General features: G+C 46.1%; 6 protein-coding genes, 1 long non-coding RNA gene and 1 other non-coding gene across 9 annotated transcripts; 3 read left to right on the top strand and 5 right to left on the bottom strand.

Moving 5' to 3' along the window:
* The first annotated feature begins 2,711 nt into the window (after positions 1-2,711).
* On the top strand, positions 2,712-20,339 carry CLRN3 (clarin 3). The gene is made up of 3 exons (XM_043926987.1): positions 2,712-3,094; positions 11,983-12,162; positions 18,503-20,339. Exons 1-3 carry the CDS (start codon positions 2,866-2,868, stop codon positions 18,781-18,783), a joined length of 690 nt encoding a protein of 229 aa, XP_043782922.1. The 5' UTR covers positions 2,712-2,865; the 3' UTR covers positions 18,784-20,339.
* Positions 20,340-26,793: 6,454 nt separating this feature from the next.
* Positions 26,794-35,628, bottom strand: LOC122708835. The gene is made up of 3 exons (XR_006345330.1): positions 35,574-35,628; positions 34,476-34,479; positions 26,794-26,869 (listed from the first exon to the last, which is right to left on the bottom strand). It is a non-coding gene; the product is annotated as an uncharacterized LOC122708835 (long non-coding RNA).
* Positions 35,629-92,860: 57,232 nt separating this feature from the next.
* On the top strand, positions 92,861-92,933 carry TRNAW-CCA. Its single transcript has one exon. It is a non-coding gene; the product is annotated as a tRNA-Trp (tRNA).
* Positions 92,934-111,208: 18,275 nt separating this feature from the next.
* On the bottom strand, positions 111,209-112,838 carry FOXI2 (forkhead box I2). Its single transcript, XM_043927080.1, has 2 exons — positions 112,343-112,838; positions 111,209-111,651 (listed from the first exon to the last, which is right to left on the bottom strand). Exons 1-2 carry the CDS (start codon positions 112,836-112,838, stop codon positions 111,209-111,211), a joined length of 939 nt encoding a protein of 312 aa, XP_043783015.1.
* Positions 112,839-257,442: 144,604 nt separating this feature from the next.
* NPS (neuropeptide S) lies at positions 257,443-274,672 on the bottom strand. Its single transcript, XM_043924775.1, has 4 exons — positions 274,665-274,672; positions 272,197-272,372; positions 261,178-261,290; positions 257,443-258,179 (listed from the first exon to the last, which is right to left on the bottom strand). Exons 1-4 carry the CDS (start codon positions 274,670-274,672, stop codon positions 258,000-258,002), a joined length of 477 nt encoding a protein of 158 aa, XP_043780710.1. The 3' UTR covers positions 257,443-257,999.
* Positions 274,673-351,201: 76,529 nt separating this feature from the next.
* DOCK1 (dedicator of cytokinesis 1) lies at positions 351,202-897,807 on the bottom strand. Of its 2 annotated transcripts, none has more exons than XM_043926662.1 (52): positions 897,651-897,807; positions 840,869-840,952; positions 833,749-833,789; positions 830,405-830,460; positions 827,813-827,909; positions 824,412-824,560; positions 820,825-820,960; positions 819,815-819,972; positions 818,354-818,435; positions 817,793-817,928; positions 814,008-814,080; positions 810,825-810,967; positions 806,993-807,118; positions 802,167-802,291; positions 800,916-801,014; positions 799,890-799,962; positions 794,964-795,067; positions 793,651-793,834; positions 786,902-786,999; positions 780,351-780,440; positions 779,917-780,017; positions 775,325-775,459; positions 767,102-767,210; positions 716,146-716,216; positions 713,304-713,410; positions 689,881-690,008; positions 686,706-686,801; positions 562,114-562,215; positions 548,982-549,076; positions 469,192-469,270; positions 461,698-461,798; positions 449,933-449,991; positions 439,315-439,463; positions 430,330-430,415; positions 429,987-430,143; positions 422,481-422,521; positions 421,096-421,186; positions 416,747-416,866; positions 398,880-398,969; positions 397,778-397,882; positions 391,185-391,326; positions 391,003-391,081; positions 389,386-389,470; positions 386,200-386,286; positions 383,198-383,374; positions 382,178-382,261; positions 376,257-376,394; positions 368,791-368,936; positions 364,651-364,849; positions 360,571-360,724; positions 357,765-357,922; positions 351,202-352,379 (listed from the first exon to the last, which is right to left on the bottom strand). In XM_043926662.1, exons 1-52 carry the CDS (start codon positions 897,694-897,696, stop codon positions 352,284-352,286), a joined length of 5,667 nt encoding a protein of 1,888 aa, XP_043782597.1. In that variant the 5' UTR covers positions 897,697-897,807; the 3' UTR covers positions 351,202-352,283. The 2 variants fall into 2 exon arrangements, with proteins under 2 accessions (XP_043782597.1, XP_043782598.1); XM_043926663.1 differs by having other exon boundaries at positions 810,825-810,904.
* LOC122709360 (translation initiation factor IF-2-like) lies at positions 601,432-616,855 on the bottom strand. Its single transcript, XM_043926665.1, has 2 exons — positions 616,536-616,855; positions 601,432-603,055 (listed from the first exon to the last, which is right to left on the bottom strand). The coding sequence occupies exons 1-2, from the start codon at positions 616,853-616,855 to the stop codon at positions 602,956-602,958; spliced, it is 420 nt and encodes a 139-aa protein (XP_043782600.1). The 3' UTR covers positions 601,432-602,955.
* Positions 616,781-677,546, top strand: INSYN2A (inhibitory synaptic factor 2A). Its single transcript, XM_043926664.1, has 4 exons — positions 616,781-616,905; positions 638,780-639,977; positions 660,961-661,032; positions 677,019-677,546. Exons 2-4 carry the CDS (start codon positions 638,785-638,787, stop codon positions 677,200-677,202), a joined length of 1,449 nt encoding a protein of 482 aa, XP_043782599.1. The 5' UTR covers positions 616,781-616,905; positions 638,780-638,784; the 3' UTR covers positions 677,203-677,546.
* Positions 897,808-1,039,680: the final 141,873 nt, after the last annotated feature.

The raw sequence follows: 1,039,680 nt of genomic DNA, 5'->3' as shown, positions 1-1,039,680 counted from the left end.
TAAAAACTAAATTCATGAATATTCTAGAACAAAACAGGGGGGAAATACCTTTGCGATCTTGGGTTAGGCAAAGCCCGCATTGCAGGCGGATTCTTTCCCAGCTGAGCCACAAGGGAAGCCCAAACATTTAAAGCACAATCCACAAAATGAAAACAATTGGCGCTTAGTGTGTGTGTGTGTGTGTGTGTGCTCACTCACCGAGTCATGTTCAACTTTTTGCAACCCCATGGTCTGTAACTCACCCGCTCCTCTGTCCTACTGGTACTTAGACTTCATCCAAATTAGAAAATGTTTCTCTTTGAAAGATACTGTAAAGAAAATAAAAATGCAAGCCGGAGATTGGAAGAAAATGTTTGCAAAACATAAACCTGGTAAAGGACTTATATGCAGAATATACATATAAAAAGCTCTTAAAACTGAACAAAAAAGAGTCAAACCAATTTAAGAAAAGAGCAAAAGATTCAAATAGATCATTCTCCAAAGAAAGGATATAGGTAAAAAATAAGCTCATAAAAAGATGTCCAACACCATTAATATTTGTGAAACCATCAAAACCATAGTGAGATGCTACTAAGCACTCGTTACAATGCCGTTTTTAAAAAACACTGGTAATAGCAAATGTTGGTGAGGACCTGAAGCAACTGGAAATACCACACATTGCTTGTGGGAATGCATATGGGTACAGACATTTAGGAAAACACTTCTGAAGTTTTTTCAGCAGTTACTGGATGTTACATTTACTGGATGTCTGAGTTGGGAAGATCCTCTGGAGAAGGAAATGGCAACCCACTCCAGTACTCTTGCCTGGAAAATCCCATGGATAGAGGAGCCTGGTAGGCTATAGTCCATGGGGTCACAAAGAGTCGGACACGACTGAGCAACTTCACTTTCACTGTATGTCCCAGCAATTTTTCTCCTGTATGTTTAAGTAAAAGAAAAGAAAGCGTAGCAAAGAAAGACTAGTACTTAAATGTTCAGAACAACTTTATTCAAAATAGCCAGTTCAGTTCAGTTCAGTAGCTCAGTCAGGTCCGACTCTTTGTGACCCCATGGACTGCAGCACACCAGGCCTCCCTGTCCATCACCAACTCCCGGAGTTTACTCAAAGTCATGTCCATTGAGTTGGTGATGACATCCAACCATCTCATCCTCTGTCATCCCCTTTTCTTCTTGCCTTCAATCTTTCCCAGCATTAGGGTCTTTTCAAATGAGTCAGTTCTTCATATCAGGTGGCCAAAGTATTGGAGTTTTCAGTCAATAACTTGAATCTACCCAAATATCCATGAACTGCTGAACAGATAAACAAATTTAGAGGTAGTCGGGTGAACCTCAAACTGGGAAAGGAAGACTACATACTGTAAGGAACAATTTCTATGAAATTCTAGAAATGGCAAAACTGTAGAGCCAGAAAATCATAGAATTGCAACATAATGCAATATTCCCTATAAAAATTGCCACAATTTATGAACTTAATAGCCAGCATTTTCTAATCCTGTAGGAAAGAGCACTCTCTTCCATTGCTGGCGGGCTTAACAGTGAGAGGCCAGTTTGGCTTTGGTATTGAAATGTCCGTTTGAACCAGCAACTCTTAATCTGTTCTCAAGCAAGTTTATATGAGCAAAAAAACTAATAATACTCAAAATGGCCAGAAGAGAACATTATTAAATGAGTGATGGCCTGGTTATTCTACTGAGAAAAATAGACATTATTAACTTATTCCACAAACAAGTTAGGTGCTATCCAAGAAAAGTACAGGATGAAAATGTACATATACAATATGGCTTTAACTTTAGAGCCCGAGAAAAAGAGTTAGTCATTCAGTTGTGTCCGACTCTTTGTGACCTCATGGACTGTAGCCTGCCAGGCTCTTCTGTCCATGGGGATTCTCCAGGCAAGAATACTTGAGTGGGTTGCCATTCCCTGCTCCAGGGGATCTTCCGGCCCAGGGACTGAACCTGGGCCTCCTGTATTGCAGGCAGATTCTTTAGTCCCTGAGTCACCAGGGAAATTCAATGTAAAGAGTATAATAAAAAGAAGTGTACCTTATATGCTGTGAGCATCTACTTACTAACTCAGGAAATGATCTTCTTGACAAATGGAGAACTTCCTCTAAAGACCAGAAATGGCCATTTACAAACTATTCTCCACCCAACAGAGAGAAGGGAGTCGCAAAGACAAGGCAGGATTGTTCAGGATCACTTCCATCAGAGAACTAAAGAGAGAGATGAAACCTCTCAAGTTACAATTTAAATAACGGACGAGTGTGATCCAGTTTGAAAGAGGAAATTTGAAAGGTGCACTTCTTTATCAAAGTTTAAAAATAAGGTGTCAGCTTTCCTCTTTCCAATCCCTAGGAGCTGTAGTAAGAGCTTCCTCTCCTTAGGATTTCCTTTGGAAACTTTGTTAGGGTCACATCATTAACCCTCGACTGGTGGGACTCTGTGTTGTTGGCTGCTAGAATCAGAAACATTTGAGGGGTACAGGGCATATTATTTAGGAATTCTAGTTCTGTCCTGATGTGGTAGGCTGATTTTGTTTTCAAGGCACTTGAAGAAAAAGAGTTATAAGTGAGTTGCGTGATTGGTGATGTCTCTGGAAGACTGTTTATCCCTTGTTCCTCCCAGCTGGTGGTAACCATAGCAACCTCTTACTCCAGACCAAAGTTCAGCACCGTAAATCTTTATGACCCTAGTCGCAGTCCAATGTTCATCAGGGTTACCCTTCCTCCTGAAGAGTGAGGTTTTATATTTCACAAGGAAAGTGTGAGACTCCATTTCTAAACACCGGGCTCCAAATGAGAAGGCTCAAAAATAGTATAAAAAGATCTTTGCGTTTTTACCCTAGGGCCCTTCTTGCCCTGAGAAAATGCCGACAGCAAAGAAAACACTGACGTTCTTATTCAGCTTCGTCACCAGCCTGGGGGCTTTCATCGTCCTCTGCTCTGTTCTGGCAACTCAACAATGGATCCGCAGTACCATCGCCATCAGCGACTCTTCTTCGAATGGTAGTGTGATCATCACCTACGGACTCCTTCGTGGGAAGAGTATTCAAGAACTGAGTCACGGACTTGCAGAATCGGACAAAACTTTTGAAGGTAATTACAGCTTATTTGAATGCGCACAGTGAGGCTGAATTAACTGGGTTAGAGTCACTTCGTCCTGTATTTGGGTCAAATAGCCCTTCAGAAATAATTTCCTGGTAAATTTTAGTTGGGCTGTAGATATGATCGCCTATTTTTAATTTTGAAAATTCATCGAATCACTATTTCAGCTTCCTCAGGTCTGGTTGGGTCTATTAGCAGAACAGTCTAAATCCTTCTAGTAGAGTTGGGTTTAAACAGTGTGTGTGTGTTAGTTGCTCAGTCATCTCTGACTCTTTGCGACCCCATGGATCTTAGCCCACCAGGTTCCTCTGTCTTCGGGGATTTCCCAGACAAGAATACTGGAGTGGGTTGCCACTCCCTTCTCCAGAACAATCTTCACGACCCAGGGATTGAACCTGAGTCTCCTGCATTGCAGGCAAATTCTTTACCATCTGAGCCACTAGGGAAGCCTTAAACAGCACCAGAGTTTATTGACAAGAAAAAATGAATTAGAAAATATGGGCAATTTCTTATCCCTGTATCTCAGGTTCATTTCTTTCACTGATTTGAATGTTCATTCTTACTTCCAAACTATCTCATTGCTGTTGGAATTGATATTAAATTTCCATCACTTATATTAATTGAATATTTTACAGAAATTCCTATTTTTTTCTGATTTCGTATACACTACTACTATACTCTCAATGTGCAGAAAACAAAAATTCATTGAGAATAAGCAGAATTTAGCTACTTACTTGGCATTCGAAGTTTAAATACATACCATTGCTTTCTAAATTTAAAAACAAAATTTATAAACTATTTAGCACCTTAAATAGATTTTGTTCTGAACGATGTTTCATGTAGCTTACTATATAGGCTTTATCAGGTATTATGCAGTCCTCACCTCTTTTCTTATAAACATACATCATTTTTTTAAAAAAATAGTGTTTCCAATAAGTTTACCAATAAGATGGTAGATTTATAAGACAGGAAAAGCTCTCAGCTATATTACAGAAGTCTAATTCTGTTCAAGTGCTGACTTGCCTTTTTTTTTTTTTTTAGTATTTATTTTTATTCATTTGTTTATTTGCAGCACCAGATCTTAGTTGTGGGACTAAGTTGTGAGACTCCCACTTAGTTGGGAGACCTTTTATTTACAGCATGTGGCTCTTTAGTTGCTGCATGTGGGATCCAGTTTCCTGACCAGGGACCCAACTTGGGCCTCCTGCATTGGGACCTTGGAGTCTTAGCCCCTAGACCACCAGGGAAGCCCTAAACTTACAGCATTTTCTATCTTATGCAAATGTAATGTTTAGTCCTCACGCCATGCATAAAGTTGGGAGTTTGAGCCTTTGACCTTAACTCCAAGTTCTAGCTCTAATTTGTGACTTTATTAATGAAATGATTTCCTTAATTCTAGAGCAGCATAATTATATTTCCAAATTATGAATCTGCCTTTTATACCTTAGCAAAAGTAAAGTCTCTGTCAGTATTTTAGTGGCATTACGCGTCTTCTCTTGTACTGACCTCAGCTCCCCAGGAAAATGAGGAGAATTCACTTCATGGCAACAAAAGACGAAGACTTTCAGAGATTCAGTCCCACTTTCAGTTCTGTGAATACCATTTGCAAAACCAAAACTTCCTCTAGCTCCTGAATTTCCAGATACATGTTCAATTTTTAAAATATGAGACAACAGTCTGGAAATTTTTAAATTTTCATACAGTGTCTGTTTACAACCAGTTAGTTCCCATTGGAGGTAAATGGCTTCAATGAGCTCCCTGGCTCCCTGCCTCCTGGGGAGCTCAGAGGAGATCTGGGTGGGCCAGCCCGTCTCTAGAGCCCTGTGGGGGTGACGTGAATACGGTGACTGTCGGAGGGTGGGGGCAGCCGTGGGCAAGGATAACCCTGAAGGCGGCGGGGCCCGGTGGGCGCTGCAGGGCAGTGTGTGCCCACAAAGGAGACAGAGTATTTGCATTTGCCTTGCCTGGCTCTCTTCTTTTATTCTTGGTCCCCAGAGACCCACATTCCAGCTTCAGGTCCATGCCCCCAGCCACACAGATGTTTAGGCGGCACTCCACCTCCCAGACACTGAGGTGCTGCTCAGTTTCAGGGGGTAACAATCTGCTGGGGACCCCTGGGAACCCAGGGGGCCTTCAGTGCTGGTAGCTTTAGCAGTCTTTGAAGTGGGAACACTTGCCAACTTTCCTTGCAGAGAGGGGGAAAGCCACGTAGCCACAAGGTAGACGGTGCCTTGGCTGGTGTAGGTCCCCAGGGAGCAGAATGACAAGCCTGCAGTGAGATGGCTTCCTCAGGACCACACAGGCTCATTTCCGATCAGAAACCAGCCATTGGCAGCACAGCAAAGTCGCTGATATGAATGCCACTTTTTTGCTCTGCAGTGATGGATTGCCTTTTCAAATAAGAAGTTAACAAGGTCAGTTTCTTAGCCAGGAAGAGGTCAGACTGAAACCTCCAAAGCGTGATAAATATTGCTAAAACCCTGTTCTGTTCCAGCCTAGGATTGATCACATGGTGCCAATCTGGGGCTGTTGATTTCTGAAATGAAAAAGCAGCATGAAGTGACGGTGGCTGAGCTCAACGTGCAAAAATAATCCAGCCAACTGCGTGTCACTTGGGGAAAATAATCAGTCCAACCTGGGGAGGAACCTCTCCATGGCCTAACTAGACTGTTTGGGCAGCTCAGGTTCTCCAGGAGCTCCACCAGCCTTGTCCAGTGGATCCCAGCTTGTCCAACACCCAGATGGAAAGGGCTGTGTGTCACGAGTGAGCATGTTGCTTGGCTACGCCAAAAGTTCTAGTTATTTAATTTCAGTTCAAAAAAAATCCTCCCTGGGCAGCTATTACATAAGTGAAGGGCTTGGATCCTGAGTGGAATTGCACAGAGTCCCTGTGTGGACTCACCACTTAGTCTTTCTAGAAAAAGACACCCCCACTGGTTAAATCCAGCAGCCTGCCCTACCTGTAGGGCTAAGGTGTGTGCAGGTTGCTATGAGAACACGGGGGCGTTTCACCCCAAACGTGCCTCCCTTCCTCCAAGTCTCTTTCCTTTTTGTCCCCAGGGAACTCAGAGTTGTACTATTGGCTCACATTTAAAATGATGAGAGAGGTGAATCTGCTGCAGAAAAATCAAGTAACTACAAGAACAAAGAGAGGAGGTTTATTTCTCCAGAATGTACAAAAAGCCCCTTCTTACCTCTCCTACCCGCCCAGTCCTACCCCACAGACATCCCGTACTTTCCCTCAGGTAGGAGTGGCTTATTATTTGCCACTAGAGACGCGGCCCCGCTGGGAGGTGGAGCATAAAGGGGCAGAAGAGGCTCTCCCCTGCTCTTCTTGCTGAGATGTGTGTGCATGCGTGCTCAGCCGCTCAGTCGTGTGAGACTCTTTGTGACCCCCATGGACTGTAGCCCACCAGGCTCCTCTGTCCATGGACTTTCCCAGGGAAGATAACCGGAGCTCTCCTCTTCAGCCCACCAAAGTGGGTTGCCATTTCCTCCTCCAAGGGATCTTCCTGACCCAGGGATCGAACCTTTGTCTCTTGCCTTGGCAGGTGGATTCTAAACCACTGCGCTGAGCCTCCTTGGAAGCCACCCCCGCACCTCTCCAGACTGAGATGACCCTGGTCAATTTCCCAAGGTCGAGGCTAGCAGCTGGGACGTCCAGGGGGAGCTCCCAGGCCACACTCTGGTGTCTGTGGAGTCAACGAGCCCTTCCAGGGGTACACTGGGGTCCAGAGATCCAGGAGTTCCGTTGGGTCAGGCCCCCTGGTGTCCAGATGCTTGAGGCTGCTCCTCCCCACATAAAAGCCAGCAGCTCTGCCTCAATTTCCTGAGACTTCTTGTAAAGCAGACTAGAAGGGCCAGGTGGCCCCTGGGGCTTCAATATAAATCTTTAGGCCCAGGAAGCCCAGACGTTCGGATGACCGTTCACATCTGCACTGCCCACCACCCATTTTGGCCTTGTTGCCAGAGCTGCCAGAATCCGGACAATTGGTTCCAATTGTGAGATGGCTTTCTCGATTCTGACGCTCGGCCCCTCAAAGCAAGAAAAAATGAACTGAATGTATTTGCTAATTTTGTAGGCAGAGAGCAGCTGTCAGATGCTGTGGAGGTTGATTGTGATTTCATTCTTGCTCAACTTTCACTGAATTTCTAGCTTTCACTGTCTGAGTTCTGAGTGGGCTTGGGGGGAAGGTTGGGAGGCTGGAGGGTGTAGGAGATACGGCCGTCATACCTGTGGGGCAGGGATCTCAGAAGGCTGAAATACAATTTTGAAATGTGGCAGTTAAACTTAAGCCAAATTGTCACATTAATTCATAGAAAAGTATGAGTCACATTGACTCCCCTTTGATGTCCGTGTGTGCTCAGTTTGCTCGGTCATGTCTGACCCTTGTGGCCCCATGGACTGCAGCCCACCAGGCTTCCCTGTCCGTGGTATTCTCCAGGCAAGAATAGTGGAGTGGGTTGCCATTTCCTACTCCCGGGGATGTTCCCAACCCAGGGATCGAACCCAGGACTCCTGCGTCTGCTGTATTGGCAAGTGGATTCTTTACCACTGAGTTTCCTGGGAAGTCCCCTAGTGAATCTTACCAACGGTCAAAAAGAAAGCCACACCAGATTGTTCCTTTCTAATTTGCTCTAAAATGTGGAATGTTCACCATTCACAAATGACCCTCCACTTACAGATTTAATAAGAAAGTTTCCAGACTTCAGGCACTTGGACACATGACATTTTTCCCATGCTGAAATTTTTATTTTCTAGCTGTGCTCCGTTGCTCGGTCGTATCTGACTCATTGCAACCCCATAGACTGTTGCCCGCCAGGCGGCTCTGTCCATGGAATTTTCCAGGCAAGAATACTGGAGTGGGTTGCCAGTTCCTCCTCCAAGGGACCCAGGGATTGAATCTGCATCTTTTGTGTCTCCTGTATTGACAGACGGGTTCTTTACCACTAGTGCCATCTGGGAAGTCCTATTTTCTAGTTAAGTATCCAAATTATGTCTCATTGGCTAAGGACAGAGTTCCCTTAGTCCCCAGAAAACTTCTGATCTGGTGCTGGAGCTTCCTCCTTGATGCTCAGGCAGAGCCAGGGGGTCATGGAACGCAGGAGAAGTAGTTCTTCCTGGGGGGTGGCCAAGTTTGGAAGGATCCACAGCATTTGACCTTGCATCTTGAAGCAAGTGTGTCCTGCTTCTTGTTTTTTCTACTCTGGTGTCATCTTCCACAAGTCACTAAATAGTTGTGTGCGGCCTCACAGCCTGGCAAAGCACCTCACTCATCTCCAGGGTGAGACAGACCAAGAAGCCAGAGTCCCGGGCTTGAGGGCCGGACCTTGGAACAGTCTCAGTGCAGATGGTCCCTCCCCCAGAAGGGCAGGGCTCCCCACCTGGGCAACAATGGGTGACGAAGAGGAGCATGTTCTCAGTTAAGCCAAGGCCTATCAGAGTTCTTACCGAGCGCATCACCAAGAAGACCTAGCCAGAGTGCAAAAACAAGTGAGCTGTGTGGAGAACTTAGCCCTGCCCGTGGGTCATTAGCAGAAATGGTGACAGGGCCAGACAGCACCAGGGAGGAGTGGACTGGCCGTGTGTGCACTGGACTTTGCCCCCAGGGCCCGCTCCCTGGGCAGTGAGCTCATGGCCTGCGTGTTGCTGAGCTGGTATTTCCCTCTCCCTTCCTCCCTGGTCTCCTGTGGGGTTGGCAGGGCTGTGGCTGCGCTCACCGGAGCCCACACCCGTGTCTCCTTCCTCCTGGCCGTTTCCTTTCCTGCCTCTGTCCTCTTCTGCTCGGCTCCCGCGCGCCTGGCATTGCGTCCCCGGTCGGTCCAGCTGGGGACGCTTCCAGCTCAGGCCGGGCCACGTGACCTGGCCATCAAGATGAACTCTCTCATGCACGAGGGTCTTTACGACCATATCCCCACTGCCGGGATGTCTGAGGGCAGACTTGCTGGCTCGCATGTCTTTCATGTCTACCCTCTGTCCGTTGATGACAAATTTACTTCCTTCACAGACTACTGCTGATTTAAAACAAAAATGTCTGAGCGACTAACACGTAGGTGTTAGAGATAGACAGAGGATGACGCAGGGAGGGTCACATCTTATCAGGAGAGCTGAGCCCGTCTGGCCATCATGAATGGGAAGGACAGTCAGACTAGAGTGTGTGTGGATTCAGGGCCAGGATGGCAGGAGCTTTGGAATCACATCTTATGACTAACTCACTGGGTTTACATCCTCTTTTCAAATATTGGGAAAAGCTCCAGGCAGGAGAGGATGGAGTGGATTCTGCACTGGTCCCAAAGGAGCATTAGAACCCAGGGTTAATATCATAGAAATGCAGGATGAAGAACCTTTCAATGGCTACGATACCACAGGGATGAAAAGGGCCACCGTGAAGACGGGGGGCTCCTTGTTCCCAGGACACGGTCTGGAATGACACTCTGCAGCTCCTGCCTGCAGAACATCCGGGGGTCCCCTCTGGCTTCTAGGGCCATGGTTCCTTAAAACTCACCACCCACAGCAGAACAAGAAAGCTTCTGTGGCTGTTTTGGTTTCTGTTCTTTTAAGCTGCTCTGGGTGAAGATGTGAGAAACTCCGGCTGTCTCCTAGGGGCCCTGAGAAACAGGGATATAAAGAAGGAAGCTTGAACTCGTTCTCTCCCGCCCCCACCATGGTTCCTCAGCTCAGTTCAGTCACTCAGCCGTGTCTGACCCTTTGGGACCCCATGGATTGCAGGCTTCCCTGTCCATCACCGACTCCCAGAGTTTGTTCAAACTCAAGTCCATTGAGTCAGTGATGCCGTCCAACCGTCTTATCCTCTGTTCTCCCCTTCTCCTCCTGCCTTCAATCTTTCCCAGAATCAGGGGCTTTTCCAGTGAGTCAGTTCTTCACATCAGGTGGCCAAAGTATTGGAATTTCAGCTTCAACATCAGTCCTTCCAATGAACACTCAGGACTGATCTCCTTTAGGATGGACTGGTTGGATCTCCTTGCAGTCCAAGGGACTCTCAAGAGTCTTCTCCAATACCACCGTTCAAAAGCATCAATTCTTCAGTGCTCAGCTTTCTTTATGGTCCAGCTCTTGCATCCATACATGACTACTGGAAAAACCATAGCCTTGACTAGATGGACCTTTGTTGGCAAAGTAGTGTCTCTGCTTTTTAATATGCTGTCTAGGTTGCTCATAGTTTTTCTTCCAAGGAGCAAGCGTCTTTTAATTTCATGGCTGCAGTCACCATCTGCAGTGATTTTGGAGCCCCCCAAAATAAAGTCTCTCACTGTTTCCATTGTTTCCCCCATCTATTTGCAATGAAGTGATGGGACCGGATGCCATGATCTTAGTTTTTTGAACGTTGGATTTTAAGCCAGCTTTTTGACGCTCCTCTTTCACTTTCATCAAGAGGCTCTTTAGTTCCTCTTTGCTTTCTGCCATAAGGGTGGTGTCATTTGCATATCTGAGGTTATTGATACTTCTCCTGGCAATCCTGACTCCAGCTTGTGCTTCATCTTGCTTGACATTTCCCATGATATACTCAACATATAAGTTAAATAAGCAGGGTGACAATATGCAGCCTAGATGTACTCCTTTCCCAATTTGGAACCAGTCTGTTGTTCCATGTCCAGTTCTAACTTGCTTCTTACCTGCATTCAGATTTATCGGGAGGCAGGTAAGGTGATCTGGTATTCCCTTTTCTTTAAGAATTTTCCACAATTTATTGGATCCACACAGTCAACAGCTTTAGCATAATCAATGATGCGTAAGTAGATGTTTTCTGGAGTTCTCTTGCTTTTTCAATGATCCAGTGGATGTTGGCAATTTGATTTCCAGTTCCTCTGCCTTTTCTAAATCCAGCTTGAACATCTGGAAGTTCTTGGTTCACTTAGTATTGAAGGATTTTGAGCATTACTTTGCTAGCATGTGAGATGATGATAGTTCTTCTGTGTATTCTTGCCACCTCGTCTTAATATCTTCTGCTTCTGTTAGGTCCATACCATTTCTGTCTTTTATTCTGCTCATCTTTGCCTGAAATGTTCTGTTGGCATCTCCAATTTTCTTGAAGAGATCTCTAGTCTTTCCCATTCTGTTGTTTCCCTCTATTTCTTTGCATTCATCGCTGAGGAAGGCTTTCTTATCTCACCTTGCTATTCTTTGGAACTCTGCCTTCAGATGGGTATATTTTTCCTTTTCTCCTTTGCCTTTCACTTCTCCTCTTTTCTCAGCTATTTGTAAGGCCTCCTCCAACTACCATTTTGCCTTTTCCATTTCTTTTTCTTGGGGATGGCTGATCACTGAGGAAGGCTTTCTTATCTCTGCTAGCATGGTTCCTATACCTTGCCATTCCAGTGATGTTGTTAGTGTATTACTGAGGACTCTGAAATCTTATTCCCAGTTTAGTTTTTCCTTCTTTCACGGAATGTCCTGGTAAACACTTTACTGAAGGTAGTGGCAGTCTCCTAAGGGGCTCAATGCACAGACAGCTCTTGGAGATGTTCTATAAACGTGTGGCTGGACTTCCAGGTAAGAGTGGGGCCAAGGCGCCTCTGGGGTCTGACCATCTTGTATTGTAAACAGCAGAGGGAGCCGGGAAAGCAGACACCAGGGGAGGCTGGCTGGTGGTCAGAGACAGGAGGGTGACGAAAGCAGGAACTGATGGCAGAGGGCGCAGGACATCCGTGTTTCATTTTACATGTGTGCAGATCCATGTCTGGCGCTCCCCTTCACTCCAGAAATATGGAACTGTTATGGAAAGGCTGAGGGTGTCTAGCCCCAGCGTCTAAGCAGGCGGAATGGGAAGGAGCCCTGGGTGCGGGAGGGTGGATCAGCCCCCGGGTCCAGAGCTGGTCTTTGTGTCCAGGCACCACATACTTACCAGCCCTTGTTTCAGTTTTAGGGACATTGAACAATTCTTCCTCGAAGACTCTGCACTCAGTGGTCCTTGTGTTCCTGGCCCTTGGCTTGTTCAGTTCGCTGCTGAGCGCCGGGTTCACCTTCTACAACAGCGTCAGCAACCCCTACCAGACGTTCCTGGGGCCGATGGGGGTATACACCTGGAGCGGCCTCAGCGGTCAGTATCGGCCCGTCCCGGCCTCTGTCCCCCTGGTTCCCTCACACGAGGACACTCACGGTCACGGTCGGACCCTGGGCATTAAGAGTGTGCTGAGTTGAGTGTGGGGGGCTGAGGTTTATTTTTGCAAGCCTACGGCATGTATTCAGCATCTTCAGATGTGTTTCAGGTGCCCTGGGGAAGGGCAGACTGTGGGTAAGGAGGGTGTGTTAGGTGTTAAAAATGTGTGATATACCCAGCCTTCGTCTTAGAGTATCTAGGGTAAGGCGTTAACCAGAAACACTCGCATCAACAAAGCGTTCAATGGGCTCCTGCTGAGTGCTTGACTGCAAAGTAGGCTCCATGTGACGTGGAGAAGCACACACGTGCACACACACACACGTGCACATTTATTTAGTCCCCTTCTTGCCCCCATAGAACAGCAGTCGACTTGGCCTAACATCCAAACATGATGGTGCAGAGAGCCTCCAAGAATGTCGTTGTGGCACATTTGGGCCGACGCCCTTGCTGTGGGCGACCTGTGAACCCGGGCATCGGCTGGGTGGCGCTGTGAGGTAGTGTTGTCTGTTTGGGGGAAAGGTGTTGGGGTGGGGAGTGGGAAGTGGGGTCCAGTTGGGGTCACAGTGTTTTGGACTCTCTGAGGGTCTCACGGGTTCTGGGGCCACTGTGTCTGCCCAGGGGCTTGGTCCAGTGGGAGCCTTGTTGCCCCTGCCTGACAGTGGGGTTTCTCCTGCTCCGTCCCTCTCTCCACCATGAGAACCTGATCTCGAGAGTGATCAGAAATGGCCCATCCTACTAGGGCTGCCAGCCTGGACGAGGCACAAGCTGGAGTCAGGATTGCCAGGAAGAGTATCAATAACCTCAGATGTGCAGATGACACCACCCTTATGGCAGAGAGTGAAGAGGAACTAAAGAGCCTCTTGATGAAAGTGAAAGAGGAGCGTCAAAAAGCTGGCTTAAAGCTCAATGTTCAAAAAACAAAGATCATGGCATCTGGTCCCATTACTTCATGACAAATAGATGGGGAAACAATGGAAACAGTGAGAGACTTTATTTTGGGGGTCTCCAAAATTACTGCAGATGGTGACTGCAGCCATGAAATTAAAAGACGCTTGCTCCTTGGAAGAAAAGCTATGAGCAACCTAGACAGCATATTAAAAAGCAGAGACATTACTTTGCCAACAAAGATCCATCTAGTCAAGGCTATGGTTTTTCCAGTAGTCATGTATGGATGCAAGAGTTGGACCATAAAGAAAGCTGAGCACCAAAGAATTGATGCTTTTGAACAGTGGTGTTGGAGAAGACTCTTGAGAGTCCCTTGGACTGCAAGGAGATCCAACCAGTCCACCCTAAAGGAAATCAGTCCTGAATATTCATTGAAAGGCTGACGCTGAAGCTGAAATCCCAATACTTTGGCCACCTGATGTGAAAAACTGACTCATTGGAAAAGCCCCTGATTCTGGGAAACATTGAAGGCAGGAGGAGAAGGGAATGACAGAGGATGAGATGGTTGGATGGCATCACCAACTCAATGGACATGGATTTGAGCAAACTCTGGGAGTTGGTGATGGACAGGGAGGCCTGGTGTGTAGCAGTCCATGGGGTCACAGAGTCAGACATGACTGAGCGACTGAACTGAACTGAACTGGACTAATGGGATGGCCCTGGCAGTGGCTGTGTGTGTGTGGCAGGTGGTGTATTTAAACACAGACCAGGGGCTTTCAGGGACAAGATAGGTGCTCTGGATATTGGGGTATCAGGAAGCCTCATATGACAGGCTCTGGGCAGCTTCCTGTCCTTCTGTGAGGCCATCGTGACACTGGCCAGTGTAGGCGGCTGGAGGCGCCGCTGTGCTGTGGATCCCAGCAGTGCTGTGCTGAGACCGTGAACCCCTGGCTCTCTGGGGAGGGAAGCCCTGAGCACAGGCCGGGCTGGTGTGAGTGCACACGCACTTCCTCTGTGGCCTTTTTCAAGCTCATGTTTGAGGAGCCAGCCCCATTCTGGCATGGATACAAGGAAGAGCCTCTCAACACTCTGACCAAACAAGCTGGGATTCCTAAACATCGTGCAGGACAACAGGTGGAAATCCGGGCTGCGCCAGGCAAGCTCGCACACCTGCCTCTCAGCTCCGAGAGTCCGGGATCAGGCTGCTGTAGCCACATCCGCACATGACCAGCCCTTTCCTTTGTTTCTGCGCATTTGTGATCAAAACAAGCAGATGCCCAAACCTAAAGGGCATTAGCTGCCGGCCAGGAAGGAGCGTTTGTGCTTCCCATCTCACGGCAGACCTGGAGGAGTTGGTTCCAAACTCAGAGACCCTCACGTGGACACCAGAGTTCTGCGCCCCAAGCTGTTTCTCTGACCATAGTTCACCTCTGTCAACCAAACCGAAGCAAGACTCGTTGGCACTCATTGCCAGGGTGGAAAAAATAGATTCTTTTAATTTTTGCTCATGCGATGAAGACGCTAAGGGAAGTGGTGGCTTCAGGTACAACTGGATCCAGGATCTCAGCCTGAGCCGTCAGATCTCTGTTTCCTCCAGTGTTCCCTCCATCAGTGAGTAGCTAGGCTGGTCCTCTTAAAGACAAGACATCTGCCAGCTCTTTCTGGCCCATCACAGATGCAGCAACCCCAAGAGAAAAGATGACTTTCCCCCCTCCAAAACCTGATTTTTGCTGAAGTTGGCCTCCTCCATTTCTGGAGCAGTCTCCATAGCTGGCAGGGTTGAATTCACTGACCGGCCCACCTTGGCTGAGGATACTGACCCCCTGGAGCTGGAGCTGAGGGGGAGGATCTCAGAGGAACACTGATCAGAGGAATGGGTCAGGTGTGGGGCCAGCCAGACAAAATCTACCCGCGTTGCTCCGTCTACACCCACAGGGTCCAGAACCCATCCCCTGGTCTCTGCAGGAGAAAGCCCTTGGCTTCAGCGTCTTCCTCCACAGTTGAGTATGAGCTGGCTTTGTCCAGGGCAGAGGCCTAATGCATGTTTGTGGAGGCAGACACGAGAAACAAGGCCAGCCGCCTCCCTACCTCCCAGCCCCCACCTGGTTCTGGCAACAAAGAATTGCTTGGCGGGCAGCAAGCTCCCACCACATTCCTTCGCAGGCTCGGGGGGCAAGTTCTGACACAGAGAGTGGCTGTGAGGTGGGCTGAAGCACAGTTGGAGACTTTGATGTGGAAGGCAGAGGTGAGCAGCCTCCAGCTCTCAAAGGGAGGACTTGGGGCCCTTTTGGTTAAAGAACTTGCTGAAAACTCGGGTCCCCCGAGGCTCAGTCTGCAGCAGGCTTTGTGCACAAATACACCATCTCCGTCCGGGTCCCTACCTTGGGTCACTCTGGCACCAGCGGCCAGGGTCAGGCTGCCCTCAGGCACCCTGGAGGCTGAGGGAAGGGCCGCACATGCCTCTCCAGGCTGGGCTTGGACACAGGCTCCTTGGCTACAGGAAGAAGGGGTGTGGTTTGCTGGCTTGTCTCTGAAGCAACAGAAGGAGATGCTGCTTTGAGGGCAAAAACGTGAAGCGCAGCCTCCCCTCCCGGGCCCCTGTGCCCTCTGAGCCCAGCCTGACCTGGTGACCCTGACCCCAGGGGAAAGAACTGTAGTCTGAGAGGTGCTGGAGATGACAGCAGAGCCAGAGAGAGCGCTGCAGACAGTCTGCTCCGACACACTCGGTCCTCAGCCTGGGAACCCGAGAGCAGAGGAATTTGCGTGCAGAAGCATTTCCTGTGCTTCTTCCTCACACCTTCATCTCGTGTCCGTCAGCTGATCTGCAGGCTGGAGCCCTTGGTCTGGAGCAAGTTCATAGCAGTACTGTTGAACTTTACGCAAAACTTTGTTTAGGTCCTTGTTCAGTTGTTCAAGCTCTAAAACCATTGTTGCGTATCTCCGTTGAAATTCAGTGCCAATGGGCATGGAATATGATTTCACTTGAATAAGGAATTCTACTGGAAAACCACCTAACGTTTCAGTGTCAGAGCCAAGAATTTTAAGGGCTTCCCTGTTGGCTCAGATGGTAAAGCGTCTGCCTGCAATGAGGGAGACCTGTGTTCTATCCCTGGGTCGGGAAGATCCCCTGGAGAAGGAACTGACAACCCACTCTAGTACTCTTGCCTGGAAAATTCCATGGACAGAGGAGCCTGGTAGGCTACAATCCATGGGGTTGCAAAGAGTCGGACATGACTGAGAGACTTCACTTTCACTTTCAAGATGACTGTCCTAATACGGGATCGTTATCTGTAATCAGCAGGTCGCAAGCCCACGGGGACAGGGCCGGGGGTGGAAGGCCAGCGCCCTGAGCCCTCGGGGGCTCCTCCATTGGCCACGGGGCTCCCTCTAGGCCCCGTAAACCTTCTGTCCCAGAAACCACAGAAGCAGGCAGTGAGCAGCGTCCCCTTCCGCTGGGGGCTCAGCTCAGCGTCCATGTCCGTCAGTGGGCGCCCCTCGCGGTTCAAGTCAAAGTCGTGAGCGTCCACTTCAGAGAACAGCGTGTAGCCCACTTCTGGGTTTTGCTCCCTTCTGACTAAAGCTTTTAGAAGAAACTTCCCAAGAGCAGAAGGAGGGATAATTACAGGGTGTGAGAGGCATAGCTCAGAGGGGAGGGGCTTTGTGCACGCCCACTCCTGTTATTATTAAGAAATAAAAGCATTAGGTTGAAGATGAAAGACTGTCATCAGGGGAATGAAAACTCCTCACCCAGAAGGCCTCTAATTAGGGCCTCTGGAGGGCCGTTCCCTGGGTGTGGGTTATAACCAGGGCGTGTTGGGTGCAAATGTCCTCCTAGTGTTGGGTAAACGTCAGCAGAGGAAGAGTCAGAGAGTGTGTGTCTGTCTGGACCTCCGTCCTGGGGACTCCTGGACGGCCGCCCGGCACGGTCAAGCCTGACTCCACTGGACGGCTCCTCAAATGCAGCACAGCCGCCTTCTGACCCTCCTTCCTCTGCCCTTTGAACGATCTATTGAGACATGACTCACATACTGTACAGTCCACCCATTTAAGAGTGCCGGTCAGCAGTTTCTGGTGTATTCACAGACCTGTGCAACCATCAGCACAGTTGATTTGAGGATATTCTCCTGACCGCGAAAGGAAACCCCTCCCCCAGTGCCCCCCACAGCCCGAAGCAGCCTCGAAGCTCCTTGGGGTTTGTAGCTCACCCCCTTCGGAAGGTGAGGATCGAGGTTCAGAGCAGTTGAACGCATCTCCCAAGACCTGTGGCTGGAGACCTTGACCGTGCTGTCTCTGACTCCAGAACCACGTTCTAAGCCAAGGGGGCTTCCCAAAGCCAAGACTGAGGAGGGTTCTCTAGTGGAGGACATTGTGAAGAATAAAGGATGAGTTTAGTAAGGAGCGCCTTCTTGGTTGCACGCTGCCCCGCGTTGTGGGTGGAATGAGACCCCCGTTGCCAGGCTGGTGTTCAGAGCTCCCCAGGCGGGCCCGACCTCGGTATCCAGGGCTCAGGACCCTCTGGACGCCTCCCCATCAGCTGGACGTGCTTCTCCCAGACCCGGATGCTCTGCTGTCCCTGTCCGTCACGATGGATGGATGTTCCGGCTGCCTCTCCTCCTCGTCCTGCCTCTTCCCACCACCCTGGTCCTCTCTAGACAGTTGTCCTGTGGACCCCCGTATTCAGTCACTTGTCCCATTGCTCATGCAGCGCACAGGCTCCGTTCATCGCTCTGGGAAGCGGGCAGAGTTCAACTCATTCTGAAAGGGCTTGAGCTGAATGTTTGCTCCTGGTCACAGCCGCCCTGCATTATCGTTAGCATCTGGGGTCTAGAGTCTAGCGTGCGTCTGTCATTTCTTTTACCTTCTCCCTAATGCCAAGAAGAGAGTAAACCCCAGGGTAGAAGTTCAGTGAATGTCCATAAGAGTACATGGTTGATAAAGGAAAAAAAGTGACCTTAAAATGTACATTAGCATATATATATGGAATCTAGGAAAACGGTACAGATGAAACTATTTCCAAGGCAGAAATAGAGACGCAGATGTAGGCAACAGACATGTGGATGCAGCGGGGGAAGGGGAGGGTGGGAGGAATTGGGAGATTAGGATGGACGTACACATACCACCGTGTGTAAGCAGATAGCTGGTGGGAGCCTGCTCTATAGCACAGGGAGTCGGCTCAAGGCCCTGTGGTGACCTAGAGGGGTGGAGTTGGGGTGGGCGGGCGGGAGGTCCAAGAGGGAAGGGACATATGTATGCATGGGGCCGATTCACTTCATTGTACAGCAGAAAGTAATGCAACGTTGTAAAGCAACTACCCTCCAATAAAAAAAATATTAAAAATAAAAATATTCATTAAAATATACCACCACATTATTTACGAACTCTTTCTTCCCTTCAGCATCTTTCACATTCATAACCATGGTGCTCTTTGTGGGGAACACGCAGTCCAATCATCTCTCCGAAGAGCTGGCCCAGAGGCTGTACCCGCTCTATCCAGCATCCACTCAGCAAGGGACGTCCCACGCTTACGGATACTCCTTCTGGCTCACGCTGCTGGTCATCCTCCTAAACGCGGTCACCGCGGTCATCGTCATCTTCTACCAGAAGGCCAGATACCGGCGGAAGCAGGAGCGGAGGAAGCCCATGGAGTCTGCGCCAAGGGATGGGATTTTATTCTGAAGTCCGTGTCCTCGTTTCGGGGCTGGGTCTCCTCTGTTGTACGCCGGCTCTCAGAGCAGTAACTGGATGGTGCAGCTGAGTCAATCAGCAGGTAAAAGTGTGGCCCTGTCCGACCGAAACTCGGTGACAGTTTTCACATCTCATAACACTACATTCTTCATAAATGATGCACCCTTGACAGAGGATGCTTCCCGTGAGGGTGGGGAAGGTGAAGAAAAAGCTCTGCGGTCCGTGTCATGTTCAAAGCAGCGAACATGATTGTGAGCCTGTCGCCCTTCTGACCCGGCCTCACTCTCTTAAGTAATAAAGGCTTGTGTTACACGCCTCCCCTTTGAGTTGCTCAAAGCACTTTGCTACCTGTGACCTCATTCCCCACAGGAGGGACCACGCATTTTGATTTCACTCTGTGAATGGAGACTTGCAGACACAGAAGGATCCAGAAATTGTTTTTCCTAGACCGGGTGTTAGAAGGGAAAGGAGAGACTTAGGGGTGTGTGACCTGGACTTCTGGACCCTCCGCCTCTGATATAACTTAAACCCAGTGGTGGGTAGGGAGGCTGACACTTAGTTTTGAGTTTCCAAGGTGGATTTTTGGCAGGGAGAAAGATGAGGAAGGAAGAAGATCAAGGAAAAATGAAAATTATAGCCCCTCTAGCCTCATGCTAAGAAGGTTAAATATATTTTTGCTTTAAAAAGATTGTTGTTAGTTCAGTCAAAATAGAAATGTCATACTGTGGCGAGTTCTAAAAACCCCATCAACCGACACTCTGCCTGATTGCTGTGGTGTCCCCGACACGGGTGAGCGAGCATCACCCATCAGCAGACTCCTGGCGGCCGGAGGCTCAGTAAGACGTGGGGTCCCGCTCTGAGGCTGGCAGGTATATCCTGGGTCAGAGCCGGGGCAGGGGCACAGAGCAGTGACGGACTGCTTCCCAAGCACAGGTGGGTGGAACTAGTTCACGGCTCACGAGAGGACAGTGGGTGACCTGGAATATTTAAAAAAAAAAACACCAGATGGATCTGGCCTACTTTGCCTGTAGGATATTCTCTCGGAAAATCACTTTGAGAATATTTTAGGCTTGAATATCCTACAAGTTAGCCGGGGTCAAATATTGTCAGGATTCTGAGATAATCACCTTTCACATTGAGATAGAACCAGAGCCTAAGGGAACAGAATCCTCATGGTGTAATTTACAAAGCAGCAGCTCTTTGGACAGAAGGATACATCCTTTAGGAAAGTAGCAGAGAGGAACAGTCTGTCCTAGCAATAACATTTTTTTCCTTTGAGAAGCACTGCGTACCTGCAATGTGGTGGACACCATGCTCAGCCCGGTTCCCACCCCCAGGGAGATCACTGTTGAACAGTCAAGACAGATATTCAAAAAGCAGCCACGAATTCCCTGTGAAATGTGTACTTAGTCACAAACTTGTGCTCACTCTTTGAAAAGTCAGTACTCTGTAACCTCCCACCCCCAAGTCCCACAAAGCCAAAATTATTCTAATAAATTAATGTATTGTGAAACTGAATGTATTAAAAATATGATTAACCACGGTGAGAATGTTCTCAATTCTTTGAGGCTAAAAGCATCTATGTTCTTTGGAGGCTTGAACTTTATATCAGATTTTAATAATGGGGACGAGTAACAAAGAAGGAAGCTAAGGGTAATAATTGCGTCTCACTTCATGTATAACATTCGTGCAAAGGACATGGCAAGAGGTGAAGCCTGCGTTTACTTATCTCAGCGTTTGAGCAGAGCTTGGTGTCTTTAGAGGACAAACTATCTCACTCCTGAGATCATACATGGATTTGAGGAAACGTTTAAGACATAGGAAAATCAGGTAAGTGGAACTACAACTCACAGTTGGGGCGATGAAGAGATAGGCTCCCTTGTCACATCTGAAGGTAGAAGGTAAAGAAGCCGCGTGTGTATTCAGTGAAAACCTTCTGAAGGAACAAAATGGCCGGCTGACTCTTCACAGACACAGCCACTCTTGAAAGGCCGGTCCTGGCCTCTTCCGCGGTCTCCTGTCCGTGGGGTGGTGAGGGCTGAGTGACTTTTCTCAGGGAGAGAAGTGCCTCTGAGCAGCGCTCTGCTGCTCTTTCGTTGCTGTTGTTCAGATGCTAACTTGTGTCCGACTCTCTTGCGACCCCAGGGACTGCACCCCACCAGGCTCCTCTGCTTATGGAATTTCCCAGGCAAGAATACTGGAGTGGGTTGCCATTTCCTTCTCCATCTTCCCAACCCAGAGATCAAACCCTTGTCTCCTGCATTGCATGTGGACTCTTTATCCCCGAGCCACCAGGAAAGCCTTGCTGTTTTAAACCTACTTAACAAACGTGCATTCTCTTACTTCTGCTTTAATGCAACCAGCGGAAACATTATTTGGCAGGAGCCTAAACTGTTCTATGAAACTTGAATGTTTCAGGGATTGTCCTAGGACCTCCAGTCAACCCATGTGGTCCTGTTATGATGAACTAGGTTACCACGTAGAATACTATGCTCTTCAATTTTGCAAGAACATAGAGGCTATGATAATAACGCTAGAGAAAGTTACTAAAGTCAAAGGGATGGGGTTTCTGTAATGAGCTGATGCTTGCAAAGCATGCTGGGAGAAAGGAGTAACCTCCAAGTAATCCAGGTTAGCTTGACCATCAGCATTACAATTTCGTTGGATCATCTCACCAAAGCCTGTGGATTGGACTGGGCGGGGGGAGTTGTCTCCTTGGGTCTGACACTTCTCTGGGTCTGAACGACCATCCTGCCGCCAGCCCCAGATGCTGTATTGGCGCCCCTGTGTGTGGCTCATAGCCGCACAGGGAGACATCGGCAGCCTCCTGCTTTCTGGTTGGCCTCTTGGAAGCCCTGGAAACTGGCTATTCTGCAAAGTGTAGGCAGACACCTACCAATTTCCAGAACAGGCTCTCCTTCTTCCTGCCCTCATCCACCCTGAGTCCATCTTCTTCATCCCTGAAACCAGCCTCTGAGTACAGACCTGAAGCCAGGTTCTTAGCGGTCTAATCTGATGGCTTTCTACAGCCTGGACCAGGATGCAGGCCCAGCGTAGTGGGAGAGGCTGTCTAGAGTCAGTTCGGAATCGGAAGCTCCAGCTTGGAGAGGAGCCAGGCTCCTTGGTCCCCGAGCCCCTCCAGGCTCTCCCAACCACGGCACCCGGGTCCCCCACCCCCAGAGGGCATTGCATGCATAGGTCCCCCAGCCAAGGGTGCAGAGGGCCAGTGCCTCCCGAGCAGCTGGGGCTGTGGTCTGCTGTCTGGTTCTCAACCTCTGTCTTCACCCCAAGCCCCTCTTCCCCCAGGACACGGGGACACAGTTGGAGACTCCATTTGTAGACTGCTCTGACATCTCATCTTTCCTTTTCTCCTTTGCCTTTTGCGTCTCTTCTTTTCATAGCAATTTGTAAGGCCTCCTCAGACAGCCATTTTGCCTTTTTGTGTTTCTTTTTCTTGGGGATAGTCTTGATCCCTGCCTCTTATACAGTGTCACGAACCTCCGTCCAGAGTTCATCAGGCACTCTGTCTATAAGATCTAGTCCCTTAAACCTATTTCTCACTTCGAGTGTATAATCATAAGGGATTTCATTTAGGTCATGCCTGAATGGTCTAGTGGTTTCCCCTACTTTCTTCAATTTAAGTCTGAATTTGGCAATAAGGAGTTCATGATTTGAGCCACAGTTAGCTCCTGGTCTTGTTTTTGCTGACTGTATAGAGCTTCTTCATCTTTGGCTGCAAAGAATATAATCAATCTGATTTTGGTATTGACCATCTGGTGATGTCCATGTGTAGAGTCTTCTCTTGTGTTGTTGGAAGAGGGTGTTTGCTATGACCAGTGCGTTCTCTTGGCAGAACTCTATTAGACAGGGAGGCCTGGTGTGCTGCAGTCCATGGGGTCGCAAAGGGTCGGACACGAGTGAGCGACTGAACTGAACTGATATCTCATAGCTAGCCACGAGAAGCCAGCAAAGCCATCCACTTCTCTGAGCTTCTGTTTTCTCATGATGGAAAAATAATAAGTAATTAATAACAGAAATGACAACCAGTGTGGGATTGAGCAGGGGAAGTCTGCAGTCAGGGTACCTTGACTGGGGAAGTTAATCTCAGCAGGCCTCATTCTAGTTATCTGTGAAATGGGATCGCAGTAGGAGCAGCTTTGCTCTTAGAGATGTGAGAGTGAACTGCGATGAGGGATGTAAAGAGGTCCTGATAACTGAGAGCCAGGCCCCTCCCCACGGAACCGGGAGCTAGCAGAGAGTGGTGGCAATTGCAAAAGCTAGAGCCTGTTGCCCCTTTAGCAACCACGTTAATAATTCTTTCGTTCTGTCAACGAGCAACAAACAACTTAAACCCAGGGAGGTTAGTGAACTTGCCCAGGCATCCGAAGCCGGCAAGTGGCAAAGAGACAAGAAACAGGTCTCCAGGGCCTTGTTCTTTTTTTTTTCTTAACCAATATTTGATTCTGTTCCACAGACGTGTGTCTGCATCTGAGTGAGGGTAGAGGCTGAGGGTGGGGGTGGGGTGGAGTGCAGGGACCAAGGAAGGGGTCCCCGCCCCTGAGCCCTGCCCAACAGGACCCATGGCCTTCCTGGCATTGCCCGTGGGGCTCAGCCCCTCATTTCCACATCTGTGTGCCTCACAGGGGACCTGGATCTGGTTCATTCAGAACAAAAAGGAGCAGCTTGCTCAGGGGAAACAGACCCAACTTGCTTCAAGTACATCCTCTGCCTGACGGGAGAGGGTGGGGTCTCCCTGACACGACCCTCCCAGGCACGCCCAAGTGAAGCAGCAGCCGGTGACCTCAGGACTTCGTGCTTTCTTAAAATAGAAAGCGAGGCCGACTTAGTCATGCTGACCTGGGTCACTGGATTATTAAAGCTGAACCCAAGGAGGAACCGAGACCTGGGAAGTCTGTGGAGCATTCAACGCCCTGAACACAATTTTGCACGGAAGGAAGGTCAGAACAGCCCAGGCTGCTCCCTGCCTTTCCTGCTCTGGGGGCTCACGCCACCCACAGACTGATCATCCTTAGAGCATCACTTAGAATTCCAGACCATGTCCTAGTTACCAAAAAAGACAAATGAATTTGTCCTTGTGACAGGCTTCAGACTACAGAAGTTTCATTTTCAAAGTGCTTAAATGTTTAGCAGAGACATTACTTTGCTGGTGAAGGTCTGTCTAGTCACAGCTATGTTTTTTCCAGGAGTCACGTACGGATGTGAGCGTTGGACCATAAAGAAGGCTAAGTAAGTGTCAGCGGCTCAGTCATGTCCGACTCACTGCAATCCCATGGACTATAGCCCACCAGGCTCCTCCATCCATGGGATTCTCCAGGCAAGCATACTGGAGTGGCTTGCCATTCCCTTCTCCAGGAGGTCTTCCCAACCCAAGGATTGAACCCAGGTCTCCCACATTGCAGGCAGATTCTTTACCATCTGATCTACGGGGAGGAATCAGAAGGTTAAGCACCAAAGAATCGATGCTTTCCAATTGTGGTGCTGGAGAAGACTCTTGAGAGTCCCTTGGACTGCAAGGAGATCCAATTAGTCCATCCTAAAGGAAATCAACCCTGAATATTCATTGGAAGGACTGATGCTGAAGCTGAGGCTCCAATACTTTGGCCACCTGATGGGAAGAGCTGACTTCATTAGAAAAAGACCCTGATGCTGGGGAAGACTGAGGGCAGGAGGAGAAGGGGACGACAGAGGATGAGATGGTTGGATGGCATCACTGACTCAATGGACATGAGTTTGAGCAGAGATAATGAAGGACAGGGAAGCCTGGCATGCTGCAGTCCATGAGGCTGCAAAGAGTCAGACACGACTGAGCAACTGAACAACAACAAAAATAAAGATGCAGCTGGAAATACGTTGTCTTTTCTGACTACTCACTGAAAGGAACTTTAAAAACAGATACCTCTCCTGCCTCCACCTCCCACTTCTCACTACTCTGCTCACCAATTTTTCACCTTGACCCTTTCCTCTGCCCCTCTGGCTGGCCTGAAGCAGGACACTTCCCCCAAGCAGTCAGCTTGGGAATCTCTCTTCTGGAAGGGAGGGTTCTGCTTTTCTAATTCAGCGCACGAATGGCGGGGCTTCCAGAAAAGTGTGGCCCCACAGACATCTCCGTCTGTCGGTGTGTGCTTCCCCTAAACACCCTACAGGAGAGAGTTCAGTGAATCCTGCTGAAACCAGATACCTCAGGTTGGGACTCTAACCCACGTGGCTGGGACTCGAACCCAGCAAAAAGCCATGGTCTTCTGAGATCACAGGCCTGGTTTCAGGATCGAATGAAGCTCAGGTTCTTGATGTCTCATTGCAGAAAGAATTCAGTGAGAGACAGAGTGATTGGTAAGAGGTGGATTTATTCAGAGAGAAACACACTCCACAGACAGAGTGTGGGCCATCGCAGAGGGTGAGTGAGGCCTCGAAATGTGGCGTGGCTAGCTTTTAAGAGCTGGGTAATTTCATAGGCTAATGAGTAGGAGGATTATTTCAACTATTTTGGAGGCGTGGAGATTTCCAGGAATTGGGGCATGGCCCACTTTTTGGAAACCCAGGAAAATTGGGTACCGGTTTAGAATTAACCCATTTCACAGATGAGGACCGAGGCTTACGTTGGTGAAACGCTGTGTCCGCCTTCCCACAGCAAGGGGGAGATTGAGCAGAGAGAGGTTCCAGCGCAGACCGTCCACCGTGTCTCAGGTGAGACAGGCAGCCTGGGGGCCGATCCCCTAAAGGTGGCCCCTTGTGTGTTATCAAAGCTCTGCACAAAGTCCCAAGTGCGCGTCCAAGAACTGGGCCCTGGCCACCATCAGGTGTCCTCCTGGTGTGTGACCCTTAGGGTCAGCTGAGTGGGCTGGATTCTTGACATGCTTAATCATCTTCCTGTAACTTAAAAAGCTGACTGTTTTCACCAGTGTTATCTCTATGATCTTTATCTTAAGACAGACAAGCTTCTCGATGGCTCCATCACCTCGCTAAGCAGGGGTTACGTGATCTGTTGCTGGCAGGTGGTGACGTGCAGAAAGCACATGCTTGTGTGTTGAGACTTGGGTCTTAGTGAGGCCTCGGTTACTGAGTGCTTGGTCAATTCAGGGGCTTCCCAGGTGGCACAGTGGCAAAGAACCCACTTGCCAATGCAGAAGACAGAAGAGACGCAGGTTTGATCCCTGGGTGAGGAAGATCCCTTGAAAAGGGAAATGGTAATCCACTCCAGTGTTCTTGCCAGGGAGGATCCCATGGACAGAGAAGCCTGGTGGGCTACAGTTCATAGGGTTGTAAAGAGTCAGACGCAACTGAGCATGCACACATTTAGTCTATTGAAGACAGGAGACAGGAGCTGGGAACTAGCTGGATGGACATGGAGTTCGACCTGATGAGGCTTTCAAGCAGAAACTCTTTGGCAGCATCTTGAAGGGGAACCTGAACTAACTGGGAATGTTCCCATGAGAAAGACCTGGCCTTCACCCCGAATTCTGGACCTTAGAGAAGATCTAATCTAATCTGCTGGTCACATAGGAAGGCAGGGAAGCTAGGAATTCGAGAGATTCTCATCTCTGTTTCCTCATTTGAAAAGAAATAAAAGGGTAGAAGGAAATTTAAGATCCTTAAAGTTGTTTTTTGTCCCCTCTTAATTTTTTTAAGTTTATTGTTTAAAGAAACATTTGCATAAACAAACAGAAAATGTCAACATGTCAAGGTTCTAAGTACAGGAGGCGTGATAAGTGTTTCTGAGAGAACATTTCTATCAGTGTTTTTTGTAAATTTTGCTGCTATTATATTCCATGAGGATACGATCAGCCTTTTCTGCGGGGGTCTTACTTTGCTGTACGGTGTTGTTGAAACGTTCCCTTCAGCTTTGCCTAACAAAAGTCAAATAATGCCATCTGCAGCAATATGGATGGACCTAGAGATTAGCATACTAAATCAGATGGAGAAAGACAAATATCACATGATATCACTCACATCACTTACTAAAATATGACACAAATCAACACATCCACTGGAGAAGGAAATGGCACCCCACTCCAGTATCCTTGCCTGGAAAATCTCATGGACAGAGGAGCCTGGTGGGCTGCAGTCCATAGGGTCGCAAAGAGACGGGCACGGCTGAGCGACTCACACTGACTTACACTTAACCTATCCACGAGACAGAAACAGACCCACAGACATAGAGAACAGACTTGTGTTTGCCAAGGGGGAGGAGAGCAGGGGAGAGATGGATGGGAGTTTGAGGTTAGCTGATGCAAAGTAGTATAGACAGGATGGATATACTACAAGGTCCAACAGTAGAGCATAGGGAACTGTATTCAATATCCTGTGATAAACCATGATGGAAAAGAATATTTAAAATATATATCACTTGCAGCAAAAGTGATACATAGTGTATGGCAGAAATTAACACATTATAAATCAACTACACATCAATAATACAAATTAAAAAAATGAAAAGCACGCCCAAGAACCTCGAAAAAGGTACAATGAGTGAATGATGATGACAATCATTAATACTTAACAGAATATGAAAAGTTATTCTTTTAAAAAAAATGAGGATTCTTTGAAATAGATTCCTAATTTCCAGAGTCCTCCATTTTTTATTGACAAATAAGTGCCCAGGAGCTGGTGGTGTACTGTTGAGGCGACTCCAAGGTCATGTGTCTGGGAGCTCCGGCTTTTTACTGAGCGTCCCGACCCACGCGTGTCTCATGCCCTGCTCTGAATGCAACGCCTTTGGAAGGTTTTTTTGGCTATAATATGACCCAAGTCAGTTAACTGGTAAACCGCCACTCCCAACACTGCCCAATGAATGTAAACATCTAGCTTAATACCTTTATGAAAATTTGGCCATCCTGGGCACCTTCAATTAAATAAAATCTTGTAGAGAATTTTGATCTATCTACCAGATAGATGATGCATCACTTTTTCAGAGGATAGTAGAGATCAGTGGCAATCAAGACGCTCATGGCTGAAGAGCAAACCTTCTGGGCCCAGGAGGACTGCTTTGAAGGTGTCCACACTGCTTGAGAACCAGAGAGCTTTTCTTCATGTGGGCTGATGCTATCGATAGCATATTAGAAATGAAAACTGCTAAGTGTTCATCTTTTATTTATTGAAAAAGAAATCCATTACATGTTAATATAAGCAACATGTTTTAAAGAAAAATAGCTATTTCTAAAAACAAAAAATAATTTAGAGAGAAGAGTGGTATTCTTTTGTGTTTTTGTGGATCTCAGCAACGTCTGACTTAACAGAAAATGGCTAGATCCTTCTGTCTGCTCTGTCTACCATCTGTCAACAGTTGTCATGGCTGAAGAAAATTTAGCCTTGCATGGAGAGTGGGGTGTTTTATGGGCCTTTATGGGTCTTTGCTTTAAGGTCAGTTGCAATGTGGAATCTAAAACCACATGAGTGAATTTTCCCTTCTTTATTACGTTAACACATTGCATTCTTTGCACTGGTCTCTTGTGTACTGTGCCTGGATCATTTAACCATGCATGCTTTTCTAACATCAAATATTGGTGACTTAAAAAATACTGGTTCACTGACTTATACAGATCTTCCAAATGTTGACATGTTCATTCTAAATACTGAAAACTCACATTTGTTAATTTTACCATCTATCTCATCAGAAAGGCCTTTAAAGATTGGGAAGCTGGTAAGCTCAGGATGGCAGATACAAGTTTTTCAGAATTCTAATCTTTGCTTGAAAGCTCAGATTTTATCATTGGCAACAAATACTGTCATTTGTTTTCCGTGAAGTGACAGACGCACTTTATTCATTTTTGAGAAAATGTTGCCAAATACTCCACACTGAATAACCATAGTTCGTCAGTCATTCTTTCGAATTGAATGGAGTTGCATGAAAAAGGCAATAAGTTTAGTTCACAATTCAACCGAGTTCACAAGTGCTTTTCCTGGAGATAATCACCGTGCTTTGATATGTAGCAAACACACTGTATGCAGATTTCCATTTTAATCAAAGGTGTCCCTAACTAGAACTGACCCCTCCCAACCCCCCACTGTCTGGTGGTTTGATGAGTTTGTTTTGATTTGTGCCAAAGTGAAAGTGTTAGTCACTCAGTCATGTCCAGCTTCTTTCTACCCTGTGGACCCCGCCAGGCTCCTCTGTCCATGGAATTTTCCAGGCAGGAATACTGAAGTGGGTGGACATTCCCTTCTCCAGGGGATCTTCCTGACCCAGGGATCAAACCCTGGTCTTCCGCATTGCAGGCAGATTCTTTACCATCTGAGCCACGAGGGAAGCCCCTGATTTGTGACAAGGTGCAAGCAATTTTACCCACCAGTGCAAGTATCAACCTAGTTCAAAAGGCAGACAACATCTTCCTTTGTTGTTGTTCAGGCCCTCAGTCATATCTGACTCTTTGCAACCACATGGACTGCAGCACTCCAGGCTTCCCTGTCCTTTACCATCTCCTGGAGCTTGCTCAAACCCATGTCCATTGAGTCGGTGATGCCATCCAACCATCTCATCCTCTGTCACCCCCTTCTCCTCCCACCTTCAATCTTTCCTGGCATCAGGGTCTTTCCTAATGAGTCAGTTCTTTACATCAGGTGGCCAAAGTATTGGGGCTTCAGCTTCAGCATCAGTCCTTCCAATGAATATTCTAGGTTGATTTCCTTTAGGATGGACTGGTTTGATCTCCTTGCAGTCCAAGGGATTCTCAAGAGTCTTCTCCAAAACCACAGTTCAAAAGCATTAGTTCTTTGGTGCTCAGCTTTCTTCAGAGTCCAGCTCTCATATCCATACATGACTACTGGAAAAACCATAGCTTTGACTAGACCTTTGTCTGCAAAGTAATGTCTCTGTAACATCTTACTACTGTGATGAAAATAGTTTTGACCAAAACACAGAACTCTATGGGAACAATATTTGAAAAGGAAGGTTAGACAGTTTCCAAGATGTAAGTGAGAGTCTATGTCTTTAAAAAGCCTCAGAAATGGATGGCCGTGTGTTTCTGTTTCTCCAGAAACTGACAATTCTGGGGGTTGGAGACATGTAAAATGTAACTGTATCCACATCATGGGATGTAATGAAGCCACCGAAAGTGATGATTGAGAAGAAAAAATGTACAAATAATGTTGTGTGGAAAAGGCAGGTGTTCTCCTATCGACTCCAGATGGGGGGAAGCACTGGGTTTTATTTTTTCTTACATTCTCCTGTGGTTCCTACAGCCGGCATGCATTACTTTCATATTTGGAAATGATGACCAACATTCTTTCATTCTTTTTAAAAAGGAAGAGGACTTCTCAGGTGGTCCAGTGGTTTAGAATCCACCTGCCAATGTAGGGGACACGGGTTTGACCCTGGTCCGGGAAAATTCCGCCTGCCACCGGGCAGCTAAGTCTGTGCCCCACGACTACTGAGCCCGTGTTCTAGAACCTGTGAGCCACAACCTCTGAAGCCTGAGGGCCTGAAGCCCACGCTCTGAAACAAGGGAAACCGCTGCAATGAGAGGCTTGCTTGCTGCGGCTAGAGAAACATGTGGACAGCAACAAAGATCCAGCGTGGCCAAAAAGAAATAAAAAAATTTAATGTTAAAAAAATGAAATAAATAAATAAAATAAAAAAGGCAGAGAACAGGAAATGAGGAAAATCAGTCCACTGATCACAGGGTTTCTAGGTCTAAGTGCCATAACAAGAATCATAGAAAAAAGGTAAAATTTGAGTTGTGCAGCTTGTTGAGTCTGAGGCCCGTGGCAAAGCTGAAAGGGCAAAAGATGAGGTTCAACCACACCGTGGAGGGGATTCACCAGGATGAGAGATGGTCCAGCCTGGTCATTGTCAGCTAGATGCCGGCAGTGGCCGCTTTGGATGTTTATCAGTAGTATTTGTATCTGTAAACAGTCTCCTATGTTTCTCTGCTACAATCCCCAGTGGTAAGAGGTATCTCCCAGGATGACCTTGAAAGCTTCCCACATTCTTTTGGTAAAGTTCTGTTCGGGCCTAAATGTTTACGTCTCTCCAAGTTCTTATGTCGAATCCTTAAACCCACTTGGAGGTGGTCTTTGAGGCAGAGCAGACTCAATGGATATAAATTTGAGCAAACTCCAGGAGACAGTGGAGGACAGAGGAGCCTGGAGTGCTGCGGTCCATAGGAACGCAAAGAGTCGGACAGGACTTAGCTACTGAACAACAACAGACAGTAGCAAATGTTGGCAAAGATGCAGAGCAAGTGGAATGGTCCTCCACTGCTTGTGTGAAAGCAAATAGTACATCACTATGGAGAACAAAGTTGCTTTTTAAAAATACTGTCACACACATGTGATTCAGCAATCCCATCCTGCGTACTTATCTGAGGGATTTAGATGTGGTCCTGAGGCCGGGCCCTCCTGATGGATCCGGATCCTTATGGCAAACGAAGAGGACCCAGCTCTGTCTGTCCCTCTGTGAGCATGCGCTGAGGAAAGGCCAGGATGTCAGCAAGCTGCTGTCTGGAAACCAGAAAGTGAGTCCCCACCAGGAGCTGAGTCCACAGGGACCTTGACCTTGGACTTTCCAGCCTCTGGAACTGGGAGAATTCCGTATCTGCTGTTTGAGCCCCCAGAAGATGGTACTTTGTTAGCAGCCTAAGCTGATGAACATGGGCTCTTTGGACTCATTCATTAGTGGAATGCATGGCGAACTTGAGCAGACTGGAGACGCAGAGGTAGCTGTGTTTTCTGATAAGCCCCGGGGAATCGGGGCTTATTAAACAAAATGCGTAACTATGCAATGGAATAGTATTCATCCATAGAAAGGATGGAAGTACTGACATTTGTTGCAACATGAACAGGGCTTGAAGGCATGATGTTCAGGAAAAACAGAAAGAAGACCAGTGTCACTTAGAGCTGGGAGTGGGGACAGGAGGATCCAGGAGTGATCCATCAAGGGAACAAGGTTTCTTTATGAGATTGTGAAAGTTTTCTAAAACTGTGGTGATAGTTTCACCTCTGTGTGAATATACTAAAAACCATTGAACTGTACATTTTCAGTGGGTGAATTGTATGGTATGTGAATTGTATCTCCATAAAGTATCTCTTCCAACAACACAAGAGAAGAGTCTACACATGGACATCACCAGATGGTCAATACCAAAATCAGATTGATTATATTCTTTGCAGCCAAAGACAGAGAAGCTCTATATAGTCAGCAAAAACAAGACCAGGAGCTGACTGTGGCTCAGGTCATGAACTCAGATCATGAACTTACTGCCAAATTCAGACTTCAATTGAAGAAAGTAGGGAAAACCACCAGATCATTCAGGTATTACCTAAATCAAATCCCTTACGACTATACAGTGGAAGTGACAGATAGATGCAAGGGTTTAGGTCTGATAGACAGAGAGCCTGAAGAACTATAGACAGGTTCGTGACATTGTACAGGAGTCAGGGATCAAGATCATCCCCAAGCAAAAGAAAAGCAAAAAGGCAAAATGGTTGTCTGAGGAGGCCTTACATATAGCTAAGAAGAGAAGTGAAAGGCAAAGGAGAAAAGAAAAGATACAGCCATTTGAATGCAGAGTTCCAAAGAATAGCAAGGAGAGATAGGAAAGCCGTCCTCAGTGATCAATGCAAATAGAGGAAAACAATAGAATGGGAAAGACCAGAGATCTTTTCAAGAAAATTAGAGATACCAAGGGAATATTTCATGCAAAGATGGGCACAATAAAGAACAGAAATGGCATGGACCTAACAGAAGCAGAAGATATTAAGACAAGAGGTGGCAAGAATACACAGAAGAACTGTACATAAAAGATCTTCACGACCCAGATAACCACGATGGTGTGATCACTCACCTAGAGCCAGACATCCTGGAGTGTGAAGTCAAGTGGGCCTTAGAAAGCATCACTACAAACAAAGCAAGTGGAGGTGATGGAATTCCAGCTAAGCTATATCAAATCCTTAAAAATGATGCTGTGAAAGTGCTGCACTCAATATGTCAGCAAATTTGGAAAACTCAGCAGTAGCCACAGGACTGGAAAAGGTCTGTTTTCATTCCAATCCCAAAGAAAGACAATGCCAAAGAAAGTTCAAACTACTGCACAGTTGCACCATCTCACATGCTAGTAAAGTAATGCTCAAATTCTCCAAGCCAGGCTTCAACAGTACATGAACTGTGAACTTCCAGATGTTCAAGCTGGAATTAGAAAAGGTAGAGGAACCAGAGATCAAATTGCCAACATCTGTTGGATCATTGAAAATGCAAGAGAGTTACAGAAAAACATCTACTTCTGCTTTATTGACTATGCCAAAGCCTTTGACCATGTGGATCACAACAAACTATGGAAAATTCTTAAAAAGATGGGAACACCAGACCACCTGACCTACCTCCTGAGAAAGCTGTGTGCAGGTTAAGAAGCAACATTTAGAACTGGACATGGAACAACATGGATCCAAATAGGGAAAGAAGTATGTCAAGGCTGTATATTGTCACCCTGCTTATTTAACTTATACACAGAGTACATCATGGAAATGCTGGGCTAGATGAAGCACAAGCTGGTATCAAGATTGCTGGGAGAAATATCAATAACCTCAGATATGCAGATGATACCACCCATACGGCAGAAAGTGAAGAAGAACTAAAGAGCCTCTTGATGAAAGTGAAAGAGGAGAGTGAAGTTGTCTTAAAAACTCAGCATTCAGAAAACTAAGATCATGGCATCTGGTCCCATCACTTCATGGCAGATAGATGGGGAAACAGTGGAAGCAGTGGCTGACTTTATTTTCTTGGGCTCCAAAATCACAGCAGATGGTGACTGCAGCCATGAAATTAAAAGATGCTTGCTCCTTGGAAGAAAAGCTATGACCAACCTAGACAGCATGTTAAAAAGCAGAGGCATTTTTTGCCAACAAAGGTCAGTCTAGTCAAAGCTATGGTTTTTCCAGTAGTCATGTATGGATGTGAGAGTTGAATTATAAAGAAAGCTGAGCACCAAAGAATTGATGCTTTTGAACTGTGGTGTTGGAGACGACTCTTGAGAGTCCCCTGGACTGCAAGGAGATCCAACCAGTCCATCCTAAAGGAATCAGTCCTGAATATTCATTGGAAGGACTGATGCTGAAGCTGAAACTCCAATACTTTGGCCATCTGATGCAAAGAACAGACTCATTGGAAAAGACCCTAATGCTGAGAAAGATTGAAGGCAGGAGGAGAAGGGGATGGCAGAGGATGAGATGGTTGGATGGCATCACCGACTCAATGGACTTGAGTCTGAGTAAGCTCTGGGAGTTGGTGACGGACAGGGAGGCCTGGCGTGCTGTAGTCCATAGGGTTGCAGAGAGTCGGACACGACTGAGCAACTGAACTGACCTGAACTGAAAGTTATTTTAAAAGTCTCTTACATTCTCTTTTAGTATTTTTACATAAAATAAACAAACAATTGCTAAAAATGTGGGTAGAAGCCTCCTTTCTACCAAATTTCTGGATCTGTTCCCTTTCCTTCTTCACCAAGGCAGCCACGGCCACGGATTCTGTCCTCCTGTCTATGGTTTAGGTCATTGTTCCGTAGCTTCAAAGCATCTTTTATTTCCACCACAAGAGTTTTGGGAGACAGAATCATCATTTGCTCATCTCCATTTGACAGATGAGCCAACTGAGGTCTGAAAGGTCACAACTGAGCTGCCCAAGCTCAAAACTCCAAGCCAACTCCCACAAGACACTATTGTGCCAACTGTGTTACCAACCTGTTTTTTGTTCCCTATTTTTCCAAGCCTCTTTGGCAAAATCGCACAAGTGATCCCATTAATCTGTTTCCATGAGAAGAACGTTATGCATAACATTAGCAGTGAATATGTTACACACAGAAATCTCAAAACATCTCCGGTATTTTTCAGGAAACATTTTTACAGTCTTAAGGTGATTTTACAAATCCTTCTCTAAAAGGTGAAAATTGCTATTCTGAACAGCTCGAGCAGACGATCCTGGTTTCTTAAGGAGAACTCGATTAATTCACACCTGCCGGACCTGCAAATGTCAGAAATCTCCCAACAAGCTTTGAACATTTTACAGCTTTTGTCTGCAAAGGGTGAGAAACAAGAGGAACTGAGAGGTTTTGCATTTCACATATTTCATCACAGAGGAAATGGACCTGCTATGAGCCATGAAATATGTGCTCAGAGAGGGATGAATAAAACTTGCAAACTCTGCTAGAATCCCAATTTGGGCAGCCCCTGACCACTTCCACCCCAGCACCCCTCTGTGACTCGCCCTAAATCCAGCCACTGTGCCTCGGACAAGCCACTGTGGCCGCTGACTTTGGTGGGGTCCCCAGGATCTGTAAGGCATCCTGGGTAGACACAGAGATAGACAAGACTTGGCCCTTGCCTTCAGCGCAGTGTTACGCGTTAACTGAGGTTGATTTGCTTCTTTTTAAACTGTGGCCCATGATAGTGAGAAAGAATGTTTTTTAAGAGGCCTTTTATATCCAGGAATAGAGACGCACACATTGGCTGGGGTCTCAGTGCAGGTGTCTGGCAGATGAGCCAGAGGCTCCGGAACCCCAGCTCCACGTGGACAATCCAGGTGCCTGTGACCTCATATGACCTTATATGGAAACAGCATCCTTGCAGATGGAATTAGTGAAGTTGAGGTCTCCCTGGATTCTGGTGGGCCCTTAATCCAGCTTCCTTGGTAGCTCAGTGGGTAAAGAGTCCGCCTGCAGTGTGGCAGAGCCGTGTTCAATCCCTGGCTTGGGAAGATCCCATGGAGAAGGAAATGGCAACCCACTCCAGTATTCTTGCCTGGAGAATCCCATGGACAGAGGAGCCTGGCGGGCTACCGTCCATGGGGTCACAAAGAGGCGGACACAACTGAGCGACTAACACTTTCACTTTCACACTTAATCCAGCACGGTGACCGTTTAAGACCCGGGGAATTTGGACAGAGAGGCGCCCACAGGGGAGACGAGACGCGGGGAGGAGAAGCCGCGCGGGACTGAAGAGATGCAGCCGCGGCCGGGGGTGGGGAGCGGGGCGGGTTGGGGGAAGCCTGGGACCAGCGGGAGCTGGAAGAGGCAGGAAGGTCGCCGGGTCTCGGAGGGAACGTGGCCCTTCCGTCACCTGGATTGTGCATTCCTGGCGTCCAGGACTGTGAGCACCGCAGCCCCGGCAAAGCAGCACTCATCCGTCTGAAATCCCGAGGACCCTCCCCCGGGACCGTGGTCCTCACCTTGCTGAGCGTGGCGACCCGGACTGGGTTTTTTCCCTGCTCCCCGCTGTCCTAGGTGGTCACCCCCCACTCCTGAGCCCTGGACCCTAACCCGCCTCCCTGCCCTCGATGACTGGGGGTCCTAGCCTGGCCTCCTCCATCCCAGGACCCCCGCAGGAGCCATGGAGCCACGCTTGTGGGTTTCAGGAGCACAGACCTTGCCGTCCCTCCCCGAGAGGCTGTGACAGCGACAAGGACACAGAGCCGAATCGGCCGAGCCCCCTGACTCGTCAAGGGTCTCAATCGGGGGTCCAGACAAGTAGCCCCAGGGCTGGAGACGCCGGCCTGCTATTTCCAGGAGCCCGGGGGGCCCAGGCCCTGCAGGACCGTCTCAGGTTTCCAGTCCTCTGCAGCCTTCTCTCTCCGGCTCTGGAGCTTCCGGCCTCCCTGCCCCTCCCGGAGGTGTGGCTCTCTCCTGAGAGGGGCGCGCATCTGGTAGGAGGCCCCCCATCCTGGACCTGGGTCCTTGCGCCCCCTAGTGGTGCATCTGCGGCTGTGCTGAGAGCTCCGGCCGGGCGGGGGGTCCCGGTGACCCAGGGTCACTCCCGAGGGGACACTCGTCACCTGTGCAGCCGCCAGTGACCGCGATCGCAGGGGCAGGCACAGCCACGGCACTTCAACCAGAGCACCAGGCCCTGGGTCCCACGGTGCCTCCTGAGAGTGACGATCCCCAGCCCTCAAGAGCCCCCAGCCGTCCCCGGCCGACTTGGCGGACCCGAGCTAAGCTGTAGACAGCTTTGCAGAGGAGCCAGAGGGCCCTTTCCAGACTCGGGGCCGCAGGCCTTTTGCTCTCTGCCCATCGGGAGGCAAGGAGAAGGGCTGAGGGCTCAGAAGCTCTAACAGACGTGCAGCGGAGTGAATTGATGCCCATTTAATCTAATTATACATCCGATAGGCTTTTTTTTTTTTTTTTAACATTTTCCAGCTTTCATATTTAATGATTTTTTTTCAGAAGTATCAGTCCAAGAGGAACTGAAGAAAAGAAACCAGACCTGTCCTTAACCGTGGAGCGTCTGCACTGGTCTACATCCTGGCCCAGAAGCAAGTAGCTCCTGGCCGGGGGCTGGTGGTGTGGCTGGGGGAGGTTGGTGTCACCAGGCTGTATGCCCAGGTCACGATGCTGAGCACCTACTTCAGGACCAGATGCCCTGGGAGACATGGAGGCAAACAGGAAAAGCCCAGAGCTGCCCACGTGGCTGCTGGGGGAGCCGGGGGGCCCCCTGACCGGCTGTGGGGGTCTCTAAGAGAATGTCTGTGCCCTGAGGGGGCTGGATCACCCGGGAGGGCAGGCTAGGGGCGGGAGTCAGCAGGTTCACCAAAGGCCTGAGTGAATGAATGAATGAACGGGTGTTGGAGTGGGACAGAGGGTGACGGGAGGGACTCCCCGGGGTCAGAGCTGAGCCCACTCCTCATCACCCCTCACTCCTGACCCTTGCCACACCCAGCTGAGCGACACACGGGGGGCTCCAGGCAAGGAGGGGGCGCCAAGGAGCTTGGCTCTGCCCTCACTGGGTCAGGGCCTCATTTCTCAGCCTTGCCTCTCTCTGCCTGCGCGCCCCAACCCTGCACCCAGGAGCTCCCCCCTCAAGTTTTCCTTCCTTGGAAGCTGAAGCTCTAAACCAGGGGTCATGGGTCATATCCAGCCAGGCCCCTGCTTTTGCAGGCATTTTCCTGGAGCGCAGCGGAGCCAGTGGAGGCCCCGCATGGTAAAGGCTCCTGGTGACAACCCACAGACCCGCAAAGCCCTTGTCTTCACGTGAAAGGCGCTCAGTCGTGTCCGACTCTTTGTAACCCCATAGACTGTACAGTCCATGGAATTCTCCAGGCAAGAATAATGGAGGGGGCAGCCTTTCCCTTCTCCAGGGGATCTTCCCAACGCAGGAATCGAGCCCAGGTCTCCAGCACTGCAGGCGGATTCTGTACCAGCTGAGCCACGGGGGAAGCCCGAGAATACTGCAGTGGGTAGCCTTTCCCTTCTCCAGGGGATCGTCCCGACCCAGGAATCGAACCGGGGTCTCCTGCACTGCAGGCGGATTCTTAACTGAGCTATCAGAGAAGCCCAGTTAAGGAAAAGCCCTTAACTATTATCATTTGCATATTTACTCAGTCTCCCGCGCTAGATGCACTTTTCCCGGTCGGAGCAGCACTGTCTCCTAGCGGGCAATCTGGAAACTGTGTTTCTGGTGAGTCAACGGAAATACTCTTTCTAATATATTTAACTTATTTTCCTTTCCGTTCTGGTACCTCCGCTGTCTACTAGAGTCAAGGAAATATGTTTTTCTTTTTGAAATTCGGAGCATGAGTAGGGGAGAGTCTCTATGGGTTCGCGGGGGAGGCCTTAGAGACATTTCACAACAGCGGGACCACCGCACCCGCACAGCCCCCGGCATCCGCATCCCGCTGCCCTTCCGAGGCGCAGCCACGAGAGGGCGGTACAAGCCCGCGAGAGCGCGGCCGGAGCCTGGCCCGCGGCCCCGCTGCTGAGCACGCGCCCAGGTCCGGCAGGCGGTCCTGAGTTCTCAGCGGAAGTCGCTGAAAGGTCTGGTCCGAACCGGTGGAGGGACCGTTCTAGTATGTGAGACACACGCTGGCGCAGATGCCCACCTGGATGCTCCCGCCCCCAGTGACTCGAGATGGCTTGTCCTCAGAGAGTCCGTTGGACTGCAAGGAGATCCAACCAGTCCATCCTCAAGGAAATCAGTCGTGAATGTTCACTGGAAGGACTGATGCTGAAGCTGAAACTCTGATACTTTGGCCACCTGATGCGAAGAGCTGACTCATTGGAAAAGACCCTGATGCTGGGAAAGATTGAAGGCGGGAGGAGAAGGGGATGACATGAGATGTCTGAATGGCATCACCGACTCAATGGACATGAGTTTGAGTGAATTCCGGGAGTTGGTGATGGACAGGGAGGCCTGGTGTGCTGCAGTCCATGGGGTCCCAAAGAGTCGGACACGACTGAGCGACTGAACTGAACTGCCCTGTTCTCAGAGATACTCCTCCCAGCAGGGTTCTGCGTGGTCCTCCCCAGCAGAGTCACATTCATGCTCTCACGCTCCCACAGGTCAGGCAGCAAAGGCACACGCCCCTTCAGCTAAGTGGAGTCTTTCTCCGGTGTATTTGATGTAAGGGTCTTGTGTGCGTGTGTGTGTGACACCCACACCCTGAAACATACATTGGTAAATGTTAGCTGGGGCTTGTTTTGTTTTTCAAGTTGGATTTCTTATTCATTTTCCAGCCGTCTTTGCCAGTAACCCAGGGCTGGGGGGTGGTGCCTGATAAAAGCAGTGGATAACTAACAATAGAAAGTTCCACAGGAAATGAGGAAGGACCGCAAACCCCCAGCATCATGGTCCTGATCTTCCCCTCAGTCTGAGGGCCGGTGAGCTGCTGGATCTCCTTCCTCGGACCACGGCTCCTGGGATGGGCGATGGGAGGGCTGGGGGCTGTGTGGTCCTTCTCTCCACCTCCCCAGCCTGGGAACACGGACGGGGCCGTGGATGAGGTCACGGGGTGATGCAGCCAGGGGACACGTGGACCTCTGCACCCCAAGGCTGATGGCCCCCAGGCTGGTGGCCGCCCCTGAACAGCTGGACTAACATCCCTCCTCCCTGATGTGGAAGGTCACCTGCCAGACAGCGGCCCAGGGATGCCTCCATCGCCTTTAATGGGTGTCTCCGTGTGGCTGATTTTTGCTGAAATCCTTTTGAAATTTCATGCCTGTTACATCCGTGTAGATTGGGAGTCTCGGAAACCCCCCATCTCCCCCGGTCTCAAGCGCTGACCTCATCACCCCACAGGGGGCCTCCTCAGCCCCACCTCTCATGACCACGAGAACCTAAACCTCTTCCTTCTTCCACGCTGTGTTGCTCCAGGCCGTGAGAGTATGCCACTTCCTCTGAGAAACCCTCCAGGACCTCCTTTGCGTTGTGCACCCTGCGTTTTATTTGCATCTCCCGGGGGCCCACTATGACAGACTGGGGGGGGGTGTCTTTCTTGCGTGGAGTAAGCTGATTGGATTAAGCAAGCAGCAATGAAATAATTGGCTTCTCCTGAAACTGTCACTTCTGAACAGAGATGCGTTCCTCACAGTGAGCGGGAATTTTGGTCCCTAACAAGAGAGTGTTGTTAGAGGCACCGTGAACAAGGTCTGCAGCTCTATCAGGATTTAGCGGCGATGCTGTGGGCTCTGTTTGGGCGGTTTTGTCCCCTTCCCACTGACCAGCCTGCCTTGGGGTCCCCCCTCTGCATCCAGAGGAGCAGCTCCCTGGGCACCCCACTTCCTCGGGCCGCCCAGCCCTTTCCTCATGGTGGGTGCTGTCCTCTTCCACCTGGGGTCTGTCTTTTCCCAGCAGAAGAGACAGGAGAGTGACCAGGGGGTCCTTCCACTGTGGCCTGCCCTGCTGGACACCGCTTCCTCCTCTCCCGGGATGCTCTCAGACATCCCCACCGAGGCAGGGCCTCGTCACCTCCCGTTCCTCCAGGAAAGCTCTCAGCTCGGAGTGGAGACTTTGGAAAGCTCTGCAGAAGGCCAGAGAAGTCTTTGCACCCCAGACAGATGCCCCCCGTCTCTCTGACCTGCCTCCTCCTTCCTGAACCCCTACCTCCCCATCTGCAGCTCCACACAGCACCTGTGAGCATCCTCCGGGCCCTGTGTTCAAGGCAGGCCTCTCAGGGAGCCTCACGCCTGCCCTTGTCTCCCCAGCCCTCTTGCAGGGCCCCTGCCGCGGGCCCAGCCTTCCCCTGCCTGCCCACTGCCCTGCCCTGGCCCGTGGGCCTAGGTGGCCTCATCACCCCACGCGGGGCTCTCCCAGCCCCTCCTCCTGTGACCTCAGCCCCTGCTTCCTCCGGGGCATCTGGGCTCCCCCCAGTACTGCATCCCAGCCAGGACCCCATACCCCCATCTCTCTGCGCCCCACTCTGGCTGCAGCCCTCAGGGTGCTTCTGGGGTTGGGAGGCGATGTCTGATCCCAGCTTGCCTTTCACTTGGGCTGGTGGGACCTGCCCAGAGCTCTGCCCACCTCCCCCAAAGCTCAGACCTTCACCCCTACACCCAGCCCAGCCGAGGTGCATCCTCTGCCCGACCAAGCCCCCTGGCGCCTGCAGACAGAAGGTGAGAGGGGCCGCCCCAGAGCAGCGGTTGGGGTTGACAGGCCCCACTGGGAATTTACCTGAAAACCGCGTGCTCTGACCACTTGATGGCATACGCATGCTCAGATCTGAGTGTTCACTTCATCCATCTCAGAGAGTGACCTTTATGAGAACCTCTTTCTTCTCTGCCTGCGAGATGGACGCTGGCCACCGCTGGCCCCTGACCGTCTGTCCTCCCGTGAAGAGCAGTCGCCACCAGCAAAGCCCCAGGAGTCCCCGATGCAGAAAGCAAACCACCACGACCTGCGCCCCTGGGCCCCTGACCACCTCCCTGCCTCCATGCAGGCCTCCTTTCTTTCTGACAGAGGCTTCCACCAGCCAGGGCGCTGCTTGGAGAGACCAGCTCTCCAGTGTGGAAATTGAGCTGTAAAAGTTAATTGTTTTATTGGGCTTTAAAGAGCAGCAGCAGAACAACCACCCACAGAAGTGCTTGGGAGTTGTTTTCTCATTTATTTTTGGAATGAGTTTTCACTTGGTATTGATTGTCACGGGCTCTGGGGGGGCGGGGAGGGGGGGGGGGAAACTGCGCCTTGGCCCCTCTGGAGGGCTCAAGGAGTAGAAGGGCAATGTGGCTCCTGGTTTATAATTAATTCCTTTCTTTTTTAAGGAAAGTAATCAGGAGGGCTCTCATGAAGTTGAGTGTTTTCCCCTAGTGAAATAGTCTCGGAGGCATCACCCCGGGCTTTCTGGAACGGAGCAGAGCAACTCCTGGAGGCCAGCGGAGCAGAACAGCAGCTGGGGGGGACAGTGATCGGGAGCTCTGTGTTCCTGTGAGTCTTGCTAATCCTTCCTGGAGTGGAAATCTGCTTGCTTTTGGAGCAAAGGACTTCCTTCCCGGACCGCGGTGGGGTGACCACGCTGGCCCCCTCCCACCCTCTCTCCCCTCTTTGATGGGATTAGGCGGCTGGGGAGATTCATTTCAGCTAATAGGCTCTGACTGACGGCCTCTGGCGGGGTCAGCTCGGAAACATCCCCCGGCCCCAGGGAGAAACTCACATTTCCTCTTCTTGAAAAATTACTCCTAGCAGGCTCCATTTAAATTCTTTCTCAATAGAAATTTCCCATAAATTTACAGCTCTTAGAGAGTCTCATTTTCTCCAACGGAACCCAAGGAAGGAAAATAGATTCTTCTTTTTGGGGGGAGGTGTCTTTCCTTTCAGGTGTTAAATGTCCATGTGTGATTTATTTGAATGAACACGGGTGGGTTAATTCTATAAGCACGGACCCCAGAGAGGCCCACATTGCTGTAAACGCAGCAGAACTGTTTTGAGACACAGGCCGTGGGATGGCGTTGACGGGCTCAGAGGACGTGTCCACATCGCCTCCGCCAGCTGTCAGCCCAGAGGCTACTGAGCAGGTCCTGGGAAGGGTGAGGACCCAGCGACCCTCAGGGGCTGCGGCTGGCTCTTCCCTGTGCTGGTCAGTCTTCCACAGCCCGTCTTTCTCACCTGCCAGGCCTCTGAGCAGGGGCCACCCCCGAACCCCTCCCTTCACCCCTGACTCACTCTCTGCCTGGTACCCCCTGCATCCCATCGCCAGCACTTTATCTTCCGCTTGGTCTGATTTTCCATCTCCACCTTCCAGCTCTAAAACCCGAGTTCCTAAAGGGCAGGCTCAGGGCTGGCTGTGCCAGAAATGGCCCCGGACCACAGTCGAGCCCCAGACGGTGGCTGATGGGTGAGCGGAGGACGAGGAAGACCTGGGTGGGGGGCATCTGGTTAAGGCAGCCCTTTCTGGCTCTCGGGGGAGCCCTTTGGAGTCCAGACATTAGAGCCCCACCTGAGCGCTGTAGTTGCTTGGGGAGGGCTGGAAGGGGGCTTCGGAGCCCACCTCCTGGCCCTGAGGACTGAGGGGAGAAGGGCGGACCCCTTTTCCTCCAGGTCCGCATCGTGGGACGGGGCAGGGAGCCCAAGGGGAGCAGAGAAGCCTGAGCACGTTCCCTGATGGGAAGCATAAGAGGGAGGCAGCGGCCAGGGCGATTGGATGGAAGAGGCCACGCTTCTCGGATGCAGACGCAGCGGCCAGGCTGGGGACGGGGTCTCCCGAGGAGCGTCCAGCAGGGATGGGGCATCGTCTCCTGGGAACCGCTCCCCGTGGATTCCCAGGGCGCCGGGCACCTCTGGGCGCTTTGTTACACAACAGTGTCGTCGTTCAGGTGCCTGTCGCCCCCAGCCCCCGCCCCACCTGCAAGCTTGTGAGACAGGGATGCATCTTGTTGGTCTCGGCATCCCGTGTCCAGCAGAGCGGGTCCCATGCAGGAGGACCCCCTCGACCAGTGACGAATCAGGACGGATTTGAGAGTGGGCCCCACGGTGCCAGGGTAGGCACCTGTGTGTCCCCGTGCACCCGGCCTCTGCTGGGTGGGGCGACGGGTGAGGACGAAGCTGGAAAAGGGCCAAAGGCAGGGGTCGAGCATCCTTTCAAAACTGCTGAGCCGCCCCGGGGTCACTCGCCGAGTTCTGTCTTCTCAGGATCTGCCCTGCGAGGCCGCTGGCCGCCCCGGCCCACCGCTGGCTCCAGGTGACAGGCAGCCCATCCTACACGATTTGCCTGGGACAGGACACCCCGGTTTTCTTCTTCCAGATAGATTCTAAATGAAAACTATTCGAGAAAAGAAAGACAGGCAGAGTACCTCTTGTGGAGTGAAATGCAATCCTACAACTGCCAAGGGATTGCTGTCCAAACACCCGGCACTTCGGGGGTTTGAGGAGAGTACGTGGAAATGTAAGAAGATGAATCTACACAGCAAGTCGCTGAAAACCACAGAGAGGAGATGCTCTGCAAAGGAACACAGGTGTTAGGTTATGTGAAACAAAGCCGGGGAGCTGTGGTTTCCCAAGCCAGAGCTTCTGGAAACCCATCTTATTATGGGCATTATGTAACTTCATAGATGTAATATGAATGTGAACATAATTTCATAGATGTAAAGCTGTGTGTTCTATATGTGTGTATATATATAATAAAGATAGGCTATAAAATTTGTTATTTTGTATATACGTAAAGGCAGGAGGAGAAGGGGACGACAGAGGAGGAGACGATTGGATGGCATCACTGACTCAATGGACATGAGTTTGAGCAAGCTCTGGGAGTTGGTGATGGACAGGGAGGCCTGGTGTGCTGCAGTCCGCAAAAAGTCAGACATGATTGAGTAACTGAACTGAATACATGTAAATATAAGCAAATATATAACACACATATACACTACACCAGTGTGCCTGCTAAGTCACTTCAGTCGTGCCTGACTCTTTATGACTCTCTGGACTGTAGCCCGCCAGGCTCCTCTGTCCATGGGATTCTCCAGGCAAGGATGCTGGAGTGGGTTGCCATGCCCTCCTCCAGGGGATCTTCCTTTCTGACAAGGAGGCCCTTGTGGCTCCTGGGGGTGGAGGAGGGTGTAGGAGGTGGGCCTTCCCTTCGGGAAGGGTGGCTGAAGGAGGAGCAGGTCCCGGCTGGTGGGGCAGAGTTCACTGTTGGAGATGCTGAATTCAGGTGCAGGGGAGACATGGGAGGGAGGCAGGCCATCCAGGAGGCAGATAGACGGTCGTGCCAGCCGGCAGCCCGAGGATGATTGGCAGATGCTTCTGGAGTCGTCATTCTGGGGACGGTGGCGGAGGAAGACACACAGTAACACGTTCCTCAGCCAGAACACGAGGCTGAGAGCTGAGCCCGGCCGGTGTGAGGTCCCCGCTGCAGAGCACAGGCCCCAGGAGGCAGTCCCCCTGACACTGCATCCCTGAATGGGGGGCGGAGAGTGGGAGGCCCCCTGCCGCCCCCCCGGACCCTCCTCCCAGCGCTGGGAGCTGCTCTCAGTCCAGCAGACTGTGCCCGAGGAAGAGGGGAACCTGCAGAGGCTCTGATCAGTTTCAGAGCCGTGGGCCGCTGAAGAAGGGGCGGCTGACAGCCCACCCTAGAGATCTCTCCCTGTTTACCTGGAAGCAGAAACCTGCTAACCTCTTCCCCCCCGTCCTTTCATTAAGCAGAAGGTGAAGGGGATGAAAAGGTCCCCAGAGAGGGGAGAAGTGTGGGGCTTTGTCCTTTTCTGAGGGAGATGGGGGCCTGGAACAGTCCCTCCCATCCAAGGATTCCTTTCCCTCTTCTGCCCACATAGTTCCACGCCGAGCAGGTTGTAAACAAACTGAGCACATGGACTGGCGAATAATAAATGAAATGCTGAGTCAGGCTTCTGTAGGAAAACTTGCTTTTGAACTGTGATGTTGGAGAATACTCTTGAGAGTCCCTTGAACTGCAAGGAGATCCAACCAGTCCATGCTCAAGGAGATCAGTCCTGAATATTCATTGGAAGGACTGATACTGAAGCTGAAACTCCAATCCTTTGGCCACCTGATGCAAAGAGCTGACTCACTGGAAAAGACCCTGATGCTGGGAAAGATTGAAGACAGGAGGAGAAGGGGACGACAGTATGAGATGGTTGGATGGCATCACTGCCTCGATGGACGTGAGTTTGAGCAAGCTCCGGGAGTTGGTGAAGGACAGGGAGGCGTGCTGCAGTCCATGGGGTAGCAAAGAGTCGGACACGACTGAGTGACTGAACTGACCTGAGCTGAGTGGGGTTTCTGTGGGAAAACTGATGAACTTGGAGATGCTACCACTGGGGGCGCTGAGGGGAGGGGAAGCCGATTGCCCCAGATGTTGCTGGCAAAATGTCTTGCAGGGTGTTCTCTGGGTAAGAGGGCTCCCTCTGCTCTGGCAGGGTCTCCCCAGGTTGACCTCTCACCTCTACCACACGGGATGGCACTGGGACCCCAGTTCCACTCTTTGTCTACAGGGAAGAGAAAGCATCTTGTGCAGACTTTGCAGGAGGGTCTCTGCTGGACTTCTGCATTTTCTCATTTACCTCTCATTGTTATTGATTGCATTTCTTCTTTGGCTAAAATTCTGTAGACGAGAGGCAGGAGGAGGGCGTGGGGCTGGGGTCTTTTATGGGAAGGCCCCAGAGAGTCCTACTCAGGTCCAGCTGGACCATCCCTCATCACCCTTTTCCTTGTTTGTTTGACATTTATGGATGCATTGGCTGTGTTGGGTCTTCCTTGCTGCACAGGCTTTTCTCTAGTTTCGGTGGCTGGGGGCTCCTCTCTAGCTGCGGTGTGCGAGCCTCTCATTGCAGTGGCTTCTCTGGTCGTGGAGCACCGGCTCTAGGGCTCACAGGCTTCCGTGTTTCTGGCATACGGGCTCAATAGTTGCTCTCCCAGGCTCCAGAGCACAGGCTCAGTAGCTGTGCCCTGTGGGCTAAGTTGCTCCGTGGCATGCGGGATCTTCCTGGACTGGGGATTGAACCCATGTCTCCTGCATCAGCAGGTAGATTCTTTACCACTGAGCCACCACGGAAGCTCATCTTGTGTTGTCTGGTCTGGACAGATGGGCTGTGAGGTCCTTCAGGGGGAAGGCTCACACCGATCGCGCAGCACATGAACCTTCGTTCACCATTTGTTTTCACACCCTTTGCTGAGTGCCGTCTCCTGGGTAACACGGTGCTAGGAAGGACGCAAAGACCAGAGACAGGACTCTGTCCTGCAACCCTGCCGGCATCTCACGTCTCCCTTAAACCTCTGCACACTCACCTGCTTTCCGGGTTTACCGAGGAAACAGCTGTAGGATAAACCCTTCCCTCAGAAGCTCTCTTTCAAAACTAGGCATACACACACACACACACACACATTCTCTCTCTCTGTGTCGCACACACACACATTTTGTTTTGCAAGTCACTTCAGGGTACCCTAGAAAACCTCAATCATAAAGTCTGCACTTATGTGATGGGAGATTTCCAAATACCACCTTTATTTTAATCTTGGGATATGGGTCTATGGGTTTTCTCTTTCTTTCAAAGCACATATTCATAAAACAGAACAAGAAAACATCTCTTTCAGAGACAGAAGCATCACTTGAGGGAACACCTGAAGTCAGGTTCCCGCTTCCAGAGGCATCACGCTGCACTAGGAGCTGACCCTGGGGACAACCCTGAGCGTGTACGGGGTCCTCAAGGGGAACCACAGTCACCACAGCCCTGCTTCCTAAGCTGGCTTCCCCAGATCAGGCCAGTTCAGTTCAGTTCAGTCACTCAGTCATGTCTGACTCTGTGACCCCGTGGACTGCAGCTCGCCAGGCCTCCCTGTCCATCACCAACACCCTGAGCTTGGTCAAACTCATGTCCATCGAGTCTGTGATGCCATCCAACCATCTCATCCTCTGTTGTCCCCTTCTCCTCCCACCTTCAATCTTTCCCAACATCAGGGTATTTTCTAATGAGTCAGCTCTTTGCATCAGGTGGCCAAAGGATTGGAGTTTCAGCTTCAGCATCAGTCCTTCCAATGGATATTCAGGGCTTTTCAGGATATTCTCCTTGAGGATGGACTGGCTGGATCTCCTTGCAGTCCAAGGGCTCTCAAGAGTCTTCTCCAACACTACAGTTCAAAAGCATCAATTCTTCGGTGCTCAGCTTTCTTTGTGGTCCAACTCTCACATCCATACATGCCTACTGGATCAGGTCACCCAGCAGCAGGTGACCCGCTTTCGGAACAGTGACACCTGCTGAGGACCTTGGTGGAGGAGGAGGCCGTGATGGGGGTCCAGGCCTGTGACTGGCTTGAGTCTGGCCTCGCTCTGTTGCTCATCAGCCCTGGAACCTTGACACGTCGGCTCTGTGGCTCCTGCCTGTGTCTCCCTGGATCTGAAGGGTCAGTCTCCTGCAGTTCAGAGACAACTGACTCCAGGATGCAGAGCCTGGGGGCCCGTCCTGTATCCTCACTGCCCTGTGCTTTGGGATTCACCTGGCCCCCTGGTGAAAGCCACTTCAGGGTTCCGTAAATCACGTTGACGGGGCACCTGCCAAGCCCATCTCATTCATCTTTATTCATCTTTCACCAGCTCGGGAAGAGGGCTCAGCCAGTGGGGCCTCCAGCCCACCCTGCCCTCGTAGGAGGGGATTTTAGAAGCCCTCAAAACAAACAGAATGAACCTTCTGATGGCAATTTCTCATGGAATTTCTGAGCTTGCCTTCTCTTTCTGAGCAGAAGCATATCTACCTGAATACATTTACCGGGTGTTGACGGAATGAGATGAACAATCTCCCTCTTGCCCTAGTAACTCCTTGCCGCTTCTTGCTTTAATCTTTAGGAAAGGAATGGCTGTTTCTATTACAAATTAAGTGACTGAGAAATTTTAAAAGCACTGTAATTTACTTTTAAGAATACACACACACACACACACACACACACACACACATATACCCCATGAGGAAGGGATGGGAAGCACACAGTGAAAATTCCATTCTCTCCAGAGTAAAGGTTTTGCTCAGATATTGTTTTAATAAGCTTGTTTAGTAAAATGCAGGGACAGCCTTCTCCTACCAGAACAATTAGGGTTTTCAGCTTCATATAAGTGCATGCATGCTTAGTCACTCTGTCGTGTCTGATTCTTTGCGACCCCATGGACTGTAGCCCACCAGGCTCCTCTGTACGTGGGATTTTCCAGGCAAGAATACTGGAGAGGGTGGCCGTTTCCTCCTCCAGGGGATCTTCCCCACCCAGGGATTAAACCCAGGTCTCCTGCACTGTAGGCGGGTTCTTTACCATCTGAGCCACCAGGGAAGCCCTTTCAGCATTATGGAAGGTCTATTTTTGGCCACACTTGGTCTTTTCTGCAGACAGCAGGCTTTCTCTAGTTTTGGCCCACTGACTTACTTGCCCTGTGGCATGTGGGATCTTAGTTTCCCGACCAGGGAGCGAACCCACGTCTCCTACATTGGAAGGGGGATTCTTCATCTCTGGACCACCAGGGAAGTCCCAGCACTATGAAATCGATACAAATACCTGAGAGCTAAGGACCTGTGGGATGAGTGATGATTTGAAACTGAAGCAGAAGCCAGCATCTGCCGGGAAGGAGGCAGCCTGGGAAGTAGGTGTTGGGAGTGGTCCAGAGGGAGCTCCAGGAGGTGATGGTCTCCTGCAGACCCCCTGTAACTGGACTGAGTGGTTCTTTTTCTACTGAATATCAACTTTCGGCAAGTCCAGTGGATTACTTGAGTCCTTGTTCAGTCGCTCAGTCGTGTCTGACTCTTTGCGAGCCCATGGACTACAGCACACCAGGCTTCCCTGTCCCTCACCATCTCCCAGAGTTTGCCCAAGTTCATGTCCACTGAATCATGTCAGTTGCATCCTTGAGTCCCATATTTCCCTAAACTGAGGTCTAGGCTGCAGCTCTGGGACTGGAGTCTGCGTCTACCCTGGAGCTGAAATCCTTCTTCTTTCCCCCGATCCCACTTGGCCCAGTCTTGGCTGCTTCACCTCTTGCCATCACAGAAGGTACCAGAAGAAGCATTTCCACAGAGCTCGCTTTGCCGTGCCTGTTCTCCAAGAAGAGTATCTAGTGAACGGGCACGTTTCTTCCCTAAAGAAACTATATCAGGCAAGTGTCCAAGGATCTATCTGTTGTATGTTTTCAGTAGTAAAAATTCATCAGGATTTCTTAAACTGGTGTTCTGAGAATTTGGAAAGCTTGCTAGCACACACACACACACACACAAAAAGAAGAAGAAAAGAAAAATGAGAATGTTTGCAGTTTCCTTTTTGTTGTGTGTCTTTAAACAGAAAACCAGTTGAAACCAACCCAGCTAAGTTCAAGCGTCCCATCCTCAGTACAGTCAGTCCCCGACATACAAACATTCAAGCTGGGAACTTTCAAAGATGAGAGTGAGCATTCCGTCAGCGTCAGGTGTGAGTGAGGCGGCAGCTGGCCCTCCGCCTCCTGCTGCTGAGGACACTTCAGCTGCACCATCTCCCACCTCCTCTCCCTCCTCCAGTCGCTGAGTCTTCCTGCCTGTTCCCTCGATGCCAGCCTCTGCGTGCCAGCTCTTGCACTGCATTACTGTACTTTTCAAGGTACTCTACTGTAAGATTGAAAATGTTTTCTGTATTCTTTGTGCTTGTTTTTATGCATCATTTGTGTGAAAAGTATGACAAACCTATTACAGTTTGACATTACTATATAGCCAATTGTGTTAGTTGGGTACCTAGGCTAACTTTGTTGAACTTATGAACAAACTGGACTTACAAACACGCTCCAGGGATGAAATGTGTTTGTATATGGGGGACTGGCAGTGATTCACACCCCCAACCAGCAGAAATGAAGGAGAATTGAATTTCTCCTCCAAACTCTTTCAAACTGAATGAAGAGTTTCGAGGATTTTTAAAGCATGAGTGTCACCACCGTGAGAAAGCTGGACACTCCCTCCATCTGGCTTTTCCTCAGGCTTTCAGAGGAGGATGAGGAAGCAAAGTCCCTGAGTGAAGCAGGCAGAGTGTTTTCCTCTGCATGAAATGTGCTCGGTGGCCTTCATTTGTCCTGAAAGCGAGGCGACCCTGTTGAGAATCTCCATGGCAGTGGAATGTAATTGCAGTGAAAAATGAGTCTAAATTAGTGAAAAGACAAATGCTGCCATCTGTCAAGTGACATTTCAATTGTCCTTACATCATCATCCATCTTTTAAAGTTTGAGCCTTTCAACCCGAAGAAGCTTTTGAACACCAGAGAGAAGATGTATTCTCAATTTGTATTCCCGCTCTGCATGTGAGGGGGCGAGGAATTACACCCTCACACGGATTACACCATCCTGAGAAGTTTTCTACCTTCCTTAGGGACTGGCAATTTTTAAGGGCTCTGAATGTGTCTCTGTGACCACTCTCAGCATTGCCAAAGGGACTGGACTTAGGGTTTCCACTAGGAGAAAGAGACTGTGTGTTCTCAAGGAGTGTGTTTGGTGTACGTGTGTGTGTATGTGTGCATGTGTGTCTTTGTGCACCTACAGAATCTTACAGAATGGTTGAGAAAGAGGGCTGACTTTATCAAAAGCAGACATCTACATAGACTGATGTAGCACATGTATGTATGACTGGTCGAGCCTTGGCGTGGTCCCTTCAGGGAAACTGACCAAAAATCCCAAGGTCTTTTTAGCAGCAACTTGCAGGCTGTTTCATCATTTAGAGCAGGGATTCTCACCCCCAGCACGGCTGACATGTTGGGCCTGGTGATTCCCTGTCTCAAGGACTGTCTGCCACATCATAGGATGTCCAGCAGCACCCCTGACCGCTATTCACTGGGTGCTGGTGGCATCCTTCCCCACCCTAAGCTGTGACAAGCGAAGATGTGTCTAGACATGACTGCATGTCCCTGGGGACATAATTGCCTGAGTGAGGTCCACCAGTGTACAGACGTGTGTGTTGGGGGGAGTGTGTGTGTTTCTGGTGATGGGACGTTAAAAGGCTCCACGTATCCCAGAGAGCCCCCCACTGGACTGTCTGTGTACAAGCCATCTGACACGTCTCTAAGGGACAGTGATCTCTTTCGTCCTGTTTACCTTACCGGCAGGTGGCTGGCCGGCGTCTTTGGAAAGATCAATCAGATGCCTCTCTGAGAAGCTGCCCTGACTCTGCCTTCGGGCTCTGCCTTCTGCCCCGCTAAGCCCCTCTCCCCCACCCCCACCTGGTCCTCAGGATTCTTTGGGACGATGGTGACAGGGAGTGTTGATTTCAGAAGATGCATGAGCTTAGACTCCGGAGTGCCTGGCGGTTCCCAGGACCCGCGTCTCTGCCCTCAGCCCTGCCCTCACCCGCCTGGCCAGTCTCCATGGCCCCTGACACCATTCTCCTGATCAGTGAGGGACAGCTTGCCCCAGGACATGGCTCCTTCTTCACATTCTTGGAGGCCTGTGGACCGTCCTACGTCCCCAGGGATGTGACAGCCTGGCCTTTGTGCTGCCACGTTCTGCCCTCCCCTGGCCCCGGGAACCACCTATGCGCTGGCTCCTGGTGGTGACGCTGTTGATTACAAAGCTGTAAAAAGTTAGCATCAAACAGACCATCCTGGAAGATGGGGGAAACTGAGTTGGGGATTTACTCAGGGCCACACGGCTAGCGTGGACAGAGCTCCCACTCAAGATGCCTGTTCCGAGTCTCTCTCGATGTCCCTTTGGGACGCATCGCCACTCTGAGGACCAGACCCCAGGGATTTGGAGAGGAAGGACCCACCAGTCCTGGCCTTGAGGATAGAACTTCACGGTGTACAAATGGGGATGGGGTGAGGGGAGGTGATGAGGGACAAAGATCTATCTCCAAAGACTTTTCTCAGTGACCTGCCCGCCAGCCAGCCACAGATCGCAGACCACCTGCTCTGCCAAGCATCATGCATGCATGCATGCTAATTCTCTTCAGTTGTGTTTGACTCTTTGCTACCCCACAGACTGTAGCCCACCAGGCTCCCCTGTCCATGGGCTTCTCCAGGCAAGAATGCTGGAGTAGATTGCTGTGCCCTTCTGCCGGAGATCTTCCCCACCCAGGGACTGAACCTGCATCTCTAATGTCTCCTGCATTGGTAGGCGGGTTTCTTTACCCCTAGCGCCACCTTGGAAGCCTGCCAAGTATTGTGCTAGGACTCAAAGATGTAAAAGAGACGGCTCCTTCTCTCCATGGGCGCAAGGTCAAGTGGACCATCAGCGCTGCTGTGGTCAGATGTGGGGCCCCCTGCAGAAGTGGGCAGGCAGCTGGCACCTGGCTCCAGTCCCTGAAAGGTGACTCAGGGTCATGATCCCTGAGAGGTCAGCCCCCTGTCCCTGCCAGGATGGGCTTGGCAGAGTTCTGAGCCTGGTGGGCAGAGATGCGGTCCATTCTGCACCCCCGGGGGAGTCTCCTTCAGAAGACCTTGGGTATTGCTGAAGAATCTAAGTGGTTGTTTAGAGAAAGAATTTAACGACCACCTTTGTGTAAAGGGGGCTTCCCTCATAGCTCAGTTGGTAAAGAATCCACCTGCAATGCAGGAGACCCCAGTTCGATCCCTGGGTAGGGAAGATCCTCTGGAGAAGGGCTTGGCTACCCACTCCTGTATTCTTGGGCTTCCCCTGTGGCTCGGCTGGTAAAGAATCCGTCTGCAATGTGGGAGACCTTGGTAAGATCCCTGGGTTTGGAAGATCCTCTGGAGAAGGGAAAGGCTACCCAGGATACTCCAGTATACTCCAGAATACTCCAGAATTCTGGCCTGGAGAATTCCATGGACGGTACAGTCCATGGGATCGCAAAGAGTCAGACACAACTAAATGACTTTCACTTTCACTTTTCACTTCTTTTGTTTAAAGACAAATATCATATGATATCACCTATATGTAGAATATTTTAAAATGATACAAATGAACTTATTTGCAAAGCAGAAATAGACTCGCAGATGTAGAAAATAAACATATAGTTACCAAAGGGGAAAAGGGAAGAGGGATAAATTAGAAGTTTGGGATTAACATATATACATCATTATATATAAAACAGATAACCAATGAGGACCCACAGTATAGCACAGGGAACTATACTCAATGTTCTGTAAGAACCTATAATGGAATGGAATCTAAAAAAGGATAGATGTATATAAATGGATAACTGAATCACTTTGCTGTATTCCTGAAACTAACACAACTTTGTAAATCAACTAAATTTCAGTAAATTTCTTTCTTTCTTTTTTTTTTTTAGAAAAGAAAGAATTGCTTGGCTGAGGACCAGAGGGAGTGGGCTTGAGGACAGAGGCTACGAATCTTCTTAAGCAGTTGCATGAAGATGTTTTTCCTTGCCTCTGCTCCCTGGGGACCAATGTCTGGCTCTTGTCTGTGCCTCGTTCAGGGGACAGAGGATGCTGGAAAGCTGACAACACGAGAAGCTCAACTGGGGAGGCATTTGCCCCTGGAGGCCTCAGCCAGCCCAGGGTCCAGGCAGCAGAGTTACCCCACCAAGCAAATAAAAATATAGGAAAACCAAATTAAACTTGAATTTTGGATAAATAACAAATGGGACATATTTATACTAAAATTATTCGTTGATTCTCAAAAATTCAAACTTAACCTGGCATCCTGCATTTACCTGGCACTCCCACCAGGTGCAGGAGAAGGAAATGGCAGCCACTCCAGTGTTCCTGCCTGGAGAATCCCAGGGACGGGGGAGCCTGGGGCGCTCTCCGTCTGTGGGGCCGCTCGGAGTCGGACACGACTGAAGAGACTTAGCATGCATGCATTGGAGAAGGAAATGGCAACCCACTCCAGTGTTCTTGCCTAGAGACTCCCAGGGACGGGGGAGCCTGGTGGGCAGCCATCTATGGGGTCGCACAGAGTCGGACACGACTGAAGAGACTTAGCAGCAGCAGCAGCCCACCAGGTGCACTGGGTCAGCTGACTCCCGGGAACTCCCCACCCCCAGGTCTCACCCCAGGGGCACCCAAGAGGTGGGCGCCCGTCTCAGCCCCACGCTGACTGCCATCGAGTGACCTGGAGTGATTCATTTACATCTCATCTTCCCCTTTTGGACAAGATAAGCTTACCCAAGCCATCTCCAAATTACCAGTTCACAACTTCATCTCCCTTTGCTTTTTAAGTGTACCATCCATTACACTGGGTGAGCCCGGTGGCTCAGTTGATAAAGAATTTATCTGCAACGCAGGAGATGTAAGAGATGCAGGTTCAACCCTTGAGTCAAGAAGATCCCCTGGAGAAGGGAATGGCAACCGCTGCAGTATTCATGCCTGGAGAATCCCATGGACAGAGGAGCCTAGCGGGGTATACAGTCCATAGGGTCAGAGAGTCAGTCACGGCTGAAGCCACTGAGCATGCATGCACCCATTGCATTAAAGCCTATACAAGCTGGTTAAAAAAAAAACACCTTCCATGAAGCTGCCTGGTTTATAGATCCAATGCCATTATTTTCCAAACCGTATTCTTCAGGACAGCTTAGTTTAGACAAAAATGAAATGTTTTCTCTACCCAAAAGTACATTAAGCTTGGCCAAAAGGAAACTGAAAATATTCTACAACTCTCTTTTCGAAGAAAAGCTACCTGTCAACATGAAGTAAGGCATGCAAATTGCCAAGCCCAGTATTCAATGAAGTTGAAAATACATTTTAAAATGAAATTTGAGTAATCTCTAGCAAGTCCTTAATTTATGCAACTTACATGGGCTCAGTCAGAAGACATTCTAAGAGAGAAACAGCATGTGATTAATGTGCATCCAGGTCTTCCCAAATGCATGCTCCAGAGTGGGTGTGGGCAGTGGTACACCCCGAGGGCCTGCAGGTCTCTGCTGGAGGTGGGGGAGTAGGATTCTAGCCCCTAAGGATGTGGATGCAAAGTTGGCCCATGTGGCACCTTGAGATACAAGCTGTTTCAACCAGCACATGTAATAGACGCCCCCCCCCCCCCAGCACCTCTCCCCTGCCACCACACACACACACCAATCTCCATTAGGACCTTGGTAATTCCAGCCGAGTTACCTAAGGGAATGTCATGTTAGTTTCCAGGGAGGCATCCCCTTAAAGAATGTTCAAAGTAATGTTCTAGGCTAATTTTGATAAAACTCTCTCTTTCAAAGATATTTATTCATTAATTTGGCTGTGCCAGGTCTTGCTTGTAGCATGCAGAATCTTTATTTGCAGCACTCGAAATCTTAGTTGTCATATGTGGGATCTAGTTCCCTGACCAGGGATCAAACCTGGGTCCCCTGCAGTGAGAGTGGTGAGTCTTAGCCACTGGATCACCGGGGAAGTCCTGATGGTCTCTTTAAACTTAGCAGTCAATTATTGACCTCCAACTCAGCACCTCAAAACTTCAAAAAATTAGTTTTTACCTCATATTCTCTATTACTATCTCATATTGTCTCATGTTGTTTCTGTGGGTCACGAATTTGGCCATTGCTTGCTGGATGATTCTATCTTGGGGTCTCTTTTGAGGTTGCAGTCAGGATTTCAGGAGGCTGTGCAAGGATTCACAGGGATTTCAGGGACTGACAGTGGGCTGAAGTCAGCTATCTGCAGGCTGGACTTGGGCTCGAAGAACCATGTCCAAAATTATGCCTTCATGTAGCCACTGACAGGAAGCCTCAGCTCCTGGCCACGTGGAACTCCCCAAAAGACTGCTTGAGCATCCTTACAACATGGCGGCTGCCCATCCCCATCGCAAAGGAACCAACAGAAAACAACGGACGTGCTAGCCCAGGGCCCATGCCACCTTCTCTGTATCATTCCCATTCTAGTATATGCCCCACTCTACACCTGAAGCCCTGGTGGCTCAGATGGTAAAGAATCCACCTGCAATGCAGGAAACCTGGGTTCTATCCCTGGGTAGGGAAGATCCCCTGGAGAAGGAAATGGCAACCCTCCCCAGTATTCTGGCCTGGAGAATTCCATGGGCAGAGGAGCCTGGTGGGCTACAGTCCATGGGATTGCAAAGAGTCAGACAGGACCGAGCAACTCATACTGGACTACTGGACACCTGAAATGAATACAACATTGTTAATCAACTACACTCCAATATAAAATAAATTGTATAACTTGGTCATACCCTCCATGGTCTATTCATTGGCACTGAATGGCAAAACCCAGCCCATGCCCACAGGGAAAGGAATTGGGCTCCACTTGTTGAAGAGAACAGTGTTGGCAAATGTGTGTAAATAGTTTAGAACCACCGCAAGGATGACAAATTCTAAAGCTACTTGCCTAAACCTCAGACAGGTGGGGTTTCAGGCTTTAGCTGGATGGAAGGCAAGGGTTGGACCTGGGCTCCTGGATCCTCAGTTCCCAGGCTCTGCCTCTGCTTGGCAACCGAGAGGTTGCCTCTCAGGGTCCCTTGGGGGTCATCCCTGGAAGTCCTGGGCGGGGGGAGTCTCCCCTGTGGCCTGGGAATCTTAGTGTGAACAAATCTCCCCCAGGGCACTCCCCTTGGTGCCCACAGGGCCGAAGGCAGTGGTGGGGAAGGACTTATGGGGAAGGACAGGCCACATGGGCTCAGGGGCTCCCCTCCCTTCTAGAATCTGAACAGACCGTGCTGAGTGAGGGCTCCGAGAGCCCCTGATGAGTCTGGGAAAGGACATTTTGAGACCAGCGAGGGCTTGAGAGAAAGGAAAAGGAAGCGAGAAATGACAACACACAGGCTGGGCCCAAGGGACCCGTTTCTGGAGACGCTGTCGTGGGCAGGGACAGATGGAGCCAGGCTCAGCTCCCAGGTCTCAGCGAGTCTGTCTCCCGGGGACAGGAGGTCGTCTGGCCGATCTACTATTCAAGACTAGGGCTCGCTCTGGAAGCCCCAGAGCCTCTTCTGGGCCATGGAGCCTGGGCCTCAGTGGTACCTGGGGTTGTAGGTTGTACTGAGCGATTCTGGGATGGCCCATGAGAGTATGCAGGGTCCTTGCACCCTCTGGCTGCAGAGTCCTTGTCACCCACAGCAGCTTGCTGACAGAGGAGGGTGCCTGCCGGGCTGAGTGGCTGGTGGGGACAGGGCCCAGGTGGGCAAAGAATCCCTGCTTTGTCCGGACAGATGCTCAGCTCTGCTGGGAGCACAGAATAAAGACCCTTGACCTCTAAAAAGCAGGGGAGGGTCAAGTGCTGGGGCCTCACAGCTTGGAGTCCCAACGTGGCCCCCATGAGGTCCGGCCTCCTTTGGGGTCTTCTGTGCCCCTTTTGGGCCTGAACACGATGACCCTTTCTCCCCAGCCGACTCCTTCAGACGGACGGAAAACCCTGCATGGACACGCAGCCTGCACTCACCCCTTTAAGCAACGTAAAGGCCTGTGAAAGATGTCAAGCAATGAGTCCCGGGGGGTTAACTTTTTCCACTTAAGCATACAGATTGACACTCTCTTATTATACAACCATTTGTGGACAATGCAAGCCAGGGGCTTAGGCAACAGAGTCGAGCCTGTTAGCCTCAAGCAGTCGGAAAAACCCAGAGTTACTACTCTTTTTAAATGAAATGGGGATCAGGGTGAGGAAAAGACTAATTTGAGCTAAATTGGCAAATGCTTATAATTTACAAAATTATGCAAAAGTCAAAGGCTTCACTTTCCTTTCCATCAAGGCATATTCTGTGGGAAAAGTCAAATCGCCTAACACCTCTGCATTTGTGCTGTTAGGTGCTGGGACTAATTTGAGGGAATTATTTTGTAGAACTCTGAGCAGTTCACCCCAGGAAGCCTGTGAAAACTCTCAGGGGCTGCTCTGGGGTGCTGCAAATGCAATGAACTTCTATCAGCAATGATTCCCCTTCATTTCCTGGGGGCTGTTACCCTGGCAACCCTCCCGTGGTACCTCACTGCTCCTCCCTAGGTGTTCTAGAATGAAGAGCTTCTCTTCAGAGCTGGGACAGCGCTCAGGTGCCGGATGCTCTGCAGGAAATTGCTCTACTTTCCTGAGAGTAAAATCCCACTCTTACACTGTCCTAAACTGAGAAAGACAAAACTTAATTTCGTGGTCAGAGGACCCTAATGAAGCCAGCGATGAGCACTACGGGATTGTTGTTCCCTGTTTGTCACCAACCCCCCGCCCCCCCAATCCATTTCCAGCCTGTCTGACCTGCTCTGTGCCCAGGACACCCACCTCCCCTCTGTGGGAACAGAGACTGTCTGCCCGCCTCGAGTCCCAACGCTGCCCTGGAGGTGGCGAGTCCCTCGGCAACTCTGTTCCTTTGAAATGGGCCCTGTACACACAAGGGTGTATCGAAGGGCCCCTCATGTCACAAACATACACACACATCAGTGTACTGTGGGACAAGAGATCAGCTCTGTCACTTGAGAAGGGGATTGTAACACCCACCCAAAGTGGGCCTCTCTGTCATAGCAATTATCTGGGGCTAAAGGCAACAGAGAAAAGGCAGATGCGGGAAAAAGCTCTTTACTTCCTTAACTGCCTGAAAATAGAGCTTAAATTTCTCTGCTGCAAAGAGAATTGCCATTTATAAAGATTTCTCCCACCAGGAAGAGAGCAACTCCTGGAGACAAAGTCCATCACCTGAGAAAACGTATGTCTGCTCAAGAGGACCCGTATTTAACGCACATGTCCTCCCCTCCCAACCCAGAGGCCCGATTCCGTTTTCTATTTTTTTTTAAATATAGTTTGGACCATTAGTGCTACATTATTTACCTACTCCTGTATTTCTGGCTGTGCTGGGTCTTCGTAGCTGTGCGGGCCCTTCTCTAGCCGCAGTGAGCGGGCTTCTCCTTGCAGTGGCTTCTCTTATTGCAGAGCACGGGCTCTAGATGCACCGGCTTCAGTAGTTGCAGCAGTGGGCTCACTAGTTGTGGTTCTCAGACTCTAGAGCACAACCCAATAGTTGTGGCTCACAGGCTTAGCTGCTCCACGGTATGCGGGATCTTCCCGGACCAGGGATCGAACCCGCGTCTCCTGCATTGTCAGCTGGATTCATGACCACTGAACCACCAGGGAAACCTCTGACTACTTTTTCTCTGTTTAGTCCAAGATGGTATATAAGCCTCAGTCTCCCGGCTACCTCCAAGAGCCACATTTTTTCATTGTAATCTCCCTTAAAACTGGGTTCTTTTTCTTGTCTGGGTTTCGGGGCTGTACCACCTCCAAGAAAAGTCAGAGGAGAGTCAGGTTAATTCCTCATCAAATCCTTCCTCTCAAGGGCAGCTAGGTGGAGACTCTCGCATGTTGGAGCATCAGTTCTAGGTGGTGCCCAGGAATCACTTCCTGACTTCTCCTCTCCGATGTTCGGTTCTGGTGGGCCTCACATGGCAGCCACTGACACATTTATCACTAGGAGCCAGGACCTCAGCTTAGCCAAAGCCGCACCATTCTTTGGCACCATTTTAAGGTCATATTTGTTGTTTTCTGCATCTGGCCACAATGGGACATTTGGATAAAACACGTAACAAATTTGACTTTGCAACCACTTTAGGCACACAATGGAATGTCAAAGAAATGCTGTTAAAACACTTAGGTTCGATTTAGATGAGATAAGAGACACACTGGAGGATTAGGGGATAAGAACAGTAGATTCTCAAAGAATCTGGTCTGTTGTGAAAAATCAGGTTAATTTTGAATTTGTGATGCCCACAGTTATTTGTTATAAACTGTTGCTCGCTGTTACTCATATTAATAAAATCAAGCCACCCCCCAAAGTCAAGTAGATTGTAATTTGGTTATTTTCACTTTTTAAAATGTTAAAAAAATGATTTAAAGTGTTTAAACAATTTTTAGGAAAAAAAGTAAATAGAAAGAAACTACTTGTGAAGTATCAACTAAAGTGATATTTCACAAAGCATATCAGAAAATTAGAACAAAAATGAAAAATTTTGTATGACTATGAAGGAGAAGTTTCTATAAAATACTCCTGAAATTAGCATCTGTAAATAGGACGGTTACATCAAATAAAAACAGAATTGAACATGTGTACTATACCATACTACTATTTCAGTTTTCTTTCTAGAACTCCAGCACTGAAAAATTTGAAGGAGGAAGGACAAACTTACACTGAGTACATCTATATGTTGTTTTAAGAGAAATGAAATTGCTTAATAAGTAAGAATAATTTGCATGATAGTCTTAACATATTGTGAGTTTTTTTCAGTAAGGGTAATTTATCATGGGAGATCCCATTATAATGTATTAGTATGGTATGTAAAATTTGTGGTTTCTTTGTGAATTTAATCATTGCTTAAAATTTTATTTCCAGTTCCAATTGCTACTGCCTCAGCAAGGCAAACACCCCCCAAATTGAGCTTAAGAAAATACATAACTAAGAACTACATTAACTCTAGAAATGTTGTCTAACTTGGCATTATTGCCTCTGCTGCTGCTGCTAAGTCGCTTCAGTCGTGTCCGACTGTGCAGCCCCATAGATGACAGCCCACCAGGCTCCCCCATCCCTGGAATTCTCCAGGCAAGAACACTGGAGTGGGTTGCCATTTCCTTCTCCAATGCATGAAAGTGAAAAGTGAAAGTGAAGTCGCTCAGTTGTGTCTGACTCTTCATGACCCCATGGACCGCAGCCTACCAGGCTCCTCCATCCATGGGATTTTTCCAGGCAAGAGTCCTGGAGTGGGGTGCCATTGCCTTCATTGCCTATATATATATATATATATATAAGTGCAACTTTTCTTTTGTAAAATTTTCTTTGTAAAACTCTTGAATATTAAACATAATTTGTGATTTTCCTAAAACAGAGCCAAGGGAAATAGATCTTGTGGGTTAAGTATATAAAAATGTATGGATTACATAGGCATTTTGCTGTTCATCTGTATATTGCTAGCCTATCAGAATCCTCAGAAAGGCATAATAGTAATTAAATTTAGTTAAATTTGTTGGTATTTTGTTGGCTTTATCGCTTTATCTGTACTTTTCTGTTTTGTCATCATTTGGATCCATTTATCATGGTAGGAGGATAAAACAAGCTTCACTTAGCAATTTGTTAGCTGGACACATCACATGAAGATGTTTAGATCTGCGGCACTCGGGCCTGCATCTCTGTGCTTGCTGGGGTCTCAGGACTCCCTTTTCTACCCCCGGGCTCTCTGTGACCCAGTTCCATCCTCTCCCAGTCTCTTCAGGCCCAGAAGATTCTGCCTGCCTCTTGTTACTAGTTGCTGGGGCCTCGGCCTCCTTGGGGGTCCCTGAAGCCAGACCACACCTCCACAAGGGCCCTTTCCTCCAGCAATTTTCAGATCATCTTCTTAACGCCCTGCCAGTCTCTCTCCAGAACCCTGACTGATACCCCTGGTGTGTTAGAACATTTAACAACACACCCCATTGTCACGCATCTTGCGTCCTTCCAAAACGCTGCGTTTTCTTCACAACGCTGATCTCCTCTTGACGTTACAGGATGTCCTGGCGGATGCTGGTTGCTTGTCTCCGCCCTGGGCTGGGAGCTCCCCAAGGGCAGGGCTCTGCCTGGTCCTCTGCCGGAGACCCAGAGCCGGAAACAGTGCCTGTCACATACGTGCTCGATAAAGATTTACCAAGTGACTTCGATGGAAGAAGAGAGCATATAAGGAAAGTCTCTAAGAACATCCAAAATTCTAAACAACGCCTAAAATTCTCCAAGAACTGGCCCAGGGTATGATTTTATATATGTCAGGGAAATGTGAGTGAAAGTGGGAAATGTCTCCAAAGGACCTAGACATCTACCAACCCTGGAGTGTCTGACCACAGCCATCTCAACAGCAGAATATGGAAATAAACATTTCCCACTTTCACTCACATTTCCCTGACTTATATATAAAATCATACCCTGGGCCGGTTCTGGCTTATGGCAGGCATTCAATCTGCACAGTTTTCCAAGCGTTCTTGTCTTAGTTAAAAAACAGGAAGGGGGACTTCCCTGATGGTGCATGGTGAAGACTCCACCTTCCAATGTAGGGGGTACGGGTTCCATCACTGGCTATGACCAACATGCTTGTTGGCCAAAAAAACAGAAGCAATATTGTAACAAATTTTATAAAGACTGAAAACAGTTCACACTAAAAAAATTCTTAAAAGAAAGAAATGGGAGGGATTTCTTAAGGTCGGTCCACACCTCGATTACTTTCGTAGGTCATCTACTTTAAAAGTGGGGTACCGGATGCTAAAATCAACGAGGCTAACATCAGCTGAGTGGAGAATTATAATCTTAAATGGAAACAAAGAGCATGTGGGTCAGAAGTGCTACATGTGTCCATTTAAATAGGACTTTTATTAAAACAAGAGTTGCCTGATGTTCGCCTCACCTAGATCTTTTTTTTTTCTTTCTCCCGTAACGAGCTGCCAAGGACTGTGATGTGTAATCACACAGCAATTATTCAGAGCCTGTGACCTGATGAACAGTGTTTATGCGTTGCAGAGATTCCTGCAAGGAGTGGATGGGATTGTGCCAGGGCTGGGCGGCCTGATGAGGCCCACCCTGATCCCTGCCACTCACAGGAGAGTGGGTCAACAGCTCCAACTAGGGAAATTGCTACTTGGCAGCGCAGGGTGACAAGCAGGCGCGGCAGGACTGTTGGAGTGGCATGGGAAATAAACGGGTGTCATGGCGAGGTGTCAGGAGGTAATTAGTAGCCCCTCGGCTGTCTGTAAACAAACATTGCTGATGCGTGCCGTGAAGAGCTGGAGCTATTTTGGTGATCAATTTTGCACTCCCAGGAAGCGGAATTTAATTACTTGTCTGATCTCCAGAGCCCTTCGTCAAGCCTGTACTAACGGCAGGAAACAGACCCCCCCCGACCCCCGACAGAGGTGGCAGCTCTTTGGGTATTTATTGTGTCGTTTTTCCCCTCTTTTACAACAGATCGTCTGTCTCCACCAGTTCTTATTTAAGAATAAATAAGATTTTTAAGTTTTCATTTCTAAAGTCAATCAAGAAAAAAAAAAAAAAGTCAATCAAGAAGGCTCAAAGCATCATGGAAAGGCAGCAGGAGATAAATATAACAGTTACACAAACTTTCACTGACCGTCTCCTATGAACTGCATTCCTGGCTCTCTGTAGGGGCTGTGAAGACAAAGCAGAGAAGGTCCAGTGTCCAGGCTCCAGGAGCTTATAGTGAAACGGGAGAGCTGGCCACATTAAACACGAAATGTGAGACAGTTTAGAACAGAGTTCCATTTCCTATCTCGTGTGTTTTCGCCCCAACTAACTCCAATACTTTGGCCACCTGATGCGAAGAGCTGACTCATTGGAAAAGACCCTGATGCTGGGAAAAATTGAAGGTGGGAGGAGAAGGGGATGACAGAGGATGAGATGGTTGGATGGCATCACCAACTCAATAGACGTGAGTTTGAGTAAACTCTGGGAGTTGGTGATGGACAGGGAGGCCTGGCGTGCTGCAGTCCATGGGGTTGCAGAGAGTCAGATACGACTGAACGACTGATCTGAACTGAAGCTTGTTTATTAATTTTTAATTTTATTTATTTATTTTTTGGCTGTGCTGGGTCTTCGTCGCTGTGCAGGATTTTCTCTCGTGGCGGGTGGGGGCTACTCTTATGTGGAGTGTGGGCTTCTCCTTCCGGTGGCTTCTCTCGTTGCGAGAGGGCGAGAGGGCTTCAGGAGTTGCATCACGAGGGCTCAGTAGTTGCAGCCGGGCTCTAGAGCACCAGCTCAGTAGTTGAGGCTCACCAGCTTAGTTGCTCTGCAGCATGTGGGGTCTTCCTAGATCAGGGATGGAACCCGTGTCACTTGAATTGGCGCACGGATTCCTTACCACTGAGCCACAGGGGAATCCCAGCACAATTTTTTTTTTTCTTTTTAATCTCTGCTTCTGTCTGGGCCTCTGCTGCACCATCTTGGGTCGAAGGGTGAAAAATAACTAGGCTGCACATCACCTTCCAGTTAAGAACTCTTCTCAGGCTAACTTGGCCTGGGTTATCTTTGAGTTTTCTAGAGTGAACGACTCTAAAGGTTCAGACCAGCTACCGGCTTCTCTTCTCTGGAGTCAGCTGTGGCCTTTCATCCCATCATTCAGTACAAACAGAGCACCCGAGACAGTGGGAGACAGATTCTCCCAGAAGACTGTGGGCCAGAGAAGGCAACGACAGGCCTCCTGAGGACTGGGATACCTGAAACAGGAAGCCTGGGAATGCAGATCTGACGAGAAGAGTCACCGGGTACAGATTTGCCAGTGTCCGGGGGACGTGGGCTTAAAGGTGAACTTGCTCTCATTTTCAAATCATTCTCTCCAACCTTCGATAAGTTTTACCAGGAGAGAGATGATTTTTTCAGCCATACGGGTTCAACCTTTCTAGTTTAATATCTGTCTGAAAACTAGGGAGCATTAAATCTCTCAGTTAATGACCCTGGTCCCTCCTTTTATCTAAGCAATTAAATATCTGCTAATAGTGTACATCTCCCAAAACTAAGAGGACTTCACCTGTAAATGTATTTTCAGTCAAGCAGCTGCCACAACTTTTTGCCAGCCGCTATTCAAATTGTGCTTTTAATGATCCACAGTGACAATTTTCCTCTTTCTTCTTTGCCCACTTTCTCTGTCGGTCAAAATGAGGCAATAAGACAACCCCAGACAAGACGTGTGATTCAGAAAGCAAAGAGCAGAGCTGTGCAGACTCCAAAGATCCCGAAGCCATGCGAAGTCCGTGGACAGTCCACAGGGTTTTCTTTTTAAAAGATACCTGTGGGCATCTTCCCGTATCTTGGTCTCTGCAGTCGGAGGTGGAAGAGAACTGATCCTAAGATTCCACGGGCTCTTGGCTGATGAATGCCTGAGATATTCTGACATCTCACTGATCAAGGGAGTGAGACGTGTGTCTAAGAATGCAGGTTTTCTGTAATGCATGTGACCTTTTTATCAACTGGCCACTCTATGAAGCTGGAACACATGGGAAGGTGTGTTTGAAAGATTATATTTCTGGGACTTCCCTGATAGTCCAGTGGTTAAGACTCACTTCCAATGCAGGGGGCTCAGGTTCAATCCCTGGTCAGAGAACTAAGACCCCCACATGCCATGCACCCTCCAAAATGATTATATTATTTAAAGCAAAACAACCCCAACTTTCTCCCTGCCCACCACCCTCAGAGATTTGGTGACAAGGGACTTCAAGATGTTGGCACAATTTTTAGAACAGAAGGGCTACCTGCCTGAACTACAGGCCAAGCCTCCAAAATGCAGTAATAGAGCACATTTCTTCAGAACCTTATTTGAAAACAGGTTTAACACTGGTAAGTAGAGAGTGGTTAAGATGAGCTTACAGAAGCTCTGTGCCCTAGGGGAGAGGGAAGGCTGGCTTCACCCTTGAGAGGCACACACAGCAGGGGGCAGCATGAAAGAAACACAGCGGCAATGAAACCAAAAGGTCAGTGATTCAGGCTTTGTCAGCCCGGCCTTCCACAGAAGGAATGAGTTCCGGGTTGGCACCAGGGGCCTGCCTGCCTTCATCTTCTTACAAACTCAGGTTCAGTGCTCAATACTTGAAAGTCAATACTCAAAGAACAAGTGTCAATAGGAAAGGAAAGTTTGCTTTGTTCTGGAGGCCAGTAACCTGGGGAGAAGACAGACTCGTGTCCAAAAGCCAACTCCCAACAGCTGGTCAGGGAGTAGGAGCTTCTCATGGAGAATTTCAGGGATGCACAGGCTGAAGGGGGCTACGTACATGAAAGCACAGTCAGCTCCAAAAATCATCTTGAGATTGGTCCTGGTCGGCATCATCTGGATTGTCTTAAGTACAATCAGTCTTCAGCTCCAGGGTGGGATTGTACCTATTTCCTTAAAACCACTTCTCGGAATCGTGCCAAATGGAGTAGCTTATGCTGTAGCTAGTCTGGTCATCAAGTAGCTAACTTCTTCCACTTGGTGGGGGTTTCAGTATCTGCAAAACAGCTCAAAGGTTATGGCTCAGAATATCGTCTACAGCCCCCGAGGAGGAACTCAAGGTACTTGACTTTATTTAATGACTAAACCACGGGGTCACGAAGAGTCAGATGCAACTCAGCGACTGAGCACAAGCAAGGATCTGTTGTATTTTGTCTTGCTTGACTGTTTTCATTTGCTTCTGCATTTTATCACTTCTCTGATTAAACCTGTTCTTTGGCTAAAGTTTTTCTACAGACGAAAGGCAGGTGGAGGACCCTGGTGGCGGGTGGGGGCGGGTCTGTCCTGAGAAGGCCCCACAGGGTCCAGCTCTGCTGCTTTCTCCCTCTCTCCCTCATTCCTTCCTTCCATCCACCCTTCCCTTTTTCTCCCTCTCTCCCTCATTCCTTCCCTCCTCTTCTTCCGTCAGTTCACGTTGTCTTTCCCTTCCTTCCTTTTCCTTCCTGGTCTTGGTGAATCCCAAACATCTTCCAGCAGAGGTCACACTTTCCTTTGAAATGAAGCAAGGCATTTTCACTTTGAGAATAACTTAGCTGCTTACTCTGGGCTGGAAATTTCCACAGTACTTGGAGAGATTCCACAGTGACCCGAGGCCATTGGAGAGGCAGGGGGCATTATCTCAGAAATACAAGATCAGCTGCACATCACACATCATGATCAAGATGATAACACCCATGCTGACCATGTCCAGATGCCCAGCACTGGCCTTTCATGAGACCTTTGTGTTTATCCCCTCTTGATGTGTTGGCTGAGATAGTGACGGGGAACTCTGGACATTAGCCTTCCCTTCAGGGGTGTAAGTATCACTGGGGCTTCCTTATCAAACCTACCTTGTCCACAGATGGGCGGGGTCCCATGAATTCCTTAGGGCGACTGCTGTGGGGTCTCAGCAGAGTCCTATGGAAGGGTCTGACCTTAGCAATAGCTGTCCAGGTGCTTCCGGTTTGGTGAGTTGTGAATTCATCATTCATGAGTTTAGAGAGGGCTTCATGGGGGGAGGTGAGAAGAGAGCACAGCTTTAGGAGATGTGTCAAAACTAGACGGGCAGAGGGAAAGAAGTAAGACATGACTGGGGAAAAGTCTGAGCAATTTACTTGGGAAGTCACATGGGGCATGTTTCTGGGTGACAAGCCCATTTGCCTTCTAACCCTAAATGTTAAGAGCTAAGACTTACTGAGCACTTCCTAAATCCACTCCTCTGAGCTAAGTACCTTTTGTTCATTAGCTTGATTGGGTTCTACAGTTAGGAAAACCGAGGTTAAGTAGCCTGCCTGAGATTGTGCAGCTTCTAAGCAGCAGAGTCTACAGTCAGACCCAGCAACCTAATTGAAGAGACTGAGCTTTTAACCTTCATTCTAGTCTGCCTTCTTATCACAGCTCAGCTCATAACACGATCACTCAGCATTGCTTGGACTGGGGAACTGACATTTAATACATTTAAAATATGACCATCTTTTGTCAGGGTCAGCTTCCCAGTACTACCCAACTCCCTTCAACTTCTTTACACTCAATTTACAAACAATTCACACACACATGCACACACCCACCTACCAACTTTAATACTTTAAAATAAGCTGTATATAAGTTTCCTAGAGTTTGGCCCTCGAGTACTTGACTGATGTAAATTTGACGTCACATATCTACAAAAAGACCCTGATGCTGGGAAAGATGGAAGGCAGGAGGAGAAGGGGATAACAGAGGATGAGATGGTTGGATGGCATCACCGACTCAATGGACATGAGTTTGAGCAAGCTCCGGGAGATGGTGAAGGACAGGGAAACCTGGCGTGCTATAGTCCATGGAGTTGCAAAGAGCTGGACATGACTTAGTGACTGAACAGCAACAACAAATCTACAAACTGAAGATCCCAGGGCCCCAAAGAGAGATAAGGGCTGGTGATGCCCTGGTGCTTCTTCCTCTAAGCTTCCTCGTTCCTTGCAAACTATACTAGTTCTCGCCAGGGATTTATGACCTCCTTGCACTGCTGGTACATGGATTACAAAGTAGAAATAGTCTTCAGTGGCTGATTTTGGGGGACAGGAGGAGTTTAACGGTGTCACACAGGAGGTGCCATGAACTTCCTCAACAGAGGCCCTGTTTTTCACCCGGACCCCATACAAATTTCTAAGGGATTTCACCATCTCTCTCCCATCAGCACCGCCCACGGAACCCTGCCCATGGCAGGAGATCTGGGACAAGGTCTGCGCAGCTGGAGTGATCATGGAGAAGAGACTAAGTCTGTCCCAGGAAGTGGTGAATAAAGCATGGTTTCAAGGCTGCTCCCAGCAAGGTGTGAAAATGTTAGTTGCTCAGTCGTGTCCGACTCTTTACGTCCTCATGGACTATAGCCCACCAGGCTTCTCCATTGAGGGAATTCTCCAGGCAACAATACTGGACTGGATAGTCATTCCCTTCTACAGGGTATCTTCCCAACCCAGGGATCAAACCTGGGTCTCCAGCATGGCAGGCAGATTCTTTACTGTTTGAGCCTCCAGGTACCCAAAGGCTAAGACTCACAGATGGAACCCACAGAAGAAAACCCAGCCAGAGCTGTGCCTGCAGGCCCTGACAAGGGTTATCACCAGTCCTCCGGAGAGAAGAAACTAAGATCCCACCTCAGGGCCTGCTACGCGTACCCTTCACACAACCTCGCATAAAGATACGCAGAAGAAACACACAGAATTGTCATTAAGAACCGCCTAGACCCCAGTCATTGGCTGCCAATGTTTCTGGCTCATCTTGGTGTCTTTAAATAAGAACCCCTTGAAACAGTTTTATATTTTTACCTAAGGGGTCTCCGTGTAACCATAAAAGTATAGATTCTGGAGTGCTGAGTGGGCAAACTAGAAAGAAACAAACAAAGCACCCAAATACCCCTGTCTCCTGTCCTGAGTTTATCCTAATTGCGGCCATGTGGTCTGACTCCAGGCAGGCTTCATGCACACAATCGAACAGGTATTTCTTTCTTTTTTTTTTTTTAAATTATTTATTTATTTTTGGTTGTGCTGGGTCTTCTTTGCTGTGGGCAGGCTTCCTCTCGCTGCGGTGGGCAGGGCCTACTCTGTAGCCGGGACGCGAGTGCATCTCACTGCTACGGCTCCTCTTGTTGCCGAGCACAGGCTCTAGAGCCTGGCTCAGGAGCTGAGCGTGGGCTAGTTGCCCCTGGGCACATGGAATCTTCCCAGACCAGGAATGGAGCCAGTGTCCCCTGCACAGGCAGTGTGTTCTTATCCACTGGACCACCAGGGAAGTCCTTGAATGCGTGTTTCTAACCTAGGTTTCTTATGCCTTGCACACATTTGATGGTTTCAATTCACTGTCTAGCTTAGGGGAAGGAGCACAAATGGGGAAAGTTCTCGTACGGGGTGAGCAGGTAGGCATGCTGGAAAATCAGGATGCTAACCCATCAAGATCAGAGTTCAGATCAAGATCATACGGCCATCATTCTCACCCACAATGGACACTCCATGTGAATGAATAAAAATTACACTTTAATTCCATCTCTGAGGATCCTAGTGTTAGCATATAACCTACACTACAGAGCCTGTGTACACAGATCCTATATATATGCGTTCTCTACTTTATACAGAAACCCAGAGAAAGTCTGGAATGCTGAGCAGAAGAAAAGGCTGGACCATCGAATAGTCTGAATATAGAGATTCTGAAGGAGCGTCCCAGGTGGTGCTAGTGATAAAGAACTCACATGCCAATATAGGAGACATTAGAGACATGGGTTCGATCCCTGGGTCAGGAAGATCACTCCAGGATTCCTGCCTGGAGAATCCCATGGACATGAGAAGGCTACAGTCCACAGACACCCTGAAGTGACTGAGCACATATGCAGAGACTCTAAAGCATCTCCTTGCGTGGAGAGCATCCGGTAAACTGTGTCAGATCCAAAGCACTCAAACACTTTGGAATTATTCCTTAAAATCTCTGTGACACAGAGCTTTCTTCTACAACAACCCAGGATACAGGTCCACTCGGAGGAGACGGAGGAAGCTAAGTCTTCTGTGTCATCAACTTGGGGACACCGGGTCACTTTTCAGAGAAGAGTTGCTTGCCCTGGAGTCCTGACCAAATCTGTGAATTTTCAGTGAAAACTCAAGGAAGCCTCAAACTATTTAGTTAGTTCGTGGGGACTGCCTTTTGACTTGACGGTTTGTCATCTCCTCCAATTTATCCCATTTTGCGGTGATTAACACCTCCAATATTTTTGGTTAAGTGATGATTTGTTGATTTCCTGTCCTCCCCTTCAGTCTCAGGAATGTTGACACGCGGTTAATTTCAGCTTCTGTTAAATCACCATCGCCCTTAGGGCTCAGATCCCATTGTCCCGGGGCCCTGCTAAGACATTTGAGAGCCAAGGTCTGGGGCAGGGGAGGTGAAACTGGAGAAGCCTGGGGTTTAAACTTACATTATCTGTCACACTGCTAGCAGGAGGTCATGGCTGCACCATTGTGAGATTTTTGGTCTCCACAGCGGGGTGCTTATCACAAGAAAATGTTAAAGGAATTATGCTGTGGGCTTCCAGAGTTACTACATGGATCTTGGGAGAACCAAGAACCGGACTTTTATCTCCTTCCTTGGCCTTCTCTCATCTGTGCAAACCTGAGGTTAAAGTGCAGACGGGTGGAACTCACCCCACGAAGAGTGGAAGCCCCAGGAAGCAGAGATCCGGCTGTTCTCTGAAGGGCTTGAGTCAGTGTTACCCATCGACTCAGAAACTGATCGCAGCAGCAAAGGATTCCCTTTTCAGTTACTTATAATAGTCCAATCACGCACTAGCTTACTCTACACCTTTTTATTCCTCCCTTGTACAGACTCTCCCAGATTTTCCAGGCTCTTTAGGAAATAATTGCCATTCACTCCCTAAGTTAACAACTCCTGAAGCTTTTACCCAGTACCAGGTATCATTGGGAGAAGTCAATGGCACCCCAATCCAGTACTCTTGCCTGGAGAATCCCAGGGACAGAGGAGTCTGGTGGGCTGCAGTCCATGGGGTCTCGAAGAGTCGACCATGACTGAGTGACTTCACTTTCGCTTTTCACTTTCATGCATTGGAGAAGGAAATGGCAACCCACTCCAGTGTTCTTGCCTGGAGAATCCCAGGGATGCGGGAGCCTGGTGGGCTGCGGTCTATGGGGTCGCACAGAGTCGGACACGACTGAAGTGACTTAGCAGCAGCAGCAGGAGCCGCAGGTATCATTGAAGTAAAAAGTATGCTTTTTGTCATCATTTGCCCCTGAGATAATAGAGGTTTTTTTCCAAAACAAAGGAGCATTCTTTCATTCAACAAGTTCTTATTATGCGCCGGAAGCTCAGCTTGGTCAGACAAGCCCTTCCCGCCATCCTTCCTATATGATATTAGTTAAGCAAACTGACATGATATGTGAGCAAAACCCAGTGTGGTGGGAAGTGTTGTGGAGACAGTGAAGCAGAGAAGGGGGCAGGAGAGCCAGGGGCCTCACTGAGAAGGCAGCATGTAGGTTTCATTGCCAGGTGCTCCATCAACAGGTCAAGGCTTCTCATGGTGGAGTCTGGGCCGCTCGAAGTTTGGATTGGACTAAACGTGCCTAAAAGCAGTAAAAGGCCATGACTGGAAGTGACCCTGCTCTGCAGCCCTGTCCACTCCACTTGCAGAGACACCAGCCCCTGAGATGTTAACTGACCAACCGTGTCCCCACTCAGCCACGGGCCCTGCGCACTGTGCCTCTCGTATGGACCCTTAGGTCTGATTCCCTTTCCTCTCCCTGAGAATCGGAAGTCCACTTGCCCTACCCCTCCATGGTTTTCTAGGTTGCTTATGGAGCAACCTCTAATCTTTGTCAGGAACCAAAAGGCAAGCAACACCCCGAAACCATGTCCCTTGTCTTGGACTCAGAATTGGCTGCAGTCCCCCATCGGGGTTCATCAGGTCATCTTCTCCCTGGAATGGAATTCCAGGGGCCGCTAGGCAACCCACTTTACCTTTTAGAACAGGTATAGTGCATGCTCCCGTGTGCACCTGTAACATAAACTCCTACCTGCATTGATCTCCAAGCAGGAGGTGAATTACACACGGAAGACCACGCACACTCTGCTGTCGTTACACACCTGCATGTGTCTTTGGCTGACGTGTGTTATGATGCTACAAGTGCTGGCTTTTCTCTCCATGGTTTTATAATGTCTGTCAAACATCCGTGCCTTCTTTCTACCTGCTTCGGAAAGAGCAGGTGCAGAATTTGACATGTGTGAGTGATTGGGGTTCTTCTGCTGTCCGCATGGGCTACAGGGTGGTAGGTCTGCAGCGTTCTATCAGGCAAGTCTGTGCAGCGCAGGGGCTGTCATAGCTTTGAGCAAAGTGAGAGTGAGGCTTCTGCTCAACCACCCAGACAAGTCAGGGGACAAAAGAAGACACTCATGCTTTGGATGACCTGTCTCCTGAGAACTCTGTATTCAGGTGAAGAAGCAACAGTTCGAACTGGACATGGAACAACAGACTGGTTCCAAATAGGAAAGGAATATATCAAGGCTGTATATTGTCACCCTGCTTATTTAACTTACATGCAGAGTACATCATGTGAAGTGCTGGGCAGGATGAAGCACAAGCTGGAATCAAGATTGCCGGGAGAAATGTCAATAACCTCAGATATGCAGATGACGCCACACTTACGACAGAAAGTGAAGAAGAACTGAAGAGCCTCTTGATGAAAGTGAAAGAGGAGAGTGAAAAAGTTGGCTTAAAACTCAACATTCAGAAAGCTAAGATCATGGCATCTGGTCCCATCACTTCAGGTCAAATAGATGGGGAAGCAATAGAAACAATGACAGACTTTATTTTGGGGGGGCTCCAAAATCACTGCAGATGGTGACTGCGGCCATGAAATTAAAAGATGCTTGCTCCTTGGAAGAAAAGTTATGACCAACCTAGACAGCATGTTAAAAAGCAGAGACATTACTTTGCCAACAAAGGTCTGTCTAGTCAAAGCTATGGTTTTTCCAGTAGTCATGTATGGATGTGAGAGTTGGACTGTAAGGAAAGCTGAGCATTGAAGAATTGATGCTTTTGAGCTGGGGTGTTGGAGAAGACTCTCGAGAGTCCCTTGGACAGCAAGGAGATCCAACCAGTCCATCCTAAAGGAAATCAGTCCTGAATGTTCATCAGAAGGACTGATGTTGAAGCTGAAACTCCAATACTTTGGCCATCTGATGCAAAGAGCTGACTCATTTGAAAAGGCCCCAATGCTGGGAAAGATTGAAGGCAGGAGGAGAAGGGGACAACAGAGGATGAGATGGTTGGATGGCATCGCCGACTCAATGGTCATGAGTTTGAGTAAACTCCAGGAGTTGGTGATGGACAGGGAGGCCTGGCGTGCTGCAGTCCATGGGGTCACAAAGAGTCAGACACGACTGAGTGACTGAACTGAACTGAGCTGATACCTTGGATGAAAAGCTCGTAAGATGCTAGTATTACTGGGATATTAAAGTTAACATATCATCCTGATCCAGTCATCCTTTAATTCCCCGAGTGGGAGGAAAGCAGTCCTGTGAATAAATAGTCCAGCTTGGTAAGTGTTATAAATTTGATAGGATACCAAATCCCATAGGGTTACAGAGAAGAGAAACACAAGCCCTGCTTGGGTTGGAGTCAGGGAAAGCTTTTTACAGGAGGTGAAATTCAAGCTGGGTCTTGACGGATGGGAATTCATTATTGGAGGAAAGAAAAGGCATTGGGGTAAGCAGGCACACCAAGCATGAACGCATGGAATTCTTCAAGAATAGACATGGGTCCAGGAACCAGGAGTCGTTCCGGGTGTTTGGAGTCTGAAGTGTGGACGGGACAGTGCAGTGAGCGCCAAGCCCACAAGCCAACAGGACCCTGGGGAAAGGGTCTGTGTGTCCCCCTGTTCTTTGCTGGGTGGATCGTTACCTGTACAAATCCCCATCTTCAAAGGTGAAGACTCGCAATCACATGCCCTTCAGAATCATGAACCTACACTTCTCACCGGGCTCCTAGGGATGTCCAGAAGTGCCCACTGCTTCCGAGGGTCGTCATCTTTCATGGGTCCACGGCAGAGCAGCAGATTTTCAGCTGTTCTGGTATTGGTGAGCTTTAGCTCTTTTCCAAAGACTGTCTTTGCACACCAGCTCTTCCTGGCACCACCGGGTGGCCTGAGCTCTCTCAGTGGCTGCGATCACTATCACCCTGATAATGAGACGGGGCTCCATCATGGAGCCAGGCCCCGTTCCACAAAGGCTGCTCAGCTCAGCCCTGGGGTCTCCACGCCACTGTCGGATGCGGCACGGGCAGACAGCTCACTGGGAGCTGGCAGCTTCGCCAGCCCTGAGGCAGGCCCGCGCCACTGCAGTGATTTCACACGAGAGCGAAGGGCAGCTCTGGGTGGTTTCCATCTTTCTCTGTGAAGCGATAGAGCTCTTTGAATGTATCTCGGGTCAGGAGCAGAGGGTGGGCGAAGCTGCAGCAGATGTGACAGACGGACCTCCACGTGGAATCCTACACGCGGAATCCTCCACGTGCTCCTGATGGCTGCCTGGACTGAAGACGGGGACGGACGGAGGCATATTTTCTTTCTCCCTCTGCCTCTGTGTTCCTCCTTCCCAACCACACCTTTCGTGTGAGGAGACAATCAATTAGACCACAGCCAAAAAGCACCCACGTGCTAATCCCTTCTTAAGGAAACCAAAGGCACATTCAGAATCCCTTAGAGTAAACCTCAGTGCAAGGAACAAACCTCATTTAAAAAAAAAAAAGCCTATTCACATTCTTCCTAGAGTATAGGTTTCATGGCTGTAATTAAAAAACAAGGATCTTATTAAAAACTTAGATTCCATTAAAAAGCACACACAGGATGAACAATCCCACACACACAGGCTCAAAAATAGAGGGCCGTGGATGATGGAGGTTGCATTTAAAAGTACAGATGGAGAGAACCAAATGGTTGTCGTGGTAGAAGTGCCCCCAATCTGTCAATCAACTCTAGGAGATTTACTGAGGGCAGAAGAGGGCATTATTGCTTAGGATGAAAATAAACAGAGAAGACAGTAGCCCTACCCAGTAGGAGAAAAGGCTTTTTTTGAGCAATATTTGCAATAAGTCCAAACAACAGATGTGGTCCAAATAATGGAGTGCACCGTGGAGTGATGCAGTGGACAGCACCCGGAGTGGGGCTCTGACTGTGAACCTGTCCCCCAGACAAGTCGGTTCTGGAGACCCAGCATTCTGCGGTTGCCCGGAGACTGGCAGAGACTGGGAGGCAGAAAAGACTCAGAGGCTGAGCAATAAGATTCCCAGACCCTGCTTAGGAGTTTGCAGAGGGAAAGGGGAGCCTGGTCAAGGGGGAGGTGGGGCACGTGGCCAGTGCTGGGCAGAAGTCATCACAGAGAGAGGCAGGAAGTCTTCCCAGGAGCCTCAGATAAACCCTCCTCAGTCCCCCGTGGAGGCCCAGGCCTCTGACTGGGCTGTTGGCTTTGCACATCTTCCCATCTGCTGGCATCCAGAGTCAATGGATTCCCAGCACCCTCCTCTCTCAGCGGAACCACAGAGCAGCCACAATTATGATCCCGTCTCATCTACTATTTCTCTCCCTCCCCCACCCCAGTCCACTTCCAGGTTTATTCCCCCAAATCTTTAGGAAGGAAAGCTGTGGGAGTTTCGAGAATGAAAAAAAACAAAACAAAACAAAAAAACCCCCCAAACCAAACCCTCTTTTGGGCTTTTTCACTAGCCCAGTGGTCTGAGCACCGCCTTTGGAAGCAGAGGTCCTAATGATGCCCACTGGAGGTGACCTTGGGCTTTGTCCACTGTATTGACAGTCAACAAGGAAGGAGATGCCCAGCTGTTTAGAATGTCAGCGAAGGCAGGTGTGGTGGTGTTATTCTCACCAGCATAAAAATAATATTTACTGTAAATCCTTCGAGTTGCTTCCTATCTGCCAAACACAATCGAAAAGGGAATTAGCTTCTCTGTTCGATCACAGGTAAGTGACTGGGTGGTCAATTCGTTTTCATCCAGGAGCTCTGGGCCTTGGGGTGGAAGGAGAAAAACTACAGAGCTTCAGCATCAACTCCAACATCACTGAAGGAAAGCTCTGGTGTTGGACAGCCTAATATTTTAGTCCCCAGAGAAACACTCTGATGAAGAAATTAAGCCAGACTGATTTGCCTCACATCAGAGTTCTGAACACAGATTTAGGAATGCTCTTTTGTTTTTTCACTAGAAATGAGACAACATATTGGTGTTTACCAGGCTGTAGGCTGTGTCGGAAGCTCAGTGCTGTTACTATGGCAACCAGATGCGCTCACACATCTCTGCAATACAGCCTTGGCTTTGCTCGGGCCGTTCCCCAAAGTGTCCGGAGGGTTATTTCCAAGTGGTTATTTTGACCTGACATTGCACTTACAAAATCCACCACAGAACTCATGCAGGGTATTCATCTTAGATTCAGAAAAGCTCAGAAATTTTGCCAAAGGAAAAAAAAAGCGATGGTCACTCAAAAGTCCATGTAAAGTCTAGCTTAGTAGTTGGGCCAAGGTAAAAGGCCAGCACATTCTCTACTGAAGAGGCATGAATTTGGTCCAAGAAAAAACAAACGAACCATTTGTCATACATCGTAGATGAAGTCAATCTTAAGAAAAAGCCAAGACCCAACACAAGCTCCCAAAGCCTCTGCCTGAGCTTGCAGAAACAGGAGCAGCTAGAAGGAAGAAGAGAGAGGTTTTAGGAAAATAGATACACAGATGTGATCTTGAGAGACTGTTCAGCTCTGCATAAGAGGCTGTGGTCTTTAGCATGATATGGGCTACACTTGCTATAGGTTCTGCTGCTGCTGCTGCTGCTAAGTCGCTTCAGTCGTGTCCGACTCTGTGCGACCCCATAGACGGCAGCCCACCAGGCTCCGCCATCCCTGGGATTCTCCAGGCAAGAACACTGGAGTGGGTTGCCATTTCCTTCTCCAATGCGTGAAAGTGAAAAGTGAAAGGGAAGTCGCTCAGTCGTGTCCGACTCTTAGCGACCCCATGGACCGCAGCCCACCAGGCTCCTCCGTCCATGGGATTTTCCAGGCAAGAGTCCTGGAGTGGGGTGCCATCGCCTTCTCCTCTATAGGTTCTACCAAGTATTAATTCTGTGACTTTGAGAAGGTTGCTTGACCCTTCTGAGCCTCAGTTTCCTTATTGGAAAAGTGTGGTTTATAATTTCCACCTCTGCGGGCTTTGGGGAGAAGCCGGCACCGTACCACAAGCAGTGTGTCATGGAGTCTCACATGCAGGAAGTGCTCAGTGACCCCCTGGCTTTCTCATCCACTGTCTGCTGGGTTGTCAGGCGAGGCAGACATGCAGATAAACATGTTTCAATTCCTGCCGTCAAGGAGCTGAACATTTAACTGGGGTGGGAGGAGGGGGATAGGTATTCATCGAATGGTCACGCACCGTGACCAGTCTGAGAGCGGAGGAACAGAGTGGCTAATCATATCAGAGGAATTGGGAAAGGCCCCGGAAGAAGTGGCCCCGAACCCCGCCTTGCAAGAAGCTCCGGAATTTACCGATAGAGATGTAGCTGAAAGGGGATTTTTGGCCAGTATGGCACTGGTGCAGAAAGCGGGACTTCCTGGTGCATGGAGGAGGCTCCAGTGCCCAGATGAGGTCGCCACACTGGGCGGTCGGTCACCCAATGCCTTTCAGCACCAGGGTTTCTTGGACAGTTCCCTGATCCCTGTGTGTGTTTGGGGGTGGCGGGGGTGCTGAGGGACCATGGTCCACCTTGTCAAAAAATAATCAACATGCACTAACCACCAACAGGAAGAAAAACTTCTCTTCGGACCTGACAAGGACTCAGCCAATGAAAAGTCCAGGTTCGTTGTTCACTCCTGACTTCCCTGTCCCCTCTATAAAAGTATCTCCTTTCTTTGCTGTTCAGTGACTTGCCCGTGGCTCACCATGGTTGCAGACCCTGAATTGCAGTTCTCTGCTGACCCTGAATAAACCCATCTTTGCTGAAGACTATGTGGCAGTCTATTCACTTCAGGTCAACACACCCAAGGTCACACAGTAAATTCTGAAGTAGAGTGGATTTGAACCCAGAAGGTACTGGCCCCAGTACCTATTCTTTTTCTACCATGAGGGTATCACACCATCATAATGCATAAAAAGTCTTGAGGATAATTTTGTTAAAACCCTATTTTACTAAGAGCACTCACAGAGTGTCAAGTGGTTTGGTGGAAACTCAGAGTAAAAGCAGCAATGATATTTCCTGAAAGTGTGAGGTTATGAGGTTTTCTTTCTGTTCTTTGCAAGTTAAAACTTGACTGGATGCCATTTGATTAATGACATAAAATCTCACTTATGAATTAAATTCCAGAAAAGAGCAGTCTTGAGGAAGAGGGGAAGTCAGCCAAGGTGATGAAGAGGGTGTAGGGAGGTTGATGTGAGAATTGCATAATATCAGAGGTGAAAACCACCCCCTCCCCGAATGAATGACCCTTCTGGCACCTCATTTTTCAGAAGGCCTGGTTGGAGGGGTGGTGGCTTGGTGGAAGCTCCTTGCAGGGCTCCTTTGTCCTTGGCATCAACTTGGCAATGTCACCTCAAGCAATTCACCCTGAGAAGCCATTGCATCAGAAACTGATTATTTTGATGTGGACCATTTTTCAAGTCTTTACTGAATTTGTTACAACGTTGCTTCTTCTTTTTCTTTTTTTAATGCTTTGGGTTTTCTTGACCTGGAGGCATGTGGAATCTTAGCTCCCCATCCAGGGATTGAACCCGCACTCCCTACATTGGAAGCTGCAGTCTTAACCACGGGCTCACCAGGGAAGTCCCATGAAAGTGATTATTTTGAAGCGCTGGTTAAAATGCACTTTGGCAGGAATGGAATGCTGCAAGACGGTGAGTTTAAGAGCAGGACCATGAGTTTAATTGATTGCAAGAGGTGGTTTTTTCTTGAAATGACAAGCTGGCACATGTCAGGCAGGCAGGATCTGAGAGCTGGAAGTCTTGCTCCCTGCGAGTGGGAAGAACATTCATTAAGGTGACCGATCCCCTCTGGTCTTGGGGCACTTCCTGTCCTGATTGATAAGGAAGTATTTAAGGCCCCAACAGCCCCCTTGAAAAGGCTCTCAGCCAGGACTAAAGCAGCATCCCTCTCCCAATGCCCTGCGCTCTGGCTGCCCTGCCCCATCACTGCGCAAGTCCAGGCTGCCTGCTCGCCCTTCCCCAAGCCAGAGCAGGCACCAAAGTTGGCCCCGGGTCTGCCAGGACAGGGGTCACCATCACCCCCCTGCTGTTTCTGTACCCGGAGGGTGGAGGTGTGCTGGGCTGGGCTCCGCCCGTGGACCAGGTGGAGCGATGCCTGGGGTAGAAGCCCTCTGCCTGAAGTGCCTCTCCCCACGGCACCATCTACCTGGCAGGAGGGAGCCGCAGAGTTTTGCTTTTCACGTTTAGTTTCCTGTTGAGTTCATAAACGTTTCTCTGTTTCTGGGGAAACTGCCAATTCCTCTAGTGGGGAAAAAAAAAAAAAAACCCTTTCAGCAATTTCAAGTGTGATTTGGCCTTTGGACAAAATCCCTAAGAAGAAAAATTTCCCAAGGCTGCTTTTTTTTCTTCTGATGAACAGCACCAGTTTCTGGGCAAAATGAACTTTGGGGAAAACAAAAAGAAACAAAAATAACAATAGAAATTCCCTAACTGTTGCTTTAGACTAAATGAATGCTTGTCCCAATCCTCCAGCTTTCCAAAGATCACATTTGAGGTATCACTGAAGAACACCGGGCGATTCCCTGGCAGGCACGCAGCCTTTGGCCTGGAGGGATGCTCGTAGGAGGGTCTGGTCTGCTGCCAGCTTGCAGGCAAGGAGGCTCTGACCCTGAGCCCTCCTTCCATTGCAGGGAGGACGGCGGCTGTGTAGCATCCTTGGACACAATTTCCATGGGAAGTCCTGCTCTGCTCCAGGGAGATGAGGTTTCCTGGTCCCTGAAGGGACCCCACCACTTCCCTACTGCTTCATCTCTTCCCAGTTCTCTTTTTAAAGAAGACCCATCTGGTGCCATAATTCAGAAATGTTTCTTAATCATGGATAATTTATTTTATCCACCAGGTGACATCCTTCACAGGTGAAGGGAATGTGCAGATAACATTACCCTGGCCTCTCAGTTTTATAAATAAGACCCGAGAAGTCAACTTTCGATTCCAGTCATGGATGGCAGACCTAGAACTAGACCACGGTCTCCTGACCCCCATCCAGAGCTTGCTTGGCTGAGACAGTCTCCATATTATATTTTAAATGGTGACCAGGTTGGGTTCTGGATTGAGGGGGTGGGAGAGTGGAGGAATAACATGGTTTTGACCAAGTGGAGTGACTGACAAAACGGTGGGAAGTTCAGACCAACTGGTCCTCTAGTCTTCTCTCCCAGACCAAGAGGCCGGTATCGCCAGCTTCAGGCAGGCGTGAAGGGGAAGGCACAAAAGGATGGGCTTAGCTTATGTTGAAGAGTGGCTTAGCTGACTTTCTTCACGTCTTTGATTCTCAAGATCACTAAAATGACCAAAGCCTAGTGCTGGGCAGGATTTGTGAATTTTGAGTCGCAAAATGAACCTGTGTCCTCAAGGAAGTGGGTGCAATATCATTGCTTCTGCCATCTTTATCCTATCTGGACACAAGTTGTTGTTCGTGTCCAATTTTCCTCATGTTCTAACATTCTCTAACACAAGGATGGAGATTGCGAATGTTCGTCCAACCTCCTGTCACCTTTTCATACTGTTGACTTGATGTGAAATTTTAAGGAAGAGCAAGTGTCTGATACTAAGGACTGAAATGTTCTTTGAAATGCTCTCACAAACAAGGATGCCCAATATCTTTGACTTCCAGAGAGACTGGAGAACTGTTTTCATGAAAGAATCTCCTTAACCCCTGGTGCCTAAAGATGTCTGGGCCTGAGGAAAAAAGCCAATAAAGGTATTTGCAAAATGAAAGCTGGAACCCTTCAAAGACAAGTCTGCTCCAGCCTTGGCACGCGTTCCTGTGGGCATTGGGTTTCAGTTGAAAAGTATCAGTAAATAATATTTGCTTTGTAGTTAAATAGTGGGTTAGGAGGATAAGGAGCAACAACTAGTTTGCTCTGGTTGTATGCAAATTGCTAGCTAAGGCACAAGCCAAGGACTCTAAGTGGTTAAACCCATACGGCACTGCTGGGCTGAGCCACCCCAGATGGTGTGTGAGCAAGTGTGTGTGTGTGTGTGTGTGTGTGTGTATGTGAGTGTGTAGTTGGAGTGGGGGGATGGTGGTGGTTTAGTCATTAAGTCATGTCTGACTCTTGTGACCCCATAGACTGTAGCCTGCCAGGCTCCTCTGTCCATGGGATTCTCCAGGCAAAAATACTGGAGTGGGTTGCCATTTCCTTCTCCAGGGGATCTTCCCGACCCACGAACTGAACCCAGGCCTCTTGCATTGCAGGCAGATTCTTTACTGAGTGAGCTATGAGGGAAGCCAGAATTCAGAAGGTATTGTCTCCAGGCAGATGAGTAGAACCTTCCTCCCCGGCCCACCGCTGTTTTGCGTCTCTTCTTTCTTCCTTCCCTCCTCAATGTATCCAGCCTATGAAGTATCTCTCCAACCCAGGCATAAAATGATGCTTTCAATGTCTTCTCTTTGCCAACACAAGTTGGGCTCCAAGCCCGAGTGACATGACAGCAGGACTGGCATGCCGCTGCTTATCCCTGAATCTCTAGACTCCACGCGCAGAGCTGCACAGGCTAGACACTCGACAAACACTTGAGGCAGGGTTGGGAGAACCGGCAACCCCATCGTCATTTTCTTGATGGCTCAATGCAGGTGCGAACTGACAATTTTCCTTCTGTCCAGCCTGACAGACTGAGTGAGGCAGAGCTTGGGTGTGCCTTCATCACCTGCTCCCAGCCCCACATGCCACTTCCCAGGCTACAAGAACTTTTTTTCACTTCTCATACATTTATTTTGAATTTTGACTAATTTTCCTTGGAAAGTCATGTTGAGGATGAGCTGAGAGTTTGCACACTCTGGCAGACGAAATAGAACTCTTGTTTTGCTTTGATGTAAAAATCATCTGCAAGAGGCCAGTCAGGCCTGGTAAGGTAGTGTTTCCACAAAATCATCCAGGCTTCAGACATCTTCCACCTTCCTTCTTTGCCATTCTCGGGGATCCTGCTCATTCTTGTGCTCTCAAAATGGCTTCTAGGGCTCCAGCCATCATGACTGTATTCCAGGCAGGGCAAAGAGGCAGCACACAACCTGAAAATGCCCCTCCACCTCCAATTTTAAGATTTTTCCAGACCTTCACCAAACGTGTTATCATATTTCATTTATCAGAACTTAGTCACAGGGCTAGCTACCGTATTTCCACAGGATAATGAGAAATGCAGATTTTTTTTTTTTTTTTTTAAAAACCAGGTATGTCTCCACCTTCCCCAATAGCAATGAGATCTTGTAGATAAAACAGAGGAGATTAGCTATTAGGAATGATTATCTCTATTTTCAACTGAAGCACTTAATTGTTGAACTTTGAGGATGAAGTCCTATCTCCCATCTACCTAAAATATATTTAACCCACTAAATTAAAACACACATGACAATAAAACTTTGGGGATTTTTGTCATGACTCAGTTATATATGCAGTTTAAAAGCAATTGGGTGACATTGCTGGGTATTTTTAAAAAAAGATATTGGCTTAGAAAACAAAGTTAGAATTGCAAAAGTTTTAACAATGCATTGTGCTTCATGTCTAAAATTTATTACATTTCACATGACTCCTTTAGAAATGTTTTAAAGAATGTTACTAGTTAAAGGGTCATTAACATGTTAAATTTAGAATTTCATCCCAAAGGTGGAATGACATGATGATGAGATTTCTCGTAACTATTTGAAGAAGGCGGGCTCTTTATGTCTGTGTGTTGACAGCTCCATTTTTATTTTAAGAGCTACACTTACTGAAGTTCATCCATATACAGCATTTTAAAAGCCCTGGGATACCCTCTCCCTTTAGCCATCAGCTATTATTTAGACTTAGAATGTACAAAATAGCACAAGGCTCTAGAATGCAGCATTGTAAAGAGTTCTCACGTGCTTTTCTCTGCTGTGTATCGCTGTCCTCAGGGTAACCAAAGGACAAACCAAAATCCTGCCAAGAGTTATCTACAGGAACTTCCTGGTGCTCCAGTGGCTAAGACCCCATGCTCCCAATGAGAGGGGCCATGGCCAGGGAACTAGATCCTGCACGCCACAGCTAAAGATCCCGAGTGCTACAGTGAAGACCCAGTGCAGCCAAATAAGAAAATAAAAGAGATAGCTACAAAGCCACTAGATAAATTAAAAATGAAATATAAAAATGTCTGATGAACACATATACATATGCAGACAGGGGAACAAAGAAGAGATGAAAAATAAACTGACAACAAATAGCAGAACGGCAATCTTAAATCAAATGTCAATAATTAAATTAAAGGCAAATGGACTGAACGCCTGACCAAATGACAGGATAAATTCAAGAACTAACTATATAATGTTATAAGATATTTACTGTGAATACAAAAACAAATAGACTGAAATAGATGATAAAGACATACTATGAAATTTGAAACAGAAGTGTCTACATTAGCATCATACAAATACACTTAAATGTACTGGCCACCTGGCGCGAAAAACTGACTCATTTGAAAAGACCCTGTAAACCCATGGCAGATTCAAGTCAATGTATGGCAAAACAAATACAATGTTGTAATGTAAAATAAATACATTAATTAAAGAAACAAACAAACTACAACAACAAAAAAATAAAATGAAAAGACCCTGATGCAGGGAAAGATTGAAGGCAGGAGGAGAAGGGGACGACAGAGGATGAGATGGCTGGATGGCATCACCAACTCAATGGACATGAGTTTGGATAAACTCCGGGAGATGGTGATGAACAGGGAGGTCTGGTGTGCTGCAGTCCATGGGGTCGCAGAGCCGGACAGAACTGAGCGACTGAACTGAACTGAACTGAACTGAACTCTTAAATGAACCTGTTTGCAGGGCAGCAATGGAGACACAGACATAGGGAACAGACGTGTGGACACAGTGGGGGAAGGAGAGGGAAGGATGAATCGAAACAGTAACATTGAAACATATACATCCCCAAACAGATCACCAGTGGGAATTTGCTGTATGGTGCAGGGAGCTCAAACCCAGTCCTCTGTGACAACATAGAGGGGTGGGATGGGGTGGGAGGTGGAGGGAAGTTCAAGAGGAAGGGGACATATGTATACCTATGGCTGATTCACGTTGATGTATGGCAGGAACTAACACAATATTGTAAAGCAATTATCCTCCGATTAAAATTTTTAAAAAATTATTTTAAAAAAGACAAGGAATATTACTACAAAGGAGAACCCTTTTTATATCAAGGCAGTATAAATTTACTGTTTTTGCAATGCAGAACTCTTCTTGTGAAATCAAATTCATCCTTTTCCTTATTGATTGTGGATTTTGAGTTTTCCCCATTTAACCTGTATCAACTTATATAGAGAAATTCATTTTGATTTTCATCCAGTATTTAAAATTTTTTATTTTTAAAATGTTTACATCTCTGATCCGTTTTTATAGGGATTTAAACTGTAGAATTGTCACTAGAAATTCTTGCCTCAAAATAAACAAAAGGTCTTGATTCAGTGCAACTGAATTAAGCTGACATTTGTTAGTTAAGAACGATTGTATTTTTACTTGCATTTTCCTGTGCATTTAATTGATGAATAACCAGCACTTTATTGGATACGAAAGCAAAGTTCTCCAAATACAGTCCCTTTTCACAATCAAAGGATGGGAAATTTTACAAGCTTGAACTAGCTCAGGTTCCTTACTGCTTTCTGTTAGCTTACTTTAAAGTCAGCTGGAAGTTGCTCAGGTGTGGTTTGGGAAGGGTCATTTCTAGAAAAGACTGGGCTGTGACTTTGGTTTCCCAGCGTGATCACAGTCCTTGAGTCCCTCTTTGGAATAAGTCACCTTCAGCGTCTCCCATAACTGTCTAGCGGGTGATGCGTGGCTCCATGCTAAGCCCAGCCCTAAAGCATGAAGACGGGTCAGGTTATTCAGTAGCAATGAGCCAGGCAGACACCCGTGGAGGAACAGATGAGGCTCTCCTGATTCCAAGGGGTTTCCATGTCTGGCTTTTCACAGCTATAATTTCTTAAAGGCATTAGTGAAGTCTTGGCTAAGTTTCTCATTTTACAGAGGACTCAGAAAGTACATAATTCTGTCTTTTTAGAAAACTGCTTTCAGGATTAGACTACACATATACCTGTACACACAGACAGTTTATCTTCTATCTCATCTGTCTCTTAGATCAAGATTTACTGCTCTGTTGTTTGGTTTTTTTTTTCCCATATATTTTTATTAGTTGGAGGCTAATTACTTTACAATATTGTAGTGGTTTTTGCCATACATTGGCATGAATCAGCCATGGATTTACATGTGTTCCCCATCCCGATCCCCCCCCCCCACCTCCCTCTCCATCCCATCCCTCTGGGTCTTCCTGTTGTTTGTTTTGAAAGTCAAGTTGATTTGGATATCTATAATTGTTATCAAATAGCATGAGTAAATAGTATATGCAATTTATGTATAAATTATATATGATATTTTATATGTGTGTGTGTGTGTGTGTGTGTGTGTATGTATGTATATATATATGGCTTCTCTGTTGGCTCATTTGGTAAAGAATCCACCTGCAATGCAGAAGACCCAGGTTCAATCCCTGGGTCAGGAAGATCCGCTGGAGAAGGAAATGACAACCTACTCCAGTATTCTTGCCCAGGAAACCCTATGGACAGAGGAGGCTGGTGGGCTACAATCCACGAGGTTGCAAAAACTCAAATATGACTTAGCGACTAAACCACCACCACCACCATATATATGTATATGTACATATATTGAGTTAGCTAAAAAGTTTGTTTAGGTTTTTCATTATATCTCTATATATGTATATACGTAGATGTGTGTGTGTGTATGTGTGTTATTTACTGAGTCGTGTCTGACTCTTGCAACCCCATGCACTGTAGTCCATCAGCCTCCTGTGTTCAAAGGATTTCCCCGGCAAGAATGCTAGAGTAGGCTGCCATCTCTTTCTCCAGGGGATCTTCCCAATCCAGGGGTCAAACCTGGGTCTCCTACCTTGCAGGCGAATCCTTTACCTTGAGAGCCACCAGGGACGCCCGTGTGTGTGTGTGCGCGCGCCCGTATATGCACATACTAAGTCACTTCAGTCGTGTCCGACTCTTTGCAACCCCATGGACTGTAGCCCACCAGGCTCCTCTGTCCATGGGATTCTCCAGGCAAGAATAGTGGAGTGGGTTACCATGCCCTCCCCCAGGGAATCTTTCTGATCCAGGGGTAGAAACCGAGTCTCTTATGTCTCCTGCTATGGCAGGCAACTTCTTCACCACTAGCGTCATCAGGGAAGCCCGTGTCTGTGTGTGTGTGTGTGTGTGTGTGTGTGTGCGTGCCTATATTTGGCGGTGCAGGATGTTTAATTGCAGTGTGTGGGATCTAGTTCCCTGACCAGGAGTCGAACTTGGGCCGCTTGCACTGGGAGCTCCGAGTCTTAGCCACTGGGCCACCAGGGAAGACTCCAGTCTCCTCCAATAGTGCCCCTATGCTGGGCACTACCACACTGATCTTTCACGTCCGGGGAACATGCTGGCTACTTTCTTGCTTCCAAGTCTTCACACTGTCCTGATGTCAGGAATTCTGTTGCATTCTTGTTCAGCATTTTATTTATACAAAAGTATAAGTCACCATGAAACACAGGCAAAAGGCTTGGAAAACAACCTCAAGGACCTAACAAACCTTCTCTTTGTGAGTGGGCTGTGCTGAAATTGTCTTACTCTGCGAGAGAAAATAGACAAGGACACAGAATATTTATTACTCGGTGGGCTAAACGCAGAAAGCTGTTTATCTGACTAATCAGGATGAAGCTGTGGACTTAAGGAAGAATCAGCTTGACTGTCCTTTGTTCTCTGTCATTAATTAGAGATTCTCTTCTGTGTTCCTTGACATTCAATGTACGGAAGGAATGACTCCCTGAAATGTCAAACTATTTTACTACAGAGCCTGTTTTAATTTCTTAGGAATATAACCTTTCAATGAAAGGCTTATGTGAACTCTGAAGTTGGTAAAATATGTTTTAGAAAAGTAGTATGAAATCATTAAAAGGTTGATTCCAGGGTAACAGAATATACAGCAGTACTTCATAAAAGATGTCTGTGATTATTGGATTACATTGGAAGAAAACACACTCAACTTTTAGTTTTTCTTCTTTTGTTCCTCTAAAAATGGAGCCATACCCTGGGAATTTACTGGAGAGGAAAAAAATACACCCACGTCCAGCTACTTGTTTTTAAAAGGCTTCCGGAAGTTTCTGATGCAAAGATACCAGAAAGATGTCTTTCTTCCATCCCCTAAATCCTGTGTTGGAGACAATTTTCTGATGCTTCCAACTGTCACTCCCAGAAGATGCAGCTCTGTCTATGCCTGTTTGCTCACGGGTCCTAAAGAGCACTTCTCCAAGACAGCACAGCCCGTGTGTACACAACTATGAATGCTCAGACCGCAAGAAAATGTTTACAGTTGTTGTTCAGTTGCTAAGTTGTGTCTGACTCTTTGTGACCCCATGGACTGCAGCATGCCAGGCTCCTCTCTCTTTCACTGTCTCCTGGAGTTTGCTCAAACTCATGTCCATTGAATTGGTGATGCCTTTCAACCATCTCACTCTCTGTTGCCCTCTTCTACTCCTGCCCTCAATCTTTCCCAGCATCAGGGTCTTTTCCAATGTGTTAGCTCTCTGCATCAGGTAACCAAAGTGCTGGAGCTTCAGCTTCAGCATCAGTCCTTCCAGTGAACATTCAGGGTTGATTTCCTTTATGATTGATTGGTTTGATCTCCTTGCTGCCCAAGGGACTTTCAAGAGTCTTCTCCAACACCACAGGTCAAAAGCATCAGTTCTTCGGCACTCAGACTTCTTTATAGTCCAGGTCTCACATCTGTACATGACTACTGGAAAAATGATAGCTTTGGCTATATGGACATTTGTCAACAAAGTGATGTCTCTACTTTTTAATATACTGTCTAGGTTCATCGTAGCTTTTCTTCCAAGGAGCAAGCATCTTTTAATTTCATGGCTGCAGGCACCATTCACAAGCATTTCAACAAGGACAAGGAAATGTTTACTGAGCACTTACTATGGGCCAGGCTGAATTCCGACCAGAGCTCCTGGCTTTGCAAGTCACACAGAGTCTCCATCAGATGTTCTTCTTTGTTCTTTCTTTCTTTGACTTTGTTTCCGACCCTCTAGAAACTTAAATTGTGCAGTAGTTTGAGCATTCTTTGGCATTGCCTTTCTTAGGGATTGGAATGAAAACTGACCTTTTCCAGTCCTGTGGCCACTGCTGAGTTTTCCAAATTTGCTGCCATATTGAGGGCAGCACTTTCATAGCATCGTCTTTCAGGATTTGAAATGGTTCAACTAGAATTCCCTCACCTCCACTAGCTTTGTTTGTAGTGATGCTTTCTAAGGCCCACTTGACTTCACATTCCAGGATGTCTGGCTCTAGGTGAGTGATCACACCATCATGATTATCTGGGTCATGAAGATCTTTTTTGTACAGTTCTTCTGTGTATTCTTGCCACCTCTTCTTAATATCTTCTGCTTCTGTTAGGTCCATACCATTTCTGTTCTTTATCGAACCCATCTTTGCAGGAAATGTTCCCTTGGTATCTCTAATTTTCTTGAAGAGATCTCTAGTCTTTCCCATTCTGTTGTTTTCCTCTATGTCTTTGTATTGATCGCTGAGGAAGGCTTTCTTATCTCTCCCGGCTATTCTTTGGAACTCTGCATTCAAATGGGAATATCTTTCCTTTTCTCCTTTGCTTTTCGCTTCTCTTCATTTCACAGCTATTTGTAAGGCCTTTTCAGACAACAATTTTGCCTCTTTGTATTTCTTTTCCATGGGGATGGTCTTGATCCCTGCCTTCTGTACAATGTCATGAACCTCTGTCCATAAACTCCATCACAATAAACTGTGGAAAATTCTGAAAGAGATGGGAATACCAGACCACCTGACCTGCCTCTTGAGAAACCTGCAGGAAGCAACAGTTAGAACTGGACATGGAACAACAGACTGGTTCCAAATAGAAAAAGGAGTATATCAAGGCTATATATTGTCACCCTGCTTATTTAACTTATATGCAGAGTACATCATGAGAAACGCTGGGCTGGATGAAGCACAAGCTGGAATCAAGATTGCTGGGAGAAATATCAATAACCTCAGATATTCAGATGACACCACCCTCATGGCAGAAAGTGAAGAGGATCTAAAAAGCCTCCTGATGAAAATGAAAGAGGAGAGTGAAAAAGTTGGCTTAAAGCTCAACATTCAGAAAACTAAGATCATGGCATCTGGTCCCATCACTTCAAGGGAAATAGATGGGGAGACAGTGGAAACAGGGTCAGACTTTATTTTTGGGGGCTCCAAAATCACTGCAGATGGTGTTGCAGCCATGAAATTAAAAGACGCTTACTCCTTGGAAGGAAAGTTATGACCAACCTAGACAGCATATTAAAAAGCAGAGACATTACTTTGCCAACAAAGGTCCGTCTAGTCAAGGCTATGGTTTTTCCAGGAGTCATGTATGGATGTGAGAGTTGGATTATAAAGAAAGCTGAGTGCCAAAGAATTGATGTTTTTGAACTGTGGTGTTGGAGAAGACTCTTGAGGGTCCCTTGGACTGCAAGGAGATCCAACCAGTCCATCCTAAAGGAGATCAGCCCTGGGTGTTCTTTGGAAGGACTGATGCTGAAGCTGAAAATCCAATACTTTGGCCACCTCATGAGAAGAGCTGACTCATTGGAGAAGACCCTGATGCTGGGAGGAACTGGGGGCAGGAGGAGAAGGGGACGACAGAGGATGAGATGGCTGAATGGCATCACCAACTCGATGGACATGGGTTTGAGTAAACTCTGGGAGTTGGTGATGGACAGGGAGGCCTGGTGTGCTGTGATTCATGGGGTCGAAAAGAGTAGGACACGACTGAGCGACTGAACTGAACTGAACTGAAGAAACTTAAAAGCCATTCCTAGCTCTGGGCTATACAAAAACAGGAAGTGGACTGCATTTGGCTCCTGGTGATATTTCAAGCTGTTTCGGTAATGATAAATCTAAACACAGGCCCACCTTCCAAAGGTGATGGACAGTGATGGGTCATCTATGAGAGGAAGTAAGGGGTTATGAAAACAAAGACCCAAAGACCAAACCCAGGGAGGCTTCCTAGAGGAGGGACACTGCCTGTAGCAGGTGAATCGGGGATGTGAGGATGACTGCAGTGGGCACCCTGGCGGGGGGGACCTGGGGCTGAAAAAGCTGTGTGTACAAAGTCAGTGAGGCAGGAGAGAAAAAGAGTAAGGCCCTGGATGGCTGCACGCGGTAGACTGGGAGTGTCGTCGTGGCCTGAGGAAAGATAGCCTTTCAATATGGATTTAAAAGAAAGAATGAGTGACTGCAAAGTGGGGAGCCAGCAGGCCAGGAGTCATCAGCCCGGGGCTGCAGAGGTGGGCAGGCAGAGGGGGCCGCAGGGCCAGACGGCGTCCACGGGAGGCAGTGGGGGGAGCAGGGGCGAGACGATGGGGTGTGGACTGACCTTGAGGCCTGCCAGCCCCTCTTAGGTTAATAAGATGCCAGAGAGAATGACAGGAGTGTGAGCCTAAGCCCTCTCCTTGTAGGAGAATTGGTTGGAGAAGGGCAGATGGGTTTTGAGATCAGCCTGGGATCTTTCCCACAGCCCTTTGGACCTTCCAGAGATGAATCAAGCCCCCACACTTCCCCAGTTGCTTAGTGATGGGAAGCGAGATTCTGCTAACAGACAAAAACTTGCCCAAATTTTTGTCCTGTGTATACTGAGTGTGCCCCAAACCTGGGCCTTGGGGATCTTGAAGAGTAACTAGCCTACTTTTTCTACACAGAATTGACAGTCCGGTTAGGGTGACAGGTAGGCAACGTAGCCACAACACAAAGAATAAAATGAGGTTAATCATTAGTTTTAGGAAGAAGTGCTGTGGGAGGAGATGGGATGATCATCGGATGGGAAGACAGCTTCCCAAAGGCTGGTGCCCGATGCTGAAAGAACTATTACTGCCTCTTCTAATGGAACGTGAATCCAGACAAAGGTCACAGCTTTCTGGACACCCCGGATATTTAGTGACGTCTGTTTTGATCTGAATCACATGTTGGGAAGAGGAGTGACCAGTGGGACAGTTGTCTTTGTTGTTTAGTCGCTAAGCCATATCTGACTCTTGGCGACCTCATGGACTGTAGTCCACCAGGCTCCTCTGTCCATGAGAGTTTCCAGGCAAGGATACTGGAGTGGGTTGCCATTTGCTTCTTCATTGGTGGGGCAGAGGGCCTACCTAAATGCCGCTGGTATCTTAGCCACCTTGATGAACTTGGCTACCTGTCCATCAGTTCGTGCCTAAAAAGTAAAACAATGATGCGAATGAATCTTCCCTTTCTTGTGTTATTTCAAGCCAAGAGCAGTCCCTGTCCTGAGTTCTGGAAGGAGTTGCTAACAATCTCAGGCCAGAAAGATGGGAGCTGCTTGATGATAATGACTCACATCCCTTATTGAGTGTCAGTAATGATTCAGGGGAGAACAATGACAAATTTTCTTTCTCTCAAAAAAGGAACTTTGTGAAAACTGGTTTTTGATGAATCTTGAAAGATACTAAGAGGTCATTAAGGCTCTTTTCCCAGTTTTAAAACTTTTAAAGAATCAGGTAGATTTACAACAGATAAAAACCTGTAGAATTCTAGATCTGATTTTTTTTCTTTGGTTATGTATTTGTTGATGAAATGTACAGAAATATGCATGTGATTTAGCCAGACCTCTGATCATGCTTCTTCCTAATATATTTTCTCCATAATTATGAGATCTTCAGTATGATGTTGAACTGGGGCAGAGAAATACAAACGGGATGCCCTTTCACAGTCTACACTGACTAGAGGACCATCTGTCACCCTCCTGGGAAAACAAAGACGCCAAATAGAGACCCATTTTATGGGCCGTGGGGACAACCAGATGAAGAGGGGCCGTCTTGTAATTTCACATAGTTTCTGTAGGTGGAGGACTTGGGTTCTTAGAGAGGAACCTCAGTTCCATCCTTAGGATGAATTACTCCTATTTATAAACTCAGAGAAAGTGAAAGCATGGGCTTCCCTGGTGGCTCAGATGATAAAGAATCTGCCTGCAGTGCAGGAGACCTGGGTTTGATCCCTGGGTCAGGAAGATCCCCTGGAGAAAGAAATGGCTACCCACTCCAGTATTCTTGCCTGGAGAATTCCATGGACAGAGGAACCTGGTGGGCTATAGTCCATGGTGTTGCAAAGAATCAGACATGACTGAGCAACTAACACTTTCACTTTCTTTTCATAAACTTCGGTGAGGTTGAAACAACGAGCCTGTGACCAACAGAGCCTTTAGCTAGCAAGAGAAATGAAATACAGACATTCTTTTTTAAGAACTTTTTCTTCTGTATTGGAGTAGGGCTTCCCTGGTGGCTCAGAGGTTAAAGCGTCTGCCTCCAATGCAGGAGACCTGGGTTCGATCCCTGGGTCAGGAAGATCCCCTGGAGACGGGAATGGTAACCCACTCCAGTATTCTTGCCTAGAGAATCCCATGGACGGAGGAGCCTGGTAGGCTACAGTCCACGGGGTCGCAAAGAGTCAGACACGACTGAGCGACTTCACTTTCACTTATGGTCTATTAACTGACTCATTGGAAAAGATCCTGATGCTGGGAAAGATTGAAGGCAGGAGGAGAAGGGGACGACAGAGGATGAGACGGTTGGATGGTATTACCAAGTCAATGGACATGAGTTTGAGTAAGCTTCAGTAGTTGGTGATGGACAGGGAGGCCTGGTGTGCTGCAGTCCATGGGGTCGCAAAGAGTTGGACATGACTGAGGGACTGAACTGAACTGAACTGAGAATCTATTAACAAGGCTGTGATAATTCCAGGTGGAGAGCAGAGGGCCTCTGCCCTACATATTCATATATCCCTTCTCCCCCAAACTCCCCTCCCATCCAGGCTGCCACATGACGTTGAGCAGACTTCCCTGTGCTCTACAGTTGGTCCTTGTTGGTGACCCATTTAAATAGAGCAGCATGTACATGTCCACCCCCGACTCTCTAACCATTCCTCCCCCCTCATTTCTCCCCTGGTAATCCTAAGTTCGTGAAAGAGAGACATTCTGACACAAGCTTTTTGGAGGCTTGTCTGATGGAGGAAAGTTGGGTTAGAGGAAAGAGAGAAGCAAACGTCAACCTCCCACTCCAACTCATGTCCTGTCACCAGCATGTGACATTGTCACCAGACGGGGCATCTGGGTGTCTGCACCACTGTTGAGAAGAGCAAGAAGCCTGGTTTGCAGCCAGTATAGCCAAATCGAGCTACCTTAAGTATTTCATATAAAATTCATTTTAAAGAGGTTTTCCTAGTTATATTTTCCTAGTTTATTTCCAATGCTTATCAACTGATCTGTAAGTCTGAGTGGAAAATATTATTCAGAGAAATGACATCAGGAGAAATAGTCTTAAATGCTATTTTATTGTGTTTTATCCCTTCTGACTTCAAGAGAATAATAAAACTTGATCATGTTTGTAATCCATGCAAATTTTTCACAGCAAACTTATAGAAGCTGTAAGTTCACTATCGTGATTATTGTCAGTTAAGTATCTGAAGTCAATAGGGGGGATTTAGGCAAGAATTTTGCCTATCAGATATCACCTTCAGAAGCTGTGTTCCACCATCAGCTCTGAATTACTTCTGCTGATATTCAATGCTTAAGCTTGACTAAATCTGGGTCATGGTAATGCCCTCTATGGCCCAAGTGGTAAGATGTCTCACTTGCAAAAAAGAGACAGAGCAAGATTTACCCCGTGTCTGGCTGCTGGCTCATCATTCATAAAGAATCTGAGTGTAAGTGTCGGGACAGAGTAAACACACCCGTGAAAATTGCCTAGACTCGTTGAAATTGGAGTAAAATAAAAATATGAATAATAGCGGTTGGAGACCCTCTTCACCTGAAACATTATCATGTTGCTGGGAACAGTCTTCCTCAGTGGAAGCACCTACTTCTGGGCCTGGAATGAACAGATGCTCAATATTGGGGAAAGTCAGAAAAAGAAGAGAAGATTCAATGATGATTAAGTGAAAACAGTTGAACTAAGTTTCTCTAAAAAAAGAAAAAAAAAATTCTAGCTCCATTAAGCCCTTTCCATGGGAAGGTCTCCTGAGAGGTTAATCTGGATTCATCTGCCAGCATCTGTGCCCTTGGACTTGATTTCTGGTTCTTTTCCACATCAGTTCTGTGACCAGAGCTATCTCATGTTTTACTGCCTCAATCCCATATGCAACTGATGGAACCTCAGGAATATGGGTCACACGTTCACCCCCACATTCCTCGCACATCTAGCTGCTGTTTCAAGACTCTCAAGCCATAGCTCACCTAGTTGCTGCCACCGGGGTGCCTACTCCTCAGCTCGCGTGGTGAATCTCCTCTTAATCTTCTAGAGCTCATGATGTGAAGTGAAAGTCGCTGTCGTGTCCGGCTCTTTGCCACCCCATGGCCTATACAGTCCACGGAATTCTCTAGGCTGGAATACTGGGGTGGGTAGCCTTTTCCTTCTCCACGGCATCTTCCCAACCCAGGCATTGAACCCAGGACCGAGGTTGCCCACATTGCAGGTGGATTCTTTACCAGCTGAGCCACCAGGGAAACCCAGGAATACTAGAATGGGTAGCCTATCCCTTCTCCAGCGGATCTTCCTGACCCAGGAATCAAACCAGGGTCTCCTGCATTGCAGGCAGATTCTTTACCAGCTGAGCTATCAGGGGAGGGCTCACCATGAGGCTCCCTCAGAATGAGGTCTTTGCTGGGCCAGACGTTTCCCTGGGGATGACAGTACCCTTTCCCGGTTACATTGACCCTCCTGATTTAGTTACTCCCTTTCTGATGCTCCTTCAGGCTGTTTGCGTAGAGTCCCAAATACATATATACATCAAACACTCAGTCAAGGATGTCTTAGTTTCTTAAATTTATTTATTTTTAATTGAAGGATAATTGCTTTATGGCACCGTGTTGGTTTCCACCAAACATGGGCGTGAATCAGCCTTAGGTTTACCCACGTCCCTCCCTCCTGAACCCCCCTCCCGCTTTCCCCCCATCCCACCTTCCCCTCTCCCGCCTTCCCCCCTCCCCCCTCCCCCCATCCCGCCTCCTCCCATCCCACCCCTCTAGGTCGCTACGGAGCCCCAGCATGAGCTCCCGGAGTCATCCAGCAAATTCCCATCGGCTCTCCAGTCTATATACGGTCATGTGTGTTTCCATGTTACTCGCTCCGTACATCCCAGCCTCTCCTTCCTCCTCCCCCGCCAGCCGCGTCCGTGAGACTGTTCTCTACGTCTGAAGCACTCAGCCAAGGTTTGCCGAGAAAATGATTACATAGATTTGCTCATCATTTTATCCAAGTCCCTCCAATATAGTATCAGTTCAGTCCCCAAGTAACTAATCTGCCTGGTATTTCCCCCTTCTCAACCATTTAAAATCTAGCTTGACTCCAGCTTAATTAACCAGAAGCTGCTGTCGATTGTTTTATGAGGCGAGTCTGCCTAGATTTTAAAACACATTAGTGGAGAGTTTGTTTATCTCTTCTCTTCCTCAGTGAGCACACAGCATTCCTTCCTGTTGGGTCTTCTACATTACGTCCCATGATGTCCCCAAGAAATAAAAACATGCCAAATGAGACAAACAAATGTTTAAAGATGCATGGGATCCTGCTTATTTTTCCCAAGTTGTGATATTGGTTAATGCAAAGTTTCACTGTTTTCTCAGGGTCTTTCTCTGAGGCCGTGATAATAAGTGTTGAGTGGGAGAAGGCAGACCTAGAAATCAGCCAGGTGACCTTCAGGCCAGGAAGAAGATGAAGTCAGTGGGAAGTGCAGATCCTTCCATTTTATAATAGCAAACGTGGTTTCTGTGCAATAAAATCCCATTTTCAATGAAAAATTTCAATTTTCACGTTAGGGCTTAGTGTGAGAGCTAATGTTTTTTGCTTGCGGTTTTCAGCCAGCTTCTCAGATAGCAAGAGGTAAATGGCAGATGCATGTTCTAAAAAAAAAAAAAAGTCACTTTTTTTGTATCGGAAGAGAAAAAATAGGACAAATCATGCCTTAGGGTGTGCTGCGGTCTGAATGTCTGTGTCTCCCCCATTATTCATATGCTGAAATCCTAACGTCCAAAGCAATGGTCGGACAGGTGGGGCCTTTGGGAGGGGCTTAGGTCATTGAGGGTAGAAACCTCGGTGAATGGGGTCAGTGCTCTTAGAAGAGACCCCACAGGGCTCCCTTGCCCACCCCCATGTGGGAGGTTAGAGAGAAGAGACAGCCATCTATCAGGAAAGAGGCCCTCCCCAGATACCAAATCTGCTGGCACCCTGGACTGCAGGCTTCCAGAACGGTGAGAAAGACATTTCCGTTGTCTACAAGTCACCTTGGGTGTGGTATTTTGTGATAGCAGCTGAAAGGGACTGAGACAGGGTGTCAGGTGTCACAGAAAGTGTGCGTGGGGGGCAGGGGTGGGGAGACACGGACAGGGAGCTGATGCATTCCGTCTGGGGGCTGAAGGAAGATCTTTGAGGATTATTCAGGATGCAGTGGAAGATGATGAAAGAGCACAGACATCAGCAGAGGGGCTGGCCCTGGTGGGAGTGGTGGGAGGAGGATGGGAACCCAAGCAATGCAGAGTCAGACGGCAAAGGACCTTGTGGCCAGGTCCAAACGATAAGGAATTTGGACTTTATCTGGTATTTTAAGTATGGCGGTCAAAAGACTGGAGGCCACTGAAGTCAGCACGCCATTGGAACACCCTAGTCAGAGATGGAAGAAACCTAAGCCAACCTTGGGGCGGTCAGGATGGAGAGAAAGCCTGCGAGTTAAGAGTTCTCTAAGAATTAGGCTTGTTCCCATGGCTGATTCATGCTGATGTTTGGTAGAAACCAATGCACTATTGTAAAGTAATTATCCTTCAGTTAAAAATAAATAAATACAATCCAGCTGGAAAGAAAATTGTTATGCCCGATGTCCGAATCCCCGAGCGGGAAGAGAGAAGGCCTCCAAGACAATGCAACTCGCAGGAAGGGAAGTTTATTACTGACTTGAGCCAGGACTCTCCGCCCGCAACCAACGCAGTGGTGCGGGTCAGAGAGCCCCGAGCCCAAGCTGTTACACAAATTTATAGGGTGAGAAGCGGATTGGTTACACGTTTGCAAAGCAATTTCATTGGTCAATACTTTCCCGCGCACGGGACTTTCCTGGGGGTTTCCGCCCCGTTCCTAATTTCCTAATGGGCAAACATCGGTGAAAGCTAATTGGTCCTAATTGGCAAACAGTGGTCATTGTTAAGCGAAAGCTACCTGATAGTAGGAAGGCCTACTCCTAATCTAAGTTGCGTTACTTCTGCTCGCCTCAAAAAATAAGAAGCAGAAAGAAAAGAGTGGATACATATATGTATAACTGATTCACTTTCCTGTACATCTGAAACTAACACAATATTGCAAATCAACTATACACCAATAAAAAATGTTTAAAGTTAAAAAAAAGAAATAATTAGGTTTGTTGACTAAATAGAGGGACGACGAGGAGGGAGTGGTCCAGAGTGTCGGTGGACCGTGGTGAACACGAGGCTAGCAGTCAGCTTGATGGAGGGCGCACCCAGGTCCAGATGGCAACGCGGAATTTGAAAGGCTGATGTGACATCTCCTAGTAGCTGGAGACGCAGGTCAGAAGGAAAAGGACAGCCTTTCCCAGGGACTGTTGTTTCTTGTGTTCACCACCTCACAGCCAGGCACACCATGGGCATCTGATAAACTCTGAAAAAGATAGGACGAGGGCTTCCAATGTCAGCTCTGTATGTAAAGAGCTTATAAATTGTCCCTCCCCTTCTCACCACAAGAAACAGTTGAACCCACTGAAGACCAATGACCTTTCTTCGAGCCCACAGAGAGCTGAGGTCACGGAGCAAACCGCCACCCCAGGATTTAGAGAGAAAGGCAAACCTAGCGTCCCAGCCAAGGTCTGCTTACCTGGAGTAGAAGCCCCTGGAGCAATGAACTGTTAGACACCCATAACAGGGGATTCGACAAAGTGCTCAAGGCTGAATGCAGATGAGAATGAGTGAAAAGCCTTCAGGAGGTCATAGTCACAGGGCTTCTCTAGACTTTCCAGGAACCCCTCCACGTTATCATGACAAGGAGCCAAGACAGCCCCTTGAAAGTCAAAAGGAAAAGGACAACTGCTGAGAAACACACCCAGCGTCCTCCCTGATGAGCGCCTACTTCCCAGGAGGGATGAGCTTCACCGGAGCCTTGCCTCCATTGTGTGTGTTTGTTAGTCCCTCAGTTGTGTCCGACTCATGGACCGTAGCCCACCAGGCTTCTCTGTCCATGAAATTCTCCAGGCAAGAACACTGGAGGGGTGGCCATTTCCCTTCTCCAGGGGACCTTTGTGACCCAGGCATCAGACTCTGCATTGCAGGCAGATTCTTTACCCCGTGAACCACCAGGGGGCCCATGGTGGAAAAGCATCTCCCTGCCTCTAGCGCCCTCTGGTATTCGTGCCTAAGAAAAGTGGGGTGGGTTAGTACGCCTCGTCTGTGAAGTTCACAGCGCAAGGACACAGACACACTCAGAGACTAAGACGGAAACACAAAGTAACAGATAACGGATTAGAGCCTAAACAACTGCAAGATGCAGGTTTCTGAGGAAGAGGACTTCTAAAAACCCGAGGGCAACAGGGGAGACAAAAGCAGAGAAATCTGAAGCTTCAGGCACCTCCAGCAAATATCACATGCAGCCCAGCCTCTAGCCATATTTAACCATACAACCTCACCATGAAGGCCAATTTATCCAATCTATCACGTTCGGCTTTTGGCAAAAATCGACCAGGCCTGCTAAAAGGCAAGAAAAAGTACAGTCCCTGGAGACAAAGCAACATCAGAACAAGTCTCCAATATGACATAGACGTTGGAATTATCAGATAGGTGGTTTAAAATAATTATAATTAATATCATTATGTGAAATAATTTAATGAAAAATATAGACAACATACAAAAACACATGGGTTATGGAAGCAAAGAGATGGAACCTAAGAAAAAATTCAAAGGAAATGCTGGAAATTAAAGAAATGAAGAATGTCTTTGATTGGCTCGTCAGTAGACTGGCCAAGGAAAGACTCTGTCATCCTCTGAAAAATGTTGGCAAATTTTTTCTGCAAAAGGCAGATGGTAGACATTTTAAGCTTAGTGGACCAAGGGGCAAAATCAAGGATATTTTGTGATACTTACACAGCAAGAGAGAAAAGAGATTTCCACAAAATTTTGTTGATGTCATTCGACTTCTAGTACCTAATTACAATAGAACAAAACTGAGGATGAAAGCTAACAGTCTTAAATAAGTTGATTTTTTTCTGGACATTTCCTGGGCACATTTCTGCAGTCGCTGCTCTCAAACCTGATTTAATGAACTCATCATGAGTAAAAGCAGCTTTTCTTGCCCAGAAACTTGCTTCAGTCGCAGCTTCATTTTCATTTTTTGAATTTTTGTGAGGAAATTCTGCTGTGGTGAGATGGGATACATTTTCTAATTTTTCTGACCATCACCCTGAATGAGGAAATGCTTAGTCTGGCAATGCTGATGTAGAGTGCGTCCTTCCACACATGTCTGGAGTCATTGCCTGATAAACATGGTCCCTGGCCATAGCAACATAATCCACCCTCTCTTGTGTCTTAAAATTGCAACCCATGAAGTCCACTTTTTACTTCTTTTCCTTTCTTGATATGGGCTTCCCTGATGGCTCGAGGATAAAGAATCCACCTGCAGTGCAGGGGCAATAGGAGACACGGGTTCGATTCCTTGCTTGGGAAGATGCCCTGGAGTAGGAAATGGCAAGCCATTCCAGTATTCTCGCCCGGGAAATCTCATGGTCTGAGGAGCCTAAGGGTTGTAGTCCATGGAGTCCCAAGAGTCGGACCTGACTGAGTACACTTGCAGCTGTTTTGATATAATGGGTATGCACCAGTATTGGGCTCCCCTGAGAGCTCCGTTGGTAAAGAATCTGCATGCAATGCAGGAGACCCTTGTTCTAGTCCTGGGCTTTGGAAGATCCCCCGGAGAAGGGATAGGCTACCTACTCCAGTATTCTTAGGCTTCCCTGGCTGCTCAGCTGGTAGAGAATCCACCTGCAATGTGGGAGACTGGGTTTGATCCCTGGGTTGGGAAGATGCCCTGGAGAGGGGAACAGCTTCCCATTCCACTGTTCTGGCCTGGAGAATTCCATGGATTGTATAGTCCATGGGTTGCAAAGAGTCAGACATGACTGAGCGAATTTCACTTTAACTGGTAGTAAAAAAAAAAAGTCTTGGAACATCAACATACATGATCCTTAAGATGCAGGCTACAGCTATTGATTCTGTATCTGCCGCTGCGATCTGCAGGGTGTGGCCAGGAGAGCCACCGGGGTCTCAGGAGCAGTTCTGGTCTCTGAAGCATCACCAGTGCAGCCGTAGACGGCGCATAACCGAATGGGCAGGGTGTGTTCAGTAAATCTGTATTTATTGGTGCCAAAAAATTTAATTTCATGTCACTTTCACATGTCATGAAATATTTTTCTCTTATGTTCTTTTTAAGTCATTAAACAATGTAAAAGAACTCTTAGTTCATGGGTCATACAGAAACAGGTGGTAGGCCAGATACAATCATTTGGAATTCCTGGCTATAATTTTCTGCTCTTTCTTTCCCATTTGAAACTTATAGATCGTATTTCTACTCATTCAATGACATCCCTTAATTTTAAAATTATGCTACTAAATTCTATTTTATAATAAAGAACAGTCGTGTTTCTAGTTTTTTAATCATACCTAGAGAATTATGCCCTTTTATACAATGAAGTCCAAAGACAGTGATGTGTCCTTCTTGCGTCTGAGCTTTCTTGGAAATGGGACTCAATGGATCAACATCTCTGAAACTGAATTTGAGGACAGAGAAGGTGGCTTTTCTCTGCCGCTCCATCCCCTGCTCTTTGTTACAAGAAAGGCAGTGTGGATGGTGGGAAAACCAGGGAGTTTGGTAGTCCAGGTAGTTTAGCTTTAAATCTTGGTCTGGAGCACTCTGCCTCCCTTGGGTGATTCACTTGACTTCTCTAAGCCTCGCTTTCGCATCTGTAAAGCTGAGTTAGTACCATCTTCCTTGTCCATTGGCGTTTAGTAGAAGTCATGTCTTTAAGGCCCTTGCTGGCTGTGGGCACTCAGTCCCAGCGCACCATCCCTCATGACCCAGGCCTGCCTGGTGCATCTTAGAGGATTTCGTTTCCATGGCAGGGGTCTGCGTTCCTACATGCAAAACCCCAGCTCTGCAGTTTTGCTTTCTCTCGAAGCTGTCACCTATTTTGCAGCATGTATGAATGAAGCCTCTAAACTGAACATCTTGACTTAACAACATCCCCAGCACCCGGTCTGGATTTATCAGAACCCTTTCCAGTGGATGGTGCACAGGGCAGGCGTCTCAGCACCAGCTCTTGTCATTCTACACCCAGTTATGCTAAAAGTCTTTTCTTTTTTAAAGTGTAGATGCCCAAAGGGAGCCATGGGGTTGCTGTGTGAAAGAGCTCAGGTGAAATCTGAGCCAGAGGAGGGTCCCTCCTAAGAGGTCAGAGGAATTCAAAAACATCCATCTTACTAGATACTGGAAAATGTGTGACTTTTTCCTGTTATAAATCTCATTTTAATTTTGTGCCTGCAATGAATGCATAAATATGATATGTGTACTAACAGACTGACACATTCAAGCCCTGAAAATGAAGAAACATTCCTGCCAGGAATGACAAAAAATTCTTGCTAATGAAGAAATATTATTACTATAGATTCTTATACGTCTTACATTTCTTACATATCGTTCACATATTGTATATCCTAGCCAGGACACTGTAGAAAAAATTAAAGCAATCGAATGAAAAAAAAGGTTAAGGACAATGTATTTCTTAAGAATAACATTACAAATGATTCTTTAAAAGTTTTCTTCTTTCCTTCCCTTATAATTTCTTTCTTACATTGCATTGTTTAAGTAACGTGCCAAACTGTCTTTAATTTCACCCAATTAAAATGCATGATGAAAAATATACAATGTGATTTATTCTTCTTGACAAAAATTTAAAAGCAGTAAGTCAAACAAAAGAAAGTAAGTAAAACAGGAAGGCCATTCTGTTGCACTCAGGATTCCAAAAAGAGCAGAAAGAATTAAGCTCCAGCTTTTCAAGAATCCTGAAACAGAAACCACTCATTAAAGTATTAATTCTGTTGCCTTGAGAAGTCTAGCTCCCTTAAACCGACCTGCCCTTAGGCTGCAAGGACTGACGAGTTCCCAGCTCAGCAGAGCGCGGTCCAGTCAAAGGGTGTCCTTTGGCTCAGGTGGAGAAGTTAATGTTCGCCTTAGGCAGAGGCAAACCACCCATGCGTGCAGAGGTGAGGGCTGCCTGCAGGTGATGAATTGCTGGGACTGATCGGGCCCTGGGAGCCAGGCAGACACCTGAACACTTCTAGAAGATGCAGTCGAAATTATGAGTCATACACACACTCAGATATGGTATGGACCTAACAGAAGCAGAAGATATTAAGAAGAGATGGCAAGAATACACAGAACAAAAAAGATCTTCATGATCCAGATAATCACAGGGGTGTGATCACTCACCTAGAGCCAGACATCCTGGAATGCGAAGTCAAGTGGGCTTTACGAAGCATTACTACAAACAAAGCTAGTGGAGGTGATGGAATTCCAGCTGAGCTATTTCAAATCTGTAAAGATGATGCTGTGAAAGTGCTGTACTCAATATGCCAGCAAATTTGGAAAGCTCAGCAGTGGCCACAGGACTGGAAAAGGTCAGTTTTCATTCCAATCCCAAAGAAAGGCAATGCCAAAGAATGTTCAAACTACCACACAATTGCACTCCTCTCACACGCTAGCAAAGTAATGTTCAAAATTCTCCAAGTATGTGAACCGTGAACTTCCAGATGCTCCAGCTGGATTTAGAAAAGGCAGAGGAACCAGAGATCAAATTGCCAACATCCACTGGATCATCGAAAAAGCAAGAGAGTTCCAGAAAAACATCTATTTCTGCTTCATTGACTATGCCAAAGCCTTTGTCTGTGTGGATCACAACAAACTGTGGAAAATTCTGAAAGAGATGGGAATAACAGATCACCTAATCTGCCTCTTGAGAAATCTGTGTGTAGGTCAGTATGCAACAGTTAGAACTGGACATGGAACAACAGACTGGTTCCAAATAGGGAAAGGAGTACGTCAAGGCTGTATATTGTCACCCTGCTACTTTAACTTATATGCAGAGTACATCATGAGAAACGCTGGGATGGATGAAGCACAAGCTGGAATCAAGATTGCCGGGAGAAATTGATTGATGTTATTGATATAATTATTGATATAACCTCAGATATGCAGATGACACCACCCTTATGGCAGAAAGTGAAGAAGAACTAAAGAGCCTCTTGATGAAAGTGAAAGAGGAGAGTGAAAAAGTTGGCTTAAAGCTCAACATTCAGAAACCTAAGATCATGGCATCTGGTCCCATCACTTCATGGCGCATAGATGGGGAAATAGTGGAAACAGTGACAAACTTCATTTTTGGGGGCTCCAAAATCACTGCAGATGGTGACTGCAGCCATGAAATTAAAAGATGCTTGCTCCTTGGAAGAAAAGTTATGACCAACCTAGACAGCACATTATAAAGCAGAGACATTACTTTGCCAACAAAGGTCTGTCTGGTCAAAGCTATGGTTTTTCTAATAATCATGTGTGAATGTGAGAGTTGGGCTATAAAGAAAGCTTAGCACCGAAGAACTGATGCTTTTAAACTGTGGTGTTGGAGAAGACTCTTGTGAGTCCCTTGGACTGCAAGGAGATCCAACCAGTCCATCCTAAAGGAGATCAGTCCTGAATATTCATTGGAAGGACTGATACTGAAGCTGAAATTCCAATACTTTGGGCACCTGATGTGAAGAACTGACTCATTGGAAAAGACCCTGATGCTGGGAAAGATTGAAGGCAGGAGGAGAAGCAGATGACAGAGGATGATTTGGTTGGATGGCATCACTGACTCAGTGGATATGAGTCTGAGTAAACTCCAGGAGTTGGTGATGGACAGGGAGGTCTGGTGTGCTGCAGTCCATGAGGTCGCAAAGAGTCAGACACGACTGAACTGAACTGAACACACACTCTTTGCCTCTCTCCATCTTTAAGTCTCATTAAGCCCAGGCCCTGTGTGAGGAACACAGAGCATGAACCCACTTGTGTCTTTAAATTCTTCCTGCCTTCTTGGAATCCGAGCCTTATTCTGATAATGGGATTAAGGTCTGGGGAGAGCAGAGGTAATAGGAAAAGGTAGCCTGGAAAAGGCCTTGGCATCTTGGAGGTGTCAGCCTGGATTCTCTGGGACATTGTTTGTATTATTACGATTGCGCTCATGTTCAAAGGGAGAAATCAATCAGCCCTCACTGGCCTCGGCATCTCCCTTCACATCTCTGACTCTTCCTACCTGCAGCTCCTTACCCCTTGGTGCCCAGGCTCTGCACAACAGTTGTCTCCAGGGCTGTGTCTCCTCCTGTGTTGTATCTGCAGGATCCAGGGTCTGGCTCTCTGTAAGGAGCAATCAGGCCTGTTATAGGACAGTGGAGGGCCCACGAAGGAGGGAGTGTGTATGAAAAGCTTAGGGTCCAACTCTGCTGACTCACATACTTATTCACTCATTCAACTCTACCCCACAGGTGTTTGATTAAATAGAGCACGTGACTCCTGCCCACATCGACCCAGGAGAGGACCTAGGGAAGAACAGGGTCTTCTGGAGGTGTGATAACAGTCCATCCAGGGGCCGCAGGTGAAGAGCAGAGAGACACTTAACTTCGATGCCAGGGAAGGATCCTGAAAAGAGAGATATCTCTCAGACCTGAAGGACAGAATGAGGGGGAGGGAGTGAGGCAGGTGATAGATAGATTCTTGCTATCACAACTCAGTGTAGCTGTGTGGTCCCTGGAAAACAACCACTTAATCTTCCTGAGCCTCAGTTTCTGCATCAATGAAATGGGGATAATAATACTTGCCTCCCTGTGAAGTCGTGAGGGCTTAATGAGATGATGTCCAATAAGCAGGTAACAGAGTCCTTGTCACCTTGATGTTCAGCGTTGGATGGATACGCAGGTGATTCTTGGGAGCAGAGAAAGCCTCCAAGACTCATCAATTCAATTAGCTCCATATTAAAGAACAGATATAATGAAAATCTAATTTAATATTCTATTCATTTACCCTCCGCAAACTGATTGAGATCATTCACATTCTTCGTGTTCAGTCCCTGATGAGCTTACCAGAGAGAGCAGTCAGCTTATGGCAGGTGCCAGGAAATTAGCCTTGAGGAAAGTTCTTTAGCAAATTTTACATTAGATTAAAAGAGAGAGAGTTGTCCAAGCTTCAACGAAAGGATGTAGGGATGCACCAAAAGAATCCATACCCAGGGGCCTTGGGGAATAACCAGCTCCAGTCACATGAGTGGCCGTCCCCTGTGACCCTCAGCTGACAGATCTTCTTCTAAGAGTACAGGATTTATGTTAAAGTTTCTGAATAACCCTGTGGAGAAGGGAGCAGACCACACTGGCTCCAGCCCAGGGCAGTGCTCAACTCCTAGCCTAAGTCACAACTAAGTTATGAACCCGAGAAGGCAAGCAAGCACTTCCAAGCTTTCAGGGTATAGGAAACACAGCAATGTGGTAATTCGGTATTTACAAATGAGATGGCTTATGGACTCGATCATAAAGTCGTTGTTTTGGAGCCAAATAGCTGCAGTCCAGCCTGTAACTGCTCCCTGATCTCTCCCTCTCCCACTGGAAGGAGGCCTTGGGAAGGGTATTCACTGCAGGGCTGAATGCAAAGCCAGACGCATAGCAGACACTCAGAAGATTTACTGAACACATCAGATTTTACTAGGATGTGTGGCCAGGCCCCTGATGCATTCTGTGATCATTGCATGTGTTCCTCTCCACCTGAAATCAAACCCTGAGTGCAAATGAGATATTCTCACAGTCCTGTTTGAAAATACTGTGCCTTTGAGTATCATGGGTTGATGCTGTCAAGGCTTTTTTCTTGAGGATCCTGGCCAAGGCCTGGCTCTATGATGTGTGGTGTGTGTGCGTGTGCATGTGTGTGTGTGTGTGTGTGTGTGTGTGCACGTGCACATGTGGGCAGGCTCAGCTATGTACATATGAAAGTGTATTTCTGAGTATGAACCATAATAAGGTTGCATCTATCAAGAGAACTTTTTAGTTCTCATTAGATAAGTTTCTAGAGATCATTTAACCTTTTTCCCCACTTTGTTCATTTTTTAATTTTTGCAATATTGTGTTGGTTTCTGCCATACAACAACATGAATCGTATCCCCTCTGTCTTGAGCCTGCCTCCCTTGCCCTCATCCCATGCCTCTCCGTCATCACAGAGCACCAGACTGGGCTCCCTGTGTTATAGAGCAACTTCTCACCAGCTGCCCGCTTTACCCATGATAGTGTATCAATGTTGATGCTACTTTCTCCATTCATCTCATCCTCTCCTTCCCCTACGGTGCCCACAAGTCCACTCTCTGCATCTGCCTCTCTGTTCCTTTCCTGCAAATAGGTGCATCACTACCATTTTTCTTGATTCCATATATATGCATTAATACACTATATGTGTTTTTCTCTTTCTGACTTCACTCAGTATAGGGCTTTCTGGGTAGCTTCAGCGGTAAAGAATCTGCCTGCAGTGTGGGAGACCTGGGTTTGATCCCATGGTCAGGAAGATCCCCTGCAGAAGGGAATGGCAAAGCACTACAGTTTTCTTGCCTGGAGAATCCCATGGAAGAGGAGCCTGGCGGGCTACAGTCCATGGAGTTGCAAAGAGTCAGACACGACTGAGTGACTAACACTTTAACTTTTCTTTTACTTTGTATAACAGGCTCTGGGTTCATACACCTCACTAGAACTGACTCAAATCCAATCTTCTTGTGGCTGAGTGATATTCCATTGCATACATGGACTGCATCTTCTTTATGCACTCATCTGTCTGTGGACATCTGGGTTGCCTCCATATTCTGGCCATTGTAAATAGTGTTGCAATGAACATTGTGGGTGCACGTGTCTTTTTCAATTATGGTTTTCTCAGGGTATATGGGAGAAGGAAACGGCAACCCACGCCAGTGTTCTCGCCTGGAGAATCCCAGGGACGGAGGAGCCTGGTGGGCTGCCGTCTATGGGGTCGCATGGGCTCGGACATGACTGAAGTAACTTAGCGGCAGCAGGGTATATGACCAGTAGTGGGGTTGCTGGGTCATGTGGGAGATTTATTCCTAGCTTTTTTAAAGGAATCTCCATATTGTTCTCCATAATAGCTGTATAAGTTTACATTCTCACACCAGTCAGAATGGCCGTCATCAAAAAATCTTCACTTAATCCTTTGACTCAGCTTTTCTATCGACAGAATCACAAGGAACTTCAGACTCTTGTTTCAGTGAAGAGTTACAGTAATTACTATAAGGTTATTTCATTGAATAAAGCAAAGTCACTTGATTACACTGGATGTACTTAGGAAATTAAAGATTAGAATTTGAAGATGAATATGGCAAGGCAGCATCACTAAAGTGCAAAATTGTTTTCATCGTAGATGGACACACTCAATATTTAATCCATATGGGAATCCCTATCTTGAAATCCAGTGCCCACTTCTGAAAATTCTAATTACTAAGTTTTAAAAAATACTTTTAACACATATTTGAGTCTTCATCACAAATGGTTCTTTTCTGCCTGAGGACTTCTTGCCACCCCATTGATAATTTCTATAGGAGGTAATATCACAATTTACTTTATTACTATGCTGTTTGGTTTTAAACCACCTGAAGATTTCCACTACAGTTTGGCAAAATGAAAAGAATTCCTAACAACCCAGTATCTCGCCCCTCTGAAGTTGGAAACATGCCATTTCTTTATTTGAAACTATTCAGTGCCACAGAAATGCTGATTCAGATGAAGAACTGAGTGTCTCAATGACGCTTGTCATGTGCCAATACCATCATACCAAGGCACTCTTTTTGTAAAGGTTTGCAGCTAGTTTTAAAGCAACTTGAAAATTTCCTCAAGAGAAAAGCCATAGCTTACAGCTCCTACCTGTGATATGCAAAAGCACAGTATTTTGCTACTTCAAAGACCAAAGAGACAAACAGGCATAGATGGGGTTTGGGTACCACCACGGGGCTCCCAGGCCCAGGGAGAGGATTCTCCTGGCACAGTCCCTCTATCTGCCCAACAGCAGCTGGTTCTTCAGCTGTCCACATGCAGTTTGCTTGGGAACTAAGGTTAAATTCACCAGACCTGGCCCAAAGAAGATACTTAGTTATAAACTGGTGACAAGCTGCTTTGCTTTTCTTACTTATTGTGATTTCAGCAATTTCCTTCTGAGAAAATCTGTCTTTGGGATCATGTGAAATGGTTCCAAAGTTGACTGCCCCAGGGCCCAGGAACTGCATTTTTGTCTCCCGGCACCCCTCCCCCCACGCTGACCCCCTTCATTGTGAAAATACATCCAGACAAATAAACTGTCACAGAAATGAGATGGTTTCTGATTCCCAAATATCTTGCACTGCTAGAATTAAACTATGTACTTCTCAGGAAGAGTCATCTATATGGTTATACCATTACCAATTAATGGTATAAAGCAGGAATGGAAGAACCATTTTTCAATATCAAAAATTGACCTTTAGTCAAACAAACTAAAAGTTGAAAGATCTTTGTGAAGCCCTTTTCCCTCCACTTTAACCAAAATACCATTGTTGGAAGAACAAAAATGGCAGCTTCATACCAGTTTCTAACAGCCATGCGGCTTTCATGTGTGATGTTTATATATACATTATCAGCCAATTTTCTGAAAGCCCCATTAATTGTAAACGTGTGCATTGTACTTTCCCAGTGTTGTCAAGCTTATTTTTAAAAATTCCTTTACTCCAAGTTTCCTGCAAATACAGAATCTAGACTGAAAATGCTGAAAACCGTGGTGAATCCTTCAAATGTACAGAACAGCAGGTACATTCAAGTTACAGTCTGTTGGTGTTTATTTTTAGCATTTTTGTTAATTAAATAGGCCTGAGAGAAAGAAAATTCTTTCCTTTTGTAATGCGAGGGTTTTCTTTTTCTTTGCTGGTTTTCTTAAATTGTATTACCTTGGGGGGAGCGCTTAGGGTTGATTGTCAGTTTGGCAACAAAGTAAGACAACAGAGCTAGGACCCAGCTCGCCCTCCCCAGCCTGGCGGCAGAGAGGAGATGCGAAGCAAGCCACTGAGCTTCCAGAGAGGCTCAAAGGAACACCGCCCGGGGCTCCAAACTCACCCCAACACCTGGCTTATTCTATTCACACCCAAGGCCTTCCCTTCCTCTCCCCCAACCCCCGCCTTACACACACACACACACACACACACACACACACATCAAGATCACAGCTGGCTCAGCCTTAAGAAATCGACAAACCGCGGGCCTCCCTTCCAGCGGCAGCGGCTGCGCTGGGCTGCGCGGTCAGTTTTGGCGTTCACCGGGGAAAACTGTTGCAGCTCCCTGGAGGCAGCGGCTCCGCTCGGTCTCGCCAAATCCTCTGCCCTCCCCCAAGTTCACGGGGTCCTCTCCTGCTCGGCCTCCTCGGGAAGACACCTCTCCTGCGCCCCCAGAGCACAGAGGGTGGGTGTGCCCCGCCAAGAGCCCTCTGCTCCAGGACAAACCAAATGCGCCACTTCCCCCCCGCCCCTCGACCCCGACCCGGGCGACAGAATCTCGGGGAGCTACCGAGGCCAACATGTCTCCTCCCAAAGGCTGCTGGCTCCAGAGATGACCGTCTGAGCAAATACAAATGGGGGGAGCGGCTTACACTTGCACCGAAGGCTCAGGGATGGGGGAGCTGGGGCCCAAACTGCGGGGTGAGGGGTGGGCGCAGAGAGGAAAACAGGAGTGACTTCTCAGGGTGTGAACGTGGCTGGGGAGGCGGGGATGGGGAGGCGGGGAGGGGGCAAGCCTAAACCTAGCCTGAGACTCCAGGGCGCTAGGCATTGGCCCCGCTGGCACCCCCCTCGAGGATCTGATGACCTGGTCCTCAGACCGGGGAGGGAGGTGGGCGCTGAGTGTTAGGGAAGGAGGCGGTGTTCGCAGGACCGCCGGCTGCTCTCCTCCCCCAGCGCAGCTTCAGCCATCAGGAAGTCCCTCTTACTCCCTTCAGCTCCAGACACCCCTCGCTTGCTGACCACACAGGCCTCTAAGGGTGAGGGGGCCCACCCTGTCCCCCGGGGTGCTCCTGAACCACTCGGGCTTCCCTGGAGCACCAAGGAAAGGGCCTGGGCGCCGGGTGGGCCAGGCTGGAAAGGTGGGAAAAAATCCCACCCAGAGCGGTCCGGGGGTCCACAGTAGCACCTATCTAAGACACCAAAGTATCTTTGGGATTGGGTCAGGCTCCCCTCGGAAAATCTGGGGCGAGCACCAGCCTGTCGCCCCTTTCAGATGGAACCTTCTGGGAGCGTGGGTTCCAGGGCCAGGCCAACTGGAAGGACAGGGAAGGCGCCCACTCGCCCCACCTGGATGGTCGCTGGGTGAGGAGTGCACGGCGGGCTGGGTTCCCTGCAGCGGGACCCTGGGCCCTGCACCCCCAGCCCTGCCTTGACCCCTGCGGGGGGAGCTCGCGGTGCCTTGAGCTCAGCGCCTGTGGACACTCGGGACAGTCCCAGGCTTCCCATCAAACTTCGGTCCCCTCCCGGCTGTAGATGAAGTGACCGACGCGGAAGCCGGTGGCTGGCGTCTGCTGGCCAGCGGCGAAGCCGGGCGCCGGGCCGGGGACCTGGGGGCTGTGAGTGGCGATCGTCGTGGGTCTCCCGAAGGAAAAGTCTCCCGCCAGGCCCCCGGGAAAGGGACTGAAGCCGCCAGCCAGGGCACCCACGGCCGAGGCCAAACTGGAGAAGCAGGCCGCGGCCTCGGGCGCGGGCGGGGACGCCGAGGCCCGCAGGTCAGGGGAGGCGGCGCCCAGGGGCTCCAGCTCCGGCGTCTTGGCTCCAGCCAGGCTCTGGGGACCCGACGGTGCGACCGCGCTCGCCTCCCCCCTCCGCTTCCTCTTCCTTCGGAAGTTCCCGTTGTCAAACATCTTCTCGCAGTTTGGATCCAGGGTCCAGTAATTGCCTTTACCTGCGGAAGAAGAAAGGGCCCGGCTCAGAAAAAACGGGGTCTGGCCGAGGTGATGGGTGAGAAGGTGAGAAATGGAGGTCAACTTCTGAGGGATTCCCACTGGCCCCTCCATGAACCCTCACCCCCACCCCAAACCTTGAGGGGACGCTGTGTACCGGGCCGGGCGTCCACAGGGAAGGACGACGCCGGGGAAATACAGAGCCTCGCCGCGGGCAAGGCCAGAGAGAAGGCCTGCGAAGTGAAGAACGGAACCCGCCCTCCTCCGGCCATCGCTTCGCCAGTGGGGCGAAGGATACTTCGCCTGGTCTCTCTGCAGCCTCCCAAAGCGGCATCACCTTTGTCTTAACCTTCGGCGGAGGCGGGGAGCCGCCGTCTTCCCCACTTTAAGCAGAGGACACGCGCCCCCGAGAGAACCAATTCCCAAGGTCGCCCTGGCAGGCTAGCTCCCGGGCTTCTTCCTTCTCGAGAGCGGGCCAAGAATTAGAGACTCACTTGTCCTGGACATGAATTCAGGGCTGCGGGGGTCGGCCGGTTTCCTGCAGCCGGTGGGCGCCCCAATCGGTGTCTCCTCCCCACCCTCCTCCCGCCTCGGCTCCCCCAGCTGGGAAGCCTAGACGGTCCCGGGCCGCCGGGTCCCTCGAGTGCCCGCAGCCCGGAGTCCTGGACTCGCGAGGGGGCGCGCCTCTGTTACCTGGGTCGTCCTCGTCGCGGGGCACCTTCTTGAAGCAGTCGTTGAGGGACAGGTTGTGGCGGATGGAGTTCTGCCAGCCCGCCTTGCTGCGCTTGTAGAAGGGGAAGTTGCCGGCCACGTACTGGTAGATCTGGCTGAGCGTCAGCTTGCGCCGCGGCGCGCTCTGGATGGCCATGGCGATGAGCGCCGAGTACGAGTAGGGCGGCCGCACCAGCCTCAGCAGCTCCTGCTGGCCCGGCAGGCTCAGCCACGCCAGGTCGGCGCCTGCCAGGCCGCCGGGGGCCGCGAGGAGAGGGCCGGGGGCCCCGTAGGGGGCCGCGGGCACGGGGCCCGGCGCGTAGGGCGCGGAGCTGAGAGCGGGCGCGTTCAGCCACAGGCGCGGGCCGGCGCCCGCTGCGCCCAGATCTCCGCACGCGAAGCCGGAGGGGCGCGCGGCCGCCCGGGCCTGGCCGTGCGGGGCCGCAGAGGGCCCCGAGCCGTCGCCGTATTCAGCCATGTCCTGCCGCTCCCGGGCCGGGGCGATGGCTCGGCGCCCAAGCTCACGGGCGCGCCGGCCAGTGCGGCCCCCCGCAGCAGCTCCCGGTGTGGCGGCCGGACCTCGCCCTCCGCCCTTTAAATGCCGTCGGGGGCCCGAGCCCCAGGTGAGTGTCGGCGCGCTGAGCCCCCGCCCGCGACAGCTTTGGAGGAGTGCTGTCTGCATCCCCGCCCCGGGGTCAGCTTTCCGCCCCGCCCAGGTCCAGATGCGCTCGGGCCGAATCGCTCCGGTGATTCCCAGACCCTGCGTCTCCTGCGCCGCCGGACTTCCGCACCCCGGGCCCCGGGCGATGCCAGCCCCGTCAGGCCTTTAGGGCCCCGCGGCCCTGGCTGTCCGCACCCTCCAGCAGCCACCGCGCGTCCTCCTTCAGGCCCCAAGGGTGCAGCGTGCGATTCTCTTCCAACGCGGTGCCCCCTTGCTCGCCCGCCAGAGACTCCCTTCCGGCGTCTTGGGGACACCCGCAAGGAGCTAAGGCCCGCCGTGCGAGGCACAGAGTCGAGTCATCGAGGCGGCGCGGCGGCGGAGGACGTGGCTGGAAGCGGACCGTGGCGCTGGAGTCGTCTGATGTCCCCGCGCGATCTGCTCCGAGGTGGACCAGACCCCCGTAAAGGGTGGAGATGCTGGAAGCTCACTCGCTTATCCAGGGAGCCCGAGATGCGGCCCGGCTAGTCTGCGCGGTGGCCTTCGGCACAGGGTGCCCTGTGGATCGCAAAATACTCCGGTGGGTTTCCCAGGATGCAGGGAAGACAGGGACGTCCGGGTGGTGGACCCTGATGCACGGAGCGGGGAAGACCAGGAGCCCCTGGACCCAAGTGCCCTCGCTCGAAGGAGCGATAATCCAGGTTCAGAGATAATTGAGGGGGGGGGGGCGACCTTCAGCGTCCGCGGTGTTAGTACGTGTTGGAGAAATCGGTCTCCCCTGGGACTCCCCCAATGTCTCCAAACTTTCCGACATGAGGAGGGAGCAGGAGGCAGCCCGCGTTTGGGGCTAAAGATTAGCCGGAGTGAAAAGACTGGAGCTCTGGGGGAAAGGGGGCCACGTTGGAGTCCCTTGTTTCTCTCCCCGTGTGGTCTTAGGCCGCTCAGGTTGTAATTTAGAATTTCATGTCAAACAACCAGTTTGTGGAACTGTTTCATAAGTAGTAGAGGGGAGGGTCCCTCCATTGGCACATGGGACTCTTCTCTAGGAAGTAACAGCCCCTGGGGAAGTGGTTGGCGAACTCCACTCATTTCTGGAGGATTGTCTGCTCTTGGAGAGAGTAGAGACCAGAAATCCAGGTCTTTCGGCCAAAGACAGGAAAGCAACAGACCCAACGATTTCATTGAAGTCAGCTTCTCATCCCTCCCTGCGCCCCCTTCTGGAAGATTTCTAATTGATGTCAAAGGCTTAGGAGATGGAAGACCCCAATGCCTTTCAGAGCACCACCCCCATCACCGCAGGGATGGTTTAGGAGGGAGGAGGACAGTAGTACTTTATTTGGGAAGCATGCCCCTGATTTTTCTTGTTTCTGTCAAGAAAGCAGCCAGAACCATCTGTCTGCCAGTTAAGAGATCTTCAGAATGTCCTCACAATTTTAAACACCCACTGTCTCTGTAGACATGACAAGTTTTCTGGTCACTGCCTACCTAGGAGTCCTAAACAGAACTGGTTCTCTCCCTCGCATCTTTAGCCTATCCCCCTTTCCTTTATTCTCAAAGGTGGCCCCATCCCTCCTCTGTCAGATTTTCGGGTGCACCTGTTTTCCTTCCTCTGGTCCCCATGGAGAGGTGTCCCTGCTTGGTCATGTCCAACTCGCTCCTTGCTTCTCTTCAAAAGTTTGTCTCTGTCGGCTGTTGATGTCCCTTCTGTCTGGAGGACACTCCAGTGCCGCCCAGTCGGGCGTCCACCAACAGGACTCCACTGAAACTGCTCAGACACAATCTCCAGTGGCCTCTGTCCGCCCCCGCCCCCTCCACCCCCGAGTCCAACGATAGCTCTTACTCATTTTGCTCAACTCTCAGCAGCTCCTGACACTTTCCAGAATCAACACCCTCTTCCCACTGGCTTCTAAACTCTGTCCTCTTGTTTACCTCCTCTTCTCCAGCTCTTTCTCAGGCTCAGAGCTCTATTCCAGGCCCTTCCCTCACTCTTTTTGCTTTAATTACTGGCCCTTAACTCATGGTTTCTCAGCCTCGTCACTATTGGCATATTGGGCTGGATAATTCTGTGCCATCCTGTGCACTGTAGGATGTTTAGAAGCATCTCTGACCTCAGCCCACTAGATGTTGGCAATACGCCTCTGCTGTGACAACCGAAGATGTCTTAGAACACTGTCAACCATTGTTCATGGGGCCAAGTCACTGCTGATTGAAGATGTCTGCATTAACTCATGATTCTGTCATCTTTATCATCCATTTGGATGTCTTCCTCTCCAATACCTTGTGTCCCATGCTAATTTATTATCTTCTACATGAGAGCAGCCTCCAGCAGATGAGAGCTCCTCTAGTCCCCACAGCTGTTGAGGAAGTAGGAACTTCGGTCCTACAGCCACAAGGAACTGAATTCTGTCAATAGCAGGAATGACCTCGGAGGAGGACTGAGATCCAAATGCAACAACCAACACTTTATTTTAGCCTGAGCAGAGAACCCGCCATGTTTTGCTTGCTGTTTAACCTAAAGAATGTGAGATAGTGAATGGGTATTGTTTTAAGCTGTTAAGTTTGTGGTAATTTGTCACAGAGCAAAAAATAAAATAAGAAATTTTTAAAAGCCCTTAAAAATACAACTGCAAAACCAAGAGGGGCCATGCCGTCCCAGTTCAGTGCCTGACCTTTGTGGTCAGAAGGAGGTTCTCACTTCTCGTGGGGTCTGTGCCTCCCCTGAGAGAAGCCCTGCCCTGTGCCCTGACTTCTCACCGTCTCCTGTGTAGAACTCCACACAGCCATTGATGTTCAAGGCTGATTAGTGGGGTCTACGTAACTTTTTTAAACATTCAAGATTGGAGAGAACTCAAGGGTTTTTCTGTCATTGAATAGATCATTTGCAACATCAACAAAAGCCGTCCTTGACTTCTGCAATTCTGTCTACAAAATAATGTCCCAAGTTCTGAAATTAGCTATGGATTTCCTGTTCCTCCCTCTAGAAGGGGTCGGGTCAGGGGTCACTGTGGCCATAAGCCTAGACCCAGGTCAACCGGACTTTGGCTTGAGCCTTGCCTCCATCAATGGAACTTAAGTCAATGATTCCACCTCTGAGTTCCATTTTTTCTACTGCCTGTGAAGTGCTTTGAGGTGTTAGGTTTCTCATATGAACATACATATCCTATTTCCTTGCCACCCCCGGTAGTTCATAACCAGAATTTACCTCAAACTCTTATCACTTAGAGAAAAACTGAAGCAACATTCAGACTGTGCAGACTTCCAACCTTTTTTCAGCTGACAAATGAAGGTGAGAGCTTTAGCTGCAGATAGACGTGGATTCAAATCCTGGCTCTGGTCCCAAACGCCTGAAGGGGTAGGCTGCTTGACCTTTCCAAGTCTTAAGTTTTCCATCTGCAGAGTGGGGTTAGTGCTGCCCAGTTAATAGGTTATCATAAAGACTAAGTGAACCATGCATGCCAAACACGTACACATACGCATTAAGTGCTTGCAGTATAGGATCTCCTGGTATTTCCTCTCTGTCATTCAATCATTCACTGGTTTGGAGATCTGATCCTGAGTTTATGGTTTGTCTCCCTACATGTTAAATACACTTTCATACCCAAACGTGTTATCCACGTTCTTAACATGAAACTGAAGAAAGGTTTTTTTATAATATGTTTTCTCCAATTTTCCCCGAATAACTTTTTAGGTTTTTTCTTTTCAGATCAGAATCCAGTGTGCTCACAAGAGCAGACTTGTACTTGTCAGGTCCCTTTAGTTTCTTTTATTCTAGAACAGCCCCTTGGGCGGTAACTGCAGCCATGAAATTAAATGACACTTGCTTCTTGGAAGCAAAGTTAGGACCAAACTAGGCAGCATGTTAAAAAGCAGAGACATTACCTTGTCAACAAAGGTCTATTGAGTCAAAGCTATGGTTTTTCCAGTGGTCATGTACAGATGTGAGATTTGGACCACAAAGAAGGCTGAGTACTGAAGAATTGGTGCTTTGAACTGTGGTGCTGGGGAAGACTCTTGAGACTCCCTTGGACTGCAGGGAGATCAAACCAGTCCATCCTCAAGGAAATTAACCCCGAGTATTCATTGGAAGGACTGATGCTTAAGCTGAAGCGCCAATACTTTGGCCACCTGATGTGAAGAGCCCCTGATTCTGGGAAAGACTGAGGGCATGAGGAGAAGGGGACAACAGAGGATGGGATAGTTGGATGGCATCATTGACACAATGGACATGAGTTTGAGCAAACTCCAGGAGATGGTGGAGGACAGGGAAGCCTGTTGTGCTGCAGTCCATGGGATCACAAAGAATCGGACCCGACTGAGCAACTGAACAACAATAAGAACAGCCCCTACCTCGCTCTGCTCTCAAATTGTTTATTTTTAAATGCCTTCAGGTGTTGACTCTTTGAAAAGATCCGTCTCACCATCTGGATATGTCTGTTTTCTCCTGCTAATGTTTAACTTATTACCATATTCCCTCCATTTCCTTTATATAGAAGTTAGATCTCAAAATTGGTGCAGATTCAGGTTACATGGATTTTCCACGTCTCATCAGGAAGCACACGATGCCAGGTTGGTCCTGTCTCACTGACTTTGAGTTTCTGTGCACGTTCAGTTGCTCAGTCGTGTCCGATTCTTTGCAGCCCCATGCACTGTAGCCCACCAGGCTCCTCTGTCCATGGAATTTTCCAGGCAAGAATTCTGGAGAGTGTTTCCATTTCCTACTCCAGGGGATCTTCTGGACCCAGGGATCCAATCTGTGTCTCCCGAGTCTCCTGCATTGGCAGATGGATTCTTTACCATGGAGCCAACTCTGAGTTCGATCACTGGGCTAAAGGAGTGACTCTGGGAAGGCAGTTGGGAGCTAACCCGTGGGGTGGTGTTTGGAGATGATAAACGTTCCCTGGTTGCCCAGTGGTTAGGGCTCTGCTTTCACTGCTGGAGCCTGAGTTCAGTCCCTGGAGGGAGAACTGAGGTCCTACAAACCACGCAGCACGCCTCCCCCACACCAAAACAACAGCAACAAAAACCTAACTCCTTGTGCAAAGCTATCCTTCCCAGGTGAGAACTGCTATTGATTTTATTTTCCATTAGTGGTTGCTAGCTAAATCAACTCTGTTGGAAGTTGCAAAATATACATTTTCTCATTCTGTTTCCTTTACATTCATTGTATCATTTTTTCTGTAAAACAGACATTTCTGTCATCAACTCAGTTTATCTGGTTTCCCTGAACTGTATATTAAAAAGACCAGAAAATTGCATGATTTTTTCTGTTTATTGATCTATTTTAAAACTAAGGTGTTGCTGAAACAGCCATCTTAATTGGAAACAGTGTTTTCATTTTGCTTCTTTGGATTTCCCTGTGAGTATCATTATGGACTTGTAAATGTGTGTATACCTAATATTTTAATAAATTATCATTACTTTTGTGATATTTATATTGTCCAGAAGTGAGGCTTTGGAAGCCCCTTGGAGCCAGCCACTGTATCCTTTTGACATGGCCCCAGCAGGCTTTGAACTTTTTTTGCTGTTTGATATAAGCAGATCTGGGATGATTTTGTACTTTCCTGACCCAGATCTGTAATCAGCTATTTCTCCAGTGGGCCCTGGTTCCTTTTTAGAAGGAATAGTATTAAGAAACTAAAATACATGGCATAGGATATTTTGGTGGAGCAGGGATAACATTGCTCATAGAGATTTCAATGGACAAATCTAGGAAATGCATTTTAAAAAATCATGGTTGATATACTTCTTATGAAGGTTTAACCCTTACAAGATTTTTTCTTTTTAAAAACTTTTACTCTATACCTATATTTTCTTTCTCTTACACTGGAGATCTGATTCCTAGTAACTTTAGCACAATTAATTCTTGCTTGATCTCACAGCCTACCTCTGTGGTTTCTGATAACCATATGTGTATCATTATTAGTAGAGAAACGATTGAATGATTTCTTTGCAGCTCTTTTTATCCTTAAAATACATCCCACTAAGGAAGTATAGTGAAAGGAACATTTTATAAAGTCCCTTGAACATTTTCTTTTCTCTGTGATGTCTGTTGCTGTTTTGGCAGATTGTTGAATTCATTGTAATTTATGCCATGTATGTTTAAAGCCTGGAATTTGCTAAGAAGTTGGGAAGCACCTTGGTCATTGAACTACACAATGATTGTTTTCTTTCCTGTATGTATTTAGTAAATAGACGTGGTAGAATTCATAAGGGGATTTCTTGAAAGTTAAAAGTTATGGGAACACACTGTCAGTGGGAATGTAAACTGGTGCAGCCACTATGGAGAACAGTATGGAGGTTATGGAGGTTCCTTAAGAAACTAAACATAGAGCTTCCATGTGACTGCAATCCCACTCCTGACCATGTATCTGGAGAAAACCATGGTCTGAAAGGATACATGCACCCCAGTTTTCACTGAAGCACTGTTTACAATAGCCAAGATATGGGAGCAACCTGAATGTCCATTGTCAGAGGAATGGACAAAGATGATGTGGTACATACTTACAATGGAATATTACTCAGTCATGAAAAAGAATGAAATAATGCCACTTGCAGTAACATGGATGGATCTAGAGATTGTCATACTGAGTGAAGTAAGTCAGACAAAGGAGAAATAGCGTATGACATCCCTTATATGTGAAATCTAAAAAGAAATGACACAAATGAACTTATTTACAAGACAGGAAGAGATTCACAGACTTAGAAAACAAATTTACAGTTGCTGGTGGGAAAGAGATAGTTAGGGAGTTTGGGATGGTCATGTACACAATGCTATATTTAAAACTGATAACCAACAAAGACCTATTGTTTAGCACATGGAACTCTACTTGATGTTATGTACTGGATGGGAGGGGCATTGGGGTAGAATGGATAAATGTATATGTACGGCCGAGTCCCTTGCCTGTTCACCTGAAACTATCACAACATTGTTAGCTGACTATGTTGTTGTTTAGTCACTAAGTTATGTCCGACTCTTTGCAACCCCATAATTGGCTATACCTCAATATCAAATTAAAAGGTCAAAAGAAAAAAAAGTAATGGCAACCTCTGGGATCATGTAAGGATGTTCTAATTTTCAAAGTAGTATTTATTATCTTGTATCTCTGCAGAGAGGCAGATACCATCAGACTGAGTGGGACCATGCTAACAGTGGTTGATTTTGATGTCAAGGAACTGTTAGGTGGATTCAGGTTTGAGCCCTGGTCCTGTCAATTATTAGCTATTTGATTCTGGATGAGTTAACTTGGGCCTTTATTTTCTTCATCAGTAACAGAGTAATAGTAACCATCTCCCAGGTCCTTCTATCCCCACTGGGGCAGAATGATATCATGCATATAAAGCACTGTGCACGTGTCCTGGCATAAAATACATGTCAGTGAGTGTTACTAGGGTATCAAATAACAGTGCTTTTTCTCTCTTTACTAGTCTGTTTTTTTTTTAAATTTTTTAAAATAATGAATATTCCCTTCCTTCATTGTAGCAAAGAAACAGAAAACTCCAATATGCTTGGTGGGACAATGATTTTATTCTCTTTAGAATCACGTAATGACTTTGTTTATTCATCTTTCCTCTTCCCTCTGTAATTATGTGACTGTACTGCCATCTAGTGAAAAGTTCTAGAGTCTATTTCCTCAAGTAGCCCCATTTCATAGAGAAAAATCCCATGTTTATGTTGCAGAATGGCTTCAGGTCCATTGCTTCCTTGTTACAAAGGTAGTGAAATGAACAAGAGAAAATAATGTTAATAAGGTTCAGAATGCACGGTCATCACTAAAGATGTTTTCAAATGAAAAAAGTAAGGATATAACCTACCCTTCTCAAGGTTTTTTAAACATATTTGTTATGTTTGTATTAATTTTAATGTCAATTTTCATGATCATTCTCTTGAATATTTTTAACATAATAGATACACAGGACTTCTTAACAGGTGAAGACATTTTATTGACGAGGGAGACCTATTTAAGTACCATGAATATTCCTTTGATTTTTTAAAAAAAATGAGTAATATGCTTGGAATGAGTGTAACGTCACACCGACTGTGAAGCTAAGCCCATCCGGTGTGGTGGTGACAGCAGGAGCGCCCGGGAGCCAGAGAAGCAGAGTTCCCGTCTGGGTTGCGCCTCTCCCATCCCGAGTGACCTTTGGTGGGCAGAGTCCCCATCTGAGCTTCTTCTGTAAATGCAGGTTGGGAGAGAGGGTCTCTCATTTTCCATCTGTTGCATCCTTTAATCCTTGGCTACTGGTTTGTGAAAGTGTGGCCCACTCTTCACGGCTACGACCAATGTGTGAACATCTAAGTCATACTTTCCCTATGAAATATGGGTGGCCACACACACAGAATAAATGGATCAGGTTGGAGACTAAGATGCTCCCGACTAACGGATGGGGCATTTCTGCTCCTTCTTTGCTTCCTGCCCAGCTGTAACTCTGAGCTGCCATCTTGTAATGACTCAAGGTCAGAAAATCATTTTCTTTTCAATGTCTCATCTAGTTTATTTCTTCAACTTAATTGATGTCCCCTGATCCCTGCCCACTCTGGTTCAGGACTGAAGTGTTAATGGTAGTCTCTCAGTTGTGTCCAACTCTTTGTGACCCCATAGCCTGCCAGGCTCCTCGGTCCATGGGATTCTCAGGCAAGAATACTGGAGTGGGTTGCCATGCCCTTCTCCAGCGGATCTTCCTGACCTGGGGATTGAACCCTGGTCTCCCCAATTGCAGGCAGATTCTATACTGTCCGAGCTGAATCAGGCCAGCAAATGCAGAAGAACAAAGGGGCTGGGCTACCGGCTTCTTCTCCCCAAGATGCAGATGGAGATGATGTGAAATGTTGAAAGGAATAGTGCCGTTTGTCCATCACCAGTACTTGGTCTGTTTAGGGGCCACAAAGGGAAGGTCCAGCTGTCATTTCTGGAGATTACTGCCTCTTGAAGAAGAGAGGTCTTCCAGTCCTGGCTGATGCTCAGACTGCTTTTGACTGTTCTCCCGTCCTAACCCGGAGTGTAAACCAAGGATGCTTGTGCCAGGAATCAGAAGGATACAAGAGCTCACAGCTTGCTGAAGCAGCAGGGAAATCAGCATTTAAGAGCACGGGCTCTGAAGCTAGGAAGTCCTGGCTTTGACTCTGGGTCCCTGCTCTGTGCCTTTGCTTAACATCCTAAACCTCTCTGAGTCTCATTATACTCGTGTGTAACAGGCATGTCTCGATACTGCCTGCTTCACTGGGTCACGGGAGGACAAATCAGGTACTGCAAGCACCTGGATAGTGCTTAACACACCGTGATTAAAGTCACTAAAATACATATATATATTATTAAATCTAACATGTTAATACAGATAATGCCGTAATTACATCTTTATATTTCATCACGTTTTGTTATATGTTGTACAATATATACCTATTGTATGAATACACTATTAATATATTAATTATTTTATGCTGTATCAATTTGGACTTCCCACGTGGCTCAGTGGGAAAGAATCTACTTGCTGAGCAGATGACACAGGTTCGATCTCTGGGTCAGGAAGATTCCCCTGGAGGAGGAAACGGCAACCCACTCCAGTATTCTTGCCTGGGAAATACCATGGACAGAGGAGGCTGGTGGGATACAGTCTATAGGGTCGTGAATGAATTGGACATGATGAGGCAACTGAGCACATTATATACATTATTATACACTATGTTATTAAGTGATATATGAAATTAGATTAAAATGTTGAATTAAATATTTATGATAATATATAGCATAATACTAAGTTGTGAAAATTTATTGATGATTTATTTATTGAGTTGGTTTCCTGGGATTCCTGGCTGAAGGAGATGATGTTCCTATTTCCACGTAATGATTCCTTGTAGCTTGGTCCTAAGCATCTGCCATTTCCATATGCATGTCAATCAGATCAGTCTGATTCTTCATTCCTTTGTTGCCCTTTCCAAAACTGCAGCATTTCTCAGGGGTTGCACCCCTGGAGTTTGCTTGCCAGTATTTTTAAAACCTTTGGATTTCTGCACTTTTGTCAATTTTGCCTGTAGACTCTAGAGATTCTCTCTGGAATGGACTGGTTTTCTCAGCTCATACCCTCTGACTTCCTGGACTTCATTTGAAGGTCCCCTGTGCCCACATCAGCTCAAGCAGATTATCTGCAAGGATCTGGAATTGAATAAAAACGCTGAGTCCAGAGGGTTTCCAACCAGAACCCTTTCCTGTGCCAGGCACTGCTTTCTCTCTAGTCAATGGCCGAGCATTGCTCTATGTTCATCAGATTCTCCCAGGGGCCGGTGGGAAAGAAGTCATTTTCTTTGGCATTTTAGGAAGTCCCCTGGGTCTGTGGTTACCATTAGCTGCTTCTCACAGAATGGCAACTCTGCAGACATCTGTCCAGCGAGGTTGCACATCTGTACAGAATTGCATTTTAAAAAAAGGAAAGCGGTCTAATTACAAGACGATAATTAGCTGTGTGTCTCTCCAGGAGCAGTGTAGAGGGCGGGGCATGGTTTGAGGTTGGCCCATTTACCCTGAGGCATCACTGGATGGGAGGGACCCCCCTACCCTACATTGGTTATGAGGAACCGGGCTGGTGGTCCAGCCCCCTGTCACACCCAGCCTGGCCTTTTCTGTTTTACTGACACTTCTCTTACTTTAAAGATGCTCCCGAGGGACAGATAGCCTGGTCAGGGAGGAGGATGGGCTGCCCCCAATGCCCAGTTAGGCCACCAACCTTCCCAGTGCCATTGGGCACATCCCTTCAACTTTCCCCAGCCTCGGTTTCTCTATCTGTGAAACATGCCCTATTTCAGAGGGGTTTTGCAAAGGACAAAAAAAGCATTTGTAAAAGCACTTGTAATATGCTGTCCAAGACTGTATATTTTTCCCCTACCAGAGAAAGAAATCGGTGTTCCTTGCTAAGTCGTGTCTAACTCTTTGTGACCCCATGAACTGTAACCCGCCAGACTTCTATTCATGGAATTCTCCAGGCAGGAATACTGCAGTGGATTGCCATTCCCTTCTGCAAGGGATCTTCCCAACCCAGGGATTGAACCTGGGTCTCCTGCATTGCAGGCAAATTCTTTACTCCTGAGCGACCAGGGAAGCCCTGAAAAGTAAATATGCACACCTTTTAGAAATAAATCATAGTCAATGAAACTTTTACAAAACCAGTAGCATTTTAAAGGTCTACACTTCTTACCACTTATTTGTAAAAGAAGAAAATTTAAAACTAACTTCAGTGTGATGGGTCTCATTTCTCCTTAGAAATCAATGTGGTTGCAGTGATCAGGGGTGGCTACTTTTAAAAACTAACGAATATTTGCTATTTAGAATTGTTCGTAGTACTCATTTATACTTCTTCCCCTTTAGGTTTTTCTGTCTGTTCTTTCCTTCTTCCAGGAGACAAGCCTTCAGAAGCAGCTTTCCCATTGAAGCAGTGTTTCAGTTGTTATTGTTCAATTACTAAGTCGTATCTGACTCTTTGCAACCCCATGGACTGTAGCACGCCAGGCTTCCCTGTCCTTCACCATCTCTCAGAGTTTGCTCAAACTCATGTCCATTGAGTCAGTGATGCCATCCAACCATCTCATCCTCTGTCGTCCCCTTCTCCTCCTGCCCTCAATCTTTCCCAGCATCAGGGTCTTTCTAATGAGTCAGCTGTTTACATCAGATGGCCAAAGTACTGGAGTTCAGCTTCAGTATCAGTCCTTCCAATGAATCTTCAGGGTTGATTCAGTGTTTCAGGGAGCTTCTGCAAATGGGAGGTTGAACAGGCAGAGGAAGGTAAGAGCTGCTATATTTCGAATGGTGCCTCCAGCCAAGACAGGGGGCTGGGGCGGCTGCGAGCTCTACAGGAGCAGCTGTGGCCATGGCAGGTGGGCTGAGTCCTTTCCATGGAGTCAGGGGCCAGTGGAACATGACTCTTGGAACCCCACTCAAGAGAGCAGAGGCACTGAACCGTGGGCTCCGATGAGCACTGCCTCCAGCAGGAGGGCAACAGCTTTCTGCAGCTCCGGATATATTGTAGCACCACCTTAGTGCAATTAGCTTGTTATCAAATTCTCTGTTAATCCTCTCTGTTCGTAATACCTGGAGAAGTGTCTGTCTCCTAATTAAACACTGATACTGAAAGTTCAGTTCAGTTCAGTCACTCGGTCGTGTCCGACTCTTTGCGATCCCATGGACTGCAGCATGCCAGGCCTCCCTGTCCATCACCAACTCCAGGAGTTTACTCAGACTCACGTCCATTGAGTCAGTGATGCCATCCAACCATCTCATCCTCTGTCGTCCCCTTCTCCTCCTGTCCTCAATCTTTCCCAGCATCAGGGTCTTTTCCAGAGTCGGCTCTTTGTGTGAAGTGGCCAAAGTATTGCAGTTTCAGCTTCAAAATTGGCCCTTCCAATGAACACCCAGGACTGATCTCCTTTAGGATGGACTGGTTGGCTCTCCTTGCAGTCCAAGGGACTCTTGGGAGTCTTCTCCGGCACCACAGTTCAATTTGGTGCTGACTGTTTGATTGTTTTGCTATTGCTGTGTTACTTTTAATGGTATGATTCTGAATCAGGGTGTGTGTGTGTGTGCACGCACACGTGCATGCTCACTCAGTCGTGTCTGACTCTTTGTGACTGCAGCGACTGCAGTCCACCAGGCTCCCCTGTCCATGGATTCTCCAGGCAAGAATACTGGAGAGGGTTGCCATGTCCTCCTTCAGGGGATCTTCCCAACCCAGGGATCGAACCTGAGTCTCCTGTGTCTCCTGCATTAGCAGGCATATTCTGAATCAGTGCTATCAGCAAAAGTGATAATTCTTCTCATCTGTGTGTCCTTTGGAACACACCAAACAACCTTACAGATGAAACCAGGGGTGGTTCAGTCAAGCCCCTGAACTGTCAACCTCCTGCTTCAGGTCTGGTTCACCTTCTGCGGCTGAGGTGTGGTACCCAGAGGCTGATGTGCTCATGTGCGTTCACAGTCCTCGAGAAAGCAGTCCCAGGGGGAGCAGGTGACTTCACTTTAAACTTCACAGTCTCCCCCACCCTTGATTCACAATACCCTTGGGATGGTTTCTTTTTCCTCAAGGCTTGCCCGTGGTCATCACTAACAGGGTAGCAGCTGCATGGAATGTGCAAGGCTGTTCCAGTCTCTGTGATTATTTTCTCCTTATCCATACATCCTCGTTCTCGTTAATTACCACAAGGCCATGTGTTAATTCTCAGTCACCAAGAATGTACTCAATACCTACTACAGGCCGAGGTCTGCCAGGTTCTGGAAGGCATGGCACTGTCGAGAAGCTTGCAAACCTGTGAGGAAGATCTGAGGCAAGCGTCTAACTGCAATGCAGGGCCACAAAGGACTGGAAGGTGCAAGGGTGTCGTATTAACTCACTCTGGGGACACGGTGTTGGCAGGGTCAGGAGGGCAAGAGCAAGGAAGCGGGGAGAGAGAGAGCGCAAATACCAAGACAGAAAACCTAGGACACAAATTTGGGGTGAATGAGGACAGCTCAGCTTGTTATGGTAAGATGTATATGCACTGATGTTCTACTTTTGTCTCTAACCCAGGAATTTTATAAGGTCCTCAAGTTGAGCTGGAGGTGGACATGCCTAAGAAGATATCAAGACTTCTTCTCTGATTCAATTTGTGAGTTGTTTTTTTCTTTTTTTGGTAAAGGTTATTGCTATCTGTACAGAAAAGTCCACAAATCAAGTGTACTGGTTGACAGACTTTCAGAGTGGATTCCTCGGCACCCAGAATGTTACAGCATGATGGAGAATTCCAGAAGGACCCCCTGCTCCCAGTCAAGGCCGCCCCGCTTGGGGAGTAACCAAGACTTCTAATTTTGATAAGTTGTACCTGGTTCTGAACTTTACATAAGTGTTAGCATCAGCATGTGCTGTTTTGTCTAGTTCCTTCACTCAACAATAATTTTTATTGGTGAAACTCAGCTATATTGTTGCAAGGACTTATAGGTCAATCATTCTTCCTTTTTTTTCTGTAGTATATTCCACTGTGTGACCATACCAAAATTCATTTACCCATCCCCCCTCTTGGTAGATAGTCACATTGTTTCCAGTATTTTGGCTATTAGATATAGTGCTCCCATGAACACCTTAGACAAATCTCTGGGTGAAAATGTGTATGAATTTCTAGAGTAAAATTACAGACTCAAGAGGTATGTATATGTTCAGATTTATTATCTATTGACAGTTTTCCAAAGTGGTTGTGAAAATTTATATACCAGCCCCATCTGAAATTTCTAATTGCCCTGGTCCTCACCAACCCTTGATACGTCCAACTTTTCATTGTATTGACTCAATACCCTTGGGTGGATGGAAGATGTAGGATGGGGGGAGATGTCTTTAAGATTCATAATGGTTAGATTCCATAAATGAAGTATCTTGCCCTGAATCCCAGTAATTTAGACTGGCATTGGACTTTCTCTGGATCATGTCACTGAATTTTCAAACCTCTGACATTTTCTTCCCTGATCGCTCATATTTCTAAAGTGAGAGCTTCTTATAGCCTGATGTAGCTAAATACCGTAACACAGACCCCCAAATCCAGGTTATGGAGGAATACTTTTTTTTCCACACACGTGCTTTTATGTGAAGAAGAAGTTTAGCAAAAGTGAAATGTAAGACATGAAAATCTAGTCAGAAATGTCTTCAGACCATTTTTCATTTCTGCTGCCATTTTGACAGAGAAAGACCATGAATTCTTTTCGTATCTGTCTACCTGTGGAGGAGTAACATGGTGGTGATAAATGGCATCACTTTCTGGCTTGGGATTCAATTCAGTTCAGTTCAGTTCAGTCGCTCAGTCGTGTCCGACTCTTTGTGACCCCATGAACTTCAGCACGCCAGGCTTCCCTGTCCATCACCAACTCCAGGAGTTTACTCAAACTCATGTTCATCGAGTTGGTGATGCCATCCAACCATCTCATCCTCAGTCGTCCCCTTCTCCTCCTGCCTTCAATCTTTCCCAGCATCAGGGTCTTTTCCAATGAGTCAGCTCTTTACATCAGGTGGCCAAAGTATAGGAGTTTCAGCTTCAGCATCACCCCATGAAATGAATATTCAGGACTGATTTCCTTTAGGATGGACTGGTTGGATCTCCTTGCAGTCTAAGGGTCTCTCAAGAGTCTTCTCCAACGCCACAGTTCAAAGGCATCAATTCTTCAGCACCCAGCTTTCTTTATAATCCAACTCTCACATCCATACATGACTACTGGAAAAACCATAACTTTGACTAGACTGACCTTTGTTGGCAAAGTAATGTTTCTGCTTTTTAATATGCTGTCTAGGTTGGTCATAACTTTTCTTCCAGGGAGCAAGTGTCTTTTAATTTCGTGGCTGCAGTCACCATCTGCTGTGATTTTGGAGCCCAAAAATCTGTCACTGTTTCTATTGTTTCCTCATCTATTTGCCATGAAGTGATGGGACCGGATGCCATGATCTTAGTTTTCTGAATGTTGAGTTTTAAGCCAATGGTTTCACTCTTGTCTTTCACTTTCATCAAGAGGCTCTTTAGTTCTTCTTTACTTTCTTCCATAAGGGTGATATCATCTGTGTATCTGAGGTTATTGATATTTCTCCCGGCAATCTTGATTCCAGCTTGTACTTCATCCAGCCCAGCATTTCACATGATGTACTCTGCATATAAGTTACATAAGTAGGGTGACAATATACAGCCTTGACGTACTCCTTTCCCGATTTGGAACCAGTCTGTTTTGAATCCTCCTCCACCATGACTTGTAACTAATCTTTACCTAACCTAAACTTTAACTTCCTTATGAGTTAAATTGGGAATAAGTCAGCAGCGACCACCCATGGCATTTTATTTAAACATCAAACATGGTAACTCACATAAGAGCATTTAGCATTTAGGACCAGTTTCAGTAACTGGCCCTCAGTAAGCGTTCAATATTTGTTAGTTTGTGTTCAAACTCACCTTTTGGTGGGTTCCTGGATATCTTGGTATCTATTTTTTAAACTACTATAATAAACTTAAATATATTAATTTTAATCCTGCAATAATTTTGCTTTTATTTGTTATTAAAGTAATATGTGCATAATGCTGAAGATTTAAAGTGAAACTTGAAAATCTCCTCCCCCTCCAATTTTTTTTTTAAAAGAAAAAAGAAAACATTAAAAATAAAAAGATAAAAAAGAAGAATACAAACAAAATCTCCTTACCTATCACCAATCTTATTCCCAGAGGCAATCACTTTTTAAAATTAAATGTGTCTTTTATTTTTTAAAGAAGTTTTTATCTTATATTAGAGTATAATTGATTAACAATGTTGTGTTAGTTTCAGCTGTACAACAGAGTGGTTCAGTTATACACACACATGTATCTATTCTTTTTCAGATTCTTTTCCTGGTGAGGTTGTTACAGGATATTGAGCAGAGTTCCCTGTGCTACACAGTAGGTCCTTGTTGGTTAGAGCTAAACACTTTTCCTTCTTTCTGTGTTAGATATTCTGAAGTTTCCTCTCTAAACTACGTGCTTGTATCAGTTTCCTTTTTTAAATTTTTTTATCAAAGTAATATCATATTATAACAAAAACTTATCTCCTTTCCCACTCACATACTACATTCTGCTTCACAGAAATAATAGCTTTTAAGCACTCTTACCTGATTTTTAAAAATTGACCTCCACATTTCAAATAATATGCAGATATTGTTACTGCCCAATTCATCAATTTTCTGCGTCACCCATTGGCTTTAAGAGAGATGAAATTTTGGTTCACGTATACCTAATCCTCCAACTCATTGCCCCAGTGTGGTCTCTTCATTTTGATTTAAATCATTTTCAGTGTTTTAGCTAATATTACTCACTCTGACCAAACAGAATGGTGTGATTATATTTTATTTAATGTACATTTTTATTTTTCCAAGTTAACACTTGCCTCAGTTTTTAAAATTACATTGTTTTTCTTGAACAGCTGACTGAGTTTTCTAAACCTTCAACACTTCCTCCAAGGCTTATCGGTACAATTCTTTACATAGTCTAGCTCGTGAGATAGTAAATTACCTAGCTTGTAGTCTTTCTGGAATCCTTTTAATTAATTTCTCTAAACCAGGCTGTCTGCTATCTTCATGGGAAATTTTCTGTCATTATCCTGGGAATTTTTTTTCCCTCTTTCCTTTTTGAATCTCCTGCTTTCTGTATCTCATATCTTTCTCTTTCTTGGATTATTCATTTCTTTTAATGTAGAACACTTCTTCTTACTACTTCTCAAAAATGGTGGTTGGAAAGTACTTGTTTTTCAGAACTTGACCCTTTGAAATTTCTACCTTCACTTTGATTAGTAGTCTATTGGGGTATAGATTTATATGTTGGAAATTATTTTTGCATAGAATTTTGAAGATATTTTCCCGTTATAATGCAGCTTCCAAAACTGCTGAGTTTCTTGATCCTTGGGCTGTGGTGTACTTTTCCCCTTCAAAATATACAAGCTCTTCATTCTGTTCTTGGGATTCTGAAGATGCATGATTATGGGCTTCTATTTCTCTGACTACCTTTCTATCCAGTGGCTCATGTCCTTTGATTACGACAGTAATCATATTTACATTGCTTTTAGATCATTTTACTCCATTCTTCTCTCCTCACTCTTTCTTTAATGCCTGCTGGTCAGATGTTGGACATCCTAGATTGCACCGCTATTTTCTTGTCTTTTCTGTCCTATTCTCCCTTTTCTTATTATTATTCTATTTCTTGGGAGATTTCCTTGACTTTATGTTTCAATTCTTCTATTAATTTAAAAAATTTTTCATGGATATATCTTTAATAACATTTTTAACCAGAGTATTTTTTGGCTGTTCCTTTTTGCAGCTTCTTGTTCTTGTTTCATGGATGCAAAATTCTCTCTTACCTCTTTTAGAATATTAGCTATAACTGTTTCAAAACTATCTTCTTCATCCTGCGTTGCCTCTGCTTCCTTCAAATTCATTTAAACTTTTTAATGTATTATTCATCTCCATCTTTATCTTTCATATTGGAACCTGTCATTAAAGCTTTAGTTATCCTTGGCTGACCAATCATATTTGGGAGTAAGGTAATAAAATTGTTGGTCGGTAGTTGCATGTGTGTATATCTGTCTGTGTGTATGTGTATTCAGAAATCAGGGCATCTTTTGATTTGAACTCTGGATGTCAACTCAGAAAAAAATATGTTATGGAGCTGGGGAGGGAAGAGGACTTATGTCTCACTGTTCATTTTGTGGACTCCTACTTAATCTTCCCCATGTGAGTATGACATTTTTCTCCCATCTTTCTGTGTGTCTGATGCCCTCTGGTTTAGTGTTTTTTCTTTTTTCTTTTACATCCCACTTATTTAATTGTCTTTAAAAGAAAATACTAGCGTTATTTCTTCTATGAGTAAAGGTGCTCACAAGCATTGGATGGAATACTTGGTCTCTCATATGGGTTTTTAAACAAACCATCCCTCTGTCTTTAGCTGCTTAGCCATCCCTGCCTTTCTCTGTTGTAAGTAGTTTCTGTTAACATGCATTAGCTCATTCCCAACATGTTGAATCTAAAGTTTTCCAAGGACTAATACTTGGGGACCATATTCTCAGCATTTCCTGCATCCCAATCCCTGCCTTAATCAGCCACCCTTCTATCCTTGCTTATCTAAATTTCAAAACCTGTGAGAAGCTACAGAATTCCTAAAGCAATGGTTGAAACCAGAGCTTCTGACCTCTTCCCTTTAAAACAGCTAGTCTAGGCATTAGATCGAAACCTCTCTGAGTCAAGACTCAGAGCTTATTTTACCATATTAAGTAACAGGTGAATAATTATGTGTGGGAACCAAAAGTATATTGGCTGAGTGTCTGGGATCTTCAGTTAGGGCCAAGTGTAGTTTCCCAGACGCTTGAGTGTTGCGGAGGAGGAAATGAATGGGAAGACAATCCCCCTTGTGCTTTAGGGAAGGACTCTCCATCTGATTCTCGGCAGGGCACTGCAGGGGTGCAGGTAGAGAACAGCCTCTGGTTCTAAGGAAGCGGCAGACACTGCCTCCAAGCACTAAACAGACCCATTGGATACCTCTGGGGGTCATTACAGCATTTCCCTGATGAGCAGCCTCCTGCCTCCCCCAGCAAAGAGCCAGCCCCAGGTAACTGAATCCTCAGGACACCTTCCCTGATGACACAGAAAACCTGAGAACAGGAGGCTTGAACAAGGACACAGTTTAATCGTTCACGGTGAGCACTGGTCTTGGCTGGTGAGCCGACACCCCAGATGGCAGGACTCCGCCTGTCAGCAGCTAATCACTCAGAGGGCAAAAGAGCCAGGACTTCCCATCAAGTCAAAGCAGGATGGATGAACATGCTTTCAGGAAGTTAACCTCGGGCCTAGAATCTGCATTGAAGGAATCATCGTTTTATTTTCCAAGTCCCTTCCTTTAAGTGCAGAGGTGATCAGGTTACTAATTACAAAGGATAGTTCCAGTTCGGAATGAACAGCCCAAACCACCTTTGAACCTTTGAGGTATTAGCTTCCTATAAAGTGCTGGAGTGTAATTTTGCCAGAAGCTACAGCAGATTGAATCTCCAGGAAGGCTCTCCAGCTCTGTAACAAGCACTGACGATGCTTTGGTTGATAACAGAGGTGTTTCTAAAAGAGAAGGTCATGGGCTCAGTCTTTGCCTAAGCAAGGTGGATATGCATTGTTTGGCCCCTAACAAAGCTGCTGCTTTCAGAAAAAAAAATCAACAGCTACATCATGCATCCTGTATAGTAACTGATGAAACAGCTGTCAAAAATCAGACTGGATCCTTCTGGTTCTGATTTTATCGGAGGCATAACTGGAAAGCACATAGGCTGTCGGGTTTTGGGCAGCGTCCCTGAAGCCCTGGGTGGTGACCCCACCTTTCCTGTCCCCCACTGCCTTGTAGAAGACGTGGCAGAACAAAGTGACTTTTTAGAAAGCTCTTTATTTATTCACCAAGTGTTATTTCTGTACATTGCATTTCAAAGAAGGGTTTGTACATATTGTATAACTCCTTTAAATACCGAATTATTTTTTGTAAACAGAGAAAGAGATTTTAAAAAGTGTGTCTTATAGTAATTTTCCTGGTGAGTAAATGGATGTGAAATTACTGTGAAGGATGATGTTGTCAGAATGCATTTTATGGGTTTAAAGGCAAGTGTTAAAATATGTTTTTTACAGATGAGTCATATCCGTAATGTAAGAGATTGTTGCTATTTTTTTCTTAGACTGAAGTCATTGGAGGGGGAATTGTGTTGGTAGAAATTTACTCTTCCCTTAAACTATGTTTTAAAATGTGTCCTATAGACCTGTGAAGAGCAGACTCTTTGGAAAAGACCCTGATGCTGGGAAAGATTGAGGTCAGGAGGAGAAGGGGCAACAGAAGACGAGATGGTTGGATGGCATCATCAACTCAATGGACATGAGTTTGAGCAAGATCCAGGAGATGGTAAAAGACAGGGAAGCCTAGCTTGTTGCAGTTCATGGAGTTGCAAAGAGTCAAACAGAACTTAGTGACTGAACAATATCACCACCTTATAAAGTGGAGTGGTTTTTCATTGTTGTTTGATTAAAGTGCTGTTAACGATTCTTTCTGAAAACATATTTTTTTAAGAAATAAAATGTCCCAAATCGTTGATATACACTTTCATCTCTTCATTGAAGTTTCAGGAAAAAAAAAAATAGGAAGCAGAGACATCTATTTGAGAGTGTACATTCAAAATGAATAGGCAAGCCTAATTTTAGGCCTATCCACCTTGACAGCTCCTTTTTAATCATTTGGTTTTGAACAGATATGCAAATAGAGGAGTCAGAAGTAAAGAATTCACAGTTTAGAAGTCACATCAGGGCTGAAATCACTTGAGAGGTGCATAGATTTGTAATTCATTCATTACACTCTGATTCCAGAAATCTATGGTTCTATTAAAAATGGAAACCAGAAACCATGTATAATGGTCAAATCCATATGAATGACGTGCTTATTTGTAAATGTCAAATGTGAGGAGCCACAGGCGTGCTCTCCACAGAAAAGCCTAGCCTTGCCTGTGAGTGGAGTGTCCACCCACCCCTTGGCACTGGGAAAATGAAGACTTAAATAAATGAAACCTTTAGCATCCTCCTACACAAGTCTTCAGGGGATAAGATGGCCTTTTTAAAAACACCATAACAGAGTTTTTTAAACTTGAACTTCTCCCAGTCCTCTTATTCCCAAGTCAGAATCGGTCATGTACTTTATACCAGCTGAGTATGCTATGGTTTGACCTTGATACAAATGGAGGATGTAAGAATCAAAAAGGTTTATCTTCTAGGGATCGAATGAACCTCGGGATTCTATAGTTGTGTATAACATGAAAGTAGGAAGCACTTAGCCAGGTGAGCTCTGTGTTTTATCTTCTCGATGGAGCAGGACGCTGCGTGGCTGGCTGTTGTCCAGAGGCACTTTCATTAAATCACGGGTTCTCTGAGCCCTCGATGCTCAAGATATGGTGCCACGCAAGCCATTCATCTTCCAGGCTAGTAAACCACCGTATGATCAATTCCTCTGCAAAGGATGGTCATAAACATTTTTCAGAGGTAACTGCAGAATTCCCATTTCATGAAACATCATGAAGTGATGCATTATGATCAATGTTTAATCAAAGACAAGGATTAAAATATACAGCCCAGGCATGTCATGGCTGAGGAGGTGCCTCTGAAATGCAGGTGCTAAGCAGACACGAAGCAGGTCCAGCCGAGTTGACAATGGGCCTGGCCATCTCCATCATGTGGCTTCTGTGAAATGACTTCAGGCTTCATTTGGCACGTCCTCCTCCTCACTCCTCCCACCCCACTCTGCCCAGCTGGCCCTTGTCCTGTGAAAACTTCACACTCGCACTAACTCATATCCCTGCTGGAATTCTCTGGCCATCAGGTTTGAACTCGCCGGCAGGAGGACTGAGCCACCCACATAGAAACAGGACAGAAAGGATGCTGGATGCTTCAGAGACAGTGGTCCGAGAGGGTGCTCTGGGCTGGGCGCAAGCTCCAGGGCTAAGAGTGGAATTTCTTTCTCTCTCTCTCTCAAGTCTCTCCCAACTCTTTGTGACCCCATGGACTATAGGCCGCCGGCTCCTCTGTCCATAGAGTTCCCCTGGCAAGAATACTGGGAGCAGAGAGCCATTCCCTTCTCCAGGGAAGCTTCCCAACCCAGAGATGAAACCTGGGTCTCTGGCACGGCAGGCTGATTCTTTACGATCTGAGCCGCCAGGAAGAAGCCCAATTCTTTCTCTGTGACCTTTGAAAATAGGAGAGGTGGAGGAGTGGATGTTCTAGAAGCCTTTTCAAGCTCTAGGGTGTTGATGTCTCATTGCTATTCAGCTTCATCACAGAGAACGCTGGACAGAATGTGCATACTTCATTATTCACGTGGCCCCGCTCAGTGGCACTCACACCGCCCTGTTGGGTGCCAGTCTTTCTTGATGCTTTATGAATAACCCTATAATATGGGGGAAGGGCATCCCAGGTGGCTCAGAGGTGAAGAAGCCACCTGCAGTGCAGAAGACTCAGGTTCTATCCCTGGGTCGGGAAGATCCCCTGGAGGAGGGCGCAGCAACAGACTCCAGAATTCTTGCCTGGAGAATCCCATGGACAGAGGAGCCTGGTGGCCTACAGTCCACAGGGTGGCAAAGAGCAGGACACGACTGAGCAACTAAACAGTAACAACAAATGGGGAAAGAAGAAAACACTAATAGTGCACAGTAAAGCCCTGTGATTTCAGAGGGAATTCGGGGAGGAGGGAGACTTGCCTTAACAGACAGGACTTGAACATACACAGGAGCTGGTGAATGTCGCCAAGTTCAGAATTCCGAGCTCCTATGGGGTGAACGGCCCTCTCTGGTCCCACGTTCCAAAATCAGCCAGTGGAAGTGATCGTCTTTGATGCGATCATTTCTGGCAGCCAGGATACCCTTAACTCACCTCTCACTGTCAGCTAACACTCGTTTTCTCTTTTTCTTTTCCTGTTCTTTCTTCTTCCCTCCAAGTGATACACACGTGGAGCTGCCCTTGGGATGGGCATTTCCTTTGTGCAGCATTCCCTTTATGACATGCAATCCAAAGGCTTCAGCTAGCATTTCCTCCATGGATAATTCTCAGCATCTTTAGCAGCATATTTTATGTGGGTGAGTAGGTTGTTATTGCTGCCTGGCACCCTTCAGGGGCATTGATTTCCTTTTTGTGGACTTTCACAGACACCTGTCTAAATTACCATTTACAGGTGACTTGTGACCTATTGTATAAGAAAATGACGCAAACATTTTTCTGTATTTCAACGTTTATGAGTCAGTAATTAGGCTTCCATTCTTGACATAAGCTTTTTTTTTTTTTAAGTAAAGAAAATCTATACCTAGGTATCATCTTGTTTTGTTCCATCACTAAATCATGCCCAACTCTGCGATCCCATGAACTTCAGCATGCCAGGCTTCCCTGTCCTTCAACGTCTGCTGGAGCTTAATCAAACTCATGTCCATTGAGCTGATGGTGCCATCAAGTCTCTACTATTGTTAAATATTTTCTGTTTTTGAGTTGTATTCTGTTAGCAACAGCAGGCTGATAAAATTATGGTAAATGGTATTTTAAGAAGTTAGATAATATACCTTTCAGTGAAAACATAAAGTGCCAAGTACCATTTTAAAAAGCAGTAGTAGGTCAAACTAAAAGTATATGCATAAACACATGTCTTTATAAACACATATATATGTATATAAAAACAGACATATGCATAGACACACATTTGCATATGCTTAAATGTATGTGCGACACATAGTTTTAAAAAATTCTGTCTATTGCTTGGCATTTTGGTTCCTTAATTTCACAGAGTCTCAGTTGCTTATCTCCTTTGCAGGAGTGGATTGGTTTCTTAATATTTTCCTATGGGTTTATTGCACTTTATTTGCTGCTATTGAAACCCTGCCTCATTTTCTCTTGGGGCTGGGTTGGAATGTCAATGAAACATATTAAACAGCAAGAGGAAAAATGACTCGCAACCTTCTCAGTTTTCAATATGTACTTTTATTTATTTTGTTTGATCTCCAATTCCTTTTAACTTTTGTATTTTCACTCATCCTACCAAGAAGTAGATTTCATTGAAAAGTAAAATTTCTGTGGATGTTTAAAACTAATTGAGCTGGGTGTTTCCCACCCTCTCAGTTATCCTCTGTAGCAGGAATGCTTTTATATCTGAATAAATAAATGTCAGCAAACAAACATCTTGTGTTGGAATGAAATAAAGTCTCCCAAATACATATAAAACTCAGTATTGTTGTTAAGTTTGCAATCTTTAAAAGATATTTTTCACTCTATGATTCTAATATTCAGCATACTGTAGTTTGGTTTATAGGCTTGTAGGTCATCTGCGTATTCATTTACTCAGTGAATGAGTTTATTATTATCATTTCAAATTATTTTTGATTGAACTTTGGTGAGGATCACTTGTTACAACTGAATAGATCTAATTTTTATAGTATATGAATTTACCTTCGGCACAGTTTTAAAAATGGACTTGGTACATGTGATTGATGCTATTTCTGTGCCTAGTCGCTCAGTTGGGTCCTGCTCTTTGCGACCCTGTGGACTGTAGCCCACCAGGCTCCTCTGTCCCTGGCATTTCCCAGGCAAGAACACTGGAGTGGGTTGCCGTTTCCTCCTCCAGGGGATCTTCGCTGTTGCCATGTGAACACTGTCAGCAGGAAGCTGGCACGTGCTGCAGCCAGATCACCTTAGTGGCCATAATTAGTAAATAGGTGGAGAAAAATGTTCACAGAAGTGGACTATTAGAGCAGAATACATTTAAAGCAACTGCTCCTTAAGACAAGTCCTAATAGATGTTAATGTGTTAAGTGAAGTCCCGTTATTGAATCTAGTTCTGCCCTGAAAAAAGACGGACAATACAGTGGAACAGAGCAACAGATGAACAAGAGAAACAAACTCAAAAGGTAATTTATAATATAATATACGTAAACACTTCAACTAAATAGGGGAAGAAAAGATGACTTATTCAAAAGTATAACCAAACTATAGACTGGCCTATAGAAAGACAGTGAGAGAGAGATTTCTATTTACTTCTTATATTATAATCAGTCCCAAATAGGTTAGAGAGTAAAGCATAAATACAATAAAATGAAATAAAGCCATAAATGACAAAAACTCTCCACACACGAATTTTTACATAACCTCGCAGTGTGGGAACCCTTCTTAAGCAAGGCATGGAACTCAAAGACATAAAAGAATATTGAAAAGTTCCATCACTTTCAAAATTAAAATTTCAGTGTGATAAGATACGGCAAGTAATGTCAAAAGGCAAATGACAAACTGGGAAGAGATATTTGTGACACACACGGCAAATTTAGGGCCAATTTACTTAATTTACAAAAAGCTCATAAAATAAATGCAAGAAAGATAACCCAATAGAAAATGAAACAAAGGTAGTAAACATAAAGTTCATGGCAAAGAAAGTCTCTGACTAATTAATCTAAGAAAGTCTTATGCATAATTAAATAAATATGACATAGCATTTAAAAATCTGGGGACTTCCCTGGTGGTCTGGTGGTTTCCAGTGGTTAAGAATCTGCCTGCCACAGTGGAGGACACGGGTTTGATTCCACATGCTGTGTAGTAAATAAGTCTCTGCAGCGACGCCCAGGAGCCTAAAGCCCACGTTCTGCAAGGAGAAACCACCGCCGTGAGAAGCCCACACACAACAACCAGAGTAGCCCCCACCCTCTGCAACTAGAGAGAGCCTGCACGCAGTGAGGAAGACCCACCGCAGCCAAAAAGAAACGCCTCATTAAAAAACCTACCTGATGGTTAAAAATCTGACAGTAGTCAGTGCTTATTTAAGTGTGAAACCTGAAATCCCAGTTACTATTGCCCAGAATATCTATTATGACAGCAATTTTTAGAGGGTTTTGTTCCAATATTTTACAATTTAAGGAACCATGAACTAAGATTTCTGCTTACACTAATGATGGAGTAGCTTACTTTAGGGGCTTGCCTGGTGGCTCAGGTGGTTAAGAATCTGCCTGCAATGCAGACGTGGTTTCGATCCCTGGGTCGGGAAGATCCCCTGCAGGAGGAAAGGGCAACCCACTCCAGTATTCTTGCCTGGGAAATCCCATGGATGGAGGAGCCTGGCGGGTTACAGTCCGTGGTGTTGCCAAGAGTCAGATACGGCTGGGCTTCCAACACTACTCCTACTGCTAGCTTACTTTATAGACTAATCCACATAAAAGAATCATCAGATATTTTAAAAATAATTATTCAAGTGTACTAGAAAGTGACCCCAAAATGTATGAATGCTGAATGTTTACAGGAAGGGGATGCATCGGGTGATATTTGCATGTCTGGAGCCTTTCTCTTGAAGGTGCTCACCAGTCTTTACTGGGTAAGGTAACTAGGAATAAAACAGAAACCTTTTACCGCACTGTGAGCAAATGAGACCCGAAGCAAGGGAAGAAAGCCCTTCTTCTGCCAGCACATCAGGGCTTGGGGGGCAGAGTTTGGGAGGGGACTTAGACTTCACTTGATCCCTTGGCTGGGCAAAATCATCCCCTGTACAAACTGCCCAACTGTACACACACCCCTGGAAGAAGCCATAATACCCTGGAAGGTGGGTGTGACTCTAGCCGAGGGCTCCAGTTTTGACCTTGGACAGCTGTGATCTTTGTGTCCAACCGCAGCCCCCCTAACTCCATATCACTTGGTAGATATGAGATTTAGAGCAAAATATTTAAAGGCTCCTTAACAAGAGAAGAGAAAGTCTAAATATGACTTTTGCTCATTTATCATTTCTGAGTTTCCCATTGTTTTTCTCTTCAAATGAAAATGTCTGGAGGCATTTAGGCCTTAATGTTCTTTTTCAAAAAGTAGCAACATTATTGAGATATTATTCACATGGAGTTCACTCATTTAAACAACTCGATTGTTTACTAAAAAGGCAGTTCTGCGACCATTGCCACAATTTTAGAACAGTTTTATCATTCCAAAAAAGAAAACCCCTACTGTTTTAAGAAAACCCAACTGCACGCCCTGACCTAGATACATATTCCGGACACAGTAGAAATGAAATCGTAAGATATGTGAGCTTTTGTGACTGGCTTCTTACACTTAGCATATTATTTTCAAGGTTCACCCATCCTGTAGCATGAGTCACTATTTTATTCCTTTTTATTGCCAGACAATATTTCATTGTTGGACTTCCCTGGGGGCTCAATGGTAAAGAATCTGCCTGCCAAGCAGAAGACACAGGTTTGATCCCTGCATCTGGAAGATCTCCTGAAACAAAAAAAGGCATCCCCTCCGGTATTCTTGCCAGGGAAATCCCAAGGACAGAGGAGCCTGGCAGGCTATGGTCCGCGGGGACGCGAAAGAGGTGGACATGACTTAGAGACCAAACAACAGTAGCTTATCGTATGAATAGACTGCATTGACATCCGTTGGTCATTTGCTGAATCTCAAGTTTGTTGCCATCTTCCAGCTCTTCTGAACATTGTTGCTATCAACATTCATGGACAAGTTTTTGCATGAACATATGTTTTCATTGCTATTTATACTTCAGATAAAACCACAAACCCGTGTTTTTATTGTTTAGTCTGCCAAGTCATGTCTGACTCTTTTGAGACCCCATGGACTATAGCCCACCAAACTCCTCTGTCCATGAGATTCTCCAGGCAAGAATACTGACGTGGGTAGCCGTTCCCTTCTTCAGGGGATCTTCCTGACCCAGGGATGGAACCTGAGTGTCCTGCGTTGGCAGGCAGATTCTTTACCACGGAGTCACCGGCAAAGCCCAAAGTCACAAACCCATGTCCTGTTCTAAAGGCCCCACCTGGTTATCTTCAGACATTCTTGCTCCTTTCCTAAGCCCCAGACATATTGACAACTTCCAGCTGCTTGAGGAAATCCCAGCAGGTTCTCTGCCTGGAAGTTTATCTGCCTAGAATGATCCTCCTGCGGGATTTTCCTGCCCAGACCTACTCTTTCTTCAGGTTTCACGTTCAGAGTCACTCCTCAGAGTAGCCTTCCCTGATCCCCTTCAGAAACCAGTCCCCTTGGAATCCTCATAGTACTGGTGCTTTTTTCTGGATAATCTTTATTGCAATCTGTAACTCGGTTTTTATCTATGTGATTTTTATTTGTAATGTTAGTCTTCTGAAGGGCTAAGTTCTCCTATAGGACAGGGGTCAAGTATACTCTGATTGTCATTGTTTCCCAAGGACTGAGTGTAAGGCCTGACGTGTGGCTAGAGGGTTGGTAAGTACTGAGAGAATGAGGGAACAAATGAGTGAATGATGCATGGGTGGAGGGATGAATGTATGAGACAAAGGGAGAGCTCTTAGAAAAATCCGAAGCCCGGACATCTAGGTCTTGAGAATGGACCAAGACTCAATGTCACAAAAGGGCAGTCTGAGCGCAGACAGAAGTGGGTCTCTTGGCATCACTCCCCCTGTGGATTCCAAACATTCATCCCCATTCGCTTCATCCTCTTAGCAATTTAGTGGTTTCTGGTGCTTGATGCCAACCAAGTTAATGCAAATCACATCACAGCCTTGATGTGTCCTTTCCGAGAGCACTAGCAATCAGTTTCCTTCCTGATTACCTCTACCACCATGAATAATTATTAATGTTATTATTAGACTTAAAGTGTGACTAACAAACAGCCCTCTCAAAAGGCCTCTTACATTATATATTAAGATCCTCAAGATGTTATTGACATTAGGTCCGTAAGACTGGGAGCTCTCCCTGGACTTTCTTTAAAGGAAGGAGAAGAAAATGGGCTCTTTAAAGGAGGTTTCTAAGACCTTGCTCCTCCAAGGTTAGTTAGTGATAGATTCTGAAATTCTGCTCCCTGCATGCAGAGCACCAACTCAAGGACTTTGCGTGTGATTCCTCACTGAAGTTGCACACTACCCCCAAAAGAAGCGGGTGATATCATTATGGCCATCTTGTGGCTGAAGCAACAAGCCAAGTGGTGTGAGATAACTTGTTCCAGGACACCCAGGGAACCAGTGGCTGAGCTGGCGGGATCAAACATAGGCCAAGACCCACTCTCCCAAGAGCAATCTTACTTGTTGGACTTAAGAGAGAATTCTACTCCTTGACACTATGAAAAATTCCAGCCATGATCCTAAAAAGGTTCAGCAAAGTCATATCCACGGTCTTTCCTTAATCACCGTTCACAGTGTGGGTTATTGAAGAAGAGTCTGGACTACCCTATTTCCCTCATAGGCACCCCTGTGTTCCCCATGAGATTCACACACAAGACCCTTTTCGCCCAAGAGGGTAAACAATCATTGTATCTTTACTATTCTTTACAAGGCTTCCCTGGTGGCTCAGTGGTAAAGAATCTGCCTGCCAATGCAGGAGACGCAAGGGATATGGGTTCGATCCCTGGGTCCAGAAGATGCCCTGGAGTAGGAAATGGCAACCTTTCCAGTATTCTTGCCTGGGAAATCCCATGGACAGAGGAGCCTGGCGGGCTACAGTCATGGGGTCGCAAAAGTGTTGGACATGACTTAGCCACTAAACACAAACAAAAACAAATTCTTCACAAAGTGGTTAAAATAAAAATTTAATATCATATTAAAAATACAATCCTTCTAGATTTATGTAGTTTTATTATCTACTCCTACAAGAAACCATGAAACTTCACACAAAATAGGTCTTTGCTTAAAAGGGAAGAAATGTGAGGATTTCCCTGCTGGTCCAGTGTTATGACTTCACCTTGCAAGGCAAGGAGTGCAAGGTCAATTCCTGGTTGGGGAGCTTGGATCTCACATGTCTCATGGCCAAAAAACCAAAACATGAAACAGAAGCAGTGAGTAACAAATTCAATAAAGGCTTTAAAAGTGGTCGGCATTAAAAAAAAAAAAAAACTTCATAGAAAAATGAGAGAAATGGGAAAATTGGGTGTATTAAAGATAAGATTTCTTAATTTAGAGAAGCACAACTACTGTTGATGGGAAGATTAGTGAAATACTCAGGAGACTAATTTCAGTAGCAGGGAAGGTGGATTAATTCTTTCCAGATTGTGAGGACGTTAGGGAAATAGCCAGAGTGAAGGGACCTCCGGGCTTGAGGTGACATTAGAGATAATCTCTCTCAATATGTTCATTTCACTGATGAAGATCCAAGTGGGATCACTCCCCGCCTGCACGCCTGACTGTCTCTCTAACACAGGGCTCGTTTGCTGAGAGCGGACTCTAATCTCCGCCACGTGACAATGGTGTTAAATTGGCAAAACAGGAGAGAATTCTCGAGTTCAGTGTGAGTTGGCTCCTGCCTTGTGTTCAACTCGACTTTCTCTTAAAGCCAAAGGACCCTGGGTTAGTTATTCTTTTATGATGTGACTCAAATGTCAAGCTAGATTTTTGTACTGTCTTTTTTTTTTTCCTCTCCAGAAGCAACCATGCATCCCTTAGCCTGACGATCCAGCGATTTGTTGAAGGAAAATATATAACAGAGAAGCTCAAGCAAGCAGATCTGAAGAGGCACAAGAGAAATAAATCATTTTTAGCCCAAATGTTACGGATAACTTTGGTAGATAAAATTTATACTGCAAGCATTTTTATTTGCAAGAGAGTCACAAAATAGTTTATACATTTTTTTCAAGAAAAGATAACTTGAGGAAAGAAAAAATTTGATCTAATATATTCCATGAGTTGAAGTCAATATTTAGAAACTTTTAATTTTCTGTACTTGATAGCAGTTGCCTCACCCACTCTTATTTAGAGTGATTCCTGGATATAGGAAACAAATTGTTTCCATTCTGTTGTTTCTTTTTTACTGTATATTGTGATCATCACTCTACATTACAACACTTAGTATACAGAAATTCAAAAGCTCAATTTCCAACCTTCTCATTAGACTTTGTGTCTGTGTGTGTTGAAAATAAGAATGTTCTCATTCCAAACCACATTTAGTTGAAAGCATTTTGGCTTCATTTTTAATTCCTAGTCAGAACCATGTGTTACAGAGTCATTTAAAACAGGCTTGAGCTGGGTGATGACCAAGTAAATTCATTCCATAAAAAGGAAATCTATTCTGTGTGTGTTTGGGAATTATCCCTTTTAGCTCATATTTACCACATGCAGCAAAGCTGGCAGCAAGCCGCAGGCTGTGCTGTACCCTTGGGGATTTGGGGAAGGGAGAGAAGTCAAGGACATCTTGCCAGAAAAACATTTCTACATGAGGCAAAACACATATGTGATGTTCCATGGAAACTTCCTTCCCCCTCGCAGCCCCCCTAAAAGCACTGCAAGACAGGTGATTCGACCTTCTTTCTTTATTTCTCGTTACTCATTTATTTTACTTTTGGCTGTGCTGGGTCTTCGTTGCTTTGTGTGGGCTTGCTCAGTTGCAGCAAGCCAAGCGATGGCTACTTTTCTCGTTCCAGTGGCTTCTCCTGGGACAGAACACAGACTCTGGGGTCCTCAGGCTTCAGCAGTTGCAGCCATGGGCTCAGCAGTTGTGGTGCACGAGTGTAGTTGCTCTGTGTTCTTATGAGATCTTCCCGGACCAGGGACTAAACCCACGTCTCCTGCATTGGCAGGCAGATTCTTATCTACTGAGCCACGAGGGAAGTCCCGACATCATCTTTCTGCCTCTCCCCAATGACTTGAATGAGAGCCAGGGCCCTGGGTTCCATGTCAGAGCTCTGGGTGGACTGACTGCCTTAGTGAAGGATGGGAGTTGCTGGAATTCATACGAAAGGGCTTTCAGACTCCATTTCTCCAGGTCAAGCTGCCTCTGACCTGAGCACAGAAAATGAATTTCGAGGAAGAGAAGAAAGCTCAGTTTTCAGGTCCATCAGATCCCTGGCCTCTTCATAAGACCCACTGGCCCTGCAGGAGAGCTTCTTGGTAGGTTGAGGAATCTTTTCGTGCCTATGGCAGCCTCCTCTCCAGTGGGTGGTGAGGGGTTTCAAGAAGGTTCCTGGTTCAAGGCGGGTTCCTGGTTGTCTACGTGAGCAGTGTCTGCCACTGACAATTCAGGTCTCCTTTCAAGTAATTAAAAGATTTCAACTAATGCTGAACACAGGAGAAAGGGGAGGAAATCCAGTGTTAATGCTCTTGAATTTTAGCAGAGTAGATGGGCAAGCATGGGGGAACTGTGAAGTGGGTGATCCCTAGAGTGCTGGAATCAGGAAGGGTTTCAGAAAGTGATGGTGCTAGTGGTAAAGAACCTGCCTGCCAATGCAAGAGACACAAGAGACATGGGTTCAAACTCTGGGTGGGGAAGATGCCCTGGAGGACGGCATGGCAACCCATTCCAGTATTCTTGCCTGGAGAATCCCGTGGACAGAGAAGCCTGGTGGGTTACATACAGTCCATAGGATTGCAAAGAGTGGGACACGACTGAAGTGAAACATTCTCATTCATTCTTTGGAAAATAAGTATCTGGAACATCTACTCCATTTCATGGATGAGAAAATTGAGACTCTGTATGGGAAAGAACTTCGAGGTTAGGAAGGAAGTTTGCCCTTTTGATCATATACTTTGTTCAGCACTGAATATAAAGACTGGACCTTTTCACAAGATGTGGGGACTAGATGCAGCAAGAAATTCTGGAGACATAGGAATAGAGAGGTTGCAAACTCCAAGGCTTAATGGGATCTGGCACATAAAGTAACGGAATGGCTATAAGGTCAGTGTTAATCTCAGCGTTGGGGCAGGTGACAGGGAATGGTGGGGTTTCCTATCCAAAGAGGACAGCTCCTATCCAGATCCAGCTGTCATTGTCTCTTAGGAGAGAGAACCAGGGTACCACTTCTTTCTCCTTTCCACAAGAAGCCAGGAGATGAAATGTTCGTGCGGAATTCTCAATTTTAAAATGTCAATAATCAATCTGGTTGTGAACTCTGGCTTAGTTGAACACAGCACATCTGCGGGGACTTCCCTGGTGGTATAGTGGCTTAGATTCTGCGCTCCCAATGCAGGGGACTCAGGCTTGATCCCTGGCCAGGGATCTAGATCCCACATGCTGCAATGAAAGATCCTGCATGCCATAACTGAGACCCAGTGCTGAGTTCTGCTGAGTCGCTTCAGTTGTGTCCAACTCTTTGCGACCCCATGCACTCTGTCCTCAGGATTCTCCCGACAAGAATCCTGGAGTGAATTGCCTCGCCCTCCTCTAGGGGATCTTCCTGACTCAGGGATTGGACCCAGGTCTCTTATGTCTCCTGCGTTGACAGGTGGGCTCTCTACTGCCAGCACTACTGGAAAGCCCAAGACCCAGTGCAGTCAAATAACTAAATATCAAAAAGAAGAAAACAAAACAAAATACCCGCAGGAGACGTTTAGCTAGTGACCTATAGTTTGAGGCTTCTGGTTTAGAGGGTAAAGAGACCTTGCAGTCCAGAAGCCCTGTCTCCTAGGGGCCTGCCAGCCTATGGACCAAGGACCTTTACAGACACAGAGATCTTTGCGTTCTTGGTTCATGGGCAGCTGTGAGTTGAGGCTTGAGAGATGAGGTATAGCCTCTTGGCACAAAGAACTTTGTTCAGCTGTTCCTTTTTCCAGTCCTAGCTACAGCACAGGCTTCTAAAGAAACTTCCCTATCCTTTGGCATTGCTCAGGCCAAAGGGGTTTCCATTCATTCATGCTGTTTTTAGGGGCTGGATTGGCACCCAGTGTTGGATACAGAGCACGGATGTAATTGGAGCTATTGTTTGGTTGACCAGATGTTTCTTGTAACTCTGGGGTCCTTTTAATTTTGCATTAAAATGCTTCTGCATTATGTCAAGGAAACATGTAGTATATTAACCTGCTTCCAAGGAGAGAAGAAATATTCTGCCCTTTCCCTTGAGCTCCCAAGTAAGGAAATGCTATAGGGATTTTTAAATGATAAAATGTGTTTGCTTGTTGTACAAATTTGCAATTATTTCCCTACCCTCCAGATAAAGAGAAACAAAACAATAAATGCTAAATTAATACCTGTAGCTGTTATCAATGCATGAGACTCAATTTTTTTCATTCTTGCTTCTTCTCTTAAAATTTTCTCTTTCCCTTTATGTGTTTTTCTTTGTGAGCCACTTTATTTTCTAGTAATTCCACCCTGCATGACTTGAAATGTGTTCAATAGCCTTTGCCAATGGAAAGTTTTCTTTATTTCTAACCTAAGAGCTCACTGTAATGGGTTAAACCTTTATTTATTTTTCCTATAAGAGTTGAGAATGTGATGAGAACCCTGAGATTTAACTCCACATGTGCCACTAATGAATTGCATGCCTTTAGGAAATTCCTTAGCGTCCCTGGGATCTGCTTTCTTTGTATAAAATCTGGGTGGGGATATATTGGACTGTGTGCTGCTATTAGAATATAGGCTGGTTAGTGCAACTGGGAAGGCAAGGAAGGAATTTGCTTTGCCCAGTACTATGCACTTGCTGGATTAGTGCATGGAACATATATTTTCTCATGAATAAATTGGAAAAGCAATTCAGTAGGTGCATATGCTGATTGTCGAGAAGCAGTTTTATATATGAAAGGTATAATGGTGTATCAAACATTTCATTAATATAACTCTAAAATTAAATTGCAGCCTGACTCCTCTGCCTTATTGTCCAGTTCATTTCATCATCTTTATGAGTTTCTTATGGAGCCTGCCACAAATTCCCTATATTTCTTATATTTTTTTACCAAAATAATTTCCATCATCTTTAAATGAAACTTCCAGAGGTTAAAAATTTCACTTATATTTATACAATTCAAAACCAGTTATTTTATTTTTCTGTTTACTAATAATATGTACACATGTATCAAACTTAGTATAGGTATATAATCATGATAAATGTTTTATGTTTTGATTTATTGAACCATTATTTAGCAATCAAAATACATTTTGTGCTTCTTCTTCACTTATAAATTTTAGTGTCATTAAACTAACTCATGGGCTTCCCAGGTGGCACAGTGGTAAAGATTCCACCTGCCAAGCAGGAGATGTGGGTTCAATCCACATCTGGGAGGATTCTCTAGAGAAGGAAATGGCAACCCACTCCAGTATTCTTGCCTGGGAAATCCCATGGACAGAGGCGCCTAGAGGGCTATAGTCCATGGGCTTGCAAAAGAATAGGACACAATTTAGGGACTGAACAACAACAAACTACTTCATAAGTTATTTCAATAGTGTTAACATACCATCATTCCTAAAACACTCCTATTGGTGTATGCTTAGGTGGGTATTTTCCATGTATTAACCTCTTATGCCTGACTACAAACTCTGAGATCCTGAAACCAAGTTTTGTTTACCATTTGTAATTGTCAATGTTCCATGCAAGAGACCAAAAGCAAGATATCTCAAGCAGATAGAGATTTAGTACAGGGAAGTAGTGGTTACACAACTGTGTTGGAAAGGCTAAAGGCTAACAAATGAGGAATTAGAGACTGTCACACGGACCACTCTTTTAAAGAAAACAACACCTCAAGAAGCCAAGAAGACTGCCACTGCCTCACCTCTGAAGATCCATGTCTCCACACCTGGTCTCACTACAGGACTGGCCAAGAAGCAGAATCAACAATGGCCTCCACTCACCTCCTCCTTCCTTTGACTCACGCGTACATCGAACTTCTGGGCCATAGTTTGCATCTGGGTTCCCAGCTGCCAGAGAGTCTATAAAATGTGAGTTCTCACCTCTCCAGCCTCTGCAGTGAAGCCTTTCCAGTTTCTTCCCACACTGGAAAGAAATGGGTATGGGTGTTGAAAGGCCACTTTCAAATCACGTACCACACATCACTTTCCCACTACCAAGAATGATGCTGGGCACGAGAAGGTGCTCAGTTATTCTGTTCTGAGTGATTGTATTAGTAGCTAGGTCTCCTTTTTGAAGGTGTTTGTGGCCCATCTGGCAAAAGATATGATTCCACCTACAATACAAAGCCAGTCAAATGATTTCTCAAGGAAGGAAGTAACCATTCGCTGATTAGAAAGACAGAGATGGACCTTTATAAAGGATTATTATTAATTACATGTGATACTAAAAGATACTTAAAAGTGAGCTCAAACATCATTCTTTTGCACGTGGGTATTCAGTTTTTTTTAATGGCTTCCATAGTGGCTCAGTGGTAAAGAACCTGCTTGTGATACAGAAGACTTGGGAGGAGATGCGGGTTGGATCCCTGGGTCGGGAAGATCCCCTGGAGAAGGAAATGGCAACCCCCTCCAGTATTCTTGCCTAAAAAATCCCATAGGCAGTCCATGGGGTCACAAAAGAGTCAGACATGACTTAGCAACCAAACAACAATCCGGTTTTTTCAGCATCATCTGTTGAGGATAGTATCCTTTCCCCATTGTGTAGATTTGGTTCAATAAAATTTTAAAATAAACATTGCTTGAGAAGGTGTTGTTGGTTTAAGCTCTGTTAATTTCTGTTGTTTAAGCTCCCCAGTTGTGGTCTTTGTTACGGCAGCCCCAATAAAGTAACACAAGAGGGATGTTGTGGGGAAAGTGGTTGAAAAAGGCAATTAGGGGCCACATCAAGGAATCTGGGTATTTTGTACTCCACGTCAAGTGGAGACCTGGCTGCGGGGGTCGGGATGGGAGACAGGGAGCTCAGGGACTCTCCCCCTCAGGCAGGAGGAGGGGGACCCGGCAGAGGCAGGGCTGTGGGACAGGGGCCCTTGCTGCTGACGGACTTCAAAAGTACCGCAGGGGAGGTGGCCAACCAGTGCTGAGGTTGCAACCTGGTCAGAGAAAGGGGGAAGGGCTGTCAGGGATTCCTTTTGGAAAAAACTGGTCTTGTGAAAAAAATCCATCCACATGGAAACTGCTCAGTAAGTCATAAGTTTGGGACTGGACCTGAGGGCAAAGGCAGAGATGTCTATTCCAGAGCTGGCAGCTTTGGGGTGAAGCTGAAGCGGCCACCGTGGACAGAAGCACCAAAAGCGTCATAGGGGACAGTGGGCAGAGGGAAGAGAGTGCAGTGTTTGCCTGTAAATGAGTCCCTTAGGTGAAATTCTCAGACAGCCCATGAATATTTTTATGCCTCTTAAGATGTGTTGCTAAGTTGCTCTTGAGAAGGACTGTACCAATTTATGATGTCACAAACCAGCATTGCACAAGTAGATCATTTACTATTACATTTTACAGTTTATTTGTGGTCTGTGCTTTGAGCCATCATTGACTCCCTGGGGTAGCTATTGCTTCTTTAAGATGAGCTATTCTCTGAGTTCATGACTTGATTTCCTCTGTTAGAGTTACACTGGGGTTCACTTCCTTTGTTGCTATGTTTTCCATGATCCCCGTCGCCATCAGTACCACTATCATGTTAGCAGAAAAGCCTGGGCTCACCCAGTATTCTAGGGATGGTTGCCCGGGAAGTCCTAAATCCATGGATGCAGCGGTTGTTGCTGTTTAGTTGCTATGTTGTGTCCCCATGAACTCTTTGCGATGCCATGGACTGCAGCACACCAGGCTTCCCTGTCCTTCACTGTCTCCCGGAGTTTGCTCAAACTCATGTCCATTGAGTTGGTGATGCCATCAAACCATCTCATCCTTTGTTGCCCCCTTCTGCTCCTGCCCTCAATCTTTCCCAGCATCAGTGGCTTTTCCAATGAGTCAACTCTTCACATCGGGTGGCTGAACTATTAGAACTTCAGCTTCAACATCAGTCCTTCCAATGAATATTCAGGGTTGATTTCCTTTAGGATTTGGAAATGCTGGTTTGATCTCCTTGCCGTCCAAAGGACTGTCAAGAGTCTTTTCCAGCACCACAATTTAAAGGCATCAGTTCTTTGGTGTTCAGCTTTCTTAATGGCCCAGCTCTCACATCCATACATGACTACTAGAAAAACCATAGCTTTGACTACATGGACCTTTGTCGGCAAAGTGAGGTCTCTGCTTTTAATATGCTATCATAACTTTCCCTCCAGGGAGCAAGCATCTTTTAATTTCATGACTGCAGTCACTGTCTGCAGTAATTTTGGAACCCAAGAAAATAAAATCTGACACTGTTTCCACTTTTTCTCCTTCTATTTGTCATGAAGTGATGAGACTGGATACCATGATCCTAGTTTTTTGAATGTTGAGTTTCAAGCCAGCTTTTTCACTGTCCTCTTCACTCTCGTAAAGAGGATCTTTAATTCCTCTTCTCTTTCAGCCATTAAAGTGGTATCATCTGCATATCTGAGGCTGTTGATATTTCTTCTGGCAATCTTGATTCCAGCTTGTGATTCATCTAGCCCAGCATTTTACACAATGCCAAAGAATGTTCAAACTACTGCAAAATTGTACTCATTTCACATTCTAGCAAGGTAATGCCCCAAATCCTTCAAGCTAGTGATCAGAAGTATATGCACCAAGGATTTTCAGGTGTACAAGCTGGGTTTAGAAAAGCTAGAAAAGGCAGAGGAGCCAGAGATCATATTGCCAACATTTGTGGGATCTAGACAAAGCAATGATCCAACAAAAGGGCTTGCATATGGGCTTCCTTGATGGCTCAGATGGTAAAGAATCTGCCTGCAATGCAGGAGAGCCTGAGTTCAATCACTGGGTTGGGAAGATTCCCTGGAGGAGGAAACGCCAACTCATTCCAGTATTCTTGCCTGGAGAATTCCATGGACAGAAGAGCCTGGCAGGCTACAGTTCTTGGGGTTGCAAACAGTCAGACATGACTGACTGGCTAACACTTCCACTTCCACTCTGCATAGAAGTTTAATAAGCAGGGTGAAAATATACAGCCTTGACGTGCTCCTTTCCCAGGTTTAAACCGTCCATTGTTCCACGTCTGGTTCTAACTGTTGCTTCTTGATCTGCACACAGGTTTCTCAGGAGCCAGGTAAGGCGATCTGGTATTCCCATCTCTTTAAGAATTTTCCACAATTCGTTGTGATACACAAAGCCAAAGGCTTTCATGTAGTCAATAAAGCAGAAGTAAATGTTTTTCTGGAATTCCCTTGCTTTCTCTATGATCCAGTGATGGCGATATGATCTCTGGCTCCTCTGCCTTTTCTAAACCCAGATTGTACATCTGGAAGTTCTTGGTTCACAAACTTCTGAAGCCTAGCTTCCAGGATTTGGGGCATTACCTTGCTAGCATGTGAATGAGCACAACTTTTTGGTAGTTTGAACATTCTTTGGCCACCTGATGTGAAAAACTGACTCATTGGAAAAGACCCTGAAGCTGGGAAAGATTGAAGGTGGGAGGAGAAGGGGATGACAGAGGATGAGATGGTTGTATGTCATCACCGACTCAATGGACATGAGTTTGAGTAAACTCTGTGAGTTGGTGATGAACAGGGAAGCCTGGCATGCTGCAGTCATGGGGTCACAAAGTAATCCAGTTAGCTGCATGCTTTCCACGCCCATGATGAGTGGAGTTTAGCTAATGCAGTGCACATGCGCACAGGGAGCGGGAAGAGATGATCGATGGCCCCACACACGTGGCAAATAAAACGTTTGACAAGCAATCTTCCGTTTTTAATAACATGAAACATTTTGAGGGAAGGGAAACCGGGAGAAAAATAAATCTATTTTTATAGAAGAAGCAACGAAATACCGTAGGAGAAGGCCAAGTATGTGTTCAATAAGATTATCATTTTAGGTGATTTCAATTATTCCAAACTAATTAAAAAATCTCTTAAGATATTCCACACCACAACCCCCCTGGAAAAAAGAGACATGCAGCAGAGAGCTTGGCTATCTTCTGATTCAGAAACTCCCCAGAGCAAAATTCCACATTCCTCGCCCCTGACCAAGATGGTGCCTGCAAATTAGAATTAGCCAAAGACACCAAGGTCAGATCGAGCTGCAGATTTATTACAAAGATGACAGGAGATTTAATTTAAAAACAGTATTTCTCTCCACTCCTTGGAAAGCACCTTCCATCATGTGGTGCTTGCTGGCTGGTTGCAGACGGGATGGAAGGCTTCCAGTCGCCTTCTGGGGTACCCGGGCTCTTCTCAAAGCCTTACTTCCTGCAGTAGGGCCATCTTTTGAGTAATACATCATCGGTGTGTCCTGTGCAGATTATTGCACTAATACATCATTAGACCAACAACTTGCTTTGGTGATGGATGGTATAATAGACCCTGGGAGGTGCAATCCACTCGGTGATGGAATGCCCCCTTGTTCTAATATATACTCACAATACTGCCCTTTGGGTCCCCGGTGAAGGCGAGAGGACAGACTTCAGAGTGGGTTTTGTTTAAAGAAGCACAAATGAAGCGCTTTACAGCGGAGTGTTCCTTGTAGATCATCCCAGAACGTGATTTGTATTCTGATTGTCAGGCGATAAAAGGACAAAGGCATATAAACCCAGCCTTCTGCTAGATTCTAAAAAATCTTTTCTTGGGTAAGCTCTGTTGAAAGTTTCAAAGGGAGTGACCTCTTTAGGACTTGTGTGCCTCAACTACTGGGGCAAAACTGGTTGCTCTTTAATGCTCAATGAATGTGTTACCCTTGGTGTCCTGTATGTAAGCTTTGAGTGGAGAGTTACTGCAGTCCTATTTTCTGACAGATTAGGTCCACTCTTAGGTAAGGAGGACATTCTTAAAAGTCAAGCTCTATCAATTATAAGAGGGTTTGATTTCTGCTTTCTTTAGCTATGGATTATAGGTGGGCCCACCTGAGCACAAGAAGCCGGACACCACAGTCATACACAGGTTTCACTCACACCGTCTCTGCTATTCATAATCCTTTGGGTTGTCATTCAGCCAATCAACTAATGAGATTTCCCAAATGTCTGAATGATTCTTCTATAAGAAGCTCATAATACCAGGGCCAACCTTGGGGTATCTTTTAACCTTTAGGCTTGTTCCAGTTTAAGATTATTTCAGTGAATAGGCACAGTGAAAGATATGAGTATAATATACTGACTTATATGTTTTTGATTGTTGTGGAAATGATTAAGAACAACAGTAATCTCATATTGTGTGACTTCCCTGATGGCTCAGATGGTAAAGAAACTACCTGCAATGCCAGAGACCTGGGTTTGATCCCTGGGTCGGGAAGACGTCCTGGAGAAGGGAATGGCAATCCACTCCAGTATTCCTGTCTGGAGAAATCCATAGACAGAGGGGACTGGTGAGCCATGGTCCATGAAGTTGCAAGGGGTAGGATACAACTGAGTGATGAACACTTCCTTCTTAGAGGGGCTTTATAAATGAGGATTTCTAAATGAAGGTTTCTTGGGTTTCTGTCACCCATGAGAACAGTGGTGTGGGATAATTCCAAGAGCATGCTCTTCTTATGTATAATACAGTTTCTTCAATGGGCTACTTTTTTCTGGAGAGGTGCGCACACTTTGACTTTATTTTTATTTTATTCTGTCTTGCAGAACTTTAAATTTCCTCCTCTTTCTCCATTCATTACCAGTCTCCAAAGTCTCCTCTTTGTTATTTTTTTTCCTTCAGAAACATAACTTTTCAAACTCTCTGTATGGGTCCCAGGTTCACCTTTACGTTTATTCCTGTTAGCGCTCTTGTCTACAAGGACTCTTTGGCAGTATTTTTACACTCACAGTGAAATTTCTATTTCTGAGGGTAATGTATCTCAGCTCCTTTTATTCTTTCCTGTGCAGCTTTTCAGAGTCTTTACCAGTTCTCCTAGCAAAGTTTTGTGGTAGATGTTTGAAAAGAAGTTCTGCTGGATCTTGACCTATATGGGTAAAGAATCCAGCTGCAATGCAGAAGAGACAGGAGATGTGGGTTCAATCCCATGGTTGGGAAGATCCCCTGGAGGAGGAAAATGGAAACTCATTCGAGTATTTTTGCCTGAAAAATCTCGTGGACGGAAGAGCCTGTCTGGTTAGCATCCAAAGGGTCACAAAGAGTTGGACACAGCTGAGCAACTAAGCACCCATCCACACAGGAGTCCTGTAGTGATCACAGCGTGCTTGGAGGGAGAGAGAACGGAGTTTAGTGTTCTCTGGTTTGTATAGTTTGCAGAAAACATAGGCTTTATGTCGCTTTAGTTGTTCTTGTTGATTGGTAACATTTGTGGCAGATGTGTGGGGATAATTTGTTAAGTGTTCAGTCTCCATTGCTTTGGCTACCAGGAAATTCCTTTGATGCAATTTTAATTTATTCTTTACACAAGACCATTATAGAAGGGAATAAAAGATAGCTACAGAATAAACGGAATTACTTCTCTTGAAAATTTATTTTTTGTAAAACAAATACTAAAGAGTAAGATACATTTGTTTAGTAAACCTTCATTAACATATGATATAAATTTAATTGCTAATAAAGTTGTAATATCATTTAATATTGTGTATCCTATTGAAAACCTCATGGTTTCTAGAGACAGGTATCAGCAATGGAACCAAGGAGAATTAAGTAGGATTAAACTGAACAATCCACAGGATTTAACCTTGTTGAAAACTTTTCAGTATTACATGTTCATAAGTAATTTCTTAACAGTGATTAGAAGTTTGTTTATACAGTATAATTGTGTTCCATAATGAGTCTTTCTGTTACACAGATAATAAAGACAACTGGGATGTACTTTGGAGAAAACGCTGAAGTTTATTAAAGATATAAATTATGGATTCAACAAATGCAAAATAATTAGTTTGAACCATATTGTTTACATACTCAAGTAATTATTCTCCTATTTTCTTCTAATATCCTGTTGTTATTAAAAATGTTATACCCTATTAATCTTCCTCAACTTTTTCCCAGAGGTAACATTACTATTAAACACACACACATTTCTATATATTCAGATGTTCACAGACAACCAGGCACCTCGTGAGTATAATTACTAACATTGGTAATGAGGAACAGCACCACTGAAATACAAAAGAGATAACAGACATATCTTCCTAGGCTGTAACAGACTGTTTTCTAGTTTTATCCTACAATGTGTGAATTAGGAGAATTTGAACTTGGAGAAAGATAGATGAATAGAAGTTGGAGGGATATTTCCTGTATGCATCTTTGAGCTTGGCAGGAATTCAGGTTAAAGTGGTTTCGAACAACATCTGGCAGCCCGAAGATTTCTGAGGTGTTTCTTTCATAGCCACGGAGAAATCTTGATTAAATGAATCTTCCTTGTGGATCTTCGTAATTCCTCGTGAGAGGCATGATCCAAATTAATTTAATGTCACCTGGGGAAAAAGATTAAACCTATTGGCTGAACATCCCTATCTGCGGATAACATCTATTCTCTAAGCATGAATAATCAAGTGTTGATTACAGGATCAATTAAGCTTATTTTAAATCACACCTTTTTCTGAAATCTCTACATACTTTTCAGAGTATGTAGAAAAGGTGGGGGTGATGAAAAGGAAATGATTAATTGCAAAAATGTTCTGTGATGCTTTGTATTTTTAAAAATGCATTTGTGAGCCCCCTAAAACTTAACCTAACACTAACAGATGACAGAATAGGTACTGACAACCCATGTTTGATACATGGGGAACCCACAGCCACAGTAAGCTGCAAAAATCACTTGGCTACACTAATGTAACTGGGGTTGGGGCAGAAGTTTTCTGTCTCCTCCTTCAGTAACTTCTCAGTCATATCCTTCTGCTTAAGGAAATGGTCACCCACTCCAGGATTCTTGCCTGGAAAATCCCATGGATGGAGGAGCCTGGCGGGCTACAGTCCATGGGGTCACAATGAGTCAGTCACAACTGAGCAACTTCACTTTCTTTCACTTCACTTTAACTGCTTGCAAATTGATCCAGCATTCTCTAGTTAGAGTTCATTTTGGAAGCTGGCATTAAAGTTTTACTCAACAACCAAGGCATCTTTATTGACTTAGCTCTTGAATTGTTTTTTACTTCACAGAGAAGTTTGGAGGATGGATGCAGAGAAGGACACATGGAGTGAAAGAGTGAAGACAGTTATTGATCAGTCAATTATAGACGAGCCATTTGATCCCCACACACACTCAGAATGGCATGTTAGACTGTCCTGTTTTCTGATGACTTGGATACTCCATCAAAGAAACAAAAGTCCTGGATACACCGGGCCTCTAAAACCGTGTGTGCCTAACCATTTTTCAGTTGATAGAGGGACAGCAATTTCTGATGAAGCCTTCAGCGTCTCAAGTCATTGGGTGAATTTCCTTTCAAACTATTTTCTGGGCCAAATTTCACCTCTGCTCATAAGTCTTGATCAGATCAATATGAACCCAATGCCCACACTTTCTGACACATTCATCTAAATCATTTTTTTTCTTTTCCCACTATGGAAAAATCCATCTTTAAGACAAGGGCGAAACATAATTTTTCCATGTCAAAACAGTGCACGCAGAAAGTCATATTGTTTTTCTTCCTTTTTTGTCATATGTAATAGACACATTATTTTTACCCAAGGAAGAGTCAGATTTCAATCCTGCAAAAGAAGGGTCAGTAATAAGAACCTGATGAGTTTCAAATTTCCAGTCAGACTTCTTTAAGAAAGGTCGGTGCTTAAACATCTGGTCCTGTGGTCTGAAACCCAATGTGGAAAACACAGACACACATGCAAACACATATTACTAAGGATTCTCAGCACAGAAGAGAAAATTACTCATTGCATTTTTATATGGGTTTGCACTGTAATTTGGGCTGTAAAGTCAGTATTTGAGGGAAAGTATTCAGGGAGGTAAATTCCTTTTGCACTGGAAATTAAGACCCAGTTTTCAGATTCATAGCTTACCCACAGGAATATATCTCAGATAGATATTTGACACACAATACAGCACTTGATTTATTAGAATCCACTTTGTGCATTTTGGAGGGATAGCAACTTGGTATCTGCAAAATTCACAGCCAAACATGGTAGGTCATATTGTTGCTTGCTATGTTATAATGGCAACTATAATTGCTATTGTAATTGAGTCTCCCTAAGGTGTTTTTAAACAATATTTTGATCTAAGTCTGTAAGTATAAAAAATTCTGTTTTCCTCTAGTCTAAAAGTGAGGATAATTCAGGAAGAAGTGCATCTTGCTTCTGTAGGCAGCACACTCGTCACACGGAAGATAAATATACTTGAAATGCATTAAGTTTACTTTTCTGGAATAAGATAACTTTCAATTTACACATAGGTCATAAAATAGCTTTGCCAGCATTCTAAGTAGTTAGTCAGGCTAAAACTGAATCTCTAAAAGTTTGGAATTGTGGCTGAAATTCTTCTAATCAAGAAAATTCATTTCCTGGGTGTTGGACCTTGGCATTCTGATGTATGTGATATACTGAAAATGGTTAGAAAAAAGTAAGTAGATAGAAATATATACCTTTGTGTTTCAGCAGGTTGGAGAATTTAGACATTTTATGATGACTTTTTCTACAACTTGATAAAGTGTTGCATGTGTGTGATTAATTTGGATAAATATGCTACTTTGTTATTTTAATTCTCTTCTTAAATATAAGGTCTAGATATGACTTTCCTTCACCCTCCTTTAAGTACTATTCTAAATTCTGTTGGAATATTTCTAACTTTAAAATTTTATATTTGATATAACTCGATTTATATCACAGCTCTCTAAGTTAGGAACTTCAAACTTTCATTTTTCTGAAATCATTTTTCATCTTTCCTGAATTCATCATCCAGCTGAATTTAGAGACCTGGACTCCAGGGTAAATCCATCTTCTCAAGACTGAAAGACTTGCCTTCAGGTCTCATGGGTACATTTCACACCTTCCACTTTTATTTCCCATACTCCATCCCTATACACTCATAGTTATTCTAGCAATTTGAGTTCCACTGGCTGAAAAATGCTTGATACACGAAGGCAGTGATCACCAGTTAATTTGGTTCATTCACCCAAAGAGAAGAACTTTGAGAAACAACCTATTCCCTAAAATATTTTAATATTTATATCCAACTGCTTTCATCATATGTGTGAAGTATGCAAACAGGCATCATTCCCAGAATATTGTTATTATTTACATTTAAGAATAAAATAGCCTGTCATTCTTTTTCATGGAATCTGATATCCTAGTGATTCAATAGCCATTATCACCCATTTGAGAAATACACAAGTTATTATTTAACAGTTAGAAATTATTTATAATGTATACACACATAGGCATAAATGTATACTTTTTCTGTTTGAACTTGCATTTTCATGCCACTTCTGGAGCAGAATTTTCTGAGTCTAGTATATTTTTTGATTTAATATCTTCTCTCGATCAGTCTTTGATACTTCTTTATAAAAAACAAATATGACAAATACTTAAATTTCAATCTTTAAAAAATTTATTGTGATCATAAGCCAATACTAAAAAATTTATTTCTGCTTTAGCTATAGTTAAAAAGTACTTTAGTATTAACACACAATTGATCAACATAGTACAAATTTTATAGGTAATTATTAAACATATCAAATGTATTTGGAAATACATCTTTTGGTAAAATGAAGATTTTTAGAGTTGACTTAGAATGCATAATGAATATGGCTATATATGACATTGTTGGAGAGGAAGCAGAGCCTGCCTCTATTTTAAAATAGATGTGAGTGCTGAGGGGACTTGTCGACATCAATGAACAGGTAAATGCTTCATGATAGAAACTCCCTGAAATGCTCTGAGTTATATGTCAAAAATCTTAGTGACCTAAAACTTCAGGAAATTAATTATGTCAACTGCCATCTTCTATTAATTCCTCCTCTAGTTTTGCTGAAAGCAAAGATTTGGGAAGTACATGAACCGAAAAGGGGGTTGGTACCTATTCATTAGAGTGATTCCTGTTCTCAAAATGACCTGGATATTTCCAATTATCCTTTGTGCAGGGCTGGGCTTCACACCCCAGAGCAATATACCAAGTAAGATATAGTCTTTTTTTCTTTCTGCTAAAGGGAGAAGGTGATTGTGATAGGAAAGAAAAGAAAGGAGAACTTGTATTCTCCGGGCCATTTTTAAGAAAAAATAAACATAGATGGGGAATCCTTTAAAATCATGGTTGGTTGCATGTCCTTTGGAAAGCCCAGGGACCTGTGTGCCCCACCTGAAGGCAGCTGAGCCAAGGCAACACGGTGGGGTGTTGTGGTCCATGACCTGCACTGTGTAAGCAGAAGTCCTGGATTCGGAGTAAGGAGAGACTGACGAGACAAGTCTCATCAGGTCCCCTTTGCCTCTTATTTCTCGCTCCTCATTAAAATTTAGCATGCCTGGGAGGTAGCCCAGGAATATGCATTTTAGATCAGACTCCTGAAGCTTTTGTTGCAAGAGTCACAGACCAGTCATCCTTTGAGAAATACTGAATCTTGGGAAAGCGGATGGACTATGGACCTCAGCCAAGACTATTCACTCTCCTACCTACTAGCTATGCAGATCCTGGGCCGACAGGTGAGCCTCTCTAAGCCTCAGTGGCTCTGGGCAGCTTTTGGAGGGAAGTGATCCCGTGAGGCAGTAGTAAGAGCCGGGAGAGAGAGGGAATAAAGATGCTTCGCTGGGTTGGCCACTGTGGATGGCCAGTGTTCCATGCTGCTGGGACTTTCTGAGGAGCCCTATGAAAGCTGTTTCACGACCATCCACCTGAGGCCAAACCAAAGAATCATTCTGTCCTCCTTGACTGTTAATTGTCAACACTTTCAGGGTGCATGGTGAGAGTACCTGGCAGGTTCTCAGCCATGGGGAAGGATGGAGAAGCCCAAGAGGCAAGAAGTAAGAAGTACAATTACTCAGTAATGGCTCTCCACCCAACATACTAGTATGTAAGTTGTCTGGGTAGGCGATTTGGCATTTTTTAGAGTACTTTTTAGTGTTCTCTTTTAAAAAATAGTCTCTATTCCCATCTTGACTTTCAGTTCCCTCTGACAGATTCTCATTCTACAATTTTCAACCAGAAGATCTGCTCCTTACAAACGAGAAGAGTAACTTGGCGCCTGAATGGTCCCCCACCACATCATTAGCGCCGATGGCTGGTCACTTCATCTCCTGCTTATTGCTTTGTTTTCTTTGTAACTCTCAAAGCTCTTAGTTGATCCTTCATTGGGATTCGTGTTTCCTTCAATTCTTACTGCTCCTTCTGGTCTAAGAGGTTAAGCATCACCTTCTCATTTAAACAACGCTGACTGTCCATTTAAAATTATAACCCACAGCCCCCTTCACTCCCGATCCTTCTTCTCTTCTACTTCAAAAACAGTACTTAGCACCTGATAGCATGCTGAGATTCGCTCATTATTTTTGGCTATGTTTAAGTTCCACAGGCCAGGGGACTCTTTACCTTTTGGGTTCACTAGTGTATCCCCAACAGTCAGAACACTGCTCACTGACACTTAGTAAGTGCTCAATAAACATGTATTGATTGAATGAATAAATGGCAAAGATTTCTGGCACGTTACTTAGTAGATAAAAGCAGGGTTTGACTTTCAACAAGCATGGAGGAACTTAGTATGGATTGAAGTTTAATGAATGCAGTGACTGTAATCAATGCCTGGGCCTTAGTTGAATTAATAACTTGCCTTGAGAAGAAACCTTTAGAGAGATGCACAACAAATAGTATTTTTGACTGTTTACCATCAGGAAGAGATGGAGAGCTAGCGTAGGCGGCTGGCTCCCTTCCCGGTACAAACTTGAAGGTGCTAAATAGGGAAAAGGAAACTGCGTCGCTTTGGAGGAGGAGAATAAGGTCCAGGAGGACCCCTGGGGACTCAGATGGGGGGTGGTGGCCGGTTTTCAGGGGGACATAGCAGTGAAGGAGCAGTTGGTGGCTGCACTGGGGGAGGAACAGGTCGGCAGGGGAGGTCGTGGCCCTCTCGTCTTGGCTGCGCTGCCCTGGGCTGGCCGTCGCTCTCTGCATCACCCACGTGGCACAGAACAACAGCAGCGTGGGGATGCACGCGGACCCCGACCGCGGACCAGCGGAGAGCCCCGGGGGCAGGTGTGGGAACTCTGGCTCAGCCCTCCACCTTCTGCAAGCTGGGTGATCAACGGGCAAGGAGAGCTCTCTCCAAAGAGAGTCCTCGTGGGACTTTGGTGTAGACACTGCGTACGGACCACAGGACCACAGTGAGTCGGGCTGAGATGAGGGGAACCCAGCTGCCCCTGTGTGGGGTGCTCTGTGAACTCGATGAACAGTAGCTGTCATTTTCTGAGCACTTACCCTGTACCCGCGCTGACTGCTCACCACCCAACTTAATGCCAACAGTGACTTTGCAAAATAGGGGGCACGCTCTGTTTTTTAAAGGGGAAGCCTGAGGTTTTGAATGGTTGCGGACATTGTGAATGTACCCAGCGATACTTTAAAATGGCTAAGAGGGTAAATTCTTGTTGTGTATTATTTTGCCACAATTTAAAAAAAAAATCATGCTTCAGATTAAATTAACCATTTAATTACTTTTTTTTTTTAAATGGTGATATGTGTCAGAAGAAAGGACTTGGCCCCAGGCCAATGAGAAAGACCCTGCTTTTCCTCCTGTGGGTGGGTTGCCTCTTTCCCTGTCTGACATAAGCTGCCTTGTACCATGTTTAAAAATATCCCCTCACAATTCTGGGGCTTATTATCTTTTCCAAAGGATTTACCAAAATTACCTTTCTCTCTCTTTACATATATATATATATAAAATATATATGTATAATATATATTATACATTATAATATAATAATATACACTATATTATATGTATTATATATATAAATATATATATATATTATATATATATAATATATATATGTATGTCCTGGGTGTTCATTGGAAGGACTGATGTTGAAGCTGAAACTTCAATACTTTGGCCATCTCATGCGAACAGTTGACTCATTGGAAAAGACCCTGATGCTGGGAAGGATTGGGGGCAGGAGGAGAAGGGGACGACAGAGGATGAGATGGCTGGATGGCATCACTGACCCGATGGGCATGAGTTTGAGTAAACTCCGGGAGTTGGTGATGGACAGGGAGGCCTGGCGTGCTGCGGTTCATGGGGTGGCAAAGAGTCGGACACGACTGGCAACTGAACTGAACTGAAACCCAAAATAGCTTTATAAAATTTGTAACTATGTATATAAATGTTGTTTATACTATTTATTATGCCTATTTTGAGTTTATAGTTTTAGCTTCATAATTTCATAATCTAGATATTTTTTAATTCAATTGGATAGTAGAGTTTGTCAAAGTTTAAATTTGCATTTAAACATAAATTAAGTTTTATTTAGTAAAATTTCAGATATGCTTAATTTCATATACTTGTAATCGACATACAGTGTCAGTGAGAATAACTATTTATAACAAAAGTAAGCAGTCCAGATATTCTTTAGATGCACATTTGATTAAATTGCTGGAATCAACTCCAGCATATTCATGCAGTCACATATATGGACACTCACCTCATGAGGAATAAAGCACATTCTCCAGGTCTTACAGTTTACAATAAACTGAGAGATTTAGAGCATCTCACCCAGTAGCCCAGGATGTTAACGATCCCAAGGAAACTGGTGAGATTTAGGTTTAATAGGAGCCTGCTGAAGGCTGCTTCTGCTTCTAGAATAAGAGTGACTAAGTGCTATTGTCATAATTTCTTAGGCACAGAGTCCCCAACCTCATATTTCAAATGTATTCAAAAAAGACATTCAAAAAGGAAAGGAAATAAACAAGGGGATTAAGCCTCTTTGAGTGATACTAAAATATAATCCCTCAAGCGTTTAGCACAGCAAGCAATTGATGTGTAATGAATAGAACATCCTGAATAAGAAACGGGACATCTTTTGACAAGGTGAGCATTTTGAGGCCCCAAAGAGAGGTTAGAAAACAATAGTTTCTAAAAGTGTCAAGTGCAGGCAATTCACTGGGGCCATGCTTTCTCTTACTTGGCTTTGTCCTGTAAGATTCTTAAAAATTAGAGAAAATGATGGATTTGGATTTGCTATAGGACAGCTTTCTCTCCTCTTTCCCTCTCTTCCTTTCTTTCCTCACTGTTTTATATATATTTGTAACAAACATATTCTGCATGCTTGTGTGCTAAGTCACTTCAGTCGTGTCTGACTCTTTGCAATCCTATGGACTGTAGCCGACCAGGCTCCTCTACCCGTGAGATTCTCCAGGCAAGAGTACTGTGACGGTTTCCATGCCCTCTTCCAACGGATCTTCCTGACCCAGGGATTGAACTTGCATCTCTTATGTCTCCTGCATTGGCAGGCAGTTTCTTTACCACTACCGCCACCTAGGAACCCCAAAACTTATTCTGATCACTCTGAATTAAGAAGTGAAAACACAGAAAACCGTACAAAGTCCTGTGATGCTAACTGAATAATTTAATTCCACTTGGAATATTTGTCTCACTTGATTCCGTTGTTGCCTCGATTAAGGCACACACAGAGACAATTAACTATAAATTTTCCAGATCACATAAGAGTTTATTCAACTCTTCCTACATTGTTCAGCATTTCAATTATTTTTAGTTTTTCTAAATTATAAATAATGCTAAAGTATAATGCATCCTTATGAATACATCCCTCCACCCATATTTAGAATTGCTACCTTCAAGAAGTAGAATTATTGGATCAAAGAGCATAAACTTTTTAAAAATGTAATACCTATTGCAGAATTACACTCAAAGGAATTGTATCATTTTTTGCTGTCCACATTACCTCACCCTTGCTGGCAGATTAAAATCAAGAGTTCTCCTTACTTTAGTGGAGTGAAATGAAGCCCATTCATTGAGCACACTCTAATTAATCACCTGATGGGGATAATGATGAAAGATCCACCATCTTGGTCCTTGACAGTCTCCCTGTCTAGTGGTGTAAAGGCTGCAGGTAACTCGTGTTCCCTTCATCCTTGCAAGGGCAGCCTGCCTGAGCCTCATGGACCAGGCAGAAGGCTCTGGCTCGCTGTCTCCATCAAGACTGCCCATTGCCAGAAATTTGGCTCATTTGAGGCATTTTTCCACTGTTTCCAAATCTTTGGGGAAGGAGCGGGCAAGGGTCACCAAGCCCTGCAGTCAAAGGTGGACATGGATTCTCCTGGTTGGGTTCCTTTGCGATGTTTTCACCACCATAGCTGCCTGGGCACACTGGGGCCTTACCTGGAACCCACCTGTGGCCATGCGCAGCCCTCTCCAAAGCAGTCACTCATTGTTGAGAATAACCCAGTTTGGATTCAAACTGAGAGGAGCTGGTTTCTTTTCCATGGCCCCGTTGTTCTACAGACGGATGGCTGTTTCTTTCCGGCTTCTCCTGGATCCTGTTGTCGCTGCTGTGGCTCAGTCATTAAGTCGTGTCTGACTCTTTGCGACCCCACGGACTGCAGCACGCCAGGCTTCGCTGTCCGTCACCAGCTCCTGGAGACTACTCAAACTCATGTCCATTGCGTCAGTGATGCCATCCAACCATCTCATCTTCTTCTGTCCCCTTCTCCTCCCGCCTTCAATCTTTCCCAGCATCAGGATCTTTTCCAATGAGTTGGCTGTTTGCATCAGGTGGCCAAAGTATTGGAGTTTCAGCTTCAACATCAGTCCTTCCAATGAATATTCAGCGTTGATTTCCTTTAGGATGGACTGGTTGGATCTCCTTGCAGTCCAAGGGACTCTCAAGAGTCTTTTCCAGCACAATTCAAAAACATCAGTTCTTTGGTTCTCAGCTTTCTTTTTGGTCCAACTCTCACATCCACACAGGACTACTGGAAAACCTGATCAGGATTCTACCTGATCAGAAAAGGTGAGGAGTGGGTCATGGGCTTCTCTGTGCCTTGGGTGTTGTATCTGTAAGGTGGGCATAGCAATCATGGATCATTTTACCTGACTAGTGCACTGTAAGAAATAAATGAGGTAAGATATGGACAACCTGGAGCCCCGCATTGTTTCAGCTATACTTTTCAGCACTTCCTCTACAGGTTATTTTGGAACAAATCCTAACCATATCATTTTATCTATAGAAGCATCAGTATGTATCACTAAAAGCTGAAATATCTTTGTGAAAAAGTCTTTGTAGTACCATCCTAAAGGAAATCAGTCCTGAATATTCATTGGAAGGACTGATGTTGAAGCTGAAACTCCAATACTTTGGCCAATTGATGTGAAGAGCTGACTCATTTGAAAAGACCCCGATGCTGGGAAAGATTGAAGGCAGGAGAAGGGGATGACAGAGGATGAGATGGTTGGATGGCATCACTGACGCAATGGACATGAGTTTGAGTAGTCTCCAGGAGTTCGTGATGGACAGGGAGGCCTGGCGTTGCTGCAGTCCATGGGGTTGCAAAGAGTCAGACACGACTGAGTGATTGGAGTACCATCATCAGACTTTAAAAATGAGCAATGATTCCTTCATATCAAATATTCAGAGTGTGAATTCTGCATTTTCCCATCATTGTTTTAAGGTTTTTTTTGTTTTAAGGTTCATATATGAAGCCAATACACAACAATTGATTTATCTCTTAAATCTTTTAAAATTCTGTCTCTGTCTCTCTTCATTGCTATTTATTTATTGAAGAAATATATTTTGAACATAAGGCCTTTTGACATAAATATAGATGTGCATTATGTAATATATAATATATTCTTCCATTGTGTGACTTGCCTCATTGTCTTCTTAGCAGTGCTTTCTTTTAATTGGGGGATTTTTCTTTTACCTTTTTTATGTTTATTTATTTATTTTTGGCCACATCATGCAGCATATGGGATCTTAGTTCCCCAGCCAATGATCAAACCCATACCCTCGCAATGGAAACCTGAAGTCTTAACCATTGGACCACCAGGGAAGTCCCAGCAGTGCTTTTCAAATATTAAAAATTTTGAATTTTGATAAAGACCAGTTTACAATATCTTTCTTTATGGTTCAGATTTTTGTGTCCTAAGAAATATTTTCCTAAACCAAGGCCATGATATTTCCCCTATGTTTTCTTCTAAAAGTTTCACAGTTTTAGACTTTACATTTAAGTCTATCATTTATGTAAAGTTTTCTGTATGATATAAGTAAAGGGTCAATGCTTGCTGTTTTATATGTGAAGATCCAGATGTTTCAGCACCACTTATTGAAAAGAATGTTTCCCTCCAGAACTGCCTTTGACAAACATCTGCTGATTTTGTATATGAGGGTTTATTTCTGGATCAAATTTTGTTTATGTCTATTTATCTTTCAGTATTCAATATTATTCTTATTACTGTAGCTTTATAGTAAGTCTTCCATCATGTAACATAGGTTTATTATTTTAAGAATTACTTTCATTACTCTAGCTTACTTGCAATTCTATATAAATTTTATAAATAGCTTTTCAATTTCTATCAAAAAAAAACCTACTGGAATTTTGATTGAAATTAGATTGAATCTATATACTAAGTCCTAGAGAAGTGACATCTTAATAATATAAAATCTACCAATCCTAACTGAGTATATCTCTCCTTTTATTTGGCTCTTTTTAGATTTATTTTGGCAGTGTTCTGCAGTTTTCAGTGAAGAGGTCTTGTGTGTCTATGTTAAATTTGTTCCTGAGTACGTTATGCTTTTGATGCTGTCACAGTTGGGATGATGTCTTAGTTTTCTATCTCTGGTTCTCTTTCGTGTCCTTTTGACATGCTCTCTCCCCCAGAGTGTCTGAGTCCAATCTTGCTTTCTAAACAGTGAGATGTACTTCTCTTGCCTCAGGCTTAGAATGAAAAAGTTTCTCAGATAATTCTAGTTTCCCCTTTAGTGGAGAATGAGATGTACAATCAATGTATTGAGTCAAAAGACACTTGAAATACGTCTTATATTACTTAGTTAATATACTGTTGGGTTTATCTGATCCCATTTAACTTCAGTTTTAGGTTTGCTTTTTCCTATTGATTCAATTTCAGTTTTTGAATATGTATAATACTGACTTGGTTCAAAAGTCCAAACTGTATGATATCAAAGAAATATTACATCTTCATCTCCTCCATTATTTCCCATGCAATAATCATCTATTGTATCCTGTGCATGAATTATCCTTCTGAAGGCTTTGGTTTTCACTACTGTGGGTTCTTTTTTCTCCCTTTTCTTTTACAAATTTGTCATGATATATAAACTTAATTTTTTTCCTCTCCATTATGATTTATTAAAGAATATTGAATATCATTCCTTATGCTGTATAGTAGGACCTTATTGTTTATCCACTTTATATATAATAGTTTGCACTTGCTAACCCCAAACTCACAATCCATCCCTCCCCCAACCCCCTGCATCCTGGCAACCATTCTCTATGTTGGTGAATCTGTCTCTGCTTACCATGATACATATACTGCTCTGCATCTTGTTTTTATCATTTTGTATATCCTGGGGATTACTTCATAGAGAAGAAATGATCTTTTCATTCATTCATATTGCTCCATCACATTCCTTTAGGCAGACGTTGTTGTCAGCTAGCCTCCTGCTGAGGGAAATCTGGGTTGTTCCACATCTGGAGCTATTGTAATGCCATTATTATTAACCTAGGTATGTGTTGTTCATATTTGTGAAGGTGTATTTTCTAGGCAGGTTTCCAAAAAGATTGGTGGGTCAAAGCTAAATGCATATGTAACTTTGTTAGATATTGCCTAGATTAGAGTTTCTACTATTTTGTACCCCGTTAACAATAGTTAAGAATAGCCTCCCTAACAAAAATGTTGATTCTCTTGCTTATAACTAGAATAAATTCTGAAACTACCACATTTTCCAAAGATTGTGGGATAAAACTCACAAATAAAACTTGTGATGGAATTGAGCTTCAGGAGTTGCTTGTATATTTTTGAGATTAATCCTTTGTCTGTTTCTTCATTTGCTATTATTTTCTCCCAATCTGAGGGCTGTCTTTTCACCTTGCTTAGACCAGAAAAATAAATGACCCAATCAAAAAATGGGCCAAAGAACTAAACAGACATTTCTCCAAAGAAGACATACAGATGGCTAACAAACACATGAAAAGATGCTCAACATCACTCATTATTAGAGAAATGCAAATCAAAACCACAATGAGGTACCATTACACGCCAGTCAGGATGGCTGCTATCCAAAAGTCTACAAGCAATAAATGCTGGAGAGGGTGTGGAGAAAAGGGAACCCTCTTATACTGTTGGTGGGAATGCAAACTAGTACAGCCGCTATGGAAAACAGTGTGGAGATTTCTTAAAAAACTGGAAATAGAACTGCCATATGACCCAGCAATCCCACTTCTGGGCATACACACTGAGGAAACCAGATCTGAAAGAGACACGTGCACCCCAATGTTCATCGCAGCACTGTTTATAATAGCCAGGACATGGAAGCAACCTAGATGCCCATCAGCAGATGAATGGATAAGGAAGCTGTGGTACATATACACCATGGAATATTACTCAGCCATTAAAAAGAATTCATTTGAACCAGTCCTAATGAGATGGATGAAACTGGAGCCCATTATACAGAGTGAAGTAAGCCAGAAAGATAAAGAACATTACAGCATACTAACACATATATATGGAATTTAGAAAGATGGTAACAATAACCCTATATGCAAAACAGAAAAAGAGACACAGAAATACAGAACAGACTTTTGAACTCTGTGGGAGAAGGTGAGGGTGGGATGTTTCAAAAGAACAGCATGTATACTATCTATGGTGAAACAGATCACCAGCCCAGGTGGGATGCATGAGACAAGTGCTTGGGCCTGGTGCACTGGGAAGACCCAGAGGAATCGGGTGGAGAGGGAGATGGGAGGGGGAATCGGGATGGGGAATACGTGTAAATCTATGGCTGATTCATATCAATGTATGACAAAACCCACTGAAATGTTGTGAAGTAATTAGCCTCCAACTAAAAAAAAAAAAAAAAAAACAACTTGTGATGGTAAGAATCTGTTATGGTAAGAATCCAATAAGGTAGTTAGTGTGTGTGTGTTAGTCTTTCAGTCAGGTCTGACTCTTTAGGACCCCAGGGATCAAACCAGGTCTCCTGCATTGCAGGCAGACTCCTTACCATCTGAGCCACCAGGGAAGTCCCTAATATAGTTAAGTTCTATTCAAATCATACAATCAGTGTTTGTTATTTTTAAATAACGTCTCACTGCAACCCAAAATATGTCTCATATTTCTTGGCAGTCAAAAGTATGACAAAACCCACTGCAATGTTGTGAAGTAATTAGCCTCCAACTAATAAAAATAAATGAAAAAAAAAAAGTATACTAGATTGGCCAAAAAGTTTGTTTGGGTTTTCTGAAAGATGGCATGGAAAATCCAAACAAATTTTTGGCCAACCCAGTAATATGTTAGCTCCTGAACAGATTGAATTTTGGTGGTAGAATAATTTTCTTTTTAATTAACCATGTAGGAAAAGCTTAGTTTTGATGTATATTCACATTAATGACATTATTCTGATTTTATATCTATTTTATTTATTTTCAATAGCCAGACACCAGTGTTTGATACATGAACATACAAAGACACTTACTGAAGATTGTCACATAACATTCTTCACTTTAATTTTAGTTACACATTAGTTAACTATTATGTCTAATCACGCATAATCTCAGCTCCACATTAGTGTATGAATACTAATTAAGTGATGAGACATAACTTGTTGATTTATCTTATCTTCAAAATTAATACAGTTCCTCTGCCCATTTTTTAAATCAAGTTATTTGTGTTTTGCTACTGAACTGTGTGAGTCCCTTACATGTTTTGGATATTAACCCCTAATTGGATATATAGTTTGGAAATATTTTCTTCTGTTCATAGGTTGCCTTTTCATTTTGTTGGCTGTTTTTCAGATTCGTTGTTCAGGATGCTGACTTTCCTTCTTCCTGTGGGTTCCCTGTTGCACTGATATTGGGAATAACAGGCCGGGAGATGATTTGGGAACTGCAGGCTTCTTCTGCAGTGTTAGCCAGGAGCTGGGGTTGGGGGTCTTGAAAGCCTAACAGACAATTCCGTAAGTTCGCTGTTTCTACTAAAAAACTTTGCATTATGTGAGCAGGAGGGAAGCAACCCTAAGACTTAGTGATGTACCCAATGAAGAAATAAAATTCTTGGAAGACAATTATGATTAGATATAAGCATAATTAGAGAAACATCGCCTCAGTTTTAAAAAGAAGCCTGATTATATGCAGATTGAAAATGGCCACCATGTTCCAGACAGAATTAATTAGAAAATAATTACATTTCTGAACAAGATAATTAAAAGGCAGATCCTAGAAACACCTGAGATAGATGAGGTACAGTGCTCATAAGGACAGAAAACTCAGCGGATCTCAGACATCTTTGAAAAGCCAGAGTCCAGAAAACAGAGAATCGGGGAAGAAGTGTTTCGAGGTCAGATTTTATACCCAGCCAAATTTTGATCATGTGCAAAAGTAATGCAATGATACTTCCAACTGTGCAAGGTTTGGAATCCAGTCTTTTAAATCTCATGTTGACATACACACCCCAGCTAACAGGGAAACATATTCTCATTAAATGCTCCAGGTTGGGGTACTTATTAAAGCACAGCTTGTGAGAGGTAAGCCAGTTAAACAGACAGCTAAATGTGAATACTCTTCACTAGAGTTCTAGAAAGAATGTACATATAAATAAATCTTTTTGAAACCAGAGAACCACACACCATAAAAAGTGCATACCATGAGGAATGCATGCTACATGACTGAAATGTGAAAAAATGAAGATAACAATAATTATAGCTTCAAACCAAGAATATGTGGAATTCTTCCTTTCACTTGGGGCAAGATGAAACAAGAAGAAATAAATTAATTCTTGACTTTGTAATTCAAGAAATGCAGATTTACCTGTTTCTAAGAATGCTTAAAGTTATACTCCATTACTATTAAAAAAAAAGAGAGAGAGAAACTACCCAAATATAGTTAAGCCCATGGAGAAAAACTAAACAAAGAAAATAAGCATAAAATGAAACTAGATGTAAGATAGGATGAGAGGAAATGAATTGAATATTATCCATTGTGGCAAGAAGTGAAATGCTTTAATGAAATTTATTAAACATGTTCTATGACTTGGATATTTCAAAAAACTGGTTTTCACCATTAAAATGCAGACTCCTGGGCTCTACAGGAGAGAGTTTTCTGAAGTAAGTTTACCAGAAGTGAAAACATGTAGTTGAATTAATTTCTCTGGAAGCTCTGTTTGAGAATCCTGACTTAAATATTTGTAAAAGTTTGGATTACACTTAAGAATATCCAGCTGCACATGGCTTAAAGATGTATAACCAAAAATAAGATTACAGTTGAATGTTACAATCAAAGGATGAATAAACATTGACTAGGCAAATATAAAGCTCAACATTCAAGAAACTAAGATCATGGCACCCGATCCCATCAGTTCATGGCAAATAGAAGGGGAAACAATGGAAATAGTGACAAACTTAATTTTCTTGGGCTCCAAAATCACTGCAGATGGTGACTGCAACCATGAAATTAAAAGACACTTGCTCCTTGAAAGGAAAGTTATGACTAACCTAGACAACATTTTAAAAAGCAGAGACATTACTTTGCCAACAAAGGTCCATCTAGTCAAAGCTATGATCTTTCCAGTAGTCATGTATGAGTGTGAGTTGGACCATAAAGAAGGCTGAGGGCCAAAGAATTGATGATTTTGAGCTGTGGTGTTAGAGAAGACTCTTGAGAGTCCGATGGACTGCAAGGAGATCAAACCAGTCAATCCTAAAGGAAATCAATCCTGATTATTCATTGGAAGGACTGATGCTGAAGCTGAAGCTCCAATACATTGGCTACCTGATGCAAAGGGCTGACTCGTTAGAAAAGACCCTGATGCTGGGAAAGATTGCAGGCGGAAGGAGAAGGGGACGACAGAGGATGAGATGGTTGGATGGCATCACCGACTCGATGGACGTCAGTTTGTGCAAGCTCTGAAAGATGGTGAAGGGCAGGGAAGTCTGGTGAGCCGCAGTTCACGGGGTCACAAAGAGTTGGACATGACTGAGCAACTGAATGACAAGGCAAACATAATCATAAAAAGGAATGGCCAAATTGATTTCAAACACAGCAAAATTTAATGCCAAAACCATTAAGTAGGAAATGAGTAATTTGATATTGATGAAAGATGTCATTCACAAGGAATATAATAAACAGTGGACGATGTTGAAATAAAGAAAAACAAAATATAAAGAAGTTACAAGAGCACTTAACTTTTCTCTCTTTCTTTCCCTCCCCTCTTTGTATCCTAAAACAAGAAACATTCACAAAAATTAGGAGCATATAATACACAATGTGCTGTGCTATGCTTAGTCTCTCAGTTGTGGCTGACTCTTGCAATCCCAAGGACTGCAGCCCGCCAGGCTCCTCTGTCCATGGGATTCTCCAGGCGAGAATACTAGAGTGGGTTGCCATGCCCACTTCAGGGGATCTTCCCAACCCAGGGATCAAACCCAGGTCTCCCGCATTGCAGATGGATTCTTTACCAGCTGAGCTACCAGGGAAAACCTATAATACCTAGTAAAAATGACCAAATGAACAATTCAATAAATTCTGAAAAGCAAAAATTATGGTCCAGATCATCAGACTATGCGGTTAAAAAATATGGTTTTAGCTAGCATCTCTTGAATTTCTACAGTGTAGCCACATGTTGGGCTATCTGTATTATATTTACTATTTCCATCCTCACCCTACACCTTTCAGGAAAGAGTATTATATTTACTCAATGCATTAAGAAACTGTGAATCAGAAATATCACAAAGTTTTCCCAAGGCCACTAAGAGTGAGAACTTAAAGCTGTGTTGGCCTGAACTTTTTGCCTTATCATTACAGCTCATTCATCCATGAATTCAACACATTTTTTTTCTGAGCACCTGTAAGGTGCCAGGCACAGTACTAAACGCTGGAGTCCAGTGATAAACAAAACTCACATGACCTTACCTAATGCTCTTATAGGATGTAAAACAGATATAAAAGCAGATATGCATAATTAAAATTTGTGGCACAGGCTAAGGGCACAACCAACTAGAGGCAGCATTTTTAGACCTGGAGAGCAAGGAGACCTCTGTGGAGGTGACTTCAAAAAGGAAACTTGAAGGATGAGAAGAAATCAGCCCTGTAAACAGCTGGGGAGAGAGCATTCCTCTCAGGGGAATGGTATGTGAAAGGGCTCCAGGGTGAGAGGAGCTTGCTATACGACCTAGAAGACCAGAACAGCAGGTCCCAGGGATTGAGAGGAAGGGCAGTGACAACTGAGCTTTGAGACTGGACAGGCTCTTCGTCTTGAAAGGATTAAGTTGTTAGGATTTCACTTCAAGCAATCAGCAAGGTGGGAGGATCTTCAGAAGGGTTGAAATCATCCAGTTCTGTCTCTTGCTACTCCCTGGGGAATTGATTGCAAAGGAAACAGGCAGAATGATTAGAAATCTACTAAAGTAGTCTCACTAAAGTGTAATGATTAATTAGATGGGGTTATAGGAGTAGAAATGGAGAAAGAAAAAATCAATGCATTCAAGATATGTGTTAGGGATGGAATCCACAGGAATAGGTGATGAATTGAATGTGAGGAAGGATGAAGAAAATGCTAGAATGGCTCTCAGGTTTCTGGTCTGAACAATTAGATGGATGGCAGTACCATATTTTAAGATAAGAAGATATTATTTATCATTTTCCAGTACATGCACATGTATCTGTCCAGAGAAACTAATAAATACTTGAGCTTTAAAAATATCACAGAGCAATAAAGAGAAACGAGTTGATATACCATAAATAGGCAAGGATGAATCCTAAGTGTATCTTGCTTAGTGAAAGAAGTCAGTCCGGAATGGCTACATAGTCTATGATATCAACTATGTGATAGTCAGGAAAAGGCAGAATCACTGTTTTAAAGAAATAAAATTTAGGGCTCCCTGGTGGTCCAGTGGTTAAGGTCCGTGGCCTTGATCTGGTGCAGGGAACACCGGTGAGATTCCTGGTTGGGGAAGATCCCATGTCTTGGAGCAATTAAGCTCATGTACCATGACCACTGAGACTGAGCTCCAGAGCCTGAGAGCTATGATTACAGAAGCCCATGTGCCCAGAGCTGCCGCTCCACGAGAGAGGCTGCCACGCCCTGCAGCTGTCAGTGGCCCCACTGGCCACAGCTCCAGAGGACCCTGCCTGCAGCATCAAAGACCCACCACAGCCAATAAAAGTAAATAAATCTTTGAAAAAAGTAAAATTTATTTTTCTTCAAGTAAATTTATTTTATCAGTCTAGTGTGCAATAGGTGGATTTGTTAATTAGAAGCTATTTTAATTAGTCTATCAATTTTATATGCAAATGAATTCATGAAAACACTTTGTTCTCTTGAGTAGTTTAAGCATTCCCTCTCTATCCTTATTTACATTCTTAATTTGCTTTGCAAATTCTTCATTACAAAGGTAAAATTCAAGTGGTCACAAATGAAGACTAGAAATATCTGAATTAATGAGGTTTTCTCATAACTCACTTTTAGACTGCGTTCTTCCTGGTTTCTTCAAAGAGAGGAATTTGGTTCTGATTCCAGTGTCCCCTTGGCGCCTGGCAGACCTCACTGGACTTCCTTCCAGCTCTGTCTGATGTCTTCACCAGATACGTGTCAATGGCGTCACCTGCAGAAAACATCGATTTGACTGTTTTTCCCTTAGAGATGAAATTGTACATTATGAAGAGTAAAGAAAAGCAGAAAGCAATATTTTGGAGAGCTTATCACGATTGTTTTTTGCAAATCAAGAGCTTGAAGATTAAATTGTGTTTAAATGTTTATCAACTTTCATCAGAATGTTGACTTCTCTTCAAAAGTATCCATTTGGTTTATACTCCTGGATTCCTTTCCAACATCTCCACATCATCTGCAACCCCTGACATGGTGGGGGTAGGGTTGTCTCATTGATTTAAAGCACCTCAGTTCACTTCCCCTCTGCATCCCTGCCCTGGGTCTTAAGTGTGGACCACCATGCCTGTCTTCCATCAGGGTCTCCTACAATCCCCTCTCCTCCATTGCCAAGAGATTCCCTTCCCCTGATGTTAATTCTGTCTGCAATGCTTTTTAATGTGCTCACTCATGAGGGGATCCTTGAGAGCAGAGTCTGGGCTTACTAGAAGCTATGGACTGAAAAGAAATGCATGACCTAAAAGTTGGGAGTTCTGTTTTATTTGCTGGACTTGCAGAGGACTTAAGCCCAGGATGAAGCCTCCTAGCTCCGAGAGACTGTTCCAAAGAGGCAAGGTAAGGGGCCAGGATATACAGAAGTTTTTGCAACAAAAACCAGGTAGTTGGAGCATCAAAATATTAATGTTAAAGAAAACCAGGTATCTCAAGTTAAGGAATTTAGCACTTTGGGGTGTACGGGAAGATGAGAGGGTCCAGACTTAGTGAAATCATTGCTTTGATCTGCACCTCAGCTCTCTGGGGCCAACATCCCACGCTTTCTCATCCTGAGTTTTCCCAAGAGCACCATCCGGGTGGCTGCAGGGGGCTGACTGGCAGATGACGGGCATCCTGTTTCTATCCTGAGTTCCCTCAGGACTCTGTTGGGGCATCTGTAGTGTGATGGCCTGATGGCTGAAGCATCTCTGTTTACTGATGCAACAAGCAGTTTTTTTTTAATCGACCTGGGCAGTAGTGGTGAGGGTGCTTTCGCCTTTGCAGCAACCTCAACTCACACCTTAGGTCCAAAGTCCTCATGTAAACCTGACATATCCAGCTCTCTCCCAGCCATCCTTTATGGCTAGTTGTTCCACCCAAGTGTGGTAAGCACCTGCTTTGGCTGTAAGAGGTATTCTGGGACCTCAGAGAGACAGTGAGGACAGCATACAAATCTCCTGATTTCATGGTGCTCCTGCTCTACGAGGGGGCAAAAAAAAAAAAAAAAAAAAAAAACAGGAATCAAATAATAAACAAAGTGATTTCAGAGGCAAGTGATGGAGGTCCAATTCGATCAGACTAAAGCTAAAAGAGAATTGTTTGGGTCACGTGATTGGAAAATCCAAGAGCTAAACCAGCTTTAGGCGCTAGGTCAACAATGTCATGGAGGTTTTGCCTTTTTCTGTTTGCTGTGTCCTGTCCTGCTGGGTTTATTCCCAGTGGTCTCTCTGCTCACAGGGCAGATGGCTTCTGGCCAGGCCTACCATCCCCTTCAGCCTTTTCCTCCAGGAGGGCTCTGACTGGCCTGGTTGAGTCTCATGCCCATCTCCCAGCCAATCACTGTGGCGCAAAGGGTTTTGGTTTGCCAGCTTGGGTCACGTGCTCACTCTTGGTACCAAGGAGGTGAGTCCAGGCTCTCTCAAATCAAAGGGATTAAATGGGATTACAATGAGGTGGGGAGCTTGGCTTCCCAGGGAGGTGTGCTGGCAGATACACATCTGTTCACCCCATGGTTCTTTCTTTCACAACACTCTGCATCTTAGCAATGATAATCTACTATCACGTGTCCCCTCAAAGCCTCCCAAAGAGGAAAGCAGTCAAAAGAGGAGAGGAGACAGACAGCTTGGCTGCAGCTTGCTTGATGGATGAGTTTTTATCTTTGCTTTGGGGAGAGTGATATCACAGGCTTGGAATTCATTCATTGTAAATGCCCATTCACTTGCTAGGCAGGATGGGGGCTCCAGGGTCTCTGCCCCAGGACCGTGTCACCCAATCAGAGGATGGATGCCAAGGACACATTGCAACTCAAAGACGATCCTTCTTTCAGGTTGCAGATGTGATGGACTCCCACACTAAGCCCTGTTCAAAAAGGAACAGATTGTTTATATCTTTGAAAAACAAAACTCACAGCTGCCCATGTACTGAATCGGGTCATCTCAGAGGGTTTTGCCAGGGAACGCCAGCAGGCTGGCATTCATTTCTCCGAGTTAGCCACCGAGAGGCTGTGTTTGCCTGCTCGCTGACCTCAAATTCACACGAGGCAGCTGTTCATCAAACAGCTGTCATATCACCATGCTGGGAAAAACGTCCTTGATGCATTTGCTGCCAGCCTCACCAGGTCTTAGGAGAGCAGATTAAAGCCTGCAAAGGGGGGTGGAATGCAAAGCTGTAATTTCAGCCAGGATCTTGTCACACTTACATGCAGCTGTTACATTCAGAAATACTATATATATATATATATATTTTTTTTTTTTTTTTCACCTTCTAAACAGGCTCTGTTCATTTCAACTCCTTCATTTACTGCCTTTTCCTACCACTTTGGCAGTTGGGTATAATAATGTTAACTGTTGAACTATCTGCTGTTAACAACCGTTTTTCATGGCATTCTTTGAGTGTTTTAGGCACTTTTGTAGAGAGAAATGTTTCCCTTTCTGTTGCTTTGTCAATCTTGATTTTCTTTTTAGTAGTATTTCATTTTTCCCTCCATGGTTTAAAATCCCCAGTACAAGCAGAGTCAAGCTATCTGCTGATACAAAAAGCCCTAGTTGACTTTATTTTCCTTACTCATAAGTTTAAGGCTCCTAGTTGACTTTATAACATGGCCAGCTCATTTTGTTATGATGGCATTTGAAAGAAATGAAGATAGTTCTGTCTTGAAGTGCTACTGTCTGAGATACTGAGTCCACTCTGGTGCTGTGGGGTTTTTTGTATGTGTTTGCAACTATGAATTATTTTTAAAAATTTTTTTCTTGTCATAAAAAAGGAGAAGATTTCCAGTCTCTGAACTCTGGAGTGATGGTGATGTCCCATTTACCTTCAGCAAGTTGATCCATACAATGCAATGTGTTTATTAAGCACCTGCTATGGCTTAAGCCTTTGTGTCTCATGCAAGGGGGGAGGGGATTCAGTGATGAATTGTTCACCCTCTGCCCTGGGGGAGCCTGCGCCCCAGTGAGAGGGTCAGACAGAGCAACAGCCCTTAGAAAGCAAAGCAGAACCTGGATATATTATACAATACAGAGAATATAGCCATTGTTTATGGTAAGTTTAAATAGAGTATATTCTATAAAAATATTGTATCACTGTGGTGTTGTGCACCTGAAACAAATAGAATATTATGAATCAACTATGCTTTAATATTTGTTGATTTATTTTATTTTTGGCTGTGTCAGTTCTTCACTGTAGCATGTGGGGTCTTCCCTGCAGCAGACAAGCTTAGTTGCTCCCCAGGATGTGGGACCATTGTTCCTCAACCAGGTATTAAACTTGCGTCCCCCACGTTGGAAGGCTTAACCACTGGATCACCAGGGAACCCCCAATCAAATATACTTAAATAAAAATAAAAATGGAACACAGAACACTTGGAAGGTTATTGAGTAGAGAGATGCCTACTGCCTCACAGACCACAACACTGGGGGAAGCATTCACTGGGCTTTAGAGAATGAGCGGAATAGATGTCAATGCATGAAATGGGAAGTCAGAGGCTCAGCAGCATCAAGCTGTTGGTGTTGAGTGGTCAGGAACATGCAGTTAGCAGCGGTGGTAAGAAGATGTGACTACTGGGGTCAGACTTTGGGAGAACCATGCACTAGCTCAGGAGGATGAAAAGCTTTCCAAAAGAGAGGGATTCCCCAGGCTCATCTGAACTTCAATTTTCTTTTTGGAAGAAAGTGGTCCAGAATATCCTTCCCTTGATGTCCTCATTCTCAGGAGGTGCTTATCAAAGAATCTGAGAGTGACTTTCGTGGTATTTGTAATTTATTCTCAAACTGTCCAGCCAAAAAGGTCACACACACCTACACACAGAGAGAAAGAAGCAAAACACTCATAAATGTCAAGCCTAGAAGAAGAATGCATGAATGTTCACTGTACCGTTCTTTTAACTTTTCTGAAAATGTGTAAGTTCTCACGACAAAGCTTGTGAATAGAAAAGAAGGCCCCTGTTCTACCAGGCAGGGTAGACCAGTTGGTTATATCTGGGTCTTGGAACTCAGTTCTGCCAGCAACACTCTAACGAACAGTCCTAGCTTCGCCATCCGTGAGCTACGGGGCTATGGTGAAGACACTGAAACCTCTTGAACATCAGCTTTGGCATCCGTCCAAAGGATGCAGTGACGAGACCTGCTGCCTCCAGGGCTGTGGGAAGATTAAGGCAGAGAGCTTGCAGTGTGGGGCCTGACGCATCCAGCAGCTCAGGAAATGGAGCTGACTATTGTTATTATTACAACTACTGTTACTAAGCTTTATGCTGAAATCGTCTAAGTCCTATTTCTGCTCAGCATCCATGATGAGTGTTATAGCTCAGAGCAGCATCCCAATGACTCTGCCGATGCCACATCCTCCAGTAAGTGCTGAGTTATAACACTCACAGCATCTTGCAGTGAAAAACATGTTCTGTCTGTCCAGCCTGATATATGGAAAGGGCCTCCCAAATGACACTGGTGAGCAGCTTGTGAATATTCAGATAAAAAATCTGTGTCATTTGGTTTAAATTAAAAAAAATTCAAATAAGGTGAGAAAATGGCACTACTCTTTCAACTTCATCAGCAGCCCCACTGTCCTTTTTACAATTTACTGTTTCTAAACAAATCAAACATTTCGGTGTGACGATAAATTGTCATAAGCATGACATGATGGATTTGAAGACGGCGAGAAAAATCTCAAGGCTCGTCTTTTCCCTGGGGCATTCTGGCCTCTTCCTCATCCCACTTGTTCCTATGAATGGCTTTACATTGAACCAGGAGGCATTATGCACAAAAAATGAAAGATTTAAGAGCATTTGCTCAACAAATCAAAAGTAAGCTCAAAAATTCTGCGTTAAAGCCATGTGTGTTTTTGTTTTATGTCTGCAAGTGTGCCTAAACATATGTGCACAGGCATCTGAAATACTAAGGAAAATAAAATGAGTGATTTAGTACATATATCAATACCTGTATGGCTGCAATTTCCCAGGTGGTGCTGGTGGTAAAGAACCCACCTGCCAATGCAGGAGACATAAGAGACATGGGTTCAATCCCTGGGTCAGGAAGATCCCCTGGAAGAGGGCATGGCAACCCACTCCAGTATTCTTTTCTGGAGAATCCCACGGACAGAGGAGCCTGGTGGGCTACAGTCCATAGGATTGCAAAGAGTCAGACACGACTGAAGAGACTTAGCGTGCTCGTGTGACTGCAGTGCTCCGAGAAAACGGAACTCCAGCTATGGAGGTAATAAGTACTATAACTAAGTACTATGGAGGTAACTAAGTACTATAACTAAGTACTATGGAGGTAATAAGTACTATAACTAAGTACTATGGAGGTAACTAACTACTATAACTAGCTAAGCAAAACCACTTTGGCGCAGCTCCACAGGAATTCTAGGCCACCACAACTCCTTTCCCATTATCTCTGTATTTTTAAGCAGATTTATTTTTTTAGAACATTTTTAGATTTATAGGAAAATTGGCGAGATGGGACTGACAGTTACCAGGTACCTCATACCAATTTCCCCTTTTATTGCATCTCACATTGTCACGATTTGTTTGTTACAACTCACAAACTAATATTGATGTATTTTTAACTAGTCCATGTTCTACTCAGCTATCCTTTGTTTTGTTTTGTTTTTTAATCTAATGTCTTTTTCTGTTCCAGGATTCCATTCAGCATTGCACTGAGTTATCACGTTCCCTTAGTTTCTTCTTGGCTGTGGCAGTTCCTCAGATGTCACTTGTTTTTGGCGACCTCAACATTTTTTAGGCCTGCTCATCTTGTCATTGGTCTCACTTCTCAGCCTTATTTCTAATCACTTTCTCTTGTAAGACAATAAGACTTCAACATTGCTCACATGCTTTTGATGGCCTCGCATCATCATGTCAGAGCAACCGTGACTGACTCGTAGTTATGCTCCAAAAATGTGCTCATGTTTAATAATAGGTTAGGGCATTTGCATTCAAAACTGCTCTCTGGTAATTAGATGTTTTGAGAGGTGTCGTAGACCCCCAATTTTCATTTTATTTAAAATTACAGTTTACTGTAATTATAAACATAATCTATTTACATCGGATCATTCTGGTAGCGATTATGCATTATGGGTGTAATTACAACTATCCTGTACTCACTCTCCCCTCATGCTGTAAAAATGTAAAAATTGCCAGAAAACTAGAGTTGGAGGAAATTGTAAGAGGGAAGAGCTGATGAGTGGCTTACCATCCTTCTATCTCCTTGCTTCCGGGTCATAAACTCTTAAATCAGAAAAGCCTGTGTCAAGAGTCTTTTGCTCTAAACACAGCTGTTAGGCTCTTGACAGTCCATGGGCCTGCTTCTTCCACTTACTTAAAAAGATACCCAAGAGCTCTGTATTAAGCACCTGGCATGAATAGACAAATGCCTGGCCTGTGAGACCCTGGATAGTATTCATGGCAGTTTAGACACTGCAGAAGAAAAGAGTGGTTGAAGACATAGGAACCACAACAGCCCATAATAAAATACAGAGAGAAAAAGACTGAAAACAATTTGTAGAGAATTAGTGAGCTGTAAGAAAAATTCAAGTGGCCTACTGTATGTGTAACTGAAGTCTGCAAAGATAAACAGAAGGGGGAAAGACAGAAAAAAATATTTTTAAAAAAATAGCCCAAATTTTCTAAGCCTTCAAACAAAGTAGATTCTAGGGCAAAGACTATTACCAGAGATGAAGTCATTTCATCATGGTTTATGGGTCAATTCATCTAGAATACATAACAATCCTAAACAGTTATGTATTTATTAAGAAAGTTTCTAAATATGTGAAGCAAAAGCCTAATATAATTGAAAAGAGAAATAGACAAGTTCAAAGCTGTCAGAGATTCCACTCCTCTGTTCCAGTAACTGCCAGAACAAGTAGACAAAAACTGGAGTAAGGAGATCTGAAATTCACTTTGATATTAATATAGCCAATTCAGCTTTCTTTTGATCAGTGTAATCATGTCTTTTACTGTCTTGTTACTTTTAACCTATTTCTGTCTTTTTATTTCAAGTGCATATCTCATATGCAGCATAGAGTTGAATAGAACTTCATCATAGTCTAATCAATCACATTGCCATAATCAACAATTTTAGGGCACTCCATCAAACATAGCAGAATATACATTTTTTTCAAGTGCACACAGATTGTTTACCCAAATTAACCAAATTCTGAGCTTTAAAATATATCTTAACACATTTAAAAGGATTTGATTTATGCAAAGTATATTATTTAGCCACAGTAGTATTAAATTAGAAATCTATAATAGAGAGATAGCAGGTAATTCCCAAATATTTGGAAACTAAATAATATATTTTTAAATAATCAGTGGGTTAAAGAAGAAATCAAAAGGGAAACAGAAAGTATTTTAAAACAGTAGTTTCAAGCAAAAACACAGTATTTTTTAAGTCTGTTAATATATGAAGAACAATATGCCAGATTTGCACGATGCAATTAATGTAATACTTGAGGGAAATTTATAGCACTAAAAAATCACAATTTATGAGCTCAGGCTCCCCCTTAAGAAAATTTAAAAAGTAGAGAGCCACTCAAACCCTAAGTAAGCAGAAGAAAATAGATCATAAAGATCAGAGTGGAAAACAGTGAAATGCAAAATAGGAAGTCAGATGAGAAAAATCAATGAAACCTAAAGCTGTTTATTCAAGAAAATAAAAAAGGTCAAAAAGCTTCTAGCTGGGCTGAAACAAAAAAAGAGAGCAGGCAAAAATGATCTATATCAGGACTGAAGTACACGACAACACAACAGATTTTATAGGTATTAAAAATAAAGGAAAAAAATAAAAATAAAGGAATATTATGAACAATTGTATGCCAATACATTCAATAACTTGGATAAAATGGATAAATACAGTGAAAGACATAAAACTACCAAAGTTCACTTAAAAAAGAGGTTAAATTTGTAGATTACAACATCTTCCAGGGAGAAAACTCCAAATGACATCATTAATGATTTCAGGAAGAAATAATACTAATTTTAGAAATCCCTCACTGAAGACCTTTTCCCTCACCTCCTTTCACCCAGTACCTCATGCCTGCCTTTCAATAAAAAGATTGAAAGATAACTAAACAACAGACAAAGCCAAGAAGAAGTACATGGGGAAAAAATAGACTCACCCATCAGAACCGCACATCTTACCATTTCCACGGCTCTTACCCTTGTTCCTCAGAGAAGGAAATGGCAACCCACTCGAGTAATCTTGCCTGGAAAATCCCATGGATGGAGGAGCCTCATAGGCTCCTGATAGGTCCATGGGGTTGCAAAGAGTCGGACACAACTAAGCAATTTCACTCACTACTCTGGTCCCAGCCACCATCAATTCTCTGATTTTTGGTCCTCTTCAATTCTGGTCCTAGTTCTCCTTTACAATTTAGTGTCTCCTCTCTCATCCCCTGGTCCTGGAAGTCAGGACATCCAAACATGACTTTATCTCCTGAACACTTATCCCTAACCCTGACTTTTGTGATGAGCAACAAAGGCGTGGCTCATACAACTTCCTGTTTGGGGGGAGGCGGACCTGCTGCATCCGCTCTTGAAGATTCAGCTTCCTCTCCGACCTGTACATCTTCTTCTGTCCCCCGCCCCATTCCTAGTCTTTCTGGGGAAGGTCGTTTTGGACACTTTCCCACTCTGAGCAAGTGTGATTCAGCACGAGGCACCCTGAGGGATGGTATCCCAGCTCCTGTCTGGGATAAAGCCCTGGGAGAAAGCCACCGGTGTCTGAGTCCCACTCACTTCAGAACAAAAGGACTGCCTCTCCTGTATCACTACCTCCGGGACTGCTGGGTGAGATCTTCTGCGAAGGATTTATGAAATAATTTGTTGTTTTAGTCACCAGGTCGTGTCCCACTCCTTTGCAACACCATGAACTCTAGCTGGCCAGGCTCCTCTGTCCAAGGATTTCCCAGGCGAGAATACTGGAGTGGGTTGTCATTCCCTTCTCCAGGGGATCTTCCCAACTCAAGGATTGAATCTGTGTCTCCTGCATTGGCAGGTGGATTCTTTACAGCTGAGCCCACCAGGGAAGCCCTTATGAACTAATAGAGTGGGGTTAGTAAGAAATCATGCACAATTATTTTATTTTCCATGCATCTGTCTTTTCTCCCTATGAATTTGCAGGCTCTTTCTGGGCAGGATCTCTGCATCCTCCTTGGTATGCACCGAGCGCTTTGTGCATGTAGCAAGTCCTCAGTGAGTGCTTTTCTGAACCAGTCACAGCTTCTGTGGCTCAGAGGTGATCTTTCTGCAGCCCAAGACCACTGGCATGTTATCCCTTCCCTGTCTTTAGCAGAAATATTTGTCATTGCCTGTTACAGATGGAAATCTCTGCAAACAAAACTCGCCTCTATAATTGAGTTAACATTTCATTATTGCTTTCGATGGTGTTTTATTTTACAAGCAAAGCAACATGAAGTGGCTTCTCCAATTTTTTCAAGCAAAATATGAAATGAAGAGTCTTTTTGGGCCAGTAGTTGCATCACATTTTCCTTATTTATCATTTTATAGCAGGCATATTTCTGCTAAAATGGTAGTGATCCTGTGGTCGCTTCTAAGAGCTTGAATAAAGCAGGTTTCACACAGACTTCTAGCTCTCAGTTAATCAGAATTTCAAAAGGTGTGGATATCCATGGGCACCTAAAAGGCTTTTCCTAAAATTACTGTATTTGAGGAAGGTAAATAGTACGTTTCATATTAACCTGTTAACAAAATATATGAAACTGCTCTGATTGTTCTTTTCAATCTTTCCCTTTATAACCTATGTATCTGTGGTCTTACCAGCCCAAATTTTGTCTCCTGTCCCTCAGCTTGTTGGCATCAAATTGCCCTTTAAGACCCCCTTTTAAAAAGAACAAATTAACTGTGGTGTATTAATGCTATTCATTAAAAAGCAAGAGTTTTCAAAACAATATGGGTGAATCTCAATTATATTATGCTGCAGAATAAAAGAAGCAAAGAACAAAATAAAACATATGACTTTTTAATAGGAATTTCAAAAATTGGCAAAACTAATCTGTGGTAGTAAAAGTCAGACTAGTGGTTATCTGAAAGATGATGAATTGGAAACGTTCGGTACCTTGAGTGGGGTGGTGGTCACCATGGGTGCCTACAAGTATAAAACATTAATTAGCTGCTCACTGGAAATGTGGGGATTTTTCTGCATGTAAACTATATGTCAGTAAGTTATATTGAAAAGGAATCAAGTGTAGACTTCTTTTTACTTCTGGAAAGATGAAGTAGACGTAATTTCCCCTCCTTTTCCAACTAAGTACAACTAAATACCCCTGACATTGCACATGCAAAGTAAACACGAGAGAGTCTAAAATATGGGGAGAGGAAGGCAAGCTAGTTAGGGACCTCAGGACCCAAGGAGCGACAGAGTGAAGGTTCCTTGGGGTTTCTTTTTGCCTCGTACATCCCAAGCCTGAAGCAAAAGAAGCTGCAACCTGGATCACACATTCATCACTGGTGAAAATACAAAACGGTCCGTCAGCATGGAGGACAGCCTGGCAGTTTCTTAAAAAAATAGACCTGCAAATACCTCTTGACTCAGCAAAGCACAGAGAAATGAAACCTACTATTCACACAAGGACCAGTACACAAACGTGGATAGCAGCTCCATTTACAATAACCCAAAACAGGAAGCCACCCAGGTGTCCTCCAACAACCAAGTGATTAAACAGACTGGTGCATCCACACCATGAAAGAGTACTCAGCAATAAAAAGAGAAACGACTGGCTTATGCAGCAACCTGGATGAATCTCCAGAGAATGGCAAAGGGTGGGGCTGGCAAGGGGCTGGTGAGGAAAGCCAATCTGAAAACCCTACATACTGCATGATACTATTTTCAGACTTTTCTTGAACTGAGAAAACTGTACAAATGGAGAACAGGTAAATGGTTTGCTGAAGGTTAAGAGGTTGTGAGCAGGGGAGAAGTGTGGCTATAAAGGGGCAACGTGAGGGATCCCTGTGGAGGTGGAGATGCTCTGTGTCTTGACTGTACCAGTGTCAGTGTCTGGTTGTGAAATCGTGCTTCAGCTTTAAAAGATATTTCCCTTGGGGAAAACTGTGGAAAAGGCACACAGGGTCTCTATATGTTATTTCTTACAACTGCATGTGAATCTACAATGATCTCAAAATTAAAAGCTTAATGAAAAACTTAGAACGTCATAGCACAGCATGGTTTGACTGGGGAAGGGCAGGAGGGAAATTTATGGGGTTATGATAATGCTTCTTACCTTCTGTGGACTCAAAAAATGATTCACAACCTAAAAGTTGAGAGCTGTGTTTTATTAGGTGGGAATTTTAGGCCTTCAAGCCCAAGAGGTAGCATTTCAAGTAATTCTGAGAGAACTGCTCTGAGGAGGTGAGCGGGGAGCCAGGTTGTACAGAAGTTTTGCAACAAGAAGCAGGTAGTTAGAGCATCAACAGATGCTTATTAAGTAAAGAAAACCAGATATCCTGAGTTAGGAAATTTAGTACTTTTCTATGTATGGGAAGATGCAGGAGCCTGGACTCACTGAAATCATTTCTTTGATATGCACCTCGGCTATCTGGGGCCAGCATCCTGTGTTTTCATATCCTGAGTTTCCTCAGGGCTCACCATAGGGAGTGGCTGCAGTCTGATGGCTGATAGATGGTAGGTCTTCTTTTCCTTCCTGAGTTTCCTCAGGCTCACAGGCACACCATCCATGGTGGCTGCAATTGCTGATGACTGTGACAGCCTTGTTTACTGATATGGCAGGAAAAATCCCATTTCTCACTTGATAGGGATCAGAGTGATATAGATGTATGTGCTTGTCAAAACTCAGCAAATGTGTGAGTTTTTATTGTGCATATGTGTGCATATTATTGCACAGTCATTTTACATTTTAAAAAAGAATTCAGCAAAGGTGTCTGGAGCACCAAGTCTCTGCTCTAGGAGTGCTGAGAAAGTCCCCAACCCTTCAAGGATAAACTGGCCAAAGCATATTTGGAAACAGACACCCTGACAGAAAATTCAGCTGGTGGAGAGAGAATGCGCTTGGAGCATCTCACTGGGAGGTGGGATTTGAGGACACCACCATCCACAAGTTAAGAATTTAACTCAGGACTTTCCTGGAGGTCCAGTGGTGAAGACTATGTACTTCCGATGCAAGGGGCACAGGTTAGAGCCCTAGTCAGGGGGCTAAGATCTTACATGCTGTGTAGCATGGCCAAATAAATAAATAAATAAATAAAACTTTAAAAATGCATATCTCTTTTAAAAAAATGAATTTATCCCATGCGCCAGAGACCCATTTAGGCCATGTGTACTGTGTGTGTGTGTGTGCTCAGTCATGTCCAACTCTTTGTGATCCCATGAACTGCAGTCTGCCAGGCTCCTCTGCCCATGGGATTTTCCAGGCAAGAATACTGGAGTGGGTTGTCATTTCCTTCTCCAGGGAATCTTCCTGACCCAGATCAAATCTGTGTCTACTGCATTGCAGGTGGATTCTTTAATACTAGTGCCACCTTGGAAGCCTCTCAGCCCATGGGAAGGCTATCGTAATGAATGTGTTCACAGAGTTGTGAAATTTACCAAAGTGAAATATTTTAACTCCATTTAGCTTTGACTACTGCCTGTTTCTACTGCAATTTCTCCTCATTTTGGGTGGTGTAGAATGGTCACAAGCATTTGGGGGTTGGTTCTAGGACACTGATTGAGGATGCAGTTTGTTTGGGTTTCATGGCAGACATGATTCTCAGTTGCCTTTATGTGTAAAGTTAGTTCAGACAGTTTCAATCAAGAGTTGCAGCCATACTCAGGCTTTCAGTTCAGTTCAGTTCAGTCACTCAGTTGTGTCCGACTCTTTGATACCCCATGGACTGCAGCACACCAGGCCACCCTGTCCATCACCAATCTCATCCTCTATCATCCCCTTCTCCTCCAACCTTCAATCATTCCCAGCACCAGGGTCTTTTCCAATGAGTCAGTTCTTCGTGTCAGGTGGCCAAAATATATCTGGTATACCAAAAAACAAAGTTTAGTATATGGAAGGGCTCATAAAGGCTATAGAAAGTGAAGTGACTCTTCTTTAAGTCAGGAAAGAGATTGATTAGCAATAAGTATTGGAGTTTCAGCTTCAGCTCAGTCCTTCCACTGAATATTCAGGACTGATTTCCTTTAGGATAGACTGGTTGGATCTCCTTGCAGTCCAAGGGACTCTCAAGAGTCTTCTCCAACACCACAGTTTAAAAGCATCAATTCTTCAGCACTCAGCTTCTTTATCGTCCAACTCTTACATCCATATAGGACTATTGGAAAAACCATAGCCTTGACTAGATGGACCTTTGTTGGCAAAGTAGTGTCTCTGATTTTTAATATGCTGTCTAGCTTGGTCATAGCTTTCCTTCCAAGGAGCAAACATCTTTTAGTATATGTGCTGCCGAAGCGAGCACTCAAACGTCTTTTAATTTCATGTCCACAGTCACCATCTGCAGTAATTTTGAAGCCCCCCAAGATAAAGTCTCTCACTGTTTCCATTGTTTCCCTATCTATTTGCCATGAAGTGATGGGACCAGATGCCATGATCTGAGTGTACTGAATGCTGAGCTTTAAGCCAACATTTTCACTCTCCTCTTTCATTTTCATCAAGAGGCTCTTTAGTTCTTCTTCACTTTCTGCCATAAAGGTGGTGTCATCTGCATATCTGAGGTTATTTATCTTTTGTCCGGAAATCTTGATTCCATCTATTGCTTCATCCAGCCCAGTGTCTCATGATGTACTCTGCATATAAGTTAAATAAGCAGGATGACAATATACAGCCTTGATGTACTCTTTTCCCAATTTGGAACCAGTCTGTTGCTCCTTTTCCAGTTCTAACTGTTGCTTCTTGACCTGCATGCAGATTTCTCAGGAGGCAGGCCAGGTGGTCTGGCATTCCCATCTCTTTAAGAATTTTCCAGTTTGTTGTGATCCACACAGTCAAAGGCTTTGGCATAGTCAATAAAGCAGAAGTAGATATTTTTCTGGAACTCTCTTGATTTTTTGATGATCCAACAGATGTTGGCAATTTGATCTCTGGTTCCTCTGCCTTTTCTAAATCCAGCTTGACCATCTGGAAGTTCATGGTTCATGTACTGTTGAAGCCTGGTTTGGAGAATTTTGAGCTTTACTTTGCTAGTGTGTAGGATGAGTGCAATTGTGCAGTAGTTTGAGCATTCTTTGGCATTGCCTTTTTTGGGGATTAGAATGAAAACTGACCTTTTCTAGTCCTGTGGCCACTGCTGAGTTTTCCAAATTGTCTGGCACAACCAGTGCAATTCTTTCACAGCATCATTTTTTAGGATTTGAAACAGCTCAAGTGGAATGCCATCACCTCCACTAGCTTTGTTTGTAGTGATGCTTTCTAAGGCCCACTTGACTTCACATTCCAGGATGTCTGGCTCTAGGTGAGTGATCACACCATCGTGCTTATCTGGGTTATGAAGATCTTTTTTCTTTAATTCTTCTGTGTATTCTTGCCACCTCTTCTTAATATCTTCTGCTTCTGTTAGGTCCATACCATTCTGTCCTTTATTGTGCCCATCTTTGCATGAAATCTTCCCTTGGTATCTCTAATTTTCTTGAAAAGATCTCTGGCCTTTCCCATTCTATTTGATTTCCTCTATTTCTTTGCATTGAATACTGAGGAAAGCTTTTTTATCTCTCCTTGCTATTCTTGGGGACTCTGTATTCAAATGGGTATATCTTCCCTTTTCTCCTTTGCTTTTCACTCTCTTCTTTTTGTAGCTGTTTGTAAGGCCTCCTCAGATAGCCATTTTGCCTTTTGCATTTCTTTTTCTTGGGGATGGTCTCAATCACTGCCTCCTGTACAATGGCAGAAACCTCCACCCATAGTTCTTCAGGCATTCAGTTTATCAGATCTAATCCCTTGAATCTATTGTCACTTTCACTGTATAGTTGTAAAGGGTTTGGTATGGTCATACCTGAATGGTCTAGTGGTTTTCCCTACTTTCTTCAATTTAAGTCTGAATTTGGCAATAAGGAGTTCATGATCTGAGCCACAGTCAGCTCCTGGTCTTGTTTTTGCTGACTGTATAGAGCTTCTCAGTCTTTGGGTGCAGAGAATATAATCAATCTGATTTCAGTGTTGACCATCTGGTGATGCCCATGTGTAGAGTCCTCTCTTGTGTTGTTGGAAGAGGGTGTTTGCTATGACCAGTGTGTTCTCTTGGCAAAACTCTGTTAGCCTTTGCCCTGCTTCATTTTGTACTCCAAGGCCAAATTTGCCTGTTACTCCAGGTGTTTCTTGACTTCCTACTTTTGCATTGTAGTGCCCTATAACGAAAAGGAAATATTTTGGGGGTGTTAGTTCAGAACCTGTGTGTACCAGGACCCAGGAGAATGGAGCAGTGAGCCCACAAGAGACTGACCCAGACTTTCCCACGAGTGTCCAGGAGCCTCTGGTGGAGGCATGGGTCAGCAGTGGCCTGCTGCAGGGTTTGGGGCACTGAGCGCAGCAGTGCCTACATGGGGCCTTTGGAAGGAGGCTGCCATTATCTTCATTACCTCCACCATAGTTTGGCTGCAGGTCAAATAACAGGGAGGGAACACAGACCACCCCCCTTCAACAGAAAATGGATTAAAGATTTACTGAGCATGGCCCCGTCCATCAGAACAAGACCCAATTTCCCCCTTGGTCAGTCTTTCCTGTCAGGAAGCTTCCATAAGCCGCTTATCCTTCTCCATCAGAGGGCAGACAGACTGAAAACCACAATCACAGAAAACTAACCAATCTCTGATCACATGGACCACAACTTTGTCTAACTCAATGAAACTCTGAGTCATGCCATTGTAGGGCCACCCAAGACAGATGGGTCATGGTGGAGAGTTCTGACAAGACATGGTCCACTGGAGAAGGGAATGACAAACCACTTCAGTATTCTTGCCTTGAGAACCCATGAACAGTATGAAAAGGCAAAAAGATAGGACGCTGAAAGATGAACTCCCAGGTTGGTAGGTGCCCAATATGCTACTGGAGATCAGTGGAGAAATAACTCCAGAAAGAATGATGAGACAGAGCCAAAGCAAAAACAGTACCCAGTTGTGTATGTGACTGGTGATATGAGCAAGGTCTGATGCTGTAAAGAGCAATATTGCATAGATACCTGGAATGTTAGGTCCATGAATCAAGGCAAATTGGAAGTGGTCAGACAGGAGATGGCAAGAGTGAACGTCGACATTCTAGGAATCAGCAAACTAAGAAATGGGTGAATGGAAATGGAAATGGGTGAATTTAACTCAGATGACCATTATATCTACTACTGTGGGCAAGAATCCCTTAGAAGAAATGGAATAGCCATCATAGTCAACAAAAGAGTCTGAAATGCAGTACTTAGATGCAATCTCAAAAATGACAGAATGATCTCTGTTCATTTCCAAGGCAAAGCATTCAATATCACAGTAATCCAAGTCTATGCCCTGACCAATAATGTTGAAGAAGCTGAAGTTGAACAGTTCTGTGAAGACCTACAAGACTTTCTAGAACTAACACCCAGGCTTTAGAGGTCTTGAATTCTAATGATCTTAACCCTACAGACTTCCATATGCTCCCAGTGTGTCAGGAATTACAGACAGCCTAAGATCCTAAGCCCCTTGCATGCCAACAAGTGAGCCTGCCACTGTTTCATGAGATGCTGGTGGAAGATACAAGAGCCCCAGGTTAGAGATGAGGAATACGGCACACAAGTCAGATCTTCACTTCCACGGGGAGACTTTATTATACTGGTCAGGAAACAAATTGGCCCTTTGCCACAAGGGACTCTCTCTGTTTTTCATGGTCACTTGCAAACATTCTTGGAAAGCTTGCTGTTTAGCTGCTGAGTCGTGTCTGACTCTTTGTTACCCCATGGACTGCAGCACACCAGACTCCCTTGTCCTTCACTATCTCCTGGAGTTTGCTCAAACTCACATCCGTTGAGTCAATGAAGCCATCCAACCATCTCGTCTTCTGTCGCCCCCTTCTCCTCCTACCCTCAATCTTTCCTAGCATCAGGGTCTTTTCTAATGAATCAGCTCGTCTCATCAGGTGGCCAAAGTATTGGAGCTTCAGCTTCAACATCTGTCCTTCCAATAAATATTCAGGGTTGATTTCCTTTAGGATTGACTGGTTAGATCTCCTTGCTGTCCAAGGGACTCTCAATTGTCTTCTCTAACACCACAGTTTGAAAATATCAATTCTTTGGTGCTCAGCCTTAGAAAGCTAGCCCTGAGAAAAAGCCATCAGTCACTCTACTGAGAAGATGTACAGAAATACTAGAGATCTTGAGGAATTGTTTCTCCAACAACCTAGAGGTTCACATACAGGCCTTGCACCTTGACCTCGAGGCAGAGAGTCTGCTCCCAGCCTCTCACAAGCAGTAGACAGCTTCCTATTTCCCTCCTTGAATCTCACCCACTTTTCCCATCTTATTCCTTCATCCTCCATCTAACGGGTCCTTCCCAAGCACATTTATACAAGTTCTTTTTCTAGTTCATGATTTGACATGAAATTCTGACATAAAAGGTAAAACAATAAGCCAGTACAACGTGAGTACTGACAACAAGCTGGTTAGTGAGGTGTCATCATTTCAAAGAACAGTTAAGATTAATCCCTATGGAAGAAAACTTGAAAAGCCCTGAAACTTTGCAGCTCCTATTTCAGAAACCTGATAGAGTTTTTCTAAACATGATACTCATTCTAGTTAGTTCATCACACTACCAAAAGTGAGCTTGGGAAAGCTAAAAATAATCTTTCTCAACTATCAATAACAGAAAATAAAGATTGCTCCTTCGTGACAGAATGAGGACTGGGTTACCTTCCTAGTCTTGATAAAAACATTCAGTTCACACCACAGCCACTAGCCACGGGCCTGCAGAGCACTTGAGACATGGCTGGTGTGATTGACAAGTGATGTATGCGTAAAATATGCATCAGAGTTTAAAGACTTACTAAGGGAAAAGATGTAAAGTATATCATTGGTATTTTATTAACAATATGACTAAATAGTCATTGGAAGGACTGATGCTGAAGTTCCAATACTTTGGCCAGCTGGTGTGAAAAGCAGTCTCATTCGAAAAGACCCTGATGCTGGGAAAGACTGAAGGCAGGAGGAGAAGGGGGCGACAGAGGAGGAGGTGGTTGGATGACATCACAGACTCAATGGACACCAGTTTGAGCGAGTTCTGGGAGATAGTGAAGGACCGGGAGGCCTGGTGTGCTGCAGCCCAGGGGTTGCAAAGAGCCAGACGCGACTGAGCTCCCGAAGAACAGTGTTGACGTCACAGTGTAACCAGAAGTGGGGTCCGGCTTCTTGCTGCTCAACAGACATCAAAGAGTACAGGTTGGTGGAAAGGAAAGTTTGGTTTCTTTTGGATGCCAGCCATCAGGGATGGGAGAAGAGCAGACACCTGTCCCAAGGCCGACTCCCTCACCACACCACTGACCAATCAGGCGACAGGAGCTTTTACAGACAGAAGGAGGGGCTGCCTGCGGAAGCAGCACAGTCAGCTCTGACAGTCATCTTCACATTGGCCATCGGCGGTCAGCCCAGCATCAGAGATAGAGTTAACCTTCAGTTCCAGGGTCAGTTTGTTTCCGTTTCTTTGAGGCCGGTTCTCAGAGTTGTGGCAGCTTACGTCATGGCTATAGTCCGGTCATCGTGCGGTGAACCTCTCCACCTGGTGAGCGTTTCAATATCTGTAAGACAGCTCATGGGATACGGCTCAGAACATCATCTCCAGCCTTGAGGCGGAACTAAAGCTCCTTGACTATGATTAATGACTAACCTATTATTATTTGATCTCCTTTAACTGTTTTCCTTTGTTTCTGAATTTTCTCTGATGAAACTTATTCTTTGGCTAAAGTTTTTGCACAGGCTAACAGGCAGGACGAGGACATGGGGGGTGGGTGGGGGCAAGGCAAGGGTGACAGGGTTCAGCTCCATCTCAACAACACTTGGGCTACATGGACATAAATGAAACCTAGGATTAAAATACTCCCACCTCTTCCTTTTTCCCCGTTTTACCCTTTTAAATATGACTACTACAAAATTGACACCATACATGTGACACATTGGAGATTGGCATGATATTTCTAACGGACAGCATTGTTTTACAGAAAGTGATGGCCAAATTGTTTCAGATAAAAAGATAATCAGAGTATGCAGCCAAATACACAGGTGGAGGTTTGTGTGATCTCTCTATCATACAACATTGTTTTACAGAAAGTGATGGCCAAATTGTTTCAGGTAAAAAGATAATCAGAGTATGCAGCCAAATACACAGGTGGAGGTTTGTGTGATCTTTCTATCATACAACATTGTTTTACAGAAAGTGATGGCCAAATTGTTTCAGGTAAAAAGATCATCAGACTATGCGGCCAAATACACAGGAAAAAGTATTATTTTTTTTCTGGATTTTGTAATGTTTGTGGATTTTCCTGGCTCTTAACATTTTTTAATTTGTTGTGATTTGTCATCTTACATAAACATTGAATATCTATTTATGTGTTTCTTCTGCAGTCTTCTTCTTAAAGAAGTACCCTCAAATTGCCTAAGCTTTACGTCCCACAAAACATGGATCTTCCCTGGGATTCAGGCCCCACTCTGTGAGGGGCTGGAGAACACTAACCCGTCCAAAGGTGGGCGTCCTGGAAGTCGATTCAGGGATCTTTTACTGTGTTGTTTTCCGTTTGTCTCCCACGTGGTTCAAAGAAGCTGTGGGGTGAGAGAATAGGTGAGAGAGGGGAGGTGGGGCAGACGGATGGATGGATGGAGAGGGGAGGGCAGGAAAGATGGGAACAGAGACAGGCGGACCACCACTGAGGGAAACACCGCTCTTTATTCTGCAGTCAGCCCAAGGTGCATAAAAGCTCTTCCTTTTCATCGGCACTGATGCTAAAGAACAAGAAAGAGTGAGTTAATGGAATTCAGCTTATATAAATAGAGCAAGAGCAGAGCACCTCTGGAAGGAAAGAAAAATGTTACCATAAAAAAAGGCTGAGCAAATTTGCAGGAGTAGTGATGGGGGAGGTCACCCACAGCTCACTGAGCAGTCTGCGTTTACACTGCAGAAGGACAGCCTTGGGAGTTTTCCAGGAAGTGAATTTAAGGACAGTGCAGAAAGGGAGGAATTAAAACAGAGCAAGGTTAACACTGAATCAGAGACTTCCTTAAACTTCAAGTTTGAGCCCCCTGGAGGCAGGGCTGTGCTTTAGCCCCCCAGAATAATAGGAAGTGAGAAAAGAGTAGAAATAGATGCAGAAAGGCAAGTTGGGCATCACTGGGATATTAGTCAATCCAGAGATGTAGTGTATAGCATGCCACATACTACCCACTACTCTAGTGGTGGACAGTATGTTACACATAGGGTGTGTGTGTACACAGCATAGTAGACAGTGTATGCATATAGCACAGGGCATGTATGGTACATGTATGTAGCATGTGCATGTATGGTATGGTGCACGGTATGTGTATGCACAGTCCAGTGTGCAGTGTGGGCAGGAGTGGAAGTGGGCTCAGCTTTGGAACGAGCAATCATCATCACTGTTGCTTTACCTTCTTTTTTTTAATATATTGAGCTAAAAATGGTACAGATAAACTTATTTGCAAAGCAGAAATGGAGACACAGATGTAAAGAACAAATAGGTGGACACCCAGAGGGCAAAGGGAGGGTGGAGTGAATTGGGAGATTGGAATTGACGTATATATACTACTCTACTATACTAAAATATGCTCTGCTAAAATAGGTGGCTGATGAGAACCGACCCTACAGCACAGGAGATCCCCCGTGATGCTCTGGGGACCAAGAGGGGAGGGAATTCGCAGAAGAGGGGATGTGTGTATCTGTACAGCTGACTCACTTTGCCGTATAGCAGGAAATAACACAACACTGTAAAGAAACAATACTGCAATAAAAATTAAGTTTAAAAATGTGCTCCCTGAATTTAAACACTTAACCCATTCAGGAGACTTCCGCTATGATGAAAGTGAAAGTCACTCAGTCATGTCTGACTCTGCGACCCCATGGACTATGCAGTCCATGGAATTCTCCAGGCCAGAAATCTGGCGTGAGTAGCCTTTCCCTTCTCCAGGGGGTCTTTCCAACCCAGGGATGGAACCCAGGTCTCCCGCATTGCAGGCGGATTCTTTACCCGCTGAGCCACCAGATGGCGTGTCATTAAATCCTCTCAGATCTTCTCCAGAGGCTGCCTAGTATCACTTAATTTAACTTTGGTTTCTTGAATTTTGATCTACAGAAATGTCTTCATTTTTGTTTTTCTTGTTTCTGGGGGATAACCAAAGTCCTGCTCTCACATCCCTACCTGCCCGCTCCCACTCTCGGGATTGCTGCTGCTTTTCCGTTTCGGTAAAAGGGCTTTGCTCTGCATCTTCATTTCTTCATGGTGATGCACCCTTCTCTGAGACTGTCTCTGAACCTTGAAACACCTCGAATCCCACAGATTCCCTTCTTTTCAGCTCCAACAGAAGCTGGTGAAGGAATAGAGCAGGTGAGCCTAGATAAAGAAGGCCCTGGGAAAACCTCTGTCACTCCTTCCAGCTGGAGTGGTTATGGGGTAAACCCCTTCCAGGGTGAGATTCACAGAACCCTCTCCCAGTCCAGCTTCACAATGATGTCTTTGCAAAGCCCCACTCCAGTTTTACCAGCTAAGCTTCTTAAAGAAATGATGTTGGTAGTTGAAAAATCTCCTTTCTTTGAGTTTGTTGCAACTTAGTTTGAACCTAAGGCTGGTCTCTCAAAGCAATGTTTCCACAACGAATATCATCAGCCACACAACGTAACAACCGTCGCCCTTTCGTTGCTAAGATGTGCCCCACTCTTTTGCAGCCTTGTAGACGGTCACCCACCAGGCTCCTCTGTCCATGGGATTTTCCAGGCGAGAATATTGGAGTGGGTTGCCATTTCCTTCTCCAGGGGATCTTCCCAACTCAGAGGTCGAACCCAGGACTCCTGGTTTGGCAGGCAGGTTCTTTACCACTGAGCCATCAGGGAAACCCAACTTAACAATTAACCTCCTGTCTATTTCCCGGCTCCCATTGAAATAGGACATGGTGATGGAGCTAGATTCTCACTCCTTTGTTTTTTGCATTTTCCCTTGTATAAAAAAATGTATCTGAATCACAGAATTTTATCCTTTTGTAAAGAGGGAACTCTCTCACCAACAGGTTAGGGAATTACATGCATCCTTGGGGATCACTTAAATTCACATTTAAGTGCGTTTCAAGGTTATCCAGGGAAAGCACAACAAATTGGCATTTTCAGAATCCATTTATGGTCTTGACTTACAAGGGAGACCCAGGAAACCTGTTTACAACTTGGCTTTCTGTAATTTGAACACTCTCTGATTGCTTGAATATTTTTTATCAATAGAACTATCATTTATTGAATGCCTGTTATGGGAATGGCTCCATGCTAAACAATATTTAGCATTTAAATATTACTGCAACATAATATATATGGAGAAAAGCATGATCTGAAATATGCACTCTGACGTTCACTGTAGCACTGTTTACAATAGCCAAGACATGGAAGCAACCGAAATGTCCCCAAACAGAGGAATGGATGAAAAAAAAAAGTTGTGGTATGTATCTTCAATGGAATATTAGTCATTAAAAAGAATGAAATAATGCCATTTGCAGCAACATGAATAGTCTTAGAAATCCTCATACTGAGAGAAATGTTAGAGAAAGAGGTATATGGTATGACATACCTTATATTTGGAATCTAAAATGAAATGATACAAATAAACTTACTTACAAAACAAAAAGAGACTCACTGACTTAGAGAATGAACTTATGGTTGCTAGAGGGGGAAGGATGGGGAGAAGGAATAGTTACGGGGTTTGGGATGAATACGTACACACTGCTATATTTAAAATGGATAGCCAACAAGGACCTACTGTATAGCACAGGGAACTCTGCTCAATGCTATGTGGCAGCCTGATGGGAGAGGGGTTTGGGGGAGAATGGATACATTTATATGTATGGCTAAGTCCCTTTGCTGTTTACCTGAAACTCTCAACATTGTTAATCTGCTGTACCTGAATACAAGATAAAAAGTTAAAAAAAATATTGCAGTCTGGGTACAAGAAGAGCGTTATTTAGAAAAGTTTTGTTTTTAATCCTCTTCTATTCATTTCAAAATGATCTTTCAGTCTCCAAAATGTCATTCAATCTTCCTTTTACTGATAAATCAGTCTCTTCAACTAGAGGTAAAAAGGGGTCCTTAAAAAGAAAAAAGACCCATGTAAGCATTCTAATTCTGAACTGTAATTGGAACCAAAGCTTCATTTTCTGATACTATAATTCAGCGGGATCTACAGGAATGGAGGTCAGCTTGCCTACCTTTGAGGACATGCAGATTTTTGCACTGAGTGTGGTGAGAAAGTTCCCATGGTTCCTTGAACTAAAGATTTCAGGAGTCTCCAGTCTTGCGGCTGAAAATCACACACACAGACATATACACATAACAACAATAACTCCTTTTAACTGTTGATGTATATTTATAACCAGCTGTGTGACAAATTTTCATTTAGAAAATTCACTTTCATCAGGGCAGTAGGAGAAAGGAAAACCTTTGATACCTTAAAAATTGTTAATGATGAGTAATAAACAGAAGCACAAATGAGGTTATTTTGCAAGTCCTGTATAAACAGGGCTTTATTGCCTCTGAAAGAATAATAAATGGATATTGGACTCATTTGTCACCACTGAGGAGATCTTGCAGTTGAAGCAGTTTATTAATTTTGGATTGTTTCTCCTCACACAATTCGGACTGTCACACAACGAGGGTGGGTCATTTTCGTGAACAGCAGTCCTGAGGTGGCAGCTACCATTCAGCTGGCAGCTACCATTCAGTTCAGCTCAGTCATGTCTGACTCTCTGCAACCCCATGGACTGCAGCATGCCAGGCCTCCCTGTCCATCACCAACTCCCGGAGCTTCCTCAAACTCATGTCCATTGAGTTGGTGATACCATCCAGCCATCTCATCCTCTGTTGTCCCCTTCTCCTCCTGTCTTCAATCTTTCCCAGAATCAGGGTCTTTTCAAATGAGTCAGTTCTTCACATCAGGTGGCCAAAGTGTATCTGGTATAGCAAAAACAAAATTTAGGACATGGAAGGGCTCATAAAAGGCTACAGAAAGCAAAGTGACTCTTCTTTAAGTCAGTAAAGAGATTGATTAGCAATATGTGTTTTTTTAACCTAAGAAATGAAAATATTACTCACTCAGTCGTGTCTGACTCTGTGACTCCGTGGACTGTAGCCCATCAGGCTCCTCTGTCCATGGGATTCTCCAGGCAGGAATACTGGAGTGGCTAGCCATTCCCTTCTCCAGGGGATCTTCCTAACCCAGGGATCAAACTGGGACTTCCACACTGCAGGCAGATTCTTTACCAGCTGAGCCACCAGGGAAGCCCCCTTTTTAACCTAGGTTAAAAGATAAACATTTTATTTTCCCCAAAGCTTTGTTTCCAAACAGCAGCTATTGAAAAAATGCCCTGGGTTATAAAGTACCTGACATCTTTAATCACCTGTGGCACTTCTGAGTTTAGATGAGCAGACTGGAGGGCGATGGCAGCGGGTGATACAGAAGAGTGGGACGGAGGCTTCGATGAGTCTGGACTGGAGAAGCCCTCCACGGGACGTGACGCCCAGCCTGGAGCAGCTGCATTCTCCCCAGTATTCACTCACTGATCTCATTCTCAAGAACATATAATCTCTTGTAAGTTGGTGCAGCCACTATGGAGAGCATGGAGGTTCCTTATGAAAAATAGAGCTACCGTATGGTCCAGAAATCCCACTCCTGAGCATATATCTGGAGAAAATCAGAATTCAAAAGACATCTATACCCCGATGTTCATTGCAGCACTATTGGCAATAGCTAGGACATGAAAGCAACCTAAGTGTCTATTGATAGAGGAGATGGATAAAGAAGGTGTGGTACATATGCAAGGGAATATTACTCAGCTATGAAAAGGGATGGAATTGAGTCATGTGTAGAGATGCAGATGGACCTAGATTCTGTTACACAGAGTGAAGTAAGTCAGAAAGAGAAAAAAAAATATCATATATTGATGAATACGTGTGGAATCTTTAAAAAAAACGGTTCAGATGAGCCTGTTTGTAGGGCTGGAATAGAGACGTCAACATAGAGAATGGACGTGTGAACAGAGGAGAGGAAAGGGAGGGTGGGATGAACTGAGAGATTATGATTGACGTATGTACATGACCGTGTGTCAAACGGACAGCTGATGGGAGGCTGCTGGATAGCACAGGGAGCCCAGCTCAGCGCTCTGCGATGACCCACGGGGTGGGTGACGGGGTGAGCAAGAAGGAGGTCCAGACGGGAGGGGATACATGTATACACACAGCCGATTCACTTCTTCACACGGCAGAAACTAATATAATGTTATAAAGCAATTATACTCCAATAAAGAGAGGGAACAAAAAGAGTATATAATCTCCTGAAACCCCTTAGGGGCTGTAATTCTGTAATGGGTTTTTAGAAATATATTACTTTAAAAATATACTTCATGTGTAGAACATTTCATTTCTGATCAGTGTACTAATAATGGTTTTATTCAAATTAATTTTACTATAATTGAGGATGTTATTTTATAAACACACCTGGCTTTTTTTTTTCATTAAAATGCATGCTTTCAATTAATTTTAAAAGCCAAGGCATAATTTGACAAAGATAAAAATTTAAATGGCGTCTGGTGTCACCTTTGGGTTAGAGACCAAAAATGTACTTTGAAACATGGGCTGATAGTTAAATACATGTGGTGGCTATATTCCTTGGATATGACCAGCTGTTTTGACCTTCCCACCTGGAAGGGGGAGACTGGGAAAAGGAGTCCTCCCTTCATCTTTGGCTGCAGAAATTCTGCTTCCAGCCCCAGCCTTCAACCTCATGCCCCCACCTGAAAACCTTGACAGTAGGTATTTCCAAACTCATCCTACTGACATTTTAGCTTGGATGACCTTTCATTGTGTGCAGCCATCCTGTACTTTATAGGAGGTACTATATTTTGGGGGCACCTCTGGTCTGTACCCACTAGATGCCAGGATCCCTTCCCACAACCATGTTGGGACAACCACAAAAATCTGTAGGCATTGCCAGCGCCCCATGGGGAATAGGCTCCCCGAGAACTGAGGACAATGTCTTACACCATCATCTCGTCTGCTCTCCAGGTGGCCCCCAAGCTATGGCCCATGTTCATCCCTAAGGTGAGGAGAGGAAATTTCATTTTCTAAAAGCATAAACATGTTATAATTTTGTTTGAAAAACACTTTGTTTAAAAGATTTTCCCCCAAATATGCTCAAATCTAAAAAGCAAGTATTTACTTTACACCTATTTTTGCAAAGCATTGAGTTGGTCCATTTTTCTCTATAATTTGTTTCCCAAGATCTTTTGTTGTTGTTGTTGAGTCACTAAGTTGCATTCAACTCTTTGTGACCATGACTGCAGCATGCCAGGCTTCCCTGTCCTTCACTATTTCCTGGAGTTTGCTCAAATTCATGTCCATCAAGTCAGTGATGTTATCCAACCATCCTATCTTCTGCTGTCCCCTTATCCTCCTGCCCTCAATCTTTCCCAGCATCAGGGGGCTTTCCAAGGAGTCACCTCTTTGCATCAGATGGCCAAAGTATTGGAGCTTCAACTTCAGCATCAGTCTTTTCAGTGAATATTCAGGGTTGATTTCCTTTAAGATTGACTGTCCAAGCTCTTTTCATGTTTCTTTATCAAACAAATAATTTCCAAATATAGAAACAGCCTACATGAAGAATATCTTATTTTCCCTTTAACACTTCAAATTTTCCTTTGCAAAAACTGCTCTTTTTGTAAGAAGAGAGAAGGACCTGAGGCTGCCAGTTCATTTAAACTTGTTTCTTTGTACTCACATTAACATTATAAAGATTCGATTTTGCAAAATTTGGTGAGATTTTGCTCCACAATTTTTCTGTTTAAAGTGCAGAGTTATTAATCTCAGAGAAGTGAGATGTATACAGAGATCTCATTTTATATGTTCCCTGCAGTGTCACCATGGACTGTGAATAAAGGATAAGTGCCTTGTGATGCAGACAGCATCTCCAAACAGCCCTTACACGGAATTTGCCACATGCAGAAAGAACACTAGATACATCACCTAACTAATAAGACCAAGAAAGAAATGTCATTTGCTTCTAAATAACCTACTCATTCTCCTTGCTTTCCTTTATAAAATCCTAAGAATTAAAAGGCTTTGCTAACATTTTTCTGAAAATAAGTTACAAACCTGGGAAGTCAAAATGGAATCTCTTTGTTTCACCCAGCTATTTAAAAATAAGAAAGTGTATCTTCATAATTAAATCTGCAGAGTCAGGAAACAGCCAGTTCATAGAAATGCTGCCAGTGCAAGGAAAGAAAAAAATAGCTTGAGCTTTCTCAATAAACAAATGGCCCTGAGGATGTCTTCTTTTAACTGGTTGCCTCTCCAGGTCTTTTCCACTAGCACACATCCTCTAAGACGTCTTTGTAGTCAGGTTTCTCTTTGAGTGGTTTACAGCCAACTTTGTTATGTAGAGAAAACTCTGTTTTACTTTGGGTTGGTAAATTTTTGTCCATCTACCCACCCATCTTCTCCAGTTATACATCCTTCTATTCAATTATTTACCAGACATCAGTCCAATGGCTTCTCTTGGCCTCTGTGGGATTTCTTTAGGCCAGGGGCCATAGTGGGTGCAGAGATTGAGAGATGGGCTAGATGCTCTTGTTATCACAGACTGTACAGTCTTAGTGGGGGGCGGTGTCTACATACCCTGGGCTTTTTAAGACTATCAGAGCCGTGTCTCTGATAGAAGAATTAAGTATGTATCTAGTAAACTTGGTTTACGTAGAACTGGGTAACTCAGAATCTTTTTGTGTTTGGAAGGGGCTGTCTGTATGTTACAAGAATTAGCCAGTCCCCATCCTCTTGTTCAAGTCTGCCAGCAATGCGGGAGACCTGGGATCGATCCCTGGGTTGGGAAGATCCCTGGAGAAGGGAAAAGCTACCCACTCCAGTATTCTTCCCTGGAGAATTTCACGGACAGAGGAGCCTGGCGGGCTAGAGTCCATGGGGTCTCAAAGACTCGGACACGACTGAGCGACTTTCACTCACTCACCCTCTTGTCTTAAATTTGCAGCAGTGACAGCAACAGAAAGCAATTTCTTCCCAACTTTACCTCTAACCCTTATTTACTTCTGCGCCCACTTGCCCACTTGCCAAGCCCTTTTGAACAATTGCGCAAGGTTCGCGAATCAGGTCACTTCAGGATATGGTAATAAACATTTATCAACCCCAGCACCCTTCTTGCCACAGAATTTCTCTGACATACCAATGGCTTATTCAGTGGAATAAAATTTGGCAAAGAGTTTGTTTTCAAAATTCAATTCAATTTTCTATTCTAAACGTAGCCTTCATCTTACAGAACAATCAACTGAAAGAAAACCTTTCCTTCTCAAAATGTTAGCTCACCAGAATTCAGTAAAAACCTGAAAAGTCAGGTCGACAAGAAGACAACTTATCCCATGAAATGTTCTAATATTAGGCAGCTTCTAAAGCATTTTTCCTGGATAGCTACCAATTAAAATTTCCTTGACTATTCCATGAAATTGCCCAATTAACCACATCATCACTAGCACTTGATGTTCTCATTTTGGACAGTCTGGGAAAGAAAAACTCAGCCCACTCATCATTTATGCAGATTTTCCTGATTACGAAGGTATGTTTTCATTCATTGCCCATTTACATCTCTTTATTAATTGCCTGTTAGAATTCTTTTCCTATGTTTATTTTGAATTGTTTGGCTCTTTTAATACAGCAGGGTTTGCATGTTGTTTTACTTTTTCTAGATTTAAATGAACCGAATTTAAATTTAGATTTTAAAACCTGATCTTGCAACTGAATTCCTGGTCTTCCCCCTCCCTCCAAAGCTTTACCCACACTGGTATTTGCTGACAACCGCATCCTTCCCCTTACTTATTGACAAGCACCCACTTTCAGTCACCTGTAGTATTCTTAGTCGCTTTTGTAAGTTTACCTTAATGAAAATTTTATTTTGTTGTTTGGTCACTCAGTCATGTCTGACTCTTTTGTGACCCCATGGACTGTAGCTTACCAGGGTCCTCTGTCCATGGGATTTCCCAGGCAAGAATACTGGAGTGGGTTGCCATTTCCTCCTCCAGGAGATCTTCCTGACCCAGGGATCAAACCCACATCTCCTGCATAGCAGGCGAATTCTTTACCACTCAGTCCCTGGGGAAGCCCAATGAAAATTTAATCTCATTATAAATAAAAAGCAAAAGCAGAGTTGCATTGAAGTTGCAGTGCCTCTCTGCCTCCCTCTGCACTTTAAATGCAAATATGGAAGAGTCTTTACACCTCATTAGAACACACAAATAGACATAAAAAGGACAACCAAAGGTTGGCAGTTTGAGGTCAGGAAGAAATGTGGCATTCACCAAGACTGCTCGAGAACCATCTTCCCTGTTGTGGTTTAAATTCCGTATTTGAACTCGCTGTGTCTGGAGGACCACTCACTGGTCCTTCCTCTTGTTATCGCAGAGCAACCACCCACATCCTTGTCTGAGGCTAAGCCCCCACGTGTGCACTGCAGACCTCTCTCAGCCAAGCGCCCAAGAGGATGCTCCGGCAAGATTATCCCCTCTCTGCTCATCACTGGCGCTCCCCAGTCCTGGGTCACCCCGTAAATACACACACATCAAACACACTGGACTTTCACTAAGAGAATTCACAAACAAAGCAACGCAAAGAACAGCAACAACACAACCTTTTCTAGCGGTATCAGACTTATTCTTTGGGCTCTTTAGAAGCCTGCCAGCCCTCGGAATAGTACCAAGGAGGATAAAAAGGATAAGCCACAGGCCATCTTGAAACCAACCTCAGTAGGGGAGGTTAAGATGCAGGGGAATTGCCTTGGGAACTGGGCCAAGGGGGAAACAGGCAACCAAGTTTTGGTATTTGCCATAGCTTTAGAAATGGGAGTGTTATTGTCTGCTTGTGACTCAGTGGTGAAGAACCACCTACCAATGCAGGAGACGTGGGTTCAATCCCTGGGTCGGGAAGATTCCCTGGAGGAGGGCATGGCAACCCTTTCTAGTATTCTTGCCTGGAAAACTCCATGGACAGAAAAGCCTGGTGGACTACAGTCCAAGGGGTCACAAAAGACTAGGGACATCGCAACAACAGCAACACATAAAAAGACATCTTACTAAGAAAGCATAGCTTTTCTTTTAGTCTGGATTTGCCCTGGACACCTCAACCCCAAGTAGACTAGGGTTTGAGTCTCAGCAGCTGGGAAACACGCTGACTGCCCCTCTGAGCTCCGGGTGAGGACTGTGGGATGGAAGCACAGGCTGGAGTGTGAGGAATTCCAAATATGGAAAAGGAAAGTGGATCCTAATGGTGGAATTAACTGTAAGGTCGATTCATCATTATTCGTGTCAAGGGAGTTTTAAGTCCCTCTAAAACAGATGGGTGAGCACAGACTTCTTTTTCAAGAGTCCTTCAGTTTGCTAAAGTAAGCTCATTGCTGATTGGCATGGCCCAGTAGCCCTTGGCTGCATATAAATTTGAACAGAGAGCCTCTTGGCACATTGACAGTAGTTAAAAGAGTACCTGACAGATGGCCCGATTGGTTCAAGTTAGAAATAAACGGGTTCTGGAGAAGTTCTCACTGCGCCGGAGCGTCTCACCCATCTGAACTCCAGGAGGGCGGAGCTGACTCCCAGTTGCTTAATCTGCTCCACCAGCTCTGCAGGGAACCCCGGGGGAAGGGGTACCTAGCTGCCCGCACAGGGTGAAGCAGGAACTGTCAGAACCAGCTCCTCTTGTCTGCTGGGGCTTGGTATGTGGTTGACACACAGTAGGTGCTCAATAAATGTTTAAAGCCAGACTTATCTTCTGCTGGTGACCCAGTCTCGTTAAGGTGGAGTCTTTGTCTTGCACTCTGGGAGATACTCGAATGGCTCCTGGGGACTTGGGGTCAGTGTCAGGCACAGAGGGTCCTCATCTAAGCCCCGCACATTTGTACCCCAATTCCTACTCATTTCAGTAATTTCTACCTTTGACCTAGATGCTATCCACTGGGAAATTGTGTAGCTGCTCAATTCCAGTTCCGTGGGCGAGTGTTCTAAGGTAGAAATCCCCTGGCTTGGGTCATCTAGAGCAGGAGTCTCCAACCTCTGGGATATAATGGCTGATGATCTGAGGTGGAGCTGATGTAATAAAAGAAATAAAGGGTGTAATAAGTGTAAGGCACTTGAATCATCCCCAAACCTTACCCACTCCCAACCCATCCACGAAAAAAATGTCTTCCATGAAACCTGTCCCTGCTGCCCAAAATTTTGGGGACTGCTGATCTAGAGTCTAGATTCTAGATGGGCATCGGTCTTGGACCCATTGAATATTCCATTGAGGGTAACCCCCTGAAGTCCTTCCCTATGAGCTTAGAGTGTTTCCCACTGGAGGGGGTTTAATGTGTGACTCACAGTTCACCTTCAGCTGAGGGCTGAGATTTCGGGAGCAATGTGATTATCACCAGATGAACTGGTGTTGAATTAAAAACCTGCCTTTGATTCTTGCCAATCAGTTGAAGAAGTTGTGCTCCATCAAGACTTTGTTTATAAGAAATATGACTTAGCTAAGGGTCAGGCACACAGCATTCCCTGATAGCACAGACATGCTGAAGAGTAGAAGGTTTTATGAGTCCCCGTCATTCTTCATTTGCCATTTTAAGGTATAATAATTTTTCTTATGAATTGATTCCCTTTTGTGCTTTTTTAAAAGCTGTCATTGGAAGTTTATTTGGAGGAAGTAAAAACTTGTCCTCGGTGCAAAATCTTGAACTGGAAGCCATTTTTCAAAGGAATATATCACTTCCTGGGCCAGTGTTTGATTACAGGAAATAAAATTGGCCCACACAAGTCAGTTTAACTTCCTGCCATTGTTGTGTTGGCTCAAATGTTGTTTATCAAAATGCAACTTTTGCCTGGTTCCAGCTGCAATGAATTCTCATGACAGAAAGGACTACAAATTTAGCTCTTGCTGAGTTAGTGCCATTCTTCATTTAACCTGTTAAAGCATTGTAATTTAAAAATTATATTTTAGATTGGGAACTTGAAACGTGTTGCTTTTAAAAGGGAAGTTAGAAGTCTAACCTTGAGACAAATGAAAATAAACCAGATAATGAAGACATGCGGGGCTTCCCTCATAGCTCAGTCTGTAAAGAATCTGCCTGCAGTGCAGCAGACCCAGGTTTGATCCCTGGGCTGGGAAGATCCCCTGGAGAAGGAAATGGCAACCCACTCCAGTATCCTTGCCTGGAAAATCCCAAGGACAGAGGAGCCTGGTGGGCTGCAGTTCATGGGGTCGCAAAGAGTCGGGCATGACTACTGCTGAAGAGGAGAGTTAAAATTTTACATAACTGCCTGCTCCTTCTGCCTCTGTAACTGAGCTTGCCCCTTGAAAGGTCTAGATCACGTAGGTCACGTAGTCTCAGAAAGTGGAGACTTGCAATACTAGGAACTGAAATTTATCTCACTCTTGTCCTGTTCTTTGCAATTGCCCAGCCCCTGCAAACCTGCCTAATCATGCCTGTCCAGGTCAGGCATCCCGCTCTCCATCTTGACTGCTGTTCCCGTCCGCAAGCGAAACCCCTTAGTTTAAACCAGCCTATTAACAGCTAGTGTTGCCCACTACAGTCTGTCTATAAAATTCTGCAACCCTTTTGTTCGGGGCTCAGAGCTTGGAGTGTTAACTCCTCTGGGAGTTATAAACCTGAGCATAATAAACCTGAGTTCTCCAACTCTCTGAGCATGGGGCTTGGTTTCTACAACATTTCTGGAGGCCCCAGCGAGATTCCAACCATGCTGGCCCCTTGAGCCGCTGGAGTCGGGGCTCAGCCTAGTTGGAGCGAAGGAACCCCAAGATGAACGAGGAGGCACACCACCTCCTCGTTGGTGGTGGCAGATGGTATTCCGGGTTCTCTTTTGGACCAGTGTTCCGACTCTCTGGAAGGCCGAGCCCCAACTGGACTCACTGAGGGATGGACCAACTCACCAGGAATGGCCACAGGATAAGGTAAGGCCCCGGGGCCAGTCCCCAGGCAGAACTCACCCCAACGGGTAGAAGAAGAGACTGATCACCTCATGAAGTTCCCAGGAAGGGAGCATCAGTTAAGGAAACCTGGGGACTGCAGAGAAGGGAGGCATTGAATGATTGTGAGTGTGTGATTGCTGATTGAAATTTTTCTTTTTGGAAACTGCAAAATCAATTCTTTTTACATATGCAATTAAAAACAACTAACTTGTTAAAAGGCCTGCCCAGGAAAAGCTTGAAATTAACCCTTTCCATGTCCTTGAAAGACACAGCCAGCTTTGCCTGAGACGTCAGCCTAGGACAAGTTAGAACTTCAAGTGAAGAGAAAAAAAGGGCAGGGGGGTGCTCAAAGAGATATTTTAAATCTCAAACAGAAAGCTATAAGATCTCTGTCAGTCTGTCTGTCTGGATTTATATATGTCTCAGTGTATGTCTTTTTTTTTCTGATAATATTGTTGAAGTTGTAAATGAGTTCTAATTTATTTGGCCTAAAGAAAATTAAGTGCTTATGAATCAAACAATTCTAAATACAAGAAAAATTAAACTAAATAACTTTCAGGTTCTTGTGAACTGGGAAATATTCAGTATTAAATATCTAGCATTAATGTTTGTTTGCTAATCTAATAAGAAAATAGGATGTATGTTTTTAATAAAGAAGATATAAAAAAATAAAATTGCATTTTATAAAGGGAAAAGAAAGTAGGTCTGACTTACAGGTGGCTGTTACAGAAAGTGATAAAAAGGTTTGTGGAAAGTGGGCCCTGAAAAAAAGTTTTGTGCATGGTTAGGACTGACTAAGTTTAAGATAAATTTAATTAAGTTTATTTACCTAAATGAGTGTAAAGTAAGCTGGTGCAAAAACTTAAATTCGGCCTTTCTCTCTGTTAAGAGGACACTTTCTTCAGATGTTGAACTGCTTTTAATACTAGCTTTAAGTTTCTTTACCTCTTAATTGATCTGTTTTATATTTACCTTTGAAATCTTTTATTAACTTTGGCTAAGTAAATAACTGTTATTTCACAGTAACTTATATGATCCTACCTGACTGAGTGTTATAAACACTCTTGATATTTATCAACAAAACATCCTAAATAACTTGACTTCTATCTAACTTTGGAATGCTTCAGAGGGCCCCTGAGACATCCCAAAGAGCTATTAAGCTACCTGGGTTCACTGGACATGTTAAATTACATGGGAAGTACTGTTAAAGGGGTGAAAAATCTTTCATACACTTTCACCATAGTGTATGGTTGATGTTACTAATATAGATATCCTAAAATTATGTGAAATTCATATAGATCTGATATGCCCTGATAAAATATGGTCAATTATAATTCTAGTTATCACATTAAAGTGATATGACCAGGTTTCTTTGTCAATTGCAATAAAATCAGATTTTAAACACACTTTCTACGGTTTTACTCTCATGCCTTTAGAATACTGCTGGTTCTTAAAGATTTATGGAAAAGACTTTCTAAGATTAAACAGATAAATTTTGTTATTAACAGTAAGCTGGTACCAGACAGGGATTTGGTCTTCTTTCTGTTTAGAGAACAAGGTTTTCTTAAAATTCAGCTTTTGATAGCAGATTATGAACTTACTTGCCTTTAAGTGATTTATATTTGTTTTTAAAATCTTTTCATTACTTTGGTAAAGTAAATAAACATTATGGTACATGTAGACAAAGCTCATTCTGCTTCTACAAAAAATAACCCCTCATGGTTAGACTTTTGCTATCTTAATGCCCTTAAAACATGGTGATAGTCTGCTCCTAAATCAGGAAATTAAAAATGAATAGAATAGCTGAAAATCAAAGAGCCAGGGCTACGGGAAATCCAAGACGGCTGCTTGGCTTTTCCCAGCTCCCTGCCCGACTCATTTCTGTTTGGTGGGTTAAAGCCTTACCTGGCTACAGTGTTAATGCCCTGACAATGAGTTCTCAAAAAAAGAAAAGAAAAGAAAGAAAGAAAAAACTATGTTTCACTAAATATTAAACTCTAGTTTTGTTAATTAAGGTCTGTGCTTACTAAGACTCACTTCTGAAATAGTTCCTTGTTATGTTATATTGCTAAAAGTTTTAATTAAGTTAATAAAAAGGACACTCTAATCTTGTTTCTAAAGCTTATCTCAGTAACCAGTCTTTGCATAAAGGTCAGATGCTCCATGATGTACACCAAGAGATTAACACTTGGCTATAATCATTTAACTGAGACAGATGACCTGGGGTACACTGGGCTATACCCAATGAAAGTTCTTGACTTAAATTCTTGCTTGTGACCTAATAAATGCTAGCTATATTATTTTCTATGTAGCTTGCTTCAGAAGACTATTTCTTACATTACCAAATGGTGACTGAGCCTGTGATAAAATGCTGATATGCAGTTCCATATAAGATCAATAATTGTAATAATGTAACTCTAGATATGGGAAGAAGCAACAAGAGGAAATATTTTCCTGGACCAAGAGGCAGGTATGGTCCAGAGACTTTCGCTATTTACAAGGCCTGGTCTAGCAACAACACAATGAGTGGCCTGTCAATGGAATCTTTGTTGGATCTGGAAATGGGCTTTCCCAGCACCACGGGCCACAGTGACCATGAAATGCCCCCAAAACATGGTCAAGTATAACTATGAAGGGGCCCTGCTGACTGGAAGTTGGCCTTTGCCAGCTGCCTCTACAAAGATTAAATCATGACCACTGCAAGATGCTGACCTTCAACACCCCCTTGAAAGGAGCTCAGGGTGGAGACAAAAAATAAGGCACTCTGTGCTCTGGGGAAAACCCAGGAAAAACAGGCCATCGGATAGTCAGATATTTTCAGGTAAAGATACTTATGAGTCCAAATTCTTGCATCTTCTCATACCTAGAGAAGCACTAATGTCACAAACCAGTGTCTGGACCTGGTTCTCTTAGCTAGTGCCTCAGCAGCTTTCCTACTTCTATTAATTTTTGCGCCATATATCTCCAACTTTCTGGTTAAATTTATTTCTCCAAGTAGCAGTACAAGAATATCCCCGGCCAACACCCAGACAGTGCTGGAACAAGCTGTCTTATTCTGTGAACTCTCACCTCCTTCTGTGAATGCACCCCGAGGTCCTCCCTTTGAGATCTCATATGGGAGACCACCCCCAGTGATAGGAAAGCTCAAGGGAGACCCCCAACAACTAGCTGACCTGGAGATGTCCCGACACTTCCAGGCCCAAGAAAAAGTCTTCAGCCATACTGCCCAAGAAACCTGAGCAAGGACACCCATTCCACTGGGAAACTGGGTTCATTCCCATCAGCCAGGAGATGAGGTATGGGTTAAAGATTGCAAAAAGGAGCCACTTCAGCCAGTTTGGACAGGCCCTCACACGGTCGTCCTGGCAACGCCTACTGCTGATAAAGTTATAGTCATAGATGATCCAAAGTCATCCCTTGGATCCACCATACCAGAGTCAAGAAGGCAAGGACTTCCTGTGATGAGGACACCTGGAAAGCAGCTCGGGACCCCAAAAACCTCCTCAAGGTCTGGTTCAAAAAACAACAACCCTCACCCTCGAAGGATGCTGAGCCCGGCTCTAGTCAGCCCTGAAACTGACTCGTCCACGCGCGGCAAAAGCTTGAGGATTCCTCAGCCTTGCTCCAGCCACACAGCAGCTGGCTGGTCCACACACGGTGGAAGCTCGAGGACCCGGCTATCAGAGCATCAGTGGAGTTTCATTGTCAGCCCTGGCCTCTATCCCTGATTGCTACTATTTCTGGGCTCTTCGCTATAGGACTAGCTTCAGTCACATCCCAGGACTGGGATTTGGGTCAGAAGCTGCGGTTAGCTGTCTGTTATCTCACTGTGATGGGAGCCTCATTCTTATTAGATGTCTCTTACGATCGATTCTCTCTACTAACTAAACTGCTCCACAGTATGGCTGACCCCCTTTCATGATAGGCTCAGCTGCTACGGCCAGGACAACCCGAAGATGGGGAGGAAGCCTCCGGCTGGTGTTCAGTTATGTGTTACGTGCAGGCTGTTTGCAGCCTTCGGGTGTCCCTTGCTGTGACAGATGGGGCCGCCCCCATCCAGGCCTTTTCTTTGTGGGACAGATGCTTACTTCTGTCCACCAGTCGATTAGATGGGCATCTGCGCCTTAGCCCTCCTCACTCCCCAGATGAACATTGTCTCTAACAATCAGACTCACCGTACCTCTGGCGGCTCACACGCGGTCAGAAAGAACCATCCAGTTTATACCCCTACTCGCTGGTCTGGGAATCATGGCTGGCATAGGTACGGGAATACGAGGAATTGCTTCATCAACCACCCTTTACCATACACTATCCAAAGACTTCACAGACAACATTGAGAGAGTGGCCAGACCTTTAGTGGCCTCACAGGACCAACTCGACTCCTTGGCGTGGGTGGTTTTACAGAATAGGAGAGGGCTAGGCCTGCTGACAGCCGAAAAGGGAGGGCTCTGCCTCTTCTTGAACAAAGAGTGCTGCTTTTATGTAAACCACTCAGGAATAGTCAGGGACATGGCCCAACAGCTAAGGGAACAAATCATAAAAAGGAGAGAGGAATCAGCTAATTCCTGGGGTAACCGGAACAATATCCGGAGCTGGGCTTCGTGACTTCTCCGTTTAACAGGTCCTCTCCATGATCTTTGCAGCAATATCCGGAGCTGGGCATTGTGACTTCTCCCTTTAATAGGTCTTCTCCATGATCTTTGCAGTGCTCTGGTTTGGCCCTTGTATTCTCAATGTTGTTACCCAGTTCATAACTTCTCGGATTGTATCCATAAAGTTACAAATGGTAATAGTTCAATATAACCCCCTAAATGATGGGGAGCTCTGAATGTCCCACCAAAAACATGAGATGATGCTTCCTACAACGAGTGATAGAAGCGTCAAGAGGGGGGAATGAAAAGGAAAAGTTAAAATTTTACATAACCTGCTCCTTCTGCCTCTGTAACTGAGCTTGCCCCTTGCAAACTCTAGATCACGTAGGTCACGTAGTCTCAGAAAGTGGGGACTTGCAATACTAGGATCTGGAGTTGATCTCACTCACTCTTGTCCTGCTCTTTGCAATCACCCAGCCCTTGCACACCTGCCTAATCATGCCTGTCCAGGTCAGGCATCCCCCTCCCCATCTTGACTGCTGTTCCCGTCCGCAAGCGAAACCCCTTAGTTTAAACTAGCCTATTAACAGCTAGTGCTGCCCACTACAGTCTGTCTGTAAAAACTCTGTAATCCCTTTGTTCGGGGCTCAGAGCTTGGAGTTTAACTCCTCTGGGCCCACCGGCGTAATAAACCTGAGTTCTCCAGCTCTCCGAGTGTGGTGTTTGGTTTCTCGAGTACTGGTTTCTGCAACACCACTACTAATAATGAAGACATTCGGATCCTTCCGAATGAGGACCAGAGCCATCACTGAGGACTGAGGCAGACTGCCCTTTGACTCTGAAGCTTCAGACATTGAACTTGCTGTACCAGAACGTGCTTCCAGCACAGTCAAGACGCCAGAAGCCAGCAGCATCAACCAATAAAGAAGACATGGATGTTCTTAGAAAGTTATCTGAAAGATGAATTTTGTCACTGTGGCAAAGTAAATATGCTTAAATCTTACTGTCTCCTGTTCAACAAAACTGAACAATAAATTATATCAAACCAAGATCATGATGGGATATGTGAAAACAAGACTGTAAGCTGTAAAGAAATCTGAGAATACGTTTGTAGCTAGAAAGGGGAGTCTTCTGACTAGAAATAATGAATGAAAAGTACAAGCAAATAAAACAAAATAAGAAGTTGCTTGTCTCTTCCATCAAGCTTGGTTTCAGAAATCACTTGAACAGTGAAATTTACATTTTAGGAGAAAAACTGCTGAAGCTCTGCCCTATCAGTATGATTGATTCTAGTTTGGGACCAAATACAAGCCGCCTTGCTGCAAACCATACCTTTCTCAAACCACATGAGAAGAATGCATTTTATTCTGATTAAAACTCATGTTTGCTCATATAAACGGCTAAAAGATGGAGTTTAACTCAATACTTCCCTTTGCAGTTGGCTGATCCCTTTATATCGATCTATGTTCGCAGCAGTGCTTATGATGATGATACCTATAAACATTAATTTTGCCACAAAACACCTGATGGTTAGATGTGGCGCAGAAAATTTCAATAATCGGTGACCATTTTCCTAGTAATTGCAGAACTGACTGGAGGGAAATGATGTGCATTTAGATGCACTGATCAGGCTATAAAAATGACAGCTGATGTTTTGGTTTGGGTTCCTGGGAAGCAACCTAGGAGATTAAAATAGTTTATGAAGAAGTGGTCCCAGGAGAACTGATACAGGAATAAGGAGGCTGGACCAGAAAGACAAGGATGTCAAGTGAGATGAGCATTGGATGAGTCCCCAGAAGCACAGCTTGGTTCAGTCCCTAGGGGAAACTGTGGACATAAGTATAGTCAATACTTGAAGACGCAGGGGTTAAGGGTGCCCACCCTCGGTGTAGTTGAAAATCTGAGTATAGCTTATCATTGGTCTTCCACACAAGTGGTTTCTCTATATGCCCAGTTTTGCATCCTCAGATTCAACCAACCTGCAGATCCCTTAGTCTTGTAGTATTTACTACTGAAAAATGTCTGCATGCAAGTGACCCCCCAAAGCTCAAAATCCTGATGTTCAAGGGCCAACTGTAGCTCACATCTTGAGTCATTCCTATGAGTGTAAAGAGAGCTGAAGCACTTATGCTGCTGTTTAAGGGCTGACCCTGGGGGATGTAAATTCTCAAGCACTTCCCTTCTTTTTCTGTATATAAATAAAGTAGCTGCCACCACAGCCCTCCAACAAAAAAAACAAAGACACTACCTAACAGGATAGAAAGGGAGGGCTTCCCGATGGCTTAGCAGGTAATCCATTGCAAGAATCCACTTGCAATGAAGGAGACACAGGAGTTACAGGTTCGATCCTTGGTCCAGGAAGATTCCCCTGGAAAAGGAAAGGGCAACCCACTCCAGTGTTCTTTCCTGGGAAATCCTATGGACAGGAGCCTGGTGGGCTACAGTCCCTGGGGTCACAAAGAGTCAGACATGTCTGAGCGGCTAAGAGAGAGAGGTTAGGCGTGGAACAGGTGTGCATGAAAATGCTAAAGAATCAGAGGAAATGGGCATTATTGATACATCTTCTAAGGTCCATTGCACTATCTAAATCACACATCTCCCCTCAAATAACCTCTGCTTTGATTTCTGTGTGTTTATGGCAGAGACTCTCCTAGTGGCCTGGTCAATATCCATTCCCGTTCCCCTCCCTTCCCCGCCCCCTGCTTTTCTTCATTAATGGGGCCTTGATTATGTTTCAGGCACCAGGTCTCCTGCTAAAACAGTCACATTTCTAGGCTCCCTCGCAGTTAAAAGTGGCTGAGGTGATGCTTCTTCACCCCCCTTCCTTCACTGAGGTCAGCCTGCAGGGACATTTTGTAACAGGAGAAGACAAGTGTTCTGGTGAGGAGGACCGCCACAAAGGCAGGGCAGTGTAAAGATGGAAATGTGGAATTGCCTAGAGCCTGGAGGCATCTGACCAGCCTTATTTGGTGGCCTCCTAAATTTTTATGTTGTGGGTGGAATAAATCCCAAGCTAAGCTATTGCAGATCATCATTTTCAGAGTGTTATTTGAAACTGGAAGTATTCTTAACCAAGGCAGCACTAAACACAGAGGTAAACGCAATATATTAAATAAAATAGACAGTGCTTTGTGGCTTATTTTTGGTCCAATTTTAATAAAATGGGAAGCGGCCTTGAATTTTTCTCCTGATCCATAAATATATTAGCTGATTGTGATGGTACTGGTCAGGGTTTTCCTCTTCATGGCCGAATTGTTTTTCTTCAAGGAGAAAAAAATAACAGACGTCACTTGGATAAAGGGAATGAATTCATTGTTCATCCGAATGCTAAAGAGTAGCTCATGGAGATGGTTTATTTTAGCAGATGTTCAGCACTCTTAATCAACAATTTCGAGGGAAATTGGAATACATTTATTGCAGATGACAAGATTGTTGAAGATGAGCTTGGGAATTGGATGAAGACAATTGATCATGAAGGGGATTAATCATTGGAGACTGTTGGCTCATTTACATGTGGTGAGGCACTGCATTTGCAGCAAAGTAAAGCTCATCATCAGCTGCCTTTCCACACTAAGAAACAGTTGTGATGAGCGTGTGGACTGACCACGGTGCACCCTCTGTGCACAGCCCCCAAGCCCCTCATTGTGTACCTTGCAATGGGAGAAATTGCCGGCTTTTGCCACCAGGCTCTGCGCTCCAGAGAAGTTAAGATGTGTCCCTTGTTTTATTCCTTTGGCCACACGACAAACTTGCAAACATGGAATGAATAATCACAGAGATCGGAGACCCCTTCAGTCGGCCACTTGTGCTAGCAAATTGGCCTCCAATCAAAATAAGGTGTTTTTTGAGATCTTCACTAGAGGCAGCCTAGACATTGCACAGTACAATACCCTGGGCAGCTTTGAGGGTGTCTCTCATCGGAATTGCTCTAGCACTACGGGTAGAAAACGGATTTAAAAAAAAAAAAAAAACTGACGCCATTGATATTCAGGCATTTACGCTGGCCTGGATTCTTGAGATACTGAGCTAACAAGTCAGGAGGTGAAAGGACCTGGTCATGGAACCTGATATGCAGAGACAGCTTTTTTGCAGTTCAGTCCAGTTTGGGGAAATTGGCAGAATCACTGCACTAACATTTCATCTGTTAAACAATGAAGCAAAAAGAAAATATTTTGTTCCTTTGTGATATATTTAAGCTATTATTTTTCATGGTAAAGCATGCATAAACACTGAACTGGGATACAGAATTTACTTGTAATTGAGTGGCAGCAAGAAATTCCCAATGGGAAAAAAACAACTGAAAAAAACAAAAGATGTTAAAATTTTTTTCCATCTAATTATTCTTTACAGTAGAAGGAATCACTGGTATGCCCAGGGGTTGTACAGTGAAAGGCAAAGTGGCCCCATGGATATAAAATTTTCCTGAAAGTCTAATAGTTATGAAAAACTAGCATTTTATATATTAAATTTCTTTTAATCTGTAAAAATCAGACTAACAGCACAAATATTTTGAAGAAATAAGAGTTATGTAAAGGCTTTTAAGTTTTTGTTATGCAACATTAAATTCTAGTACCAAAGGATTGGCAGTTACATGCCTTTCATCCTTTTGTTTATAAAAGAGAACAATTCAAGGGAAAAAGAATACTATTCAAAAATCATGCTGAAATAACTGGATGTCTATACCCAAAACAATAAACATTGACTTACATTACATACCAAATTACATACCAAAATTAATTCAGGTGGATGGTTCTAAATGTAAAACCTAAAATCTTAAAACCACTAGAAGAAAACATATGAGGAAACCTTTATGATCTTGAGTCAGGCAAGATTTTGGATATAAGCAAAAACAAGAGCCATAAAAGAAAAAAAAGATATTTGAACTGCTGTTTGAAATCCATCATTTAAAAAATGAGAAAACAAGCCATGGACTGGGAAAATGTATTTTCAAAACACAAAACTGATAGACTACTTGTACCCAGACTATATGAAGAACTCACAAGACTCAAAAGTATTAAGAAAAGAAACAACACCCATGGCTGAAAGCTTGGCCAAACAGGCACTTTACAAGATAGATGGATAGAAAATAAGAACATGAAAAAATGGCCAACATCATAATTCATTAGGAAAATGCCAATTAAAACTACAATAAGATCCATGGCATACCTTGCTTAACAACTTAAAAAAAAAAAAAAAAAAAACAGACAATATCCGTGCTGGCAGGGACACAGAGGAAGTGAAGCACTTACATACCACAGAGGGGAACTCAACCCTTGAAAAGCAGCTTAATAGTCTTTTATAATATTAAACAGATACTTGGTTTTAGTCCCAGGAATCCCAAACCTATCAGTCAGTTCAGTCGTTCATTCGTGTCCGACTCTTTGCGACCCCATGAATCACAGCACGCCAGGCCGCCCAAACCTGTAGATTTACCTAAAAGAAATTAAGTGCACAAAAATCTGCACGCGTATGTTCACAGGAGCTTTATAAATGTCCACCCACTGGTAAATGTACAAACAGATTGTATTCCTTTCATGTGACCGAATGCTGCTCAGTGATAAAAAGGAACAAACTGCTGATAAATACAAGGACATGGGTGATTCCCAAAAGCAATGCTAATTTTAAGATGTTAACCTCAACAGGCTACTTACTGGATTATTCCATATTTATATGACATTCTGGAAAAGGCAAAACCTTAGAAATACAAATTAGATCAGTAGCTTCCAGGGGTGAAAAGGGTTAAAGGACCAGTTATCCAACGGCTATAGGGGATTTGTGGTATGATGGGAGCATCCTGTTTCTTGAAACTACCACCAAGGTAGTTTCATTATTATAAAAGCTTGTCAAATTTATAGAGCCATACACCTAAACAGAATGACTTTTACTCAAAATAAATCCGTGGGGTGAAGGAGGAAAAAGACTTGATAACCAAGTGCAACATGTGACCTCAATTGGATCCTGAGCCAAGAAGAGAAGCACATAAACAACATTAAAAAAAGGGGGGGGGGAACAGCTATAATGACATTATTGGGACAGTTGGGGGGAAAAAATCAATGAACCGTATATTGGTTAATATTATTGTATAGCCTAAGCAGTGAATTTCTTGGACATGATAAAGTTAACATGACTGTGTAAGAGAGTTGTTTTTGTTTGTTTTTTTTTATTTTTGGAGTTGCAGGCTGCAATTTTGATGAGTGAGCAAATATCATTGTATCTGCAAGTTACTTCGCAAAGTTTTAAATTGTTCAGGAAAAAGACTGTGTGTATGTGTGTGTGTGTGTGTGTGTGTGTGTGTGTGTGTTTGGGAGGAGGGCAGGGGAGGAAAGAATATGAGCAAAATATTCACAATTGGTCAAATTAAGTGATGTTCATTATGCCATTCTTTCTATTTTGGGGAAAGGTTTGAAATTTTTTCAAATAAAGACTTGGCAAAAAAAATCTGTTAATCCCTTTTCATCCAACCAGTACCCTTGAAAAAATTTATCCTAAGAGATTAATTAAAGTTATACACAAAGATGCATGAAAAAATATACTTAACACTACAAGATTCACAAAGCTAAAATTTAAAATGTCTGAGATGTCTAACAACACATGGCCCCTGACACAAAGTGGCACTAGATACATTTTATTGAAAAAAAAATGAGTATTGCACTAAAAAATAATGGATAAATAAATTACAGCATAATAACATAATGGAATAACATGCAAACATTAACTGTGTTTTGATAAATATTTAATGAAATGGCAAATGCTTATGGTATGTTAAATGAAAAAAGAAAATCAAAATGCAAAACCTGTATATATTAAGCTATAGTCTCAAAACACTCTTAAAAAAGGAAAAAAATACATGGAGTGAAATTAAACTAAAAATTTAAAGAAGGTTGACTCTGGTGATAGGGTTTATCTTTCCTTTATAGTTCATTCTATTTCCAGTTTTCTACACTGAGTATATTCTTTTCTTTTCTTAACGTCTGAAAAAAGTGAATTTAGCAACAAATGTATCCAGAAGAATGTCTTAAAACAAGTATTGTGGGTAACGCGAGACAACAAGGATGAGATGATAGCAAGTTTGTATGAGTTCAATACATGCATGGGGAATTAGCAGATTCACAATAATCTACCCCATTATAGCAAAACTTTTGGACTTAAACTGAGTTGCTACCTTCACTGAGAAAACATTTTCAAAAGGCTTTAATACAATAATAGTTGGCTTAAAGCTCAACATTCAGAAAACTAAGATCATGGAATCTGGTCCCATCACTTCATGGCAAATGGATGGGGAAATAGTGGAAACAGTGGCTGACTTTATTTTTGGGGGCTCCAAAATCACTGCAGATGTTGACTGCAGCCATGAAGTTAAAAGACGCTTACTCCTTGGAAGGAAAGTTATGACCAACCTAGACAGCATATTAAAAAGCAGACATTTCTTTACCAACAAAGGTCCATCTAGTCAAGGATATGGTTTTTCCAGTGGTCATGTATGCATGTGAGAGTTGGACTATAAAGAAAGTGAGCGCCGAAGAATTGATGCTTTTGAACTGTGGTGTTGGAGAAGACTCTTGAGAGTCCCTTGGACTGCCAGGAGATCCAACCAGTCCATCCTAAAGGAGATCAGTCCTGGGTGTTCATTGGAAGGACTGATGCTGAAGCTGAAACTCCCAGTACTGTGGCCACCTGATGGGAAGAGCTGACTCATTTGAAAAGACCCTGATGCTGGGAAAGATTGAAGGCAGGAGGAGAAGGGGACGACAGAGGATGAGATGGTTGGATGGCATCACTGACTCAACGGACATGAGTTTGAGTAAACTCCGGGAGTTAGTGATGGACAGGGAGGCCTGGCGTGCTGCAGTCCACGAGGTCGCAAAGAGTCGGACATGACTGAGTGACTGAACAGAACTGAACTGAACAATAATAGCTCTTTCTAGTTGTGTATTACTCCTACGATGTAAAAACAGCATGAAATAAAACCTTCCATCAGATGAATCAGGAAGCAATCCACCTCTATTTTCCCAGACTTGTCTTGGGGAACCCCTTGACCCTGGCCACGCTCTGTTCTAACCTGAGTGGCAGTGCAGAGGAAGATCCTCCTTCCAATTTTTTTCCACCTCCAGACTGTTCCTGTGCCAGCTGAGTCACTTCAAAGAGGGGCAAAACTTTTTTTTTAAAGAAATATGGCTCAAAGGAGTATGTACAAATTTTCCAAGTGGAAAATATGTTAAGGTGCAGAGTTGTTTGTCAAGATCTTCCAGCCAGAGGCAGTCCTAGCACCTGAATCCTGTCCCCTCAAATCAAGTTCAGGTCACTGAGTGGAAGCCTGAGGGCCCTGGATTTCAGAAAAAGGTCCTTTTGTGCAGCCAAGGTTGTTGCATCTCCTGGAAGGGGAGGGCTGTGCATGGGCCCCAGGTAGCGTGGGGGAAGGAACTTGGCAGACCTGAAGCACAGTACGACGTGCTCAAGGTGTGAGTCCAGAAGTCACAGTCCCGGGGTGATGAAGTGGAGGCAAAAGCATCTAATTTGGGGAAACTAGTCTTCAGGAAGGACTTCCCTGGTGGCTCAGACGGTACAGCATCTGCCTACAATGTGGGAGACCTGGGTTCGATCCCTGGGTTGGGAAGATCCCCTGGAGAAGGAAGTGGCCGTCCACTCCAGTACTCTTGACTGGAAAACTCCGTGGACAGAGGAGCCTGGTAGGCTATAGTCTTCAGGAAAGTGTTGGGGGTGTGTTTGCTTTGGGGATTTGATCACTGCAGTGGAGGAGAAGCTCCAGCTGCCCAGACTCAGGACAAGCAGAGCCACGAGAGCCAAGCACATCCTTCTATGTCTTGGAGAATCTGCTGGGAGGACCAGACGCCTGTGGCAGCAAGGACCTGGGAGGCCTGTGAAAGAGCTGGAACCATTTAATAATTGATCACCATCTCTTGCTAAAACTAATACCACGAATTCCTTTAGGTCTTGGTATTATTAAAGTGTCAGGCTGCTTGGGTGTTAGAGGAAAGGTTGGCAGTACCCCAGCAAGGTTTTTTAAGCAAATTATCCTTTTAAAAAATTGCAAGACTTTTTTTTGAGATAAAATTTTTTTAATAAAACATGTTTTTTAAATTTTTTCTGGGGGGCATTATGAAAGCCTGAGAGACACTCAAATTGTTTGCTTTGCACCCTATTTTAGAATTAATTCTGCCATGAAATTCAAGTCCCATCAGTCATTTATAATACTTTGAAATGGACACTTGCCCTTAAATAATGTAATAGTGTGGCAAAAGTACTTTTCAAAACTGTGAGCTCAGTTGAGTTAAGTAGTAAGTGTAGAGAGTTCTACAAATCCATGCAGTTAATAAATGATGTTACAGCTTAATGTGGGTGCTTTGGAATCTTTGAGAGTTTTTATCTTTGTATTTTAAATTCTTAATGATTCCTCTCTCCTTCTTATTAAAGTCTTGTGGAGAAATGAATCCCTTTATTTATTCCAGGAAGTTCTTGACATTTTCCTCTTTAGTTGGAAGGAAAAGGATCCCAATGAATGCCATCTCTCTTCCTCTCTCTCTCTCTCTCTGACTTCTATCTGAGTTCAATTGAAACAACTGGAATTAGGTTTTAGTGTGGAAATTTGGTTGATATGATTGTGGTGTAAGAGTGGGGAATCTACACACTTCTCCCACCCCACCTCACTCTACTGAGTGTCCTGTGCTTTTGGATGCACGCACACACACACACACACACACACACACACACACACACTCATGGTTTGGGGAACCTTGAATCATGAGGACAGCTAAAGTCTTCAAGTGATCATTGAGGTCCATCTCTTTAAGTTTAGACATCAGAAAACAGAGGTTCAGAGAGGCCAAGTGAAGTGCTCAAGCCCCCCAGCAGGTTCTAGGAGCCCCGAGGTCATAGCCCAGTCTCCTTGTCCTTCTGTCCGGCCATGTGGTGTGGAAGGGACAGGAACTTATGAGTCTGAATATCAGCTCTCCTGCTTGCCCACTAAGTGGGCTTCTCTGAGCCCATTTCCCACCCCTAAAGTGGGGCAGGCGTCATCAACCCCACAGGCTGGGAGGTGAGAAGGGTCATGCATCGCAAAGCTTTCTAACGTGCCTCATGGAAGCAGACTCCGAGAAACGTTGGCCAATCCCTGGACCCTGTTTTCAGTCCCCCTGTGCTGATGCAGTGTTGCATGGATATGGAGGAGATGCAGCGGGCAAGGCCAGTCTCCCAGTGGGCACTTTCTGGACACAAGTCCTGACCCACACACAAAAAAAGAGACTTTGTAAAGGGATACATTTGGGGAAGACCACGCATTGTTCAGCTTTGGTTAATTCTGCATTTTCTTGAACAATCAGACCCCATCCACCAGGACCCTATTGAACTAGTGTGGTCAGGAACACCCCAGGCTTTGTGACTCCTGCTGGAGGCAGGTGAAATCAAACCAAACCTCATGAAAACAAAGCAAAAGCCATTTCTAAGGCTGAGAGCCTCCAACATGGCCAACGCTCAGTCATCCCTCCCCACTTTATGGGGACTGAAGGGCTACTGCTTCTTGCTCCCACCTACCCACCCTGGCCCCATGAATGATCCATAATTTATCCCTAGCCCTCCTTCACTGCTCACATGAACTTGGCTTCACTCCCTTCCCTGGAGCCCAGCATTTCCTACCTGCTGAGGAAGAGCTTAGAATGTGCATGGTACACGGAGCATGTTCAGGGCGTCCTTCATGAAACAGGAGCTCCCTCGAAGGCTCCCCACCCTCCTAATGGGCACGTCTTCCTAATAAAGGACGTTTCTGAACCAAGTGAGGAGCTCCTGCCCCTGGTGTCATGTGTGACCCGGATGGATGCATGCAAGTATTGAGATGGTGGCTCCAATTTTATAAAGCTTTGTCAGGCCTTGAGTTCTATTTCATACTCATCAGATGTAGCTGTTTAGGATTCTCTCCTCCCCCCCTTTTCTGTTGTTCTGTGTCTTAATACCTAAAGAAATCTTAGGTCATTTAAACATGTTCTATAGCCGAAATAACTTCTTTGGGGGTACACCATGCACCAATGCAGAGAGAAAGCTGGGTTCCATTTCAGTGGAGGAGGAAGGACCACGCCCAGGACGGAAGGCATTGGAAGCCTCCAGAGGACACTTGCTGTGCTGGTCAGGCCCCTAAACCAGGCGCCCTTCCTTTCACGGGAGTGAGGATAACTGTCCCATGAACTGGAGGACGGGCCATGGGTAATTTACAATTGAAATCAAGAAATTCAATGATTCTGGCTATAAACCATCAGTGTCCTTGAACATGTTTATACTTCTGCCCAGGGGTGGCCAGCATAGGCCTTCTCCAGATCATTTTTTCTCTTCAAAGGACTGAATAGTAACAGGCATTATGAGATGCAAGTAATTTTTATGAAAAGAAGAAAAATACTTAAAATTAGACGTTGTGCTCTCTTTTTAAATGAAGGGAAAATGACTCATTCATCTCACTTAAGAAAAAAAAAAAGTTGTCAAAATCATTTATTAACCAGCTGGTGGCAGTGTTTTCACGAAGAAAAGATAAAGTGACATTATGTACACTGCTGATCCATTTTATCCAGTGTTCAAGAGGAGCGATTTTAGGTCCTTCTTGCTAAAATGCTCAAAATGCTAACTAAACAATGGAAATCAGAGTTCTGGGTAGTTCTTGAAAAAGCTTCTACTACCAGGAAGTAACATAAGTTGTATGGGGCAAGGGTATATATACTGTTTGGCATCTTTTCCATTGCTGATCCCTTTGTTAAGGTTTATACAAACGGACAGTAGTACCGATTGACTGGGATTATACAGCCACTGACTGGTTTACCAGTTGACTACAGCTGGGTGATGACTAAGACACTCTTTTTAAAGTTGAAGTATAGTTAATTTACAATGCTACGTTAGTTTCAAGTGTACACTGAAGAGCTTCAGTTATACATACATATATATTTTCCTTTTCAGATTCTTTTCCATAATGGGTTATTACAAGATATTGAGTATTTACTTCCCCATGCTATGCAGTAGCTGAAGATGTCTTAAATATTCCTCTTTCCTGTCTTCCAACAAAAAGAAGAGTTATATCCAGCTTTTTTCTCTAAAATTATCCAATGAATCCTTTTCTCACGCGTTTCCTGCAGACAGAACCACAGAGTCGTACGTCACAGTCAAGCAGAGCACCCTGTTTTATTTCTGTAAGGCAATCAGGTGACAAGCAAGCTAGCATCCTTGCCAACATTGTAAGTTCCATTATGCCAGAAAGGACTGCCAATCAGGTCTTGGAATAAGGCTGTCCTCCTACTGAAAGGCACCAAAAATATCCACAGTCTTGACCTCTCCATCTGGGAGAAGGATTTCACTCCTTCTCCAAGGGACTGAATCCTCCCACCCTCATGTGCTACCAGCGCCATCTGCACTGTCTCCATGTGGGAACTGGATCCCAATCCCACACAGACACACTCAAAGCCGGTGTCTCCACCCAGCAGACTCGCTGACCCCTGGGCTCAGCAGGAAATGCTGAGAGGTACAGAGCAACGTGTCCTTCCGTGTTATCCCTCCTCAACTAGAATCAAATTGTCTTCCTACTCTCCCTGGGATCTGAATGGAGCTATTTTGTGTTCAGAGTTTTATTTCTAAAGGTATGTTGACGCAACTGGCATTGCATTTAGGATCATCTTTACTAACTGTTGTCAAGTTCCCTTGCCCTCCTTGGCTGCCTGTAAGATGCAAGGCCCTTCATTCGAATGGAAGATTGTGGTCACCTGCCCAGAGTTGCACAGAAAATTACAGAAGGGTGAAACTGGCAGCCTTGAAGTTGCAGTTTTCAGTCCATGAACACTAGTGTGTGTGAGTGAAGGGCACTTTGTTGATTTAAATTTGTAGGAATACAAAACCTGCTCCAAGAACAGGAGTGGCACAACCAAGAACAAATGGGCCTTGAACACATTTCTATCGAGTGGTTACTCCAATCTTCACACTGTTTAATCTCACATAAACTTGCAAAGATGACTAAGTAAGCATAATGTTTGGAACAAAAGCTGCCACAAAGAGCTTATAGCAAGGCCATCTGAGGACCAGGAGAACCCAACATTCTGCAGGATGCATGAAATGGCCATCAGAGAGGAGAAAGCTTCTAAATGCCCTTGAAAGACACCTTGGCTGATGGTCCAGGACACTCGTGTGCTCATGAGTACTGGGGCCTGGGGGACACATGGCACTGACCCAGAAATCGTGGTAATTGAGTCTGAGCTTCAGATGGTTGCCTGGGAGCTCAGGAAGGTGTGGAGAGAGCTGTAGTTTCTCCTAAGGGTCATTAGATCAAGAAAGAGTTGACTTCATTAAGTGGCTGATTCCAGCCCAGTGTTTGAAAGGGCTTTCTAACAATACAAACCACCCTTTAGACTCTACACAAGTGAGACCATTTCTGCATGAGGTAGTAGAAAGATCCGAGTGGCTGGGTTCCACTCTTTACCAGCTAGATGACCCGTTGGATGTTGTTTAACTCTTCTGACCCTGGTGGCTCATTGGTAAAGAATCCGTCTGCAAGGCAGGAGCCACAGGAGGCTCAGGTTCAAGCTCTGGGTCAGGAAGATCCCCTGGGGGAGGAAATGACAACCCACTCCCATATTATTGCCAGGAGAATCCCACAGACAGAGGATCCTGGTGGGTTACAGTCCATGGGGTCACAAAGAGTCAGATATGACTGAAGTGACTTAGCAGGCATGCATGACCCTCTGTGTTACCTGCTCATCCTGCTTTTTAGGACTGCTGTCTCTGGTAGCTCAGACAGTAAAGAAACTGCCTGCAATACAGGAGACCCAGGTTCAGTCCCAGGGTCATGAAGATCCCCTGGAGAAAGGCATGGCAACCCACTCTAGTATTCTTGCCTGGAGAATTCCATGGACAGAGGCGCCTAGTGGGCTACACTCCATGGAGCTGCAAAGAGTCAGACACGACTGAGCGACTAACACTTTCACTGTTACTGTCACACTGGCAACATAAGAATGTGTGCCATGCGTCCCAGTTTGAATTGTCAATGGCATTGCTTTGAAGTGGTCATCTTTTTTAAGGTTCTAGATGAGGCGATTCATCAGGTAATAATAGTTTCATTCGTCAAATGACAAGTATACTAGACACTGTACTGTGCTTGTTTACGTGATCTCAGAGGATCCTCTCAGGATCTTTGAAAGAATGTTGGAATCCTCATCTCATAAGCAAGGAAAGTGGGGCTTGGAGATATGACATCATTTGCCCAAATGAAGGTTGCGCGGTGCTTAGTTGCCCAGTCTTGTCTGACCCTTTGCAACCCCGTGGACTGGGGCCCGCCAGGCTCCTCTGTCCATGGGGATTCTCCAGGCAAGAACACTGGGGTGGGTTGCCATTTCCTTCTCCAGGGGATCTTCCCAACCCAGGGATGGAACCCAGGTCTCCCACACTGCAGGCGGATTCTTTACCATCTGAGCCACCAGGGAAGCCCAAACGAACAGTAATGCCAAAAGTGAAAGTGTTAGTCACTCAGTTCTGTCCGACTTAGGCTTCCCTTGTAGCTCAGTCAGTAAAGAATCTGCCTGCAGTGCAGGAGACCTGGGTTCTATCCCTGGGTTGGGAAGATCCCCTGGAGAAGGAAATGGCAACCCACTCCAGTATCCTTGCCTGCGTTTCTCATGGACATGGGGTCCTGGTGGGCTGCAGTCCGTGGGGTTGCAAAGAGTCAGGCACGACTGAGCGACTAAACTTACTTACTTGTGTCCGACTCTTTGCAACTCCATAGACTGTATCCCACCAGGCTCCTTTGTCCATGAAATTCTCCATGTAGGAATACTGGACTGGGTTGCCATTCTCTTCTCCTGGGGATCTTCCTGACCCAGGTCTCCCGCATTGCAGGCAGATTCTTTATGCCCTGAGTCACCCAGTAATGCTGAAATTTAAACCCGAATCCAGGGAACTACTTAGCTCCCCTCCCACTCATCTGTTTTCTGCCTCTCCCACACCCCTTTTAGTGGAGAAAGAGGGTTGATATCCAGTGATTCTGACAGCAAAACAGAAGGAGGGTGGTACATAGATGTGTGCACCTGATTACAAGTCTCCTTCCACTGAAGTCCAATAATGTGCAAGAGACCAGCGTCAATCTGAAGACGGCTTGCCTCTTACTATTCCACAGAGCCGGACTGCTCCTCTCTCCACACGGCAGCCAAACCTGCAAGTGTACAAGGCTTGAGAAGATCAAAGGGTTGTCTTCAAAAATCTGTTCTAAAGAGCTGTAAAATTTTCCTTTAATCTGAATTGTAAATTCTGCAAACACAGCCGTGGTCTCCCAAGTGTACCACAAATGTGTGAACAGCTGGGCAAAAGCAACACTGGTGTTAATTGACTCACCTCAGACATGTCCGTCTGAGCCCAGCCTAAATTGGGAGAACTTGCCTGTGATACTCATTTGGTTTGTTAATGAATGATTATAGTCAGTTCAAGAGAGAGCTAAACCCGACAATTAGTGTCGCAAGGAGAGGAGGGGAACGGTGCCAACGCACACATAGCACCAAGTCGTGCATCCTGAAGACTGCAGCCTGAGCTCTGGAGCCTGGCCCGCCATCAAGACCGCACATCAGTCAACCCAAGGGTCAACCCAACCTCGGTTCTCAGCAGTGAGTGAAGTCGCACAGTCGTGTCCGACCCTTAGCGACCCCAGAGACTGTAGCCTACCAGGCTCCTCCATCCATGGGATTTTCCAGGCAAGATTACTGGAGTGGGTTGCCATTTCCTTCGCCAGGAGTTCTTCCCGACCCAGGGATTGAACCCAGGTCTCCCGCATTGTAGGCAGATACTTTACCGCCTGAGCCACCAGGGAAGTCGTCTCAGTAGAGGACCCGTTTATTCAATCATGCCTAATTCCTCTGATCCAAAGACTCCTTTTTATTCCTGCCAAAGAATAAACTTGCCATTGTGGACCATGCCGGGGGGGCAAGGTGAGAGGTGGTCACAGAGAATGGGGATGGAATCTGCAGGTCTAACTGCCTTTTTGACGGACTTCTAAAATTCTTCCTTGTTTTAGCCACCCTGCTTTCACCTACTTCCAGCGGCATCCAGTGCCACTTATTACCGGGCCATCTGAGGATTGTGTATTAATAGTAGAAATCAGCTTAATTCTACAAGCTTCCCACTGCCAGTTTAGGATGAAGTTTTCAGGGTCCAGTAGGTCATTTGTCCTTTTCTGTCTTCTTTCCAACTCCCTGTTATTTCCTCTCTCATTCTCTTTAACCTCGTGGGTTTAAAAGTTACTTTGTGGGCTTCCCTGGTGGCTCAGTGGTAAAGAACCCGCCTGCCGATGCAGGAGACGTGGGTTCAATCCCTGATCCAGGAAGGTCCCTTCGGGCGGCAAAGCAGCTAAGCCTGTGCCGCACAACTACTGAGCCAGCGCTCTGAGCCGAGAGCTGCAACTACTAAGCCCGGGTAGGTAGAACTCCAAATTTTGCAACAAGAGAAGACATCACAATGAGAAGCCCTCACATGGCATCTAGAGAGCCAAAAGTAAAATAAATAAACTAAAAAGAAAAAAAAGAAACTGATTTTTTTAAATTGCTATTTTAGTGCAATTGATGGAATATGTTAGCAGACACGTGTTTCTCCTTCCGTTTTTATTATAACTGGAAGGCCAATCAACAGCTCCCTGATAAACTTATTAAAAATCAATGTCATTGGCAATCATCTTCTTATGTCTACCTCAAATACAATGTATTAATGTTTGACTCACTTTCTCTTGTCGTATTTTCCATAAAGATGAAAGACAGCTAATCAATGTCTTCTGTGTTCACGTTGTCAGGTACGCTATGAAATCACTATCAAATGTAAATGGAAGTGACTCCTCTCTTTCATTAACAATCATCTTAAGTTTTAATTTGTTCTTAAGTGTAATTTATGATCTATTGTGTTTCCTTAGGTCCTTTTTTTTTTTAACCCTGCTTATTTCTAGCTAGTCAGTTCTTAAAAATAAATCGAGATATATTTAAATAATTTATTCATTTAGTCAATAAGCATTTACTATGGTCCAGTCACTGTGTTAAGTACAGGAGTTGCAAGAGTAAATGAGAAAAATATACTCTGTCCGCAAGGACTTTACAACCTATCTTAGTGGAGCACAGGTTCTAGTGTTTACTTTCTAAACTGCTCATTGAGATTGAACACTAGAGTGACCTGTGTTCTTCGGAATGGCTGTTTCTCAAAAGTGTCTGTGGTCCCTTTGAATTCTCTTCTGAGGTTCTCTTCTGCAGCGTGATGATACCACTGATGCTTCAAAAATTTCACTGAAGAATAATTAATATAGATGCTAGGAGAGCAGAGAAGAACGTAGATGTCAGATTCCATCATTTTGCAATAGGAACATCATTGCTCTTGGGACTTCCCTGGTGGTCCAGCGGTGAACAAACTGTCATCCAAGGCAGGAGACACAGGTCTGATCCCCGATTGGGAAGCTGAGATCCACACACATCTCTACTGAGGCAACCACTGAGCCTGCATGCCAGAGCTAGAGAAGCCTGCACGCTGCAAGGAAGACCCAGCACAGCCAAAAAAAAATTTTTTTTAATGGATCATCACTGTTCTTCTTGGAATACCAGCTTTTAAATGCATATGGAAGTGCCACTGCATTAATTTTCTTTCCCAAATTCTAATGGATGGATAAAAAAGAAAGTAACATCTTATATTCTTCTGTGAGTTGTTATTGTTGTTCAGTTGGACTCTTCTGTGATACATAATTATAATTTTTAATCTTAAAAATTTTACATAATGCATTTGGATTTGCTTGCCACTAAAAGCTGTTAAAATCTTCAAGTGTTTATAATAACCATGTTTGGGACATGGTTATTATTAAAGACATAAAATAAAAAGAGCCAGATACCCAGGAGTGCGAAATCAAGTGGGCCTTAGGAAATTTGACTATGAATAAAGCTAGTGGAGGTGATGGAATTCCCACTGAGGTATTTAAAATCCTAAAAGACGATGCTGTTAAAGTGCTGCACTCAATATGTCAGCAAATTTGGAAACTCAGCAGTGGCCACAGTTTGGAAAAGGTCAGTTTTCATTCCATTCCCAAAGAAGGGCAATGCCAAAGAACACTCAAACTACCATACAATTGTCCTCATTTCACATACTAGCAAGATTATGCTCAAAATCCTTCAAGCCAGGCTTCAGCAGTAAGTGAACTGAGAATTTCCAATGTACAAGTTGGGTATTGAAGAGGTAGAGAAACCAGAGATCAAAGTGCCAACATTCATTGGATCATAGAGAAAGCAAGGGAGTTCCAGAAAAACATCTACTGCTTCACTGACTACTCTAAAGCCTTTTATTGTGTAGGTTACAATAAACTGTGGAAATTTCTTAAAAAGATGGGAGTGCCAGACCACTTTACCTGTCTCCTGAGAAATCTGTGTGCAGGTCAAGAAGCAACAGTTAGAACAAGACATGAAACAACTGACTGGTTCAAAATTGGGAAACGAATACGTCAAGGCTGTGTATTGTCACCCTGCTTATTTAACTTCGATGCAGAGCACATCATGCAAAATACCGGGCTGGAGGAATCACAGGCTGGAATAAAGATAGCTGAGAGAAATGTCAACAACCTCAGAGGTGCAGATGATACCACTCTAACGAGAGCAACTGAAGAGGAACTAAAGAGCCTCTTGATGAAGGTGAAAGAGGAGAGTGAAAAAGCTGACTTGAAACTCAACATTCAAAAAATTAAGATTGTGGCATCCCATCACATCACTTCATGGCAAATGGAGAAAAAGTGGAAGCAGTGACCAATTTTATTTTCTTGGACTCCAGAATCACTGTAGACGGTGACTGTAACCATGAAATTAAAAGTCCCTTGCTCCTTGGAAGGAAAGCTATGACACACGTAGATAGTATATTAAAAAGCAGAGACATCACTTTGCCAACAAAAGTCCATATTATCAAAGTTATGGCTATTCCAGTAGTTATGTTCTGATGTGAGATTTTAACCATAAAGTAGGCTAAATGCTGAAGAATTGATGCTTTTGAATTGTGGTGCAATAGAAGACTCTTGAGAGTCCCTTGGACTGCAGAGAGATCAAGCCAGTCAGTCCTAAAGGAAATCAACCCTGAATATTCATTGGAAGGACTGATGCTGAAGTTGAAGTGCCAATACTTTGGCCACCTGATACGAAGAACCGAGTCATTGGAAAAGATTAAAGGCAAGAGAAGAAGAGGGCAGCAGAGGATGAGGTGGCTAGACAGCATCACCAACTCAATGGACATGAGTTTGAGCAAGCTCAGGGAGATTCTGGAGGACAGAGGAGCCTGGCGTGCTGCAGTCTATGAAGTTGCAAAGGGTTGGACACGACCTAGTGACTGAACAACAACACATACTGCATAAAGCAGACAACTGCAACTGGTGTGCTTTTGTGTCAGGCTGGAAAACTGGCCTTGAACTTGTCCCTCGCAAGAAATGAACCTTGGACATCAGTGTGCTCTGCGGATATACAGGGTTGGGAAATTACCTAAGGATTTCCTAATTACCCAATGGAAGTGGCTACTCAGGCCAAATGTGCCCATAGCTCTACATGGCCAGGAATCCAGGGAAGGCTGTGTGCCCTGAGGCAAGCACTCTTGATGGCTTCCTCTTCCATGAGAAATTGGCTGCAGTGGTGTGGAGGCTGGGAAGACTTACAGTTTGCTGTCTACATGCTGGAGGCCCAGGAAAGCCAGTGGTATAATCCAACCCGAGTCTGAAAGCCTGAGAGTCAGGGGCTTGATGTCTGACAGAAGGAAAGATGGATATCCCAGCTCAAGAAGAGAGAGAGAGAATTTGCCTTTCTTTCACCCTGGGCCATAAACAGATTGAATGATACCCACCCACATTGGTGAGGAGAGAGTTTCACTCAGTCTACTGATTCAAATCCTTATCTTTTCAAGCAACACCCTCATAGATGCACCCAGAAATAAGGTTTTACCAGTTACCTGGGCATTATTGAGCCCAGTTCCATTGACACACATAATTAACCAGCACGCATCTTTTTCCAATGCTCAGGCCACTGTCCCATTCCAAACACCTGAGGGGAAGTGTGTAGATATCAAGAATGACCAACCCTGATGACCAAGTCCGATACACAGGGCAGCAAAGCACCTCGCCGCTTAATTGTTCTTCCTTACTGGTTTGCCCTGGCATTTGGATGTTTTGTGACTGTACAGGAGACCAGGTGAAATGAAAGATCAGCGCACAGCCCAGCATGTAATGCGCCTCCATGGGATTGTCTGCTGTGAATGGCTCCCTTCTGAGAATGACCCTCCACATCGGGTTTCACCCATAAACGAGATTTGTCTGTACATCTCTGTGGTTCGTGGGGCTTCCCAGGTGGCTCAGTGGTGAAGAATCCACCTGCTCTGCAGGAACCACAGGTTCGATCCTTGGGTCAAGAAGATCCCCTGGAGAAAGAAATGGCAACCCACTCCAGTATTCTTGCCTGGGAAATCCCATAGACAGAGGAGCCTGGCAGGCTACAGTCCATGAGGTCACAAGGAGTCAGACACGACTTACTGACTAAACACAACAACAATGTTTGGTTCCTACGTGAGATCCAGCCTGTTACACACCATGTTTATTCAGAAGAGTCTTCATTCCTGGCCCCAGCCAATTGATCCAGGGGAGGGAACCTCCTTCTCAGTGGTTGAAACTGTTAGATGAGCTCAAGATGGCCCCATACCTAGCTCCATGAGGGAAGCTCTTGTGTAGAATTTAAAAAGGATGAAGCCAACACAGAGGGGAATGGAAGCGAGCTATCCAGACAGAGAGGGTCTGGCTGAGACTACGCCCTGGTTCCAGTGGCTTCAGAGGGTCAGCCAGTCCTTACTCCGTATTGTTGTAACACATTTATTCTAAAACCTGTTTGAGTTGGGTCCTTGTTACCTGCCACCAAAGGAGTCTTAACCAATGCCCTCCCTCCCTCTGCAAGCATCCTTTGATTTTCCTCGGGAGTAGCCGTTATCATTTCCTGTGGTTCTTCTTCCTCCAGCACATGAAGCCAAAACATCTCGAGAGTCCAGTGTGCCTCTTCCATTGGTGTTGTTCTTTTCCCAGAGCTCACCTGGAGCAGTGATTCAAGTGAGAGTGAGGAAGGGGAGGGACTTCCTTGGCAGTCCAGTGGTTAAGACTCCATCGAACTTGCACTGCTGGGGACGCAGGTTCAATCCCTGGTCAGGGAACTAAGAACCCACAGGCCGTAGGGTGCAGCCAGAAACATAATAATAGTAAAATAAAGTAGTAAGGGTCTTAAAAAGAAGGGTAGAAAAAAGGAAAGGAGAGTCTGCTTGCATTAAAGTTGTCTTGGAATACCCAGGGCATACCTCTCTGAGCCAGCAGGATGAGGGAGGCCGACCACCATAAGAGATCTTGTTGCCCTTAGAAAGGAAGCTTCTTCCTCTGCTTATGAAAAAGTTCTTTTGTGGAACATGGAGCCAACCAAGGGAGATTCATCACATTGCTTTCTGCACTGGTTTACGTGCTCATCCAGTGTTTCAACAAGCCTCCTACTTGGTGGCAACTGCTTGAGGACTGGGTTCATCTTCTCTTTCTCCATCTCTTCCTCTTTCTTCTTCGAATCCTATCATATACAGTGGAAGAAGGTCACAGCAGATCCTAGTATATTAGTAGATAATGATGTGTCTTCCTTCACCAAGAATCTGATTGTCACGCAATAAGCCAAATGTTTTTCCTGGTCCCCAATAATATGAAAATCTTGTTATACGATTATGCCTATATCCCAAGAAACCAGAATTATTATGTTTCAGTGTTTGTATTAGTGGCTTCTCTTGCTTCAAATCCCAAAACCAATTACAGAACAACCAAAAACAAAAACCACCGCCTTCCTCAGAGGGTTGCGTCTGCATTTTCACAGGAGTTAGAATTTGGACTTTATACTCACAAAGAATTGCTGTAAGTGTCAGCAGAATTTTGCATTAACTATGGTGTAATATATACTTCTTTTTCTAGTTTTAAATATTTTCTGCAAACTAGAGTACCATCCTACAACTAAATGTGGAAAAATAATATTGTGCATTTAACTTAAGCATAGAAAATTTGTAGCCCAAAGTAATTAGAAATCCCACACAGCCATACCACTATAAGAATTCTAAAAGCTTATGAGTTTTCAAAATATGTAGTCTAACTTTTATAATTACTTTTCTTCTTTTGAGCAGCTTACTATGGAGACGAGGAGGGGGAGAAGAACAAAACAGATTTTTTAAATCTATTATTCTTGATTTTTAACCTGTTTTGTTCCATTTGTATCAGATCATACCACCATGGGGGGAAGGCTTTCTTTTCTTTCACTAAGTCATGTATCTTGGAGATTAAAAACTTTTCAGTAGCACTTTGCACCAGTATTTTCTTAGTGAAAATACCCAGATGGAGGGGTTCTCCTAATCCAAAGGGATTTTCTAAGCCATAGCAGTTTTTCTTTGAAAAATACATTTGATCATGACACAGAGGCATGAGTCAGCATATCCAGGTCAAAAGGAAGACTTTGGATTTAGCTCCAAGCAAAATGCAGAGTCCTGACGTTTCCCCTGGGCTGTGCAGTGTTAGAGCCCTGTGAGGAGCAGAATGAAAGAAAAACAGAGCCGTCACTACCGATCACCACAGAGGCCGATTTCAGGCCACTTAGAGTTAGGGCTATAAAATGGAAAACACCCACATGACCCACAAATGTGTAAGCCGAGTGTTTGTAGAACACTTGAGTCATTTGGCTTGCAATGACATGAGGCAAAACATCAGTGTAAAAATGTATGTCTCTTATGAAGATGTATGGAGAGAGGAACATGGAGACGTACCTCACCGTATGTAAAATAGATAGCCAATAGGAATCTACTGTCTGGCTCAGGAAACTCAAACAGGGGCTCTGTATCAACCGAGAAGGGAGGGATGGGAGGTTCAAAAGGGAGGGGATATGTGTACACTGATGGCTGTTTCATGTTGAGGTTGGACAGAAAACAACAAAATTCTGTAGAGCAATTATCCTTCAATAGAAAATAAGTTTAAAAATGTATGTCTCTTAGGATATTTTATTCTGACTCCTGTGTGCGAGGCTTGAGGTATGTCCATCATGGACAGACATGCAAAGCCACGAACCCCTTGATCTACCAAGTTGTGGTAGACCACAGGAAGGCAGCCAGCTAGATTTCCCGAAAGACAGACCCAACTAGCCCGATGACAAGGACCACAACATTGACGCTGACATCAGTGGTGCTGGGCTAAGATGATGCCAAAAGTCACAGCAACATTTGTTGAGTACTGACTGGGTCTCGGGCCTCATACTGAGTTTTTATATGTCTTGCCTCCATGGGAGGTTGGGATTAGCAGATGTAAGGTTTTCATGTAGAATGGATAAAAAACAAAATTTTACTGCATAGCACAGAGAACTAGACTCAACATCCTATGATAAACCAAGAGACACAGAAATACAGAACAGACTTTTGAACTCTGTGGGAGAATGTGAGGGTGGGATATTTCAAAAGAACAGCATGTATACTATCTATGGTGAAACAGATCACCAGCCCAGGTGGGATGCATGAGACAAGTGCTCGGGCCTGGTGCACTGGGAAGACCCAGAGGAATCGGGTGGAGAGGGAGGTGGGAGGGGGGATCGGGATGGGGAATACGTGTAAATCTATGGCTGATTCATATCAATGTATGACAAAACCCACTGAAATGTTGTGAAGTAATTAGCCTCCAACTAATAAAAAAAATTAAAAAAAAAATAAAGTATGTACATAGGTATAACTGAGTCACTTTGCTCTGCAGCAGAAATTAACATAATTAACAGAAATTAGCAGCAATCTAAATCAGCTATACCTCAGTAAATGCCCAAAGTGAAAGTGAAAGCCACTCAATCATGTTCAACTCGTTGTGATCCCACGGATTGTACAGTCTGTGGCATTCTCCAGGCCAGAAAACTGGAGTGGGTAGCCTTTCCCTTCTCCAGGGGATTTTCCCAACCCAGGGATGGAACCCAGGTCTCCCGCATCTCAGGCAGATTCTTTACCAGCCCAATGCCCAAGAGGCACATGAAAAGATGCTCAGCGTCACTAATTGTTAAAGAAATCCAAACCAAAACTATAGTGAGACATCACCTCAAACCAGTCAGAAAGGCCATCACAAAAAAATCTATGAACAATTAATGCTGGAGAGGGTGTGAAGAAAAGGGAACCCTCCTACATGGTTGGTGGGAACGCAAATTGGTACAGCCACTAATAGAACAGTATGGAGGTTCCTTAAAAAGCAAAAGTAGAACTACTATATGATCCAGAAATCCTACTCCTAGGCATATATCTGGAGAAAAATATAATTCCAAAAGATACACATACCCAATATACATTGTAGCACTATTCTGAATGGCCACGACATGGAAGCAACAGAAATGTCCATCAACAGAGGAATGGATAAAGAAGATGGGGTACATATACACAATGGAATATTACTCAGCCATGAAAAAGCCAAAATAATGCCAATTGCAATGACATGAGGGGACAAAGAGATTGTTATACTGAGTAAAGTAAGTCAGATAGAGAAAGACACATATCATATGTTATCACTTACATATGGAATCTAATAAAATAGTTTAAACGAACTTGTTCACAAAACAGAAATAGAGTCACAGATGTAGACAACAAATTTATGTTTATCAAGGTAGAAAATGGTGAAGGATAAATTGGGAAATTGGGATTGGCTAGTACTAGTACATTACTGAGCTTCCTTGATGGGACAGTGGTATAGAATCCGCCTGCAATGCAGGAGAGGCAGGAGGTGCAGGTTCGATCCTTGGGTCAGGAAGATCCTCTGGAGGAGGGCATGGCAACCCACTCCAGTATTCTTGCCTGGAGAATCCCATGGACAGAGGAGCCTGGTGGGCTACAGACCATAGGGTCACAAAAAATCAGACAGGACTGAAGGGACTTAGCAAGCAATATATAAAATAGATAACCAATAAGAACCTACTGTATAGCATAGGGAACTCTCCTCAATACTCTGTGATGGCCTTTACAGAAATAGAGTCTAAAAAAGAGTGGGTGGTGATTCAGTGGAAAAGAATCTGCCTGCCAATGCAGGAGACTCAGGTTCGATCGCTGGGTAGGAAAGGTTCCCTGGGGAAGGAAATGGCCACCCACTCCAGTATTCTTGCCTGGGAAATCCTATGGACAGAAGAGCCTGGTGGGCTACAGTCCACGGGGTCGCCAAAGAGTTGAACACAACTTAGCCATTAAACCAGAAAATAACTGATTAACTTGGCTGTATAGTAGAAACCAACACAACATTGTAAGTCAAGTATACTCCAATGAAATTTAATTAAAAAGAGTATATAGCTCAACAAAATAAATATTGAAAAAACCTGCAAAATAGTTGCTGTTGCCAAGGACATTTTGCCAAATAGGAAACTAAAAGCTAGAGAAAACAGCAGTGTGCCCGAGGCTGCCAGTGAGTCCATGGTGAGCTGTGACTGCCCCTAGGTCTACGACACAAGCCCAGGATGCTGTCAAAGATGAGATGGAATCCAGGGCGCCTCCATCCCAATCCCACGTAAGTTTGCTCATTGATCTGAGGCCAGGAGCCCAGGGAGATCCACCCACCTACACTCTCTTTGCAAAGTCATAGCTGTTTCTATTGGTCAATTAAAGTACTGTTGTACTTCACCTGTCATCTTGCAAATATCTGTCCCTCCTACCTAATATAACTTGCTGCCTCTGAAATGATAACCTTAAAGAGGCATGAAATACCTTAAAGAGGTATGGATAACAATTTAAACCTTCCAAAAGTTCTCTTAAAATGTTGAATGTAGCTTTTGAAATTAGTTAATTTTAGGAGATACCAATGAAAGCGTAGTAGTAACTGTAATTCTGGCCCTTTGAAAGTCCTTCTATAAATTAGAAATTTCTGGGATCCTGAACAAGAGATTCCGTGTTCTCGGTGGCAAGTTCGTGTGTGCTCTGCTTGAAATATAAAAAGTTAGTATCATCTGCAAATTCAGAAACAGACAGTGCTTATGATGAGAACTCACAGAGTTGACTACTCAAAAAATACAGATTTCTTGATACAATTGATCTTACAAAACACACTCACAGACTTAGAGAAGGAACTTGTGGTTGCGAAGGTGGGGGAAGGGACAGTTAGGGAATTCAGGATGGACGTGTACACACTGCTCTGTGTATTAGTAAAACCAACAAGAACCTACTGTACAGTACAGGGAACTCTGCTCAATGTCATGTGCCAGCCTGGATGGGAGGGGAGCTTGGAGGAGAATGGATACATGCATATGTATGGCTGGGTCCCTTTGCTATTTACCTGAAACTATCACAACATGGTTAATCAGCTATATCCCAATACAAAATAAAAAGTTTAAAACATCAAGAGGGAGGGGACATATGTATGCCTATGGCTGATTCATGTTGATGTAAGGCAGAAACCAACATAATATTTGTAAAGCAATTATCCTCCAATTAAAAAAATAAATTAAAAAAAATTACCCAGGCTAGGAGGGTTGATGGAGAAGGGTATTCAAGGAAAGAGTGAAAAGAGCCAAGAGAATTTTGTTGAATACTTAAAGGTCTATATCTTAATTGGGGTGGAGTTAACACAGATGTATGTTTGTCAGATAACGGTAGAGTTAATGAATCCAGTTTGTTATACATAAATTATACCTCAATAAGTTGATGACTAATCAAAAATAAATAAAATTTTTGAAAGGTTAAAACAAACAAAAAGTACAGATTTCTAATTAGCTATATGTCCTTGGCTTATCCCTAAGGATCTCAGTTTCATCAACTGCAAAATGGAAATTGCAATATCCTTTCTACCCATGTCAATTCAGATATTGTAAGTGAACTCTCCTCGAGAAATAAAACGATAACAGCCTGATCCAAATGGAAGACATTATTTTTTTATGGTTATACCCACAAAATAAAACAAAAAATTGTAAACGTCTCCTCCTCCTTCTCCTGCTCCTCTCTTATGTCACCGTTTTTCATGCTCTTTGGCAGGAGTTTATCACAGAAGATGCCACCACCTTTATTATTCCTCACTGCTCCCAATTTATACTAGGCAGAGGTTGAGTGCACATTTGAGATGAAGGGTAATTCAGAGCCTTCTTAGACCCACTCTCGCCCTTGGAGTTTATTAGCCTTCACTTTGCAGCCAAGGGACGGAAGTCTCCCACCTAAGAGGAGGATTTGTTGTTGTTTAGTCGCTCAGTTGTGCCTGACTCTCGTGACCCCATGTTCTGTAGCCCACCCGGCTCCTCGCTCCATGGGATTTTTCAGACAAGAACGCTGGAGTGGGTTGACATTTCCTTCTCCAGGGGATCTTCCCAACCTAGGGATCGAACCCAAGTCTCTGCGTCTCCTGCGCTGCAAGCGGACTCTACCACTGAGCCACTGAAGATGCCCAAGAAGAGAATATATTAATTTTGGTTGTTGAAAGCTTTATGTAATATTTGTAGTGAAACAGCACCCCAAGGCAGGTTCCTTGGGCAAATGAAATACTGTGGCCAAGTTATTAGAGAACATCGAAGTTATTTAGTAGAAACCAAGACCTTGGAGGGAGGGCTGACATCTGACTTCAGCAGAAACAGAGAACAATGAAGCTCTCCCTCGGGTCCAAGCTGCAGAGGTGCCCAGGGTGCGGTGGAAAGTGTGCCAGCAGCAGGAAGCTAACTAAAGCTGTTGAAGTGAAAGGGAATTTTACTGGCTTGCATCGAGAAGAGTGTTGGGTGGATATGACTTCGGACATTATAAACTCAGGCTTCTCAGGTGGCACTAGTAGTAAAGAACCCGCCTGTCAGTGCAGGAGATGTAAGGGACATGGTTTTGATTCCTGGGTCGGGAAGGTCCCCTGGAGGAGGAAATGGCAACCCAGTCCAGTATTCTTGCCTGGAGAGTCCAATGGACAGAGGAGCTTGGTGGGCTATAGTGCATGGGGTCACGAAGAGTCAGACATGACTAAAGCAACTTAGCATGCACCCACATGCTAACTTTGGGGCCTCCTCCTTTCCTCTGGGGTTTGTCCCCATGTCCCTGTATCATCCACTACCATTTTAAGTCCCCTCCTGGGACTTTCCTGGTGGTCCAGTGATTAAGACTCCATGCTTCCAATGCAGAGGGTGTGGGTGTGATCACTGTGTTGGGAACTTAAGATTCCACTTGTAGTGTCTCGTAGTGTGTCCAAAAAAAAACAATTTTTTTTTAGTTTAAAAAATTTTTTTTTTATAGTTGTATCATAATTTATTGACTCAAACTTAAATTTAGGTTGTTTCCAAGTTATAAAGTCAACTCCCAACATGGAAAAGTGGCTGCCAACAGGACCTGTTCTCACAGCCCCAGACCATGGAAGAAAGGGGATTTTCCTTCCAGGCAAGTTTAGCTAAAGTCTGGGCTTCAGGTGCTCATCCTCGCAGCCCATCCTGTGGAAGGGGACTTCGTATGCTGACTGGTCCAGGAGGAAGGCGGGCAGAGCCCCAGGGGACCACAGGTGGTAAAGAGTGTGGGTCTCCGAAGTTAAGTCTTCCCATTCGGTTCCCAGAAGAAGAGGTGGGCGAGGAAGAGCTCAACAGTTCTCTGGGTCACTACCCAAACACAGAGAAAGTATAAGAACATCATGACCAAGTCACTTCATAACATCCCCTTGCTTTCTGAAAACAAAGTCCAGATACTGGGCTTGGTGGTTAAAAATCAGGCATCTTGCGGTCCCTAATGGAGAACCCATTTCACCAGCTCTGTCCCTACTCACATGCCTAGCATCCTCAGATTTCATCACTGGAAAACCCAAGGAAGCTGCCAATGAAAAGAATTTTGCATTTTTTATTTTAATTTGCATTTAATAAAAAAATTTTATTTTTATTTTAATCTGAGCTGTAAACACAGTCCCTGCCCATACCCCCACAACAGGACAGCGTTTTAGGTTATTAAGAGAGCCTGTCTCACCCTGGTCTCACCCAGGGTTTGCATTTTTGCCAGAGTCTGGAGCTACGCTGAGGATACAGAGTAAGTACTTGACCTACATGTGGTGGTCAAGAGGGTTTCCTGAAGTGGCTCTTCCTAGAACAAAGAAACCATCTACCCCAAAGTGTTCCACCCTTCAATCTCGGGAAGGCAAAATTCTAGTATTTTTGTTTTTTTTTTTCCTGCTTCTAGTAATTGGTGGTTCATTGTACTCCCCTGCCCAATTGAGAAAATGTTACGGGGACAATGCGGGCATTGGAGCCCAGTTTTCAAGAGTTCTTTTTAGCAGAAGAGGAGCTAAGAGTGCAGCCTCGCTCTTTCGATCCTGGATGAGTAGCAACCCAAATTCAAAGTCCAGATTAGGGACTGCAGTGCAGAGTTTATGGCAAAAGAGAGGCAGGTCGCTCTGAGCTGGAGAGAACACAACGTACGCGTGTCACAGAGGAGGAAATGGAGCACAAGCAGTGCAATCGCCCGGCTGAGGTTCTGCAGCTAATTTGACAAATAGAACAAGGTTAAAAAGGCCATACACGGCCTGTTTGGGAATGTGTAGCCAACATCATACGTAGCAAGCACTCAATAAATGAAAACGGGGTTTGGAGTCAGGCACAGCGGGCTTCAGCCTTGGCTTCTCGAGGCTTTTGCTCTGTCACCTTGGGCAGTTTAATTAATCTCACTATGCCTCTTTGAGATAATACTATGGATGTTACCTTGCAGTTGTGAGGATTACAAGGTAACTTGTGCTAAGTGCTCAACAAAATATTTGCCATGGTAAGCACTCAAAATGTATGATTATTTTGTTTAAAATTCTTAAGTATTATTTGAATTTTTAAAATATTTAAATTTCAAATATTTTAAAATTATTATTTTGTTCATTTATTGTAAAGTGTTTTTTTTTTTTTTTTTTTAGTCTTTATTGAATTTTCTACAACTTTGTTTCCACTCCATGCCTTGGCCTTTTGGCCACAAGGTATGTGGGATCCCAGCTCTCTGACCAGGGGATGAGCCAGCACCTCTTGCCTTGGAAGCTGAAGTCCCAACCACTAGACCACCAGGGAAGTCCAAAATTTTGGTTTTTTTACAAGAGAAAGGAAAGAGAACAAGAGTAAATATCCCAAAGCAATCATTTTTGGAAATCAAACAAATTAGAAAATTCTGTTCACCTTCTTAAAGAGTAAAAAAGGACAAAAGATGAAAAGTGAAAGGAGAGAAAAGAAAGAGGTTAACATAGATCTGTTGGCCTGAAGATAAAGAGAGTCTCACTGCAGAAATTAAAAGTATTTTCGACGCTGCAGTTATCAGAATCGACGGAACAGAAACCAAGCTAATGACACTCAGGAGAGAAATGGACAGTTGCAGGAAAACATGGAGGCAAAGCAACAGAAGGGCAGAGACCATGGTCGCGGTGGACCCAACAGCTGAGCTCCCCAGTGCCTGGGCTGCACACGTGGGGTCCCCGGGGAGCCCCAGCCAGGGACGCTGCCCTCGGCGGCTCAGACTCCCTGGCGAGGGGCTGCAGTGTGGCTCTCGGTGCAGCCAACACCCCCACGCCCCGGTCCCAGGCCCACCCTTGGCCGTTTCTCCTCATGTCACTGCTGTCTGCATCTGCATCCAATGCCTCCAGGATCTGGGGGGGCTCCGCTCTCCCTGCTTACAGGCTTAGGTGAAGTGTCCACGCCGGGACAGGGCACCTGGTCTCCCTGGCAGCTGCCTTGGCAGGGTTGGGGGCAGGGGCTGGACATCACAGACCAGAAATGCAGCAAAGGGAGCATCCCTGGGGGAAAGCTTTGATGGGAAGGAGCAAGCAGACCAGTGGGACACAGACTCGGCAGACGAGGGCCGTGCACCCCCACCCCTTCTCCAGTGACGTGTCCTAAGGCCGGTGGTACCTGGAGCCACCGAATGCCAGGGGTGCTTTGTGATGATGGCACAACCTTGAGTTTGATATTCCTCACTCTTTGCTTCGCTTGCATTCTTCTGTCATCCCTGCTGTCCTGGGATTCCACTCCAAACAGAGGGCAGCTGTGAGGTTTTGCCCGTGTTGGGTGTTCCAGGGAATTCAGACTAAGGTAGTGATCCAAATGTGATAGACACTGGATTTTCGATATGGATATTGGGTTCCATGAATTAGAAAATAAGCAAATAGAATTAAATGATAATGAAAATTTAAAAGAAGAGAGCATTCAAGGAAATACCATGACCTAGACAGTGAATAGAGAATGATAAATACTGAGATTTCTGTATTCTGGTAAGATTACTGAACTTTAAACTTTCAAACCGAACTGTTAAAGAAACTGAAAGAGTTCTACAAATATGCAATAAGAAAAAACAGGTGACTCACAAGCAAAAAAAAAAAAAAAACAAATTAAAGACAGATTTCTCAATAACATAAGATTCCAATAGAAAATGAAGCAATTGAATGTCTACAAAATTTTGACAGAAAAAGAAATGCTAACCTCAAAATGGTATACTCAATAAGCTGTTATTTACATTAGAAGTCAGCTGAAGGACATTCTAAATATGCAAAGAGAGCTGATGTACCTTTATGTAAATACACTTGAGGATATAATCTAACTCAGCAAGAGATGATGTCCTGGATCAAAGACTTAAATAAAATCTTAAAACCTTTTATTATCTTGGAACGGAAACACTTTCTTTCCCGTGACCTAGTAGCCAGAAAAATTGAAGGAGAAAAACTAAAGATATTTGCAAGCTAATACATACAAATAAAACAAAAATATAATTACAAAATATAACAGAAATGCTTAATAGCCTGTTACATAAGTAAAAATCAATAAGAAACGACATCGAATTGAAAAATGGGCCAAGTACATAAAAGGGCAATTCATTAAAAAAAAATTCCAAATGTGTATATGTGTGTGTAGGTAGGTAGGTAGGTAGGTTGGTAGGCAGATGAAAGATAAATGTTTATCCTTACCCATAATGAAAACTGAAAAAGTACAAATTTAAACAATATGATATTGCTTTTTACCTACCATCTTCCCAAAATTGAAAAAGATAAGCAATATCCAGTGTTCCAGAAGGGATGTGACTTTTTCAGAGGCCACTTCAGCAGCAGATGTTGACATTTTAAATGTGTCTACCTGTTCATCAGTTTTACCACTTCTAGTGCTTCATCATTATAAGCAATTGGCCAAATGTACACAAGTACATATTGCAGCATTTTTCCTATCAACACAATACTGAATGATCAAAATGCCCATTAGCAGAGGATGATTTAAGTTGTGATACACTTGTGCAGTTGTATACAAGGCAGACCTTAAACACAGTGGTATATTTCAACACTGACAGAAATAGAAAGCTATCTATGCCTGTTGTGAATTGATTAAACAGATTCCAGAATCTGAGCTGTGTAACCACATTAATGGACTTCCCAGGTGGTGCTGGTGGTAGAGAATTCACCTACCAGTGCAGGGGGGACATAAGAGACAAGGGTTTGATCCCTGGGTTGGAAAGACCCCCTGGAGGACGGCATAGCAACCCACTCCAGTTTTCTTGCCTGGAGAACCCCATGGACAGAGGCGCCCTGAGGGTTACAGTTCATAGGGTCGCAAAGAGATGGACACAACTGAAGCAACTTAGCATGCTCTTATCACATTTATATAAAAATATTCATGCATGCATGTGTGTCTGTGCTCCCATCCGCATCACAGAGATGTCTGAAAATGCTGAGAGGTTACTGATGGGTGGTAAGTCCAGGGTTTTATATATATATATAATATATATATATATATATATATTGCTTTTTGGAGGGTTTTTTTGGCATTTTCTAAATGTCTGATTTTTAAATTTACAGTAAGTGAATAATAGTGTCTTTTAAAAAAAAAAGACATTGAAAAAATCTTAAGCCAATGGATATTTACTTTCAACCAATATTGTAGAGTTCCTGGGAAGATTTCCTATTAAGTAAAGCTTAACTATTAAGTATAGCTTTGCTATTAAGTCAGCCACCTCAGTCATACCTATTTATGGAGACAAACAGATGACACATTTTGGAACGAACCTGCTGTTCCTTCACAGCTTGCCGTAGCAAGAGGGTCAGTCCCCATCAGTCGACTCTGGCAGAGGCTTAAAGACAGAAGAGCAAAGCTGTAGAGTTGAAAGGGGGAGGCTTCAGGTGTGCCCCGATGGGGTCTGTTGGTCTGCAAAAGCCGGAGGGAGGCTGACTAGAACAGGAGCATCTTATCTGATTGGTCTGAGAGTATATTTGACTTTGGTTACGAGCTGGATGTGGGGGTAAAAAAAAAAAAAACAGAAATTGGCAGTCATTGACCAAGTCCTGCCCGTTCTGCACCAATTGCTGCAGAAATTGGCTTCCTGGGCTGGTTGCTGCAGAGACACGGGTCTGCACTGTCCTAGTTGGTCTGGTTCTTGCTGGTCTGTATCTTTCATCTCTCAATGGATTTCAATTAGTCTACGTTATTGACCACACTATTTCAAAAGGACATAGAAAATTTCCCTTGCAGTCAGCCCTAATAACATCTATAATAGCTCAGTGATATACTTGGGATAACATCGAATCTCTATATCTCTCATCAACAGACGATCTCTCTGTTCATTGTTCAGTCAGACCTGACCCTTTGCAACCCATGGGCTGTAGGCTCCTCTGTCCATGGGATTCTCCAGACAAGAATATTAGAGTGGGTTGCCACGCCCTTCTCCAGGGGATCTTCCTGACCCAGGGATCAAACCCATGCCTCCTGCATTATAGGCAGATTCTTTACCGTCTGAGTTACCAAGGAAGACTCAGCAAACCATAACTGCCTCCAAATCTTCCCCAACTTAATTTGTAAGTGTGAGTTATATACCCCATTTCCTATGTGACGTGAGGCTGAAATGCTTGGTGCATTCTGCAGCAGCTGGCTGCCGTTTACCACGCAGGCAGAGATGGAGCACTGTGTTAGGTGTTGAACATATATTATCTCACTTCCCTCTCACTACAGCTTTACTGTCCTGTCACTATGAGTTCCACTTGACAGATGAGGAAACTGAGGCTTGGAGAAGTCCAGGGTCGTGTGCACAGCCATGGAACTTATCAAGTGGAATGCTGTTTGAGTGCATATAGGTCTAAGTCAAAGGCTGTGCTTCTGAATCTCAATCAACAGGAGACCTCTCGGCATTGACTTGACCGTGCACAGCCTGGGTCACCAAAGTCCCGGGGAGCCTGGGCAGAGAACACCGTGCGCTGATTCTGAGCTGCGGATTTTGTTTCTTAAAGGCTATAAAAGCACCTTCATCCGTAATTCTTTGATGTACCTGGAGGGTTTCCATCATGGTGGCAGGAAGCAGGATTCTAGCTAATGTCATCCTTTGGCAGTGACCATAATTCACTGCAGTAATCACTGACCCGCTTGCCCAAGGATGTTAGAAGGCCCATCATGGACAGGAAGACAAGAGTTACACACCTCCTGCAGGCTGTCTTCGCCAGTAAAACTTTTAGCAGTTTTACTGCTGTAGAAGGAAATACTCTCTCTCTTGCTTATTTGCAGATAAGTTACTTTCCGATAGCAGGTCGGTGTTAAGTGAGAAGGCAGCTTCTTCATCATTTCTGAATTTTCTGATTGAACTGGAAACAGTCATTTTGTAACTGCTTCTTTGCTCTCTCCCATCAGAACACGTTTCATCACAGGAAACCTGTCTTGGAAATTCCAAATACATCTTCATTCCCTTTCACTGTGCCCTCTTTGCCCAACTGTCTACCCCATTTCTCCTCTACCCCAGCTGGAGCCAGCTTTTCTTCCCAGCCTGTGCCTTTCAAACACGGCTGTACACTCCAGGGAGAAGGAGGCTTTCTTAACCTAAGGGTTTCAGCTGCTGAGTTGAGGAGGCCCCTCCGTTGCTGGAGTCAGACCACCTGGGTCCCCATCTTGGCTCTAGTGCTCACGACCTATGTGACCCTGAGCAGGTTACTTAACCTCTCTGCCCCTGATGCCTTATCTGTAAAACAAGTCAGTAAGAACCCCTGCCTTAGAAGCATTTTGCTGCTTTTTCAAAGGAGTTATGGGAATTGGATGAGCTCATACATGTAAATTTTCAACCAGTGCCTGGCATATCGTAGGACTCCAATAACTGAATTTTCACTCTACATTTTAGCCTTAAAATCAATCCGTCTTCCTCGCAGACTGCCAGTCACCTTTGGTCTGCATCGTACTCCTTGTCAGAGCCCCAGCCTGGAGACAAACGGCTATCTCCCACTGCAAAGGCAGTCACCCAGAACTTCTGTATTGACTGTGGTCCCTGTTATCCTCACCTCCTGGTGTTCCCACCCTTGTGCAAACCTTCCTCTTGAGTGTAGACAGGACCTGTAACTTGCTTTTAATCACTATAATAAGGCAAAGGTGAAGGATGTCGCTTTCATGATGGTGGGACATAAGACTGTCGTGTCCATCTGCTGCAGAATTCTCCGCCTGCTGGTTTGGATGAAGCTGGCAGCAATGAATAGCTCAGTGGTAAAGAACCTGCCTGCCAATGCAGGAGATGTACATGTACTTGGATTCCATCCCTCAGTCAGGAAGATCCCCTGGAGGAGGGCATGACAACCCACTCGAATATTCTTGCCTGGAGAATCCCATGGACAGAGGAACCTGGTGGACCACCATCCTTGGGGTCACATAGAGATGGATATGACTCAAGAGATTTTGCATGCACATGCACACATGTAGCAAAGACTGATGGTAGCCTCTAGAAGCTTAGAACAATCTCTTGCCAACAGCCAGAATGAAACTGAGGCACTTGGGTCCCCAGCCACAGACAGCTGAATTCTGCCAACAAATTACATGAGTTTGGAGGTGGATCCTTCCCCTTTTGGACCTTAGGCGTGGCCGTGGCCTTAGGGACACCTGTATTGCCATCTTCTGAGGCCCTCAGTTAGAGGAAACTGTTCTGTCTGGACTCCTGACTGTCACAAGTTGGCAAGTATGTGTTGTTTGAACCACTAAGTTTCTGGTAATCTTTTCATGTGGCAACAGAAAACCAATGCACTGTTGGTTCATCAGGGTTCCCCAGAGAAACAAAAAGTACAGGATGTATATGGAGAGAGAGGGGAAGAAGAGGGAAGGGAGAGAAGTGAGAGGTTGCACGCAGCTGGCTCGTGCAGGGGAGAAGGTGAGACGTTCAGACACAGGAAAGCTGACAGTCCGGGTCCAGGCTGAGTGGTGAGTAGAGAAGACCAATGCCCCAGCTCAAAGACAGTGAGGCAGAGAGAGCCTTTCACGGTACTCGGGCCTTCAGTAGACTGGCTGACCCTCACCCACACCTGGAAGGGCCCCCTGCTTTACTCAGGCTGCAGATTCAAACGCTCATCTCACCCAGAAACTTGGACACACCTAGAAAAATGTTTAACCAAACATTGAGGCTCCCCAAGGGCCGGTCAGAGTGACACATAAAATTTGCTGTCACAAAAGTCAGACAGAGAAAGACAAATATCCTATGATATCACTTACTTGTAGAATCTAAGAAGAATGATACAAATGAACTTATTTACAGAACAGATCAAGAATGAACTAGTGGTTACCAAGGAGGAGGGTTGGGGAGAGGGACAGATTGGGAGTTTAGGACTGACAAGTCCACATTGCTATATTTGAAACAGTTAACCAACAAGGACCTACAGTATAGCACAGGAGACTCTGCTCAGTATTCAGTAATAATCTAAATGGGAAAAGAATATGAAAAGAATAGATACTCTTATACATATAAGCGAATCACTTGGCTGTAAACTTGAAACTAACAGAACACTATACATGAACCATACTCCAATGTAAAATAAAATTTCTTTTTCAAAATTAACCATCATATACACCTTCTCTGGTTTCTGATTTCCTTTTCTTCTATTCATGCCTGACACCATTTGTTGTTGTTCGATCACTACGTCATGTCCGACTCTTTGCGACCCCATGAACAGCAGCAACCCAGGGTTCCCTATCCTCCACTATCTCCCAGAGTTTGCTCAAACTGATCTCCATTGAGTCAGTGTTGCCATCCAACCACCTTATCTTCTTTGCCCCCTTCTCCTGCCCTCGATCTTTCCCAGCATCAGGGTCTTTCCCAATGAGTCAGTTCTTCGCATCAGGTGGCCAAAGTATTGGAGCTTCAGCTTCAGCATCAGTCCTTCTAGTGAATATTCAGGGTTGATTTCCTTTAGGATTGACTGGTTTAAACTCCTTGCAATCCAAGGGACACTCAAGAGCCTTCTCCAGCACCACAGTTTGGAAGCATCAGCTCTCCAAGGCTCAGACTTCTTTATGGTTCAACTGACCCCATAACTGCGGGCAGTTGGACATAAGAGACCACGGGGCACCTTCAGGCCAACCTGCCGTTTGCCAGATATTTGATCTTGATCCCACATGAGAACACCACTGGGTCTCCCTGAGCTTCAGTTTCCTTGTCTATCCATGGAGACAAGAGCAATCCAGTGTCCTCTTCCAGGGCCGTGGGGAGCACAGACGGGGCAGTGTAGAGAAAGTACTTCGAGCAAAGCCCCAAACCTGGTATGTGGGCATTTGAATATCATGGCAGAGAAGACTGTAACCACATGTTGAATCCCACTGACACCCACTTAGCAAAGATAGCTTTAGGTTTTTTGGTTTTTTTTTTTTTTACAAATTTTCTCCATCGTGGGCATTAATGTCGATGGGCAGAGGTTAGCCAAGAAGGCATCAGCCAAAGGCCCAGCCTAGACCTCAACACCACACCATGGAAGGGAGAGGTCAGAGGCACAAAGCCCAGCAGCTGGACAATGCCTGCAGGACCTGATCTGGGTCCCTCAAAGAGGTGTGCTTCCACCTGCATGACTGGGTTCATCACAGTTTGTGCAGCAGGAGAGAGGTCCTGCCAGCCTTCTCACTTTTTGTAGGGAAGCAGGAGAATGGATTTGTTAGTTGGGGAAAAATAGTCTGAGCTGAACTGTCAGTTGCTGCAGACAGTGTCTGTAGCCGTGGAATTAAAAGATGCTTGCTCCTTGGAAGGAAAGTTATGACAAACTTAGGTGTAGTTGCATGCTTAGCTGCTCAATCATGTTCAACCCTTCATGACCCCATGGACTGTATCCTGCCAGGCCTCTGTCCATAGGATTTCCCAAACAACAATACTAGAGTGGGTAGCTATTCCCTTCTCCAGGGGATCTTCCCAATCCAGGGATCAAATCTGCATTGCAGGTGGATTCTTTACCATCTGAGCCACTGGGAAAACCCATAACAAACCTAGACAACATATTAAAAAGCAGAGCCATCACTTTGCTGACAAATGTCTATATAGTCAAAGCTGTGGTTGCTCCAGTAGTCATGTCCAGATGTGAGAACTGAACCATAAGGAAGGTTGAGTGCTGAAGAATCGATGTTTTGAATTGTGATGCCGGAGAAGACTCTTGAGAGTCCCTTGGACAGCAAGGAGATCAAACCAGGCAATCCTAAAGGAAATCAGCCCTGAAAATATTTTTTGGAAGGAGTGTTGCTGAAGCTGAAGCTCCAATCCTTCAGCCACCTGATGTGAAGAGCCAACTCATTGGAAAAGACCCTGATACTGGGAAAGATTGAAGGCAGGAGGAGAAGGGGACGACAGAGGAGGAGATGGTTGGATAGGATGACCGACTCAAAGGAGATGAACTCAAGCAAACCCCAGGAGAGAGTAGAGGAGAGAGGCGTGTGGCATGCTACATGGGGTCACAGAGGGTCAGACGTGACTGAACAGCAACAAGCAACAACAAGAAAGTTGCATATCCTGGCTTGGCTGTGGGGACTGTTGAGAGGATGTTCAACTCTCAAGAAATGGAAGAAACACAGGCCTCAGAGTCACGCCAGGCAGCCCAGGGGGAGCTGTCCAGCACCGAGGTGATGGTCTGTCCTCCATAGAAGAGAATTAAAGCATTCGTCTTCCCTCAACAGGGGAACCTGCCTCTGCACTTAGCATGTGAGTCTCTATGAATATTAGCAGAGAGAAACACACCTGGAGGGGGAGATGGAGAAAAGCCCCCAGATATTTCCTTTTCCTGTTACTGTCTGAGGACCAGAAGGAGATGAGAATATTGAGTGTAGAAATGGGACTTTGATGTCAAACTGCCATATTCTGGGTCTTACTGCATGAGGGAAATGAAATTCAATTGTTTTCAGATTTTCCTTCCCTAAATTGTTGCTTCTTCTGTGACAGTTCTAAAATGAATGAGTCTGAGTGTTTGGAGTGGAAATTTTGTAGCAGACATCCTTGTTTGTTTTTTAATGCTTCTGCATTAGAAATAAATCACTGCCAGAAGAAAAATGAGAAGAGCATCTCAAAAATTCAAGTGTGTGTGTGAGTCAAAAGCTTAATTCTTGTATTTTTTTGCTTGAGTTTCTAACCAAAAATTTACACACTCATGCATCCTTCCCTCAAAATTTGGGATGTTTCCATGGGAATCTCAATAAACGTTTCACATTCCTGCATGTGAGAGAGAATGCAGTGAAATAGAATTTTACCTTTAAGGCGAGTTTTAGTTGATGGGACCCTTTCCCTGATCACTTGCTTCTCAGAATTTGGGGGTTTTACTAATCATTCTGAATGATGCCTTTCCTAATGACGGTATCTGAAGTTGTGCCCCTCCTCCTAGTAGAGAAGGAGACAGCAAAGGACAAGATGGTTGGATGGCATCACTGACTCAAAGGATGTGAGCTGGAGCGAACTCTGGGAGCTGGTGATGGACAGGGAAGCCTGGTGTGCTGTAGTCCATGGGGTCGCAAAGAGTCAGACATGACTTATGGAGTGAACAACGACAGACTATGCCTCTGCCCTCCCTCTCTCACTTCCTCGCTGTTTCTCCTTATCTCTTAACCCTCATCTTTGTGTAACATACATAACCTTTCCTCCAACTCCCTTCCCACTCCTCTAAAAGATCAATGAGAGCAAGACGTTGGTCAGTTTTCTTAGCTATTGCATTCCCACTGCCTAAAACACTCCTTGGAATATAGCATGTGTCCAATAAATATTTGTCAAGCGAGTAAATTGGCAAATGAATGGACAATCCTGTAATGTAAGTAAAATTAGTCCTATTTCACAGGTGTTGAAACTTGGGCCCGAAAGGATCCTAGAAGCTTGAGCAAGGTCATGCAGCTGGGTAGTCAGGGACGCTGAATCGGGGCATGGGGTGTGTGTGGCCTGGGGGTCTTCGGGATCCTGCCTCCCCACGCTCTGCGGTCAGCTTCTCACCAGCGCTCCCCCCTCAGGTGCCCACGGCACTCCGTGTTGCAGTAAAGGGGACCCCTTCCAGGGCCCGAGAGAGGGCGCCTGTCTAACACCCAGAAATGAATTGTCCGAGGAGACACACATGCAGACAGAGCAAGAGACTATCTAGAAAGGGCGCCTGGGTGGAGAGCAGCAGGGTGAAGGACCTGGGAAGACTGTTCCGCCACGTGGCCGCAGCCTCAGGTTTTATGGTGATGCAATTAGTGTCTGGGTTGTCTTTGTTCAATCATTCTGACTCAGGGTTCTTCCCAGTTGCAAACACATTGCTCAGCCAAGATTGATGCCAGCAAGAAGGATTCTGGGAGGTGGTAGGACACACGGCATCTCTTTTTGACCTTTTCCAAACTCTTCCGGTTGGTGGAGGCTTATTAGTTCTGTGTTTCTTACCAGGACCTCTTGTTGTAAAATAATTCACGCAAATGGTTACCATGGTGCCTGGCCAGCTTGGGGGTTTCAGTCAGTGTGATTCCCCTAACATCAGGGTTCTTTTCCCGCCCCTTCAATAAACTCTTTCTAGGTAAGAAATGACACTTAAGTGACTTGTTGTGAAGTGGATCAAGATGAAGTCAGTTACTCCTCCCTCGGGATGTTTGCATTCTGTGGGCCTTTAACACCTCGCCTGGGGCAGCTGGCTCTAAAGGTGCAATTCAGGCTTTCATCAACACCTCAGTTCAGTTCAGTTCAGTTGCTCAGGGGTGTCCGACTTTTTGTGACCCCATGGACTGGCCAGGCCTCCCTGTCCATCACCAATTCTCGGAGCTTACTCAAACTCATGTCCGTTGAGTTGGTGATGCCATCCAACCATCTCATCCTCTGTCATCCCCTTCTCCTCCTGTCTTCAATCTTTCCCATCATCAGGGTCTTTTCAAATGAGTCAGTTTTTTGCATCAAGTGGCCAAAGTATTGGAGTTTCAGTTTCAACATCAGTCCTTCCAATGAACACTCAGGACTGCTTTCCTTTAGGATGGACTGGTTGGATCTCCTTGCAGTCCAAGGGACTCTCAAGAGTCTTTTCCAACACCACAGTTCAAAAGCACCAATTCTTCAGTGCTCAGCTTTCTTCACAGTCCAACTCTCACATCCATACTTGACTACTGGAAAAACTATAGCTTTAACTAGATAGACCTTTGCAGGCAAAGTAATGTCTCTGCTTTTTAACATGCTGTCTAGGTTGGTCATAACTGTTCCTCCAAGGAGTAAGCATCTATTAATTTCATGGCTGCAGTCACCATCTGCAGTGATTTTGAAGCCCCCCAAAATAAAGTCTGCCACTGTTTCCACTGTTTCCCCATCTATTTGACATGAAGTGATGGGACCAGATGCCATGATCTTAGTTTTCTGAATGTTGAGCTTTAAGCCAACTTTTTCCCTCTCCTCTTTCACTTTGATCAGGAGGCTCTTTAGTTCTTTGCTTTCTGCCATAAGGGTGGTGTCATCTGCACATCTAAGGTTATTGATATTTCTCCCAGCAGTCTTGATTACAGTTTGTGCTTCATCCAGCCCAGCATTTCTCATGATGTGCTCTGCATATAAGTTAAATAAGCAGGGTGACAATATACAGCCTTGACATACTCCTTTCTCTATTTGGAACCACTCTGTTGTTCCATGTCCAGTTCTAACTGTTGCTTCCTGACCTGCATACAGATTCCTCAGGAGGCAGGTCAGGTGGTCTAGTATACCTATCTCTTTCAGAAATTTCCAGTTTATTGTGATCCACACACAGTCAAAGGCTTTGGCATAGTCAATAAAGCAGAAATAGATGTTTTTCTGGAACTCTCTTGCTTTTTCAATGATCCAGCGGATGTTGGCAATTTGATCTCTGGTTCCTCTACATTTTCTAAAACCAGCTTGAACATCTGGAAGTTCACGGTTCACATATTGCTGAAGCCTGGCTTGGAGAATTTTGAGCATTACTTTACTAGCATGTGAGATGAGTGCAACTGTGTGGTAGTTTGAACATTTACACTGTCTGGTGACAAAGGGAAGGTCAGAGAGTCAAAAATCTGGTCAACACACCCTTTGACCCCAGGCCACTCTGCAGGCAGCCCTAGGGAGCAGGCAGTCTTGCTCCAAACCCTGCATAAAACTGGTATCTATGACTGGATGTGGCCTGGGGCCACTCGGGTGCTGCCCTCTTGGGGTTCCAAAGATTTCCATGGAAAACCTTCTGTCATCTCTCTAATGACACTATCTAAACATGACTTGGAAGTCTTTTTTATCTTATACACTTTATTCCTAAAACCTTAGCATGAGGTACACTTTCTCCTCCGAAAGCAAGCTGTCCTGCCTGCCAGGTTTACTCTGCTACAATTTTTAGAGTGCAAATACTTTCTCACAGGCCTTTTGTCCCGCACCACCCCCCTGCCCTGAGGTTAGAATGATATTTCAGATCCAGAAATGGGAAGAGAATTTTTCCAATTATATTTTTGGTGCTTTATTATTCCAACCAATCCATATAAATGCAAATAGGGAATTAGGAGATTCCTCTGCAATAAAACCTTCTCTCATCCCTACACGATGGACATCATGATTGCCATGAGCTTACTAATGCAGTCACTGTTTTTCAGCTTTGCAGAAGGAAGTGATGTCTATTGGCCTATCTAATTAGCTTCCCCACCAACTATGCTAGGAAGATTTTTTAAAAAGCCAAAAATAAAAAACACTGCTTTCCCTGACAATCACCTGTCAGATCTTCCACCATTTCTTGGGAGCACTTTACATCTCCTCCAGGAAGCCTCCTGGGGCTGTGGAGCCTGTCTGCAGGCAGGCAGTGGATAGATTTCCTCCTGGCATTTCCAGATGCTCCAAGGAGAGTCTGGGCTTGCAGTGGAGGATAAGGACAGTGGAGGGGCCAGTAGAACTGCCAGGGCAGTTCTAAAGCTGCCTTCATAGGGGTATTGTGAACAGTAAACAGGATAGTACTTGTCAGATGTCTGGTACCTAATATGTGGGCTTCCCATGTGGCACTAGCAGGTAAAGAATCCACTTGCCAAGGCAGGAGACCCGAGAGCCAGGTTCCATCCCGGGTCGGGAAGATCTGCTAGAGTAGGAAACGGTAACCAGCTCCAGTATTCCTGCCTGGGAAATCTCATGGACAGAGGAGCCTGGAGACTACAATCCACGGGGTTGCAAACAGTCAGACATGACTGAGCACTCACGCATACAGCGTGTACTCACTAAGGGCTAGCTATTACTCTCATATGCACTTTAAATTAAAATTTAAATATATATACAAATGTATATCCCATCGAATTTATAGCTGCAAATTTTTTTCTATTCCCCATAAATATATTTTTCTTAAATCCATGTCTCTCTTTAGAAATTCGATATTTTCAAGAATAATAATAAAGCAACATCGCCCTCATAGACACAAAGGCCAGGACCTTAGGGACAGAAAGCAAAAAGACACAAAGATCTTAAGTCCTAAAATACATTAGGACTTGTTCATCTCATCTGTGTCTATACTCATAGAGTAAAATGGAAAATGTAACAGTTTTCTTGGTTAGAACGTCCTTAGTGTTTTTTACAGAATTAAACGTGCACATACGTATTTATTAAGGTTATGCATTTGAGGTAATAACTCATCAACCGATGTTGCATTATCCTTTTTTTTTTTTTAAGTAATGTCAAGAGTTTCTATGGAAGGGATGCCTGGTCTTCTCTCGAGCAGGAGGGGGTGGGGCTTTAAGAAGCACAAATTAGGAGAACTGACTCACAACAGACTCCCCCCCCACCCCCGTCCCCATAGCAACGATGGGTCATCAGTAGTTTTTGGTTGTCTTGATCTTTACCAGCGATATTTCTGTGTTTTAAGATTTAAAAAGAAGATAAATTTCCGAGGCAAAACCATGATCCATGTCTAAGTTTATTTGATGGAAAAGGGTGGCAAGAGTTAGATCCAGAGGGCTCTGCTCATATTTGTTTCCGGTATCAATCGACTGAAGAAAATACACTTGTGTCATGAGCCTTAACTTTGCTTACTCTCACAAGACTTTTTTAGAAGCTGAAATAACACATCCCCAAAGCATTGGTCTTGCTAAGCCATTTCAGAAAACCATATTGAAAAGAAAAAAAAAATCAGTATTATATTACAGGCCCAGGAAAAAAATCATACCATTGTCATCATAGTAAAAACACTCATACTTTTTGGTCAATTTAAGATCAAAGCAAATGTATCTATCCCTACTCAGGCAAGCTGCTAATTGATCACATAAATATTTTATTCTCCCACAGTGAAAGTTTGACATGGGCTTACATTTTTTAAAATTTACTCTGTACCAGTAAGGAGAGTGAAGATATTTAAGAACTGAGAGCGTACCAATACTTAACGATAAAGATATAACTGACTTTAGCACATTAGTCACACTATACAAAATTTGAGATTAATTCCCAGAGTCCTTTGCACACTTATTCACGTTTTTGCTCTTCGAAAGGAAGTTTTTTTCACCCCTGCACCGACACCATTGCGGAAGGACCTTTTCATAAGTGTCTTCTCCAAAATTGGCTTTAGAAAATCTAGTCCCTCTCTCCTGTCCATCCTGGTTGGGCAGCTGTTCAGCAGAAGGACAAAGTAATCAGATTTTCCAGACACCTGGCAATTAAGATGGGGGAGAGGGAGAGAAGACAGCTTTAGGGTTCAAAGCTTATTTCAATCGTAACAATTTTCAGAATCTTACGGTGATAAATCCAATATAGCCAATATTCAAAGAGGGTTTTGCTAAAACACTTTTTAAATACAGACTTTATCAAAATACAAAATACTGTTTGAAGCTGTCTACCCTCTTCTCTAAATTTTGTACTACTTATGTGATTGCAGCTATTCAGTATTGCATTGTATACCCTATAGTTATCTTGTTGCTATTACTTTGTAAAGAACCTTTCAAGTGGCACTAATTAGTCTTGGGAATATTTTTTTTAATTCACTGAGAAAAACAACCCACGATAACCAAACTCCAGGCTTCATTTGCAGTCACTTTCCTTCTGAGGCCTGTCCTGAGTCATTTTCCAAGTCTCTCTCTCCACAAGGATCGTCTTTGAACTTGAGAGTCAACATCTTTGTCTCTTGACTTTGGCTCAGTTCCACCAGGGGCTCAAAGGCCTGAATGATGTAAGATGGTATAGGGGGCACTTAGCTGTGAGAGAAACAAGTCTGACATCTTAGCGCTCAAGTTGGCCGTCGAGAACACGCAATTCAATCCCATACTATGTAGATGGAGAAGCTAAATAAAGACCTGAGGGGCATGATGGATAGTCTTTGTGCTATGTTCTTATTTGTATCACCTGATTTTAACCCCTCAAAAAGCTTTATGAAGTTGGTACTATTATTTCCTTGCTTATAATTTCCCTTAAATAAGGAAATTAATTACATGGCATACAGGTGAAGCAGGACTTGATTGAGGCATCAGACTCCAAGCCCATGTTTTCAACTGTGTGAGAGCTACAAGAGGAAAGGGGGCCGAATGCTTTTATTACAGATAAAGAACGTTCTGCAGTGCCAAAAGCACACATTTCCTCTCCCGGTACAGGAAAACAAGTTTGGTTTGGGGTGACTTTGAAAGTAAAGATGGGACCAGAGTGCATCTCAAGATTCTCCACCCCCCACTAGGGTGGAGGCTCCGTAAGGGGTCCAGCAATCAGAGCCCCTAGAAAAACCATTCCCACCGGTCTCTGTGGGAATGCATGGGCGTTTAGGAGTTTTAGATCTAGGAATAATGAGAGAATTTCAGAGGTATTGGTCATATTTGTCATGGGAAAACCAATCAAAAACTCTTACACTCTATGTCTCACCCTGTATTAGTAGAGAAGATCTAAGCATGATATAATGCCATCTATTTTAAATTTCCAACAACAAGGGCCTGTGAGTCATTTCAGGAAGGGGAACACTCCAGTTCTTTCCAGAAACTGTCATAATTCCACATTTATATTGCAAACATATATATATATGCATCAGTCCTAGTTACAACAGCCCCCAAACATCAGCGTGTGTGTGTGTGTGTGCGCTCAGTCTTTTGGTCGTGTCCAACTCTTCTCAACCCCATGGACTATAGCCCACCAGACTCCTCTGTCCATGAGACTTTCCAGACCAGAATACTGGAGTGGGTAGCCACTCCCTACTCCAAGGTATCTTCCTGACCCAGGGATCGAAACTGTGTCTTCTGCATTGGCAGGTAGATTCTTTACCACTGAGCCACCTGGGAAACCCAAAACATCAGTAAACAGCCCTAAAAAGATACTTTGCTGATCAATGAAGGGAGTCCTTGTCAGACAGACTCATTAACTGCATAATATTGTATATTTGGCTGCTTGATAAACTTTATGAAGTTTACAACAAATATTATAAAAGTCTCTATGTTCTTTGCATAATCACTCACCCTAAACAGTCAAATTGGCACCATTACTATGTGATGCAGTTATAATGAGAACAAAACTGTCACATGAAAAAACAGAAATGTGGAAAATTCAGTGAAGGAAGAAACATTTCATTTATGGACAAGATGATCTCATAAGAACAATAGAAGAAAGAACAGTCTTAATTTTAAAAAAATGCACAAGTGCCTTTGCTCAACAGAAATGTCATGAACAAACCTTCAGGGAAAGAATAGAAAGTAATTAGGAAGGCATTTGAGAAAATATACCAATTTGTGGATTGTTATTCATCTATTTGATCAATGTGTTGTCTTACAGAATCAATGACTAAATTAGTGTGGAATGCTCATAGGAATAAACCAGGAAAAAAGAAACTAGATTAACTAAACAAGAAATAGAAAAATGATATGCAAAGATTGGTGAGAAGACTCATAATGTAAATAGTTAGATCATTATGTTGGGACATATAGTTATTGTTCAGAATTCATGTGGCACCTCATTATCTTAAAAGTGGCTTCATAAATTACACTGATTTCAGTAATTACTGTGTGCCATGTTAAGTTTTACTGAAGCAGAGTTAAAGTATAAAAATCTATCAATGACAAAAGATATTTTAAATTGACATAACACAACTGAAATATCATGTAGAAACAGCATTAAAAATTCCAAAGAAGGAAAATGCCATTTTCTGAATGTCTTGATGAGTTCAATGAATACAGTTAGGAGTTCAACCAAAATTCTTCAATAAACATATGAATTAATATTTTATATTATGTTTCATTGAGAACTGACATATTATCTATATCCTGTATCTGAAAAAGTTACCATTTTTGTAAAATTAAGAAATTTGCTGCTTTTGAAAAGTAATCCACTGTATCTTTAATATAGTTTCGCGTGTTAAATGTTCACTTTGATTGTGAGTTGATGCTTGTGAAACAAACAATTTATCATGAGCAAAGTAACTTACATTTTATGTTGAAATTATTTTCTTATGCAAGGCCAACTCTTAAATAATTCAAAGCAAAGTTTAATATAACCTGTATTACTATTGTAAAAATCTTCCTTTTTACCTAATTTTATGGTTCCTCATATTTCTTTCATTGTAAGCTCTAATAATAAAGGAAATAACTTTTGTTACATATTTCTAGAGGTTATTTTGAATTTACATACTCTACAATTTTAGTTATTTAGTCAAGCATCAAAAATAGAGGCAAAACTCTTACCTTAGAAGATGAAATTGGATGACACCAGAATACATCCATTGTAGAAATCAACAGAAACAGAATAAGATTGAATTTTAATGAACTGCAGAGTAGGGAAAAAAATTCAGAAAAGTCTTATTCAGGCAAGCATAAATTAAAAAGCGTATACAAATTCAACATTTTTCTTTGTTGAAAAATGCAATCTCTTACCTAATCATTCTGGACTTCCTGAGACCTCTACGGATGGGTGATTTTATTCCCAGATTCTTCACTCTTACTGTTAGATCCTCCTTGGGTAATCCTTTTATACCAGAAAAGTTCAAGAGTGAAAATGTCATCATGTCCCATCATAGGTGACTAATTGATTCTGGCTGAGGCCTTTTGTTCCTCTTGCATTGGAAAAGGACAATAACATATAGGCGTTGTCATTGACCTACCAACTGCTGACTTTATTTAAAGTTTGCCATTAAAAATGTCCTTCAAAAGCCTTGTCTTCTAGACCAGAGGTCTCAAAAGGAACCAAAAGTTTGTTTAACTCAGAGTTTAAACACTTACAAAGGATGACATTATTTCCTTAATACCCAGACGTCTATTTTCAGAGAATAATGCAAAAAGAATCCTTACAGGGATGAAGAGCATCAACCCAAACAATGTGCATACATTGAGTTTTCCACAGCAGATGTCCTTTTTTAGGACTTCAGAGATTAGAGGAGAGAAATAAATGTCTCCCACCCCCTACTTGCCACTCATCCTCCAGATAAAGGGAAGGCACAATCTCTCCTCCCTTTCCATTGTTACTGTTCAGTCGCTAAGTCATGTCCAACTCTTTGCGACCCCATGGACTGCAAAACACCGGACTCCTCTGTCCTTCACTGTCTCCCAGAGTTTCTTCAAATCCAAGTCCATTTGAGCGGTGATGCTATGTAACCATCTCATCCTCTGCCACCCCTTACTCCTTTTGTCTACAATGTTTCCCAGCATCAAAGTCTCTTCCAATGAGTCAACTCTTCACATCAGGTGGCCAAAGTACTGGAGCTTCCACTTCAACATCAGTCCTTCCAATGAATATTCAGCATTGATATCCTTTAGAATTGACTGGTTTGATTCCCTCGCAGTCCAAGGGACTCTCAAGAGTCTTCTCCAGTACCGCAACTCCAGAGCATGAATTCTTCAAGAGCACCCAGTCTTCTTTATGGTCCAACTCTTACATCCATCCATGACTATTGGAAAAACCATAGTTTTGCATCTCCAAAGTCCGGGGGCCAGAGTGCCTGCCATGGCCACTTTTTTCTCTCCAGGGCATGAAATTCTCCAGGAAGCCTCTTCTGTCCTTGTATACCACCTTAATACATGGCATCCACATTAATGATGGGTGTCCACATTAATAAATGGATTCAGAAGCACTAAGGGTGAACAGATGTTACTGAGGCTCACAATGGAGGGAAACACCAAGCCAGGTGTTGCTTCCTGCTTGGGTAACCAGTACTTCTGAGACAGAGCCAATATTTTTGGAATACAAAGCAGTGGAGGAAAATCCTTGCCTTCTCAAGATCAGCATCTTTTGGAGGACAAAGCTGTCCTATATCTGGGATCTTGGCTGCCCATTGGCCAGTGCTGTATCCCTTTCTTTTGGGAACTACCCTGCAATATGATTTTCATGTGATTGTTAATCACATAGTCACACTCCACCTTCCACAAGGAAAAGTAGTCCACCTGATTCTCAAGAGAGTCTGGAAATTAGTGCCAAGTTGGGAGCTGGGGCATCTGATCCAAAATCTTTGATAGCCCTTTTGCAGACATTCTACAGAGACTTAAGACACCGAGCGACTCAACACCCATGTTTACTTTTGGTCTCTCCTTAAACCCAGCTAAAATTTTAAAAAGCAATGGAGAAAATCAATGAAACCAGAAGCCTGTGCTTTGTAAAGATTTGTTTAGCTAGATAGGCCAAAAAATAAAATAGAAAATACTTAAATTGTTAGCATCAGAGATGAAAGAAGCAGGATTGCTACTGACAGTTTAAAAAATTAGAACTATGAAGAAATTCATGGGTGCTCAGTATCTTGTAATAATTTATAATGGAAAAGAACCTGAAACTAAATAAACAGAAAGGGAGAGAAGATGACACAGATAGCATTTTGCTGAGTAGTGAGGAGAAATCGTTGAAGCAGGTCTGAGAAAGGTGTCTATTGAAATGGAGTTCGCTAACAGACCCTCAACAGACTTGAGTATTCATGGAATGTGTTACTGTCAGATGTGATGAAGGTGGTACTAACGAAGGAGGATCCACTGGAATGTTAAGAATCAGGTCAATCTCACCTCCCCACCCCAGTTCCTATGTACAGACTCCTGCTTTGGCAGAAGACCATAGATTTATCCTGAGAAGAGGGTAAATCAGAGGACCTCCTGATGGAGTGACTCAGGTACAGTGGCATTACGGAGTCCTCTCCCACCAAAAGGAAGGTTGAACAAGCATTTTGCTCAAAGCCGAGACGCATGAGTCAGTTCTCTGACACAGATCCAGGCACAGATCCATTAGCTCTTTACCCTGGAGACAAGTGAAAGGAAGACTCGTCTCTGAGGTCCACGCTATGCTGTGAGTGTCTGACGCAAGGTTTTTCTTTCAACTAGGATTCGATGGTGGGGAGAAGACAGACATCTGAGCACTGAGTGAGTGAAATGAAAGCCGCTCAGTCGTATCCGACTCTTTGTGACCCCATGGACTATACAGTCCTTGGAATTCTCCAGGCCAGAACACTGGAATGGGTAGCCTTTCCCTTCTCCAGGGGATCTTCCCAAACCAGGGATCGAACCCAGGACTATGGCCTTGCAGCCAGATTCTTTATCAGCTGAGCCACAAGGGAAGCCTGGATGCCTGAAAATGTGGGGTGGAATCCAGGTGTATCTTGGGGCAGGGATACGAGACTGGAGTCAGGGGTATCTAGAAAGCTCTGCCAGACACTGGTTCACAGGGCTTTCCTTGGGACCACCACCTCCTTTGGTAACTGTGCCTGTCGTGTGATGTCCATGACAGGCATTTCTGGCCCAATTGGAACCTGCAGAGACCCATCGTCAACACCGAAAGGGCAGGTTAGTGCTCCACTCAGCCTTGGAATTTAATAGACTTTTCATTGAAAGTTTATCCTCTTATTCGTCACGACGCAACCATCTTTGAGTCACCCAAGCCCTTTTCACATATTTCCTTATGGCATCAGTGTGAACACCAGAGGGAGAAGGGACACATTCTTTTTGACTTTTTCTTCTCATTGGTCAAACCTGAAGTCGAGACATGCATTCAGAACCATGTTTCAGAAGTTCAAGCACATCATGTATTTTGGACAGAAAAGATCAACAGGAGCCCTTTCTTTTCTAATTTCCAGAGCTTCCTTCCTGTTATGACCCCAAGAAATGTCCCCCAAGCACCACCTTGATCGCTACTGCATTTGGCTCCTTGCTGAAAGCAGGACTTGGAAATGTGTTAAAATGATTTTAAGGGAATAAGTGACAAGCGGAAAAAGGTCATCAGCTGAAATTAATTTAGGGTTTTGGTGTCTTAAAAATAATTCTACAATTGATTCCATTGTTCCTAATTATAACACATATTAAGCCCTGCATCTTTCAGCATATATGGAAAAATCAATTTCATCTTAACGGCTTCTTAATTCATACAACTGCTCTATCCTCTGAAAGTATAATTAAAATGCAGAAAGGGGCTGAGTGCATTTTCTGGTTTTATACCAGAGTAGGGGAAATAAAGGCTTAGGCAGAGCTTAGGTTAATTTATTGAAATAAATCATCTCTCTGGTGCCTGGTTGCTCCTAAAATGCTCTGTTAGAGTTTTCACTTGGGCGTTCAGAACAGGCCCAGTGTTGGAGATGGAAGTTCTATGGAAATAAAAGGCAAAGACAATCCAGAAGGTGCTGGTGGAACATAAAAAGTGCAAGCAAGTCTCCTTGCTTCAGACCATTGTTTCTTGGTGTCGGCGTTGTTGATATTTGTAGCTGATGGTTTTTGGTAGTTGGTTCCTGTGCGCTGGAGGAGGTGGGAGCAGCCTCTGTTGAGTAGAGATCAGTAGCACTCTACCCCGTCCCCCCAGCTGGGACAATGGAAAATGTCTCTGGACACTATCAAATGTCCCCAGCTAGGGGCCAAACCACCTCCACGGAGAGCCACTGTTTAAAGGTAAGTTCTCTGCTCGCTGGCTCTGCACGGTCGTGGAGTCCATGGGCGGACATACATTTCACAAGCGTGGCATCACTGTTGGCTGACGGTATGTTTTTCTTGCTTGGTGATGCATAAAATAGTGGTGTATCTTCTAATGGATAAAATCTTAGGTTCAAAGGAATAGTACTTACTTTTATAAAGGAACTATCCATGGCAGTATTTGAGGCATGTTACTTAATATTACATGTTCATTTAAATAATAACAAAAGTGAAATGAAGCAAAAGTGCTGGTCGCTCAGTTGTGCCTGATTCTTTGAGACGCCATAGATCAAGCCCGCCAGGCTCCTCTGTTCATGGAATTTTTCAGGCAAGTATATTGGAGCAGGTAGACATTCCCTTCTCCAGGGGATCTTCCTGACCTGGGAATCAAACCCGGGTCTCCTGCACTGCAGGCGGATTCCTACTGTCCGAACCACAAGGGAAGCCCAATTAATAACGAAGTATGCTCTTAATTGTTTTCACTGACATACACTCTTAGTTACACACTTCTGCACCTTGTCCTACTCTTCTTACACTTTGGTTTTGTTTTAATAATACCCTGAAGTTGTTTTTAAGAAGGCAGATGTCGTATTAGACATAGTGTCATCATATCATAAGTGGCGTTTTTATAAATAAATTCCATTAATCACTGATGTGATGTCTACGGTATACTACTGATGTACCTGGTGAACGGCAGCCAGCAGTGGCCTTTATAAGGAAGCATCGTGAGGAGAGGAAAACCTGCTATAAAGCACCTTGTTCTGCCAGAGACTGGACGCCTCCGGAAAGCATTTTCGGGAATGATCTTCACAGCAGTCAACACTTCATTTATGAATTCACCCAAGAATCAATGAAGGCCCACTCTCTTCCAGGAACTGCGTGAGTTTCTGGGGACACAGCCGTAAAGAAACCCCACAAAGTGTAAACCCCACAAAGGGGGGAAAGGACAGCTCCAAGGTCAGGGAGGGGGTGGGCGCAGCACCTGACAGAACTTGGCCTTGACTGTGAGGAAGGGCAGAGCGGCACGTGCCCCCAGGGGACAGGGAAGAAGCACGCGGTCATCTGAGGACCGGAAGGTGGCTCAGTCTGGTGACCACAAGGATTCACTTGGATGGCCCAGGGGTTCCCCATGGGGCAGGGTGTACATCCTGTACTTGAATCTGAGGCTCATAAATGCTGTCAAGCTGGGGAGGAGACCTTATTGGACCTGTGCTTTAGAAGCATGGTCCGGCTGCCAGGAGCAGGCAGCATGGTAAGACTGGGCATTGGGACAAAGAGGCCCCCACCCCAAGGGCTGTGTGGTCACGGTATAGACGGGATGGTGGGGTGTGCACCAGGGTGGCAGCCCTGGAGCTGGAGAGAAGTAGATACAACTGAGATGTTTGGGGGACAGAAATGAATGGACACCGTTAGTGACGAGATGTGTGGGGCAACGGGCTGATTCAGAGCGATCTCTTTCACCAGCTCATCATAGCCACTCAGAAATGCAGCACTTCCAAAGGCCAACAGTGCCCAAGTCCTGACCACATCCTCCCATCCTCCCCATCCCTCCTCCACCCCACTCCTTCTTCTCCAGAGTCTCTAACTGCACAAGCGTCCAGCTGCTGTTCTAGCCGCATCCTCTCCATCATTCACCCCCATCAGGGCCTCTCCTTCTCCGTCACCCAGCTCAGAGCCCACAGTCCATCATTACAATGAAGCCCCCAGCCCCAAAAGCATCCCCCTCTCACAACTGGCAAAACTCCAACCTTGAGTGAATCCACGTGACCCCATTTCTGAGCCTCACTCAGGTTATAACTGTAGCAAAACCTAAAAAACAATGGTTCCCGGTCTCATGTAAAGCTTCATGACCCTAGCTCTCCCATGAGCCCCAACCCTGCCCAACCAGCATGATGTATCTGTTAAATAGGCCCCTCCTCTCAGCATGTAAAAAGGAGATTTCATAGCTTCTCTCCTCTAATGCTCCTATGGCCCACGGTCCTCTTTTATACCACCCCCCCCCCCACAGAAACACATACACACAAATCTGTATGTGGGTGTGTGCTCAGTCATGTCTGACTCTTTGCGGCCCCATGGAGTGTACCCATGAAGCTCCTCTGTCCATGGAATTTTCCAGGCAAGAATACTAGAGTGGGTTGCCATTTCCTACTCCAGGGGGATCTTCCCAACCCAGGGATCAAACCCAAGTCTCTTGTGTCTCCTGCATTGGCAAGTAGATTCTTTACCACTAGCACCACCTGGGAAGCCCATACAGAATTTTGAGTTCATGGTTTTTTGCTGAGAAAGCAGAGGCAGAGTCAGGCTCTCTTTGATCTTTTCGCTATGAAAACCACCGACTCCCTCATGTCAGTACCCATGTCCTGACTCTTGCCTTGCTGTGATGGAGTAAAGTCCTTGCTCCTGTTGGGGGCCAACCCCCCTAATTTCTCAGGAATTTTGTGCCCATGGTCCTCTCTCCTTGCTCCCCTGCCCTCTCTCTGGCGCATAGATTACTATCACAAGCCCTAAGTCCCTTCATGCCCCGTACAGAGGCCATTTCCCAGATGATCTGAGTATCGTAAAGAGGGAAGCAGATGGGAGGAAAAGGAACAGGCTTTTCCTGACCACTGGCACTGCACCCACCCCCCACTGTGGTGCTCTGGGCCAGGGGTGGGGCGCACATCCCCAACGGAACTTCACCTGGGATCCCCAGCTTAAAGGCTCAGGGTGGAAAAACCCTCAGCCCTTCAGGGCTGCTGAGCAGAAAACCAAGGACTTGATTTGCTGAGTGAAGGCTCTTGTCTGTAGGCAGCCCTCCAGGACTCATAATTCCCGTAAATCCTATCTCTCAGGATGACCCTGCTGACTATATTCTCGCCCTTAACCTCTCTCTTCATCCTTTTCCCCCAAGGTTTAGACATCACATTCATAGATCCTACCATCTAGTTTTTACGAGCACTATAGTTATTTTCCAACTATGTACCCATTTAAACTTTACAGTCTTTTATTAGGGTTGTATTCATGGGCAAATAAATACAAGACTCTTGAAACTTTATCTACTGGAAGCTTCTGCCTCTGCCTACGAAACGATGCCGATCTCCCAGCTCAACGAATTTCATGTCATTATCTCTGAGAGGGAGAGTTGTCTAAACTTCAAGTCCCTAAACAGGATGAAGATAAATGTCAATCTGATCCTCTTGTGATTTTGTGGATTTTTCTTTTAGCATTTTGAAAATTATTTCATTGAGAATTCTAAAGCTATCAATGAATATTAAGTACATACACTATCCTGCAAAGAGGAACATTAACTTGATTATAAGTATGAAATCTACACTACATACATTTTGGGTTTGGGATCGATGACTTACGATCCATATGCCACAGCAGTTGCATAGTCATATTACGTATTTAGGCTAGCTACTTACAGTCACCTGTGAACATTTCAAAGGTGTCTAACTAATATCTTAGCCATACGATTAGGAACAGATGCTGTAATCCACTCTTGAACAAATGAGAGGTTTTGGAGCCCAATGGATGCATCTTATTTGCTTTAAATATGTGCGTCATTTCTCTTGACTGATGTTCAGTTGAGAAAGATTTGTAATACAGGTCAGATGCTGGCCAGAAGGAAAAGGTAAATACCCGAGAAGAGTGGGGAGGAAGGAAGAGAGGCAGGAAATTTCGGGCTTGGAGTTGCTTCATCCAGCTACTAATCCAGCTGGGTAGGAAAGCCAGAGGGCACGATCTCTCCCCCCCAGGACAGAAGTGCCCCCACCCCATGGGTGTGACAGGAGACTTAGCGCTTTTTCCACATCCTCGCCAACCCTGGTTATTTGTGGTCTTTCTGCTGACAGTCACTCTGGATGGTGTGAGGTGATATTTCATCAGGGCTTTGATTTGCACTTTTCTGGGGATCAGTGATCAGCATCTTTTCGTGTGACCATCAGCCATCCATATGTCTTCTTTGAAAAGAATATTGAAGTCTTCTGTCCACTTTTTTTAAAAAATACAGATTCTATTTTATTACTTTGCTTTTTCAGTTAACTTACTATAAAATGATTTGGTCTTTTCTTGAGGTGTAGTTGACACATAATATTAATTAGTTTCAGGTGTTCAATTTAGTTATTCAACATTTGTATGCGTTGTGAAATGGTCATCCCAATATGTCTGGTAACCGTATGTCACCTTTTAAAATTAACACAGTATTACTCATTACATTTCCCATGCTGTACATTATATCCTCATGATGTATTTGTTTTATAACTGGAAGTTTGTACTTCTTTCACTTACTCCACCCTTTTCCCCTCTGGCAACCACCAGACTATTTTCTGTATCTATGAGTCTGTTTCTGGTTTTTTTGCTTGTTTTTTGGATTCCACATATTAGTGAAATCATGTGGCCTTTGTCTTTCTCTGACTTATTTCACTTAGCATGATAACCTCAGGGTCCATTAATGTTGTCACAATGACAAGATTTCATTCTTCTTTTTGGCTGGTATTCCACTTTTCAATCCTATCTCTTGCCTCCTTTTTTTTCCGCTTCAAGAACGGGAATGGCTTCTTTTTGCCTCCATTTTCTGAATTGCAAGGGATTCCCAGAATGATACTGTGGTCCTTCTTAAGAAGGGCAGTCTCACTGCCCTCCCCTAGTGGAGGGTGAAAGAGAAACATGAGTGATGGCTTATACAGGTTACAGTTTTGGTTTCCCTTATTTAACATTCTCAAAATATACCCCAGCTGTACGAGGCTGGAAGACCAGGGAATACCCCTATGAGTGGGGACCTGACGTTATTTCATGTACTTGCGAAGAGACAATGATGATGGGAAAATGTACTGAAATGGGCTAAACTGGCAAAGTCCTTTACAACTGGCTTCCACTGATGAGACACCTAGTTTAGGTGGAGGAAAAAAGTATTAGGAAGTATCGGGACTCTTTGATTGGCAACAAGAAATTCTGGAATGTCCTCTTGATCAAGTTGACCTCAAAAATTTAATGATTATAAGACAGCTCCCAAGGGTCAGAGCTGATGTGGTTTAGGATTCGTGACTTTGTCTGTCTGCCTCCACGCTCTGTCCCAGAGCCTCGCCCTTCTGTTTCCACAGCCCTGTTTCTCCTATTGCCCAGTGGGATCCTGAGGGGATTTGTTGCAAATCAATCGTTGAGCCTCCATTTGCTCTTTTCCTGAGACAGGCTGGGACCTGGGACCCTTTGCTGCAAAACTTGCCCCTGGACGCACCTCTCCTTGAGCAACGAAATACAGAGAAACTGTATATGAAAAATAACGGTGTGTCTGCGCAGTTCGGGGAAATTCTGGACTGAAATATGCAAAGGCCAGAAAAACCCAATGCCATATCTGAAGAGCCAGGATCATAACACTGGGTGTTGGGAGCAAAAAAAAAGGGTACTGTGCATGCCTCCTGCGCTGGACACCAAAAGAGTGGGCAAACCACCTAAGCCAGCCCTCCAGCCTGACCCCTGGACGCACTCCTACCCTGACCGCACATAAGAAACAATCTGGGCTCACCTTAGGGAGCAAGCAAGAGCAGCTGTTGTCTGTTCTTGCTCGCTCTGCTGCAGCAGGGGCCCCAGTAAAGCCTTGCTTGAATTTCTTGTCTGGCCTGTGATCAATTTCTGTTTATTGCGGAAGACCAAGAATCCTAGTCAGCAGTCAGTCTTCCTCCAACACTTCTCCTCAAGTCTCGCACTGGACTCCGCTTTGTCAGGCCACTTTATCTCCCAGTGGCTGTCCCAGCAGCCCCCTGGAGAACTCTGGGGGTGCGAGGGGGTGCCCTCTCCCTGATGGACTCCACTGCCCCCCCTAAAGCCCCACCAATCCCTCCATTTCTTCGATGGAGAGAGCTCTGCTGGTCTACCTCAAACTCTGCCTGCTCAAGAAATTGGCAATAAAACCCACTGTGGGTAACTTTGCCAGTGAGAAGGGCAAGGCTCAAGCCTGCAGAAAGGAACCCGTTGGGATCCCACTGTTCTGCTTCTCCTGCTGTGCCCCGAAGCCAGGAGGCACCCCAGGAGCTGACTCGGCCTGCCTGGGTCCCACCACAGCCCTTCTTGCTGCATCCATCCTTGTAGGACCCCTCTTACAGTGTCAGAAGCTATCCTGGCTTCTTGATGCTGCTTCCACCTTCTCTGAATGTGTATGCTTCAATCAGAAGATTTGATAAATCAGGGAGGTTTATCAGCCCTTCCTAGGTGGCAAAGTGTAAGAACCCACCTGCCAATGCAGGAGACACAGGTTCAATCCTTGGGTTTGGACGATCTCCTGGAAGAGGAAATGGCAACCCACTCCAGTATTCTTGCCTGGGAAATCCCATGGACAGAGGAACTTGGTAGGCTACAGTCCAAGGGGCTGCAAAGGGTCGGACACAGCTGAGCACATGCACACACACACACACACACACACACACAGTCTTTTTTAATAGTTGCATATCTTTTTCTTCTTTTAAATTCAGGTTTATGGGTGAATCCTCAGCACGGAGCAAGGGTGGCCTATGATTGGGGGATTTCCAACTACAGGATTGAGGTAATCCATAAGCGAGGGGCCCAGGGGAAGCACCTCCAGGCCCACTGGGCAGCGAGAGCTGGGAGGACCTTGGAGCAGCCAACTTCAACCTCAGGTTCGAATAGCACAAATCATGTGGTTTTGAAAGATCTGTGAGGACTATTGAATTCTACTCTTCTGGGGATTATTTTACTTATTTTCCATGAATGCCCACTGAAGATTTGCCCCATTCAGCCTAAGCATCAACGCATCTACGTGGCAGGTTATTCATTTTCTTTACATTCATATATGTGCTCCTGGAGGAGGGCAAGGGATACAGGCAGGAAAGAGGACAACCTCACAGTGTTCCGAACGTGACGTCGGGCCCCCAGGCCGTACCACCTCTTCTTGGCAGCAACTAGAGTACCTGAGGGTCTGTCCCTGTTTGCCAACACAGCTGGTGATTTCACAGACTGCTCTGAGAGATTCTAAAGGAAGTCGCTGCTTGAGAAAGATGTCAGCATTACGAAAAAGACACCTGTCAAAGATGAAACCTCGTTACACTCTGGAATGAAGAGCTCCTTTGGAATCTCAGCTGAGTGTATGATAAACATGTAATTTCCCAGTGCAGTCGCAAGAATGAATTTCCAGTAACACTGTGAAAAAGCAGTTGCAGGAACGTGAAGAACATATTATCTAACTTTTAACTTAAATGGCCAACACTCCTTTTTTCTGAATCCCTGCTGTGTCAGTCCGTGCCAGGCAGGAGGCAAGCATCATTCTGTCACCAGACCTCAGTGTGACAGTCCTTGTCACCTCAGGTATCACAGGGGAGCACCCAAGGCCCTGTATAATGAGGGTGCTATGGTTGCAAGAGATACATGTGGACCCTAGCTTCATCAAACCTGGAGAGATTGTGCGAGGCTCGGAAATTAATGGAGGATTTGAACATCTATGCCTGGGCCACGACTGGGATGACCCAGCATCTCAGCAGCAGGAATACATAGATCAGCAAGGCAGGACTTAGCAATGCTGCCCTGGGGGAAAATGGCCAAAAGAGAAAGAAAGTCAGATTGGCCTGGCTGGGTGACAAGACCATACTAGGTGTGTTCAGAGAAAGCAAGAACAGCTGCATCAGTTGTTCACTCCCTAAATCATATCTGACTCATAGCCCCTATCCTCCACTGTCTCCTGGAGTTTGCTCAAATTCACTTCCATTGAGTCATTGATGCCATCCAACCATCTCATCCTCTGTCGTCCCCTTCTCCTGCTGCCCTCAATCTTTCCTAGCATCAGGGTCTTTTCAAATGAGTCAGCTCTTTGCATCAGGTGGCCAAAGTATTGGAACTTCAGCTTCAGCATCCGTCCTTCCAATGAATATTCAGAATTGATTTCCTTTAGGATTGACTGGTTTGACCTCCTTGCAGTCCAAGAGACTCTCAAGAGTCTTCTCCAGCACCACAGTTCAAAAGCATCAATTCTTTGGCCCTCAGCCTTCATGGTCCAACTCTCACTTCCGTACGTGACTACTGGAAAAACCATAACTGTGACTATACAGATATTTGTCGGCAAAATGCTGTCTCTGTTTTTCAATACACTGTCTAGGTTTGTCATGGCTCTCCTTCCAAACTCAACATTGCATCAGAACCACCCAGGGAAGGGGCGGAGCCTTCCCCAGAAGCCAAGCCAAGTGCTATTCCCACAGAAAGCCCAGGGACCCGCGGTTGCCAGCAGCACAGACTCAGAGAGAGCAAGCTCCAGCCTGAGATGCAGCAGAACACAAGACCATGAGGACTGACTTTGGGGCCGGGTGGCCCAGAAGGACCCCTGTCCTGCCAGGTCCTAGCTCTGTGACCCTTGACAAGTGGCCTCACCTCTCTGTGCCTCGGGGTCCTCATCTCTAAAATGCAGCTGATACAAACTCCAGCAACTGTCGTGTAAGCTTGTGGTGGTGGGGGGAGCTTCAGTACAAGTAGAAAGCTTAGAACAGGGCCTGGGGCCCCATGACAGGTCGCTATTATTCCCACAGTCTTGCCCAAGATGCAGGAATCGCATCATTTGTGGAGTCCAGTGCAAATGAAAATGTAGGGGTCCTTGTTCAAAAATAGTGGGAATTTCCAGACAGCAACAATAAATAGGGGCTTCCCAGGTGGCTCAGTGGTAAAGAATCTGCCTGCCAATGCAGGGGCTGCAGGAGATACAGGTTTGATAGCCAGGTGGGGAACAACCCCCAGAGAAAAAAATGGTAATCCACTCCGGTATTTTTGCCTGGAGAATTCCATGGACAGAGGAGCCTGGTGGACCCCAGTCCATGAGGTAGCAAAGAGTCGGACACAACTGAGCGCCCAGGTGTGCACACACTCACACACACACAAACGTATATATGCACACAATGGAATACTACTGACTCATAAAAAGAAAGAAGTTTTGCAATTGTACCAAATAAACGGACTGCGGTGGTACTTGCTAAGTGATAATTCAGCAGAGGACAAACCCAGTATGATATCACTTACTTGAAGAATCTAAAAATACAACTCTTGAATATAATAAAAAATGAAACAGACTCAAAAATATAGAAAACAAACTGGCGGTTACCAGTTGGGTGGGGAAGGACACTATAGAGGTGGGCAGAGGAGTCCACGGGCCTGAAAACAGACACAGCTGAAGTGACTGAGCACGCACCCAGCAGTAGATGGCTACACCAGCCCCAGGGCCCCAGGGAGCAGGGGCCCCGCGGGACTCTCTGGACCACACACATGTGAAAACAGCCCACCTGGGTCACACGATGGGCAAAGCTCTAATTTCAACCCTGGACCGTCTCCTACCAAACCTGTGCATCTTCTGATTCCCTGCATCACCTCTCTGTACAGTTTAGCCTTTTCTAAAGGATTACCTCTGGAAAATAGCTGGGTCCTCTTGGGAGCCCAGGAAACAAACATCAGAGGCAGAGCACGATGATGACCACAGCCTCTGGCTCTTTGGAAGGAAGATGAGCAGCCCAACCTTGAAAACTGTGGACAGGCTAAGATGTGGGCTTAGGGCCAAAAGCAGCCAGACCACCTCGAAATCCCTTATGCTTGTGGTTCTGTGGGGAAATCTGTGGGCAGAGTCAGGTATGACGTGATGGGAAGAATGTCAGGTGGAAGGTAGAAAGGCCAGCGGGAGTTTGGCCCCCAGCATCTCAAGGTGACACTCTTTATGAAGAAGCAACTGGCAGTAGGAAGAAGCTACCGAGACTGTAAATGTCAGTGGGAGTCCGGAGTTGACGCCTGTCTTCGTCTGCAAAAGGGTCCCCCTGAAAGAAAATGGCGATGTCACAGTCACACACTCCCAGCCAGCATGATGAGCCTTGTCTGAGTTTGAGCCCCCGGCCCGGTCTCTGCTCTTGTGTGGACCCTCGGCCAAGGCTCCCACGCATTCTTGGGGAGGAGGCATTCCATTCTCGCCCACTTTGTACCAAGTCCAAAACTTCTGCCTCACAGGCATCATTTTCTGGATGCTTGATGGTCAGGCCACAAGTAGTGATCTGGGACAACTTGTTGGAAGGCTGGGAAGAACCAGCGCTTTTCTTTCTTCTCCTAAGTCCCTAAGTTCACCATTTTCTAAGAGAAAAAAAAAAGCAGGTTGTTCCCTTCTGAGTCTCAGCGTTGACTGTCACAGGCTAAACTCCCCGGTGACCATGTGATCCCTTTCCCGCGCCATCTTCCCAGCTCCCCACCTAACTTCAGGGCTTGTTCTCGTTTCACCTGTGAATGAGGAGTCAGTCTCCTGCTGAGCAGCTCTCCTGTCTCTGTTCTCAGGTTCTGTGTCTGGGTCCCTGGGATGGACTTTCCACAGCTCCGGAAGCAGAGGGCAGAGTGTGGGGAGTGGCCTTCCCCCCGACAGTCGTTAAGCAGTGGCGGTCCCTGCTCATGGGGGAAGCCTGGCTGTCCTGTCCCTATTTGGGACGATGCTGAGACATCACTTAAGAGGCTCGCCTGAAGCAGGGCCACATGATGCTTTTCATGGGCCCCTTTCTTCAAATAGAAATATAAAACTTCCTTGGAGAGAAATATTTAAAATTAGATTTTAGGATAGCATTAGTAGAAAGACAATAGAATCCAGGCCTGATTTTGAAAGAAATTGAAACATTTTTTTGTGAGCCCTGAAAACAGTGTGGTCTCCTCTGTACCTTATGGAGAAGCCAGCGGGGCTGGAGGGACTCTCTGGGTAGGTGGCCAGTGCTCACGTCCTTCCTCCTCTACCCCTCACCTGGATTCTCCCGGGAGCTGGTCCAGCCGACCCCGTCTGCCACTGGCTTCCATGTCCAGCAGTGCATTTCCTACTCTGCTTGTCCATGTGAGGGGTCTGTCTCCCCAAATCTCAGAACCACAGCTTCTATCATAATAACTCGCCCATGTTGGACCCGTAAGGGAGGGTACGCAACAAACGCCAGCAAAATATTGTTGAATTCATCCATTCATTCCCGAACAGTCCGTATGAAAAACTGAAGTCTGTAGATACTTTTTACCCCAAAAACCATCACATGGGAAAAAAAAATACTGACTCTTAATTCCAAGTTTGAGAAAATAAGGAAGACTATTCCTTTGTATTCCCTCGCTGTTCAACCATTTAGCCTTGGACGGTGTTGACTTTCAAGAAGAGGAAAAAGTCGTTCAGAACCAGGGCTGGGAATTCAGTGGGGGATCAAATAGAGCACTATTATTAGGATAAAACATGAGGCATGGCTAGGAGTCACGAGAATGATTCTCTGGAGTTTAAAATAATGTGGCTCTGAAGAGCAGACCAGACAATTGTTTGAGCAATCCCAGACATGCTGGAAAACAAGAGTCGACTCAAAAAGTGATGATTTTGAAAGGGTGTGGCACTCTCCTGTATGCATGGGTCAGGGTTATATTAACAAGCACATTCTTACCCCATTGTAATCATATTTCATTCAATGTCTGAAATATGGCCTGGGGTGATGATCTATTAGTTCTTTAAAAATGTGATGTACTTTTCAGAGTTTAAAAACCTACAAAATAGCAGCTTATTCAAGCACATTGGTAATCACCAATAACAACCTGGGGCGTCCCTAACTCCTTATTGCTATGGTAAAGTAGAAATTGGATCACACACACACTCTTCATAATGCTTCATTATCACAGCGCTGATACTGCTAGGAGGCAGGAACTTCTGTTGATGTGGCATGCGAAGCATTTTTGATCCAGCAAAGACTAAATCTGTATTCAAGTTGGCAACAACCAAGAATTTTCACTCTTTTCTCTATATTGTAGGTCTTTGACATTCTCAAGTCTGGTTTTCACATTGGAGCGCTAATCTGTGATTTCAGATAACTGCCTTATTATTGATATTTTCTTCTTACAGTAACACTTCGCGGCTCACAGTCAGGACCACATTTCCAGAGCATCTTCATAGGGTAGGTGTGTTCGGCCTCCCTAAGCAGTGTTGCTCTCCTGACTCTGCCCACACCGGGGACTCCGCCCACGATGGGACTCCACCTACAACGAGGACCCAGAGTCCAGATGGCCTGGGACTCCCTGACCCACAGCTACAACGAACTTTCTTTCAGGAACACAGGGACAGCTTGAGACAGGAAGTGGCTTTTCAAAATATGCCGAAAAGATGGAAAGAAAAAAGACACCTTCTCCTACATTTTATTTGTCTCTTCTCCTGATGGGGATTCTCTGACAGTCATTTCATCTGACACCCGTGAACCAGGAGAAAATATTAAAGCCGGTTTGTTCTTTCAGAGGGACCCTTTGCCTGACACAGAAACCCCGCTCCCTGTCTGCCTCTGAAGCTTCTTTTTTTTTTTCTGCCTAAGGAAGAGGTGTTCTATCCCACCCCAAGGAAAAACTTGACCACTGGAGTTCTATTGCTCATTTGATGGGACAGCATGTCTCACTCCTAGATTCTCTGAATTCAGTTTCTTTCCTTTCCCTGAGGAATGCTTTGCCAACCAGAGCTTTTAGGTTTTTGCATCATGTTGCAGAGGTGGAAAGAGGTGGGGTGTGTCCACCGAGCAGGTGTGGAGAGGCATCTAAGGAGAGAGAAGCCAGGAGCCAAGGAGTACGTGAGACAGGCAAATGGAAGAAGAGGGAAGCTCCTCAGGCACTGTGTAAGCTATTCACACTAGCGAACGCACAAGTGAAGACCTGAGTCGGTTTGAAATGAATTTCTGGTGACTGAGCGGGTACTTCATCTTCTGAGATGAGGCTCTGAGTGTTACGGCTTCAACAGTGATCCATCTCCAACCCAGTCCCCCTTCCCTCCTTAAATCTTAATCAGCCTCAAGCTCTGTCTGAACTCAGGCTCTGTCTGCTGAATCTCTGTACCCACTTGATCTTGTCGTCTTCTTGGACATTGTCCTACTGGGGCTTCCCAGGGGGCTCCATGGTGAAGAATCCACCTGCTAGTTCAGGAGAGGCAGGAGACATGAGTTCGATCCCTGGGTTTGGAAGGTCCCTGGAGGAGGAAGTGGCAACCCACTCCAGTATTCTTGGCTGGGAAATCCCATGGACAGAGGGGCCTGGCAGGCTACAGTTCATGGTGTCACAAATAGTCGGACATGACTGAGCAACTGAGCATGCACACACACAAACACACACACACACTGCAAATGACCGTCATCTTCCATCTGGACGAAGAGAGCAGCCTTCTAATTGTTGTCTCTGCTGCCACTTCTAGGCCAGCAGGTACCACGGATCAAATACAACAGACCTTGCCCAGGCATCATCCACAGGCTGCTCCTGGTCAGCGGGTGGCTCTCCACCCACTCTGGAGATGAAGGGCCAATGTTCCTTCCATGCCAGGACTCCAAATTCATCTGTGTCCGATCGCTGCTCTGAAGTCTTGGTCCTGAGACAGCACCTATCATGTGCTCACTAGATCTCGATCAGATGCCTGAAAGGTGGACCAGGAAGGAGCCCAGGAGAGGAAGTGGGTTTGGATGAAGAACAGCCATCTCTGCCTTGGTGAAAACAGTGACATTCCCTGGTCGAGGAGAAGGGTTCACAAGCCAACCTCAGCTCAGTCACTACCCACCTGAAAGGCCCAGAGCACTTCACTTTGAGGGTTTAGTTTATCTGTCACATGGGAGTTTGATGAGGCAATGCCTAGGTTCTAAGAAATCATGGTCAATGTTCACTGTGCTTCAGAACCATCCAGAAATGTTGAGGCAGTGCTTTTTAAAGTGGGGCCTTTTGTCTCTGCTGTCATGAGATTCCTCTCTCTGGCTGTCCCTTAAAAAAAAAAAAAAAAATCCATGATGGAAATTGCTAAAAAGTAGCATTAATTGTGAAGTTCTTCTTTGCTCCTAAATCCTTAAGCTTTCACTTGTTGTCACTTTCCCTTATTTTTATACCCATATAACCATTCCCGGTTGGAATTTTAAACACAGGTAATTGAAAGTGTATCTTGTAGCTGGGTAATAAGTGGAGAGCTTGTCCATCTGTTGGCGGAGAAGGTAGGTACTGTTTACCTCTCCATTGAATCTGCCTTCTTCAATTTGGTTTGCAGATGGCACCATCTGTTTCCAAAATCCACTTATCTGCAGTTGAGCAAGATGGTAATAACATTCCTGGGCTGGATTCAACCGGCCCTCACTTCTGCCCAGCCGCCATCCTCCTGTCTCATCTGCAAGAAAGATTGACCATGGACAGCTGGGATCTCAGGTCAATTCGGCCAGGAAAGCACACTTTCCTCCAACAAAGGGAATGTGTCCGGCTCCCCACACAAACCTCAATCCAGGGAGGAAATAGGCTGGGAGAGCACCCTGAACTGGTGAATCCCAACACATTTCTGTTGCCCGGGAAACGACTCTCTTGGGGAGTGTGTCCTGGGATCAACACAGACACACTCTGTATATTTTCCTCTCAATGATATTCTCGTCTTGCTGACATGCAACATATTGAGAAAACCCTGACATTTGATAAAACTTGGATGGCAATCCACTAAATCTGATTAACCCTTTTTAGCATTAACTGTCACTTCCTGCCACCCACTGCGATGCTGAAAGCTTTAAGCAGGAGTACAACTCATTTCAAGTGATAATACAACATCTCGGTTACAGGGCATCTCACTTTCTAGTGTGTATGGAGAGTAGGGGGGAGGTGGCGGGAATAGGGTTTAAACCATCTGGTGTCTTAGCAAACCAGAAAAAACTTCGTAAGATAAGACAGCTGGTTACAAGTCAAGCCAAAGAAAGGTTTGGGGAGAATTAAACACATTGATTCATTTAGCTGAGTCATCTGTGAACAATGGTTAAATATGGGAAGATCATTAAGAGGAGAATTACTTCATTGAAATCTGTATGATAGTCAATTCATTCTTAAACACAATTGGTTAAGAATTTGGGATCATTACCGCTGCTAAGCAGGAGGAGAAGGGGATGACAGAAGGCGAGATAGTTCAATGGCATCACTAACTGAAAGGACAGGAGTTTGAGCAAGCTCTGGGAGAAGGTGAAGGACAGGGAAGACTGACATGCTGCAGTCCATGAGATTGCAGAGAGTTGGACATAACTGAGTGACTAACAACGGTAACAACCAGAGTCACAAATTGCCACTTTATCAACAACCTATGCTACATGCTCATTTCAAAAATATACAATAAAAAACACTATTGGGGTGCACATAAATTTTCAGTTTTGTGCACATAAATTTCAGGTATTTTCCCCCAAATTGCTGACCACCAGTCTCTCTATCCCACTGGGCTTTCCAGATGGCACTAGTGGTAAAGAACTTGCCTGCCAATGCGGGAGACATAAGAGACGTGGGTCAGGAAGATCCCCTGGATGAGGGCATGGCGATCTACTCCAGAATTCTTGCTTGGAGAATCCCATGGACAGAGAAGCTTGGTGGGCAAAGAGTTGGACATGACTGAAGCAACTTAGCACACACACGTGCATACATCCTGCCTAAAAAATTAACCTGTACACTTTAGTGCCAGAGTTAGATCATTGTCATTTGTACGTCTCCAACCTTAACAGGAGAGGCTTCAAAATTTTGGAGGCTAGAATAAAAAGAGCTCACGCAGAACTGGGAAAATCCAGCAGAAGGACATAAACAATGATGAGGTTCATTTGAATGAACAGGGAACAAGGCAGGTTCACTGCTGGCCCCGGGGCTCCCTGCTGTGAAAAGAGAAGAGAAACCAGACAAGCCTGCTCTCCGAGGGGATTGACAACATGCATAAGAAATTTTGGTTCTACTTAAGTCTGTGTTTCTTTTTTTTTTTTTTTTTAATTTTTTTATTAGTTGGAGGCTAATTACTTCACAACATTTCAGTGGGTTTTGTCATACATTGATATGAATCAGCCATAGATTTACACTTATTCCCCATCCCGATCCCCCCTCCCACCTCCCTCTTCACCCGACTCCTCTGGGTCTTCCCAGTGCACCAGGCCCGAGCACTTGTCTCATGCATCCCACCTGGGCTGGTGATCTGTTTCACCATAGATAGTATACATGCTGTTCTTTTGAAACATCCCACCCTCACATTCTCCCACAGAGTTCAAAAGTCTGTTCTGTATTTCTGTGTCTCTTTTTCTGTTTTGCATATAGGGTTATCATTACCATCTTTCTAAATTCCATATATATGTGTTAGTATGCTGTAATGTTCTTTATCTTTCTGGCTTACTTCACTCTGTATAATGGGCTCCAGTTTCATCCATCTCATTAGGACTGATTCAAATGAATTCTTTTTGACAGCTGAGTAATATTCCATGGTGTATATGTACCACAGCTTCCTTATCCATTCATCTGCTGATGGGCATCTAGGTTGCTTCCATGTCCTGGCTATTATAAACAGTGCTGCAATGAACATTGGGGTGCACGTGTCTCTTTCAGATCTGGTTTCCTCAGTGTGTATGCCCAAAAGTGGGATTGCTGGGTCATATGGCAGTTCTATTTCCAGTTTTTTAAGGAATCTCCACACTGTTTTCCATAGTGGCTGTACTAGTTTGCATTCCCACCAACAGTGTAAGAGGGTTCCCTTTTCTCCACACCCTCTCCAGCATTTATTGCTTGTAGTCTTTTGGATAGCAGCCATCCTGACTGGCGTGTAATGGTACCTCATTGTGGTTTTGATTTGCATTTCTCTAATAATGAGTGATGTTGAGCACCTTTTCATGTGTTTGTTAGCCATCTGTATGTCTTCTTTGGAGAAATGTCTGTTTAGTTCTTTGGCCCATTTTTTGATTGGGTCATTTATTTTTCTGGAATTGAGCTGCAGGAGTTGCTTGTATATTTTTGAGATTAATCCTTTGTCTGTTTCTTCATTTGCTATTATTTTCTCCCAATCTGACGGCTGTCTTTTCACCTTACTTATAGTTTCCTTTGTAGTGCAAAAGCTTTTAAGTTTCATTAGATCCCATTTGTTTAGTTTTGCTTTTATTTCCAATATTCTGGGAGGTGGGTCATAGAGGATCTTGCTGTGATTTATGTCGGAGAGTGTTTTGCCTATGTTCTCCTCTAGGAGTTTTATAGTTTCTGGTCTGACATTTAGATCTTTAATCCATTTTGAGTTTATTTTTGTGTATGGTGTTAGAAAGTGTTCTAGTTTCATTCTTTTACAAGTGGTTGACCAGTTTTCCCAGCACCACTTGTTAAAGAGGTTGTCTTTTTTCCATTGTATATCCTTGCCTCCTTTGTCAAAGATAAGGTGTCCATAGGTTCGTGGATTTATCTCTGGGCTTTCTATTCTGTTCCATTGATCTATATTTCTGTCTTTGTGCCAGTACCATACTGTCTTGATGACTGTGGCTTTGTAGTAGAGTCTGAAGTCAGGCAGGTTGATTCCTCCAGTTCCATTCTTCTTTTTCAAGATTACTTTGGCTATTCGAGGTTTTTTGTATTTCCATACAAATTGTGAAATTCTTTGGTCTAGTTCTGTGAAAAATACCGTTGGTAGCTTGATAGGGATTGCATTGAATCTATAGATTGCTTTGGGTAGAATAGCCATTTTGACAATATTGATTCTTCCAATCCATGAACACAGTATGTTTCTCCATCTGTTTGTGTCCTCTTTGATTTCTTTCATCAGTGTTTTATAGTTTTCTATGTATAGGTCTTTTGTTTCTTTAGGTAGATATACTCCTAAGTATTTTATTCTTTTTGTTGCAATGGTGAATGGTATTGTTTCCTTAATTTCTCTTTCTGTTTTTTCATTGTTAGTATATAGGAATGCAAGGGATTTCTGTGTGTTAATTTTATATCCTGCAACTTTACTATATTCATTGATTAGTTCTAGTAATTTTCTGGTAGAGTCTTTAGGGTTTTCTATGTAGAGGATCATGTCATCTGCAAACAGTGAGAGTTTCACTTCTTCTTTTCCTATCTGGATTCCTTTTACTTCTTTTTCTGCTCTGATTGCTGTGGCCAAAACTTCCAACACTATGTTGAACAGTAGTGGTGACAGTGGGCACCCTTGTCTTGTTCCTGATTTCAGGGGAAATGCTTTCAATTTTTCACCATTGAGGGTGATGCTTGCTGTGGGTTTGTCATATATGGCTTTTATAATGTTGAGGTATGTTCCTTCTATTCCTGCTTTTTGGAGAGTTTTAATCATAAATGAGTGTTGAATTTTGTCAAAGGCTTTCTCTGCATCTATTGAGATAATCATATGGTTTTTATCTTTCAATTTGTTAATGTGGTGTATTACGTTGATTGATTTGCGGATATTGAAGAATCCTTGCATTCCTGGGATAAAGCCCACTTGGTCGTGGTGTATGATTTTTTTAATATGTTGTTGGATTCTGTTTGCTAGAATTTTGTTAAGGATTTTTGCATCTATGTTCATCAGTGATATTGGCCTGTAGTTTTCTTTTTTTGTGGCATCTTTGTCTGGTTTTGGAATTAGGGTGATGGTGGCCTCATAGAATGAGTTTGGAAGTTTACCTTCTTCTGCAATTTTCTGGAAGAGTTTGAGTAAGGTAGGTGTTAGCTCTTCTCTAAATTTTTGGTAGAATTCAGCTGTGAAGCCATCTGGTCCTGGGCTTTTGTTTGCTGGAAGATTTTTGATTACACTTTCGATTTCCTTGCCTGTGATGGGTCTGTTAAGATCTTCTATTTCTTCCTGGTTCAGTTTTGGAAAGTTATACTTTTCTAAGAATTTGTCCATTTCATCCAAGTTGTCCATTTTATTGGCATAGAGCTGCTGGTAGTAGTCTCTTATGATCCTTTGTATTTCAGTGTTGTCTGTTGTGATCTCTCCATTTTCATTTCTAATTTTGTTAATTTGGTTCTTCTCTCTTTGCTTCTTAATGAGTCTTGCTAATGGTTTGTCAATTTTGTTTATTTTTTCAAAAAACCAGCTTTTAGCTTTGTTGATTTTTGCTATGGTCTCTTTAGTTTCTTTTGCATTTATTTCTGCCCTGATTTTTAAGATTTCTTTCCTTCTGCTAACCCTGGGGTTCTTCATTTCTTCCTTCTCTAATTGCTTTAGGTGTAGAGTTAGGTTATTTATTTGGCTTTTTTCTTGTTTCTTGATGTAAGCCTGTAATGCTATGAACTTTCCCCTTAGCACTGCTTTTACAGTGTCCCATAGGTTTTGGGTTGTTGTGTTTTCATTTTCATTCATTTCTATACATATTTTGATTTCTTTTTTGATTTCTTCTATGATTTGTTGGTTATTCAGAAGTGTGTTATTTAGCCTCCATGTGTTTGAATTTTTAACAATTTTTTTCCTGTAATTGAGATCTAATCTTACTGCACTGTGGTCAGAAAAGATGACTGGAATGATTTCAATTTTTTTGAATTTTCCAAGACCAGATTTATGGCCCAGGATGTGATCTATTCTGGAGAAGGTTCCGTGTGCACTTGAGAAAAAGGTGAAGTTGATTGTTTTGGGGTGAAATGTCCTATAGATATCAATTAGGTCTAGCTGGTCCATTGTGTCATTTAAAGTTTGTGTTTCCTTGTTAATTTTCTGTGTAGTTGATCTATCCATAGTTGTGAGTGGGGTATTAAAGTCTCCCACTATTATTGTGTTACTATTAATTTCCTCTTTCATACTCGTTAGTGTTTGCCGTACATATTGCGGTGCTCCTATGTTGGGTGCATATATATTTATAATTGTTATATCTTCTTCTTGGGTTGATCCTTTGATCATTATGTAGTGTCCTTCTTTGTCTCTTTTCACAGCTTTTATTTGAAAGTCTATTTTATCTGATATGAGTATTGCGACTCCTGCTTTCTTTTGGTCTCCGTTTGCATGAAATATTTTTTTCCAGCCCTTCACTTTCAGTCTGTATGTGTCTCTTGTTTTGAGGTGGGTCTCTTGTAGACAGCATATATAGGGGTCTTGTTTTTGTATCCATTCAGCCAATCTTTGTCTTTTGGTTGGGGCATTCAACCCATTTACATTTAAGGTAATTATTGATAGGTGTGGTCCCGTTGCCATTTACTTTGTTGTTTTGGGTTCACGTTTATACAACCTTTCTGCATTTCCTGTCTAGAGAAGATCCTTTAGCATTTGTTGAAGAGCTGGTTTGGTAGTGCTGAATTCTCTCAGCTTTTGCTTATCTGTAAAGCTTTTGAGTTCTCCTTCATATCTGAATGAGATCCTTGCTGGATACAGTAATCTAGGTTGTAGGTTATTCTCTTTCATTACTTTCAGGACGTCCTGCCATTCCCTTCTGGCCTGGAGGGTTTCTATTGATAGATCAGCTGTTATCCTTATGGGAATCCCTTTGTGTGTTATTTGTTGTTTTTCCCTTGCTGCTTTTAATATTTGTTCTTTGTGTTTGATCTTTGTTAGTTTGATTAATATGTGTCTTGGGGTGTTTCGCCTTGGGTTTATCCTGTTTGGAACTCTCTGGGTTTCTTGGACTTGGGTGGCTATTTCCTTCCCCATTTTAGGGAAGTTTTCAGCTATTATCTCCTCGAGTATTTTCTCATGGCCTTTCTTTTTGTCTTCTTCTTCTGGAACTCCTATGATTCGAATGTTGGGGCGTTTCACATTGTCCCAGAGGTCCCTGAGGTTGTCCTCATTTCTTTTGATCCTTTTTTCTTTTTTCCTCTCTGCTTCATTTATTTCCACCATTTTATCTTCTATCTCACTTATCCTATCTTCTGCCTCCGTTATTCTACTCTTGGTTCCCTCCAAAGTGTTTTTGATCTCATTCATTGCATTATTCATTTTTAATTGACTCTTTTTTATTTCTTCTAGGTCTTTATTAAACAATTCTTGTATCTTTTCAATCTTTGTTTCCAAGCTATTTATCTGTAACTCCATTTTGTTTTCAAGATTTTGGATCATTTTTATTATCATTATTCTAAATTCTTTTTCAGGTAGATTCCCTATCTCCTCCTCTTTTGTTTGACTTGGTGGGCATTTTTCTTGTTCCTTTACCTGTTGGGTATTTCTTTGCCTTTTCATCTTGTTTAGATTGCTGTGTCTGGAGTGGACTTTCTGTATTCTGGAGGTCTGTGGTTCCTTTTTATTGTGGAGGATTTACCCAGTGGGTGGGGTTGGACGTTTGGCTTGTCAAGGTTTCCTGGTTAGGGAAGCTTGCGTCAGTGTACTGGTGCGTGGAACTTGATTTCTTCTCTTTGGAGGGCAATGGAGTGCCCAGTAATGAGTTTTGAGTTGGGTCTATGTGTTAGGTGTGACCTTGGGTAGCCTGTATGTTGACATTCAGGGCTATGTTCCTGTGTTGCTGGAGAATTTGCGTGGTATGTCTTGCTCTAAAACTTATTGGCTCTTGGGTGGTGGTTGGTTTCAGTGTAGGTATGGAGGCTTTTGGACGGTCACTTATCACTTAAAGTTCCATGTAGTCAGGAGTTTTCTGGTGTTCTCAGGTTTTGGGCTTAAGTTTCCTGCCTCTGGATTTCAGTTTTATTCTTCCTGTAGTCTCAGGACTTCTCCAACTATACAGCTCTGATAATTAAACTTCTAGGTTAATGGCGAAAAGATTCTTCCCCGTTAGGGACACCCAGAGAGGTTCACAGAGTTACATGAACAGGAGAAAAGGGAGGAGGGAGATAGAGATGAGTAGGAGGAGAAAAAGGGGGACTCAAGAGGAGAGAGACAGATCTACGCAGCTGTCTGTTCCCAGAGTGTTCTCGTATCTCAGACACCTACAAGGATTCACAGAATTGGATGGGGAAGAGAAGGGGAAAAGAGGAAATAGAGGTGTTCTGAGGTAGAAAACAGAGAGTCAAGATTGGGAGGGAATAATCTTCGGTTTTAAGATAGGGCTTCTCTTTTTTTTTTTTTTTGTAAGGTTATAGTGTAGTGAAGATGAAAATGAAGAGTAGTAGAGGAGTACTAGAGGACTTTAAAAGAAATAAGAGAAAAAGAAAAATAGAAAATAGAAGAGAAAAAGGAAAGAAAAAAAAAAAGAAGAAAAAGGAGAAGAAAAAAAAAGAAAAAGAAAAAAAAAAATTTTTTTTCCCCTAATTAAAAAAATTGTAAAAATCTATGAAAATGAAAGTTAAGGAGTAATGGGGGAGTAATAGGGAATTTTAAAGGAAAATAAAAGAGAAAAAATAAAAAAGAAAAATATAAAAAGAAAAAAAAATTTTTTTTTTCCTTACTTAGAAAAAACAGAAAAATAAAAAAAAAAGTAAAAATATGTCTAGGAATTTCTCTGGAGCTGTTGCGGTCAGTGTGGGTTCGGCTCAGTTTCAGATAGCTCCTCGTTCCAGCTTGCACTTCTCGATATCTACAGGGCCCTTCCGGTGAAGTCGGTGTTTTCTTCAGGGATTTTAATCTGTTGCACCAGTCCCTTCTGAAGCGGTTCCCTTTGTTTATTTGGCTTCTGTTTGCCGGTCTCTTCAGAGGCTCATTTCCGCCCTGACACAGGCGGCCGGAGGCGGACTCTTATTCAGGTAGCTAGTTCCGTTGCGCTGCTGGGAGGGGCTGACGCTGCGGGGCGGGGCTGGCACTGCGGGGCGGGGCTGGCGCTGCGGGGCGGGGCTGACGCTGCGGGGAGGGGCTGGCGCTGCCGGAAGGGGCTGACGCTGCTTTCTCCGTCTGCGCTGCTCAGGCTCCCGGCTGTTCTATATGGAGCGCGCCCCGCGCTGCGCGAGGTTCCAGCCCTCGGGTGTTACACAAAAGCGCGGAAGGAAAAGCTGCGCCTGCTCTCTGTGCCTTCCCCGTCAGAGCGGTCCAGGCAGCCAGGGGCTTGGTGGGCGCGCTATCCCCAGGTGTGGCGCACTCACTCCCTTCCGCGGACCCAGTCTCAGTTTCCGCTGGCGCCAGTCGGGTGCGCGCGCCTTCCGCCCTCTGCGTCCCCAGCCCCAGTCCCCGCCCCGCGCCGGTCGGGTGCCTGCGCCCTGTGTCTCGCCGCGACCTTCCCCTCCCCCCTGCCTCCTGCCTCCGGCGGGGCTGGGCCGGTCCGCAGCCTGCGAGCTCTTCTCGGGACTTTCCCCGTCCCTTTGTTCTGCGAACGGCCGGCAGTGTGTTCCGGCCAGTCAATTTTCTCTCTCTCCTTTGGTCTCCCACAGTTCAAGTTGGCACCTCACAGAAGCTCCCCCCGATTGTCCTCAGGGCACTCAGGCCCGGACCCTAGCCCAAGCAAGGCCGCCTAAGACTCCCTTCCCGGGACGGGTCTCCGTCCTTAGCTCTTTTGTCTCACTTTTTATCTTTTATATTTTGTCCTACCTCCTTTCGAAGACAATGGTCTGCTTTTCTGGGCGCCTGATGACCTCAGCTAGCGATCAGAAGTTGTTTTGTGAAGTTTCCTCTGCATTCGGTTATTCTTTTGATGAATTTGTAGGAGAGAAAGTGGTCTCCCGGTCCTAAAGTCTGTGTTTCTATTGCCATACTCTGAGAACAATAAAACAACACATCTATAAAAGGTATACTCTGTGCCAAGCACCAGGTACTAGGGAATCAAAGAATCTTTGTCCTGGTTTCTGTTCTCAAAAGATTTGTAATCGAGCTGGAGAGAGGTACGCGGAAGGAAGATGAGTGGTCCAAAGCCCATGAAAATGCCAGCAGGAAGGGAGCTTTGTGATGTCACTTCTACCCATTGTGCCCAATCAGACAGCACTAATTGATCATGGCACTCATTTTGTCTGAAATGAGTTGTAGTTGTTGGGCTTTTTTTTTTTTTGGCGGGGGGCGGTGCTGGTGCAACTAGCATTTATAAAAAAAAAAATACACGTGTCTCCTTGGGGGGAACCATAGTAAACCAACTAGTGTCCTGCTTGCATTGCTTATTTGCTCTTCTTCTCTGGGAAAGGTAGAGAGCTGAGCATTGTTCAAACTGCATCACTTACTTGACATCAGAGAAACTGACACTCCCTCCTTACCTGTGGCCTCACCAGAGTGAATGAAAGTGAAAGTCTTAGTCGCTCAGTCAGGTCTGACTATTTGCAACCCCATGACTCGCCAGGCTCCTCTGTCCATGGAATTCTCCAGGCAAGAATACTGGCGTGGGTAGCCATGCTTTTCTCCAGCAGATCTTCCCTACCCAGGGATCAAACCTGGGTCTCCTGCATTGTAGGGTCACCATCTGAGCCACAAGGAAAGACCATCTTTGCCTTCAACTCAGTGTCCTGCTCAGGTAAAACTGCTCCCCTTTCTTTACCCACATTCTGGGCCCCGGTCTTTACAGTTAGCCTCATGATGCCGGTACGAGAACAATTAATAGACATCCTAAATCTGGCTGGCAGCGCTCATGGTGTTTTCCACACATGTTGTTTGCACTGGTCATAACACAGCAGGCTAGGACTTTTCCCAGCATGGGCCCCCACCCAGGAAGCCATCTATCAGCTGCAGCTGTCACGTACAAGGACACCCATGTGCCATCCCTGGCGTGGACCGTCTGTTGGGAGGAGGAGCTCATGCCTCTGCGGGTTTGTGTTCACTGATATTTCAGAGGTCAGTCTGCCCACCTCTTTAGAGCTGAACCAGAGGTGACGGAAAGGTTAAAGCTCTTGGGAACAAAGTAGCTGAGTGTGGAAGAGTCACCGTAACTCCTCTGGGCAAGTTCAGATTCCCTGATGTAGGGCTGGTGAGGGCTGGGATGTCGTTGCATTCCAGGTGAGAGATGAGGCCACTTGTTCTTTTTTTCCCCCAACAAAATTCATTTTATTTTTTTTAATAGAAACGTAGCTGGTTTACAGTGTTTCAGGTGTACATCAAAATGATTCAGTTACTCATACATACATAAGCTTCTTCATATTCTTTTCCCTTATAGGTTATTGCAAGATATTGAATCCCTGTGCTATGGGCAGTAGGTCCTTGTTGTTTACCTATGTTAGACACAGTAATGTGTATCCTTTGAAACCAAATTCCTGGTTTAATCCTTCCAGCCCCACCGCCACCTTCTCCCTTTGGGAACCGTAAGTTTGTTTTCTATGTCAGTGGGTCTATTTCTGTTTTGTAAATAAATGCATTTGAACCATATTTTGAGATTCCATATATAAGTGATATATGATATTTCTCTGTCTGTGTTTGATTTGGTATCATTATCTTTAGGTCCATCCATTTTTCTGCTAATGGCATCATTTTGCTCTTTTTAATGGCTGTATAATATTCCTCTGTGTGTGTGTGTGTGTGTGTGTGTGTGTGTGTGTGTGTGTATACACCACATCTTCTTTACCCATTCATCACCTGTTCTAAGTCATTTGAGAGGAGATAGGATGAGGGAGTAAGAATTGAGCCCCCATAAACAAATTCAAAGATGAGCAGAGAGTGTAGTCTTGTCTGAAAGGGGTAATGTCAATGTCTCATCAAGCATCTCAGTCCTACCACTTGTCAGGGCTAAAGTATGATCCTTGGGACAGAAATGAGAGCTGAGATGGCTCTGTTTTGACCTTGAAAAACAGATATCATAGCAGGAAGTAAGACACTCACATTTTGCATAGACCAGAGGCCAGAAACCCCCAGACTGGAAAGATAATGGGTCCCTGAGATTAGCAGATGCTTATCTTAGGAGCAGAGCTATCTTTGAGAAATATCCTGAAGAAATTCATTCATTCAACAAATATCTCCACAGGCAGACCACAGTGGCAAGCAAAATGGACCTGGATTCTATACTTGGTGGAGTTTATAGCCTACTGCAAGAGATGGCATTCTTCACTCACACCCACAAATGGTGACATGCCACTGGAAAATATTCTGATATATTTCTGTACCACTTTTCTATAGCTGCTGTAATAAATTACCACAAACGTAGTGTCTTAAAAAGCAATTCAAGTTAATTTTCTTAGAGGTCAGAAGTCCAGAATGAGTCATATGGGACTAACACCAAGATGTCAGCAGAATAAGAAAGAAGAAAACCCTGCCATTTGCCACAACATGGCTGGACCTAGAAAGCGTTAGGCTGGGTAAGATAAGTCAGAAAGAGAATGACAAATACCTTATTTCACTTATATATGAAATCTAAAAAAGCTGGACTCATAAAAGCAGAGTAGACTGGTCACTACCAGGGCTGGGGAAATGAGGGCATTGGGGAGATGGTATTTAAGGGAAAGAAATTTGCAACCAGCTGATAAATAAGTTTTGTAGATCTAACACACAGCACAGTGATTCAGACAACACTGAAAGTGAACTACAACGCTGCTAAGAGACTGGATCTTAACTGTTCCTGCCACAAAAGAGAAATGACGGTTATGAGAGGTGGTGGACGTGTTCGTTAACTCTACAGTAGCGATCATACTGCAATATGCAAAGTATTGAATCAGTGCCTTGTACACCTTGAACTAACACAGTGCTGTATGTCAATGGGGCGTGCCTGTGTGCTAAGTCACTTCAGTCTTGTCTGACTCTTTGCGACACTGTGGACCATAGCCCACCAGGCTCCACTGTCCATGGGACTCTCCAGGCGGGATTCTCCAGGCAGTTCTCCAGGAGTGGGTCGCCATGCGCTCCTCCCGGGGATCTTCCCAACCTGGGGATTGAGCCGAGTCTCATGCAGCTCCTGCACTGGCAGGCAGGTTCTTTACCAATAGCGCCACCTGGGAAGCCCCTGTATGTCAATTATAAAACGCATTTGATTTTAAAAAGGTATCAAGCAGGGCTGTGTTTCTTCTGGAAGATCCTGGAGAGGATTTCCTTCCTTTGCTTTTTCCAGTTTATAGAGGCTGCCCCAATTTCTTGGCCCGTGGTCCTTTCCTCCATTTTCAAAGCTTATCCCTCCAAATATTGTTTCTGTTGTCTCGTCTCTTTTTTCTGACTCTTACTCTCCTATCTCACTTTGTAGGGACCTTTGTGATTACATTGGACCCACTCGGACAATCCAGGAAAACCTCCCATCTCAAAGTACACACCATAGTCACCTCTGCAAAGTCCCTTTTGCACTTAGGGTAACGTCACTGGTTACAGAGATTAGGTTGCAGAGATGGTCATCTTTGGGCAGCCATTATTTACCTATAATAATAACTATCTGTTTTCCCTTTTAATTCGTTTTACTTTTTCTGTCTTCTCCATCACTCAAGCAGCAAGAAGGGCTTTCTCTATGGCAGCCCCCAACAAAAGAAAAAAAAAATAGCAGTGAGAAGATAAGAAGAAACTGAAGCATATGATGGTCTTGAAAGCTGCAGTGTTCAATTCCAAGAGCCAAGCCCTTGAGAGAGAAAAGCTGATTTGAATTCCAAAAGGCTTCGTTTGGAGAACCAAGAGCTCAGGTCTGAAGGATGAGGGTGCAATGTTAATCCATATATAATAGATGGGAAGGAGAACTCACTTGTTTCTGTCCAAAAGTGGGTAAAGTCTTGCCCAGCTGGTCACAAGAGAGAGACCAGAGATGACTGGCATGAATTTAGGGCCCTGAGAAGGTCACAGCCCTGACCCCTGCTAAGGTCAAAACCCCAGAAGATGAGATGCGCCATCAGCCGTCAGGTCCCTGTGGAGTTGCCCTCAAGTCTCTCTGATGTTCGGAGCATCCAGGGGTGGGCATCTCTCCAGGCTCTTATCCTGTGCACCCCACACTTCTGTGCACCCCACGTGAGGCAGGAGGGCACCTGAGGCATTGTTTCCCTCCAAATGGGAGTGTAAGGACCTGGAAAGGAGCTGATGGGCCCCCTGGTTTAGGAAGAGGTGGGGTCAACTGTTGACACACTAGGAAAGGATAGGAAGGATGAGCCTCAACCCAGGAGAAGTCAGCAAGGAGCAAGGCCGCCCACACCCCGTGCCAGCCCTGGTTCCCACAGACACCGGAGTGGCTCCTGCCGGATGGCATCTGGACCACCACCAGAGAGGGGGCGCAGGGGTGAAGGGAGGGGACCCCAAGTGCTTATGCTCGGACCCCGTTTTGATCATAGTTAAAGCAGAAGGCAACTGCGTTACCTTTAACAGGACTAAGGGGAAATGGGCAGGTGATTTAGGTTAGAGAGAACTCCTAAAACTTAGACCTTAAAACCAAGGGTGACTCTGGTCTCGACGGGTTGAGAGAGGGTCACTCAAGGGGAAAGGGTGAGAGGGGTCCACTCGGGGAACGATGCTGAGAGGCTGAGATGGGCAGGTTTGCATTGTTTCATCATCACCAGCTCTCTGATCCCATTTAACACTTTTTGAGGCATCAACCCTGTGTCTCGTCAGCACCGAGGGGAGAGCGATAGTAACTCTAAGTGACTGATGGAGACTTGGCCATGGACGTTCACTCGGCTCAGAGCTCTCATGGGCTCATTGCCTTAGGTCTAGGAAGTAGACTCCATCACTTGTCTGCTCTGCATATAAGGACACTGAGGCTCCGGGAAATTGTCACTTGCCCACGGTTCCACAGGGAGACATTCTCTATCTGGCCAGAGTTCGTGGCTGGAATCCACAACAAAAGAGGTCTGTGTTCACACCATTCTGAAGTGGGCAGCTGGCCAGGTCCATGCAGAAAGCCCACAGGAAGGAAGGTTTAATTCCCTCAGTCCTGGTGATGCAGAACCACATCTGGATCTCAACATCTTGCCAGCCGTTCCCTGCTTCTGACACTGATGTGCCTGCCTTGGGGTGGGGGGAAGTTCTTAAAGTTTCTGAAGAAACATTGCACAATTTTCTACAGTGCCAATATTCCTACAGGATTTAGGAGAGAGCAATGAAGTATTTAATTAGAAAACAATTGTAATATTTTCTTAATATGGTCAAGCATACAAGAAGTTTTAGTATAATCAACATATATACAAGCTGAAGGAAGAAGAGCATGTCCAAATAAAAGTTGTTGTTCAGTCCTAAATTGTGTCTGACTCTGCAACCCCATGGACTACAGCACGCCAGGCTTCCCTGCCCTTCACTATTTCCTGGAGTTTGCCCTAACTCATGTCCACTGAGACAGTGATTATTATTTGAGTCCAAATAAATATCCATCATCTAAATGCACACTTGTCAATAATTCCTTACCTGTCCAGGTAAGTTGTTGAACCATTAAAATGTGAGTTGCATACATCCTGACACTTTAATACTAAATATTTCAATTTGTAGCTCTTCAAAATGTGAACTTTGAAAATAGGGACCTTGATCACAGCTAAGAGTATGAATGGTAGGTTCCCAATCTTGTCTAATGTTCGCTCATGTTCATATTTCATCTGTGGTCTCCAAATGTGTTTTATAGCTCATCTGCTTTCTCACCAGGAGCCCATCAAGTTTCATGTACTGCATTTACTTAGTTACATTTTCAAATTCTAATAAATTCTAAGTCTGCCACTTATTTTTATCAGCAGTGGCTCTTTGAAAAGACGAGCCCAGTTGCCTCGAATCAATGTCCCATGTTCTATATTTGCTCGATTGTTTCCTTGAAGTGAAGCTTAATTTGCCCTTAATTCATAGATTGCCAGGTTTTTACAATTCATATTTTTAATGTCTATATTTTTATAATTTATATTTAATCACAACAAGAGGATGAGAATTTGCTTTGATCCAGGTAACTGTGTATTACATGCATTGTCTCATGTAATCTTAACAACTTGTGAGAAAGACATCCTGACACTTTTATTATGTCCACTTGCAATGACTTTTATTAGAGGTCAGAATTCCTTGATGCCCTTCACATCCACAAAATTTGCAATGACTTGTCTTTGAAGTGGTCAATCACTTTCACTTTACCATCTCAGCCACCTGGGAAGACATCCATATATGTGCATCAAATAGTGTGCATTTTCTGGAGGTATTACAATATTTTATGTGCTTACCTTCTCCTGAGAATACCAAAAAGGAAAGTATGCAGAAATGCTCTCATTGTTCTTTGATCACTATTTCCCTAGCAGGATGCCAAGAGGAAAAGGCCATGTGGGATTCATCAGTATTTTCACCAGCAAGAACCTGCAAGGTGTCTGCCCAGCATAGGTCTCATTGCTTGATAAAGCCAAGTTGAATACGCAAAGGTTCTTGGGAGGAATTGAGATATAAAAGAATGATTTCTCATGGACTCAAATAGCACACTCCATTTCCTCTGCCTTGTTTGGTTTTTCAAAGGAGAACTCTAGACCCCGTGTTCATTGCTTCTCCTGATAGGCGATCCCTTCAAGAGTAACTAAAGAGGCCTGCTGGCATTCAGATAACCACTTAAAGCTGGGGAGCTTATAAAAGACTCTGATTTCGGGTCTTTGCTCCTAAAGCTTCTGATTCAGCAGACCTGGGATTTTGCTCAGAAATCTCCACTTTTAAATACCTATTGGGATGATTCTGAGCAGGCCTATTGTGGGAGCCACACATTTATTATTATTCAAAGCCAGCTGCAGGGTCAGCACACTTGGAGGGATTCATTCATTGCAAGATAAAAGTTCGATCATCTCAGGCTGTAGCTGAGCAGCTGAGGCGACTCAGTCCTGGCTGCACATCTGAGTTACTTGGAGTAGCTTTTTAAAAACAGGATGCTCTGCTCTCTTTGCAAACCACGGGGGTCAGAATTCTCGTGGCAGGGTTTGGGTGTTGTTTATGTTGTAGAGCTTCCCCGGAAGATTCTAGAGCAGCCAAGACTGAGGACAATGGAATTAAACAAACTTGTTTAAATCAGTTTGGACATCAATTTGATTGCCTTGTGTTGACTTTCCAGGTCATTCTCTTCACTTTGAAGAGAAAGTGGAAGTCGCTCAGGCGTGTCTGACTCACTGTGACCCCGTGGACCTTAGCCCACCAGGCACCTCTGGCCATGGAATTCTCCAGGCAAGAACACTAGAGTGGGTAGCCATTCCCTCCCCCAGGAGATCTTCCTGACTCGGGGATCAAACCAGAGTCTCCTGCATTGCAGGCAGATTCTTTACCATCTGAGCCACCAGGGAAGCCCTTATCTTAATAACAGTCTTTACAAAGTACAGCCTGTAACATTTTGAACTAGGTAGGGCTAATTTTACCAGCTTCATTTTTTACAGACAAAGAAAGTGATGGTACGAAAGGTAAAAGAAGTGCATAAGATACCACAGCTCCAAGTGATGGAATCAGCATGAAGGCTTTCAGCCCCCTGCCCAGGGATTTTACTCCCACACCGCACAGTCTGCAAGTTATTCAAGGTTTACTGCTGAGTTTGGTCTCCCTCCAGTTAGAGGTTATTTGATAATTGCTTGTTAAAGGTCCCTGTGATTCTTTAAGGTTGACTTTGAGTGGTAGGTAAATGTCTGGGGCAGAGGGGAGAATCCAGGTGATCATGTACTCTCATAGAAGACAGTCAGCCAGTCAGCCAAGGAAGGACTGAATTTTCTGTGATGTCCATAACATACATCTGATTAAAACATGATTCAAAGAGAAAATATCTTCAAAGACAAGCAGCTAAGGAAATCAAAAGTTTGCAGGGAAAGGAATAAATCACTTAGGGAAAGAGAGAGCAAAAACAAGATAACATAATGTATATATTTAGGATCAAGTTTTCTAATTTACTGCAATCTGTAGTACTCTGAATCTGACTACATTGGGGATAATTATTTCTGTCTAAATAATTTTGCAGGCTTGCAGCATAATAACTCAAGATCACAAATAGGAATCAACTCTGCTGCTCACAACGCAGCAGTAATTACGTTCTTGAGTTGGTACAGCTCCTCACAGCTCACTGCAAAGTAATTATGTTTTTTTTTTTTTCTTGGTGCAAAGCATATTAACCTGTGGAAATTACAAACCATGAAGTGTAAAAAGAAGTCTGCTTCTAATAGGAAAATACTGAATTTGGCCCACTAAAAATTCCCACCTAACTGAATTAGCTGGTTCTGTAAGAACTCGCTGAAAGAAACCAGAGGTAAGTTCATCAGCTTCCCACTGATGGAGAGGACCTTTCAGTGGACAAGATATGGAAACAGCTACCTCCATGGAAGATCCCCTGGAGGAGGAAATGGCAACCCACTCCAGTATTCTCACCTAGGAAATCCCATGGACAGAGAAGCCTGACAGGCTACAGTCTATGACGTTGCAAAGAGTAGGATACGACTAATTGACTGAGTGTGCATATGTGTCCAATAAAGATAAAAAATGTGCATTTTCTTGTGCAGTATTTCAGATCTATCCAGGTTGATACCTATGGTCTTAGTCATTCACTTTCATGGCTGTATTCTCTATTCTATGAATATACTACAAATTGTGTATCTACTAGTGGTGGCCTCCAGGGAGTTTGCTAAGATTTGGTGCGGAATTGAGTGAAATGTGACTGAGAAGTACCCCAGTGAGTTTCTGCCTCAGCTGTGATGCTTTACTTCTTAAGCTGGATGATGATCATGCAATATTTGTTGTGTTAGTTTCCATATCCTTGGTTCATCTGACATAATTTATAATTTCTATGATGGTTAATTTTATGTGTCAGTTTGGGCTAAAGGATACCCAGGTATCTGATGAAACACTGTTCCTGGGATGTTTCTGGAAGAGATCAGCATTTAATTGGTAAACTGAGTAAAGTGGCCAGCCCTCCCCAAGGTCATGAGCATCATCCAGTCCACTGAGCACTCAAACAGAACGAAAAGGAGGGGTGGAGTCGGCGCTCGCTGCTTGGGCTGAGACATCCATCTCCTCCGGCCTCCTCTGAGCTCCTGGTTCTTGGCCTTTCAGTCTCAGACCACGGCTTACTCCACCAGCCCCTGCTTCTCAGGTCTTGGACTCTTTGGATGGAATTGTACTACCAGCTTTCCTGGTTCTTCAGCCTGCAGACGGCAGATGGCAGGACTTATTGGCCTCCATAAACACATGAGCCAATTCCTATAATAAATCTCCATTTTTTCTGAAGAACCCCAATAGTATTTCTTTTTACAAAATTAAAAATACAATTTAGGGAAGATGGCAGGGAGTATATTTTGGGAATTATCCAGAATCTCTGCATAAAAACAGCAGCTGCATTGCAAATAAAAACCCATGGACAAAATTTACAACAAAACTACGCAGTGAAATATTCCTGAAGACTCCAAAATGCAAGGTGAAGGAGCTCTATGAAGTTAGGAAAGCTATATTTGAACCAAAGTGAAAGTCACTCTCTCGTGTTCAACTCTTTGCGACCCCATGGACTGTGTAGCCTGCCAGTCTCCTCTGTCCATAGAATTCTCCAGGCCAATATTGGAATGGGTAGCTATTCCCTTCTCCAGGGGATCTTCTGGACCCAGGAATCGAACCAGGGTCTCCTGCATTACAGGCGAGTTCTTTACCAGCTGAGCTACCAAGGAAGCCCCATATTTGAGCCAAGCCTCCTTCCAAGCCTTCTTCTAAAAGCTAAGAAAAGCTGATTTTTCATTACAAAAAAAAAAAAAAAAACCTAGAATACAATCAGGATCAAATCCAATACGGACTTACATAAGAAAAAATAGATTATGGAACAGAATAACATCTTTACAGACAATGAAAACACTTTAAAAATTCGCACTAAGAAAAAAGAAGCCTATTTTAAAATGAATTGAAAGATATGAAGCAAACAGCATAAGACACAAAAGAACAATGTAAATCAGAATTAGAAAAACTCAGAATGAGACCACAGAACTCAGAAAACACTTGAAAATAATTTTTTACATGTAATTGGAAATGAGGATTAAACTAGAAGGGATGCAAACATCAATAAGCAAATAATTTCTTGGTAAAAATAGTAGGTTAAAATTAAAAAGAAATAAAATAGTGTTTAAACATTCATGATAATATGATGAATATTAAAGATAGGCAAAGAAGATACAAAATAAAGACAGTAGTACCTAAAGAAAAATCTAAAGGAAGGATGCAGAATAAATTATGTACACTCTAAGGCAAGGAAACATTCTTGAAATAAAGACAAAGATCTGAAACTACACACTGAAACGGCACACCATTTATCTGAGGATATTGCTACAGAACCAATAAGAAGATATTTTCTAGTAAAATTACTAGATTCACTTTAAGAAAAAAAATCCTTCTGATAACTAAGCAAAAATAAAATGTGATTTATAAGGAAAATAAAATTATATTATTATCAGATGATTTCTCCAGTGCTTGTTTGCCTGCCAGAAGAAAATGAAGTAGCATATTTAAGATATTTAAGGAAATAAAATGTAAGCCAGGGTTTTATATACAGCAAAACTGATATTCAACTAGAAAGAGCTCAGACAAATGGTTACCAAGATAAAACAGCTCAGAGATTGCTGTTTATGTGAGATCTTCCCAAGGATCTGACTAAGGAAAAAGCTTCAGACAACAAAATGATCAGAGTCATGTGCATAAGGACTGTCAGTGACCATAAAACATATAGTCACTTAGAGAAATATAAGAAAGATTAAATAAGAGCTAAAAGGGAAATACGTTATGTAATGGCTCTATGATCTGAAATATAGCTAGAGGATAGGAATAATGAAAAAATTAAATTTTTTTCAAAATACAGTCGGCAGTAGTATTGGAATTGTCATCATATAACTCCAGTGTGTATAAGTGGAATGAGGCCATTTTGGAGTATTCTACCTTTATCATCCCCAGTGTCCTTTATAATCAAGACTTGGTGTAAAAGAATAGAAACTTCCAGATGAAATTGTTGTTGTTGTTTAGTTGCTAAGTCATATTCAACTCTTTGCGACTGTATCCCACAAGGCTTCTCTGTCCATGGGATTTCCCAGGCAAGAATACTGGAGTGGGTTGCCATTTTCTCCTCCAGAGGATCTTACCAACTCAGGTATCAAACCCCAGTCTCTTGCATCTCCTGCATTGGCAGGTGGATTCTTTATCACTGAGCCACCAAGGAAGCATGTCATATAGTCAAGGTCAAGTTAAATTCTCTTGTAGCCTTGGAGATAATTTGGAAATAGCAGTAAGAACTCACAGATTATTATATCTTTACTTGGGGGTGAAATGCATAGATCTCCTGATTCTGTACGCTATAGCTGTGTACATGCTTTAGCACTGATCATTCCAAGAACCCAAACTGTGCTCCTGAAATATCATTTCCCAGGAAAGACAACTAGGACCTAGAGAATTTATTGATACCACTTCTGGAGCAGGAGATGTGTAAGATGAATTTGGAACATCTCGTAACAACCAGATAGCAAGGGAACTACTACAATTACCTCCACTGATCAAATATGGGGTGATTAAAGTGAGCTTCAATAAGAAAAAGAGTTGCAGTGAATTGAACTCTAACAAATGCTAAATCCTGGAACAAATGACAGGAATCGCGATATTCACCATCTTGGAAGCTGGGAAAATAGAGAAAAGAATCAAAATTTATCCCAATTTGACTATTAAACTATGCCAGTGGATGACCAAATAGCAAGTGGAGGAAATATTCCTTAGAAAATTATTCCATGAATCCATTGAAATGAAATGGTAGTCATGTTTCTATAATATAACTTCCAGTGAATTAAAGGATCAAAGTGTTGAGCACTGTGACTGCTAACATTTAAAAGAGCATAAACCAGCTCCTCTTTCCTCCTAATGAACAAACACAACTTGTGGTCTTTGCCAAAGGTGTCTAACCTGAGTCTGATTCATCTGTCAAGTTCCAGGACATGCAGAGAGCTGGGGCATATTGAAGTACACTGTGATCATGCATTCAGCAAAGTCCAATCTATGGGAAACCATAGGTCAATGATTACACAGATCTTAAGGAAAAGAAAAGGATGTTGATTACACAAAACTTCAGAAAATGTATTGTTTCAGTATATGGGCGGGACTTTCCTGGTGGTCTCCATGGTTAAGACTCCAATGCTGCCAATGCAGGAATACAGGTTCGATTTCTGGTTGGGAAACTGAGATCTCGAATACCTCGAGGTGCAAGCAATATGGTGTGCGTGCGTGCGTGTGTGTGTGTGTGTGTGTGTGTGTCTGTGTGTGTGTGTGTATGCTGCTGCTACTGCTGCTAAGTCTCTTCAGTCACGTCTGACTCTGTGCGACCCCACAGACGGCAGCCCACCAGGCTCCTCTGTCCCTGGGATTCTCCAGGCAAGAACACTGGAGTGGGTTTCCAGTTCCTTCTCCAATGCATGCATGCATGCTAAGTAGCTTCAGTCATGTCCGACTGTGCGACCCCACGGACAGCAGCCCACCAGGCTCCTCTGTCCACAGAATTCTCTAGGCAAGAGTACTGGAGTGGGTTGCCATTTCCTTCTCCATATGTGTGTGTGTGTGTGTGTGTGTGTGTGTGTATATACACACACATATATATATGTATATATATAGGCAAGATTAAACTATAATATCTAAAGATGACTTGAGTGACCAAAAAAAGACTCCCAAGTGGAGTTGTAACTCAAAGTCAGATAGTAGTTACTTTGGGGAAGAGGGAGGTCTATAATTGGAATGGGGCACTGGAGGAATTTATAAGGTGGCTGGAAAGCTTCTATTTCTCGATTAATGACTACAGGATTATTTACCTTCTAACAATTTACTAAGCTACTTCATAAATAAATAAACAGCTAGATGGTACAAAGAAGGAAAGATTACTAAATTAGGGATTAGAAGTCCAGGGATTAAAAGCATAGCCCCTCTTTTACCAGCTATTTCACTTGGGCAAGTCACTGAGCTTTGCTGAGACTTAGTTTTTCTCTTCATCAAAACGGAGTTGAACTTGCAGAGTAATGGTAAAAAAAAAAAAAAAATGCTCCTACCTTCATATTTTTGTCAAGATGGAATGAAATATGATAACGTCAGTAAATTTTTCTGAGCCTTGCTAGCACTGAAAAGATTTTGGGAAATGATCTTGGGACATGAATATGGATCCTAGAGGCAGCTTTGGTTTGGAAATAGGAGTTCTGGATTTGCCAGTCATGGCCTTAGTGACAAGGGAAAATCGTTGCTAAAATGAGGATAAAAGTCATACTTGCTTCCCTGGGTGACTGACAAAGCAAGAAGACGGGCAGGGACACCCGTTGAACTGCCCACTCACTGCCCACAGGGACACGGCTTGCCTTTAAGCCATGTTTCCAGCCACTCAGGGAGGGCCCCTTTGTCATCTTTTTGCTTGTCACTCTCCACCACGATGCTTCAGCATGCCTGCTGCTGTGTTGGACCACAGATCGACTCTGCAAATGTTCTCATTGGAACACAGACATTCTCATCCCCTACTTCCTTCTTAAAGTGGGAGAAAAATAGCCCAGAGGGCGAGTGTAGATTTAGGGCTCCCATTAACCAAGGTTCAAATATTATCTCTGTCTCACACCAGACAGATGGCCTTGGGCCTGCTCCCTGACTTCTGCAGGTGGCTCAGTTTCCTCCTGGGCCAAAAGAGAACAATATGGACTATTCCAAGGAGCTGGTGCTTGGCACAGCCACAGGCTTGGAGTAAGTGTTCAGTGACCAAAGGCAGCTCTCATTATTGCAACAAGGTCCACGTTACAAGCAGCCTCTGAAGTATTGCAAGGGAAGCTGTGTCCCTTACTTAGCATTGACCCTAACAGAGAAAGCTATTTAAGTCTCACATTTTGTGTTCAAAATTCACGTGATTTCTTAAATTATTTTTTAGAAGATTTGATTTTTTAGAGCAACTGTAGGTTGACAGCCAACTTGAGGGCACATCCAGAGATTTCTTATATACCCCCAGGTCCCCCACGTGTACAACCTCCCCCACGACCAACACTCTCCACTGAAGCAGTAGATTTGTTACAACTGATGAACCTACACTGATGTATGGTGATCACCCAGAGTCCATAGTTTACATTAGAGTTCCCTCTGGGTGTTGCTTCTGCTGTGGGTTTGAACAAACGCGTAATGACACATATACATCACTGTGGTATCATAACAAGTAGTTTCATGACCCTAAAAATCCTCTCTGCTCCACCTATTCTTCCCTCCACCCCTTCCTGCCTATTCATATGCTTTTTACATTCTCCTTCTTTGTTTTCTGGGAGAAAATACTTACATATTAAATCTAAGACAAATCGTTAACCTCCTAAGACATAAAAAGTGATTTAAAAAGGAAACATAAAAGGGTCATAAACCAGTTTTTAAAAATAAGCACAAATGCAAAAAGTTTCCAATGAAATAAAGATAAGCAGGGCTTCCCAGGTGGTGCTAGTGGTAAAGAATCCCCCATAACAAGGCAGGAGACATGAGAGATGCCTGTTTGATCCCTGGGCTGGGAAGATCCCCTGGAGCAGGAAATAGTAACCTGGTCCAGTATTGTTTCCTGGGAAATCCCATGGCCAGAGGAGGCTGGTGGGCTACAGTCTATGGGGCCGCAGATAGTGAGACATGACTGAGCATGCGTGCGTGCATGCAAAGACAAGTGATTGTTCCGTATATGAAAACACATGCAATCTCAATCATAAAAACAGAAAGGCAAATTAAAGCTAACTGAAATATTATTTATTACCTATTTTTTGAAAAAAAAATACCACCAATACAGTATACTGATGCATATATATGGAATTTAGAAAGATGGTAATGATAACCCTGTATGCGAGACAGCAAAAGAGACACAGACATATTGAACAGTCTTTTGGACTCTGTGGGAGAGGGCGAGGGCAGGATGATGTGGGAGAATGGCATTGAATCATGTAAATTATCATATGTGAAATGAATCGCCAGTCCAGGGTCAATGCATGATACAGGATGCTTGGCCTGGTGCACTGGGATGACCCAGAGGGATGGGATGGGGAGGGAGGTGGGAGGGGGGTTCAGGATGGGGAATACATGCACACCATGGCTGATTCAAGTCAATGTATGGCAAAAACCAATACAATGTTATAAAGTAAAATTAATTAATTAATTAATTAAAAAATGCAGATATGGAAGAACACACTCTGTTCATAAGACTGTGGAGAAAACACACAGTTATATGAACTCCAGAAGAATGTGGAATTATCTAGCAAAACTGCTGTTTTTGCCCTTGACCAAATTATTTTTTTAAAAAGCTGTTTTGAAGACACACCTCCACAAATACAAGAACAGTTGTGGTCAAGTTTATTAATTGTGGCCGCTTTCTGTAATTGTAGATTATTGGAACTCTCCAAATGTCATTAAAAATAAACTAGTTGAGCAAATGATGGCATGTCCATGTGATAGAATACTACGCAGTCATGGAAAAGGTAGGAAAGTCTCTATGTACTGCTTTGTGGTGTTACATGAAGAAAGGTAAAGTGCAGAACAGTATGCATAGAACAATACTTTGGGGGTAAAAAGGACAGGGAAATACAGAGAAATGTATCATTTTCTTATTTTTGACAAAAAGAAACTCCGCAGAGATAGCTAGAAATGAATGAAATGATTGTCTAGAAGAGTTAGGGGAGCAGGAACAAAGTGAGAAGAAACATTGATGAAAACGTGATTTCTCAGAGGGTCCCTTTCTTATAAAATTTTGAGTTTTGAATCCTGAAAGTCTTTTTATATATTCAAAAAGGAAAATTATATATAAAAGAACAAAACAAAAAGAAAATCAAAGCTAAAAATCAAATGGAATCTATAAAACTAAACACATATCAAGTTGGTAAAATAATTACACAGAAATGAGTTGTTCTGAGTGACGTTTGAACATAATATTCTGTGAGATCTATCACCTCAACAAATTGAACAGCAAATAAATTTAAACTTCCCTTAGTTATTTCATTGATAGAAATTATATTGGTATAGTAATTTTGATATATTTTAATGTATGTTGTAGGGTAAAGAAAATAAGTTAATATGTTATCAGGAACCAAGATATTTACTGTAAGAGAAAAGAGGAGCTAGAATTATAAAATCTAAAACATTTGTATATGTTAAATTTAAGTATAAAGTCATATATTTTTTAAAAATCCTGGCTTTGCTTACTGAAAGGGTCTATAGGCAATGAACCTACCTAGCACCAAGATCTTGGTCTCTACAAACCATTTTTCCCTGTAAGGAAATAAGGTTTCTCAAGGCAGGAAATAATGATTCCAGATAAGAAAAATAGATGGTGATTCTGGGGTAGAATTTTAAGGCGGAAAACACAGAAATACTCCAAGACTAAATGGATCTTGTCAATATGTCCTAGAAATCATCATGGAACCTCACTGGTTAAATGGGAGATGGGTGGCAATCTGAACTTCAAAAAAAAACAAAGACCAATTCATAGAATAATAAATACCCATGGCTTCCCAGGTGGCACTACTGGTAAAGAACCTGCCTGCCAGTGCAGGAGACATAAGAAACTTGGGTTCGATCCATGGGTCAGGAAAATCCCCTGGAGGAGGGCGCGGCAACCCCTCCTCCTGGAATACAGGAGATTCCAGTATTCTTGCCTGGAGAATCCCAGGGACAGAGGAGCCTGGTGGGCTACAGTCCGGAGGGTCGCAAAGAGTCGGACACGACTGAGCGACTTAGCAGGCACAAACAAGTCCATAGGGATACATTGGAGGTGGCAGGGTGGGGGGAATCACTTCCCATTATTGGAGGTGGCTTTACACCAACTTCTTACTCTGAATATTAGTAAATGAAGCAGGGGGAAAAAAGGATTAACTCTGTGTTTTTTGAGAAATTATAGTTTTAGTTCCTGTTTATACTGGCAAGCTCTTCTTTCATAAGATTAATGCTACCAAATGTATATTTGTATATTCTTGCAGAATCACCATTCTGCAGTTCTGAAAGAAATAACTGGTACAAGCAAGAAGAGTCAAATGACTCTAAAGCCATTCTGAAATGTTTGGAACAGAATATACTGCCTGGTGCTAGAATATCCCTTCACAGATTTCTGACTTCTCACAAGGGGAAAGCCTACCTTGACAAGGTGAGATCCCACGGACACCCCTCAACAACGTGGTCAGTCTGAGCATCGCTAAGAGAGACATGGGCCAGCATCACAGTCCTCCAAGTGATGTTATGACCTGAACATCACCTAGAAAACATTCTTTCCAAAATGTTTAACCTGAATATAACCAGGCCATTGAATGAACTGCCAGTTGACAACAAATTTAGGGAACATATCAAATGGTGTCACAGGAGACATTAGAGATGCAGGTTTGATCCCTGGGTCAGGAAGATCTCCTGGAGGAGGGCGTGGCAACCCATTCCAGTGTTCTTGCCTGGAGAATCCCTTGGACAGAGGCTACAGTCCTTGGGATCACAAGGAGTCAGACACGACCGAAGGGACTTAGCACATTTGTATTCACTCAGTATGCACATTTCTGTCCTGGGGCCACGGCAGAGGTCAAATCCCAGCTCATCCCCAAAGGGCATGTGTTCTGGTGGGAGGTACAGGCCTGGTCCTTAGAGCTTTCACTGGCTTTGGAGACAAAAGAGGATGAAATTCTGGTGCAATCACTTATGCTGTAGGACTGAGAAAGTAACTGGATACCTCAAGGACCATCTCCCCACTGTAAAGTGGACCTGATGAAAATGTCAGGATGACTTTTTCTGAAAGAGTCTGTGAGGAACCCGTGGGACAATGCATGAAAAGCACTTAGCAAGATGATTTGGCTCAAGGCAAAGGTCCAATACATTTAGCTTCCTTTTTCCGAGGTTCATTCTTCTTTTCATAAAAGCCTGAAAGCCACAAAGTGTTAGAGAGTGGCCCTTATCCCCTGGTGATCACAGCTGGGGGGACAAGTCTCATCACAGTTGTCAACTCCACTGACTGAGGGGAGACTCCAGGAGCCCTGGGAGGGGAAATTTTTTTTTTTTGAGAAAGACACTGGATCTTTCAAAACCGGAATTACTTAACCTGAGCCTGGTGGACCAGAAGGATTGTTTCTGAGTTTCTTCAGAGACTTTCTGATTTTCATAGGAGATTTGACACAGAAACAGGTGTCAACTTCTAGAAACTTCTGGCATCAAGGGGAAAATGCTGCTTCTTTTTTCCTCCCAGTTGTAATTCTCCCTTCCTAGGTAGCTGATTTGATAAAGATACGGTTGGGCAAATAGAATCAATAACAAGCTACATGTGTTGAGATCTCCCGTGTCTTAGCTGATATGTGACTTTGATGCAGAGCTGGTGTAGGAGCCACATGGCCCACAACTCCTGCTCCCTCTCTATCCTCCAGGGGAGCCCGCCTTGATTTGGTTGTGTGTGCAAGTGATGACAGCAATAGGGAGGTGAGTTCAGCCTTCCAAGGCCTGCCTGTGGTTCTCTCTCTGAATCATTCTGAACTGGAAACCCATGAAGGCAGGGGACCTGAGTACCAAGTACCTCCTCCTGGTACCCACCCCCCCACACACAGTTCAGTTCAGTTGCTCAGTCGTGTCCGACACTGGGACCCCATGGACTGTGGCACACCAGGCCTCCCTGTCCATCACCAATTCCCAGAGCTTACTCAAACTCATGTCCATCGAGTCGGTGATGCCATCCAACCATTTCATCCTCTGTCGTCCCCTTCTCCTCCTGCCTTCAATCTTTCCCAGCATCAGGGTCTTTCCCAATGAGTCAGTTCTCTGCATCAGATGGCCAGAGTATTGGAGTTTCAGCTTCAGCATCAGTCCTTCCAATGAATATTCAGGACTGATTTCCTTTAGGATGGACTGGTTGGATCTACACCACAGTTCAAAAGCATCAATTCTTCAGCACTCAGCTTTCTTTATAGTCCAACTTTCACATCCATACATGACCACTGGAAAACTATACATACGTGACTACTGGAAGACTACTGGGTCTGTGTGGGACTCCTCCTCCCGCCCACAGAATTAACCAAACACAGCCTACTCTATAACCAAGGTTTACAGATTTCAACTTATTCACTGTGTCAGTGATGTAAAAGCATTGCAAAGTCAGAGAATCCAAAGTTACACATTTTAAGGATACATTCAAAGGGTACAATGGTGCAAAAATTGCACATTAACATAGCATCTTCCTACCCCAGACTCCAGGGTTTATTCAATGGCTCAGTGGGTAAAGAAGCTGCCTACAATGCAGGAGAAACCGGAGACACAGGTTTGATCCCTGGGTCAAGAAGATCCCCTCGAGGAGGAAATGGCAATCCGCTCTGGTATTCTGGCCTGAGCAGTCCCATGGACAGAGGAGCCTGGCAGGCTACAGTCTACAGGGTCTCCAAGAGTCGGGCACGACTGAGCATCTAAGCATGCATAAGTAAATACCCCAGGCTCCTAGTCCTAGAAGAAGCCATTGTTCACACTCTCTTTGGTATTCCTTCAGATATTCTCTCTCTATATATATATATGTACTATATATGTAATAAATACATATTTTATATATATAAAATAAACTTACACTGAGCTTCTTTATATATTGGAAATATTTACAGTGTCTCACCCACTAGCTGTATGCTAGTTTTCGATCTTACATTGTGGAAAGACTTCTATCACTTCCTATTTCATTAAGAAAAAGGTTTTATCTTTCAAGATTGGATGTTAACTTTTTTAACATATATATTTTGCCACCTATGGAGAAAGCCATTTGATCATTGTTTTTTGTTCAATTGATGTCTTGAATTATATTGACCAAATACATATTTGCCTTATGTCAAATTAACCATGCATTCCCAGGAAAAAAAAATGTGGTAGTAGTAGATTTAGGTTTTGTGATATATTGCTAGAATCCATTGCTATTATTTTATTTTAAATTACTGCATCAATATTCATTGCCTTAGTCTTTTCTGTTGCTTCATGTCATGTTTGTCAAGTTTTATTTTCTATGTGATTCTGGTTTCAGTAAATAATTCAGATTATGTATATTTTGATGTGTTGACAAAATTTACCTCTGAAACTGACAATTCTTTTTTCATAGAAATTATGTATGTTAATGCTCTGTGGCTTTGTATTAGTTTTCTGTTACTGCTGTAACAAATAACTGCAAATGTAGCAGCTTAAAACAGCATTCATTTATTATCGCACAGTCCTGTAGGCCAAAATTCCATGCAGGCTCAGCTACGTCCCCTGCTTAGGGGTGTGCAAAGCAGAAATCAGGGCGTCTTCGGGCCTGGGCTCTTAAGTGGACACTCTAGAGGAGAATCTGCCTCCAGTGGCATTCAGGTTGTCAGAATGGTTCAGTTCCCGTGGCTGTAGGACTGATGCTCACATTTCCTTGCTGGCTGTCAGTCCAGGTCCACTCTGTTTCTAAGGCCACCGGCATCCCTTGTCATGTGACCTTCCATCTCTGCTCTAGCAGGGGAACCAGGAGTTCTGCTTACACTTGGAATCTGTCTGACTTTCTTTTCTACTACCAGCTGGACAAACTGCTCTGCTTTAAGGGCTCATGTGACAAGAAAAAAGTGCATATACATAATCTCTGTACCTTAAGATCAACTGTGCCATATCACAGAACACAGTCATGGGAGTGATATCTCACCATATTCACAGATTCCAGGGATCAGAGTGGACTATCTTTGGGAGACCATTTTAGATATTCTACTTCAATATTGTATGACTAAAGACTGATTATTAATGTTTTCCAATAAAGCATTTATTCCATCAATGGTATGGGATTCCCCATGGCTCAGATGGTAAAGAATCTGCCTGCAATGCAGGAGACCCAGGTTCAATCCTTGGGTCAGGAAGATCCCCTGGAAAAGAAATGGCAACCCACTCCAGTATTCTTGCCTGGAGAATTCCATGGACATAAAAGCCTGGAAGGCTACAGTCCCTGGGGTCGCAAAGAGTCAGACACGACTAAGCAACTAACACTTTCACTTCCACTTTCTTGCACTTTCCATCAATGGTATTTATGCATAGCATTAATGAAATATACCCTTATTCTAGGGTTTCCCCCATGGCTCAGAAATAAAGAGCCCACCTACAATGCAGGAGATGAAAGTTCAGACCTTGAGTGGGGAAGATACCCCAGAGGAGGGCAAGGCAACCCACGTTAGTATCTTTGCGTGGAGAATCCCATGGACACAGGAGTCTGGTGGGCTATAGTCCTTGGGGTTGCAAAGAGTCAGACATGACTAGAGCATCAGAGCACACATGCACACACTTTTATTATAAACATTACTTTAATTCTATTTATATCTACTCTAAACTTTCAATTTCTTTGGTGATTTTTTCTATTTATGCTTCTCTGGAGTGGGTTTGCCATGCACTCCTCTAGGGGATATTCCCAACCCAGGGATCGAACCCAGGTTTCCCTCACTGCAGGCAGCTTCTCTTAATTATTTTAGTTAGAATTTATCTACCCCACTGCAAAGAACCATCTCTTGAAGTAATATATCCAGCCTACTGGGTTTCTATGTTTTACACATTAATTTCTACTTTTATCTTTATTATTTCATTATGGTTTTGTTTGTCTTAAATATGGTTTGTTTTTATACTCATTATTTAAATGGCAATTCATTTATTTTCAGCCTTTCTTGTTTCATAACACAGGTATTTAAAGTCATGGAAAAATTTTTAATCCTTTCGCTACTCGGAAGTGTTGACATATAAAATTTCTACTTTTTTTGAATTTTAATAATTTTCAATTTTTAGGGTTTTTTTTACTTTTTAATTATTTTAGGAGTTACTGTCTTTACTTCACTTATCATCCTTGAAAGCACTTATTAAAAAATTAAGAATCTGGAACTTCTCTAAGGGTTCAGTGGCTAAGACTTCACACTCCTAATGCAGGGGACCCCGGTTTGATCCCTGGTCAGGGAACGAGATCCCACATGCTGCAACCACGTATCTGCATGTTTCAACTAAAGATCCCATGTGCTGCGACTAAGATCTGGAGCAGCCAAAAAAATTTTTTAAAAAAATATTTTAAATGAAAAATCCATGCATTTGCAATTTTTCTACCTCCTCAACACTCTCCATCTCCTGATATTTATACTTAGCTTATTCTACATTTCAAGGGTTGCAATATATGTTCTGTTCTGTAGACATAATTATCATACTTAATAAATTCAGTGCTCACCAGCAATCATTGCATCCTGATTTTCCCATTTTGCTGAATTTTGTTGTCATGGACTATTTCAAAGAAGGGCTCAAATATTCTGTATGTACTTATATTACCAAATAAGTTCTTTGAGTTTCTTTTGTTTGATATCCATACAATTTACTCTTTGTCTTTAAATTTCAGACCATCTCTCCAGTTTTTCTTCTGTACCAGCTCTTCTTGTTGTTCTTTCCAAGTTCATATTCCATTATCACAGGAGTTTTCTTCTGTCATATCTTTGAAAATGCTTTTAGTTCCATTTCGTCTTTTCTTTTTCCCAAGAACACCAGTTTTCTATACTGTGCATCTCTTTGGTCTGTATTCTATATATAACATTTTTCCCTATAATCTTTTAAATGTTCCCTTTTTTTCCATTTTATTTCTTCAGATTTCTTCTTCATATCCCTAACTAGAATTTTAGCAACATCAATCTCTTTTTTTTCACTGATTCCAATTTGGCATTTATTTCTGAACTTTTTCTGGTTTTTCTCTTCCATTTATTTCTTAACCTCCCTCAGTTGACTTGTCTCTAGCTTCTGTGTCTTATCATCTGCTTTGGGGTTTTTACAGCTCATTAATGTGTACTTATTTCAGGGTAACCATACTGTGTTCTGTTTGCTAACCCAGAGAACTGCTTGTCCATGAATATCTGCTGTCTCAGGGCATAATTCTTCAGTTGTGTAATTTGGATCTACATGTGGCTTCCGTTCAGCTGCACAAAATGAAGCAGATCAAAGGCTAATAGAGTATTGCCAAGAGAATGCACTGGTCATAGCAAACGCCCTTTTCCAATAGCACAAGAGAAGACTCTACACACTGACATCACCAGATGGTCAACACCGAAATCAGATTGATTATATTCTTTGTAGCCAAAGATGGAGAAGCTCTATACAGTCAGCAAAAATAAGACCGGGAGCTGACTGTGGCTCAGATCATGAAGTTCTTATTGCCAAATTCAGACCTAAATTGAAGTAGGGAAAACTGCTAGACCATTCAGGCATGACCTAAATCAAATCCCTTACAATTATACAGTGGAAGTGGCATTTGGCTTAGTAAGTTCTTTTCATTTTGCAGTTCTACTTCTGAGATTCATGTAGATTTTTTTTTTCTTTTTTTGGTTGCTACTCATCTTTAAATGAGTTCTTTTGAAGTCAGTCATTTGCTCAAGAATAGCATGGGAGATGGGCCGGGAGAGCAAACTGGAAGAGAACTGGAGAGCATTGTCCCACCCAGCAGGAGTTTTCCCTGGTTTACCGAGAAGCAAGTGTTTACCAGGTCCTTCTGCTGGTGACAATGTTTACATCTTTTTCTGTTGACGGAGATCCACGTCTACAGAGATGCTCACCTCCAACTGGCTTTCCTACAACATAACACTCAGACGATCATCTTGCACACACGCTGGGTCTGCATGAGTCCTGCTTCGGCTCTGCCTTAACCAGAGTTCTGCAATGTCACAACCTGCTCAGGGACACCCCACCAGAACCCAGGGTTCCAAGTGGTTTCATCACTTGGTCCTGCAGATCTTGGTTTCCTGCCTAACATCTGCAGAGCTTGTTCCCTTGCTTGGCACCCACGCTGCATCCTCCTGCTGCTAAATTAGCAGGCTCACAGGTGTGTATCCTCTGGAAGCAATGTTTGCATCCTGGCAAAAAAGAGAGACTTCTCACTGGAAACCCACTCATTTTACAATAAGCCAAGACAACACTTCCAAAAATGTTTCTTTGAAGCCCAGAATTAACAGGTGGGGCTCTGAATACAGAAACATAAAATGGCATCTGAGTCTTTGCCGATGTTTATCGTTGACGATATATTGAGTAGGAGTATTAGCATTTTATGTTCTTCCTGAGGTTTTCCACTGCTTGACTTCTGTGAGTCAAGAAAATCAGGCCATACTTCGTAATAGAAAAAAAAAAAAATCTGCCGTCTACATGTCTTCCTGGGCATTTACACCCTGATCGGACAACTCAGCTGTGATGACAATATGTCTGATTTCAACCTTCCTGGTGTTAATTGGGAAACTTTGCTGACACATAGCATAATAAAGGTGGAAGTGATGGATGCAGTAAATGATTACATGTCAGAGGCATTATCGGGAGTGCTTAATGTCTAGATCCATTTCCAGCTAATGACCAAGATGGTATTAGGAAATCAGTGAGAGCTAGACACTAGGGTCAGGCCACTCTATACTGATGAAACTGATGTAGTGTGGAAATAAAAGTAATAGCTATTGGCAAAAATTAAACTGTGTGACTCCAGCAGGCAGGAAGGAAGCTGGGGGAGCACATACAATTCAGGGGAGCTCAGATCCTGTGAACAACTTTCATCCACAGAAACAGAACAGAGAAGCGCTGGCTTCCTCGAGAGGCCATGATTTGTTTACACAAGTAGCAATACAAACACAGTTGCATGAAAGTGAAAGGCTGATAGTAGAAAAGCTTTTGCAAGAAATCGCATAAATATGGTGCAACCTGAGGAAACGGTCATCTGCACTCTGGAATAGGATTGGGCTTCTGGAGTAATAGGGAATCCGCTTTGATTAGGGACCGTGGTTGCTGCAGACTGGATTCCTGACCCTACTCCTTCACTCCTGTGAGAGGGCTATATAGTGATACAAACACAGGCATGGCCGTGTTACTTTGCAGGCCCTCCCACTGCTGGAAGAATATTCTTCCCCTGCCCATTGTTTGGGTCTTGACTATATGACTGGTTCCGGTCAATGGATGTCAGTGGATGTGACCTGAGCCCAGGACTTAACCCAGGCCTCAACTGCTGGCACTGCTGACCGCGATTCCGTCCCCAGGCACCTCCCCGGTGGCAGTGCAGGCCTTTGCCCCTCCATCTTGCTGCTTCCAGTCAGTCCTGCTCACTGCTGCCCAGGTGGAATTTCTGGAGCACCAAACCCCTGCTCTAAGTACCTGCTGGCCTTGGACCCTTAAAGCGCCAACAGACTCCAGAGCTGTTGTTTTGGCCCTGACACATCACCCCTTCTTTGCCTCCTCAGCCCCCGGCCAGTGCTGGAGAGAAAATGGAGAGAGTAAGTCCTGGTTCCAGCCTTAAATGTCACTGGGGAGAGAGCAGAGACACACCCGAGACACAGCCTCAGCTTTAAAATGTGTCGCTCTCTTCTGGTTTAAAGAGAAGTGAGATCTCAAATGTCGCATCTCTGCCCAGACTGCAGTCCTCGTCCCACCCCCGTTAGGTCCCGGGTAGGGTTCCTCTTGCCTCCCAAGTCTCCCTGACAAGCTGCTTCCGGCCTGGGTTTGGCACAGTTTCCTCCCAGGAGCGATGAGATGGCAAGCCTCCCGTCCTCTGATTCCCCTTTATGCTGCTACCAAGGTTTCCACCTGCACTTGTGGTGCAGACATGGGCTGGGTCAGGGTCTTCATCTTGGACCCCTGACCGTTGAACCAGCTGCTAAACACCATTCTGCAGGCTGTTCGCCCCCGCCCCCACCTCAGGCATCACGGAGGGATCACAGGAAGAAACCAGTGCCCGGGGCCACCAGGATTAGTGAACAGACAGACGGTCTACTGCCTGGAAACCCTGACAATGTGCTCGGGCTCAGCTGTGTGTGTGGGTGGAAGGGTGGAGAGGGGTGGAGTGTTCTGGACTCGGCTAAGTCCACTCTGGACCCCCACCCAGCCTTCGGGGTGCTACCAGCCAAGGCCTGCGAAGATGCTGGGAGCACAGCACGCCTTAAGCAGCTGTGATCACTGAGTCTGCGCAGGGAAATGGAGCGGCTCTCTGAACATACCAATCAGGAGAGGTGCTGCCGGTGGGACTCACACGCCGCTTCAATCAGACAAGATTAATTTTCAAGAGGCAAAGACCACTAGGGAAGAGAGGACACGTCCCAGGGGTGGTGGATATCAGAAGAGTAGAGATCCATTACACACACAAATCCTCACCAGTGCCAGGACTGCTTCCAGGAGCCCCAGTCTAGACTCTCAGGCCCAGAGCCGGAGAGGGGTGGATCTAAACTCTAACGGGCAGAGTCGGCTGGCTAAGGGGGAACCACACCCAGAGATGATCCAGATGTGCACCGCATGAGTAAATTCAGGCCCAGCCCCTTCCTTCCTCTCATCATTAAAAAAAATATATTAAAAATTAAATCCCCTCTGCTCTAGAGAACAGGAGATGGTGCACATCCTTCTATCGCCCAGAAGGGCACGGTGGGCTTGGGAATGTCCTTGAATCTCTGAAGTGGGCTTAAGACTCTGTCAGTGATGTGTGCATTGTATGACTGATGTGTACCACATCAGCTATCTGGGTTCTTCAGGGGAGACGCTGAGAGACTGCTACCTGTAGAGGCTCCTGCCTGGGAAATGAGCCTGGAGGACACAGCCAGGAGGTGAATATGGAGAAATGTCAGCTCATTACATAGAGCAGACACTTCTAACCTATTCAGGAGCCGAAGGGAGGCTTTTCCACAACCCGGGAGGGAAGCTCTGGCGAGGCATGAGCAGGGAATCCAATGAGGGTTCAAAGGCTGTCACAGTAGTCATCTAGGGCAATTCACCCAGAGGAGGCTGATGGGGAGTGCAGGGGGGTGGGCAGAGGGCAAAGTCATCAGGGTCCTGCCGGACAGGGAAAGTGCCTCCATGAAGAATTTGGGGGCAGTGAGCCACGGTGGGACGGGCAAGAGCCCAAAGAGGGACTGGAACGAAGCCAGAACCTTTAGGATCTTGAGAAAGCAAAGAATCTGAGATGGCTAGTCCTTAGAAGACTAGGCAGAACACATACGGACTCTTGCCACCAGGGTCCTAAAAAGGCAGTCCACACGGGACTTTTTGGGCAGTGAAACTAACCTGTGTTCAGTTAATTCACTAGAGCAACTCACAGAACTCAAGTAAACAGTTTGCTGATAGATGACCTGTTTATCACTAAAGGAAGTAACTCAGGACTTGCCAGAGAAAGGAGATGCTCAGAGTAGGGGAAGGCTGTGGAGCTATGCTGCCCTCCTGAGAGGCAACTCTCCCAGGACTTCCACGTGTTCACCAGCTTGGAGACCTGCGCTCCCGGGTGTCCGTGACGGCTTCATCATGGGGCCATGACTGATCCATGAGTCAGTATCCAGGCCCTTCCTCTTCTTGGAGACAGGAAGGGGAACGAGAGTTCCAAGCTTCTAACCATGGCTTGGTCTTTCTGGTGACCAGAATTCTGAAACCATCCATTAAGTCACTGCATTAGAACTAAGTCACTCCCACCGCCCAGGAAACCCTCCCAGGGAACCCAGGAGCTCCGCATTGGAGTTGGAGTCAAAGACCAAATATTAGAGCAAAAGAGGCTCCTAGTGCCCCGATTACTAAGGAAGGGACAAAGGCTTTAGGGACCCTTGGCAGGAGCAGGGAGTAGAGACCCACGCATGCATTTGCTATTATTTCACTGAGACAGGTGTTCAGGGAAATCCTTTGTGACAGTCCTTGACCTGTTGCTGGCTTTGAAGAGTGAGCAAGGGGCCACACACCAAGGAAAGCAGGCACCTCTAGAAACTGAGAAAGATCAAAGAAATTGATTTTCCTCTAGAGCGTCCAGGAGGAACCAGCCTTGCCCAAACCTGAAGTTCATTTCAGTGAAACTTGTATCACGCGTCTAACCTACTGGACCATTAGCTAATACATTCATGTTGCTTTAAGCCAATAAGTTTGCAGTAACTTGTTCCTTCCACCCGAGAAAACTAATCTGTAAAGAAATAACACTGACTCAACCAGTGTTGGTGCAGCACTGTCCATGCGCCACGTACTGTACTTAGGTGTTTTCCTGTTCTATCCTGGTAACAATTGTAGAAGGAGAGCACCTTGTTTACTCCACTTTAGAGGTGAAGTGACTGAGTCATAAGATTACTGCTTCAAATATAAAAGGTGTCGGGACACTAGTTAGAAGGTGGGCATGTGGAGTCCAGCTGCTTCCCAGCAAGGGTTTGCAGTTAGAAAAGGAAGGAGGTGGGAAGGCCCACAGACCACCCCAGAGGCTCTGATGCCTCTAAGCAAAGCCCCTAATGCATGGGGGAAGAAGCCAGAATGGGCCACATGTGCCCAGCATCCCTCCAGCTGGAGGTCTCGGACCCTGGACCTTGGCTCCCAAGGCTCTCTCAACACGTTTCTTCTCTGATTGTCTGACTCTCTGGAAGGCCGACTGACATTCCATCTACACCTCCTGGCTCACCGGAAGTTCACCAGTGTGCGGTGGTGATGTCAGCATGCTGGGGCTCCGGTCCTCCTCTGCCTGCCTGGGTGACCATCACCAGCGTGCGTGCAGTACCTGTCCAAGCAGCCAGCGGAGGTGCGTGAAGCCCAGGCCACACCCTTCCAGAAAGCTTTGCATCAGCTGATGCAGTGATGCACGCTGATGGGGCAACATTCTGTCCTTTTGATGAAGTTACTCCGCTGATTAAACTGCCAAAGAGAGGGAGACAGTTTGAAGTTTGTTTGTTTGTTATGACTTCTGCTCAGTCGTGTCCAACTCTTTTGCGACTCCATGGACTGTAGCCCCCCAGGCTTCTCTGTTCATGGGATTCTCCAGGCAAGAATTCTGGAATGGGTTACCATTTTCTTTCCCCAGGGGATCTTACCAACCCAGGGATCAAACCCATGTCTCCTGTGTCCCCTGCCTTGGCAGGCAGATTCTTTACCACTGAGCCACCAGGGAAGCCCTGAAATTGAATTATTTTGAACCTCTTTTTTTTTTCCTGTGAGATTCTGAAAACAGTGAAATTGGAAAAATAGAACCCTGGCAATTAAAATTTCTAATAGAGCCCACCTAGATGTCCCTTCCTTGTGAAGGCTGGACTGCTCTAGAGAATTACTGGTTACCTAAAACTAATAGCGGGAAGGCAGATTCACCTCTAGATGAGAATGAGTGACCTTTAGAGATATATCAGTGCACCGCCTTTTGTTGGATAATGGGGAAGAGGAGCCCCCGTTTTGTCTTTGCAGGATGTTAAGTTACCACCTTGGGGAAGAGGAGCCAGGAGAGGGGGCGGGGAGAGGAAGGGAGAGTGACAGGGAGTGCAGGGAGATGCTCACGAGACCCCTGGGAATAAGCTGAGCTGAGAACGGGGAAAGGGCACCATCTGACTTACCTGAGAGAACACGGCCTTGCATTTAAACGACAATCTATAGAGCCCATTGCAACAGATACTAATTATGAGTCCACTGTGCGCCAGCAAGGAAAAACAGGGGAGTCCCCCCCGAAGGAGCCCATACCTTGCTGGAGACAGAAGGTGAGCCATCTACAAGCAGAAGCGGAACATCAGTAACCCCATTGCCATAATTTCTTGTATCAAGAGGTTAAAAGGGAAAACCATATGGCCATCTGTATGGATGCCACAAAGGCCTTTACCAAGATTGCGCACCAGCTTCTGAGAAACATCCCCAGTCCCTGGGGAGTAAAAATAAATTCTCAAAAATTAAGAGCATCTATTAGAAACATCAGGCAGGCACCATCCTTAATAATCAGTCATCAGACGTTCCCATTAGACTCAGAGTGGCAAGCTGCCAGAGATGGGCACACATCTGCCTGCCCATGTGTGAGCCCCGCCTTTGCAGTGTTGCTTTTCCGCTCGTCCCGTAAGTGGCGCTGGGTCTGCCTCGATCGCTTGAATGTGAGCTGGCCTTGTGACACAGTTGAACTGTGCACACGGAAAGAGTGACGTCGTGTGAGTCCAAGCCGAGGACCCTGGAGGACTTGGGTTCCTGTCCATGCACCTGGGGAGCATGCTCTGAGAACAGCCCGGGGGGGCGTCTAGCCTCACCCGCAGGAGATGGAAGACCGTGTGGAGCCGACAAGGACGGTCCCAGCTGACAGCCAGAACCGACTGGCAGACTTGTGAGCGAGGCCGTCTTGGGCCACTCTGCCCTGGTCAAGCTGCAGACGACCACCGCGGAACGAGGAATCCGGGTGAGACCCGCGAAGGACAGACGAGCCCAGACCAGACGGCTAACCTACCAAGTGATGAACAAATGAAATGGTGGCTATTGTGTTTTTCTTTTGCAATGAATTTTTATTGTAGTAGAGTTGCTTTGCAATGTTGTGTTAGTTCCTGCCGGACAACAAAGCGAATCAGGTGTATGATACATACATATATATGTGTGTATCCCCTCTGTTTGACATGTTCTTCTCATCTAGGCGACCGCAGAGCACGGAGGGTCCCTGAGCTGTACCGTGGGGTCTCACTAGGTACCTGTTTTATGCATAGTATCCGTGGTGTGTGTACACACGCCAACCCCAGTCTCCCAGTTCATCCTGCCACCTCCCTTCACCCTTGCTGTCCAGGTGCCTGTTCCTTATGTAACAAGTGGCTGTTGCAAGCCACTCATTGCGGGGTGATTTGTTATATGTATTGGTTTGTTAGGGCTGTGGGAACTAAGTGCCCAACCTGAGTGGCTTCACCATAAAGAGCAGAAAGCATTCTCTCACTGTTCTGGAGGCCAGAAGTCTGGACTCAAGGTGCCGACAGTTCCGAGGACCAGGAGGGAAGGGTTTGTTCAGTCTGTCTCCCTGGCCTGGTGATGGCCATCCTCAGTGTCCACACGGCATTTGCCCCGTGTGACCCGTCTCCCCCTTTTTATAAGGACACTGGTCATACCGGATTAGTGTCCACCCTTATGACCTCATTCTGATTTGATTACTTCTGTAAGGACTCTGGGTTTCCCGGGTGGTGCTAGTGGTAAAGAACCCACCTGCCAATGCAGGTAACATAGAAGACACAGGTTCAATCCCTGGGTCGGGAAGATTCCCTGGAGGAGATATAGCAACCCACTCCAGTATTTTTGCCTGGAGAATCCCATGGACAGGGGAGCCTGGCGGGCTACAGTCCGCGGGGTTGCAAGAGTCAGACACGGCTTAGTGACTAGGGCACGACTTAGCAACCAAACCGTGTGTAAAATGGACAGTGAGCGGGAAGTTGTCACAGCGCAGGGAGCTCGGATCAGTGCTCTGTAATGAAGTAGAAGCGTGGAGTGGGCACGTGGAAGGGAGGCTTAAGGGGGAGGGTTAGGGTTAGGGCGTATGTATTACCTATGGCTGATTCACATTGTCGCATAGCAGAAAGTAACACAGCATTGTAAAGCAGTTATCCTCCAAAAAAAGAACAAAACACTCTCTCTTCAAATAAGGTCAGATTCTGACATGCTGGTGGCTATATAAATTGGGGTTGGGGGGCAAATAATTCAAGCCCTAACATTATGTGGCAATTTGTGACTTATGTAGTAAGGAACAAGAATATTGCTATCACTCAACTTTTGTCCTGAAAGTTTAACTAATGTAATAAGGAAAGAGAAAGAAGCCACATGTTTAAATATTGAAAGGAAAAGACAAGACTGTCGTTTCTGGAAGATTATCTTACCATCTAACTGAACACTATTGGAACTAAAAAGAGCATTTCCTAAGATTCGTATTTTAAAATATGTTTCAAAACCCTTTCCTTTATATCAGTAATAACCAGTTTGAATATATAATTTTAAAGACTATATTTATAAAGAGATGTAAATAAATGTTCAGATCAGCTTTATTAATAATAGCCCCCAAATAGAAAAAAACCCAAACATCCATCAGTAGTCAAATGTCTAAACAGCAGCGTATTCATGCAGAAATGATTATTCTATGAGGATTATCATTATCCATACTTTTGATGGTTATACATATGTGGTATACATATTTTTACATAAAAATGTATTGAAAGTATAAAACTCATCAGCTTAATATGAATGCATTCATTTTATTGTATGTAAATTATGCCTCAATGATGTAACTTTCAAAAATTCTAATTTTATTAAAGGGATAAATCTTAAAATATTAGAAGACATTAAATGCCAAAAGAAAATTTAGAAGAATATTTTTATAACCATATGATAAAAAAATTAATTATCATGACAGCAAAGAAAAAGCCACAAATTAAAATTTTATGTTATATAAAACATTTCCAATGATTTGTATATCAAAAGGCATCATCAAAAAAGCTTGAAAATGAGCCACAAGCTTGGAAAATTGCAACATGATCGGCAAACAGTGGAGCCTCATGAAAAACCCTGGTTTAGGGTGTGAAGTAAGAAAAGAAAAAACCATTGGAACTATTGGAAATTAGGAGACACAGGAATGGAGCAGATGGGGATATTGGATCCAAGTGAGTCTTCCAGGAAGGAAAACAGGAGGGGCTGGCAGATAGGTCCTGCCTGGGGTGTCCACCCCGGGTTGGGGGGAGCAGTAAGGACACCGCCTCCTGATGTGTCTAGCTTGATGCGTGGTGACCTGTCTTAGCAGCTAAGGTGATAAATCAGTAACCTACCTCCTTCCCTCTCGGTGTAAGAGTGAGGACTTGTTACGAGCCGCATCTTCTACCCCAGCCGTTCCCAAACCTTTTGGTCTCAGAAACTCTTGACATGCTAAAAAACTACTGAGGATCCCCAACAGGATATAGATTATATCTGTCCATATTTACTCTAGTGAAATTAGAACTAAGAATGCTTCCACATGCTGTGACATCCCTGGCAGTCCAAGTGGTTAAGAATTTGAGCTTCCAAGGCCGGGGACAAGGGTTCAGTCCTTTATAAGGGAACTAAGACCCCACATGCTGCTTGAGTGGTGTGGTCAAATAAAACAAAAATAATAAAATAAAAAATAAAAGGCAATTATAAAATAGAATGCTTCTAAATGTTTATTAATGCATTTTAGAAGAAGAGTAAAGCCATTATGTGTTAACATAAATCATTTTATAAAAATTAGCTATATTTTTCAAAAGAAAATATGTGATGAGAGGAGTAGCATTCTGCATATCTCTTCAATTCTGGCTTACTAGAAGACAGTTAAACTGTATCATCTGTTTCTATGTGCAATGTGTTGTGATATGTTGCTTTAGTTAAAGTATATGAAGCTAATAAGACCTCACACAGATGAGCAGTTGGAAAAGAGAGCAATGTTCTAATAGCTTCTCAGGTCACTGTGGATGTTCTTTTTGCATGCTATACCAAAACTCACCAAGTTATAGGTTCTAAATGTTTAGTTGCCACGTGGAACCCAAAACCCCATCAATCAACTGCTTCTGCTTCAGTCTATTACATGCCATTGATCCATCTTGTATTTGGAATGGATTTTTTTTTTCTCTCACAAAACTTTGTCCCATTGTGCATTGGCCATTTGGAAAAATTTTGGTTCACTGAGTTTGCAGGTCTTCTGAAGGCTGACACATTTCATTATACAATATTAAAAAGAAAAATCATGCTTGTTAAAATCAGCACCCATCCCCTAAGTAAAGTTCTGAAGCACCAGGAAGCTGTCAAGCTCCTGGTGGCTGATACAAGGGTTCCAAAATTCCAATTTTCACTTGAAAGCTCGAATTTTATCACCAGCAGAAAAATACTGTCAGTTGCTTTCCTTGAAGTGACAGGCTCTCTTCGTTTCTTTTTGAGAAAATGTCTCGTGAATACCCCAGTCTGAAGAGCCCCGGCGTGTCTGTCAGTCATTCTTTGAAGGCAAAATGGTGTGCCCAGGAAGAAGCGGCCTGTTCAGCTCTGAACAGAAACGATGGCACGAAGAAATGAAATGAAGTCTTTTCCTTGAGACAATGCTCATTCTGGGGTGGACAGCGGAAATGGTTTATACACATGGCCCAGGGTGGGAAAGAGATGTGTGCACGAGGGTCAAGATTAATAAAATTAATAGTTTTTGCTGCTTCATTAAGAGCACTTTGAAGTGAACTTGCTCAGTCGCTAAGTCGTGTCCGACTCTTTGCAACCCCATGGACCGTAGCGCACCAGGCCTCCCTGTCCAATAGTTTTTGCTGCTTCATTAAGAGCATTCTGAAGTGAACTTGTTATTGTTCAGTCGCTAAGTCGTGTCCAACTCTTGGCGACCTCCTGGACTGCAGCACGCCAGATGCCCCTGTCTTTCACTATCTCCCAGAGTCTGCTCATATTCATGTCCAATGAGTCGGTGATGCTATCCCACTATCTCTTCCTCCGCCATCCCCTTCTCTTTTGCCTTCCATCTTTCCCAACATCTTTTCCAGGGGGTCAGCTCTTTGCATGAGTTGGCCAAAGTACTGGAGCTTCAGTTTCGGCTTTTTAAATTGTTAAGGACATGAATTGGCCATGAGGGCAGTTTGCTGCCACTGCTTTGATTACTGCTAAGTCATCGGCTACTTTACTTACCATGGTTTTGCACTCTAGCTGCAAATGTCAACACAGAGAAATGGCATCTTAGTATAATTATGAAAAGAGTTTTGACTTCACAGGCTCCCTGTAAGAGTCCCAGACACCTTTAGGGTCTACATTTTAAACACATTTTACTATGACACGCCAAAGAAATAATGAGAAGCTTGTTTGCAGATGTATAGTCAAGCAATTCCACTCCTGGATTCTTATCTGGAAACAAAAAATGAAAACACTAATTCCAAAAGACACCTGCACCCCAGTGTTCATAGCAGTGTTATTTACAGTTGTCAAGGTATGGAGGCAACCGAAGTGTCTATCAGCCGATGAATAGACAGAAAAGATCGGAGATATATATATATAAGCTACTCAGCTTAAAAAAATGAAATTTGACAATTACAACAACATGGATGAACTTGGAGGATATTATGCTTGGTGAAATAAGTCAGACAGAAAAAAGACAAATACCATATGGCATCATGAATGTACGTAATCTGAAAAACAAGCTAGTGAATATAATGAAAAGAAACAGACGGACAGATGTAGAAAGCAAACTAGCAGTTACCAGAGGGTAGAGGAAAGGGAGAGGGGCAAAATAGGGTAGTAGATCAAGAAGTATCTTGTAAAACTACTATGTATAAAATAAATGTTACAGTGATATATTAAGCAACATAAGGAATATAGCCAATGTGTTATAGTAACTATAATAAATGGCCTATAACCTTCAAAAATTGTGAGCTACTATGTTGCGTGAGTGAGTGAAAGTCGCTCAGTTGTGTCCGACTCTTTGCAGCCCCATAGACTATAGAGTCCATGGAATTCTCCAGGCCAGAATACTGGAGTGGGCAGCCTTTCCCTTCTCCAGGGGATCTTCCCAACCCAGGGATCGAACCCTCGTCTCCTGCATTGCAGGTGGATTCTTTACCAGCTGAGCCACCAGGGAAGCCCAACTATGCTGCATACGTATATAAAATTGCACATCTAACAACAATATTTTTTAAAAAGATGGTCAGGGATGGTCAGGGATGTCAGTTTCAACTTTGCTTGAAACTGTGAGGAATTGAAAATAATCTGAATGCCCTTAGGTGAACAGTGTTTAACTAAATGTTGGTACATCTAAGCAATAAAAAAAAGCAAGTTGGATGCCAGGGGAATCAGACAAAAGCAGAGATCTGTACCCTGGACTTTTGTTGGGAAGGGCATCCAGGAACATCTCTAAGGACAGAGAGGAAGTGGGGTTGAGCTGATGCCATTAAGAAAAAGGCCTCAGCTCATCACACCTTTCAGTGGTACCCAAAGGGCAAGGGTAGCATGCCTCTGCACCTTCCCATCAGGCAGCTGTGGAAGTGGCTGGAACACAGATGCTCCCTCCCTCCGTGTCAGCATCTCTCAGGCTTGCTGTGAGCCAGCGGCAGAGCACGCTGTCTCTCTCTGTCTCTCTGTCTGTCTCTCTGCCTCTGGGACAAAGAGTGCCCTCTTGCTGGACTACTGAATCCACTGCAAGCTACTGAGATGAGGCAATCCTGTAACTTTTGATGTGAAAAGATGTTTTCAAGTGGAATAGAAGTTTGTAGCATAAGTCCACATTCTGTACTAAAAAGCAAGGTCTCAAGAGTTTGTTATAGAAAGGCCTTGAAGGATGAACCACAAACCGTTCATGTAATTACCTCTGGTGGTAGCATGTAAGAGGAACGTCTTTTTTAAAAACTCCTGGATTCTTCTAAAATTTTAATTACATCTATACTGTTTTTTTAGATCCAGGTGGTACTAGCGATAAAGAATACATCTGCCAAAGCTGGAGACATAGGAGATGCGGGTTCAACTCCTGGGTTGGGAAGCTCCCCTGGAGGAGGAAATGGCAACCCACTCCAGTGTTCTTGCCTGGGAAATTCCATGGACAGAGGAGACTGGAGGACTACAGTCCATGGGATCGCAAAGAGTCGGACATGATGGAAGCAACTTAGCAAAAAAAAAAAAAAATAGTACTTTTATAACCATAAAGATATTTCCAGTTGAAGCAAAAGCGTCATGAAAGAAGTGGCCCCTTAGCCACAGAAGCGGGAACACAGGTGAAACCCCGCACAGGGTCTGTCTAACCTAGATTCCTCCCAGGTAAGCAGACCTCACCTAGAGAGGCAGAGGGGCTCATCCGTACTGTGCATAAAGCAGCTGAGTGAAACCAGATCTGAAAGAGACACGTGCACCCCAATGTTCATCACAGCACTGTTTATAATAGCCAGGACATGGAAGCAACCTAGATGCCCATCAGCAGACGAATGGATAAGGAAGCTGTGGTACATATACACAATGGAATATTACTCAGCCATTAAAAAGAATTCATTTGAATCAGTTCTAATGAGATGGATGAAACTGGAGCCCATTATACAGAGTGAAGTAAGCCAGAAAGATAAAGACCAATACAGTATGCTAACGCATATATATGGAATTTAGAAAGATGTACAGAACAGAATTTTGGACTCTGTGGGAGAAGGCGAGGGTGGGATGTTTCGAGAGAACAGCATCGAAACATGTATATTATCTAGGGTGAAACAGATCACCAGCCCAGGCTGGATGCATGAGACAAGTGCTCGGGCCTGGTGCACTGGGAAGATCCAGAGGATTCGGGTGGAGAGGGAGGTGGGAGGGGGGATCGGGATGGGGAATACATGTAAATCCATGGCTGATTCATGTCAATGTATGACAAAAACCACTACAATATTGTAAAGTAATTAGCCTCCAACTAATAAAACTAAATGAAAAAAAATAATAAAGCAGCTGAGTCCCCTGGATCTAGACTCCTGCCCTCCTGAGTCCCTGTTCAGGTCCCTAAAGTGACAGAAGCAAGTTGCTGAGGGGGACATGGCAGAAGTGCCTTGTGGAGCCCCGGCGCTCTCAGAACTGCGGGAGATGGTGGGAAGGGCCTTCTGAGCAGGAGGAGGCGCCCAAGCGGAGGCTCAGTGGCAGTGAACAGGGAGAAGATCCTGAGGTTAAGAAGGGCAGCTGCTAGGCCTGCCGATGAATGAGAAGCAGGCCGTCAGGCTGGCCTGGTGGCCTGGGCAAAACTTCGGCTCCTCCAGCACTCATTGCAGGGAACTGCCCAAGCAGCAAGGCTGAGGGGCCCTGGGAAGCGTTTCTGTGGGCCAGCCTCTGATTCTGGGAAAGGATGCGTGCTCCAGGAAAAGGAATCTGGCAGCTCCACGGTGCAAAGAGACGAGAAAAGCAGAAAATACCAGCATGGAAAACTGTGCTGTGAAATTGCCATTTCCTCCTCCAGGGGAATCTTCCCAACCTAGGGGTTGAACCCGCATCTCCTGTGTCTCCTGCACTGGCCAAGTGTCTTCTTTACCTCTGCAAAGTGGACACGTTAGTTGCTTGACTTGGAGAAAAACAGAGCCCTTAGAAATGAGGGCTCTTGGAACTGTTTAAGTGACCTTGCGGTGCCCCTCCATGTCTGATCCCGGCCGTGGCGCTGAGGGCCATCACCAGAAAGCATCATCAGTCAGTGGGCGGCCTCATTCTTCCTGCTCCGGTTTCCTGAGGGTCTCCTCCATGCCGGCAGGTGTTTGTGTTCGAAATGCACTGAAGCTTCCCATTGCAAGCACGTCTAACCTGCCCACGGAGGTGATCCCAGAAATTTCAAGTCATGTTTGAGGAGACGGAAAAGCGCAGTCAGGAACTTTGAGAAGCTGCCATAATTGTGTTATTTAATCCTAGCAACACAGAGGAGTCACCTTTGTAAAATTACCTCTCCAAGAGATTCCTGCCAGGAGGTTTAGGACTTAAGTTGATGATTCAGTGAGAACAAGCACAGTGGTGTAGATGGAGAAGGGTGGGTGCCACGGCCTTGGGGGACACACATGGCCTGGCTCAGGATGAAGACAGATCAGCAGGGCACCTGGGGGGTCCGGGCCAAGCCGGGGGCCCTGGACACGGAGGCAGAGGTTCTGCTGAAGGCGTGAGTCTGCACTGCTCCAGGAGGAGGCCCAGGGCCAGCTCCCAGGCCACCTTCTGCTGGTGGTGCCAACCACAGGACGTCGCATCTTCTGTCACTGGCTGGCGAGCCCTTTCAGGTCCAGGACTCTGCATAGGACCCCACTCTGGACTGGGCCAGGCAGCAGGGACTGAGAACAACCTCCATCCTTCAGGAACTCAGAGGGACTGATCCAGAAGCCACACGTGGAGGAAGCTCCAGCCCGGGTCAGGTGCTGTATGATGGGGAAAGCAGAGAAGGACAAGGAAGGCTGGTGCTGACAACTGGCCTGCTGGAAGCCTTGGCATTTCTGCTGATGAAGGTGGTTTTAAGGGAAGGGAAGTGTTGCCATGAGGCTTTCTGAAATATGAGATGCTTTTCCTGTTTTTGAGCATGATATTGTTTGAACGCCACTCTCTAGGAGTGTGTGAGCCTACATTTAGACAGCCCCTCTGCCCTCGTTTACACTGGAGATGATCTCCCCTGAGCTTCAGAGGTGGCTAAAAGAATGTTGCCATTTACAATGTCACCCCACAGCCTAGATCAAAATCCTGCCATGACTCTGTGTTTAAACGCTTTCAAAGCCAAAGGAGTTGAGAAATACTCTTAGAAAAACATGAGGGAGCCCTGCTTTTGAAGCAGCTCTCCGAAGAGAGGGCTGGGAATTGCAGAGACTGACTCTACTAGAACCCAGGAGGTGGCCCACTAGAGTCCAGGCGAGGCCTCTTGGAGCCCAGGAGAGGCGGGACTCCATGGGTGGGCTGGCACCCCGTGAGTCTGGAGGACTTGGTTTCCCTGTCTCCAGAGAGAGAGAGAGAGAAGGCCATTTAAGGGGGACATTGGCAAATGGGGAGTCTGCAGAGGGGGCAGAGAGGATGAGGGAGTCTGATCACCATGGAGATGGGAAATGATGGGAAAAGTGAAGTCGCTCAGTTGTGTCCAACTGTTTGCAACCCCATGCACTGTAGCCCACCAGGCTCCTCCATCCATGGAATTTTCCAGGCAAGAATACTGGAGTGGGTTGCTATTTCCTTCTCCAGGGGATCTTCCCAGCCCAGGGATCAAACCCAGGTCTCCCACATTGCAGGCAGATACTTTACCATCTGAGCATAAATGATGGGGAAGCGGGGAGGTTTAACCTGGAGCGGAACCTGTGGGAGCTGGAAGCCTAGAGGTTTCCCACCAGCAGGAGTTGCCTCTCTGTCTGCACCTCCGGAGAGCAGAGGGAGGACCAGTAGTGAAAAGTCATGTGGCATCGTGTGGACTTGGGCTTGGACATCGTGAGGGGACATTTCTGGGTGGATCATGGCAGACCAAGCAGAGAATTCATTTCTCAGCAATCACAAGTGCCCCAGCTCTTCCTTATCACTTGTCCTTTCCCACATCTCCCCCTGGAGACAGTGGCGCAGCATCACCACTTGTCCTCAAGCAGGGGACACAGTGGTGACCACTGGAGACACAGGTCCTGTCCTCACGAAGCACATGGTCTAGTCTAGAGCAGGGCTCAGCAAATGACAGCCCTCAGCAGGTCAAGTTCAGCCCACTACCTGCTTTGTGAAATGTTTTGTTGACACCCAGCCATACTCGTTTATTTCAGCAAGATCTGGGATTGTTTTCAGGCTAGTAGCAGAGTTGAGTCCTTGAAGCTACAATGGAGACCGTATGGTCCACAAAGCCTACAATACTGACGTTAACGAAAAGTTTGCCAATCCCAACTCCAGATGAGTAAATGGGCTGTTACAGTTTAGTGTGTAGGCTGGAGAAGACTCTTGAGAGTCCCTTGGACAGCAAGGAGATCAAACCAGACAGTCCCAAAGGAAATCAAACCTGAATGTTCACTGGAAGGACTGATGCTGAAGCTGAAGCTCTAATACTTTGGCCACCTGATGTGAAAAGCTGACTCGTTGGAAAAGACCCTGATGCTGGGACAGGAGGAGAAGGGGGCGACAGAGGATGAGAGGGTGAGATAATATCACCGACTCAGTGGACATGAGTCTGAGCAAACTCTGGGAGACAGTGAAGGATGGAGAAGCCTGGAGCGCCGCAGTCCATGGGGTCACAGAGTCGGACACAGCTTAGTGACTAAACAACAGTGACGATAGTAAACGTACCACCTCTCAGGGATTCTGTGCGTATTAATGGAAATGATTTACGCTGAGTACTTAGCACAACTCTTGTTACACAGTGAGAACTCAATAAACCGGGACTATTGATAAGGAGGAGAAGGATATCCAGGATGCTACGGGAGCACAGCAATAGCAGCAGCAGGGGACACCAGGGAAGGCTGCCTGGAAGCAGTGATGTCTGAGATGATATTTGGACTCATCGGCATTACCAGGTGAATTCTAGTTCCCAGGCAGGGGAAGCACATGTAAGAGCCAGGAGTGGAAAGCTTTGTAACAGATATGTTTGTAACAGATCCAGCTTGGCTGAATGAGTGACAGACAGGAGACAGGATGCTGGGTGAGTCTGAGCTGGGAGAACCAAGACACATGGGATTTATCTTGAGGCTATGGGAGTCCAGTAAAGGCTTAACAGGGGTTGGTGTAGCCAGGCTTGTGTTTTAGAAAGAATTGCTCTGTCTGCAACACGGAGAATGCATTAAAGGGGCAGCACAGAAGCTGGGAGGCCCTGTGACGGGCAGTTAGGGTGTCGGGCCGGACGATGGGGGCGGCGGACACAAGCGTGCGGCAGTGGGGATGGAAGGACACAGGGTCTGGAAGAGCTTGAATGGAATGGACGTGGGGCTGAGGGAGAAGAAGGCAAGTAGGTATCCCGGTATCCCAGTGTCCCAGCCGGCAAACCTGGGCGGCGATACGACATTCTGTGAACTAGAGGGTGGGAATGCAGGTTGGTGGACAAGGGGCAAGGGGGCAAGGAAAAATACAGAGGCAGCGGACACATCGTATCAGGTCGGCAGGGAGCAGAAGGCACACCCATCTCGGTAACTCAGAGAGCATGGCGAACGCACCCGTGATGATGCTGGGGGCAGGACTGAAGGGGCAGAAGGATGTGAAGCTGCCAGAAAATGGGGTGGGAAGGTCACCACCACCTCAGGGTCGGAAGGAGAGGGGGAACCAGTCGGAGAGGGGAGTGATGCGGAAGGGGAGGCGGAGGCGGTCTCCAGCTCCCTAGGGAGGGACCTCGGGAGAAAACCCTGACGTCAGTCTCTCAGTCCCCCACAGTCTGCTGAAGAGGGTGAGGAAGCCAGCCGCCAGTTGGGCACCAAGTGGGGGGCAGTACCTCTGAAGGGCCCAGGTGGCATCCAAATGGAGGTGTACCCAGGCAGCTGAGTACGGACATGTGAAAACCGGGGGACCTGAGCTCAGGACACAGAGGCACCGTCAGTCTGGGTCTGGGGCCGGCAGACGAAGACTGCAGGGAGGGTCTCCCGAGGGGCCATCAGGGAGGTGGGAATCAGGAGGGTGTGGCTTCCTGAAGACCTGGGGAAGGGGGTGTTTCTCTAAGGGAAAGGTGTGCTGGGTGGAGGGCTGGTCAAAGGGTAGGACCCTGACTGTGTAAACACCCAGGACTTTCCAGGCAGTGCCGAAAGCCAACTGATGCTAGCCACCTTGAGAAAATTCCTGGGCCCCCTCGATACCCCACTGACTTCATGCACTAACTGAAGCTCATGACATCCCCTCCACGGTGTTAGGGTGACAAATGAGATGACGACCGTCACGTGCTGGAGAGGGACTGGCACACAGTAAGTGAAAAATATGTTAATTGCTTCTCCAGACTCTGCGTATTTCCGGAAACGTTCATCTTGCCTCTTCCATCAGCAAAGAAGACTTAAAACGTATAAAGTCAGAGGAAGTAACTTGAGCACCGCAATAGGAGAACAAGACAGATAATAACTCACCGTTCTTCTAAAATAATAACTCGCCCTTCTTCCAAGACACCCGAGTGTCTCTTTTAGAGGAACATTTTAATCTGCAGACGTTCTGACAATGGAAATCCTTAATGACTTAGAGCAATGAAAGACACATGCTCTTTCAGATAGCATTTCACCTGGTATTTAAAATAAAAACAGAATAAACCTTTTCATCAGTTTATTCAATCCTTATTTGATGTTGGTTTTAATTAGTTCAAGCTGTAGCTACCTAAATTATCAGAGAAAAAATTAAACCAAGCCTGCTTTTTTAAAAAAAATTGTTTGGCTACTAGCAAACAATCGAAGAGGTCAGGGAGAGGGCATTCTATTTTTTTTTTTTTTTTCAGCATCTCTGAACTGTTCTTGTTCGGCAGGAAATATTTTATTGTCAACAGATTTGTTACAAATTTACGAACCATTTTAACCTTTTTCTGTTGCACGGAGAACCTTCTCTGGTAAAAGGATTTGAAGAAATTGTTCAGAGCGGACTCTCCGCCAGCGGTTCTCCCACCCTCCCCGGAGGGCTCCTGGGAGGGTGACGAACTCTGTGGAACAATCAGTCGAGTCTGTCGAGGGGAGCGTAATATTTAGGACGTTTAGAAGTCATCTTCGTAATACAATAAATAGAATGAAGCACCAAGAGATTATTCATGCCTATTGACCTATGAAAGTGAAAGAAATGATGTGACCACATTAAAAAAAAAAAAAAAGAGGAGGAAATAAAATCCCCTTTATGGAAACATTTTAAAAACACTTTACATTTCATCATTGGTTAAAATGCCCCCCAAATTATTATTGGTTAATCTACTTTTCCTAAGCAAAACTCGCCTCTGATAATCAGCAGAGGGCAGAGCCATGCCCAAGATTTGCTGCTAGAAGCAGAAACATGAGTGTTCATTGAGCTGATTGCATTGTCCTCCTTAGGCAGTAATCTTTGTCAGAGAGCTCTAAAATAAGAGAAAAGGATTACAAATCACACCATCGCTTTTTTTTGCACAATGAGGTAAATGGAAACATTTTCTTTTGTGTAGAAATGTCATCATCTCACTAATGAGTTTTGAGAATGTACACGAGGATATGATCATTTAGCCAGAGCTACCCCTTCTCGCCTGCAGAACGAAGGCTCTCGAGTCATTTTCAAGCACTGATTAGACTCTGGCTGTGTGCAGTGCCCTCATTAAGCCATTCAATCTATGACAGGGTTGAGCCAACAAGCATTCGGGGCGTCAGCAGGACGGCAGCAGGCTTTCCATGTTTGGACACGTTTGCGAATTAAAACAGTCTCCTAAAGGGAATTCTGCATTTAAAAAATCCTTGAGGATGTCTCTGGTGGCCCAGTAGATAAGAATCCACTGGCCAATGCAGGGGACGAGGATTCAATCCTTGATCCAGGAAGATCCCGCTTGCTTCGGAGGAGCTAACCCTGTGCACACAGCTGCTGAGTCCATGAGACCCAACAATGGAAGCCCCGGCACCGGGAGCCTGCGCTCCGAAGCTAGAGAAAGACAGGGCAGCGATGAAGACCCAGCGCAGCCAAAAATAAACAGACTTAATTAATTAATGAAAAAGTAAAAAATCCTTGAACGTGAGCATCATAAAGAAGAAAGGGCTACAACCTAAGCTCCCTATAATAAATAAATAGAAAAGGAATTGTGCTCGTATAACATACAAGGTAGTGGTAAATATTCTTTCTTAAAAATATCTTTATATAACACCATATAGTATCTTATATTTGCCACAAGGAACAGCAGTTAATGCAACTAGGTAAGCACTGGGTAAAAGTTAGAAACAGCATCCCAAGGATCTTAAAGTTGCCAGGTACATTAGACCTTTACAGTTCAGTTCAGTAGCTCAGTTGTGTCCGACTCTTTGCGACCCCATGGACTGCAGCACGCCAGGCCTCTCTGTCCATCACGAACTCCCGGAGTTTACCCAAACTCATGTCCATTGAGTCGGTGATGCCATCCAACCATCTCATCCTCTGTCGTCCCCTTCTCCTCCTGCCTTCAATCTTTCCCAGCATCAGGGTCTTTTCTAATGAGTCAGCTCTCCTCATCAGGTGGCCAAAGTATTGGAGTTTCAGCTTCGGCATCAGTCCTTCCAATGAACACCCAGGACTGATTTCCTTTAGGATGGACTGGTTGGATCTCCTTGCAGTCCAAGGGACTCTCAAGAGTCTTCTCCAACACCACAGTTCAAAAGCATCAATTCTTCGGCACTCAGCTTTCTTTATAGTTCAACTCTCCCATCCATACCCGACTACTGGAAAAACCATAGCTTTGACTAGACGGACCTTTGCTGACCTTCACCGGCAGTAGCAATTCACCTAGTTGACTACCTGTAGGAACCAGGTAATTTGAGCAAGGCAGTGGATGTCTTTTTAACCTCCAACTGTCAGACTAGATTGAGAATAATGAAGCTTGACAAGACTCAGGTTGAAAAAGGGTTCATCACGACGGATAGGCTACAAGGTCTGAATTTTAACACAAAGGTAATACTGTGCTGTGATTGAAAAGTTAGCTAATCTGTGTGTTTTTCTATAAAACACAGCACTTCGCAGAGGAAATGTGCACCCAACCGACACTAGAGTTATTGGCTTTGGAAATACATTATTCAATAAACATTTACAGGTGTATATATTTGAATAACATGTTATTTAAAAAAAAAAAAGAATTTGCTGCTCTGTGTCACATACAATGCCTACCCCTGGGGATGCAAAGAGAAGGGAGCCCCAGCCTGTCCTCAGGAATGAAGGAAGGAAGACCTTGACTCAAACTGGCTGGGACCACTCCAGTCAAAGTGCTGTGAGGAGCCAGGGGTGGTTTGGGAAACACTCTCCTGAGCCTGAGGGTCAGGGAAAGCTTATCGAGGAGAGCATGTCTGTTTTATCTCTTAAGGAGGACTGAGGGTATGACAGAGTGGGGAGGAAAAATATTTCAGGCAGACGGAACAAAGCAATCATATGTATTTTTAACTGTACTAATATTTTCATATATGTATATGTACATATACACAACTAAATAAGCAAAATAATGTATAAATATATAGACCTTTATACACTTTAGGTAGTACACCTTATTCCAAAATATACATGGGCCAGGTACAAAAATTGTAAATATTCTAAAAAGTAAAGAATGTTTAAGTCACTTTCTCAGATCACAATACAATCAGATTACAAATGTATGATTTGAAAGAAATCTTCAAATAGTTTGGAAGTAAAACTTTTCAGTCCTGTAGTTAACATTTGAGATAAGAGAAGATCAGAATTGCAATCATAGAATATTTATTTAATAATGACAATGGGAACTTCGAAGGTAAAATCCTCAGTTATACTCTCATATGTTCTTTATTATTAAATCAAAAAATTTTAAACATGCTTATCATTCAACTAAAGAAGTGAAAGAGAAAAATAACCTGAGAAAAACATGATGAATAAATTAATCAAGAGAAAAAGAGAAAATAATGAAACTGGAATATATTTTAAAAACTCAAGGCACAGGCAGACCCAAGCACTGTTTCTATAAAAAAACAGTGAAACAGACAAGCCTCTCGAAAATCTAATCAGGAAAAATGATTGACAACAAAAACACACCATTACGGGTAAGAAAAGGATATAAGCCAATGCAATCACTTAGAAGATGAAGAATAAGCAACTCTAAAAAAGCAAGGCGTTTTAAAATTTGAATGAAACAGGTGATTGTTTTAGGGAAGTACAACTAAACCAAAATCAGTTTCAAAAGAAGGTGAAAACAAATAAGCCAAAAATAACTTTTAAATCTATAAAGAACGTATCACAACAATCAAAACCCCAAGCTCTGATGCTATTGAACACGTCTGTCCATCACATTTAACTCCGTCACCGTTTGCCGTGAATACCGGTGTCCCCTCCTACACAGCGCCCCCGTCTCTGTTTCCCTCTGCCTCTCTCTCTCCATCTCTGTCTCTCTGCTCTATGACCCTCTGCCTCCCGTTCCCCTTCTCCTTTCATAACTCTTCTCTGCAGTAGTCTCCTCTCTGCCCTATTGGTCCAGCCCCACATACTTATACAAATGAGTGACTTTGAGGATGTACATCTTCATTTCTTACTTGATAGAAATTAGTCTTCATCCTTCTTAGATTCTAACTCCCGGTTTACTTTGCGGTGAATGGATCATGGCATGGAAACAAAATAGGAAGCTATATGCAGCCACGTGTGAGTCTGAGGGATGCCCTGAGTGCTTCACTTACTATTGATTCTTATGACAAGATTTGCTTTGATTCACCCAGAGTTGCTTTCCATGTGGATTTCCAAAAACACATTTGTGGCCAAAAGTTGCTCCTCTCTAAAGCCAGTTGTTCAATAAGGAGTCACTACCCTTCAACCACTCGATCACTGCAGATGGTGACTGCAGCCATGAAATTAAAAGACGCTTACTCCTTGGAAGGAAAGTTATGACCAACTTAGACAGCATATTAAACAGCAGAGACATTACTTTGCCAACAAAGGTCCGTCTGGTCAAGGCTATGGTTTTCCCAGTGGTCATGTATGGATGTGAGAGTTGGACTGTGAAGAAAGCTGAGCGCCGAAAAATTGATGCTTTTGAACTGTGGTGTTGGAGAAGACTCTTGAGAGTCCCTTGGACTGCAAGGGACTCCAACCAGTCCATCCTAAAGGAGATCAGTCCTGGGTGTTCATTGAAGGACTGATGCTGAAGATGAAACTCCAATACTTTGGCCACCTCATGCGAAGAGTTGACTCATTGGAAAAGACCCTGATGCTGGGAGGGATTGGGGGCAGGAGGAGAAGGGGACAACAGAGGATGAGATGGCTGGATGGCATCATCAACTCAATGGGCATGAGTTTGAGTAAACTCCAGGAGTTGGTGATGGACAGGGAGGCCTGGCATGCTGTGATTCATGGGGTCACAAAGAGTCAGACACGACTGAGCTACTGAACTGAACTGAACTGAACCCTTCAACCAGGGGCTTTCCAGGTGGCATTCATGGTAAAGAATCTGCCTGCTAATGCAGGAGATGCAAGAGATGTGGGTTTGATCCCTGGGTCAGGAAGATGTTCTAGAGAAGGAAATGGCAACCCACTCCAGTATTCCTACCTGGGAAATCCCAGGGACAAAGGAGCCTGGTGGGCTCCAGTCCATAGAGTTGCAAAGAGTCATGGCTGAGTGACTTAGCTTGCATGCACGAATCCTTCAACCAAACTCGCTATGATTTGATGACTTCTCCTTGGCATGTTCAGGGGTGGGTGAGACCTGGGAGCTGGCACCGGTTGGGTATCCAGTGGCCCACAGACCCAGGATGGAGTCCCTGAAGCAGGGAGTTGCCTGGGTGATTTGCTCTGTGGAGTTTTGAGTCCAGGTTGAATTAATCCCCAGGGCAGAGACAGGCAGCAGGAAGCTCCGCCAAAGTGGTCTTCCATGTGGTCCCGTAAGTCAAGCCTGCATTTCTGCCCTGCTTGTTATTTCTATTTCCCAGGGAAGAATTCCTCCTCTCTGACATATTCCACTTTGCAGGGGGAGGGATGTTGTTCAAGCCATCCATCCATCTGCCTCCCATCCATCATTCTGGCCAAGCACCCAGTCGGGGCAGAGGTCCAGGTGCTGAGGAGCTGGAAGCTAGACCAGCCCCCAGCCCACCCTGATGGCTGGATCATGCCCTGGAGGCTAAAACCAGGCAACCTCTTGCACCCTCTCCTCTCATAACAGGGCGGTCTGCACCCTGGAGTAACGAAACCCTTTTCTCACTGATGAATATCACCCTCAGTATCGTGTTCAGCTCCTCTGGAGATGAGGTCTATGATACCGTCTGAGGACACAGCTGGCAGACTTCCTGGGAGCACTGCCTTCACGATGGGTGGACAGCACGCTTAAAAGTCAGGCAAGTCTCAGGGGCTGTGACGGAAGGAGCCGGGTTGAGATCAGAGAGCAGGGAATGCTGGGAAACTCCTTTGCCTGTTGTGTGGCCCAGCTGGGGAATCAACATCTACACAACCTGGTAATGAAGTGAGTTCTTTCTCTCTGCTGAGCCCCCAGGGACAGCTTTCCTCCGCATGATCCCAGACCACCTTCTGAGGAGCTTCCTGACTCAGGGGCCGCATCTCCTAAAAGTTTGCCATGTGACCGGACAAGACTGGGCCTGCAGGGGTACCTGCAGAAGACCTTCAGGGGGAAAGCGGGGCTCAGGACTCAGAAGCTCAGCAGCGGTGGTGTGAGTGGGCCCGGCTGGCACTGACCAGACAGCTCTCATTGTCAGAACCAGGGAGGCACCCCTGTATTCAGCCTGCTCTGGGGTCCAGCTGTCGTTCTGAAACAAGACCCCCTCCAGCAAGCAGATTCTAGGGTGGACAGAGAGAAGGAGCTAGAGGCTGGACCTGGACTTGGTTCATAAAGGTGAAAGGCTCTAGACCGTGAAGTCCAGAGTGCTTTCCTGGACTCATGGAGCTGACCGTGGATCTGTGCAAAATCTGAAATGGAAGACTCTCTGTGCAATAAATACGCCTTGGTAAGGCTCACTTTGGCTGTCATGGCCAGGCAGGGCTCCATATAGACCTATCTTAGATTCTGGAGTTCATTACTGAGGAGCTTAACATTTTATCATACAAAGGAGTTCAGCCAGATAGGCACTTGGAAGTTTTCAAAGTCGATACGCTCAGGAGAGAGTCATATATTAAAGATCATGCGTTTTTAGGGGTTTTCTTTTTTCTTGTTGTTATTGCTCCTGACCTTGGTTTCTGCTGACTTCTTTTTTCATTCTCAAAAGTTTCTTATAACTTAGTGTGGTGGTTTAACTCATGCAGCAATTATTAGTTGTGTGTTTAATGTAGACAGAGCCCAGAATGAGGGGCTAATGCCAGACCAAAAAAGCTAAGGTTATTGAAAGCCAAGTCCACTTTCTTTGGGAGTGGAGTGGGGTGAGCTAGGCAACAGGTGGCAGCTTGGACCCGGGCACCAGGCTCAGTTTGAACTGGGATTGGAAGGAAATGATGGGCGAGGCCCTAAGGACACAAGAAAGGAAGGCGTGCCAGATAAGAAGGGATATCGTGAGTCCAGGTGCGAATTAAGGATGTGAGAGCTGAACTATAAAGAGAGCTGAGCGCCGAAGAATTGATGCTTTTGAGCTGTGGTGTTGGAGAAATATCAATAACCTCATATATGCGGATGACACCACCCTTATGGCAGAAAGCGAAGAGGAACTAAAGAGCCTCTCGATGAAAGTGAAAGAGGAGAGGGAAAAACTGGCTTAAAATTCAACATTCAGAAAACTAAGATCATGACATCCAGTCCTATCACATCATGGCAAATAGATGGGGAAACAATGGAAACAGTGAGAGATTTTATTTTGGGGGGCTCCAAAATCACTGCAGATGGTGATTGCAACCATTAAATTAAAAGACGCTTACTCCTTGGAAGGAAAGTTATGACCAACCTAGATAGCATATTAAAAAGCAGAGACGTTACTTTGCCAACAAAGGTCCGTCTAGTCAAGGCTATGCTTTTTCCAGTGGTCATGTATGAATGTGAGTGTTGGACTATGAAGAAAGCTGCGTGCCAAAGAATTGATGCTTTTGAACTGTGGTGTTGGAGAAGACTCTTGAGAGTCCCTTGGACTGCAAGGAGATCCAACCAGTCCATCCTAAAGGAGATCAGTCCTGGGTGTTCATTGAAGGACTGATGCTGAAGCTGAAACTCCAATACTTTGGCCACCTGATGAGGAGAGCTGACTCATTAGAAAAGACCCTGATGCTGGGAAAGATTGAAGGCAGGAGGAGAAGGGGACGACAGAGGATGAGATGGCTGAATGGCATTACCGACTCAATGGACATGGGTTTGAGTAAGCTCCGGGAGTTGGTGATGGACAGGGAGGCCTGGCCAGTCCATGGGGTCGCAAAGAGTTGGCCACGACTGAGCGACTGAACTGAGACATGCAGACAATAGAGGGTCGTGGGGGAGGCCCTGAGTCCCGCGTCTTCCCATCCACTGGTGACCTCCCCCGCCCTCTGCCGGCGGACTGTGTGCACTGCAGTTTGCCCTGCGCAGTTCTGGTTTCTGAAGGCAGGCTGTCTCTGCCCTTCCTAAAAAAAACCCAAGGCCTTTCCCCGAGCAGGTCCAGCACACAGGTTGAGGGTGTCTGAAGTATTTCCTCTGGCTTGCTGTCCTGTCCTGGTCACTGACGCCTCCTGCCCCTGCACTGGCGTGGCTGGCCTGGGTTTTCAATATTTTACCCCTCCCATGGGGCAGGGGCTTCTTCCCTGGGACCACCTTCCTCGTTGACCCTCTGATTCACTGTCCCACAGCCTCTGCTGGAGCCCAGGTTTTTCCCAAAGTGTGGAACCTGAGAGGTGGTTTGCGTGGGGAAGTGAAACGTGCACACGGAGGAGATGATGACGCAGGACTCACCTGCCCGTTTCAGCACCGAGGATCTGTAAGCCGGTCACAGACCACACTCTGCCAAGTTGGGCCACCTGTCAGTGCAGTTCCTGGGCTGTGTCACACGCCGTGAGGACGCTGTGCCTTTTCCACACTTGGAGCTGCTGCTGAGAGGCCTCCTCCCGTGACCCTGTGTGTGGACGGCAGTGCTTGGGAGGAGGGGGAGGGAGGCTGAAACCCTCACTGGCCCCAGGAGGATGAGCACATCCTTCTCACCTCCTGCAGACAGCCGGGGTCAGGGTGGAGTGCAGGGTCCTACTCGAAGCCAGTTAGATCCGGGCCGAAGTGCTGGGTGTCTGCTCAGCTTGCTCTCCTGTGAGGTGGATATGATCCTGTCTATAAACACAGAGAGAGTGTCTGGTGCATCGAGAAAGACAAAAACAGGTGCTCCACAAATGACCTTTTGGTTGCAACAGCTATTTGTTAGCAGCAGCTTCTAAAGCACCTCGCGTGTGTTTGTGCACCAACACACGCGCCCACACGCACACGCTCAGACACTGGAGGTCACAGGAGACGGGCCCCTGCAGCATCTCCCTGGAGCTAAGCAGGGCTCCGCTGAGTCTTCAGCTGCTGCTCAAAGCACCTGCCTGGCCCCATCGCCGTCACTGACGCGGGGAGAGGAGCGGAGGTGGCCAAGCATTCCAGAAACGCTCGCCTGCTCTGTGCAAGCCTCCACCAGCCGCTCCGCAGGGCGGAGGTGTCCCGCGAGGAGCTGGGGCAAGGGGGTCCCTCTGGAGCTCAGGAACATCCACTCATTTTGCCACATGCCTTGTGCTCTTTTTTTTAAAAAAAAATATTTTGTTGAAGTATCATTGATTTACACTGTTGTGCTAATTTCTTCTGTGCAGCAGAGATTCAGTTATATATATACATTCTTTTTCATACGTTTATCAAAGGATGTCAAATATAATACTGGGGGCTCTACAGTGGGATCCGGTTTTTCATCCTTTCTATACATAATCAATTGCGTCTGCTAATCCCAAACTCCCACTCCATTCCCCACTCTGCCCCCTTCCCCCTCTGCTCCTCTGAGGCATCACGGGGAACACGTGTGTTGAGTGAAACACTATCTGGCATGTTGGCATGGAAATGGGGACCTTCCTTTGATGGGAAAGACTCGGCCACATCCTAAGTGAAAATTATGATTAATTGAGAGAACCCCCCTCAACCAGTGTGTCCCTACTCTTTCATCCATGTGCAAATACCAATGAGGTGGGGCTGGAGTTATCAAAAGAGTCCGGGAAATTCACTGATGCAAGAGTCAGTGCTTTTAGGATGTGTGGGTCTGGACTCCAACAGCCCCCAGAGAACCCCTTCGTTTACCAGCCCAGGGCCAGCTCAGGGTGACGGTGGTCCTGAAAGAGCCTGGTGCCATCCCAAACAACAGAAGACCTGCACAGCCCGCCCCCACCAAGTCCTGCAACGAGTGTTCCTCGCATCCACGTGTCTTCTTCCCCGAGAAAGAACACCCACCCACCAACCCATCCACGGCTGCATGACAACAAGTCACTTTCAGTCCCGCTGCCCCGTCGCTTGACGCTCCTCGTCCGGCAGAAAGGACAGCAGTGGAGGCAGGGCAGTGGAAAGAGGAAAACTGCTTCTTTCGTGCAACTGTGACCTGAAGAGCAGGCGGTGCTCCCAGGGAAGCGACTCAACGATGGGTGAGGAGGCACCATCGCCGCTTGGCAGCGGTGGGCACTGCGGTCATCAACAGCTCATGGACGTGACAACAGCTCACGGACGTGCCAACAGCTCACAGAAGCGCCAACAGCTCATGGACGTGCCAACAGCTCACGGACACACCAACAGCTCACGGATGCACCAACAGCTCACAGATGCGTCAATAACTCACGGACGCATCAACAGCTCATGGACGCGTCAACAGCTCATGGACACGTCAACAGCTCATGGATGCGCCAACAGCTCATGGACACACACCAACAGCTCAAAGACACATCAACAGTTCACGGACACACCAACAGCTCACGGACGCACCAACAGCTCACAGACACGGCTCACAGGCACACCAACAGCTCATGGACACGTCAACAGCTCAGGGACACATCAACAGCTCACGGACACACCTCCCCCGACAAAGGCAAGTGAGTTGTGGGAACGTGGTCTGTGCCTGGATAGCCTAACTGAGGAATTCGATCGAGGCTGGAATCCCAGCTTTTCTCCAGTGAGCTTGGGGACTTTGGCAAAGAGTCTTGACAGACACGCCACCTCCACCGCAAATGGAGTCAGTCACAGTACCCGCTCCCCTCGATGCTGATTTCCAAAGTGAGCGAGTCCAAGGTTGTGTCTGGCACTGAGTACACGTTAGGTCCCTTCATCTTCTCGGCCAGACCAGGGAGGTGGCCGGGGCGGCTTGCAGCTGCAAGTGACCCACGCCTGAGAGGAGAGCAAGCTAAACACAGCAAGAGGCAGAGAAGCACTGAAGGCGAGCGAAGAAACAAGGAAATAGAGTAGAAACCAGCTGAGAAAAATCACCAAAATAAAGCCTGGCTCTTTGAAGAGACCAAAGATTAAGATTTTTCTATGACTCAAGATGGCATTTCCTGTCCGGTCAAAAGATATTTGGAGTCAGAGATGCCAAAGGGGGAGATTTAGCCTTGCCGGAGAGAGGCAAGCCTGGGCATCATGTGGGCCTTGATTGAGACTTGCTGATCTGGGGTTTTTTGGCTCTTTCTAGGAGGCTATGAAATTAATGGCAGATTCTCCAGTGAGTGCAAATTAGGCAGAGGTGCAGGGCAGTTGATCCCCTGTTCAGTTCAGTTCAGTCACTCAGTCATGTCTGACTCTTTGCGACCCCATGAATCGCAGCACGCCAGGCCTCCCTGTCCATCACCAACTCCCAGAGTCTACTCAAACTCATGTCCATCGAGTCGGTGATGCCATCCAGCCATCTCATCCTCTGTCGTCCCTTTCTCCTCCTTCCCCCAATCCCTCCCAGCATCAGGGTCTTTTCCAGTGAGTCAACTCTTTGCATGAGATCCCCTGGGGCCCCCCCTAAGTCAGTGGGAATCCAAGTCTAAATGCCCCCACTGCACACTCACCGTCAGGTCAGGGGGACCTGAGGGCTGGGGATAAGAATAAGGCAAATTGTTGGCCACCAAAGGATCAAGATGACTGTGTCTACTGGTCTTACACAGGTCAGAATGGGGACAAGGAGGATTCACTGATGTGGTGAACATTTACAGTTCACCCAAGCTCTGGTTCTGGAGAAAACAGACGGCTTCTCTCTGCATCCAGCCTGCCCCTTCCCCAGTGGAAAGAGCGAATGGTGTCTGAAGGCACAATGCCAGGGACAAAGGCACACGCGGATACCGGGCAGCCAGCCGCTCTCCACCTGCAGCAGGAGCTGAGCGTGTGCAGAGGGTCCGTGGGGGCGGCCCCAAGTGGGCAGGAGGGATGCCCAGGAGGAGAAGGGGCAGCAGCTGGCACAAGGGAGGCAGGGGTCTTCAAAGCAGGAAGACGCCCAAGTCCTTTCTCAGAGGCATCACCCTTCTTTGCCTCACACATGCCGTAATCACAGAGCAGGAACCCGTTGGGGGCGCACAGCCCTTACGGGCTCCTCCTTGCCCACCCAGAAAGGGTCTCCAGTTGCCAGATGGCTTCTGTGGTCTTCAGGGAGGCTGACAGGACCCTGGGAACAAAGAGCAGAGAACTGGAAGGAGGAGAGGCTTCCAACAGAGGGGAGAATGACCCGTGGAAATGTGTAGACACACAAATATTTGGGGGTAGGAAGGTGTGAGCTCTCCCAGAGGATCTAGAGAGATCAGGGAAAGGGGAAAAGCATGCAGGGACTCAGGTACATTTGGGTGGAGGCTGAAGGGTGACAGGGATGGGCAGAGGGTATTTTTTTTTTGAGGGGGAGAGGATATTTTTAAGTTGCTCTGCAGGGCTTTCAAAAAACATGCCTGCTGCTCCTCCCCTTCCATTGGACTCAGTGGATTTCTGCAAGACCATTGACTTCAATTCTCATGCTTTTTTGAACCAATTTTTCTCGAAGATGGAGTCACCTAAGGTCTGGGCTACAGTGTGAAGATGGACTTGGTCCCTTCTGTCAGTGAAGGTACGCACTGGCCAGGCTGGGGAAGACCTGGCCACCTATGCCCTTAACCATCTTCTTTTTCTTTCATCATAGATATCTGTGAGAGGTAATGTGAAATGGTCACTACCAAATTATTGGCAGTATAATTTGAGTAATTAATACACACATGACTTGGTAAGGTACTGTGGCATAAACAGCCATCTTCGGGAACTGCAGCTCTGGCTCATAACAGCATCGTTGTCAGAAAACTAACTGCAGCCCCATGGGCTCCTTTGTCACACTTGTAGAGAGAAAAATAAAGTGGCCCAGTAAAGCAGCCCAATCTGTTGCTGGGTCTTAGTATTGAGTGATGCTTAACACCAGTCAGGGAGGCTTGGAGCCTTAAGAAAAATGAGACTCGCCTACTAAACCACCCATTTCTGATCTGAAGTGAGCTCTAAAATTGTCACCACTGGGACTTCCCTGGTATTCCAGTGGCTAAGACTCCACGCTTCTAATGAAGGGATCCAGGCTCGATCCCAGGTCAGGGAACAAGATCCCACATGCTGCAACTAAGATTCAGTGCAGCCAAATAAGTACATAAAAATGTCACCATACAGAGAAACCAGCTATGGGAGGCTGGACGTGTGACCAGTGCTTGTGTCTATCAGATTCAAATTACACATCCTGATGAGTGACGAATCTCATAATTGAGGATTTTGAGCCATGTGAGCTCTAAGGGTCTCTCCAGGACAAAGTTCTGGGTCTGTTTTCCACTTTTCTAAAGCAAGTGTCTTTTACAATTGTGGACCCCACATCACTACTGATGGCAAAGCAGTCAGAAGGATGACCGTGGTGAATGCATACTCCCTGGTACGGCAAGGTTTGAAAGTTCAAATTTGCCTCGCAGAGGAAGTGGGCCTCTCATTTCCTCCCTGTTGGTACATCGCTGACCCTGAAGTGCTGGGAGCTGGGCCTGGAATGACTCTCATATCGTTGAACGTTCTCTGTAATTTATTTCATGTAAACCTTCTCTTCACTCAGCAAGGGGGACTGAGGCCCCTGCTCTGCTCAGTTCAGTCACTCAGTCATGTCTGACTCTTTGTGACCCCATGGACTGCAGCACGCCAGGCCTCCCTGTCCATCACCAACTCCCAGAGCTTACTCAAACTCATGTCCATCGAGTTGGTGATGCCATCCAACCATCTCATCCTCTGTCATCTCCTTCTCCTCCTGCCTTCAATCTTTCCCAGCATCAGGGTCTTTTCCACTTTTCCAGTGAGTCAGTTCTTCATATCAGGTGGCCAAAATAATGGAGTTTCAGCTTCAACATCAGTCCTTCCAAAGAATATTCGGGATTGATTTCCTTGAGGATCAATTTGTTGGATCTCCTTGCAGTTCAAGGGACTCTCAAGAGTCTTCTCCAACACCACAATTCAAAAGCATCAATTCTTTAGTGCTCAGATTTCTTTATAGTCCAACTCTCACATCCATACGTGACTACTGGAAAAATCATAGCTTTGACAAAATGAATCTTTGTCAGGAAAGTGATGTCTCTGCTATTTAATATGCTGTCTAGGTTGGTCATAGCTTTTCTTCCAAGGAGCAAGTGTCTTTTAATTTCATAGCCGCAGACACCATCTGCAGTGATTTTGGAGTCCCCCAAAATAAAGTCGCTCACTGTTTCTGTTGTTTCCCCATCTATTTGCCATGGAGTGATGGGACTGGATGCCATGATCTTAGTTTTCTGAATGCTGAAGTTTAAGCCAGTTTTTCACTCTCCTCTTTCACTTTTATCAAGACGCTCTTTAGTTCCTCTCCACTTTCTACCGTAAAGATGGTGCCATCTGCATATCTGAGGTTATTGCTATTTCTCCTGGCAATCTTGATTCCAGCTTGTGCTTCATCCAGCTCGGCATTTTTCATGATGTACTCTGCATATAAGTTAAACAAGCATGGTGACAACATACAGCCTTGATGTACTCCTTTCCCAATTTGGAACCAGTCTGTTGTTCCATGTCTGGTTTTAATTGTTGCTTCCTGACTTGCATACAGATTTCTCAGGAGGCAGGTCAGGTGGTCTGGTATTCCCATCTCTTGAAGAATTTTCCAGTTTGTTGTGGTCCATATAGTCAAAGGCTTTGGCATGGAACTCTCTTGCATTTTTGGAACTCTCTTGCATTTCTGGAGCTCTCTTGCATTTTTGATGATCCAAGGGATGTTGGCAATTTGATCTCTGGTTCCTCTGCCTTTTCTAAATCCAGCTTGAATATCTGGAAGTTCACGTACTGTTGAAGCCTGGCTTGGAGAATTTTGAGTGTTACTTTGCTTATGTATGCAATTGTGCAGTAGTTTGAGCATTCTTTGGGATTGCCTTTCTTTGGGATTGGAATGAAAACTGACATTTTCCAGTCCTGTGGCCACTGCTGAGTTTTCCAAATTTGCTGGCATATTGAGTGCAGCACTTTCACAGCATCATCTTTTAGAATTTGAAATAGCTCAACTGGAATTCTGTCACCTCCACTAGCTTTGTTTGTAGAGATGCTTCCTAAAGTCCATTTGACTTTGCATTCCAGGATGTCTGGCTCTAAGTCAGTGATCACACCATTGTGGTTATCTGGGTCATGAAGATCTTTTTTGTATAGTTCTTCTGAGTATTCTTTCCACCTCTTCTTAACATCTTCTGCTTCTGTTAGGTCCATACAATTTCTGTCCTTTATTGTGCTCATCTTTGTGTGAAATGTTCCCTTGGTATCTCTAATTTTCTTGAAGAGATCTCTAGTTTTCCCCATTCTATTGTTTTCCTCTATTTCTTTGCATTGATCGCTAAGGAAGGCATTCCTATCTCTCTTTGCTATTCTTTGGAACTCTGCATTCAAATGGGTGTATCTTTCCTTTTCTCCTTTGCCTTTAGTTTCCCTTCTTTTCTCAGTTATTTGTAGGGTCTCCTCAGACAACCATTTTGCCTTTTTGCATTTCTTTTTCTTGGGGCAATTCCATCCTTCCATCTTTGCATTTAATTCCCAGTGGTCCTCCCTCAGGGAGGCATTACTTTCCCCAAGGGGTGATCAAGGGAGGAGAAGCTGCAGCCACAGGCCCCATCTCTGCCCACTCTGTCTCCAGGGCAATGATCGAGCCTCCTTTGGAGTTTGTCAAACCAAAGGAAGCAGGGTCTCTTTACTCCAAGGCTAAAATAATAGGAAGAACCCTCATGTCACTAATATTTCTGAAGCACTGAGAGGTGAGTCTGATGTTCCTTCTCGATGATGATAGCTTTGCCTTCCAAAGTTTACTTTTCAGGGGAAAAAACTTCAGCAAGGCATTAAAAACCCACAGACGTCGTCTGTGTTCCCTGCAGAGAAATCAAAAATATGTAGGAGCTTAAAAATAACCCTGCCTTTTCCAGGTAGCTCCTCACTCGATATTAAGTGCCCTCCTCTCCAACGCAAGTGTTCATGATGCTAAATTAACTGTTAACAAGCACTTTAAAATAGTATAATTTATGCTAATTCAGAAATATTCCCGTTCCCAAACTGATTATTTTTAACCTCCCAAATTGCTGCGCTTTTGCATCAGCAGCTGAGAAGTCAGGGCGCTGTGAGCAGGCATCTTTCTGAGTGACTTCTGAGTTCCTGGTCCTTTCCACACGGGGTTTCCAGGGATGCACACGGCTCATGCGCTGTGCCCTCTGGCTCTGCTCCGCTGTGATTCTGGGAGAAGGAAGGACGCGTGCAGCACCGACCTGTGCTGTGTCGGCCCTTAAGGTCAGGGCCACGTGGGAAAAGTCATCTGCTCCTGCCAGAGCCGGCGTCACGGGATGGAGGGCTCAGGCTGGCTTGCTGGCCCCGGCTGGGGGTGCACATTTCTCCCCACTCACGCCTCCCCCCAAAATGCATCACAGGCTCTGAATGTGAGTGGCAGGGGAGTGTGTAATTTTCTCGGTTCTGTCTCATCACAACAAAAATTTGAAGCGACGGACCAGCTTTGCAGCTCTTGGGTGGACTAGTGTTACAGCTCCATGTTACAGCTCAGTTTTATTTGGAAAATAAAGGAAAATACCTCCTCGAGGCGTGAGGGCATGGCGACCTAAAAGGCGTGAAGAGAAGAGAGAGAGAGAGACCCCCGGCCCTTTGGCTCCTCTTTTTAAACGTTTTTTCTCCTCCCCCTGGGCCTGCCCGATGTAAGTTGGGCCAGGAGTGCTGTTTGTCCTACCTGAGGTCCTCACTCCAGCCCTTGGACCTTCCTTTGTTCTATTTTTGCGGGCTTTCCCCTTCCTTGTCTTTTAGCCACGGCCATTCTGGACTCCTTTTCCCTATTCTATGCACCTAACGGTGAGGACAGCCCCAAAGTCTGTGTGAAAGGCCCTTCTGCTCTTCCCTGCCTGGTCCCCACCACGCGTCCTTCCACAAGCTGAGCTGCTTGTTGGGTGGCCTTCAAGCACGCAAGGCCCACTGCTGCTGCGGGGGCATGTTGCTTTCACTTGGGTGCAGCCATGATGAGGCTTCATCTAATGCAGTGAAGTTTAGCAGGCCCCCTAGCCATACCTTCTTCCTTTGAGAGAGAGTCCCACCTGCCCCTCTTGCCCTCCCCTCCCCCTCCTAGGGCCCCCCACCCTCTTCCCCAGCGTGGATGCCCACCTTGCTCTTGTCCCAGTCGTGGCCCAGAGGCGGAATTGTTTAGGAAAGAAGGGAAGGAAAGAAAAGAAGCTAGATTTTTCAGAGCATGCAATCTCCGAGAAAGTCCTCACAGAGGGAATCAATGCACCTGGAGTCACCCACGATGAGAAGCAAGTCCACTTGGGGAGATTTGGAGGGGACCCCACAACTGGACCACTCAGCTCCCCAGCCTCCCTCAGCCGCCTCCTCCCTGCTGGTCTTTGGGCCGTTCCCTCACACTGGGGGCTCCCCCTCGTGTCTGGGAGGTAGCAATTACTGCTCCTTCCCATTCCTGACTCTCCTGCAAGTCTGTCCAGTCTACCCATTCTCCGGGCGTCCCCCAGTGTCTGTGTGAAAGGCCTCTCTGCTCTGCCCTGTCCTGCCCGGTGCTCACCACTTGTCCTTCAACAAACAGTCCTGCTTGGCTGTGGTCTCATCCATCCCCTCACCAGACTCTGAGATCCGTGAGGACAGGACTGGGTGTCTCCTAGAGCACTGTGCGAAGTACCTGCCATGGAGCTGTAGACGTGCTCAAAATGTTTTATAAAATGGCACAGCCAGTTACAAGAAATTGTAAAGAACAGATGAAATCCAGCCCTCCCCAATACTAAAAATGTGCTGTACTCAGTCGTTCCATCCTGTCTGATTCTTTGTGACACTATGGACTATAGTCCAGCAGGCTCCTCTGTCCATGATATTCTCCAGGCAAGAATATTGGAGTGGGTTGCCACTTCCTCCTCCAGGGGATCTTCCCCACCCAGAGATTGAACCGGCATCTCCTGCATTGGCAGGCAGATTCTTTTTACCACTGAGCCACCTGGGAAGCCCTATATGGAGAACAACCGTTAAGTATGAGCAACGGCTGAACAGGTGGCCCCAGGTATACAGACCCAAAGGAGACCAGGGAGGTGAAGAAGCATTGCTATGAAGCTAGAAGGAATGAGATCACTTCCCACGGTGGGAAGGGCTCCATGACTGCTGGAGGGTGGCAGGATGAACTTTGGACTCTTCAAATCTTGCAAAGGAGTCAAGAGAAGAGAAGGGCAAGAGAGTAGGGCTGCCACCTGAGGCTGTCTCCAGGACTGGCCAGTGCCAGAGCCGGTCTTAGAGGAGAAAGCGGGGTATCCTGCCACTTGGTGAGAGGCTGCAACTCACCCGGGGCCGGGGGGAGCCCAGACCACAACAGGGTGGACTGAGGTGAAAGGCACCCTGAACCCCTGCTGGGTCACATGGGACAGTCATGGCAACAGACTCACAATAATTTTGCAGAGAAAATAGTTGCAAGTATTTAAAGTCTTGGTCATGCAAAGTAGCCTCCTATACATGAAACAGTAATGGAGGGTAAAAGACAGCCAAAGGGGAGAGGAGGAAGACAGACAGAGAGACAGGGCCAGAGACAGGGACTGGGGACAGGGAGATTAAAAACAGAGAGAGTGAAAGGAATATATCACTGCATTGAGAGGGGCAAGCTGTGCCCTGGAAACTCCTTCTAGAAGGAATGCCTCCAAAAGACACTTGAGGACAAAGAGGTCAGTTTTTCCTTGACTATTTCTGTAGCCCAACCTTGATTGAAAAGGCAAAAAAAAAAAAAAAAAATTGTGTCTGCCTAGTTTGAGAAGATCATTTTTTTTGTAAACACACTGACATATTCATATTAGGAAATTTCTGTAATATGCATAAAATGTGTCCACTTTTCCTTTCCTGTTAGATTTGCCATGCACCCAGCCCTCTGGAGCCCAGTGTGGAATTCCTGGCGACTGGGGGGATGCAGATGTGGGGGAGGGCCCTGGGTGGGGTGTGCAGTCCAGGGATTGTCCAGGGAGACTTTGTGGGGGAATTTGTGGTGCAGGGCAAGAACTAGAACCTAGGTGCTGTTCTAGAATAAAAACAACCATTTCCATAGGGCCAGGAACTGGTTCTATAAATTTCAACTATAGCTTCTGCTACGTGAAATGCAGACTTTCCAAAAACTCCCTGAGGCTGGGGGCTGGCCCCTCCTGGGTGGGTGGGTCTTTGTCATCATTTTACGGTGGTGAATAGTCAGTTTCTAACATACTCAGTGGAGGATGAATATTCATGTTGGTCAAAGAGTGAAAATTCAAGAAGAAAAATAATCCATGTTCACGTGTATCTAAAATGTCCCAGGGTGGACTGAATATTGACGACAAGTTCGAATAAACTGGGGCACCAGCTGTTGAGCCAGAGGAGGCTCCTCTGAGGCTCCTGGGTTCTGTTGCAGCCTCCTGGGAGGCCTGCTGGAAGGGACAGAGTCATGCCCTAGTGTTTAAGCTAGGACATATCCAGAGAGCATACAGGACCCCAGTGCCTTCTTTGTTTCTTACCACCTAAGCTTCAGAGAAACCTGGGAAGTCTGATGCCTCTGAGGTGGAATGGCACATCCCAGCGGATGAAGCCCTCTCTCACGTTAGACAATAAAAAGGCTAAAAGGAGAGGCTAACGAGGCTTAGCCAGGGGGTCCTGGGGTTGGGTTGAGGAAGCTCCAGCCTGAGCCAGGCTCAGCTCTGCTCTGTCTCTAAGGATGCACAGACAGAGGGTACTGGGGTGTGAGTGCTATCTGGGCTCCGGGTCAGAGACAATTAAACAGAGATGATGAAGAGCGATGTTTGAGGAAGACACACACGTGTATAAACATGGGTTACAAAGCTCTTTAAGAAGGCAGTGTCAACTACAGATTGGCACTTGCCATCTACCTCTACAAGGATTAAATCAGGTCGGTGCTGCCGCAGCTGCTGGCCTTCAACACTTCCTGAAAAGAGTTCAGGGTGGAGAAATGAGGCACTCTGTGCTCTGGGGAAAAACGGCAGAACAGCTCTTCCGAGAGTTAAGATATTTTCAGGAGCCGATTTTATGAGCCCAGTTCTTGTATCTTCTCATTTCTAGAAAAGCACTAAAATCCTTCATGGTGATCACTGCTCCTCGTGACTAGCAGAAACCTCCTGCAAAAAACACGTGCTTGATTGCACGTATTCCATTGACCTCCCCCCGCCGTCGCTTTGGAGCAGTCTCTGAAGTGCTATCTGAAGCCCTGTCTCCCGGACTATAGTTCTCACTCTGCCCCAAATAAAACTTAACTCGCAATTCCAACTCTCACGATGGGCATTTTCTTTTTTTAAGTCAGCAGCAGAATATAAGCAGTGGCTTTTATATTAGACATCAGGGGATAATAACATAGTATGTCAGACACTGAGACTTTTTAAACAACATTTTATTTTTTGTTGTCAATGATTAACTTTTGAGCCTACTAGAAGAATATCATGATTATAGTCAATAAAAAAATATAGATGATAGAATAAAATATTAGGTTATACAAAGTTAGTTGTTTTTTTTTTTTTTTTTAAATCATTGTCCAGGAACATTTTTAGGGCTTGAGCTTTGCGGGGGGTAAAAAAAAAACAAGAAAATTTAATTTGTGTTTCTTTTTTACACTTCCCTCAGTTACAAGTTAAGAGCACATATTGAGAATCATTTGTGGGTGCCTAGGACAATAAACAGAAGGACCACAAAAATTAAAACAAGTTCTAAAGACCCTCATATATACAAACTTCTGTACAGAATGAGCACAAGAAGAATTCACCCAATTAAAACCACCGCCTGTGGTCTACATATCCTTCTTTTAAGAAGAGAGAAAATGGATCTTCCTGCACTCATAGTTATTTTTCCCCCTTGATCCAGTATTTTTAATGGTGTCTCCACTCCATAAATTAGTAACTGTTCAGTAGCAGAGAAGTATCCTATTTTAAATTACACCAAGGGAAAGCAGGAACTTCCCGGAAAGGGCTGACCGTGGTTGTCTGATGGAGACGGAAGGAGCCCCCAGCCCACAGGAAGCCACACCGCCAGCTGCAGCCAGGAGCGTTCCATGAGACAGCCTGGCAGGGTCACCTGGGGTCTGGCGGGGAGCTGAGGACTTGTCCGCTGTTAGCATGCGGCTCTAACCTCTCCCTCCTGTGCTCAGCTCAGGTCAGCTGGGCTCTTTGCTAATGTGTCACCTGGCACAGGAAGTAAGAGCTTTTGGGCAAGACTTAGGCTCTTTCAAGATGGACACACTCAGACGCTGATAAACACAACCGCATGTCCTGGGCCTGTAGCCGCCTCCTTACTCCGTGATGCTAAAGCCCGCTCACCCTGTGGCTGGAGACGAAATCCTGTTAGGGAAAAGCAATTGCACTAAAGGTCAGATCACAGGCCCCATGAGGTAAATGCCAGATGTGGGAGGAGATGCGAGGGAGGGGAAGGATGCCAACTCGCCCTTCGAGGGATGCCGTGGCTTCACTGCACGATCCCCGAGTCCACTGAGGTCTGCTTGCGCGTCGTCTTGGGAGGGGGTGGTGGTGGGGTCTTGCTGGGCAGAGGAGGAGGCAGATGCTGGAAGACAGAAAACGAGGGGATGGCTTACTGCTGATGCTCTGGCAGGAGAGACGTGGTCTCCGGAGGTTCTGACCTGGTAGGGGGCTGGGGGATGGTGGCAAGGGAAGATTGACCTGCAGCCCTGCGTGGGAACATCCTCTCCCTGTGACTTGGGGCTGGCAGGTCACCACTCTTAGAACAGGGCTGCTGGTGGCCACAGGCCTTTCCAGGGCCACTGATGAAGCACTTTTCACAAAGTATACACATCAGACATCTGAACAGCCTCTGAGAAGTGTAGCCACTGCTCTTTGGGTGGTGGTTTTAATCCTGCATGCTGCATGTTCTGTTGTGTCCGACTCTTTGTGACCCCATGGACTGTAGCCTGCCAGGCTTCACTGTCCATGAGATTTCCCAGGCAAGGATACTGGAGTGGGTTGCCATTTCCTCCTCCAGGGGATCTTCCCCACCCAGGGATCGAACCTGTGTCTCTAGCATCTCCTGGAGATCTTCAGTTGTGGCATGCGAACTCTTAGTTGCAGGATGTGGGATCTAGTTGCTAAGACCATGGATAGAACCCGGGCCCCGATTTGCAGGCAGATTCTTTACCACTGAGCCACCTGGGGTGGCTCTAAAGCCATGTGCTATTGATCGAGGGGCGCCTTGAAATGGACTAGTTTCAGAACTGGGCAGTTGAAATGGTCAAGAACAAAGGAAGGGGGGCAACACAGGACCCAGGGCCACCCAGGCAGCCTGGCCACATCACAGCTGAGCCCCCCTGGGAAGAGGACCCACAGGTCCTTCCTCACGTTCCGTGAAGATGCTCAGGGACAAGCAAGTCCTTGGAGGTGCTCTCTGGGGCTGGTCGAGAGGCCTGCTGTGCTCGCAGAAATGGAAAGGCCCCACAAGAGAGGGTCTGGGCCACACTGGCTCCTGGGGCCACCATCCCCCTGACCTGTTGAAAAAACGGGTTTTCTCCCACAGTTTCTTCTGCGTCGGTAAATAACGGGGATGAGCAAGGTTGGGGGGATGTTTAAACTCTTCGTGGAGAAAGCACAGTTTATCAAGAAATGGCTGCAGCTGTGTTCCAATGCCACAGGTGATTGGCAAAGCAGACCCAGAGACACAGACGTAGAGAATAAACATATGGACCCCAAGAGGGGCAGAGGGGGTGGGATGACCTGGGAGGTTGGGAGTGACACATAGACACTCCTGCGTATAAAACAGATAACTAATAAGAAGGACAGGGAAGTCTGGCGTGCTGCAGTCCACGGGGTTGCAGAGAATCAGACACAACCAAGCGACTGAACATCAGCAATGAGAACCTGATGAGCAGCACAGGGAAACCCAACAAGGAGAGGATGTGTGTACACGTGCTGCTGACTCACTTGTGTACAATATAAACTAACACAGCGTGAGAGGCCCTGGGACTGCATGGAGATCCAGCCAGTCCATCCTAAAGGAGATCAGTCCTGGGTGTTCACTGGAAGGACTGATGCTGAAGCTGAAACTCCAATACTTTGGCCACCTGACGCGAAGAGCTGACTCATTGGAAAAGACCTTCATGCTGGGAAAGATTGAGGGCAGGAGAAGGAGACGACAGAGGATGAGATGGTTGGATGGCATCACCGACTCAATGGACATGGGGTTGAGTAAACTCTGGAAGTTTGTGATGGACAGGGAGGCCTGGCGTGCTGTGGTTCATGGGGTCACAGAGAGTCGGACACGACTGAGCGACTGAACTGAACTGAACACAACATGATAAAGTAACTATATTCCAATGAAAAAATTTTTTTTACTTTTTTTTTTTTTTTTACGGAAACAGGTGGCTGGCTGGATATAGCCCACAGTTTGCCTTTCAATCTCAAGAATGAGTTTACAACTGTAATGGTGACAGGAGACACTGAATGGACCTGCCAGGGCGTGAATGACGACGGGCAGCTCGTGCCCTCCTATCGGCAGGCATGTGGCATGCGCACGAGGTCACTTGTTGACAAGCTAGGTCAATGAATGAGTGAGTGAACAAATGAATGAATGAGTGAGCGAGCAGACGGACAAATACACAGACCAGGATAAATGGGCATGAGCTACAGGCAGAGCAAAGCAGAGGGGCCTGCAGCGCACTGTCCTCTGCGGGTGAGAGAGCACTGTTAACAGCCTCTCAGGGCAGGCGCATGTCCAGCAGCGTGAGAAAGGTCGTTTCAAGGGCAGGACAGTGACCAAGCAGCATGTAACTCAGCACCCAAGTTCCTCCTAACTCGCAGACAAATAAGTACTAAAGTGACGCAGGGCTTAACAGAGAGGAGAGAGGCAAGGTGGAAAACAGAACTGATAAAATGATTTTTAGACATCGTAACAAGAGAGGTAAAAGAATACACCTGTAGTGCTCGGTCATTAAGTCCTGTCTGACTCTTTACGACCCCATGGACTGTAGGCCACCAGGCTCCTCTGTCCAGGGGTTTCCCAGGCAAGAATACCGGAGTGGGTTGCCATCTCCTTCTCCAGGGGATCTTTCCAACCCAGACATGGTAAGAATGGTCAAAAGAGGGACTTCCCTGGTGAGCCAGTGGCTAAGACTCCTCGATCTCCACGCAAGGGGCCCAGGTTCTATCCACGATCCAGCAACCAGACCTCACAGCCTGCAACTAAGAGTTCGCATGCCACAACTAAAGAGCCTGTGTGCTGCAACTAAGAAACAGCACAGTCAAATAAATAAATGACTATTTTTTAAAAATAATTACTAAAAAAGAAAAAGAATGGTCAAAAGAAACAGTGATTTCCAGGTCTGATGAGACGGTTGCTTGTTTACGTGTGGAAGTAGACAGTATGGGCAAGTGTGAGCCATTTTTAAGGAAAGGACGATTCAAAGTGGCCACAGCTACAGAGCGGATGCCAAGCCTGAGGGTGCTCGGTGAGAGTGGCGGGAGGCTGTGGACCAGCACCCACAGAGGGCGAACGATCGCAAGCCTACAGCAGATCTCAGGGCCTGCCAGGGAGGCGCCCCTGGAACCCCGGTGATGCCACCCTGGCCCACAGGCCTGCATCCTGAAGGCGCACTCACGCTGCAGGCGAGTCAGATAGGAGACCAAGGGCGAGGGTGATTAACAGCATGGCATCCACAACGCCTTTACACACGGAGCCAAAGCTGGGGTGTGTTTGCCCTCCCACTAACAGCTCTGGTGGCTTCCCAGGTGGCGCAGTAGTAAAGAACCTGCCTGCCAATGCAGAAGACACGGGTTTGATCCCTGGGTGGGGAAGGTCCCCTGGAGAGGCCAATGGCTACCCACTCCAGTATTCTCGCCTGGGAAATCCCAGGACAGAGGAGCCTGGCAGGCTACAGTTCATGGGGTCACAAAAGGGTTGGACATGACTTAGCGGCTAAACAAAAACAACACAATGCAGAAACTGAGATCACCAAATGTTTCCCCTGAATTGATCTGTAACAAAAATGGATTTGCTCTCACTTTTAAGTTCAGAGTTTTCAGTGTAGGGAGACCCGCAGGGCATTCTTGTTTTTCCAGTAAAATACAGGTATGAAAAGCAAGGGAATCAGTTATCTCCGCTGCTAGGAAAACAACACCCCAACCAATCAACGTTCTCACTCGGCTCCCTGGGTTTCCTTTCATTCTAACCTGTGGTTAAAAACCTGCGGGAAGGGTCAGGCTTACGCGGCCTCAGTTGCTACCAACCATTCCAACTGCCTGGCCCCTTCTCCAGGGCTGGTCCCCCATCATGGAATCTCGAGGGACAGAGAGCTGATCCGAAGGTCCCTTGGAAGGACAATCCATTCCTTCAGCACCGAACACGAAGCCCCACTGCTTACTTGGTTTTCTCACACAAAAGCAATAATCAAATAAATGCAGTGTTGTGAGTTTGTGGTGAGCTCAGTCACTCAGTCCTATCTGACTCTTCGCGACACCATGGATTGGAGCCCGCCAGGTTCCTCTGTCCATGGGATTTCCCAGGCAAGAATACTGGAGTGCGTTGCCATTTCCTTCTCCAGGGGACCTTCCGAACCCAGGAATTGAACCTGAGTCTTTGCATCTCCTGCACTGGCAAGCAGATTCTTTACCACGAGGTGCCACCTGGGAAGCCCAGTCAAATAAATACGCTGTTAATAAATCCCCTCTCTCTTTCACTCCTCTCACAAGAAGAGAGAATAAACTTGCAAGAAACTCGGTGAGAAAGTTTCCATTAAAAAAAAAAAGAAGGATATAGGATTTATTTTGTTTTAGAAGGGGAAAAAGAAAGCCCACACCTGCTGTTATGTAAAGGATCTTGGCCACATATAACCACCTCGCGTCTCCGACGTCCACAGGAGCCTGCTGCTGCGTAACTTACTTTATGGAGACTGATCGACTGCAGGGGTCATCGAGGATGCTTTACCCGGCAGCCCGCGAGGCTTTCGTTTCATCAGGCTGTGAACAGAGTGGCCGGGGGACGGAAGAACCTGGACGCGGCTCTCCCGGCACCGTGGGGTCATTTCAGAGGCACACGCTGACCTCTGCATGTGGCCAGGCCAGCCAACACCAGAGCTGCCCGAGTGACCATGGCCTTGAGAAGCAGGAGAGAAGGTGGGGGACCTCAGAAGAATGTTTCTAGAGCTGCCAGCGGGTGAAAGTGGCTTTTTCAGAGTTTTAGCTGATGTTTGCATCAACAGGCAGGCCCAGGGGCCCGAGCAGGAAGCACACATCAGACCAGATGAATGACAGCTTCCATGAGGGGACCAGCCTCAGGACGGATGGTTAGGAGGGCCCGAGTTGGCTGATCATGCTGGTGACAGCCAGCACCCCGAAGCTAAACAGGGTGGGGAGAGGTTTCAGGGCCAGAGGCGGAGCTAGGAATGGGCGACCTCGAGGAGCTGGGGTGTGCTCCAGCTGGAGCCAAATCTTGAGCTCCTCTACAGTTTCTCCCGTGGTGAGCACCCATCCCCACCCACAAACGGCCAGCAGGAGAGCGAGGCTGCCTGGAAGAACAGCTGGGACCTGGGCTTCTCCAGGGCAAGGGCAGTGTCCAGGAGCACGGCGTGTCCCCCTCGTGTGGCATCAGCCAGCCTCTCACAATGACAAACGTCTTCATACAAAAAGCTACTTTTCAAAACCAAACTTTCATAAGAATTGCACCTCAAGGGCAACGACCTCCAAGGTCACAAGACTGGCCCCTGGACCCACCGGCTGGAATTCTACCCCCTCTGCAAGGTCCCCCTGGGAATGTATGTTCCCATGGTGAGGACACAGGACCCCAGACCACACACATCCGCGTTCTAACCTCCGCCACCTCTTTCCTGGAAATCAAGCCTTGGCTTGCCCGATGTAAGCACGCCAAGATCAGGACGGAAAGAAGGAAGAGCTCTTGTCTCGTGGAGGGAAAGAGAGGACGGCTCCACGTTCCCGAGTCCTGACTTACCCTCTGATGAGGAGGAGGGGGCGGGGGCGCTGGCGAGCCCGTCAAGTCCAGGTTCTCGGTCAAGGTCCCGTAGTCCGTGCTGGTGCCTTTGAGAGGCAGAGGGGGCGGAACTTCAGCCACTTCCAGCCCGGTCACGGTCATGCCGTTCAGCTCCAAACCTGGAAAAGGGGAGGATGAGAACCACACCCCCGTTCCCCCTGGGCGTGATGCACACAGCTGCTTTGTGCCCTCTCGGGAGTGGCAGGGCAGTGGGAACCCTTTACCCCCAAGAAATGCCCGTCAACGGGCAGTGAAGAGAGCAGGAGGGGGCAGAAGAGGCCGGGGCTGCGTCCCCTCCAAGGGCACATTCCAGAAGAACAAGCACCGGATGCCTGAACCCCGAGCTTAAAGGGTGGACCAGACCACTGGAGAAACAGCCATGTCCACCTGGGACCCCTCTGGTCCCTACTGGACTGCCACGCCTGGGGGCGTCTATGCAGCTCGGGGGTCACAAGGACCACCTCCGCCTGGAGTGTTCAGAGTCCTCCAGGTCGCTGCCCCAGCCTCCTGCAGGGAGCCGCACTCAGCTGAGTCCAACAACACAGCTCACAACCAGCCCACCTGCCTGTCAAAACTCACAACAGGAAAAGCCACGATCCTACGAAAGGCCGGTATTAGCAGCAGCTGCCGCTGTGACTGCTGCTTTAAATAAGCCAAAGGGAAGCAGCATTGATTTTTTTAAAGTAAACCAAAAAGGAGTCGTTTTCAAAGGGAGGAGTGATCATTAGGACAATTTATTTTCTCAGCCTTTGTTGAGACTCTAAGAAATCATTGCCTTTTATGTTAAAGAGAGAAATGGGCACTTTTGTTGTTGGGTGTCCTACCCGATGATGCATCTGACTGAAAATCATTCATTAGGAACGTGCTCCCTGGGACGAGGGGTGTCAACTGGTAAGGAGGCCTTGCGGTTGAATCGAGGCGCGAGAAGGTGGCCTCTGATGGAATGACCGCTCTCCTGACTGGCTGGCTGGTTGCTTTTACTCGGCCTTTATTTAAAATTTGCCACTTTAATCATTTTTAAGGGTACAAATTGCACTCAGGTATCTGTTTGAGCCTGTGTGTCCAGGTCTCTGGAGTGAATGTCTAGGGGCGGGCTTGCTGGAGGTTATGGTGAATCTATGTTTAATTTCAAGGGACCACCAAAGTGTCCTCCATTGCAGCGGCAATGTGCCTACTTTTAACTATTTATTAAAAAAAATCAGTAAAATATTTTGTAAGATCTCTGGTTACAGCATAAGGATGTATGAAGTGAAGCTAGGACACCCGTCCGGAGACTGTCTCCCTTCCAACACTCAGAAAGGCCTGGCTCCCTGAGGCTCAGACGAGTGGCGGCCCTGACTCCCGGCCAGACAGTCTGTCTCGGGAATGGCTGCAGCAAGAAGAAAGCAGGAGCTGGGGACAATTGTTGGCGGCCGGCACAAACCAGCGCGCAGGGCCGGGCTCTCCGCCCCGTCTCCGGCCACAGGGAGGGTGGTGGGTGCTCCTGGCTCTCTCGCCTGCTGCCATCCTCAGTCCCTGCCACCTCCTTCCTGCCAGGATGTCACCTCTCTGGCTGGCCTGACTTCAGGGGTGAAAACGCGGGCACCACTTGCATCCCTCCACGATTCACACGCACTCGGAACATCAGGGGGCTTCCCAGGTGGGCGGGCAGTAAAGAACCCGCCTGCGATGCAGGAGACACAGGGGGCTGCAGGCTCTATCTCTGGGTCGGGAAGACCCCCTGGAGGAGGAAAGGGCAACCCACTCCAGTATTCTCGCTCAGAAAATCCCACGGACAGAGGAGCCCGGTGGGGTCGCAGAGAGTCAGACATGACTGAGCGCATACTCAGAACCTTAGGCCTTCTTTGAAAAGAGGGTCTTTGCAGAAGGATCTGGAGATGAGATCATCCTGGATTTATGGGGAGCCTTGAACCCCCTCTGCAGTCTCCCATACGAAGAGGAGAAAACAGCCTGTGAAGAGAGGCAGGGGGACTGGAGAAAAGAGAATGCAAGCCAAGGCGCTCCGAGGACTGTGGGAATCCACCAGAAGGCTAGTCCCCAACCTTTGCGGCACCAGGGACCAGGTCGTGGAAGACATTTCTTTTCCATGGAGCTGGGGGTGGGGCCGGGGGTGGTTTGGGGATGATTCAAGGGCATTACACTTACTGTGCACTTTATTTCTATTATTACTGCATCAGCTCCACCTCAGATCATCAGGCATTAGATCCTGAAGGCTGAGGACCCCTGCACTAGATGCAAGCAGGACTATCGATAACTTGATTTCAGACTCCTGGCCTCCAGACTATGAGCGAATAACCTTTTGATATTTGGGGCCACCAAGTCTGTAGGAATTATGCTGAGCAGCCCTAGAAATTGGGCAGAACTGGAAGGTAAGTTCTACCCTGAGCCCCTCAGCACGGCCTAGAAGGGCTCCTTCCTTCCCATTCCTCCTACACACACACACATCCCCCCCGCCCCCGTGGGCTGCATTATCTCATGACATCAAATGGGGGACACCCCAGGTGCTCTCGAGTTGCCCCCAGCACGCAGGAGGTCCAGAGCGCCGGCCAGGTCCTGCACTGTCCACCCAGGGAGCACAGGAACCCAGGACTCAGCTGTGGCCTGACCTGCTCCAGTCCCGGGGGTACACTCCCCAAAGTTCAGGGCTCATCGACACTCTCTGCGGCTGCTGGACAGAGAAGAAGCCGGCCTGAAGTGAGAGCCTTCAGCAGAGGGGGGAGATCATAGCGCAACGTCACGAACTCGCGCGGGATGATGTCTCACTTACTGGACTGCAGGCTGAAGCTGAGCTTGGCCCTCGGCATGACCGGGGGCGGTGTGGACTGGGAGGACGGGGAGGACGGGGACACCGAGAAGCGCCGCTCGCCCCCCATGGCGTTGATCACCTGGCTCTTCGGTCTCTGGGGCCGCAGAGGGCTGATCTGCGTGGGAGGGACAGAGAGCGCGTGGTTAGGGTCCGTCCTGGGTGGCTCAGTGGGAAACAGTCACCAGCCAATGCAGGAGATGCTGGAGACGCGGGCTCGATCCCTGGGTCGGGAAGATCCCCGGGTGAAGGGCACGGCAACCCACTCCAATATTCTTGCCTGGAAAATTCCATGGACAGAGGAGCCTGGTGGGCTACAGTCCATGGGGTCAGGAAGAATTGGAGATGACTGAGCCACTGAGCCCTGAGCAGACACCTGGACTGACTTAATGCCACTTCAACAATTCCTCTGTGGAAGTCCTGACCTGCAGTACCGGCGCAGATGACCACATCTGGAAATGCGGTCTTGCTGACAGTCAAGGTCAGGTGACGCTGTTACAGCAGACCCTGATCTAGCGTGACTGTTGTCCTTAGAAAGTGGGGAGATTCGGACCCAGACAGAAGCGCATGGGACAAGGCCATGTGAAGATGAAGGCAGAGATGCGGGCAGAGGGGAATGCTGGGCGAGAGGCTGGAGCAGACTCCCCCGCACAGCCTCAGAGGAAGCCAGCCCTGCTGGCCCTTGCCCTTGGACGTCCAGCCTCCACACTGTGAGACCATCAGCTTCTGCTGAAGCCGCCCAGCTTGTGCGATGCTGTTCTAGCAGTCCTGGCAAACTAACCCAGCCCTCACCCCAGTCTCTACACAGTCGGTGGCGGGGATGTGACATCCAGGTCTCCTGAACAGGAATGTGATGCGGGCACTCGGTGTGGGGGAGTCCCGCCGGGTAGGGAGTGGACTCGATGACCTGCGCAGTGACCAGAACGCCCCAGGGGACTAATGTCTTGGTCTTTCTTGGCAGGGGTGTGAAAGTCTAGAAACTTGCTAAAGGATTTCCTTTATTCACCTTCTCTTTCTTCTCTCACGCTATGCTGTGACTGAATAGGAATTCTTTCTACTTCTCATTGCATTTGTCTTCCCCACCTCTGACTTTCAGATGCACCTGACTTTAACCAGCTAAGCCTTTTCCCGTGTCTGTAACAATGGGAATTTTAATTTCTCTACGTCTTACAACTTGGTCTCAGATTGTTAGGTCTGGGGGAACACAAGCAGTTCAAAACACTCTCAGGTAGGAGTAACGAGGACAGTTATTAACCCAGTTGACAAAGAATCATCAAGATTTCGGCCCCAGGATGGGCAGGACAGGTGGGCAGGGCTTCGGGCTTGGTGTTGGGGCTTGATTCCCCAGGCCAGCTGCAGAGCAGGTGGGTGGCAGCATGCTCCTCTGAGTGGTCTGCAAAGGCAGGGCCTCCCTGGGGGCTGGAAGGAGGTGAGGAAGGCTTAAGTCCTTTTGTCAGCAGGGCGGTTGAGGGGACGCTGGCCAACAGGCTGGCTTCTGGAACTGTCCTATGCCAACAAAGCAGATCGTGGAGACCAGGCGGCACCTCTCACCTGCAGAAAGAGCCCACTTGCTGTGTCAGGCCTGGGACAGCCCGGCTGAGCTCGGGGCTTGCCTTGGGCGCATGTGTGTGGGGACTGAAGATGGACTCAGGGTGCTCTCCCCACCCTTCCCTTCCCATCAGGTCACATCCTGACAGTTTAGGGGGCAGAGGATGGTTTACTGGTGAGATGCAAATGGCACGTGGAGGGCCGCCCCCCCCCCCCCAGCTCCAGGCCCCAAGAGGCTTAGCTAGAGGTCACGACATTGCTGACGACTCGAATTCAGGCAGGAAGCTGAACTCAGCCCCAAAGAGGAAGCAGAGAAAACCTCTGCAGAAGTGTGGGGAGGGGGCAGGTGGGTGCCAAGAACGCAGCAACCCCCGGGGCCCAGGGCACCACCCTGGGGATGGGGCTGTGGCTACCCCCCAGTCACCCTCCCTCCCTGAGACCCCCACCCCCGGCGGACCTGCCCTGTCCTGCAGCACCTGGCCCGTCAGGGGCACACGGAGGCTTGAACAGGAAACTCCAGGTGCCCAGCTGGACCCACAGACTTGCCAGCACCTGTCACCCAGAGGACAGACTGGGACCTGGGCTGGGCCAAGAACAGCCCGCCTGCCTCCGGCAAGAGGCCAGGATGCCTGGCCCCTAGCAGCTGTGGCTGTTCCGAGACGCCTCAGAGGCCGACAGCAGGGGTCAAGGTCCTATGCTCTGGCCTCGGTGGGTTCCAGTGCATTTTCTGAGGGTCCCCGGGCCCACTGGGGTTGGGGCTGGGGTGGGGGTAGCGCTTTGGGCCGAACTCAGCCTGTCTCTGCAGGAAAGCGGGACCACCGTGGGGAGGGACAGAACTTATACTGTGACGACGGCCGAAGCCGGCACATCCTTTGTCTTCTTGTCTCAGAACTTAATTTGGAACAACTCTGCCACTTGGCTCAAGTTCTCTGAGGCCCCCCACTTTACCATCTTAAAGTAGAGCCTAAGGAGAAATGTATGACAGACTCGCACAAGGTCTCCACTTAGTAAATGTTCCAAACCGCTGCTGTTAGTCTGCCCACCCAGGGAGGGCGTCTGGGCACTCGGGAGAAGGAAGCGGGCGCGGGCCTGCTCCAGCAGCGTTGCTGGCCTCCCAGCTTCCCAGAGGAGGGGACAGAGCCCACGGGGGGTGGGGGGAAGGGGCATCATGAGAAACCTCTGGACCACACCGCATGAGGTCACATCTGAGTGCTGGCCGGTGACCAGTCCCTCCCCGAGCCCCACACCCTGGGCCGCCTGCTTCTGCCATGAAACACCACAGCCCAGACGCGGTCAGAGCTCTGTCCAGAGGCCTCGCCAGAGCTTCCGCCTATAGGAAGACCATGTGTGGGCTGGGGTCTCCCTTCTCCTCTAGACGCCCAGGCAGCACGTGACTGCTGGTCTCCACGACACAGGGTTTGGATGAAACATGCCTTCTGGTGCTGAAGATAGAAGCAAGCAGTGAAGTGTGTCTTATTAAACATTGGTCCCACCTGAGCCCTTTGATAAGCAACGTTCAGTAACCGCCAGGGCGGGTCAGGGGTCAGGGGCTTCCGCCCAGGGCGGGCGCATGCTTGGGCACTGTCGAGGCAAATGGCCTCCCACTGCAAGGAGGTGGTAGCTCCAAGCCCAGCTGAACCTTTGCAGCTGACGGCCTGAGAGAGCCGCCTCTCTGCTTTGTCTCCAGTCTACTAATAGCACGTTCTGAATAAAGTTCACCCCAGAAGCTGTCCTCAGTTTGCCCCAGACTCCAAACACTGCGACACTCTGCTGGGAGCATCCGCTGGCATCCCCCCGCCCCCCGCCCCCTCGGCCCAGGCCTGGGGGGAGAGTGTGCCCCTTGGGTTTCCCTGTCGCCACACACCCTGGTCTCTGGAATGAACGAGAGTCCCTGGGATCCGTTTTTAATGTCAGCTCACCAGCGCGAGTTAAGTCCCCCCAAATCCTTGTGAAAGATGGCCAAGGGATTTAAGCATGGAACAGATGAGGCCAGGAGGATAACACGGAACCGCGTATGGCTGGCAGAACCCGTGGGAAGGGGCTTTGGGACTCTAGCTGAGCAGATTATAACACTCCCGCAGAACACTGGCTTAGCGATTTCTGGTCAGGAGCGGGTGGGGGAATGGCGTTAGCTGGCCTGGAATTACTGTTTCCTGACAACACAAGCACCCTGTTCATCTCCTGAGATGTCTGGGTGTCTGATGAGCGAGTCCCACTTTGCTGCAGAGCCCGGAATCCTGTGGGTTTCGCTGATGGCTGGCCCCCCTCCCCCGACCCCTGGGGGATGGGGGGATGGAGGGAAAGACCAGCATCCTCCAGGGAGACGTTGGTCTGCTGGAGCATCGGTTACACAAGGGCAGGGATGCGAGAGACCCTGGATTCTCAAATGACTATTCACAGCCCATTCAGTGAAATCTGATGGACAGACCCGTTGGCAAAATGTGGAGCAAAGACAGGCCCCCCGCGGCAGCTACCGAGAGCTCCCTGTGAAATTACCGTTTCTGAAAGGATGACAGCCTCAGATTGCTGCAGGGGAATGTCGGTGGGTTTAAATTCTTTATCGAATATCTCTTGATGCTTGCTGTTCCTTTTTTCCTTCTTCTTGTCCTTCTTCTCTTTGTCGGGGTCGTCCTTGTCCAGCTTGTCCTGGGACCGGGAGTGCATTTTCTTTGGCAGGAGGGGTTCCAGAGCGAACCTAAAGAAAACGTTGTGTTTTTTTTTTTTTTTCAATTGATGTCTTTCTAGGAGAAACCACTGCTTTCTGCCCTGCGGATCCATGTAAAGTCACTCACAATGAATCAGGTGCTGTCTGGGAACCACCCAACTTTACAAGGAAAGAAATAATTTTGAAAGGGAGCTCAAGGGCCACCTAAGATACTTATTATTGATTGCCATGGTGATGGTCTTGCATCTCGATAAAAACAAACTGGGGGAAAAAAACAGAACACTTATAGGACAATACGGGAAAATGTAAAGCCTGATTGGATTATGGGATGATGATATTCAGGGATTATTGTTGATTTACGGCCGGAGGATGGTATTTGAGGTCTATTTCCAAAAGGAAGTTCTCACTTTTTAGAGATTCACACTGAAATATTTATGAAAGTGAAGAGGATAAATAGGCAGGTGCTGATGCAAAGAGACATCTGTATTGGTACACAGGGAGCTTCCACTCGAAAGCCTCTGAGAAAGAAGCCAACTCCAGCTCCTAAGGATGTGGAGTCGCCCTGAGATTTTCAGCCAAGAACTGAGTTTGAGAAGGAGGATTTGGGTCTCAGCTCTGCCACCTACTGGTGAGGGTCCACAGCCTCTGAGCACCGTGGACTGGACGTCCCCATTCACAGAATGAAATGAAAATGGTATTTAAAAAGAGATGTGATCTCTTCAAAGAAGTGCGTCATACAGTCCTATAGGAGAAACAGCACATACTGTGATTTCTGATTCGAGTGTTTTTTAAAGTGTGGTCCACATCTCATATGGTTAAAGAGAAGCAAAATCTCATATGGTTAAAAAGAAGCAAAATGGTCAGCTGAGAGGGTTCAAGGAAGCTCCCTGCCTTCAAGCTGCTCAGGCAGTCCCCCAGCCCCTTGGGAGGGCAAACTCCAGCCCCCATAATGTGGGATAAGAGGCCAGGTTCCCAAGCCAGCCTATGAGAGCACCCAGTCCTCACTGCGACCTTCCAAGCCTGGCTTCCCGAAACAGCCGGAGAGTAAATCAGTTTCCTCAAGGGGAGAATGACTGTAAGAGAAGGCAACTCAGAAAGCTGGTTGCATTTCCATCCTAGATGTGGTTTCTTTCAAATTTACCTGTGAACAGGACACGCAGAACTAAGGCACTGCTCTTATCAAAGGCCATCCAGCAGCTTGGCTCCCTAACATGAGGGCAGTACCACGGGCGTCCAGGCTGAGCTGGGTCACTCAGAGAAGCACGTTTCAAATCCGGGAAGATGCTGGTCGCTGAGGGCAAGAATCACACCTCCCTCTTTTTGTTAAAAAAGGGAAAAAACTGGATGGGCAGCGGGATTTGAACTGTAATGCTATTGAATGCAGGCATTGATTATCAATAGCTGCTAACATCACTGCAAGAGAGAGAGTCAGGCACAATGTCCTTCTGAATGGAAGAACCTATGAAGTCATCCTGCCCCCAAATCAAGCCTGAATCTGCACAAGTCTCTAGATGGGACCACCAACCTGCAGGAAATAGGAGGGACAGGGAGACACAGTCAATAACACTGTCGGGGATGCAGTCAGAAAAATCTGGATTGCACCAGGAGCAACCTGGAGTTTTCAACAAATAAATTACAAGGAAGAGAAACGAAAAGAAGAGAGTGGAAGGAGGAAATCTATTGATTAAAAGAGAACTAAAGAGATACGGCAGGGCTTCCCAGGTGGTGCTGGTGGTAAAGAACCCACCTGGAAATGTAGGAGACGTGAGAGACTCGGGTTTGGTCCCTGGGTCGGGAAGATCCCCTGGAGGAGGGCACGGCAACCCACTCCAGTATTCCTGCCTAGAAAATCCCATGGACAGAGGAGCCTGATGAACTACAGTCCACAGGGTTGCAAAGAGTCAGACACAACTGAAGCGATTTAGCATGTATGCAAAGAGGTATGGCAGCCCACTCCAAAGTGGGAGTCTTATCAGTTTCAAATAAACTAAAAAGAAAAAAAAAAAAAGGCATTTATGACCCAGCTGGAAATTAAAACCAATATCTGATGATGGTATGGAATGACTGTTCATTTTTCACCTGTGCTAAAGGGAGTTTTTGTTTTCTTTTTCTAAGTTCCTACCATTTAGAAATCCACACTGAAACATTTACAGATGAAATCATATGATGCCTGAGACTTGTTTCATATATAATATGGAGGAGTGAGAGGGTGGAATACAGACTGAAAGAAGATAGGCTGGGAGGTGATCACTGTTGAAGTTGGCTCACAGGCGATGGGCACAGGGCCTCATTATGCTATTTTGTTCCCCGTGAAACTTTTTCATAATAAAAACTTGAAGATGATTGATGAAATACACCAGTGTTGACTTTGATTATGAAGGCATTTCGGGACATCTGGATATGCAATTAGCAATAAATCAACATCCATTAGGTGTTAAATATTACATCTCTTATAAACAACAATAAAAAAAATCCTTCATGATTTTATTCTAGGTTTTACAGAACTTGAGACAATTAATGTAGGGAAATAAAGGATTAATGGACATCTTTTAGCTCGGGGTGAAACCTGTGCTATGAAATCCAGACAAGTACACAAAGAACCAAAGAAGAGGCTGAGCTGTAAATGTTTCACATGATGAGAGGCAACTGCCAACAGGATGAACTTTATTCTGCACATCACCAGTGCCATCTGAGACCAAGTCTCACCTCTTCCACATTAGTTAGGTAGCTAAGGGTGATAACCCTGCAAATGAACAAAAATCTGGGCTCTAATAAAGATGCCTTCTAGTTTAAGGTTAAACAAATATGGCTCCAGGGGAGAAGACAATGATTTCCCCTCATGTAGTTACATGTGCAGGATGGAACTCTTCCATCTAAAACCTCTAGCTCACTCTTTGCTCTCACCCCTACGTTCCTGGATATATAAAACCCTTTTCATAACTAGCCTGGGGATTTACTTGGGGAGAAGTTGAATTAAGTTTCTTTAGCAATCTTGCTCTAAGTGACAAGCACACTTGATTTAAATACCTCTAAATTGAGAATTTCCATATGGATTTGCCCTTAAGTAGCAGACACTGACAAAAACTACTGTTAGGAAAAAAAAAAAAACATGGGAACAGTTTTCTCTCCTCCCTTGGGCATGCGAGCTATTGGCTGCAAAGGGCACTGGGGTTGGAGCTGTCTCTTGGGGTGCTCTGGGAGTCTGTGTCTGCGGGTCGCAGGGGCCAGGAGCCTGCGGGTTTGATAAGATGATGGATTGTAAATCAAATGGCCTTGGACAAACACACAGCTGTGCAGACTCGACAGTAAACCAATTAGAAGTTCTCGGATGTTTAAACTGCATGTGATGTTTTTTTCTTCCTGTATAATCAGAACAAGCTTTACATGTAGGCTACTCACTCAATACACAAAAACGTCAACATCGAGGCTGTCTTTGCAGAAGATGCAGTGGGAGTGCAACAAAACGTTTACTCGTCTGTTCCATTCTTGTTCCCTTCTTAGGGGCTTGTGCCATCCAGTGCTCAAGAGCAACACTGGGTCTCAAAAAAGATCCTGCCCCTGTAATGTGGGATAAGAGGAAAGTGGCCCCGCCAGCTTTCAGGGAAGTTTGACAGGCCTGCCCTGGTGTGACACCTGGGAAGTGAGCAAGGGCTGAAAAAAGCACCCTGCCAGCAAGGAAGGCAGTTTATCATTCCAGGACTTGTTGACAAGGACTGGATGCCCACTGAGATTTTATAGTTTGATGGAAGTGGAGCCCAAAGCGAGAGATTGTTCTCGAAAGTTCCTAAGACCCTACAAGTCTTAGTGGCACCATGGTTGTAAAGTCTTGGATGATCTCCGTTTCAAAGGGAGTTCTGAGTTTCAGAAATCCTCTCAACTGATGAAAGAAACCCGGGACCCTGGAGAGCTCCTCGCCACCCCCCCCCCCCCCCAGCCCTCCCCTCCCCTCCCCACTGCTGAGCCAGACTCACCCATCTGAGCCAGGCCTGGAAGGGGTGCTGTCGGACGAGAGGGAGGAGACAGAAGCCACAGACAGAGGCCGGGACGAGGAAGGCATGGTGAAGGATCGGACCATGGACCGGGGGCGGCTGCCTCTTCTGTCGTCCAGACTTGAGGGCTGGGTTGGGGTGGAGGGGAGACAAAGAGAGAGACTTGCTTGATGCCCATGCCAAAAGATATCCAGGCTGGCATGGTCAGACACCTCGGAATGAGTGGTCTTAACAGCCTGGAGTCTATACCAAAGTTATCCACACTTTCATGAACAGTTCATGTTCTTGTCCAGAGCTGAAGGTGAAAACCATGGTTATCTGGAGATTTTTTGAAATATGATTTGATACTGTGAAAAATACCAGAAAGAACTTTCTTGCTGGTTTTCTTTTCTTTTTTTTTTTAAATTTAAAATGCAGTTTTCTTTACCAAGACCACAATGCCTCACCGTGCTCCAAAGTCAGTACAATGCACTGATCGACCAGGAATTGTAATTTACAGAAAACACCTAGAATGTAACTTAAGGACTTTGCAAGATGTTTAGATGAACTGTGTATATCTCTGCATGCTAACAAACCGAGCAGATCACCAAAATACATGGAGACACAGGGATTGAACTTCTCTAGACTAAAATGAGATGCTCCTGCTGCTTAATTAAAGGCGTGTTTCCTTCCCCGCCAGTGACTGGTACAGTAGGTTAGCTGGATCCATGGCTGGAGATGCTAAAGCTCCTCCTTCTCACCAGGAAGTGGACCAGTGATGCATTCTAGAGAAAAACAGTCTCTGGATAGAGTTTTCCACCCTCTGTTTGTCATACGACTGTATATTAACAAAATAAGTGTCACTGAAATTCAGCACATGTCAACACCTAATTAGCTACAAAATGCCTGTGTACCTGCCCCTCAAGCCAGATGTTGGCACAGCTGGGACAGCAGCTGGTGCCGAAACTTTTTTTTTTAGCCCCCAGGATGTGGAAATCAGATTTCTGTAGGGCATTCCCTCACTGTGTGGCTCAACCTCCCTCAGCCCCAACCCCACGCTACCAAAGCTGGCGTTCATTCAGCCCATCTCCAATAGAAGACCTGCTTGGGACCAGGGTTGATTACAGATTATATACCACCCCTGATAAGAGGGCCTCTTTCTTAACTATGTTTTGCCCATGAAATACTATTTGATCCATACATTATCTCTTCAATAGTAAAAGGCTCAGCAGACTTGCGGTTGCCAAGGGGGACGTGGGTTCGGGGGGGGGGGGAGGGGATTGGGAGTCTGGGATTAGCAGATGCAGACTACTACACACGAAATGGATAAACTGTACAGTACAGGGAACTGTATTCAACACCCTGTGATAAATCCTAATGGAAAAGAATATGGAAAATATATATATGTGTAACTGAATCACTGTGCTGTCCAGAGGCATTCAACACGACACAGTAAATCAACTATCCTTCAATGAAATAAGCTTGTAAAAAACAGTAACAGGTTCAAAATTGCAACAGAACACTTTAAAGCAGGAGCTGGTAAACGTTTTCTGCAAAGAGGAAAATGACAAATACTTCAGACTGCGGGCCGTAAGGTCTCTGTCCCAAGCATGAAAACAGCTATACACAATACAGAAATAAATAAGTACGGCTGTGTTCCAATAAAACTTTATTTACAAAACAGACGTCAGGCTGACAGTGGCTCAACATGCAGCTGCAATCTGCCAGCACCGAGGGTCTGGTCAGCCTTAACTTTAGCACCGATGACCATGCCATTGCCCAACTCCAGGGAGACAGCCTTTGCCCTGAACTGGCTTTTACAAGGCCAATTAAAAGGAAATGGCGACTTGCAGATTTGCCTAAATTGTAAAAATGCTTCTAGAGACTCAAAGTCCACAGTATCTGATTCTCAGCCTTTAAGGTTATGTTCCATTTCTGGTGATTATAAAACACTGGCTGTAGCCCTCCTGTTGTACAAAGTGTCTTTGTCACTTAGTTGTACAATGTATCCACTTCTCCGATGGAATGATCTTCACAGCAGCCAGGGTCAAGGGAGTGGGCACACCAGAGGAGCCGGCCGTGGGCCAGGAGGCGCAGATGGCCACAGGCTGCCCTCGTCCAGCTCTTGGGAAGGCCCAAGTAGCTGCGAACGTCCTGCCCCCAACCACACAGGGCTGGCGATGACAGGCAGCCTTGCATCTGGGTCAGGATGCATGAACATGGATGGGAGGACTCGGAAGGATGAAGCAAAGGGGATGGCAGGAGGGGGCTCTGGCCGGGGAGGGCCAGAAGCCACTGGTGGTCTTGTGTCAGCAGAGCACCCACTGCGAGTGGCCCTGGGCCCTCCTCCTGGGCCATTCACCTCGCAGGCCCTTCTTGACCGGCAGAGCCTCTAGGAATCGAGCAGCCAGGACTTCTGGTTTTTCATCTGAAGCCATCAGGGCCTCCCAGTCCTTACCGCGTAGCTCCAGTGCTAGGACTTTGTGAGAGAGGGCACATCTGTGTCCCTGCAGCAGGACAGGCAACGAGCTGGGGGGCAGGGAGACCACCAGGTGGGAATGCTGGTCCTGGCACGGACTGCGTGACCTCGCATAAAACAAGGAACCGCTCGGGCACTTAGCTTCCTCCTGAGCACACAGGGGATAGTCCACCTTGAGAGGCTGGCGAGGATGCCCTGCAAAGACGCAGGTGACAGGCAGGGCAGCTGCATGAATGGCAGCCTCCAGCGCCCTTCTCGCGTTACAGACACGAAGCACAGACGCGCTCCAGCCCCTCACGGGGGCACGCCCGCTTGTCCCGGGATGCACGAGGTCACCATCCTCATCTCCAGGCTGATCCGGAAGGCCCCACCTACGCCCACCGCGGGTGCGAACTGCCCATGGTGTCCTGGGGATGGCTGGTTTCACTGAGTTTAACCATGGTGATGGGGCTTCATGGGGGTATGGTGAGACGCATGCCCGTTCCACAATCTTCTAGAAACGTCCCTTTCCAAATGCGGCACAAAGGGCAGCTGTGGGCTGGAAACCCACTGGGATGACAGGCTGGCCCCTGGGAGGGGGGTCTGGGGTGGGTTAGGAGGGAGGGCGTGGGGCCAGCTGGGAGGGGGAGAGGTGGGGTACCCTAGGACCCGCAGCCTCAGGGTCACTGCCCAGAGCCTGGCACCTTGACTGCCCTCCAAGCCTTATCAGCCACTCTTCTCTTGGTTGGAATATTCTGTTGAACTCCAGAATATAGAAGAGGGCAAGGGGAACTTCTTTCTGGAGGTGGGGGTTATCAGCTTACCCTCCCAATGAACACCCCACTTAGCGGCCTCTGAGGAACCCCAGGGTTCCACGGATCCTAGCAAGAAAACCACTGGAACAAGTCTCCCTGGCAAAGGTGGAGGGGGCCCTCTTGGCTTTTAGTTGTTTAGTAGTGTTTAGTCATTCAGATGTGTCCAGCTCTTTTTGGCCCCATGGACTATTATAGCCCGCCAGGCTCCTCTGTCCATGGAATTTTCCAGGCAAGATGATTGGAGGGGGTTGTCATTTGCTCCTCCAGGGGATCTTCCCAACCCAGGGATTGAACCCGTGTCTCCTCCACTCCCGCACTGGCAGACTCTTTCCTGCCGAGCCTCCTGGGAAGCCCCGAGGGAGGGCTGGAGGGGGAAAGTCCTGGAGGCATGGTGACGGGTGAGCCGCAGCACCGTCTGTGGACACCATGGCGAGGACTCAAGAAGGATGAACAGCGGCTCGTGGCGTCTTGTCTGCTGATGGTGGTGGAGCAGGACCAGCCCGGGGAGCAGACGGGTGGACTGCGTGGGCTCCTCTGGGCACAGGGGTGGAGGGGCCCAGAGGCAGGTGGACGGGTGGGTCTGAGCTCAGGGCCGCAACCAGGTGATGCAGAAAGCGATCGAGGATGACCGTGGAGAAAGGGCAGGGCCACCGGAGGCTCCCTGTTCTCATCAGACTTGAACGAACCAGAGAAGGAAGGACTGGAGGACAAACTCAGAACCCTCTTTCAGGAGCCTGTGCAGATACCTCTTGTATGGCCAAGGGCCAGTGAAGGCACGGGGCCAAGGCTGAACGTGACTGAGGCTCGTGGCCTCCACTCTGGGGGCCCTGGGCTCTGCATGCCTCCTCAAGCAGCAGGAGGAGCTGGGGGTCCCGTGCTTTCCTTTGGGAAGAGGCGGCTCCTCAGAGCCCAGGGCTGGCAGGATGGAGCCAAAACTGAGCGGGCTGGACTGGGGTCTGATGGAGCCGCTCATGGATTAGGAGTCAGAGGGCATCCACGTCTTCCCTTTCTACGGCTTAGGCTGGCTTAGAAAAATTGACAAAATGGTTTATGTCCTTTCTATGGGGTTTTTATTTTTAAATCCATCTTTTTTTTAAACTGGATGATAGTATATTGCTTTTTAAAGTATTCTGAGATGCTTGAAAGTTCTCAAAGTAGATAAGAAGGGAAAGCTTCATTCCAGACTGCATTTTATCACCACATTTTTCAGAGAATGACAGGGTATCAGGCTTCTTGTCTGCTCAAGGGAGGCTGGCTGTAGAACCTGCCTTTGGGGGGTCCCAGGATGAAAGGGGGACTCAGGAAGGCAGCTCCGGGGGACAAGGCACCACGGGTGGGAAATGCACCCTTACTTAATTCTGTTCCTGATGGCATTCCCAAGATGCTCTGGCTGCCCTACGAAGCAGTAGGACTTTGGTGGAGAAGATGCCGTCTCAGGGTGTGGTGCAAATGGCTTATTGCCAGCTAAGGATGGCAGACCGTCGCCCACATGACAGCCCGCCTTCCTGCCCACCCCCCGCCCCCATGCTCAAGAGCAAGACTGCACCGAAATAATGAATCACAGCAGAAGACAGGGATATGAAGGATGTTCTGATGAGCCAGACAGATTTCTGTCATTTTGAAATATACAGGAAATGATTGATCAAAGAGGAAGCGTTTCACTTAGAAAGAGAACACGGAGCTTGCAAAAGTGTTTATTTCTTAGAAAGAATTAAAAGTGGCGTCAGACTTTGAAAGAGGTGCACCGTGATGCACTCTGAGACTCTTCCAGCCACTCGATGCTGATTGTAATGAGTTGCAAGCTCCAAAGTGATCAAGCGCAGCTAGAGGACTCTGACTTGCATGAAGGGTCCTCTGCGGCGGCCGGGCAGGAGAGCACCCTGATTCCTAAGCCTATTCATCTGGAGCCGCTCCTGTGGGGCGGACAATCTCGGATTCCCGCCTGCTGGGTCTTTGGACCACAGCCTGGCAGCTGAGTGACTCTCAGCTCATGCTCTGCTCTGGCCAAGGCCACAGACACCTCATCTGATGGGCACTAGGTCCCGGCCTTGGAGGCACTGGGCCTGGGCATGGCCGGCAGGGCTTGGTGCAGTGTTGGGGGAGTGCAACCCATCTCGGGAGGAGTCCTGCTCCCGACTTGTCTCCAACCACAAGGGCAAGAGAAGAGCTTTGCCACTGACGAGCGTGAGGCCTCAGGCTAGGGGACCTTCTCAGGTTCCTCGCCTCTAAAAGAGGTGGGTTCCCCCACCTCAAAATGTCCACAGCGCCTCCTTCCTCAGGCTGCAGTTCCTACTTGCAAAACGAAAAACTCAGAAAGGTCCCAGGCTCACGGTAAGCATGGTAAGTTAGCGTTTGCTATGTGAGACAGATGTGTGGAAAAAGAAAAAGTCAGTTCAACAGAGAGCAGCAGAGAACTTTCGAGAATGGCAGACAGATGGAGCTGGGCTAAACATGAAGCCAGAATGGCATGCCTGGTTGGACACGTGGTTCTTTAGGGGGTAGAGGGCCCTGGGTCCTGAGCATTGGGGTAACCGCTTCAGCCTGCCTTCCCTTTGCAGAATAACCTGTTAGACCTGCTCGCAGACACCCCATCCATGCCAGCGGGCATGGGATTCCAGGAGACCAGAAGAGGTCTCACTCCCTCTTTTTGCCACACTGATGCTCACCTCTGAACAGTGGAGAAAGGGGACCATCTGCTCAGCCAGACACCTCCCAAGCCCACAGTCAAGGCTAGGACGCACCAAGATTCCCAGAGAGCCTGAGTAAGGATGGAAGTGATGCTCTGAACTGCACACCAAGGGAGCACTCTGAGGTGTGGTGCCTGGCCCTGCCCCCAGAGATGCTAAGACCCAGATCACGAAGACTGTCTCAAGCCCACCACAAGCCTTAAACCAGCAGGTACTCTGCATCAGTAAGGATGGAAACTCTGCTCAATGTTACGTGGCAGCCTGGATGGGAGCGGAGTTTGGGGCAGAATGGACACATGTATGTGTATGTCTGCTGTGCATCTGAAACTGGGCTTTCCTGGTGACTCAGCTGGTAAAGAACCTGCCTGCCAATGCAGGAGACGTAAGAGATGAGGGTTCGATCCCTGGGTGGGGAAGATTCCCTTGAGAAGGAAATGACAACCGGCTCTAGTATTCTTGCCTGGAAAATTTCATGGACAGAGGAGCCTGGAGGGCTACAGTCCATGGGGTTGCAAACAGTCAGATACTTGAAACTATCACAACATTGATAATCAGTCATTCTCCAACATTAAAAGAAAAAAAACACAACAAAAACCCAAAACCAAAATAGACGCATACAATATATAAAAAAATTACCAGCCACTCTTTTATGATGCTCTTGATGTTAGCCCTGGCTCAGAAACCTTACACAAACTCTTAGTAAAAGCCCAGTCTGCCCTTCACCCCAGAACAGAGTCTCCCAGCAGTCCAGGCTCTGTGAGGCCGGGTATCTTTCTGAGTCTGCCCTACGAATTGTCTTCTGCCCAAGGCATGGCTGTGTCTGCACCAGCCCCTGGCTTGCCATTCAGATTCCTGCCACCAGCCTTTGCTGAGTGAGTCCTCTCTCTGGGCAGAGTCCTGCCCACCTCCTGCAGCTTATCCTTGACCTAGATCAATGGCCACTTCCTCCTTGACCTAGATCGATGGCCACTTCCTCCTTGACCTAGATCGATGGCCACTTCCTCCTTGACCTAGATCGATGGCCACTTCCTCCAGGAGGTCAGTTTCAGGCCTCAGCGCACTGCTCCTCCCCGCAACGACTCTGACCTTGGTGTGGGCACAGGCTCCATCTCAGCTACGGGACATCACGACTGCTGTTATCCTGTGTGTGGTTTAACACTCTGCCTGTGCTGTGGGACTGGAAGTAGGGTTTCCATGAACCAGCCCGAGGCCCGCGGGTGGATGAGATTTTTCTGTGGCTCCATGACTCTAAGGGGAGATTGCGTTCACAAGCCGTGGGCAGGGTATTTGGTGATCAAGCACATTTACTCAAGCTTGCTCACCCAGACATTTCCAGTTACTGAAAGGAGGTGACTGGATTCGCTGGCAGAGGACCTAAGGAAGGGGCAGAGGTGCCTTGGCCCACTCCCTAAGTGGGCATCACGGGCAGGACTCGGGCACTCTGCTCTGGGGGGCTGTCACGGTCAGACGGCCTGATGAAGAGGCGTGCCCCCGACCCCGGCCACTCACCATGGTGCGGACACCGTACTGCTTCTCCACTTTCTCCTTTAGCTGTCTGAAACAGGCCTCCATTCTCTCGTGAAACGGCCTCAGTGCTTCTGTGACTTTGTCTCCATGAATCCTGATCCCTTCAGCCAAAAACGGAATCTGAAAAACATACCGGTTGACATTCCTTATCTCCTGCTTGATGGTCTCGAGGCAGCAATGTACACCCAGCAGAAAGTGTCAAGCCATGTGCAAAATGCATCTGTTTTGGTTTTCCAATCAAATCAGCTGATTAAATTCATCGCCAGGCATGCTACTCTCCCAGACCAAAATGTGTAAATGAAACGCATTTGTGTCTTAAATCGGACACGTCTAGTGTGGTGTGCAGTGCACGGCTGTGTCATTGCTTTGCCTGACTTGCATTTGACCATCAACCCCAGAAGAGACGGGCCTGTGCTTTCCACTTGAATTTGAGAAGAACCGCATTTTGGATTTGTTTGGCTGTAATTTGATGTACTCGCAAAGGGCCATGTCACAGTGCCAAGATTCCTCTGTTAAGAATATTGCCTCTGTAACCCACTCCAGTATTCTTGCCTGGAGAATCCCCGTGGACAGAGGAGCCTGGCGGGCTATAGTCCACGGGGTCGCAGAGAATCGGACTTGACCGCGGTGACTTAGCACGCACACACAGCCATAACTTGATCTACATGCAAAGGGCCATGTCACAGTGCAAAGATTCTTTCGCTAAGAATATTGCCTCTACAGGCAATTGAGAGCTCTATTCCAAAATGTAAAAACCGAATTAGATGTGATCTATAGTCCTGAAGGGTATTCTTATTTGGAAAGGAAAACCAAATTTATCCCTCCTTAAAACTAAAAATAATCACCTCTCTGCCAACATTGCTGTCACAAATATCCACGCCAACGCTTCACATCGGATCATGGAGACGTAGCTGACCTTTAAACGTGTCGTAGAGACATTTTTATTCCCCGGCCCCAGAGACCCTCCAGAGTCCCTGCCGTTGGGGGTGGGTGTCAGGAAGGCAGCTTCTGCGTCCCCCAAGGCTCCGACTGGGAGGTACATGCTCTCCAGTGCAATCAAGCTAAGAGGCTGCCTCTTAATAATTTATAATTAAATCAAAATACTGATTAAAAACAGATTTTCTTAATATGACAGAACACGAACGTAGATGAGCAGATTTATTAGTAAGAAGGATAATAAGTCCACAATTGAATTTCATGTGAACAAATTCAAGAAATCTTATCAGGATGAATCAACGCACAAAATGTATTTGGCTGCCATTTATAGCAAGCAGCTGGAGCCTCTTGCGGTGCGCGGGGAGAGGACGGGGTAAGTGAGCCCTCCCCCTGGGTGTGAACCCCTCAGCCTCCTCTCGGGCTGCACTGGCACAAAGTGTGTTCGGCTGACAGCCGAGTCTACACCCAAGGTAAACTCCAGGCATCCCTTCCCGGCCGTTATCACCAGGAGGACAGTGTGCAGCTAAGATTTCAAACGAGATGGGACCTTTTACTTTCCCATGCATGTTACTCTCACAGATGGCAGCCTCCAGGGACTAGCTGCAACTTATTCAGGTTCAGCAGGAGAAGACGCTCACAGAAATCTTTTTGATTCCTGGGGGTCGGCAACGGCAGGCTGGGGACAACCTGCGGTGGGACGGGGAATGTGTCCTGTCTACCCTGGACATGAATAGGGGTGCAGCAAGGATGGGGTGCGGTCTCAAGGTGACAGCCCAGCCACTGCAGACACTGAAGGCGTCCTGCTGCAGAATGGACCTTTCTCAAACGTGCAAAATGAAGCCGAGTCATTTCTGTGATTTTTTTTGTTGGTTTGCCAAAACTCTTAATCGGCCAGATGCTTGACATCAAAGAAGCTACTTGATGGACTAAAGTGAGGACCTTTTGGTTCAGGGCTTGGGACTGAATGACGGGCGATTTGGCAGGTGAAACTGACCCTTTCAACTGGTCCCCGACCTTGGTCAGTTACACCTTTCTACAAGCAGGGTGGGATGGGGCCCTTGTTCTACATCCGCTTGGGGCTGGACTGAGGCTATGAATAAAGAGATGCTCTGTGCAAACACATACGTGGTGCTTAGCACACAAATGGCAGCCATGGACTGAGGCCTGGAATGGTCTTTGGACTCCGGCATGCTGAGCATCAGCATCTCTCAGGCAGATTCCTGAACCCACAGTCCTGATCTGGTCTAGAGCGGGTCCCAGGAATCAGAGCATCTAAAGAATTTCCTAGAGCCCAGAGGGGGAGGAGGACGTCCCCAAAGCCACACGTGTCCTCAGGTGCATGCTCAGTTGTGTCCGAATCTGTGCGACCCCACAGACTAGCCCGCCAGGCTCCTCACATTTCCCAGGCAAGACTACTGCAGTGGGTAGCCCTCTCCTTCTCCAGGGGATCTTCCCCAACCAGGGATCGAACCTGTGTCTTATGTGTTGGCAGGTGGATTCTTTACCACTGAGCCACCTGGAAAGCCCAGCAAAGTCACATGTTGAGTTGTTCAAAGTGAGCACATGGCCGGCTCTCAAAATAGGGAGCTATATGTGAAATCTGCTCCTGTGTGTCTCCTACACAGATTCACGGCCTGCTGGTGGCACAGAGCATTTAGAAGCAGCGTGAAATGCTCCAGGAGCACCACCCCCGGTGACCTCAGAAAGGCCTGTCATTAGCTGGGGACGGTGAGACGGTCTAGGCTTTCCTGTCTGTGCATTTCAGAAGAGGCATATGCAGGCACCTCAGCGGGCTCATCTGAGCCTACATGGATTCATCGTCAGACCCACAGCAGGGAGGCTCAGTGAGACAGCTGTGTCTGCAGAAAGATGGAACTGTGCCTTTGAGGAAGGGGCTGGCGCTCGCGGCCGACCTGGTGTCAGCTGCAAACTTGAAGAGCCTCACGCATGCAACCGGCCCCTGACGGACCCCAACTCCTGCCTGCAAGGGGCTCAGCACCCTCTGCTCCAGCAGAGGCAACAGCAGAGCCGGGAGCTGCCTGGAACTTAATAACCAGCCTTCGCAAACGATTTTAGGCACTGAGATAAGCTGAGTGTACGTCAGGGATGGAAACTCTGCCCAGGAATCCTTGGGATTCCCAGGAGGAAAACCTCGCTTTGCCCTAATGGAGCTTCAGGGAAGAAAAACAAATCAAACAAATTAACAAAACCAGAAGAAAGCATCCCAGTAACCCCAAACTTCTCTCTGTTACTGACCATATGACTCAATTACTGATATTAAAATATGGATTTTCAAAACATCAGCAAATGAAAGCAAGATCACAGGTAATGTTTTGAATATGTATTTTTCATCACTCTTTGATTTAATGAAGTGGCAGAAAACAGATTTTTTTTTTCAACTTTCCTGTGAACTGCTTTAAAATTCATCCTTTAATATAGTTATTAGGGGTGATGACATAGTGCTGACATAAAGTTCTCTCTGGGGAACAAATTACTTTCCTCTGTAGGGCCTGAAACTCTTAAAATCCAATTTGCTGTAAAAGCTTACAGGAAAAAAAAAAAATCAATATAACTTTTTGTAGACCAAACTAGTTTTTGTGTAGCAATGGTTTTACAGCCTTCAGTAGAGTTTTGAATTTTGTACCTTTTGGTTCCCTCAACATCTAAAATGGAATCATTCAGACCCATAAACCCTCTCCATCTTTTTCTTAGTTAGAGATGGAGACTGCCTACACAAAGCTTGTATCCTGTCCAAAGAAACCATCGTGTAAAAAGTTCCCTTAAATTCAGCTCTCAAGGTGTCTTACCAGAGAAGAATTGCAAGGCCAAATTGACATCAAATGCCTAGGTCACACCCATTAGGATGGTTGTTATAAAACAAACAAAAAGAAAACCAGGACATAAACGCTGATGAGGATGTGGGGAAATTGGAACCATTGTGCCTGACAGGCGGTGGGAATGGAAAACGGTGCAGCTGCTGTGGAAAACAATATGCGGCTTCCTCAAAAATTTAAAAATAGACTCATCACCTGATCCAACAATCCCATTGCTGGGTATACACCCTAAGGAAGTGAAAGCTGGAAACAGAGCAGGTTTTTGTAAACCTGTGCTCATAAAAACACTGTTCACAACAGCAAAGATGGGAGCAACCCAAGCACCCACCAATGAATGAACAGATAAGTAACACGTGGTCTATACAGACAGTGGAATATTATTCAGCCTTAAAAAGGAACGAGATTCTGACATGTTACAATATGGGTGAACCTGGAAGACCTATGCCAAGTGGAATAAGCCAGTCACAAAAGGACAAACAATATAAGATTCTACTTACATGAAGTCCCTAGAATAATCAAAATAAGAGTTGAGGATTTGATCCCTGGTTGGGAAGATCCCCTGGAGGATGAAATGGCAACCCACTCCAGTAGTCCCGCCTGGAGAATCCCATGGACAGAGGAGCCTGGCAGGCTACAGTCCATGGGGTTGCAAAGGGTCGAACACAACTGAAGTGACTTAGCAGGAGTGCACAGAATAATCAAATGCATAGAGACAGAAAGCAGGGTGGTCGTTTCCAGGGGTGGGGAGCATGGGGAATTATTGTTTATTGGGTGCTGAGTAGTTCTGCAAGATGAGAAAGTTCTGGAGACGATGGTGGTAATGGTTGGCACAATGAAGTGAATGGATTTGATGACACTGAAATGTACACTTAGAAATGATTACGGTGGCCAATTGTATGTTATATACACTTTATCACACAATATACATACATATATTATATATGTAAAATAAGGACTTGTAACTTGGCTTGAAACCGAAACCCAGGCCCGCTCTGCCCTAACAGGTCCCGTAACCCACATGCTGATGGTGGACAAGCCAGGACAGTGCGGCTCCAGGGAGGCCAGGAGCTGGTGCCCACAGAGCGCTCATCAGGAGGAAGAGCTGGGATGCCCGGGCTGTGGTGGGATGGTGCAACCCAGGCACAGGGTAACCCTGGTCTCCAGCTCCCTCAGCTCCCTGCCCTCAGCCTGGCACACGGGGCACAGATCAGCAGTGCCCTCCTTGCCTCCCATGGGAGAAAAGGAAGCCTAAAGAGCCAGCTGATGCTGGGCAAGATTGAAGGCAGGAGGAGAAGGGGACGACAGAGGGTGAGATGGTTGGATGGCATCACTGACTCGATGGACATGAGTTTGAGTACGCTCCGGGAGTTGGTGATGGACAGGGAGGCCTGGCATGCTGAAGTCCATGGGGTCACAAAGAATCAGACATGACTGAGTGACTGAACTGAACTGAACTGAAAGGAGTCAGCTGCCTGAAGTCCAGAGCAGGTGGGCAGAGCTCCCACAGGAGCCGGGTCTGGACATTCCCACTACACTGGGCTCACAAAGACTCCAGAAGCTCAGACTCACGAGCCAGGAATGTCCCATGGAGCCCAGGACACCCTCCAGAGATTCCCAGCCTTTCCAGACCACGTCCCTTGAAGGAAGCACCAAGAGCCCTCAGGAGCACAAGGAGAAAAGCCCAAGAATATGCAGAATTACATCTGGGACACTCCCCCCAACCCTGACCACTGGCGGAGAGGACAGGAAGGTGGGCACTTAGTGGTTCCCCACACCCAGCTGCCATACCACCCGCCTGAGACAGGCTAGGGCCATGACCTCTGGGAGTCATCCCCCGACCTTGCCCCCAACATTCTGTTCTGTTGATACCAAAGATTTCCCAGTGGGCAATACACCAACCGAGGGGAGTAAACAGACCCGGCTCATTTGCAAAAGCGAACGTTCTAGGTGTTCATATTCATGACAACGGCCAGGAGTCCAGTTAATCGCAGCGGTGGCCGGTGGGTTTATCCGGTACAAACACAGTGGTGTGCACTCCGTGGCAGCTGGCAGGAGTGCTAAGGAGGCCCAAGGGGATCTGGTGCCAGGCTCAGCTTTCCCCACCCGACCCTGCAGCTGCCGAGAGATGTTTACCTGCCAAGCAATCAGGTCCTTGAGCTTCTCGATCTTTTCGTGGGCCTCGGGGTGCTCCTGTAGGTACCGCTCTGTGAAGAAGGCCTGGTGGGAACAGAGAGAGGGGCTGAGCCCACCAACATGTCCCAGCAGCAGGCAGTTTGGCACATCTGGAGTTCCCCAGGCCCAGCGAGAGAGCCGTGTGGAACGCAGACCCTCAGCCCTGCCGTAACCAGGCTCACGGCCCCCAGGTGGGGTCTTCTCTACCAAACATCTCGGGAAGGTCAATACAGCCAAAGGACTCTGTTCACTCACTGCGGAGACCCCGTCCACAGAGCCCAGCAAGGTCGCTGCTGACCCCCCAGCTCAGGTCATGGGTGGCATCCCCAGCTGCTCCCGGGTCGTGACTGTCACCAGAGCCTGCTCTGTACCTGAGGATGGCTGAGACGCAGCATCACCTCTCTGTCCCCTCACGGCCCACCTTCGGGCAGCGCCCTTCCTGCCTCGGTTTCCCCTTCATCTAGACCAGAGGGGCTAGCAAACTCTCTCTGTGAAGAGCCTCAACTCTGCTGCTGTTTTATTTGGACAGCCTCGGACACCGAGAAGCAGATGGCCACGGCCACATCACGGCTGCAAACTCCATGTACAAAATCAGGCGGACCCCTGTGTCTAGACCCCCAGCCCATGACCTTCAACTTCGGCTCCCTCTTACTGAGATATTTTTCCAGGGAGATCAGCTGGCTGTCCCCACCGCACCAGTCCCCCAGCTATTCTAAATATTCTAATGCCATTGTCTTCCACTACAGCTGTATATTTTGGTCTTTGATAACCCCAGGTCTCTGGACAGTCAGGAGGGTCACTCTCCGTCAGCACAGCCCAGTAGGGGAGCGGGGACAATGTCCAGGCCAGCCTGCCCCCGGGAGTGGGCGGGGTTTGGCCCACTTCCGCGAGCCCCGCGAGGTCTCTGGGCTTGGAGGCGGGGCTTGGAGCTAGCATGTCCCGGGGGCGGGGCTGCAGCGAGGAAGCAGGCGTGTCACGTGCCTTCTCGTAATTGGCAAAGCCCCCCATGACGGCGGGGTCCACGATGCCGTTCAGGAGCATGGAGAGCGGGTTGATGGGGAGGCTGGGGTCGTCCAGGTGCTGCTGCACCATGCTGTTGATCTTGTCGTTGGTCAGCTGCATGGTCTCGATGGCGTTCTCCAGGGGGCTGATCTCCACCTGCGGAAGGGGGAGGACGGAGATGACTCGGGCTGGCGGCCACACTGCGCCGCGCCCTGCCCAGCCCCGCCCCGCCCCGCCCCGCGCCCCCAGCTCCTCGCCAGAGGTCGGGCATCCAGACTGTGGCCCGGGCTTCCTACTTCCTGTGTACGTTTCCTTCCAGTGGATCTTCAGGGCAAGGTCTCTCCTCACCCAACAAGAGGAGCCTGGCGTGTGAGCGTCTTTATACGGTTCCACTGACCCGGTCCCCACGTGCAGAGTCCAAAGGCACAATGCAAGGCCACCTAGTCCTGGGGTGCATGTGTGTGCCCACGCTCATCTGTATACATGTGTGTGCATGCATGCATGTGCGTACACGTATGGTCATCCCAGGAAAACACAGCCCCGAGTGGTGCTTGAATACAACTGATCTGCTTCACAGATGAGGGCTTTTAGCCATGGTCTTGTCTGCTGCTTGTTTTGAGGAATTTGGGGCAATCTGTCCTGTCCCTGAGGCAGGAGGTCTGGGCGCTTTGCAAGCCCCCCTGGACCTGCTTGGTCAGAGAAGTGGGGGGGTGGGGTGGAGAGGTCCCACCATGGTCTCCACCTGAGATCACTTGCCCTCCAGGAACAAAAGATCTTCCCCGGCCCTGAGGCACCACTTCAGTTGGACCTCACAGGCCTCCCTTGCAAAACCTGCCGCCGGCCAGCAGGACCTTCAGGGCGGGAGGCAGGGCAGTCCACCTCTGCCCACACTGCCAAGGCCCTTCTTTCTCTGGGGGCCCCGCGGGGCTCCATGAAGCCCAGTCCCACCCTTCTCTCTGGCTCAGCTCTAACCGCCAGGAGAATGTGATTGGGTTTAAAACAATAACAACATCTTCACGCCTTGTCTCCCTCCAACGGACCCAAGGTTAGGCCCCGGAGCCACGTCCAGGGGTGACCTCAACACAAGATAAGGTGGTCCTTGCCCTCCCCAAGGCCAGTGTGCTGGGTCCTCCCGCCTGTGCCAGGGACCCGAGGGTGTCTTTAGTAAATGGCAAAGCAGAGCCGCCTGTTTTCTTCTTGCTCCAGCCCCTGGGGGCTGTCTTGAGAGGCAGAGGGGGAGATGGAGGTGCAGAGACGCTCAGAGAACAGACAGTTCTGCTTGCGGCCAGCTCCCAGAACGACTCCCTCAGCTGCTGGGCAGGAAGCTCCGGCTTGTCAAGGAGCCTGCCCATGACCTGATGGAGGGGCGGTGACATTCAGAGAGGAGGCCGACCCTGTGCCAGCCGGTGAGGGTGGGTGCCCCTGGCCCTGCGTGCACCCCAGACAACACGTATCCCAGGACTGGTGTCATAGCCCGACACCTGGCCCGGTCGCACCCTGGAACACACCCTCCCGTGCACATAACTCTGCCACATGGACTCTCCAGGGCAGAATTCCCTCCTGACTGACTGCTGACTCCCTGTGGCGGACTCCGCTGGCCTCAAGAAAGGTGTCCTAGATTCATCAAACCAAGAGGGTCAGCCGCTGCCCACACCGTATCCCATGCTGGTCTGGGCTGGGAGGCAGACACACGGCAAGAGGGGCCCGTGGTATTGACAGTAGGATTATTTCAGTCATGCCATCCGGGGATTATTCAGCTTCCAGCCCTCTAAGTTCACTAAAAAAAGGGCCAACACAGCCCACGGCAGAACCACATCCTGAAAATCAGGGATTGCCCCTCTCCACCTCGAGCTGTTAAGCGCCTTCCTCGCACACCCTGGCTGGCTCCCAGAATCCCCGATTACAAACAGCTCAGGGGCAGAGGCTCATTAGGAAGATAGGATTGTGCCTGTTTACGGAAAGTCCTCCTGGTCCGTCTCCCACCCACGTCCATCACCAGCTCCAAACGGTGCCAGCGAAGGCTTGCATTTTTGCCACCTGCCACGCGTCTCCCGAGCCTTCCCCAGCTCAGGGCCTGTCAGGCGGCTATGGGGGCACATAGCCCTTGGGTGGGCTTCAGAGCAGGGGGAGAGGGCGCTGGGGTTTGGGGAAGGGGAAGTGGCTGACCACAGGCACACTCAGCCAGAGGCCCAGAGCTCAGCTGGTGAGGGCGAAGGTCAAGAGTGGAAGCAAGGCTGGGAAGAGAGGGTGCAGCCAAAATGTCTTAGGATGAATCAGGAGCATCCAAGGGGCCTCATGGTAAACAGAATGGTGAGAACCACCCCTCTGGGTAAGATCCTGCCAGGTAAACACCCAAGGCATTGAGACACAGGACAAAGCATATGTATTCTAACTGGATCTTTTTATGCCGACAGTTGTCATTATGGCGCTGCTGCTATACATTCAACAAGAATCTCTGGCCCAACTCGGGTTCCTGTCATTAAAACTGTCCAATAGCAACATTTAGCTAATGAGATGAGAGTCATTCTTTCTTTAAAAAGTGTGGGTGGGGGGGTATATTCTTAAGCCATTTTTATTTGAAATGAGCAAGTACTATTAATCAAATTGTTTGTCATGTAAATGACAATAAAACCATCAGGAAGAAAGATCTTAAAACGTGTATATGAACTGGAATTTGTCTTAAACTTTTCCTTTTGTGAGCAGAAAGAACTGTCAAAACAGCACAGTGAGGGCTGTGTTTAAATATTTTCTAAGAAGAGATGAAATCTTAATTCTTTGGTATTCTTCTACATTAGAGGTGGCTGTGATTACAGCATTTCCACTGCAGTATTTGTGGGCAGGGAGAGAGATTCTGGGTTAAGCCTGACGTGGGGTCTGCAGGGTGTGTGCTGGCCAGGTGAGCAGGTGACAGGCCCGGGGAACAGGCTGGGTCAGACCGTAGCAGAGGGGTGACAGGCAGTCCTTCTGCAGGGGGTGCTTACCATGAAAACAGACTTGACCTCAAACCACCTCAGAATGCCAGGCAGTTTATACGCAGTGGTATATATGGTCCTCTCGATCCACATATTCTGCAAAGGGAACACAGACCCAAGGCAGTTAGAAGAAGGATGTTGCAGGCGGCTGACAGCTTCTGCCCTCAGGGGGATCTGCTAGGCTCTGGGAGGCAAGGTCACCAGCCATCCAGGGTACACCTCATGCTCTGCTGAAGCCAGATCATCACACACGACACCTGTTACCTGGCCAGTGGCGCCCACTTCCCCGGTATTTGGAAAAGAAAAATATAACAGATGAGTCAGGAAGAATTATCTGCATCCAACTCAGAGGGGAGGTTCCCTCTGAGTGAGCAGATTTTTGGAAAGGCTCTGATGAGTTTAACACTAGCCTTATTTAGTGTTCAAAAGAAACTTGAGGATGTAAATCCATTGAGGAAGACTGGGCTTCGTAAACGTGACCTTCCACATTCTAATAAAATCAGTCAGCATTTTAATGATTTTTTTTTTTTTTTGTATAACATATGCTTACATCAGAAAATAAAGATATGGAAATAGAAGGCAGAAAAATCACCCAGTACCCAGAGATGATGGAGAAGGAAATGGTAACCCAGTCCAGTATTCTTGCCAGGAAAATCCCATGGACAGAGGAGCCTGGAGGGTTACAGTCCACGGGATCACAGAGTCGGCTACAATGGAGCATACACACACACAAACTTGCACACACTTCCTGAAATGGCACATCTCAGATTGAGGGAGACTGTGTAAGCTGATACACATAATTTCACCTCTGTCCCGTGGCTGCCCTGAACTCCACTGCTGCAGGATGTCGAGCTGGTGGCGGCCTTTACCGGCAAAACCGGTAATAGAAAATCACTGAGTCTGTCCATAGGGGTCCAGATACACAGAGATGGCATAAAGGAATGGCAGCATTTCCAGAAAACTGGGTTGGAACTTGAAAAGCATTCTCCCCAAACCTCAGACTGCAGAGGAGGGGAAAGTGTAGGCCCCGGCGGGGGGCCCAGGGACACAGGCTCCTACTGCCCCCAGGGGCTGGCGGTCAGGCACCGGTCTGGAGACAGCAGTCTGCAGGTTCGGAGCTGCCTGCAGCCACAGCTCACTATTCTCCTCCCTAACGCCCGAAGCCAGCACCCTCCTAGGGGCCTTCAGGCTCCACACTGACTCCTTCCTCCTCCTCTTCCCTGGCCCTGGGTTCCAGAACGTCACCCCCTGGCCAGGTTTGGAGGCGCTGAGCTGCTCTGAGCCCCCGGGCTGGCCTGGCAGGGCAGTACATAGGCTTCCCCGCCTTGGGCCCCAGCCTGGCTTCCTGTGGCCACCAAACCCCAGTGCTTATCTGGAAGCCAGGAGCTTTGTCAGGCCCGTGAAGGACTAAACCCCGTGGCTTCTGAAAGCCTCATCTGCGTGTGAGAGAACCTAATGGGGCCATTACAGGATTTCAGGGCCATTTAGAAAAAGCCTGGCTCTAAGGCTTAGTGCAGCTCCAGCGTCAGGAGCCGCAGTTATTCTTAGCTCTGCCCCAACGGCTGCACGCTCGTCGGCAATTTGCCTGACCTCCTTGTGTCTCTTCCTTCACAGTATGAAAAACCTACATGGCTGTGAGATGTGAGAGGCGTGAGGGAAATTCAAGGAGGACCCGTACATTCTGCCTGGAGGATGCTACATCATGGATCGAGTTACTGCCGAGATGATCAGAGCAGAGATTTCCGTAAAGCCTGGCCCTGGCCTGGGGGAATGGGAGCGGACCTGTCCCTCTCCCCATCACAGACGATGCCACAGTGAAACCCATCACCAAACAGGAGCAGGAAGCCACAGCAACCAAGAAAGAGGGGACTAACTGGGTTTGAAACAACCAGTGTTGACACTGGGGGGGTGCCTCAGAATTTCCCAACTCTGGGCTCCTGGCTGACACACAGGAGGCTGGGCTGGGGAAGGAAAGGGCCTTTCAGGAGTTGTGGCTGGAGGCCCACAGGTGTGGCCCTGAGGATGGAAAGACCACAGGAAACGGGGAACGTGGTAGAAGCTTTGCTGACAGTGCTCTGAGCTGCCCTTTGGGTCAGCAGGAAGGCACTAGTTCAGCTTTGCCCTCCTGCATCCCCAGATACCTGCAGGCAAGGTGCTTGCCAGGGGTCCTCAAAGCTAAGGCTGCCTTGAAATGTCGGCCAATCTAGGGATCTCCAGAGGAGGTTTCTCAGGGCAGGAGGAGAGAGAAATAATAACATTTAAAACAAACAAATAATGTTTTATTTCATGCCTTTTCAAGATGGAATCCATTAAACTGGCTGTGCATATATTTGATTTGTATTTATTTATTTTTGGTTTGTTTGTTTTTTAGGCTGCATTGGGTAGCATGCAGGATCTTAGTTCCCTGATCAGGGATGGATCCCCATGTCTCCCGCATTGGGGGGGGGGTCCAGAGTTTTAACCACTGGACTTCTAGAGAGGTCCCTGTGCCTATATTTTTTTAAAAGGCTGCAAGAACCTGTATTAATATTTCCAGGTCTCTAATGCAGTGTTTTTAACAAGGCACAGACGTTCAGCAGCATGTGGAAACATTTGTGATGGACTGTCACACCTGGGAGACTGTACCCGGCATCCCGTGGGTGGAAGCTGAGGATGCTGTTAAACATCCCTCGAGGCTCAGGACGGCCCACGCCGTGAGAACTGCCCGGGCCTTTGCTCAGTTGCCTGGGGGCACCCTGCTCCGGCATGTAGCGCCAGAGTGAAGTCAGGCTGGGCACTGCTGAGTGAGCACAACCCTCCTCCAGGCTGCATGCCCGAACAGCAGAAAGCCACATAAGCACACAGCGCCTCCGTGAACTTCTTCATGACAGAGGCGCCAGCACCTGCTCCAGGACTCAGAGCCGAAAGGGAGGCTCAGGTCCACGCGGGGGGGAGGCGAGTGTGCTCTGAGCAGAGAAAGACTCTCAAAGCACTGTCACCTTCTCACAGCATCACAGGGACCTTGGTGACATCATCTGTGCAATGGTCATCATTTCACTGAATCTGGAGGGGTCGTATGTCAGGATCTCTGCACATAACGCACACGGGCATCAAACCCTGCATTGTGGGATCTCTGAGGACATGGGTTTTTTGACGGGCAGGTTTGTGAGTGGTGGCATGAGGTTGGGGGGAGGGAGGCAGTTTTTGTTGTTTTACCGCAAATTCGTTGTCTGGGTTTTTCTCTCCCTTGCGGATTGGACGAGAATATTCAAATCGCTGGACCTCATTGACTCTGTAGAAACTGTGCAGAGACAGAGAAATCATTAGCTATTTCACCGGAGAAGCAGCCGATTTGCTTTTAGCCTCGGGATCTGGTCTCCCTACATGTCATTGCATCCCTTAAACACCTCAACCTTGACCTACAGCAGCAGCTGGGCTGTTGCTCCCCACCAGCCTCACAGGAGAGACGCTGGCAGCTGGAAAAATTACCTTGGCTTCTTTGCCTCGTCTCTGTCCCTGCCAACGCTCAGGGGAAAGGAGATGCTGAGTAAGAGTGAAATGGGTGAAAACCGAGAAAAGGTGAGGCAAAGGAGAGAGGGGAGGAAAGCCTTTGTTCTTCATTCATGTGTTTGTTATTTGCAAGTTTTAATTCATGCGTCAATAATTAATGTATTAAATACTTTAACAAGTTTATTAAACTTCTAAGAATGCATCTTGATTATGTTTTAAAGGTTTTGTATATTTTAACTGCAGATCTATAAAAGGCACCTTCTGCAACCACCGAGGGTGGCAGACATGGATGGACAGTTTGCCTTTCTCCCTTGGGAGGGGGTGGATTTCACACACACCCCAGAAGCAGGCTGGGAGGCTTACTCATTTGCCTGCTCTGAAACACAGGTAGGCATTCTCATCAAAGGGAAATACAGGAGCGTGTCCACGGTTCACTATTACTTAATGCCTCTCTCTGAGAAAAAAAAAAATGTCGCAAAACTTAAAAATCTAAGCCTTATGAAAGATATCATTCCTCAATAAACCAAGTCCTGGTTTATTTCCCATGTTTGCTGAGGAATGGTTAAAGAAATGGTAGTGAATTTTGCAGAAGAACCCAACCTGCCAAACTGTAGGATGTAAAACAGCATATCCTGTGCATTATTTGGCCATCAAAGAGGTTACTTTTTTTCAGTGAACAAGGATCAAGTGGAAAAAGAAACTCTTCACATCAAAGAGATGTCTAGCGTATGTTTCTACACCACTGCTAAGTTAGGGGCAGTTCAATGCAGACACATACAACCTCACTCAGATTCAGACACCTGGCCTGTGAGTTTGAAAACCCACCTCTGAGTCCCATATTACGGAATCACCCTGCGGTAGAGGTGAAGAGTCTCTTCACCCCCGGCACCTGGTTCTCCATCAGGAGCATATGTCTGAATCCCTTTGCCTGCCTTCTGGGATCCAAACACTCAGGCCACCAGGCAGGCACACAGACTCAGGTCTCGGGCTGTGGGGCGGGGCCTGTGCCCTGGAGAAAAAGTCTAAGGGGGTCTCTCACCTGGTGGGCCAGAGGGAGACCGGAGTACCCCTCCTCCCCGACTCTCCTTGTCTCAGTCCCAGGTAAGGGACGGCTTCCCACCCTCCCAGCCACACTTGTTCACATCTTCCTTCCCCGCTTTGATGCTGAAGAAAATTAGCTTCCCCTGCTTTTCAAAGCAAACACAGCATCTGAAAAGTTCATCAAAGGCTAACATGCATCCTTCGACAGGTAAAGTTATGAAGAAGAGATCTGTGTACGCCTCTCACCACCCTCCTGTTGGGTCGGGGAAATGGGTTGATTACCTTACAATCTGCTCTGACACGGGCCGGTGAAATTTAGGAGGCAGATCAAGTTTGGGCTTTACTGTGAAGCACTGAATATCTGAAAGTCAAAGGTTAAGGTCATCAACCCCACGTACACTCAACCATCCAAACCAGCGGCTTGGCCATCACTTTCTATCCCACGTGGTTGCCTGAAAGGATACATTGGCCGGGAGAGTTTTTAATGTCTTCGCCCGGTGGGGACGTTGTCTTCATCTTCTCAGCGTTTGGAAACTGAGTCAGTAGCCGAGCTTCAAAATCCTCTCGGCGTTCATACTCTTTCCCTCGATAAATGAACACTTTCCCCTGCAAACAATGACAGGCATTAAACAACACCCCAGGGCAAGGGCCAGGAAAAGTGCACACATAAATGCTTTGGTCTTCAGAATGGGCTGGACAGTGTTTTAAGTGTCACTGAATCGAAGAACAGCTTGTAACTGCAGTGGTCTTACTAATCAAGAACTCAGGAACAGAAGACAGGCAAGTTGATACTGTTGAAGAAGCACTAAACACGACATTATTGAAGTCTGGTCACACATTTCAGCCTTAACAGCAGTGATCAATTGACAAAATCATGAAAAACCAAGTGAGTGATTAGCGTCCACATGCTAGTGGGCAGGAAACGGTCAGACAGGGTGAAGGCACTAGGGCAAATGGACAATGCTGTCCATATTTTCTTCCTCTTTTTGTTCCCAGGTTGTTTTTATTGTTGTTGTTCAGTCGTTAAGTACCGTCCAACTGTGATCCCGTGGACTGCAGCAGGCCAGGATTCCTGTCCTTCATCATCTTCTGGAGGTGGCTCAAACTCATGTCCACTGTGTTGATGACGTCATCCAACCATCTCATCCTCTGTCGTCCCCTTCTCCTCCTGCCCTCAATCTTTCCAAGCATCAGGGTCTTTTCAAATGAGTCAGCTCTTTGCATTAGGTGGCCAAAGTATTGGAATTTCAGCTTCAACATCAGTCCTTCCAATGAATATTCAGGACTGATTTCCTTTAGGATGGACTGGTTGGATCTCCTTGCAGTCCAAGGGACTCTCAATAGTCTTCTCTAGCACTACAATTTGAAAGCATCGATTCTTTGGCGCTCAACCTTCTTTATGGTCCAGCTCTCACATCCATACATGACTACTGGAAAAACCATAGTTTTGACTATATGGACCTCTGTCGGCAAGGTCATGTCTCTGCTTTCATAAGTAGTTTTCATGTTTCCAGAAAGAATTCAAGAGAGCATGAAGTTAAGGTGGGGCCCTGGAGCCTGGGTATGACTTTCCAAGTTGACTCCTACAGGTCACCGCCAGGAGATGAGCAGAACCCAAGGGGCAGGGGTCCAGACAAAGCGGAGAGACCCAAGGCTCCTGGGCCCTCTCCTGGTGCTAAGAGGCTGTCATATGAGCAGCTCTGAGTAGTTTCCCGGTTCGAGGGCTCAAATGGCACCCAAGACCCTCCTGTGGCATCCCAAACGATAATGAATAAGGAGCAGAACCCTCTCCAGTCTGCTGACCGGAACCCGCCGTGCGGGGCTTGTCTCAGTCTGACCCAGCAGCGGACCCTCCATAAACTGTGGATGCGCTTCCTCCCCGAGGTCTCTCAGCGAAGCTAGCCGGTCCCGGGCCCGGCGGCAGCCAGCCCAGCACTGCAACTGCGCCCGGCCTTGCTCTAGGGCTCTCCGCTGTTGTGAACAGTAAGGGGGTCATGGGTCAGGGTCACCCAGCTGGTCAGCAAGGTTCCTGCCTCCGCCCGGAGAGCCCGCAGCTGGGCCGAATCTACTTCCTGTGTCACGACCTCAGGAAATAAATGCCCCTGACTTAATAAGAGCCAAAAAAAAAAAAAAAAATAATAGTCCAGTGGGTGGTGGCTGGACTCCCCTCACTGAATGTTTGGAGTTGTCTTGTGGACAATATTCCATCAACGAAAGACAGAGCAGAGTATAGAGTTCTCCTCCCAAAGACTGAGTTTTGTCCCTCTCGAAGGCCACATCTGTGACCTCCATAAATTCTGAAGAGTCCTCCGAGGGGTTGTTTTGGGTGATGACCTTGTGGGGGTGATCGGGTAACCCTCCTCTCCTCTCAGGCTGCCTCATGAGACCCGCCTGGAGACACGGTCACTCTGTAAGTATGTCGGTAAGGAAAGTTCTGGTTTCAAGAAAAAACACGTCTCCATACCTTCATGGATTCAACATGGGTATTCTGAGCAGTAACTGAGTCACCAAAAAAGGTGTCGACGGGTAGCGTGATGCTACAGCTTCAGGAGGTTCCTGAGTCTCCCCCTCCCCACCCATCTTGCCCCGTCTGAGGGCGGTCTCAACATCGCGAGCCGCGGCAAGGCAGGGACCACGAGCAGAAGCCACAGGGCCCGAGGAACCAGAGGCTGTGGGCTCTGGGTTCTCCTCCCTGGTCCTGGTTGTTGCTTCCATCAGGGACTCTGGGCAAGAGGCTCCAGGCCGGCTGGTCATCAGTTAGGGGCAGCCTTGTTATCAGCCCTGACCCTGCATGGACGCCAGTGTGGAGGAGGGGAGGAGGGACGGGGCGGGGAGGGGAGGGAGGGGGAGGGGCAGGAGAGGAGGAAGGGGGATGAGGGGGAAGAGAAGACAGACAGACCAACAGTTGGATCCTGCAGATTCAGCTCAAAGTCAAAATAAAATCTGAATAATAAATTTTCAAAAAAAAAAAATAGAGCTTCTATGAGGCTCCATGTCTCCCTGCCCTAGTCCAAAGTTATTCTGAGTCCTTTTAAATCACAAAAGAGGGAACAATTTAAAAATTGAATGCTTTTTTCCCCACTTTGTGCTTAGGTATGTCTTAACATGCCCATTACAAGAGAAAAATGTTCTCTTTTCTCTAAAAAAATAATTTCAAGCAGAAACCAAAGTAATACGTAGTCTTAATTAGAAATATAAATACACAGCATGGGCATCTTTTAAGGCTATAAAAAGGCAAACATTTCAGAAATTCAGGATGATTTAATGTATAACAGGCTACTACAAAACTAGCATGCATTTATTAGGCTTTACACTCGAAGGGAGACATAATAATAAAAGTGTATATAAAGGCTTTAATAGAAAAACACTAGTGAGTTATAGATGGAAACACTAATAACATTTTCTAGAAACATCAATTACTTTGCATTCTGAAGTGGTCCCTTCAAGCCTGAAAACAGGAGGGCAGTATACATATAGTCAAAGATATTTATTCCTTGTTAGAACCATAAATATTAATATAAATGCAAAAACTTCCACATGTGATCAGTTCTGAAAGAAACACAAAGGGGAGGGCCAGCGAGTCCGTCCTCAGAGGCTGTGCCCCCAGCGCCACCTGAAGCGGACAAATACCCTGCCCCCTTTCTGGGAATTGCCAATGTCACTGTCAGGTCAACTCCTGACAGGTAGCCTGTGAAGTATAATAAATACATTGCTATAGCCCCACAAAACCAGCCAGGTGTAGCGGGAAAGTCAGTTCAATATTAATCAAGCCCTCTAAGCTAGTTATTCCTGCCTTGCATTGTCCTTTCGACAGGCAGGTGACCCAGCGTGGTCCCTGGAGCGTGCGTCTCGCGTGCCCTCCCGGGAAATTCCTGGCATCAGCTGGCTCGGGGACCGAGAGCTGCTCAGCCCACAGGGTCGCCAGGTCAGGACGCCAGGACAGAGCGTGGTGTCCTTAAATCCTAGCAGTGTCCGCAGAGGGTGACACCCTCCACACCCAGCAGCGCTCAGCTCAGCGTGAGGCGGGGCTTGTCTCTCCCTCTTGATCTTTCTTAGACACGCACACGGAGGCGTTTGTACAGATTCACACGCCTGAGTTAAAGCCTAATTAATTAAATTAATTAATTAAAGATTGGCTTTTAACTTAATGTCAAAATCTTCCTTAATTCAGGGTTATAACCAAACATCCTTTATTCATTCTTTGGAAGGGAGGACTTTCTCCAGAATCTGAGTTTCTGATCAACCACTCTCTTAGGTGTCCATGGCCAGAGCTGCATGACCCAGACTGCAGGGTCAAGGAGAGACTGACCAGCAGCGACAGGGATGGGCCAGATGCCCCAGGCACCCAGCCAGGCCCCTGTGTGTGTGGGTCAACCGACAGGTCACCTCCTGGGGCAGGCCAGCCCTGCAAGGGTCACCTGTTGACATCTCTATAAAGAATGACAGGTCTTCAGCAAGTAAGTCCCTTTTGCTGGTGCCAGTGTGAAGGGATGTCTTATACCCTCAGGGACTCATGGGGGTTTGGAAATACTGGGGCCAAAGAAACATACCTCTGAGGCTGGGAGAGTCTCCCAGCTGGATCTACTGGCCCCAGACACCTGGGAGATCTACCTGCCTGAGACAGGTGTGCCCTAGACACAGTGCCTGCTTCCCTAAAACCAGAAGGATCATGCATGGGCTCCCAGGAGAACAGAAAACCATGTTCCATTAAAAAAAAAAAGATCGTAAGAAATGACAGGCAGACATGGTCAATGGCATCCAAGAAAGAGTTTTTGAGAAACTCTAAACAATTTTTGGGCTCCAAAATCACTGCAAATGGTGACTGCAGCCATGAAATTAAAAGACGCTTACTTCTTGGAAGGAAAGTTATGACCAACCTAGATAGCATGTTAAAAAGCAGAGACATTCCTTTGCCAACAAAGGTCCATCTAGTCAAGGCTATGGTTTTTCCAGTGGTCATGTATGGATGTGAGAGTTGGACTATAAAGAAAGCTGAGTGCAGAAGAATTGATGCTTTTGAACTGTGGTGTTGGAGAAGACTCTTGAGAGTCCCTTGAACTGCAAGGAGATCCAACCCATCCATCCTAAAGGAGATCAGTCCTGGGTGTTCATTGGAAGGACTGATGCTGAAGCTCAAGCTCCAATACTTTGGCCACCTCATGCGAAGAGTTGACTCTTTGGAAAAGACCCTGATGCTGGGAGGGATTGGGGGCAGGAGGAGAAGGGGACGATAGAGGATGAGATGGCTGGATGGCATCTCCAACTTGATGGACATGAGTTTGAGTAAACTCCGGGAGTTGGTGATGGACAGGGAGGCCTGGCGTGCTGCGATTCATGGGGTCGCAAAGAGTGGGACATGACTGAGGGACTGAACTGAATTGAAACAGTTCTACTGGGCTCTTTTTTCTTCCTTTTTTTCTATTTGAAACACTGTTTCCATCCCTAGGTTGCAAAGATCCCCTGGAGAAGGAAATGGCAACCCTCTCCAGTATTCTTGCCTGGGAAATCCCATGGACAGAGGGGCCTGGGGGCAGCGGGGGGTGGGGGGGTGGTCTACCATCCATGGGGTCACAGAGAGTCATACACAGCTCAGTGACTAAACCAGCACCACCAAACAATCATATTAGTAGGCTAGGCAGCGTTTATTTAAAAGACTTCTGGCCTAAAGATTATTGGGTGATTTGACTGATGATCACACTATTTCTTCAATCGTGACAGAGAACATGCTTGTTTCAGGGATGGAGTGTGATTCCGAGTTCCCAGCACTGGAAATTCATTGCCAGTTTCTTGTATAATTTAAAATAAACATGCTCGGAAATTCCCTGGCGATCCAAGGGCTAGGGCTCTGTACTCTCACTGCCAAGGACCCAGGTTTGATTCCTGGTTGAGGATCCAAGATCCCACAAGCCACACAACCGAAAGAAGAAACAAAAACACGCACATGTTCATAGCAGCATTACTCATATTAGCCCAGACAACGTCCGCCAAGGATGAACAGATGAACAAACTGTGGTGCATTGCCATGAGGGGATATTACTCTTCCAGAAGAAGGAATGAAGCTCTGATACACACTAGCATGTGGATCAGCCTTGAAGACATTATGCTAAGGGAAGTGAGCCAAACACAAAAGCACACATTTTATACGATTCCACTTGAATGGGGTCCGTAGAGTCAAGTAAATTCTGAGGCAGAAAGTAAGCTCTGGGCGGGGAGGAGAGATGGCAAAATTATTATTTACTGGGATCGGAGTTCTAATTTCGGAATATGAAAATAATCTGGAGATGGGTGGTGGGAACAGCTGCACAACAGGGTAAATATACTTAACGCCACTGAACTGCAGACTGAAAGATAGTGACGATGGTAACTTCTACGTTATGCATGGCTGTTCTTGAGCTGCTCAGTCATGTCTGACTCTTTGTGACCCCATGGACTATAGCTCACCAGGTTCCTCTGTCCATGGGATTCTCCAAGCAAGAATACTGGAGTGGGTTGTCATTTCCTTCTCCAGGGGATCTTCCTAACCCAGGGACTGAATCCGCATCTCCTGCATTGGCAGGTAGATTTCTTGACCACTGAGCCACCAGGGAAGCCCTATGTTATGCATTTCTTACTATAATTTTTAAAATACACATAAATCTCTGAAGAAGAGTTCTCTTTAGGAAAAGAGGGATGGAATGCTTATATGCAATCAAAAAAAAAAAAAACCATTATCAGCCCCTTCCTAGCAACCTGAGCCAAGCACAGAGGTAAGAAAATAATATAGAGAGTCACTTAGCTGGTGGCTCAGTTGGTAAAATATCTGCCTGCAGTGCAGGAGACCCGGGTTCGATCCTTGGGTCAGGAAGATCCTCTGGAGGAGGAAATGACAAACCACTCAGGTATCCTTGCCTGGAAAATCCCATAGACAGAGGAGCCTGGTGAGCTGCAGTCCATGGGTTGCAAAGAGTCGGACACAACTGAGCGATTTGAGACGGAAACCAAATCCTTCCTCGGAAAGAGGAGACACTGGCTGCCCAGGGAGCAGCGGTGACCCAATCCAAACAGAACCCAGAGTTACCCGAAGGAAGGTGGGGAATCCTTGTCCGTAGTAACCGACGGCAAAATAGTCAGGCTTCGGACGTATCACCTTGACGATGTTTTCATAAAACTGAGCCTGTTTTTTCTGAAAAGAAGAGAAGAAACACATTTCAGGTTTGAATGGAGTATCTGAGCATCCGTGGGTCTGGATTCTTACAGCTTTGGCAATTCCAGGGGGTGGGAGGGGTAGAAGGTGGGGGAACGCTGATGCAGGCGTGGAATTTAATCTCACCGCAAAGCTTTTGACAGTACTTTTCATTCATTGCCCGGCATTCAGCAGGCGAATCTGACCAGAAAGCCAAATTCAGCAACCGGCTGTGATTTACCGGTGTTTTCATCACCAAAGAGGTGCCAGAGAGACGGCTTTTATTCTGATTCAATGTCTGGTCTTCAGTATTTTTAAAACATGGTATCGGTCAGATAATGGGATACATTAAAAAAAGGATTTAAAAGAGCAGAACTCTGTTCCACATTCATGATACACATTACAACATCATTAAGTCGATCTTCTGAATACAAAAATGATTCAGCAGAGAAAGCGGTAATTAGAAAGTGATAGCTTTATGAAAGGACAAAGGGTTGGGCCACCCTCCATCAGTCCTTCATGGAGATGGGCTCAGAGCTGAAACCACGGGAGCCTCCTGGAGACCTCCGAGCATCCAGACCACTGGACAGTGGGGCTCAGCGGTTGCTGACATGCACGTCCTTCAGAGGCATCTTCGAGTTTGATTACGAAAGCTCAGTGGGGAATGCTGCTGAGCCAGAATCAACCAGCAAAGAAATCAAAACTGTCCCCCTGGACAAAATGAAGGAGAATCCCAATGTTAAAAGGAAAAGAGGGACTTCCTTGGTGGTCCAGTGTTAGGACATGCCCATGCTTCCACTGCCGAGGGCACGAGTTCCAACCCTGGTCGGTGAACTAAGATCTCACATGTCGCTCAGGGAGGCCAAAGAAATGAATATAAAATAAATGGCTGTTGCATTAAAAAAAAAAAAAAAAAAAAAGGAAGGAAAAATTCCAGAAGAACAAGTTGAGATTGCTTACTTTTTTTTTTTTCAAAGAGAAGGAAAGGAAGACCTACCAGCAGTTCGCTGAGCTGTTCATAATCAAACATTTCGTTCTCATACTGTTCTGCCAGCTCCTTGCCCAGGGCGATGGCCTCCTCCCACATCTGCGAGGGAAGAGAGAGAAACAAGGGCAAGAGAAACGCAAACCTGAATCAGGAGCTCAGAGAGGGAAACAGCAACACCGCCATTCACGATGAAACAAGCTGGAAACACGCCTGCTTCACCTGAAGACGCTGGAAAAATACAGATCTTTTCTACAGGCTCATGGCCTTTGGCTTGGGCCACGGTTGACCAGACTGGTCAGCCACTGGCTCATCGATCACGCTGGCTGCTGTCCCCGGTCAGAGCAGCCAGCCGGCCAGTCCTGCCCCTCCGCAGGCCGGCCTCTGAAGCCCATCTGTCAGGGCAGCCGTGCAGCCCAGCAGGGAAACCACAGGGCAAAGTTGACAGCAGCGTTTCTGCAGAAACCAAGGACCAGATTTTGGTACTTTCCCAAATCATCCCACTTAAAAGAGCTATGTGTCTGTGGTCAGAAAGACAAGGATCTATTTCAACTCTGATTTAAGGCTTGCAAGAAGATCACGGCATCCGGTCCCATCACTTCATGGCAAATAGATGGGGAAACAATGGAAACAGTGAGAGAAGTTATTTTTTTGGGCTCCAAAATCACTGCAGATGGTGACTGCAGCCATGAAATTAAAAGACGCTTGCTCCTTGGAAGAAAAGCTATGGCAAACTTAGACAGCATATTAAAAAGCAGAGACATTACTTTGCCAACAAAGGTCCATCTAGTCAAAGCTATGGTTTTTCTGGTAGTCAGGTATGGATGTGAGAGTTGGACTATAAAGAAAACTGAGCGCAGAAGAATTGATGTTTTTGAACTGTGGTGTTGGAAAAGACTCTTGAGAGTCCCTTGGATTGCAAGGAGATCCAACCAGTCCATCCTAAAGGAAATCAGTCTTGAATATTCATTGGAAGGACTGATGTTGAAGCTGAAACTCTAATACTTTGGCCACCTGATGAGAAGAACTGACCCATTTGAAAAGACCCTGATGCTGGGAAAGATTGAAGGTGGGAGGAGAAGGGGACGACAGAGGATGAGATGGTTGGATGGCATCACCGACTTGATGGACATGAGTTTGAGTAAACTCCAGGAATTGGTGATAGACAGGGTAGCCTGGCGTGCTGCAGTCCATGGGGTTACAAAGAGTTGGACAAGACTGAGTGAGTGAACTGAACCAGGAGGATGTAAAACCTGCCATCATTTTGAAAGGGAGAATTTTGAATGGTAATAGTTTAAAAGTGGGTTTCCTAATCAGGTAACATTTATTAAAATGCTGATAAACTTTTGACACATGTAGACTAATTTATTGACACATGTGGTAGGCCTGAATTTCCCTTATTTGGGAAGGAAATAAAATACAGTGGTCTACCTGAGATCATGGAAAATTCGGAGGGACTGTCTCCTCTTGGAAGCCTTCCTGGATGCTACCCACCCTCCTCTGTACTATCACAAGAACCCAGGATTCCCCTCTTTCAAACCTTTGAGTATTAAAAGTGACAACTACGGACTTGGAATTAGCAAAGTGTCAGACCACCTCACATATTGGGTCCCCAGACATGAACTGCCCACTTCACTGGAAGTATCCCCATAAGTTAGTAGCACCAATCATGAGGGCAAGTGACTTCCAGCTTACTCTTTGCCCAGCAAGATGCCACCTGCATCGTCTCATTACAGTGTCACGTCAGGTGGGTGTTATTATTATACCTGTCTTGCAGATAAGGAAGCTGGGGGTCAGACAGGCAAGCTACCTGCCCAAGGGCAGACAGTGGGGTAGACTCATTGTTTTCCAAAGTTCCTGCTCTCGATGACCATCTTAGTTGGAGAGGCTGTAACAAAATCCCACAAAACAGACACTTCCCTCTCACAGTTCTGAAGGCTAGGAAGTCCAAGCTCAAGGTGCAGGCAGATTCGGGTCTTGGTGAGGGTTCTCCCGACTCGCAGACAGTTGCCTTCTCACTCTATGCTTGTATGGCCTTAAGCAAGATCTCCTTCCTCTCCTCAAAAGGGTACTAATCCCATCTTGGGGGTCCCACCCTCATTATGACCCAATCTAAACATAATGAACCCCCCAAAGCTCCACCTCCAAACACCATCACATGGGTATACCATCACATGGGTGGGGGGGGAGGGTCAAGGTTGTTCAATATATGACTTTTGCAGGAATGCAAGCATTCAGCCCATAACAATGACCTTCCGCCGGCCCTTCCAGCTGCCCTCCACCCCCTCCTCCTGGAATAGGTTTTCAAGGATGCTAAGCTAGTTCCTAACTCCAGGCTCTCACTTGGAACACGGGGAGCCGGTCTCACACCTGGCACACCCTTGGCACTGACTCCTCACCTGCCTGCCAGTCTTTGCCTTTTCTTAGCAGAACCACCCGGTTGAGGGCCTTACTTATTACTGAATCACCCAGTAGACTTAAAATACTCTTTACACAGCTGCTGCTTAAAGACACCATCTGCTATTTTTGATGAGAAAAAAGCTATTCCGAAATTGTATTTAATACTTTGAAAGACATCATAAAGATAAGCTCAGAGGAGAGAGAGACTTCAGAGATAGGGCCACCAGCTAGGAGAGAGAGGAAGTGGCTGAGATGCTTTTTGGAGGACCACCCGCTTCTCTTCCCAGGAACCCCCTCCTGGCTCCTCCATCCTGCTGAAGCGCTCACCCTCCAAATGTCTGCACCCTCTGAATGTCTCCAGCTGCTGCTCCAGCGAGCTCAGGTCCTTTGCCAGAGTCCCAGCCTCCATCTCTCCGAAGAGGGAGCTTCTCCACTTTTTATGTTTCTTTTAAGCTCCAGTGACCAATTCCTCCCTCAGTACATTTCCATTTCAAAGAAATCATTACCTCTAGTTGTAGTTCTTACTCACTGGCGTTTTCTGCAAGCGAACACACCACTCTCTTAGCTGCCTACAATCTTAGGGCTTCTAATTCACTGCTTAATCTGTTTCTAGACAGAGGAGCTGCTTTAGATACCTAGCAAAAGTAATTGTTTCCTTAAAGAGACACAAGTGGAAAAAGACAACGTTGCTCAGTCGTGTCCAGCTCTTTGCGACCCCATGGACTGTAGCCCGCCAGGCTCCTCTGTCCGTGGAATTTTCCAGGCAAGAGTACTGGAGTGGGTTGCCATTCCCTTCTCCAGGGGATCTTCCCAACCCAGGGATCAAACCCATGTTTCCTGCATTGCAGATGGAATTCTTTCCCATCTGAGCCACGCAGCACAGACACAAGTCTTGAGTAAATAGTTTATCCAACTCACTCAGGGGTTACATGGCTGTGCTCTTGGTCAGATTTTCTATAAGCACACATGCCTCTTCCCACCCCTGCATGTTTTAAAGTCTCCTGCATTAAGGAGATATGCTTCTACTTTTTCTTGGCTAGGGTTCTACGGAGCGTGGGTCACTCATATTTCCCATGTGAATACTTTGGAAAATATTTCCGTGCCAGAGAGAAAACAGATTCCATATAACAGAGATTTAGATTATCTTGGTAGAAGAGTCACTTTAACCTGTGTGATTGAACATCCTGCCCTGGCCCTGTTCTTAGTTGTGCCATAGGCCGAAGAGGGTCACCACGGCCGCAAATGAAAAAAGCACCCTATCAATGCTCAGCTTCGTGTTCTGATTTGAAGTCCGGAATCCATTTCATAGCATCCTCGGTCTTGCAACGTGGAGCACACCCTCCCCACTCCCCGTTTTCATCAGATGATCTTCGGCTACATTCTCTTGAGACAATCACCTTTTATTTGGGAACCTCTGCAAGTTTCATGAACAGAAAATCCTTTTTCCCTCTGATGAAACTTCTTCATTAGAAGCAGCCACAGAGAGTGTATCAGCAATTGCTTTCTTAGACAAAACTGTGAGGTTGATGAGTGACCAGCTGGGCAGGAGGCAAAACTGATCTCACTGGGTCAGGGAATAAGGCGAGAGGGCAGCCTGGACAACAGCCCCTCAAGAAAAATACAGCCCGGCCACAACCCACCAGGATACTGATGGGGAGCTCGGAGTGGAATCACTAACCAGCTGTAAGCCAATCACCAGTCAAGATGTTTCGTGGGATGCTTGAATTTCAGTCACTCCAAAACTTTTCTGGTTTTCTGGGTGGTTGTTGGGAAACGAGTCATGTTCTATCACCTTCTAAATTTCCAGGGTCCTGCACAGGTCTCTGACATGTAAATGGATGTAGATTCAATGCTGTGGAAGATTCCAGAGAACTGGTTTAGGGCCATCAGCAGCGAGGGGGCCGGGGTGGCCCAGAAGTAGCCTTCCGTCCCGGCAAGCGAGGGCTTCACTGCACGAGTGATGAGAGTGAGCATCTCTTCCCAGTCCCCCGAAGATGAGGGGCTGGAGTCCTTGGGAAAGATGTGTCTCCATGGCGACTCCGAGGGGTGTGGTCCAGCTGGGAGAGGATCCAGCAAGTCCTCTCCTCTACAGAATGGACACTCCGTGTGGGCACCTCCTGTCTCTCTCAGCCTCTCCTTCTCTCCCTGAGCCAAGCCCCACCCTGGGTCTTCCTGCTGTTCTACCTTGGTTTCCCCTGACCTGAGCAAAGGCTGGACCCTTTCTGAAGATATTTCTGAGGTCCAGCATCACCACTCCCACCCCTGCAATGAGCCTTCTCACTGTGGTCTGCTCCAAAGCTGCCTGGTTTCACCTAATGATGCCACCCTCTCTGAGAGCACACACATCACTGCACCAGCCGCTTGAGAAAGGTGGTTGGATGGGCTGCCTGCCCTCCAGAAGGACAGGAAACACAGCGGGATCTGGGACTTGGGCCAGACTTAAGAAGCCTTGATGGGAGGCTTCTCACACTGACTTGAAGATGAATCCTGCCTTCTGGGGCTGTCAGATGCTCAGGAATTATTGCCCCTCGAAAGCATGCTCCTCTTTACCCCACAGCAATTCTTTATTAGTCTAAATGGAAAATGATCTGCTCAGTTTTAATGCCCCTGGGAGGAAAATAGGAAACAAATAATTTTTTTTTAAAAAACAGAGATTTTTTGCCTTTTTCTTTAATAAATGACCTTTGCAGTTCTGCAAGCCCTTAGAAAGCCTAACCCAGGCATTGAAAGAGACAGCTGCTTTTCGCTTGATGGTTTGACCAGAAGGAGAATGGACCCCCTCTGCCACTCACCCCTCACTCTGCAGTAATTACTGGGCACCTGCGATGGGGGTGGGTTCAGAGGGCATAAGGAGGGGTACACACCGTTCTTGGAGGAGGATTTGAGGAAGGAAAGAAACAGGCAGTAGCTGGAGAGGGGAGTTAGAATGAGAGATAACTTTTTTAAAAGATGGGAGAAATAATAGCATGGTTGTAGGCGAGGATGTGGGCTTCCCAGGTGGTGCTAGTGGTAAAGAACCTGCCTGCCAATGCAGGAGACTTGGGTTCAATCTCTGGGTCAGGAAGATCCCCTGGAGGAGGGCATGGCAAACCACTCTAGTATTCTTGCCTGGAGAATCTCATGGACGGGGACTCTGGTGGACTACAGTCCATGGGGTTGCAAAGAGTCAGACACAACTGAAGCATCTTAGCAGGCCAGTATGTATTAGCCAGTAGAGAGGAAAATAGTGTGGCCAGTGGGAAGAAGAGAGATGGGCCAGAGTGATGTTCTGGATGGGCCTGGGGCCTGGGGGTGGGAGCAACCTTGGACGGGAGCACGGACAGCTGTCCTTGAACCAGAGGGACCGATACAGACCCACGGCCGAGACTGCGACTGGCCGAGTGGAGGCCAGAGATGTCCCACACAGCCTGGGGACTGCCAGCTAGAAAGTCAATGACTTTGACCAAGAATTCCCACATGAAGGAGAGAAGCCGAAACACTCAAGAGCTGCCGGAGCCGCCTGGAAGGGAGTCAGACGTGGCTGGGCTGACTGGAAGCCACTCCCTGTCGGCCCTGCAGCCACGGGAGGCTCGTGCTCCGGCCTCTGGGCCGTGCTGGGTCCTGGCTCCTCCAGGCATGCACACGTCTGACACTGCCCCCATATGAGACTGTGCAATCAGCTGACTTCAAGCCTCTGGAGCTGTCCCCTGCCTCTCCTAGTCCCCACTGCCCCCACATCCCGGGCCTGGACCCCTGCCCCAGCCCCCCACCCACAGGGCTTCTGCCACCGTGAGCCCAAATCACTCCCTGAAAGGGGGACAGTAAAGGCAACCTCGCTTACGTTCATAAAATCTCACTGGCTCCGTGGGTCAGTAGCCTCAGTCATGTCTGACTCTCTGTGACCCCATGGACTGTAGCCCGCCAGGCTCCTCTGTCCGTGGGATTCTCCAGGCAAGAAAACTGGAGTGGGTTGCCATGCCCTCCTCCAGTGGATCTTCCCAGCCCAGGGATCAAACCCGTGTCTTTCACATCTCCTGCATTGGCGGGCAGGTTCTTTACCTCTGGCGCCACCTGGGAAGCCCCATTTGTGACTATGGAGAAAGTCAAATCTAGGAGATATGCAAGGCCATGGACAGACTCGCTCCCAAGTTCTCTGCATCTGTGTCTCCCAGGACCCCCTCCTCACCACCTTGATAGATAGACTGTCTTCAGAAGCCCTGGCCTTGATCAATAGGGTTCCCACTTTTTGGAATCCCTGCCCCTCCCCCACTCTTCAGGATCCCAGGCCCTCCCCGCTATCATCCTGCAAGCTTCCTCTCTTTCTTCAAGACCTAATTTGTGATGCACACTAAGTAGCTCCAGATGTGTCCAACAGAGCTCGCCAGGCTCCTCTGTCCATGGGATTCTCCAGGCAAGAATACTGGAGTGGGTTGTGATACCCTCCTCCAGGAGGTCTTCCCAACCCAGGGATCACTCCTGTGTCTCCTGTGACTCCTGTACTGCAGGTGGATCATTTACCACTGGGCCACCAGGGAAGCCCAAGACACAGTTTACAAGTCAGCTTCTGATGAAGTCTGCCCTTTCTCAGGAGGGGGAATCGTTCCCGTACCTGTTAGGCTGGTAGACTCTGAACCCACCAGTGAGACACTCAGAGGGCGGGTTTTGCTATTTGTCTGCTCATCCATTAGCCCTGGTGCTAGACTTCTCAGCTCAAGGCAGGCCTTTGGCCTCCCCCATCCCCTGTAATTCATGCAGACAGGAGACTGGGTTGTGGAAACACATGTGAGGGGTCTTGCAGTGTGGGGAGATGGGGGGAGCAGGGTTGATACCAACTCCAAACCTCGATTTTATCTGCTCTGACCACAAACGGTTCTTTTCTGGGATCCCAGTCATAATTAACACACGATCTCTATGCTCACTCCAGCCAAATTCTTGCTAATTGAACAGATTCTGGCAAGTATCAGGATTTTCAAAAATTCTGGAAATGCTGAGACTATACCAAGAAAGAGGGTGATGGGATGCTCGTACCTGTATCTCCTCTGACTGACAACTGTGCTTTTAAAAAGGAAACTCAGGGGATGAGAAAATGTCAGCCCCAATACTCAGAAAAGCAATCCAGCCATTTCACTAAAAGTGGAAACTTGCTCCCAAACCCCTATTTTTAGTTCACGGGATGATGTAGGACGCCTCCTTGTTTTTTTGACTTGGGCACAAGGCAAAGTGCAAACTTCGTCAAGGCGAGGTTATTTTAAGGGAAGAGAAGACAGAACTCCAGTCGAAAATAGTCCCAGAGCTTCAGACACCACGTGGGCCGTGAGCCATGGGCCCCCTTTGCCAGTGCCAGGCTGGTTCCTGGTTTCTGAGGCGGTGAACATCAGGTTCACCGCCTCCCTCACTCCGACTCCCTTTCCCTGAGAGCAGGGCTTCTATTTTCAATGCGCCCTCCATAGAGAAGCCTGGTAATTTTCAGTGAAGCACTCGGGTTAAGAGCTTTATTGAAAATTACTAGGCCTCAACCAAACACAATGAGACAGACAGCTCGGAGCATCTTCGGAACAGAGCGCTCACTGCCATGATAAGACCTGACGGCGGGCTTTCCGGAGGTGCTCCAGCGGGTGGTAAAACGAGAACAGAAAAGGAGTGAGGGCTAATTATTAGCCAGGGAAGGAATAAGAATGAAACGGAAAACAGATGGAAATGACATTTTTTTTTTTTTTTTTTTTTGAGAGAAAGAAAAAGATGAAAAGACCAAGAGCTGGGCCGAAAGACATTCAAAACTTCTAAACGGTGGAAAAGCAAAAATAAAAGAGTGATTTTTGTGCAGAAGAAATACAGAAAGATAACAGGGCCTAATTCAAAAGCTGGAGTGTCCAGTATAATGGAGCAGAAAATCCATTCAGCAGTTGCCGCTTTCTGAGCACAGAGGTGGAGAGACTTTGAATATAATCCGACCCCAGTCCCATGCTGGTGCCCTGGGCTGTCCCCGCAGACGCTGGTGTCCAAGGTCTGAGAGACGCGAAGAACACGGGCTCCTTTAAGGGCCTGTGAGCACAGTTTCCAGGACACAAATCTGCACTGGATTCTGTAAGAACATACTTCCCCCAGGAAGCTGCACACATTTAAAACACTGAAAATGAGCTCTAGGATGAGTAAGGTTCCCACCTATTAAGGATAGAGTGAAGGTTTCCTTAACCACCTAAGGGGACAGCCTGTATCAGTGGAGCTATACCTGAGTCACAGCTTTGCCAGGTTCAGATACCATTTATTTTATAATCGGGCGGTCTCCAGCCATCGCTGGTCTTCAAGTTCAACGGTAGTATGAAGGCCTCTTACCTCGATTGTTTTTGTGCAGTTGCTAAGGCATGTCTAATTCTTTGCAACCCCATGGACTGTACCCCGCCAGGCTCCTCTGTCCATGGGATTTTCCAGGCAGGAATGCTGGAGTGGGTTGCCATTTCCTCCTCCAGGGGATCTTCCTGACCCAGGGATCGAACCTACGTCTCCTGAATTGGCAGGTGGATTCTTTAACCACTGAGCTGAATATATGGTTTTAAACCAGAATTGCAATTTTTTCCCCTAATATAAAACAGGTGTAAAATCAAACCAAAGAAAATTCTTGTGATTTCAATACAATTCAGGATAGAATTCAAATGTGGGTCTTGAATCAGAGTCTATTTCTTTTAGATTTATTTCAGTTTTTCAAATATTCATTTGGGGTAAGGAATATACCCCAACAGGCACATAACAATGACGCCACCAAATAAATGACCTAATCAAAAAATGGGCCAAAGAACTAAACAGACATTTCTCCAAAGAAGACATACAGATGGCTAACAAACACATGAAAAGATGCTCAACATCACTCATTATCAGAGAAATGCAAGTCAAAACCACAATGAGGTACCATTACACGCCAGTCAGGATGGCTGCTATCCAAAAGTCTACAAGCAATAAATGCTGGAGAGGGTGTGGAGAAAAGGGAACCCTCTTACACTGTTGGTGGGAATGCAAACTAGTACAGCCGCTATGGAGAACAGTGTGGAGATTCCTTAAAAAACTGGAAATAGAACTGCCATATGACCCAGCAATCCCACTTCTGGGCATACACACTGAGGAAACCAGATCTGAAAGAGACACGTGCATCCCAATGTTCATTGCAGCACTGTTTATAATAGCCAGGACATGGAAGCAACCTAGATGCCCATCAGCAGATGAATGGATAAGGAAGCTATGGTACATATACACCATGGAATATTACTCAGCCGTTAAAAAGAATTCATGTGAATCAGTTCTAATGAGATGGATGAAACTGGAGCCCATTATACAGAGTGAAGTAATCCAGAAAGATGAAGACCAATACAGTATACTAACACATATATATGGAATTTAGGAAGATGGTAATGATAACCCTATATGCAAAACAGAAAAAGAGAGACAGATGTACAGAACAGACTTTTGGACTCTGTGGGAGAAGGCGAGGGTGGGATGTTTCAAGAGAACAGCATTGAAACAAGTATACTATCAAGGGTGAAACAGATCACAGCCCAGGTTGGATGCATGAGACAAGTGCTCGGGCCTGGTGCACTGGGAAGACCCAGAGGGATCGGGTGGAGAGGGAGGTGGAAGGGGGGATTGGGATGGGGAATACATGTAAATCCATGGCTGATTCATGTCAATGTATGACAAAAACCACTACAATATTGTAAAGTAATTAGCCTCCAACTAATAAAAATAAATGAAAAAAAAAAAAGAAAAAGATTGAAGAAAATGCTGGAGTTTTGATAATAAAAGGACAATCTAGCTTGCAGCTTTAAAATGATTAAACAATGAACACATTAAAATGTAAAAAAAAAACAAAAAACAAAAAACAATGACGCCGCCAGTGAGGACCCCAAATGGAGGGGCAGGCAAGCATCAATTTCCCAAGTGTGTGGATGAATGCACTAGCAGAAACTGTCTTCAACAGTAGCAAAGTCTGGCTCAGAGCAGCACCATCCAACGGAACATCGGCCAAGACACGCATGCAACTTTACATTTTCTAGTAGCCACATTTTAAAAAGCAGCCTTCATTTTGGTAATATCCCCTGTATCTGGAATATTGTCATTTCAACACGTAATCAAAAACACAAAATTCGTGAGATATTTGACAGGCTGCCATAACAAAGTACTCAGGTGGTGTGTATGGTAAAGAACCCGCCTACCAATACAGGAGATATAAGAGATGTGGATTCGATCCCTGGGTCGGAAAGATCCCTTGCAGGAGGGGATGGCAACCCACTCCAGTATTCTTGCCTGGAAAATTCCATGGACGGAGCCTGGTAGGTTACAGTCTATAGGTTTGCGACAAAGAGTAGGACACGACTTACCACACACTCATACACACACACACATCAAAGATCGGGTGCCTTAAACACATTTATTTCCTTACTATTCTGGAGCCTAGAAACCGAAATCAAGTTGTCAGAAGGATGGTTTCCTCTGAGGCCTCTCTCCTCGGCTTGTAAGGCAAATCCTCAGCTGTGTCCTCAGAGTCCTTGCGTGGTGTGTCTCTGTCCAGATTCCTTCTTCTAGAAGGAGACTGGCCACCTGGATCAGAACCCATCTCCAACACAGTCATATTCGGAGGTAGTAAGGGCTGGGCTCCCACACATGAATTTCCAGGGGACACAGTTCAGCTCCTAACAGCATCCTTTTCTCAAGCTGAGCCTTAGAATCCAGGGCATGTCGTACACTGACCATACTTCTCATCGGACGAGCCATATTTCAAGTGCTGATGGTGGCTTGGGGCCCGTGACTCTCATAGCTGACACCTCAGATCAGAGTTCCCCATCGTAAGAGAGCTGGCTCCCTAGGGCACCCCTGCCATGAGGGTCCCTTCCTTCCAGTTTCTCTGGGTTGAATCACTTGCCACCCATCACCCATTTTGAGATATTCCCCCCCCACCCAAGAATCGGCAGATAAAATGGATAAGGAAGATGTGGTATATAAACTCAATGGAATTGTGCTCAGCCATAAAAAAGAATGAAATAATGCCCTCTGCAGCAACATGGATGGTCCCAGAGATGATCATACTAAGTAAAGTCAGATAAAGACAAATGTCATATGATATCACTTATATGTGGAATCTGAAATATGTTACAAATGAACTTCTTTACACAACAGAAACAGACTCACAGACATGGAAAACAAACTTATGTTTACCAAAGGGGACAGAGGGCGTTGAGAAGAGGTAAATTAGGAGTTTGGGATTGACATACACACACTATTATATATCATATAGATAACCAACAAAGACCTACTATATAGCACAGGAAGCTCTACGAAGTATTTTGCAATAGCCTAAAATGTAGATGGTTGGAAGGCATCACCGACTCAATGGACATGGGTTTGGGTGAACTCCTGGAGTTGGTGATGGACAGGGAGGCCTGGCGTGCTGCGGTTCATGGGGTCGCAAAGAGGCAGACACAACTGAGCGACTGAACTGAACTGAAAATGTAAAAGAATCTAAAAAAGAATGTGTGTGTGTGTGTGTGTGACTGAATCGCTTTGCTATACAACTGAAACTAATTCAACATTGCAAATTATCTGTATTTCAACAAAAATCTTAAACAAAAAAAAACAAAAGAATTTCAGTTTGGATGTGCAGAGCAGAAACGTGGCATTCAGTCCTTCCCGATGTTAAGTTCTTCATCTGTAGCAATGACCTCAGCCACTGTCTTATTCCAGAAAAGTCACGAAGGATGTTATTTCTCAAATCACCACATATACCCACACCTGGCAGGTATAATAAGACCATATCTTGCTCTTATTTCTTAAATGAATGTGTCTGGCACGAAATGCTGAACTTTATCTTCTGCTGTGACCTTCCGTTGCCCAGACTTCTCGCCTGCCAGGATTTCAGGCATCGTGGCCACCCATTCTCTGGTGCTCCTTCTTCTGCACCACCTGGCCGGGACATGTCCATCCCAATCCCTTCCTAACCCAAGAAAGAAATTCCATTACAGAGGAACTGGGATCAAGGCCCAGTGCCAAGTTCTGGAGATTGCTCTGTTTTTACATGTCCAGTGGCGTGAAGCAGGCAACTGAGGGATTAGAGTGAATGCTGCCTTTTCTAGAACATACACATACTTAGGTAATTTCCATGTGCCTGAGAGCCCTTGGTTAGAAGCCCAGCTTATCTGCCTGACTAAATGTCCTGGTAGTCCACCCGCTCTACCTGCTACAGGTAGGTGCTGCGAGATGGCCCCCCCTCTGGGCACTCCCCCACCCACCGAGGCTCACGGTGGCTGCCTGATCCGCTTTAGTCAATGGCATGAGTACTAGGGCTTCCCTGCTGGCCCAGGGGCTAAGACTCTGTGCTCCCAAGGCAGGGGGCCCAGCTTGGATCTCTGTTCAGGGGACGAGATCCCTCCCGGTGCAACTATGTTCATAAGCTGCAACTGGAGATCCCACGTGCTGCACCTAAGACCCGGCACAGCCAAATAAAAACACACACACACCCACACAAGAGCACAGTGCACGGGTCTTTTCTGAGCTACGCGTGCAGGGGCCAGGCAGGGCCTCATTGCTCCTTTGAGGCTGCGCTCACCTGGGTCCCCAGAAGCGAGGACAGACAGGAAGCAGAAGTGAACCACCTGGCTTGTGTAGCATCACTGAGACATCAAGAGGTTGAGACCCCAGCTGATTCCAGCCCATCCCAACTGGGATGGATGATTACTACTTCCTCCTGTTCTTTTGTTCCCAGGAAACTGAATGCTTGTTGATGCTAAAATGACTTTATTTTTTTGCTTCGGAGCTCATCACCCAGGTACTTCAAATTTTGTTTGATGAAATCTTCTCCCTCACCTGCACTCACCCTCATATCAGCTTCACATGGATGAGTAAACTGTTTTTTTTTTTTTTTTAAATACTCTCCTGGAGAAGTTATGAGTATTCAAACACGACTTTTCAATTTTTTTGCCAACACAACCCTAACAGCTGCTGTGAAGACAATTCTCCTAAACTTTGATGAACAAGTTGAATCAAGTTAATCTTCCTGACTCCAGGTAAGCCAAATACTCACTTTACCAGAACCATCCTTCTGTCTCCTCCAACACACAGGAGCGTGTAAGGACATTCCTTCAGCCCTCTTTTGGCAGAGAATGCTTTATCACTTGAACTGGCTTTTTCCAAAACCAGGATTTCTCAACCTGGGCACTACGGACATTCTGGGCTGGATGATCCTGCACCCGGGGAGCTGCCTGCCTTCCAGGGTGTTGAGCAGTGTCCCTGACCTTGACCCACGTGATGTCAGTCTCATCCACTCCCCCAGGTGTGTCAACCTGGAAGGTCTCCTGAGGGTCGAGGTCCAGAGCCACTGCTCTCAACTGAACGTGTTCAATTTCTCCCTCCACATGAAGCTGGGCTGTGCTGTGCTCAGCCGCTCAGCCGTGTCAAAGTTTTTCTGACCCACGGATTGTAGCCCACCCTTTCCCTTTTGATAGCCCACAAGTCTGCTTCTATGGTTGTGGGTCTATTATATTATTCTATTGATATTGTTATTAACAATAATGTTAAGCGTCATATTCAGCTGGAAGTACAGTGGTACCTTCCTTCCTGAGTTGCCATGGAGACTCATAACGCCCGGGCAGCATCCAGCACACTGCTTGGCACGGGGTAACTGCTTTGCTGGGCTGGGCTGGGCTGAGTCCATCAGTTGTGTCCGACTCTTTGCAGCCCTATGGACTGTAGCCCACCAGGCTCCTCTGTCCATGGGGATTGTCCAGGCAAGAATAATGGAGCGGGTTGCCATGCTCTCCTCCAGAGGATCTTTCTGACCCAGGAATTCAACCAGGGTCTCCTGCATTGCAGGCAGATTCTTTACCAGCTGAGCTACCAGGGAAGCCCCCATAAAAGGTGACGTTGGCTTAAAAAAAAAAAGCAAACTCACTTGGTTCCTCAATGTATTATTTACTGAAGGCCAACTGTCTTACTGTCCATGACCATCCCGCATCTGCCAGAAATGATCCTTAAATGCTGAGTATTCACTCATTTGTTCGTTCATTCATTCTCTCATTGATTTCTTTGTCCATCTAACAAATGCCCCCTGCATTATGTGCCCAGCTTGGTCTCAGAGTTAGATCAATGCGCAGGATTAATATGTGTGGTCTCTGTCTTCATAGTGCTCACAGTCTATTGGGAGGCTTGCTAAAGAAATACGTGTGCAAATTATTGATGTTCAGCTGCTAGCTCCTGTCAAGACTCTTTATGACCCCACGGACTGTAGCATGCCAGGCTTCCCTGTAATTCATTGTCTCCCGTAGTTTGCTCAGACTTGTATCCACTAAGTCAGTGATGCCATCCAACCATCTCATCCTCTGTCACCCCCTTCTCCCACCTTCAATCTTTCCTAGCATCAGAGTCTTTTCCAATGAGTTGCCTCTTCACATCAGGTGGCCAAAGTATCGGAGCTTCAGTTTCAGCCACAGTCTTTCTAATGAATATTCAGGGTTGATTTCCCTTAGGATGGACTGGTACCCAACCTATTATTGCAAACTGTGGTGAATGCTGCACAGGAAAAGAAGGGGGCATTATGGGCGTTGGAGCAGAGGTGACAATAAGCCTAGCAGCAGAGGCCTGCTGGGCAGAGGCAGGAAAGGCCGCAGCGGACGAGGCCTCAGAAGCGGTGGTGTGGGCAGAAGATGAAGAGTGGGGGAAGGAGATGTGATCGGAGATGTCAGTGCTCTCAGAGGATGTGAGAGCCCCGAGTGAGCGTCAGCAAAGTCGCACAGCCAGGCTTTCTGGGCCTCTCCAGGGTCTCACCTCCTGTTCTGCCCATTCCATAGCACCTGATCACCCCTCTCTAGGACACTGTAAGCCAGAAAGCCACTGGGGAAATGAACGGGTCAACTTTTTTTAGCAGTTTGTTGAAAAACCAAATTCCTCTGGTTAAGCTAATACAATTTTAATAATTGGCTTTAACTGTGAAACCATCTCATTTCTACAAAGACATATATTCTGCTCCTCTATGGGACCAAGTATAATTCACCGACCATTTCCAAGTGGCCTCTGGTCAATCCCCATGCTATTCTGAATATTTTGATTTCCATCCCATATCAAAGACAGAGGGGAACAAGTAAAACACATGTGATTGTTTTAAAAGGGTTTGGTTTATGTTATGGGTTTTGGTTTTTATTTGGTTTATGTTAGGGTTTGGTTATGACAGCCACAGAAAGAGCAGCCGTCATCCTTCCCTGATACAGGTGCTGCCGGGGGGTAGAACTGTGTCCCCTCAAAGGACATGCTGAGTCTCACCCACTGGGATCTGTGAACCTGACCTTACATGGAAACAGGGCCTCTGGATGTAATCAAATTAAGATGCAGTCATACTGGATCGCTTGGGTCTTAGATCCAAACCAATGTTCTTAGAAGAACACAGAGACACACACAGGGAAAACCCTCCCTGTGAATGAGGAGCCAGCAATTGAGTGATACATGCACAAACCAAGGACTGCCAGCATCACCAGAAACCAAGGGCTAGGCAGGAGCAGAGTCACCCTCACACACCTCACCAGAGCCTCCAGAACAGCGAGAGAACAGAGTCCTGACGTTTAAAGGTGCCCAGAGGGCAAGGCTATGTTACTGCAGTCCTAAGAAATGAATACAAGTGCCTTCATGGGATTCCCTGTTCACTTGTCTCAAAGCGTTTAAAAAAAAAAAAGCAGGCATCTAGGGTGAGTTAAAGGGGTTTCCCCGGTGGCTCAGCTGGTAAAGAATCTGCCCGCAGTGCAGGAGACCTGGGTTGGGAAGATCCTCTGGAGAAGGAAACGGCAACCCATCTGTATTGTTGCCTGGGAAATTCCACGGATGGAGGAGCCTGGTGGGCTACAGTCCATGGGGCCACAGAGTCGGACACGACTGAGCCACTAAGATGAGTTAAGAGTCCTGATGAAGGTCCAGAATGAACTTAGAAGTCAGTATGGGGAAGGTTTTATACCCTGAGGAAACCAAAATTGAAAAAAGACACATGTACCCCATTGTTCACTGCAGCACTATTTACAACAGCTAGAACATGGACGCAACCTGGGTGTCCATTGACAGATGAATGGATAAAGAAGCTGTGGTACATATACACAATGGAAAATGACTCGGCCACAAAAAGGAACACACTTGAGTCAGTTCTGATGAGGTGGATGAACCTAGAAGCTATTATACAGAGTGAAGTGAGTCAGAAAGAGGAAGATAAAAATCGTATTCTAATGCACATATATGGAATCTAGAAAAATGGTACTGAAGTTATTTACAGGCAGCAGTGGAGAAACAGACATGGAGAATAGACTTATGGACACGGGGAGAACATGGGGAGAGGGGAAGAGAGGGTGAGATGTATGAGAGAGTAATGTGGAAACTGACATTACCATATGTAAAATAGATAGCCAAGGGGAATCTGCTGTCTGGCTCAGGAAACTCAGTCAGGGGCTCTGTATCAATCGAGAGGGGTGGGATGGGGCGGGAGATGGGAGGGAGGTTCTAAAGGGAGGGGATGTATGTATACCTATGGCTGATTCATGTTGAGGTCTGACAGAAAATGACAAAATTCTGTAAAGCAATTATCATTCAATAAAAATTAAAAAAAAAAACCAACTTCTGAACTGAAGGAACCTCCCACTCCCAGCCTTTTTTTTCCCCCTTAAAGTGTCTGCTAATTAATTAATTAATTTCTTGGCTGCAGCACATGGGATCTTAGTTCCCCAACCAGGACTTGAACCTACAGTCCCTGCACTGAAAGTGCCAGGAAGACCTAAGGAGACCCCCACCTTTTTAAAATAGTTACTAGTCATCTGAATCACATGAACTACCGTGATGAGCTCTATTGCTGGCTGATTAAAATGATGGCAGGTTTCCTTTTAGTAGAGGTCAACAGTTAAATAATTTTGTTTGAGCTGATTAACGGAGAAGCCATCAACAAGAGCAGCGTTGGTCTTGCCATGGGGTTAATGTTTCAGTGATGACAGAAAAACTCAACCTGTCAAAGGAATGCATCAGCTCTAACACAGCCAGCGCGCGTGTGCTCACACGCACGGTGCTCACAGCCAGTCGTGTCCGACTCTTTGTGACCCTGTGTATCATTAGCCCACCAGGCTCCCCTGTCCATGGGATTCTCCAGGCAAGAATGCAGAAGTGAGTTGCCACGTGCCCTGGGTTCTTTACCCAGTAGCGCCACCTGGGAAGCCCAAATTTCCCCAAATCAGCCTCCTCTGCAAGGACTATAAAAATCCTTATGCGCAGTCGTGACTTTCAGCAGAGCATCTACAAAAGGGTGATTAATTTTTTTTTTTTGGTAGGATTTCTACTTAGAAGCACCAGCTGGAAGGCCATGCATAAAGCCTTCAGATATACAATCTGCAACAAATTTCTGGTTCCACAAACACCATGTGTGAAAAAAAATGTGTTTACAACATGGCAGGAAGGTGCACACAAAGAAAGAAAACAACAGAAAAACTGCATTTTTTTTTTTTTACCTTGCCTTTGTCGAAGTAGTGGATGATCTCCTGGTAGAGCCGCTCCTTCAGCTGCCCCTGGGTGGTCGCCTGGTACCCATCCCGCTGGGTGAGGTGGGCCGCGCACACGTCCTCCGACCACTGAGGCAAAAGCAAACGTGAGTGGTGGCTGGGGTGGGGGGCCCGGCCCCTGTGACCTTTCCCTCCCCTGGGCTCAGAAAGCACAGGAAGCCCTGAATTCAGGGCAGCGTTCCAGCCGTGATTCTGGGGACCGCTGGAGCTGCTGTCACCAGGCTTTCAGGCCTGGAGTTGCGGACAGAACCCCTGTGCAGAGGCTTCAAGATGAGAAAACCCACGAGGAAGGCAAAGCTGGTCGAGATTCACACAGAAGAGAGACCCAGCAGGTTCTGGAACGGTCAGCTTGCCGATGAAACCTGGGAACCTTCCAGGTGAATGAGGCACCGGGTGATTTGCGGCTGCCTCCAGTGGGGCTTCCCCAGGCGATGGCCCGGCGCCTGTGCTGCCGAGTGTTCCAATCAACAGCAGGAGGCACGTGGATCCCACACGAATCAGGGCTCAGCTGGTGTTCGTAGATGTGACAGAGGACTTACTGTACCAAGGAGGGATGCACAGAGGTCTCAGTAAGGAGGGGAGACACCCCAGGTGAAGGCGAGATCATTTAACACTTAAACTCCTGAACTTATGCTCAACAAATCCATGGCACTGAATGTAAAGTTCAATAAACTTCAGTGTTTGGTGGGGACCTACTATGTGCAAGGCATGGGCTTGCCGGGTGGCTCAGCAGTAAAAACCCTCCTGCCAATGCAGGGGACACAAGTTTGATCCCTGGGTTGGAAAGATCCCCTGGAGGAGGAAATGGCAACCCTCTCCAGTATTCTTGCCTGGAACATCCCATGGACAGAGGAACCTGGTGGGATACAGTCCACGGGGTGGCAAAGAGTCAGACATGACTGAGCAACTAAACAACAATAATGTGCCAGGCACTACGTCAAGGATGAGTGTGATTACAGACCACAGCAGTGAAACACAATGGAAGTGCAAGTGCAAGTGCTGGTAGCTCAGTCATGTCCAACTCTGTGCGACCCCACGGACTGTAGCCCGCCAGGCTCCTCTGGCCACAGGATTCTCCAGGCCAGAACACTGGGGTGGGTTGCCTTTCCCTTCTCCAGGGGACCTTCCCGACCCGGGGATTGGACCTGTGTCTCCTGTGTCTCCTGCACTGCAGGCAGATTCTTCACCATCTGAGCCGCCAGGAGTACGTCTGCAGAAACCCTGTCATGGTCATCGTGGGCTTCCCTGATGGCTCAGCTGGTAAAGAACCCGCCTGCAATGCAGGAGACCCCAGTTTGATCCCTGGGTTGGGAAGATGCCCTGAAGAAGGGAAAGGCTACCCACTCCAGTATTCGGGCCTAGAGAATTCCAGGGACTGTGTAGTCCACGGGGCCACAAAGAGTCGGACACGACTGAGCGACTTTCACTTTCTAAGGGCAGGAGGCAGGACAAGAGGTCTGAGGAGGCTCCCTGGGGTAGAGAATTGGGGTGGGCTTGCTCATCGGTTCGACTCTGGAGGTGATGTCTGACCCAATCTTATGAGAAGACGGGGGGGTATTCTGCCAAGAAAGCAGCAGCTTGCAGGCTGCCTGGAGCGCAGTTGTGGGGCACCAGATCCAGGGTTGGTAAGGCCACATATGGAGCAATGGGACCAGCCATGGGGCCACCTTTCAGGGGGCACAACAAATGGACAGGAAGCACTGGGGCAGGGGGAAAGGCCCAAGGGACAGGCCTGCAAAAACGGTGAGGAGAGGCCTGGGGAACACGCAGGGCTCCCTAAGAGGCTGGCTTTCACAGCACACACTCCCCCCACCTTCCGGAAGCCAGAGGGGCTCTGGGCACCCCAGGAGCGCCCCAGGCTGGACCCCAGGGGTCCATGGGACAGGATGCATGGCACAGGGCCAGAAGGGCTCCCCAGGTCCCAGGTGTCAAGTAAGAATGAGAAAGCTTTAGACTACCACAAAGTTTTCCACCTTCAAACGAGACGTGTGTAGCCCAACCACAACCTGGAGTTACAAACTCGACTGATTGTGGCATTTTTACCACGTGGCCGGATTTCGACTTCTGAGGGGTAGAAGAAGTGCACAAGATTCTGAACTGTAACTACAATAAGATAACTAAGAAAGTTCAGAGGTCATATAACTTCCTTGGAGTTTAAAATCACCTAAAAAATTTTAAACACCAAAAGGAGTTATGGTTTATACCTTCCACTTAAACATTAAGATGAAATAACTTCATTGCTAAAGGCTAAAGGCTGATGTTTTTATTGCCTTTTTTTTTTTTTTTTAAATAGCCTTAACCAAAATAGAAGATCCTATTTGAGGATTTTTACTTCACGAACAAGACCATATCAGTCATGGTGAAGAATTTTCATAAAGACACAAGTAACGTTCTTTAGAGTGCTGATTAACCAGCATGAATTCACATTTACTGCAATATCAAAACATATTTAGGAAAAATTGCAAAATGTAATGATGTAAAAGATATGGAGAACGATTATGTGTATTTAACTGGAAAATTCAAAACCCCAGTGAAAAAGATAATGGAAATGGGCCGACTGATTTGGTTTGTGAAACATCCTTGTACCATTTGTGAAAAGCCCGACTATGCTCAATAAATGCAATTATTAAATAAATGATACTTTACACACACATATACAGCCACATACCACAGAAAAGTTTATGTACGATGAGAGACAGCAAGCGTGGCCCAGCAGCTTGTCAACCCCGTTTTAATTTCCCTGGTGTAAAAGAAATATTTCTGTAGTTTCAAAATGGCCTTGTTACTAAAATTTGGGTTTCTAACAAATGAAAGCCGTTAGAATTCGAAGTGGGACAGCTGGTGTGCAGTGACCCAGCTGGAATTCCTAGCTTCAGAAATGACGTTCCTTGGCAGAGTTTTATGTGGTGCAAAACCAAAGGGCTACCACGGACGACTAGAGAGGAGGTTCAGATTGAACTGAGTCTTTACTGTGCTTGGTTTGGAATGGACTCTCATTTTCAGGCAGCGGTAAATCTCCACACTCCAGCTCTTTTTTTATAGTGTCACGCAAGCTACTGGAGAGTTCAGGGCTGGGCCAGGGGCTGGGAGATTCTGGCTGGAGGTTCGCTGACTGACGTGGCCTCTGCCTTAGTCCTCTCATCGTTCAACAGACACTGCACATCTTTAGCATAATCTCACGCGGTTTTCTTTCATTCAGGCTTCTCTGGCGGCTCAGACGCTAAGAGGGGGAACTGGCTTGAGTTTAGACACAGGATTTCTTGAATAAGTAGTCTTTACATAGAGACACAACTTAATTCTAATTCTCATAGCTGTTCCTCTTTATCTAGTTCATAATTTTTCAATTTCTCATGAGGATATAATGGAAAAGATGATCTAGTGACTTGCTAAAGTTTTAAAATATAAAACTAGAAGTTGTAAAGAAATTTCCTCATTTATCCAACTACTCACCTGGAGAGCCTTCCACCCACACACCCATCCATCCACCCACTCGTCCAATCATCATTCATCCACACATCCATCCATCTCTCCATCCACAAAGCCATCCATTCATCCACCCACACATCCCTCCATCCACCCACACACCCATCCATCCACCCATACTTCCATCTTTCCATCCATCAATACAAACATCCACCCAGCTGTTTACTGTGAGTTCACTCTGTAAGACTAACTGGGCTGAAACTGGACATGGGAAAGAACATGAATATATTATGGCAACACACACACACCCCCCAAAGTCAACAGCCATCTACATAACCAAATGATCACTGAGAACTGAAAGCTGTCAACCCAGACTCAATCTCAGGAGCAACACCCCAAGCACTGATGGACCAACAGGAGATCTCCATGGACGCCCTCAGAACACAGGGGGAGAGAAGTCAAGATCTGGTCCCTACACCGTTCTCTAAGATTACGAGCAGTGGGCTCATCCTCTTAGCTGTTCTAACACAGAAATTCCTTCTTACTGATGTTGCTTTCCAGCATTACTGGGTCCGTTGATAGGAATAAAGAAACAGAGGGTCCCTAACTCACTGCAAGCTGACAAACTAATGATGGATGTTTAAGATGCTCGGTGATAACTTGTTCTGACATCTTGTTAAATTTGCATTCAGTGGAGTCAAATCTATAATCAAAGTACTTCCTAACTCTCTTTGTTAATGTCGCTGCATTGAGTCAATATCCATAAAATCTTAAGTTACAGGTTTACTAAAAATTTGTCATGGGAAAATCAAATATTAAATGATCTTATAATTTATAACAACAGGATCGTAAAAGGATACGGTAAATTTTACTACCTTCAGAAGCTTTGCATGGAGGAGCAGGGTATAGGCGGCTTCAGTATAGTTATCACATTCCTTGTGCAGGTCGCAGAGCTTGTACAAATACCTGAGATGATAAAACACAGGCATATTCTAAAAGCGTCACAAGATAATCTGTGTTGAGAACTGCAACAGCAAAATTCTACCTTCAACAGTAAATCATCTCTATACTTTTGTTTTTACAAAGTTCACAATACATAATGCCTTGGATGCTTCTGGTACACAAAGCATTAAGAAAAATCAACCAGAGTAGAAAACAATAGATACATTTTAAAAAATTTAAGTATTCTCTTTTCAAGACAAAACTGAAGATGGCCCAAGAAGGCACAATCGTGTTTCAAGCTTTCTCATTCTTTCTCATCTTTTCCAGACTTTTCTCCATATATTTGAAATGAGCTGACACAATGTTTCATTGTGATTTTTCACATGTCTTTTGAATCCGAATACACACACACAAAATCCATAAAAATACAAATCCATAAGAATAAAGAGCTCCAGTGATCACAGTGAATGTGATCAAAATAATTCTTCAGCCATAAAAAAAAATGGAGGCTTTTTAATACAAAGTAACCTACATTTGGATAAAAGAAACTGATTGCTTTCCCCAAAGTTTATTATATTCACACGTACTGCTTTTAAAGGAGAAAGTTAAAAAGTTTTAGAAATCAAAAGTTAGAAAATCATGACTTTGTTTATTCTTTATACAGATAAATAGACTAGAGACTTCAAAAAAAAAAAAAAAAAGAGAGAAAGAAAACCATGCTGAATGTAACTAATCCATCATTAAGCACTAATGCCATGTGGATCATGTAATTATTCTGGTCTTCTAAGTGGTAATCTTGCTAAAATTGACACGGCCACTAAAAGAGACCGATATGAAGAGGGTATCAATCATAGTCCAACATCCTAGAGAAAAAGGCAAGTGAAGCAGAAAAATCCAGCAGAAAATACAAAGCTTGAAAATTTGGTATCCAGGTAAGAAAAGACTGAAAAGGCATAATATTGTCTTATTTCTGATGAAGTTAAAACAAGACTTCTCATTTGATCATATGGCTTTCTGTGAAACACTAAAATCTGTAGTGGTGCCTTTTGCTATAAGGGTCAGTCAAGATGATCACAAAACCCTTTGCAATAATTCTTCTGAGCTGACTAAGTATGACCCCCTCCACCCCCAGATCTCCACATCTGCCTGGATACACTGCCCTAGGCTTGACAATACTTTCAGGATCTCCACCAAATTAAAACTCCAATTTCCTACAAGATAAACCCCTATGATTATAAAATACTTTTTAGCATTGATCTGACAGACAGAAGTTATCATCAACAGGTCAAGGGTGTAGAGAAGACTGATGCTCACGTACCGTATATACATTTCTTCCCTTTCAATCTCTTTGTAGAAATTCTGAAAGAAATCAAACCACAACACTATCTTAAGAAACCAGTTCTATAAAAGGTATCACATGCACATTAAAAATTCACAATTCTCCAACTTGTGTTAAAGACAAACAGACCCAACTCTTTGGATCTGAACCATAAATTCACATAAAATGCAGAAACCACTTACTTTGCTCTTCATGTTTTTTTTGGGTGGGGGGAAGAAATTCTAATGAATAAGTTTTCTGTACTCTAAATACTGCAGGATGTATATGTTAATTTCAAATTCCTAATTTATCTTCTCCCACCATGTTTCTCCCTTTGGTAACCTTAGGTTTGTTTTCTAAGTCTGTGAATCTATTTCTGGTTTAGAAATAAGTTCATTTCTATCATTTTTTTTCCCCTGATTCCAAATATAAATGGTATTATATGATATTTATCTTTCTCAATCTGATTTATTTCATTTAGTATAATCTCTAGGTCCATCCATGTTGTTGCAAATGGCAAAATTTCATTTTTTATGACTGAGTAACAGTCCATTGTGTATCTATACCACATCTAAATAGATAACAAACGAGGACCTACTGTATAGCATAGGGAACTATACTCAACATCTTGTAATAACTTACAATGGAAAAGAATCTATGCTATACACCTGAAGTGAACACAACATTGTACATCAACTATATTTCAATAAAATAAAAAGAAAAAAATGCCTGGCAAAACATTTTTAAAAATTAAAAAATAAGAGCCATGATGGCGTAAATCTACTTCTGTCATTTGAAAGTCACCCATTTTCAGTTAAAACAAAGCATTACCCAAAGACGTGATATCTTAACCATTCATAACCACTACAATTTCATTAGAGGTGGGAGAAAATTCATTTGGGAATAAGCATCATTAACATGATTTAAAGCACGCTGGGTCTAGCCTCACTCACCAAGAACCTTAAGAAGGCAACATGGTGTTGTAACTTGACTGGACACAATAGCCACGGGTCACATGTACTCGAAGAGAAAATCAACTTGCACTTGCCACACACTCGGAGGGCTCAGTAGTCACATGGAGCCAGCCACTGTGTGGAATTGTGCGTGCACATAAGAGCATCTCCATCATCAGGAAATTTCTACTGGAAAGTGCTGGTCTAGACAGACCTTCCAAAACACAGCATGAAAACCGGTCACTGCTCAATAAAACACCTTGTGAAAGCACTGACAGAGGAAGGCTAGTCAGCCGATTATCAACAACGGGCTAACCCTACATGTGTGCTCAGTCACGTCCAGTTCTTTACCACCCTGTGGACGCTAGCCCGCCAGGCTCCTCTGTCCAGGGTATTTTCCAGGCAAGAATACTGGAGTGGGTCGCCGTGCGCTCCTCCAGGGGATTGTCCCCACCCAGGGATTGAACCCGCGTCTCCTGAGATTCCTGCATTGCAGGCGGATTCTTCACCCATTGAGCCACCAAGAAAGCCCTAATTCTACACATTGTAGACTATTTTCAGATGAGCATAAATATTGCTAATACAGTTACATTTCTTTATGAGAAATCTCTACACTTTAAAATCTTTATTGTACATGAGGCACCGAAAGGTATAGAATAGTCACCTAACAAGGTCTAAGGTATGGAGACATCACTGCCACTTTCAGTGTGAAATCCGGCACCTGCACACGAAGTGAGAACTCTAGAATGGGGGCCTGAGATAACTAGTGAATATCACTATCATGAACGCATGCAATTATCCAAGAAGATGAAATAGCCTGTTTTATTTCATTAGCCAAAAAAAGACATTGCTTCCACTATCGATCTGTCTGAAAAGAAATGCTAAATACACGCAGAGAGGAAGAGGGGGTGCGTTTAGAGAGACGCACCAAGATTTCCACGTTTTGCAGCCTTTCAGCTGTGAGTGTCCCCTGGTTTCGGGTAATGAGGATATTTTTGGCTGGCAACTCGGAGCCACGTAACAGAGGCAAGCTACATCAAAGGCGAAGGATGAGCTGTTCACTCCCAGCTCTAGCTCGCCAGTGTTTACAAGCTACAATTTCACACCGCTCTCTTTGGCCCTCCTATTTTTAATCCTTTCCGAAGCTTTTGATCATTCTCCTCTACAATTTCACAACAGGGATATCATGCGACTCTCATTCCTCTCCGAGATATGGAAATGTCTTTATTTCCTGCCTGTGCTGAGTTCTGTTCCCTGCCTAGGACTTCAAAACCTCCCTAGAACCAAAGGATGCTCATCTCAAATCCCAATTTCTATGTAAAACTTTCGAGTTCCTTGTATAAAAGTTCACACTGCTTAGCGGGAGCCCCACTTCTGGGCGCCCCCACCCCCGTGGTCCTCTCTCTATCCCAGCGCGGCCAGCTGTGTTTCTCCAAGCAACCGCATTGAGACCAGGCCCCCAACTCCAAAAGCGCGATGCATTCATCTTTCAGAGCACATGCATTTCACTGCGTTTCAGTTTTGTACTCTTTCATAACTAAGACACATCCTATTGATAAGATTTTTAGAATTCTCGTTGCAACCACCTTAATTAACCTTATAAAGGGGCCACAAAGTACCTGACTTATGTTTGTAAATTAACAATGATTCTACTGCTCTCAGGCACAGATATGACAATTGCGTAGACGAGCCAGGGGACATACAACAAAATCATCTACCAGTAACTGAAAATTGTGTGATTATAAGGGGACAGTGAAATTCTACTTCATTGCAAATCTGCATTTTGTCCAGTGGGAACTGTGATCCACTGTGTATACAGACTTGCTTGCAGAGGTCTGTCTACTTATACTGAGCTCGGTCACTTAGTCATGTCCGACTCTTCTCAACCCCATGGACTGTAGCCCACCAGGATCTTCTGTCCACGGGATTTTTCCAGGCAACAATACTGGAGTGAGTTGCCACTTCCTTCTCCAGGGAATCTTCCCAATCCAGAGATCGAACCTATATTTCTTGCATCTCCTGCATTGGCAGGTGGATGTTTTACCACGAGCACCACCCGGGAAGCCCCAAGAAACAGACTCAGACTTAGAGAATGAACCTACGGTTGCCAGTGGGGAGGGGCAGGGGGAATGGATAGTAGGGAGTTTGGGATAAACATGTACACATTGCTATATTTAAAAGGGATCACCAGCATGGCCCTACTGTAGAACACAGGGACCCTGCCCAATGTCATGCGGCAGCCTGGATGGGAGGAGCCTGGGGGAGAATGGATACGTGGATATGTACGGCTGAGTCCCCTTGCCGTCCACCGAAACCATCACAGCATTGTCAATCAGTTATCCTCCAACACAAAATAAAATGCTTAATTATAAAAAATTAAAGGACTTAGGCTACTGGCCAGGATAACAGCCTCTGTCTCTTATCTTTATTTTTTTTTAAGTGATAGGAAGAATATGATGTTAATGAGCCCAAACAACTTAGCATGTTCCACCAACTCCATAAAAAAAAGGATAATACCACTGGTTCTAAAGGAGATTTGGCAGTGGGCTTACATTTCTTTATTGATGAATATATTTTATGTTCTTTGGTTTTAACCTTAGGATTTCAAGGGAATTTCTGCTTAGTAATCAGTTGAGTACATTTTATATCTTTCTAAACATATGTTTATACCTCCATATTCATCTAAAGATAGAAAGACTCTTGAGAGCCCCTTGGACTGCAAGGAAATCAAACCATTCAATGCTAAAGGAAATCAGTCCTGAATAGTCATTGGAAGGACTGATGTTGAAGTTGAAGCTCTAATACTCTGGCCACCTGATGCGAAGAACTGAGTCATTGGAAAAGACCCTGATGCTGGGAAAAGACTGAAGGCAGGAGGAGAAGGGGACAACAGAGGATGAGATAACTGGATGGCATTACTGACCCAAAGGACATGAGTTTGAGTAAGCTCCGGGAGTTGGTGATGGACAGAGAAGCCTGACGTGCTGCAGTCCATGGACTCACAAAGAGTCAGACATGCCTAAGTGACTGAACTGAACTGAAGTGAGAAAGACATATTCGTTTCTATGAAACTCTATTTGTTTCATAAGTACCAAGATAAAGGTAAAAATGGACCAGGAGGTTAAAAATATATTTATAAGATTAAATGTAATCTTAGCAGTGAATATTATGAGACAGAACATCTACCTGTAAGAATCTAGTTACGTTTCTCTGAAATCCAGAGATCTATTATATTTTTCAAATGAAAGAATCATGATAGGTTGGAATCCATCCTCCCCAGGAAATGGTTAAGAACAGAACACTTGACTCTTCATGGGATGATTCAGGATGTTTCAAGCTGAAGGAAGTGAACGATGTCAGATAGTCTCAGGATGAGAGAGGAACACAGGGTATAACGTCAGGAACTATGAGCTCAGGTGTCCTCACAAATGCTTACTGTTCTGACCCTGATTCTGATTCTGGTAAAAGGCCCTGTTCAGAGTTCATCACCATATTTCCACTAGGTTTTGCATCCTGGTGCACTCAAAAAGATTGTGCTTGAAACAAAGATTAATAGTAGTCAATCATCAAAGCTGGAAACCTCATCAACATAGTAATAATTCTTCCTTCAGGACACAAATGGGCCTCTCAGATCCCCTTAAAGAGCAGAGGGAGCACTAGAAAAGGATGTCCATGGTAGGGAAGGATTTTGAAAAGGTTTCTGCTTCTCTTGTGCAGAAAAATACTGATTTCTATTTTGTGTTAACCACATTGGCATCATCAAAGTAAATTCTTTTGGACTGAGGAAAGAAGGCAGGAAGATAAGAACTGGGCTCATTTTTGAACAAATGATCGAGGCCTTAATTGGCGCAGAGCTCACTGCCACCCCAGTGCACAGTCAGGCTACATATGCGCCAAGAGGCAAACAGCCAGTGGGCCAGATCTCAGGGACGGGAGCCGGTACTGCCAACAGTGGTCCAAGACTCTTACGAAGCACATGCAAATGTGGTTAGATGTTTCAAGCTCACTCATCTTTCCTCGACCATGTCCAGGCTATTGATGAGACCAAAGGCATTCTTCATGCTGCAAGTGTTCTGAACTTCTAGCATTTTTCTCTGATTCTTTCTGAGAGCTCCCATCTTTCTGCTTATGTTACCTGTTCTTCCACTGTTGCTATTGTTCCCTCAGTCATGTTCTACTCTTGGTGACCCCATGGACTGCAGCACGCCAGACTTCCCTGTCCTTCACCATCTCCCGGAGTTTACTCAAACTCATGTCCATTGAGTCGGTGATGCCATCCAACCATCTCGTCCTCTGTCCACTCGGCCATCCTGACACGCTGGTCTTCCATAATGTCTACTTTTTCTATTAGTGCCCTTAACATGTTAATCATGGCATGCTAATTCCCAGTCTGATAATCCTAAAATCTTATGTCCAAGTCCAGATCTGATGTTGTGATTCTTCAAACTGTGTCTTTTGCCTCTAAGACACCTTGTAATTTTATGTTGAAAGTGCTAGTTAAAAGGAGTCAGGTAGTGGCTACAGCGGCAGTTTCTGCTCCAGGGAACTGCGATTCTCTGTATCCTCCTGTCTCTCCAATTTGGGGAGCAGGCGTTTTCCCAGGGGATCTAAGATGACGACTCTAAGAAGAGTTGCTGATTTTCAGTTTGCTAGCTTTTCTTCTTGTAGTGAGGATGGGAGTAACCACTTCCAAGCTCCCTTACGTACTGGACCAGAAACCTTAAGTCCCCCATGTTTAGATTTTCAAGGAAAAGAAAACTTGCTCTCGAAATGTGTATCACTGGCCAAAACAGGTTGGACATCCGCAGAACGCAGGGCTGAGACTGCACAAGCTTTCAGCGGCCAGCTCCTGGTGGCAAAGTTCAGATTCAGTGTTGACACTCAAGTAGAAGGAAGGTAAAAAGTATTCCCTTTTGCTTAACTTTTTAATCCAAACCCCTCTGGTGATTTTCAAGAATGAATGATGTGTCCTGCTCCTCTTGGCACAAAAGTCCATTCCCATGAGCTCAGAGGGCCCACAAGTCCATACAAACTGGGGAAGTCAGGGCAGGGCTTCCACCTGCTGTCCAACGATCAGGTGGTGATGAGGACAATCCAGGGAAGTAAAGAGAAGAAATGCTTTCCTGGCATTCCTGCATCGGGACAGGCAGGGGACATTGATGAAAAGGCTACCAGGGCCAGCAGTCTGTCTGGCTCCTTAAGGGAGCAACAGAGAAGGAAGATGCAGAGAGAGGCAGAGAACTCTGGAGCCAGACGTGGGGTCACGTGGCTCCTTAGGGCCATGAGGTTTGCCAACCACTCCCGGCAACTGAGCTTGCCGTAAAGCTTCCTAAAAGCTCCTCGCCCTGCAGCCTTGCCTGAGGCACCACGACTGCGTCAGGAATGGGGTGTCCTCAGAAGCCGGCCAAGTCCAGTGACCGCAGCTGTGCCAGAGGCCGATGGGTGCGGGTGGCCAAGCTCACCCGGGCCTTCCTGTGGCCACGCATGGGCTTCTGGTGGCTGTGCCGCAGATCGCCACCATCTTGGTGGCTTGACACAATAGCTGTGTTCTCTCACCATTTTGGAGGCTCCAGAGTGAAATCCCCATGTCAGCAGGGCCACGGAGCCTCCAGGAAGAGAGCTGCCCCTTTCAGCTGTGCTGGCTCCGGGCGCTCCTTGGCTGTGGCAGCATCCTTGGCATCACTGCTCCCGCTTCACCCGGTCTTCTCCTCAGGGCCGCTGTCATTTCCTTTTCTCTCCCTTAAAGAATACCTGGCACTGGACTCACCCCATCTGGGTAACCCAGGTCGGTCTCATCTCGAGACCTTGAGTCACAGCTGCTAGGAGCCTTTTTTCCATAGGGTCGTGTTCACGTTTCTGAGGATCGGGACCTGGGCATCTCTTCCGGGGGCCACCATTCCCCCCAACACAGTTTACAAGGCTCCTAGTAACGAACACACTCAGGGGGACTTCCCTGGTGGTCCAGGGGCTCAGAATCCACCTTGCAATGCAGGGGACACAGGTTGGATGCCTGGTCTGGGAACTAAGATCCCACACACCGCTGGGGCAACTGAACCCACGGGCCATAATGACTGAAGACCTCCCGTCCTGGAGCCCATGCTCCGCAACAACAGAGGCCCTCACACTGGAACCAGAGCAAGTCCACGCCCAGCGATGAAGAGCCCGTGCACTGAGGCAAAGACCCAGCACAGCCATCAATAAGTATTTAAAACAAAACACACCCAAACTCCCCACTTAGGATCTGTAATCACTGAGGGCGCTCCCTGGTTACAAGACAAGACGGATCTTCTTATCTTCTGAACCAGGGGAAGAATAGCTGTGCAGATATCCAGAGCAAAGACGGTTGCACAGACACGCTTATTGTGCAGACATGCTGAAACAGCAGATCTGCAAACAGTCCTGCCTTCCTCGTTCCCTGCAACAGATGAGGAAACACGCGGAGGAAGCCACACACGGCCCTGCAAAGCTCTGGGGCCAGCTGTCCCGAAGCGCTGAAATTCTTGGTTCGTCTCCCAGCTTCCTGGACAGGTGGGACATTTAAGCTCTCACTCACCAGCACGTTGACGGTGCAGCTCATGCGGTTTTCTTTGTTCTCATCGTGCATGATGGTTCTATAGTCCAGAAGTCTCTCCATCAGGCGCACGACAAGCTTTACGAAAGTCTCTCCCGTTTTGGCGAGGTATTTGTGTTTCCTGCAGTGCTCCAAGAGGCTGAAAAATAATTACACACACCTTGTTAATCACACTCAGAAAAAGAAACTGGACTGAGGTGCAGTTTAAAATATTTTCCATCATTAACACTTTTTAATTATTTCTGGGCTACAAAGTTCATTGTTGTCTAATTACAGTCTCTCTGTCTCCATTCTGACATAAATCCCACTGTTAATCAACACTTACATTTTATCAAATAACACTTTGTACTGCTCATCGCCTCTGCCTCCTTCCACTTCATGATCCAGCTTGGTGATGATCTCATTTTCAAACTATAATTAAACAGAAGAAGCGTAAATAATCAGTATGGTGGCTATTTCATTTCATGACTTGAGTGTCAATAATACATAAATCGCCCACAGATCGTCATTGGAGAGTTGCCCTGTACCTTTGAAGCTTGATTTCATCTAAGAGGTGCCCTTCTCGAACCCCTGGGGGTTACTGATGGGCCCCTGTCACAGGGGGAATCTGTCATTTCCCTCCCTGGTTGATGAAGCCTCAATGCATCTTCTGAGCCCAGGAGCAAGCACCAGAGAGAGAAAGACAAGGCAATCGTAAGGGGAAAAAAATCAAGGAGCAACATAGAAAAAAGTCCCAAACTTCATCTTTATGAACAAGTAACAACTAAAATAGCTCCTCGGTTCCTGGAAAAGAACAGACGCTGTGTCACTTGGCAGCAGAGTTCTCTGCAATCTGAAAACAGGCAAAGGGCCACTTCCCTGCCATGCCTTAACGGACCTCAGTGATATAGCTCATCCTGGATGACAAACGGTAAAAACAAGAGGGGCAATGCCTTTACGTCAGACCAGCAGACACCTCGAGAAGGTCCCTCCCAGGCCTTTCCTTGAATCCTGCAAAGCTTCTGATTGGATTTCCAGCGTATTACGGTGGGACAGGACCCTCAGGATTGACGGTTTGTCTGTCTCATGCTTTCAGAACAACTCTACATCCTGGGGAGGTGCGAATCTCCAAAATGTTTTCACAGAGGTCACGGACTCCATGGCTGATCAGACTGGAAATAACTCCTGTAATAATGATGGATGTGCGCGCCCGCCCCCCACATCCTCGTGGCCCCATCCCCATCCCTGGCACAATTCAGAGCCACCTGAATATGGGGATTCCGGCCAGGTAATAGTCCCTGCAGTTACTCACGGATGTGGGACAGGTAGGAATGAGGGGCTGCGAGAGCTTTAGTTCCTGAGAAATGAGGTACCCACACTGAACCCAAAGAAGATGAGCAAAGGGGGAACTTCAGGAAATGAGGGCTGAATTCAGGGTTCACACAGTGAGCAGACACGGCATGTATGTGAGGGTCTCTGGGATCCTCCTTTTAAAAAACTATATTGAAGTAGAGCTGATTTTCAACGTTGTGCAAATTTCTGCTGACAGCAAGGGGACTTAGTTATACATGTACATATTCCTTTTCACCTTCTCTTCCACTATGGTTTATTTTAGAAGACTGAACACAGTTCCCCATGCTTGTTGTGTATCCATTCTATATATACTAGTTTGCATCTGCTAACCCCAGACTCCCATCCATCTCTCCCCATTCCCCTTCCGCCTGGCAACCACAAGCCTGTTCTCTTGGTTTGTGAGTCTATTTCTGTTTTGTAGGTAAGTTCATCCATGTCATATTTTAGATTCCACATATCAGTGATGTGCTATGACATTATCTCTCTTTCTGACTTACTCCACTTAGTAGGATCATCTCTAGCGGGATCCCCTTAAAATATATGCTCAGACATTGCTTTCCCAGGCAACTAGTCCCCCGCTGTTATTGGGATTCCATAAGAATTTAAGCTGCATGAGAGGAAGAATTTTCTTCTCTGTTGGTCTCTGCTGTATTCCCAGCCCCTAGGATAGCCCCTGGCATGGGTGATCTAATGGGGTGAATATGCTATGTACACAGAAATTACTGCATAGAGTTGGTGTTAAACTGGAGCTGGGGCGGACTTAATAGGGCCCCCAAGCAGCGGGCCAGTAGGTTACCAAGATACAACCTTGGCCACACAAGCCAAGCAGTGAACGCTCTCACTGCAGTGCTTGTAACTGGTCCATCCGACACTGTCTACTGCACTGCGGACCTGGGGCCCCACTGCTGCCGTGAAACCCGCAGTGACATCCCTGTGAAGCAGAAGGCAAGGGGGCTGAGAGACCCAAGGAGCAGCCTCAAAGCACGACCTTGATCGGGACATGCTGCCTGAAGTCACAGTTTTATCACGCTATGGATGAAACAAAGGCTTAAAACAGGACTGGGGAGAAGTATTGATTCGTGCTTGACATCAAGGACTTAGCAACATCACAAAAACTGGGACTTCAGTAAATCCCTGCAATTCTCTTCTTGATCTGCTCCATTGTCTCCTCCCCCCAGTAAACACCCTCTTTGATTCTGTTGGGCTTAAGAAGTTCAGGGATTTTAGAAACAGAGGAAAAAAAGATGGTTCTTTCTACTGAAGAAGAAAGAATGAGTTGCATTTTTTTCTGGTTCACCTGAGGTCTCAGGAGAATGACTTTTACTATATAATAAGAACTGTTGGATACTAACTCACTATTACTCTTCTCTTTGCAGAAAAAAACTCTGCAAAAGTTGGTTCTGTCTGGAGACTAGCACAAGAGAAATGGCTTGCTACTGGACCAAAAGTTGGCATTTCAAGGCAGCCCCATCTTCCATGATGGCACCATGATGGGGATGCCAGCAATTAAGTGGTGAGTGCTGATTTTTCAGAAGAAACCATTGCGAGGTAAAATAAGACTAAATTTAATTGAAACACACAATTCAATTTCACACATGTTTAAGGAGCATACAACAAAGAAGGCTTAGAGAGTGAAGAAAAACACACCTCATCCTAACACAGGCAGACACACATCGGCACTTCAAATTGCTCATCGCTAGTTAATCAGAAGGTATTTGAATTTAGAGTCTGCTTTCTGGAAATGGCATGTTTTCTCTGCTTCTCCACAAACCTCACTACCACAAAACAAGGGCAATAAAGGAGGCTCCAGCTCCCTAAGCAGGCTGCCTATCAAATTTTGACTGATGAATTTAATGTTTTCTAAAAAGAGTGGATGAATGATAAGTAAATCAGAAGAACACAGCTGATCCTAATTTCACTAACCTCAAGTCTAAACTCTGTAATTTGCACAAGCGCTTGGCAACCCTATCCCGTTTATCAGCGAGATTCAATTCCACAGATCTGCAGCTTAGCCTCAAATGCCAGGGCCTTCATCAATTTTCACCAAATATACTAGCATCAGTTCGCTCCTGTGCTCTGAACTGTTATCACAATCAGGATGAAATGATCCTGTCCAAATAAACTGGAGAAAGTACGTTTGCTGAAAGAGCAGGGTTGGTTTTCTAAAAATCATGTTTATTATCTTACTTGTAAAGACATGCTGTCTGGTAATTTGAAACAGGATTCTCTATGCTTGGGATAAAATTAGCAAGGGTTTACTGTGTTGCTCAGAAGGTAACAGAGGCTCACTCATGTGATAAGCAAAATCATTATATTATCCCCTCTTTTCTGAAACACTAATATCGCTACAGAAATATCCACAGGGTGTCTGACTTAAAATATTGAACAGAGCATCTCTAAGCACCCGATACCAGCGGCCCTACGAGAAAATGAAACCTAAGAGGCCACGTATAAACACAGGGCTTTTCAGAAGGTTGCTGTCAAGCTGAACACAGTGGAGGCTGAACGGAGCTATGCTCGCAGGAGTAATGTATGACATTAACATCATCTTCGACTCAATTAACTTAGGAAGAACCATTGCTTTCACCTCTCAATGCAACATGAACCATGAGTTATCGGCTCTAACTTAAGAGATCGTGGAATGAAAGGTCTCAGTACAGGATAATCTAAAAGCCGTTTCTCCTTGGTTTGGAATGCATCATTACTGTGGGGGGTTAGACTTAACATTCTTGCTATACTGCATTTATAAATGCATAAAACCAGGCTTGCATTCTCCAGGTATCCGGGGACATGTTTAGAGAAGAGATCTGGGGTTATGTCAGAGCAAGGCAGGACCAGGATGGAAGGTTGGAACCGGTAACTCACCACATGGGTCAACAGCCGAGAGAAAGCTGAACGCTAGGACTGCGGGAAGCGAAGCACATTAGCAAAAGTTTCTTTGACCCTTCAAGAAAACTTGAGCGCAGGCAAGCTGCTTCTTACTGCACGCTGCCTTACTGTGCTTCGCAGAGACTGCACTTTTACTGACTGAAGGTCTGCGCCTTGAGCATGTCTCTCCACGCCATTGATTGAATAGCATTTGCTCAGTTCTCTGTGTCACATTTTGGTAATTCTAGCAATATTCCAAACTCTCTACCAGCCTTTAAGAATCACTGAAGGCTCAGATGATGGTTAGCATTTTTTAGCAATAAAATATCTTTTTCCTTTTTAGCAATAAAGTATTTTTAATCAAGGTATGAACATTGCTTTTTTAGATAAGATGCCATTGCACATTTAAGAGACTGCCGTATAGTGCAAACACAACTTTTATACGAACTGTGAAACCAAAAAACTCACGCGATTCACTTTGTTGAGATTTCCCTTCATCATGGTGGTCTGGAACCAAACCCACAGTATCTCCTGGGCCTGCCTGTCTGGCTACACTTTGTCCTAATTTGTATATTTTTTTTTTCTAATTTGCATTTTTTAGAAAAAAGCATCTCACAAGACGCTGGAGGTCTGACCAAGGTTTTAGACCAACCCCTGGTATTAGAGAGCTCCAGAAATTAGATTCTCTTTCATTCTGTGCCCCCAGATGGAACTGTCTAAGCCAACAGCATTGCAGAAGCACGCCCTTCTCTTTAGCATGACTAGAAGGCTGGGGTAGGGTGGGTGGAAGTCAGTTAACTGTCTGTGTGGATCACATGGCCAAGAGGAAGGCACAGGCTTAGCAGGGAGCATCCTGGTCTCCCACACCCTTGGGGCTCCGTGCTCCCAGGTTGACACCTGAAGAGTAACTGACGCCCCCCGAATCTATCACTCAGCCGTTAATCCTTGTGCTCAGACGCACCACGACTTTGAGGTATATTGCATCCCCCGCCTAACCACTCTGTAAACTTAATTACACACTTAATTAGTCTCTGGCACTCCACAGCCCACGTCCTATCGATAAAGTCCCCACATCCCTCTAGGTCTAACAAGCAGGCAGCTCAGTGACCTGGAAGCTTCTGTGAAACACCCAGGAGCCTATAGTCAAGCCCCAGACCTGCAGCAGCCTGGCAGGGGACTGTCTGCTGCGTGGCGACACCTGGCGACCCTCGGACAGGTGCAGCTGAGCCCCTCTGCTCCACAGCACAGACCGGGGACTGCCTGGGCTGTCTTCACTGACAGTGGACTCCAGGAGCAAGCCTGCACAGAAGTCCTGTGGGTTAAAGGGGGTTATGAGAGTCTAGGCAGATCTTTGGGCTTCCTTGGTGGTGCTAGTGGTAAAGAACCCGCCTGCCAATGCAGGAGATGTAAGAGATGTGGGTTCAATCCCTGGGTCGGGAAGATCCCCTGGAGCCGGAAATAGTAACCCACCCCAGTATTCTTGCCTGGAGAATCCAATGGACAGAAAAGCCTGGTGGGCTATGGTCCAGGGGTCACAAAGAGTCAGACAGGACTAAAGCGACTTCGCGTGCACACACTCCGGCACCTCTTTGCTGGAAAAGCTTTTATAATAGTAACAGGATCCAGTGTCATCAGAACTCTCAGAGTTCAGGGTGTTAGTTTCCATGACCTCTTGGACCACTTTTGAGCCTGGGGTTCAGTGAAATGAAAGCCTAATTTGGGGGCCATATTTCCTCTCTAAGCATCCAAAACAACAGAATCAAGCATTATTTTTTAAATGAAAGCAAGAATAAAGCAATCAACAAAATCCCAATGAACTGAAGAATAAACAAAAAATCACCACCGAACATATTCACATTCATATTACAGTGCAAACTACATTGGCTTTGCCACCAAGAGGCAGAAGCTGCCAACACCCACTGGGCTTATTCAATTATTTGCTTAAGGTAACCAGCCTGGGCAGCAGGAAGAGATTATTCAAACAGGAATTCACAAACATTTAGGACACAAAGATTACTCATGTTATAATTTTTTACAACTAAATAGGAATTTCTGGAAGTCTTGGGGCATTTTGCTGACCCTCAGGAAGAGGACAGAAAATGGCTCTGTGACCGAAAACACTATATTGTTGTGGAGTCTTTTCCACCCCATTTTTATTAATGGTCTAGAGCCCACATGGCCATTTGCTGCAATTCTTAGCTGTTAGTTCTGTATTTTCCAAAGATAGAAGGCATGGAATTCTTCAAAAAACAGGTGCCAAGGGAGAATTTAAAAGGTATGCTTTACTTCTGAATCAAAATCTAGTGAGGCTGAGGCTCAGAATGTACTCATTTGGGGGGCAGGGTCTGGTGGCTCAGACAGTAAAGAATCCATCTTCAATGTGACAGATTTGGGTTCAATTCCTGGGTTGGGAAGATCCCCTGGAGAAAGAAATGGCAACCCACTCCTGAATTGTTGCCTGGAAAATCCCATGGACAGAGGAGCCTGGTGGGCCACAGTCCATGGGGTCACAAAGAGTTGGACACGACTGAGCAACTAACTCTTTCCCTTTCACACTTTCTCGGTGAGACTGGGGAGAGGTTAGTCAAGGCTCATCTTGTCGTTACAAGGCTCAGCTGAGCTATATGATGTGTGCATGCTCAGTCGTTCAGTTATATCCCACTCTTTGCAACCCCACAGACTGTAGCTCACCAGGCTCCTCTGTCCATGGGATTTTCCAGGCAAGAATATTGGAGTGGGTTGCCATTTCTTTCTCCAGGGAATCTTCCTGACCCAGGGGTTGAACCTGTGTCTCTTACATCTCCGGCATTAGCAGGCGGGTTCTTTACCACTAGCGTCACCTGGGAAGTCAGTTGCCATGCCCTCCTCCAGGGGATCTTCCTGACCCAGGGATCAAACCCATGTCTCCCACGTCTCCTGCACTGCTGACAGATTCTTTACCCCTGAGCCGTCGGGAAAGCCTGCCTGCTGACATGAAGCAGATTACTTTCTGGGTGGGAAGGATTTCTAGAACGCAAGCCCACTTGGTACACACGTGAGCCTCCTAGTTCAGATACTCCTGTCTCATCCAAGCTCTTCCATGACAGATCAGATCACATGGACCTGGTAGGACCTGCCCAGAGCCAAAGGTATCAAGGTCAGGAATTGCCTTCAGCCATCGTAAGAGGGTCCCAGGCTACCAGGAGGCTACCATAACTCCAGGCCACCCTATCCCACCTCCATGTCATCCTATCCTACCTCCCTGCCAGACCCCCCGGTGCACACACCTTGGGGAGACAGGACGAGCAACACCCAGGACACAGAAAAGGGGACGCTTATTTTGAAAGAAGATTCCTGCTCCTTCTTGCAGAAATGGAGACAAGGAAGAAGCAGACTCTTGGGGAATTGTATGTATTAGAACATTCTAATGAAATGCCCTCCACTACCGCTGGAGACCCTAGGAGCAACAGCCCTGGGGAGCTTTTAAAAAAAGCCAATGTGTAAGACATGGTTTTGAAATTCCAATGGCGGCGTGAGGCAGTTTAAACTTGAGTGAAATGGTGGGTAGTTCTTCTGAACCCATCAGGTCACTTCTCCACTGTAACTGTTAAGAGTGTGAAAAACTGCTCACGGCACATAGTTCATAGCAGGGTCTGAACAGCCCCACTCTGAAAGCTACAGCAACCTCTCAAAAAAGAGGCTCCGTCACATGTTCCAAACACTGAAGTTTTGTAAAAATGAAAAACCTTCATGCCTTCCCCTCCCTCCGTTTGGTCTGCACACCTGCTGTGAACACAGAGCGAATCTAAGCCTTGTGGACGTGACTAACGAGGTTAGGTAATTGAATTGGTGGCAGATTAAACAGCAGTCAGCCAGCCCCGTCCTAGAAGCCCCCTGGATGGGGGGGAAGTGCAGGTCGGCTGTGCCTGCCGTTCCGTGCGCGTGTCAGCCACACATATTCCCCAACGCCGCCGACAAGGCAGAGCGGGCACGCCCTGTGCTTCAGGAGGGGGCCCCTGGAGGACGAGGGCTGAACCGAGAACAGAAACGAGTCTGAAAAGATACGGCGAGCGGACAGACAAACGCTGTGGCCCAGGAGAGCCTGGAATGGGGGCGGGGGGAGCAGATGGACCCTGGGGCTGAGACAGAGGAAGGACCACAAGTCATCGCAACCCACCAGCGAGGCCAGGACAGCAAGCCAAGGCCGGGCCGGCGGAACGGGACCCGTGACCCGGAGGACAAGGAGCCTGGCAGGAACGAGGGCCCTGGGCAAGCAGGAGATTTGGGAAGGATGGCACGCCCTGCGGCATCCACATGCCTTCCCAACAGGGAGGCTAAGATAGGTCAGTAGAAAATCTGAGCTGTCCCAACGGAAAAGGAAATTGATCATTTCCCAATTCATAAGACCAGATTACTTTAGCAAAGAGATTTTTTTTCACTAGTTTTTTTTTTTTTGGCCCTGATTTTACTTTCAGGGTGTCTTTTCACCTGTCTATGAAGGTACAAACATAAGATAATATAAATGAACAAACGGCCAAGGATCCTCAACCGAAAATTCATGGCTGTGGGTATGCAGGCTCTTAGTTCCCTGACAGGGATCGAACCTGCACCCGCTGCAGTGGAGGCATGAAGTCTTAACCACTGGACCACCAGGAAAGTCTCTACATATACCTTAAGGAATTTCATCTGTCTCATTGCACAGGTAAGAACACCAAGGCGCACACTTAGAAGAAGAAAGGCAAAGACTTTAGACTTAAAAATAAGGTAACTCAGCAAGAAGCAGCCAGTCAGAAAATAACAGTAAGGTCTGATCAAACCCTCTACTACACCTATGAAGGAGGGTGAAAGAGTTTTACCCAGTTTTAATGTGTAAGTAAATCCAGATAAAAGTAACTGAAAGCTAAAAACAAAGAACAAAGCTCCATAAAGCTGAGAGCAGTCCTCCTTAAGAATGATAGGCTTCCTCCACAAGGAAAGCCTAGGACTCTTCTCTCTTAAGATGCAGAAGTGTTTTCCATATTCAGCACGTGTAACTGCAGAACTATCTATGAGTCCTTTCAAGAGGACACGCCACAGCACCTTGAGAAAGTGGCTTGTCTCCAAGCCACTTACTGCACACCCACATCCTTACCATCTGGAAGCTTCGGGTGGAGTGGAATTCACACTGCATCATGTCGAAGAAGATGGGGATGGTGGCCTTGCGAAGCTCTGTCTCTGGAATCAGCGTCATTTCTAATATAGGACCGACCATCTCTGGAATGAACTTGATCTTGTGTTGACCTTGAATAAAGAAATGCATTATTCAACAATTTTTTTAAAAAGGGATTCTGAAATGGGCTTCAATGGACAAAATAAAACTACACAGGTCACTATGATTTGAAGGCTAGGATCTGGAGAATATATATCCATTTCTCATCCACAGGCAACAATTTTGAATGTGTTCAGCCTGTAGTATAAGTGGACAGTACTGCGAATTTAAGTAAAGCTATTAAAAAAATCCATCTAGTACAGGGCCTGCAGTCATGGTTTGTCTATTACAGACAATAAACGCCATTTCACAAATAGACAATTACATCACACACATAAGAAGCGTGAGCAGAAAAAAAAAAAAAAAGAAGAAGCGTGAGCCACCAGTGGGTACCCAGATTTGGAAAGAGCAGGGCTGGGAGATGGGACACTGGGCATCTCACTTTGCAGATAATGAACAAGAGTTGATAAAGTGAAGGCAGGTAGGATAGATGGTCTCTTGGGCCCTCTCTATCTGTAACATCATTTGAAAAACAGTTTACTATTTGGAACCTCTGTAAATAATGTTGAGTGATTTCTGTAACCTTCCCAATGACTGCAATCAAAGAAAACAATGCCAGACCTCAGAATATGAAGCTGTGAAAACAGAAAGGACTCTTTTTTTTTTTTTTTTTTTGACTAACGATGTGATTGGAAAATGCTTGTTTATTTATTTTTAATATTTATTTATTTATTTGGGTCTTAGTTGAGGCCGGTGGGGTCTTCATCATGTCATGAGGGACCTTTCGTTGCAGCTGCTCAGCCGGGCTCAGTAGCTGAGCATGCAGGCTTAACTGCCCCATGGCATGTGGGATCTTAGCTTCCTGACCAGGGATCAAACTTGTGACCCCTGCATTGGAAGGCGGATTCTTAACCACTGGACTGTGAAGGAAGTCCCCGAAAATGCTTAGTTAAATAACTACTTTATCTTATATCTCACCTGTCTTGTCCAGATATAATTTTTTTAAGCATCAGATTATAATATTCATTATGATTCACAGGGCAATAGTATTTGCTTAAAAACCACTTTAGAAAGACCTTCTCAAATACTATTGCCCCACGACTAATAAGGAATATTATAGTATTAGCTGACATTTACTAAGTATGACTACAAGACAAGCCTCATGGAAAGAGCCTCACTGATTCTCAACATCATTTTGTGAGATGGTGACCACATCTCTTGCAATTTTAAAAATTGAACTTTAAAAAAAAATGTAATAGACTTTATATTTTATAGCAAAACTGAGCAGAAGGTACAAAGATTTCTCCTACACTCCCACCTCGTTAGCACCACCCTCTCCCGGAGTGGGGGCCATTCTAAACTCTGTTTTACAGAGGAAGAGACTGCGGACTTCCCAAAACCAGCAGGCTGCCCACTGGAAACAGTGGGGCAGGATGGGAGCCCGGGTCTGGGATTCTGAAGCCTCGGCCTGTCCCCCATTCCCTGCCTGCTTGTCACGGGATGGCTCCAGGGGAGTGGCACTCGCCGACCCTCCGGAATAGAAAGGACGCTGGCTGTCCACAGCGCCCCCTTATCTGTCTGTTCTTACAATCACCCAGGGGCAGGCAGCTCCCTAGCGACCCAGTGGTTACAACGGCTTGCACTGCTGAGGTCTTGGGTTCAATCCCTGGTCCGGGAACTAAGACTTGGCTGCACAGCCAAACAAAACAGACACGCAGACACAGATGCAGGGGACGGGGGCCTGTCATTTTCTCTAGCGTTACAGGAGTAACACGCTTCTAAAATGTGCCCCTCAGGAAGTAGAAACTGGCTTCTTTCAGGGTCCAAACATGTTTACTTTTCTTTTCTATTTCAATTATGTGTTTGGTAATGTTGGTTTCATACCTTTCGAGGCCTCTGCTTTCGACTGCTAACTCAAAAATCTCAGTCTTCTTTTTTTTTTTCATTTTTTTTGCTGCCATTTTGCACCCCCCTCCCCCACCGGGCAGTGGCTCCCAAACCTTGCTGGACCTAAACTCCTGAGGGCTGAGAGTGATGAGGGTGAGCTTCCAGAGAACCTGAAGTGATAAGAGGCCAGCAGAGGGAAAAAGCTGGGAGACCCCCTCTCTCCCCACCCATGCCTGGAAAAAAGATGTTGGAAACCTCATTTCCAAAAAAAGGGGGTGTTGGTTTTATGTGAGATGACATGACATAATTAAATCTAGAGGCAGGGCCTATCCAGAAAGTGGTCTTTTAAAATTCCTGCCTTCTTATCTTTAATTTCAGAATTTCTGATTTATTTTTATTTCACTCCATTATAATTTATATCATTTCTTTCCAACATATAATAGAAGAATGCATAAGAGTTAAATGTTTGAATGAATTATTTGCAACATTCTGTTATTAAGACTTGTAATTTACCCAGAGTTAATCAATATTACTAATATTTTTACATAATCTGGAAATAGAATGGATACAATAAATAATTTAGCTTTCCTTAGAACTCAGCAAATAGAGATTTCAGACAAGAGAACCATTAAATGAATTTGGTTATTATAAATGAAGACCCTTAACAAAATATATAATCCTCATAAGTGGCCTAAATGAAATGTATTCTGAGATTTGTACCAAGTGGACATATACACAAAATGTGACGTTCAACAAGGAATCTGAATATTACTAAAATCTTACTTTAAAAAATCTTATTAACCTTTACTGAATAAATAATACTTTGACTAAAGTTCTAATGTAATGTGATTTTCATCACTTCCCCCAAAGCTTATTGTTTCTGAAAGGCATGTAACTGAGGCAAAGCATTCTCTCAGAAATGCTATTATATTCTGTCTCTCAGGTGTCACTTCTCTTGTATTATGTCTAAAGAAATGCCAGAGCCAGTGTTTCAGAAAACAGATGCTGGTGACAGAGAGGTGTTCATCAAGCACAACTGCAGTATCACAGAGGACTCTGTCACCAAGAGTCTTTGCTGTTCCAGGCTGGGAGGAGAGTATAGGATAGTAACAAGTGGCTGTGAACACAGGGATTGGAAAGGTAAGGTCCAAAAACAACGGTGCCTCCAATTTCACTGTAATTGTTACAGTGATAATCTCTGATTATTACTCCTCCCATTAACGCAGGACACACTGGCTGGGCTCCAGTGATCAGCCTCAGCCACAGTGAGGTCCCCAGACTTTAGCCTTGGAGAACCAGTGGTCCTCAAGATGAGAGAGGGCTGGATGCAATTCTCCAGTATTCATCTTTTTTTTTTTTTTTTCTTGTTCTGGCATTTGCATTATGGATTTCCCCTGGAGCATCTCTTGTTCAAATTTAATGATGAAATCAGGCTTGGAATCAATGGGGATCAAGGTGACTCTTGAACTGTAGACTTTGAGAAAAAGTCTGTTTGTATCCTTTTGAGACAAAGGAAGAAAATGGTAATGATTGGATCACAATGGGACTCTTTCACCTCTGGTCACCTCTGCCAAACTCCTGGTTTGTCATTTGTTGTTCGATCACTAAGTCACGTCTGATTCTTTGCGACCCCCATTGTCTGTAGCCCTCCAGGCTCTTCTGTCCTTCACTATCTTCCAGAGTTTGCTCAAATTTGGGTCCAAAATTCCTGGTTGCTGCTACTGCTAAGTCACTTCAGTCGTGTCCGACTCTGTGCGACCCCATCCCTGGGATTCTCCAGGCAAGAACACTGGAGTGGGTTGCCATTTCCTTCTCCAACGTGAAAAGTGAAAGTGAAGTCGCTTATTCATGTCCGATTCTTTGCGACCGCATGGACTGCAGCCTACCAGGTTCCTATGTCCATGGGATTTTCCAGGCAAGAGTACTGGAGTGGGGTGCCATTGCCTTCTCTGAAAATTCCTGGTTACCACTCCCCAATTCTTAAAACCCCACCGGGAGTCTTTCTTCTCATGACAAAACATGGAGCTTATTCTTTGGGAAATAGACTGCTCTGTCTCTCAGGGAGCGGCTGGCTCCTGCCTTCTGAGCAACCTCCCCCCGGGGTGTCTGGAAGATCTCTTGATGATCCCGAGTGTTCAGAAATCTGGGACGTTAAACGTTAAACATCGTCTAATCCTGGGAAAATCTTCGTATACACAAGGGTAGACAAGAGCCAAAATTTCCATCACCCCGTCAAATAGATTCGGCCCCACTGTATATGGGTTTTAATGGGAAACACACAATTTTTCCAAGTCTCCAAAAACACCCCTGAAGGGAATCTCTGCATGACAAATACCCCTGACCAGCCTGGCAGATAAAGATCTCGCTGCAGGCACATTTGTCCTGGCCAGATCTGAGGCGTGCGGCTCCGGGGTGCTGTATGTAATAAACAAAATGTAAATCGAGGTGAGAAAGGCGAAAGGGAGATGGGGGCTCCGTGGGCTGCTGCAGAGCGCGCTTTGATAAATAACTGAAGAGCTGGGTAAATAAGCACATTTCTCCTCCTTTTTTTGGGAGAGAGTCTGCCTTTGATTTCTCCTTTTGCACTCAAAATATGACAGGTATGGGAGGAAAAAAAAGGACCAGGACATGCTGCTCAGCCCCATGGGGCAGCGCTGTGTCTGTACTTGCATGAAATTCAGGAACAGAGACCCTAGATCCTTGCTCTGACGCTTGCTCTGTACGGAGGCGGGTTCTGAGTCGTGCACACGGCATACAAGACTCAAGGAAAAAGTCTTCTCAGGGTGTATTTGGCTCTGGGTGATAGGTAAGTAAGTGTAAGTGGATGAATATATCTGACTTGTATTTTTTTAAATTTTCTCCGTGGAGCTGGCTAGATTAGAATGCCAACGTGATCTAGTGGTCCCAAATGTGAACCATTTGGCAAAAAAAAAAAAAATTCTATAAAAAAACTGTGTACAAAATAGGTTGTGTACATCTTGGGAAACTGAAACATGCTGTTGTAAATATCCAGAGCAGGGGCCTCAGCAGTGATACTTGACAGGCAGGCTCCAACAAGTGAGACTCACAACAGCAAAGAAAGAGCCAGGTGGCCGGAGGTGACCCCACAGAGTGACCTCATGGTGTGACTCCCAGAGCTGGCCTTAGCCATTTTGAGGGGCTGCTTGGGCCCGACTTTGTGAGCAGCCAATATGTTTATTATTCTTTTAATTTTCAAAAATAATTATTATTTTATAAACAAGGAACCCAATCACGTGGGTTGATGATTCTTTCTTTCTGTTACCATATTCCTGCTCTTCATGGATCACGGTCACAGTTTAGGTTTACACTTGACCTCCTGGCCGCTTCTTTTGCAGAGTCAAAGGTGCTGCTGCTGCTGCTAAGTCGCTTCAGTCGTGCCCGACTCTGTGTGACCCCATAGACGGCAGCCCACCAGGCTCCCCCATCCCTGGGATTCTCCAGGCAAGAACACTGGAGTGGGTTGCCATTTCCTTCTCCAATGCATGAAAGTGAAAAGTGAAAGTGAAGTTGCTCAGTCGTGCCTGACTCTTCGAGACCCCATGGACTGCAGCCCACCAGGCTCCTCCATCCATGGGATTTTCCAGGCAAGAGTACTGGAGTGGGTGCCATTGCCTTCTCTAGGTCCCAGGTGAAAAGCTGCCAAACACAGCTCTGATGTGTGAGTTACCGTATGCCAATCAGCAATGGACAGGGAGGAAATGGACACATTCTCTCTTAACAGCATCCTTTACATTGCAAACCAAAAGTCTCCGTCACTCACTCGACTCGGCCTACTTGGAGCAAAACGACAGGTGATGTTAAGAGAGCCCACCATGCTGACTGGTGGAGCCTTCATAAAGACCTGGAGATGGCTTCACAGAGAAGCTCAGACTTCCCGGGGCCATCTCATCTTGCTTCACTGAAATCGCACAGAGCACATGAGCAGTCAGTTTCAAACAGGGATTCCAGAGATGACCTCCAAAACACTTTGAATTTAAAAAAAAAAAAAAAGAAAGACAACCCCAGTGTCAGGAGTGCCCATCGGCCTGCTCAGCGGGGGCTCGAGCTGGCTCTTGGAGGCTCCCTCTGTGCCAGGAAGAGGTCCTTCAGTTGAAGGCCAGAGAGGAGGAGACAGTCCTGGGTGAGCTGAGCTGAGACAGCAACTACTAATCAAACAAGAAGGAAGCATTTCAGCGTGTTAATAACCTGTCTGAGCATCTACCAGGATGGCCGTCTCTTCTTATACTAAATGAAAAAAAGACTTCCAAGGCGTTTTGGAAGGAAGCATTTGAAAACACACCTGGAACTGTCCTTTTAGGCAAAACAGACTAGCTCCCAGTTTGGACTTTAGAATTGACACTGGATAATTCAGAAGAAGGTGCTGCCATTCTCTCAGGAAGGGCCAGGGTGAAAGGTGAGTTCAGAGAGGGCCCTGGTGCAAGAAGCATGTTGGGTGCCTGCTGTTGGCCCAGCCACAGATGGTGAAGCCCATAGCATACTTGGACCCTGGCATCTGGAAAAGCCCCCGGCTCCCACTTGTCCAGCCAGGAACAACTCCCTCCATCTCTGCCTGCCCTCCCCTCCCCTCCCTCAAATGGGGCTATCCATGGAACTTTCCTGGCAGGAGGCCCGACGTCTCTGACCTGCCAGGAAGCATGACAGATGCACCCGTCAGAGCCGGATCAATTAAAATGAATCACGAGAAGTCCTCCTCCCTATTCTAGGAGCCTGAGTTTTTCCCTACTGAGATCATCATCATATATATATATATAACAAAAATTATTGAACTTCAGGCTTGGAAGGCTCTTGGAAGCTTCCATCCAACCTCTTTATCTTACAGCCAAGGAAGCTAAGTGAGGAAAGCCCTGTAAGTCCCGTGACAGAGGCCACGCAGCCAGGCAGGGTCAAGGCAGGAGGGGGGCTGGGGAGGGACTCACTCGGTCTCTTCCCTGGGAACCCAGGGCACCTGCGTTCTCCCCAGGGATGGCAAGAAGACGGAGGACAGGGTGGAGCCTGGAGGGCTCTGTGTTGGGGATGTAGCCAAGATCTTTCACACCGAGAGCCAGTACTTTGATTCTGGACAGTTAAGCTGCTTACGGGGCCCCCTAGCAACTCCAGGACTCACACCCATACATGCACCATACTGGCTAACATTTTAATAGAGAATTTCTTTGTTATATTAATTCTCTTATTAATAAAATTGCTTTCATTGTGCTAATATCTTATCATTTTACTTCTCTTTTTTATTGTAGAGTACACAAGATGAGATCTACCTTCTTCAATTTTTACACATACAACACAGCATCGTTAATGGTACATTAATATTTACAACAGCGGATCTCCAGAATGCATGCATCATGCAAAACTGACACATTTCAGCTTCTGATCAGCACCTCCATGGCTCCCCCGGCTTACCCCCACCCCTGGCAACCACCCCTCTGCTCTCTGTTCTAAGGAGTTTGACTCCTTTAGAGACCTCATGTAAGAAGACTCATGGGGTGTTTGCCCATCTATGACTGGCTTATTTCACATCTAACAATGGTCTTCGGGGTCTTCCTTTTGCATATGACAGGATTTCTCTCTCTTTTAAGACTGAATAGTATCTCAATGTGCATACACACACACCACACTCCCTTCACCCGGTCGTCCATCAGTGGACATACAGGTTTCCCCCATACCTGACTATTGTGAACAGGGTTGCAGTGAACATGGGAATGCATATTTTATCCAGATTCCGATTCCAGTTCATCAGGATAAGGAACCTGGAGTAAGGCTGCTGGATCATGGGACAGTTCTATTTTTAATTTATTGAGGAATCTCCATGCTGTTTTCCATAGCGGATGCACCATTTTACAATCCCACCAGCTGTGTACAATAGTCTCAATTTCTCTACCTCCTTGCAAACCTGTGTTTATCTTTTTTTTTTTAATAACAGCCATCCAACTGGTGTAAGGCGATGACTCACTGTGGTTTTGATTTGCATTTCCTCGATGACTCTTGATGTCAAGCGTCTTTTCATTTACCTATTGGCCATCTGTCTGTCTTCTTGGGAGAAATGTCTATGTAAGTCATTGGATCATTTTTTAATTGGTTTATTTGCATTTGTTTCTATTTTTGCTATAGAATTGTAGGAGTTTCTGAAATATTGTTGATATCAATCCCGTATCAGACCTGGGGTTGGGAAATTTATTCTCCCACTTCATAGGCTATCTTTTCATTCTATTTTTCCCTTCCTCTGTTGTGTAAATGCTTTTTAGTTTGATGTAGTCTACTTGACTTTTTGGTGTCGTTTCCAAGAAATCATTGCCAAGGTCAATGTTAAAAAGTTCTTCTCCTATGGTTTCCTTTAGGAGTTTTGTGGTTTCAGGCCTTATATTTAAGTCTTTAGCATATTATGAGTTGATTTTGGTGTATTTTATTCCTAAATATTTTATTTTTATGCTATTATAAATGCAATTATTTTCTTAATTTCTTTCACAGATAGTATGTATAGAAATGCAACTTTTTTTTTCTATGTTGTATTCTGCAACTTTCCTGAATTTATTAGTTCTAATACTTTTTGGTGGAGTATTTAGGGTTTTCTACATATACGATCATATCAACTGCAAACAGATAATTTTACTTCTTCCTTTCTGATCTGGGTCCTTCTTACTGCTTTTTCTTACCTAACTGGGCTGGCCAGGACTTCCAGTATTAGATTGAATAGAAGGGGTGAGAGTAAGCATCTTGTCTTATTTCCAACCTTAGAGAAAAGTTTTCAGTTCCTCATCATTGAGTATGATATTAGTTGACAATATATGACCTTTATTATGTTTAAGTTACATTCCTTCTATACCAAGTTTGTTGAGTTTTTAGCACAAAAGAGTTTTGAATTTTGTCAAATGCTTTTTCTGCATCTATTGAGATAATCTTACTTATTATCCTTCATTCAATCAATGTAGTGTATCACCTTAACTAATTTGCATGTGTTGAATCATTTTTGCATCCCAGAGATAAACCCCACTTGATCCTGGGGTATGACTCTTTCAGTGTGCTGTTGAATTTGGTTTGCTAGCATTTGGTTTAGGATTTTTGCATCTGTTTTCATCAGAGATGGTGACCTATAGTTTTCTTTCTTTGTAGTGTCTTTGACTCTGGCATCAGGGTAATGCTCATGTCATGAAATGAGTTTGGAAGTATTCTCTCCTCTTCAATGTTTGGGAAAAGTTTGATAAGAATTGGCATTCATTCTTTTTAAAATGTTGGGTAGTATTCACCAGTGAAGGTATCTGGTCCTGGACTTCTCTTTGTTGTAAGATGATTCTCTTTATTCATTATTGGTCTGTTCAGACTTTCTATTTTTCTATAATTCAGTCTTGGTAGGTTGTATGTTTCTAGGAATTTATCCATTTCCTCTAGATTATTCAGTTTGTTGGCATATAATTGTTCATAGTGTCTCATATGCTCACTTTTATTTCTGTGGCATCAGTTTTAATGTTTTCTTTTTCACTTATGATTTTATTTATTTGTGTCTCCTTTCTTTTTTTTCTTAGTAATCCAGCTAAAGGTTTATCAAGTTTATCTGTTCAAAAGTCCAACTCTTAATTTTAATGAATTTTCCTGTCCTCTATTTTGTTTATTTCTGCCCTAATCCTTATTATTTCCTTCCTTCTGCAGACTCTAAGTTTTTGTTTATTTGTTTTCTAAGGTCCTTGAAGTGTAAACGCTCAGTTGTTTAGTGGAGATCTTTCTTGCCAGCACTATAGATCATGGACCTAACTGACATAGACAGAACATTTCATCTAGCAGATGCAGCAGAATACACATTTCTCTCAAGTGCCCAAGGAGCCCCTGAGGATATATCACGTCAGGTCACAAAACCACTAACAAATTTAAGAATATTGAAATCATACCAAGCATCTTTTCCTACCACAATAAAGCTAGAAATCAGTAACAGAAGGAAAACTGGACAGCTCACAAACACATGGAAGTTTAAAACCACACTCCTGAACAACCAATGGGTCAAAGAAGAAATCAAAGAGGAAATCAAAAATTATCTTGAGACAAATGAAAAATGAAAACACAGCATACCAACACTTGGCGAGGCAGCAAAAGCAACACTTAGAGGGAATTTATAGTGATAAAGCCTATGTTCATTTCTCATCTTAAACACACATAGCCCTGATTGCTTGGGCTGCACAGGTACTCATCCTACCACCACCTAAAGACAGAGCCCAGTTTTGAGCTGGGAAATAAACCCCTTTGAAGGTAGATTGTGTGAAACTGAATACAGTAGGTGATGGCATGCATGCCAGTAGGATGAGCCACATGGTTTGATTCATGGAAAACGGAGGAAACGGAAGTGACACCCAGGAGCGAGCATTCCAAGGCAGACCTGTGCTCGCCTGACATGAGAGAAGGCGCACTACTGACTTTTCTGTTTCCTCCACAATCAGATTTGCTTCCCCTTACTGCGGTCTCCCATCTCTTATTCCCTGAAAGCACTAGCTGCAAAAGGTAGCCAGCAGTTGTTTGGATTTTTAAGATATCACAAAGCTGACAGACGGGGCCAGCGTCACTGCCCACCACTGACTCACGATGTTCACTTGCGATGCCCTGAAATCCCGTTACTCACCGAGGTTGTACCACATGTCCCTGATCTCGAAGCCAATCTGTCTCCGCATATCTCCGTACCTGAAAACCAGTGACAGAAAAAGCACTGAGTCACTCCATGGAGCATTTGAACGTCAGACTTGGATTATTTTTATTTAGTTTTAGTTTTGGCGGCACCATGTGGCATGAAGGATCTTAGGTCCCTGATCAGGTTTTTGAACCTGCAACCCCTGCCCTGGAAGCATAGAGTCCTAACCTATTGGACCACCAGGAAGTCCAGACTTGGATTATTTTTACGTGCAACGAAAGTCCCCCATCCCTGAGGCCGATAAAGAGGGTGTTGAAGCATCAACTTCTTCTGCCCCTGAAAGGAACTGCAGGAGGAGGAATTCAGCCGAAAACCTCGCTTTCCCATCACCACGGATTACATAAGGTCCTCTCCTCTCTGGAAACATGGGGGAGACGGTGCAGAGAAATTACTCTCCTTTCTTCAATCTCTCAAGGCAGGAGAAAGAGAACCTGGTCCCTGGGCCTGAAGGGGAGTTTGCTTTGCATGCATATCATTAGCATCTAGGCACCAGACACCAGATGACATTGCACAGCCCGGCACACAATAAACAGGTTATTTTAAATTAACCTCACATGTTAACTTAAGCCCTGGAGTCTTAGGCAATCAGACCCGGGAAGGCCTCTTCCGTGGAGCTCCCAGTTCCCATCCTTCTTCATCATTTTCAATGTAAGGAAGGACTTAACACCAAGAGATGTCAACAAACATTCCTCCCCGCCTCCGCCTGTTTTTGTTTACCCTGGGAAAATAAATGCTAATTTTCTTCCCAGTGGGTCAGCAGAGGGGGTGTGTGTTTCATGAGTAAACAGAATTTGATGCTTCAGAAGATAAACCTTTATTAGTTTGTGAGCAATTTAACGTTTCCCTTTATTGCCTAAGGAAAAGGCTGATTATATTAAAAATAATAATTTGCAAAATTATCCCACAGTGTTGCAGCGTCGCAGCTGTGGATCGGCGCCTGCCCCGTGCATCCCTGTGTCAGCTGACGTGGGAAGAAAAGCTCTGATAACGGATGACAGAGTTGTGACTCCAGAGGCAGAGATCGGGCTGGTACCTCAACAGCCCCAGCTGATGCCACCTCTTTCATCAGAGTCCCGTGTGCCCCAAGCACCTGTCTGCCACTTCCAGCAGGAAAGGACTATAGACCCTGTGATCATCACAACCAAGAAACATGAACACAGTCGGCAGCTTGCCTTGGAGAAGTCAACCCTGGGAACATCCCAGTCGGACAGGTTCCAGGAGGCTGCACACATGGAGAAACCGATCAGAGAGGGCAGAGTTACCACCCTTCCTCCGAGGACAAGCCGGTCCTCCGAGGTGAATGCAGCACTGCCCAGCGACTGGGGCAGGTAAATTTGGTGAGAGAGAGCGGTTCTCTGCCTGGGTCTGCACCCACCACCAAGATACAGTGAGCAGGGACCCGGCCACCCTTCGGTATCTAGTTGGCACCCCAAAATACCGCAGGAGCACACGATCTGAGCACCAGTAAAGTGTGCTTCCTTTTGAGGCTCAGAGAGCTGTCTTTCATCCCCATTTTGCTCCCCTAGGAATGACAGAGGGGTCCCAGCAGCCCAGGCCAGGTGAGGAGGCGGTTGGCTGCGTGATGACTGGGAAGGCCATCCTCCCAGCATTTGCCAGGAGAGGAGGATCGGGGAGGGAAAATCGAGCTCCATCCAGTGCAGATGCTTCCTCCCCAGGCCGAGGGGATGCTCGCTGTCCAGGGGGATGAGCTGCCTCTCGGCAGAGCGCATGTCTGGGGTAGCGGGGAGCACAGCATCGCAGGGAGGACCCCAAGAATGCCAGCACTCCAGCCCCTGCCTCCAGGTGTTCAGACTGCAGCACAGCGAAGTGGGAAGCCAGAGGCCCAGAGGAGGCGACAGCCAGTCCCGGGGCGGGCGCTGTCAGTTACTAACACAGGCTCTGAAGACCCTTGCAACTGCCAAGCCATTCCTTCCCAGTCTGGAACTGTAGCTCTTGGAAAACACGAGTGGTGAAAGCCAGGCTGATCTCCATCAGTGTCCGAGCCTCCCTGGCCCTGACCGAACTCCCTCTCTCAGGTCGTACACTGATTCAAATTAAACCCCGAGGTTCAGAAAGGTAACCCAGCTGTAGCGATGTCACCATTTCGGTCTGGATCACCAGGAGGGACCCGATGGATGTCTCTAGCCCTCATCCAGTGATGGAGTTGATGCAGGGACCACCGGAGAGGGGAGCCGGCCCCGGCCCCTGCTTCTCCACACAGCATCCCTGCTCCCAGTGCTGGCTGAGTGCTGGCGGGGGTGGGGGGGTGGGCTCAAGGATGCTTGCGTTACACTGATCAGTTCCGCTTCACCATCTTCTCTGTGGAAAGGAGGCGTCTTCACAAGTATTTGAGAACAGGGAGGATGAGCAGAGATCTGAGCATATATCCCTCATGGGAGTTAGGCCTCCTGGATAAGGATGCTAAAAATGCCGTTTTAATAGTCAAGTAAGACACAGGAGTGCGAGGCTGGTACAGGAGGCGTAAAGAGCTCGAAGGTGAAGGACAGGACCGCATCTCCCTGGCAGCAAGATTGATCTTTTCTCCAACTTTAATAAAGCAGGAGGCTTTGACGAATCCATACACATCTCAGCCTAATCCACAAATGGAGTCACAGCTGTTACCAGAACTTAGGAGGGATTCCTGAACCACTCGGATATCGTCTCCCAAGGAGGAGAGACAGCTACAATGTAGGGGACCTGGGATCCAGAGCTGGCGGCCTTCGGGTTCATAAGAGTCCATCCTGAAGACTGATAGTTGAGGGAACAGAGCTAGTCCTCGGGGCGGGGGAGCAAGATGACTTGGCCAAGGTCACAGGGCAAGAGGAGAAGAGACTGCAGGTCTGCAGACTCCCACAGATCCCTGTCCCTGCCCCCAGCCCACACCTTGAGGACCAGAGAGGCAGGCATCCACCAGTCACAGCACCGCACCGTCCCATCCCTCAAGGAGCGTGTGTTTCGTCTAATTCTTGCGGTAAGCCCACCAGGTGAGGAGAGAGAGGTCCCCACAGCCACCTTCCCACTGAGGAAGCAGAGATTCCGGCTGGTGAAATGACACGCCCGTCTCTGCAGAGCTGGGGTCAGCAGGCACTCCGACCACACCCAGACGCCCTGTGCCCACCCACATGGTGCATCAGCACCTCGAAAAGGCCAGTCCGAGGGGCCCCCCAGGAGGCATCCTTTAGATGTGAGCCTGGGTAGATCTCAGATCCCACGTCCAGGCCTATAGCTCTGACCCAAAATAGCATGACTCTGGTCTCCATGGCCTCGTCTCAGTACCTGCTATCCTGAATCTTCACCCAAAGAAGCAGAAACAGCATGTCCACCAGAGACAGTCCAAGCTGAGAGGTCAGCAAACCGAGCCCCAGTCTGAGCACACTGGGAAAGTCACCTGACCACTCTGACCTGCGGTCTCTTCATCTACGATATCGGGGTATTGATGGCACGACGCATGTCTCCCAGGCTTTGGGGAGAATGAGATGTTGCCCTTGTTTGTCTGAGCAAACAATGAAGTCAGGCTGGTCCTTCCTTTAGAAGCTTAGACTGGGCCTCCTCACAGCATCCTCCCCATGGTTTCCAAGGTCATTGACATTAATGTGTTCAGCAAGCATCACTCATTGCTTCATGATTTACTGAATATGTCCTGGAGGCCAGCACAGAGCTAATAGGGGAACAGTACTATAATGTGGAGAAGAGACACAATCCACAGATGTGTGGGACCTAGTAGCATGGTAGCAGAGATGGACATTAAACAGTCGCCCAAGACATGCACGTATGTGTATGTAGTTTTTCTCGAAGGGCCATGATCATGGTTTGTTAGGAAAAAGAGGAGTGGGTCCAGGTTGGCTGTGGGGGAAGCTCGCTCTGAGAGTAACGTCAACTCCAAGATTTGAGAAAGGAAAGCTGTAATTCAGACAGAGGTGGGACGCGACCAGCAGGTGCAAAGGCCCTGTGGCGGGTGGCGGGGGGCAGGTGGGTATATGGACCACAGAAGGCAGGGAGGCTGGAGGACAGGGAGCTTGCCTTACTCCTTCCCCTTAAGAGGAGGGCTGTGCTGTGAGCCAAGGCTTCAGAGGCAGATCGATACATTTCAAAAATTTTCTTGAAATTAGAAATATACTAAGCAGCACACACATAAATATATGTGCACAAAAGTTTCATGAAATAACGCTTAACTTTACTACTCTAATGCTTTCTTATACTCTATTTCAGTGGGGGAAAAAAAAAAGAAAAGAAAGAGGTATGTTGGTCTTGGCTGGTGTGGGTTGAATTGTGTCCTCCATAAAAATCTGTTAAGACCCTAACCTCTGCTGTCCGTGAATGAGAGTGTGTCTGGAAGAGCGTCTTTGCAGAAGTAATCCTGTTAGCATGAGGTCATGCAGGACAGGGCAGGCCTTAAATCCAATGACTGGCACCCTTATCAGGAAAAGGAGACCTTTAAGGCCACAGACACAGGAAGGAAGGCCGTGTGAAGACGAAGGCACAGCCGAGGGGCACGAAGGATGCGGTTAGGAGCCCCAACCACGGCGAAGGACGGGGCCACCCCCAGAAGGGAGGAGAGAGGCAGGGACGAAGCGCTCGCTCCCTTTGAGCTTCCAGGAGGAACCAACTCTGTTGATGCCTTGATTTCAACCTCTGGTCTCTGCAACTGGAAGACAACACATTGCTGTTGCTTCAAGCCGCTTAGTTTGTGTTCATGGTTACATTATGGCAGATGGCTCTAAAAAAATTAATACAACAGCCCGTTAAGTTGCTAGCCTGGTCCAACAAAAGGGCTGAGATGCACAAGGGCTGATACTGAAAAATGCTGTCTTAAGGGGAGACAACAGAATCATCAAGACTTGAGGAGCTCCATCACTGAATGGCTGGATGGAGGAGTCTGACAACAGCGCAGAGAGGCTAAGATGGGAGAAGGAAAACCTATGACGGGGTTCTGGGAGCTCAGACAGGAGCTGGCCGGCAGCCAGAGTCAGGAGCGGGTGGAGGATGGGGAGATACGGGAGGCATGGAGGGAGCTTGGGGGAGATGATGGGTGGGTTAAGACATTTTTGTTTTTATGGGAAAGACTGGTAACTTCTGGGGAGGTAGGAGGAGGAGGGACCCCAGACTGATGGGAATAAGCCTTACTAGACACAGGGTCAGATGTGTCCTCCACTGCATAAAGTTTTATCATGGTCAATAAAATCCCACATCACTAGAAGAAGATATGGTATATATTTACAATGGAATATTACTCTGCCGTAAAAATAATGGAACGATGCCATTTGCAGCAGTTTGGATGGATCTAGAGATGGTCATACTAAGTGAGGGAAGTCGGGCAGAGGAAGACAAGTATCATAGGATATTGCTTACATGTGGAATCTAAAATGTAATACAAATGAAATTATTTACAAAATAGGAAGAGACACAGAAAATAAACTTGGGGCTACCAAAGGGGAAAAGGACAGGGTAGGGGCATAAATGAGGAGTATGGGGTTAACAGATGCATAGTGCTTTGTATAAAATAGATAAACAACACTGATTCACTATACAGTACAGCAAAATATATTCAATATCTTACAATAACCTATAATGGAAAGAAAAATCTGAAAAAAAAAATTAGCTGAGCCACTTTGCTATATCAGTTCAGTTCAGTCGCTCAGTCATGTCTGACTCTTTGAGAACCCATGGACCACAGCACACCAGGCCTTCCTGTCCATCACCAACTCCCAGAGCTTGCTCAAACTCATGTTCATTGAGTTGGTGATGCCATCCAACCATCTCATCCTCTGTCGTCCCCTTTTCCTCCTACCTTCAGTCTTTCCCAGCATGAGGGTCTTTTCCAATGAGTTAGTTCTTCGCATGAGGTGGCCAAAGTATTGGAGTTTCAGCTTCAGAATCAATCCTTCCAATGAATATTCAGGACTGATTTTCTTTAAGATGGACTGGTTGGATCTCCTTGCAGTCCAAGGGACTCTCAAGAGTCTTCTCCAACACCACAGTTCAAAAGCATCAATTCTTCGGTGCTCAGCTTTCTTTATAGTCCAACTCTCTCATCCATACATGACCAGTGGAAAAACCATAGCTTTGACTAGATGGACCTTTGTTGGCAAAGTAATGTCTCTGCTTTTTAATATGCTGTCTAGGTTTGCCATAGCTTTTCTTCCAAGGAGCAAGCATCTTTTAATTTCATAGCTGCAGGCACCATCTGCAGTGATTTGGGAGCCCCCAAAAATAAAATCTCTCACTTTTTCCATTGTTTCCCCATCTATTTGCCATGAAATGATCAGATGTTATAATCTTACTTCTCTGAATGTTGAACTTTAAACCAACTTTTTCACTCTCCTCTTTCACTTTCATCAAGAGGCTCTTTAGTTCTTCTTTGCTTTCTGCTATAAGGTTAGTGTCATCTGCATAACTGAGGTTATTGATATTTCTCCCAAGAATCTTGATTCCAGCTTGTGATTCATCCAGCTTGGCATTTCACATGATGTACTTTGCATATAAGTTAAATAAGCAGGGTGACAATATACATGCTTGGTGTATTCTTTTCCCGATTTGGAACCAGTCTGTTGTCCCATGTCCAGTTCTAACTGTTGCTTCCTGACCTGCATACAGATTTCTCAGGAGGCAGGTCAGGGGATCTTGTATTCCCATCTCTTTTAAGAATTTTCCAGTTTGTTGTGATCCACACAGTCAAAGGCTTTGGTGTAGTCAATGAAGCAGAAATAGATGTTTTTTGGAACTCTCTTGCTTTTTCAATGATTCAACAGATGTTGGCAATTTGATCTCTAGTTCCCCTGCCTTTTCTAAATCCAGCTTGAACATCTGGAAGTTCATGGTTCATGTACTGTTGAAGCCTGGCTTGGAGAATTTTGCACATTATTTTGCTAGCATCAGAGATGAGTGTAATTGTGCCATAGTTTGAACAATCTGTGGCATTGCCCTTCTTTGGGACTGTAATGAAAACAGACCTTTCCATTCCTGTGGCCACTGCTGAGTTTTCCAAATTTGCTGGCATATTGAGTGCAGCACTTTCACAGCATCATCTTTTAGGATTTGAAATAGCTCAGCTGGAATTCCATCACCTCCACTAGGTTTGTTCATAGTGATGCTGCCTGAGGCCCATTTGACTTCACATTCCAGGATGTCTGGCTCTAGGTGAGTGATTACACCATCATGGTTATCTGGGTCATGAAGATCTTTTTTGTATAGTTCTTCTGTGTATTCTTGCCACCTCTTCTTAATCTCTTCTGCTTCTGTTAAGTCCAAACCATATCTGTCCTTTGTTTTGCCCATTTTTGCATGAAATGTTCCCTTGGTATCTCTAATTTTCTTGAAGAGATCTCTAGTCTTTCCCATTCTATTGTTCTCCTCTATTTCTTTGCATTGATCACTGAGGAGGCTTTCTTATCTCTCCTGCCTATTCTTTGAAACTCTGCATTCAAATGGGTGTATCTTTCCTTTTCTCCTTTGCCTTTAGTTTCTCTTCTTTTCTCAGCTATTTGTAAGGCCTCTCAAACAAACATTTTGCCTTTTTGCATTTCTTTTTCTTGGGGATGGTCTTGATCACTGCCTCTTGTACAATGTCATGAACCTCTGTCCATAGTTCTTCAGGCACTCGGTCTATCCAATCTAATCCCTTGAATCTATTTGTCACTTCTACTGTATAATCATAAGGAATTTGATTTAGGTCATACCTGAATGGTCTAGTGGTTTTCCCTACTGTCTTCAATTTAAGTCTTAATTTGGAAATAAGGAGTTCATGATCTGGGCCACAGTCAGCTCCCAGTCTTGTTTTTGCTGACTGTATAGAGCTTCTCCATCTTTCACTTAGAACATTCATCTTCTCCTGTGAGAACTCCAAAATTACAACTCGCTGCTGAATAAGGGTCTACAGCAGAATGTTGGATTCCACCAAGAAAAGATATCCCACATCCAAGGGCAAAGGAGAAGTCCCAGCAAGCCTTTGCAATACGCCAGAAACTATTGTAAATCAACTATACCTCAAATAAAAGGAATGTAGTATCACTAATGTACACAAGCCAAAAGCAGTTCACGTAACAAAAGGACCTTGGCACAGGTTACAGCTTGTTGAGTCTATCTCCTCTGGTTCCCTTCTAATTCTTATTATATAGTGAATTTATTTGCAATAATTTGAGCCTCTTGGGGGAAAAAAATAGCACAAACACAAATTAAACATCATATTTTCTTTTATAATTTGGAACACTCTACCACAGGTTCCGGAGAAGGCAATGGCACCCCACTCCAGTATTCTTGCCTGGAAAATCCCATGGATGGAGGAGCCTGGTGGGCTGCAGTCCATGAGGTCGCTATGAGTCGGACACGACTGAGCGACTTCACTTTCACTTTTCACTTTCATGCATTGGAGAAGGAAATGGCAGCCCACTCCAGTGTTCTTGCCTGGAGAATCCCAGGGACTGGGGAGCCTGGTGGGCTACTGTCTATGGGGTCGCACAGAGTCGGACACAACTGAAGTGACTTAGCAGCAGCAGCCACCACAGCTTCTGATTAGGTCATATGCAAAGCAAGGCTTGACACCGTGTAATTCTTCCTTTTGGTTTCCCGAAAAAGTAATGTGTACAGCAGTGTGTATAACCTTAACTCCTCACTAATGTTTTAGAACCCAGTGTTTGGAAAGATGATGATTTTTTTTTTTTTAATATGGTATTTGGTCCAGTAGTGAAACCTGTCCTCTAAGAACAGGCAGATGTCTGAGGATAGACTTCTACAGTTAAAACAAAACGAACCAAAAAAGAATGAGAAACACTCTGGGACCAAGTGAGGAAGAGGGTAACGGGAATAACACACATTAGTCAGATGAGTTCACATGCACCAACCTGGGGTTGCCCATCAAGCATTACCCTCTCAGTGGACAGTTTTAAATGAGCATTTTATGCTTAGATCTGCTGGAGGCCCATTCATGAACCCCTTCCTCTCTCAGAAAGAAGGCTGGTTCTGAACACAGAAGCCTATTTGCAGTCACAGCACCCCATGGTCCACACCAGGATACATGATGTCTCACAGACTAAAATGTCCACACTGGCTGCTAATTCTAAGCCGGCTCTTTCACATTGGACTCAAAATATCCTGACCCCCTGAATGTATAAAGTGCATAGGAGGATGGAGGTGGGGGAATTAATGATGGTCAGGTTTAGCATTCTGTCGACTTCTCTGTCCTTTGTTAGGAGTCACTAGCGCCAAGGATGTCTGAAGGTGAGTCAGTTAAATGTTCTTATTATGGACTTTGATTCCTAAGGGTTATTTATTTCGTGGTTCATTGCCAAATCTTGTACTCAGTTTGGGTTGGACATAATCAGCGCTCTGCATGGTATGGCCCGTTCTTTTACGTTACTCCCGTGCGCTTCGGGGAACGCCTCTGGAATAAATAACCTAATTATCTCCCTAACCTAGGTCATCAGGAGGACACGCAGCTTAACAGGAGGGAACGGACGGGCAGATCTTCTGATCCTGGCATTTTCCGTTGTTCTGGGCCACAGTGCTGTCGATCAGGAAGATGAGAGAAGCTGAGGGGCCTGCAGAGAGGAAGAGCAGCCGGGGGCATGTGGGTTCCACAGTGAAGCCCTTGGCTGGATTCATAAACCTGGCAGCAGCAGACGGGCTGATGGGGAGACAGTCAGAGGCGATGAAACGGGTGGACACAACTCCACTTTCAGACCCCCTGGCCTGCTCTTCTAGAGAAAAGTGGCCACCTGCATTACAATGTCCGCTGTGCTGGGCATCAGCACCCAGTCACTCGCCCAGACCACGGGGGTTAATCCCTGTGACACTTGGTCCCCCGTGCCCTGCTCCAAGTCCCAAGTGCTCCAGGCCCGGACACTCCCTCCTGCTGCAACAACGCAGAGCATCTCTGCTTGGAGAGGGGGCCACACCCCTGAGGACCCCATGGCCCCTGTTGGGACTGGCCCCTGTTCGCTGGCACGATGCTTTCTGGTGAACAACTCAGCCACCTTCACCACTGAGGCTGAGCACCACCACAGGCCAACTCCAGGTTCTACTTCAATCACGCATTTAAAAAAAAAAACAAAAAACCTTTTTATCTTCTATTGGAGCATAGTCACTTACCAATGTGGAAGCTCTCCTAATATTTCTTAGGCAGGTTTTGCTGTTTAGAAATTAAAATCGTGCATGGATGGTAAAGTGTAAGGTGCAGCAAGAGGCAGGGAAAATGCAACACACACAGATGAACCTGCCTCGCATCTAGCCTTGTAGGCCAAGAGCGCTCATCACAGACGCTGGAAATGTGGTCTCCTCGGGGGCCCACCACGGCTACACACCGTGCTGGCAGCCCCGGAAGGGGACCCCTCAGGCTGCACCCGAGCTGAGACACTGCTGCAAAGACACCTTTGGAATGCTGGGGCCTTTTTCCCTCGGGGGATCCACGAGACTATGTCAAAGGGGAAATCCGGCATTTCTCCTCTGATGGTTGTGAGACAGAGAATTCTAAAAGCCTGATCAGAGGCCCTGCCGGCTCAGGGAGGGCAGACAGCAGCTGGCTGTGTTTAATTTTCCATGGCTCTGAAGCTCAGAAGGTACAGCATGATGGGGAAGCAAACGTCTCCTTCGGCGGCCAAAGCCCACTTCCTGGCGTTGCTTTAGCTTGAACGTTAAGGCTCTTGCAGGAGCAAGGAAGGGGTCCAGGAAGAGAGGGGCTGCACCCTGAGCTGGAGAATGCTCAGAATCAAACTATTTTATTCTGCAAAATGTGAAGGAGACGTCAGCTCTTTTCAGGCAGATTTCCGGTTTAAACATAGGTTTTATCCACAGGCATCTCTAAGGGAAGGCTGTGCGGGGAGCTTGGTAAAGACTGGGCCCCACTGTTGCCTGGAGCTCTGTGGATTCCAACCTCACCTCCAAGAGGGAGACACACGCTCCCAGGCACAGAAGGATCACGAAATGATGAACAGGGATGGCTGACTCAGCACCGTGATGTGCTGTTGAAACACTGATGTACCGATGAACAGATCCCCCATGAGGGTTCACTGTCTTCCCTCTGAGCACCCATAGAACTGAGAAGATGGTGAAACTGAGGCAGAAAGAAGATAAAGGTCCTCAGAGTGCCCAAGGGTTGCAAAGAACCCCACGCAAGGGTTCTTTTTCTGACCCTGGACCAGGAGATATTCAGGACACAGTGCTGAAAGAGCCAGGTAGGAATCTTGTCTTTCCTGGGGCTCCTGAGAGGCTCTTAGGATAATAAAAGGGCGAGTTAAGCCCTTCAGATATCCTGCTTGGAAGAGGCCCAGGGTCATCTCTGGCAAAGAAGGAACCCCAGACCACTCAGCACTGCATGATGGGCTATCCCACAATGCTGACGTGCAATAGCTTCCATCAGAAGCTTCCTGGTTTGAAGCAACATTGGAGAATCGAGCCACACAGCAAACCACACGTGGCGTGGCATCCTCACAGCACACAGCAAAAGCAGTTACGTCCCCAAACTCCCATCCTGTGTGGCCCTAACAGTCTTGAACAGCAGGGACCGGCAACCCACCAGAAGGAATCCGGCAATTTTCAATCCGGACTCCAGGGTTAGAAAAGCCAACCCAATTCATGATCTGAAACCACCCTCTCATTACACCATGACTACATCTCAGTTGGTACCAAGTTGGCTTAGAGGCCATGAGAAGACAATGCAAATAGACTTGCAGGCTCCTGCCCATGAATCCAGGGCTGCGTGGACTTACTTGTTAAGGATTTTCGCTCTCTTAGCACTTGAAAAATTCTCCAGCTGCAGGGACTCTTGAGTGAGGAATGCGACGGCCAGGTGAAAATAGTTGTTCCATAGCTGAAAACCAAAAAGGGGAGATGCTAAGGTGTCGAACTGACTCATACAGGATCTCAAAAACGCTCCGAGACATTTAGTGTTTGCCCAGCGCAAGCCTGTGAGATGTTTACAAGCTGTGTCCTCCATGGGCACACGGCTGACCAGCCACCCACATTGTGGTTCAGGGCTGACTGTGGACTCAAGTCCCACCAGCTCGGCCACTTACTGAGGCAAAGAGCCCAATCTCTCTGTGCCTTGGTTTCCACAGATAAAGCGGGAACGGCAACAGTCCCTATCTGACAGGGCTGCTGGAGGATCAAAGGAGTAAAGATACCTAGGGCGCCCCTAGCGGTCCTGAACCGGTGGTGATGATCATGTAACACGTGTTAGCTCTTATTAACATATTACCGACCGGGGGACTTTTGCAGAAACTAATGCCTGTGGCTATAATACATCTCAGGTCAATCACGTATTAATATTGTATTATGGAGCCCCTTACCTAACAGTATGTAGGTTTCCATAATTTATCATTTTCATGATACTGAAAATATAAATAAACACTAGACGATTGAGAACAATGTAAAAAGACCCAGTAGTTCATATTTCAAGGACAGTTGTTGTTCAGTCGCTAATTTACAAACAGAGGTGAAAGTCAAATTGTTAGTCACTCAGTCGTGTCCGATTCTTTGAAACCCCATGGACTGTAGCCCGCTAGGCTCCTCTGTCCATGGGATTCTCCAGGCAAGAATACTGGAGTGGGTTGCCATTTCCTTCTCCAGGGGAATCTTCCCGACCCAGGAATCAAACCTGGGTCTCCTGCATTGTAGGCAGACTCTTTACCATCTAAGCCACCAGGGAATCATAAACAAAGGCAATAATTATTGCATCAAATGAGATGATTACAAAGAGTTACATAAAAATAAGGTGTTAACAATAGCTGACATCTTCAGTTACCAGAGAAATAAGTGGAAAGTTTTAAGCATGGATGCAGCTAAAGGCTTCATGTATCTGCTACTCTTCAGAAGTGGCATTTCTTCAGGACTAGAGCATCTCACTTGGTTGCCAGGGAACCAGGTAAGTGCTGGTCCCCTTAGCTCACAGGTGAGGTTCAGAGACTTGCCCCAAAACACAAACACAGAACAGAAAAAGGTGAAGCAGAACAAGGGTCTCCAGTGGCCCACCCCAGACCTCACAAGCCACAGTCTTTCCTGCCTACCAAGGAACTTTCTCTTTTATTTAGGCCCTTTTATTGGGTTGCCAAAAGGTTTAGTGAAGTTTTTCCATAAGGTGTCATGGAAGAAACCTGAACAAACTTTTTGGCCAATGCAATACAATAAACAAGGTGGCTCAAATCAGTAAAGTACAAGCTTCATCTTTTGTTTTCAGAACGAACACCTGCCCTGACGCCCACCCATCCCCTTTCAATGCCCTTCTCTCACAGCTCTAGCAGGGGTCTCTGGCCATGTTGGGGTCAGGGTCACCATAAGAGCAGGGCCCAGAACGTATTTTAATGCATACCTGCTGCTCATAGAAACAGCATCAACAGAAATACGAATGCGTCTTTTTAAATGCCAGCTTCACTAACTCTCTCTTCCTTCCCTTCATTCACATGTGGCCAGGAAGACAGCTGAGCTACAGGTAACCTAAAACCCCTCCCTAGGAGATGTTCAGGGGAACAGTGTAGTTGAACACCCTGAAGAAGGAGGTTCCCTTGTGGACCGCGTGCCTGGAGACTCAGCATGTCCACCGGTAAAGCCAGACTGGAACCCACAGGAGACTTTTGTACCCTGAGGAACTAACAGGCTGACTGCTGTTCACCTCAAAAACTCCCCTGGCCACTGAAGAGCTGGAGCAGGACTGGGGGCCCCCAGGAGCTGGGAGCATCTGGCCTGGGGGAGGTGGGGTGAGGACCTCTGTGATGTCTCTCTCCCAGGGTGCAGCCTGCGTCTATGCACGGGGAACGTGAGGCGGCCCAAGTGTGGGGCGGTCCGCACAGCCAGGCCCGTGCTCTGCAGATGCGTGGGGGATAGGACGGCCTGGAAAGAGTGAGGAGCTGCTCCAGCCTGGAGCAGACTACAGTCACACGGAAACTTAACACGGGGGGAGGGCGGGTATGTAGGATGAGCAGGGGGCTTTCAGGCCAATGGAACCGGATGCACCTTATTATACATGTGTCCAAACCCACAGGAATGGACACCACATCTCCAGGGAACCCCAATGCAAAGTAAGCACTCAGGGACTATGATGGGTAAGTGTGGGTCCAGCAGTTGCATCAAATGTACCATCTGGTGGGGGATGTTGAGGGTGCTGGAGGCAGGGCGTCTCAGGGAAATCTCTGTACCTTCCCCTTAACTTTGCTGTGAACTTAAAACTACCCATTAATAAAATACAAAAATTTTAAAAATCACATAAAACCACAAACATTAAAAAAAACCTGTAAGGCTTTCCCTGGCAGTCCAGTGGTTAAGAATCTGGGCTTCCACTGCAGGGGGCATGGGTTTGATCCCTGGTGGGGGAAGTAAGATTTCACATGTCATGCAGTGCAGCCAAAAAAACAAAACAACAAAAAACCAACCAAACAAACTAACAAACAAAGAACGCCTGTGAGCTATGCATGATTTGAGCTGTGACAACTAACAGCATTCACGATGCTGACCTGAGAAGCAACAAGTTCCGTGACTGGGTCAACAGGACTTGAACGTGGTCTGGGGGCTGGTGATCACCGATAATGGTGTGAGCGTCTTGAGTGTGGTGGTCTTACTCTAGTTACGTAGGGGAAGGCCCCTGTTTGCATGAAATATACACTACAGACTGGGGGAGGTGACAGGGCGTCAAGCTGGCAGCTCACTAGGAGAATGTTGAGAATAAGAACTCTTGGCGCTGTAATTGCTGGAAATGAGAAGCAGCCTGGGGAGGGGCAGAGGGACACAGAGGGCGGAGCAGCAGCCCAGAGGGAGGGGTAGTTTAAAGGAGAAGGAAGTGTCTGGGAGCACCAGGGCCTCAAAACATGGAAACGCGCCTTGTGGGAGGAGCACACGCGGAAGCCAGTCTGGGCCATGCAGCACCCAGGCCTCCCCCGGGTGTGGGAGGATGAGAACCTCCTAGAGTGGAACAATCAAACCGCGCCTTTCAAGGGATAAGGGCCAAAAGAGCTCATCGCAGCCAAGGCGTTGGGCATGAGGGGAGCGTCCAGGGGACCAAATGCATGAAAACAGCACACAGGGGCAGCAGTAACCTGTAAGACAGACTCTCGGCAGCCACCCCTGAGATAGATACACAGCCATCTTTGTGCTTGGCTCAGCACTTGATGGGCAAGGCCTACAAAGATACAAGGAGGAAACCTAACGAAGGACACGAGAAAAGGCATAAATATTCCTGTGTGGGATGGGAAAAAATAAATACTGCCAAGTATTCTCCCAAATGCTGTTACAGTTCTACTGCAATCTTTTACAAACTCAACAGTACCCAATTAAAATGTAAACATCAAGTTTAAAAAGCTTAACAAGGTGATTTGGAATTTCACTTGGAAGAGGAAATGCACAAAAAGTCAAAATAATTCTACAATAACATCCTAACCAGGAAGACCTGGCTCTACTAGCTGGGTATAAAACCCATAGTTAATAACACAAAAAACAGAACGGATACACACATGCATCTGTAATTGTGGGTTTTCTTGGTGGCATTTCAAATCACTGGGCAAGAATAATTTATTCCTAAAATCATGTAGGGAAAAGTAAACTTAAACTCTAGCCTCCAGCAGATGTAGATAAACAACAAGGACAGGGAACTCTATTCAATGTCTTGTAATAACATATAATGGAAAAGTGTGAAAAGGAATATATATATATAGATATATGAATATATAAACCTATATAGAGATATATAAAATTGAATCACTTTGCTGCATACCTGAAGCTAATGCAATGTTGTAAAATAATTATACTTTTATTTTTAAAAAATGATTAAGGAAAAGAAATCACAGATAGATTCAATGTTAGAAAGTTGTTTTTTTTTTTAAAGCAGAAATACAAAGCATTATCAGATACCAACTACAAACAAAACAGTTAAATTATAATCAAAGAAGGATTTGCCAAGCAAAAAATAAAACCCCAAAAGCCATTTAAAAGAACTGACAAATTTGGCTACAGAAAAATTAAATATTTCTATATGATAAACCTAAACCCATGACTAGACTACATCAAGAATTTCAACTTACAAAAAATATGACATATAGCACAATAGAAAAATGAGCAGAGAAAATGGACAGTTCATACTAGAAATCCTCACAGCCAGTGAGTACTCTCAACCCAACTAGCAATCAGAGAAATATCAACAAAAATAAGAATCAACAATTTTAAAGAAATTGGTATTGGAGAAGATTAGGACAATGATGCCTTGCAGAGAAGGCTGGTGAGACTACAAATTGCTAGAGCATTTTATGACAGTAACTGATCAGTGTCCATCAAACTTAATACATCTTACCATCCAGTCTGGCAATTATGCTTCCAGCAGCCAGCAGCGCTGCCCTGAGATGCCTGTGTCACTGTTCACGGAAGCATTGCCTGCATGGGGGAACTGGAAACAGCCTGCAGGTCATCCGTGCAGGAAGGCCTGCACCGATGTCGACGCATTTACACTGTGGAATATGACAGAACTGAAAACCACAGAGGGCATGACCCCATTCATGCTTAAAGCCAAAAGAATGCAGGTCTTGGTCCAGATATAGCTGACTCTCGGGTGTGAACTACTCGAGTCCACTCACAGGTAGACATTCTTCAGTAGCAAAGACCACAGTACTGCACAGTCTGCTGTTGGCTGAATTATACTCAGATAACCACCTTCCTCCACCCTCCTGCACTGTTCAAGGGTCACCTGTATATGCTTAAAGAAGCCTCACAGATAACACACAACAATTACTCTAAAAGTTAACCAGCAACTGGAAGGAAATCCAAAAAGAGGGGATATATGTATACATATGGCTTCCTTGGTGGCTCAGACTGTAAGGAACTGGCCTGCAATGTAAGAGACCTGGGTTTGATCCCTGGGTCAGTAAGACCCCCTGGTGAAGGGAATAGCTACTCATTCCAGTATTCTTGCCTGGAGAATCCCATGGACAGATGAGTCTGGCAGGCTACAGTCCCATGGGGTCACAAAACGCTGGACACAACTGAGTGACACTTTCACTTTCTTTTCACATGTATTTATAGAGCTAACATTCACTGGAAGGGCTGATGCTGATGTTGTAGCTCCAGCACTTTAGCCAACTGATGCAAAGAGATGACTTATTGAAAAAGACCCTGATGCTGAGAAAGACTGAAAACAGGAGGAGAAGGAGACAGCAGAGGATGAGATGGCTGGATGGCAGCACCGACACAACGGACATGAGTTTGAGCGAGCTTATTCAGGAGACGGTGATGGACAGGGGAGCCTGGCATGCTGCAGCCCATGGGGTCATAAAGAGCTGGACATGACTTAGCGGCTGAACAACAACAGCATACAGCTGGGCTTCCCAGGTGGCGCTAGTAGAAAAGAACCCCCCTGCCAAAGCAGGAGACATAAGAGACATGGGTTCGATCCCTGGGTTAGGAAGATCCCTGGAGGAGGGCATGGCAACCACTCCAGTATTCTTGCCTGGAGAACCCCACGAAAAGAGGAACCTGGTGGGCTACAGTCCATGGGGCCATAAAGTGTTGGACACGACTGAGGTGCCGGCACATAGCACATGGCCGAGTCACTTCACTGAGCAGCAGAAACGTACATGACATTGCAAAGCAACTGTGCCCACGTCTAAAAAGATACTCTTTGGTATACACTAAGCAATGAATAGATATTTGTTGACATCAAAAAAAAAAAGTTTCCCAGCAGAGGGAGAAGAAGGTGAAAAAATGGGAAGGTGGCTTTCCTACTTTATTCAATATGCTGATTTACATTGCGCAAATATTTCACAAGAATGTATCTGTGTATCCGGACGTGGTAACAAACCTTAAGCAGAGAAAATAAAAAAAAATTTTAAACTGAAAATCAGTAACGTTTCCAGATACATAGTACCTGATGTATTACTCCATACTTATATTCCATAATGCTGATAAAATATTTTTAATTTAATAAAATGATACAAATGAATTTACTGATGAAACAGAGGCAGACTCAAGCTTTTGAGAACGAGCTTATGGTTGCTGAGCAGAGGATGGGGGGGAGGGAGAGTTTGGGATGAGTAGGTACACACTGCTGTATTTAACATGGATAACCAACAAGGACCTACTATACAGCACAGGGAATCCTACTCAATGTCACGTGGCAGCTGGGACGGAAGGGGGCTTTGGGAGAGGATGGAACATTAATCTGTGAAGCTGAGTCCCTTTGCTATTCACCTGAAACCATCGCAGTATTGTTTGTTAACTGGCTATACCCCAGTACAAAATAAAAAGTTAAAAAAAACTAAAATAAAAAATGATATAAGAAATAAGGGCATAGGCAGCTAAGAACTTAATCTAATAACCAAGTATCACATTTAGCTCCAAGTTTTCAGAAGACGATGCGAACGGGAAAGCAGATGGGTGTCTAATTCTTGTTATCTGTTAGTTTTTGTTATCTGTTAACCCAGGTTTGAGTAGGACCACCCTCTGGGTGTACCTAAAGTGGTTCAGTTTCTTTCTCTGTGAACAGTCCTACCCAGGAAGCTAAAAACCTGTTTGTACCTGGATGCTTTGATTTGCAAACTTTAGTAAATGAAACTAAATAATAACAAAACCATGATTAGCAGAAATATATCTGAAGTTCAGTGGGAATGAGAGTCCCAAATAGCAGATGCATAGTAAGAAATCATGCCAGGCAAAAATCAATCGATCATTTAAACCATACACACACACAGACACACGCAATCCACAAGCACTGGAGAAGTAGGGCCTGGATGGGAGGGTCAGCTGACCACAGCCAAGGGCTGTTGAGGGGCTGGGACCTTTTGCCTGGTAAAGGCCACTTCAGGCAGCACAGAGCCGGCAGGGAATATATCAGGGGAAAATCGAGCTGTACGCGCAAGCTGGACTCAGCGATGCAGACCCACGGTGCCTCCCGGGCTGATTCTCATCACATTAGGATGGCCTGAGACAATCTTGGCAGCCACGCCGACTGAGACACGGCCGCCTCCCTGCTCAGAGAGTCCCTACTTGTCACTCTGATTCAAGACTTTCTCTCTCAAACAGCTCCATCTCCTTCCTCGCTAAATTGAGCAAATACCCCAAAGGCATCATTTTCAATCCTCGGGTTCCAATAGCACGTATTGTAAGTTCCATTTCCACACCTTAAATGGGAAACCGATTAAGTTCAAGGATTAGAAATATAAGATACGGGCTCAGGCCAGCAATTTGTTTTAACAGGATTTCCCAACAAAGGTCGCGTCTACCCCTTCTCTCACCTGCAGCTCAAAGTTGGCTTGATCCAGAAATTTTTTGTTCAGCATATCCGCATACTGATTAATCGCTCGCAGGAAGACTCTGAAAGATCAAGAGAAAATTACATAATTACACACTTCTGCTCTGGCACCTTTGGAGGTTTGGCATTTCAATTAGCTACAATCTGAGACTGTCTGGCAAGTGAACTCTAAGTCCTGTGAAAAGCTGAGAAGTTTTGCCAATGCAAAGCCCAGAGAATTATATGCAGATGTTCTCCAAATTAATCAAGGAAACTAGCACACGCAGAAGAGAAGAAACAGACCCGAAATAGCAGAGTCTGAAAGTAACATCTGAAAAGTATCACTAAAAAACCCTATTTTTTTTTTTTAAAAAGAAGAGGTGCAAATTAAATCTTCTTCTCCAGTCACAGTGTATTAGTGTTATATTATAAAATTGGCCTTTGATTAGCTGGCTTTTTAAAGTTAAGCATCCAAAAGTGCTGTTACACACACTCTGGCTTGGATTCATTTGGTATGTAGACCGGAAAAAAATGCAGAACAATCTGAAAAAGGTGAGAATCACGTTTCATTTGTGAAAAAAAACCCGAGGACTTAAGCCTGGGACATAGCGTCTCACGTTGCTCTGAGAGGCTGCTCAGAAGATGTAAAGTGGGAGCTAGGATGCACAGTAGTTGTGCAACAAAGATCGGGCAGTCAGAGCTGCAGAAGATTACTGTTAATTAAAGGAAACCTGATTATCCCAAGTTAGGGAATTTATTGGGTTTTCTATAGATAGGAAGATGTGAGTCTGGGATCAAGGAAATCGTTCCTTTGATCTGCACCTCAGCTCTCTGGGGCCCGCATGATGACTTGATGGGCGCAGCATTTCCTTCATTCACTGATGCGGCAGCAACCTATCTTTTTTATCAATAGCTGAAAAATCATGGAAGCTCGGAAGTATGGTTGACCTCAGTATCATGTGTCCACCAAACGCTAATTTTAGTCACTGTTTACTTGTTTAAATTAAAAAAAAAAGCTTTAGTAGATATGAGAGTCATTTGACAAGAGTTTCAGCAGGAATTTGAATTCATCCATTCACCGATGCGGTACCATTGTGAGCACGCAGAACAAAATATCACATCCTTCCATACCCTGACTTTTACTTTTCTGTGATGAAATATGCAACTCAAGGATGTCCTAAGTGACTCCAGTGCTCAGCCTTTTGCAAGCTTGTTCATTCAGTAGATTTGTCTCATTGCTCTGGAGAGTGTTTACCACAAAGCTTAGTCCAGATCCTTCTTTTTAAATGACTCTTCTCTCTCTGCACAAAGGCAGGATACAAGAGCAGCTAGCATCAGGTCACAGATAATAAACTTCATTATCCTTCTTCTATTTAGACAGCAGGAAGCAGCCACAGAGTGTAAGGGAAATCTAGGTTACTTACTAGGAACTGATGCTGACAATAGGATCTCTTTAGCTATGCATGCCTGGAGAAGGTCCCCAGCCTGGACAGTCCCAGAGCCACTAAAGGACAGTTAGCCCGGGAGGACAGGGAGAAGACAGGTCCACCCGGGGCTTTAAGGAGGTCTCCATCACCACCTCCCACAGCCACGCCCTGCCCAACACTCGCTGTTATGCAGGTTTCTCTGGCACAAGCTCCAAGAAAGAGGATGTGCAGACATCATTTCATTAAGAGACCTATCGGTGGGATTCACGACCAAACGAGTGTGACAAAGGGCCTGTACTGGAGCTTGCTATCTTCGTGGCTGAAGAAAAACGTAGCCGGAGTTACTTGAATCCTCTCCTGAGGATGTTAAGACAAAACCAAGAAAGTTGGATCTGGTGTTTTAAGTGCCTACTCACAGAGGGGCATGGAGATGCTGGCTTGTCCGGGACCAGGAGCATGGCCTAGTCCATCAGCCACAGGGTGGCCGGATTTTGCCATTACAGGATGTCCAGGTAAACTGGAAAAATAGCTCTCCTGGATGAATGCTGTAATTTACTGGGGCAGGGGTGGGGGGCAAGCTGAATACAGGGTATTGAAGGATCCTGATAAACTAATCGAGGAGCAGGACAAAATCACTAGATTCAGGATTGGAAAAAAAAAAAAGTGAAACTGTTAGTTGCTCAGTCATGTCTGACTCTTTGCGACCACATGGACTACATTATATTAGCCTGCCAGTCTCCTCTATCTGTGGAATCCTCCAGGCAAGAACACTGGGGTGGGTTGCCATTCCCTTCTCCAGGGGATCCTCCCCACCCAGGGATGGAACCCCGGCCTCTCGCATTGCAGGCAGACTTTGCCGTCGGAGCCATGAAGGAAGCCTCGTATACACAGGTCACCTAGCGACCCTAACCAGCCCCCAGTCTTGGGCTGAGGTTGCCCGTGTCGTGTTCAGCTCTCAGAGGTACAAGTTGCCTGGTTCAACCGAAGACACTCTCCCTGGCCCAGGTGACCCCTGGCAATTGGGTTCAGATAGCATCTGTGGGTGTGCCCTGCACTGACCCCAGCAACCTGAGGACTGCCCCCCACCCCAGTGTCAGCGGAGTACAACGACATCCTGTCACGGGGGGAGGGGGGTCACACAATACAAAAACACTAGGCTTATGGCTTTGAACATTTTTTTTTTCTGCTCAACTTTTCCTTCAGCTTCAGAACTTGGCTGTTCACTGGAGTATCCCAGGGCCTTTACAAGGTTTTAGGAAGTCCCTCTCTCCAGCCCTCCATGACAATAACAAGTTCACTTAGACATGCATTATTATTACAGGGCTAATTATTGTGCCTCAAGATAGCACCCAAAGAGTTGCAATATGCTACTTCTAATTAAGCCCTGGAACAATTTCAGCTAGTTAAATAAAGATATTGCTCAAAATGACTGGGGAAGAAAAAAAAAAAAGATGCCACACTGAAATAATACGAAGACTGAACAAAAACTTTTTAATGAACTGACAGCTGAAAAAGAGCGGTGCTGAGAGAGATTCTATAATTTAGATTCTCTATAAATTTTTCAAAAAGCCAGGACAAAGAAACAAATAACACGGAATATCAGGGCAAAACTAAAGGGATGATCAAACAAAAGCATCATCAAGGCTGTCAACAAAGGTGAGCCACCCAGGCTACAGGTATCAAAGCCCACATCACCTTTACAGAAGCATCATTATATCCTATGCTTAATACTTGATGGGATTAAAATCTTAGACGCCCAAGTCCACTTGAAGATAAGTCAACTAACCAGGCAAAAAGAAACATACACAGAGGCTAACTTTTAGGTAAGAATATTTCCTATCTTCTGTAATTCATGAGTTATTTCTAATACATATCAAGCTAAGGGAGATAAATACGAAAATCACATTAGAAGCTTCTGCAGAACAATCTGCTTTCAGTCAATGATTATGAAAGATACTGCAGCTAAGCCAAGCAATCGGACAGCAGGACGCCTACCAGCCTGGAGTGAAGGGCTTCAGCCTGGCTCAAGGGAACTGACAAGCAAGTCCTGTCTGTCGGGAGGGGGGTCATGAGACGGGAAGGGGTCGCAAGTGGGCTCCGCTCTGCGTCCCTGGTGACCCCGTCCACACTGGGCGCCGCTGGCATTGCATTCAAGGACAGAAAAGCCCTCCAGTCTGTTCCCGAATGGACCCGTTTATTCACCACTGGCTGCAATGCCTAATTGACATCTGGCACATCACAGATGTTCACTAGGTATTAGCCACAGGAAAAGAAGGAAATGATGAGTATGGGTGGGCGGATGGACGGATGGGTGGATGGATGGACGGATGATGAATAGATAAGCTGGCTGACCCACATCAGAGTGAAACTGTTTACTTCAGACTGGGACGCAAACATAGCCAGAACCCACGGGCTTCCAACTGAGATCACAGACCTGGTTTCAGGACCTAACGAAGCTCAGGTCCCTGATGTCTCATCACAGAAAGAATTCAGTGAGAGACAGAGTGATAGGTAAGAAGTGGATTTGTTCAGAGAGAAACACACTCCACAGACAAGAGTGTGGGCCATCGTAGAGGGGAGTGTGGTGGCCTTGAAACGTGGCATGGTTAGTTTTTATGGGTTGGGTAATTTCATAGGCTAATAAGTGGGAGGATTATTCCAACTATTTTGGGGAAGGGGTGGAAAATGTCAGGAATCGGGCCACCGCCCAGTTTTTGGATTTTTGACAGTGCCTTAGAATTGTCAAGGCGCCCCTGGGTATGTCACTCAGCTTGCTGATTGAGGAACAAGGTCCGGTTGAAGTTTAACTTGTCTGCCATCTTGGACCAATTTGATTCTAATCAATTTATGCTATGTCCTTGGGCTATGTCATTTTTTAAAAAATTGTGTGTTGCCCGCTTCCCTCCTATTTCAAGAAGGCTCAGGGAGGCCAAAATATCTGGTAGCTCCTGGCTCTCCCTGCATTCTGAGATTTTGCTCTGTGGGTTCAGCTCTTAAGAGTTTCTTGAAAACCAAAATTTGCAGTAGACATTGGCATTTAACGTCTGGATATTGTTCCCTCACGCGCCTCTCCACTTCTGGAGTGAGCTCCTGGGCGGAGGGAACCTTGCCTTGTAAAAGGTAAACATCAGGATGCCCCAAAGCATCTGAGAGGACCGCCGGCCTCTGTGTGTATTCAGATGCATTCTGGTCTAAGGATGCATTCATTTATGACTGCACTAAGAGACGTCTCAGAGTCAGCGATGAGTCCAGGAACTCCTAGCAGGCAAACAACACACACGCACACACAGCCTGCTCTCGGGGGAGAGAGAAGCTGCCTTGTGGCAACCTGTTTTTGTTTTTTCACTCTGTCGTGCCCAACTCTTTGCGACCCTATGGACCATAGCCCACCAGGCTCCTCTGTCCATGGGATTTCTAGGCAAGAAGGGGGAATGGATGGCTGTTTCCTTTTCCTGGGGATCTTGCCGACCCAGGGATCGAAACTGCATCTCCTGGATTGGCAGGTGGATTCTTTACCACTGAGCCACAGGGAAGCCCAGGAAGGGAACACCGAGCCCTGAATCACAACAAGCATAACGTGGGGTCATCTGGGTTGGTGTTGACGCCCCCCATCCATCAACACTGTACACGAGCATCAGGACCCAGTGAACGGAGGTCATGTCTGCTCTTTATAACATTCCGAGCCTTCAGGAACAGGAGAGTGAGATGCTTGCAGGAGACAGAGAACATGGCGAGGGGAAGGCAGGGAGCAGGGCAGACACGTGTTGCTGCTCCCCTGACAGAAAAGAGAGGTCGGGGTGGGGGAATGTGAACCAAGCAAGTCCTGTCTCATGCCAAGCCACGAGCGTGAAGTAATTTCTAAAAAATGAAGTTAATGGCGTGAGAACTAAATGCTTTCATGGATACTGTCCCACAGGATCAAAATGATTAAGAAAAAGGGCAAGCCCATCTTTCACAGAGCTCTTTCCAATCATTTTTAACCCACAAAAGGTTTTATTTAAAATCTAAAAAATTTAAAGGTAAAAAACCAAACACAAGAAATAAATAATGTAGGGAGAGCCAGGGGCAAATCTTACAAAGATTCAGAAGCCCTAAGTTCTAGGTGTACAGTCTCTAGACAGTCAAATTATTCAAGGCAATGACTGCAAATTGTCTTGTTAATGGCCCCAAGGAAAGAACTTTCTCTCACTCTGCTTGGTAAGTGACTCCTGTCCCCAGAAAGTCAGAGTCACAACCTTCAGCAGCCTCCCCACAATGTTACTCATTTTAAACAATCTAGAAACCCTGAGAGACGGAGACCGTTCATTCCCAAAGCTCGTACAACTAAAAACAAACAAAGAAACAAAAAATCCCAGGAAGTTTTCCTTAATTTCTTTTTCTTCTACCTGGATATTTAACTACAGTGAGTATTCATTTGCTGGATACAAAGTGCTGTGCCGTAATTCCTAGTGGTGTCAAATAGGAGACTGATTGTCGTCTACACACACACACACCCAATTACAGTTTTAATCTAATTCTATTAACTATCATATACCTATCTATCCACCCATCCATCCATCCACCTATCTATCTATATATCCATCTATCTACCTAGCTCTCTCTCTTTTACATCCATGTAAACATTTGGTTACCAGGCCTTCAAGAGTTGCTCAGGTTTTTGAGATTCTCCTATTTTCAACCAACACATAAAAGTACTAAACTATGTGCCTTTAAGTTTCCTTGAACTTTGAATCTAAGTGTTTGGGTTGGTTTGTTGTTTTTCTAACTTTGAGATTAAAGGGAAGGACGAGGTATGCCACATAATTCAAAATCATTTGAGCACTGTGACCTCTGCTGACACTCTACAAAACATTAAGTAGCATTTGCTAAAAAGAGGAGGCACGTGTTGGGGAGAAGGCTGGGTGAGGCGGGGAGAGGCTCTGAGAAGGAGGCAGCTGCTGAGGTCCAAGCCTCCCAACCACAGGCGTTTCCCAGAGGATGCCCCACTGGCCCTGCCTCTCCCCCACGTCCCCTCTGTATCCCGGCACAAAAGGGTCCTGATGCCTCCTGAGCTCCATGGGAGACCACCCCCCAAAACTACCTATCGGAAAGCGGTGTGTCCTGGGCCATCACAGTAGCACAGTCCTAAACAACTGTGTGTGTTAACTGAGAAGAAGGGAACTCAGAAAGCAGAACATAATCAGACAGCAATTGAACTACTGGAAGCTCCTGGCACAGTTACAGCCCCTGAAATGACTTTATTATGACAGGGCTGCAGGCATTTCTGTTTCTGTTACCCAGTGTTTGCTGCCAGTAAGACAGGAAGAAGAGGGACCTCATTACTGCCGAGGGAGACGCATCTATGGCGAGATGCCCCAAGCATCCCGGGCACAAGGCGAAGCCCCATGTCTCAAAGGCTGAAGCCGCGGGGCTTCTCTTGTTCCTCCTCTGAACAGACTGTAAGTTATATAATGAGATTGTACAGTTAAATCCGAGGGCACTTAAATACCTCTGGCACCCACCCAACAGTCGCTCTGGGGGGAAAAAACTGCATCTTTTAACAAAATGTTTTGCCCAGAGTGGTTGGGAAAAAAGGCAACAAATGTAAAGTGACAGAGTCTATCCCTGCAGAACACTGAGTCAAGGAATCATAGCTGGAAAACTGCCTAAACGTGGTTTCCGCATCGCGCAGGAATGCTGGGAAGGAAAGGTGACTTAGGGTGAAGTGAGGGAAGACATACAGAGACTGTGTCTTCAGTCCCACGGTTCGGGTGCCTGCCCCCAGACGAGTCTCCTGGCACCTCCCACAAGCAGCTGGGTGTCAGGTCAGTGTCTAAACAGCATCAGTTGCTACCTCTGGTGGGATCTTGGGTGAAGAATGAAGACCATGTGAGCACGGAGAACTGACTTCTAAGAAAGACCCTGGTGTGTCCTGACGGGGAGCGATGCGCAGAAAGTGAAGGCTTAGGTGAGACGCGCCTGCAGTCTTTGTGGCTTGGGAAACAGTGGAGAGACTGGTGTCATGAGAACTTTCTGGGAAGGAGGCTGGAAGTGCCAATGGGGGCCGTGAGAGGTTGTAGACACTAGGGCACAGAGTTTGCACCTTGGGCAGTGGGCAATGGGGCTCCTGAAGACTTTACAGCGGGGACCGGGCCAGAAAAGCAGAAGGGTTAACCACCCTTGAGTGCATGAGATTTGCTTTGTTTCTTTTCCTAATCAATAAGCCTACAGTATCCATTAGACTCTTAACTAAAATGCAAATCGCTCTCCACCTTTCTGCTTGGCCCGCCCTGGGAGATGTGGGCTCAGTCTATGAGGCCCCGGCATCATAGTATCCCCAGGGAGCTATGGTCTCATCCCTGCTGGGGGAGGGGGGGTGTCCTGGAGCAGAGATCAGTGGGCCCAGGTCTGCTTGTCCGACATGCTCAATGCACTGGTGCTCTGGATGTGTGTTCTTTAAGTCCCCACCAAAACTGTGCCTGTTGCCCATGAACCACAGCAGGCTGAGGGCCAGACGTCCTAAAAGTGGCCGCACCCACCACAGCCCTCCGCTTCCTCTCCCACTGGACCACCCCCCTCACTTTCTGCTGCTTGAGCATCTTCTGAACACCTTGCATGTTCCAAACAGTGTTGCTACTTCACAGACATCACAGTGTTTGATGCCACAAGTCTTGTGAGGTATGAATTACCTGATATTTTATAAACCAGGAAATAAAAGCTCAGAGAGGCAGAAAGCATGCTCCCAGTAGGCTTAGAACAAGGTCACAATCGGTCACAATCATGTAATGCCTTCCTTAGGAAGGTTAATCACCACTGTCAGCATGATACAAGTACAACCCTGCAACTAACTGTGTTGCTTTTACACTGCATGAAGGAAAATTTCCAGCAGAAACAAAAGTAGACAGCAAAGGACTTCTCTGATGGTCCACTGGCTAAGAATCTAAATCCCTAATGCAGGTGGCCCAGGTTTGCTCCCCAGTCAGAGAACTAGATCCCATGTGCTGAAACTAAGAGTTTTGCATGCCTCGACTAAATATCCCACGTGCTGAAACTAAAAAAGATACCTACTGCACGCTGCAATGAAGATCAAAGATCCCGTGTGCTGCAATCAGACAACTGTGAAAATCGCTCAGTTGCGTCCAACTCTGCGATCCCATGGACTCTACAGTCCATGGAATTCTCCAGGCCAGAATACTGGAGTGGGTAGCCTTTCCCTTCTCCAACTAAGACAAATACGTAAACAAATAAATATTTTTTTTAAAAGTAGACAGCAAGAGACCCATGTACTCTTCACTCAGGTTCATCGATTATTACCGTCTGTGCATGGTTGATTCATTTCTCCCCAACTTCGTACCCCCTCCCACATTATTATTACTGTTGTTGTTATTTTTAGACAGATTTTATTTCTAAGGGCAGCTTTAGGTTCACAGCAAAACTGAATGAAATCTACAGGGAGTTCCCCACTCCACTGGCTCCCCCAGGACCACATTATAATTGTTGGACTTACAGTAATTCATCATCGTCACCCAAAGTGCAGAGCACGTTCTATGGCTCTGGACAAACACGCAGAGGCACGTGGCCCCCACGACAGAACCACACTGAACAGGGTCACTGCCCTGAAGTTCCTCCATGCTTGGCCAGCTCACCCCCTCCTCCTGCTGAGCCCCTGGGAGCCCCTGATCTTTCCCGCTCCATCCTGGCTTTTCCAGGATGGCATACCGTTGACTCCTAGAGGATGTAACCTTTTCATATTGGCCCCTATTATTCCTAGAATGTTTTCTAAGTTAATTTTCCCCAGGTTTAAAACCCTTAACATTTAAGGCACTTTACAGCAAGGGCTTGAAACACATTCTCTTGTCAAACTCTTTTTCTAACTCGTTTGAGCAACATAAGCGCCTGCCTGAGAGGGTTCAGGGGTCATCACGGCCTCAGAGCTCACCCTGCTCCAAAGCGCCCACTAACGCTCAGGAAGCACCTCCTTCCTGATGGTCTGGATGCTTGGGGTGGGTCGCTCTGGGGAAGAGGGGATATTAACACAGGTCTCACGGGCTTTTTTATAAATATATATATGTACATATATATTTATTTTCTACATTTAAAAACTGTTAACCTCTGATGTTTATTTATTTGGGCTTCCCCTGATGACTCAGTTGTAAAGAATCGACCTGCTAATGCAGGTAATGTGCATTCAATCCCTGAGTCGGGAAGATCCCCTGGAGAAGGGAATGGCAACCCACTCCAGTATTCTTGCCTGCAGAATCCCATGAACAGAGGAGCCTGGTGGGCTACAGTCCATGGGGTTGCAAAGAGTCGGTATGACTTAGGGACTAAACAACAACAGTAATTTATTTTTTATTTATTTATTTTTGGCCATACCGTGAGGCATGTGGGATCTTCATCCACCAGTCGGGGGTTGAACCCTCGCCCCCTGCGTTGGAAGGCCAGAGTCTTAACCACTGGACTGCCAGGAAAATCCTTCACAAGGCGTTTCTGAGGGCTCCATGTCTGTGATGCGGCAGCTGTCTCGTGAATGGCATCGAGTACTGTTCTGACTAACATACACACACACGTCTCTCCATGGACAGGGTGACCAGGACAGGCAGCCTCTTCAGCTACTTCTCACCAAGCTCACCTGGTTCTCCCCACACTGTCTACAACCATCTCTCCATCCCTCACAGCACAGTCCCCAAACCACAACCCCTGGCTTAATTTTGTACAGTTTTTGATTTCTTATCTTAATAAAGGCTTCTGAAAAAAACTTGTGGTGAAGATCACGTAACACAGAATTTACTGCCTCACCCATTCCTAAGTGTACGTGTAGTTCAGGGGCACTAGATACATTCACAGGGTTGTATGACCATCACGGCCATCTACCAGCAGAACTCTTCATGAAACGGGGACTGTCCCTGTCAGACAGCAACTCCACTCCCTCCAGCGCCCGGCCACTGGCAGCCACCCTTCTGCTCTGCCTCTATGAACAGGATTGCTCCAGGGACCTCATACAAGTGGAATCATACAGTGTTGGTCATTTCGCGTCTGGCTTAACTTCACTCAGCATCACATCCTCAGGTCCATCCACGTTGCAGCATGTGTCGGAATGTCCTTCCTATTAGAGGCTGGACAATATTCACTTGTATGGATAATGACGCATTGTATTTATTGTATTTATCCATCATCCATGGATGGACGCGTGGGTTGCTTCCCCCTTTGGGCCACCTGGAATAGTGATGCTATAAACACAGTTGAACAAATATCCTTTCAAGTCCCTGCTTTCAGTTCTTTGGGTCTATACCCAGAAATTCCATTTGTCATGCCAATTGTCATGTGGCAATTCTATTTTTAACTTTTTGAGCAACTGCCAAACTGTTTTCCACCGCAGTTGTACCATCTTACATGCCAGCCAACAGCGCAAGGTTCCAATTTCTATACATCTTTGCCAACACTTGAGGGCTTTTTTGTTGTTGTTTGTTTGTTTGCTTGTTTTGGATAGCAGCCAGTCTAATGGGTGTGAGGTGGTATAAATAAAGCTTTATTAGGACACAGCCACATCTATTCATCGAGAAATTGTCCATGGCTGTCTTCCCATGACAAACCCAGGTCTCTCACATTGCAGGCAGATTCTTTACCATCTGAGCCACCAGGGCAGCCCAATATACATTTTACCTCAGTTTAAAAAAAAAAAAAAAAAACACTGGGAGAAGGAAAGAGAACAGGAAACTGCAGCATCAGGAATCATGACTTCTCCGTCCACAACCCCAACATCCATATGACTCAGGGCCATGATTTAAAACCAAAACCAACCAGCACAAATAAACAAAGGGATGAACAAAAACACTTGGGAATAAAAACTCCTGATCTTTACTGCAGGTGGGAAGAACCAGGTGGGGCATTTAGAAAAAGCATGAATATAAAGAAATAGAAAAGACCACAATGATCTGATGATGACCACAATCATCCGTCAGAGCCGTTTAAGACCTAGCAAGTCCTTTCTCACTTAACCTGACATGTGAAGTGGTCACTTAACAGGATAACCACTCAGATCCACTGAGAGTCCCTCGAAGCTTTGCTACCTATGGCAGTTGGCCAAGTATCTTTTATAAAACCCAGTATGACTGAATCCATGTAGGAAGCCCAGGAAAACAGGAGGCGGTCAGAGGCTGTGAGCCAACTGCAGGGTTCAGGGCAAAAATTCTCAAGAGAAACTAAGATAGTTACCCAAACAGGGTGATTCTGTCCAGCTATTTCATGCTCAGAATGCACTAGCTATGCCTAGAATTTATTCTGATTCATTTTTAAGATTTGCTAATGGACACTGTCGTCATTTAGCAAAGGAGTGTAATTTGTTTTAGGCTCATTTGCCAAAGGCTGAAAACTGGGACGAGGTTTTCTGTCCATTCAAGGGGCTGGGTGCTCACACGGGTGCCCAGAAGCGCCATCTGGCAGCTGGCAATCTTTCTGTGTTTCCACATCCTCACTGCTGTCCAGCTCCTTCTACTCACGGCTTGTCTAGTTTCCCTCTCACTGGGCGGGGGGCCTCTGTACGTGGGGTACCCCTGGGAGTGCTCTGTGCTGAGTCGCGTCCCATCACTCAGGCTGTGCAACCTTGGGCAAGTGAATGAACATCTCTGAAACTGTTTTCTTCATGGAGGTCTGTGGATGCGGGACTTGGAGGGCTCAGTGTTTGCAGATGGCCCAGGTCCTACTGGGTGCGTGCAGGCTCCGTTGCACAGCCATGTCCGACTCTTCGCAGCCCCATGAACTGTAACCTGCCGGACTCCTCTGTCCAGGGGATCTTCCAGGCAGGTATACTGGAGTGCTTGCCATTTCCTTCTCCGGGGATCTTTCCAACCCATGGGTTGAACCCCAGTCTCCTGCGCTGGCAGGCGGATTCCTCACCGCCGCACCGCCTGGGAAGCCTCTGGGTCATACTACCTGCTCCATAGTTGGCAGGTGTTATCCAGAGTGTGATAAAGATACAGAAGATGGGGCTTCCCTGCTGGTCCAGTGATTTAAGAAGCTGCCTGCCAATGCAGGAGACATGGGTCCTATCCCTGGTCTGGGAACTGAGTTCACACAGGCTGCGGAATAACTAAGCCCTTGTACCACAACTACTGAAGCCTGCCCGCCTCGAGACTTCACTCCACACCAAGAGAGGCCATCGCAACGAGAAGCCCGTGTATGGCAAGTAGAGTGTGGCCCCTGCTCGTCGCAACTAGAGAATGCCCACGTGCAGTGACGGAGAACCAGCGCAGCCAAAATTAATTAGTGAATATAAACAGACACGAAAGGTGATGGCCTCTGCCCTCTTCTCTGCTATTTATTTTCAAGGAGATTCTGAAGGATCTCCTTAGCATGCATTGAGCAAAGGAGAGTTCAGAAGACCAGTGTTCATGAAAGCTCAGCTGGTGCTGAAGCTCTGAGAAAAGCAGAATTCCTGTAATTTCACTCTTTGATTTTACTGGGGCTCAGAATCCCCACCACCCAAACGCTGAGTGGAGGGAAATTTCTAACTTCCCAAGATGGGAATAGTGGCCTGGTGAGGTTTACCCTCCGGTTTTGAGGCTAACAGTGCCACAGGGCGGTGCACCAGCCCAGGGCCGCAGCTCACCATTGCTCCCATCCAGGCGGGCATCACATGAAGGTCACGTGCCCTGGGGAGGGCTGCCCTCTTCGAAGGTTATGTGCTGGTGTGGAACAAATTACCGTGGACGCAGTGGCTTCAACAGCCATTATCTCACAGTGCCAGGGGTCAGAACTCCCTGTGGGCTAAGTCGGGTCTTCTGTTTGAGGTCTCAGCAGGTCTTGGTCCAGGAGTTGGCCAAGGTGGGTTTTGATATGGAGGTTTTGGACTTCCAGGCTCATCCGGGCAGAAGCCAATTCTTGGCAGTTGTAGGTCTGAGGTCCCCCTTTCCTGCTGCCAGTCGGGGTCCCCTCTCTGATCTTATGGGCCACCCGCATTCATTCTCATCAAATCCATCATCAAGTCCTTCTGATGCTTCACACCCTCCCTTCCTTCTGCCATGCTGCTGCTGCTAAGGCGCTTCAGTCATGTCCAACTCTATGCGACTCCATAGACGGCAGCCCACCAGGCTCCCCGGTCCCTGGGATTCTCCAGGCAAGAACACTAGAGTGGGTTGCCATTTCCTTCTCCAATCCTTCTGCCATGAGCCAGAGAAAATCCTCTCCTTTTACCGGGCTCTGGGGATGATATAAGGCCTGCCTGGATAATCTCCCAATTTTAAGATCAATTAATTATTATATTTGCAAAAAAGCCCTCCCTTTCCAGGTGATACAACACAATCACGCAACGATTATGTATCAGTTCATATGCCCATCCACACTCCAGCAGAGGAGCTTCTCCAAGGACCCTCACTGATAACCACAAACCTCTGCCCCAAACTAATTTTTCTGGATCCCACTTCCACTTTTATTCTTCTGTAAGCCCCAGAGAGACAGAAAGAGAGGGGTAGGGGGAGGAAGTCATCTTAAAACTCTTTCCTTTGTTGGCACTCCTGCTGTTCTGAGTATTTGTGACAAGAAGAAAGACTCAGCTTAGTGAAGACCCAGCTTAGGGCAGTTGGAAGCTTGAAAGTGCGAAAACCAACCTGAACCAGATCTTGCAAGAATGAAGTGGCTTTTTCAGGATTCCCTTCTCTGCAATCCACCGAGTGACATTTTCTATTAACAGGCGCGACCTTATTCTAGGCCCAGGATGTCGGCTGATTCCAAGCTCATTTGTTCACTGGATTCAGTGTAGCAGCCCAGAACACAAGAGTTCAAGAACTGAATGATGATTTTCCTCCCCAAACAGTCCATAAAATCACCTAAACAGCCGTTCATATGAACATAATTCCTCTGGTTTATCCTAAAGAGGTGAGGCTTTCTCTCAGGTGGAAATAGCATGGCCCTGCGCATCAAGTATGGGACTGGAATTTCCCACACCCGTGTCACAACTCTAAGCAAGGAAATATGAAATCGCTCAATATCCAATCTCAGAGGTCAGCAAGCTACAGCTCAGGGGCCAAGTCCACCCCTCTGCCTGTGTATGTAAATAAAGTTATACTGGCTGAGAGCCAGGCCCATTCAATTACAAGTTGCAAACAAGGAAGACAGCGCTCACAAAGCTGAAAATATGGCCTGTTATGTAAACAAATGATATTCAAGGAGAAAAGATATAATTACCTTCTCTGATCTCTAACAACAGTTTCCACTCCATTCCCTCTGTAAACTAATTAATCCTTCCCTACTTTCTAGTTGAAATCTATTTACCTTTTACTGTGAAGACCATTTGATCTTGTTTATTCTTTCCTGGACAGAACAGTGAGCACCTCCACACCCTCAACTACAGTCATCAAGCAACCTGAGCATCCTTCTCATCAAAACCCTTGACACGAGATGGAAAGACTGAGAGTCAAGCCTCAGTTGGTGCTGGGAGGTAGGTGAGCACAGGGCTTAGAGCAGAGACTCCAGGGATAAATGGTCTGAGATGAAATACAGACTGTGCAAACCTTGAGCTGATTCATTGTCCATGAAATGGATACAAGAGAACATCAACCTGCTACATGGTAAGGTGAAAAGATCTAAAACGTGGACAGCGCCTAGAACGGAGTGAGGAGGTCTGAAAGTTACTCTCAAGTACTTCAACAGAGAGCTCTAGTTGAAGGGATGTAGTCCAAGTGCTACTGTAGACAGTTGGTTACTAACCTTTAATCAGAAAACCCATTCCAGAAGACAGCACAGGCTAAGCCTCACCTTGATCCAAAGCAGAAATTCTAGCATAACGTACGTGCAGTAGCTCAGTCGTGTCTGACTCTTTGCAGCCCCATGGACTGTAGCCCTCCAGGCTCCTCTGTCCATAGAATTCTCCAGGCAAGAGTACTGGAGTGGGTTGCCATTTCCTCCTCCAGGGGATCTTCCCCACCCAGGGATCAAACCCGTGTATTCTGTGTCTCCTGCATCTCCGGCACTGGCAGGCTGATTCTTCACCACTGAGCCACTTGGGAAGCCCCATGAGCATAATAATTATTCATAATAGTTTTCTTTTGTGAACTGTGTGCTGGCTTAATGAATAGTGAACAGAAATGGCTGGTCCTGGCGGAACTCAAGGCTATGCAAGGTAAGTGGATGAGCTACAATCCTGTAGGGACTCTGCCCTCTCCTGTGTGAATACGGTGCCTGGTTCTGAGACATGAGACCCAAACCTCGAGCTTCTGCTCTGGTCTCAGGTCACTGGTTTGGAGGACTCTGGCTCCTGATGGTGACGATAAGCTTGTATGAATCTTGCCTCCAGATGATTCTCTCAACCCCGGAAATGACAGACAAGTGGAGCTTCCTGCGGTCTCAGAGCAGACTGTGTGCACTGGCTGTTGCAGAAAGTGTTTCTTAATGAACATCTGTGTGCAGAAGACTTGGACCTGACACTTTCTCTCACTATAACCTGGTAGTGAAGTGGTGAGTAACTACCTTTAATCCAATTTTAATGATGAAAAATTGATGGTATCTATTAAAAAAAAAAAAAAGAACCTAGAACTTGCGTTTGGTCAGTTCCCAGTTGTAGAGCTCTCTCCCATTCTTACAGAATGCTTGCTTGTAAGGCATGACTATCTGCTTGGGCTCCCCTGGTGGTCCAGACAGTAGAGAATCTGCCTGCAATACAGGAGACCCAGGTTCTATCCCTGGGTCAGGAAGATCCCCTGGAGAAGGGAATGTCAACCCACTCCAGTATTCCTGCCTGGAGAATCCCATGGACAGAGGAGCCTGGTGGGCTACAGTCCATGGGGTCGCACAGAGTCGGACACGGCTGAGCGACTAAAGCTTGCTTGCTCCCTTACAGAGTCCGGGACTGGACTTCAGCTTCCATGTCTGCAAAACGGGCTTAGAGAGGATGCTGACGGAGAGATGACACATGGGGTCCCCAGTCCTGCCCTGGAAGCTCAGTGTGGGCCACGCAGAGCTGTCTTCTCCGGCCGCCCCCTAGGAAATCAACTTTCTAGTCGCTTCTGAATCCTAATATTGACACACTATGGTAACAAATGCCCAATTACTGCCATGCCTGAGATGACAAAGAGTGACAGCGAAGGCTGCTTCCTGTCTCCCAGGAGATGCGCCGAGTGCTAGGTTGTCAACTGAATCTGGATGGGTTACTTCTGCTCAGCCCACCTCTGTCATTTCAGGTCCAGGGTTGAAGGCATCAGAAGCAGACTCCTCTTCCCACACCATGCTCTGAGTCAGCACCTACAACACACTTCTTCCCGAGGGCCTGGGGAACGTCTCTGTTGACCGGCTGTCTCCTGACCCAGGGACAGCACACAGAGAAGCTGGGGAGAGCTGAAGGACCCGGGCACCTCCTCAACAACCTACAACCAGCATCAGGGACTTGCCTGGGGACGCAGTGGCTAAGACTCCGCACTCCTAATGCAGGGGTCCCAGGTTCGATCCCTGGTTAGTGAACTAGATCCCACGTGCCCCAGCTAAAGATCTTGTGTGCCAGAGATAAGACCCAGTGCAGCCAAATAAATAAATAAAAACAAATGAATATATATACTTTTTAAAATAAAGAAGAAACAGCACCCTCCCTGCAGCAGTTCTTTTAACCTCTGCTGTGGCCCCTCACCCTGGGGTAATGGCACAATACTCAGAGGCACAGGGGATTATTCCATGTTGACATGACACCAAGGAGCAGTGAGACAAACACCAGACATCAGCGAAGACGCCAACGCACCGTCGGAGAAAAGCGGGAGCGTGCTCACCCCCTGCAGGGACAGGAGCGCTGACGCTGACAAGCGACTCTCACAAGCACCCGCTGGGCAGGGCTCACCTGTACACTCAGGTGCTCTCTGCAGGGCACAGGTGGGAACCAGGAGATCAGCCCTCGCCCAGGTCCCCGGAGAGTAGGTGCGGAGGTGCCCAGCCTTACCATGGAGGTGCCCTCTATAGAGAACTTGTCATTGACTTTTAGAAGATACACGAGGGAAACGATAGTTTCTATAGCCTGCCTTCCTTTTCTACAACTGGCTAAAAGGAAATCCATGCACTTGGCTCAAGCCCCAGAAGCATCCGTGGGTGAGGCAGCCCTGATGGAAGGGGCCGTCCTGAGAGGCTGGGGAAGGAGGGCGTGAAGCAAGAAGGCACACTGGGGTAGAGCCTTCAGAACAACATCAAACCCACCTAGAGGAGCGGGTGGGGAAGGTCACGTCTCCAGCTTTCCTGGGAAACATTAGTTTACACGCTGCATCGTGAGGCAGCCGTGCAGCGTGGTACTGGGTGCAGCTGGGGGCACCACGCTTGGTGGGGGCTGGGGTAAACTGGAGGGAGCCACAGAACTCCAGGTTACGGAGAAGCAGGTGCAGAATTCATCATTCTCCACCTTACAGGAGAGCGCGGACAAGACGAGGAGGAAGGACGGGGAGAGGAGGTGGGACGCTGCACCCATGGGGGTGACTGAATGCACCCTCTATACGTGCACGTATTGGGCTGGATTATTCTTAAGATTCCTGGGGCTATGATGGGAGTGATGACATGTGGGCATCTAGAATGTGATGCGATGACACTCGGGCACCCATGTGAAGGACCCAAGGGGAAGCCCTCATTCAGGGTCCCATCTCCGCCCAGCCTTCTGCTCCCCATCCAGCCTTCTGCATCCCACCCCAGGGGATGGGCAGGATACTCTAAAAGGCAGACGAGGGAGGAAGGGAACCAGGAAAGGTCCTCAGAGAAGGGGGCGGAGCCTTTTGAAGAGGTCAGAGTAGGAGGGAGGAGAAACACTGTCTCTCTCCTCCAGGCTGAGCCATCTTGCCTGCTGTGTGAAGCAGCATCGCAAATTCACGACTGTAACACATCTAATTGCTTTTTTTACGTTGAGATTAAAAAACGTCTTTACAAAACTGCCATTTAGAACAAAATCTACGAACATCAAATTAAAACAGGAGGAGGGGGCAGCCGTCCTGCTTGGTGCTGACTTACTCTCAAACACAAGCAGACCTCACTTTCCATACCAGACAGGTATTTTATTCCAGAGAGTGGCAAACGCTTTCTATAAAAGGCCAGATAGTAAATAAGTTAGGCTTTGCTGGCCATCTGGTCTCTGTTGTAACTGGTTGTTGACTCTACTGTTGGGGCAGAAAACAAATGATTCAGACAGGTATTCTATTCCAGAGAGTGGCAAACGTTTTCTATAAAAGGCCAGATAGTAAATAAGTTAGGCTTTGCCGGCCATCTGGCCTCTGTTGTAACTGGTTGACTCTACTGTTGGGGCAAAAACCAGATGATTGTTTGTGACTACGTGCTGATAAAACTTGCTTTATGAACACCGGGACACTTGGGATTCATGTAATATTTGTGTGTCATGAAATGTTATTTTGACTTTTTGTTTTCAACCCTTTAAAAATGTAAAATCTGGGGCTTCCGTGGTGGTCCAGTGGGTAAGAATCCACCATGCAATGCAGGCAATACAGGTTTGATCCCTGGTCAGGGAACTAAGATCCTGTATGCCGAGGGACAACTAAAGCCACAAGCCACAACTAAGATCCAAGGCAGCCAAATAAATAACAACATAAAGCCTAAAAATATACACTAACATACATTAAATAGATAGCTAATGGAAGTCGCTGTGTAACACAGGAAGCTCAACCCAGTGCTGTGACAATCTAGAGGGGCGGATGGGGGGGTAGGGGGATGTTCAGCCGGGAGGGACATACGCATACTTGGGGCCTGATTCCCATAGCTGTATGGAAGAAGCCAACACAATACTGTAAAACAACTATCCTCCACTTAAAAATACATTTAAAGAAGAAAAGAAAATTATAAAGTGCTTAGAATCTTGCCCACTTCAGTTCCAGACCAGTGCAGACTACCTACCAGAGAAATGTTAGCTAACAAAAAAAAAAAAAACCCAGTATTTTATAGCTTGTAGGTCATCAGTTCAGTTAAGTTGAGTTACTCAGCTGTGTCCGACTCTTTGCAACCCCATGGACTGCAGCACGCCAGGCCTCCCTGTCCATCACCAACTCCCGGAATTTACTCAAACTTATGTCCATTGAGTCGGTGGTGCCATCCAACCACCTCAATCTCTGTCGTCCCCTTCTCCTCCTGCCTTCAATCCTTCCCTTTCTTTGTAGGCCATAAAAACAAACAAAATTGACCCCTGCCCCCCAAAAGGTGGCGAGCAGATCTCGCTGGTGGGTTGCGATTCGCCACCTTCTGGTTTCAACACTTAGGTCTGTCCCCCCTTCTCCGAGCACCACCATGGGACGGGCCTGTGATGATCAGGGAGGGGTGATGGATGGAGCTGGGGTGTGGGAGGAGCAGGTGGTTTCTAAGGCGACCAGGCCTGTGCCCAGCTTAAGGGCGGGGTGCCCAGAGGGCGCCTCTAAGGGGCTGGGGTCTTGGCTTCCGGCTCGGGGTCGCTGCTGTCACTCAGGTCACAGGTGGGATCTATCTTTGAAACCAGATCTGAGTCCACGAGCAGATCCTTGGGGATGGATGGAGAACATGAAGAGGAGATTTCAGAATAAGGAGGAGAGGGGAGGGCGTGTGGAGGCCAAGCAGAGAGTCTAAGGGAAATGCAGCCTTTCTGGGCAGAGGATGATGAACCCAGGAGGGCAGGGAGGAGGAGAGGAGGGGTGGGGAGAGGCGGGGTCGGCCACTGGGGGCTGGGCGGACTCTTCTTGCTGCCCCAGCTGTGCTGACTGCTCCATAAATATTTCTGCAGCAGACCGAAGCCCAGAGGAACGGCGAGGCCAAACTTTAAACAGGGGTCTGCCGCCGGTCACCACGGCTGCTCCAGCTCCTCCAGCGCCCTCCCCACGTCCAGGCTTCGGGCCCATCGCCCTCCCCTGGCCTGCTGCTCAGCCCATCTGCCCTGAGCCCACTTCTCAGCTTGCTCTCCAGGGGCCAGCCCTGTTGCCTGGCCCCGACCTCAATCTGGACTTCCATCGGGTCCACGGTGTTGGATTTGATGCTATCAGCCCTGACGTGCTCCCAGCCATACGGCCACACGCATGGGAGGGAGCCCTGGGCGTCCTGTTCTTACCCAGCCGCTCGCTGGCCGCACTGGCCCCTGAGTGTCCACAGCCACAGTCTGCCTAGCCAGCCTTCTGGAAAGGCTAGAAATAGATTAAAAGTAGAAAAAAAAAAAAAAAAAAGACTCCACATCTGTCTCTGCTTTCCCTGCCAGATTCCTCCTGTTTGTGTTTTTTTTCCAAATGACCCCTTTATCTCTTCCAGGCTCTCACGCTAACCATCTCTGTCTATGCTAAAGAGGGAGGGGGGCGAGGCAGAGCTTGAGAGTCTGCAAGGTTAAGCCCCGGAATCTTGTCCTCCGCAGACAGCCGCCGGGACGGAGAGAGCGAAAGGAGTCGTGAGCACAGACTAGGTGCGGAAGTGCTCCGGGCCCTACCTCAGTAAGAGGCCCCCCCGAGTAAGAGGCCAACAGGCAGAGTCCACTGCCTGTGAAATAAAGAGGATCAGGGCTCCATCACACAGGCTGATTTAAGGTTAAGGAGAATCGGGGCATCCCTGGCAGTTCAGCGGTTAAGACTTCACTTTCCAATGCAGGCCGTGCAGGTTCAAGGCGGGTTCAATTCCTGGTAGGGCAGCTAAGATCCCACACACCTTGGGGCCAAAGTACCCAAACATAAAACAGAAAATGATATTGTAACAAATACAATAAAGACTTTAAAAATGGTCCACATCAAAAGAAAATCTTAAAAAAAGAAGAGATGCAAGATGAGTGGATAAGGGCAAGCATCTTGTTTTTGTTTTTGTTTTTTTTACATTAAATTGCTTTTAAATTGAAATCTAGTTGATTTACAACGTTGAGTTAGGGCCAGCATCCGCCTTCCCCTTTACCTAGGCGCCCATGAGGCTGCCATGTAGGAAGCAAGCTGTGGAGTGAAGACCGAATTCTGCCTGCTTCCAAGCCCACGCTCCTCAGACACGTTTCATAAAACAACACAGTTCAGACACACGTGGTTATGCCGCGCTCTGCGTCCAAAAGGCCCGGCAGGTCATGTGAGGGCCACCTTCTCACATGACCACGATGGGCTGGAGGAGGTAGAATTCAGGATTTTCTTGTTCTGAGTCTGTGTATGTGTGTGTGTGCACTCAGTCGTGTCAGACTCTTTGGGATCTCAAGAACTGTAGCCCACCAGGTTCCTCTGTCTGTGGGGTTTTCCAGGCAAGAATACTGGAGCAGGTTGCCTTTTCCTCCTCCAGGGGATCTTCCTCACCCAGGGAATGAACTCGCGTCTCTTGTGTCTCCTGCATTGGCAGGCAGTTCTTTACCACTGAGCCACCTCGGGTGCCTCGACATGTGTTGTCTGGTCAACTGCCCTCACCCACACCACAGCTCCATTTTCTGTGTCTCTCCACTTTTCACCACCTGAAGGCCATGGCCATGGCAGGCATTGACTTGGATGTTATCGGGAGGCCACTGGGTAATCACAGGCTAATGATCACCCACCTTCCTAATGTTAAGTGACTTATTACTCATAAACACATGCGGAAAGGGCCCCGGGAAGCCCCCGCCGGCTGAACACATGCAAGTTAAGCTTCTTAATTGAAAATATAATCTGTATTGCAGAGATTAAAATATATTGGATTCATTTTGGCTCAATTCTTCCCCATTGTCCCACATACATTTTCTTTATGCTACACAATCAAATTAGTTCCCCTGCTACGGAAATTATTTCCACACAATAAATCAATTTTACGGTGAAGCTACGTCTGAATGTCCTATTTAAAGGGAAGGCAAATCAGGGCTGGAAACAATTTTCTTACTGATGCGATCAGTGTTTGCACCATGTGATTTTGGTGATCTCTGCTGGTTTTATCTCTTTTTGAATTCTTAGCTTTCTTGTCTTCCCCTTCGTTGTCCTTGGGAAGGTTCGGTTCGGTGTGGTAGGAGGAAGCAGGTAGGAGCAAGTGGAGAGGGAAAACCTTGGTATTCTGGCTCTGATCCACAGATGGCCCATTCCAACCCTCCCTAGAAGTTTTCCCAGACCCCCTTCCAGGAGTAACACAGCCCTCTAGGTGCTCCCTAGTCCCTCATCATATACATTTATTTTTTTCACAGCACTTACTAGTCGCTGATGTTATATAATCTAGTTGTATGTTTGTTGGATTAACGGCTGAGCCCTTATCAAAGAGAAGGCAAACCCCACGAAGGCAGGGGCTTGATTCATTCTACTAGGTGTTAGATCCCTCATGTCTACAGCAAAGCCTGGCACAAACCTAGACCAACAGTCATGATCTTACAAAATGAGGCCGACATCGAGGCTGCCACATCGAGGCCAACGTGCAGTGAGCTTCGTTCCTGCTGGAAGGGGGTGAGGGAGGGCAAGTGCTTATCAAAGGTGTCCTTGTGGCCCTACCACGTAGTGGGATGTGTGAACTTGTAGGATGAGCCTAGGCCCCATGGACCTTTCAGCACCTCCCATGTGCAGGGCCTTTGCACATGCTGTTCCCATCTCCTAGAGGGTGCCTCTTCCTGCCTGGACACACCTGGTCAATTCTTTCCAGTTACTCAGCTCCCAGCCTTCCCAGGCCCACTGAACCTTCACTCATAACCTGCTCTTACAGAACCATGAGCTTCTCCATTAGGGTGCTCAGGTCCTATTTATCATTAGATGCTCACTTCTTTGGTGGTCCAAGCTATGCCCAGCATGTTCCTATGGACTCTCAGCTCCCTGACAGCAGGCTCCGCTCCTGCCTTTGCTCACATTTACCCCAGCATCAAGCACTCTACACAACCCTAGTAGGCACTCAATAAACACTTGAATGGAGAAAGAATGAACCAAGGCTGCCACAAAAATGATCCCCAAGCTCATTTTTCATTTCAAATTCAAATGAGGCTGAATTTGCTAGATTGCAAATTTAGCAAATTGCAAATCAGGACCCATTTGATTCCCCGTGTACATCTCTACGTTAGGATGGGAAAAGAGAAGGTTACTAACTCCTGGGCACAGACTGTACCCCTGATAGGCTGTGAGCTGCACAACAGACCCCCTACCTGCCTTTAGAATAGGGGCTGATCATGACCCAAAGGCCCCCAACTTCCTGGTCTTTCACTCTGCTCAGGGAGAGCCTACAGGTGCTAGAGCGGCAGCACGTCGCCCTGGTGGGGACCACAGCGTGTCTCACAGCACAACAGCTGCCAGGGCCTCAAACACCCCGAGGTGTCCAAGCAAGAGCTCAGGTGACCGCCAGCAACACACGGCGTAAGAAGGGCACAAGCATCAGTGGCACGCACAGAATACAGGCGTGTCCAGAAGTTTGAAAGACTGAATGTTGTGAGATGTTCACTATCTCAACTACCCGAACCCCATGAGATGGCTCTAGGACTTGTCACTGTCTTGAACTGCCAAGCCAGGATGCTGCAGCCCAAGCTAAGCTTTCAGAAAACGACCTTCTCAGTGCTGCCTGTGTGTGTGCTAAGTCATTTCAGTCATGGCCAACTCTTTGCGACCCTATGGACTACAGCCCACCAGGTTCTCCTGGCTAAGAGATTCTTCAGGCAAGAATACTGGAGGGGGTTGCCATGTCCTCCTCCAGGGGATCTCCCCAACCCAGGGATTGAACCCGTGTCTCTCACATCTCCTGCACTGGCCGGCGGGTTCCTCACCAGCAGCACCTGCCGGGAAGCCCCTTCTCAGTGTTACCACTGAATAAACCGGAACTAGAATCCAGAGTGCCTAACTCCGGACGTCAGACATGGTGCGTGTTCTCACCAGCTGACTGTCACTTTTGTGATTATAAATGGATTTAGGTGATCAGAGCTGCAGTGGTCTGCATGAGCAGCAAGACGCTTGGACTCTGGGTGAGATGTTTGAGAATGACCTGTAAGAACAGGGCAGGCAGAAGAAGGTAGAACAATCTGTACTATTTCAACAAAGCAACGGATTCCACATTATATATCAAGTTTGAGGAAAACAACAACAGCAACCCTGTTTTAATGCTGTTTTGTAAAAGCTGTAGTGGATTCAGCCTTTCTCTAGGCCTAATCAAACTCTGATGCACAGGATGAGCTGAAAGAGCAGGGCAACTCGGGATCCTGGAATCGGAACAGAGCGCGTGTCATTGCACCCGGGCCCACAGGCTTATACAAAAATACACCCTTAACGAGGTCACAGAGTTAAGATGGAAATGGCTGAAATGCATAGTGTGGGCCCAGAAAAACTGTCAGCAAAGTCTAAAAACAGCTTTACTAAAGGTCTGTCAAATTGGGGGCAATAATTCAGGAAAATGATACAAGCGTGTATTCAGATGCAGCAGCTCATCTGAGCACAAGGCGGCTTGAGGACCAGGTTTGGGGGTGAAACGTTTGATCATCTAGGGGGAGTTGCTTTATTCCATGCTGACATTTTTCATGGCCTTAGGATTCGGCGGGCCGGGGGGTTCTGTTCTCTGTGGGGGTGGCTATTTCCAAGTTCATCGACACAGATGCCTGCACATGCCTTGGGGGTGGGGTGGGGTCGGGAAGTGGGGCTGCCCCAGAGCTGGCAGCTGCCTGGGGAAGGAGGGGGATCCCTGTCTTGAGCCCTAGTCTGTGGCTGCCCCACCCTTGGGGTCTGCTTTTTCTGCAGGAAAATGCTGTTTTTCACAGACTCACCCTCAGTTGTTGTCTTGTCAACACTGTCCTTTTGGGTTAAAGTCATACGTCTTTGCTAAAATAACCCATGGTCTGAAAAAACACACCCAAGAAATCACAAAAATAACAGTCCCAACACAGCACTTTAAAATGCAAAAAAGAGAGAAGAAGCAGTGCTTTTTGTTTTTAATGCTCTGCTCAAAATGAATCCAGATAAAAGCAAAACAGAATATGCATGGCTTTTTATACTATCTTCTAAACATGACTTCTGACTTCCAAAAAAAATTAATATTCCCTTCTATTTTTTCGCCAACGCTGAGGAATTTTAGTAGTGAATAAATAAAGAGTCCGTCCAGCTCTTTCCCCTGAAATTCTAAATAAAATAAGTATTCAAATGCTTGTTGGCTGAGAGGATGCATAAAACCTTGAAATTCAGCTGATGTGACTTCAGGGGCTGCTCTTATAAGGTATAAAGAAAATAGGGAAAACAGGGTTCAGTATTCACTTGGTAGGCTTGCCATTACAAAGTAAAACATCACAGCCTGGGCGGCTTACAACAGAAATGTACTTCCACACAATTCTGGAGGCTGGGAATCCAAGGTCACAGTGGCGGCAGGGCTGGTTTCTGGCGAGGCCTCTGTCCTTGGCTTGCAGACGGCCGCCTTCTCCCTGTATCCACAGAAGGTCCTCACTCTGTGTGTGTCTGTGTTCTGATCCCCTCTTCTTACAAGGACACTAGTCATATTGGATTAGTGAAGTGAAGTCACTTAGTTGAGTCCAACTCTTTGTGATCCCATGGACTGGTAGCCTACCAGGCTCCTCCGTTCACGGGATTTTCCAGGCAAGAGTTTGGGTTGCCATTTCCTTCTTCCTTAATGATCTCATTTTAACCTTAATTCTCTCTTTAAAGGCCGTGTCTCCAATACAGTCACATCCTGAGATTCTTGAGTGAGGACTTCAACACGTGAATTCTGGCAGAGACACAATTCAGCCCCAAAAAAGGTTCACTCCTGTGGGATCTTTGTATATCTTTTTAACAGTCCACAGAACGTGGTTGCTATGATGCCCGTACGGGTTTGGTGGTGCTCTTCCCCCTTGCCAACACTCGATGCCACCAAACTCCAGTCCCGGATCCTGGGGGAGGCGGACAGGTCTGCATGTGCCTGCTGGACAGCGCCCTTGGCATAAGGAAGGAAGCGCTGCCTGGTCCAGCTCCAAGACCAGGGAGGCACCACGGGCTCAGCACCAGCTCCTGGGTTCTCTGCGTTCCTGGCACTTCCCGGGAGCTAGTCACTACCTCATCACTGCCACCAGGGTATTCGCCCGTCCCTCTGCCCGTCTGCTTGAAACCAGAGCCTAACTTCTTCATCTCCAAATCCCCAACAGAGAGTGGAGACCCAACACACCTTCTGAACACCAAGCGCTACATCGTGTGGGCTTCTGCAAGCGTACATGCAGCACCTGTGCTGGTTCTCGGCGGGGCAAGCCAGGTCAGGGCCCCCGTCAGCGAGCATCCAGGTGAGACAGACAAGGCTCCTTCCCCCACAGCCATGTTCTAGAAGAATCTGGGGAGACTCAGACCCCAGCTTCCCTCGGAGGCACTTCCTGAGCCCTTGGGGCCCTTCCCAATTTGCTCACATCATGATTCTTAGTTTTCAACAGAAACCTAACACCAGAGACAAGAAGCCTGTGGCTTTGCCTATCTATGTACATAGATTCAAAATCACTCAGAGAAGCAGCAGGTCTGGTGCCAGAGAGCATGCAGAATAACTTACAGCATAAAGGAACCCACTCATGATGGAAACTGCTAGACTTGTGTCGGACTGTCCCCAACTCCAGTGTGATGCTCATCTCAGAAACCAGCAGGTGCAGCTTTCCATGGTTCATCCAGAATACACCCCAGGAGAATCATCGTTCATTTCCAGGTGACCTTGGCCATTCTTATTCCTTTTCCCTTCCCTCAGTTTAAAGTTGAAAATAAAAAATGATCTCCCAAATCATACTTAAACACACACAAACACACAGTGCCAACCGACTCTAAACACCACCCCCTCCCAAGAAAAGCATTTCTATGTCCTGCCCTTCCTTGTTTTCAAGATGCACTAAAAATAGACATCATTGCAATAACCCAGGTCCCTGGAGGAATTTCATGTCATGAGCAGGCTCATCAGCCAAAGTGTAAAAACAGGTGCAAGCGAGATGCTCCAAGTCAAGAGGAATATTTCCAGTTTCAATATTCCTGGGCATGAAAAGTCATTTTCTCTGAAGGGGTGCAAAGCTCTAAAAAAGACCACATAAAATCTGTTCCACACACAACCTCTTAAGAGAACAAATCAATTCCGTACATCAGAGAGTGGCTATACAAAAACACCACACACAGAGACCCAGCTCAAATGCAAACATGCACACGCTCAGAGCCGAGCCAGGCGGGAGGCCCTGTGAGAGGGGAGTCTTTGTGATCGCAGAGTGGGGCTCTGGTTCTAGATCAAGTCCCTCTCCCCTTGGGCAAATCCATCCCAAGAAAATGCACTTGGCAATACAGCTCCAAAGGGAGGTTCCAAGCAAACCCACAACAGTATCAGAAAATTAGAGATGAACTCATGGACTTGAGGAGGAAATATTCCCTCCGACAAAGTCTCTGATAATGTATGGGGATTTTGGAAACATCATTGACTATTTTGTTGACTTCAAAAAACTCAAATTTGAGCTGTCAGTAGACTACTGCCTTTCTAGTCCCCTTTGAAGTCTCCAAGTCCACTTGTTAGAGGACTTTGGAGAGCGTGGCTGCCAGCAGGTTACAGAGAAAGGGGAAAGGGCAAGAGGCCTGGGGTCACCCTCCCTGCCAGCAGCCTGACAAGCACCTTGTCTCCTCATTGAGAACTCCTGTCCATAGAATGAGGATAGATAGAGGAGTTGTGTGAGAATCAGAAGCAGAAACCACTGTATTTCAGTGAAAATGAAGCAAAACACACCTCATATTCATTAGGATGGGAATTATCAGGAAGGAAGGAAGGGGGAGAGAGAGAAAAATAAAGAAAGGGAGAAAGAAAGAAAGGAAAGAAGAAAGAAAAAGAATCGTTGCTGAGGATTTGAAGAAATTAGTCTTTGTCTACCATAGTGGGAATATAAAATGGGATACCTACTGCTGAAAATCACATGGAAGTTCCTCAAAAAAAAAAAAACAAAAAACTAAATACAAAATTATTCTCTGACCCAGCAATCCTGCTTCTGGGTATATACATAAAAGAACTAAAGATAAGAATATGGATTCCTCGAGTCCATGAGTTCATTTCTAATTTTCCGATACTGCTGCGGGTTTGTTTGGAACCTCCCTTTGGTGCTGTATTGCCAAGTGCGTTTTCTTGGGTTCTTTAGTTCTTTATTTTTATATACATAAAAGAGCTGAAGACACTTATGCACTCATATTCATAGTAGCATTATCCACAAGAGCCAAAATTGGAAACAACCCAAGACAATCAACAGATGAGCAGATAAGCAAAATGCATCCATACAATGGGATATTTCTCAATCTCAAAAAGGAAGCAAATTCTCACCTGCTTTAACATGAGTGATCCTTGAGGACACTGTGCTCAGTGAAACAAGCCAATCACAAAAGGACAAACCCTGTATCATTTTATTCATATGAGGTATCAAGAGAAGTCAAACTCATAGAAAGCAGGAAGGTGGGTGTCAGGGGCTAGGGGGGGAAGAAAATGTAGAGTTAGTGTTTAAGGGGTGCAGAATTTTAGTTTTGCAAGATAAAAAAAATTTCTCACACAGTCTTATGAATATACTTGATACTAGTGAATTCTGTATTGTAAATAGTTTAAGATGGTAAATTTCATATTATGGATATTTTGCCACAATTAAATCTTTTAAAGTTTTAATTGAGGAAAAAAAAAAAAACAAAAGCAACACCATCGCCATCAGCATGCCTATGACACAGAAAGTGCCCCAAACATGGTTCTGTTACTATCAGCCCTTTGGGTTCTGGACCAAAGAATCCATTACCGCTGATCAGCACTGGCTACTCTTTCGAGTGAACAAACCACAAGTTAATTGTTCTCTTTTCATATTGCAAGATGAGGAAAACCTTATCTCTCTGGGGGCCAGGAGCACTGGGCAAAGATTAAAGAAGATTCCTGGATGATCGCTGGCTGCAGAACTGGAGGCCAGCTCGGATACCCAGAGAGAACGTCAGGGGCCAGTATCAAGACCACGGCTCACAGACTGATCACAACAAGCTCCGGGTTCCTGAGGAAGGGAGCAAGGCTGACTCGGGCCTGAGAAAAGATGGAAAGAAAACAAGAACTGAAGGAGTTTAAGCAAATTCTGGACCCCTCACCTGAAAGGGAGGGACACCTGCCTTCTCTTCTCTGGGGTTGAAGCGAGAAGGGAATGAGCCTCAGAGAAGAGACAGGGGGAAACCTTTCCTCCAGGGAGGAACAGGGGAACAGGGAGGAGGGGGGGAACATCAGCTTGAGTAGGGGCTCATTCCCTGTCAGCCGTGGACAGAACACTCTCCCTAAAGAAGGAGTTGTTGCTGGTTTGCCTGCAATCAACAAGGATGATGAGAACCTTGCTCCTCAAGGTGTATGCCTCCTGGAAAAGCTGCCTCAGAAGTACCTGAGAACTACTAGAAAATGCAGAGCTCCAGGCTCCTTCCCAGATCTTCTGGATTTGAAGGTGTATTTTGATAACCTCTCCAGGAGATCTGTTCACAAAAAAGCTTGGGAAGGACTGGGGTAAAAAGGCCCCCTGGTCCACTCTTCCTCAGCATATCCAAATATATGTGCGTGAAAAAAGTAAAATCCACTGGAGTAATATGAGGTCCAAACTCAACTGGAACTTAAGAACAACACAACTTAAGGACCTCCCTGACGGTCCAGTAGTCCAGTAGTTAGGACTCAGCTCCTCCACTGCAGGAGACACGGGCTCGATCCCCCGTCAGGAAACTAAGATCCTAGGAGCTACACAGCCAGAAAAGAAAAAGAACAACACGTGTCTGCCTGCATCACACTCATTTCAGATTAATTTTCTGCCATCAGCTTTGGTTGGCCTTTTTCTTTTCTTCTTATCATCATCTAATAAGACAAAACGGGAGATAAATCAGCGTCCTAGTTTGGGGCATTAAGAGATTGTAGTAACGTGTTCTAGCAGCCCACTGGAGTTTATTTCCTTCTATTTCATGACAGCCGAGGCATTAAATAGTCTTACATCATCGGGCTGTCCCTTGCCTTCTCTGTGACCACTGCTGTGGCTTTGAAAATCCAATATGAGACATCATTCTTTATGGCAACCTCCATAGCTGCAAGCAAAGCAATTTTAGAGAACACTTTTCCGAGAACAGTTTCTACATACTCGGCTTCTGTTACAAATTACTCCCTGGTTTTGACAACACTTATAAAATATGGAGTTTAAGTAATACAAATGAGTTGTCAAATTTCCACGATGTAAACAGTCAGAAAAGTTGTTTCCTATCAACAAATCCATAATAAGCAGCCATAAAGCTCAACGATTGGACTTCCCTGGCGGTCCAGTGGTTAAGACTCCACGCTTCCAATGCAGGGGCTATGGGTTTGTTCCTTGGTCTAGGAACTAAGATCCCACATGTCTCAAAGCACGGCCAAAGGAAAAAAAAATTATTTAAAAATTATACATTTAAAAAAGACTCAACTACTTATTTGCTACCCAGTCATTCCCACTACCTGGGCAGTGGGACAGACTTTGGTTGGCTGGAGAGACCTTGAGTGGTTGGGAGAGACCTTGAGACCATTTCCTTCATTTCCCAGAGTAAATTCCCAGGGGCGGTGTTGTCTGGACTACAACATACCCCATCCACAGGAAATCCCAGGTCCTAGCTCTCAGAGTTAATTATCATCAGAACTCTAATAAAAAAAAATGCAGAACACAGAATTCCCTTGACCTTGAACATAAGATGTGCGGGGAATTTTTTAACGTGAGTCATCTCATTGATTCCAAAACATTAACCTTGAAAATGAAGAAGGTCCTCCATAGAGGAACCCCAGTAAGTCTTGGAAACAGTTAAGGAAACAGAGAAACATGCTTGCAGCTGTGTCATTTCCTAGTTATATGGTGTAGATAATCCCAAACAGAGATCAGAGAGCGGGCCCCCTGACTCGGGTCCCCTCTACCATGAACGAAGAGCAGGATGTGGGGTCGTGTCAGAGAGGCAGCTGGCCAGACGCCCAGGATGCAGACCATGTCCCAGCCAGGCGCTCTTGAGATCAGCAAAAGAAAGGGTGAGCTCAGGTGCAGCTATTGCGCCAGGGATGGCCTCGTGGCAAATCAAGTGGTTCCTGAATTTCCCCAAATCATGAAACAAGCAGGATGGGATTCAGAAACACAGTCTGAGACTCACTCTGTGAAACAGAGCAAGCCCACCCACCACCAAGCAGACAGAACAATGCCAGCCAGGTCCCTACCGACCTTCTCCTGCTTCCAAATGCAGCCTTAAATACAGCCAGTCCACCAGGGGTCCGTCCTATTACCAAGCCAGACGGGGGGCTACCTGCCCAGCCTGTCCACACAGAGTCTCTAGGGAAAGCCCAGACAAGGAGCTCCCAGGAGAAGGCTGGACCTACAAGGCAAGGCAAAGAAGAGACCTGGACGGGGGCTGTCCCAGAGAGGGCAGCCTTGTCTGACACTCAGAGGGAGGTCGGGGAAGCAGGGGGTTAAATACAAGGCCCAGGAAGCAGGCCAGGAGCTCTGCGGCAGAAGGCGTCCAAACAGCACCCGGTTCAGAGCAGAGCTGCCCTAGGGGAGAAGCCAGGGCCGCAGAGGTAGCTGGCTGCCATGCTGCTGAAGGTTCACCATCCCCCCACCCCCCACCCAGGATCAGGCAAGGATGCAGAGGGCAGACTGGGAACTGTTCACCAGGACAGACAGTGCCTCAGACGGGGGGATTTCTTTTGAGGATCTGGTGTCTAGTTCAGAGACCATTGGGATCGAAATCATTACAGGGGAGATGAGGGTGGGTGGGAAGGAGTCATAGTTCCCAGAGAAAGTGCAGACCCTGAAAAGGTAAAGTGTCAGAACATGATGGCGTTGCATTGTCTTTCCATGCCGTGTGGTGCAAAGAACCTCTCTGCCCAAGTGTGGAGAAGAAGAAAGGATTCTCAGCGGTCTCTCATAAAGTGACAAAGCTGTCAATCAAAGCGCTGAAAGGCCAGAAAAATAAGAAGTGCCTTCAACCTCATGTGGATGGTTCCAGCGAGCTGTTTCCACCTCTTTCCACCCACTTTATATTTGTTATCAAATTAACATTAAAAACTAAAATGAAAACACTTTCTTACAAATGAATCTTACTTTTATCCTAAAATGGATCCCAAATTATTGTCAGTATATTGCATCTTTTCAATTATGGCTAACTTAATGGTTACACTTTGCATATAACACATGTAAATATTTTTCTTAATTCTTATCCAGAGAGACATTACTGTAAAACTCTTTTTAGGAAATCAAGATGTTCTGACTCTCAAACTTCAATTTTAATGTCCCCCACGGCTTTACTTTTGGTTTAATTTTATAATAGCTAAAAACCTAACACACAGAGATAAATTTAAAAGCCCCCCAAACAGTGATCCAAGCTTCTCATAATATAGTCATTATAAACAAAACGTATTTCCCTGATAAATTCCTAAGACCATAAAATGCCAAAGTCTGAAAAGTAGGCCCAGTGCCGAACTCAGGACAAACTTCTAGGTGATAGAGAATACATTCTCACTCGTGACAACACAAATAGATTTTCAGTACTCCACCTCCTGAAAAATTCGAAGCTCTCCTATGATACCTCGATTTTGGCTTCTTCATGTGATTACGAACCAGGTTTTAAGATGACTGCTCACATTCACTGCTCTTGATTATGCGGGCCCGAGGCACTGCAGCAGTACATAACACCAAGAATTCATTGTGATCAAAAAAATAAACATAGAGACTTGTCCCTAAGAAGAGCAGAGTTTCTAACAATCCACGTTTGAGGTTTTCAAAATTCAATCCAACTCAAAATCAAGAATACATCTAAAATATACTGGAGCTAACCACATAAAACATTCAATCTCGGATTACCTTATTTAGGTACAAAGATCCTACAATCCTGGGTTCAAGCCATCTAGTCAACCCAGTAAAGTCCAGGGGCCTGGACTATGAAACAAGCATGTGAAAAGAACCTGGCCCTGAAAAACACTACCTCTGAAACCTACCAAAGGAAGCAAATCAATAAACTCCTACCTCAGTATAGACATGGCACAGTCAATGGACATCTCGATTCTATAACCTAAATGCACTCAATCTGGATTCTTTTCTGAATGCAAATAGATGGCCAACCTAACATAAGATTCTGTTCTAGAGGATACATTTTTTTTTTTTTTTTGGTAGAGGGTGCATTTTTGAGGCTGGAGAGCATGTTCAGCTACTTTTTGCCTCAGATCCCTGAGGGCACATCAGGGTTTTTGCATGGGGTTACCAGATTACCATCCTCTGTCCTAAACTGCATGCCCGTAGGGTGGGGCCAGGTCACGCACATCATGGCTATTCCCCTGGAGACCTAGCCCAGGGCTAGGCATGTTTAGGCACTCTTGTACCTGAAAAATCTCCTGAAATCATTTTCAGGGAAACCAAGCTCTCCAGGTCACCCACACCATCTGCAGAGCCTTGGGAAAGCATGTGGACCAGCGTCCAGGGCATGAAGACCACTGCAGCCACAGGCTTCTCTCTAGACTCCTGGGCTCTTCTGGCCATTTCTCAGGGCACACAACACCAAGGTCAGCTGGGCAATTAAATAAGATATGAAGCAACAAATTATGAATGCCCAAAAGGAAGAACTGTCTTTTGAAAACTAAATTGAATGCTTTCGTGGTGGTGGTGGTTTAGTTGTTAAGTCCTGTCCGACTCCTGTGACCTCAGGGACTGCAGCCTGCCAGGCTCCTTTGTCCATAGGATTCTCCAGGCAAGAATACTGGAGTGGATTGCCATTTCCTTCTCCAAATTGAATGCTTTAGAAATACTATAAAGGTAAATAGCACAGAAAATTCTGCAAAACTAGGCACAGGTGAGACAACTGGAAAAACTAGAAAATGTGAAACTCGCCTAACTCCACTTTAAAGAAATCTGAGACAGAACGGATGGACTTTACATTACAAAAGTGGATCAGAGGACCCTCATTCACTGACTCTACATTTTGTTGTTGTTCAGTCACTTAGTCATGTCCGACTCTTTGCAACCCCATGGACTGTAGCCTGCCAGGCTCCCCTGTCCTTCACCTTTTCTCCAAGTTTGCTCAAGTTCATGTCCATTGAGTTGGTGATGCCATCTAACCATCTCATTCTCTGCCGCCCCTTCTCCTTTTGCTCTACATAAAAGAGGGTAAATTTCTGTGTTTTATGTAAAAACAAAATAATTAAGAAGTGTGATGATCAAAAGAAGAGCTTCCACTTTTTCAACTAATCACCTCACTTCTGGTTTAACCACACTGCAGAAGACACCTTCTACTCTGGAAGGCCTTAACATTTAACTGGAAGTCACAAGTGCATAAAAGAAACTTCAGGAAAAGAGCTGACATTTTCCTCTGTGGTATGACTTCTGAAAAGGCAAAAATACACTTGAATTTTGCTCATCATAAAAGAGAAAATTGTTTTCTGAAGCACATGAAGGTCCCCAAAGATAATCTCACATCCCAGAGAGCAGAATAACAAGCTGCTACTGTACTTTGTGGTTGTTTGGTCACTAAGTCGTGTCTGACTCTTTGCGACTCCGTGGACTGTAGCCCTCCAGGCTCCTCTGTCCATGGGATTTCCCAGGCAAGGATGCTGGAGTGTGTTGCCATTTCCTTCTCCAGGGGATCTTCCTGACCCAGTGATTGAACCTAAATCTCCTGCATTGGCACACAGATTCTTTACCAATGAGCCAGGGAAGCCCTCTTAGGGTACTACCTCGTAGAATAGCATTTTTTTAAATCATTTGATAACACTTTTAACTCAGGTCCCTCTGTGCCCCTTGAGCCACGTGGAACTCCACATCCCGAGGGGCAAGAACACTCTTGTGTCCTTCGCACTGCTTCGCACATGCAGTTCCTTCACTCCCAGGCCCCTTCCACTCTCAAATACTACTATCCTGTTCAAACTCTTGTAAGTACAACCCCCAAATAGCTTCTCCCCTGAACTCCCCCAGAGCCAGGCTGGCCCGGCTCAGTCCTTCCACCTGATAAACCTACACTGTTTTGTACGTGCTCCATCCATGCACATCTCATGCGCCGTGATTGCATAACACTCTCTCATCCTCCACTAAAACAAACAAAGAAACAGTAAATAAATCCCAGTACCTAACCCAGAAGAAGTCAGTAACTGTTGGGTAATAAGACAAAGTGAAGTGTTGACAAAGACACTCTCTTTGACAAAACTTGAGTTAGGCTCCTCTAAGCCCTCTTCTTGATCAGGTTTTGACTTTAGTCCCTGTTGTTGCAGCCTTAAACAACCCGGTTGTAGCAAGTCAGGTCAGACAGAATCCCTCCTCCTCAATATCTAATCAAAGCCTTCATCCCTCACTTTCCATGTGCAATCAGCCCTCTATATCCACAAGTTCCTCATCCATGGATTCAAACAAGTGTGGATCAAAACATTATTTTATATAAGGTACATGAGTATCCTTGGGTTTTAGTATCCACAGGGGATCCTGGATCCAATTACCTGTCTATATCAAGGGACAGGAGCAAGTCGCTGGGCTGCCTTAAGCAAGAATCCTGGTAAGTTGCTCTAGAGAGATTTTTACCATAATCTTGCATCAGAATAATGCAAGACCGCATACTTCCCTGATGACCAGGCAAAAACTGTTACAGCTTGGCTGGTAAGCTCTAATTCATCCACCGTATACACCAGGCATTGCAACTTCAAATGTCCATTTATTTTGGTCTTTACAAAATTTTCTTAATAGGAAAAATTTCAGTTCCCTGGAAGACTGTAAAAGGCACCTGGAACAGTTCTTTGTTCAAAATGATAAAAAGTTTTGGGAAGAAATTATGAAGAATTGAAGTTGCCTGAAAAATGGCAAAAGGTATTGGAACAGACCAATGAATCTGCTGCTCAATAAAATTCTTGGTGAGGAAAAAAAAGAATTCCCCAACCCTTTTATTCTCTTAGTAATCCTCCATCCACTCACCCTCCCAACCTGCTCCTTTGCTTCAATCTCCACCTGTTCTTTTTGTGTTTGGAGTGGAGCCTGATCATTGTCTCCTACTACAATTCTCTCCTACTACTAGACACCTACCACACCTCTGAACGGAGGCTTCCTCACCATTTTAACAAGTGTCATAATGATTATCTTAACAGTGCAAAGTATTTTTGTATTTTATTGCAAACTTAAACACAATATTTCATTGAGCAACTTTATAATAAAAAAAATTAATATCACACTAATATTTAAAGAAATTCCCCGATGGCTCAGCAGTAAAGTATTCACTTGCAGGAGACATCAGCTCGATCCCTGGGTTGGGCAGATCTGCTGAAGAAGGAAACAGCAGCCCACTCCAGTATTCTTGCCTGGGAAATCCCATGGACAGAGGAGCCTGGTGGGCCACAGTCTACGGGGTAGCAAAAGACAACTTAGAGACTAAACAATAACATTTAAAGAAAAAGGCAGCTTTTCTAGTGACCTCACACCTGCATTTTCATTGCATGCAGAGCTGATATCCCACCTGGAAGCTGGCATGATGAGACTTATTTGCAAATGTTTCTTTTCCGTCTGTTTGAAAACCCACACCCCCGGGACTCCCCTGGTGGTCTAGGTTAAGAAAACCCACACCCCTACCTCCTTCAGGTAGGAACTATACTGAAGTATAAGACAGACACTTACGGATTATCCAATTAAGCACCAAGACTTCAATGGAGCAGTAAAGTTAAAAAGCCAGTCTGGATTGTGGCCCTGGGCACTCCACTTCTCAAACCACAACGGCCTAGACTTTTGGCATGGCAGCAGGTAAGAATGGATGCTGGGAGAGGTATCCCTGTCATCCTCAAAATGCCTCTAACTATGGAAACAGCTGCAGCTTTGATTCAGAGACAGGCAGAGAATTTTTTTTTTTTAAAGCCCCAGGATTCCCTGGGAGAGGAGCGCCAGCCCCACGGGAACTGCCCCCTGGCTCCCGCCTCCAGCTCAGAGCCCACCGTGTCCATCCAGTGATGCCTGAACACAGGGGTCCCCTCAGCACCTCCCTCACCCACCTGCCTGCCTGCCTGCCTCCCTCACAGGTGCGTGTGGAGGGCTGGCACTTGGGGTTTCAGGTGGGCCAAGGTGGGCTTGAACTCCTCCAGGGCAGACTGAGGCTGAGAAACAGGCTGTGGAAAGAGCTGGGCCAGCAAGGGACCTGGACGAGCATGTGAGATTCTCAGCACAGGCAGAAGGGTCCCTGGGTTCCGAGACCCGCCGTACTACCCATGGGGCCACCAGAAGGAAACAGGTCCCTGAGACCATCCTCAAAGAAAAACTCAGAGGCCTGGGGGAAACACGCTTGCAGCGTGCCTTCATGGACCCTTAAGTAGCTGACTTGATAGAATGTTGCCCACAGCATTCAATTTTTTTTTTCAAATACTGAAACCTGGATGTTACGTGTTCACAGGGGAGCACACAGTGTTGAGAAATTATTAGCCCACACAATGAAAGGGAAGCTGTTTGGCAAACACTCATCATTCCTCCTACCCATCCCTCGACAAAAAGGAAAAAAAAAAAAAGCCCTTAGTACAGTATTCATTAAAGTTAGTTTGACAAACTCATGTTCGCTAAATCAACCAAATATTTGGGTCATTTTGTTAGGGTCAATACACATGCTAGATGTTTTAAAAAGGAAGCAAAATCTACTTTTCAAAGCCCTTGTTGAATCACATTGGTGTAAAATGGGCTCAGAGAAACTCAACCATTAACCTGCAGATCTAGATAAAACCTTCACTTCAACCCCTGCATCCAAGTGCTTTGCAAGCTGGGCCCGGCGCGCACAGAAATGGATGTCAGCCTCTCAACTGGAAAAAGCTTCCAAAACACTCCTCTGTGTTGATCCTGGCTTCTTTTATAAAGACTCAATCACACAGATGCGCGTTGACATCTTTCTGCAAAGACAGAAACCTCAGCTGCTCTTCCCAAGGGAGGTGTGATTCTAACCTCTCAGCTCCAGTGTTTGAAGGAGGCTAGAAGGTTAGGAAAAGCTGGGGTCCGTTCTGGGGACTGTAAGGAGGGGTGCTCCTGGCTCTCACATCAGCCTGGCCACACGGCAGACCTGAAGTGTCTGCCGTCAGCTTCAAAACGGCCAGGAAGAAGCTCCGATAGAACAAGCTCTGCTGCTGCTACTGCCAAGTCTCTGCAGCCATGTCCGACTCTGTGCGACTCCATAGACGGCAGCCCACTGGGTTCCTCTGTCCCTAGGAGTCTCCATGCAAGAACACTGGAGTGGGTTGCCATTTCCTTCTCCAAGAACAACCTCTACCACAAACAAAAAGCAAAGAATGTCAGGTGGTGTGGGGGGAGCACGGGGCGGGTGGGGGGGGTGGAGCTGGAGAGGAAGAAGGAAAAGGGCTGGCACAACCATCCCGCGTGACCAGGGTATAGTCCAGAGGTTCCCCCCAAGTGAAAAACCAGAAAGAACGCAAAGGCAGATATACGAGGAGTCCCAGAGCCCACGTAAGAAAAAGAAAATACACTGGACCATAATCCCCGACAACAGCACGACTGTGAACTCCATGACCTAACGTGGAGGGGCAGCCCTCTTCTTTTTTCCCCAAAGTATCACCCCCAAGATACTCATTAATTACAGAGGGAAACCTTACAACTTTACAGCGGAGAAACCCAACAGGCACAGCCTTGACCAAGTGACCAAGGTTAACCATCACCAGTAATAAGACTTGTGGACATCGTGCAGGCCCTGATAAGACACCATGAGGATTCAGCGTCACTTCTGCACTGTTCTTGACAAAGATTTACAACCTCAAACTAATCCTGAGAAAATCCCAGGCTAACCCAAAAGAAAAGACAGGACTGACCGCTACTCGTCAACAGAAGGCCACAAAAAAACAAGGAAGGTGGAGAAATTGCCACAGATTCAGTTCACTTCAGTTGCTCAGTTGTGTCCAACTCTTTTCGACCCCATGGACTGCAGCACGCCAGGCCTGCCTGTCCCATCACCAACTCCCAGAGCTTGCTCAAATTCACATCCATCGAGTGGGTGATGCCATCCAACCATCTCATTCTCTGCCGTCCCCTTCTCCTCCTGCCTTTAGTCTTTCCCAGCATCAGGGTCTTTTCCAATCAGGGTACAGATTAGAGAAGACTAAGAAATGGACTCTTAAACACTGGACCACCTGCTTCTGTTTTGTGACCTGACACAATTTTCCTGGAGGGCAGTCCCAGATGGACGTGGTCTACCTATTTGCGTAAGACCCTCCTATGGTTCCTGGGTCCTTCATTCTAGAATATAATGACCTTTGCTACTATGGCTGTCTCTATCTATACCCAGCCTCTCGGGGGCTCTTTTCCTGTTTGGCTTTTTCTGAAGAGCTCAGGAAAGAATCAGAATCATCAGGAAAGTCCCAGGAAGGAGGGATGGGTGGTGGGGAGGAGGGCAGAGGGGAGCAGATGTAGGAGGGAGGTCTTCCAGTTCAATGTCTCCCTCCACATCGTGATCTCTACCTGGCAACTCCCAGGAGCCCAGGTGGGCACGCCCACTCCTTGACTGCTGCCCACTCACATCTGCCACTGGGCACTGTTGCCAGCTCAAGCCCGACGCTGCCACCAACCTGTGGAATGTATCCGAGAGAAAAGTCCAGAACTTGCTGAATCCATTGAGCCCAGTGGTTACCTTCCCTTCTGAGGTCCTGCTGGCCTGCCTGCTTCATCACCTCCTCCTAGCACACACTTAAAGTGCCTGCATGGGGTGGGGTGGGAGGCTGGCTTTGCAGAACCAAAGTCAGCTCGCAAAGGCAAGGATGCTCCAAGGAAAGACATGAATACTGGGAGGAGTAACACTGCACAGATACTTTTCTATTTTAAAACCACATCACCGGAAAGGCAGGGGACATGGGATGGGGTGCAAGGCTTGCTCTCACCAGTGGAGACTAGTATGTGATACAAGGACTTAGTTGAACTGAGCAAGTCCTATCCACCCTCAACCACAGCACGCTGACCTTCCAAAGTGGCCCCAGTGGAACTAGGTCACATTAAAACTCAACCAGAACGGCTAAGGTGATGGCCTAGGTGTCCTAGGACTGTGGTAACAAACGACCACAAAGGGCTGGCCTAAAAGAGCAGAATTATTATCTCTCACACCCCTGGAGGCCAGAAATCCAAGGACAGGGTGTCAGAAGGCCAAGCTCCCTAAGAAGCCAGCCTGGGAGACTCTACTCCATGCCTGTGTCTTAATGTGTGGTGACCCTGGCCTTCCCTGGAGACACCACTCCAATCACTGTCTTCACTGTCACATACTCCCCCTGTGAGCTGGCGTCTGAGCCTGTTTTCACATCTCATAAGGATACCAGTCACAGGATGAGGGCCCACCCTAATCCAGTGTGACATTTGAACTCGATCACATCTTCAAAGATGCTATTTCCAAATATTCACGGACCCACCCTACTTCAGGAAGACGTTTTAACTCGATCGCATCTTCAAATATACTATTTCCAAATGATGCTACATTCACAGGTCCCAAGGGAGAGGAAGTCAAGGGACCATGCCAGGGACACAATTCATCCCAACAGGTGCCGAGGCAGGCTGCATACCGCCTCCCCCAAGCTCCTCTGCATCATGTGATGCTTTGTGAATGAAACTTTACGAGTGAAACAATCACCAGACTTCTGTCACCCTCGGGTCCATTTTCTTGTCTCTCATGAGTAGGACTTTGCATTCCTTCCCCAGGCCAAAAAAGGCAGGAAATTGCTGACAAATGTGCCCAAAGGATTTCCAAAATGATGCTCTGCTCGCTGCTGGCCCTGGATCTTGCGATATCAACTCAGAGACGTCCGTGAGGTGTTTCTCTTGAAATCAACCAATAGCGGTTTTATGCGTCTTCATCAGATTGAATGGAACCCGGCTCTGAGCAGATCATCAGCTTCTGTGCTCCCTGGGGCAGGAGGCGATCTCGCTTGCGAGACAGTTGATGGCCCAGTTGGGGAGAGAGGAACGCTGAGGGGAAATGCTTTCCGATTGACAATGGTCAAAGCAATTGCTTGGCTCCCTCAAGGAGAGCTGAAGGATATGCCAGTAAATTTAAAAAGAAAGGAAAACTCCCGATTAACTCAACCATGAGAGATAATTTAATGAAGAGATTTCATTTCAGTTAATGAATGATTTACTGAAAATGTAAGCAAATTCACCCTCAGCTACAATTATCACTAGATAATTTCAAAAGAGGGAATGCACTCTCTAATTAGTCACGGTCCTAAACTAACCTTAAACAAAGGGATTTCATCTCTGAAACACTTGATTAGCTGACCTGTGATTTTTGATACTAATTATCATGGAGGTATTATTTGTATGGCTATTAGGTTTTCAGGTCACAGAACGTGGTGTCATTACGTATACATAAGCAAAGGCTAAAATGATGGTGTTCATAACTAGGCATAAATGTGATCTGAATAACAGTTTTTAAATTCACACTGATTCACACTTAATGGACTATTTCCCTTACAGATAGGTTATCAGACAGGGTGGGAATAATTACTTTTCCAATATGAGGTTTGGTGAGATAATTAAGTAGTGTTTGTCTCCCCTCAAGATAAAATAAACAAAACCTTGAAATGAATAATCTTCAGATCAGGAAGCAGAGAAGCCATCTCAACAGGTCACGATGGTGGAATTGGAATCTTGCTGCAAAAGGATGCTCAGAACTGTCATCAGTTTCTCCTAAAAATGCTTTCTGCCTTTCCTGTCTCATGGAACTGACTTTCATTGCAAGGGTTTCTTAAGCTAATGGTAGAAGACTTTGGTTTTTCAGTATTCCAAGATGCTAAAATCTTACTCCAGAGAGTTACTAACATTTATTACTATAAAAGTGATAGGAGAGGCACTTCCTTTCTCTGAGAAACATCATTCTGTTGTTTAATTTGAAGAACTCGATGAGAACACACCCCATCTGAAGCTTCCTTCTTCAGCATCAGTTACAGAGGCTGATCCTTCTCTTTTCTTTCCTTGCCTGCTCAATGCCCCTCCCTCTCTCATCTGCCCCTTTCATGAGGATGGTCCTCAAGACAGTGTGCCCCACATCTAACCACTCCCCTGTCCCCAATCAGGGCTCATTATTCTCGTGACCTATTGCCTCTCTATCTTCCACCAGGATAACCTACTACTTGCTTCTCGACTCCAGGGCTATACTTGAATGATCTTACTGGTCAGAGCATCCTACCTGTAGGCATCTCAAACTATGTGATCATGCTTGCATGCTCAGGCCCTTCAGTCATGTCTGACTCTTTGCGACCGCATGGATGATAGCCCTCCAGGCTCCTCTTTCCATGGATTCTCCAGGCAAGAATACTGGAGTGGGTTGCCATGCCCTCCTCCAGGAGATCTTCCCGACCTAGGGATCAAACCCACATCTCTTATGTCTCCTGCATTGGCAGGCAGCACCACCTGGGAAGCACTTCCCAGACCCGACTTACAACGACTTTCTTCCCCAACAAGCCAACATCTAGAATGACAGCGCCCCGCCTTGCCGTACACCTGATCCTTCCTCATAAGGACGTCACCCAAAGGCCACCACTGCCAGCTTCGCTCTCTTCACCCTCATCACCCGGTCCTGAAATTGGCTGTGCTCAGGCCAGCCTTTTCTGGGAACCAAGGTCTGCAGAAAGTCAGCAGTGAGGAGATGAGCAGAGAACACGCTATGCAGCGGCCACGTTCCAGCCGCGGTGAGCGTGGGCTAAGATCAAGGTCACGCAGGGGCAGGGAAGACTCCACCTCCCCTTGGCGGGGCCAGGAGGCGACTTGCAAGGTGACGGCAGGTTTCTGGTGTGCTTACTTGGCGTATGGGCAAGGGGAGAAAAGCAAACTCAACTGCTGGATAATCCTGGGTTGCCAATTACACCACAACTAGCCAAATTTTTGGCACTGACATGGGATGGACAGGGGGCCTTGCTGGGGTCCCGAGAGGAACACGGGACTTCCCAGGAGAGGCAGCTGCCGCCCGCACCGCATAGGCAAGGGGCTGGCTCCAGGCCCCTCACCCTCTTCTTCTGCCTTCTCTCATGAGGAACTGTGACATTTCGGTGTTTTGTAAGAATCTTCATGAAAACCAATTGGATCCTCTGCTTCATTAATGGAATCAGGTGACACCCGGCATGTGATCAGGCAGGTGTAGGGAGGATGAGATGGCTAGATAGCATCACCGACTCAATGGACATAAGTTTGAGCAAACTCTAGGAGACAGTGAAGGATAGGGAAGCCTGGAGTGCGGCAGTCCATGGAGTCGTCAAGAGTCGGACATGACTCAGCGACCGAACAAGAGAGGAAATCCCACACCGATTAAGCACAAAGGCAGACTTTTTGAGTGAGAAGGGACCTCAAAAATCATACATCAACAATAACACTCATTCATTTCATAGATAAGGAAGAGAAATCCCAGAGATGTTAAGAAACTTGCCCTAAACTACACAGCATGCTCTAAGAAAGCCTGAGTCTGTCTACCCAAGATAGAACCTTCCTGTATTTAACTTTACGTAAAAGCACAATTGTAAGTGTCCCATGGGGAGATTTAAATACCACAATCTGACTTTAAGTTTTTCACGTTGTCAAGACCTTAATTACACCTCTACAACTGCTTTTAAGAATGAAGACAATGTAATATATTCTGTTACCCAAATGGGTGATCTAGAAGTGAGGCAGGAATCCAGAGCCTTCATCAGCAGCTCTGGGCCACATTTGTTAAAGGGGCTCCTCTCTGGCCACAAAGCCTTCCCATCATGGTTCTGTCATCATGATTTAAAAATAAGAAAATTCACATTAAATGAAGGCCTGCATTTCATTAAATGGTACAAACACAGCTCTTTAAAGAAAAGGTTCAGCTTCTACATAAAATCTGTGCAAATCCAAGTCTAACTGCGAGAGGCCTTAACATAAGCAGGCAAGGTCCACCCGAAGGAACATGAGAATGGGGGCAGGAGAGGTGACATAATTTGAGTTTGGGGGACAGGGAAGGCACCCAAAGCTGCCGTGGAGGCCGAGGGTAGGTGAGCAAGCACTGCACACCCATCACGTGGTTCCCGTAGCTTCCCTGAGAAGCCGAGAGGCTCCATGAACAGGCATGCACGGGGTAGACCAGATGGTCGGAAAACATCTATCACCACACCAGACACAGAGTCTAGTGATTCACCAGGTTTTTCAAAACTGAAGAGAGACCCCTCACTTTTGCTGCTTTCTTTTCATCTTGTGTTGCTATTCCACAAGTATCTACTGGGTGCCACCTACATGCTAGGTCCTGTGCTGTATCTAAGGGTGATCTGGTCAGAAGTCACTGAATAGGTTCACAGGGGCTGACCGTGTGGCTCCCTGGGCAGACAAGTGCCCCCATCCCCACCACGCCACAACCCCACACCCACCCCTCTCAGACTCACCCAGCAGGTAGAGAGAAGGGTCTGACCTGCCCATGAGGGGAACAGGGACAGGAGGGAGGGAGAGGCATGTGCCTTGGTCAAGGACATGTGTCACGTCCACCTCGGCTGCAAAGCCAGTGCTCTGTCCCCTGAGAACAGACCACGAAGGCAGTCTGGGCGGGATGCATCCAAGGAGGATGCCAGTGACCCGGTCCTGGCCCTGCAGGGCCCAGACAAGGGGGCAGCGTTCCTCCAGGACCTGAGCCTCAGGGATGGGAGAGACACAGCTGCCTGAAGGCTGCCACGGAGGGCTTGCTCCGCAGAGCCGGGCCTTTGCTTCTCTTCCACCTAGATCGCTGTCCCCTTGGAGACAATATGAAATGCCAGCCAACAGGGTGCCACATCCCCAGGAAGACCATTCCACCAAGTCTAGGTTTCTTCTGAAGATCCAGAACAGGGGGAGCCCCACGTCTGTGAAGCTTCCAGACCCCAGTACCGTCCGGCAGGACCACACGGAAGGCACCCTAGTGGGATGTCAGGACATCCCCGCTTCTAACACCCTGCCACCTCCTCTCTGCATCCTGCCGAGTTCCTGGCTGTCAGGTCGGGCAGGGCACTGCTGGGCAACTGGGTGTTTTTTAACCTTCAGAGCCTTTCGCGTTACAAATTGAACCTGTCAAGTTGGGACTTTCCCGGCCCTGTTTCTAATGTCCCTAACAACTGCGGGGCAGCAAACGGATGGCCAGGAGACAGGGCATGAAATCCGTCTGCCAATACCAGCTCTCAGGGGGTCGAGAGCCACTTCGCATCATCGTCAGGTTTCCTTGGCCAGAGCAACGCGTAAAGCGCATGGTTGCCATTGAGCCGTGAGAACCGCTTTTATTTCTTCCTAAAGGAATGCGGTCGACGGCCTGACAGCGGGCAGGCTGCAGCTTTCAGCAGTCAACAGGAAGGAAAAAGCATCCGAAGAACTTATTTACAAAACAGACACAGACACACAGACATAAAAAGCAAACCTGGTTACCAAAAGGGGGAGGCGGGGAACACATTTGGAGTTTGGGATTAATAGATACCCATCAGTATGCTGTATATAAGACAGACCTACTGGATAGACCAGGGAACTATATTCAATATCTAGTAATAACCTCTAGTGGAAAAGAACCTGAAAAAGAATACATATGCAAATATATATCCTAAAGGAAACCAACCCTGAATATTCATTGGAAGGACTGATGCTAAAGCTCCAATACTCTGGCCACCTAATGGGAAGAGCCGACTCACCCGAAAAGACCCTGATGCTGGGAAAGATTGAAGGTGGGAGGAGAAGGGGACGACAGAGGATGAGATGGTTGGATGGCATCACCGACTCAATGGACATGCGTTTGAGTGAACTCCGGGAGTTGGTGATGGACAGGGGAACCTGGTGTGCTGTAGTCCATGGGGTCGCAAAGAGTCAGACACAATTTAGTGACTGAACAACAACAAATATATGTAAAACCAACCAAATCATTTTGCTGAACACATGAAATGAACCCAACATTGTAAACCAACTATACTTCAATTAAAGGAAAAAAAAAAAGGTATTCAAAGATGCATGCAATGATGCATGTGAAAATAAGGACTTCACAGGCAGGAACACCACCCCTGGGATTTGTCAGTTACCAAGGTCCTTTTCTCCACAGTGTTGGGAATGGGACGGTGCCCATTGGTCCCTGGCCTTGGTTCAGTATTATTCGAGGCAAGTGACCCGGAGGCCCTGGGACAAACATCGGGGGCCCATCTCTCCTATAAAGACACACACAGGCCCGGAAGCACTGTTTCACACTTCGGAATCTATGAGGCAGAGTAAGGGAACTCTGCAGCCGGCAGTCCGTGGACATCAACCCCAGTGGGTGTCCCAACCCGTGGAGAGTGGCCAAGTCCCTCTGTGTCCAGGGAGAACCCGCAGCTTCCTTCCCCGGGGCTGGCACGCAGTGTTGACAGAACCCACAGGGTCTGGAAAGATCCCACCTTGGACAGACGTGGAGGTGCCAGCAAACATTTACAAAAGGTTTAAAATGAGAAGGAAAAAAAAAAATCAGAGAGCCCAGGAACGGTCTTACTGGGAATGCACATGACGAGAACTGTGAGAGTCAGTGTCCGCTGGAGAGGCGGTCAGAGGCCACCGGCGGCTCAGCTCCGCCCAGCGCAGGAAACTGACCCACAGGCACTTGGACACGCAGACCCTCCAGGGACTGGCGGCCGCTCCATCCTGGTCAAGACACAGAGCCTCGCCCCAGAGCGGCACCGGGCCCAGGGCCTGCCGCAGCCAAGGGTTGGTGAGAACACCACACAGGAACGGAGGCGGCCCGGGGAGGGGGGTGCCCAGAGAAATCCTGTCTTCACCGCCCCTTGACCCCCAGCCCTCTTGTTTAACACCATGAACATATGCTGTTGATTACAAGCCTCAGAAGATAGCGCACAGAGGAACAGACAGGATCTCGAGGTGCAAGCCAAGTGGCGAGGAATGCAGGCTGGAAATCATGTGTTAAAACTGGACGTGGAACAACAGACTGGCTCCAAATCAGGAAAGGAGTACGTCAAGGTTTTATATTGTCACCCTACTTATTTAACTCGTATGCAGAGCACATCATGCAAAATGCTGGGCTGGATGAAGCACAAGCTGGAATCAAGATTGCTGGGAGAAATATCAATAACCTCAGATATGCACATGACACCACCCTTATGGTAGAAAGTGAAGAACTAAAGAGCCTCTTGATGAAAGTGAAAGAGGAGTGAAAAAGTTGGCTTAAAACTCAACATTCAGAAAACTAAGATCATGGCATCTGGTCCTATTACTTCATGGCAAACAGATGGGGAAACAATGGAAACAGTGACAGACTTTATTTTGGGGGCCTCCAAAATCACTGTAGATGGTGACTATAGCTATGAAATTAAAAGATGCTTGCTTCTTGGAAGAAGCGCTATGACCATATATACTAGACAGCTTATTCAAAAGCAGAGACATTACTTTACCACTAAAGTTCCATCTAGTCAAAGCTATGATTTTTCCAGTAGTCATGTATGGATGTAAGAGTTGGACTATAAAGAAAGCTGAGCACTGAAGAATTGATGCTTTTGAACTGTGGTGTTAGAGAAGACTCTTGAAAGTCGCTTGGACTGCAAGGAGATCCAACCAGTCAATCTTGAAGGAAATCAGTCCTGAATATTCACTGGAAGGACTGATGCTGAAGCTGAAACTCCAATACTTTGGCCACCTGATGCGAAGAGCTGACTCATTGGAAAAGACCCTGATCCTGGAAAAGACTAAAGGCAGGAGGAGAAGAGGACGACAGAGGATGAAATGGTTGGATGGCATAACTGACTCGATGGACGTAAGTTTGGACAAGCTTTGGGAGTTGGTGATGGACATGGAAACCTGGCATACTACAGTCTCTGGGGTCCCAAGGAGTCGGACATGACTGAGTGATGGAACTGAACTGAACTGATATATTTTATATGGTGGTATTTTATATGGTGGTATTTTAAAAACTCTTATTTTAAGAGGGACAACTAAAATATTTATGTATGAACTGATATAATGCCTGGAATTTGCTCCAAATAATGGTGAGAGAGAAAAAGTTCAGGTGATACCTAGAACCAGCTTAGCGATGGTTTGTAACAGTTAATGCTGAATGGTGGTTATAACAGAGACACTATACTTCTCTAATTTTCCATATATGTATAAGAAGCTTCCATAATAAAAAGTTAAAAAAGCAAAATACATCGGCACTGAAATACCACTGAAGAAAAAGACACATCACCTTCAGACAAATAACAAGACTCTGTAGAATAAATAAAAGCCTAAGGATAGTGGAATAATTGTCTTCAAGACAGTATTTTTTTCAAACAGAAAAAAGTCACTACCAGCCTAAATTTCTTTTCCTAAAATATGTTTCAAAAATGAAATAAAAACAAAGACATTACATGGTAAAGAGAGAATTCAAAATCAGCAGACCCAGGTATTCCTCAAGCAGGAAAAAAAAGAAAGGATCCCAGATGGAAAGTAAGGGATACATGAAGGTCATGATTTAATCATCATTGAAGGAAAGAAGGTGGAGGCCTGCATCAGAGGCGACCAGGAGGGAAGGCAGGGAGAGGAAAGGCAGAGAGGAGGGCTGGCAGCTGGCATGCTGGGGGCCGAGTCAGTCAGAAAGCCCACCAGGGCACTGGGGCCTCCTGCTCGGACCACAGGAGAACATCTGCTCTGGCTTCCGCAGGATGCTGTGGGAGGGAGGCGCTGCCCCCAGGCTCACCGGAGCCCGAGTCTAGCACACCAGCTCACTGAATAATCCGCTTAGACAGCTCTGCCAAGTCCAGAGTGAGGTCTTTCAGGTAATTGCTTGCTCTAAAGCTGCATTGGCACCGAGAGCATATTGTCAGGCACTGAGGCAGGGATGCGAAGAGTGTTCTCCAGTCTGAAGTGCATCCTCAGATCCCCCAAGGCACCGCCACCCCGCCCAGCAGCAGCTGACGGGGATCCCCGTGAGCAGAGGACAGCGTGACCTTGGAGGTCCGACCGCACCTGCACTCCTGGTTGCCTGGGCTGGTCCCCTGCAACCGGGACAGACGGCGCCTGGAGTCCACAGCGTGGAGTCCGTCTCTGACCTCCAAGCTGGAGGCTGAGCTGTGAGGCTACCCCCCACCCACTGCCCACGCCAGGAAAGGGGGGGATGTGTGCCCATGAAAGAGAGCAGGGCCCGCTGGTCCCTCCCCCCATGACCTCTGCCTGCCTTTTGTCTCTGGAAAACTTTAGTCAAAGAACAAGCTTCATCAGAGAAGTCAAAGAGTAAGTTTAAGCAGAAACAAAGGAAAACAGTCAAAGGAGACCAAATAATAATAATAGAGCCATTAAGCATAGTCAAGGACCTTCAGTTCCTCCTCAAGCCTGCATATAATATTCTGAGCTGTATCCTGTGAGCTGTCCTACAGATTCTGAAACCCTCACCAGGTGGAGAGGTTCACCACACGATGACCCGACTGCGGCCATGACGTAAGCTGCCACAACTCTGAGAACTGGCCTCAAAGAAATGGAAACAAACCGACCCTGGAACTGAAGGTTAACTGTATCTCTGATGCTGGGCGGACCGCCGATGGCCAATGTGAAGATGACTGTCAGAGCTGACTGTGCTGCTTCTGCATGTAGCCCCTCCCTCAGTCTGTAAAAGTTCTTACTCCTTGCTTGTCAGGGAGGGGTTACGCCTTTGGACAGCTGTCTGCCCCCGCCCCCCCACCAACAGCTGCCAGCATCTGAAATAAAGCAAACTTTCCTTTCCACCAACCGAGACTGTTTATTGGCTTTTGGGTGGTGAGCAGCCAGACCCTACCTTTCAGTAACACATACACCAGAAGGTCCCTATTACATCAAGGTCAGCAAGGTCATTTGTGGGCCATGAGCCACTTCACCTTTATCTTCCAATATCTTCCATAATAAACATGGATTTCCTTCATGAAATTAAGAAACAAATATATTATGCATAAAATTCAGCACCATAAAATGTGCCTGCTTCACACTCAGATCTAATGCAAGTCCAATCAGAACTTGAAAAAAATTATTTTGGATAGATTTAACAGAGCAATTTGAAATTTCACTTGGTAGAATAATAAATTAGAATATTAAAGAAGAATCAGAGGAAGAGTAATAAGAGGGAACTAGTTGATATAACATACCACAAAGCAGTAGCAATTGAAACAATGTAGTCCTGACTCAAGAATAAAAGACTATGTCATAGAAGCAACAGATTGCCTAGAAATGACCAATAATATTACCTATAACATTTTTAAAGACTCACTTTTAAATTATATAGGATTATTTAATAAATGATGTAATAACCAGCTGCAATTTAAAAATCGATTCAGAAACTTTCAGCTCAAAAAGTCAAATTCAGACAAAACTAAAATCTTAAGTATAAAATAGTAAAATAAAAATAAGACCTAGGATTTCCCTGATGGTGCCGTGGATAAGAATCCACCCGCCAATGCAGGGGACACAGGTTCAACCCCTGGTCTGGGAAGATTCCATGTGCTGGGCAGCAACTAAGTCCATGCGTCACAACTCCTGAAGCCTGAGAGCCTGGAGCCTGGGCTCCACAGCAAGAAAAGCTTGACAGTGAGAAGCCCACTCTCTGCAACAAAGAGCAAGTGCCACTCGCCGCAACTAGAGAAAGCCCTCGTGCAGAAACAAGACCCAGGGCAATCAAAAGCAAGTAAGTCAATAAAGCCTAGAACTGAATACCAAATTTGAAAATAGAGGATGCCATAAAGAAAAAGATGCAGAGACTTGACAAGCTAAAAATTTGGATATAAAATAACAAAAGCAAATTTTTAAAAAAATAGTCAAATGAGGTAGCAAAAAACAACACAGGAAAACCAGCTGTAGAAATATCAAGTAGGTTGATACAATAACCATCCAAAAACACTAATAAAATTCTTAACGAAAAACATTAAACCCCAATAAATAACTAGGCAAAGGATATGAGCAGTTTGCAGAACAGAAACTGCAGTTAGAAAATGAATGCAAACTATTTTCTCTTGCAAATTACTGAAAGAGTGGAAATGTAAACAAAACATGGCCACTTTTTGCCAATTAAGAAAACTTTTTTTTTTCTTTAAAGATAATACTAAACGCTGGCAAGCGTGTAATAAAATTGGTAAAAACCCTTTTGGAAAGTAATTCAACAATATGTATCAAATTCCAGTAATCCCATTTCTGGGAATGTGTCCTAGGAAGTAATCCAAAATACAGAAGCCATATGCATGAAGACACTCATCACAATGTTATCTATAACAGAAAAACCTCAAGTGCAACCTAAGTACAAGAAACGAGAGAACCTCCTGGCAAGACACCAGGTAGATTAACTCAGCCAATGAGAACGCTGTGATGGCAACTCTGCAGTGACATGGAACACTGTCTGTGATAGACCAGTAAGTAAATGTGCAGTACACAGATGATGCTTATGCCAGGGATGGGCTTCCCAGGTGGCACCAGTGCCAAAGAACCCTCCCACCAACGCAGGAGACATAAGAGATGCAGGTTTGATCCCTGGGTCGGGAAGATGCCCTGGAGGAGGGCATGGCAACCCACTCCAGTGTTCTCACCTGGGGAGTCCCCATGGACAGAGGAGCCTGATGGGCTCCAGTCCACGAAGTCACAAAGAGTTGGACATGATTGACGTGACTTCGCACGCACGCATAAGAAAGCAAAATATACATGTAAAATGATCTGCCTGAAACCAATGAGAGAGGAGAATTATATGTACTTTTCTTTTCACTCCTCTCAGGCTAGATATAGGATGGCTTCATTCCTTGAATAATTACTGAATATAACATATTGAAAGCAAACACTGCAATTCTCCTGTGCCCTGGGAGGTTGGGAGCAGGCAGCATGCCTTCTGGAGACTTCTATAACCTCCACGGTGAGAAATCAGGTCAGGACCACAGAACGGGGCTCGGCCCCTGCTCTGGGCTTTGCTCGGACCTCACTGGCTTGCTTGGCTGCAAGTCTATTCTTTCCATCCACACCCTGACCTGCTCTTTCCAATAGTGACTGCCCGTGGCAGACAAGGAACCCAGCAGCTCCATCCAAGAGCAGAGCCGTGAAAGCACAGCTGGGGAAGGAAAACCAGTGATTGATTATTCAGTGCAGCCGAGCAAAACCCCAGTGCAGGGCTCCGTGAGCAGAACTTGCAACTGGCATTCAGGCCATTTTGCAGAGCTTGGCCAAGGGCATCCTAGCCCAGCACAGCCGCAGCAAGGCTCCAGTCTTAGCCAGACACGACCCACAGGAGCACTGAGCTTCCAGCACGTTTTCAACTCACAGGACATGTGGCCCTTGGGTGGAGAACTTTTCATATTTATCTGTTCTCACCTGGTAGGAGGAAAAAGGGTGGGGAAGTAGTTGGTAAACCCGAGTTACCCGGGCCCCCTCTGGCAGACACCCAGCATCACTCTGCAGAACCTTTTTTTTTTTTTTCCTTTTTCTTCTTTTAAAGTCTGCCACTAAAAAATGACAAATGATTGTCACCCGAACAGAGCCTGCTCTCAGGACACCGGGCGATGTTGGAACAAGTTGAGAGGAGAATATGTAGCTAAGAGAATCTCGTTGCTGCTGAAGAAGCAAAGAAAGGAATGATGAAGAGAGGGGAGAGACAGTGAGGCACGGGGAAGCCTGGCGTGCTGCGGTTTATGGGGTTGCAGAGAGTGGGATACTACTCAGAGGTGGGACAGCAACAAGATGCCAGAGATGGGAGTGGGGGGATGGAGAGCTGCCTGGAGACGTGGGGGGTGTGCTGTTGCTTCCCTCGGGTGACCTCCCCAGGCCTACACGGTTTGTTATTTTTCCCTCCTGGTTATGCTGCCCTCTGAGATCCCAAAACTCCCCACAGACCCGCCGGTGAGAGGGTTTCCTGGTGTTGGGAAACTTCTCCTCCTTCACGACTCCCTTTCCGGGATGGGTCTCCATCCCTAACTCTTTTGTCTCTCTTCTTGTCTTTTACATTTTGTCCTACCTCCTTTCCAAGAGAATGTACTGCCTTTCTGGGTGCCTGGCGTCCTCCGCCAGCGTTCAGAAGTTGTTTTGTGGAGGTTGCTCAGCATTCAAATGATCTTTTGATGAATCTGTGGGGGAGAAAGTGGTCTCCCTGTCCTATTGCTCCGCGATCGTAGGACCGCCCCCTGTTTTTGTTTTTAAATCAATCTCTGCAGAATTCTGACCACTGTTCCTGGGCAGGTCACTAGCTGGTGGTGACTGAAGTCTCAAAGTTTCTGAGCCCAGGTCCACCAGAACCCAGCTGACGCGTGCTTCCTTGCCCAGCCCCAGGAGGGGACGGCGGCCTGCACGTCTCAGGTTCACGGAGCCCACCGGCCACGTCCAGGGGCCACAGAGCTCTGGGCCAGTCACATCCGCCGGTGCCTTTGTCCTTCCTGTCCTCCAGAAAAAGGAAAAAAAAAAAACAACTCAGCAGGGGAAAGAGGCCCCGAGGTCATCTGTACTAAACTCGAAGGCCCAGAAGCTTGGAACCTTTCAGAAGATCTCTGTCTCTGTGCCTGGCATCCTGAGGAACACGATGTCATCACTGAAAGATGAAGCAACAGCAGACTTTGCAGGCATGTGGGGTTTTGCCATGCAAAGGAATCCGGATCGCAGCTAATAAAGATGTTTCTCCGGATTGCAAACCCCAAACATCTCCACTTATTCTCCCAACAGGATCTTAGAATCAAGTAGGCTTTGAAAACCATCTACACACTTAAAATGGGTGAATTTTATCAAATAGGCATTATACCACAATGATGCTGATTGAATTAAAAAGTCACTGAAAGAGGGACTGATCTAACTACTCTAAGACAACGGCACGGCTGGACAGCGGCAATTGACTATTTCCTCCTCGCATGAGGCCTAAGTTTTTGATTCCTCAAAGAAACCTGTAAACCTCCCCTGCCCCCTAAAATAAAATAAAAAGAAGGTTTAAAAAAAAACATGAATCATGCTTATTTATACACATAACACTTCAGGTACTCCAACCAACTCCCAAGATAACATTGTCTTTGCTGAGTAAAAATCTTGTAACAGCCAAAACAAATGAGTCTTTCCTGACATTTTGGGAGGCTGGGGTGAATGTCATGATTTATAAAGAGTTCATAGGTGCAGAAAAGGGTTAAGCTGATTAAGAAGTTAGCTGACTGGAGACTAACTCAGCTGAGCCAAAGAGTCACCCAGCAGGAGACTCAGAGGAAGGGAAAACATCTCTACTGAGGATGCAACTGGCAAGTAATTTGCATGAAAGGAACATTTTTGCTCAGTGCCCCCATAAACCTTGTACCAGAGCCTCCTAGAATAGAATAGGTGTATAAATACATAGACATATCTCCAAGGGGCAGGAAGGAAAAAAAAAAAGAAAGAAAAGCGAACATTCATGTTACCCCTACTATGTGCGGCAGGATTTGTGAGCACCTACTGGGGATCAGGCTCTGTTCTAGACCTTCGCACATTGGGACCAACAAGACAAGCCTTGCCTGTTTCACTAGGCGCAGTGATAGCCTTCTCCTGCCGCAGTCAGAAGTGTCTCTGTTCTCTGCAGGAGCTGGGAATGTGTGTTCGGTGGGGTGGCAAGGAAGGACGAGGGTGCAGAGGACATTCAGGGTGCTAGTCAGCTGACCTCAGGACCCGAGCTTGTCATCCAGGACTCCTGCAATGCGGCCTGAGCACACGTCTCCAAGGCCCTGTCCTGCTGAACTCTGCAGGCCCCTCTGCTCAGCCACGCCGGGTCACCCACAGATCCCCTGACCCAGGCCCTGCAGGGCTGCGTTCCCTCAAGTCACAGGACTCTTCCCCCGCTTCCCGGCGGAATCCTGCTCTCCCCGTATAGCCCATTTCCCGGGTCCCTCTGCTTGGCGTTCTTCCTTGGCCCCTGTGAGAGGAGCCTGCATGGACCCCACAGTACACAGCAGGCACCTCCATCCTGAGACCATTTCTTCCCCATCCCAACGGTTTGGTCTTGGTACTTTCCTCATCCACCCTAGACTTCCCAGACAGAAGGAGGGAAGCGTGGGCAAGGGTGAGGGCCAGCTGAGCTGGGAGCTGCCACATCTTCCCCAGTCTCTTCCCGGACGTGGCGCACCGCCTCTGGCCAGGGGGCAGTCAGGGTCCTCATCCCTGTCGCTCTAGCATCAGGGGTGGGGCCAGGGCCCCTTGAGGGTTAAGGCAGCTCTGCTCACCTGAATCAACTTGGTCCATTTGGTTGTCAAAGCATCCTGTTCAAACAGGTACCCGATTCTCGAGATGAGGCCGTGTGAGTACAGGGCTGGCCCCGGGAGCCTTCTGCAGGCCTCTGACTCCCTCAGGCCCCCTGAGTCTCCTCCCCAGCAATGCCAGGGGGGCCCAGAGTTCAGGAGGAACCCCGCCCCGCCTGGGCACCTGTCAGGGACGTCACACACCCGTGTAGCACCTGCCACCTGTCCCCAGGGACAGCACTGATCCCCAGCGTGTAAAGAGGCACATGCTCCCTAAGCCCTTCTGGAATAATCCGTCCTTTTAGTGGCTCCCGCAGGGCCCAGCGCTGTCCACAGCAAACTCTCCTGGCAACGGCGGTCTTTGTGTTGCTACCCAGGGGCTCACGCACCCTAAATTCTGTGCCGTTCTCTCAAACAAGCCACAACACTCCCTGAGACCACGACAGCTTCTTGTGCCATGGCTCAACAAGCTAATCCCCCGTTCTTGGTAACTTTCTACCAATAATGGCTTTGGCAACGCCTCTCAGGAAAGCTGCAGCTCTATGAGTCTGCTCCTTGAAGGACATTAAACAAATCCACTTTTCAATTTAAAAATGAGACTGTATCTGTGCGGCAAAGCCCAGGGGGCCTCCACACTGGAAACACAGACAGAGTCTCCAGCACAAACCAAACAAGGAAGCCAGGGAAGTTATTTAAAACAAACACGCCCTTGACGGAAATACATTAAAGTAAGGCCTTACTGCAAATTCCAACGGAGTGACTGGCTAAACTAAACAGTAACAGTGCTTCACCAATCCAAGAAATAAAATAAAAATAAAATAAAACCCAAGGACCATGGGGCTGACCTGACCTTCATTTCCTCTGGACTGTTTTATAAACGGAAAAGCTGAAAATATTACTGAATTTTCCCAGCGTGGAGTGAAATAAATGTAAGGGAGGGGAAAAAGACAAATGTCTTCCATTTCAAACCAATACAGATTATCAATGGCCATGTTAAGCCTCTCAGTAGATGCTGAAAAACCAGGACACTTTGCATTAGTACTGTAAGCTGCTAGCTCGCTTACCTGCACATAAATTTGCCTCTGCAGTCACTGATCTATACCCTGAATTCTCTGATGTCGAAGTGCCTGGCAAGAGGCTAAGTTTCTGCAAGAATGGTGAACAAATCAACAAATCGCCAACTTTGTCCCCAGGAGTTGTCAAGCGCCTTAAAGCTGTCTGACTGCAAGGTGATGGGAAAGGGTGGCAATGATGCTGTGTGAAGTGTCTGGTATTTTTCTCTGTGTTTTTAGGGGGAAAAAAGATCCTCTTAAAAAAAAAAATCAGAGCTTCACTGCCAGAGCAAAACATTTTACTCAAAGCACAAAAGTTTCTTGCTTTTATAAAAATACAACATAAAAAATAGATGTTTTAAACCACAAACATATTTCTTTCAACAAATGAACGTGCTCTCAGAGCATGACGTCTGACTCAACATTCAGGTCATGTTCCCGCAACTCCACCGATAAGGACAGACTATGGAAAAGCCCCTGCCGTGATGAATGAGAGAGGATGGAGTGAAATGCACAACTTTGCGTGTGATGGTCCTTCCGGGGCGGCCCTGCTCTCAAGTGTAAGCATGTGAGCCGCTGTCCTAACACAGCTGCAGCCTGGAGAAAGGGCATCAGGCTGAGAGGACCGTCCTTCTTTCTGTGCTGGCTTCCAAAGCGCATTGCAAAAATGCTCTGCGGTGAGCACCGGCATATTTCTTGACTTGAATTCCAGCCACAGTTCTGTCCCCAACAAAGATCTTCTCCTTGACCAGACTCAGGCTCCTCTGAACTCTCTTCTCGACTAAGCCCTGACCTGTGGGCTTCCACATGCATCCCAGCATTTCCCAGTTTTAGCAAGAACTGCCCCCCACCAGCCCCCTGCCAATAGCTGACCACCCTGGTCTGCCTTCAACAAGAAGCCTGTGCGGTCAATTTAGGCAGGATCTCCCCTTTGTTGTTGATTAGTTGCTCAGTCATGTCCAGCTCTTTTGCAATGCTATGGACTGTACCCCGCCAGGCTCTTCTGTCCATGGGGTTTCCCAGGCAAGGATACTAGAGCGGGTAGCCATTCGCTTCTCCAGGGGCTCGTTCTGACCCCAGAGATTGAACTCATGTCTCCTGCAGTGGCAGGCGGTTCTTTACCACTGAGCCACCAGGGAAGTCCAGAATCTCCCCTTACATCTGATGTTTCTTTTCAGTGATTTTACATCCACCGATTCCACTTTACACCTCTGCTAAAGGGTCCACTTTTTTTGTTGTTGTGTTCAGAGTGAATTGAATCCAATTTCTCTCTGCCACTGAAAGAGCCCACGGCGGTGGTCCCTACACCCATTAGGATGGGCCTGAATAAAGTTTGCCATACCAATCTCTAACAAGTGAAAGAGAGTGTTGTTCAGTCATGTCCAACTCTTTGCAACCCCGTGGACTATACAGTCCATGGAATTCTCCAGGGCAGAATACTGGAGTGGGTAGCCGTTCCCTTCTCCAGGGGATCTTCCCAACCCAGGGATCCAACCCAGGTCTCCTGAGCCACAAGGGCAGTCCAATGTCTAACAAGGGTGGTGGGTAATTTTTCAACACCCCAAACATTTGTTTCACTGACAATGGGGCTGGAAGTTCTATATCAAAACAATAAGGGGAAAAAATGTTTATTTAAGCAATTACATTACTGGATAATCTCATGCCTTTCTCCCACTCACACCCCAAAGGGTAAAGAAGGTACAAAGGATGTGAACAACATAACAGGAGGTTAAACAATTAGAAAGTGAACTGTGGTGTTGGGCAAACGTCAGCCTGAATCTGGTCCCCTCTGACTTGTTGGCCGTATAACCCGGTGTGAACTGCTAAAGTCAGTGTCAACATCAGCTCTCTCACCTGCAAAATAAGGACCACATGACAGCCTTCTGTGGCTGCTGAGAGGACTGCAGAGGGTGTGAGGAAAGTGCAGCCCAGGCTAAAGGCTTGATAAATATCAAATGCTTTTGCTACGATCATTATTATCCTGGATGGTAATTCCTGTACAATACACTTACAAGTCTAAGATTACAATTGGGGCTTTTGAAGCTATTTCAAAGCAACATGAGTGCTATTTTATTGTGAAAAAAGTCAACTATATTGATTTATACCCCTTCGGAGAGGACACTACATTGGAAAAGCACTAATTAAGTATAAAGCGAGAACAGCAGACTCATCACATGTTTTCGGGAACCCAGGGTGTGCAGGGCACCTAGCAGACGCCCTGCGGGCATTGAGAGGTGGGTCTCACGTTGGTGTCAGTTGGCTCACACCTTAAGCATCCGATTAGGCACTTTTTTTGTGTTCCCATCATCTTGTAAGCAGCACATCTAGCCACTTGATCTGATCTCTTGCCTGTCATATGGAAGGAAACTTTTTATTTGGTAAACAATGCTCAGAGCATCTCATCAGTTTGCTAACATCAGTGATTACATTTTGACAAGAAACACATCCTTTGAAAGGGAAACAAAACAACATTCTCTCCTCTCCTCTCTTCGCCTCCCCCTGCCCTGCCCCTCCCCTGCTGGTCCCGCAGTCTGGGTGACGCTTTACCACGGGGACGGTTAGCATGTGACCGGGTACCACGAGAACTCCTCCGTTCTCACATGACCGGCGGTGCTTGACCACGTCAGCCGGTTCAGTACTCGGGGTTAGGAAAGAACATAAACTTTTTCAGTTAAACCAGCCTTCTTTTACAATTCTTTGAACTTACTTTCCTGGTACTCCCTAAACCTCACGCAATCTTCCCGCAGACTGGATAAGAGATATTCAGAAGAAAAGCCAGAACCCAAAACCCTCTGGTCCACTGAACTCCAGTTCTGCTTCATTTACTATTTTTCTCTCAGAATATAAAAAAAAATTTAGTCTCATTTTCTAAAGATCTGAGAGCTTACCTGCCCGCCATCTTTGAGAGGTTGGCAAAGAGGTAATCAGAAATGATAAAGGCCAGTGATCGCATAATTGCCAAGACTGTGCTCAAAGTTTGATGATGTCTCTCTTTTGGGGAAGGACCACCATTATCTAGTTAGGTCTCTTTCTCCTAATGTACTCAGGCTTAAGAAACATCTATATGCACAATCCTTTACACCCTATACCAATTGAGAAGGATGTAATTTTCACTTTTTAAAGATTTTATCTGATGTGAACCATTTTTAAAGTCCTTATTGAATTTTATTACAATATTGCTTCCATTCTACGTTCTGTTTTTTCGGCCATGAGGCATCTGGGACCGTGATTCCCTCACCAGGGATTGAACCTGCAGCCCCTGCTTGGAAAGCAAAGTCTTAATCACTGAACCACCAGGCAAGCCCCCTAATTTTCACTTTAATAGAGATTTTCCCCTCTCAAACCTAGACAGCAGTGACATGACAGGCAACATTAAATAGCTCTCTTGCACTGTGATCACGCAGATTTCTACAGCCAAGAGCAAAGCGCACACACATGTCTGGTTTGCACACCCAGGTGTGTGTGCTCCCTGCCTGGCTTATATCCACAAAGCCTGTGATCATAACTGCTTGAATTACTTAAAATTTATAAGAAATGAGAAAAATGTGACTACGAAAAGAAAGTTGACTTTTATGTGACAATGAAGTCAAAGCTTTGAAAGGACCAGAGGCTGACTCGCTTTAAAAACTGCTGTCAAATCAGATGGGCGTGAGAAAGCCTTGGAAATCCAGGAGAATTCAAATCACTGTGCCTCTGGTCTTGGATTTTTCACTGTTAAGGGCATGAAAATACGCTTATTGGAGATGCTTCATGCCAGAAAGACAACGTGAAGTGTTAATCAGTAGACCCATCTCAAAGTGGGCTTCCCTGGTAGCTCAGACAGTGAAGAATCCACCTGCAATGTGGAAGACCTGGGTTTGACCCCCTGGGTTGGGAAGACCCCCTGGAGGAGGGCATAGCAACTCACACCAGTATTCCTGCCTGGAGAATCCCCACGGACAGAGGAGCCTGGTGGGCTAAAGTCGGTGGGGTCGTTGAGAGTAGGACACGACTGAGCAACGACCCACAGCATCTTAATGTGAATAAAGTAAAAAAAAAAAAAAATGGCAAATACTTCTGGATATTTCAAGATTAACCTTCTTTTCTAAAAGGGAACAGGATCATGTTCCAATTGAGGTCCACTCCCGACTCTCAACATCAAGGCAGCTGAGATGGGAACCCTTTCATCAGAGCTGCCCCAGCCAGCATTAGCATTTCAAGCTGGACCAGAAGGAGGAGACACGTCTATACGGTCACCATCAGTGAGAAGCATCGAGGCCATTAGCTCTCCGGACTCCACGCACCCCGACCTGCTGCTCGCCAGCAGCAGAAACATGCATCTCACGTGACTGAGGAGCTAGGAAGGTGAAGTCGGCAACAGGAAAAGGCCCATAACACTCAGCACGTGATTTCTAAAATCCCTCCATGCATTCTGCAACCGAGCAGTCGAAACATCCAACAGCCTCACACAGACTCAAGACTGGGATGAGGCAGGAAGAATGTGGTTCTCAAAATTCTTGCTGCCCCGAGATTTCCTGGGACTGATCAGGAAGCGCCAAGCAGGGCTGTATACTCTGTGCCTCGAAACAAAACAGATAAAGGATAACAAGCCTCCAGCCTGGGGAGCCTCACCATTGGGACCAGAAATGTCGACTGCACCAGAGTGCATCCTGGGTCCCTGTTTTTTCATCCTTGAAGCCTGGGGGAGGTGATCATAGTCTTCAAAGAGAGAAGATGAAACATAGAGATGCTCAAACCCAGACATCAGAAAGCCCTTGAGTGCAGAACAGTTGCGAAGGGAAGAGGGCCCTGGAAACAAGTCCTCTCCAGGGGGCTCTGGTCCCTACTGGTACAGCCAACACCCGGTCCCAGCCTCTGGGCTGTGGTCCCGGTCACATCATGGACCACGCAGCCATGATGCAAAGATGCAGGAGGAAGCTGGGAGAGGCCTATTTTGAGAGACTAGAGGGTTTTGACGGCTAATAGGGTTTGCTGAAGCTTAAAAGACAAGATCCATCTAGAAATGTTCACAGAAGGGTGATTTTACATGAGTTATTTAAAGCAGTGTATCGTGTTAGACTCATCTGCTTGTGAGGCCTCTCCTGGGCTTTACGTAAGAGGGCGGCGTGGACCACAGGGAGTCATCTGTCTGCCCCTGTGAGTGTGGATTAGCAGGAAAAAGGGCTAGAGGAGAAAGCTTCACATGGACAGCACATAGATACAGGTGCACCATAACCACTACTCTGAAAACCCCTTCTGATAATCTTGTTTTATTTTTCAGTGAGAAAAAAAACATGCTGAAATTTCTCATCGCCCAACCGTCACGTCTATGCTTCTGTTGACATCTGTACTCAGTCTGTCTTCTCTTGTTACAGTGGATCTGCGTCTGGTTCCAATCAAAGGCCAGCCCCTGCCCTTCCAACCACCCCTGTACCCTGGACCCCACAGTTCTTACTGACTTCCTCCACCAAGCCCAGCACCACCCCTCACCTGTTTTTCTCTCCACTGGACGATTCCTGGGTCAACAACAAACACTATATCCAACCCAGCTGGCATCGCCGTCTCCCCCAGAGAGCAGTGTCTCGCTGCATCCTGACAGAGGTGCCGGTCAGCAGGTCCACTCTCTCCATGACCCCGCCCCCCTGCCCCCTTGCAGGTTGGTTTCCTCCTTGACAATTACGGGGATACTGCTCCGGCCAGCAGCAGCAGTGACCCCTGCGTGGCCGATCGCTCCGGTCACGTCTCTGTGATCTTACACATCCACTCACCAGAATTCAACCTTGCTTTCCCTCTCCTGGGTTCTCTCCTTTAATGATATCCCTTCCACTGCTAATCCTCTACATGCACGAGTGTCCTGAGGTTGCAGCCTGGCCTGCATCTCTTCTCCAGCCACACTCGCTCCCCTGGTGGCCTTGATTTTATACTGAATGCGGGGGCCACCCCACTGTATCTCCTAACCAACCCTTCCTTGGGAGTTCCAGCCTGCATTTTGACCCCTAATTGCAACTTCTCTCCCTGGCCATCTCCCAGACATCTCATTACTAACCAGGCCATGCCTTCTCCATGGGGCACTGTCTCCCCTTGGGGGTGAAAATTGGTTCTTGGGGCGGATGTAGAACATTTTAGACATAACACTGGCCCACAGCCCTCTACTCAGGTCCCACCCTCCTTCTTAGCACTTAATGTCTCTTATTAACTAAACTTAAATCTAATTTAATCCTTCTCCTTAGGGGGGTGATAATGGAAAAAAAAAAAAGAAAAAAAGGCTGAGAAACACTGAAGGGGGCCAAAACAGAGCTCCCCCCAAACCTGATTTTCCTTCTTGTTAAGATCTCCACCTGTCCTTTTCGGTTCAAGACTTTCCTTGATTCTCCACTTTCCTTCCCTCCCTGCATACAGTTCACCACAGGCCCACCGGACCCAGCCTCCAAATCATGTCTGAAACCCCCATCCCTCTTTCTCTCCCCGGAGACCATCTGAGCTGGGTCACAGCATCTCTTGCCTAGATTTTTCCAGAGGCGCCTAAAGGGCCCTCCAACTGGCCCAGCTCCCTCTTTCTCTAGACTTTCAGCAAAGCAACCCAAACGGCCTCGTAAAAACAAATGTCAGTGATGCCATTTGTCTGATTTAACGTTTCCAGCATCTTTCCATCTCAAAATAAATCTCTGACAGGACAGCACGACCAGCCTTCTTTCTGCTCCTCCTCTCCTGCATCGGTACCCACCCCCGAGGAGGGTGGGAGAGCTGAGTTGCTCTGTAGCATGTGGAATCTTCCCGGACTAGGGATGGAACTCACGTCTCCTGATTGGCAGGTGGATTCTTTACCACTGAGCGACCAGGGAAGCCCTGGGTCACGATTTTTAACTAGACTTCATGTGATTCAGATTTCACTACTTTTCTCCCCACGTCCGTTTGCTTCCTCCAGGTTCCCAGCCGGGGTACGACATCATTTATAGTCTTCCTGTCTCTCTGGGTCCCTCTTGGCTGTGACAGTTTCCCAGACTTTTCTTGATTCTTGATGACCTTGACAGGAGCACTTGTCAAGTATTTTGTAGAAAGTCCCTCAGTTGGAGACAGCCTGAAGCTTTTCTCATGGGGAGATTTAGCTGTATTCATGTGCTTGACCATTTGCTTCCTGCCTATCTCTCCCCAAAACCCTGGACCCCAGATGCCCTTGAACTGTGATGCATGAAACGCCTCAGCTCCTGGAGGCTGAATCAACTCTGCCTCGCTCATCGTGTGCCCGCAGAGCCAGAACAATGCCCATCCCACAGCAAACAATCAATACCTCTGCACTGACACATGGGCAAGGAGACACACACAGCACAATCGAAGTCACGTGAAATGTTCTCACGCTTTTATAGGATTGAGCAAAATCCTACATCTGTGCCTGAGGATTTCATGCTGGGTTAAGGATGTCCACATGTAGTTAAGATAAAACTCCATCTTCTGTCTATTTGCAACATTTTTCTCTTTATCTCAGTGGGAACAGTGCACTTTTTAGAAAAGTCTTCATTTTTAGAGGCACTCAGTTCTTCCCCTATTTCCTGCCTTTGCTTCTTGTTTTTTCTTATGTTGAAAGATGGGCTTCCCAGGTGGCACTAGTGGTAAAGAACCCCCCTGCCAATACAGGAGTCATAAGAGACATGGGTTCGATCCCTGGGTCGGAAAGATCCCCTGGAGAAGGAAACGGCAACCCACTCCAGTATTCTTGCCTGGAGAATCCCATGGACAGAGAAGCCTGGCGGGCTTCAGTCCACGGGGTCACAAAGAGTCAGACAAGACTGAAGTGACTTAGCATTCTGCGTGTGTATTAAAAGATCCTGTGTCTCTATTGCAGACCTGTTCTTTGCTTTACAGGATCTTCTGGAATGCTCCTGGAAAGTCAATATTGTGTCCAGTTCCGGAACGAGGAAGCTGCAACTCCATGAATTAATGAAGTCACCCAAGGCTGTTTTCTCTTTTTTTTTTTTAAATTAATTTTTACTTTGGCTGTGCCGGTCTTCACTGCGGCACACAGGCTTTCTCTAGTGGCAGCGTGTGGGGCTTCTCCTGCTGCAGCTCACGGGCTCTAAAAGCGCGTGGGCTCGGAAGCTGAGGCGCCTGGGCTCACTGGCCCTGCAGCATGTGGGGTGTCAGGTCCCGGACCAGAGACTGAACCCGAGTCCTGGGCATTGAAAGGTGGATTCTTAAGCACTAGACCGTGCGGTTTCTATGTGAAGGATCTCAGGCCTGAAGCTACAGGCTGAGCCCTGGGCCATCCCTGCACAGCCTTGGGGCTCATCCATGCCTCCTGGCTTCGCCTGCTGGAGCAGGCGCATCGCGGGGAGGAGCTGCAGCCTTCACTAGGACAGACGTCCGTCCACGCCTCTGATGGAAAAGACCGCCAAAACGCGAAGGAAAAGGCCACGTGGGCAGCCAGGGGAGGGATGAAGGCAGTGAGAGCTGGGACCTCAGCAAGTGCAGGTGTGAGAACGCAAGGGATGTCAAGAATACGCGGGCAGAACTGCGGTGAGAGAGGCGAGCAATGGCAAGGACGAAGGCGACACAGGTCAGGAGGAGGGCGACCCGATGCCCGTCGTGCATGGGATGAAAAATAGAGACGGCTCAGGTCGCTTACAGAAGGCATCCCTTTTGTAAATACAGATTGCCAAACTGTAAAGTCTGGGAAAGGGCAAGCTTGAAAGCCCTGTTCTGGCTTCATCCCTTTGTCAAGGACTTCCAGAAGACCAGAGGCATCCTTAAATATCCGCCCCTTCATCTCCACGTCCATCAAATCACAGTTCTTTAAATCCCAAATTTGTGTGCAGCTCTGAGATAGGGGGCTGGGCTGAAGGTGGGGGAGGACCTGTCCTTGAATAGCTCAGCTTTGAAGCTGAGACGGGTATTTCAAGATGATGAACCTGGAAATTCAAAGGGAATCACTTGAAAGAAATAAGGCCCGGAATAGAGGGCCACGCAGCAGTGAGGCAGAATAGGATCCCCTCGTCTAAGCCGGACACAGTCATGTGCACATGGCCCCATAAAAGGACCTGAAGGTGGGCTCTGCTGCCCACGGGGGTGCAGCAAGCCCCCACGCGCTCCCCAAAGCTTCCATACACAATCAAGAGTGGGAATAAACTGTTCCCTCTTGGGAGCGGCAGATTCACACAGGAGCTAACGGACAGCGTGGTGCTTGCTCAAGCTCCTGACGTCACGGGGATGCCTCGTGAGTGTGGATTTAGAACCTGCCCTGGGTTCCCAAGCCTCATCCCCCCTCGGGCGGTCCCTAGCCCTGGGAGTATGTGCTCTTGAACTGTCTCTCAGAGAACAAATCCGAAATCCCGTCAAATAAAAATAGTTCCCCTTGAATCTGAACTCAAGAATTTTCACTAACCTTAAGGCAATCGCTATGAAATCAGCCTCTAACTTGGTCATCGCAGTCACGGCCAGTAATCCTTCATGGTCAGTCCCGCATGTAGCTGACCATAGGCTGCTATGAGGCTACCAGATTCCTCTTCCTCTTCCTCAAGCCCAGAGCTCTGAGATCCACCCCGGCCCCCAGCCCTGGCAGGTTCACCAGGCTCCGACCTTGGGCACATCGCTCAAAGGATGGGTGTCTACTGGACCTCAGCACTTTTGACGCGGACAATCACAGCTCCTCTGCTAAGAAGCCCTTCCATGGCCCCAGGAGACCCTGTCACTTTCCTCCAAGAGAGGTTTGTGGATCCAGCACCTCACAGATCTTTAAAGGGTGAACAGGAGTCAACCTCAAGGGCGATTTTCTTTTCAAAGCTGCACAGACTGAGCAGGAAGACAAAGGGAGCTGCCCAGTGACAAGCCCCAGGCTTGCAACACAGACAGCAAACTCTCTTCAGAGGGCGGGAGCTTAGCATCTTTGCAACTTTCATTGTCTGGGGTGGCAGAGAACTCAGGTTTAAGGGCACCAACACTGCCAGGCCAAAAGAGGTTTGAGGGGTCAGAGGAGATGGGCTTCATTCCACAGGAAGCCCACACACCTCAAGGAATCAGAGAACAGCTTCCTGGAATCTTAAGGGGACACAGAGCAGGGATGGATGACCCCTTGGCCCTGGCTGCCAGGACCAGAGTCTAGACCAAAGGGAAGGCCGATTCCCCTCTGAGGTCAGGGAAGTGGGTGGGTGTGCGCTGCACTTCACGTGCGAGGTTATCCCAGCCACCCAGCAGGGTGGGGTCGGGGCTCTCTCAGGACGGGACGCACTGAATCAAAAACCCTGCCTCCCGCAGTCCCCGCTGTGACTTACCTCCATCCCCTGAGTGGGACGCGTGGCAGAGGGCCCGATGCAGACAGCTTGGCTGCTGCCCCACCCGACAGGGAGAGAGGGGGCCCCGAGCCCTTGCAGCTGCTGGATCTCCAAGCTCCCAGAGCCCCACCCTCGCATGTCGCTAATTTAGTGATGACCATCCAATCACACTCATCACGTGGATGGTGAGGACACGCCCTCTGGCACTGATGGAGGGCGACTCTTTGCTGGGCACTGGCACAACCATCATGAATCCTTCCAGGAGACGATTAGTCTACAGAGGACCAGGGAAAGCCAACCACCGGCCCCAGGCTCCCGTCCAACTGGCAGACGTGTGTGTGAACCAGGGTCTGTCTAACCCTGCAGTCATCATACTTCTTCTGTAAAGGGACCTCTTACCTGACACGACCCCAGTGACCTTGACAACAACATTCCAGAACTGGGATTCACTTTTCCATCCTTTCGAAATTCCTGGTGGCTCAGACGGGAAAGCGTCTGCTCACAGTGCGGGAGACCTGGGTTCAATCCCTGGATCAGGAAGATCCCCTGGAGAAGGAAATGGCAACCCACCCCAGTACTCTTGCCTGGAAAATCCCATGGATGGGTGAGCCTGGCAGGCTGCAGTCCATGGGGTCACAAAGAGTCGGACACGACTGAGCGACTTCACTTTCACTTTCTTTTCCATCCTTTCACCTAGGTGATCATGAGTAACACAGACAGAAGGCTTGTGCCATCTTTAAGCATGTGACCTTGAGAACACGTTCTGCAATGGAAAACAGAACAAAAGCAACCGCAGCCTCACCGCTAAGGACAGCGATAAGAAACATCCTTAGAAATTAACATCAGGGAGACATGGGCTTCCCCCTGGAGAAAGCAGGAGTTCCGTTCAGATCAGACTCCAAGGATGGTGACATCCATACTGTCCCTCAGTTGTCTAAGTACCTGGTGGCTCAGACGGTAAAGAATTTGCCTTTAGTACAGGAGACCTGGGTTTGATTCCTGGGTCGGGAAGATTCATGGAGAAGGGAAGGGCGACCCACTCCAATAATCTTGCCTAGAGAATTGCACAGGCTACAATACACGGGTTGAAAAGAGTTGGACATAACTAAGTGACTAACACACACATGCATACATAAATAGACACATACATATATATATGAGCATACATATATGTGTTTATGTATATGACATATATATTCATACATTTTTTTTTCGAGTGTTGTATTATATATATGGTTTCTTTAAACTGAAAAACCATTCCAATTCACCATATAGGCAGACTCTCAGTAATAAGCCTTCTCTCCCCTTTTTCTCGGTATGAGAGACTCACTTCCTAATGCAATGGATATTGGGGAGCTTAGATCCAGGAGAAAACACCCAACCACTTGACAGACACTGCTCAGAAATGCCAGGCCCTCATAAATCACAACAGGCAAACCACGGTTACCTCCAAAAGTGTCTCACCAAAGAGGGTTACTCTATTCCCTCTAAATCAAGCTTAATTCATGGGTTTAATATCAAAAATAAAGAAATCTCTCCAACATGCAGCTTGCTTCACATACTCCACTTCCAAATCGACTGCAGGTTAATAGCTAATTAGCAAACACCTTGCACACAATACATTGCAGGATCAGATGGGAATGAGATGCCGTTTGCTTTAGTGGAGCAATAACATTCAGCCTGAAGAATCAAATCAGACTCCTGACCCTTAATCCCCGGGATGCTGGGGAAATCAGAAAGGCAGCCCGCTCCTGCGTGGCAGGGAAGGGGAACTTCTGAGGGAGGGTGAAGCTGTCCCCTGCCTCCCAGCTGCCTAGCCCTGCACAGAGGAGGACAGAGAAGGAATCATGAAAAAGGTGTGCAGGACAAAGGGGCAGAAAGGTCCCCGGGGTGAAACCACCACGAGGGGCATTGATGATTCCTGCATGCATGCTCAGTCTCTCAGTCATGTCTGACTCTCTGAGACTCCATGAACTGTAGCCCCACTAGGCTCCTTTGTCCATGGAATTTTCTAGGCAAGAATATTGGAGTGAGTTGCCATTTCATTCTCCAGGGGACCTTCCTGACCCAGGGATCGAGCCCATGCCTTCTGAGTTTCCTGCATTGGCAGCTTTGACCAGCTAAGCAGTCAGGGAAGCCTACAGATGGTTCAGCCTTCATCAAAGGAGCCAAGCCCCTATAAACCTCCCCCCACCAATGCTTTCAACACCTACAACCTACCACCACATTGCAGGTAAGGAATTCAACCAGAGAACTTCAGATTTTCTGGCTCTTGCATGAAACCTCACTATGTGTTTTCCCCCGAACATAATGAATCAAGAGAGAATACAGGTTGCCGTGTATAATCACAGGAAAAGAGAGGACGGGGTTCCCCTAACCACTTCCAAACCTCTGCATCCCAAGCAGCCCCATGTTAGTGATGTGATGGCCACAGGTCAGAAGATGGGGGAAAGATCATTTCTGCCTATGAAAAATGGATTAATACCGAGAAAAGCAGCAAGTGCTAAAAAGCTACCCATTGATCAGATGGCTGGAGTGCTCCAGGAACGGTAAATGTTTATAGTCACAAATTTTAACACTTAGTGCTTTCCATACCTTCCTAAGACCCTGTGTACCCAAGACACGGGGTCAGCGGCCACTGGGTCTTGAGCAGGGAGCAGGGCGTCTCTGATACAGCAATGGGGAAAGAGGCTGTGCGGTGCGGGGGCTTCTGTTTTGGAGCCATTAAAATCCACTGAACTGAAAAGAGCAGGGCTGTCAGAGTTCATTCTCTTCCTAAACCACCCACACTGTAGAATCACACAAAATATTTCACTTTACAATATAATTTGTGTTTTCAATTTTCTTGCAGCTCTGGGAATTTGACAGGTACAGTATTAAGTAAAAACCCTCCTCTCAAGTCTCGCTGGAAAGGTTAAGAAGAAACAGCAAGCTCCAGCAGACAGCAAGCAACCCCCTGCAGCTGCCTGACCTGCAGTCAGCGGCTGGCTTAGTACAAACACAGGTCTCCCATGCGCAGTTTTATGATGCACTGAGAACAAATTTCAATTAAGGAAATTCACTAGCTAATAGAGCCTCAAAAGAATAAGAGGTTTCATTTGTTTATTGCGTACCTGCATCTGGGGTTATTTTTTTTTGTGGACCTAAAAATAACAAGGGTAACTGCATTTCATTCCTGGAAAAGAACCGCTATGGAGTACGTCATGTGTTTTATCAGCTGACCTTGTAATAACATTTCCTACTGACGTTCACTCTTTTCAGTCAGGCAGTTGGTCACTGTTCGTTCAGCACCTACTGTGTGTTGGACAGTGACACTGAACTCCGCATCTCTGGGATGATAAGTGATTTTCCCAACATAGCATCCAAGAGTCCTGCACAAATGCACACGATTTCTTGAAAACATATCACATGACACATGAAAGCATATTATACAAACAAAAATGCCGAGAAGCTGTCATAGTCCTAACATTTCAAGTCTATGGAGAAATTATATTAACAATATTATCATTTCTTTATAGACCTACAAATGCACTACATACATGATTTTTTTTTTAAAAAAGTATTCCACTGTCAAGCTGAAGATGGAGACAAAATATTACTCAACTTTATTTCCAATCTTGTGTCTGGAAAAGAAGAGGAGCTTGACAAATAATGATGTCATTCCATGTTCAATCTTCAAGATGATTTCATGTCAAAAACTGCATTTCATGGAGCTTCGATATAGGAAAAACACTAAGCCTCACTATCTGTATGGTCACCATGCTTGTTACGACAAACTGACCAGCAGGAAGTCCACTGAGTTTCTTTCTGCAAGAATCCTCAGAGATTTTTAAATTTTATGTATTCATTCCTTTCTGGTGGCTATGCTGGCTCTTTGGTTGCAATGTGCAGGCTTTTCTAGCTGTGGCTTGAGGGCCTAGTGGCCCTGAAGCATGTGGGATCTTAGTTCCCTGACCAGGGATTGAACTTGTGTGCCCTGCATTGGAAGGAGGATGCTTAACCACTGGACCACCAGGGAAGTCACCTCAATGATTTTTTTAAGAAATTTTATCAGACAAAAAATTCTAATGTCAACCAACAAAAGCTACTATTCAGTTGGGTGGGGGGATAAGTCACTAAGAAAAAAATAACTGCAACACACATCCTTGAAACGAGGTTCAAGGACGCGAGGATAAAGAAGATGTGGTGTATATGGCAAAAGAATGTTGCTCAGCCATGAGACAGAAGGAAATCCTGTCATTTGTGACAATACGGATGGACCTTGAGGGCATTATGCTAAATGGAATAAGTCAGACAGAGAAAAGCAAACACTGGATGATCTCCTATGTATGTAGAATCTAAAACAAAAACCGTAACTCCCCCGTAAGAGGTGCTCACTAATATTTCACACTATGTCTTACGTGCCAGGCATCAGGAAGGGCAGCCCTGGGATCTATGTTCTTATCAGTGTGATTCCAACACCCGCCTTACTCTCCTCATCACGTGGGCCACGCCCACAGGGATCTGCTGTGAACTGGAGCATCTTGCAGGGCATCTCTGGGAAAACTGCCTTCAATCCTTACCCTACAGAGGAAAGCTCAGCCCTGACAACATTAGCAGACAGCTGCTATTATTTGTTAATGACTCCTGTCTTCACTGGGGTCATGACACAGAGAAGCGGGGCTGAGAGAAGTAGCAATAAGAAGAGGGTCACTGAAATGGATCACACATTTCTATTCATTACTTAACATTGCTGAGACTCAGTTTGTTCATCCATAAAATGGGGATAAAACTGACATTTGCAGGGGATGATTCTTTGCAATAGGTGACTCCAATGTACACGGAAGGATGTTTAGCAGCATCACTGGATTCTACTTACAAGGTGTCAACAGTCCCCATTGTGATAACAAAACTGTTGTCGAATATCCTCTAGGGGGCAAAATCGCCCCTGGCTGAGAACCACAAACAGATATCTAACTCAATGTTGGCCACAGGCAAGCATTCAATTACCATGGGTTTCCTCCTCCATATGTTCCAGACTTAAAACGATGACCGGAGAGGGTATCACATTGCATGCAGACTTTCTTCTAAGTCCCAGAACATTGGAGGTAAAAGCTGAGGATGGAAAGATCTGGGATGCCACCTTAATAAAATGTATTTCCTCCATGAGAGCTGGACCATAAAAAAGGCTGAGCACTGGAGAATGTATGCTTTCAAATTGTGGTGCTGAAGAAGACTCTTCAGAGTCCCTTGGACTGCAAGGAGATCAAACCAGTCAGTCTTAAAGGAAATCAGTCCTGAATATTTATTGGAAGGACTGATGCTAAAGCTGAAGCTCCAGTACTTTGGCCACCTGATGTGAAGAGCCGACTCACTGGAAAAGACCCTGATGCTGGGAAAGATTGAAGGCAGGAGGAGAAGCGGGTGGCAGAGGATGAGATGGGTTGGATGGCATCGACGACTCAGTGGACATGGATTTGAGCAAATTCCAGGAAATGGTGGAGGACAGAAGCCTGGTGTGCTGCAGACCGTGGGGTCACAGAGAGTCTGACACAACTCAGGGACTGAACAACAGCATTTCCTGCTTTCTGTTTTGCATGGAGAAGAGTCTCATGCATCAGATAAAGAGGGTGTCTGGCTTCATTCCTGCTAAAGTCAAGTGCATCCTCCAGCATTAAGTGTCTGCAGGGCGGCCTTGTCGACACCAGCCAAGAGCTCACGGCAAGGTGTGCACCGTCTCAGAGAATCCTTACACCGATTTTGCCCTTTTAAAACTTTCCTCTAACGCAAGCTTCCCTAAATAAGAGTCCTGGCTAAGAGTGCTTCATCACTGCCATTCCTTGGAGAGTACTCTGATTTTTCATCTCAGGATTAAATAAAGAGGCAGTTTGAAAGGCTGGTATAAAATATCTATGCTGTGTGAAATAAATTGGTTATCAACAACCAGGTAAAATCTGGAATTATCTGTTTTAATTTTAGGCCAAGTTTATTAAGCAAAAGCAGGCATGCCAGGGAATAACTATATGTAAAATAAGAAAATAATTTATGAAAATGTCATGAAGGATAAACAGAACTCCAAAGCACCCTGCACGTGGGCACCTCTTCCTGCCGAGGGACGCGGAGCAGCGTTCCCAGACCCAAGTAAAGAGTTGTCCTTGAAGCCTGGTGTGTCACCACGGCCACCTCTGCCCCGGAAGAAGATCTCATGCTTCTTGGTGAGACCGACCAGAAAGGTGCTCAGCCACAGTTCAGGTGAGCCCAGCTCCAGATGCAGGCCTGGGTCTCAGTGCCTGCAAACTGGGATCTGAGCTGCAAAACATCTCTGCTTTAGGCCAATTTTCTGGGAAAGGACCAGGCATCCCAAGGGGCACCAGATGAAAAGAACCCGCCTGCCAATGCAGGAGATGTAAGAGATGTGTGTTCAACCCCTGGGTTGGGAAGAACCCCTGGAGGAGGAAATGGCAACCCACTCCAGTATTCTTGCCTGGAGAATCCCATGAACAGAGGAACCTGGCGGGCTACTGTCGGACACGACTGAAATGACTTAGCACGTCTGCACACGTTGGGAGAGGATTAAGGTTGCCAGAGTGATATTATGAAGTGTGTGAGCTAAATAAAATGCCGGCATGCTGAGCTCTTGGGAAATTTTCATTCCAGAATGCTTTCATTATACTGACTTTAAATTCCCGTTTCTTCACTCAAAAACAATACATATATTCTTCCTTTTGGTCCTTAGCTAGTGGTATTGTGACAGAGTTTCTGTCAGCTACAGTAAACTGTTTCCAAGGGAGAAATGATACTTAGGTGTGCTTAAAATCTTCAAGGCACCAGATACACTAAACCTCAAAAGGAAGCCCAGTCATTTTCAAATAATAAATTACAAGCATCAACTAAAAGCCCCCGGCAAAGAAAAGAAAAAAGATATTGAGAAGAAACGATTCAAGAATCTCTTGAGCCCCAGTGCTTGATACCCTCGCTTTGAATTTACACGAAGATTTCATCTGCATGCCTTTTCACGGGAGGAGCGTTTCCTGGAAGGGGCCTGAGCTGGAAACAAACCCACTGCCTTCCCAGACTGGCCCGGCTTCTGGCTGGGGCTAGTGCTCTGGCCCTCGAGGCAGGCCCCCAGAAAGCGGGGACCCCCACCTTCCTCCCTCCCTGAGGCAAATGGTACATCTTCTCCTATCCAAGCCCAAGGTACAGAGCTGGCAAGGACCAAACATGTTTCACAGCAATGAAATAAAATAATACAATACCTGCAACCAATCTACCCTGCGAATTTGCCTTCTGAGCATTTTCATGACTTATCCCTAAGAAACCTGGCATCTCAGAGGTGGAATCCCAAAGTCTTACTGCTCTTTCCTGCCCCAACTATATGCCAAATTAATTTTGGCAGACGCATCCGTGAGCTTGCCTTCCTGGATGTAGACACATCTGATGAAGACCATTTATCAGTGGGGAAAAACGCATGTTTTCAAGGAGGGAAAGAGCTAGATTACAAGAACAGGTATGGAGGGCTTCTTTGGCGGCTCAGTGGTAAAGAGTCCGTCTGCCAGTGCAGGAGAGATGACTTCAGTCCCTGATCCGGGAAGGTCCCGCAGGCCTCGGGACCACTAAGCCCATGCGCGCAGCTGCTGAGCCTGTGAGCTAGAGCCGGGCGTTGGGACGACAGCCCACGCCCCCAGAGCCGGTGGGCCACAAGGAGAGAAGCCACCACGATGGGCAGCCCGCGCGCCGGATCAAAGGGAAGCCCCCTCACCGCAGCCAGAGAAAAGCCCACGCAGCAATGAAGACCAAGCACAGCCACAAATACATGAATAAAGTTACATAAACCAGCGTCCGTGGAAAACTGACCCAAGGAGAGGAGCCATACACGACTGCATACATTAGGTTGGTGGAGACATAAAGCAGCGTGTTGATGGGTTGAGCAAAACACTTCTTAGTGCAACAATGCTGGACTCACAGGTGCGGGAGGGAGGAGTAGAAGTGAGCCAACACAGTCAAACGGAGGCAGTCTAGAACCCAACCGTGGGCCCACTGTGCTAGACTGTCCTGCCTCCATGCTGCCACGACCCCAAAACAAGTAAAACCCAGACAAGTGACATCAATAGCAACGCAATCTCGTAAATTCCAAGTGGGGAAGAAATTACAGTGCTTCGTTTTTAAAGCCTTTTTTGAATTTGTTACAATATTGTTTCTGTTTTATGCTTTGGCTTGTTGACCCCAAGGCATGTGGACTCAGTTCCCCAACCAGGGATCGAACCAGCACCCCTTGCACTAGAAAGGTGAACCCCCTGGACCACCAGAGAAGCCTCGAAATTTCAGTGTTTGAAAGTACAAATTTAAGATGAAAACCTGACTTCAGGTAAAGTCAAACTAGCCAATAATTCTGATTGGTTGGTCTCCAGTATTTGCCTGGTCTATTTGCCAAGACTAAATTGGGTAGCTCAGAAAACCCACTACATTCAAGAAGCTTTAGGACAGGTCCAATGATGACCGACTGCTCTTAAGGGTCAGCGTGCTGAGCCGTAACATCTCAGGCATATCAAAACTGAAATACTAATGCCCTCCATTTCCTGTGGGCACAATTTTGAGTTCTCAACTGATTCCTTTATGGTGATATTCTCTTGCTCAATATGTTATACCTAAGGATCTTCACCATAAATTGCCAGTCTTCCCTGACAAACTGCAAGGATCTTTTTTATCACCCAGTGAGAATTTTGCAACCCATTATATTTTCCTTCGTGCTTCATCTCCCAGGCAGCTTCAAGCATTTTGGCTTCTCAGAAGTTTCCAGTTTTCTCTATCATTTTACCTGGTCTATTTTATATCCACAGTCTATGAATCCCTACTTGCAAAAACATAACAAGTTCTTTAGGAATGTACTTAGGATATTAAATCACAAATTATAAACATAATCTCCTGTAGGCCCCAGCTGAACATGGACAAAATCAAGAAGAATGAGACACAAAATATACACCAACAGAGAAGGACCCCAGAAAACACTGATAATCACAGCTACAAACAATGAGAGTTCTGAGGAAGTAAAAGTGATTGTTTAATTTATTTTTCATCCTAAAAGAAGAGGACCTGGGGAGAAGTTGAATCAAGGTAGCTGAATTTTAAAAAGTCTGTTGCAAGTTTGAATGGTGGACAGATGTAAGAAAGGTTTTGTTTCCATATAAATATGAAAGTCTAATTCTAAAAATCTGAAAATTACATCCAATCCTGCCCCTCTTTTCACTCCGTGGTAAACAATAGAGATGCCTATCACGGGTAAATAAAAGCAGCTGATAACAAACGCTCCTTCAAGGTGAAAAAGGAACTCAGTCAAACCAACAGACTCATTTCCTACCAGGTCACTCCTCTGCCTTAGAAATCTAGTCTGGGGACTTCCCTGGCAGTACAGTGGCTAAAATCTGTGCTTCCATTGCAAGGGGCAGGGGTTTGATCCCCGGTCGGGGAACTAAGACCCTGCAGTGCAGCCAGAAAAAAAAATGTAAACAATCTACTCAGGATTATTGGTCCACAAACACTACTGGGATGACGTCAAGCTCTGAGACCAAAAGGAAGCCAGAGAAACTCAACCAAGAGGTTGCATTCGTGTTAACAACCAGAGAGAAGTCTAACAGAGCCACAGCATAATTCTTTCCCATGAGACCAGGCTACACACTCCACAAAGCGTAAACCTGAAAATTCCAGCTGATCCAAGTTCAAGAGTGGTGGACGGCACTTACATGCCAACAGCGAAGGTCTAGGCTTCCAATACCACCTGAGATCCTAAATGAAAACTTAGCATCTGCTTCCCTCTGGGCAGATTAACTAGCACTTTTGCATGCTAACACATAAGCACACATCTACTGTATCTGAACTGTGCTTATCTTAAATGTCATCTCACCATCTGGCTCCCGTACATTCTAGAACAGAGTTATAATGTCAGGCCATCACCAATCACTTGCCATCTTGAACACAGCAGTTGAGTGACTACTGTCCTTTGGGATATTCATTATATCCTATAAATTTGATTCTTGATTTACAAGCTGTGGCCCCAAAACTAATGGACGCTGTTTTTAATTACATTTTACAAGCCCCATGGACTGAAGAACAGTCTATTTGCAGAGGCAAAGCTGAACAAGCACACGAATATTTAAGGGACCAGAGAGGCTGGTTCTGTCAGTTTCTGAGCTGTAGGTGGTAAAGCTGCATGTCCAGCTGTGCCGTTAAAACTTAAATACAGACTCCGGAAGCTGCTGGGAATCACTGTTTATCCCAGGGAGGCAAGGAAGTCTGTGATGCCTGCTAGGAAGAGAGGAGCAGGCGAGTCTGGCAACATGTAAGATAACAAGCTCTTACATTACAGGAATTTCTTGTTTAGTCACGAAGTCGTGTCCGACTCTGCAGCCTCGGGGACTGCAGCACGCCAGGCTTCCCTGTCCTTCCCTGTCTCTCGGAGTTTGCTCAAATGCATGTCCACTGAGTCAGTGATGCTATCTAATCATCTCACCCTCTGCTGCCCACTTTTCCTCTTGCCCTCAACCTTTCCCAGCATCAGTATCTTTTCCAAAGAGCAGGTGGCCAAAGAATTGGAGCTTCAGCATTAGTCCTTCCAATAAGTCTTCAGATCATGAACTCCTTAATATAGGATTAAAAAGGGACAAATAGATAATGACATAGAAACAATCCTCTATGGTATCTATGTAATTTCTACAGGAAATTATTTTATTATGATATCCTGTCCTAAAAGTCCATAGTAGGACTCCACAGAGCTCAGGAATGGATGTGATCCTCTGTAACACACACACACACACACACGTTTAATGGCACCAAAAAGCTTAGTAGGAACTCCTTGACTTCTATGCTTAAAAGTCATCCCCCCAGGGGATCTTCCTGACCCAGGGATCGAATCTGAGTCTCTTGTGTCTCCTGGGTTGGCAGGTGGGTTCTTTACCACTAGCGCCACCTGGGAAGCCCCTAAACGCAGAGGCCCCTACTTATTTCACTGCTAGATGGGAAAGACAGGACAGTCGTTTTCAGCTACAGCATCCAGCAGAGTAAGGAGAACCCAAGTTTTCATGGGGATCCAAAACAGCGGGCTTTGTTTGTCAACGTGTTTGTTTTATGTGGAAAATAGGCCACTAAAAACATGAAAACTGCAGCTCTCGAGCCTCATGCTAAGCCGTCACTTAAAAAAGTTAATCCCAACAGAGAAAAAGGAAGAGAAGCCTCGTGCTTTAAGTTCCTCACGTCTGGGTAACAATGCAGATTCCAAAAGACAGCAGGGGGAAACCCAGGAAGCCGAGGCCAGGACCTCTGCTCTGAGCCACAGGCCGCCCCTATCTCTGCAGCTGTGGGAGGCAGCCTGGGCCTCCCCACTTCTCCTCGGGTGTCTTCAGATGCATGGAAGGAGGTTTCAGCCACAGCAACATATGACTTCAGAGGGACAACACTCACTGAGGCTCAGCCTCGGCAGAGATCTGCTTAGAACCGCAGCTGCTGGTTCCCAGGGCCAGTTTCATCCCCGTTGTCCCAGAAAGTGGGACTTCCCTGGTGGCTCAGCAGGTCAAGAATCTGCCTGCCAGTGCAGGAGACATGGGTTCAATCCCTGGGTAGGGAAGATCCCCTGGAGGAGGAAATAGAAACCCAATCCAGTATTCTTGCCTGAAAAATCCTATGGACAGAGGAGCCTGGTGGCCCTCAGTCCATGAGGTCACAAAGAGTTGGACAGGACTGAACTAAGCGTGCTCATTACAGAAAGTATTGTAGCATCACCCAAAAAAGGCAAAGGGAAAGATCCTTGCCACCATGAATCTGCTCGTGGGGTGGACAAAATCATTAAAAAGAGGCAAAGTCATCAGGGAAAATGCAAGTGAAAACCACAGTGAGACATCATACACGTCTGCCAGAAGGGCCAAAAGAAAAACGTCAACGACAGAAATGCCGGTAAGGAGGCGGAGAAGATGGGCACCTCTTCCAGGGCTAATGGGGATGGAGAACGATGCAGACAGAGTCTGGCAGTTCCTGATAAAACTAAACATGCAATTACCATATGCAATCAGCATTTAAAGGCCACACTAGTGTAAAGAACCTGTGTCCGCCCTGGAGGAGGGAATGGCTACTCCAGTATTCTTGCCTGGAGAGTCCCAGGGACAGAGGAGCCTGGGGAGCTGCAGTCCCTGGACCACTCTGCAGCAATGAAAAGGAACAAACCATTGATGCAACAGCTTAAATGAGTTCCAGAGGGATCCTTACGGCGAAAGAAATGTTCGGTGTCCTCACCATGGGGGCGGATTTGAGAACACACACCACGTGAAAAAAAAAATTGTAAGAAAGGAAACAATATTGTAAAGTAATTAGCCTCCAACGAATAAAAATAAATGGAAAAAAAAAAATAAAACCCTAAAAGATGAAAAAAAAAAAGGAAACACAAGCACTAAGGCCTATAAGTCAAGCTGGGAAAATGTGAATAAGATAGCTAAATTGTATCAATGTCCGTTCCCTGGTTGTAGTTCAGGGCTGCAGTTTCGCAAAATGTTTTTGTCAACATTTTACCAGGGTAAAGGGTACCCAAACTCTCCTGTCTTGCTTCTTACCACTGTACTATCAACCGACAATCATCTTCACAAAACTCTCAGTAAGAAAGAAGGGGCAAAAAGAAATCAACCGAAATTCCTTCCAGAAACCTCCTGTGATTGAGAACCCCATGATCTTTGATGGCACTTACAGAAATTACAAAACCCACGTGCTAGAAAACTAACCAGCAGCCCTCACAGGGAGATGATGAACAAGGCACACACTTAATATTTAACAAGTATAATGAAAATGCTCATGATTTTTTTAAGCTGAAATATGTGAAACGCAAACACCTTTCAAAAGCCTCCCGTGGAACTGAGAATCACTTTGTCTAATAAACACATATGGTTAAAATTGGATGGCGAACAGAAGCCCTGGACAAAGGCAGAGTGAAGGATGGATCACAGTTATGTTTGTTTTCTGCGGGGGGCAGAGCCCAAGCTCTCATCCCCAGAGCCCTGCACTGGCACAGGAGAAGCACGCAATCTCCAAGCCCACTTTTCCAAAGAACCATTTGCATCACAGAAGCGGGGTGACCGTGTAGTACCCAGGCAACACATCCATTCCCACCAGCCGTGAATCGGGCACCTCCTCAAGGAGAGCCTCCCCCGTACTCACTTATTTTGCATCATGTTCATGATCACCCAGTCGAACGGGTAGACATTCTTCCCAATGAGGTTCTTAAACATGATGAATGTCTCCATCAGGAAATCCTGAAATAAGAGCAGAACATTCAAACAGCCCACCGAGAAAAAGGTAAAAACCAATGCCCACCTCTACCCCCAGAATAACTGCATTATAAATGACCTTATTATTATTACTTTTTTTTTAGCTGAATGGAAACATAGCAGAAGGTAATGAAGATATATTTCACAGAGCTGTATATGACACTTTCTGCCTTTCTGTGTACCTGAGCGCCTCATGTCCTGGAGAACTTTTTCAAGGATATATTAAAAGAAAGTCTCTGGTCATGTCTCTCTAAGAGTTACAAGGAATAAACCCCTGAAAGTTACATATATTCACACTCTTTCTGCTTAAGGAAACACTTTCAATCAAATAGAACATGCAGGTTATAACTATGTCTTGTATTTACTCCGAGTGAGTGAAAGTCGCTCAGTTGTGTCTGACTCTTTGCGACCCCATGGACTATACAGTCCATGGAATTCTCCAGGCCAGAATACTGGAGTGGGTAGCCTTTCCCTTCTCCAGGGGATCTTGCCAACCCAGGGAAGAACCCAGGTCTCCTGCATTGCAGGCAGATTCTTTACTAAATGAGCTATCAGGGAACATTTTAATTATAAACAGGGCCCATCAAGTTCAACCTGCAGTATTGTTATCCTTCCCTTTTTCTTACATAATTTAATAAATGAAAGGTCCAGACAGGAACTCCTGACCATCTGCACCTAGTCAGCACTCTGTAAACCAATCGAGCACATGGTCAAGTTGCCAAAGTCTTTTATGTGGCATCATCAATTCCATAAGCTACTCAGTGGTGGCTCTCTTGTCTCCTACATGGTCCCCTGGATTTCAGAGTGGAGCCCTGCTTCTGCACTGATTAGACTGCTCCTGGCATCAGGAGGGGGTTCCCTACTCCTAGTGGGTCCATTCTGTGCCTGTCAGAATTAGGAGATTTTCTTGAATCTGACAGTTCAGTGCTTATTCTGAGCTCACTTGAACAAAACAAGCGGGTGTCCTAAAAGCACACACCCCAGTGATATGAGGCACTTGGTCCCTCAAGATCTGGGTGGAAAGGCGATAAGCGACTGAGAAGTCACATTAGGAAAATGAGGCCGCGGTCATAGATGAGCAAATGAATAGATGTTTCCCATTTATTTCATCTACTGATTCATAATTAGGTGCAATGGCTATGAAGACGGAGGTGGTGAGCAGAATTTAAGCAGCCCAGAAAGCAATTCCCAGCACAGAGGTCTACCCAAGACATTCTTGCAAAAAGACACAAGTTCCATTTGACGGTAGGAATAAGCCAAGGATCAAAGACACCTTCTCTGCCACCTTACCAACAATGGCCAGCTTACAGAGTTACAGCGTGCCATTTCTGCTGCGGGAGGGCTTTGTGGAGCCCCTCCCATGAATAAAAACTCCAGGAGTCACCATGATCAATCTTGTCACAATAGAGGCCTCCAGTGCAGGGGTACAGGAGAGGTTAGGATAGAAGGCAGAGTCAAGAGGGAAAAGTGAGTCCTGTGTCCTTCCACCTCTGCCCCCAGGAGCCCCGACCATCAGGGCTTGCGAGCCAAGGGGCATTCTTGATGCCCTCTGACACAAGGAAAACTTTTTCTCCCCAGTTTAATTCCTGAAATTCATATTTCACTACTTAAGTTTCCCTACTTTGTCAAGAGTTTCCCATTTTAATGACCAGGTTGCCCCCTTTGCAGGCTGAGTGTCGTAATTTAGTCACATCTCTATTTGCATGAAATTGCGGGCTTTCTTGCTGATTACTCCTCAAAGCCTAATAATTGAGATACCGGGTCTGGTTTTTATTATTCTGGAAGAGAAGCATATTTTCCCATCACCAACTCCTTTTTTTTTTTCCTCTAGGAAACACAGTCCCATACTTCATTAGTATGGCTCAGCTATTAAATGTTGGTACTTTGCTGATCAAACAAAATGCTGCAGATTGTGGGAGATGAGGTTTTTCAAGGCTTTCCCTGTTGGTCTGCATAAATTACCAGCCATGGCGGTGGTCCCCACCACTGCATTTGCCGGAATGGCTTATGAGGCTGAACAGGCTATCACAACTGCCATCTCCAAGTTGACAAGAGGAGTTGGAGGATTTAATACATGTTTTGTGAAAATTTCATCATTTTATATCAACCCATTCCTACTGCATTTTTAGTTAGATTGTACACAGGATGTTCCATATAATAAGGGAACAGCTTTAATAAGAGCCATCAATGCATTCCATAGGCAAAGTCTTCTTGTTATAAAACCATCTGCTTCTGTCCATCTCTGGCCCCACCCACTTGGAAAATTGGTCATCATTTTTCACCAGGACTCCCAGAGGGGAAGCCTAGCCCATCTACCTATGACCATTCTAGTCTGTCTTGATCCCCACACTTCATTCAGAGTGACCTCTTCAAATGTGATCAAGGCAACAACACTTTCCCAATCTTCCACTGAACCTACATCCTCAGTGGCTTCCAGATGTTCTTAGGGAAAAGCCAAAGGGTCTTAATCCTCAGAAGGAGGAAGACACGCTTCTCTTAAGTCAAAGAAATAAATAACTATTTCAGACAAGGACCATCAATAGATGCTAAACTCAACTGATGAAAAACTGCTAGAGGATAAGACCTCTGGCAATTTCCTGTGGACACCAGAGTATTATCCAAAGTTTCACGATGACCCTTAAGGGCCACGTATCTCACAACAGAGAGATCCAGATGTCATTCCTTTTCGACCAAGTGATCAAACCTATTATCATCAGTAGTGGTCGGCCTGGAATTCTTAGCCTCCCAACAGACATAACAGGGCATGCTTAACCACAACCTCTCTTCCGCTTGCCAAAAGGTGAACTTGAACTTCAGATCAAGCTTCCAGTTTGTGGAGGGCTTCCCTGGTGGCTCAGATGCTAAAGAGTTCACCTGCAACGTGGGAGACTTGGCTTTAATCCCTAGGTCGGGACAATCCCCTAGAGAAGGGAAGGGCTACCCAATTCAGTTTTCTTGCCTAGAGAATTCCATGGACAGAGGAGCCTGGCAGGCTACAGTCCACGGGGTCAAAAAGAGTAGGACGTGACTGAGTGACTAACACTTTCACTTTCCAGTTCGTGGGTCATATGGATTTGAAGAAACAAATCTGCACGCAAGGCGGCAATCAAAAATTACAGAATTGGGGCGGGGGGAAGAGGGGGGATGGTGCGGGTGAAGTCTGCAAAGCTAATGGCTCTATCTGTTCAAAAGCAAAAAAAAAAAATAAAAATGAAATTGAATTTTAAAAAGCAATGCCATGAAAGGGAAGGAAAAACAAGGCGGTGAACTTATTTTAGAAAAAAAAATAGAGATTAATGAGAAATAAGCAAATACAATGAGCGAATCTGGACTAGATGCAGATTTGAGAAAGCCTGCAATGAAAGACAACAGAGATTGGGAGAATCGAGGGAGAATCTGAATGTAGATCGTGTGAAGAGATGACAGTAATGTTCTGGAAGAACAATGAAGCCACTGGACACTGTACTCATCCTTGAGGGCTGTCTGCTGAACCACTTACATGTTTCTCACATTCTGACAGGATTTCGCTACATATTAACAGAAAAAGATATCTAGAGGTACATAAGTAAGTAACTGAGTGGTTAGTCGCTCCGTCTTGCCAGACTCATCGCAGCCCCGTGGACTTGAGCCGGCCTGACTCCTCTGTCCCTGGAATCCTCCAGGCAGGAATACTGAAGTGGGGTGCCATTCCCTTCTCTAGGTAATCTTCCTGAGCCAGGGGTCGAACCTGGGACTCCCCGCTTTGCAGGCGGGTTCTTTACCATCTGAGCAGCCAGGGAAGCCCACTAGAGATAGACAGAGAGGCCAATATGGCAGAATGCTTGCAACCGATGAAGTCAAATGATAGGAATAATGGTTTTCATTGAGCTATCCTTTCAGCTTTTCTGTATGCTTGACATTTTTAATGATAAATAGAGGGAAGCTTGCAAGCCAAATGGGGACACTCAATATGAGATCAGTGGACGGTATCACCATCAACATTCTGTTTTTGATACACTTCTATAGATCAGCAAGAGGCTACCATGGGGACAAACTGAGTAAAGCAAACAAAAATGCTCTGTATCATTTTTTTACAGCTGCGTGTGCCTCTACAATTCTCTCAAAACAAAATTTTACTCAAAAAAATATATGCTTTAAAATAATTAGGGGAAAAATAGTAAACCAATGACATAGACAGAGGTTCATAACCCTGTACAGGAGGCCATGATCAAAACCATCCCCAAGAAAAAGAAATGCAAAAAGGCAAAGTGTTATCTGAGTAGGCCTTACAAAGATCTGAGAAAAGAAGAGAAGCAAGAGGCAAAGGAGAAAAGGAAAGATATACCCATTTGAATGCAGAGTTCCAAAGAACAGCAAGAAGAGATAAGAACTTCTTCCTAAGTGATCAATGCAAAGAAATAGAGGAAAACAATAGAATGGGAAAGACTAGAGATCTCTTCAAGAAAATTAGAGATACCAAGGGAACATTTCATGCAAAGATGGGCTCAACAAAGGATAGAAATGGTATGGATGTAACAGAAGCAGAAGATATTAAGAAGAGGTGGCAAGAATACACAGAAGAACTGTACAAAAAAAAGATCTTAATGACCCAGATAACAACGATGGTATGACCACTCACCTAGAGGCAGACACCCTGGAGTGTTAGGTAAAATGGGTCTTAGGAAGCGTCACTATGAAAAAGCTAGTGGAGGTGATGGAATTCCAGCTGAGTTATTTCAAGTCCTAAGAGATGATGCTATGAAAGTGCTACACTCAATATGCCAACAAATTTAGAAAACTCAGCAGTGGCGACAGGAATAGAAAGGTCAGTTTTCATTCCAATCCCAAAGACAGGCAATGTCAAAAAATGTTCCAACTCCCGCACAATCACATTCATCTCACATGCTAGCAAAGTAATGCTCAAAATTCTCAAAGCTAGGTTTCAACAGTATCTGAACAGAGAACTTCCAGATGTTCAAGTTAGAAAAGGCAGAGGAACCAGAGATTAAATTGCCAACATCTGTTGGATCATATAAAAAGCAAGAGAATTCCAGGAAAATATCTACTTCTGCTTCACTGACTATTCTAAAGCCTTTGACTGTGTGGATCACAACAAACTGGAAAATTCTTAAGGAGCTGGGAATACCAGGCCACCTGACCTGCCTCGTGAGAAACCTGTATGCAGGTCAAGAAGCAACAGTTAGAGACAGTTATGGAACAACAGACTGGTTCCAAATTGGGAAAGGAATATGTCAAGGCTGTATATTGTCACCCTGCTTATTTAATGATATGCAGAGTACATCATGCGAAATGCTCGGCTGGATGAAGCACAAGCTGAAATCAATATTGCCAGGAGAAATACCAATAACCTCAGATACGCAGATGACACCACACTTACGGCAGAAAGTGAAAAGGATATAAAGAGCCTCTTGATGAAAGTGAAAGAGGAGAGTGAAAAAGCTTAAAACTCAACATTCAGAAAATGAAGATCATGGCATCTGATCCCATTACTTCATGGCAAATAGATGGGGAATAAATGGAAACAGTGATAGACTTTACTTTCTTGGGCTCCAAAATCACTGCAGATGGTGACTGCAGCCATGAAATTAAAAGATGCTTGCTCCTTGGAAGAAAAGCTATGACCAACCTAGACAGCATATTAAAAAGCAGAGACATTACTTTGCCAACAAAGGTCCATCTAGTCAAGGCTATGGTTTTCCCAGTAGTCATGTAAGGATGCGAGAGATGGACCATAAAGAAAGCTGAGCACCAAAGAATACTTTTGAACTATGGCGTTGGAGAAGACTCTTGAGAGTCCCTTGGACTGCAAGGGGATCAAACCAGTCAATCCTAAAGGAAATCAGTCCTGAATACTCTTTGGAAGAACTGATGCTGAAGCTGAAGCTCCAATACTTTGGGCACCTGATGCAAAGAGCTGACTCACTGGAAAAGACCTTGATGCTAGGAAAGATTGAAGGCAGGAGGAGAAGGCGATGACAGAGGATGAGATGGTTGGATGGCATCACCAACTTGAAAGACATCAGTTTGAGAAAAATCCAGGAGTTGGTGCTGGACAGAGAAGCCTGGCGTGGTGCAATCCATGGGGTTGCAGAGTTGGACACGACTCGGTGACGTGACTGAACTGAACTGAATGGCACAGAAACAGAGATCAGAGAAACAGAAAGACACAAAACCTCTTTGCATGACCTCTGGGGACCTGTGCAGTTGGACACCCCAGCGCCTCTCAAGGCCCACCACCCTCGTTCTCCCCCACCTACAGCACTCTTTCTCCTCTTCCCACACATTCCACAATCCTCTCTTTTGCAAAAAAGGCTTCTGAAGGCTTCCCTGGTGGTCCAGTAGGAAGGGGAGTGGACCATGCAATGCAGGGCACACTGATTCATCCTGGCCAGGGAACTATGATCCCACGTGCTGGGTAGGGACTCAGCCCAGGAGCCTCAGCTGCTGAGCCTGGGCAGCATAACTAGAGAGTCCTTGGGCCACGAGGGAAAACCCTGGCAGCTAAGACCAGACACAGTCAAATGAATAATTTTTTTTTTCTTAAAGCCTTTTCTAGGACTTCCCTGGTGGTCCAGCGTTTAAGAATCTGCCTTCCAACGCAGGGGACGTGGGTTCAATTCCTCAAGTCGAGGAGCAAAGACCCCACATACCAAGGGGCAAACAAGTCCACGCACCGCCATTAATTACTAAGCTTGTAACCATTGAGCTCACGTGCCACAACTAAGCCTCAACACAGCCAAATATAAAGAAAAAAATATTTGTAAATTTTTTTTTTTTAAAGACTTCCCATCCACCTGACTCAGCCCAGTGTGGCTGATTGACAATGACCATTCTTTTGGAGCATGGATAACCTGGGTTGTCTGACAGACTCCCTGCTAAACTGTGATGCTCTCCACTACACCGGGGGCCTCAGAGCAAGACGTGTCTGCACTGCGGCTGTCATTACCTCCACTGTGTTAACACAGTTGCTCTTCACTAAGCAGCTTGTGAGTGAACTCAGTGTAAAAGGATTTCGCACCCTTGGACTCAGCATCCAGGGTAGAAAGTCGTCAATAGACTTCATCTCTGAGGAAAGGTCACAGGGATAAAGAAACAGATGCCCACCGCCAGGCTCCTCTGCCCACTCGTGACAGTCTCTACACAGGCTTGCAAATCACACTTTGGTGGATATTTTCACATGGAACTCAGGGCCTTTAAGACCAGGCCTGCCCAAGAGCAGAAGGCTTACTAAGCAAGGACAGTCACACAGCGAACATCCTTGCTTTCATAATCCCTGTGAGCATCATCACCGCTTTCCATCAGTTGAGAAGTCACCCTGGACCACGGCGACACAGGCTGGTGGTTGATGGGGACGGACAAGAAACAAAGAAGGGGCAACAGGCGATATCTACCAGGTGAGACCAAGGCAGGCGTCAGGAGGGGTTCTCAGAAGAGGTTGGACAGATGGAGACAGGAGGCATTTCAGGAAGAGGGCCCTGAGATCTCAGAGGGCTGCCTGGCCGGGCTTCCCTGGGTAACCTACGAGAGGACAGAACTGGGAGAGGCCACGGGAAGGAGGAGGAGCACATGGCAGACTGTGGCTGCCCCTGGGTCCTCCTCGGAGATGAGAAGGTCCCTGTAGGCTGGTTCTCTGAACCTTCACGGTCCTGTATCTTGGATTCTCTCAACCTGTAACTGACAAGCATCACTTCTACCCGCAACGTCTGTGAATAAGTCCTTACTCACTCAGTCACACCACAGACATTCCCTTAGGGCCACTTAGCGGGAATCTGGGACACGTGTCAAGAGAACAGTCTGCCCCAGGAGGTCCAGAGTACTCTTCATCACCTCGATCTTACAATGGACACTGAGCAAGTTCTCCACTTGTGGTCCTGACTCTGTGCCTTGGACCCAGGACCCAGCATCTGCATCTTCAGACCAGCATCTCCAATGCAGAAGAAGAACTTAAAGACCCCTCATGGCTGCCCATCCTAAAGGGACTGCCTCTATTATGACAATTTTGAGCTGAAATGTCCATCCTCTTTCTTTACTGGCTTAAGTCTTTCCATTTCAGCTATGTTCCACCCTCTCACAGGTCTGGGGGCCCAAGGGGCCATCTGGTAGGCCGTAAAAGTAACAGTTCTGAGGCTCATGACTTTGATGTTGATCAAAGCTGCAATTTTGTTTGAGAATGACTCATTCATCCAAAAAAGGGCTAAATTTGAAAACCTAAGGTAGCATTTTTAACAAGGAAGTAGACTTAAGAAAAGAGTTGAGGCTCTTTGCACATTGCAGTGCTGATTAACTTCCGATTATTTAACACAAAATACTCTTTTGTTTTTGTGAGCAGTTGTCCAAGTAGAAAAATACTCAAATCCTCTCTACGGATAGTTAACAGACAGGAACCCATTTTACAAAGGTTCTGACAGATTAACAACAATAAAAAAGGTTTACAATCCTTGCAGTATGAATTCGTGATATCCAAACCACAAATGGCATTTCATAATGGAAATCAAATTGTTCGCAAATAATTGATGCTCTGAACCACTGTGTCTACAGAAATAAACTCCTTTGGGAAATCAGGGCCACAACACATAACAAGTATCTGATGATCTGCTTCCTGCAAGGAGAGAGGGTACATGCTTGGAATTCAGGAAGTTACAGTCATTTTTTTTTTTTTTTAACATGTTCAAGTAGTGTATTATTCTCATAAGATTATTTCTCCCTTCTTGACTAAATATTCCAGGGTACTAGGTAAGGAAATATTTGTCATTTTATAGCCAATATTTTATTTTCTGTGTGAGTGAGTGAGTGAGTGAAGTCCCTTAGTCGTGTCCGACTCTTTGCGACCCCATGGACTGTAGGAACCTACCATGCTCCTCTGTCCTAGATAAGCTCTAAATATTAAGTTGACTCCAGACAAACATTTATTTTGACTTTTGGTATTAATAAATATAGAATACTTTTCTTCAATTTATTTTGCATTGTGTCAGGAAGGAAGAAATTTTCCTCTACCCTTCTAGATTCTTCTGCCTGGTCTAAGAATTAAACTGACATGAGATAGATTAGCGAAAGAAAATCAAACAAAAGTTTAAAACCATGTAAACATGGGAGAGACCTCAGAAAACTGAGTAACTTGTCAATATGGCTGAAACTCTCACCTTAAATATCATCTTCAGCTAAAGGCAAAAAGATGTTGGGAATAGTGGTTTGAGACCGCGAAAGAAGAAAGGCAGTTGTCATGGAAATAGAAAAGTAAATGCTTTGTAAACAAATGTTTTCTGGGCCTTGCAGAGACAGTCAGACACAGGAATTTTAACAGACTTTACTAGATTCCACATGTAATTTTGGGAAGATCCCCTGGGGGAGGGCATGGCAACCCACTCGAGTATTCTTGCTTGGAGAATTCCATGGACAGATGACCCTGGCGGGCTACAGTCCATGGGGTTACAGAGAGTGGGACACAGCTGAGCAGCTAACCAACTATTTGGTACAAGAGTTATCTGTGGTAATATCTCCCTTCTTGGAACAGGTCCTCTATCTTCGTTCCTTAGGCAGTTAGGGGGAAGGTCTAAGTTTCTTCCTGAGTCTTTTGGACCTTGACTGTTTTCAGTTTGAAATAATCCATATATCAAGGGGAAATTTTTTTTTTTTTTTTGGTTTTTTTTTTTTGACTTTTTTTTTTTTTTTCCAGTGGGTTTTGTCATACATTGATATGAATCAGCCATGGATTTACATGTATTCCCAATCCCGATCCCCCCTCCCACCTCCCTCTCCACCCGATTCCTCTGGGTCTTCCCAGTGCACCTGGCCCGAGCACTTGTCTCATGCATCCCACCTGGGCTGGTGATCTGTTTCACCATAGATAGTATACATGCTGTTCTTTTGAAATATCCCACCCTCACCTTCTCCCACAGAGTTCAAAAGTCTGTTCTGTATTTCTGTGTCTCTTTTTCTGTTTTGCATATAGGGTTATCGTTATCACCTTTCTAAATTCCATATATATGTGTTAGTATGCTGTAATGTTCTTTATCTTTCTGGCTTACTTCACTCTGTATAATGGGCTCCAGCTTCATCCATCTCATTAGGACTGGTTCAAATGAATTCTTTTTAATGGCTGAGTAATATTCCATGGTGTATATGTACCACAGCTTCCTTATCCATTCATCTGCTGATGGGCATCTAGGTTGCTTCCATGTCCTGGCTATTATAAACAGTGCTGCGATGAACATTGGGGTGCACGTGTCTCTTTCAGATCTGGTTTCCTCAGTGTGTATGCCCAGAAGTGGGATTGCTGGGTCATATGGCAGTTCTATTTCCAGTTTTTTAAGGAATCTCCACACTGTTTTCCATAGCGGCTGTACTAGTTTGCATTCCCACCAACAGTGTGGGAATGCAAACTAGTTACAGTCATTTTTAAACACCATTTTGTAAAATCACTTTTTCATGATATCCTGAAGCTTCCCTATCCACAGTACACTTGAATAATTTGGATTAAATATTTTTAACAGTTTGCATGAATCATATGATTTTGATCACGTGACTAATCTGTAAAGGACAAATGATCTATTGGAGCCCTGAGTTTTCAGCATGGGTAATGCTTCTCCTTCTGAAAAGTTTATCCTTCAGCCTGAACCACTGTCTAGGAAATTGCGCATGTAGATTTAGCTACAACTGCCTTAAAGCTCACATTCAGAAAACTAAGATCATGGCATACAGTCCCATCAGTTTATGGCAAATAGATGGGGAAACAGTGGAAACAGTGGCTGACTTTATTTTTGGGGGCTCCAAAATCACTGCAGATGGTGACTGCAGCCATGAAGTTAAAAGATGCTTACTCCACGGAAGGAAAGTTATGACCAATCTAGACAGCATATTAAAAAGCAGAGACATTACTTTGCCAGCAAAGGTCCGTCTAGTCAAGGCTATGGTTTTTCCAGTGGTCATGTATGGATGTGAGAGTTGGACGATGAAGAAAGCTGAGCACTGAAGAATTGACGCTTTTGAACTGTGGTGTTGGAGAAGACTCTTGAGAGTCCCTTGGACTGCAAGGAGATTCAACCAGTCCATCCTAAAGGAGATCAGTCCTGGGTGTTCATTGGAAGGACTGATGTTGAAGCTGAAACTCCAATACTTTGGCCACCTGATGTGACGAGCTGACTCATTTCAAAAGACCCTGATGCTGGGAAAGACTGAAGGTAGGAGGAGAAGGGGATGACAGAGGATGAGATGATTGGATGGCATCACCAACTCAATGGACATGAGTTTGGGTGAACTCCGGGAGATGGTGATGGACAGGGAAGCCTGGAGTGCTGCAGTCCATGGGGTCACAAGAGTCAGACACAACTGAGCGACTGAACTGAACTGAGCTGATCCTTCCAGTGGTCAAACAGGAGGCATGAAATGTTTCACATGGCAAATTGGACTTCACTGTGACATGCCTGCTGAAGAATCCCATGATAACATCACATGTGATATGTTACATGCGTGAGAAGAGTCCTAAATTACACTGCTCCTTAATATTACACAAAAACCTGAGAATAGCCCTACATTAAACTGCTCATTAATATTACACAAAAACTAAACATATAGACACACCATCACATACACATTCTTGCTCCTTGACTCCTTTGTAAGATTTTTTTTTTCTGATGTGGATCATTTTTAAAGTGTTTATTGAATTTGTTAACAATATTGTTTCTATTTTGTGTTTCAGTTTTTTGGGCCATGTGACATGTGGGACCTCAGGTTTCCGACCAGGGATCAAACCCACACCCCCTGCACTGGAAGGCGAAGTCTTAACCACTGGACCACAGGGAAGTCCCCCTTGACTTTGATGGAAGGAAAATTGCTATGATTTTAAGGTATAAATCCATTTGTGTATCTTTAGAAATTTAAATCCATCTGTTAATTATTATCTATTTTATCATTAAATATTACATATACAAACTTAAATATACATATGCATTCACACATATGCATAAACATACCCATATATAATGTCAGCGATTAGTGAGGTAGCTTTTTTTTTTAATTAGAATTAATCCTTTGAAAAAATTCTTAAATGCCTTGTCTTCTGACCATCCCTTAATAAGACTGATGTCAAGTGCAATCAATATTGTTTTGGAAACACTAGAAGAGCTTCCTGTGGTCTGTAGGAATCTAGGGGCCTCAGAAATGGAATCGGTGTTCCGAGACACGGGAGTGGAGGGTGGCCATCTACTTGGCAACTCTGCAGACGCACTGGCGGTGGCTTCTCAGAGGACATCTGCCATATGGCCCTGCGATGTCAGCTTGTCAGGGACGGTGCCTCTAAGGATCCGTTCCTCTCGATTGTACTTCTCCTAATTAAGTTGTATCACAGTCTCACTGAAGATGACTAGAGAATTATTTCCAGAAATGCTAATGAGTCCCCATGATGAGAGCTAATTAATAACGGAGCACAATTTAAGGCTGAAAATTCTCCTTGGCTTCTGCTATCGAGCGTCAATCGATAAATAAACAGGAGCTAATGGTAGACTCTCCGCGGTAACATTTCCAAATTTATCATGACCCCAAAGCATGGGAGAGGGAAGAACAGAAAAAGGATTTTTCTGGGCTGACACCCTGGGTCACTCTCCAGGTCAGTACAAGGAGTGAGCCTATCTCGGGAAGCTTATCTTCTCTCTCTCTCTTTTTAATTTTAAACTTTGTATTTTGTATTGGGGTATAGCTCATTAACAATGTTGCGGCAGTTTCAGAAGGGATTCAGCCGTACATAAACACGTGTGTTATCCATTCTCCAAACTCCCCTCCCATCCAGGCTGCCACACAGCACTGAGCAGAGACCCATGTGTTATGCGGTAGGTCCTTGTTGGTTATCCATTTTAAATAGGACCTTCATCTTCTTACAAACACACCTTTACCTAGACCATCCCTGGGCTTCTGAAGTCAAGTGGAGGCAAATCTAAAATCATATTGAAAATGGAAATGTTGATATCAGCATTTTGCCTAAAATGCTGACCTTAAAACAAGGTTATATGAAAAGGTAGAGTCACACTCACCACCACATCGGTCCTCATCTTCCCAAAAGTCTTGATCAAATGGGCATAATGATAGTCTTCCATCTGTCGTAGAATAGCTGTCATACAGGCCACGAAATTTCCCTGCAGACAAATCATAAGTTACAGTTACACAAGCAGAGAACGACACCCAAAAGTTGCTATAAACTGACAGGACCTTCTCTTGCTTCTCCTCCACTGTAAGAGCAGAGAAGGCAGTGGCCCCCACTCCAGTCCTCTTGCCTGGAAAGTCTCATGGACGGAGCAGCCTGGTGGGCTGCAGTCCACAGGGTCGCTAAGAGTCGGACACGACTGAGTGACCTCACTTTCACTTTTCACTTTCATGCCTTGGAGAAGGAAATGGTGGCCCACTCCAGTGTTCTTGCCTGGAGAATCCCAGGGGTGGGGGAGCCTGGTGGGCTGCGGTCTATGGGGTCGCACAGAGTCAGACACGACGGAAGCTTTGCAGCAGCAGCAGCTATAACACTAGGTTCTCATTAGTTATCTATTTTATACATGTGAAAGTAAAAGTTGCTCAGAGGTATCTGACTCTTTGTGACCCCATGGGCTATACAGTCCATGGAATTCTCCAGGCCAGAATGCTGGAGTGGGTAGCCTATCCCTTCTCCAAGGGATCTTCCCCACTCAGGGATCGAACCCAGGTCTCCGGCATTGCAGGCAGATTCTTTTCCAGCTGAGCCACCAGGGAAGCCCAAGAATGCTGGAGTGGTGGCCTATCCCTTCTCCAGCAGATCTTCCTGACCCAGGAATCTAACCGGGGTCTCCCGCACTGCAGGCGGATTCTTTTCCAGCTGAGCCACCAGGGAAGCCAGTTTATACATAACGGTGTGTGCATGTTAATCCCAATCCTTAAAAATGCATTCAAATATACATTAGGTGCAGACAAATACTGTCTGATTCCACTTATATGATTCTACTTAATCTAGAATAGTCTGATTCATAGTCAGAAAGTACACTGGTAGATGTACCAGGGGCTGGGGGTTTTGGGGGTGCAGAGTGGGGAGGGGGAGTTAGTGTTTAACGGGGACACTTTCAGTTTAGGAAGGTGAAAAATTTGAGAAGTGGAGGAGGATGGTGAGAGCTGCTTAGTGCCACTGAACTGTACAGTTAACTATAGTTAAACAGTATGTGACCTCTACCATGATAAAAAATAAAAATAAAAACTCTGGTCGGGGGAGGGGAGGAGAATTGATGTGAACCAAGAGTCTGGGGTCACAGCCCATCAAAGAGACACCACGATTGAGGCTGGCCAGCTAGGTGACCAGTCACTCCAGCCTCAGCATCTTCTCTTTTGCTACAGTTCTGTCTCTCTGACTCCATTAAATGCTTGCTGATACATGACTGTCCAGTCTGGAAGAAACAAGCTTGAAAGGTTTTCTGCATTAAATCTGTGCAAATGGGAGACAGGACTGAGATCACTGCCACTTCTGTTTTGTGCTCTCCGGACAGTCGCTGCCCTGATTATCAGGCCAAGTGTGCGTGCAGCACCTCCTCCTGGGCTGTGGCAAAGAAAGGCCTTTTATTTCTCAAATCTGCCTGTATCCCCCTTGGCCAATTTGGAGGCAATCACCAGTGACTCCACAATGAGTTATGGTCCAATTCTCCTCCAGGAGAAGCATGTGGGGAGGAATGCAGCCTCATCAGAATGTAAAGTGGGAGAGGCAGGAATTTCTCACAACAGACAGAGCTGGAAGGAAAGGGAAAGAAGGGGAAAAAAAGAAACCACCAAAGGAAACCAAGACACGGAGAAAGGACGGGACCAGAGCACTGACCAGCGGAAGTGTGGACGTGTTTGCATGTGTGGGTCTGTGTACCTCTGTGTGTGTGCAGACACACCAAGGCACATTTGGTCTAGTGACTAGGCAGGGGGTTAAACTGTCTTGTTGCCATTAATTGCAATATATCATTTCTGAGGTTCATGGCTAACAGCATCCTAACAACCTTCTTTGCTTTTAAATATTTTTCCCTAAAGTAATGACATTGCAAGAAATATAGGACCTATGTTTTCTCCCATTAAAGCAGTATGAGTCTGGTAAAATTATAGGATGAGACATACTCTGAGACATGCCCTAATTTTGCCTTGTTAAATGAGTTCACAGATTGTATTCTTTCACTAATTCTACTTTTACAAGCAATATATTTGAATGCCTGGATATCTCTTGTATGAATTTAGAATGCATGCTCTGTAGTGAAATATCAAAGTCCACTATTTTTTTCTGAGCCATTTTATATCTGTAATATACATATATGCTTCCACATGAGTCCTCAGGGAATGCATTATGTAAGTCAGACAAATAAAATAATGATAATATGGTATCTTCCATTTGCCCAGAACTGTAAATTATTTGTGAATGACGATAATTGCTGAAATTTAGATTCCAAGTTGGTGTTCAGGGAAAGAGCTTAAATAATGCTTGTTTTCCACTGGAGGAATGATCTGTAAAATGGCAACATGTCCATTTATGAAGATGAACTTTTGAAATATGTAGGTAGTTAGCATCTTGTTGAGCACAAGATAAGCTGCCTTTGTATCTTCTTTATTCTTGATGAAAGCCATCTTTTGGATAACAGTCTTCATCATTTTACATGTTAATTGATTACCATGTGTCAAGCACCATGCTGGGGCCATTAGAAACAAGGCCTCGTTCAATCACACCACAGATTCTCTTCTTGTTCCCATATTATAGGCAGTAAAACTGAGGCAGAAAAGTGCTCCCCTCTCAATGAAAATATGGAAACCCAGCTGTGAACCCAGAATGCCACCTATGAGGCAAGTGCTGAGGAGCTGGGCTAATTTTCCAGTTATCCAGATGGGCATTTTAATTATTTTTCTGAGAAATTTGAGGTCACTGCTAATGGCCAACCTGAAACAGAGATTCACTTTCTCATACTTCTGCAGTCATTAGAGAAAATTGGGAAGATCATGCAGAAATGGAAAAGGTGGCCATAGACAGTGTCCCCAAGTCTCCCCTGACCCAGCTGGCTATGACCTGGACACCTCCCGCCCAGACAAGGAGCTTGTCTGGAACAAGAAGGGTCACCTGCCAGGGGTTCAAATTAATTTTCTGCAGGTCAGAGGGTTAAAGATTCGGGACTCCACAGTACAGTCACTGAAATCACGAAGCCAGCCACGTATAATTCAGAGCAATGGACTCACATCCTGCACTTTAAATGTGAAGTTCAAAGTAGAAAGAAGACCCCAGAGCAGTCTTGAAAAGGCGAAGAACATGCGTAGGGAGTAATATCCATGATAAAACAACACACACACATAGAACATCCAGAGTCTGGCCAGATACTCAAACGGGTGATGTGGACACACTCAGTTTAGGTAGCAGACTGCCACGTAATGCTGAAAAATTCATGCAAGGCAAAGGCCAAGGGAACCGACGTGATGCAGAAAATGTAAACCTGAAAAGAACATGGCAATTTCCATAAAGCAAATCCTGGGAAGGCTTCAGTGGCTGATCAGGAGGTTTGTACATGCATAAGAACGTCACAGAGAGAGCAACCAAATGGCCTCTTGTCTAAGCAACGGGGACTAATGGGAGGACAGAGGCAGGTCATCAACTTGAGTTAGAGGTCAAAAGACCAGCAGATACAAGGCACTCCCTACTTAACTTAAGGAAACGTTATGGAAGCAATTGGTACTGTTCAGTCTTGCTTAGAGGAAGCAAATCTTTCTATTTCAGTCCTATTCTAAGCAGAAATGCTGGACCCCACCAGCATTTTACCAGAAAGAGGTAATATACCTGTCAAGTTTCACAGAAAGGCTCCCTCTTTCCCTGGGAATGGTGTCCCGTGCGAGGGGGCCAGTATCTTTAGAGAAGAAACATGGCGGACACCATGGAGCATGACCGCCTACGTGAACTCAGTGGAAGAGCTGTGGGTTTCCAAGGGTAGACGGAAAGCAAGCATTTATGGAAGCTGTGTTTGAAACCAATCACACACCAGAAACAGAAATGGGGCGAGCTGTGACACAAAACTTACTCTGCAGGCTCAGAAGAAAACTACTGTCTAATGCCTGGCCACTGATTCACTGGAAATGCATTTAGAAGTCATAGGACGCTTTTAGTTTAGACAACGGGTGGGTGGACAGGTAGGCTGGGGGTGATTGTACAGAATTCCTCCTGGAAGCTGAGCCTGGGGGTCGGGTTCTAGTCCCAGTGGCTGAGTAAAAATAAACAAATAAATAAAAGTAAGACATATTCCTTATGACTTCAAAGCAATGCAAAATAGGGACAGAGAAGTCAGGAGGCGGTGGCAGAACTTTTAAAAATCAGGACATGGAAGCCTCATAAACAAAAAAATGTGAACTTCATTAGCAATCAGAGATGAAAATGGTATATCATTATTTGCCTGCCAAAATAGCAGAGGAGTATTTAAGTGATGATAATGTTAGCAAGGGCGCAGGGGATGAGCACTCTTAGACACCACTGGTGGGAGCATAAATTGCTATAACCTTTTTAAAAAGCGATTTGGCAATAGGTTTAAAAAGTCTTGGAAAAAAATACTCATCTCCTCAGGGTAATTCGAACTCTCACAAGCCACCTAAGGAAGTAATTCAGAATCAGAAACTTTATGCCCAAAGATGGCCATTGCATCTCTGAAGACATCTCAGTGTTCAACAGCTAGGAACTGTATAAGTAATATGACAGTTTGTAAGATTGCAAGGTAAAATACAGGATGCCCAGCTCAATTTGAATCTCAGAAAAATATGTCCCAAAGATTGCATTGGAAATTTTGCACGTGACATTCATATACTAAGGAAATGATTTGTTGTTTACCTGAAGTTCATTTTTTTATTTGCTAATTCACATAAACATACTATAGTTTTTTGATGAAATATTATGCAACCATCAAACAATAATCATGAAAATATGAACTGTTTTAAATAGCACAAGAAAATGCTCAAAGATGAAAATCAGACGTAATCATGGTACTGATAGTTTTCAGCAAAACAAAAAATATAGCACAGGAAAAAATAAAAGAGGAAACAATTCAAAGAAAAGACACCACATAGTCATGAGGGCGGGAGGATGAGTCCAGATTACTTTCAAAACTGGAAAATATATTAGCATTTTAAAAGGTGGGACAAGAACTGAGAGAGTAGCATTGACATATACACACCATCAAACGTCAAACAGATAGCGGGTGGGGATTTGCTGTATAAGGAAGGGAGCGCAACCCAGGGCTCTGTGACAGCCTCCACGGCGGGACGGGGTGGAGGGTGGGAGGGGGCCCAGGAGGGAGGGGACGTAGGTGTGCTTATGGCTGATTCACATTCTCCAAGGCAGAGACCAGCACAGCACGGTCAAGCGATGATCCTCCAAGTAAAAAATAAATCCTAAAAAAAGGTGGTCGTTAGATGGACAGTTGAGATCTCCACTTTCTCCCCCTGACCCTCAGTGTCCTTAGGGATTGCCTTATTCTCAAAAAGCCCTTTCCTGGGGCACCCTCTGCCCACGTGGACTAGGACACTGCTTCTCAAGCCTTGGACTGAACTTGCTCCTGTGCTCCCCTGGAGCTCTCTCCTGGCCCTCCTCCACTTTCAGTCTGGAACACCCGCGCTCTAAGCAGGTGGCCAGGTGGGCTGGAGAACAGGAGAACGCAGCGCCGCTGGGGGAGAGCGGGCAGGGTGGGGCGGGCCAGCGAGTGCACGAAGCCCCAGTGGGCTGCAGAGACAAAAGCTTTCTAACAAAGGCCAGAGTTTGAGGAATGATGACTTAGGGTGAGTTCTTGTCAATGGTATCTTTGCCATCTTCGCCTAGTCTAGGGTCCAAGACTGCGTACATGAATTAGAAGGAAAAATCCCAAGGATGTGTATTCACAGTCCTGAGCTGTGACGGGGCGCCTCTTTCAGGTAAAGCCATCAGGGCTGAGTCATGAGGCTCAGAGACTGAAGTTTGACATTGCTCTTCACAATGCCATCCACAGTCCAGAACGCTTCATACACCCCTGGATCTCACATGTGCATGGGGCCCGCAGCACAGGCAGAAATTCTGTCTCTTCCAAGTGCTCTAAACGCCGAGGGATTTGGGGGAGCTCCAAACCGCACAAGCTGTTGGAGGTGCAGACAGAGCCCCAGGGACATGTGGTCTGGAGGGTAGGCTCCAGGCTTGAATAAGAGGAGAATCTACTATTTATATCAGGGATTACACTTCTTGGTGGCCAGTGATGACATGTCAAAAATTTTTAATGTGTTTTCATGAAAGCAAGTGCTTTAAAGAGGAATTCTCATTTATATATTTCATTTCAAATATATCGATGAAAACAAATCCACTTCATAATTACCATCAAAAGTTGAAGAAAAAGTAATCCTCCAATGATACTGCTAAAGGACACAGGGCAAGAATTGCAGCAAAGGTGGGAAGAGGTACCACTTGGTGGATTCTAGATGACTTCCATACTGGGGAGCATTTCAGCCAAAGAATCAATACTGCACGGCAGCATTATGAGGACTAGGATTTGGAAGAGGGAACGTAGTTGAGAGTCGAGTGCTCTGTTTCAAAGGCAATTGTTGTTGTTGTTCGCTAAGTCATATCTGACTCTTTGTGACCCCATGGACTGCAGTACGCCAGGCTCCTCAGTCCACTCTCTCCTGGAGTTGGCTCAAATTCACGTCCATTGAGTCGGTGATGCTATCCAACAATCTCATCTTCTGCCACCCACTTCTTTTGACTTCAATCTTTCCCAGCATCAGGGTCTTTTCCAAAGAGATGGATTCTTTGCATCAGGGGGCCAAAGTATTGGAGCTTCAGCTTCAGCATCAGTCCTTCCAGTGAATATACAGGTTGATTTCCTTTCAAAGGCAGGGGTGATATGAAATAAATCCCCATACAGGTAAGTTCCTGGACAAATAAGGAGAAGCCCTAGAGAACACAAGGATTTCTGTTTTCAAGAGGGAAAGCCAATGGTGAAATGTTTAAAGGTTCTATTTGTTATAAGGAAACTTAAGAGAGAAAAACAGGGAGTCCAGACAGATAACACAAAGAATATCTCAACATGTCATTCACTGGCCCAAAGCATCCTCCATAACCTCTGTAGAGATGATGTTTGTGAAAAATACACATAGGGGGCATCCACATAACAAATTAAAAACAACCGTAAACACAAACTCATCTGTTTCCTCACATTAAACTGACAATAATGTTTCTAAAATTCACAAATGCACAAAGACCAAGAGAAGAAGAGAGACAGAACCACAGAGGAGGGAATTCTGGAAGCTGACAAGCAGATGCGGGAATGGTTACTGGCTGTGCTGGAAGCAGGAAGGGAGTGAATATCTATCAAGAATCCTGTTGATTCTGGGCAGAGAGTCCTGGAAAGTCTCAGAAACTGGAGCTGCCAGTTACTCAGAGAGCGAGGCTACGTGTCAACTGGAAATCAAAAGCCCTGATGTCTTTAAAACCTGGCCAATATGTCCACTCCAGCAGGTCACCTAAGGGGACCAGCTCGCTCCCAGCAGGGAAGCATGTGTTTACCGTCCTGAGAAAACAGAAGAGACAGTGGGGCAGGACCACTTGGCTGAGACTGTCCAGTGATGGGAAGCCGATCACTCTAAGTGCCCACGTTGCTCTGCTCAGCTCGGCTTCCAGCAAAGCAGCAAGGATAAGCAGCCCGCACTTAAGCCCCATAGCAAACTGGAACAGGCAACTAGGAGAGTCCTCTCTGGAGAAACTGACCAGCCCAAGAGAATACCCACTAACTTCCCATCGAGGTTCTGACAACATGAGGCCCTATCCACATGGGTTCCTCATGCAGTGAAGCCCAGAGCCATCAAGGTCTGTGCATGCAGGGGGACAGAGGGTCTGATCACGGCTGCAGTCCTCAGGAGAAAAACTGACCAGACACTAATAAAGGAGGCCCGAGCAAGCAAAAACAGGAGCCAGAGGAATGAAAGAATATTGAGAAAACATAAGAAAATTCAAAGAACTATCATTACTATCTTCAAGTAGATAAGAGATGATATCCGTAAAACAAGAATATAATATGATAAAAAGAAAAAAAAGGGACAGATACAATGAAATGATTATGGAATGCTTCAGTTTTATTAGCAGAAATAAACATCTTAATAGAAGTTTTGGAATATACAATTAATGAAATCCTTCAGTAGGACAAGATACACACAGAGAATAAAATCATCAGAGAATCCATTCAGGAGTCAATATTGAATAAAAAGACATTGCAGAAAGAACACAGAAAATAGAGAGACAAAAGTATTTTTACAAAATGATAGAAGACTCATTAAAGGATTATAAGAACTACTAAATGACTTCACAGATTTCAGGACACAGGATCAAATTACAAAACTCAATTATTTTTCTATATACTAGCAATGAATAATCCGAAAATAAAATTTAGGGGAAAAATTCCTTTTATTAAAGCATCAAAACAAACTTAAGAATAACTTAAACAAAATTGTATAACACTTGGACCCCCAAAACCAGAAGGTACTCTAAAAGAAATTAAAGAGGACTGAAATAAATAGAAAGATACCCCATGTTCATGGATTAGAAGACTTAATATTGTCAAAATGGCTATACTCCCCAAATTGAGGTACAGATTCAACTCAATTCCTATCAAAATTCCAGCTGGCTGCTTTGCAGAAATTGACAGGTTAGTCACAGATGACTGTATTTTGCCTGACTTCATTTCTAGACAGTGTCCAGGACCGGCAAGCCCATAAAAACGTAAAGTGAGACTTGGGATTGCCAAGAGCTGGAAGTTTAAGGGGAGAATGGAGAGCAGCTGCCATTGGGTATGGGTTTCCTTTGTGAGTGACAACAATATTCTAAAATGGATCATGTGCCTATAGTTAAAACCTTATATTCTTACATTAAATAGATGAATCTTATGGCATAAAAATTAGATCTCAACAAAGCTGTCAAAAATCCTTAAATATAAATTAATTAACTAAACAATGTAAGATAATTATTCTAAAATGACAAGCATATCCAAAATGAAAGGGCCCACTGAGGGTCAAACACAATCAAGACTCACATGTGTGAGATTTTGGAATATTACAGATAGAACAATAATTCTCAAACATTCACGAACAAAAGAAGAGGTCCAGGGGTTAATACTCCAAGCTCCCAATGCTGGGAGCCTGGGTTCATTCCTGAGTCAGGGAACTAGATCCCACATGCTGCAACTAAAGGTCCTGCATGCCGAAATTAAGACACAGCAAAATAAATAAAAATTATGAAAAAAGAAATGCACAAATAGTTGCAAGCATGGACTAGGAATTGATCATGGACAGGACAGTGAAGGAGGCACCTAATTCTTAGGACAAGTCAAGCCCTTGTAAACCCTCAGATTTAAAATGATAATAACCTACTTGGAAAACCCCTTCCAAATTCCATGATCCTTGTGAAATTATTCTTTCTCTGTAGATTCGTGAAACAGATACAAGGAAGATTTTCTCACCTTTGCTTTGGTCTCTCCATTCATGTATTTTGACATCATGTGAGATCACTCAACCCTTTTGGATGGGGTTGGGGGTTATGAGGGAGAAATGATAATGCAGATAGAGCAACGGTGTAAGGCGAAGAGAAGACAGTGCCCGTGGGAGATACAGCAGAAGACAGAGGTCACGGCAGTGCTTGGCAGAGTATTCAACATCTTGTTAACTAAATATGTGCTTAGGCATAATACACAATAAAAAGGCTGAATCAGGTACTGTTGTTAACACTGAGGTTACTGGAAAAATAAATATTCACTCATACCATCTGAACTTACTACATCTTTCCCCAAAATACACTCCATGGTGAAACTGAGGGCAGTCTTCTGTTTCTTCTTCAAGAAAAAGTCAGTCCCATGAATCATCTGTCCAAAGCACAGTTAATTTTTACTCATTTAGTTTCCAAACTATTGTGATCCTTTGTTTTATAAAGGACCACAGAGTGAGGAAAGTTTGTAAAAAGACACTATACCAAATTAAAAATAGTATGGTTGAGAAACAAAACTAATGTCATCTACTAGCTCATTTCAACTACTAGCAACAAATTAAACATGCATCTTAAATTTAAAGTGAATGCTATAGCTCATATGATTGCAGACACAATAAAGAAAAAAATTTAATTTTTAAAACAAAATCAATTTCAACTTTACAGTGGCAGTAATTTAGGAAGATGTTTTTAGGAAAAATATACCAAAAGGAACTCTCTGGATCTTGCATTACCCATAACAATTATTTGCTGCTTAGTCAACATAATAAATCAAACACATATTCACATTTGTTATGAAGAATAAAAATAAATTACAATCAAATTTTATATACATACAATTATACTTTCTGGTATAAAGAGGAATATACATATATTGTATATAATTTCTTGATATAATTCATTTGTTGCTAACACAAGTCAGATTACTACAGAAAATTTTTTATTTATTTTCATAAACTCAGTAAATCAGATAATATTAGAACCTTAGAGAGCTTAGTATTTTTCAGATCTTCTCCCATGATATATAGTAACTGTAAATACACTGTAGTAAAAACAAGAGTAATTCAGTCTTAATGAAATGTTGCCTTTGAAGGGGGATCAATAAACTACATATTTTTAAGCTCTCTTTTGTCCATAAAGGACACTCTTGTCATCATGGTTATAGATTAAAATTGAAACTCTTTATTGGATGAAATGAAATTCCTCTCCATGAATCATAAAATGATGTTCAGTAGTATTTATATTGGTTAGATGAGAGGATGGGGAGAAAACTGCCACATACAAAATGCTAAAAAAAAAAAAAAAACTAATGAGTCATAAGGAGAACAAAATACATTTTGTAATATAAGATTATTTTAAAATAGAAGCAATGATAATCTGATTTATAAGATGTTATTTCTTAGGAAATAGTCATTTATACATAAATATATACACCTACAGTGTACAGATAAAGGCTCAAGTGCTACCCATCACAATACCTCACTAGTAGCTTGTCTGCTCAGGACTACAAGAGCCCCCAAGGTTCTTTTAGCACTAAGTGCCCTGAGGGTTATTTTCTCCTACTATGGGGAAGGGGAACTCAGTCTGGGGGAGGGGGTGGTACCCAAGAGAAATTCTGCAGAGCAATGCACCTGCTGAGCAGGTGTGCGAGAAAACACACGTGGCATGAGAACCCCCGCAGGGGCTGCATGCCCACCCCATCTCCCCTTCCCCACGGCCCTGAGGAAATCAAAGCATCCTCAGATTCTGAGGCGCTGGGGCCACCTGGAACATGCCAGAAGAAATTGGGGAGATAAGGCGGAAATGATGAGAAGATTGAAAATGCTGCCGGGGATTAATAAGCGCAACACTCTACAGACCCTCAAAGAGTGGGCGCTGTGCTGACAACACGGAGTTTTGGGGGCTTGGCCAGGTGGATACAGACAGTGCCCCCAGGATGAGCACACACGGGGGCCTGGGGCCAAAGGACTAAGTCAGGGCCCAGAAGGATGCTGGAGGAGACTGTCCTGGCAGAAGTGAGAACACGTGACGAACAACAGGAGCAACGGATCACGACACAGTGGAAGGTCCAGGAGTCTACATTGGTACTCAGACAAGGGGTCTCGGCAAGGCAGGCAGTGTTGGAAAGAGAGACAAAGGTAAGACCCTGATCTTACAGATCAAAATGTATAGACGGAACCAGAAAATAAGGAAACCGACCGTTCTAATCCCTAAAGCAACGGTTGATTCCAGAAAGGATTCTCTTCTCAATGGGGACTGAAAAGATTCGGATCAATGTCCTTGGGGATGAAGACCCTCAATCTGAAACTATCACCCCTACATTCTTCCTCATTACAGACTGTGCCCCTGGGTGTGACGGAACACAAAGGACGCATCATCCCCGAGATGGTATTCTGTGCCAAAAATGTGAGATAATAAGGAATAATTCTTTGAGGAAAACACCCTCACCCTAGTTGGGGGAAGGAAGGAAGGAAGATAATTAACTCCTTTTTATATGTAAGAGTTAGAGAGAGTTGGCCAACACACACTTAGGAGAGGAGAAGAGCAAGAGACAGTGATCAGACCCCAAGTGAAAGGAGAAGATGGAGAAGACGGGGGAGGGGTGAAGAGGGGAAAAGGGATGCAGAGGCTGCAGACAAATCCAGGTTATGCGACATCGGATAAGACCACTGGCCTGAGCCCTTAAAGAAGGTCAATGAGGAAACTTCATCTGGGGTAGATATTATATTATAGAATTGCTAGCTTTTGTAGATGCCATATTATTACTGACTATGCAGCAGAATTACTTTCTCAGGAGATGCAAGAAACAATGAGGGACGACGCGCCATCATGTCCGTGACAAACTTTTCCTCTGGTGAAAAAATAAATTTACATTTGATATATGCAAATACACAATGAAGAGAGGGCAGAGTTAATGCATACCTGACAAACTGTTAATAAAGAATGGATCTAGCTGACGGGTATTCATGTTTTACTGTAATATTTTTTCAACATTTCCATACCTATGCAAACTCCAAAATAAAAAGCTAAGGGAAACAACTTCTGCTCACAGACTGCTGGAGAAGACACACTTGACAACAGTTCATTAAGACACAATGCCACAAATGTTAGAAAATTCCAATCATAGGAATTATTACTGAATATAACAACAGGAAAACAAGCAACGAGTTAGCTACTTTAAGACATTTAGGGAAGGGAGAGAGGAGGAGTGAAGCTTCCCAACTCAGAAATACTCACTCAGGAAACTGAGGAGCAAAAATGTAAGTGAATGGAGAGTTTTAATGCTTTTGTATATAAAGCTCCGACACACGCATTCTTCAACGCAAGAATGATTATTTGGACTGCTCACTGTAGAAGTGTTTGCTGGCCTTGACAAAATACTCTTCAGTGACAGTAGTAAGAGTAAAAACATCCCATCTCCATATGAAACACAGATCTTAATATCACACATATTCCTTTCATTATTTTACAATGTTTTTCTTTTTAGGCTAAAGGTTTACAGGTAGATGATAGAAAATTCGCTTACGAGACAGGACTAAAAGGCTTGAGGCAGGCAGTTTATAATAATCACTTAACCCAGATCAAGAATGCTATATAAAGTAGAACAGGCAATTTAAGCTCTCTGAGCCTCAGTTTCCTCATCTGTAAAGTGGGGACTGTAACTTTAAACTCCAGAATTGTTGAAAGATTTAAATTGGTTATTGATGTAAGGATATTAGCTCAGTGTCTGGCTACACACACAAATGCTGGTTATAGTGGTGGTGATCATGATGACAGATAATACAAGAATACTTTAAAGTCACAAAATATGCATATAAAGTCAGGAGACATTCATAACAGAGTCCAAGAATGCTTAAAAAAAATGGAGATATATTTATGTTCAGGGTCTGGAAGAATCAATATCGTTAAGGTGCCAAGTGATCTACAGTCGGCAGGAAGGTATTGTAGAAATTAACAATCTAATTCTAAACTTTATGTGGAAAAGCAAATAGTGTGAAATAGCCAAAGAAACTTTGAATGATGTTAAAGGACACACACTGCCTGAATTTAAGATTTATTACAAAACTACAGATATTAAGACGGTGGTATTGGTGAAAGGACAGACCGATAGATGAAAAAACCTGACCACACACACAGGGTTAATGGATTTTCAACAAAAGTGCCAAGAAAATTTAATAAAGTATAATGTTTTTAACAAATGGTGTTTTCAAATGATATAATTAGACACAAATGAAAAGTCAGAAAGAAAAAGGAGGGAGGCATGGAGGAAAATAGAGTTGGCCTATACCCTACACCATATACAAAAGTCAACATAAAATGTATCATAAATGCAAAACCTCCAAAACAGCAGAAATTCTAGAAGGAAACGCAAGGAAAAACCTTTCCAGCCTTGGTAGGTATATATTTCTTGGGATACAAAACGCATGAAACATATAAGAACAACTGACACCCTCCTGTATTGTCGGTCTGAAGGCAAAAGGGTACAGACATTTTGGGCAAACTCTGGCAGTTTCTTGTACATTCAATCATATACTGACCATAGGGCCCAGTCATCCTGCTTCTAAGTATTCATGCAAGAGAAAGGAAAACATACATCCACACAAAGACCTCTACACAAAAGATTACAGACAGTCTTAGTCTTAAATGTCAAGCATCACCCTATATGTCTATTACCTGGTAAACGGGTCAACAAACGCCGGGACATCCATGTGATGGAATAGGGCTCAGCAATAAAATGGACATTTTGCTTATCTACTGATAAACAAATGGAGATCATCCTCAGACACGAAGGCTTTCTTTTGTTAAAACAAACAACAACAACAAACTGTGCTAACTGAAAGATGCCAAGACAAAAGGTGACACAGTATATAAATTCATCTAGAAACACAGACTATAGTGACCAAAGGGAGAAGGTTGACTCCAGAAGGGCATATGAAAATATTCTGAACCCTGTATTTGGTGGGGCTTACACCACTGAATTATCAATCACAATTCAGAACTAAAAGGGTGAATTTTACTATATGATCTTATGTATGTATATATATGTATGTATACATATGTGCATATATATACACACAAAAAAAATCATAAAAATAAAAAAACACAAATTGAAAACCATAAAATACCCTGTAAGTGATATGCAGCTAATATTGATATTTAGTGGATTCCTTCTTGCTCTCACATATAGAAACAACCTAGTTAATGAACGTAGGATCATAGTTCAGTTACTGTAGCTTTCAAATGGTTCATTATTTTCAGTACAAGCCCTACATCACTACCCTTGGTTTTCACATTTTCCATGGGTATCCATGACAATTTATTCTTCCACATGAACTTTAGAACCACATTATTGAGTTTGAAAGAAGTCCCCCTGGAACTGACATTGAGATTGCAATGAATTTTTAAATTAATGGAGAAGGCTTATAGATAAACCAGCCTTCTCATTTATACAGACATGGTGTCTCCGCATTGGTTAGTCTATTTTGATGTCATTCAGGAATGTTCTGTGGTTTTCATCACGTGAATCTTAAATAGCGCATGTATTGTTGATTCCTATAGGGAAGAGAGGGAGAAGACAATGGCAACCCACTCCAGTGTTCTTGCCTGGAGAACCCCAGGGATGGGGGAGCCTGGTGGGCTGCCGTCTATGGGGTCGCATAGAGTTGGACACTACTGAAGCGACTTAGCAGCAGCAGCATAGGAAAGAGAAATTTTCTTTTCCCCAAAAAAACTTTTAAAATTTTCACTACATTTTTATTCATATATTTGGGAAAACCATTGAATTTGATAAGTAAATTCTATTATTGAACTTGTCATTACTTCCTATAGTTTGAGCGAGGGAGGATGTTGAAACAAACCGAACCAACATCTGTCAGTAATTTTGTGTTGTCCTTTCCACACCATACAGGCTATGTTTCTGTTTCTGAACCTACTACACAGGTTCTTACCACCAAGTCAATGTTAAATTGTAATAATGAGAATGAATGTCTTTGTTTTCTTAGAGATTTTAATGGGCAGGCATGCCTTTAAGGTCTAATGTTTTATATTTGTTTTAAATACTTGAAATAAATTAATTCAACAAATATTTATTGAACACCTGTTGCTAAGTTCTGAGGATAAGCTGATGGACAAGACAGATATAGTCCCTATTTGTCCTACAGAAGAGTAAAGTGAAGTGACATGAAGTGAAGTGAAGTTACTCAGTGGTACCTGACTCTTTGCGACCCCATGGACTGTAGCCTGCCAGACTTCTCCGTCCATGGGATTTTCAAGGCAAGAATCCTGGAGTGGGTTGCCATTTCCTTCTCCAATATTTGCTTTTAAATTGAGATTTAACTGACATAGATTAAGGTGTACAGTGGAATTCTCTGGTGGCTCAGAAGGTAAAGAATATGTCTGCATTGTGGGAGAACCGCGCTATCCCTAGGTCAGTTAGATCCCCTGGAGAAGGGAATAGCAACCTACTCCAGTATTCTTGCCTGGAGAATTTCATGGACAGAGAATCCATGAGAGCTGGACCATAAAGAAGGCTGAGTGATAAAGAATTGATGCTTTCAAACTTGGATGCTGGAGAAGGCTCTTGAGATTCCCTCAGACAGCAAGGAGATCAAACCGGTCAGTCCTAAAGGAAACCAACCGTGAATATTCATTAGAAGCACTAATGCTGAAGCTGACATTCCAATACTTTGGCCACCTGATGCAAACAGCAGACAATGGAAAAGATCTGATACTGGGAAAGACTGAAGTCAAAAAGAGAAGAGGGCAGCAGAGGATGAGATGGTTGGACAGCATCACTGACTCAATAGACATGAGTTTGAGCAAACGCTGGGAGTTAGTGAGGGACAGGGGGGCCTGGCATGCTGCCGTCCATGGAGTCGCAAAGTGTCGGACACAACTCAGTGACAGAACAACAAAAAGGTCTACGATGTGTTGATCTGACATATTTACATATTGCAGTACGATCACCACCGAAAGGTTAGCTAACACTTCGAACAAGTCCCATAATTGCCATTTCTTTTTGGTTGTGAGAACACTTGATATCTATTCTCTTGGATATTGGTTTAAGATAGAATTTATGTATGATGTTAAGGAAAACTCCTAAACTAGACACCATGTCTCAGAAAATATGTGAAGCTAAACAAATAGAATTATGGATGTTATTAAAATATAAGAGTTTTATCACTGAAGAACAAAGAGATAAGCAATAAAACTATGCATCAAAAGAGCACATAGGGATGCTGTTAAATTTTTAATAATGGAGCAAGAAAGGCACCACTCCCCTCCAAGCTACAATAAAACCAAACTTAGAAGAGGGACGATTCATTGTAATTCCTATTTCCTAGTAGGAATATCATGTAACAAACATTTGCAGAGGCACACTCTGTGTTAGGAGTTATTCTTGAAACCCTCATGAAGCTCACACTCCACTGGCCAGAGTGTGTTGATAGGGAGCTTATTGTCAGCTGTACTTAAAACTGAGCTTCCCTTGTCAGGGCTGAGGTCAATTAGCATCTTAAGGAGACCCTCCGGGCCATGGGTGAAGGCGCCATCCTACACGTGGCAAGTACACACTGCAGATACTGTCATAACACATTTTGCCAAAACAAGACAAAACCTTCCAAGATGTTGGGAAAACATTTAAGGGGTATTTCAATCAAAATACACAGCAAGTAACCAGAGTTACATATGCATTATTCACACTCATCTATTTCTACACAGATGTAATGAGAACATGAGAAGAAGCCAAAAATGTAGAGTTGTATTTTGTAATTACCAATTATAATAGTGACCATAATAATTTAAATTAGGAAATATAAGACATTGGTTTTTTGAGATTAATCTTCTTGAACCAAATTCATATATGTTGAAGATTAATTTTTAACATGACAATCATAGACATATTGGTTATTTGACTCAGGCATAAAAATAAAAAGGAGGCATCACTAATCACACTGGTTTCCCTTCACGTGAACCCCAAACTCTAATCACAAGTCATATTGAGAAGATGCAAATTGGAGGCCACTTTTCAACAGATGTTCAGCCAAGATTTTTTTAATTTTTTTTTTTTTTATTAATCTTCCCTAGATGAGATCTTAACAGCATGCAGTGGAAGATAAATCCACAAAGTCATACTATAATGACTAATTTTAATTGCTTTCCAGAATCACCACTTATTTGCAAAATTGGGCATGTTTTTCACAAGCTAATTATCTGGATACACAGTTAAAAGCTTGCAAGCTCTAATGCTCCTAGTTCCTATCTCAACAAAAATCGCTATACATGGCATAAGGAAGCCCACTAGTTTTGAATGTAAGTTGGCAGTTTTGGTGTCATGACAGGGCAAAAAGGTGAACTCTAGGCTAATCAGTTAAAGGGAAGCATGATTAATAGGTGGTATTTGAAAGAATCGGAAACCGCACACAACTCCCTGGGAATTCTGGAAGGGAAATCACCATTATTTGGGATAAAACAATCATCACAAATAAAAATGGCTAATGTGGACCAATGACTGGGTCTACAAGGCCATCCATAAGCTGCTCCACCCCTCCCCAACACCTCTCTGATTCCATCTCTGGTATGATCTGAATTTTATCCCCACTCCAGATCCGTATGGTGAGGTCCTAAGGCCCACCAGAATGTAAATGTATTTGAAGACAGTGTCTTCAAAGTGACAATTAAGGTTAAATAAGGTCATTGAGATGGGCCCTCATTCACTCTGACCGGCGTCCCTTACAGAAGAAGAGGTTGGGACACAGACACACACAGTGGGAAGACCACGTGGAGATGAAGTAAGAAGGTGGAAAAGGGAGAGATGTCAGGAGAAGCAAACTCAGCAGGACACCTGGATCTTGGACGTCTGGCCTGCAGAACCATGAGGGATCAATTTCGGCTGTTTAAGCCACCCACTCTGTGGCTTTTGTTATGGCAGCCCTAGAACCTAATATAACCTCATGGCCTCCGTCACATTCTCCATGGGGTCCTAGAACTTGCCCAGCTTCTCCCCTTAGAAGGCCTCCTGTGTCCTTTGATGAAGGGCCCTCCCCATGAAGACTGCCTGACTCCCACTCTCTTCTCCTGCAGAGCCTGGCTCCGAGACTGCTCCCCCAGTGCTGAGCCTGCTCCATCCCATTTAAAGTTGGAACCTTTCCCAGGCCCCAGCACACCCCGTCGTCTTAACCCCACTCTCCTGCACAAGCCACCTTCATATACATTCCCATAATCTCCTACTTATTAAAAACATTGCTCATCAACTCTCCCCACTGGAATATAAACCCCACAAGGGCAGGGATCACTGTTTCACTCACCCACTGAGCCCTAATGACTAGAAAAGAGCAATAAACACTTTGACAAGGTGGATTGAATGCCCTTTCTGGTTTCATTTAAAAAATATATAATAAAATAAAAGAAGGACAAATACAAACAAGTAAAAGGGAAATTAGATCAGCAAAGACTATAATGTGAAATAAGGAAAGATTGATTCTATCAATTAAAAAGAGAATGTACTCCTGATGAAGTGATCGATTTCTTTCTAGTCTTCTCAAAGATCCCTAAACCTACTGCTAAATGATACTTCTCTAAAGGAATTCATGAACCAAAATATTTTTGACAATCCACTTGAAATTCATGTCCTAATTTGTTGACAATACTACCAGAGTTTTTTGGTACCTAGTAGAACTGTGGTGCTGGAGAAGACTCTTGAGACTCCCTTGGACTGCAAGGAGATCCAACCAGTCCATCCTAACGGAAATCAATCCTGAATATTCATTGGAAGGACTGATGCTGAAGCTGACGCTCCAATACTTTGGTCACCTGATTCAAAGAGCTGACTGATTGGAAAAATACCCTGATACTGGGAAAGATTGAAGGCAAAAGGAGAAGGGGGTAACAGAGGATGAGGTGGTTGGATGGCATCACCAATTCAATTGACATGAGTTTGGCCAAACTCCAGGAGATAGTGAAGGACAGGGAAGCCTGGCTTGCTGCAGTCCATGGGATGGCAAAGAGCTGGACATGACTTAGGGACTGAACCACAGCAAAGTACCACGTTCCTGTTTGCAAAACGTGTCTACAGTGAAGTTTGCTGTGCGGACGTTTGAATGTGAGAGACTACCTTGGGATTCGTGGTCTAGCTGTTCCCTAAAGAGAGTCCTGTCTCCAAGTTAGCATATTCAAAGCAGATTTAAACGTTGCCCTGGAGGGAAAAAAAAAATACCGGATGAGTCTTAAAGCAAAGCTGCCTGGTCATTTAAATGGACACTGCATTAATAATGAGAGCCTGATACGCCGGAAAACTTGTGCACTTTTGTACGTGTAGTAAAAGCCCAAGGCCGTGTTGTGAGACATGGTGTGGGAGTCTATTTTGTTGTTATTGTTGTTCAGTCACTAAGTCATATCCGACTCTTTGCTCATGGACTGCAGCACGCCAGGCTTCCCTGATTTCACTATCACCTGGAGTTTGTAAAACTCATGTCCGTTGAGTTGGTGATGCCATCCAACCATCTCATCCTCTCTTGCCCTCTTCTCCTGCCCATTGGGCAGTAACAAGTGCATACAGGTGTAGCCCATGGCTTCCACCCTGCATGAGCCATGTCAGATCATTATAAGCTTCGATCAAAACACAGGGCTAAGACCAAAACCAAACATGAATGCCCTGGTAGCCAGCAGCGATCACAATGCAGCCACATAATCCAGCAAAAATGGGGAAGCAGACAACCTCGTTTTGCTAACAGACTTTGTAGAGCGTTGGAGAGACCATTCTGCAGAGGGCACTCTGATGGTCCCTGCCCCACAGACAAGAGAAGGTCTTTCCGTCACCTCGGGACCTGTGACTCACACAGACCTCTCTGCAGGGTTCCCCGGACACCTTTCATCAGGAGATGGGGGTGTCCTGCAGTCACATGTTTCCCGTCCCCTCGCTCTATAACCTGCGAGCATAATCTGTTTGTATGAAAAATGGGCCAGGGAAAATGTGGCTCTTTTTGAAATATTAAAATTATCTTCATAGAACACAGAATACAGAGAAGAATGTGTTGAAGCCCTGAGGACATGCAACCAGGTTGTGTATATCACTACAGTAAAAAAGAAAAAAAAAGTTTGCTTTGAAAGAACAGAGAAATTCAATACCATACAAAGAAATATGTGTGATAATCTCTAAAATCAGACAGAGAAAAGAACATATTTATTTATTATTTTGAGATGCTAATGGCTTCAGTAAAATTCTGAGAAAATTTTGATATAATTAGAGTCTTGCTAGGTATTTATATGGTTAACATTTCTTGCATATTTGATAAGTCCTTATGTTGCCATAAGTGCTATGAAATAATTCTCTTCCCCATTGGCTCAGCAGTAAAGAATCCATCACTAGGCAAGAGATGTAGGAGATACTGGTTTGATCCCTGAATTGAGATGATTCTCTGGAGAAGGAAATGGCACCCCACTCCAGTACTCTTGCCTGGAAAATCCCATGGACAGAGGAGCCTGGTGGGCTACAGTCCATGGGGTCGCAAGAGTTGGGCATGACTAAGCATGAAAGCTAAATTTCTATTAATCTAAACAAATAAAATAAAATCATCTTCAAATTCCTAGTATTTTCATGATTTTATCAGGTAGCAAATCTACTTGATTATTAAAAAAATATCAGCTATATGGCAAGCACTAAAATTCAAGCTAAGCGTTCTGAAGGGAACCAGGATGAACTGGCCAGAGCTCAGGAACATCTAGGCTTTGCTTGTGGCTCAGCTGGTAAAGAATCTGCCTGCAAGTGGGAGAACTGGGTTCTAACCCTGGGTTGGGGAGATACCCTGGAGAAGGGAAAAGCTACCCACTCCAGTATTCTGGCTTGGAGACTTTCATGGACTATTCAGTCCACGGGGGTTGCAAAGATTCAGACATGACTGAGTGACTCTCACTTTCACTTTTCACTTTAAGGAACATCCAATACAGCAGGTTTTTGCGACACTCGAAAAGTCCCACCTTGTCACATACTACTCGGAGGAGCTCTAAGGCTTGGCTTCCAGATCTGAGTGTGTCTGAGCCACACCTGGATGGGAGAGTCATGGATTAAAGGAGACTCATTCCAATTCTGCCAACATGGAAGGAAGTGTGAGATTCTCACTACCTGGAACCCTGCACACAGGGGTGAGGCTTGGACATCACTGCGGACCCACCCCTTTGTACGTACCACCTGCCCTTTATAACTGCTAGGAAGGAAGTCTTTTCTAACCAGAGGGTGGCATTTCCAGTCCAAGAAGAGTAGGGTCATTTCTGTGAGGACCAGAGTCAGGGTAAAGTGTCCAGACCATCCAATGCAGTCAAGCATTTCAGATCATGGGTTGCAGGCAGACGGCTCAGAACGAAGCCAGCAGAGGACACGCAAGCCCATCTCACACCTATTTTGTGTCTGCCTCCTGCCCGTCAGATGGGTGCTTGGAGCAAGTTTGAGGATACAAAACAGAGGCTTAGGAACACTACTTGTAAAATGTGTTGGTTAGGGCCTTCCCTGGTGGTCCAGTGGTTAAGAATCTGCCTTGCTAAAGCAGGGGACACGGGTTCGATGCCTGGTCTGGAACCTAGGTTCCCACACATCACAGAGCACCTAAGCCCATGGAACTAGAGAATCCATGGGCCATAACGTAAGACCTGGCAGGCCTAAGACCTATCGCAGCCAAATAAATAACTAAATGCTTTTTACTTTTTAACACACGTTGATTAGTCTCAATCACCTTCCCCTAGTGCTCAGGGATCCTTGCAATGGCCAGGAGTCCTCACCTAGCATTCATGCTACCCTGACCCTGAAGAGAGGTATCCAGGGCAGAAGATCTGGAGCAATGGGGTCAAAGATTAAGCCAAGTGCAACAGATAAAGGAGAGGCTGGACAGGGCCATCTTTACAAGTGTGTTGTTCCGAGAGTGCTGGAGAGCTGACTGGTGAGGAAGGAGTCAAGAAGAGCCGCACAAGGCTAGCTGGCTGCATCCATTCACTCATCAACAGGCGCACACAGCACCACTTGCTGCAGGCCAGGTCCTTTACTGGGGTTCGGAATAAGAATGGAAATAAGCCACGGGTGCCCGCCCCTGTGTCTGGGGAGAAAAGACCCCTTAGAGAGAGCTGTGTATGAGCGTGGCAGGGTCAGGATGGGGTGACACCAGTGTTGGCGGGGAACAGAACAGGGTCCCCCAGCCCAGCGGACATGGAGAGGGAAACAGAGGAAACTCAGTCCAGGCAGATCTGTGCTCCCTAATCACCATGGGGAAGGTCCCAGGAGCCTGGGAGCTGGGCGCCCACAGGCCCTTTAAGGGAGCTGATCAGAGGGGGCAGAAAGTAAGACAGAAGCAAAGATAGGCAGGGACCTCAATGTTCAACTTTATTTGCCTCCAAGTTTCCTGTGTCTGATGATCTAGTCACTAAGTCGTATCTGACTCTTGTGACCCCATGGACGGTAGTCTGTCAGGTTCCTCTGTCCGTGGGATTCTCCAGGCAAGAATACTGGAGTGGGCTCCCATTTCCTTCTCCATTCCTGTGTCTAAGACATAGTTATTCAAATTAGATCCTACCTCACTCCACGAGTACCATCAATATGATGGGGAAAGCTAGTTTCCTATTAGGAAAACTTCAAAACACTTAACAGTTTTGGTGTTCACATGGGAAGGAGCATATTGCGTTGACTACTTCTTACGGATGACAGGTTTTATCTGGCTTTCTCTTTGCACTCTCGTGTGCAGGAATGCCATTCCTTCTGTGGCAATTACAGAGAGAAATAGTGAAAAAAGCACTTTTGCAGCAACTTATTATTGTCTAAGCTACATATCGAATGCTAGAACTCGAAAGGGTAACGTCTCCTAATTCTTCCAAAGCAACCCTCACTCCTTGGAGAGAAATTCTTCAGTCTAATTGTAGTTAATTAGACAAAACTGATTAAGCCCTGCATTTGGTTGCTGGTGGTCTGGATCAACAGAAGATGGTGAACAGAATAAACAGAGAAAAATTACATGCATTTTAAAACATTAGTGTTTTTTAATAGCCATTCTCTATCCTAAAAAACATGGTAGAAAGTTGTCTTTTGGATAGAATTAAAATAGGACATTTTTTATTAAATAATTAATGGCTTATCAAAAAACCTGCTTTTTCAGGGACAGAAAGTAAATACATAAATTTTTAGGAAGGCACATGTGAGCCCAAAGCATAGCCCAAACACATAACCAAGAAAACATTACTATCTTATTTTAGTTTGAGTCTCCAAGCCATTTTGATAAGATAAGTAGCAGAAAGCAAATCTCAGGTGGCGGAATTCTCAGAAGACTACGGTAACTCATTTATCACTCAATAGCAGTTCTTGGCATCATTGAACTTTACCCTTTCACCCTTGGGTGAGCCAAGAAACATGGGTACCACCTTGATTTTCACTGTCAGTTAATATTCCCTGGCTTCTCTGAGTACAAAACAAGAAGGGTGGGCTAAGGAAAATGGACCAGGGTCATTAAAACTCCAGTGCTCTATAGAGACACACATCACTCTCCCACCAGCTCAGAGCTCCCTGTGAGCTTGTATATGATGCTTGGGCCTTTCTACCAGTTCCTTGCTGAAGAATAATAGGAATTAAATAAGTGGAGAAGAATAATAGGTATTAAATATGTAGGAATTAAAGTACATTAGCAAACTGTAATTATCAGGCTCAAAAACTTGTGGGTTAAAAATAGCATGTTATTCAAGCGCATTAAAAGGTGATTTTGATAAGACTAATTGATTTTTAGTTTCCATACAATAAGGATCCAAAATCTAATGGTTAGCTTTTGTAAACAGTCCTAAGCCACTTTCTTTCAAAATATCCTCACAAGATGCAGGTTTCCATTGTTTCAGTTTTTGTTCTGATCATTAAAATGAAATAATGAAACAGCTTCATAACTTCATAGTGGTTTTCAGGTATGACTGCTTAGTTGTGACACGTACCATAGCATGTAAGATGCTGACACTGGGGGAGATTGGGTGACAGCTACAGGTGAACACGCTGTAGGATCTTCACGGCTTTTCTGTGAGTCGTCTACTTTACATTACCAAGGTATCTTTTTAAAATCGGAGAAAAGGCAATACCAAAAAGGGTGGATCTCCACCTAGAGAAACTATAAGATTCATCGACCAAGAAAACATGTTTATTACGTGAAGATTTATCATCAAAAAGGCTAACAAAACGAACCTGGCATGAGATGCCAATCAAACCCAATGAAGTTGATTCTGAGGTCAATTGGACACACTCTCACTTAAACGGTCTTTAAAACTTGGGTACAGCAAAGGAGGAAATGCTTGAAAAGAGCTACTGAATAACTAAAAAGAAGCAGGTTCACAGATACAGAGAACAAATCAGAGGGGAGAGGGAAGGGGGAAGAGCAATACAGAGGCTGAGGTCTAAGAAGTAGGAGCTGTTAGGTCTGAAATCAGCAACAAAGAACATACCGTACAACATGGGGAACATAATAATAGCCAGTATTTTATAATGACTATAAATGCAGTATAATTTTTTAAACTGTGAATCACTATAGCATGTATCTATAACTTAGATAATACTGTATATCAACTATCATTCAATTTAAAAAAAAAAGAAGGAAAAAAGATATTTAAGTTTCACAACCCCAGAATTTGTGGGTATGCGGAATACATCGGTAGATCTTAAAAGCTTATTGCGAAAAAAAGGCAAACTGTGCTGATTCAGGAAATGTGTGTCTTTTTCAGGGATGTGGGGAGACCAGTGACAGAAAGGTGATTTATTAAGCTAATTACACAATTACTTTCAACAGGCTGTTTGTAAGCACAAATCTTGATTAAAAATAAAGGCTGGAAACAGCAGCATGTATAAAATTCGACATCTGTGGCTCTCTGTGCTGCTCCTGGAAGCTCAGAGACAGCGACTTCCCTCCCTACACTCATGGCTCAAGACAGCAAAGACAAAAATACTGCCTAACGCTATTCGAATAGCATCCCCCTGACAGAACGTCACTGGAATCAAGAGAGCATCAGGCATCCTCCGCCTAACGGCTGCCCAGAGGCCAGGGGCCAGACGGCTCAGCTTTTCACTCTCCTCTGATGGAGGCCTTGCAACAGAAAAGCCGAACATCCCAAGATGTAGACTGTCCTTCCAAAGGTTTATTTACTTCAAGGGCTTTTAATTGAAAAAGCACCCAGCTCTGCATCAAACTAAGGAAATAACTGAAGGAAACCCAGTAAAGGAAAGATAAGCCATGAGGCTCACACGAGAGACCATCATTCTGAGAACCTGTGGCTCCGAGCACTGCCCACTTCCCGCGGACCGCTTCCCTGCCCCTCACTCGCTCCGGACAGACTTTAAACTACTGCACCTTTAAATGTCACATCAGCGGAGAGAGGCAGCTGCTCATTACCCAGGGAGATAGCACAAGGATCAATCCAGGACACGGGAGCGGAAGGAACTCGAACCAGACGGCATCTTTGAACACTTGTGTTTGCTTCTGTCGTTTATCCCGAAAGCTCTTAGCATTTATTCTGACCCTGTACTCCGTGCCAGGGGCTGGGGGAGAGGTTGAGGATACAGAAACATGAAGAGACGGTCTCAAAGATGCTCCATCCATAAGGGAGAGGACAGTGTGAGCCATGAACAGGGCTGCGGGACAGACAGTCAGAGGGGTAAGAGCTACACCACAGGTGCAGGCCCGGGGCCTGGTTAGTATCACAGAGCGGGCTGGGCTGGGGGCAGAGACGGGACAGAATGGAAGAAAGATGGGGTCTCACTCGGCACTGGAATCAAGTGGGCTGAGCAGAAGACCAGCAGATTCCACACCAAGAAGTGCTTTCACAGCCAGCCCTCATCATTCGAGTCATCAAATTCACAGACACAGAAAGTAGAAGGGTGCCGGGGTGCCAGGGGCTGAAGGAGGGGAAGGTGGAGAGTTACTGATTAATGGGTATAAGAGATTTAGTTTGGAAGGATGAAAAGAGTTCTGCTGATGCTTGCTGATGACAGTTGCATAACCGTGTGAATGTACTTAGAGTCACTGAACTGTACACTTAAAAAGGTTAGGTGGTCACCTTTCTGTTTGTATATTTTGTCACAATTAAATTTTAAAATTTAATCATCTCTAGAGGACCTAGTACTCCATCCCTTCTATAGACAAAATGGCCAAGATGTGAGTGAGTGGAATGAAATGGGAGATGAGGGAGTTAGAGAAAAGCTAAGTAAGTAACCCCAAAATAGCAGTTAGGTAAGCCAAAACCTTTACTTCTTTGGGGCTGCAATGAACAGAAAAGGAATCCACAAGTTCACACTTTTTAGGACCTGTAGGACTGGAGAGGGCAATGGCACCCCACTCCAGTGCTCTTGCCTGGAAAATCCCATGGACACAGGAGCCTGGTAGGCTGCAGTCCATGGGGTCACTAAGAGTTGGACATGACTGAGCAACTTCACTTTCACTTTTCACTTTCATGCATTGGAGAAGCAAATGGCAACCCACTCCAGTATTCTTGCCTGGAGAATCCCAGGGACGGGGGAGCCTGGTGGGCTGCCGTCTGTGGGGTCGCACAGACGTGTGTGACATGACTGAAGCGACTTAGCAGCAGCAGGAGTTGGAGGAATGTATTTCAGAAAGTCCTGTTCAACCACAATGAACTGACAGCCTCTTCTTTGACTCCCAGTATATTTTCACCTAAAAGGAAAACCTGAGGGCAAACCCACAGACCCAACTCAATTTGGAGAACTAAATAAACAAGATCTAGAAATTCAACCCTAATACCACTGATGACCCTTTGGTTTGTAAATAAAAGCACAAAATAGGAGGGAAATAATGGGGAAACGGCCCTGAATTTCAATGCGGCAGAGAAAATAAGCATCACCTGTGCGGAGCAGAGAGAACTGGCTTTGTCTTGGTTAAGTGCAAACTGGAGGGGGTCCTTGCCAAGGGCTTCCTTAGCCAATGGAGTGAGAAAAGTCTGATAAAAGTCCAGTCCCCCGCCCCTACCTGCGGCAGGTAGGAGAGTATGGGGGTCAGAAGTCACCTGTCCTAGTCTTTGACAACAAGCTACATGTTACCAATTTTTCTCATTTAAAGAAGACTCCCCCACCTCCACCTCCAGCTGAAAAGTGAAAAGTAAAGATTCCTCCAGTTGAAAATTTTATGACTTGATAATCCCATTTTACGTCAAAGTCATCTGGCTCTACTGTTAGTGATATTAAAAAATAGCATATTCTATGTTGATACAACAATATTTTCAATCATGCAGCCTCCCATATACTACTGCATATTAACTCAAACTATGCTCATATTGCTATAAAGGAAATCCTTATTCAAATATTATGATATTCTCTTAGATTAATGAAAGGAATTATATTGTAACATTTTCATATTTGCCATGTGACTTTCCCCTCTGATAGATGGTAACAATATATAATAAAAAAAAACCTTGTTCTTCAATATGCAAAAGCATATATGATCATGCTCACCTTGGCGGTACGCTGGCATTACCTGTCCGAAGCAGGACTTTACCATGGTTTCCACGAGGGTCTCCAACAGGTAAAATACTGGTTAAGTGACCTTAACATATATCAACTGGAAAGCTTTTCAAGATACCTCTTGGCTGTTTTTAGTTTGTTTGTTTTTAAGAATAGGACGAGAGATCCCTAGGAGCTGAGAACCTCCTGTCAAACCACAGTAGGCTCACCAGACACACAGGAGGTCTCTCATCCTTCTGGCTTGCCGAAAATTAACATACCATCAGTTTATGAGAATTATAATCCAAACACAGTATCACTAATGAAATAAAACCCAGCGTGAAACTGCTTAAACCGCTTACACTAGGCAGTTCCAAGGAAGTAATGTGCAGAATCCAATTAAAAAACCAGTCTTCATCTCGAAAGCCAGAAATCAGGGACAAAGTCAAGTTACACGGAAAGGAGAGGGCCGTAGCAGTTGTCCCGCGAGCGGGTTCTGGGCACAGTGGCACCAGATGCCTGACTGTGGTACATTTCTCGCTTTTCCCTGCCCATGCCTTTTCTCTCCTCCCCGCTCCCTCTCTGTTATAACAGAACTTCAGTGAGGACAGGGAACAAGGGTGGTGGGTGTAGCACTAAACGTCCGCCACTTAGAACATGGGCATGTGGTAATCACCTAATAAATACGGTGACAAGTGAATGAATGAGGATCTCCTCCAATCATCCCCCTCTCTACCCTCCTGGCCAGACAACAGCTGGAAGGAAGAGGAGGAATGAAGGTCAGTGCACAGTCTCTTTGGACTTGCCTGGATCAGAGCTATAAGATAAATGGTCAAGAACACTAGACCCTGCCCCTGACACAGACCCGAGGATTGAGGCTACAACCCGGAGACCACTTCCCCAGCTCACGATTCCTTCTCTTAAGACTGTGCTCAAAAAAAAAAAAAAAAAAAAAAGACTGTGCTCAAATCCTCAGCTGACTCCATCCATTCCCAGCAGAGCTCACCCATCTGACAAGTGAAGGCTTCTATGAATTCCTCTATCTGGTTACAGTTGTGAACACTTTTTGTAATGAAGGCAAAAGAATTTCCCAGCAGGCAAGAGCATCTAGGAAATTACCAGAATCCAATTACCAGTGAAATCTCACTTCAGTATAAGGACCAACCTGTGTCCCCACTGTTGGGTTGGGTATCTCAATGGTTGACAAAGCGAAATATGGAATGTTACCAAGGAGGAAAGTGATGGAATTCAAGCAGACTTATAGAAATGCGAGTTCCTGACCATGCACTGAAATCCATGATTGGCTTAGAATCAAGGCAACTTCTTGTTTACATGTTGAACAATAATACATAAATAGGCATTTAAATCTTTCCTGATTTGTAGGTAGTATTTCATTCTTAGCTTTTAAGCTTGTGCTTTAAATATGATTTTCTGTTTTGTTCATCTAATCTCCAAATTGACACCTCCAAATTAAATCCTCTTTTAAAATGCCTTGGACGCAGCAACATTGCTTGTGGGAGTGAATCCCAAGGAAATAAACCTAAATAGAAAGATGTTTTGGCAGCAAGATAGTTCACGAAACATTCCTTATCCATAAAAATAACTTAAATATTTCAAAGTTATAAAATAATAAAGAAAAAGAATACTCATCTGGTTGATAAAGTTTATAATTAAAAGTGGATGTTAGGAAGACAAAGCAAAAACATGGGAAAAATGCCTGCTGGAGGTTAGAGATGAACCACTAGTGAGAAAAAAGGAAGGAAAGGCTTCTAGCAAATGGTGGGACACACAGGTGCAGGACGTACAAGCTTGCAGAGAAGTCAAGATTTGTTCAGGGAGATAAGAAGCAGAAACAAAGGAAGTCGAAGGAAAAATATTAAAAAGACAACATTATAAGGATAGTTATGCAAAAGGATGCCACAAAAAGACAGTGATAAAAAGTGCTGAAAGATGTACAATAAATAAAAGTTAGGGTCATAAATAAGGGATTACAGTGTATTGAAAAAAAAACAACAACAACCATGTCGTGAAAGAATTCCAATTTTTTCAGATATAATGTAAACCAGGGAGATTACTTAATCTTTCTGAGGATCAATTCATTCATGCATAAATTTAGGGTGATTATTTCTACCCTCAAATGTTTTCTACCCAAAAATAATGGTTAGACAATGTGTCTTAGCAACAAGAAAAAGGTAATCTGATGCCCGGGAAACATCCAGAAAGATGATGGGCTGTCTGATGGGCATGGGATGTAGTTATCAGAGGATGCTAGGGATGCCAGGACAGAACAGTTCTGGAAGGGAGGGGTGAGGAGGCAGTGAGGGGGGTGATAGTTAGAAGTGGCGGCAACAGCTGGGTATTCATTAGGAATTACCAAATGGTGAACAGAACAAGCTGGAATCAAAACTGCTGGGAGAAATATCAATGACCTCAGATACGCAGCTAGCACCACCATTATGACAGAAAGTGAAGAAGAACTAAAGAGCCTCTTGATGACAGTGAAAGAGGAGAGTGAAAAAGTTGGCTTAAAGCTCAACATTCAGAAAACTAAGATCATGGCATCTGGTCCCATCACTTCATAGGAAATAGATGGGGAAACAATGGAAACAGTGACAGACTTTATTTTGGGGGGCTCCAAAATCACTGCAAATGGTGACTGCAGCCATGAACTTTCCTCCTTGGAAGGAAAGTTACGATCAACCTAGACAGCATATTATAAAGCAGAGACATTACTTTGCCAACAAAGGTCCATCTAGTCAAGGATATGGTTTTTCCAGTAGTCATGTATGGATATGAGAGTTGGACTGTGAAGAAAGCTGAGTGCCGAAGAATTGATGCTTTTGAACTATGCTGTTGGAGAAGACTCTTGAGAGTCCCTTGGACTGCAAGGAGATCCAACCAGTCCAACCTAAAGGAGATCAGTCCTGGGTGTTCATTGGAAGGACTGATGCTGAAGCTGAAACTCCAATACTTTGGCCACCTGATGCAAAGAGCTGACTCGTTGGAAAAGACCCTGATGCTGGGAAAGATTGAAGGCGCCGTAGAGATGGGAGATCCAAGAAGACACGGAAGAGCAAACACAGCAAGTGTTAAAAAGGTGAGGGGGAGAAATGAGACACACCTAGAACCGGCTTAGAAAAGGAGACAGCACACCAGCCTCCAATTCAGGAGAGAACTGTAGGCGGGACAGACAAAAACAGGTAGTTTGAAATGAGCGAAGGTAAAGGAAACCGACACCACTCGCATCTGCTGACTCGGACGGACATGAGCTCCGTACAAGCCAATCACAGTGGAGGGTCATGTCACCTGCAAGGGAGCACCTGGGGACGCAAGCAGATGCTGAGAACAGTAATAGGAAAAAAAAAAAAAGGTTTATCCTGCAAATATCTATAACCTGCAGTGCCACCTAGCAAAGCAGAGCTGACAGAGTAACAGACACACGCCAACTTCCGAAAGGCCAGGGGCACGGGCAGGTCCCAGGGAAGGACCGCAAGGCTTTTCAGCCCTGATGGAAACGGTGCCAGTCCCTGCAGGACACCTGCAGAGGACGTGAATCCTCCCGGAAGGGAGAGCGGGGGTCACGGGCACGGTGCGACTACCTTCCACTCAGATCTGAATCTTCTGCCCAGTGAGCAAGTTGGCAAACTTTATCCACATTGAAAAGTAAGGAGAAAAAGCAACACCTCTGAAACAACAGGATGGAGACTTCAGTGTGTTTCCCGCACAGTAAAACCCGGGAGCATGTGAGGGCGTGGTGCATTATTATTAATGCACCGGAGAAAGTTCTGAGGCTATCAACAGCAGCCTTTCCCTCAAGTATGAGAGTCGGTTTGAGCCCCTTCATTTTCCAGCAGATGGAACAGTGAGGTGGTCCAGCCCAGAGGCTGAAAGGCAAGGTTGCCAAGAACATGTACACGGATAACTGAATCACTGCACTGTACAGCAGAAATTAAGACAACACTGTAAATCAACTACACTTCAACTAAAAAGAAAAACTTTTTTGAAGACAACCTGCCAACCTCTAAATAAAGGGAATATTTTTAGTGAATAGAGAAGGAAATAACTTTTATGTCACAAACATTAATATGTGCAGACATTTGATACTTTTCAAAATCTTACAGTTGCTGAAATTTAAGAAAGCATAAAAGTAAAATGTTTTCTCTTATTAAAATATTTACTTTAATCCCCATGGAAATAGTCGTTTGTCACAGGCAGATTCTCTTTAAAAAAAGAAAAGATTAAAGGAGAAATGTCAACATTATGCACCAAGATATTTTAAAAATAGATACATTTGGGGACAGATTCTGACTAATTACCAGTACCACCTAAATACTTCAGAACAATTTATCCTATTTTAGGTCAAGGAACCTAAAAAAACAAAAAGTTTGGATGAAAGGAAAATGTAATCCGAATCTTTTGACTTGACAACATGTGAAAAGTCTCAGCCCAGGACTCCCTTTATTCTTGACGTAATCTCTGAAAGCATAAACCCTCAAGGAATCCAAATATACATTTTAAGAAGGTAGCTAACGTAAGCTTTGTTTGGATTTCCAGTGCCTTGTCCTCCACACTTTCAACAATTGGGAAGTCCTTTCTTCTCAGGATCACGGTTTATGTGTCTGTATCTGGTTGCGCTTGGCCTTCGCTGCTGCGTGCAGACTGTCTCCAGTGGCAGCGAGCGGGGGCTCCTCTCTGGCTGCCCGCTGCGGGGGCGTCTCTGGTTGCAGAGCAGCGGCTCTAGGCGGGCACCTAAGCTCATTCGTTGTTGACATGCAGGCCGAGTTGCCCATGGCGTGTGGGATCTTCCCAGACCAGGGGCTGAACTCATGTCTCCTGCGTTGGCAGGTGGATTCTTCACCACTGAACCACCAGGGAAGGCTCAATAAATACTATCATGAGCAGACAAAATGACTTCCAGATGGCACCTCCCGGGCACCACGCTCTCTCTGAATGAGAAACACCAGTCCGCCACATTTCCTCTAAGTAGCAAGAGGTCTTCCCTAAAAGCTGGGGACGCTTCTGAAGCCAGGCGCTAAGCTCCCTTCCGCTTGCCCTTGCTATGGTGTCTGTTCCATTCACTTTCAGATTGGCTCCAGGGACTTCTTAAATGTTCTGACCAAATATTTACTTCTGTGTGGAGTTCGGTAGAAGAGCTCACAGAAGCTCCTTTCAAACGTGGTCTTTAAAGAGTCAATGCAACAAATGACACCTTGACAAACAGGTCCCAGTAGCTCAGGAGGGACTCCAAAGGGGGTTCCTGGGTTCTGTGTCCCCTGAGGCGGCCAGGATGTGGCCTACCACACACCTTCTAGATGACAATGGCATTCGTGAACTCTGCAGCTGGCCTGCAGGTACCTGGGGGCCCTGAGGGCCATCCCCGGGAGCTCGTCTTATTGTCACAGCTGAGATTCTGTTCACAGGAAGCTGAGTCTCCAAGAGTTTACATTTCAGATGCAAAGGTGCAGTCAGATAACTCAGCAGCAGAAACACCGATGAATATTCAGAGCCACATTTGAATGGAAGAGGTGCAGTTCCTGGAAGCTGAAGGTACAGGGTAATAAAAGGGAAATCTTGCTCCACTGCTCAGGTTATTTAGATGTTTTTGCAATTGTCTTCTGGGGGGTTTTGTTTGTGTTTGCAAAGAAAAAAAAATCAAAACTAGATTTTGACTACTTTGAAAATGTCTGTAAATCATCTTATGTGTAGGTAAGGTTTTTCTGTCTTTATATTCTTTAGCTCAGTATAATTTATCTTGAAATCAACCTTGTGGAAGCATATTTTAAGCCTCTGAATGAGATCTGGATACGAAAAATGCCCATCAGTCAAAGAGGATTATCAAAGCCATCCTGTCTATTTCAGGGTCTAAAAAAACAAGGCAGAACTATTTGTTCACAATCCATCATTATTCGTACCTGCTAGCAGGAACTCGAGATAAACAGGGTACAGAATTGAGTTGAAAATTCTGTTCTAAATTGCCTTGGTTTGATGCTCTGGGCGCCCAGGAGAGCTGGAAGCTCAAGAGAGACAGAGGAGAGTGCCAAGGTTCAGGTCCCAGGATGTCTCCACCATATAGAAGGGGTGTATGTACATTAAATGACCCTGTAAATTTAAGTCTGGATTAGGAAAAGAGAAGGAAGATGATTCTGAGGAGGGATCACAGGGGCTGTGTCTATGTTTCATGATTACTTTGCAGATTTTTAGAGCTTAAGAAGAATGGGGAAGTCTCCATGCCTAAGGGTGAATATGCCTAAAAGAGACGTTGACCCAGCATTCTAACCCCAGGTGCATAACCTGGAGAATCTTTCAAACAGGTGTGCCTGGAGATGGTGAGATGGATAATCTTTTTTGTTTGTTTGTTTGTTTTGAGATTTATTTATTTGTTTTACTGTGGTGGGTCTTCGTTGTAGCACACAGGATCTCAGTTGCGGTATGTGGGATCTAGTTTCCTGACCAGGGATCGAACCTGAGCCCCTTGCATTGGGAGTTCACAGTCTTAACCATAAGTATCCAAGTGTGAAGAAGGGATAACTCAGTCATAGCTATTCCCACAGTGGGAATAGTACGCAGTGAAGAAAAGGAATGAACCAGAGATGCACCCATCAACATGGATAGATTACAAAACCATAATGTGGAAAGTAAAAAGCTTGTCACAGAAAAATATGTACTGAATGACTCAAGGACTAAAGCAAGCCAAACATAAGAAAATACTTTTAAGGGATACATAAATGTGTGATGAAATTATACAGAAGAACAAAAGGATAACCCAAAAGTCTGGCTAAAGATTACACCAGAAAATGGTAGAGGGACAGACTTGAGGGCCAAGGGAACATCTAAGGACCCTGAGCTGGAAATGGCATCGAAGCTCACATTAATATTTTTTAAGCTCGGCACACTTACTGCATTGACTTACTTGAATGCATGCACCTGTCATGTTCTTCATCTAGAATCCAACTAGTTGTTTACAATGCTTTTTCCCAAACACCTAACTTCCAAGTGTTGTCTTAAAATAATTCTTCCAGGACTTCCCTGGTAGTACAGAAGGCAGGAATTCGCCTGCCAATGCAGGGGATCAATCCTTGGTCCAGGAGGATTCCACATGCCACGGAACAACTAAAGCCCATGCACCACAACCACCGACCTGCACTCTCAAGCCCTCAAGCTGCAACCACTGCAGCCTCTGGGCTCCAGGGCCTGCAAGCCACACCACTGAGTCAGCATGCTGCAACTCCCAAAGCCCGTGCTCCTAGAGGCCGTGCTCCACAATAAGAGACGCCACTGCAATGAGAATCCCGTGTACCAGTGAGTAGTCCCTGCTCACTGCAAGCCCTCATGCAACAGCAAAGACCCAGCACAACCAAAGATAAACACTAATAAGGTAATTAATTAGAGAAACTCTTCCATGAGGAAGAGCAAACACAAATGTATTTGCAGCAAAGATAATTAGTATTAATAAATTTGTTCTAAAAAAAATTTGGGGAGACATTATATAGCCTTCAGTTTAAAGCAGATGAGGAACATATAAAGACTATTCTAATATAACAAAACACTTAGATCTGCATCTGCGGGCTGAAGGAACGCCCATGTTACATTGTCAGATGAAAAAAGGCAATGACAAAACAACATAGTCTTAACTTAAGATTCTGGGGAAATTTTGCTCCTTGGTTTTTACCCAAAGAAGTTGAAAACCTGGCTTCCCAGGTGGTGCTAGTGGTAAAGAATCTGCCTGCCAATGCTGGAGATGCAAGAGACGTGGGTTCGATCCCTGGCTCAGAAAGATCCCCCTGGAGTAGGAAACGGCACCCCACTCCAGTATTCTTGCCTGGAAAATTCCAAGGGCAGAGGAACCCAGCAGGCTACAGTCCACTGGGCCACAATGAGTTGGATGCAGCTAAGCACACACATAGTTGAAAACTGAGGTCCACATCAAAACCTGCACACAGACGTGGAGGAGCTTCACTCACAAAAGCCAAAACACTGACGCAACCAGGACGCCGTTCAGCAGGTGAGTGCTTTAGAAACTGTGGTGCCTCCAGACAATAGAATGTAATTCAGCAGTTTGGAAAAAAAAAAAAAGCTATCACACCATGAAAAGACGTCAAAGAGCCCTGAATGCATATGACTAAGTGAAAGAAGCCTCATAATTATGATTCCAACTATCTGACCCTCGTGCGTCCCTTGCGGCTCGGCTGGCAGAGAATCCGTCTGCAATGTGGGAGAGACCTGGGTTCGATCCCTGGGTTGGGAAGATCCCCTGGAGAAGGGAAAGGCTACCCACTCCAGTATTCTGGCCTGTGTAGTCCATGGGGTCACAAAGAGTCAGACACAACCGAGCGACTTTCACTTTCACTTTCATCTGACCCTCTGGAAAAGGCAAAATTATGGGGCCAATAAAAAGATCGGTAGTTGTCAGGGGTTCAAATCTCAGGCAGGGATGAATAGCCAAGGCACACCGGACTTTTAGGGCAGCGAAATAATTCTATACGATGCTATAATGGTGCATATGTGTTATTACACATTTGTGCAAACTCACAGAATGGAAAATATGTGGGCATGTTGACAGTGGAGGTTCTGTGCATGTGTAAGGCCTGGGAGTATTCTGGAAACCTCTGTACTTTCCCCTCAGTGTTAATGCAAACCTAAAGCTGTTCTTAAAAAAATCAATGAAGGGTACAGATATGATCATTCTACTTCATAAAAACACACACAAACAAATAAAACACCCCCCTATACTCCTCCCGATAATAACCTGAGCTTATATGTGTAAAGAAAATATGTATGTATATTTAAAAATTGACTAGGTACTTATGAACCAGAAGAAAACTATGCAAAGATACACACCAGGCTGTCAACATTTCGAGTGACAGTGGAAGATGGGAAGGGGGACCCAGGAGAGATTAGATTTGACTTTGTATATCCTTTCATTGTATTTTTCACTCATTACCAAAAAAACATTACTTATTGCTAAAAACGAAAAAAAAAAAAAAAATAAGGAGTTTGGGATTTCTTCTCCAAGCAAAAAGACTTCTCCAAAGTTAAACTTCAGAAGCAGGAAATCATCATGGAAGTCAGGTATGGGAAATCAGCCTCAAAGTAAATGCGATATATGTTCTCCATCCTTTGGTGCACAGGGTGGAGTGTGGGGAATTAAAGTACTGACAAAACAAGTCACCTAGCTAGCAAGGACTCTCAAGGTCCTCCACAGAGAAACCTCCATCACAGAGGGCACATAATAGGGGGAAAAAAAAATGTAAAGTCATCCTTCACTGAGAGGAAAAAAAAGTCCACACAAATACCAGAAACACACATAAACGGAATGACAGCTTCTAAATTACTGGGCAACAAGGTACGTCCACAGGGAAAGGCTTCACTTACCTGGGGGAATCTGAAAGCACAAAGAGAAAATCAAGCAAGGACTCTGGAAGGAAGAAGTCCAGTCCTCAACAGCGCAAGTGCCTGGCTTAGAACCTTAAACCCTTTTCACCTTTTCCTGGAAACCCATTTTCAAATTCTGTATGGATTATATCACAGGCTCACATATTTCTTCAAGCACACCTGTGTACAAAATAACTTATAAAAATAAAGTCTCACTTTTCTTGAAATACAGCCAGTGTTGTCACAGAGTGGCCACGTGTACGTTTGCTTCAGAAAACATTTCTCATGACTGCAAAGAACAAAAGAGCTCTTGAAATCACCTCACACTCAGTCTTAAGCAGATACATTTTTGGAGGCCAGGAAGTAGACAACTGAGAAATCGGTGGGCTGGAGTTAAATAATCCTTCTTCTATTAGGATATTATCTTCCGAGTCCTTGAAAAAATGCACACACAAAAAAATGAGCCACTCACTAGAGGTGAGAATTTTAAAAATATAAAACAGATAAAATAGAGCTTTACAAATCTCCAAGATGAAACCAGTTTTAAACAATTTTGCAGTATGTGCTTATTCTCCAAATAGATGACTCCTTAAAGGAGAAATATTCTCAAAAGTAACTTATGGACTTCCCTGGTGGTCCAGTGGTTAAGACTCTGTGCTCCCAGTGCAGAGGGCCCGGGTTTGATCCCTAGGCCGGGAACTAGATCCCACATGGAGCAACCAGGAGCTCACCTGCCCCAGCTAAAGTTCCCAAATGCCACAACAAAGATCTAAGATCCCCAGGTGCCCCAGTGAAGACCCAGTGCAGCCTAACAAAATAGGTCTTTTTTAAAAGTAAATTTAACATGGTTTGCAGGTTAAAATCTCTTTACTTTTTCTTTCTTACTTTTTAAATTATGAAAATATGCTAACAAATTTATAGGAAGCTTGGAAAATACAAAGTTACATATAGTGCCACTATATATTACAATTATTTGTTTTAAGAAGAGAAATTAAGATTTTTAGTTGGCGTTTCAGATGTGTTTCAAATGAGCAGCCATGTTTAAAAACAACTGGACTATACGTGATCTTTTACTTTAATATCTAGTTTATTTCACATTTTCTGTTTCATATTCAGGGCTCCCATTTCATTTAGTTTATGTTTTCCAATTTCTCTGCCTCTTTTTTTTTATGTTCTTTCTCAAGACTTTATCAAGCATAGTAGAAAAGCTTTTGTATACATATAAATATACAAATAGTATGTACTATATAATATATATATATATACACACCCACACACATACACACTAGAAAACTTAAGTCTTTTTAAATGATGCTATTTCCAAACTTTAGAATCACGGCACACCTACAGTGCTTTGGAATATGCAGCGGACTTGATAACAAGGACAGGAAATGACCTGCAAGATTTACATCCCCATAAAAGAGGCAAAGTTTCCGAGTCAGGAAAGGGCAAGTGTTCATAAGAATAGCCCGTACCTGGAGGCACATCCCCATTAGGCTTCCTGGCCTTACTCAGGGGATGGCTGCAGGTGAACCCCCTGAGATGCCATCTTCCTTTTTACCAACTACATGTATTATTTCTGAATATCTTTTTATAAAAATGATGGTGCCTGAATTTTTCTTATTTTCATCTAACCTATCATTTCAACCAGAAAAAAATAAAAATCACAGTATAAAAACCCATTAAGAAAAGCTGTTAAATGTCAGAAGCAAATATGACAATCATAAAAAGCACAGAGGATTTTTAGGGCAGTAAAAGTATTCGGTAGGACCCTATCATGATGGATATGTGTCATTACACACATGTCCAAACCCACAGAACATACAACGCGGAGCTCTGACTGAGGTATCTATGGACTCTGGGTGATCATGGTGTGCCAGATAAGTGATCAACTGTAACGAATGCCCCCTCCAGTGGGGGTGTTGGTAGTGGGAGGGAAGAGGGTTCTGTGTGTGAGAGGGCAGGGGGTAAATGAGAAATCTCTGTATTCCCCTTGATTGTAATGAACCAAAACTGCTCTTAAAAAAAATTTGGGGGGAAAAAAATATTCAGTACTGAAAGCTGTTAAGTGTCAGAAACAAATTTGCCAATAATAAAAAGCTCACAGACAACGATGCTTCTAAGGAGTACCTGACGCTGGTCAGATCATATCTCAAGACCCCAAATTCACAAACAGGGTCAATCCACCCTCCCTCGTAAAAGCAGAGGCTGGCTTGCTGGTCGGTTGCTCAGTCGCGTGCGGTCCTTTATCACCGCATGGACTGCAGCGCACCAGGCCTCCCTGTCCTTCACCATCTTCCAGAGCTTGCTCAAACTCATGTCCACTGAGTCAGTGATGCCATCCAACCATCTCACCCTCTGTCATCCCCTTCTGCCTTCAATCTTTGCCAGCATCAGGGTCTGGCTTGGCGAAGGTCAATAAATAAGTTTTAGGGGTTGCCTGAGCAGGAGCGTTTCTCCCCCAGAGGTGTCTGACAGTATCAGCCTGGCACCCGAGACTATTAACCCGCTGAGTCAATTAAGAGAAATGCCCTTTCTCACAGAGGAGACAGACAAACCCCATCTGCCCGGTACCTGCACTAGGCGTTCCCTGGCTACGCTGCCTGCGACGGGCGTGCAGGACTGAACAGTCCAGCTGGAGCGCAGAAAAGGATGCCAAGAGCCGCTGGTTGTAATGCATTAAGTCATTAAGCTCTTGTCACATTTAGCAACCAGCCCCAAGAATATTCTGAGCTGTTATTTCCCTCTTTGAAAGAAATGCCGTCCTGCCTACAAGAATGCAGCAGAGGGACAGCATGTGCCTTGCGCTTTCAGCTGCATGTGCGGAGGAATCCTTTGGGAAGGGAAACAAAAAGAGAGAGACCAGCAGAGGTCATCCTGCTCCCAACCTGGACCCGCAGCTGACTCCTGCAAGGGAGGGGCAGGGCAGAGAGCACGGCCGGGCACCCACATGTGACAGCCTGTGCCAATCACATCGAGAGGGGCAACGTGGGCCAGACCAGAGAATTCATGGCCAAGAAAGCCGAAGAGGAGGGCCTGAGAAACTGCCTGAATTAGCACCTGGTGGATTGGCATTTCTGGATCCTGGGCTCAACCTGGGAGACCTTCCCAGGAATCCCAGGAAGTTCCCTTCTGACTTGAGCATCTGATGGTGCTCGGTCCCCCATCCTTCAGAATCAATTCTCCGGGAGCCGCCCACTTTACAGGCGGCTCTAATGCCTCACTCCGCCTCCTTGGCGCTCCAAGGCTTGCATGGGAGTCCTTCGCAGAGGGGAGGAGCGGCCCTTTTTCCCGGGATGAGCACGGGGACCATGTTATGGGCGCCCAGAGCACGTGTTGATGGGAGCGGAATGCAGTCTTTACGGCAGTTTCTATAGGTAATGGGACAATAACCACCAAATTTAAGACTTCATAAAAATTTTCATTCTCACTGTGAGGGAACCAAGGAACTGAGATAGAAATCTTCTTTCTTTTTTCCCCCTGATTGGGGGGAAAAAAAAAAAAGCCCTGGCAGAGCCTGGTAATGTGTCTGAGTGACTATAAAGCAGGAATGATGACTTAGGCCAGCTGCACAGAGGCCAAGCTGAGGATGTCCTTAAGCCAAGTCTCCACGTCCTTGGAAAACAGCGCAGAGGACGCTGAGACCCTTGCGGCCCCGCTGGGGTGAACGAACATGAAAGGGAGAGGTCAGAGGAACCGGAGCCCAGCTGAATTCTAGGGTTAAGGGGCTCTGTGAATCTAGGTGCCCTGCTCACGGGAGGCTTCCCAGGTGGCCTTAGTCGGAAACACAGGAGACCTGGGTTTGATCCCTGGGTCGGGAAGATTCCCCTGGAGGAGGAAATGGCCACCCACTCCAGTATTCTTGCCTGGAGAATCCCAGGGGCAGAGGAGCCTGGCAGGCTACAGTCCGTGGGGTCACAGCGAGTCGGGCACAACTGAGCGGCTACGCACACCTTGAACTGGAGCCACACCACTACTGAAGGTGGCTTCAGGCGCAAGTGCGAAGAGCAAAAGGGGCATTTCCGTGTTTAACTGCAGTCACGATCCCTAGGACTCTCTGAAGTTCTTTCGGTAAATTCTACTCCTAACACTTAGTTGCCGTGGTCGGGGGATGTATTTATTTTTACAACTTATTGGATGAAGTGCTTCTTGGTGTGAATCATCCTCTTGTACCTTGACTACTTTTCTATTTTCTAAATCCATCATTTTATTTTTTTTTAAATATTCATTTATATGTTTTTATTATTTATTTGGCTGCATTGGGTCTTAGTTGCCACATGCAGGGATCTTTCATTGCAGCACGCAGGCTCTTTGCTGCTACAGCCCAGAGTCGGCTCTCTAGCTGTGGCAAGCAGGCTTAGTTGCCCGGGACATGTGGGCAATTCCCCGACCAGGGATCAGAACCCAGATCCCCTGCATTGGAAGGGGGATTCTTAACTGCCGGACCACCAGGGAAGTCCCTCAAATCCATCATTTTAAAAGGCAGCTCCAACTAAGGGGAAGGGAAGAATGGGTTGAGGACTCCTTGTAAGCATCCCCTCTCCCCGGTGATGTATGACATGAGGTGCTGGATTCTCAGCTCTGACAACGAGATGCGCGTCACCCTCCCCTCAGGTCCAGGCGAGTACGGACAGCACCCAGTCACCAAAGACTCCATGGGCTCAAAGCCATCCCATCTCAAAGCTGTCCCCAGAGCTCCAACTCATCCCTGTTCCTTTCTTCAACCTTCAAGAAGCTCTTGAATGTGATTTTCCCACAAAGAATGACCTCAGATTTTGCCTTCTTTTACGAACACCTAGATCAGGCCCTGGGACACACACACACAACACACACTTGCTTGCACTTTTCTTCTTCAATTCCAAAGGCAAGGTCGACCTTCTCCTGACCTCTATGTGTTAAACATTCTGATTCATCCAGTGAAACCTTAGTATAAAAATGAAAACTGGTTCTCAAAGCTGCCACTCTTTGTCAGCTGAAGGAGAGTATAAAACCAAAGAATTGCCTCTGGATATTCACAGGAATTTCAGCGCTTCCGCGAGTTATGCAGTTAGAAAATAAATTCAAAGTTGTTTCCTTCGCTTAAACACACTTGAGAGAAATGCTGTGTACATAGGTTAAGATCCTCACTGCTAGGAAAACACATGGCTGTTGACAAAGAGAGATTGTTACCTTCAACTTGCTAAATTACAGTACAATGCACAATGATCTAATTTTAATTAATAAAGGGGCACCATAGTTCTACGCAAAACACAGTTGCTATACAAAATTAAATTTTAAAAGTTTACCGAATGTCTTTAGAGATTATCACAAAGTACTAACAGATGATATAATACTGACAAACCTTAAAGTGAGGTGACAATACACAATGAAGTGTACTGAATTCAATGATAACTATGCCACATTTTTGACATGTTAAAAAAATGGTCAGAGAACAGGAAATCTCTGCTCCCTGGAATATTCAAATCTAAAGAATTAAGGATAACATTAGTAAGGACATTCGACTGATTATTAGCCCTTACTTTTATTAAAAAATTCATGTGAAACTAATACTTAATCATTTTTCATATGGTTACAAAGACCAATTACAGAAGCTTAACTATTTTTCTCCATCCTAAAGGAAACCAACCCTGAATATTCGCTGGAAGGACTGATGCTGAAGTGGAAGCTCCAATACCAAAGCCTCCTTATGCAAAAAGCCAACTCATTGGAAAAGACCCTGATGCTGGGAAAAACTGAAGGCGAAAGGAGAATGGAGTGGCAGAGGATGAGATGGTTAGGTAGCGTCAGCAACTCGATGGGCATGAATTTGAGCAAACTCTGGGAGATAACAGAGGAGAGGGGAGCCTGGCGTGCTGCAGTCCGTGGGTTGCAAAGAGTCAGACACGACAGAGTGGCTGAACAACGACAACTACTACTTATCTCAACTCTTTGGGAACTACTGAAACAAAAGACATCTCACGCAGCCACCATTGTAGCTCCAGTATTAAAAGCCTGCAACAAATATATTCCATTTGGTTTCCTGAAGCACCTAGATAAATCAGCCACAGATGAAAATCCGATAGTATCTGTCCAGCATTGTCTTGAGTTATAGTGTTCCCTCCAGGGGTGTGGAAGTTCAAAGGCAGCAGACTCACACACACGCTTTCCCATGGAAGAGATTACTGAAAATCATTCCAATATCTACAGTATGCTCAGAGACGACAAAGCAAAATCCTTCTGAAACACAAAGACAAAAATGTTGCCATTCCCAGTTTTGTGTGTTTAGTCTTTGTTTTTTTTCCGAGAATGTGAATCTTGAGGCATGCAACTATTGTCTGTTGCTCAAATGCTAACAGATAAACTGCTCCATCATCCTATCCTTGACAGGATAGGACACACTGACTTAATTCTGCACAAATCTCAGAGGAAGCAGTATTACCTAGAATCCAGCACAAGAGAGAAGGAAAAAGGAAAAAAAAACACTGCTTCATGTGATGAGTCTAATGCTTTATTAACTCATTTTTAAAACGTGGGCCTAAATAAGGCATCAAAGTTCTTCAGAACTACTTATGCTATGTATCAGAGGTCAGAAAACTATAGCCTGTGGACCAGATCTGGCCCACTTCCTGCTTTTATAAATAAAGTTTTTTTGGAACTCAGTCATGTCTATTTGTCTACCTATTATCTGCATCTACCTTTCTGCTTCACCAGCAGAGATGAGTTTTTACAACACAGATTGAATGACCCCCAAAGTCAAAACTATGTATCATGTAACTCTAAGAAAAACTCTACCCGCCTCTGCTCTAAACTATTCTTTCCCTTAACAATTAGGTAATAAAGTCACTTGCCTGCTAAGGGAAACCCCAAATGTGATAATCATCCATATTCTCAACATGTACAAGAACAAATGATGTTCTGCTTTCCTGGGGAGAAGGGGACAGTACTTCCAAGTCTACATAATGTTTCTTGGTTATTCAGGTACAAGTTGAAAACAAATACTAATATCTATATTTTGTCTCACTGAAAGTTGTTCCCTGATATTTCTGGAGAAGATTCCTGATCACCCACAACTTCTTGATTGTGGTTTTCATGTAAGATTCCAGACCTAGCCAGTCACCTGTGTTCACCCCTCTGTGCGTCCCCCTCAACCGACATGGAGCTGATAACCATGACCTATGTTCATGGAGCCTCTAGGAAGCTTAGAGTTCTAATTCATGAAATCGCTAGAACTATGAGCCAACGGGCACACAGTGAGTTAACTCAACGAAGATGAGCGAATGAGAGCGGTGGTGTTTTCTCTCTTCCCAGGAAGGCCCAGAATGCAGTAACAGTTAATGAAGGAAAGATGTCGCCCGAAACTGACTACCCTTTATGGAGAACAGAACCTGATACGCCAAGACCTGTCACTCATCCAGAGTAAATTAGAATATATTTAAATGAAACATTAATAAGCCAATTCACCTATTTATATTAGGGAGAGGAGAGTGTTATCTTAAAAACAGGAATAAACTCAACTGGTCAAGGCCGGCGAAGCGTTAAGAACACCTTGCTCTACTGTGCTAAGTCGCTTCAGTCGAGTCTGACTCTGTGTGAACCCCTGGACTGCAGGCCGCCAGGCTCCTCTGTCCGTGGGATTCTCCAGGCAAGAATACCGGAGCGGACTGCCACTTCCTCCTCCAGGGGATCTTCCCGACCCAGGGATCGAAACCACGTCTCTTGCATCCCTGCATTGCAGGCGGATTCTTTACCGCTGAGCCATTGGGAAAGACCCTAAGAACCCCTTAGTGCATGCCAATTTACTCTAACTCTGAAAAGTGGTGTAGGCAAAAAGAAAAATCTTCCAAGGTGCTACACAAGTAGCCCTTCAATTTACATTTCACTTGCTAGTACTTCGTAACACTGTGGAAAAGATGAGATAAGAGAAAACATGGAGAGCACCCAGCAAAACACAGGGTCCTCTGGGAGACAAGTCTGCCTACTGTTTTAGCTCTGGTTTCTACTGAGAGTTCATGTCATCTTTTACTCTGGTAAAGACAGGGTCAAGGGGAATTTTAGCGAACCGAGAACACTCATGTTTTGCTCTGACAACCCAAATCTGCCCACTATCCTACTCTGGGAACAGGTACAGACGCCCACCACAAGCAATTTCAGAAGTTTCCAGGGTATATACGTGCATTCATATGTGTATATAAACAAGAATGTATGGTAGATGATACTTGAGACAAAAGGTAGAGTCCTGCAAAGTCACATATTAAGAAATTTTTGACAACCTGAATCCAAGTGCATAAGAGACAGTGGTTATTTGAAGGCAGGCTTCATCAAAATGAGCCTTTGATAAAGTGAAAGCTATCAGTTTACCTGTTGCCAAGACACCCTTTCATATAAGGAGTTTGTTTAAAGTGGGCTACACCCACGGATGAATAACCCTTTTAAAATATTGATTCTGTTCTGTATTCAAAGGTGGAGATTATGCATGCTTGTCAAGAAATAAAGAGTAAAGAAATCTATGGGAGATCTTTGCATTTTACATGGTATACAGATATTATACTGTGCTTTACTGGAGCTTATTTAAATTTCATGGCAAACATCAGCCACGTTTCAACACTTACCATATGTATGCATCACACCTTAAGCTGATTTCAGTACAGTGATGTTTTTAAAATGTCCTTTGAGGACTAACAAAGTATCCTTGGCCATCAGAAAAGCCAAGAATTCAACAAAGAACTCTAAACATGCCTAATGTACAAAAGGAACACATTCTTTGTGAATCCACACACTCTGGGCCATGGGCATCTGTCTCAGTCCACTTATTCGACCAGGAGGAGATGGTGACCACACTGTGAAGTGGTTTTAATCTGCTTATTCTCTTATGAGAGATTATCTAAAATATCAAATCAAATTCACACAATTCACCCACAACCGCAGAGCCCAAACACAGAATTCCCAGGGCCGAGACCCAAAGTTTGACATCAGAACCCTCATTCCTAGTCCACAGTGGAGCTGGGAGCAGAGAAACCTCCAGAAGTGAAAATGCTAATTAACACCCAGGGACCAAAAAGGAAAGAGCCAATAGCTGATGAACCTGAAGGTGAAGATGTCGACTCTACTATTTTCATGGTGTGAATGAATCACAATGCTTATTTTAAGGGACTCAGAAGTATCATCAGCATTTTCATGTGACAATATTTACTCCACTGGAGAGAGGAGGCAGAAGATACCATTAAAACAAATTTCTTCATTTTCATGTTCGGATTCAGTAAACAAAATAAATCATCAATGAATTTCATCTTCCACTAGAAATTTAGGGCACAATGCTCATAGCCCAGGACAGCCTCATGAAAGGATAATTTTACATTTGCTCCTGCTGATCAAATGGAGCAAGGTGAGCCACATTCAGACGGGGAGAGATCCGGAGCATGAGATGGGCCAGGAGGGGACAAATCACAACTGACGAGGACACGCTGAACTGAGGCCAAGAGAGGGCATCTGCGGTCTCAGCTATCAGTGTCGAGAAGCCTCACCCACTGCTGAAACGCCAAGCCTCAGTGAACATTTCCAACATTTAACAAACTCCGAGACATTAGATGTTGGGGGGAGTGGGTCCATGATGGGAACACACGTAAAAATGAGTTCAGATTTCCTTAAAACTTGACACTGAGTAAGAGATCTCTCTACTAATGGTCTTCCATCTTTTTGGTGAAACTTTGGTGAATTTCCAAATTCACGTCTCAGTTTTATTTTTTTAAAAACAAGCTGATTTTCAAGTTGTTTCCTTTAAGCCTCTGAAACAGCCATTGAACACCAGTAAGAAAGAGCTTTGTACAATTTGCCTCCCTGCCTTTCCAGGTGGTTGAGTGGTAAAGAATCTGCCTGTCAAGCAGGAGACATGGGTTCAATCCCTGGGTCAGCAATATCCCCTGAAGAAGGAAACAGCAACCCACTCCTGTGTTCTTACCTGTGAAATCCCATGGACAGGGGAGGCTGGAGGGCTACAGTCCACGGGGTCGCAAAAGAGTCAGACAACTGAGCGAGGGCAACAGCAGCAGCTGGAAGGAAATGCATGTTCTGGCAAATTCACAGTCACCAGTGGGATGGAAGGGGGAAGGGATATCTAGAGATTTGGGGAGGGACATGTACACACTGCTATATTTTAAGCGGGTAACCAACAAGGACCTACTGTATGGCACAGGGAACTCTGCTCAATGTTACACGGCAGCCTGGATGGGAGGGGACTTCGGGGGAGAACGGACACATGTATGTACATGCGTGGCTGAGTCCCTTTGCCGTCCACCTGAAACCAGCACAACCTTGTCAAGCAGCTGTGTTGTTTAGCTGCTAAGTCCTGTCTGACTCTTCTTCATCCCATGGACTGCAGCCCTCGCACCCCCTCTGTCTATGGGATTTCCCAGGCAAGAATACTGGAGTAGGTTGCCATTTCCTTCTCCAAAGAATCTTCCAGACCCACAGATCAAACCCACATCTCCTGCATTGGCAGGTGGACTCTTTACTACTAAACCACTTGGGGAGCCTAATAATCAGCTATACTCCAATATAAAAGAAAAAGTTAAAAAAAAAAGAAGAAATGCGTGAGCTAGGATATGAAGACCCCTCCCCTCTTCTGAGCTCAGAGGCCTGGGGGCAGGAAGAGTACCCACCAGGGAGCCGTGGTCAGTGTTGCAGGGACTGCTCTCAGCCTTAATCCTCTGCACGGCATCCTCACCATACGCTCTTTAACCTACCACACTGGGTTCTGTATCAGTATTCAAAAAAAAAAAAAAAATTAGAGAAAAGAGAACCCTAAACAGCATGTATAAGTAAAATGTCTTTCTTCTGTTTAAATCCTGCAGGAAGTTTAATTTGTATAAGAAATACGTCCAGGTTATGTTTTCAGGTATTGCTTTAATATTAGTTAAAGGTGCACTAGTATTAACAGATGTGAACCTTAGAGGCCTTAGAAAGGCTTCCAAGGCCAGTGCATGTCTAGAGTCTTACCGCCGCTCCAGAATGTGCCAAAAGCCAAATTAGGCAAATTGGAAACGGGGAGCTCTGCAATCCGACAGCGCAGTGGAATTAAAGTAATGGCCTATTTAATTCTCCAAGGATTCGGCAAAATGAAACAGAGAAACGTTGGTGAAAAACACGGGTCTGAAAGTCTGTGTGTGACCTTAGAGGTCACCCAACAGAAACAGACAGGCTTTTAAAAATTCTTCCTCTTACCACTTGGGAGTTTGGCATGAAGGAACAAAATGCTTGCTTTCCCACGGATGGCAGCTGGCTACCACATCACCCGTGATCCACCTTACTAAGCAAATAGATCCGGAAGATCATCATAATGCAGCGTCAGGATGCTTAGCCTTGGAAGAGTCTGAGATGGTCTTTAGTGATATATACAGAACATGCATGCTGTGATGGATCCTTCTAATAACCAGTATCCAACGAGGAAAACATGGGTTAAGATCATTGAAGTTACATTGGACAAGCATAATGTACCATCCAAATTTGAGATGGTTATGGTGTATTGCTGTTTCAGAGACTGTTTTTACTCCAAAGTATAACTGATATGGTGATCAGATGAGTTTAGAAGTAAAGGGGAAACGATGCCTGGTCAAAAGCACGCCTCAGTCAGCCTACACAAGTGATGTGCTGTATGACAGCGTGCCATTAGCAGGTGACATTTCTGGTCAGAATGTTCCATGATGGAGCCAAGCCAAGCCGACCCCATGAGAGCCTGGAAGGCTACAGCCTGCTCTGGACATGGGTAGCTGGGGTGGCCAGGAATGGATTCCTCTGGTCAAGGCCACTCCTCAAGGAGGACTATGATGTCTGAGCAGCGCACAGTACAAACAAGATAACACTCAATGTGACCCCACGTGCTAGTACTAAGTCCCTTTAGTCATGCCTGATTGTTTGCAATCCTAAGAACTGTAGCCCCTCCAGGCTCCTCTGTCCATGGGATTCTCCAGGCAAGAATACTAGAGTGGGTTGCTATTTCCTCCTCCAGGGGATCTTCCCGACCCAGGGATTGAACCCGTGTCTCTTAAGTCTCCTGCATTGGCGGGTGGGTTCTTTATCATCAGCACCACCTGGGAAGCCCCTGAGCAAAGCTCAAATTGATTTCAAAAGAATAAATCTGAGTGGGGCAGGGTAGCGCGGTGGCAGCAGGCAGTACTGGATTTGAATCTAGACTCTGTCACTTCCTAGCTGTGTGACCTTGGAGAAATGACCTGACCTGTCTGTTCTTCCTCTGGGAGAAGACTGAAAGAGGATCTGTCTCCTGGCTGTCTTCTGAGGATAACAGGGGACGCTGTGCAGCACGTCAGGCATGTGGCCTTATGCAGGCATGTGACTAAGGAGACCCAACTTTGCTGTCACACAGGGCTTTGTGGAAGGAAAAGAGTGACAGAGAATTCTGTGTTCTCCTTGCCCCCGTCCTTCCTCCATCTCTGTGAATCCTCAGGTGGGCACAGAAGGCAAACAAGGCAATGCCTGCACTGGATACCCCAGGGGAGGTGCTCCCGGGGGCACTGACCACAGGCCTCATGCCCGCCGGGCAGACGGCTCAAGGAAGGGTCATCCCCCGTCTGGACACCAGTGAAGTGGATTAGCAGAGCAGACACTGAGGCGGGAAAGCCATTTTTATCCCTTCTTGACCTAATTCTGGTCAGAGGTATCATTGGCCTGGGCATATTACCTGGTTTATGAGGGGTTGCCTTCAGCGGCTCAAAGAGCAGCCAGCATTACCAGCAAGGATTAAGAAAAGCCCTTTAGCTTCTTCCTCATCCGGAAGGGATCTGCTCCCAGCAGATTAGATGTGGATAATGAGAAATCCCCACAGACCCCATCACCTAGACCACCCAATGAAGGTCAGCCACATGAGGTCCAGGGTATTTATTTCTCAGCACAGCCACCTAAAGGAGAGGGGGTAGTGATGGAACTGGGGGAGGAGAAAGCCTCTGGGTTTGCAGACCTTGCACATAAGGGGTCTTGAATGGGGCAAGGGGAGTCAGAAGCCCGTGCCCACCCTTCACCTCTTCTCACTGGCGTGGTGTGTTCAAGAAAACCTCCAACCACTTTTGTTCTCTTTACAAATAAAACCATTCCATTTCCTACAGATAAATGAGATACACAATGATGCGTTAGAGAAAACCAAGAATTGCAACTCGTCTGCCTGATGCTCAGTTTCTCGGAACCAAATTGTGATCCAGGCCAATACTCCATCCCCAGCTGCTCATCGTGGAAGGAGAGGGAACCAGGAGTGGGGAGAGCCCCGGGACATGGACAAGGACTCGAGAAACACAGCTCTGATTCCCACCAGAAGGAAATGCAGCTTTCCTACCAGGACACGGGAAGAGTCACGCGCAGGGGCGTTCACACAGAGGGGTACACTTATGATCAGGAGGTCAGTCCTGAAAGCGGGCGGTAAATGCTTGAGCAGAATACGAAAAGGGATTCATTCAGAGGGCTTCTCACTAGTCTCCGAGGCTAAAGATGAGGTCCAGCTGCAGCCCCTTTGAGCACTAGGTCTCGTTCTTGAAAGAGAAAAGAAAAACGCCTCGATGTGACTGATCTCTTCACTACAGGCTTAGGTCAAGCTGAGTTACCTCCCCTCTATGGGAGCTGGGCACAGCTGAAATGTACCCACATCTTCAGAACTGAAGCATAGAACCTGCCATCACAGACTCAGGCTCACCCAGTAGGCACAGTACAACACCAAAGGACCAGATAGGGAAGCCATCTCCAACGTGAACTCTGCTGCAGATGCATCTAAGAGCCAAGCAGACATCCAGGAGAATGCTAGAAAAACATGCTCCCAAAGAAGGATGCTCCAACATGAGTCTAATCAGAGCCTTACCTACAGCACCTGACTTTTCTCTTGGCTTGAGTTGTGGAGAGGAGGAGGCTTCAGAAGATACAAGTTAATTTCACTGACAGGCTGGTTCAATGAAAGGGACAGATCACTGGGGAACTTGTGTGCACATACTGGAATGACATGGGGATAATCCCCAGACAGAAAGGAGGCATTCTTGATGAATTTTTCCATAAGTACACAACCATGCGAACACCTGGGTCAAGATGCACAGAAGGCAGTGTGGCTCTGTGTGATTAGTGTGCTCAAAGATAACCATCCTTCTGACATCTACCACCACTGGGAAATTTTTCACCTCTTGGACCCAGTTTCGGTGGAATCATGAGACACTGTTGTGCCTGGCTTCGGCTGCACAAGGTTTGTGAAGGTCATTCACACTGCATGCATAAGCAGTAATGCCTTTTTCCTGCTGTATAGTATTCCACTGTCTGAATAAAGCCCCCAAAGTTTAAGCATTTGGGTTATTTCCAGTTCAGAATTCAGATGGACAAAACTAAGGAACATCCTTTTATGTCTTTGACTGCTATATTCTTATCTTTTTTTAACACAGAAATGGAGATCTCAGAATTTACTAAACTAGAGCTGAAAAGCCAGCATTTCTCTGTAGAGCACCTACACACATCTAAGAAGGAAGCAAAAGAAAAGAGATGCAAATATTTTCTTATCATCTGTCTTGTACTTTCTTATAGTTTTATTCTTAGGTGCTTCTGCTTTCCGAAAATCCCACATTAAATGTTTAGCTATTTGGGGGACTTCCTTGGTGGTCCAGTGGCTAAAACTCTGGTGTTCCCACTAGAGGGGCTTCGGGTTTGATCCCTGATCAAGGAACTAATCTGTGCAGCACAGCCAAAAAAATGTAGCTATTTTCCCCTTTGCCAGGGGAAGGGTTAATTCCTTGACCAGGGATCGAACCCATGTCCCCTGCAATGGAAGCATGGATTCTCAACCACTAGATTGCCAGGGAAGTCCCCAGATAATTTTAATAGACTCAGAAAAACAACTATGTCTACTTCAGTCATGAACAACTAAAAGCAGTCTTGGTGATACGAAAAACCTCAATTACATCCTCTGTTCACATTAAGTGGGTTTTCTCACCTGCCAATTACAGCTTTCCATTTTCTTCCTAGAATTCCGCATCATGTGGATCTCAACACCACTGCCCCCAGAGCTGCGTTCTGGCCAGCTCATGCTGCCACCTGTAGCTCTGTTCTGTCCTGCATTTAAGCATTTATGCATTTGTCTTCATCTGTTTTTGCTCAAGGTCCCTAAAACTTCAGTTTTCCATTACCAACAGCACAATTTCAGGATTTCCTGGCAGCTTTATTTACAGTGACATGTGTAAGAGATGGAAGACAGATTTCTGTTTTCTGAGTTAGCAATAAAGCAAAATTTACAGAAAGTTGCCCAAAATCCTTGGAGAGATTACTGCATCCACCGTGGCTACAGCCCACCCCCAGAGGATTATGTTGAAGGCATCCATGGCGACGCTCCCTCCCACCTGGCATTAAATGTCCCTAAGTCCCACACATCCCCAGTATCAGTTCCCTTCTAGGAAGAACAGCCGGCTACAGGTTCCCTGCCGCGCACACATCACCTGGCAAATCTCTCCAGCCAGCACGACCAGCACACTACCAGCCAGAGAAGTAAACAAGCTGAAAATTAGACTGGAGGACTCTAGGTTAAGAGAGGATAATAAAGAGCCCGGTGACAGAGTTTGGATCCACAGGTTCAGGATTCCCTTCTCGGGCATATCTGGATGCCAAGAATTATACAGTTGTGTGCTAATGTAGGAGGGAAAAGCAGGATGTTTTCCGTGTGTGCGGTATCTGTATGCATCACTCGAAGCATCCAGGTATAGACGAGGCATTACCTATAAAGGGGTTTCTAAAGAATGGTCACTACATAAAGCACCGACCTAGGCTCAATTCAACTCAGCGAGCCAGGACCCAGCAGAGCCTGAATCGCAGCACAGAGCTGGTGCTCAGGAAGGAACAGGCAGCAGTGTGAGCAGACCAGCTGAGACTGAAGGGCTGAGTGAGTGAAGAGACGTCACCGATTGTCCTCCCCATTCTCCCCCCACCCCGCCCCCCAGCCTGGCACTGCCCTCCCGTTTACCATTTCTCTGACCTTTCTTGGGAAACATCAAATCTAATGAACGTGGCTACTTTCAGGTATGCTCAAAGAGACTGAACTTCAAGCCCCCGGCCTGAGAAAATTTAGGGAGCCGGGTGGTCCGCGGCTAGCTGGCTGCCTAATCCCAGGCCTGGGACCAGGTCCCACAGGGATCTGCGAGGCCCCTGGGCCAGCGGCTCTGAGCTCCGAAGACCTCCTCGTTGGTGGATCTGGGGGGAACGGGGTAGCTCCTTTTGCTTCCCCAAGTGAGCTCAACTCTGGCCTGAAACAAACGCAGCAAGTGCCCTGGCCTGGCAGGTGGGCGGTGAGCGCCACTTGGGGGGCGGGGGGAGGGTGGCGGTCTTCGTGCGGAGGCGCCGGTTCCTGAATGTCAGCGGGCAGCAGACGCCGCGGGCGGGCTGCCTTTGGTACTCGAGCCAGTTACAGCCAGCCTGCCGGGCAGTCCCCGCTTAGAGGGGCTGACCCCAGGTTGGACCCAAGGCAGGCAGCAAATCCGCAGATGAAGGGGACAGCAGCCTAAGCCCCCCACGCGCTCCTGATTTCAAAACCGCGCTCGGATCGGTCGGCCGCCACCGCTGGCAGCCTGGGCGCGGGGTCCCCAGCGACCTCCTCCCTGGAAAAACCGCTGGGTCCCCGCCCTCCAGCTGCTGCTCGGAGGCGGCTCCAGCTCCAGGGCAGGCTCAACAAGTTCCCGGGCCGCGCAGCGCCGCCTGCAGCCCAGAAACCCCGAGGACGCGCCGCGGTGGAGCCCCGCGAGCAGGCGGCGGCCGCCGGCGGCTCCTTCCACCTCCTCCTCGGCTGGGGCTCGGGCGTCGGCGGGCGGGGGGGGCCCCTGCACTCCCGCCCGCTCGGCTCCCTCCGGGGCCCCCCCGCCCCACGCCCGCGGCCCCGGCCCGGCCCCGCGCCGCCCCCGCCCCCGCCCCGCGGGGCCCGGGGCTCCGCCCGCCTCGGTGCCAGGCGGGCGTACAGGCGGCAGGCGAGCGGCTCCGGCGCCCCGTCCTCCGGCCGCCCGGCTCGGCGGAGTGGCTGGGACCCGGGGGGCGGCGGCGGCGGCGGCGGCGGCGGCAAGGACTTCCCTCCCTCTCCCTCCGCCTCTCCGCCCCCGCCTCCCGGCCCCGGCGCCCAGATCTCGCCGAAGACGATCGCAGTCAATGAGGACATCGGAGGAGCACGGCGCCGGGTGGCTGTGGCTGGCTCCGCCGCGCCGCGAGCGAGCAAGCGCTCGGGCGTCCCCGGAGCCGGCCGAGCCGCTGCCTCGCCGCGCGCGTCGCTGAGCCGGGCCGGAGGGACGTGAGCTGCGGCGCGGGGGGGCCGGCCGGGCCGGGCCGGCGGCGGCGGTGGTGGAGGGGGGGCGCGGGCGGCGGGCCAAGCCCCCGAAGCCGAGCCTTCCTCCGCGCGAGCCCGGCGAGCCTCGCCGCGGATGCCCTGCCCGGAGTGCTCCGTGCCGCGCCAGGCTTGCCGGGGTCCGCGGCGAGACATGCCCGAGCCAGGCGCTGCACCGACCTCGACTTATCTGTAAGCCGCCGAAGGTAAGCAGAGCCCCGCGCGCCCTGCTCCCGCGCCCCGGCGCCCGCTGTGCTTGGCCGCGGCCAGAGCACCGCCCGGACGGGCGCCGACCCCGGGGTTCTCGCCCCGCGCCCCCGACTGGGCTGCGCGGAGGACTCGGCAGGCTGCCGGGGGCCGGGGCCGCCGGGAGCCGACCGGGCGGCGGGCGGGGGCGAGGGGCGAGGTTACGCAACTGCCTCTGGCCCGGGCCGGGTGGCCGAGGGGCGTCCGGCAACTTTGGCGACGGCCGGCGAGGAGCGGGTCCGTGTGTCTGCGATGTCGGTTCTAGACAAACGCCACAGCCTCCTATAGCACCCAACAGCCCGCGCCAGGCAGAACAGGAGGTGGTGGAGGGGGGCGGGGGGCGCTGGGGGCGGCCCTGGCCCGCGCCGATCTCGAGGTTTTGAAGTCTTTCCCAAACTAAAGCGAGCTGGCAAGTACGGCTGATTAACTTTGGGGGGATGAGTCCGGGCGGAGGGGCTCTGCACCGGCTGCGGAGGAGAGGCGTGAGCACCGCGAAGGCACGATGCCCACGTGAAATGCCCGTCTCCTCCCGAGGCGCCCGGGCTCGCCCGGGGTTGGCACCTTCCAGGGGCTGCGGGCCGGGGTCGGCGCCCGCGGGGCTTCCGGGGGTGCAGCATCCCCGAGTCAGACCCAGGACGGGCATGAGAAACCAACCCAGGCTGCAGACTGAGCGAGCGGGCCAGCCGACTGGAGAGCCAGGGCAGGAGGGAGGAGGGAGCCCGCGGGCCGGCCCGCGGCCGGGGCAGCGCCGGGAGCCCCAAGTCAAGAACGAGAGTCTGCGTCTTGCTGGTTCATGCTCAGGGTTCCCAGCTGGCATCTCCACTGCCAGGATAAAGAGCCTGTTCCTGTGACCTCAGCACAAGGCATGCCACAGGGGGATGGAGCTCGCAGTAAGGGGATGCCAGGAGTGGGGGTGCCTCTGGAGTACACCGGGGCTCGAAGCAGGGCGTTTGGCTCCTGTACAGAGAAGGGCCCTGACCCCTCTCCCGCTGCCGGTCTGTGCAGGACGGCTGGACCCTGAACCAGAATCAGCAGTGAAGCAGTTTTAATTTGACCTTGTCTGCTTAGGCGCTTAAATTCTGCGGAGGCATCCCAGGGTGAACTGGCCAAGATGGGGATGGAACTTTGGGCCAGACCTGCCTTGCCTGGGAACGCAGGAGGTATTTTCACAAGACTACAGCTCAGAGGAGGAGGGTCCAGCCAGCACACGGGGAGGTTTTCCTTGGATAAGCACTAACAAGGGGGTGGGGTAGGGGTGGTGGTCCCTTTCCATCTGCCAGAGAGAGGGGGGGATGTCAAGGTTACCCGACTGAGGACTTGATTGAAGACTACCACCCACATCACCTGACCCGGGCCATTCTCAATGAGGAGTACACGTATGAAATCACTTTAACCTCATTAAGCTTATGCTACAGACCCAGCAGAAAGTATAACCATCATTTCACTTTGCGGAGGCGGAAAGTGCTGGGGTTTTACTATTCACATTTTGTGCTATTTATTACATTCATGTTCCTGTTGAATGTGTCTTTTCAAAGAAAAGTTCATATTTATCTTTGCCTTTTTTTTTTTTGCTTTAGCGAACGTGTTGTTAGCTCAAAGGAAAAATGGAAGTCCTGCCATTTGCATGCCTCACCAGATATTAATAATTCACTATCCATGTTTACTACTTACATTAGATGGCACTGCTACTCATGATGGTTTTATTACAGGCGCATTTGCAGAAAAAAAAAATGTCTAGCACATCCATCACTAATTGCATGATTTTGCATAAATTATGTTAGCTACAGAGAGTTTGAGCTTTACTTCACTAAATTCATCATTTCCTCAAAGATAAGGTGATCCCGTTTAATTTCTTTAAAGCCCTCCTTAAAGATAGGTGCCCTTGAAAGGCAGAGGTTACCTTTCGATTTACTGGAGTTTATTAGTGTGATTAAGACATTAGCTTTTACTTAAATCAGTCCCATTGTCCTACTGAGACACAGCCACTGCTGGCCACACAGGTTAGTCAGGCCTCAGCTGGAAAGTTGGCACTTTTACTCTGGACTTTGGGGGCTTCTCTGTTCTGCCATAGTTGTTTTCCCCATGTGCAGGGTAAGGATTTTCTGTTTTTTATTTCTCCCTCTGTAGAGGGGAAAAAAAGAAAAACTTTGTAAGTAAATAAGTTAATTAATCGAAGACTTGTGTATGAAAGGCATCAGAGTACCAGGAAGATTCCTGCACAATGAAATAAGCAGTCAGAAAATAAAAATGATTCTCAGACTGTAGAGCTGAATCCAGCAGAGCAGTTGGACAGATGTGTTCGCTTAGCTCCACATTTGTATTCTCTTGTCTGTTCTCACCCATGGCTGTCTCATTTACAGCTACAACTACTGAACTCTCTTGTATGAGAAGCAGATTACTTATGTGGGGACAGGCTGCTTCTCGGGGAATAATAATAAAGAAATCACAGCTACACTGCAAAGCGGCAGTGCTGTGGCCCAGCATCAGTGTAGGTAGGCAGGGACCGGGTCGTCTGGAACTGCGAATTGTGAAGCCCTGGACGAGCCCACCAGGTACCTGAGTAGGTGCACTGCAAGGCTGCTGCTTAAGCAATCAGGCGCTCAGGAAACCACACCAGTTGTGCCTATTTAAGGCAAATCACAGTCATTTGGGGACTGTGGTCATGATGGTGACTCCCCCAGACAAAACTGGCACGGTTATGTTAAACAGTTCCTTCCTCAACAATTCCCTGACAAATTCCTCCAAGCCCTTCATTCCCCCACCACCAAAATGAGCTGACATAATTTATGAAGCAGTTTCTTTTTAGTCTCCTCACATATTTGATTTTAATATTTCATAACATGACTTCAATATTTTAAAGCAAAATTTAGTATGATTGATATGACATGACAACACTTTTATTACCAGGGAATTTGCATACAAACATTTGGATAAGTCTTTATCTAATATTTGGGCTGACCTATAACATAAATGTCATAAAGATGTTACACATTTTCATCAGTGTATTTTTAAAGTATATTTTTCTTATATATTAAGGACATAACACAGAGATATGGTGCCACGTTGTGGGGATCCTGCTGGGATTCATATAAAGACGCTACTTAGATGTCAATTCGTATTAAACAGTAAGCCATACAAATTACAGGTTTGAACCTTTGGACTATGTATGATAATGTGTCTGTTTCAGGTTCAGGGGCCCTGAAGTGTCTCCAACCACCCAAGCATCTTACCTGTCAGGTTTACAAAAAACATACCTAGGGAGACATTTCTGGATTCCAAATTCAATTCTTGATATAAACTCTCTCAGACACCCTCTCTACTATAAGCCACTGTAATATTCAGTATGGGTCTGAGTCATACATACTATAGACATCATTCACACCACAATGAATGAATGAGTTGAGGGACTTTGAGTTAGCTAAAGATGTTATCAAGTGACAAACCAATAATGTAAATAAAAACAAAAACACTCTAGCCTGATAGCTCTGTGTCTTTCTACTGGACACATATTCTCAGCTCTAATTGGGAGAGAAAGAAAATGAACTTGACTACAGAAAAGCAGATAATAGGGACAAGGACTTTTGTTTTTAAATTATAAACCTTTCGGCCAACACTATGTTTCTAAGGGATTTGTGAAGAACAGTCTTCAAATTCATCATTTGCAGATATTGCTTCTGTAGAGTACTGAACTGATTATTCCAAGTACTGTACATTCACAGACAAGCTCTCTGTGCCGTGTTATCTTGCTGTTAGGAATTGACACCAAAGACGAGCAGAGAGAGGTTCACGTCTACACACTGACCCTTTACCTGAGTTATGCTATTATGGCCATGGCTCAGGTAGAGAAGAAACTTCTTGAAAAATCACGATAGTATGGCAAAAAGCTGGTCAGAGTTTACACTGCAGTTACTATGGAAAATTCCAATTCAATCCTTAATAATCTAGCCTTAGGCATAAAATGAAATGCAGTAAACTATAGCATATGAGAGACATAAGAAAGAGGTTTTGTGAAGCCAGAAATACTACGGGCAGGCAGTCCTGCAAATTTGATACTCGCCTCATCAAGACTGCAGAGAGAAAACACAGGAAGGGGAAGCTGATGGTCTGAGAGCTTCGTTTCGGCTGCTCCATTAAGAAACTGCCAAGGAGGTATAGCATTATCTACTATCAACAGAAATGAAACTGATCAATCTTTGTTTGTGTTTCCAGGTCATCATTCCACTGGTGATGTGGGTCCCTCCATACTGGTTGTTCCCTGGGAAGTATCCTATGTTTGTCAACTGTCCAATTCTTTATCTTTTTCGTGTGTATTAAAACTTTAGTAGTCAGACTCAGAAAACCCGTATTATCTGCATTTTGTTCCCTGGAAGCTGCTTGCTTTTGTAGTAAGCGATTTTAGCATCCTTGGAAAGGTAATGGAACTATAAAACCTGGGCTCCGGTAATGGGCAAGCACTGGGAAGTAGATTGATATGCAGATGGCTTGGTCCAGAAAGGAAGGCTGGTCTGTGGAAATGTACCCAGTCCAGTCGTAGCGGCAGTGGCCATAGCAGGGTGTGAGATATTGCAAGATGAGTGAGCGGTTCTCAAGGCCAGGAGGGCGAGAGGAGGTGGGAGATAGGATCAGGAGAGGAGCAGCCGTGTGCTTCGGGGGTTCCCAGGCAGACAGGGTGATGACCTCACTGAGAAAAGGGGATAAGATGCACACACAAATCTTGCAGCTATGCATGGCTGCTGGGTGCTCAGAGCGAGAGACCTGTGTGGGAAGGTAAGAAGTGACACTGGGCACAGGGTGGAGGTCAGACAGTGAAGAGCAGTTTAAAGCCAGTTTACGGAGGAACCAGCAGGGCAGAAAGGTCCTGTGTTTGTTGGTGATAGGTAACCGCTGAATGTTTTGAACAATTGCACACATTTCTAGAAGTCGAAGCCTTGACAGCTAGAGACCACCGGAGAAGAGGAGTCGGAGATCAGTTGAGAGGGTGTGACAGGTGCTACTAACTGGTAGCAAAAGTGACTGGTGACCATGGAGATCTATACAAGGGGGCATTTGAGAGAGAGACATCCTGGGTGGTGAGTCTGTAACAGGGCAACATGGAGAAGGAACTAAAGATGCTACTAACCCAGGCGGACACGGGGCTTGGGAATCAAGAGAAGCAGAGAAGCCAGGGAACCAGCAGGTCTGGAGGAAAAAGATAGGATTACTATCAGAAATCGGAATGTGAGTTTCCAACTGGAAACATTATTTTAAAAGATAAGTTCTTCATCATTTCTTGCTTCTTAGAACTTCCATGAGAAATACTCTGAAAGAGGAAAAAAACTAGACCAAAGGATTCACACCACAAAGAAATTCTTAAAGGACTAAGAATAGTCCTATGAAATAACAGGTGCTTAATGAATATTTAATGAAGCTATTAACAATAAACCTAGTCAGTGATTTTGCTAGAAATTCACAGACTCCAGATTGGACAATAATTTTTTTTTTTCCTTCCATTTCAAGTTGTACTTGTTTTGAAGTAGGAATTAAAAGGAAGAATCATGAGATGTTGCTAACAACGAAGACAACTTCTAGAGATGCACAATCTTCAAATCTGGGCCACATGGTGATTAAGGAAGAAAAGGGTATCAAAGGTTTGGAGTTTTCCTTCCCCAAACTCAACCTTATATAGAGCTTCCTTTGGTGAAAATTCACATGGGTAGAAGTTGAGTTTTTAAAGAAAGAATGTAAGTTTAATGACCTAGTAATAGAATTAAGAGTAAAAGAAACAAGGGAGGCAAAGTAAGCCTCAATCCAATAGATTAAATGCTCTTTTATCCCAAATGCTGACAGTTTTTGGCTGAAAGGAATTTTCACCTTACCAAAATACAAGTCTGTTCAGAACAGTCCAGAGTCTGTTCAAGACAGCTAGAAAACATCTATCTCTTAGCCTTGACCCCACCTCTCAATTTTGTATCATGACATATCAATTTCATTGGTTTTTGTGCCAGACCCACCAATGTATCTCTTCTTTTTTCAAGCAATACCAGAGTGGTTCATAAAGATGTGGCTTTTTGCTTTTCTCTTTTTTCCATGTTGAAATCACATGGCACAAACAACTAGACAACTAGTTTCCCATTAATCATGCACTTACAACTCACATACCTTGGAGAAGTGCGGCAGGGAGTCACTCTCCAGAAAAGTCCATACACATACAAGTGTAGAGAGTCTGAACATCTAACAATGCTAGGGACTTCCCTGGCAGTCCAGTGGCTAAGACTCTGAGCTCCAAAACGGAGGGCCTGGGTTTAGTCCCCGGTCAGGGCACCAGATCCCGCACAGCACAACTAAGGATCACACATGCTGCAACTAAGACCAGCCGCAGCCAAGTACATGGGTATTTTTTAATGAAAACATTTACTAAAATATTTTAATAAAAATGCTAAGAAAGATAAGTTTCTCACTTTTAAACCATATTTATCATCTGATTTCTCACGGCATTGAAAAATCCCATGATAACGGCTTTTCTCAAATATTTATTGTCTGTTTGTTTTAAAAGTAGTTGTTAGTTCAGAGGGCTTCACAGAAGGACTTTCCCTCCTGGTTTAATTTTTGTTGTTGTTGTTGTTGCTATTTCTAGTCATCTCCATGTACATTATTCACTCTCTAAGTATGTCTCTGCTTTATTTATTGTTTCTATCAGATTTACTAGTGGGGCAAAAATCCCTAGGGTTAGGCTAAAAGATGGAACTGATCACAGGGTTGTAGAAACTGACCCTCTGAACACACCAGCTGGTCTTCTTGGGCAGGGCAAGCCAAGGGAGGCATCCTTTCTCCAGGAGGCGAGGTCAGCCCCTGAGCGAGGGGTAGAGGATGGACTGGAATCTAGGGCCCCTGGCTCTCATTTCATTCCTCGTGACCATTCAGTTCCACATCAAAGCCTCAGTCCTAATTCTGGATCTAAAGCATCTGTGAAAATGACCACTGGCATGCCCAGTTTTCAAATAAAAACCTACAACTGTATATTTTATATAATCAGCCATTCAAAGTGGCGTACCAACCTTACAGGTGGTTCTCAAATCTGTTTCTCTCAAATAACATATCCAGTGTCGTCCACAGATGTAACCTATTCTTAAGTGCACTGTCCTTATCAACATCACTTCATCACCAGCAGCAGCATCACCAAGACCACATACTGGGGGCTACAGATACTAGCCACCTGGGCCCACATCACAGATCAGAGTGCTTACAGGTGCATTCAGGGGACACTGTCCACATCTGTACCCCCAGTTCTGCCAATTACTATCGGGGTGATGTGGACACAGGTTTACCTTGCAGTGCCTCAGTTTCTCCACCTTTTAAAAAACAATAACTGGTCCATCAGAGATATTTGGTAGAACTTCCCTAGTGGCCCAGTGATTAAAACTCCAAGCTTTCACTGTAGGAGGTTCAGGTTAGATCCTCTCTTAGGGAACTACAATCCCACATGCCATGTGGCATGGCCAAAAAAATAGAAGAAAAAAACCCAGTATTTGGAAAATGCAGTATTAGAACATGGACAAAGTGAGGCTTCCCTGGTGGCTCAGTGGTAAGGGATCCCAGGTTTGATCCCTAGGTTGGGAAGATCCCCTCAAGAAGGAAACAGCTACCCACTCCAGTATTCTGGCCTGGAGAAGTCCATGGACAGAGGTGCCGGCAAAGAGTTGGAGGCGACTGAGCAACTTTCACTTTCATTTTTTACTCACCCAGGTTATATAATCTGAGCAGTATTCTGAGCTCACTTGTGGAAGGTACAGAACTCAAAAGCAGGCAGGCAGTCTCTACACCTCAGTTCTGAAGCATCCTGTGATAGGACAGAGCCAGGAATGATCATGACAAGAAAAGACAAGAATGACAGAATGCCAACGGGATGACTTTGCGTACCCCCTCGCCGACTTATAAAATCCTACACGTAAATCATTCACTAATAATCAATCTCCAACCCCAGATCCCTGCTGAGAAGAGCTGTCTCCACCCCCGGAATTTGTAGGAATGGACCGAATTCTAGATGCATTGCATCCCCGGTCAGAATCATCAAGAGAAAAAAAGGTGTGAATATACCTTAATCTGGCTATGGACCTGCCAGGTGACAATTTACTTGGCATTCACCATGTGATAATTAAGCCACATTGCAGAAGACCCGTGTTTTGAATGGCGACAGTCACAGGTCACTCATTGCCCCCCTCTTGGAGGAGAATCCATGTCCTCTGTTGATCCAAAGTGGGGCCACGGGAAACTCAGCATGCTGGCCTCAACCCAGGCTCTGTTTGGTTACCAGCAACCCGTGGCTAAGTTCATTCTAGAAAAAATCTTATAGAAGAGGACGGCTCTCCTTGCTCCCCTGGGACATCACTCATTCATCCTTTCATTCAGTAAATATTTGTGGGTACTTTTTATGTGTCCCATGTTGCTCTAAGCTTTAGGAATGCCGCAGGAAATACAAGAGAATGAGGACAACAAAACAAAACCTGGAGACCAGTGGGTCTTAATCTTGCGTGTGTTATCACAGCGATCTCAACTCCCCCGTCACCGCTCTCCCTGGACTGGGGTGGGACCAGTATATGCCTTCTAGAGAGTCAGGTTCAAGGATGGAGACCCTGAGGAAGATGCATGTTTTCCTACTTCTGAGAGAAGAACAGTCTCCCTTAGGATTCTTTTAAAGGCTGTCTTTAAAAACACAACAACAAACCTTGTAAAAGCTTCCACTTCAACGCTTACGCTCTCCTCCAAAGTTTCAAGAAGGCCAAGTGTAGAGGGGTCATTTAAGGTTTTGGAAAGACATATGTTTTCCTTTTAAAAAATTATTTTTAGGATTCTGAGGGGCACAGAATCATTTCAAGATCAGCAGCAGTACTGCTTACGCGTGGCAACGCCACCTTCCCTTCTGAACCTACACAACATTTCCCTTCTGTTCTCTCTCCCTTTCCCACAATCCCCATGAAGGAAGAGGTGCCCGAGAGAGCAAAAGACAGAAGTTGAGCACAGAAGCATTGACTTAAAATGGGATCATGTGTCCAGTCGAACGCTCGCGCTCATTGCGTGCTGGATGCTTCATAAAACGTGAAACTGAAACTGTGACAGTCTGGCCTCAGTTTCCTGCCCTTGGCTGGAGGGTTTTTCCCCTAAGAGGAACCGTCCAGCTCAGTTCTGGAAGGGAGGAGGAGGAGGGTCGCTGCAGCCGCCTGCTCTGGAGCAGTGCAAAGCCGACGGTAGTGGCTCTCATCCGCAGGAATGCCCCGTGCCTCTGCCCCGCTGAACAGCACCTGGGCTGTAATTCCCCGAGCACCGTCCCACGGTCTCTGTGCCTGCCTGCCTGTCTGGGCAGTTCCAGGCCTCCCTGTTCCCCTCACATTCTCCCTCTCATTTCATTTCTCCATCTCCCCTTTCCTTCCTCCCCACGTTCATCACAGAGTGGAGTGTAGAATTATTTCTGAGTATCGATTTTATTGAGTGCAGTTTATTGAGTGCAACTTTAGTTATGTATACTCAAAGTCAGAAAAAGTGAAAAACTATTTACTTCATGCAACACTGTTAGGCCAAAGAACACACACTTGGAAGTGACCAGGTGCAGAAGTGTGATCCCGAACTCTACTGATTCCCCCCCAAAAATGTCAGGGGTTCCTCCTCTACAGCAAACTCCAGGATTCAGTTAGAAGGCTAGGCTACAATGATTCCACCCTAACATGTTCATGTTATCCCACACGATTGAGATTTTCTAATTGAATTCTTATTTTGCCACAACCACATCTCACTCCCAAGAAGAAAGCCAGGCAATATAAGGACAAGCCTACTGGTGACATTTACGGTAGCAAATCTGTTGTTAAGGGCCCTGATGTGCTTTAGGACTAAATAGAAAATACACATCACTGCTGAACCATCTACTCATTTTTGTGTGTGTATGGGTCATCTCATGTTCCTGCATCTGCACAGAAAAAAAAAATTTAAAGTAATACTTTGTAACAACCAAATTCCAGAGAGTTACACCAAGGTTCAGAAGATAAAAATCTGTGGAACATGGTTTTTCTTAAACTAATGGAGCTCTGTCCCTTTACCCTTCCATTCATCTGATCCCTACCCAGGATCCAGGCTCCATCTGATTGAGGATCCAGGTGATACAGAAAGAATCCATGGAAACCAATAATATTGAGTACCCACCCTAAACCTTCTTAAAATGTCCTGGGTAAGGCCCCTCCTATGAGGATACTGGGATGCATATCATTATATTCTTTAATTACCAAGGATCAAAGGCTGATTGAGTTCAAGAGAAAGAGGAGATGCTCAGCAGAATCTAGTCTGCAAACACTTACATAAGTGTAAGCAGAGAGAATGGACACATCAAAGCAAAGCAACTGATGCTTGAGGCCCATCTTACCATGTCTCCCAGGGGACGCCTGCCCTGACTCCCCAGGGAACACTCTGGGTCCTTTCTTCTTCCTGCTCCCAGGATGGTCCTCAGCACAGTGGGCTGGTGCTATCCACGGAAGAATGTCTTTTCCACGTTGAGCTACACACCACTGAGGACTGGGCCTTGTTTTCCTGGGTGCCCAGCGCATGCTATGGTGCCTGCATCACCCTTCACAGGCAGGCACCATTCACTGCGTCTGTGAAAGGGCCATGAAGACAGGTGTAGCTGGGGGGTAGGGGGTGGGAAGGAGGGGGCAGGCAAGACTAGACTTGAACCATTAAAGAGGAAGATGGGGCAAAGCCCAGAACATGAACCGCTGGGAGCAAAGACATGAAGGAGGGAGTGACCGAGCTGTGTTCTAGAGACACTGCAGGAACTGGCTTAACTTGAGCAGACAGGCAGCTTGTGAGTAGGAATGAGACATCTAGGGGGGTGAGCAGGGTGGGAAAGGTTATGAGGACCCCTACAAAAACTGCTGTTTGCTGTTGAAGGTGGGACCGTGAGGATGCGCAGGGTGGAGGGATGGAGAGCTGAGAGCAAGGGACGTCAAAACACCAAGGTGGAGCTTGGGACGGTGAGGATACAAGGAAGACATCAATAGTGAGGCAATGGGAAGGTAAAGCAGAGATGAGTGGGACCGAGGGACGGCATGGTTTACGGGGATGAAACCAGGGAGTCTGGCAGGTAAAGCACTGTCAGAATAAAAGGACTCAGAGACACACAGCATCCTGTGATGGATGGGCTGGGGTCTCTCGCAAGCCGAGTTCAGTCCTACATTTAACACTGGGTGCCTTTGCTCCACGCTCAGCTGGGGTGAGCGCAGTAGCGTTGTTGCTGGGTTGAGTGCAGACCCTTAGGGTCTCAGGCCATTCGCCCTGTGTCAGCCCTCCCCCCAGAAGGGCAGAGTCCTCCAGGCTGCCAGAGACACTGCTGAGCTTCTCATGCACAAGGAGGCAGACTTCTAAAGACATTAGAACAGAATGCTGTGGCTGGGGCGGGGGGAGGAAGCATGGCTTCGTATTTTTTATGAGGCCACATAACGTTATGTACAGAAAAGGGAGCAGTTCACAACAGCTGTTGGTCAAGGAAAAAAGTTAAAGAACCAACTCACCCGGGAGAGTAAAAAACCCCATGGGGACTAATGAGAAGTCGAATTCATGTGAAGAAATAAAATGTGAAAGCCATTTGGACATCAAAGGATGTGGCACATAGACATTTTTTATTTTCTTTTTCACCTCCCACCCCTAAGAATATTTTGGGCACTAAATGCAGAAAGTGCACCCTAAATGCACCTGCAGTTGCAACTATTAGCTGCTACTAGGAATATTCCCTCTGTTTCCACATCCCCAGTGACTGTACACTATCTCCCTGACAAGCCTAAGTCTGGTCTACACTGACAGCATCTCTCTTCAGGGTGATGAGTCATTTCTGAGGTCCCTCTCATTGTTCATCAGCTGCAGTGGAAGGAAAGGGGTCTTAATTCATTTCCTTAATTCATGTCCTTGGTCCGCTCAGATTAAATAATTCCTGCATCATTTTGTGTGATAGCACAAGTATCACAGAAAAGGAGACAGAGTTCAGACCAGGCAACTATCCCACACCGGCCCATGGCTGACAAAACGTGAGCCATATATGGGAAGACCATACATGCTGACTCTGACTATGGCTTTTTGTTATGATTCTGACCTGAAGAGTCATCTCTCTACTGATAAATAGAAGCTGATTACAGAAAATACTCATTTCTCCCTTTCTTTCATGGCTTGCCACCTCAGCAGTACACCCAAGACCTTGCCAAGTCTACAGTTTGACCAGGCCAAGGTAACAGGGGAGACACAATGCAATGAAAAACGCACAGGGGATCCGTTTTGATGGTAATAGATGGACACTCCCATGGCCGTGCCAGAGAGACGGATAGCATCTTTAACTCTAATTGATTTCCATTGTGGTGAATGGTCACCTCCAAGCAGAAACCCTGCTGGGGTATTCCTATGTGATCTGAGATTGAGCGGGGAGAAGCAGCAGAGAAAACACACTCTTTTGACAGTTATTTTTTAGGGAAATTACTGTTCTAATTTTAGCTTCAGATATATCATGAGTCAAAACATGTCATTTAGTGAAAAAAAATATATATATAGGTATATATATATATGGATTCATCATAGTTCATTAGTAAGGCAAAACAAGCCCAAAACTCATTCCAGTGTGCACACATTCTCAAAGGAATGAGATTTTCATAAATAATCTAAGGAAGGGAAGCCGCCTCTTTTGCACCCTACTAATTCCAGCTCTTGCGGTCAGGCCCCACACCATCAACTGATTGTTGTTTAATAACCAGGAGCCTTTGGGGAATAAAGTGGGTGGGCTATTTGCTGCATTCATCTAAATGCACTCAAGAGCTATGCTCAAAAGCCCTTATTTCTAACATTTTCTGTAACTGTCATACTGAAGGGGGAGCAAAGAGGAATAGGGAAATCAGTTCCTCTTTCGAGTCTTACAGATGACTTTGGTGAGTGGCTGTTACCAGTTTTACTGAAATCTTTCTGGACACAGTTAATTAGCAAAGCTAACTGCTGCACATAAAGTTTCCTACGCTGATATAACATCTCAATTGGAGGAGGTTTTTTTTTTCCAGTTGATTTTGGCCACCATCATAAAAGGTTGCTAATCCATTTCTACGAATTTAGATTCCATCTGGACAGAGGATAAAGAAAGGTTAATGTCAGGATAAGCTGAACATAGAAAAACTAAGTAAACAGACAAAAAATGAAGAGGAAAGTCTGGTCCAATGAAGACAGCATCTTCTGGCCCTTCTAAAACCTCAACACCAAACCCAAACATCCACGTAGAAAATGGATGGTTTACTTCCTCTGCTCCCACTAATTAGAAACAGGCCAGTGAGAATCAGTTTATGCTTTGTGGCTGAAGTAATGGAGTCAAGGTTTTTCTGAAGGTAAAAGTGAGTTGTTGTTTTTCTTCTTTTAAGTCAAGAACTTGCCTTTATTACATTAGAAGGGGAAAGAAGCTCATGTATTTAATTTGAAGATCAATCATGATTTTGACATTGTTGAGAGTAAAAAAAAAAAAACACAGAACCTCCTCATAACAACTGATGCTAAAGCTTGAAACTCCAATACATGGGTCACCAGATTCACTGGAAAAGACCCTGATGCTGGGAAAGATTAAAGGCAAATGGAGAAGGAGGTGGCAGATGATGAGACAGTTAGATAGCATCACTGACTTAATGGACTTGAATCTGGGCAACTCCAGGAGATAGTGGAGGACAAAGGAGCCTGGAGTATTGCAGTCCATGGGGTTGCAAAGAGTCAGACACAACTTAGTGACTAAGCTACAACAACATAACAAATAATATTTTTATTATATGAGCATAGAATGCTACTCAATAGATACATTGCATAAGACAGCAGATATTAAAGCTCTGACTTAAATATTTGCTATTGCCGAAAAGGAACTGTAAACTAGAAACAATGAGTAGTGTCAGCAGTTGGAAGGACATAAAACTAACTTGGTCAGAGAGGCCAGGGTCCCCAGGTCACTCTTTGCTCATTCCAGCAAACCTTTAAAAAACATCTGCCCATTGCCATCAAGTGGAGTCCAGCTTCTTCATTCAGAATTAGATCCATAAAAGGGATTTTCTGAAATCAGAGATATGCACGAGCTGCGTGTCTCCATGGAGCAGTGGTTTCTTCTGCCCAGGACCCTCTGTCCTGCTTCCCAATGGATGACCCTCAGGTCTCAATAATGGAGACCTAACGGCAAGCATCCAGCCACCCAGGGATGGGGCACGGCTTGGGCATTTCTCACAAAGGGCCACAGCTATGGGGGCTGAGACAGGAGCAGCCCCCCTGCCTAGGGCTCAGTCTCAGAGGCGTGTCAGCATTCATTTTTTTTTTTAACCCCATTTCAGCCTTCATAGGCAGTGACCTCTGAAGAAGGGAATACTTGTCTGGAAAAATATCATTTCAGTGTATTAAACAAAATTAAACTGGATAATGAATCTCACTAAGACACCATCCAAAATCTATGGCAGTTAGCTTTGCCCTGAGGAGAGGAGGACTTCTGCTTTGGAAGAATCAATCAGTACAATAACCCAGGTCTTAACATTAACTATTTCAGAAGGCGGATGAATTCACAAACAGGTGTGGGGGTCCCTGTCTCACTTCCCTTTCTTGCTCAGGATGCAGGGCATTAAAAGATGGGATATTCTTTTTCATCACTCCCCTGCTCCCAGGAGCCTAACGTTCAGGCATTCCCTCCGCATATAGAATAAAATGCTGACCCAATTAATCCTGAATCCTGGCCAGCATCTTCGACGCCAAGGTGTCTCAACAGCGGGAAAGCCACAAGGAAAACCAATAATATCATGCAGTCCCTTTCCAAACTCATCGAGTTGCTGGCCTAGCTTTTCTGCCGTATCCACTGACTGAGGGGACCCTGGGAGGTGTCCTGGCAAGGCCGGCCCGCTCCCCGGCCCCCACTGTCAGTGACTGCATTATGCCATTGATATCACAGCTCGAGCCCAGACTGGAAAGCTCCAGGTCCCTGCAGACAGCAAGAACTGAACTCACCCAGTGGAGATTCTCTCTCATCAGCTGCTGAAACCCACAAAGTTTGCCTCAGATGCTCGCTGTAGATTATAAGGCAAAACCGTTTGATTTCTAATTAAAACAGATGGCAAATTCCACCCAACCGTGAGTCTTCTCACATATTGATATATCTTCAACTAAACACTCCCTGGCTCTCCCGGCCAATCCGCATACATACAGAGGGATGCCTGTAGATGTCTACACCTGGGCAGACAAGAGGCAGGAGGTAGGTGCCCCCCAACCCCAGGGTGAAGCGATTGGAGATTCATTCCCTATGGACTTCAGTTGTGTCCGACTCTTTGCAACCCCAGGGACTGTAGCCCGCCAAGCTCCTCTGTCCATAGGATTCTCCAGGCAAGAATACTGGAATGGGTTGCTATTTCCTCCCCTAGGGGTTCTTCCCAACGCAGGGATAGAACCTGAGTCTCCTGCACTGCAGGCAGACTCTTTACAATCTGAGCCACCAGGGAACCAGGAAGAGATTAGCAGGACAATTAAGAGAGGAGGAGAAAAGCACAATAATTAAACTCCAGACCACATAGTTCTCATTCCTGAAGTCAGGACACCTCCCCGACCACATGTGTGCAGAAAGGCTCCTTGGAAGTCAACGGGGAGTGATGCTCTACCCAGAGGCCTTTGCAGTAGAATCCATCTTGGCTAAGAAATGTGTGCTCACACATGGGAAGATCCTGAGATATACCTCATGTGGACTGTGAACCGGGCAAATCAGAATGACTGACCACGAGAAACCCAGAAGAAATACCCCATAATAGTAATTCAAACTGCCATGAGGGTGCGACAGCAATTCAGGGACTTTCCCTCTGAGAGAGTCTATCTACACATACTGCACTCTCTTTCCTCTTAACAAATACTTTACCTGCATCACTCCTTTCCGGCTTTGTGGGAATTATTCTCTGCAAAGCCAAAGAGCCAGGGCCCTTGCCGCTGACCGCTGGTCTAGTGGTTAGGATCTGGCCTCCATCTCTGCCTGGGAGCCCAAGTCAGGGCAGGCCGAGCCTACCCGAGATCGGATACACACACACACATACACATACACATGAACACCATCAGGATTTTGAAATTCATTTTCTTTCTTTATCCAAGGCTTCCTCAAAACAATAAAAGATGACCTTTGGGAGACTGCTTGTACCCAAATCTAATCATTTCTGGGTTTTCCTTATTCAATCCAAGTGTTTCTAGTTTGCAGAGGCCTGATCCCCTCACGATGCCTAAGGTGTGGACTGAGTTTGCTCTTTTTTTTTTTTTTTTTTAATTGGCAAACAATATAAGGACACTGCAGGTCCTGCACCCAAACCAACAGAAAGAAGGGGGAAAAAAAAAAAAAAAACCTCCCCAAACGCACCATCTCAGTGCCACGGTGACGACCATTTTGGTCACTGTCTTCCAGTACAATTTGGTAGATGACTTTCTTTCACTTGACATTACTTCACAAGCATTTCCCTCCAATACTAAATAATCTTTATAATTATCACTTTAATGGCCGCACTGAGTGAATGTACACCATAATTTACTTAACCGTTTACCTATTGTTAGGCATTTAGTTGCTTCCATCTTTCACTCCTTTAAGCTGGAATGAACATTTTTATATAAGCTATTAATTTAAAGCGGCAGGCAGAGATGACTCTCCATCACTAATCTAAAAATACAGGGTTTATATATTTACAACTCACATTTGATTATGAAATTTAATTTGAGGGTAATTAAGACATTTATATTCCAAGCAGCTCCTCGACATCGCGCACTCCCCGAGCCAGCCAGGCACAACCATGACTTGCCGTTTTTACCTCAAGACAGCACAGTCCAGTGAATTCTAAAACACAATTTTCTTATGAAAAATAAACTTTCTGAACTCCTTCAGCTTTACAGCCAGTAGTTTAACTCTGACAGTCCATTGTTGAAAATGGCATTTTGGCATCACAATCAATTCAGAACTCAAGGCAACCCGGGTTGAGTCTGCTGCAGGACCACAGATGCTGCTGGGACCTTCGTGGTGGAGTTCTGAGCCACCCGCACCCGGATCCTTTGTGCAAACAGGCCAAGGAAAAGGGCCTGCCCCGAGTTCCAGCTGTTTGATGCTTTCTGTGGTTTCCCGTGGGTCATTTCGGGTTACAGATTTCCCCAGGAGGGAACTTAAAGGGATGGACTGGCTACATGATTCTGAGCAAGACCCGGAAAAAAATCTAGTGCCTCGATTTCTCTATGTGCAGCTTGAGGATAACAATAGTGCCATCGCTGTGAGGATGTCATGAGATCAGGGAGGAAATGAAAGTCAAGTGCACGGGGCAGGACTGGCCTTGGTTTAGGACCCAGACACCAGGAACGCACGGGCTGAATGGGGAGGCTACGCGGTAAGGCGTATGTGAATAAACGCATGAAGGAACAATGGAAAACAAGTGTGCCAGGAAGTTCCACTTGTCGCCTCGACTCTTATCTAGAGAACAACCAGTTTTCTTGCATGACACAATCATTTTCTTTTTCTTTAAAATTTTATCGAAATATAGTTGATTTAGAATACTGTGTTAATTTCAGTTGTACAGTGACTCAGTTATACACGTGTTTTTTCATATGCTTTTTCAGTTCAGTTCAGTCGCTCAGTCATGTCCGACTCTTCACGACCCCATGAACCACAGCACGCCAGGCCTCCCTGTCCATCACCAACTCCCAGAGTTTATCCAAACCCATGTCCATTGAGTCAGTGATGCCATCCAACCATCTTATCCTCTGTCATCCCCTTCTCCTCCTGCCCTCAATCCCTCCCAGCATCAGGGTCTTTTCAAATGAGTCAGCTCTTCGCATCAGGTGGCCAAAGTACTGGAGTTTCAGCTACAACATCGGTCCTTCCAATGAACACCCAGGACTGGTTCTTTAGGATGGACTGGTTGGATCTCCTTGCAGTCCAAGGAACTCTCAAGAGTCTTCTCCAACACCACAGTTAAAAAGCATCAATTCTTCTGCACTCAGCTTTCTGTATAGTCCAACTCTCACATCCATACATAACTACTGGAAAAACCATAGCCTTGACTATGCTTTTTAATTATGCTTTATCACAGGATATTGAAGATACTGGGCTTCTTAGGTGGCACAGTGGTGAAGAATCTGCCTGCCAGTGCAGGAGCACAAGAGATGCAGGTTCGACCCCTAGGTCAGGAAGATCCCCAGGAATAGGAAATGACAACCCACTCCGGTATTCTTCCTGGAAAATTCCATGGACGAGGAGCCTGGTGGGCTACAGTCCATGGGTCACAAAGAGTCGGACATGACTGAGTGAGCACATACACCGAATACAGTTCTCTGTGCCGTACAGTGTGACCTTGTTGTTTATCCATCCTATATATGATAGTTGGCCTCTATTATCCCCAAACTCCCAGACAAAATCATTTTCTTAATGGTAATCACTATCAGCCCGATCCCCCCAGCAAGAAACAGTAAATGAACACACTAGAAAGCTGTGCCCAACTTGGTATGAAAGTGATTCTTAATATCCAGGAAAATTCCTTTGTAAAGCTTTAGAAAATACCATCAATAGAACTTATAAACTCATCTGAAGGCAAAATAAGTCACCTACAAAACTCCTTGGTGTCATTACTACTAGCAAGATTAGGAGGACTCTTTTAATATTACCTAAAAGAAAAGAAAAGAAAAGAAAAACCAACAACAAACTAAACTGATAAAAAAAAAATCTTATTTATCACCATCATTTCTACTAATAAGGAAATTATTTTTATATATTTCTCAACTCTGTAAAACAGAAAGGCGCTTAGGAATTTATTATTATTATTATTTTGCCACTGGCAATTAATTCTTCTGATTTGTTTTATTAGTTTGATGGTTGGGTCCAAGACCAGAATATCTTTCCAAACCAGCAGACTGATGTAAAAAAATTATTTCAGTGCAGTTCTCGGCAAATCGTGATGATGAATAGCATGGTAGGACAAACTTATTCAGACACACATTTTTTAGTCGTGGCAGGGAAAAGGCTGAAAAATTACTAGTAAATTGCTTTTTGTAAAAATGCTCTCTCTTTCAAATTCTCCCTAGTATGAAGGTCTTCTGCAGGATGACGGCACAATACATTCTGACACACCCGGACAACTGAGGCTTTAGAGAGGGAATTTGAGCTAAGAGAGAGGGTTAAGGTTCCATTTCCTTATTATCCCCACGGCCCCCATCCTCCCCCTCACAGAAGGCCTCTGCGTGCATCTTTTCAGCCTTATGGAATAAGTGTCTCTCAACTACATATATATATAATCTACCCTCATCAGGCATGCTTTGTCCCCATCCCCCATGATCTTCTTCAGTCTGTATCTCTGCCTTTTCCGTCTTTCCAAAACTGCCTCATTTTTCAAGTTTCAAATGACAGACATCTCCAAATACCCCCAGTGCCCAGTGGGGCGCCAAAGACGAAAGAAGGCTTGTTCTCTGTCTTACTCCTGACTCCCCCCAGATGTGACTATTTCAGATCAATTCTTCTGTCAGAGGACACACAGTTGCCGTGGGATGAGGACTCACGTCCGTGTTGACTGAGCTCTGAGCTACATCTTCTGCAGACTAGAGTCTCAGAGCTGGCACCCTGCATGCTGCCTGGGGAGGTGGGACATTGTGATGCCTTCCTGGTCTCTCACGTGGCTTTCCACCCCTGCCTTAGCTTCAGGACACACGCTAGCCACCCAAGGTTAAAGGTCTGATGCAGTGGTTTTCGATAGGAGTCAGTTAGGCACCCCCAGGGCTACTCGTCTGGAGACCATTCTGGCTGTCACTTTAGAGTGGGGGTGCTACTGATATCGAGAGGAGAAAAGCCAAGATGCTAACACATATTTTACAAGGCACAGGAGAACCCCCCAACAAAGACTCACCTGGCCCATAACACCAAGAGTGCTAAGGCCGGGAAACCTGATGTGATTGGAACCAAGCTCTGCAGGGATTACTTCTAATGTCCTCTAACGTGATTACTGGCTCACTGTTCAAGGCATAATTGATGAAGTACTTGCACTTTTTCTCTAAGGCTTTCATTCAGTAACACCAGTGAAGTTTTGGACCATGCGAGTGCCATGCTGGCCTGCAAAGTCAACTTACCCGAGTCCCCAGACTCTGAGTCAGGGGGCAGGGGGAGGCGGATCTGTAACTCCCTCTTGGCCAAGGGCTCCGGGCTCCTCCCTGAAACACCACCCCTGCTGGCCTGCAGTTGTAACTCAGGGACATAGGGAAGTGGCCTGGCTCTCTGTTCACTGGACTCCCGAGGTATGAGAAGCAACATGGACTCGGGGGAGGGTGGTGGGGCGCAGGTAGATCAGGATCCTGCCTATGTGTCTTACTCGCCGTGTGACTGTGAACAAGTGACATGCCCGCTCTGAACTCGAGTTTTCGGCTTGCAGTGGGATGAGGGGCACTGAAGGTATTAAGCACGGCTCTCCCCGACCAGCAGGGCACCTGGAGACCGCACCCCCCTGACTCCCAGCGTGGCAGTCACCTAATCACAGGGCCCATGGCACTTCTCAGGAAGTGCTGTGGGAGGGTCCGTGAGGGTCCCTGGGTGGTGACTAGGACGTGGCAGCCCGAGCCTCTTCCTGAATCGCTCTCACCGGCTCCTGTCAATGACCTTGCCTCTCTGGGCACCTCGCTTGGACACCAGGGCCCTCCACACCCCAGATTCCTCCCGTCTGCTTTCTTCTTGAACACAGGGAGGGGGAAAAAAGCAACGCCAACTCACAAACGGCATACTTAACTGTATTTTCTTGCTTTCAGTTCAGCCCGCAAGAAAGTCCTTCCATGTGTGATAAACAGCTGTGAATCTGCCTAATAAAGTGAAGGCATTTTACCCACTGGTATTCCCCCAGAGCAATCACTGGCCACCTGCATCTTTTTAGTTGCATTTAATAATTCAGCCCAAGATGAATCTGCATGATTAACATAAAGCCTTGTGATTTTATTTTCTTTCAGAATTTAAATCCTGAAACAACCACCATTGTGTTCATTTGCAGAGGTTGTGATCAAAACACAAAACTTGATTCTAGAATGAATAATTTATTTTTTTTTAAGTATTTTCAAATACCCCCCTCCACAGAATCAAAGAAAAGAGTTGCTAACACAGACTTTGTAGAAACCGGGAAACCCATGCCCTCACTATGGCTGATGTTAACCCATGAGAAGGAAGCCATACTGCCGAGATTGTTCCCTTTACGGTCCCGGCCCCCTGTCACATAGCATCCAGAATGGCTAACATAAATAGAGGTAGTTCAGTTCCTCATCGGAGGACTTTCCACATTTATCCGATCAGGAGCCAGAATCCCCACGAAGTCTTTAAGAGAAAACAGCAATTCTCTCACATTCCAATAATAGATTAATCAGTAGCCCTCAAAAAAGTAATAAAAGCCCAAACCAAGTAAGTTGCATTTTGAAAAACCATCTGCCTGTGAAGTGGAGATGTGTGTGCAAAATGGCAATCTGCAAAAAAAAAAAAAAAAAAAAAATCAGAAGAGGCAGAGTCGTTGGGCTTCTTGATGAATATAGTAAAACAGGTTTGTCTAATGGGGAAACATGCCTTACTATCAAAGGAAAAACGAGTGTATCCCACACGGAGAGGGAGGCAAGCTTTAATATCTGAGAAGCATTTCAAACTGTGCCTGCCAGGGATTCTCTGCCTGTCTGATTTTCCTTAACATAAAGGCCGACCTCACCTGTTTAAAAATAATTAGGGAGCAGGCATCCGTCATTCTGGCCCAAAGCCTGCGCTGCCTGTGGTTTCGAGCGGGTTTCTGTTCCACTGACAAGGTCTGTTGTTGTGTCCGCCTGCAGGAACCATGGTCAGTAAGGAACCCAGCAAATGCGTACTCACGACCTCCGCGAGTGAAGTGGAGCCTGCCGCCTGTCTGGCCCTGGAGATGAAATATGCCCTGGATCCCAACCGGCAGATTAAGAAGCGGAATAAAGCCCTGCAGGTGCGCTTTAAGGACATCTGCGAGGCGCAGAACGAGCAGAGGGACACTCAGCTCGCCTCGGGCCCGCAGGGTGACAAGCGGGAGGCCAGGCCCGCGTCCTGCAGGGCCGCCTACCGAAAGTACATGACCGTGCCCGCCCGGCGCTCCATACCCAACGTCACCAAGAGCACGGGTGTGCAGACCTCGCCCGACCTCAAGAAGTGTTACCAGACTTTCCCTCTGGACCGCAAGAAGGGGACTCTCAAAAGCATCCCAGGCACGGAGGCCTTTAAAAGTCAGAACAACGGGTTGGTAATTGACGCGAAAGAGAAGAGCCAGGAAGGGCCCGGCGAGGAGGCCCGGCCGTGGGGTGCCGGCCGGGTGCAGAAGACCACGGCCTTGGTTTTCCACTCCGACGAACACGTGAACGCGCTGGGGCCGCCCGCCGGAGTCAACTGCGCCGAGCCCTGCAAAACCCCCGACCGGCACAGCTGCCGCGATGCCCGGGTGCAGAACTCCACTAGGTCGTCCTCCCAGGAGCTGGAGTACCAGCTGCCCGGGAAAGCCAGGCAGGGCAGGGCGACCCCGGACACTGAGGAGCCGGCTCCATCGGCCCACCGGAGGGTGTTTAAGACCGAGGTGGCCAGCGTGTACGCACCCGCCCCAGGCACCAGGGCCCCGGCGCCGGCCTTGTCAAACTCCGCCCCCTCCAGCGAGTGGTCCCTCTGCCCCGCCGTGGACCTGGAGCGGAGAACCGCCGCGCAGGCCAGCGGGCTCCCGGCCCCTCCGGGCGCCGCCCCGGCCTGCTTGCCCCAGACGCAGTGCCTGTCCCCAGAATGTAGCGAAGAAGACGCCTCCCTGCAGACTCAGGCCCCCTCGGGGCAGGAGCGCCAGCCTTGTCCCCCGGCGCTCGCTGCAGATGAAGAATGCCAACAAATCGTGCCTCACACGGAAGTGGTCGACCTGAAAGCACAGCTTCAGATGATGGAGAACTTGATCAGTTCAAGCCAGGAAACCATCAAAGTGCTCTTGGGGGTCATTCAGGAGCTGGAGAAAGGAGAAGCCCACCGGGAAGGGTATGTATGTATGTTCCCGCCGTTCTTAAGATGCCCGCTGCAGGCTCGCCACCCTCTGGGGGGGGGGGGGGCACTGCCAGCCCCCAAAGCCCAGGTCCCTAAATGAGACCAGAGCCAGCATTTCTGAGCACAGATTCAGGTCTGAGGAAGGGTGCGGGGGCAAGTTCAAAAGGGTCCCAGGTTATTCTGTGATCCTAAAACTCATTCATCCTCACCAGCAAGGTTGACTTGTTGGCTAGCATTCATGGGCCTGGTCTGAACTTGAGTACATTTCAAATGAATGGATGGATCGTCCCTTTTTAGCTCTGAGGGCTAAAAGTTTATTATACTGATGAAGTACAATAGGTATGCCAGTTCAGAATATCTCATCTTAATAAGAAGCAACTTGCCTCTTAGTAATGGAAAAGAAATTTGGATGGCATTTTGAAAAGTAAATGCTGACTCGCTTATGCTAAATAATTGGAATAACATTGATATTCAGGACTATACCAGGCTTTACATTTTATACAACAGACAATATGGTCCCCCCCTTACTTGGAGCTTACAGAAGCGATGTCCATTCTTAGACAGATGCTATATGTATATGATTAGGAGAGAGACGCCTTTCTCCACGAGATGCCCTGTGTATCCAGATGGGCAGGAGAGAGAATGTTAACAGCCAGGACTGTCTGCCGCTGATAACAGATTGCTGAACTTTGTTTCCCATCTTTTGAACTTGAAATTGTGCAGCAGCGAATTTAACAACAAATGACCTAAAGATAGGACGTTAGTCTTGAGCCTCTTAGCTAGGAAGGCCAGGCCATGTGCTAGGCTGATAGGAAACAGCCAGTGCTGCTCTGGTTCTGTGCGTCTTGAAATAATGTTGTGGTTCACTGGCTTTGTCGAGATGGCCGATCAGCTCTTTCCCATTCCCCTGTGATGCTGTCTGGATTCTTCCAGCCCGTGTTTTGGAGGTGGCAACTGAGACAGTGCCCTCTGGCCCCATGTGATTAGCACCCTTCACCCTGTGGGCCCCAGTCCCTGGTTAAGTGAGCTGGCAGCCAGGCCAGCATGATGCTAAGCTCAGAAATGCACTGTCAGGACAGCAAGCCACCCAGTGCACGGGATGGCTGTGACTGAGTTACATCGTGTTTGCATCTTGCAAACTAAGGGGAGGAAACAACCTCTGTGTTCCAAGGTAGCAGAGGAGGCTTAAGGCCTGGCCCCAGAGCCAAGCTGCCTGATGTAGACAGTGCCCTTGGCATCTGGCTTCTCCAGCTTCGTGCAGGTGGTCCATCTACAAAAGGGGCTGACGGTCAGTAACCTACCCCCCGCCCCCACCGCCCCCTGCCTGGCACGTGCTATGACCTAGCATTGTTTGCAGCTGACAGTATGAAGCAAAATGAGTTGCTAGCCAATTGTAAACTAATCTAACAGGATATTAGTAGTAACCTACCATGACAGAGGGCTTTCAAAAGTCTTTGTTGAATTTTGGGTTTACATCTCCATTTTCATCCCATTTCAATCATTTAGACTTGAATAAATACACAGCCAAAAGCAATACAGTGTGGTGGGTCTATCAGGGATTTGTTGATCAGCAGAGCACATTCCCATAGAAACATTAAAAGCCCAGAGAGGACCAATCACAGACCTCAATACAGCTGCTAGTGATTTAAACCAGACAGCAAAACAGAAAGACACCAGCATCACCAAATGGGAAATAAAATTCAGCAAATGGTGTAAAACCAAATGTGTATCTAAATAGCATGCATCTCATGGGTGTGTATGCCAAAATAAAGCCCTGCATGGGTTGATCATCGACGAACACCCATGCAAGGACAACCATATTCTAGATCGAGGCTCCTTCTATTAAACAAGGGTGGACAGTTGTTTGAAATCTGAGTTTTCTGAGGCTGCATCAGTCTACCAAGTGGTGTTGAGTTTATTATTCCCATCGTCTAGATGGGAATTCTGGCTCTGAGGACTAAGGGCAAGGGCTTCACTTCTCTGTGCCTCATTTCTTCACCTGTCCATTGGAGCTCATCACCTGTCTTGTAGCTGGGAAGGGGAGCAGGACAGGGGGTGCTTAACCCAGGGCCAGGGGCCTCTGCATGGGTTTGTTTCTCATGGTGGCATGAGGGCTGCCTTGCTGGTTAGCAGGGTTGGGTTCTGAAAGCTCAGAAGGGAGCTTACCTATGCATTCACTGTGATGAATGCACCTTTACAAGCTCCATACACAGGCTGACCCCCATCGAGGTGACTGCAAGCACTGGGCCACTCTGTCCACTACAGGTGCCATGGGTGGCTATTGAAATTCAGCCTCAAATTAATTACAGTTGAAAATTCTTTAATGACATCAGCAACCTCACAGGTGCCCAAGAGCTACAGGTGGCAACTGACTCCTACACAAGACAGAGAATATTTCCATCATCATGAAAAGGCCTTGGCCCCAGTATCCCCTAAACAAGGTCCAGTGCCCGGCTCCTAACCTTTTGAGGAGTGGGCACCTTAGATCAAGGCAAAGGATGATCTGACTTAGAAATCAACCTCTAGTTCAGCTGTTGTCTGCACGGGTCAAGTTACTGGTAGAAAGGCAGGACCATATCGAGGTGAACTCCCACACCCATTCCTAACACAGTAAGTCCTTACGTAGGAAACCTACAAGCTGCAAGCTTTCAAAGAAGTGAAGGTGCCCCTGAATGCCAGCTGTGGTGCTGTACTGTAAGATTAATGTTTTATTTTTTGTGTTTGGTTTTTATGTCTTATTTGCTGGGAAAGTATGATAAACCCATTACAGTCCAGTACGCTATAGCTGATTGTGCTAGTTGGGTACCTAGGCTAACTCTGTTGTACTTACAAACAACTTGGACTTACGGACATGCTCTCAGAACAGAACTCATTCTTATGTAGGGGACTTACTCTAATCTTCATTTCCACCTCCCTCTCGAGCTCTCTGGATAACGGTGAGACAAGTGGTTTCACATTCCAAGGCCCATGTTGAAGGTGACCCCTCTAGTTCAATGCCCAGGGTCATTCATGCGCCCAGAATTTGAATTTCTACCACTCTTTTCTGTGTCAGAGTACGGTAGGAGACAACAGCCTCAAAGGCAGGTGCATGAGAGGCAAACTCCTTCTCCATATCCTTCTCAGGGGTCTGGGTGCAGGACAGAGGTGCTAGGGGATACTGATACATTTTTAACCACTGACTCTCCAGGGAGGAGGAGTCAGCCGCATTTGCTGATTTCCATGGTGTGAATGCTAGGGTGGCCACAATCAACCAGCTCACAGAATCCTGAAAATTTAACCTGCTGCTGCCCTGAGCCCCAGACCAGTTCTCCGAAGGGTGTGCCCTGGACAGTCGCTTTAAAGGAGGAATTCACAGGACTCATTTTATCTACTCAATCTGAGCTGGAGAATAGGAGTTTTAGTAGAATGAGGAATTCACGTGACTTCCTTTATGTACTCAATCTAAGCCAAGAAATGGTATCTTATCATTGCATCTCATGACGGAAAATAGGACAACTCACTCTACTGTATGGAGATTATTACGTAGTCATTACGTAACCTGACAAGGAATCTCATGACCAAGTTAAAATACTGGGAAACACTCCAAGTCATCACCCGTGGAGGATGATCAGAATCCGGGTTCATTCCACTTCTCCCCCTACCCCCCACCCCCAAAGTGATGAGAAAGGACCTGCTTTGTATAAAACTGTACCCACAGCCGGAGGAGTCTCAGTCAGGGCAGGAATGCTGTGTGCACTTTTAAAGCTCGCTGCTTTAAAACCAAGTGACACATTTTGCCCCCAAGTTCCCACTATATCATAGGCTGGAGCCAGGCCCAGTGAGGCCTCAGGCTTGCTCTTGTGGGTGAAGTTAGGACCCAGCGAAGGAAGACAGCACACGTTGAACTTGGCTTAGTGTGGCTGTGTGCAAAGTATATTGAATGCCTAACTTGAATAGAACTTCTTTGCGCTGTGGAGCTTGTTTATGCAAACTCACTATAGAGTTTAAACTGCATTACCAAGTTTGCCAGGCAAGCCGTGTGTAACAGTTCTTCCTCTGTGCATAGAAATGTCTGTATCACAAACCAAGACCATTTTCAGTAGCTTCCAAATTACTTTTCAGAAGGGACTCTTTCGTGCCTCTCGTTTGCTTATACAGATTTCTGAGAGGCCTCAGCAGAGAAGGTTTTCGGTGTAGGCAAGTTCATCTCCGCGAGCTTCAGTTTCACCTTCTGTTAAACAGGGATGCTGGAAGCTTAAAGATGCTGTCCACAAAGGCCTCAGCAATAACCAACACACAGAGGGCCCTGAGAAAGGGGTCTATCCTGAGACACGCCTTTCAGGGGGATGCATTCTGTAAGTGGGTGGATGTACAAAACGTGTTTGAAACCCTGCCTTTTAGTCCCTTGTAGAACGTCTGGGCAATTCACTAAAACGGCTCCCTTTATGCAGTGCAGGCAGCCTTTGATCCCTCTATTTGCGTGAATGCCAAGAATGATCCTGCTTATTTCAAAGCTCTCTGCATTATTCTTGTCTCTTCCCGGGAAGTTCAGGGTCACACAGACTATCTAAATGAGCCAATGTAGTCGTTGAAAGCTGAGAAGCCGGCAGATGGGACACTGAGTTTAGACACCCAGCTGATGCTTGCAACAGTCTTAACTCCCCAGGGCAGCTGCGGGCTGCTGGGCAGGTGACCCCTGACCCAGGACTGTGGGGCCGTTGCCCTTGGCTCAGGTGGTGCACCCTCACCAGGCACCCGGACAGAGACGGCTGCTCACTGCTATCACGATGGCACCCCACACATTTCATGTCTTGAGGGACTCATTGGCTGGTGACAACCCCCTGGTATTCTGGTCTTTGGAGAAGACCTGTAAACAAGATGGGAAGCTTGATCCCAGCCATCCAGCAAGAAGGCAGGATCTGCCGTTGCCCAGGGTGTAACAGGCCCTTCCGTTGGTCAGGTCTCTCCTAGCATCAGGCTCCCCTGGTGGTTCAGCGGCAAAGAATCCGCCTGCAGTGCAGGAGACCGGGGTTCGATCCCTGGGTCGGAAAGATCCCCTGGAGGAGGGCATGACAACCCACTCCAGTATTCTTGCCTGGAGAATCCCATGGACAGAGGAGCCTGGTAAAGAGTCAGACACGACTGAGTGAGCATTCCAGCAGCAGCCAGGAGTCCCCTGCCGGCTTAGGTGTGTGTGGAAGGGGGAGGAGCAGATGAACCAGGTCACACGGGCCCCTGAGATGTGAGCGACGGGCAGACAGGAAACCCTGAAGCTCCAGCACCTCTGTACTGACTCAAAGCAAGTGTGAGGCCATCATATAAGAGGAGGAAATCTTAAATAACCAAGGAGCCCAGGGAGCCTGGTAGCCTGCAGTGGTGGTGGTCTAGTTGCTCAGTTGTGTCCGACTATTGCGACCCCATGGACTGGATCCCGGCAGGCTCCTCTGTCCATGGGATTCTCCAGGCCAGAACACTGGAGTGGGTTGCCACTTCCTTTTCCAGGGAATCTTCGCAACCCAGGGGTCGAACCTGGGTCTCCTGCTTTGGCAGGCAGATTCTTCATGGACTGAGCCGCCCACCAGGCAAGCTGCAGCAAGGCTTCTACATCTAGTGAGTCAGTCTCCCTGCCGTGGGCTCCTATTCAGCTTCCCTGGGAAGGGGGTTTCTCCATGGCAGGGGTCCAGGGCACGCAGTGATAGGAAAACACAAGCCAAGGGAATTGTCCTGAGATCAGGGGACTTTGAGGACATAGCTCTCGGTGGGTTTGCAGGCATAGGAGACAGGAATAAAGCTCTGAGGGACGGTAGACCCAGCGTGGAACCCTACAGTCCTGTTTGCTGAACATTGTTTTTCATTTAATCACTGAAAAGGTAGCCACAGAATGGGGCGGGTGTGTGCATGTAGAGATAAGGACCTAAGCCTACAGGATCTGTGTTTTTTGAGAGATTTCAGGGTCAGTTTCCAATGTAACAGATATCAGCAAAGTTTTTCTGCAAAGGGCCAGATAGTATCTATTTCAGGTTTTGCGGCCGTGTGGCCTCTGTTCCAGTGATTCAGATCCACCCCTGCATCGTGAGCACAGCCATTCACAGTACATATATGAACGAATACGCCCATGGTCACAGAAAATGTTGCAAAAACAGGTGCGAGCCGGACGTGCGCCATGGGCCAGTTTGCCAGCTCCTGCGACATGGTCTTGTGAATGCAGGGGCCACAGTTCCTCAGCTAGAAGCCAGGTTACCATAATGGGCGCAGCGCAATCTCAGAGGTGACCGTCCTACAGACGGTGTATCATTCATTCACAGGTTCAGAAGGCTTCTGTTAACAGCAAGTGTCTCCAAGGGTTGTCGCTGTGCCAGCCGAGGGCCGGGGGTCAGGGGTGTGGGCAGGTATAGTCAAAGAACTCAGGCCCTCCTCTGAAGAGCCCACAGGTCACTGACACTCTGTACTAGCCTACACTTAACTGTTCCCCAGCCCATAAAACCGTCAGGATTCTGCTGGGGAACTCTGTGTGTATGTGTGTGTGTACGCGTGCGCACACACATGTATTATACACATACCTGTAATTTCTATGTATGTACATACATGACATAAAAAAGGCCTTCCTCTCCCACCAGCAGCAATAAGAGGTCATCTCAACTCCTGGTCATACGATGTGACCTGCTTTCGCCTACATATTGATGCTAGATGGAGGGAAATTACATCCTGGCTTCACCTTGTGTCCTTCTATTGACAAATCCCTCAGCATCAGGCAGTCTTCAGAGAGCCCTGTCGGGGGATGAGAAATCTCTCCGAATTTCCTCTCATTATCCATGCCCAAACAGAATAAATACTGCATCGCAATTACACAGGAAGCATAAGGGGGCAATTTAATTTCAGTCACAGGACAGAACGAACCCAAAGGAAAACCCAGCGTCACCGCCGCAGCTAGGGAGCTGCCTGGGTCACCAAGGTCCCGGCAGGAGGCGTGGGGGCCCCCAGCTCAGAGCCCAGGGAAGCTGAGCACCTGAGGTGACCCTGCCTCAGGTTGGCTGTCCGCCCTTCTAGGAGGGGACTGGGTTGCCCTTGTCCACATACACCCAGGTAGCTGAGACGGAGGTCTTCCACCTGGTTAGCTGGAATGGCCACGGTTTCCAAGAGGGGCGGGGGCGGGTGCCCTTGCGGTCCTGCCGAGGATTGTGGCAGACAGATGTCTCTGGACTGTCGAGCACTGTCTCCCCAGGCTCTGGCCAGGCAGTGCATCACAGAACAGAGTGCTGTGAGCCGCGGAGGGAAGCGGTGCTCAGCTCCGAGCTTGGAAGCAGAAAGGTCCTCCCCCGGCCACCGCACTCCCTTCCTGCTTCAATGGGATGGGCATGTCAGCGCTTCATTTGCTAATGTTCTTGCTACATCAGTTTTGGTGTCTCTGCCCATTTCTTGCAACCCCTAACATTTTAAAACACGCCAGCCAGCAGACGGGGGTTCCCTCCTCCAATGTTTTCTGGCTGAGGTTCTGCAGTCAGCCAGTCCTGAGCTGGAGACTTTGCGCCCATCCTCCCTGCAGTACCTGTGCTCGGGGATGGTTACTACCCTCTCCAGCCTCAGCTTCTGACTCTGAAAGAAGGCTATGAACACCAGCCTCCTGGGCTTCCTGGAGACATTAAGTACCATACGGGGGACCGGGCCCTCAGCCCAGGGTTGTGTGTGCAAAGTCGCATCTTTCCAAGTTGTTCTGTTGCTGAGACACAGCCTTCCAGCTGCAAAAACGCAGGCGAGTGATGCAAGGGCACAGGCAGGACGCTTGCAGGAGAGATTCTTGCTTTCCTCTACGGGTGGGTTTATTGCCAAGGACTAGCGGGGGGGCCGAGGATCACAGAGGGAAGAGACCGGGCTTTGTACTTGCTTTCAGAGAACTGTGCAGGCCAGGGTTACTTGGTGTCACGGACAAGACAGCTGACGTGGAGTCAGGCACGTGGGCTTGTTCCCAGCTCAGCCCTGCCCCTCTGAGCCCCTCCACACGAAGGCAGGACGGTCCACACAAGACGAGGGATCTCAAGGGTCCTTTCTGATCTAAGAACGAATTCTCCAGAGCTGTGCAAGAACTTCATAATTTCAGCCAGTGCCGTAAAAGAACACACAAGTTGAGAGAGAGAGAGAGAGAAAGCAACACAGCCCTCTCTATGGATACTGGTTAGCAAATGCGCATGTGGTGGTCCCTCAGTTAGGTTTTCTTTCCTCCTGTCATTTCATTCATCGCTTATCTCTTCCACTGCTACACATGTTGCAACTGGCCTCTGTCCTTCTAGCTTACAAGCCTTTGAATAGCTTTCAGGAAACCCCCCCCTTTTTTTCTTTTATAACTAACAGCTTTTATATATTTGTGATAAAATATTCAAGTTCCAGAGTCCAAGTATCAGTTATCGTGTTTTATGATTTTGAAATAGAACATACATCGTATTCTCTTCCACCATTTTCTTTATTTGATACACAGGGCTGTGCCGAGTCTTTTCTGTGGCTTAAATTTATATAACATTGGAAATACTACTTTTAAGTTCTTGAACAATAATAATCCTTTCCATCCTTAATATGAAAAATGGAGCATATATATTTGTGAGGCTATAAAACAGTTTCCAAACTCTTGCTTTGCACTTCATGTAGGTATCACACACACTTGAAAATGTAATTTAAATAATCTTCCTGTGCAGAATCCCAAAAGATTTCAAATACCTCCCTAGCCTTTTAAGTTGGTAGGTGAATAAAAGCCTTGCCACTGAGGCACTAGGCAATTCAGACACCCCATTTGTAGGTAAAATGAGCAATTCAAGGCATGACATGAACGTTTATGGAATTTATGGATTTGTGTCCCAGAATTTGGATTAAAAGAGAGAGAGAGAAATGAAATGCAAGTTCTACTTTTCAAATACTTTCCCCCCCCCCCCCTAAATCCCAGGCAATTTCTGCTAAGCTTTGCAAAAATGGTTTGAGCTCTATTTCCCACTGTGCTCTGGGGGCCAGTTCCACTGAAATGAGTGTCTCTGGGCAGAGCACCAACAAAGCTCATCCATTTCGAGCAGCTACAATATGGTGGCCATTCTGCATTGTCTCATTCAATCCCCAAAATAAAACTGTAAGGTAGGAATTTTGACCAGGAAACTAAAGTTTGGATATGTCAGTAACATCCCCAAGGTCAAAAGACTGGAGGGGAACAGTACAGCCAGAACTCACCTTTAGACCCATCATGCCCCAGTAGCATCCTCTCCCTCTTCTGAAAATGGGAAACATGCGTGTCTGCAGAGACTTGAAGGCACTTTTGTGGTCTTGTAATTCTGGGTTCTTCCTTATACTTGAAAGGGCCAAGAGATTCCTCCCGCACTCAGACCTGGTAAGGTCCTTGTGAATTCATGTCCTGGAGAAAGCATACTTCTAACTCTGGAGGCAGCAGAGAGCACCTTGGAAAGGACCCCAGTGATGAAGTATGGTTTTCAGGATTCCTAATCAGTAAGAGGCATCCCCTCTGTGAGGTAGTTTCAGAAAAATCAAAGCCATCGATCTGGAAGTCCAGGTGCTGATCCATCCATGAGCAGTCTTCCCTGGGGAAGCCACTTCAAAGCTTTCACACACCGCCTGTCAGCTCAGCGGCTTGGTGAGTGACCACCACGTGCCACCCAGGCTCTACTTTAACCAGATTTATGTCCAAATACATGTGAATAAACACTGAAGGAAAGTTCTCAATAAACCATAAAAGCAAGCAAATGTGTTTTGAAAGCCATATCTGAACAGACAATTATGAAAAATGAGTTCTTCTAGGTAAAGAAAGTCTAAAAACAGGCATATTCCGACCAAACATGGAGTCAGATTCTTTTGCCAGTATCTCACTGGTTATAGCACTAGACTATCTCCCCAGATAAAAGTCTCATAATTGGATATCAAGAATTTTATAAATGATGACACCAAAAATTTAAAGATTTTTATCTTCAGCTACAAGAGCTCTGAACCATTTGTTCAAAAAACAAGCACAATGTCAAGCCTCTGAAACAAAGCACAAAAGCTTCACAAAGAGGAAGTTCTGATTTAAGACTGTTAACTAACGTGCTCTAAAAAATACATCAAAAGAAATTATGGATCAAAGATAAAAGCTCTGTGGTTATTTACCGTCAGAGCCACTGCCCCATACACATCATTAATGCTTTCAAATTAAAACCTCTGAAAGGGAGATAAGTGACAATACTGGAGCTGGAGGAAGATGGCATTCCAGGAGGAAAATTTGTTTTCACACGGTACACTCACCTTCCTATCTTCATTCAAGTTTGGTAGCCAGTGCCACCAAAATTCATTTTCATTAATTTTCAATAAATTATAGCTTTAGCTTTATCTCTCCTCCAGGAAATAAGTTAATCAACTCAGCTTCAGCTCAACCCTAAAAAAGTTTTTCTCCTTTATTAACAGTTACTCCTGATGCCCTCTAGGGCCAGTGACATTTCTGTCATTATTGCCATCATTTTGCAACTAGCGTCTCCTTGATTTCAGAACTATATGAAACTATAAGCTTTGCCCTCCCTACTAGCATCTCCCTGATTTCAGAAATACATGAAAGAAACTGTAAGCTTTGCCCTATTTGTAATATAACCAGGCAGTTCTACGTGCAAAATAATAATTACCAGCTGCCCCAGTTTTTACATATTATGCTTTTTATTGCATGGCAACAGGGTTAGAAAACACTAAAGAAAAAAGACCTGCCCTAATGAGCATGTTCATCTCTGAGTTTGTCTCTGTCCAAACTGGCACACACTTCTGATCGGAGTAAGGATGACTATGCAATAATAAGGATATATCCCCTGTCTTCATCATGAGGAAGCAGAGAGCTGGGGCAGGGCCTGGGGAGAAGCAATGCTGGAGGAGAGGCAGGCGGCTGAGGGAGAGAGCAACAGGGACAGCCTGGCTCCCGCCGACCCCCAGGGGAGGAGGGACCACATGGCCTAGACCTCCTCAGGCCTGCAGCCACGCTGCACCACTCACCACCATTGCTGTTTCCCTTTCACTCTTTGTAATGAGCACAAGCATTAAACGCTTCCCAAACAGTCAGAGCCTCCAGAAATATAGTGTCACCACATCTGGGGAGCTGCCGGGCCAATAAAAGTTAATTTGACAAAGGCGTCTAAAGAAAAGCCACTGCATTCATTATGAATAGTGTTTCTCACCGAAACTCGTTCACCTGGATTGTTTCTGGGATAAAGAAATGACGTTTCCCCGGGGTCAGCAGGGGAGCTGGTTTAGGTGCAGACTAAGCCCTTTATTTTAATAACTAAGTGTGGGAAGCAGGAGATGACTGATTTCCACTTGGTTGGGGGATATTTAAGATCGGATCGTGGTAATACGTTAAGACAGATGTTTTCACCTGATCCAGCCAGGAACATCACAGAACTGACCCTACTGTGGGTGTGTATCAGTTAATCCCGGAGAACACTCAGGCAGAGTCTTCATTCATTCATTCACTCGTCAATTATTCAGAGTATTTCTTAAGTACTCACTACACTTCAGACCCCAGTGTGAGCACTAAATATCCATCAGGGAACCGACAGACAAAACTCCCCGCCCTCAGGGTGCTGATGTCATGGAAGGGGAAACAGATTAGAAAGCAAAGCCATAATTTTCTGGTATGTTCCATGGTGAGAAGTTTAAAGCAGAGAAAGGAGTAGGGTACTCACTTTCTATTAGTCAGGAAAGAAGCTGCATTTTTGAAGCACACCTCCAGCCCTGCTCTCTGGAAGGCACCAAACTACATGTTGGGTGGGACTGGGGAGACAGAGGAAGTCATGTCTGAGGCCACCGAGATGCTCTCAGTCACATGGGAGCAAGACGTCTCTGCCAGACATGGTCAGCATCCACTGTGGAATGCTCAGGAAAAGAGTCACAAAAGGGTGCTGGAGATTGGCCAGAAGCCATCCAAGCTGCTGATGAGCTGGTCCACACCATGGATGCTGGCGTGAACGAGCACAGACACTGCCCCGTGGAAGGAGGGCTTCTTGTGGTGGTTAGACAGCTTACTCCCTTAACGTGGATGCATATCCTTTACCTCGGAAATATATGTGCTCTAGATTTGAAGCGTCTTGTGGGCGAGATCTGTGTTTTATTCATCCAAGCAACCACTCCCCAGCAAAGGGCAGTGCACAAAGCTGAGAACAGGAAGCATCCCGTGAACTGAGCATGCAAACCTAGTGAAAGCCACTTGGTTATTCTGACTAGTTTACAGGACGTGCTTGGAAGTCTGTAATCAGAACACTGCATGAGTGCGCAGTCATGTCTGACTCTTTGTGACCCCATGGGCTACAGAGCCACCGGGCTCCTCTGTCCATGGGATTATCCAGGCAAGAACACTGGAGTGGGTTGCCATTTCCTCCTCCAGGGGATCTTCCTGACCCAGGGATCAAACCTGCGTCTCCTGCCTTGGCAGGTGGATTCTTTACCCCTGGACTACCTGCGAAAGCCCAAGCAGAACACTGCATAGAAATAACCATGATTACTGAAAATTACCCAGATGTGTTTAATAAGCTCACATGGGGTTTACATAAAGAGCTAGTTCATCAAGAGTCCACATCTCAGTTCCTGACTGGGAGAATGGTGCATGCATAATTCTCAGAACTTCACTGTCCGGTGGAAAATAATTAAGTAAGAGTAAGATGATGAGGGATTAGAAGGGGAAGCGGAAGGTGAAAGATCCAGCTCAAGCTGTGATTGGGCTGTGTTCCAAAAACATCATTTCTAAGTAACTTCTTTGGACCACAGAGCAACTTGCAAAAAACCAAAATCATACATGCTGTTGGGGTCCCCAGGCCAGCCCTGAACTTTTTTCTGGCTGTATTGAGACTCAACACAGAATGCTGTAAAATCTAAGAATCTAGTTCGTAGAGTGATTATTCTTTCTAACATGGGACTCCAAAAATAGATCTCCCTTAATGGTTTCGACCAGAGAAACTCTTATTTTATACACATGACCTCTGGAACATACATATTCAAACTCAGGGGGATCACATGAGTATGTTTGGAAAGAAGTATTTGATATCCTTAAATCTCAATGAGAACCCTTTTCTACAAAAAAGAAGTCCAGAGCAGAAAAAAGAGGAAGCCAGGGGGTAATGGCGCTGGCGTTACTCCCTGACCTCACACCTACAGGCAGCGGAGAAGGGGAAGAGGGAAACCAGGGTCCTAGAATAAGTGACTGCTGGCTGAAACTCTTTAAATACAAATAATGCAGCCATTATAATCAAGAAACACTAATGCAGTCACTGCTCTACCATACTCATCGCACTGAACAGAAAACACGGAAGTGAGTCTTTTAAAATTTTCTGTAAATGTCAAAGAAGATCTGCCAAACTCCGCTGAAACAGACAGAGATCAACCCTCCTAGACCGACTGAGACAAAGTTACCTTTCCCAGTCCTTTCGTCTTTCATCGGCTCTGTCATCCATCGCTCTGTGTATCCTAAACCTGACTGCCACCTCTCCTGCGACCAGCAAGCCAGGCTTTGGCTGGGCAAACGAGAAAAAGACAAGGCATGCCATGGCAGTACCAAATGCTAGGAATTCCGGTGGAAAGAAGTCATTGGGAGCTGGCTGAAGGGGACCTGAGGAGCGGATGATGGCAAAGAATTCTCAGAAGGGTTCAGCACAACGGACCCACTCAGACATGGCTAAAGGCAGCGGAAAGCAGAGGGTGGTGAAAAGATTTGAGGGGGTCACTGCTAGTCTGTGTTTCTCAAAACATAACCTCGGTTTTTAAAACAAACACACTGTTTTGTCAGCTTGGGGATTCTAGGCCACTAATGAACAAAGAATTGCTCAGCCTAACACAGCAAACCTGCCACTGGCTAAAAAAAGGCTCCTCTCAGCTACTGGGGAAAAGGGGACCTAGTCAGACCATCACCAGTGAAAGCCAGTACTTCCTTCTCTTGACCAGTGGGTGTTCTTGGTGTTTGTTAGGAAAATTGACTTCCTATTTTTTCAACAAATTTAAATTGGATGTTCCCCGAATCCTTGCACTTAGTAGCTCAAGTGAATAAAATAGATATAATTGAGTTTCCATAGATAAATGAGGAAATTCCAAACTCACTTGAACCACTCAGCTGATACAGGAACTAACTACAATTTCAGGTCATAATCTGGCAAATTCCTAGTGAGAACTCAAGACTTAAAAAAACAGCCAACACTACTGGCAGAGGTGGGCTTAAAAATGCAGGAGAGGGTCTCTGAAAACAGCTGAGCCTGACTCTCTTTGAAATTTAATTTCCCCCAACAAAAACAGAGGTATCACTTAATGCCTCTAATTCCTGTCACTTTGAGACTATTAAGCAGAAAAGCCCTTTAGGACGCTGATATAAATGATGGCTCAGTCATCAAGAAAGCACAGCTGGAGCACAAACCTGGCCTAGAATAAGGAAAGGAAAAAAAAAAAAGGTTTTTGGCACACAGTGAGAAAGAACAAGAAAGATCAAAATTAGGGAATAAATTAAACGGGGGCATAAAATGATGACTGAGAGCAGTGACCACTGAGTAAGCAGACAGCCTAACACACAGCTTTGAGTTAATTCAAAGTGACAGCTCCAATACCCTATGTAACCAGTGTTTTGAAGACCCCAATTAAAGGATCACATCCTGATTTTAGCATCACCCGACATGTCTTTTGCTTACATGCTAGGAGATCTAAACTTACTGAAAATCACCACGTCACTTAAAAGACTAACAACTTGGCAACGGGGTCACTTGCACCTGCGTCGTGTGCCCCACAGCCGAGGTGGAGGAGGGCCCCCGCTGGGTGATGCTTATACACTAGTGATGCTGGTTGAGAGGAGGATGCTTTTCTGAAATCTAAAACCAAACACTCCATCCACAAGTCCCCGGGGAAACGCGAGAAGAAAATTTTCTTTAGGGAATTTAAGATCTGGAGAAAACAGGGCTGTGGGATGTAACAGGAGAAACACCTCATGAAAGTCAATCCAGTACCAGTGATTACAATCCACAACCACAGAATTACTTCCACTCGCCAGCCATGCTTCTCCCGAGATGCTTTTAACTTTGTTGGAACTTTGCTTCTGATAGCAGGCACAGTCAGAGACATCTTTTTTCCTTTTCCTGACCTTTTCACCAAACAGTTTTCCTGAGGGGTGGGGGACGGTAGAAACACAGAGTTGTCAGTCTCGTCTCAGGCCCCATCTTCAAGGTCTCAGAGACACTGAGCCACTTGGATATGGGGCCAGGAAGAAAGCTTTCCGTGACCTTTCTCTGACATTTCGCAGCACCCTCTCCTACCCCCCAGGGCTCTGGTATCTTAGATCTCCCCGTGAGGCCTTCATGAAAAGGAAGATGCTGGCTGTCACTCTAGTCTCGGGCTCCTCACGCCCCTCCCAGGACACAGCCGCGGTTCAGCACAGGCGGAAGCTGGCTGACATCTTTCTGCCTTGATCATCCCTATGGCTTTGTTATGAAACTTGCCACCCCAGCTCTGCCCTTTGCCGCCCCTTCTCCATTTTTGTTTTTGTTTTTTTAAATCCCAGTCCTTATTGTCTCTTTTGTTGTTGATCTGCGACAAAGATGACTGAAGACTTGCAGACCCTAGATTGTTACCAGTGCTGTCTATTTTATATAAATGGGCAAAAGTATATTTTTACATTCAGGAATTTTTTATAATGACATCTAATGAACTGGAGGGGGGAGAAAAAAGAATTGGAGCAGATGTCTGCAGAAGCCAAAGGTAGCTATAGAAACTGGTGAAATGCATTCTGAGTTAAACCTACATATTCTAGACCATTAAAGAAAGGAAGACCCTATGTTTTCTTTGAAAGGGGGTGCCCTAACTAGAGTTCCGTGCTGTCTTCTGTAATGGACACTTGTTATACTTTCTTTAAAGTACAGCAAGGTCTTCTGAAGAAATCTGTTTCACTACAAAGCAGAAGTGGAAATGACTCTCAAACTGGACTCCACCAAAACTGCTTTGTAAAATTAGCTTGAGCAAAGCCTTCTGCTTTAAGAAATCAAGAACAATAATTCCTCTTCCGTGAGCTATGAACCAAGTCCATGCTCTTTACATCCCTATTAATTTCCTAACTTGGGTCTGGTGTCCTTTACCTTTCAATAAAGCCCACCCTGACCAGTGAGTGTCCAAAGGGCATCAAGGAAGGAGGGGGCCAGGGTTCCAGAAATGTCCCTGGGTTAGAACCGTGATCTGGAAGAATGGGCATCAGGAGGTCAGAGAAACAGAAAACACAGCATCTTGGACTCCTGGTGCTGTCCTTGGTGCTGAATGTCATACTCTGCACCCTTCTCTCTCCGTACCCGCCCCCCCCCCCCCCCCCCCCCGGGTAGTACACAGGGCTACATGTACAGGAAATACTGACAAATGGTAACTAACTGTGATGGGACAATAAACAGCAAGTGCTGCAAAGATCAGTGTGTTAAAAAAAAACCTACATGTGTACAATGAACGTGATTATCACTGGGATCCAAAGAGGCTCACACTAGGAAGGAAGCGAGGACCAGAAGTGTTCATAGTTTATATATTTCACTTGCTTTTCTGCACTCAGTTGGATTTTTTCCCATAGATTTTTCTGCTACTAGACTTCAATATGGGAACACCGAGACTGACAGCCTTATTTGGTTAATAAAATAATACTGACCAAACACCCAGAGTGTACCAGGCATCATAGCAGACGTGGGATATAAACCCACCTAAGGTATAAGCTCTTCAAAATAAAAGAGAAGAGAGCTTTATAAAGGTAGCCATTAATGTGCAAGACAGAAAATGTGTCATTTTTGATCAAGGTGTTCTTCTTCTGCAGCGTTGATACCAATGATCTGAGCTCTCTCTTCTTCAAACTTCTAACCACAAACGACCTCTAGTCACACCGTCTCTGGAGAAGGATCTTCCCCAGCAGCTCAGTCTCTGGACAGCCTCTCTTCATGGCAAAGGCCATCCACAAAGATAATCATCCCAAGTGTTGCTTTTATGACTTGTTTCCAAGTGAGAAGGAAAAACACAGCGACATTCCACAACGGCACTCTGTGTTCCCTGTCCTGCAGAAAGAACTTATCTGTTTGGTCTGCATTGGGAGAACACATCCATTCAGATGCTGCAGCACAATCATTCTTGTGACCATAAAATTATCAGCGAAGCCAAGCCCTACATCTTGGAAGCCCCAAGGACAATTAGATGAATTATCAAAGCAATAAGCACACTAGATTACACAAATTCAGTCCTCTGTAAAGAACACTGCCATGTTTAATAAAACTGCAGTGGACATACCTTGACTGACAACAGCTACTGAAGGCAGCCTGTGACTTAGCCACAGGACACAAGATCAACACTTTAACTTTTATCCACAAACTGATCTCTCACTGATAGCCATTTTTATGAACTACCTTTCTGGACTCCGAACATCTGAACCCCTTAAAACAAAAGGTCCCAAACAAACATCTTGAAGGGTCTTCCCAAGGAAAGTTCATGGCAATGAGATCCTGAAAATACTTCTCATGTATGGTGGAAATCTGATGGACCACCAATTTTTCATTTAAATTAGCTTTAGAAAAATAGTGACCACAGACATGTTTCCCTATAAAGTAGATATTATGACTCACTTGCTTCTAATCAACAAACATCAGCAAACCGTGCTGTATTTCAAGAATGAATGAGTTAGGATGGGTTATAAAGAAAAGAAGGAAGAAGAAGGAAATTGAATAGAAATGATATTTTAGAAGGAGAAGAGTAAGAGTTAAAGTTAAGAGGAAGTAGGTTCTGTGTCGTCCTGGGCTCTATGGATAAGAAAACAGTGGCTTCCCATTAAATGTAAAACAGACGTCCCAAGAGTTGCCCATTTTGCATGACCTGGTCTCACCTCCCTCCTCTCCCATGTGCTCCTGATGTTCCAGCCACACTGGCTTTTTTTCTGTTCTGCAGACAAGCCAACATCATTCCCATCATGATGGTCACAAGTGATGGTCCTTTTGTTTGCAAAACTCAACTCTAGATCTGGAGATGACTACCTGCTCTTTTATTATCATCCAGTTCTCTTTCCAGATGCAAGGTCCTCGGTGTGTTAGCCAAAGCCACCCCCACCCACCCCCCGCCCCACAACAGGTCCTGAACAGAGCAGTATCCAAACTCTTTCATTCATTCATTCATCTGTTTATGCATCACCCATCTGGTTCTCCCATTCTGTTTTAAGCTTCATGAGGACAAGGGCTCTATCTTATTCCAAAATGTCTCCTTGGTAGACAGAGTAAGGTCTGACACCTAATAGGCACTTAATAACTATTTGCCTACTGACTATAACAGCACAAAAGTGTGTGCTTTTTACAAAGTGATAAGAACAGTCTGTTCAGAAAGGTCTTTAAAAAGAGCAATTTATCACTGAAGAGCCCCAAGGTCCTGGAAGACAGTTCTCTTGTGCATTTCAGGTGCCTGAAGCCTTTGTCCTGTCACTGTTGGATTCATTGACTATCCCAAGCTGCCAATTATACATAGAGCAGGACACAGGCCCCAAGGTTGGAGCAGGGCATCACAGAGCATCAGAAGCCTGGGGTCTAGGAATAATGAGATCCCAGACCTGAAGTGTTGCTGTATTCTCCTCTGTAAAATGAGCTAGCGTAATTAACTGCAGGACTCGAGGCTCTAATGTAAGTGAGACACTCGGGAACTCCATGATCCTGGGTGAGGAAGGGGTGCCGTGCCGATGAAAATTGATGAAGATTTGAGATCTGTCCTGAGGTCTCGAGCAGGAAGGTTCTGTAAGCATGGAAGTCGGACTTTCCGCAGAGCCAAGTAAGAGTGCCCCTCTAATAATGGTTAGGAAATGCCCCTGATTTCCTCTGTTTTCTTTTAAAAGCCTAACCTTTAGAATGTGACTAGTGCACACAGACAACTATTATGCATCCTCTTCCCAGCTGGTGGTCAGCATACACTAGTGCAATACACAGAGGTGCGTCCCTCGTCTGCAGCCCGGCCTCACAGCGGGACCGCACATCCCGCAGCAGCCATGTCATTGCTAGGACGTGTGCTCAAGTCCTATGCTTATCACCCTGCACACAGCCACCGTGGAGAGACATGAGCTTAGGCCCAAGCTCCAGAAAAACCAGTGGGATGGAGAAAGGCCTTTTACATATGATAAGGCATGGGAGAATGGAGGTCAGTGTCAGACGGGGAGGAACCTGGTGTGAGTTTGACAAATCTAGAGTCAGAGAGGAAAGCTCAGCAAGAATGTACCCTTGGGGTTTGTTGTCAGGAGGGAAGGGGGAAGGTATGAGGCACAAGCCCTTTCCTGTTCCCCTCCTGGCAGATCCCATGGGGCAGGAAAAGACCCCAGGGGGGCATTCAAAGGTGCCCACTATGGGGAACAGAGGTCAACACAAACGCAGCCACAGAATGTCTCCAATTCTGGCTCAAATATCATGGATCGCAGAGAATGGTGACCCTATAGGACAGAATGTGGGCACGTGGTTAATAAACACAATGCACAGAACTCAAAGGTCAAGTTCAAGTTTAGCAAAGCTCACTGTGACAACACTGCTTGGAGGGGAAAAATCCTTTTGTCAAATGTTTATGTAACACCAAACATAATGAGGAAAACAAAAGTGAGTTTCAATTCAAAATCCATGACGCATGGAAAGAGACGTTTACACAGGGAAGGTGATAAAAATATCTACTCTCCCTGTTGACAGAAAACCTTCTGGGCACTATTATTATGTTGAGTCGCTCTCCAAATGTAAATGTGCCCCCAAAGTGTGTGTCTAAGCCAATTCAGATGGAAGCCCTGCTTCTGCTACTAATTTAAACAGGTTCTGGTTATCATGTCTGTGCCTTGGCACAAAGCAATATTCAGAATAAAATAGGCCTGCATGTTAAAAGTATGAGAGAGGAAAGGTCAGTCAAAGTGGCAGAAAAAACATTATGAAAGCTCCCCCAAACTAGCTTTTTGGGGTGAGTGGGCTGAGGAAGACTCAAGAAAATCCTCTCATTAACTTTTTAAGGCTATGGATGGCAGGAAATGTGGGGGAAGAATGGATATCTGTATATGTACGGCTGAGTCCCTTCACTGTCCACAATCACAACACAGTTCATTGGCCATACCTCAAAACAAAATAAAAAGTTCACTAAAGAAAATCTTAAAGGCTGTACAACCTTCCACAATAGACTCCCCCCCAAAATAAGGTCCCATCGTTTTAATGCGAGGACGGGGAACACTGCCCGACCCCGCCTCCTGCACGTCTAGTCTCATAGCTCTGACAGGCTCAGCAGAGAACACAGCCAGAGAGGGTGGCGGAAGGCTTGACAAGGCAGCCCAATAGGCTGCCACGCGGGTCAGCACATTTTTCACTCTAAAGAGCTAGAGAGGGAGTATTCTGGAATTTGCAGACCAAGGATATTGTAGCTACTTATGTAAGAATTTTCACCATTTTTTACTATCAAAATTTAAAACTTTATGGACACTGAAATTTTCATTTCACTAGTTTTCACATGTTCCAAATATTCTTCTTTTCATTTTTTTTAAACCACCTACGAACGTAAAATCCAATCTTAGCATGCTGGATAAAATCAGGCCGAGAGCAGGGTTCACCTGAGGGCCACAATCTGCAGACCCCTCCTCTCAAGGGCAAAGAGATTGTGGGGCAGAAACAAGCCATCAGGTCAAGAAGATCTGGGACTGGTTACCCTTCCAAGTTTCTTTAAAACGCCATGAATATCGCTGCCCTGAAACATCCCCAATTCCCCTCGCTTGTAACAAAATCAGATTCTTTGCCTCATCCGCTCGGTTATGTTCACATCCTAGATTTTAATTTAAACAGCAGCTGCGATGGTTGCCCTGGTTGTATACAGTACACGCAGAGACGGGGGCGAAGCGGGCAGCGCTTGGCTCAGTCTGCATTCCCGTGAGGGTCGATGGCAGTGGGAAAGCACCTGATGGGAGCCGCGTGCTCTAGAGAGGCCAGGGGCCACCAGCCGCCACGAGTAATGCTCTCCTGTTCTTATCTTGTAGGCTTTCATATCGGACTGGGCAAGACACAGCTAACTGTGACACATGCAGGAACAGTGCATGTATTATCTATAGGTATGTCAACGTTCTCCTCTTCCCGCTTTGTTATTATGAGTGGCAAATGATGTTTACCCACGGATGCGAGAATCGTCTGGGGCCCCGCTGGGATGATGACATCAGACAAAAAACAGTCAAGAGCCTTTCCTGACCTTAACTCTAGGCAGCTTCTAAATAAGCAACCTCAGGCAGAGAGTCATGGGGTGAGGGAGAACACGAACCCATGTATCTTGCAAATGCATCTTAGCGGCGTTTCTGAAATTGGTGTAAGTTTGATGGCTTGTTCCCTCAGAATCGATAGTCGTGAATACTGTACTGTGTGTCCCGGCATGGCTGTGAAATATAAGCCCTTCAGACGGTATAGATCAAAGGCTGCAAGCCACACTGTGTGTGCTAGGAGAACCACAGAAAGCCCGCTGTGCAGTTTGTTTCCTGCGAACGCACCAGGGCTGTGGCACTTGGGTTCCTTGGGAAATAATCCCGTCTAGGACTTCTCTGCAGCTCAGCTGGTAAAGAATCTGTCTGCAATGTGGGAGACCCCGGTTTGATTCCTGGGTTGGGAAGATCCCCTGGAGGCGGGCATGGCAACCCACTCCAGTATTCTTGCCTGGAGAACCCCCATGGACAGAGGAGCCTGGCAGGCTACAGCCCACGGGGTCGCAAAGAGTCACACACGCCTGACAGACTGACCACAGGGCTCTGTGTCTGGTCTCACCGTTTCTCAGTTCTAAGTATATTTAGATTATTCACAGTGACAAGAATTCAGCAGGAGCTTTCAACAAGCAAAAACCATGTTAGGCTTTTGGCAATAATTTGGGATTTTAAGATGCAATCATGACCTTCAGAGAGCTTACTACGGGGGTTGTTGGTTTTTTTTTTTTTTCTTTTTGGAAATGTAATTTTCATAAGCAAAATATGAGAGCAATAAGAGATGTTATGATTTTGTTCATTTTTTAAAAATTAACCCTGAAGAACAATTTTAGTTGATTTGCCAAATTATCAAGAATAAAAGGAAGCTGTATAGTTACATCTCTAAGAATGTGTAAAGGAACCCCTGCTGCTGCTGCTAAGTCGCTTCAGTCGTGTCCGACTCTGTGCGACCCCACAGACAGCAGCCCACTAGGTTCCTCTGTCCCTGGGATTCTCCAAGCAAGAATACTGGAGTGGGTTGTCATTTCCTTCTCCAATGCATGAAAGTGAAAAGTGAAAGTGAAGTCGCTCAGTCGTGCCCGACTCTTAGCGACCCCATGGACTGCAGCCCACCAGGCTCCTCCGTCCAGGGGATTTTCCAGGCAAGAGGACTGGAGTGGGGTGCCATTGCCTTCTCCGAAAGGAATCCCAATCTCAACCAAAAAAAACAGAAACCCTTCTAAAGAGATCTTCACAGTGACCACCCTCTTATCAAGTAAGCGGAGACAGGGAAAGGGCATAAATGTCTTAATAATGGCAGAAAGCTCACGTCCACCCAGTTGTGGCCCCACCGAGTCTCCAGTCCAGACAAGCGCATCCCAGACGGGGCCCCAGGCTCTTTACACGTTGAGCTGGATCACCTGGTCACTGCTGTGGTTGCGGCAGAAGAAACCACAGGGCAGACAGGAGCTCCGGCACCATTGTAGAGGTTCTCAACCCAGGGAGATTCTGCCTCTCAGAGGGCTTTTGGCAAGGATGGAGGGAGATGCTTTTGGCTGTCACAACTGGGAAATGCTACCACATCGACTAGCTAGAGGTCAGGGCTTGGTGACATCCCTGTAACACATGGGCAGCCCCCACGACAAGGAGTCAGCCCACCCAGAATGTCAACTGTGCCACTCCTGAGAAAGCCTGCCTTGCAGGAACCACGGCCTGGTTACAGTCTGGCAAAAGGCACACACTACCTGCTAAGGCCTGGGGGCCCCCTGCAGGGAGCCGGGCCCCGGCAGCAGCCCTGGCCCAGCCTCTCAGACGCCTGATGGCTCCCCACCATGAGCAGGCAGGTGAAAATGAAGCCCCCACGCAGGAGAAGTCAAGCACTCTGAATATAAACCTACGGAGAAGTTTGGTTGTTGGGAGTCTTTTCACTGCATTCATATCATGGGAGAGAACTTTGAGTCCGACAGTGAAGGGATGTAAGGGACATAAAATGAAACGCCTTCACTCAGCCAGTCAATTAGGCAAAGAAACGAAGAATCGAGAGCCCCTGGCAGAAATATCCTCACCAGTTAGCTTTTGCCACTCGGGAGCTGAAACGCCTCCAGTCTCCACGCAACAGAGCAGAAGTGAACACAGATTTGGAAAGTGGGCTTGATGACATAAACCCATTGAACATGTTGTGGGTGATTGAAAGAAGAATGTATCTGGACACCCTTCAATGTGACTGAGGTAATTTAGATAAATTTAGCTATCTATCCAGAAGTAACTTACATTTTTTTTTTTAAAGTGATATTAAAAATGATTCAACAATCAAGGGCAGGAATTAGCTTTGAGGGGTAACTGTTTGGATGTGGCTCACCCAGCAAGCTCTATGAACCCCAGCATACAGGCCAATGACAAATTTTTTCCTAAGAACTGGGAGTTCCAGGACCACAAGATTCTGACAAAATATAGTAAGGCTCACTCACCCAGTAGAGGGGTCGCTATCACTGGGCTCATCCCCTGCACGCTGGGGAGACATGTACTACTCACAGAGGCCTCGTCATCAAAGACGCGATGGTAGAAGGCGGTCTGCAGCCTCAGGAACGATGCAGGATGGGAGCCCTCGCCAGCCACGCCACCCACCCATCAGCTCCCTAAGCATCCCAGGAGAGATGGGACTAGAGAAAAACTGGACGTTTAGATCTCTCTTTGGGGAAAGTATTTTAAAATGCCCCGTTAGCACGTGTGCATGCATGCTCTGTTGCTCAGTCATGTCCGACTCTCCGGGACCCCATGGACGGGAGACCGTCCAGCTCCCCTGTCCATGGAATTCTCCAGGCAAGGATACTAGAGTGGGTTGTCGTTTCCTACTCCAGGGAATCTTCCCAACCCAGAAACTGAACCCGCGTCTCTTGAGTCTCCAGCACTGGCAGGCAGATTCTTTACCACTGAGCCAGCAGGGAGGCCCAACACAGTGATCAGCAAAAACAAAATTTTCCGACACCCAAACTTCTGCTGCAAAGGGAAGTTACTCTGAAGGCTGGCTCTGAAGGCTAGTAACATTTCAGCTGGACTCCCACTGCCCCACAAAAGCAGTCTTCCTGCTGCAAATTCAAACAGGAATCTCCATATTATTACTAAGTTGAACACAGATACTCATCAAACTGTTTCCCAATTTTCCTATCACATTATAGACGATATAACTTAAAATTATAACCCCAAAATTGAACAGTTACTCTCGACATGGGTTATTGACATCAGCAAGAGTCTTCTGAGTGCTAGAAATGATAAGAGGAGAAAGCTCACTTCTGTTCCATTAATTGGAACACCCGTCAAAAAGGAAATCATAAGCATGTTGTTTGAATTTGAATCATAAAAATTGGGGTCTCACATTTAAAGTTATGCCGGTCTTTTGAGGTGAGGACCAGATGTCTTCTGTGCCTGTGGTCACCCCAGCTAGACTTCCATCACCCCGGCTAGACTTCCGAGGTATCCGCCATGAACCACACCTGCTCCCCTGCAGTGGAACACGGTCTTGAGACAGCATCTGAGTTCAGGAGCCTTCTGGATGTCGATCCGCCCCTCCATTTGTCACACTCAGTACTTTGTGGCAGCCTCCTCTTTCCAGAGCATCTCACCCACAGAAATAATTCCCTCTTGCCTCCAGTGTATTTCAATGGTTTATGTAACACTCAGATAAATCACATCATTTCGATGGTGAGAACAAACAGCATACGCAGATCCAAGCCCAGCATCCTCTTGGTGAGCGCACAGCTGGAGAAGTGAGGACAGAGGGTCGGGGATCAAAGACAGAGAAGCCTCTTTGCCAGGAGCATCCAGCCCCAGGTGGGCGGCAACACTGTCCCGGGAGGCACAGTGGTGGCGGCTCATCCAGTTCTTGTATTGCCATCAGAGCACCAAAGACGGATACAAGAGTGGTAACCGGCAGCTGTTGACACACCCAGATAGATAGGAACCTTCCCTCACGGTTCTCTTTTGCCAAAAAAAAGGCATGGTGATTGTGGAACAAGGGGAGATTCAGCCAGATGATATCTTCATGTTCGTCAGCCCTGTGACTCAATCCTCAAATGTCAAGTGCTTCCTGAAGAACAGAGGTTTCTTTGACAGAAAGGCATCCAGAACGCAATGGGGCAGAAGGACTCACCTGCCCAGGTGACCCTGCTGCACTGCAGCTGGGCAGGCAACCATCTCAGAGGTGAGCCAGAGGAACTGTCCACGTTGCAAAGGCTTTAAGAAAGAAGTGCCTCTTTTCTCATGGAAGAAACTGCAACGGCCGCTCCATCAATTCCGGCAAGTACCTCTGTAGAGACAAGGTCATCGGGAGGGGACAGATTCCGGCTCAGAGTCTCTGCAATTGGCCCCATGCCTGGCTCTGGCTGCCAGGTCCTCAGCTTCCAGGGCCTGCACCCTAGACTTCAGGAACGCTCTAGGAGCCCCGGACCACCATCTCTGCTGCTCTTCCGGGTCCTTCCCGTAGGATGCCTGCAGCATCTCAGGGCTGGATAGGTGAAAGGAGTTTCAAGATGAAGACCTCCTCAAACGCCAGAGCCTGTGGTTGTCCCAGAGCCCGGGTGAACACGAGGGCCCTCACAGCTGCCAGTCTCTCCGTGTTGCAATTTGTCATACCTGCATGCTGGCAGGCCCAGAGCCCTGGGGGTCAATGAATTTGACCCCGCCTGTCTTGCATTTACACATTGCTTTTCACCCGAAAACCAATTACTCTCTCCGAGCCGTGTAAGAATCCACTGTGTTGCCAGTAACACTTGGCCCATAGACACGCAAAGGGGGTTGTGTCCAAGACGCGGCCGCCTGCCTGCATATTCAGCAACACAGCCCTTGAATAAATGTGTGCCTCTGCCAGGGATACATATTTCTCTGTAAAACAGCAAGTCTGCCATGGAAATATACAGGACATGGAAGGGAAAAAAAAATCAAAGCGACAAAAGATCTTGAAGCAATTTCAGGGGAAAGGGGGCCACCAGGACCACAAGCAAAAGGTTGGCGACATCAACCTTCCTGGGAAGAGAGTTTAGATAGGGGGCCCCCAAGAGGTTAGGGCTCAGCTGCCATCCTCAGTCTTTGGAGGGTGTCCATTAGAGCTCTAAGTCCTGTAGGATTTCGGGAAGGGGTCAGGTAGGTCCTTCCTAGCTCTGATATCCCGTGAATCGGTGATCTACAATGATGACATGGATGGATCTGAGAGCCTCAACAGAAAGTATGCTGTTTCCTCACTCAGCTGTGTCTGACTCTTGACACCCCATGGAATGTAGGCCACCAGGCTCCTCTGTCCATGGGGTTTCCCAGGCAAGAATACTGGAGTGGGGTGCCATTTCCTTCTCCAGGGGATCTTCCCCTGGAAGATCCAGGGATCAAACTGGCATCTCCTACATTGCAGGCAGATTCTTTACCAATGAGCCACCTGGGAAATCCAACAGAAAGTCTACTTGGAGATAAAAGTCTGGGCATTCACAGGCATTTCTCAACTGAAAACATCCATTCCTATACTGGCAAATCAATTTACATAGAGCCAAACCTCCATCCTTGGGCAATGGGTTTGTTCCGCTTCCTAGATGCTGAAACCCAAGCCTCCAAAGTGACATCTTCCATCCCGGGGAATTTGGAGGTGGTTAGCAAGACAACATTTTTTTTTTTTCCCTAAAATGACATTTCTTCCATTGTGATCTGGACCAATTGTGAAATTCTAATTGAAGACCATCTCAGCATGAAACAAGATAACAAGACATACAAGTTTTAGTTTTCTGTAGTAAAACTTTTTCTGACTTATCATCCATATTCCCTGTCAAAATAGGCTGTAATTATTTCAGAAAATGTTTGAAGGATAAATTACTAATATAATCTTTGCTCATAAGCAGGAGAAATGCTTTGTACCCACCCTATCTTGGTAAGTCTCTTGTCAGACTAATCTGATGAGTCATGCTAACTGATGACTCATCCTTTGTTCAGATTTTGTTTCAAAAAGGAACAATGCAACATACCATTTTCCCTGCTTAACTGAAGTGGTAAATTCGTAAAATAACACCACAACAAAATGGTCTGAATTCAAATGTGTGCATTGTGATGAGGAGAGCCTCTGCTAGCCTCAATTCAAAGGCTTTGGGGGAATGAAAGCGAGATTTAAAAGATAATGATGATGATGATTCAGATTAATTAAGTAGAAGCTTTACCAGAATTTCAAATCTTCCTGTAAAGTGTTAGAATTCCTACCATCAATACCTTCTGGAGGAGGCTGCCCACACCTGCTTCCTCTCTGTATCCTCAGGGCCACTGCACAGCTGACCTCGAGTGACACTATTAATTATGCAGTGAATTCCTGGGCCTACTCAGCACCCAAAGGGAAGGGAACGCTGCTGTTCTGTGGATCACTTTGTTTTCAGCACCCCAGAGGGAGGCTGCTTGCAGGATGCTCTGATGTCTATATCATATTTTCATCTTTTGATATGAGCCATTGATGGTCAAGCATAGACAAAATTTCAAACAACCATTTTCATAAAATACTCGAGTCCCTTCCATTCAATGTTTGTATGCATTTCTTCAGCAAGCATTTTTCATGGAACTCCCAGGAAATGACGGGCTTGGCCCCGGACAATAGGAGACTGGAGGAATTGATGAGCTAGCTGAAGCCAACCCCACAGAACCCCTACCATAAGATCCCTATAACAATAGAGCGGTGATAGTAGGGAACCTTGTGTTCCAAAGGCGAGGGCCATGGACAGAGTGAAGAAAGGCAGAGGACGGGGCGCCGAAGGAAACCAGGATGCTCCAGCAGGGGGTGGCGGACTCACAGGAGACAGGACCATCTTGGAGGGGCACCACATTAGAGCAGGTCTAGATGCTAGAACACCTCCCCCATCTCCCAAGCTAGAGGGTTAGAAACAACCAGAAGGATTCAGAGGGATTAACAGCCAGAGCATTTCCAAGGATGGAAGGGGAGGGCTTGCAGCTAGCACATAGCACTCATCCTTATAGCAGCTGGGGGACTTTGTGGTGCACTGCAATCTTTAATTGCTTATCAAAGAGGCTCCCAGATTCTGCAAGGTCTCTTCCAAAGAGATTGGAGGATTGCAGGAAAGATGAGAAAAATACTCTCATTTTATGAGACTGAAACAAGGATTTCACAGAATTAACAGTTTGCATTTTCTCAAATCATCAATGGAAATTCATTGCATCATCTATAAGAACATAAAACAGAAGGCTGCAAAGATTCCACATAAAACGTGCCTGGAAATGTCACTGATCCCAGAGTGTTGCAAAAAGGGAGCTGGTGAGGGTGGCCCGCCATCAGGGCAGTCAGCAGGACTGGACGTCTGGAGGCTAATGAAGTCTTATTGTTAAGAGAGGTAATTGCATTTGTATGCAGAACTGGGGCCAGTGCTGGCCTGTCCAGAGCCCACTTGGAGTGGAATCTTTGCCGTCTTTGTCATTTAGTGATTATCTCTTAGTGAAAGTGGCTTCCCAGGCCTGCTTCAATTACCACCACTTGTGCATATTAAGTTCTTAAACAACATGAACTGATGTGGAGGAAATTAGCCTTTTGTCTAATACTTAGCACTCTTGCCTAGAATTTACAGTGAGTGATGGGGCGGGAAGAGATGACAGAAAAGATATCCCTGGATAATATAATACCTTAGGTGATGTTGCTCTGATGTAAGGAAATATGTTTTAATAAAGTAAATTAAAAGTGAGAGAGAAAAAAAAAAAAAGAATGATTTAATAGACCTCAAAATTCTCCCTGAAAATTCCCCAAACCAGTAATCCAAGCTTTGTCTGTTCTGTTAGAATTCTATTTCTTTTTCCCCAGTATGTAAGGATTAGGTTTGAGTATCTTTAGTGACATTTTACTAACCTTTAGTATCAAAAATTCTAACGTGTAACTGATTACAGCTGTAAAATTGAAAACTGATTACTCATCTCAACATATTATTTGTAAAGCAATTAGTTAAAATGTATTCAGCAGGGAAAGGCTAATTATACTGACAGCCCTCCTCTTAAGACCCTCAAAAGTCAAAATGAATGAGGTAGTCATCTATGTCCAAAACAGTGTGAAGGGGTTACATTGTTAGTGTCATGAGCAAATCAGTGTAATTCATTTTTTAGACGACCATGGAAATTTTCCTTCGGGGTAGATATAGCATCCAGTCCTTAAAGCAATGAACGTGTAAAGTTCCTGGGTGACTCAATGACAAGAGAAACCATCTAGAGTTTGCAGGGGTCCCTCAGTTGATACTTCTCCCCCATCAGCCTCCCTGAAGGTACTGGTCCCATAGACATCACATCTCTGGAGAGGCAGTGGGGAGCCCGGGGCTTCAGGCTGGTCACTGGTGACACCATAGGACATGCACCAGAAGCTAATGTTCTTCTGGTCTATCTGCTGAGAGCTGTCACTGGTCCATATCTTGGCTCTCTCTGCTCATGTCAGAATATGGGGAGCTCCTGAGAGCATCTTCAACTCGGGAGGCTTAGAGGAACTGGGTTGCTTTGCACGTTAGATCAGGCACGGTGACCCCACGAAGGCATTCTTCTCTGGGCAGCAGACTGTCCATCCTCAGGATCAGAACAGAAGACAAGGTGATGGCCAAGATCTCGGCCGACCCGACTCAGGTCACCTGGCTGGGCGCGTCAGCCGTGGCACCTGCAGGACCCACTGCAAATGATTTTGAAGAGTCCTGTGTTCTCTCCTTTTAACTGCCGTTACAATCCACGTCCTGCCTAAAGATGTTTGTTCCTTTTTCTTTTTTTAATTAAAAATGTGTGCTCTTTGTTGAGGCCAGGAACAGCAGCAAGTTGGCAGTCCACATTTAATAATTATCCACCCCTTCTAAATATAATCTCTGATCTTGATGACTTGCTAGGAGTGTGGCCTCAGTTACGCTTGATACCACTCTTGTTTAGTGATCTGGCCCCTTTCTTACCCAAGAAATGATGATGGGTGGAGGTTACAAACAGGATTTAGCCTTTCAGCTTTGACCTCTCTGTGGCTCGAAATTATGGGAGGCTCAGACACAGTTCCGTCATCCCTGTGCGCCTGGCCAGTCCTCAGATTTGAGCACTCAGATGCAGCATGGGTGTAGATCAGTCTTTCTACTCCAGAGGAAGTCACAGATAAAATACCAACGGTGGAACCTCAGTCAAGCCTAAAAGAAGTGACTGTTCTCCTGCGTGGGCAGGACACAGAGCAAGATGTATTCAGAAAGCTCACTGTCCAACTATAATTTTAGCTATTTCAGAGTATAATGCAGTTAGAATAACCAGCTAATGTTTTGCTTTTTATGACCATAATTTCTTTGCCATAGGATATCACGAAAAGGGGATAGATCTTATAGTTCGGGTATGAATATTATTGAATACCCATTTATTTCTGGTATTTTAAACCTTACAGTGATTCTGCAAACTTTTATCATGGACCTACTGTGTGCAAGAGTGGTGGCAGAAGAGGTTCGTTATAATGAATCATGTCTATGTTCATAGTCTTAACACTGGAAACGATCAGAATGAGATCCATTTACATGTAACAGGTATATAGCATATGGGCACATTCTGTGTACATATGTTCACGTTCTAAAGATTATTTTTTGACGTAGACCATTTTAAAGTATTGAATTTGTTACAATATTGCTTCCGTTTTACGTTTTGCTGTTTTTGACCCAAGAGGAACGTGGGATGGATCCTAGCTCCCCGACCAGGGATCAAATCTGCATCGCCTGCACTGGAAGGTGAAATATTCACCACTGAACTGGCAGGGAAGTCCCCGTATGTCCATTTTTAATGGATATTATAACTAGGAAACAAAGCATAACATTCTGCCGAGAATGGAAGTGATGGGATATGGGTTTAGGTCATCAGTCTACTTCAGTAAACCAAGATTCTGTGCTGAGCCTGTCATAGTATTAAAGGCACCACAGACGACGCTGAAGTCAACACGGCCTGTCCCTCCATGAATTCATGGAACTGAGAAAAGGCGCTACGATCCAACATGAGCCAGAAGTGCTCTGCTGAATATGTGTAGAGACCCCCAGAAGTTGGTCCAGAGGGGTGTGGACAGGACAGGGAGGGGGCAGGTCTATGTGATGGGTCCAGAACATCCATGGAAGGAAGCAGCAACAGTGACCCAGGTGGACAGGATGAACAGTCACAGAGTTTCAGGTCTCCCTACCCTAAGGTGGCTCAGGCACTTGGAAATCGGGCTAGGCTGGGGGAGAGGTAGAGAGAACACAAGCCGGATGGCTGTTTCTGCGGCCAAAGTGAAAAGAGCTGAAGGTCTGCGGGGGCAGAGGGGGTCCCTGGAGCTTGCTGAGAGGCAGCTGCCCTGGACCCAGCAGATGGGAGCGGGCGGGAAGGGCACGTCCAGCCAGACCCCAAGGTGCCCAGCTCGCCAGCTGAGTCTGGGAAGGACGGAGCAGCAGGCCAGGGAAACAATGTGATTCTGGACATGCTGGCTGCATGGGACCCGCCCAGAGTCACGTGGAGATATGTCCTGGGAGGATGGCGGTCTTGCGTCCTGAAGGCACAGCCGGGGTCGTGTGTGTAAACCAGTGCCCAGAAGTGAAACGTGACCTGCCTGCTCCACCTGGCCTGCAAGGGCGAGCGCCTGACCTTCAGCTTCCTCTGAACAATGCTGTGTCCTCCGTGGTGCTATCAGACTTGATGTATCGTGTTCTGGGGACGCTGACTGTCCCACCCAGACCACTGATTACAGCCTTCCCTCCCCCAGCGAGCTGGCTGCCCTGGGCTTGCCCCAGTTTCCATGCACATTCGGTGGCTCCAAGGAGCCCCCTGGCGGTCGGGGCACCTCCACCGTCACTTCCCAGCCCCAGAAGCTCCAGTCCCCGAGGGTGGGACCATGTATCCACAGTGGCAGAGTGTGAGTCAGTCAGAGCCACATGGAGCCCTGGCTACTCTGTGATCTGATGCAAAGAGAAAGAACAGTGGAGGCCTCTGCTCCGCAGCCCACCGAGCCCTGCTGACACTGTCAAGGTTGGAGAAGTCAGAGATCTCGGATTTTTTTCCAGTCCAGGATACACACAAGTGCCTGGGAGCCAAACTCGCCTGCTCTTGACTCTTCATGGCTACCCCCAGGGTCACTGGAGAAAAGGATGCTCTATGCCCATTTCCCCTTAAATTAACTCGAGGAGCAGGCAGCAGCTTGCTTAGGCAACTGTGCAGGGCTCGGGTATTTATAGGAGTAGCAGACACCAGAGCCTCTGCGGAGACGCCAGGACCACGCTCCACTGCAGAATCGCGTGACGTCGTGGGGAGAAGCGTTACTACAAGCCTGGCAGAGACGCCGGGAGGACAACAAAACCCAGGCCAGCAGCCAAAGCAGCCGGAAGTCCGGAGCAGACTTTTATTTCCTTGGAAATGGACAGAGTGATAATTCTGTAAGTGAAGTCCCTACAAGTAAAACTTCCATTTTCAAGAGAAAAAGACTAACCAAAGACATGAGGTGTGTGTCCCGTGGCTTTAATCATACATCACAGGGAGTCCTGTAGACACAGCCATCGGCTTTCGTGGGCACGTCGGACAGCACGGCTTCACTGCCCACTCAGCTCTCAGCATGCACGTTTGGCTGGATGGATGTAGGCAAGGAAGAGATATAAAAGGTAAACACTAAAAGACCCCAGGGGTTCATATCCTGTAAACAGTCCAGGGACCGCTCCTGGATCACCCAGCACAATCTGCAGGCCGCCTTTGAACTCAGGACCAAAGAAGAGAACAGCCAGGTTAGGAGCGGCTGGCCTGGCTCCAGCCCCTTCACACTCTGGCTCAGAAAGTCCCGAGTCAGGACTTCTTCTAGACTGCTTATCTCCTGGAGGCGTGAGGGTTCAGCCTGCTGTTCGCATCCATGCAACAACCCATCACAGACCCCAGATCTCGCCTGCGGGGGTCAGGTGGCACCACCAGCAACTTCCTGCCTCATGTGTGGCTGGACCCCGAGAGCCCGGAGCTGTGTAACCCCCCACAGAGTCCTAAGAGATGGGGAGAGCCCCAGAGGTCAGACTTGGAACACCAGCACCCTCGTCTGCCTGGTCATCCAGGGGATGCGTAACTGGGGCGGCATGTCCCACCCCATGGTGGACGCACATCAGCCTTGATGGAGCTTAGATGCAACATCCTGCAGAAAGCCACACCAGGGCCTATAGCCCACAGGGCAAGTGGGAAGGGACTCAACAGACACTCCCAGGATCTCCTTCGCAGAGCACAGCTGACCACTGGTCAGCGTACCCTCAGACCCCACTCATCCTAAGATCTTACTGCAGACCCTTCCAGAAAAGAGAACTTCAGGAGTGGAAGTGGAGGTGGCAGGCTCTGAACAGATCCTGGTGTGCGATTTGCAACAGAAGTTTCAGAATCTTCTTAAATTAGGTTCTGACGGAAGGGAGCCTGGCCACAGATTCCACTGAGAGAGGACTCCAGAGCCACTGCCTGGCGGAGAAGCCCTGGTTATCTTTACAAGGAGGGGGCTCGCCAGGGGGAAGAGCCAGGGGGCACCTCCAATATCATCGACCAAGACAGAGCGGCCCAGGGCAACTGGGATGAAAGCTGCTACGGTATTTGTCTTTTAAGGCTCATGTGTTAATTCAGTAAACATCACACAGGCGACTGTTGCGGTTCAGGCCCTGCTGTAGGTGTGAGGGGCAGAGACGGGCGGCATTCACCCGGGCACAGCAGCTCCGTTTAGGGGATGGAGACTAAATGATATGGAGCCAAATTCATAATCATGCGTCATCGCTAGAGGGAGCGGAGGGAGAAGAAAGGGCGGCTCTGGGAACTTTCAGAAGGTGCTAGAAGGTCAGAAGGCCCTGTGTGTCTGGGGACAGAGGGGTGAGGAGTGGCAGCCACCCCCAAGCCAGGACACGTGCCCCAGGCCGGGGAGAAAGTAACACGGTGACGGCGCCCCCACACACTGGCTCCTGGACAGTCTCAGCCTCCACCGCCACCACTCACACAGGCAGCGTCCCTCTGATCAGGGTCCAGAGCCAAAGTGAGGGCCGTTGCCCCTCCAGCAGGTGGTGCCCCCATCCCCACCCCCAGGCCCCCACCGGCCCGCTCACTACGTTAAACAGGGAGGCATGCGCACAGAAGGAGGCGTTCCAGGCACAGAGGCCAAGTGCCCTAGAATGCCCACCGCTGGCTTCCGTCCAAGTCCTCTGAGCGAACCGGAGCAGCAGGTGCGGCTTTATCCTGGCCATTTGGCCGCTAAGACCAAAGGGACCTTTTGCTCTGTGTCAGCTAGAGTCAGCCAGACGATTAACCTTCGGCCACCGCCCTGTCCAGCCAGCTGTCTGCTCCTGACTGAGGCCGGTGACTTGGTGAGCTCCCTCCTAAACGAGAAAAGCCCCCCCTGGACTGAGCCCTGCACATCGTTCCAACTCGACAGCAGGGCATGGTGCTGCATGGTTTGCCTGGCAGGTGCCAAGCCCTCCTGACAAGCGGGTGCGCCGTCACCTGGGGACACAGACGGGGAGGGAGGTGCCGGCTCAAGGTCACCTCGCTGCAGGGCACTCAAGGTCACTCCCTCAGCAAAGAAACCTGCTCTGGGCGGCAGCTCTCAGTCACCGGGGACTACAGATAGGAATAAACTGACAGGTGAGGTCGAGTCATCTTGTTAACAAGAACTCGGATTAGATTATGGTGTGATTACATGGTTCCGCGGTGTGATAAATTGGTTAATAACAGGATTCCCACTGTAGATGCTTAATGGGAATTCAATAATTACAGGTACCAGAATGGTACCGTTGGCCCAGGAAATGCTAGCGCCCGCCCTCTGATCTAATAACACAAAACCTATCTGGACCTATTGAGATGGTTATGATCTGGAGAACATGCCTTCAGCACTAAACCCTGACAAATACTAGCCTTGACAAAATGACTCTTTTGTGCCTACGCTACCATATTGGATACCATAATAGCTTACAGACTCAATAGCAAGGATCTTGTTTTCTTTGTTAAATGTCCAAGTTGAAGAATCCTTTCATAGGTTGTTGCCATTATACAATTAGTGACCAAACAGATGATAAGGAGAAAATATCTGAATCGCATCTAATAGTTTAGGAAACTTTTATTTTACAAGGGAGACGGTGCAGGGGGGATCCTTATCCTTTTTCAGTGAGATATCAGGGCAGTCATTATTATATCCCTTCAAGTGAATGGAACTGAACCTTAAAGAGGTGAAGGCGTTTACCTGAGCTCCCCTGCAGCGTCAAAACAGGAAAGCCATGATGGAAATCCTTATTCTTCCTACTGAAACGATAGCCAAGGCTCTTGTTTCACAAAGGCAGCGCGTCCTGAGGTTTGCACTTTCACAACTGTCCCCAAGAGGAACCAAACCTCCATCAACCCCTGTTCTAGACTAGCAGGTCATGAGTTCTCAGGGTTTTATTCTCTTTCCTATAAACTGCAGTATAATGCAAAGAGGCCATCTGAAATGAAGGGGAAAAAAATCATTGTTTTGGGAGCAGAGAGAAAACTAGTCATAAACTTCTCTGATGGTATTTTTAATTTTTCACTAATACAGTCTTTGATGCTAAGAAAAATGGAACAGTGGATTTAAAGCATAAAACGGTCCATTAGATGGGTCTTGAACTTGTTTTTAAAGCTCCAGATAATACAGCTTTGCTGTTTTGTCTTTCCAAAATGTCAACATGTGGCTAGGATTAATGGTTCTCTAAATCAATAGAATATCATGTTTATAAATGGTTTACGGTTCCACTGGATATAAAATGTTATGAGCTCATGTATTATCATCACTGCTGGGCCTGTACTGAAATCTACTGACATTTCGACGGGCACCCAGATCAGACAGGGAAGGGGCACAGAGGGGAGGTCTCGGAGGCCTGGCTGACACAGCGCCCAAGCTCAAGTTATCAGGGTTCAGGCGAGGGAAGCAGAAGGGAGCCGGGCCCTTCGCCCCCTGCCTGACCACGGAAGAGTGACACTCGAGCAGAGGTCCCACCCAAAGTTAGGGGGTCCACAGTGGTCCCTTCCAAAGCCATGGAGAGATGGGAGGACTCCAGGCAAGCTGCGGCGTTATGAGGAGAAATGTCGTAACAAACAGGATACACTTATAAATCCGCTTTAATCCTGTCCTTCTAACACAAACACTGTCACTACTGGCGAATGCCCTTCCCTATGGCTACATGTTTGCACATTATGACTTCAGCCATGTAATCACAATTCTACGTTATTTTCACCGAATGCTATCTTTTTGCCAAAAAAAACAAAAAACTATCTTTGAGAACGACTGAGTGACATTCAATGGTGTTCACTTGATAAAATACACATTTTTGTATATTTGGGTTCTTGCCACTTTTTCAAGCAGATGAGATTTTGCAAAGGAGCCTAGAAGCCAAGGTCATGTCACTTAACAACAGTTGCAGGTGAGATGAATGGGTTACTCTGACCTTGTGAAAAGTTGCACAGAGCTTCCAAGCACCTGGTGCAAATGTACTAAGATGACCCCTAAACGCTCTGTATCTTTGCTTAACTATTTATGCCAGGAAGCACATGTATGCAGTCCATCGATAAGCAAAAAGGTTACTCACACGTCACATTTCGGATTTCAACAGTCTATGCTTTCACACCAACTGTGTACACCAATAAAGCACCAGAGGTTTGCAATGAATGCTAAGTAAATTATTGTCAGAAGAAAGTGAACTTTTTGGAGATAGTTCATAATGACTGAGAGCTCAAACATATTCTCGCCAATTGCTTAACGTTGAGCCATAAAATGACATCATGAGCATCATCCAAATGATCATTCCTCGGGTAGGATGGCACCAAGTCTGCTGTCACTAAGGGAGCTCTTCAGACAGGAAAGACCGAGCCACTAAATCCTTCCCTCTCTTTGTTTCTAGTGTGGAGCTAGATTTCAAGCAGCAGGAAGACAAACTCCAGCCAGTTCTGCGGAAACTTCATCCGTTCGAGGAAACTCAGGTCGCACCTTCGCCTTACACTCAGGAGACGTACTCCTCAACTCCCAAGCAAAAATCCAAAACTGAATCTAAAAAGCACGGACGGTGGAAACTCTGGTTCCTTTAACACTCACGGTGTTTGGAGTCTGAAGGCCGTCTTGAAAACCCACTGGAGTTCAAAGTAAACCCTTTTCCAAAACAAATAGGATGGAGTGAAGGGCGGCTGAGCTGGGCACCACCCAGTTCTCCCCCTGCTTACCAAAAAGGCCTTTGTGACAGATCAGCTCACAGAGGCAAGGGAGTGCAGGTCATACCTTGCCGGCTGTCTCTGCAGTTCGGGGATGTGGGATGTAAAATCGGAAACGAAACCTAACACAGTCAAAGGTGACACCTAAAATTTCTATGCCCCCACCCCCAGACCGGCAAGGATTAGGTTATCAACCTGCAGAACGGCAGGCTGTCACTCTGTAACACAGCGAAAACTCATAATTATTTTCAAGCCTTTATTTTTTTTAAATACTGAGAAGAAAAAGTAGCCCTTACGTTTGCAAAGGACTTCATTTTTACGTTTAATTTTGCAAATAAGCGGGGGGTGGGAGGGTGGGGAGGGGGTGTGCGAGTGCAATTTTCAGCACATCAAATTCCAGAGAAAGCACAATTTTTTTCAAGTGGTCAGAGACCGTGAATAATCTCTAAAATGTGACTATATGTATATTTGCCTTCATGTGCTATAGCGCTAAGCCAAGTGACATCTCAGTGTCACAGTGACACCTCAAATTCAGCATCTCCTTCATCTCCAGACCGGCAACATGCTTTCTGCTCCTTCTCCAAATGGCCAGCAGCAGCCAGGAGTCCCCCAAAGTCAGGACACGCTTTTAATCACTGCAAGTTGACAGGGTCAGCGCTATCAGACACTAAGCTTTCATAGATCTCATTTTTTAATCTTTTGGTACCCAAAGGCCAAATGATAAATCCTGGCAAGAATTTGAAAACACACATAGAAATACACAATGGATTATACAGTCACCGATAAATCACAGGCATTCTCTGCCACCGGAAAGTGTTTCTGTGGATCAATCTTTGAGACACTGTTCATCACGAAAGCCTAGCCAGATGTTTGATACCATCCGTTATGCTTCGTAACAGCTGGGGAAGATCTGACCATCTCAAAGCGAAACCGTGTGCTTAGTTTAGCTGCTACCCACAAACCACCTTAATGTCACCAACATTTAACCTGTTAGTGAGCTGTACTAAATGATATTACCTAGGGGAAAGCTGTGAATCAAATGTTTTTAGGTCTTTTTTAAATGAATCGTGACACTTTGAGTTCTCTTTTGATTACACATTGCAATATAAATCTCAGTTCCTTTATTTTTTCACTCATTCCTTTGCACCTTTGCAGGTACCTTTTTATAGAAATAAAAAGCCCTACTCTATTAATGACTCTGTCTATCAAGTTTTGGCTTTTCACAATAGGAAGTAAGCTTCTTCTTTTGCCTTTTTTTTTTTTTTTTGGTTTTGGGGGGTACAACTTCAATTTTGAGTTGTTTGTGAACGTACAGGGAAACCGAGTCTCCTAGTCTCTGTCCAACCATTTCTTATCTAATCTCATGCTCACACACACACCTTATTGATCAGATGCCAATAGAGTGGTCAACCTTGGTAAAAGGATCCACCTGCATTTCTCAGATTGGAGCTATTTCTTGCCATGCATTTTCCTTCTGACTTAATAGCAAATCTATTTTTTGTTCTAAGTGTTCTGATTCTACAAGGACCTTAGTGGGCTTGAAAAAAAAAAGAATGACAGGAGTATCTCATGTAAGCTTTCTTTGGGGGTTACTCCAGCTATCTCGCAGATGTCCGCTTTAATTAAAAGAAAAAAACATGCATCTTTTGTGGAATCGATATACGAGGATATGAATCCTTGAATATCTCTTAACAGAATTGAGAAATATTTTTGTGCAAGGAGGAGACTGAGTTAAGTTGATCAAATACCATGAAGGAAGTGCAATTGTTTCGTGTAGAGATAAAATTTGAAAAAAAAATGTGTTTCATGTATTTTATACTGTTTTTAACTAAAGTTATAAAAACATGTTTGCAACAAGTTATCTCTCCTTGTGTTTTCAGAATCCCGAGTGTCTCAGTGAATTGAAATAAGGGTGTTAGCAGCTTTCTGCTTAGTGCCATAATTCTGTCTAAACAAGAGGACATCCTCGTAAACAAAGTAATATCACTGTCTGAAGCAGTCTAGACCAAAAAAAAAAAAAGAAAAAAAAAAAAACATTTTCAGAATCTAAAAGGAAACCGAAGATAAATGAATTCCTATCTAAAAATGAAACTATCTTCAGAATAGGAAAAAAATACTTTCAATCTCATTTCATGACTGCAACCTGTCACTCACAGGTGATGACTCTTCTCTTAGAAAGATTTAAGTAAAATCTTTGATACAAAACCAAGGTAAAAAGTACCGTGTTCCCTCATATGTAGATGTACACATGGCATTACGTATAGAGATTAAATTATACTTGTCACTAAGTTCTTTATTAATTTTTAAATAAAACAAAATCAAAGGTCATGTTTTGTGCGGCTATTAAACTTATTTCATAGTCTCAATAGTTTGGGGAAAGAGAAGCCATTCATCTAAGGAAATAATAATGAAGGAAGGGTATTCAGGCTGAAGAGAACGTCGCAGAGTCTTCAAAAGAGAAGATTCATAGGGTGTGGGCACTGCCTACAGCCTGGCCTGGCTGGGGCGGGGGCAGGGCTGGAATCCAGCTGACTCTGCTGACCAGGTCACACCCGCTGGCACAGGCCTCGGCTGCCAGAAGGACGTGATGGCTTTTAAGATCAACGGGCACCATACACAATAGGTCTAATTTTTGAAGAACCTCAGGGACAAGGACCTCACTGATATTTCCAGGGCAAATCTTACCATCCCCCCCCCCCCCCCCCCCCGCCAAGGCAGATTCTAGATCATCCATCCAGCAAGTCCCCAGCCCCAGAAACTGGCCACCTCATTCCTTTCTTCCTCCCTCCCCGGGATGGGAGACCAGTGCGTCCACTGGGCTGAGCACCCTGCCTCTCCCATGAAGACCAGCCCCAGCCAACCTCCTCTCCCAAGGGAAAAGGCCCCCCTGGCAACCTAGGAGAGGAGAACCACCACCCGCTCTCACGGGCTCTGCAATAACAAAGTCCGCTTGCAAGGATGGGGCTGAGACAGAAGGCCCCCGCTGCCCTCACAAGTCCCTCTGGGCAAAGAAGGGGTCAGGAGTCAGGATGGAGTCAGGATGCGGAGGAAGACTCCATTCCTGGAGCGCCCGGGGAAATTCCAATCACACTCGACAGTCATCTGTGAGCCACACACTGCTCAGACATGTGCTCACCCTGTGCTGCCTCACAGGTCCTCTCTTATAGATAACCAGATCAAGGCATTCTGCACACAGGTGCCCACCTGTCATGCGGCAAGTGTGTGTCTAGCCTCCAAGGAGCAGTCCCAGGCCTCTGCATCTGGCCCTTCAGTCTCAGACGATCCCCCAAGCGGAGTATGATCAGGGAAATCAAGACGTGGGAAAACCTTGCTCTCTTGGAAAGGGCACAAGAAGTTGGCAGAAGTTTCCTCCATTCCACGAGGTTGCCGAGATGTCCATTGCCATGGAGACCTGAGGTGTGGCAGTCACAAGCGTCGTTGTTCATGGACCCACACCAGGCTGACTCCAATCTCAGATGGTAACAGTGAGCATGCCTCGCAAAGCCATTCTCCTTGGGGTACCACCATGGGCAAGGCGGATCTGAGATACACCACGCTCAGTTCCAACAAAGAAGACGCACCATGCAATTCAAGTGGTTCCTTTGTGCTTCTCATTGAAGACAGCGAGAACAAATAATAAGAGACAGGCCATGAACCTCTCCATTCCATGCTGTCTGTGAGGACACAACGTGTTTACAAATCCCACCACAGCTGGAATGGTTCTTCGGGAGCATTTTTATCAGTGAGTAAAATTTGACATGATTACTTGTCACCTAAAGGTCACAGAAGCTGCCTTCCACACTGACATGTCTCCTTTAATCTAGAAAATCTCTATCATTGGCACACTTGGCATGGGATAAGCGTGCAACCCATTTATTGGGCGGAAGAGAAGAGCTACCCGATTCAGAAACTGGCGGTAACTCCTGGTGCTATTGTGTGCAGCGTACGTTCGACAGGTGAGAAGCTCAGGTGCAAGCAGTGCCCTGCCTTTTAAGTAACTCAATAATTAACTTAAGATACAGTTTGGGATGAATATGCAAGAATCGCACAGCATATTTTACCCAGGGAATGACGTGGTCTTTATTTCCTCGGCAACAAATCCACAGTCAGAAACCAAGCTTGAAAAAATGAGGGCCACAGAAATATGAGAAAGGCAGGGAAACACTCCTGTACAAATACCAAATGGGAATGAATTGATAAAGTCATCACAACTCACATGTGTACCCACGTCAGGATGACTTTCTGCAAGTCAGATGTCTTCCGAGTAGATTTATTAACAAACACACACGTTAGAGACACTTTTTGTAATACTCATATAGAAAAAGCAGATACTGTCGACTTGAAACTTTTGTAACATATTGTTTTCTTCTGCGAAGCAAGGTTAAGGTCAGTGCTTTGTTAAAGGCACAATCATACGTAAAGTCCATTAGAACAGGTATTGCAAAACGAACGCGCGTGCGTGGGGACAGAACGTCTTTGTGAAAAGTCTTGGTGATGATCTCGGTAAAGGGGCTGCATGCATGGGGAGACCACGCCTCTTACAGCATTTTTTAAATGCAGAAGCGTGTCAGGTCCTTGTAAATCATGCAGATGCAAAGAAAGCAGTGGGTTTTCACTAACAGCATCTTCCCTATCATTGGTGCTACCGTCACAGGAAACACCGCACCCATCAACCACCCCTACAGCTGGCTCTTAGAGTGGAAACAAAAGAGCGTCCATCACTCGAGTCTAGGGAATGAGGAGGTTTGGTGGTCACAAGAGCAAGTGGTGAACGCAGGCAGAATTTTTCCCGTTGCTAAGTCTACTTCCGTCAGCTTTCCAGGGGAATCTTTCTTTTGAAGAGGCCCACATTCTCATGTTAGTGAATTACTAATTTTCAGTCTTCTGGTGTGTATACAGGCCACAGAAAAAATCTTGAAAAGTCCTCACTCAATTACATTTTTAAAGGACCCATTAACGGAATGTAAACCTGATCATCTAAAAGCAGCGGCGGTGGCTAACGTCCCAGGAGAAGGAACAGTCATGTGTATTCTCCTCTCTGCTCTCAACCCAGCTTATTTACAGCACTTATCCCAACAAAGACACGGGCTGTGTTTGTCCGGGGGTCCCGCGTGCGGGTCAGGGTACCCATGTCACCCACCAGATAAGTGGTCGGGTCACCTGCCCACCACACAGGAGCACCTGAGCCCCCAGGGCCCCTGCTCGGAACCGAATACAGTGACGCTATCAGCCTAGAAACCTCTTCAAAGAGGAAGAGAGAAATCAAATCTGAAATCAGACAATGTAAAACTCAGCATTTCAACCCACTATTCTACAGCATCAGACAATCCTGGAATAAAGATAAAATGGCATCTTAATTCTGTGGTCAGATACTGCAAGTTGTCCATGTTAGGGTCCGTGGTCAACAACCAAGCCATCCACAAGCCTAAACTTGCCAAATGGAGTTCCCCTTGTCAAAAAGGCTTCCACTTAGTAGGATCATGGCGTATTTTTATCCTCTGCCTGAGATGCGTTCCAACAGCCCATTTCAAATACGAAGCTGAAAGGTATGAAATGAACTAAAACAAGTGATACATAACCAACTGCATGGTGTTTATAAGATACCAGATACAGATAAAAGAAAAGGCTTACACTGTACGTCACAGCTTAGCCAATAACGTGTGAAGTCCCCCAGTTCTCAGCCCCATATATGAATGGATGGGGAAACTGCCAGGCCACAACAGCATCCCCAGCTGATGATAATTCTGATTGAAACAGAGGTCAGACGTCTACTCCTACTGTTGACAGTATCATGAAATAAATCATTAAGTGAAGCACAGGTTTTTAAAACTTTTTAAATCACTTGAATTTTTTAGGTCCATCTTCAGCAATCATGCAGAATAGGTGAGCTGATTCACGGTTATACCACTTCCATTCCAATGATGCAAAAAAGCAGAGCAGACACGTAAGTCCTGGAATCTCTGTGTCACACTGGGGATGTCAAGCCGACCCCAGGCATGCCACTCATTTCCCACTCTAGAGGGGCCCCTGATGAAGTCTTTTTGGTCCATCTTGTCAGGGATATTTTCCCCCCAGCCCCAGATCCTCCTCTTTCTAAATTCCCAGAGCAACAACAGTGACATTAAGAAGCCGCTGCACAAATCTGCACGGGAGCCGATGGGCAGAGCAAGGTCCAGTGCCGAGCAGGCAGCCTTTCAGTCTCACCGCTCTGCGGCCATCACCAAGCGGACTCATGGCCCTGACTCCCAAAAGAGCTTCCTGAGCATCTCCAGTCGGAAATGGTGAATGTCCTTTCTGCAAACATCGTGACGTTGCCACCACTCATCAAATAACTATAGGATATTCAGATTTTGGTGGGGTTTTTTTTTTTTTTTTGAGAGTCCTTCCCTGACAGCTTAATTCATTTTGCTAACTGCTACTGCTAAGTCACTTCAGTCATGTCCGACTCTTTGCGACCCTATCCCTGGGATTCTCCAGGCAAGAACACTGGAGTGGGTTGCCATTTCCTTCTCCAATGCATAAAAGTGAAAAGTGAAAGTGAAGTCGCTCAGTCATGTCTGACTCTTCGCGACCCCATGGACTGCAGCCTACCAGGCTCCTCCGTCCATGGGATTTTCCAGGCAAGAGTACTGGGGTGGGGTGCCATTGCCTTTCTGGGCTCCTCATACACACATTAGAGATGTGGGAATTGGGAAGAGTCAGGTTAGGACCTAAGTCCTGTTCCTGCTTCTGGAGACTTCTGCTGGAGACAGGCTGGGTGGGGATGATGAGCCTCTGTGTGGGAAATGTGATCTGCTCCATCCCCACCATCCCGCCAACCCGTGCCATAGGAGCAAGGCTGCAGCTAGATCAGACAGAGCCTGGGTCCTCGCTTCCTGGCCTCCCTGGTTGACACTGCAAGGGCTCTTCCCAGGAACCCCCAAGGATTCCGTAGACCACAGGCAACCCTCCAAGCCTTTCAGGAAAGCAGCTGCTGATCCATGGTCTGGCCCCTTCTACCTCCAGGACATCCTGGCATTTGGTCCACGGACACGACAGAAGGCAGCAAACAGCAAAGCGTTTACTTCCGTGGGCAGCTCCCTGCCGAATAAGGATGTGGATCCAGGAGGAACACAGAGTCCTCCTGGGGACCTTCTGGTCCACCACTGAGACGAGGATCACAGGTCTCAGTCTTCCAGAAGAGACCAAAGAAAGCTAGCTGTGGCGCCAAACCGGGCTCCCCACGAGCCCTGCTGTGCCAGCTGTGGGTCTGGGGCCATTTCCCACCTCCCCGCAGGACATTTCTGCAGGGGTCTCTGCACAAAGAATGGGAGGGTTAAGCCAGGCTCTTCTGTGCATTAACCAGTGCCCAGCACACACAGATGCGAAGACGTGACTCATTTGAAAAGACCCTGATGCTGGGAAAGATTGAAGGTGGGAGGAGAAGGGGCCGACAGAGGAGATGGTTGGATGGCATCACCGACTCAATGGACATGAGTTTGAGTAAACTCCAGGAGGTGGTGATAGACACAGAGGCCTGGCGTGCTGCAGTCCATGGGGTCGCGAAGAGTCGGACCCGACTGAGTGACTGAACTGGACTGAGCTGAGCACCACAGAAGTGCTCGAGGAGGGGCAGCTATTACATCATCACTGTTATCACCATGCCTGAGACATGGGACATTTCCCAAAGGCCCCCTGGACCACATGGTCTGAGAAAAGTCACCATGCTCTGCCCGCAAGGTCCAGTCTAGATGCTCAGCTTGAGCTGTGAGCGCGTCCTACCGTCTCACCACCTCCCAAGGTCCCACCAGACTGCTCTGAGTGTCCTCCCCGCCCTCCTCTCTCCCCAGTGTAACTGCTGGCCAGTGGGCTTTGATCCGAGGGGACAGGCTGCCAACCAGAGACGGGACCGTCTCACCCGCTCACTGGCCACCACGCCAGCCACCTCCCCTGTCTGCCCACCAAGACTGCCCATCACTCACTGGGACTCCACGACCGGTGTCCAGAGTGTCCTTCCCACAGAGGTCTCAGCACAGTGACACCAAACTCAGGTCAGCTTCTAGCCACACACCCTTCATTCTACTGAAAGCCCTCTGGAGTTCCACTATGATGGAGTATCCCAGGGGCAGCCAGGGCACAGCCACAAGGAGACAGGAGCACCGGGGCCCTGGGTGCCTCTGCAGCCACCCCACGTCTTCCTCCGCGGGGCCCCCTCTCCACTGACCTATACGAAAGCACTTCCAGTTTACAGAGAAGAAGAGTAACAGTGAGGAGCATGAAGAAGCCTGGGAGAGTCCATGGTAAATAACATCAATTTACAAGGAAAAATCCTTAATTTAAACATGTTAAAGCATAAACCGAAAAGGAGACGTACCTCAGAAAGGAAAACCTGCACACAACATGTGCTAAAACTCAGAAACATAAACTAGACAATTTTACCACATGGGAACATGCAAAGGCAACGATTACTCTCTGTGATGCATCCAAAACCGCACGCCACACCCTTCACTGTGATGCGGCCCCAGAAACCAACACAAGCCCAGTGCCCATTCCTGCTTTATGTCTGACGGAAACCGACGGGCCAGCATACTTGATCCACGCCCCGGCTACGCAGACAGAACCCAGCTCCCCCAAGGGAGACCAGTGTGCCTAGTCTGACTGCCAGTGAAAACTCTAACTGGATTTTTCCTGTTCCTTGATTAGGAAAGTGACTTTTTTGAAATAGGATCCACCAAACTTAGTTAAATGGTAATACATACCAGAAATGAAAGGAATTAAATGAGACCTACAAACACATCTTTTCCCCTTGAAACCAAATTTAACAATCATGATGGTGGTAAACTCTGGGAAAAAGCGCCATAATATGAAACTTGAAAGACTGCCAACATTACTGGTAAAAACCTTGAGAAAAAGAATAGATCCCACGCTTTGTATCCGTATAAGAGGAACATCTACAATACATTAGAGAAGACATAAAATAGCTAACTTGGAGTGCCTCAATTACTTTTTAAGGCCCTTCATAAAATTTTATCAATGGGATCTTAAGTGTAAATACGTAGAAAGCAACTGCCTGGCGTATGGGAACTTAGAAGAAAACAAACACCCTTTGCTAGAAGGTAGCGACGACAAAACTGGGACCAAATCCTCTGTCTACAAAACGTGGCCGTGCTTGCTCTTCACCTTCAACACTTGCTTCTAGAATCATGGAAAATGAGCCCACTTAACCTACTAGGCAGTAAATAAATGCATCGCAACTGCTTGCTATATTGTAGTAAGAGATGGTTTCAAAAGGCAGGTGCAAGAGGACCATGTGGATTTTCAAGCTTGAAAGTGAACAACTTTCCCGGGAAAGATGCTGTCAGGAGCACAACGAGACCCCCACGCGTGTGTCACCGAGCACTTACGATGAGTTCAGAGTCCCGCCCCATGGAAATGACGGTTCGGTTCACTGTCCGGAGAAGCTTCTCCATGATGATCTGGACGTGCCTCTGCGTCGGCCCCTGCAGGAGACACACACGTGTAAACCAACAGCTAACACAGTCATTAACATGCCAGCCCTGCGGCTGTCACGGAATCCATTTACCCTGTAAAGAGTAACTCAATTATAACCCTTAACGAGATGAAAAATGGCCCTTGTCACAGGCAAAAGCCTTCACAAAGAAAACTCAAGGCATTTTATTAATTATAGCCCATTAATGTTAATGTTATATAATCGCAGTAATTTAATTGAAGCAAACCTTAAAAATAAAAGCAAATCTGTTTAAACAATATCATGTTTATGATCCCTGATTAGCTCACCAATTAGCTTTCGAAAGACACTTGCCCACTTGTACACAGAGGGCCGTCGGCTAACAACCACATTGCCCGCGCCGCATGTCAGACCCCAGTAACGTGGGTCTGCCTGCATAGAATCGAGTGTTTACATATCACCTTATACAACACCTAGAATTTAGCATGCCAGAGCACCTCCGATCCGTAAAAGTGAGCTCCTTCGTCTCGTCTGTGATGGGACTGTTGATTCTTCTTCATGAATTCTCAACGTGTTTAGACTGGTTTTCTAGGCGCTCCGCACAGGCCAGGCAGGCACTGCCTCCTCCACAAGGCTTGGCCTTACAACTTTTCACTTCCAATCTTTTTCTTTCCACTCTTTTCTGTTTTTAATTGGAGGCTAATTGCTTTACAATCTTGTGTTGGGTTTCACCACACAACGTGAATCAGGCATGTATACACACGTCCCCCCTTGTGAACCTCCCTCCCACCCCCCTGGTTGTCACAGAGCCCCGGTGTGGGTTCCCTGGGTCATATAGCAAACTCCCCCTGGCCGTCTACTTTCCACACATCTACTACGTGCTAATGTATGTGTTTCCATGCTACTCTCTCCATTTGTCCCACTCCCACCCTCCCCCGCTGTGTCCACAAATCTGCACCCTATATCTGTGTCTCTGTTCTTGCCCTGCAAGTAGTTTCATCGGCACCATTCTTTCTAGATTCCATTCTTAATGCATTAAGATACGATATTTGTTTTTCCCATTTCCGACTAACTTCAGTCTGTGTAACAGGTTCCAAGTTCATCCACCTCACTAGAACGGACTCAAATGTGTTCCTCTCTATGGCTGAACAACATTCCATTGTACATATATATATATACCACAGCTTCTTTATCCATTCACCTGTCAATGGACATCTAGGTTATTTCCGTGTTCAAGCTATTGTAAATAGTGCTGCAATGAACTTTGGGGTACATGTGTCTTTTTAAATCATGGTTTCCTCAGAGTGTACGCCCAGGAGCGGGGCTGTCGGGTCATGTGGTGGTTTTTTTCTTCTTAGTTTTTAAAGGACTCTCCACCCTGTTCTCCATAGTGGCTGTATCAATTTATATTCCCACCAACCGCGTAAGAGGGCTCCCTTTGCTCCACATCCTCCCCAGCATTTGCTGCTTGTAGATTTCTTGACGATGGCCATTCTGATGATTGAAGTGAAGCAATAACTTCATTGTAGTTTTGATTTGCATTTCTCTAATAACGAGCGATGTTGAGCATTTTTCAAAAGGCCTGGACTGGGATGATTGAAGGCTGGCCTTTGGGTTGAGGCTTGCAAGACCTTTCAAAGGCAAAGCCTGGGAAGAGTGGACATAGCCACAGTTGCAGTGAACTAATTTACTGTAATTCTCTTTTCAAGCACACCACCCAGACTCTGAGAAGATAAGCAGGTGCAGCAAAGAAGTGGGCAGGACAGGCATTTGTGTGTATGTGTGTGTGTGTGTGTGTGTGTGCACGCGTGTGCACACCCGCTTGTGTTTGGACTGGGGAGCTGTCTGGAGGTCAAATGGGGGAGAGCTAAGAACAAGCCCTACTACCTTAAAAACCTTGATTCATCTGGCCACTGCTAGAGGCAGAGACAGACGCAGCCCTGTACACCCGTCCAGACACACCTAGAGAACCAGTGACTTTACATGTGCGTGCACACGTGCACAAATGCTTGTGGTAGGCACAGTGGGGTCGGGAGGCAGAGAGTCAGATGTTTCCACATGTGCTTGCACCAGCTTTTTATCAGACAAGAAGGTCAGAGGAGTAAGCATACAATTGAGAAATGCAAAAGAAAATACCATTTAAAAAAAGAAACAGCAGAGAAAGCACAGGAAAAAGCTGCCAGTACAGAAAGGAACCTGCGAGACGGGGCAGAGACCTGCTCTCAGAACCCTCAGAAGCACCACTGACTTAAGCAACAACAATTATGCTCATGTATAAAATAAACTAAGTATTATTTATTAAAAATAATGATTGAAAGAAAGTAGGCAATTAGCCTCCCTCTGTTTATTTCTAATTTTTAACATTAAAGCCTCTGACCTTAAATAACAAATCTCAGTCTTGGAAGTCACTGAGCTGAGAAGTCACAGGAAACAAAACAGTATCTTTAATGTAGAAAGACACACATGATAATACAATCATCATGCTTTGCTTGCTCAGTCGCTCAGTCGTGTCTGACTCTGTGTGACCCCATGGACTGTACCCCACCAGGCTCCTCTGTCCATAGCATTTCCCAGGCAAGAACACTGGAGTGGGTTGCTATTTCCTCCTCCAGGTGATCCTCCCTACCCAGGGATCGAACCCATGTTCCTGCACCTCCTGCACTGGCAGGAGGATTCTTTACCACTAGGGAAGCTCCATCAAGCTTTATACATAAATAAAAAATAATTTGAGGATGCAACTCTACAGAGAAAAAGAGAAAGGTGTTAGTCGCTCAGTCGTGTCTGACTTTTGGTGGCCCCATGGACTGTAGCCCGTCACGCTTGCTCCTCTGTCCATGGGATTCTCCAGGCAAGAATACTGGAGTGGGTTGCCAGGCCCTTCTCCAGGAGATCTTCCTGACCCAAGGATTGAACCAGGGTCTCCTGTATTGCAGGCAGATACTTACCATTAGGGCCACCATGGAAGGCCCAAAGAGAAAGAAAGGGTAACCCTTAAAATTCAGGCCGTTCAATGAATCAAACGTGACTCGGTCCGCCGAGGCCGGGTCTCAGGAGGATCACAGGCCCACGCATGCCGCAGGGTCCACGGAGGCAGCCCCACGGTTACTCACCACGTCCTTCCGGTACAGAACCTCAAGGATGTTGCTGAGCAGTTGGCAGCAGGCCTCCAGATCTTCCTGTCTCTCCAGATGGTACTTGAGCTGATCCGTCATCATGGGAAGCAGGATCTCTCTGCAGTCTGCAGGGGACACCGGGTTACAAGTCAGCAGGAGACCCACCAAGACGCAACTCTGTTTGCTAGAAGCTTGCTTTCCCAGCTCGCGACAGGGCACGTTGCACTTACACTCTCCACAGTGTGAAACTGACATCTGGAGGGGGTCAGGCCTGCTGACTGGGCGGAAATCACTTCTTATCAAATAATTCACACACACACATACTCACCTCTGCACATGTGTCTGTGTTGTCATCATATAAATATGACAATTAACATACACATGCATACAGATACGTATTCACATATATCCCATGGTGTGCACATCGATACAAACACAAACAAGCATGCAGCAATTTTAACTAATTTTCTGTGCCAATTATGAATTTACTGATTGGCCACTTTAGAAGAAATACTTGGTAAAACACAAATGATTTGAATTGCAACTATTCTTGTTGTTTCCTAGGAGGACCAGAGTATGGTTCCCTTCTGCTTGCATACACCTCCCAAACGTTCCTGAGCTTGGCCAGGTCACAACTCACTAACTTCCACATTTAATGTTTACGTGCTCGGGGACCCCTTTCTGCTGGGCTCACACCTGCAGAGGACAGTCTGCAGGGGGCTGAGAGCTCAGGCTCTGGAGGGAGCTTGTGTGGGTTTAAATTCTGCTGTTTTCCGTGCGGGGTAACCTTGGGCTAAGCTGGTTACCTCTCCCAGTGTACGTTTCCTCATCTCTAACATGGACACACTGGCACTAGTTACTCACAGGTTTTAGGCACAATGTCCTCCTGCAAGGTTAGGTGTGAAGGCCTGAGCCTGGCACAGGTGAGATGCTCTGGACAGGTACTTGCTCTCATGATGTGACAGAGATACTGGTGAAAAGCACCCCCCGCTCCGGCCTCCTAGACCCCTGGGCGAATGAGGGAGGGAGCAGTAGGGAGCAGGTATTGACCTTGGAGGTGAAAGTTAGGAAGCCCTCCTTCAGGACGCAGTACATTCACCTGCTGGGAAGAAGCATTAGAATTTCCCGCGTGGGGTGGGCAATCTTAGGCACAAATTCAGGGAGACGGGAGTAGATGACATATTCACAGAGCCACAGGCAAAGTTCAGGAGGGTGGGGAGAGGAGAAGCAGAATAAAGGACAAGACAGGCAGTCAGGTTTCATTCTGAACATGATGGGTGAGATGGAAATGAATGAAGAATTGGGAGAAGCTGGTGGGGAAGGGATGTGATAATACAAAAGGCCAGAGAGAGCCTCTGCAATGGCAGCCAGGTAGGGCAGTGCAGATGGGAGGCACGGAACTGGCTAGTTAGGTGCTGCAACGGTCCATGCAAAAACTAGGAAAAGCATGACCTCCTGCTGATGACAGAGGACGAGATGGTTGGATGGCATCACCAACTCGATGGACATGAGTTTGAGCAAGCTCCAGGAGTTGGTGATGGACAGGGAAGCCTGGTGTGTTGCAGTCCATGGGGTCACAAAGAGTCAGACACGACTGAGCAACTGAACTGAACTGACCTCCTGCTACAGTGGTATGTTTGAAAGAAGAGGCCCTGAACAAAGCATACTGGAGGCAGGCTGAACACAGTGGCTGACAATAAACTGGAGAGGAGGCCAGGGGCTAAACGAGAGTTAAATAAGACACCCAGTCCAACGTGACCCCTTGATGAGTCACCCAAGGCAGGATATGACACCATCCAAGGAGAGGAACCCGGGAACAGAAGGGCATCTAAGGGAAGAGAAAAGGACCAGGGTGTAGTTTTGGATGAGTTGCGTTTGAGTTGCCTGTTGGATATTCAAGTAGCTCCACCTAGTAGGCACATAGAGAGAGCCTTCTAGACCTTAGAGATCTCCAGTCTCACCGACCAAAGAAGCAACAGCTCTTAGACTGTAATGAATGCCAAGTGTGTGGGTAAGACCATTAAAGAGGAGTATGGAGAATGAGAAGAAAGTACTATGAGTGGCAGTCAGGAGGTTGGTAACAGAACAGGAGATGGAGCGAGCAGCAATGTGGGATGAGGCAGAGATGAGTAACGTCACCCAAATCGAGGGAGGGCAGGTGGCCGGTGTGTGGCAAGAACGGATCCAAAAGAACAGCCCTGGGATGTGGCGACTGAAAGCACCCAGAGTCCTGCTCAAGACAGCTTCCTGGAGTGGGATGAGAAGACAAAACTAGGAGTGCAGACACAGCTCCGGAAGCACAGCTCTGAAAGGAAGGGATTCTGGCGCCTAAGGATCAAAGATAGTTTGGGTTTTCATTTGTTTTTTAGATAGGACCATGGAAAGGATGCTCGGAAAAATCAAAGAAAAATAACGAACTAGACACAAGTAAGACTAGAGATGAAATGTTGATTGCTAATTGTCTCTTCCTGTTGGGGAATCCCATTGAACTCCAGCACATCCAGCCTCCAACATGAGCGATCTGCTGACAACACCAGTTCTGATGGTGAAACAAGCTCAGCCACTGTCATTCCCTTAGGAATGCGGAGCACGAGAGAGAAGACAGCAGAGCTTGGAAACATTAAACATCTCCCGCCTGTTTTTAGAATTTTACATTTTAGGACTTCCAGTGTTAATGAGACATAAAGGCATGTTTTTGCATTAATGTTTTCTGAGTTTTTTTAAATATAAAAAAAAATGAGCCTGCAAACATTGGAAACGTTCCTGAAAGTATGTAGAGAGATTTTGCCAAGAAGTAGGGGCTTCCCTGGTGGCTCAGATGGTAAAGAATCTGCCTGCAATGCAGGAGACTTGGATTTGATCCCTGGGTAGGGAAGATGCTCTGGAGAAGGGAATGGCAACCCACTCCAGTATTCTTGCCTGGGAAATCCCATGGACAAAGGAGCCTGGAGGGCTACAGTCCAAGGGGTCGCAAAGAGTCAGACACAACTGAGTGACTAACACACACATGTGGTAAAGAAGACCTAGGGATGGAGGGAGGGAGGTAGGTCAGACAGGGAGATGCAGAAACAGCCCACATCCTTCTGCTCCTCCACTTTCTAGGGGGCTGCATGTAGGAAGCTCATGCTAAGGCTTTTTCAAGCTCCATTCTGATTTAATCCACAGAAAAGGAACTGATAACAACTCCATTTTTCCAGACAGAGTTTCCTCCAAAGAATATATGAATATATGCATTTGCTTGCTGATGTCACCATTACAGGACTCCATACTTGGTGTGCATGCTCAGTCGCTAAGCTGTGTCCAACTCTTGGGGCCCCCCGGACGGTAGCCCACCAGGCTCCTATGTTCACGGGATCTCCCAGGCAAGAATACTGGAGCGGGCTGCCATTTCTTCCTCCAGGGCATCTTCCCAGGACAGGGATCAAACCTGGCTCTCCTGCCCTGCCAGGTGGGTTCTTGACCACTGAGCCACCAGGGAACCCGACAAACACTTAGGCAGAGGTAAGTCAGAGATGCTAAAGGGCTGAGCATCTTCCGGGCAGAGGCCGGGCGGGCCTGGCCGACTATGGTGTCAGGAATCGCAGGCGGGCGGGGCGTGAGAGCACAGTGGAGGAGAAGGCGCTCTGGCATGGGGACCAGGAGAGTCCCTCCTCGTCGTGGCTCCTGGACGTCAGGGCCACCACACCATTCCTTCCCCTTCCCACCCAGCCCTTCCTACAACGTCAGTGGTGAACACCCGGCCCCACAGAGAGCATCTCCCCCAAATGCCACCATCCCTTGAACTCATGACAGAAGTGCCCCAAAGCTGAGACGGGCCTCCAGCGTAGGAGAGGGCACAGGCATCAGAGAGCTGCCCCAGGACAAAGCCAGTCCAAGGGACAGGCCACAAGATGACCTCACGGCAGTGAATCCGGCCTGAACATGCAGCTGCCCAAAATGCTGACCCACTGCATGCACGAACTCCTCAGGCATCCCAGATCCAACGTCTTACTACGAAAAAAGTTCACAAGTCACACCAGCCTGCAGTAGCTCTGCTGACCTAAACTGCAACACAACATCCAGTGTGGGGCTACACTCCAGCTCCCAGAACCCAAGGGGCAGGGCAGGGCCCCCGGCCAAGCCGTCTGAATCCAGCCCTGCCTGCGTTCATCCTCAAGGTCCAAGTGGAACATCTCCAGCTGGAGTCCCCCTTCCCTCCCACCTGAAATACATCACCAGCATGATGACCACTCTTAATAGATGAGCCCTCGGCCACCCCGGCCACTTGGTCATCCCCAACAACACTGCCACCACCGTTCCGGAGGTAAGTCTAATTTCCAAGTAGGTGGAGAAGGAAGAGCCACGAGAAGCTGAGCAGGCAGAGACAGGTGCTGAATACACGACCACGGAAAGCATGACCTCGGAGGCTGAGCAAAGCCAAGCTTGGGAGGGACCCCACAGCAGCAGAAGGCCAGGTGGACTTGTCAGGCCAACGGGTCAGCAGGGCTGTGTCCACAAATGACCCTAGAAAATCAGGGGAACACAGCTCTGGATTCAGAGATGGCTGAAATGGCTCCTCAGGCTCCGGCAACCCAGAGGCCCTGGCCACAGTCCATGCCTAAGGCCCCGTGTATCTGTGACGCCGGACAGGCAGGGGTGGACTTCACCGTCCTCCAAATAATTGAGTGTGTTGGTGTCATCTGTCAGAATCACTCCAGGGTGAGGGAGGGGATGGCCGCCCTGTCCATCTTCTACTGGGAGAGATGCCGTCAACCACTCCTGGCTCCCGGCACAAACGCCCACTGGCCACCCAGCCCAGAGCTCTGTGATAGCTTTGCTTGTCTATTACCCAGCCTCTTTTGAGGAAAAAGGACCAAATTTTGGACACTTTGCTGCCATTTTGACATGTTTAAAGGCTTTCATTCAGGTTAGTTTCTGAGAACATAAAAATCCATTTGTTTATAACCCTTCATGGGTCCATAGTATCGAGGGATACTACGGAATACACATGGGATGTTTTCAAGATCCACTGGATAACTGTGGTCTTAACCTTATCACTGCCACCCACCTCTGGCTTGTCAAGATAAAGGGGACCATGGGGGTAAGCCTACCTCACCGAGAGAATGGAACAAGACCACACGAGCAGGACTTTGGGAGGGTCCAACACTCCAGTCCAGAGGACCACTACCAACCCCTGACCACACGCCCATCACAGGACCAGATCACCGGGAGGGAGCAGCCGCATGCCTGGGGCTTCCGTACAGGCGCACGGACCACACCAGGCATCTCCTGCAGGCCTCCAAGGGCAGAGGGTCACAGGGCGGCAGTGCCTTCAGAAACACGGCCCAGGCCTCCCCAGGAAGAAGAGCAACGTCCCAGGTCCTGCAGTGGCTGTGAGGACCACAGCTGGAAGCAGCCCAGGCTCAACTGATCCATCTTCCTGGTGACCTCTGACTGGCAGGCCCCAGCCCAGGCCCTCGACAGACCTGGGGACAAGTGGGTCTCCGGTGCCAGGTCTCAAGACTGCTGGGATGTAAGACTAGCTCTGTGACCTGCCTGTCCCTCCTGGAACAGTCTCTGTTAGAGGAGAGGTCTGGCTCTCATCCATGGGAGGAGGCCCTGCACACGCACTAAGACCTCACAGTGGACGTGTGTGTTTGTGTGCGTGCGGGTGGCTTCCTGCACGTGCGTGGGCATGTGTGAGCAGACATGCATGTGCCCGTGTGGAGACGCGCTCTCTTCCCAACAAGACAGCTGCACAGGACTTTGGTTCACAGTCCTTTTCATGGTTGAAGACAGTGTTTTGCTTGTTTTAGGTGGTGAGCATGGACTTGCAGCCAAGGGCCACCCTGTCCCAACCTCAGAGGACATCGGGGCAAAGCAATCATAGCCATCATCCCACTTGCCTCTCTGGGGACTCAGCTGCACTGGAGTGTCCAAGCCAATCCCAACAGCAGCGCTCAGGCTCACGCGCACATGCACGCACACACAGGAGGGTTGATCTGGGTCCCCTGTGACTACAGGTGCAGAGGAACACAGCAGAGGGTCTGCAGTGAGAAGCAGGTCTGCCTCCTGGTGCCGCCCCAGCCACCTAGCAGCCCTCCCCACCCAGAGCAAAATGAACCTCATTTGACAAAGGACACCCCGACTCTGCATTTATGCTCTTTTCAGCTTTCTCAAGAAGTGGTAGGATCAAGTTTGCAATAACACTAAAGATCCTGAAAATTTTTCTAAGTGAAAACAAAATATCAGGAAGGTACCTGAGGTACATAGAGGAAGGTACCCCCTCCCACACAACCACTCACGTATCCACCCACCCACCCACACACACCCACACACCTATCCACCCAGCCACTCACACCTTCAATGAGCTGTTTTAAAGCATCAGACATGTATCTGGCAGTTAAGGAAGAGGAATCTCCTGTCACATTCTGAGTGTCTCAAATCGGTGACCCCAGTATGTAGAATAGAATACCTATGTAGAATAGAACACATTTTTACAGCATGATCGGGGCCTATAGTCCCACTTGGTTCAGAATGGATGTCCTGGAAAGCTGACAATCTCCCCACTCAAAGGAAGAAAAGAAAAACAATCAACCAAACAAATACTGAAATCAAGAAAACACATTTTAAACCAACTACCCACAGATCATCACATGGAAAAAAGCTGTGACCAATATGTGACTGAAGCCTAGGAACGTGGGTCAGTCTATTTGATTTTGTTTGTTTGCTTTTTCACTAAAGTAGGGTCAAGTCCCCTATGATGAAAAGGACATCTTTTTTTGGTGTTAGTTCTAGGAGGTCTTGCAGGTCTTCATAGAATTGTTCAACTTCAGCTTCTTTGGCATGAGTGATTGGGGCATAGACTTGGATTACTGTCATACCAAATGGCTTGCCTTGGAAACGAACAGAGATCATTCTGTCATTTTTTAGATTGCACCCAATTACTGCATTTTGGGCTCTTTTGTTGACCATGATGGCTAATCCATTTCTTCTAAAGGATTCTTGCCCACAGTAGTAGATATAATGGTCATCTGAATTAAATTCGCCCATTCCAGTTCATTTTAGTTCATTGATTCCTAAAATGTCAATGTTCACTCTTGCTATTTCCTGTTGGACCACGTCCAATTTACTTTGATTCATGGACATAATATTACAGGTTCTATACAATATTGTTCTTTATAGCATCGGACTTTACTTCCATTACCAGTTTATTTATTTAACGTATAAACAGAGTACGTCATGCAAAATGCCATGCTGTATGAACCACAAGCTGGAATCAAGATTGCCAGGAGAAATATCAATAACTTCAGATATGCAGATGATACCAGCCCTATAGCAGAAAGCAAAGAGGAACTAAAGAGCCTCTTGATGAAGGTGAAAGAGAAGAGTGAAAAAGCTGGCTTAAAACTCAACATTCAAAAAACTAAGATCATGGCATCCAGTCCCATCAATTCATGGCAAATAAATGGGTAAACAATGGAAACAGTGACAGATTTTATTTTCTTGGGCTCCAAAATCACTGCAGATGGTGACTGCAAACATGAAATCAAAACACACTTGCTCCTTGGAAGAAAAGCTATAACCAACCTAGACAGCATATTAAAAATTAGAGACATTACTTTGCCAACAAAGGTCTGTTTAGTCAAAGCTATGGTTTTTCCAGTAGTCATGTATGGATGTGAGAGTTGAACCATAAAGAAAGCTGAGCGCTGAAGAATTGATGCTTTTGAACTGTGGTGTTGAAGAAGGCTCTTGAGAATCCGTTGGACTACAAGGAGATCAAACCAGTCAATCCTAAAGGAAATCAGTCCTGAATATTCTTTGGAAGGACTGATGCTGAAGCTCTAATACTTGGGCCACCTGATGCAAAAGAACTGACTCCTTAGAAAAGACTCTGATGCTGGAAAGCATTGAAGGCAGGACAAGAAGGAGGCGACACGGGATGAGATGGTTGCACAGCATCACCGACTCAATGGACACGAGTCTGAGCAGGCTCCGGGAGTTGGTGATGGACGGGGCAGCCTGGTGTTCTGCAGTCCATGGGGTCACAGAGAGTCGGACACGACTGAGCGGCTGAACTCAACGAGAGCTGGTTTACTTTACAACGATGTGTTAGTTTAGGTGTCCAGCAAAGTGATCCAGTATACATATATCTATAAACATCTTCAGATTCTCTTCCATTATAGGTTATTAGAAAATCTTGACTATAGTTCCTTGTGTTATACAGTAGGTTCTTGCTGTTTATCTATTTTATGTGTGAAAGTGTGCTTCTGTTAATCCCGAGACTCACGGACATAAAAAAACAAATTTATAGTTGACAAAGGGAAGGAAGAGGGGAGGGATAAATTGGGAGTTTGGGACTAACAGTCTAATCGATTTTGGAAAAGGCTTTTGGGCTGATTAAAGTTCTGTTTACCCATGCACATAAGAAAATGATAATATCTACCTGTCCCCCTCTTTGCCTTGAACCTTGGGCAAGTTACTTGAACTCTTGAAGGCTTAATTGTCCTTCTCTGCAAACGGGCATGCACTGTTAACCCTCAGACTTACTGTGAGAATCAAACGACGTAAAGTGTGTGTCTGGCAAGTAGTCAGCACTCAGTCAAGGGCAGCTGTCAGTAACAGTGACGGAAATAACATTATCCTGCAAAGTCAGCTTTTCCAACAAAGTAAACAGCAAAAACTCCTGCCTTAGGGTCTGTTAGTAAATAGGGTAGCCAGTGAGCCCTTAAAATACAGCTAGTTCCACTGACGAGTAGAATTTTCAACTTTAGTTAATTTCATGTAATTTTTTAATTTAACTCTTTAACTTAAATGTAAAAAATGGACACCTGATTCAGTTCTTGCAAACAACTATTTGGAACGACTGAACAGCATGTATAGATGAATCTCCTTTCCTGTGGTGAATTTTATTAAATGTGAAAAATACAAATCGAGAGTCTGTGATGAAAATTCAGCATTCAAACTGAGATATGATATACATGTAAAAACCACACTGGATTTTAGAAAGTTCCTATGAAAAAAACAAAAACAAAAAAAGACTGTGAAACATGCTATTTGTAATATTTAGATCAAGGTCATGTTGACATATTTCAGATGAAATATATTATTAAAATTAATTTCACCAACTGTCTTGTATTTTTTTTTTTTTACTGTGGACTGTATAAAATTATAAATTGCGTATGTAGCTGGCATTCTATCTCTGTTGGACAGCGCAGTCTGGGAGTGTGCTAGGAAGCAGATGTTGGAGGCCTCCTGTGCGATTTCTCATTTTAATGAACTAGTGTTCATCTCTGGAAGGAGAGTCAAGGCCACAGCTTTCTCCTGGCGGATCATCTTCACACGGGCGTGACTGCAGGCCTCATCAATGCCTGTTAGTCTGCGTCAAGGCACAGAGCTGACCTACAAGCAAGCCAAACCCAGGCAGCCCAGTTGTCCTGGCTTTTCCCTGCCATGCACAGAGTGAATGCTGACAGCCCCGCCCAGATGCCAGGAAGGCGCAGGCAGCCCTGGGCCCAGACCCCTCGCAAATCAGCCATGGGGATCAGAGGCCCTGCAACACACCAGCCAGCCTTCCATACCCCCTTCCCCAGTGTGATCCACTCTGATTACAGACAGCAATAATGTGACATCTGCTCATTCTCAGCTGTGGAGGCTGAAGCCATGATGATTAATGCTCTGGTAATGGGCACAGAGCAAAAAATATTAATCTTTATAAAAGGTATTCAACAGGCATCATCAGCTTATAAATGTCCAAGGAGAATATCCGTCTATAACTCCATTACAGCTCTACATCAAAGTAGGATGCAAATACGAGAATGAATCTGTCTGTTTAAAACATTCATTTTATGAACACTGAATAATGTGCTTCTTAATTTTTAGTTTGGTCACATTAAACAAATGATCCATAAAGTGCGTTTAATAACCTTGAGCCTGTTACACAGAACTAAAATCCAGACGAATACTTTTAATGAGAATTAAACAGCAAGAGTCATATAAACGGGGGATGCTTTGCTATCCATCTTTTTCAGATAATCATCCGATTTTTCAACAATCTAAGAACTCTGTACCCACATGATTCAATTTGTTCAAATAACTCTCTCCCGCTATACAAATCTTCCAGTGCCAGAAATGCAGAACACATAGCCAGCAATGGAGAGGATCACAGGAGCAATCTATTCAAGTCCCAGTTGTACAGACGTGGGGACAGCAGCCAGCGTAGGGACCAGGCAGCAGCTGAACTAGAATGAGATGTCTGATCCCGAAGCCAGATGACTATGCATGTACACATGTGTGTAAACATGTATGATGCAGGTAACTTTACATGTCTAATGCAGATTAAATTTTTCCAAGAGTCATTTTAATTCGCTTTAACTAAGTTGTGAGCATTTAGCAGTACCAGGAGGGTAAATTCACATCAAGTAACCCTAAGCGTATCAGTTTCCCCTTCTGAACTTTAGATCTTGGTCTGTGGAATGGAGTAAACACAACTGCCCTGCTCCGTGTTTCTATTCCTACCAACAGGCAGTCCCTTTGTAAGTATTCTGGTCAGAGGATTCTCAGCACCACTTGGCCAAGTGCTGAAATAATCGGAAATAAGATAATCTGCCTGTCAGCTCTGAGGTACCCAATGTCACAAAACTTTAACTGAGACAGTGACAGAGCAATTAAAATATCTTGAAAACTGGAAGGGAACAGGGCAAGATACAGACTGTAGAACAAGAGAAAAAGAAGTTGGTCAAAGATATGTCTTCTGGCTGAAGCCAAAGGGCCTCCTAAAAAGTGTGTTATCGTTTAAAGAAGGGAGAGGTGTAGCAGTTATTTCATATCCTTCAGTTTGGAGAAGTGTAATCATAGCGAGTAACCATGCATTAGTATCACGTTGCTGTTCAGTCACTAAGTCGTGCCTGACTCTTTACGATCCTGTGGACTGCAGCACAGTAGGCTTCCCTGTCTTCCAACATCTCCTGGAGCTGCCCAAGTTCATGTCCATTGAGTCGGTGATACTATCTAACCATCTTGTCCTCTGCGGCTCCCTTCTCCTTCTGCCTTAAATCTTCCCCAGCATCAGGGTCTGTTCCAATGAGTCAGCTCTTCACATCAGGTAGACAACATATTGGAGCTTCAGCAACAATCCTTCCAATGAATATTCAGACTTGATTTCCTTTAGGATCGACTGGTTTGATCTCCTTGCAGTCCAGGAGACTTCCAAGAGCCTTCTCCAAGACCACAATTTAAAAGCATTAATTCTTCAGCAAATTCATATTATAATAATAGATACTTTGTCAGATGAAAGAAGAATCACTGCAGAAAAACCTCAAATGAGTCCCATTTAAAAACAGATGAAAATACTAGTTAAGACTCAAAAATATGCCAGGAAAGATAGTGTGCAAAGTACTGGTCAGACCAAGAATTTGTTCTCTAGATAGAAATGCATCAAGGAGGTATCTCAGGACACTTGAGAGGACTTCTGCAGGCTCGCCAGTCCTTGGGCAGAACCTTACTGTGTAGAAGACGAGGAATCAAAGACAGGAAGATGGGGCTGGGGAGTTGTGTGCCTTCATTTACCCAGGTGTGTAAAGGGGACTGAGAATATAGGTCTTGGCCTGTGACGCCCAGCGCACACTCTTCTATTAGCTGCACTAATGATGAGCTGTGTGGTTAAAAAACAATGTCCACACCTTATGGTCTGTCCCCTCCATCTTGAGGGAAGGACTATGCCCTCAGGGAGGAGTGTATGCAACAGAAACAAAAATAGCATCTCAAAAGAGAACCCAGGAGACTGCAGGCTGAGCTGAGGATCCTCCAGCTGTCCCAGGCAAGTTTCTGTAGGCAACATGAGGGACCATGAACTGGGGAGACTCAGAGTCCTAGTGCCAGTGTGAGCATGACTGGATGAGGGCCAATCAAGCCGGCCTCTTCTAAGATTACTCCTTGTGCCAATAATATCAAGCAACAGGGACAGAAGTTCACTCAGAGGTGAGCGCAGAACAGCGAACCAATAGACTATCGACAAAGGTTAGACAACTACACCCTGAGGAACTTGACACCACCAATTTCATCACACAGAAAGAGAGAGAGAAAGCTAGGAAAACTCCATAAGCACACAAGCACAACGCTACACGGCTTATGTTTCATCTATGCACGTGCTTATTTATTCACATACTCGTATTTTATCTTGTTCCATACGGCATTTGAAGCGAATTCAGTTTTCAGAATGCATTACTCCTACCGTGGATGTGAATCAGCTTAAGAGCAGGTAATGGACTTGTAACAAGCAAAGTCCTTAATCAGCACCATGGTGGTGGACAGCTCCCTGCCTGGGACGCTGCTTACAGACCACAACTTGCCTGTTAACTCCTGGGTGGTTATCTGTAAATTAAGAAAATTACTCTTCTCCAATTAAATATTTTTAAATGGCTCTAGAGCCTCTCAGAGGACTCAAATTTGCTCACCAACAGTCCTGAGCACATGGAAGGTGCTCAACAAAGTATAATGGAATTTAAATGGATATAATTAAGAAACTGAAATTGAGTTCACCCTCCCAGATTCAGTAAACCACTTCTTAAAAAGGCTGCCCTGTTTTAACAAGTGATGTTTTCAAAAATACACACATAGAATGACATATTGTAGAATGACATATTGAATTAGGGATGAAAAAAAGTACACTATGTTACAGATAAAGATTAGAATTTTCTCAGGGCATGAAAAAATGGAGAAAATTATATTTATATTCCATCATTATTTAAGAAATTAGTCTTTGGGTTTCACAGCTGGTAATGTTCATTAGAAGTCTTCAGCACAACTATCTAATTAAAGTAATCCAGAAAGCTACATAAGTGGTACATTAAGTAACTGTCACATACAACGCTACCAACCCCAATTTTTCTTTCTGCGCAACATCCATCAAGTTAACAAAGCTACAACAGAGTGGTTCTGGTTTTAAGATCCCTTTCAAGGAAGAGAAATCTCTTTTGAGATTTCTTTATGGATCCAAAGCATCAGGAAGGTATATTTTACTAAAGGTCTGTATTAAACACACAGTTTCCCTTTCTACGATTTAAAGCATGACAAACTGATTAACAGGGTAATTTTTTAGAGATATAAATTTTCCATTTTGGATGGAATGACGATGAAAACAGTCTAGAAGTCTGAACTCAATAATTCCTACTAGTAGTCCCACTAGGCATCTGAGTCTTTGCCCTCAGATTTTCAAGGGTTGCTGTAACTAATGTTCTCATCTCTGCTACATAACTGGAAGACTCAATTACCTGAAAATAAGAATGAGGGAAATAATTTTTAAGCTCTCTAGGCCTACATTTTAAAGAAGCTCTGTATTGTTCAAAAATGGAAGACAAGTGAAGTTTGATGAGGCTGGTGAACACTGTCTAAAAGGAGCCTGTTCGTTACGTTGAAGGACAGAGCCACAGGAATGGCCAGGAAATGAGGGAATGACATATTTTCCATCCCCCCTCACTGCAGGATTCCAAACATCAGAGAAAAGAATAAAAACAAACAAAGGGGCCCCAGAGAACAGTAAGCTAAAACCAAAGTTAATTCACCAAGAGCACTAAACCAAACTACTATCAAGCCTAGAGAGAGAGAGTCTTGCCACTAAGTCTCCAAATCTTTATTCTCCAAACCTTGCTACCCTACGAAAACAACTTATGACACAAGGCAAGTGTATGTAAGTTCTAAAGGAAATACTGTTCATGGGGTTCTCAAGGCAAGAATACTGAAGTGGGTTACCGATCCCTTCTCCAGTGGACCATATTGTCTCAGCAGGCCTTACAAACAGCTAAGAAAAGAAGAGAAGCAAAAGGCAAAGGAGAAAAGGAAAGATATTCCCATTTCAAAGAATGACAAGAGATAAGAAAGGCATTCTAAGGGCTCAATGCAAAGAGATAGAGGAAGACAATACAATGGAAAAGATCTCTTCAAGAAAATTAGATATATCAAGGGAACATTTCATGCAAAGTTGAAAGGGCACAATGAAGCACAGAAATGGCATGGACCTAACAGAAGCAGAAGATATTAAAAAGAGGTGGCAAGAATACACAGAAGAACTATACAAAAAAGATCTTCGTGATCCAGATAACCACGATGGTGTGATCACTCACCTAGAGCCAGACATCCTGGAATGTGAAGTCAAGCTGGTGTTACAAAGCATCACTATGAACAAAGCTAGCAGAGGTGACGGAATTCCATCTGAGCTATCTCAAATCCTAAAAGATGATGCTGTGAAAGTGCTGCACTCAATATGCCAGCGAATTTGGAAAACTCAGCAGTGGCCACAAGACGAAAAGGTCAGATTTCATTCCAATCCCAAAGAAAGGCAATGCCAAAGAATGTTCAAACTACTGCACAATTGCACTCATCTCACATGATAGCAAAGTAATGCTCAAAATTCTCCAAGCCAGGCTTCAACAGTACATGAACTGACAACTTCCAGATATTCAAGCTGGATTTAGAAAAGGCAGGGGAACCAGAGATCAAATTGCCAACATCCACTGGATCATAGAAAAAGCAAGAGAATTCCAGAAAAACATCCACTTCTGCTTTATTGATTACACCAAAGCCTTTGACTCTATGGACCACAACAAACTGTGGAAAATTTTTAAAGAGATAGGAATACCAGACTACCTTACCTGCCTCCTGAGAAATATGTATGTAGGTCAAGTATCAACAGTTAGAACCAGACATGGAACAACAGACTGATTCCAAACTGGGGAAGGAGTACGTCAAGGCTGTACATTGTCACCTTGCTTATTTAACTTATATGCAGAGTACATCAGGAGAAATGCCAGACTGGATGAAGCACAAACTAGAATCAAGATTGCTGGGAGAAATATCAATAACCTCAGATATTCAGATGACACCACCCTTACAGCAGAAAGTGAAGAGGAACTAAAGAGCCTCTTGATGAAAGTGAAAGAGGAGAGTGAAAAAGCTGGCTTAAAACTCAACATTCAGAAAACTAAAATCATGGCATCCAGTCCCAATTACTTCATGGTAAATAGATGGGTGAACAATGAAAACAGTGAGAGACTTTACTTTCTTGGGCTCCAAAATCACTGCAGATTGTTAACTGCAGCCATGAAATTAAAAGACACTTGCTCCTTGGAAGGAAAGCTATGACAAACCTAGACAGTATATTTAAAAGCAGAGACATTACTTTGCCGACAAAGGTCTAGTCTAGTCAAAGAAGATCTCAGTGATCCTGCTGCAGAAACAACATAGCAGATGGTTCTATGGACTCAGTTGTGATATTTCAAAGAGACAATAAAAACTCTTGATTTGAAAAAAAAAAAAAGCTATGGTTTTTCCTGTAGTCATGTATGAATGTGAGAGCTGGACCATAAAGAAAGCTGAGCACCGAAGAATGGATGCTTTTGAACTGTGGTGTTGAAGAAGGCTCTTGAGAGTCCCTGGGACTGCAAGGAGATCAAACCAGTCAATCCTAAAGGAAATCAATCCTGAATATTCATTGGAAGGACTGATGCTGAAGTTGAAGCTCTAATACTTTGGCTACCTGATGTGAAGAACTGACTTTTTGGAAAAGACCCTGATGCTGGGAAAGACTGAAGGCAGGAGGAGAAGGGGACGACAGAGGATGAGGTGGTTGGATGGCATCACCAACTCAATGAATGTGAGTTTGAGCAAGCTCCAGGAATTGGTGATGGACAGGGAGGCCTGGTGTGCTACAGTCCATGGAGTCCCAAAGAGTCGGACATGATTGAGCGACTGAACTGAACTGAACTGAAAGGAAATCTGTCAGTTACTTCTGTCACTTTCAATATGAGAATATAGAAAAACTAGATCCTGAAAGGCAAGGAAATTCAGTGTTACTGGAATGAGCTTTCCTCAGGTCTCAGGTGCAGAAGCGCAGCAGAAAGGAGTCCATGTGGGTAATAGAATGTCTCCCACTTCAGCTTTTTGCAAGTATGCCCAATGTGCTTGACAAATTTAAGTCAATGCTATCTCAGCTTGGTTTCTTTTATCCCAGTTTCTGTAACATTAATGTGAAATATTTCTGTCAGCATAAACCCCACACCATGGTGTCCTCCTGTTTATGTTAATTTACTTACACTGAAACCTTTCATTTCTATAAAAGGATCGAAGCTTTAATCTTCATAGCTTTGGTCAGATAGGTGGGCAACTATGTAATCACATGGGAACAAAGCTACAAATATACAAAGGATGAAACTTTGACCTTTCCTTCTATTTTAACTTGATTTAAAAGTTGCTCACTCCATGCCACAGATTATTTGGAAGAGTTACCTTTTTGTGAAGCACATAATCTATTTAACCAGCTTTCAGATAGTCAGATCACATCTTGAGACAATGCTTGGAGCCATTTCTGCCCATACTGTCTGCACAGGGCAGGATAAAGAGCCTGAGCCCTTCCCCTCAGCCAGGGAACAGGAGCGGGAACAGCCCAGGTGGGTTCTGGACATCAGCATAGGGACCAGCCCTCCGTACATGCCATCTACTCTGACTACAAGCTCACATCTGAAAAGACATCCTCCCAAAATGCTGTGAAGGCCAGGATTTGTCTCAACCTATCTGGGGGAGGGGAAGGAATGGATTGGGATTCAGTCAGTTCAGTTCAGTTCAGTTCAGTTGCTCAGTCGTGTCTGACTCTTTGTGACCCCATGAACCACAGCACACCAGGCCTCCCTGTCCATCACCAACTCCTGGAGTTTACCCAAACTCATGTCCATTGAGTCAGCGATGCCATCCAACCATCTCATCCTCTGTTGTCTCCTTCTCCTCACACCTTCAATCTTTCCCAGCATCGGGGTCTTTCCAAATGAGTCAGTTCTTCACATCAGGTGGCCAAAGTACTGGAGTTTCAGCTTCATCATCAGTCCTTCCAATGAATATTCAGGACTGATTTCCTTTAGGATAGACTGGTTGGATCTCCTTGCAGTCCAAGGGACTCTCAAGAGTCTTCTCCAACACCACAGTTCAAAAGCATCAGTTCTTCGGTGCTCAGCTTTCTTTATAGTCCAGCTCTCACATCCAGGCATGACTACTGGAAAAACCATAGCCTTGATTCGAGGGATCTTTGTTGGGAAAGTAATGTCTCTGCTTTTTAACATGCTGTCTATGATTGGGATTAGTTGGGATTAATTTGGGATGAGCAGATGCAAGCTATTAGACATAGATCAACTACAAAGTCCTACTGTATAGCACAGGGAACTACATGCAATATCCTGGGAATAAACCATAATGGAAAAGAACATGAAAAAGACAGTGAAGGACAGAGGACCCTGGCGTGCTGTATTCCTTGGGGTCACAAAGAGTGAGACATGACTGAGCGACTGAACAACAAGAAGTGTGTGTGTGTGTGTAACTGAATCACTCAGCTGTATAGTAGTAATGAACAACATTGTAAATCAACTATATCTCAATAAAATATATTTAAAAATAAAAATATCTAGGGGAGAAGCACTGAGATAAAAACAGGACTATGACTTAATAGCATTTGAAGCCCAGTGAGGGGTACACAGGCATTCATTATTATACTCTTCTTATTTTCCTGTATGTTCAAGTTTTTCTGTAATTGTAACAAAGAGCCATCTTGAACTGTCCCTTGTTGAACTTCTTCTTTCCACAAAACAGGGAAATAATAAAATCAGAAGCAAAAAGACCACGACCTTAATTTTATACAACTGCTCACAGGTGACCCTCTATACCTCAAGTCTCTCACCATCTTCCTTCTCTCCTTCTGTTACTTCTCCTTAAAGACAGGTCCTCCCTACTCCATGATCAACCCACTCAGAGCCCAGACAGGAGAGAGAAGGCCACCTTCCCCATGTAAACACAGGACTTCCCCTCCCTTGGAGCAAGGGAAACCTACATGCATGCCATGCTTTCTTCTCTGCACTGCTCCCCAGGGAAAGACGTGCTAGACGTGAACATTCAATAAATATGCATCATGAGCCAAGCCCTGTTTTGTGGTTGTTATTCACTTCCAAATCCTTGCAACTCCATGGACTAGCACACCAGGCACCTCGGTCCTCCACTATCTCACAGAGTTTGCTCAAATTCATGTCCACTGGGCCAACCATTTCATCCTCTACCACCACCTGCTCCTTTTGACCTCAACCTTTCCCCGCATCAGGGTATTTTCCAATGAGTCGACTCTTCCTATCAGGTGGCCAAAGCACTAGAGCTTCAGCTTCAGCATCAGTCCTTCCAATGAATATTCAGGATTGATTTCCTTTAGTATTGACTGCTTTGATATCCTTACAGTCCATGGGATTCTCAAGAGTCTTCTCCAGCACCACAATTAGGAAGTATCAGTTCTTTGACTGTCAGCCTTCTTTATGGTCCAACTCTTAAATCTGTACATGACTACTGAAAAAACCACAGCTTTGACTTAAAATTGAAATTGTTGGCAATTTGCTCTTTGGTTCCTCTGCTTTTTCTAAACCCAGCTTGTACATTTGGAAGTTCTCAGCTCATATATGAATTGACTTGAAGGCCTGGCCTGCAGGCCCTGTTCTAGAAGCAGCAATAGAGGAATAACAAGGCCATGCTCAAAGACCTCTCATTTTAAGGAAGGATGACAGAAAACAAGCAAGCCAAGAAAGAAAACCAGGCAATGACCACACACTGTGGATAGTGCCAGAGGAGCCACGGGGCAGCATGTCTGGAGTATTTTCTGCACGGTGATCGGAGCACCTCTCAGGGGAAGCTCCCTATTCAATCCCGCTCAGTATTTGATCTGAATCTATTTTCTTTCACCAATTTTCTTTCGTCATGTATTTGACATGATAATACCTTCCTCAATGAGGACAAGCTCTCATCTGCTATTTTTCTACGAAATCTTCAACAAAAATGAAGAGACATGCCTAACATTTATTGAACGTGCTTTAAATGCTGAGTGCAAATCTCAGTATCACACATGTATCAATCTTCAGGTAATGTAATCTTGGCAAGAAGAAAAGGGCAGCTGGAGAAACTGAAGCCCGGAGGGTAACTTCACAGAGGTCACTGAGTTAGCAGGTCACAGAGGCAGGATGTGAACGCAGGCAATCCGATCACAGAGTCCACACACGCTCGCAATCCCTATAGGCTGCCTGCCCTCATTACAGAAAAGAGCTCAGAAACACGTAGTTCTTTATTAGTGAGGAACCGAAATCACCACCCTGGTGGCTCAGACAGTAAAGAATCTGCCTGCAGTGCGGGAGACCCATGTTCGATCCCTGGGTTGGGAAGATGCCCTGGAGAAGGGAATGGCAGGTCACTCCAGTATTCTTGCCTGGAGAATCCCATGGACAGAGGAGCTTGGCTGGCTGCAGTCCGTGGGGTCACAAAAGAGTTGGATACGACTGAGTGAATAACACACACACAAAATCATTTATAGAAGAAATGATGCAAGCCAGTCAGTCATTTTCTTTTGTAAACAAAGCAAAGGGAGACAGGCAGAACATAGAAGAAAGGCGGATGTGGCCGACAGCCAACCCTGAGCTCCGAGTTCTCTAGAGGGCTCCAGAGGGGCTGAGACACTGTTGTCGTCAATCATCTACTGCAGCCAATACTAAGGATGACCAGGTCCACGCTCCAGCTTCTGAACAGCCTTCTTATACTAGGGGGAGATTTCTACATTATGAGCTCTGTTTCCCGAATACAGATGCCAGAACTCAAATCCACAGCCACCCTTGCGCCTACAATGCAGAATACAGCCTCTGTTCTGCCAAGGAGGTATAGTCTTCTAGGGATGGCAACTGTTAATGAGCAGCGGGAAGGCCAGCTCTGTAAAGAACTCCAATTTCCTTTGGATCAGGGTAGAGGATATGGAGGTAACAGGAGCTGCAAGGACCTGACCCAGAAGGAGCATTGCAACCGGTACAGCTGTGAACAGATGGCAGCGACAATGCCCGTGATGTCCAGACCAGTTCAGGCCAAACACAACCGTCTTTGCCAAAAGACACCTCTCCTGCTGCATCCTAACAAACTCAGCTGGATCCTCTGATTCCTGGTCCTTTAAGAGGACAGAAGAGGAGCAGGCTGAGCCAACCTGCACCCTGTAAGCCTTGGCCTGCTGGGACCCAAACCTGGCAAGGGGTGATGCCAATCTCAGAATTCACTGCCAGCCTTACTGAACCCAAATCAGCTCGCCATTCCCATCAAAGTGAGACCGGAATAACTTTGATATTGGAGGGAGAGGGAAAGAAGCGTTTTGGAGCAAAGCACCAGAGTCTGTGCTATGAGAGAAGCAACACACACGTGGATGAGCAAAGACTCAGCCCCGCAGCCCAGCAGGGGAGCCGGAGGGGCCGGACAGGGAGCAGGTCCAACAGGGGAGCCGGAGCGGCCGGACAGGGAGCAGGTCCAACAGGGGAGCCGGAGCGGCCGGACAGGGAGCAGGTCCAACAGGGGAGCCGGAGGGGCCGGACAGGGCGCCGCTCCAACCACACCCCCCAGAGCACGCGGGCCATCCAGTGCCATCAGCAGCCTGTGCTGCTGAAGCTGGTCAGAACGCATTCTAAAAATCCAGACACAAAGAGACACAGTTTGAGCGATTCAACTTGGATCAGGAAAGAGGACATGGACAACTACATTTTTTACAAATTAACAAGAAACAGAACAAGGGGAGACACTCACAGCCATCATATCTCATCAGAAAATGGTTTGCCTTTAAATATTTATACCATATGTGGCACAGAATATTTTGCACAAGTAATGACATTGTAAGAACAGACCAACCGGAAGATTTCCAGTGTTACATCTTTCCTGACAAGGAGGTAAGATGGCTCTTGGTAACTCTGAAGATGCAAGGAGCCTGAGGTGAGAAAAATCAAGGTTGTCTTTGTTGTCTTTACCCAGAAAGAATCTGAAAACTCAAAGCCTATACACGGGGTCATTTTAACATTGGACAGCACATTCTGAAATGCTTCCAGGCAGCCAGCGAGTATCTGGAAGTACATTTGGGGAGCCAATTATGGCTCAGACATCATCTAATAATGGGACAGTTCTAGAGCTGCTTGTAAGACATGAAGCTTCAGGCTAATTTTGGCTCATTCATCATTGCCCATAATAATTCTGGATTCATTTATTTCCTACAATCTCATTGACTACCTTGGGTACATCTGTCTATTGAGATTAAATTCCAACCTTTGTAATATCGAGAAAGATACTAAGTTGATCATTCTAAAATATGATATATCCTGGTAATTCCCTGTCAAACAAAGCTAAATATTTATTTTATGCTGCATATTTCTAAAACAAGACTTAAGGCAGTCTTAAGATTTAAAAAAAAAAAAGAAAAAACTTATAAAACAGGAATGAAAACCGAAATTGAGGACAGTAAAGAGAACAACTGCCAAACACACAGACTGACATAATTCTCAAAAACAAATACTAAGTTTGCCTTCAAGCTATCTACTAGCTAAAATAACATGTGTAAGTTTCCACAGAAGAAAACACTTCCCTGAAATACATTCTTAAAAGAAGATCTATTTTAGTATGTTTAACTGAACCGTTTATGCCTGAGGTCTTTATTCAAAAGGACCTCATTCATTTGGCATGTGGGACAAGCGTTTTCAACAGAAATTTTGAAATAGTTGTCATTTGTCTTCAAGAAGGTCTTCCCTATAACAACACTCAGTAAAAGCCGACTATGAAAAGAAGTAAAGTAGCTCAGTCGTGTCCAACTCTTTGCGACCCCATGGACGAAGGAGCCTACCAGGATTTTCCAAGCAACAGTACTGGAGTGGACGGCCATTTCCTTCTCCGGGGAATCTTTCCGACCCAGGGATTGAACCCGTGTCTCCCGCATTGCAAGCAGACGCTTTACCGTCTGAGCCACCAGGGAAGCCAAGTACAGTTGCTGCTGCTGCTGCTAAGTCACTTCAGTCGTGTCCGACTCTGTGCGACCCCACAGACGGCAGCCCACCAGGCTTCCCTGCCCCTGGGATTCTCCAGGCAAGAACACTGGAGTGGGTTGCCATTTCCTTCTCCAATACAAGTACAGTTAATCCTTAATAATTGTTACTTTTTGACAATTGTTAACTCAGTAAAGGTGATGGTAATAGCAGTGGAGGTGTGTGTGTTTTTGTGTCTTAGGATTGGATGATAGGAAGAAGAGATATTAGTAATCTACCTCATAAGATCCAGATATAAAAACTCAGGGGATTTTACCTGCTGTGGCATCAAGTTTAGTTGATATGGAAAGAAACAATGAGGCTGCATCTTCACAGATCACCTCTACCACCATGCCCTGCCAAGGGCCCCAAAGAGTCCCCAGGCCTTAGTAACACCTGAAGAATGAGCAATTCAATATCCAGCCTTCCAAGGAGAGCCTGAAATATGGACAGTCGGATTACTGGCTTAAGGAGATGTGTGAGCTTTGAGTCGCAAGCAATGGTGAGAGTTGACTTTCTTTTATGCAAAAGCGACAAATAGAAAGAGAACGACGTTTGGGAGGGCTGCAGAAAGCCACTCACTTCTTGGTTTCATGTGCTTTCTGCAGAAAAACATTCCCACTCAGATGAAGTTTTTAACATTTCCTCTTAACCTAAGCCTTAGCTATAAGTATAGACTACAGGGAATTGTATAAAGTTAAATCAAGAAATAAGATTAAAAGCATAGGGTCCAGTAGTCCAGATGGTACAGAGGATTAACCAGACACACACTGAGTTCTCCACAGGGAACTGAGCTACTCCATCTCGGAAACAATGCCACACATGAGGACAGAAGAAAATGAAAGAGAAAGCCAAACAGCTGGACAGAAATGGAACAGAAAAAATGTATGCCGTTCCATCAGAATGTCATTCAACAGTCTTCCCATCTCCCTCCAATAAATGAGGAAGGCCGTGGGATTATGCAAAGGTCTTAAGCTTTCAATAAAACTTCTTGACAAGTGTAAAATATTAATTCAATCTCTCCAAACAGAAAGAAAGTGATTAATAAAAAAGGGTAGGGAGATAACATGTGGAAACATAAAGTGTCCTCAGGATAAATGAGTTGAGGAATCATTCAAATTCTTTCTCCTTTGCACAGGGTTTGAGGAAGCCCTGTCACAAAATGCTAAGTTCAGGCTAAGACAGAACCACTACTTTGATGCTGAAAGAAAATTTGAAACTTTTCATTACAATCATCTCAATGGAAGTCAGTGATTGCCTCCCCAGGATAGATAATCACACATCTTAAAGGCTACAATGTATGCTGATTATCCGAGGGCCTTGGTATACACCTAAATTCCAAACTACGAGGATTGGCCTTCATTTCTCAATGATCTGTTACCTACAGTAGATGTCAATTACCATTCTCTGGCAAGGGCTAAATCTTCCTTTCTTGTAACGGAGCTGTTTTAATTGGGGGCAACCTCCCCACTCCTTTTGACAAAGAGAGAATTCAGAAGGGTCAAGGTCTCCCGACAGTGATTAATGTGACAATTTAGTGATTCTCAGGGTTTCACTCACCATGCTGTGTGAAGAGGTCACTGTGAATTATTTCAATCAAGCAATACAGCTTCTGAATGGTCAGCAAACCCACGGGAACATTTAGGATGAAATCAGTAAACATTTTGCTGTAAAAGGAAAAACCCAAGAGAGAGTTGAAGGATATACTACAAAATGACCCAACAGAATACAAGACCGTACTGAGACGTAAGCTCACTGAATGGTCATTAAATGCCACCAGAATGTTGAATGAGGCCCATTATATAATATGGACCAAAATCTCACCCAAAAGAATGATGCTTTATGATGTTATTTTTCATTTCACACCCACTAAAATGGCCATAATTCAAAAGACCACCAATACCAAGTGTTGGCCAGGATGTGAAGGAACCAGGACCCTCATACCATGCTGGTGGGAATGCAACATAGCGCAGCCACTTTGGAATACTGTCTGGCAGTTCCTGAAAATGTTACCATAGTTACCATAGGACCCAGCATTTCCATCTCTAGGTGTATACGCAAAAGAAATGAAAATATATTTCCACACAGAGTCCTGTGCATGAATCAAAGTAACGTTATTACATGTGAAAAATGGAAAAACCCAGATGTCCATCAACTGATGAATGGATAAACATTTCACCCATTAAAAAAAAAGGAATTTCTGACATTCACAGACCTTGAACACATTACGCTAAGTGAAAGAAGCCTGTCACAAAAGGCCATGTATTGTATGACTTTATTTATCTGAAATGCCCAGAAAAGGCAAACCTATACATACAGAAAGATTAGTGGTTGCCAAGCACTGGAGTGGGAGTGGGCAGTGACTCTTCACGGGCATGAGGAATCTTACTGGGGTGAAACTGTTCTGACGTTAGATTACGGTAATGGTATAGAAGTCTCCTTCCTGATGTGGGAAAACAAGATGTCTTCAGTGCAGGAAGTCTATTGTAAACTACAAAATGTAATGTTGAATGCATTTAGAGTGCATGGGTATGTGTGTGTGTTTGTGTGTGCGCACGTGCACGCACAAAAGATAACCGGAAGGATCCAGATCATCATGGAATCATTATAACTTTGAGCTATTCTCCTCTGTGATTTCTTCTGTATCATCACAACATGACTCAATCTTCTAAAGAGGGAAAAACACATCCACGATTTTCAAAGTCATTGAAGAGGAACCCACGCGAGCAGAAAGAGTCAAGGGCCCAAGAGCAGATGGCACTGGTCCTGGGGAAGGGTGGGGGTGGTCTCCAGGCACGAGGCACATGCACCAGCTGTGAACACGGACATCACCCCTGTAATGAGTGAAGGCCTAGCCCTTGAGCCCCAGGAAGACAGGCCCAGAGTGAGGCCACAGCCCACCCAACCTCAGCTCCCCGTTCATCCTGTTTCCACACACCTGAGGTTCTCAAACAGGAGCATTCATTGGAAGCACCTGGAGGGGTCTTTGAAGCCAAATGGCTGGACTCCACCACAATTTCTAATTCAGAAGACCTGGGAAGGAACCCGACATTCAGCAAGTCCTCGGGACCCGCCGGGGCTGCTGTTGCCTGAACCACTGTCTGACAGCCGGACGCGCAGAGACCCGAGCGGGCAGACACAGTGCCCAAGGGCCTGTTTGTTCCTCCTTTTCTCATTGAGCACCTGTTAAGCTAGAACTGGCACTGTCAGTGCCCGGGGGCCGCAAACAAATGTGTCCATGCAGGACGCTAAATCCTCGGGCACATCAGACACGAGGTGATTCACGAGGCGAGCAGCTCCCCAGGAGCCGCTCGCCCCTCACTCCCAGGGCAGGAGTGACCTACAGTAGACATAAAATACAGGAAGGATGGCCGCTTTTCATTCCATTTAACCACCCAGGGGACACATGGCCCTTTATCAATATTTAGGTAGGCTTTCCTGGCTCGTCAAATGGTGCCATCACCTGGGGATAAGTTTACTGTATCAAATGTTAAATCAAATCGCCAGTCCAGGTTCGATGCATGAGACAGGGTGCTCAGGGCTGGTGCACTGGGATGACCCTGAGGGATGGGATGGGTGGGAGGTGGGAGGGGGGCTCAGGATGGGGGACACATGTACACCCATGGCTGATTCATGTCAATGTATGGCAAAAACCACCACAATATTGTAAAGTAATTAGCCTCAAATTAAAATAAATAAATAAATTTTTTTAAAAAATCCAATCAAAGATCAGACAAGGACTGTGCTGTGATGTCTGGGATCACAGACCCATGTACCCACTTGCTCACGACACCTGTTTTCCAAATGCAGTGACGTCTGCACGGTATACACCTGAGACTGGGCTTAGACAGTGATGACGGCAACACTGAAAGGGGAAAGGAAGGATTCCATCCCCAGCCTGACTCTGAGGTCTGACAGCCAATGCCCAGCTTGCCTGGAGTTTGGTTTGCTTTGGTTTTGGTTTTAGTATAACCTGAACTGACAATCTCTGGCTCCTCTGTCTAAAGTTCACTGCTCCCGGTCAGGAACCCCCTGGAGAGAAGCTGTGCGGAGGAGGTGAGACACGAACATTAAATCTCCTGTGTCAAAACGTTTAGGTGCTGAAAACAAAACCCAAACCCAAGAACCACGTATTGAATTTTCAACTCTAAAGGGTGCAAAATGCCAAATTTGTATTATTTATGCATGAAGCTAAAATTAATCCTCTAAGGAAAATATTGTGACTGTTGATAGATGATTCCTTTTTCACATAAAGACATAATGAGCTAGAACATGTTCCAGAAGGATCCAGGGCACTGACCTATGTGGACATGAGCCGGAACCCTGGGCATCCCATGAACTAAAGGAGGCCAAGCATGGTATGTGGGAAGCCTTCGCCCTGGGTGCTTCCTTGCTTCCTTACCTGAGCTCTTTGGGATCAAATACCAATTTCACATCGTTGACAATAGTTGGCAAGTATTTCAGCGCTGCCCCCTGCAAACCAAGAACAGAGAAGAACGTTGGGCATCATGCAGTTTGGCAAATGTGAATACAACGTTGTGATCACTATGGAGAACCAGAGGCACATCAGGAAGGCAACACTTTCCAGATGAGAAGCTGATGGCTGAGCACAACAAAAATAGAGGGGGTAACAAAAAGCCTCTGATCCACAAATAAGGGAGATGTTATATGTTTATCCTGACACATAATAATAACAGCAGCGTTAGCTAACGCCAATACTCTTTGCTTGCTTACTGAATGCCTGAGAAGTGGAAGTTGAAAGTTAGTCGCTCAGTTGCGTCCGACTATTTGCGACCCCCATGGACTGCAGCCAGTCAGGCTCCTCTGTCCACAGAATTCTCCAAGCAAGAGTACTGGAGTGGGTTGTCAATGAATGCCTATACTGCTCTAATCAGCTTTTATGTGATTTTCTCCTTAACTCTAAGGAAGTTATAGCAAAAGAATACCTGTGCCCTCAAGCCATCAGATTCACTGCAGCCCTCACCCTGTCAACAATTACAGTGATTGCCTTTGTTCCATTCCAAAAATGACTGCCTGTATATCTAGGTCTCTTAACTTGGAATCATTTTCTTCTTTAGTAACTTTATCTCCCATATTTATATTCCGTATCTTCTAGGAAACCCATGCTTTCAAAAACCAATTGACGGTAATAACAATGGACCCTAATACACGCCCTGCACCATGCTGCTGCTCTTGTTTTGGTCATTAAGTCGTATCTGACTCTATGCATCCACACGGACTGCAGCCCGCCAGGTTCCTCTGTCCGTGGGATTTTCCAGGCGGGTTGCCATTTCCTCCTCCAGGGGAGCTTCTTGGCCCAGGGACTGAACCCATCTCTTCTGCACTGGCAGGTGGAATCTTTACCACTGAGCCACCTGGGAAGCCCCTGCACTGTGTTAAATCCTTATATATTTTATCTTTAATTTCAACATAAATCCTACAGGGAGTTAGCTGTGTTGGAAGGCAAGGTAACTGACAATAGGGATGTTAATGACTTTGCCCCTGATCTCACAGTTAGTACTGAGCTGAGCTAGAATTAAAATTCAGTTTGGTGGGGGACAAAATATTTCCAGTTTGGTGGGAAGCCAGAGCCTCAGTGCCCATCATTTATAGCTGGTTGGGGAAAAGTCCTGGAATTTTAGAGTCCTGACCCTGGCTGGGATTGCCCCCCACCCCTGCCTGTCACTCTAGAGGACTCCTTCTATCAGGCTGAGCCCCTCCTTCCTAACGAAATGGAGGGAAACAATTTTCATCCAAATATCTCCAGGGGCTGCAATAAAGCTCAGAATCTAACTGAAAAGAGCACTGGATGAACAGTGCCACACCTATTACCAAAAACAGTTGTCAGCATTGTTGTCCAAAGGCAAGTAGGCAGAAAAACATTTTAAAAAGAATACCCTGAGTATATATGGTCAGCTGATTTGCAGCAAAGGGACAAAGGTGCTCCCTCCGCCAGCACCAAATGAAACTCCTTCCATACCTCTCTCCCTATATAAAAATTCACTTTCAATCGAACTTAGATCCATAGATCTTCTATCCTAAAAACTATAAAATGGAAGAAGATACTTGTGAATTTGGGCTAAGCAAAGATTTCTTTCACATGACAACAAAAGCATAATCCATAAAAGAAAAAAATTAATCAATTATATGTCATCAAAATAAAGAATTTCTGCTCTTCAAAAGAACTTCTGCTGAGGTAACAACAGATGAACCACACACTAGGAGAAGATAACTGCAAATCACACATCTGATAAAGATTTATATCCACCATATACAAAGAATTCTTAAAACTCAATAATAAGAAAGCAATCTTCCACCCAAAATAGGCCAATGATTTGAAGAGACACTGTTTACAAAGGAGACCCATGGATGACAAATAGGTACCTGACAAGCTACTCACTCACTAGTCACCGAGGAAATGCAAACTAAAACCACAAAGAGATACCATTAACACCTACTAGAATTGCTAAATCAGCCAAAATAAAATAGAACAAAAGAGTCTGACCATACCACGAGGTTTCTGCAGATGCTGCGGGTCTGAAAGCAAACTGGATCAGCAAGTGTGAGAACACACTCCCCACGCAGCCCAGCGATCGCACCCCTGAGTGTGACCCCACGGAAATGCAAACTCGGGTTCACACAAAACCTTCTATCTGAATGTTTACAATTACTTGAAATTGTCAAAAACTAGAAACAACCTAAATGTTCTCAAGAGGTGAGTCCCTACAACGGAACACTACTCAATCATGAAAAATACCAAGATGCTGTTACATATGATGTGGATGAACCTCACATGCATTCTGAGATGTAAGACAAACTCAAAGCTTCAAACTGATTTCATTTTTAGAACGTTCTAGAAAAGGCACAACCAGAGGGAGGGAGCATACCTCAGGGGCTTCCCCAGGGATGGAGTCCGGGGGAGAGCTTACCTCCAGGGAAGGACAGAAGAAGGCAGGGGGTGGGGGAGCTGTCCTGTGTGGCTATGTACAAACTATACCTCACATTTTTAAATCAATAGTCACTGGAGGCACAGCCATGAAAAATGCCTGAGACTCTCTTGGACCTTTTAACACTCTGGTGTCCAAGAGTTAAGCGGTCAGATTCAAGTAACTTCGAAGATGAGTTCAGGTTTCCTCTGGTGTCACCTGTCAATTTTCTGTAACTGCCAGACACTTCTCTAGGAGCTTGCCTCTCCTGACAATAAGCCCTCAGCATGGCCAAACCAGAGAGGTCTACCGCCAACGCCTTTCACAGATGAGAAGGTGAAGCCGTTTGCCAGGTTGTGGAGCCAATGTGTCCACCTCCAGGGTCAGAGTGAAACCATCCGCGAAAGCCGCTGTGCTCCACAGTCGAGATGCTCAAGGACAGGGAAGCCGAGTTTACCTGTCAGTCTGCGCTCCAGGGCTTCCCTGGCGGCTCAGTGGACAAGAATCCACCGGCCAATGTAGGATACACCGGCTCAAGCTTTACTCCGGAAAATCCCGCACATCTCAGAGCAACTAAGCCTGTGCACCTCAGCTGCTGAGCCTGTGTTCTAGAGCCTGGGAGCTGCAACTACTGAGCCCAAGTGCTACAACTACTGAAGCCTGTGTTCCCTCGATCCTCTGCTCTGCAACAAGAGAAGCCGCTGCAATGAGAAGCCTGTGTTTGTGCACCGCAATGAAAGAGAAGCCCCACAAGCAGCAATCAGAGAAAGCCCCGCATAGCAACGCACACCCAACACAGCCAAAAATGAAATACAAATACATAAATAATTGGTAAAAAAAAAAAAAAGTCTGCACAACAGACTTATTGGTGTCTTTTCCCCCGGGGCTAACCCCGTCCTTCAATGCGAACCAGGTCAAGGAATCCCAAACGCTCTGCTTCGAGAGGCAACTTCTGAAAAGAACCTTAAATGGAAACAATTTCATTCCTGTTTCCGAAGTTCTGCTTCAACTACCTCGGAGTTGCTTTGAAAAACTGAAAGCTATTTACTGTGACATTTAATAATAAACGCTTGCAGAGCTGACCGCTCAGGCCTGAAGCTGCCTTGTCTAGTTTGTGGGGCCCGGGGGGCAAGGACCCATCGGCATCCTGAACCCCACGAAGCAGCCTCTGCCTGCAGCGGGTGGTAAATACCAGGCCACAAGGGCCGACAGCAGCAAACCGGACGGGCCTTCGCGGTCCACCCTCGGCTGCCCAGGGCTGCTGGGCGCCACGTTAACCAGGCTCCCGAGGGCTCCACTCCTGACGTCACAGCGACGCCCACAGAGGGAGGGCCATACCCACTGTGACCCCCAAAGCCTGGTTAACAGGGCCTCCTGCCGAGTGCCCTGGATCCTAGGGACGTCCCGTCTCACAGTTCGTGAGGATTACAGAGATCAGAGAGGGACACAAACCCACATCGGTCCTGGAGAACGCAACAAGGACGGGCAGGCGGGACGATGTGAAGGCGGGGCGTCTCCTCTGCATCCCATCTCGAGCTCCCCATCTCTGGTGGTCCTGGGCTCCACGCCACCCTGCGCTTTGCTGTGGTGACCACTTCAGCCTCTCTCCTCTCTCCTCCAGCTCAGGATCCCAGCCCCTCCCGGCTCAGCTCACCTCCGCCTTCAGGGGAAACCAAAACCCTCAGGAGAAAACGGGACTGGCGGCCCTGCCCACCACTCAAGCCAAAACAAACCTGCCGGGATGCCCACCTCTGCCCATGCCTCCAGGCGAAGGGAGGCAGCACCCAGCCCCACGGAGGGGCCCCCACCCCACCGTCTGCTCAAGGGCCGCCTGCGTTTCCCGCCCTGCGCTCTCCAGGGGGCCCGGTTCTCACCCCAGCGGCCCCTTCCCATCACACATGTGCCCACCCTGAAACCACCGAGAGCCCCACGCCCCGCACCTCCCTGCCCTGCCCTCCATTCCTGCCCAGGCCCCAGGGACACCAGGCCCACCTGCCCCCAGGTGACCCCTCACCTCCCGGAGCAGCCACTTTTCTCTGTCCCCCGCCCCTCCCTTAAAGGTGGGTGTCCTAGCTGTCTTGTTCTAGAGTTTTCACCTCTGTCCACATACCCCCCAGGAGGACCCCCTCCATCCAGCTTGACTTCTAGCGTCTATCTCTGGGGTCACCTCTCTCCTGAGCATCTCATACACACACACATACAACCAGTGGCCACTGGTTTCAGGGCAGCCTCACAGATGCTGCAGACCCCCTGCCTCAGATGAGACCCCACCCTATGCCCTGCTGTTCCAGGCTCAGGGCGCTGCACTCTGAAACCCCCAGGTCACTGCCTCCTGCTCCGTCTTCCCCACAACAGACCAATCACAGGGCCTGGCGGATCCTCCTGATCCCATACCTGCCTTTACTGCTTTCTCCCTTCTTACAGCTCTCACCCTGGCCAGGCCACTTCTGTCTCCCTCTGTCAGGAAGCCACCCCCTGCTAAGGGAGCTCCTGCCTGCACTCTGAGCCCCTCAGGGTCATGGCCCACTCGCAGCTGGAGCCGCGTTCCTAAGAGGCAAGTCTAACTGACATCCGTGGGTGGTACTGCCCTGCTCCTGACCGCCCAGCAGCCTCCAAGGCCCTGGCCCCACCTCCTCCCAAGCTGTCCTGGTCGGCGGCCTCCAACTCCACCTGCAGGGCCCTCCCAAGCACGTGGAGCCTCTCCCAGTCTCCCCCCTGCCCCGGGCCCCTCTGCTAGGTCCGAAGCTGCGTCCATGCTGTTCCCTCTTCCGGGGTCACTGTTCCCATCACTCCTGTCCCTGCCCCCAAACAGTCACCTTGGTGACGTCTCAGTCCTTAGCTTAGCCATCATTTTCTCCAAGGTACACGGATTCCAGGTTAGGCATCCAGAAACATTACTCAATGGGCCGTGTGTCTGTCTCCCCCAGACCAGGGCCCCGTGTCCACCCGAGGGCCCTGGACACAGTAGGACCGCCAGGACTCACTGGCTGACAGCTGTTTAGTTGCTCAGCCGTGTCCAACTCTTTGTGACCCCACAGACTGTAGCCCCCAGGCTCCACTGTCCATGGGATTCTCCAGGCGAGAATACTGGCGTGGGCTGCCATTTCCTTCTCCAAGGCATCTTCCTGACCCAGGGGTCGAACCCCCGTCTCTTGGGTCTCCTGCTTTGGCAGGCAGATCCTTTACCACTGAGCCACAAGCCGCTGACTGACAGAGGTTTGCACAGAAGCACCTTCATCTTCGACTCTCTAGCTCTCTGCTTTCCACGCACAGAAATGGCCATGTCAGCTGACACCCTCAGTGTATCTCCTCCAGGCTGACCAGCTGCTAGAAGAGGCAGGGCGAACCCTGAGGTCCCCCCGCCACCCCAGGCAGCCTAGGTCTCCTGAAGATGCACATGCCATCGCCCACTCTCACTAAGGGCCCAGCCAGCTTTGCTTTGCCCAGTTCTAATATTGGTTCTTTGACGAGATCTCTAAGTGTTTGGGTTTCTGCTCGCGCCTGCAGAAAAAGGCTCTGGGCTCCTTGGTGGAGTCCAGCTGCTCCACTGAATTCAGGTCTCTTTCAAGTGCGCGGGGCTGCAGCTTCAAGAGCCCCTTGAGATGTGAGCTCTGGGCAGACAAGGCGGGGCTCCTGCCTGTGATGGAGGCAGCTGGGAGGAATCTCACGTGCAGAAGATGCCTCCAGAAACAGAAGTCCCCAGTGCAGACAGGACAGGGAGGCAGGAGGCCAACACCCAGGAGCCGGGGCCCCACCCTGGACGAGGACATGGGCTCTGGGCCAAGCTGTTGCCTGTGCCACGTACTGTGTGGACTCAGGAAGAAGGCTCTCTGGATACCTCTCGGTGGGAAAGGAGGCAGGTTAATAGTGGTTAACGGGGTGGCCTCCAAAGACAGTCAGGAGAGTGTGGGTCCCCGCAGAGATGATGGGACACCCCTAATTCATCAACACTGCTCACAGACGACAGCCAGGGCCACCGCTGGGTGTGAAGACCAGAAAGCGTGTGGCTGTGTGCAAATGTGAACACACAAACCTTCTCGGGGCCTTCCCTGGCCGTCCAGTGGTTAAGACTTCACCTTCCAAGGCAGGGCATGTGGGTTCACTCCCTAGTTGGGGGAGCTAAGACCCACACATGCATCAGGACCTAAAAAACCAAGACATAAGACAGAAGCAACAGTCTAACAAACTCAATAAAGACCTTTATAAAATGGTCCGCATCAAAAAAAAAAAAAAACCAAACCAACGTCTTCAATGTGTAAAACTCTCCATTCAGTGAAAACTTGCCTTCATAAAGTCCTGATTAAAGTGGTAAATAATGTATAGAATCATTTGCCAAGTCTCAGAGACAGTCAGGATAATAGGAATACAGAGCACTGGGGAGGTCTCTTTACTGCTGTTGTTTTCTTTGTATCACTTTTGGTAAATCGGTTTCTTCTTTAAACAAGGTCTTGCTCAGAATGGGTAAGGCTGTTTTGAACAGAAGGGGAGAGGCCGGGAACCCACCCAGGCCCTGGCGAGGTTCCCTGTGGGCCACCAGAGCGGCAACCTCAGTTCCCTGAAGGTGAGGGGCGGGGAGGGGACGGGGCCTCTGGGACGTGCCCAAGACACAGGGCTGAGTTCGGAGGAGGGTCTCTTCCTCCATGTCCTCTGAGGGCATGAGCCGGGGACCACATAACCTGGGCGAACACACCCCTGGGATGAGGTCTAAGCAGGCACAGAGGCCAGACAAGAGAGGAATGGAGAGGAATTCACTGTCTTCAGCTTTGCATACTCATCTCCTGCTTTTTAAGTCGTCATTGGACTTATCCATGTTTGCTTTCTAAGGAAGTTTATTCCTTCAGATTTGACTTTAAATGTACCTAAATTAAGGAAATGGCAGCTTAAGCCCCGGCTGGCATTTCTCTTTGAACTTGGTAAGGCTTGACCTGTCCACACGAGGAGGGACTCTAATTCTAAATGTATTTGGGCCTCAAACACAGGGGGAAAAAAATGACCCACTGACACGCTGAGAGCACACACTTGAATCGCCTGCACACTTGGGCACGTGAAGGCTTTAGGTAAAACTGTTAATTACCACCAAAACCCAGAATAGGGCTCCCCGCACCGCTGAGCAGGGACTGAAAGGCCGCAAGGCTCAGAGAGAGACAAGGAACAAAACTGGGGCCAGTGGCAACACTGTTTCTACTTCTGTTCCGGGAAGCACACTGACTGAAACGCCCAGGCACCATAGTCACCATCTGCATGAGGTGTTTCACGACAGGAGGTCCTGGTAAGGAACACGGAACGAATAAGCCACCACCAACCGGAAGAGTTCAGGAAAGGTTAAAAGGAGACACCACCTGTCCGACCACCTCCCAGAATCCTTCTCTCTAGCATCCATCTTGGCTGGACAAGGCAGGCGCCATCAGGAAGGACTCTGAGTCAGAATGACTGGCTAAAGACGATCCGGAAACGAAGCCCGTCACCATAAAACCCGAGACTGTGAGCCACGTGGCGGAGCAGTCCTCCTGGATTCCCTCACTCTCCTCCTCTCCTCCCAGGAGCCCCTTCCCAATAAAATCTCTTGCTTTATCAGCACATGTGTCTCCTCAGACAATTTATTTCCAAGTGTTAGACAAGAGCCCAGTTTCGGGCCCTAGAAGGGGTCCCTCTTCATGCAACACTTACATTAAAAGACAAGCAAGTTGCTGAGTGTCCCTCTTAATATTAGCATCCTCACGTAACATCCAGGCAGTCAAGAAGTTATGGTATCCACAGACTTACTGTATGATCCAGGAATCCCATTCCTGGGCATTTACACAGATAAAAAACTCTAACCTGAAAGATACATGCACACTACTGTTCACTGAAGCACTACTCACAATAGCCAAGACGTGGAAGCAACCTAGATGTCCATCACCAGATGAAGGCATAAAGAGGACATGGTGCATATACACAATGGAACATTACTCATCAATAAGAAAATGAAGTAATGTCATCTGCAGCAACATGAATGGGCCTGGACACGGTCACATCAAATGAAGTCAGTCGGTCACAGAAGGTCAAGTATCACATGCTATCATTTATGTGTGGAATCTAAACCAAAATGATGCAAAAGGAAGTGAAAGTGTTAGTCACTCAGGCGCGTCCGACTCTTTGTGACCCCACAGACTGTAGCCCACCAGGCTCCTCTGACTAGGGGATTCTCTAGGCAAGAATCCTAGAGTGGGTTGCCATTCCCATCTCCAGGGGCTCTTTCTGACCCAGGGATTGAAGCCAGGTCTCCTGCCTTGCAGGCAGATTCTTTACCACTTGAGCCACTAGGGAAGCCTGACACAAAAGAACGTACTTAGGAAACAAAAACAGACTCATAGAAAGCAAACGCGTAATTACCAAAGAGACTGAGGGAGGAGTAATTTAGGAGCTCCAGACTAGCACACCACTCTGTACAAAACAGGTCAGCAAGGGCTTATAGCACAAGGTACTACACTCAGGGTCTTATGATAACCTACATGGAAAGGAATCTGAGACAGAATATACACACACATATATGCATGTGTGTGTGTGTGTAACTGAATCCCTATGCTGTACACTTAAAACTAACACAACATTGCAAATTAATTACACGATTTAAAAGAGAGAACCATCTCTGAGAAGGGTGGCAATAAAGCATAATTTAAAGTTAAAAAAAAAAGAACTCATGGTATCACAACTCTGAGGAAGCAAAGTACGGTCAGAATTGAATCAAACGGATGGAAAACACACTGAAACCGAAGTCCTAGAGAGAGAGAAATGAAACACGTAAAAGAACTATGACACGGCAGGAAATGTGTAAAGTCTGCTAACTGCTGAAATACCTCAGGTTAAGAAACTACCTTTTACACTCTTCTCTAAGCAAATTTAATTGCCATGCATCTCATGAGAATGCCAACTTAATCCAAACTGTAAAACAAAACAAAAAAAATGTATTTTCCATCTAGTATTGGTTTAACGTTGTAAATGTCTGTCTAAAAATATTACTACTGATGATGATTAATAGACACTATTTTCGGGTAAAGTTCAGGCTACATTATTCAGTATAATTATTTTAATTAAACCCATTAGCATATCTTTATATAAGATTACAAGAGCTATCGTTGATACAAAATAAGTTTTTCTTGAATAATGTATGAAGCAATTATTAATTTACATATTTCTCCAGAATATGCATAAAAATGATTCCATTTGGAGGTTTTAAGTTAAAATATATATGGTCCACAAATTCTCCTCTCAGACTTCAATGTTCCATCTTTGGAAGATGTGGGACATAGCCAAAGAGGCTCAGAAGAATCAGGCTTCGAAGCAGTTAGCAAACTTGTAAGCATTTCATGCTGTTTAAAAGTTTTTTTATGCGTTTCATTTCTTTCTCTCTAGGACTTTGGTTTCAGTGTGTTTTCTGTCCATTTGATTCCATTCTGACCACACTTTCCTTCCTCAGGGTTGTGAAACCATGAGCTCTTTTTTTTAATTTAACTTTCCGGATACAGATAAGTGTAGTTAGACTAGTTTGGCCAAGAGGTGCCCCTGGACCAGAGCTTGCATCTTTCATAGGGAATAAATTAAACAGAGCAGATGACTGGACATGGTTTCATGTAGTTAAATGATAGAAACACGTTGGAGAGATTCAAGAATGTGACACTCTGGGCTACAGCTAGACACATAAGAATCCAGAACAGAAAGAAAGACAACGGCAGTGACTGCTTCTGTTCCTTACACCGCATTCAATCAAGACTACCTACGTCTTCTGTGTCTTAAAGCTAGAAATACCTCTTCTCTTTGTAACCACGCTTCCTTGAAGCAGACTCTGGTCTTTCAAATAGCATTCCCCATCTTGAACGCCAACGCGTCGGTTCATGCGATCCTGAATGACAAGTGAGCAGTCAGAGGAAATCACTAGAGGACTGATTCACGGAGCAGTTTCAGGTTTAACCATCACACAGTCCAAACCAAAAAGTTATTGAGGAAAGCATTCTGCAGTGAAGCCAATGCAAGATCCTACTCCTAAAAATCTATTTGCTGTGGCTAATAGTCATGAAATGATGGTCAACACCAGTAACCATTAGTGCAAATTAGCCTCAATGAGATGTTACCTCACATCCATCAAAATGGCTACTATCAAAAAACCGAAAATAGCAGGTATCGGCAAACACACTGAACCCCTTGTGCACTGTTGATAGGAATGGTAATGGTACAGCCGTTAAGGAAAACAGTATGGAGGCTCTCAAAAAATTAAAACTAGAGCTACCATATTGTTGTTTAGATGCTAAGTCATGTCCACTTGTTTGAGACTCCATAGACTGCAGCATACCAGGCTTCCCTGTCCTTCATTATCTCCCAGAGTTTGCTCAAACTAATGTCTATTGAGTTGATGATGCCATCCAATCATCTAATGCTCTGTTTCCCCCTTCTCCTCCTGCCCTCCATATTTCCCAGCTTCAGGGTTTTTTCCAATGAGTCAGCTCTTTGTATCAGGTGGCCAAAGTATTGGAGTTTCAGCTTCAGCATTATCCCTTCCCAGTTAATATTTGGGGTTGATTTCCTTTAGAATTGACTGGTTTGATCTCCTTACACATCTTTAGAGACATCACTTTGCCAACAAAGGTCCATAAAGTCAAAGCTATGGTTTTTCCAGTAATCGTGCACCGATGAGAGCTGGACCATAAAGAAGACTGAGCACGTAAGAACTGATGCTTTTGAATTGTGGTGTTGGAGAAGACTCTTGAGAACTACCATATGATCCAACAATCTCATCCTGGGTATTCATTCAAAAGAAATGGAAGCAGAGTATGGAAGATACACAGACACATCTCTACTCACTGCAGCCTTATGTACAACTGCCAAGAGGTGGAAGCAATGCAAACATCCATCAGCAGGTGAATGAATAAAGAAAATGTGCCGATACACACCATGAAACATAAGTCAGCCTCAAAAACAAAGGCGATTCTGATGCACGCTACTACATAGATGAACTTGAGGGACATTATGCTAAGTGAAATAAGCCAGTACAAAAAGTCAAGGGCTGTATGATTCCACTTATATCTAAAGCAAACTCACGGGAACCAAAAGCAGGATTGTGGTGGCCAGGGGCAAGGGCTGGGGAACAGGGGGTGGTTTCTAATGGGGACATAGTGTTAGCTACTGCGAGGTAAAAACCTAGAGATCTAGTGAATGTAGTTAAACCATTGAACTGTACACTTAAAGACTGTTTGGATGGTAAATTGCATGTTACCTTGCTTTTATTAGAATTAAAAGGAAGCAGATAAAGAACTTGTTATGCCTCCACTGGAGAATATCCATAGTGAGGAAAGGTCTCACCACGCTTCTCACAGGTCATTTTCGCTGGGCAGGACCACTTTTATGACCCTTGGCTCCTGCCCATCAAATGTCAGGTAACCCCTACATAGCACACGCCCACTCATACATGAAGAGACTCACTGTCAGAATCAAACGATGTCCCTGACTTTCCCAAACAGCCCCTGGTTAAGAACCACTGAGTTAGACAGGCGCCTCCCTCCTGTGTGACTGCATCACAAATGGTCCCCAGTGGGCAGAAGCCCTCAGTCCTTCAGTCAGTCTGGCTAGACCCAGACTGACCCTTTTGGCCTCTGGAGGGAGGAGCTAGACCCCTCTGTGCTACTCAAGGACGCGCCCGTGGACGGAGACCGTGGGGAAGCAGGGCTCACGTGGAGCACTGCTCCGTCCTGTCTCCCTCCCGTCAGCGGCTAAGACTCACTCCTGGAAAGAGCTCCTGCACCTGTTTCATCCTGGTTCCCCCATTCTGAGCACTCGGGACCCCAGAAGAGTTTGGTCAAGGATGGAAGGGACTAGAAGACAACAAACGGCCAGGGGAGCCACCCTGACTCAGGAAGGAAGGCCAGGCTGAGATGCTCAGCAGAGCACCGGGGTCCCCAGAGCTGGGACCCAGTGGCAGGACCACGCAGCACAAAGTACAAGGCAAGAGAAAGAGAAGGGGGCCCATCAGAACCTTCCAGAACAAAGCCTGCTTCTCTGGAGCCACTGTGCTCTCCTCAGCCTTCTAAAACCCATTTACTAGGAATTGACTCATGCAAAACAGAGGAGTCTTATCGGAATCTCAGCAAGAACAAATCTGAATTAAATTATGAACTTTTTTTTTTTCACTTTTTACCAGCACAGCCATATAGCGAGGAGGCCCAGCAAGAAGGGGGAGATCCTTTGAACAGGCCTCCGCTGCCTCCAAATTGGTGAAAATTGGTTACCTGTCTAGACAGTTTCCAGGAAGCAAAGCATGCCTTTCAAATGACGGCAATTCTCTGAAACCCACTTGAAATTCAGAGAGGAAAATGGTCCATTCAGAGTATCTTAAGGGCTGGCACCACAGTGAGGCAGTTTGGAAAACAGTGACTGAAGGACACGACACATCACCCTTGTGTTCCACTCATGCACTGAAGACTCTCACAACGGAGACTTGGAGGAACATAGGCGGGTGGGCCAAAGGGCTCAGCAGAGAAGGCAAGATGCAGGAGGGAGCCTGACTCCCTCTGCCCTCCCAGCACCCCCCACTGCTCCCGAGCCCCAGTCTACCCCAACGACCCCCAGAAAAACCATGAGAGGTGATGGTCAAGGCTGTGGAGACACTCAGCATCAGACGCAGCCAAAGAGGTGAAGAAAGTCCTCTCATAGAAAGAGAGGAAACCATGAAACAAACAAGGGCCCGACACTCAGAGCCAGGCCCTCTCTTCCACTCCTGCCCTAAGCCCACGCCCTGCACATACTGGCTGCCCTGTACCCAGGGCACGAACCAGCCTGTGGTGGGTGGAACTATGGCCCCTCCTCAACAAAACATGCATGTCCCACTGCTAACCTCTGGGACCATAGAAACAAACTTCCTTAGAAACAGGGACTCGGCAGATGAAACCAAATTAAGATGAGAGCACGTTAGATCAGGGTTGTTTATTTATTCATTGGGCTTCCCAGGTGGCTCAGCAGTAAAGAACCCTCTTGCCAATGCAGGAGACAGAGCTTCGATCCCTGGGTCAGGAAGATCCCCTGAAGAAGGACATGGCAACCCACTCCAGTATTCTTGCCTGGAGAATCCCACAGACAGAGGGGCCTGGTGGGCTACAGTCTATGGGGCCACAGAGAGTCAGACATGACTTAGCGACTACACCACCACAAGCTGGAGGAGAAGAGAGAAGACCCTCAAAGTCTTCAGAGAGAAGGTGGCCCTGCAGATGCCTCCAGAAGCACAAGAGAACACATTTCTGAACCTTTAAGCCATCCAGACTGTGCTCATTTCTTAAGGCAATGCTGGGAAACAAATGCACTTCCCATCCCAGAACCAAAGGAAAAGATTCTCCTGCTCCCTGTAGTGAAAGACGAAAGTGGACTTTTATTTTCCATCTATCTCCAACCAACAGTTTTGCAAAATAAAATTAAGATGATTTTCAGTAAACCAAAATGCCGCTTGGATGACACAGCAGCGTCCATTACTGCAGACATCTGTCAGCATTTACCGTCAATGCTCCTGCTGATCACACCTGGAGGGATAAACTGTGCACGGGCATGGGTCTGAGACCGCCCGCTCTGAGTGACACAAAGAGCAGCAGGTCCCAGCACCCACCTCCCGCCAGCGGAGGGAGGGACAGGCCTTGATCAGGGATGACAGAGCCAGGATTCCACCTTTCCAGGCTCAAAAACTGACACATCCTTCCCCACCCGCCTCTCCAGCACACCAGCATTACCGCTGTGGTCACGTCAGTGTTCATGGTCTCACCAGCCCTGTCCAAGAGAACCTCCTGCAATGATGGACACAACCTAAGCTGCTCTGGTCAATGTAAGAGTCACTCGGTACACGTGTCTAGAGTTCCTGAAATATGCCTAGGGTGACCAAGGAGGAGAAACTCTAGTTTTATTTAAGTTGAAAGGATTTACTTTTAAATAGGGCAATCCAGAGCCGAGCAACACACAGCTGCATCCCGCAATCTGCTCCTTTTATCCCAAAGTTGGCCCCTGAACCCCGGGGTTGGGCAGTATCGATCTCTCTCGGTTTCTCCCAGAGGATGAATCTTGTGAGAATTAAAATAGGAACCTGCAGGGAAGAGGTCTGATGCGTGGCCAGTGCTCAATCATTTCCTGGAAGACAGGGTTCAAGTCTTCTTGGCCCAGGAGCCCTCCCATGTCACAGGTTCCACGATTTAGGAGGCTGTAAATAATACTGATGTTGCCATCTTTGATTAGGAATGCTGGGTTTTGACAGGAAGCCCTCCTGGAAAAATATATCTGTGGTGATTTCTAACTTCTCCAGATTGATTTGCTGTCCAATGCCTCTGACCTCAGGTGTCTTCCTTCTCTTTGTTCTGGACACCGCGTCTCCTGCTCAGGGAAAAATGCTGCATGAACTTGAACCCCTTGGGCCTCGAATCTCAGGGAAGATCCCAGATGTCCAAAAACATCAAAGATAGCCCTGCATTTACCCTAGAGAGAAACGTTTCACATAAAGAAGGAGGGGGCACCTTTCCACATCAACTTGCATGTGTAATTCAGGAGCTCATACAAGAAAAAGAAATGCCCATTCCTCAAGGAATTAAAGAGAATTACCATATAACCCAGCAGTCCACTCTCAACTCTCTTTCTGAAGAACAAAAACAGGTGTTCCAAGAAAACCTTGTAGCAGAATGTTCATAGCAGGAGGATTCACAATAGTCAAAAAGTGAGAACTAATGTCCCTCAACCAGTGAATGGATACACAAAAAGCACTCTATTCATAAAATGGAATACGATTCTGCCATAAAACTGAAGGAAGTACTGACACAGGCTACAACATGGATGAAACTTAAAAATATACTAAGAAGCCAAGAGACAAACAGATGTAAAAAACAAACATATGGACCCCAAGGTCAGGGGAAGAGGGCTGGGATGAACTGGGAGATTGTGACTGACATGTATACACTATTGATATTAATACTATGGATAAAATAGGTCCATACAATAAAGGCTATGGTCTTCCCAGTAGTCACATACAGTTGTGAGAGAGTTGGACCATAAAGAAGGCAAAGCGCTGATGAATTGATGCTTTCAAACTGTGGTGCTGGAGAAGACTTTTGAGAGTCCCTTGGACTGCAAGGAGATTAAACCAGTCTATCTTAAAGGAAATCAAACCCTGAATACTCATTGAAAGGACTGATGCTGAAGCCAAACCTTCAGCAGTTTGGCCACCTGATGCAAATATTCAACTCATTGGAAAAGACCCTGATGCTGGGAAAGACTGAAGGCAGAAGGAGGAGAGGGCAACCGAGGATGAGATGGTTGGATGGCATGATGAATGCAATGGCATGAACTTGGGCAAAACTTCAGGAGATGGTGAGGGACAGGGAGGCCTGGCGTGCTGCAGTCCATGGGGTGGCGAAGAGTCGGGCATGACTGGGTGACTGACAACCGTAACAATAACATAGATAACTAAAGAAAACCTACTGCAGAGCACAGTGAACCCTACCCAGTGCTCTGCATGACCTCCACTGGAAGGAAATCCAAAAAGGGGGATATACATACATGCACAGCCGATTCACTCGGCTCTACAGCAGAGACTCACACAACCTTCAGTTCAGTCGCTCAGTCGTGTCCAACTCTTTGCGACCCCATGGATCTCTTGATGAAAGTGAAAGAGGAGAGTAAAAAAGCTGGCTTAAAGCTCAACATTCAGAAAACTAAGATCACGGCATCTGGTCCCATCACTTCATGGCAAATAGATGGGGAAACAGTGGAAACAGTGACAGACTTTATTTTTGGGGCTCCAAAATCACTGCAGATGGTGATTGCAGCCATGAAGTTAAAAGACGTTTACTCCTTGGAAGGAAAGTTATGGTCAACCTAGATAGCATATTAAAAAGCAGAGACATTCCTTTGCCAACAAAGGTCTGTCTAGTCAAGGCTATGGTTTTTCCAGTGATCATGTATGGATGTGAAAGTTGGACTGTGAAGAAAGCTGAGCACCGAAAAATTGATGCTTTTGAACTGTGGTGTTGGAGAAGACTCTTGAGAGTCCCTTGGACTGCAAGGAGATTCAACCAGTCCATCCTAAAGGAGATCAGTCCTGGGTGTTCATTGGAAGGACTGATACTGAAGCTGAAACTCCAGTACTTTGGCCACCTCATGCGAAGAGTTGACTCATTGGAAAAGACCCTGATGCTGGGAGGGATTGGGGGCAGGAGGAGAAGGGGACGACAGAGGATGAGATGGCTGGATGGCATCACCGACTCAATGGGCATGAGTTTGAGTAAACTCCGGGAGCTGGTGATGGACAGGGAGGCCTGGCAAACTGCAGTTCATGGGGTCACAAACAGTCGGACAATACAACATTACTCCAGTAAAAATCATAACCCAATACTAACCAAAATCCAATAAAATTTTTTAAAAATGAAGCCAGACCTAAGAGGCCACGTACTTCACTGTGTCACCTACACAACATATCCAAAATAGGCACAATCTTAGAGACAGAAAACAGATGAGAGATGGCCAGGGGCCAAGAAAGGGGGTAACAGGGAGTGACCCTAATGGGTTTCCTTCTGGATGGTGAAAATGCACGGGAACCAGGTAGTGGTGACGGTTTCACAGTATCATGAATGTACTAAGTGATCGCCTTTAAATACTTAAGATGGTAAATTTCATGTAGGTACATTTCACCACCAGAAAACTAATTAAAAATAAAGCAGAACATGCTGTGCCCCACGCCACCCCCACCGATTATAAATGGCACACAGGACCGCTCTTTACTCAGTGATTCAGAGGCACTGTCTGTCCCTCGAGCTGTGACACAGGGGACTGACCCTCACAATGGTTTCCAGCCAAGATAGACCAGCACCCTGGAAACAGCAGGGTGCCTCAAACTTCCTCTAAAATGAGGCATGAAATTAGTCACCGCATTGATGATTCCAATGTCACTGCCTGGTTCACCGGGAAAGCCACGTCTCGCCTCAATCAAGCCACCATCAGCGCTTTAATTAAAGCAAAATGTGAGACAATCCGCCAAAGCAGAAGTCCATGGAAACCAGAAAGGAGAGGCACGCAGACATCCCAACACCGACCATTGTCCTGAAATGTCACCCCGGAGACCCCTTCTATAGACTCTTCCATAGCTGCATCTCCGCAAACAGTGACGATGCAGGTCAGAGGATTTAAACCACGTGCGTCCAAATTAAGAACTCTGTAAAAATGTACTCAGAGGCAGAGAAGGGGGGATTTTTATCAATGCTGCCCAAATAAAGAAAAGCTTGGGGTTAGGTAATTAAAAATATCTCTGCAGGTCAGTCTCTTCTTCTCCAAAAGAAAAGTTGGTCGGGAAGACTAATTATGGCTATACCAGACACCAGTTCGGGGCGAGGTCTCTCCTGGAGGCCCGAGTGTCCGGTCCCCTGCTCGCCCACTCGCCCGCCCCTTACCCCCACGGCCGCCCTGGCCTCTCAGCCAACCATCCCCGTGGCCTGGAAAGGCAGGGCCGGCCCGGAGCCAAGAGGTAGGCAGCGGGTTCCCCCGGCCGGAGTATACTTTCCTAGAATCTTCGATGTGGGGCGCCTGACTCCTCAGTTATCCTGAGGCTCCCCAGAACCGGAAGAGGTTTCCCAGAACCGGAAGCATGCGGGCATGGGACCGGAAAAGGTTCCCCAGAACCGGAAGCATGCTGGCATGGGGCGTAGACAGAGAAACGGAAGGAAATACAGTGGGTGCACAGAGGACGTGAAAGCAGAAAAGGAGGCGGGGGGCTGCGACCGGCCAGCAAGGAGGGGGATGGCTGAGGAAGCCGTGGGTCCATCTGTCCTTCTGTCTGCGTGGAGACAGAGAGGAGCTCGTGGGCCTGCTCCAGGAACACAGGGGCTCAGAAGGGATGGGGCCCCAGGACGGGGCTCCATGGGCCCAGAGGAACAGGCACGGGAGGAGGAAGTCACAGAGAGACCAAAGCGGGTGGAGCCCGGAGGACAAAGGAACCCTCAGCAGGGTTGTTTCCAGGAGAAGAGGGTCAAGGGCCTGGATCATACTCTGGCCACCTCGGCAAGATCCCTTCCCCTGGGCGGCGGGTGAATCGGTGTGAGGAGGCGGCTAGGAGGTCAAAACCAAGCTCAGGAAACTCATGGGGGCCTGCGGTTACAGGGGTGAGTCAACAAGAGGTGTTATAGCACCCATGGACCAGGTGACTTCCAGAAGCCCCAGACCGAGGTGTCAGCAGGTGGGCACCCCCTTGGCTTGTAGACAACTTCCTCCCTCTCATGGTTTTCCTATGTGTCCATGACTTTTTTTTTTTTTTTTTTTTTGATGTGGACCGTTTGTAAAGTCTACAAAGAGTCAGAAATGACTGAGTGACTGGACTGAACTGAACTGAATTTGTTACAGTACTGCTTCTGTTTTACGTTTCGTTTTCTGGCCCCGAGGAATGTGGGATCTTAACTCCCCAACCCGCACACCCCAACATTGGAAGGCGAAGTCTCAACCACTGGACCACCAGGGAAGTCCCTGTCCATGTCTCGATTCCCTCCTCTCACAAGGACATATGGGAACAGGGCTACCCTAACTACCTCACTTCCCCTTAACTGCCCCCCTAAAAGTTTTGTCTCCAAATACAGTCATACTCAGAAGGACTCAGAACAGAGCTTCCAATATGGATTTGCTGGCTACACAATTCAGCCCAAACATACTGTTACCTCTTCTCCCTTCTTTGTGCAAATGTACTTGTTTATTCATAAAAAGATGTTTTTTCCTCTACTTAATGGCATTCTCATTGTTATAAGTTGTTCAGCATAGAGCACAGACAAAACCTCTTTTGAAAGAAAGTGGTGAAAGCTCAAAATCTGCCAACAAATGTGTTCTTTCAAAGAACCTTCTCCAACCATCCCCACCCCAGCCACAGAGCATACAAGCTCCCATCAGGACCACACACAGACCCCTGGCGCCCTGGCCTCTGACAACAGCGCCTTGGAGGTCCCTGGAGAGTCAGTCCTGGCGATTAGAGCCCAAGGGTTATGAAACATCAGAGTCGGCATCCTGAGGCCAGAGACTGTGCTTCTGTTCATGACTGAATTCACCACAAGGCGTCCAGCATCTGGCACGCGGGAGAGGTCACGGCACATTAGTGGAAGAAAGTGGAAAAGGTGATCATGGCAGGGTGGGGTGGGGTGGCGGGGTTCTGTCTAGTTCCTGCTGGTTGCTGGACAAGACAGAGAACGAAATCCAAAGCAGGCTGATGTTCTGGAGAGCAACGCCATCCCCACCAAGGAGCAGACATCATCTGGATGCCAGGACCTGAAGAGCTGGCCCGGGGGCTGTGACGGCACATGGAGCAGGCGCACAAGGATGCCCTGAGGATGACGGAAGGGCAGACCAGGAAAGACGGCCCTTCTGCACACAGGGCCCTTCAGCCCACTGGGTCTGCTCACCAGCCCTCCGCTGCCCTCCACGCCAGCTCAGGAGCCACCACGAACTGGGACTAGTGAAGTTTGCTCAGTTGTGTCCAACTCTTTGCAACTTCATGAACTGTAGCCTACCAGGCTTCTCCATCCATGGGATTGTCTAAGCAAGACTACTGGAGTGGGCTGCCATTTTTCCTTCTCCAGGGAATCTTCCCAACCCAGGGATCAAACTCAGGTCTCCCACATTGCAGGTAGATTCTTTACCCTCTGAGTCACCTGCCTTGTCCAGTTCTACCTCCTGCTGTGCCCAGGCCACCTCCCAACAAGTGGGCTGGAAGGTTCTCCCTCCTGCCTGCTCTGCCGTCTGTACCCGCTTTCCTCAGGGCCTCCTCCACCAGGTCAAGGCACCCACAGCCCCGCACGGCTCCCCAAAAGATGCCGATTGGGGACTTTTCCTGGCAGGGCAGGGAGATGGCGCCCGAGTCCTTTAGAGCCCAGCAGAGCCTGCAGAGCGCTCTGTAGATACAGCTTCCGCCACTGCAGACACCCACCAGGTGGGCCAGCATGGCTCAGTCCCTTCTCAGCTGAGCACCTTCAGGGACCTGGAACCCCAAGATACCCAAGCCCTGGCTTCTTTCCCGAACACACAAGGAAGCCATAGCCTGGCCACTCCTGGGTGACTTATCTGTCCCCCAGCCACGTTCCAGCCATATTTCTCTCTTTCCAGATTCCAGAGAAAGCCAGGTGGTCCCCCATCCTCCCCTTGGCATCTACCAGCCCCTGCTCCCTGACTCCCTCACTGAGCCCCTGACCGGGCAGCTGAGATGGGCCAGCACTGGCATCCAGCCTTTCTTCAGCTACATACACAGACGCAACCCAACACCAAGACCGGGGCGAGAGGGACTGTGACCTGCTGTGGATCCCACCGATTTGTCCACCTGGCCAGGCTATATAGCACTGGGCTGTCAATCAATCCAGGTGTACCGTGAAGGAAACTGGCAGACATGATGATTAACTCCAATCAGCTGACTTTATTCAAAGGAGACCGTTCTGGGTAAGCTGGGTGAGCCGGATCCAAAAAGTTGAAAGATGTGAAGAACAGAACTGGGGCTTCCCAGAGGAAGGGAGATGTCTCCCTGAGGACCACAGCGTCAGCTCATATCCCAGAGTGTCCAGCCCACCCTACAGGCTGCAGACTTGCCTAGGTGACCCCACAGTCAATGTAAGGCAATTCCTTGCAATTCACTAATATATTAATATACCCCACCAGGACTTCCCTGTGGTCCAGTGGTTAGGAGTTGGCTTGCCAATGCAGGGGACACAGGTTGGATCCCTGGTCTGGGAAGATCCCACATACAGCAGGGCAACTAAGCCCGTGAGCCCCAGAGCCCATGCCCCCCAAGAGAAGCCACTGCAATGAGATGCCCATGCACCACAACCAGAGAAGAGGCCCACTCACTGCAACTAGAGAACAGCCCACACAGCAACAAAGACCCAGCACAGCCAGAACTAAATCAAAAACTTTAGAAATATACATACACCCTACCAATTCTGTTTTTCAGTGGACACGGGACTGACATACCTCTGGCACATCTCCATCAGAGCCCTGCATGGACATGCCTGGACCACTTGGACCAAGCTCAACTGGATGGGAAGGGTCTTGCCTAGTTCTGCTGGTCATCCTGGCCCCTGCCCTTCTCCTCACCCGAAAGGACACTTGGGAAAGAATGGTGGACCAGAGGAGACTGGTGCTCAGTAATCACACACTAAATTAATAAAAGGGGAAAACCAGTAAGTGCAAGCACCCCTGCTCCAACTGATTGAGTCACTCACTGACTCACTCATCCAACCAGAATGTGCTGATGAGCAAAGATGAGTTAAAATCCCAAAGGGGATGCTCGGCAAAGCTCTTGAACCCTTGGGAAGAAACCTTTCAAGCACAGGGCTTTCCTTTTTAATAGCTTTGACTCTGGAGGAAGGTGCCGTCTTTGACCACTCAGTGGACAGTCTGTTTCAGGCCTGAAGACCTCCAAAGGGGATGCAATTAAACATGAGAGTCACGGGAGAAGGCAACACAAATTCACTTCAACTGACTACCTTCAAACCTGGCTTCAAATCCATTTTTCCAGGTAACGCTAAAAGAAATGAGATGTCCCTCCAGTGTTTTCTTTCCTAGGTACAGTTTAAATAAATTTTAAGCACCATAATTGTTGTTACTTTCAGGTGCAATAACAGGAATGATAGATCCATTTGAACCAAAACAAGAGTTCATAGAAAGACATAAAGCCAGGGCAAAATCAAAAAAGCAATGTTGAGACATTTACTATAAACATAAACAGTAGTAAAGTTAACAGCTTTTAATGCTTGTTGAGGGGTATGTTTAACAGACGTGGGAGGGACATCCTCATTTGCAATCATGAAAAAAATGGCATTTTGCTCTAGAAGAAGACCGTGCCGGCTTGCAAAATGGACTGAAGGGTAGAGAAAATAGCAGAGAAAACAGTAAACAGTGAGGTAATGAGTGAAAAGGACAAAAGCACCAACCTTCAATTTGTATAAGGCTTGTTATTTGAAGACTCCACAGCATGCCTGCACAGATGATAAATGAAATCTGAGGCACCTGATGGCAGCTAACTGGTTATCAAGTTAAATAAAATCTGGAATGAATTTTACAATTACACTTATAATTGCTGCCATCAAAACAAAAAACCTGCTAGCTTTCACTTGGCATTTGTAAAGGATGGTTTAGAGTGAACCAGAGAAAACTTTGGAATTAAATACAAAAGCAACTGCAAGAAAATAATGACATTTATTGGAAAATAAAATGACATGATCATCAGAGAAAATGAAATAATTTCGGCTCTGGATCTTCAAAGGTCTGGAATTTAACAAACACAAGAGTGTATAAAAATAAAGCTGTGAAGAAGAAAGCTCAAGATGAGACTCTCCGTTTTGTCCAACATTTGTATTGATAACCAGAAGTCATTTATCTCTTTTAATGACCAATGAATACCAAAATTATTTTGGATCTACTTAACACAGATGGCCCTAAATGATGCAAATTTTTAGCTCTCTAGTGCCACTTGATTTCATCAGATGAACCTCTCAACAGCTTGGCTGTGATTCCAAACCCCACAGAACCCTTGAGAAAGAGGGGGAGGCAGCAGCGTTTCTTGGGAATGAAGTCTGCAAACTAATGTTCCTTCACTGTCTTTACATTCAAGAAGCGCCCCCATGCCCACCCCGGTCAACCTTTGATGGTTTCTGGAAGAGTGAGCACCCAAGAAAAAATCTGAGGCACTTGATGGTGGCTAATTGGTTATCAAGTTAAACAAAATTTGGAATGAATTTTACAACTACACTTATAATTGCCACCATCAAAATATTTATAGAAAACCTGCCAGCTCTCACTTGGCATTTGTAAAAGATGGTTTAGAGTGAACTAGAGAAAACTTTGAAATGAAATACAAAAGCGTGTGTGTGTGCATGTGTGCTAAGTTGCTTCAGTCGTGTCCGACTCTGTGAGACCCCATGGACTGTAACCCACCAGGCTCCTCTGTCCATGGGATCTTCCAGGCAAAATACTGGAGTGGGTTGCCATGCTCTCCTCCAAGGATCAAACCCACGTCTCTTATGTCTCCTGCATTGGCAAGCGGGTTCTTTACTACTAGCACCACCTGGGAAGCCCAAATACAAAAGCAAGTGCAAGAAAAGAATTACACTCCCACCCCTCAACTGCAATCCAGCCTAACATCTCCAGGGACCAGCCTCACGTCTCCCCAGTATGGGTCTACAGAGCAATTCCCTTCCCTTCCCCATCCCCATGAGTACCATGAACTGAATCCCAGCATGAATTCCGGGGACTTGATCAACACCAGGATAAATGTGACAAAGCAATGATCCGCCTTATTTGATGCTGTAAATACCACAGAGCTTCTCAGCATCCACTGGAGAAAGTGTTTCCGTGTGCTGCTGGGGAAATGACAAGCCCATCTTCTGAAAGCTCTGACAGCTTTGGCAAGCATCCTGTGAATCTAACATATGTATCAGATAAAGTCCCCGTCCAATGGCCAGTGCTCTAAGGGTGGTTGTCCTTCCACCCAAACCATGTTCCTTCACTTTCTGGAGGCTTCTGGAGTCCACCATGTACATCTCCTGCTGTACCCACTCTCACCTACCCAGCTGTGTGGAACTTCCTGTGAGTCAGCTGACCTGCATGTAATATAGTCCCTCATTTTCAAATGAGAGAATTTCAAATTTTGGCCAGTACAAACACATATGCTTTTATAGACAGAGATAAAAGTCAAGTGTCTAATTATAATACTTCATTAATTTAACTATGCACTCCTATATGTAATAATATCATGACATATGAAAATTACTTTAGAAATATTTTTGTCCACTCTTAGATTTCAAGAAATTATTTTATATTAACTTTTTACTTACCTCTTTGATATCAGCGTCCTAATCATCACCACTTTTTGTCATCATTTTACATCAACCTAAAATGCTTACAATATGGGACTCTTTATGAACCACAATAAATTTGTTCCCAAGCCACACGTCCCCATTTATATAAAATCAGCAGTTTTATTTTAAATTTACACATTATGTACATATTCATGAGCTTTCATGATCTCTGCAATGCAACCAATTACTCTATTTTTTAAACGACCTTTAAAAGGCTTTAACATGATGACAACATTTGAGTTCACGTTAGCAGAAAACGGCAAATGTACTAAACTCCTTTGCTTCTCTCCTACCCATTCTACCAGGTAACTCGTACAACTATGGCAAACTAGCATCAAGCTTTCTGGCTAATGTAGTTTAGTATTTTATTTAAACAAAATAATGAGAAAGATGTTACGGTTCTTAGAAAGAATATTACTTAACTTCAAGGATTGGGAGGCAGTTGTGGGGTGCAGAGAGAGAGGCTGTGACATTGAGGAGAACAGGCTGGGCTCCTCTTCTTGAATGTGGGGACCTCTCAAGATCTGGTTTGTAGGACCGCACAGCAATTTCCTCCAACTTCCCCATGTCCCAGGACTGCAGGGGCCCTGGTCCTTCTCACTGGGGTCCCCTCACACTCCCTCAGTCACTCAGGGCCTCTTGAGCTGACACCCTCTTATTTTTCTGCATCCTCAGCATCTCCATATTATCTGGCCTTGAGCTGGTGCTAACAAGTATTTGTTGAATGGATACATGAGTAAATAACATCACCAGAATGCTTTTGAAAAAAAAACAAAAGAGGGACATAGTAGCCTGGGGTAAGAGCTGGGGAACAGAAAGGAAGACTTTGGTAGAAAGAGATCTGAATTCAAAAGTCCTAAAGACTGTGGGCACCCTAAAGTGACCCACCACTGTGCCCCCACTTTCTTTCTTTCTGAAAGTCGCTCAGTGGTGTCCGACTCTGCGACCCCATAGACTATACAGTCCATGGAATTCTCTAGGCCAGAATACTGGAGTGGGTAGCCTTTCCCTTCTCCAGGGGATCTTCCCAACCCAGGAATCGAACCCAGGTCTCCTGTACTGCAGGCGGATTCTTTACCAGCTGAGCCACAAGGAAGACCCCCACTAGGCTGTGACAAAAGAAGGAAAATGGACATAAAGAAAGGACTTTAAAATAGTCAAATATTTTAAAAATTTAGACCTGTTTCCTATTATGAGATTGGGGCCCTCCTTCTCTAGGAAAGTCAGGAGGTCCTGACTTAGGTAGAAGCAGGTATAGAACAGTTGATTTTTATTGTTGTTTATCACTAAGCCAGTTCTATAAGCCAGTTTTATTTTTGTTTATCACTAACTCAGTTCTCTGCCCCTGATTATAATGTAATGCAGCTTTGTATGCACCCCCTCCTCCATGTCTTGACCACTGACACAGATCTCCATGCCTAGAATATGGCCTGGCAGATACAGGAGCTCAAAAACCCGGCGAATATAATTTTTTTGATCAGTGGCAATTTTTTATAACTGGCTCATCAAATTCCGCTATTGTACAAAACCATCCTGGAAGCCACATAGTAAAAAAGGTCAAGGGTAACAAGGGTTCTTAACCTCCCTCTTTTCCACCAAACCTTCCCCAAATTTCAGGCTGCTCTAAGGCTACCCACTCCATTATTCTGGCCTGGAGAATTCCCCAGACTACAGTCCATGGGGTTGCAAAGAGTCGGACATGACTGAGCATCTTTCAATCCCACCTTCATTTTCTACACACTTAAGAGTCTAGGGCTTGGTGGGGCAGGTTAAGAATCATAGCTGATTCTTATGTTGTTAAGAAAAGACAGGGTAGACAGGGGTTAATATGCAGAGCGGGGATCAGAAGATGATGAACAATCCAGGAATCAAAAGGCACAGCCTTTCTAGTTTCCATCCCAACTTGGACTGAAGTGGTCTCAGTGCCCTGGGAGCTGCCCCAGGCTCCCACCTCCCCAGGCTTTCATGAGGTCAAATGCCTCTGGTCAACGTTCTTTTGCAGAATCCTCTAACTACCTTTTCTTCACTATTTCAAGACTGTGTGTCCCCCTGATGGGTGTGGCAGCACCAGGAAGTAGCCTGGGGATGGGTGTACTTTCCACAGAAAATCTACTGGAGCATGTGAGGTCTATCCCTTGAACATGGAAATCCTCGCGGAAACCCACTGAAATCCAGGGCAAACCAACATCCTGGGAGACAGTAACTTGCGTTCTGGTCTCTCTGGTGTATGATACAGTTAATAAGCGGTCTCCCTGCCCTCACATCTCAGGAAGGCAGCTCCACTGTGCTGAACAGAAGACTGCACCTACAGGGCCATGAGGAGCATGTGTAGTTTCCCATTTAGGTTTCCAAAGGGAAGCTGTTGGACATTGTGAGGATAACAGCCCCGGCCCCATTATGCTCCCAGGTCCCTCTAAGGAGAGGGTCTCCTACACAGTAACCAAATTTAACATTTCAACATGCCACTCAGAGAGGGGCTTTGGATCAGAGGTCTTTCCTTAACAAAAAAAATGAAGACAGAATTAATGGTAAGAAGGTAACCAGAAGCCTCCCCAACCCAAGGGATACAGCAGAGAACATACACATTTAGCTGAAAGTGGCTTTATACAGGGCTTCCCTGGTGGTCCAGGGGTTAAGAATGGGCCTGCCTGTGCAGGGCTCAGGGGTTCCGGCCCTGGTCCACGAAGGTTCCACGTGCGGAACCGCTGAGCCTGCGCCCCACGACTGAGCCAGCACTCCGGAGCCCGGGAGCCCGATTTCTGAAGCCCGTGAGCCTAAAGCCTGTGCTCAGCAACAGGAGAAGCCACCGCCACAAGAAGCCTGCACACTGCAACTGAAGAGGGGCCCCCACCCGCCACACCTAGAGGACGCCCAGGCAGCAACGAAGAGCCAGCACCGCCACAAATAAACACATTTCTTAATTATTTAAAAAATGGCTTTATACATTATCTTCCTAGCTGCAGTGTGTTACGTTCACATACCAATGAAGAATTAGTTATCTATAAGTGATGAAACACCCACGACATGGCCAGGGAACGGCTGGGTGAAGAATTTAAGGACAAAGAGGATAAAGGAGGTTTAAAAGAACAGCATTATTTAGTCATCAGACAACAGGACAAAAAGGAAGATCCCCTGAAGGAGCGCATGGCAACTTGCCACTCCAGTATTCTTGCCTGGAGAACCCCTTGGATAGAAGAACTTGGCAGGCTACAGTCCATGGGATCACAAAGAGTCAGGCACAACTGAAGTGACTTAGTACACACACACACAAAAATACAGAAAGCTCCAAAAAGCAAAACTTGAATGTGCTGCACCCTAACAAATATTGACATAGCATTTACATTGTATTTACAACTATTTACATCTCATTTACATTGTATTTATAACTATTTACATAGCATTTACATTGTATTAGGTATTACAAGTAATCTAGAGATGATTTAAATTATACAGGAGGATCTGCTTAAGTTATATGCAAATACTACACCATTTTACACAAGGAAGGAACTTTTAGCAGCTACAGAATTTTAATACCTGAAGGGGTTTCTGGAGCTAATTCTCTGCAGATACCCAGGGGTAGACTATGAATGGGATTTGGAAAGATTTAGATTCATTAAGAATACTGATTTTTTTTTTGCTGGCGATATAGCAAAAGAAGAAAAATATTTGTTAAATCTAGACTCACCATTCTGCTTATGACAAGTGCCAGTAACTGGATATTGTGATCAGTAAAACATCTAAGAACACTGTCCCCAGGTTAACAAAGTACAGAGGAATGGATGTCTATACTTTATTTTCTCCTATGTCATAACATAATAAAGGGACAGAAAAATTACTCAGTTCTAAAGCTTTAAACAGCTTCGTAAAAATTTTAAGTAACTTTTAATGGGCTTATTCCTTTTCTTCGCTGTATCATAGGAATCTGTTTGGAAGATTAAGAAATCACCTTAGGAAAAACGGAAAACAGGATTCACTAATTATCTTCCATTTAGCCTTTTATATGAGTAAATAGGGATATCATTTATAATCATATCCATTATAAAGAATTCAGATTATTCCACTCTGCTTTACTGAGTAGCAACAGGAAGCGTACTTCCTCACAATGAAGTTCAGTTAGTGCGTTGATCGTGTCATTAACTCCTACTGTAACAAAGGGTTTGTCAAGTCCAAGCGGTGAGGTCAGGAGTCAACACAAAGCAGGCAGTGAGGGGCAGGATGCAGGCACGGGGCCAGCTAGAGAAAGAGGGACCGGGCCGTGGAGGAAGCAGGGATGCCCAGCGCGTCTGGAGGTGTCCCCGAAAGCCACAGCTCCAGGCGTTTCACATCTCCGTGGACACAGGCAGCAGGAGTGCTTTCTGAGAAACTCTCTAGCCTCCAGTTTATGTGTTTGTAAGGTGCCAGGCCAGAGCTCAGTGGAAGTCTTGATCTGCAGGACAAGCAGTATATGCGAGCAATGATCCCAACACATCGGATGGCCGAGGTTTAATAAAAATGTCTTGCAGAGGACTCTGGCAGGAAGCACAGGAGGCCAGGACAAGCTGGTACAAGTGGCTGCCGCACCAGCTTCCAGAGACGGACCGTGGGGTCCCCGGGGAGAGACGAGGGGTGCATGCATCCCAGGGAGAGAGCTCTGTGTGCGAAGACTCAGAAACAAGCAGGAGCGCAGCGGGGCCAGGCAGCGAGGGGTCCTGTCTGAGGCCGCTAGGCGCGGGGGAGGCGGAGTGACGGGGCTCAGAGCCGCTCAGCAGCGGACTGCGGGCGCAGCCCGGCTCCTTCCACTCCTGCCAGACGGCTGCTGTCGCTGCTGCTTCTCCCACAGAAGCCTCTACCTGTCCTGCTTGCCGCATGCCAGACCTGGGCAGACACAGACACGGACATGCTGACCCGGCACACAGGCGTGTCCTCAGGGTCTTGGATTCAGGCCAGGAGGTTCACAAGGCTCTTGAAGCCGTTCTCCCTGACATGGTAGCGACCAGTGCGAGCTCCACGGACCAGCACAGAGAGCCCCAGAAAAGAGATGGAAGCAGTCAAAAGGCGAGTGAAGAGAGGAAAGACCCACGCCGACTCTTGGGTTTGGTCTATTGAGGGGAGAGCTTCCAGGGACACACTCTGTCTCAGCCCTGGGGCCCTGGAAGCAGTGTGCAAAGTCAGTAACTGCCTATTAAGGCAAGAAGTCTCAAATGAACAAAAAGGGTCCACGCAAGTGCAAATCTGCAGGCAGGGACTGTCACACATACAGACTGCAAATCCGCAGGCAGGGACTGTCACACATACAGACTGCAAATCTGCAGGCAGGGACTGTCACACATACAGACTGCAAATCCGCAGGCAGCCACTCCTTCCCCGGTGAACAATGCTCATGGCTCACGCATCATCAGATCATCCTACTCATGCATCATCAGATCATTATATCTCCTAATAAAAGGAAATATAAACAGATGGATTGCAAATTCTCTGAAAATAGTATTTACTTTGCCAAAATATAGCACCGTGGGTTCAGGAACATTTCAAATAGAGATGACATGTTTAATTCAGAGAGAGAGCAAAACCCCATTTAACTTCCTTGGGGAGGGGCGGGGGCGGCGGGTCACAGAGGGCCGAAAGTAAGATCACACCAGACTCCGAGGAGGTTATGAAAACAATTATGAGCTAATGAGTAGATGCTGGGAGGGTGAAAGGGGAGAGCAGCAAATTGCAGGCTGGCTAACTCTATCCTTGCTCACGACAAATCAGAGACCAACGGTGTCATTTTAAAAATATTAAATTATTGGGTAGGGAACTCCAAATTCAAACACAGAATAAATAAAACTGATTTATAACAGCCTAGCATGGAAGACAGGCTGGTAGAGACAGACTCCGCGTGAACGATGATGTGGAATCCTAAGGACCTACTCAGGGTTCCTTCCAGCAAGAATATGCATGCTCAACTCAGTGAGATGCAAGAGTCAGTGGGGACAGATAACCCAGAGGGCCATGACTACCCAACCCAGCACTCCAGATAATGCAACATTTTCGAATCTGTGGAATAGAGCTGCAGGGAAGAACTTCTTGGGATGATGAGACATTAACTAGCAATTATAATAGAAAAGCAAGTATCAATCAAACTCTTGAGGGGGGACAGGAAGCGGGGGGCTAAGAGACAGTCTGAGGGAAGAAGGGCAACTTTTCCCAAAATGAAATTGCTATCACTTTCAAGTTTTCAAAGGAAACTAACATCCCAGTTTCTTGCCAGCAAGATACTGGCAAGAACTCAGAACTTCTGAGCTGGAGGAGGACCTAGAGTTTATCACTTCTGAAGTCCTGGGTAGAAATCAGGTGGAAAGAAGAGTTGAGGACACTGCCATACCTAAAAAGATGCTATTCTCTGGGGAGGTATACGCCCATCATCAGGGACTTAGTCCCACTGACATGACAGATTCGTCTGGTAAAGCTTCATTTTCCTGCTGGAAGAGGTGAATGGCAGCCCAGCACCGCCTTAACTATCCCAAATTATGCATGAGTAGGGTATGAATGAGCCTTTGCTCCACTGAACTCACCACAGTGTCAAAATCCATGAGCTAGGCAAAAGATTTAATTATTGCACAACTGGTATAGTAATTTTACAGCTATGATTAGTTTAAAATGCAAACACAAAGCACTTCTAAAGGACTGACTACTGCATTACGCACTCAAATAACTTCTTTTAAACATCCATGTCCATATACACTTAAAAAAATACGCCCCAATATAAGCTGATGATGATATTTGACCTTTCAGCCTATGCAAAGTTTGCTTTGGTGTTCATGGTCCAATTTAAAGAGGTGGTCATTTCTGGAGAGAAGATCACAGGCTGGAAATGCAGACAGAACAAGGGAGTACAGGCTAAACCCTTTCCTTTATTTTACAGATGGAACAAGAAAACTCAGAGGAGTGAAGAGAAATAAACTCACAATATAGAACACATACAGTTACCAAAGAGACTTAGAAGACTGGGATTTACATATCCACACCTCTATACATAACAGATAGATAAGGATCTAATTATAACACAGGGAACTACATTCAGTATCTTGTAACAATCTATAATGGAAAAGAATCTGAAAAAGAATACATACAGGCTTCCCAGGTAGTGCTAGTGGTAAAGAAACCACCCGCCAATGCAGGAGATTTAAGAGACATGGGCTGGGTCCCTGGGTCGGGAAGATCACCTGGAGGAGAGCATGGCAACCCACTCCAGTATTCTGGGCTGGAGAATCCCATGGACAGAGGAGCCTGGCGGGCTACAGTCCAAAGGGTTGCAAAGAGTCTGATTCTACTGAAGCGATTTAGCACGCACTCATACATGTATAACTGAACCACCATGCTGTACATCTGCAACATGTAGAACACTGCAAATTAACTACACTTTAAGTTTTAAACCAGAGCTGCTGAGGCAAATGGGATTGAGAGGTTCAGACTGCAGAGAGAAAAACAGAAATGCACAGAAGACCATCAGTCAACACACCCAGTGTACAAAACCAGTGGCGGGAAAGTTCTTTATTTTGATGGAGACGTGGGTTACATGACACAATCATTTCTCAAAACTGGAGTAAGCTGGACACATCACATTTGTGCATTTCAAAATATATGAATTATACCTCAATTTAAAATTCAGCTTTTGATTAAAGGATTGTAAACAAAACAAAACCAAAAAAAAGTAAGTAGATTGAATATTCCAAATAAAAGACAAAGGTTTCGGGCTGGGAAAAACTACATAAATAAAAAAATAAAGAAAGGCTGAAAATAAAAGGATAAAGAAGCTATTCTACACAAATGATTCATACACAGAAAGTGGGTGGAGTCTAATACATGAGAAACAGTCTAAATCTTCATGCCTCAATAACACAGCTTCCACCATTTTCTGGGTGTCTCCTTCTAATGCAGTGTTCTCTCCACTCCACCAAGAAGGGAAAAGGCTTGGAGGTGTGGAAGTTGTTGTCAGAAAAGGAGAGGAAAAAGCCTGCACGGCAGGCTGATAGGCTGCAAAGGTCCCGGACAGGGAGGGGAACCAAGAAGCAATGAAGATGGAGCACAGAGCCATCTTTACGTCACATGATGAATCACGACATGTCATGTTTTTTCATTTGTATTGTCCTGACATGTTTTTTTGAAATGAAAAAAAAAAAAAAAAAAATCAGGACATGGCATGTCACACCCTCTAGCAAAGACAACACACTTGGGAAATGGTCGTGATTTTCTAGAAATACATTTCACACTGATGCTGTTCAGTCGCTAAGTTGTGCCCGACTCTTCACGACCCCAAGAACTGCAACACGCCAGGCTTCCCTGTCCTTCACCACCTCCTGGAGTTTGCTCAAACTCATGTCCATTGAGTCGATGATGCCATCCCACCATCTCAATCTCTGTCACCCCCTTCTCCTCCTGCCCTCAATCTTGTCCAGTATCAGAGTCTTTTCCAATGAGTCAGCTCTTCACATCAGGTGGGCAAAGTATTGGAGCTTCAGCTTCAGCATCAGTCCTGCAATGAATATTCAAGACTGATCTCCTTCAGGATGGACTGGTTGGATCTCCTTCTCCAGCACCACAGTTTGAAAGATCGGTTCTCAGCGCTCAGTCTTCTTTATGGTCCACCTCTCACATCTGTACCTGACTACTGGAAAAAATCATAGTTTTGGCTATATGGACCTTTGTCAGCAAATTAATGTCTCCGCTTTTTTTTTTTTAATTTTTTATTAGTTGGAGGCTAATTACTTCACAACATTTCAGTGGGTTTTGTCATACATTGATATGAATCAGCCATAGATCTACACGTATTCCCCATCCCGATTCCCCCTCCCACCTCCCTCTCCACCCGATTCCTCTGGGTCTTCCCAGTGCACCAGGCCCGAGCACTTGTCTCATGCATCCCACCTGGGCTGGGGATCTGTTTCACCATAGATAGTATACATGCTGTTCTTTTGAAATATCCCACCCTCACATTCTCCCACAGAGTTCAATAGTCTGTTCTGTATTTCTGTGTCTCTTTTTCTGTTTTGCATATAGGGTTATCGTTACCATCTTTCTAAATTCCATATATATGCGTTAGTATGCTGTAATGTTCTTTATCTTTCTGGCTTACTTCACTCTGTATAAGGGGCTCCAGTTTCATCCACCTCATTAGGACTGGTTCAAATGAATTCTTTTTAATGGCTGAGTAATATTCCATGGTGTATATGTACCACAGCTTCCTTATCCATTCATCTGCTGATGGGCATCTAGGTTGCTTCCATGTCCTGGCTATGTCTCTGCTTTTTAATACACGTCTAGTTTGGTCATAGCTTTTCTTCCAAGGAGAAGAGTCTTTTAATTTTATGGCTGCAGTCCCATCTGCAGGGATTTTGGAGTCACTGTTTCAATGTTTTTCCCATCTATTTGCCATGAAGTGATGGGAGCGGATGCCATGATCTTAGTTTTTTGAATGTTGAGGTTTAAGCCAGCTTTTCCACTTCCCCTCTTTCACCTTCATCAAGAGGCTCACGTCACACACACAGGACATAACCTCTCCAATGAAGGGAGCACCCTGGGTGAAAAACAGGAGTCTTGCCTATACACCCCAGTGGCTTCCCTGGACAGATGGTCACCAGTCCCTGTAGGGCTCTCAATGAGACTCACAAACTCTGAAAGGTGACTTACAAGATTCCAGGGAAACTTTTTTTTTTCCCCAATTAAAAACATATATTACTTAAAACTACAAATGAAAAAAAAAAATATCCCATGACACAACTGAAAGAAGGAACGAAGAATTCTCTGAGGTAAAATTTCTAAGAACTTCTGTAATGTTCATATTGAGAGACCCTTGTGGGGGAAAGTCCTTTTTTTTTTTATTTACCGCTATTGCTTCCTTGGGAAATCCTGGTCTTTTCTAAAAGTGCAATTTTAGATTAAAAAATAAATCTATGTGGCAGTGCTAAGGGAGTCAGTTCAGAATCTCAGAGATAACGGTCTGGTTGTCAGAACAGGACTACATTCATCTTCTCAGCTCTGAGGCCCTGGGATGGGACCATGGCTGCCCAACCCCTGCTCCCGAGGCAGCTCAGCACTCGCCTCCTGGGACGCCGTATTCCCTAAACACCACCATCCCTGCCATCTCCACCTTCTCCTCCTTTTCCTTCTCCCTCCCATCATCACCCTCTGCCCCCTCTCTGGAATATTCACCCACCTCTACTCCCTCCAACCCCTAGAGCTCTGAGCCAGCCCTGCCTGCTCTGACCATGCCTTATCTGGTGATCTCAGGCCACCTCCACTATTTGTCTGGCCTGCAGGCTCCTATCTGGATACCCAATGTTGCAGTAACGCACCACCTCATCTGTTACCTATTCTGGGGTACCAAAATACCTGCTTTCCTCGGGCTTCCCTGGTAACTCAGCTAGTAAAGAATCCACCTGCCAATGGAGGAGATGCAAGAGATGCAGGTTTGATTGCTGGGACAGGAAGATCCCTTGGAGAAGGAAATGGCACCCACTCCAGTATTCTTGCCTAGAGAATCTCATGGACAGAGGAGGCTGTTCAGGGTATAGTCCACGGGGTTGCAGAGTCAGACACGATTAAGCTCGCGTGCATACATGAACTGCTTCCTTAAACTGCAGACAGCAAGCTACACCTTTCTGTGTTTATTCCTCATGGCCTTGGACCAGTACGAATCCACAACTGGCACCAAATGAGCACTGAATAAACTATTAATATCAATACTCTCAGATATGCAGATGACAACACCCTTACGGCAGAAAGTGAAGAGGAACCGAAGAACTTCCTGATGAAAGTGAAAGAGAAGACTGAAAAAGCTGACCTAAAACTCAACATTCAAAAAACAAAGATCGTGGCATTTGGTCCCATCATTTCATGGCAAACAGATGAGGAAACAATGTAAATAGTGCCAAAATTTATTTTCTTGGTCTCCAAAATCACTGCAGAATATGACTGCAGCCATGAAATTAAAAGACGCTTGCTCCTTGGAAGAAAAGCTATGACCAACCTAGACAGCATATTAAAAAGCAGAGACATTAATTTGACAACAAAGGTCTGTCTAGTCAAAGCTATGATTTTTCCAGTAGTCAGGTATGGATGTGAGAATTGAACCATAAAGAATACAGAGTGCCAAAGAATCAATGCTTTTGAACTGTGGTGCTGGAGAAGACTCTTGAGAGTCCCTTGGACTGCAAGGAAATCAAACCAGTCAATCTGAAAGGAAATCAGTCCTGAATATTTATTGGAAGGACTGATCCTGAAGTTGAAGCTCAAAAACTTTGGGCACCTGATGCAAAAAGCTGACTCATTAGAAAAGACCCTGATGCTGGGAAAGACTGAAGGCAGGAGGAGAAGGGGACAACAGAGGATGAGATGGTTGGATGGCATCACCAACTCAATGGACATGAGTTTGAGCAAGCTCCAGGAGTTGGTGATGGACAAGAAAGCCTGGTGTGCTGCAGTCCATGGGGTTGCAAAGAGTCGGACAAGACCAAGAGACTGAACAACGACAATATAAAGTCAAGCAATCCAATCCACACCATCTTTGCATTCGTGTCAAAAGCACATGTATATTCAAATACTAAATCTGACAATAACATCATAAAGATCACAACATGTAAAGCAGACCCAGAGAATCACTCACGGTTGTTTTCTCAGTAAGAATTTAATAAACATCAGGCAAACACCACACAGATGTTTAAGTTACCAAAACATTTTCTTCCCCAAGATTAATCCTCCTGTCCACTCCTAAAAGAGGCACCAGGTCCATCCACACTGTGGACATACAGGCTACAGGCACCTATCCGACTCCAAACGCACTAAGACTCCAGGCAAGAAGGCAGAGAGGAAGGTACTGGAGTCTTTGATGAAGAAGTTCTGTGCCCAAAGAGAAACAAGCAGGAGCAATCTCAACCTGGAATGCCCCCAAGAAGAACAAAGAAAGCCAAGCCGCAGGACAAGGAGGAAGATGAGGAAGCCAGCTATGGGGCAGTGGGCGGGGCTTGGAGCAGTGGGCGGGGCTGAGGGCAGAGGCGGGGTTGAGGGGCAGTGGGTGGGGCTGGGAACAGTGGGTGGGACTGGATTGCAGTGGGCGGGGCCAGGGCCCATTTGGAGAGGCCAGGCCCAGGTGGAGCAGGCACCAGAAGCATTTCCAGGACCAAGAAGAGGGCCAGGGGAAATGCAAGGGCCTCAGGGGCCTGGAGGTTGTTAGGGAGAACTAGGGCTGCTGCAGAGCTTCAGAAACACACCTGCACAGCCTCCTCACACCAGCAGAAGGGATACTGCTGTAGGCCTTAAATTCCAAGGTCCCTGTTGAAGTTTACCCCGAAACCCCTGCTTTCTGGTTCTTTGGCATTTCCTTAATGATCACTGCGGATTATTTTGATTGAGCTTTTTGGTGTCATGTAACATCAATTCTTTTTTTTTTTAAGATTATTTTTTGACGTGAACTACTTTTAAGGTCTTTATTGAATTTGTTACAGTATTGCTTCTGTCATTTTATGTTTTGGTCTTTTCTGGTACCAAGGCATACAGGATCTTAGCTGCTCGATCAGGAACTGAACTTGTACCCCCTGCATTAGAAGGCAGAGTCTTAACCACTGGACAACCAGGGAAGTCTCAGTAGTTCTGAATTTGTCAGCATCTCTTGGATACTGGTTTGGTCCAACCAGCAAGTCTCTCTGTCAACAGGATAGTATCGCCTACTCTGTGAAAAGAGAGTTCCTTTTCTGTGTTCCTCAAACTGTGTTCCTCAAACACACTGTGTGAGGAAACCAAGCAGGGAATGGCACTGGCCAGGTATTTATCACCAGCTTATTGGAAATCACATGCATAGTCCTTATAGAAACAGAAAGAATTCAGACAAGATCATGACCAAGGGGCTGACAGTGAGTAATCTCACAGCAGTAGACTTATGCGTATTATTTTAGAGGACTTTATTCTTTTTTTGTTACATGTCTTTGAGAAGCAATCAAAATAAAGAAATTAATTTTCATTTAAAAATAGTCCTGTAATTTCTGTTGACTCAAGATTGTCTGCTAGGCAAAGTTTTTTTTTTTTTTTTAATTTATTTATTTATTTTTTCAGTGGCGAAGTTTTAACACTGAAGCACAAAAACCACTCAGCTCCCACCCCAGCTCACCGCAACACAGCGCTGCTGGCTGCGCTGGGGGTACCTCTGATTGCAGAGGAAATCGTAGGAACGTGGGAAATGAGAAGGGGTAAGTACCTGACTCACATCCGAGACACACCCCAAGGGGAAATTGCAGTAAATAAATCTTATAACATGGAACTCTGCTGAACCAGTGGTATGTCTTCATGCCCCAGAAAAATATGGCAGGAAAAAGAAAGGGCCAACTGGTAGACCACATAAATCAGCAAAGTGATTGTCAAGGGGGATGGAGCCACAATGCTGCTCCCCTGAAGGACGCATTGATGGAAACACATCACGAGACTCATGACCCACCAGGAACTAACCAGATGATCCGCCTGACAAATAGCAGCAAGAATAGTATTTTTTTTTAACTTTAAAATGAATCATTTAAAAGTAAAATAATGAAAGGATTTGGCGGTCACCTAATTTCTCAGTCATAGCACCTCTGTACTTAATCTTGAGTGGTGACCCTATAAAATGTGTAACGCCACAATGTGTATTTCCCGGAATTCTATGAAAATCTCATTTTCAAAAATTAATTGCACTTTAGTTACATTTTATTTAATCAGATGATGAGAAGTGCTGCTCTTCCTTAATCACATTGGAGAGAAGACAATTTATGCTTCAAAAAAAATTAGCAAGTCTAACTAAGAATCAATCACTGTATCTAAAGGTTATACAGGCAAGAATGAAACCTGCTTTATTTTAATAAGATATGCCTTTTATAGCCTTTTCTTTCCTTTACCGCGCCCCTAATTCAATGTACCATATTGGATGTGTAGGATTTCCCAAGGGAAAAATAATTCTCCTTGAATTATAAAACTGTCACATTCACAGTTCATAGAGAATAATACTGCTCAGCTTCTCATCAAAATTGTTCTGCCTAGCACAGGATTCTAAAGTTTACAGTTTAATTTATAAGCTGATTTGGGAATATCGCAAATACCCATGGGCTGAAGAAGGGGAAATCAAGGATTGACCCTCCCTCCCAGGACAACTCTGGTTATGGTTTAGTCGCTAAGTCGTGTCTGACTCGTGTGACCCCATGGATTGTTGCCTCCCAGGCTCCACTGTCCATGGGATTCTCCAGACAAGAATACTGGAGTGGGTTGCCATTCCCTTCTCCACAGGACAACTCCATCCCTGTGTAAATTCCTGAAAAAACTCAGATGTGACTTTTCGTGTATGCTAAGTCACTTCAGTCATGTCCGACTCTTTATGACCCTACAGATCGTAGCCCACCAGGCTCCTCTGTCCATGGGATTCTCCAGGCACGGATGTGAACTTCCCACTCCCCAACTCCCATATTAACTACATCCCAATGTTAACTACTTGAGTGCTTTTAAAATTCAACATCTAGTCCAAGATTTCATCCATACACACACAAAAATAATTTATTCCATCATAAAGTTCTGAAAAACAGCTTTAATGAAACTTTGAAATTACTTGATATAATAGAGCTGATGATTTTTTAAGCTCAATTATGAATTTATTTTTTCATACTTTCTAATGCTCTAGCACTAGCCAACTCGTTTCTCAGTAAAATTCTTCCTGGGCATATTTAAGGGCTGGTCTCCTCTCAGGTCTCAGCTTGGGCTACTTAGCATGCAGGTTAGAACACCAAACCTAAATGAAGGCTTTAAGTACCCTTTCCATCAGCCCAGTAGACAGGTCTGGAGAATAGCTACAGAAACCATTTCACAAAGTCACAAATTAGCATTGGCTTCAGCTACACTCACCAATGTCAGGTCAACCCTCCTGCTGGCTGCTTTATCCCTCTCTCTCCACTCTTTGCAGCAGCAAGTCTCTACTTCTCTTTCAACCTCCTCGAGTGTTTTCCTTCCTTCCATGGTCCCTCCTTTATAGGAGGAAGGTTAATGAGGGGGTCTTTCTGAAGATAATTTTAGCCTTAAAAAAGCTAGACAGTCAATCTGGGTCCTCTAGGATTATAAATAGTGATAAAACAAATACAAGCCTCGGACTGGTGGTGGCCATTCTTCCCTCAAATAGAGAGAAAAGAGTACTGAGCCTGTGCGCATGCGTGCTCAGTAGCTAAGTTGTGTCTGACTCTTTTGCGACCCCATGAACAATAGCCCGCCAGACTCCTCCGTCCGTGGGATTTCCCAGGCAAGAATACTGGAGTGGGTTGCCATTTCCTACTCCAGGGGATCTTCCCGACCCAGGGATCAAACCTGTGTCTCCTTCACGGGCAGGTGGGGTCTATACCACTGAGCCACCTGGGAAGCCACTGAGCCAAGAGCAAGGATTTCTTTTCTTCTGGGTGGCGGGGGGCAGGGGGGAGGTACTCTACATGGCATGTGGAATCTTAGTTCCCTAACCAGAGATTGAACTCACACCCTCTGCAGTGGAAGCATGGAGACAATCACTGAACCACCAAGGAAGTCTAAAAGCGAGGATGGCTTTCAGTCCCTCCCTGGGCACAGTCATGGCCAAAGCCTTGACCTGCCCAACGACATGAATCCGTTACTGTCCTTCTTTCTTAAGTGAGTATGAATTGAGTTTATACATTTAGACTCCTGCAGCTTTCCAGTAAGACCTGAAGTCACAGAGTGTCAGTCCTCTGATGCTGTCCTTCAGTATGGAGTGGAATGTTCTGAATCTTCTGCTTCTGGTGTCCCTTTGGAGTCAACAGCGACATGGTAACTTGCCGGAATTTTTGACTTGGGATGACATGGAGTCTATAGATCAAGGTGGAAAGACCCAACACCTTAACAATATTCAATCTTCTTACTCAAGAACTGGAATATCCTGCCATTTATTTAGCTCTTGTTTGAGGTTTACGTTATTTGCAATTAAAAGGGGCTACCATCCACAGAAATTCAGTAAGAACCGACAAACACATTCAAGTGGAAGAAGCAGTCCACGAGCAAAGAACACAGCAGACCCTGCGCCTTCAGTTTCCTGGGAGACCCAGGTTTAGATGGGTCAGACTGCTTTAGACTCTATTTAAAACTCCCTCATTTTTCCTAGAACGAAAATCTCAGAAGGGGTCCCATGGGGCAGCAGCAATGTGAAGATCCCAGAGAAGAGTCAGTGGACCTGGGCTCTAAATGTTTCCATCAATGACTACTTTTAAAACACAGTGACTTTGCATGATCATGTTTTCTCCCCTCCCTTTCTGATGCCTTTTCGTTATCACTTTCTTTGGGCACCATGGCGGTGCTGGGAGCATCACAGGTGAGGGCATGCACTGAAAGGCTCTGATGAGGGAGAGTGCTCCCCAAATGGAAGGGATTAGGATTATCTATTGGTCCCTAATCCACCTGAACAGAAGCATCAGATAAGATCTCTCCAAAGCCTATGGGAGTCTGGGTTTGGTACTTTCCTATATGATGTTAGGGAACCAAGCATCTAACAGCAACAGGTTCTGTATTTATATAAACACCTCCAGCCACCCAGCCAGCAGCACCACTAAGGAGACAGGAGACAGGGGTGGAAACTGGACGCTGCCTAAAGAGAATCAGAAAACGAGAGGCCAATCCTAAACGACGGTCGTGCAGTTAGAAACGGCAGGGGGATACCATGCAAAAGCATGGAAATAAGTTATCAGCACACGAAAGCTGCCCAGGAACCCCTTTGCCCACGATGGAGTCAGGCAGAGTACTAACACAGCAGCTCTCAGAAAGAGAGGGCTTTTAAGCAGGGTCTCAGCAGAAGCCCACCCTCAACGGCCATGTATTGTAGAATCTTCACCCGTTTCTTAACATGTCTCTCCATTGTACCTGCACGCTCAGTCGTGTCCGACTCTTCGAGACCTCATGGACTGCAGCCCACCAGGCTCCTCTGTCCATGAGCTTTTCTAGGCAAGAATACTGGAGTGGGTGGCCATTTCCTCCTCCAGGGGATCTTCCTGACCCAGGAATCAAATCTGCATCTCCTGCATCAGCAGGCAGATTCTTGACCACTGCACCACTGAGGAAGCCCTGTCTCTCCATCACACAGTGGCTTAAGCCAAAGATTTGGGAGGGGATGACACCTCCCCCGGTTTTTCTCACCTCCCACATCAGAGCCACCGCCACAGTCTGTAAACGACACCAGCAAGTCTCAACCGCCCTCTCAACACTTGTCACCAATCCAAGAGCCCAATGTCTCAGCCACAGGCCATTTTGCCCCCAACCCCAAGCCCAGGAGACACTTAGCAATGTGCAGACACATCTCTGGTCATCATTCGAGGGACTGCATGTGGTGTGTAGAGGCCAGAGATTCTGCTAAACATCTCTGGTGCACAAGACAGCCCCATAGCCAAGAAGGATGGGCCCCGGGTGTGCCAAGGGAGAGGACCTCACTGTAGTCCAGCCCCATGCAGGACCGATGACCCAGACCTGATGTCAGCCTCTCACCGTATCGCAGCTGCCCCCATCCATTCTGTAGACAGCAGCCAAATGGCCCTTTGAGAAGCCAAGTCTGGCCTGAGCATGACCTCTCCTGTGGCGTCCAAGGATCCTGAGCGGGACCACCGGGCTCTGCCCCGACATGCCCCCACACGCTTCTCTACGCTCTCCCAACATCCCGCCCAGTCTCACTCCCCATCCTTCCGCCCACATCTGCTGACCGTATGGCCAGTCCCTGAAAGCAGCACAGACCTTCCAGTCTGCTCTTCTACCCGGAACTTATTCCCCCATCTAGTACTTCTTTCACTCTTGAAACCTTCCTTGAGGAAAAAAAAAAAGAAACCTTCCTTGAAACAACCTCCCACCCCAACCAACTCTTCCCATCCCCTGATACGCCTTGTCATCCTGTCCCTTACTTCCCTCAAAAGGACTCATTACAATCTCGAATTAGAGATTCATGTCTATGCTGTGCATAAAATCATTCAACTGCACACGCATGGATACGGTGATTTAATTTATATCTGTCTCACTGACTTCAATGTAATCAGCATGAGGACACAGCCCACATCTGTGTCACATATGCTGTGTCCAGTGCCTGCCACACAGGACGAACATATGAGTAAATGAAGTTTTGAAACAAATGAGTAAATAAATGGGATGTGCTACACATAAAACCACCCATGAGACCCGCTCAGCTTCACAGAGCACTGAATAGACCCTGACTGCAATGGTGGAAGGAGAAGAGGGCGGGGTTGTGTCTGGTCCGATGGCAAGGGGGATGCATAGGAGGCAGAGAGTGCAGGTGAAGGCAGCTAGGGGAGAGACCCCTGAAAGCCAAGGGCAAGGGCAAGGAGAAGGTAATCACTTCAAGGGCCTGAGCACTGAAGCCAAGAACGAAAAACGGAGCACTTTTCCACCAGTGAGCATCACCCAGCGGACAGGACAGGTGTCTGGGAAGGGCCTGGAGTCCTGAAATCTCAAATCAGAGGCTGGTCCTCCGACAGAGGTAGGAACATGTGGTAATCAACACGGAGGAGATTCATCACAAAATTAAAGGAAAGATCAATGCCACCAACTACTTCTCAATAAAATCATTCACTACAGGTTTAAAATGCTAAAAACAAAAATCCCAGTATTCAACAACAGAAAAATTAGGATGATGAAAAATCATTTGATTATGCAAACGAACGCACATCAATTCAGGCATCTGTTCTGAACTGGTATGGAGCCATTATGATTATAACTACTCGTTAATATGGAAAAATGCTCATGATACAATGATAAAAATGGAGTAAAGCAAACTGTATCTAGGTTGTAACAACTGACATAAAAACTCTCACGCATGTGCACCATAACTTGGGTAGAAGTCAACACAAAAAGGAGATCATGAAATCATGATAAAAGGGGGTAAGGTGAACCTTAACTGGGTTTTAATTGTAAAAACTCTCTCATGCACTGCATGTGCATGACTTAGGTAGAAAAGCAACACAAACTGTTGATTTGCTGACAGAGTGGAGAACAGAAATCATCTTGCTTTCCTCTAAGGCTGCATTTCTGCTATTGCTGCAAAGTCTTATCCACTTCAAATGGGGGTGGGGAGGCAGAGTGCTAGGAAAAAGTGTCTCCATCCAGACAGCTCCAGACAAAGTCTGCCCACGTTGGTGGTCTCTCAAGTGTCCTAGGACAGGAGCCAAGAAGACTGTGGAACTCCCCACCAGGAAATCTGGCCGGGAGGGAGATCCCAGAAATCCAACACTGGGCAAGTGCTTTCCAAATTATAAACTGGAGGGAGCTGGAAGCCCCCGTGTCAGCTAACTTCAAATCACTCAGCCAGACTCTGGAACTCTGAGGCGTCGGGAAACCACAGACTGGAAAGCAGCATGGAAATGAACAACTGGAAGCATTCTGAGCCAAAGGTTTGCCAAGCAAATGCCCTAGAACATTTTCCTCCCTTTATTTGTTCTTGCTGCTGCTGCTTCTTTTTTGATGTGAGTCATGACTCCACTTCTAAGTGTCTTATCATGTGTATACAAGGAAAACTTGTGAAATCAGAATAATCTAGAACGCTAGGCAGTGGAGGGCTAGTACACAGGTGAAGACAGCCTGGAGGGGAATATCAGCACCAGCCCAGACTCCCACCGCCCCCCACTCCGGGGCGGCCAGGGTGGTCCTACGCACGTGAGTCCTGGCCACGCCCACCTCAAAGAGCAGCCAAGGATCAACACCAGCGTCACGCCCGAGAATGCCTGAGAGGGAATCTGCATTTTCTCAAGACCTCCAGGTGATGTGCGTACACACACTGGGAGCTGAGACGCTCTAGCCCCTCTGGGGCCCAGACAGTTATGGTCCCAGGGTCAGTGTGGCTCTGATGTTCCTCATTTATTTAGAATACAGCCTGATCTCTGATGGTTGCCCCTTGGAAGGAAAGCTATGACAAGCCTAGACAGCATAATAAAAAGCAGAGACATCATTTTGCCAGCAAAGATATTAAAAGCTATGGTCTTTCCAGTAATCATGTAGAGATGTGAGAGCTGGACCATACAGAAGGCTGAGCACCACAGAATTCATGTTTTTGAATTGTGGTGCTGGAGAAGACTCCTGAGAGTCCCTTGGACAGCAAGGAGATCAAACCAGTCAATCCTAAAGGAAATCAACCCTGAATATTCATTGGAAGAACTAATGCTGAAGCTGAAACTCCAATACTTTGGTTACCTGATGCAAAGAGCCAACTCATTAGAAAAGACCCTGATGCTGGGAAAGATTGAAGGCAAAAGGAGAAGGGGGTGGTAGAAGATGAGATGGTTAGATAGCATCACTGACTCAATGAACATGAATCTGACCACACTCCAGGAGATAGTGAAGGACAGGGAAGCTCGGCGTCCTGTAGTCCATGGGGTCACAAAGACTCAGACACAAATTAGTGACTGAACAACAATTATGACGGTTTCCATATCCCTCTGGCTGGCTTCCTCGGGGTCCAGAATCATCTGAGCTAAAGGAACTGGACTCAGCAGAACTCTCATCTCCTTACCTGATTCGCCCACCAATCCTGCACCGAGACACCAAGGTTACGAAAGCGGGTGACTCCTTAGGATCAAATAGCTCCCGGGGAACCAACACTGCGGTCCAGTCCTCAGTCCCACGAAGCAGAGGAGGAGTGGAATCCCAGACAGAACCAGCGTTCTAGCACGAAGGGCAGGCAATCACATGGAACACAACAGCTCAGGTGGGAAGGGCGCAGATTCACCGGGTGGGCAGCGAGTTCTGACAGCTCTGTTCCTGACCTTACAGACCTTCAGAGCATTTGAAAATCTGCATGGGCCCAGCTAAGCAGACAGAACAAGCTCTCTGCCACAGAGAAAGGGCCTGCCATGGAGGCTACCGAGGCACTGTTCATGGAGAGGAAAGCCAGAAACAATCGAAGTGCCCAACTGTAGCAGAACACTAGTAAAATAATCTATGACACAACCATGAAGCAATATAACCTTAAAAAAGATGCTTATGGCGGGCACAGTGGGGGAAAGGGAAGATGGGGCAAATTGGCATATGTACATGACCATGTATAAAATAGCTTGCGAGTGGGAAGTTCCAGTATAGCAGAGGAAGCTGAGCTCCACACTCTGTGGTGACCCAGAGCAGGAGGATGGGGAGGTGCTCCAGAGGGAGGGGAGATATGTATACCTGTGGCTCCTTCATGCTGCTGGGCAAAGGAAACTTAGACAACGTTGCAAAGCAATTATCCCCCAATTAAATCAATCAATGAATAGATGTTCTTCAAAAATACTAAAGGATATACGTAAACGTATGTGGATAAAAGGCAAGTTGTAAAAGCATGTATATATAAACATTCACAGCATATGTAAATATCTGTACACATACATATGTAATCTCATACATCATCATACACACATGATGATGCTAAGTAAGGAGGAAAAACCCACAATTAACAAGAAAAACATGCTAACACTGTAATTTATGGTGGTGAGAAGACAAGTGTGTCTTATTTTTCTTAATTGACTTTTTGGCATTCTCCACTTTTCTAACAAGATCACATTTTACATTTATACTGAGCTCAAGGACACAACAAATCCCTGATTTGTTTAGGGGAACTGGCAAGACTTCACATCCTTATAGAAATCTTGAATTCAGCACATGAAGTGGAAGACAAAGGGGTTCGGGAAATAGGGGCCAAGGGGGAGCTGCTATTACTAGAGCAGAGGCCCTGAACAGGTCAGCGGCCAGCTGTGAAACCTGAGTTTCTCATCTGCAAGGAAATCGTATTGTTTGTTTGTCATCACTCCTGGACTTCCCAGCTGGCTCTAGTGGTAAAGAGCCCATCTGCCGATGCAGGAGACTCAAGAAATGTGGGTTCCATCCCTGTGTCTGGAAGATCCCCTGGAGGAGGAAATGTCAGCCCACTCCAGTATTCTTGCCTGGAAAATCCCATGGACAGAAGAGCCTGGTGGGCTACAGTCCATGGGGTCACAAAGAGTCAGACACAACTGGGCAAGCACAATCATGATCTAAGACATTCAGAGAGATTTTCAGAGGGCAAAAATATTTGAAACTTACAAATCTGTGAGAAGAAGTCATGAACCCCAGATGTTAGTTTAAAAATGGACATAAAGCAGCCAAAACTCCTGATAAGGAAAATTTTTAGATAAAATAGAAGACAAGTATGTGTAGTTCAAGTCCAGGTATTAATTTTTAAGGAAATGAAAACCATACTGATTGGAGGGCAAAGATCATCCCACAACTGCATTTACTACTAAGACAGTACAGCTTATTTCCAATGCACTTCCTTCTAGAGAAGGCCAGGTAGACGTGGGACCACCAGCAGTGAGAAAGGCAAGAGACAAGGAAGCCAGTGCCCCAGGAACAAGCCCCTGGAAGGAAGGCAAAGTCTCACGTGTCTGTGCCCAGCTCAGTTCAGGGGCCTCAAATTCAATCCATCCTTGCCCCAGTCCAGACTACATGCTGGGAGGGAAATTCACTGAGCACCAGGAACCTGTGCCTTTACCTGACGATGGAAGACACACAGAAAACTAATAATATTTCATACTAAACCAAACAGGAAAGACAGCGGAAGAAATAGAATGGTAAAGAACGGTGTTTTTCAAATGTGGGTTGAAATACACTTGCTCTTTAGGAAATAAATTTAGCGCCTGTCAACCAGCAATTTTTTTTTAGTGAAGTACATTAGTTCAGAATAGACTAAAGGATACCAGAATAGAAAAGAAAATGCCAGAATACATCACATGGGATAAGGGGTAAGAACTGCTTCATGAAAGACTTTCCAGCTTCACACACACACCACACACACAGCAATGCATTTCTTATTGTGGGTGAGGGTCACTGTCGTCCTCGACAGAAGATTCTAGAATCCTCTGGGCAGACTGTGCCCAGTTTGCGGGGCAGTCTTTTCTAGGATAATCCCACAGAGCTGTAAGATTTGTGGACTGGAGTTAAAATGTCAGTGCTTGTGTTAATCCTGACGGCTACACACCAAACGCCCCAAATCTAGCTCTGAGATCCATGTGTGGTAAAGAAACAGAAGGCCCTGCAGCAAACACGGGTGGAGGGCCATCACCAAGACCCCAAACTCCAAGAAGCCTCAGGACCAGCCCCACTGAACTGCCTTTATCCTCCTTCGGACAAACCCGACTTCTGGGGCACAATGTCAAAGTTTTTTAATTGCTTTACGCCAAAAGAAAAAGGAGGGGGGGCGGGGACATATCCATTTCAATGAAAAGCTCCATGGGGAATGAAACTGATGTCTTTACAGCCCTAGAGGATAGGATCCAGACCTGCTGTCTGTCGATGTGGACGATCGGTCCCGGGTCCTGTTTCTGATCCATGGAATGACGGGTGCCCAGGGACACTCTCTAGGGGAACGGAATGTGGCTCTGGAACCAGGCAATCTGGGCCTCCATCATCCCTACACCCAGTCCCATGACCTCCGGCAAGTTCATTAATAACTCTAGGTATCTTCCTGTAAAATCCATGACTATACCCATGGAACAGGGTTACTCTGAAGGATCACAGAAGATGCTAAAGATGAGAAAGCACTCAGACTAGCAAGTGATCAGCGAACATCAGCCGTGGCTGTTCCGGCCCTCATGCTTCTTTCTAGCCACTGTTGGAATCCATCCTTCCAGAGGCTTCTGGGCATCCAGAGGGATGCTCTACCTGCGTCTCTAAGAACCAAAGGCTAGGAGAGTTGGCTGGGTTGACTGTGAAGGTTTCTCAACGGCAGAAACTGGAATCTGACCCATTTCTCCAGGCAGCTGGAGAACATCACGACTTCCTGAGACAAAGAAGGCCGTCGCCAGATGTGAGTTTTGGGGGAACGCTGAAATACAGTCAGGGAACCAGATGGTCAGGCACAGCACTGAGGGCGTAGAGGGTACAGGGAGGGGCTGCCATAACGTCACCCAGAGTCCCTGAGCCCCTCACACCCAGGGCTCAGCGTAGTCACGGTCGCGGTGAGCAGAGGAAGAGAAAGCAATGGAAGGGGATGACCACGCCTGGCTTGGAGAGGCCGCAGGTGAAGGGTCACTGGGGCACACCTGGAGGAGAGGCAGTGACCACGTGCGGGTGGAGCAGAGAACCGAAGCAGGAGGCACTGGCCCAGGTCCAAGGATCGGCTCCCGGGGAGGAGGACATGGGAAGTGTGACGGCCAGGAGGGTTCCCCGGAGCGCCTGCTGAGAATGTCTGGGGATGGCTGTGGGCAGGTGAAAGGGGAAAGCTGACGTGCAGACAGAAGGTTCTAGACTAAATATACGCTGAAACTTCCACACGGATTCCGTGTGTTTCCTGAAGTTAACTATGATCTGAATCTCCTCTTGCCTCTCCCTTTATTGAGATGTAAAACGCTAACCTGAATCCAGAAGGTGGGTGTCAGTGGTGGCTTCAGGGTGCTCAGAGCGGTCACATCAAGTCACCCTGAATGACACCAGAAAGGCATGGGCCATGCTGACCTCCTAACTCACAAATGGGTGCCTGCAGGTCACCCCCAAGATCAAAACAGCAACCAGGGCCACCCCGGGAAACAAAGTTTCACCCCCAAGGAAGTCTTTTTTCATAATTCCTCTACATAAGATGACTCACAACTGTATTTCCATTTCCACAGAGCAAAACTTAGAAAGTTAAAAACTACAGAAAAACAGGATCCCATGATGGGAATTCTTAACTTTGAGAAGCTGAGAAAGCACCTATTGTGAAAGACAAAATACAAAATTAGCAGAAGGGTGGCAACATTTCACATAACACTCAGTCATCTGTCTTGCAGATGTAAGGTTGCATCAGTGCACAAATGTCATTGAATTCACTGTGCCTCATAATAGAACACCCACCAAAGGAAGGACTTCCAAGTCTACAGTTACTAAATGTCTTGACATCCAGGGAGGTGGGCAGACACGAGTCAAGCCCGATCAAAGTTAATAATCTAACAGTATATTTAGAAATCTAAAAGAATTTCTGGGCTCAAAACTTCCTGTCATTTGTATCTATTCTTAGACTCCCAGGCTCTGTTTTTTCCGAAATGCCACAGGATTTAGGAGTTAATGTACCAAACACACTGTTAATTTTAACCTCAGAACAATAAGGCAGCTTTAGGCAATAAGTTGGACTTCCCTGATGGCTCAGATGGTACAGAATCTGTCCGCAATGTAGGAGACCTGGGTTTAATCCCTGGGTTGGGAAGATTCTGTGAAGAAGGGAATGGCAAACCACTCCGGTATTCCTGCCTGGAATGGGGTCTGTGCATGGGGTCACCAAAAAGTCAGAGACCACTGAGCAACTTTCACTTTCAGGCAGTAAGTTGCCAAAATAATTAAGCCACAACTTGAAAATAGGCACCACACAGCTTTCTCTGTGGACCACCAGCTCTACATCAAGACAGAAATGATACTGAGGGACCACCGCTCCTCCAGACAGCAGCATCAGCTCTGGGATCAAAGGATCACTATGACTCTTCACGTTGAGTGACGCTGGTTCCCCTGGTCACAGCAACGTGACACACCCCTGAGCACACGGACATCTTTGTTCGAGACTTAAAAGCTGGGAAATCACTTTCCCACAACAGTTTTAAGACAATAGCCATAAAGATGCGTTCTGAAATGACACATTAAAAGAACATTCAAAGAGGAAAGTGAGAACACAGCAGGCTACAGGAGCAGTGGAATGAAAGCTACGAGTTAATCATTTGGAGGCGTCTCGTCCTCGGAAAGAATCAGCTTGGGCAGCACACGCAGACTACATGGCTTCTTCTGCAGTAAGTCAGCCACGTGGAAATTTCCGGAAAGCGGGATGCTAGGGAGCGTGGGGGTTCTGGCATGCTCCGTGGGCTTTTCCCCACGCCCTGCCACCTGGCACCTCCACCCCTAGTGTGGAGGTGCCATGCTTTGGTATAGCCATCTTGATCCCACCAAGGACCACAGGGCAAGAACAGATAATGAGGTGATAAGAAGAGCAGGGCCATGGGAAGACTGGATCCCGACTCGACGGAGGATGAGGATGTATCACTACGGGCACAGCTCCGCCTGAGGTCTGGCGGATGCCTGGGGCACCTAGAGCCTCAGCCTCCCACTCCTGCTCAGATACTGAGATGCCCTGACAACAGACACAAAAATATTGTGCTCATCCTCTTCCCCACCCTTCCATGCAGGAAACTGGGACCCCCTCCCCACCAAGAAACAAAGAGCAACGGGAGGGACTTCCCTGGCAGTCCAGTGGTTAAGAGTCCACGCTTCCACTGTAGGGGGTCAATGTGTTTGATCTCTGGTTGGGGAACTAAGATCCCACAGGCTGAGTAGCGCAGCCAAATTTTAAACAATCAAATTTAATTAAAGAAAAAAAAAGAGAGAGCAATGGTAGCACAATTTAAGAGCAGCTATAGAGGAAGCAAAGAGAATCCCATTACAGGCACCACAATTACGGTCAAGGCAAAGCCACTCCTGGGCCTTCTGCTCAAGTCCAGGTTTCGTAGAACACACAGTCCCTGGTTTTCTGGGCCCGTGGGGAGCCCCGCGTCTAAAAGCAGCCCGGACGCAGTCGATGCTGCCACACCCAAGGGCCTACCTTCACCCGGACGGTCTGGTCCGACACGCTGCTCATCATATCGCTGATGGACCGGAAGAGCTGCACCAGGGACTCCACGAAATCGGCCTCTCCTTTGTTCTCATAGAGCCTGCAGAGGAACACACGGATCTGAGGGGCAGGCGCGTGGCACACCACCGCCTTCTGCTCCCGCATTCATGGACGTTAAATGTGCGGCTTGGCTGGCCAGTCGGAACGTGACAGAACGTCCTCAGCATCCATGGGACATGGAGAGGACTTGGCAGTGAGGGTATAATCTGGACCACTCAGCTAGGACGGTCTGCCTCCGTGCTGAAGAAGCTAATCTTCAACCGCTCTATTTATTGCCTTTTGTCTTGTGACAGAATACATTCTACAAGGCTGAAAACCAGAGAAATGTAACAAAAAGGGAGGGAAGGAGAGAACGGGAAAGGAAGAGAGAGAGGAAGGGAGAAGGGAGAAATCCAGCTTTAATGTTGCCCCCCAGAGATCCCATTATTAACATTTCAGTGTATATCCTGCCCATGTGTCTCAAACCCATAATGTCACATAATAGATAAACACAACTAAGTTTAACGTGATTTCAGAACCATTTGAAAAGGACACTGTAAAAATAAATGCAAAATTACTTGATTTCAGAGTAAGATACTATATATTATCATTGAATGATATTCTTTCATCATAGAATTGGCGGTTCTAATTTGAAACATTCAAAAGGTAGAACATATTCAATAAATGGATAATAAAGAAGTTGTACATTGGTTCCATGCATGCAAATACATGTTGCTAATTGTAAATAAGTTTCATCTATAAATAATTTATTAGCAGATACTTCAAGCTGCCGTGTTACTAAAAACCAACACATTTGCATTTTAAAATGCTGCAACGCAGATGTTTTATTAATATAGACTAGTTTTCTGCCTAATTAAAAGTATACCATACCTGAAAACTTGTGTACAATGGAAAATTTTGTAAACTAAGTGATAATTAATTACCCTAGAGGTAATCTTATATTTAAATGAGTTCCACTGTAAGGAAACAAAGTCTGTCTAAAATGGGGAATTGCAACCTAGTGTATCTGTTTTGCAAAAGGCTTTCAGAGAGGGGCTTGTATAAACAGTGCCCAACAGTGACACTTAGGAAGTCCTGAACTTCTGCCTGCTGGTAAAATTAAGCAGTTTGGCAGACTGGTGCAAATGCTTGGGGAGGTTTCTAGCGTGTACTCAGCCATTCTCCTCCACTTCCTCTGCCCCAGTATATCTGCCAATTCCTAAGGCTCAATGGGTCAAGGGACTGAAAATCAAACTGAAAACATCTGTAAAGGAAAGTAGAGATTTATCAGTCTCCAGAGATAAAGAACTAATGGCACCCCACTCCAGTACTCGTGCCCAGAAAAGCCCATGGACGGAGGAACCTGGTAGGCTACAGTCCATAGGGTCGCAAAGAGTCGGACACGACTGAGCAACTTTACTTTCGAAAAATGCCAGGGAGAAGGACCCAGATAACACAGCAGACTCTCAGTTGACAGCCCTGGAAAACCGCATAAGATTGAGGCTTACAAAGGATACACACAGCCTCTGTAGCCTAAAGGTTCAGTCCCACTTTCTCTGCCTAGAAGAGAAAAGATCAGTCCTCTCTAGAAGAAGATCACATCACCTGGGGCTTTGACAGTTGTATATACTCACAGTCCCATATTCAAACAAGTTACTAAACACAGCAAAATACCTGACCATGTGGCCAAATAGAAGAAAAAGACAACAGAAACAGATCCACAGGTGATCAAGATATTGTAGTTAATAAGTAGTTACATCCTGTCACAAGAATATCAAAATAAATATAAGCATTATAGCTTTATACTATAAAACAGAAAAGATGGAAAACATAGAAAACTGGAAATATGAAAAATAGAGAGATGGAGAAAACAGAAGGCAAGATAAAAAAAATTCTTGTAGAAAAATGAATGCATAAAAAAAGATGAAAATTCTGAAATGAAAATACAATATCTAAAATAAAGAATTCATTATATGGGTAAAATTGAGATTAGACAGTGTTATAAACAGAATCAGTGAAATGGAAGACAAACAACAGGAATATAAACAGAAGAGACAGAAAACATAGAAATGTGTGCTAAGATATGTAGGACATATTGAAGAGAGCTAAGATACATGTAATTGAAGTTACAGAAGAAAATTTCAGGTACAATGTGACAAATGCAACATTAGAAGAGACAATGGCCATGAATTTGTTGAAACTAATACAATCCAAAATTCAAGAAACTCTCAGAATCCAACGCAGGGTAGATAAAAAGCAAACCATTCCTATGCAATCCATAGTAAAACAGCTAATAACTACAGAAAAAAAGAGAAAAATTGCAAACATAGCTAGGAGAAAGTTTTTAAAGACACCATTAGCTTCAAAGATGTAGCAGTAGAAAAGTCTGAAAGCTGACTTTTCACCAGAAATGATGGAAACCAAAAGAGAAAATAACACCTAGAAGGAGAAAATAGCTGTCAATCTAGAATTCTATATTAAATGAAAACACCCTTCAAAAGCAAAGATGAAACCAACAATTTTCATAAAACAAAACCTGCATCAGACTTATACCAAAAGAAATGCTATATGATTTCTCTGCACTGAAGGAAAATAATTCTATAGAGAAACATAAAATTAAAAGAAAGATGGAAAAACAATGATAAGCATAAAACATATCAAATTAATACCAACTATACAAAACAATAATAGCAATATTTTATGAAGTTTAAGATATCTGTAGACTTGAAATGCATGACAATAATAACACAAGAGAGAGAAAATGGGATGATGAAAAGAAAATTTTGATTGGTACAAAAGAAGGCAGAAAAAAGCATAATACAGGTGAACAAAACAGAAAATTAATAGAAAGACAGTTAATATAAACTCAATATGTCACTTAAGTGTATTATATATAAATGAACTAAATAGTAAATTAAAATGATTTTTACACTGGATAAAATAAAAAAACAGCTCTATGTTGTGTATAAGAGACACACCTCAAATATAAGAAGACAGAAAGGTTGAAAGTAAAAGAATGGGAAATGGTATTCTGCAAAAATACTGACCAAAAGATAAAGGGAACATTTTCACATTAAGCAGTAAGTTCACAATAAAGAGATCACAGTTCTAAATCTGCATGCCCCCAATAATACAGCTTCAAAATCTACAAGGTACGATTAATGAGTCTTTCTCATATTTAATATTCCACTAGGAATCCCTCAAGAATGAAAATTTAATTATTAATTTCTCTGCTGCCAACCACCATTTAAAAGATATGTACGGTAGTATTTTACAGCAAGCACTTTGGAGCCCCTTTCTGTAATGAAGGCGAGGTCTCTAGAGACGAATAAACCAAGAGTCACTTGTTCGACCCACATTGAGGTGGGTAAGAGGAAAGGACTCAGATGGCGATTGGTAAATAAACAGACAAAACCTAGTCATCATACCTTGCTCTATTTAAAGTCTGTTAAGTATCCATTAACAAGGAACAGCTTGACCTTTGTATATTAACTACATCCTACAATTGTGGCCGAGGAAATGATAGCAAAATGACAGATCTTCAACTTATTCATGATCAATGACTAACTATTCAGGAAGCTAACACCCGGTGAGACAGGCAGACACTCAAGAAGCAGCAGAAAGACAGAAGTCGGCAATAACTAGCTTCAGTGATGGATTCAGACAGTCTGGTGCAGGCTGCGTCTGTTTTCCGGCTTTCTTGCTAATGTGATCCACCCACACAGAAAACAGACAAGCAAAACCAGCAGAGAAGTGCCCCTGGCTGTCAGGAATCTCTCCGTGGGCTCCCCAAGAACCAGATGTCTTTGGATCAGAGTTTTAAAAATGCTGTTCTCATTTCTAAGCAAACAAACAAGTATGGATTTGTATAATGAGAAAGCAAGTGGGGTGAAAAGGATTGGTTTCAATATCTTCATCTCCAACGTTTCAGCCCTTCCTTCTTCAGAAGAATAATTACTGTCAATTAACGTGGAATTTTACAAAGCCACTACATTATGTGAAAACACAGCATACCTGTTTGAAAGGGAAGAAAAACAAAAGACCTCCAAAGTTTATTTCAACTGCAAATAGAAAAACACACTTGATTCCAGCTGTGAGCACAATTGTTTTTCTCCCAAGGTAAGAGATGCTTTGCAGGTAAGAAAACGGGAACCTGAGTTTGCTTTCTCCCTCACCTCTGAAAAAACCATGCGTCAGAGTCGCTCAGAACTTGTTACGAATCAAACATCCCGGAAAACTGGGCGGGACACAGGACGGCTTTTTCCCTAAGCAGTATATACACAATAGGAATATTATTTCATGTCAATGTAATGCTTTGAAAAGACAATGAAGATGACCAAAATGGGTCTCAGGGTGGAGGGTATTTGAGGACAAGAAACAATTAAGAGACTTAAGCCCCATGTCTGTGATTTCAAGACATCCTGGTTTTTGTTTTTTTCATATCATAGATTCTTCTCAGAAATCTCAGACTACAGATTGAAATTTAAGTACTATCATATCTATACAATGCAGCTACAACTATGTTCTAGGTTCCGAGAGGAACATACGTCCTTGTCCACCCTCAAGAATCATAAAGGCGGCCAAGATACACATTTAAGAAACTACAGAGAAACTAAGGTCAATGTACTTTAACCCTGGGACAGTCAGAGCTCCAAAGCCCATTAGGCTCTTGGAAAGGAAGGATTCTGGTGGGACAGTGTCTGGTGAGATGCGGTCAGGGAATGAGGTCAGAGACGAGATCAGGACAAGGATCCTGGAAGGTTCATGAAGTCTTCTGGCAACTGCTCTACTGGCCTTCTCACCCTTCGGACGTTTTGTCCGGAACAGCCTCAGCTCTTGACAAACACGTAAGCCCAGCAGAGAGACTCCGCTGGGGATCAGGCCTGGCTCCCCCCACTCCAGGAAAAAGGTTGGCATGAGGACCAAGGTCTCTGCCAACACTGTGCGGCCAAGGGCCAAAGCAAAGGCATTCCTAAGGATGTCCAAACAGAAAACACTGCCGAGGTCACGGGCAGGGATCTGTTCAGTATTCTACTCCATTTCCGTTTGACACACAGGACTGAATCACCCTTGTGCAACAATTAGGGCTCAAGGGCTTAAAGTCAACAAGAGAGTGGATACAGGAGTCTCACAGACTGACCCCAAAAGGCTCTCAGGGGCCTAACTACATGGGATTTACAAAGCTGGGACTTGGGCTGCCAGGTGGCACAGTGGTAAAGAATCCCTGTGCCAATGCAGATTTGATCCCTGCGTCAGGAAGATCCTCTGGAACAGAAAATGCAACCCACTCCAGTATTCTTGCCTGGAAAATTGCAAGGACAGAGGACCCTGCTGGGCTGCAGTCCAGGGGGTCACAAAGAGTTGGACAGGACTGAGCGCCCACTGCACTGCATTACTAACCTGAGATAAGTTAGGGATATGATGCTGGCAGCTAACAGGAACTCCTGGTTAAAGGCATGAGAAAGAGTGTCAATGCCCATTCAATATATACTTCTCCTTCAGTACTTTACTAAAGGAAATCTGAGTTTGTTGAAAGCATCAATAAATTCTTTCCCATCTCCCTTGCATCTAGGATGGTCATGTGACACAGTCTGGCCAATGAGAGGGAAGCACACGGCCCACTGCAGGCACTGGGGACAATGTTCTTTAAGGAAAGTAACTGAAAGAGCTGTTGACACCCACCTTCCCTTCTCTGCTGCCTGGAGTGAGGTCCTGACACCAGGAGGGGCAGGAGCCACTCAGGGGCCATGAGACAGACAGAGATTCCTAAGGACGGTGGGGCAGAGAGATAGAAGGAGCCAAGGGCCTGAAATAAGTAACCAGAGACCAAGCTCCAGACTCTCCCTCTGGGTTCCACACCATGTGGGGGAAAAAGTGAACCTCATCTCCTTCTGTAACATGTAGCCAGTCATACTGCTAGCCTCGAGAAGATCAATCAAACTCAGTGCTATTTACAAGACCATGGTCGTAAGATCTCATGCCATTTGTATTTTCAGGCTGAAAGAGATTAAGGAGAGACAGAGAGAAACAATTTGTCACTGGTCCACTTGGGTGACCCCAATCTTTTCTAAGCAGCATTATTTTGTAAAAGATTATAGCATTTACAACAATAGCAGGAACACACTGACCTTGAACATACCTTTCTTTTCATTATTAATCTCTGAATGAGAAGGAAAATCAGCAATGTGTTTGAAAAGGAGATGGCGGGCATCAACAAATCCCTGACCCGGGGCCATACTGATCACAAATTGTACGTGATGAAAATTTTTTCACATAAAACATGACATAATCCACACCGCCTGATTGTTCCGCTCTTTCAAATTCATCCTGTCACCTTAGTGTCGATGTTACTTTAGAGTAATCAAAGACTTAGAATTAGTGGGGACACATACAAAAGCAACATTTTGTCCAACTCTTTGTGACCCTATGGACTGTAGCCCACCAGGCTCCTCTGTCCATGGAATCCTCCAGGCAAGAGTACTGGAATGGGTAGCCATTCTCTTCTCCAGGGGATCTTCCTGACCCAGGGACTGAACCCAGGTATCCCACATTTCAGGCAGATTCTTTACCGTCTGAGCCATCAGAGAAGCCCCTAAAAGCAAGATAGAGGCTTCCAAAAAGTTCATTTTTGAAGAAGCAATGTTACTGAAAAATATGGTAAAATACGGGGGGAAGGGGGGACCTACACTCTTAGTCTTTCACACCTTGGCAGTGATAAAATCACCAACAGGTTTGACCCTGACAGAAACAGAAAGCATCATGACCCTCATCAAGATTCGCACCTATCCACAATAAGCAAAGTAAAAGCATGTATTCTTCAGTCAGGGAGCAGAGCACGACGGCCTCAGAGCACGGGTCTGAAATCCCAGGGACCGTGGAGTGAGCCCAGCACAGGCCCCCCCACCCGTCCAGTAACACGGGGGCTGTGACCGCTGACCAGTGGCGGGGACCACCCCGTTTGTGACCCTTAGAGCTCTACACACAGTCGCCCGCTCCTCTGGCCTCCGTGCCCCACAGGGTACACAAGACTGGACTGTGAATGCCTCCCCTCTCTTGCTGGTCCTTCTGGAAAGCCAGCCTCAGGCCAACAAAGTGAAGAGTCAGTAAGGAGTCACAGACCTGGGTCCACGCTCCCTCAGTGCCCCGTATTCACTGATATGCTTCAAGAGGGCTGGGCTTTTAAAGGTGACATGTATTCTGTGAATCAGAGGGACACTGATTCTTAAACTCCATCTCTGTGTTTAGGACTCACACAAGAGCATCGCCCTCCAATAACCGACAAGAACCAGTATCACCCACTGTAGGGCACCCAAAGCAGTTGCCTCCACAAACTGCAGCAGCAGGACTCAGCTTCAACACCCCAACACCCCGTCTTACCCTTGCTTCTCCTCTCTTCATTCAGAGCTAAACACTGTGGACCAACTGAAAGCTCATTTATTTTAGCCCCACTCTTTCCTCTATAGATATCTAGGAAAAAACACTAATGTTCTCTATAAAATGATGAAGCCATTATTTTAAAGTGGATCAGAAATACCCCAATCCACTTTAAAGTTCAAAAACAACTCATAAATTTGCCCAGATAATCCATGAAACACATCCCTAAGTCAAAACACTGAATGTCCATGCACATGGCCATTTCATGTGTAGGAACCTCTCTCTAGAAACAAAACATGGTTCTAGTTGAAGGAAAGAGAGCGGAAGCCCCACCGTCTTCCCAAGTGAGTTAATTTACCTTGCTGTTTGTTACTGTTGATGTGGCCTGTTTTAATTCTGTGTGTTCTCCAAGGGGCTTTTTTCCTCTATAAAGTAACACTGAAAAGAGCTGCAGAACTCTGGGTGTTCAGTCTGTACTGCCTCGGATAAAATACCAACGCTTTCAGGAGACAGTGTCTGACTCAGGCACAGAGTTCAGACTCAGGGCTCGAGACCCAAACTCAGAGCTTGCCTTTTACTCCACTGGGGAGCAGTTAGGGTGACCGTGGACAACTCCAGCCCAGAATTGCTGTCTGTTAACTGCTGTGTTCTGCTAGACCACAGGGAAAGGAAGGGGAGGAGGAGAGAAAGGCAAAGAAGAATGAGGCAGGGGAAGGGAGAAGACAAAGGAAGGAAGGAAGGAAGGAAGGAAGAAAAGGGTCTCCTCCCAGCCCTCTAGAGAGCCAGCACGGGGACACGTACTGGTTGAACAGGATCCGGGAGCGCACGATGAACTTGAAGATGTACTCTAGAGCCTTCATGGCTTTATACAGCTGGTCACTTATTCCCGGCTTCTCGGCATTGTCCACGTAGTTCCGCAAAACCTTCGTCAGCTTCCTGTTCAGAACGGAAACACACATCAACAACTTCAGACGACTACAGTATCTCGTTTCCTAACTGGGGCAGAAATACACAAGTGGGTATTTGGGTTCTTTTTAGCTGGGTTCACAATTTATCAGTATGCGCATATTTGTGAAATGTGTTCAAAACAGATTAAAAGTGACCCATAAAACAACTCTCAGAGGAGCGAGATCTGAGCATTTAACAAGTACTTTCCAAGTTGCAGATGTCTTCCTAAGCATTTAGGCGTATTATATAATTTATTCTCCACAGCAACATTGTAAGACAAGTGTTCAGTTTTACCCCTAATTTGCAGATGGAGAAGCCCAGGACTAGTAGGTGATCTAGCGTTCCCAATGCTCAACGACCAAATCAAAGGGGTTTTCTGGACAGCCATATCTATTTTCCTAATGCTCTCTTGTTTTTAATTGAGTGGTATTTTCAAATGAGAGAGGCAGTAAGAGTAATAATCAGTTTTTAATTCTGTCCAAATGTCTACATTTTCTACCACTATGCATGTGTGCTCAGTCATGTCTGACTCTTTACGACCCCGTGGACTGTAATACACCAGGTTCCTCTGTCCCTGGGATTTCCCAGGCAAGAATACTGGAGTGGATTGCCATTTCCTCCTCCAGGGGATCTTCCCAATCCAGAGGCTGAACTCACGTCTCCTGCACTGGCAGGCAGGTTCTCTATCATGAAGTCAGCTACGGGCCCATAAACGAATAATCGTCAAGTTAAGCCTTTTAAATCATAAAGGAATAATTAAATAACTTCAGGATATTTTCAGCTTTTGACATGCTTGGCTACACTGTAACTTCAAAAACTAGCAACATGTGTAAAACCTATATGACAACAACCAACAAGATTACCCCTAAACCAAACTTCTCCACCCCCTAACTTTTTCAGTAATCAACAAGAATTCCTTCTGACTTTTAAATATTCATTAAAAAAAAAAAAAAAAAAAACCAACCTGCCAGGGTACTGACAGCATTTCCCATTAAGTTGAGAGCCAGTGTGCACCAGCTTGTTATCTGAGATTATTACAAGTCACTCATAAGAGCAACTGAAACTTGGCTTGTGGACGACCTCGGAAGAACCTAAGAGTAACGATTTTACTGATAAATCACAATAAAGAGGCTTTTGGGCGACCGAGAGGATGTGAAATCATTTCTAACACTGATCAAGCTGCAGAACTCAAGAACCCTCAAGACGCTATCACAGGAGCCTTCCTGGCAGTGCGTCCTGAAAAAGCGAGGCCAGAAAGATCCCCTCCCCTTAGGCTCCCCTGGCCCCGGTCCTGGGAAGGTATCTATCTATGCTTACATGTCTTGTGATGGTTCTTGAGGCCTGGCAGAGCCTCTCAAGTCCTGGCATAACCCCTGTTTCACCCAGTTTAACATGCTTTCCCAAACTGACAGGCCCACACACCCTGTTCTCTAAACTCTATTGATATCCCAAGGAATAGACATTCCATCTGGAGAAGGGAATGACTACCCACTCCAGTACTCTCACCCAGAGAATCCCATGGACAGAGGAGCCTGTTGGGCTACAGTCCATAGGGTCGCAAAGAGTCAAGACACAACTGACCGACCAACGCTTTCACTTTTCACATTCATTCCATAGAAATAGATTTTGGAAATCCTTCCAACAGTGCAGTCAAAGGAAAGAACAAAAAGAAGGAATGATTTGCAAAAAAGTATGACCCAGAATCAGAAAATAAATTAGGAAGTCACAGGACCCTAATTCACACCCGTCACACCACTTGTAACTATAGAAAGACCAAACTGCTGGGCCCTAGGTGAGAGGAGCAAATGGAAACATCGGTTCAGTGGGGAGGAGCCCGAACCAGCTCTGGGAAAGGCAGATCTGTGCACAGAACGAGCACGTCCTGCTGGTTTTTGGGAAGAACCGTGCCCAAAGCTGACGCCTCCCTCCCTCCTCACTTGGACCAGCCCAGGTCACTCTGCCCCATGAACCACCCATGCAGGGAGCACTTGCTCTGTGACTTAGAAGGCTAAGAAGTAACACCCATTGCCTCTAGTCATTGTTAATTTCTTCTCTCAGAGTTGCTTGCAAAGAAAGGCTCCAGATCTCAACATTTATCAAAGGACAGAGGTAAAGAAACTGCCAGGATGTGAGTCTAACCTAAGCCCCTGCCGGCCTCCCCTACAAGCGGGGGAGGGGAGAGACTGTCTGTGATGATGCGTGGTACTAGAAGGTCCCCTGGGCTGGGGAAGGCTACAAACACTTCATTAGGGCAGAGGCAGCCTTCCTGATTGCGTTAGAACTGCGTGAACCTCAATTATCTCCTCTGGCATTTCAAGGCGAAAATACTCAAAATCCAACAGCTCAAGAACCACTTGGGGTTGCTGGTTTGTCAAAACAAGATAAGAACACTTATTTTCCAAAATTAAAATTGCCTTTTCTGCAGATGACAGACTGGACGAGAGGATACGGATTCTCAGCTCCATCCCGTCGTAATTTAACAGTAAGATGGCACTTTTTGTGTCTTCTGTGGAGTAACCTGCCCAACGCTCCCCAGGTTTGCTTCCCCCTTTGAGAATAAGGGCAAGGGGACGCCAGAAAGAGGACCTGGACTGACCTTGCCACCGTTCTGACTTTCTAAAATGAAAGTAAAAAATCTCATCTGAGAAGAGCTGTTTGGCCCAGTTTCAGTAAAGGAGGATGGAGAAGGTGACAGGAGGAGGCCACACGGGACCCAGAGCAGCGCACAGGCCACCCCCATGAACCCTGCACTGGCTCCTTCTGGTTGCTATAGCGAGATGAGGCCACCCGACCGGCAGTCTGCAGGGAACCCTCCAAAGTGCGGGCCAGCTGGGCTTTTCCACCCAGAGAACAGAATGTCTTAAACAAACGTTGATTAGCCAGCAAGCACCAAGCCTGTCACAGCTTGCCCTGTGTGCCTGAGGACACCCCTACTTCCTGCCCACGTCGGGCTCCACCAGCAGCCCTGCAATAAACAAGCACTTGAGCAGATACAGAATCCAAGACTCAGGGACAGGACCTTGAGTTCCCGCAGCCAGGGACAACAGGTTCTGACCTAAGCAGGGGCAAGACACAGATGGGAACTTCAGTTCAAGCTCCTGGCCCTAAAAGAGAATCACTTCTAAGGAATCTAAGTGAAATGTTCTTTAAAATATTAAACCTTTTCTTTTCACTGCAGCTCACACAGAAAAAGTCTGAATCAGTGCCAATAAATCCCACTGTGAGAGAACGAGGAACTCACCCTAATAATTCTAATAATAACGAAATCTAACTACTGCTTGGTGCTAAGTGCCACGGATTATTCCAAACACTTGACATGTTAAGAACTCATTAAAATTCTCAAGAAAACCTACAACCGTGCTGTTGTGCGATGAGAAGGCTGAGGCTCAGAGGCGCTAAGCAACCTAAGCTTGCCAAGTGACAGAGTGGTAACATAAGCCAAGGCAGCAAGTCCCCGGGTTGTGGCATTGACACCAGGCTTCACACCGTCCCCTGGGAGCCCTCCTAGACCCGACAGGGGCCCAGGGAGGGAGCAGCTGGGTGAATGGAGAGCCGCTGGGTGGGGAATAAGAATCCTAGTCAGCTAGAGCTGAAGCTTCTCGAACAAAGGAGAGGAACTCTTTAAAGAGCAAGAAGAATCTGAAAAGGAATATATGTATATATTATACACACACACACACACACACACACACACACACACATACATAAAACTGAATCACTCTGGTGTAAACCTGAAACTAACACCACCTTGCAAATCAATGCCACTTCAATAAAACCAACTAAATGTAAAGAAAAAAATTTAAAAAAAGAAAGAAATGCAGGAGTATTAAAAGCCAAAATCCAGATGGAGTTTAAAAACAATTGCCAAACCTGCAGATGTTTTATCTGAACAACATTAATATTCTGGCTCTTTAAACATCACTGAGTAACTAAACCAATTAAAAAGAAAAAACTATTTTATCCAGCTTGATCCAGCAGAACAAAAATAAACAAATCACCTGCAACCTTAAAAAATAAAGGGTGAAAAAATAGATTGAAAAGTACAAGACTGAATTTTATTAATATTCACACTAAATAAACAATAATCTCAAGACAAGACCACATCCATTTATTCATTCATCAAATAGCTCTGAGGACGCTGCAGTGTGGCAAGTTCTCTGGATCCATATATCCATTTCATCAAACATAGAGGGAACAACTCAAAGACAAACAAAACGTGTAGAGAAGAACAAGAATTTACTCCGGAATCCTATAATGCATCCCCTATATTTTCCAACAAGATTTTTAGGTCTGTTAAGAGGGAAACAGTAATAAAAATGATCCCAGCAAACTCACCATTGGTGAAAGGAAATGTAGAAAGAACCATAGGCAAAAGTATATGGAAAAGAGTCTTAACAAAAATAGAAAAAGAAGAACCGGTTTTAAAACAACAAAAGAGAACTTACGTGTACGCTAAGGTTGCACTAAAGTGTTTCTTAATGTAGGTTTCCAAAACAGGATTAAAATGCTGAAATTTTCTATCAGCAATTAGTCCAATGATAAATACCTGTTAAATTAATATTTTCATTAGCAAAAGAAATGCAAACCAGTTTGGAATCTTCAGCTGAATCACCTGCACCTCTGTGCGAGTCAACTATGCGCTAACATTTTCAGACACAGGCTGGTCAGCCAGTTTACCTCTTCCTCCGCTACCAATTACATTTGCCTAACTACAGCGCTCCATTGCAAAAAACTTTCTACCTCTCAATTCATTTGCTTTGATTGGGTTTACAACTGAAAATGCTTTCAAGGTTACTGTGATGGCTCCCGCCCTAGCTTCAAAGGTTGCAACATGAAAGCCCCATAATTTCTGAGCAGATGCAAAGTCAAGGTCTCTTACCAGAGCATCAAACACTAATGTATCAAAGGTCTCGCTCTCCGAGTTCTCCATCATGATGTTGAAGAGGGCATCCAAGGTGTCCTGGAGGAACTGGAGGGACACAAAAGGTCAACAGACGATATAAAGTCACCCACTCTCCCCAGCCGATTACTTCTGGCAGAACTCCCAACACCCAGCTTTCCCAAACAGCACCTACTACACGCACATGACAAAAATCTGAGATGAGTGAATTCATAACAAAGACATGCCACCCTAAGTTAAGCAGAGGATGAGCAGCAAGGAAATGCACAGAGCTCATCCCCCACCCCCCATGTGACTGCTCCAACCCTTCTGCTGGTTTCCACCAAGACCGGGAGCTCAACAGCAACCCTGGGAAGGCTGAATCTGACTTATCCCGTTCACCCTGAGTGTGACCTGAGCTAACAAGTGGGCAGAGCCACAAAGGAACAAATTTCTAGTTTAATAAAGGATCTTCTACAAACACAGGTGCAAGGACAGAAGAGCTATGTGATTCTGAAACTGGAGTACAGAGCAGAGGGCCCAGGAAGTGCTTAATTTATTTAACAGTAATTTAGAAATCCTTTTATAGCCTACTATGTCACCAAATAAATATTACAGCATAGAATGACAAAATATTATGAATATAATTTTGAAAAAATTAGGAGACTTCAAAGTTATGTCACACTAGAAATTATCTTTGAATCCTTCCCCTATTCTCCCTAGAAAGAAGTATAAGATGAACTAAAAAGACTAAATTGGAAGTAATGAGTTCCTTGTCGGTGGGGTAGGGCAAAATGCCATACAGTGGACTACTGACCATACAGTGGACTAGTGACCATACAAGGAAATGAAGTGTGTGTATATTCATCGTTAAATCAATATGGATCCGCAGATTGAAACCAGGGTGAGATATTGCTTCATCCCGAGTGTGGTGACTATCATCAAATAGATGGACAGCAGTTAAGCATGAGAAAGGCAGAGAGAAACTGGAGCCCTGATATATATGCTGGTAGAAATGTAGAATGAGGCAATGGCTTTGGAAAACCAACTGACAATCCACCAAAGGGTTAAATGTAGATTTACCATGCAACTCAATAATCTCATTCCTGGGTATAAAGCCAAAAGAATGGAAAACATGTATCTACACAAAAATGTGTACACAAATATTCAGAGTAGCTTTATTCACCATGGTCAAAACGTGGAAACAACCCAAGTGTCCATCACCTAATGAATGGATAAACTGATGAATGGAATGCTTGCACGCTAAGTCACCTCAGTCGTGTCTGACTCTTTGAGATCCCATGAACTGCAGCCTGCCAGGCTCGCTGTCCATGGGATTCTCCAGGCAAGAATACTGGAGTGGTAGCCATTTCCTCCTCCAGGGGATCTTCCCGACCCAAGGATTGAACCCTTGTCTCTTATGTCACCTGCATTGGCAGGCAGGTTCTTTACCACTAGCGCCACCTGGGAAAGCCCATGAACTGTGGCATATCCATACAGTGCAGCATTTATTATTTAAACATAAAAAGGAATGAAGTTCTGACACATGCCACCATCTGCCTTGAAAGCATTGTACTCAGGAAAAGAAGTCAATAAGAAAAACATGTTATATATTGTCACTCGATTTACATAAAGTAGCTGGAATAGTCAAATCTATAAAGACAGCTGGTTGCAGGCAGAGTGGAGTGATGGCCAGCAGGTATAGGATTTCTTTTTCTGGTGATGGAAATGTTCTGGAATGAGATTGTTCAGGCAGTTGCACAACTCTGTGGATATACTGAAAACCAGTGAATTGTATGTGTATGGTATGTGAATTACATCTCAAACACGTGGTTATTAAGAACACAAGGAGGAAGTGAGACAGTCCCACAGCTAGGACAGAGGATGGCTGTGTGAGATCCCTGGACCAAGGCTCCCTTGGCTGCTCGGCCCACACACAGAACTCCAGGGGCTCTCGAGTCCCCAGACGATCTTGAGACTGAGAAACCAAACACAAGGATCTGCCCTCCCACCAGAGCTCACCCCCTAGCCCCCGTAAAGCTGTGGAAGCTTGCACATTCAGGGTCCCACAGCTCTTTCCTGCTGGCTCAGATGGTAAAGAATCCACCTGCAATGCAGAAGACCCAGGATGGCTCCCTGGGTCCAGAAGATCCCTTGGAGAAAGGAATGGCTACCCACTCCAGTATTCTTGCCTGGAGAAGTCCATAGACAGAGGAGCCTAGCGGGCTGCAGTCCATGGGGTCGCAAAGAGTCAGACATGACTAAGCGACTACCAAAGCTCTTCTTCCCAAGAGAGGACAAGCTCCCAGACCTAGTAAGCAATCTAAGACCCGTCAGGCATAAAATCCTCATTCTGTTCTACTGTGCCTCCGACCCCCTATTCCGTGCCAGGAAGTGTCACATACAAATGGGCAGAGGAGTGAAACCAGCCGGAGCAGAAGGCATTCTGGTCTAGACATCCACCGTTCTGTCAACTCCGTAATTATTTAAGCCTGTACCACCTTCATTACTTTTGTATCATTTCCCATCATTTTCAGATTGCAAAAGCTTCGCAAAGGTCAAAACTTGACGCCATCTGCTAATAGCCCAATGTTCCTGCCAAGAGACTCCCCAGGTGCCAAGCCCTGGCTTGGCACAGTTCAAGGAAGTAGGTCCACCCGCCCCACCCAGACGACTGACACAGAAACAGGGGCCGGGGCCTGGAGAGCTGCAGCAGAGTGTCCTGAGGGTGCGCCCTCACTCAAGGCCATGAAAGGGCTGCTTTTGACTCCCACCCTCTCTCCAAGACCATCCACTGAAGACCATGATCACCATTTTCATGTGAGCAAATATTTTCTCCAAGCAGCGTCACTTTTTCCAAATGAGCAAATGCTTTGATCTGTCTATCAGGCAATGTCATCTTTCCAGTAAAAGTTACAAACACACAGGGACTTCTCCGGTGGCCCAGTGGTTAAGACCTCATCTTCCAATACAAGGGGTGCAGTTTCAACCCCTGATCAGGGAACTTAGTAGATTACACATGCCTTAAGGCCACAAAACCAAAACACAAAACAGAAGCAATAGTGTAATAAATTCAATAAAGACTCTAAAAAATGTTGCTGTTGTTCAGTTGCTAAGCTGTGTCCAACTCTGCGACCACATGGACTACAGCACACCAGTCTTCCCTGTCCTCCACTATCTCCCAGAGTTTGCACGAATTCATGGCCATTGAATCGGTGATGCCATCTAATCATCTTCTGCCGCTCCCTTCTCCTCCTGCCCTCAATCTTGCCCAGCATCAGGGTCTTGTCCAATGAGTTGACTCTCTGTATCAGGTGGCCAAAGTATTGGAGCTTCAGCTTCAGCATCAGTCTTTCCAATGAATTGGAATCAGAGTTGATTGCCTTTAGGATTGACTGCTTTGATCTCCTTGCCGTCCAATGGACTCTCAAGAGTCTTCTCCAGCACCCCAATTCAAAAAAAACCAATTGTTTGGTGCTCAGTCTTCTTTATGGCCCAACTCTCACATCTGTCCATGACTACTGGAAGAACCATAGTTTTGACTATACAGACCTTTGTCAGCAAAGTGATGTCTCTGCTTTCTAATACACTGTCTAGATTTGTCATAGCTTTTCTTCCAAGAAGCAAGTGCCTTTTAATTTCATGGCTGCAGTCACTGTCCTCATTGATTTTGGAGCCCAAGAAAAGAAAATCTGTCACTGCTTCAACTTTCTCCCGTTCTACTTGCCATGAAGTTATGGGACTGAATGCCATGGTCTTAGTTTTTCTAAAGTTGAGTTTCAAGCCAGCTTTTTCACTCTCCTCTTTCACCCTAATCAAGAAGTTCTTTAATTCCTCTGAAGGGTTCCTAAAAAATGGTACACATCAAGAAAACCAAAAATCTTAAGAAAAAAGTTACAAATACACAAAAGGGAGGTCTTAAATAAGTGGAATAAGACCCACAGCCTATAAGTGTTCTTCCGTATAACGGAAAGCAGCCCCATGCAGGCTGGGACCCCATGTGGTCCTCAGATGAGTCCGTTCTCCACTCTAGGCCTAAGGATGTTAAGACACGCTGGTGACAGGAAAGAGTAAAACTCAGGCAAAGCAGGTAAGGGCCAGACAAGTCCTCCAGGCCTGGGCAGTTCCAGTGAACACAGGAAGGGTCACGAGAGAGGTGAAAAATCATCTCCAGGGATGAACAATAGGAGATGATAATAGACCAGCTAAAAGGGACAGAGGAAGGCAATAAAACCAGATGGCTCCAGATTTTCCCTGGTCAGTGTAACAAAAGTTCAACAGAAATACAAGTAATCCCTGACGTGATACAGGGGCCGAAAAATGAAAGAGGACACAATTTCATTAACTGTGGGTCTTTTAAAGAAGTGCTGTGAAGTTATTCAGCCAGTTTTCATCCGAATTAGGGAATTCATAGAACCCGGGGAAGTTTAAAATACAATTAACGTTGTCCAAGCCAGGACAAGAAGACAAGGGCCGGGAAAAGATGATTAAACTTAGAAGATTAGCAAGGATATGTTTGAGTGGCTATACAATGAATTTAGGAGAGCGACGCCGCCAAATTAATTTATACTGAAGCTAACCACACTGCTGTTTAATTGAGACCATTTTAAGTAATTAATTTTTAGAGAGATAAGGGTGTCTCCCTCCGCGAGCATCTCTCACGGAGGGAATGGGATGGGATGGAGGCAGCAGCACAGACCTGGCGGCGGGGAGCCTGCTCAGGAGCAACCACGAGGCGGGGGGCCAGCCCGCTGCCCCCAGCCCGGGTGGAGCCCCATGGACACGGACGGGCACTGCCTTCCGTACAAGGAGGCGTCACCGGGCAGACGGGAGACAGGAGAGGCTGAAGAAAATACCAAAAGCGCCAACAAGGACCACACTTGAGCATTCCAAGGGACCTCCAATCACACTCGTCTGACTGTCCAATCTCAGGTGAAGATTCAGGAGGCCACCAGCATTGCTCCACAGCCTGCTCTGTGCGAGGCTAAGAAATAAACCAAGACTGCAAGGGAGGAAAGCAGCTAAGCCTGAGGACTGCGACTTCACGGGCATACCGCGCAGTTCTCCACGTCGACGACAGGGCTTCTGGGTAAGTCGTGAGCCAGGGTTAAGGATGACAAGGACGGCAGGACAGTGATGAGGATAAATCATGACACTCTTGTACCACCTCCCAGGGCCAGAACCTACTGCAACCTCTACAAGGATCATCTGAACAAGGCACTCTGGCTCTGTCCATTTTACCGCAGGGAAAGTATGTGTGTTAGTCGCTTAGTCGTGTCCAACCCTTTGTGAACCCATGGACTATCGTCTGCCAGGCTCCTTGCCTCTATCCAGAGAATTCTCCAGGCAAGAATACTAGAGTGGGTGGCCATTCCCTTCTCCAGGGGATCTTCCCAGCCCAGAAATTGAACCCAGGTCTCCTGCATTGCAGGCAGATTATTTACTGTCTGAGTCGCCCAAGAAGCCCAGCAAAGGCACAGACTACAGTGGGGAAAGTGAGGCTTAAACAAGGTTATTTAACCTATGGCAGCCCCACAGCGAGGGCCCACTGGAGGGGAGCCCAGGGCTCTAGACTCGGATGATTCCAAAGACCATTTCCATCACAGTGAAGCCAGGCCACCCTGCCTGACCAGGGTCCAAGAAGGATTCTGTCCTCCTAGAGGCGTGTGTCAACATCCCAAAGACGCTGGTGGTTTAAGGGGTCAGAGCCAGAGCCCCACGCCGGCAGGCCGTGCTTCATCGCACTTGGCAGGTACTCTGGTTTTTACCAATCCAAGGTTTGTGACAATCCTGGATCCAGCAAGTTTATCGGCCCCAATTTTCCAAGAGCACTAGCTCACTCGGTGTCTCTGGGTCACATTTTGATAATTCTCACAATATTTCCAGCTTCTTCATTGATATATTTGTGGTGATGATGTGATCAGCGATCTCTGATACGACTACTGCAAAAGGGTTATCAGTCACCAAAGATTCGAGTGACGGCATTTCTCGCAACAAGGTATTTTTTAATTAAGGTGTGGACATGATTTTTTCTAATTTTGGAAGGTATAGTTTATTTACAATGTGTTAGTTTCAAGTGTACAACACAGTGGTTCAGTCATACATGTATATCCATGTACATATAAATATACATATAAATTATATGCATTATATATACATGTGTATTATAATACATATATATTATACATTGTAGATACTGTAATACATTATATATTATATATTGCTTTTTAGATTCTTTTCCATTACAGGTTTTTATAAAATAATGAGCTTGGTCCCCTCTGCTGTACACGAGGTCCCTGTTGGTTACCCATTTTATATCATACCTAGCTTCTCTGACACGAGGTTACCACACACTCCAAAGACTGCAGCAAGGTGTGGGCGTCCCTTTGATTTGCATCCAGGAACCAAATAATTCATGTGATCTGCCTTCCCACCACAATGTGAAACCGAACCCACCGTATCTTGGAGGCGTGGCTCTACGGTCTTGGGAGGCCGCACCTACACCGGTTCACACACTTTAGGACAAGCGAACAGCGTGGGGGCCATGTTACCTTCACCACCTCTCCACCGTCCACCTTCATCAGCTGCCTCAGGTTCTGCTGCAGCAGGTTGGTGTTCGATCGCCACTTCAGGAGCCCCAGCAGATCCACTGGAAACAGGAAACGACAATCAGTTCCTCCCAGCAAGGACTGGTCTTCCTCACGCACCCATCACATCAGGTCTCCAACATCACTTTTTGAACAGAAAAACCAAGTCTCTTTGGAAATGTTCGCCAGCTAAATATTTCAGTACTTTTCTAGAGGCATCCTTGATGCCCAGTGCAGCTGAATTCATTACTTTCAATTACATTTACCATGAAATGATTTACAAACAAAAGCTTCAGAAAGGCAGCAGGGAGCCCGTGAAAGGAAGACCTTTCCACCTACAAGAAGGCAAATCAGAGCAGCAGCAGGCCTGCAAGGCCGCTCCTGGCAGCTTCTCCCCCGCAGTTATTTCCTGCCTGAGAACAAGACTCTTACTTTTTAAGATAAAATAATATAAAATAAGGGCCTCCCCAACAGCTCAGTGGTAAAGAAACCACCTGCAATGTGGGAGACGCAGAAGATCTGGGTTCGATCCCTAGGTTGGTAAGATCCCCTGGAGAAGGAACTGGCAACCCACTCCAGTATTCTTGCCTGGGAAATCCCGTGGACAGAGGAGCCTGGCGAGCCACAGTCCAAGGGGTCTCAAAGAGTCGGACATGACTGAGTGCCTGGGCATGTGATATAAAATAACCAACTCAAATGCAGTACTGAGAATGCAAGGGGACAGTCCCTGAAGGAGACAAGAACGCTGGCCACTGCTCTACTGAGCCTGCCGCCCTCACCAAGGCTGGGCCTTTCTGTGAGTCTTTATGTTTGTTTCCTAACAGAAAAACCTCAAGTTGAATGCAATGGTTTTTGCAGACTAAATGTGGAAGACAATGTTGAGAAATGACTTTGTTTAAGGCATGAAGACAGACTCCAAAACATCTCTAGGAAAAGACATAGGCCTACACAACTCTCACTTGAAGTCATATTAATATCCCATTACGTGAAAAAAACACAATTAGCAAAACAGATCTAATGTACTGTTTATGCTCATCAGGAATGAACTTCTGCTACAGACACTGTCTCTTTAAGAAAAACCCTAGTCAATACTGAAAAGAAAAACAATTTTGGCGATAAGGTAGAATTTCAGTGAATACAAGACAACAATTATAATTTAAGGATGTGAAAGTGTTAGTCGCTCAGTCATGTTAGACTCTTTGCAACCCTATGAACTGTAGCCCGCCAGGCTCCTCTGTCCCTGGGGTTTCCCAGACAAGAATACTGGAATGGGAAGCCATGCCCTCATCCGGGGGATCTTCCCAACCCAGAGATTGAACCCACATCTCCTGCATACTGTCAGGCAAGAATATTGGAGTGGGAAGCCATGTGCTACTCCAGGGGATCTTCCCAACCCAGGGTTCAAACCCAGGTCTCCTGCATTACCATCTGAGCGATCAGGGAAAGCCCATAAACATCAAACCACATAAAAGGCATACAGGTGATGAGCAATAAACACACATCCGCATTGATATGACCTCATCCAAGCACAGGTGTTGAAGGTTAAGAGTTACAAACAGGAAAACGCAGGGGGACATCCTAGTGTATTTGGAATATGAAGAGCATAGATAGAAGCATCAGGTGGGCCACGCTGAGAGTGGGACCATAAAGAGGGCTGAGCGCCAAAGAATTAATGCTTTTGAACTGTGGTGTTCAAACTCTTGAGAATCCCTTGGACTGCAAGGAGATCAAACCAGCTATTCCTAAAGGAAATCAATCCTGAATATTCACTGGAGGGACTGATGCTGAAGCTCCAATACTTTGGCCACCTGATGCAAAGAACTGACTCATTGGAAAAGACCCTGATGCTGGGAAAGATTGAGGGCAGGAGGAGAAGGGGACGACAGGATGAGATGGTTGGATGGCATTACCGACTCGATGGACATGAGTTTCAGTAAGCTCTGGGAGATGTTGAAGGACAGGGAGGCCTGGCGTGCTGCAGTCCATGGGGTCACAAAGAGTCGGACATGACTGAGCAACTCAACAGCAACAACAACCGCTATATGACCTTGGACAAGTAACTTCACCTCAGTTTTCCTATCTGAACAATGGGTGCATGGTTCCCTGAGTCACAGGGTTGGTGCAAGAATTAAATAGTAAGACATGGGAAAAGCACTTAGCATGATGCCCGGCGGGAAGACCTGCAGCAGCCGTCCATCAAAGAGATGAACATTTTAGTCATTCATCAAGAAAGCTGACATAGTTTAATTTCTAATCAAAAGGGAAGTCATGAGAAAGGCTACATCCTGCTCAGTCACGCTCTCAGTCCTGGGGTTAAGGGAGCTTTCTACCGCATAAGAATTACCAGCAAATTTTTTTTTTAAAACAGAGGCTAGTTAATAATCTGAATCCATTCAAGTAAAGTTAGTGGCACTTTGGATTAGAAGGAGGCTGAGGTTCCCCTCTACGCTGTACTTTTGAGAAAAGATCATCATGTTAGTCACTCAGTCATGTCCGACTCTTTGCAACCCGATGGACTATAGACACCCAGGCTCCTCTGTCTATGGAATTTTCCAGGCAAGAATGACAGAGTGCGTTGCCATTCCCTTCTCCAGGGGATCTTCCAGACCCAGGGATCGAACCCAGGTCTCTTGCATTGCAGGCAGATTCTTTACCATCTGAGCCACAAGGGAAGCCCTTGAGATATTGCGGAATGAGCCAGGCAAACCATGTATCAAACCATGTATTATTAGAAAGATGTATCCAAGTGGCCTTCAAGCATCTGAGTGACACACTACTCTCCGCCACACATTCTCCTCCAACCACCCCCCCACCCTCCAGTCGGTCCCAATTTACTCGTGAGACAAATGGTGAGAAACGCAGCTTGCAGAGCCCAGCACAGCCAGGCAGAGACAGCAGGCGGGGAAAGTCTGAACGGGTCCCACACACCCCACGCCAGTGCACCCTCCGCTACCAGGCAGGGGCTTCCAGGAGATAGGGCTACTTTTGGCCCCTGATTATCCTGTTAAAGTCCAAATGATGACTGTCCCTTGGGCCCCAGCTTTAAGGACAACCCCCCGGGACACAATTCATGACAACAGACATTAATAATCAAAATCCATATCGGGTGGCTAAGAGGGAAAAATTGGATTTTCAAGCTGACTTTCAAGAGAGCGTGAAGCTACTCAGCACAGCTGTGAGACGGTCACATTCGGGAAGCTGGATTTTTCAGTGTAGGATCTGTGCAGAGGGGCCTCTACCTCGACCAGATGGTGTGCTCGGAATCAGAAGTGGCCCCTGGCCGGGCGGCCATGCTACAGTAAGCAGGCTGCAAGCAGTGGGGACAAGGCCGAAGAGACTCGCCGCCCGAGCGAGGACGCCTGGCACCATCTGATGCTGCCTTAAGACTGTGCTTTGGTGTGAGTGCGTCAGCAAGGGGCGCCTTATCTCCCCATCGGGGGGACTAGAAATGTCATCAGCAACTTTTAAAACTAAAGGTAACTGGTAATTATTTCAATGAGCAGAGGGGAGAGGGGAAGACCCAAGAGGGTGGAGTCTCACACCCTACAGGTCCGGTAGCCCTCAGAGAGCCCGAGGAGACAGGCATTATAACAAGGACATACACAGGAACATGAGCTTGGGGGCCCTGGTTCAAGGTCATTCCCAGGGTTCAAGCCTGGGGCATTGGTCTGACTCCCAATTATGCACTTTCCTTTATGCCATGCTATCTTCCCGTGGCCAAAATTCTTTTTCAAAAGTATATTCAGGGACATCCCCGGTGGCTCAGGGGCTGAGACTCGGCACTCCCAATGCAGGGGACCTGGGACCTAGGGGCTGGCCAAGCTCCCCCTCCTCAAAGGTGTCTGTCCACGGCTAACGGGCCCAGCTGTACCTTTCTGAGAACACCTTTGAGGAGGGGAGCTCGACCAGCCCCTAGGTCCCTGCCCTCTCTGTCCCCTCTCAATCCCCAGCAGCCACTGCAGTCTGGCCCATAATAACTCTCCGGGTCAGGATTTCTCTCCTTCTCATTCGGCAGCAAGCTGATTCAGGAGAGGAACCACATCTCCTGCGTTGTTGCCTCTCCCCTGTAGCATCCAGCATAATGCTGAGAACAGAGACGTTTCACACAAATCTCAATGAGTAATGAAGCCACCCCTTTTCCCTAAGTATTGGACCTTCGCAGGAACAAATCACAGTCTCAGAAAAATGACTCCCTCAAATGAGAATCTGGGACTCAATGCCAACTGGGGCAACTCCATCTCGCACACGCCTGACACGCCACCATCCCGAAAAGAGGCATCGCTGGCTGGTGTGAAATGAACAACAAAAGACGGGTCCCCCTGGCTCTCAGTAAGCTGCATCGCTGAGAGCTGCAATTTCCTGGTTGCCCAGCAACAGCCGCTGCAGGAAACCAGGGGGCCCTGCCCTCAGTCCCAGGCAGGGGACTGCCCTGAGACTGGCGGGACTCGACGAGTCAGGAGGTCAGAGACAAGGAGATGCATCTCCCTGGGAAATTACTGTGACTTAATACCTTGGGAATGCCCTGGTTCGCAGCCCTCTTCTCCAGGGACATGCGGGTTAAGGGGGATTCTGTGGGTGGGCCCCACCTACCTGCTATTCATAGCACTGTTTAATGGGGAAACATATTCAAATTGCAAACAACAGCTTCCAAACATGCTTCTGGAATATGACCCATAGGTAAGAGGGTGGCTTATGACGCAGCAAAGATGAAGTACTCGTGAGAGAGGCTGCCCTGAATTCAATGAGACCCTAGAAGAGGGGTCCCCAACCTCTGAAATCTAAGGCCTGATGGTCTGAGGTGGAGCTGAGGTAGCAATCACAGAAATAAAGTGCACAATAAATGCTATGTGCTTGAATCACCCCAAAACCATCCCACCCAGCCCTCTACCCCCCAGTCCGTGGAAAAACTGTCTTTCACGAAACTGGTCCCTGCTGCCAATAAGGCTGGGGACCGCCATCTAGAAGGCATAGCCGGTCGTCAGGCAAGTGGGCTGTGAAGGTTGTATCCAGGGTGACATCTGAGTGACATCTGGGTCATCCGTGCTATAACCCAGTCTCAAACCAGTGCTCATCCAGCCGATGGCATCTTCCCCGGGGGATTAAACTTGCAAACCCCCTGCACATGACCTACCCTTCCCCATGCATGCAGGGGACCCAACACCCCTGGGTAGGGTTTTCACCTGCTCAGAGCAGGACCCCAAGCTGGGAGAATTCAAAATGTGCCAGGCAAACCATGTATCAAACCATGTATTATTAGAAAGATGTATCCAAGTGGCCTTCAAGCATCTGAGTGACATGCTACTCTCCGCCACACATTCTCCTCCAACCACCCCCCCACCCTCCAGTCGGTCCCAATTTACTCGTGAGACAAATGGTGAGAAACGCAGCTTGCAGAGCCCAGCACAACCAGGCAGAGACAGCAGGCGGGGAAAGTCTGAACGGGTCCCACACACCCCACGCCAGTGCACCCTCCGCTACCAGGCAGGGGCTTCCAGGAGATGGGGCTACTTTTTGGCCCCTGATTATCCTGTTAAAGTCCAAATGATGACTGTCCCTTGGGCCCCAACTTTAAGGACAACCCCCCAGGACACAATTCATGACAACAGACATTAATAATCAAAATCCATATCGGGTGGCTAAGAGGGAAAAATTGGATTTTCAAGCTGACTTTCAAGAGAGCGTGAAGCTACTCAGCACAGCTGTGAGACGGTCACATTCGGGAAGCTGGATTTTTCAGTGTAGGATCTGTGCAGAGGGGCTTCTGCCTCGACCAGATGGTATGCTCGGAATCAGAAGTGGCCCCTGGCCGGGCGGCCATGCTACAAGGAGGCTGCAAGCAGTGGGGACAAGGCCGAGGAGACTCGCCGCCCGAGCAAGGACGCCGGGCACCATCTGATGCTGCCTTAAGACCGTACTTTGGTGTGAGTGCGTCAGCAAGGGGCGCCTTATCTCCCCATCAGGGGGACTAGAAATGTCATCAGCAACTTTTAAAACTAAAGGTAACTGGTAATTATTTCAATGAGCAGAGGGGAGAGGGGAAGACCCAAGAGGGTGGAGTCTCACACCCTACAGGTCCGGTAGCCCTCAGAGAGCCCGAGGAGACAGGCATTATAACAAGGACATACACAGGAACATGAGCTTGGGGGCCCTGGTTCAAGGTCATTCCCAGGGTTCAAGCCTGGGGCATTGGTCTGACTCCCAATTATGCACTTTCCTTTATGCCATGCTATCTTCCCGTGGCCAAAATTCTTTTTCAAAAGTATATTCAGGGACATCCCCGGTGGCTCAGGGGCTGAGACTCGGCACTCCCAATGCAGGGGACCTGGGTTCAATTCCTGGTCAGGGAACTAGATCCCACATGCGGCAACTAAGATCCGGGGCAGCCAAACAAATAGATGTCTAGATACACAGACTTAGCAGCAGCAGATACACAGATGGATAATTTTTTAAGAAAAAGCAATCCATCACTTTAAGGTTCATCCTTAGGGTGAAATCAGAATGTGCGTTTCAAAGCAGAAGGGATGTCAGCCCCACCCTCTTTCCCCGGTCATCAGCATCCCCACAGGCCATCACAGAGCGAGGGTGTGAAGGGCTCACAGGTGGGATTCAGGCACCTAGGGAAGCCTCCTGCATCCAGCAGGGAGCACGAGAAAGAGGGGACGAAAGGAGAAAGCGTGCAGAGAGGCGTCCCGGTCCCCAGGCCGCACACCCACCATTCTGGGTCAGCTTGGTGGAACACACGAGCGTGGAGATCTGAAAGGAGTCCTTGCTGATGGTGCAGCTCCCGAGGCTCTGCATGCTCTTGCCGGTGGCCGAGTGGCCCTTCTCCTCCAGCTCAGCCTTGGTGGAAGGCAGGCTCAGGTACGTGCCCGCGTCCTCCAGCTTCTTTGCTTCCGCCTGCGGGTTTAACGCCACAACAGGTCACACACGGCTCATGGCACCAGGCAATTTTTTCCTACCCTCTTAAGATCCTTAATCCTTTGAACCCTCGTGATATTTGTTTTCTATTATTTCCTAAACAGTTTTATTTTTTAATGTTTTATATTATAGTTGACTGACAATGTTGTGCTTACTTAGAGATAACACAACGAAGTGATCCAGTTATACACATGGCTGTTTAGCTGCTAAGCTGTGTCCAACTCTTTTGCGACCTCATGGACTGTACCTCACCAGGCTCCTGTGTCCATGGGATTTTCCAAGAAGAATACTGGAGTGGGGTGCCATTCTCTTCTCTAGGGGATCTTCCCAACCCAGGAATTGAACCTGCATCTCCTGCATTGCAAGTAGATTCTTTACCACTGAGCCACCAGGGAAACATACAGTTATACATCTACATGTGTCTATTCTTGCAAAAATTATTTTCCCAACTAATTTGCTATATAATATTGATCAGGGGACTTCCCCAGTGACCCAGTGGTTAAGACACCTCACTTCCACTGCAGGGTGCATGGGTTTGATGTCTGGTCAGAGAAATAAGATCCCACATGCTGCACAGCCAATAATAATAATAGGAAAAAATAGCCATAATATTGAACAGAGACCCTGTGCTAAATTGCTTATTTTTAATATTTCCCTTGTTCCTCTAGATGAATTCACATTCACAGAGCATTTTTTTAAACAGAATCTAATGTGTTATTATGGCCTTCCCAAGTGACTCTAGTGGTAAAGAACCCGCCTGCCAATGCAGGAGACCTAAGAGATGCAGGAGACATAAGAGATGCAGGTTCAATCCCTGGGTCAGAAAGATCCCCTGGAGAAGGAAATGGCAACCCATCCAGTATTCCTGCCTGGAGAATCCCATGGACAGAGGAGCCTGGTGTCCATCATGTCACTAAGAGTCAGACATGACTTAGCAACTAAAACAAACATCTCCCCTTAGGAACAGCTAAAAAGCTGGTCATCTGAAATGCTCATTTTCAGAATTAATCGTTGCTAGACAGCATTGGTGCCACAAAGAGAGATGTCCACTCAGGCCAGGAAGCCCAAAGAGGCTTAAAGCATCACACCAACAGAAAAATGAACATACCTTGTAGACAATAAGATCATGCTCCCCGTCCCTCAGGGTGGTCCCATCGTAGCGCATGAGCTTTACAAAAGCCAGGGCGAATATCTTCTCAGACTTGTCCTTAGCTGCAACAGAGATCAATAATCATTTTCAACAGCCGCCGTGACAAAAATAACATCATAAAATGCCACGAGAGCTGCCTTTCTGAAAAAATGACAAAACTGTTTTGACAGATGTTAAAAGTAAACATAAATACACGGAGATGGAGACAATGTTCACATATCACAAAGGGAAACCCTTGGGCTCAAACTAATCTGTAAACTCAGAGCAGTGTAGAGTTTCCTTGTGGAAGTTCAAGACGGAACCTGGAGTGAAGGACCAAGAGTAGGAGGATGCTTTTGAAGGGGAACGAGGAGGGAAGTCTGCAATACTGAAAGCCAAGAGTAACTGGAAAGAGCTAAGTGAAGACGGTGTTTGCAGCCTAGGGATTCACAGATTAACAGGGCAGAACACACGGGCCATCATAAGTGACCACTGTAAGGGGCAAATCCTCCCTGAGAAAACAGATGGTCAACAGGGAAAACCAAAACAGAGAGATGCCCACCTTGGACCCTCCACTAATGTAAGTCACAGGTGGACTAAGCACCTGAACATGAAATTTCATTCTCTTTGGCGAGGAAGTTCTTCCCCCAAAATCAGCATGGGAGACTCAGTTCTTCATTTCATTCAAGTTTCCGCCAAGGAGTCACCTGCTTTGACATGACCAGCTGCCCAGGAGAGCAAATGCAGACCCTGGTCATACCTGGCACTCAACTGATCAGTCTTCACAATGGTCAGGAGCTGAACTGTTAATAATAATCCCCGTATGGTTGTACTGGAGAAAAGGCCTAAAAGGAAGGTCTTAAGGTTGAATGGTCATAAGGGTGAGGCTCTGACCCTATAGAATGGGGGCCCTTATAAGAAACAGAACAGACACCAATTCTATCCTCCTCCATGTGAGCTCACAGCAAGAAGGTGGCCATCTGTAACCTTCAAGAGGGTTCTCATCAGACCCAACCACACTGGTACCCTGAGCTCAGACTAGCAGCCTGCAGAACTGTGAGAAATCTCCACTCTTAAGTCACCCAGTCTAAGGTATTTAGATGTGGCTGCCCCAGCAGATTAAGACAAGTCCCTATCACTACCAGATGACCCAGGCTGTACTGTGTGTGTGCACGTGTGTGCGCGCGTGTGCCGAGTGTGTGTGTGTGCGTGCGTGTGCCGAGTGTGTGTGTGTGTGTGTGTGCGTGAAAATTTATCATTAGCTTCACCCACTGGGTTTTTCCATGAAAGAGACGTTATGTATTTTCTCACTGCTATTTCCCCAGTGTGTAACGTAGTGCCTGCTATATATCAGATACTCAATAAACATTTGTTTTAGTTGGGGAGACGCCAACAAATGAGTTCTTTCAAAAAACAAAGAAAAGTTGGGAGCTTGTTAAGGCATTATGATGGGAACAGGGACGACCCAGCTGGATGGTCAGAAAGGTCTCTCTGCGAAGATGGACTACGTATGACCCAAGATGTCAACCCTCCAGGAAAGGAGATGGCCAAATACAGAGGCCCTAATAGGAGTGCCCTGGCTTGACTGGGGGCTGACAGCCAGTGAGGCTGGTGAGCAGAGGGGAGTGCAGGCTCCAGGGTGGGCAGGTGCCTAATCAGCTAGACATGGATGAGGACTCTGGGCTGAAGAAATGGATGCGTAATGAATTTTCAGAGATGCAAGCACACAGCATGGATCCATTGAGTTCAAGGCTACAAAATACCTTTAAAATTATACATCCCAGATTCTATTTTTAGAGATGAAACAATAGAGGTCCAAGAGCAATACATCTGCCCACCCTAAGTCAGAGGCTCAAAATACTTACTCTAGGACATCACTGCATGAGATAGTATTATCTCATTGATCTTTGCATTCCTGGAATAAAATAGGTACTGAATAAATGCTAGCTAATTAGATGGGTGAATGATTGACTAACCAAAGATAAAAGGGCAGATAAAAGCAAAATATATGTACCTTAGGAATCAAAAAGTAACTTTGTGAAAGGGTTCTTGAAAACATAAAATTTCTCAGTGTTCGAGAGAGAAGGAAGAGATCCTTCCAAGTTTGTGCTGTGCTGAATCGCTCAGTCGTGTCTGACCCTTTGCGACCCCATGGACTGTAGCCCACCAGGCTCCTCTGTCCACGGGATTCTCCAGGCAAGAATACTGGAGTGGGTTGCTGTGCCCTCCTCCCAGGGATCTTCCCAACCCAGGGATCAAACCCAGGCCTCCCGCATGGCAGGTGGACTCTTTTCCATCTGAGCCATCAGGTTCTAAGCAGACATGAAAAACATTAAAGCCCGTCTCTGTGAAATCAGCCGTGGTTCGAGACACGTGACCACACCTACCAGCAGACAGCTTCCCCCAGCCCTACTATTAAGTAGGACAGAATTTAAAAGCGCACCTTTAAATTATTAATACTCTGCCTCTTCACATCAGGAACGGACTGCATTTATCGCATGTTCGTTAGCAGCCGTGACGAGGCAGACAACACATTTACACGTCAGGAGTCACAGGAGAAGACCTCATGCCCCGGAGGGCAGGCAGGGCAGCCCACCCAGCCAGCCCCTCTACAAAGAAGGGAAACTCCCGGGAGGTCGGCCTCAGAAGGCACACATCTGCCCGCATCCACAGAAAACATCACTTAGCGCATCTGGAATTGCTAACACGTTGCAGAACAGCGTTAGACCGCTTACATACCAGCACCAAACTTTCCCAGCAACCCCAAGTGCAGATCCCAGCGTGAGATACCCCGTCACCTGCTTCCAGAAGGGGTAAAGCAACACGTTTTGCTGGGGACAGTAGGGAGGGGGTGCAGTGTGGCCTCAGCTCGCCCCATATCTGCCCCAGAGTCCACAGACAAGGCGGTAGTCGAGGCCCCCCTGTGGCCCCCATCGCCAGGGTGGCCCACCAACTTCACCATCGTCACACTTGCGATGCTTCGCACGTTCCCCCAACCCCGCAGCTGTGGCCGGGGAGGCTTCATTAATTATGCAAATGTGTCGTGACAGCGTCCTGTCTGTAATGAGTACTTAAAACTGACAAGGAAAACAAGGATTTGGGAAATTAAAATGCTGCCGAAGAGATCCCTCTGCCCTACTCTAATCTATCAATTAGGGGGAACGACGGTGTTCTAAAGGGGGAGCGTGCTTCTGCGAGAAGTCCTCCGTGCACTGGAGAACTCTGCCTGCCCTGCAGTGGGGCTCCCCACCCTCGCCTCCCACGCAGCCCCTGCCCCCCACCACCACGACTTCCACTGTGCTGGGTGCAGAGCCCACCACAGCCTCCAGGACTTGGCTGAGGTCCATCTAGTCAAGGCTGTGGTGGTAGTCATGTATGGATGTGAGAGTTGGACTATAAAGAAAGCTGAGCTCTATAGTTGGACTATAAAAAAAGCTAAGAAAGTTGCTGGGAAAGTTTGGGGCTGGTATGTGAATGGTCTAACGCCGTTCTGCAACTTGTTAGCAACTCCAAATGCATCAGTTGATGTTTTCTGTGGATGCGGGCAGATGTGTGCCTTCTGAGGCCAACCTCCCAGTAATCATGTATGGATGTGAGAGCTGGACTATAAAAGAAGCTGAGCACCGAAGAATTGATGCTTTTGAACTGTGGTGTTAGAGAAGACTCTTGAGAGTCCCTTGGACTCCAAGGAGATCAAATCAGTCCATCCTGAAGGAACTGAGTCCCTCCTAAAGGAAATCAGTCCTGAATGTTCATTGGAAGGACTGATGCTGAAGCTGAAGCTCCAATATTTTGGCCACCTGATGCGAAGAACTGACTCATTGGAAAAGACTCTGATGCTGGGAAAGATTGAGGACAGGAGGAAACGGGGGCGACAGAGGATGAGATGGTTGGATGGCATCACCCACTCAATGGATATGAGTTCGAGTAAACTCCAGGAGTTGGTGATGGACAGGGAGGCCTTGAGTGCTGCAGTCCATGGGGTCGCAAAGAGTCCGACATGACTGAGTGACTGAACTGAACTGAACTGATTCTGTGCTCAGCATTGCGCCAAGGGGAGGGCAGCTCCCACTTCTCCTGGTCATCAACCCCCCTGGGCATTCACTCCTCGGGCTGAGATATTTGGAAACACACACAGAGTCAAGGCTGAGGACCCCCCACCCCTGTGGCTCTGGGCCCCACAGGGTCTTGGATGATAAACACGCCTTCTGAGGCCGCCCTTCCTGTGACGCTACTATATATACAACTGTAGCATCACTCGTGTTCCCAAATCTGAGCCGACAGCCGGATGGATACAGCCCACAAAGGGCAGCAGAGCGTCTTTCCCTTGTGACTTTGTATTGGTGGCTAACAGAGGGCTACATTCTTAGCAGACAATGAATTCAACATAGCCTATGAGACAAACTTCATCTTCGATGCTAAATCCTTCTGGAAGGTGAGTGATGTAAACAGCTGTTCCTTCCTCCCAAAGTCTTGGCATCATGTCCAAGGCTATACCAACACCGGCGAGAAAAAGTCAGCCTGAGTTCCAGATGCCAGTGGCCGCCAGCAAAGCCAGAGAGGGCTCAAGGTTTTCTGCACAAACAGCATTAAAAGCAATTTGAGAAATCTGTCTGTTACAGCTCAGCGATTTTCTGACGGATGGGACAGACCCACAAAACAAATGGGAAAGATGAACCCAAGGATAGAGTAGGAAGGAAGGGCACCTCGGTGGACCAATTAGAGAAGAAAAATGAAGAGCTCTGGGGAGCAGCTCAACCAGAGTGGACAGCACACACAGGACTGGGTTCACCTGGACATGGAGCTGGCGGGTCAAGACCTCCCTGTGTTACGGTAACCAACGTCTAGAACAATCTGGAATAAATGTGCAGTACACACGGGCTAACGAAGCATGTGGCTACTCACAGTCCTGGGACGATCTGTGCCGGAAGGTAAACCGAAGGTGACTGCGGTTCACATCCTCGATGGGGATGGCCACCTGCGGGATAAACAGGGAAAGTCAGCACCTTTATGCATCTTCCCCGTGATCGGCTTCATTCCGCTGAGACATCGGGGAACACTCCACACACTTCTACCCCACACTTCATCCCCTCTGTGATCTTCCCAAAGGCAAACGCCCTTTGAAAATTTACACCAGATAATCCTGTCCAGAATGCCACACAGTCTGGAAGAGGCAGTTCAATTTTTTTTTTTTTAATGTACTGATCCTCACAGTGAAGAGTCTATTTTTTAAAGTTGCCATTTATGTTTTTAGCCCAAATTTGGAGGTACCTATGTTCCCTTCTAACTGTGGAGACCTGCCCGTGGCTGCAGCAAGAAGGCTGTTCTTTCAGGACTTAGAGTAAAAGGAAAAAGACCCAATACATGCTGCCTTTAAGCCAAGAGTGTCCGTAATCTCATAGCTAATGTTTGTATCCCAGAGCCAACCACTGGCCTGGTGTCCCAATACCCAAGCCCGTGGAGTGTGGGCTGGTTCACGGTGGGCTGGGCGGGGGTGTCGGGGGGTGCACCAGGAATCTCGGAGCATCTATAGCTGAAGGAACAGGATCCAGTTCCCCAGTGATGTCCTCCATGTACGATCACCTCTATTTTTTTTTCCATTTGCTGTAAAGACAGCACGCCTTACATAAAACAGACCCGAGAAGAGACAGACAATAGCGGTCTGTAAAGGACTCTGTCATTTGTCTCCAGGAAAGTCTTGCTTTTACGTCCAAAAGGAGACGAGAGTAAATGTAAATTCCAAGAAACACCAGCGAGGTTCCTTAGCAACCTTCTTGAACGACTTTGTTGAAAGCGCTCCGGGGCTGGCAGAGGGCACCCACTGGCAGGCAGCCCCAGGGCGGGGGAGGGTGCAAGGGGGCGACATCCTCGGGATACAAATGAGCATCTCATAACCCACCCCGTGGGAGAACAGGGCCATGGAGATGATACCTTAACCGTCTCAAACCAGCGCGGCTGTTTCACTTGGTAGTAAATCACCGACTTGTACTCTGAAATCGCTTCATCACCAGCGCCCAGGAAAATCACATGCTTTAAAAGAAGCATAAAGAGTTCACATCAGCCCTCGTAGAGCCTGACACTGAATCCATCTCCCTTCTCCCACCCGTTAGATGAGCCAGGAAAAGACACAAGGGCGCCCCGGGAACACCAACAACCCCGGGGCCCACAGAGCACGCCCCCCTAGTGACGAAGGATGGGTCGGGCTGGGGCCGGCAGCCAGCAGAAAACCCTGCTCGCAGACATCTAAGATCCTATGGCCACACGGTCTGGAGATGCTACTGTCCTCCATGCTCCATACCCCTAGTAATGTTCACCCTGACCTGCAGAAACCACCTGCCTCTTGGTGGCTGGAAAAAAGCTCTACAGATCAAAAAGGAGCTGACCATTCTCCATTCGGTTCCTCCAGCCACAGACACTGACCACTCGACTCTAAGGAGACACCATTAAGCCCAGGGGCAGCACGGCCTGTTTCCAGAAAGATGGCAGGGCAGAGCTACTGGATATCGGCCGCCCAGAGAGAAAGGACACAGCCCCCTCCAGGCAGAGCTGAGCCTCAGGGGTACCCGCAGGACACTGCTCTGGACCACATGGGCCCCAGGAAGCCCATGATGCAGCCATGGTCCAGAGAGGTAGCTGGCGGGGACTCCTGCTTGGGCTCAGCCTCCAGTCCTCAGAGGAGGTCACGGTCTCCAAGTCCCGCCCAGGACACCTGCAGGCAGCCGCGACCACAGTGGAGGAGGTCTCTGTGACGACCACCCAGTAAAGCACAAGGTCAGAGGCCCCGATTCCAGCCCGAGTTCCACCTCTCATGGGTTCTCTAACCTCTGTCAAGTTGATTGATTTCTCTGGACCTCAGTTTCCTCCAGGCTCAAAAGATGCTAACAACATATCCGAACATCTAGTGTGGCCGCTCGCCCTCTAAGCCTTGGGTTTACGCTGGCAAGCAGGGGCCCAGGAGGGATTTGGCAAAGGTGGTCAGGACCCCAGGGACATCCAGAGACCATCCGGTTGCGGGACCCGGTGGAAACCAGCCCTTTTGGGTAAGGGAAAAGGAAGAAACGGCAAAAAAAAAGTTCTTCCCGAGAAACAAGACTGGCTTTTCACATTCCGAAGCAGAGGCAAGGCGCACACGAGGGAGGTGAGACTCCAACACCACAGGTTCAGCTTTGCAACAACAAGTACCTCCAGCCGTTTTCCGTCTTCATCGTAAACAGACACCGTAACTTCGACATTCTTAGCTGTCGTCTTGCTGCCTTTATCAAAATCTCCTTGAACTAATGTTACATAGATATCATTTCGAACATCACCTGGAGGGGGGGAAAATTATACCTTTGAAACCAATCCATTATTCATCGTGTAACTGTGAATTTTGCCAAACTAACTCCCTGTCTCTCTGAGCAGAGTATCATAAATACTGTATTAGGTGATTATGAAGTATTTTCTACAAAATAGTCTCCGCATTTAATAGCATGACAAAGGCAATTTGCATCATCACTGTAAGACTTGCAGGAAAGAGGAAAATGTCTCAGCCTCCAATTATCAGCTCGGGGCTTCTCGTGGGCAGGGGGCTCCCACACTCTGTGGGCAGCCTGTGCCCAGAGCAGCTCGGATGCGGTCAGTGGGTCTGCACTGACCCTACCCTCACCCCAGCCCTCAGCACCCATGGCCCACTGCGACCCACATCACCAGCCCTTGTCATCTGCGTCTCAGCAGTCAGCACCCCGAGGATCACCGGCAACTCTGGCCTCCTTTCCATTCCACTAAGGAGTTGAACAAAGAGCAGCATTTGAACCACAAGCCAATGTCCTGAGTTGTGACACCCAGGATCGGGGACTAGGGATGGGTCAAGAAACTTTCTGCAAAGGATCATCTCTCCTCCTGGCAGGCAGCTGTCCAGATCCTAAACGAGGCCACAGGGAGCAGAAGAAAAGACTCAGGAGTTTGAAAGTGAGATGGGCCTTAAACCATGCAAAAAAAAAAAAAAAATACGACCACACACACCAACAGATGAGCTCAAGACGCTTCCTGCAGCTGAGAACACACGAAGCCCCTGGTAAGGGTCCGATTGGGAAAACTCTGCAAGCTTCATTAGCGGCGTGATTTACAGGAAGCACCGCGTCCCTCTGAAGGCTGCTATGCCGTCCGTCTGGCCGCCTCCCACGTCTGACACCACTTCCCTCCCCCGGGGGACACGAGCAAGGGTTCTGTCAAGAGTGGCAAACGACCTGCTCTGAGCAAAGAACAAGGATTCCAGGAGGAAAAAAAAAAATCCTGCTGGTTTGTTTTTCTTTTGCTTTTTAGATGGCTCTATTCTGGCTTTTAATGTCTCTGACTATTAAATTAAGCTTTCATTTAAAAGTCATCATTGCAATAATCCCTGTGGGTGGCTACCACTGCCACAGCAGCTGCTGGAAGGAAGCAGGGCTGCGATCGCTGAACGGACCACGGAGAAGTTCAGAAGGATGGCACGCGGGGCCAGGGGAGGGGGCGAGGCTGCAGGTCCAGGTTGCTGCTGTTCAGTTGCCAAGTCGTGTCCGACTCCTTGCGACCCCATGAACCACAGCCCGCCAGGCTTCCCTGTCCATCACCAACTCCCGGAGCCTACCCAAACTCATGTCCATCGAGTCGGTGATGCCAACCAACCATCTCATGCTCTGTCACCCTCTTCTGCCCTCAATCACCCCCAGCATCAGGGTCTTTTCCAGTGAGTCTGCTTTTCACATCAGGTGGCCAAAGTATTGAAGCTTCAGCATCAGTCCTTCCAATGAATATTCAGAGTTGATTTCCTTGCTGTGTGACCTCAGACACGTCGCTTAACCTTCGGGGCCACTGACCACTAAACCACCTTATCAACCAGGCAGGTGGTCTGCACAATCTCTCCACCTGAAAATTCTATCAGAGCACCAAGGCCATCATCAAAAAGGGCTACAACAGCTTCACAGGGGGCTTCAGCAGCCAGAGAAGCGGCACATGCTGGGGAGCAGGGTGGCTGAACTTCAGAGTCTCCTCCTCCGACTGGCCTAGAGATTCTGGCTCCAATCCAGAAGTAAGATCCCATAAGGAGGTCAGCATACCCAGCGAGCACTCATGAGAGGGTCTTAGCAAATGCCTCTTGGGCTCTCATTCTGGGGAGGAAGGAGCTGGAAGCAGACCCGGGGGGCCCGTCCACACTTCCAGCCACCTTCTTAGCTCAGCTCCTATGCTCCCCACCAGGATCCTTCAGAAGGACCCCAGAATTTCCAGCGGGCCACGAGAAGGTGTGAGAAGCAGGGACAACGGTGGCACGGCCAGCTCTCCCACCGTGCAAAGGAGACGCCTGTCTCCATAAACACGCATGTGACTGCATGGCACAGGTTCTACCAGGCTAGACATAGGGATCTGAATGAACGTGCCCTCCAAGGGTAAGATGCTCCCAGCCTCTCAGCATCCCTCAGGCCCAGAGAACATGGGTGAGTCCCTCAAGCCGGGCTTGCTCACTGCAGGAACGCCAAGCGCCGACTCAGGACACACACAGAACAAGCCAGAACAATGGTCAGCTGTACAGTTTCCCCACAAACCTATTAGGAGATTATCTTAGAGGTTTAGACTTACTCTTTAAGTCTGTCAATTGTAAGGGAGACACAACCAGTGTGAACTAGAAGTTTCCCAGGTTTCCCAATCACGTGGAGAGAGAGAGGGAGTAGAAGGAACATGCCCCTGAAATGCCCTTAAAATAAACAAAGCGGTAACTCTGAAGCACCCTGGTGCACACAGGGCTCCTGACGTCAGTGATGCTGTCCTCATGTATAAATCTGCATCTCAAATCCATATGTAAGTGATATGGCCACGAGAAGACCAAATTCGTTAGCTGTGCATAGAGCAGACGACGTCTACAAGCAATAGATGTCCCATCGTTTCTAAACGTGCAGTGTCTCACACTTTCCTCCTATACAGGTGAGTCTGGCTAACACTCCATCTAGCCGATGTTAGATGTCTTTTCCTATCAGTGTAACAGTGTTGGCAATGAGCCACAGTCGCCTGGAGGGACGGAGGTAACATGTCCCTGACGTGCCCTAAAATAAACAAAGTAATAACTCTGAAGCACCTGAGTGACCAGCTCTTCCCTGTGAACCTACAGCAAAGCCCTGCCCCAGGGCCGCAGGCAAGCTCTGACCACAGGCTGGTTTGGCCTCATTTCTACTGCTCATTAGCCATGTGACTCGAGGCTGTGGCTTAATCATGATGGGAATTAGTTCAACACCCATGTGGAGGCTTCCAAGATCCTTTTGAGGATCAAGCTAGGTAATTAATGGCAGCATTATCTGCAAACCAAAAAGTGTCCCACGGATATCAGGGATAAAGATTCATAGGCTTCCCAAGATCTCATGATATCAAATCTGATGATTAATATGAATGTCATTTGGAAAGGGAAGTCATATTGTAAATATCACAGATTAACCTTAATATGTGATGTCACTATCAGCTTAATAAGCTTAACCCCGGTTGGATGGGAGCGGTACTGGTGTGATAACCAACACACACTGAGTGGGAATCAGGTGTAAACATCACGGGCTTCTTCACGGAACCTGTGTGTTCACCCGATCGGCTGTATGGAACCTGTATGTTCACTCATGCCGGCTGTCCCTTCCTGCTCCTCCTTCCTCCTTTTGATCAGCTCTCCATCCAGACTGTGTCCCTGTCTCCCTCATCCAACCCTTGTCTTTGGGAGGCGCTGCCCCCTCCCGGAAGTCCCAGTGGCCGACAGGCACCTGTCCCCGCGCCGGCCTGTCACTGTCCAGGGCGCCCAGGGGACCTGAGCGGGCCGGGTCAGATGGCGATCAGTCTCCCTGTTGGGAAACACTGGGTGGAAAGCATGTCATCTGCTTCAGGACACTGGGATTTGGGAAGAAGATGGGTGCCAACAGGACCTGTCCCCAGAGGATACATTCAAGTTGCAAAGGAGACGGTGCAGAGAACCACAGCTGGTGGTCCAGGCTGACCCGGCTGCAGGCTCTGTCTCTCTTCCTCAGCCACACGACCGACAAACATCCCCAGGGTGAGGCTGTTTGAGTAGGTCTCATGCTTTCTGATACTTAAGCTCTAAAGCATCCTAACTCCAACCAGATCTCCAGGTGGGAATCATTACTGTTCTCATGCCCAAGAGCAGGAAACACAGCTCAGAGAGAGGGGGTAACTGCCCAGGGCCACGGGGGGCAGAGGTGAGACACGCAGCAAGGGCTGTGACACCAGCCTGCATACTCAGCTGAGGCCGGTGGCTGGGGTTTCAGCGGGGTGGACCACTCTGGCGAAGAGTCATTTAACCCGTAACCGACCCAGAGGGCTATTTTCTAAAGTTGGAACACACTAGGGTGCATTTACCCAAACTGTACTCCCTCCATTGTGGACACGTTCTGGACAATTCAAACGCTGTTAGGGATTACAGGACAGACGCGGGGCCATCACTGTAAGCCTGCCCGACCGTCGTCATCAGTCCATTCCATGGAGCCAAAAAGTGAATCCAAACACTCTCTGTGCTTTCAGCCAGGGTAAGTGGGATGTCAGACCAGGGAAGGCGGGCAGAAGACAAATGGCAGGCATCCTGACTGGGGCGGCAACAGAGCACAGGGCAGCAGTGGGTTCACTTGTGATCACGATGGCGTTTTCCCCAGCCAGCGATGGAAACTACCTGGAGGTCTCAGGGTTGGGTCTTTGGCCGATGCTCATTCCGTCCTCTTGTCCCTGTTACTTTATCACCAGGAGTCGCTCCACACAAGTGCTCCCAGATTATTATTAATATAGCCAAGAGAGACCGCCTCCCCTGGGCCTGATCCCTCGTTAGCTGTCACTCTGACGACAGTCCTGTCTGCGGGATAACCCACCACCACGCTGGGCTTTACACGCTCCACTCTGTCTCTGCTTGCCTGAGTTCCCAGGTACACGTCTCTCTCTGTGACAAGCTACACAAACATTCCCAAAGCGGCTGCATCCAGCACACGCGCAGAAGGACTACAGGATTCATCCGTTCTTACCTGGCATGATGATCTCCGGGAAGCCCGTCTTCCGAGCCACCGCGGTGGTCCTGTCCACCAAATGAGGAAACTCTTTTCTAATCTGATGGATATCTCCAGGAAGTAATTTCAGCGTTACCCACAAACCTAGAAAAGCAACAGATGCGTGAGTCATGTTATATCTCATACATCTTCACATCTTGTACGTTTGCAGAAGTCTTCACGAAATCCATTTCAATGAATGAGCAGTTTTTAATTCACAAGGCAATGCCTTAAGAGAAAATACAGGTGGATGAGGAAAAGGAGAGCAGCCAGGGAAGAGGAGCCTGGCACGGGGGAGGTACCAGCATCTGACCACCTGGGACACGAATCCCCCATTGGAGTACCCGAAGGACCTGACAGCACTTATGTGCTACCCTCACCCAGGCCTGATGACTCTTGAGAGTTGATAATATGCTGAAGGTAAATCAGAAGGTAGCATTTTGCTGGGAGGGGATTGAGAAGGCTATCATTTACCATTCTCCCAAGGAGGGTGATAGCAGAGGAGGCTTCGGGAGGGACACAGGCAGCTCCACGAACCCACGAAAACACGCAGTGGTCTCGTGCCCTCGAGAAGGGAAGCCACGAACACGGTGGAGCACCAGGCTGTGGGCCACCCGTGGACCACCCACACGACAGACGGCAGCAGTCGGGGCGGCCCTCCCTCTGTTTCACAAAGTCACAGCGAAGCGCAGACTCATGCCACCCAACCCCCTTCTCCAAGGGGGAAACAAGGACTTCCAATCCCTCTAAACAAGACGCGAGGATGCCCAGGAGAGAGCACGGGGACCCTGTGAGCCCTGCCCGCCCGCCCGCCCTCTGCAAAGCTGACTCATTTTGTATAAAATACTCCTGGAGCAGCGATCAAACAATAAGAGGGGAGAAAACCCACACATAACAAAGTCAAATGCAGGAGACAAAGCAGGGGCTCTGTCAGCTGTTTTCAAGGACATGCCGTCCTGGCGGGAGTGGAGGGGTCACTCTCAGGAGGCAGGTCATGGTCTCCCCATCCTGGAGCCCTCGGGGGCCTGGCCTACTTGCTCAGCTCTGCAGGACACCACTCCCCGCCCCCTGCCCATCAGAAGATAACATCAGTACCAGCTTGCTCAACTCGTTGATAAACTGATAACTAGGTGACACAGCTTGTTATAATTTAAACACAGAGATTAATTTTTCCTGTTTATGCTAGGCTTAAAACCCTTTCCTCAGAGGAGGAAATGAGGCTAATTTTCAAAGGAAAAGTATATTTTAGGTTGACTTTTGCTTAACCAGAGTAACTAAACACAAAGGGAACTAGCATATGCTGTATTTCAAAAGGAGTCGATCCCTGGGTTGGGAAGATCCCCTGCTGAAGGGCACAGCAACCCACTCCGCTATTCTTGCCTGGAGAATCCCGTGGTCAGAGGAGCCTGGCAGGCTACAGTCCATGGGGTCACAGAGTTGGACACAAGTGAAGCAACTTAGCAGGCAGGCATGCAGGTATTTCAAACAATAGGAGTAGATGGCTGGACGTAGGTGAGGATTCAATGTGCAGGTAAAATACCAGGACCTCTGGGTCCAGGGTTTAGAATAACTTGGGCTAAATAGAAAAGATGTTGTCTACTGTGAAAAGGAAAGATGTAGAATACAAACCTAAAGTAGGCCAAAGCCTGGAGGCCAGTATGAAAGAGAAGGTCATGTTTCTCCAAGTCCCTTCCATGGCTCCATGCACTTGACTGTGACTCGAGGGGTCACCACTGATGGGAATAGGAGCTCCACTGGGCAAAACCCCAGAGACTCTGCAGCTTGCTCTGTGCTGCATTTACTGGGCCCTGCCCAGCTCTCCCTGGAAAGCACTGAAATAGGCCTGCGAGTGAGCCCCGGAAATATGTCACTCCATCACTTCTGTTTCAAGGCCAAGATGAGCTAGTGACATGGCCCAAGGTCAGTTTGGTTCAGGAAGCCGCAATGGTCCATGTGCAAGCAGTCAATGCCCTTCTCACTTAGCTCTTACCATGACCTGAAAGCACCCCTCCTCCCTGAGAAGTCCAAGGAATCAGGGACCCTAGCCTCAGCCCATCTCTGACACAGATCTTGGCCACAGTAACAGTAAGACAGACAGAGGTGGGGCTTGGTCCTCTTTTTAAGCAAGTTCCAGCTGGCCTGCCACCAGTCTCCCCTTCTCCCAGGTGACCCTGTAATAAAAGTGGATCAAAACTCTGATGACACTGCAAGAGGAGCCAGAGGCCTGGGGACCCCGCCCCAGAGTGACTCCAATCAAACAGCTTTAATTGGACCTTTCCGTGGTTTTCAATTAAAGTGCAAATTGGGAGGGCTGGTAATTGATGAGAAGACGGGTCCTGGGTCAGCTGAAAACTGCTCTGTCTACAGAGGCCACGGTTCATTAATGTTTTGGGCTGAGGTGTTGGCTTTGCTGTGTTCCGGGGGTGGGGGATGGTGGTTCAAACCAAAAGGAAGTCCCCCAGAGGGACAGGAGCGGCTAATTCCTGCAGAACATTTTTCAGACTTGATTCACACTCTCCCTCAGAACAATGGGAAAAGAATACAGATAATTGTCTCTTAAAAGTCTAGTGATGTGAGGTAATCAGACAATGAAGCAGGTCCGTTCACCCGAGCCCCACTGAGTTCATGACAAGCCTGCCTCTAATCAAGGACTAACAAGTGGATCGTCCCACCAGTCTCAGGCCTGGGCGACTCTGAAGGTGACTTCCCCTCCGGCTGGAGGCGGGGCCTCAGCAAACACTTGTTTTCCAGCAGCCCTCCCGGCCAGGCGAGTGCCACCTGCCATGAGCCCAAGGTGATTGATTCATAGCCTCTGCCAACAGAAGGTCAGCCACTGGGAAGCTTGTCAGCGTGGGATTAAAAACGATGACTGCAGGCCAGGTGAGGGAGGGAGGAGAAATCCCCTCGATTGCAAAGCTGAAGGGGAACTGGTCTGCAAAACGGAACCACTTTCTCAGGGGTATGGAGTGGGGAAGCCCCGCCAAACATCGTGGCAGTGCTCAGCTCACAACACGAGGGAGGAAAAAGCAGTGAGGACAGCGCACACGGGGAGCTAGGCTGTGTTGAATGTCCGTGTGTCTCTAAACAGCAAGGTGAAACCACAGGCAGGGGGTAGCTATTTCATTCTCTGCTGAAGTCACTCAAGTGTTCTAACAGCGGAGATGGCTGGAGACGTCTGAGGAAGACAAAGGAGTTGCTTCCAGGCCCATCAACTCTGGGCTCTTTCTGAGCGTTTAATCCTAGGATCCTAGTATTTGTATCCTAGTCAATGTTCTCTCATCCAGGACATTGGTTCTCGGCAGTGCTTACGAAGATGACCAGTGAGGAAAGCCTCACAGGCTGTATGTACATCATCAGGGACAATGAGTAAACACCATTACCCTACACCACCACCATCATCAGCGTCAGCAGCATCACCATCATCGGTATCTTTGTAAAATCATCATTGTCATCTTTGTTATCAGCATCAATATCAGCATCATCAGTATCATCATCACCATCATCAGTATCACTGTTATCAACATTACCATCATCAATATTATCAATATCATTGTCATCATCATGACCGTCATCACCAGCATCATCATCGTGATCATCACCACCATTATCACTGCCGTTACCATGATCATTGTTGTCATCATCACCATCACGGTTTTCATCCACCACCATTATTATCATCATCATCAATATCACGATTCTCACCATCATCCCCAACGTCATGATCATCATCAAACTAAAATTCAAACCACACACTATATTCCCAGGCTCATGCAAATGGACACTTAGAGGAACAAAACCATAGGATACATACCCTGGCCCTTGTGGTTGACTTCTTTGGCAGCAATGACTTTGTTTATAACAGTCTGAAGGAAGTCATTCTCCCCTGCCACCCTGGGTGAAAAACGGGATGACATGTTCAGCGGCTTGTGTCGAATGGCGTCGTCCAACGCGAGCCTGGAGGGCACGGGACGAGCAAGACCACAGGAGACAAAGGGGTACAGGGACCCATGGGTGACGGTAACAAGGGAACAGAGAGCATCATCACCAAGTGTGGGAGAGAGTCGTCATGAGTCAACGCACGACAAAGGACAGGATAGGTGACAAGAGAGACAGGGAAGAGCATCGATCAGGAAAATGCTGAACCACGCAAGAGAAGTAAAGCAAACAAAGTCGACTCCATCCCCAGGAAATAAGGGTGCACCAGAGCTACGCTCCATGCCTACCAGACAATTTACAAAAAGGGAACTGATCTGAAAGTAACACGATTGAACAGCATTTAATCCCAAGGGATGTTTATGACCATTTCTTCTATTTCAGTAATTCCTGACCATATCGCATAGGTCAAGCGGTGGGTGCTTTGAAGGGAAAAGCAAAATTAAGATAAAAAAAAAAGATCCCTCGGACCCAATTGCTTGGGAAGCTTGAGTACATACCCTGCTCCATCAGACTATGTACTCAACATAGCCTAAAATAATTAAATGTGAAAACAATGGCATAGTCTTCCGAGAACACAACAACCATGTCTGAGGAGCTAAAACTCTGACACAATTATGAATATAAATCATCAGTGTTTGGGGGACTCATGGATCAGGAGCTTTTGACAGAAGGTGTACCAGGACTGAGAAAATAAATACAAACAGGCGACATGGGCAAAGAGAAATACCATGTAGCACAGCCAAGCACAACATGCAGTGAGCAAGAAGATAAGTGTATAATGTTTAAAATGATTTCCAGAAACAAGGACAAGTGTTATTTATCCCATGAGCCCACATGACTCAAGGGAGCTAAGGGCTGTTTTCATTTACTTCCCCAAGTTAAAAAAGACAGAGAGAGAGAGAGAGAAATGTACACTATGATTCCTCCCCTAGAACTTACCCTGTGATATAATCAATCAGTTTTAATGGAGCAAAAAATGGGTTTCATTAGCATGGCATTTCCCAAAGAACTACTTTCACTGCTTATTTTGCTATTAAAATCATGCTTCTCTTTTGTTTCTAACACTGAACATATGAATCTGGATATCAGTCTTCCTTTAATGGAGCAAGAAGTCACAAACTACAATGCGAGTTGAACATGTAGTTTTTTTAAAGTGGACATTTCACTGCAAGACAGAAAAAGATGGCAGCATCCTGCCATCTCAAGGAGGTCATAACATGTCCCAGTAAAATTTAGATTAGTGAGTCTAAAACTGATAACCCCCTCACTTTTCAAACCATAACTCAAAACAAAATTTTTCTTTGACTTTTCCCATAAGACACTAATAGGGAACAGGTAATTTTAATGCAGTGGTTCATTTGGACATGAAGAAACTCTGAGGTCTAGTATCTAAACGGCATGCTAAACAGTACTGGGCTGCACTTTTTTTCTCATGGGCAACTTATTATCATTTCATACTGCTGTGCTTTATTTATTACCACGATATAAACTCAGATTCCAAGATGATGTTCCCCTTGTTTACTAAACCAACTTCCAGATTCTGTAGAACCAAGCTCCCCTCTGTAACTCTCATCACTGGCTGTGATTCCAAAGTATTAATATCACCACCCAACAGAACATTCCATGATGAGAGGAACGTTCTCCATCGGCACTGACTGATCTGGCAGCCACTAGCCACTTGTGGTCCCAAAGGCTTTAGATGGGACCACTGTGATGGAGGCAGGAAATAAGTGATTTCAGTTAATTTTCATGAATTCAAATGGTTACATGTAGCTAGTGGTTAGTGTTGCACAGAAGAATAGCTCCAAACCAATGAAGCCACAACAAACCTTTGCCTCCAGTTGTGGGGGTGAAATACACAAATGTGAACCCCAATTTAGAGCACATTGATGGTTTTCTGTTATTCTAAATTTCTGAGCCATGCCTGGGGATGCTGTCTGAACAGATCACCTGCCTGCCAAGGAACCACTCGTTTCCACCTGGAACACGTGCTTCTCCAGCCCGGGACTAAGAGCCTGGTCCGTCGTGCAAAGACAGGAAGCAAAGGGAAACCACCACCTGCCTCCTGCCCTCCCACCCCACCTCCCAGGACAGGATTCCTCCCGCCACCCACCAGCGTCACGGGCCTCCAAACTCCCTTGGTCAGCACCTGAAAACAACCCAAACTGCCTAAAATAAAATTTCTCTCAAGCCCGGAATCAAGTAGAAACCAGAAATGAGGAGAAAAGACAAGAACGCAGGGCACCATGACAGGTCACTCTAACTCGATTTATCATTTGCTCCTCTAAGGTTTCATACTGCCAGGAGGAAGCCGCCTCTTGCAATTAACCTAAACTGCTCTAATTCCTCCTCCTCTCTCCCCACCTCGTGTGAGGCGGAGAAGTGCCCTTGAAGGGACTACAGACCATTATCCAAGTGCCCTCTCTGGCTTTAATCTCCTGGGAAATAACACCAATTCTTTCAACCTTTTCCACGGGAACTGCCTTCAAATCGGAGAGTCAATTTAATGAAGCTCCCCAGAGTGCTTTCCAAGCTCGCCACGCCTCTCGACAGACTTCGGGTTAGAACTACATAAACTCTAAACACGGCAAGCACAGGCAGCGTCCACTTGAAGCAACCCAGGGACAGAAAAATTACAAGGATTCTTTCTCGCTTTACAAAAGAATTCAGTCTTATTTTGTTTGGTTTTTTATTTGGAAGACAGCAACTTATGGTGATGAATTTGAAGTACTGTATTTTGAAAATGTGAATACTTTCAGTTCATCCGTATGTAAGGAGATGTTCACGTCCAGAGAGGAACTGTAACTCTGCGTGTCCTACATGATAAGCCAAGTCTGGGATCACACGTAAAACCTTCTACTTCAAGACCATGAATTTTGACCCAGGTTTCTTATGGCTGCAAAAACGCCCTGCACTAAAAGACTAAGACGTCTCGTTATTATAAAATAATCAATTCCTATTCGTGCTGAATTTATAAACTGAATTATAAAGATAACTATTACAAACACACATTTTCCATATTCTATGGAGTTAAGCACTTGGTTTGTCCCATACTTACGGCTGAAAGGGAATGAAGTGCTGTTTGTCTTCATCATCTACTTTTCCATTTATTATATCCGTTACATCCATCACTGGAGACAAGAAAAAAAGAGATGGTTGTGCTTAAAGGTTGCCATTACAGAAAACAAACAAAAGAACTTCAGAATGTCTCCTGACCAAAAGGCATGAACTGACCAGTGGAATTTTTTTTCTATATTCAAGTTTAAAGCATTTCCACATTTGAAAGACCAATTAAGTTACCCAACCTGCCCAAATAGGGTTGGGGCTTAAAGAGCAAAGCTCCATTTAACAAATTCCTCTATTAACCACTGGCACCAATTAAGCTTCTTTTCTGCAACAGAACTTCGTGAGATGAGGAAATACTCTATTTTTCTTTACTTATTGATTTCTTTATTTTATTTTCGGCTGTGCTGGGCCGTCACTGACGCCTGCAGGCCTTCGCCAGTTGTGGCGAGCAGAGGCTGTTCTCTAGCTGCGGTGCTCCGGCTTCTCACTGCGTCGGCTCCCCTTACAGTGGAGCAGGGGCTCAGTACTTGCGGCTCATGGGCTTAGTTGCTCCGCAGCATGTGGGATCTTCCCAGACCAGGGATCAAACCTGCGTCCCCTGCACTGGCAAGCGGATTCTTAACCACTGGACCACCAGGGAAGTCCAAACTGAAATGTTCTATCACAAGCGGCATGTGAAACAGGGCAAGTGTGATGGAGGGACTGAATTTTCACTTTGATTTCATGCATTTATGCCCAAAGAGCCACCTAGGGCAGGGTGACCACTCTGGGCAGCACCGTTCTGCAGCCTCATGTCAGTCTCCTGGCCCCCGAATAAGGAGGCAGTCATAACGTGGCGACAGTTTAGCCACCTTGAGCTGGCATCTGTGGACAGTGTTTCAAGGACATTTGCCATCTAATCCTCAAACTTACCTCCTCTACAGTTGAAGAAACTAGACTCAAAGACCTAAACGAATTCGCCCACAACCTGGTGGCTAGAATATCTCCGAAGCCCCAGCTCAGACCAACACAGTGAAGAACCCCATGCACAGCCCAGGGTGCCGGACACAGGCTCTGTCTCTGCTCAGCCTCCTCACCTGACTGCAGGTAAGAGAGCAACGAGTCCCGGGTATCTGCTTGTGCACAATCCCTTCCCTAATGACATACAACCAAATACTAAACATGGGCAATTTCCATCCCTACCACTCCCCTTCCACCCAAAAACGGGGAAAGTGCTCTGCAGGGGGAGCAAAAGCATCCCATCTAATGTTAAGATGCTCCTATGCCCAAGACCACATCTTGACCGCCAGTTCCGAACCATCACACACAGCGATTGTTTGAGCCCCAGTCCAATCAGTCTTTTGGCATCTGCAGCAGCAGCTCAGACAACCAGCTCTATACGGGCCATAACGAGTGAGTCTGTACCCAGGAGGCCATCTCCCACAGCCCAGTCTGCAATAAGCCACCTTCCTCATCCACAGACCTCTCTCTGCTACCATGGGGCTTATCTCACCAGCCGACTATGAGGCCCCCCGATGGTCCAGCTTTCTCGTCAAAGCTCCCTAGTCTCTAGCCTTGGACATGTCGAGGGGCCCAGCAACTACTGGCAAGAAGGCAGCATGTGAGCAAGAAACACACCGTTGGTCTGAGCACCCGTAAATTGAAAGCTGCCTTAGTTCTGCTACTTTCTAGGACTGACAGTCCCTCTGGGGCTCCCCCAGCCCAGAACTCAGCAGAGAAGGCACTGAAGTTGCCCATCACCATGTCCTTCCCTCACTGGTCTTGCTGTGGTTGGTACTTTGAGCATTCAAAGGTTCCTGCTGTCAAAGGAAGAAGTAAAGGACTTGGGGGCGTCACCCCCAATCCGAGAGCCCAGGTATTTCTATTTTCAGGTATGAGGGTCCATCATAAGGAAGCCAAGCGTCCAGCCATACATAGTCACCATGGATGTGTGACGGAGGAGGACCTGAACAGCCCAGAAATATGACATCCCAGGATGCAGGGGCAGAAGGAGGGGGACGTCGGGATGCTGCTGATGGAGGAGGGACAGCAAAGGCAGGAAGTCGGGCAGGCATGATGAGAAGTGATGAGAAGCACGAGGCCGGGGCAAAGGGCCAGGTCAGCTCATAGCAACCCCACAGCCTGCTCACAGCAACCTGGCACTGAGCATCCAGGTGGCCAAGATGCACAGCAACTGTTTGCAGGGGCTCATCCTCTGCCAACAGTCAGAAGAGACACAAAGATCCAAGTTCAAGGACAGGCACAGGGTACTTAGGCAAGAATATGTTTTAATAGCTCCCTGGACTGTGTATATGAGTATCTAAGTGTGTATGAGAAATGTACTTAGGACTGAGATCACTGTCTTAAAATATGTACCTCTTGTGCCCAAAATGTACCATGACCACACTGCATGATGACATTTACTCCCTCCCTCTTGGAGTGGCGATACGAGCAGCAAGTTGGGAAATACATAAGCAGAATGCTCAGGTCTTTACGTAGCATCTACAGAAACACACCAGCCCACAGCTCAGGACAGCCACCTCTCTGGGCTGAACGTGGGAGGTAAGAGATCACTTGCCCGCTCCCCACCTCATCCCCACTGGGCACTTAGGCTCTGAACCTAAAACTGCTCTAAAAAATCTGTTTAAAGGGAGCCGTGCATGTGTGCTCAAGTCGCTTCAGTCCTGTCCAATTCTTTGTGACCCTACAGGCTGTAGCCTGCCAGGCTCCTCAGTCCATGAGATTCTCCAGGCAAGAATGCTTGAGTGGGTTACCGTTACCACCTCCAGGGGGTCTTCCCGACCTAGGGATTGAACCCGAGTCTCCTGGTCCCCTGCATTGCCGGTGGATTCGTTACTGCTGAGCCACTGGGGAAGCCCTTAAAAGAGGCCAAACAAAACTCAACATAGTAATGAAAGCCCTGAGCTTCCTGGTGATGCAGGTAAAGAACCCCTCCATTGCCGCTGAAACAAGAAATCCAGCGATGTATCAGAAAGGAAGGGTTTTTCTCACGTATGTATATAAACCCGAAGAATCACAAAAAGGACGAGAAATAGAAGGCTGTGCAGTGAACGGCAGCCGTCTAATCGTGAGGGAACATCGTTTCCCAAATTGTGAAAAATGAGAGTGACACAGAGAGGTCCGCCAACAAGGACGTCCCAGGGACACTTTCCTGTCCTTCCACAGAGACAGCCCATTTCTCCCTTTTCCTGCATCGTCACCAGAGGAAAAAAGCCCCTATGTGAGGAGAGCTCTGTCCTCTGCGCTTCTCCTTCTGCCTCTTCATCACTTGGACCATTCTGTGCTGCTGCTGCTGCTGCTGCTAAGTCGCTTCGGTCGTGTCCGACTCTGTGCGACCCCAAAGACAGCAGCCCACCAGGCTCCTCCGGCCCTGGGATTCTCCAGGCAAGAACACTGGAGTAGGTTGCCATTTCCTTGTCCAATTCTGTGCAGACTCATTCCTAAATCAATCCATCACCAAGTCAGAAACACCGCAACCCTCCTCGACTAGCTTCCCTCCAGGAGGAGTATGTGGGGCATGTGGGTCAGGGTCTCCGCCAGGAAGCGGGGTCCACTGTCCTATCAAAGACGGGATTTGCGCCCGAAGCTGGTGGGACAAAGACCCCAAGCCGCGTGTCGACGTGAACCCACATGGAGAAGAACAAACACATGTTTCTTCTCTCCAACAGTCAAGCTTATACATCAAGCGGCCCACGGCCCAGTATTCAACAGCAGCTCGTATTCAGAGCAGAGGTGCTGATCTCGAGAGCCTTCGGGAAGAGGAAGGAAATGGATTACCGGCCACCCCGAAAGGCCGTCGCAGGCCCGAGGTCAGCTTCCGCGTGTTGTTATCCCTCAGCTCCATGCGGCCCACGCGGACGATCTGGCACACAAAACTGATCTTCTCCCTTTTCAGGTCTTTGCTTCCCAGGTCCTGGAAATATTAATTTCCATAAATTACTGTGGAGAAGCACTACTCAAGGCAGGTTCAATTGCAACAGACAGTAGAGAGATAGATTGCCACTCTTCTCTTCCAACCAGTTTTTAGCATTTTAATAAGTGATTCACAAGACAAAGAGCAGATGAATCACAAAAGTCAATCAGCATTAAATGAATTTAAGATCCAAGTTTAAGAGACATACTCAACATCATGGAGTAGTACATCTCTGTCACGGGGACTCAAAGGGTGACTAGAGACCCAGAAGGTTTCTGGGCAGCTACGTTATTACAGGAAATTAACAAGTAGTCCCGGCATCCCAAGGACCCAGGCTCCAAGGCGGTGAGAAGTCAGACAGGGGTCATTAAAAATAGTCATTAGAATGGTGAGCAATTCAAATGAACATCTTTGGATGCACTTACAGTGAAAACAGCTCGCAAATTATGTAATCTGTCTATGTCTTTAGGCAATCCTGAACTTGACCAGCGAACCAGGTAGTTTTCACTTGGAAAAAAAAAGGAAATAAAAGCAAATTAATTTTCCAAACAGAACAGGGAACCAAATGCACATCCTCAGTGACTTTTAATTAACTTCATGGAGGTCCATTATGCAGACAACGGTATGGGTTCAGAAATAGCAACCACGTCAGATAGAGCATCTCTGCCATTGACATACATATAATTTCCATACAGCATAGTACTCAAGGTCTGCCCGTACGAAATCCCTGAGGTTTTCAGTTCGGATGTCCAGGATTATAACCCAAAAGGACCTATCTGCAAATGGCATTTCATAGTTTTTATTATATTTTTAACAATTTTTTTAAAATTAATTTACAATGCTGTGTTAGTTTCAGGTGTAAAGCACAGCGATTCAGTTATACGTATATAAATTCTTTTTTCAGATTCTCTTCCATTATAGTTTATTATAAGACACTGAATATAGTTCCCTGTGCGATACAGTAGGTCCAAGTACATGTACTTTATACAGAGTAGTGTGTATACGTTAAAAGTTTTTTTATTAAAAGCATACTTGTTCATTTGGAATGATTACAGTCTAAAATTCACCATTTATTCAAAGTAAAACTTCATGATGATTTTCAAGCCTGCCATAAGCCAAACATGACGTAAAAATATATGTTAAATCCTATGACAAGAAGAAATAAAGTCTTTATCAGAAGTGACAATGAAATTTGTTCTGTTTTCTGCCATATACTAAGTTCTTAAATTTTCAGTAATATGAGTGAAAATTCTGGAGCTTTATACACACACACACACACACACACACACACACACTTACTTCACACACAGTCCAGACCATACTTTTTACATCTGGACAAAGAGAAAATTATACCAAGGAACAAAAACAAGAACTAGGAAAGACAGAACATGAGACATGAGAAATGACAGAGACTGGATTTACAATATTTTATTCAACACATATTCACTGACAGACAGCCTTTATGCAGCAGGCACCAATCTAGACACTGTGTCCCATCCAATCACCTTGGAGAAATAATAGCAGGTCAAAGGTCCAGAAATGACATTCACAGAGAACCAGAGCTCGAAAAGGCAACATTAGGATGAGAGCAATACGGAGCGGGGAGGGGGGCCCACAAACAAAGCATCCCATAAAGACAGCACAGGAAGCAGGACTTCAGTCCTTAAGTCATGCAGTTGCCAGGTTTTGAAAACATTACAGTACTCCAACTCTACAATCAGATATCCACGTCCTTGCCGGAAAGCTGCTCCTGGCCCAGACTCCAGCTGCTTGGGGGGAAGTCTGGCCAGCTGATCGCCCCAAGGACTCCCCACGAAAGCAAGACTTTGGGGTGATTCTGAGGCCATGTTCCCAGCAGTGACGAAGGGCAGGGGCCTGTCACTGACCTGATGAACTTGGACTCCACAGGGTCATACAGAGACATGAGCACCTCGGCATCTTCTCCTATTTTACAGACCACGTTCTTGAGGTTAACAAATAAGGCCAGGGAAGGGGTGGCGGCAAACTTGGCTTGTCTGTTAATGTCTATGTTCTGCTTCTGAGACTGTCAGTGGAAACAAGAGGACAGAAAGGTGACATGAGCAACACTTATGGCTAACGCTTGCTCTGTTCATCCCCTGCAGAACAGAAAATCATGCGAAACCAGTTGCAATAACACAGCAAAGCCCTTCATGCAGCGTCTTCCTTGATGTTGTCTACACGTGCATGAGCCCAGCTGAAAAGCATATGCCTGGGGCGATGATCCCAGTACCATGAGAAGTTGTACCGAGTATTTACTTCAGATACAAAACATTTAGGGCCCCAATCAATCAATCAGAATGGAGATTACACGTGCAGTTGCTTATTCAATTTTTGATTCTCCCATCAGGTCAAACTCTCTGAGGGCATCTCCGTGTTATTCATCATTATGGCCCCAGGACCTGGGGCACCGTAGACGTTGAGCAGTTGCTGAATGAATGGATGACTCAATCAGCCGACTGTGTTCTGAGTATTGACTACATACAAGTTACCATTAATGGCCATGGGAGACGAAAAGGATCAGTAAGATGCATGTTCCCTGCCCTCATCAAGCTTAGACAGACCCCTCTCCTACTCCTATCAAAGAGGAAATGCAGAATGGGGTACTGTTGCCCATGGGTTAAGACCACAAAGTCAGTGTCATTAATATCCTGTCCCCGCTCAAGGGATGAAAAGCCTTCAGGTCATCCGCAGCATGTTTTGACGCTGGGCTCCCTTCCATCCATCACTGTCTGAAATACATGCTGAAGCTGGGCCTTTTCATGGTGTAGCTAATGTAATCCTGAGCTTCCCTGGTGATGTTTCACTAATGTTGTAAATTGTTACTGAGAAAACGTACCCTGGATGTAAATGGCATGTTACAGAGAGCTGAACTTACTTTTTCTTCTTGCAATCTTTCCTCCACTTGTTTGGAAGCTACTTCGTGAGCTCTGAAAAGACTAATTGTGCTAGTTAGTTCTGGATCCAGAATGTTCCCGTCTTCATCTCTCACCACCAAGTCCAAATCAAGGATTCTAGAACAAGAAGAATTCAGAACTTCACCAACAAACTTCAGTCCTAGCAACTGAGTAAGATGAAATCAAAAGTCAGGGTTACTCTCCCAGTATCAGGAAACATAGTTCTGAGAGGTCACTGTCATTTTAACTTAAAGTGTATGCCCTTGGAATTTAAAAAAAAAAAAAATTACTCAAATGTGACTTCCATTGCCATAGTGACTTATATTCACAGATCTAGAAAGCCCAAATGAAATGTCTGTTGCTAATTACTACATGAACAATATGGACAGTTAAGCACACACACGCTATGCACATACTGGGGGTGTGTGTGTATATAAATTTGTGGTATGTATACACGGCCACATGCACACCCATATGCCCAAATATATATACAGTTGGAGGTTGGGGAGAGGTGGGAGGGAGGAAAAGCTGAAGCAGAGAAACACTCACCACTTTCTCTGGTAGGTTCCATGGCACTACTTTGGCACTACTTTCCTTCTACCTAGAGTCAGTTCTAATCCCTTAATTAGCCTATCAGAAGATTTTCAATAAAGACGTTCTATTGTTTCAACATGGAACATATGGAAGTCATCCACAGCAATGTTAAGAAAACTTTCTGGCCAGATGGCTAAATGTAGTGGCCAACTTAATACACAGGCAGCATCTGGCTAATAAATCTGTCCATCCTATATCTGGAAATGTTTTTTGGCAATAGTCTCTCCATTTCCCATTAGGTGGTTTTTATCACGATTTTATTTAAAGAATAAACAAAGGTGACTATATAAAGTAAGAAACCAAGAGTTTTACAAATGGTGGTGTGTTCTTGTTTTCTTTTAATAAGACACGAGGATCTTAACCACAGATGCCTGTTACTTTGCCTTTGGGGTTTTTCTTTTTATTGAAAGTCTATTGTTGTTCAGTCACTAAGTTGTGTCTGACTCTTTGTAACCCCATGGACTTCAGTGCGCCAGGCTTCCCTGTCCTTCACTATCTCCCAGAGTTTGCTCAAACTCATGTCCATCGAGTTGGTGATCCCATCCAACCATCTCATCTTCCGTCACTCCCTTCTCCTCCTGCCTTCAATCTTTTCCAGCATCAGGGTCTTTTCCAACGAGTCGGCTCTTCACATCAGGTGGCCAAAGTACTGGAGCTTCAGCTTCAGCGTCAGTCCTTGCAGTAAACATTCAGGGTTGATTTCCTTTAGGATTGACCTGTTTGATCTCCTTGCAGTCCAGGGGACTCAAGAGTCTTCTCCAGAGCCACAGTTCAAAGGCAGCAACTCTTCAGTGCTCAGTCTTCTTTATGGTCCAACTCTCGGCAGCAAATTTTTTATTTTTTTAACCATAAGATGAAAGAAAACATCTTTTGAAATAAAGATAAGTTCAATTAGAGAATGTCTTTTAATAGTTACAAGTCGAAGAGTTGACAAACTGACTTTGCAAAAAAGCCTCCACTTAGACGAACTAACCCCCTGCTTCCCTGCTCTGAAGGTCACACGCCTGCACACCCTGTGTGGATGAGTCTGATAACACGTCAAGCAGGTTTAGTTTCCTAAGTCGTGCTCAACCACTGCACTATACTTGTGTACGGTGGATATGAGTTTCTTGGACAAAAATCTGTCTTGTTAAGGACTGCATTTCCTATCCAAGTAGTAAATCACGTTTGGAAATACTTCCTTTCCTAACTAGATTATTCCATGACATAATGTATTTTGGTAGCTCCCCACAGCCAAATTAAGCAGGTGGTTTCTGGACATAAGTTCAAAACATGATACTCCAACAGGAAATAAAATCAAAGCTCCAGAAGTTTAGTTTTCAAGCAGGTGGTCTTGAAATGAGTTTCACTGCAACAACATCTAATATCCTATACCCAGAAGTCTCTGGCTTTCTGGGGGGAAAAAAACAAAAACAAAAACCTTCTCCTGTAGTTAATCCAAATACTACATCTTACTGGTAATGTAGCTTTTAAAAACTTTTCACACTTGAAAGTCTGAATTACCAGAAAGCAGAATTGTTGTAATTCTGATTATACAAAATGCTTCTTTCCTTTTTCCAGGACTTCCCTGGGCTGAATGGCTCGGGGCGAAGCTGTCCTATTTTCTGAGCTTTATATTCTAACACATAAAATGAGGGGGTTGGACTGAACCACTAGTTCCCCAATCTGCTGGCCATCACGGTCCAAGTCTATTTTTACAGACAGGGATTTCCAGTCAGCATTCCAGACGTGAGAATTCAGGATCTTAAGAAGTGGGTCCCAGCATTTTGAAAGTTTTCCAAGTGACTCTGATATAGACCAGCATCTGGGGATCGTGTGACCACATACTTTTTAAGGCTTCTTGCAGCTCTGGCATTATATGAACAAGTAGTCATCCAGTAGAAAAGGGCGTAGCCTCCTTCTGGTTACAGAACCTGGAAGGCCTGAGATGGCTGTGCAGCAGAAGAGCGTGCCAACACTGGAACACGCACCTCGATGGGTGAGTAAGCACACCACTGCTAAGGGTACTCAAGCAGAGCTGGGCGGTGCCCTGCGATAAGAGGGAACTTTTGCATGAGACCTACTCCGGTAGAACACTTATATGATCTTTATATCAGAAGTACAAATTTAGGGGGCTGGATTTTTTTTTTCCCCAAAAGGTCTCACAAAACTACTAAGCCAAAGCACTGGTGCAGAAAACCTCTTACACATGGAGAAAAATCATCTTCCCGATAAAACATACTCAGCTGTTCAGACAGCAGTGATGTCCTCAGAGTGATATGGTAAGATGCCAGTGACCTGGACACAGCATAAACATGTCTGCCACCTCAAACGGGAGGCTCCTTGTAAACTCAGCTTGCGTCTCCTCCAAGGTCTTCTTTTGGAGTTCTACCTGATTTTATTACCAGTTTTCATTCGAATCCACTGGGGAGTGAGACCATTCTGCTTTTATGTCTTGGCCACACATCACCTGATCCTGAAAGTCTTGTGAAAAGACATGGTGAGGAGCAAATTCAACCGCACACAGGATGGCAGAGAAAAGAAAAAAAAAGACTTGCTGGCTTTATTTTTGTTTGCCAAATCCGGTGTCCCTACACTGGTGACAAGTTCTACGGTGCCCTTTGAGGTCTCCTCCAACTTTCAGAACATAGGATTCCACAGAAAGAAGGCTGATGCCTGTTACTACACAAAGGGCCCTCACGTCTGGACTCAGGGTCGAATGCTGTCAGCAGAAAGGAAAATTTCCTGTTGCGGGAATCACTGTGATGGGGACAGGTTACCCCATCTTCTTGAAGAGAGTATGTTTCAACAATGACTCAGAAAACTCCGGATGCAATAGAAAACACCTCATCCTTTTAAGAAAGAAAACTGTGCCATCATATTGATGTTAGAAATTTTGTTTGTCATAAGATAGGATTTTAGTCCCCTAAAGGCTTACGGTGATGCCATTATATTGGTTAATGTAAGCATGAAATCATCTTTTGAACAAACAAACCTGTTTCCATAATCAATTTTGGCAGTGACCTTCTTCTTCAATTCCTTGAGCTCATCCTGGGGCAGAGTTCCAGAAAGAATCTGCGACCGCCACTCGATAAGGTCGTAGATCATGTGTCGAACGCTCCGGAACATCTCCCTGTTATCTTGCTAGACGAGGGGGGAAAACCAACTGTTAAGTTCTTGATTTAAAAGAGCATTGTGGTTGTTGTTTATGTCGGATTAATGGTGTTTTTAGCATGGAACTGAACACATTAGATGGAATTTGGTTCCCATGACACATGAAAAGATTACAAGGTATAAAAACAATGGACAATCTTCCATATTCAGACCAGCGTTCCAGAGTATGTAGCCCTGCATCCAAAGTGGACCAGGGCAGGATCTGCACTTGGAGCCCCAAAACCAGCCCGTGAGCTTCCAGTGTCTGGACCAGGAATGGGCAACCCTTGAAGCTCCCCAAGGAAGTGCCCAGCCTACAGGTCTTGCTTAAGGAATCTTCAGAATGCCATTCGCCCCGATGATTCTCAGCACTGAGAAACTCAACCCTGAGCCCTGGCTGTCAGCTGACTACACGAGGACCTGGCCCTAGGCTGTGGTGCATTCTGAACGTGCAGAGAGGCTTCTGCAAGAGGCAATATCGGGATCTACAAGCTCTTGGTGCATTTACACCAAAAGGGAAACACACATGAGATTCAAACTTCACACCTACTTCTCACTTCCTACATATTTCGAGGGATTTAATGGTACAAAGAAAAGCAAGTTTTCCAACAGCATGAGAACAATTCATCAAGAAAATGAAGGATTAACCAAAGGAAAACGAACCCAGTGGTTCTTTCCAAGAACAGAAATCTAGGTGAAATCCAACTATTTAGACTTCTAAATAGTTTTAGATATATAAATCTAAATTTATAAAACTAAATCTATAAATAGATTTAGATTTATCTAAATCTGACATTTAGATAAAATTCTAAATGTCAGGGTGCCAAAAAAAATGTAAATGTGGTCACTGCTACCTTTTAAAATAATGTCTTCTCTGCATAGCTGAACTTCACACCTCCACTCTTTATAGCATTTGACCTTCTTTCTAGGAATTTCTAAGATCCCCTTCACTCATTCAGCCTATCACACCCTAACAGATTATTTTCCATCCTATGAGTTCTCCGTGTTAGTATCATCCTAATCTTAAATTCTTATTTATTTATTATTTATTGGCCATGCCATGTGGCTTGTAACATCTTAGTTCCTGACCAGGGATTGAACCTGGGCCCTAGCAGTGAACGCACCAAATCCTAATTACTGAACCACCAAGGAAATCCAGTAATCTTGACTTCTTAAATGAAAACTAAATAATCAAAATTAATGGTTTATTCTAAACTTATGTTTGTTTCCCTCATCAATTCTCCTTGTCTATTTTCATAAAGCATTATCAAATAACTAAAATCCTTAATAATTTCCTAAACTTGTCTATTGCCACAGAGCAGAGGGAAACAGAACATATAAAAATATTATAAGCAACAAAAACACATGTGCATATGTATAATAAGCATATTTCTTTGGCTTTGCACAAACCTAACAGTGTAAACCCCCAAGAGGCAAGGGTAGACTTTTTTTTAAAAAAAGGAAACCAGGTGATGGTTAGGAGTGTCTGTTAAGGAGCTGTATGACTAAAACCGTGTCCACCAACATATTAGTCAGCATCAACTCCTGTTTGTTTTGCCATATTTTTGTCTAAAAATTGCTAACATGAAATATCGACTCCAAAATTGCTCAGATTTACACAAAATATTCACGGTTAACTTTACGCCTCTAGGTTTTTGAGAACATTTGATGAACAATTACTGTAACTGCTTATTACTGTGTATTTATAGGAAACCACTGTATAATCAAAAGCAATGAGGCTGCCCAGAGAGCAGCTGTGGGACTGAGAAGTCTTCTATGTTCCCCAGAAACTGACACACGACCTTCCCTCCAGCGTCCAAGCTTTGCGCTGACAACAGATGAGGAATCAACACCCTTAAGAGGAATACAGACCTAACAAAAGGTAATCTTCTGCAAATATGAATTTATATGCAAAGAAAATGCCCCGGGGGGATATGAAATGGAAGGTGTCAGGGCCCCAACCCTGTCACATTAATAAGGCTTCTTTCACAATCCGGAACTGGGTGTCTCGCATGAAGCCAAAATGGAAACCATCTCCCTCATTCTAAACAGACACGCTGAGACCTCGAAGACCATGTCACTTTCTTCAAATGGTAAGAGGCATTATCTACAGGCAAACAATGGCTGATAGCAGCCATCACCCTCTACTGCATCCATGAAGATGCACCTGCGACAGTTTAAAGGCAGATTTTCATTTTCACGATTGACATATAAACTTGGAACTCCAGCTCTAGTGGACTCAGTCGGTGTTCCAAAGTCTAAAAGCAGCCCAGTTCCCTTTTCAGTACAAGCAGAGGTGAAACCCACGGCCCCTTCCTCGACAGCCACGTCACTGCAATCAGCATGACTGCATGTGACACAGAGCTGGTGGGAGGGTCGCGGTCCCCGAGGGTGGCCAGGCTACGGGGGGCAAGGCTGCCGAGCAAGACTCGCTCCCACACGTTCTGCTTCTGAGGGTCCCAGAAGAAGGAAAACTAAACCTTTGACTCAGCAGGGTTCAAAAAAGACCATTCTCTATTGCTAAGCTCTGATTCAAAATCCCATCTTCAAACCTAGAGTCTATTATACAGAGTGAATTAAGTCAGAAAGACAAATATCATATATTAACGCATGCATATGGAATCTAGGGGCTTCCCAGGTTGGTGCTAGTGGTTAAAGAACCCGTCTGCCGACTCTGGAGACTTAAGATACGTGGGATCGATCCCTGGGTTGGGAAGATCCCCAGAAGGAGGGCACAGCAACCCACTCTAGTAACCTTGCCTGGAGAATCCCATGGACAGAGGAGCCTGGCAGGCTACAGTCCATAGGGTCACATAGACTCAGACACTGAAGCAATAGCATGCATGGAATCTAGAAAGATGGTACTGATGAATCTATCCGCAGGGCAACAATGAAGACACAGACATAGAAAACTGAATTGTGGACACAGGAGAGGAGAGGGAAGAGGAAGGGGAGAGGGGGATGAATTAAGAGAGCAGCACGGAAACATACATTACCACATATAAAATAGATATCCAGTGGGAATGTGTTTGTGGGATGCAAGAAACTCAACTCAGTGTTCTGGGACAATCTAGTAGAGTAGGATGGGGTGGGAGATGGGAGGGGGCGTTTCAGGAGCCAGGGCACATGTGTAATGAATCACCTGTGGCTGATTCATGCTGATGTATGGAAGAGGCCAACAAAATATTGTAAAGCGATTATCCTCCCATTAAAAAAAAACCCACAAGAGTCCCGTCTTCTCACCACGTAGAGCTGCCTCCAGATGGTAGACCACTCTCGCAGGGTCGTGGTGACCTCCTGAATGAGGGGGAGGTCGCCTGGGATGACCGTTTCATGTTGCCTGGGAGGAAAGCAAAGGGCAGAGACAGCCGTGGCTTCATTAAACAGAAGGGCACCTTGCCAATTTCACACGCAGGCCATAGCGCGCAATATGGAAGCCAACGGAGAGAAAACATACAAACAAGACCGAACCCACGGAGGTCTTCATCCGTCTCTAAGAGCGACAAGTAATTTCTGTACAGAGCCTGAGAACACTCATACATTACCCTAGTGGAAGCCATCTACCTCACACGCCAAGGTAAGATGAAGGAGGCACATAATATCCCATCAGGACGTCAAGGTCTGACAAGTGGAAAGTGTATTCATAATATGTGTACCCATCTATTTTACAGATGCCATAAATTACCACCAATCTGCGTGGCATTAAAATGCAGGCTTGGGATACGATAATTTTTTTTTTTTATATTTTCATTCTGCCTAAAACTCACTCTGTGATAATACATGAAGCGGTTATCCTTGGCAAAATATGGGCAAGGTTACAGCTTTCCAATGTCCACAGGTGCCCTGGTCCCCAATTCTGATTATCCTCTTTCCCTTGTCTCTCCACCCCAGAAGGTTAACTCTTGCCTTATTCTTGACTCCTGATCTATTTGTGCATTGCTTTTTATCCAATGAACCGCTGTTTTCCGGTTACCTGCTCTGGGTCAGGCATTGCACTAAGCAGGATTCCTAATATTTGGGTCTGAGTCAGAGACCGAATTTGGTGGCCTGGGAAGTAAGACCACCTGGGCCCAGAGGCCCTGAACAGACAAGGCTCCCACCAACATGCAATGTCCAGGGGGCACTGAAATAGGTCCCTGAGGCCCAGACCTGCGGGCAGGACCCTGACTGTAGCTCGCAACTGGGATTCAGGGCTGCAAGGACTCAGTGATGGTGGGGGCGGGGGGGGGGGCGCTCCAAGGAAGAAACACAGGAGTTCGTGAGAGACGGCCAGTCCCTCTGGAGAGGTCTGACCACGTGTACCAGCGGGAGCAGCAGCGACCAGGGAGGGGTGCACGGGAGACCGCCCCTCCCAGGAGGGCTTTTAAGAACAAGCCTTTGATGGGACATCTTCAGTTTCTCTCACAGGACGTGACTGGTTCCCAGTGAGGATGTTGATGGAAGTGTGGTTCACTTCGCTCTGTGATGTCCTCCTTACAAAGCCCCTCCACTCACAGCGCGAGGACATCTGTCAGCGGCTGGGCTGCCTTCATCTCACAGAGCTTGAGTTCCGGGCGAGGTCCACTGGGCTCTTCCCGCTGGCCAGGAGGGACCTGGAGCTCAATGAGGCTTCAGTTTCCCACGTGGAGAGGACCTCACTTCACCCAGTGCGTCCTGATCTCCACTCTGGATCCTTCTTACCTTCCTTCCTTAACTGGTCTGATCCATCTCTTGGACTAACTGCCAACTGGTTCTCAGTCTTAACCCAATGTCTGCCTGTCCATCTGTCTGGCGGGGCATGACTGTACTTATCAAGAAATCAACACAGTCCCTTATACCCTTTTCTATTACTCTTCCTAATTACATTTCACATACACTCACCTGTGTACATCAACAGGCATTGAAAAAAAATGATTCCTATACAGCCCAGCACCCATACTGATCCTGATACAAACTGACATAAAATATATCAAGAAAATATTTTATTCAATGTTGTTCACAGATTAGGGTAAAAAGTTTCAAAACTTTCCTTGTTTTACTTCCCCCTGAAATTTCACCTACAAAACAATCTCTCAGTAGAAAAAAAGACCCTCTTACAGGTCATCACATTGATGCCTCTAAATTATTTTCCTTGTTTTAATCATGCACCATGGAACCTCAGAGCCCAACCTAGTCCTTCTCATATGTTAAAAGTACACTGCCTGGAAAAGCAATTTCACAATCAGCCGCAGAGATGTGATTATGCAGTAATCATATGATTAGTAATTTTATCATTTACATATTTAATGGAGTGCAAAGATGTAGCAGAGACAAAAAAGGAAAACATTTTACTGTTCCTTCCTGCAAGTTCACACCTGGCTATTCATTTGCCATTCCCGCCTAATGGGTTCCTGTTCTACAAATGTCCTTTTAATGATCTTATACATCAGTTTTATGACCTCTAAGAAACATACATCACAATTAGGCAAAACGTAAATTCACACACACCCCAACCAAGCAACTGTTGCTTCTCTCTCCACTGAATTTGTATCACATCCTGCAAAGTCTTCCAGAAAAATGGATTCAGGGCTGGGGACTGTGCAGCCTTTGCTAGATGGGCGGCTCACAGAGGAAGAAGCAGGAATCCACATGGGGTTCTAGAAGGCTGACTGTGCTTCCAGTGCTGGCTGAAGACTCCCTAAAGGCTCAAAGCCATGTTGTGGACAGCTCTAGATCAGAAGTGCCCCCCTTCCCTAAATTCCAGTCACCCTGGATCAAAGGCACCCACTGTCCAACCCTCAAAGTCGCCCTGCGAAAAGCAGCAAGGTCAAATGCAATCACTGCACGACTTCATTTAAACATCAAGACCAGACTCACCCTTTTCCTTCAACTATGGCTTCTTTAAGATGGATGTACGAAGCAGGAAATATACCCTTTGGGAGAAAAAGAGACAGGAGGTTGTAGTATCGATATGAATACTGACTGCCAATCAAAGAGCTGCCCACCCCCCCACCCCCCCGCCAAAAAGGTGGAGGTGGGGATGACTGGATCACTATTAAATCTGTAAGCCTTTATGCTAAGTCACAGCATGTCACAGAAAACAAAGTGTGAAAGATGGCAACTGAATTCGCTTGTGTTTCAAAGAGGCTGCAAAAGTCTTAGAAGAAAACAGATGCACTCTGCTTGCAAAGGAAAAATCCCATGGGGCCTTCCAGTGTCTTCTCCGTAGGTCACACCTTGTTTTTACTTCAGACACAGGCAGATCAAAAGTCAACTGATGCCTAAAAACAATTTCTGATGACGGCCTCTGACAGCTCTTCCTTTTGAAATACTAAAATTGTCAACAGAAAGAGAGTTTACATGGTTGATCATCACATATGCACTGACTACTTACCTGACCCACAGAGACTTTCTCATCAATTTCCAAACAGAGGGGGCCGTCCGATAAAATACAAAAATTAGGTACATTTCACCCAACCTGCCTGGCTCCGGTGGGGGGACATCAGTTGATGTGAAGATTGTGCTCAGCAACCCCCAAGAGAACAGCACACAAGGCCCAACAGACAATTCTGAGGCGACGGCTCCTCAGGAGGACTGTCAGTCCCGGGCACTGTACGTGAAGGGCCAGGAGCTTCCCCAAGAGTTTTGGACCTGCTTCCTGAGCAAGTACACCTCCCCTCCTGGAAGGAAGTGGAGGTGAGCACCTGGAGGGCAGGAGTGGGGCCCCGGGCGCGGGGGGTTCAGGCAGAGAGCGGGGGTCTCGGGCAGCAGAAGACAAATAGGGTGCGGCTCCCTGAGATGCCAGGCACGCAGTAGGAAGTCAGTCAGCAGGAAGGGTCACCTGCTATGAAAACAGGAGCTTCTGACTGGGCTTCCCAGGCTTCTGGCCCCAAAGAATTGACACAGGAGATCCAGAAACCACGCGACTCATCCTGCTTGGAAAGGGAGTGGGCACCGCTGGTACCCGCTCCTCCTGTCTACCAGGAAAGAGGCTGCACTTCACGTAAACAAGAATTATCACAGAGAGGGCAGGAGTCAGACAGAAAGACAGAGGCTGGGCAACAAAGAGGACTAGGCGGACCAGCTGCGGGGACACCTCCAGATGCCCGGGTGCACATTTAATGTCAGTAGGTGAGCACTGGTTGGGAGGTGGGGTACCTAAAGAAATGAGTCTCGTCCATTCCCACATCCACAGCTAGAGATATCCCTCAGTCTCAGTAAAGCTGCTCTCGACAATCATGGGGTCACAGAAGGGACAGTGGAAAAATGAGGCTGGACGCACCTGGAGGCTTGAAATGAGCAACTTCTTCAGCTGGAGCGATCAGGACTGGCCATATCTAGAGCTCATTTGTGAACACCGGTAAGAGGATGCTTCCAGAACCCAAGGTCAGGGTGAGCGGGAGTCAAGTCCCTTCTCTGCCACTGCCTGAACTGGGTGGGCCAATGCAAAATCACAGCATCTCTAAGCTGTCAGTTTCCTCAACTGCTAACGAAGGTTTCAGATGGAACAATAAACAGCCCCTGCCCAGCTCAATAAAGTCCTCAACTGTGGCTTTCTCAGATGAAACAGGTTTTCACCTGCAGGATAACATTCTTATTTTTTTTTTAATTAAACTATAGTTGATTTACAATGCTGGGCTTATTTCTGCTACACAGCAAAGTGACTCAGTTATACATTATATATTGTTCTTCATATTCTTGTCCATTATGATTTATCATAGGATATTGAATACAGTTCCCCATGCTATACAGTAGGACCTTGTAGTTTATCCACCCTATACGGACTAGTTCGCATCTGCTAACCCCAAATGATGGAAGAGACAATCAGAGTGAAAACAGAACTTTCTCTGGAGAGGGCTATTCCTCCAGCCACCACGCTGGCATCTCCCTCGTTCAGACCTCAAGACTGCAGGTCATCGGACATGAGAGACTCACAGCCCAGTCTGAGCTCGGCAGCATCAGAATGGAGATCCTGGCTCCCATCTGCAGAGCTGGCTCGGCAGGTTACCCTAACAGCATCTCTCCCATCAGGACAGACTGCCAGAGAGCTCAGCCTGGACACCTCTGAAGTGACAGCGAACAGAGGATGGACACCCCTCCCCTGTCCAGCAGGGCCTGGCTGCAAAGAGTCTGGGGAAAAAACAGAGCAAGAAGGCCCTGCGCTTGGAGAGCTGGCCTTCAGTAGCCTTAGTCACAGGCTCAGGACCACAGGAGGAGCCCAGCCCAATAAGGAGATAATGAGAGGCCAAGTTAAGAAACAAAAGCAAAAGGAACCATCTGTCAAGCATAATTAGATTTTATAAGGTAACATGGACGGCCTAACCACAGCTTAGAGTGAAACGGAACAGCCATCATTAGGTTTTGTGAAGCTAAGAATGGAAAAGCCACAACAGAACCACGTACGGGAGTGTCCATGGCAATTGCACGTCTTCGCCCCAGAAATTCAAACAACCACACATGCAAACTGTCCAGGAGGCAGTACCTCTTTCTTTGGCCAGCTGACGTCAGTGGTATAAAAATAATTACAAGCAAGAAGGGAAGAAGCCGGCATGAGCGCTGCAGATCTGCAAATATATCATTAAGGATAACGCAAGACTGAAAACCATGAGTGGCAGTCTACCCAGATCATTCTCTTACACAACCTGTACTTCGACAGGTTGCAGAACTCTACCAGGAAAAGAAGGTCTCAGCTCTCAGGACAACAGGTCAACATCACCCCACACAGCCCAGCCATTCACTCACAGACACAAAAGAACAACTTCTACATACATGTGCTGTTCAGAAAACCATTTAGGGGTGGGAGGGATGAACTAGGAGTCTGAGATTAACATATATACACTACTTATATAAAACAGATAGCCAACAGCAATACTTGTTCCAACCAAGCACAGTATGGAACTCTATATTCTGTAATAACATATAATGGAAAAGAATCTATAAAAGAATGGAAATACAAATACGTGTGTATCACTGAATCACGTTGCTGTATGCCTGAAATGAACACGACATTGTAAATCAACTATACTTCAATTAAAAAATAAAGTTTTTAAAAAAATTTTAATAAAGAAAACAATTCAGGGTAGCCCACATTTCACGTATTTTCTTAATTCAGAGAAAGAGATGTACAAGGACAATGCTTAGGCTCCATGAGACAGAACTGATTTCTTCTCCTAGGGTGATTTATGAAGGGATATGTACTGTGGTTAATAATAGAGACTTACCTTCTTAGACTTTTTTCTTAAGGTGTAACCTCTGTACCACCCTAAACAAACACAAAGGTGAAATAGTTAGTGAAAGGGACATTAGAGGGTCCTAACAGCACCTTCCCATTGCCTAGAACTCAATCTGCAGAACCACGGGACCTGTCATAGAATTCAGTCATCCTAAGGTTTGCAGAGATGCTTTGGGTGTTTGTAGAGATCATCTCAAAACCAGGCGTGACGCCTGGGCAGATGCTTCACACAAAGAGCTCCAGCTCCTTCGTCTCCATTACCCAAAGTGGTCCTGAGGATAGCAGCTCCAGGAGAAGCCGCCCTTTGACCACGGAGCCCTGGGCAGGATCCGGGGTGCGCATTTTCCTGTCTGTCCCTCTGCCGGATGGAGCGGGGTCACTGCCAAGTGCACATACCAACACCCTCAGATCATCAACAGCGGCAACACAACAGAAATCCTATTGAGAGCTGACTTCCTCCCCCTTCGAGATGCAGGGGGGCCTGGGGGGTTACCCTGGAGCAGTCACATCGCACAAAGCGCTTCTGTGGCGAAGACCCGACCCCCAACAGGAAGCACCAGGCCCAGGAACACAGGCCCACCTACCCCCTCAGGGGCTGGCCTAGATTCAAGTTCCCATTCTCTCCACGTGGGAGGGCAAGCAAACAGCAGAAGACAGAGGCAAATGCCCAGTGGAAGAGACATTCAATGCTGGGCAGGATCTGACCACACCCTCGGCCCTCCGCTCAGGCTGAGGGCAGAAATCGTCCCTGCCAGTGCTCAGGGGTCCACGGCTGGTCACTCACCCGCCACCGACTCTGCCACACACCGAATGTCTCCCAAAACACTCGAGGGTGCTTCAGGCCACCTCGCTCCAGGAAAGGCAATCAAAAGCCTAGACAAGTTCCACTATGCTCCCCGGGAGCAGAAGGACACCACCCCCCAGCAGAATGACAGACTTGAAAGCACCAGCTGGGTCAGCTCCCAGAGACTGACTAAATACTAGGGTTTTAAAGAAGGCCGAGTGCTGAAGAATCCAAGCTTTCAAATTGTGGTGCTGGAGAAGACTCTTGAGAGTCCCTTGGTCTGCAAGGAGATCAAACTAGTCCATCCTAAAGGAGATCAGTTCTGAATATTCATTGGGAGGACTGTTGCTGAAGTTGAAACTCCAATACTTTGACCACCTGATGTGAGGAACTGACTCTGAAAAGACCCTGATGCTGGGAAAGACTGAAGGCAGGAGGAGAAAGGGACGACAGAGGATGAGATGGTTGGATGGCATCACTGACTGATGGTTGGATGGCCCATGAGTTTGAGCAAGCTCCAGGGGATGGTGGAGGACATCATATGTCAGAGGAGCCTGGTGTGCTGCAGTTCATAGGGTCGCAAAGAGTCAGACACGACTTAGTGACTCAACAAAGTCACCAATCATAAAGTAACAAACCGTCATATGCTGGAAATCAGGGAAGGTGCCCAGAAACTGCAAATGGACCTGTATTCCACCAATGACCAGACACCTCTTCCACAGCAATGATTTAACAACCAGAGGAGGAGTGGAAGCAGGAAGTGATGGAGTTAAAATCCTCCAGGGATTATGAACAGATGCTTTCCGCGCATTTCAGAAACGAAGCTGCAAATCGCCAGGAGCCTTGTGAAGGATTTGCTAAGACCGAGATTCGACCAGTGAACCCACTTCACTCCTGACAAGGCAACTACACGGTGATAAGGGGGCACGGGAGGCAGAACGTCGGGGTCTTGCTGCGTATTTGGAGGATTATCTCCTGATAGCCTTCCACCATCTCCCTGGGAGGTTTCCATCTGCCCAGCCACAATCAGTGTCCACCTGGGACGTGTTCATGGACAGAGAAGCGGAAAAAGAGACAGGGTCGATGCAGTAAGCTGTTCAAAAGGCCGTAGTTAACATAGAGGACTGCCCGCTTTCCTGTGATTTTAACCCTCCCGTATTTTCAGTATTACCATGCCCTTTCTTTCCTGAAACTGACATGGGGTGAATGTCCCAGAACATGTAAGGAAATACTTCCAAGGAATGAGAAAAAGACAGAGCCCAAGACAAAAATAAAAAAAGTTTATAAACACTGTAGAGAAGAAACCCAAAAGACTTACATATGAATGAAGAGATGGTCAAACTTACTAATAATCGGATTGAAACACATATCAAATCGACAGTTTAGAACACAATTCGATAGAGTGAGGAAAGTTCTAACACTGCAGGATTCAAGCAGCCCCGGGGCACAGAGAGTGGGGCAGACAGCATAACCAGTGTGGGCAGGACCCTTCTTCCCCAGAGTATATATCCCCGCACCCCAGAGCTGCCACGCATCCAAAGACACCAGCACACCTACCGCGCTCCGCGGGGCAGACGCAGGAGACCCACAGCCGCACGACCGAGGGAGCAGGCGAGGGGCAGGACGAGTGCCCATCACTGGGGGGGTGGTTAGTGAAACGTGAGGGTCACACACAGCAGTGAGGGCCAGAGACTGAACGCTTGCAAACAGGGCTGTGTCTTATAAAAAAGTAAAAACAGAATGAGCGTTTGTGTGTGTTAGTGGCTCAGTCATGTCTGACTCTTGTGACCCCATGAACTGTAGCCCCTCCAGGCTCCTCTGTCCGTGGCATTCTCCAGGCAAGAATACTGGAGTGGGTTGCCATTTCCTCCTTCAAGGGATCTTCCCGACTCAGGGATTGAACCCAGGTTCCGTGCATTTCACAGGCAGATTCTTTACTGTCTGAGCCAAATGAGCACTACAACCACATTTATATACACAGAAATATATGCATGCCAGCCAGTACAGGCAACATAAAAATTCACTTCAAACACAGCAGAAGGGTTTCCCAGGAGGGGTTAAAAAAAGATGAGGAGCCTTTTTCTTTTCCTTTGTGATAATAGATGGTGGTTTCTCTTCTAACGGCTTTCCCAAGCAACAAAGAAAACCTAGGGTTTCCCTTCTCAAGAATCTTTGCATGTTATTCCTTCTAGGAACTGAGCCCCCAGACTGTGTGCAAGAGGCCTCACCAGACAGAGCAAATGCAGAAATAGATTAGACACAATTATTTCTAACCTCCAAGAGCAGATTCCCCTAGGACAAGCAAGGCTCGAACCACAAGCAAGGGCAGAGACTGGGGATCAAGGAGAGAGGACAACCCCTCAAAGGCTTCACGGAGGGCAGGAGGGGGACATGAGAGGATGATGATCTGGCTGCTGCTCTGTGGGGGACAGGCCAGGCAGAATGGAGCCAGGAGCAGGGCAATGCATGGCTTGTCGAATTAACAGGCTGACTCCGTTCTGCCAGGCAGGGCTCAACCAACCAGCTCCAAACAAGAGACACCTGCCCAACGGCAAGAACAGGTCAGACGTGGTCCTCAAAGTCAGAGAGGGCCCCATCCCGCCCAGGAAGACGGCGGCCACGTCTGCGCGCACAGCAGAGCGTTTCCTGCAGAAGGGCCAGCGCATGCACACGCAAGCGCAGGGCGGGTAGCAATGAAGACAGGACCAGACAGAACGGAGGAGGGGGCGGGTGTCAGCGAGGAGCCCAGGGAGGAGTGCTCAGACGGAGTCTCCAAGGATGGCTCCAGGTTATAGTCAGGAGGGGGAGGGGGGTGGCGGGTGGGCAGGGCAGCCTCTGCAGAGATCCGCTCACACAGCATCTGAGAAGCCCCCAGCAGCAAGGCTAGGACACACCTGAGGAAAAGCCTGGGGCTCAGGTGAGACAGGGGCTTCCCAGGCGGCGCAGTGGTAAAGAATCCATCTTTCAATGCAAGAGACACAGGAGATGCCGGTTCGATCCCTGGGTGGAGAAGATCCCCTGGAGGAGGAAATGGCAACCCACTCCAGCATTCTCACCTGGGAAATCCCATGGACAGAAGAGCCTGGCAGGCTACAGTCCATGGGGCCGCAAAGAGGTGGACATGACGTAGCAACTAAACCGGCTGCCCATGCAGGGGACAGGGATGCACTTCCTGGTCCCGGAAGATGCCCCATGCCGCACGGCAACTAAGCCCAGGCACCACAACTGCTGAGCCCACGCGCTCTAGAGTCTGGGGGTCCCAGCAAGAGAAGCCACCGCAGCGAAGAGCAGCCGTCCCTCGCTGCAACCAGAGCAAAGTCCACGCAGCGACGACCCAGCACAGCCAAAAATAAATAAAAACAGAAGCATTTTAAGTAGTTTAGGAATTGCCCTTTAAAAAAACAAAAGGACCTAATCCTATACATCGCCCTTATTAAAAAGGAGAAATAGGCACAGTCAAGCAGCGGGAGATCACCGCGTGATCCTGAAGACAGAAACCAGGGCACCGCACCTGCGGGCAAGGAATGCCAATGAGGACAGCAAACGAGCAGAAGGCTGGAGAGACCCGTGGGGCAGCCTCGCATTCTCAGCCCTGAGAAGCAACCAACCCTGCCGACACCCTGACCTTGAACCCTTAGCCCTATAACTGTGAGAGAACCCATTCCTGTTGTTTAAATGCCCCACCGAGCGACCCCTTGTTACCTCCGCCCCAGGACACCCAGAGGCGGTCTTCAGAAGACCTTCCATTGACGGATGCTCATGGAAGGAAAAGGGATGAAGGTGTGTCGTGGAAGAAAACAGATCATGATCGCTTTGAAAAATCTGAATCAAGTTAGAGCGCTGTGTTTTTTATCATAAGAGCACCTTCCTAATCTGGCGGAAATGCTGCCGTCCCCCTCAGCACAGCATACACCCCTTGGAGATCCTTCTGGAAATAAGCAGGTGGAAGGACCCGCACCTGCTTGAGCACTGGAGAGTCACTTTATCAACACCGGCGACCTGGGTTCACGTCTCCTGTCTGACCTGGACACTGCTTACAGGCAGGGACATACCCAAAAGGACCCCTCAAAGTTCCGCCCACCTCCACGGTGACCTGGAAAGTTTTCTTTGCTCTCTGCTCCAAGCCTCCAAGAGCCTGAGACGGACAAATTAACCATAACTTGCAGGTAAACTTGTTCTCTGACCCTGAATATGAGGAGTGATCATTTAGAAATCATATTCTCTGGAGCAATCCCAGCAGCATCCTACCCTAAACAAGATCACAGAGAAAAAGGAAATGAAATTTGACAAACGGAAATAAATTTTCTTAGGGGGAAAATGTGGAAGGGGCTGAGAAGAAGAGAATGCCACAGGCTAACACAATCCACAAAATTTAAACAGAACGAGAGCAAAGAGCAGAAAAACAATTATCCCATTGTAATCCAATGACAATCAAGTCACCAAGTTTCCCAAAAGCAAAACTGTGTTCCCCCCACACATTTCTCTGATCGGATTGTAACTAAAACCAAAAAGGCTGTTGTCAAAGAAGGGGAATTGGTTTTCCGTTACAGGGTCTTTGCAAAGACTGGAATACTGTAATCAGCACTTGGAAGATGGATGAGCCCAGAAACCAAATCCTCGCTAAAGACTCCTTCATCATGATGTTGGCCAAAACATCAATGCCTGCCACCATTTTTGTTTAAGTTAAACGTACAAAGAGGATCATCGACTAGCCGAAGGATTCTCCTGTTTAAAGAGTGCATTCTTCCTACGAAGCAAAGAACGAGAAGTCACGGCCCCCACTGCCCAGGCTGCACAGGAAATTGCTATCTATTCAGGAATGACATCACTGCCCACTGTTTATTAACCAGGATTTCAAATGCAGCTGACCCGGGGCAGAAATTTTAAAAAAAGATATAAGAGCGTTCTTCCCTTGAGATCAGAAAAGTGTCTGAGATGAGAGGTTTGATTCTTAACCTCTAGCTAATTTCTCTGTTTCCTCCCAGCCACTGGCCATATAAACTGGGGGCACATAAGGCAATCCAAGTGTCAGCTATAAAAACTGAAAATAAGCAGAGGGTACTCATTCACATGGCAAGGAGCACGTCTATTTCTGCATCACATCCGCTACCAGGCATACGCCACGGAAGCCGATTTCCACCCCCAGTGGGACATTTTTTAGGGTAAAAGGTGCAAATGAAATGGAATTCCAAGCCAGAAGGGGAAGTAAGGGACATGGACATAGGTGTTTTAATGGGTTTGTGCTTCTCCAGGAACACGGGAGCAAGCTGCAGCTTGCCTGATGCAGAAGCCGAACGAGGCATCACTCGTGTGCAAAGAGGATTCCGAAGACTGAGTGTGAAGTTCAATCTGTGATTACTACGGGATGTCTGCAATTTTCTCTCCCCACTCCTCCAGCCCACCTCCTCCTGGGAGGGGTCTGGCTAAACCCGATCTGAAAGCAATTTTGCTGTGGAATTACCAATTTTAATCAGTTCTCTTTATTTCTTTGTTACATGGGAGTCACCCTTCCAACAGGAAATAGGGCCACCAGTGCTACCACACAATCTCACAAAACATCCAGATGTGAGGAATCGGACACTCAAGCCCATCATTGCTTCTTTTCTGTGCAGCGATAAGCCACAGCATAAAATGAAAGGGGGCCCGTTTTAATGATTTGCGAAACACTAACATGAAAACCAACTGCCTGAAAAACCAAGGACACTGGAAAACCACTGTCACTGACCAGGGTATTCATCGGATAATTACAACAACTGCTTCACTGGACCACATCGCACGTAGCGGGAAACAATCTCTGCTCACCCCTCAGAAAATGGGGACACAGATTTTTTTAAAAAGGATTTAAGACATGATAATTTTGGTTCCTCTCAGCAAGTTGTTAACAAGTCTAAGTGAGAAGATAAAAAGTCTTACCATTCACATCAGACACCTCAAAACACTGAGCCAAATGCTAAAATACCTTAAATGTATTTTTTTTTAAAAAAACTTTTTTCAAGCGGTCAGTTATTAACAGTCAAGATGTATATACATTCATTTGCAAAGAAAGGAAACAATGGTGTTTTAAAATAATGAAAACGACCATTTCAACAGAAAACTCTAGAAGTTAAAAATTTAGGAGTTTAATTTTAAGTTCATCTTAATTTTGTCTAAAACTGACTTCAATAACAGATAACCTCACCGCTGCCCGTTCCTAACACAGCATCCACTGTGCAAGAAAAGCAGCAGTTAAGTGTTTTCCTAACAAGGTAGTGATTGGCCCATGAGGTTCTGAAAGTGTCCTAACCACACCAATTGTGAAAGGAAACACACCAAAATAAATACGCACCTTCATATGTTTCCAGGATGTGCACGGCATCTCCTATTTGTAAAGAAAGTTCATCCGCTCCCCGAGCATCATAGTTATAAAAAGCTGTTCAGAGAGAAAACAGCAAAGAAGCTATTAGTAAAGATGAGATTAAGCTGGCTTGTTTCTGCCTCTTTTTAAGACTGAAATCGTCTGCCTTTGCCAGGATCATCCTCTCTGATATCCACAAAAGGAGCCTTTCCTTTCAAGGGTCCTCCGTTTAAAGTAGAAGAAATTCATAACCACTCATGACACCAGGCAAGCACAGGTGGTTTACTGTGGTAAAACGATGTGAAATTTGCCTTTTTAATCATTTTGGAGTGCACACGTCGGTGACATGAGCTACATTCATAATGCTGAGCTCCGTTACCACGATCAATTTCCAGAACTTTTCCATTACTCCAAACAGAAACCCCATAACCATGAAGCAGTAATGCCTCACCCCTCGCCCTGCCAGCCCCGATAACCTGTAGCCTACTTTCTGTCTCTGTGAATCTGATTGCTCCAGCCACCCTAGCAGTGGAATCACAGAATATTATCCTTTTGTGTCTGGCTTCTTCTGTGCCGTGCTGTGCCGAGTTGCTCGGTCGTGTCCGACTCCTTGCTACCCCATGGACTGGGGCCCGCCAGGCTCCTCTGTCCACAGGGATTCAGGCAAGAATACTGGAGTGGGTTGCCATGACCCTCTCCAGGGGATCTTCCCAATCCAGGGATCGAACCCAGGTCTCCTGCATTGCAGGCAGATTCTTTACCATCTAAGCCACCAGGGAAACCCAAGAATACTGGAGTAGGTAGCCTTTCCCTTCTCCAACGGATCTTCCTGACCCAGGGATCGAACCGGGGTCTCCTGCATTGCAGGTGGATTCTTTACCAGCTGAGCTACCAGGGAAGCCTGTGGCTTCTTCTACTTAGCACAGTGTTTTCAAGGTGCACGCACATTGTTCCACGGATGAGAACCTCATTTCTTGTCACGGCAGAGTAACGTTTATAACAGGAAGAAAACTGAAGCTATTGTCAACAACACATCAATTATCACTTCATATACTATCATATATTTCCCTTTACAGACTTTTCTACTAGATGACTTTTTCCTGTCTATAAGTCAATGACACATGGACTGAGTATTCCTTGAAAATCAAATTGATTTTAAAAGTATCATAGAGCCAAAGATGCTATTAAGTCCAAAAAAAAATACATTACAATCAAATAGGCAAAAATATGTCTTATGTTAAGAAGAAATCCTTCAAATTGACAATACACAACACATGTCTGAAATCCCAAACATTTATCTGACATAAAGCAGTTCTGTTCCTCCTAGCTGAGCATGCAAGTCATTCCATTAAATTCAGGCCATGCTTTTGCTCAAGAATGTTGATAAAGGGAAATACCACAGTGAAAACTCCCAAATATTCAGTTAGCCCACTCTCACTTTAAAAAATTACAGTGATGTTATTCCTTCCCAATGGATTCTACCTTAAAAGATTTTTCAGACTTGAGGTAAATAAAACTCATCAAAACATTTCCTCGAACAGGATCAAACTCTCACCCATCCATCCTGAACACCCTGCTGGACTAGACCGTCCTTTACAGGCACTGTTAACAGGTCCATCGCTGGAATTCTCCCTGATCACATGGCGTACAAACTTCTCATGCAAGCATGGGGGGCCCTCCACCATCTGACTGACCACCTGGCCTTCCTTCCAACCATACGCTCCTAGTCCCTGTCCCTATTTCTCCCTGAAAGAATCTGCCCATCCCTGTGTGTCCCTCCTTAGTCTTCCCCCACCAACAGGGTCTTCCCAGCAATGCCCCCTCTTTCAGAGGGCCAACTCCAAGTATGTGTTGGCTCTTTCAACCCCTTTCTGCAAAAATACCCAGCACCACAGCACACTTCCTGTTATAGCTCCATAACCAAGCTATTCAATGTGTTTGTGGTCTCTGGAAGCAGAGAGAATAGGCATGGTACCACCTCTATCCCTGTAGACCTGAGTGGCCTCCAGCAAATGATCTACCTCTCCCTCATCAGCTTCCCCAGTTGTAAAATAAGGAGACTGATTTCTACCTCATAGGAGCGCATGAGTACTTTGTGTCTTAAAGAAAATAATGCTGCCGACGGCTCTGTTGATTTGATGCAATGGGTTGCCCCCAGTAAACAATCATGCTTAGTCGCTCAGTCGTGTCTGACTCTTTGCAGCCTCATAGACTGTAGCCCACGAGGCTCCGCTGTCCATGGGATTCTCCAAGCAAAGATACTAGAGTGCGGTACCATTTCCTTTTCCAGGGAATCTTCCCAACCCAGGGATCAAACCTGTATCCCCTGCCTTGCAGGCAGATTCTTCACCATCTGAGCCACCAGGAAGGCTGTAAACACTCAGTAAATTGTAAATCTTTTTATTGTGTTTGGGGGTATTTTGTTTTTACTGCTATGAAGACTTCTCTTACTACCAGAATCCTTTTTTAAAAATCCAAAATGAGCAAGTTATCACATGAACACAAAAATTATAAAACATCAGTAACCATACATACGTAGAAAATTCTATTTTCCCAGGTATTTTCCTATATTTTCACCCAAATTCATAAAATTTAAATGGCCTCAACTGACATTAATGGTTATTAGAAGTTATTAAGTTTATTTAGCATTTTATGGTGAATCTTTAACAAGAAATAACTGCATTAGAGAAGGAAGCTCAGAACATATGCCAGCCTCTCCCAGCCCCGAAAAACCACTTCCAAAGCCTTTAGAAACCATAAATGCATTTATCACCATTCTTAACAGCATCCCTGCCAGCACGCCTATTCTATTACTGATGCAGAAAAAAAAATAAACATGTCAAAAACAATACAAATAAAAGAAAATGAACACGTCCACTGTAAATACAGTCAGGTCCATGTGAATTTGTAAGGCCCACACACAATAACCTTTAAGTAGTGGCCTCTCCATCTCTGAAGTAGGCAGAAAGGCAGTTGTGAAAAGCTCATACACGAATAGAAACAATTCTGAGACTCCCCTGGTGACCCAGTGGCTAAGATTCTGTGTTCCCAATGCAGGGGTCCCAGGTTCAATCCCTGGTCAGGGAACTAGATCCCACATGCTGCAACTAAGACCCGGTGCATGCAAATAAATAAATATTAAATAGATAAATAAATAAAAGTAGTGGAGGAGCCTGGTGGGCTACAGTCCATAGGGTCACAAAGAGTCGGACACAACTGAGCATGCACGCACAGCGGAGATTTAAAGAAATAAACTCAATTGATTAACAACCTTAAAAACAAAGGTTAGAGACATTCCACAATTTACTACGAAAGTGTGAGTCACTCAGTCGTGTCCAACTCTTTGTGAGCCCATGAACTGCAGCCCACCAGGCTCCTCTGTCCATGGGATTTTCCAGGCAAGAATACTGGAGAGGGTTGCCATTTCCTCCTCCAGGGGATCTTCCTGATTATGAAATGAGCATTAAAGACCCACAGTTTCACAGATGAAGGGGAAGGGGGCCTCAGAGGGTTTATGCCATGTGGCCTCAAATGACACAGCAGAGCCTGGACCACAATACTGGCCGCCCTGCCCACAGCCTCAACAATCCCACGTTTAAAGGCAAATCAAAAGACTTGACTATATATTGATACAGTGTTGAACAAGGAAGCAGGAGGGCGGGGAAAATGTGACAGACAGAATAATGGCCCCAGAGACGTTCACAGAATCCAGAACCCTGTAAGGCAGAGGGGCCCGTGGCCGATGAGATGCACTTAGAGATCTAGAGATGGGGGTGCTGGTCCGAGGTTATCCGGGGGGCCCAGGGTAATCCCAAGGTTCCATGAGAGGGAGACCGGAGAGTCACACGAGACGTGACCACGGAAGCACAGGTCCAAGTGGAACAAGGCGGGGGCCGCGAGGGAAGGAATGCTGGCTCCTCGAGACACGGGAGAAGGCGAGGAAACGACCCTCCCCGGAGCCGCCGGCAGGAACACAGGCTTGCCTGCCGCAACCTTGATCCTTTTCCTAGGGTTATACATCTGCATTGTTTTAGACCCCTTATTTTGTAATTTGCTACAGCAACAAAAGGAAAGCCATACAAGGAGACACACGGAAAACGATTTAAAGGTGGTCTTTTGTGCGTGATTCATTCACTGCTGAGCAGGGCCCCCAAGTGCAAGCATCTGAAACGGATGAGTCTGAGGGCTGAGGGTCCCCAATACCTAGGTGATACAAAAATTAGAACAATGCAGTGAATTTTTTCGTAAATAAACCCAAAGGTATTCAATGTAAAAGACTATGCCCTACTCTGATCACCTGACCTTTCAAATCTGCCCCTCTTTTGGAAGAGGCGGGTAACAGCCGAGACGAGAAAGACCAGAGGCATCTTCTCCTTTACAAAGGACACTGATGATGGATGGCACCTGGGTTTTCAAATGTCTTTACACGACACGAGCACAGAGACGGCGGCCTTCCTGACATCTGTCTTCTTTATCTCTCTGGTCTGTTAAGAGGCGGGAACACCCCCACAAGAGAACAGGGTCATCACGCCTCCATTCACAGCTTCGGAGAGAGCGGCCATCACCTCCCTCTGGCTGGTGGGCGTACGCTAAATTGATTCCCCCTCCTCAAAGACATTTACCTTTTTTAATAGCCTGACTTGAGACGGGTGTCGCTGGGTATAAATGGACCTTCACGTGAATTTCTCAATCCTGGACCGCAGAGCCCAGCGTAGCAGCTTAACTTGTTATTTGTGTGAAAAGTGAAATGGGAAACGGAGGTGGAGATGGACCCAACTCGAAGCTCCTTTCTCAGGACACCGTTTGTTTTCTTTTGGGAAAGGGGAGGGATTTTGGGGGTTTTTTTTGTTTTTTTCTCTCAAAAGAGGCAGCAGTAGCCCAGAGTGAGGAAGCGCATGGGTCTTTTCTTCCAAAATAAAAAATGAGCACCATGGTCCATGCTCCACACAGCTTATATGCATCAGAGATGTTGAAAAGCCAAAGTCATCTCTGCTCAGTCTCCTGATCGACCTAAAAAAAGGCTGCCTGGGAACAGAAGGAAAGAACTGTGATTCATAAATCAGAGAGGAGGGCTTCTATTCACATCAAGACTTTTAATAACACTGATGGTGATGATACGGCAGATGAAGGTGGTGATGACGGTGATGGTGGTGACGATGATGAAGCTGACGGTGACGGTGATGAGGGTGATGATGATGGTAATGACAGGGAGGATATTCTCTGGGCTGGCCAGTGGGCTAAGAGCTTCCCTGAGCCACCTGGGAAGCCCAAGTCACATGTTCAGCTAATTCAACCCTCCCAACAGTCCTAGAAGATGGAGCTAGAATTTTCCCCATTTCCCTCATCAGGGTTTATAGCAGCTCAGAATCGGCCCATACATGAGCAGCCAGAGGCCCACCTGGATGAGGGGCCAGAAATGCCAAACCCCTGCAGGGTCTCTTCCTCAACCCTACCCCTCTCTGAGCCTCATGCTGCCCTCCTGATGGCTCCCTGAAAATTCCAACATCCAGCCTGCATCAATGACAGGCAAACATGTCCAGGCATTCCTCAAGTCCACCAGAGTCTAAAACATCAGGCTAGTGGATTTCACATTTCTTAAACAGAATAACCCAAGCTGGGGTAATTCCAGAAATGCAAGACTGGTTTAACATCCAAAAACCAATCAATTAATTCACCACATTAACAACAGTAAATAGTAAAGAATCACATGATCACCTCATTTGGCACCGAAAAAGAATTCAGTGAAATTTAAATCCTATTCAGGGAAAAACAACAACAAAAGAACTATTTGACTATTCTGACATTTGTTATTATGGTTCATTCACTCAGTCATGTCTGACTCTGGGAGACTCCATGGACTGCAGCACGCCAGGATTCCATCCTTCCTTATCTCCCGGAATTTGCTCAAAATCATGTCTATTGAGTCAGTGATGCCATCCAACCATCTCATCCTCTATCACCCCCTTCTCTTCCTGCCTTCCATCTTTCCCAGCATCAGGGTCTTTTCCAGTGAGTCAGCTCTTTGCATCAGGTAGCTCCAGGTATTGGAGCTTTAGGTTCAGCATCAGTCCTTCCAATGAATATTCAGGGTTGATTTCCTTTAGGATTGACTGGTTTGATCTCGCTGTCCAAGGAACTCTCAAGAGTCTTCTCCACCACCACAACTGAAAAGCATCAATTCTTTGGCACTCAGCTTTCCTTATGGTCCAACTCTCACATCCATACATGACTGGAATGTATATATACATACATACATGAAAAACCATAGCTTTGACTAGGTAGACCTTTGTCAGCAAAGTGATGCCTCTGCTTTTTAATATGGTGTCTAGGTTTGTCAGAGCTTTCCTTCCAAGGAGTAAGCGTCTTTTAATCTCATGGCTGCAGTCACCATCCACAGTGATTTTGGAGCCCAAGAAAATAAAATCTGCCACTGCTTCCACTTTCCCCCCATCTATTTGTGATGAAGTGATAGGACCGGATGCCATGATCTTAGTTAGAGTGGAAAAAAAAAAATACTACAGTCCATCCACCCATTTAACAGAAGAAAACACAGAGCTGTCCAGAGGAGTCATGACTTGCTCAAGGAGGCACAGTGATGGACAGCAGCCCTGAGACCCTGGGGTGTCCCCTCCACCCCATTCTTCCTGACCCAAGCCTTCAACATCTCTCACTGAGATGAAAAATAACATTTCAGCAGGTTTCCTATATAAAATCTTTTCTTCTCTCCATCACCAAAGTTACCTTCCTTAAATCTTACTCTAAAACACTACACGATTTATCTTGGCTTCCTGAATCATGGCTAATCCTCCAGCAGAGCATCCAAAGCCCAGTGGGACATGACTTCAGTCCATCTTTCCAATCCCCTTCTCCCCTACTCACCCTCCTCCAGCTCCACCTCCTCCCACCCCAGGCCTGCTCCTCCCACTGGGAATGCCACGTCCCGCTCTGCCTCTGAAGACCTAACTTGTCTACAAGCGCCGCCCTTGCTGGATTCTGACTGTTCCCCCTGAACCACACACACACACACAAAGAAAGGTACATGTACACCTGAATTAATTGCTTGCTTCCCAACTGCTCTATAAACTCTGTGACAGCCCACACGTTTGGAGGGTTACTTATCTATCTATCTGTCTTCTCCTCCAGATCAAACTCCTTGGGGACGTAAACATTTGCTCATCATTGGATTTCCCACAGTAGCTAACACCATGCCTTGGAGGCACTCAATAAAAACTCACTGAATTTAACCAGACCACAAAGTATTCTTTCTTGTGAGGTTTGCAACAAGAGAGAAAGCAAACACTGTATCATGTGTTCCTCTTCAAAATGATCTTGACCTCTACAGACAGATCCAGGAGCCCGAGACGGATTCAGTCAATAAGAAAGAGAGACACAATATTAGCTTTCTGGGCTCTGCTTTGGGTCTCTTCCATCTAATGAGATAATCAACCATCAGTGCTCGGGTTCAAAGCCACCTTAATGCACCAAAGACATGGGCTTGACCACACATCACTTTTCAAAATCTGCTCAGCTCTGAGCTTCTCTCTCTCTTTCACACACTGTCCCCTTGAAACATGACTTCAGCATTTCAAGGAGCAATTTAAAAGTTAATTAATTCTTTCAGAAAGTCAATTTGTGAAAATTAATTGCTCTGTTTGTGATCTCATTCCCTTTGTCCTGCCATCAGTGGTTAAAAAAAAAAAATTTCAACAGCATGCATCTTTTCGGTTCTCAGGGCTGGGGAAAATTCAGACCATGTCCTTAAGGGTCCGGGGCCCAGGTCCTGGCTGTGGCCCCTGCAGAGCTTCCTTCTAAAAGGCTGGCTGCCTGCTGTCCTTTGGTTTCATAGCTCATCACATGGTCATCTAGTCCCTGCCAACCACAGCCATACTGTGTTTCCCAGACTCTGTCCAGCTCCTGCTGTGGTCCAGCAGTCGGCCGGGGCTGATGCTGCAGAGATGGGCAGAACACGATGTTGCCCCAGGAAGTCCATGCAGCCTGGTCTCTAAGGAACATGCTGGACCCATTCAGGAAGAGCAGTGCAGAAAGAATCAAATCATTTATGTACATCCTCTGAACTTGACTCTGGGCAGAGAACAGCTCCCCACCCCCACCCTATATCAGAGCTGGGGGCTGGGTTGCCTAAATTTTACTGTCACAAAAGAGACTGGCACCCACTCAGTTGCCAGTTTCTATGACCCAGAGCCCGGTCCTTCCACTTCTCTGATTTGGGGGCAGACGACTCAGGCCGGGTTAGAGCCTCCTAGAGCCCTGATCCATGATGACTCAGAGCAGTGTCTTCAGCATCGACTTTACTTGTGCCCAGCACCTAACTACTTGGCACACAGCAGAAACTCTAAAGTGGATGGGAGGAGCAGAGGGGAACCCAGACAGAAAAAAGGAAAGGAGGAAGGACGAATATTAGAGCCTGTTCCGAAGGATGCTGCTACAACTGTTGTCTCTTTAAAGATATAAAATAAAATAAAATACTTAGGAACAAACTTCACAGAGAAGGCAACACGCTTGCACACTGAAAACTACAGAACGTGCTGAAAGAAATTAAAAGACGTAAATACACGGAAAGTCATCTCACGTTCATGGACTGGAAAACTTCATATTGTTAAGATAGCAGCTCAACCCAAAGAGACCTACAGATTCAGTGCAATTCTCATTAAAATTGCAGTGACATTTTTGCAGAAATAGAAAAATCCATCCCATAGGAGCCCTAATAGTCAAGACAATATTTAAAAAGCATACAGTTGGAAGCTTCACACTTCCTGATTTCAACACTTACTATAAAGCTCTGGTAATCAAAACAGTGTGGTCACAGACATATAGACTAATGCAATATTAACAGAGAGCCCATAAATAAACTCTCATATATATGGTTGAATTGTTTCGATGGGAATGTCTAAATCATTCAAGGGAGAAGACTATCTTTTCAACAAAGATGTTGGGAAAACTGGGTACCTGCATGCAAAAAGAGGAGGAAACAATCATAAAAAGTAACTAAAAGTGGATAGAAAACATAAACATGAAAGCTAAAACTACAAAGCTCCTAGAAGAAAACACAGGAGCAAAACTTTATGGCACTGGATCAGGCAAATATTTCTTGGATATGACACCAAGAGCACTGGCAACAACAATGACAGAAAAACAGATGTAGCCTTCATCAGAATTAAAACCGTCTGTGCACCCAAAGGAAACTATGGAAAGACTGAAAAGGCAACCCACAGAAGGGGAGAAAAGTATTTACAAATCCTGTATCTGATAAGGAATTGATAACCAAAATATATAAGGAATTCCTATAATTCAATAATAAAAAGCAAACAATAGAGTCTAAAAGTGGTCAAAGTACTCGAATAAACATTTCTCTGAAGGTACGCAAAGGGCCAATAAGCACATGAAAAGATGCTCAGCATCGCCAGTCAAATCAAAACCCACAATGAGCTATCACTTCACATGCACCAGGATGGCTATTTTTTTTTAACAGAAAATAAAAAGTGTTGGTAAAGACATGGAAAAATTATAATATTGCTTGTGGGAATGTAAAATGGCTCAGCCACTGTGTAAAACAGTTTAATGGTTCTTTAAAACGTTAAACTTAGATTTACCATGTGATCCAACAATTACACCTCTGGGTATAAATCAAAAAAAAAACTGAAAGCAGAGCCTTGAACAGATATGTGTGCAGCCATTATTCACAGTAGCTAAAATGTGGAAGCAACCGAAGACTCCGGCAACAGAAGAATGGATAAGCAAAATGTGGCCTATGCATACAGTGGAATATCATGCAGCCTTAAAAAAGGAGAGGCATGCTGACATGATACCTTGAAGACATTATTCTAAGGGAAGTAAGCCAGACACAAAAGATCAGATATGCTATAATTCTTCTCCCGTGATGTCCCTAGAATGGCTAAAATTCACAGAGACAGAAAGAAGAATGATGGTCGCCAAGAACCGAGGGGGAGGGGAAAGGAAGTGAGTGTTTGATGGGTGGAAGGGTTTCAGCTGGGGAAGATGAATGCCTTCTGGAGATGGGCAGGGTGATGCCTACACAACCTGTGACCGTGCTTAATGCCACGCACTGTACAACTAAAGATGGTAAACTTATGTCTGTTTTACCATAATAATAAAAAAAAATGAGGTGAATAGAAACAAAGACTGATCAAGTGAATGAGGACCCAGCACCTCTCATTTCTGTGAGCTATGAAGCAAACTCCCCGTGGGTGTAGCAGCTTCCCTGACCTGGTTCAAAAACACAAGGTTCAAACCAGAAAGAGAAATAAAGGAAAACGAGGGGTGATGAGCTCAAGGTTCAGAAATACTTCCAACTGCATTTGTGAGTGTGGGTCTGATAGAACCCATGTTTCTAAAACAGATACCACTTTCAAAGTCATGAACTTACTTCTTTGGGGTTTGTATCTTTCTTTTATAGGAATGGATCCTGTTTCCCTGCCAATAAAGTTCCCTGCAGCAAGACTTCATGCAATGTTTGAATATCAGAGTCAAGGAACTCATCTAAATAATTAAAGTGGTGGGCAGGGGCCTAGTGAGATAAAGGGAATTGTCTTTGGTTGTTCATTATTTCTTTCTGCCTTTTGGATGGAAACAGGTATGCAGGATGGTCAAGATAAGATTGTGAAAAGAAATGCATAAAGGAGTCTTCTATCACATTCTCACTGAAGTGATAGACACAATTCAAAGATATTTTAATATCTTTCTTTAGAATAAAGTATCCTTGTATGCCTTATCCACAACTAGGCGGCCACTATCTCATTTCCATCTCATTCAGAGGGCAGCAGTGGCCCAAACATGCCGGCTGTCTTAGGAAATATGCTGGGTTGTGCATGGGTCTGGCTTTATTGCTCCTCTGTGACAGGAAAAATTAGTCCACTTTTCGACACTTTTGTCTTTCATAAAGTCAGTGCCAGGAGAGAAAACCACTGACTTCATTATGGATAGTCTTTGCAAATCCACCCACAAATCAGAAGAGACTGAGCTGACCTGAAAATTATCTGTTTCTGCATTCAATTTTGCTCGGCGAGAAAGAGATGCAGAGAAGAGATATGGGGAGAGATCTAATCTCTTTAATCATCCTGCTTCAGGCAGAAAAGTGATTGCAATTTGGGGAAATACATGCCAGTGAAACAACCTGGCGCCTACCCCCTCCCCAAGCCCCACCCAGCCACGGACACTTTACAGTGACCTCGCCCCAGAGGACTGGGCAAACCCCAGCATGGCCAGTCCCCTGAGGTTCCCCACAGATGGCACTCCCCCGCCACGTGGGACGTGCACCCAGGGCACGGGATACCCAGAGGCAGCGGGTTCAGTGAGAACCCTCCTGAGGAAGACTGGTCACTGGGAACCCTCTAAGGCTCACCATCTCTGCTACGGGCCTGGTCAGGACTCACAACTCCCCGTCAGCGGTCAGACTGGTTCCACCTAAAGTAGGCTCTAAAAACACCCACAGGCCTGAGGACTTGAGGCAGAAATGAGCCAGCGCCCCACCACTGAGGACACCTCTGAAGGAAAGAAGAGAGGTGAGAGAATTGGGCTTGAGCCTATTTGTGATTCTCAACAGTAAGACCTCTTTGTCACAAGCCCCAGTTCCTCTTACTGGGCTTAAACTTTGACCTGTTCTATAGAATGGGGTCATGCTTTCTACTCTCTTCTTTTCAAATCAGCCAATCTGATATTAATCGTGATGAATAAAGGGAAAGACAATGGGAACACTGCAGAATGATGCTAATTTGTTTTTCTTCATGGCAAAAAACAAATATACATGTATATATATAGCTGTTGCTTAGTCGATAAGTCATGTCCAACTCTTTACAACTCCATGGATTGCAGCATACTAGGCTCCTCTGTCCTCTACTATCTACCAGAGTTTGTTCAAACTCATGTCCACTGAGTCTGTGATGCTATCTAACCATCTCATCCTCTGCCGCCTGCTTCTCCTGCGTTCAATCTTTCCCAGCATCAGGGTCTTTTCCAATGAGTCACCTCTTCGCATGAGGTGGCCAAAGTCTTGAAGCTTCAGCTTCAGCATCAGCCCTTCCAATGACTATTCAGGGTCAATTTCCTTCAGGATTTACTCTATATAGGGTAGGGTAGTCCCCACCCCACTCCAGCACTATGTCCCAAAGCCTAATTCTGTCTGGAATGCTCTTTATTCCCCTTCTTCACCTCGAGCCTTGCTCCTCCAGGTCATCTAACACCTGTAAGGAACACTCCCCATCACTTCCCACCCAATGAAGGGGTAAGCGACCCTCACTGGAGCACAACAGCGCCCCCTGCCCACACTGATGAAGTGTCGTCAGAAAACTGCCCATCTGCTACCCACTGGACGACATGCTCCTCATGAAACAGGTACCCAATCAATGGTACCCAATAAATGCCCATCACGTGGGGCCTGCAGAAGGGCCCCTCCGGCTCCCAGTCCAAGAGCAGCTCTTCTACAAGACCCTGCGGTAGTTCATCTTTTACCTCTCCACTCCCAGACTCCTGCCACACACGCCCAGCATCTTTCCATCCTCATCCTTGCTTCACAATGCCTCGCATCGTGTGACGCCAGTGTGGACTGGATGAATCGTGTAACAAATCAATACAGATTTTCAAGACAGCAAAACTATTACTTGAATCCTAAATCTGTTGGGAACCACTGCAGTTTTATTTGCATCTGTTTCCCACTAGAAAACTCAAGACCAGAGCAGGGTCTTAAATAGCAGAGACAAACTCTAATATCTCAGTTCTGACAGCATCACCAGGGAGGCGCGTCCCGGACAGCTGACCGTAGGCCCAGAATAAGCACAGTTTCACTTGGACAAACGGCGCTGGTGAGCCCGCCCAGGGCACCTGCACACACTCAGTCCTGTTAGCAAACCACCCACCTGGACGGGTTCTGAGGGGCGGCAAGACTGTGCAGGTCTCGCCTGGCTCTGGGTGTGGAGAGGATGCAGCCCAGGAGACCCAGCCCATCACCGGCCCACCTTTCCAGGACCCTCGTCGAGAAGAAGAGGCTTGAGCAGAATGTGTCCGAGCCCTGCCTCAAAGGAGGGAGCCCAGGGTCCTGAGATGGCCAGACCCAGGCCACCAGCCTGTCATGTCTGTTTTCTCGGGCACGTGGGAGAGTCTGATCCAAAGGCCTTCCTCCCGCCAAAGTCATCAAGCGTGAGAGCAAAGTCCCCCAAGGACCCAAGACAAATGTTTCCTTAGTTAATCACTTGATAAATCCGCCTTCCACGGACAGTGTGCAGACAGGGAGCGGGCAGCCTGATCACGGAGCGGGTGCCTGCAGCTGGGCTACCCTTCCCAAAGCAGACCCCAGGAAGCGATCGCAGATCTCATGTGACCGGGACACGCGGGCAGGAATGCAGATCCAAGACGAGGCAGTAAACAGACCCGCGCAAGCTGGGAGGGTCTCCCCTGCCCGCCTATTCACTGCTCCAAGTGCTTCGCTCTGGCCGGCCAGGAGCTGCCTTTAGGCCCAGACAGTAACAACCTCCATCCCTCCCACCAGGCTGCTAAGCCCAGGCCTGGTTGGACCCTCTCTCTTGTGACCATGATTGTGAGTTCACAGAACACCCTGCAAGGATGAAGCAGTGTGTCCTCCCAGTAGAACCAGCTACACACGTCTCAGGTCCCAATGCAAATAAAAGTGTGAAATCTCTTATTCAAAAATGATTAAAAATTTCAAGACAATTAGAATGGCTAGCATTTTTTTTTTTTTTTCTGGCCTCATCTCGTAGCATGTGGAATCTTAGTCTCCTGACCAGGCATCGAACCTGTGCCCCCTGCAGTAGAAGCTCAGATTATTAACCACTGAACCACCAGGGAAGTCCTGGCTATCAGCTTTTTTAAGAAGGTAAGTGTTGGTGAGGATGTGGAGAAACTGGACCCCCTGAGCACTGCCGTTGGGAATGTAAAATGGGGCAGCTGCCATGGAAAGGTTTCGTGGTTCCTCAAAAAATCAAATATATGATTAATATCTGATCCTGATGCTGGGAAACATTGGAGGGAGGAGAAGGGGACAACAGAGGATGAGATGGTTTGATGGCATCACCGGCTCGATGGACATGAGTTTGAGTAAACTCCAGGTATTGGTGATGGACAGGGAGGCCTGGCATGCTACAGTCCATGGGGTCACAAAGAGTCAGACACGACTGAGGTATTGAACTGAACTGAATATCTGACCCAGCAATTCCATTTCTGAGTATATATCCAAAAGAACTGAAACAAGGACTTAAACAGGTGTTTGTATAGCTGTGTTCACAGCAGTGTTATCCACAATAGACAAAAGAGGTCGAAGCAACTCAACTGTCCATCAATAGTCAGTCACAAAAGGACAGATATTCTATGATCCCATTTATATACCGTACCAGAACAGACACACTCAGAGAGAGAGCAGAATGCTGGTTTCCAGGGGCTGGGGGTGGAGGCGAGCCACGGCTTCATGGATACAAAATTTCAATTTGGGAAGACCTAGAAGGTTCTGGAGATGGACGGAGGTGATGGTTGCACAACAGTGTGAATGGACCTAAGGCCACTAAACTGGACACCCAGAGATGGCTAAGATCATCAATTTAGTGGCATGCATCTTTTATCATAATTTAAAAAATAAGTAAGTAAAAGTGAAGTGCAGGGTACATGTCTCAGGACGGTGAGTCTGGCTCCAGCTCCCAAGCAGGGTTCCCTTTCCAGGACGAGGCTGCCCCATTTTGCAAGGGCAGTGCTTCTCCAGGGGAGCGCCTGCGAGCCTGACTGCAGTGTTATATTTTAATAGTCATTTCAATTGACTATAAAAATACAGCCTCACATAATAAAATTGCTTTTGCACCGTGGTAGAAATACTTAGCAAGAGATGAGAAATACTTAGCAAGAGGCTATAAAAACCTATTTGCTTGCTTATAGAGCTGCTGCTGAACAGGACAAAAGCAGAAGGGGATAAAGGCAGCGGCTCCATCCCAGAACATGCACACAGCAGCGCGTCCACCACCAGGCTCAACACACAGGATCCGCTCAGTGGTTTTCTTTAAAACCCTGAACCGAAAATTGACCACCTCTCCATTGTTTGTTTCATTTTTAACTTTTATAGCTCCGTCACATTTGACATCAGCAAACACTCATTTCCCTGCAATTCCCCGTCGTTGCCTCTCACTCACCACAGCAGGCTCTAGATAACACCGCAGCTGACCACTGGAGCCACAACACCCACCTCCACCAAAATAGTTCCTCCACCACAGCAGTTTCCTAGGAGAAATCCCAACCACACATGAGGTGCAGGCTACTCAGAGTTCCCATGAGGCCTTTGCCCCAAAGGCATCCAGTGAGAAGGATGGGGGCTCACCAGCACCACCATGAACCATCGTCATCACCAACAATTCCAACATCAACAGCCCATCACCACCAGCACCACCAGGCCCACCATCAACCACCATCACCAACAATGTCAACATCAACACAGGGGAGGTTCTACCATTCCCATGTCACAGGTAAAGAAACTGAGGCACAGATGTGCGAAACTGCCTGCTCGAAGGCACAGATGTGTTGGACTGGCCAAAACGTTCATTTAAGTTTTCCGTAACATCTTATGGAAAGACCCAAATGAACTTCTTGGTCAACCCAACAGAAGCACAGGAACAGGGCACTTTGGAGTCAGGCATCAGACCCTGGCACATGTGTTGTTACAAAACATCCGGGCGACGTTCTAACCGTGTGCCACCCCCGCTCCCCCCGGGCAGCTGGACACTGCTCTTCCTCCCTGGTCACCCTCCGCCTGCTGCTCCCTGAATAGCTCTCATAAAACCAGACAGAAAGATGTCAAAACAAAAGTCACACAAAATAACATCCAATATCACACAAGGACTGTCATAAGCAAACCTTGTCACCAAGTCCTTTTTAGGTGAAATATTCCCTAGTAATACGTTTTCCCTCCAGATCCTTCCCACATCCGTCAAGCTGCTACACTCTCCTGTCTACCATGGATTTATAGTTATTACACAAAAAGGACACTGGATACCCCACACTCTCATCTCACAGAGAGATCTATCCGTGTCCCAGCTCTGCCCTGCTCCTTTGGAACAAAACAGGGGCGCACTGATGGCCTGGGAAGAGAGGGGGTTTGCAAGAACAGAGCCCATCACGTGAGCATTCCTCACCCGCCTACACATTCAGGACCGTCATGGGCGGTTGGGTAGGTTGCTGACTGCAGAAAGGCTCAGGGCATCGACAGGCATTTGTGGGAGGCAGGCCTGGGTGAGGGTCAGGGTTCTGGTGAGCACATCAGCTGGGCCTGCCTTCTCACCAGCTCCAGCCACGCCTTGGTCGCTCTGAGGACCAGGCGAGGTGACACAAGCCACGCTGGCACACAGCCTCCACCTTGGGAGGGCGGAGAGGGGCAAACGTCCCTTGTGAGAGAGCGGAGAGAAAAATCAAAGGACCAGAAGAGCTAATATACTTGCAGGGGCAGAAAGTTTGGGGCTAATCATAGCTGAATAGCTGGACTCAAGAATCACGGGTTTCTTAAGAGGTTGAGACCCTGGGGAATCTTAGTGGCTCAGCTGATAAAGAATCTGCTTGTCAATGCAGGAGATGATAGAGACACGAGTTTGATCCCTGTTGGGAAGATGCCCTGGAGAAGGACATGGCAACCCACTCCAGTGTTCTTGCCTGGAGAATCCCATGGACAGAGGAGCCTGGAGGGCTACAGTCTATGAGGTCACAAAGAGACAGATATGACTGACACACACAAGACTCCAGAGAGATTCAGCCTCTATCAGGCCCCTGGACCTGGGATCTTCCTGCTGCGTCTCGGGCACTGGAGGACCTCTCCCATGCTCCAGCATGCCATCCCTGATCCTGCAGCAAGGAGCAAAGGTTTAACATGTATATATAGTTTATATATATATATAGTTTTTAGTTTTTAGTATCATTGCAGGAGACATAAGAGACACGGGTTTGATCCCTGGGTCAGGAGGATCCCATGGAGGAGGGCATGGCAACCCACTCCTGTATTCTTGCCTGGAGAATCTCATAGACAGAGGAGCCTGGTGGGCTACAGTCCATAGGGTGGCGAAGAGTCGGACATGACAGAAATGACTAAGCATGCTAAATCAATGGGCTTCCCAACGTAGCAACTTTCACAGTCTCACACATACTTAACCTATACGAGATACGTAATGCTTTTTTTTTTTTTTTTTTTTAGTTTTTAAGCTAGGGAAGGTTGGCAATCCTTTCATCTTTAATAAGGAGCAGTGCTACCCTAGATAAATAGACTTAGATTTCTCATCTTTTTTTAAGAGTTTTAATTACTCTAAAGAAGGGAGCACAACCGCGGCAAACTGTTTTCCACCCAAATCTGGAGTCAGTGCTGGACGCTTTCATTTCTTCCCCTCTTCCAGTATTCTGAAACTCTTAGAGTCGATGCTTGCAACATCTCTTTGGACCTTTGTACTTTTCAACAGACAGCATCACCACTAAGAAACAATGGAGGACAGGATTGCAAATGAATGTCATGTCTAATGTTCCACTGTCAGCTCTTCTGCACTTGTCACTCTTTTAAACCTAACTTTGCACAGGAAAACCCATGCAAAAACTGTTATGTTGTTCAAAATTTGCAAGTAAAAATACCTCTGTGTGTAGGGACCTGACTCTGCCTCACCTTCCCCAGAAGCACGGTGTGCAAGAATAAAGGGTCTTCCTGTGGGCAGGTGGCCCCCACCCTGCAGCCTGGCGGGATGTGCAGCGGGCAGAGGTGCAGTGTCAGGGAGGGGAGGTCACGGAGCCCTGCCCCTCGAGGTACCCCCTCCCTGGCCGAGCAGGCGGGGGCTGCCAGCACTCAGGATGTGGGCACCCCTCCCAAAGGCTGTCTCCTGCATGGGGGGTCACCTTGCCAGAAAATGCCTATGAGGTTCCACTTAGGCTGACCCCCAGCCAGCGACAGGCTGATGCCAGAACACGGAAGGCCAGGCCTGTGCCTCAGTGGGGGATCCGATCCTGGTGCTTTTCAAGCTTGGAGCTTCTTCCCCTGTCCTGCCCCCCCTGTCCTGCCCGTGGCCCTTCAGGCCTCTCCGGGGAGCCAGCCCCGCCCCCACAGCCAGCTCCTGTCAATCACTTGACCAGAATCCCATCCTCAGGCTCTGCTTCTAAGGTTCCAGCTTAGAAATGCGGGTACTCTTGACAAAGACAGAAGTACAACCTCACCAAGGAAATTCGAAGTTCCACAGATTCCCAAAACAAGAGAAAGTTCAAACCATGGGCCAAGAGGAAGTAAGAGAGGGGGAGGGAGAGGAGACGGGGCGTGGGGAGAGAGGACAGCTCGACTTTTAACACAAACACAGAGAGCTTAAGCAACTTGTCTGCGGTCCCACAGCTCAGAAGCGGCCGTGTCAGGGAAGCACAGACCTAACCACCTCTCCCCAGAGCCTCGCAAGAGGGTCCAGACGATCTCCACCAACCCTGTGTGCGAATGTTAAGAGGGCTGATAAAACGCAGCGTAAAACTCTACATGTGTATCGATGACCATCAGCCAAAAGCATCTGAGGCATTTTATTTCCTCATTCCATAGATCAGGAGTCAGCAGCCACAGCCCCAAGGCCGGTCTGGCCTGCTGCCTGTTTGTGCAAAATAAAGTTTTATTATCCATGGTATAATGGGAGAGTTGAGTATTTGCCCCAAAGCACCCAAACCCCTGGTTTGGAGAATTGAGGTGGGAGGACTCCAGGCCCAGGGAGCATCTCACCCTGTCATCCTCCAGCGGCAAGCAGCCTGGGAACACCTCCTTCCTCCCGCCACGCCTTGCAGGTTCCTTCCCGGAACCAGACAGGCAACCTGCTTGGATCCACACACCCGACGACAAGGACAGACCCCACCCGCCCCTCGGGAAGGAAAGCGGAACCCCTCCCCTCGCCCCGAGATGTGAGCACACTCAACGCAGGATATGTTAAACGAGATTTTTCTCCATGATGTAATCTCTGCCTCCAAGGGGCACCTCCCTTTCAATCTCAGTGTCTGTACATTCAGGTCCTTCCTACAAGGACCCCGACTGGGAACCGTGCTTCCTACACAATCATCAAGGTGTGTGCAGGGAGCGTGCAGAGAATGTGTCACCTCAGGGAGGCGACGTCCCTGGGACCCCCCCAAAGGGGAGTCACAAAACTCAAGAGACTGGGACACACAGACCACCGCCGCCCCCACAATCCCACCCACTGCGGGCCACCTGCGTGATCCCCTCCCTGTCGGCGTCAGCTGGACCTCAGGATGGGCTTCCAAGCCAATAAAACACAGCAGGCGTGGATGTCATGACTGTGATGAGGTTACTAAAGGCCTCTGCCTCTCTTTCGGTGTGTACATACGTATCTGTCTCTCTCTCTCACTCACTTTGATAAAACCATCTGCCCCGTTTGAGCGGCCCCACGGAGAGATCCACGTGACAAGGTCTCCAGCTAAGAGCCACTGAGGGACCTGCCAACAGCCACTGCACGCGTGGGAGCGTGGAAGCGGGTCCCCTCCCCACGGCTGAGCCAGGAGGTGCCTGAGCCTGACTCGCAGCAGCCTCGGGAGGGTGCCCGAGCTGGAGGACCTTGCAAAGCCGCATTCCTGACCCACAGAAACTGAGATAACAAGCAGTGTGTTAGGCCACCAGGTTTTGATGTGATTCGTCACGCAGTGGCCGGTAACTGACACACAGGAACCTGGGCAGAGCCAGCTCGGCCCCTCTGCTTTCAGCAGCCGGCCGCCCCCAAGCGCCCCAGGCAGGCACACTCCTCTGCAGTCGTGTCCTCAGCTCTCCTGCCCACTCAGGCTCCGGCCACCATGCCGCTGGAGCGCGCTCCTCAAGCCCACAGACATCCCGACCAGAGAGCCTCCATCCGCTCTTCTGGATCACTTCCTCCCGGGCCCGCCCTCTGCAGGTCTCCCCTCTTCAGTCCCGACCCCTGATGCTCCTCAGGGTCCAGCGGCCTGAACGGTTTCATCTGCCTCAATCTGCCACCATCTCACCATCCACGTGGTAACGTCCAACACTATCGACGGTACCCAGTGACTCTGCAGCCTACGAGTGGCCCAGGAACGCCTGGCACTCAGCCCTTCCACACGGAGCGGATACCCATCATAGGAGGTGGCGAAGACGTCCTGAGCGTCCACCCCCGAGTCCATGCTTCTCCAGGACCACCCACCCGGACACCAGCTGAACCGCCCACCCTGCCCCTCCCCCCCACAACCGTGCATCCCTTCTCCTCCTCCTATTTCTCAAATGAAGCCCTTCTCCCAACTCCTCCTGCACTGCCCCTGCCCAGGCCACCGTCCAGTCTCACCCGGATGGCCGCCACAGCCTCACCCCCCGCCCTTCAAACCACTGCTTACAGGATCCTCCTAGAACCAAACCTGATGACCTTACTCTCCGGCTTCAAACCGCTTGATAACTACTCACCGATCTGAGGATAAAGTCAGATTCCTCAGTGAGGCTTGCAAAGACCCAGCTTAGCTACTGAACCTCAACTTGGACATCCATCCACCTCCACTCTCCCTCAGAAGCATCCAGGCTGAATGTCAATGGGCCATGCACTCCTGTGCCTCTGGGCCATCAGATATATTTATGCTGCTCCTACCTGCCCACCTTCATCTCATTAATTCATACCTGTTCTTCAAATATCCCACTAAGGTGTCACCTCCTCCAAAAAGCCTTCCCTGATAGCACTTTCTCCCTCTTACCATTCCACCACTCTGTCCTGTAGTTGCCTCCTTACTAGCCATCCTTCCATATCTATCTAGGTCTACACTGTCTCCTCAGGCCCAGCCAACTGACTGACATTTTATTAGCACTTGGTAATTATTTGCTGAATATAACTTGTTACAGAAAAACAAACCAAGGCATGCAGGACAGAGGTCATCTGGCCAGATGTCACCCAGTGGCAGACCTGTGATTTGACCCCAGGCAGTCTGGCTACAGAGTCTGTGTTCCCAACCACAGAAATATTAGTCCTTTAAAGAAAGTGAAACAGTCAGATTCAAAGAAGGTCTTAAACCCTTTGTTTGTTCACTTTTAATGACCATTTCTAGATGAAAAAGAAATCAATATTTTTTAGGATACTAATTAAAATCACAAGTGCTCATGAAAACTGGGAAAAAAAGTCCATAACGAGGCTGTGAAACACATAATCTATTTTCTGAAAAGAAATGCCTTGTAAATAAATACCCAGCCAGAGGAATCATCATAGAAAACTATCCTCTGCTTTCTATTACAAGCTTCCCAAAAGGACAGATCATGGTTATCTTTTAATGAATTTTTGTAATGTTGAGTGTCTTTACAGGAAAAATAAGCAGGATGATATGTCTCTGCTTCATCACAGGTCCCAGGTTCCCAGAGACGGTGGATCCCTGGAGGCCAGCTCATTCCATTAAAGCCAACTTCCTGCAAATCAGAAATAAGGAGCAGATTCATCCATTACTTTCCAATTCCCATGCTTGTAGGTCTTTCAAGATTTATTTCCACTGTAACAGCAGGCACCCCGCACACCGCTTCAACCGGATATGAAAAGTGAGTTTCACTCCCCTGGTAACAAACCAAAAGAGACGCTGGGCTCCCCAATCCTTGTGTCCCTAACCCGGACTCAGTGCATCCGGACAAGAAGCAGACATCCCAGAGTGCCTGCACACAGCCTGCACCCTCCGGACCCTGGGCTCCTCACCACCGGAGCTCAGCACCCACATCCAAAGAGTCCAAACAAAGCAGGTTCAAAGACACGCACGGAACCACCCGCAGAATCTTCACATGGGATGTTGAACTCTTAGCATCCCACCTACAGAGGTGTTGAGAAAGTAGAGTTAAGTTTTCCAGGAAAGGCAATTATACTCGGACAGGTAAAAACCCACATACTATGACTCTGACTCTGCCAGATTTTTTGTGTGTCTTGCTGTTGTTGGGTTGATTGGTTTTCTTTTCTGTTTGTGTTTTAAAGGAGGACTAGAGTCCATTATACTGGACTTCCCTGCTGACTCGGTGGTAAAGAACCCGCCTGCCAGTGCAGGAGACACAGGAGACTCGGGTTTGATCCCTGGGTCAGGAAGACCCGCCTGGAAAAGGAAATGGCAACCCACTCCAGTACTCTTGCCTGGGAAATCCCACGGACAGAGGAGCCTGGTGGGCTGCAGCCCGTGGGGTCACAAAAGAGTTGGACACAACTGAGCAACTAAATAACGACGACAGCAGAGTCCACACAAGCACCATAAACTGAAAAATGTGATCAGGACTTAGGTACCTGCAAACCTGAGACATCTGTGTGCAGGTCAGGAAGCAACAGTTAGAATTAGACATGGAACCACAGACTGGTTCCAAATCGGGAAAGGAGTACGTCAAGGCTGCATGTTGTCACCCTGCTTTTTTAACTTATATGCAGAGTACATCATGAGAACTTCTGGGCTGGATGAAGCACAAGCTGGAATCAAGATTGCCGGGAGAAATATCAGTAACTTCAGATATGCAGATGACACCACCCTTATGACAGAAAGTGAAGAGGAACTGAAGAGCCTCTTGATGAAAGTGAAAGAGAAGAGTGAAAAAGGTGGCTTAAAACTCAACATTCAGAAAACTAAGATCATGGCATCCGGTCCCAACACTTCATGACAAATAGATGGGGAAACAGTGGAAACAGTGACAGAGTTTATTTTGGGGGGCTCCATGGTGACTGCAGCCACGAAATTAAAAGACACTTGCTCCTTGGAAGAAAAACTATGACAAACCTAGACAGCATATTAAAAAGCAGAGACATTACTTTACCAACAAAGGTCTGTCTAGTCAAAGCTATGGTTTTTCCAGTAGTCAGGTATGGATGTGAGAGTTGGACCACAAAGAAAGCTGAGCGCCGAAGAATTGATGCTTTTGAACTGTGGTGTTGGAGAAGACTCTTGAGAGTCCTTTGGACTGCAAGGAGATCCAGCTAGTCCATCCTAAAGGAAATGAGTCCTGAATATTCACTGGAAGGACTGATACTGAAGCTGAAACTGCAATACTTTGACCACCTGATGTGAAGAACTGACTCACTGGTAAAGACCCTGATGCTGAGAAAGATTGAAGGCAGGAGGAGAAGGGGAAGACAGAGGATGAGATGGTTGGTTGGCATCACCAACTCAATTGACATGAGTTTGAATAAACTCCAGGAGTTGGTGATGGACAGGGAGGCCTGGCATGCTGCAGTCCATGGCTCACAAAGAGTCAGACACGACTGAGTGACTGAACTGAACTGAACTGAACTTGCAATCTATCTACAAAATGCAATCTCTTTTGTTTGTTTCTGTTCAGGGCTTCATTATACAGTGCAGCATGCATTCATAACCTCAGAACACACACCATCAAGCTTTCTCTTACTCTCTGTCCACTAGATACCAATAAAAACGTGAAGCTCCAGTTCGGGAAGGTTAAACTGCTGAAACGCCTTCTGGTCGGATCTCAGGGCAGATGAACCATCAGACAATATTAGAAGACTATCTTTCCAAAGACCTGGCAGATTACTCTGGACCAGCAGGTCCTTGAAATATTGTGATAGAAAAATGTAAATGTACAGCTGATAATTACTTTGGTGGCTTATCCATCTGTTTGCTTTCTCATATATATGGTTTCATGATTACATTTAATCACCCTCAAAAGAATTATCTTGGTAAGTTCACAGAGCAACATAATAGAGTCACTATAATTCAATATACACTTTTGATTTCCCTGATAAGATAAAGAGTCAGCAATTACTGTTTGTTATCACAACTCCAGTTCTTGTCAATATGATTCAAATTTTACTTGATACACTAATTACATAAACCCTGGCCAACTACAGAAGTCCGCTCTGTGAATTATTTGCAGTGAAGAGCTTGTTTACTGAAACAGGTACTTTGAAAAATTACATTGAATATAAAATGCCCCAGATTCCCTCTGTTATCTAATTTGGAAAATCACCCTGGTTTGAAAGAAAACGCAGAATGGTGGCACGGATCTCCTCCTCCTCAGGCTGGTTTCTTCCAAACCATTTTCAATCAACTCCCAACAAATTAACCTAAATTAACGAAGCAAAGCAAGCCCCTGAGTCCTCAAACGCCCCGTGGCCTGCCACCATTCCTAAAACCATGCTTAATTCACTGGATCAATTTCTTGTCAGTTACTGAAGCAACCAAAAATGTCCAAATCAGAGGTAAAAATATCACAGATGGGAGGGCTTTCCAAGGTTAGACAGGCGTTTGCATGCATGCTCAGCTGTGTCCAACTCTGAGTGACCCCAGGGGCTGTAGCCCCCCAGGCTCCTCTGTCCATGGAACTTCCCAGGCAAGAATGCTGGAGTGGGTTGCAGTTTCCTCCTCCAGAGGATCTTGCCTCTCCTGCATTGTCAGGTGGATTCTTGACCACTGTGCCACCTGCAAAGGCATTTGGGAGGAAGCAAAAACTTCCCACTTGCCTCTCTTTCTGGCCTCTCCTCCAAATCTGTCTTCCCCTGGACTCCCTGCCACTCGAGCCCTGACCCAGGGTGAGGGCCAGCCACCAGCTCATGGTCATGCCAGCCTCCGGCATGACCCCCAGAGGACAAAGGAACCACACTACGGCCACCAAAAGAAGGACCCAAATACAGAAAGGCCTCCTATGTGACTTGTAGGATTATCCGTACAATACCAAAGCACCCAGGAAGAATGCCAGCAGCCACACAGACCCAGGTCTCTGAACTCGTCCATCAGAGAACACGGATCTGTAACCAAGGGGAGGCTCTTACTGAATCAAGCCATTGCCAGTCATGGAAAGGGGATATGTGTATCCTTAGGGCTGATTCACGTTGCTGTAGGCAGAGACAAACACAACACTGTAAAGCAATTATCCTCCAATTAAAAACAAATACATAAAAATAAGATACATTTTTAAAAGATCAATATCTTTTTTCGAAAAATTAATTATCTGTATTTCTAAATTTTTTATTGATTTTTTACTTTGGCTGCACTGGGTCCTTGTTGCAATGTGCAGGCTTTCTCTAGCTGCAACATGTGGGATCTTAAGTTTTCCAACCAGGCATCAAACCCACTTTCCATGAAATTGCAAGGCAGGTTCCTAACCACTGGACCACCAGGGAAGTCTCAAGATAAACACACTTAAATTAAAAAAAGCAAAAATATTGACACCCCTTATATTTTCAGCCAAGAAATAAATCAAAAGTAAACAGGTACGTGCAAGGATAGAAAAATCTATTCAAAAATGCATAAGGACTCCCAAAATAAACCTGAATCTGAACAAAGGCTGCAAGACTCACACTTCCTGGTTTCAAAATTTACTGCAAAGCTATAGCCAACAAAATGGTGTGGTACCAGCATAAGGAGTCACTTCTAAGCCAATGGGATAGAATAGCAGGCCCACCAATAAACCCTCACATACACCCTCACAACAACGTGAGGTTCAGCTGTTGTTCAGTCGGTAAGTCACGTCCGACTCTCTGTGACCCCAAGGACTGCAGCACGCCAACCTTCCCTGTCCATCACCATCTCCTGGAGCTTGCTCAAACTCCTGTCCACTGAGTCAATGATGCCATCCAACCGTCTCATCCTCTATCACTCCCTTCTCCTCCCGCCTTCAATCTTGCCCAGCATCAGGGTCTTTTCAAATGAGTCAGTTCTTTGCATCAGGTGGCCAGAGTACTGGAGCTTCAGTATCAGTCCTTCCAATGAACACCCAGGACTGATCTCCTTTAGGATGGACGGGTTGGATCTCCTTGCAGTCCAAGGGGCTCTCAAGAGTTTTCTCCAACATGACAGTTCAAAAGCATCAATTCTTCGCTCAGTCATCTTGAAGGTCCAACTCTCACATCTGTACATGACTACTGGAAAAATTATATGGGCCTTTGTCAGCAAAGTGATGTCTCTACATTTTACTACGCTGTCTAGGTTTGTCATAGCTTTTCTTCCAAGGAGTAAGTATCACATGTATGGACAAAATGATTTCCAGCAACAGAGCCAAAACCAGTCAGTGGAGAAAGGACAGTCTTTTCAACAGTGGTGCCAGGAAGACTGATATCCACACGCCAAGGAATGAGGTTGGACCTTTACCTAACACAGTACGCGGAAATCAACTCAAAAGGGATCAAAACTCCATTTCTTCAGGTAAAATAAATATACCATATTTTTAAAAAAAGAAAAAAAGCTAACAGGTACAATAGGAAAATTTGTGGGAATCCACTTCTCCTGACAGGTTCAATCATTTCTCTTTGATGTTACACTACCATTTTCTGTTCTTTTTAAGTGGGAATTCTGCCCTTTGGGGAAAAGATCTTGAATACAACCTGAAGCCTTAGCAACACTGAAACCAGAGGTCAGGAAATGGTAGCTCCCGCCCAAATCAGCTCTGTCTCCAGTTTGTTTATGGCCATGAGCTCAAGAATGGTTTTCACATTTTTAAATAGCTGGGGGAAAAGAAATCAAAATAAAACTATGTCATGACACAGTTCTCCAAAGAAGACATACAGATGGCCAATAGGCACATGAAAAGATGTTCAGCATTGCCAATTATTAGAGAAATGCAAATCAAAACTACAGTGAGGTATCACCTCACACCAGTCAGAGTGGCCATCATCAAGAAGTGTACAAATAACAAATGCTGGAGAGGGTGTGGAGAAGAGGGAACTCCCCTTCCTCTTATACTGTTGGAGGGAATTTAAATTGGTGCAGCCAGTATGGAAAACTATATGGCAGTTCCTCAAAAAACTAAAAACAGAGTTACCACTGATCCAGCAATCCCGCTCCTAGACATATACCCAGACAAAGTTCAAGAAGATACATGGGGGGTTTCCCTGGTGGTCCAGTGGCTAAGAATTTGCCTCAGTACAGGGAACACAGGTTTGATCCCTGGTCAGGAAACTAAAATCCCACATGCCAGGGAGCAATTAGAACCCTCGGGCAGCAACTCCTGAGCCCAAGAGTGCAGAGCCCATGGACCACAGCTAGAGTCCACACACCACAGTGAAAGATCCCGCACGCTGCAGCAAAGACTCAGCGCAGCCAAACAAACAAAGACACACGTTTCTAAAAGACACACGCACGCCTACGCTCACTGCAGCATTACTCACAACAGCCAAGACAGGTAAACATCCCAAATGTCCATCAACAGATGAACGCACAAAGACGTGGGGCATATATGCAATGGAATACTGCTCTGCCACAAAGAAGAATGAAATCATGCCATTCAGAGCACCATGGATGGACCTAGAGATGGCCATACCAAGTGAAGTCAGTCAGAGAAAGACAAATATCACGTGATATCACTTATATGTGAAATCTTTAAAAACGATACACATGAACTTACATACAAAACAGAAACAGACTCACAGTCATAGAAAATAAACTTAGGATTACCAAAGGGGAAAAAGTGCAGGGGGCAGGAAATAAACTAGAAATTTGCGATTAACATCTACATACTACTACTACTATATGCATAAAATAGATAAACAAGGTCCTACTGTATAGCACAGGGAACTACTATATTCAGTATCTTATAACAAACCACAATGGAAAAGAATATGAAAAAGAATACTATATATATGTGTATATACATATATACACATAACTGAATCAGTTTGCTATACACCAGAAACTAACACAACATTGTAAATCAACTATATTTCAATTTTTTAAAAAAAATTTTAAAGGAATATGTCATGACATGCAAAATTCATACAGAATTCAAGTTCCAGTGTCCACAAATAAAGTTTTACTGGATAAAAACCATAAACTCAGTCAACAGAAACCAGCGAAATGTGTTAATATCACAACTCCTCTTTAAACATCATGGCATTCTTGATAGAAAATTCTAGATGAAAATCGGCAACATCTCAACAAAGGGTTTTTATGGAGCCACGTAAGAGTGCACAGCTTGAAAGAAAAGTTTCCTACATTTCACGATCCTTATCATCATTCCCTGCCTGTAAGGGCTCCACCAAGTAGACAAGACAAAAATAAAAACTAAAACCCCATAAATTACAAATAGGCTTGGCTAGCCGTGACACTGAGCCACATCCAAAGTCAACTCAGAGCAGGTGGGAAAACAGATAAAGTCGACACCCATCCGTTAGGCAGGAATAAAACCCTAGAAAGCGGAGTCGTGGATTTAAAGCCCAGTCTTGCTACAGTGTGTTTCTCCACATCACATAACAGTGATTTTTTTAAGATAAAGTTAAAACTCATCTTCAGGTATTTGCAGAATTTATCAGGCTTGGATCCTACAGTGTTATGGTTAAGAAAAAGTGAACCGGTGATCTACGGCTTCCTGTAGAAAGTGGGGGTCTGCCACGGAGACACTGGGACGGTGTGGCTGGTGGGTGACGCTGTGCGTGTCACACTCAAGGTCACGACTAAGATCCTCATTCATCACACAAAGGCACCCCTCTGGTTTCCAGCATCAACGGTGGAAGGGCGAATAAATGACGAGGCACATGCCCTGCTATTTGGCTGTGAGTTTGGGGGCAACGAAAATCTGAGCGTGGGGAGCTCCCTGGAGGCCGGGCGGTTAGGATTCCAGGATTTCACTGCCATGGCCTGGTTCAATCCCCGCGCAGAGAACTGAGACCGCACAGGTGTGCAGCATGGCCAAAAGAAAAAAAAACAAAAAATTAACTGCATCGTATTTAGACGAAAAGATCATGGATCATGGTGCATGTAAAATCTGAGCTTATATGTAATTAATGCCACCGAAACGGTAAATAGTGAAAGTGAAAGTCGCTCAGTCGTGTCCGACTGTTTGTGACCCTGTGGACTATACAGTCCATGGAATTCTTCAGGCCAGAATACTGGAGTAGGTAACCTTTCCCTTCTCCAGGGGATCTTCCCAACCCAGGGATCACACCAAGGTCTCCTGCATTGCAGGCGGATTCTTTACCAGCTGAGCCACCACTGAAACATTTAACTTAAAAGAGGCAGGAAGCAACACTGCTCCCAGGTGGGGGTGGCCTGGGCCCTCCCCCTTCCCTGCCCCTGTGACAGGGCAACAATGTTTAAAGAAGGCAAACACCATTAGCCCTGTGGCTCAGCGCTCCTTACAGGAAAGGCCTCGTCCAGGACCATCACGTCAGCCGTGAGATGCTCCAAGTGCCAGCGTCTGTCACATCACAGGACCAGCGTGGACCGCCTTTATCACCTACATGTGTTTCCCCCCAGGTAAAGTCACATTTCCACCTCAACACATCTGCCAGAGCTACAGGTCTCAACACCTGCTCTCCAAGAATCCAACCCAACTGTGGGAAGTGGACACCATCGGAGCAGTGCCTGGCACGTGGGCAGCCCCTTGGAGGTCAGCCCATCCATCAGAGGCCCCAACCTGGGCAGTCTACTGCTCTGCGTCCATCCTCCCTGCTCTTCACCAACCACCAAAGGCCTGTAGGCCCCCTCCATGTCTATCCAGGGTGACCCCTTGGAAACGGTCTAAAGGACAAACGTCAGATACTCAGGAGGAGAAAGGAGGCATCCCTGGCCCATCAGCGATGACATCACGCATCGACCTGGGTGTAACCTCCCTCCAGGGTACCAGCGGTTAAGAAAGCTCCCCAGGACCACCAGTTGAAACTGAACTGAGTCTCAGGAGGAGGGACTCAGAGATCGTCTATCAATTCCCCGAGCCTTCCTGAGGCACCAAGGTGTGCATACCCCACTGGCAGTTTGCAGTCCTCCACGGGACAGTCCGCCCCTTATTCCCACTCGACCCTTCAATGTGCATCACCACATCCTGCATTTCCTGGAGCCACCAGACCAGGCCCCATCCGCTGTTCCAGGACTGACTTCCACCCTCCACGTGTCCCCGCATCTTCCCTCCTCCAAGCTTCCAGCTGTGCTTGTCCCGGGCAGCCATGAATTCTGCTTTTCTAGCGATCCTGTCACCCCCGCCGGTTGAGACGCTTGAACAGTAACCTCCAGGTCTCCGCGGGAAGCTGGTGTAAAGGCCTCGCTCCGCTCTGGTTCAGCTTGTCTGCTGATTGGTGGCCCCGACCCTGACTCCTCCTGGCAGAGCTTCGTCTGGTGTCCTGAGGCCTGGGGACCGAGATGATCAAAGACCCCTCTGAACATGGATGCTATCGTTCAGCTTTGACTCTCTGCAGCTTTCTAGGATCCAAGGGGCAGGAGTTCCAGAGAACTACCTTCTACCCATCACTACTCTAGAATCATCACTCCAGCCCCTAAGAATATGCTTATATGTTCACTCCATCTTAACAGAAGACTCTATTTTTTTTTTTTTTGGCTGCACCACACAGCACATGGGAATTTAGTCCCCTGTCCAGGGATCGACCACCAGGAAAATCCCCCTGAATGCCTTTTTAACAGCTGAATATTTCCTATTACCGTCCTAATACCTTTCCAGAAAGTCGCAGAGTCCACACCAGGCACCACTCCAAGTGCTCCCCACCCTCCTCTCCCTGAACCCCGCTCCAGGAGGAAGGCAGGGTCCAGGTGCTCCCGCCTTGTTGCACCCTTCACGGGTGACGACGCTGCAGCTCCGGCAGATGCGAGCTGTGTCCTAAGCCAGCCTGGATGCAGGCGTCCTGCACGGTACCCCGCTGCCTCCAGACAGCTTCTGTGACGAACCAGAGAAACCTCGGAAAGCTGACCATGCCACTCAACACGCGAGGCCCCCGGAGACAGAAGACGCCCCCTCCAGCACATCACAGGTCAGGGGCTTGTCCTTCCAGTGCCTTCCTTGTCTCTCCAAGTCGAAGCCATGAGAGGCTTCTCGTGAAAACACACAGATGCCCTTCCCACCAGGGTCACCTGGGAATAGACCGCCCAGACCTTATTTTTGAGGAGCCCCAGTCCTCAGAAAGGGACTGGACTCTTCGGAGACTTTATCAGTTCCTGTCTGTCACCTCTGGGAAGCTGGTGAAACCGGATCTTTCCTAGAACCCTGGTGGGCTTCTCCTGCCGGTCTGATCTTTGAGATAAAAGGGGACAATCTCCCCACCTCCCCAGACTGTTTGAAGCTCCCTGGTCTCACTTTATCTTCAGTGAGATCCAAACAGTGTCCCCTCCACTGGCTCCCCAAACTTGGAGGAGCAGTAACTGTCAGCCCAGCAAGTCAAGAGTTAAGGAACTCAGCTTTAGCGGATGGAAGCTTCCAGCAGGTACCCAGAGAGATAATCTCTAGGTAACCTCCAGGTCTCCACAGGATCTCACCTGTCCCCACTCTGCCCTCTAAGCCTGTCCCATAACAACATCAGGGAAGCACAACAGGGGCGTGTCTTCCCAGGGTGTCAGCATACACCCAGGTTTGTGATCTGTGGTCTTCTATACCTAACTTTCCAGTAACCTTCTGGAAATGGGGTTTCTACTAACCTGGAGTCAATGGACATGAGTTTGAGCAAACTACTGGAGATGGTGAAGGACAGGGAAGCCTGGTGTGCTGCAGCCCACGGGGTCGAAAAAAGTCAGACACGACTGAGCGACTGAACTGAACTGAATAACCTGGAAATAGATCTAATCAAGACCTAATCTGTTCAATCAGTTTATTGCGAAATAGTCATAATTAGTAGCAGTGCTGGGTTAAATTTTTTCCCTCCCTCCCAAAAGTTATATTCAAATATCTAATCCCCAGTCCCTGTGAAAATGACCTGCTTTGGAAATCGGATCTTTGTAAATGTAACTAAACTGGGAAGGGGTCATATTGAATTTGCAGTTGTTAATGTTCAGTCACTCGGTCGTGTCTGACACTTTGCGACCCCATGGACAGCAGCATGCCAGGCTTCCCTGTTTTTCACCATCTCCAGTAGTTTACTCAAACTCATGTCCATCGAGTCAGTGATGCCGTCCAACCATCTCATCCTCTGTCGTCCCCTTCTCCTCCCGCCTTCAATCTTTCCCAGCATCAGGGTCTTTTCCAATGAGTCAGTTCTTCACATCAGGTGGTCAAAGTATTGCAGTTTCAGCTTCAGCATCAGTCCTTCCAGTGAATATTCAGGACTCATTTCCTTTAGGATGGACTGGCTGGATCTCCTTGCAGTTCAAGGGACTCTCAAGAGTCTTCTCCAACACCACAGTTCAAAAGCATCAATTCTTCAGCGCTCAGCTTTCTTTATGGTTCAACTCTCACATCCATACCTGACTACTGGAAAAACCATAGCTTTGAATAGATGGAGCTTTGTCAGCAAAGTGATGTTCCTGCTTTTAAACATGCTGTCTAGGTTTGTCATAGTTTTTCTTCCAAGGAGCAAGTGTCTTTTAATTTCGTGGCTGCAGTCACCATCTGCAGTGATTTTGGAGCCCTGGGCTTCCTACTGTCCTTCTAAGAAAAGGGGATTTTGGACACAGAGATTCAGAGATACAGAGACAAAGCATCATGTGAAGACAGAGGCAGAGTAAAGACAGTCACCACACCCTGCCCACTGTCCACTGCACAAAATGGGGTGTCACTCTGGGTCCTGGCTTCAAACGGATAAGCTCTCCCATCTGTTAAACTGCCGATGTCTCAAAAGAAAAAACAAAAGACAGAGGCAGAGATTGAGGTAATGTTGCCATAAGCCAAGGAACGCCAAGGTCCACCAGGAGCCCCAAGAAGACACTCGAGTGAAAATCCGAACCTCCAGAATGAACCCACCGGCCACCACCCGATCAGAGACTTCCGGCTTCCAGAACCGTGAGAAAGCACGTGTGGCTGTTCTCAGCCACCCACTGTGTCACAGCGCCTTAGGACGGCGGCCCGAGGACAGCAACATGACAGCTGTGGCCCCTGGACCACGCTCACCCCCGGCAGGCACTGTCCATGCACTCTGCACCCCTAAGTTCACGTCGTGGGCTGCCTGTGGTAACGAGCCCAAGAGAACACAGCTCACTGCAAAAGTGCCCCCCCAGCCCCCTGTCCAGGATTCTGTGGTGCTGCCATCTTTGACGCTCAGCCAGCATTTGCTGCGGCTCAGACGGTAAAGAATCCCCCTGCAATGCGGGAGACCTGGGTTCAATCCCTGGGTCGGGAAGATCCCCTGGAGAAGGGAACGGTAACCCCCTCCAGTATTCTTGCCTGGACAATTCCATGGACAGAGGAGCCTGGTGAGCTACAGTCCATGGGGTCGCAAAGAGTCGGATACAACTGAGAGCCTAACACTGCACACACACACACACCAAAAATCTTGCCACTAACTTAAACACAGGATTTCCATACGGTCTGGCAATTTCACTCTGTGGTTTGTACCCAAAAGAACCAAAAACAAGAGTTCTAACAAACTCCAACAAACTCCAACATCCCTGAATATTCACGGCAGTATTATTCACAACACCCAAAAGGTGGAAATAACCCAGATGTCCATCAACAGACACGTGGAGAAACAAACTGTGGAACAGATACATATGGGGAGATATTGGGCTTCCCTGGTGGCTCAGAGGGTAAAGAATCTGCCCGCAATGCAGGAGACCTGGATTCGAAGCCTGGGTCGGGAAGATCCCCTGGAGCAGGAAATGGCAACCCACTCCAGTATTCTTGCCTGGAGAATCCCATGGACAGAGGAGCCTGGTGGGCTGCAGTCCACGGGGTCGAAAAGAATCAGACACGACTGAGTGACTGAGCGTAGCACACAGGGAGATATTACTCCATCACAGAAAGGGACGAAGCTTTGACACATGCTCCAATGTGGATGAACCTTGAAAGCAATATGCCAAGACAAAAAAGCCAGACAAATGTCACATACCATATGATCCATAGACCTAAGTCCACAGAGGCCGAACAGAGGTTAGTGGCGGCCAGGGCCTCAGAGGAGGAGAGAAAGGGGGGAGAAACTGCTTAACGGGTGAGGGGTTTTGTTCTGGAACGATGTAAATGTCTAAAACAAGACAGAGGAAACTATACAAGTCTCTGAGTGTAGTCACGCCACTGAACCGCGCACCCTATCACGCTTAACAGCACGCCATGTGAATCTCACCCCAATACCTCGCTTTTCTTGTAAATCCTGCAACTGATTCATAAACCGACAACGACGTCAGAACGAGCTCCCTTGTCGGCCTCCTCACTCCGCCCACCCCTGCAGCTTTCGGGACCGAGTTCCCATTCACCAACCCGGCCTGCAAGCCCTTGGCCCACATGGCCCACTGCAGCCTGGGCAGAAGCTCCCATGAACGCCTTGCCATCTGCTGCCCCTTCCCAACGTCAGCATCTGCGAGGCTCACTGGGAGTCCTCGGTGAAGCCTCTCAGGGACAGCCCACCAGCCACAACCAAGCCACAGACCCCTTCAAGACCAAGGGCCGGCACCCTGAATCCCCATCACTGTAACTGACCCTAGACTCTTCAGAGCAACTCCAGTAAAAAACCCATATGACCTGGATGTCGACGTTTAATCCATGCCAACACTAGGGTAGCAACCAGTATTAATCCCCAGTTTACAGGGGAGTAAAGGAGATGCACCGTCCACGGTATGGAGGGGAAGGTAAATTCTAAAAATTACCCAACCAGCAAGGTGGCCAGAACTCGCCCCCAGCTCAGTCCAACTGCAAACAGTCCCTTAACCCTCTGGGACTCAGCCCAACAACTACCCAGCCACAACAGGACCTGACAATGAGCTGCTGAATCAGTTTTGACGCAAATAAACTTGCAGGGATTTTCATCTGTGCCTGACAGACCCACACATGGCTGCAAACCCCGGTTCCTTCCGCCTCCCCAGACAACGTCGCCTTTCATGTTTAGCGCATTTTCTTCCCTGCAGTCCTTCCGGACAGAGGCGCCACCCTCAAACAAGACGTATGAAAATGCTTCTAGAGATTAAATGCCCGAAGCCAGGCTTCTGAAAGTGACCTGATTAAATACTTAGCCATAATACCAGTCTAGACTCAATAGATCAAACCTTTCTGGCTCAGGGCAACAGTGGCTGTGTGGCAATTGTGCAAAATAACGCTTATAAATGGAAGAAAGGAAGCCCATTTCTTCTGATTTTCTGGTAAATTGGGGGTTGGAGACTTAATAATGCCAGGCCAGTTTACAAGTCAGACAGCAGGCTCTGTGGAGGCCCCCTGGGGGCAGAGACCAGTCATCAACCCAGGACACAGCTCTGGCAATAAATGAAATGAATCACGGCCGGGGGGGTCAGTGCCCCCACTCCCAGCTTCCTTAAGTGCCTTCTTTCCAACTGGGGCTTGGAGACCGTCACTTCATTCTGTTTTAAGTTTTTGAATCCAGGGAACGCCCTCACTCCGTTCATCTTTTATTCTTTCAGCTTTTCCAACAAGCCACTCAACCCAGCTCCAAGCCTGATACACACAGTCCCCTCTGCTACGATCACTCGTCCTGTCTCTTCTGCTGGGTACCTGCTGGAGGCCCCCCAGGTCTCTATAAATGATACTTGCTCCTGCCAGCGCTCCTAGACTGTCTGGCCCCTGGGTAGGTGCCCAGGGGCACCACAGATGCGTCACTCTTGGAGAACGCTCACTCCTGGCATCAGCATCGACTTTACAGATAGACAGCAGGCAACCCTGTGCACACACTACGTCTGCCTGGATCTTCGGTGTCCCCAGCACCTCGCGGGGTGTCTGCCATGTAGATTCTGACTCAGTATCAACTGATGGTGATGAAGGAAGGAAGGAAGGAACACAGAGACGGTCTCTCTGGAGGGAAAGAGATGACCCAGACTTCCCTGGTGGTCCGGCGGTTAAGACTCTTTCCTTCTAATGCAGGGGGCACGGGTTTGATCCCTGGTCAGGGAACTAAGATCCCATGTGCCATGAGGCACTGTCAAAAAATTTAAAAAAAAAAATAATTAAAGTAAGAGATCACCTACTCAGATGCCAACTGGAGAGCAGGCTGCATCAGAAGAAGGTCCCACACACACCTCAGGACCTTCACGCTTGGGAGGGATGGCCGTCCATTAAGCACTGCCTATTCGCCCCAAGAAACTGGCCAAGAAACTCTGCGTCACATCCAAATTGAAGGGAAAAAGCAAATCAAAGAGAGAGTAAAAACCTACCAGCGACACCACACACTTGCGCGTGAGACACCACGAGTCTCCAGACAATTCTGTAAAAATATGAAGCAAAACAGACCAGGATACACGGTCTCTGAGCATCACCTTTCTCCCTGAATGAAGACCAGAAACACCTCTGCACCCGTTTCTCAAATGCATCTGCGCCCGACTGCTCTGAACTGGGGCCACCATAACAAATGACTGCAGACGTGGTGGCTACGAATTCTCTCCCAGGTCTGGGAGGCCAAGGGTCCAAAACAAAGGGCGGGGGGGCGGGACTCCCTCCTCGCAGCCCCCAGCTCCTGGCAGCCCCAGGCGCTCCTCGGGGTCCCTTGGCTCCTGCAGCTCAACTCTGATTTCTGCCTCTAGCCTCACGTGGTCTCTCGGGGGTCTGCCTCTTCTTATAAGGACCAGTCACCTTGAATTAAAGGCCAACTCTAATCCAGAAGACCTCATCTTAACTAATTGTGTGTGTGTGCATGCTAAGCCACTTCAGTCATGTGCGACTCTTAGACCCTATGGAGCCCGCCAGGCTCCTCCATCCATGGGATTCTCCAGGCAAGAATACTGCAGCGGGTTGCCATGCCCTCCTCCAGGGGATCTTGCCAACCCAGGGATCGAACCTGCGTCTCCTGAAGCTCCTGCGCTGGAGGCAGCTTCTTTACTGCTGAGCCACCCGTGAAGCCCCTTAACTAATTAACTAAGACAATTATATCTCCAGTGACCCTATTATGGATAAGACAGCTAAGGCACTAGGAATTGGGACTCTTCTTTTGGGTGGGGGAGAGGGGGCACAATTTAACCCATAACATCCTACACCTTCATCCTAGAAATTGGATTAAATGATCCAGGCAAGATCCTGCAAGCATTAGGAATTGTGTTCTCCTTGAGTTAATATGTAAATATATGCAAATACATATGCGAACTGGTAGCTTTTCGAAGTTTAATTTTTTTTCTTCTGTCTACTTTTCCTGGATATCTAAATTCAGACTGAAGCTTACAAGTAGTTGAGAACTGAGAGCAAACATCAAGTAATTTATGTGGGAATCCAATGATTCTACTTAACGGCTCTCTAATCTTTAATCTTTTCTTTCTTCTCTTTTTTTTTTTTAAAACCAGAAGACAGAAGTACACTAAACAGAGGTGGCTTTGTCACCAGGGACCTATTTTCAGGCTTAATGTGGTACCAACAATGGTGTTCCCAAGAACTAAGTGATTAGTGGGTGCTGAGCATTTTACACTTCTGTGACTTCTCCTCTCCACATTTATAGCAAGTGGGTACCATTATTATCCCCACTTTACAGATGTGCAAACTGAGGCTCAGAGGTGAAGTAACCAGCCCAAACTCAAACAGGAATCCAGGGGTCTGAATTCAAACCAAGTGGGACTTCAGGGCTGGAAGAATCTCACTGTTAGCTAGTTCAATCCCCAGCACACACACACACACACACACACACACACACACACACACACACACACACACACCGCTGGAAGAATCTCACTGTTAGCTAGTTCAATCCCCAGCACACACACACACACACACACACACACACACACACACACACACACACACACACACACACACACACACACACACACACACACACACACACACACACACACACACACACACACACACACACACACACACACACACACACACACACACCCCCAGCAGGCTCACCGCACATCACACCCCTGCCCTGAGGGAGCCCCTCGGGGAGGCTCGCCGTTTTCCATTCCTGCCCGTAGGATTCTAGCAGTTACACACACACACACACACACACACACCCCCAGCAGGCTCACCGCACATCACACCCCTGCCCTGAGGGAGCCCCTCGGGGAGGCTCGCCGTTTTCCATTCCTGCCCGTAGGATTCTAGCAGTTACAGGCGCACAACCTCCCTGAAGGATCCTCAGGAGGATGCCCACCCCAGCAGGTTACACGGCAGTCACATCAGGACCGGCCGGGCCCCCCAGTCCTCGGCATTCAGTCACACCCAGGGCTCCTGGTGGTCACCGATGATGTTTCTACTTTCGATTTAAAATTGCCATGGGGGCAGGTGGGGGCAGGTGGGGTGGGGGGAATGTGGCAGGAAGATTGGATGAAGGCGGTCAACTTCCAGGTATGAGAGCAAACTGGAAATTCTACTATAGTGCTAGAAGTACTAAGGATGTAACGTATAACCTGACAAATAGAATTAATACTGCTGCATGTTACATATGAAAATGGCTGAAAGTGAATCCTAAAAGTTCTCATCACAAGGAACATGTTTTTTCTATTTTCTCTAATGTTGTATATAACATGATGTGTGTATGTTAGTCACTCAGTCCAACTTTTTGCGACCCCATGAGCAGAAGCCCGCCAGGCTCCTTTGTCCATGGGATTCTCCAGGCAAGAATACTGGAGTGGATAACCATTTCCTCCTCCAGGGGATCTTCCCGATCCAGGGACTGAACCCAGGTCTCCTGCTTTGCAGGAAGATTCTTCACTGTCTGGGCCCCCAGGGAAGCCCAATATATAACGTGATGGATGTTTAATAAATACTGTGAGTATCATCTCATCATGGATGTGGTTTAAATCAATATGCTGTATAGCTGACACTTACACAGTGCTCTATTTGAGCAAACTCCGGAGACAGTAAAGAACAGGGAAGCCTGGCATGCTGCAGTCCGTGGAGCTGCAAAGAGTCAGACACAACTTAGCAACTGAACAACAATAGTGCCAATTATATCTCAGTAAAACTGGAAAAATAAATGGATGGATGGATAAATAGATAAAGTAGCCACAGTGTTTTATTCCACATGTGGAGCTCCCCACTGATGTCATGGAACAGACTCCTCTGATCAGGTCTGTACTCCAAGGCAAAGGCAGCCATCCCCTTCCTGCTCGTGAGGGTTCCCCCAGCTTCTGAGATGAACATGGTACTCATTCCATTCACCAAAAGCAACAGTTCAAGAAAATCTCATTCCACTGTTAAAGAGCCGTCTGCACTAAGGGGAACTGGGAGGCGGCGGCAGGGGGTTGGGGGGCAGGGGCGGGGCGCGTGCAGAGAGATAAATTTGGAATTAACAGATACACACTATTATATACGAAACAGGAAAACAATACGGACCTATTGTACAGCACAGGGAACTATATTTAATATCTTGTAATAACCTATAAAAGGAAAGAATCTGAAAAGGAATATATATGCATATGTGTAAGTGAATCACTTTGCTTTACACCTGAAAACTAACACAACACTGTAAATCAACTTCCATTTAAAAATGCTGTCTCCACTTGACATTTTAGGTCTTCCTCCCACTTATCATCTTCTCAGAAAAAGCAAAGAATCAGAAGCTTTCCTGCTCTGGAAGCATCCCACAAAGGTTTTCTAATAACATTGCTTCCTTTGGTCTCAGCTGCCCCTTGAGGTTTCGGGTCATCCATATAGGTGTGACTTTGACACAAACACCCTGCCACGTGTGTGTTTTAGAAAGGGGTTCATGACCTCTCTGCATGGTAAGAAAAGGTAACAAGAAGGGTGAAGTGCAGAAGCTGGGCCAGGTAATGTTGGGATTTCACCCAGCTTTGTGCATGTATGTGTCTGGGGGGTGTGTGTGTGTGTGTTTAATTGTGTATACACAATTAAAAACATTTGAGAGCATAAGCAGAGGGCAAATTAGGCTCACCGCCCAGGCAGTTGGGCTGTAGGACACAAGATGTTGTTGTTGTTTAGTCGCTAAGTCGTGTCTGACTCTTTTGAGACCCCATGGTCTGCAGTCTGCCAGGCTCGTTCATGGGATTTCCCAGGTAAGTGTACTGGAGTGGGTTGCCATTTCTTTCTCCAGGGGATGGTCCCAACCCAGGGATCGAACCCGCGTCTCCTGCCTTTGGCAGGCAGGTTCTTTACCACTGAGCCACCAGAGAAGCCCTGTATGACACAAGAAGCATTTATTTAAAAAAAAAAAAAAAAAAAATGGAAACAAGACTCAACACCACCATTCTATTTCTCCAGGCTGTGATGCAACCGCACGCACGAGATGAAACATCATTAACTCAGTGCTAAAAGCGGGAAGCCCTGTGAAAATTTTATAAGCTGGTCTAAAGTTTGTGTAGGCTGACACATTTAAAGCCAAGCTGCAAAGCTGCTGCCCATAGTTGCAGGTAAGCAGCGGACTTTGGCAAGTAAATAAAAGATCTTTTTTTTTTTAGATCAATTTTAAGAATGGAAGAATAATGCCATACTATTGATGCCAAGATTGCTGAAACTTTGTCCTTAGGAAACAGTTCCATCCATCCTTCATTCCCAGGGCCTTAACATTATTCACTCTGAAGGCTGAGTCCACGCTAATCCCACCTTTAAGCGCCTGCCTGTAAATCACAGGCATCAAAGAGGGAAATTGTTCAGACAAATGCTTTTGAGCCCTTGACCACATGTGGTCCCCACTGGTAACTACTGGTCAGGTAAAAACTGGAGATTTTATTTTCTGTTCAACTGGAGGCAATACGGTTGAAGAGGCAGGAATCCTATGGAATTGGATTTCTGTTAAATCACTTTTTTTTTTAAACTTTTACTCAAGGTTCACTTCCCCTTCCCCACACCCAGCACTTCAGAGGCCTCTTGTGTTCATTAAAGCTCTAAAGGGGGTCTGCCAGCAAGGGTCCCCGCCCAGCTCCACACTCACACCTCTGGCCCTTCAATTAGGAAACCAAGATGATATTGCCCCTTTGGCTTTAAGAGCCTGTGAATTACTACAGAGGTCCCCAACTACACCAGGGACCGGTTTTGTGGAAGACAGTTTTTCCATGGACTGTGGGCAGCAGGGGGATGGTTTGGGGATGATTCAAGTGTTTTACATTTATTGCGCACTTTATTTCCATTATTACTACATCAGTTCCACCTCAGATCATCAGGCACACAACCCCAAAGGTTGTAGGTGCATGCTAAGTCACGTCAGTCGTGTCCAACTCTTTGCGACCCTAAGGACTGTATACCACCAGGCTCCTCTGTCCATGGGATTCTCTAGGCATGAATGCTGGAGTGGGTAGCCATGCCCCCCTCCAAGGGATCTTCCCAACCCAGGGATCAAATTCAAGTCTCTTACATCTCCTGCCTTAGCAGGTGGATTCTTTACCATTAATGCCGTCTGGGAAGCAGCTGGGGACCTCTGAATTACTATATATAACATAGATAAAAAACAAGGACCCCCAACTGTATAGCATAGGGAACTATACTCAATATTTTATAATAACCCATTGAAGGAAAAACAATTTGAAGAGAATATACATGTGTACATGTGCATATGTATATATTTATACACACACATAGGCATAATGAACCACTGTGCTATACACCTAAAACAAACACAACATCGTAAAACAAGTGTGAAAAGTGAAAAAAAGTGAAAGTGTTCGTCACTCAGTCAAGTCTGAGAGACCCTACGGATGGTAGCCCGCCAGGCTCCTCTGTCCATGGGATTCTCCAGGCAAGAATACTGGAGTGGGTTGCCATTCCCTTCTCTAGAGGATCTTCTCCACCCAGGGATTGAACCCGGGTCTCCCACATTGCAGGCAGACACTTGAGCCACTAGGGATGGAATCTAAAATATGACTCAAAGGAACTCACTGACAAAACAGGCTCAGAGACACAGAGAACTTGCGTCTGCTGGGGCGGGGTGGGGCAGGGTGAATGGCCAGTTTGGGTTAGCAATCGCTAACTATTTTATTCAGAAAGGATACACAGCAAGGTCCTCCTGTTTAGGTCAAGGAAACCCATCGATATCCTGCGACAAACCATAATGGAAAAGAATCTGAAAAAAGAATGCACACAGGTACAACCGAGTCCCTTGGCTGGACAGCAGAAATTAACACAACACTGTAAATCGACTCGACGTCAATAAAATAACAGAAAGATTTATAAGCTGAGCTGAGCCCGGAAAAGCTTGACGGCGGGGAGGTAAATAAAGGGCATTCCCAGGCAGACAAAGAGCATGTGCAAAGGCACTGTGGCATGCCCAGAACACTCAGCTGGACGTGCCAGCACTTGGGTGAGGACGCAACACCAGGCACAGTGAGGTCGGCTGAACGAGGCCCGCTTCCCTTCTGTACCTGGGAGTCATCCCCAGCCCGGTTCCCGCACCCGTCTCTCCCTTCCCCACCTCTCCAGGCTGACCCTCAGAGCAATACCCCACCCCCACCCCCAAGAACAATCTGAAGGAACTTGGCCGCCTGGTCACAGCGCCTGGAAGACGCAAACACATTCCTGCCTTTGAAAAATGGGCAGTAGAACACACATGACATTAGAAGGACTTGAAAATAAATCTTGCGAAGTTAATAGAAGCACAGCAATTTGGAAGAAAAATAATCACATTTCCCTCCTGCTAAATCATTATTTGCCCCTGGTAAAGTCAATTATGCTAAAGAAAATAAGTTATTATTTTCAGGGGTGGGGCGGGGGGGGGGGGAATGGGAGTCTCGTTAAGTGCCTTGACTCCAGCAAATAAAACTCCAAGAGCGAATGCTTGACTTCCTGTCTTGATGAAGGTCTGTGGGGAGCCTGGACGGTATTTCTTAGACAAGATGTTGGGGGTGGGCCATCATGCCCCTGGTAATCTGTGCATCTCTGCCAGGACCCGACCTCAAGACTGCTGCTTGTCATTCAGAAAGAAGGACAGGGCAGCCTGGCGTGCTGCAGTTCATGGGGTCACGAAGGGTCTGACCCAACTCAGCGACTGAACACCACCACGGAAGAAACACAGCTGTCCCCTGACCACCCGCAGGCAGCCCAGGTGCCCGGCGGTGCGTCCCACCCCCACTCCCGCAGGCTCCTTCCTCTTAACACCCTTGCCCAAAGCACTGCCTTCGGAAACAAGTCCTACAGGTTCTTAACTTCTCCTCCCAAAGTGAAAGTAAAGTGAAGTCGCTCAGTCCGACTCTTAGCGACCCCATGCACCGCAGCCTACCAGGCTCCTCCATCCATGGGATTCTCCAGGCAAGAGTACTGGAGTGGGTGCCATCTCCTCCCAAGTGTGCGGCAGAGACTCTGCTTCTAACAACACAGGCACTACAGCAGACCACCACGCCACGCCACCGTAAACACACGCAGGGTGCCGAGTAGCAGCTGGGGTGACTCCCGCGCTCTGCTGGCGCCAGGGGGAGCCATCCGGCCCCAGGGGACACGTGGCAGTGTCTGGACCTATCCTGGGTAGTCAGCACTGAAGGAAGGGACCTGCTAGTGGGATCAAGTGAGCAGAAGCCAAGGGTGCTGCTAAGTACCCACAATGTACAGGACCAAAATACAGCCTACCCAGAAAGCCACTAGCACACAGATCACGGAAACCCGCTTGGCATGAACTCGCCCATTTAAGCCCTGAGGAACTCTGTGAGGCAGAAACTACTGTCATCCGCAGTCGACAAGGAAGGACAAAGGCACGGAGGGGCTTCAGAGCCCCCAATGCACTGCAACCCAGCGCCGCATCCTGGCTGGGACGGCGCTGCCTCCCCTCGATGGACCTTCTTTGCAGTGATGTCACTGAACACTCGGGGCTTCCCTGACAGCTCAGCTGGTAAAGAATCCGCCCACAATGAGGGAGACCCCGGTTCGATCCCTGGGTCGGGAAGATCTCCTGGAGAAGGGATAGGCTACCCACTCCAGTATACTGGCCTGAAGAATTCCATGGACTGTATAGTCCATGGGGTCGCAAAGCACTGGACACGACTCAGTGACTTTCACTTTTACTATCACTGAATACTCCATGGACAAGGCTGTGGGCTTCGGGCTAGTCCCCTCCCCCACATTCAGGGCAGCTGCTCCGAGTCCCTAACCCGGCGGCAAGGACTAGGGCTCATGCTCCTGGATCCATCAGCCCAGAATCTGCTGTACGGGGCTCGGGTGGATGAAATTAAGAGGGAAACCAGTGTGCTGAGATGGTTGGATGGCATCACCGGCTCGATGGACATGAGTCTGAGTAAACTCCAGGAGTTGGTGATGGACAGGCAGGCCTGGCGTGCTGCAGCCCATGGAGTCACAAAGAGCAGGACACGACTGAGCGACCGAACTGAACTGAGAATGCTGTGAGGAGGGAGGCCTCTGGTCTCTTCCATCCTGACTCCCTGACCCCGGGGCCCTCTCGCTCCCGCCCAGGCTCTCCGCCTGCCGCCCCCTCCTCACCCCTCAAGACTCCTGGGCCCTTGGGGCTGACCACCATTCTCACTGGAGCCTCAGCCCTCACACATCCCTGCCCCCCAGCCCCAGGTTGGCAACAACAGGGACAGAGGGACAGAAGGGATCAGGGGGCAATGCCAGGAGGGGGGGACCCTATGGAGCTAAGGCAGGAAATTGCAGACGGTGCCCCAGGGCCAGCCAGGCAGCCAGCGGGACAAAGTGCGGCAGGAAATGAGGCCAAGAAGGCTGGGGAGGGCGTCGTAAAGGACGCCCTTTCCATGCAGGCAGCGGCCACCACAGGCTCAGAAATCCGATCAGAGATCCCAAGAGCTGGGGTGGACACAGCTCAGGGCTCAGATGACACAGTCTAAGACAAACTGAACGAGTTAGTTTAGGCATGACAAAAAAAAAAAACAAATCAAACAGACTCACATCCTTGCAACCCCCAAAGCCCCAAAGACTGCAGATTTTTGGGTAAGTCACTTAATGGCAAGAATCCAGCGGAGATGAGACATAGGGTAACTCTGGATCCTCAATGTCTAAGAACAAAGCTGGCAAGTAAACAGGAAGGAAGGAAGAGAGGGAGGGCGGGAGGGAGGAGCTGTACCATTTTCTTCTCTGGCTAATCTCCCTCTGGCTGGCGACGGCTGTGTTCACCCCTGAAGTGGGGACACACTCCGTGACTACATCACTGCTCAGCCCTACCCGCGGGTTCAGCTGAGCGGATCATTCAGAATGCTCAGCTGCCCAGAAGGCTAATCAATTATCAGACAACCTGTCGCATGTAAAATAAAAGTTACAAAACTTGATGAAAAGTAAAAGCTCACACAGTCCTCTTTCAATTAAAAACAGATGAAAACCATCACCAGATACTGCCCATGTTCTCTATAGTAAGTGAATGCCAACACAGCAAGTGAATCCGAGTGGTGCTTCTTCCTGGCGCAGGCTCTCTGCACACACGGTCTGGGCGGCTCCTCCAGGGTGGCTGAGAGGTGAGCACAGGCTCTGGGACTCTCCCAGCGCCCAGGTGCAGGGTCTGAGGTCAGGGAGGTGGAACAGGCTGCAGGAGGTGTAGGGCCCAGACCTGAATCCCAGACCTTCTGATTCCTGGTCCAAGGTTCCTTAATACCCCACACCATCCAGCCCCCTCACGTCACTTTAAGTGACTCCAGTTCTGACCAATCCACCTGTCCAGCCCTTTTTAGCACCCACTGAATCATAAGACAAGCGCTACTTCAGAAAATGAAGATTCATTCACTGCAGCAGCCTTCACAACAGCCAAGACAGGGAGACAATCTCAATGTCCATTGACAGAGGAAAGGATAAAGAAAGGGGGGTGTGTATATATACAAATACAATGAAATGCCACTCAGCCATTGAAAGAAAGAAGGAATGAAACAATGCCATCTGCAGTAACATTCAAAAAATGAAGATCATGGCATCCGGCCCCATCACTTCATGGCAAATAGATGGGGAAAAAATGGAAACAGGGACAGATTTTATTTCCTTCGGCTCCAAAATCACTGCAGATGGTGACTGCAGCCATGAAATTAAAAGATGTTTGCTCCTTGGGAAAAAAGCTATGACCAACCTAAGCAGCATATTAAAAAGCAGAGACACTACTTTGCCGACAAAGGTCTATCTAGTCAAGGCTATGGTTTTTCCAGCAGTCATGTATGGATATGAGAGTTGGACTGTAAAGAAAGCTGAGTGCCAAAGGATTGATGCTTTTGAACTGTGGTGTTGCAGAAGACTCTTGAGAGTCCCTTGGACTGCAAGGAGATCCAACCAGTCCATCCTAAAGGAAATCAACCCTGAATATTCATTGGAAGGACTGATGCTGAAGCTGAAGCTCCAATACTTTTGCCACCTGATGTGAAGAACGGACTCACTGGAAAAGACCCTGATGCTTAGAAAGACTGAAGGCAGGAGAAGGGGACAACAGAGGATGAGACGGTTGGATGACATCACCGACTAGATGGAGATGAGTTTGAGCAACTTCCAGGAGTTGGCGATGCAGAAGGAAGCAGTCCATGGGGTCACAAAGAGTCAGCCATGACTGAGCACCTGAACTGAGCGCGGTGCAGGAACACAGACGGACCTAGACACTATCACACTGAGTGAGTCAGACAGAGAAAGACAAATATGTGTTACCACTTCCATGTGCAATCTTAAAAACGGTACAAACGAACCTATTTGCAAAAGAGAAACAGAATCACAGACATAGAAAGCAAATGTACGGTTACCAAAGGGGAGAGCTGCTGTTCAGTTGCTCAGTCATGTCCCGCTCTTTGTGACCCCATGGACTGTAGTCCACCAGGCTCCGCTGTCCCTGGAATTTTCCAGGCAAAAATACTGGAGTGGGTTGCCATTTCTTCCTCCAGGGGATCTTCCTGGACCAGGGATCAAACCCTCAACTCCTGCATTGGTAGGTAGATTCTTTACCATTGAGCTACCAAAGGGGAAAGGAGGGGTGGATAAATTAGGAGTCTGGGATTAGCAGATGCAAACTACTCTATATAAAACAGATAAACAACAAGGACCTACTATATAGCACAGAGAACTATACTCAACATCTGACAATAAACTATAATGAAAAAGAATCCAAAAAAGAATATACATAGTGTGTGTATACACACACACACACACACACACACACGTATACATCTATGAAACAGAAGGTGTACTTTGCTATATACCTGAAACTAACATAACACTGTAAATCAATAATACTTCAATTTACCAAAAAAAAAAAGAAAAGAAATGATTCCATTCTTATAAAGAAACAAACGCCAACACTTTGAGGCAGACACAGTTCTCAGCAGGCTTCAGTAAACATCTTATGAAGCCAGAAGACTTCAACAGACCCAGGAATGGGGTCTGGAGGTGCTAAGTACATCTTAGGGTGGTGAGAATGGAACTGCCAACAAATATGAAGATGACCAATTTAGAAGGCAGCCTTCTTTATGCTCACAGGCCCAGTCCCCCTGCCCCAGCACCCTTCTGGGTTAAGTACACAAAGAATATCCTGAAATCCTCTAGGACTTAAGCAGTGGAACACCCATCAAAGGAAAAGGCAGCAACTGCCCCCATTCACATCCCTTCACATCTTTGTGGGGGTCTGGCCATCTGCTCTGCCACCGGACTGTCAGGGACTAAAAGGTGTGAGATCTTACAATCTGGTGTTCAAGGCCCATATTTCTAACCTATCCACCACAGTTCACGCTGATCAATGGAAAATACGTATTAATAGGAATAGGTGGAGGAGACCCACCTCGTCCTCCCCCTTCGGGGCACACAGCAGGACTACATCTCTGAGTCCCACGTGCTGGCCAGGGACAGAGCTCTGAATGCAAGAATGTGAGCAGAAGTGTGGGTACCAGTCCTGACCAGGAAGAAATCTCCTGTGAACTGTCCTGCATCTCTGTCTTGCCCCATCCACAAGTTAAAAGGCAAGGACCTGAAGACGCCGGCGGAGGGCAGAGCCACAGAATAGAAAAAGCCTTAGTCCCTGAATGAGTAGACAGAACAGAGCCCCGGGGTTGGGGGGTCCCCTCCCCACCCCCACTTGGACTGTGATGTGAGGAAAAAACGAACTTTCATTGTATGAAGCCAGCAAAACGCTGGGGCTGTTTGTTACAGCAGCTAACCAACCCTAATTCAGAACAGAAATCAGAACAGTTACATGTGTGCCTAAAAGTGTACTTAAGGTATCCACCTTAAGTTAAACAAAATCACTCCACAAAGCCTATAAACTTTGTATCACACTCCTGAGGACAGGCAGGAGCAACTATGAACAGCAAATGGGCCAGGAAAAAAGACAGAGCAACATTTTTGATGAGAGATGTATCCCTGGAAGCTTCAGGGATCTGCCCTGGGAATCCACAGGAACTCAAGCTGCTGGCCTGACTTCAGTGTGAACATTAAAATTTTAGGGAAGCCATGAAAACATCTCTCCCCATCCTCCACCCGCAGCTCCCAACCAACAGGGGATGAGAAGCAACAGGGTCCACATTGTTTTGGTTCCCCAGTCAGACTGGGGGGCCAGGCAGAGCCTGAACTCACTAGAGCAGCCCAAGGCTTCTCACAGTCAATAACAAAAGGAATTAACCTTTGCCAAGCACAGCCCAGGGGCCAGGTTTGAGGTGGGCTATCTCTTTATACCCAGAACTGCCCAAGGAGGTTGGCATGATCACCAGTTTTTACAAAGGAGAAAGCTTAAGGCAAACAATTCAGCCAAGTCACTTGGCTAGGAGGAGTTGGAGCTGAGATTCAAAGAGGAATCTCTCCTACCCCAAACCTGTGATCTCTTGGAACACACTGCATGCTAAAAGAAAACATCTTTTTCTCCTTAAGGCACCCAGATGAAAATTTAACAAGCTGATAGGCATGTCTGGGGTGAAACCATCTGCCTTTTGAAGGCAGAGAGCACCTCTGTGTCTGTACACACAGCAGCCCACTAGCATGCAGGTAGGCAGATGACTGCAGCGTCTTGAGCTAACACGGAGCTTGCACTCAATCATCCACACGACCTGCCACAAGCAACACCCTGCCCTGGCCCATTAGCTCCTGAGATCAAAGCGCCACACGAGCACGCCGGGGCCACTGCGGGCTGTGCCTGCGGTGACTGTTGGCAGAGCCAGCCTCCTTTCTGGTCCACAGAGTGAAGGGCAGCCCCAGGGGTTCTCTGCTGAGCAACGTAACAGAGCAACTCGGGTACCCAGGGCCTCCTGGCCATCACGGGAGGACTGGGCTTCCGGATCCAGCGTGGCCTGGCCACTCTATTCGAGCCACAAAAACACGGTTGGTAACTAGACTAGAAACAAACCTAAGGGGGAGGTCTCAGCCTCCTGGGACTCAGCCAGGTGAGCACAGGCAGGTAGCACTCGATGAGTCATCCGTCTACACCCCCCCCAGGCTGTGAACCACCACACTTCAAACCCACACAGCTTCCTTTCAGGTCCCAAATGCCCTGACCTTAAAGTCCTGTCCAGAATTTCATAGCCAGGAATTTCCACACCTAACACAGAAACTAAGTCCTGAACTAGATACTGGGAGCCTTGTGACCAAAGCGGGGGGGATTTCACCACGAGCGCCCACCTCCCACCTTTCACCTCCCAGGGGGCCACCCAGCACTGGGGACCCACAACCTTACACAAAAAATCACCCAGATGGTGACCCCCAGAGGCAGAGTGAAACATAAGAGGAAAAGCCTTACTGTCGTGATAATCACACTGTCAGGGGCTGCGTCTCCCAAAACTCAAAGGTTGAAGCTCAAACCCCAGTATCTCAGATTGTGGCAGGATATGGAGACAAGGTCTTTACATGAGTGATGAGGGCAAAATGAAGTCCTCAGGATGGACTCTCATCCATGAGGGGGGTCTTTGTAAGAAGAGATTAGGACAGAGACACACACGAGGGGGAGCCATGGGAGGACACGGCAAGACCTGCAAACCAACGAGAAGTCCCAGAAGGAAACAGCGCCTCCGACACCCGGATCCTGGACCCCCGGCCTCCAGAACTGAGAGATAAGAGATCCCTGCTGTTTAAGCCACCCAACAGTGTGCACGGGAAGGCAGCAAACCAACAGTCATCCCCCTGCCTCGTATCCACAGGGGACTGGTTCTCGGACACGGACACTACACTCCGCAGATGCGCGAGTCCCTTGTCTGAAACAGCACCCCCTCCTCATCACACCCCTCTCTGAGGATGACCCCAGGACTCTGAGAGCCTGAAAAGGGAGCGTCTGGGGGAGCCGTCGGCCAGCGGTTCACAGCTCTGTGTATCTCCACACCGCCACACTGCCTCCAGCCTCCCACTCCAGGATCTTCCCTTCAAGCTGGACTTCTGGCCCTTCCCCGAGCAAACCTGACTATTTCACCAAATCCATCAGCAGGCTCCCCTCCGCCCAGCACCCAGCCTGGGCTCAGATCCCAAATTACACCAAGATCTCCTTCAAGGTGCACTGCAGTGAGGGAAATGCCAACTCCAACCCCAACGAAACACCGCTCAGACTGGGGAAAGCAGACAACACGTGTCAGCCAGGATGCGGAGACTAAATCTCACACACACATGCACGCATGCACATACGCACGCACCTGCACACTTTCACATACACATGCACACATGTGCACACATGCGTGCACACACATGCCTTCAAGTACACACGCATGCAGACATGCATGTACACACACCTTCACATACACACACAAGCACACACCCATGCACATGCACAAATGTGCACATATACACACAGCTGGTGGGAATGTAAAACGGCACAGCCGCTGGGGAAAAGTCTGGTATTAAACCACCACACAATTCAATAATTGCACTCCTGGGACTTCCCTGGCAGTCAAGTGCTTAAAGACTCTGCGCTCCCAATGCAGGGGGCACAGGTTCAATACCTGGTCTGAGAACTAAGATCCCACATACTGCACAGCATGGCCAAAAAATTTTTTTAAATTAAAAACAAACAAAACACAATTGCACTCCTAGGCATTTATCCCAGGAGATGCAGATTTCCGTTCACACACACACATACACACACACACACACAAAAAAAAAAACCTGTGCATGAGTGTTCACAGCAGCTTTACTCATAATAGCCAAAACCAGACATCCTTCAACGAATGAATGGTTAAAGCATCTGTGGCACATTAAACACCGCGGGACACTACTTGGCAAAGAAAAGGAACAAATCGTTGATTCACACAGCTACCTGAAGACTCTCTGGAGAATTATGCTGAGGGGAAAAAGCAATCCACAAAGGTTACATACTCAAGATCCCATTCATGTAACATTCATGAAATTCCACAACTGCAGAAACAGAGGTCAGATTAATGGTTGCCAGGGATTACGGGGGAGGGAAATGGGAGTGGGTGTGGCAAAAAAAGGACCATAGGAGGGGTCCTGGGGGCGGGGATGGAGACGCTCAATGTCAACATCCAGGTTCTGACTCTGTGTCGGAGTTTTACAAGATAGAACCTTGGGGAAAATCAGCGACGTGAACATGGGGTTTCTCTGTATTACTTCTTACAACTGCTGTTGTCTGTAATTACATGAAAATCCAAAGTCTAATGAAGACAAAAGGAAGAGGAAGGAGTGGAGAAAGGAAAGAAGGAAGGGGGAAGAAAGAGGAGAGAGAGACAGAGAGAGGTCACAGGGACCCGTGGGCACAGGCACTTGCTTCTGGGTGGCACCCAGCTCAGGACTCACCACTGACTATTTCCTCTTCCGAGTTTTCACGACCTGCATCCTCAGAGGTCACAAGAACACAAGGGAAAGAACAATTCACACACCCTCAGGCAATCCTGATAACACTTTGCTATTCTGGGCCAACCCTGGCACAACAATACGTTTAAAATGTGTATAATGTTTCCAAAGTAAAATCAGATTTGCAGAAATATAATACGCTCTTGAGTTTTGTTTTTCTGCAACTCCAGTGAATGAAAATGTCTGCATTTCTATTTACTTACGATCAAATATAATTTTTCATCCCCCAAAGTAGCAGCTTGCTTGCTATTCCAAGCAACATGAAGGATCTCTTTGCAGCTCCCACACTCCCAAACTTATTGGAATACTACCCTATTCCTAGCAATTACCATTGCTCAGAGCTAATCTGAATACACACGTCATAATCTCTAATATCAAGCAAATGTCACACTCCCCAGTAGAAAATTAACTTTGGAAGCAGAGCCTTCCTTCAGCCACCATGACTGTCGAATCCAAAGAGGAAATCACTTGTCACCACATTTCTAAACTGCAATTCATTAAACAAAAAAAATTACTAAAAGCCTTGCTCCGTGGACTCCCTGGCTTATCTCAAATGCTGACCTCAGAGCTTTGTGCTCTGAGGACACTCTCTCAATGGATCCCCACTGGTCTTTGCAGAAGGCAGGCTTGAGTCCCCTTTCCAGATGAGGAAACTGAGGCTAAGGAAGCAGGAATCATTTGCTCAAGGGCCACATGATGATTAAGACCCAGGAGTTGAAGATGTCTCGGTGCCTACACCCACATCCCGTTTGAGTTTGGCCTGGAGTGAAGAGTGAAGGACATACGGAGGTCAATCTGCCTCCTGGCAGAGCTAAGGCTGCAAAGAGAACCCAGTCTCACCAGGGCTGCTCGCCACACCACCTCCATTCTCGCCCTGCCGCCGCCATAACCCATCACCACGCCCTTGGCAGCTGAAAACCACCCACGTTCATTATCTCACTGTGCTCCAAGTCAGACGCCCAGTGTTCCTGGGTCTCTGGGCCAAGGTGCTAGCCAGCGGGGCTCTCACGGGAGGCACTGGAATGAATCTGCTTCTGGGCTTATTGGGGGCGCTGGCAGAATCCAGCTGTGGTTGCAGGACCGAGGTCCCCGTTTCCTTGCTGGCTGTCAGCTGGGCCACCCTGAGCTCCCTGCGGTCCTAGCAAGTGGGCCCCTACATCTCCGGGCCAGCAAGGGGGGCATGGAGCCCTTCCCAGGCTCGGAACCTCTGAGTCCACTCCTACCACATCTTTCTACTGTGAGCAGCCAGAGAAAGTTCTCTGCTCAGGGCACCCAGTAGTGACCCCACAGACTACAGCACACTAGGCTTCCCTGTCCATCGCCAAGTCCCGCAGCTTGCTCAAACTCATGTCCATCGAGTCCGTGATACCATCCAACCACCTCATCCTCTGTCATCCCCTTCTCCTCCTGCCTTCCATCTTTCCCAGCATCAGGGTCTTTTCCAGTGAGTCGGCTCTTCACATCAGGTGGCCAGAGTACTGGGGCTTCAGCTCCAGGTGAGTAACTCAGGAATAATCAACCCATTTCAAGGTTCGTAACTGTAACCACAACTGCCAAGTCCCTTCTGCCATGTCACACATCATATTCATCAGTCTTGGGGATTAGGGAGTGGGAGGGGGCGGGTGGCGGGGAATATTCTGTCCCCCACACCATCAGGAACATGTGAGCCCACCATCCTCAGAAAACTTCCCAGATCAAATACATGGCTTAGTGAATTCTTTTAAGGCAAACACCATCAGGTTGAGAATTATAACGCTGCATCTTTTCACCTCATCTTAGCAACTGGATCCACATGAACACAATTTTACAGGTGTTGGGACGTTATGACTCAACTTAGTTGGGGGGTGATGGAAAAGTTCATCTGGCCCAACCCCTCAGTGTGACTGAGTTAGGTCAAAGTTCATGCCTTGTGTTAAGAAACCAGTCTGTAAACACTGACCCACCAAACTCACGCCCAAGGGGAGAAACGAACAGGGTGGTCAATTGCACAGGTGACCACAGCCCCCCCACACACACCACCAACCCCATGAATCCCAGGGGTGCCAGGATTTCCTGCCTTTGCTGAGGAAGCAAGAGATCAGCTGTTTACTCCCTTCCCGACTTTACAGAATAAATAAATAACTGAAGTGTCTCACAAACAATGCTTCTAACAGAACCTAAGTACTTGCAGACAATGAGTTGTGATTCATGTTTGCAAATGAGATAAGAATTTTACCATTTTCTCTCCCCGCATGATCTATTCGCAGGCCAAGATGCTGGAAGCACAGCCCGCCCACAGACCCACCAGAGCCCATCTAGGGAGACATAGTCCCCTTATGAGGCTCCGGCCAAAAAAGTTTTCTGCTTTGTGAAGGGGTTCTCCAATAGTGTTCCCTTAGGCAGAAAGAGCCAGTTAGCTAGTGGAGATGGATTCCTACATCCAGCACTTCCATCTTCCCAGCCAGCCCAGGTCCTAAGAACCAGGGGACCCCTCCCCAGGCAACTCCCAAACAGGAGGGGAACCTGGCTCAAGCATCCTTGGCCTCCCCCTGCCCCAAATCGGGAGTTCTAAGCCTGCATGCCCTCCTTGACAGGAGGTATTTAAAGCTCCTTCTGCTGCTCAGAGAGTTGGGTTGTCTTGTCATCTTCTCCTGGTGACACTAAGAACAGCCCCTCCCGGTCCCCTGCTTGACCGTCACTCACATCCTTCCTGGAATTGCCTCTAAAACCACCCAGGAAACTTCTCTTCTTTGAAACTCTTCAACTTGGGAGTTTTCTTCAAACCAAAGTATGAGCCCAAGGTGTGACATCAGAAGGCACTGCCAGGCATGCGTGCTAAGTCACTTCAGTCGTGTCTGACTCTTTGCGACCCCATGGACTGCAGCCCAGCAGGCTCTTCTGTCCATGGGGTTTCTCAGGCAAGAGTACTGGATTGCCATGCCCTCCTCCAGGGGATCTTCCCAACCCAGAGATCAAACCCGAGTCTCTTGCGTCTCCTGCACTGGCAGGCGGGTTCTTTACCACTAGCACCACAAAGGCTTCCAGAAGGTGTGTGCCTTACTGCAGAGAGGACACACCACGGTCGTGCCCAGAGCCGCCTCCCCAGTGGGCGGGCCCTGCTCCCTCTGCTCCTGAATGTTCCCTTCGGCCTCGAGACACAAGCCACTACTCAGCCATCTACACCTACAGGGTGCTCACTGACACCATCCAGGTCACCCCAGGAACAGAGAGGATCAAGGTGTCTTAAAACACGGTGTCCTAGGATCAACATGTACACCTTACTATATTTAAAGTGGATAACCAATGTGGTCCTACTGTGTAACACAGCGAACTCTGCTCAAGGTTATGTGGCAGCTTGGATGGGAGGGGAGTTTGGGGGAGAATGGATACATCTATCTGTACGGCTGAGTCACTTTGCTGTGGACCTGAAATATCACAACATTGTTAATCAGCTAGACTCCAATATAAAACACAAAGTGTAAAAAAAATAAATATGGTATCCTAAAGAGAAGCCCCTTCCCCATCACCTGGCGGGGGGCTGAGGGAGCTGACCATGAGCTCTAGAGCGTCCACCAGGGTTTCTGTGGCATTCATCTGTCCTCACCTCTGTGAAATGGGGGGGACAGTAAGTAGACCCGGCACACAGGACGAGGGGCCAAGTCCCAAGCAGGACGGTGGTCTCCTGCCCTCTGCCTGCCTCTCCCCAGAGCTCCAGCTCCTCCTTCGTCTCTCAGTGCAAGGTTCCCCGAGGGTCAGCCCTCAGCCCTCAGCTTACACAGCACACCAACAGGCTCCCCCCACAGCCCAGACCACTCCCCCCATGTTGCAGTTGCCCCAGAAGGAAACTCCACACCCCCCAAGCCTCCCTCATCCAATGCAGATGGATGGGGTTATTTCTACAGGTCTGAAACCACCTGAATGCACACAGGATGCCACTTAGAAGTTTAGAAACAGAGCTGCCATCGGAGCCCAACTCTTGGGCTGCTGACATTTGTAAACAAGCCTGAGTCTCAGATGCCTGAGTCTCTAAAAGGCAGTGGGAAGGGAATTCAGCCACCGCGGTCCTGAAACAGGGCCGCTCCTGCACTAAGACAGCGCGGGCCCAGAAGGGAACTAGGACTGTCTGGGTGCCCACTCCCCATCTCTGGCATCTCGCAGATAAGCCACTGGCATCACAGGAAGAAAAGAGAGTGCCCTGGGGACAAGCACCACCCGGGAGGCTTCGCAGTAGCGGGAGGCCTGAACCAGACCAGCAGCGGGAGTCGGCAGACGCTCTGGGTGACCACGCTGCAAAGGTTCAGAGCCAAGGGCTGGGAGGGCGAGGGGCCGGGAAGCCCAGGGGGCAGCCCCTGCCTCCGGAGGGAGGCGGAGGTCAGGCAGGGTCCAGCCTGGCTGAGGAGGTGGTCCAGGGTCTGCTTTGGATCCTGGAGCAGGAGGAGAGAGACTGAAACCCAACTGGGAAGCTCTGGAGCTAGGGGACCAGCGCCAGCCCAGACAGAAGCCTTGGGTGGGTTAGTCAAGAGAAGGCAGGAACCCACAGGCCCCGGCAGGCCCCGCCAGGAGGGCTGCAGGGCGCACGGGGCCCAGGGGGGCCGTTTGTTTGGCCCTCAAGGAAAGTGTCTGTCTCTGGAATGTATGTGTACTTGGGCAGAAATGTAAACTTGCAACCGGACTCCCCTCACTCCCCTAAGCAAACGACAAAGAGCCGCAGAGCCAAAACCCGTCCCGCCCTTCCCAACCCCGCTCCCCGGTTCCGGGGCCCCCTGGAGCGCTCGGCCGCCTTCCCCAGGGTCCCGCGCCGTCCAGGGCAGGACCACCGAGCTGCCGGGCCGCGCGATGGGCCGCCCCCGGTCGCACGGGCCACCTCCTCCCGCCCACCCTCCCGGAGGAGAGCATAGTTCTCCGCTCCGCGATCGCTGCAACTCGAAACGGTCCACCCGGGAGCCCCAGACGCTGAGCACAACTTCACCCGAAAAGCAAAAAAAAAAAAAAAAAAAAGGCGCGGCTGAACAATGCCCCCGGGGGCCTCCCGGCCGGGCCCGGCCCAGCTAGGATCGGGGAGTTCGGGGGCAAGCCCCGGAAGGCTGGAGGGCTCGGCCGCCGCGGTGCCCGTCCCGAGAGCTGGGTGTCGGGGGGGACACCCTCGGGACGTGACACAACCCGCCGTGCCCCCCCCCCTCGCCAAACACACACACACCCGCGTGTCCCCGGCCCGGCTCGCGCGGGCTCCGGAGCGAGCGCGGGGACGGCGTGCGTCCCGGGCGCCGAGTGGGCAGTGCCCGCCGACGGGAGCGCGATCGGACCCCTCGGGCAGGAGGTGGAGGGCTGGGGACGCGGGGCTCCGGGCGCCGCGGTCACTCCGCGTCTCCGCCCGGGCCGCCGGCAACAGGCTCCCGGGCGCGCCCCCGGCGGCCCGGAGCCCCGCGCGCGGCGCGCGGAGGTGCTCACCCACGCCGTATTTCTCCTCGCGCTTGGTGGGCACCCAGCGCGTCATGCTGCCGCCCGCGCCCCCCGCGCCCAGGCCGCCGCCGCTGCGCCAGGAAACTCCGCGCCTAGGCCGCCATTTTCCATCCCTCTCGGGCCGCGGCAGGATGGGGTGGAAAAAGTTTGCGGCGGAGGCGGTGTCATGTGGGACGGGGCGGGCGGGGCGTCGCGGGCCGGATGGGAAAGGCCGGGAGCGCCGGCGGGAGGCGGGCCGGCGGCTGGAGGCCGCGGGCTGGGAGCCGCGCGCCCGCCCTCGGCCCCCGGCGGCCCTGCCCCGCGCTCCGCGCCCAAGACCCCCATCCCCAAACGAGCGCCCCCCGCAGGGGTTGTCGTCTCCTCCTGATCTGCGGGGCTTCTGCGAGTCGGGGTGCCCTCCCGAGGGCTGGATCTCATACAACCAGAAAGGGGGTGCACCCTGGCCGGGCAGGGGGAGTCTTGGCAATTCGTGAAACTTCTACACAGGGAGGTCAGACCTACTCCCAGTGATGTGAGTCCCCTCCGCCCCCCGCCCCCACCCCGCCCCTGGCTTGGGGGAGAGGCCTGGAGCTGGGCAAACCAGCAGGATCCCTGGGAGGAGCCTTCCCCGGAGCGCCTGGTTCATTCATTCATTCGTTTGCCAGAAGTTAACTGAGCACCTACGCAGTGCCGCAGTGCCGGGTGCGCGGACCACCAATTAGCCAAGCTAGGGGTGGGGAGGTGGTGGGTAGAATAACAAGGGATAGGTCCGCTCCTAGTGCTTGGGTGGAGACACCCGAGGAGAGTGGGAAGAGCGGGTGCAGTGCTGGCCTGGGCTGGGGGGCGGCAGCGGGGCGGGGGGGGGGGGGGGGGAGAGGGCGTTGCGGAAAGGTGACTCCTTGCTGGACTGTGGAGTGAGTGCATTGACCCAGAGACCTCAGCCTCCTTTGGTCCCAGAAGCCTCTGCTAGCTGAGAAGGGCTGGAGGTCCGTGAAGAGGGGAAGTGGGGAACTGGAGACAGGGTCCTAGCCTGGATAGGAAACCCCAGGCCCGGCCTGGAGCAGACACACTTGGTCTTCACTCTACTAAGCATCCTCAGGCTCTTGTGTTTCCCGCACCAGGAGAAGATTGGGGCTTCAGATTTTCTTCAAGTTGAAACAGCACACATACATTTATTTTTACCATCATTTCAGAAAAGAATAGAAAGATCAAAACCAAGAAAAGGAGGAAGGAGATAGCCTCAGGATGGAATACACTTGGTGTCATGGAATATTAACTGGCTACCTCCTCATGACCCCAGGAACTACTGACAATGGCAGTAGGCTGGGGAGTCTTCAAGAATTTTTTCTTTTTTTTTCTGGCTGCCCCAGGTCTTGGTTGCAGCATGTGGGATCTAGTCCCCTGACCAGGGATTGAACCCCAGCCCCCTGCATGGGGAGCTTGGAGTCTTAGCCACTAGACCCCCAGGGGAGTCCCAGCCTTCAAGTATTGGAGGAAGGACGGTAAAAAGATTGGAAGGCTCCGTGGAGTAGGGACAGTGCTGGGTGGGGGAGTTGGGGGAAGGGGCTGGTAGGGCCTGAGAAAGACCGGGAAGGCCTGTCACCTGCCTTCCGGGCCACTTTGAGATGGGGAAATCTCAGCATTCCACCCAGAATACAGACTGATTAAATGCTTGAGAATGCCTTAAGAGCTTGTCCTTTCGAGTGTCTGAGAGGCAACCTCCTGTACGCAGAGGGTAACAAATGACTTGAGAGTTCACGGGAACAACCACAGATTCATAGAAAGTCACATGCCCTGTTTCACTGATAAAGAACCCGAGTCCCACAGACGGAAGGGACTGGGCTCCAATCACACACAGCCACATGCAGGCACTTAAAACCTCCTGTGGAAATTAGAAACCTCAGGAGCTCAGGCCCTGAACCCACAGCCGGGTCCCCCTGACCCTTGAAGGTGTGAAGGTGCTGTCCAGGAGAAGCAGGACACTCTGAGACCAGCGACATGATGGCCTGACCTACTCTAGCTCGGAACAGGCTTCCTGAGGAAACAGCAGCTGCCCAGACTCTAAGGAAAAACAGAGACTAGTGGGGGGGAACAGCATGTGCAAAGGTACTGGGGTGGGAAGGAGCACAGATGCTTCAAGGGACTTCAACCGTCCCTGAAGCACAGGAAACCAGGGGGAAAGGCCAAGGAATGAGCCTGTAGTAGAAGGGTGTTCTTGGTCTTATCAGGAATGTGGAATTCTGCAAAGAAAACCTGGGAAACATTTTAATGACACTGATCTCTCTTGTGTCCAACGTTTTGGTTTTGCTTGTGTGGCTACACGTGGAGGCATATGGCATACTTCAGTGAAAGATGAGGAGCTTGAAAGCCCCATACACCTCAGAGGCCTGGCCTTCCATTGCCAGCTGTGTGACCTTCTCTCTCCGTTTCTAGCCTGTTCTGCTCCTAAACCTTAAGGCCCTGATAGCTCTGTGTATAAACTAGGGGCAACGATGCCAGCCTCTTCTGAGGATCAAAGGAGAAGATACAGCTGCACAGGTGAGACATCTTCTAGTTATGCATGGTGTCCTCATGTGATGCGGCCCCCTGGGTTTTTGCCTAATAACATCATGGTTCACATTTTCTATAATAGTTTCCATCTTCACTCCAATACAAGAGACTCACTGAAAAAAATACATGTATATGGCATGGGACTTGCGTATTTTTATAAGACTGTCACAAAAATAAATTTCTTGTAACTTCCCTGGTAGTTCAGTGGCTAAGCCTCCTCGCTCTCCAGGCAGGGGGCCCAGATTCAATCCTTGGTCAGGGAACTCGATTCCACATGCCACGACTGAAGATCTTGAATGCTGCAACTAAAGATTTTGCATGCTGCAACTAATACTTGGCACAGTCAAATAATTTTTTAAAAATAAATAAATAAATTTCTGAAACAGAATTTTGAAACTCCAGATGAACCACAGACCATGTGTTGGAGACAATGAGGTTTTGATCCCATTACCCCGGAGTGTGCCCAAGCTTGGCCACTGTCCTTGCAGCTCGGAGAGGTTTGTCGGCGTTCCCTGGCTGACTCCAGCAGTGGTCCTGTCTTGAGGCTGGAAACTGAGTCTAGGCCTGGCTCTTTGCCCTGTGGTTGCATGAGCTCTAGATTGGCATCATCTCCAACTCCACAAGCCCTGGGGGTTTTAGCGAGTTGGCATTTTTAACTCCTGAGTCGCCGTGGGTGGGTTCCCGAGCTCACCCATCCCTCCCTGGCATCGTGCAGGAATCTGGTCTCTGCTGGCTTGCAGGTGTGACCCGCCCAAGAGCACTGCGGCCCCCAGCAGGCCAGGCCTGAGGATCAGTGGGAGTTCGGACTAGTGCCCCCTCCCGAGATAAGGCAGAATCCTAAGAGGGGGCCGTGAAAAGGCATAATTGACATTGCATTACACGTTATTTAGATTTTGAAAATTAAAATTAATTTGTTTCGTTGGGAAAAGTTTTCCATATTCACAATGCAAACCCAGGAGGTCAATTCAGCAAAATCTTTCCTGGTGGAGGTGCCAGGAGGCACAGTGGGGAGAGGGGCATGAACAGAGGAGAGTAGGACAGGCATGTGGGGATTTCACATACTTCATCAGGGGGCTTCATCACAGGCTACTCGGCACCTGAAGAGGGAGGAATGCGGTGTGCAGTGAGGCGGCTACTTGCTGCCACTTTGATCCAGTAGCAGATGTTAGCATTGTATTACATGACCCAGCATGTGGTCACAGCGCTTAATGTCACACAGAATGAAAAAGTATAATCCCCCTCTCCCCACAAAGAAGAAAAAGTATATTCGAGACTTTAGATCTAAATTCCAGGTTACAGGAAAAAGAGAAGACTGAGGAAAAAGTTAAATGACACCACAAGAACCCTTGAGAACCCCAGTGTAGGATGGTTGGACTTAAGATCTTTCAACTTAAGAATGGTGCAAGAGCACTGTGCATTCGGTGCAAGCCTTAGCTCGAATTCTGAATTTTTAGTCTATTCCAGTACTTTGGCCACCTAATGCAAAGAACTGACTCATTTGAAAAAAACCTGATGCTGGGAAAGATCAAAGGTGGGAGGAGAAGGGGACGACAGAGGATGAAATGGTTGGATGGCATCACCGACTCAATGGACATGAGTTTGAGCAAATTTCGGGAGTTGGTGATGGACAGGGAGGCTTGGTGTGCTGCAGTCCATGGGGTCGCAAAGAGTCGGACGTGACTGAATTGAATTGAACCTTTTCCTGGGCTAATAATACAGTTCTATCTCCTGACGCTGGGCAGCAGGTGGGAACCACAGATCCCAGTCAGCCCTCCAGTCAGGAGGGGAAATGACCAGTACACATACAATCATTCTGTGCCCAGACAACCAGCCATTCTGCTCTTTACTTCAGTACAGTGTCCAATCAATCACACAAAATGTTCAACACGTTCTTATAAAACAGGCTTTGTTTTGCCCCACTATAGGCTAACTTAAGTACTCTATTAAAAAAATAAAAGTCAGGGGACACTTCCCTGGTGGTCCAGTGGTTAAGATTCCATGATTCCAATGCAGGGGACACACATTCAATCCCTGGCCGCAGAACTAAGATCCCATATGCCTCATGGTAGGGTCAAGGATTTTTATTTTTTTTTAAGTATTCTAAGCCTGTTTCATGTAGAATTGCTAAGTGATGATGTTTGGTAGATTAGGTATGTCAAATATATCTTCAATTTAATGATATTTTCAACTTACAGTGGATGTACTGGGATGTAACCTTATTGTCAGTTGATGAAGACCTGTATAGTTAGATGAAGGTAGAAGAAAGTCTCTTCTATATAGGACACTGGTCCGGTGTTTATGAAAGTAAAAGTGTTAGTCACTCAGTCGTGTCCGACTCTTTGCGACCCCATGGACTGTAGCCCGCCAGACTCCTCTGTCCATCCATGGGATTCTCTAGGCAAGCATACTGGAGTGGGTTGCCATTCTCTTCTCCAGAGGATCTTCCCTACCCAGGGACTGAACATGGGTCTCCTACAGTTGTGGGCAGATTCTTTACCGTCAGAGGCACCAGGGAAGTCCAATAAGTCAGTATAATTTAAAAAAAAAAATGAGAAAGAACTGTTCTAGATTTTAAAAGATTTAAGAAATATAAGAAATGCGCTTCTTGACTGGATACTGCTGTTAGCAAACCAACTCTGAGAGTTGTTAAGGACAAGAGAGGATTTTAACTGTGAACCAATAGTAGATACTATTTTTAAATTATTTATTTTGCCAAGTGTAATAATAGTTATTATTATTAATATAACTATAATAATGGTTATTATTATATCATTATATAATAATATATTATAGATAATATATTAAAAAAAATCCTTAGGACTTCCCCAGTGGTGCAGTGGTTAAGAATCCGCCTGTCAATGCAGGGGACGTGGGCTCAATACCTGACCAGGGAAGATCACGGTTGCCTCAGGGCAACTAAGGCCGAGTGCCACAGCTACAGAGCCTGAGCTCTAGAGCCTTCGAGCTGAAACTACTGAGCCCATGCACCCTGGAGCCCGGGCTCCGCAACAAGAGAAGCCACCACAATGCAGCAAAGAGTAGCCCCCGGTCACCACAACTAGAGAAAGCCCAAGGGCAGCAGTGAAGACCCAGCCCAGCCAAAAAAAAAAATAAATTTTTTGGGAAAAGTCCTTATGTTTTAGAGAGGCATGCTGCCGTGTTTAGAAGTGTATCATTTACTTTAAAATACTACAGAAAAAAAAAAATGAAGCAAAATTGTTCAGTCTAGGTGATAGGTTTATGTGTGTTTGATCCTTATGTTTGAAATTTCTTAATAAGTAAAATTGAAGCAGGGGACGGGAAGGACTTGAGATGTGAATACTGGCTTATGAAACAGTCGCCTGGGCTTGCCTTACATTCCAGGTGTCCTGCTCAGCATTCTCCGTGAAGATCATTAAGGCAGACCCTTGATGTTAAACTTCAACCAGCTCCGTAGAGCAAATAGGTTGTTCAGTAGAGGATGTTGCCTGCAGAGCCCGTGTGCCTGGTGGGCAGATGTGCCTGTGAATATAAATGCAGACCAAGCAGTCCTCCCCACGCTGAGCACACACAGAAATGAGCTCTGGGCCTGAGGGCCAGGACGCCTGCAGAAAGGGGTTGTCGTTGTGCAGTTACTCGGTCGCGTCCCACTCTGTGACCCCATGGACTGCAGCACATCAGGCTTCCCTGTCCTTCATTGTCTCCTGGAGTTTGCTCAAATTCATGTCCATTGAGTCGATGATGCCATTCAACCATCTCATCCTCTGTCACACCCTTCTACTCCCGCCCTCAATCTTTCCCAGCATCAGGGTCTTTTGAGTCAATTCTTTGCATCAGGTGGCCAAAGTATGGGAGTTTCAGCTTCAGCATCAGTCCTTCCAATGAATATTCAGGGCTGATTTCCTTTAGGATGGACTAGTTGGATCTTCTTGCAGCCCAAGAGACTCCCAAGAATCTTCTCCAGCACCACAGTTTGAAAGCATCAATTTTGCAGCACTCAGCCTTCTTTATGGTCCAACTCTCACAGCAGTACATGACTACTGGAAAAACTATAGCTTTGACTATATGGGCCTTTGTCGGCAAAGTGATGTCTCTGCAGATATCTCTTCAGGAGGGGGAGCATCCTGAAACAGAGGGAGCCCTGGGTCCAGGTGGCAAGGCCCAAGACAGTCGAGTTCTTGCCCCTGGAGGCTGGATTCCCTCAGGGTCCAGTCGGCACAGAGTAGTGTTCACAGAGTCAGGCAGACACATGACCAACATCTTGGCAGCTGTCTGACTCTGGGAGAGCTACCTGGCTCTTCCAAGTTTCCTCATTTCCTCATCAGTAGCCTGACTTCTAGAATGCCTGGAAGATTTAATGAGATAACGGTGCAGAGCTTCCACTGGGAGGGGCTCCAGAAAAAGTGGTGGTTTTCAGTACCAGACACGAGGCACTGCAGGGCTGTGACCCTGAAGAAGAGAAATGAATGAGGCACGTCCTATGGCAGCCCAGCTGGCTTCCTGGAGGCAGTTTCTGGGCTGCAGCACAGGAAGGGGAACTAAATTAAGCCTGGGCTCTCACTCACTGAAAATAGATGTTAGAGTTCAGAGACGCCAAGGCTGCTAGGACTTGCAGGTCATGGGGCCCAGGAGAAGGGAGGTGTCCACACTGAGAGAGAATTCTAGAGATCTGCAGGAGGGCTCCACTGAGGCGCTGAGTACTATGCACCTGAGGATTGAAACTCTATGAATCTGGCTTTGGAAAGAACACCAGGACGTAGCAGGCCCCACATAATTCCCAGAGCTCACAGGGGAGTCGGTGTTACCTTCAGCCGCAGTGGACAGACCTCATCATATAGAGTGGAACAAATAGAGACCTCCTAAGGATCTCACCCTCATAGTGGGACTACATTAGACCTAGCCCAAAGGCTGCTCTAGTAAATTATAAAGCCGAAAAGCAAGCTTAGACGAATGAAGCTGAGCCCAAGTAATGTAACAGCATACCATAACAAAGTCCAGTGCTATTTAAAAGAATACAATAAAATCCAGCACCCAACGATATAAAGTTCACAATGTCTGGCATCCAACCAAAAATGACCAGACATGCAAAGATGCAGGAAAACATGACCTGTAACCAGGGAAACAAAACCCATCAGTAGAAACAAACACAGAAATGACAGCAATGATGTCATTGTTAATAGCAGACAAAGACCTTAAAACAGGGTTGTCAACATGCTCCAAGTGCTCAGAAATGTAGAGGAAAACAGAAAAATGGTGAGGGAAGAAGTGGGACCATAAAGTCTGAGTCAGCGCTCGTAAATGCGAGCAGTGTTATTGTCATGGTGGGATTAGCAGCAGAGGATGAGATGCTTTGAAAGTATCACCAACTTAATGGACATGAACTTACGCAAACTCCGGGAGACAGTGGAGGACAGGGAAGCCTGGCGTGCTGCAGTCCATGGGGTTGCAAAGAGTCGGGCACAGCTTAGCAACTGAACAACAATAGTAACCTCTAAAGCACCTATTCTCTTTGGGAGATTGTGGGATTCTCCCAGCGTCTTCCTTTTAAACTTATTTAGATGAGCCACTTCTGGTCTCAGAGTGCTCACTGCTTTCAGCTGGGGGCCTGGGTGAAGAGGCAGTCAGGAATTACGGTGAGTATCTGCCCCTCCCCCACCCCTCCATCTTTGGGCAGTGCCGTTCTGGCTGTCCTCTGGGGACCCACGGTTATGCACTGAAGTTTGTCTCCCAGAATTCTTGTGTTGAATCCCCAATACCCAGTACCTCGGAATGTGACTGTAATTGGAAATAGGGTCTTTCAAGAGATGATTAAGTTAAAATGAGGCCATTCGGATGGACCCTGCTCAATCTGACTGGTGTCCTTACAAAAGGAAAAAATTTGGATGCACAAAGCGACCTCAGGGGGTCTTCCCTAGTGGTCCAGTGACTAAGACTTCATCCTCCCAATGCAAGGAGCCCAGGTTCCATCCCTGGTCAGGGGGCTAGATCCCACATGCCGCAAGTAAAAGTCTGCATGCTGCAAGTAAAAGTCTGCATGCTGCAACTAAAGATCCCGCATACCGCAGCAAAGACCTGGCAGAGCCAAATAAAGAACCGTACAGTAAAACGGAAAAGGGAGAGAAGGAGAGATATCAGGGGTGCATAATGGAAAGAAAGGCCATGTGAGGACGCCACCTGAAAATGGCCACAGCGAGCAGCTTCAAGGAGACGCCTACCTGCTGGCACCTTGGTCTCAGACTCGCAGCCTCCAGAGCAGCAAGCAGTTCATCTCTACTCCCCGGTTTCTTGCAGAGTCTCCTGCACAGCATCTGCCCAGGGCCCCCGCTGGCATCCTCACCCACCGTGAGAGCCGGGGCAGGATGTGGGCTGCAGGGTGGGAGTCGGGCCCGGCTCCAGGGCCTGGCTGTTGCCATCTGACAGTTCAGACCACAGAGGCAGCACTTCCTCTCTGGAGCCTCACAGCCTGACCCCTGATCAGAGGTCCTTCGCAGCCACCACGGAGGAGTCCAGGTGAGTGCCAACCTACGAAAGGCAGGCCAGGGCTGCCAGTCAGGGTGCTCTGGGGGCTCAGTCACTCAGTCATGTGGCTCTCTGTGACCCCATGGACAGTAGCCCACCAGTCTCCTCTGTCCAGGGGATTTCTTGGCAACAATACTGGAGTGGGTGGCCATTTCCCACTCCAGGGAATCTTCCTGACCCAGAGATCAAACCCATGTCTTCTGCATTGCACCTGCGAAGCCCACGGGGCTCAGACACACATGCAAACCCACACCCCTGCCTCCGGAGGCCTAGGGGTCTCCAGAAGAAGGAGACATTCATACCACATGGAGGAATCCGGGAAACAGACCAAGAGGTGGCCATCGAGAGGAGAAGGTGAGACACGAGGTGTCACTTCAGGCAAGAGGAGCAGTGTGAGGAGTGGCCGGGGTCTGGAAAGCCCTCTGGGCCTGGGATGCCTGGGATGAAGCAGGGAGGCGAGATGAAGAGTAGGGGTGGACATGGGGCCAGAGGGCAAGGCCATGACCCCCAAGCCAAGCGGACAGCAAGGCCCAAATCTGTGCTTTAGGACGCTCACTCCGGAGGCCCAAGAGACAATGGGCTGAGAAAAAGAAACTGGATCTGGAAAGTGAGTTAAAGGAAAAGGGGGGTGAATTGGGGAAGTCTTTAGAGTTTTGAATTTCACAAATGAAACAGGTGCACGATAACACTTAATTTACTGAGAACATGCCCACCGATGCACTAAGAGCTTGTCATCCTCATAATAATAATCCAGGAGTTAGGAGCTACGGTTCACCCACTTTACACATGAGGAAACTGAGGCTGCTAAAGGTCTCTCTGTAACTTGCCCAGCGCTCACAGATAGGAAGGCAGTGGAGGGGACTTTCCCGGTGATCCAGTGTTTAAGAATCTGCCTTGCAATGAAGGGGACACAGATTCTATCCCTGGTCAGGGAACTAAGATCCCAAATGGCATGGGGCAGCTAAAGCCACACGCCACAACTACTGAGCCCTTGCACTCCAGAGCCTGTACACCGCAACAAGAGAAGCCTGTGCACCATGATGAAGAGCTCACACAGCCAAAACACAAGAAAAGAAAGGCAATAGCATTCAGATGGAGCCCAGTCATTGCAGCGTCAGATTGCAGACTCTGAGCCACCTGCGTGGATTTGGTTTTGACAACGGCCCATCTGTGGGGTGGACAGGATGGGCGATGCTCTTGTGCCCACTCTGCACATGTTGGCAGGGCCACTGGGCCTGCAGCCCAGGCTCCAGGCTTCTATTCTCAGAGACCAGTGCTCCTTGGATCTCCCTGTCTCTGGGTCTCAGCAGCGCAAAAGCCCTTGTAGAAACTGCGTAATTCTCATTGCCCAGACCACACAGCGGCCACCATAAACCCCAGTGCCCCAACACCATGACTGATGGAGGCGCAGGCCGGCAGGGCAGCCAGGGCACTCCTCTGAGCCCAGCGAAGCCTGCTGGGAGTGCCCACCACACCCAGAAGTTACCTCCCAGCTCACCACTCCCCCATGGGCATATGCCCAGTTGGCCAGGACAAAGGCGGTGATTCTGAACAGACAGGCCCTGCTAACCTGGTGCCGCAAGGACCCACACCCCTCCACCTGCCTCCAGCCAGGCCCTGGACATACACAACTTGCCCAGGCCCTCAGTTCAGTTCAGTGGCTCAGTCGTGTCTGACTCTTTGTGACCCATGGACTGCAACACGCCAGGCCTCCCTGTCCATCACCAACTCCTGGAGTTTACTTAAACTCACATCCATTGAGTCAGTGATGCCATCCAACCATCTCATCCTCCGTCATCCCCTTTTCCTCCTGCCCTCAATCTTTCCCAGCATCAGGGTCTTTTCCAATGAGTCAGTTCTTCGCATCAGATAGCCAAAGTATTGGAGTTTCAGCTTCAGCATCAGTCCTTCCAGTTAACATTCAGGACTGATTTTCTTTAGGATGGACTGGTTGGATCTCCTTGCAGACCAAGGGATTCTCAAGGCCACAGACGCCCAGGCCCTAGAGGGCACCTAAATGGAAGACACCCTAGCCCAGTACCTGTGAGCCTTGCTCCCTCTGGGTCAAGGTTCGTGCCATCCCAGCCTGGGTCAAATGTCAGTCAGTGAGGGTTTTTTTTCACCCCCCAAGCAGTTGATAACCCTTCTGTAGCACTCACAGAAGCCCTCTCCCCTGAGAAGGCATCTACCTGGACTGACTTACCTGGTCCTCTAATTTAAATTATCTGTGACTGTCCCACAGGCTGGGAGAGAGGCTTTATGCATCTTATCTGCAGAGCCTGCACTCAGGGCTCATAAAAGCAAGATGAAAGCCACAATAATACAAAAAGGCAGCCTCTATTGAGCTCATGTATTATCTCATTTAATTACAGCCTATCGTTGCAGATAGCCATGTGGGAGCATTTCACATATGGCCTGGAGGAGGGTGAGGTGTAATAAAGGTCAGCTGCTGTTATCAGTAGAGTCGGAGCTGGGTAGATGGCTGTTGGGTGTGAGGGAGTGAGTGGGCACCTGGGGTGACTCGGCCTCAATTCCGGGTGCTGCAGGAGCCACACACAAGGCGGGCTCTCGGTGACACAGGCTGGCATCCCTGGCTTGAGGATCCGTGGATGCCCCAGGCCAGGGCACAGCTAAGTTACAGGGGACAGAGCCCACCTCAGTTAACACTTCCTTGAACCTGCACAGAACTCCTGTGACTCAGCGTCATGGAAGGCCCACCCCCCAGCTCTGCTCAAGGAAGACAGCAAGCCTGGGCTCGCAAACACGTCCACCAAGACACCCTCTTAACTTTCCGGCCCAGAGGCAGGGCCATGCCCAGACGCAGGCACACACACATGCCCTACGCCTGCCTGGCTATCCCTGAGGACCCGTTGTTAAGTCACTAAGCCGCATCTGACTCCTTGAGACCCTAAGGAGTGCAGAACACCAGGCTTCCCCTTCTTTCACCATCTCCCGGAGCTTGCTCAAACTCATGTCCATTGAGTCGGTGATGCTGTCCCACCATCTCATCCTCTGTCATCCCCTTCTCCTCCCGCCTTCAATCTTTCCCAGCATCAGGGTCTTTTCCAATGAGTCGGCTCTTTGCATGGGGCAGCCAGAGTATTGGAGTGTCAGCTTCAGCACCAGGATACCCGGTAACGAGGAAGCAGTGTCTGGCCTGAGTCAGACACACACGTGGGCCCCACAGAGGGTCCCAGAGCGTGCAGGGCTCAGCTCAGGGCAGGAAGTGTGCACAGCACGCCCACTGTGTGCGGGTCCTGGAGACACCGTGATGACCACCCCTCAGGAGCTCCTAGGCTGGAGGGCCCCAGACCCAGGAGCAGCTGAGGAATCCTGTAAGTGCAGGTGAGCACAGAACAGCCCGGGGCATGCTCCTGAACCCACCTCTCTCCTCCCACCCCAGGACGTCGGCTCGCCCAGCGTCATCTCTGCTACGATTTGCTTAACATTTTTTTCCGTAGAAGCCAAAAAAGTAAGTTGATTTTAAAAAGGAGAACTGGTCCTATTTGCCATAAATAGAAAGGAAGTGAAAAATAAAGGGCTGGCTACCTGGAGAGGGAAGTCCATTCACAGGTCCATGGAAGATCCTCTCCTGTCCTATTCTGGTCTCTGTAAGGCCCCTCACCCCCGAGGGGAGACAGCGCTGAGGGGCGGGGGCCCGGGAAGGGTTTCCAGGAGAGGGTGGTTCTGCAGGAGAGGCCTGATCCTGCAGTGGTCGTGGGGCCGCGGGGGCAAGAAGGGCAAGAGTGAGTGAGGAAGGGCTCCACCAGCAGAGGGCGCAGCAGAGCCCAGGGGTGTGTGCAGTGCGTGTGTGTGTGTGCACGTGTCCCTGGAAACGTCTTGGTCTCTTTTGTGGCTGTGTAGTGTCAGTCGCTCAGTTGTGTCCGACTCTTTGTGACCCCATGGACTGTAGCCCATCAGGCTCCTCTGTCAATGGGCTTCTCCAGGCAAGGATACTGGAGTGGGTTGCCATGCCCTTTTCCAGGGGATCTTTCCGACCCAGGGATCGAACCTGTGTCTCCCACATTGCAGGTGGATTCTTTACCATCTGAGCCACCAGGGAAGCCCCTATGGGCGACTGTAACAGAATGCAATAGACTAGATACAAACATTTACCTCTCACAGTTCTGGAGGCTGGAAGTCCAAGACCCAGGCTCCCACAGGCTTGTCTGGTGAGGACCCACTTCCCGGTTCGTGGCACCGTCATGCCGTGTCCTCCCAGGGCAGAGGGGAGTCCGGGAGCTCTGCAGGGCCCCTTTTATAAGGACGCGGACCCCACTTAGGAGCCCTCCACCCTCATGACCTAATCACCTCTTTAAGGTCACACCTAGTAATCTCATCACATTTGGGGTTAGGATTTAATGTATGGATTTTGCGGGGGCGGGGGGGACAGAGACATCAAACGTGGAGATTCTGTGTTACCAGCAGGCAAAGGCATGGACAGAGGTCAGCGGGGAGCAGAGCCTGTGATGAGACAGGAGTTAACGTTTCTGTGGGGTTGGAAGTGGCACGACCCTGTAGCTGGAGAAACAGAATTCTCCCAAGGCAGAGGCAGAGGTCCAGCCTTCAGTGCAATTTGGGGTCTCTGGATCTGGAGACATACATTCCTGAAGAAACAGTTCCTGGGCCCTCCTGGCCCCAGCTTCCCCTCTGACCCAACTGCTGGAGAGAGATCAGGTAGAGGGATGCTCAGGAGGCATTTGGGAGAATTCTTTCTGCGTCTACCATGCTCAACGTTAACTCTGAGGTCCCCAGTGGCTCAGCCGTAAAGAATCCACTTGCGATGCAGGAGATGCAGAGACTCGTATTCAATCTCCGGGTCAGGAAGATCCCCTGGAGGAGGAAAAGGCAATACTCTCCAGTGTTCTTGCCTGGAGAATTCCATCAGAGGAGCCTGGGAGGCTACAGTTCATGGGGTCGCAAAGAGTCGGACACCACTGAGCAACTAAACAACAACAACACAGAGGCCCCACCCCCACCAACCCCGGGGAATCCATGAATAATTTCCAGGGTTGACCTGCAAGATTTTCATCATGTTAAAAAAATTAAAACTTCTAACTATTTAAAGTGTATCATAATTTCAATATAGGGCTTCCCTGGTGGTTCAGATGGTAAAGTGTCTGCCTACAATGTGGGAGACCTGGGTTCAATCCCTGGGTCGGGAAGATCCCCTAGAGAAGGAAATGGCAACCCACTCCAGTACTCTTGCCTGGAAAATTCCACAGACAGAGGAGCCTGGTAGGCTACAGTCCATGGGGTCACAGTCAGACATGACTGAGCAACTTCACTTTAATTTCAATATGCATGGAATTCCAACTTTGAGTGAATGCAGCTTTCAAAGAGATCTTCATTCCCTACTTTTTTTTTCTGTCTTGGCCAGATTGCATGCAAGGCTTGTGGAATCTTAGTTCCCCAATCAGGGATTGAACCCAGGCCACGGTGGTGAAAGCACCAACTCCTAACCACTGGACCATCAGGGTTGGGACCTGATGGGACCATCCCACCTTTTTTTAATCAGCGGAATGAAACAGTTTTAAGAATCAGGTGCTCTTGTTGTATTCTAGGCATCTTTGATATTCTTTGCTTTCCAGTAGAAATAGTAGGGGAGAAATTCTGCAAGAAACAGCATCCCTTGAATGAGGTTTCCTAAGGCTATAAAATCTATAGCTTGAGGCTCTCCTGCTGCAGGTGAAGGAAACAGTGAAGGAGAGGACTCGGGGTGGTGGTGGGTGGGGGAGCTTTAGGGAAAGGGGGCCTCCTCCCCGCCACCCGCTCTCCCTGCTGGGAGCGGACAAAGCCTCGGAGTCTTTGTAGCTGACCCCAGGGGCCATGGGGCTCCGAGGGAGTGGACAAGGGTGGCCTGGTCTCTTTTGTTTCCCCACGGCACCCACCACACCTGTAGCTGAGAGCTAGCAAGACTGAGTGCTTGCTTCAATGATAGAACATTTGAGATATTGATTTGGGTTCATCCCTGCCCGTTTTTTCTTATTCTGCTTTTGGGGCAGAGCAGAGGTCTTCCAGACTGTGGTCCTTCCCTCCAGGAGCTCCTGCAGGTAGAAACCTGAGGTCACTTGAAGTCAAAAGCCCTGCCTAGAAGCTGACTTAGAGAACAGATTTGGGGACATGGCTTGGGAAGGAGAAAGTGTCAGTAGCTCAGTCGTGTCCGACTCTTTGTGACCCCATGGACTGCAGCCAGGCTCCTCTGTGCATGGAATTTTCCAGGCAAGAATACTGGAGTGGGTGGCCATTTCCTTCTCCAGGGGATCTTCCCAGGGATCAAACCCAGGTCTCCCGCACTGCAGGCAGATTCTTTACCAGGGAAGCCCCTCTGAGCTTCCTCCCCTCTGGGAGAGGACCACTGACGGATACACACTGCCATGTGAAAAATAGCACGTGGGGAGCGCTGGGTAACACGGGGAGCTCAGCTCGGGGCTGTGTGATGACTTCGAGGGGTGGGAGGCTCGGGAGGGCGGGCATCTGTGTATACATAGAGCTGATTCACGCTGCTCTACACCAGGGACTAACATAACACTCTAAAGCAATTATTAAATGATTAATTTAAAGAAAAAGAGCCCCGCCCAGGTTCCTTGACCTGCAGCTGCTGTGAGTGTGGGCGGTTCCCTTGGCAGTATCGCCACCCCTCCCCCCCACCCGCTGCCGAGCTCGAGGAGAGTTCCCACCCCCAGACTGAGCCAGTGACTGTACCAGTGACTGTCGGTGGGCAGCACAGACAGGACTTAATGCCTCCGAGTGGGACGGCCGCCCTGCCCCTGCCTCCGGCCTTGGGTCTGTCTGAAGCCGGTCTTCTGGCCCAGTTCCTCCCCTGGTGCCCCAGCTCCACTCCTTCTCCCAAGAGCCATCACCTTAGCACAGCATCACTCAACAATAGATTTTCCATTTCGGGCTACTTCCAGAGAAACTGACCTTGGGAGGTTTGTTAAAGAGCCCAGTGTCCAGGGAAGGAGGGAGAAAGAAGAGCATTTGTAGAGCCCAGAGAGAAGGGGGTGTCCCCCCAGGTTGAGAAGGGGACCTAGGAATTCACAACCCCTGGCACCAATGCTGCCCACTTAAGCACACAGCGCAGGCCGAGGGGAGAGACCCTGAGCTCCATGCCTGGTGGGCGGGGATCGTGCTGGTGCCAGTGATGGCCAGGGGGATTCCAGTCCCTAGAAGGGGACTAGGAGTGTCCTAGGGCTCAGGATTAGAGGTGACAAGAATTCCTACTCTGACGGGGCTTACAGTCCAGAGAGGGACAGGGGATAAAAGGGCAAATCAGCTAGATGATGGGAGAAGATGACATCTGAGCTGACCTGAGTAAAGAGAAGAAAGAGGTTTGCGAAAAGCTGGGGGCAGAGTGTTTAGATTGAGGGAACGGCAACTGCAATGGTCCAGAGACAGGAATGCACCTGCTGGATGCTGGGGTCAGTCTTGGATGGAGGGGAGAAGGCAGAAGGTGTGAATGTGGGGGAGGGGGGAGGGAAGCAGAAACCACGCCTTGGAATTACTCAGCATCAGGTATGATCATTTATTTATATGTGTATGTTGTGTGCTAGGGCTTAAGTGGCTTCAGTAGTGTCAGTACCTCTGTGAGATTCCATGAACGGTACCTCTCTAGGCTCCTCTGTCCACGGACTTTTCCAGGCAAAGATACTGGACTGGATTGCCAGTGCCTCCTCCAGGGGGTCTTCCCGACCCAGGGATCAAACCTCTGACTCTTGTGTCTCCTGCATTGGCAGACGGGCTCTTTACCACTAGCACCACCTGGAAGGCCCATGAGTGGGCTTCTAATACAGTGAAGACTTCTAATATACACACAATATAGTATATATATATATATATAATTGTGTGTTATCTTTCACAAGGACCTCTGCCATGCTGGGCTTGAGCTGCAGGCTGGGCTCTGGGACTGCAGGAAGCCTGAGTTCCTCCCACTGTCAAGGAGCTCCTAAGACCAAGTGGCTCAGTGGTAAAGAATCTGCCTGCCAATGCTGAAGACATAGGAGACGCGGGTTTGGTCGCTGAGTCTGGAAGATCTCCTGGAGAAGGACATGGTAACCTCCTCCAGTGTTCTTGCCTGGGAAATCCCATGGACAGAGGAGCTACAGTCCATGGGGTCACAAAGAGTCAAACATGACTGAGTGACTGACTGAGCAGGCACGCATACTGGGTCTGGAACCCTAGCTTTTCTGAGGTTCAGCATAATGACATCATTCCGCTTTTCAGAAATGACAATACATAGTCTTGTTATTCTTTAGGTTCACATCTACACTCACAGGATCTGGGGGACGGATGCTTCAGCAGGTAAAGCTACCTGGGCAGACCCTGGCAGTGTCCACAGTTCAGTTCAGTCTCTCAGTCGTGTCCAACTCTTTGCGACCCCATGGACTGCAGCACGCCAGGCTTCCCGGTCCATCACCAACTCCCGGAGTTTGCTCAAACTCATGTCCATTGAGTCGGTGATGCCATCCAGCCATCTCATCCTCTGTCATCCCCTTCTCCTCCCGCCCTCAGTCTTTCCCAGCATCAGGGTCTTTTCCAATGAGTCAGTTCTTTTCCAATGAGTCAGTGTCCACGCTGCGGCAGTAAACGGCCTGAGCTTTAAGAAAGGCAGCGCTTCATTTTGCTTTGATGCTGGTTCCCCATGCCTTGATGGATGCCCAGGGATGCTTTTCACTTCAGTAGTGGGGTTAAGGTGTCAAAAGGCAAGCCCAACATCTCTGTAGGGTCCCAGTGGCTGGGTTTGCAAGTCATTGGCTCTAGAAACTCAGAAGCAAGGTGCCCAGGGAAGGATGATGCCACAGGGCATGGGATGAAGGTGGGGCAGAGCCAAAACAAGTCCACAGTGAAGTCTGCTCCCAGTTACTTGGATCTATTCATTAGTTTGAGGCGGGGAGCCCTTGGCTCACGTCCAGGTGGGCATAGGTGACCTTAAGTGACCAAACTGGATTCTGCTTTTCTAAGGAAATCACAGAATCTTGGATTGTCTCACTGGTTGTCTCAAGCAGTTAATAGAGAAGCACGGTTTTATTCTGTTGAAGAAACATGACTTAATCCTGGACCTGAAAGCAGGAGCTATGTGAGTGAATTTCTCTATTCTGCAGACTAGAAAAGCCACACAGAGCCTGGTGAAACAAAGCATTTTTTATGCATTCTGATTCCTAGAGAGGTTTGAAATGCATCTGTCTTATAGATATCATTATTCCATAATGTAGAGAACGGGAGACAGATCAGGTCTGAGCTTTCAAAAGGGTGCTTGTCCTTATGGGGTAGAACTTTGTTTTTACGTTTTAAAATCTTTTTATTACAAAATGAATCAAAGATTCAGAAAACTCCCCAAATCGAATAGATGGTTGAGCAAATTCTTTCAAGGCAAACTTCACTAGGTCGAGAAATAAAGCTCTGCCCTCTCTCCTGAAGCCCCTGCAGGTAGATGCCTGCCCTAGTCACACCCCCTTCTCTGGTCCCAGATGCGACTGTTATCTTGACTTTCTATTTCTTGTGCTTTTTGTTTTTTTTTTTCTTTTTTTTTTTTCTTTTCTTTGTTAAAAAATCTATTTATTTTTAATTGGAGAATAATTGCTTTACAATATTGTGTTGGTTTCTGCTATAGATTAACATAAATCAGCCATCGGTGTGTCCCCACCCTCCTGAAACTCCCTCCCACCTTCTGCCCCATCCCGCCCTCTCATGCTTTTTGAAAGGAATTCTTCAGTCGCCCAAATTTGCATCACTATCCACTCGAAGCAAAACTGTTTCTCCATTCACAGCATTTCTGACAATAAGTATGGCTTGACCACATTCTCCAGTGATTCGCCAGTTTACCTACACCAGCTGGTGTCCTAGGGTTTAATTCCATCCTGATACCACCAGCCAGAGTTAACCCCACACCCCACAGGTTAAGGGCTGAGTCCCCCAAGACTGCACCCTAACGTCAGATGCCAATCACCAGGAGTGGTGGCCCAGGTTTCCTGCATTTCTATACAACTTAGCTACAACTCGGGGGTTCTTGCCACCAGCTTCTCACAAGTAATAATTTGCTACATCCACTCAAGGGACTCAGGGACACTACTTATTATTACTCGTTTATTATAAAAGATACAAATGAACAACCAGATGAAGAGGTGCAGAGGTGGGGTCCAGGGGGTCCCAAGGACAGGAACTTCTGTCTCCATGGAGTTTGGAATGCATCACCTTCCCAGCAGGAGGATATGTTCAAGAACCCAGAAGCTCTCCACACCCTTTCATTTGGGGTTTTTATGGACGGCCCATTATGTAGGCACAACTGACTAAGTCTGTGGCCATCGGTAATCACCAAGATTGGGGGGTGGGGCTGAAAATTCCAACCCTCCAGTCTGGTTCCTCTGGCAATCCACTCAGATTCTGACAACCTACATCCTGTCCAGAGACCCCTCAGCTAAGAGTCATCTCATTAGCATGATGGAGAATAGGATGGAGGTGCCTTAAAACTAAAAATAGAGCTATTATGTGACCCTGCAAGTTCACTCCTGGGTATATATCCAGAGGAAAACAGTGTCTGAAAGGATATATGCACCCCAGTGTTCACTGCAGCACTATTTACAATAGCCAAGACGTGGAAGCAACCTAAATCCATCAGCAGAGGACTGGACAAAGATGTGGTAGGTACATGCAATGGGATGTGACCCAGCCACAGAAAAGAATGAACTGATGCCCTTTGCAGCCACATGGATGGACCTAAAGATGATCGTACTATATGAAGTAGGTCAGACAGAGAAAGACAAATATCATGATAGCGCTTGTATGCAGAATCTAAAGAAATGATACAAGGGAACTAATTAGTAGTCAGAAAACAGAAATAGACTCAGACGTAGAAAACAAATTTATGGTCACCAAAGCGGGAAGCGAGGGAGGGATAAATTTTAAGTTGGGATTAAAATATAAACACTACTATATATAAAAGAGATAATCAACAAGGACCTCCTGTACAGTGCAGGGAACTAAACTCAATACATTGTGATAGCCTATAATAGAAAAGCATCCCCAAAAAGAACACTTATCTATTATATATATATAACCGGATCACATTGCTGTACCCCTGAATCTCACACGACATTGTAAGTCAGCTATATATCGATTAAAATTTTTAAAAAAGAGTCATTTCATCAGCATGCCACAGACACTTGGAGCACTTAGACATTTCTAGGAACTTAGAAGCGCTGTGCTAGAAATCGGTGGGGTGGGGCAGAGGCAGAATATGTATTTCTTACTATATCGCAACTATAGTCTGTCCAGGTGGTTGAGAAAGTAAAGAATCTGCCTGCAATGCGAGAGACCAGCATTCAGTCCTTGGGTCAGGAAGGTGCCCTCGAGAAGGAAATGGCAACCCACTCCGGTATTCTTACCTGGAGAATCCCATGGACAGAGGAGCCTGGTGGGCTGCAGTACACGGGGTCACAAAGAGTCGGACACGACTGAGCGACTAACAGATGACAGATAATCGTCTTACATTTAAAGAACTTTTGATTTATTTTTCAAGTCTTTTTTACTCTCTAGGTTACTCTTTTTGCCCTTTTGTTTCCATAGTCTCTGTTGAGGGGCACTTGATCCGTAAAATTTCTCACAGTCTGGGCTTTGCTAATTGCATGTTTATGGTACAATTTAATATGTTTCTCTGTCCCTGTATGTCTTGAAAATTTGCAGCTGGATCCAGCGACTGGATCAGATTCAGGTTAGGTCCCTTTGGCCAAACTATAGTCTGCACTTCATAATTAGCTGTCTTTCCCTATATAACGTTTGCAGACTTTGATGCTTAATGCCTTCATCTGTTAAGTTACTGGAGATTGCTAAGTGGTGATATGCTAATTCCATCATTTCTTTTTTTATTTATTAACTGAATTTTTAAAAATTTCTTTATATCTTTTGGCCAAGACACATGCATATGGGATCTTAGTTCCCCAACCAGGGATTGAACCTGTGCCCCCCGCTTTGGCAGTGCAGAGCCTTAACCACTGGACCACCAGGGAAGTCCCTGTTTTTATTTTTTAAATCTAGTCATTTTACTAGACCCTGTCTTGGTGCTGGATTTTCTGGGTCAGTAATCTCAGGTGCATACTCTGCTCTTTCAATATGTAGTTTCATATCTCTTTTTTATTTGGGGGAATTTTTCTTGAATTATGTTTTTAATATTTGTTTTCTTGCCTTACCTTGATTTTGTTCTTAAGGGACTCCTATTATTTGCAAGTTTAATCTTCTTTGCCTGCTTCAATATTTGCCACTTTTCCTCAAATAATTTTTAACATTTCTTTTTGATTGGAAATTCTTTTTTAAAAAATCTGCTCTTTCTCTTCAGGCATTATTTCTGTCCACTCACCACTGTGTTCCTTCTAACTTTTATATAAAGGTTTTTTTTTTCTTTGACGTCTAACTCTTTTGTAAGTTCTGTTATCTCTTTCCTGAGTTTTCCTAAATGTTGTTTACTCATGTATTTTTGCTTATCTTGAAATAATAGGCTAATTTTTATCTCTTCTCTTCTCTCTGTCACGCTTTGATCATCTATCCGGATGTTTATTCTGCCCCTTGTGTTCTTTTTTTTTTTTTCCATTTATTTTTATTAGTTGGAGGCTAATTACTTTACAGTATTGTAGTGGTTTACTTATAGTCACTTCGTGTGAGGTTTGACTTCATTCCTTGTCTGGTGCTCGTTTTTAAGTGGAATTAGTCCTCCTGAACTTTACAAGTAAGGCTGTGTCCAGGAAAACTTTTCTAACTCCAAAGAGCACCCTCCTCTGTTGTTTCTGCGTCTTGTTAAAAGATATGGCAACGGCAGTGAACACGGGTACATGTATTTTTTTTTTTTTGTATTTTTTTAAATTATGGTGTTCTCAGGGTATATGCACAGCAGTGGGATTGCTCGGTCATATGGTAGCTCTGTTTTTAGTTTGTTAAGGAATCTTCATACTGTTCTCCATAGAGGCTGTATCGGTTTGTGCAAGGAGCTCCGCTGGGTGTTCTGTGGTGATCTAGACGGGTGGGATGGGGGTAGGGGAGTGGGAAGGACGTCCAAGAGGGAGGTTTGTGTGCATGTGTGTGTGTTATCACTCAGTAGTGTCCGACTCTATACGTATAAATGTAGCTGATGCATTTCGTTGTGCAGCAGAAACTAACCTAACTTTGTAAAGCAGCTACACCCCAATTGAAAGACAAAGATATGGCAGCTTGCTTTCTGTGCAAAGCTTCTGGGATCCATTCCCCTTTCCCCCTGAGATCTGGATCTTCTCATCTTTGTCTCTATTGTCCCTGATCAAATATATTCCATTCCCTGAGGTTTCTCCTCCTTCTGTGCTCTGTTCTACAAGGAACCCCTAGCAGGCTCAACATGAGAGCTCACGGGCCTGACTGCCTGGCCCCTCCCGACCTTCTGCCGAGGGGCCCCTGGCAGCCACTTGCTATCGGAAGGGGCAGCATTGCTTCTGGTTTCGACGGCTGTTCTCAGAATCTATCCATATCTTTGCTTCTGGGTTTGCTTTTAATTATGGCTTTTTTGGGGGGAGGGGGCCCGCTTGATGTGGCATGCAGGATCTTAGCTCCCCAAAGAAAAGAAAGTGCTAGTGGCTTAGTTGTGTCCGACTCTTTGAGATCCCATGGACTGCAGCCCACCAGGCTCCTCTGTCCAAGGAAATTCCCAGGCAAGAATACTTGAGTGGGTTGCCATTTCCTTCTCCAGGGGATCTTCCCGACCCAGGGATAGAACCCAGGTCTCCTGCATTGCAGGCAGATTCTTTACCATCTGAGCCACCAGGGAAGCCCATTTGATCCCTGGTTAGTTCCCCAACTGCTTTCACTGCAGGGAGTCTTAAACCCCTGAACCACAAGGGAAGTCCCAGTCCCCTCTTTCCATAATTACACTCCAGCCCAAGGTAGCAGGCATGAGAAACTTTGTCTCTGTCATTTGTAGGTGGAGGGTGAACAAAGAATATACTCTAGAAGCTTGAACTTGGCACATGAACGTTTCCTAAAAATTAATAGTTTATAATGTGGTTGAATGAGGACTTTAAACAAATAGTAGGTTGACTGACTTCATAATTATATCATAGCTGAAAGGAGTGATGTTTCAGTATCACATCTTAATTTGGAAATTTTTGACTTGATTGTAATTTAGGCCCAATTAATAATTTTTAAAGCTTTCATTAAGGTCAATAATAAATATCTAATTCTAAGATATTCTTTGGTTGAAAAGATAACATCTTAAATCTTGGGTAGGTCTGTTAATCTCTGTACTAAAATAGAAATGAACTGCAAGTTTATTTTAAATATCACTACTTTTTTAGGGGCTGGTTTAAGTGTAAAAATTAATCTTTAAAATGAACTGAAAATTCATATTTGTGACAGGTGGGGAGAATCAAGTTATGAATCATTTATAGCCCTTGTTAAATAAAAATATTATGAAGAAAAGAACTGTTATAAAGGAATATCACTGTTATTCTTGGAGTTGAATGCCTTGGCTAAACCTGGGGAGACCAAGAAACTGGACTAGAGAATTAAACAGAGGTCATTGGGAGATTATTCTTCAAGGGGAAGAAAAAAGAGTTGAGAAAAGACCCTGATGCTGGGAAGGATTGAAAGCAGGAGGACAAGGAGATGACAGAGGATGAGATGGTTGGATGGCATCACCGACTCAATGGACATGGGTTTGAGTAAACTCCAGGAGTTGATGATGGACAGGGAGGCCTGGTGTGCTGCAGTCCACGGGGTCGCAAAGAGTTGGACACGACTGAGCAACTGAACTGAACTGATCAGCCAATTAGCCATTTGTGGATCAATTTATTCGACTATAAATGTGTGACCCATGGGATCTGAGAATAACCAGCTGTAGCATCATCCATGGGCCCATATGACTTTTTCTTCACCTGCAGACAATTCCTAGCCCCTGACATGCCCCACCTTGAACTCTGGATTCTGTTTCTTCCTGTCTGCTTGAAGGCTTTCTTTGGCACTTGAAGCAGGCCTAGGAGCACACAGGTATAACTTGGAAGGGAGAGGAGAGCAAGTGCAGTTGCCTCCAGGGATAAACTTCAACCACTGAGCAAGAGGATCAGTGGGAAAATGCTGTACTGACCGTGTCCACCTGGTATCTCAGGTGACCCCCAGTGGTGACCAAGGAGCATCCTGACCATCAGTGAACCTTCATCGACTTTTCTTTCTTGTTCACTCTCCTCACTTCCTCCCCTGTGCTTCCTGGGATCACCTTCCAAAAAAACTAGCTTCACTCAAGTCTTTGTCTCTGTGACTGCTTCTGGGAGCAACCAAACTGTGACACTGACTAATTGGGGTTATTTCCAGAAGTCTTCAGCCTCATCCCCTATGTCCAGTCTGAGGCAGGGAGAAAGTCAAAGTGAAAGTCACTCAGTCATGTCTGATTCTTTGCGACCCCATGGACTGTGGCCCATGGAATTCTCCAGACCAGAATACTGGTGTGGGTAGCCTTCCCCTTCTCCAGTGGATCTTCCCAACCCAGGAATCAAACCAGGGTCTCCTGCGCGGCAGGCGGATTCTTTACCAACTGAGCTATCGGGGAATACCACTGGGCTAGGAAAGGTGCAGATGGAAAGCAAGGATTGGTCTATACTCAAATACAAGTTTCTGACGGTAGGTTTGGGTGGGTGTTAGTCGCTCAGTCATGTCCGAGTCTTTGCGACCCCATGGACTGTAGCCCACCAGGCTCCTCTGTCCGTGGGATTCTCCAGGCAAGAACATGGGAGTGGGCTGCCGTTTCCTCCTCCAGGGGATCTTCCCGACCCAGGGATGGAACCCAGGATGGAACTCCTACATTGCAAGCAGATTCTTTATCACCTGAGCCACCAGAGAAGCCCCTGGTTGGTTAGAGCCTGCCTTACAATGAAGATGGGGCACTGGCTGGCAGAGTCTCTCGGCCTTCAGGTCCCCAAGCAGCAGCTTCTCCTGGGTTCTGCTCCTTCTGGCCCTCCCCTGACAGCGTGACCTCCCTTGAGGTCTCCCTCTAGGGGGAACATGAGAGAGTCACAGATGTGAGTCCTGCAGGGGGGCGCAGTCTTTTATTTCCGGATGTCAATGAACATGGAGCCTGCGCTAGTCTACACATTGGCCTCGTGGAAATCGTGCTAATCTGAATTTGTTGCAAAGTCTGGTCAACCCTAGATTCAGTTTCTGCTCCTGCAGTGTTGCTGTCCTGCACCTGGCACGTGGGGGCATCCCTGGGACACACCTTGAAAAGCCCAGCACTCACCCTGAGCGGCCTCCAGGCGTAGTCACTGCCTGTTCTTCTGTTGCCGCAGGAACTTGGAGATGTAGACTTGCTGGTCGATCCCAGGACTGCCCTGAAGCAAGCTTGATGGCTCAGATTTCCTCCTGGAGCTCCTCCAGAAGGAAGCCCTGCCTCCCAGCCCTTGCGGTTGTGGCTCAGGGCACAGACCCTGTGGCGTCTGTGGGCGTCTCCCCGACGGTCTTGTGTTGAAAGAGTGGGTTGTTCATATACCTCATGGCCTCTCCTTTAATTCAGTCATTATTTTTAAGTACCATTAGTTCTTTACATCTCTGCTTTCAGATTCCTTTTTCAATCCCTTTCTTCTTTTATTTTGGTTCATAGCCCCTTCGAGCAAATGTCAGTAGGTCAGGAAAATTGTCTTCCTCCCTGAAATGCAAGTTAGAGCCCCCAGTTTGGCACCATAAAGACGGCTTCTCCCTTTGACTCCTGTGTCCACCTGCATGGTGGCCCCAACAAATGAATCTACCTCCCCTCTACAGCTCTGCTCCAGCCCGGACACTGGCTGCTTGTCTGAATCCTTTTGGTTCAGATGACAGGAGCTGGCATTTTTTAAAAAAGAAGAAAACTGCTGGCAGTCACTGTAGTAACAGGCCCTGGCTCAGTCATCCATCCATCCAACCTTCATTTGCTTAACCTTGTTGCATGTCTGTTCTGTGCCAGAAAGCACTCTGACCCTGCCCTCAACGAGATCACCACGTATCTGAGGCAAGTGGACCAGAAAGTATTTTATTGGGAACATGTTGTATGCACCGGGGATGATGGGCACCCAGAGGAGCAGCCTGGAGCCAGGTCTGAGGACCCGGGAGACTCACCAGCAGAGGTGATGCTACGCTCTGGGGGATGAGTAGATGTGAGCTGGGCAGGGAGGTGGGCAGGGGAGAAAACACCGTTCTGTATAAAGACAACCGTGGTGTGAAAAAATCGAGGAAGATGTGGAGACGCCTGTGGTCTAGTGGAGCTCAAGTGAAGGTCTAGACAGAAGGTGAGGAGTGATGAAGGGAAACTGGAAAAGTGGGAAGAATGAAGGTCAGGGTGCAAAGGGGGAAGGTCATCAGTTCAGTTCAGTGGCTCAGTCGTGTCTGACTCCTTGTGACCCCATGGACTGCAGCACACCAGGCTTCCCTGTCCATCACCAACTCCCGGAGTTTACTCAGACTCATGTCCATCGAGTTGGTGATGCCATCCAACCATCCCATCCTCTGTCATAGGGAAGGTCATAGCTGCTCCAGTTTAAAGACTTCTCTTCTAGGCATCTTCTCCTGTCGGGTGAGTCTTAACATGGTGATTGCATTCGTCCTGTACACCAGTCGCAGAGGCTGCAAGGGGAAGGTTGGGCTACAGGTGCCTGTCCAGAGGGTGAGCTGTCTGGGCAGTGGGACAGGTGAGTGTTACCAGGGAGAAGCGATGTGGGCCCGGCCCTGGGCAGGAAGTTAGGATCGGAGCTGATAGAACAGATGGGAGATAAGATAACAGACCACAAAGAGCTCAGGTCCTTCTCAACAAGACTCTGGTTTTTGGCACAATGAATGAACTCATCCCCTGTCATTCAGGAGCGACATGTCCTCAAGCAAGATGTCACACAGGAGCAATGGGATGGTCACAGAACCCACATCTGGACGTTGAGAAGTTGATCATTAGTATTTAGTATAACATGAATTATGTTATCCTCATCAGGCTTTAAGCCAACACACATCATAAACTGAATTAAGATTTTAAAATATGAATTTTAAGGAGAAAGTCTCTGGCTCTGGGTCAAAGGGGGTCTGAGAGTTCCAACTGATATCAAAGAGCAAAACGGAGCTCTAAGGGAAAAGTACTGCCTATTTTTCACTTAACAAGCCCAGACCTTCTTCCTTGTTAGCCTGTGCTCATCACACATCCAAAGAGATCGCCTCTTTGAACAATAATAGCAGTAAGTTTTGACTCTGCACAGCTGTGGGCCACTCTGACCTCTGGATTATTATACAATAGAGGTTCGTGGAACCTTGCTTGTCTCACTGCATTTTTTTTTAACGTCTAAATTTAAGACCTATACTTTTGACTTTTAATAAGTTTTCCTACTGAAATATAATCCTGACACATAATTATAGAAAAATGACAGATCAAAATCCAAATCTTTATGAAAGAAAAGTCAGGCAGTTGATCAATGGCACAGTCATAAAGCTATCACTCACTGCGCAGCGCTGAGTGGCCGGCACAAGAGTGACCCCAAGGACTGTGCGGTCCATGGAATTCTCCGGCCAGAATACCGGGGTGGGCAGCCTTCCCCTTCTCCAGGGGGTCTCCCCATGCAGGGATCGAACCCAGGTCTCCCGCATTGCAGGTGGTTCCTTTATCAGCTGAGCCACAAGGGAAGCCCAAGAATACTGGAGTGGGTAGCTTATCCCTTCTCCAGCGATCTTCCCAACCCAGGAATCGAACCAGGGTCTCCTGTGTTGCAGGCAGATTCTTTACCAACTGAGCTGTGAGAGAAGCCCAAGGGTTAAAGAGGAAACACACAATTCCTCGAAGTTTGAGCCCACGGACTATATGATGGGCCCACTTATTCTGTGATTCCTGGTGTCATTGATTTACCTTGGAGCTCAGGTCAACTCTGTAATGTAAAAGGAGCTAATTGCAACGATGAGATTGATTTAGAGGAGGAATTAGAAGAAAATGTCCTTGACTGGTTGTCTGGATATGCCTTTCATTTATCATCTGTCTTTGGGGACAGAAGAATGGTAATCTCCCTGTTCTTGTAGGCTGCTTAGTTCTCAGATAACTTTTGGGGATGTTCTTTTTTTTTTTTTAATTTATTTGACTGTGCTGTGTCTTAATTGCAGCATGTGGAATATCATTGCCTGACAAGGGATGGAACCGGGGCCACCTCCTTTGGGAGCATAGTCTCAACCACTGGACCACCAGGGAAGCCTTCACAGCTTGATTCCCCTTGGTTTGGGTCAATATAAGCATTTGTCTATTCTGAGTTCACTCAAGTGCTTCTCAGTGACTACAAGGTTCAATCACTCCTATGAGCGCTGGTGAGACCATGGTGAGTGAGCCTGGGCAGACAGACAGCAAACAAATCTCCAAACAGGAAAACAAGGACAGTGATGTCCAGGGCACTGCAGAGAATGAAAATGGGAGGAGATAACAGAGGGTGGGGATGGGGAGAGGACATTTAAGAAGGGACTTCTGATGCCAAGAGGAGGGGAGTCCGTTCCAAGGAGAGGAACCGGGACACCCAACCCCAGTGAGAAGGATGAACTTGGTGTGTTTAAGGAGCAGATACGCAGTGTGGCGGGCAAAGCTTGAACCAGGGGAGGGTGGCTTAGGGACATAGGTCAGGGCTGAAATTTAGATGGCCTAGAGACCTGGCAGGCCATGATAAAATTTGGGTTTTATTGTAAATGTGGATTTAAGCTTTGGGTTTTAGGCTGAGAGAAGTATTAATAAAGCATTTACTGCTTTAATTTTATTTTTTTATTTTTAATATGTATTTTACCACAAAGCTCTGTTGTATTTTTCTGCGTACCTATGAAGGAACTTTTTGTCAAATTATTTTATTACATATATATTTTTTTCTGCCCCCTACCCCATCCCCGCTGCTTTTTTTTTTTTTTTTTGGCTACAATTCATGTAGAACTTTCCCAACCAGGGCTTGAACCCATGCCCCCTGCATTGGCATGGAATTTTTCTTTTTTTTTTTAATTTCAAATTTTATTTTTTAACGTGGATGATTTTTAAAGTCTTTATGGAACTTGTTACAATATAGCTGCTGTTTTATATTTTGGCTTTTTTGGCTGCGAGGCATGTGGGATCTTAGCTACCCAACCGGGGATCAAACCCATACCCCTCGCATTGGAAGGCTAAGTCTTAGCCACTGGACCACCAAGGAAATCCCACATCTAGTGTTTTTAAAATTCTGCCTCCAAGAGTTGAGACAGGATACCCATTGTGTTTAGTCGCTCAGCTGTGTCCGACTCTTGCGACCCCATGGACTGTAGCCAGCCAGGCTCCTCTGTTCATGGGGATTCTCCAGGCAAGAACACGGAGTGGGTAGTCATGCCCTCCTCTGGATACCCATTAGGAGGTGCTGAAGATTCCTGGAGATTAGGGTGCTGAGGTCCACGCCAAAGTGGGGGATAAGATAGGACTCAGATAAGATTCAAGTAGGGACTGAGGAAAAGGGGGGATGCCACAAATGCTCCCGGATTTCTAGCCTGAAAATCTAGGTGAGTGTTGGAGTGACGATTAGAGAGATGAAGGAGATGCAGGAAGTATGCAGGCTGCAGGCAAAGGGTGGGGGCAAATGAAGAATTCTGCTTTCTTAAGTCTGAGATCACACTTACGCATCCGAGGAGCCCTGTCAATAAGATCTAGAAATCTGGAATTCCAGGAGATGAAAACAGGAGATATGGACCCAGGGGTCAAATACAAGGCATTTAGAGCCTGGAGATAGGGAGGATGAGATGACCCGGAAAGAATGTGCAGAGAAAAAGGGGAGGCAACTCAGAGCAGACCCTGGAGATGCCCTCAGTGAGGGTCAGAAAGAAGGGGAAGAGTCAGCAAAAGGGGCCAGGAAGGTGCATGGAGGAGCAGGCGGGAACTACAGGAAGTGTGGATCCGAGCAGGAAGAGGGAGGCAGCATCTCAGCAGGAAGGAGCAGCCGACTGTGAAGGCTGCTGAGAGGCTGGGATGAGGACAGAGGAGGGATCACTCAACTGGCTACATGGAGCCCATGAGTGACCTTGACAGAAGCAGCCATGTTGGGGTCATGAGGTCTGTTTGGAGTGGAATAGGAGACAGAGTTGTTCAGTTGGTCGAGTCCGGCTCTTTGTGACCCCATGGACTGGAACATGCCAGGCTTCCCTGTCCTTCACTATCTCCCGGAGTTTGCTCAAACTCATGTCCACTGAGTCAGTGATGCCCCCTTCATCCTCTGTGCCCCCTTCTCCTCCTGCCCTTAATCTCTCCCAGCATCAGGGTCTTTTCCAATGAGTCGGCTCTTTGCATCAGGTGGCCAAAGAACTGGAGTTTCAGCTTCGTCCTCAGTCCTTCCAATGAATATTAAGTTGATTTCCTTTAGGGTGGACTGATTTAGCTGAGCCACTTATTTCCAGTTCAGGTCTGCATGCTGATGGGGAAGAAGGAGATGGAACAGGAGAGAAAGCCAGCCCTTGCCGTAAGCAGAGGAGGTGACCCGGAGCACCAGGGGTGCTCACTGAATGGGAGGAAATTCCTGTGAACATGGTGCTCCAGAACCGTGGGGGTCGGGGGGAGCAGGAGGGAGGACCGGGTGTGGCTCACATGCCCGAGGACTGGGCAGTTCGAGAGGAAACTTTTGGAAATCCTTTGGAGGGCATGAACGGTTAACACAGGAGGACATCTGTCTATAGGCTGGGAGTGTGTCCTTCTCCAAGCCCATCCTCCAGAGCTCCTATGACTTCTCCTTCCAAAGTTGCAGTGCTCCCAGTGGATGAGGGGTGGGAAGCGGATCATTTGGGCAGTTTACTTGTGGATTAAAAGGAGGAGGAAATTGTGCTGGTCTGGGTGCCTCCCAGAGGGTCCATGACATTCATTTGGAAGATGTTCCCATAAACATTATGGTGTTGAGCTGACACCCCTGGATCCTGAGGTGTGTGTGGTAGGGAACAGTGGTCTTGCTGGGGTGTGGGGCAGACTTATGTAAGAACTGAGTAAGAGCCTGGAAGGGGTTGAAGACTCTTGAGAATCCCTTGGACAGCAAGGAGATCGAACCAGTCCATTCTAAAGGAAAGTGAAAGTGAAAGTGAAGTCACTCAGTTGTGTCCAACTCTTTGCGACCACACGGACTGTAGCCTACCGGGCTCCTCCATCTATGGGATTCTCCAGGCACGAGTACTGGAGTGGGTTGCCATTTCCTTCTCCAGGGGATCTTCCTAACCCAGGGATTGAACCCAGGTCTCCTGCATTGCAGGCAGACGCTTTACTGTCTGAGCCACCAGGGAAGCCCCTAAAGGAAATCAGTCCTGAATATTCATTGAAAGGACTGATGCTGAAACTGAAGCTCCAATATTTTGGCCACCTGATGTGAAGAGCCAACTCATTAGAGAAGACCTTGATCCTGGGATAGATTGAGGGCAGGAGGAGAAGGGGGCAACAGAGGATGAGATGGTTGGATGGCATCACTGACTCAATGAACATTAGTTTGAGCAAACTCCGGGAGATAGTGAAGGACAGGGAAGCTTGATGTGCTGCAATCCATGGGGTTACAAAGAGCTGGACATGACTAAGAGACAGCTGGAAGGGGTACTGCGTGGCCCTACGTGGATCTTCATGAAATAAGATTCAGACCAAATGCAGCCGGATGGCCAAAGCTCAAGTCCTGAATGGCTCTCCTGGACGAGGGGCTGCTGGGAGTCAGAGGAGAGAGGTGAGGAAACCAGGAGACATCTGAGGTGCATCTGTCCTTGGCGACGGTGGCCATGCAGCCAGGTGGCCCTGGACCTGCCCTCACTCCCCTGCCCGTCATGGCCCGCAGACCCTCAGCTGGATCAGGCTGAATTCTGCTTGAAGTTCTTGCCAGAGAGCTATTAGTGTGGCGTCATGGGCAGGTCCCCAGACCAACCTGCACACCTCAGACCACAGGGCCTGAGCCAGATAGTGGTCCCAGGGGAACCAGAGCCAAAGGCCTGAGTTGTTTGGAAATGGTGTCCAGCTGCATTGTCTAAATCTCCCTCACTTCTTCTGCTGCCCATTTGCCTCTGCACACTGCTTCATTGTTGTCTTCCAAGGTCCTCTACTGTTCCTGTTCACGCTTCCTCTCTGATTCTTGTTTCTTGCCTGTTGCCCCATCATGAGTCATGCCATCCCCTGGCCTGAGCTGATGACTTGCACAAATCCTTTAAGCTGTGAAGTTCGATGACTCAGCAGCAGCCCAAGGGACTGAAAGAGTTAAGACAGGTTTTGTTTATGAAGTGCCTTCCAGGGCTGTAGAAGGAAAGATTTAAGGATTGGAAGTCAGGGCTTTGGGGCAGATGGGTGCCCCACACTGCCACTTCCTAGTAGGGGAATGTTTTGCAAGATATCACCCTTTCTCATCCAGGACTCAGTTGCCCAGGCTATGCACTGCACAAAGCTAGGGTGCTCCACTCATGTAGAAGTCTGGGTGAGGAGCTCCCGCTTGGGTGTGCTATGTGTAACACCCACAGCTCACACACCCTAGCCCTGATCCTCTGAGTCTGCGTCCTTCTCTGTGAAACAGGCTTGATGATCTCATAGCAGAGTCCTTGGGGAGCATTATACATGGAACCCTCCAGGTCTGGGCCCAGGGTATTGGTCAAGCATGCGGTAATATGTGTGACCAGATGCCAGATATGTGTGTGCATGCTAAGTCGCTTTAGTTGTGTCCGACGCTTTGCAACTCTATGGACTGTAGCCCTTTAGACTCCTCTGTCCATGGGATCCTCAAGGCAAGGATACTGGAGTGGGTTGCCACTCCCTCCTTTGTGGGATCTTCCCAACCCAGGGATGGAACTCACGTCTCCTGCATTGCAGGTGGATTCTTTACCACTAGTGCCACCTGGGATACCCCACTAGAGGAGTAGGAAGGGTCTTTGTTCTTGGATGGGTTTATATTCCAGTTTGTGAGGCAAAGCAAACCCTTCAAAAATAACCACAGGGAAGGACTTCTCCAGTCAGTTGTCCAGTGGCTGGGAGCCTGCATTCAATCCCCAATCAGGGAACTAGATCCCTCAGGCTGCAACTAAAGATCCTGCATGCCACAATTAAGACCTGGAGCAGCCAAATAAATAATAAATCAAAATTTAAAAAATTAAAAAACAACGATAGGAGTACATGACCCTTGGGGGGATACTAGGAGGGTCTCAGCCACGTCCACATCCACATTCCTGTTGAGACCAGCTGGCATTCCAGTGCCAGCATAGTCCTCACCCCGAGTGCTTCTGCTTGCCCACGGAATGGCTGTTCCCTGTGCGGCAGGTCAGAACTAGAGGCTTTGGGAGCAGGCTTAGCCCATGACTGGTGGGAGTGGGTGCATAAATACCCCACTTCCTCATCCTCCGGGGGGTAGCTCAGAGGCAGGTGTCTTACCCTGGTTCCCAGCAGGACAACACTCCTTCAACCCACAGGGATGCTGGCTGGATAGTGCATCCTTCATTAGCTGCTTTCCTCCCTGGTCTTATCCTCCACACTCTCCTAGCATCCCTGGCACCTGCTGGGTAGCTCCTTGTGTTCCAATTTTCACCTCGAGGTCTGGGTGCCCCCAAACCCAGGCAGCGACCCCCTACTGTGCTCCTGCAGAGCCCACATCCATTCCTGATATGTCATCCCCAGAACTGTGAGCACCTCGAGGGCTGAGCCCAGGTCTCATTCGACCTCACAGCCCCAGGACGTGGCATAACTAGCCCCTGGCCCACAGGGGACCCCCACTAAATGTATGTCGAGTGTGCAATGTGGTGTGAACCTCACCCACATGGCACATCTCCAGGACTGAGATGATCTGAGCGAGTGTATTTCCCCAGGAACTGCTGGGGAACACACTTCGTCATTTTCATGGCCGGTTCTACTGAGAGATCATTAAAAATTAAGCCTGCATTTTCAGGCAGATTTCGTTACAGATTCTGGAGAAGGTGCAGGTGGAAGATTCTGGAAGTATGGGGGCAGAGTCCCCAGAGGATTCTTGCTGAGGGGCAGCCCTCTCCTTTCCTCTGAGGACGTGGATGTCTGTGAGCCATGAGCTGCCAGATCTGGACAGCTTGTGCCAATGGCCAAGGTCTCGCTGGGGTGTGTGGGAGGGGAGCCTGGGGTGGCAGCGTGCCTTCCCTGTCTGCAGCAGCTGCTCTGGGTCCCCCGATGGCCAGCGCACCGCCCACACCTCGCCATCCCCAGGTAGGCACAGCCTGTGCATCTTGCCCCCACTTCTTCCACTGCCCTATTTACTGAAGCACCAATCTGATTAACGAGAATGCTTCATGCCTGGATGATGCTCCGTGTCCAGCTCTGGACCCTCTACCTGTGGCTGATGACAACTGCTGGCATGTCTCTAGTGTGTGTTTCCACGGCTACCCAGCCCCAGGGTTGCAGCTCTTCATCTTGATTCACAGGGGATCCCTTCCGGCCTCTTCACATTGGTACCGACGTTGCAAGGGTCCTGGAGCAGGTCACTGGACTTCTCTGTGCCTCACTTTCCTGGACAGAAAAGTGGAGATAGTGGAAGATACCGTATAGAGTTCTTGGAGGATTAAATGAGATAGCCTACTTAAAAATGCTGGTCACAGTATGTGGCTTTAAGCAAGTGTTCGATCAATGTAAGTTATCATTGTTATTATCAGCAAAGCCATTTAGCTGGGTCCAGGGATTGCCGTTTGCTCTAGGAGCATATATATATATATATATATATATATTTAATTTTAATTTTTTGGCCATGTTACACAGCATATGGGCTCTTAGCTCCTCCGCCAGGGATCACACCTGTGCCCCCTGCATTGGAAACACCAAATCTTAACGACCGGACTGCCAAGGGAGACCCTTGTATCCCTTTTAAAGGCTCATTTGCCCTGGAGGTCCTATATGCATTGTGCTAGACCCCGGTGACCTCGGCTCTGAGAGATTCATTTGCAGTCAGCTGCAGCCGCTTCACCCAGCTCTCCTTCATACCTCGGGGTTGACCAGTCAGCCCTCTTTGGGGCACTTGCCCCATTGAGCTGTCTCCTCTTTACGTCCCAAACCAAGACTAGATGCTGGCCAAACCAAGACTAGATGCTAGGACAGAGAGGGAGGCGATGAGAACACGCGGGAACTTAGTAACACCTCACACTGGCTCCAAAGCACAAGCCCCAAGAGAAGGAAAGAGCTCGGGAGGAGGAGGCGCCCAGGGACAGTTCCTGGCCTCAGGGGCTTTCCTGCCCCATCCTTCCTTCCACCCTCCAAGACACCTTTGCGCCTGGATGCCAAAGCCCAGGCCTGTAATGAACCCTTGGGGGAGACGGCCTGTCTCCTGTCCACCCTTCGCTGTGATGCAGCCTCCAGCCTCTTCGATAGACACTTTTATCACCATGGCTGACTTCCCTGATGCCCCTGGTCACGTGCCACCACAATATTTATGGGCCTGTGGATTGCAGATCCTGATAAGGGGAGGAAGGCTTTGGAGGTGAATTAGATGCCAACAATGCAAAGTTGAGCTGGGCAGGGCTCAGCTCTTGTTAATGTCTCTGTAAATCATCCCATGGCTTCAGGATGCTCAATATTTTCTTATTCATCTCCATTTTTCAAGGGGAGAGTGTTCAATCTGTCAAGCCAATTCTTTACAAATGGCTTGTCAGTCATAGAGGCATCATGGACCTATGACTATATCCAAGAGCCGGGGAAGGCTTGACACCTCCCCGTAATGTCCTACTTAGGGTCCTAATTGAGCAGCAATCGCTGTCTTCCACGTGCTCACATAGGAGCTGCAGCTACAGAGACCCACAGCAATCAGGCAGGTCCTTCACTTGCTGAAGGCAGCACCTCTGTAAGTGTTAATAGTTCCATGGCGGTCAGCACGCTTCAGAAGAAGTGTGTCCAGAAGGTCGTAACCAGATCTGGGTAGGAGGAGTGAATCGCCTCAGCGAGGTCTTGTAGAAATTGTTACCAGAGGATGGAGTTTTTAAAAAAATATGTTAAAAAAAGTTTGAAATTTTTTTTTCCAAATTATAGTAAAATGCACATCACATAAAATTTACCATTTTAACCATTTCTCTTTTTTAAAATTTAAAAAAGTTATTTATTTCCAGCTGCCCTGGCACACAGGCTCTGGGCCGGCCGCTCACAGGTTGCGGTTCGTGGGCTTCTTGCTGAGGTGGCCTCTCTTGCTGAGGAGCGCGGGCTCTAGGCTTACAGGCTCAGTAGTTGTGGGGCATGGGCTTAGCTGATCCTCCCGTATCAGGGATCAACCCCACATCTCCTGCATTGGCAGGTGGATGCTTAACCACCGGACCACCAGGGAAGTCCCACTGTAACCATTTCTGAGGGCACAGGCATGTACTAAGTGTATGTATTAATTTTGTTGTGCAATTTCCAGGATGTTTTCATCTTCCCAAACTGCAGCTCTGTACCCATTAAACCATAACTCCCCTTCCCCCAGTTTCCTCCCCCAACACCCTGGCATTCCACCTTCTGTCCTTGTGAATTTGACTGCTCTAGGGACCTCATATAAGTGGAATTATACAGCATATGTCTTTTTGGGTCTGGCTTATTTCACTTTGCATGATATCTTCAAGGTTCATCCGTGTCATAATGCGCATCAGAATTTCCTTTCTTTTTAAGGTTGAGTAATACTCCACGGTGTGTATGTACCAGATGTTGTTTATCCATTTGTCCTTTGATGGGCATTTGGGTTGTGGCCATGCTTTGGCTATCATGAATACGGCAGTTGTAAATATAGATGCACTGACTTTTTTTTTAAAGTCTTGAAGAAGTAGGACTTCCCTGGCAGAGGAAGGCAGGAGCCAGGAAACGTGTGCAGCTCATGTAAAGGCACTGGGTCATGACAACATGGTGGCCTGGGGGTGGCTCGTGGTCCTGCGTGGCTGGGGCCCACAAGGGGGGTGCAGAGCAGGAGAAGATGAGGCTGGCCAGCTGAGTGACAGGGAATCATGGCAGGCCTACCTGCTACGAGATGGCCCCAAGACACACAATGTCAGGGTATGAAGGTTGTAATTTGATGCCCTGCGTCAGTTCGGGAAGATTCCCTGGAGAAGGAAATGGCAACCCACTCCAGTATTCTTGCCTGGAGAATCCCATGGACAGAGGAACCTGGCAGGCTACCGTCCATGGGCTCGCAGGAGTCCGACACGACTTAGAGACTAAGCCACCACCACCGATTTGATGCCATATCACCAGCAGTGGACCACATTAAAATTTTTCTGGATCTCAATGGAGCACACTGAAGTACACAATTTCTACAGTTCTTGATCATCAGTCATGGGGGCCTGAGCTAAGTGTACTGTCTATTGGGCTGCTTATAAAACTGGTCTAAAGCCTGAGGAAGATTGACACCCCCATTGCACTATGTTGCCAACAGAACTTTCCATAGCTGCCCAGTCCTGAGAATTCCTGAGCACTGGAACCCAGTCCGATTCTCATAGCTCTGTGATCCTGGGTGAGCTAGTCAACCCTTCTGAGTCTCACAGTTCTTGCTTGTTCCATCAAGGATGTGGATAACTTTTAAGATTCCTTAAAGCTTCCCAGAAGCCCATGTACTTATGAATTCTATCGAAGTGACTATTAAATATGCTGCTATACGCCCCTATGGCCCTGCAGGAATATAAATCTACACATCGTTGACCTTAGACAAATTGCTTAACCTCACTCAGTGTCTTTGAATCACCATCTGTGAAAAGGGATGTTAGAAACAGTGCCTTCCTGTTTTTTTCCTTCCAGTTGCTATATGTATCCATATGTAACTTACGAAAGAGAGCATTTAGCTGTGTCCGTAGCAATTTATTTCATCACTTCATTTTCTCCACCTCTCAGGCCTCCACACTGAATACACATAACCTTTCCCAGCTCTTTTTCCTGAAGTTCCTGATTTTCCTGAGGTCCTAACATCTTCCTTGACTTACGGGAAAATGTCCCCAGGCAGGATGACTGTGGCCAGCAGGCTCCTCCTGTCTTGGGGATGCACCAGGCCCTCCCTTGCCTTCTCATCTATCAGGTCTGCCCCTTCTGGGGCAATGCCCTCCTACCTGTGACCACTGGAAGTCCTTCTTATGCTTCATGTTTCAGATAAAAATCTAGCTGGCCCCCCAAAACCGAGACCACTGAGGAAGACAACTTCTCCCTCCTCCTGGTCGGGATCACTCAGAGTTATCTTATCTTTACTCATGAACTTGTGTGGCTGTTCCTTTGTCTGAGGTCGCGTTACCGAGAAACTGTGAGGATTTGTGTGCGGGAAGGTACTGGGAAGAATCTTTCAGATCAGCTCTATGGGGGAGCCAGGGGTGGGAGAAGCAGGGTTGGGTGAAAAAGAGGAGTTTGAACTGTGATACAGGGCTTTTTTTTTTTAAATTATCTTTTTAATTAAAAAACTCACATACTATAAAACATACTACTTAACCATATTTAAATAGTACAGTTTAAATATTACAGTTCAGTGGGACCAAGTGCATTCACATTGCTGTGCCGCTCTCACCATCAGCCATCTCTGGAATTTTCCACCTTCCTGAACTGAGACTCGCCCCGATAAACACTAACTCTCCGTTCCCCTCCCCACCCCATCCCTGGCCCCTGGCGTCTACCAATGTACTTTCTGATCCTATGAGTTTGACTATTGTTGGTACCATGTAGAAGGAGAATCAAACAGTACGTGTTTGCACCCACTGCACACACCCAGTTGCTCAATCGTGTCAGACTCTGTGCGACCCCATAGACTTAGCCCACCAGGCTCCTCTGTCCATGGGATTCTCCAGGCGAGAATACTGGTGGGTTGCCATTTCCCTCTCCAGGGGATCTCTCAGACCCAGGCATCGAACCTGCATCTCCTGCTTTGGCAGGCGGCTTCTCTACCACTGAGCCACGTGGAAGCACCTACTGCATAGTGCAGTGCATTTTTAAGGTTAATTATTGTATGTTTGTGAACAGGTTGTACCTCCCCCCGCCCCCCTCCCAGGGCTGTCCAGTGAGTCCTCATTAGTTACCTGTCTTATACATAGCAGTGTGTACACGGCAGTCCCGATTTCTCAGTTCATCCCACCCCTGCTTTCCCTTCTTGGTGTCACACGTTTGTTCTCTGTGTCTGTGTCTCTCGTGTTACTGTTTAACACAAGCATGCTCCCTGGGGCCCTGGAGATGGGGTAACTTCTCGGGGATCACCTCCTTGGCCAGGCCTTTATCTTCCATCATGGGCTGGTTGTTGGATGTGGGCTATCCCCAGGCGGGATGCACAATCTTGGACTTGAGATGATCTTTGTGATGCTTGGACGGAGACATCCTCTGCCAACACTCCCAGCAGCTGGGAGAAAGAGTGACTCCGTTCTGAAGGGGGCCCGAGCGGCCCACGTTGACATCCAGCTGAAGCTCAGGGTGGGAGGACACCAGTCTTGTGTGTGTGCTCTGCCCATCATATTTTGCACAGCTTCTGACGCCTGGTTGCTGTTGTCCAGCCGCTCAGCTGGGTCTGGCTCTTTGAGACCCCACAGACTGTGTAGCCTGCCAGGTTCCTCTGTCCATGGGATTTCCCAGGCAGGAATACTGGAGTGGGTTGCCATTTCCTTCCCCAGGGGATCTTCCTGACCCAGGGATGGTACCCACGTCTCTCGGGTCTTCTACTTTGGCAGGCGGAGTCTTTACCACTGAGCCACCTGGGAAGCCTCTGACACCTGGTAGATCCTTAGTAAACATATGTCAAATGAATGAAGAAATGAATGAATGAAGGAGCAGCCCAGTGGCATCAACAGATTTGTTGTGGCAAGCAGGATCTTTAATTGTGGCATGTAGAATCTAGTTCCTGACCAGGGATCAAACCCAGGCCCCCTGCTTTGGAAGCATGGATTCTTAGCCACTGCGCCACCAGGAAGGTCCCCTCAGTTCTCAATTCTACTTTCTGTCTCTATAAGTTTGCCTCTGTTAGGTACTTCATATAAGGATGATCATATAATATTTGTTCTTCTGTATCTGGCTTATTTTATTCAGCATACTGTTTTTAGGATACCTGTGTGTTAAAACACTTGCCCGAATTTCATTTCTTTTAAGGCCGAATAATATTGTACACATAGACCATATTTGTTTTTCCATTAATCCATCCACGGACATCTCAGATGTTCCCACCTTTCAGCACTCATGAATGATGCTTCTGTGAATTTTGCTCTACGTGTATCTGAGTCCCTCCTTTCAGGGTTGCCTCGGTTCATTTTTATACAAGGCTCTTTTTTTGTTTTTTAACCTTCTTCTTCTAGAGGTGAACACCTTGGCCTGAGGGATTAAAAGCCTTCTGTTTGATATTTTAAACTTTTGTTTATGAGACATGCTAGTGGGACAAGAGAGCCTTTTTGAAACAAGGCCTCTGCTTCAGGCTGTAAAGCAAAAGAAATTGCAACAAGATAGGGAATGTTCTTAACTGTGGCTAATTTTTGCATGCATATGCTTATGTTCTTCGGAGGTGGGGGCGTCAATAGCTTGCGTCAGATTCTCAATGTATCTACAAGAAATTGGTTAAAGGCTGTTGGATTATAAAATTAAATATAAAAACTGAAATCATGAAAAGCTCTAAGGGACTAAAGGGTGTACATGGGCTTCCCTGGTGGTGGTCTAGTGGTTTTATTTTATTTTATTTTATTTTTTGGTCTAGTGGTTTTAAGAGGATGTGGGTTTGAGCCCTGGTCCGGGAAGATCCCACAAGCCATGGAGCAATCAAGCCTGCATGCTGCAACTTTGGTCGCATGCTGAAGCCTGCATGCCCTAGTGCCTACGCTCCTCAACAAGAGAAGCCACCATGATGAAAAGCCCATGCCCCGCAATTAGAGAGTAGCCCCCGCTCACTGCAGTTAGGGCAAAGCCTGCACAGCAACGAAGACCAAAAGTTAATAAGTAAACAAATCTTAAAAAAAATAAAGGGTGCACATATCCCCTTCTACCGGGAGGAGCTCTAGGTCCTCTGCCTTCACGTGGCCCCTTTCCCTCCTGTGTCCTTTCTTCTTTTAAGGACGCCGGCCTTTGGAATTAGAAACCACTCCAATCCTGTATGGTCTCATCCTAGTGTAATTTCATCTCCAAAGACCCTATTTCCAAGTAAAATAGTCTGACTTTCTGGGGGGACGTGGACTTGGGGGGACACTAATCAGTCCTCCAGGGGGGCATTACTCTGCCTGCCGTGGATGCAAAAGTGGTCCCCTGAGCTCAGAGTGTTCCTGCTTAGATCATCCATTCCTGGGCCTCAGCTCTGCTCTTGCACGGACTTGGGGGAGATCCTCAGAGGCCAGAGTGGCCCTGGGAAGCCTGCATTCCTGGCCCCCACCAAAAACTGCCCATCTTCTCCCAACAAAGTGCCCAGGAAGTCAGTTCAAGGAAGCATCTCTAACCACAGTGGAATTTCTCTCCTCTGCAGCTGGTGGAGACTTGAGCGTCTGCATAAATGACCATTGGACATGTTGACCTCTCAGGCGCTTCATCTTCTCATTTTCTGCCTTCTCTTCGGTCAACTCTCCTCATCTCCGCACTCTTTTGTTCATACCCTTCACCAGCGGTTCTCAGCCCTCAAAGCAGACTTGCATGGAGAGCTTTTAAAATGCGCTGATGCTGGGACCTCACTCATGCCCACAGGTTCTGACTGACACCATCCAGGGAAGGCCCAGGCAGCGATGTTGTCCACATTCTTTTGAGCTGCTTCTAATGCACAGCCAGGCTTCTGAACTTCTGCTTGGCTCAATCATTGGAGCTCTTGGAAATTTTTTTGTTTTTAAATCCCTGGTCAGTTGTAGATTTGCAAACATCTCTTAGTCTATCACATTTCTGTTTATTTTGCCAATGAGTGCACTGCTTATCAGACATTCCTGATTCTAATACATGTCTCTTCTAAGTCTCCATCTCACTCTTTGTTTCCTGTTTTGTAGCTTACTTCCTGCAATGCTGTCAACAGGACTAAGGTTGCCCTGAATCTTCTACCTGGTCATTGGTCATCAGCAAAGTCCTTGATCTGACGTGTCTGAGACACATGCCCCATGGTTACCATCTTGATGTTGTACATGTTTTAATTGGAGGATCTGAGTACAAGAATGACAGAATCTGATGTACATTTTAAAGATGGTGCTGGCTTTTGCATGGGAAACAGACTATAGGCCAGGACAAGAAGCAGGGAGATTTTTGGAGGCCTGGGCCTCCAGGTGATAGGGGACCGTTCGACGGGTGTTGCACAGGTCATCTAGGGATGCAAGGTAAAGGTGGCACCTTCAGGACTTGCTGATGCCTGGGATGCTGGTGTCAAGGGAAAGCACAGAATCAAGATGAATCCATGCTTTCTGCCAGGGCATCTGGGTGCCCCGTGTCATTTGGTGAGATGGGCATGCACTGCTGGATGAGTGGGGGTGGAGGGACCTGGAGCTCAGCCTTGGACATGCCAAGCAGGAGAGGCACTGGGTCTTGGTTACAGCGCTCAAGATCTTTCCAGGTCACATGGGCTATTTCACCACAGTGCGTGAATTCTGAGTTGTGGTGAGTGGGCTTCGTTGCCCTGGAGATCTTAGTTCCCAGATCAGGGATGGAACCTGCATCCCCTGCCTTGCAAGGTGGATTCTTAGCCACTGGACTGCCAGGGAAGCCCTTGATTAAGGGTTTAGAGATGGGAATATTGTCCTGGGTTGTCTTGATGGCAAGGTAACCACAGTGATCTTTATAAGAGGCTGGAAAAGGGAAGGAAGTGGATTCTCTCCTGGAGCTGAAGAAGGAACACAACCCTGCTGACACTTGATTTTGGTCCAGTAAAAACCTATTTTGGACTTCTGACTTTCAGAACTGTAAGACAATATATTTGTGTTTGAAGCCACTAAGTTTGTGGTCTTTTGTGCAGTCATGGAAGACAAACCCAGGAGATAAATTTCTAGGTGTCTGCATGGTGATGGGGATGGGATGTTCCAGATCTGGTGAAGATCTCTGAAGATGCAGGAGAGGAAGGAGAGAGGTTTTAGGAGCAGAGTCAGTGAGTCAGCGAGGAGGCTGGGACCCAGAACCTAAGTGAAGGGGCTGAACTTCACCTATGTGGCAGGGAGGCCAGACAGTGTAATGGTTCAGGTGAATGTAGATGGATGGACTTGGTCAAGGGGAGGTAAGAAAGTTCTCATCTGATGGCTTCTGTCTTCTCATTGATATCAAAAGGGAAGGTTATCAACTTACATGAGGAGGAGGAAGGAAAGAAGGAAGCAAGAAGACATTATTAAATGGTCCCTTTGGGAGTGGATTTAAGTCATCCTATTCCTGATAACTTTTCTTGCCTTTCTTTCTTTTTTTTTTTGCCATACCATGGAATTTTAGTTCACCACAATAAAAGCGTCAAGTCCTAACCACTGAACTGCCAGGAATTCCCCCAGATAACTGAATTCTAAAAGGAATAATTGGAGACAGGCAAAATGTTTTATACATAAGAACATTTCTAACAACATTGTTTAAAAGAGTAAAATATTGGAAACAGCCAAAGGGGCTGACAAAATGTTATTTATTGAAGAAATATGTTATGTCCATAATGGATTACTCTGCAGCCATTATAAACCATGCTTTAGAGGACCATTTAATTAAATATGAAAATGTACTTACTGTCTTGTTAAGTGAGAGTGGTTCCAAAACAAATATGTACAGAATGAAACCAATTTTGCAGAAATGGTGTATGTAAATATATGCATTGAAAAAGATGGTCAGGAAATAACATAAAAATTTAAATAACGATTATCCCTGGGTGAGGGAATTAGAAACATTTCCATTTACCTTTCACATTTTTCTTCATTCTTATAGTAAATAGAAATGATTTTTAATGAAAGGAAAATTGTCAAAAAAGGAAGGCCTTGGAAAACAACATTTATTGATTAGCTACTAAGAACTCAATAGATTATTTACTGATAAAAGCAAGCCAAGAAGTAGGCATTAGTCTCATGGGGCTAGTGAGAAAATTAAGGCTCAAAAAGTGAAGTAACTGGGGCTTCCCTGGTGGTTCAGTGGTTAAGACTCCACGCTTCCACCGCAGGTGGTTGGGTTCAACCCCTGGTCAAGGAACTAAGATTCAGCATGTTGTGAGGGGCATTCAAAAAAAAAAAAAAAGGAAAAGAAGAAGTGAAGTAACTCCTTCCGCCACCTGTGATAAGAAACTTTAGAATCAGATCCAGTTTCTCTTGCCTTTCAGCATCCTCTGTAGCTCTGTACCCAGAGTTCTGCTAACAAGCTCAGGGCCATCCGACCTGGGAGAGGTCACATGTCTGCCTCAAGACCTGCTCTTCGATTAACGGAAGCAAGTTCTCCTGAATGTTGAGGGCTCAGTAAGAGTGGGACTGCAGGGACACTACTTCTTTTGCCACGGACAGGACATGGTACAAACCCTGAGGTGGAAACACACACGCACATGTGAACACACACACACAAATTAAGTTCAAGGTAAACCCAAGGCGAAGCTATACGTGGTCTGGAATGTTCTATCCCAGGAGAGGGATTCTGTCCAACAATGATTGGGGTCTTTTATGGGTTGAATTATGTCCCCTGGAAAGATGCATTCATGCCCTGGTGCCTTTGAATGTGACCTTTTTGGGGAACTCAGATCTTTGCCGATGCGATTACATTAAGGTGAGGTCATAGTGAGGGAGGGTGGCCTGACCCAAATTCCAGTGTCCGTATAGAAGAGGGACATTTGCACACAGAGACTCAGAGAGACACAGATAGGAAGACGCCCTGTGGAGATGGAAGATGGAGACAGAGACGGGAGTGTTGCTGCCACAGGCCAAGAAAATCGAGGACACCCTGAAGCCACCGAAGCCGGAAGGGAGACAGACTAGGTTCTCCCTCCAGCAGCTGAGCAGATACCAATCTTGTCAGTACCTGGATTTCAGACTTCTGGTCTCTGGGAGACAATCAATTTCTATTGTTCTAACCTACCAGTTGGCTATATTTTGTCCGGGCAGCCCTAGGATACTGATAAATGGTTACCAGGGAAAAAACTGGAGTGTGCTGAAAAATTTCCGTGAGCACGTGTTTGAGATTACTTCTGAGTAAGATGTCTATTGGCGGTGGAGCTTACCAAGGCAAGCTGTTAGCAGTGGCAGCTCACCATGCCTTTTCTGCTGCCTGGAGGAATCTCTGGATGGTGCTGAGGCAGGAGGTCTGTCCCAAGACTGGAGATTGGAACTTGGGACAAGGGTATTAAACTTGTGGCAAGGTTGCTCCTCAAAATTTGCGGTAGCCAAGGAGGGTTGGACCTCTCAGCAGAGCTGGAGGGAACAGGACAGGGCGCCAGCATCCTTCCCTTAGTATGTTGTTCTTGCCAGTGAGGCTGCAGTGCGCTTAATTATTGCAATGGTTTGTAGAACCGTTTCTAAGGTTAGTGAATCTGTTGATCAGGAAAATACAGTTACATCAATGTTGAGGTAAACACAGGTCGGTCTCTTAAAGTGATGGTCTAAGGCTACACAACTAATATGGTAGCCACTAACCACATCTTTTAAATTACATTACAATTACATCTTTTAAAAGTTCATTTTCAGTCTGTGTACAATAAATCACTTTTTTTTTTTTTTTTTGACTGCACTGCAAGGCTTGTGGGATCTTAGTTCCTTGACCAGGGATTGAACCTATGATCCCTGCAGTGGAAACATGGAGTCCTAACGACTGGACTGTCAGGCAAGTCCCAGTAAATCACTGTTTGTGATGGAGGGTTCCATGAGCTTTGACAAATGCGTAGAATCAAGTATCTGCCACTCCAGTCAAAATGCAGAAGTGTTCTGTCACTCCAAATTATTCCATCAGGCTGCTTCTTTGTGGTCAACCTTCTGCCAAGCTCTAGCCCCCGGTACCCACTGATATGTTTTTTAATCCCTATAATTTTGCTTTTACAAAATTTAAATTAGTAAAAATTAAATAAAGTTAAAAATACAACTTGTTAGTTGCACTAGCCACATTTCATGTGCTCCATAGCCATGGTAGCTAATGGCTACCATTTTGGATGTGCAGATACAAAATAGTTCCATCATTCTAGAAGTTCTATTGTATGGCATTGGTTAAAGTACATGTATTCAGTGATTCTTAAATGTTTGGGGGCCGTATCCCCTCTGAATCCTCTTTCCTGAAAAAGGCACGTTAATACAGACATACAAAAAAATCTGGTGCACATTTTCAGAGCATCTGTTGATCCTTCCAATCCCTTCCCTAGGGGTTAAAATTCCCAAATTTCATGTAAACTTGAAAGTCTGAAAGCATTTTCCTTAAGCCTAGTGTTCTGCTTTGTATCTTCAAGTTAAACAGCAGACCAAGACACTGTCTTGTAATCTTGCTGTTTCTCTTTAGTATGCCATGCTGACAGGCAATTATTCATGGAGATTACTCCACGCACGGCATCTGCCTGCTGGGCCGCCTGCTCTGAGTCGCAGGAATGAGCTTTTGGAAATCATCATTATTAGTAAATATGAATCAGGGGTGTTCGAAGCGACTTAATGGAAGTTCAGCTTCTCTCCCATTAAATCTTCTTTGTTAAAATGTAATGGTAAAGTCATTTCAGAATAAGCTTAGATAGTTGTTTTTTTTTTAAGATAGCTTATTCCTTAAAATAGTGTTCTTGGCAATTTTTGCCTAGATCAATTTCACTCTAAAAGCTGCTTTTTTCCATTGTGCAATTTAGGTGCGATAATTGTGTTGGCTTACTGATTCTGTCCTGTCCACAGTTTCTGTTTCACGCTGGATCCTGCTCAGCTCCATGGGAAACATGGGAAAACTTCCTCTCTGCCTGCACATCCTTTGGTTATAAAATGCCCCATGAAAAGTGGGAAAGGGCCTGGCTTACCTGTTGTGAGCAGATGCTCATGTGTTGGTCCAGGATCAACGTGCAATGTGATTTCATCAAAGGGAAACAATTTAGTGACTTGCCTACACCCCCACCCCCCACACACTTCCTTAGTGCAGAATAAACCATAACACTTGAAGAAGTTATCTGGTCCACATTTTAATGTCATTTCTGATAACAAGTCTTGTTCTTTGTTACCCCAGGCATCTTCTGAAATCGCCAGGCCCCACACCATCTAAGGAACAATGGCTCAACTACCCATTCTGGCCTGCGTGGAAATCAGAAAGTCTATCTGTCAGTTTCTGCAAATGGCTGAGCTTCCCACAAGGGGTCATATCAGGATTCTTGATTCCCTCCTTGGAAGATTCTCCATCTGTGCTCTGCCTCTTGTGACCATTCCTTGTGTCTGCATGCTGGTGAGACCACCTGCGACCCCAGGGTTCATCACCTTGTTCCAACTGCCTTGAGTATAGCCTGTTTCCACGTGGAAGAACTTTTCGTGATATTTACAGTCACGGGGAGCAGTCCCTTTGCCCACAGTTCGGCAAGCATTTGAAAACCCTACCTTCTATACTGCTGTTCTTTTTTTTTTAAAGTGATTTAAGATTTTTGTTTATTTCTTTCTTGTTATTTATTTGACAACTTAGGGTCTTAGTTGTGGCATGTGGGATCTAGTTCCCTGGCCACAGATTGAACCCAGGCCCCCTGCATTGGGAGCGTGGAGTCTTGGTCACTTGACCACCGGGGAAGCCCCTGTCCTGCTGCTCTTAAGGGCGCATTGGGTGCCTCTGCAGAATAAGCTGGGGTCTTGGCTCCACCCTCCTGCCTTCCTCTGTCCCCTTTCTCTCTTATCTTCCCTGAGGTGTGAATAAATTTTATTATTAGATTTTACTAATGTAGAAGAGCTTGTGCTCTGTCTTCTGGCTCTTGCAGTCCCATATCCTTGGGACTTTATTCCACCCCATAATCACTAGGACTGGGGTTGCAAATGACAGAAACGGAACTCAGATGAGCTTAAGGGGAAAAAAGTACTCTGTTGATTCATAAAACCCAAGGGAAAATAGCAGGGTGTGGATTGACTTCTGGGCTGATTTGAAGGCCTGGAGTGTTTTCTCTCTGTCCTTTTAGGCTCTCTCAGGGATTTTTTTTTTTTTTTTTAAACAAAAACGAACAGTTTTCTCCAGATAGTGGAGACTTGGCATTAGGCAGTCAGGAACTTCCATTTAGCCTACTTGTCTCCAGCAAGGAAATCAAGGCCTTTCCCTGGTACCTGTGGGTAAAGCACTCCAGGCAAAGTTCTGATGGACCCACCTTGGGTTACACACCCAGCCTGGGACCATTCACAGTGGACAGAAGACAGCTAACTGCCACCTTAGTTGGGTCCCTTCCCTGCAACTAGGGAAGCAGATTCCACATCCAGACACAGGGGCTGGGAAGTCAGCAGGATGGAAGCAACAGCTGGTGCACATAGCAAGCTGCTCATCAACATGTTTACCTCCATGAGCGCAGCTCCAGACAGGAAACTGGGGCTAGAGATCCCAGCACCTTGCAGATCTCATGACTCGCCCACAACAGAAGTGAGGCAAGAACCGGGTGACTCCCCTTTTCTGCCTCTAGGAAGGGTCTACGTAAACGCGATAGTGAGAGTATTTTGGAAGCCTAGAAATTGCATGCGCTTCTCTGCACCCACTCAGTCGTGTCCGACTCTTTGTGGCCCCATGGACTGTAGCCCACCAGGCTCTCCTGTCCGTGGGATTTCCCAGGCAAGAAAACTGGAGTGGGTTGCCATTTCCTCCTCTAGGAGCTCTTCCTAACCCAGGGATGAACCCCTGTCTCTTGTGTCTCCTCCATTAGCAGGCGGATTCTTTGTCACTAGCGCCACCTAGGAACGCCATGCTTCTCTAAGAGGCACTTTTAGTACAACAAATAAGGCAGGAAGGCTTTTCAAAGTGATCATTTCACTCAGCTTATTATGTCCTCCACTCAGGTTGCTCCTAAAAAGGCCTGGATGGACAGAATTTGTCATCCTCTGAATCATTTCCAAAAAGGTGATGCTGTGGCCCTCTCAACACTCAGTATTTAATAACTCTAAGCATCTGGAAAGTCTTCCTTATTTTCCAACCTAAACTCTTCCTGATGCAATTGAAAATCATTTCCCCTCTGTGCTCAGGAAAGGGAAACCAGATGGCCAGTATCCTATGTGAAATAACTTTCAATCAACTTGCTGGAATTAGTGACCCATCAAGCCGTCTCTTTTTCCTCTGGGTTAAACAGTCTTAATTCCATCAATTTTTTTCCTTTCAGGTCTTGTTTTCCATGTCCTAAATTATCTGACTTTCTCTTCTCTAAAACAGACTTCCAGTTCTTGTAATTACTCAGTGTGTGTTGACGTGTGGGATGGTGTTAAATACTCATTAGGCAGGAAAGTATCAGCAAAGGGATTTCCAGAATGAAATGAACCCAGCTCCAGAGCAGAGGATCCTTGAGGATGCTCTAAGTATGGCAAAGGTTGGTGGCCTGCAATCTATCGGTGCCCAACTGGACATTTTCAAAAGTTATAGCAGGCGCTTTCTGATATCTATTTTACTCATGAGGTATTTTTTGTCCATTCTAAATTATTTGTTGGCATGGAGTTGTTTTTGCTGGACCTAAAATGAGAGCATGTTTCATGGAGTAGTTCTAGGTCAATGACCCGGGCAGCTCTTTTTGTTCTGCCTTTTTTTTTTTTGCTATGTACCTGGTGCTTAATTAATGAATTAATTCTTGGCCGCCCTGGGTCTTCCTTGCCACACACAGGCTTTTCTCTTGTTGTGGAGAGCAGTCTACTCTCTAGTCATGGAGCGTGAGCTTCTCATTATAGTGGCTTCTGCTGCTGCAGAGAGCAGGCTACAGGGTGCACCAGGCTCAATGGCTTCAGCCCAGGGTATCGTTAGTTGTGGCTCTTGGGCCCTAGAATGTGCATGCTTCAGTAGCTGTGGTATGTGGGCTTAGCTGCTCCATGGAATGTGGATTCTTTTTGGACCAGGGATCGAACCCATGTCCCTTGCCCTGGAGGCAGATTCCTATCCACCATGCCACCAGAGAAGCCATTTAACCTTCTGCTGGGTAGCATTAGGAGCCCACCGCACAGGACAGAGGAGGCCGTGGCTGAACCTCTTCTCAGATGCAAATCCTCAAATGGCCAAAGCAACCATCCCAGTTGCTAGTCAGAAGGACACACGAGTTCTGACCCACAAACCCTGGGGTCCAAGAAAGATGCACCGAGGAGCAGGAATGTGGGAGGAAGAGCGTCCAGCTTGCTGGTGACATCATGGGTCCCAGGTGAGAGCAGACACAGGAATTCAGCTCTTTCCGTGATGCAGGCATCCGCATCTCAGGCACCCTGTGAGATGGTTCTAAGGGGGGAATTCACAACTGTAAAGTGAATTAAAGTCTCTCATTTGTGTCCAACTCTTTGCAACCTCATGGACTATACAGTCCATGGACTTCCTCAGGCCAGAATACTGGAGTTCCCTTCTCCAGGGTGTCTTCTGAAACCAGGGATCAAACCCAGGTCTCCTGCATTGCAGGCGGATTCTTTACCAGCTTAGCCACTCACAACTTTAAAAGCTGAATGAATAATAAGTGACTGTATGAATGAGTGAATGAATAAATGAATTGTAGGTAATTACAATTGCTAGGGAAGTTTTTTTCCTTTTAATATCTGGAAGTATGTACCTTTTTATTCCATTTACTCATTTCACCCCTAACCTCTTGGGCTTCCCTTGTGGCTCAGCTGGTAAAGAATCCACCTGCAATGCAGGAGACCTGGGTTCAATCCCTGGGTTGGGAAGATCCCCTGGAGAAGGGAAGGGCTATCCACTCTAGTACTGTGGCCTGGAGGATTCCATGGACTGTATAGTCCATGTGGTCACAAAGAGCTGGACACGTTTACTTTCTGGCAACTACCATTCTGTTCTCTATATCTATCAGCTTTTTTTTTTTTTTTTTAAGATTCCATATATAAATGAGACATGCTATTTTTAATTTGTTGAGGGACCTTCATACTGTTTTCCATAATGGCTGCCCCAATCTGAATTCGCATCAACAGTACATGAGGCTTTGGCTTTTCCTTTTTGGTAGTGTTCTCTAGCGGATTACAGGTGGATTCTGCTTCTCCCTCAAGGTGAAGGCTCAAAAAGAATGCCTTAGGCTGAGCAGGTTGTGTGCCATGAACTCCAGTGGATGTCGTTCGCATCATTCTCTATGGAAAGGGGTGTCCTGTAGTTGTTCGATGCACAGCCCGCCCAGCTGTACATGGTTGCCTCATTAGTCTCAAACCCCACAGATCCTCTCGTCAAGTTACCGCATCCATCTGTGAATGGGCTCAGCACCATCCACTACAGCAACAGTGAGTGGGTCCATGCAGGGACGCATCTGAGTGTAATAGACAAAATAAAAAATTTTATGCCGTTCTGTTAAATTTCTGTTGATATTGGTAGACATCTACCGCCTCATAAACTTTGTTTTCAATTATGTATGCTCAAAAGCTGTTCCATTTTTGATATATTTAGGAAAAGTTCAGTCACATATTCAGAATTGTAATGATTTCCCATAAAACATCTGATTCCAAAATTTTGTATCTATACAGCACAAATAACATAATGGCAAGCCAATCATGCTACATATTACCTTCCTTTATGCTGTAGTTAAGGTTATTACAGCTTTCCAAACTGTTTCTTTTCAATATTATAAAGATCCTGGGGGTACAGGCTATTTAAAAAAATAGACATGACTTGAAGGCCCTGTATTTACCTATCTTTCTAATATACATTGTATTTCTTCACAGCCTGGTTTCTTCAATAGTATTTGTATGGAAGTGGAACCTTTAAAATTTCTCTCTTGCCCAGGGGTCCAGTACAACTGGAAAAGGTATAGTGGGCAGAACAAAATTCCCAGGTGCTGGATCTGAGTAGATCATGATATAGAAGTTTAGCTGGAAGAGAACCAGGTATCTTGGCAGATTCCAGTTTAATCACCTAAAGAAGGAGGGTTTCTGTTTTTCTAAAGGAGGGGCTGAAGATGGGTGGTCAAGGGAAGTTTGACATGACCAGGGAGTAACCTTTCTGTTCTTCTTTTTTTTTTAAATTTATTTATTTGCTTTAGTGGTGGGACTCAGGATCTTCCATCTTTATTGTGGCATGAGGGATCTTTAATCGTGGCATGCAAACTCTGAGTTGTGGCATGTGGGATCCAGTTTCTTAATCAGGATCAAACCCAGAGACCATGCATTGGAAGCTCAGAGTCTTAGCCACTGGACCACCAGGGAAATCCAAACCCTTCTGTTCTAAAGATCTTCACAAAAGCTAGCATTGAAGACAGTCTCCATCCTTTAGAAATGTGTTAAGGAGGATGAGGAGGGCTTCAGGGAACAGGGGGGACACCTGGAACGTGGATGCGGGAGGTGGGCCCACGTGGTGCCGAGTGACAGTGGGTAGGACTCTCCTCATTCGGTCTTTGATGCCCAGAGGTTTCCAAGGGGCACAGGCAGCTCTGGACCCTGTGGGCTGCAGCAGAAGCAGGGGCCTTTGGACTAGGAAAGCTGGCATTCCCTCAAGCGCTCATTTGTTCTCTCACTTGTTTACTTATCCACACATCCATCTAGTTTCTTTACCACCACCAACTTGCCCTGAATCTTTTTTGAAATAAAACAGGAAATGAAATCAGGAAGTGAGGCGGGCAGCAACGGTGGTACCAATAGCTGCCCCACGTGCTGGTCAAGGAGGTACCTGAGGCGCAAACCTGCCTGCAAGATGCTGCCAGACCAGCAGGAAGGTGAGATTCGTGAGGACAGAGAAGCCACAGTGGATGATGTCTTCATTAATAGAAAATGCAAAGAATGAGGAAGGGTGGCAAATGGGGCAGTTAGACCTCCCCACTGGAGGGTGGGTGGTTTTTCCTAGCCCTAATTATTTCCTGCAGGACCTTCCAAGACCAAATCTTTAATCACATCACTCCTTTGCTTCTAAACCATCAATGGCTCCCTTGTATGTGCAGAATGAATGATAAATGCCTTGGCGTTGCATTCACGGGTGTGCCAAAGGGACCCGCTTCTATCTTTCTTGAAGGATCTCACAGTCTCTCCCTTCTACCTCTTATGCCCCAACCTGATGACCTCACAGTCTATTTTCTGAACATGTGCTTTGCCCTTCCTCTCCTCTTCCCCAAAACTGGCATGGGAATGCCTCCTCCCCCAACCCCATAGTGCCAGGAGAGGGGTGATAACGTGGTGAATCTGCCTGGAAGCCGATGGAGAGCCAGAAAACTGGAGAAGAGAGAGAACCGAGACTTTCAGAGGACGAAGCATTCGTGGCACCATATGGGGCATGATAGGAGGTGCTATTGGTGTGCTATTGTGTGCAGGATGGCTGAGGGTTAAGCAGACCTAAAAGGGAACCCAGGCTGTGAGAACCATTCACTCACCTGGCCGCTTTTTTTCTCTTCTCCTTTATTTTTTTAAAAATTTGTTTATTGGAGTATAATTGCTTTACCGTGTTGCGTTGTGCGTGCGTGTTAAGTCGATTCAGTCGTGTCCGACTCTTTGCAACCCCATGGAGAGGAGCCCCCCCAGGCTCCTCTGTCCATGGGATCCTCCAGGCAAGAATACTGCAGTGAGCTGCCATGCCCTCCTCCAGGGGATCTTCCTCACCCAGAGACTAAACCCATGTCTCTTATGCAACCCAGGGACCAAACCCTTGTCCCTTATGTCTCCTGCACTGGCAGGCGTGTTCTTTACCACTAGCACCACCTGGGAAGCCCGTATAATGAAGTGAACCGGCAATCTGTATACCTCTATCCCCTCCCTCTTGGACCTCCCTCCCCTCCCCACCCCACTTGTCTGGGTCATCACAAAGCCCTAAGCTGAGCTCGCTGTGCTATCCAGCAGGTTCCTACTAGCTATCCGTTTTGCACACAGTGGTGTATGTGTGTGAAACCTACTCTTCCAGTTCACCCCTCCCACACCTTCCCCAACCCGTGTCCATCCACATGTCCTTTCTCTGTGCCTGCCCCCTTTCCAGCAAGTTTCATCGCTGGATTTCAGAAATACTGACAAATCAAAAGAAATGTGCCCTGAGAGTTCTGGGGGAGATGAATTGCAAGTGCTTCTATAACTAAATGGTACTGTGATAAAAATTTTTTATCCTATCTTTGTGAACTCAAATGACTAATGTTTCAATAAGCAATTTAAAAAGGGATTTTGGTCCCCATGACAGCAATGTTTTAGACATTGTTAAATAAAACCTTCAAGATTTTTCTTTAGAAATGAAACATTATAGAAAGTATTAATATATGAATATAGGCTGGTTTGCCCTGAGCATACAATCCAGAGGTATGTCCACGTAGGGGCACATTAGCAGCAATGGCCACAACCATTGGGTCTCTCTGGCTATCACAGTACTTCCAAGGACCCTTGGAAAATCCTCCCTACACACACTGGTTACCAGAACCCCTGGAGTGAATGTTCTCATTGTGTATGCCGTGAAGTTTCCTTGCAGAACTCAGAAGGGCCCCTCCCCTCTGACCCCAGTAGCTTTGCTCTAGGGCAGCATTTAGGAGTTCCCGCCTGACTCCCTTCCTCTTTCCTCTGGACCAGGAGTATCCATAAACCCTCCTCGTCCCCTCACCTTGACCGTTTCATACCAGGAGCCCCAACCAGAGCTGAATACCAATGTCAGTCATGGGTTAAGCTCAAGCTGCATTTTAATGAGATGAAAACTAACACATAACTATTTCTTGTACAGTGCTTAGTCACTTAGTTGTGTCTGGTTCTTTGCGACCCCATGGACTGTAGCTCACCAAACTCCTCTGTCCATGGGGATTCTCCAGGCAAGAATACTGGAGTGGGTTGCCATGCCTTCCTCCAGGGGATCATTCCAAACAGGAATTGAACTTGAACCCCGGTCTCCTGCATTGCAGGGAGATTCTTTACCATCTGAGCCACCAGGGAAGCCCAAGAATACTGGAGTGGTAGCCTATCCCTTCTCCAGGGGAACTTTCTGACCCAGGAATTGAACCGGGTTCTCCTGCATTACAGGCGAATTCTTTACCAGCTGAGCTACCAGAGAAACCCCCAAAGTCGCTCAGTCATGTACGACTCTTTGTGACCCCATGGACTATACAGTCCATGGAATTCTCCAGGCCAGAATACTGGAGTGGGTAGCTTCCCTTCTCCAGGGGATCTTACCAACCCAGGGATTGAACCGAGGTCTCCCACATTGCAAGCAGATTCTTTACCAGCTGAGCCATCAGGGAAGCCCAAGAATACTGGAGTGAGTAGCCTATTCCTTCTTCAGCGGATCCTCCTGACCCAGGAGGAAGTTTCCTTGCAGAAACTGGGGTCTCCTGCATTCTTTACCAGCTGAGCTCCCAGGAAAGCCCAATATTACTTCCCCTACTAGGTACTGAACCAGTGCCCCCTGAAGTGGAAGCGCAGAGTCCTAACCACTGGACCATCAGGGAAGTCTGATGGTAAATAAATTAGTTATTGATTGTATTATAAAACACCTTGGAAATGTAACAGGAGAGGCAGTGCAGTGGAAAGGCATGAATAATTAATGGGAAAAGCAGGGCAGGGCTTCTGACCCTAGTCCTCCACTGATCCTGTTATCTGCAAACTAACTCAGCCCTCGATCACTAGAAAGGGGCGGCTGTAGGTGGTGGGGGCCCGCACTTCTCTCAGCCCACACCCCACAGCCCTCTGGGTATGGAAACACTTCCAGAACATGAGGTGTCATGAGAACTCCCTCTTCAGGAAAACCCAAAATAGCAATCACAGCCGGCTGTGGGCAGAGAGGTGACTATAGATCACCTCCTCTCAGAAAAAAAGCGTTGTGATTTCTTTATATAGTAATAGTGGCTATAGAAAACCTAGCAAACACCAAGAAGCAGAAAGGAGAATCGAGCGTCACAAACTCATCATCCAAAGACAGCTAACAGTCTTGCTGTTTTCTTCTGCTCTTGTATTAGAATTCTTTGATTTTTAAAAAAAAATGCATGCACAACAATAGTCTTCATATAACTTTATATGGCACAGACTAGTTTCCTGTTAATATTAGATCATAAGGATTTCTAACATTATTATAAATCCTGGATAAACATCATTTTAAATAGCAAGTGAGTGCACTGCAATTCTATTATTTCCTCAACCGTTTCTCGATTGTCAGGCATTTAAGCTCCAGATCATTTGTTTTCAGCAATAACAAGCAAATGAATGAGCAGAACCTCCAGATGATGGGTTTAGAAATTAACACAAACCCCACAGCGGGAGGGGTCCTTCCCTTCTCAACCTCCAGGGGGAGCAGTCACTGGAGCCACAAGGGTTTCCATGCAGCTGATTAACACTTGCCTTTGGGGATCAAATGTTAGTCCACATGCCCTGTGATGGGGGAGGGCTTACAAGCACGTGTTGACTTGTCATTTATTCCCTCAGTCATTCAGTCGTTCAGTAAGTACGGTGCACATCCATGCAGCAAGCATCATACAGCTCTGAGGGTACACTGGCCAAGCACAATGATGGAGGCTGGTCAGTTAGGGCCATGTGGGCTTTCAAGCCGGTAATGGGGAAGGGGTGGCTGGAGCTTCCTGGGGGGCCCTGCTGCCCTTCCAGCAACAGGTAGTGTGTGTAGGGGGGCAGGTGGTCAGGACACCCCCTCCCATCCTGCCCGAGTGGCTGATGCATGAGGCTGTCACGGCAGGTGTAATTAAAGAGATGTATGCTAATTCCTAACTTGGTTAAGGGATATTAACTTAGACAAATGAACCTCTCCTTTCCCAATAATTAGGTACCCAAACAAACACACGCTTTTCTCCCCAATTAAATGAATGGAAACTTTTAACTCTGGAGCTTGATTTCAGTATGCCCTATTTGTTCCTGGTTTCCACTCCAGTGCTTCCTTTAACTTCACGAAAGCAAATGACACTATAAAGAAGCATAATAAAATCATAACAGTAAAAATATCCTTTTGATTTTTCGGAGGACATAAAACGCTCATTTACAACGGGGAGAAAAAGACACCATGTTCAGCTCACATGTCATGACGTTTCCAAGAGAATATGGTTTAAAGGGCTCTGGGGATGGAGTCATCCAGGTGGCACATTTCAAAATTGTATTTAACATAAAGCAGTAATGTCTCTTCCTTTGGTATTTGACGGATGGATCATACCAAGCAACATTGTGTTTTATTAAATTACAAAATTAGTGGAAGTGGAAAGTGTACTTGATGCATGTATGCACATGTAGGCAGTGATTTCCTAACCATGGCACGTGTACTACACATATTGATAGTGAGAATGATGCCTTTAGAGCCATGAAGGCAAATGCCTATTATCTTCATGTTTGTGGCCGCAGCCTGTGCATGCATGTAGCTTAGCTGGCCTTGGTGTGACAGGCTGTGATCAGGCTGAGGACGGGGCCCAGGAAACCAGGCTCTTTTGGTATATCCTGTACCCACTGGTTGGAACTTAAGAGAAATTTCCAACAGTAGGGTCACTGGGCCTAGCATAGACACCACTTTGATGTCTAGGACCTGGCATGGTGTAGATGGGATTGTAGCATGCCATGCAGTACAGACCCATGGACCTACTCGGGTAAACATCAAGTCAGAAGATTAAAAAAATAGGTGTGCTTACATAGAGATAGACATGGGGAGAGGGGAGGAGAGGGTGAGATGTATGGAAAGAGTGACACGGAAACTTACATTACCATAGGTAAAATAGCCAATAGGAGTTTGCTGTATGGTTCAGGAAACTCAAACAGGGGCTCTGGATCAACCTAGAGGGGTGGGGTGGGGAGGGAGATGGGAGGGAGATTCAGAAGGGAGGGGATACATGTATACCTACGGCTGATTCACGTTGAGGTTTGACAGAAAACTGCAAAATTCTATAAACTAATTATCCTTCAATAAAAAAATAAATTAGTTAAAAAAATAGGTGTGCTTACCATTAGCACAGGTGACATGGTCATGGCAAGAGTCTCTGTGTGTAGGCGGGACTCCTGCTCAAAGTCAGAATGGTAATAGCGGCCTCCCTGGCCTGAACCCCAAGCGTGATGGGCCCTTCCCTCCCCGCTCCCCGGTGCCAGCCCTCTCCCGCCTGCGGCCAAGCCTAGTCCACCAGACTGGCCAGCACCCACCGCCCACCCATCGCACAAGTGGGCAGCAGGGAGCTATGCTCCGGGAACATTAGGTACCCAAACAAACACACGCTTTTCTCCCTCCCGAAACCAGAGAGTTTGCAGCTCCCTGGCCATCTCATCGGTCACAAACCAACTGGTGAAGCCAGAGGCGGGGTCACCCACCACCTCAGACATGGATCCCAGTGATAGGCCAGTCAGAAGGGCTGAGGCTAAAGCTGAAACTCCAATACTTTGGCCACCTGATGTGAAGAACTGACTCATTGGAAAAGATCCTGATGCTAGGAAAGATTGAAGGTGGGAGGAGAAGGGGACGACAGAGGATGAGATGGTTGGATGGCATCATCAACTTGATAGACATGAGTTTTAGTAAACTCCGGGAGTTGGTGATGGACAGGGAAGCCTGGCGTGCTGCGATTCATGGGGTCACAAAGAGTCGGACACGACTGAGCGACTGAACTGAACTGAACTGAACTGAACTGAAGTGAATGGGCGGGTCAACTGCCTCCTCGCTGCCATCGCGGTCTCTGCCGCCTGCGCACCTCGCTCCACAGAGAGCTGGAGAATAAGGACGCTAGAGTGGCCAGTACTTCTTCAGACCCTGTGTTGCCGGGGGTCTCACCTTTCTACTCAGGGTGTAATAGGCAGGTGTGAGCTCTAAAGCCCCGGTCAGCTATTGCTTGGCGCTGCGGTGGGCCCCTCCCCCAAGCAAGGGACTATTAGTGAGCAACTGTCAACCAGCGACCGTTAGTGGTTCCGCTCAGCCATTGGCTGATGCCGCAGTAGGCCCCGCCCCTACCCCCCTGTATATAAAAGGAGCCTGACCGACTGAGGGAAGATGATTTTTTCAGAGAAGGTGGTCGGTCATCTTCTTGGTCTGCTTGCTTTCCGATGAGAGTCCTTATTCCTTGTTCCAACAAGGTGTCTCCTGATGACATTGGCTTGGCAAGCACCGAGCAGGGGAGCCTAGGCTCAGTAATGGAATGAATCTGGCAAAAAAGCAGTCATGGGCCCAGCCCTACCTGTAAGCAGACTCTGAGGAGAGAACAAGCCCAGTGACCCTTAGGCCTTCATGTGAAATCCCACCCATAGTGACTGGATTCAGACGCCAAGGGCCCCTTGCCCCCCATACAGTGGGTGTGCCCCTGAGGTCGTTGCGATAAAGACAAGAGTCCGCCTGGGCTCTAATAGGCCATGACACATTGGCACGCTGGCCAGGAGGACCTGATGGAGAGAGTGCAGGTCATTGGTCAGGACAGAGCAGAGGCCCACCTGGAGGAGAGCTGGATGAAGACAGAGAGTTTGCAGAGGCAGAAACCCCGAGAGACCCAGCGGTGGGTGCCTGCACCCTTGATGGACTCCAGCTCTCTTGACCCCGAGACCCCACCCCATATTGGGGTCACCACAGCCCGGGTGACACGGGTGGATCTGAAGATGAGTCCCTGAGGGAGGGACTGATGGCGTGAGATCATGCGGTAGACATAGAGCCCGGCTCCAGGAGGTGGTTGACGACTGTGGTTGGGAGTCAGGGCTTCCTTCCTAGATGACTGAGGTGTGTGGGAAACCACACAGATCCCCATGGCAACAATGACAACAGCAAAACCCAACCCAACAGATGCCAGAGCGTCTTAGGCGGAAGCCTTTCTTATTGTTAATCACACAGTCTTCCATGATGAAGCTCTCAAGGTAAGGGACTGCTATCATTATTCCCATTTCACAGATTAGGAAACTGAGAGGCTAGAAGACAGAAACACAGCAGGTGATGGTGGGACCCTGGGCTTCAGCCTCATAGTCAGATTCCAGCTCCATCCTCCCCTGGGTCCTCAGCATCTCCTGGGCAAACAGCATGTGTGGAACCTGCTCTGTCCTGTGTAGCCCAGGACTTTCTCCTCTCTTAGTACCCTTTGGGGAACCAGGCACAGGGTCTTCTTCTCCAGACTGAGTTGGGCTGTGACAGTAACAACATCAGACAGAACTGGGTAGATTCTGGGGTGTTCTTTCTGTGAGATTTTGGACACAGTACCACATTGTTTGCTCCTTGCTTTCTTTGTGGGTAAATGAGAGTCATTCCCCCTTCCCCAGTGCTGTGAGGGTGTATGTGTCTGCAGCAGACCCCTTGAAGGTCAGGCTTTGTTTTCCCCTGTCTAAACAGTCATAGGCTGGGTGAACTTGGCCTTTCAGATGGGCCCCATCCTCCTCTTTTATGTGTAAGCTGTTTCTGTGATCCTGAGGGGATTTTAGTTCTCATGGTTAGTCAAGTGGCTTCGGGGGTCCTGCCCTTGCTGGTCACCACCCTGCCAACAGCATCCTGCTCCAGAGGTGGTCCTCAGTGCCCCCCGCCCCTAAGCAGAAGCATCTCTCCCTGTTCCACTTGCTCCAGGCATATTGCCCTAAGTCTGGCCGGGATGAGGGAGTTGGTGTCACAACAACGCAGTGCTGAGATGAGACATTTTTGTCCTTCAGAGCCCACTGGGCACAGTGCCCTGGACACACTCCATTAGCCTCCCTCCCCCGAGTCGCCCACAGTCTGCTCTGCATTCTGCTCCCTTCCTTCAGTGTGAGTTAGCAATTTCTTTGTTTTGCTGACTCTTTTTCTAAGTCAGAGGTCACAGATGGGTGGCCTATGGGCCAGACGCATTCAGCTCACAGGTGTGCTTTATTTGGACCATAGGCTTTGGGAGTTTTTGAGCTAGAGGGCAATATTTGCCATTGGGTGCACTGCCACAGTTTTGAGTTTCTTTGGAAAACTTGGACAGTCCGGCAAAAACAGCACCCCTTCCTGTGTCAATCAATCTGTTGTCCATCTGGCCAGAGTCCTGTCACTCCTGACACCCGACAGCAGGCGGCTGGGGAGTCCTTCTGTGGGCTGACCTGAGGCCTTTGGTCTCGCTGTGCACCACCCAAGAGGCCGATCAGGTTATTCTCCTGAGCTGAGACAGTTGGTGATGGTAGCTGTTAGTGTTTATCTATCTGTTTATCAACCCATCAACCCATCATATATCTATCCATCTATCATTTATCTAGCTGCTGATCCATCATCTGGGTTTTTTGACTGTATTACACATACACTTATATATATATATATATATTATATATAATATATATATACACACATATATATTACACACACATATATGTGTATATATTACACATACACATACACTTAGCTCAGTGCCTGGCACACAGTAGGTATTCAGTAAATATTTGCCAAACCAATGAACAAGCATATGATAGAGGATGAGGGCAAGGGCTCAAACAGGCTGAATTACCGGCTTTTCCTGGGGCTCACAAGCAGAAGAGCCAGACCCCCAGGTCCAGCCTTTGTAGGGACCCCTTGGCTCCCTTCCTGTGGGTCAGGTTGATGGCGGCTTGTTCTGGCCGCCTGAGCGCCCCTCTGCACTTACCTCACCCCTGCCTGCCCCTGTGCTGTCTTTGCCCGTGTTAAATGTCAAATGCTTCATTGCATCCTGGTGACCCCGTGTAGACACCTCAGTGTCCACAGAGCCGCTTCAGATCGGGGCTCCATGGAGAGACCTTCCCTTTCCTCTAAAGAGTCCATATTCCCATAGGTGTTTATCAAACAAGGTCTGGTCCTGACTGAAGCATTTTGGTCTTTCCTGTCTCCACTGACTTCTTCTAGAGCACGACAACATTAGCAGCGGCCACCATTTACTGCTCACTCACCGAAGGCCACAGTCTGTGTGTCATCTCCTGTCACTGGGACAGTAGCCCTCGGTTCGCTAGGGCCACACAGCTAGTCAGATACGTAGCCAGGACTTGACCTTAACCTTGCATTTGATTTTTAGATGAGGTCAGGCTGTGGTCCAGATCCTGCCTATTTCCTGTTTTTTGTATGATTCTTGAGATAAGAAATTTTGCATTTTTAAATTGTTAAAGTAAACGCAAAAGAGGAATCACATTTTGTAATACATAAAAATTATATGAAATTCAGGTGTCATTGTCCATAAATAAAGTTTTGTTGGAACATGGCCTGCAGCTTAGGTATTGTCTCTGGCTGATTGAAAACAGCACTGACTGAGTAGAGTGGCTACACAACTGAGTGTGTGACTCATAGAGTCTGAGGTATTAACCATCTGGCCCTTGGCAGGAAGCGTTTGCCCGTTTCTGCTCTAGGCTGGGACCCAGCACACAGTTTCGGCGGGGCTGAGGCTCAGAACCCAGGCATTTCTGGAGAGGAGCTGCGGGTTCGGACAGCTGGGGTGAGAGCGCTGTGAAGAGCACCAGCCCTGGGGGTGGAGGGGGTGTGGAGGCGGGGGTGTGTTGTAGCACACGCAGGGGCTGTGTCTCCATGCATCCTCACCCAATAGCCCTCGGTCAGCCCACAAGCATCCACTGACCCAGACCATGCCGTGGCGAGACTGTGGGGTCAGGACGGTGCCATTTTGCTCTCAGACACAGGGTCAGGGCGACCCTCAAGCATGGGCAGCAGTCATTATACTGTTATGATGGGCATGGCTGGCTCAGGGCTGATTTATGTGCTTTGCACTTGTACCAGCTGGTTGTCCAGGAGGGTAGATGCAAAACCTTACTTTACTCAGTGTTTTGGGGGCAAGAGGGTGTGGGAAAGAGGAATTCAGTCAAGGGTTAGAACTGAATCACATCCTCTTTTCCATCCCCAAACGAGCTCCTTCATCCCCACCCCACCCCCGACACACATTCATGCTGGAATCATGTAGACTCAGAATTAGCTGAATCCCGGGGCGAAAGGGCCTTAAATAGCAGGTGCTACGGTGCTTTTCAAACTTAATGTGTGCGCCAACCACCTGGAGAATCTCGTTAAGCTGTGGATTCTGAATCAATAGGTCCTGGGTGGGTCTGAGTCTGTTTCTAACAGGTGCCAGGTGCTGCCCTGGGTCCAGGCAAGGACCACTTGCCTCTGACAGAGCATAGGATCTCGCGCTGTGGATTTGTGCGTGTGGTTTGCAGACCAGCTGCAGAAGCCAGAGACCTCTTAGAACTGCAGCTACCAGCCTGGCCATCTCTGGTGACTGGGAAGCTTACTCAGGTATGAGATGTGCTGCGCTAGTCTCTTATTCCAGGTCCCCCTCTTCTGCCCTGAACCTCCTGTCTGTTCAACAGCCAGCTGGGCTTCCTGCCATGAATTGAGAGAATCATTAACCATCCCCTGATACCTAAATCCCGAGGCCTCTCACCTGGAGCAGGTGATGCAGTGTTGCTCTCAGGAGAAGCAGCTCAATTACAAGCCAGTGCCGGCCATCTTTGGCATCTGCCCGGGTAATTTTCCATCCAGGGGCTTGTTTTTGAAACTACTGCTTGCTTTCTCTGTTCACAGAGTCTTAATATGCAGGCCCTGTTGCTCCCTTGGGAGGGAGTCACGTGGGGGCAGGCTGGGGTGCTCTCAGCTGCTCTGGGACACAAGCCAGGCTCTTTGAAATGCACCCACCAGGGGCTCCCAAAGGCTTTTCCTAAGCTGGGACCTTATATTTTAAATCCCACCATCACCTACCCTTCCAATATTGTGCTAATCTGCTCAAGCAGTTTTGTGTGATGCAGCAGAGAGAAACATAATTTTATCCTTAATAAAAGCACAAATTACGTGTTTCAGAGAGTATAAAATTATTGCAGAGATAGAGTGTTAGTTTCCTAGGAACCTAGCTAAAGCATCTTTCTAGAGAGTGAGAAAGTTAACCTGAAACCTATCAGAGAGTTGATGTTTGCACTGCTGCTAATTCCAATTATGAAAATATTAAATTTTTATTTCCATGATAGATTTTAATTTGCACAATTGCTCTTGTGTTAGCAGGTGGAGCTCTGGGATTCTGGAACCCTTATTTTGACTTTTGGCTCTTAAATAAATGAAGCTTTAAAAAATGTCGGGAGTAATGCTGAAATAGAATGTAGTTAGATTTCACAGTGACTATAATTGTGATTACAATTAGATGACTGTAACGATACAAAAGACACATTATCTTTATAATTTATGATCCTCCTGGACCAAACTCAACATCTTAAAAATGCAACATTTCAGTACCATCTGGGAGATTTGCCCAACAAAATTATGTATAAACAAAGTTCTTTATTGACTCGCTGAGATCCAAGTGGAATCAATTATACATTATTGTTGTCTTTGTCGGTGCTGCAAAGTGTACGGCAGTTAAAGACCCACATTCCATAAATCATCTGAGTGTAATTTCCCCAGGGGCTAAGTTTGGTGTGGAAACAAAGCATTGTTGGTATTTTCTGCTTAGATTTTTTTGATCCCATTCAGAGAGGGAGTCTATTCATTTTCCTTGAGATCCCCAGTGAAACTTGCCAGGTTCACTGAATTTGGCATCAGACCTTGCTCTGGAGGCTTCAGCTCCCTGGAGTGTGTTGTGGTGTGTGGCGAAGGGGAGGTGGATCCAGTGATGCAGGCAGAGCTCTGGCCTTTTACCTCCATCATTTTCACTTGTGCACCTTCAATGTCAAAATTCAGTGTTTTGCAACACAAGTGAAAGATTGTACTGAGCTATGTGTCTCTGAAAGAAAAAAATCACTTGATTTCAGAAAAGTGGCTACCCTCCCCATCCCAGGGATGCAGAATTTGTATTCTGCTGTTCTGTACATGGTTATCTCAGAGCTCATGAGGGAAGGTACTCCAAAATAGTCCACCAACAATTAAAATAGGCTGACAGCCCCCTTATCTCAAAGAAAGTGATGGAGGAGTCTGATGTTGACATGTTCACGTTGACCAATCAGAGAGGAACCGGCCAGGGCTTTCCTGTCTCGCACTTTCACTGAAGCCCTGCCTGAGGTTGGCTGGCCCCCAGGTGAGGAGCTGGTGGACGGAGGATGGCTCTTCGACCCAGGACTGAGGATGGCAAGAAGGACTCAGGGAAGCAGAGCCTGGGGAGGTTGAGGAGAACAGACTTGTGAAGAGTCCACTTGTATCCTGAGGGTGCTGGGGACCAACCATGGGTTTCTTCCAAGTTGGGGTAGTGAAGAGGCAGTCCTGCAATCCAGGGCGCTCTTTGGCTGCTTGCAGAGCATGGGGGAGGGCGCGTTTAGGAAGCTTGGTGTAGGAGGATGACTTGCATCTGTAGGAGCAGGACAGAAGATTCCAGACTGCGGGTGCATGACTTGCAGGAAACAGCTGCAGACCTGCTTTTTGCAAGGATGTAGGGTCAGTCCTGGAATCTCCATTTTCCCAGGACAGTCCATCTTCACCTTTCCTTCTTGAATGTCTTCACCTCTCCCTGTCAAGGGATTTTTGATCTTGCAGACAGGGCCATACCGCCCTTTGATAAGAGATGTACTTCCACATCTTCAAGGTGACCTTCCCAGCCTTCAGTGCTCTCCTGGTTCCCTCCCAGGGAGAACACCAGGTCCCTGCTCCCTAAATCCTGGCAGGGGGAAGAGGAAAGCCTTTGCTTCTCCAGGGTGATGGCTGAGACCCTATTTTTTTGACCGTGAATATCCAGAATTTTCCCTTGACTCATAGAAAGCACTCAGTAAATGCCTGCTATTTTGTTATATGCGTTTATAACATCCTTAGGCCTGTAATAGATGTCCAATGAATATTTGCTGAATATCGAGCATTAGATAAATGAGGGTTGTGCTAATTGATAAAAAAGAAAAAACCTGTGGCTTAATAATTAACTTCAGAACAAGGAAGTGTTTTAGTTCGGCGTTTTTCTCCTGGTGAACCGCTGTGCTCCAGTAAAAATTTTCATCTCTCTCTAGCTTGTCAGATGAGACAGTTTTGAAAAATCAAAGATGCCCGAGATTCTTTGACCTTTGAATAGGTGAAGTTGATGTCTGAGAGGTCCTTTCTCTTTCCCTCTCTCTTCCTCCCTATTCCTCCCTCTCCCTTTTCTGCCATGTGGAAGATCTGTAGATAATGGAGCCGTTTTATCATTCTGAAACATTCTCAAGCCCCAAAAGGAATTGCAAGGAGCAGGAAACCTGGCTGCCTGGGAACCCTTCCCTGCGTGACAGTCTAGCACAGTGCCCTCAACTGCCATCAGGAGTCACTGGGAGAAACACTCTGAGGAACAAGTTCTGTTCCTTCCAAAGCAACCCGAAGCACACCATTCGTTAGGAAATTGCTGGTCTCCTGTGTGTGTCAAGATGGCAGATTTCCCTGAGCAGAGTCTTAGAGTTTCTTTTCCAAAGAACTGTAAAGCTTCCTCTTACTGAACATCGGAAACCACGTACACTGTGGTTATCCTTTGAGACTGGTTACCCGGGAAGCTCAGAGCTATGTTTGGTGCCAGTGATCGTTAGTAACGTTGCGTCTCTGACATGTTAGCAGTTTTGTATTCAATTTCTAATTGGAGTCTTACAACAATGCTGTGAGTGCAGTGACCAAACCATCCCCATTTAAAAAATGGGAAATAAAGGCTGAGATGAGTTTATGGACCCATCCATGGCTGGTGAGTGATAATGTTAACTGAGGATCCTGGAGTCGTGTTCTTTATTTCCTTGCTTCTATCTTCTATCCAGAGATACCTAGGCAGGGTGATATATCTTTAGTAACTGAGAACAGAATATGAACAGTTAAATTCTGTCTATTCTGATCCATAATAAGAACGATGCCTGGAAGTGTTGTTTACAATATACACTGAAAGCTTTAAACTCAATAAATATTTATGTAAACACAGCTCTTACTAAAGATTTAGAAGTTCTTTGCGAAGACTGTTTCTAAATGTTAATAACTCTGAATAATTCCTATTGTATTAAAGATGTGTGTTATGAGATCTGGACTGAATACATGAGGGTGATGTGACTGGTTTTCCATGTTCTGGAAGAGATGTGCATTTCGTCCAATTTAATGGGTAGTCAGAGGCCCTACTATGTACTGGGCTGAGCAGGAAAGGCATGATGAATAATCTACTATCCGTCTCTGTGTCTTATGTAACTTAACCAGGCAGCAGGAGAAATACCATCTTACCTCCAGGCCAGGCACAGGTAGGAGGACTGTCAGTGGCAGGGGGTTGGGGGCTAGGGGTGGAAGGAAGCGGGGCTCATGGGTTCATCCAATTCTACCCTCACGGGAGCCCTTCTGAATGGGGGAGGATGCATCTGTTTTACAGATGGGATTCTGAGGAGGTTACTCAGCATCACAGAGACAGCAAGAAACAGAACAGGCTTCCACCTCTGGTGGGAAAGCCCAGGCACTTTCCAGGAACCCATGAGCTCCACATACCCTTCTGATTTCCTTAAGAGAGGTGCCAGGAGTACCAGATGTGGAAAAACAGCTGTAGGTACAGTCAGGGAGAACTGAGGTGGAGGGGTGGGGCAGGAGTGCAGAAATCTCTCTCTGGAGGGGATCAGTGACCTCTGAGGATTACGAAGAGGGAAGGCTGGCTTTCAACAGACTTGGCGGGGGAGGGGCATTGATTGTCTTCCCATTTATTGAGCTATAAGTGACATATATCCCCATTGAAGCGTAATGATTTGATTTATGTACATCTTGAAATTCTCATCACAACAAGTTGAGTGAATGTCCATGGTCTTATTGGGGGGCATTTTTGCAGAGAGAACAACAGGAGCAAAATGAAAGCATCAGGAAAACGTGGATACTGCTTGAGGGGTGGGTGGGTGATGGGTAACAACGGAAAGTGAGACTGAGCGGCAGGTGTATGCTCTGGGGTGGGATGAGGACACCCACATTGGGATCGGACCAACGTGAGTCCAGATCCTGGCCCCAACATCCGTGATTGCTGTGACTGGGTGATAAGAACCTTACCAGAGAAGCACTCAGCACAGTGCCCACCCAGCACAGAGTCAGTGAGGTACCACACGCTTGTCAAGAAATGGGAAGTGTATCAGGGTTTGGGGACAGGAAAAGACATGGTCTGTGCCATTGGCTTCCTAGGTTTCAGGGTCTATTGATTCTGACCCTTAAGAGGGCTAAACTTTTTAAAAATTTATTAATCCATTTTTTTTCTTATAAAGTTTCATTCCTGTTTATCGTTAATGAGAGCTGGCCATAGCAACTCGGTGAAAAAATGGGAAACAGTGTTTAATTCTTTATGACTGTTGTGTATCTCCAAACTGGCACATTTCTCAAACTTTCAAAAAAAGTAGGCAGAATTTGCTTTTCTGAAAAATTGCTTTGTATATTAATTTATCTAGAAAGGAGTCACCTATTAGAATCGTGATGGTCCTGGACTTTATTCAAACACCTGTGTTTCTTCTTAGCTTCTTTTTGGGTGTCAGAATTCTTTTCTAAAAATTATTTTATTGAAGTGTAACTGATTTACAATGCTGTGTTAATCTCTGCCATACGGCAAAGTGTCTCAGTTATTGTTGTTCTTCAGTTGCTAAGTCGTGTCCAGCTCTCTGTGACCCCCATGGACTGCAGCACGCCAGGCTTCCCTGTCCTTCATTATCTCCTGGAGTCTGCTCAAATTCATGTCCACTGAGTTGGTGATGCCACCCAACCATCTCATCCTCTGCTACCCCATTCTCCTTCTGCCTTCAATCTTTCCCAGCATCAGGGTCTTTTTCAGTGAGTTGGCTCTTTGAATCAGATGGCCAAAGTATTGGAGCTTCAGCTTCATCATCAATCCTTCCAATGAATATTCAGGACTGGTTCACTTAGGATTGACTGGTTTGATCTCCTTGCAGTCCAAGGGACTCTCAAGAGTCTTCTCCAGTACCACAATTTGAAAACATCAGTTCTTTGGGGCTCAGCCATAAGTCCAACTCTCACATCCATACATGACTATAGTTTTTACTATGTAGACCTTTATCAGCAAAGTCATGCCTTTGCTTTTTAATATGCTATCTAGGTTTGTCATAGCTTTCCTTCCAAGGAGCAAGCATCTTTTAATTTCGTGGCTGCAGTCACCATCTACAGTGATTTTGGAGCCCAAGAAAATAAAATTTTTCACTTATTTCCCTTCTATCTGCCAAGAAGTGATGCATATATGGGGCTTCCAAGGTGGCTCAGTGGTAAAGAATCAGCTTGCAATGCAAGAGATGCAGAAATGATCCCTGGGTCAGGAAGATCCCCTGAGGAGGCCACTCCAGTATTCCTGCCTGGAGAATCCCATGGACACAGGAGCCTGGTGGGCTACAGTCCACAGGGTCGCAGAGAGTTGGACATGACTGAAGTGACTGAGCACACATGCACACACGATGCATGCGTATATTTATTCTCTTCCATTATATGTTACTGCAAGACACTGAATGTAGTTTCCTATGCCATACAGTAGGACGTTGTTGTTTATCCATTCTCTATATAATAGCTTACGTCTGTTAACCCCAAACTCCTACTCTGTCCCTCCCCTACCACCTTCCCGTTGGCATCAATGAGTCTGTTCTCTATGCCTGTTTCTGTTTTGTAGATAAATTCATTTGTGTCATACTTCAGATTCCACATATAAGTGATATCATGTGATATTTATCTTTCTCTGTCTGACTTCACTTAGTATGATCATGTCTAGGTCCATCCATGTTGCTGCAAATGACATTATTTCATTCTTTTTTATGACGGAGTAGTTTCCATTATACACACACACACACACACACACATATATATAGTGGATATATATATGTATATATCCACTCATGTTGATGGGCATTTGGTTGCTTCTGTGTCTTGGCTATTGTGAATAGGTTGGCTATGAACATGGGGTGTATGTATCTTTGTGAATTTTAGTCTGGCTATGTTGGGTGTCACAGTTCTGTCTGTCCCTGTCTCTGGGAATGCCTCATACTCCCTCCCTGAATCCCTGTATCTGGTTCCACTTACACTGATAACTTACACTGTAACTACAACTGTTTCCTTCGAGTGTTCATTTATTTAACTTCATAAAACTAAGGGAAAAGGAAAGAAAGGACCATAATTCATTATTCTAAATTTTTTTTTTCATTTTGCCGTCTTTGTGCACTGGTATGTTTATTCAGGGGTTCATTTGTAAGTCCCTGCTGGTATAGAATCCGGTTCAGAACCACAGTCACGGTGATCTATTGTATTTCCTGAGCACTCAGTTTAGGGCAGGGGGCTTTACGTACTACAGAAAGTATAACAGAGTTCTGAGCGCTGGCTGTGGATTCAAATCCCTGACCCTTCTTGCACTAACTCTATTGATTCCTTTGATCCAACTGTGGGCTAAAGGCTCCCATACATTATTTATCAAATGCCTGTATCATGTATGTGACATTATAACTCCCTTTTTATGGAAGAAATAGAAATTTAGAGTTAGTAAGTAGCTTGCCCAGGGTCACAGAGCTAAGTTCATAGTTAGCTTTTGTCTTATAGTGTTTTGAATCAATCTCCTGTGAACAGAGCACAGACATTTGAATTAATGAATGACCCGTTTGTCTCAGAAAAACATATTTTTCTAATTCTTAAGACTGAAGCCATATAGATAACATTTAAAAGTCATTAGAGATGCTGAATTTCAGAAAGCTTCAAAATGCCTTTCTCCAGTTTGTACTTACCACAGCAAAAGGTCTTTAGAATAGAGTGTTACAATTCATGGAAAGATCCCCAGTTGATTACTATTTAATGGGAAGTGTGTGTATGTGGGAGAAAAAAACAGTCTTGGCAAATTTCCAGCAGAGGAGGAAAGCGCATCTGTTATGTGACACGCTTGTCATGACCGGGGTTCGTATGTGTCGCCAGTTAACCATGTCCCTTACACCTTAACTGCACATAAAGGCGTCTGGCCCTGCCCTTGCCAAGGATTCAGGCTGCGTTAAGGATGTGGCACGAGGGGCCAAAGAGGGATGCTGTCTTGTCAGAAGGGAAGATCCAGAAGGAAGGCTTGGATCTGAGAAGAACCATTTGGCGGAAACGCAGTAGCCAGCACAGGGGCTTACTCAGTAAACGCTGGAAACGGGACGAGCAACGCGGCTGTTTCAGAGAAAGAGCACGTCTGCGAGAAGCGAAGCCCAGGGAAGCTTCAGGGAAAGAAGGGTCGGGAATGAGGGCGGGGCTCCTTGCTGCTCCTGGACCCTCACAGGGACCCAGGCTGTACGTCCACCTCCTGGCCTGGTCTCAGCTTTGTCCTTTGACCCCACGGCTGGAATTTGATGACCTGGGCCATGAGCCCCTGCTGGTCCGGCTTCCCGGTGCCTCCGGCTGTGACGTGGACTTGACTCTGGGTTGGCCTTTCTGGGACTTCACTGGAAGCCTGGTTGATTACAAGTGCCTCTCAGTTGGTCACTGAAATTCCAGACAGTTTCCCGGTGGGAAGAGACATCCCTGCTTAGAGCCAGGCTTCCCTGCTATCCCCGGTACGTAGAGTTCAGGGCCAGGCAGTAATTCAGAGGCGGAATTATTCACAGCCACAGACTCCCCTTTCTGGGCCTCTCTCCTTTCCTGGGTTTCCTCCGTAATTCCTAATCATCCTGGCAGCCCTGACTTTTCCCCAGGTCCTCCTATTAACAGGCTGATATAAGGGCCTCCACCACATGGGGCGGAGGGTTCTTGAAGGAGAAGCAATTAAACGTGAATCATACCCTCTGTGACTTTCAAGGGTTGAACTACCTCCAATTTCTGCCTAATTTTGGTTGCTCTCCAGTGCCTCCAAAAATTATTTTTTAAAGACTTTTGTCGAGAGCTTATAATTATTATAACCAACATGAGGCTTAGTCTGACACATGCTGCTCTGTATGACCAGAAGGCGGAACTCCAGTAAACTTATAGTTTTATTTTTTGCATTTTTTTTGTCCTGGTTGTGTTTCTGAGTACTAATTTTGGTTGTTTCCAATATAATTTGAATTCTTTATTTTCCCCCTTGAGGAATAAAAAAGAGGGACTAAAGTAACTTCCAATCTTACAACTGTGGGCTCCCAAACTACTTCAAATTTTTTTTGATAAAAAATATTTTTACATTGGAACATTTTTAAATGTTTAATTATGTCACAAGGCTTTGTGAGCATTTTATAAATTGTGAAAGCAGTTGCACCTTTTTTAAAATATAAGTTTAATTTTTATTTTATTTTGAGGTATAGTTGCTTTATGATGTGTTGGTTTCATGCGTGCAGCAAAGTCGTCAAGATGTGCATACACAGGTATCCATTCTTTACCAGATTATTTTCCCTTATAGATTATTACAGAGAATTGAGTAGAGTTTTCTGTGCTGTATGGTAGGTCCTTATGATTATCTATTATACATATATATATATGTATATATATATAGAGAGAGAATAAGGTGTATATGTTAACCCTAAATTCCTAATTTATCCCTCTCCTGAGTTACTTCTTATTTTTATTTTTAGGATTTTTAAGAATTGAGGTATAACTGATGTGCATGTGAGTGAGCTATGTCATTTCAGTCATGTCCAACTCTGTGACCCTATGGACTGTAGCCCACCAGGTTTCTCTGTCTATGGGATTCTCTAGGCAAGCATAGTAGGGTAGGTTTCCATGTCCTCCTCCAGGGGATCTTCCCCACCCTGGGATTGAATCTGGGTCTCTCTCCTGCATTGCAGGCAGATTCTTTACCACTGGGCCACCAGGGAACTGATTTGAATTTGTAAATGTTTATATTTTTCTTGTATCTTCCAACCCGCTTATCTTCTTATAAGATGACTTATAGCATCTGTTTTGAATCTTCCTCTCTTCTTTGATTATTAGAGAATCAGGTTGTTTTTGTCTTATTCCATTTGGGCTGCTGTGGTAAATATACCATGAACTGGGCAGCTTATAAACTAGAAACATTCATCTCTCATAGTTCTGGAAGCTGGGAGTGCAACCACGATCATGGTGCCTGCAACTTTGGTGTCTGGCTGGAGCTTGCATCCGGTTCAGAAATGATGCTTCTCCCTGTGTCCTCACAGGATGGAAGAGGCAGGGGATCTTTAATAAGGTCACCAATCTCATTCATGAGGGCTTTACAGTTACCCTCATGACCTAAGCAGACACTCCATCCACTAATACCATCACCTTGGGGATGAAATTTCAGCGTGTGATTTAAGGGGGACTTAAAAAAACATTCTGCCCATAGCACCTGTGATATCTTTGAGGTGGGTAAGAAATACTCTCTCAGTTTTCAGCAACCGTAAAGTCACTGGGTTTTACAAAATCCTTAGTCACAGCCTCTCCGTTTCATGATCTGGTAGTGATGGGCTCCTCTTCCTCTTTTCTTGGGCAGTTTCCCTCAGGTCAGATGCCACATCCTCCATAAATGAAAGTGGGGTCTCTATGTGGTTCCTCCTTCACATTGATTTCTGCTGACCATTGACTGGTTTACTTCTTGCATGATCTACCCTAGTCACAGATCTAATTAAAGACCGATGAAGAGAATATCAGGACTGTGACACTGACTTTTATGGACATTGGTGAGTAGCTTCAATTTGGAGGCCTGCCTTATCTCTCCGTGTCTTCCGCGTCTTCAGCCGTGTTTTACAGCACCCTGCAGGTCTGCGTCCTGCTGTGCTTTGGAGCTCTGGCTCTTTCCTTGTTCATTTTATGATGACGCTTTCCCTTCCTTTTCAGATTGTTTCCAGTGACTTTGAAAGGGGTAGGAGAAGTAGGTTTACTCACCTATCTTTAGCCAAAAAGTTCCCCTTGCTCCCAATTTTAAGGGGTCATGAATTACTAAGTAAGGGTGCAGGTAGTCATTGATTTTTTTCATGGCCCCAGTACTGTGCAGTTAGGAACACCTACACTCATACTTTTCCAGGAAGTTTTAAAAAATGAAATGGTCTTGTATTTCATGTTTTTCTTTCATATTTTCATAAATGTTTATATCTTTTTTTTGAGGTTTGAAGGATGCATGATTAAAATGTTTTTCTTTTTTCTCTTTCTTTCTTTCTCTTGGTGTGGTTTTGCTGTTTCCTAAACTTAAGTGCAAGCTGAAGACTATCCATGAGGTCAGGATGTTCTCCAAGCTTGTTTTGAAAGGGTTGCTCTGTGAGTCTGTTTCAGAAGTGAGTGTGATCTATACTTTATGCTCCAGTGTGGACCATTTCGTATTATCAGAATAGAAATGGAGACTTTAAACTGCTTTAACCAATGCTTAGCTATCACAGAAGAAGGGAGAAACTCTGAGATGGGAAAGTAAGATGTTCAAGCAGAAGTGTGTCTTGCTTGCTCTTGGCCATGTGGGTCCCCTTTCCTGTCCTTCTCCCCCCGCCCAAATCTATGCCACGAGGATGGACACAGACCCGGCTCCTCCACTGCCTGGCTGGGATGGGAACTTTTTCATGATGGTGTCCGGGCTAGCCTGTTCTTAGTTAACATACTCTTTCATGACCTCCTCTCTCCGGCCCAGGTTAAGGGAGCCATCTTTTTCTAAGGAAAGAGCTCACCAATGTATTTGCCAAAACAGAATGTCAGCTTTCTACCCAGGATGCAGACACTCTGACAACTTTTACGGTTTGTGTCCATTTGTGGACTGTGAGGTTTAATGAGAGAAAGTTTGCCACACAGGACAATGTGTGCAGAGTGCCAGGCAGGTCTCATGGAAAGTTCTGGGCAGTGTCTTCACACAGTGAAGTAGGATGATGGCTGGAGGAGTCCTCAGGGGAAGTGGGGTTGAGGGCAACGTGGAGGACTTCAGCCCTGTGGGGAGGAGGCGGAGGCGGGGTTTGGGGTAATGGTATGAATAACCCTATGGATGCTGAGGGCACCTGGTGTGCCTGGGGGAGGTGAGGAGCTAAGGAGATGAAGGGAACAGGCAAGGGAGCAGGTGTGCACTCCCGTGCAGGCAATGTCTGGTCCCCGAGGTTCTGCCATCAGAGCCAATGTGCCTTTGTGTGTGGGCAAAGTCTAAACATCATCGGCCAAGATACACACTATTTTTTATAGAATGCATAAACAGCAAGGGCCTACTGTATAGCATGGGGAACTGTATTCCCAACTGTCTCCCATATTGCGGGTGGATTCTTTACCATCTGAGCCACCTGGGAAGCCCATGATTCCCTATACTATGGAGTATGTCCTTGTTTCTTATCTAATTTACACAGAGTAGTTTGTATCTCTTAATCCCATATCCCTGACTTGCCCTTTCCCCCTTCCCTCTCCCCTCTGGAAGTGAAAGTCACTGAGTCATGTCCGACTCTTTGCGACCCCATGGACTGTATAGTCCATGGAATTCTCCAGGCCAGAATACTGGAGTGGGTAGCTGTTCCCTTCTCCAGGGGATCTTCCCAACCCAGGGATTGAACCCAGGTCTCCTGCATTGCAGGCAGATTTTTTTAACCAGCTGAGCCACCAGGGAAGCCTCCCTCTCCCCTCTGGTAATCACTAATTTGTTTTCTATACTTGTGGGTCTGTTTCTATTTTGATAAATACATTTGTTTATATTATTTCTTTAGATTCCACATGTAAGTGATGTCATGCAGTATTTTCCTTTCTCTGTCTGACTTATTTCACTAAGCATAATCTCCAGGTCTATTTTGCTACAAATGGCAGAATTTCATTCTTTTTTATGACTGAGTAATGTTCCATTGTATATATATATCCCACATCTTCTTTATCCATTCATCTGTTGATAGACATCTTTTTTTATTATCAGTTTTTGCTTCATATATTTTGAAGCTCTATTGTTAGGGATACAGTTATAAATATGTTATGCCTCCCTGCTACATTGACATTTTTTATCATTATAAAATGCTCTGTTTTATCTTTAGTAATGTCTTGAAATTGGTTTTGTTGGATACTAATGTAGCGACTCTACTTTTGTTATGATTAATGTTTGCATGGTATAATGTTTCTTCATATTTTTACTTTTAACCTATTCATGTCTTTAAAAATGAATGCATCCTTTGTAGGAATGAATGAATCCTTTGTAGACAGTATATACTTTTGGATCTTAGTTTTTAATCCAGCTGAGAATTTCTGTTTTATGATTAGAGTTTTTAGTTCATTTACACTTAATATAACTACAGTTGGATTTAGGCGAGTGTTTTTGCGATTTGTTCTCTATTTGTCTCATCTGCTTTTTGTTTCTCTGCTTCTCTTTGCTTGCCTTCTTGTGAGTTAATACAGTATTTCTTTTGGTTCCTCTTAAGGTGTTTTTGCTATCTCTATTTTAATTATTTTTTAGTGTTTCCTATAGGGATTACATTATCCATCTTTGATCACAATCAACTTAAATTTAACATTACACTGCTTTATGTATAATATAGTAATATTATAAACAGGGCTTCCCTGGTGGCTCAGATGTTAAAGTGTCTGCCTGCAGTGTTGCAATGTGAGAGATTTGGGTTCGATCCCTGGGTTGGGAAGATCCCCTGGAGAAGGAAATGGCTACCCACTCTAGTACTCTTGCCTAGAGAATCCCATGGATGGAGGAGGCTGGCAGGTTACAGTCCATGGGGAGGCAGAGAGTCGGACATGATTGAGCAACTTCACTAGTTCCACCAATCTACTCCACTGGTACTAGAAGCTGAACTCACCTTTCATTTAAAAAAAATTAAAAACATATAAATTTTAAAAAATCTTTAGGGGTGCAGTTCTATGAGCTTTCTTTCTTTTTTGTTTTTAATCAGAACTTTAAAAAAATTTATTTGGCTGTGCTGGGTCTTAGTTGTCGCATGTGGGATCTAGTTCCCTGACCAGGGATTGAACCTGGTCCCCCTGCAGTGGACATGAGGAGACTTAACCACTGAACCACCAAGGGAATCCCTGGTTCTATGAGTTTTGACACCTGTATGTCTTCATGTAACCATTACCTTAATCAAGACATAGAACAGTTCCATTACCCAGCCACCCCTGCCCCCTGAATGTCCTCATGTTACCTTTCTACAGTGAGACCTTCCCCTTACCTATAGTTCGTGGCAACCACTGATCCGTTTTCCGTAGCTATAGCTTATCTTTGAGAATGTCAAATAAATGGACTTGTCCAGTATGTAGACCTTCGAGACTACATCTCTCTCACAGTACATTTTTGCAATGCATCCATTTGTCCCAGGTACCAGTGGTGTGTCCCTTTTTCACTGCTGAATGAGAGTCAATTGGACAGATGGGCCACACTTTATCATTCACCTAGTAAATAATATCTGGAGTATTTCCAGCTTCTGGCTTTCACAAGTAAAACTACTATGAATTTTTGTGTGCAAGTTTTTGTGTGAGCATTCAGTTCAGTCAGTTCAGTCGCTCCGTTGTGTCCAACTCTTTGCGACCGCATGGACTGCAGCACACCAGGCGTTCCTGTCCATCAACAGCTGCCAGAACTTGCTCAAACATGTCCACTGAGTCGGTGATGCCTTCCAACCGTCTCACCCTCTGTCATCCCCTTCTCCTTCTGCCTTCAGTCTTCCCCAGCATCAGGGTCTTTTCCAGTGAGTCGGTTCTTCACAGGAGGCCAAAGTATTGTAGTTTCAGCTTCAGCATCGGTCCTTCCAGTGAATATTCAGGGTTGATTTCCTTTAGGATGGACTAGTTTGATCTCCTTGCAGTCCAAGGGACTCTCAAGAGTCTTCTCCAACACCACAGTTGTGTGAGCATAAGTTTTCTTTTTTGTTTTTAGGGCAGGTACTCAGGAATGGAATTGTTGGGTCATTCAATAAATGCATATTTAGCTTCATTTGTCTGCCAAACTGTTTTCCAGAGTGACTGTACCATTTTATCTTCCTGTCATCAATGTGTAAGAGTTGCAGTTGCTCCATATCCTTGCCAGCATTTGTTATTGTTATTATTTTAAAACATTTTAGTCCTTCTAGTAGGTGTATAGGTATTTTACTATGATTTTAATTTGCATTTCTCTAATGGCTAACAATGTTAAACATCTTTTTTATGTGTTTATTTACCAACTTTAAACAGTCACTGGTGAAGTGTCTGTTTAAGTCCTGTTCTCATTTTAAGAACTGGATTGTTTGCTTTCTAATTGTTGAGTTTTGAGAGTTCTTTTATATTCTGGGCATAAGCAGTTTTTTGAGCATGTGATTTGTAAATATTTTCTTCCAGTTTGTAGCTCGTCTCGCTATTCTCTTGATGGTATGTTTGAATGAGGACAAATCTCAAATCTTAATAAAAATCACCTTTCTTTTTTTTTTTAATGCCTTATGCCTGTCAAATTATTATTGCTGAGTGGGAGTAAGAGCCAAATACCTCCTCTTCTAACATTTGCTGATGAGAAGTTCTATTTTTAACATAGTGATTTTGGTGTCATTTTTATGTACTCTTCATCTTATCCCAGTTTTTGATGGTTTTCCTCTAAAAAGTTTTATCATATTTATTTTATATTTAGATCTCTGATTCACTTTGAACTGATCTTTATATAGGCCAAGGTTTATTCTTTGTGTGTGGCTGACAATTGTTCTAACATCATTGTAGAAACTACCTTCTTTTTTTTTAAAAAAATGTATCTTTTTCTTGCCATTTGCAGCAACACAGGTGGAGGTAGAGATTATCATACTGAATGAAATAAACAGAGAAAGACAAATATCATATGATACTGCTTATATGTGGAATCTAAAAAAATAAAATATGCAAAAATGCATCTCTCTCACAATAGATTCTTTGCCATCTGAGCTACCAGGGAAGCCCCCTAGTAGAATTCTAGACCTCAGTAAAAGTAAATGAAATATGCAGTGAAAAAAAAAAAAAAGTACATACCTCTTTCTCCACAGTACACCGGTTCTCTGGTTATCTACCCAGAGACAGAAACTGTTATGAAAATCTAGTGGATTTTTCCAGTAAAATTGTGTGTATATGTAAGTATAAGGATGTATATTTTCTGAAACAGCCCACCAATTATAGCATACTCTATCCCCTGTTTATGGCCTTGCCTTTTTTTTCACAATATGGTATATTGGAGACTATCCCATATTAATACAAGAACTGCCTCATTCTTTGAAATAGCTTTATAATATTCTGTTGTGTGAACGCAACAGTTTACTTAACTGGCTCAGGATAGTACACCGTTAGGATGTTTCAACTCAGTTGTCATTCACTTATATCCTTCTAATTATCTTATTCACAGGAATATCAGGTTCCTATAAAAGTACAAGCAATAGGTAACATCCTTCCTATTTAAAAAAAATAGCATAATACAGCAGGGCTGCGCTCCCTTCAACGAAGATAAAAGAAACATTCTACAAGTGCAAAAGAATGATCTTCAAATGAAATTTAGACAGAAATACATCAAGAATGTCTCTTACAATGAAACTTCCCTCTTCAAGAACAGGAAGGCAGGGATTCTTATAGCTTCTTATAGTTCCGCTTAACAATGGAATTAAATGGTCTCATTTCTTTTCTCAAAAGGCCCTGCTAAAGAAGCTATTTCTGAGCAGGGCTTTGGTTTCTATCTTCTGACTGTAAGGGCTGCTCATGTGTCAAGCAGACCTATAAACCTGGACACAAAGACCTTCCTTCAGTCCCAGATTTATCTGTTCTGTCAAAGCTCATGCAAAGAGCAGGTTGCAAAAAAGCAAAAAAAAAGCTCATTCAAAAAGGCAGGTTGGTGATGGTCTGTGAGGTCCCCCTGAGGCGCTGAGACCCATGTTGCTGTTGACAAGCCTGGGTAGTTAGACTGTTTGCCCAAATGTAGGAAATACAATGGGCTTCCCTGGTGGCTCAGTGGTAAAGAATCTGCCTGACACTGCAGGAGACATGAGAGATGCCAGTTCCATCTCTGGGTCGGGAAGGTCTGCTGGAAGAAAATGGCAACCCACTCCAGTATTCTTGCCTGGGAAATCCCATGGACAGAGGAGCCTGGTGGGCTACAGTCCGTGGGGTCGCAAAAGAGCTGGACATGACTTAGTGACTAAACAACAGCAACAAAGAAATACAATAATGATGAGGAAAGGTGATAGGATGTGGGCACCTTGTCATTATACCACAGACCACAAGAATCTGAGACTAATATTTAAACTCAGAGGAAAGAAAACTCATGTGAAGGGTGGAATGCAGAATTCTCCTTCATCATCTCTGAAATGTGGTTCTAGGGCAGAAAAGGTTAATAACGCCTCATAACTCTTCTCAGCCCTGTTACTTAACTTGAGGAGACTTATTCTTACCCTGAATTCTAAGTACTCAGCTCAGTATATTTTAAATCTTCAGAGCTAGGAGCTTCATAAAGGTGAATGAATACTGTCTTGGGTTTGAGCTGTGCCATAATTTTAAGTTTAGATCATACAGCGCAAGTGACAGAAGCTTCTGGAAAGAAGATTCCTTGCTTTGATTAAACTGGCTGGGTCATTAGGTCTCCATTATTCTCATAGCAGTTGGCTATGGTAGGATGCAAGCCATTGTGTTTATGACCTGAGAACTCTTTCTGCTAAATGGAAATGATGATATTAGTTCACTGACATAATTACACAATTTGGTTCTGGGAGCAAATCTGGAATTGGTCCCTAATGTGTTTTAATTGCTTATGCAACTTTATGGAATTTTTAAGAGTCTGTAGTAGTTATATTATGTACATTTCTTCCTGCACAGATAAGCTTTCCTACCACTTCCCTCAGAGGGGTGCAGCTTCATCTGTCTATTCTGAATTCTTTGTTCTTCTGATTATTTGAAATTTTCTATTCTGAGGTATAGTTAAAAACAGCGACAAAGATTCTAGATGCTGAGGGAACTAATAGCAGTTACCATTTATTAGGCTCTTATCATATGTCAGGCTTTATTGGAGACACAATAATAATAATTATATTTTTGTTAACATCTACTGAACACTTGCGTTGTGCTAAACATTGTTCTATGTGGTTTATATAACGTCATCCATTTTATTCTCATGCAAACCCTATGAGATATGGTTTATTTGCCAGACAAGTGGTGCAGAGATGTTAAGTAAATAAATGCCTAAATAACTCAGCTAGTTAGTGATGGAGAAAGGAAGTGAACCCAGGCTCTGAGTGTTATGCTCCTAGCCGCCATGATCACTGGCTTCCTAGATGCAAGTGTAAGTTCACATCAGTATTCTCTGGACCCCATAACCCAATCCCCTGAGGTGGAATGCTGCATCATGAAACACAGTGCCAGGTGTGTCCTGCTGTGCCAACATGGAGCTTGGATTCATTCATTCAACACATACTTACTGACCTTTGTGCCCATCTGGGACAATTAAACACACTCTCAGCTGCTGAAGAAAGCTACGCATTAAAGAGTGCTAGAAACTGGGTGTTATGGGAGTTAAAAGGAGATAAATGGCTATCAGTGGCTTCGAGGGTGCAAGAAAGACCACATGGGGGTGGATGGGTTGAGGAGAGCCTTGTAGGATGCATTGAACCAGGACATTCTGAAGAGGGGAATGAAGGGCTTTCAACCCAGAGGGGTGGATAATCATAAGCCAGCTACTTGAACATTCTGGGTTTCTTTTTATGAAATATTCTGATTTCTTTTTATGAAAATCACAGGCAAAATGAAAAGTTAAATTTGATGACCTCTAAGGTTACTTCCATCATTGAAATTCTGGGATTCTTTCAATCTAAGCCTTGTGGGCATTGAGTAATGAACCTGACAGCATACTCAAGAATTCAACAAGAAATTTGTTTAATTGTATCTTAGCTATATTCATCCCAGAAAGTCATCTGCCAACTCTTATTTACTAGGAGAGGACTCTCAAATTTTTCTTTCCAAGGATCCTTCCCTGAGCTTGTTTGCTTTCCCTTGCAACCACATAATATCCCCTAGATTCTAGAGTGCATTTGACCAGGCAGATAATTTAAAAGTTTCACATATCTAACCCTTAGTGTGATTAATTAATTGATGGACATGAAAAATATTTAGTCTTCATAATTAATCAATTAACAATAAACCTTTGTTGAGAATCTATTTAGTATTAAGAACTGTGCTAATAAAAGGGGATATAGCAATGAGCAAATTAACCTTAGCTCTTTGTATCTTGGCATTCATACTCTAGTGAATTAGTTTTTCCATAGAATCAGAACTCAGATGCTGAGCCATCCTGGTTCTCCCACTTACAGGCTGTGTGACCCGGGGCAAGTTCCATAACCTCTCTGGGTGTCCGTTTCCTCCTGTGTCAACAGAGGTTAATATTAGTCTTAACCTCATAGGATTGTTAAAAGGATTAAATAAGTTACTTTAAAAGTTATTTGTAAAGGACTTGAAACAATATATGACACACAGTGGGTTCTAAGAAGAGATTAAGTAAATTATGTAAATCAGCTGATAGTTATATGTTTTCTCTACATATTGATACACTGTAGTTAACCGTCCTTCTGAATATCATTGAAGTTTTGTCTTTAGCTCAATGTGTAATTTTTGCAATGACATGACTACCTGTCAAGTTAACTCTTGTATAGCTTTTCCAGAAAGAAACTAGTTTGTAACAGGCATAGATTTGAAGGGCTACCACAAGTGACACCACTCCGAAATCTATCCTTAACTTCCATTTTCTGGCCAAGAATCATCCTTTCTTAGATGCATTACTTCCATCTGTAGCACCAGTTTTCTTTCTGGCATTCTTTACCCCAAAAAGCAGTGTTTCAAAAAGAATCCCTTCGTGAGAGTTGCTGCCTGAGACACGGCCTCAAAGGAAGAAGTAGCCTTTGTGGGTGTAAGAATCTGAGGCTTTAGAAGCAGGCCCTCAGTGTGTCTGGGCTGGAGGTGGGATCAGCCAGATGTTCAGGGCAGAGGAAGTAGACCGTGCAAGGGCCTGGAGGCAAGAGAGAGCGGTGCTTGCAACAGACAAGGACTGCAGGAAAACGTGTGTGGTTGGGAGGGAGTCACGTGGCCAGAGAGATAGGCAGCAGCAGGATCTTAAAGAGTCTGCAAAGGTCTGACTTCATCACGAAGGCCCTGGAGGAACCCTGAGCAGTTTTCAGGCGGTGAGCAGTGGACAATTTAACCCTGCCCAGATGAGACCTGACCTTTGCCCTTGGTTTCTAGGAGATGATATCTAAGCCCTTGGAATGTTCTGCCTGATAGGAGCATCCTTGTTTTCCTGGGGGCCTTGGGCCAAGCAGGACAGCAGCAATGTGACGTGGGATGGGGACTCTGGGCCAGGGGTCCAGAGTGCCTGCAGATGAACCGGCTCCTCACATGTTGATGTCAGGAAGGAGGTGCTGTCCCTGACTCCACAGGGTGAGGATGATGGACGCTCTGCACTTGGGGCTTTTCCTGGACTCTGTTCTTGAGCCTCTTCCCTTGGATGGTTTTTTTTGGGGGGGGGGGCACGGGACTTGTGGGATCACAGTTCCCCAACCAAAGATTGCAGTGAAAGTGCCAAGTCCTGACCACTGAACTGCCAGGGAATTGCTTGATTATTTTTTTGGTTTGTTTTTGAAGTATATTTGATTTACAGTGTTGTGTTAGTTTCAGGTGTACATTAAAGTGATTCAGATGTATGTGTATGTATATATCTGTATTTATATCTCTATATCTATCTAATTATATTCTTTGTCAGATTATTTTCCCTTACAGGTTATCCATCCCTCCCCCACCACACTTGACTGATTTTAATTTTGTCCTTTCCCTGTGATAAACCATTACCACGAGCATAGCAGTTGCCAGTGACTTCTATTAGTCTGTCTACCTGGTTATCAAACCTCTGAGTGATCTGGAATCCTGCAGACTTGCAGCTTGTGTCAGAAGTGAGGGTGATCTCCTGGACTGTGCTTCCTCTGTGCAGTTGGCTAACGTTTACAGGGATGGTTAAAATATTCCGTGGGTGACACTCTCAAAAATAAACTTTAGAGATTATATTGATACATGTAGCAGCAGTCATGATTAAAATGATAGAACATTTAAAATATGAGTGAAAATCACCCATGGCCACAATTCTCTCTCTCACACACATGCTCATCTGCATGAACACACACACACAGTATCTTTGAGATTCTTTTTTTTTTTGCTCAGATACCTAGCTTATATGCCAAGGTTTTCCTGGGAAGTGCAATCCCAGGGCAGCAACAGTGAGGAAAAAGGGGAAGAAGGTAGAGAAGGTTAAAAAAACAAAAACCATAATGTGGTAAATTATTGAGCAATAAAGAGCCTCACAAGAAAATACAGCCTTCGTGGGGCCTCCGAGTCTCAGTAGAGTCTGCTAGGGGTTAGAGGAGAGAGGTTCTTACCTGAGGGCTCCTTCTAGTTTCTTGCCTCTCGTTGGTCAGATTTTGCCCGATAGGCACCAACTTCATGGCATTTCCATGCTTTGTTACCAGCTTCTCCGTGCAGGTGATGGAGAAAGCAGGCCCTGCCCAGCAGCTCGGGTGTTTCAGTTGGGCCTGGTAATGGGGAAACTGCAAGGAGCTCAAACCAGTCAGTCCTAAAGGAAATCAGCCCTGAATATTCATTGGAAGGACTGATGCTGAAGCTGAAGCTCCAGTACTTTGGCCACCTGATGCGACAAACTGATGCAGTAATAAAGACCCTGATGCTGGGAAAGATTGAGGGCAGGAGGAGAAGGCGGTGACCAAGGATAAGATGGTTGGATGGCATCACTGACTCAGTGGACATGGGTTTGAACAAACTCTGGGTGATACTGAAGGACAGGGGAAGGACTGGCGTGCTGCAGTCCGTGGGGTTGAAAAGAGTCAGACACGACTGAGCGACTGAACGAAAATGGGGGGAGGCGCCATACATGGGTGTTTTTTATTTGGACCTGCCTGCTGGGGCCAAGGGCTTGAGCCTGAGCCCAGCCCTTGTCTAGGGAGACTGAGGCAATGGGAAGGGTCAGGAGACTAAATAGGTCTTGGTGGCAGCAGGGGGATTCTCACTGAGCAAGTAGTCAAAGCCCCAGGGGTGGCAGGACCAGGGGCCCAAGCAAACTGGGTTACCACAAGAGAAGGCATAATTGTCCCACTTAATTCTATTCCATGGGTATGTTACTAAACATATATCAGATTATAGCATGTATATCATTTTTAAGTGGCTGTATCATCTCTCAGTGGTTATAAATTGGGATTAGTGCTACATTGCTAGACATTTAAATGAGAGCCATTTTTTTTTGGTATTCAATCAATTCTCTGATAAATATCATTGTTCATATGATTTCTGGGCCATATTTTCTGGAGATATGTTTCTAGAAGCAGAAAAGCTAGGTCAGAAAGAAAAATTACGCTAAGTTAAATCAATGAGATTTCTGAGTCCTGGACTTTGAATGTGTCTCTTGAGAACCTGGAGAATACTCTTGGCCTTTGAGGTAGACTTGGGGCTGAGACTCCCTGAGAAATGGCTGAAGCTCATATCTGGCCACTGGGTACTACAGAAAAATCACTGGTCAAGGAGGCAGGAGACCTGACTGAAGTCAGAATCGAATGTCCATAGGATTGTAGCTGTGGCAGTCTCGTGGGGATGGGTCACAGGGTGGTGAGGGGTCAGTGGGAAAACAGAAAGCCCACATCTGAATGGTCAATATTCGAACGTGTAAGAAAACAAACAAAAAAACCCCCAAGATTTGTGTGCTGGCCAAGCAAAACTTACGTTAGAAGCAAATCTAGTTTTTGTAACCTAAAGTCAGAAGACCCCCAATTTCTCAGGGCTTTGGCTGTTATGTGCAGGATATTTTACAGAAATTTTTCTTTCCATGGATCTCACTTTGGGAAAGATTTTGTGTACAAAGTATATTTCTTATTATTTTTTTAAATTTTATTGACGTGTAGTTGACTTATAACACTGTGTTAATTTGTGGTATATGGCAAAGTGATTCAGTTATATATATGTGTATATATATATATATATATATATATATATATAGTAATAATCTCACTTATTACAGGATATTGAATATAGTTCCCTGTGCTACACAGTAGGACCTTGTTGCTTATCTATTTTGTATATAATAGTGTATATATCTTAATGCCAAACTCCTAATTTGTTGCTCCCCATAACTTCCCCCTTTGGTAACCATATGTTTGCTTTCTATGTCTGTGAGTTTGTTTTTGTTTTGTCAACAAGTTCATCTGTGTCATATTTTAGATTCCACATATGTGATATCACACAATATTTATCTTTTCCTTTCTGACTTACTCACTTCGCATGATAATCTCTAGGTCCATCCATGTCGCTGCAAATGGCATTGTCTTGTTCTCTTTTATGGCTGAGTAGTATTTCACTACACACACACACACACACGCACTCATGCACGCACACACATGCACCCCATCTTTATCCATTCATCTGTCGATGGGCATTTAGGTTGCTTCCATGTCTTGACTATTGTAAATAGTGCTGCAATGAACATTAGGGTGCTTGCGTCTTTTTGAATTATAGTTTTCTCCAGATGTGTGCCCAGGGGTGGGACTGCTGGTTTTAAGTCAACTCTATTTTTAATTTTCCATACTGTTTCCTCCACGCTGTTCTCCATAGTGGCTGCACCAATTTATATTCCCACCAACAGTGAAGTAGGGCTCCCTTTCCTCCACATCCTTTCCAACATTTGCTGTTTGTAGACTTTTTAATGATGGTCATTCCAACCAGCGTGAGGTGGTACCTCATTGTAGATTTGATTTACATTTCTCTGAAAATTAATAATGTTGAGCATCTTTTCACATGCTTGTTGGTCATCGTATGTCTTTTTTGGAGTAATATCCATTTAAGGCTCCTACCCATTTTTTTTTTAAACTGGGTTTTGTTGTTATTGTTGTTATTGAGTTGTATGAGCTGTTTGTATATTTTGAAAATTAAGCCCTTGTTGATCGCATCATTGCAAAGTGCATTCTTAAATAGCTGTTAATAGCCAGTGCTACCACGATGAACTGTTATGATGCCAACAAGAGAAGTTTTGAAAATGGATATTTTAATGAGCTTCTGCAGCCTTAACTCAGATGAGTGCATGGGAAGCAGAGACAATAAAGCACCACTATTACCTTTTCGGACTCGAGCTGTGTAGAAATCACTAGGTGGGAAGGAAGCATTGGGATGCCCTACAAGGTCTGTGTTCGGATGTTGGAAACTCGGCTTCCCGGAGCTGCCCTGGGGGTCTCCTTTCTGTATGAGTACCTGTCCTCTCCTTGGCAGGGCAGGAGGGATGTGCCCGGCGGGTGATGTTTGTCTTGGGGGCTGAAGCGGTCCTGGCAGGCGTGCTCTGTGTTTACTGCCGTGGCGTCTGGACACTCGAGTGCTTTACATGTGCCCCGCGGCACCCCTCCCCACCTTCTGCACCCCGATTTATTCTTCCTGGGAGGAAAGCAACTTCAACAGCATTGTGTAGAGGAGCACGCCTGGCTCTGAGGTCAAGCGTCCATCACAGCAAAGCAGCAGCCTGGAGTCAGGTTGGTCAGACACCATCTGCTTTCCGTGGGCTAAGCCTGCAGTCAGGGCAGGCTCCATGGAGGAGGTGAGTCCAAAAAGGTACACTGGGCTTCCAGCTGATCAAGGAGAAAGGTGGGGGAAGGAAGCTTAGAGAGGGCGAATGAAGGACCGAAGTTGGTCATATCAGATAAAAGTGAATCTGGACTTAGGTACAGAGAAACTGGGCTTAGAAGCATTACTACAGTAGGAGGAGGGGAGTACTATTTTAACAGGGAGGACACTCGACCATAAAACTGCAACCTCTTCAAAATTAGGCAGAAAATGGATTTTCTTCCTTTTTCTTTCTTTTTTTTTTCTAATTGAAGTATTGCTAATTTATATTGTTTCGGGTATACAGCAAAGTGATTCAGTATATGTTTATTTATACATAGAGACATATATTATAGATTCTTTTCTATTATAGGTTTTACTAGATATTGAATAGAGTTCCCTGTGCTATACAGTATGTCCTTGCTTTTTTTTTTAATCTGTTTTTCATATAGTAGCGTATACCTGTTAATTCCAAATTCCGTGTTGATCTCACCCCATCTTTCTCCTTTGGTGACCATAAGCTTGTCTATGTCTGTGAGTCTACTTCTCTTTTGTAAATAAGTTCTTTTGTATCATTTTTTTAGATGCCACATGTAAATGATTTCATATGAGACTTGTCTTTCTCTGTCTGACTTTCTTCACTTAGTATGATTGTCTCTAGGTCCGTCTACATTGCAAGGGATTTTCTTTTATAGGGAAGAGTCAACGAGCTAGAAAGTATCAGGAGGAGCAGATGACCAGAGGGAATGAGACAATGCTTGGCCCTGAGGTCAGTGGATTCCATTAAGACAGGTTTGCCCATTGTTCTAGTGCCCAAGGGCCCTAGGGAAGCGGAAAAACCTGATGAAACTAGTCATGTTAGCAGACATTTTGTCCAAACAGTGCAGCCAGTCGTTTATGAGACAAAGAATGGGAATTGGGGGTCTGTGTCTGGCTTTCTCAAGGGTAAACAAGGGGGGCATCTGCGGTTCTGACCTAAATCCTGTAGACAAGGGCAGATCTCTGCAGTGGGCTGCTCCCTGGAACACAAAAGGCAAGGGGCAGTGTTTAACCATCGCCGTTTGCCAGAGCAAGGGGCTCAGGAAAGTTTGACCTCACCAGAAGAAACAGAAGCAGGCAGCAGAGGGCAGTCGTCAAGAGAGGGGAGGGTAGCTTGTGAGCTGGAGCTGGAGGAAGCAAACCAGGCCCCCGGCAGCAGTGGGTGTGGTGGGTGGGCTCCTGTTACCCTCACACACATAGGTGGTATCCTTCGCCAGGCCCCTGACTTCCAGGAGCTCTTTCCTCCAGGACAGTCACATCCATCAGGAAGAAGAACCGTGTGGCCGGCAAGCAGTTCCTTCCCCGACAGACTCTTCGCTGGGCCTTCGGGTTGGCAGCTTGTCCAGGCAAGAAGCTTTGGGCTTTGAAGCTGAATGGCTCTGAGGCTCCAGCACTTGAAAGTGAGGACCCAGGAGAAACCCTGAAAGATTCAGTGGATGAGATCACATTCTGGGCTTGGTCAGGACCCTTCAGCTCTCTAGTTAACCGCAACTGACGGTGGAGATCAAATCTGCAATCCGTTGGCCTTGGCACAAACGAGACAGAAGGTGCTGGTCTGTTTGCTAAGTTGCAAGTTTCAATTAGAAGCATGTGCTGAACTATAATTTTCTGCCACATTGGTTGGTCTTTTCCTTCAAAGATCCGTTCAATTATCTTTGTTTAAAACCTACAGGGTGTAAATGAAAGTATCTGTAGACGAAGACTCCTAAAAAAATCACAAGTTTTGGGCCACAAACCAACCTCCTTTACTTTTGGTTGACAAAAGGAGATTTCAGTTCAGTTCAGTTCAGTCACTCAGTTGTGTCCGACTCTTTGTGACCCCATGGACTGTAGCACGCCAGGCCTCCCTGTCCATCACCAGCTCCCAGAGTTTACTTAAACACATGTCCTTTGAATCTGTGATGCCATCCAACCATCTCATCCTCTGTCGTCCCCTGCTCCTCCCAACTTCAATCTTTCCCAGCATCAGGGTCTTTTCAAATTAGTCAGTTCTTCGCATCAGGTGGCCAAAGTATTGGAGTTTCAGCTTCAGTATCAGTCCTTCCAATGAACACCCAGGACTGATCTCCTTTAGGATGGACTGGTTGGATCTTCTTGCAGTCCAAGGGACTCTCAAGAGTCTTCTCCACCACCACAGTTCAAAAGCATCAACTCTTTGGTGCTCAGCTTTCTGCATAGTCCAACTCTCACATCCATACATGACCACTGGAAAAACCATAGCCTTGACCAGATGGACCTTTGTTGGCAAAGTAATGTCTCTGCTTTTTAATATACTGTCTAGGTTGGTCATAACTTTTCTTCTAAAGAGCAAGCGTCTTTTAATTTCATGGCTGCAATCACCATCTGCAGTGATATTGGAGTCCCAAAAAATAAGGTCTCTCACTGTTTCCATTGTTTCCTCATCTATTTCCCTTGAAGTGATGGGACAGGATGCCATGATCTTAGCTTTCTGAATGTTGAGTTTTTAAGTCAACGTTTTCACTCTCCTCTTTCACTTTCATCAAGAGGCTCTTTAGTTCTTCTTCACTTTTTGCCATAAGGGTGGTGTCATCTGCGTATCTGAGGTTATTGATATTTCTACCAGCATTCTTGATTCCAGCGTGTACTTCATCCAGCCCAGGATTTTGCATGAGGTACTCTGCATAGAAGTTAAATAAGCAGGGTGACAACATACAACCTTGACGTACTCCTTTTCCGATTTGGAACCAGTCTGTTGTTCCATGTCCAGTTCTAACTGTTGCTTTTTGACTTGCATACAGGTTTCTCAAGAGGCGGGTCAGGTGGTCTGGTATTCCCATCTCTTTGAGAATTTTCCACAGTTTGTTGTGATCCACACAGTCTTAGGCTTTGGCGTAGTCAGTAAAGGAGAAATAGATGTTTTTCTGGAACTCTTGCTTTTTCAGTGATCCAACTGATGTTGGCAATTTGATCTCTGGTTCTTCTGCCTTTTCTAAGAGATTTCAGGGGATATTTTTTTAAAACTTCCGGCCACGCCATATGGCATTAGTTCCCTGACCAGGAATTAAACTTGTGCCTCCTTCATTGGCAGCATGGAGTCTTAACCACTGGACCACCAGGGGAATCAGAAGCCTTGCAACCTCCCAGGGAGTTGAGGGTGACCTCACCGAGGCAAGAGGATTTTACATCCATGCAGGATAGAATGCACAGCTAAAGCACAATAGAGATGAAGAGAAAATATGATACAGTAGAAGGAGATGAAAATAATTGGGTCCAGGCAATAACCAAAGAGAAAAGAAGAAGAAATAAGAGGTCAATATAAAATCAGAGAGGACAGAGAGAGACAGAAAAGACAGGGAGAGAGAGAGACAGCGGGAGAGAGAGAGAGAGAAGACAGGGAGAGACAAGGAGGACAGGAAGAGAGAGAGGCAGGGAGAGGGAGGGATGGAGAGAGATCCTTCACGAGAAGAGTCAAGCAAATGGAGTGGCACATCCCATTTCCTGATGATGAAGAGTCAGTAGAGGACAGGCTCAGGGGTGTGGGCACACAGGGCCCCCAGATCTGCGGTGTAGATGTCCTCTGGCCTCCCCCCTACCCCAGGGCTACACGTTGCCCTGCGGAACTCACCTTCTTGGGGAGCAGAGCACACAAGCCAAGCAGTGGCCCAGCACCCCCTCTGCTTGCAGCGTCTGGGACTCAGACCTTTCAGCCTTTTCATCAGGCCACCTGTTCAGCAGGGCTGACTTTGGGTGCTTGCCCAGCAGGGGCCCTTCTTGGGGGACTAGGGTGATCATTCTGGCCTTGCCGTCAACTGCCTGGGGGCCTCAGGAAAGTGCCTTTACTTCTCTGGGCCTTATCTTCCTCATCTGTGAAATAGGGATGCGAGTATCCCCCACTTTTGGAAAGTTTGCTTCATGCTACTTTGCTTTTATGAAAGACATGTACTAGTACCTGTTTTTATGAACTGAAAAAAAATAGAAAGAAGACTTTCACTTTTACCAAAAAAAAAAAGGCAAAAGGCAAAAATCGTGAAAGATGTGTTTAGACTTTGTTTTGCCGCACCTGCTTTTGGGACGGAGGCTCCCGAGCAGCGGAATGGCCCCACCAAGCTCCTTCCCCAGAACTACACTCAGCATCTCAACATCCAGTCACCAGAGCTCTGAACCATGTCTGAGCATCTGTGCTTTATCTCCATTTATTTTGTGCACCTGTTAGCAAGATGTGTCCCAGGGTAATTGCTTCTTTGTGCAGTTTCAGTTATGGGAGTTTTCACAGGAACACTCTGCTTTCGGATAGAGAGGGAGACCTGTAGTACCAAGCCCTCTCTTAGAGGATGTTGTGAGGATTAGATGAGACATTGCAGATAAGATGCTTAGCCTGGGGCTAAGGTAAGCTCTCAACAAACACTGTTGACTATTCTTATGTTTTGAAAACAGTGGTGTTAAGCTGTGTCACCTCTCGGCGATGCCCAATGCTCCAACTAACATGAGCTCTAAGGCTTTTAGACATCGGACTTCAAAGTCATTTCCAGTCCTCATGCTTTGTGGCTAGCTTTGACTCTGCTCAGTTCTGAATACTTAGTGGAAATGAGGAACTGCCTTCTCATCACGAATCTGAAGAGCATGGAATGTCTCAGTTCCCTGTTCTCCAAGATAAGCCAGCTCCACACCAGCTCTCTCCAGCTTCCCCAGCTTCTGAGAGGACCACAGGCCTTACCCAGGAAGAGGTCCGCTGGCTTGTCTGTCTCATCTCTGAAGCCCAAAAGACTTCACACACGTCCTGTTTCCCACCTTGTTCTACCTGGCCATACTGCGCACAAGCTAACATCTAATCTGCTTTCATTGCTTGATTTCCTTGGGATTTTTAAGCATCTCATTCCCTGCAACTGTATCTATGTTTTGGATTATTTTTTCCCAGATGCTGTAACTGGCTTTTATCCAGCAGGAATCTCATTTTCTTATTTCCTGGCTCTGCTCATAATCTTCTTAAGTCCACTTTTATTATTTGTCTTTCTTCCCTGATGTTCCTCAAACTGCCCAATTTAGTTACAATATCACCAATTAGTTGCACAATGTTTGAGGTTCTACTTGTGCACCTCTATGTGGGTTTAGCCAGCATGTATGCCTAGGTCTTCATGTTCTGATTTAGCATTTTAAAACACAAGCCACTCATTCTATTAAGATATTACCCCAGCTCATCCGATTCTTGAACAGCTTGGTATGTGTCTGCATCCTGCCTATAATTGGATATAATTAAATCAGTTTAGTCCAGAATCAAGTTAGATTAACTGATGATGTTGTTATTATGGACATATTGGTAGATTAAAACAAGTTTTTAAATTTCTATATTTGCAAATATATTGCCTGGATTTCAGAATTCTGTGAATTTTGTTTCAATTTTGACTTTACCGTCTATCCCTTTGATTTAAAATATATATATACTTTTAAAAGCTGCCATTCAAATGTTGCAGAATTATTGCCAAAATAGTACAGGGATTTTTCACGTACCTTACATCAATTCTCCCTGTTATTGACATCTTGCATTAATATGTTTGTCACAATTCTTGCATCAAAGTTGATATACTATTATTGATTAAAGATCATAAGGTTATTTTTTTATTTTTATTTTTTGATTGTGGGATCTTAGTTCCCCTACCAGGGATTGAACCCACACTGTTAGTGGTGAAAGCAGAGAATCCTAGCTGCTAGACCTCCAGGGAATTCCCAAGGTCATAGTTTTTTCATATTTGCTTACTTTTTACTTAATATCTGTTTTCTGTTCCTTAATTCCGTCTGGGACCCCACATTACATTTGGTCATTATGTCTCCTAAAGGTCCTCTTTGCTGTGGCAGTTTCCCAGACTTTCTCTGTTTTTTATGGCTTTAACAGTTTTGAAGATTACCAGTCAGATGTTTTCTAGAATGTCTTCCAATTGGGATCTGTCTGATGTTTTTCTCATGAGTAAATAGGAGTCACGGGATCTGGGGGAGGAGGACCACAGAGGTAAAGTGCTATTCTCATCAAATCATACCAAGGGTACACACAGTACGATTCATCACTTCTGATGCTGACCTTGACCGCATGGCTGAGGCGCATTTGTCAGACCGCTGTTCTTCCGTGTCTCCCTTTCCCTGCGGGTCCTGTTTAGAATAAGTCGCCAGAGGAAGCCCACCCTTAAGTGAGTATGCTGCCCTTCCTTAAAGGTGCAGTTCATACCTCATGTGAGTCGCTCAGTCCTGTCTGACTCTTTGGAACCCCGTGGACTGTAGCCCGCTAGACTCCTCTGTCCATGGGGATTCTCCAGGCAAGGATGCTGGAGTAGGTTGCCATGCCCTTCTCCAGGGGGGTCTTCCCCACCCAGGGATCAAACCCAGGTCTCCTGCATTGCAGGCATATTCTTTACTGTCTGAGTCACCAGGGAATGTACCTAAGTCATTTGTAATTCTTCTGCATGGAAGATTTTATTATTTATCTTTCTTATTTATTTTATTATTTATCTCTCTTACTTGTTTACTTTCATGCATGCATATGCCATGTCACTTTAGTTGTGTCCGACTCTCAGTACATGACCTCATGGATGGTAGCCCTCTAGGCTCTTCTGTGCATAGAATTCTCCAGGCAAGAATACTGGAGTGAGTAGCCATTCCCTTCTCCAGGGGGGTGGGTCTTCCTGCCCCAGGGATGGAACCTGGGTCTCCTGCATTGCAGGCAGATTCTTTACCATCTGAGCCGCCATCCTACATATTCATTATATGATTTGGGTTATAATCCAGTACTACTGTATTTTATTCAATTGCTCAAGTTTTTCCAGTTTGGCTATTGGGAGCTCTTTCAGTTGCTCTTGTACCCCTTTAAAATACCCTCACCTTTCTTTTTCTTTTTGGCACTTCCGTGGACTATGGGATGTTCCTGGCCCATCTTGTGTATTTCCTGTCTCAGTCTATAATTGCTCGTTTCTCTAAAAAGCCTGGACCTCTTTCATTGGAGAATGGTATTAAAACTAGTGGTGTTAGTTGTGCTTGTTGCTCCTGAAATGTCATTTCTTTTAGGTCGTTTCAACTAACAGAGCAGTGACATATGCATGAACTAGTCATGTGTATACACACATCTATAAATATTCCTATGTATAATCATCTGTATTTATATCAAGCTGAACATGAGTTAGCATACTCCTACCTCCAGCTCTAATCCACTCTCATTATAACAGTGAGAAACCTGACTCATTTATTAACTGCTCATTTCCATTATATACATATAATGGTTTCAGAATTGTTAACTCATATCCCCAGGGGAGCAACTTCATCAACTAAGGTGCTTATTATAGCTTACTTGTATAGCTGCTACTCATTTCCAAAGTTTCTTAGGTCAGCGCTTTATTCCCCATCCTAGTCAGATTGTTTCTTTTTTTTTTTTTAAACTACATTTAGGTTCTGTCACATTCTGACTTCCATCCTGGGATTCCTCCACATCCTAAGTGATTTTTTAAAAGAAATTTGCCTAATTTGCATAGATTAAGATTTACTCTTTGAGCTGTCAAGTTCTGTGGGTTTCGACAAATGTTACTGTTTTGTATTCATCGTTGCAGTATCATACAGAATAGGTTTGTTGTCCTAAAAATCCTCTGCGCTTCACCTGCTCAACTCCTGTGCGCTGATTTGACTCTCCTGGCCACCACAGACCTGTTTACTCTCTCTACAGTTGGCCTTTTCCCCAATAACATACAGTAGTTTGTTTATCCACTCATCTACTGATGGACGTTTTGGTCGCTTCCTATTTTTGGCAATTACAAATGAAACTGCTGTAAACATTCATATGCAGCTTGTTTGTCTGAAAAAAAGTTTTCACATCATTTGGGTAAATACCTAGGAGGGCAACTGCTGGATCTTACGATAAGTCTGTGTTTAGTTTGACAGTTTAGTAAGAAACTGTCAAACTGTCTTCCGAAGGGGCTATACCACATTGCGTTTCCTACAGCAATGAAAGAGAATTCCTTTTTTTCCTGCATTCTTTCCAGCAGTTGGTACTGTCCTCTTCTGGATTCTAACCATTCAAATAGATGAGCAGTGGTGTCTCATTGTTGCTTTGGCTTGCAGTTGCCTAAGGACAAACGATGCTGAGCACCTTTTCATTTGCTTATTTGCCATCTACTTACCTTCTTTGTTGAGATGTCATTTCAGATCTTTGGCCCATTTTTCAACTTTGTTGTTTATTTCCTTATTGTTGAATTTTAAGAGTTCTTTGCATATTTTGAATGCAAATCCTTTATCAGATCTGTATTTTGAAGATATTTTTTTCTCAATCTGTGGCTTAACTTTTCATTTTCTTATCCATGTCTTATGTAGAGCATGTTTTAATTATAATAAAGTCCAACTTACCAATTTTTTCTTTCATGCATCATTCCATTGATACTATATTTAAAAATTCATCCCCAAGTCCAAGGTCACACAGATTTTCCTTAAGAAGTTTTATTGTTTTGCATTTTACATTTCGGTGTATGATCCATTTAGAGTTAATTTTTGTGTAATGTGTAAGGTCTGTGTTTAGGTTACTATTTTTGCATGCAGTACTGTTTTTGAAAAAGCTATCTTTGGAATTTTCCATTGTATTGTTTTTGCTTCTTTGTCAAAGATCAGTTGTCTATATTTGTGTGTGTCTATTTCTGGAGTTTTAATTTTGTCCCATTGATCTATGAGCCTGTTCGTTCACCAATATTGTGCTGTCTTGATTACTGTAGCCTTATAATAACTCTTGAAGGTAGGTAGTGTGAGTGTTCTAATTTTGTACTCCTTCAGTGCTGTGTATGCTAGTTTAGGTCTTTTGCCTTTTCCTATAAACTTTAAAATTATTTTGTAAATATCTACAAAATGCCATGCTGATATTTTGACTGGAATTAAGTTGAATCCTTAGGTCTTGTTGGGAAGAAATTACATCTTAACAATATTGAGGGTTCCATTCCATAAACATGGAATATCTCTCTACATAGATTTTCCTGATTTTCATCAGTGTTGTACAGCTTTCTGCATGTAGATTCTACACATATTTTGTGAGATTTGCACCTAAGCATTTTACCTTTTGGTTGCTATTGAAAATTATGTTGTTTTTCATTTCAAATGACAATTGTTCTCTGCTGGTAAAAGTGAGCAACTGACTTTTATATACTAACTGTGTATCTTATAAACTTGCTATCCTCTTTTGTTAGTTCTTGCAGACTTTTATTAGTTGATGCTTGTTTTTTAGTTGATTGGATTTTTTTACATAATTATGCCATCTTAAAGAAGTTTTATTTCTTCGTTTTTACTTTGTTGTACCATTTACTTTCTTTTCTTACCTCATTTTGCCAGCTTGCACTTCCCACACGGTGTTAAGTAGAAGTGGTGAGAGAGACTACCCTTGTTTTATTCCTGGTGTTGGAGAGGAAATGTTCAGTCTCTCACCATTAAGTATGATGTTTGCTATCACACTGAATAGTTATCTATAAAAGTGAAATAGGTTTTGAATTTTTATTTTATTTTTTATTGAAGTGTAGTTGATTTGCAATGTGTGTTAGTTTCAGCTGTACAGTGCAGTGATTTAGTCACAAACAGACACACACATAATCTTAAATAGGTCTTTAGAGATGTTCTTTATCAGACTACATTCAGAGTTTGCTGGGAATTTTTTTAAACTAATTAATGTGTGTTAGACTTTATCAAATGCTTTTTTTGTGTCAGTCAATAAGACAATATGATTTTTCCCCTTTAGTCTGTTGATGTGGTAGATTACATTGATTGACTTTCAAATGTTGAACCAGCCTTTTTGCATTTCTGGAATAAATCTCACTTGGCTATGGAATGCAATACATTAATACATTGTTGGATCAGGTTTTCTAATATTTTTGGTGGATTTTTGTGTATGTGTTCCTATAGGATATTAGTCTGTAATTTTCCTTTCTTATAACTTCTTTGAGATTGTTTTAAGGTAATGTTGGTCTCATAGAATGAATTAGGAAAATTTCCCTCTGCTTTTATTCTCTGGGAGATATTGGGGAGGCTTGGCATTTTTCTTTCTTCCTTTTTAACTTTTTATTTTATGTTGCAGTATAGTAGGTTAACAATGTTGTACTAGTTGCAGGTAGACAACAAAGAGATTCAGTTATTGTAGGTCACTAAGTCACGTCTGACTCTTTGTGATCCCATGAACTGCAGCACACCAGGCTTCCCTGTCCTTTTCTATTTCCCAGAGTTTGCACAAACTCATGTCAAAATCAGTGAGTCCATCCAGCCATCTCATCCTCTGTCATCCCCTTCTCCTCTTGCCCTTCATCTTTCCCAGCATCAGGGTCTTTTCTGATTAGTTGACTCTTTGCATCAAAGAGTATTGATCAAAGTATTGGCACTTCAGCATCAGTCCTTCCAAAGAATATTCAGGGTTGATTTCCTTTATATACATGTATCTATTCTTTTTCAAATTCTTAACAAAACTACAATGAGATATCACCTCACACCAGTCAGAATAGCTATCATTAAAAAATCCACAAACAATAATGCCGGGGAGGGTACAGAGAGAAGGGAACCCTCCTACACCACTGGCGGAAATATCAACTGGTGCAGCCACTATGGAAAACAGCATGGAGGTGCCGTAAGAAAGTAGAAACAGAGCTACCTGCAGTCTCACTCCTGGGCATATGCCCAGAGAAAAACATGGTCTGAAAGGATGCATGCAGCCCAATGTTCATTTCAGCACTATTTACAATAGCCAAGACATGGAAGCAACCCAAATGTTCATCAATGAAAGAATGGATAAAGGAGATGTGGTCCATATATAGAGTGGAGTATTACTCAGCCATTAAAAAGAATGAAATAATTCCACTAGCAGCAACATGAGTGGACCTAGAGATTGTTATATGGAGTGAAGCACATCAGACCAAAAAATAAATACTGTATGATGTCGCTTATATGCAGAATCTGAAAAGAAGTGATACAAATGAACTTAGAATGAACTTAACAGTTACTGGGACAGAAGGATGACAGAAAGGGATAGTTAGGAAGTTTGGGATGGACATGTACACTCTTCTCTATTTGAAATGGATCACCAACAAGGACCTACTGTATAGCACAGGGAACTCTGCCTAATATTCTATAACAACCTAATTGGCATTATTTCTTACTTAAATGTTTGGTAAAATTCACCCATGAAACTATCTGGATCTGTTGTTTCTTTTTTGGTAAATATTAATTCAGTTTCTTTAAAAGATAAAAGTTTATTCATGTTTTTTTGCATCTCCTTGTGAGAGTTTTATTCAGTTCAGTTCAGTTCAGTCGCTCAGTCGTGTCCGACTCTTTGCGACCCCATGAATCACAGCACGTCAGGCCTCCCTGTCCATCACCAATTCCGGGAGTTTACCCAAACTCACATTCATTGAGTTGATGATGCCATCCAACCATCTCATCCTCTGTCGTCCCCTTCTCTTCCTGCCCTCAATCTTTCCCAGCATCAGGGTCTTTTCAAATGAGTCAGCTCTTTGTATCAGGTGGCCAAAGTATTGGAGTTGCAGCTTCAGCGTCAGTCCTTCCAATGAATATTCAGGACTGATTTCCTTTAGGATGGACTGGTTGGACCTCCTTGATATCCAAGTGACTCTCAAGAGTCTTCTGCAACACCACAGTTCAAAAGCATCGATTCTTCTGCACTCAGCTTTCTTTATAGTCCAACTCTCACATCCATACATGACTACTGGAAAAACCACAGCCTTGACTAGACGGACCTTTGCTGACAAAGTAATGTCTCTGCTTTTTAACATGCTGTCTAGGTTGATCATAACTTTCCTTCCAAGGAGTAAGTGTCTTTTAATTTTATTAGTCTGTGCCTTTCAAGAAATTGGTTCATTCCATCTAAAATATCAAATTTGTGGGCACAGAGCTGTTAATAGCCTTTCTTTATCTCACTCTATTTAATGTCCATTTTATCAATAATGATGAACCTTAAATCATAAAACCTAGATTTATTATATTGATCATTTGTGCCTTCTCTTTTTGTCTTGGTTAGCTGGGACTAGAGCTTTATCAATATTATTAATCTTGCCAAAGAAACAGCTTTTAGTTTTATAATTTTTCTCCATTATTTTCCTGTTTTCAATTTTACTGATTTCTGCTCTAATTTTTGTTGTCTCTTTTAAAAACTATTTATTTATTTGTTTGTGCCAGCTCTTAGTTGAGGCATGCAAGGTCTTTAGCTGTGGCATATGAACTCTTAGCTGTGGCATGTGGGATCTGGTTCCCTGACCAGGGATCAAACCTGGGCCCCTTGCATTGGGAGCGTGAAGTCTTAGCCACTGGGCCACCAGGGAAGTCCCTAATTTTCATTGCTTCTTTTCCTTTCTTGTTTTAGGATTCTCTTGATCTTCCTTCTATAGTTTTCTAAGATGAATGCTTAGATTATTGCTATTATACTTTTCTTCTTTTCTAATAAGTGCATTTCAATGCTCTGTATTTTCCTCTAAGCACTGACTTTACTATATCCCACAAATTTTGATAAGTTGAGCTCTAATTTTAATTTAGTTCAAAATATTTTTACATTTCTCTTGACATTTCCTTTGGTACCAGTTATTAGTTAGGAATGTGTTGCTTAATTGCCAAATATTTGGGGACTTCTAGCTATTTTTCTGTTTCTGATTACTAGTTTAGTTCCTCTGTGTCCTGAGAACATGCTTCATGTGATTTTTATTCTTTTAAATTAATTAAGATATATTTCTTGGCCCAGAATGTGGTCCATCTTGCTGAAGATTCCTTGAGAGCTTTGAGGAATGTATACTCTGTGGTTGCTGGATGGAGCATTCTATAAATGGTAATTAGATCAAGCTGACTGATAGTATTATTCAGGTCTATTGTATCCTTATTGATTATCTGTCTGCTTGGTCTATCAATTACTGACAGGGAGGTGTTGAACTCAGCTTTAACAGTGGATTTGGCTATTTCTCCTTTGAGTTGTATCAGATTCTGCTTCGTGTATATCAGTGCCTTCTTGGTAAGTACATACACCTTTAGAACTGGTACATCTTCTTTGAGAAATGGGCTCTTCATCATTATGTAATACCCTTGATAATTTTCCTTCTTTTAAAATCTGCACTGAAGTTAGTATAGCTATTCCAGCTTTCTCTAGAATACTGTTAGCAAGGTCTATCTTTTCCATACCTAGACAATGTATTAAAAGAACAGAGACGGTACTTTGCCAGCAAAGGTCCATATAGTCAAAGCTATGGTTTTCCCAGTAGTCATGTGTGGATGTAAGAGTTGGACCATAAGGAAGGCTAAGCACCAAATAATGGATGCTTTCAGACTGTGTTGTTGGAGAAGACTCTTGAGAGTCCCTTAGGCTGCAAGGAAATGAAACCAGTCCATCCTGAAGGAAATCAACTCTGAATATTCACTGGAAGGACTGATGCTGAAGCTGAAGCTCCTATACTTTGGCCACCTGGTGCAAAGAGCTGACTCATTGGAAAGGCCCTGGTTCTGGGAAGAATTAAAGGCAAAAGGAGAAGAGGGTGGCAGAGGATGAGATAGTTAGATAGCATCACTAACTCAAATTCACTGGACACGAATTTGAGCACATTGGAGACAGTGAAGGACTGGGTAACCTGGAGTGCTACAATCCATGGAGTTGCAAAGAGTTGGATACGACTTAGCGACCGAACAGTCTTTCCCATGGTTTTACATTTGACTTTATATTAATATTCTTGCCTGAAGAGTTCCATGGACAGAGGAGCCTGGTGGGCTATAGTCCAGGGGGTCGCAAAGAAGTCTCATTCAACTGAGCAACTAACACTTTCACTTTTCATGTAAAAAACATATTTTAGTCTTTTTAACTCTGGCAGTCTATTGTAATACTATTTAATGTGATTATTGACATATTTGGATTATTATATCAACCATGTTTGCAACCATTTTCTGTTTATTGTCAGAGACTTCTGCTTTCTCTGATCTTAGTTGAGCAATTCATATGATTAAATTTTATCTTCTCTCTAAGCATAGCAAGTATACTTCTTAAAAACTGTTGCTCTAAGAGTTTAAAATATTTACTTTTAAGCTAATTTAAGTCTACCTACAAATAACATCACTCCACTTTACATGTAGTGAGGTTATCTTGCGGCTAAGTGACTTCAGTCGTGTCTGACTCTGTGACCCCATGGACTGTAACCTGCCAGGCTCTTCTGTTGCTGGGCTTCTTCAGGCAAGAATACTGGAGTGGGATGCCATGCCCTCCTCCAGGCGGTCTTCCAGATTCAGGGATCAAATCTGTGTCTCCTGTCTCCCCTGCATTTGCTGGTAGGTTCTTTACCACTAGAGCCACCTGGGGAGGGGGGCTATCTTACAAAGGAGAATTCCCAATTTCTCCCTCCCATCCTCATGACCTACTGCCATTCATTACGCTTACATATTTGCTACAATAACCTAATACATTGTTATTATTACTATTTCAAGCAAATAGTTATTGCTTAGATCAATGAAGGATAAAAATGCTTTCTTTACCTTCATTTATTCCTCCCTCAATGCTTATCCTTTTTTTAAAATGTAGATACAATGTACAGAACAGACTTTGGGACTCTGTGGGAGAAGGCGGGGGTGGGATGTTCTGAGAGAACAGCATTGAAACAAGTATACTATCAAGGGTGAAACAGATCACCAGCCCAGCTTGGATGCATGAGACAAGTGCTCAGGGCTGGTGCACTGGGAAGACCCAGAGGGATGGGGTGGGGAGGGAGGCGGGAGGAGGGATCAGGATGGGGAACACATGTAAATCCATGGCTGATTCATGTCAATGTATGGCAAAAACCACTACAATATTGTAAAGTAGTTAGCCTCCAACTAATAAAAATGAATGGAAAAAAAAATAAAATGTAGATACAAGTTTTTGACCTATATCACTTTCCTTCGCCCGAGTAAATCTTTTAACCTTTCTTGAGAGACAGGTGATGGATTTCCTCAATTTATGTTTATCTGAGTAAATCTTTCTTTTTCTTTCAGTTTTGAAGAGTAATTTCTCTGAACATAGCATTCTAGATTGGTATTTTCATTATTTCAACAAGAAAGCTTTGACTCCATTCCGTCTTGCATGGTTTCTGACGGAATGTCTGCCAAAATTCTGTTTCATCTGAAGGTAAAGTGTTTTTTCCCCTCCCTCTTCCGTCTTTCCATATTTTCTCTTTGTCATTGGTTTTCTGCAGTTTGGATATGATATGCCTGCAGGTAGATTTTTTCTTTTTGGCATTTATTCTGCTTAGTGATCTCTGTTATTCTGGAAAGGGAGAGATTATTCATTTTGGAAAGTTCTTTGCTATTATTATTATTCAAATATTATGTCCATTCTCTCTTTTTCCCTTCCGGTATTCCAGTTATGCATTTATTACACCTTTTGAAATTGTCCCATCGCTCGTTTGTTTGTTTGTTTCTGGCTGTGCTGTGTGGCTTATGGAATCTCAGTTCCCTGATCAGGGATTGAACCTGGGCCTTGGAACTGAAAGCCCAGAATCCTAACCACTAGGCCCCCAGAGAAACTCCCCTGCCCACTACTCTAGAATGACCTGGGGTTTTTTCATTTTTTGAATTTTAGTTTGGAAATCTTCTATTGATCTATTTTTCTTTTTAAATATAGCTGATCTACAATGTTATGTTAATTTCATGTGTGCATCTACTGACCTTCTTTAAGCTCACTGTTCCTTCTCTGGGAATGTCCTTTCTGATGATGGGCTCATCAAAGGCAGTCTTTATCTAAGTCACTCCAGTCGTGTCCGACTCTGTGCGACCCTATGGACTGTAACCTGCCAGGTTTCTCTGTCCATGGGATTCTCCAGGCAGGAATACTGGAGTGGGTTGCCATGCCCTCCTCCAGGGAATCTTCCCGACCCAGGGACCAAACCCGCATCTCTTGTGTTTCTTGCATCTCCTGCATTGGCAGGCAGGTTCTTTCTTAAAGCACCACCTGGGGAGCCCCAAGAGCCTCTGAGGGGTTCCTAAAACTTCAAATATCATTGGCTGTCAGCCCCATTGGAGACTGTGAGTCAGCAGACATGTGGGCCCACCCAGAGCGTAGAGGTCTCCCCAAGAGCAGGATGGTGCAAAGCTGTCGGAGGACGGTTATGAAACTGCAACTCTCCACTCGTCAAAAGGATCAGCAACGGCGTGCTTACTCCATGAACTCTGGAGGCTTCTTTGCCATGAAAAGAAGCCTGGAGTCAATACATCATATTTATCTGTTTCCTTTTCAAAAAATCTCCCTCAGCAGAAGTCTTCCAAAAAAGAAGATGAGTTTTAAATTGTTAACCTTGACGGCTTTGTATCAGCCTCTTTTCCTAGTACAAACAGGGACTAGGAGATGGCATAGCCTTCTAAAGAGTCTTCTGCATGAGATGTTTTGATTTCCCGTGCTATTTAAATAGAAGGCAGTTATTACCTGGAACACTACTCAGCCATTAAAGAAGAGTGAAATAATGCCATTTGCAGGAACACGGATGGACCCAGAGATTGTCCCACTGAGTGAAGTAAGTCAGACCGAGAAGGAGAAATATCGTATGATATTGCTCATGTGCAGAATCTGAAAAGAAATGATACAAGTGAACTTATTTGACAAAGAGGAACAGACTCATGGAGAACAAACTTATGGTTCCCAGGGTGAGTGGTAGGGAAAGGGATGGTTAAGGAGTTTGGGATTGACATATACGTGCTGCTCTAGTCTTCTGTATCCGTTAAGTCGCTCAGTCGTGTCTGACTCTTTGCGATCCCATGGACTGCAGTCTTCTATATAGTAAACGGCAATCATCTTCCAATAGAAATAAATAAAATGGATAACCAATAAGGACCTATTGTATAGCACAGGGAGCTCTCCTCAATATTGTGTATTGATAACAGTCTAAATTGAAAAAGAATTTGAAAAAGAATAGATGCTTGTATACATATAGCTGAATCACTTTGCTACACACCTGAAACTAACACAGCACTGTTAACTATACTTCATTATAAAACAAGAAGTTAAAGAGAAAAAAGACAAGACTAAAATGTAGTTACTGTCATTTGCCAGATGAACCTCCAGATCTTACAGGGCAGAATGTAAGCTGGGCACTATAATTTTAGGTATCCATGGCTTTGTGCTCCCAACACACACACACACAATTGGTGTTTTAGATATTTAGTATTTAGAATAATGTTGGTAGTTGAGTCAGTGTTATTCTTTTCTCAGTAAGAAACTTGGAAACTGAGGCCAAAATGTTATGCGTGTCGGTGACAGGAATTCAGATCAGGAGCATGAGTCACGGGGACTGGAGATGCCCCTGGAAATGAGATGCCCTCTGTCACGTGTGAGCGTTGCCTCGGCTGGGCCTGTAGTCAGCGCACAGACCTTCTAACGGCTGCAGTTCTGCCTGCTCACAGGCTCTGGTGAACGGGGCCCCCTGGTGCCCCAAGACCTTGTGCTGCACAGAAACAGTGACAGCTCCTAAGGGGTATTTTAGAAGAGCCGGACAAGACTTAGCGACTAAACAACAGCCACCAGGTGTGTTTTATTAACCTCAGACAGGGAATGTGCGAACCGTAGACTCGGGTCACGTGGCATGGCGGTGCGTTCTTACGTGCACTCAGGCACACAGACGAAGCTCAGTGCCCACTTCAGCTGAGTGCCGGCTCCCTCCCTGCCACGCATGGGCAGGTGGATGCCACTGACAGAGCCACATGGTGAGAATTCCAGGCACCCCTGTTTTCATGTGATAAAGGTGTCCCCTCGGAGCTCAGGATGCCGTGCGTGTCCTAGCCGCTCCGCCGCGTCCTACGGCACGGCTGTCAGCGTGTGGCTGTCTCAAGCCCAGGTTCATAGCCATACGGGTCGGGTCAAACGTCAGCTTTTCCTTCCCTAAGGGCCTGCAGCACGCTCAGTGCCAAATGCTCGCCTTCGAGGGTGGAGATGCATTTTACATTTGAGGCAGCTTCGGAAGCTCGTTCTGCTTCAGAAGGGTGACTTCTCCTGTCCTCAGTGCTGGGCTGTTAGACTTCCTGCTTCTCTTTTCCTGTAGGTGTAAAGGAATCAATTAACATATGGTTCTCTCCTAATTACTTGATTCTAATTAATCGTCTCTGTGTGTCTGAGCACTCCGTCTTTCACGTTTGAAGGAATGACAATGGAAACAAATGAGATTGGTGTTTTGGGTTTAAAGTGCTCCTCGAAGCTGGGAGAATTCAGAAGTACCCTAGCAGTGCCCGTCATCATGGGGCAGTCTCTGATTGGTCTGGGCTTCTGTGTTTAGAAGAGGCACTGCGTTGGTTCATGTGTAGGACTGCCTAAGTCAGTCATGGAACTCACCAGGCGTGTGTGGCTATCGAGTTTTGGAAATGTGTCTACTTCAAGTTGAGATGGGCTCTAACTAGGAGATACACTCCAGATTTCAAAAACTTTAATAGGAAAGAAAAAAAAAAGAACATAAAAACATCTCTTGAAGAGTGTTTGCATTTATTACATGTTGTACGAATGGTACTTTGGATGTGTGGAGTGAAATACATCATTGAAATTAACTTCTCCTGTTTCTTTTCTATATTTTTAATGTGGCTCCTAGAACATTTGTAATTATGTCTGGTTGGCATTATTTCTGTTGGTCAGGGCTGGTCTAGATAGTTCAGATTATTGTGTAATTCAAGTGAGAATACATACTCTTTAAAAATGATGTCAAGTCATCCAGGGGCTTGTTCACACTTCTCATTGCCCACTGCCTAGTGAAGCTTCCATGATGCAGTAATTTACTTCAGTCTCCTTTCAGCGCTCAGGTCATGATGCTATTTGAAGAGTCATGGTGTTTTACATAAGACTTCCGGGAATTTTCTGATGCACAAAGAACATAACTGGCTGTTAACTTTAGCTTGATTGTCTTGCTGTCCAAGAGCCCTGACAGTGAATGGCTCAGTTGTGAGTGTGACTGTGTGAGCCACGCATCTGTTTATTGTAGGCAACAAGTGATGTCTTTGCTCTATGAAAACAAAAAGTTCAGTTGTTGATATATTGATTGGAATCACATTTTGAACACATATTTAGAACTAGGGTAAAATTAGCCAAGTTTAAAAAAATGCAGAAAACCTCACATTAGAAAAGACAGCTAAATAAAGATCAGAGAAATATTAACGTGGCAAGAAGAAACTGTTAAGGGAACCACGATGGCCATTTATAAAATCAGTGAGTACAACATGTGATGTAGTAACACCAGCAGAGCTCTGTAATGGCCTCATTGTAAGACGCTAGCTCCCTTTAAGTGTCTTCCTTCCAGATGCCTCAGAACTATTTCTGTAAGTTCCTCCAGGGTTTCCAGATTTAGCAAGTGAAAATACAGGATGCCCTGTTCAATGAGACTATCAGATAAACAATGGAATTTTTAGTACAAATATGTCCTATGTCATATTTTTGCGTATACTCAGAATGACTTGTTAATCTGAAATGAAGAGTGTTGAGGACCCGTCCCTGCCCCAGTTTCGCACCCTGGCCTCCTGCATCTTGGGGCTCCCCTCTGCCGCCTCATCCACCTCGCCCCTTGGGTGGGCTCCTCTCAGGGCGCAGATGTGGATGCTCCCTTGGGAGGGGCTGGAAGGCTATGGAAAGCTAGTCGTGACTTCTAAAGGTGTCCGGGTCCCAAACCCTGAAATCTGTGAACCTGATGCTTTTCAGGGTAAAAGCGACTTTGCAGGATGTGACTGAGTTACAAATACTGCCGGGGGGAAATTCCCCTGATTCACCATGTGGGCCCAGGATGCTCCCAAGGGTCCTTATAAGAGGGAGACAAGAAGGTCAGAGTCTGAGAAAAAGATGCAAGGAGAGAGTATAGGCTGGAATAGTGCACCCACGGGCCAAGGAATGCAGAAGCCTCTAGATGGAAGAAAAGGCAAGGTCACTGATTCTCCTTGGAGCCCCCAGAAGCAACCCCAGCCTTGATTTTAGTCCCCTGAAACCCGCCATGGACTTCTGACCCCCAGAACTGCAGGAAAGACTGTTATTTTAAGTTACTAGGTAGATGGTAATTAACCACAACAGCAGCAGGAAACTAATACAAAGGCTGAGCTTGGCCTTCCCATCGGCTCATCTGGGTCCTGCAGCCCAGCGGAGACCAGGTTGCAGCATCTAGAAGAATATTAATGATGGATCTGGGATCACAGAAGACAGGCAGAATCACACACAACCTCTGAAGAGGGTCTTCTCCCAGCCCCCTCATCCCTGGGTTCATGGCCCTCTTCTGTCTCCCCATCAGTGCACCCTCAAGACTAGCCTCAGACCCCAAGGCTCTGAGGATGTGTTCCCCTGAACTCTAAGAAGAACTTCATCAGCTTTGATTTCTTTAGGATTATCGGTTTGCTCCACCTGCAGCCACAGAACATGAGCACGTTTCTCCAAACCGGTCTTCAATCCCACCTGCGTCCAGGCTGGGTTGGGCCAAGGGGAGGGATATCCTTTCAAGTCCCCCCTCTTGGTCTGGACTTGACTTGGGGCTAGATGGGCCCATGTGTCTTTCTTGTAGCTTCAATGCCCCATCCACGCTGGCCTAAACCTGCAGTGAGGACACACACCCAGAGTTCTGTAAAGACACACAAGAAAGTGGGCTAAGGGCAGATCTAATCTTCACTTAAGAAAGAAGCCCTTCTCCATCTCTGATACCCTGAAGAGTGGGCAGCTCTGTCCACAAAAACAGCAAAGGTGCATTCATGGTACCCAGTGCCACGTTTTCTCAAAGCTCTCTTCTTTCCTATAGGGTCTCTTTGCCTTGCAGATACTGATGACTTTGACTAGTTTCCCCAGAGCCAACCAACAGACACCATCAAAATGTAAGTTCAAGCATCTCCTGCTCAGGGAAAAAAAAAAAAAAAAACTGCTTACAAATGTATATGAGTTTTTCCAGTTCCTCTTCACTTGGATCTAAAACAACCCTAGTGACCATCTTGCCTCGTTATGCAGCTTCTGCATGAAATGGACTTGGTCACTGTCTCCTAGACCCTAGTGTGAGGAATCATCCAGAAACTCAGAGTAAGCAGTTTTGGCATCTATAAGCATCAGCAGTGCAGGGGACCTCAGCCTGAGTTGCCATCTACACTGGCGGTTAGCTATCAGTATCACTACTCTAGCAGGAGAGTTTTCCTAATATTTTCTCTTTCTTTCAGCCATGTCTAATTTCTTGCTCAATTGAAAAATATTCCTTTCTAGCAAGGCTACCTGTATAATGTATGTTATGCAGAGTTAGTGCTCTGAAAACACATTTTAAATGGATGACAGTTGAGAGAAAAGCAGGAAAAGGACTCAGCATATTTTAAGACTCCAGTTTGTGATTCAGGGAGAGGGTGTGGAGCCCACAGAGCCTTGCGGATTTTCAGCCCCGAGCAAGGACACCAGAAGCTGCTCTCAGCCCCGTTCCCTGCAGACTTTCCATCAGTTTGGGGGATATAGGAAGTCTGACCGTCTGTGAGTCCACACTGAGAAAGTGAGAGGAGAAAACACCCAACTGACAATTGAGAACTGGTTCATCTAGAGTCTTTTATGTGCTTTGCTGAAGGTAAAGCTTTTCCTGGTAGGGAAGTGGAGGGGGAAGCTGCATTGCAAGTCATAAATCTCTCAAGTTGGAAAAAAATTGTGGAAACAAGTTTCCAGGGAAAAATGCTTTCTTTTAAAAAAATTAATGGTAATGTCAAAAGAAGAGACTTGAAGGCAGGGCATCTCCAAGTGCCATGCAGAGGTCCACCCGTGTTCCCTCATCCAGGCTGCCAGGTTCAGCGAAGTCCCTGGGGGCACTTAGTTTCTGGCCCATGCCATCCTGAGTGGGTAACTCTGTCCCGCCCCTGATCCCACACACAAGGCATTTGTGTGGGCAATGGACTTGGAGGACTGTTGGTGGTGATGGAGCTGTTGGTAACTCGCACTAAATTTTAAATATCCTGTCCTCCAAAGCCCCTGGGGATCCTCTGCGTCAAGCCTCCCTCCTTCTTCCCTCCTCTCTTCTCTCCTTGACCTCTGCATCCAAAGCATCATCAACCTGTCTTCTACTGACCTGCTTCAAGCCAACTTGAATGGCGGAGCCTCTCTTTAAACCCCATGAACAGATTATTGAGATATTTTCCAAAATATAGCCAGCATCCTCCCTAAAAGAATGTTGGTCTTTTCATTAAAATGATTTAGGGAAAAAAAACACACCTTACTCCATAAAGATAGCATATGGGCCATGTGCTCAGTCATGTCCGACTCTTTACGACCCCATGGACTGTACCCCTCCAGACTCCTCTGTCCATGGGATTTTCCAGGCAAGAATACTGGAGTGGGTGGCCATTTCCTTCTCCATGAGATCTTCCTGACCCAGGAATCAAACCCAAGTCTCCTGTGTCTCCTGCATTGCAGGCGGATTCTTTACCCGCTGAGCCTGCCCTTTAAGATTATATGCATTTTTGCAACATGTATGAAAACTCAGCCTTGCGTTAGCTTAATAACAAATTCACGTTTTTCTATCATTAAAATAACGAATGAAGAAGATTCCATGAGAAAGTGCAGTCGTGCACAGGATTATCTTATTATCTTCATTAAATATTTCCTGAGAAAGTGATAATTATGGTAGTCAAACTGTCAAAACCAAAATGAGTCACAAGACAAATATTGTAGTTAAACCCTCTAGTCCTCCAGGGTAGGCATTTGCCTACAAAATAGAGGTTTCTTAGTTCCTCTAATTAACAGAGAAGAGTTTTCTCAGAGGTGATAGAAATATGATCTCTTACCAAGATATTCCACTTAAGAAAACTTGCAAATTGTGGATTTATACTATATATGGTCATGTGATGTCATTTTCTAAAAGGGAGTTAGAGACCCACTTCAGACAGCACATAATTGGCAGTCAGGATATGCTATGTCAAGAATTTGTGAACATATTTATGTGAGTATGTGCCAGTGACATATGCATGTTATAAATTTTAGTCAGTTCAATGACTCTACATGGCAACCTTTAGTTGAAGATTTTCATGGGAAATTCTACTTGTCCTTTTTCTAAATAGGAAAAAGTTTCTAAAGATGCCTTCAGAGGCTGGCTTACAGAGAGAAAACTAACTTGTATCATTTTTCATGGGGTTTTCCTGGTGGCTCATATGGTAAAGAATTCACCTGCAATGCAGGAGACCTGGGTTAAATTCCTGGATTGGGAAAATGCCATGGAGAAGGGAGTGGCTACTCACTTCAGTATTCTTGCTTGGAGAATTCCATGGACAGAGGTTATAGTCCATGGGGTTGCAAAGAGTTGGACACTACTGAGAAACGAATTGACAGAGAGAAATTGAACTTGTATCATCTTTTGTAGCAAATATGTGACTTTTCCCAGTAGAGCAATGTTCCTACTTTCAGGTCTTCTATTTCCACTCTATAGATGAAACCGTCTCCCCTCCTGGCCATGCAAACAGTGCACCTCCAAGCTTTCAGGGAACTGAGAAATCAGAAGGCACAGCTTTGCAGGTACTTCACTCACTGCCAATTAAATATTCAAGCAGCATTTTTTCTTCTTGGGCATTTTGTAGTTCACAAACGTAAACCCTTACTTAACATTGTTCCATTATTCCATAGGAATTGGATTATTATTCTTTCATGAAATTTCAAAATTAGTGTTGTAGTTGACAGCTAAGCACGTCTAGGTTCAAAATAGAAACTTCAAGTTTAAGAAAAATTTCTGAAAAGTTTAAGGGGATGCAAATATCAGAAGGCAATAAGTTTCATTTTAAAGGAAGTATTGAATCCACCCCAGGGGAATTTATTTTAATAAATGAATTTATCACAACAAATAAGTATTGCATGCTGCAATGAGATAGTGCTGTGTGGCATTCATCAATGACCAAGACCCAGTCTGCTCTCTGATGGCATGTATGACCTACTAAAGAGAATGGGCTTGTATACTCATGGTTCTAATAGAGGCAGCAGAAAGGCAGGATCCAGAAAGTTTCCCTGGCAGGTGGATTGGAGCTGGGCCTCCAGTGATTCGGCTGAGTAGGGATGGGAGTTAGGGAAGGACGCTCCAGGAAGGGGAACCTAGGTGAGCAAAGCCCCAGAGCACATGCTTGGATGGTGTTCAAGCCTGAGACCCTGGGAACTGGGTGATTTATCAAAGTCATAAAGAGATGGCATAGGGGGTCAGAAGGAGCTCGTTTAAAGTGATGGAATTCTCTTCCCATAACATGAGACATGGGGTTAGATTTCCTGACTGGACTCTTGACATCTTTTTGGTGCTCCTTTCGGAAAGAGGGGTCAGGGTTGAGCGCTTCTATGTGAAGTGAGGCTTTCGGGGTCAGGCTTGCAGCAACTAGGCTGAGTATTAATTATTCCAAAGAGTGGGGCTTTTGTTTTCTGAGGGATCATGCTCATGATGGTGTTGAACAGGCTTTATGACCACATTCAGGATTGCATTCACATGTAATGTCGTGCAAATCGACAGTCTGATGCAAGAAGGGCCAACAAGTGCTGGTAAAGCAAAGTGGAGGGAGGTCGGGAGGAAAGAGGTAAGTGGCGCCAAGTGTGTACTTGGCATTACAGCAGGGGTGACGCCACGGGCCGAGTAAATCCATTTACATTTCTGATAAATAACGGCTGCTGTTGTCATCGTGCAGGGATATCAGGTTCCCTTCATGCTCCATCCTTCTCACAAAGAATCCATTAGTCTTGCATGAATCTTCAATTATCCTGTTACACAGTCTGCAGAAAGCAGAGTTATTTTAGTTGATGGAAAAAATCTCCTTTTTACTCTCCTAACTGCTTAAACAGGGATCAGACTCTCAAACATTAATAATCTTTTCTCACATCACACAAAATATTAAGGGAACAGTTCCATGGATTTTCTGTACAATCAATACTTTGATGCATATGTGCAGAATCCATCCTTGTCCATTTGCTCATTCAAAGAACTTCTGCAGGGCACCTAGTATGTGCCAGGAACTGGGATAAATCCTGGAGACTTTTGTCCACGTGACAAGGGAACCATCTACTTTGTTCAGGAGATTTGACACATTAGGGCTATTGCATATCAACCCCAACAGGAAGAACATTATTAATAACACTGTCGTGAAGTTGCTTCTACTGATAATGAGCTGTCAAAGAGTTTAGACTTTTTTATGTTTAATTTTTTTAATAAAATAAGAATTACAAAATTATAGAAAAGTTGCAATGGGAATATAAAGAATGGTTTTCTTTGCTGAAAAGTGAATATATTGTTAATCCTCAGATTTGAAAAGATTTTACTGAAAAATAAAATTTTGATTGATCTTACTGATAAAGATTTATGTTAAATTTTTATGTAAAAGGTTATCCAAAAGAATGCAATAGCACATGAAAGATACCTTAAGAACAAGTGAGATTTGGGAATTCCCTGGTGATCCAGGGGTTAGGACTCTGCTCTGACTGCCAAGCCCTGCATTCTATTCCTGGTCTGGGAACTAAGATCTTGCCACCAATGTGGCATGCCCCCAAACAAAACAAAACTGGTAAGTGAAATTCATTCTAGAGTGCAAGGATATCTGTTAGTAGGAAATATATTTATACACCATATTACGGACAGCAAGATCAAACCTGTCAATCCTAAAAGAAATCAGTCCTGAATATTCTTTGGAAGGACTGATGCTGATGCTGAAGCTTCAATACTTTGGCCACCTGATGCAGAGAACTGACCCATTGGAAAAGACTCTGATGCTGGGAAAGATTGAGGGCAGGATAAGGGGCCGACAGATGATGAGATGGTTGGATGGCGTCATTGACACAATAGACATGAGTTTGAGCAAACTCTGGGTGATGGTGGAGGATAGGGAAGCCTGGTGTGCTGCAGTCTGTGGGGTCACAAACATGACTTCTCGACTGAACAACAACAACAATGAATGGAGCTAAAGGGATAAATCATACAATCACCTCCACAGATACAGAAGAGGCTCTTGACACAATTCCATATAAATATTAGACTGCTACAGGTGTTATTCCAAAGTACCACAGACTTGTGGGCAAGGACAACAGAAACATATCTTCTGACAGGTCTGGAGGCTGGGAAGGCCAAGATCAAGGTGGTTTCTTTTGTGGCTTCTCTCCTCGGGTTGCATTTGGTCTCCTCCTCGCTGCCTCACCTGGTCTTTCCTATGTGTGCACTTGCTCCTAGAGCCCCGTAGTGGGTCTGAATTCCCTCTTATAAGGACAGCAGTCAGAGCAGAGTAAGGCCCACCCTACTGGCTTCATTTTAACTTAATTACCCCATTAACAGCCTTTTCTCCAAATACAGTCACACTCTGAGTACTGGAGTTAGGACTTCAGTCCCTAACAATACCCATTCATTTTATAAACACTTAGTAATATAGGAAATGATGGGTACTGCCAAAACATGACAAATATATATGCTTCAGACCAGAGTTAGCTTTTTACTTAATTGCAAAGCACTTGGGGCTTTGCTGTCAAGGTCTGGAACAAGAACTAATGGCCACTAATGTCTCTACTACTGCTAAATATTGTGTTGTTAGCCAATAAAATCAGACAAAACATTTACAGAGTAGATGTTAGAAAATAATATAAGTACATTTCTATTTATAGATAATATGACTATGTAGCAATGCAAAGAATTGGTGGGAAACTACTATATAATAGTAAGGAAATTTAGTAAGTTAAGTTATAAAAGCCACACACAAATCAATGGGGGTTTAGTTGTATCTGACTCTTTTGCAGCCCTATGAACTGTAGCTGACCAGGCTCCTCTGTCCCTGGGATTTCCCAGGCAAGAACGTTGGAGTGGGTTGCCATTTCCTCCTCCAGAGGATCTTGCTGACCCAGCGATTGAACCCGAGTCTCCTGCCTTGTAGGTAGACTCTTTACAACTGAGTCACCAGGGAAGCTCACACAAATCAATAGTTATCATAAATATAAGCAAGAACCAGTTAGAAAACTTACTGGGAGAGAAGCCTGCACTTATAACAGAAAGAAAATGAAATACTTAGAGATAAACTTACATAGAAATGTCTAAAACATTATGGAAACCTTTAGCACCCTGGAAGACACAAAAAAGGTCATGAACAGCAAAAAAAAATGTGCCATGTTTGAATAGAAAAACTCATTTTCACAAATATCTTTGTGAATGTCAGTTCACAAAGAAATGTGAGTTCTTCACAGGACAATTTATAAATTAAAGTTTATGTTGAAGAACAAATGAGGAAGAGTCACAAGGAAAACCTAGAGGAAGAAGAGCCAATTTAAACATTAAGTTAAATGTACTATAAAAACTCTAGAATTAGAAAATTAAAACACTCCAGACAGGCTCTGTAACTAGAATACCATGGAACTGGTCCTTGCATAGACAGACCAATGAACAGAGTTGAAAAATCTCGAAATAGACCCAACTGCACATGGAAATTTAGTACTTAATGAAGATGGATCTCAAACCATTGAGGAAATAGCAATGACATGTCCCTTCAGAGGAGGTGACAGTTGCAGGGTGTTCTGGGCTGGAGACCATTCTCCCCCAAACTGACGTCCTTCCCAGAACCTCGGAATATGGTGTGATTTGGAAGTGGGATCACTGAAGATGCCACTGGTTCAGATGAGGCTGTGCTGGAGTAGGGTGGCCCTTAATCCAACATGACTGATGTGCTTGTAGGAAGAGATGGGGAGAGAAACATGGCAAGATGAGTGGTAAAGGAGGCAGAGATTGGAGTGCTGTGTCTACACACCAAGGGAGGCCTCAGTCCAGTTCAGTTCAGTCGCTCAGTCATGTCCGACTCTGCGACCCCATGGACTGCAGCATGCCAGGCTTCCCTGTCCATCACCAACTCCCAGAACTTGCTCAAACTCATGTCCATCGAGTCGGTGATGCCATCCAACCATCTCCTCCTCTGTTGTCCCCTTCTCCTCCCAACTTCAATCTTTCCCAGCATCAGGTTTTTTTCCAATGAGTCAGTTCTTTGCATCAGGTGGCCAAAGTATTGGAGTTTCAGCTGCAGCATCAGTCCTTCCAGTGAATATTCAGGACTAATTTCCTTTAGGATTGACAGGTTTGATATCCTTGTAGTCCAAAGGACTCTCGGCTCTTCTCCAACATCACAGTTCAAAAGCATCAATTCTTCGGTGCTCAGCTTCCTTTATAGTCCAACTCTCACATCCATACTTAACTACTGGAAAAAAACATAGCTTTGACTAGACAGACCTTTGTCAGCAAAGTAATGTCTCTGCTTTTTAATATGCTGTCTAGGTTGGTCATAGCTTTTCTTCCAGGGAGGAAGTGTCTTTTAATTTCTTGGCTGCAGTCACCATCTGCAGTGATTTTGGAGCCCCCCAAAATAAAGTCTCACACTGTTTCCATTGTTTCCTTATCCAAGGGAGGCCTGGGATGGTGGTTAACACTAGACGGACAGACTCCGCTAGAAGCTTCAGAGGGAACACAGCCCTGCCAACACTTTGACTTCACATTCATAGTCTCCAGTACTATGAGAGGAAAAATGTCAGTTTTCTTTTTACTTTTTTTTTTAAATTGGAGTCTAAGCGTTGCAATGATGTGTTAGTCTCTGCTATACAGCGGAGTGAGACAGCCACACGTGCGCCTGTATCTCCTCTTCCTCGGATTTCCTTCCCGTCTGGGTCACACAGAGCGCTGAGCAGAGCGCCCTGTGCTGTCCAGTAGGTTCTCATTAGTCAGCTGTTTTATACACAATAGTATATACATGTCAGTCCCAATCTTCCAGCTCATCCCAGCCACCCCATGTCCCCCTTGGTGTCCACACGTTTGTTCTCTGCATCTGTGTCTCTATTTCTGCTTTGCAAATAGCTTCATCTGTACTGTTTTTGTAGATCCCACATATATTCATTAATACATGATATTTGCTTTTCTCTGTCTTCACTCTGTATGGCAGTCTCTGGACTTAGAGCGTCAAACGTCTGTTGTTCTAAGCCACCCAGTCTGCGGTCCTTTGTTACAGCAGCCTCGGAACGCTCATACATGGGGCATCAAAACAGAGAGGCTGCTCAGCAGGAGATGGGATCTGCCCGCCTGTGAGGACTCCATGCTGGGGTGCTTAGGGGCATACATCCTTTGCTCTGATCCCCTTCCCTTCCTCCGAGCTCCGATCTGAGCTCCCCGGGGTGGTGGGCACTCATCCGACATGGCCACGGTGCCCTTAAAATGTGGCCAGTCTGAATTGGGGTGTGCTGTGTCACACACACACACTGGATTGCAAAGGTCTGGTGAGGAAAGGGATTGTAAAACTCGTCACAAATAAATATCTTTTCATATTGATCACAAGTTGACATGGGAATGTTTCAGATATATTGAATCAAATAATATACATTATTAAAAGGAGCTTCACCTTTTTCATTTTACTTTTTAAAATGTGGCTACTAGAAAATTTTGAATGAAACACGAGGCTCACACCAGTGGCTTGCATCTTGTTTTAGTTAAATAGCACTGCTGAAAGAGCCAGAGGGCAAGACATCCTACTGAGAGGGTCCATCACATCAGCTTCCTGGGCCCAGAACAGGGGGCCAAGGGAGGAGAGTGGATCCAAACAGACAAGCAAAAGATACCGCACAAGCACCTACTGTGTGCTAGGCATGATTCTGTGCAAGCACCTGCTATGTGCTAGAAATGACTGTGGAGGCTGGGCATAAAGCAGTGAAAATCCAGGTGAAAGATGGCAGAGCCTTAGGATGGTAGCAGAAGAAATGGAAAGAAGAGGAGGGATTCAAAAAGTGTCTTGGAGACAGAATTAACAGAACTTATGGACTGGACAGGGGCAGAGGGAGGAGCCAGGTTTGCAGACGGAGAAGTGCGTGAACAGTGATGTCATTTCCTGAGACACGAGCAGCTACAAGATGCAACTTTGGTGTGGGAGAGGGAAGATGGTTTCCATGTTGGAAATAATGAATTTATTTGGTTGAATGTATGGAAGTAGAGATGAGGGGGAATCAGAAGAGATTCTGATTTGGGAATTATCAGCAACAAATCATCGCACTTAAATATTCTTGACATTAGTTGTTTGAGACACCGACTATGACTCCAAGTTGCCCTGTTTGCCTTCCCAGTTGAAGAAACACTTTCAATAACCATAAAATTTCACTGTTCAAAGACATTCTGAGGGAATTATTTCTGTAATCACAAAATAATATGTATATATTTATCATTATATAATTATCTGTAATAACACCTCACAAATCTTAGCAATAGGAGTCTGAAGGGTTCAAATTTGTACCGTAACACATTGTCCTAAATCTGGGCACTGGAAAATTATGGGCCAAAATTGCAATGGATGCTAATAGGCATCTCATTATATAGCCGACCAAATAGCTCACAAGAAATTAAAGTGATAATGATGAAGTCAAACTAATAAAGATTTCTAATTAAAATGGAATAATAGCAGCAAGCCCAAATCACAACAACTCAAGGCAGCATTGACGATGTGTTAATGACTAAGCATTATCCTTGAAAATTCCAAATGCTTATTTGCACAGAAGTAGGAGAGAAGCAATACTGTCTGGCAGAACCCTCAGTAAATTCTTATATGGGTCTGACTTTAGTTTAAGAACTCCAAATTTAGAAACACATTTCATGGGTAACTCTTAGTCTCATAAAAATAATAGACTTTGGAACTGCATGCCATTTGTCCATTAGAAAAAAAAAAAGCAATTTGTACAAAAGTATTTGCACAGAAGTGGTTTTTTTTTGTTTGTTTTTGTTTTTTCTTTCTTTTTTAAAAATATTAACTTGTTTTAATTGGAGGCTAATTACAATATTGTGGTGGTTTTTGCCATGCATTGACATGAATCGGCCATGGGTGTACATGTGTTCCCCACCCTGAACCCCCCTCCCACCTCCCTCTCCATCCCATCCCTCAGGGTTGTCCCAGTGCACCGGCCCTGAGCACCCTGGCTCATGCATCGAACCTGGACTGGTGATCTATTTCACATATGGTAATATACATTGCCATATGCTATTCAACGCTATTCTCTCAAATCATCCCACCCTTTCCTTCTCCCACAGAGTCCAGAAGTCTGTTCTTTATATCTGTGTCTTTTCTGCTGTCTTGCATATAGGGTCATTGTCACCATCTTTCTGAATTCCATATATATGCATTAATAATACTGGTGTTTTCTTTCTGACTTACTTCACTCTGTATAATAGGCTCCAGTTTCATCCACCTCATTAGAACAGATTCAAAGGCATTCTTTTTAATAGCTGAGTAATATTCCATTGTGGATATGTACCATAGCCTTCTTATCCATTCATCTGCCGATGGACATCTAGGTTGCTTCCATGTCCTAGCTATTGTAAACAGTGCATGGAAGTATTTTTATCGGGGGGCTCCTGGTGCTTTTTTGTGTATGGGGGGACTTTTGTTGTGTTGATCTGTGTAGGGTGTGGGCAAGAGAAGGGAAGAAAGCTAGACTGATTATATGAGAAAACAGGAGAGGTACTTTGGGTGTGCATGCTTAGTTGCTCAGTTGTGTCTGACTCTTCACAACCCTTTGGACAGCAGCCCACCAGGCTCCTCTGTCCATTGGATTTCCCAGGCATCAATACTGGAGTGGGTTGCTGTGCCCTCTTCCAGGGGATCTTCCTAACCCAGTGATCAAATCCATGTCTCTCATGTCTCCTGCATTACAGGTGGATTCTTTACCCACTGAGCCATTGGAGCTTCCCACCTGGGGAGAAAAGATGGATCCTGGAAGCCAAAAAGCCAAGACCACTTTTTCCGGAAGTGGGAGTAGGAGGAAGGATGCTCAGGAAGAATTGAGGAGAAAAGAGAGATTTGGGGAGGGGGCTGCCTGGAGTGGGACTTTGACACAATTTGCTCCAGCTCAGAGAGTGTCAGGCAATGTCATTCTCTCTTTGGTACTAACAACCTAAACGACTTTTCAAGTGTGGGCTGTTGGTCCGGGGGAGATCTCACAGCCTCACGGGGACAGGCTGAGATGCCCTGCTGCGGGTGGTGGTTGGAAGCCTGAGAGCTGATGAGACTGCTCAGGGTGGGGACACAGCACAGGAATCCTCCGGTCGGCAGATCCTCCATCCGTGGACCCTTGAGGACCACTGTCCAAGAGGACAGCTCTTGAAAGGTTTCCTCTTGACAAATATCATTGCTCTCTCCATGAAGCAATCAAAGTCCTTCCACGTGTAATGAGTATCCTACACTGACTCAGAAAAGTGAAGCCCGCTGTTCATGAGGTCTGCAGGGCTGGGCGTTTGTCTGCAGGGCCTCCCATCATCCAGGCACTCAGCTTCTTCTGTCTCCTTCGCTGTTGGGGAACGAGGTCTCCATCGGAGTCTTGTAACCAAGGTAAGAATCAGCGTGTATGCAGATAGGGTGACATCAGTGTTGACTGGGTGACACATGGCATGGCCACTGCATCTCAAACACTCTTTTTTTTAAAAAAATTAATTTATTTTAATTGGAGGCTAATTACTTTACAGTATTGTAGTGGTTTTTGCCATACGTTGACATGAATCAGCCATGGATGTACATGTGTTCCCCATCCTGAACCTCCCTCCCACCCCCCTCCCCATCCCATCCCTCAGGGTCATCCTGACTGAGAACCCTGGGGAACTTCTGTTTATGTGGGGTTTTGTTAGCATTAACATCAACTTTTGTTAATGTGTATTTCCCATATTGGAACTTAACTGAGACATTAAAAATGATTTATTAATTCATTTAAAAAGAAAGATAACAGGCCTATTACATGGTAACATAAATAACATATTAACTTTTTAAATTGAAGTATAGTTGATTTACAATGTTGTGTTCATTTCTGCCCTGCAGCAAAGTGGTTCAGTTATACATATATATTCTTTTCCATTATGGTTTAGCACGGGATATTGAATGCAGTCCCCTGTGCTATACAGTAGGACCTTGTTTTTTATCCATTCTATATACACTAGTTTGCATCCGCTCACCACACTCTCCCAATCCTCCCCTCCCCCATTCCCACTCCTTCTTGGCAAGTGCCAATCTGTTCTCCGTGTCTGTATGTTTCTGTTTCATAGATAAGTTCATCTGTGTCGTGTTTTATTTTATTTTATTTTTTGGGCTGCACCTCGAGGCTTCAGAATCTTAGTTCCCCAACCAGAGATCAAACCCAGGCCTTGGCAGTGAAAACACCGATTCCTAACCACTGGACCACAGGGGATTCCCTGCATCATGCTTTAGATTTCACATATGAGTGATATTATACAGTATTTGTCTTTCTCTGTCTGGCTTACCTCACTTAACATGATAACCTCTAGGTTCATTCATGTTGCTGCAGTCATTCTTTGTTAATGACTGAGTAGTATTCCATTGTTTGTATATACCTGATCTTTTTTATCCATTTGTCTGTCAATGGATAGATTATTTCCAAGGCTAAAATTAAATAATTAAAATTTGTTAAATTTATTAAATATTAAATTTTATTTAGATAAAGTTAAATAAAAAAATATATTTTCCAAGAAAAACACAGTGAGAAGAGCGGCGTTGTTGCACATTTTTACGTACCTCTTTAACATCTGGCTTACTAGAAGACAGCTACTTTTTTCTTATCTAATTCTTTATGGAATGGAATGTGTTTGGCTGAGGTATGTGAGAAACACCTGGCCTCACAGAAAGGTGGTTGGAGAAAGAGGATGACTCTGATGGTCTTTTCAGATAATTGTGGCTATTCTGCTTGTGTACCATGCCAAAGCTTGAGAGGGATAGTGTCCTCAAAAGTTAGTTGCAATGTGGAATATGGAATGATACCAGTGAACTTCTCATTCTCTGTTATAGTGAAATTTATTTTCCTATCCTTCTCTCCATGCATCACTCTGTAACACTATGCACTGGCCACTTGGGAACACTGGTTCACGGTGTGAGGCAGCCCTCCCGAATGTTGCTACACCTCATTAGACACTATCAAAAATCACATTGCTTGATATCATCTCTAATCACATCCGAGAAGTGTTTACATATCGGAAGGCTCTCCACCTTGTGGGAGCACATGCTAGTTTTCCAACATCTGACTTTCACCTGAAAGCTTGAAATTTTATCATCGGCAACAAATAATATCAGTTGTTTTCCTTGAAGTGACAGGCTGACTTCATTCACTCCGAGAAAATGTCGGCTAGTTACCCAAGTCTGAATAACCATTGTTTGTCAGAGGCTCATTCAAGGAGAAACAGAATTCTATGGAAAAAAATATTGTTTAGTTTAGCGCACAACTGAATGGGTGTTAGCAAACTGAGGGGTCCACAGACCCTAGGTGGTAACCTACTGATACAGCTGATCCTCATCATTCATGGACTCAGTATTTATGACTTCAGCTACTCACTAATTTATTTGTAGCCTCCAACCAATACTGCACATTTGTGGTCATTTGTGGACAAGCACGTGAATAAAGGAGCTTAAATTTCAGTGTGCAGGTTCCCAGCTGAAGTCAAACACGCTGACCCTCTGCCTCCTTGTCCAGTTTTCAGACCTTAAAGCAAGGTTCTTTATGAAGCTTATGTAGTATCACACTGCTAGCTCTAATTCTGTGCTTTTTGTTGGTGATTTTACTGCTTAAAATGACCCCACCTGTTGTACAAAAGTTATACCCACTGTTTCTGAGCACAGGAAGGCTGGGATGTGCCTCATGGAGAAAAGATACCTGTCACATGAGTTTTGTTTTGGCATGAGTTACAGTGCTGTTGACCACGCATTCATTGTTAATGAGTTAACAATTGTTGTTCAGTCACTAAGTCATGTCCACTCTTTGCGACCCCACAGATTGCAGCATGCCAGGCTTCACTGTCCTTCACTATCTGCCAGAGTTTGCTCAAACTCATGTCCATTCAGTCAGTGATGCCATCCAAACTTCTCATCCTCTGTTGCCCTCTTGTCCTCCTGCCCTCAATCTTTCCCAGCATCAGGGTCTTTTCCAATGAGTTGACTCTTTGCATCAGATGGCCAAAGTATTAGAGCTTCAGCTTCAAGCATCAGTCCTTCTAATGAACACTCAGGACTGATTTCCTTTAGGATTGACCAGTTGGATCTCCTTGCAGTCCAAGGGACTCTCAAGAGTCTTCTCCAACACCACAGTTCAAAAGCATCAATTCTTTGGCACTCAGCTGTCTTTATAGTCCAACTCTCACATCCATACATGACTACTGAAAAGATCATAGCTTTGACTAGATGGACCTTTGTTGACAAAAAGTCTCTGCTTTTTAATAAGCTGTTTAGGTTTGTCATAGCTTTTCTTCTAAGGAGCAAGCATCTTTTAATTTCATGGTTGCAGTCACCATCTGCAGTGATTTTGGAGCCCGAGAAAATAAAGTCTCTCACTGTTTCCATTGTTTCCCCATCTATTTGCCATGAAGTGATGGGACTGGATGCCATGATCTTCATTTTTTGAATGTTGAGTTTACGTATTGGATGTTTGAATGTTTAAGTTAGTATTTCACTCTCCTCTTTCACCTTCATCAAGAGGCTCTTTAGTTCCTCTTCACTTTGTGTCATAAGGGTGGTGTCTTCTGCATTTCTGAGGTTATTGATATTTCTCCCAGCAATCTTGATTCCAGCTTGAGTTTCATCCAGCCTGGCATTTTGCATGATGCACTCTGCATATAAGTTAAATAAGCAGGGTGACAGTGTACAGCCTTGATGTACTCCTTTCTCAATTTTGAACCAGTCTGTTGTTTCATGTCCAGTTCTAACTGTTGCTTCTTGTCCCGCATACAGGTTTCTCAGGAGGCAGGTAAGGTGTTTTGGTATTCCCATCTCTTTAAGAATTTTCCACAGTTTGTTGTGATCTACACAGTCATAGGACTGGAAAAGCTCAATTTTCATTCCAGTCCCAAAGAAGGACAATGCCAAAGATTGTTCAAACTACCACACAATTGCACTCATTTCACAGGCTAGCAAAGTATTGCTCAAAATCCTCTAAGTTAGCCTTCAACAGTATGTGAACCAAGAACTTCCAGATGTTCAAGCTGGATTTAGAAAAGGCAGAGGAACCAGAGATCAAATTGCCAACAACTGGCTTATGGAAAAAGTAACAGAATTCCAGAAAAACATCTGCTTCTGCTTCATCGACTACACTAAAGCCTTTGACTATATAGACCCCAACAAACTGGAAAATTCTTCAAGAGATCGAAATACCAGACCACCTTACCTGCCTCCTGAGAAACCTGTATGCATGTCAATAAGCAACAGTTAGAACTGGACATGGAAGAACAGACTGGTTTAAAATTGGGAAAGGAGCTTGTCAAGGCTGTATATTGTCACCCTGCTTATTTAACTTACATGCAGACTATATCATGTGAAATGCTGGATGAAGCACAAGCTGGAATCAAGACTGCTGGGAGAAATATCAATAACCTGAGATATGCAGACAGCACCACCGTTATGGCAGAAAGTGAAGAAGAACTAAAGAGCCTCTTGATGAAAGTGAAAGAGCAGAGTGAAAAAGCTGGCCTAAAACTCAACATTCAAAAAACGAAGATCATGGCATCCGGTCCCATCACTTCATGGTAAATAGATGGGGAAACAATGGAAACAGTGAGAGACTTTATTTTCTCGGGCTCCAAAATCACTGCAGATGGTGACAGTAGTCATGAAATTAAAAAATGCTTGGTCCTTGGAAAAAACTCTATGACAAACCTAGACAGCTTGTTAAAAAGTAGAGCTATTACTTTGCCAACAAAGGTCCATCTAGTCAAAGCTACGGTTTTTCCAGTAGTCATGTATGGATGTGAGTGTTGGACGACAAAGAAAGTTAAGCACAGAAGAATTGATACTTTTGAACTGTGGTATTGGAGAAGACTCTTGAGAGTCCTGTCGACTGCAAGGAGATTAAACCAGTCAATCCTAAAGGAAATCAGTCCTGAATATTCATTGGAAGGACTGATGTTGAAGCTGAAGCTCCAATACTTTGGCTACCTGATGAGATGAACTGACTCATTGGAAAAGACCCTGATTCTGGGAAAGACTGAAAGCAAGAGGAGAAGGGGACAGCAGAGGATGAGATGATTGGATGGCTTTACTGACTCAATGGACATGAGTTTGGCAAGCTCCAGGAGATGGTGAAGGACAGTGAAGCCTGGTGTGCTGCAGTCCATGGGGTCATAAAGAGTTGGACCCGACTGAGTGACTGAACAACAATAGCACAGTAAAAGGCTTAAGGGTCATCAATGAAGCAGTAGTAGCTGTTTTTCTGGAACTCTCTCTTTTTCTATGATCCAGTGTATGGTGGCAATTTGATCTCTGCTTCCTCTGCCTTTTCTAAATCCAGCTTGAACATCTGGAATTTCTTGGTTCATGTACTGTTGAAACCTAGCTTGAAGGATTTTGAGCATTACCTTGCTAGCCTGTGAAATGAGTGCAATTGTGTGGTACTTTGACATTCTTTGGCATTGCCTTTCTTTGGAATTGGAATGAAAACTGACCTTTTCCAGTCCTATGGCCACTGCTGAGCTTTCTAAACTTGCTGGCATATTGAGTGCAGCACTTTAACAACATCATCTTTTAGGCTTTGAAATAGCTCAGCTATAATTCCATCACTTCCACTAACTTTGTTGGTAGAAATGCTTCTTAAGGTCCACTTGACTTCACACTCAAGGATGTCTGGCTCTAGGTGAGTGATCACACCATCATGCTTATCTGGGTCATTGAGACCTTTTTTGTACAGTTCTTCTGTGTATTCTTGCCGCCTCTTGTTAATATCTCTGCTTCTGTTATGTCCATATCGTTTCTGTCCTTTATTGTGCCCGTCTTTGAACGAAATGTTCCCTTGTGCTCAGTCGCTCAGTCGTGTCCGACTCTTTGTGACCCCGTGGACTGACGTCCGCCAGGCTCCTGTGCCCATAGGGATTCTCCATGCAGGAATACTGGAGTTGGTTGTCATGCCATCCTCAGGAGATGCTCCCTTGGTATCTCTCATTTCCCTGAAGAGATCTCTAGTCTTTCCCATTCTATTGTTTCCTTCTATGTCTTTGCATTGTTCACTTAAGAACGCTTTATTATCTCTCCTTGCCATTCTTTGGAACTCTGCATTCAGATGAGTATGTCTTTCCTTTCCTCCTTTGGCTTTCCATTCTCTTCTTTTCTCAGCTGTTTGTAAGGCCTCCTCAGGCAGCCATCTTGCCTTGTGGTATTTCCTTTTCTTGGGGGTGATTTTGGGCACTGCCTCCTGAACGGTGTTATGGATTTCCATTTGTGTTTCTTCAGGCACTCTGTCACTCAGATCTAATCCCTTGAATCTATTTGTCACTTCCACTGGAACTTATGTGATCTTATACATAAACTATATGTTAATACAAGGAAATCAAAATGCCCATTGTCTTCCATAGTCTCATCAAGTGAAGAACCTAAAACAAGGAGTGAGCTTGCAGCACTTTTGTGACAGTTGCCCCCAGGGGACTGCCTGGCCTATGCTAAACTCACTCATACTATCCTGTTCATTTGGACAGTCTCTCAGGGCTTCCCTGGTGGCTCAGCTGGTAAAGAATCCACCTGCAATACAGGTGACCTGGGTTTGATCTCTGGGTTGGGAAGATCCCCTGGAGAAGGGAAAGGCTACCCACTCCAGTATTCTGGCCTGGAGGATTCCATGGACTGTACAGTCCATGGGTCGCAAAGAGCCAGACACAACTGAGTGACTTTCACTTCACTTCAGGAGGTAGGGTTCCTTCCTGCCGTTTCACAGATGAACAAACTAGAGAGGCCAAGTGTCCTGCCCTGTGTTACTTAACCAGCAAGTGGCTGAGCCGGCCTCACAGCTTCTCTGTCTGTGTTCTCCCGCCGGACAGTGTTGCTTTTCTTCACAGTTGGGCGTTTTACCACATTTTTCAGCAGATCTGGAGAGGGCCCCCCAGAACCTTCGAGAACCCACTGCCTTGTCTGTGAGGCACCAGCTCTCAGAATGAGTGACACGGGGGAGCCAGGCCTGCACCCGAGAGTCATTCTTGTCGCGGCTCTAAGTGTTGGCGCAGGGTGTGCGTGCTCAGTCGTGTCGAGCTCTTTGCGACCCCGTGGAATGTAGCCTGCTAAGCTCCCCTGTCCAAGGATTCCCCAGGGCAAGGATACTGGAGTGGGTTGTCATTTCCTTCTTCAGGGGATGTTCCTGGGATCAAAGCCACGTCTCTCGGGCCTCCCGTGCTGGCAGGCGGATTCTTTATCACTGAGCCACCTGGGAACGTCACGTGTTGATGGCTTTCTTTCAGTTTCAGATACTGTCTTCCTGTGGGCCTCCCGTCACCCACCCCACCCGTTGCATGGAGCTGCTTGGATTCCTTGGGGCAAGTGGATTCCTGCGAGGGCGCGATGCAGGAAAAAGCAATCACCACCAGAGGGCACTGCAACCCTTATGCGGTTCGTACCTCCAGGACGGATGGCCCCTCCACTTCCCCCGACGAGAAAGGTGATTGCTCTGAGATTTAGATTCTCTTTTGGCTCAGGCGTTACCTTGTGCGGATAAATCTCAGTGGTTGCGGTGTGTTATGTTATAGAATCCATATGTGCTCTGCTGGCATGTTGCAGTTGAAAGAAAACGACTCCCTTTAAGGCACTCCCTTTTCTCACTAAGTGCTGGTTCAGGATCACATTGGTTGCCTTTTCCCAAAGCACAGATGTATTCAGCTGCTCTCTTTAGAACCCACCATTCAATTGATTCTGACACTAAAATACAGTAAGTGGTGTTGGGGAGAGGAGAGTAGATTGCTTGGGATCTCAACCAAAATCCTAGGCTCCCCCCAACCCTTGTTGATTTCAGCAGAAGGCAGTGATTACATGTCAGTCAACTACTAAATCATCTAGTGCAGGATGGGGAATGCCAAAGATTTCTTTATGTAATGGGAATACTGTTACATCTGTATCAAGTTGCCCAAACGTGACTTATTTATTTAAGTTATTTTATCTTTTAATAAACTTAGTGCCTTTTATTTATTTATTTATTTTGGCTGTGTTGGGCTGTTTCAACATGTGAGATTTTCACCGGGTCACATGGATCATTCCTGTGGCTCACGGTCTCTGTCTGGTTCTGGCGAATGGGCCTAGTAGTTCAGCATGTAAGCCTAGTTGCTCCGCAGCATGTGGGACCTTACTTCCCTCACCAGGAATCAAACCCACATCCCCTGCACTGCAAGGCAGGTTCTTAACCCCCTGGACCATCAGGGACATTCTTATTTGTTTATTTTACACTGGTGTATGGTTGATTAACAATGTTGTGTTAGTTTCCAGCGTTCAGCAAAGTGATTCAGTTATGCAGCTATCTATTCCAAATGTGACTGATTTTAAGTTCTTCAGACCAAGTAGAGATGCTGATATTTAAAACTATAAAGTGATTCAAACATTATGAAGGGAAGCCATGAGATGAGTAACAGGCCAGTCCATTTGTAATTTAGTCCATTGGTTTTCACACTCTATGCATGAGCAGTGTCTTTGGGTAAGGAAATCATGTGGTAGAGACGGGGCACAAGAAGACTGGACTGCCCATGGGGCATCATTATCCATCCAAGAGATAGATCATCCAAGAGCGCTCCGCAAATCCTTCTTGTGACTCTTGTTGTTCTTTGGTCTGTACAGGAGGGATTGCCCTGAACAGGGAATCTTCACTGCGTGCACTCTCTCTGGGCTCTGACACACGCTTTCCCGTGATAACCCTTGGACTGGCTCTCAGCAGATTGTATAGTAAATGTTCCCTTCCATAGCTCCCCCAGGTTTCAGCCAAGCTACTGGACCTCCACATGGAATGACCCCTCCTGCAGAGATTTGTGTTTTAATAAGCCATCAAGGATTTTAAAAAAAACTTACAAAATTCGTCCATTCTAATAAAAACAAGAAAATCACTTTCCTTATCACTCCCTCCTCATTAATTACATTCTCTGAATGTAATCACTGTTTTTAGTTTAGTGTGTATCTTTTCAGAACTTTTTCTGTGCACATAGAAACATACAGACATCTATTATATGTTGGTAGACATCTTAATTTTTAAACAAAATTGTGTATATACTCTCCATAGTGGTCTTCCCCCAATAATTTAGCATGGATACCCTCCCAAGTGAGGACAGACAGGTACCTCATTCATTTTAGGTGCTGTGCAGAGTTCCATAGTGTGATGATGTCATAATTTACTGACCAGTTTTTACTGGTGGATTTTTAGGAGGTCTTCAATTTTGCTGTTACAAACCAGACTGTAGTGAACACCTTCTCACAAGTATCCTTGACTGCATGGAGTTGCTGTGCATTTTAATTGTTAGTAAGCATTACCACACAGCCCCAGTTTATTTTCAAGGGAGGGATTTTGAAGAGGAAAAGTTTTAGTGCAGAGAAAGATGACTATGGAACAGTGAAGTTGGGGTTGCAGAGCTCTTGGTGAGAGAAGAGTGGTCTGGCTCACAAGAGAGGCAAACAGCAGCCTCTTAGCCTGTGCAGTCCTGGAGTTAGGGCATCTGGTCAACCATGGTGATGGACACTGTGGTGTGCTCCTTTTTTTATGCTAAAAATTACATATCCAGAGACTCATTATCTACCTCCTTGGTTGAAAAAGCGTTGATAGTAATGAAAACAGCTACAAAGATCCCCCTTCCCATGTTTATAGAACTCAAATTCTAAACAAGAGAGTGACAGCAGTGTGGGGAGGCTTGTTCACTCCTCTGTTGTTAAAGAAATCAATTTATCTAGAGAAGAATATGGTTCTGTCTTTCTCTCTTGATGCGGCCTCTCTCTATTGCACACGCACACACACACACAAACTCTTGTTCTATTATTTCAAGTCAACCACGACACTTTCCAAGCCACATTTGGCTCTTGTGAATTTTTGCAGAACATGCATTCTACTTCTGTGAACAGCAATTTATGCTTTTCTTCTTTCAGTAAACAATCAGCCTCAAACATTGCCTCATACCTAATAAAAGATGGTACGTCTGATGGCATCAAGCCAAGGGGAAAAGCTGAATGGAGAGCAGTCAGTTTAAATCATATCTGGTAGACAGTAATTAATTAATGTGTCAGTGAAGCCATTTAGAGAGCAGTTACAAAGGGCCACGTAGTACTAAGTGCAAATGTACAGAGATGGTGAAGACGGTCTGTGTCTTCAGAGCTGACACACACACTATTAGGAGAAAGGACTGTTGCTCTTGGAAGGGTAGCTGAGTGTAGGCCTGTGAATGCTCACAGATGCTTCTGTAGACGGTGAGAGACCTCTCACTAGTCAAGGAGACTGAACTACAGGGGAGGGAAGGCGCTGGTCCTCTGTCTAGAGTCAAGCCTGCTTGTTTGTGCTCATTCCTTCAGGCCATGCTGGGGTCCTGTAGGGATGTTAGCTGAGAACACAGCAGGCCCTCTTGGGGTACAACCTTAGAAACCTCTCTGGCCCTCAGGTCCACAGGTCCAGAGGGGTGTTTCAGACACCTGCCAACCCAAGGAGATGGGGCAACAGCCAGAGACCCCATTCCCCATGTCATGCTGAGTTTTCCCTTCTCTGTTGCCTCTCCTTTTGACCCCCTTTCCTGGGTCCTAAGCCAGATCTGAGCTTCTCTTATGGCCTGAAGCATTTGCCTTACATCAGAGAGTACATCTGCTTTTGCCCAGCAGCCCTCTTCTCTTGGAGATGAGAACTCGGTGTCACGGTCCTGAGAGCCTGTGCTGTTGGGTGATACCGCACATTCCTCTATCTGTGTGGTGTCCATCGGGGGCCCCCTTCCAGTACGCACTGGTCCATGCACTCCTGCTCAAGGGCTGCCATTGGGTGGAGTTTACCTTGGCTCCTACCAAAAAGTACTCCCAGTGCAGGGTCAGCTAGAACATGGACTAGGCCCCCACTGCCCGCCCCAGTGGGGTCAGGGCAGCTCTGTGTCTTAGAGCTCACAATGCATGAGAACCACCCAGCGAGGCCAAGGTCAAGTGGACACGCAGTGCATAATTGCTGGGTGGCCAGAGACTAGCAGGAGGCCTGACTAACCAGGAGGCCAAACTGCCTCCCGGTGAGCAGACCTGGTTCCCAGCTGGCTTTCCTCCGAGTGGTGTCCATCCACGTGTGACAAACACCAGGCCACCTGCATCCAGACTTCCCCAGGGCAGCTTGTTGAACATGCAGACTCCTGGGTACCACCTACAGGGCTTCTGGTTTAGTGGGTCTGATCTGGGGCAGGAATCTGGGTTTTTAACAACATTATTATTATAGGTGGTCTGAAGTAGGGTTGTCCTAGGATAACGAATGGCCAAAGGGCTGCTTATAACCCCTGGACACATTTTTTTTTGCCTCCTAAACTGTCCGAATCTATCAATCAATGTTAGTTACTCAGTCATGTCTGACTCTCTGCAACCCCATGGACTGTAGCCTGCCAGGCTCTTCTGTCCATGGAATTTTCCAGGCAAGAATACTGGAGTGGGTAGTGATTACCTTCTCCAGGGGGGATCTTCCCAACCCAAGGATCAAACCTGGGTGTCCTGCATTGCAGGCAGATTCTCTACCATCAGAGCCACCAGGGAAGCCCAGAACGTGTCCCAAAGCATAGAATAAAATTGGAATTAGTTCCCTTTAAGGTACCAGATTTTTTTTTTCCCTGGACAGAGTGGAGGAATGGAAACTGATCTGGCAGAGGAATGTCAGAGAGAAGCAGCCCAAGCGCCCAGCAGGGCTGGGAGACCCCAGGCTATGAGGGTGGTGGGGTGGGTAGTAGACTTTCTATGGGTAGAAAGTCTGTACCAAGCGGCTGGCCTCCTGTGCATCTAGGAAATTCATTCTCTAAAGAAACTTCTTGAGAGAGGAGCATCTGGGCTGCAGACGGCGGGGTGAAGTGCAGGGCTAGGCACGGAGGGTTTCGTGGAAGTCTGCACCCTGAGTCTGGACGCCCAGCTCCGACCCCACCCTGTCTGGAATGTTGCAGCCAGATTGCATCCCCAGGTAGGGCTGGAGGAGTCCACTCCAGGGACGCGGGCAGGACTCCAGAGAAATGAGCCTGGGTCCCCTGGGGTGAAGCTCACCAGTCTACAAGCACAACCCACAGGCAGTCTTTTTAGGTCTTCTCCTGGGTGTGAATGAACCTCCCAGGAAGGCCAGAACTTTGAGGGGGAAATCCTGCACTTGAAAGTGATAGAACAAAGCAGACAAAGGGAAGGGGAAAGATCCCGAGGAAATGCCACTGTGGGAATCAGGAAACAGTTTCAGAGTTTACTTATTATTCCCGGAGAGGTAAGAGGGCATGCTGCATCCAGAAACCAAGAGCAGGATGCCGAGGGACAGCGACCATCAGGGAGATGGAAACTGACATACGGGGGCCATCAGCAAACTCAACGGGACAGGGCAACAAAAGTCCAGGAAATATCTCAGGAAATAGAATAATAATTGAAACGAGAAAAGAGAAAAGGAACTAGGAAAGGCTGGGAGCAGGAGAGGATGTGTCTAGGAATCCAGTGTCTGACTGATGAGAATTCCAAGGCAAAGGATGAGAGATAAAGGAGGCAGGAAATTACCAGAGATGTATTTCAAGTAGCAAGACGGAAGGATACAAACCACCATAAGGAGAAGTTAGGCTGGAATGAAGAATGATGATAGCATCAGCAGTCAAAAAGCCTAGTGTTCATCCCAGTGTTCATTGGCTGCTCACTACAGGCCCAGCACTGTTCTAGGGTTTTGATGTATTAACTCATTACTGTGCACAAGCGCTCTACCTGAAGGACACTCACCCTGGTTTTACAGAGGCACAGTGAGGTCATGTCACATGCCAAAGGTCACCCACTCACGGAGACACTGCCAGGCTTGAGGCCCAGCAGGTGTCTGGAAGATCCATTAGCTTCAGGAGGAGCTCCTGGGTGCCAAGCTGAAGTTGACATCAACAGGACCCTTAAACTGGGATCCCATTTAATACCCAGAACAAGAACAGCTTCTTGCTAAATCACACTGTCTCTAGGAAGTCCCAAGCATTGGGATTATATAAGTAGGATTAACGCTGGTATAGTGAAATCCCACTTGGAGAGGTTCATCTTGTAGGCAAATGCATTCAAGCTCTGTGCCTTTAATGGGGGTTGTTTCCATTGAGCAGATGGCAATTGGTCTTCCCTCCTGCTTGCAAGAGCGTCTCCTTTAGCACACCCACCAGGATCGCAAGGACAAAACCATCTAGTGAGAGTATTGTCAGTAGGAATTATGAGAAGTGTATGTCATGCCCCCAGGAGTTTACACTCTGATTTTAGTGAAGTGCTACACAGATCTTTGATCTCTTGGCATGTTGTTTAAAGGATGATTGTCATCCTTATAAGAGGAACAAGAACTCATGGAGCCCCAGATCAAGGTGGTCCTGGCTTTCAAAAAGAGCAGTAGGGATTCCTTCTTGAGAGAGGAAGTATGTGTGCACAAAACAGCAGCTGTAGCAGAAGCCAGTTCAGTGTCTGCATGTTGAGATACAGCAGGTTAAGAGCCAAGATGTTAATTTCTCCTGCTTTTAGATCCTTTGTCAAGAACACCTGGGCTTCCCACGTGGCTCAGTGGTAAAGAATATGCCTGCCAACACAGGAGATGCAAGAGATTCAGGTTTGATCTCTGGCCTGGGAAGAGTCCCTGGAGTAGGAAATAGCAAGTTACTCCATATTCTTGCCTGGGAAATTCTACGGACAGAGGAGCATGGTGAACTGCAGTCCATGGGGTCACAGAGTTGGATACCACTGAGTGACCCAGTGCACACATACACAAGAACACCAGGGAATTCTAAACAAGGAGCAACTTGATAAGCTTTTCAAAACTACACACCTTTCCTGAATTGCAACCAACCATCCCACATGGACATTCATTTCTTTTTAGGAAGCGTCAAGAGCAGGAGCCACTCTGGGAAACAAATCTAAAGGCTCACGATTGAATCATGAATCCTTTGCCATCTCCCCCACACCCCCAGCCCTGACAACATGATAGGGCCCAAAGTGTCTTCATTCTGTGTTTCTGCCTGCTTTATCAACTTTGGGCTACTCTGCTTGAAAGAAGGCTGAGTGCCCAAGAGTTGATGCTTTTGAATTGTGGTGCTGGAGAAGACTCTTGAGAGTCCCTTGGACTGCAGAAAGATCAAACCAGTCCATCCTAAAGGAAATCAACCCTGAATATTCATCAGAAGGACTGATCCTGAAGCTGAATTTCCAGTACTTTGGCCACCTGATGCAGAGTTGACTCCTTGGAAAAGAACCTGAGGCTTGGAAAAATGAAAGGCAAAAGGAGAAGAGGGCAGCAGAGGATGAGATGGTGGGATGGCATCATCGACTCCGTGGACACGAATTTGAGCAAACTCTGGGAGATGGTGAAGGACAGAGGAGCCTGGCGTGCTGCAGTCCATGGGATCGCAAGAAGTCAGACACGCCTTAGTAACTGAACAGCAACAGCTCTGCTTTCAAACAGAATCAAATAATGGAAATCTTTGGCTCTGGGTGAAAAAAAACTTGCTTCCATGGCATCCAAGTTCTTAAATCAGCTTCAGTTACTTACCAGATAACCCATGGAGACTTGGTTCAAGAGGAAACTTCTCTACTTTTGCTGGCTAAGTTCTTGTCTTTCTCTTTTATTTATGCAATCTTTTCCCATGTGTGTTGAATCACTTTAGTTGTGTCTGACATTTTGCCACCCTGTGGACTGTAGCCCACCAGGCTTCTATGTCCATGGGATTCTCCAGGCAAGAATACTGGAGTGGGTTCCCATTTCCTCTTCCAGGGGGTCTTGCCAACCCAGGGAACAAAACCTATGTCTCTGCGGCTCCTGCATTGCGGCTAATTCTTTATTGCTGAGCCACTGGGGAAGCCCAGTCTTTTACCAAAAGAACATCAAATACATGAAAATTGACCTTGCTTATGTTAAATGTAAGGGTCATGTAAGGGAAGTTACCGCAATGGAAGGAGGGACTTATAAAATTCGGGGGAGCAGAAGTGATCATGGTGGCTATAGCCATTTGGGAAAATAAATATGATTTGCATGCTAGATTTTTTAAAAAAATCCCAGCTAGTTATTTAGCAGGAATTGCAGGAAAATGTACATAATTAGTAGTTACACAAGCTTAAGACACAATTATTTTTAATAATATGTCTATACAACTTAAACTCTTTTACTTAACAAATGAATACAGTAATAATTGCTCTTGCTAGAATATGTTATAATGATTTTGTGAAGTGCATTATTAACCTTCACGACAGCATTTTGAAGTGATTATCATTCTAACCATTTTTCCAGATGAGGAAAAAAGTAATAGAGGTCAAATTTCCTGCTTAGCTGCAGAAGCAAGCTTGTTATACCAACTTAAGACTTTTCCCATCATGCCCATCATATTTCTAGAGTGAAAATCATTAGAAACAGTAGAGGTAAGTTATTTATTTCTATCTAGTTACTATGCCTGAAACAGTTGACTTGGGGAAAATTGAAAATGCCGTAATGCATGTGCTTGCTTACCATATATCATTGACTTTGCCTCAGTATCCACCACCTGCTATTGAGAAACCCCTGTGAAAATCTAAGTCAGAGGAAAGACTGGTGTCTTTTTGGATATAATCCACTGAGATCTCTACCTAATTAAAGAAAACATGTAATAAAGTGTGGCTGATCCTTTTTTTCTTTTTTCTTTTCCATAACGAGTTATCACAGTTCCTTGAAATAGAAGATGAATGTCTCTTAGATTGAACGTGTAGATAATGGTGTGTGTAATAGGGTATCATCACAGACCAAGGGCAAGTTTGGTTTCCCAAGAAGAAAGGCATCATCATTTAGGTCTAATTCTGTCCGTTTCTCATGCCACATTACCAGGCCGGTAGGAGAGGCATTTCCAAGTTAATGGTCTTGCACCCTAAATTAGGATTCACTGTGGTGGTTGGTTTGTCAACGTTGAGTCTAAGCAGTGAATCCTGGTGAGTAAGGGCCCAAGACTAGGAGGGCGCTTGAGACCAAACATACAGAGCCCAGCGCTGAGTACTGGCTGCCTTCTCAGGTTTGCGGCTTGGGGCATCTCTGCGGGGGCAACACTCCTTCTGGGGGCTTCCTGCTTTCCCTCCCAAGCCCGGTTCACCCCCTAGCTCCTGGTGCTGAAGCCCTGAGGGTCTGGTAGACCACACGTTGTCCATCGCTTTGTTCTCAGATGTCAGTGTGCTACTTGGCACAGAGTTGGCACTTGGCCAATGTGAGCGAATAAATGATGATGTCTCCGTCGCCTCCTGCTCGTCGGCCCCCGAAGCCCCAGGTGCTGGTTCATGCACCCCTGGTGCTGCTCGTTTAGTCATCACACGGCCCTCCCCTCAACCCCTGCTTCTGAGTTCAGGCTTCTGTCAGCTCTTGCTTGAACTCGACCATTCCTTAGCATCTCTGAACACCTTCTGTTTGCCAGGAAGTGCTAGATGCTAAAGGTGTGCCATGAATATGACTCTGATCTCTCTTCATGGAGCTCATACCCCAATAGTGATCGGCAGCCTCCTTTCCAACCAAATCAAGTCCTCACGTCTCGGTGGGCATTCATGGTGCTTCCCTCCCTGGTCCCGATCCATCTTCCATGGGATGGGGCAGTATTCATGGACATGGCTAAAATGGTGCCTTCTCATGTGTCAAAACCATGGACACCTTTCCATGAATCTCTCTTCCACTTGGAAGTTATTTCTGTTCCCCAGAAGCCTCCAATGGGTTTTTCCAGAATCTCAACTCCTGGTGTTTTTTTTTTTTCTCCATATAGTGTATTCCTAGATGCTGGTATTTCCAAATGCCAGTCTAGATTCTGGAACTCCTCCTCTGCAGACTGTTGTGGTTTATCACATTTTACATATAGTCTGAGCTACAATGTGGCGGTGTTGTTCAGTTGCTCAGTCATGTCCAGCTCTTTGCAGCCCCATGGACTACAGCACTTCACTATCTCCTGGAGTTTGCTCAGACTCATGTCCATTGAGTCAGTGATACCATCCACACATCTCATCCTCTGCCACCCACTTCTCCTCCTGCCTTCAGTCTTTCCCAGCATCAGTCTTTCTCAAGGAGTCTGCTCTTTGCATCAGGTGGCCAAAGTATTGGAGCTTCAGGTTCAACATCAGTCCTTCCAGTGAATATTTAGGATTGATTTCCTTTAGGGTTGACTGGTTTCATCTCCTTGCAGTTCAAGGGACTCTCAAGAATCTTCTCCAGTACCACAGTTTGAAAGCATCAATTCTTTGGCTCTCAGCCTTCATTATGGTCCAACTCACATCCATACATGACTACTGGAAAAACCATAGCCTTGACTACACAGACAGACCTTTAAGGTGTGGGTGCAGGTTTCTCCGCCTCCATCTTGGCAGCTGCAGTGGGCTTTGCCCAGACCCTGCACACAGCTCAGAGCCTAAATAGCAGTGCATGGCATTCCCTGGGCACACTTTGTACCCAGCTGTGTGCTCAGTGCTTCTGTGCATTATGTAATTCATCTTCAAACAGTGTCAGAAGAGGATGCTTTAAAAAAAAATCCCTATTTTGCTTTAAGTGGAGGAGAGTGTTGCCCTACGTCAAATATTTGGTAAACATAGAGCTGGGATTGAACCTGGGTTGAGAGATCTTTATCCTCCGTATCTTCCTATCATCTCTCAGCTGATAGCCCTTCTTGATAAATGAATGGATGGATGGATGGATGGATGGATGGATGAGTTGTGCAAAGGGTACCCAAGTGTTCCATGAAAATCATCATTTTTCCTAGGAAACAGCAACAGACATGCCTTCTATCTGAAGGAGCAGCTCCCCGGCACATTTTGTAGGCACGATGGTAATGCTGGGTGGGGTGAGGGGTGTGCTGCTTTGGGGCAGCTGCAAGGTCACAAGGCTGGCTTCTAAGACACTAATAGTTCACATTACAAATGTGCTTCCTTGCCCACTTGCATAGCTTGCCCAGCGTGCACTCTAACCCAAGTAGTCCATAGAATAAGAAGCTATTCAGAAGTTATTTCCTTACCTATCAGAGCATCTTCATTGAAAGAATCAATAGCTGAAAAATGAATTTTTAAAGGGACTTATTTAAGAGTCAGTGTTATTTCAAGAGGGGAAGGCGTTCCGTATCTCACCGGCAGATAAATAAATACAGTCTATGGTGCTCTCAGTGTTTCATCCATCCAGACTACAAGTTATCAACACTTAAATATTTAAAGCCTCAAATTAACTTCAAGATAACACTAAAATGCACCAGTGTCCTCTACCCTGATAAGAAGAGCAATGGATGATTTTAAATTAATGCCAACTGTACATGCTCTGAATATATTAAGGAAGCGTGCAATTTGTATTCCTGACAGAGCCCGTGCTTGTTCTCTGTGCAATTGAGGAGGTTTGGTGCTCATTAAACAACGCCAGTGACAAACAGTACTGTGATTTCCAGGCGTCAGCATTGAGATGGGGGTGGCTGTAGCTCCTACCAGCCTGGCTCAGCTGGAAGGCCACCATCTACCTTGAAGCCCTTGTTGGGTCATCCCCAACCTTTGCACATTTTGTAGTGTAAATACACACTGGCTCTGATGCAGTTCTCACAAGTGCCCTGGGAGGTAACAGGATAGATTATTAATTGCCTGTTTACAACTCCAGAAACTGAGGCATAGGAAGTTTGGCTTATCAGAGTGGGCTGCTTCAGACCTTTAGGATTTGGGGAGGTCAGGTTGACACTGTCTTTAGAATTAAGAGGTGTACAGCTTTTGACTAAGTGGCTGCACTTAGAACTTAGCGTAGAAAAACTGACATGGGAAGATCTCCGAGTCATGTTGTCAAGAGGAAAAAAGCAAAGGCAAGATGCAGACAAATAGTATTTATGTAGAAAAGAATCCTATACGTTTCTAGGTGTATTGTTGTTGTTGTTTAGTCACTAAGTCATGTCTGACTCTTGGAAACCCCGTGAACTGCAGTGCACCAGGCTTCCCTCTCCTTTACTATCTCCCAGAATTTGCTGAAACTTCTGTTCATTGAGCCAGTGATGCTAATCCAACCATCTCATCCTCTGTCACCCGCTTCTCTTCCTGCCCTCAATCTTTCTCAGCATCAGGGTCTTTTCCAATAAGTGGGCTCTTTCAATCAGGTGGCCAAAGTATTGGAGCTTTAGCTTCAGCACCGGTCCTTCCAATGAATATTCAGGGTTGATTTCCTTTAGGATTAACTGGTTTGATCTCCTTGCAGTCCAAGGGACTCTCAAGAGTCTTCTCCAGCACCACAATTAAAACCAAACATTACAAATTCTGGGACTGAGTTTCACATTTAAGCCTTTAATCCATTTTGAGTTTGATTTTGTATATGGTGGGAGAAAGTAGTCCAGTTTAATTCTTTTGCGTGTAGCTGTCCAGTGTTTCCAACACCAGTTTTTGAAGAAGCAGTCTTTATTGCATATTCTTGCCTCCTCTGTCATGACTGTCTAAGTATGAGTTTATTTCTGGGTGCTCTATTCTGTTCCATTGATCTAAGTGTTTTCTTTTTCGCCAGTTCCATACTGTTTTTGATTACTGTAGCTTTGTAGTATAGTATGAAATCAAGTAGCATGAGATCTCCAGCTTTGTTCTGCTTTCTTGAGATTGTTTTGGCTATTCAGGCTCTGTTGTGTGTCCATACAAATTTTAAAACTTTTTGTTCTAGTTCTGTGAAAAACTTTAGTAGAAATTGTATTGAATCTGTACATTGCCTTTGGTAGTGTGGTTATTTCAACAATATTAGTTCTTCCACTCCATGAGCATGGTATATCTTTCCATTTGTTTGTGTTGACTTCAATTTCTTTTTTCACTGTCTTATGGTTTTCTGAGAACAGTTCTTTTACTTTAGTAGTTAGATTTATTCTGAGGTACTTTATTCTTCTTGATGCAGTTATAAACAGGGTTGTTTTCTTAATTTCTCTTTCTGAGAGTTCATTGGTTCATTGTTAGTGTATAGAAATGCAACAGATATCTGTGTATTAATTTTGTATCCTGCAACTTTACTGAATTCATTTATTAGTCTAATAGTTTCTTGGTGACATCTTTAGGATTTTCTATATGGAAACGGTGCCTGTCTTACTGCTTTTCTAATTTGGATTCTTTTTTCTTGTCTGACTGCTGTGGCTAGGACTTCCAAGAAATCTCTTTAGTGTTTTAAATGAATTTTGACAACAAATTTTCTTGGATTTTATTTGTCTAAAATGTCTTCATGTCACCTTCATCTGTGAAAGATTTTTCTCTTTTGCTGAGATTTAAATTCTATGTTGGCAGTATTTTCTTGAAGAACATTCAAGTTTTTCTTTTCACTGGCACTAAAATCCATAGTTTCTATTGACAACTCAGCTGTTAGTTTTTCTGTTGGTCTTTTAAAGACAAATTTTTCCTCTCAACTACTTGAATGATTTTCTTTACATTTTAAATCTTTTTTACTGTTACCATAATATACATTATTATGGCTATCTTTATACTTCATAGAACATCTTGTGTATATGAGTTAAGCTTTCATCAGTTTTAAAAAATTCTGTTCCATCATGCTTTCAAATGTTGCTTCTGTCTCATTATTTTTTTCCATGCAGACCACAAATTAAATGTTATATATATATATGTATTAGGTATTCTGACTGTGACCTACCTAAATGTTAAATGTGCCTTTCTTCTTTTCTTCTATCCTTTTTCCTTTCCATGTTTCTGCTGTATATTTTCTGTTAATCTGTCTTCTGATATAGATCAACATTCCTGTATTCTAGCATGTTAAATTCAATTAATGAGTTCCTAATTTCAAGTATTATCTATTTCTGTTGGAGAATGTCCATTTAATTTTTCATAGATAATGGTTCTATATTAAAATAATCTATCCGGGACTTCTCAGGTGGTGCTAGTGGTAAAGAATCCACCTGCCAGTGCAGGAGACTTAAAGAGACTTGGGTTCAATCCCTGGATCAGGAAGATACCCTGGAGTAGGGCATGGCAATCCTTTCCATTAATCTTGTCTGGAGAATCCCAGGGACAGAGGAGCCTGGTGGGTTACAGTCCATAGAGTTACAGAGCATCAGACACAGGTTAACAACCTATCATGAGCATGTCTATTACTCACTTTAAAAATTATCAGAAACATGCTAATTATGATTATATTTTAGTTTGTCAGCTAGTGTTAATATTTGGATCTGTATATGTTTGTATTGTTTAACTTTTTTCCTCTTATTTGGTCATGTGGTTTTTTCTCTTGGTATACCTAATAATTTATTAATTTAGAGGCCCCAGATAGGTTTTTCTCTCTTCTAGATGGGACTTATCCCTTTTCTCTGTTGGGATCAGGGGAAGTGTTAGTCACTCAGTCATGTCTGACTCTTTACAGCCCTGTGGACTATATCCCTCCAGGCTCCTCTGTCCATGGATTTCACTAGGCAAGAATACTGGAGTGGGTAGCCGCTCCCTTCTCCAGGGGGTCTTCCTGACCCAGGGATCAAGCCTGGGTCTCCTGCATGGCGGGCAGATTCTTTTCTATTGGAGCCACCAGGGAAACTCCCCTGGGATCAGGGGGCAGTGGCTGATCATCCCAGTGTAGTCAGGGCTCAACTGAGCTGCTAAAGACGCCATTTATGATCATCTCTGAATCTCCATGCTTCTTCTGCTAAGATCCAAGTTAAGTGTACAAGCCTTCTCTTCTTGGAGGGCCCTAAATGCAAATCTTTGTCTCTAGAGACTATACTTTTCAGAGGCTTATACTTAAATTTTTAGCTTCCATTCTGCATAGCCTCAGAATTCAGCTATTATTGAGAGGAAACATTGCTTTTGAGGACTTCCAAAGTCCACCAGAACTCTGTCGGGATTTCTTGTTTCCAGGCAGTCCCCCTCAACTAGTCCCCCTAGTTTTTCACTGAGCATTATGATATTTTCAGCCTTTTTTCCATACTTAGAATTGGAGAATGTCCTGCAAGTTACAGCAGCCCGTGACAGCCAGCTTTCCCCTCTAAAATTTTTCCTTCTCTGGAATCTTAGTCCCTCTAATTCTCACTGCCTCAGCACCTTTCTACTGCTTCCAAAAAGTAGATCCTCACAAATCTTCAGTGATTGGAGCACAGGCAACCAAGAATCCCAGTGGCCATGCTCTGAAATCCATCCCTGCATTTGTATTAAGGCCACGTTGTCATGAGTTGCCCTCAGTCAGTGACTGAAGGTGCCGGGTATGCTAAGGCAGACCCAATCCTGGGAGATGCAGGCTCCTCTACCTGCTGACTTTGGCTTGAGGGCCTCCTGGGGGCCTTGCCCAACACTCCCCAGATTGCACCACAGCTTGGACCATCTCCTTCCCTCCTTTTCTCCTTCACTTGTCATAAGACTTGCATCATGGTCTGATGGATTTTCCCAGCTCCCTCCCATTTCCTCTCACAGGGCACTTTTTTCCCCTAACAAAGTCCCTGCACAGTCCATCTCAGCTTGATGTCTTCTTGGAGAGCCTGGATTAACACAGGGCTATTTCTATATTTTATAAGCTGTTGCTGCTGTCTTAGATGGGCACGCTGGTCAGCCATCAGTGATTCCAGCCCATCTGGAAGTGAATATCTCAATAATATTTTGAACTGCTAACCTATTTCCCCCCTAGTATTTTTCTATTTCCCCTAAACATGTTGCCTCTAGGGCAGTGTTGGTAAGGCTAGTCAAAATTCAAAGAAAATGAAGAGAAGCAAATTTAAGCTTTTATTTCAGAAGCTGAGGTGTAGGTATAAGAAAGTAAGACTTAAGGAACCAATTTTCTTGCTCTAGAGAAGAAAAAAGTTTTCTTGGGTTCTTGCTGGAGAGGGTCAGAGGGAAAACCCAGGAGTTAGAGGATTGCATGAGGGTCTGAAAAGGGACTTGTTCCATACCCCGTCCCTACTCCAAGGAGTTTGGTAAGTATCCCCAAGGAAGAGAGATGATAAAAACCTCTAAGTAAGCCTGGGCATCTTAGAGCAAAGGAGGGCTGAGCCCCCTGGCTGGTTGGGCCGAGGAAAGCAGAAATCCTGGTGCCCCCCGCCCCGTGGCATGCAGCAACCAGGGTGCTAAGCTTGGCAAGGGCTTCCCAGGTGGCTCAGTGGCAAAGATTACACCTGCCAGTGCAAG

This window comes from Cervus elaphus, chromosome 15 (genome assembly GCF_910594005.1).
Source record: "Cervus elaphus chromosome 15, mCerEla1.1, whole genome shotgun sequence".
Classification (NCBI taxonomy): Eukaryota; Metazoa; Chordata; class Mammalia; order Artiodactyla; family Cervidae; genus Cervus; species Cervus elaphus.
Note: the sequence above shows the minus strand (reverse complement) of the source record. Positions and strands in the feature narration are given on the sequence as shown.

Coding starts and splice junctions, on each gene's coding strand:
- DOCK1 (XM_043926662.1), bottom strand. CDS start 897,696: ATGACGCGCTGGGTGCCCACCAAGCGCGAGGAGAAATACGGCGTGG. Junction 469,271..548,981: donor ATGAACATGATGCAAAATAA/GTGAGTACGGGG, acceptor TTGATCTTTCAG/AGTCTTCCTGCGAGCGATTA. Junction 449,992..461,697: donor AGAGCGAAAATCCTTAACAA/GTAAGTCCACGC, acceptor ACTGGTTTTCAG/GTACGGAGATATGCGGAGAC.
- FOXI2 (XM_043927080.1), bottom strand. CDS start 112,838: ATGGCTGAATACGGCGACGGCTCGGGGCCCTCTGCGGCCCCGCACGGC. Junction 111,652..112,342: donor CCGCGACGAGGACGACCCAG/GTAACAGAGGCG, acceptor CTTCTTCCGCAG/GTAAAGGCAATTACTGGACC.
- INSYN2A (XM_043926664.1), top strand. CDS start 638,785: ATGGTCAGTAAGGAACCCAGCAAATGCGTACTCACGACCTCCGCGAGT. Junction 639,978..660,960: donor GGAGAAGCCCACCGGGAAGG/GTATGTATGTAT, acceptor CTTATCTTGTAG/GCTTTCATATCGGACTGGGC. Junction 661,033..677,018: donor AGTGCATGTATTATCTATAG/GTATGTCAACGT, acceptor CTTTGTTTCTAG/TGTGGAGCTAGATTTCAAGC.
- LOC122709360 (XM_043926665.1), bottom strand. CDS start 616,855: ATGTCTCGCCGCGGACCCCGGCAAGCCTGGCGCGGCACGGAGCACTCC. Junction 603,056..616,535: donor CGGCGCCGTGCTCCTCCGAT/GTCCTCATTGAC, acceptor CGTTCACCCCAG/CGGGGCCGCAAGGGTCTCAG.
- NPS (XM_043924775.1), bottom strand. Junction 261,291..272,196: donor GACGTCACGTTCGGAACACT/GTGAGGTTGTCC, acceptor TGCCTGAATAAG/ACTTTTCTGAATTTTTTTCC. Junction 258,180..261,177: donor ATCCAATTTCATCTTCTAAG/GTAAGAGTTTTG, acceptor CTTAATTGCCAG/GTGTCTGGAAAATCTGATTA.
- CLRN3 (XM_043926987.1), top strand. CDS start 2,866: ATGCCGACAGCAAAGAAAACACTGACGTTCTTATTCAGCTTCGTCACC. Junction 3,095..11,982: donor ATCGGACAAAACTTTTGAAG/GTAATTACAGCT, acceptor CCCTTGTTTCAG/TTTTAGGGACATTGAACAAT. Junction 12,163..18,502: donor CACCTGGAGCGGCCTCAGCG/GTCAGTATCGGC, acceptor TCTTCCCTTCAG/CATCTTTCACATTCATAACC.